General features: G+C 39.6%; 32 protein-coding genes and 1 long non-coding RNA gene across 76 annotated transcripts; 20 read left to right on the top strand and 13 right to left on the bottom strand.

Moving 5' to 3' along the window:
- Nucleotides 1–1,143: 1,143 nt before the first annotated feature.
- On the top strand, nt 1,144–9,065 carry c7a (complement component 7a). The gene is made up of 18 exons (XM_026322291.1): nt 1,144–1,269; nt 1,447–1,508; nt 1,639–1,717; nt 1,918–2,059; nt 3,417–3,561; nt 3,676–3,814; nt 4,707–4,850; nt 4,963–5,206; nt 5,605–5,718; nt 5,838–6,004; nt 6,125–6,353; nt 6,670–6,841; nt 6,994–7,081; nt 7,578–7,710; nt 7,788–7,976; nt 8,175–8,274; nt 8,406–8,590; nt 8,699–9,065. The coding sequence occupies exons 1-18, from the start codon at nt 1,264–1,266 to the stop codon at nt 8,881–8,883; spliced, it is 2,523 nt and encodes an 840-aa protein (XP_026178076.1). The 5' UTR covers nt 1,144–1,263; the 3' UTR covers nt 8,884–9,065.
- Nucleotides 9,066–14,987: 5,922 nt separating this feature from the next.
- Nucleotides 14,988–23,468, bottom strand: rgs7bpa (regulator of G protein signaling 7 binding protein a). The gene is made up of 6 exons (XM_026322122.1): nt 23,319–23,468; nt 22,311–22,477; nt 16,556–16,686; nt 16,008–16,152; nt 15,276–15,346; nt 14,988–15,118 (listed from the first exon to the last, which is right to left on the bottom strand). The coding sequence occupies exons 1-6, from the start codon at nt 23,466–23,468 to the stop codon at nt 15,027–15,029; spliced, it is 756 nt and encodes a 251-aa protein (XP_026177907.1). The 3' UTR covers nt 14,988–15,026.
- Nucleotides 23,469–32,690: 9,222 nt separating this feature from the next.
- Nucleotides 32,691–172,271, bottom strand: ipo11 (importin 11). 3 transcript variants are annotated; one of them, XR_003296483.1, is made up of 32 exons: nt 172,157–172,271; nt 168,728–168,877; nt 166,193–166,293; nt 163,403–163,475; nt 161,344–161,547; nt 155,230–155,362; nt 154,864–154,922; nt 150,736–150,784; nt 148,027–148,097; nt 147,655–147,847; nt 146,392–146,544; nt 145,599–145,642; nt 143,978–144,068; nt 143,063–143,110; nt 140,134–140,239; nt 133,936–134,062; nt 128,880–128,913; nt 128,641–128,681; nt 128,397–128,513; nt 125,899–126,012; nt 123,193–123,308; nt 122,528–122,604; nt 111,248–111,327; nt 111,055–111,135; nt 109,877–109,972; nt 109,385–109,498; nt 108,690–108,811; nt 103,508–103,603; nt 102,576–102,660; nt 83,114–83,270; nt 80,873–81,019; nt 32,691–32,724 (listed from the first exon to the last, which is right to left on the bottom strand). XR_003296483.1 is itself a non-coding variant. In XM_026321366.1 (31 exons), exons 2-31 carry the CDS (start codon nt 168,863–168,865, stop codon nt 80,973–80,975), a joined length of 2,967 nt encoding a protein of 988 aa, XP_026177151.1. In that variant the 5' UTR covers nt 168,866–168,877; nt 172,157–172,271; the 3' UTR covers nt 80,029–80,972. The 3 variants fall into 3 exon arrangements, 2 of the variants coding, with proteins under 2 accessions (XP_026177151.1, XP_026177152.1); XM_026321366.1 differs by lacking the exon at nt 32,691–32,724 and having other exon boundaries at nt 80,029–81,019; XM_026321367.1 differs by lacking the exons at nt 32,691–32,724; nt 80,873–81,019 and having other exon boundaries at nt 81,153–83,270.
- htr1aa (5-hydroxytryptamine (serotonin) receptor 1A a) lies at nt 36,075–37,352 on the top strand. Its single transcript, XM_026321113.1, has one exon. It carries the CDS (start codon nt 36,075–36,077, stop codon nt 37,350–37,352), a length of 1,278 nt encoding a protein of 425 aa, XP_026176898.1.
- A 4,766-nt stretch (nt 172,272–177,037) lies between the features above and the next one.
- Nucleotides 177,038–189,890, top strand: hsd17b3 (hydroxysteroid (17-beta) dehydrogenase 3). The gene is made up of 11 exons (XM_026322514.1): nt 177,038–177,251; nt 183,303–183,349; nt 183,931–184,006; nt 184,141–184,248; nt 186,386–186,453; nt 186,780–186,824; nt 187,098–187,132; nt 187,238–187,319; nt 188,476–188,541; nt 188,678–188,827; nt 188,930–189,890. Exons 1-11 carry the CDS (start codon nt 177,101–177,103, stop codon nt 189,029–189,031), a joined length of 930 nt encoding a protein of 309 aa, XP_026178299.1. The 5' UTR covers nt 177,038–177,100; the 3' UTR covers nt 189,032–189,890.
- A 4,609-nt stretch (nt 189,891–194,499) lies between these two features.
- On the bottom strand, nt 194,500–207,538 carry ercc6l2 (excision repair cross-complementation group 6-like 2). Of its 3 annotated transcripts, none has more exons than XM_026321670.1 (20): nt 207,255–207,538; nt 206,455–206,891; nt 206,234–206,350; nt 205,870–206,063; nt 205,638–205,731; nt 205,226–205,293; nt 204,710–204,917; nt 204,480–204,620; nt 204,202–204,318; nt 203,976–204,095; nt 203,822–203,893; nt 203,477–203,622; nt 203,163–203,258; nt 202,888–202,987; nt 202,529–202,690; nt 202,328–202,408; nt 200,024–201,032; nt 199,785–199,939; nt 199,481–199,638; nt 194,501–198,043 (listed from the first exon to the last, which is right to left on the bottom strand). In XM_026321670.1, the coding sequence occupies exons 1-20, from the start codon at nt 207,280–207,282 to the stop codon at nt 196,732–196,734; spliced, it is 4,815 nt and encodes a 1,604-aa protein (XP_026177455.1). In that variant the 5' UTR covers nt 207,283–207,538; the 3' UTR covers nt 194,501–196,731. The 3 variants fall into 3 exon arrangements, with proteins under 3 accessions (XP_026177456.1, XP_026177455.1, XP_026177457.1); XM_026321672.1 differs by lacking the exon at nt 194,501–198,043 and adding an exon at nt 198,056–198,763; XM_026321671.2 differs by lacking the exons at nt 205,870–206,063; nt 206,234–206,350; nt 206,455–206,891; nt 207,255–207,538 and having other exon boundaries at nt 194,500–198,043; nt 205,226–205,288.
- A 22,036-nt stretch (nt 207,539–229,574) lies between these two features.
- On the top strand, nt 229,575–276,462 carry ptch1 (patched 1). Of its 2 annotated transcripts, XM_026321862.1 has the most exons (23): nt 229,575–230,139; nt 231,436–231,628; nt 245,580–245,769; nt 246,092–246,161; nt 246,341–246,432; nt 247,535–247,733; nt 247,855–247,976; nt 250,495–250,642; nt 252,473–252,604; nt 252,801–252,956; nt 253,667–253,765; nt 255,004–255,129; nt 257,630–257,748; nt 258,356–259,040; nt 259,603–259,912; nt 261,231–261,373; nt 264,819–265,002; nt 266,659–266,939; nt 268,828–268,965; nt 269,188–269,330; nt 272,558–272,657; nt 272,778–273,119; nt 273,195–276,462. In XM_026321862.1, the coding sequence occupies exons 1-23, from the start codon at nt 229,969–229,971 to the stop codon at nt 273,717–273,719; spliced, it is 4,668 nt and encodes a 1,555-aa protein (XP_026177647.1). In that variant the 5' UTR covers nt 229,575–229,968; the 3' UTR covers nt 273,720–276,462. The 2 variants fall into 2 exon arrangements, with proteins under 2 accessions (XP_026177647.1, XP_026177648.1); XM_026321863.1 differs by lacking the exons at nt 268,828–268,965; nt 269,188–269,330; nt 272,558–272,657; nt 272,778–273,119; nt 273,195–276,462 and adding an exon at nt 267,639–268,030.
- Nucleotides 276,463–287,833: 11,371 nt separating this feature from the next.
- On the top strand, nt 287,834–311,005 carry fancc (FA complementation group C). 3 transcript variants are annotated; one of them, XM_026321620.1, is made up of 15 exons: nt 287,834–287,971; nt 290,250–290,486; nt 294,143–294,230; nt 294,418–294,512; nt 298,785–298,892; nt 298,981–299,045; nt 299,295–299,459; nt 299,733–299,889; nt 303,293–303,348; nt 303,441–303,540; nt 304,815–304,890; nt 306,356–306,470; nt 308,438–308,600; nt 309,693–309,905; nt 310,401–311,005. In XM_026321620.1, the coding sequence occupies exons 2-15, from the start codon at nt 290,289–290,291 to the stop codon at nt 310,620–310,622; spliced, it is 1,821 nt and encodes a 606-aa protein (XP_026177405.1). In that variant the 5' UTR covers nt 287,834–287,971; nt 290,250–290,288; the 3' UTR covers nt 310,623–311,005. The 3 variants fall into 3 exon arrangements, with proteins under 3 accessions (XP_026177405.1, XP_026177406.1, XP_026177407.1); XM_026321621.1 differs by having other exon boundaries at nt 310,396–310,579; XM_026321622.1 differs by lacking the exons at nt 294,143–294,230; nt 294,418–294,512.
- A 1,100-nt stretch (nt 311,006–312,105) lies between these two features.
- Nucleotides 312,106–376,637, bottom strand: aopep (aminopeptidase O (putative)). 5 transcript variants are annotated; one of them, XR_003296517.1, is made up of 20 exons: nt 376,555–376,583; nt 376,275–376,355; nt 374,740–375,584; nt 374,294–374,463; nt 373,481–373,733; nt 372,457–372,670; nt 372,151–372,275; nt 358,151–358,364; nt 356,973–357,079; nt 351,991–352,093; nt 351,683–351,790; nt 351,157–351,200; nt 349,143–349,203; nt 345,605–345,667; nt 344,354–344,440; nt 326,327–326,443; nt 321,600–321,686; nt 321,357–321,505; nt 320,519–320,649; nt 312,109–312,150 (listed from the first exon to the last, which is right to left on the bottom strand). XR_003296517.1 is itself a non-coding variant. In XM_026322008.1 (18 exons), exons 2-17 carry the CDS (start codon nt 375,549–375,551, stop codon nt 321,365–321,367), a joined length of 2,706 nt encoding a protein of 901 aa, XP_026177793.1. In that variant the 5' UTR covers nt 375,552–375,584; nt 376,555–376,637; the 3' UTR covers nt 312,106–312,150; nt 321,357–321,364. The 5 variants fall into 5 exon arrangements, 1 of the variants encoding a protein (XP_026177793.1); XR_003296516.1 differs by lacking the exon at nt 376,275–376,355 and having other exon boundaries at nt 376,555–376,637; XR_003296518.1 differs by lacking the exon at nt 376,275–376,355 and having other exon boundaries at nt 320,519–320,682; nt 376,555–376,637.
- A 277-nt stretch (nt 376,638–376,914) lies between these two features.
- On the bottom strand, nt 376,915–424,104 carry dock8 (dedicator of cytokinesis 8). Of its 4 annotated transcripts, none has more exons than XM_026322649.2 (48): nt 423,887–424,104; nt 415,958–416,057; nt 411,696–411,871; nt 411,295–411,366; nt 410,760–410,868; nt 407,327–407,536; nt 406,927–407,012; nt 406,014–406,080; nt 402,445–402,594; nt 402,132–402,212; nt 401,802–401,964; nt 401,550–401,686; nt 401,180–401,273; nt 400,842–401,004; nt 399,888–400,005; nt 399,546–399,616; nt 399,235–399,379; nt 398,949–399,050; nt 398,664–398,759; nt 398,229–398,463; nt 397,782–397,946; nt 397,502–397,674; nt 397,015–397,107; nt 396,434–396,529; nt 395,721–395,870; nt 395,303–395,416; nt 394,953–395,108; nt 394,528–394,667; nt 394,153–394,316; nt 393,534–393,685; nt 392,161–392,343; nt 391,893–392,019; nt 391,412–391,499; nt 391,176–391,272; nt 390,447–390,581; nt 390,121–390,273; nt 387,603–387,761; nt 387,406–387,506; nt 385,956–386,148; nt 385,236–385,379; nt 384,550–384,681; nt 383,997–384,131; nt 383,528–383,617; nt 382,985–383,221; nt 382,725–382,868; nt 381,495–381,601; nt 379,399–379,569; nt 376,915–378,645 (listed from the first exon to the last, which is right to left on the bottom strand). In XM_026322649.2, exons 1-48 carry the CDS (start codon nt 423,937–423,939, stop codon nt 378,594–378,596), a joined length of 6,279 nt encoding a protein of 2,092 aa, XP_026178434.1. In that variant the 5' UTR covers nt 423,940–424,104; the 3' UTR covers nt 376,915–378,593. The 4 variants fall into 4 exon arrangements, with proteins under 4 accessions (XP_026178434.1, XP_026178433.1, XP_026178432.1 ...); XM_026322648.2 differs by having other exon boundaries at nt 396,434–396,526; nt 397,502–397,680; XM_026322647.2 differs by having other exon boundaries at nt 397,502–397,680.
- Nucleotides 424,105–424,197: 93 nt separating this feature from the next.
- On the top strand, nt 424,198–437,407 carry cbwd (COBW domain containing). Of its 3 annotated transcripts, none has more exons than XM_026321972.1 (17): nt 424,198–424,531; nt 424,954–425,056; nt 425,444–425,579; nt 425,834–425,920; nt 426,348–426,444; nt 426,788–426,879; nt 428,709–428,768; nt 429,472–429,509; nt 430,776–430,822; nt 431,531–431,617; nt 431,794–431,838; nt 432,473–432,529; nt 434,484–434,535; nt 436,047–436,115; nt 436,211–436,276; nt 436,420–436,546; nt 436,839–437,407. In XM_026321972.1, coding segments are annotated over exons 1-17 (1,239 nt in total). In that variant the 5' UTR covers nt 424,198–424,529; the 3' UTR covers nt 436,913–437,407. The 3 variants fall into 3 exon arrangements, with proteins under 3 accessions (XP_026177757.1, XP_026177759.1, XP_026177758.1); XM_026321974.1 differs by having other exon boundaries at nt 424,205–424,340; nt 425,415–425,579; XM_026321973.1 differs by having other exon boundaries at nt 424,205–424,340.
- A 1,782-nt stretch (nt 437,408–439,189) lies between these two features.
- On the top strand, nt 439,190–440,245 carry foxd5 (forkhead box D5). Its single transcript, XM_026322227.1, has one exon. It carries the CDS (start codon nt 439,190–439,192, stop codon nt 440,243–440,245), a length of 1,056 nt encoding a protein of 351 aa, XP_026178012.1.
- Nucleotides 440,246–441,414: 1,169 nt separating this feature from the next.
- On the top strand, nt 441,415–465,734 carry pgm5 (phosphoglucomutase 5). Of its 3 annotated transcripts, XR_004463149.1 has the most exons (13): nt 441,415–442,093; nt 443,944–444,106; nt 444,243–444,389; nt 444,677–444,802; nt 444,909–445,099; nt 446,428–446,582; nt 452,660–452,775; nt 455,305–455,440; nt 456,077–456,260; nt 458,865–459,002; nt 460,190–460,754; nt 463,383–463,616; nt 463,998–465,734. XR_004463149.1 is itself a non-coding variant. In XM_026321345.2 (11 exons), exons 1-11 carry the CDS (start codon nt 441,836–441,838, stop codon nt 460,277–460,279), a joined length of 1,704 nt encoding a protein of 567 aa, XP_026177130.1. In that variant the 5' UTR covers nt 441,415–441,835; the 3' UTR covers nt 460,280–462,463. The 3 variants fall into 3 exon arrangements, 1 of the variants encoding a protein (XP_026177130.1); XR_004463148.1 differs by having other exon boundaries at nt 463,383–465,734; XM_026321345.2 differs by lacking the exons at nt 463,383–463,616; nt 463,998–465,734 and having other exon boundaries at nt 460,190–462,463.
- Nucleotides 465,735–477,529: 11,795 nt separating this feature from the next.
- Nucleotides 477,530–519,338, bottom strand: LOC113138945 (zinc finger SWIM domain-containing protein 6). Its single transcript, XM_026321836.1, has 14 exons — nt 518,906–519,338; nt 495,584–495,940; nt 493,979–494,127; nt 492,153–492,303; nt 490,367–490,546; nt 489,742–489,912; nt 489,466–489,612; nt 489,163–489,309; nt 488,519–488,779; nt 487,450–487,585; nt 482,591–482,748; nt 482,329–482,492; nt 481,376–481,457; nt 477,530–481,255 (listed from the first exon to the last, which is right to left on the bottom strand). Exons 1-14 carry the CDS (start codon nt 519,336–519,338, stop codon nt 480,390–480,392), a joined length of 3,402 nt encoding a protein of 1,133 aa, XP_026177621.1. The 3' UTR covers nt 477,530–480,389.
- A 2,512-nt stretch (nt 519,339–521,850) lies between these two features.
- Nucleotides 521,851–530,680, top strand: smim15 (small integral membrane protein 15). 3 transcript variants are annotated; one of them, XR_004463154.1, is made up of 4 exons: nt 521,851–521,959; nt 522,839–523,107; nt 526,801–529,795; nt 530,350–530,680. XR_004463154.1 is itself a non-coding variant. In XM_026322158.1 (3 exons), the coding sequence occupies exon 2, from the start codon at nt 522,870–522,872 to the stop codon at nt 523,092–523,094; it is 225 nt and encodes a 74-aa protein (XP_026177943.1). In that variant the 5' UTR covers nt 521,851–521,959; nt 522,839–522,869; the 3' UTR covers nt 523,095–523,107; nt 523,199–523,787. The 3 variants fall into 3 exon arrangements, 2 of the variants coding, with proteins under 2 accessions (XP_026177943.1, XP_026177941.1); XM_026322158.1 differs by lacking the exons at nt 526,801–529,795; nt 530,350–530,680 and adding an exon at nt 523,199–523,787; XM_026322156.1 differs by lacking the exons at nt 526,801–529,795; nt 530,350–530,680 and having other exon boundaries at nt 522,839–523,787.
- On the bottom strand, nt 524,540–537,065 carry ndufaf2 (NADH:ubiquinone oxidoreductase complex assembly factor 2). 5 transcript variants are annotated; one of them, XM_033325387.1, is made up of 7 exons: nt 536,847–536,984; nt 533,876–533,956; nt 533,553–533,694; nt 531,741–531,944; nt 527,865–527,954; nt 526,852–526,892; nt 524,540–525,181 (listed from the first exon to the last, which is right to left on the bottom strand). In XM_033325387.1, the coding sequence occupies exons 4-7, from the start codon at nt 531,862–531,864 to the stop codon at nt 524,939–524,941; spliced, it is 498 nt and encodes a 165-aa protein (XP_033181278.1). In that variant the 5' UTR covers nt 531,865–531,944; nt 533,553–533,694; nt 533,876–533,956; nt 536,847–536,984; the 3' UTR covers nt 524,540–524,938. The 5 variants fall into 5 exon arrangements, with proteins under 5 accessions (XP_033181278.1, XP_026177939.1, XP_033181276.1 ...); XM_026322154.2 differs by having other exon boundaries at nt 533,499–533,694; XM_033325385.1 differs by adding an exon at nt 536,002–536,066 and having other exon boundaries at nt 531,741–533,694; nt 536,847–536,973.
- ercc8 (excision repair cross-complementation group 8) lies at nt 531,750–545,991 on the top strand. Of its 7 annotated transcripts, XR_003296525.2 has the most exons (14): nt 533,733–533,751; nt 537,444–537,501; nt 537,766–537,861; nt 538,212–538,313; nt 538,862–538,985; nt 539,939–540,020; nt 541,164–541,232; nt 541,336–541,402; nt 541,951–542,054; nt 542,450–542,574; nt 543,476–543,673; nt 543,791–543,829; nt 545,117–545,203; nt 545,693–545,729. XR_003296525.2 is itself a non-coding variant. In XM_026322151.1 (13 exons), exons 4-13 carry the CDS (start codon nt 538,213–538,215, stop codon nt 545,756–545,758), a joined length of 1,023 nt encoding a protein of 340 aa, XP_026177936.1. In that variant the 5' UTR covers nt 531,750–531,885; nt 537,444–537,501; nt 537,766–537,861; nt 538,212; the 3' UTR covers nt 545,759–545,991. The 7 variants fall into 7 exon arrangements, 6 of the variants coding, with proteins under 6 accessions (XP_026177936.1, XP_026177933.2, XP_026177934.2 ...); XM_026322151.1 differs by lacking the exons at nt 533,733–533,751; nt 543,791–543,829 and adding an exon at nt 531,750–531,885 and having other exon boundaries at nt 545,693–545,991; XM_026322148.2 differs by lacking the exon at nt 543,791–543,829 and having other exon boundaries at nt 533,718–533,751; nt 541,956–542,050; nt 545,693–545,991.
- A 2,559-nt stretch (nt 545,992–548,550) lies between these two features.
- Nucleotides 548,551–553,620, top strand: elovl7a (ELOVL fatty acid elongase 7a). Its single transcript, XM_026322153.1, has 8 exons — nt 548,551–548,669; nt 550,685–550,774; nt 550,917–551,107; nt 551,476–551,556; nt 551,681–551,737; nt 551,886–551,991; nt 552,090–552,226; nt 552,311–553,620. Exons 2-8 carry the CDS (start codon nt 550,711–550,713, stop codon nt 552,557–552,559), a joined length of 885 nt encoding a protein of 294 aa, XP_026177938.1. The 5' UTR covers nt 548,551–548,669; nt 550,685–550,710; the 3' UTR covers nt 552,560–553,620.
- Nucleotides 553,621–561,796: 8,176 nt separating this feature from the next.
- On the top strand, nt 561,797–705,540 carry pde4d (phosphodiesterase 4D, cAMP-specific). 9 transcript variants are annotated; one of them, XM_026321369.1, is made up of 18 exons: nt 561,839–561,930; nt 562,619–562,697; nt 576,901–576,991; nt 588,378–588,616; nt 684,151–684,342; nt 686,542–686,578; nt 686,672–686,748; nt 687,120–687,169; nt 689,996–690,108; nt 696,593–696,686; nt 697,073–697,248; nt 697,366–697,464; nt 697,571–697,735; nt 697,990–698,089; nt 700,549–700,703; nt 700,924–701,046; nt 701,368–701,550; nt 701,642–705,540. In XM_026321369.1, the coding sequence occupies exons 3-18, from the start codon at nt 576,947–576,949 to the stop codon at nt 702,134–702,136; spliced, it is 2,343 nt and encodes a 780-aa protein (XP_026177154.1). In that variant the 5' UTR covers nt 561,839–561,930; nt 562,619–562,697; nt 576,901–576,946; the 3' UTR covers nt 702,137–705,540. The 9 variants fall into 9 exon arrangements, with proteins under 9 accessions (XP_026177155.1, XP_026177154.1, XP_026177156.1 ...); XM_026321370.1 differs by lacking the exon at nt 562,619–562,697 and having other exon boundaries at nt 561,797–561,930; XM_026321371.1 differs by lacking the exons at nt 561,839–561,930; nt 562,619–562,697 and adding an exon at nt 576,679–576,723.
- A 1,330-nt stretch (nt 705,541–706,870) lies between these two features.
- Nucleotides 706,871–717,117, bottom strand: rab3c (RAB3C, member RAS oncogene family). Its single transcript, XM_026322533.1, has 5 exons — nt 717,028–717,117; nt 715,160–715,384; nt 712,310–712,428; nt 709,396–709,520; nt 706,871–709,192 (listed from the first exon to the last, which is right to left on the bottom strand). Exons 1-5 carry the CDS (start codon nt 717,043–717,045, stop codon nt 709,002–709,004), a joined length of 678 nt encoding a protein of 225 aa, XP_026178318.1. The 5' UTR covers nt 717,046–717,117; the 3' UTR covers nt 706,871–709,001.
- LOC113139374 (uncharacterized) lies at nt 710,226–715,328 on the top strand. Of its 2 annotated transcripts, none has more exons than XR_003296546.1 (3): nt 710,226–710,329; nt 710,889–710,950; nt 715,201–715,328. It is a non-coding gene; the product is annotated as an uncharacterized LOC113139374 (long non-coding RNA). The 2 variants fall into 2 exon arrangements; XR_003296545.1 differs by lacking the exon at nt 715,201–715,328 and adding an exon at nt 713,221–713,425.
- A 578-nt stretch (nt 717,118–717,695) lies between the features above and the next one.
- LOC113138691 (ATP synthase subunit C lysine N-methyltransferase) lies at nt 717,696–721,646 on the top strand. 3 transcript variants are annotated; one of them, XM_026321336.2, is made up of 6 exons: nt 717,696–717,858; nt 718,789–718,962; nt 719,998–720,102; nt 720,211–720,351; nt 720,431–720,481; nt 720,566–721,646. In XM_026321336.2, exons 2-6 carry the CDS (start codon nt 718,795–718,797, stop codon nt 720,749–720,751), a joined length of 651 nt encoding a protein of 216 aa, XP_026177121.1. In that variant the 5' UTR covers nt 717,696–717,858; nt 718,789–718,794; the 3' UTR covers nt 720,752–721,646. The 3 variants fall into 3 exon arrangements, with proteins under 3 accessions (XP_026177121.1, XP_026177119.1, XP_026177120.1); XM_026321334.1 differs by having other exon boundaries at nt 717,729–717,858; nt 718,736–718,962; XM_026321335.1 differs by having other exon boundaries at nt 717,818–717,972; nt 718,736–718,962.
- A 138-nt stretch (nt 721,647–721,784) lies between these two features.
- On the top strand, nt 721,785–727,923 carry plk2b (polo-like kinase 2b (Drosophila)). 2 transcript variants are annotated; one of them, XM_026321333.1, is made up of 14 exons: nt 721,785–722,605; nt 722,688–722,795; nt 722,907–723,023; nt 723,359–723,488; nt 723,718–723,901; nt 724,156–724,354; nt 724,487–724,634; nt 724,847–724,938; nt 725,248–725,380; nt 725,592–725,672; nt 725,941–726,097; nt 726,423–726,552; nt 726,726–726,836; nt 727,026–727,923. In XM_026321333.1, exons 1-14 carry the CDS (start codon nt 722,420–722,422, stop codon nt 727,215–727,217), a joined length of 1,968 nt encoding a protein of 655 aa, XP_026177118.1. In that variant the 5' UTR covers nt 721,785–722,419; the 3' UTR covers nt 727,218–727,923. The 2 variants fall into 2 exon arrangements, with proteins under 2 accessions (XP_026177118.1, XP_026177117.1); XM_026321332.1 differs by having other exon boundaries at nt 722,420–722,605; nt 725,938–726,097.
- Nucleotides 727,924–763,804: 35,881 nt separating this feature from the next.
- Nucleotides 763,805–773,053, top strand: mier3b (mesoderm induction early response 1, family member 3 b). Its single transcript, XM_026322387.1, has 13 exons — nt 763,805–763,876; nt 764,692–764,716; nt 764,955–765,100; nt 765,303–765,425; nt 765,585–765,708; nt 766,126–766,199; nt 766,339–766,411; nt 766,542–766,690; nt 768,073–768,154; nt 769,302–769,396; nt 769,498–769,625; nt 769,785–769,939; nt 770,078–773,053. Exons 1-13 carry the CDS (start codon nt 763,868–763,870, stop codon nt 770,551–770,553), a joined length of 1,659 nt encoding a protein of 552 aa, XP_026178172.1. The 5' UTR covers nt 763,805–763,867; the 3' UTR covers nt 770,554–773,053.
- Nucleotides 773,054–782,351: 9,298 nt separating this feature from the next.
- Nucleotides 782,352–787,002, bottom strand: elac1 (elaC ribonuclease Z 1). Its single transcript, XM_026321742.1, has 6 exons — nt 786,772–787,002; nt 786,346–786,552; nt 784,589–784,647; nt 783,957–784,167; nt 783,103–783,577; nt 782,352–782,895 (listed from the first exon to the last, which is right to left on the bottom strand). Exons 1-6 carry the CDS (start codon nt 786,926–786,928, stop codon nt 782,865–782,867), a joined length of 1,140 nt encoding a protein of 379 aa, XP_026177527.1. The 5' UTR covers nt 786,929–787,002; the 3' UTR covers nt 782,352–782,864.
- A 1,026-nt stretch (nt 787,003–788,028) lies between these two features.
- On the bottom strand, nt 788,029–799,722 carry me2 (malic enzyme 2, NAD(+)-dependent, mitochondrial). 2 transcript variants are annotated; one of them, XM_026321859.1, is made up of 15 exons: nt 799,568–799,722; nt 797,208–797,364; nt 795,422–795,555; nt 795,134–795,283; nt 794,777–794,852; nt 794,293–794,454; nt 793,973–794,186; nt 793,589–793,686; nt 792,943–793,056; nt 792,674–792,785; nt 792,427–792,569; nt 792,190–792,292; nt 791,962–792,032; nt 791,417–791,515; nt 788,029–789,563 (listed from the first exon to the last, which is right to left on the bottom strand). In XM_026321859.1, exons 2-15 carry the CDS (start codon nt 797,319–797,321, stop codon nt 789,402–789,404), a joined length of 1,752 nt encoding a protein of 583 aa, XP_026177644.1. In that variant the 5' UTR covers nt 797,322–797,364; nt 799,568–799,722; the 3' UTR covers nt 788,029–789,401. The 2 variants fall into 2 exon arrangements, with proteins under 2 accessions (XP_026177644.1, XP_026177643.1); XM_026321858.1 differs by having other exon boundaries at nt 797,208–797,361; nt 799,568–799,721.
- Nucleotides 799,723–800,425: 703 nt separating this feature from the next.
- On the bottom strand, nt 800,426–814,255 carry mapk4 (mitogen-activated protein kinase 4). The gene is made up of 8 exons (XM_026322574.2): nt 812,681–814,255; nt 812,312–812,487; nt 807,485–807,629; nt 805,698–805,780; nt 805,365–805,443; nt 804,905–805,130; nt 804,034–804,187; nt 800,426–803,802 (listed from the first exon to the last, which is right to left on the bottom strand). Exons 1-8 carry the CDS (start codon nt 813,045–813,047, stop codon nt 802,849–802,851), a joined length of 2,184 nt encoding a protein of 727 aa, XP_026178359.1. The 5' UTR covers nt 813,048–814,255; the 3' UTR covers nt 800,426–802,848.
- A 5,344-nt stretch (nt 814,256–819,599) lies between these two features.
- Nucleotides 819,600–825,786, bottom strand: tspan36 (tetraspanin 36). Its single transcript, XM_026322263.2, has 7 exons — nt 825,586–825,786; nt 822,843–823,034; nt 822,484–822,558; nt 822,281–822,379; nt 821,406–821,552; nt 821,084–821,167; nt 819,600–820,469 (listed from the first exon to the last, which is right to left on the bottom strand). Exons 1-7 carry the CDS (start codon nt 825,643–825,645, stop codon nt 820,389–820,391), a joined length of 738 nt encoding a protein of 245 aa, XP_026178048.1. The 5' UTR covers nt 825,646–825,786; the 3' UTR covers nt 819,600–820,388.
- Nucleotides 825,787–828,640: 2,854 nt separating this feature from the next.
- LOC113139421 (protamine-like protein) lies at nt 828,641–829,495 on the top strand. The gene has a single exon (XM_026322618.2). The coding sequence runs from the start codon at nt 828,711–828,713 to the stop codon at nt 829,266–829,268; it is 558 nt and encodes a 185-aa protein (XP_026178403.1). The 5' UTR covers nt 828,641–828,710; the 3' UTR covers nt 829,269–829,495.
- Nucleotides 829,496–832,969: 3,474 nt separating this feature from the next.
- LOC113138356 (macrophage-expressed gene 1 protein-like) lies at nt 832,970–837,571 on the top strand. The gene is made up of 2 exons (XM_026320700.1): nt 832,970–833,416; nt 834,020–837,571. Exons 1-2 carry the CDS (start codon nt 832,970–832,972, stop codon nt 835,631–835,633), a joined length of 2,061 nt encoding a protein of 686 aa, XP_026176485.1. The 3' UTR covers nt 835,634–837,571.
- A 1,302-nt stretch (nt 837,572–838,873) lies between these two features.
- On the top strand, nt 838,874–842,321 carry mpeg1.1 (macrophage expressed 1, tandem duplicate 1). Its single transcript, XM_026322338.2, has 2 exons — nt 838,874–839,348; nt 839,960–842,321. Exons 1-2 carry the CDS (start codon nt 838,902–838,904, stop codon nt 841,643–841,645), a joined length of 2,133 nt encoding a protein of 710 aa, XP_026178123.1. The 5' UTR covers nt 838,874–838,901; the 3' UTR covers nt 841,646–842,321.
- Nucleotides 842,322–843,006: 685 nt separating this feature from the next.
- Nucleotides 843,007–846,917, top strand: prf1.5 (perforin 1.5). Its single transcript, XM_026322095.1, has 5 exons — nt 843,007–843,455; nt 843,775–844,050; nt 844,255–844,526; nt 844,993–845,134; nt 845,337–846,917. The coding sequence occupies exons 2-5, from the start codon at nt 843,781–843,783 to the stop codon at nt 846,222–846,224; spliced, it is 1,572 nt and encodes a 523-aa protein (XP_026177880.1). The 5' UTR covers nt 843,007–843,455; nt 843,775–843,780; the 3' UTR covers nt 846,225–846,917.
- Nucleotides 846,728–858,535, bottom strand: smarcad1a (SNF2 related chromatin remodeling ATPase with DExD box 1a). Its single transcript, XM_026322094.2, has 23 exons — nt 858,110–858,535; nt 857,224–857,362; nt 857,008–857,137; nt 856,497–856,566; nt 856,049–856,143; nt 855,731–855,829; nt 855,531–855,609; nt 854,787–855,415; nt 854,192–854,388; nt 853,253–853,343; nt 852,496–852,595; nt 852,071–852,130; nt 851,612–851,687; nt 851,281–851,416; nt 851,014–851,145; nt 850,641–850,736; nt 850,201–850,318; nt 850,006–850,121; nt 849,637–849,825; nt 849,411–849,529; nt 848,977–849,159; nt 848,668–848,777; nt 846,728–847,881 (listed from the first exon to the last, which is right to left on the bottom strand). The coding sequence occupies exons 1-23, from the start codon at nt 858,222–858,224 to the stop codon at nt 847,820–847,822; spliced, it is 3,141 nt and encodes a 1,046-aa protein (XP_026177879.1). The 5' UTR covers nt 858,225–858,535; the 3' UTR covers nt 846,728–847,819.
- Between the last annotated feature and the right edge of the window lie 5,840 nt (nt 858,536–864,375).

An 864,375-nucleotide genomic window follows, 5' to 3' on the forward strand; every position in this document is an offset into this window, starting at 1 on the left:
TACCTTGAAAATGACTTTCAGGGCGGCTAATTTTTTAATTGAATGAAGAGGTGAGATTGTGGCACAAAGAGCTTCTGCTCTTCACAACCAGAAAAGGTTTCATTTCAATTTTCCAAAACCTCTGAACAGCTGTAGTAACAGTAACCTTTTCTGTTTTTGCAAACTCATTTTTCACAGAGTTGCACATGAATTTGACATCCTAAATTTGTAGACAGGAAAAAATTGTCTCTTACTAATTTGTAGCAATGACAGGCACCAGGACAGCTAATATCCTGAAAACCATTTCATCTGACACTCACAAAAAACCTGTTATATTCCCCTTTGAGCTGCCAGTGTGTGATGGATACGCACAGTATAGCCCCCTGTCTGCCTGTGACAGATATCTCCACTGAGATGTGGATTTCACATACAAAGATTGGCATCCTTAATAAATAGCAGAGAATCTCATGAAGATCTGCAAGAAATCTCGTCCTACAGATTCTGCCTCATTCTCTATGTCTCATTTAAAAAATATAATTTCAACAACAATTTCTTTCAGTTTTGCTCAAAAACATGCTGACTACAGTGTATATGTAGGAATTTAAAAGTCTTAAAACACATTTCAGCCCTGAAGAGGAAATGATTCTCATATCTCTATTGCCCTCCGGTGTTTGCTAGACTACATCACATCTTAGTACATTTTTTCATTTTGTGTCAGTGTCAAAGTTTTCAGACACACTTTCACCAGCAGCAAATCTGTCTCTAACATGTTAAAATGGCAATAGTCATTTAGACAAAACAAATATGTGTCATTGAAAGTGAAAGTAAAGTACACGTGGCAGTCGGCCAGCATGCACAAGCAGGACCCTAGAACTGAAGCAGCCTAGTGGACTCCAGTCATTATTAATTTGTTATGATTTTCCTACTATGACATGTCAAAATTTCCTCCAAGGCACACCTAAATGAAACACAGCACTTATTTGTGATTCATTTCAACTACACCTTTTCTGATAATTGTCTTCTAAGATCAATATAAAAAAAGGTAGGCAGAAGAAAAACAGCAGAGAGGAATTGTTACTTTCACTTTTAGGATGATTCTTTGGATGAGCTTCTGGCAAAAAATATTTTCTCTTGTCCAAACAAAGACACATGCACACAGGCACGCACACACACACACACACACTTGTTTTTCCTGTTGAAACCTGATGAGATCAGTGGGATGTCCTTCTAAGAGTTTAACAAGAATAAACAAAACAAGACTCAGTTTTCTGCATTCCACTCACCATGAAGGCAAGTACACCATTTTTTACAGCTAGTAATGCATTTTTTTGAACATTTAATCTGCATTCCTTTATTATTGAGATCTGATTTTGTGTGTTTTGTATGTCAGCATGTATGTTTATATTGCAGTCATTTCTTTTCTTTGACTTTTCTTCTTTTTCTCTCCTTTTATCTTCATGTTTTCAGAACATGACACAAATCTTTTTAGCAGTCTTGCCATGGCTGCTGTTCCTGTTCACCCCCAAAGGGTAAATCTGATTTTGCCTCACTGCAACACTGAAAGCATAACATGCACACAAAATCCAATGGTTATTTTGTTACATGGACTTTATTTCATTCCATTTAATGGATTATTTGATTTTAAATTTAATTTTCAAGGTTTTGTTACCAGAGAGTTCATTGCCAGTGGGGGCCTTTTGATGACTGGTCAGAGTGTGACAGCTGCACCAAACTACAGGTTAATAGGATTTGATCAAAACATTTTAGTTGGCTTGATTCACACCCAAAAATAGTTCGAAAGGCAGCAAATTCTAGTATTGAGAAGTATGCTTTGTTCAGGTCATCGTCGATTATAAGTAGATAAAAAGTAGATGTAACATTGAATAAAAAAACTAATGAGGATAATGGACTTGTTAATTGTGATGTTTTTAAATCCAGACACGACACCGAGCCATGGCTGTCTATGCTCAGTTTGGCGGGAACGCCTGCGATGGAGCGCAAACTGAGACCAGGTCCTGTGCAACCACAAAAGGCTGCCCTCTAGAGGAGGGATGTGGAGACAGGTTTCGCTGTCTGTCAGGTGAGAAATAAACTCTGCTCATTCCCTGGTGGTGTTCCTTGTTTGTAGATTTACAGGTTAGATCATTTTCTTCCCAATTTCACATGATCCCTGATCTGTTTTTCAAAAGTCTAATTATCTCAATCCATAATAATAAAAATAATAATAATAATAATAATAATAATAATAGTAAAATGACTTTTATGTGCCAGACAAAGAAGAGCATTGTGCTTTGTGTAACGTCATCTTTGTATCTTTTTTAAGCAAGCAGTTTTGAGTGCAGATCTCACAATCAGCTGTCAAATCAAGTGTGTAATTAAAAACTAGAATGTGTGTTTCCTGAAGAAGATGCTGTGTGTTTGCTGCTGCTGCCACTGTTGCTGGGGGAATTAAGCAAATTAATCCTACAGGAGTAAAAACCTATTTCTATTCATAAGCATATGGGAGTAAAAAGTTCAAACATTTAGACTTTTTTACTGTCCACATGGTGGCGCCACTGATAACATGTTACACTGGCAAGCAGTTTCTCACAGACCAAAAAAAAAGAAGAAAAAAAAAAAGATGTTTTAGCCTAATTCTCATTACTGAGATTTTAGTAATTTTTTTCTTGCAGTTTTAATATATTAGCACAATAGTTACCATCTTTGTTGTGTACATTTGCAGGTGTTGTCACACAGCAGCTTTCTTCAGGAAATACCTGTACATGAGTGCTTCTGCTGCTGCTTGTTCATGGACTTCTGCATTGCGCTTCATAAGTTGTGACCATGCCATGAACTTCAATAAATAATCAATAATGGTTTAAAGTGAAATATTTCCTGCTACAAACGAATATAGAGAATTTTGCAAAATGGCTGTCACTATTGAAATGAGGGCTTCTGAACATGTGACATTTCACGCATTATTATTTCATGGCCAAGGGTATTTTGTAGTTTTAGTGAAAGTACTGTCATTTGATAATTGATAGACTATTTTTGGTAGCTTTAAAATCACAATCACACTAGCAAGAAGTCCATTTTGGGTCATAAAATATATGTTTCCATTGCAAATCATCTTTGTTTGAGAGTCACAATGTTTTGAAGATTTTTCGACTCACAAGCAAAACATGTGACTCTAAAAGGAAAAGCCTGCTGAATTACAAGCTTGGTTTTTGATTGACAATTGTATTGTATATATGCTTGTTTAAAACTGAATTCTCCTTTTGTAAGCCACAACTCAGATGGGCATAAACGAAGCGAAATATCTGCATAATCTTAGCCACGATTAAAAAGTCAGCATCACTTAATTGACCTTGATCTGCTCAGCATTGACAAATACAAAGAATACCCCCATGTAGTCATAAAGAATTAAATGAACAATATGTCTGTCTTTTGATTTTCAGGGAAGTGTATTAGCCAGTCCCTGGTGTGTAACGGAGATCAGGACTGTGAGGAAGATGGACACGATGAACGTTCCTGTGGCGACTTAAAACATACTGTATGCCAAAACTCAGTTCTCCCACCTAACATTGAACTCCTAGGGCTTGGGTAGGTGAAAGATCTTCACATAGTTCTATGCAGCTACCTTTTTTTGTACCTACAGGCATACACACAAACAGGTGCCACATGCTTATCAGTGGAATACTTTTATTGCTTCTGCAGGTTTGACATTGTGTCAGAAAAGTGGAGAGCGAGTGTCATCAACACAAAGAGCTTTGGGGGCCAGTGTCGCATCATGTACAGCGGTGCCCACAATGCTCCTTACCGGCTGCCCCTTAGTACCATCAAGTACAGTTTTATGGTCAGTCACTGGAAACACTTATCCCGCATTGATCACATCAGCTTGCAACCTTATCTTTTTTTATTGTTGCTTCCTACCATTTTCAACACATTAACACCACCGAATATTGACATGCATTAGTGCAGGCTACAGACTGATCTTGGTTTGTTGACCCAACCATCCAAAATGACCCAATTTACTCCCGATAACATGTGATCTGTGTCTGGAAAATTATATCTGGTATTAATCATTCACATGACCTCAATACAGCCTGCATTCAATTTATTCCAATCATAATATGCAAATCATTCAAACAGGGTAACAAGACCTGCCAACAAAAACTATATGCCCATATTATCCCTGCTGTTGTGTAATTAGTGATGTAATGCAGTATCTTTTTCAATTGAAGACAGTTTTCAAGTAACTTGCTCCAAACTGCACATATTCTCACCTTATATACATGTGTTTTTTTTTTTTTTTATTCAGATACGAGTGGTCCAATATGACTGGTCTCAGAAAAATACAACTGGTCCACTTAAACGTCTGGTCCATTTAAATATGACTGGACTGAAAAATACGACTGATCCAATTAAATATGTCTGGTCCAATTCAATATGACTGGTCCAATTAAATACAACTAGTCCAATTCAATATGACTGGACTGAAAAATACGACTGGAAAAATGAAACACAAATGGTCTCAGAAAAATACGTCTGGTCCAATTAAATATAACTGGTCCAATTAAATACAAAAGGGCTCTGAAAAATGCAAGTGATCTAATAATTGCTGATTTAAAGACACAACATCTCACTGCAGTGCATTTTAAAGCATGTTTTAATGTGTTGCTTTAAAGCTACTTTGCTCTATCAGAAGTTTTATATTTCTGAATTTTGTGAACTTTCTTTGTGCTCAGGTTAAAGTTCAGAATGACTTCAAGGATGAGATGTACACCAGTGAATGGCACTATGCAAAAGACATTGTACAGAGAGCGACAGCAACTGGGACAACAAGAGGATATTCCAACTATGACTTTCGAAAGACAACTGACAAGACTCAGGTTTGTAGGAACCTGAAATTTTGTTACTGTATAATAGCAAGCTCCAGTTTCAAGGCATCTTATTTTGAAATAATAATAATAATAATAAACATGTTTTTTTTTCTCTTTACAGACACACAAGCTTTTGGTTTTAAAGAATGATATAGAAGTAGCTCAGTTCCAAAGCAGCTCTCCTCAGTACCTCCCAGTATCTGAGGAGTTGTGGAAGGCACTGGCCAAACTCCCATCTGTTTATGACTACTCTGCTTACAGGAAGGTTTTGGAAAAGTTTGGAACACACTACCTGTCTGAAGGAAGCCTTGGGGGCGCCTTAAATATCATCAGCTTGATTGATGAAGAAACTGTAAAAGAACTGGGTGAGGACTCAAAAATCATTAATAGTCTAATGACAGACTCAAATCAGCCACTAAAGGATTTGTGTTGTTGCTTCAGGACCTTCATGAGACACTGTAATATTACTGATCAGACAGTAGTAGTAGTAGTAGTAGTAGTATTCAATCTTTCCATTTCTTAGTTTTTCTAAGGTTGCTGGCCATGTGTTGCCTTGTAATCTAAAAAATAACATTCATCTAAACTGCTTCTCACTGACACCAAATTAGCTAAATAAAAGGAGAATATCTGAAGGGGAAATGTTTCCCAACAAGCTAAACTGTTTGTTTATGTTCAGTAAGTCAGTGTAACTTCATATTGCTGTAGACCTGCTGTAAACAAGGTGCTGTGAGTTTCTAACATTTCTTTTCCCTTTGTTTTTCAGAGAGTAGCAGTTTTCGCTATGATGAATGTGAAAAGACTAAACGTTGGGTTCTTTTTTTTCCCATCACCTCTGAGACTTGCAGACGTGGTCATCATGAACAGTCATCAGCAACAAGTATAATTTGATTTTACCCCTAATAAAACATACTAAAGAATATAAAATGACTTTTATATCAAATGTATACATTTTTGAGTTGTTGGTTTTGATCATCATTGGGAACCTTCTGTAAACAGAACATGCCCACAGCAATCTGGTGAAAAATGTGGATGTGCAGGGAGGAGGCATTCAACATATTGCAGCACTGAAAACCATGCAGCTTCATGATACTGGCAAGAACTGGCAAATGTACTCAGACTGGGCTGACTCTATTACATCATTTCCAAAGGTGACAAAACAAAAGGTAAGGGAAACTAAAATGATTTATGCTGTGTAGTTTTAATGTTGGACTTCCTATATATGCATTTTTGGGTGTCACCTTTTAAAGAATACAATAAAACATAGTATGATTTTTTTTTGGCAGCTGCGGCCACTGTCAGAGCTGGTGAAGGAGGTCCAGTGTGCCGGAGTGAAGAAACTCTACCTTCGGAAAGCCATAGAGCAGTATCTTTCTGAGACCGACCCCTGCCACTGCCAACCCTGCAGCAACAATGGTCTGGCTGTTATGGATGGATATGAATGCAAATGTATCTGTAAGCCTGGCACATCAGGACCAGCCTGTGAGCAGGGAACTGATGCAGAGGTTCAGCATGGTGGGTGCTACATTTCTAATATGTTCTTTATTACTGCAGTCAGATTGGTCTTGGTTAAGGTGGTTTGATTTGTTTGAAACTATAATTTAATATTTTGAGAAGCATGCTTATTTGTTTTTATATGGACATGTATGATTATTTTACCCTTTGAATATGTAAATGACATGATAAATTGTCTCAATGAAATCCGTTTAAGTCACTCGACAGGGTGGTGAATGTATGTTCTAATAGTTGCATATAATGTTTTGCTTTTGCAGTTTAATAATTTCACATGGACTGATACAGTTCTTACTCTCATTTACTTCTATAAATAAAGGTGTGATCCATGGAAGATGGTCTTGTTGGTCTGCCTGGTCATCATGCTCTAGGGGTCGAAGGTCACGGAGTCGTTCCTGCTCTAATCCTGCTCCTTGGAATGGGGGACAGTCCTGTACTGGGGAACCCACAGAGTCTTCTGACTGTGAAGACGAAGAGCTGCAGTACTTAAAGTGAGAGCGGATTGATGTTTTATTTTGCAGCATACTTTTTGTAACATGCACTACTGGCCACTGCATTGAATTTTCAGTGAAATTAAGTTTCTCAATGATTTTTATTAATATGCTGATATGCAACATCTTATTTTTAAACAATTTTTCTACAGAACCATGGAGCCTCAGTGCTTTGACCTAACTCTCCCAGCAAGTCAGAAATGTGGAACTCCACCTACTCTAATCAATGGCTACATCCAGGTAAAGATGCAGTTAAACAATTTTTAAATTGTGGAACAAATTATTTCAGACATTTAATATTTTTATAGTCACGCTAAATGAAACTTTCCAGTGTTGGGACATTATTACCCGGAAGACCACAGTGCTGTCTTCATGCAACCTACTTTGTCTTTACATTAATCAGTTTAATTGACCAAAGAACACACATTCAGATTTTAATGATGTAATTTGTTAAACCCAGTAACCTACTCTCTATGACACTTTTGATCTGTGGGAGTTATTTTTGTGCATGTCTGCCATCGATGAGCAATTTATTAACGCTCAGAACTTTTACAATTCTATGTTGTATAATGATATGTTGTATAACAGTAACTCTAAAAAGGAGCCATGAAATTAAATATTTATAATGAATTCAGTAAAAAAAAAAAAAAAAAGAACCTTATTTCATTCCTTTTCAAATGTTTTTTTAAAGGGCAGAACAGAAACATTGATCTTATTTATCACCATTGCTCTACAGGAACCTAAAGACGTTTACCTTGTGGGTAGCAAGGTTGAGTACACCTGCATTGAAGGTTACTTTCTCGTTGGTCACAACACCCTAGAATGCACTGCTGATCAAACCTGGTCTGCAACACCTGGAGTGTGCACAGGTGAATACCTATAATCACAGTTTAGAATTTACAATCACAGTAAATATGATTTTGTTAACATCCAGCTTTTCTCCCAGTCTCAAGGTGCAAGATTGAGAACTTGGCTGATGGTGTCATAACTTCACCTTTAAAGCAGGCTTATGACATAGGGGACTCAGTTACCTTGTCCTGTCCAGAGGGTAGACAGCTACTAGGAGAGACGACGATAATATGTGACCCAAGTCTGAATTTTTCACCAAACCCAGCAGATATTAGATGCAGCCCAGGTAAATTTCACTTTAAGGTTCATATAAATAGTCGGATGTACTGTGTGGGACTGTTATGTAACAAGATGTTACTCTAATTGTACTCTACTTGTCTTTTGTTTTCATGCTTTACTGTTCCAAAGACTATTTTAATTATTGCATGCAGTTTGTCATTTAGCAGTTAGCAATTTGGAAATGTGATTTCTATGTATCCCACAGTCAGTAAGCCACAGAAGCCCACCCCTCCCTCTGTGCAATGTAAACTGTGGGAGAAGTCTTCCAGAGGGACATGTGTTTGCAAAATGCCTTTTGAGTGCAGGTATGTAAACTGTAACCCTACTGTCTTCAATTTGGTGTGACTTTTTGTGTTTTTGACAGATTTGATTGGTTCTCTTGTTCTTGCTCTTACTGTGCTTCATTATTATAAGTATTTTTTTTTTTTATGGCCAGTTCATCTCTAGAGCTGTGTGCCACTTCACCTGCTGGAAGGAAATCAGTCGTTCTGAATGTGTGCAAAATGCATGCACTGCAGTGTATGGGGAAGAAACATGTGATAGTAGAAGACAGTAACTGCGTGTGGCCGCAGCGCAACACAACAGGTTGCACCACCTGTCACATGTGGGAGACCTGTGATGGTAGGGACCCTTATTGTTAAAATCACTGGATGCAAACAGTCCAAGATAATGCTCAGTATTAACAGTTTGCAGTCGTTCATCTTATTTATCTCCGTGCCTTTCTTACAGATCAAACTAACATGTGTCGCTGTAAGGACTCAGCAGATTGCTTGACTCCAGGAATGAATGTGTGTGTCCGTATTGGGGAGAATGTGACTGCAGCCACACAGACCATGAGTGAGTGTGAAGCAGGATTACAAAGATGTAAAGGAGAAAAGGTTTCAGTTGTCAGCATCCTGCCCTGCACTTCCTGAGAAATCAGGAGGGCTGACCTTGTATCTTGTCATGGTCATTCTATGATATAATAATCCCCTCATATATTCATATATTCAAATATTCCTTTAGTAGTGCCACTGCCGCCTTTTTATACATAAACATACATAATGTTGCTTGTAACTGTATTAAAACCATGAATAAACAACACCAGTCATGTTTACTTTCCTTTCATTATTACACTTTTTTACCAACTGGATGCAAATAATGCATATTGATTCCCAGTAAATCCTGTAACTATCACAGAAAAATTTGCATCTAAAACACAGCATACTTTAAATTGTGTTTCTCATTTCTATCCAGCAGGATGCTGCAAAGCACACTTCTTCTCTTCCTTTCGGCTGCTCCCTTCAGGGGTCGCCACAGCGAATCATCTGCCTCCATTTAACCCTATCCTCTGTATCCTCCTCACCCACACCAACTATCCTCATGTCCTCCTTCACTACATCCAGAAACCTCCTCTTTGGTCTTCCTCTAGGCCTCCTTCCTGGCAACTCTAACCTCAACATCCTTTTACCAATGTATTCACTGTCCCTCCTCTGAACATGTCCAAACCATCTCAATCTGGCTTCCCTGGCTTTTTCTCCAAAACATCTAACATGAGCTGTCCCTCTGATGTCCTCATTCCTGATCCTATCCATCCTCGTCACTCCCAGAGAGAACCTCAACATCTTCAGCTCTGCTACCTCCAGCTCTGCCTCCTGTCTTTTTCTCAGTGCCACTGTCTCTAAACCAGACAACATTGCTGGTCTCACCACTGTCTTGTCCACCTTTCCTTTCATTCTTGCTGACACTCTTTTGTCACACATCACACCTGACACTTTCCTCCACCCGTTCCAACCTGCTTGCACACGTCTCTTCACTTCTTTTCCACACTCTTCGTTGCTCTGGACTGTTGACCCTAGGTATTTAAAATCCTCCACCTTCTTCACCTCTACTCCCTGTAACCTCACCGTTCTACTTGAGTCCCTCTCATTTACACACATGTACTCTGTTTTACTGCAGCTAACCTTCATTCCTCTCCTTTCCAGAGCAAACCTCCACCTCTCTAGATTTTCCTCCACCTGCTCCCTGCTCTCACTCCAGATGACAATGTCATCTGCAAACATCACGGTCCACAGAGATTCCTGTCTAACCTCATCTGTCATCCTGTCCATCACCACAGCAAACAAGAAGGGGCTCAAAGCCGATCCTTGGTGCAGTCCCACCTCCACCTTGAACTCCTCTGTCACCCCTACAGCACACCTCACCCGTCTTACACCTCTCATACATGTCCTGCACCACTCGAACATACTTCTCTGCCACTCCAGACTTCCTCATACAAAACCACAGCTCCTCTCCCAGCACCCTGTCATAGGCTTTTTCCAAATCTACAAAGACACAATGCAGCTCCTTCTGGCCTTCTCTGTACTTCTCCATCAGCATTCTCAAAGCAAATATTGTATCTGTGGTTCTCTTTCTTGGCATGAACCCATAATACTGCTGCTCACAAATGCTCACTTCTGACCTCAGCCTAGCCTCCACTACTCTTTCCCATAACTTCATTGTGTGACTCATCAGCTTTATTCCTCTGTAGTTTCCACAACTCTGCACGTCTCCCTTGTTCTTAAAGGTGGGCACCAGTACACTTCTCCTCCATTCCTCAGGCATCCTCTCACTTTCCAAGATCTTGTTAAGTAGCCCAGTCAAAAACTCTACTGCCACCTTTCCTAAACCCTTTCATACCTCCACAGGTATGTTGTCAGGACCAACTGCTTCTTCATCCTCTTCAACACCTTCCTCACTTCATCCTTACTGATCTTTGCTACTTCCTGCTCCACAACAGTCACCTCTTCTACTTTGTGCTCTCTGACATTTTCCTCATTCATCAACTCTTCAAAGTATTCCTTCCATCTTTCCATCACACTTGTGGTACCTGTCAACACATTTCCATCCCTGTCCTTGATCACCCTAACCTGCTGCACATCCTTCCCATCTCTGTCTCTCTGCCTGCCAACCTGTACAAATCCACCTCTCCCTCCTTAGTGTCCAACCTGTCATACAAATCCTCATATGCCCTTTGTTTGGCCTTTGCCACCTCTACCTTCACTTTACGCTGCATCTCCCTGTACTCCTATCTGTTCTCTTCTGTCCTCTCAGTGTCCCACTTCTTCTTAGCTAACCTTTTCCTCTTAACACACTCCTGAACTTCCTCATTCTACCACCAAGTCTCCTTATCTGCTTTCCTCTTTCCAGATGACACACTAAGTGCCCTCCTACCTGTCTCCCTGATCACTTTAGCTGTAGCTGTCCAGTCATCTGGAAGAACCTCCTGACCTCCCAGAGCCTGTTTCAGCTCCTCCCTGAAAGCTACACAACACTCTTCCTTTTTCAACTTCCACCACTTGGTCCTCTGCTCTGCCCTTGTCCTCTTCATCTTCCTCACCACCAGAGTCATCCTACACACCACCATCCTATGCTGTCTGGCCACATTCTCCCCAGCCACTACTTTGCAGTCACTGATCTCTTTCAGGTTGAAACATCTGCACAAGATGTAATCAACTTGTGTGCTCCTGCCTCCACTCTTATATGTCACCCTATGCTCCTCCCTTTTCTGGAAAAGTGTGTTCACTACAGCCATTTCCATCCTTTTTGTGAAGTCTACCACCATCTGTCCTTCTGCATTCCTGTCCTGCATACCAAACTCACCCATCACTTCCTCGTCACCTCTGTTTCCCTCACCAACATGTCCGTTGAAGTCTGCCCCAATCATCACTCTCTCACCACTAGGGATACCCTGAATCACCTCATCCATCCCCCTCCAGAATTTCTCCTTCTCTTCTAACTCACATCCTACCTGTGGGGCATAACCACTGACAACATTCAACATCACACCTTCAACTTCCAACTTCAGACTCATCACCCTATCTGACACTCTCTTCACCTCCAGAACATTCCTGGCAAAATGCTCCTTCAGCATAACTCCTACTCCATTCCTCTTTCCATCCACACCATGATAAAACAGCTTGAACCCTGCTCCTAATCTATAGGCCTTGCTACCTTTCCACCTGGTCTCCTGAACACACAAGATATCCACCTTTCTTCTCTCCATCATATCAGCCAACTCTCTAGTTTTCCCTGACAAAGTCCCTACATTCAAAGTCCCTAGTGTAAGTCCTACACTCCTGCCCTTCCTCTTCTCTCTTTGCCTACGTACACACCTTCCTCCTCTCCTTCTTCGACCAACAGTAGTCCAATTTCCACTGGCACCCTGTAAGTCAACAGCACCAGTGGCGGTCGTTGTTAACCTGGGCTGCGACCGATCCGGTATGGAAGTCATATTTGTGATTCGCATGTTTGATTTGGCTTAGATTTTACGTCGGACGCCTTTCCTGACACAACCCTGTATTTACCTGGACTTGGGACCGGCACATGAAGACACTGGATTGTGCCCCCCTGTGGTTGCATTGATGTTGCAAAGCACACTAATTTCTCAAAATGTTATGTACTTTCTGAATTACATGCATATGCCAAAGTAGGGCTGGTTGTTAAAAAAATTGTTTTGTAAATGTCTCTCGAGGCAGTGTTTGAAAATCTGTGTTCTGGACTGAATTGGGCTATTTCAAAACATGTCCTCTGCTTACTAAAGCAGACAGCACTCAGCCTGCCAAGCACACCCCTGCTGACAGTCTATTCCTGCTTCTGGCTCACGGCCCTCTCATAGTGTAAGTGCATGTGCGTGTCTGAACCTGCCAGTGAAACAGTGTGAACACACCAGCTACTTAATGTCTCCCCTTCACACCAAAATGCTTATTGTTGGCAGATGTGCATCCCTCAGTTACAGAATGTTGTACACAAAAGCTGGTGAGTGAGAGACGGTGCTGGAAATGCTTAAGAGCTATCACGTGCTCCTTAACTCCTGAAGGGGTGATACACACAAACTGACACACAGAAGATATCTGCCTGAAAGAAGAATATTCAGGCATATACAGGCGGCTTCTCACTGCCCATGGGCTTTAAACCTCATTAATTCCAAGGAGCTTAAAATAAATGTACAGATGGGTGACAAAATAGAAAGGAGAAAGAACATTAGTAATTAGTAAGCCCAGCAACTGCTGCAAAACATTTTCATTTTCACCAATAAAGATTTTCCAAGTCTCTTGAACTTTATTAGAGAGGTGAACAACATTTTTTCAAAAGATATTTCTTCATTTGGTGTTTTCATGATGCCAACCTCAGTTCAGTAAAACTGAGATCTGGAGACAAAAAGGAAAAACCATTCAATGAACTTGTGTGCTTATGGAAGCATCTGAAATTGACACTCATTCATTCGGGTTTCAGATTCATTTGTTTAATTTAAGCATTTTTAGTGCAATAAAAGCTTCAATTTAAGAGTGAATCTACAGACTACCTCTATTGTGTTAAAAAGAATCAGACATTTATATATATATGTATATATATATATATATTTGTATTATAAACACATTGCAATAGTCTCCCACATATAAAACTATATTCTCATTTTCTATTGTGCTTCTAGTTTTAAGGATTGGAGTGGATTTCAGTGTATCCCTGCATGCACTGTGCAATCACCAATCTGCCCACATTTACACTCAATTTAAATGAGTGTTTTACAGGCTATTTAAATTACCTAATATCCACATATATATTATATTAATGAAAATATAGAGGCGGGGAGGATCTATGAAAGAAACCCAGTCAGCCACTGATCACTACATGTAGTGGAAACTTAAAATGCACTTTATTCCAGCAGCAACAGTAGTCAACCAGCTGGATCCTGTCTGAGGTCTGGGGTTTAAAATCTTTCCCTGTTTTTTTTCACTCTATATGTCCAACCCTCTGTAAAGATAAACAAAAGCTGCTTGATTATTAAGCGTTTCTCTCCTCCTTCTGTATCTCCATCTATCTTTGTCCCTGTGTAACCCTCCTTGACAAACAGCCTTAAGCATGGCACAAGTACACTCTGGCAAACCAAAAAAAACAAACCTGCATAAATGTTGGGGTGTTTGTTTCCTGAAGGTAAATTATTACATATTACTGATCTCCTAATTTGCAATCAGTCACATTGTCTGATCATAGTAAGGGCAATCAGTCTATTACATTAATTCAGTTTGACTGCTTCCCAACACAATCTTTTTGATTGTTTGTCTCCACCTGGTGGTCATTTTAGGCACTTATATGTAAGAAAATCGCAGCCACATTAGTTTCAATAACAAAAGTTTTATTAACAATGTAAAATGACCTATTTCAGCTTTGACTACTGTACCTTCATCGTGCCCTAAACACTGATTACTATCATTAATAAGCAAGACCCATGCCCACTCTCTGTCTGCACTGACTGCCTCACACAGAGGGAGACCCACCCCCCTCTCTCCAACCAACAGATTCTTTGCTAATTAACTTTGAAAATAATTCAGAGAGCATTGTGTAGAATATGTGTATATACAAGTCTAATGTCTCAGTTTCTAGATAGATATTGTGTGCAAAGACATTTTCTTTTTGAGTATTGTATCATATGTTCCATTTTGAAGCTGAAAAGTTAAAGTTGGGTACAGGTTCTTGGTTTATGGAAGACTAAATTAAGTACATTAAGAAGAAAAAACAGCAAGAAACAGAAAACAGACTGTAATACACAGCAAACTTACAGATCTCCTTACAAACCTGTGACATCAGCTTAGACAGACGAAGGTATAACATCTTTGCATTCATGTGATGTCTATTCATGTCATTGGCAACAGTGACAGTTATATTCCCTTTTTTTAAACATAAATTCTCATTTCATTCACTCAGGTTTGAAGAAGTAATTAAACATTGACATTATTTTAAAAGACATCTCATTCTCTTACATTGGACAATGATATCTGACTTCATTTACCAAAAAAAGGAAAAATCAGTTGCAAAATATCTTAAAATATATGTTCATGACTTTAGTTTGCATTACATTGCAGTTACAATTCTTCTTTGTATTACAAAATAAAAATTATAAAATGGACAGCCTTTAAAAAAAAGAGAAAGAGACAATTTATTTGAAAATGGCAGTAATAGATTGGTGGGAGACACAAGTGGTGAAGGACAGTGGGTAATGGTGTATTCTGCCGCCTCCTACCCACAAAAGGTGGGGCCCTTAGCTGGTTACCAGGCAACAGAGTCCAAAGAACCGCCTCTTCCTCTGTCGGACCAGCGGGTAGGGAGTCAGGTTCAGCAAACTGCTGTCATCTGGGCACAAGAGCACATAGACAACACTGCCAAGTCAGACATTGTCGCTCGTTTTTTTAGATTTCTGAAAGTGTCATTGTGCAGCAGGACTGAGGTGTGTGTGGGTATGTGTGTGTAAGAGGGCGAAGGTAAAGAATGTGTTTGGTTTCTAGCTTACCTTGGTTCTTCAGTGGTAATGGCATAGTCTCCCTGAGTTTACTGAGAAGGTTCTTCATCTCTCTCATGTCCCTACAATATCATGAATAAGGTATTTTATGTAGAGTGTCTCATGTAGTACACTATATTTTCAGACACACATTCACTCATTTTACTGCCACGAAATTCACAACAAATAGTATTTGTCTTGCCATCTAAAATTCCATTTTAAAATATTTTGTACTTTTTATAGTAAAATTTATAATTTCAGCTCCTCATATAATAAACACTAAGTAGAAGTTATTAAATTTAAATATTTGGTTATGTAGGTTTATTAAATTAACAATTAAACCAACCAATTATCAAATAATAATCATAAACACTACATTACCCCTCTGTCTAGTCTGTCGTGTAAAGGTTGCAAAGCAACTTTGACAAATCTAGGTATAAATAAACAATTTCTAACTATTAATGACAAGACCAAAAGAAGGAACTTTGAAAGTGATACATTTAAAGTATTAATGTGCTTTTAGAGAACAATGTAAATAGTATAATCCAGAGGAACATGTCAGTGCAGCTGTGACCTTTTCAGTCCCGCAACATGTCACTGTAATGTGACAAAAAAATGAAACAAAATAGTTGCTTACTTTGCATTATGTTTCTTTGTAAAGATGAGTACATATACAAACATTTACAACATAAACACACAGAGAAGGACACAACAAGCACCACAACATATCTTTTGTCAACCTACTTTTCTATGTTTTCTATGTCAGTGGCCACCAACCAGCAGAGGTGAGGACAGTCAATGGGAGAGGAAGAAGTGTCCTCCAGGATAGGGATGTCTGAGCTCTCCTCTGTCTTACTGTCAACCCCAGGAGGGCCACAGGAATCTTTACCTAAAGCACACAGAGAGCAATTATAGCCTGCAACATGTGTCACCATTACATGCACAGAAAAACAAATACAAAAGGCTCATCTTAAATTACCCATGAGATCACATGATCACTGTACACTTCATTCAAAAGGTACTGGTTCATATTTGTTCACATATTTTCAGGCTTGTTGATCAAGCTGCTGACTATAGGGATGATAGTAATGATCAATTATAATAATCTGAATTACAAAATGATAGAAAGCTGTCAAAGAAGAATTATATCTGAGCATATACTATATTTTGGAATCTGCTCAAATGTTGTGATTATCGTGTTCCTTTTGGCAGTTTTCTTTTAAACTAATTACAATAAAAAAGAGGCACAAAGTATTAGTGAAGCTAGTTATTTAGAAGCTTCATGTATTCACCTTTCCTGTGGAGCTGCAGGGAGCCCAACAAGCAGACAGATTTGAGCATCTCAGTGATGTACATCTCCAGGCAACACTGCAGCTGGATGAAGAGCCTACAGATCTCAGGGTGGATCTCACCGTCCTCTGGCCTGAAATGCCACATAGTGGGGGCACAGTGAGGCTACTGGACACACAAATTTAAAGTATAGCAGAAGGGGAAACTTCATAGATAGTCTCATCATACCTCTGTATACACCTTAACAGTAGTTGACACATCATTAAAAGGATTCAAAATCAATAAACTTAAGTATACTGTACAGTATATATTAATGCAACCACAGGGGGGCACAATCCAGTGTCTTCATGTGCCGGTCCTAAGTCCGCGTAAATGCAGAGGGTTGTGTCAGGAAGGGTATCTGACGTAAAATCTAAGCCAAATCAAATATGCAATTCACAAATATGACTTCCATACTAGATCGGTCGTGGCCCGGGTTAACAATGACCGCCACTGGTGCTGTTGACTTACAGGGTGCCAGTGGAAATTGGACTACTGTTGGTCAAAGAAGGAGAGGAGGAAGGCGTGTTCGTAGGCAAGGAGAGAAGAGGAAGGGCAGGAGTGTAGGACTTAGACTAGGGACTTTGAATGTAGGGACTTTGTCAGGAAAAACCAGAGAGTTGGCTGATATGATGGAGAGAAGAAAGGTGGATATCTTGTGTGTTCAGGAGACCAGGTGGAAAGGTAGCAAGGTCTATAGATTAGGAGCAGAGTTCAAGCTGTTTTATCATGGTGTGGATGGAAAGAGGAATGGAGTAGGAGTTATCCTGAAGGAGCATTTTGCCAGGAATGTTCTGGAGGTGAAGAATAGTGTCAGATAGGGTGATGAGTCTGAAGCTGGAAGTTGAAGGTGTGATGTTGAATGTTGTCAGTGGTTACGTCCCACAGGTAGGATGTCAGTTAGAAGAGAAGGAGAAATTCTGGAGGGGGATGGATGAGATGATTCAGGGTATCCCTAGTGGTGAGAGAGTGGTGATTGGGGCAGACTTCAACGGACATGTTGGTGAGGGAAACAGAGGTGACGAGGAAGTGATGGGTGAGTTTGGTATGCAGGACAGGAATGCAGAAGGACAGATGGTGGTAGACTTCGCAAAAAGGATGAAAATGGCTGTAGTGAACACATTTTTCCAGAAAAGGTTGGAGCATAGGGTGACATATAAGAGTGGAGGCAGGAGCACACAAGTTGATTACATCTTGTGCAGACGTTTCAACCTGAAAGAGATCAGTGTCTGCGAAGTAGTGGCTGGGGAGAATGTAGCCAGACAGCATATAGTATGGTGGTATGTAGGATGACTCTGGTGGTGAGGAAGATGAAGAGGACAAGGGCAGAGCAGAGGACCAAGTGGTGGAAGTTGAAAAGGAAGAGTGTTGTGTGGCTTTCAGGGAGGAGCTGAAACAGGCTCTGGGAGGTCAGGAGGTTCTTCCAGATGACTGGACAGCTACAGCTAAAGTGAACAGGGAGACAGGTAGGAGGGTACTTGGTGTGTCATCTGGAAAGAGGAAAGCAGATAAGGAGACTTGGTGGTGGATTGAGGAAGTTCAGGAGTGTGTTAAGAGGAAAAGGTTAGCTAAGAAGAAGTGGGACACTGAGAGGACAGAAGAGAACAGATAGGAGTACAGGGAGATGCAGCGTAAAGTGAAGGTAGAGGTGGCAAAAGGCAAAAGGTTGGACACTCAGGAGGGAGAGGTGGATTTGTATAGGTTGGTGAGGCAGAGAGACAGAGATAGGAAGGATGTGCAGCAGGTTAGGGTGATCAAGGACAGGGATGGAAATGTGTTGACAGGTACCACAAGTGTGATGGAAAGATGGAAGGAATACTTTGAAGAGTTGATGAATGAGGAAAATGTCAGAGAGCACAAAGTAGAAGAGGTGACTATTGGGGAGCAGGAGGTAGCAAAGATCAGTAAGGATGAAGTGAGGAAGGTGTTGAAGAGGATGAAGAGTGGAAAGGCAGTTGGTCCTGACAACATACCTGTGGAGGTATGGAAGTGTTTAGGAGAGGTGGCAGTAGAGTTTTTGACTGAGCTACTTAACAAGATCTTGGAAAGTGAGAGGATGCCTGAGGAATGGAGGAGAAGTGTACTGGTGCCCACCTTTAAGAACAAGGGAGACGTGCAGAGTTGTGGAAACTACAGAGGAATAAAGCTGATGAGTCACACAATGAAGTTATGGGAAAGAGTAGTGGAGGCTAGGCTGAGGTCAGAAGTGAGCATTTGTGAGCAGCAGTATGGTTTCATGCCAACAAAGAGAACCACAGATACAATATTTGCTTTGAGAATGCTGATGGAGAAGTACAGAGAAGGCCAGAAGGAGCTGCACTGTGTCTTTGTAGATTTGGAAAAAGCCTATGACAGGGTGCCGAGAGAGGAGCTGTGGTTTTGTATGAGGAAGTCTGGAGTGGCAGAGAAGTATGTTCGAGTGGTGCAGGACATGTATGAGAGGTGTAAGACAGTGGTGAGGTGTGCTGTAGGGGTGACAGAGGAGTTCAAGGTGGAGGTGGGACTGCACCAAGGATCAGCTTTGAGCCCCTTCTTGTTTGCTGTGGTGATGGACAGGCTGAGGTTAGACAGGAATCTCCGTGGACCATGATGTTTGCAGATGACATTGTCATCTGTAGTGAGAGCAGGGAGCAGGTGGAGGAAAATCTAGAGAGATGGAGCTTTGCTCTGGAAAGGAGAGGAATGAAGGTAAGTAAAACAGAGTACATGTATGTAAATGAGAGGGACTCAAGAAGAACGGTGAGGTTACAGGGAGTAGAGGTGAAGAAGGTGGAGGATTTTAAATACCTAGAGTCAACAGTCCAGGACAACGGAGAGTGTGGAAAAGAAGTGAAGAGACGTGTGCAAGCAGGTTGGAACGGGTGGAGGAAAGTGTCAGGTGTGATGTGTGACAAAAGAGTGTCAGCAAGAATGAAAGGAAAGGTGGACAAGACAGTGGTGAGACCAGCAATGTTGTCTGGTTTAGAGACAGTGGCACTGAGAAAAAGACAGGAGGCAGAGCTGGAGGTAGCAGAGCTGAAGATGTTGAGGTTCTCTCTGGGAGTGACGAGGATGGATAGGATCAGGAATGAGGACATCAGAGGGACAGCTCATGGTAGATGTTTTGGAGAAAAAGCCAGGGAAGCCAGATTGAGATGGTTTGGACATGTTCAGAGGAGGGACAGTGAATACATTGGTAAAAGGATGTTGAGGTTAGAGCTGCCAGGAAGGAGGCCTAGACGAAGACCAAAGAGGAGGTTCTTGGATGTAGTAAAGGAGGACATGAGGATAGTTGGTGTGGGTGAGGAGGATACAGAGGATAGGGTTAAATGGAGGCAGATGATTCGCTGTGGTGACCCCTGAAGGGAGCAGCCGAAAGGAAGAGAAGAAGATACTATACAGTATATTAGACCACATAGTGTCAATATACATGAATTATTTGATTGTCTTCTCTAGAAAGATTATTGTGATTTGAGTATATGAAGAATACCATAATCTGAATAACTCCTAATCCTTGGCAGCAATTAAAATCAGAAGTGGTTCCAATTATATAAAAAGTTTACCAAAGTTTGCTAAATGAAAGCTTTCAGATGACAGATAAGCTGTGGAGTTTGCGTTAACATTAAGTAATTAAGAGCACAGCAGTAGCTTCACAACCATATAAATCTAGCGTATGAGGTGAGACTACTACAGCAGGTGATATTCAGTGGGTGTGCTATCACATGGGAAAGTGACAACGATGAAAGGCGTGAAACTTGCACCTGGTACAAATATTTCTCACACAATTCTTGCTGTCGCATTCCCCTCCTCCAGCAGCAAGCTTCTCATTCCCATCCTGCTTTCTGTCACAGTGCTGCCTTCTACAGTACTGTTGCTAAAGCACAGCTGTCATCAATGCTATACTGCTTATCAGCTTTCCTCTAGCACATCGGAGAGGCCCTGCATCACTTAAACTATTCAGATACACTGGCTTTATTTGATTAAAGGGAAATGAGCTGTGCTGTCTAATTCAGGCTCTGTGCCCTTAGTAGTGCAGAAAGACGCTGAGATGTCCTGCAGAGCCTTTAGAAAAGGAGGTTTAGAGTTTGCCCTGGTGGTGATTATAACAGTGATGCTGATGGTGTTTTCTGTGGGAACTTAAGAGTTTTCTGAAATGTTTCTGCACTGTCTCTATCATCATTAGTAGCAATAGGGAAATCAAGACCAGGACTATAATGTTCTTGGTGAGAGAGCAATAACTGTACCTATAGATAGTCTAGTATAATTACAAGACATATATCAAAAAAGAATAGCGCAGTGGAAAAAAGGGTTGGCAATGTAAACTGCATTGTTTTTCCAAAGACTGAAATAAGATGCTAGTAAAGCCTTGTTATAAAAAGCAACTGAGGCGCCCCTGTTCATTGGGTGTTACATGATTCATCCTTCCTGTGACAGGAAACATTCAGTAGACATGTTTAATGTTTAACTCTATGATTCTGTCAGATATATGTGGTTCAAAGCTTTCATACTTTGTCATCCATGTAATGATATGCATTCCTAAATCACTGTAGGATATAGCAATTGGATTAATTATTGAGGCTGGAAATATGTTCTAGAGTAGAGCAGAACACATTTTTAACTCATCCTTATAAAAAATATTAATTGAGTGTTTCCACGGCTCTCCAATAAACTGTAGTTGTGAGGAGGAATATGGGCTATAGCTGGAGTAAAACTGGTGCTGTTATTGTGTCGGTAGTGGTTGGGCTTTGGCAAACAGCTAGCACTGCAGACAACCACCAAATCTCTCAGCACTGGCCTCAGTCTGTCCGATTGTTATTTAAGTAAGTTTGAAGGTGCCAAGTCAGCTGGCACCTCAGCCTCACTGAGGACCTTCAAATCCCAAGCCTCACTTTGCCCTTCTTCCACTGGCACCAATGTGGAGGAGGTGTGCTCACTGGAGGGAGCGAGCCGACTGAACAGACATGTGAGGCTTCTATTAAAGCTGCTTTCTTTAACCTTATCTTTAACCCAAAGCTTCCATTGTAAATATATCACCAGAAATGTATATTTGCATGAAAACAGGAATCACATCACAGTGATCTTTTCTTTTTGTTTGCAAAGAAGAAACCACAGATGTGAATTAATATAAACATTCAGCACTCCACAAAGCGATAACATGTACTGTGGAAAAGCATGCTAGTCAAATGTTAAATGATCATAACAGAGACTGAAGCCACAAAATACACACAGAGAGCCACTCTCACAATACATTAAAAGCGACAATGTAAAAGTCACTGCCCCCACATTATTGATATTATTATCTCGGATATTCGTCCTGGGAAACATTTCACTTCCGTTCCACTTTATGCATTAACGTTTTAGGCCCAGTTAATGAGAAGTGGCCAGTTACAGTATGTTGTTGTGATTGCTTCCTGGTAAAACTGTCCCAGCAATTAGACATGTCACAGTTTTTAAAAGCTGATCTCATGTTTTGTTTTTCTAAACTATTGCCCCATTTTAACCTCCACAGTAATGGAGCTGACACTGAGATGGGTTGAATACAGTTTAGAGAAACAGGTTTTATGCGAATTAGAGATGAGGTTTAAAAAAACAAAACAAAACAAAACAAAACAAAAAAACAATCGCTACTTTGAGGCTCTCTGGTGTTGCAGCGCGCACAGTTTGCTGCGTTCAGATCATTGATAGCTGTTTGCGAGGCCGTCATGTTCAGCACCATGGACAGTGTCTGTGCCAACTCACCCTGATATCAAGGACAGACTGTGATGTGCCGCTCGCGCCATTTCGCAGCCTTTAGTTCGGGTCTTCAGCATCTCGGCCCGCAGAGAGGGGCAGTCGACGGTGATTTCACCAATGGAGATGACCAGCTCACGGTACAGAGCCACAAGTGTATTGAACTCTTGAACGATCTGCGTTACAGAATCACACAACATTAAATGAGCTGTAAATGAGCAGCAGTGAAATATAACAGCCAACTTTCTGCTCTGGCCACTGCAGCAGAAAAGCCTTTAGGATGCACGTTGACTTAAAAAAAAAAAAAAAAAATCAAAAGGTGTCAGCCAGGAGCACTGCTCTTCTCTTTAAAGGTTTCTCTCACATATACTTCAAGAAAATTACTATATCAAAAACTGCAAATCTGCACATATGCGGTCACAAACCAATTCATTTCTAAAAGAAACGTAATGAAGCAAAAAAAAGTGAAGCGTTAAAATAGTCCGCATAGTCAGAGTACACGATGAATGCATTGATTTTCCTCCTATTATGCTAAGTTTGGCTGTTTGCACAGCCTCAGAGCCTGGGACTGGAGCAAATATTTCGCTCATCCTGTGTATGAACAGCAAGTCTCCATGACGTGCGCTGGTAGCCTGTGTGGAAGCGTGAAGCAGGATCTATCCAACATATCTGTCAAAACACGGGACATCTGTGCCATGATCAGCAACACCTCCGTAAATAATCTTCCTGAAAGCAGCACAAAGCACCAGCAGCTTCACACACTCCAAACGCCAATCACACAGTCGATGTGCACGCTGAGATTCTGTTTGGCTTCACAGCCGACAAAGTAATGCAAATGCACAGAGCTATTTTTAGGTTCCCAGACCGGCTTACAGGGTTCTTTATGCAGCTATTAACAGCTGTCGCCTGTGCATCCTGCGTGCACGGGATAGTCGATCTAGAACAAAGAAAGCTTGGGATAATAACAGCAGTCCATATCAGAGGCACCATGCAGTCCCTGACGTGTCGCAAACCTACCATTCTGCAGTCGGCCACGGCGCGCTGGGCTTTGCGGGTACTTTCGGTGCTCTCCCTCCTCTGTGGGTCTCGGTAAGGAGGCTTGCCGATCTGGAAGATGTTCCCGGTGGATCTGGGGCGGTTTTTGCGCCCATTCGATGCAGAACTCATGCATACAAACACACTAATAAAACAGCCTTACTAGAGAACTGTTTTATCTTATTCTCCCCTCAAACTCCACCACTTTCTCTCTTCCTGCCTCACTGTTCACCCTTTTCTCCCCGTTTATGCTCAATTCACCTTCGCCAACTACTCGCTTATTCTGATTATTGCTCGGTGTGTCACTCACGTTCCTTCCCTACAGTGTGAGAGGAAGTAAATATTTTCCCAGACGAGCCTCAGGGCGCAGGAAAAGAACCGGATGAGCGCCTGCGACTCCTCTCCGCATTGCCTTGACTGCGACGGGGCGCAAGTCACCTTCACTCCAGCAGCTCACGGTGCACAGTGAAGACTTCACACCCAACCCCGGAGTCCAGCTAGCTGAGGTGTCTTCTCTGACGCACCGATATCGGAAGGAAACGATCGCATTCACGGTTATTCTCCAAATGCAACCATTTTTTATAATTGCGCGTTTCCATTAAGCAGCAATAAAAGGACGATAACGATCTTTTCTCAGGCGCTCAACCTCCGTTTAGAGAGCAAATAAAAGGCTGCGGACGTCTCCGCTGACAAGAGCCAACGCTTTGAGCCTCTGTGCTGGAGAAAATGTGACCGTCCCCAAAACCAAAACTTAATTCCTCAATTCCACTTCCAGTGTGCGTTTCTGCAGCTAGCAGGCCTGTCTAACCTTGGAGAGGCAGGAGAAAAGGAGCAGGTGCTACAAGCCTGACGTGGCTCTGTGGCTGCAACACTGCGCACCCAAAGGACGGGAATACTAATAGGGCCCATGAAGACAGACCCCCGCCCTCAGATCTAGTCTATATGAGCCTCTAAACATGTGAACTTCACGCTACAGGTCACTCTGCCTCCTACCAGGAGAGATATAGGCCTACAATAAAGTGGATTCACTTCTCCAGCCAATTTCAACTTTTCTATTGAATACCACAGTTTAAACTGACCCCACTGACAACAGACATATTCACAGGCTAGTGTTTATATAACGTAAATGAGTTTTACTATATTTGTTTCTATTTACAACAACAGCAATATTAAAATAATATTCTTAGTGTAGTACCATGTGAAATTTAAGGGATAAACAGTATTAATCAGAAGAAGAGAAGAGGATTGGGGCCAGTAAAACATACTTTGATTTTAAAAGTCAGTAGCCTATTTTGAGAATAAAGTCAGAAGTAAAACAAAAATTATAAAACATTATAAAACATTGGCGTTCACTGTGGTATTTTACAATCTTTTACAGTAAATTCAATAGGACTGACAGCTTGACAGTTTTACATTTTCACATTATCCTTACTATGGGTAATTGTGCATGTGAAGGGTATATTATATTCTAAATGTCAGGGAAGATACATGACAAAAACATACATTGTAAAAAGGTCTGGCTGAATGAAACTGCTTTCATGCACACAAAGAAATGGGCCACAGGGGCGTCCACCTTCTTATTGTCCTGATAATGTAAATGTGCCTGACTCTGCTGGTGGCTTTCAGTGCCAACTTTTTGCCTTTCTTTGCTTTTCATAACCACAAAGAGCAAAGTATGTGGCAGCTATTCTGAATAAATTAGGAGTCCATTTCAGTGAAAGTGCTCACTAACTGCATTCAGTCATATTAACACACGTAGACACAGACTGCACAGAGTGGCACAGGAAGATGAGAAACAAACAGTGTCATTTTACCTCTTTTTTTGGTGGTAATCTCTTCTTCGTCATAGCAACGTGTATTGACCAAGAGTAAATCAGTTTTAAATGCTACTGCCTTTGTGCATTGCCAAATGAGAGTCCTTCTTCATGACTTTCCCAAACCTTCAGCTTCGCACCTCTCATCACACAAAGCCCAAAATTGTTTTAGTCTCAATTCAGGAGGACAGAGGAAGTCCAAATATGTCATTTGTGGGATTACTTTAGTTCCTGTATTATTTCTGGGTACCCCCAAACCACAAAGGTAACGCTTTTTGTTTAGGAGGTCATTTTTCATTCTCCCAAGGCCCAGACTTTGCTTGCTGTGCAACTCACATCACAGCAATCCATTTCACCTAATGAACACAGCGATTCAATGCCCACGCCATACTTCACATGGATGCAATGGAAAAACAAAAATGAAGTCTTTTGGAAAAGTACAAATACTATTTGGAATACTAATGTGAAAGGTCACAACTAACAAATGCATTTTAAAGCCTAATTGCCTGTATCTATAATCTGTGTAAATTTAATTTTCCCTATAAAACTGTGGCAACTAAACAAACAATCTATTTCGTCTAGGGATGCCCAAACACAAACAAAACACAACAGTCCTTCTCACTGCAAAAAGTCCTTTTGTATAATACAGCTCAAGCCCCAGTTAAAAAATAGTAGCAAGGATGTGGTCTCCTGTCATGCCAAAGACCAAACCTTTCATTTAATTAGGTTTACTGACGATGCATTAATGTGAGAATCCACAAATAAAGTTGTCACTCCTGTTGTTTCTTGTTTGCTTTATTGTGGTTAAAATTAGAAACAACTACAAACAAACCCTGTGAAACCTTTTAAAATTGTCTAATAACCACAGAACAGCACATTCTAGTGAGTCCCAATGACAAATATGATTCAAATTGGTTCCACTGTCCACTATAATATTCAAGTGTTAAGTATTTATTGCTATTTGAACTTTAAATTTAGGAATATTGTTTATCTGTTAAATCCTCACTTTATTCATCCCAAAATAAGATTATGCAGCTGTACTAACCAATGTTCAATCCATTTTTTTCTATAAAGTCTAGTCATTAATATGTCACAACAAATTAGGAGTAGACCAGTTGGTCATGGATTTGTTGCTGATGTTGCTGATCTCTCCCCCTGCTTTCCTGCCTGATGCTTCTCTTCTGGCTTTTCAGTAAAGATTAAAAACTAATGCCCTCAATAAATCCCTTGTCCTCTCATTAAACCCTACTTCACTTTTTTTCTCACATTCCTTGAATACATACAGAGGACATGCCTGTCCCCTGCTTCTTCTTTAATTTATTTAACTTCATCCTTCAGTGTGTTTCTACATCACACTGGCATTATTGCCTCGACTGTCAAAAAGAAGGGAAGAAGAGGTAGCAAAGAAAGCAGAATATGAAGAAGCCAATAATCCAGTTGACTGAGTAAATGTAAATTATGACCATATCCATGTCAAAGCGCCTACGATGAGGGTTATCCTCAAAGTCCATAGCATCCATATGGTAGCCTTCTCTATGGGGGAGCTGGTGCCTGGGAATGGGACCGGACTGCCTCTGGAAGCCTGAGGTGGATGACAAATGAAACATCTGATGGTTTTCAATCAACCGACACTGCCCCAAAGCTTCCAAAATACTACTTAGGTATCAAAATGGCGTGCTAACTATTGAGGAGGTCAGGGTCGTGTGTGGGTTCAGATGTTTTTTCAAGTAAAAACCTTAAATTTTGAATGTTTTAGGCGATGAACACAGATTAAAATAATTTTGTATCTCCATCATATTTACATGCCATACACATATAAATCTGAATGTAGGTAGATAACATTTACAAAAACAACTGAAAGCTTTTATGAATAAATCAAATTTCATATTGTGTTTTTGATTTTAAATTGTATTTGGTTGATAATTTGCTTTCTTTTTTAAGTAAGACAGCAAAATGTCAAAAAACATTTCAATCCACACCTGCAGAACTAACTTTCTCTCTGTTTTGTTGTGTTAGTGTCTCCTTTGAAGCTGATTAACATACTACTGTACTAAAGGTACAGTATATGTGATGTACATGGTTAAGATACCAATGTATGGAAAGGTAGAACAGTGTTTCCAATGCATGTGTGTGTGTAGACAAGGCAGCTGCTTAAATTTGTATTTTGTATGCTACACAGTTGATGCATTTTGTTTACTATTCCACTAAAACTTTGATGTGCTGAACAGAATAAAGCAGCTGAAGTTGCAAATGTGCCATACTACTGTCTCCACTTGCCTCCAAAGATATGGAAAAGTTTCCTGCAGCTCGGGAGAGGCCATTTTGCACAACTTGCTTTCTGAAAATTCTGTTTCCGCAAAAGGTATTCCTTTGGGAAGAACGTCCTTGCTGTTTGGCTCAGTTCTGTAAGCAAGAAAGAGAGAGAAAAAATGATTGTAGTAACTGAACATCTTGTTCACACCTTCACTGCTTCTTGAAAAAACAGCAGCACATGCAGCATCACCAGACTCCCTTATTTTTACCTTGTTCTGCTTCTGTGTGACCTTGGCTTTGGTAATCAACACAAGAATTGAATCTACAATCCTTGTCATCTAATCACTAACAAGAGCCCTCAGCGTGTCTGAAGTCCTCATAACCATGGCCACTGCCTTTTATGGTTACAGCAGTGTCCCTGCTGCTCACTTTCTCCTACAGACATCTAAAAGTAGGCCAACATGAATCACAGAACTTCATTAATTATTCACAGATTAGTCCAAATCAGACGACATTATATGTAATATGTGTGCAGTGATCAAGTGGTTCCATGTATAGTGGTTCCAAATGAAATATTATTTCTTATTTCTACCAGAAAGCATCAAATAAAAGTGTTCAGAGTGTGTTTGGGTTTGTCTTCTCGGTCTAGGTGACTCATCTGGCCAAAGCTAAACTAAAGGTCTATTCTGTGACCCATGGGACATCTGCAGCTGGGCCCTCTGAACACACTGCATCTCATCTGATGTCATCTGTTCAGCAGCAAACAAACAAAAGAATACACATGTAGCTGCAAATGTGTGTGTAATTCCGTATCTTGACAACCAATTTTTTGCCTTGGTATTAATTAAGAAATTATGATTTTAAGAATATACATTTTGCAGGCAATTTTAAACTGTTTTTTATGTATTTGTGTATGTATGTATCTATCTATCTGATCACATCATACGTATTTCAGATCATGTGTACTGCACAGTGCTTTATGCCAATTAGATTACCCTTCTGGAAGAAGACATGTGTGATGATTGTTCTGCAGAGGGGGCAAGGGGTGCTACTGGGGCTGTTCTTAGCCAGGGTCCTCAGACAGGGTTCACAGAAGATGTGGTTGCAGGGGTGACACATGTAAGGGCTGAAGTACACGTCCAAACACACAGCGCAGATATAACCTTCTCTGTCCCTGGCGCTCACACACTCTTCATCCTCACTGCTGCTGCTGTTGCTGCTGGATGGGTTCCCTGTTGACCTCTGGGGGTGGAGGAAAGGCAAATGAAGAAAAGACATTTTTAAACTATAAAGCAATGTGTATATATCAAAACACATATGTGTTCATCTAAATTATGGTGGCAACCTCATTTCTGCAGAGTTATGTCTCCATGGAGTGAGTTTCTCAGAGAGAGAGAGACTAAAAAATGAACCTGGCTTTGCGTTAATTGACAGAATGATGGAAAGCAATCCAGAGATCTGACCCCTCACATACAAGGTTTTAAGTATATATTATCACCAAAAGAGGTCATATGAGCAGCTGGCAGGAAACATATAAGGTGTATTTTTTTCAGTCCTCTTGAGATTCTTTAATGCACCATATTTGATGAGTGCAAATGCTTTTGACACTGACCTGTACAGCATAATAATATGTGTGAGGGCACAAGGGTGTCAGGTGTGAGTCCCACAGAATAAAACGTCTACCTACCTACTTAACTATATTTTTACTAGACATACTGTAAAACATAAGCGCTGTTTGTTGAAATTAGTAAATTGACCCTGAAGTTGGCCTTAATTTAAACTCCATTCACAGAAAACATGTAAATATGTGGCAGAATTCAGTATTTCATTCAGAATTCATTGTCCACAAGGTACAGTATGAGTCAGGCATTTCAGTAAAGAAGAAGAAATACTTTGTTTACACTGAAGATAGCCAGGCTTTTGTTATTTTTAATTTAGTTTGTATCCTTTTATTTCATGCAGAACTATACATCTGACACACCCACTGCTCACATCCCTGCTTCCTCCCAAGTGCCTCTGCAGTTAAATCCACACTCAGCTCACCCTTTCCAAATTCCAAAATTATAATTCATATGAGAGGATATATTCTCAGAACACTATCTGGGGCCCTTCAGGTCCCCCACCTCATCTATAGACCTGTGTTGGCAGATCACTGGGGATTGGTGTCTCACGCTCTAGTCTGGAACAAGTCTGGGGACGCTTCTAGGGTAATTACTACTTTCTCACCCAGGGGGAGCTCCAGGGACTTCCCTGTGGCACTAGCCCTGCTTTCCAAGGTGTGTCATTAACACAGATAAGAGAACACAGAGTGTGCAGCTCCCAAATATCCATGGGCCCTGAGGCTCTCACCTGGCAATATGCACTGTAACATTGCAGCTTTGTCTTGGTTACAGTAGCTGTGGAACTTGGAGTAGCAACTAAAACTCTATTTCAGCTTCTGTACAACAACAATTAGAAAAAAACATATAATCCAACACTAATTGCCTCTCCATCACTCCAGATATAAACACTTTCTGTAGGGAAACATGCATTCTGACCTCTGTCCTACTGCACAGTGTATCACATGGTGCTCGAAAGCAATTATATATATTTCTAGCAGAGGAGTTAAAACTTACTATCCTACAAACCACAAAGACAAGGTAAATTGAAGTAGTAAAAAGAGAGTGGATTAATAAAAAAATTATACTGTAAAAGAATTTATGAAAAATATACAAAAGCTGCACCTGCCTTTCTGAGTAGAGGATACAGATGAATAATAAGCCTACTATCGATCTGCCAGTAGAACTCTCAAATTTTGAAGTATTGCTCAGCAGCTAATAGAGCAAATGTTAATGTCAACTGAGCTGTTTCCAAGTTAAAATATGTGTAACTGTGCAAGTGCAAAGTTGGATACAGCTGAGAAAAGATCCATATGCTCAATAAATCCTGTTAGTGATAAATGGCCAAAGGACTCTCACTGAATTTGCTCTGATTAATACATTTTCACAAGTATAATTAATTGGACAAATATGCTTATTTACATTTTGTCTGAGAGTTACAGTATATTTGAAGACCAATACTACTTTCACATACTGTATAATATGGGGCTGGGACTAGGAGCTTATTAGCCTAGCACAGCATAAAGCCAGGCAGCTGGGGGAACCAGCTACTCTGGCTTTTTCCAAAGTTCAAATATATGGATACCAGCACAATTAAAGCATGCTAGCATTTTATTATAAAAGAAAAGCCTCACTAACCACATAGATCTATGGAGTATGGTGCAGTTACATAGGAAACAAAATTAAAATAAGAAACCTGAGTTTTTTCATATTTAACTCTTGACCCTTCGTTTTACACTTGTGATTAATTGTCGTAAGTGGGATAAAATTTAAAGACACTTCTAGTATCACCCTCATGATGGCATCTATTCTGTCCCACGGAAAATGTATGATAAATCTACATTGTGGTTGAACATTAACACACAAACTTCAAGAAAGAGAGGAAAAGCTGTACTACAAACAATATGATCAGCAGGTGGGAATAAAATTAGGAAATGATATTCTGAGTTTCAAAGCAACTAATTCTATTCAGCAGTCTGTAATGCAGCAGTCAGAATAATATGAATCCCCACAAATAACTACAGATCTGCATGAGCCAATCAAAGCACAATCTGCTCTTTTGTCTGGTTGGTTTTGAAGAGCACACTGCCTAAGCCTCATCAGGCAGCTAATTCAGATGTAACCCCACTTTCAACCACACAGACAATGGCTATTGAGATGTGTCTTGTGCTGATAGGGGTGTTGAGAGTCAGAGTCTGGTTGAAATGAACACATACAGACACAGACAAATACACATCCACTGTAGCAACTCACACTGTGAGATAAAGTGCCATAAATAAATAAAGGGAAATTGCAGCAGTACTTAAGTCTGATTTTTGAATTCTACCACACATACAGGCAAATACAACTTTTAATTTTTTTGCATTAATTTTCCCACTTAAAATGTAAATCGGTCTTTAAGATTATCAGTTGCATGATTTGAGGCAAATCACTTGAGATACTTTTTAGCAGGGGTCTCCAACCCTGGTCCTTGAGTGCTACTGCCCTGCAGGTTTTCCAAGTATCCCTTCTGATTGGCTGAACACAACTGATCCAGGTAATCAGCAGTGTGTAGGGCAGGGATATCTGGAAAACAAACGGAACAGTAGCGCTCAAGGATCAGGGTTGGAGACCCCTGCTTTTGAGTTTGCTGTATCTACTTATTCCCTAAAAATCAAAATGTTATCAAAATAAAAGACCCTGACGTCTACCCCTAAACCTAAACAACACCTCCATCCTAACCCTAATCGCTAGTTTACCCATAAACTTCCAATCCCAAGCCCATGTGAATAAAGTTAAACCCAGTTAGTTGTCATCCACCTGTCTGCTCTCCTGAAGCTGACTTTGTTTCCACCTCTCCCTTCTCCGATGTCTTCTCCTCAGACTCTTAATCCGGTTCTTCTCTCTTTTACTCATCCTTTTCTCCTCAGTGAGGACACAAGGTCGCGCCACTCCTGGAATCATCGTTTGACTCATCACCTCCATCACACCACTGCCTCTGACCTTACCATCTCCCACAACCTGGTCTCCTTCCTCCTCATTCTCCTCCTCTTCTCCTAGCTCTGAGCTAGTGAGAGATGTGATGTGTTTCTGAGTATAATGGCTTTGCAAGGATTGTTCAGTTGCTGCCCTACTTCTGACCTTCACCCAGAATGGATCTGGCTCTCTGGATGGACTAAATGGGAACTGGATTGAGTCTCCCATCACTGCACTGCATGAAAGTCTGTGAGGTGACAGAGTTGTGGATCTGGTTTGGATGGGCAGTTGAGGTAAAACAGATGACATGGATGTCATGGCTAGCCAAGGAGATTCAGCATTTAAATTGGTCATGCTAGTGCAGAAGCAGTCAATGTTGTGAGGTCTAGGATATTCACGTCCTCTCCACAAATTGTCCAGTCCTTCTCCAGCCTCCAAAAAGTGGTTACATTGGATGTCAGAATTACTGCTAGACAAACTTTCACTGCTTCCTGTTACTTGTCTCTCGTGTTGAACATCTCCATGTGTCTCAGTTCTTGCAGACCTTTTATGCCTTTGTTTTCCTCCTTCCCTACCTCCCACATCTTCAATATTTTGTCTGTTGTCATCCTTATCTTGGTTTTTCTCCCTCCACCTTCCTCTGTTGTCCTCTTTGCAGCTCTTTTTATACACTTTCCTCCCTGGCAGGGCTGGTCTCAACAGCTGCTCCACACTGCTTGTCCTTTCCTCTTCAGCAGACCTTTCACTTCCCAGCTCAGGTCTTGCTTCCTTTAAACAAGTGGTATAAATCTCACTGTTATTTTCTTGACCAGTGTCCTGAGTTCCACAATCTCTAACTCTGCTTGACCCATTTACACCAGAAGCCCCTACATGGAAGCTCATGATGTAGCTTTTGAGGACCTTCTTCCAAAACAGCATCCATTTGAAGCAACTTATCAATTATCCTGTTTTTTTTCCTGTCATCCTTTCCACAGTCTTCCTTTTGCCCACCACGTCTTTTGGGTGTATAGATTTAAGCTCTTTTTTAAGAGTTAGAGGGACTGTTCCAGTGCAGAAGAGGTGTGCAGTTCAGTCCTGTGGCCTGGCCTTTCCTGTCCCTGTTACCCCCTGGGACATTCCATACTGTTGGCAAAGTCCCATTGTTGAGCCCCATTATAATAGGTGCACTATTCATGGCCTCACTGTTGTTCTGTGTGACCTATAGAAAACACACTGCCATGCAACCACTGAAAAAAAGGTGAAAAAGCCAGAGCCATCTTTTTCCCCCACCTACTACCCACTAGTGTCAGCTTTTTTCTCTCAGGTTGATAAGCAAAGCCCAGAGTGAGTGATTTTGTCTATGCATGTAGCTACTATACAAGCACAATTCTTCAGACCTTTCCTTTATTGACTAGTGCAACTAGCCTTTTCCTGGTTTTTGTAGAAAAACAAGACTTGTCCAAAATAAAAGCCTAACTTAATTTCTTTACAGGTTTTTTAACATGTTGTTTGTAATAAAAGAAATCATCAAGCCAAAAACACGGATGTGTCAATAGTGTCTGAAACTTTTTTCTTTAATCTGAAACTCAGTTTTGTCTGCATTTTTATACCAGCTTGAGTTGAGTGAGAAAGGAATGTCAATAAACATAGACTGCAGTGCCTCTGTGAGCAAGTGTAGACACATATATAAATGTGTATCATCAGCATAATAATGTTTTGTTGCATGTACATGAATGCTTACATTTTTATAGGGAGAGAGAATACATATGGAAAGTTATTTTACAACACATCCACTGTATCACATGCTGCTATGTATCTGTGTAATTGCTTTCCACACTTCTTTCTTTTTGTGTCCTCGTTGTAAAATACATGTATTAAGAGACCTAGAAATCCAGAGACCACAACAATGAGATTTTGCCTGAAATTCTTCCACACAGTAGATTGGGCTAGTAAACAACTCTGTGCTTTTTATTGGAATGAAGATGATCATGTTTGGGTTTCATCTGGCTGTTACTTGCACTCTGTCAGATGAAAATTGCATAAAGTTCTCAACTTCCTCCTCAAGTGTAGTTTGGTGCTTTTTGATGCACTGTAAATGAGATATCCTCTAAAAACCTTACAATGAAGCTGAATTCCCAGTAATGCAGGGAGGCCACTTTTTGCCAAGGAGATAAGATTTTAATTGATCTCCTGAACTTTCTTAGGTCAGTGACTGTCAGTGGTAACAGAGAAGTAATATTCAGATTTTTCATTTTTAATATACTTTATACATGTATTCCACAATTACATAAAATGGAGCCTGTCATTCTCACTTTAGCTCAGGCTTTATTTTTTCTTTTTCATGCAGTATTTTAAATTGTGAGGGTGAACATATCACTATTTGGCCTTTTATATTTTTAAAAAGGTTCCTGCTTATCTAGAATATTAATAAAAGGTATATAGAAAGACACCTATTTAGATTCTACCTTAATGTCTCTTATAGTTGGAGCAATGCCATGAACACTAATTGCTGAGTATTTGTGCGTGTGTGTCTCAGTAGTCAAAATTAGATTATTATTGTTCTTACTGACAGTACACTTGTGATCTGTATTTTGTTGCTATCTGTAGATCATATGTACTTGCCTGACTTGTATTTTGGTCTCTCCATCCATCACTGATGACCACGTTTGGATCTCCAACAATCAAAGACCCCTGGATTACAGTGTCAATTGTCTTTAGGTATTTAATTACCCATTTGTTAAGGAATTAGAACAACTACAGTGCAATATAGACAAAGGCTGATTCTACAATAATAGTTTACAATATAACAGCAGTAGCTAAAGAAAATAAATTTACTGTGATACAAACAAGCAGTTGGAATATCACTATCCATGGTTATAGCTTTTGATTTGTACAGTTCATAGTCAACTGAAATTTGGCTGGATCTTTTCCAAGAGGCAGGAGCAACCTCTCTCCCACTGTGCACCAATAAAAACCCAAATGTTTGTTTTCCCTTTAATCATCTACATTTCTAGTTTAGATTTCACCCAGTTTGATACTTCTTTTTCAAATTTCACAATATCTAGTTCTCATTTTAAAATTCATTCAAGTCAGCTTTTCTTTTGAATTGTTTAATTATAGCCTGGGTATTCTAGGCTCTGAATAATAAAGGACTGACTCATTTAAATAAAGACTAATGAAATAAATGTAATTATCTGGGTAAACTTTCCTCATCCTTCCTGCATTATTTTACTTTGGCCTAACTCAGTGTAGGCTACTGGGGGCTATCATTGCAGAATGGTGGCCATCATTTGACGTAGTACCCACTGTGGACAGCAGAGGGCAGCAGCTCGCCTCTCTGGACTGCGGCGGTGCTGTCCGTGGTCCTGAAACTACGTTACACTCTCAACATCATTTATTTCTTTCCATTCCGATTCAAATCACATTACGCCAATAAACTCTACTTGACTCTTAGATTCTTTTTTGAGCTCTATTAAATAATAAAGAGCATTTCTATTCAAATGAAATTTGATCCAACGGAAACTTCATTTAAAAGTGATAAAAGATTTGAACATTTGCACAGTTAATGTTTCCACCTCGAGTAGCCGCCGTTAGTTTTTTTTCTGTCTTGCTGGTTTTGTGATAAATTAGTTTATAAGCGTGATTCCTCCTTGAAACCTACTCTATTAGATGCAACCCCATAAAGTAACTCGCAAAATGTAATATAGCCTCCTCGGTAAGTCGAAACATTAAAATAAAGGAGAGACAAAAGGAAGTGAGAGCTCTGCATCACCATTAATTGGCCGTGTGCCGAAAAACGGAAAGCAGAGGCACAAAACTCCAGGGCGACCTCCTCGCGGTCTGACGTACCCAAAGCTGCTGGTATAAATGAATTCACGGCGTCACCAGGCTCAGATGATTCGCTGTACCCGTGAGCGCACCCGACACTAAACGACGACAACACACACAAAACCCCTCACAGACACTCTCACGTGTGCGTCATGCGTCCTGGGAGCGACGGCACAAACTCGGTAACTCCGGTGGACCCCGGTAAAACGCACTATAGTAGCAGTCTGAGGGACTGATTGTGTCCTGCTTATCTGTTCAGTTGCGTGCCCCCCTCTGCTCTGGGAAAGTTGCGCTCTGAGTGTGGTCGCATAATGGATTTTATAACAAGCAGTAACGACAGCAACGCGACCAGCGGTTACCCCAGCGGGGTGGACGTGGTTGCCGACAGGGACCTGGGTGAGAATGGCACGGGATCTGGGTCTCTACCAGATCTGGAGCTGAGTTATCAGATTATCACGTCTCTGCTCCTGGGGGCCCTAATTCTCTGCTCCATATTTGGCAATGCGTGCGTCGTGGCAGCCATCGCCCTGGAGCGATCGCTCCAAAATGTGGCGAACTATCTGATCGGATCCCTGGCCGTGACAGACCTCATGGTGTCGGTGCTGGTTCTGCCCATGGCGGCCCTCTACCAGGTTTTGAACAAGTGGACATTGGGGCAGGAGATCTGTGATTTATTTATCTCACTGGATGTACTCTGTTGCACATCATCCATTCTGCATCTGTGCGCAATTGCCTTGGACAGGTACTGGGCCATAACAGATCCCATAGACTACGTAAATAAACGGACACCAAGGAGAGCTGCGCTCTTGATTAGCGTGACTTGGCTAATCGGTTTCTCCATCTCTATTCCGCCTATGTTAGGTTGGAGAAGCGCCGAAGACAGGGCGAACCCCGACGCCTGCATCATAAGTCAGGATCCAGGCTACACCATCTACTCCACATTTGGGGCTTTTTACATCCCTCTTATCCTCATGTTGGTCCTGTACGGGCGAATATTCAGGGCTGCACGGTTTCGTATTCGAAAGACGGTCAAGAAATCCGAGACAGCAAAAGTGTCAGACAAGTGCCTAACTGTGTCTCCTGCAATCTTCCACAAGAAAACCAACGGAGAGGCCGCAGTCAAAGGCTGGAAGCGTAGCGACGAGTCTAAACCCAGCTCTCCATGCGTAAATGGCGCGGTGAAGCATGGAGAGGAGGGCGAGTCACTGGAGATCATAGAAGTTATCAGCAACTCGAAGACGCACCTGCCTCTGCCCAACACTCCTCAATCCTCACAGGGCTATGAAAACATGAATGAAAAGAACTCCGGAGCGAAGAGAAAGATTGCGCTGGCCAGAGAACGCAAAACGGTGAAAACACTGGGGATCATCATGGGAACTTTCATCTTTTGCTGGCTGCCGTTTTTCATCGTCGCACTGGTGCTGCCTTTCTGTACAGAGAACTGCTACATGCCCGACTGGCTGGGCGCAGTCATAAACTGGCTGGGCTACTCCAACTCTCTCCTCAACCCCATCATATATGCCTACTTCAACAAAGACTTCCAAAGTGCTTTTAAGAAGATTATAAAATGCAAATTCCACAGACTGTAGCCACACACAGTGAAAAGGTGTGTTCACTTACACGTGGATTAATTAAATGGACTGCATGGAACTGCAAAAAAACAACAAAAAAACAAAAACAAAAACAAAAAACAATACACAGACTTTCATTCAGGGACTGTCTCATTTCGCTGTGTGTAAGGGCCATGTATGAAGAAAATTCGGGGTCACTGGCCTCTGATGAAATGAGACAAGAAGGAAATTTTCACTCTTAATGTACAAGCTCATGTCTATTCAGTGTTGTAGCTACAGTGTATAGTTTATATGCCACGGCAGCCATCGTCGTATTGCCATGGAAGACGTGTCATGTGCTGATTCAACGCATTGTATCATGAGACACGTGGGGTTTTCATCATACACACTGAGCTTTGTAGCATTGAAAGAATAAAAACGATCAAAGTTTGACATTAAGAAATATGAGTGCATCATTATTCAAGAACATCAAAAACAAAGAACAGAGAAAAGATCTTGGTCTATTAAGAAAAAAATCACAGCTTCACTTAGGAACTGTCTAATCAGACATCTGCACATACATCATGAGTCGTGTAGTTGAGCAAACAAAGCACTGTGCAACTTATTAGTTTGCTGTCATAGACCACACTGTTGATGATGGGGGTGGTAATCAGTGCATGGTGTCCTTGAAGTCTTACAGAAAATGGGTATTGAACAAACGCCACTGTCTATCCATCGAAACCATTTCAAAGTCGAAAGTAAGAAGTGATGAGCAATTTCTTCTAAAATGGAGGCTGGTATTACATTTACGATATCGTATGTTCTCACTCATTTTCCCCCCTTTTGCTTCTTACTCCAGACCTAACTCCATCTCTCTCAATCTGACTCCAAGATTGTCTCCTGTGTGTGTGTGTGTATAAGAGAGAGTGTGTGTGTGTGTGTGTGTGTGAGATAGAGGGAGAAAATCAGAAAATTGTGAAATAAAAATTGCCTAAGTGGAATATCAAGGGAGAGCATCAAACATTTTTCTGTCAGATTTTTATACAATGCCACTCTCCTGTCTACTGAGCCTATGACCTGTTATATCGTTAATATCAAGAAAATCAATGCTAAATTTAGTCCAGAATCTAATAATAACACATAATGTCATCAGTTGCTCAGAAAAATAGATCACATAATACAAAGAGTTGCAGGAGACCTCTTCACCGCAGAAGTGCTCTCATCTATCAAACAAATACCACACAAATCCACTTAGAGAAGATAAGGAGAGAAAGATTGTCAGCCATTAAAAGGGAAAGAAGGAAAACAACTTTCTGGAAAAAGCCCGAATGAGGAGGCCTGCATGCTTCACAAGACGGGTGGCTATTTGGCTCGCTGTCATGGCAACACATCAAGTCCAAGGCATCGTGGATCAGGCAGACTGGCCGAGAACAGGCAGGAATGTGAGACACCACATGACAATTTAGAGATGAAACCTGTGGCATATAAATGATCTCTGGTGAAATGGTGTAATTGACACCACGCACACACAGAGCACACAAAACTGCTTGGCCTTTTAAAAAAAAAAAAAAAAAAAAAAAAAAAAAAAAAAAAAATCCATAGTATCAGTGCTGATCATGTAGAAGTTTAAAGGTATTTCTAAACAGTAAAAAGTAAATATTAACAACAATAATATGCTACAGTTTGATGCATCTGTATTATGATGATCCAACAATATAAACCATGTACAATTAGGCCAGATAGTGTATTTTTACTTTTGACACTTGATGATGCTAATACCTTTATATGTCCACTTAAGTGAAATTCTTAATGCAGTAATGGAGTATGTGTATAGTATGGCATTGCTACTTCTAAAACATGTCAGTACTTCTTCCTCCAGCAACCCTATAAGGTAGAATTATAGACTATAAATATTTATAAGACAAACTGTCATTTTAGAGATCTAAAAAGACAGTTAAGGCCACTTCCAATATTTACTTCATTACTTTTTAGAGTTTGAAGTTCATAGTAACTGAAATGAACTGTGTGTGTGTGTGATTCTCACACAAGATGTCGACATGGGCATTAAGTAAGGCATTAGTAGACAGAATCAGTGCGAGTGCGACTGAAAGGGCAGAACAACCATCCAACTCTGGTCACAGGACATATGGTATATTAATATAAACCATAGGCTCACTGACTTGGAAAAACTTTACTTTAACCTCAAGAACCAATATCATTCTAGGATTTCAGCAAATAAATACTGATGTGATGTAATAATACTCACCCTGCATTAAGGCCAAAATTGGTCAAATTATTGGCAGAAAACTGATGCTGCAGCAGTGTTTAAAAAAAAAAAAAAACGATTAAAACTCCTTCTCAAAGGTGAGCATTTTAAATGTACAGTAAACCAAATAAGTTCGGGACTGCTGATGAAGATAAAACAGCAATTTCAAATCATGTTTCACTCTTTCCTGATAAAAAATAATGAACTGGGCAAATAATCAATAAAAAATGAAACTGTTAATTGCACCCTTATCTAAACTAATAATAGTGCAATGACAAAGTACTGAATTTTCTTGCCAAAAAAGGTTAATAATAAATTAAATTGAGGTCTTCACTCAAAAACCACAAACAGCACTGAGTCACAAAACCTTAACCTAAATTCATATGTGTATTCATGTGTAGCAGATTTTTAAGCTCAAAAAGGGCGTAACAAGTCGTAAAATGATTGACATTGTGTCTAATGAAAACTGAGCTCGAAGAAGAAAATCATAAAAAACCCAGAATCACTCCATGCCATAGCTTTTCTTTCTACTTCTAATCGCTTTTGCTTTGTGGTGTGTCATTGCAACATCAATGCACTTAAAATGCTTTTGGGGAAATTAATCTCATACCTGTAACCTGTTGGTCAAGTTCTGGGTTTATGATGGGCTGAGAGAGGTCCATAGACGATGTGTGTGAGTTGCCAGGCAGGGTAGCATATATGTCTCAATTGTGAGTCACACTTTGTGAAAGACCATTAAAATCATTACATTTTGCCCCTGAGACATGGGATTACAAAGAAACTGACCAGCTTTGAACTGTGCACTATTAAAGGTTTGGATGGTAGGGTTGCATTAATCCCACTCACTCTGGGATTTTTAGATGTAATATAGGTAGGAGGGTGCAATGTGATGACGCAGGAGCTTTTTCTTCAACCCCAGCAACAGAGGAGAGGAGGATTATATAAAATGGTACCAATAACAAGAGGATTACAGGGTTTATTACAGCATTCCACTGCCCTCTGGCCTAAAACTGAGAAAACAGATATATATTCACAGTTCGCTGTTACAGTATTTGTCCTACGGGAGAATTTTAGTAAGTATCAACTACTAGTAGAGTTAAGACTGGCAAATTATAAATGCAGAGCTCTGGTTTCAGTATACTTTCAACATTAAAAAGAGGCATCAAATACATTAACTGCCTTTAGACACTTATAAACATTTGCTTACTTGAACACTTGTAGCTAGTGCATAGAAAAGTAAGAGGTTCTGATCTAAAATGAACCAATGTGAGTAGACAGACAAGCTATTCTAATCATACAACTGAATAACATTTAACTTAATTTAATTTGGACTATAGCAAATCAATATCAAACATCAATTTCTTCTGATATTGTGTTCAAATTTGGCATTAAGACATATTAGGGCATTCTGATCTTCTGTAGATATGAATACATTTGTTAAAATAAGTGGACAATCTGAAACGATCACAAAGAATTGAAGAAAAAAGCAATAAAGGGGAAGAGAAAACTGGAGGTGAAATATTGTTTAAAATATGAAAGAGGCAAACATGAGGAGTAAGTAAAATAGAATATATACAACTGAACAACAAGCACAACACATGTTTCCACTTCACCCACTCAAACTTCATCTGTCAAGAGTTTTTTCAAGGATCTCACAGCCCACAGCCCATCACACGCTGCTGTCCAAGCCTGAGAGACAGACAGGAATAGAAAAGCACCAGAAAACTGCTTCTGACGTAAAAAAGAGTTTGGTGAAGTTACCAGATATGGTCAGTTTTTACTACAGAGGTTAGCTTACCTCATTTGGACACAGATGTGTCATTTCCATTTCACAGTAATGTAATGTTCAAACACTGAGGAATAACATTGCCTTTTTTCTCTTGCAGATGGAGGTCAGGCATGATGTGTTCGAGGGCAACAGCAAGCCGAAAATTGTTAAGAGTAAACAATTTCTAATGCTTCCTGCCACTTGGAGTTTTCACAGACAATTCAAAAGCAAAAGAGAGATGAAGAGTTGTGCTCCAGTGCCCGTTGCTATTAGTATTGCAGCCAGTGAGGAACACTTTGCCTCAGTTTTTACAATGTGAAAGAACTCTTCAGCATCTCCTTCAACTAGACACAAACATTCACTGCTGCTTAGTTTATTCTCCCATTTGCTGTTCTTTTCTCAGAGGGTCACTGTGCTTTTTAATAAGTGCCACTCAGCTAAAACTTTGATTAAATAAAGCCTGTAGACAGACAGTGGGGATGAGATGGAGTGCCAAACACAGACTGTGTGACAGAAACATTGACTGTGTAACACAGTCGCTTGTCTGTCTGTACGCATGTTAAGAGGGGCAGAGACAAATGAAGAGAACACATGCTGCATGCTGACAGCCTGGAAACTCCATTTTGAGTCCAGCTATAGAGAAGAATAGTAAATAAAAAGTTGTCATCATTTAATAGACCACACATCAGTCTTGTGAAGCGTTTGTCTACAGTTTAAATTTAACATCAATCTTAATTTTACTGCTCTCGAGAGGAAATCTATTTAATAGTCAAGTGAAACATAGAGAAAACACATAAAAGATAAAACATATATCATCATGAAGATTTGCAAAATAAAAGCCAAACCCTTTTTTGCAAGATCACATAAAACAATACACATCAAGTAACAGCATGACATCAAATACAGAGTAGATCCATCCATCATCATCCAAACCCAACCAACCGTGGTTTAAGCATTATCATCACTCAGAGCTTTAATAGCATCAAATGACTCATCATGAGAATTTAACATTTTGATGGTGTGACAGATGAAATCTACCCCGGGGGTAGACCTGGTACTCCCCGACCAGATGGGAGAAATTCAACACTCGCCGTTCAGTTAAGCAGAGGACACTAGGACAACTCAAGCATTTAAATTGCTCTTTTGCAGAAAATGCAAGTTAATTGGCACCACTGAAGTAGTGGGTGGATGATTTTAGATTGATTTTCTGTGACATCGTCTGTCGATGCTCGAAAACAAGTTTAAAGCTTTGATGTGGGTTTATTGCCCACCATTAATCACTTATCACCTGCCTCTTAGAAATTACATTTATATACTACTAATTTGGTTGTGTAGACGCACACGATCCAGATATGAGCAATGGCGTGAAACTGTGCTGGGCCAGAGAAAGCAATTCAAAAGACCTGTCAAACAACTGCAGTCTCATACCTTATCTGTACCTTCATAAAACAATAACTTGAAAATCTCCACCAACACATGATGGATATGTAATAGCTACTGAGATTCCAAAGTAAAAAAAAAAGTTTCTGTATTGTGAGAAAATTGTAATAAAATGGTTAAAATAACCACATCAACAAAATTGAAATGCTACATTTGATGCATCTGAATAATAATGATTTAATAATATAATATATGGGCAATTATGCTACATAAGTAATTTTACTTTTGATAACTTGTGATAGATTATGAATATTTATAGCACAAATTTGGGATGTGTCATTCTAGAGATTTAAAAATGCAATTAAGGTCACATCCAATACTTGAAATTTGAAGTTTGTAGTAACAAAAAACATGTGTCTGTGTCTTTTCCAGTGACAGGCTGTTAGCAGTGATTCTCACACAAGATGTCAACATGGATTTTAATTTGGACCTTTCTGCCCCTGGCACCTTGTTGAAGGCATTAGTAGATGGAGTCAGAGACAGAGGGTAAGAGACAAAGAGGCAGAGGGTGAGAGAGAGAGCTCTTGGAGAGGAGACATCAATTGGCTTAGTTTCCACATCATTTCCAGTGCCTGTCAGCAAGCATAACATGTTGCCAAGAGTAAGATCTTTTGCCTTAAAATGAACTCTATAACAAAAAGCACCCACTGTCTTCATTTCATCTGCTGCCAACTCTGATAATACATTTTCACAGCATCCCAAATGTGTCCTGTAAATATGTTCATAGCCAATGTATAAAAACATGAAAACATGCCAGCCTTCTGCTTCAGGGGACAACATCTAATTTAAACATTTACCCCTCCAACACACACACACACGCACACACACACACACACACGCGCGCACACACACACACACACACACACACACATATACACCACTCAGCTTAGATGCTTTTTTCAATTAAGTATCTTGTCTTTTTTTTCAACACTAACAATGACACATAACATAATGATGACACTTATCACTTACAAACACACAAACTCATACATGGATAGAAACAAACACAGTCCCCCAAGTCCCATTCATAGTCCTATTCCCACATAATTGGATCTTGTTTGCAAAAACCTTTACCTGTTTTGGTCACAAGTTAAACTTATGGCAGAGCATTTTCCAGAACAGAATATACTCCAGACACTTAAAACTGTAAGAATCATTAAAAATTCATCTTGTACACAGTGAGACACTTAGACTGCACTTTAGTCTGCTTTGTTTGTCTGCATTTTGTGAGTAACATTTGTTTTTCTTATTTTAGTGGGACTGAAGATAAAAACCTGCCTTTAAATTTAACAAATTGTACCATTTTTTATTACTTTTGATATTAAGGAACAAAGTAATTTGAAGTAGTGTATATTAAGCAAAGGAAGAGGCTGATATTCAATTTATTTGATTTTGGTATTTACTCTTCTTTACTAATAGGATCTTTAAAATATTCCTGTTAATGCTTGAAGCCGCTATTTTTTCAGGTCAAGCAACTGCCCAATGGTTAATTATTAAGATTGTTTTAGGGTGAGCTGTATTAGTCGGGAGAGGTTTCAAGATTTGTGTGGGTGAGACGGTTGGCTGACTAATGTTTGCTGAGAGCTACACTTACCATTATCACTATTTGTCTTAGCTAATACAGCCGCTTCACTTAATGCTTCACGATGGATAGGGCCATAAATTAAAGAAGGAAGACAATAGTGAGAACAGGCTGTGCAGCTATATGTGAATGAGTAAGTAAGAGAGTGACAGAAAGGGAAAGAAAAGTAAAAAGACAGTTTTGATTCTAAAATATTGTTACCAGGGATAAATCCTCATTTATATTTAAGGATAATCAGCAGCATCGGCCTAGCTGAAGGGCTTGCGGCTTTAAATGAGGAAGCAATACTGCTGTGTGCATGTGTATATGAAATCAATCTCTTTCAAGCATGGAACATATATAGCATGTTCCTATTCACAGCCATGAGTAATAAATATTTTTGCTGCTTGTAAAGTGTAGCGCCTGATTGAGCCTGGATTTGTGCAGGCACCCTCAGGGTGTTTATACTCCTATAAGGGATCATCAGACCTTGGTACACAAACTGCATACTTCATTGTGTATACATTAGTACACCATGCTCTCCTGGGTATTGTGTATCCAATGTGTGTATGATGTATTTTTCTGACAGTATGTGGTGTGTGTGCACTCGTGCACATCGTGCACTGTTGACGAATATTATTGGACAGGAGCAGCAGCAGTCCCAATGGCAAAGTATATCCATTAGTCTCTGTCACAGCCCAGCTGCAGCTCCACATATTTAGAGGATAAGAGCTTGCTGACACTTCATCATTCACAAACTGAGCATCTAAAGTAGACCAATTAACCTCATGCAGTGTTAACAGCAGCCAGGGGGCTTATCTTATGATCTTCTGACCACGCCATTTAATAGAGACAAATAGTATATGAGTGTGCATGCACAGATTCTTTGAGTAGGCATGCACAGTACTTATTACACGTGCGCTTCAACACTCACAACACAATGTTATATTAGGGATATACAATGGTGTGAAAAAGTGTTGGCCCCCTTCCTGATTTTTTTTTTTTTTCATGTTTGTCACACTTTCATGTTTCATGTCATCAAACAAATTTAAATATTTGTCAAGGATAACACAAGTAAACACATCATGCAGTTTTTAAATGAAGGTTTTTATTATTAAGGGAGAACAAATTCCAAAACTACCTCGCCCTGTGTGAAAAAGTGTTTGCCCCCTAAATCTAATAACCGGTTGGGCCACCCTTAGCAGCAACAACTGCAATCAAGCATTTACGATAACTTGCAATGAGTCTGTTACGGCGCTGTGGAGGAATTCTGGCCCACTCATCTTTGCAGAATTGTTGTAATTCAGCCACATTGGAGGGTTTTTGAGCATGAACCACCTTTTTAAGGTGGTTGGAGGTGCCACAGCATCTCAATCGGATTCAGGTCAGGACTTTGACTAGGCCACTCCAAAGTCTTCATTTTGTTTTTCTTTAGCCATTCAGAGGTGGACTTGCTGGTGTGTTTTGGATCATTGTCTTGCTGCAGGACCCAAGTTCGCTTCAGCTTGAGGTCACGAACAGATGGCTGCTGGACATTCTCCTTCAGGATTTTTTGGTAGACAGCAGAATTCATGGTTCCATTTATCACAGCAAGTCTTCCAGATCCTGAAGCAGCAAAACAGCCCCAGACCATCAAACTACCACCACCATATTTTACTGTTGGTATGATGTTCTTTTTCTGAAATGTGTTGTTACTTTGTTTTTTTTTACGCCAGACGTAATGGGACACACACCTTCCAAAAAGTTCAACTTTCGTCTCGTCAGTCCACAGAGTATTTTCCCAAAAGACTTGGGGATCATCAAGATGTTTTCTGGCAAAACTGAGATGAGCCTTTATGTTGTTTTTGCTCAGCAGCGGTTTTCGTGTTGGAACTCTGCCATGCAGTCCATTTTTGCCCAGTCTCTTTCTTATGGTGGAGTCATGAACAGTGACTTTAACTGAGGCAAGTGAGGCCTGCAGTTCTTTGGATGTTGTTGTGGGGTCTTTTGTGACCTCTGGGATGAGTCGTCGCTGTGCTCTTGGGGTAATTTTGGTCGGCCGGGTATTCCTGGGAAGGTTCTCCACTGTTCTATGTTTTTGCCATTTGTAGATAACGGCTCACACTGTGGTTCGCTGCAGTCCCAAAGCTTTAGAGATGGCTTTATAACCTTTTCCGGACTGATAGATCTTTCTGATCTTTCTTTGTTTTTGAATTTCTTTGGATCTCGGCATGATGTCTAGCTTTGGAGGATCTTTTGGTCTACTTCACTTTGTCAGGCAGGTCCTATTTAAGTAATGTTTTAACTTTTTCACACAGGGCCATGTAGTTTTGGATTTTGTTTTCCCTTAATAATAAAAACCTTCATTTAAAAACTGCATGATGTGTTTACTTGTGTTATCTTTGACTAATATTTAAATTTGTTTGATGATCTGAAACATTAAAGTGTGACAAACATCCAAAAAAATAAGAAATGAGGAAGGGGGCCAACACTTTTTCACCCCACTGTATGCAAGATCCATGTATGAGGAATGAACAACATTTACAGTTATGATGTGATTAGATGTGTCATGTGGGGTTTTCTGGTCGTTTACATAAATCTCCAGTAGATTTTGACTAAGCCACAAAGGTGGAAATCTCAGAAAACCTGCACAGGGAAATGTCTTGGAAGCACCTGATCAATATCTACTGGTTATTAATATTTACAAATTCCTTCTAACTGTTGGAGCCTCAAACCACAGTATGATGCTCTCTATTCAAATTATTTAAAAGTTATCAGCAATATGCTGCTCCTTTTCTGGTTTCTTGCTTTTAGAAAAGCATTAATGCAAGACTCAAAATAGATTTCAGCCAATTTGAGTATAAACTGACTGACAAAGATGTCCGCCATGGTGATCATACACATGAATCATCCTCACAACCCTTAACCCCTTTTTCTTCTGCATGTTCCCATCTTTACACCTCGTTCCCCACACCCACTTTGTGCTTCTCTTTTTCTGTGCACCTCCAATGCTCTTCAACTTCACAGTTTTACTTCTCTCTCACTATTCCCTGAACAGCTCTTCTCTCTTCTCTCCACTGTCTAGTCTCATAGACTTCCACTTAACATCAATGGAAAAAAAAAAAACAGGTCAGAGAAGAGCAGCACACAGTTGCTGTCTGGCTGGCAGAAATCCTTGACCTTTTGCTCTTGTTACGTTTTTCTGAGCAGCGTGGTCTGTCAGATGACCTCTCATCTTGAATGTTGAGAGACCCTTTTAATGTTGTTGTGTTGTTGAGAGAGACAGAAATAGAGATAGACAGAGGGAGAGAGAAGCCATGAAGAGAGAGGCTATTTCATACAGGATGCTAACTCCAAGTCATTTATTCTTCTTTGGTCATTTCAATACCAATATCATGCACTTTTAAAGTATTTTGTGACTGACTTGCTTGGGTTTATCAGTTTCAGCATTGCTGAATATTATCAATTATATTATTAATGTAACTATTGCTCATCAAAACAGAGCATGCTATGGTAATTTCCTGCAAGACTATGCAAACAAGTATGAAAAGAAGTGAAAATGTGTCACTAACACAGAAGTCAGCTAAATGATAATTGTGACTGCACCAGTTTGTATAATTGTTCTGTTTCTACCATAAAACACATGCCGTGTTTTTATGCAAGATATCAAACATCAAAATAATTCAATTATTTGCAAATTTCATGGTAATTATATTTTAAACAGCCACCGTAATAGCGTCATGCTGGAAAGCAGTTTACACTTTATACTGTAGTTTTAGAAACTCAATTTCCTGACAGCAACGGTAAACAAAAACAAAGACCCATATTACAGTGGCAGTGAAGCAATTAGCAAATATGTTTGGATGCTGCTCAGATGGGAAATGATCTGTATTGCTAGTGAAAAACATGTAAACTTTTGCTGAGGAATGATAATGGTTGATTTAGAGTTTTAAACATTTTTTACATAAAGGCAGCATTTGTAAGTATTTAAAAACTTTCTGTGGTTCAGCGCTTTGGGAAATTTGAGCCATAGTGAACATAAAATACTGTAATTACTACCACATATCCTAGAACGCAAAGAAACTATGAAAATTAACACATACAGTTTAGAAACTGGGAAAAAAATATCCCACTGGGAAAGAGAGAAGGAACATTTTCAGAAAAATGGGTGTACTGTGTCTGTGGTATTACAGCGCTGCCTCAGAACTTATTAATTGTATAGCCTCAAGAGAAATACTGCCAATGTTTGCAGAGTGGGTGCAAATTCTATATACCATTAGTGGTTCCCAGTATTACAGTCCCCCAAATTTATTTTCCAATCCTCCCTCTATGTGAAGACTCAAAGGAACTGTTCCTGAGACGTGGACTTGTGTGTGTGTGTGTGTTTGTATGTATGTACATGGGATGCATGCACACACACATATAATGATCCCATGCGAAGTTCAGTTACGATTGTAACCTGCAAGCAACACATTGTGGCATTGATAAAGGGGAAAGTGCAGCTACTGAACTTTGTAGAGTGGTGTTATATTTGTGATGCTAAAGGCCTGAGGGAAAAAAACAGCAGATAAGAAGAAAAAGCATCAAAAACTGAAACTGTCATTTACCAAAAGGAAGGAGTGTAAGAAGCGTGGAGAAAAGGGTCGTGACCACATTTAATGACAACTGGCAAAAATGTCACAGCTGGTTAAGGTTTGAAGAAGAAAACAACAAAATGCTTTTGGCAAGACCACTTAATTTCAGCAGTGGAAAACTCTGAAACATTATTTTCCTCTTCAGAAAAGGAACCTGCTGCAGAATTTGGACTCTCACACTAAGTTTTTTGATTTTCTTGAGTTTTTCCTGACGTAAAGAATAAATATTAATCATAATTGTTAAATGTCAAGTCCTAATTTTTCAAATTATATCTAATGTCTGACACTACCAACCTTAGAGCCAGGTTGCTGGCATGAGTAAAAACGAATATATGAATATCAGTGGGAAATGAAGTAGCAATGTAGCAGTGAGCAGGTAGAACTCAGTGTTGTATAAAGACTGTAACAGTATGAAATGTTTAGTTCCTGCATGGATTACCACAAGTACATAGTTGAGGTCAGAAAAATATTATTGCTTAGCCAAAAATTACAACTTCACTAAGGTTTAGGTACCATTTTTGTCACATTTACAGTAATAGCCACTTCATTAAGAAAATGGAATGATTATTGTTCTCATTAAAATACATCTACATTAACTCTCAGTAGGAAATGGAAACCGACATCAGTCTACCACATTTGGAGTTTTGACCCAGTGAAAATGTCAGTCCACTGCTGAAGAAAAGGAGAAAAAACCTGAAATTTCAAGGAGCCCAAAAGAGGAAGTATCCTAGTTTTAGCGCTGACAGGCATATACAGTGGGTACAGAAAATATTCAGACCCCTTTAAATTTTTCACTCTTTGTGTCATTGCAGCCGTTTGCCAAAATCAAAAAAGTTCATTTTATTTCTCATTAATGTACACTCAGCACCCCATCTTGACAGAAAAAAACAGAAATGTAGAAATTTTTGCAAATTTATTAAAAAAGAAAAACTGAAATATCACATGGTCATAAGTATTCAGACCCTGTGCTCAGTATTGAGTAGAAGCACCCTTTTGAGCTAGTACAGCCATGAGTCTTTTTGGGAATGATGCAACAAGTTTTTCACACCTGGATTTGGGGATCCTCTGCCATTCTTCCTTGCAGATCCTCTCCAGTTCTGTCAGGTTGGATGGTGAACGTTGGTGGACAGCCATTTTCAGGTCTCTCCAGAGATGCTCAATTGGGTTTAGGTCAGGGCTCTGGCTGGGCCAGTCAAGAACGGTCACAGAGTTGTTCCGAAGCCACTGCTTTGTCATTTTAGCTGTGTGCTTAGGGTCATTGTCCTGTTGAAAGGTGAACCTTCGGCCCAGTCTGAGGTCCTGAGCACTCTGGAAGAGGTTTTCTTCCAAGATATCTCTGTACTTGGCCGCATTCATCTTTCCTTCAATTGCAACCAGTCGTCCTGTCCCTGCAGCTGAAAAACACCCCCACAACATGATGCTCCCACCACCATGTTTCACTGTAGGGATTGTATTGGACAGGTGATGAGCAGTGCCTGGTTTTCTCCACACATACCACTTAGAATTAACACCAAAAAGTTCAATCTTGGTCTCATCAGACCAGAGAATCTTATTTCTCATAGTCTGGGAGTCCTTCATGTGTTTTTTGGCAAACTCTGTGCGGGCTTTCATGTGTCTTGCACTGAGGAGAGGCTTCCGTCAGGCCACTCTGCCAATAAAGCCCCAACTGGTGGAGGGCTGCAGTGATAGTTGACTTTGTGGAACTTTCTCCCATCTCCCTACTGCATCTCTGGAGCTCAGCCACAGTGATCTTTGGGTTCTTCTTTACCTCGCTCATCAAGGCTCTTCTCCCACGATTGCTCAGTTTGGCTGTACGGCCAGGTCTAGGAAGAGTTCTGGTCGTCCCAAACTTTTTCCATTTGAGGATTATGGAGGCCACTGTGCTCTTAGGAACCTTGAGTGCTGCAGAAATTCTTTTGTAACCTTGGCCAGATCTGTGCCTTGCCACAATTCTGTCTCTGAGCTCCTTGGGCAGTTCCTTCGACCTCATGATTCTCATTTGCTCTGACATGCACTGTGAGCTGTAAGGTCTTATATAGACAGGTGTGTGTCTTTCCTAATCAAGTCCAATCAGTTTAATTAAACACAGCTGGACTCCAATGAAGGAGCAGAACCATCTCAAGGAGGATCAGAAGAAATGGACAGCATGTGAGTTAAATATGAGTGTCACTGCAAAGGGTCTGAATACTTATGACCATGTGATATTTCAGTTTTTCTTTTTTAATAAATTTGCAAAAATTTCTACATTTCTGTTTTTTTCTGTCAAGATGGGGTGCTGAGTGTACATTAATGAGAAATAAAATGAACTTTTTTGATTTTGGCAAATGGCTGCAATGACACAAAGAGTGAAAAATTTAAAGGGGTCTGAATACTTTCCGTACCCACTGTATGTATTAGCAGAGTCAATAGGAAATAGTTTGTTTTCACAGTGGTAAAACCAAACTATGGAGAAAGACAATGGCAGTTTTGTACAGATTGCCAGAACAGGCATGATCTGGGCCACACAACCTCCTTTTACCATGAAGAGCTGACCACACAGAATTCATACAGAAGGTAGGAAATATATAGAGTTAAAGCTCAGCCTCATAGAGGACAAATTTGTGAAATTACTGAAAAAAATGTCGACAACAGCCACAATAAAGTCATTCCTACCCCACCTTCCTATTTTTTTAACCTTTTATAATTTCCTCCTTCCTTGTTTACTTTCCTCTCCTCTCTACTGCACTCTATTTTACCCATATCCCCTCTGCCTTCCCCTTACAAAGTCCTCAGAGAGACACAATCTCATCTCACTTCTCCATTCCTCTCCTCTTCTCTGTCATTAAGATGCAGTGCAGGGAAGTGATTGCTGCCCCAAACCCCAGAGATATCCAGAGGATCCACATACATGCTGTTGGTAATGGTTCAGCATACACAACAAGCAACATAATACGGGCAGATCATTCACAGATGGCTGTGTACGGGCAACAATTTCACACAATATAGCTTCTTTATTTAAAAATATGCAATCCATCCTCTTCTTCAGAGGGTGTTGTTCTGTAATGTTGTTTTTCTTAACCAAGCCATCAAGTCTTAAATCTGAACCCACTATAAACTCATTCTCTGTCTTTCACAGAAAAGAAAACTTTGCAATACATGTGAAATATCAAAAATACAAATACATTAAGCTTAGTCTTGTAAAATCACGTGTTTCATTGGTAACTATGTAAGTGTGGAAGTAGTGAACTGATAGCAGTGCAGGAGAATAGAGGCAGAAAATGTCAAAAATATTACATGTTCTTGTTAAGAAATGTGTCTACCTTCTGCATCTGCCATCTCCATCAGTGCAGTGTAAGTATCAAACTCTCTTCCTCTTTACATAAAAGTATTCTGTGAATATAGGTGCAAAAATCCTATAGAGTTGCTGTATCTTAGAGCCTCACTGAGCCACAATCTAGGTCTCTTTTATCTCCCAGAACAGTTATGATCCATTAAGTACCTATTTCTCTTTCTCTGTGATTAATTCACTCACACAATTATTATCTTTCTAGTTTGCCTCTCATCTCTTCCTATTCTCCCTCACCATTTCGTTCTTTCTATTTCTGTCTGACTGTCTCTGGCTCCCTCTCCCCCCAGCTCCAGATGTGCAGTATCTCCACTCAAAAGCGTTTTTCCCTTCCAGGGTACAATAAACAGTTGTTTGCACAGTGGAATAACAAAGATTGTCACCATGGATACTCTTGCATCCCGTGAGCGCTGAGTGGCCCTTTCCGATTTCTAAAAGGAGCAATTATCTGATGACATCAAAGACAGGCGACGGCATAAAAAGGCAAAGCGAGGGAATTGGGCCCAAGCCATTTATCAGACAGGTGGAGGCAGGGACTGGTTCACCTTATTCAGCTGGGATAACCACCTTCAAGCAACAAGCGTTTACCACAAGGGTCCCGAGACAGTTTTATAAACAATGACATTCTGCTTGAAATGACCTGGATTTCACAAAATATAAGGAAGAGTGTGTTCTACAAATGCGAGCCAGGAGAGGAAGTATAACTGTTGTATCTGTATATCTCAGCTAAAACATTAACGCCACATCACAACATCTCTGCATTATTGTAATAGATGCAATTACACAATCGCAATAAATGTTTATAGGCATGATATCTAGAACTTCTTATGTTGAGCACATACATTCAGTCAACCCAAATAGACACCAGTTTTATTACCATGATGCATGTCTGTGTCTTTACAGACACGATACATAGAGCTCTTAGGCCACAGTTTACTAATGTAACTTTGAGTAGTTAATTATTGTATCATGCAGATACAGTGAATCACATATGCACTTATGGGAGCAACACTGCAATCAATTGGTGGTCATATCTTCATCTGTGCTACTATAGACTTAACTGACAACCCCCTTATTCCTCAAGTTAAATTGGTCCTTTGTGAATATAAAATGACACATAAATGAGCAGGAAGCCTGCTGGGCCATCACCTCTCTATTATGCTGACATATAAAGTCAAAACGTGTGAAGGAAGACTGTTTTTATTTTTGTAGAAAAGAAGTTCAGACACTGATGTTACATACAGTATAATTTCCCAAAATATAGCCATTATAATGAGCTCCAACTGAACCACAAGGGCCTTTGGGCAAGTCAACATTGAATGTTCTTGACATTTTCATTTTAACATTAGTGATTGCAATGCTGCTCCCTTAAGAGCTGGTATTTTCATATCATGGAAGCTAAGAACTCTGAAATAATTTATCGTCCATGGAGATGCAATCTCATTATAACCAAGAGATGTTGAGCTTTGGCAGAGTACACTGTAAAATATAAATTGCAACCTGCTTCCTCGAAGAGCTTTACACAATTAAAATCATTTTACACGTGTGACAAACACATCTGAAGGTGTCTCTGTCACACTAGTGCTGAGAATTATTGATAATTAAGTTGAGTGGTTTCAGGACACACAGTAAAATAACATGTTACACTATAAAACCTGTAGCTGATTTAAAAAGCCCATTGAGACAAATTTGTGATATTGAGTTATATTAATACAACCTGACTTGACTTGTAGGTATTTTTTAAGAAGGATGTCAGAGCTCAGGTAGAGTCAGAAGAGAGTCAAAAAACACAGTGAGATCCCACAAGTGAATTAAGTGCAACAGATTCCCTGTATTCGAAAATGTGAAGAGATGTGTCAGGCCTGGGCTGAGAACAACACTCTCCTCAACTGAACAGTTACTGCATCACAAGTTTCTCTATAAAGCATTTCAGGATTAGTTTGATTGTACAAATGGTCTCACATTTACATCTACAAGCATGGGGCAGATCCTGTGTCCAATGAAAGGCCTCAATGTGCTCACCATTCATTTTCTGTCGCTTCTCTAGGATCATGTCACAGCGGCAGCAGTGTTCAATAAAGCAGTCCAGACAATATCCAGCTCTTCCTGGGGAATCCAGAGTCATTCTCAGACCAGATGAGATATATCATTTCTCCAGCCCGTTCTGAGCCTACCCCGGGACTTCCTACCAGTTGGATGTACCTGGAAAACCTCCAATGGAAGTTGTCCAGGATGCATCCTAATTAGATACCTGAACCACCTCAGCTGGCTGCTTTTGGTGCAAAAGAGCAGCAGTTCTACTTCTCTTCTCTTCTATTGTTTTGTTCAAATTCTTCAGACGATATCGGGAGCCTCCTTTTCAGTGGCAGAACAATGAGCTGACTTAGCCTAAGTTTTTGTAATTTTCCAGACAGTCATGCCCACTTCAAGAAAAAATTGGCCGATTGTGCAGAAGTATAAAAGAAGGAAGGGCTTGGACTACTCTCAAGCTGCTTTGCCATTCCTCACATTACTTTGGTCACTATCTATGTAAACAGCTGAATGCAACACTATGCCTTCACAGAGAGACTGGACGTATGCCCCATTATTCCTATTTGCAGAATTTTTCCAATTCTCAAATGCTGGTTGAATTTCAACCTGGAGGTATAAGGATGCTTATAGCCTTGGTCCCCCTTCTAGCATAACATGGTGTGGTGTATGTAAGCAGGAGCTGGCAGTCTGAGAGTTCCATGTGAAAATTTAAAGCCCAATCAACGGCACTGGTTCAGCCCAGCAGTTAAGAATCGACAGGGGCAGCAGTCCAATGACTGCCTGTGCAGTAGATTCAAGGGCATCAGCAACAAAGCAGTTACAGCTGGCCAACCTGTAATTGATAAAAACCTGCAGCTGATAACAAGAAAAATGATGAAGAGGGCAGATTTAATGAAGTGAGTAGTGTAAAATGGACTTTGTGGAATAGTTAACAGCCAAGTTTTGACAAATATTTACATTCAAATTCTTCATAGCTTTGTGGAAGTATAAGTAAATTATAAATGTATTACATTTTAAAATGTAAATGGATGTGATATATTGAACACTGGCCCAGTGAGGTCGCTTCACTGCTTGGAAGGAGAATAGCAGAATAAATTAGAGTTGGCTATCTCATATTTTTATGGCTGAAGAGTGTCATACAGTGTGGGGTCTGAAGTTCACAAGGTTGTGCAGACACTGTTCATTTTCAAGCACGGGCAATAACTGCTTAGGTCATGACAAATAGCTTGGTAATAAATGGTGACAGTAGCCAGGTTTATTATTAGATAATGAGGAACAGTCCAGAGATTGTGGGGGTTTATAAGGTGTGAATCAGAGGAGAAATGAAATGGGACCAAGAACCTAAAGGATTCTATGCTGCAGTTTCACATAATCTTCTCTCAGCATGTGTAAAACACACAGAAATTCAAGTCTGTGTGTTGTGCAAACAGATGATGTACATATGACATATGTGTCACAGAGGTTTTCTACAATCACTTTAATAATGTGTTAATAAAATGTTGCTTTAACTATTTAAAAAATAAAAAGCATTTTCCATGAATTCAGAGAAGATATATATAAAAATTCAATGGTCCTAGAACTCCTCACAATTACGATATAAGAATTCCCAGAACATTCAAATCATGGAGAAGGACTCATGGTCATTGTATTTGCAAAAACACAAACTATTAAAACATAATTCAAAACACACTTGAAATGTCAACAGCATAAAATTATTCATTTTCAGGGAACTCCAGTAACTCCTGGGAAACAAGAGGGTAAGGCCTCCCTGAAGAGCAACTCAACAATCACACTGTGTATGCAAAGGTGAAGCATCTGAAGATGTACTGTAGTCTCAACAATCTCAAGTACTGTACAGGGACTGACTGATAGGCTTAAATACTGCTCAGAGGTCTGGTGCGTCTAAACTGGAGATCTGCCTGTGTTGATCCAGAGACTGACAGCGCTCCTGCCATTGACAGGCAGCCTGGAGATGATGGTACAGACCAGAATTAATCTCTTCTTGTTCAGAATGAGATTTCTAGAAAAAAAATCATTCAGTATTTTTCAAGATTCAAACTGTGGCTGCTCCTTTGAGCGATGGACACACCACTTGATCATGGTTCAAATAACCTTTTTTTCTTCTTCTGTTGTTGCTTTTTCTTCCTTCTCCTCTTTTAATTTCATCTGCAGCATTATTCCACTTTATTTCTAGCTGTTTTTTCCTCTGCTGCTTAATCAATTTACTATGATTTCAAGATATAAAATTAAATATGAAAAAGTCCAGGAGGGGGTGAATATAGTTTAGTTTCAGTGGGCTACCATGACAAGTAAATAAACACACTTATTTGTGTACACTATAAAGGCAGACGCGTTATAAAAGTTAAATAGATTTAAGATAAAATATATCACATTATTGCATTATTAAAATCATATTGCAAAGAGAGGAATATGAATAATTTAGAAACTATTTTCAGCATGCACATTTCTTGTTTTCAAAAGCTTTATTCACTCTAGTTTCTTCCCTGTTAGAAACCATGTCTGATTAATGATTAATGCCTGTGATCGTTTCACTCGCCAATATAAGCAAGAAAACATAAGTATTATATGTAGAAATTACAATATTTATGACGAAGCACTGCCTGCAGTTAGTGCATTGATTCCAATGTGAGTGGACTGCTGCACACAGTAATCCTAGCCCTCTTTGATGTTTTAATCCATCGTGTGTTCATGTATTTGTAATATACTTTTTTTTGACCGTATAAACGATTGCACACACACACACGTAGCTAACAATCTGCTACTGAGCTGCAGGTTTATCTGAACCCCTGCTATATATTAACATTCTTGTTGACAAAAACCTCATCCTACCACCTTCACGTGACCAATGTGTGACCAATTTCGGTGTACTAAGTATGAAAACATGGGATGTGTTCTGATTACTGTGTCTTTATGTGTGAGGGCCCTTTTTCTGGCATGACTTTCTTTAAAACAGGGGTTCTACATTTTAACATACACATCATAGTTATAATAAAGCCTGAATGTGGCAAGGCAAGGCAAGTTTATTTATATAGCACAATTCATACACACCATAATTCAAAGTGATTTACAGAAATAAGTTAAAGTTAAAAGTTCCTATGCAAAAATCAGAATTAGAACCAGCAAATAGTAGCAAATGGTTCTTTCCTGTACAGAAACACACAGGAAAGAAAATCCTTTTACAGTGAGCAGTCTGTCCTTAGGTGTCGTCTTGTGAAGAGAAAGTCAGCACACACACATATATAGAAATACTTAATTAACATGCCATCTGTACCCTGGGCCCACCGGTGGGCCTGAAACTGTAGGAACTGTGGTTCCAGATGTATTACCAAAAATCATCGGCCAAATTTGAATAAAGTCACAACAAACCAGAAAGTGTTTCCTTTTCAATGATACCAAGCTCATCAATATAACCCTTAAAATGTAAGTACAACTGCTAGTTTAATTTGGGTAGGCAAAAGGAGGGTAGGTAACAGTTTTTTTTTTAAGAGTGGGAAATCTGCACACTTCATATTCACAGAGGAGTACACCTGCAGACTACTGTGTGTTTAGAAACAGCTTTATAAATAACCACGAAGGGGAACGAGCCATGTCTAAGGCTTACATAAACCTTAACTTTCCTTTGATAAGAAAACTGTACAGCAGAAAGCAGGAAGCTCAGGCCGTGAGAAAGCCCTTAGGGATTTCTCATTGAGCGTTCAATGCATTTCAAGCACATACAGTCGCTCTCCAGATAGCATCTCTCCATTCATAATTCATATACTGTAGATGGGAAAAAAAAGAGCATAACTGTAGGTAAATAAATCTGCTTCAACTACTTCGCACTCAACTCCATAATTATTATTCACTAAATATTCTGCTTCTTAGTCTTTCAGTCTGTGAATATATCTTCCTTGTGACTACCTCTCCTTGCATCTGTGCCTAAGTTTTCAGAAAGACTTTAACTTCAAAGTGCAATCAGCTGTAATCTGTATTCATAAGGTGGATGTAAGAGGTGGCAAGAGGAAATAAATCAGTGGAAAAATAATGGAATTTTTCGTCACCTAGGTTATTGGATATGGGAAGGAATGTGTTGCTTACACACACAACAGTGTGCACACATTCAAGTGTATTTAGATCTTTCAATGCCATATACAAATGTGTAGAAATAGTGTACAATACATGTATGTACAGTGCAATGGAAATGCTCACATGCCTCGCCACATGGGAAATATAAGCCAACATGTGCTGGACATATTCAGCGCACAATGCCCAAACATTCACACAACAGGCATTAGCTCTTCAATCTCCTCTGCTGGCAGACTTCATTCATCACTCCATCCTCTTTTTCTCACTCTAATCCAATCCACTACACCTCTTCCTACCCACTACAACTCTCTCCCTGCATATCCCCCATGAGAATGTTTTAACAAATCTTTCATCTTATCCATGAGTCAGTCATCTGCTCATTTTTCTCCCATCTATAATCTTGGACTCTTATATTCTTGGTTTTAACTGCATGTCACCCTTTATCTTCTCTTCCTCAAAAGCTCAGGAATAGAAAGAGAGAAGAATAGCCAGAGATCTCATGTTGTCTCATCTCACGTTGCATTTCCCTCACAAGCACACGCTGTTAAAGCAAATGCAGACATGCAGTGTGCTCACATTTATTCTGTTATTCCTCTTTGACAAAGCGTTAAATCTATGAAGCTAGGAAAAAATGTCGGACCATTCTTCCATGACATGTATTATTACAGTGACATTTCAAAGTCATCTTTAAATACCCCTGCCAGCGAATAACCACCAAAGTTGAATCTATTAGGTTTTCAGCATAAATTCATTATTAGAAACATTTCTTTGCAGTCAATCTGTCACACAGAGACCGATGTTTGAAATCATGATGACACAGGTGAAAGATGTTACCAGCACATCATCCAAAGATCACTGAACATATTTAGGGACTCAGGTAAAACCAGATCAAGAGAGTTTTCCTATAAGAGCTTTCCTATACAAAAATGCTCTGCTTCTTTCTTAAGGAGATTCAGTGGTATTATTTCAAAATTGTAACAATTCAATCTCAGTTTTAATATCTTTTTTTGCATGATTTTTAGATCACATAGTGCACATATCTTACTAAGCAGACAATACTGTTGAGCTGACCCTCTTCACAGTTTACTGGTTAAATTGCCATAGCCTGATTGCATTCAGTATTCAAGGTCCTGGCAAAATCAGAGGGGACTGACAGGAGAAAAGTGACAGAAAAAAAAAAAAAAGTATTTTCATACCAGTTTCTAAAAAAAGACTCAAGAGGTTGACAGGTTAGTGGGGAAAAATGATGTTCAATCAAAAATCTTTGGTCCAAAAATGCAGATTTTATTTTCAATGATAATGACTACAATTACTGTTGTTTGCAGTGTTGCCTTTCTAGTGACACTGATTGATTCAGAGTTTTGTTGAGAAACGCAACATACCATAGTTTGTCCTTTTCACAGCCTACTGAAAAACATTGTAGGAATACCTATTCCAAACACATGCAGCTGAAAATAAACTCAAAATACTCATTTGTGGGGTGCTACTGGAATGTCTGCCACTTATTGCACTTTATTCGGATGGTAGGATTAACACTTAGCAGGTGTTTTGATTTACAGGACTGTAAATGCGTGCACTATTGTGAATACAAAAATATCCCTCCACAAACATCTGAGCTCCCGCTGACAGCAAAGACCACCAGCTTGTCTCTCAGAGATGAAGAGAGGAATTCCTTTGGGTGTTGAATGAATGTCACTCTGATTGGTGTTGACTGCAGTAGAAAATTATCATGGTCATGGAGTGCAGTCAGGTTTAAGGTCACAAACAGCCAATGAGGACTTTCTGGATTTCAAACCTCAAATTGTACTAATACAGCTATTACAGATGTACCCATCAAACTATGACAGCTACTTATTATTGTTATGACTGCAAAATTGAAGTAGAGTGATGATGATAGATGTTCTTTGATCATGCAAATGGCATAGATGTAAAAAGAACAGAAAGCATTATGCACAGTAAATTGAGTCTATTTAACATTACTTGGCGTGTGTGAAATATGCTGTTAACACATTAAACACCTGTGTTTTTGTTGAGTCAACAAATCAAGTGCCTAAATCCACTGGAATTTCCTATACGGCCATGACTATTGGCTGATCTCCATCCTGGATGGCTGAGAAAACAACATGCAGGACTCTTCCTTCAACATTTCAAATCGGCACATTGACAATTTCTCTGGTACATTCACATTTGTTATTACAACTGCAATATTAACCACACACTGAGTTGGTGTTAACAGCCTGATGCACTGACTGGGAGGTGAAAGCAAGGCTCTACTAATCATTCCTGTGCTCTCAATGACAAACTGATAATGGCCATTTAACAAAGTGATAACATTTTAAGAGGGTGCTCGGGCTGAGGCTCTTTTTTTTCTATTTTCTTTCATCTGTTTATTTCTTAATTTTCTCTAAAAGCAAATTAGCCTTTTGACACTAGCACTACATATGTCAGAGTTAAGGAATGTCTCTGTTCTGTTCTATGTCAATACTTCTCTAAGTGTGTCTATGTTTGCGGGCAGAGACAGATAATCATATGTGATTACTGCCAAAAGTGTTAATGTGCAATTGATTCATTTGGTTTGAGACCTCAAGCAGGTGTATTGATTAGCATTGCAGACAACAGGTGGCAGGCTTAAAACTAGAACGGAACTTGTTTACGTCTGCTTTTTCCCAGATTTCGCTGCCATCCCTCATTATTCACAATTTATGACTTTGCATATTATGTCAGCACTTTATATCAATATTTATTACTGCTTTAGATTGAGAAATTGCTTCACAGCCACCGCCTTGGAGGAAAGTGTTTTTCCTTAAAATCCAATTACTTCTCCTAGTTATCATTTAGTCAGGAGGGTAAACCAATTTGAAAAGGGAGAGAGGCCTTGATGGAATTGTTTGTGTGTGGCACGGCTATACTTTGTGAGGACCAGTTTGAGTTTCATAGCATGGGAGTGAGGACATTTTGGCTGATCCTCACTTTTTCACACACCTTCAGTTGACACAACAGTTGTTTCAGTGTCCAGATTAGGTATTAGGGTTATGGTTAGAACTAGGTTTAGGTTAGGTTTAGTGTAAGGTTTGGCGTTAGGCATTTAGTTATGATAGTTAAGGTGATGGTAAGGGAATGAGAAGGGTAAGGGGCTAGGCAATAGCAAAGATAGACATATAAATGTGTGTGTGCTTATGTAATGCTCTCTATAGTCTTTATTGGGAATTCTCACTCAGATGTGGTGACTACTGTACCAGTGACTCCTCCAGCTGCCTGGATAACTGGTTTGATTGTGGTCAATAGCTAACCAATCCACACACTGTCTGTCTCACTGCAGAATTTTCTGTGACTGATGAACCGAGTTTTGTGTGTGTGTGTGTGTGTTGATGGTGGTGTAGAGCGTGGGGTGGGGGCTGGGGATTTGGAGGTGGACAGCCTGTTAAGATCATTCTCCTGTGACAGACCACTCGCTCTCTTCCTCTCTGCTCTCAAAGTCAACTCATTGCGCTCTCATTTCACACTTGATGGCAAATGGAAAGGGGGAAAGAAAAACGAGAGCAGGGAGGAGTGAGAGAGAGGAGGAAAATATGTTTTTGGACAGTGAGTAGGAAGGATGGGATGAGATGGAGAACAAAGGTCAGGGAGGGGTCAGAGGAGGACAAATGAGAAAAGTTGTTATGGTGCTGGAAAGAAGAGAAGGATAAAAAAGATGAAATGTGCTGCCACAGGTAAAATACTTCTTAAAGTACTTCTATCTTTCTACCTACATGAACAAGTTAGTTATTTGCATTTAACATGTTTAATACATTTTCAGCAATTCACCTAAACTGGAAGCTGAAAGGGAAAATCAGTAACCGCTGACAATGCTTTTACTGACCTCCAGTGGTTTAACTTCTTACTGGGTACTAGAATTCTGCTCCGGGATGTGTCAGTACACCTTGAATCCCAGATGGGTGTGGTGACGTACAATTTTTCCAACCACACCCAAACATGCCAGAACATCCTAATACTGCCACACTTTGAAACACACCAAGCTTCACTGTGATATTTATAGTTAAATGCATTGCTGGCCTCTTGAGAAATTTAGGGTTGAACACATTCGACCAAAGGCATTTCTACTTAAGTCAGAATTATATTTTATACTTCGAATTTTCTGAACTTTTTCAGATCAACAGCTGTCTAGTAACCCTCTAACTTTGTTTGCTGAAATCCAGTAACTTTGCTTTGCTGGGAGAATTTCCTTTAAGTCACAGTTTTGTACTTTTTCTCTGGGGCATTCATTAATTATCTAGTGAAATACTTCAACTGTAGAGGAAAAACTTTTGCTCATTAGATATGCAGACTGAGTTGTATTGATAAGAAAACTGCAGTTTCAGCATGTTTCACGGAGAGCTGCTGAATTTAGGTATCACATCAGACAGTTATTCAGAAAATATGATAAAGACAGTAATTATAGTACAGTGCAGCATGTAATTCCTAACTGTTTCTAATCTCTGGTGACCCAGCTTTATTTTCTATAATTAACACTGCATGTATAATAAAATAAATGACTTTTCAGTCTGACTATAGTATAACTCTATTTTAAAAATGTGTATGGGGCAAACTATTCAAGATAATTTCACATACAAATTTAAATGGTAGGAAATTAAACATTTATCATTTTTAAAAGCATAATTCATGCAACATTAAATCAAAAAGATCATACATTTTAAGTACTGAGAAATTTTTCTTTAAAGCTCCAGCTGTGCAATTCAGCTAGTCTTAATTGCTGTGGCATCTGAAGAATATGTTGCTTATTTGATCTAAAATATTGAAAATACTTTAATTACAGTACATTATAACAGCATAAAACACAGTATGTGTTTTAATAACAATACACATCTCAATAATCATGTTCCCCAGAATTGTACACTGTACTCAACAGCCAATAGTAATATTGAACTTGTTTGGAAAAAAAAAAAACTGAGCCAGCACATGTTTTTCTGCTACAAGGTTAATTCTGTGAGAGAAAACCAGCAGTCCCTAAGAACTTTGAATGCACCTGCGACTGCTTTAGAGTTTAGACTAAAATCTTCAGCAGGCACTTTGAGATTAAATTGATTCTCTGTGTACTGATAGTGACAGTGTACATTGTGTTTAACCTAATGGTACATTTGTACTTGTCTTTCATCCAGAGACATAAGGCTGAAGCATGTCAAAGATGCTTTTGTGTTTGGATATGATGAAAGTACAAGGCTGTTATTTGTAGCAAACTGTAAAACAAGATGTTCGTTTATCCAGTGAAAGGAAAATGTGTGACTCAATCAATCAATCACACTCAATCTTGGTCCCCACGATGTAAATAATTACAATTACAGGAGACAATTTAAGTTTAGGGGTAGGTTAGTAGTACAGGGACTGCACCTGTTTCAAACAACAGGGTTGGTTCTGTGTTTTGTGCCATAGTGTTTGCACTGGAAGGTTTTTATGAAAAAATCTCTGTGAATCACTCCCACTCTGCTCTGTGCCTTACATCCAGTTTAGAGTATTTCATTGTAGACTGACAGGTGATCATGAGATTGAAACCGAAACAGGAAAAAAAAAAAAAAAATCTAAGAAACTAAAAATTCATCTATTTTTGTGCAGTGTTAAGTTCAAACTACGTCATCCACAAATGATACTTTACTGCTCACACACCTCTGGGTGAAAGCGTGTGATATGAAAGCTGCATCTATGTTTTTGAGAGATATAGACACTCTGCTGCCTAACTCAGCCAATGCTTTCAGAGAGTGTTCTATAATTTTCTAAAAGAGGAAGAGTGACTGCATCAAGCTTCAAACAGCAGGACCTGCTCTTTGATCCATATCTTTTCATGAAAAGAAAAACTGTGCATTAAGAGTTTCCAATCTGCCTTCTGTCTTTAGTAAGACAATTTAAATGAACAGCAAGAAAAGATATAAAGTTTCAGATTCAGCATTTCAAGGCACACAATTACATTTTATGTTGTGCAATTAGAAACATTCTCATTTGCATATTTGCCTGAGGCACAAAAAATTAAGAGTACATAAATGTGCTGAAATCCAAAAGCTTCAGAGAACTGGACGAAAAATTTGCAAATCGGGGATGAAGGATGGAAGTGACAAGGACGGGCAGAAAGGGATTGCTGTGGCTGGATTTAAGCCTGCTGCTTTATAGTCTCATAAAAACTAGGGAGGACCCTGGGAGTACTACATACTTCTTTGCAATTTATATAGTGATTAGGCTTTGTTGTACAATCCACAAAAAGAAAAAAAAAAAAAAAGGCACACCAATAAAGTTCACCTCACTGTGGTTAATGAACAGATCATGGCATTTGGCAGAAAATGTGAATGAGTCCTAGAAAACAGTAATAAACTACCAAACACAATACAGACAGAAGCAGTCACACATTAAATATATAATATGTGACTGCTTATATATCGTATCTCTCATAAATCTTACCAATGTGTGATTAATGAGAGATATTAAAGTGAAAATGATGACAATCCAGATGTGTAATGTACCTTGTCAGAATGTTAAGGACTGATCTAATTGATTGTTGGAGGACAGTAGTGCCCTGGGATTAATAAATAGCTTTAATCTTTCTGAATTACACTTGAGACAGGTTGTAAATCTGCAGAACAGATAAGTTACAAAAAAAAACCCCAAAAAATTATGCCATGCTGTCGTAGTTGGATTTGCCAATCGCTGATGGTCGGTAATTTAGAGGTGACCAAGCCACAAAACACATTAGTAATGGCACCATGTCAGTGCTCCAGCATATGCATTTGAGAAGCAGTCTCGAATTAAGATTTAATGTCTTGGCTGGGAGACATGCCAGAATTTTGAGAAATGGGATTAATTATCACTTTTGTTAAATTCCATTTGTGTTTTAGAACCAGTCTCTATACTATTATTATAAATACAGTGTGTCTGTATCTGTGAGATAATGATACTGGTGTCATGTGAGAATCTTAGATAACCAATTATATTTTTCTTGATATAAAGGCCTAAGTTAAGCCTCTAGACTTAAAATGAAAAATGTCAGGAGACCATTATGTTTCTAAAAGTTTTCCATACAACAAAAGCAAAAAGTCAGAAAAATGGGCCTGTATTAGAAACGACATATTCAAATGCTACTACAGACAAAGCAGTTGGTTTAGGAGATTTTACTTGAGAAACTGTATTCAGTGAATCACAAAAGTCTAGTGTAGAGTGGATGAAAACACCCAAGACGCTATGTGCTTGTAACAGAGTGGACCATCAAAAGCCAGCAGCATCCAGCACCCACTGACAGCTGACTGTCGATCACGGTCGTCATTTCGTGATGGAGGTGGGCGAGAAACAAAGGTGGTCAAAGGCAATTTTCATCACATTATTTCTGTCTGTCAGTCTGTCAGGCAAGACCTCCAGGTTCATCACTGTAACTCAGTGGGACCGTTTCCAACCAGCAGCAGTGCACATGCACAAAACGTGGAACTAGAATTAAAATGGCCATGCACATAGAAACATATCTATGTGCATTTACATGTATGCACAGAGGAAGCACACCGTCAACACACATAGAATACTGAGCTCAGCATGTGGAGGCACAGACAATCATCCAGTAAGAGAGAGAAACAGACTGCAAGCAGTAAAATGGTTTAATTCTCTTACTGACCCACCTAGCAAATAATTTCACACATGGCTCAAAAAGCTCCAGAGGGGCTTTTATCCAAATCTCATCCACCCTACTACAGGCCACTAATAACAACTCTGAACTCTGTATCTGTCTGGAAAAGAGGATCTTACAGTACAAGAGGTGTTTGCAAAATCAATGGAGATCAACCGCAGTCAAGTGTGGCTACACAGTGTGTTCCTACAGTACCTGAGTTTGAACTTTTGAAAAAGATATGATCTTTCCTGAATACAAATGAAACGCCCAAGACAAGATATAATAATATGTGTCCCTTTGGCTGTCTGCCTGACACAAGAGCTGCCACCATTATAGCTCAGTAGTTCTGGTTTAAAGCCTCAATTATGATTTGGGAGAGCAAAGGTGAAACTGAAAAAGTTCAGAAGAAGGTCATTTTTGATTTTACTGGCTGAAAATAGTTCCCAAGATAAGGACTTTATTCACAAAGTATTATTTAATAATACTGTTCCTCATAAACACAGGAGACAGGCCAGTGACTTTTAGAATTTGTGTTATTTCCCCAAGAATCCCAGACAGAGACTAAAACCAAGAATAAATGTCATGAACCCCCATAATGTCTGTGAATCCAGACTGTCATTTAGCTCATTCAGCAATGCCTCCTACCTCTACAGTTGTTCGAAATCTATTGCAAAACATAGTAGTGAACCACACTGCTGCATTGGGTGACATATTTCTCTCTAATAAAATACACTTTCTTGAAAAAAAAAAAAAGTAACATGTAACTTGCTGACTGGACAGTTTTGCCAACAGTCATCCACATCATGAGAGGGAATATAATTCCACTGACCGTATGCAGCACTTTAACTTTTCTGTGTTTGCAGGTAAGAGGTGAGATTGCTATGTCACACATTTAATTGAGGTTACATGTGAAAAAAAAAACCCAACCTCACAGATGGCCAATGAAGGAACACAAGTATAAATGTAATATGGTCATGACTCCTGCCTTTGGATCTAATTTTTGTTTTCTCTTTTGACTGACTTTCTTTTGACTTTGCCTGAATGTTTGAGCGTTTGCAGTAATGAGTTGGTTTTATAAAGAAACATGTTCTTAACAGTCAGCAAATGACAGGTGTCAAAAAGGACCTACCACCTAGAGCAAGCTCCAGGGCTTGTTTTGGTAAAGACCTATGATTACTTTTAGAAATACAGTACAATGCACAGTGATAGCCAGATGTTAAATTGTGATAAACAGACAGACTGTCCCAAAAGCAGTGCAGAATTTCAAAACAACTCAGGGTCTTGGACTGATCCTTGAGTTACAACACAGGACAAGTCACAAAGGGGAAAATACCATTGGAAGGGTAAGAAAGAAAACAATCAAGGGCTAAATCCAAAAGAGCAACAAAATTTTATTGCTGATTAAACTAATATGAACTACCTTGTCACAAGCTGAGATCAGATTTAGAATTGATTTTGTGTTGATGTAACCTTGACTAAGGGGTTTTTTGTGCAGTGAAAAGCAAAACCAGAATTCCTCAAAACATAACTCATAAAAGAGAATTACTGGACAAAATCTGTCAATCCGATGCTAGTTTGGTTATATTTTCCATAGACTGCAATGAAAATGTAAACAAATGGAAAGAGCAATTCCATTTTTTTTAAATTAGTAATAAAAAAAAAACACACTGATATTAAGGTAACACAAATCAAAAAGTAAAGATGTATGTTATATATATATATATATATATACTGTATATATATATATATATATATATATATATACTGTATATATACATAAAGTTCTGCCTCTGTATCTTTTCTCTCTGATGGTACAAAATTTATGCCTGTTTACCTACTTTAAGGCATGGTCTGATGAGGCACAAACAAAACTGCACTTATACCAAAACAGAATCTAGTTTCACCATGCAGCCTCATGTCCATAAACACATCGTCAGCTGTGCCATTTCACTCACCATAGCACAAGCAGGTTTGGTTTGAACCAGGGGATTACCAGAGCCACAAGCACATAAAACCTACTTTAAGTAGTATTGTTAGCACATTAAAGTTAATGTTAGTTTTAGAGCCTGTGTCTGTGACACATATACACAGGAAGAAACCAACACAAACACACCTTCTGGCTCTGCTTGCGTTAAAGTAATCACACTGGAGTAACCGGTTAAATGCCGTGTCTATGCGAGGATTTCCTCCTCACCCTACGTTCTTAGTTTTCCTTTTAAGACTTAGGCTTTTCACTTATTTAAGAGCAGCTCTGCTCTATACTTCTGCACACATCATATAGAAAAGCTGAAACCCGATTCATCACTATTGATTGACAGTGAGTCTCAAAGACACTTGACAAGGATTTTTTGTATGTGTGTTTGCATAACAGCCTCAGACAGACCAGTTCCTGAATTCAAATCTGAAAGCATCCGTTGCACGCACACATGCAAACATGATTAGAATGAGCAGTGCCTCAGAGAAGTACCATGCATCACGGAAAATAAATGACTGCAGGTTCCCTGGGCTAAAGAGATAGATGAGCATTGTCAGTATGTTTATCTCAAAAGTTATTGAAACTGTCCATTATGATGTGTCTCTGCTAAGGAAAGTGTCTGTAAACTAAGAAAAACTGTCACTATAATCATATTCACCATCAATAGGGAACACATTCAAAAACATCACTGGTATCCTTTTTTTCTAGAATAGCTCTGACAGAAGGAAGAAACATGACGCTTGATCATTCCATGAGCTGCACACAGCCATACAAGTCTAATTCCATTAAATAAAAAGAAACCATTTGCTGTCTGCACATGATGGGACATGTAATGTACAGCTGCCACCATTTGTCAGACAGTGGTTTTAATGTGGCACGAAACAGTGGATTGGCACTGCATCTATCCAAACTGATGGTGAAGCTTCAATCACCTCAGTGAGACAAGATGCTGAAAGTCTCTGTCCTGAGTAAACCAAACTCGAGTAATGAGGCTTTTATGCCTAAAAAATTATAAGATTCTTCTTTAATAACGAGACCATCCTTTTCACAGGCTAGAAGGAGTGCAGATGGGTGGAGATACCAGATGGGCTCATGCCCAAGCTATGTATTAACAATTATAATGACAGGGAGAGTCTTACCATTACCATCGGTCAAAGCGAATGTAATGATTATTAGATGCCTCTACTGGCCTCTTCAGGCCAGATGAAGACTAGGAATAAACACAGACTGATTGGACTTTGGAGGCCTCTCATCTCATTAGTCATTAGCACACTGCCATCATGATGCAAAATGCACCCACTGTAACCAAAGGTTACACCCATCCCCACTTCACAAGAGCACGAGGTCCAGTCTCAAGGGAGGATCGGTCAGCGAGAGAGCTGATCAATATCAATATTGATTTGCTAATTTAAAATGAAAATTTGCACTGTTCCACATGTAACGGTATAGATCCTGTCAGATGTTGCATTATGCCTTTACAACAGTAGCTGTAGCTTGGCCCACTGGAGAGAGGCCTGCCATGAATATGGTGACAGGCTCCTTGTTTATCTAAGAAGTAAAGGACTGTATGGAGAGACCGACTCCATGTGGGCTAGGAAGTTCTCACAAAAACAGGGAGAAGTTCATCACACAAGGCAGTCTTTTGAAAAAAAAAAAAAAAAAAGTACTCAAAGCTTAAATCAAAAAAACTGAAACGTTTGTAGTGTGTCAGTACATCCAAATAGATAGTACCCTGATACTATATAGGAATATAATTCAATTCAAAATGTCTTAAAATATCATTTTAATTTCTCTATTAACAGTCTAACCTGCATAAAACCCTATCAGGACCGTTAGCATTTATTGTGAGTTTTGAGAAGAAAATACTGGTCCCACTGGGATAATGTGCACTAATGTGTAAACCAGTGCCTCAAAGCCACACTCAGATAGGAAGCATTTTCCAGCTGCTCATATTCAAGGCGCAAACACACCGTAGGAGCTGACAGGACACAAAGGGAGTTTTATTGTTCTGATTCAATCAACTGCCTGAGGTTGCTAAACTAAATTGATAAACACAGGAGGAGAATAATTTAGAGGAAACATTCACCTGCAGTGATAAACTTGTGAAAAAGCTTTAAATGTTCTCTCTATGCAGCCACTAATGTGGTCTGGCAATAATTGATGTAGTATTTGACAGATGAAGGTCAGAGGAAATTCCTAATGGTACCTGTGAGTAGCAGAAAATACTAGTCACCCACCAAATGGACCTCACTATAATGCAAGAACTAAAAAAGCCTTGCAAAAGTGTACACAGAAGATTTTTTTAAATGACTAAAGATTTTGTGGAGACTATGGTTCCCGCCACAACGCTGCTAATACTCACATAAGTGATCAAGTGGGATACACATAAACCTCTCCTTCGTCATTCAAACACATTAAAACCCACTGTGCACTCATGGACTTCCTCTAAAGGAAGCTATATACTCTGTGAGTGGAATGACTTTCCCTGTAGGCACACACTCGTGACTCAAATTTTATTAATGCAGAGAACTTAACGAGGTCTTATGAGATGGACGTGTCACGAGACAGAACATTTTTGCCAAACAGACAATATTCATCATTTGAGAACAGTGTCTGTTTACTTTAGCTGTAATACAAACAGTATCTGTGGACAGACTGAAATTGTCATTCTAATAATTTTGTCTGAATCACACGCACACGCACACGCACACGCACACGCACACACACACACACACACACACACACACACGGGATTATTGTCACTGGGAAACCCCAAGGGAGAAATAATGTATCTAGAGACCAGCAGCAAATCCCAAGCCAACTAATATATTAGCCAATGTAAATCCCTCAGTGAGAGATTTCTCTTCCCAGCCATGTTTTATTGGTACACTATATACCATCCGATACATACACACTATAGAGTATCTGACAAGAGGAAATAAGGATGCACACACAAACCTACTCCATACATGCACATGAAAAAGCACAGACTACATGTACAATGAATATCATCAGAAATGAGACTGATAATTGACCGTAGAAGAAAAAAATGTGGGATGAAAAGTAGTCTGTGATGTAGTCCACAGTGCAGGTCAAAATGTGAAACTGACATACAACAATTATTATTGATGCAACAATAGCACATCCACATGCAGTAGTAATTATGAGTATGAAATGGAAGCTTCCCTCTCTGCTGTCAGCTCTATTTGCTTGTCCTCCTGGTCAAACAATTATAGAGCGCCACCAATGACATAGCCTGTGGAAATATTTGGCGAGTAAAAACTGATGGAGTCAAAATATTGTTCAAAATTCAAGTGTTGGCCTTGTCATTGCACCCTGTAGCTCTTCACTGGAGCACTGAGGGAGATTTAAACCCAGCTAAGCCATTCAACTGTAGTGGCTTTGTTGTTTATGGTCTACAGCTCTCAATGTCAAATGTTTTGTTCTGAGAGTCCATCCACCTACAAATCATTGTGGGGCTTCCTGCTGCGGTCTATGCTGTGCAAATCTGAGCACTGTTATATCCAAAATCCTAACTTTGAAATTTGATTGTATTTGTGTCCAGTGTGTGTAATTCTGCATAGGTATATCTAATAATAGAGCATGAAAAACATTCCTTTTCATCCCTATGAATCACGATGAAAAAAAAAAATTCACTTCCCTTTGACACCCACAATCTGAGAACAGACCCAGTTCAATATCAGATTTATCACTAGGTTTTCACGCCAGAGTGCAAAAAAAAAAAAAAAAATTAAAATCCTAATTGCCTGAAGCTATGAGTTTTGATGTTTATATACTATGCAGAGCAGCAATTGCTATGTTCAACTTGTGTATTCTGAGCACGGGATGCAGACTAAAATGAGCTTCCTGCTTCCCTCCTACCTCCTCATTCACAGGGCATGCACATTTTTGAAGAAGGTATAAGTTGTGGTCAAACGAAAAATACACTAAGCACTTTAAGCATGTCTGTGGTCTGAAGTTTTGTTTCCCTCAAAGGCTTAGTTTACGATTCTTTCTCAAATCCTCTAAAGCTGATTTGACCCTATGTTGTCCAAGAAAGCCCAACTGCTGTTAACCTTCCTCTGTGCACAAGTGTATAAAAGGAGAATGTTGATGCAGGGGATTATGTGTGCATGAGCAGAAAGAGCGCACGACAGGGAAGGAGAGAGGAATGAAGAATGCTGTGTGTGTTTGGTAGCCTAGATGTCTAGTGCTGTTTTATTTAACTGTCACATGGACACACAGTAGAGCTTCTTTAAATTGTCGAGTCTGCATCCATGTGCCTGCAGTTTAATGAAAAGCAGTTTACCTTATTTGTAACAAGCAAAATATCATTCAGTAGCGATCAAGATGGTAAAGGAGGGTCATACATCACTCCAAAAATACAAATATCACTCAGCAGGAATATTCATCACTCAGAAAGATGCTGCACATAAAAGCTGCACCAAATAACACCATTAACCACCAGTCACCTTACTTTTGTTTAGGAATCCGTTAAGATAAGCCGAATGATGAGGTGCAACGGCAGAGCTGTTCAGTGTTATATATTTTGAAGCTCATTGACGGCTTTCATCAAAGAACTTCAACTTTTAATGCATTCACTTCTGAGATTGCTTCTTATCTCACCCCTCTTTCTTCTTCCTCACAGATGACTGCCAATGCACTACTAACAACTTTCTTTGCCTTCTGCCCTCGCTTTGCAGAACACTGTCAAACTATTTTAATTTCTCCACCTGTCAGTAGCAGATGAGGACAGGGAGAAAGACTCTTCACAATGTAATCGGAGTGAGAACTTATGGTTTTTAATTGACTAGGATGAAAGCTCAAAGGTCACTTGGTGCTAGTTTTTTTTTTTTTTGCCACACGGCTCAACGAGAAGCTGTGGTGCCGGAATCTTCCAAACATGTCACGCACACTCTTGTAGCAGGTGGGTGGCCAGGAGCTGTACGCAGGATTAACATTTCTGCTATCAAAAGGCTTCAAAATAAAAGACAGTTACACAGAGGGATAGGCAGGAAGACAATGAAAAGAGGTAAATGAGTGCAGGACGAAGGTGGGAAGAAGAAAAAGGACTTCAGTTACCTGGGTAGGCAAGCTCACACATATTTAAAAGCTGATTAAAAGAGGTGCAAGTCGAACCAGATGAGGTACATCTGGTACTATTACAATATACTAAGTCAAATTTATCTTGATAAAAATGAGATCCATCATACTTTAAAATAAGATGGATAGATAGATGTATTTAGAATGAAAGTCCCTGCAGAAAATAGGGTGGAAAGAATAGCTGAGTAGTTTTTAAAATGTCCTTTTCTCTGTTTTCTCGCTGCTTACGAGTCTATAGGCGTGGTTTCATTTTCACATTGATTGATCACTCACGGAGCCCAGCTTGCCACAACATTGCACTTAAGAAGAATCCAAATCCACAGTGTTACCACAATCTGATTCAATGCTTTGGTTAGCACAACGCTGTAACTCTGTCATCCCCAATTGAAGTTTTTATTCACCATTTTATTCTTTATTTTAGATATGGTTTCTATTTCACTCCTCAGCATCAATCTGCCACACCTCCTTATTCAGGCTCATGATAAACATATTTTTACAAATAACAGAAATTTTTAAAACTAATGATTTTAATGGACAGTGACACTTGGCACATTTGTTTTTCTTTTTAATAATTTCATGATTAAGGGACTGTTGTGTACCAGCTGGGCTGGTCAGTATATGAAAATGAAGCCTACCAATATACTTTGGTAAAAAGCTCTAATTAGAAAAAAGATGTGAACTATCAGAATGACCAAAGACAGCCTTTGTTTGACCTCATATCATAAACTATGGACTTTTGGTGGACATGAATTATTGGGTTTTTCAATGAAACAGTGACTTTGCCACTCTGTTTCATCTGAATGATTTTAGAGGTTACATGGTGTATTTTACAAGTACAAAGCAAAGCCTGTGAGCCATTACACTTTTTTGAGACCCTTATTTACTACTTCTGATGTGCAATCCTAAAGCAAAGCCTAAAACAAAATATTGACAGATGTCTGACAGGAACAAAATGCAAAAAGTGAAAACCTGCACAAAGAAATAATCCACCGTCATCTGTGAAACAGTGAAAAGAATTCATGCTGAAATGATCATTTCCAAAGACATTATGACTGAGCAAATACATTCAAGCATAATGATGCTGATTATGTGAAATTATCAAACACAGCATACAGAGCTATAATATCATAAGCAAATACTTCTGCTGATCAAATCCTTTCCTCAACTTGAGAAATCCCCTATAATGTGAAATTAAAACCACAGGCAATCACATAATCCAACAAGGTGTCTGGATCTCCAGGGCACCCATAAATCTCTTGTTGAGGATTCCTCCCTGTTGTGGCAGTCTGACAACTGACATGTGGGATCTGGAGGCTGCCAACAGTTTTTGGAGTGCTGTTCACTTTACTGAAGAGAAAATGGGAAGGTTACCTTACTGCTTCTAATATTAAAAAAACAGATGAGAATATAAGCTGTTATACCACTGTGAACACATTCCTATTTTCAAGCTGCAGTGATTACACAGGAATTATACTGTGTAAGTTCTACCGTATTATTAGTGTCATTGTGGCCCTGAGTTGAGATGTGGCTTTATTCATGCGCCTTTGTAGAGAAACGCATAATATTCATATATGCAACCTTATAATCTCTTAGCAGGGGAAATGATGACAGCATTGCCAGCCAATATTAATCAGCCACCAGCAGAGAGAGACAGAGATTGAGCACGAATGTGGGGTCTAAGAGACAGTTGACAGAGGTGGAAGAGGGGGGGACACGTGGGGAGCATGTGGTCATTTTACACTCCACTTACCCCGCTCTCTGATCAAGCACTCCAGTTACAGGCACTTCAGCAAACCTGTAACCACACTTTCAAAAAAGCTGTCAAGAGGCTGACAGTGCGCTTATCACAAACCATGTCAACCAAAAACTCCCAATGCTCAGTGTGCTACAGCAAAACCCACAACCCATTGGGGGCTGAAATTAACCAATGGCAATTTGATCTCAGCTTTTAGAAGACGTCATTCAGGTAATTACTCTCAACACATGCTGTACATGGACAATGAAATAAAGAGTAAGGTCATATTTTGACAACAAACCTGCTTTCAGATGAATTTGGAACTGTGCCAGATACATCAGTTCAGTGAAACCAGTAAAAGCAGATTATTCCTACAGTGACCTGCTGTTTTCTACACAGGGTAGACAAAATAACAGGTACACCTCTATGATTGAATGCACTGCAGATAATTCTATTATATCTTCACAAGGCTTTATAATATTCAATTTTTGTGGAGATTTTGTCTGAGACGTATTGATCTAACTTTATGGGGATTTTTGGATTACAAAGATTTGATTTTATCAAGTTGTGTATAGTGTTCCACTAAGCATTCACCTCAAAGGCCCATAGATAATCAGAAGCTCGAGGGAAATTTCCCTGCCAGGGCAAACCTGCATGAAATATTGCTGGTGAAATGTCATTCTGCTACCAATGTCTATATCTAAACACAGAGGACTGCATAAATAGTCCTCTGAATGTTTAGATCATTGTGTGACTAGACATAACATGAAACCTGCTATAAAGTATATTAATGTGTGTGATTATTAGTGAAATTATTCATTGGTGGTAAAGGAAATTTGTTTTTCAGGGTCATTACTCCTGTGGCAACATCTTCTTACATTTATATGAGGGTCTGTAATTCTTTTCCCATTTTTCTGTTTATACTCAATGCAAGTACCTTTCCTCTTAATTCATTTCTTAATAATAGTCACTCAATCTTGAATTTATATTATATTCACATGCTAACACACCCACATTCACAGAATCAGAGCCTTTGTGTCCTTATGCATTGTTCCCAGAAACAAGACTGCTCTGCTGCCTTTATTCACCTTGCACTGAGTGCCATTAAACAGTGAATAAGAGATAAGAGAACATTTTAGTTTTATAATACCACTGATAAGGGGCTGTTGCAGTCTTTAGATATTGGTCTTATCTTCTTTCCTTTATGGCTACCGCTTATCAATGATTCCTTTCCAGACATTTCAGGGGATTAGGATAGATTTACTTTAGGATTATTTCTCCTCTGGAATTTCATTGGTTTACACTCTTATTTCAGGAACAATATGATCACAGTGACAAGCTGAAACATCGATTCTTGGGGAAAGGAACTTAAGATTAATTTCTACCTAAGGCAAGCGTTGTTCTGCTCAAATCCCCCTGAAAAGAAAAACAAATTAACCCTTTAAAGCAAAAATGATAATGGTCAATTTCACTATTTTTAAAGGCACTGAAGGTAAGCTGTTTTCTCAGTACAGTATACACAGTACCATGAATTTTTTTTTTTGGCACTTCCATGTTTAATATTTATCCATCACATGACACCATCAGGGAGGTGTCTGGTTGGCCCCAAGTCATTATGCAGCATGACAACAACTGCTAGCATACAGCCAGAGTCATAATGAACTAGCTACAGAGACAAGAACAAGGGGTCCTGCCAATGATGATATGAAGCCCACAGTACTGGATGATATAAAGGGACAGAAGATACTGAGACAACATAATTCCACAGAGCTGCTCCAAGATACAGTACAAGGCAAATAACTCAAGTGTGGGCAAAGATAACTAAAAGAATGGGTGCTGTTTAAAACCAGAGGTGGTCACATAGATTTGTCCCTTAACTATGGAAGCTGAAAAAGATCGTGCTTGCAATTATTCTTTCATACCGTGATCTCGAGATAACATTTTTGTGATATCATGTAACAACAAGCTTTCTTATCTTGAGATAACATAATAGTTTAAATACCCTGTGGTGTTGAGTTAAATTATTGCCGACACAGCCTTTCTCGGCTTCCATATTGAACAATATGAGGATTGGATAAATATAAACAGATTTATAGCCTATATTTATAACATTTAAAATAATTATAGAAGATAGATCAGAAATGACTGCTCTAAATATGTAACCGTTTCAAAAATAACTTAACAAATTTAGATTTTTAAAATGTTTTTTCATGTGCTATGTGTCAAGTTTGTTCTAAAGCAAAGGCAATTTCTTGATTTGGGTGTGTGAACCATCTACCTTTCATGTGGTTTTTATGCAAAGAAAAGAAAAAAACATTTGTTACAGTAATTTACCTCCTTGACTACGCAGGTCACGACCACATGTAAAACGCATTTTTCAAACCTTTAAAGTCAGTTGATAGTTTGACTGCTGGTCATGAGTAATGAAGACTGACAGCTTCATTAATACCTACTGTAATACTGTCCAGTGAAAGCTGTGGTATTAGGTGATTATAGCTGTGATATTAGGACAAAAGGAGGGCGTAATTGTGCTCAGAGTTACACAGAAAAGGTTTAGGGATCAGAACAGATATCTCCTTTGGCACTCAAAAACAATACAGTACACATGCAATTCAGTTTGAAGCAAAAAGGACTTGGCATACTGTGTAGTGGAACAAAGGAAGAACATATTGGTTTCTGCACAAGACCATATCAACCATTTCAAAGCAGTCAGGCTGAAATAAGCCTGTGGGCAACCAGCACCCTGTACCATTACAGATAATCAATACAGTGGTCAATTCATAAATCACTGATGCTACCATTGACTCGAAAAAATTCTATGATACAGTTCTTGAAAAAAAAGAAAAAAAAAATTATCCTGAAATATTTTAGAGCAACTTATAATTAAATAAGAAAACAGGGTGGAGAATTTTTTGCAAACCTTTTCAAGTACAATTTATACCAACTTATGCCTTTCTCACTATTTTAGAATGAGCATGATTTTCATTAGACAAAACAAGCCACATTTAACAATGCAACAATGATTAATGTTGTCTAAACACAATCAGCCAGTTCAAGAAAATGAGCAATTTCCTGATTTAGATGAGTATATTTGACTGTAGAATAACAAAATAAGATGAATTATCTGATCGTGTCCAAGGTTCTTCTGATATCTATTTTATTTATTCATTTATCATGTTTTTTATGCTTGCTACAGATGTACTGTGGTTGAGAATCAAAAGGTACTGAGGGTTGGTATCCAGCCCTGGGTATCGCCTCAAGAAGTGTCGAGTCATATCCTGAGATAGTGACACTGGTGATAAAAGGGAGAATGTGTGGCAATGATCTGATTGTGCTGCAACTGCTGTATATGAACAGGCAGGAGACGAGAGGCACAAACAGACTACATTATTATCAGAGGAACACCTAGTGCCCACCTGTCTGATTAGTATTGGCTATACTCACCACAGCCTGCAGCATAACAAATACGTTAATGCTCAGGGAAGAGATGTAGATTCACAGTCTCAATTTTTTGTACTCTTGTCTGTTCCTCTGCAGAATATGACATTTTATTTTTCAGTTATACTCTCTCATTATCCAGTATTTTCACTTTGAGTAAAATATTTGCATTTGGCTGACATATTGCTGTCAACTAGCACAAAAGGCAAGTTGTGTGACAGCATTTTCCTTCACTTGTAATGATGTTATCTATGAAAGAGATAGGACAGTATTTACTGATTCTGTTAGGCATTTGAATGATTTTCAAAAACTTTCCAAAGAAACTCATGGGTTTAAATTTTAAAGCTGTGGCTGCATCAATGACGGGCTACCCTATCGATTATTTTTATTATTACACAATAAGAAAAACGCCTATTACAATTTTGCTCAATCTGACATCATCAAATGACTTGCTTTTTACACCCAACCACCCAAAGAAATGCAGCAAAATTTTACAACTGAGAAACTGGAGGTGACAATTATTAGTTACCAAAATATTTTGCCAACTAAATGATTAATCAACAGATTTCATCAAGGTCAATTTAATGAGGACAACGCCTGACCTTGTTAATGTTATAACACTCCACATGGTGCCAGTGCTATTTAAATAGTGAGAATGGGTTAACCCTTAGATTAAAAGCCATTGTTCGTTGCTTCCATGCAACTGTCTCATTTATCCTGAAACTCAATCAGTAGAATTCCCTGGAGTTCTAAACATAAGTAATATGTTATGCATATACATGCACGCAGGTGCACACTGGGGCATTCAAGCTTGAATACTCCTACACCCACTTGAAAAGGCATGTGGTATGGCCATGAAATGATCATGCATGCTTGGACCCAAAGGTTTTGATTACAGGCTTCCACAGGCAGACAAGAACCGCCACTTCTAATCAGAATCAATACACAGACACAAATAGGAACTCACCCACACACTGTCACTGATACTTTCCTGACACAAAAACCCACACACAATCAGACTGACAGGTAGCTGTCAAAGCACCGTGAGGGAACAGCAGGAAGTATCATTAAAGTGAGTTTTTACATAGGTAGATCCTGACCAAAAAAGCATTTGGTTTACTTTTGTTATTAAATTTTACTAAATCAGGCACACAATAAAATTGCCTCTTAGGATTCACAGCTTGATGAATTTAGCCAAAGCTATTTGTGAAACAGTGGTTGTAGAAGCAGGCATTGCCGTAGAAATCAGAATGAAAGATGACAGGCATTTCTGAACGGAAATGCACATCAGTTTCATAAAACATAAGCACGGAGAATGGACTGCAGTTCAGTCTGCAATTTTATCACTGGTATTTTGGGTACAAGTCACTTGCCCTGGTTACATAATAAACAGTACGTACGTAAAGCTACTTTTCATTTAAATGTGTATGTTACATTCAGGTGGAGCTGAAATGATTCATTATTTGATAAACAGAAAATTAATCAGCAACTAACTGAACTGTTTTATTCTGGCTTATGCTTTCCGTTTTATAATCATATCCATGTTGGTTGAAGAAAAACAGATAATAGATCACCTTGGGCTGTGGGAAATTATAACAGGCTTGTTTCACTGTTGTTCTATAAACAGTCAGTAAAGGACTACACTGGTAGTGGGTGTAATAGAAGTGAGGTTGAAAGAGAGCGGGAGAAGAACGATGAATAACCTAGTCCCTTAGATTAATAGTGCTGGGGAGAAAGGCAGAAAAGGAATTGTAGAATCTTTATTCCTCTCTTTGAACTCTGTATGCTACTCAAGTGGCCAGTTGCCCAAAGTACATTTATTCTTGACCATTTAAGACAAATGGGTCAGTGCTGGCCAACGGTACCTTTGCTTTCTTGTGCTTCGGCATGAAAAAGAAAATGTGTGGGAAAACTAATGGGAGAGGTTGTCGGTCTGTAAAAGAAATATACAGAATTTATGTTGCTTTGTAGGGCCTCTAGTTACTGAGAAGCACTGTTGGTGTAACAGCTACAACACATCTGTAACCATTAAAAGTTTTACACTTGTTCATTACTGCAACATTTGCTGACCACTGCAGTATCAACAGAAGCCTCCTAAGCACAATACAGTGTATTGCATAAGCAACACTGCCTTTTTAACAGACACCACAATGAATGCACACCTTTACTTTAAGTAAGGAAATTCAATAAAGATCCTGAAAAAGCTCATTTTATTTAGCCTTGTACTTTGTTTTAAAAACAATCACATGCAAAACTATTAAAATTCCCATCAGCCTCAGCTGTATATTATACCTACTAAACATTAATTAGCATGTTATCAATGCTAATGTTGCCATTTGGCTCAAAGCACCATGCTAAGTACAGCCTATACAGGCACTAGCATTGCTGTAGACTTTAGTTTGTTTCCCCATTCCCATTCAATTAAATTCCCTCTCTTTCTCTGGTTACTCCCATGCTATTTTTCCAATAAGTTCAATTACTCCTGTATGGTTATCTCCCTATTATCTCAACAACAATTTTCCTCTTGCACTGGATGTCAGTCCCCAACTGCTCATAGTTTGTATGTCTATGCAAATTATGTTTACCATTATATTCCTCTTTCGATGCACTGATAGGCTCCTCTGCCCTGTTTCCACAGCTTTTCAACAGTTAGGTCTTCAGTGGTGCAGGATCCAAGTAAGCTCATCAGTCAGTTTTTATTGTTTCCATCAGCGCCGTGATGGTCTGATGTGCTGGAAAGAAACACACTCAGAAGAACTGGACAACAGATAATATACTATTAAAACAATATCAAGGACTCAACAGGATATTTGTTTTAAGTTCCATGCATCAGTAAAATCAGTAATGGAAATTCACAAACTAATATTGGCCTGATTACTGCATTTTATTGAAGGCTTTGGAAAAAGCAATAAGGATTATTTCCCATTAAAACATAACCAGAGTTATAACCCCCAAATATCCCTCTACTGTGTGTTGTGTTCAAAACTTGTCATCATTAACAGAATATGAGTACAGAAATCTTCTATTAGTTAAGAAATGAACATAATAGTAAGAAAGGTCTTCTGAATTTCAAGGATAGGTAAGGCTTAAAGCATAAGGCTGTAATTCTGACTGCTACTGAACTCTATCACAGTGTCAGAGGAGCTAACGTCAGGTTTGTCTCCATCCTAGGAGAGCAAAGAAAACATGTTAATACATGAGTTTCAGAAGAATAGATTGTAACGGCAGTATGTAGGCTCATGTTTTAGATTTTTCACTTTAGACACAAAGTAAATCCTGAATTGTTTTTTACGCATTTCAAATCAGTAAATATTTATTTTTATACCAGTTTTCAGGTTCTGCTTGAAGCAGGTCTGCATGCCAAATCATTCAACTATTAAAGAACTTAAGTGCCAATATGCATCAATTAATTGCTATTCTTCATAACACAAGTTTGCTTAACTTCCAAATAATCAATTGTTTAGATAAAACCTACAAGAAGATCTGTTTCTTCTGTAAAATCAAATATATCAAATTTTCATCTCTACCACTATAAAGTCAAATCAGAAAAAAATGGCAGGGCAGCAGAAAAGCTACACGCAATTTTCTCAAAGAGTGATGTATTTTTACTCATAAAAAAGTCACAGCAATTCACAGTGTGACTTTTTAACAACCATATAGGTCAGAATTCATTAAAGGAAAAAACAACCCAAGACACAACCCAATGGTATGACTGCAGTCAGTCCTTATGTTGTACAAGATAGCATTGTGACATAAATGGCAACAACTCAAGACAAGGGTCTCAATGCAGCGTCAGTCCAAGTTGCACAATCCTGCTGCACTGCTCCAAGGCCTTCTACCTCTGTTTAAGTACAATAGTGTGTGAAGATATACCATGGAGGAAATGATGAAAATATCTGAAACAGTTTTTGGTTATTAAAGTGCTCTGACACACCATCAATTAGCAGCAGTATGGATATACATATAAATGTGGTTCAGCACTCCTACAAATTGACCATTTAAAAATCACCCATTTACAGTGAAGAAAAAAAAAAGATGTTTAACCCAAATAAAAAAAAAACAACAAAAAAACAAAAACAAAAAAAACTTCAGTAGTTACTTCAATTTGACCTCTGCTTATGACAAAATCCTTTTTTCTTTTTAAATGGAAGAGAAATTAACACAATGTAAAAACAAACTAAAACGTAAAATATTGTCATGCAGAATATCATCCATACTTTACATACATACAAAATTACATTTTGTTTTTTTTTTCCTTTTTCTTTTAAGAATAGATTCTGTAAACACTGCTTTAGGTCCTTCAAGGTTCAGTTTATCCATGTTTCTGCTACAATCTGTTTTTCAATAGAAAATAGTCCGAGACACTTGCTCTGGCACCTGCAGATGATTTTTGCTATGTATATATTTGTATTGTTTAACCTCCCTAACTTTTATAACATCCCTTCATTTTCTACCCATTCCTAGGTATACCCACCGAAAAGAGAAGAAACTACAGGAACTGGAAGTGGAAGCTCTAGTGGGGTGATGTCTTTAAGTGGAGGTACTTTGACATTTTTAAGCATCTACATAAACCCCATCTTGATTACAAAAAACAATGTAAAGTAATCCAGATAAGAGAGAGGGACAATAACTATAAGCTGAGGACAGTTGACAAGGCTAGGTCTGAATATAGATAAGGCATAGCATGGGTAAAGGTTGGGAAAATCCAGATTAGGAACCCACAGGTCAGGCAGATTGTTAGCCTTTTCAAAAAATAGGGAAGAGAGTAGCAATAGTGTAAGATGTTTGTGTAAAGTAATGAGGGACTGTAGATGTGATTCAGAAACCTTGGAGGAACTCTTGGAGCTGCCTGACCAGCTCTGTGTCCACAGTCTCCATTAAAACCCCAAAGCCTTGGTCCCCCATCATGGCCTGCTGCGCCTTCAGCTTCTCATAGACAAACTGCTGAAGAGAGACGCTGTGCACCGGGTCCTCCAGGGCCAACTGCAGTGAACAAAATGGGAAGTGGGGAAAAATGACAGGATGTCACTTGAGTAACTGTCCCCAAGTCAGCAGTGCAAAAGAAAGATTAGGGGCCACAAAGATATTACATTTACTGACACTAAATGAGCTGAGCATATTTTCTCATTCACTTAGCCATACACAGCATTCAGCATATTTAACCATTCTAAATTACATAAATTAGAGCCTAAATAAAATGCTTTTCACAAAATTGCATGGAGGAACATTAGGTTCCTTTTACAAAATAAAGTTCAATTGATTTAAATTATAATTAAACTGCTTACCAAAAAAGTAAAAACACTACTTATTAGCCATCCACTAATAATGTCCTCATACTGTTTGAGTAGATTAAAAAAAACAAAAACAAAAAACTACTGGATGGAAAAAACTATTCACACATTACCATTTCCTGGTACACACCTAACAAAGTTTTTAGTCACTATATGCAGCCACTGAAGACTGAGCTCGAAAAATAATCCTTGATAACAGTGGAAAAAAAAAAAACAAGTTAGAAAGCTGAGCATAGCCGACACATTTCTGTAGGCAAGAACACTGTGAAGTAAGGGAAGGCAAACAATAGCAAGTAAAAGTTTGAGAGCTTGTACTTGTTTTTTTATATGCACTATAGGCAACTTTAAATATTTTTTTAAACAAAAAATTAAGATGATTATAATGGTTATTAAATTGTATGTTCTAAATAATGCAAATTTTTTAAAAAGTGAACATAAAATTGATTGTCCATGCCTGTGGTGCAACTGTGTTGAGTGTATGTGTGTGTTCGTGAACCTGTATGTTTTTGACTTGAATTTGCCTCTTTAGGGCCAAAAATACACAAACCCTCACATGTGTGGATGCTTGTGCGCTTTTACACAGGTCCAGAAGAACCCCAAAAAAACAAAAGGGGGAAACCCCCCCCCCCTATGTATCCTTTAAGAAGCTGAATATTGTAATATCAACTCCTGGCCCCTAGCAAATCAGTGGAAAGAATACTTGTCATGCTAATTAGTTCTTTGATATTACAGTGCAATCAAAATAGTCAAGAGTGCCTGGAGAGTTGAAGAGTGGCTTAATGGAAAAGCTGTCATCTAACCTGCATAATTACCTGCACAAGGACCTGCTGAAAGTGTGTGCGTGTTTATGTCTGTGTAAGACTGTATCCTCTGTTGCCTTGTTTGTGTGTACATGTCTCCCTGTAGTGTGAATGACATTGTAAGGAAATTTGGGCTGGTACTAACAAATTCTAAGGTTTAATGCAGGGCTACAACCTATTTAGACTCAAAGTAAGAATTACGTTAGCGTTAACCTTCTAGTTATGATGCTTAAACTTATGCATTATGTCAATGACTGTCCTCATAACTACAGCAGGACTAATGTGTGTGTCTCTGGAACTGACACATGATCTGTCTTTGACACCAAATGTTAAGGCCCTTGTAAACACTGTCAATCCTGAATATCGTGAAGATGAATATCTTGAAGATGAGAGCAGCATGGCCAACATTGGTTAGCACTTAGGTTCTGGGTGTAAATCCTGTTTAACTCTAGGGCCCCCATGTCTGCGTGGTTTTCTATTGGCATTCCATCTTCCTCTCTCAGTCATGCAGATTAGACTAACTAGCAGTGTGAGTGTGAGTGTTTGCCAGCCCTGTGATAGACTAGATCTGTCCAGGGTGTGCCCCACCTCTTGCCCAATGTCAGCTGGGACTGGCTCCAGCACCCCTCGACCCTGAATTGGATTAGCAGTACAGAGGATGGATGGAATATAAAAATATGAAAATGCAACAGATGAATACACAATTATATTGAAAGAAACAGCAGAATGCACGCAGTACTGTATGAGCACATACAAGCCTAAAAGCAAAATGACAACTTTGACAACAGAGTGCCGGGATAAGAACAATATGTTTAAGGACACCTGCTGTGCTGAGACTGCACACAAAACAGCACTGATAACAGACCAATGTAAAAAGTGAAAGCTACCAATAAGAAGGATAAGCACGATCCACTGTCATCCCTGCGGGAAAACGGAGGCAGAGATGAAAAGACGAGAAGAGGAGGAGAAAGAACAAAAGAGCCATGAGGCAAGAAGCGGTCAGGGTGTGATTGCTAAGCAGAGAAAATAGGTGATTGTTGTGCAAGACAAGAGGCTACCACGAACTGGCATGATGATGCTGTAGCAGCAAAATGAAATTAAGTGACGAAAAAAAAAAAAAAAAGATGACGTGGGATGCAGAGAACAGACAATCACAGCTGTACCTCATTGTTCAGGAAAGAGAGGAGTGGGCAACATGAGAGGAGGCCGAGAGAGATGAAGAGAGACAGATGAAATGACGGGGCCTGTGAAAGCTCTCATCTCTGGTGTAATCCCCAGACTATTGCTGCCCTTTTCCAAAGCAAACAAACCAAAGAGTCCCATTTCATTATTGTAAAAACAGCAGTGTTGTTCAAAAACAGACCGTGCAGTGGTTTTTTTTTTAACATCTCCCACTACTGTAAATACACATCCACAGACAAGTGTGCCCGCAACTAAGATATGTTTACTGCCTAAGCTCTCTGACTGACTGACAGCCCCATACAAAGGCAAGCCCAGTGGTATTAAAAACAGCTCCATGTTGAGACTGTTGCATTAGAAAATCAGCACTTGCAACTTCACAGGTGATTACAGAATTGTAGCAGAGGACATCAGAGGAAACTAAGTTGGGCAGGCAATTACTAACTGGAGTTAATGATGCAACAACCTGTGCTTTTCCAGCACACACACACACACACACACGGGTGTCTCTCTATGCGGCAGAATGTACATGACTTTGTGATATAATCAGCTGTGGGGATATGTGCTATGATGTATTATACATAATATATTGTATTATATTTATTATATATCGTATTAAATACTGTGTTAACTGTGTTGTGTAGGTGAATGCTGCGACAGTGTGACAACAGTCAGATGTTAATTTCAGTTCATTTATTTATTTAAGTCATCTACAGGCACTGCTAGTTACCTCTCTGACTAGGCCCAAAGAATCATACTATTTAAGGTGTCATCTTATGTTTTCATTGTTTCTCACACACACACACACACCGTATACACATATACAGAGTATGACATTATTTCCAACTACACAAAATACACACAATAAGCACCAATCAAATAAAGTGAATATTGTTTCAAAGATCCAGAACAGGTTTGTTCAGGCTGTTAAGCCTCTTTAAAGGCAGGCTTGTGTCTTTCACACACAAATCAGTTCATCAACAGCCTAATTAAATGACCTCTAAACTTGCTGCTGTCACACACAAATTCCATGGTTACAATAGTGTCATATCTCCAGTATTACTACTTATAGAACAAATACTGACTGGGCTTCTTGCTGGTTCATCTTGGGGCGTGAGTTGAGCCTTATTAATTAGTTCTCTCCGACAGCTGTTGTAAGGTTAATATGGTGCATAGCACGGCATCCATACCTACAACTTTACATGCATAGCTTACTATATACTGAAACTCAGATTGAAAGGCAGGTTTCTTATAATAAATGTATTTTTTATTTTAACTTAGTTTTATTATATTTAGTTAAACATATAAATTACAATTAGTGGCAGAATGAATAGACTTGCTCAGGCTCTAGAAAGCATTGCCGTAGTTGTCATTTGTGCAGCTGCTTGATTGGAGGTAATTATGTTAAAAAATGTTCAGCTTAGGTCATTTGTGGCACGTTGTCCAAACAAAATGGGATGGACTATCTGGATAATGACATGGCAGAATAACCGGGGTGTGGATGTGTGAGGCCAATATAAAGAAACAGAAAGACAGGGGAGAAGTGGGGCAATGAATAAGAAAAAAGGAGTTTCCTCCTGTGGAGTTCTGCAGCTACAACAAGATACTAAGTGGAGTGTAAACAAGGGAAAAGAAAAATGATAAACTGAAAGGACAAACGCAATCTGCATGAACATAGGAAGGAGAACTAACCAGATGGGGCAAAGATCTAATATTCCTGTCAATACTAAACTGCAGAAATAGGAAAGATGAGACCAGTGAAGGCTGGAGAAAAATACAAATGGGAATTATGATGGGAGGAAAGAATAGAGGAAGAGTGACATGCCCCCTGCTGTTCCTCACCGATAAAGAAGGAGTGATCTTCATGCCTTGGAGAGAGCTAAAGATAAATGAGGCAGGATGAAACAAGGGAGACACACTAGATGTGAAGGATGTGAAAGGGGTTAGGTAGTTGTCTAATGAAGAGATGAAGAGGGGGAAAAGCAGCAAGACAGAATATAGAAGTAGGTGAGATGTGCTGAGCAGAAAAAACTGTAACTATGGCAGTGATGATGCTGCGGATCCATGGCAGTAAGTCTTCTTGCATGAAAGCCAGCAAAAAAGCCAATTAAAAGAAACACAGGATAAACGTGTTCCATCTGTACTGACATCACTGAGATTGGCTGGAGGTAACCAAAACATTTTTGTTGCTTAGGTTTATTCTGTGAGTGGTGCTGTCATGCAAACACCTGATGTGAAGAAACACAGCTTCACGGCACAGCTCACACAGTATGATCGCTCATCATGCTTGAGTCCAGCTGAACTGTGTTCAACGTATCATGGCAGGGCACAGCACGGATCACTCACAATATTTAAACAAACTGGATTCTGGGGCTGAAATGTGCCCGGGCACAAATGTTTGCCTTTCCCATTAATGTGCAAAATCAGTTCACAGGTAAGCTCCAGTAGAGCTCCAGACACATTAAGAAATTTAGGAACCTAGATGCACCTGGCCACAGTTTGGATGGCCAGAGTAAAGGATCTGAATACCTTTGTTAATCAAAAATGTATGCCCACTGGTAATGTTTCCAAGGAAGGTTTTTAGGTTAATGACAGAACTGGAGCCACAGTTAAGACGTTAGGAACTGACAGGTAACAGTGGTATTAGGAGTGTGGCATCCACTGATTAGCAGTGTTTTTCAAATTTGACAAAGCTCTTTTAGAGCCACTGAAGACACCATGCAAGAGTTTTGATTGGCTGCATATTACTACCTGTGATGAGTGAACTGATCTTATTTTGTGAAACTGCTGGAGTTTCCCTTTATAATTAACCTAACTTACAAGCACCATTAACCTGCATAAAAAGGCTCATAAACTGTTACAATTATAACGTAGATTAATATTCCATGATCAGTGAAATTATTGCAGTTTAAGCTAATTTGGCTGCACTGACTAATTTCTTGGTAAATACATTTTTGTGTGTGTGTGACTAGATGTCTGTGGACAACTCAAAGTGTCTGACAAGAAAAGGGACAGGCTGAGTGCGATACGTGTGTGTGTGTGCGTTTGTTTAGCTGTAAATGTCCTATCTGGTCAATACAGTTGGGATCTGTAATGACATTCTGTCAGACAATATCTTAGATCCTATAGATGAGTGTAATAGGTTTAAGTGTGAAAAATGATAGTAATGTGTACTACTGTGGGTCTTACTTTAAGCCTATGTACTCAGAGCAGGGGCCAACAACAGCTAGACTGCCTTGATCTCACCAGAATTTGTTACAAGCACAGCAGCCCTCTAGTAATTTGACTGCAGAATATGAGGAAAATCTATGTTGAGCAGTAAATTCATGTTAGGTAAAAAGCAAAATTTTACTGTTGAACCTCTGACCAAATTACATATCATTGCTGGTGTGGTCATAGTTGTGCTCTATTGTACCTGTAAGAGGTGTCACAGGGTGGCAATAAACTCTAGAGCATACCTCTAAAACATGGCAGCAAGGTGATAAGTTGAATCACTGGAGATCAGCATCAGCACATTCAGCTGGTGTTAAACAGTGTTTTGTGTTGGCCTTCCATCCAAATTACACCAGCTTTTGCCACCCCTGATCTTTATAAATACGACACTCCAAAGTAAATACCTTAAAAAACAGTAGCACAAAATTTTGTGTTTAGAAGAAGGACATTTAACATGGAAAACATACTTTTTGCTGAGCTGCAAAACACACACAAAATATAAACCACAATACAGGTGTTGTCACTGATGGTGTTTCTGTTGTCGGACGACAGCACAAAAGCAAAAACAGTGATTGAACAGCCCGAGTTTTACTACTTTTTACATCTACAATGTTTTGATACTTTGATAAAAGTATAAAAAAACTAAAATACTCTGCAAAAGACAGAAGGGAATGACTGTGACAATCAGCAACAGAAAACAGACAATCACACAGTTGGTGGAAAATGAACAAAGCTTTACCTTAACAAGACCAAGCTGAATAACCAACCATATTTGTCAAAAGCCAATCTCCCCAACCATGCTCTTAACTAGATAGAAGTAGTAATCTTAAGCATGAAGTAGAGCCTTAACAATGTCCAATTTCCTTGTGGTATTTCAGTATTGAAGGCAAACATTTCAACACTGAACATCCAGACACTAAAAATGCTAGTATGGAAGTGAAATTTTTCAAAGTATAAACGTCATAAAATGCATTCACATTAGTGAGGACAAGTCCTAAATAACAAACGGGTTCTATGTTACGTGGTCCTGTTCACTGAACTAAAACCAAATCGAGTGAGACAGCACAGTGAGTTGAGAGATAAGGTCATGTACATTCATCAGCATTATTATAGTCAGGTACAGAGGTTGATCAACCATAAAGAAAAGAGACAGCACCATTAAATAGTCATCAAGAAAGACAAGTAGGATTTAAAAAGTGTAGGACAGGAGAGGACTGGTCATAGAGAAACAAGGGCAAGAACACTAAGGAAGGGAGCAAGAGAGCAGGAGACCCCCTGCTAATTTTCCAAGCTTTCATTAGTTCACGGTCTCTTGACTTAGAGGGCGGATTAGAACTTGATTGCAGTAATTTCCTCACCAAATGAGGCGGCACAAATTGTAATACGCTAATTAGTATTGTACCAGAGGGCGGAAACGTAAGAGCCCCTCTATAAGTCTGTCATAAGAGTGCATATTACCAAACACATATCTTTAAAGGGTAAGGGTGTGTGCATGTATGAACACATACGCACACACACACACACATATATACACACATGCGCGCACACAAATACATTGCACATCAACAAAATGGTGAAAACATGGAAGACCTGTAAATCAACCTAAAGCAGGCCACTCACTTTCAAAAACTGAGCACTGGTTTTGAGAAGGACACTATCAAAGGGCACTGCCAAGATGTCTAGAGCAGCTCTGAAGAAGCTCCATGGTTTACTAAGGGCTAAGTGACAAAGTGGAATAAGGTTTTCTATTCTGATTAGAGAAAAACATCCTAAAGGCTGCAGTATGTTTAATATATGCCACCACACACTGACAGAGACACCATCTACATGGTGAGCCTGGTGCTGACAGTGGCATCTTGCTTTTTGGTTGCTTCTCTATAGCAAACCATGAAAGCCTGTGAAAGTAGACAGTAAAATAAATGTGCACAAGATTTTGCACCAAGAAGATGATAAGTATCTCAGTGGTGAAAATGTCCTCCTTATCAACTACATCCTATCAGTTGGTTATGTGAAGGATGCAGGGTGGGAAGTGAGCTGACTAAGACAATAAGGAAGCTACATTTTGATTAAAAAATAAATGTTTATTAACCTTCGAGTGCTTTTCAGTCCAAGGCAACTAACCTTAAGTTAGTGTCTTTAATTCCAATTTCCAATTGAATTTGAGCAAAAAATTAACTTGGGAATGATGAGGATGACAAGACCCTATAGGGGAGTCTTGATTGCCTTTTATAAATAAAGGCAATTGTTGTCATTCTGGCAATTTAAAAGAAGTCTTTTAGGATTGTCATTGCAAACCTTCACAGTGCTCCAGTGGATTTGGCAGAGCAGTTGGCTGTGACTCAGAGGACTCTTGCAACTGAGGCTCTGAGCGACAAGCTGGGTCAAACAGTGATAGGCAACACCCTGTCTGAAATCTGCTGTGCCATCTGGCCAGCACTGAAGGACCAATGTCTGCATTTGTAAGATGGGACTCGGGAGTCAAAGGAAGCAGCCAGTGACTTTTGCAATTTGGAACTTTTTAAATGTCACAGGTACAAAGAGGAAATGCACCGAAAAAGACTGCACCCACAGAAATTGGAATATCATAACTACAAAAGAATATTTTCAATTCATGGTATGCTATTGTGAGATAAGCTTTAAACTGAATATTTATTATTAAAGACATTTGACAGAAAATGGGTGTAATGATGTCATTTGTAAGACCCTGCACCTGTTTCAAATGTGATGACAAGCACAAAGAGTTGGGTCTAGTTAAGTGTCTCAATGTGCACCTGCTATTTTGGTCCCTGTTAAATGCAAAGGGAGGGTGTGATTGTTAAACTCACTGGTCTCATTGCTCTGAAACAGCTGTCACAATTTTTTTTATTTGTAGGTCAACATTGAGTTTGTAATATACACACAAGCATTATACAATACATAACCCTGCTGCCTATTTCTGCTGATCAACAGTCACTGCAAAGCCACCATGGTAGAAGTTCCTTCATCTCCAGTCCTGGGCCGTGGCCTGGCTCACTAAACTCCTCAGAGTGGATGCATGGCTCCTCTTACAATCCTCCACACATGAAAAATAGATGAGACTCAAACTGTCTGGTTTTATGGATGTTAACTGGGAACATTCTGCATGGTGTCTCAGTTTCTCAACATAAATGCCCGGTTATTGAAAATGCCTGTGCCTGTACTCCTGTCTCTGAGTGGTCATCACTTCTGTGACACTATCTTCTCTGTGCCTCACTTTCTGACAGACTATACAAGTATGAATAGACAGAGACATAATAACATTGCCTTAGCTAAGACACAAAAGTTTTTGTTTTATATCTACCAAGAATTGATATTGTGTAATTATTATGATCCATATATTTTAGCATGAATTTAACTGCCATCAATAGGCCAAATGCACTTTGCACTGCATCTTTTATGCATTGTAAAACACCATCCTGATAAGAAGATGGTCCAGAAGTCAACTAACTAACTAAGGGCAATATCAAACAAATCTTGCTTTATTAACAATCTTATTATAATCATACTCATGAAAACCTGGCCTGGGTGTGGATGGAACATGCTGTCTCTCTTCCATGCATAAGGAGAAGGAAGGGGGGGGGGGTCTAAAGGGTAAAGATGTTGACCTTTTTCTGCTTGTGAGAATAATGTTGCAACTGTATCAGAAACAACTTTTAAAAGTAGTCTACAGTTCCTCACTTCCACTTTCCAATTAAAGTTTCTGCATGTCTCCTATGCATTCACAACAATTATTTAACAATTTCAAGCAGATTCTAAAGACAGTGACTTTATTTGTACAGTCCAGCTTTTCTCCATTTGACACTAATGTTGGCTACAGCCTTGGCTGCTGTTGCTTTAGTAAAGGTTATAGAAACTATTAAAAAAAGGAGCATGCTATGGAGGAATTGACACGATTACAATGAAGATTCTAAGATCACAGAGACATGATGGTGTATTATATTTCAGAGGATATTTTGTAAGAAATCTTTACAGTTGTTGCCTTTTTACAAGATATTTTAAAGCATTATTTATTTGATCTATTATATTTATATTGTTCTTACATGTATTTTCCAAATATATATTTCAGAGTGTCAGATGAAATACTGAATGTTGAAGAACAGTAAACGTTATGGCAGCCTGCAAACTATCCAGTGAGACTCCTCTACTCTAACAGCTTTTGCTGTGGGATTTGACACTTACAGATCAGTATTAAAACAATTATATTAATAGGCCAGTTGTTTCCAAGCATCCCCCATAACGGCAAGATTGTGCAAGCATCTTATGATTCAAATCACACATCAGATAATACTGTTTCCTGCCATCAATATGCCAATGGCCGATGTACTGTCGATTAACAGTGGCTCTCACTGAATCAAGGTTAATGCTTTATTCAATTAATTAATCCACTTGCCCTGAGTCAATCATTTGTCACTTGTCTGACAAGCTCTGGATTCGAGTGAATATGACAAAGGGTGAGAAAAAATAGCTAGTGGAGCAGCTAAATTTCTGCTCTCTCAGCAAACAATCAAATCCACAAAGATTGGTTTTAAACCTATAATTAAGACGTATTACAATCAATTTAACAGCCGAACTGTCAGACCAAAGATTAGTTATTCTAATTACTTTAATCAGACTAATTAACTCCCCACAAATCCAAAGAACTACGGGTGAAAATACTGAAAAACACATTTGGCTGCATCATCATCTGATCTGCACAGCTGCTACATTATTACAGACACTGGCAGAGACATAAGTGGGCACAATGATTCTATCATTCCCTCGGTGAAAGCTTTACATTTTAATATCTGGCTGCTCTTTATAACAGAGCAGCCAGATATAACAGCAGGTGACACAGTCTTGTTATGGAACAACTTAATCAGTAAAGCAACACTAATGACAGAAGTTTAGGACTACTTGAACAGCCATCTTGGAATCATTATTTGTGCTGGCTGATTAGACTAAAAGTTGAAGGCGGGCAAAGGTATGCTGGAACGATGTCAGGTCTCTGAACTTGATGTACTGGTAAGAATGATAAATGTGTACATTTTCCAACCTCAGTGCACTGCACACACTGCATAGCATAAGTCTGATTTCAGAGCCACACTGATTTGCTGATTGATCTCTGAATTAAAGAGTAAAGTGTTGTGATGTACAACTGAATGTTATTACAGACCAGACAGGCCATGTACAGCTGCTGCATCTTCTGTTCATGACAGAATTTCAAGTAATGCTGCATTTTATTTAGTCAACACTGAGCGTGCAGTCATCTTGTTTGAATAAATCTTATTGGAATTCTCAGCAGACAAAATCACCTGGGGTTTCAGTGTGAGGCTAAAGTTGCAGGCTGTGAACATGCACACTGGAAGAATAGAAAGTGTAGTTGGATTTCATAAAACTCACAAGACTGATAAAAAGAAAAACAGCTTAACATTAATGTCTCCTCAGCTTAACAGGTGGGCCAAAAATAAGAGCAGAGTACAAGAAATGTCAATCAAACAGTCTGTACATGTCCAGAGTCCTGATACAGAAAAGGTGTAACCTGCAAAAATAACAAAATATCACTTGTGTGTACAAGTGTGTACATCCTTTATTCGAACTTCCTCATGATATTTTGACATGTTGCAGTGGTGAAAACCAAAGGTGTACTTCATAGCTTGTAATATGAAAAACGAATAACAGAAAATGGTAGTTCTGGTTTTGTGCATGGAGGTTCATTGCTGAGTGGCACTTGTAGCAGAAATAAGCCATTATGACAGTGAAAGTGACTTTTTGTGGCCAAGTATGGTGACCCATACTCAGAATTTGTGCTCTGCATATAACCCATCCCAAAGTGCGCACACACAGCAGTGAACACACACAGTGGGCAACCATTGCTGCGGTGCCTGGGTGCCCCCCAATTGGGGGTCCGGTGCCTTGCTCAAGGGTCTCAACTCAGTCGTGGTATTGACGGAGTATTGGACAGGGCATTGGCTACTCTAAGTATCTTTAAGTAACCCTGGTCACATGTTTCCCCCCATGTACTGTAAAAAGTGGTAAAAAGCAACATATTTACAATCCTGCCACACTCTAAAAGCCTACAGCTCCCTGTACTCTCATGGACAAATAGCTGTAAAGCTCAGAAGTGGCAGAGATGGAAACTAATTTTGATAGCTCTCTGTGCCTCAGGCAGCACAAAGGAGAATCTTTATATCTGGTGCTGCAAAATAACACTGTCATAGAGGGGTCTGTTATTCAACAAAACCAAATTATGCTGACACTGATGGGCTGCTTGAGACTAGGAGCAATAATAAAAATAAATAAATAAAAAATAAAAAAAAAAGGCAAGTCTTCATTACAAATGTTTTGTGTGGTCCACAATGAATTGATAACACACTGAAACTCATTTCCTATAAATATATACCCCTAGGAGATTTGGAGTCACTTTGACTGCTCATTAAACTGAAATAATGGAAAACTGTTGAATGTCAACAACTATTTAATGATAACTGGTAGTTTTACAATTTTTGGTTCACTCTGAGCAATGGTGGCTACTGGTTAATATTCATTATCTTTATTAAACATCAAAGCATGCATGTTTTATGGGTTCAGTATTTTAAGTGAAATCAGTCTTATTTGCTAATTATTAATTGTGAGAAAAATGTTTTCCATTCACTCTCAGCGACAACACCTATGGGGCAACAATGTAATGGGAATAATTTGTTTATCTCTGTCTTCTCAAATTACAAAGCATGCAAATTTAATGGGATGCCCTTTCAAAGCCCCATTCCATCAGCAAAGGTTTTACTAGAGGAGGTCTAATTGGAATTTGGACTCAAGGCCCCTTTGGATTACAGGAGGAAAGGGATGAAGAAATATTTGCATTCTCCATACTCCAAACTGGAGTCAAGATTAGAAATTAACAACGCTAAAGATAGATTTTGGACCTAAACTATACATAGCACTCTCTTCCATCACAATGAAAACACCAAATCAGGGAAAATGTTTTTGAAGAATGGTGTTCATCCTTCCAGTAGAACTCAGAGACCTGTAGTAACAAGGTCAAGATGCACTGAAGCTGTTCTAGTGGCAGGTGGTGGCCCAACACCTTTCTAAGACATTTAGCCATCTCTAAGTACCTAACATTTCCAATATCAAAGTACCAATAGAAGAAAGGCACACTCCCGAAGAGCAACTCATTTGACTAATAGCCTAGAACAAAAAGCTCATTAGTTACACATTCTGAGCAAATGCTATAAATGACTAAACCAAGCATTTGCTTCAAATAAATCAAAACATCATTAAACAATAAACAGCATACACCAAATGGGACTTTTATATTTAGGGTATGACAGCACCTGGGATGCTGCAATAAAGAGGATACACTAAACCATAAGCAGTAATGTGTCTAATCAGTGCGTTGGATAATGTCAAGGCACAGCACAACAGAGTGACTGAAGACTGTTAGCCAAAGAACATCATACCTTTTTTTCATTACCTCAACAGGACAACAGGACATGGGGAAAACAATAAGGGGTTACAAGACATGAAGGAGGGGCCCTCAGAAGACTGTCCGACCACGCAGAAGTAGACCCAGAGTTGAAGTAGTTTTGGGGCTAACAGTTAGAAATGCAAATGCTTGGAGGAGTTTGGAGGCAGAGGCAGTGGTACAACATGAACAACGATGGGTTGGGTACAGGAAACACCGAAACAACGCGTCAACCTCATCAATTCAAACTTGAGACAAAACATTTATTCTGTGCAGTTGTTTACATTCAAATAAAGTATCCTTAACAACTCAGTATTGCAAATAGTACGGGAATTGTTATGCGAGTGGTCTCTGAATGGAAATTCAGCCCAGTGGTATCTCATTATGCAGAAGGTTTTGGACATTTTGCCAAGGCTTTGATTTAGTATATGCACCAGTGGCACTTCTATGACCAAAACTGCACAATAAAGGCAAATTGAATTTCATGTGTATTGCTCAAAGCATCGAAAAAACAATAAGAAAAAAAAAAAAGTCAACAACAATGTGTCTTCCTAGAAACACTATCATCACCAATCAATCAATGTGCATATCTTGCTGTCAACTATTCTTGGGGGCTTGTGGTGGTAGATCACAGCAAGGTCTGTGGATCAGCAAATGTAAGTAAAATGAAATATTGTGTTTGGAAACACATGCTGTTTTTAAAAAGGTAATTTTCAGGTCTTTGGGCACTCCAAACACAATTCCACTTTCCAACGTGATGATGAGGAGGAAGGAGAAGCTTTGAAAACATTTGTCTTAATACTTCAGCAATAAAAAAACACAACCTTCAGCTACTAGATATGTGTTTCTAATCACACATCTATCCATTCTTTCAAGACCTTCAACCTTGGACATACATTGCATAAACCATGATTCATGGTAATAACTATTTTGGCCCCTGTTACATTATAATTCAATACATGATACTATACCATATCACTATGATACACCTGTCGCCTTATTATATTCCAGCATGTTCTGTACAGTTGCATCTAACAAGGTAGCTTTGTATTTCCACGTTAAAATCTAATCAGTTATCGGAAACTACTCACACAAGTGCAGCACAATATCCTGTAGGTGTGCTGTGCATGTGTATCAATGTGTAGTAAAAAAATGTTCAAGTGGATGTGTGCTACCACAGAACACATGAAGCCCATGTCATTAGTCTCAGTCTTTGATGTTGTCTATCCTCCCTTCTTGTTTGATGGTGCTGGCCTTGTAGATGAAGCACAACAATCAAATGATGCATTATGTACCAAGTCTCAAACACAGCTTAGTTTAGTTGCCTGGAACATTCAGATCAAAGTGGGGGACAAACTCAGACAAGACAGAGTGTGGCAGTCGACAGCATCTTAAAACAAAGCTATGTTCCTTTTGATGCGCAGAAAAAACATGGCAAGTAGAATTTGGGGTCAGGTCTGAAGACTGCAGCAGTAGTGAGGTGGCCTCTCCTCACACAGGCACTGTGAATTCTATAGCTGTACTTATAAGACTGCCTCTGGATAAAATGATAAACGTGAGGAAGACTCAGCTTATAGATCAAACCAAAAATATTTCAAAGTCAACCATTTCAATTATTTGTGTGTTTGCCTTTGTTACAGGTTTATCAGATATCAAGCTCAAGCATATATGTGAATGTACAAATGCGGAGCAACGACCAGAATCAGAATACAGGTGTTGCTATTTACATCTGGTAATTTAAAAATAATTTCAGTCAGATTTTGGTAATGAAAAAGTTTTAGTTAAGACTCAAGTTTGCACTTTTCAAAGAAAGTATTTTGTTGTTAACTCAAATTTGAGTTATTTTTTAGACAGCAAATTTGGAGAGGAAAAAGTTGAGTGCTAAGGGTAATTACTGAACTGTGCCCAGAGCAGCTGAATATACAAACTATGGAGTTAAAAAGATGGTAAAAACAGAACAAGAGTCAACTTTTGTTTTTACTCACAAATACACATACAAACTACAGGCAGCCTGAAAGCTTTTGTCTAGGAAAGGTTAACAGGCATTTCCTTATAGTTTCAAGTTCTGGAATAGCAGACCCTCACATGTCTAATTTACGCTGAGCACTACATGGGCAGGCTGTAGTCTGTAGAGATAATATTGAATCAGCAGCTAAAAGAGGAACTCAACAATACACTTGCTGAATTGCAAATTACATGAATTGTTGTAGGGATATGCAAAGACAGCTGATTTTACCAACAACACAGAGTGTGTAATAACTGGCACTTGTCTGCGTGGATTTGAAAATTAGGTTCAGATGAATATTGTTGTCAAAATAATGTATAACAAGCAGCGCACCGACACTGTGAATATGGCCCTCCACTTCATCCTCCAGCATCTAGACTCCCCAGGATCCTACGCCAGGATACTGTTGGTGGACTTCAGCTCTGCCTTCAACACGATCGTTCCAGCTCTGCTCAGAGACAAGCTCTCGCAGTTGAATGTGCCTGACTCCATGTGCAGCTGGATCACGGGCTTCCTGACAGACAGACGATAGTTCGTGAGGTTGGGAAAGCATGTCTCTGACTCCCGGACCATCAACACTTGATCCCCCCAAGGCTGTGTCCTTTCTTCTCTGCTATTGTCCCTATACACCAACGGCTGATTATACCAACTCCTGAAGTTTGCAGACGACACCACCCTCATCGGCCTCATCTCTAACGGAGACGAGTCGGCTGCCTCCATCCCCCCATCCTCTGTGATACTCCGGTGACCTCTGTCGAGTCCTCCCGCTTCCTGGTTACCACCATCACCCAGGAGCTCAAATGGGAGAAGAACATCAGCTCCCTCACCAAGAAGGCTCAGCAGAGGCTCTACTTCCTGCGGCAGCTGAAGAAGTTTCACCTCCCTTCAAAGATGCTGGTGAACTTTTACATTGCCATCATCGAATCCATCCTGACATCCTCCATCACAGTCTGGTTTGCTGCAGCCACAGCCAAAGACAAGGCCAAACTGCAGCATGTCATCCACGTTGCCGAGAAGGTGATCGGCTGCAGTCTCCCATCCGTACATCTCCAGGACCCGGAGACGTGCAGCCAAGATCACAGCTAACCCCTCTCATCACAGACAAGAACTCTTCCAGTCCCTCCCCTCTGGCAAGAGACTCCAGTCCATCTGGACCTCACGCCACAAGAACAGTTCCTTCCCCACAGCAGTCAGCCTGCTGAACAGTACCCCAATAAACCCATGTTTTGCCAAATGATACTAAAGGAAATAGATCTTTGGAGAACAATGTTCTTTAGATACTAAGAATGTTTTCAAGAATGTGTTTCATGTTTTCAATGTTGCTTATCTCAAGACTTTAAAAAATATGCCAAAGAGAAAACAATGATTTTTAATGATTTTTTATCATTTTACCAGCAGTTGTCTTCATTAACTTTAAGTGAGGACTGTTACTTAAGAAGTGAATCTAAAATGATCATTTTGTTTGTAAGATGGAGGACATTATAAAATTGTTAGAAAATGTTAGAAAGTGAATGAAAGGTTGACACTTTTGTATCTTTTGTGTTGTTCAGAATTATATTCATTCAATATCAGATTTATGTATATTTATGTTAATAGATTTATGTAGTGCATATTGCAATTGTACTATGTCATTTGGTAAAACAAAATGACAAAAACAAAACAAACAAAAAGGAAACTTAACACATTATGAAGTTTTATATGATTGTTGGATTGTTTGACAGATGACATTGATTAACCTTAAAAGCCAAAATATTCAATATTAGTAGTTAAAGTGTGGAAATTCTGCAAGTGGCTATAAATTACTTGTAAATCAACACTTGCATTTTGCATTATTTACAATTGTATAATTGACCTTAAATTTAATATCATATGAAAAATAGCTCTGTTTTGCTAAATGACATTTTCAATAAGTGCATAACATTAAATGCATTAAAATGTCTTTTATTTTATATTTTTATAAGGGACACATACTGAAATGAAAAATATACATGTGGATGTACACAGGAAATTATGAAAGTGACTGTTTCATTTTTCATCTTATTTTTTTTGCCATTTTGAAATTCAAAAATGTCAATACTCGTACATAGTATTCATTTTATTTTATTTTTATTCTTTATTCTTCTTTCTAATTTATTATAAAACTATGTACATTCTCTATACCTGTATATATACTTGCTCCAGACACAAACACAAATTCCTAGTACTGTAAAGTGTTCCTTGCTTCGAAACTTTGAATCGAGTGCTTTGGTGCCATCTTTCTCATTTTCTCATATGCTTCTCTAGCATTTAAAATTAAAAAAAACACTTACCCTAAATAAACCCTGGAATGCATTTTTTAGTTATGTGGTGCACCAGCCAGCAAAATCTCAAAGTACCATTCCTATAGGGTTTTGGTTTGTCATTCCCTGCTTTACATTTAGGATTCACGACACCTTCCAGTAACATGAATTAAAATATCAATTTCACATGAAAATTGCTCATTTTTTTCTGTGCTGTAGCAGCGCAAACAGCTTTAAAAGCTTAGTTTTAAACAGAGGAAGCTACTGTAGTATCTGTAAATTTGTGATGGTTCACTCTTCATTTTGGAGAATCTTAGCTGCCCACAAGGAAGAAGCAAATCTAATTCAACAAGACAAAAAACACAATCATACAAATATCACCTACACGCAGACAGACTGCCATGAGACTGCTTGATGAGACAGAGGCTACACAAGTAAAAGGTGAAGAAGTAGGCAAAGGGAAAAAGGAGGGCGGCCATATTTGGCCCATGTATCGGTCTGGCTCTACTAAGCATAATAATTATGCTCAGTGAGTGACTAAGTAAGTAAATACTTGAGACCAACTCTACTTTATTATTCATATGCATGGCATATAAAGGAAATGGGAAAACGCAAGAGGACAGTGTGACAATTGCCTGGAGGAGGAGAAGAGTGTCCAGTGTCTGTCTAGGACTTTGGTTCCAAGACCAGTGGTGTGTGTATAACCTGCTGCTGGACTGGCAATGCACCAGAACTTAACACTTGACATACATGGTAGCTTATGATCCAAGTTGGCTGAACAAAAGTTTCCCACCAAGTAAGTGCAAGAGTGCAAGTAAACCTAAAAACATATTTAAGCAATATGATTGTGACTGTTTTATATTTAACTGCAAAATGTGAGGCACCGATGGACAAACGACAGTTTGAAGCTGCTGTTTATTATGAGAAAGTAGTAGAACAAGCAATATCCTCTGCCTCTCACTAGCTCTTTCAGACAAGAACAAAATGTGTACATTTTAATACACTGAAATGCTTTTATATAGACATACACACACCTGCCAAGGAAAGAATCCATAATAAAGCCAAGTTGGAGTCAGCAAATGTTAAAAAAAATAAAATAAAAATGTCATGGGTCTCCTTTCTCAGAAACTTTCACCTCAAACTGAAAACCGTCTCACGTGGGCACACCCGTCACTTGCACACATGCAGTCATGCAAGTCCCCAGGCACACACCCACACGCATTAAGAAGTAGAGAGAGGTGAGACTTTAAGCCTTCTCTTCTCTATTCCCTGGAGCAAAAAGTCAGGGTCTGGGCTGAGGTGATAAGTGTGCTGGGATACTGCCCAGCAAATACACACATACTCTCAAGCATAGAAAAAAAAAAAAAAAAAATCACACTAGAAAATAAATACAGCTGTATTGCTTCATTCAAACAGCAATAAAGTCTAATTTGTATATAAATGTTATTTTTCTCAGCCACTCATTTGGAGAAGACCACACACAGAGACCACTACATCATAATTAAACATTATTTTACAACATTGAGTGCCATAATTTCTAAGCTTTTCAGTATATACAGTCACAGAAGAATGCATCCTCTACTGTGTCTGCAAATGCATACAGAACGCATGTACTGCAGTGTACATACTGTACACATTTGCATTATTGTCCTGTTCAATTGATATACATCCCCATCTGGGCTCCATTTATGGGAACTCAACAACATACATGCACATCTAACTCACATCTGACTCTGGTACTAGGACACATTTCTGTATCTAAGGGCTGTACACACAAACAGCTGTAGCAGCTATTGAAGCTTAGAGGTGGCTGAGAAATGGTACCTGACTAAAATTTAATACATCAGCACTTTTTTCTGTCCTTCCTAGAGAAATACTTTTTTTTTTCCTGGGCTCTAAATGATGAGGATTTTTTTATTAAGCATTTTCTTAATTTGCTATTAAAACATTCCAGTGTAGCATAAAGGATATCACAAAAGCATAGACTATTACATTATTGAGGTTATTTGTCTACAATCCTCAAAAAAGAAAATTAGTTTTGTGATTGTGTTTAACTCACCAGTTTCTTCCTCTTGTCCTGCTCAGTTGGTGGCTCCTCATCATCACTCAGCTTGGGTTCCTCGAAATGGCTCATCAGCATGCAGCTGCAAACACAATAATATTCAACTCAATATTAATAACCACACATAAATCTGCACAGCATGAGGCAATTTCAGAACAGGCAACAGGCACACAAAAAAGGCTGAACCCTCGGGCACTTTTGTTCACAGCTCTGCCTGCTACTCATATTGCTTCATTTACATGCAGAGAGAATTGCAAGAGAAACCTCTGTGCTCTGTCCAAAGTCTGTTTATGGTCTTTTATTACCTTTGTCCTTATTATTTAATCTAGTGAGTTGTGAGGGGTGGGAATCTAAAGAGACAAATATTCCCACAGGATTGATGGCTAAGAGCATAGCTAAAAGACTGCAAATGGCCTACTGGACTTTAATTTATCAGGTGAAACTAAACATAACTACAAATGAAAAAATGTTTGGGAAGTGCTGGATTTGCAAATCAGCATCAGGTTTGTATTGTCAACTTTAAAGGTTCTGATATGTAAATATTTTTAAGCAAAATTAGAGGTCACAAGGGTGACTTGTTCTTAACACTGTCAAATATAGCCAAATTTTCTTCCCCTTTAAAACTGGTGCGAATTAAAGTTGGCTGAACTGCAACTTGGCATCTCTATAAACTTTCATGCCTGTAGTGTGAAGTGTGAACCTGCAGATACTGCTTCTGCTGGTTGGGTTGTTACCCTTTTATATCTCATGCACGGTACGAGGCAACTGTGCCTAGTGTGAGTACATTTTAAACCATACCAATAAATGTAACTTTAATTTTTAAAAACTGTATTTATTCCTCATGCATGAGCAGAGCAGAAGGTCTATGTTATTTAGAAGTAGTTTTGCTCTTTTTTGTTTTTCCTTTTTTTCTTCTGCTGCATACTTACTCTTTGAAGGTGCCCGTTTCAGGATCTTCTGTCATTACATCATGTAACGCCTCAACACATATGTTAATGATGCCACAGAACTTGTCCTGGATCACACTAATAACACACAGACAACACAGACTCATCAGTAATAAGATCAGTAATTCAGTTGTGTGTGCATATTACATTACAGAACAACATCACAAGGGAGAAAAGTCTAGGTTAAAATCTGGCAACACGGAAGGTGGCTGTCAAAATGACACATTTAAACTGCAAAATGACACAGGAAATGGTATCTCTGCCATTCATCTCCCAAAATCACAATATACGTCCAGATTATCATGGTTCTTTTTTTGCCTTTTATTTTACATTTAGGTTTTAGAATTGGCACACAATCGCTATTCTGTGCCACACTTTTACAACAACAAAGTTAGGGGGGAAAAGTGAAATGAAGAGGGTAATAAAAAAAAGCCACTATTATAGTAACATTGAGAACGTTTCTTTACTTTTATGATGCTACAAAATGCATTCCATTGCACAGATCAGTCACATTAAATAAGGGTGATAAAACGGTTTTATTGTCTCAAAAACACATATTTAAGAGTGAACATCATCTATGAGACCTATTGCCTTTACATATGGTCTTGTCAGTCTAATTATTATTGTAACCATCATAGTGACTCTTCCAGAAAAAAAGCATTGCAAAGACTAAGCTTGCTGGTTCACCAAACCTGAGGTCCTTAAAATATGCAGACTTACAACACCCACCACACAGACTTTGAGAGAAGCATTGATGAATTATTTGAGTCATTCTTTGAAAGCAGTGGAAAGAAAGTGGGTTTTCCCATGTCAGTAGGATTAAAAAGCAGGGAGGGAAAAAAACACAAAGACACAAAGAGTGAGTATGTGTGGGTATGGCCACTGATGCATCGAAGGTTCTGTCAGTTCAAGTACTTAGATAGGAAGACCCCAGGCAATGCTGCATAAAGTTCACTAAGCATGAAGTTTAGCAAAATATAATAATCAGTGAATAACAGACTCCTACCCAACCAGTAAACATAAACCCGTCTCTTATTTTTATAGTATAGTATATACAAGTATACATGCTCATATCTGTAAAAACTGCCATCAAAACCTAATGTGAAAAGTGAGCGACAGGAACGGGGGATCTATAATATCTAGTGAGCATGTCAGATAAATACCATCTTGTTCAAAATCAATAACAGTTTGCATACGTACAATCTAACATATTGTATATAAGCCCCAGTATACAAGAATTAGAAGAAAGGAAAATGTTGAAAGTTAATAAATACTGTAGGCAATTGTTGACTGAATATAAAAGAACAGAACATTTCTCCAAGTGAATCTTAAACAGTTGTTCTTTTCAGCCAGCCATTTCACTACTAATAATGCGGGAGTGTGAAATACATCACTGAACACCTCTGTCCCCAATTTCCAAACAATAGTCTCAAATTGGCAGCAAGAGCAACAACTGGATGCAGGCATATTAAAGATCCCTTATCACACATTTGAACAAGCCTGTCAATTCTAATTCTATCCAGCCCAACACCTCTCCAGTGATTATCTTCTAATGGCTGACTAGTGCGGCTGTTTCGTGCCTGCCATTCAAATCAGCCTAAATGGAAACCCGATCTAAAAACCGACTGGCTGGATGCAGAGACAAACTTGTTGCAACAGTCAAGTCCTCAGCAAAACCAGCTGTCTCTTTGTCACCCTCCCTCCATAAACAAAAGCTCATTTCTGTGTGAACTTCTGTCCTACTAAGCATTAATCCAAAATATAAGGCATATTTTCTTCTAGCGGTTAAAGTCATATCACATTCAAATTCAGTGCCAATTACAAATTAACTGTCCATGGTAGAATCTTTCTTCCTTAGGGAAGTAGTGCCATGTTGTTAAAATTTCCTCTTGTGTTTCTTTTGTAGGAAAAAGCGAAACGCAAACAAAAACAAACAAATAATAATAATGGTAATAATAGTTTTTGCTATAATAAGTTCCAAATCATAAAATAAATGGCATCCACTGTTCTCTACTCTGCAGTAGCTACACTCCTGTTGATATTGTACCATATCATTATGGCATAGACTAAAATACTAAGACATTAAATAAAAATTTTTGCAGCACCTTGGAGTGAATCACTCCAATCAGGTACTTTAGGCAGCTCGTAACATGAGCTCAGAAATTCTCAACCAGTAGTTTGACTCATCCCTCTGCAATTCGACAAGACAAAAAGGTAATTTCAGGCAATGTTTGAAGGTCAGTGAAGAGTAAATAAGTTTCTGCTCTTCGCTTCGTTCTATGGCAAACCATAAGCCCTTTTAATCCACAAGATTTTTTTGAATGAGTTGTAGAGGTACACTTTTACTAATGTATGTATGTATATACTGCAAATATTTTAGTTGAGCCTGTTGCAAATGGATTTTAAATAAGCATTACTGATTATATTTCATGATGTGGAGCATGCCTAATTTTAGATTATTAGAGTGAACCTTAAATAGCTGAAGTGCTTTGTTTGTGTAAGACTTGAATGTAATATAATGCTTGAAGACCAGAACTTCTCTAGAAGCTCTTTCAATGTTTCTACACTTTAACAGTGTAACAGCAACAGGTTATGCTATTCATATCAAATCTACTAAAATGGGAAATTTTCTAATGACATTACTGAGAAATTACTATAGATTTCTAAAAGTATGTGTGCAAATAAAAAAAAGTTAAAAATTGCATAATCTCTAGAAAAGGGTTTGATTTAAAAGTAAAATGCTAAAAACCTAAAAATGATCTGCCATATATATTAACCTTTTTTTCAACTATTTGTGATCCTCAGTGCTGCAAAAAATACAATTCTCCAAAGCTGAAAAATAATATAACTTTAATTAAATACTGTTTGAAGTATACCAACTATAATAGCCAACCAAAGTTTTATGATGAGACACAATGTACTTGCATCTATGCAAGATTTTTTAAAATCTTTTATACATGATGTACTAATTTTAAGATGAACTTGCTATAATAATTAAACAAATTGTGAGCACAGCAGGTCCAGGCAATTAATATGTGCATATTAAGGTTCTTGGTCATGTTCAGTACTAGCATTTAACATAAGTTTTTCAAAATAAATTAATTAATATTGTGAATGTTAAACACATAATGATCCATTCTAGTGCCCTTAAATTCTCAGTACTAATTGAATATCAGTCTTTCCAAAACATTGTTGCAGAAGTTGAAATAATCACAAAAAGTAGTTTACAGTTTTAATTACAAAAAAAAAGTGAAAGTAGTAAAAAAAAAAAAAAAGGTAATGTTTTCTCTTTTAGCAGTTCTTCCAAACTCAAAACATTTATGGGAAGACAGAAAATAATACATGAATTTATGATATGATGCAACACAAAATACAGTAAGTGATCAAAGCCAGAAGCAACAAAAAGTGAGCTAACACTGCTGCCAGTGCTCTAATCTAATTATATTCCTCCTAATTTTAACAGTTCTCAGACAAATTATCCATCAACTACTTAAATGATAATGACAAAAACAGCAGCTTTAAAGATGAAAAATTACTCCTCTGTTGTTCTATCCATTGAAACACAAAAATAAAGTTCACAAGCCAGGAATAAGAAATAATTACTCAAATACTTCCCTATTGCACGTATCACATATCCATCTGCCAGCACAGTTTCAGACTACGGCTTGAAGTCAATCCCTTAATTCATCCAATATTACCAGCTAAAATGAGTGCTAGGTCAAAAATAAACTTTTTCTTGTCGATGTGTCAATTATCTATGTTATTTCAACATCATAAATCATGCAGAAAACATTACACCACATTTTGACTTAGTTCTACTCTCAGTAGCTGGATTCACACACATTTTGACTCTAGCTTGAAAGGAGAAACTAAATAATCTAATAATGTTTATACAGCAATATTTCTTTAGCTAACATTTAGAGCAATATTTAGATGCTTGGTTGCTGACATGAATCTACTTATTCCTTTTAATGGCAACAAGAAGATACCTGACTGAAAGAGTATAATACATTTGGTGACAGTTCTTGTTATCAAAGGTTTTTTTTGTCTTAGCCTTGTGAAAAATAGGTTGTAAACAAATATCTTTTGTCATAATGACATTAACACTAGATTAGATGTTGATAGTTCAGTACCAGTATAACATAGGATTTAAGACACTCACAATCTCAACTTGAAGTGAAATGCTTTAGTGGTGCATATCTTAAGGTAAATGACTATTACATTACTTATTTCACTTTGGACAAAATATGGACATGTTCTAATTTTAGTTATGCCTGTGGTAAAGTTAATTTGTCATGAAGCACTTACCGAGCCAAGCCTGTCAGAATCAATTGCTTCAACAGACCAAGGATGAGGGCGTAACAAAGGATTTCATGCCTGTCTACATCTAGGATTGCAGAATAGTGAGCTTCCCAAACATGTGATAAAAATGCATCAATGTACGCATCACCAATCATATGGGACATCACAAGAAAAAAAAAGATCAATAAATCCCTTAATAACTCATTTGAATCACTTAAAGAGAAGTTTCCCTAGAAAATGAAATGAGAAAAACCTCTAATGGCAAATCTTTTTTCTTACTGATATTCAGCCTCGCTGTGCGCCTGTCATCCTTCACATTTCTCACACTAAATCAACTGATGTACCTCAATTTCAACTGTTTTGGTCCAAATGTTTTAGCATTGCATTCAACAGGCATAACACAAATCAGGACAAATAGCATCACATGCTTTATCGTCTTTTGTGTGGATGCATAATCACCTCTTTATTGATGTATTATAAATGCTGATTTATTATTATTGACCCAGAGGCTATTACCTATCACAATGCGCTATAATTCAACTGGTACACATGGGCACAAGCAGATCAAGAAACTTCACTCACAGATGTAGAAATACACAACCACAGAGAGAAGCTTGGTAATTTACAGATTAAAGACAAAAAAACAAAACCTTGCAGGCTTCTCATTACAGACTGAGGCATCAAGCCCACTAAGAAAAGTGGTACATTAAACAGAAAATTCAGTTTGTGTAGTTGCATGTAAAACCTTTTTGCTTTCCCCTTATGTGCCCTTGCATCAGCTGTGCTGACAGGCTGGTTGCTATCCACTTTTCACCAGCTCAGAGCCCCATCTGCACATAAATGAATGATAAATGTTTCTCACCTATTGTCAGATGGTAGGAGGGAGAGAAGAGCCAGTGATGACAGCTTTCTCCTCTCAGGCTGAGTGATGTTGTCCATGCGGTCGACCCACATTTCAATCACATTGCCCAACAACTGGTCCATCTGATGAGGAGAGAGAAATATGAAGAGAGTTGGCCAAGAAATAAGGAGAGGAAAGGAGGGTTACTATAGGGGAAGAAAAAACACAGCAGCAATAAAATGCAGAAAGTGAACAGTAAACAAATAGTATTTGACAATTCAAGACAAGCATACCAATAAACGTAACTTCAATTTTTAAAGTGATGTTTCTGGCAATATCATAAAAGTTAGAACTGACCTTCCCTGATTGTTTCATTGCTGTCTCATCGAAAAAGAAGGACTTGGTAAGATGGAAAGACAAGTCTAGTCCTTTCATTTATTTAGATTAAACCAGCTATGTCAAAACAAGGCAAAATTAATTTTGCTCTAGGTCAGACAAAAACAACAGTGACACAGTGTCAAAGTTTTGCAGAAATGAAGAATAATTCTAAACTTTATGACATGAGAATGCTACCATTTACAATTCCACTGCTCATTATTTTCAGCCTTGCTCAGAGTGACACCCTTTCAACTGGTACTATGCTGTTATGTCTCTCATAGACATTCAGAAATTCTGTACTGAGAAGATATAAATAAAGGGCAGACATCAAGCCTCACCTCCTGGCTGCACTCAGAGGCCATTTGAGCGAGCAAAGAGAAGAAGAAACTTGAGTTCTGGAGCAGGACTCGGCCCATGATTCCAAGGTAGGTGGACATCACCACAGGATATCTCTGTACAACACACACACACAAAGCACCATGTAAAGCACAGGTCATTAAGCATGATATGGCAGAGAAAGGACAGATCTGCTGACAGAGCAGAATCCTGGAAAGGCAGTCTATAACCTTTAACTGAGGTGATCAATAAATGCCACTGTATAGCATCCTTAAGAATACATTTTATGTGACAGAGAAGGACACCCAAGAAGAAACACAGAAATTGAAAGTATTGAAAGTGTTCTAAGGTTTAATAACAAATATTTAAAAATTAAGCAAGAAACAATGGAAAAATGCATAAAATGTGCTACAGGAAAAATATATTTATAAGGTTTGTCATTTCATATATCTAATTTGAGCCCAACATGCATAAAATCTAAAGCTAAGACTCACCTCACCATCCACAATACCTCTGAAGACAGCTGGCAGCAGGGGCTGGAACATGTGGGCTCCCAGTATGGGGCTAACCTTTAAAGCTATCTCTACCACCTGGAAAGACAGAGGGAGGATGAGGGGCATCATTCAGACAGGGAGAAGCCACAAAGGAAAAAAGGTCAACATGGGTTAATGTAAAATCAGAACTAAGTGTGGAAGGACATATGGCAGCAAAAAAGTGTTCATTTTCAGAGACAGTAAAGAGTGCAGAAAATCCTTTTATTTGAGATGCCTGAGTGGCAGGAAAGGTTAGTCACTCAAATTAGTGTTTGCCAAGGAATATGAATGACCTCTATCATATGTCAAAGTTGAAATAAAAAGAATTCTTGGTATTCAGACAGACAGAGTGACAGAAGCATAGTGCTGTGCATCGCTGTGCTCAGACATCTGAGTCGCATATAGTACCATATATACAAATGGAATGGTTCCTTTCCATATTCATTAGGCTTCCCATAATTAAATCCAGAGAACACAGCATGATATGATGCTGTAAAATTACAAATCCCTTTCCACAAATTAAATCCTCAAATGTGAATGTTTAATTTAACAGTTAGCAGCCAAACCTGATGCATAGATGCAGATTGTGAGATGCCCGTAACTGCCTCCTTAAGATTGCATGCATATGAACTTTTCAAATAAACACCACTACCCAAGCAAGGAAAATATGACATATACAACACCTGCTGTCAAGACAAGCCATGCTCACATATGTGCACATATGCACATCCAAGAGTAAAAGAAAATAGAGAAATCACTAATCAGAGATGATTTGGTTGAATAGAAACAACTTGTCATTCAAACAGTTGTGTTCAACAAAGTTTACTGCATTTCACATAAATGTAGCTGACAGCAAAGAGATGAAGAGTCAGCTAGTTGTGGTGTATTTATTCACTGTGAGAACATCACATTTCGGTGACAATTCATAAACAGCGCTGTCTGTGTCTGACTATGTATGTATACAATATTTTATGCCACTTGCAGTGCATCTGAGGTATTGTCTGGGCCACACTGGCAAAACAAACAAACACTGTGGTGGAACTTGAGAAGAGAGAATGAAAAATGAATTCTGAGAAAAGAGACAGAGAACAAACAGAAGTAATACAGTTCTGTGGGTGAGAGGGAGGGAGTGACAGTACCTTGAGCACTTGGACTTGTCCTTCATTCGTGATGTCTTTCAGCAGATCACAGAAGGATCGACACAATGATTCTGCATAGCTCTGGAAAAATAAAAAGTAATATATGGAGCTTATAGTGTATATAATGCAGGGCAGTGATGCCTTTGTTTCCTTATATTTTTCACTTGACATGAGGTGTGCTTATGTGTCTCACCTGCAGGAACTCTGTGGCAGACAAATAAATGTAGGCATTAACAATCTGAAAGCAGGTGCGCAGGTTCTCAGAGCTCAGCTCTGAAACAGAAAACCAGATGTTACATTTTACCAAACTGATCTAAACTCTCAGTTGATAGATGCTGACAGGAACAGATGAAACAGCAGAGGATAAAGGCATTTACTGCTAAATGGGCCACCTGGATAAAACTGTTTAATGGTCTAACACCTTTAGACAACACTAACTTTGATCACAAAGTAATTATTTAACACATATGCTCACAGTAAATGTTTAACAATTGTCAGAAATTACTAACTATAATAATGTAAAAAGTGGAGGTGGAAAAGTATTTTAACAGACAATTAGCAATGATTTTTAATATTAGGGAAGAACAAACCAAATATTAATAATAAATAAACAAATAAAATGATGACAAAAACAGAAAAACAGGTGTTGGATCGACTTTGGTTTTCAAGATGAGACCGTGTATGTACAATAGACCAGAAATATGACCATAAAAATCCCAAAACCACAATCTATTTCTTTATTCTGTAAAGATGTTTTATTAAAACATCCATTTCAGTGTATCCTATTTTGCTCTTACATACAGAAGGAAAAATTCAGACATTAAAAATATTTTAATGACACAGCTCAAGATATGGTGATGCAACAAATGAAGTTTACAGCAATATCATTATGTGCCTAAAAAAAGGTTCAAGTGGCTGCTTTTCTGCCAGGATTAATGAAAGTGGTTGTAGGATCTATTAAGAAGAACTGCATCTAAATTATTAAGCAGACTGTTGCCTCTGTAACATCATTATCTCAGCATTAAATATTTTCTGCTTTGTCTCTGATGTTTGTCTGACCTTTGCTTGTTAACACAGAAACAGTGCCGACTTACAAATATGCCTAAGACATGGATTTGCTGTATAAATAGTACATGTGAAGTATTTTTTTCACATTCTGACACATTACAGACTTTAAAAACAGAGATACCCAACCTCAACAGAAGCAAAGAGTTTATAATTCAGGAGGATATATTCAGACAGGTTTAAAGTGGAACTAGAACATAGGGAAAACACTAACACTAGAGATTTAAAAATTAAGTGGTTGCTGTAAGAGAACAATTACTAAAGCCAGAATATTTTAGCATCATACAAGACTACGGCTCTGAAAATTTAGCTTCAAAAACAATTTACTCTGAAAAGGTTGTGGTATGAGGTATGAGACCATGAGGTAGTACAGTAACGCATTAAGAAGGAAATGTTCTTAAGCTAACAAGTAACATTTCAGACCATTTGCAGACAATTATACACTAGAGGCTTGAGTGCAAAAAAGTGAAAGTTCGCCTGTTATATCGGTGTACAGTGGGTACGGAAAGTATTCAGACCCCTTTAAATTTTTCACTCTTTGTGTCATTGCAGCCATTTGCCAAAATCAAAAAAGTTCATTTTATTTCTCATTAATGTACACTCAGCACCCCATCTTGACAGAAAAAAACAGAAATGTAGAAATTTTTGCAAATTTATTAAAAAAGAAAAACTGAAATATCACATGGTCATAAGTATTCAGACCCTGTGCTCAGTATTGAGTAGAAGCACCCTTTTTGAGCTAGTACAGCCATGAGTCTTCTTGGGAATGATGCAACAAGTTTTTCACACCTGGATTTGGGGATCCTCTGCCATTCTTCCTTGCTGATCCTCTCCAGTTCTGTCAGGTTGGATGGTGAATGTTAGTGGACAGCCATTTTCAGGTCTCTCCAGAGATGCTCAATTGGGTTTAGGTCAGGGCTCTGGCTGGGCCAGTCAAGAAGGGTCACAGAGTTGTTCCGAAGCCACTCCTTTGTTATTTTAGCTGTGTGCTTAGGGTCATTGTCCTGTTGAAAGGTGAACCTTCGGCCCAGTCTGAGGTCCTGAGCACTCTGGAAGAGGTTTTCTTCCAGGATATCTCTGTACTTGGCCGCATTCATCTTTCCTTCAATTGCAACCAGTCGCCCTGTCCCTGCAGCTGAAAAACACCCCCACAACATGATGCTCCCACCACCATGTTTCACTGTAGGGATTGTATTGGGCAGGTGATGAGCAGTGCCTGGTTTTCTCCACACATACCACTTAGAGTTAACGCCAAAAAGTTCAATCTTGGTCTCATCAGACCAGAGAATCTTATTTCTCATAGTCTGGGAGTCCTTCATGTGTTTTTTGGCAAACTCTATGCGGGCTTTCATGTGTCTTGCACTGAGGAGAGGCTTCCGTCGGGCCACTCTACCATAAAGCCCCGACTGGTGGAGGGCTGCAGTGATAGTTGACTTTGTGGAACTTTCTCCCATCTCCCTACTGCATCTCTGGAGCTCAGCCACAGTGATCTTTGGGTTCTTCTTTACCTCTCTCACCAAGGCTCTTCTCCTACGATTGCTCAGTTTGGCTGGACGGCCAGGTCTAGGAAGAGTTCTGGTCGTCCCAAACTTTTTCCATTTGAGGATTATGGTGGCCACCGTGGTCTTAGGAACCTTGAGTGCTGCAGAAATTCTTTTGTAACCTTGGCCAGATCTGTGCCTTGCCACAATTCTGTCTCTGAGCTCCTTGGGCAGTTCCTTCGACCTCATGATTCTCATTTGCTCTGACATGCACTGTGAGCTGTAAGGTCTTATATAGACAGGTGTGTGCCTTTCCTAATCAAGTCCAATCAGTTTAATTAAACACAGCTGGACTCCAATGAAGGAGCAGAACCATCTCAAGGAGGATCAGAAGAAATGGACAGCATGTGAGTTAAATATGAATGTCACTGCAAAGGGTCTGAATACTTATGACCATGTGATATTTCAGTTTTTCTTTTTTAATAAATTTGCAAAAATTTCTACATTTCTGTCAAGATGGGGGTGCTGAGCGTACATTGAGAAATAAAATTAACTTTTTTGATTTTGGAAAATGGCTGCAATGACAGAAAGAGTGAAAAATTTAAAGGGGTCTGAATACTTTCTGTACCCACTGTATATGCTGGAGTTCAAAGTCACCTCCTCAGTGCCATAGCTCTAACTGTTAATGGCCCCCTTGATCCACAGAGCAGAGATTTGTCCCTCAGAAATACAATGTGATGTTTTGTCTTGCATAGTGTGTGTAGCATATGTTTACATGTGCAAATGTGTTGGACAGGAGTAAAGATGACCAGTATTGAAAACAGCTTCCCAGGCTGCAAAGCAAAAAGAAGGTTTCTCCAACTAGAAGAGGGGCAGAGAAGAAGAGGAAGGACCAATGGCCTTATGAACAGGGGCTGCAGAGAAGGGCAACAAAAAAACACAACAAAGCAGAGCCTTATACATTTAAAGTAGAGTCCAGAATTAGGAAGTCAATAAACACTGACAGGTGGCCCAGCGAATAGGGGAGGAAAGGGTAAGCTAGATAAATAATGCATAAACAACTAATATATACACAGTAGGATATAAGTTTGACACTAATATGAGCTGGAAAAGTAACAGACCTAAAAACCTAGACTTAGACCTTTGCTAGTCACTTGGAAACATATGTATAGCCAGAAACACATTAAACAGAGAGAGGTCAAAGGTGAAGAAGAAAAGTCAGATGGGACTGAAAAGAAACAGTTCTTCAGAAAGACTGACAGACAAAAACTAAAACATTGAGATACACACACCAGCATACTGATAGAAACACGTCCAAACAGTCACTCATACAGTACTGCAGTAGCTTATGGCTGCAAAGGTGCATGTTATTTACAACCATGTCATTCATGTGTCTCCCTCCAAACTTGCAGAAGGGAGCAAACTTTCAGAATATTTCAGAAGTTTCATAAAGCACCTATGCCTCAAACTTTGTATAAATAAGGTTTCCTCATCCAGGTTTGTACTGTGTGGGAGAAAATTAGAAGTCACGGGTGAGTGGTAATAGAGGAGGTCCAGTTTGTCCATGCAGGTTCATACAGGTGATATTAATGTGGATTTATGCAATATGTTTTTCTCTAGCCATCTGCCAGCCACAGTAAGGTAATGAAGAAAATGTATGCAGCCATCTGTTATCTGTGCAGGTACACAATGTATTCCAGGGGTCTATTTAGTCAGCACATCAGCATCAATGAATATTCAACACTACAAACTTAGTATGAAGCGGTATTACAATAAACACATGCAGTGTGCAGGTAAATTACATGAGCATAGATCAAGAAAAGACAATCAACGAGCATCTCCAAACCAAATCAGTGACAACAAACATGCAGAAGAGAACTTGTCCTGGTGCTTCAATTGTCATTTTGTGCAGTGTACTGGCTACTGGCACATAGAGCACTGTGAAGAAACGACAAAAAGACGACAGCTCTGCTGCAGCAAATGCTTTGCCTTGGTCAGGACAGACCATTTTTCTCAACAATAAAGCAAAGGCGACAGACTGCTGAATAGTGGGGGAACAAGGACACACACTGTCATCAGACAGGGAAAACATGACAGGTCCACTGTATCGTAGAGGGAGTGAATAAATTATCATAGGCCTTTGTTGTGTCTGTAGACATTTTAATGGCTATTAATGACCACTGACTGGTAGATATGAAATAGGGCTGCATGATTTTGGGTTAAAAAATTTTTTTTTTTTTTTTTTTTTCATTTGAATCACAATTTTCTCTTATGATTCTGAAATATTTGCCTTATTATATGTTGCCTGAGATATTTTTACATTATGTCAAAAGTAAGATCATGATCGTTTAAATTACAGCTAATATACACAACAGAAATATTTGTTTCATCTTCTCTGTCTTCACTTCTTGAGCATCATATTATTGCTATTGGAACCTTTCCTTTCACCATGTCAAATATCTTGAATTTGTTTTCTAATCAGAGCAGAAAACCTTTGTCTTAAAGCTTAGATGCTATACAATCAGCATCTCAACAGGCAGGTATTACCAAACAGGCCCTGTTTTAAGAAATCTTGTTTTCTCTAAAATGAGGAAATACTCAGGAAATGACCACTTTTTTGTACATGGTCACCCCCAACCTGATGCAAATCAGTTCAGGCAAATCTCCTAAATATGGGTTGTTTTTGGTGAAAACTGACTGATCAATTCATATGTGATGTAGTGGTAGATGTAAATGTACAGTAAAAATAGGCATTTATAAGCAACATTTTGATGCTGTTTTACAAACAGGTATCCCTTCACCCACAGAGAATTAAAAAGTCATCAAACACAGACAACATAAGTAGCCCTGATTCCCTAAAAAAATGAAACATGCAATTTCTTTTTATATACAAATATAACCTCTACAAGGACAGAATGACTAATGTAAACATGAATCGAGGAGCACACTGTGACTCTGTGCCTCTGGTCATTTTATCACATCTAAGTTAGGAAATATGTTTATATTCAAAAACAACTTAATCTTGTATCTGCAAGTAAAGTTACACATGCTCTACTTGGTTTTATTCCAAAGGCAAAAAAGGTAAATAAATACAAGCTTCTGACAGCTTTCGGATCTCTGTCCATCCATAATGGTACAACCACAGCCGCTGTCATTACCTGCCTTGCTGATAACCTGTGCACATACTGTAGCAATATCCTCTGAAAGAGAGTTCTGTATGAATATCAATACACAGGGAGGGAGATGTATAAGTATTCATATAAAAAGGAAAAAATGAATTGAATTCTTATTCTGGGCTAGAGGTAGGTCAGGCAGTTCAGTGCAGTGAGGCCTAGACTGGATAAGACTTTCATCATCTTCCACCCTCACGATTGCAAATGAACCCGAGGCACTCCAAATATCTATGTATGAATACAAACAGCCGACAAAATAACAGTGTGTCTGGTTATTGGAAATAAATTCACTTCCATTTCCACACAGCATCCCCACACTTCTTCAGTGTGACACTAATGGAGTATTAACACAGGGACAATAGGACAGTGGACTCACTTTGCCTCAACTTAACCTCTGTATCTGCTTCTCTTTCTATAGGAGTTTACTAGGTAATGTATAGAATTGGTGTTCAAGAATCTCTCCTGGGCTCTGTTATAACTGGCCCTTCCAGTTAAAAGACAGTGAACAATAATGCAATTACTAAATAACCATGGTTCAACCATTCACAAGTTCAACATATTTTAATTTCCCTGCACATTCCCAGAAATTTCATTCTGCAATGCTTTCATAAAATTATAAAACAAAATACCAATGGAAAAGTAAAAAAAAAAAACAATATATAGCAATCTACTACATATAACATATTGCAATAATACTGGCATTGTGTTTTTGAGGCTTTAGTTGGATTTGAATATGATTCAATTATACTGAAATTAATTCTCATGTTTTCTTTTTCTCCCACAGATATAAATGTTCATTGGCAAAATATTAGAATCCCTTTATAGATAATAGTCTAAAACAGAAAAGGTTTTTTTGCCAAATCAGTACTAGGACATAAATTTTCACAGACACGTCAAACTAAGGGCACAATGGCCCTCTCCACACATATACACATCATCATTTGCTATAATCAAATAGTCACAAAACAGCTGCTAAAACACTGATTAAGCTTCAGTCAGTACATCCTTCATAGCCCTGGGCATATGCTGCACAATCCGCTTTGGTTATCAACATTAACAGGGAAATGAAGCTCACGTCTGACTGTGATAACGGCCTTGAAACGTCTCTAATGGTTGTTGGGGAGAGTGCTAAAATTTTGGTCATCTCCCAACCCAGTTTTTGTACTATGGTACGTGATGAGCTTGACAATATTTACTAAGAGAGGAACGTTAAATATCAAATAATGGTGCCACAATCTGTACTGATTTGCAGCAGGGACAGATAGTGGTTGTTTGAATCGTTCAGGCCAATCTGCAACACAACATTAGAGTTGGGTGAAGGGACAGGTTGCAAGTTCAAAAGCCAAAAAATGCATAAAACTAAATGACAAACCTACTTTTTTTTTTTTGCAAAGCATACTTTGCAAGATTTTCCTGTATACAAAAGAAACAACATGAGGAAACAACATGGCCAATGAAAGCCTCACCGACAGTGGCAACATAAGAAGATGATTTGCTTTGGTGCTCAAAAGAAAAAAAAAAACATTCATGGCTGAGTAATCATGCTTAAGAGAAACGAGAACAGCTCACCGAGGGATTCAGGGGAGATGACAGCAATGATAAGAAAGCAGAAAACACCATTCCCAGGCAAAATGTGAAGCATTAGCAGCTCAAGGTTGTTAAGGGCAAACAAATTTAAAGAGATCTTCAAAGAAAAAATGATGATGATGATAATGGATCATTTTCTAAAATCAAACTTTAAGAAAAGTGTCTGAAGTCAATGAATACACAGAATTACTATAAATAAACTGCTATGGAGATCCAATCAAACTTCTTTCATCCCTGCATTAAGTGAGTCCAAATATGTGATGGCTGTATTCAAAGGTATTATTTCTACTTGAAAAGCCTGTAATCAATAGGTTGCCCTGCAATGTGGCCATTCAGATAGATCAAATGGGCACATTTACAGGGGCAGTTAACTGTGAGACCCCACCCTGAGGAAAAATAGGGATCCCTTCACAGAGCTTTCACAGGCAAAGGATGAGACTAAAAGCTCTCAAGAAGGTATTTTTGTTCTTTGTGGGCATGGTCTGAAATGTTTTGCTTCACCAGCAACATCTTAATATGTAGAGAGGTGGTTATTAGATCCAGCAGCTTACTGTAGCCATAAAGCCTTCCTTTCTCTCAAAACTGTTTGCTGTGCAACAATAATAAATGATGGGCTTCTCTATCTTGAGGAAACGTAGCAAAGTAAAACAACATAGCATAGAAATGGATACTTTAGTTCTCTATCACTTTCTCGCACTAATCAGCATAATCAGCCAGAGCACCATACACAGCTCAAATATGTCCTAGTTCAGAGCATGGTGGGAGTGAGTCTAGTCTAACTATTTAGCCAAGGCAAGTCTCTTGACACTCTAATTAGGGAATTTGCTGCTCCAGTTTAGCAGTGATAGAGCAGGGTTCTTTATCAGGTAGGCCAGGCCACATACCTGGCAAGCTGTGACACCATACTAAGCCAGACTCTCAATGGCCCACATCTCTCCACTGCTCGGCATGGACTGAATAAATTAACCACTGGATGTTTTGGGGGAAACCAGCCAAAGATCATGACTGGCCAAAGTCTGATTAAAAAAACAAACAGAAAAAAAAGCAAACAACTTAATCTATGAAAGTTTTATACTGTATGTTAATAAATGTGTGTGTATAATATAAAATGTTCCTCAACTTATTTTCATGTTCAGTGTTGAAAGGACAAATGTTTTTAAAACCATGTGCTAATTTCGTTCAGACCTATGGCCGTACCTCTGACAGCCTAATTACACGCAGTGCGATTAATGTGCTGTAAATGTACTAATGTGACCTTAGAAAAATGTGTTTTTCACAGTAGCAAAAGACACAGAAACCTCAGAAACAGGAACATGGGGTGAAGAGTACTGATAGGTGGCTGTTATTGTAAAGTCTTATGGAACAAGTTATTATGTTCATTAACATAATTGTCAATTAATGACAAAAATAGCTGCACACATGGAAAATGTCAGGAGTCATAGGTTTTACAAAGCTGAAAGTATAAGTAAAAAAAAAAAAAAAAAAACACACTACTACAGTTTCATTGAGGTCTAGGTTCATGCTAGTCCACCTATTACAGGAAAGACAATTCCTGAAACTGGAAAGAGTTGAGAAGACAATCTAAGATTGGTTCACAATAACATAATATTGATGATTTTTAAAAAAATAAATCTTGAAAATATTCTGTCTACAGTCAGTGGTAAAAATGGCTTATCTTTTACAATTCTGTCAAGAATCATGTCATGATTGCAAACTCAAAAACAGTTACTGAATTGAGTGTGCGGTGAGACTTGTATCAGTAAAGTACTGTAGCTACTGATGAGGATCACCACTGTAAGTTAAAATTAAAATTAAGAAGCTGAAATCTATTTTAGACAACATTTAAATACTAAAAGATGACACATTGCTATGGTTTACATTAGCAAGCAGCATTATTGTGAGTAAGCACAATTTAAGTCCAGTACAGGGAAGTACTACAGTGAAATCTGCTTACTAAATTAAGCTCTATTTTCTTTCTAGCACCTTGCACAGAAAAATTACTTCGGGCACGGGCAAAAATATTTCCACATACCTTTGTTTTTATTTGCTATTGGAATGCTGTTAGCTCATACCTAGACAGATGTAAAAGCATCTTCCATTTCTTTGCTTCATAGCCAAAAAAAAGCAACACCCATCTCCACTAAACCAAATGATGACAAAGGAGGTAAACGTAGCAAGTCTGTAGTAAATACAGAGAATGAGTTTTAACATTGACCAAGATGTCTTACAAACAGCGCTCAAACAAATGAGCTCTGGCAGTAAAGAATTAGTGCCATTATTAGTTCATCTTTCTAGAGGTTGAGTCGTGGCAACTGGACGTCTAGTAAACCTGTCAATTATTTTCTGAATTAATTGTTTGGTCTAGAAATCCTCAGGTGAAATTGAAAAATTCCTCTGAAGTGCCAAGCGAAGCTCACATTATCAAATGTTAACAGTCAAAACCAAAGAAATCCAATATGCTAAACTGTAGGACAAGCCAATTCTCCCATTTAAGAAGTTGGATACATCACATTTCAAATTGCACTTGAAAAATGGCTTGAACAACAACTGATCAATAAAAAAATGCTGCCAATGAATGTGTGACTAATTGCTGCAGTTCTAATTTTTTAAGTCATATCAGGGATATCTCACATCAAAGTCTATCTGTCGAATAACATATATTTTCTATTCATCATTCCATTGTGAATTCTGTGCTTTCACCTCTACCTGTCAAACTAACTCCACATCATCTTATCTGTCCATGTTTTGCTGTATTTCATTACCCTCCAACCATTTTTTCTGCTTAAAATTGAACAAAATTTGAATGAAACTACACTAGATTGGCAGTATTCCTTCTCCTCTCCTTTAATCCATGATTGAAGTCACTTACACCAGTAATATGGCAGCTGATCAGTGTGTACTAATTACTAATGACAGATCTCCATCAATCATGTTGAGGATATGAGGATTGATGCTGTCTGAGTCCCGCTCTCAGGCTTCAATTAGTGTAAACAGATTACCAGTGTTAGCCAACCTTTAGCTGATTTTTATCTTTACTTGGTTCATCTTCATTGCTAGTGACTGTGGAGTCACTGTCTGACAGCCCTATCCCACATATCTTAAACTGAATTAAAAAGCGCAGCATTTCAGGTATGTTTGCCAGTACTGGTCTTTTGCATGCTTTGTGCAAAGGGATATCAGGTTGCAGTGGTTGTTTTTGCCACCTTCCATCCCCATATGTGTATTTGTGGCTACTTAAAAATGTAACTTGACTGGTATAACCTCACTTTCTTTTTATTCATTTTTCTGCCATCCCTTCTTAAATAAATAATTTTCATCCCATACCCCCTTGTTATGTTTAACCACTCTATTTTCTTGATCCTCTTTAAGTCATTCCTCCTCCACTTCATCCATCAGTGACTGTTGTCCTGACTCCTCTGCTCTTCTGTGTGCTATGGACTCCCCACCCAGGCTATAAGTGATCAAATGCTCCAGCAAGCCAATCAAGCTACACTAGGGTTCTTATTAGTCTGACTCGCTTGTTATGTTCAGAAGTACCAAATCAACACTCTTCCTCATCACACTGAAGGCCACACACATACACACACCTCTGCACACTACATCAAGTAAGGTGTCCCAGTGCTTCAGGCCTGTGATAAATCATCCAGCCAGTTCCATTCAATCTGCCACCACTCACAGCTGCCTACATAGCACTGGCTCTGATGCCTTGAGGCTGCTGCAAAGCCAGAAATGTAATCTTTACAAGCTACAATAGCCTGAAGTGATAAATCCAGGAAGACTGCATCAACTTTCTTCCCCCATTCTCTCTGCTTCCTTCTCTTAATATTAGACCACTTAATGCTGGTTTGTTATTTGAGACTGTGTGGCTTTTCTTCATTTCAAAGACTGTTTGGATGTGTGTTGTCGCTCTCTCCCCTTTAAACCACATATACACTCAAAGAAATTGCACAGGAAGCCACAATTTGACCAAAGTGTCCAAAGTACATCATAGTTGCATCACTCTTGATGTTATTGTGATAGCCTCATACCACTAATTCAATTTATATGTTAAAGCAAAATGCATATGAAAATATTCAAGAGGAAAAAAATGTATCCAAACTGATTTGTGCACAGAAGTACAAACACATATAGCCAGATAGACCAGCAAACAAACAAAACTCATCTTACCAAGCAAAGCTGACATGTTCTGGAAAATTCTGAGCAGCTCTGGGGTGACGGCAGGGCTGTTTTCCAAAGTCACCAACCTGCATGATGACAAAAGAAGAAATGAGGAAAGCAGAGAAGTACGGTAAAATAATAATAATAATAAAACAAGCAACCACACACACTCACACTCACTCCTATGGGCAATTTAGAGTCACCAATCAACCTGACATACATGTTTTTGGACTGTGGGAGGAAACCCAAGTACCCGCACCTCTCCGAAATAATAATAAATTAAAAAAAAGGATTAAAAAGAGATGACCCAAGGTAACTCTTTAAACTGAAGCATATCTTCTTGTGGGTGCTGTCCATATTTATTTAAAACTATATTTCAGCAGATTCAGAAGTGGCATGTGCCCGAAACAATAAAATAAAGATAAGACTATGAGCCACATAATAGCCACATATCAACTTCATCACCCATAGTGAAATGAGCACCAGAGAAAAAGGGAACAAGAAAAAGAGAAAGACAGCTGCAGTCATAGTATGTGTATGTAGGTGTGCACGTGTGTGCTCTGAAGTGCGAGGGAGGAAATGAGATCAACAAGTGCTTCACAGATGCCTGCCCTAGGGAGTTGTTTTTAAAACTCATCAATATTAGGTTTCAGTTTGTGCAAGTGTGTCCATACCAAAGCTCCAGTCCATCCTCCAGCAAATACACATGTGGAGGCTGGGAAACATCGGTGCTCAGCTGGATGACAGGAAGAAGGAAGGGGTACAGGTTCTTACTCTCTGCCCCCAGGCCCTATAAGAATACAGAGTTACAGAAAAGCAATACCAATTTAAGAAAACCAGAAAAAGAGACTTCTTGTCTTGTCTAAGGGGCTTAAAAACAGTATTATATATGTTTGACTCTGTGCAACCTGGAGCAGGATAGCTGTTTAGAAAAGCTCAAAATAACACTTCTCTGATTCAAACTTTCCCACCAGTGTCTACTGGTGTTGACCACTTAACATAATGTACATGACAGCTTATACTACATTAAGCAGTGTTGTGTAGAACTGTGTTGTGTAGATGTTTCAAAATAGAAATACAATGTATTGCGACTGATATGTGCATATTAGTTGAATAATTACATGGTTACTTTCTAGTCTTGCGGTTTGTTTCCATAATATATTCTGGGAAAAAACATCTTTTTGAGCTGTAGATTTTATTTTGAAATAACCCGGATCACCAAGAGGATTGAGCAGTTGTGAGAAAAAGCATGAAAATGAAGTTCAAAGGTAAAAGAAAACTGTCACCACCATTACTGACAACACAAGTACACAAACAAGCTTTAAATCACATTTAACAATTCTTTATCCTCAAATATTTTTATACACAAACACAGGTGCGTAAAGTTACCAACTACTGCGCTGACAACCATGTTTAGCGTGGCTTATGAATTATGCCCTCTGAAATACTCGTTCCCCTTGAAACATCACTTCCATCTTCCTCACACACAGACTCAAATTCTTGGCTGTTGAAAACTTAACCACTGTCTGACACCATGCCCTTCCAAAGCATCCCATCCCATCGTAATTTACTGTGTGTGTGTGTGTGTGTGTGTGTGTGTGTGTGTGTGTGTGTGTGTCTGTGTGTGTGTCTGTGTATGTGTGTGTGTTAGGGGAATTGATCCATTTAAAGGAGGATCCAAAGTAGTGAATTGCCAACATTGTTTCACTGATGGCATGACATTAATTTGGTATAAATATGCTCCCTCCTGCATCTACGTGAGCATTAAAGCAATAGAGCTGAGCTGAACCCCCACTTGGCATGACCTTGTCAACCCATCACAAGCAACAAGTAATTAGTCTCTTGCAGGCAAAGCCCATTTTCCAAGATTGAAAACAAGCAAGCCCATACCCCAGCTCTTATGAGCTTCAGAGTTGACTTAATGCCACCTGATCACTTACAAGTCTGACTGGGGTATGCCAGTCTCAAATGGGCTAAAGCAACAGTGGGCAAACCATGTTACTCGAGGGTCACTGCCCTGCTTGTTTTTGAAGACACCAGTTTCAGGTAATCAGCTGTGGGTAGGGCTGGGATTTTTGGAAAAAGCATGGCAGTGGCCCTTAAAGACTGGAGCTGCCCACCCCCAGGCTAAAGTCAAAGTCAAAATATGTATTCGACGAAGTGTCGTTTCCACCCTGTTGTGAGAAGTTTAGCACCACACTGTGCCATGAGTGCCACAACGCTGTCTTCGTTGAGAGTTCTGTCACTCTGAACAATAAATTAAGTATTCAGCAGTACATGTACGTGTACTCTGCCTGAGTGTTTCTGAGTTTGTAGAAAACAATGATAAAATACAGCTAAGGTTTTTTTAATCACCTACTCCCCCTCTTTTGAATTCTCTAACATTTATCAACTAGATAACAATACTTATTTGTGTGTTTACTCACAGATAAATAAAAATCCATTCCAATTCATTTAGGAAAGGTATGTCCACAAATTGTCAGAGCTTATGTTAGTGCAACTAACTTGAAAAAAAAAGAAGTGAAACTCAAGAAACCCAATCTTACTTTTTTCTTTTGTTAACATCAGCATTATAATGTATATATTAAAACCTCAATTAGTATGCAGCATCACAGTGTGCTAATCCCAGCCCCTTCAGCTGTACACCCTCAGAGCTTCATATAGTTTGCCAGATGTGTACTTGTATTACTCTCTCAAAGGGAGTGTGTCTATCATTGAGCGTTTCATCTCACACTGTGAAGCAATGCAGCAGCAGCTACACAGGGGTCCAACACTTTCTCCAGGCTGCTTTAATGCTGCAGCACAACCAAGGTAAGGCAGTTAACTTTGTGTTATGCATCATGAGTGGATTCAAGAGTTTCTGACAGCAACGAAACCAGACTGGCTTGGAAATGGAAATAAATTATAAATTCATTTACAAAATTATTAACACTTTTGAAGTTTCACAGCCATGAGCTAGATTGTATTTCTATTTAAGCAATTTAAAATATAAGTATTTTACCAACATTTCATTTTAGTTAGCAGGTTGTATTGGTGCTGAGTGTAAAACACATGCGCACACACATGCACGCACACACATGCATAAAAAGACATAAATAAATAAATAAATAAATAAGGAGGTGCAGGAGGTGAGATCAAACTACAGGTTTAACTTCCTGCTGCCACCTTTCACTAGGTGGTTCAGTTCAGATGTAGAACTGGTCTGGCAATGCAACTTCACTTCCATATAATCCTACTGCCTGTTACACACAGTAAAAAAAACACAAAACATAATAATACACTGACAGTTCTGTTTAGCTCACATGGATGTTTCTATGCACCAACCACACGTGCCAACTTTAACATTGAGACAAACACTGGAAATTTAAGAAGCACCATACCTGTACCAGATGGATGAGTGTAGTGAGTATGGCACATCGAAGCATGTTATGTTCTTCAGACTGCTTCCAGAGCAGGGGCAGGTACTGAACCAGACAGCCTACATATGGCCGGATCTGAAGCAGAATATAAATGATTGGCAAGTAAGAAGTAAATCACATACTAGGATTCAGCCTGCATTTGCCACGACATGTAATATGTTATCTCTTATGCTATTTATGTTAGACTCTACTGTCGATGCACAAAATAAATGTCCTATTTGGGAGCAGGGAAAGGGGCTGTGCTGATCCCTGGTTTATTGCTATTTCTGCAAGTATTGCACATGTTCAACACATACCTAAACAAACCACTCAAGGAAATGTTTATTTGGCCTTGAATATGTGTTAATGTATATCAAAGTTAAAGGAAATAGGAGCAACTATGCAGTGGGTGTAATGTTTCTGTCGAAGCCCTGTATGTTTGTCTTTCTCAGCAGTGAATTTAGCCAGCTTCTGTATTCCTCTCTGCCTGCTTTAAAACATGTTTCAGTGGAAAAGCGACAAGACATACTGGACACGTGGTTGTAAATACATAATATATTTTCTCCTTTGTGTGATAGTGAAAATCAGAACTCTACTAAAATGATTTTGTGGTGCGTCAGTTCCACAGTGTGTCAAAACAGCCAAACACGGCAGCATCATACATGATGACGCCTTTACATCATTTGTACTTTGCCAGCTGTATCATACACATACATAGTCAATGGTTCACTGATGTGGTAATAAGTGGCAACGCTTAGGTTTTACATTTCTCCTCTCTCTTCAGAGGAGCTCTGATATTTTTTTTTTTAAACATATGAGCAAACTAGAGAGGATATCAAACTGTGCCATTTCATACAAAAACATTTGACAATCCACAATTGATTTTAGTTGGCCTATTTTATCTGGTCAGTTTTAGCTATTTCCTGTATTTCCGTACTGCAGCAGCCTTCAGAACTACGTGTGTTTATAACAATACAGGCCTGTTTTTTTTTTTGTAATTTTCATTCCCTTTACAGAGTTATATATTACTCAGAAGTCTATTTTTATTTGAAATCAATTTTTTTTTGGTTGCCATCACTCTCATTCTATTGGAAAATGTGATAGCACACATTGGAAAATGTGATAGCACACTGTCTAATTCAGGTGCAGTTGCTGTGCAGCCAGCAAACTCTAAGACATCCAGGTAAGACCCTGAATTACAGACTTTAAAAAGTTTTCTTCCAATTTCTTGTCCTGACTTGTCCTAACCCTTTGCATTCCCTGTAGCAGCTATGTGGCCAAGCTGCAGACCCCACACTGGGATTTTTTTTTATTATTATTTTTGCTCAATTGCACCCATAAGGAGCTGGCTACATAGGAACAAAAGGAACAGTAAAAAGAGAAATGTGACATACAGCCATGATGAGAAAGATAAAAAAGTGAGAAAAACAGACCTACAAACCAGCTGAGGATGAAATTTGTGAGACTGACAGCAGAAAAACAAGCTAAATCTCATCATATCTGTCACAATGTTCATTTCAACTCAAGATGCACCCAAGGTTTCATTGAATAGTTGTCTCAGATGTTGCCATTCTTTGTGGGTTTAAAATTCTTTGTGAGAAGGGCGAGAATATTAATGGGACTGCGACAGACTCTAGAAGTTTAGCCAGGGCCAGTAAATGGGGAAGACTTAACCAGACTGACATTTCACAAGGATGAAAGCAATTTCTGTGACAGATTTAAGTCAAGGGATCGTTTAAGGGAAGGTGCTTAAAATGGAACTGAAAAGCGCTGGGGGAAGGTCAGGAGGAAGGTCAATATTTAAGGATTGGCAGTTAAGTGGATTAGAACAACGTATTGGATTCTCAAAAAAAAAAAAAAAAAAAAACCATATGACCATAAAAGCACTGCAGTGACAGAGGGGAAACTGCATGATCATGGTAAATGAAAGCAGAAAGCGGAACAAGGGCTCCCTGAAGCCTTATGATTTACAAGAAGTCAGCAACTGGACTCAAAGTCGCTTCACAAACGTCATTGTCTCAGGATGTGAAAAATCATTAATGCCTTCTTTGAGGAAAGATATTTTTTATGTTACTGGTCCGGGGCTAGTATAGAGTGACAGATGTTTTGTATCTGTGTTAGAGTATTTTTAACAGTCTTACATGTCCCCTGCAGAGTCTGAGTGAATGACTGTAATTTGTGCTATACTTTATGAAGCAGCAGCCTCTCCCCAGATGTCTTTCACAAGGGCTCCTTCAAAGACATTTTAGAGTTTGGTTCAACTTCAGATTACGTACTGTAACTGACAAAGGTTAAGATGTTTTTTTTTTCATTTTATTTTTGAGAATGCATAAAGTTCTGAATTATGAATTTATGAATTAAAGTCTGAAGCAATAGGGTAGAGTTGAGCAATGTGTTTTCATGTTTATGGATTGACTAAGATATACTTAGGAAAGTCACATCTGAACTATTTCCCTTGTGTTTATTAGATCAAACCTCACCTGGATGTTTACTCTCTCAATGACACAGGAGATGACATGGAGCACCTGCATTTTGGTGTCACACTCGGTCACCTGCTGCAACAACTGGAAGAGCAGCCCAAAGATAGACTCGAGATACTGAACAGAGAGAAGTTTCAATGTTAGAAAAGGAACAGCTGAAAAATGAAAGTTCATAATTTAGTATTGTTAAATTTTGATTTAATGTTCAAAGTATCATTTCAACAAAAGTAAAACATGTACTCACTGGGAGGAATTGTTCTGTTCGGAACTCAAAGTCATCGACAGGTGGTCACGAATTAAGGATAAAATCAAACTGCTTAGGATGGAAATGTTCACCAGCACACAATAAATCATTTTCTTTCACATTTGACTTGCTTTGGCATAACTAAGGATTGATAAATTTTGGATGCTATTATATGCGGAGGCTTAACCATAATGAGAATGATCCACTCATTTATATGGAAAGTATATAGGGAAGGATATTGAGCTTTAGGGTTGTAGCTGTCTCGATCCGCACCTATGAGGGAAAAAAAGATATGTAGTTTATTTTGAGAAACAATTAAGAAGCATGACATCACATCTTCTACCATGTGTTCTGGATTGTTTGCTAATCCAACATGATTACATAGAGAAGACATATTGAGTTTGTGGTGAACTAAGCTAAGAAAAACAAAGATCAAAAGAAACAGAGATAAATTTGAAGACTGCCACAGCTGTACATACAGCTTTACATCTAAACACAAAGGCCATAATTACATTTTCCTGTATCTGCATCTTCAGAAAAACAACTACATCCAGCCCTCACAAAAGCTTTTCATGACTGCAACACAAGTTAGCCAAATACAGAGTGTCTGCTTTTATTAAAGGAAATAGTCCTGCCACTCTTACAGACTCCAGCAGTGTTATCCAGCAGTGCCAGAATGATGGAGGTGGAAATGTTCACAAACGAGTAAGTGATCAGATGGAGCAAAGGAGTTTAAAGAAGGTAGACCAGTAAAGATTCAGGTGAGAGGCTGAGAACTCAATTACAGACAGCCCTTGTTCTACTTCACAAAATGTTTAAATTACAAAAGCAATGTGGGTAAGTGAGGGCGAGTGTGTCTTAGCAGTGCCACAGACAAAAACTATCAGGCCTGTCAAGTACATGAAAGATCTTTTTAAGCTTTGTAATGTAATTTTAGTTCAATCACATTCATATTGTGAATTAGTTTGGAGACTCACTGCAGAATGAGTTTTTTTATTGTCCTGATTACAGCAATCAAACTATGTGTTGTTATTTATATAGCATAACTCAGAATGGTTTTGTCTGTGCATATTTTAACTGTGAATGTGGACACTGAACATTGGGTGACAGCATAGATTTATAAAAAGATGTGTTAAATATTTTATATTTCAGTTAATAAATCATTATATATCCATACAAGCAGCCTGGACTGAAGTCTCATTTCATCCTCTAGTTTTCATGCTTTTAATGCCAATCAACTTCAGACTGTCTTCAGAGATTCACAGAAGTTAGTTACTTTGCACCATGCCTATATTTTTGAGCATCAAATGGCAAAGTACTCTGAAAGTTTCACAATTTTGGACTGGCCAATTTAAATAAGTGCAAAGCTTATTTAAAGGCTTAAATAATAACCATAATCCAAAGCATTCTAGAAAACTCTCACAAAATCACTCTCTCAATCTTTTGCACAGACCTGTCACTGTTGAGATCTGAGCTTTTGACCAACCATGCCTCAGAGGATGCCATGATACTATGCGTCTAAATAAGCAATAAATACTGCAATAACCATCATTCAACATGCTTTTGTCAGAGGGGTATACATCATGAATATTTAGCACTTGATTTGGAGACCAAACAAAATTAGTTCATGGAATATTCAATTGAGTTAGAAATATGTGACAGTTACATGGATGAAATAATAACCATAACCCATATAGAATGATGCTTAAATCTGTAACTTGTATACTGGCGATTACACCATGGTTTGGTAATATGCTTTCACCATCTCAGATTAGCAGTAAGTAGAAAACTGCAAATTGTTGCAAAAAAAAAAAAAAAAAAAAAGATAACTGTCCATCAATCACAATTTCAAGCATTCATTCTTAAAATATAAAATTGCTGTAAAATGTACATTCAAGACGTAAAATTTCTTTAACACAAATTTGAGACATAGTTGAATTTAGAGATGTTCAAATTTCCTGTGTTTGCAGGGTGATAAAATACTGAATAATGTTTTAGTAATGCTGCATACATTAACAAGCAACAAAAGAAGTACGCTGATGAACGAGGCCCATCAGTTGCCATCAGCGCTGTCCTTGTTGGCAATTCAAAGACTAATGAGAGCAACTGCATTTCAATTCTACAGCAAAGTGCAGAAGATAATAGACTGCTTGATGAAAAAACTCAGATGGGTCCCAAACACGCACGCACGCACGCACGCACGCGCACACGCACGCACACGCACACACACACACACACACACATACACACACACACACAATGCCCAACAATGATTCGGTCAAAACATTTGATAATAATAATAACATTATTATTCAGTCTCAAGCTGTATTTGAAGGCTACTAAAAACAGCGGGTTGAAATTGAAATTAAAAGTAATTAAAAGTTTAATCTGTGATAATTACATTGTACCAACTCACTGAATCTAAACAAGCCAAAATAAAAGCTTCAGCTTGGCAACTAGACAATGAAAACCAAAACCAGATCCCCCAAAATTGATAGGATGGTAAATTACAAATGTACAAAGCAATGCCGGCACACCCTCACCCCTAAGATTAAAGATGTGCATGTTGCTCCTCTGGTATAAACAAAAAGCAGTTATTGCCTGGAAGTCAGATAAATGTAATACACATGGCATCATCTGAATGGCCAGTGGACCAAAGTTTCACTGTGGCCTCACGGATGCCAACCACAATGGAAAAAAAGAACAAACACAAGCATTATCTGGAAATTTTAATTGGTGCAAATAATGATTTGCACAAACTGCAAGCCTTGGACTTCCTTATGTTTTACATGGGGAAAAGGTAATCACAGACAAATACTAATCTTAATAAATCTTCAATGCCAGTAATAATTTTTGGTTTGAGACTGATGTCAGTCAGGATAGTGTATTCACTGTAGAGTAGCCAAAAACACGACAGTGTGGGATTATAATCATAAGGCACACATCCATTTTTAAAATGCCTCAAAGCCTTCCTGCAGTTGAGGAAAAGTCAGAAGAAATGGGACACTGTTGACTGAAACGTCACAGTTTAATGTTATCAAAAGCTGTCTCACCAGAAAATTCTAGAAAACATTACCCCCCACTGGGAATGCAAATGGCCTGAAAATAGAAGGAGTGTAACTTGCCACCATGATTATTTTTAGCCTTTACTCAGAATCTGTGAGTAAAAATCAGAGAAGAAAGCAGCTGTTATAAGAGGAGAGTGTACTGGAGGAAATGAGGATAAAAACTGGCACAATGGAAAGCTGCAGGCAACAGGCATCTGTGATCTGCTTCAGCTTATGAATGTCACTGATAGATGCCAGTGATCTGTTGATGTGTGATGTGTTGATGTGTCTCTGTCTGCATCCAAGAGTTACCATAATGTCTGTTTTTAGTTATCTACGGTTCTCAAAAGGTACATCATCATCTGAATAAATAAACAGAATTTAAATACATATGTAAATCTAGAAAATCAGTTTGTATACAATTAAAAAAAGTTTAAACTGTTTTATTACATCAAGCCAGACCTGCCCCTGCAATTGATCATATTCCTAGTAAAAAAAAAAACTTTTATGGGACTGCAATTAAAACATAATCCTGCAATCACACTCCTCAAGAAGAAAACTGTACATTCTCTTCTCATATTAGTCACTTAAGGGTGTGAAAATATTAATCAGGCACAGGCCCGTCTCAGTTATTTCAGTTACATTACCAAGCTCATACGTGCCTACTAACTTATTTGTTCTTTGAGATAGTTGGGCAAGACACCAAAGTCTAATTTAACAACACTGTATACTGTGTCTCTGTTATTAAGGTGCCAAGCCATGAAATTATCTTTGTGGAGGCATCTGGTTAGTATCATCAATAAAGTTGTTTTAAACTGGGGAATTTTAACAATGTTTAAAATGTATTTAACATGATGACATGACATGAGAGTGGGGTGGTCAGATAAGTAGACAATACTGTTCAGCAGAAATTTAAAAATAAAATAAGAACTCAGATAATATTAGACCAGTTGCCGTAGTGCCAGGAATTGGTGTTTTCTCTTGCACCACCTAAACAACTAAACCAATGATCTCATCATCCCATCTATTATCAATAACACAGCTAAATGTGCTCAAGCCACTGGTTTTAGTTTAAACAAGTTCATGCAATTAAATGGAAAAGCTAAAACTCTACCTTTCCACTCTACACTAACAAAGAGATCAACATTTCTGCCAACAACCTCCTCAAAATAAAGCATAACAAGGGCAGCTACAAGCATAGATGGCCAAGATCAAGCATGATCACAAGAGCAAATCAACAGAGCGCACTTGTCAATTATTACTTTCAACAAAGTACAGAAACTTAGATGTCAAAGATACATAACTTATCTTTAATAATTTACTTTTTGAATTCCCTTGCTGAATAGCAAGGATCACTGAACAGGAAGAGATATTGATAACCAATTGGACTGATGACAGAGGGAAAATTTATCCATTGCATTGAAAGCTTCTGATAATTAATTCTGCCCAAGAGACTATCATTTCTCCTTACTGCATAGCATGAAATTAATATTACAAAGCTGCGCAAATGTTACTAAGGTTATGCTTCTCCCCATCACATTAATAGTATTAGTCCTTGGTGTTTGAGTGAGCTCTGGCTTATGTGTAGTATAATTTTAATTACATTATAATGAATATGAAATAAGAGAGAATTAGATGCAGAGAAACAGAACCAATTATACATAAGGCTGCAGTGATAGTGAGATTATCTTGGAATTTCACTGTTAAAAATGCATAGAATTTTCTACATTGCTTTATATAAATTCTTTTAAAAGAAAACACAATCAAATGCACAGCTCAAGAAGCAAGAAACCCAAGGCCAGCTAATTCTTCTCTGAAATGAGGATGACTGCAGCAAAATAATAGCCACATTTCCAAAATTGGATCATGGGTTTATCAAGGCCATAGCTGAACAAAAATGTTCATTTACAAATAAAAAGTTTAGCTTTTTAAATCAAAGCAATATTATATAAAAATATTTGTTGTAAAAAATAAAAGTAATACTATATACTATCTAAAATAGTGTAAAACATCAGACAACAAAACCTTCTAGCAATTCCCAACTATGTTTGCCTTTATTTGTAGGACGTTGGCAGCATAATAGCTGTCGTTCCATGTTGTTAAGCTGAGAACAGTTTGTGTAGCTGACTGTGCACTTTCACTAACGGGCCATTTCAGTCATTACAAATCCAATGTTTTCTGGAAAAGCTGGTGCATTAGTCATAATAGGCAGTTTACAAAAAAAAAAAAAAGACTATAGAGATCTCACCACCAAATCAGGATCCTGCATGAGACTCAGGATGACCTCGTAGAGTAAAGGTCGAAGGTCAGACTTAAACTTCACAGAAATCCACTGTCCTATTAGCCAGATCACTCGTCGGCGAATCAGCTTGTACCTGCAAAGAGGAGGAGAGAAGCAAGTTGTGGTTTTAACAGCCTCTTTTGCACTCTTCATCCATCTAATTTAGCTGGCTTTCTAATCTTAGGCTCAGAATGTAGCTACAGTATTTATGGATCATCATTGAAATGATGAAATCAGCACTGTCATTGCTTTGGAGTCATCCTGAAATTTCTTTTATCAGTGGCTTACATATGTTGGAGACTGCAGCATAAGAGCGAGCCATATCGCTGTCCCTCTATTACACACATCCAACTCCAAGACTATGTCTAATTCAGCCCACATTCTGGTGGCGCACACACACTCTATCAATGCACCACCAGACTAGAGAGAAGCAGAGATAGTGGCCTTTCCACACACAACTGCCTCAGAAAATAAAGAACTAAGTCAAGAAAATGTTTAAGCACGAGTATATTATGTTTGTATTTATTTAAATGAAAAGATTAAAAACCCTAAGGGTCACTGAAAGCAGAACAGAATAGAAAGACTACATGCAGAAAATAGCCTAGTTACAAAACTAGAATGATCAAAACAATGAGGCTAAGCAGTGTGTGTGATACGAATAAAAATGGCCTGTACTGCATGTCCCAAATGTGAAGTACTGCAAGTTGGGAACTGTTGATTTTTCAACAGTTCTATTGGGCAGGCAAAAAGTAGCCCTCTGCACACGCACTTGTTTGTGTCAGAGTGGACCACCTTAGCAGAAATGAGTGGATGAAGTAGAGTGGAGTGGATGAAGAGACCAAGGTCTGGGCCCCAAGCCAGAAGATACTAAACAACAGCATGAGTCAGGACGTGGAGTTGGCAAACATGAGTGCATGAGAGTAAGTGTGTGCGTCTCTGTGTGTGTCTGTGGGTGGGAAAACAAGATGTTTGTATGAATAAAGACCAAGGCTCGCTACTGTTTTCATCTGCTGAAAATTGGTTTAATTGATTTCCAAATAAATTTCAAATAAATATTTCCTAAAAACATGTTAAAATCTGCACTGCAAATTGCTCTCCCTAGAAACATTAAGCCAGGCCATTTGGACTTGATTTCTCATCATCTTAAAAGCACAAAATACCACTTAAACATTTTTGGGGTAAACTACTCAGAAGCAGCAGTGCATGCAAGAAGAATAAACTAGCAACCATTTCCTTTTGAAGGCAAGCCAAAGCAACCAGAACAATCTGATTTTCTACTAGTTAGTATGGAGGTATTGATATATGGGATGGCTCCAACATGAGAGAGCAGGTACAACAGTGCCGATGGACAATGGCCAGGGGCAGATTCCCAGAGCTCTCTCTATAATCAGGTTCCAAACAACAGCTTGGCATCAAAATACTGACATTCACATGGAAAGCCAGTAGCACCAAGAGCAAATAATCAAATTAAAGAAGATATGTTGCCACATCAACATTCATAAAAATAAATCTACATGCCACGTCCTGGTAAAAACAAGAAATAAGTCACAAGTTCATTTTCTATGTAGTGCAGTTGGCAACCATTGCAAAATATGTTTTAATGTTTATGCAGCATAAATACAAATAAATTCTGACAATCATCAGCATTATTTCTGACATAGCTCCATAGCTTCACACAACTGTCAGCCACCCTTCTTCATGTGTCCATGTGGACAAAATATGAAGTGAAAAGAAAAATCCCAATTTAACATTATCCATAAACAAGATAACACTGTTCATTTTGTGTCTATTTTCCCCAGTTTAGGACACTGTTCTGTAAAAGAGGGAGCTCAGCTCGAAATGGTTCACATCTAAGTGTGTTTACAGCCAGATTTTTGTAGTAGCCTGACTTTTTATGTTATGCAAATGAAAAGCCAGGTTCATTAATATGGATGAATGTATTTACGATAAACAGTTCTTCAACTGAGGATATGAAGAGTCTCTCACACAGTCTGAGATAATATTCATGACCAGGGCCATGAGGCATACCTATGTAGGAAGGCACCAAAAATGTTTTTGTTCTGCATTGGATTTTTTCAATTGGTGGAAGGTGGTTCAGACAAGGCAAATACCACTATGCTCAAACTAACATTAAGACAACCAAATATACAGGCCTCAACTGGAAACTTTTACAATGAAGCAACAGTGGATGAGGCAAAGAGCCTAAAGTCCATTGTAGTGCTTCTTATTCATCATAACCTCAACCCTACCTGTGTGAACATACCAAACTCAATTATGTTTGGTGTAGAAATCCAACAAAAACCCATGCATGACAGCAAACACGAGCAATAAAGGAACATTAAGTCAAAGGGCTCTAAACTGACATAGTTTTACAGCATCTAATGGTCATCCAGGAGAGGGACTGACTTTTACAACAAAACTAAGCTAAAAAGGTCAAGTCACAAAAGGCAATGTCAAAATGCCAAAGTGTAAGTACAATGATAGGATAAAAATACAGTGTGTCCTGTATCTATAACTCACTGACTATCTAGGTGATACAAAAAGCTCCTTTTGGATATTCTGAGATGTGAGTGATATTAAAGCTATATGCGGCTGTGTGTTCACGTGCATTTGTGCATACAGTACGTGCTCCAAGATGACGTTAGACCTGATGACTAATCACAGGTATGACAACTGCATTGGCTGGGGTAATGAATAGACAAACAGAAAGTGCAAACCTGTGGCAAAAGGTGCATGAGTATAACCATGCACATAGTATGTGTATATGCACATTGTATATGCGAATGCACATGGTTTATATATATATATATATATATATATATATATATATATATATATATATATATATATATGCCTGCAAGGTTATTATGCCAAAACAATAACAACTTTGCTTTTGTTCTTCTAAAAGGAGCTTACTGGTAGCCCAGGGCCCAGGCAAAGGTGTAAATCACAAACAACAGTTTTGCTGCCAGACATGGTTATTCCCCTTTGAACAGCTGCTGCTTCATATGATTTGTTATAGACAAACCTATGCAGGGCTAAAAGAGAAATATACAACAGGCACAGTGATAGTACCAATACCCCAAAGAGAAAAGACTGGAAAATTGTAAGATAATAAACACACCCAATGTGTGTATTTATGCACACCGTAGCAGGATCCTAAACGATGACACGGAGGCTACATGGCATCAATTATCAATATGGCATCATGTGTAAGTCTTCTGTCATTGCACAGAGAAACTTAGCTTTAACAGTATTCAGTGCAGTTCTGCAGAGTGAATGACAATGACAATGGTAGGGAATTGGTTCTGAATCAGAATTGATGAGTACAATTAAATTCAATAAGGCCTAAATGATCCCACTACATTAAGGAAAGACCATTGTAACTGGCACAGACAAATTGTGAGCTAGGAGGCAAGCACGCAATAGAAAATTCTGCAGGTGTGGAAGCAGGTGGGAACAGAACTCTCTTCCAAACCCCAGAGGCTAGAGCAACATTAATTTATCTTCTTTAATGACAGTGGTTTAAACCATAAAACAAGCTTGATTCTTTCATAAATTTTATGTCTACTATTTACTGCATCGTTAATGTTTAGTACTTTATTCAAGATTCCAATATAAGCGAGTCTTTATTGCAGCCAATATTCAAGGCCAAAGAAGAAATGGGATGATCAAGGAATGCTCTGGCAAAAGCAACAAATGTGCCCCACAAGTGTCGGCCAGAAAATCTGCTTTGAATGTGGCTTGTGTGAGTTGCCAATACAGGTATTGCCTGGCTGCATCTCTTGAGAAATTGCCCATCTTGGGAAATATTTTAGCCATTTCTTTGCTTTAGCTGGCCTTATTGTTTTCAGCATAGGTTTTCTCAACCAGTCCAAAGTAGATTTTCATGATCCTGTGTGGCTGCTCAATAATACTCAATAAATCCTGTATTGAAATAGTTTTTCAGGACAGAAGCTCTGCCTATTTACATTGAAGCATCTCTACTATCAGTTTTTGTACATTTGCAACATATCCAACGTGTGGCTTGTTTTCAGGAGAGAAAAGGTGCTAATGGTATAAGAGAAAAAAAAAACAGAATGAGAGCACCAATGTTCTTTACAATGCTCTGGAGCAGGCAAATGGAATGCTTGTGTTAGTTAATGGTGTGAGGATGCTGCTGTGCTTTAGCTCAGTTTAATCCTTACTGCCAGTTGCTGTTTTTGGACACAGGTAATTTCTCTCTTACCACTGCTATTGGTTTGTTTCACAGTAGAATATACATATATCATGTTACCAGACCTATTAGATGTCAATCACAAATGGCTTGTAGTATGATAAAAAAAAAAGGCTATGCAATGTAAGGACGTGTTGTAATGACCCTAAATTCCCTAAATAGTGAAAAATAATAAATAATAAATAAATAGTAAATAATGATATTATAGTAACATGTTCAGGACATTTGAAGGGCTCTGAAGGCCAAGATAACTGTAATAGCAATTTTCCCCTCTCTCTAATTCACTGCTGTGTCTTTTTCTTCTCTTCACTGTGCTCCTCTTGCACTAAGTGTAGCTTGGCTTATAACAGTCACTCATCGACATTCAGAAACAAATGTCAACTGCACACAGTGTAGAAAGCACAAGTTGTGATGGTGATATTTAATCATCATTTAATAATTAACCATGCAAAACAGCTAGGATTCTACTTTTCTATTTTATTTTCAATTGTTCACCTCTATTCCTTTCATCTGTTACAATTGGAACAGAGTTAATAAATGAACAAGTGGGTTAGTAGTGTATATGTATATACTAGAGACAAAAAGAGCAAGAGAGCATCTGCCTTTATTCCTTCACTGTTTACTGAACTGTTATTTCTTCTCAGGATGTTCTAGTCTTGCACCCTGTCATTGGATGTCATCAGTTTACATTTATTCGAAACAAACTAATCAAGTAAAACTTTGAATATCAAAAAGAAATGAGGAGACAACATGGTGCAGAGGTGAACTGATTAAAATAAAAAACAATATATATAAAAAACAAAGAAATACAGACCCGGGTAAAACTGGGTTTATTTGCACCTGCGCTGTATGGGAATATAGCCACAGTGACATCAGTGCCCCTGAACTCTGACGTCAGCAGCAACCTGAGTGGCCGACCTTTTGAGTGCTGCGGGCTTTTTGTTTTGATCGTCTTGTGGTCTGTTTGTTCTTCATATCACTTGCGCCACACCGCTCCTGGCCACTCTCTCTTTCTCATAATTTTTAAAATTCATTCATCTATCAGCTCACTGTTTATTGTTACTGCAGGTGGTTGACTGTTAGACCCATGGTCAGATTCATTACAAGTTTGTACTACTAATCTCCCAGTTTTATTAGTGTGATTGAATAATTCTTGTAGAGTGATTATGTGAATACAAGTAACAGTAGTTAATGTTACCATGATGAACATTGACTGGAAGAGTAAGTTGGTTACTTATGAGCCTTTTGGCATGCATTGACTCTGCTGCTGTCTGTAATCAATAGCTGGACAAAGGTTAATTGTCAATTAGCTTGAGTTACACTGAAAGAAATCTCAACTACACAATGTATCAGATGCCACTAAGGTCTGAAAGTGAGCCCATGTACAGTAAAACTAAAAGAACTGCCGAACTGTGGCAGGTTTCTGACTGTCAACATTAATACTGCTGAGGAAAAATGTGATATCTACAAAAGTCACCACCTTCCAAACAGTGGTGCATTTAAAAAAAAAAAAAAAAAGGAGGCCAGAGGATGATACAGAACATGCACAGTGCAATTCAATTCAATTCAATAACGCTGCAAAAACTTCCTTTGGAAAGCCTATTACATTTCTGCTAAATCTCTTAGGGAGAGGTGACTCAGCTCTGGTCATTTTGATGTTGTAGCTGATTTAACAAACATCCATCATTTAATACTGTTTATCCACAAACACTTCAGAGTAGTGCACTCCAACTCCTCACTGACCAAGTCACCAAAATTCAGGCTTAAAAAAAAAAGTCATTTATTTGCATGTGAGTGTGAAGCATTCAGGTTCTCCCAACACAGATGGCTGTTTTGCTTTTAAGTTTTATGATTCTTCACTTTGATTAATTCATGATACTGTAAAGTACAATGAGAACAGGAAATCAAGACGCTAAGAAAAACATTCAAAAAGCATCACAACACAATACCTGTGGTGGTTGACTTGCAGCTCTCCGAGAAGCTGATTCTTGAACCATTGATCAAAGTCCACATTGTCAAACAATTCATAGGCTGCCAGTCCCACTGCATTGTAGACTGCCAACAAATTAACCACAGTCAGAAAATTAGTATAATTTTGTCATATTAAGATCGATAATATGTAAAAAAAACAGCATACAGGCAAAGTCATAAACACAAATTTAGCAGTACTTAGCTGTAAACGAGATACAATTTTTTGAGCACTGTTAAAAGAAAATTACTGAATATGGTCTCAAAGAATGTTCTTGCCTAAGAAGTTCTATGTTTTATATTTTAACCAAACCATACTGCATTCCTTGCTTGCACTGAAAGACAGACTACGCTAAACTGAACATGCTGTAATTCTGTCCCAGTGTGCCTTTAGCTTATGGACTCTAGCTCAGGCATATAATGCTGGAATAGGGCCTTGGAAAAACACTGAACTGTTTTTTCATAGCAGTATAAATGAAGTATTAATCTATAATTATATAAACACTAGCATAATTAGTGACTTAGCTATTTTCTTGAAAGAAGAAAATCAGAAAATGCTGTTATTAAGGAACCCTTTGGCTCTTCACCCAGCACCAGTTCAGCACTAGTTCAGCTCTCACAGCTTCAGTTATTTGCTGCTGCTACCACAGAACAGCTTCATCATCTAGTGATGTCTGTTATTTTATCAACACTGTCAACAGAATGCTGAGATCTCTACAGGCAGCAGGCATTAACAGACACCCTCTTAGCAGGTAATCCCAACTGTCTGTGATTTAGGTGTGTATGCCTTAAAACCATCAAGGTGGCAGCCCTGACCTGCCAAAGAGTCATAAATACTAAAAAGAGAAATACAGTGTATAATAAAGAAAAAAACTGGGGGGAAACAAGATGTCCACAGGAAAATCAAATTAAGTAAGAAAAATGCAATCAAGATGGATATCTTGGTACAATTATCATTCTCAAAGATTATTTTCGACTTTCTATTTTTGCCTAAATGACATATGCATCCTCATTTTATTCACATCCAGGAGTCAGTTTACCCTGCTCTTAATCAGGTGTACAGTGGGTACGGAAAGTATTCAGACCCCTTTAAATTTTTCACTCTTTGTGTCATTGCAGCCATTTGCCAAAATCAAAAAAGTTCATTTTATTTCTCATTAATGTACACTCAGCACCCCATCTTGACAGAAAAAAACAGAAATGTAGAAATTTTTGCAAATTTATTAAAAAAGAAAAACTGAAATATCACATGGTCATAAGCATTCAGACCCTTTGCAGTAACACTCATATTTAACTCACATGCTGTCCATTTCTTCTGATCCTCCTTGAGATGGTTCTGCTCCTTCATTGGAGTCCAGCTGTGTTTAATTAAACTGATTGGACTTGATTAGGAAAGGCACACACCTGTCTATATAAGACCTTACAGCTCACAGTGCATGTCAGAGCAAATGAGAATCATGAGGTCGAAGGAACTGCCCAAGGAGCTCAGAGACAGAATTGTGGCAAGGCACAGATCTGGCCAAGGTTACAAAAGAATTTCTGCAGCACTCAAGGTTCCTAAGAGCACAGTGGCCTCCATAATCCTCAAATGGAAAAAGTTTGGGACGACCAGAACTCTTCCTAGACCTGGCCGTCCAGCCAAACTGAGCAATCGTGGGAGAAGAGCCTTGGTGAGAGAGGTAAAGAAGAACCCAAAGATCACTGTGGCTGAGCTCCAGAGATGCTGTAGGGAGATGGGAGAAAGTTCCACAAAGTCAACTATCACTGCAGCCCTCCACCAGTCGGGGCTTTATGGTAGAGTGGCCCGACGGAAGCCTCTCCTCAGTGCAAGACACATGAAAGCCTGCATAGAGTTTGCCAAAAAACACATGAAGGACTCCCAGACTATGAGAAATAAGATTCTCTGGTCTGATGAGACCAAGATTGAACTTTTTGGCGTTAATTCTAAGCGGTATGTGTGGAGAAAACCGGCACTGCTCATCACCTGCCCAATACAATCCCTACAGTGAAACATGGTGGTGGGAGCATCATGTTGTGGGGGTGTTTTTCAGCTGCAGGGACAGGACGACCGGTTGCAACTGAAGGAAATATGAATGCGGCCAAGTACAGAGATATCCTGGAAGAAAACCTCTTCCAGAGTGCTCAGGACCTCAGACTGGGCCGAAGGTTCACCTTTCAACAGGACAATGACCCTAAGCACACAGCTAAAATAACAAAGGAGTGGCTTTGGAACAACTCTGTGACCCTTCTTGACTGGCCCAGCCAGAGCCCTGACCTAAACCCAATTGAGCATCTCTGGAGAGACCTGAAAATGGCTGTCCACCAACGTTCACCATCCAACCTGACAGAACTGGAGAGGATCTGCAAGGAAGAATGGCAGAGGATCCCCAAATCCAGGTGTGAAAAACTTGTGGCATCATTCCCAAGAAGACTCATGGCTGTACTAGCTCAAAAGGGTGCTTCTACTCAATACTGAGCACAGGGTCTGAATACTTATGACCATGTGATATTTCAGTTTTTCTTTTTTAATAAATTTGCAAAAATTTCTACATTTCTGTTTTTTTCTGTCAAGATGGGGTGCTGAGTGTACGTTAATGAGAAATAAAATGAACTTTTTTGATTTTGGCAAATGGCTGCAATGACACAAAGAGTGAAAAATTTAAAGGGGTCTGAATACTTTCCGTACCCACTGTATGCACTGCTTGGGACTGTAGTAGACTATAGTAGAACCTCACAACAAAATAATTTTTTCAAGCTTCATGTTTTGTATTAATGATTCAAAAAAGTAATTTTAGCAAACCAGACATCAGGATTCTAGAGGAGGAGTCCAGATCGATAATTTAATAAACTCGGTATGGCAGATTACAGCACTTATTGAACCAGGAGGAACAGGTGAAACCTTTAACTCACCTGCATCCTTCATTAGCAACTGTACAGGGTCTTCTACATTAGTTGGTCCTGCAAAGACATACATACTCATGACATCAGTGTTCTAGTAATGTGTGTACTGCACAAAGATTTCTCAGGAGAAACAAAAGGTCTGGAGGATTTAACAGACCCAGTGACTATTTTATAACACAGTTGGAAATTAAAGAGGCATGGAGTCCACAATATCAGTCTTGCCATTTTGCTGGTCTATTCTCTCCATCTCTAATAGTCCTAGTAGTGTACTTAGCTTCAAAATCAATAGCTGCCTAACTTTAACTACAGAATTACCCAATCTGGCATTTTCCTTGTTCCAAAATCCATTTCCACTCTGTCACTTGAAAACAAAAACAGCCTGGAAGCAGATAGAGCTTATCTGCCGACAGAGCAGTGGCAATGCTAATACAGCAACTGAAGGAGAACTACAGGTGACAGTTGCCACCAGAGAATATGGTGTAAGGTGCTATCAAGCCTATACCTTTTATGTTACAAATACTAACGGCAACATGAGCAAACCCTACATGCTTTGCTGCTTTCCAATATATGAAATATGGAGTTACTCTGAGGCAAGCCTACATTTCATAATTCATCATTTTGTGTTACAGGGAAAAAGTCAGTGTATTGTATGTGGAGTGCAAGCCAATTTTAGCAGTGTAGTATCTTTGAAACAAAGACAACACAAAGCACTTTTCACAAAAAAAAAAAAAAAAAAACATGCATTATGAAAAAAAAATCAATAGTAGTATAGAATACATTTCGAAAGACCAAAAACTGAGCTTAAAGGCAAATAGGATTTACTGCAAAGCTGCATTCAACATCATTATAGGTTTAGCTAGAAGTACATGTTTTCCTTGCATTGAAAGATGCATGTGAGAATATTTGAATTGGTATTTAACTAACCCTGGAGATTCTGAACCATTTCCAGCAGCACCGGCGTTAGGGTCTGGCTGTAGTTGTGGAAGATATCCAAGAACAATACTTCTGTACAAGGCTAAATCAAGGAGCAGAGTAGAGGAGACAAAAAGAAAAACATTCTCTCGCTATATGTACAAATCATACATTTGTTCTCCCAGTATCACATCTCTCCCCATTCTTAGGTGGCATTGTTAGGTGGCACTGAGGAGCGAAATATCACATAAATAAGTGACATTAGTGAATTCTCTTTATAAAGACAAATATATGGCTTTATATCTGTTCAAATAGAGAAATGGAGGCCCACTCACCTTCCGCAGTTAATTGGTTTTAAATGTCAACAAAAACCTAAACATAAAATTATCGTCCAACCTTTCAGCCCTGGTGCCAAAAGGTCAGAGGTTACATGACAATTCTGACAAATAAATCCTGCTTCAGGAGATCCAGATAAACACAATTCCCTTGCTCTGCTGGGAGAATATAGACAGGTGGCAATATTGATATACTGAAGGTCATTTATAACGAGTCACTAGAAGTGATCACCACTGATGCGACAGTGACATTCAATGAACCATCCTTAGCACAATAATGTAGGTGCAGGTCAAAAATGATGTTAATACCTTTAAAAATGTTCCATCAGTTTAGATTGTTTAACAAAAACATTTTGACTTTGACAAAGACCCAACTAAAAAAAGCAATAGTGCTAAAAAAGTGAGAATCTTAAAACAGCTCAGTTGTTCCTACTAATTCTAAGTTGTAATAATATGTAATTAGGAAACTAATAAGCTATCAGACTGCAATGCCACTGTTGCCATGTGCTATATATGATTAAGTACTATGAGAGAATGCATTTAGTATACTTCAAAGAAACTGCAGACATTTGTCATCTTAAATAATAAAACACAAATAGGAAAGGGAAGTGAAATAAGGAGTACACAGAAAAAATATGACAGCGGATAAGAAATCATATTATGACTCAAAAACAGCTAAAGATAAGCCTCTGCCAACTAACCAGAAACAGCCATAGAGACAGGCAATAAAGCCCTGAGGACACTAGCTGATTTTATGGTGCTGTAATGTACAGATCTGCTCAGTGCCACCACATAAAACACTGCTTTGAATTTTTGAAAATAGAGCAAACAAAATATATTCATGACAACAAAAATAGCAATTATTCTGAAATTACTCTTTTTTAATTTACATTTTTAAGGCTTTAAGGATGGACTTTAGTAGCAACTAGACAATCGGATTTACCCAGAAACTCAGGGTACATGTTAAGTTTCTTTCCAACAACATTCCTGCTCATGCTTGAGGTACCAGTGAAGTATTTGTTGTAGGATGGGATGAGCATTTATTGTGCTAGTTAGGACATCAAGCACTGTTTTGCTATGATGGCACACAACAGAAGGACTGTGTATACAATGATCATCGCTGGGGACACAAAGGCATTTGATATCCTGCTGCCTCTATAACACAGACATCGAGGATTACTTTCAATCTTTCTATCACTTCGTTAAATTAAGATGAAGACATGCCAGGACAATTATTGGTGTGTGTGTGTGTGTGTGTGTGTGTGTGCGTGCGTGCGCACATATGAGTGTTTACTTACCCGCAGACTGTATTTCCAAGAGTCACCACCTGTTTCTTCAACAGCTGGAGAAATAATGAAAAATGGTCACCTATTAGGAATTGCTGGTCTGGATAATATGGCTGAGGCTGTGCAGCTAAAACACTGTACATCTTACATGAGCATTGCTGTTACAAATCTGTTTTTACACATTAGTGTGTGGTTGTGTAAGACTGCAAAACTGAATCCAAATGTCAACACTTTGAACTACAGCACTGGGCTCTTGTGGTCTCAGCTTTACAAAGTGTTGTGCCTGAGTGGTCTGTGTCATATCAAATCTGTGAGGGCACTGGGCTACAAAGAAAATAAAACCTGTTAACTGTCAGCACTTTATAAAACAGCAGCTGCTTTAGATAAATATCAGCTTCTGACCATATAATAATGTTTTGTTTGCATAATAAAATGTTCTACTGTTTTAAATAGCAAAGAATCAACCCTGCTAAGGTAACAGGGGATGACAGTTGAATAGAAAAATGTATGTCTGACTCTGAAGACCACAGTTTATTCAATAACTATTCTTGGCCTATTATGTATGTGTTCTTATCTCTCTTGCATCGACACATCATCACTACATGAAAATTACCTGCACAGAATACAAGAAATTCTGATGAGGTCTGCACCCAATGCCATATTGCTTACTTAATAAATTGTAGAACTGGCTGACTCTCACAGTTATGGACTTTCAATGAACATGCCTGTTAACTCTGCCAGTCTGCGTGTCTAGATAAGTGCAGGAATTTGGATTCAGCCTGTGTATCTTGGGATGTGCTGTTACCAAAGCTCTCAGGGTCCTCTTCCCACATTGCCAGCTCTTCCTCTGTGAGAAGAAAGTAGTGTGAGACAAGCCGGCGCCCAATCTCTGTCAGCGTGGGGTGTGTGAAGAATGCGGTCTTGATCTTGTGAGCCTCCAGACTCTCTGGTTTACTGTCTGAAGGAGGGAGTAGAAAGAGAGAGGGGAGAAAAACATATATTAAAATAGATATATTAAAATCAATTATTAAAATCCAAATTAATTACTTTATTACTTCATTAATTACTCTTAATTGATATGATTTAAATAATATTAAATGTAATAACTTTTAATTAGAATAACTGCTGTAACAATTGAATTTCTCATTGGGGATTAATAAAGTACTCTTCTTAATAAAAAAAACATAACATACATTGCAGTAGAGTCATATCAGCTCTACTTCCTGGTAATGCTCTATAATCTAATTTACACACTTGAGCTGAGGAAATCAATAATTTTAATGAATCCACATGTAAAAACATTGCTAATTTCTTCCTACTGAGTCAATATGATACTTTTTTTTTTTTTTTATCCAGTACATTTCTGCTGTTGGTGATACTGCTTTAGACAGTTTGTCCGGCTGCTGTCCTTCAAGCGTATCAGCAGCTGCTGACAGACCGAAATTTTGACCCTAGAGACAGTGAAAGGCGGCTAGAGACAGCGTGGATTGAATTAATCGAACGCTTCAGTAGCATTCGATTGTCATTGCTCAAACCTTAATTTAACATTTTTCTAAAAGGAGTTTATTTTCCTGTGTGAAAACAGAAAAGAAAGCAAACCTGAATTCAGGCTTGGCACATTCAAATATTTAAATGATACCAAGGCATTAGGAACAAGAATGAGAAAAAATGTGACAACTAACAACTGCTCAGGGGAAAGAAAGGTCCCACTAGCTGGCAGAATAAAAACAGAGTGGTGTGCTCCATGGCTAATAAAGCACTGGGGGCCTCTGACAGCTTGTAATAAATATGAGGCATGTTGAGGTACGGTGACACTGATGGCATTACAACACTGTGCCTTTCAAAACATTGTCAGGGGCCAGCTTTGAAAAGCCTTTGGCATTTTCTGTTGGCATCTGAATACCAAACTTAAAATGCAGATTTGATTATCATTTCATTCTTATTCCACTTCATCTAAGTGTGCAGTCCTTATCATTCCTTGACCATGTCTTTTTACTCCTGTGTGTTTCTAGTTCATTCATCCTTTATTTGCCCTGCTACTTTCCTTCCCACTGCTGTCACAGCCTACCTTCAATGTTCTTGGCAGGCTTGTAGGCATCGTTCTTTACAATCATCTTGATGAGGTTCATGCATTGAACAATGAAACGTTCAAAGGTCACTCCCTCCCCTGCTGGTGTGAACACATAGCTGACAGCAAATTCCAGGGAACGCTGGATTAGGGGTATAAATGCACATGGATGGTACTCCAGGAAATCTAACAACTACATGGTAGGGAGAAAAGAAAAGTACAGAAGAGGACAAAAGGAGGGAAAGAGTAAAAAAGATCAAAACGAGTTTACCACTATCACTGGCCTGTAATATAAAATATGGAAAACATACAAATTTTCATTAATAATGAAACATAATTTATTATTAGATATAAGTATACAGGTCAACTCACAACTTTAGTAAACAGTATGATCGTCTTTTCTAGTTTTTCTCTGCATGCGTTATCTGGACCAACCTGCCGACCTGAAACACAGAACAACCACATGCCACTGTTACTAAATTACAGCAGTATGTATCCTTGAGGACACAGACCACCCTCAGGCAGTTAGCAAAATGGTGATCTAAAGATGTTGCATAGTTATTTAATTTAAACCTAAGTAATCCAGTCTGTCAATAACATAATATAATATAGACTAATATGGTATCAGATTTCTCTCATCTTCATTTTTTAAATTCTTACATTTATATCCATGATGTTAAGCAAATAATCATAATATTTTCTTGAACCTAGAAATGGATCCTGACTAAAATATGATTAGAGTGGTGTTTCTGACCAATATTACCCACAGTGTACAACTACTGCCTTAAAACAGAACCTCCATTATACATTGATGAAGTACAGTTTGCCTATACGGAATCACTTCATTGTTAAATTAATAATGTATTGAAATTCAAAACTTTCTTTTCCAGGAATACTTTTAGCCTACACCTTCATAAGAAGGTACACTTCATTAAACCCAGATAAGAAACCACAGCCTTCAGTAAAAATTAGGTATAAAAATGAAATGCGATTAATTCAGAACAAGTCTTTTAAAATAAAATGAAACACTTTTCAGAATAATGTCATGATGGACCTTATGCAAAAAAGTTAGAAAATGTGAATGGTATAAATGAGTAGGACCAAGACTACAAAAAAAAAAATTAAAAATAGATGTTCAAAAAAACATCTATTGACCTAATTTACAAAAAAAATGTCTTATGAAAGTAAAATAAGGCCATTATATGCTTTTGTGTATATAATACAGCACAGTAATTACACTCAAAAATGACCATGAATGACTTACTTACTGGTATAAGTTTGGGCTCCTTAAAACCACTCATGATGTTAGAGTCAATAAATATGTCCCACTTAGTTTACTTCTTTGTCAACCTCATTGACGAAATTGGCAGAGACAATAATGGTCTTTGGCATTCCTCCAATCATTTATCAACAGCCAGGGTCATTATTTCCTCTCCTTCTAATACACACATTGATTTCTTTTCAGTAACCACTGATCTAACGTGACACTTGATTGATTAAAAAGGTTAACTGAATCAAAGATTGCTCTGTATTGCTTCTTTCAGATATTGTACAGATAAAGGATTGTGCAGAACACCATTGCATCTTATTGACTTTGTGTTCATGCCTTGTTTGCAGGTTTGTGTCTGTTTGTAATGTAAGCAGATGTGTGTAAAATCATCAAAGTAACTGAGGTCATACATCTTAACCAGCAAACCATGTTAACAAAATCCACTGATATAAAGAAAATAAAGACAACAAGCAAAATAAGGCTCAAATTAAACTGTATTTATTTATTTATTTATTTTTGCCAGCTATGGAGCCTAGCAAAAATGTTTTACACAATGTATGTAGTCACTCACAGACATGGACAGGCAACCTCAGCTGAAGGACAAACATCTAACAACTATCTGAATGGACCACAAAGACTGTCTCAAAAATACAGTTTTATGTTGCTGACCTTAACAGGCTGTGCAGAGCTGAGATTTCTCCCCAGCCCAGCTGTAAGCTGCCTTGCTTTTTCTGCTATCTAACAAGCCCAAACACCAACAGGACTCTAGCCCTGTCTTCATTGCCATCAGAAGAGAATAAATATTGGAGGTGATTGTTTTGACTGATATCTCATAATATTTTTATAAACATCTGTCACCATGGCAGGTTGTGAAGTTGTGGCTAATATTAATCTCTCACTCACTGTTACAACAGACTTATGAGACTTATGAAAAGAAGAAACAACCACTGATACTGAGATCTGACAGTGAATGCGAGCTGACATAGCTGTCACTAAACAGGGTGGCTGCCACTCAGTGTCACTCAGTGGGTGTTTCCTGTACAGGAACTACTTACTACTCAGAGTGTCAAGTTTTTAAAAAACTTTTTATGTCATGTCAGATGTCATTAAACATCTGTGCTTATCACATGAACAACAAAAATTAAACTCTATTAAATGCCCTCAATCTTTTTGAGTTTCAGGTCTGTGATTTCAACTGTATAAAGTACAGCAGCAACTGAATATTGTTCCTTCAGGATCATGTTGTAAACCAATGAGCAGGCTTCTAAACAGTTACCAAAATACACAATGGAACGTGCCGAGGAACAGGGGAACCTCCCTATTCAGATTGACCTGTCATGTGGCTATGCTGTCATCAGTCTTTAGGGCACCACAACAAGACCACTGTTCAATGCTTACCTATCAAAAACCTGCAAGCATATTATATCCTATGTTGCTTTCTGCCCTCTCTTCACTATCCTGCTAGAGACTCACAGCAATTCATTTGAACTAAATACACAAGCCCTATGGAGCTTCGGTGCGGCAGCGAGAGTGCAGGCATAGTAAAGTGAGCACAAGTTGTACTTAGAGGTCTTTTGTTTTCTAATGGTTTATAAATCCTTTAGGAGAAATCCTTAATTCAAAAACTAAGCCCCTTAGGTTGAAATCTGAACTATATTGTGCTATCTCATTATGAGACATAGAATGTAGGGATCATAAAGTAGCTCAGACTTTTAAGTAGGTGCTTAGATCAAGCACTAGTGAATGTGGTTGTTTACTGGAGGAAAGCCTAGGATCAGAGATTCAGGACAGAGAAAGAGACAAGTACTCACAGCATTCCAAGAACTGTTTTAGCCTTTCAAATACTGCATTCAGGAAACCCTGAAAAGGAGAAGATGAAAACAGGGTGAAACGAGGTTAATCTCTCACACAGTTCTGCAGTTGAATCGCTCATGATTGCTCCATCAGAACTGCCTAGAAGTAGCTATGTAACAAGGGAACAATTTTAGTATGTATATGTTGTGTATGTGCCTCTGAGCACACTTGCCTCTGGGCTCAGAAATATAAATAAAAATGCCAACAAGGCAGAAGGAAAGAGAATCAATTTTCTGTAGCCTGATGTAACCACAACTTAGCATGGGAAATTAGATGATAGATGGAGATGCAATCTGTTTAGTTCTGCATTAATGTTCAGCCATGAGGTCAACAGCAGTGTCATTAATCACACATCCAGTCAACACAGCCCAGCCAGCAACTATAACTCCTAACAAAGTTAGTTAAGAAAAAGGGGTTATAAGAGGAACACAGAAAAGAGGATGGGAGATGCCAGAGTACAAATTTCCCAAGAGACTTTTGTTAAGCTAATTGTGGAATTGAGAAAAAGAATGGGAGACAAGGCAGTAGAAATAAGAGAAAACACTTATATAGAGCATGTGGTAAATTAGAAGAGTAAACAAAAGAAAGTACAAAGTAGAAATTTTCAGCTGAATCAGGCATGATTAAAAAGGTTTGACAACTAAAAAGGCAGAGAGCTGAGGAACATGGAACTGCAGGGGAAAAACACAAGGATGAGTTGAAAAGTAAATGAATGTCAGCAAAATGGGTAGAGAAAGAAAAAGAAATTGGGACAGAGGGGTGGATTATAGGCATGCAGCAGTAGTTGGACAAGTAGTTTGTAAAGGGATATGAGTGTCAATAGAGGAACCAAGTTCAATCTGATAAAGGATCTAAAGAAAGAACAGTGTATATCTTAAGTTTAGTGTGGTCTGATATATTTGTACACACTGGCTCCAGGTTTAGAAGGTTGTGGTACATTGTTTATTAAACTAACCTGAATCAATGTATATTTCTAATGTATGAATGTATAATTTTCTTTTTGGATGACACAAAATTGCTTGTTCGCTCATCGAGTGGAATAACATATCCAGAAAAATAAAATGAACAATGAGTGTCTACTGCCATGACTATCATAGCCTGCCTCGTGTGGTGACTGAAAATCAAGCCATAGAGATACAGTTGTTCAACTGAAAAATAAGCTTGAAAACTGATCACTGTGGCAGCTTGTGTGAACACAGGCAATGTTCTTCAGTCTTAATGTCAGTATATCCAACTAATTGCTGTTCTCCAGCATTGCTGCCACTGTGGTGATTATAAAGTAAGTAAATGTAAGACAGCTTCTTAGAGGAGAACCAAGTGTGAATGCCATAATCCACTGCCATAACACAGACAACAGCCAGACTTTAAAGAAGTTGTGCCAAAAAAGACAGATGGTTGCATTCCCTTGTCTTTTGGAAAAAGTTGAATTTAAACCTACAATATGCACATACATTGTGCTTCTCTGAGAAGAAAAAACTAGTTGGAGTCAAAGAACATCACGGAAAAAACAAGCCAATTATGATTATGGTCTAAACATGAGCAAAGGAGTCTTGACATATAAAATGATTGACAGAACACAACTGAGGAATGTTGGACCAACAACTTGAAAGTGGCACTGAAAAAGGAAAACTAACAATCCGGACCAGAATAAAGCACATCAGTGAGCACAACAAGGCCCAAGGGCCATGTGTCAGCTGGGTGTGTCAGGGTCAGTGCATATTGGAATTTGCAAACATTAAAGAGGTAAAATATCTCCAAACAGGAGTGCTTCTAGCATCCCTCACCACCACTGGTGCTTTAGAAGGTGAAAAACATAAACACCAGTAAAGTTTTGTCCTCATTCATGACTAGGTTGCAATACACAAATGTTCCAATTCCAGGCACTTAGGATATTTAGTAATAGGACACCATGTACCAACATTTATCAACTAGACTAACTAGGCCTTCCCATTCAGGGTCCTTAAATGTACTGTATTACCTGATGATTACCTGAAGTATTTATACAATAGCCAATAGGAAATATAATATAATCACAGAATCCTTGATGCAAACATAACTTTGAAATTGATTTAAATAAATAATGTAATATGATTTAACTTTTTTCCATCATCACACTCATCACCTAAGGAAGAGTCAAATGAGAGGTGACAAGCTGATCAACATCTTGAAGACCTCATCAGTTAGAGCGTCACACATGTTTAAACCATCACAAAAATTATTTTTAAAATGGTTGTTGGTATTTTATCTGTCCAAAGCCATTTATTCTGACATCTTCGCAAGTACGTAAAGGAAAAAGCATCTGAATGAGGATTGTCATTATAACATTAAAAGGAAAACTGGAACTTGCTTATTCTGGTATTGTGGGATGCCTTATTGTGTAGACAAGAGCAGTCAAAAGGGGCAAAAAAGTGTGTTAGAAGAAAAATAGAGAGAAATAAGAAGAATAAGGGAGGAGAGAGTAAGCCAAGAAATCACAGAGATTATAGCAGTAAAGAGACAAAAGAAACTCACATCATTACTTTACCATCTGCTATTACAAAGCAGTGAACTCTTTCATTTAAAAAAAAAAAAAAAGTAGTAGTCTGATGTATTCGTGATCTGGCTTTTGAGAAACAAATTAGGTTCACAAGAAGCACATTTCTGTGTTAACACAGCATCAGCTGCAATACTAAATAGGATGAATGGTATTGACAAGCAAAAGAGGAAGTAGTGAGTCTGAAATCATATATATCTAAACATGCAATATTACCTGCAAACTATTAGATCTGTTCACTTAGCTGGAATAACCAATGAAGCCTATTTTAATGTGAGCATTCCAACCACAACCTTACATAACCTTCAGCCTCCAAGCTAAAAGCTGTATTATTAGAAGAATAATACAGTACAATAAATAGTCCTTGTTGTCTCCCAGTTGGTAGAGGAAAAAGCCCATGTAAACCAATTTTAAAAAATAGAAACACTGTGATAGACACACAAAAACAGACGAGGAGCACTCACTGAGCTTGATCAAACTGACTGACAATTTTACCTTTGAGTGCATATACTGTATCTGACAAGCCAAAGCTAAAATTCTGATGTAACTTGAGCTCACATTGATATCAATGACTGTAATTTTATCAAAGCAAATGCAATTCCTAAATGTTATACTAAACAATGCTGCACCTATGTCATTTCTTTTGTTAAACCCAGTAAATTAAAAAAAAAATCCTATTTTATTTTATAATGACATAAAACTAATGAATGCAAGCAAATTCTTATTTTAAAGCCATAAACACATTACTGTTAAACAAATGTTTTACTAATAGACTACTACTAGATATTTCTTTAGTCTTTAATTACCATGTAATAAAATGATGACCCAGATGAAAAGCTCAACTTTTAAACATCTTCCTTTCAGTGGCTCTCTGTGATCATGATTTCAGCCTCAAGATTCTTTAAATACATCACTTCCAACCACAATGTCATGTACCCCTTGACATGTTAGTATCTGCTTTTTTTGACTCTCCACTGGATTTTGACTGAAGGTCACATTTCAATTCAAAAATGTATTTTTATTTATCTCTGAGTGAGGGTATGTTTCTCTTCTTTAAAATAACATTTTGAAAATGATTTCTACTGCTTTTGAAAGTCAAATTTGCAGTTTCAAAATCATATTTGCTTATTAGTAACACTTTTTTTTAACAAAAAAAAAATCTATAAACATTCAGCTACAGCTATTTTGTTATCAAACCTTGACTGGCAAAACAAAGCTTGTCAGAGTTCAAAGAAGTGGGACATGAAGGATTCTATTAACTCTGAGCCATGAGGGAACCAAAACGTTATCCAAGCAGACATTTAAGAATTTTTTTTTAACTAGAAAGATTTAGACAAAATTGAATTAACAGTTTCATGGATTTGGACTTTCTTCACACTGAGAGTGGGAAAAGAGCTCATAGAGAACTCTTGACTCTTTGAACCGAGACAAGGCTTAAGGCACTTTCAATCACCACAGCCGTCCACATTTTGCAGACTGTGATTGGAGTCATTTTCAACTCAAAAGACCAACAGCAAAATATCAGCTTTTTCAAAATATGAGGGGTTCTCACCATCACTTCCACATTCTGTTGTGGCTCTTGAAATCCATGGACAGTCAACTTTCGAAGCACTGAGAAGAGCAGATAAACAAAAATTATTTAATTAATTTTATTTTTTTAAATCTGTAATTTGACTATAAACTATACTATATAAGTTTACTATAAAGTAAACTCCTTTTAATCAGTCTTTAACTAGCAACACACACAGAAACATGATAAAATCCATATTACAGAATATGCAGTCAGTTATTTTAAACCATGATTACCTTTCCATTTGATATTAACAGATCACTGCATATCTTGCATGAGAATGCAGTTGTCTTGTATGTGTTGTCTGTATTAGCATGTGTGACTTTGCATCTTTACAAATGTCACTACCTTTAAGAGAGAGCAGTGTCCTCTCCAGTGAGCTGAGCGCTGCAGCCTCATCTCTGGCATAGATCTGCTGGAGGAAGCAGTCGGTGTGATGACTCCACAGGGAGCATGCAAAGCTGTAGATGCCCGATGCCAGCTGCCAACATACAGATTAAACAGAGCAATCAATCCCACACAGTTAAAATTATTCAGGATCAGTGACCAGATTTAGGCATTTGAAGTTGTTGCGATGAACACGTGAAAATTACAAACATATCTGCAGACCAGATTTATATTTGTGCAAACAGCACCTACAACGGTGCAGACTCACAGCTGTTACACTGATGCTAATCCAAGTACAAAAGCACTTTCACATTAAACAGGTGCAGTTAAACATTAGCATGGACCAAAGAGGGACCTCTGAGTCACAGGTCTAATTTAGCTTTAAATGAACCTCCTATAACAGTCACTGCTATAACATTATTTAGCCCAAACCAATTACATTTTTTTCCCCGCATTCTCTTGTAAATGCAAAATAGTATCATCAAGGGAAGACAAAAGTACTCTCAATCCCATCAACTGCATAGCATACATTCTGTCCCAGTAGCCCAGACAATAGAACAAATCTGCCCTGGCACAATGATGTGCTTTGGATTATACTTTAGTTGGTGTTTTCCTAAAAAGAAAAGAAGAGAAAAGAGGTAAACATCACATCTCAGAAACTATTTAAACATAATACCTCAATAATCAAGCACTTTAACACGAAAAAGAAAAAGAAAATTTGCACTCATATTCTTACACTACTTAATGTTACTTTATTAAATAAAATAGCTGGAAATTGGTCACCTAAGAACCCACTTCCAGAGCTTCAGAAGTACTCTGCAAAGATGAGAAAAACCTGTGAAAAGGACGAGTACCTCAGCAGCACTCCAATAGGCCTTTATGATAAAGTGTCTAAATGGAAGCCAGTTGGAGTAAAAGGCATGTGACAAAGTGCTTGGATTTTATCAAACTACATTTAAAGGACTCAGTTGTCACAAAAAAGTCTCCTGCCTGAAGAGACAAAACCTAAACTCCTTAGGCAGAATTCCAAGCCTCTTGTCTGATGATCCAGGCACTTCCCAAAGATGAAGCATGTTCAAGGCAGCATCGTGCAGCACTGCTTTTTAGTAGCTAGAAGACTGTCTTTGAGGATGAAGATGCATGCAGTGAAATAGAGAGAAGTACTTGAATAGAACATACTTGTGCTCTGATACTACGGTGACAGTTTACCGTTTAGCACAACAATGACCCAAAGCAAACAGCCAAGACAACAGTGCAGTTGCTTCAGTGCCAGTCTACGATTGCCCTTGAGTAGTGCAGCCAAAACACTGACTTAAACCCCAGACAACACTACTGGAGAAACCTGAAGATGGCATTTCACAAACATTTCCATATCCAATGAGGCAGAGTTTCCGAAGATTTTTCAGGGAGAATGTGATAAATTGCCCATATCCAGGTGTGCAAACCTTGTAATGACTTGCCCACGAAGAAAAAAAAGGAAGAAAATCAAATCGGCTGCTCCCATCAGAGGTCGCCACAGCGAATCATCTGCCTCTACTTCTGACCTCAGCCTAGCCTCCACTACTCTTTCCCAAGACAAAGGGGCTTGTACAAAGTACTAAATTAAGAGTAAATTTCATAAATTAAACAATAACATTTTAAAAACAAGTTTAGGTGATGTCATTTTTACAATTGAAACTTAAATCTACAGCACAAAAAAAATGTTCAGGGGTCTGTATATATGTTCTTTTTGAAGCCACTGTATTAGCTATGGGTAATCCAGAAGAGTCAAGTTGAAAAAAATCTGAGATCCACTGGTTCAGATGGTGACATATGTCTGCTAAAAGAGAAATCCTTCTTTTGACAGCACAGCACAGGCTTTGATAGTCTCTTTGCAGAAAACTGCATGGCTGGCAAGTTTCTTCTTTGGAGAGATTTTCAATTTCCATTCCTGAGATTTCAGACTAATCCAACACACTTAAGTCATGAACCAAGTTCAGGAAACTGCCTGAAAACTGAGCACAGAGTGTGGAGGAACAATCTGAGGTAATCAATTGATATTCATATTTGTTTTAACACTTTTCTTTTGAATATAAATAAATAAATACATTGAATAAGCAATATATTTTAACTGTTTTCCTTTCTGTTCCCTCCACAGAAAGATTAAAGATCAGCTTTGTATGCCTCATTGTGACTTTCACATTTTTACAATGTCTTGAGAATAAACTCAGGAGTACTGAATGTTTAAAAAACATGCTGAAAGCAAAACATGGCAAACTCAAGCCCAACAAGCAACAGACTGGTATGTCAAGATAGAACTAAGAGAGAGAGAGTGAAGTCACAGAAGCGGAACATGGTAAAATGGGTAAGTGGATTTAGAGTTAGCAGTACTACAGACAGAAAATGTGCAGTTGTTATATACAGTTTGTCCAAATTCCTGTCACCTCCTGTGAAGTGTGTGTGTGTGTGTGGGGGGGGGGGGGGGGATACCCACTTTTTAATGGGTATCTGGGTTCTGTATTGGCCATTACTCCTTTAATCTCATCACCCTTCAAAAAAAAAAAATGGATGTCTGGGGCACTCATATCCATGATTAATTTATTTAGTTTGAGCATGGGCCATGTCAGTCTAGTTGGAACTTGAGGCAGTTCATCTTTTTGTGTCTTTATGCTTTGTTTTAAGATGTACCCACAAGTTGGTGGTATTTTTAATATTTTACATTACCCCATCCTTGGATCATAGTGTTGTATGTAATGATGCCAGATGGGCATTAAGTAAAAAAAAAAAAAAGAATGGTGTTCTTGTTTGTTAGTTAAATGACATATCATTCATTTGTTATTCTTAACCACAATGCAGCCTGATACTACAATTGTTCAAATTCATTTTTTTTCTCATTAATCTACACTCAAACCAACCAAATGATAACATGAAAACAGAATTTAAGAAATGTCTATAAATTCATTGAAATGAAAAAACTGAAATATCACATTTACAAAACGTGTTCAAACCCTTTACCCAGTTTAACCCTTTACTTAGTTAAAGAACCTTTGGCAGCAATTACAGCCTTGAGTCTCAAATCCTCTCACGCTCGGTCAGGTTGGACCATTGCTGAACAGCCATTTTCAGTCTCTCCAAAGATGTTCGACAGGGTTCAAAACACAGCTCTGGCTGGGCCACTCTAGGACATTCACAGAGTTGTCTATAAGCCACTCCTCTATTGTCTTGGCTGTGTACTTATGGTCATTGTTATGTTGGAAGGTGAACCTTCAGCCCAGTCTGAGGTCCTAAGTGCTGGGGAACAGGTTTTGACTGAGGATATCACTGTACTTTGCTCCATTCAGCTTTCTTTCAAACCTGACCAGTCTCCCAGTCCCTGCTGCTGAAAAACACTCTTACAGCATGATGCTTCCACCACCATGCTTTAAATTACATCAGATTATCTACGCTAACAGGCAAGTTAATGCTATAGTTTATCCACTCATTAACATTCACAGTTTTCAAATGGTAAATGTGGAATTAGTTAGCTTTGTAGTTGCCTCATTAAGCCATCTTATATTGGCAGGACTAAGATGCAAGAAAAGATGCACGTAAGGAACTGGGATTCACTCAAAGAGAAACAACCATACCTGCTGTTTACTAGCAACTGCAATACTGACAGTTAAACAACATTTTTTGCAGATGAACAAAATATACTTAATACGTTTGGTTGACAGTGCAGCTTTTCAAAGGTGCATTGGTCCAAGCCAGACTTAAATCCCTATCAATGACCCCAAGTGGCACACTGCATTGAAAAGATGTATGAAACACTACAAGAACTGAAAAAACAGTAGCCCTCACCACAAAATACTGGAATCCCGTGACAATCGATAAGACACCACACAGCTTCATAACAATGGACTGGCAGTTTAAATAAACTCTCTCAATAAACAAAACTATTCCAATTAAGGCTCCAGTTTCATTTTTTGTGCGACAATATATAAAATAAGCTGGCAAGAATGAGAAAAGCAGCTGGTTATTTAGCCTGTAGTCAGTAATTGGGGAACCATCTCAATTCCAATTAATGAGTTTGGTGAATTGTTGCTTAATGATTCAAGAGAGAATTCTGATGCATCTAAAAATGAATTATTTTTCTCACCCATGTGGTGTGTATGTGTTTTTCTATTTGAAAAGCTCTACAGTCAGACCTATGCATTTGTCTGCTCCTTTTCACAGCTGCAGACAAAGACACAATTTTCAATAAAAGCAAACATTTCCTCCTCTGCAAGTTGATTTGCTACTTGCGCTGGGGGAACTCACAAACCAAAAGCTCTCCAAGAAAAACACAGTTAATCTCTGTTTATGAATGCCCATCCAGGGGGATACTGCCCCTCTATTTTAAACCCAAACATTGGTTAGTACCTCCCCATTCATGATTTAACTTACTGTAAGTTTGAGAATCAAAAAAAGCAAACAAGCTCAACATAATATGCAGTGCATTTAGGTACTCCATTTAAATATTTACATGTACAGTGGATGAATGAGATCAACTGCAATCAAACAAGGTGCTGCGATCTGGCTTGACACATTGGTGTTCCAATGTACTTTAAAACTCATGCCCTTAAGCTATATCAGTTTTGATATCATCCTGAGATCATCCTGTTTGGTGGCAACTTTCAGAAATCACTTCTGAAAGTGTCCTAGTTCAATTATCTGTCTCACTGAATAGAGACTCAACTACATCTTTACACCATATCCTTCAATACTCCATAACTATTCCTTATGTGATCCCTCCTCCTGTCAGCAGCAGGCTTCAGTTACTTCAAGCACTTGTTCTCTTACACATCCACATCTGCCTCTTTATCAGTCATTCGTTGACTTTTGCTTTACTGTCTATTTGGCATAAAATCTGATCAAATTAAAGAGTTCACAACCAAAAACTCAGTAAGTGGGCCAGGAAAACAAATAGCAAGTTAATGCTGCTGCTGTCAGACCATCATTTCCCATGATGCAGTCAACATGACTACCAGCTGTTGGACCTCAAGATGAAGGACAAGAGAGAAGTTCAAACACTCACCACCTACAAGAAGACATGCTCAAACACCCACATACACATTATAGTATTTATGTTTTTTTTATGGTTCTAAATCGATGAATGTCCCGTAGCTCTACTTCACATTAACACTCAGACTCAAGGGTTGATGTGGGCCACTGGAACTGAAACTAACAATGTTGCACTGCCCTTCGTCTCATCACCCTGTCACATCATATGCTGTGTGCGCACACACTTGTCATCAAGCCAGCTATTCCGTGACAGGGGAGGGAGAGCCTTACATTTAGCATCAAAGTCCTCAGTACATCATTTAAAAACTGCACTGTTTAATGGGACCCAGATTGCCTTTGTTCCTCATACTGCCTAAGGGCACACATTTTGGCATAGAGGACACTTCTGCATAACATCCAACTATTTGGTCTCAGTCACTGCATCAGATGTCCACTGGTCTGTCACTATCACTTCTGTTTCTCCTTCTGGTCTCACTCTTCTCTCAGTTCGTCTGTTTGATCATCTTATTTCCCTAAACCCCTTCTCGTCATGACTGTCTTTCTACGGGTGTCCCTTCGTACCATCAGCATTTGTCGGTTTCACAAACATTAACTCACATAAACAGCCCTCCCTCTAACATAATCTCTCTTACACACACAACCAGCAACAAAGACAAACCTAAACCCAAATACATCCATCATGGTTGAGTCATGCATGAAAACAGACACACATGCATGCACTGAGAAATAAATCTTGAATTTGATGTGTCTCTTGCAGCAGCTGAACAGCATCTCCTACAGGTAAATTATGAAATTGGAAAAATCAGCAACTGCCATAATCTTCCTACATGACTACATCTTACTTACTTGACAAAGTCAGAGAACAGAACACAGTGAGAAAGGAGGTGGCAAGGTTTTAGTTTTCTTTACTTGGTGAAGTAAAGTCACCTTCACATGAACACAATGAATACATCAAGTGCAGAGGATACAAAGCCAGAGAAAAATTTAATAAAGAAAGACAAGCAAGAAGATTAAAAAAGCAAACATAAAGGTGTTAAGCTCAAAAAGGGAACTTACATCCTGGAAAAGACGCTTGTCCTGTGCCAGACGTTTGGATGCTAGGGTTTTGGTGACATGATAGAAGGTTAGCAGTGCTCTGTGCTGCTGCAGGCCATCCTGACCCTTCACAGACTCGAGCAGAATGGGGATGAGCTCAGGCCATTGCCTGGGGCAGTCCAGACGAGCCACCTTGGCTATCAGTACTGCAATCTGGGTCGCTATCTGTTGGAATAACACACAAAGAAAAGAAATGACCAGAGGCAAAGTATAGAAACAGCAAAAAGTGGATATGCCAAAGAAAACCTGATAGATGAGGCGATAGATAGTTTTGGATAATACACAAAATATAAAACCAGCGAATACAACACAGGGCACATACTTTCCTATATCCTTGCTCTTTTTGAGATGGAGTCAGCCACGTAAATTTAATGGCCTTTCAAACTGCTTGTATATTCAAACTATACTATGTCTGAAATGAATGTGTGTTGTTGACACTTATATCTTCACTTACCAAAATACCTACTTTACAGTAAATATACACCTATTAGAAATACCCACTTTAATGAGTACTGACATATATTCATGACATAACTATTTTAGTTTTGGTTGAAAACTGTTTTATCGAGGTGCCAGTTTGACATTACAGTAATTATAGAGGCTGCTGTCCGTGGTAATGTTAAACTGTATTGTGCTTTAATGAGAACCCCCTCCCTCTCTGTTTATATCAGTAACGTTTACACCAAGTTGACAGCCCTGTTACAAGCTTTAATGTCACAGAGTTAATAAATTAACAGTCATTTGTAACTGATACTAACAAAGATTGTTGAACAACACTATTTTAAACTATTCTGTATAATATATTTTATTTAGCCAAGATTAATGATTAAAGCAACAATAACATTTTTAGCTCATTTGATCTCATTATTTTATAGCACAACAAATAATCAGTAATAGAATAAGAATTTATTGCAGTCTGTAGGGTGCATGTCAGCACCTTCAACCTTTTCATATAAAAAAAGTAATAAGCAATCTTTGAGCATGCAAATTTAATTCCAAGTGTCATTAAGTCATTATATTTTCTAAGAAAACCAAACAACACTAGACCAGTTACACTCACATTCACAGCCCCTTGTGGAGACTTGATTCAACTGAGACAGGCTCTAACTGGCAAGACACATAGTGTTTAAATGGCATTCACTGTCTGCCACATGGACACTCTTAGTCCTGATGTTGGAAGGCTGTCCCTTTGGGACATACAAGCTGTAGAGACCACAACGGATGACCGCCATCCATGGCCACCTCCCTTGTGCCCTTGGACAGATGTATTACACACTGCTTGATTCCTGAATTATTTATCTGTTGCAACATTCTCCTGTGAGCCAAACAGACACCCTTGTTGCTCAAATGAAGTCTCAATATGCATGGGCCTTTAACTGTCCTTTCTAATCTTATTTTACTGTGTGAATTGCTTTGTGCATATTACAGAAACAATTCTTGGCATATCTTCTATATACATAAAGCTACCTTATACACTTTTATAGACTATATTACCTGTTGGCAAAAATAATAAAAGCCTAACAAAAACGCTTTTAGGTGGATTATATGAGTTATGTTATTTAAGAAATGTCACATCTTTGAGTCTGGAAATAATCATAACAATAAAGAAAATTATTTCACTTATAATCTTAAAAGAATTGAAGAATTCCAGCCTGACTGAGTTCAGGTGAAATGTAAAAACTGTCCTTAGAAGACTATAAGTTATATAACTAAAATTAACTTGATGACAGTAATGTAACTTTGATAGAAACAATTTCACATCTATTGTTCACTGTGACACATAAACCATTTCATGAAAAGTTAAAGCTTTTTGAAGAATGCTAGCATACTATAATGCAATGATTACAGTACAATACAACCGAAAAATGTAATGAAATGTGAAATGAACAATAACATGCCATAAAATGTTAGTCAATTTCCTTGTACAGTATATGATTTTACCCAAAGTAAATTATTCTACCAGCATATGATGCTGAAAGGGATTTTTGTTTTGTTTGTTTTTTAATTTTTTCCTACTTACCTGATTGACAGGCTCATTGAAGTTTGTGATGAGACCAGCACGTAATGACATCTTCTCTTCTTCTGATAGCGCACTGTGAACAAACCACACAAAATTAGACGTAGATAAATAAGTGCAGATAAAAGGAATAGCAGTCCTCAGTAACCGCATTTACCCAAACTCATTCCAAAGTGAGCTTTGAAATTATGGTTGCTAATACATTTTACAATTGCAGAGTTTTTGCAGTTGCTTATACATACAGGAAGGGGGACAGGGAGAAGTAAGACTTAAAAGAGCAATAAGAAAATGTCAGATACAAACTTAAGGATACATTAGAACATAAAACCTTTCACAGAAAAAAATCCTAAACCCCAGACTATCTTGTTGAAGGCGACAGTACTAACCAGTGAGCCACCATTTCACACAATGACAACAGGATGCCAACTGGCCTCACATTGATGAATGCATCTCATACCCTAAGTGCCATCTTACAATTTAATTTCAAATGCTAGACATGCAATTCACAAAGTTTAATGTGGCAACGTTATCAATGTGCCAAGTTGTTATAGGTTTAAGCAAATCCCTGTGTAACACTCTATAGTGCAGGACCTGCCAGCTGCCTGATTTAATCATTCAGCTTTGAATAAACCCCCTGGTCTTCTCCAAGTCACATCGTGTTTGCAACATGACTTTTTGCAAACAGAGCACGGTGTGAATGTGTGGAAAAATACCATGTTTCACTATGATTTACTGTCTGTTTCAACTGCTGCCGAAGCTAGATAAAGTGGGAGAGTGTTTGATGTGATGAAGAGTGAGGAATGACTCAAGCTGTAACCTTGAGCAAGTAAGAGGTGATGCGGGTAGAAGACAAAGTACCAAGGGGTAGTGTGTGAATTAGTGAAACAAGATTTACTATGCACATATATTGAGGGAATTTGAGAGTGAGGCAAGCGTTAATGAAATGCGTAAAGAAAGATTAAAAGATATATTAACACAAGCGAGTGTGTGCCTGAGCCTTGTTTTGTGTTTTCAAGCAATATGAGTAAGAGAGGACAAAAAGAGAATTCACAGACTTGAGCAATCCAGACAAAATTTTTTAGTCTTTTGGTGAGGCAGCATTTGGTTTTTATTTCCCCAGACAATGAACAGTCTGCCTGAGGATCTAAAAACAGCTAAAGATATTGATCTATATACATTAACTTAAAGCCTCCTTCATAGTCTGCTTTTAAAACAAAATGGTTTATGGTAGTTGTTTATTTAACTTAATTTCTATGCATGATTTAAACTGTTGTTTTACGTTACCTTTCCTATGTTATCTTTTCCCTAACTTTTTGTTTCTGTTACCTAATTCAGTGTTTGACTCTCTCGGATTACCTTTAAATTATATTATACTGGTGCAATTATTTTACTGTTTACATTTTCAAAAAAGTTATCATTACATACCACTATAACTCCAACCTTATGAATAAATAGCTGGGGTGAGTCCAGTCCTAGATACTGTGAATATATAGGAATGAGAGAGGCTGCTCAAGTTATGAAAGTCATGAAAAAGGAACCGACCTTTTTCACGGCAGACCTTTGGACTGAAAAGTGCAAATACTGAAAAGTATTTCACCTTGGCATATCATCTAATCTATATTTGGTGACTTACTCTCAGAAATAAAATTTTAAAAAATGTAATCAACAATCAACACACATTTCTAATGATTTTAACAATTTTATTATGTTAAAGTATTTGTTTTGTATTGTTAAAATAATTTTTTTTTTTTTTAAAAATAAACTCGGTTTCAATTAGGAACTGGAATGATTAGTCAAATCAAATCATTTTCAACAATCAACTGATCAATTGTTAGTGATTTTACAGGCAAACTACTAACAAAACTGCTGTTTACAGCCTCTCAAAATAGGTCAGTTAATTGATAAAGATAATCATTAGTTGCAGGCCTAGTTGCAGTTCATTACAACGAATCACAGTAATTACAGAATCCAAATGCTATGTCATGTGGCCTATGCTTTGTATAGTCATACCACAGGCATTGTGCTCTCACACAGAATAACCAATTCCTGGATTAATGGCAATGGTCCAAAGGTAATCAGATAAATAACCCAAGGACCAAAACCCCTTGCACAGCACTCTAGCAAATGAAATTCAGTTTACTGAACTACTGACATGAGTAAAACAACTTTGGTAAAAGGAAAAAGCTTTAGAAAGAAGAGAATATCAATAATCGGAAATGGTCACAAAGTGGCCACAGAGTGCTAAGGCAGATCTGATTACCTCTGGCCAGCCACTGTTCTGCGAGCGTAAGGTTTTAAAAAAAAAAAAAAATCTAACAAAAAGGCTAGTCAGGTATACAAAGAAACACGGCAGGCTTTGAATACTCAAAGCCGATCTACCACCAGACAAGAGAGACACAAAAGAATAAACTGAGCATAAAATCAGAAAAATAATATGAATAATCAGGACATAAGGTAATAAGAAAAGATGAAAGCGAAAAGTGGTGGAGACAGAACTGCAGACGCAGGCTATAAATGGTAAAAGAAAAGACTATAAAAAACAGACAATGCAGAACAGGGACAAAACAGAAAAATGCAAATAAAGTACAAATCTATGACACAGTAGATCTAAGAAGAATCACAAAACCTCAAAAGCAGACACAGAGAATAAGACTAATGAACAGAGACAATAAGGGAGGATGAGACAATGAAGGAGAGAACAGACAAGCAGTAGGACATAAATTAATAAATAGCCTGAGATAGAAAAAGTGAGAGCATAGCAATAAGAAACAAGTAAGCGAAGCAGGTACTTACTGAGGCGCCACCCTCCTCCAGTATCTGTCAATGCCATTTTTGAAGTACAGCACAGCCAGCCACCTTACGTTCACATCCAGCATGTGGTTATTAAAGATTTTCTGTTATGCAGAAAAAAAAAACATACATACTTAGCTAACATTGTTTGGTTACTTTAAATGGGTAATACCAGGCAAATTAAGTACTGGTTCAGTTTACTGATGTGGTGGAAAAGCTAGAATAACAACCCTAACCACAGTGAAATATAATGGAGCGGACCTGACCTGTGATGCCAGAAGACAAAACTTTAAGAGGCTACCAACGTTCTGAGCTATAAAAATGTAGATATCCTGGCTGATTACTGTCTCTATGCTCTCAAAGTTCTCACTGCAAAGACAGGAGCTCCATGAAGAGTAGCATAGTAATATCAGAGACCAGACTCATATTTTCAGGTTTAACATGAATTAAACATAAAAGAGGTTGAGGTTTTCTCCTTAGATCAATAGAACTGAAAAACATCCTTCTTTTTAATCAAGTGAATAAAACACCATCAGCACAGCTGCACAGTGCAGTGCAATTACTGACTTTCATATGGAATTTAAAATCTTTCCACTTTTTATTCAATGCACCAGTGCGATTGGAATTTAGCTGGGCTTGCTGACATTTGGTTTCCTGATGCCATCACTCCTGTACAACTCTGTGGTGACGTGCAGAGACATAATTCTCCTAAATTAAATGAGGGTACACTGCACACTTTGGCTTAATTGCTTTGGACCAAGGCATCACAGGGAGCTACACAAAAACGAAGCACAAACCCAATTTTGTCAAGAACATTTTCTGAAATGTCAAGATGGCTGTGATTTTTAGAGAAAGCACTAAACTTGGAGTAGAAGATGTTGCAAGGATAAAAGTACCTTCATTCTCTCCACAAGCTGTGTGTCATAGCAACTACAGCAGCTCCAACTGTGTTGATAACTGGGCCTAACCAGCAGGCATATACCAAACTTTAATAACTAACTTACTCAAATATGCACCTGTCCCCTTTCACCTAACACCTCTCCTTCTGCATAACCCTTTCCACTCTGGTGCACTCCCCTAGGGATGCACACCTCACTGTCTAAAAACCTCTGATCTTAAACAATAGCAAAACCGCAATGAAGAGTCGCATTCATATGCAACGGTAGTTTTAAAATGAACAGGAATGCCTTCGAGATGCAAAGGAACAAAGGCTAATGAGTCAAGCCTCTGTTTTGTTGCTGGGATGTTCTTTAAACACACAGTAAATATGATGGCAAAGAAAAACATCAGATTCCAATAATCCCAAGCCCCCAAAATTTAAGTATGTTTATTTTAGTCTTGGTTTTACAATTAAATGTTTTGTGTCATTACTGTCATCCAGCAATCTCTACTCTGTGGAACTCACCTATAATCCAATCCCTAGCTTGAGGCACAAAAACGCATCTGTCATACACAAAAACCCTCACAATGTACATGTGAAATTGCTGCTGGTATACAAAACACAATTAGACCAGTCAAACCAACTACAGTTTTTCTACTGGACCGCTTATCTGTAGATTGGGTGCTTAAAAGTATCTGATATTTGACTTAAGCAGGACGCTGTGTATTGGTGGCATTTCTCTTTTCAAAATACATTCTTGACAAAAACACATAAGACAGTAAACCTTTCTACAAATAAAATAACTCTGCTTAGCTACACAGAATGCACCCTGGGCCAGTTTCTCTATTGAATGCACAGAGATGAAACTGAAATCCATCTCACCACTTAGGCCTGGATAGGAAAGCAAACAGATCTCTTAAAAATACCTTAGAATTCTACACACAAAAATAATTAGGTGGTAGCCAAGCCAGAGAGAATGTTCCCACACAGACTGCACTTAGTGGAGCACTATCGCTCCTGAAAATTCACAAAGTTCATTAATATTCAAGACAAAACGTGACAATCACAACTTGCACTCTACACTACACTGTTTGAACTGGTATCAAATGAAGGAGAGCCTTCGACACCCACAAACACATACAAATACATGCACGATGAAGTAGGGAGTTTAAGTCCATCATTGCTATTTGGCTGCACATTTATGCAAAAAAAACAAAAAAAAAAAACAACTCCCAGCCGCCTGCCTTACACTGCCCTGTCTCCTGTTTCCCCTGTTTCCCTGTCTCCCATAATCCTGCTGTTTAGACCTCTGTGATTACAGTTGTTTTTAGAGTTATTTTCAAACTGCCAGGATGAATTGTTACACATGAAAAGAATTTATAACCAATCCATTTTCTACTGTGATTCAGATTACAAAACATTGAACTTTTATCAATAATGAACCTTTAAAAAAAACAAAAAAAAAACACTCCCTTCTCTCTAAATTAAGTTACATTAAAAACTAGTACAGTGCTTTAAAAAGGACATTTAAAACCAAACAATGCTCTTTAAGTTCTATCTCCACCACAATGCACTACAGACCACATTCCTTAACAGCTGCATTCATTAAAGTTTGAACAGTTTTCAGTTCAGCACACTTATTTGATAATATCACCCACCAGAAGGACTGAGTAGAAGCCTGGCTGGGTCTCCCACTGTCGAAGCTGCTCCTCTGCTGGCTTCAGCACAGCTGTGTCTTGACTGGTAGCTTGGGTTAAGGCCTGCAGCACCACTGTGCTGGCACTGTCCATATCCATAGCTGGATATATCTGCAGGGGATAGGAGAGGGGGAGAGAAAAACAGACAAAAAAAAAAAAAAAAAAAGACTTTCATTGCCTTTGTTGTGAAAGGTTTGGGTTGAGTTGAGGCAACAAACCTTTAAAACTGCTTCCCCACAGGGAAAACTGAATAATAAAAACATCAACTGAAAACCAAGGCAGTCAAATTACAGCTACAAAAATGTCAGAAGAACAAATCCTTTGTTTTGCAGCGTCTGGCTTTATCCCTTTCTCCCCATTTTATCATACATTGAGCAGCACTGACATCACTATAAGGAGGAAGAAGCACATCCTTCCAAATAAAGAAAAGAATGTCTGACTGAAACACTGGCAGTTATCTTTTCCATACAAAGAATTGTTTTATGTCCCAGATAATATTCAAGCACCTCAGCATTACAGATCCAAAGGTACGCTGCAGTTTCAAAGGCAGAACCTGAGTCAATTGCCTCTGCTCCTCTGATAGAATAATAAACCACTGCCTCAATAGACCTACTTTGGGATTATGAATCATACCATGAGCTCCTCTCAACATCTCCAGGGGAGTTTGTCATAGGAGGATAACTGATGAGAAAAACATTGTTGTTTAATTACTCCTGCAACAAAACATAGCCACCTCCTATTCTTCAGCTTTGACAGCATTGCCATTAGCTTCAGAAGAGCGCAATGAAAATCTTTAAAAGCCACAAAAGAAATACATTATTTATGCCTGTCAACTTATGTCAATATATTGCAGTCAAAAACAAATTGGCCAGATCATCTTTCATTTACCCAAACAACTTACTGTCTGGGGAAACTTAGCCATGAGACCAGTAGAGGCAGTACGGTTTAAGTGTGCTTTATTAAATACGTTCAGCAATAGTGGGGAAAAACATTGAACAAGGATGCCATCTACAGCCCAAAAGGAAATATTCAGCACCATAGTCTTTATGTGATCCTGTTACTGCATGTGCATTACAGCACATAAGAAAACTTTTAGTTTCATTTTTAACAGAGTCATTTTATTAAAAATGACTTTAATTAAAGATATTTATGTCACTGATGACCATCACACAATTCTTGCTATGATGTAGATTAGGGGTGGGCAATCTTGGTCTTTGAGGGCCATTGCTCTGCTTCTTTACCAACTATCCCTGTCCTACCCACTGCTAATTACCTGGATCAGCTGTGTTCAGTCAATCAGATGCTGGGACATACCATCTCAGATGAGGATGGAGTGGGAGAGAAAAGGTGGTATCTTCTAGCTTCTGACTGAGTGAACACAGAGCAGTAGGTAGGGCAGGGATAGTTCGAAAACAAGCAGGGCAGTAGCCCTCAAGGAACATGGGTTGCCCATCTGTGAGACAGACAGATAAATAGTGATATTGCAGATAAATACTCACCACAAACTAAAACCTTACAGTGAATGCATTTACTGCACATGTACTCTTGTATTGTATTTCAATATGACTGCTACTGGTGATTAGTATGCAACAGAGCCCACAGGGCTCGAAAACCAAACAGAAGTCATCCTCAACTACAGAGTTAACTCATGTCAAAGAGATGCAATGACACATGAGGAACCTGGATAATATTGCAAACATGTTTGCAGCGATATGAATAACCAAGTATCTCCATGTTCCATGCAAGCATCATACCCCAAATACGGTAACTCTAAAGCATGCCTTGTGCTAAGCAATGTTAACATTTTTATATTGTTTTTATTATTGCCATGAACATATAAGTTAATGTATAATATTACAATAAATCTTTTAAAATGTACTTTTAATACATTAAATGACAGTGATGATTAGAGCCCGATCAATGTATCGTTTTGCCGATTTTAATTGACCAATATGAGCCTATCGCAGATATACCAGTATCAGCGAATATGCTGCAGATATGCCGCTAATATTAACATTTTTTAATGTGGATTTAAAAAGCGTTTATGTATATATTCTATCTATCTATACTGTATTCTATATACAGTACCAGACAAACGTTTGGACACACAAATTGAAATGTCAATGCCTCAGCAAGTGTATCCAAACGTTTGACTGGTACTGTACTATAATATATACATAAATAATATCAGCCGACATATCAATATCAGACTTTTTTTTACTTCATAATATCGGTATCTGCCCCAAAAAACCTATATCGGTCGGGCTCTAGCGATGATGTAGCACATAAGAACACTATCCTATTTTGCTAATTTAGTTTTGTTATAGTAAAACACACCAGAGGATGTGTCCAAGCCTTGCAGAGAGAGGATGCACAGACCAGAGAAAAGATCAACAAGCAATCATCATATCAACTTTATTGTTGATGCAGTTTCTCTAGTAATTTACTGTAACATCAAAGGCCATACCCTAAAGACAAGACAGTTGGCAGCTGCAATTCAACTATTATGTATCTCATGTGCCCGATCATTCTTACATACTGCCAGGTCAAAAACGCTTAGGCTGACAGTTTGCAGGACAATTAACCCATGTAAAATGTATAACACGTAGCTGGCCAATATACTACGTAACACCAACACTACAGTATTGTTATATCTCATTTCAGTATCTGCTCGGTGTATTACAGGTCTTGTCCAACATTGACTGCTACACTATGTCACACCATGTCTGGTGTTCTGTATTTGCCTTGGCCTCTGCCGCTAATACTAGCTTAATACCAAATGCTAGTGTAAGAAGCAAGCTAGCGGCAGCACAACTTTATCAGCTAATGAAAGCTAAAAGCTGATAGCATTAGCTCTACCAAATAAAACAGTGATCCTCTGCCTGACCCTGCTACAATAACTATTTACAGGCGCATATACATACAAGACGTTACGCAATTCTCTCGCAGCAAATAAATGTCGTTACGATGATTTCACAGATGAAATCACATCTACTACAAACGTGTGTATGAAGTGGGTTGGATTGTTTTAGAAACGTACTCAGAAGCAAATCAGGCTGAGTGGGCTGGTAACAGCAGCCAAAGCACTGCTACATTAAAATAATCTGAATTCACAGTTGAAATTCATTTGCTCTGAAATATTCGCACACCCTTAAACTGATGTAAATGATTCTGTACAAAACACTATAACCGCCTATTCAATAATGAAACGGGAGGACTGAGTTTCCAAACCCTGCATACCCCAAACGCCAAAGCTAACTTTGGGCTAACTAGCAGGCTAAACTTATTCAATACGAAAACAAGGGCCGACAATGTCCGAGGTGTTGAATAACATACATCATCTGATAATTAAGCACCATTCGCAATAGATACGCGTAAAACTGAACTCACCTAAAAGAATGACGGTAGAAAAACAGAACCTATGCTCGTTACAGTGGCTGTTAAAGCTCTGCCAATGGTAATGTAATGAGAGGTGGAGACACACGCTTACAGGAATGGCGCGAGCAACACAGCAGGCGCGCGGTGATGACGTATGAGGCTAGTCATGAATGAACGCAGCCACTTGCGGTTGTATGTTGCCATAGAAATACACGCAGATACCGCATTTTTAATCACCACGCGTGATTTTCACACAAACAGTGTAACATGATTGTAAAAAAACAGCATAGATAAATACAGCCAAATATGATTTATTAGGCTACATGTAGAAGCTGATACATGAGTGACAAATCTGTTAAACCTGAACTCAAGGGCAAGTCAATCAGTATTTAGATAGAAAAAGATTTCAGACATGTCAGCAATATTTATGATCCAGTTTTCATAACATTTCTTTTTAAAATATCCTCTGTAATGTCAGGGGAAGGATTGTCAACTGTATAAACTGAAGCAAAGAAAGCGAAACTATACAGTTTGTAATAGATTAGTGACTACTGTAACAACAAATAGCACCACTAGGTGGTGCCTCTCTCTAATGCAACCACAGGGGGGCACAATCCAGTGTCTTCATGTGCCGGTCCCAAGTCCAGGTAAATGCAGAGGGTTGTGTCACTAAGGGCATCCGATGTAAAATCTAAGCCAAATCAAACACGTGAATCACAAATATGACTTCCATACCAGATCGGTCGTGGCCCAGGTTAACGACCGCCACTGGTGCTGTTGACTTACAGGGTGCCAGTGGAAACTGGACTACTGTTGGTCGAAGAAGGAGAGGAGGAAGGCGTGTTCGTAGGCAAAGAGAGAAGAGGAAGGGCAGGAGTGTAGGACTTAGAGTAAGGACTTTGAATGTAGGGACTTTGTCAGGGAAAACTAGAGAGTTGGCTGATATGATGGCGAGAAGAAAGGTGGATATCTTGTGTGTTCAGGAGACCAGGTGGAAAGGTAGCAAGGTCTATAGATTAGGAGCAGGGTTCAAGCTGTTTTATCATAGTGTGGATGGAAAGAGGAATGGAGTAGGAGTTATCCTGAAGGAGCATTTTGCCAGGAATGTTCTGGAGGTGAAGAGAGTGTCAGATAGGGTGATGAGTCTGAAGCTGGAAGTTGAAGGTGTGATGTTGAATGTTGTCAGTGGTTATGCCCCACAGGTAGGATGTGAGTTAGAAGAGAAGGAGAAATTCTGGAGGGGGATGGATGAGGTGATTCAGGGTATCCCTAGTGGTGAGAGAGTGGTGATTGGGGCAGACTTCAACGGACATGTTGGTGAGGGAAACAGAGGTGACGAGGAAGTGATAGGTAAGTTTGGTATGCAGGACAGGAATGCAGAAGGACAGATGGTGGTAGACTTCGCAAAAAGGATGGAAATGGCTGTAGTGAACACATTTTCCCAGAAAAGGGAGGAGCATAAGGTGACATATAAGAGTGGAGGCAGGAGCACACAAGTTGATTACATCTTGTCCAGACGTTTCAACCTGAAAGAGATCAGTGTCTGCAAAGTAGTGGCTGGGGAGAATGTAGCCAGACAGCATAGGATGGTGGTGTGTAGGATGACTCTGGTGGTGAGGAAGATGAAGAGGACAAGGGCAGAGCAGAGGACCAAGTGGTGGAAGTTGAAAAAGGAAGAGTGTTGTGTAGCTTTCAGGGAGGAGCTGAAACAGGCTCTGGGAGGTCAGGAGGTTCTTCCAGATGACTGGACAGCTACAACTAAAGAGATCAGGGAGACAGGTAGGAGGGCACTTAGTGTGTCATCTGGAAAGAGGAAAGCAGATAAGGAGACTTGGTGGTGGAATGAGGAAGTTCAGGAGTGTGTTAAGAGGAAAAGGTTAGCTAAGAAGAAGTGGGACACTGAGAGGACAGAAGAGAACAGACAGGAGTACAGGGAGATGTAGTGTAAAGTGAAGGTAGAGGTGGCAAAGGCCAAACAAAGGCCGTATGAGGATTTGTATGATAGGTTGGACACTAAGGAGGGAGAGGTGGATTTGTACAGGTTGAATGAGGAAAATGTCCTGAGAGCACAGAGTAGAAGAGGTGACTGTTGTGGAGCAGGAAGTAGCAAAGATCAGTAAGGATGAAGTGAGGAAAACGTTGAAGAGGATGAAGAGTGGAAAGGCAGTTGGTCCTGACAACATACCTGTGGAGGTACGGAAGTGTTTAGGAGAGGTGGCAGTAGAGTTTTTGACTGGGCTACTTAACAAGATCTGGAGAGTGAGAGGATGCCTGAGGAATGGAGGAGAAGTCGCCAGAGCAACGGAGAATGTGGAAAAGAAGTGAAGAGACGTGTGCAAGCAGGTTGGAACGGGTGGAGGAAAGTGTCAGGTGTGATGTGTGACAAAAGAGTGTCAGCAAGAATGAAAGGAAAGGTGGACAAGACAGTGGTGAGACCAGCAATGTTGTCTGGTTTAGAGACAGTGGCACTGAGAAAAAGACAGGAGGCAGAGCTGAAGATGTTGAGGTTCTCTCTGGGAGTGACGAGGATGGATAGGATCAGGAATGAGTACATCAGAGGGACAGCTCATGGTAGATGTTTTGGAGAAAAATCCAGGGAAGCCAGATTGAGATGGTTTGGATATGTTCAGAGGAGGGACAGTGAATACATGGGTAAAAGGATGCTGAGGTTAGAGCTGCCAGGAAGGAGGCCTAGAGGAAGACCAAAGAGGAGGTTCTTAGATGTAGTGAAGCAGTGTTAATTTCGTTGACGAAGTATTTTCGTTATAGATTTCACTGACGAAAACAAGACGTTAACTAAATAAAAATTAAGTGATGACGACGAAAACTAAATAAAAATATATTGACATTTTCGTTGAGTAATAAAAACAAGACCAAAATGTGAGTGAGGGACGTTTTTGGAAAAGATCCAATCAGAATTAATCTTCTTAGACGCACACGCACATTTGAAAAGTAACTGATCTGCCTAGTGACGCGGGATGCGCAAGTACACGACATCATCATAGCCTACACTGGGTTTGTGTCTGACTTAAACTATAATGAAATGGCAAGAGCTGGAGAAAACAAAGAGAAGATATATGGGTCAGTTCCATCTTTGATGCAATGGCATTACTGCTAAATACAGTTTTCCTCTTAAATATTTTGGAGTTGCACTTTTGCTTTAAAGCATGAAGAATGTCATATGCAGAATATAAACAATGCATATCTAATTTTTGGTCTTTTATGGAAAGGCCATATTCCATATATATTTAATGAAATTTGTTTTTCATTTAATTTTAATTTAGAATATTTTGTATATTACAATAGTTTAACTAAATTACACTTAAATTAAACCCAATATATTTTAGTCGACTAAATCTACTGTAAAATCTTATGCTATTTAGTCGACTAAAACTAGACTAAAACTAAAACAAAGCAGATGACTAAAATATGACTAAAACTAAAACTGCATTTTAGTCAAAAGACTATGACTAAAACTAAATTAAAATCTGCTGTCAAAATTAACACTGTAGTGAAGGAGGACATGAGGATAGTTGGTGTGGCTGTGGAGGATACAGAGGATAGGGTTAAGTGGAGGCAGATGATTCGCTGTGACAACCCCTAAAGGGAGCAGCCAAAAGGAAGAGAAAGAAAGAGGTGGTGCCTCTCTCTGTTTGTGTTGTGTTATAGTAGCTCAGAGTATTGCGCCATCTGTCATGCTGTGCACCAACTGAAGTCCACTGACTTAAAAATAAGTGTATTTAATAATTAATCTTGTGGCAGTCTTGTGCTTTTATTAACATACCAAACAGACAGCAAACCGTCTGCTTAGTGCAGAAGTGCTCATACACAATCTTGTCTTCATACCCTGTTCAGGCTACAGCAGCTTTAATTGCTCAGGGGAACAAACACACATACAGTACTTAAATAAACACTTCAGAAAGTGCAAAGAATAAGAGCAACTATTTTGTGTTATTTGTAACAGTGTGAAAGTACAGCAGGCATGTAGTTACATTGTCAGCAACAGAACTCAAGAACAGGCATGTACAGTGACAGGTAGGAAATGACAGACAACTTCATAAGCCTCTATTAAGTGATGAAAAGACATGCAGGCAGTGAATGTAACATAATTCCCTATAAAAAACATTGCAGTTGATCATAAACCTTTTTTTTTTTTCAGACTGCACTAATCCGAATTAGTTTTTGTGCATTCCACTGGCATTTTGCCAGATAGTGGAACCCATACCTGCCATTTCACTGGAAGTTGGACATTTACCTGGATAGCATACTGAATCTGTAAGGAATTTGGGTCTATTACAACTGTATTATGGAGATGTTATCTTAGAAAAATGTCCTATGCACCAGAAGAGATGAGGAAATTGATATTCATGTGAGGAATCTGATGGTTTTTCCAGATCTGATGGTGAAGGGAAATCTGTTGTGTGCCTCTGATGAACCCAAAGTCAAGAGTTCACTTCAAAAGGCTGTTAAACATTTTCAGCAGGAGCCACCTTTACCAGTTCTGAGCAGAAGACCCTGCAACCTTTTTTCTGTTTTTTATTTTGTTTATCAGTATCTATCCTATGGGTTGTTCTTGCTTACAATTAAAAGTGAGTACTTTGTTTTTTGTATCGTTGTTTTGCACAGTGAAATATCATAACTGCCTTTGAAAGTGCAGCTAATTAGCCTATCTTGAATTTTGAATGACTGGATTTCAAAACATGTTTTACTATCACAGTATGTCAAAACTTTACGACGTACTACACGTGTTTTTATGAAAGTCAATAGTTGGACTTAGAGACTCTCTCTCTGTCTCTCTCTTTCTCTCCCCTGTGGGTGTGTTCTTGAAAGTGGGAGTGTCCTTTGACAGGGTTACTCTCTCTTTGATTCTATTCTTTTATTCAATAACAGAACTAAATGCTAAGAGCAGACACAAACACAAAGGCTTAAATCCTGACTTTGTTGTGGTAGACAAAGATGGATTTAATAGAACTGTTTTCCATTTCTCTTGGTGCTGCAGTTGCTGTCTACTGCGGCATGAAACTGCTGCTTTTCACTAGGATACTTTTTCCAAACCTGTGGTTTCCACTGTCAGAGACCTTCTTCACCTCTATGGGAGAGTGGGCAGGTGAGCTGTATGTGCATGCATGTATGTGTGGCTTGTTTGACACACCATTCTTTAGGGTTACACCTTGGCTGAAGGTGAGGATAAGGGTTAGGGTTAGGCAAGTACTGGTTATGCTTAAGATGAAGGTAAGTCTCCAGAAAATGAATGTAAGAAAAGGAAGGTTAAAGAAAGTAGTGGTTATGAAAATGGTGAGTATATGTTTGGCAGACCTATGGTAGGTCACAGTACGTAGAATAATATAATATCTATGACCAGGTCAATGTAGATAGTCATGTTAAGAATGTGATTGATTGCATTATTGAACTGACCCTTAAACAAAATTGAAAATCTGTTCGAGAAAAAAAATAATTTCCAGTTTCAAACATGTTTAGACCAATAACTGTTGCATAAGCTCACAAAAGGGCAAGTCCTGACTTTCCCTTGGAAGCCAAGTGTTCATACCTGGGAGCAGCTTTGCCTCAGTTTCATGAATGCATCTGCAAAACCTGCTAAAAAAAATTTTTCTTTCCTTAAATAGAGTTATTTATTCTGAATTTGTTCAAATGCTCACTACTGATATTGTTACGTTTCAAATATAATATTTACATGACATGTAACCATGTTGCTGGTGTCACAGGAAGGCCATTTTGAATACAGTACAAACAATCCAAGTCCTTGTTTTACTGTATCATTATTTTGCAAAGAAGTGCCTTCAGGGTAAGTTGACAGAAGAATTAAGGATGATAAGAAAGCACCACTGCTCTCTCCAGCTGATGCAAGCAAGAGCAGTGAACCTATAAACTTGACAACATAGTCTTTGTGTTTTAAAGTTAAGCTAGGGGAACACAAACAGCTCTGGATCACCCCTCAGACCATCTCCCAGTAATAACACCAAAACATTTCTCTGCATGTACCACAGCTGTCTGATCATTTTAGGAGATTGCTGTTGTCAACTTGTGAAACACTTATTCCCACAGTGCTAAAAGAACCACCGCCCCCCCAAAAAAAACAGAATACTCAGCAGGGCTTTCCTTTCTTTTCAAAGCTCACATTCATTCTATTCCTGGACAGAAAAACAGTCATCAGAACAGTGTGTTCTAGGCTGCATAAAACCCATGTTTGTGCACTCATCTGTCCAACAGTTTGAAACCATATTAGCATGCATTTGTGTCTCCTTCAGACTTGAGTTCTTTTCACCTTTTTTATATCTATGCCAATTAGAACTTCAGCATTGGAAATTTGGCAGCAGTATCCTGAACAAATTGAAGAAATACCTTCATAGGCCTCATGTTTACATAACTCATTTTCATAAAGGAAATTACTTGAACTATTATGAGACTCTTGAAAATGGACAACAGAGTATTGTTGTCCAGTTTTTTTGCTTGATTAGTGGGATACCAAACTATCCCAGTATTACATAACCAAAAATTATATAACTTTTTCTGAATGTGAATAATTTCCTGTAACACAACGTGAAACTGCCGTATGTCTACAGGAACATTTGACTGCTATTGAAGAACACAGATGGATTGCTCAGTTAAGTGGCTTGTAATTAGAGTCACTTCCTTTCTCACCACAATAGTCCAGTAAATTTCCATTGCACTGCACATGCTCACCAGAGATCAGTCTCTGGTGAGCATAATATCGTTTCGTCTTACACTTGTTTGTGAGATTTACCCAGCGATACTATATGTAGCCACTTGACAGTTTGAATTACATAATCATCAAGACACAGACAAGAGATCACAAAACTAGGTTCACTTTATTGTGTCACATTGTGGATGATCATTTTTGAAAATGTATTTTTGTGAGCTTTGTGGAAGAGAAAAAGAAAATTTACGTGTTTAAATGTCAGTAAATGTTAATTGATATTATTTAATGCAATTTCAATTAGTGTATACAAAAAATAAATACAAATATTTAATATATGTAACAAATTACAAAAATAATCACTGAATTTCAGACACAGATCACAATGAATAATATTAACATTTAAATGAAATATACAGACTGACATCAGCAGAACATTTAAAAGAAGGAAAATATAAGAAAAATGTCTGGTATAAATCCAGGAAACAGCAGCTGTTTCAGTGTACACAAGAGTCAAATCTGTTAGAAAATCTTCTCTTCCTTTCGGCTGCTCCCTTCAGGGATCGCCACAGCGAATCATCTGCCTTCTTCACTACATCTAAGAACCTCCTCTTTGGTCTTCCTCTAGGCCTCCTTCCTGGCAGCTCTAACCTGAGCATCCTTTAACCAATGTATTCACTGTCCCTCCTCTGAACATGTCCAAACCATCTCAATCTGGCTTCCCTGGCTTTTTCTCCAAAACATCTAACATGAGCTGTCCCTCTGATGTCCTCATTCCTGATCCTATCCATCCTCGTCACTCCCAGAGAGAACCTCAACATTTTCAGCTCTGCTACTTCCAGCTCTGCCTCCTGTCTTTTTCTCAGTGCCACTGTCTCTAAACCAGACAACATTGCTGGTCTCATCACTGTCTTGTCCACCTTTCCTTTCATTCTTGCTGACACTCTTTTGTCACACATCACACCTGACACTTTCCTCCACCCATTCCAACCTGCTTGCGCACGTCTCTTCACTTCTTCTCCACACTCTTCGTTGTCCTGGACTGTTGACCCGAGTTACTTAAAATCCTCCACCTTCTTCACCTCTACTCCCTGTAACCTCACCGTTCTATGAGTCCCTCTCATTTACACACATGTACTCTGTTTTACTGCGGCTAACCTTCATTCCTCTCCTTTCCAGAGCAAACCTCCACCTCTCTAGATTTTCCTCCACCTGCTCCCTGCTCTCACTACAGATGACAATGTCATCTGCAAACATCATGGTCCAAGGAGATTCCTGTCTACCCTCAGCCTGTCCATCACCACAGCAAACAAGAAGGGGCTCAAAGCCGATCCTTGGTGCAGTCCCACCTCCACCTTGAACTCCTCTGTCACCCCTATAGCACACCTCACCACTGTCTTACAGCTCTCATACATGTCCTGCACCACTCGAACATACTTCTCTGCCACTCCAGACTTCCTCATACAAAACCACAGCTCCTCTCTCGGCACCCTGTCATAGGCTTTTTCCAAATCTACAAAGACACAATGCAGCTCCTTCTGGCCTTCTCTGTACTTCTCCATCAGCATTCTCAAAGCAAATATTGTATCTGTGGTTCTCTTTCTTGGCATGAACCCATACTGCTCCATAAAGCCTCCATAAAGCCTCCACTACTCTTTCCCATAACTTCATTGTGTGACTCATCAGCTTTATTCCTCCGCAGTTTCCACAACTGTGCACGTCTCCCTTGTTCTTAAAGATGGGCACCAGTGCACTTCTCCTCCATTCCTCAGGCATCCTCTCACTCTCCAAGATCTTAAGTAGCTCAGTCAAACACTCTACTGCCACCTCTCCTAAACCCTTCCATACCTCCACCAGTATGTCATCAGGACCAACTGCCTTTCCACTCTTCATCCGCTTCAACACCTTCCTCACTTCATCCTTACTGATATTTGCTACTTCCTGCTCCACAACAGTCACGTCTTCTACTCTGTGCTCTCTGACATTTTCCTCATTCATCAACTCTCCAAAATATTCCTTCCTACACACCACTGCTGTCTGGCTACACTCTCCCCAGCCACTACTTTGCAGTCATCCATCCATCCACTTTCTATACCCGCTTGTTCCTGAATCAGGGTCACAGGGATCTGCTGGAGCCTATCCCAGCTCTCTCTTGGGTGGAAGGCAGGGGTACACCCTGGACAGGTCACCAGTCCATCGCAGGGCCACATATAGACACACAAAGACAAACGACCTCACACACTCGCACTCACTCCTACGGGCAATTTAGATTCACCAATCAAACTAACATGCATGTTTTTGGTCTGTGGGAGGAAACCGGAGTACCCAGAGTAAACCCACGCAAGCACAGGGAGAACATGCAAACTCCACACAGAAAGGCCGGGGTTGTGAACCCACCACTTGGTCCTCTGCTCTGCCCTTGTCCTCTTCATCTTCCTCACCACCAGAGTCATCCTACACACCACCATCCTATGCTGTCTGGCTACATTCTCCCCAGCCACTACTTTGCAGACACTGATCTCTTTCAGGTTGAAACGTCTGGACAAGATGTAATCAACTTGTGTGCTCCTGCCTCCACGCTTATATGTCACCCTATGCTCCTCCCTTTTCTGGGAAAATGTGTTCACTACGGGCAGCATGGTGGCTGAGTGGTTAGCACTGTTGCCTCACAGCAAGAAGGTCGTGGGTTCGCATCCCGGCCTTTCTGTGTGGAGTTTGCATGTTCTCCCTGTGCTTGCGTGGGTTTACTCCGGGTACTCCGGTTTCCTCCCACAGTCCAAAAAACATGCATGTTAGGTTGATTGGTGACTCTAAAATTGCCCGTAGGAGTGAGTGTGAGTGTGTGAGGTTGTCTGTCTTTGTGTGTCTATATGTGGCCCTGCGACAGACTGGTGACCTGTCCAGGGTGTACCCCTGCCTTCCACCCGAGAGAGAGCTGGGATAGGCTCCAGCAGATCCCCGTGACCCTGAACCAGGAAAAGCGGGTATAGAAGATGGATGGATGGATGGATGGATGTGTTCACTACAGCCATTTCCATCCTTTTTGCGAAGTCTACCACCATCTGTCCTTCTGCATTCCTGTCCTGCATACCAAACTTACCTATCACTTCCTCGTCACCTCTGTTTCCCTCACCAACATGTCCGTTGAAGTCTGCCCCAATCACCACTCTCTCACCACTAGGGATACCCTGAATCACCTCATCCATCCCCCTCCAGAATTTCTCCTTCTCTTCTAACTCACATCCTACCTGTGGGGCATAACCACTGACAACATTCAACATCACACCTTCAACTTCCAGCTTCAGACTCATCACCCTATCTGACACTCTCTTCACCTCCAGAACATTCCTGGCAAAATGCTCCTTCAGGATAACTCCTACTCCATTCCTCTTTCCATCCACACTATGATAAAACAGCTTGAACCCTGCTCCTAATCTATAGACCTTGCTACCTTTCCACCTGGTCTCCTGAACACACAAGATATCCACCTTTCTTCTCGCCATCATATCAGCCAACTCTCTAGTTTTCCCTGACAAAGTCCCTACATTCAAAGTCCTTACTCTAAGTCCTACACTCCTGCCCTTCCTCTTCTCTCTTTGCCTACGAACACGCCTTCCTCCTCTCCTTCTTCGACCAACAGTAGTCCAGTTTCCACTGGCACCCTGTAGGTCAACAGCACCAGTGGCGGTCGTTAACCTGGGCCACGACCGATCTGGTATGGAAGTCATATTTGTGATTCACGTGTTTGATTTGGCTTAGATTTTACATCAGATGCCCTTAGTGACACAACCCTCTGCATTTACCTGGACTTGGGACCGGCACATGAAGACACTGGATTGTGCCCCCCTGTGGTTGCATAACTGCTCCCCTGTTATTGTTATTCCACATTGTTTACTTGGAACTTGGATCTTGGAACCTCATTTTTAATAATTACTTTAATAATTACATAAAAAAGAGTCAATAATCCATCTACCTATACAGTATGTAACTGAGGTTTATTCAGGTTTTTCAAAAGAAGCTACATTATTTTATGCATTATTATTTTGCATTGTGTAACAGACGTTGAATAAAGACATGAAAGATCGTAACTTTGTGTTTCATTTCACATTTTTGTAAAGAGAAAGAAAGAAAGAAAGAAAGAAAGAAAGAAAGAAAGAAAGAAAGAAAGAAAGAAAATGAATGAAGGAAGGAATGAAAGATGCCTATTATCTGTGTAATCAGGGTCAAGAGGAGATGGGTGAGGAGCATTCAAAACAAATCTTTATCAGAATTAGGGAACATGCTGTGTTAGTACAGCCTGTTAGAACAGGATATCGTTAAACAATCACAGACAATCCTTTATCTCTGTCTGATTGCAGAGGGGAAGAAATGATGTAGTGCTGTTTTATTTCATGATACCCTTAGGTTCTAGAGGAAACTGCATGTGAAAGTGACAACTGATGGAATTCATTTGCAACACTAATTCACACATCCCTGTTTCAGTGGTGACTGGTGGTTCTGAAGGAATAGGAAGAGCATATGCATTTGCGGTAAGTGACTGATTAAATGGCATTGCTTTTACATTTCTGTGCTTAGTGTATTTCTGTGCATTGTGTAGTCAGACACCCAATGTCACTACATTTTTAATGATACACATGCTAGAAATTTTCATCTTTGAATATGTGCAAAGATTGTATCTGAAGTTTTTTTCCTACCCACCTTGTCATGCTATATTTGTTTTTCAGGTGATGTACAGTACAGAACAGCACAGTGCTGTGGTGGTTTGCACTGTCAATTCACAGCAAGAGGGTTCCAGATTCAAATTTGGCCCTTTCTGTGTTGAGTTTGCATGTTGTCCCTGTGCTTGAGTGGGTTTTTTCCAAGTACTCTGATTTTCACCCAGAGTCCAAAGACATGCAGTTTAGGTTTAGGTTAATTGGTGACCCTAAATTCCCAGTGGGTTTGAATGTGAGTGATTGTCTGTCTCTATGTGTCACCCTTGTGACATACTGGCCACCTGCCCAGGATATACCCAATGTCAGCTGAAACTGCCACCTTCCTCAAACAATTATATTGATTTGGAGATTCTTATTGATTTTTCTCCTGTCCACTGCACTATTGTTTCCATCAGCTGGCCAAGCAAGGACTGAATGTGGTTATCATGAGTAGAACCAAAGCAAAACTGGACCAGGTGGCCAAAGAAATAGGTAAAAATAATTGCCATTATTTATCTGTGAGATTTTGTCTGGTTTTAATATTTGTATTGCTTCTACAAATATGCTGTTTCTCACCTGAGTTAATAATGTAAATAATTTTGATTTCATATTTCCATTCTTTATAGGTGATGCCACAGGGCAGAGGGTTAAAGTGATAATAGCAGACTTTACAAAGGAAAATATCTTCAGTGAAATTGAAGATCAGCTTAAAGACCTCAACATCGGGGTTTTAGGTTGGACATTTTATTGTTTTCTTCCATGTGAGGTTTGAAACATGAATTGCACCCAGAATCCAAGAATCCTTTAGAAGTATTAGGTATTTAGGATCTGCTTCAACCTGTCCAGGGTGTACCCCTGCCTTCCACCTGAAAGAGAGCTGGGATAGGCTCCAGAAGATCCACATAACCCTGGATCAGGAATAAGCAGGTATAGAAAATGGATGGATGGATGGATCTGCTTCAATAATGAATTGTCTTCTTGCAGTATTATGCAGTATTGGATCAGGTAGTAGGGCACTGTGAGCACTTTTGTTTGTGCTGTACCTTTCCCTCATTGGTAATATTATATAGAACAGTCAAAGTTAATGTTCAATGCTATGCTGATGACATTCAGCTATACATCCATCCATCCATTTTCTATACCTGCTTATTCCTTAATCACAGGGTCACAGGGATCTGCCGGAGCCTTTCCCAGCTCTCTTTGGTTGGAAGGCCGGGGTACACCGTGGACAGGTTGCCAGTGCATCACAGGGCCACATAGAGACACACAAGCACACACACTCACATGGGAAATTTAGAGTCACCAATCAACCTAACATGCATATTTTTTGGACTGTGGGAGGAAACCAGAGTACACCCACGCAAGCACGGGGAGAACAGGCAAACTCCACACAGAAAGGCCGGGTTGCAAACCCACGAACTTCTTGCTGTGAGGTAACAGTGCTAACCATGCAGCCACCATGCTGCTCACATTCAGCTATACATTCTTATCAAATTGCAGAAGCATACAAAAATAGGTATGTGGACTTTCCAACCAGGGGAGAGAATAAATTGCATGAGGCAACATCAAAGAAGCATTCAGAGCAGTCCCCCACCTTGGCCTCTCAGATCATCTTTCCATTATGCTCATTCCACCAGCAACGTACAATCAGCACATCGATGTGGATGAGTATGCTATGTCTGTGTCAGGGTATATACAAAAATGCATGGAGGATGTTAGTGTCACCAAGAACATCATCAACCGGGCCAATCACAAACCATGGATGACTGGGGAGGTGCGCGCCATGCTGACAGTAGGAAACACAGCTTTTAAATCAAAAGATATGGTGGCACTTCAAACAGCCAGAGCCAACCTCAACCAGACCAGCAAGGCACACATATGGACAGACAATCCAGGACTTTTTCCATGATTCCACCAACACTAAGAACATGTGGCAGGGCATCCGGGCAATTACAAACTACTGGCACCCCTGGGCTTCGATACCTCTTTGTGTACTTGGCTTCAGGAACAATACTTCACTCTGAGCACCGGCTCCCCACAGGGCTGTGTCCTGAGCCCCCTTCTTTTCACCCTGATGACTCATGACTGTGTTGCCAGGTCGACTGCTAACCACATCATCAAATATGCAGATGATACAACAGTACTGGGCCTCTCAACAACGACAACGACAGGGCATATAGACAGGAGGTGGAACAGCTGATGGAATGGTGAAAAGAGCACAGCAGCGACTGCACTTTCTCCACAGGATGAGAAGATCACATCTCCCCACTCCGATTCTTACCACTTTCTACTGAAGCATCATAGAGAGAACTTTGACAAACTGTATCTCTGTATGGTGTGGCAGCTGCAAAGCGGCAGACTGGAAGTGTCTCCAGAGAGGGTAAGGACAGCGGAGAAGATCATTGGGACTTATCTCCCTTCGGTCCTGGAGACCGGACACAAACTCTGCTTGTCTCGTGCCCTCAGCATCATCAGAGACTGCTCACACGCCCATCGAGGACTGTTTTCTCTGCTGACCTCTGGCAGGAGGTACCGCAGTCTGAAGTGTCTGAACAGCCAGGTTCCGTAACAGTTTCATTCCACAGGCCATTAGAATCCTGAACTCAGTATAGACAATATAACAAGAATTTCAATCATAGGTCTCTTGCTGTGTGAACCTACATGGTGTGTTACAACTCAACCCCTGTGGAATACTATACAGTCTTGTTATAATAAACAGTATGAAAGTGCAATACATGGGCAATAAGTGCAATGGATATCATTCACTGGTATGTCAGTATAGAAATAACCCCCCCCCCCAGTGAGATACTACTGCATATTGATTTTCTTCCAGTTAATAAAACTGCATCTTTTTTGTGTTTTGTACCCCAGTCAATAATGTAGGTATACTACCCAGTATAATCCCCTGCAAATTCCTTGAGGCTGCACAACTGGACCAGGTCAGTGGTACTCTTCAGCTTATACTTAAATTCCAAAGGTACAAATATGCAAAATGCTTGGCCTTCATCATGACATATTTCAAATTCAGCATTGTTTAGACTCTAACCACAATCCTGCATGTCTCCATTTTCACGGCTTAATTTGATTTTCCAATAAGTGATTTTGAGTGGTAGCAAGTTTCACATCAGCTCTCCTCACTCAAACATAGAACCTCACATGGCCTCACAGATACTCAAACTGTGCTTTGCCCTAAATTTAACATTATTTTCTTTTGATTACCAATAAAGACAGCTCACTTTAGACCCATGCTTATCTGTGTTTGCAGACAATTACAAAGCTGATAAACTGCAATGTCAGAACTACTGTCAAGGTAAGAGTGTGCATGACCTCTATGGCATTTTAAAACATTTCTTGGACACCATAAAGTGACAGATGCACAGAATCCTGCACATTGTTTATCACCTATTTACTTAATAAGTCCTCATAACTTCATCAGGCCAACTTTATAAAGAAATTCATATACACTAGCTGTAGTCTATAATGAAAGTCTGGGGGCTGAAATGTCAACACAGCAAACAAGATTCTTTCCTTCCTTCCTAATTAACTTTGTCAACACCCTGAACTTATTCTTTTTTCTCTTCAGATGTGCAAAATAGTCCTTCCAGGCATGGAGAACAGGTTTCAAACCCATGTTTTCTTCATTAGATGCAATATATAATACTACAAAATCATAACATTCTGAAAAACTTTCTGGCCACAATTGCTTTTTTGCTATCTCTTTAGGAGAAAGGGCCTGATTGTGAATATTTCATCTGGAATTGCTGCTATTCCATTCCCCCTGTACAACCTGTATTCAGCATCAAAGGTTAGTTACAACTCTAGTCCTAAGTTACTAATTTATGTTATTTATTAACATATTGTCATCTGTAGTGAGAGCAGGGGGTAGGTGGAGGAAAATCTAGAGAGGTGGAGGTTTGCTCTGGAAAGGAGAGGAATGAAGGTTAGCCGCAGTAAGACAAGTACATGTATGTAAATGAGAGGGACTCAAGTAGAACGGTGAGGTTACAGGGAGTAGAGGTGAAGAAGGTGGAGGATTTTAAGTACCTAGGGTCAACAGTCCAGAACAATGGAGAGTGTGGAAAAGAAGTGAAGAGACGTGTGCAAGCAGGTTGGAACGGGTGGAGGAAAGTGTCAGGTGTGATGTGTGACAAAAGAGTGTCAGCAAGAATGAAAGGAAAGGTGGACAAGACAGTGGTGAGACCAGCAATGTTGTCTGGTTTAGAGACAGTGGCACTGAGAAAAAGACAGGAGGCAGAGCTGGAGGTAGCAGAGCTGAAGATGTTGAGGTTCACTCTGGGAGTGACGAGGATGGATAGGATCAGGAATGAGGACATCAGAGGGACAGCTCATGTTAGATGTTTTGGAGAAAAAGCCAGGGAAGCCAGATTGAGATGGTTTGGACATGTTCAGAGGAGGGACAGTGAATACATTGGTTAAAGGATGCTGAGGTTAGAGCTGCCAGGAAGGAGGCATAGAGGAAGACCAAAGAGGAGGTTCCTGGATGTAGTGAGGGAGGACATGAGGATAGTTGGTGTGGGTGAGGAGGATACAAAGGATAGGGTTAAATGGAAGCAGATGATTCGCTGTGATGACCCCTGAAGGGAGCAGCCAAAAGGAAAAGAAGATCTTTAATGTTTTTAGGTGTAGTATGCTATTTATTTTTTGTCTTTTTATCACACCAACTAACTTAAAATTTACTGCAATTATTTTTATTCATGACGTACAGCACTGAGATTTTTTTAATGTAAAGTGCATTACAAATATATAATTAACACTGAACTCTAAGGAGTTCATGAGCTGAGACTGTAGGAGTTGGACAGCTGATTTTTACATTTCATTTATGATTATTTTGTAAATTAGGCTATTTTTATTGCTCAGGTACAAATCTGCCATAATTAATACAGGTAATTTAATAACATAATAACATATATTAACATATTCTCTAATTCATTACCCTGTAGGTGTTTGTGGAAAGGTTTTCTCAAGGTCTTCAAGCTGAATACAAAGATAAAGGAATAATTATACAGGTATTCTATTGATATTTCATCTCAGTGTCTTTAAAGAATAGAGGATGCATTATCGACTTTAAAGTTTCTTTTTTCTTCAAATCACAAAAATCTTGTCATATATTTTGCTTTCTTTTTATTCTTCTTGTTTTTTCAGGCAGTTACTCCATTTGGGGTCTCCACTCGGATGACAGCTTACCAAAAAACCAACATAGTGACATTGACACCAGAAGACTTTGTAAATAGAGCTCTGCAGTATGTCAGAGCTGGAGACAAAACAAACGGCAGTATCTCTCACGCAGTTCTGGTAAAACTTACTATATACTTCATCTAATAATGCCAGTTATTTTAAATCATGTAACACTGCAAGAGACTCATTTGGTCTGTGTGTATGGTTGTGGGCATACAGGGCTGGTTTCTGCAGTCTATTCCTTTCAAGATCTTCTACTCAGACTTCATGCTACAGAGCCTACAAGACTACGTCAAGGCGAGGCTGCATATGCGTAACTAATCCTTGCATACATAAAGAAAAGGAAGAGTAATGCAAAGCCATTTGACTCAAATAATCCTCACTCTAAATACAAGTATAATTAAGGAACTGCTGTTAACAAATCTGTTTCTCATTTAATTACAGTGTAGTGGTGAAAGTTGCAACTTACGATAGCATTATCATTAGGTATTGTAGTATTATAGTAGTACTATAATATGTAATATTACTTCTTAAAATCACTTAATACACTTTTGCTAAATCACACCCAGGAAAGCACATTTAAAACTATATATTTATTATTATTTTTAATAATCCTTATATCCTATCTATGTTTTTGTTCATTCTTGAAAACATTTAAATTCCATGGCTCAGATTTTATTAATCAAACATACTGAGGCTTCTCTTATGATACAGATAAAAATATGGCCGTTCCTGAAGTTGAATAAACTCTTATTTTGATGAGGTTGCACACACTATCTCCCCCTTTTTTGTATTTGTGTATTGTTCCAGTAACTGCAATGTAAATGTTTGGTAAGTTTGGATTTTGAGTTACAATAGAACTGCAGTTGTTTATGGTTTGATGATGATGCCGAGTTATTGTTTTGCTTGGTGATGGACACAGTTTAACTGAAGCCATAACAACCCTTGCCTTGACAGTTCTGTCAGCAACCACAGATTAAAAGTAAAAATGAAATTGAATCCCTCAAATCTTCACTACAGTAAACAATTTCAGTCTACTCAGTTGGTACTCTTCTTTAGACAGCAAATTTATTAGATGTCCAAACTTCAAACCACCTTTATATATTAACTTTAATTCTGATGTCTTTCACTGCTGAGATTAAAATGATGTCCTCAGTAAATATAAGCATTGATATTTTTACATTTGTGTGTGTGTGTGTTTGTGTGTGTGTGCCCAGTCTCATAACATAGCGAGTATGAGTGATGATAATGTGCCTGGGGCCTTACCTGCTGAACTTAACAAGCTGTCCTGCTTATTCACCCAAACTCACATTATGTTGTAAGAGGCACTCTCACACACACACACACACACACCCTCACACACACACACACACACACACACACACACACACACACACACCTGTAACTGCCATTAGCATCCTTTTGACACTTTGAGATGGATGAAACATTTGATTAGATGAGTACACCACCACATGACCTAACTATTGTGTCAATCACTGTTCTGACATGCATAAAACCAGCTGAGGGAATTAATGAGCTTCTACCTTGCTAAGAAATGAGAATACACTAGAGACCTGGATCTGATAGTCTGCTGTTTACAGAATGATATACAGTGTTTACAAACAAACATTCCCTCACCCACACACATGCAGATGCAGAAGCAGACACACAACCATATGAATTAGTATGTGCTACTAAGATGTCTGACCTAAAAGAGTAACTAATCACAGGGCTGTCAAGGCTGTTTAGACAGCTGTGATGAATGCTCCTCCCCATGAGAGATAGTTCAGGGAATAGGAAGCATGGCTGGAAAGAGAGAGAGAGAGAGAGAGAAAGGAGGCCAAAGTGACCCTGTGCTTAGAGGATCCATCCTGGCCTCACTGTTTGAAAAAGGTTAAAGAATAAATTGTCTTCATCTGAGAATAGAAGTCTTGAGACAGCTACAGAATATTACACTATACACTATATAGACAATAAATGAAACAACAAACCATTGAATCATTATCAAAAGCATTTTAAAAATTATTATATGAAAACAAATCTATATGAAATATAAGATTCCATTATTGTACCATCTCTAAGTCGTAGCTGCAACTTAGGGAGAAATGCACCCCCAACGCCCCATGTTTGTTTATTCCTAGTCCATAAAATACAAATATTTTACTTTTCTTTTGCATCATTTTATCCAAGTTTTTCTTCACTATTCAGCCTAACTGCAGTATTTGGTGTTTGCAGAAACTTTGGAATCTTCGTTTCAATTTAAAATAGTTATGCGAAATTGTGTAATGTTTGGTTTTACAGGATGAATTTGTACTGACTCCTCCTGCAATCAGAGAGTGACAGCAGAGTGGAAGAGGTTACTGTGACTTTCACTTTCCTTATATTTACTACTTATTGATTTTCACTCAGTAGAATTTGTACATTTACAGCAGGTGTATGCCTGAAAAAACACTGGCATGACCCATACATATTCACACATGGTGACATGTCTGATTTCCTTTTATTATACCTGGCATCAACACAACCATGGTAACAGCAAAGGAAATTATTTATACCAAATTACCTATTATAAACTCTTTATGAGGGCCTGTTAAATTAGATGGTACAACAATTTTATCAGCATTATTAATTATTATGGAATTTGTAAATTAGTATTAGACCTACAGGGGCAGTAAGATATGTTCGTTTTTTGTGGAAACATCAGCATCTTATCAGCATGATAGTGAAATAAGCTACTAATAAGTCTAATGAAGCAGTTGAAACATAATTTTTGAGCCATCATCTGTAGTATCAACAATGACCCTGGGGCTAAATGGCAGCCAACTGGGAACCAGAGTCCATTCAGATGTTGTGTATAAAATGTAGGATTGTCAAGCCAAGCCAGCTTCACTGGATTTTATTACTGTACAACAGTTTCCATCTGTATTAACCCTCATAATTAAAGCTACAACTAAATGTATATGTCTTACCTTAAGTCACATCTTCTCAGAAGGCTTTGCAATCTGTGCAACACATTATTTGAAAAATATTATTATTTCCGGTCAATGATCTAAATCTATACATATATGTATGTATGCCACTGGAAAACCAGTTTTATATTATCTGAAATGTATTTTGCCATTTAAAGAACTTTAAGAGTGTTACCTGTACACTATGTAGTTTCCTATGACAGATACTCCAGCCAGCATGGTAACATTTAATATGGCCATTAGGGGGCACAACAAGTCAAGGTTTCACTGTGCTTTCTGATAACTACAATATGGATCTGCATCATTCAGAACATGCACACACACATTATTGAGCCCTTTAAAAGACACTGTCCCATCCCTTGGACAGTTTGCCTTTGGTAACTCTACTTTAGATGTGTTTTAGACAGTAGTAGACTGAAAGTGTCTTCATTACATTTATTCTACACATAGGCTAAACTGCATTTACAAGCTATAAGGTGAATTGGTTCAAACTTTGTGCTTTGGCTCCAAACAACATTATTCTCTTTTTATTATTAAAAAAATAAAAAAACTTAAAACTTACATTTGTTACATGTCTGCACTTCTAATCTTGGGTCTGTATTTTTTTTATATTAATTTAACTTTTTGGTTGTAAAAATTACCTTTCAATGTTACCTTTCAAAATAAATCATGGTTATGGGTGGAATCAAAGGAATTAAAGAATTCATTTTTTTAAAACAGCCTGACACATTAATATTTCGGTAAAACAGATGAGATATGTGTCATTATGAATTACATCATACTCTCCATATGAGAAAATACAACTAAGTTATCTTCTGAAAAAATACTAAAAATGTAATTCTAATGTAAAGCTGTGTTAAAATGTTATGTTCATTGATCAATTTAACTATTAATAAACAAAATTCCTTTTCAAAGTTGCAAAAAGTTCAATCTTCCAAAATCTATTTAATGTTGTCAAAATAACACGTCAATTTTATGTGATGAAATACCCACTGGTAATTTTCAGGAGTTGTGTAATCTGTAACGTTGCTACAGTTGAATCTTCAAACTCTTGCTTAGTCTGAGCAGTGTGTGTGTGTGTGTGTCACCAGCAGATGAAATCAAAAGTTGTTTACCTTGATTGCTCAAGAACTGGGACTTTCCTCACCTCAGGTGCTCTGAAAATCAGTGGTCCAAACACATTATTAAGTCTCTAACATCAAATGAGGTTCTCTGAGCTGATAAGTCAACATTACTACTTTCATAATAACAGGTTACACATAGCCAAGGCAGTTCTTTCAGTGTGGGAGAGCTTCTCTTCTATATTGGCTGAATAGTGGTTTTACCATCAATGGGATCATATTATAGTACAGATATTAAGGAAAAGTGGTTTCAGCATGTCTAACACCTTGAGCAGATGAAAGAGTCATGAAGCTAGGGGTCGATGGAAAGTTCATTTTTATTTCAGTTGATGACCATTGTGTGGGTGGTCAGGGATCGGAGGACAGTCTCTTCATGCAGGTTGTGTGTCTGTGTGTGTTTGAGCAGGGGATAGAAAAGAAGAGAGCTGCTGCCTTTAAGGATGCTCCCTGTGAGACTCCTCTCCCTCCTCCCTAGACACTGCTTGCTTGTTGTTTTAGTAAACAGAAAGGTCTAGAGATGGTCCAAGACGAGCACACAGCCACCGTGGCCCACCCAGGAGCCAAGGTCAGGACCACTAACCTTTATTCACATACTCACACACTAAACACACCTCACAGATAATTTTCCAGTTTGTCTCAGGAAGTTTACTTTAAGACTAAACTCATTCACTTTAATTTTTGAAAATTCAAAAACAAAAAAAAAAAAAAATCAAATCCAACATATTTAATGATGAATCAAGATAGCCATTTCCCCAGCACTAGATACTGAACCCCCCAATGAAAATAGTTGAGTGAATTCTTGGAAAGCTGTAAAACCCCAAAAGCCAATTAAAAACACTATGCATTTTTGACACCATATTACCTTCAGTGGCTTTCTCTCCAAACATTTTCCATCTCTTGAATGTGCTGTGCTTGTCAGTATTACAGACCAGCAAAAATATTTGAATATTTACATGATCTGACCTAATTATGTGACATAATTACCACCTTGTTTCTCAGACTTGGTTGCTGAGCACACCAAGACTCATTCAACACACAGACGTTTTAGGTAATTATTTCTCACACAAGTAATTATAGCTACTGCTTCTCTCCTATACAGAGGTCTTTGAAACTCAAGAAGATAATTTCAACCCTTTATCTTTCGCAAAATAGTAGGCTGTCAGGAACAAGATGCTGCATCAGCAAAGGAAGAAAAATAGAGTTAGAAAAAATAAAAGAGAATAGAAGGTACGGAGGGGAAAAGGTAAAAAAAAAGAGTTTCTGAGCAAGAAATGCATTAAAAAAGTGAAAAGAAAAGGCCAGTGACTTCTCTAATGGCCTGGCGCTCACATATGGCTAGGCTTTGCTTGTATAGCCTCACTTCAAGGCGAAAGGCCCTGCAAACATAAACAGAAGAGACTGCAGCTGGAGCAGGGAAGCAGCCCCTTGCTTACTGAGACCTCTCTACACTAAACAATGGATCAAGTGACGCAAAGGGCTTTGGCAGTGCAACAGAGACACAGGCGGCTTAGAAAAGCCTTTCTTCCTTACATTTATATCTCTGCTCTCACAATATTTACCCCATGGGAAAACACAATTTTCCATACCTTTTTTCTGAAAGGAGCAAGGGACCTCCTCCTGAACAGTGTCAGAGATTGTGCAAAATTTGGAAGTAAGACACTGCATTTTCAACACCTGTACAACTCTGTCATACATGGAATCACTTTCATTGCTAGACCTTCACAAAGCTGTGGAATGAACAACTTTAAGCTTAGTTTCTTCCTCAGTGCAATTCATTGATATTCACATGCACAGCAATATCCAGCTGTGTTGAGGTTGAGGAGAAGCAAACAAAATGAGGATTAGTTGCTCTGAGCGTGTGCTTTACTGCATTAGAAACTTAGTTGAAGTGTGTGTGCATCTGTCTTATATCTCTTTTATGACAAGGCACAATGGGGAACGGAAGGGCCCAGGAGCCTGTGAATTAACCCAAATTACAGCTAAAAGTTGCCTGGGTAACTGGATAGGAATGAGGGGCAAATGGTGTGTAATTTCCTAATGAACAGGAGGAGTTCTTTTACGCATTTAGAGACCTCCTCAGCTTGTTACCATAAAAACTGGAGGGGTCTGTAATGTAATTGTTTGGTTGTTGAGTCACCTCAAAGTTTTTCATAGGCCTTAGTTACAAGTTTTTCATGAAAGTTATGTTATTACAGTCGCCTTGAGAAGAAGCTCTGGTAATGAATGTTCTCAGTCAGCATCTTACTATAAGTGAAATTATCCCACATGAAAAAACTGTATTTTGCTTTGGTTATTTTCATAGTTATGTTCAGTGTTTGTATTTTTTCCTCTATATTTAATATTATGGAGAAAACGCCAGGTTTTCTGGGGCTTTAATGTTTTAAAAATTCATACAAGAGGTCTTAATCTGTAAAAGTTTGCAGACATGCTTAACAGCAGTGAAGGTATGGAAACCAGACCCTGGAGGTCACCAAGGGCCAACAGTCATTTATAGCTTTTAACTAATCAAATCAAAGTAGGTGTCACAGTTTGACTTCTGTAAATATACTAACAGAGCGAGGGCCACCGCTCTGTTTGACTCTGCAGTTTATAACAGACACACAGACACCCAGGTTACAGAGACAGGAAATATAAACAGACTTCTCACCCTGCCCTTAATTCAAAGAGACAAGACAGTAATGGGGGAACTGGAAAAACATGCTGTTTCTTTTGTGCTATGTCTTGCGCCTCCTTCTCAGTTTCTGAAATTGCACCACACAGGGTGTAATAAACTAAAGTGCAGATAACATTAGAAATAAGAGAGATTTGTTTGCTACTAAACCATATTAGCTGGCTTCCATTAGCCTCCAACCACTGTCAGTCAGCTGGTGAGCCTTTCAGCTGTCAGTAAAATGCAGAGTGCCTCTGCTATCTCACTTCAACCAGACTGTGACTACAAAAAGGCAGATAGGTATCTGCAAATCTCAGCTCGAGATCAAACAGAAAGAGATACGCAGGTAGAGAAGGGTTTGAGCTGCAATAAGAGACGGGGCTTTTAATTCTCATCTGTCTGTGATTTCAACAGGTGATACAGATGTGTGACCTCATTATATTTGTGTGTGTGAAGGCAGCCATGGTCTACCACCCAGAAGGTTTACAGGCACATACACACACACACACACACACACATAATTGATCAAGCTACATGTTCTGTTGAGGCATGTAGTCCTTTCTCTTGTTTACTGATTGGTATCAGCACTTTCTCATTTCTGCTAAACAAAACACACAGAGCAGCTCTCTTCAGGGCTCTACTTCAGTGAAACATCTGAACAAGGTCAAACACAGCTGTGGGGCTCAGCACATGCATGGACACTCAAACAAAAATGCTTACTTTATTCTCATATTACAATAAAACTAGGAATTTCATATGTCAATAACTTTTTGCTTTTTTGGAATAGTGTGTCACAGCAGAGTTTGATCCATGTCTGCAAATAGTAGAAGAGAATGAATGAAAGGATGACTGTGAATGCTACCCACAGTCCCTCTTCTCCCAGCTCCACTGAGTCTTCTGCTTATTGTTATTTCCAGCAGCTTCCACTCTGTGGAGTGTTTAAGGCACAACTGAACAGAGCCACAAACTGCTGTAATTTACACCAGATACAATTTGCTGTGTTTCTTTTGAGGAATATCTTTGGGTTTTGAATACTTAGACAAAAAAAGAGCAATATGATAAAGTAATATTTCACAAAATACATAAAGGGTCAAATTCCCAGTGTGATTAACACTCTGTTTAGTAGCTCTCAAATTCAGGGAACAATGAATAATAAGGTTAACAATAATAATAATAATAAAATAATAAAAACATTTTTAAAGGCACTAATAATGTCTTTTAAAAATATCACAATGAAATACTTTGAAAGTATCTGGAGAAATCTGCTACCTCTCTTCAGTTTTATTTTTTCCACAGGAACTTCTCATTAGCCTTCCAGAGACTCTTGCTTTGTTTTTCTTCAGACCTACTTCTAGCTAAAAAGTTAGAGTTAAAGCAAACCCTCTGCACTTCTGCAGGATCTGTTAACCTGTTGATACTCTCATCATTACCCTCGTTCAGGATGTCCCAGAAGTCTTTGCGATTGGTCTTTGATGGCTGCAGTGGTGTACTGCTCTGGAGTGTAGTTTGTGGCTGTGAACTTGGAGAAGACAGAGAATCAAAGAGCCATGGTGAACCAGTCTCAGTATGGCAAGTGATTTTGGGTGGAGAGGCTGTGGTGAGAGAAGTATTTACCATCACTGAAGAGGACAGAGAGGGTGTTTTTGGGGTGCTTTTCTGTTTTGCACCCCGGGATTTAGGCTTTAACAAATCATCAAGGATTGAGGTGTCGCCTATCAGATCGGTGAGGAAGGGGTGATTATTAGAGTTAAAAGGGGTCACTTCCGAAGGAAAAGGGGTCTGAGAATTTTCTGCCTGTCCTTGAAGATTTTCACTAGTCCTGGAAGGTGATTTCTGCTCTTGCTCCCTTCCCTGTGCTGCGGGTTTGGATAATGTTGTGGACCTGCCATGGCTTAGGTCCGGAAAAGAAGGGATATCTCTGTCTATGCGGTTCACAAAAGCAACAGCCTCCCCAGAACCTAGACCACTGCTGTTGGCGTGGTCCATGCCAAGACCACCACCAGCTCTGTAGGCTCCAGAACTAGAAACACTAACTGTCTTTGTCCTCTTGTGCCCTCTGGCATTGGAGAACTCCTCCTCATCCTCTGACACAGGGCTTGGAATATCACTAAGAAGATCAAGAACATTCTTTTGTGAGATCTTCTGCATTTTCCAGGGTTCTGGAGCGTCATCTTCTGTGTTTCTGACCTTTGTTTGGCATTCTGGAAAGTCATTTTGTGGCATTTTAGACTTTTTCTGTTTCACAGAAACACTATTTTGTTTAGTATTCTGTTTTTGTTTTTTCTGACTGTATTTAGTCTTTTTTGTGGCTTTTGGAACATCCTTTTGTAAGGTTCTACTGTCTACATGAGATTTTGCAGCAGCTGTTTCGGTGGATGTTGAAGGGGCAACAGTTGAAGAGGAAGAGGTCTGTACTGAATCAGGTTGTGGGAAGTTGTTTGTGACTGTATTAGTTAAATCAGGGTGGTTCAGTGAAGTGTAATACTCTCGTAAAAAGGCCAGTCTCTGGGATGAGTTTCTTCTTAGAACCTCTGCTGCGAACTGAGATACTGAGAGAAATTTGAATTTTTCCGCCATTTCCTCGAGCTGCTGCCTACATATAAGCACAACAGACACAAAAACAGAAATAAATTTGAAGTGTACAAAATATATTTTGGCACATGTGAGCATAGTGTGAGGTGCTTTAAATTACATGTGAAACAATGTCTTTAAAAAGCCACAAACCCTATACTATTAATCAGACATTCTGCAAATCCATCAGGCCTAGCTTAAGATGAATTACTCTGCATTTTCAGGCTCATATCCAGACAGCCATACAGGATGAGGTGTTTTTCCTGAGCTTCTAGGCAGTCATTAAAACTGTGGTCTAACTAGACTGAGGGACAGAAATGCTTCCAAGTCAATGGTGATTCAGCAGCATTATGATGCTGTTTTTACCATTCATGGCTTTACTGGAGAAACAACAAATAAAAGTTAACAGCAGTAAAACATGACATGCATGTGGATTTAAATCATTTAACACCAAGGTTAAGTGAGGGGATATCAATATAACTAGTGTGTGTTTTCATTCCCTAGCGAGTCTGTGGGCAGAGATACAGTCTTCCCTTTGGAAGACTGAGACTGGAGCCACAAAGGTGTCTGTGTGTGTGTATATGTGTATATGAGCGTTTGGAAAGCAGGGGGTGGAGGCAATGCAGCAGGACTGAAGTCTTCAGGCAATCATTTTGGTTAGTCTCAGGAGGGCTGTGGTTGTAGAGGGGAAAACTCCTGCACTGTTGGGCCTGAACAGAACTGGGTAATCTTTGGCATGATGCTGGGAAATAGGTAGAAGGGAAAGCTCAGAGGTGGTCTCTCTTGCTAAACACACACACACACACACACGCACACGCACACACACGCACACGCACACAAACACACTAAGGACAGTTATTGGCATAAAACATGCCTTAGCCCCATACCATAACCCTAACAATCACAACTATTTGGCTAATTGCAGCCCTTACCCTAACCTAAAACTCATCCTCAAAAACCCTTATTGAAGTTGTGGGACTGGCTAAATTGTCCTCACAACAATAGCATAAAAAATGTGTCCACACAACGTAATAAAGACATGCACATGTATAATTCATGAGGCTCAGGTGGGGGCGCTCAACACTGCATCCGTAGGGTTGTTTTGGCCTTCTACCCTACACTAACGGGAATTCCTATCTTTTTTCCCTTCCTTCTATTACACTATTTTTTTTACAAGCCTCAGCCCTTTCCTCTTTTCATCCACATGCCTGTTTTAATCCAATCCAAACGTCTTTACTTTTTTATTACAGGCTCTCTCGCCTAGATTCATTTTTCCTCCATGATGTGACTTTCACTTCTAATCTACCCTCTTTTGCCTTCTCTTATCCAACATATTTGTAAATGGTAAATCTAAATGGAGATCTCACATTTTCTTCTATATAGTATCTATTTCCTCCTCAGATTTTTTTCCCTAGCTGCCACTGCCTCTGTCTTTTTCTTTCCAACACCCTGTCAGTACCTGCGTATGGCTTGGGGAGTCTCCCCAACGATGAAGGTGGTATGTCTGGTGTGGTGCACACTCCTGCTGGTGAAGGTGACTGGATAAACAACAGTGGGCATATTCAAACGAACAACTGCAGGGCAGGGTTGACTGTCTGGTGGGCTCAGTGACAGGCTCTGGTACAATTGAAAAACAGTGGTGTTTTATAGAAGCATTGACCAACTTAAGGCTGTTTTTGCCTCAGCCATAAACAATATGTTTTCAGACACAGCTTATACTGATGACAGACTAGCACGGTGTGGAGCAATGGAGAGGTATGTACCTCCTGGGTGCCTAGGAGGTGATTGGCTGGGAGCTGAGAGTTCATCTTGCGCTCATACACATCCCGTACAGCAGCTCTGCTGATCAGCTCCTCAGCCTTGCTTCCACCCACCACACGCTGGTTAGAGTGGGTATGTGCCACCCCCGGTACGCCACCTTTTAACAGAAATATACATCATTAATATGGAAATTAAGTTCATTAATAACTTTTAACATACTGAAGTAGGTACTGAATCTGACCTAGCACACTGTCAATGGTTCCATCTTTTCCTTTGGATGCTGGGAAAGTCTGACTTTTCAAATTTGTAAATGAAACAGCTGTGGGTGTTCTTGTGTCTCTCTCTCTCCTGGCTGTTGTTGCTCTTTTTACATCTTTTGACATGTCAACTCTGGATCTTTTTGTCAGTGAAGATCGTTTCTTCTTAACAAGAGTGTGTTCATCATCAGAAGATGTGAATGTCTCTATGTCTTCCGTGTATTTGGTTTTGGCCATGTTTTTTACATTATAACGCTTTCTCTTATTGCACCCTGCACCCTGCTTGGACCACGTGGTTGCATCTAGGTCGAAATCCTCAGATTCCTCAGAACAACCTTCAAAGCAATCCGCTGTGGGAACCATAGTTTTGAGCTTGTCAGGCTTTTTATCTGGTGAGGAGTGTTCATCACTCTCCTGATCGTCTGTAATTTTCTTATTTGTCCACCTATTCAGGTCCTGTCTCTTTATTATGGCATCATTACTCTTTTTCAGCCTAGAAACCTTGTCTTGTCTATGCCAACCTCTATTCCCCCCGTCTTCACCTTCTGAACCACAGGAGATGTCCCAGCTTTTTGTTCCAAATGTGGGGATACAAATTGCACTATTCCCCGTTTTGGAGCTGACAGAAGAGGTACCCTCCCTCTTTCCTAAGTCTTCTTGCACTTCATCATCTGTGTCTGAGGGGTTTTCTTCGACATCTGGGCTACTGTCTCCATCTCTTAAGTCTGGTGTTCCTTTGACCCTCTCAAGGAGTCTGGAGAATCCGTGCTGGAGGAGACTCATTTGACCAAGGGCAGTGGCTGCATTCCCAGTCCTATTGCCATCCACTGCACTGGGCTTTGAGTCCTTTCTCTTGAATCTCTGCTCCTCATCCTCTTCACTGCCACTGCTGAAGTCCAGCACCCCTCTGGGGATCTCTAATGCATTTCTATTCTCCTTTGCTGGTGCATTTTTGGGTATAGGGCCATCCATAGGTGAAGAATTTCCACATTCCTTTATAAAACAGTAGAAAATAAAAGCTAAAGAAAAGCAGAAATTAAGTGGCACAGAAGTAGTAGAAGTAACAGTAGTGAATGGTACGTAGGATGAGAACAACAAATCAGAAATGTAAATAGATGGTATATAAACTGTTTGAGAAAGATGCCATTTTTCAGTGGACCAGCCCATGATATTTCATCGTGTAATACAAAACAGATAGTCGCAACAATAATTCATAAACATCAGTGTGACATACCCCCCCATCATGATGTAATATGAACAAAACAAAGGGATCATAACAGTTCCTGGAATGACATAAATGGGCTTTCGTAAAAGAGACCACCAACATTGATTCTGATTTCACAAAATTTGCCAACTAAATGTCTTCCTAAAATCTAAAATGTTTGTAGCGTATGTGTGTGTGAGTGTATGCGGGTGCTACATGGCTCAAGCCTCTTCCTGTGCATGTTAAGGCACCCAGCATATTCTGTATTTTTTGCAAAAATCTGAGCAGCAGCCTTGTAAAAATGGACAGTGTGCTGCACAGCACAGGCCTGGTTGGGAACAGGATGATAAGGGGTATCACTGTGTAAATAAATAGCTAAAAAACATGATAGACCAGTGTGGTCTGCTGCTTCCATTAGGACGAGCGAGTAATTATATCCAGCTGTTTCACACAGCACGAGAGAGAAAGTGAGAGGCAAAGAGAACCTCATCCTTCAGTTTCACAAAAATACAAAAAGTGGAGTATTAAAAAATAGTTCCTGTGAGCCAAGGCCTTAAAGTAGTACTCCACCCAAAATCTACTGCACTGCAGTTTGTTTTTTTTTTAAAGAGTACTAAATATTTATGACCTGAAGACTTGGAAGGTCACTGTAAAATGTTTGTACATAGTTTTAACAATGAGAGAGAACAGGAACTGTGGTTCTTCTACAGTTAAGTCAGTTGTAAAGGTCAAGTTTTCGTGGAATAAACATCAAAACCTTGATAAAAACTTCTGAAACTATTTTTTCTCATAAATGGGGCATATATTATTTTTGGAATAGCCCCTTAAAGAGAATATGGAGATTATAAGGTGAAGAACTGAGGAAGCAGTGAAAAACATTTAGATTTACAACCAAGGCAGAAAGAGTTTAATGAGGCTGTGTGGGTTGTTTGAATGAAAGACACGAAGGTCCCTGTTTTAGGTATTGCCTGTATCATGTGAGAATGGGAGGATGAGTGGGCTGCCTGGGAAAGGACATGGAATGAAGGATGGGAAAGATGAGTGCCCTATGTTCTGGGTCTCTGAGAATGGCAGAGTTACTCACGCTAATTCTCTTCCTCTCCTCCTCCTCCTTGCCTGCGTGTGTTCTGGTTGTCATTACACCAGCCTCCACTTGTCCTTCTCGCTGACAGGAAGAGACACACATTCATCAAAACAAACGATTCAATATATAACATCAACTCTGTGCGGTCACAATCATCAACAAAACTCTTAGCCTGTCAATTGCAGCAGCGTGTTATCTAACCTCTAGTATCTGACGAGTGAGACATGTCCCTTGGGTCTGAAGCCTGAAGAGGTTTTTAATCCCAAACAGTTCCCCCTTATGGATACCATGCCTACCATGCCCTTGTACCGCCTCGAAATACCGTCGGGCACTTTCCTTGCCAACAACCGAACACTGTAATTGCTGAAATATAGGAGATAATGCATGGGTATGCAATTATAAAAATAGTTTGCATGTAGAATCAGCCCTATTTCCTAGGTGTAGGGACAGGTCTTTCCAAAACAAACCAATTCTACTAAGTGTAGCATTAAATTTGTCACTTTCAATTATCTGGGAGGGTGTGTCTCTGAGATTGAATTGTGATGATAATTATACTGTACCTGTTTGTAAACCTGCCTGAGGTAGATAACCTCCTCTACAGTCCCCAGTGAAATCAATCTGAGAACAGTCACATCCCTGCTCTGGCCAATACGATATGCCCTGAGGAGGCACACAGACACACATCACACACGTACACTCAGATACAGTATTATGCATGTCAAATATAAAAACTGATACAATGGTGCAAAACATTCATGTGACACAGGCACAAAATATTATCAAGTTGTTGAACCCTGCTGAGAGAAGCTATTAAGACATATGGCCCACAACTTACCTGTCAATAGCCTGGAGGTCGCTCGCCGGATTCCAGGTGGGGTCAAACAGCACTACCACATTGGCCCCTACAAAGTTAAGACCAAGACCACCTGCCCTGATAGAACAAAGGAACAGTTATCACTAGGTTCAAAATATTGAGATAAAAGCAACTGTACCAGACACAGTATTAAATAATGATCTACAACATATAGTATATTTAAATAGATGTAGCATCTTAATTTTAGGTAAAGGACCCAAAATACTAATATGAAATATAAGAAACCACTACTTCTCTATCTATATCTTCTATATCTATGTTACTGTTTCACTGACATGGTGGAAACCAAGCAAAGGTTGATATGAGTGGAGCTGTTGAATTCTTTGACAATTTGGATTCTGTCTTTGGATTTGGTGTTCCCATCCAACCTGCTGTAGTCCAGCCCTTCTGCCATGCAGTAGTTCTCCAGCACATCTAACAGCTGACAGATTGAAAACACAACAAACAGTTGTAAAAGGACTCAAAATCAAGTCATTAAATCGATTATGTGAATGTGCTCATTATTGAGGTAAAACGTTTCTATGAGAGATATGATATAGATGCTAGACAAACAATCTAATTTTAAAAATAATTTACCATTGCCACACCCACATATATACCCACACAAACACAGTGCTCACCTTGGTTGAGAGAGAAAAAAGAAGTACTTTATCTCTCTTTTGGAGATAATATTTGAGCAACTTCTGCAGAACCTGAAAGGAATACAGATATGGTAACACATATTGGAACAGGTTATAACACGAAGATTACATAGCTATTGTCTCCAAATAGTACCTTCATTTTTCCACTGTACACTGGGTCTGACAAGGCCTCAAATGCTTCATATTTGCATCTTCGCACAAAGTCTGGAAAGTTTTGGAATACATTCTGACAGATGGCACTCACATATTTTTCCTAAAAGAAAAAAAATTATTTGGGTAACTTCATCTAAAGATATAATTCACAAAACAGCTCTAATGAAGAAGTATACTAAATTAATTACCAGATCACATGTTTCTACCTGTTTCTTGCTGGTTCCTGTAGTGGACTGAAGCAATGCTACATGGTTGGCAACCTTTCTCAAAATGGTCAAGTAACTGAAGTAAAGATCCTTAATTTGCACACCCTCAGAGTTCATCTGAAACAAAGGAAACTATTGTTGTCTAAGGGACTAATCCTCCTTTTTAAACACAGTAAAAAACATCCCCCTTAAACTTCTATAGAAATTAGTTCAACACCTGCAACCCTGTTTCACCCAATTCATTACACAGCACACAATGGTAAAAGTGGTCAACTAACTTTATAGCAGCAGCTTCTGCGGATGCGTCCACTTTGACAGTCACATTTTTCTGAAGACCTCAGAAGTAAAGTTACATCTTCAGTGTCCAGCACTGCCTGATACACAGTCTGTTGAAAGTCGGTCAGAGAGCAATAGACCATCTAGGGCAAAAATTATGTTCAATTGTGAGTTTCCAAAAAAGAAAAAGTAATTCATATAATAAAGTCTGGTTTGATTTATTCAGCCTTACCCTGTCATCCTTCTTAGGCAGTTGTTCTTTAATGAGGGCTTTAGTTCTTCTGAGGAACCAATGAGAAATCCTCCGCACTAGGGCTCTGACAGTTTTTCTCCCTGTAGCTAGGGCCCGTTTCGTTGCACTGTGCCTCTGCCCTTGCTCAATTGGATCTGAAAACTTGTTCTTGAAGTATCCTAAGCTGCCAAGACAACCAGGTACTGCCCTAGAGAGAATAAAACATATATGTACGCTAACAGGAGCTATTCCACATATATTGAAATATTCAAAGTGTTTATTATCATATGCACAGTAAGGAAAGCATGTTTCCCTGTACAATGAAATTCTTTCTTTGCTGTCCACAGTGAATGCCAAATAAAAGTAGTAAGGTATAAACTAGATAAATACTAAGTATAGGCACTATGTACAGAAGGACATAATAAAAAAAATATACAGAAATAGAAATTTTTAAGTCTCAGTCACACAAGGAAGAAAATGACAACTGAGGTGTGATGTAAAAGTTTCTTAACCTACCAGTCCATGACACACCACAATTCCTCAAGGTTATTCTGTAAGATCGTGCCAGTGAGGCCAATTCTGATCTGACAAAAATATTAGTACAAACTTATAATCCAAAAGCACCACATGCAAGTCAAGCTTACACTTATTTTGCATCTTGATAGATAGATAGATAGATAGATAGATAGATAGATAGATAGATAGATAGATAGATAGATAGATAGATAGATAGATAGATAGATAGATAGATAGATAGATAGATAGATAGATAATTTATTGTTGAGGGGGCAGCAGAATTTAACGTATGTTGAAAAAAGCAATAATGAGGACCATTAAAGCATAGATTTTACACTTAATAAACCACAACATTCTGCACACAGCAGTAATAGTATACTGAGGTAATAACACAAAGATAAAGCTTTCTGACCTTACATCTCAGGTCCTTCATGGCCTGTGTGATCTGAGAATTTGGATTTTTTATCTTGTGGGCCTCATCCACAATCACAGCAGACCAGTCTATGCTGCAGGGAGGGCAAAGGAATATATATATATTTTAGTCACAGTGCTCATGTGCTCAGAAAACCACACAGTTACAAAAACTAATTTATCGCATATTTTGGTGGCATTTGCTGCTTGAGTGCCTTGAGTGTCGTTCTTACTTATTAAACTGATCCAGACAAAGGCGCAGAGTCTCATAGGTAGTGAGTGCAACCTCAGTGCGGCCCTTCCTAATGCGAGCCAGTTCCTCCTCTTTCTTCAGCCCATGGACCACCACACACTGGAAGTGACCCCATGTGTCCAGTTCATCTTTCCAGTTATAAAGCACTGACAATGGGGCTACAATGAGAAACACCTAGACCAGGCCATGAAAACAGCAAAATTACACAGATGAAAAATGTCTGTAACGTTACACTACTCCTAAACTTGAGTGAAAGCATCTGGTATTTGAAAAAAGTATATCACAAAATGACTTTTGATTCATAATATTTGTGATATAAATAAATAGCATATTTGAATACCCACTTTATTGGGTTTACTTTGTTTGGAAGACACCTGACTCTGCAGAAACTCAGGCCGGTTGTTCTTGATGTCCTCCCATGTACCTGCTTTGTGCAACACAGCAGCAAGGAACCCAATGACCTGGGATTAGATCAAAGACACAGACCCCACAACAGCATGAGAGTCAGAAGAAATGCAGCCATTTAACTAATTCTGGAAAGTTTTGCAGGTGATGTACTTTGTACCTGGACAGTTTTACCCAGGCCCATGTCATCCCCTAAGATACAACCTCTGGAACAGATGTAATTGTTGTAAATGAACTTTATTCCTTCTCTCTGGTAATCCCTCAGGTATCTGTTGATGGTGTATGGGACTCTGTCTCCATCGACATCACTAAGCTCTAAGGGGGAATGTAGCTTGGGGGCTGTGATGCTGCTCGGAAAGACGGGTTTTTCCTGGTTGCAGTGATTTAAGGGTGGTCGAATGAGTTTAGAGAGAGGTACGGCTTCCCCCTCCACATCTTCTTCTTCCTCTTCAGCATCTTTATTGTGGTCAGAAAATATCACCCATGCTTTAGTTTCATTATTAAGCAAGTTGGAGGACAGTCTCTGGATAGTGGCTTCACGTAGGGTACCATCTCTAGTGGCTGGAGCCAGACATCTGTCACCTTCACGCCACGGTCCTGTGAAATATTGTGTTGTATTCATTTACCATGCAGGGTGAAAGGTACACAGGTTACGTGGCTTTTAGTGGGGGATTTGATGTTGGTTTTGCTATAATGGAGAGCACAAATCTCTACAAATCAGAAGGGAATGCAGGGGCATTCACCCAGTATTACTATACTTTAATAATACATGATTTCATTTCTTTTAATACGCATTTTTACATTGATCTCACTGTTCATTAGTATAAGTGAAATAAGTCATTGAATAGTAAGGATAGCTAACGCTAACAGAGATGTTATGCTAAAATATTAGGGTGCAGAGGTTTTGCAAAACAGAGCCCGACAGAAAGGCAGCCACGAGTAAACACATGCTTCCCAAACCTTTTTCATCTGCAGAGGCTGAAGCCATCGGGGCACATTGTCAGGCTGCTTCTCTTTCCGGACAGCTCATTAGCTCGTTAGCTTCATTAGCCTAGCTGACTTTCCCAACATAAACAAAGCGCTAGAGTTGAACATGAACAAAACGATAAGCTCATTTGAGGAAAACCATCCTGAGCATAGTAGCTTCCACTTCTCCCTCCGTTAAAGTTCATGTATTTGCTGAAAAGGCACAGACAGACATAGGACAGAACCAGCAGCTCCACTGCAGCTAACTGAATGTTTATCTGTTTTCACAACAAGATCCGCACTTTCGCAACATGGACGCTTTCCAAAAAAAAAAAAAAAACTCTACTCCAAAAATTAAAAATTTTATAATTAATATTTGTAAATACTCTATGTCTTCGTATTTAGATATTTTTCACCCACTATAAAATTTAACGGCAAAAAAATGAAAATCGTATTGAAACTGCTGTGTGGAATCGAAACTAGCTTTGCATAACGTAAAACAAAACAAAATTATTATCAATGTTTTCATGAAAAGTCCAAGTGAAATAACTCCAGGGGTTATAAATCCAATGAAATAAATAAACAATATGTTTTATCTTTAGTAGTGTATTTAGGACATGTTAATAAGTGGTCTACTAAATTAGTCCTCATTTTATTATCTTAAACATTATGATTTTATTAGACGTATGACTTCTTTGTGTATTTACCAGTCAAGATTATTTTGCCACAATAATTGAATTAAGGACCTTTTGAACACTGGGTGTAGATTCTAACCTGATGCATGTAATCACAAAAGATCAGTGAATATATGTGCAGATTTCCAAGGGTTTGACATTTTGCTTGACTCTGTGGAAAGTAACGGAACACCAGCTAAGGTTAATTCATCATCATATAGGGACACTACTCATCGCCACTGCATTTAGGAAGGGTAAAACTGTAGAGTGCACTGACACTGACAAGATTATTAGAAAAGAAACACAACAAGAGTGTTGTCATATTAACCGGTAGGCATCTACATACGTTGTGTGTAGAGGCATATACGTTGTCCACAAATAATAGTAAATGCAAATCTTAAGAGAATGTGGAAGTAAGCAAGTAATTCAATAAAGAAACTCACAAAAGACTAGAGACACAGTGGTCTCTAGAAAAATAGAGTCAAAGTGAGGCATAGAGATATGTTTGGGTTGATATTATAGGTCCCACAAACTCACATTTAGATTGTCAGAACAGATTTGTAAATAACTAATACTGTCTCAGTTCTTCATCCCTGATTTGATTTTACCTAAACGTTGGCCATGGTGTTCCAGATGAGGCACGACAAGGTCCACTTCTCGCCATGGTACACTGCCACACAAAAATGGAACTTCTTGTTCCTGTTTTCTCAACATTGAGAATTTATAGGGCAGCTGCTGCAGATGTTCTCATAAAGAAAGCCCAAACACTGATGTCAAATGGTTTACATACTGCACTAGATCTCACACACACTTGTTCTCTCACTGAACCACAAGGGCCTTTCCTGGCCTCTTTTAAAATAATACATTACTGCTTAGGCAGATAGCATTAGGATAAATAGATCTTTGGCTGCAGATAAGAAGTTCTCCTCAGCCAATTTTACAGACGACTATTTGATTTTGCTGAGTGACTGTTTCAAGTGGGCTGTGCTGGGCTTTGGCTGTAATTTCTGAAATCAAGCATTCTTATGCAGCTTTACTCCTTCTGTCCCATTTTATGAAAAACTATTTTGATTTAGGAAATTACTCTTTAGATGAAACCACAGAAAAACCTGTTGACCCCACACACCCAGAATTTGGCCCAAATTGCATTTTTCCTCTGTTCTGATCATTATGTAAAATTGAATATAGCAGACAAAAATGTATACAACAAATTAAAAATAAATATAAACATTTAAATCAAATACTAACTAGTACTTAAAATCCTGTAGAAGTACCCCACTTGAATAAATATGTTTGGTTACTCTTCATCACTACTATACATAACAGCTACAGTACATCAGATTTGTGGTTTTCTGGGTGCGTCTGTAAGTAAGGTCAAGCTCATTACAGTTCACACATAATCCTTAAAGACTGAAAGGGAACTTTCATAATTTATTTTAATCAGGTCAAGAGGGTGCGTTCTGTTGCAGTCACTGTGAAATTTTCCGACTGGCTTCCCTGAAACCCACCTGGATTGACTTAGGCAAACTTACTTTTTGGGACAAGGTGTTTCCTACAGGCATAGCTTTCATGTCAGTCAGATTAATTTGGCTGAATCAAGGTTTGATTTGAATAAAACATAGTGCTGGACCAGGCGTTTGCTAAACTTCTGTTGTTGGTCATAATTAGTGGTTGGAGAGGAAGACCTGAATGGAGGTCTTGTCCTGTTCTCAGGAGCTTCGGAAACACTCCATCTGTGTTCCACCACCTCTTTCTCTTGAGTCAGACGTTCTGCCACGAGCCAAAAGTAATTACTACCATGCCAAAATTGACAGTTTTGACTTCATAAGCATTGATTGCAGGGATGGAATTTTTTTTCTCATTTGTCTTTACTCGCTTTCCCATTCACTTGCTTTCCTGTCCATTTCATTAGTTTCATAATAATCCATTCATTGTGAGCATCATGTCTAAAGATACTGACAGACTGTTGGATAAATTTGACGCACCATTTTGAACTCCACATAGTCTATCTCACATGAAAGAGTGAGCTGAATCATATTGGTTCTGATGTCTTGGCTATTTTTCACTCCTGTCATCTCTTGTTACCTAACTTGACTATATAGTAGATAGGATTTCATTTATACTAAATACAGTTGAATCTCATTCAGACTAAGATTCAGTATTTTTTTTTACATTAGTGTGTCTTACTCTAAGACAGATTTTTCTTGTTTTGCATGTAACACCACATTATGGCTCAAGTTAAATGTTTTTTCTTTGTTGTATCTTGGCTTTGTCCTATTTACCATCATCAGTAATTCCTGAAATTCTAAAAGTAAGTTCTACAAATCTTGAAACTAAGTTTCCAGCAGCAGTTTGTTTTTGGCCTACTGCCCCTGCATTTCTCTATCACCCACTGCCACAGTCTGTTCTCTTTTTTGAGGTACTCACTTAAATACAAAGCCTAAAGAAAACCTGAGCACAATAACATTTGAAATTGCTTTAAGTGTCAAACACCTACAGCTACAAGCAATGAAATGAGAGATTGAACTGCATAGACACAACTTGGTCTGCTCAGTGAGTTGATTTCTAATGTAGAAGCCTCTGGTGACCCAAATTTGATTGTCCCCTTTACCCCTGCAGTGAAATGGAAAACTACCTACAGCCACATATTTACAGCTGAAGTGCTTCTCATTACACTGCAGTCTCATAGAGGAGCCTTTTGTTTGTCCACTTCGGCCACACTAAGCACATCAATCAGAAAATATAACTGATAGTGACATCTGAGAATGTGTGCATATGCATATGATGCGTGCATCCTTGTGTTTGAGTAGTTTTTGTCTTGCTATCAAAAGGCTCAACAGGCCCTATAAAACAGCTGATTAAATAGCTGACAACACGAGTGTTACTACAGGACAGAGATGCAGAAAGAAGAAACAAATTGATTTCTGTTTTTGTTTTGTTCCATTCTCATCACAGCCACCCTCCGCTTGCCAGACTTGGTGAACAGACACAAAGTGCTTGGTCTTGAAATTAAATATCTGGCTTCTAGACAATATTTCCCACTATTCCACTCCTCTGAACCACCCCTAACACAACATGAAAACCGACAGGGACTCAAAGAGCTGCATGACTGCACGTCCCAACAATGAGGCCACACAAAACGCACCAACTCGGCAGCATTGGACATCCATTTCTCAGGCGCTTAATCATGCAATTATGTTTCCCTCCACTCCCCACGTCAGGATCAGGATGAGGGGAGTACAGTTGGGCGTCTGTAATAGTTCAGTTGCTACAGGGAGATGTGGTACATTGCAGTCGTGATCAGAAGAAGATTGTTTGCAAGAGCTGTTTTATGCAAAGAGAAGTTCAATGGGGCAATTACAGTATGTACATGTGTTAATGTAAATATATACTGTATGTGAAATAGCTGTGTTTGTGTAATTGGAAGACTCTATTTGTTTCCAACCCTACAATTTTGTGCATATGTGATTTGGCATAAGCATGATTTTGTGATACTGAAATGTATATTAAGCTTTCTTACCACTGGCAAGGTGTGTATGTGTGTCTGGATATGTCAGTGCATGTCAGTGTTTTATGGGATGTTATCTGGTGGGGAGGAGTCCTGCTGGGGTTACGCCATGCACCCAAGCATGTAGCGCACACACATTCACCATATGGAGTCCAGAGGGGCTTGCATATCCATGCCAAGCCATGTTTATGCACCATTTAGTGCACATTGCTTTCTCCTTCATCGCTGCACTTCACTCCCCCAAATACACAAGTTAGAGCTGGAAAACTTTACAGTGAATCACAGAGAAAGGTCCCATAAGGCACATAGGATCTCGAAGGATATACAAATCTGTATTTGCTGGCATATTTGTCCATTTTTCCATTTTCTGTTGTTATTTCTTTGACACTGTAGGATATCATTAAATCTGTCAGTGGTATCACAGGATGTAGCGTGCCCTGTCAAAGCAGTCTATTGTGATATACAGCTTTACACCAAGTTTAGACAAATATGGCCTCTATATAGTTTGTGTGAGTAAATGTAGCTGAACCTTTTTGTTCAGCTTTCTTGCTGGATAACATTCAGCGATATTACTTTTATACTATTTGTATGGACTTCTTTATTTTGACGTCTATTTGTACCACTATTACAGATGATGTTTGTGGTAATATCAATGGCATCACGCACTCTCACTTCAATCCAATTTATCACTTATTTTCACTTCTTATATTGAAATGAAATGATATCTCCAGATCTTCTCATCAAAATTCTAAAAATATAAATCAACTGTAATTCGTGACTCTCTAAATCATGTTGAAACTAACCTACGAAATTCTTCACTGGGCAAATTTAGACTACGACTGATATCTACAAACCATTGGAGACCACGACCACCTAACAACTTTTTATTTTACTGTAAACTGTTTATTGAACTACAAACATTCATCTATTATCTGATGTTTATCCAGAGTAAAAATGTTTGCTTAGGCCGCAGGCAAATTGGGTTCAGAGAATATCATCTTTTTTAAAGAAAGTTCAGATGGCATGGCAATTTGGAAACACTGGTTATAAACACCCACACAATCATAAAACTTATAATAGTGCCTATAGTGATTTCATATCAGCATAACACTTTTCTCTTCTTCCTTATCATTCTCCTTCCATCTCCTCATCTTTTTTCGACTTCTTCATATTCTCCCTCCCATCCTCAGTCACTCCCCTCTCTCAGGCTGTCTGTGTGTGGTCTGGAGACACTGTAAAACCCCAGCTAACACATGGTGCCACCCAAGGCGACTCTCAGGCCTGCTTATCCACAGTATCAGCTACCATGTCAGACCAACAGGGTCAAGGCCATTTGAGCTTTTATACTTCCTCTAGCAATCTCAAACAAACTTCTTCCACTAACATAAAGAGACAATATCTTCAATATGTGATAACTGTTAACTTACCCACACATTGCGAATCAGGTCCTCTAGCTCAAAGTGTTTAGTGGCTGTCCTTGTGTGAAAAATGACTGTGGATTGACCGATGTATCTTCACAGTCTTGTCAGATAAGCTCAAGTACCATTATTAAAACCACAGTTGTATGGATTCTGGACTTTTAACACAATAAAAAGTTGGTGTTGTTGCAATTTCTCCATATGAAGAATATACTTTGGTCAAGACGTCATGCTATCACTTGAAGTGACAGCAGTTCCAAATTTGTGCTGTTCTGCTTAGCTAACTATTTATATTGATTATTAAAGTTTACTAGTCATTGTCAGTATACTAAATAATCATTACAGACATTTGTAATCCTATTTGGCTGCTTGTTTTCCTCCTTTACATTGAAATGTGGGTATAATTTTTCAAATCATAATGTGCAACTGCCAAAGTACCCCTGGTTGGGGTGAAGAGCTCAGGTCTCTTTACCTTGACTTTTAATATACGGCCAAATTAAAATAATTTCCATATAATCGCAAATTGCTTTAACATGTGTTTAATGTGGCTCACACTTTTCTTTCTTTCTCCCTGTACAATAATTAGAAAGACACACTGTGTTTGCACATCTTGTCTTCACCTGGATGTTCACAGCTGACTTCTATCCAAATTGGGTCATAGAGAGGGATTAATCTCATTTGGCTCTGTGGGCCTGGGAACAGCAGAGGCGTTGAAAAATAAAGCCTACTAAACTCCTTGTGTCTTGGCTTGAATGTCTGGGTGGTCTCACAGGCACAAACATCATACTAAGTGACCGTCCTCACTACAGTTCACATCAGCATTTTCAAACAAACAACGGAGCCGAACATGCTGCTAGAGTGGAGATACAGAAATATGACATTGGCCATGCAATCTTTACTCTGGGTCAGGCTAGGAGAGGAGGTGAAATGTGGAAAGAGAGAGGGAATTATGAAGAAAAGGGTGTGATAGAGCTAGAGCCATATGACTATATACAACAGTGGGAATGAGATAGAAAAAAGGAAGGGAGGAAAGGAAGGAATAAAAGAAAGAGAGTCATAGTGACGGCTCCGTGTGTGGTCTGAAGACCTCCAGGCTTGTTCCGGGGTGATTGTATGAGTCTGTCTTTCCTGGGCTCAGAGAAGAAGAAGAAAAAATACAAGAAGGAGAAAGAGAGACGTCTGCACAATAAAGGGAATGTTTGCATTTGTTTGTGTATGACAGTGAATGAGTGAGCTGTTTTTCTATGCGGAATATGCAAGCAAACACTGGCATGTTTGGCCCGTGATGGGGAGATTACTGTGTTATTCACAAATATATCAGCTAGCCTGCCAAAGAGTGTGGTTTTCACTAGGCCTTCATCCAGCAAGAATGACACCTTTTCTTTCTGACACACACTGTCATAGGACTTTGAAGATTTTTGCACCTGTGTATATTTGCTGGTATGCGTTCTTGGCAAAGGATAGGTGAATTCCCCAAAAAGCACATGATAGATTTATGTATATGCTAAGATTATATACAGTATACCAGTATACCAATGTGACATTGGTATACTGGTACCGAATTCTTTTGTACCATTTACTTGTATAGATATAGAGTCATCTACTGTACAACATGCACTTATAAAATGTAATCCTTTTAAAAGACAACTGACTGCTGGTTTAGCTAAAGATGCAGAGGTCAGTGAAACACGTGTGGGTGAACATGATGGTCTGAGATGGCCTACATAATCATACTGGACCATACAGCACATGTTGATTTTAATGGTTTGGATATCAGTGTTTGGATATCAGCCTGACCCAGAGCAAAGATTGTATGCTCACTGTCATATTTAAAAGGGAAGTATGTTCTTAATTAGGGCACAAACCAGTAAGATTTCCTGTATGAAGCTTATTGGGTGCATTTACACTAAAAACATCTTGGGGAAGTTCAGAATAAACTTGGTTCAAATTTCCTCACACACACACACACACACACACAGATACACACATACACTAACACAGATGAACATGTATCTATATTTATCATGTGTAGACACGCACATAAAATCATACAAATGCATATGCACAATTATACAGCAGATGTGTTTGTGTGTTAGTATGTGTGGTGTCTTTAAGTCACAGAAATACTGCACATTTGTACATAAATTACTGTATATATATAACATGGTCTCCTGGACAACAAAATGATATGCAAGTATAATAATATGAGAGCATTTGTACACATCTGTGAATGAATTACCAACAAATTCAAACAGAACAACACATACATTCTTATGCTCAATTTGAATCAACACTCAGTGAAGCCTCAAATCCTGAAACCATTTCCAGAGACATTTTGTGCCCCTCTAGTGAAATGCAGTCTCTGTCTAGGGCCACTGAATACACTGCTGTGTGCCTCGAATACAGAGACCTATAGATCCAGCTTCAAAAAAAGACTGATTAGAATCCATCAGTCACCTGTTAGATTTGAACCAGACTTTCTAACATCTTTGTCACTATATGACACACCAACACACTCACACAAATAAACCACTTCAGGACCAGATTAGGTCATTATAGTATATGTCTATTGCTACATAAGAGATTGGCAGCTGGTTTGCATAATGTGTCTATGCTGACTAGTCCAATTTCATTTTGAGTTTATTTACTGAAACCAGATGAAAAAGCAGATATTTTATACATAAGGACAGAAAGGATTAAAAGTTAACTACCAATCAATTTTAAATTGTGAATATGTGGGTAATGGTGCTGAGTGCTTCTTTATAGGCCTCCTGTGAATTGCAAATACAAAAGGAAAGAATAAATAGTTTGATTCCACGACAAAGAGTGTAAATATTATCTTTATTCAATCAAAAGTTAAGTATCAGACTAATTTTGTCAAATACTTTTTTGGTCCAGTGATGTAATAAGTAGTACATGCACGTATAGACACATACCACTGCACATGTACCAGTGCTCTGGGCCAATACTTTTCCATTTCCCCGGACTTTCAGACAAAGCGTACTTTCTGTGTCACACGTTTTGTTTATTTTTCAATCTAAAACCAGGTTTTGAGCCTTCCTTTTCTGCATCCATTCCTGTGAGCATGCAGACCTGATGATGAGGCTGAACAGAAGTTGTGGACAATAATATTTTCTGTGACTTTATTTTGTTAAATCAGTGGTTTTGTAAAAGATTCCACCTATTCATAAAACTTACTTACATATTTTGGACATACATACATCCTTGTTTAACAAATACACACAGAGTAAGAGCCTCAATGGGAATAGAACAAATGTCTATTTTCAAAGCAAGGCAGCTTTATTTACCTAGCACACTTTAAAAAAAAGCGTTAAAACAATAAGCACTAAAAACCACCAAAAAAATCAAGACAAAACAAAATGAGTAAAAAAAAACATTTAAATTAAATAAGCTACATAAATTAAAAAGAAAATAAAAATAGGCAAATATCAAAATAGATGGGCTATAGTGCAGTGACTGATCATAATCATTTTCAAGTTGTCTCAAATGCAACAGAGGAACCAAAAGTGCAGCAGAGAAACCAGTGAATCAGAACAGGAACCTTTTCAGTTTTGATTTAAAAGTGACTGGAGTTGGGACACATTACAGTTGGTGCCATGTCTGTACAGCACAATAGCTAAAAGCAGTTTCACCCAGTTCGGTTCCTACTCAAGGTTAAACCGGCTGACTGCTAAAAGCCCTACTTGGTTTCTATTCTTCAATGAGGTTAGTGTTGGCTAAATCATTTTTAAGTTAAAATGTATTTATATTATGCATTAAACTGAGTTAAACCTACCGTAATTTAGGGTCTTGTATTTTATTATTAAATTGTATTAACCTCAATTTAATGGAATTATATTGTACTAAATTGTTAATTTAAGGTTAAATCAAAGGAATTAAACTTGTTGCATGTTTAATAAATGTTTTAAAGCTACATTTATTTAATAAAAGCTGTACGTCCCATTCTGGTTTCATCTATTTTAAAATTATCCTACTCAGCGTGTTTACTTGCCAAATTACACCAGATACTGTGGCATATCAGACTCTTATTGTGCATTTGAGAGTCTGTTCAAAACAAATCATCATAACATGGAGAAAGAAAAATTGTTGTTTTACAAGGTTAGGTTGTAGCCTAAGGTGCACTCCCATCTATGCCTGTGATTCTTATAGGTGTGCCTGCATGGGAGACCTCCCTGTGTATATGTGTGTGTGCTCCAAGGTCACGGCCATGTGTTTACCCACCCGTCCATCTAACCAGACACATTTACCCGTTACATCCAACATGCTGGAATGTTTAAGATCCGCTGTTAAATATAATGATGGCTCAGTTTGTCTCCATGAATTAAGGCCTTTCCTATTAAAAGAAGAAAAGGAGGGTTCCCGTGGGGCATGTTTGGGGCTCTTACCTTGCAGCACAATGATTTTTACGCACAGATCTGGAGAGCAATAACTTTACGCTGTGTGTATGCCGTGACTTCACACTGTCTGTTAAATAAAAGCCAGAAATCCTATCTGACATTTGCACGGTTTTTATTGTGAGATGTTTAAACTGAAGTTCTTTTCTGTTTAATTTCTTTCTAAGAAGCACTTTGGTGGTTTTTTTGTGCAACTGTATATTTGAAAATAACTGAAGAAAACAATGCCTCAAATGCTCAACTGTCTTAGTATAAATACGTTACTAGAAAACTATAATTTTTTTTCCTCATCAAATGCTTAAAATCATGTGATTCCACAAATAATGTTGTCATTACACATACACTGCTGCCTCCCATCATCTTACTTCAATGGAAACATTTTTACTAGCCCCTCAAGGGCCAAATTCAGAAAAATGGGATTTTAAACACAAACACACATCATCAAATACAAGTAATACTAAATAAGACAGATTTTTAAAAAGATCAAAACGCAAGACCCCAACAAGTTGAATATTATTTAACAATCATTTCCATCAACACCACAAAGGTATAGCATGTCAAAAGGTGCCAAAAGTGCACTGCTGTAAAGTGTAATGTCTTAATGACATTATATGCAGAGTAAACATGTATCCCTGTTGTTAGTCTTATGTCTTCTGGAATAGAACCAAACTTTCTTCTCTTTCTTGTGTGTTCATTACAGGCAATGTAAAATATGTCCCTGGTGGCATTAGTTTAAAGCACTCATAAAGGACATCTGTGGGACTACTCATACATCTCTTTTATAGGACTTGTCTAACATTAAAATGTGCAAGGGATTGCTATGTTTTGTACTTCCTGTTTAAATAAACCTTAACCAATTTACAAATTAAGATATGCTTTGTGGATTGATCATTTAGGGGCATTACACAGTTGGTCTGAAAATTACACAATTGTACTGTGATATGCTTTTTGCACATGTAAGTTCTACATTTATTTCACACTTCATTCCTCCTTCATCAGTGCCACTCAGGTGCTTAAGGAAGGAAGGGCCTTTATTACCTATGCTGATAGAAACTGTCAGTTATCTGACGCTCTGCCATTAAGGAAACACGCATGTTCCCCAAAATGCTGATCTCCATCTCCTGTCCTTCACTTATCTTTCATGTGACCATAGCATCACATTTACCATATTCTGCACCCCAATATGTCATAAAGGTGATACAATTCAATAAAAGTGTTTATTCTTCTCTGTTAGTTTTAAAATTTGCACTAGTGATCCCATGTCTGACATGGGATAAGTAAAGTGTCGTACTGGTTAAACCACAGGAAAAACATAAACCTGATACAAATATCACTGTAATATCACTGAAAGATGAAAACTACAACTCGCCCATTTTCTGTTAGTTATATAGTAAAATGAAAATGGTAATAATATTTTGATGAAGGTACTTTCTGTATTTAGGTGTTTGTTCCATGACAGTGTTTTACATTTCATCCATTTTGTTTTTCTCCTGTGACATGTTATAAAACAACTCTGAGGAAACAAAGAATCCTGCTGGGCCCCTCAATCAGTCTGGGCTCAACTCGACCAGAGCCAGATGTGACTCTTGAGATGCTGATTATGTTTGTCTTGTTTACAAATGCAGCTTAGAGCAGATTCCTCATTTTCTGGCCCCCTCCCTTGGATCTATATACACAGACTGTCATTCTGATATAAACTGCAAACAAAGGCCATTTTGATTCGGCCGTATAAAGGGCTCTGCTTGTTAGAAAATGTTGCTCAGGGACATGGTTTATGGCATCAGTGTTGCAGTGATCATGCTTGCGTAAGACTTCTTGTTTACTCAGGAAAAAGTACAGCGGAAATCTCTGACAGTTGAAAGTATAGTCATGACACATTCCCATAAGATCACCTATCACCTTACTCCAAGAGTGCAGAGAGAAACAACTTGATCATTGTCGACATAATTACGTTGAACTTTATGAAAGTATACATAATATAATCATCTACACTCTGGGATTCCCCTAAAAAGTTCAATATTAGTTATCACTCTCCTGTTTACCCAACTGAGGTCAACCAGTATAGTCCCATCAACCCACACCATCAGACATCTAAGGTCAAAGTCAGTGGAGTTGTTAGAAATGCATGTGAGGGCAGTGTCTGATTTTAAGTGGTGGCCAGGTTGAGCGACACATGTATTTGTGTGGGTGTTTCAACAATATGTCGGACAATCTTCCATTTTAAGTTTTTACTATATTTCTTATTCAGATGAATTGGTTTCCCCCTTTAATTCAACAGTAACATCTTGATTAAAATCTGTTATGGCCTTCAGGGAATCTTCTCACTAAATGTACGTCATCCACATTAAAAAAAAACATGTCATATCCAGCCCTATCCCTTATTACTTATGACTTGTGATCACTTATTATGTGCTCATGGTGAAGTTTCAGAACAGCTACCAAATCGACCTTGTTTGTGAGACAGTTTTCACAACTGCACAACCAAACCAAAATACGTAACTGCAGTTTTCAGTCAACGTGCACAAGAAATCATTAAAGTGCTCAGAAAGATGAAAATTTGAAAATAACTCCATTTGTTTATTAAGATCGTGTGATAATACTCTTAGTGTACTCTCCTTTTGACCTAAGCCATTTAAAGAAATCTATATAGTTACATCTCTTCACTATCATGCATACTGCACACTGCAGGAACACGCTATTCACGCACACATTTCTGTTTAGTCTATAGCTTAACCCAGACTCTGTTAACAACCATGCTGCAACCCCACCATTTTCTTGCTTTGGTGAACAGAGCACAGCAACACCAGAGTTCTGTTTTGCTTTTTTTCAATTACTTTCTGATTGTAGACAAGACCTGCACAGCCCCGCAACATGTGGGCAGCTCCACATCTTGCTGAATCAGCCATTAAAATGTTATGATGTGTGGACAGGGATAATTGGGAAGCAATTTTGATGAAGTACATTTGCTGATCTGTACTTCTGAAATGTTGTGGGGTCACACTTTTCTTTCATCATGTCCCTTAAAAAACAGGAAAGGTTTTTATTCTGCCATTTTCCCCTGGGCAAGACAAATGTGATGAAAAGAGTCCATCTGTATACAGGCATATGTTGATTTGTTTGAAATTGTTGAATGATTGATGAATGTGTATATATGATGCCTCCATACCCTAACCAGCAAGCACTATGCTCGACTAAATTCTGGAACGGATTTCCCACTTCTTATTTCAATTACCTACTTAATTCTTTAAAATCTAACTTTAAACGCAGACTCGGTCTCCTCTTATTGATTTCCCTGCAGAAAGATGGTTGCAACATATTAAATCACACTCAACTGCACTTCAAAATCCCACACAATGGTGCTTTTGAATTGAGCAGATGAATTTCTTAATATTGCCAAGACTTCTGTGCTAGCACCCTCTCTGCGAAAAAATGAGGCTGGATTCAGCAAAGCTGTCAGCAGCACATTCTGCGTACACACAACAGTCATTGACAGTCTATGGAAAGTCAAAGCAGCAATTAAAATGCAGCCAATACATGTTTGTCTAATACATCCAGCTGTGTTTACATTCAACCATTTCATTTGGAAATGCCAAGTCAGTCACTCTCTTTCTCCACTATATTGCCTAGCGTGCTGTCACCCCTTCTTTGTTTCAATCAAACCATGTTACTTACAGATCCATGCACACCAGCAACACTTATCTCTTTCTTTTGCAGGAGACTATAGAAAATCAGTTGCACATCATCCTGTGGTCTAATTTCAGCAGACATTATGGTTGAACCATGTTGGTTGGACTGTTAGGGTGTTAGAAAAGAGCATGATCACATCTTAACCAATATGCATAAATTTGGCAAGAAGACTGTTAGCAGGTGGTCATTAGGAAACAAGGATTGGAGGCGAAAGATACAGGCGTAGATAATTATGACAGCGATTTTCCCCTGCTAAAGTCAGACCTCACAGCAAGCCCACGAGACATTTAACTAACACAGCACAGGCGCCCGGACACATGAATCAGAAATGAATGCAGTTAAACACTCAGAAATGCAGGTGTGTTGTAAGATGAGAGATAAAGTAGGCATCAGAATTTTCCATTCACAGATGTCCTACAAAGCAACCATAAATTCCCTTCCATTCTGCTCTCACTATCTCTGGCAATACCCCAGCTTCAACTGTGTTTGGGTTAATTGGCCACTTAAGCTATGACCTCACGGTACTGTGGAGAAAACAAGCAAATGATGACTGTGACGGCGCATTGATGAGCCAGAAGAGAGTTGATGCAGGATGCAGACACAGTGGTTTGGCTGCAGGTACTCTACAAGTCTGCACCACATCTCAAGCACCAACACTGGAATGAATGAAACCTTTTGTTTTCGACACCCTTTCTCTATACGTGCCTCATATACTCCTAAGATACCAGGCTTTTGATCTAATCTTGTAACATTATAATGGTACCATTTCTCTTTTTGAGTAATTCACAGTAGTGGAGTATCACACGGGTGAAATTTCAAATTTAAAGTGTACCCTGTGTGTTTCAGACATTCTATTAAATACACACAAACTCCTGCAATTACAAGTTTATAGTGTTATTGGGTACACCTCGCAAAAAGGTCTAATATTCAACACTGCTTAACGCAATTTTCACACTTAAAGTGTGAAGTAGATCTTAATCCTAAAGGGTAACCATCCCATCAAAACAAACAGCACTTTACACACCAGAGGCTATGACTTTGTTTGCATACCTAAGAAAGCTATGATAAATGATACATTTAATAAATTCATCCATCCATCATATACTGATTATCCTGGAACATCCACAGTTTTATGGGGGCTGGAGCCAATCTTCTACATTTAATTTGAAGTGTCAATATTTTGTAGCAGATATTTTATACACTCATTGAAGGAATAATTTCTCTTAATGAAGGTTGATGTTGCTTTATGGGTTTTAATTCCACAGAGGAAAGCAACAGTTGTTACCATTGTTAAGATGCAACTTAACAGGGGGCCTGGGTTAGTAAACACAAGTCTGGGCAGCTAATGAGATTCTTACCTTTAAATGTGTCAGTTTTTCCAGTAGGCCTCCCAAAGAGACCTACCTCAGTTCAGATGTAAGTAAGCAAACCTGCTAAAAGGTAAATGTGTGCTGTTAAAATGTGCAAGACTGCAGATGTTCGAATTTATTCCGAACATATTTGTTTGTGCGTGTGTGTCGTGAGTCAAAATTTCCTGTCTGTCTTTATACAATTCATAAAAATGAATTTGCTGTTTGACAGCTGTCGCTGCCTATTTTGGGTAGTCTCACTTTCCTTCTTTTTCTTTTTTTCTGTGTTCCTGTGGATCAACAGCATTGATATTGTATTATAGTGCTTATTTGTTGAGTCCATGTGTACATTCAGAGCAGCACACGTTTCCTGTTAACATTGGAGGCTGAACTCACTTCCAAAAATTACAGCTTCTCAGACCAGTTCTGCAGAACAGACCACTGCCTTGTCTAAATATCAGCCTGCTCCAACATTGTCTGTTCCAAATCTCAAAGTAAATGTTGGCCAAACAGAGACGTGGACTGTTTTACAGATTCAAAATGAGACTAACAGAACTGAAAAATACTTGAAATCAATATTAATCTGAAATTTACACAAATATTTCACACACCTTCTGCCATATGCACATTTCTTGTAATTTTCACATTTTCCTGCCAACTTACTTTTTGAAACAGCCAAAAGGTATGGATATCAAAATATGTTGGAATATATAGTATTAATCACACATACAGTGAGGGTTGTAGTTTCTGCATAGGATTTTTGAAAAAAAAAATCACAGCTTTATCTTTTATGTCAGTCAGACACAAGTGTTTTATAACATCATGATCTCCATTCCTCTGTTGTTGCTATATGAAGAATGGTGGAATTGCCTTTCTGGATCTTCTCTGGGCTGCTCTGATTGTGCATACAAAGTCAGTCAGAAATTAGGAGTGGTAAACCGAGCCCAGACAGTGCTGCAAGCTGTCAAACAGTTTTGTGTATGATTGAAGACAACCTTGAAATGTAACATAAACATCCCAGCAGGCTCTCGCTGTGCATTCCTGCTGCTTTACAGGCAGTCATGGTGGACCTGGGCACGCCAGCAGCTGGGTCAAGGTAGAAGAGTAGGTAATAGTTTTATGACCTAGAGTGGAAATAGTGGAAATTGTACCTGTATGGGACTTCCAAAGGATGATACTATTGAGGTACATTGACATGGATGGATCTACCCTTTAAAAAGTAAACCTACACTGAAGTGTGGTTTAGTCACAAAAGAAAAAAGACAAGGTAATGTACTGTGTTTCTTACCATCAGCTCTGTGCCCTATAGACAGTGTGTCTGTTAATGAATGAAACTGGATCAAACAATTGTCTAAGCACCATGATTTCCAGGCATCTATATTCTTTTTCTTTTCTTTTTTTATTAGTGGAATGAAAAAAAGACAGAGAGAGCATTCCTACTTAATTGGGATCTTGAGTACTTTTGTTTTCAATAAAGAGGTGTGTTTTGTTTGCATTATTTCTGTCTCTCACTGTCTCTTTCTGCATTTTTTTTTGTATGTACTTCACTGAGAGTAGAACTTACTGTAATATGAGTGTCCCACTCCTCCACCTTGCCTTAAGATAGCTGGGAAACACAGTGTCATGGTTCCCCTTTGGGACTTCCTGCCGGGGACCCTTACACTGAAAAGACTTCCTCTTTCCCCTGCACTGATCCCCGCCAGCTTCGCACCGCAGCAGACAGAACCGCTGGACCTGCAACCTCGACGACGACAGAGTTGCCGCCATCCGAAGAGGCAGATCCCAGAACCTCAGTGTGCCAATGAAACCGTCCCCACTGACGTTCCATTCCTACTTCCAGAGCTTCAGTGTGCTGACGACAGCATCCCTGCTGAGACCCCAGTGCTGCTTCCTGAGCCTCAGTGCGCAGACGCCCACGTCCCCGCTGAGGTTCCAGTCATCGCCTCAGTCTTAGGCCAGCTCTTCACCTCAGTCTCCGGCAGGCCTCTCACCTGAGTCTCCAGTGCCCCAGTCTCCAGAACCTCAGCAAGCCGAAGACAGCATCCCCACTGAAGTCCTCTTCCCTTCTCCGGCCAGCCCTTGACCTGAGTCTCCGGCAGGCCTCTCCCCAGAGTCTCGGGCTAGTTCCTCGCCTCAGTTTCTGGCCAGCTCATCACCTCAGTCTTTGGCAGGCCTTTCACTTGATATTCCAGCTATTCCCTCACCTGAGTCTCCGGCCAGCCCTTCACCTGAGTCTTCAGCAGGCCTCTCCCCTGAGTCTCTGGCTAGTCCCTTGCCTCAGTCTCCAGCCAGCCCTTCATCTGAGTTTCCGGCAGGCTTCTCCCCTGAGTTCCCGACTAGCCCTTCGCCTCAGTTTCTGGCCAGCTCCTCACCTCAGTCTCCGGCAGGCCTTGCACCTGATTTTCCTGCTAGCCTCTCACCTGAGCCTCTGGCCAGCTTTTCGCCTCTGTCTCTGGCCAACCATTCACCCGAGTCTCCGGCTAGTTCCTCACCTCAGTCTCCCACCAGCCCTTCGGTTGTTTTCAGCAGGCTTCTCTGCTGAGGTTCAGACTGGTCCTTTGCCTCAGTTTCCAGCCCGCTCGTCACCTCAGTCTATGTTTCCAGCTGGCCACCCCTTCTTCCCTCCTCGCTGCCCAGCCAGATTCCCAGGCTGGACCTTCACCTCAAACCTCTGCCTCCTCGAGGGGCCAACCTCCCGAATGGCCTCAGACCTCCTCTCACCTCAGGGGCTGCCCTCCCAAACGGCTCAGGACCTCGCCGAACCGCCCGCCCACCCTTCACCTTTTGGACTTTTTGGGCCGTCTGGAATTCGGCCTTAGGGATGGGGGTCCTGTCATGGTTCCCCTTTGGGACTTCTTGCCAGGGACCCTTACACTGAAAAGGCTTCCTCTTTCCCCTGCACTGGTCCCCAGCAGCTTCGCACAAATTATCTGAATTAGTTTCACCTGTTGTCAATTACTTTTGTTTTTTCTTTATAAGTACTTCCCTGCTTCCTTTGGTGTTTGTGGAAGCATTATCGCTCAGTGAGTGTATGTATGTATGTATGTATGTATGTATGTGTGTATGTATGTATGTATGTATGTATGTGTGTGGATGCTCTGTTTCCCGTTCCATTCGGTTCTCCTTAGTTTCCTGTTTCATTCGGCTCTGTATTTTTCCCTTTGCCCTGGTGATCCCAGAAGGAATAAAGCTCTTTTTGGTTCTGCATTTGGGTCCTACCTCTCTTTCTTCCCTTCTTCTCTCCACCACCACCACCACCACCAGCACATAACACACAGCTACTCCATTCAACTAAGAAGCTTCCATTTTCCAAGATTTTGGAAAACCATGCCTTGCCTTTGTGTGGTTGTATACTGTTTAGGTTCAGTGGTGAGAGAAAAACACAATGGCTAGTACATTAACAAAGTGTACACGGATCCTCACATCTAGCCTGAAAATTAACCTGGTCAAACCTGGTTTTCACTTAAGGACATTGATGTGCTGGCACACTCCTGCTTTGAACTGTAATCCACCTGCAAATCATAAATAAGCGCTTGCATTTAACAAGGTTTTTCCGCTTTTTCCAATGGCTTCTAGCCAGCCACCAGCCTCAAGTGGTGTGACGGGCCCTGCCAGAGGTTAAAAAAGGTGATTGGTTGTTGAAGTCATTCTGGGATCAATGCCCAATTCCTTCAGCTCCTAATCTCTTTTCCTCATTAAGTAAGCCACATGGGTCAGAAACAGGACTAGATAAGTATGAACATTCACAGAAAGGCAAATGTTAATCACCAACAATGGAAAATGGAATATTTTTTAACCTAAAAACAGTAATGACAGGCCGAAAAGCATTGTTTGCTATCATTTCAGATTGAAAGTTTCAAGCTTGTTTCACTTCTGGTACTGTGTGCAAGGATCTGAACATCAACAAAAAATATAAATTTAGCATCTAGAAATAATGTATACTTTACACCTATTGTCATAGCAGTCAATTGTCAGGATACAGTATCTTGCTGAGTCAAGTGCCTGACAGGATGTAGTAACTAGGTAGCCAGTAGCTTTATGTATTATTCATTTATTTATTATTTATTTATTATATGTAAAAAAATGACACTCAGGGCTGAATGCACTCATTGTCACCTTTGCTTACAAAGGCCTGAAATCCAAATGTTTGGCTGCAATCACATAATGAAGAGAATCTGATTTGGAAAATGTTTCTCTCTACTTGATATATTTCCTGAGGTGAACAATTAGTTCATCTGATCCATATTAGCACATAATAGTAAATGAAAAAAAGGAAATATGTTCATGTTTGGTCAAGGGTGTTTTGGCATTTTATGTGCATACGTATTTCATTAGTTCACACAGATGCTTGCAATATAATCTCCCAGAGCATTTTACTGGCATATCTTTACAGCCTCTAAACTACAGTATTCGAATGAGAGGACCATTTTCCACAATGACCTACGGCGCTCTGATGGAGTCCTACAGCGTTACTGTCATGACACAAACCTGAGTGTGTTTAGCACAGATAGACTGCAGCAGTTATGACTCTGGCTTGCTATAAGGGCCTAATCCACTGACACAGGCCTGGTTTTATTCAAAGGCATTAGGGGGCATCACAGTCTAACTTTGTTTCCTCTTCTGGCATCTGATGCCAGTGAAATGATATTATTGCTGCAGTTGGTGTGGTAGTCTCCACCACAAATCGTTTTCTTCTCCTTTCAGCTGCTCCCTTCAGGGGTCACACATAATCTTACGTATTCTAAGGCAAAATCTCAGTGTTGCTGAAAAGAATAGATTTAGATAACCTTAGTATTTACCAGACATCATCTGAGCTTTTTGAAAGATAATTATCGTTTAGGTTAAACAGCATGAGGCCAATACAGAGAAATACTTGTGATTTAGAACAATGCCATTGAGGGTGATAACTTTTAGTAAAATCACTGTTGTGTTTTTCAGTGAATTGAATCTGCTACTGACATTTCTTTATGGTCTAGTGATTGTTTGGCAATGAACAGTCAATCTGCCCATTAATTTTCTGATCTTTATATCTGTCTTTTTAAAAATTCTCTTCTCTTATTGATACTATGTGATTTTTAATTTTCTTTTTTATTGTATGGGCCACAGGAAGACCACTGGCAACTTTGTGGAATTTAATGGGGATCCAAATAAAAACCAAAGGAAGAATGATGGACGTTTTAAAAAAGAATGTTTGGCAAAATAATATGATCATTTACATACAGTAGTGTTATTTCTAGGTGACATTTTTGTAGTTCAAAATTTGACCAGAAATTCAGATTTTCAAACTTATGGACATTATTTTATGTTGGGTATTATTGTCTGTTTCTAGAATAGAAATTACAGTCCCTGGTTGAATGTTAACAGTAGACGAAACTGAAAAATATTAGCTGCTCTTGGGTTTTTGTAAGTTGTAGAAAAGAAGCTGCAGCAGCACCAGCAGCTCTAGTTCTCTGGAAGTCAGACAACATAATGCAAATCTAAACATATACACTATGCTTTTGGATTAACATGTGCTCTATTGTACTTGCAGTTATGTTCAGTTTCATTGCCTCTGTGTAAAGATGTGTTTATTATTGTGCTGTTTGCTTCATAGACACTGCTGACTCATATTTTTAATCACATTTTTTACTCACTTATATTGTAGCTTATGTTCGGTTTCAGTGTGCTTGATGTTTTTCATACTTGATGTTGTAAATAATAATCATTTGAACATTTGGCCTAAAATTATCTCATTCTCCTTTTAAACAGTGTTTATTTTTTGCATGTGTGTGTGTGTGTGTGTGTGTGTGTGTGTGTGTGTGTGTGTATCTAAACGTGCAGGCACTTATTTGTACAGATGTTTTGTGCACACCTGTTCATGTAATATAGCCGTGTTTTTATAACAAAGGTATTTTATGTAGCATCCAACTGAGCTGTCATTCTTTGTGTGTGTGTGTGTGTGTGTGTGTGTGTGTGTGCGCGTGTGTGTGCAACACAGAGAGAGATTAGCTGAGACAGGAGGTGCTGCTGTGCGTGGGTTGATACTGTTTATAATTTTGGACTGATCACGTGACAATCAAAGGGTCCTGCATGTGGAGCGAGACCACCCACGTGGCCAACAAAGAACAGTCCTGTCATTGTGAGTGAACCTTTTTCCGACAAGGAGCAGGATGTCTGCGTTCAAGGCGGATTACGATGCGATCTTTTTTCCTCCTCACAGCACTTAAGCAGTTTTTTTTATTGATTAGACCTGGACTGGATTTCGGCCTCCACAGTGGAGGGGGCGGATACCAGGGATTGATCCAGAAAGCTCTCCCCGCCTGGACTGAAGATGGTAAGTCAGGTGTGAGGTGTCAGGTGTGAAGTGTGGACTGCTGATGGTTCCATTGGCTGCACGGGCTAATTATCACTCATTGTTTTATTGTAGCTGATTTATTTATCATTTTTATTTTATTGTTTAGGGAAAAGTTTCAGTCGTGGCTAAAACATTTCATAGTTACAGTATTTATCTGCCATGAAGGTTTTCATTTTAAAAACAGGGAGTTGTTTTGAACATAAAAAAACAAATCGACGTGGTTTCTTTACGTGTTTAAATCCACAATGAGCGAGCTAACTGGGTCAGAAGGTTTATAACAGTAAATGCGTAATGGGGAGAAATCTCACCAGTGCAGCTTTCTCTGCATTTCAACTGCTTTTCAAAATATAAGGTTGTTTTTGTGAAGTACATCTATATACAAATACTGTGATATTGGAGCAGTGAAAGCCCCATCAGCTTTAATGAAGTGGCCAAAGTCAGTTGTCTGTTGTGTTACTGCAGATTGCCAACGTTTGTTAGGCTACACATTTCTGATCATTGTGATCAGAGCTTTAACTATGAAAATATATAAAAGAAAACATGTTTGGATAGGTTTCCACTGTTATTTGCATAAACAGCTTAATGAATGTATCACATATCACAGACGCATATTTTGCACACACAAAAATCTGCTCCTCACTGAGAACCAGAGAACCGAACGTGAGGAGCAGGTTCGGTTCTCTGGTTCTCAGTGAGCCTCCCCTTAAGTTGGAGATGCACACATGAGGTCTGGCTGCCTGGGTGGTCTCTCCACTTTAGTGAGCTGTTGCTAAGCAGCTAATAATAGTCCTGTTTGCTGAGTAATTTCTGCCCTTCTGGAACCAATCAGATGCAAGAAAGTCCTGCGATCTGACAGCCCCAGAGGCGGGATCTCGAGTATTTTTTTCTCTTCACCCCTCCTCCTCCTCTGCCTCTCCAAATGGAGAGAGGTCTTTTTCTCCTCTTCTATTGAATCTCAGAGTTGGCCGTGACGCGCGGCCCATGGGAAGACCACATAGATCTCACCAGTATGCTACGACCATCGAGGTTTCTTACCCGACGACTTGTGTATGGGAATGACTTTGTGCGCCTCGCTTTTTGAGAGAAACCTACTTTTTTAAGAGACACGGTGAATGCTGTGAGAGCGGTAGAGACCTCCGGATCACGAAATGTTGGGATGGAAGGCGCAGACTTTGACTCGCCGTCTCCTACAGGAGTATGAAGTCCTACTTCACGGGTGTGAGATCTCCGAGAGTGAAACTCTGTTGCCTTGGGATATCGCTACACGCTTTCGGGGAAATACTATAAAGTGGGAAACGGTAACCATCTTGCAGTCCCCGCAACATGGCCTCGGCTGCTAATGCGCCCTCCGAGCAGGAAAACAGAGACCCCGATCGGCCGAGGGTAACGCGGAGGAACAGGGGGGACTATGCCCGCAACACACCGCTGGATTTGGAGTATTTGCAGCGGCCGAGTTACTGCGATGCGGGCTTTGCTTTGGAGCAAATATCCGAGGTGCATATTCTCCTCTTAAGCTGCAAAGAGCTGTGCGGTCTTGATTTCATTGTATTTGTGTTTCATTGTAAAAGTGGCCAAACTATGTCCAGGCGCTGCTAGGTAACGGGACGGGACGGGCTGGGCAGGGGGATACAGGGGTAAGCCAAGGTTGTTGTAAGCCTGAAGCTGTGTTGTTTTATTTTGTTCCAGCTCCGCATGAGCGGCAGCTTCTGTGCAAGGATTTGAAGTCGTGTTTACAAACACAACTAATCGATGATTCCCGTTATTCCTATGCAGCATCCCAAATGATCTCAGACAAGGCATAACATGCAGCTTTCACTCACAGTCAACACTATCACTGGCTGTTTCATAACATCCAGCCTGACGTCTCTCTGCGTGTGAGCTGCGTAAAGGTTTTGGTGGCTAAGATGAAGAGTTCTGTGACTGCATCCAAACCTGGGCGACTCGTGTAAAGAGGCACAGAGAAATCCATGTGGCTGCCCCTCTTCCGTTCACAAATACGGAGTCCCCCCCTCCGTGAAGGCTCCTCCAGTCCCCAGGCAGGCCGGAACACACGGGCTGCCTGACGGGGAGTGGAGTTGTGTACGGTGCTATTAGTGGGTTTCACCGCATGTGTCTTTTCATGGTATTTAATATCACTGGCTGATGTGTGGCTTGGCTGTCACTGGTTTTTAATGTAGGCAACTTCAAAGACAAATTTACACTACTCCCAAAATATAGTGTCTTTTGTGGAGTGGGCAGCCAGATGTCATTGCTTTGGAGACATTATCCAAAGGCCATCTGCAATTTTATTGTGCATTGACATTTATCTCCTTTGATTTACCTCCATTCACGCTAGAGGTGCAGCTGCAAACCTTTGGTGCTAAGCTGTGACACTTATTCTCCTGTCAGGTTGTTTTGGATCATTGTCTTCACTGGTCCGTGGAGCAGTGAAATGACCAGGCTGTGTGTGGCTGACCTGCAGGCGATGAAAACATTTTATTCACATGTGTTAAGGTTACAGTTTATACATGTTACTGATACGACAGAAAAACCTGTGGCTCTTACTCAAACTCTTCAGTGGTTTCCAGGTGGTCCCAAGCAGATGTGTGTTTCAGTTATTGCATGTTAGTGAGTCAGTGTTAATTATTTTGATCACAGAGCACACAAAGCCTTTTTTATCGATGTAGTTCTGTCTTTTCCATGTATGGCAACAAACCTCTTGTCTTAAACCTTACACACTCACCTGTCCAGGTAAGTGCAGTGTTTTGTGTTTTAATTGACAGTAATATGAGGATTCTTGTCTCATCCTAGGGGAAGGCGACTGGGAGGAAAGCACCTCTATGGCTGAGAGCGAAGTTCCAGAGACTTTTATTTAGGTTGGGCTGTTACATACAAAAGAACTGCGGAAAGTTTTTGGTAGTGGGCCTCATGATTTTCGGAGCTTTCGCTGTGGGTTTAAGGGCAGCTAATTTGGAGACGGATGTGGAGAAACTGTGGGTGGAAGGTAAGTCCCTCAGATTTGTTTTTCTAACGTGTGTTTAAACGTAAGATGATTCAGTGCTTTCACATTATACAGTTTGATATTGCATGTTAGAATGGTTCAGTTTGGATGAAGAGAAGGTTGGTGGGTGCTGCTAAAGAAGTCAGGGGCAGTGTTTAATATATAGGTCCTGGTAAGTGGAGAAAATCAATTTCTTTCATCCCAACATATGCGCAGCTGCTCAAACCATGTCAGATGTACTTGCAGAATATGGAAGACTTGACTGTAGCTGCACTCAAATGTAAGGTTGTAATTAAGTTCATAAGCGGCTTTTAGGTTAGAGGAAATTTTTTGTCAAAGCCGCCATTTTGTGAGAGTGTGCGAGTGTGTGTGAGTGTGTGTCTGCCTGCCCCCAGCAGTTGAATGCTCAGAGACTGTGTGTGGTCCCGTTTTGGACAGCTCTCAACTTTCCAAAAAGATTTGTCTCTGGCTGCAGGGAAAAAGCGGAGTGAGGACAGGAGCTCGTGTTTGTGGAGTGGATGGGCCAGTCATTTGTTTCTCCTAAAGAAACAACTTATGAAGAATGTGCATTTTTTGAGGAAAAAAGGAACTGTGATTATGGGTGGCGCTTGGGGGGTAAGGGTAAGAGGGCTGTGCTTTTTTTTTTTTTTTCCTCCTTTGATCCGCATTCCTGTACTTAGGACTAGAGTGTGCTGTGGGAGTCATGAATGGAGGAGCAGATTTTGTTGCTGAGAAATTGAAGTATTAAGGTGGGTTTTTTTTAGTAATGGATTGCTGTGTGGTTGAAGTTTCTGTTTTTCCCATCTTAACTGACCTCCCCTTGAATAAAAAAAAATGTATAGTTCATGAGCTGAAACATTAAAGAAAATTGATTCCTGTGCAGAACAAACACACTACCTTCTCCCTGGATTGGCTGTTTTCTTCTTGTGTGCTGCTGTGTGGATCTGACAGACGGCATGTTCTTCTAATCTGCGGCGCAGGCGCAGTCAGTGCAGGACCCCTGATTGTAGTGAGAGGACCACACTTTTTCTCCACCTTTTTCACATCACGGTCATGTGTGTTACAGTGAGAACCACCATATGAGACGGGATGTTATCACAGACTCAGCAGTGCTACCACAGACTGCTACTGCGGACTGAAATTGACCAGAGAAGAAAATGTGTTAACAGAAAAACATCCATCCATCATCTATACCCATTTATTCCTATTTAGGGTCACAGGGATCTGCTGGAGCCTATCCCAGCTCTCTTTGGGTGAAAGGCAGGGGTATACCCTGGACAGGTCACCAGTCCATCACAGGACCACATAGAGACAAACAACCACACACACTCACACTCACTCCTATGGGCAATTTAGAGTCACTGATCAACCTGACATACATGTTTTTGGACTGTCAGCGGAAACCAGAGTACCTGGAGAAAACCCACACAAGCACAGGGAGAACATGCAAACTCCACACAGAAAGGTCCCTGCTGGGTTTCAAACCAGGAACCTTCTTGCTGTGAGGCAACAGCGCTAACCACTAATCCACTGTACCGTCTGACAGAAAAACAATAGCTGATTATTTTGTTAAATAATTTATCAAACAAAATAGTCAAACATTTAGTTGGAATAAGTTGTGATGATTATCAACTTTTTCTGGAGTGTATTATTGTGAATTGAAAACTGAAATACAAAACTTTGGTCTAAGGTAATTTTATCTCTATTCACTCACCCACAACCCATGTCTCCCCATAAACTCTCTTGGGAGTTTAAGTGTGTTTAGCCATATTTTTGGCAAACCTTTTTTTGGATCACACTGAGTATACAGGAGGACAGCAGAGAAGTACATTATGCTGCAGCAAGTGTCTGAATGTTTCAGCACTTTTCAACACTATCAAATCCCTTTGCCATTGAAAACACAGTAACTCCCATGAATCCACTCCAACCTTTAAAATCCACATGGGGTGGACATACACTCAAAATGTATAGTTTGGATGGATTTTTAGTTGATGCTGGTTTAGTTGCTATTTATTATTATGAGTGTTGTATGAGCTTTCAAATGTGAGCATTCATTGTTTTTCCTGTGCTCTATATTATTGTAAATGAATTATCTTTTGTTTTATGGTACAAAACAAGTAATTTCAACATCACATTTGTCCCCAGTAATTTGAGATGTTGAAATTGTCACATTTAGAGATTTTGCACACCAAAATAGAACCAAAATAATCCATCAGTTAATTGATGTAAATAATATTTTGTTCCAGGCTTTAAAACACACTCTTTGGTACTTGCCTTGTAATTAACCTGCGATGTAGCTGTTGCTTTTGCCCAGACCTCATTTCAGGCGTTTACTGTCATAGAAGTTGCACCATCAGGTTTTGACATTTTTGAATGTGACAAGCAGTTGAACCAGGTTTAGTGAGCTCTTTTGGATGTCTACAATATGGACTCAAACTGGCTCATACTGACACACAGAGACCTGCTCATATACACACACACACGCACACTGACTGAGAGACTGGGCTGCGGTGGTTTCCTAGGTCCCGGTACGTGAGGGGTTCCAGATGTTGGTAGGGAGAGATCTGTTTGTTTAGATTAGACTGCACAGCTGAGGGATAGATTAGTTCTGCCTAGACTGTGGAACGCTGTGCTGGGATGTGCTGGGGGACTGGCCCATCGTCCTGAGAGGAAAAAGAAGGCAAAGCAGGAGAGGACAGAGTGGCTGTTTATGTTTCATTTGGAACTGCCCTCCACAGGCGACCCATGGATGACCCTGCCTGGAAGCTGTGTGGCCTGTGGACACACACGCACACACACACACACATACACACACAATACGCCGAGTTCATATCAGATCTCTCAGTTCCTTCATTATGGACCTGAACTGCTTTTTTTTCATTCATGATCTCAAGTCGTGTCTGTCGTCACCTGCTTTCTGGTAGTGCAGAGGCGGCTGAGGTGAGGTCTACAGCAGACCACCATTAGCTGCGTACCGGAGCTGACTAGTGTGTTTATTCTGCACACTGTCACGTGCCGCAGCTTTCACAGGGATTGTCTCTTCTCACACAGTGCTCACTCAGCACTGTTTATAAACACTCAGACACAGGAAGTTATGTTCATTAGACAAAGCGACAGAGACCGATTGGGGCTGAGACACACGTTTGTACAAAGGGCTGATTGTGTCAAACCTCTGAGGCTGTGTGGGGGTTTGTGTTTTGCTAAATATTTAGGCCATGATGTTAACATTTATTTATCTACCTTGACCACACAGCAATCACAGTGGTGTCTATTTAAGAATGACTGTATCCATGCTACAGATAAATGCCGTGTTCATGTCCACTGTGACGCTCACAGGAAATTATTAGACAGCAGAGGAAGTTGTAGTATTGTGGTCCTTTATCTTGCTGCCCCTTGTTTGCTTTTCTCAGTGTCAAAACAGTGTGTTGGCCTTCTCAGCTGTAATTTGCAGTTGATTCTATATCATCTTGTAATGATTAACTAAAGCCACATTTGGGACTAGAGTCATGGAAGAGAGGAATGGAGTTCTTACTGGCCACAAATGGAAAATGGAGCCATCCACTGGCATTCTGGGTTAAGGCAAACACAGGCCAAATTGTAAAGAAAATAGCAGTGCTGACTGCCTCTAATTAAAACAGTATCACGTAAACATTGGCCTTCCTGTAGGACAGCCCCTCACGCTTTTGCTTGGTTTCAATGCTGAGAGAAGCGCTGGAGATGGTGCTGTGTGGGTATGAGCCTGAGGAGGAGAGGGTACAGAGGGGAAAACATTTGGAAACCAGGGTTTGACGTTCAAGTACTGGGCTACGGTTGGAGTTGAAACGGGGGTGAGGCAGATGAGCTTGGACTGTAATCTGGGCTGAGGTGTGGCTTGGCTGTAGCTTTAGCATGCGCTAAAGTGATGTTGGGGCCTCTAGCATTCAGAGGATGTCTTTTGTTTTCATCATCGATGAGTTTATGGCCTGGACTAGGGCATAGGGCTATGAATTGTACTGTCAAAGCTGCAGAGTGAGGGGAGGCTCCTGGTCCCAGAGTGCTTTCTTGGGGGGCATAATTGTAGAGGCTAGGGGCCATAGGGTTAGACCCCTGGGACCCTGAGGTCATCTTGTAGAGGCCCCGCTATTTAAAACCTCACCTGATACTCACCCTGTGGCCTGGGTGCGGAGTGAAGACTCACAGCAGAGGGGAGGGGGGTGGAATAAAATGCAGCAGAAGTTGCAGCTGTCACCAGGCGTTGATTGTGTCCAGTATAATTTCAATAGCAGGACGGTTTTAGGGAATTCTTCATTGTTCTACTGTAGTTTTCCAGGTTATAAATTTGTGTTTAACCTTTTGACATCTGTCCTCCAGCAGAGGGCAGTGAATCTGATGTAATTTTTCACTAAGCTCTGAATTACTGTGTAATAAATTGAGCTCAAATGAAAGTAGAAGATGTCTATTAGTCCAAGTCATCATTGCTGCTTTAATGGCAGTATATAAGTCGAGGAATGAAACAGCAAAGAGGAGGAAAATTCTAACTCATACTTTTCAAATGTTCATGATTTATTGTCCCTTTGATCAAATCTGCAGTGATTTCCTTTAGTTTATTCCTGATATCAATATGGTAGCAGTTAAAATGGTGCCAATCCGTGTTTGTGAGCCTGACTGAGGGTTTCAGAATCCACTCTGATAGGGTTTTTTGAAAACAACTCCCTTCCTCTCTTGAATGTCTGTTTTATATCTAGTGTGATTAAGAGTTAAGTTGACAGAGTTGGTGGTTGTTTTGTTGTTTTCCTGGTAATGGCAGTGGAGAAGGGAGCAGTATAATGGTAAGTGTATGCGGAAGAAGCCTTGACATCCTTTCTTGTGGATGAAGATGAGGAAGAGGAGGAGGAGTGCCCTGAATGTGGCGTCTTTACTGAGAGGATTGTGGTTTGCATGATTGAATTATGCAGCTTTTGATGTGTATGGGAGTACTGATACATGCATGGATGCACACACGCGCGCGCGCACACACACACACACACACACACACACACACACACTTGTGCACACATGCACACATATGCACACATATGCACATATGCACAGATGCTTTGGAGTTCTGGTTCTGTGAATGAGTAGGTGGTAGACCAGAGCTGGCAGAGTAGGCTATTTTGATGGGCTTCTCTTTGCTCTTTCCTCTGTTATTCATGTATTTCTCTCCTTTTTTTTTTCCATTTCTCTTTTTATTTGACTTTCTCCCTCATGCTCTATCTCCGACCGCTTTCACTCAGCAGCCGCAAGCAATCAAACACACAAATGCGCCCACACCCAGTATTTCTTCCTAGTTTGCAGAGAATACACTACATAAAATCATCTATCTTTCTCTCTCCATCAATTTCACTTTCACACAACTGTAGGCAGCCACACACACAAACACGTATGCACGCTTGTTTTCAGTTTTTCCAAACTGGACTCAATTAAGTTTGTGTTTATCACTACAAACAGGATTAAACCTCTGTAGAAGAAATAACATTCCAGCATGTTGTGTTAAACTTTATGAGTTGATGAAAAGTACAGGCTAGCTGGTGAGGGATTTAGTGAGGGGAAACATTGCGCCTCAGGTACTGTACACAGACTTCCAGTGCTGTTTTCTCAAGCTAGCTCTCCCTCATCAAAAAGCAGTTCTGTGTGTATTTGCCCTACCTGGCGAAAGTAAATGTGAAAAAACTTTAAAAAATGTGCTCATTAACCATGCTGTGTGTGGTTGGGTGTGTGTGTATGTGTGTAACTCTGAGCACGTTCCCATTCACAAACGACATCGTGAGATGCCTCCAAGCTCTCTGTTTACATTTTGCATTCTTTCAGGCGCTCTTATTCAAAAACCAGAGCCCTGCGAATGACCGACCACAGGAGACTGTGGAGAGAATTACCCTCCCCCTTCTACCTCCTTCTCTCACTCCTTCTCTCTCTCTTATATCCCTCTCTTTCCTCTGCCAGAAAGGTCTCTCTCTTTACCCGAGCCTCCTCCCATCTCCTGCCTCCCCTCCACCACTGCTCCCCATCCCTGGCTGGAGAGAGTGGCCTCAGAATGCCAGATGTATTACAGAGTGAGCCACGGCAATGTAAACACTCAGCCCTGCCATGAGAGCAGGGTGGTCTGGCCTCCCTCCTTTCCTTCCCTCCCCTCCCCTCCTATCCCTCCCTCTTCCCCTTTCCTCTCTTCCCTCCCTCGCAGCGCTGACTGCCAGAGGGGTGGAGAAAGTTCAAAACAGCAGAGGGAGAGAAAGTGTGCGTGTGTGTTGGGTGAGACCGAGTGAAGGAATAAGCAGTGTGAGTATAGTAGCAGCAGTGTGTTTGTGTTTTGGCTGCAGTGCCCTACCGTACACCAGGAGATAAATTGGAGTGTGGAGTGATGCTTCTCAGACTGCCAGCATAGAGAAAATGTCCTGCAAACATACCATAAACATCTCTTAATTGTGTGTATGTTGTAGAAATGTTTTAGCCCTTGTGGCACACATGGGTTACATACAAAGCAGTATATTTCAGTGCAATTCCTACAGCACAACGTCATGGAATCTGGCAGCAACAGCAATTACACAAGTACTGCACACGCAAAACATAAAGACGCAGAGATATAAAACATTTCCTCTCTGAGATGATTGAAAGATTTGGAGCTCCAAATTGAGTCAGTATGTGCCACATTGAAAGAGTCTGCCCTGCAAGTCAAGCTGAAGCGTTAGGACGAGGGAAACGCTTGTGACTTCACACAACAGGATACGTTATTATCAAATGTGTCTTTTTGTCTGTCCCCCAGTGGTTTATGTTTGGACATTTATATCCAACATTAGTGCACAAAGGTGCACAGCCTGTCCTGTCATAAGTACGTCTACTACTACTAAGACGTTTTTAAGTATGTTTGCTGTAGCCTGTAGAAACTTTAGTTCCATCATGCTGATACATTTTCCTGCTCATAATGATGAGCTGTGGTTCCTTTGTTTATCAGGCTGAGTTTGGAATAATCAAAGTGACAAATTTCACAAGCTGATATTGCTTGCCCAGAAACTTTAATCAATATCAATATACTTTATTTTAAAAATGTACTAAATGATTAGATGTAATGAGAAGGTGTATGATGGAGTGACAAACTCCACTAATTTGTTAAATAGAAAAAATGATTGAGACTTGTCTAGATCTTAGTATCTTAGGAACCGTACTCAAATTTATTTTTCATTTTATTTTTATCAATTTTATTTTTCTGTGGAAAAGTAACCGTCAAAAATCACATCCATGAATGAAATGTGATTTTCTCTTTTGTCTTTCTTCCATTCACACTCTTTCCTGTTTCTGTCTCATGTTCCACACTCAGGAATGTGTCATTTTGGGAAACCTGGGGTGAATCCCAATTCCACTTATTCCATCCATGTTTCCCTCACTTGCGTCTTATTCTTCCCCTTGTAAAATGCAAGGGTAGAGGAGCAGGAGAAATATGTCTTAAAAGACATAAAATGTCCTTCCCTCTGATCCGCAATCACCGGCGACATCTGCTTACGCACAGCTGGCGCCTGCAGCAGCTTTTTGTTATGATATTCACCTGTCTAGACTACATGGTTCATTAAAACATAATGAGCAAAATTGAACAGAGATTGGTAACAGGCTATGACTAAATGGTTTGTGGATGGAGTAAACCTAACCCTAAGTATGACAGTGTTTAGGAGCATAGTCTTGCATAAATAAATGACTGAATTATTTCAAAAACAAAGTAACGCTCTGCACTTACACTTCAACTATTTCTCATTCAAACATGCCAGATGTAAGGGTGGAGTATTTCTTCATCATGTTGCTCAGTTGACTGTTTTCCACAAAGGATGCATTTGTGTATGCTCGGCCATAGCTCCTCCAGGCAGCCATGTCAGTCCTTGGTCCTCACAGCAGAAATATGAGTTTTGGGACGTCCTTCATCAGGGTGGACTAGGGTGACTTTTATATCTGCTGAGAAATGGTAAAATAATGGATTTGGGATTCACCCATCATTATCTGGACCTTCTTTCCAGGAAATGACACAGAGATGGCTGGTTGAGATTGGCTTTATAAGCTCATGTCACAGTCGGTTAAGTGTGGGCTGTGGGCCAATGACAGAACAGTAGTAACAGGAGTATATAAGATGAGGTGATTGTTCTCTTTAGAACTGGAGATAATAGAAGAGATGCTGCAAGATTTTTGTTTTCTAAAATGATTTCATTTTCTTCTTCATTTTTCTTAACTACACTGTACTATTTCTGTGGATTTTATAAGACGTTTGCATCAATCAATGAATACATTATTTGGCTGACATCTTTTTTTTTTTTTTTTTAATTGATGCACAAACACTGAACTCATGCATGCACATGCTACAAGCACAGGCTTTTTGTCAGCATTTTTTCCACCTACTACTCTTTCCAATGCTCCATGAGTCCATCAGCACTGAATAGGATATTTTTTTTCTGGGTGGAGGTGCGGGGTTTGGAGGGGAGGGTGGGACCTGAATGAAGGCAGCAACGTGGAAGAATCTGCCCATTGAGCAGTGTGTGAATGTACACCTCGAGCCCAGGGGAAGCTGCATTGGGAGCCAGCCGACTGCTAAATACACCCATTTTAGGGGCTGCAGGGACCGGACAGGTGATTAGCATAATCAGGGGCGAGAGGATCCATACATATGTTAATACTGGAGCTGGGGAGTGAGGGTTGGTAGTATGGGTGGGCGTTTAGAGGGGTGGGGGGGACATGGGTTGGCAGCTGGGGTGTCACATTTGTGTCAGAGGTCGGGGTTCTCGGTGGCGTGTAGCTGCATGAGGAGACACTTGGCTACAGCTGCACGTTAAAGCACTTCCACTCGCTGTTTCTTTTTCTATCTCTTTTCTGACGCTCTCTCAGCTTTTCCTTTTTTTACCTAGTAACCCACAATCTACCTTTCTTGTCTTATCCTTCTTTTGCTGTGGCAACCCGCTCACTTTCTTTCAAATCTGAAAGGAAGGAGGTAAACAGAGAGCAACGAGCAAGAGCATGAGAGTGATGGGGCAGGGGGCTCACTATGGGTCAGATAGGGTCTTGGCTCTCACTGAGGCCTTTCATCACATATTTGTGGATGTGTGCACACCTGCATTACAGAGCCCACATTCAAGGCTATTACTGGCTGAGCATAGTGCTGTGTACACTGCTAGTACAGTCATTAGAGCTGTACTGCTAGTACCTTTGCTGATGCTGCTACAGAGACAGAACACAAACCACCCTCAAACTGAATAAAGTGGAATTACTTGTAAATGATGGATGTAGCAATGGAGCAGTGACTAGCCCTAATGTTAAAGCAAATTGGGAGACCAGTTATATGCAGTGTTATACAATGTTTTGCTGTTTTGATGCAAGGTCACTTTTTGCTCCTGTACGAATGCAATCCAACACAGTTTGCGTTTTGAATATCTCAAGGCTTGAGACATTCTCCTTACTCAACAAAAGATTGCTCAGGGACAGACGCAGAGTGACAGCAGGTGGTAGAAGGTAGAAACAGACCCACAGTGGAGGAAGAAGTCAACAGGTGGGTTCTTCTCTTTGGTCAAAGTTGTTTAGTGATTAGGAGCAGCAGCTGAAAAGGAATAAGAAGAGGTGGTAACATGAGATGGACCACCCAAAGTCAAATGAGAGATATTTGAGAGAATGGAGGCGACCAGAAGTGATAACGCAATATATATTTCTGTACATTATTTTTTTGTTGCAGTTTTTTTCATCAACATTTTTGTTACGTCTCCTGTAGCAGGTGTAACTTTAATCCAATCCTTCTCTGCATTACCTTATTGTCCAGTTTGCATGGAGTTGTGTAGTTCTCTTCATTCCTTTGGCAATACAGTTAAGAGTTGGTGGCAAACAGATGACCAGAGGTACATCCCAATTCCCTTAACTGATTGTTCCTTGCTCATTGACCTGGAAGTCATTAAGGTCCTCTGTCATGGAAGCCTGTCCCAAAGCCCTTATTTCTGCTCTGTGGAATGAGGAACAAAGAGGATGCGTGGAAGAAACATGAGTAAGGTAACAAAAAAATAAAATCTTCTATGGATCGACATATTGCTTTGTTGGAAAAATCCTTTTGTGACTTTTTGTCACATCTTACATGGGCGGTACTAAGAGACAAGGAAAAAGATGCAAGTTAGAGAAACATGGATGTAATTAAGGGAATTGAGATGTACCCCTGTTTTTGCGGGGCTTCCTCCTCACTACAGGGGGTCCCTGCTGAGAGGGGACCTAATCCAGCTAATCCTTTATCTGTGCGCACACACACATACACACACAAAGAGGTGTTTATCCACAAGCACATACATACAGTATATTTATGTATGCATGGATGAAGTTTACTACACACCTACTTTAAATTATCTACTTAGTATCACAGCAAGGTCAGGTATTTTATTAGATCTCTGTTAGTGTAGGTGAAAGTCACAGGGATTTAAAACAGAATTGAAATCTGCTGTATTAAATTTATTAGTATGCTCAGGTAGAGATACAAGTTCCTGTTTCTGTTAATGGAAGCTGTAATGTTTGAGTGTATAGTATGATCAAGGTGTACATAGATAGTTCTACAAAATTAAATGATTTCTTTTCCGCTGGTGGCTGCATGTTTTCTTTGAAAGTGCGGGATGCTTCCGTTGTCAGGGGTAAGAGATGAGCAGGGGGGTGGGGCCGTGGTGTTGTGTGTTGCATGGTAAAGAGAGAAAGTTGGTGAGGGAAAAGGAGGGGTGGGCTGGCTTTAACAGAGGGGCCGGGCTGATTGCCATCATGATCTGGCCAATCAGGCTAGAGCTGAATACAGCAAAGAGAGAGAAAATGAGAGTATAAAGAGGAGGGGGAGTTCAGAACTGAAAGGACGGAGGGGGTGATGTCAGTTCCTAAGAAACCTGCTTTCTCTCAACTTGTCCCCACCGCCCCCCATTCCCCTACTTAGAGAATAGAGGGGACCAGGGGTTAATGTTATGCAACATGCTGAATACCCACAATACCATGTGTCTCAGTGAACACAGTGAGACACACAGGCATTCTCTTCTCTCTTCTGCACATTAATTCCTCACATGTGAATTACAGAGATTGTAGGTGGAGAGCGGTGCTGACATGATTAAATGAATAACTGACCACTATTGGCTGCAACTACTGAGTGTTTTTTTTTTTTTTTTTTTATCACAGTAAGTTTTATTATGTTGAGGTTTTTCTTTGACTGTTAGAGCTGTTTGGGCTCTTTTAACAGAATATGGGAGGTGTCTGGAGGATACCATCAAAGATGAGGCTGGGGGACAAAGTGAATTGGTATGATCCAGTTTCTGATTGGTTGAATACACATGATCTAGGTAATCAGTAGTGGGTAGTTCAGGGATAGTTGAAAAAGAAGACAATGGCCTTTGAGGAACATGTGATGGGCACCTCTGGTCTGAATGAATAAAAGAATAATTAACAACCAGTAAGTTTTAGACAGAAGTGAAGTGAGACATGAGGCTGGTATGGGAACTATTTAAGAGTCAGTGACACTTTGTTTTAGGTCACAGCAGCTGAGCTTAGAGTGGGACACTTTCAAGATATCAACACATGCTGGGGTCAACCAGTTGTCTTAGGAGAAGGAATACGGGAATATGTGTCATTGAAGAAACACAGCTGTGTGGACACATACACTCATAAGCACATACGCCCACACACAAACACACACACACACACACACACACACACACTCGCACACATTTTCTTGGTCCAGCTGGGGTGTTAATTTCACCCCAAGGCCATGTGAGTGTTGACCCCAGAACGCTGTAACTTCGCGAAGTGTGGAATTCTCTAAGCCTGAGGCCGTAATGTGCTGTTTCCTGTAGAGAGAGTGTACATTCCATTGACTTGTCCCATTCCTCGCTGCATGCTGTAAACTCAAGGTCTTTGGGTGGTAGTCCACAACTTGGAATGAAACAGGCAGTGAGTTCTTTCTAAGCACACTACTACCATCGTTTTTTTTTTAGTGAGACCTGTCTTCAACTCCTCACACGTAGAAAAATACTGAAACTGGATATGCGTCTTTCTCTGTACCTGTGTTCCCATTTTCCCTGTTGGCAGTGCAGTGAAACTGAACCTCGGACTAGCTTTGCCTTTGAGTGTTGAGTGTACCAGACAAGTCGACTTGTTAGTGGACTGTCAGTGTGTGTCAGGACTAAATCAGTTCCATGCGTGCACTTTGGAAGGGAGGACTGGTGTAATGTAGCTGTGGAGCTGGCCTTGCAGTGGAAAGCATGTCGCTCCAGTTAGCCTAAGCCTGCTATTAATGATGAGTATTATAAACATGCCTTCAGACAGGATCAGATGGGAATGCTGTTTGGGTCCAGAAAAAAAGAAATCAAGTGTGTTTTCCTAATGCCCCAAGACATGGCCCCCTCCCTCCCTGTTCCATTGGTCTGACTGGGTGGTCCAACCCAGCAGAACAGGCATGCTCATGTTCAACTTTAATGCCATTACAATGGGCAGAAAATATTCAATCTATGCCTGCTGTTGCACGAATCGAGCAGAATTGTTAAATTGGATTAAGGCATAATAAAAAGTTACAGATTTTTCACACAGTTGGCTTTCTCGCTGGGCATTTTTCATGTTTTGTGTATGAGGAAGTGAAAAAAATGACTATAAATTTCCCGAGCTTTCACTAAGCTTTCAATCACTGATGATGGAAGCGCTCAAATCTTCCTGTAAATCAAACACAGATACATTGAACTTAAGGATGCACATGCAGGCATATGTATAAATGTCAGGCTAAATTGAGTAATAAATATGCAAAACGTGCTTTACAATTTGTGAGTCAGTTTTTGTTATTCATATGAGTAAATCACCAAAGTCAACTTTGCATGATTACCATTGCCTCGATTTGTTTGTTCGTGTGTGTGTGCGTTTGTGTGTGTGTGTGTGAGAAAGCCAAACCTGCCTTGGCTGTGCTTGGGTGGAGCAGGGCAGCTAAAGGGTCTGAAAGGCTGCTTTTGTAGTTTGGGCTAGCTAAGAGCTCAGAGCGCACGCACAGGGCTTAGTCCCACCACGACACTGGGAGCAGAGCCTGGAAGAGAGCCTCGCTCTCTCTTTATCAAACACACACTGTCACACACACATATGCAGTCAGCGTGGGCTTGTGCTGTTGACTTGTTAACAGATTTGAGCAGAAACACTGAGTTGTTTTTATGAAATGTGGATTTGTTGGAGTGATGTTATTTGTTGGATTCAAAGGAGTCAGGATTTTCAGCATAATATTGGTACAAGCTCACTACAAGCAAAGTGCTTTTGTTTAAGATACAAGTCTGATAATGTCATGTCCAAGCTGAGATGTGTTTGGGTTTGCTTTGCACAAAGAGCAGGGGATCACTTCTGGAAACGCAGATGTTTTAGAGCATGAAGCTGCCTGTGTGTGAGTGGTATGGATGTGTTCAGACAATCTCACCTTTAGTCTGTGTTGAAACGATATTTGCACCTGCAGTTTACAGAGTTAAGTGCTCGTTATTTTCAGTTTCTATCAAAAAAGAAAGGTTATAAATTGCATTTACTAATGACAGGACAGTGACGACAGTACAATGCAAACAATCCACACAACTGAACCAATGCAGAGTGTTAAACATGCAATAGGCCTTAATGTGTCCTTTGGTAGTAGTTTAATATCTTCTTGATTTTACTTATCTACTTATTTAGGTCTTTTTTTATAATCTCTTTAAAAAACCCTTAGTGTTTGGAAGAGTAGCAGACACATATTTTGCATTGGGACATGAAGCCAAGTCAGTTTACACCTTCTTTGAAAAAAACTGGGTATTTTTGAGGTGAAAATCTGTAAATACCGAGTGTTAAATTTACTAAATCAGAATCTAAGTGATTAGACACAAATGTTTCTATGTACAGTAATAATGTGGTTGGAAAATTTCACAAAGGAATAAAATACACGTTTGAACACATTCTCTTTTTTTTTTTTGTCCAGTTGGTGGGCGTGTGAACCAGGAACTGAGGTATACGCGACAGAAGATAGGCGAAGAGGCCATGTTTAACCCTCAGTTGATGATCCAGACGCCGCGGGAGGAGGGAGCCAATGTACTAACGGTGGAGGCGCTCCTGCAGCATCTGGAGTCAGCTATCCGAGCCAGCAGAGTTCATGTTTACCTTTATAACAGGTGACGTGATCTTGATCCTCGTCTGTCTGTATCACACTAACTACATTTTGGCAGGTCAAGTCAGTTTGTACAAAACAACCCTGGAACAAATGAATTACAATCAGCCTGTCTAATATTTTATCTATCCCTTCTACGTCCATGTATGCTGTACATACAGATAAACAGCATACATGTATATCTGTATTCAGGTGTGTTTTGGCTAGCAGGACTTCACAGTGATAACAGATTTATTACCGTATATTATCTTTAATCATTCTAGCCTCAGGGGCTCCGGTGTTATGTGGCAACAACTAAACAAAAGCTCTTTTGTTCTCCTTTTCAGACAATGGAAATTAGAACACTTATGCTACAAATCAGGAGAACTAGTCACAGAAACTCATTATATGAATCAGGTAAGAGGCAAAACCTTCAATATGACATTGTAAAGTCATGTTATTAGGGATTTTCCTCTCTGGAATATTGAAACATCACAGACACAGTCAGTCTCTGCTGTTTTTTTCCATATTTACTTCTTGCTGTCAATTTATGTCTGTCTTGCTGTGTGTTCGTGCATGTCTGTCTGTCCAATTAGATCATCGAAAAACTACATCCCTGCCTTATCATCACCCCTTTGGACTGTTTCTGGGAGGGAGCCAAGCTCCAGTCTGGAATGGTCTATCTCCCGTAAGTACCAAAGCTGTATTTTACTAGACCGAATCTTTATTTTATGTCAAGACAATTAGCAGTCTCTCAAGCATTCAGTCAAATGACCAAATGCTTCTTTAAAAACACCTAACTGAGCACACATAGGGCTTTCCTCATTGTGAGGCCAGTAGGTGAACTTATTAAAATGTTCAAGGACAGCACTGAGCTGCTCAGTGCTGGTTATGGAGTCAGTGTATTTGGTAACATGGAAAGACGTATGTTCAGATTGTTTTCAACACAGAGAACATGAAAGGGAGGAGATCCAGAGCTTGTTTTTACCCCTTTAGGAGAGGCTGCCCAAACATGCTCAACCCATCCAAGAGACACCATAGAGCAATAAGAGTGTGTATGCATGTGTGTGTTCTGGACTCGTCCCCTCTGTGGGCTCTATTTTAGTGGTTGCTGGCATGCGTATCGTTGGTGATAGTTTCTCTTCAGCCCTGGGCCTCAAACCATTGTTTGGCCCTTCTGTTGCTAATGGCCTGCTGCTACAGTAATACTCAGCAGACCTTTACTTCTACATGTGTGTGCCATTACCATCACTGCATATATGTTGATATGTTAAAGTTGTATCATCTTGTGTTACTGTCATCAGTATGTGAATGTCTGTGTGTGTTGCCCATTAGTCTCAGGTGATAAATAAGGATTTTGCTGTGTTCTGGTTGGGAGGCTGGGAATAATAACCCAAGCCTGGTTAAGCACATACAATGTAGTCGGAGTGACACAGAGAGCGACAGAGATTCTGAGAGAGAGAGATTGGAATGTGTGAGGCATAGAGAGCGGAGAAAGACAAGGAATGATTTGGAACAGGAATTCAACACTTTGCTATTGCACGATGGAAGCTGGTGTCCATGTATTGTTTTCTGTCACGTAGGGATAAAGAGATAATTTCCTGCCATCAGAAATGTGCTGTTTTTTTATGTACAGTCAAATTTGGAGGTAATTACACCCAAACTACTTACAAATGCAACCATTTACCTCCAATTGTTTTAACTGTAGTAACAAAACAAAGGTGCTGGAGACAATACACATGGTTAAAGTCATGATTTAACTGTAGTCCTATTGAATCTTGAATTTGCAGAGGTAAAGACCCTCTGCAGTGGACAAACTTTGACCCCAAGGAGTTTCTTGAGGACCTGCGAAGGGCACACTTCCCTGTGGAAGCCTTTGAGGACATGTTGGAAAAGGCAGACGTCGGCCATGGCTATATGGATAGACCTTGCCTTAACCCAGCTGACCCTGACTGCCCCCTCACTGCGCCTAATAAGAACTCAACAAAGGTAGGCACAAATGTACTGTAGGCCCAAGCTTTTAGCTCTAAAACCCTCTGTACACATGTAATATTTATGTCATTCTAGCTGCTGACAGTTCATTTCTCAAATATTGCTCTTACTGTTGCAGCCGTTCGATGTGGCACGGGCCCTGAGTGGCGGCTGCCATGGTCTGTCCAGGAAGTACATGCACTGGCAGGAAGAACTGATCGTAGGAGGGACCACCAAGAATGGCAGCGGGCCCCTGCTCAGGTAACATACCCACACTTACACATGCACACCCTCATAAACACTGCTGTGATCACTGCAGTGCTGATTCTGGAGAGCGTGTGTTTTTTGTTCTTTTACGCTCTCCGAAACAGCGTATGCATGTGTTCGTGTGCAGTGTGTGCTGTAAATCTTGCAGTCATTAGCAGATTCCAATGAAATCTTAGAGCTCCAGCTGTTCCTGCTCAGCTCTGGCTGTTCTGCCTGGTCACTGCCCACTCATACACAGACAGACACGTGCACAGAGTAATCTATTGCCTGGCTAGTTTGTATAAATATACAGTGATTTAAGTTACAAGAACTTAATGTGGCTCATCTATGCACATGCAATATACACAGTTTTGTGTGCAATAAGCTGTATACACCATAACAGAACTCTGTTTTAAGTTTTTTATATAAATACAAAACATAAATTATGCACCTTTTATTATCCAATAAGGAGCTTACTTTAACAGGGCAAAGCTACAAAAATTGTCCAACATTTTTGCTAATGGACCATTTATGCATTCATGCACAGCACAAAGCAAGCTGGCCTACACACACATTCACACACACACTGATCACAGAGTACATTGGGGTGTGCTGTTTACTCTGTGGTTGTGTTTCTTGCTGATGGGTCATGGGTAATGCTGGGTCATTAGTGTGTCTGTGCATACCTGCCTGCCTGTAGGTGTGTGTGTGCTTATGGGAGTGTGTGTGTTTTGTGTGGTTTGGTCGCTCTGTCCATTACTGCTGGCACTAAAATTTCTGCAGCTTGTTTACTAACTGCCTGTGTTACTGTGATTATCACCATATTACAGAGCTCGCATTCATACAGAGAATGACTAGCTAATGTCTACAGCTTTGGTTCGTAAAAAATTTGAGAACACATCGACTGACTTGACTACTCTTCTTAAATTGCATTCTAGACCAAAGTCATTTGCTAATGACTAATGTGTGTCCTAAAACTATATATTCCTCATTTCACATGATATCCTGTGTCACTATAAATGTGTCAGAACACAATCAGAAACATTACATTTCGTTTGTCGTTATTTGTCAGTATATTTCTGAACTATAAATATAAATATATATTGTGTCATTCAATTTCCTTGTGTGATTTGTTGTAAAAACAAGATCTGGGAGTATATTTTTCAAAGCATGTTGGCTCAACACTGCAGCCGCCCATAAGGGGACGTGGTGTGGAAAACAAGTTCACTGTTGTCTGGTGCTGTATATTTCGATGGATATTTTCAGCGTTAGCTCAGCCCCTGGCATAAAACCACGAGGAGGAATGAGAAGAAGGGATGAGAAGAAGGTTGAATCTGAGGATGATGATGATGATGATGAAGAAGATAGATAGAGTAGAGTAGGAAGAGAAGAGAAGAGATAAGAGTGGGGCGGTTTGTTTTAAACTAATAAAAGGTATCCTGCATTATTAATGTCTCTTTTGTTACATAGAATAATAAATAATGTGATTACAGTTATGTTTATCCTATTATTAGGTCAGTAAATAGTGAAACGCCCTACAAATCTGGGTTTTTGATTGAGTTTTTGAATGAATAGTAAAATAATATATTTATTATTTAATAGGCAAACGTAAGTCGTTTGTGAAGTTAATTTGGTAAATAATATAAATATTGTTGATTCTTATATTTTATATCTGTAGGACTATTGGCTATAGAAAATAAGCATTTTAAAAGTGTAATTTTATTTTCTGTAAATTGTGATGGGCATTTCTTATGGTTTTCTTTAATTTTGAAGTTTTAATTATTATTTTATGCAGGAAATAAGCCAACTGATTTTTAAGATTTCAAGATTTTTACACGGCTCAATGAGTGGATCTTTGTTCTGTGCAGCATATGGTAAATGAAGCAAGTCTCTCTACTGTGGGCATTGAGTAGTCAAATCAGATGGAACAATATTATCCTTGAACACCAGGCATGCTTAACACAACATTGTTTATGACGACTGTTATCCAATGTGGTCCAGTGTGCTGTGGTTTTGATGTATTTTTTATTTTTCCCTTCTCCTTCACCAGTTAAATGAACTGTCTCAATTCTGGGATGTCCTGATTTAGAAATTAGGCACATTTTGAGGTTCTGGCCTTTTGGATTAATAAATTTCTGGGATTCTTCTTCTCTACTGTATGCCTCTTGGTTGTTCCTGATGGACCTTATTATTTTAATCAACACTCAATCAGGGTAGCCAAAACTTTCAATATACGGTATTTGCACTTTCTTTTCTAATTTAGTTTTAATAAACCAAAGCTTTTTTTTATAGTTGTTAGAGGGAATAAAATCAAATCAAAATTAAATCTGGTCATCTTTCAAAATCCATGTTTCAATCCTCTGTAATGTAGTCTAGAAAGACAGCTCTTCATCTTTGTGATTTTCCCATGTAAATTTGATGTTGTCACTGAAGGCTTACACGTCATTGACCTCTTTTGTGTTCTCCCTCTTTCATCCTGTCCATCTTTTCCTCCCTCTCATTCTGCCACCCTCCCTCGTTCCCTCCTTTCCAGTGCCCAGGCCTTACAGACCATGTTCCAGCTGATGACTCCCAAGCAGATGTTTGAGCACTTTCGAGGCTACGAGGAGGTTTCGCACATCAACTGGAACGAAGAAAAGGCTGCAGCTATACTGGAAGCCTGGCAGAGGAGATACTCTGAGGTAAGGGCCAAAGACCTTGAGAATTAGACAGACAGATCCTGAAAAGAGGACAAGGAAAGGGAAAAAGGAAAAGAAATCTAACCTTAATCCTCTACAACTACATTGTAAATCACCAGCCGGATACAGGTGAACATGGAAAGGCCTCATCCAAAGCCTGGGCCCCTGATAAATACTAGAACCACTGTTGGTGTGTGGTAAAAGGCTAAAGCTTTCCCCCCACTGCTCAGTAGAGAAGAGCAGTAGAGCAACAGGGAGAGCATGTCTGGAATACATTAAGGAGCTCTCTCTCTTCTCTTTTGTGCGCTTGCTCTCACTCACTTTTTCATGTATTCATGCACAAACACACATGCAAACACACTCAAAAGTTCACAGACACACACAATCTCTTTCCCAGCTGTGGCCCCATTGGTGGCTTATGTGTGACATCATCTGGTCTTTGTTTTGGGGGCCTCAAACTCTGTTCGGCATGGTGTGACCTTGTGTGCGTGTGTGTGTGTGAATATATAAGTGCATGTGTATCTCATTTGTCTTGGGGCCCAGGAGCCACTGATAAAAATACAGGTTTATTCAAATACAGGTTGTTTTTTTGTTTGTTTTGTTTTTATCATTGTCAAACATAAACAAAAGATACAAATAGTGCTACTGTGTGTCTGTTGTGTGTATCATGCATTTAATGTGTATTATAGGCGTGACTACAGTAGTATGTGCCTGCATCTCGGTATGTGCTTGACACATGTGTGAGCGTGTGATCTAGTGCGTGTTTCTTAGTGCATGTCAGCCAGCATTGCTCCCCACTGAGCAGTAACTGCAGTTCAATGTTGAAGACATCTGTCTGCCCTGAGATAGTGAGAGAGGGAGAGGATGGATCATGGTACAATCTGCAGATTCTCTCAGATACCTCCTACGACAGAGGCAGAGCGCATTACTAAGGGCTGTGGTCTGTCTTTGTGTGTATTACATGTTATTTATGAAACCAGCTTGAGAACAGACTTGGAAGCACAGTTTGACTGTCATGTGAGATGCAACATATTGAATCAGACAACAGCACACACATGTAAGGGTTGATTACACAAATAGAAGTTAATACTTGTGTATTTGAAGTAAATACTTGTATTTGGATATTCTACTAAAAATCAGTTGTGTATTTAAAAACTGGTGCTAATTTGTGCTGGTACAGTAAATAAAGAATGTGGTAGGGAAGGGAAATTTTTATTTGCCTCAGAGACCTGCAATAATTTAGTTTTAAAAAACCCTCTCATATAGAGAAAAAAGCAGTAGCTCATCAAAAATCAAGTATATAACCAGAAAAACAAGGAGTTGAGTGGTAATGAACTTAAACATGCACTGAGCTGCAGCTGCTGCTGCACTGGTGGAGAGTAACTGCTCCCAGAAATGTACATATCTGTGCTGTGTTTTATTAGGGAGTCTCTCCAACTTTGTTTTTTTTTTTTTTTTAAATGTAATTCCAGATCCTTTTTGTTACCTTCAAAGTTTAAGGCTCTGAACATCTCTATACATAATTATTTAAACAGTAGTAGACACAGTAAATGTTTTGAATGTTTCTATTTATTTTAGCATTACTATGTTTTGTATTATTTTCCAATTGCTTTGTTGAGTCCAAATTGCAAAACTGGTCCTATCACACATTGTATCTATGGGGCACTCTTAGTCGCTCAGTGTTTGACTATTTAATGTGCAATCAAAACAAAACTAAATATATAACTGCTATGTTTGTCTCATTATCAGATCTAGTTATCTTCGGTATTCATTGCTCCCTTCTCTATAATAACTGCTAATGTACCTTTGTGTTTCTGTTTCTGCTCTCTCTAGGCGGTGCTGCAGAGTGTGACTGTAAATTCATCTCAGAAGGTCTTGTCATTCACCACCACCACTCTGGAAGATATCCTGAAGTCTTTTTCTGACATTAGTGTCATCCGCGTTGCCAGTGGATACCTGCTGATGGTGAGAACAGAGGCAGGATGAAGGGAAAATAGTCTAAAAGGGGGGGGGTACCTTTTGTGAATCGCTTTGAGTGACCAAAGTGTAGGACTGAAGTAATCAAATAACAGAGGAAGGAAGATGATGAATGATTGACTTGTGCTGACAATAGCTTGATTAATAAATGGATTACTTGTTGCTTGTTGCTGTTTTTGCCCAGCTGGCCTATGCGTGTCTGACCATGCTGCGTTGGGACTGTGCCAAGTCTCAGGGGGCTGTAGGACTGGCAGGTGTCCTGCTGGTGACACTGTCTGTGGCAGCTGGCCTGGGCCTCTGTTCTCTCTTGGGAATCTCCTTCAATGCTGCCACCACACAGGTAACGCACACACTTGCCTCTGGAGAGCCAGACTGAACCACCAGTAAAGACTTGATAATTGATTCTCAGAGAAGGCACGAAAAATTGAGCCAATAATTTCAAGAGTCTGTCAGACAATCACATTACTTTAAGTTAATCTTTTTTTTTTTTTTGCAGGACTGTATGTTGTAGTTATTATTTAAACTACCGTATACTGTATGTTAGGTAGGAATCTGGTTTATAATATGGCCTTGTTTTTCTTGTGGTATTTTAATCAGAAATGATCTGATAAATAAACAAGAATCCTGTTGGACATTCAATGCCAGGTTTGATACTGTTATTTCTTTCAGCACTAAAAAGTACTGAAATTTAGCACGCCTCCCCAATTCCTACCACTGTCAGCATTTGACACCCCTTAATTATTGGTTTGGAAATATTGTCAGTGGTGATGTATGAATTAGCTGCTCTGTGTTTAGTTTCAACCCCTCACAGCAAAATAATTCTCTGGAAATGGTTAAAAAGGACTGAAAGAGCCATTCAGGCTGTGAAGTTAATGAAGTCTGTGTGTGTGTCTGTCTCTGTGTGTGTGTGTGTGTGTGTGTCTGTGCGTGCGTGTGCGTGTGCGTGTGTGTGTGTGTGTGTGTGTGTGTGTGTGTGTGTGTGTGTGTGTGTGTGTGTGTGTGTGTGTGCGTGCGTGCGTGTGCGTGTGTGTGTGTGTGTGGGAGCTGCAGGTGCTACCCTTCTTGGCTCTGGGAGTTGGGGTGGATGATGTCTTCCTCCTCGCTCATGCCTTCAGTGAGACCGGACAGAACAAGAGGATCCCATTTGAGGTAAGCAGTAACACCCACACTCAACCCATTGCTACCCCTCCGCGGTCTTATCTCCTCCAGAGAGGAATGTGTGAAAGCCTGTCTGCGCCTGTGATGTAGCATCAAACAAGACATGTGCCACACACTCAGCCTGCTTTTCCATCCAAGGCTCGTTATTTAATGTTCTTCTTTTTTGGAAACAGAATGGCAGCCACTGCAGTCTAATAGATAATGCTTTCTGTGTTTGTGCTCGACTTATCTCACTTTTTATAAGTGGATGATTATAGAGTTGCATGTATTGTTAGACTTAACTTACACACCTGGATGGATATTAAGTCACTGGACTAAATAAATGCTGATAAGTGGATCTGAAATACATGTTAGATGTATTTTAACACAATAAAAGAAAGTATTTTATACGTTAATAGTGATCAAATTGTGAAATGTGCAAGAAAACATTCTTCACACATAGACAAAGGCACATACAGATGAAACACAACAAACAGAAAACAGCAGTTTACAACCTTATAAACAAAGTGTAGATTTTTGCAGTTTCATGTGGACGTGTGTGTGTGTGTTTTTTTTTTTATTTTATTTTTTTGTTATTTTTATTTTTTTTTGGTTGTGCGGGATAACCTTTCATCTCTAGACGGGGAAAACACAGGCATGTATTTGCTTGTTTTTGTTTTCCCCTGCTTCCCTCCCCTTGCCTCTATGCCTCCCTCATCCCCCAGCTTCCTTTGTGTGGCTGAGATGAAAACTAAACAGAGCTGAACCTGATCTCTCCTGTCTGACACACGCGCGCGCGCGCACACACACACACACACACACACACAAAGATGCGCATGCCTGCGAACACTTCTTGTGTGGTCCTGCACGTCCTCAAATCTTCACACAATTGCCGCCAAACCTTCCAGAGATGCGTGCATTCTTATCACTGCTCTTTGTGTTTATTTACAAGAACAAATAGTAAAAAAGCAGTAATTTTACTTGAAATTGGCTTATTGGAGAAGGCAGCAGCTCAGTTTGCTCTTTCTGCTTTACTCCTCTACTCTTTAAACCAAAGTAGACAGGAGTAGGTGGATTATCTAAACACTTCAGGACTTCAAGAAACTTTGCAATCACTGTCACTCACATCACTGTTATGATAATTATATATAATCTCAAGCGTTGCAATTTTACCTTTGGCTAAAATCTGATCAAAAGAGTTGAATTTCATTACCTGTGGTTTTGTCTACCTCTTTGTCTGTCTCTGTCAGGACCGTACAGGGGAGTGTTTGAAGAGGACAGGGGCCAGCGTGGCTCTCACCTCCATCAGTAATGTCACAGCATTCTTCATGGCAGCACTCATCCCCATCCCAGCACTCAGGGCCTTTTCTCTGCAGGTATGGCCAATAACCAGCGTGTTTGTGTGTGTGTATGTGTGTGTGTGAAAGAGAGAGAAGGAGAGAGATTTCAGTCATGTGGGACCTCTCTTTTACTAATAGTCATGTTCAAGTCCTCACTGGCTCCAGATTTCTCCAGACCATAGTTTTATTGATTTCATTCGTCAAACTTAAAGTGTGTGTGTGCGTGCGTGTGTGTGAGTGCGAGTTTGAGGAGGAGTGTGTGTTTTGTTAAATCCATCCAGCCCTCTCCCTCCCTCTTTGAGGCTCTTTAGTGGTGGGCCAGTGTCTGTCCAGATTGTGGCTGACGTCCATGTAACTGAATCCTTCAACGTATGTGTGTGTGTGTGTGTGTGTGTGTGTGTGTGTGTGTGTGTGTGTGTGTGTGTGTGTGTGTGTGTGTGTGTGTGTACTTGCAGAGCCGCATGGTAATGTGTATGTGTTACTGTGGAGAGTTGTAGTATGTGTGTGGGAAGTTTGAAGAGCAGTGGTCTAGCTGTTTTTGTGTGTGTGTGTGTGTGTGTCTGGGGTGAGGGGATCCAGAGGGGAGTTCTGACTTCTCATCTCAACATCTGCCAGTAATTATAAACATCACCAGAACAGTGAAAAGTGGGACAGAGAGAGATGTGTGGCTGTGACTAAATGCCTCAAGTGAGGTGAATTTTTAATTTATACAACTTATAAATGTATATATATATTTTTTTGATTTATATAAATGCTTACTAAATTACTAAATACTGTAAAGATAAAATAAGGTAGGACTAAACTACGAGTCCTGTATTTAGATTGAGTCGTAGCAGCACTAATAGACATACAAGGGCAGAAAAAGAAAGTAGCACATAAATTCAAAAACTAACTGGGGTTGGCCACAACAGGTTTGACGGACATATCATTTTGGTGATTGGGTCAGTGTTGGGTGTAGAATACAGATCTTTGGTTGCTGCAACAAAAATAAAGATAAAATAGACATAGGTCTAGGTTCAATTGGTTGTATGAAGATAAATCTTAAAATTGCATGATTTTGACTGATAGTGTTGTCATATTTTATGGGCTGTCTTTTCTGTTTAGCTGATTTCCTTCTGGGGAAAACATTAAATGTCAGGTATCAGCAGTTAAAATGAAAAAAATGTCCGTTACAAACATATTGGTCTAATAAACAATACACAATTAAAACAACAGATTATTTCATCACTTTAAAAGAATTATTAATTTGCAGTTATGAAAGTAAGATATAAATGTGCAATTCCTCCATGTATTCAGCCATCTCTCTCTTTTCTTTATGTGTCTTATTCACTTCATTCCATCAGTACAAGCAACTAAAAAAAGGAATTTAACCAGATAACAACATGAAAACACACACAGGAACACACACATTCATGTGTGGAGGACAGATGTGCTGATAAATCTCCCCACTCTGGGGTCAGCTAACGGTTGCTGTATACAGTATGTGTGTGTCTTTGTGTGTGAATGCAGTCATACTATATCGGTCTGGACTTCAGTGGTCCAGTTGGGAATTAATTGTTCTACTTTGCTTACATTTTTTTTTTCTAACTCCATTCTCACATTATTTCTCGTCTTTTTGCCTGAGTAGTATGCTGAGGAATGAGGGAGGGTGAGGATGTGTGAGTGTGTGTGGCTGGTTGGTGTTGAGGTGTGGTTTAAGTAGGAGTCTGTACAGTTTTTTAAGCTGGCAGTAGATGTTTGTGTGTGTGTGTGTGTGTGTGTGTGTGTGTGTGTGTGTGTGTGTGTGTGTGTGTGTGCATATTTTTGTGAGAGTATGTAAGGGATGTGTGTTGTCTGTACAGCCGCAGCGCCTGCTCATCACCTCAGGTCCCACGGGCTTCTGGCTCCTTGGGTGGTCTGGCACACACACAGGATTGTGTGTATGCGTGTGTCTCTGTGTGCGAGTGTGTAGGTGTAGTGGTCTGGCAACTATGCAAGCTCCAGATTGTACTCTGGGCAGGGCCCCAACCCCAACCCTCACCCTCTGCTCCAGTGCACCACCTTCAAATATTTAACCACAACACTGTACTGGCTTCTATTTTCCACACACGCGCACACACACACACACACCTTGCTTTTTCTTTTTTCTTTTTCTCTGACTGTTTTTGTCTTGAAAACAGTTGAAAATGGGTTTTCCATGACGCCAGCTTATTCAAATTGTTATTTTAAGGTATCCCAGTGTCTTGTGGTAGGAGATGAGCCAGTAGAACTTCCTCACAATCATTTGGCAATTGGAGACGTAGGCATGGGTGGGGATACAGAAATATTTATTGAGGAATACCTTTCATCACATTTTTATCTGGAAAAAATACCCTCCATTTTTTATTTTTTAATTTTCAGTCTTATGTATCCAACTTTTTGATGCTCAAGTTTCTTCAGGTAATATCCCATCCGAGCTTTGTACCTGGAGTATCATCTACTATGTCACTTCCATCATTATCACTGATAAAAGATAAAAACTTTAAAGTAAAACCAATGGTTTCTCTGTTTTTCACAGGCTGCAGTGGTTGTGGTGTTTAACTTTGCCATGGTCCTGCTCATCTTCCCTGCCATCCTCAGTATGGACCTTTACCGACGAGAAGACAGACGTTTTGACATTTTCTGCTGTTTCTACAGGTGTGCAGACGAAAACAAGTTCTTTCATTTCTGATGAAAGTTATCACTTTCCTCTTCAGTCATTCTTTCATTTATGTTTTCCTCTGATCTCTGATCTAACAATAAATAACTAACACAGTTATCTTTGAAATGTCTTCATCTTAATCCTCCTCCCACCTAATTCAAAACCTAATTACAGCTTAAGTTGTCTGTTTCTGTCTGGCTGCTTGGTTGTTTGAATGTCTGTTTATCTGTCACAGTTTTTATTAAAATGGGTGCTAGTTTGGGCTTGCTCATTGGCAGAGGGATTGTACAGATACACACACACTATTGAATTTCTTTATTGGGTCTTAGCTCTATATTTCATCCTGTTGGCAGAGAAAAAAATATTCACAACATAGGACTAAGATTTTTGACAGATTTAATGCAGTTCATCTTGAATACTTTCATTAATCATCTTTTAATAATTCATGATTTCTTCAAGGAACCACAAGAAAAAGATTATCATAAAAGTTTGAGAACATCTCATGATGGATGTATTAAGATGTCCCCTTTTTAGTCTGTTCATATGTTTGATTTTACAGTTTTCCATGGTCTGATTGTATGTACCCTCTGTCTATCTCTTTAGCCCTTGTGCCAATCGTGTGATCCAGATTGAGCCTCAGGCGTACTTGGATGGGATAGATGGGAGTCGTTACAGCCCACCTCCATCCTACCGCACCTCTCCTCCTCCCTCCTATTGCACGCCTCCCCCAAGCTACAGCAACCCCCCTCCCTCCTACAGTAGCCATTGCTTTGCTCAGCAGACCCAAATAACCATGCAGTCCACAGTGCAGCTCAGGACAGAGTATGATCCCCGAACTCAGGCTTTCTACACAACAGCTGAGCCCAGATCCCAGATTTCTGTGCAGCCCATCAACCCAGCTCCAAGTAGGAGCAACCCTAACAACGACTGTTACAGCAGCAACCCCAGTGCCAGCAGGAGCAGCAGCAGCAGCAATCACGGCAATCTCAACAACAACAACTGTGGTAGCCAAAGTAATGGGGGATCTCGAGGTTCTGCTACCTTCTCCCATCATCATTCTGCACCTCCTCCTGTTGTACAGACTTCAAGTGTTAGCTCAGTTCCTCCGGGTGATGCAGCCTCATCGACTGGCCAAAGCCCAGAGAACAGCTCCACACGGGATCTGTTGTCCCACTTTGGAGAAGCCTCTCTGGGCCTGCGGTGCCTCGAACCCCCCTGCACTCGCTGGACCTTGGCATCTTTTGCTGAGAAACACTATGCTCCGTTCCTTTTGCAACCCACCACCAAGGTGATTTTAGTTTCTGTGTGTCTGTAAAAAAAGTGACATAGAAGAAGACATAGGCATAACTTTCCTGTGAGGTAGGAGTGTGCGATGACTCACTGTGGTGATAAATTGAATGGGAGGGTTAGTCACCAGAATGAATACAATAGTAAGATGAAATCGCGGGGGGTTCATGTCCAATATGAGTCACTCACAAGCACAAACACACAGAGTCAGACCTTTAGTGGGTGGTCTGTGCTCTCAAAGTCTTTAGAACTGAAATCATCTGGTGGCCTGTACTTGAGATTATTAGAAAATCTTGGCCTTTTCATCACACTGTCAAATTTTTCTCCCTATTACCATAGTGCTTCATGCACTCTGATGCCTTAATCCAGTGCTTCTCTTATTGAACAATGACTTCAAAGAATTTTTTTTTTTTTTAACCACCTGGGTCTTATTTTCTCTATTATTTTTTTTGGATAACTGACTACTCATGTTTCTTTGTCTACCAGGGTTACTGTTGTAGTTAACTGCCATCACTCATGTTACTGCAGTAACTCAAGCTGCATCTTCCTCTTTCTGTTTCCAGCTGGTTGTGATTGTGCTGTTTCTCTGCCTGCTGGGAGTCAGTCTGTATGGGACCACCCAGGTGAGGGATGGCCTAGAGCTAACGGACATCGTGCCCAGAGAGACCAGCGAGTATGACTTCATTGGTGCCCAGTTCAAGTTCTTCTCCTTCTACAACATGTATGTGGTGACACAGCGAGCTGATTATGCTCAGAACCAGCCTCTGCTGCACCAGCTCCACCAGAGGTTCCACACCGTTCGCTATGTGCTGAAGGAGGACAATGGACAGCTGCCTCGCATGTGGCTTCAATACTTCAGGGACTGGCTGCAAGGTAAAATTAAGCTTGATATATGATTAGTACCCCAGCCAGATCCAAAATGGATTGGGTCACATCCCCTTTGTGACCTTTTTGACAATAAAGTAGGTCAAATGTAGCAGTGTGATTCAGAGTAAGTTTTAGATTGCTTAACTATTACTCTAATACCAATGTCACAGATGATTTGATTATTAATAACATCACTATTCTGGATAGTTCAGGCATGGTAATAATTTATATTCTCATGAAACAGTCTTTTCTTCTGTTTTGACATGAATCTGCAGGAAACAAGATGTTGGGCAGGAGTACAGAAATAGGTGGGATTGCAAAATGGACACTGACAGTAGCTGATTAAAATCACTTGTGTCTTCCACAAGTGGGGTTGATGGAAAAGGACAAAGTGGGAAGCCATATTTATACCATGCTTGTAGGCAATACTTTGGAACATTTGGAAGTAAAAAAAAAAGTTGAAGTGAGCAATTCAGACAGACACTCAGATACTCTCATACAACTCCTATGAGTACTGCTATGCATGCTTTTGACCTTTTTTCTTTATGAAAATGTATTACTCAAAAATCTTAAATAATAAACCACACCTTTTAATTATTTTGTATAATGGCAGGATTCTCTCTGGGACAGGGTGCTAATTGTATACCCAGAACTGACAGCTCATAGGTATTGTAAAGTGCCACTCAATAAGAATATTATCTTCCATATGCCAACCCAGTCCAGGAGTGGGTTGATTTCAGTGATTAGGCACACTTACTCACTTACTTACCCCATAACGATAAAACACACTGTGTGAACCTATGTGTGTGAGCTGGTTGGAAACCACACAGAGCGTGTGTGGATGAGAGACAGAGAGAGAGAACTGTGTCTGATATTGTTCTCTGCAATGGTGGGACAAATTAGAGCCAGACAGGCCAAGGAACAAGACCGAAAACAACATCTCCCACAGACGGACCACAGCGTGGGCCTTGGGGGAGGGCCGAGAGAAGGGAGTGATACACATATGGATTAGAGAGAAGTATAGAAAAGGAGACACATGTTACTGATATAGCCACCAATGATTGCTTTGAATTTAAAGCAGCAGATTTAGGCTTTTGAAGTCTTGTTTGGTGGTTGGGAATAGACAGAGTTATCATATTAAATCAGTCGAGCTGATTATTGGGTTAGAGTTAGGTTGCAGTGTTCAGTTATGTTGTCTTGTACTGTGTTAGGTTGTTGTTGTGTTTTCTTGTGAAAATGTGTTGCAGAAGAAAAATGAAGATAGTAGGGCATGTAACCTGTTCATCCACACATAACCAATCTGTCTGGTTGTGTTTTCATGCAGGTCTCCAACAGGCGTTTGACAAGGACTGGGAGGCTGGTCGCATCACCCTCAACAACTACAAGAATGGCTCTGATGACAGTGTCTTAGCGTACAAGCTTTTGGTGCAGACTGGACGCAGGGACAAGCCCATCAACTTCAACCAGGTGTGTTCAGGACATAAGCCATCATCAGTCTACCGTAGCAGGTAGACTTGAGAGATAATGTGAGATCCCAGTGTCAAAATCTCTGTTGTCCTTTGTCCTTTTTATATGTGATTCTTTTTTTTTCTCTCCCTCTCTGTCCTAATCTTTTCTTTGTGATGACTTTACCGAGTCTAGGAATTTAAAGGTCTCAATGGGGCTACAGCCTATCTCTGAAAAACCTATTAGCTCGATTCAACCATTTGTCCCATGTGGTAGTTCTGTGTGTGTGATGCAGATATATGCAGGACCTTGACAGTTAGATGTGTCTCTTTAGCACAAAGCCTTTTACTCTAACACTGTCATTCTGGTCACCATTCATGTTATGTGCATTTAAGAAGGTGAAGAAATCACTAGACTGAGAAACTGGTATGTCTGTTGACATTGCACAATAGCTAAAGTCAAAAGCAGAACACTGAAAAGAAGTATACAACAGAGGTTGTTTTCCTAGTCACCCGACAAACTCTTGTTGAGCTGTTGAAGCGAGCCCCGTCTCCAGTCTGGCACCGTTTGGGCTGTTGACATCCGACAATGGCACAAGTCAGGCTAGTAAGCAGCTGATGGCATCAGAAGGAGACCTAGAAAGGAACTTTGTGGAAGACCAGATCACGTCTTTGTGTCAACAGAAAGATGCCAGCAATTTGATAATGAAAAGTGGAGGTAGAAGCAGGAGGAAATGAGAGGAAAGATTGTGTCTGTGGCGCTAAGAAAACTTGCTCAGCTTTAATAAGGCATTGCATGCTGTTTTTAGTTTGGTGCCACCTCTGAAAAACAACATACATGGAAGAATGGCTGCATTCTTTGGCAGGAAACAGTGAAAACAGAAGATAAGGAACTAGATAAACAAAAAAACAAAATTCTTGGCCTGTATTTCTGTTAAACTCAAACACAAAACAAGCCATGTTGTTTTCAACACTGAGATAATTTTCCTCAAAGAAAATTAAATTTTTATTGGCTTTTCCTCTCACTAACTGACCTCCATTGCAGTAGCATACCACTCTTCTCATGCCCTCCACTAGTAGTCAGGAAGCAGTAGCAGGCCTGGTGTGCGGCCCTGTGACGTCACTTCCTGTGCCGGTGAGGGAAGTGTATTTGCCGTGAGGTGTGAGGGCCGCCAGCGGAGCTGCCTGTGCTTCCAGTGCCAGCTTGAAGACATACAGTTGCTGTGTATCCCGCTGTTAAATTCAATCCAGATCCTGTGGAATTTGGCTCCCCCTGTTACCCCCCCCCAGCCATCCTTCTCCAACTCCTGCTCTCACTACTAGTCTTGCTCTGTTGGTCTCTTCCTCTCTCCGTTTCCCTCCTTGTGTGCTCCACTGCTGTGTCCTCTTCCAGTGAGGGTAGCTGAAACACGTGGTTTCTTTGAAGCAGCTCCGTGTGTGGAATTTGTATGTTTTGAGTGTGTGTTCTGTCTCTTGTCTGTTGTGTGTGTGTGTGCGCACTTAGAGCAGTAGCTGTTTTTGTGCCTCAAAATAAGGACCAGATCTTTTCCGATCCTGGCAAATTGTAGGGCTAGATGTTTTATTTTGATATGCCACTGCATGGATCTGTGCAGAGGTGTTCTGCCTTTGATCTGTTGTTGCTAACTTTTCTCTCTGTTGTGGGCAACCGTTCATTCCTTATGGCCTTGGTCTGTAACTCATATGGAATCTGGTTGCAGTGTGTGTGTGGTTTGAAAATAAGGCAACAGAATGATAAAGCTTATGCAAGTGACTACACAAGGAGGTAGTTAGGAAGAGAAGGAGGAGGTAGAGTGGTTGAATGTGCTAAGGAAGGCCATGCTAACACTATCAAGAGCTCTTTTTTTCTCAGGGCCAGGTTGGTCTGTGGCGCCGGGCATTCTGGGTACCCGTAGGGGTCAGGAGAAGCAAGTGTGAGCAACATTTGTACAGATGTTGTGTTATTTTTATAGCTCTACTCCATTTGCTGGGTGGCATTTCCTTCAGTGTTAACAACCAGGTTAACTGCACACAGACGTGCCCAAGGGACTCCAGCCAATTTTTTTATTGTTACGCTAACTCAAGCAATTTTTTTCCCTCCCCACCCCCCATCACCAAAAAAAAAACCCCACTCCTTCTTCATCTACCTAACTCCCTGAATTGAGCTTCACTCCCAAAACTCTATGTGCCTTGGTGAAGAAGGGATTTATGGGTCCTAGAAGGGAGAGTGGCAGAGCGGAGCGCAATAATGGTTTTACCTCTCAGAAGGTAGCTGTGCTAGGCTTCCACATGGGAGAGTGAAAGTGAGAACGACAGCCATTCTTCAGCCAGTCAGTCTCCCTGCTGACCACAGCCATCACAGCAAATGAGTGAAACAGAGCCTGGGAACAACCTGCAAAAGGACTGAAACTTAGCACACGTTTGGTCTTACTCAGAATGGGTGGATGTCAGGAGTTTAGTTGCAGCCTAACAGGGACTTTCTAACATATTTTGTATGTCATGATATAGACTTACTATATCATCCAACCTAAGACTGCCAGTAAGTATAGGGAAAGAAAATCCAAACCATGCAATATTGATGGTGTTAAGATAGTATTGATGAAATACCTTGTAGATAATTTGATATTTGGGGTATGACTGTGCTTTTTAGTTTTGTAAACATAAACTAGAGCATACTACCAGGTTCTGTAGTGCTTTCGCTTAAATGTAAATGTCCCCATCATAAATGCTCTTCTGTTCATATTAAGCAGGAGTTGGATTTGCCATTTTAATGACTTTCATTTAAACATTTGCTAATTAGCAAATATGTAAACACAAATTCACCTGATAACAATGGCATCAGTTTTGCACATACTTGGTTATAACCCAAATCACAAGTCTCTTATAAAAAGTATAAGAAAGACTAAGACTTTTGTAGCACATTCATCTGCAGCAGCTGCTTCTTGACATAAAAATACTGCAAGGCTTCCTTCAGGAATGAATTCAGAGTGGTCAGGACAGTGGGCCTGAGGTTGGCCAGCCAATATCTACTGTATATAAAGGGAGAAGCTGATTCAACATTTTCCATGGTTTAATGTGGCATGATAATTCTGGGAAGCTGTGATGAGAAATACGGGAATTTTCAAAAAGGCAACTAGTGTTTGACTTTGGTTTGATTTTTCTTTGGTTGGAAAGAAGAAGGATTAATATTTGACTCTGAATTTAAAAGCTGCTTCGTCCTCTTGCACTCATGCATGTGTATAAATAAACATTTCTGTGGTCAGCTCACCTGTAGAATGTTTTGGTTATACATGTCTTATTTTCACAATATCTTTTCATGTCCAGTGCATACCTAACAGGTGCTGTATGATTTTCTATGCAAGCTCCAGCAATTATTATTTTTATTTTCACCTTATTTGCATGTATTGCAATATTGTTATAGACTATAACTGTCTCTAGTAATTATAACATCTTCTTTCTGCTTCTTGTAGCTGACTCGTCAGAGGCTTGTGGATGCAGATGGGATCATCAATCCAGGAGCGTTCTACATCTATCTAACTGCCTGGGTCAGCAATGATCCTGTGGCATATGCTGCCTCACAGGCCAACATTCGACCACACCCTCCCGAGTGGCTCCACGACCGTACCGACTCCATGCCCGAGACACGCCTCAGCAGTAAGTCAGCATGTCATAAGTTCACAAAATATGGTACAATTGAGAACAGGATGACTTGTAATGCAATGGAATGGAGTTTTTTCTTTTACACTAGGAAGGAAATTTAGGTAATAATGTTGTTAGCTTCAATAAATGAAGCATTGCTGTAATTTGAAATCTTTAATACATACTTTCTGGATGGTACAGTTCAGCAAATTGCATTTACTAACAGCATAATGACATTTGAAGCCAAACTTCTGTGGGGCTCAATGGTCTCTCCAGCTTCTTTTAGGTTTCATCACGCAGCTGCTACACATGAGCAGTGTTTACCTCTTGTGGTTTGAGTTATTGCTCCTTGTCTGCCCCTTAGCTTTAAGTGAAGTAGTAGACTTTACTGCACCAACACCGTGTGGGCGCGTTTGTGTATGTGTTAGCTCAGGTTGCAAGGCTGAGGACCAAGACAGGGCTCACTGTGGTTTTTCTAATGGTGCCTGTGGTGAATGCTATAATCCTGGCTACCATGGGACCCTAGCATTATACACACACACACACATACACATATTATTAAGGCTAAGGCCTCAAACATGACACACACCCTGTTCTCATTTCCCTACCACACAGACAGACTGTAACTCACATAAAAGTACAGTCATGTTGTTTGATTGTAGTTTGTGATTTGGTAGTGCTCCACTGGGGAGGAAAATGATTGGATAACAAGGAGAGACTGTGTTTGGGTGGGAAGCACAATTGGATAACAAGCAGGAAGTCCTTTATAGGGGGGGAATATGATTGGATAAACAGCATGAACTGCTTGGCTGTGTGGGAGCCCCCCGGAGCAGCTCTGTACTGGCTAAAAGCCAACTAGTGTCCTAATGGAAATTTATAGGTCAGGTTTCAATGGGCCAAACCATGTTAGCAAGTGCTTCTGTGTGACCTTGCAGGCACTGTGGAATGTAACACACATTAGACAGTCAAAAAACAAGGATTTTTATGAGAAGATCAGATAGCTAGATTTGAGTGAATACACCATTTTGTCAGAACTAAAGATGCCCTGATAACAGAGTGACAGGCAGGTATGCATGTTTACGCATCTATGTTATGGTTTATGTGGTGGGGCGAAGTTTAGGGTGTGGTAATGGTGGTGATTCTGACATTGTAATTACTGTGAATCAACGTTAGCACTGACACTCTGCTGTGTCTGGAACTGATAGGCCCTCATTAGCCAGGCTGGCCCGCCGACTGGCTGGGCTTGAGTCAATAGAGCTCTGTTTCACAGTGCTCCGCCTACCCCCACAACACACACATACAGTCGCCCACAGTAGCTACTCTTGGAAAGAGTCGGATTAGTAAAGGAAAACCTTGATATTGGTGGTTTGGCTGAATAGCTGAATAATTTTTTGCAGATACACTAAATGTTCAGAGCCTAGTTCTAGTTAATCAGCCAAATCTGTAGGTGTCATTGCCACTTCAATAATGTTCTTCAGTAATCTATTTCTCAGAATCAAAATGTTAATATTAGTGCAGTTTTTGCTTCTAAGATTGCAAAGCTCAAATTGTCTCAGTTGGAGTCAAATAAAAATGATGAGGTGACTGTTGATGTGAAATATTGTAGAAATTAGGTAACATAATCAGACCTGGTCTTTTTTTGACTTATCCTCTCAATGTCTCTTTATTTAGTCCCAGCTGCTGAGCCCATCGAATACGCACAGTTCCCCTTCTACCTCAACGGGCTCCGGGAGACACCGCAGTTTGTGGAAGCCATTGAGAGCGTGCGGGCTATCTGCAGCAACTACAGCCGACAAGGCCTGCCCTCCTACCCCAATGGCTACCCTTTTCTGTTCTGGGAACAGTATGTTACTCTTCGCCACTGGCTCCTCCTGTCCATCAGTGTTGTACTCGCCTGCACCTTTCTGGTCTGTGCTCTCTTCCTGCTCAACCCATGGACCGCTGGCATCATAGTGAGTACTGGAGAAAACGAACAGACAATAGAAACAATAGAAAAAAAATGTGGCTGATATGGTCAAAGAACAGTATGTCTAGGACATAGACCTGTAAACAACAGTACAGACATGTCTGATGATTCTTAAGAATACACATGTACTTGCTGACCCTTTGTTGTTTTAGATAAACGTAACATCATGCTTGTTTGGTAATTTAATATTATGTCCTACTCTTCTCCCTTTACTATCTGCTTTTTCTGTGTGGTCCATAACGCATCTCAGAAATGAGAGTTGAAAAGGAGAACAGGGCTGCTGTGTGTTATTGTAGCCCCACTCACTGGTGTTTATCTTGTGGCATTTTGTTAGGCTAGTCTGTTTAGTCTAGTCCAACACTCCCAGCCACCAAAGCTGAAAAAAATGGAAAGAAGACACAAAGCTGCTCGAGCAACTTGCTCTCACTCTAAACCTATAAAAAGTCTGATTTTCTTTCCATCCTCTCCTCCATGCTCTCCCTCCTTGTCTCAAGAGCAGCTTCCAAGGATACATGCAAAGACGCATTTATATGCAGGGGCGAGTGCACAGGCACACAGTCATAGACATGTATATACTTGCAGGGGTATAGTATGAAAGTGTAAACATGCAGGTACATAATTCACACAGAAACACATACACAGAGCACTCTGGTTTTTCTCTGTGGTGAGCTGTATTTTACGACAGGCGCTGACCAGGCCACCTGCACCCTTACACAGTGGAGGAGGGGACCACATGGTCATCGTTCAGGCTTTACTAGCAAGATCAAGAGATAAGTTATGGAGAGGTGTCAAGTTTAGCCATTTGCTCTGTCCAAGACCACACCGCCACCAGCCCTAAAGCATCATACCTTCAAACCTTAAGCCCTTTCAGACTCTCTCAGCTGTATCTCCTGAAATCCATCTTAACCACATAGACATAGGCCTTGTTTATACCTTGTGTCTTGTCTTTAGATTTATGTTTCTAATCCACCCGATACTGGTCTCAATATCATCTAGAATGAGCACTTACGGTCTGGTTTTGCTTCCTATTCATGTTTTCAATTTAGAGTTATTTAAGGCTATCTGTGGAAAAACTTACTTGAGAGAAAAAAAAATCTGAATTGTGTGTCACAGGATATCTAGAAATACTAATTCTACAAAGATCCTAAAAGATAAAAATAGTCAACTCTAGTTGCAAGATTTATTGAAAATTTTTGACTGTCACCAGGACCTGATATTATCTTAGCATAGTGAACAGATCAGCCTGGATGCATTTGAGTGTGAAGCGTAAACAGAGCCATATACGACATTATAGATAAATAACCACGAATACCCCAGATGCATTTCTCCATGCTCGGTGGCTTCCTCCACAGCACACCTCAGCTATCTTCAAAGGATTTGGGCCCCGTGTAACTTGACACCTGTCAGCTGATAATGGCATTTACTCTCAGCTTCTGTCCCACTCTGCTCTGAAGCTTCCACACACAACCCAACACACACACAAATTTGACCCATAGTATGGTGTACTGTCTAACATCTCAGATGTTTTCCTACCACTTTGGATAGAAGGTATAACCCTAATCCTGAGGATGCAAACACAGACAAGAAAAACACATCTGTGATATGAAAAACTTGCATTCATTTTTTCCAAAAAAGGAGACAGATGTTCAGGAAGTCAAATGCTTGTAAAGACTGTTTTATACCAACCATATAAACATATTAGTATTTTTTCCTTAAAATCTGTATCAACCAAAATTATGAAACAATTAACTGCACATTAACTATTTGCTTTATTTGATTTTGGATCTTGAGTCACGTCCAGGTATGACATGACTTTTCATTTTGTTCCGTTCAACTGCCTACCTTTTTCACAGAAGCTCTTCTTTTCCCTTCAGGTGTTGGTGCTGTCTCTCATGACTGTGGAGCTGTTTGGCTTCATGGGTTTGATGGGAATCAAGCTGAGCGCCGTCCCTGTGGTCATTCTCATTGCCTCTGTGGGCATTGGAGTAGAGTTCACCGTCCACGTGGCCCTGGTAGGAATACACACCTAAACATCCATACCAGTAAAATAAACAGGGTCACTGTATAGCTAATGTCAGGTCAGTTCTGAGCTAATGTATAATCAATCCACATGAAAAATAAAATCCTAAAGTAGGTTTATAATTACAAAGTGGAAGTTTTTTGGCTTGAATACTTTTTTTTAATTTAGTGAACCCAATGCGAATGAGACATACATGTGTCTGTGTGATTTGTAGGCATTCCTGACAGCCATAGGGGATCGTCACAAGCGAGCAGTGTTGGCATTGGAGCACATGTTCGCGCCAGTGCTTGACGGGGCCTTTTCCACCTTATTAGGTGTCCTGATGCTTGCAGGCTCTGAGTTTGATTTTATTGTCAGGTGAGTACGGAATCACAACCTGATAAGAAAATCCTGGATTCCTGAATATATGAGCACACAACAACTCTTATAAAGGCTATTGCATGGTGTGTATATGGTCTGTAGACCATGCCTCAACCCGTATGTCACACAGGAATCTACCTGAGACACCAATCGTGCATGAGGGTTTGCTCCCTGTTTGCTCCCTCAGTTTCGTTCTTGCCTTCCACCCACATCTCCATTTCATACTTTCTGTAAATCTCATCCCTTTTTCAGCTACTCTTAGTAAACCTGTTTATGTCCATTTCTTAAGAACCTTTATACGCATATTTCTCTACTGTCCTCTGTGTCCTCCTTCTCATTTTCTTCTGAGCGTCTCTCATGCATTACATTAGGGGAAAGCAGGAGAAGGATGTACAATTGAAGGTCAGGAGAGGGAGGAGGGCTAGGAAGTAGTAGCTGGAGAAGCAGTGAAAGACAGTAAAAGAGAGTGAGGGAGAGAGAGGGCGAACAGGAACGTCCTCTGGTTTTTGTAATCTCCCTCAGCTAGTTTAACTGCCCTCGCTCGACGTTTATAAGCAAGGGAAGGAATAACGGGGTGGGGGTAAGAGGGCGGTTGTGGAAAGATAGGAGGAGTGGAAATTAAAACCGACACACCGTGGGTGCTCTGCATTGCTGGGTCCCTTTTGTGTGTGTGCTCTCGTAAGTATCAGAGAGAAAGTTGTGACCACCTGCCATACAAGGGAAGAAAATTAATGATTCTGTAAATTCTCAAGTCTGGAGTATTATGAAAAGTTTCCACTGAGCTCAGTGAATAATTTAAAGGCTCTTACGTGGCTATATCTGCACACATCCTTGGTAGGAGCTAGATGAGGTAGCTGTATAATTTGTTAAACCTCCTTTAAGAAAAGGGAGCTCTAAAATCCATGACATCTGCAACCACACAAATCCTGTCATGTGCACAGGCCTGCTTTCATGCATGCACAGCCAGACACACACAGTCCCTCTCATTTACCCACATGCCCCGACCTGCTCACTGACCTTGTAATCATGGGGGTCAATGATGGTGTGCCTTCCAGTCAGTCAGTCACACACACACACACTCAAGTGAGATGCATACAAACAGACACACAAACACAGGCTTATAGACCTTCTCTCCTCATTTCCAGTGGTGTTCTCTGGTTTCTGGCTCAGTCCCGGACCTCCATTTAAAGGTTCTGTTGTTGTCTGATCAAACAAGGCAGCGCCCCAAGACAGTGCAATAACAACAGGCCTAGCTCGTATTTTTCTACTTGCACTGAAAGAAATGTTTCCCTGACTTTCTCCATCAGCCATGTGAATGTTTTCACTCTAAACAGCCCGGCAGGGCACTCCGCCTGGTATGTGGGCTGCGAGTGTGTGTGTATACATGTATGTGCAAATTGTGTGTCTGAAATTGATGTGGCGTTTACTGTTCCTGGTGTGTATGGAAATGCTAGCCATAGCGATGACACAATTATTTCAGTTACACCCAGAAACAATTCGCTTCATCTAATGAAAGTCGATGAAGGATACTAATGTATATTCAGTATACTCAGTGCCGTTGGAGGACTTTCTGTAAAGGTTTGAAGGTGGAGTGATGTAAACTGACCACTCCAGTATTCCCTATTCCAATTACCTGAAGGTGCTAAATACCTAAATACCACCAGTTTAATTTCTCTCTCTGTAGGTTAGATCTGATCTGTCTCATCTTGTGTTATTTACAAGACAGTGAAGTAGGTTAGAAAACCAAAGAAAAGGAAAACTGCGAAACGAAAGATTTTTTAGGTGAAGCACAAAGAAACACCACAGAATAGTGTCAATAGTAATTGTTATTGATATTTGAGGTAAGTTAAGATAATTATTTCTAGGTTTTTGATTTGTTGTATGCTAGAACATGTTGCGCGCGCGCATACACAAACACACACACACACACACATTTTGTTATAAACACATGTGCAAAGATTAGTTATGAATGTGAAGTCAGTCTGATGCCTGACTACCAGGCCAGCATACCTGTGCATCTATATGTAAGTTGCATGCTTACACCCAGACACACACCACCAGTACGGTCATGAGTCAAGTACAGGGGTTCATGGTTCATCGGTGTGTGCCTGATAACCTGAGAGCTTCCACTAGAGAATCAAGAAAGGAGGAAAGCCTTCCCTAATGAAGGGAGCAGGATTGGAAAGAGAGACCAAGAGGGATTTGGAGTGGATATTGGGGGGTCTTACCTGATACATTGGAGATTTAATTAGACAGAGGGGATTGTGGAGTGTCCGGGAATTTCACAGGGGCTTAGCTAGAAAGAAGGGAGAGAAAAGTGAGGCAGAGAAGAGAGAGAGAGAAATAAAAGAGAGGGAGAGAGGCCAGGGAGGGGTGGCGCTCTGAGGGTCCCCTTCTCTTCTTCCTAGACTAAATTGTTTAAATTCTATACCCTTCACTTCATTTGTTTGCTCTCCCTCTCATTTTTTTTTAGAGCCAGAGAGGAGCGAGAGAGGCCCCTGTCCTCTCGTGCCCCCCCAATGTTCCCTTTACCCGCCTCTCATCCCCCCCCCCCCCCCTTTTTTACCCTCTCTTGCCCCTTCCCCCTCCCTTCACATTCCTCACTGCTTTGTTTTCTCCATGTTTGCTTATACACCACACACCCTAGAGAGAGTACCCTCGCCCCCAATAAACCCCCCACCCTCCTCTTTTTTTCTTTCTTCCCATGCCTTTGAATTAACCAGCCCAGGCTAATTATGATTCCCTTTTCTTTTCTCTCTGCGGCTTCCTTAAGACTAACCCTCTTTGGCAGGACTTAGAAACACACAAGGTACATTTCTGTTTTGCTCCTCAGAACCACTTTGCTTGTCTTCCTGTCTGTGGGGGGTTTATATATGTGTGCGTGTTTGGGGAGTGGATGGATGTCTTTGTATAAAGTATTATTTCGGGAATGTGTAATGGGTGATCTTGCACAAGTCTCTCCACGTCTAAACCTCTGTGGTTTGCACAGGTATTTTCTTTGTTTTTTTCCCCTGCTCTGTTTTTCATGTCTGCCTGTGTGTGACAGAAACTGGTGTCTTTGGTCACATTAGGAAATTGTACCATGTCTTTAGCTTATACTTTTAATACACCTTTTCACATTGCATCACAGAGGTGGAAAAATTGACACTTTGCATGCAGTGTGTTTCATACTTTAAGTTTATTTCTCACATTGAACTCTCTTGTGTATGTGTGTTGTTTTGCAGGTATTTCTTTGCAGTGCTGGCCATCCTAACAGTTCTTGGAGTATTGAATGGATTGGTCCTTCTCCCAGTATTACTATCATACTTTGGGCCTTATCCAGAGGTAAGATTTAAAAAAAACAAAACAATTTAATCTAAGTTGATGAGAAACTTTGATTCAAAAGTGATTCTGTTTTTCTGATCTTACTGCTGCTTTTTTACATTTTCTTTTCTCACCTCTCAGGTATCCCCAATTGATGGTCGTAGCCGGTTACCCACTCCGTCCCAGGAGGCCCCTCCTCCTGTGGTCCACTTCTCTGTTCGTCCCCACCATACCACCAGCTCTGGTGCAGCCTCGGACTCGTCAGACTCAGAGTACAGCTCAAACACCACAGCGTCTGGTGTAAGCCAGGAGCTGCAAAACTACAACGTAGCCTCACACAGAGGACAAACTCGAGCTGAGGAGCAGCAGTACCACCCCCAGACCAGCAGAGGCAGAGCAGTCAGGACAGAAGGCGAAAGGGGAACAGGATTAGGGCACAGGCGCACAGCCAGACAGTCTAATGCTCCTTTTTCTGTGTCTTCGGTAAGAAAATGTCAAATTTCAGTTTTTCTCTCGTTTCTCACATTATGGAAATAAACATCTTATTTTGTTCTACAGTCTGTCTCCTCTCAGGGTTGTGACTCTCAGCGCAACAGCAGCAGGGACCCCAAGAGCCAGCTGCACTGGCAGGCCCGGCCCCCAGCCCATCCGCGCATGGACGCTTTTGAAACTGCTACTGAGGCTGGGGGTCATTATGGCTCTCATAGCCATAGAGAACATTCAGCAAGCCACAGAGCCCGCTCTTCTCACAACCAACAGCCTAACCACCACCTCCCGCATCCCCCCACTAACCCCACCGCTTACTGCCAGCCCATTACAACAGTAACAGCATCAGCTTCCGTCACTGTTGCCGTTCACCCAGCCTCCATGTCCAATCAGAGCCCACCCGCTTCATCTTACCCAGGATACACTGCAGCAAATAGTTGCTGCTCTTCAGGGCCAACAGAGGCTGAGCCCGTCTTCACAGACCCACATGTGCCACTGGACACCCACACAGGAGCCAGGGGAGTCAAGGTGGACGTGATGGAGCTCCAAGATTTGGAGTTGGCAGCTGAGAGCAACAGTAGCAGACAGGATAGCTGAGGGGAGCTCTCAGACGCCCGGACACAACAACTGTCCTTTCAGAAAAGTCTATTTCATCATAGATTATAGACTGTTTCATTGACAGTGCAACGTTGTGGAGAACTGAAGTACAATGGCCAAAGATGGACTTCTCTATTTCTCAGCAGATGACCCAGCCTGGCACAGACCGGGCCAGCACAGCATAATCCAGCAATGTTTGCTCCCGGCCCTAAGCAGCAACAAACTTTCCAGTGTTACCATCATGGTGCTCATTCTTACTGTAATCCAGTGGACTATTGTCTTAGATATTTCTACCTATATTTAAAAGATGTATACATATGTAAATATATACAAAAAGTAGCTATAATTTTGGAGCTGTACTCCTCATGTTAACAGACTGGGGCTGCCATTTTATATGGTGTGTGTGTGTGTGTGTGTGTCTGTTTGTGTGTCTGTTTGTGTGTGTGTGTGTGTGTGTGTGTGTGTGTGTGTGTGTGTGTGTGTGTGTGTGTGTTTGTGTGCGCATGTGCATAAGTGCGTGAGAGAGAGAGATAGGAGATAGATCAGTCTGATTACTGTTCACTCATCTGTGGATCTGTGCCATCAGGAAGCTTCATCTGGACAAAAATACCAGTCAGCATTCACTGTTGCTGCTCAAAATACTTTTTTAAATAATACATTTATGACTATGCAAATTTCTCCTTAAACAAAGGAAGTGATCTGTCTACATATACGTGTGTGTGTGTGTGTGTGTGTGTGTGTGTGTGTGTGTGTGTGTGTGTGTGTGTGTGTGTGTCATAGGTGTGTTTAGGGCTGTATAATGTGAAACAGCCGCATTATTTTTGGGCTTATACATTGGATACATTCTCAGAACAGACGAACATTTACACTCGCTTAAAACATGAGTGAAATTGTTAGAATTATCAAACAGGGCTACGGTATATATATATATATATATATATATATATGTGTGTGTGTGTGTGCGCGTGTGTGTGTGTTTGTTATTATATAAAGGTACGCATGATAAACTATAATTTTTTTTTTATCACAAACCTGTGGTAGTTGCAAAACAATTACTGTTTAACTTGACACGCTATGCGTGCTATTTAAGATGAGCAGATATGAAGAAATTTAAAAGTTTTTTGTTTTGTTTGGTTTTGTTTTTTTAGTTATCGCCTCTGCATTAGAACCTGTTTCTGCTCAGCTTTGTATCACTGTCTGTTCGGCTGCTCTCTGGTTGAATTTTACTGTAAAGGTTATGTATTGTTTATCCCTAGCAGGCTCAAACAGGCTCTGCCTTGTATACTGATATACAAGCAGTAAACCCACCTCACAAGCTCACTCTGCCATTACAGGGACATTGCTATTACTGATTCTGGAACAGGGTCAACACTGGGTGCTATGTCTGCACCCAAAGTGTCTAGTGGATAAGCTAAAACTCAGACTGTATACTGTACAATCCAATTCAACATGGCACTTGACTGCATTTAAACTTCATTGCCTCTGGTAGCTCTTTCTTTCTGTCCAACCAATAAGCTAGTCAATGCAGCCTGCTAAGGGCTAAGCCCTATATGGCCTGAAAATGTGCTCTATGTCTGCCTCAGTGTACAGGTGTATAAACATTTTGTGTGTTTGAATTCATCCTCTTATCATGTCCCAGTTTTCCTTTAGTGACAGTACAGTCAACTGGTCTTAATTTGGACCCAGCCCAGCCGTCCCCCTCAGCTCATAAAAATCCACAACATAACACCATGACACAAATTGGATGTCTCCTTTAAACTGCCAAATGGCACTGCTCAGAACCTCAGGAGGGTCACGTCACCAGCTTCTTTCTCTACTTTTCTCTACCCCACCCCCCTGCCTCAGTTCAGACCCAGGCACCTTTGACTCTCTCGCTCATCCCCTCCATACCTCAGTTTAAACACTTACTTCCTGTTGAATACATGTAGCTTGCAGTTTTACTCATCCACTGTTATGTCAGCTGCTTGCATGAAATAGGTTATGTTTTTTGTTTAATTTTTTTAAATTTTGTTTTCTCCCAGTGCCACATTGGCAGAAGTGGAGAAAATCATAGCTGGCAACTATTTTATTCATTTTTATTATTTTTTTTTCAACATTCAACTGCGATATTTATATTTTTGTAATATAAAATATGTTGTTTTTTTTTCTTTCATTACTGTTGTGATGCCAGTGGATAACAAATGCAGGGATTTTTATGTTTATTGAAAAAAACACTATTACCCATTATTGGATTTTGATCTGTATAAAGTGCGTACTAATGTTAAATAGGATAAAAGAGTATATAACATTTTACTAAAGGTCTCATCATAGCTCTTAGAGGATTTTAAAAGGAAAAAAAAAACAGTGGTTCTTTCAAACTGCCATTTTGGTCTCAGTTGGCATGGATGTATGCTGTTTTCAGTTACAAAGAAAAATGTATGCCATATAATTTATTTATATGAAAATTTATTTTTGTAGTGTACATAGTAGTTGTCAAGGTATTTGACAAAAGTATATTTTTAAAGAGTTTATATGTAATGATATACCATAAAAAAACCTTAAGGTGCACACTTTCATTGCTAACTGTCTTGTGAGACAACATCAACACCTCCCCTTCAGTATTATGTTCCAATTATTGGAGAGAGACAGCTTTTTCTATGGATTTGTCAAAGGCTAGCCATGAAAGTAGAAAACTGTACTAGCTCTCTAAATATTAATGTTCAAACACTGATAGAATTCTAACAAATAAAAATATTATAACTTATTTGTCTCTGTTCATAATGTTAATAAATGAAAACTTAAAACAACTGTTTTGGTCTGACTGAGTTGTTTCAAAAGGAATCTCTACTCTAACTAACGTACAGTGTTTAACATATTGACACATATATCTACAGCCCTTCAATTCAGTTTGTATAGTACGAAATCACCATAAAAACCATCTCAAGGCACTTTACATAGAACCCAAGAAATCCCTTATGGACAAGCATGTGGAGAGTTTTGCAGTGGAGAGTAGCATGCCTGACAAATGGTTCAAGACCACATGAGTCATCTGTAACTATAAGCTTTGTCAAAAAGGAACATTTTAAGTCTAACCTTAAGTTTATGCCTCCTGAACCCAGACTGGAAGCTGGTTCCACTGGAGAGGAGCTTGATCGCTAAAGGCTCAGCCTCCCATTCTACTTTTGGAGACTCTTAAGAACCACGATATAGACCTGCACTCTAAGAACAAAGTGATGAAGGAGCTTGAGCATTAAGGGTTTTGTATGTAGAGAAATTTTATTCTAAATTTTACAGGGAGCCAATAAAGAGAGGATAGTATATAAGAGATATGATCTCTCTTGCTAGTTCCTGTCAGAATTCTGGTTACTCCATCCTTTCCTCTTTCCGGCCACCTCTCTTCCTTCCCTGCATAGTGTCAAAACTCTGACATCTGTTCAAGAGCCCTGCAGTCCTCTCCAGCAGCCCACTCAGCTCTGCCCTTACACCTCCCACCTCCACTCTCTGTTCCATATGATTTTGATTGACAGCTTTATAGACTGCAAGGAAATTGGTTGTAGTTACAATGCAGCTGGCCTGTTCTGAGTAATGAAAAAGAGCATGCAGCTTTGACTTTGCTGCACTGATGGTGAGAGAACAAAAGTGCTTGTCAACTGTATGGGTGGCAACTATTTATTCTCATACATGAAGGCTGTAAGAGAAAATTTTAGATTTTGTGCTGTGTGTGAAACTAAGAGCTAAAGTATTTGAAATAAAATACAATTAAGTCTTAAAAGCTGCAACAAATTTCTGCAATGTAGAAAAATCTGTTTTGCAAATATCCAGCTGGGTCCTTTCTGCTCCTCCTCATTACAAATAGAGGATCACTTCCAAGCCCCAATCTCAACCTGGACATTAAGGAGGCAGAGGAACTCACTGACTCTGGATCAGCAGGCATATCATTATCTTTTAAAGCCAATAAAGGCACAATACTCTGCTGCATGCCATCCAACAAATGCAAAGAGGCAGGCTGACGTCTTACTATATTTGTCATGGTACCTATATGTCATATTTAAATCAGATATTTTTTGTGGCACCTACATAACATATTTCAAGTTAATGGGCTCCAGGTTGATAATGAATGTTTCCTGTATCTGGCTTCTCAGACAACATCAAGGAGTTCGAAAGGATAGAATAATGGAGGGAGGATGAAAAGTGAAGAGAGAAGAGGAAGTAGTTAAGAAATTCCCTCTCTTGTGGATTAATGCACTGTTCACGGGATGCAGACTGGCTGACAATGAAGCGAATATGTACCACACTATCTTATTTTGCTTTATTTCTTAGCTTAAATCTACATGTGTGAATTAAAGCGAAAGGGAATTATTGAGTTTTCTGTTCCAGTCCTTCTGTTTATCTGTCTACTTACTTCTCCCTCTTTCCATTTCTCACTCGTTCACTGGAAAGCTTGTCCATCATCACTTTCCGGGAGAGCTAAACTCTCTGAGTGTATACGCTCTTCAGCATGAATGATTGCTCTGTTGACATGACTGCCAGATTTACACATTCTTTATAAAAAAAAAATGAGTTTAAGAATAAATCTGCAGGAAGCATCACATGGTGTGTTGAACGCAGATTCAGACAAGTGGAGGGTGGGGGGTGGGTTACCTTTGAGGCCTCACAGACACCTTGAAAACCATTCAGCTCTGGATACGTGTGTGCTTTTTGTGTGTTGATGTGTGTGTGTGTGTGCGCGCTAAATATGAAGCTACAGACTTAGCTTAGCATAAAAAGTCAGGTGGAAATAGTGGATTTTATTCAACTTTAGCAAAGTCAGCTCACAACTGGCTGTTATATACTCTGGTTTACACTGAAGATGATAAACAAAAATGAGCATGGTATTTATTTTTGTCTTTTATTTCTCAGCATGTGAATAAGTTCATTTCCACTAATGTGAAAATTGCCACAAAATTCACTGTAAGCACAAAATGCTTAATTACAAAAAATGAAAAGGCTTTGATGGCAAGTGGCTCATTTCTGCCATCGTAACAAAACATAAATTTCTCCTATTCTATTCTCATACAGTATGTTCTATCAGCAGTCTCAAAGTGGGTGGTTTTGGTGCTGGTGTTCAGTCCCACCCAGGGACATGTTTGACTTGGCTGGCTGTTTTGTCTCCCACAGAGGGAGTGCATTCTTCCTACAAGATCGATCCAGAAGAATGTGGGGCCCAAGTCCCTAATGGCCAGACTTACATAAGCTTATCTTTAAAGAACAGTTCTTCAAGTTGCAGTGATAAATGACAAGAAAATAGCCCCTATGAGAATTTTGTGAGAAATATACTTGACATCTGACACACTGGAAAGAGTACAAATATCAGCATGCATTTGCTGACTGTATATCTGTGCTGAATTCAGTAGTGCTGTAAAAGCATTTGTCTTCTCTTCTCACCCTTTCTCTTAATCTCTACTTGGCTTTATGTCTGAGAATGATTAAAGCTGGAATTCAGCTTTCTGAAATCAGATGTCAGTGATGATTAGAGCATTAACTGCATAGATTGTGAATGAAATGATCACTAGGAAGGAGGTGCTTAGAGAAAGATATTAGATGTAGATGTTGCTTTTGACACATTCGAAGAATGGTCCTCTACAGTTTTAGCCATGGATGGATAGCAATGCCAGTCTTTTGGTCACTCAGTTGGTCCATCACTTCCTCCCAGGTAACTAGGTATTGTAAACATACAACCATGATCTCTGTAGAATTACACTGACTAATGTGATCCCATGACTGTTTCTCTAGTGCCAACAGCAAGTCCATGTTTTCAATTTGTAAAACAAGTGACAGTCCCCATTACCCTCATTATCCTGTACTTTTGTTTATCACTGGCATGCTGACACGCTGAACTAAGATGGCGAATCTGGCAACTGCTTAACATCACCTTTCTAATTGTTCTAATTAGAAAGATGACACATGTTTTTAAATGTAGCAGGTGAGATCCACCTAGGGAGCCAAAGATTAAAGATCAAGCAAGTTACCAATATTATTATTACTGTGGCTGTTGTCGCTGTGTTCAGACACCAGTGAACAAAATGCTGATGTACAGTCATTTATAGCCTAATATTTATTCTGAGCAGTGCACCCTACTCAGGCTTGAGGTCTAAGGCAAGCAGGTTAAATTTGATATTGTCAGTAAAAGAGGAAATGTACTTCTTGGATTAATAGAAAGTAAGCAAGATAGAATAGACTAGAATGTGCAATCAAGTCATTAGAGGAAGAATAAAAATTGGGAGTAAAGACAGATGGAAAACTTAAGGGGAAAGAGAATTAGGGTACACAGTTGATGGTGGATGGGAGTAGACGGATGAGAGTAATTATAATGACTGATGTTATTTACTCCCATTTCCCATCGCATCATTTATTCTGTGGAGGTGGAAAACCCACCCACTCTTTTTTTGTATTACAGTGGTGCCAAGCCATGTCATAATCTCGTCTTCCGCTCATACTAGAAGCATTTATCGTGCCCTCAGTTTCTCTTTTTCCACCCTCCTTTACTTATACCCTGCTTCTCTTCCCTTTTTCCTTATTTTTCCATTTGCCTTTGTCTTTATCTGTATCATTCTCAGCTCTTTCTTTCCACTCTTTTGTTTTCATTACTCCTGTGTTGACACGGCAGTGTGTGACTGCTGTGATTGGGCTGAACACATGTAAGATGTTAGCATGATGTACGGCCGTTTACACTGAAGATGACAAACTGAGGTTGGATCCTGTCATCCTTTCTTCCTTTTGTTTAATGTAGCCCTGGTGGCATGCACGCACACACATACCAGAAGAACACACACCACCCACCTTTCTGTTTTAAACTATGCTGTTTGCCTTTGCCAGAAAACATGCAACAATGTATGGAAACAGATGCGTCATCTTAAAATGCTAAGGGGAGGTGGGGGGTGCAGAGGAGGAAAAGACAGAAAGAAAAACCCACTGCTAAATGTTTTCATCTGTGTCTAGGAGTGTTGAGCAAATACATGATTCTGCAAAGCCAAACAAAAGTGGAGCGTATGATTTCACGTCCTCACATGGCGAGGAGGATGGTTTAAACCAGTCAGTCAGAAAGGAAATAACAGTGGTACAAATTACTAAAATCTTCCTTAGTGGTGATGGTAAACCATTTGGGATTTACTGATAATCTTCCCATTTAAAAAAGGAGAGAAGAGGAGGAGAGGAGAGGAGAGGAGAGATTTTTTCTGAGCTTATTGATTCTGGCACCATGACAGATGCCTAATGAGGACTAAGGCTGAAGGAGAACTCAGGACTCCAGAGGGAGGCTCTGTCTGTCTGTTGAGACATAGAGATAGAGAAAGGAGCTAAATTATAACGCAAAATAAATTAAAAAGAAAAGTAGGAATTGATATATTTTGATTTCCTGACTGAATTGCCCCCATATGAAGTCATAGAGCAGGTACCACACTGACACATAGACAGACACAACACAGATGCAATGAGACTTTTTAAAGCGAGTTCCAAGTCATTTTTGTTCATATCTCTAAGCATACCATATATTTACTCAGCCTGTCCAGTCACCAGTCACCAGTTTACTGATGCAGACTTCATCTACAAAACCATCCCTCTCACACACACACAAACATACACACACACACGCACACATGCATACACAAACATATGCATGCAAAGTTAAACAAAGACGTGATTGGTATGGAAGCTGTCAGAGAAGGATTTTAGAGCAGGAAGTGTGTAATTATCATGGACAGAGGGGCAGATAGATGGATGTGTGTGTATTTATCACTCCCACTCAATTTCCCTGCAATCTACTGGACTAATAGAAAGCAGGTGTGAATGTGAATGTCTGTGTCTATGTGTGTATTTTTCTGCAGTGAGTGTGATTGGATGAGTGGATGTATATATGTGTGTGTGTGTGATACAGTCACAGTTTGTTGAACTTGAACAACGGATGAGTTACAGGGAGAGTTGCGTTGTGTTGGGAGCTGATTCACTGCCGTTTTCAGCTCAAGTGAAATCTTTAGTGGCCAAATATAAGCACAAGCTTTTGTATCACCTTTTTCCTTTTGTGTTCATTTTACTAACAGTATGACTTTCAGTTATAATTCATACACCAAAGGGGAAGTGACCAAATATACAATATGTTCCAAAAGGTTTACACTGCTAAAGGATTGTAATTGCTCATGTATTTTCCCAAACAATCACAACTGCCAGGATCTTGATTTTGGACTTCCTGTTATGGACTTCTATTTTGGCTTCTATGGCCTGTTTTTTGTCTCAGGTAGTTTTATGTTCATTTGCTTTGATTAGTTTCACCTGTGCCTGCTCTGTACCTTGTTTTTCTCCGCCCCGTTGTCTCTCCACCTCTATGTATGTGTCTCCCATAGGCAACTAGGTGATTAGTCACACCTGATCCAGGTTATTCATCAGTGCAAGGACTATATATACACCAACCCCCTGTTTCATCAAGTTGCTGGATTGTCTGTAGTATTACTATGATTTGACCTGTGGTTGACTTAATCCTGTTCTCCTGCACTCTGAAGTCCCTGTGTATATCTGTTGTTGAGTACAACCTGACCTGTTCTGTGTGTGGCTTCATCCTGTTCCCTGCATTCTGTGAGTTCTGTGTATGAGTGTGGCTTACTGTGACCTGACATTGCCTGCATATTATTACCCTTTCCTGAGCTTCAACCTGACTCCTGAAGGTCGAACCCTGACTCCAGTGATTTCTCATTCTGACTTCCCTGTGTTTCCCCAGTCTCTAGTTTCCCAGCGAGTCACCACCTGTTCCTGGTTCCCTGTCTTCTGGTCCAGCTCCTGTTTTCCTGACTTCATGTCTCCTCCTGTTCCTGTCTCCTAGTTCCACTTCTAGGTTCTCTATCTATCAGTTTAAGTTTTACCTGTTTGTTATATTTCACTAAGCTCACTGTTTAACTTGGATCCAAAAAGAATTACTTCAAAAATGTGACAACCAAGACTTTGGGCCTTTTTCATGGTTGTATTGAAATCTATTCCTGGACTTAAAAGACAAATGGCAATATATAAATGAAGGTACTTTTTGTCTTGGTGAAAACGGCAAATTAGAGCTTAGACATAATGGCTGCTGGAGTGTCGCTTTTTTTTTTTTTTTTTTTTTTTTTTAAAATTAAATGTAGAGTTTTGCCTGGCTCTCCTCTTTCTCTATAGGACTATAGCAGGCACTTGTGTTCTACATAAAGTGTAATTAGAGAGATTACCAAGTTAAAACACACACACATGGAGAAAGCAGAGCATACATCTCTTTTTATGTAACATAAGAGAAACATGAGAAAGCTCATTTGGTGAGCTACCTAAAAGTATTTGTAACTCTGACTGTGCAATTCTCCGTGTGTGCGTGCATGTTGGTGTGTACAGGCTTATGCATGCAGTGCTGTTTCACATTGGTCACAGAGCCTCTTACCCTCTCTCTTCTCTTTTCCAGCTTCGTCACTAAATAGGCATGCTTTAGAAATGCCTGAATGACCCATAGGGTGCCCTTGTGACTACATGAGTGTGCATGAAAGACAAGGTCAAAAACAGTAAACGTATTTGTATTATTAAATTGCTTGCCTGCATGTATTAAACCTATAGCTGATTCCATTGTAGGTGTTGGATATAAAAAGAGCTTATGTTGCATAAGATTTCTTCCTCTAGGCAAGATTCCATACACATGCCCTGTAGAGGCTCGGTCAGACTTGGTTCTCTTTTTAAGGCTCCACTGCATTTTTATTTTCCACTTTTTTTTATGTTTTGTCATTTTAGTGGTACATAATAACCTAGTGACTTGCCGAGCTGTCAGTTATTCACTGCTTAATCCGAAACTGTAGAAAACTGGGTTGACCTGACATTAAGTAGTTTTTCAATGGGAAAATTATGCTTTAGGGGGACATGAGTCACTTGTTGCTGTTTACCCAGCGATATACTGTACACTTGATACTTTTTCATAAAGTTCCTAATTTTCTCACTGGTGACGATTTAATGTTGATGACCACCTGTTCTCAACTAAATTCTAATTAGAAAGAGCTTCAGATAAACAGATATGCCATTTTAAAAAAGCAGAAGGTGTGTGGTTAATATCTTGTTTGGTTTCTGGAATACTATCATGGAAACTGTCAAACCTCAAGTGACTACTGTACAACCTAACCACTGACCTAGATGAACAAATGTAAACCACACACACTGACAAACAGGAAGACTTCTCAGTACTTTTATACTTTGTCTGAGACAGATTTATTTGAGGGAAAGCTGGTCCCTGTCTGGAGACACCTCTGACAGTGCTTCCTTTCTTTCCTGAAGTGTTCTTTCTTTCCCTCTCCTTTCCTCTGCCTGTCCATCTCTGTGCTCCCCTTCCTTGCTCTTCTAACAGCTAGACATTTCAAGTTAAGCCCAAACGGATCTGAAGACTTTTAAAGGCACTTTCCTCTGCTTTGATTTGAGTGTCTCCTCCTGGCCACTCTCTATTGATTTAACTGGCCTGAGGCTGGGAGCCAGCCTTTTGCACACAGAAAAAGACCCGAAATCGAGATGGAGACTCAGGCACATAAATGTACAAATGTTTTAAGGTGTGATACTGTTTTTGGGTAAAGGAGAAATGTTCGCTAACGTTCACTGACAGGTATGGAGAAACAAAGATTAAGATACAATATAGATTTGAAAGGACAGCAGTTTTTCAGAAATACTCAATTTCTGTGAACTCCATGTTTTTCATATTTTGATTATTGCCAAGTTCGTATCTATTTATGGGAGTGTGTTAAAACACAGCAACGAAAGGTTTTTTTGCACCAGTTGATGTGGGAAAACACAAGCTGCAAACTAAGCCATCAAACTGCGAGCTGCAAGCAGTATCAGTGTGTGGTGCAATGAGAGGCCTTGGGTCACATGGGGCCACAGCAGCAGAGCCAGGTTGGTAATGGCTTTGGTCTAGACCAAAACTGACAAATTTGTCAGCAGCTGTGTAGCTCATGGAGTACACTCCAGAGACTAATACCAAAGATCTCCACCCAGCTACATCTCTTTTTGGCAAAACAAGGTCACAAAACAGCAACAGTTACTGCATTAGTGATCATAGGTATTTCCTAAAATCTATTTTTAGTTTTTTTTACTTCTTGTAAGGTGAGAAACTGGTTAACTGATGATTTCTAGCATTTCAGTCTGGCCAGAAAGTCATATTTTGTTGCTCGTCATGCTGTCCTTATTGCTTGAGTTGGACAAAAATTTTATGCATTTGCAAATTTAAGACACTAAAGCACCTATGTAAGATGCAATCTCAGTATAGCTCATTAAATGATATCTTTTGTCTGTAAATTCCTCCTTTGTATTTTTCTTATCGGACAAGTCAGTATTTCATTTATTAAAATAAAAAATGCAACTGGTACAATCGGCCAGTGTTGATGACAATGTCATATTACTGAATGTGACCTGACTCCTACTCTGAGCTTGAAAGCATACATACAGCCAAGCAAACAACCCTTGCACAGACATATGGATGAGTTGCTGCCCTACTCCGTGACAACCCTTTTCTTGGCTCTGTAATAATCACAAAATAGCAGTACAGTAAAAACACACGTGGTTTACACTACATTTCTCCTAGCGTCCATATATATGCCTATCCAAGCACAGGCATAGCGACATGCACAGCCACAAGGACAAACACACACATGCGTACATAAACACAAGCATATGCACATAAAAACATCAGTGGGTTTCCACTTTGGGCATCAAACCCCACTCAAGTTTTGCCGTGGTTTTTCTTTCCTTCTCTCTCACTTTTTTTTTTGAGTGTTGCCAATGAACTTATTCCAAACCCATATGCTGATGTTTTTACAAGCCTTAAACACACACACACACACAGACACACACCGTGCATGTGAGGATCTAGCCCTGGTTGACCTAGATGTTGGCCCAGGCAGGCAGCCAGGGTGGAGCTGATGGTAAACCTGGGCCAGTGCCTTCTGATTTTCACTGCTGCCTTCACTGCATATTTACCAACGGAGATGCCAAAATAAATATGTTACAAGAACTTACTTTAATCCAATAGTGAAGATTAGTTAAACATGTATGTGTACGATTAAGGTTAAGTGTGTGTTTCAGATTGTATGACAGATTGTATATGTGTCAGATTCAGACTAGTGATTATGTTTATAAAGTCATATTTTTACAGTTTGATGAGCAGCTGATAATTTAAGGATTTATAAGTTATAATGGAAGAGATAATGACACTACACATCTTTTTTGGAAATTGTTAACATTAAAATCTTTTCAAAATAAGAAAAAATATAGTAAAACATTACCTTTAGACCTAACTCTAATGACTGAATATATAGATGATGCAACTAACACTTTTTTCATATAATCCTGAATCCAGTTGGGCAGCACATAAAGATAAAATATTTATGGAATATACTAGAAAATGTGAAAGACTTATAGTCACTCCTTACAGCTTCAAGCAGATGTGGTGGAATAAATTTTAAAACCTTCAGAAAATTAAGAAAATATTGTGTTGCTCTTCACAAACACTTGAACACACAGTTTCCATGTTCTACTTGGGAAGCAGCCATAAGCAGCAATAGCACACACTTACACACACACCTTATGTGCACACGCCTCCACATGCACATCCTTCCACCAACTCATGCATACAAATCCACAGGCCCAGGTTTTCCTACCAGAGAAATATGGAGTCACTAGACCACTTTAAACACATTCCTATTCTAACAGACTGCCCTGTGCCACTTAAACACACATACAGTGCATAGCATTGCTTTGAAGTATACAGGTATAGTCTGTATTATTCAAGTGGTAAAGGTGGGCATTAACAGCTACCCATCCACTTGACCACACACAGACACATGCACAGAAAGTATGCTCTCATTAGTACCACTGAAACAAAGGGTGCATGTGCGCGCCATTCAAAAACACACCTAAACCCCCACTTTACTTGCATATAATGTCTTTCTCATGCAGGCACCCATGCATGTACACACACACACGGCATTACACATATGTTTAAACAACTGTTTCCTGGTGCAGTATGCTGGGCTGCAGTGGGTTTGACTGGAGCCTCTGGGTGATTTGTCAGTTTGAGCCATGCAGGCCAGGAAACCCTCAACGTTTGCTTTGGGTTCCAGAGGGACATATCTCAGGACCCCTGAATTCCTGATTATGGTATGCACTCTGCTTCACCCTCTGCAAGCACATGACACACATGCATATATGCACAGGGTAGGTCCACATTTTCAAAAGTGGATACATTAGCAAAACACACACAGTATATTAAATGGATATTACTACTCAGCTCCTTTTGACCTTTGAACTGTTAATGAGTGAATGACAGATTAAGCTCAAAGCCAATGTCAACTTGATAAGTAAAACTGTTATTTTAAAAATTTGACCACATGACAACCGGATAAGGTCATTCCATTACAGTTCCATTATTCATTGGAAATCATGGCAGCAAATTACACTCAGCATTTTGTTAAAGCTAGGTTAACCAAACCAATCTCAGAGTGATACAATATCTGACACACTATTAGGCTGTATTTGAATTGATTGCAAACTTATTTTCCAGAACAAAATTTTCTTTCAGACTTTCAATTAAATCTGATACGTATTTATTTATTTGAATAATTTGAAGTATACATTTATTCTGACAGATATCAAGGAAAAAGGGGAGGGTTTATGGTATGTTTAACACATGTATTAGAATGTAGTTACTCAATTTTATGAGCCATCTTATTCTCTTTACATTATTACACATTATTACATTACAGTCACATTATTATAGTAATCTAAGATCATGTATAGCAATAAATCAGGAGACCTTTTACCTCAGAACAAATAGCTACTTAATTTGGAATTTGAATGCAGTTGTTTCAATTTTTGAAACTATATTTGTTTGTTATTTGTTATATAATATTTTAAAGGTATTTGACGTTGTATTGTTAGCCTGCGTTGACTTAAGTGGAGGCCATTTCCACCCTTGAATCTAAAAGCTACTCATAAAACGTTCATCTTCTGGCGCTGCTTCAGCGTTATGACTCAGTTTCCCAGCAGGCATTGCCAGGAGGACGTCAGTGGGTGACGCGATATCTCTAAGCCAATAATTCTCTTCCATACACGGAACTCCGACAGGAGAGGGAAGTTCAGTTTGTTTATATCGCGGGACGAGAAGACTGTGTTCTTGTGTTCCTCACGTAAAGAATGAATGGATGTACACAACTTCTGCTTTGTGAAGATGTTACTGTGATGGTTGTACGTCTTATTTACACGTAAGTCCACATTTGAACCCACTGTAGCCAACAGTTATATATTGTCGAGTGATAATATTCCTAATAAGCTAACAGCGTTAGCAGAAACGACGGTTGCTCCCGGTTAAGATGACGAAAAGTGTTTGGCTTGTGGTGCCTTCATGGACACATAACGCAATTTGACATAGGGGCAGAAATTTAACATTCATTTTTGTCGTTAAATTGAAATAACGTAGTTTTCCAACACGTGTAACTGCAGTGGCTACGGGAGAGGAAATACTGGCATCCTGTGGTGCAGTGTAGTTGTTGCATCCAAACGTGTTAGTGTGTGCGTAAACTCTTAGGTTTAATGGGTTATTTTTTCTACTTTAACAATGTTTATAACGTTGTTCATATAGTACATGTTAGAACAAAGAGACGAACGGATTCACGGTGAAAGTATTTGTATAAATTATAGGCTCTGGATGATGATACATGAATAAAATGCATTGTACTGAAGTTGACAAGAGAGAAACATAGATAACCGGATATTGATCCCTAAATGCAACAAAGGAGCTAGAGTATGTTTCACACCGTTTCCACCCCGCAGTGGTCCTTTATGTCCTCTGTGGATACATTTGTATTGCTGGTGTTTCTTTGCTCAATTTTCCAGGTTGTGTATTGACATGTACTTGCATGGCAACACGTGATAACTGTTGCATTGTAGTAGCAAAATGATAAAAAAAAAATAAAATCTACAATGACATTATTCTAAATTACATGAACAGAAGCATTCCTTAAGGACTTTATCTGGGACAGCTCCGAGATTTGTCCCATGTTATCCAGGTGTTCATAACATACTGAAGCACACAGAAGTGCATTTATTGAAGGTGATGTTTGATTATACTGAAATAATGTCAACACTCTCATAAATGGAACAGCAAATTTATCCTAATCCAACATCCACAACCTTAGTTTAACTAATTTTCAAAAATAATATTTGACCGGTCATATCTTGTTCCTGCTCCAAAATGTGTTCAGCCTTAACCAGAGCTGCTGCTGAGAGCGTTTGTGTGCATGTACATATTTTTACTGTCCGTGTGACATGTTTGCATTGTGTGAATATAGCATATATCCTTGTGTATGCATGAAACGGTGTATAATAGAGATTGTGGATTAAACTGTCTGCTACTTTGGTGTTCAGTATGTGGCTCTTTTCCACTTCTGCTGCACTGAAAACTGAACTCCCAACACAGGTCAACAAGAGGCGTTTGTTCCCCATTTGGTTGGATTTTTTTCCTCCCTGAAAATTAGTATTTATATATTCACATCAGCGAGCCATAGGGGCTTTCCAACAGAGATGATGGCAAGACATTAAACAAATCATGTGTAACGAGGTGATCATAAAACACAGCCCTCTGGTGTCCCACACAGGCCTGTCATTATGGCAAAAACAAGTACACAGACACACACACACACACACCATTCACCATTCACCCACACCATTCACCCATCCTTGCACATACTCTTGTGATCTGTCCCCCCATGTTTTTCTCCCCTTTGTAAAAGGTGAAGAATGTATTGTTTATTTCTCAGTAGGATCTTAAGAGTGTGTGTGTGTGTGTGTGTGTGTGTGTGTGTGTGTGTGTGTGTGTGTGTGTGTGTGTGTGTGTGAGTGTGTGAGAGTGAGAGAGAGAGAGAGATTAGGCTTGACTGGCTGTAGCTTAAGAGTTTTATCATTAAATTGTGGTAATAAGAGCTTAACATAACCTGATTAGCACACTTTGCTTCAATTTACTTTCCACTTATTATTACATTATCTACCTCTGCTCTCATTGAAAATGGTGGATGACATGGGCCGCACATGCAAGTATTAAACTGGAGCCCAACAATTACCTTGACAGGTTGGTATTGTTGCTACATTGCTGTGTTTCTTCCTTTGTTGCCACTTCTAACTGTATCATATCACTTACATCCTCATGGGTGTGAATTTGCTTCTTTTTGTGTGTGTATGGCGAACCAAATGGGACCTGCTTGTAGAAACCATCATCTGTGGTAGCTTTTAGTGGTCAAAGGTCCACGGGGCACCGTTAATATTTTGTCCCATAAAAGATCAACCTTTTTTATGATAGCAGAAAGTCATAAATTGACCCACCTCCAATATAACACATTTTGGAAAACACTAAAGTGCCTTGAAACCTTTAGGGATGCTGATATTGTACATTGTAACATGTAATGATAACAGTAAAAAATGTTACCATTATCTGTCTGTGTCTGTGTAGTTTTTGGACTTAATAGTGTTATTGTTTGTTTTCTCTAGCATCTCTGCTCACTAAGTAGACACTGGACAAAAAAGCCAATGTCTCAGCTGCAATCACTGATTCAGCTCCAAGAAACATCAGAGCACTTACTGAATGTCCAGGAGATGCAATTCTGGCTGGACAAAGCGGTGGCTTGGACCCAGGTTGACAGTCCAGAAACTCAGAAAGACACCTGCCGGCACTTGAGTAGACTAAGTGTTTTCCTCCAGCAACTCGTCACACACATCAACAACATGGTAAGCAGATACTGTGAAAAGGTGAGGTCATATCTTCACAGCCATCAGTTTGTGGGAATGCAGAAAACTTTGAGATTTATATTCTTCACCAAATGAGACTGAGGTTGTCCACTATATTTCCCATGTACCTTTAAGTCTAATTAAATGCTTTGTGTCTATTGAAAGTGTTTTTTTTTTTTAGGCTCAGCAAGCTTTATTTAAATGAAATAAATTAAGACAGTTAATCAGTAATGCTGATCAGCCAAACAACTAATTATGAAGCAATAAGTTAATTAAAACATGACTGCATCTAATACACTAACATAGACATACACATGGTCACTCTGTCACAGCCAGAGCGTTAGTGGTAAATACAGAATTGGTAGGGTCCTGCTAACAGAGGCTGCTCTGTGCTGTGTAGAGGCTGTGTATATGTAGCTGCCAGTGCTGCAATGTTGGGTTAAGCAGGTAATAGTCTCAATGGGACCTCCAGTGCTAACCTGATGTATCCCCATATCGAGTCCAGCAGGTTTGGGAAGGGGGCAGAGCATAGGAGGGTTGCAGCCTTGTGAGATTTCAGTGTTACTACAGCCTTACTGTTTGCTTCAAACTCTTGCTACTCAGGAATCTCCATGTCATTCCTTTTTATAACAGTTCCACTCACATTTCTTACTTACATAATATACTCTTATTCTCATATAAGACCATATAAGAAATATTGTTTTTTTTAGTGTTGTAACATGTTTAATGTTTGTAACATATGGACTATAGAGTGTATATTATAAAGTAACACACTTGGGATGAATAGAATGAGTCTCAGTGTCTGAACCTTACTTTGTACTTTAACGTGTAGGATGATCGAGCGGATGCAAAGATGGAGAAAATAATGGTATAGCTTAATTGGGTTGAAATTCTTTTTTACTGGCAGCGTTCTCATAAAAGTCCAGCTGAGGATAGCCTGCTTCTTGGCAACATTTTGCATCCTTTGATGACATAACAACTTTCCTGTGGCTTGTGCCCTGTGATGAAATACTCTAGTTAGTCTTAATTTCCATGTTTGGAGTTGGCTAACTGGGTGGAGGGAGTTTTCTATCTCAGAATTGTTTCTTAATAGAATTATTAGAACCAGAATAGATTAACTGAATAATTTGGCATTTTAGTTAATAGGTGTATTTGCTTTCTTGACAAGATATTGGATAAAACCATTAATAATGCTCTCAATCACTATGAAATATGAATGTTATATAAGTCAGCAACTGGTTCACTGAATGAACTTTGCACCAGATGGAAAATGCTACTGTGGCTCTGTCTGAATGTACAAAATATCCACATTGCAAATGCAGCACCTCTGTAGCTCATTGAACACATGTTATCTTATTTTATTTGCACATTCTAAAATCAAAATCTAAAAATGACTATTAGCTGTTTTCCTGGGGTTTATATGTTTGCCTATTTCCTGGCCAGGTGCATTTACTTAACTTGCCAGACAACCAATTTTAGAAAGTCACCCGGTCCATGATGCATGAAATAAGGTGAAACTAAGATGTGGGGAATTATACATTGCATGTAAATGTATTTTCATGTCCCAGCTATAGTAACTTTGGTATTTTACTGTTAGGGTGACTATTTATTTTGACTCTGTTTTAGGGATAGAAGTTTTTCTCACTTTTTTATCGTTGTCTATAAATTTGTCCCATTTTCCTCTACAGTAAAGACATAATCATCACCATCATCATCATACTAAATTCTGTCCGAGATGTCTGTCTCTAATCAAAATTAGATACATGGTCTCATAGTACGTTTATAATTATGGACACTGCTGACATGGCTTTAAAGATGATTTGGCCCTGGTAGTGATGCAGAAATGCATATGTATACTCATGCAGACACAACATTTACTATGTGGGGTTAGACTGATAGAAGAGCTGAGTTGTAAGGGCTGGTCGTATTGTGTGGGGGCCACTCTTCTTCCCAATAATTGTGATCTCATCCACTAGAGTCAAGTAAGAAGTAAGTAAATCTGCCTTAACTTTTTTATGTATGCCAATGTTGCCATATGTTAAGATGTCTTCATGTTTGCACTCCCTCTGTTTCTGATAAAAAAGTACAGATGACATAAGTCGTTGAGGTTCATGGAATGATAAGCACAAAAAGAAGACTAGGGCAAAGACAAGGACATGTTCTGATGTCCAGCAGAAGCTGTACAGGTGATATCTCAAATACAGAGAAGTTTTTCCACATTCTAGGATTATATGAGATCCTGATAGCTTGACATCACAGCCTCCATTGTGTGTACATTGCAATGAAGTAAGCTGAAACATATTTGGTTGAGCAACAGCACACTGCTTCAATTAAGACTGGCATCTGTCAGATTTCTGTTTGGTTCTGCATCAAAGTTGTTCTTTTATTGTTAACTGGCTCACATGTGAAATGTATGTTATAACCTAGTCTGTTAATATGGGCTGAATAATGATAATAATTTTCATGTAAACAAGATTCATGCACAAAAGATATGCTTAATTTAAGTAATATAACACTTTGATCTGCCTTCTACATGTCCAGCTGCACATGTCCAACTGTACATGTCCAACTGTAGTCATCGTATTGTAAAGCGTGTGTTCTGTGCATACACAGAAATGCAGTGAGGTGGAACAGAAACAGTGTTGTATACCAGTGTATTGATAGTTATTCTGTATGCAAAATTTATTTTTGAAAGTCTTCATTTGCCCTGAAGTAATTTGTGTCAGACATCAGTTTGAATTAAATTGTTTGTGTTCTTCCCTGAACAAGCACAAATAACACCAAGTAGTTGGCCGACAAATAAGCTTTGTTTTTCATATTAAACAAGTGTTTTTAGTGTGTTTGTGTTTTTAATAATCACCTTTTGTCAGGATCTGGCATTAAGTAATACATGTAAGTAGGTCATTCTCCTTTCTTTTTCTCGCTGGCTGTATTTGGTATTCATCCCCACTCAAGATATTTGGTTACTTGGCCTTGGTTTTCAATTAATTTCAGTGAGCTTTCCTGTCATTACTGGAATCTGTCCAAAACTGAAATGCATGGGATGTCAAGATTAAAAGTGAATTGGAGTGAGAAATGTTCTGGGTGTTTTAATTGGCTGTGAGGTGAAACAAATCGTGTGGTCTGTTGTTTTGAGATGGATAACAAGCACACACACACATACACACATAATTAAACCCTTACAGGTATATTACCCTAGACCAGAACCCTCCTCTTTGCCATGTTCTACTTCCTGTATCTCTCACTACTCACACTGGTGGGAAAATTGTGACATGACAAAAACACAGAAAGCAAAAGTGCTGCATGAGTAATGTGGATGTGCCTGCTGTTCAAATCAGTATTCACAGTCATTATGCGGACTTGGGATTTTTTGTATGTGGTAATGTTTGGTGTTGTGGCACATAGTTGTTAGGTTAAAAGTATAAAAACGGGACTGATGAGGACATGTAAATATCCTATTAAAATAAACTGTATTTTTGTTATTGTATGTCATGTTTGAGTTTGATTAGGTGGAAGATACTAAACAAAAATGACATTACTTCAGAGGAAAAAAAAAAGTTACCAGGCAAGCTACCTGGCTAGAGTATTCAAAATGAGAGCATGAATATTATTAAATCAATTTTTCTGTTTGTGGCTGTTTCTGTTATGTCCCTAAGAGCTGTTCAACAGAAACCATGAAAAGGCTGCCCTTCCTTGGCCAGTTTTTGGGCCGGCTTTGCTGGAACCCTTATGTCACTGCTGATGGTGAGTACACTTTCTGGACAACTTTAACCTAACAAATTAGTGGAGTACAGTGATTGGATCAGGAGGTCCAGAGTAATGGTAGCAACTTAATCCAGAATCAAGTTCTCAGAACTCCTAGACAGACAGACGTAATGAGGATAATGATGCTGAGATCATAGTGTGTAATGTGTTGCCTTGGTGTCTGCAGATACAAGCAGAAGGTGGCTGTTCCAGTGTCTATGGGGGCTGTACTCAGAGCATCCAAGCAATCCTGTAGAAAGAAAAGCTAACCAGTGGATACGGGTATGGTCTTTCTCTGTGTCTGTTAAATCAAAACCTGTGCTTAAATAATAAATGGACCACAGAGAGTCAGGCAGGCTTGCTGTACAAGCTTGAGACCCATTTTTAGTGTATGAGGTACTGTAACTTAGATGTGTACATGTTTGTATTAAATGTGGTTACTGATTATTTGAGTCAATGGCAGTGTACACCTTGGAACAGTATACACCTGAAACTTTTGATGCAACACAGTATGCCTTCATTCTCATTCATATAGACTCCTCTCTCTCCATTCCATTAGGGCTACACAGAGATTGAAGACAATCATCACAGAGAAAACTATAATATGTGGACATAACAATTCAGATGTATTCAGAATATTTATTGAGAACTCGAGTTACAGTTGTACCCATTCAGTTTTTACTGTATATCTTCTTCCAATCTTTGTCATAATTTTCAAGCCTGATCTGCTTGCAGTTTATGTCTTAGTTAATTCTCGACAGACTTAGCATGCAGATAAGTTGCCATTTACAGATCACTCCTTTACAATTAGTCTTCAAAGGATGTCTGTGACAGCTTTTTTGCTGCTGAAGAGGTTTTATGTCCAAGTTACTCTATATGAGTTTGTTTGCCAGCCCTCTGTGTCTCTTCTCCAGTGGGACATAGATGATGAATGTGATAGATTGGGTCTCTGTTAGTCTAAGCCTTTTGTGCCCAAAACTGCAAAACATACCTTGAAAGGATATTAGAATGGACTGTTTCACTGCCTGTTGTCACAAGCAAAGGATCAGCCTTTAAATTTTGGCTAGTTTATCCAGTTCTCTCTGTGTTTTCAAGGCGCACACACAAAGGAGGGAAAGAGAACAGAGGGAACAAAAGATTCAGCAATTTTTAACTTTGAGACGGTTCACACAGATGGCTTATGATAAACAATGTGGAACCTTAAGATTTTTGCCAGATTAACTGTGTGTTTGTATTCTTGTGATTAATTTCTCATCTAATAAAACATCTTGCAAATTAAAACAGTGCCTTGAAAGTAAACCTTGAAATTGCCAGATGCTCTTTGACCCATAAGAGGGGAAGCAGAGTGCATGTGCACGTGCCAGAGTTTGCACCTCTCTCTGTATGTTATTGTATGAGTATATGTTCTCATTGGCAGTGCTATATACACATAGTGATTTGTGAACAAAATGTGGAAGGGGGCTCCATGAAAGATCAAATAGCATGAGGATGTACAATACTTTTCAAAAATGTAAACAGTATTGGCTCTGAGAGGACCATTCGATGTAACTAGAGAAAGGTAACTACCTCATACTTATTAAAACAAGCTAAAGTGATTGATGGGCAACTATTCTGATAATGTCTTTTAAGTAATTTTGAAGCCAATATATCACAAAATTTATTGGTTCAGCAGTGATGTGTTGTTTTCACTTGGCCAACATTTGCTGCCTTTTATTCAACAATAATTTTATGTTGAATGTTAGAAAAAATAGTGCAGACAAATGGCTATTCCCTTTTTCTTTTATGATAGTAAATACATCATTTAGGTTTTGGAATATTGGTCAGACAAAGCAAGACATTTAGAGATGTCACTGTTTTTTGACGTTTTAGAGACCAGGTGAATAGTGGTTAATTGATAGAAATGAGCTTGCATATCAATAATGAAAATAGTATTTAGTGCCAGCTCCACAATGATTCTTGATAAATGAAGTCAGTTTAGATGCATGTTGAAATCATGACCAACTCTGCAGCTTCTCTTCATTCTCTTTCTCCTCTACTCCAAAGAAACTTCCAGTTCGCAGAAATGGCAGAAAGCACCAAAAAAAAAAAAAAAAAAAAAACCTATTCACCGCAGCTCAGCCTGTCTAGGGGAGCAGGGCAGATGTATCGTTTTAGGCCAGAGATGGTCTGTTTCTGTCTCTCTCCCTGTGTCTGTTGTGTTGGACTGCCTGTCCTGGAATGCAGAATGTGGCCTGTTTTCTGTTAGCTCTGTCTGATCTTGCGCCCCAACATTGTTTTCTTGCTGCCTCCATAATAGACTGAGGGTCTAGTGCTAAGTGGTGCCTAGAAACTGCTTTCGTTAGTTTGTGTCTGTGCTCATGTGTTTTTGAGAGTATTCAAGCAAATCTGTTTTACTGCTACTGTGCTAAAACAGGTAGCAGCCACATATATTTTACTCTTTAAATTATGATAGTGCAAAACGTATTTTGTCTGTTCTACATGTCTTTGCTTCAGCCCTCCCTGTCTGCTTCTTTATGACATCTGAGTGTTTTTACTGGGTTTGATGAATGCTGGGTACAGCCACAAAGCTGCAGGCGATGTCAGATAGTTATTAGCTGAATCAGTCTGTTTCTCGACTGTACTAGCTGGGGGACCACACAGTGCTGCAGTAACATGGGATGATCTTTGAAGAGATGACAGATAAGTAAAGCATGAGACTGTGATATTAGAAGGCGAGAGGATGGACAGCTTGATAGCTTGATCTTTGATGTGTATCTTTAGTGACTTCAATAGGGTGAACCACAGGTAGGCCTTGGAGCCACTGGGCTCCTTTATAGTTTTAAAACATATGACTGACTCTTTACCACATTGGCTGACGATTAAAGTGATGATTAAAGTTTGACATTAGCTTATTTTTCATCTTTTGTCAGTACACAAACAATTTCAGAGGGGCCCTAACTTAGGTGGGAAAAGTCAGTGTCAGTGCACCAGGTTTGAGCACGGTTGCTTATATCGCCATTATTTTGCGTGGCCATCCTGTCTTTTTTTCCTGCACTCTTTTCCTTCATTTATTCTTTCCTCTTTTTCCCTCTACTGTTTTGACCATCTGAGGTTATACTTTAGTCTTTCATTGAGTTTGTGAGAATTCAATCATGGCTTCATAATTGTTAACAGGCACCCATCAAACCCAACCCAACTCTGTGCCTTGTGCATTTTACTACGTCCTCCATTTTAATTTTAGATTTATGGAGGAATCATTTCTATGGCAGCAGCATGTCCAAGCCCCCAAACCAGTTCAGCTACAGTTTTCTGTGAGAGAAGGATGACTTTTGCCAACCATCTATCCATTTGCCCTTTATTTCATTCCACTGGTGACCACACCCTTCTTCCCCTGCTCCAAATGTATCCATCGCAGCATGTTCCAATCTCTGTCCGCCATTCCTTCTAACCAACCTTCCTTCCCTCTCATAACCCCCAGCCCCAGTGTTCCTTCTTACCAAGGGTGGGATAAATGTGGTTTTGTATGTACTCAGTGTGCAGGGTTTGAGGGTGCTCAGATGGTAGTGATTGGGGTTGTTTTGTGAGACTATGTGGAGGGTAAGCATCTAGCATGCTGTAGGGCCCAGCCAAAGAAACCACACAGCTCCACCAACCAACCAGCTCCTCTGCATGGGATTTTGTTTTTTCTCCTTCACTTTTTTTGTCATCTTTTTCTACATATTGTGCCTCTCAGTATCCCTCTCCCGCCCTCCCAATCTCTTGTTGATCCCCTTTTATCCCATTTTAAAAGAGATTTTTATTTTTTATTCTCCTCTTGGTGGTGTGGATCTTTTCTGTTTATGGTTTGTTGAAAATTGTAAAAACAGATGTATGTTGAAGAGTGTGTGTAAGTCTTGGCTTTTTATTTTGGATCAAACTGTCTAAGTCGTACCAGTGAATCACCTTATTGTGGTCGATAGAGGCAACTGTTTCTAAGGTTTAGCTTAGTCCATAATTTAAAGGTTTATCTCTGTGGCTTTCTCCGCATTTTCAGTGATCTGAGAAAAAAACAGTTGACTTCTTTTCAAATGTTCAGATAATTAATCATTAGATTACTGAATGCTGTGTGGCACATTAAAAGAAAAATACGTTATTAAGTCAACCCTTTATCTTACTTTCAGAGAAAAATCATCCCTTTTGTGGCTTTTTTTTTTGAGAACGTTTGGGATAAAATTGTCCTTTCCTTCTCTTTGTTCATTCAGTTTTGACAGAAGAAAATCATCAGTTAATTAGTTTTGGTTTTATCAGTTTATGCTGAGGCCCCTGTAAAAAATATTACAAGTAAGAAAGAATGTTCATTTCTGACGTTGCTCATATGCTGCCCATACATTCTCACTTACTGGAATGCCTTCTCTCCACTCATGTGGTTCAAATGACGTGATGCCAACAGAGACATCCTATATTCCAGTAACTAATTAGCTTTGATGTTGTGGATCTTGGGGGTATGTGCAGACTTTAATGTATTGTGCAGTGTTATAGATATACCCATAAAGTGCCAATAATCTGTTGCATATTGTTTTGCTTGTCCCTCCACAGAAAATATTTTGCCAGCTTGCTACAGATGAAGACAGTGTTGCAGCACAGGCAATAATGAAGCATGTTGATGTACCACCTAAAGAGTACCATCTAAAAGTCCTGAAAAGGGTATTTTTATTCTCGTTGGTATGAATCTTCACTGCGTTTATATGTAAGTATGTTATGTCAACATACTGTGCTTTTTCCCACATTTCAGATGGTGACACTGCTGCGGGAAGACACAGGGAAGACCTGCACTTCTCTAGGAAACATAAATCAAAGGTACAGCACAATATAAACTAGGTCTGAATCTAATAATTATAATTCTCCAGTCCTCCCAGTAGATAAAGCTTTTGTACTGCTTACAGAATGTACTGTATCAACATCCAAGTGATGCAAGTTTATATACTGTATATCACAAATACTACTTATTAGATTGTATCAAAGCACAGTAATCCTTAAGGCTCCTAGGAGGTATGGATTAAATTTTTTTTTCCCCACATTAAACATTAAATGAATAACTCCACACAGGTGTTCATGTGACAATGTTTTGGCTACATCAGAAGCTTGTGTGCCCCTTGTCACTTGTCCTGAGGTTGCTCCTCTCATTGGTGCACTGCTGCAGCGGCCGACGGCTTGTGTCAAATCAGCTGTTAGTGAAAACTTCCTGGATGCTCTGAGCTCTGCCTACACAAGGTAGGGGAATATAAAGGGAATCATGGGCAAAGCCCCCTTTAGACCATGAGTGTGTTATTTCTAGGGCACTTTATTTACTATTTAAATTTTGTGCAAATGTGAAATATATTCTGACTGCTGACCATGAGTGGAGAGGTTTCAGACTCATCTTGTGACATACAGTATTTACTATAAACCTGTGTCCAAACATACTCAGTAATCCAGCATATCTCCAGTGATACAACATATCAAATAATATGGTACTATATAAATTGATCATTGTTGTTTTTCCAGCCAGGGATTGTCATTGGATGAACAGGCAGTAGTGTCTCTGTGGTATCATAGTCTGTCCAGTCTGGAAGAGGCAGTGCTACGTCTGCTGGAATCTGCTCTTACCAGCACATGGTCAACACCACTGAAGCTAGAGCAGCATGTAGCACAGTCACTGCTGGTGGGTAATTTTAAAGAGGACTCTCATGTAATTTTGTGTATATATATATATATAACTATATTTTTGGATATATATATATATATATAGTCTAATTCTGTGTTGGGGTGGGCTGGAGCCAGTCCTGGCTGACATTAAATGAGAGGCAGAGTGCACCTTGGACAGATCACCGGTCTATCCCAGGGCTAACACGTAGAGATGGAGATACACTCACAATAACATTTAGAGTCACCAATGAGTGTAACACCACACAATTATCTAGTATACACAAAGAAACTCATACAGGCATGAGAAAGAACATGCAAACTCCACAGAGAAAGGCCCTAGGGTTGAACTGGACAGTTACAGTGCTAACAACTGCTCCATCGTGCCACCGTCTATCATAAATATGATACAGCTAAATTCTGTTTTCTTTCCGTCATTTGTTTATAATTAATAGCTAAACACTGAAGTGGCACGAAATAGGACACTATTTTAAAGTTTAATTCAGGGTTCTGTCTAAAAATCAATAGTCCTCAGGTCCAAGATGACATTACCATGTTTCATCGATTAACAGAGAAAAAACAAAAGATATTTAGTTTACGGTCATATTAAACAGAAACATTAAACATTTCCCATTGAAAATTAAGAAAAAGCCTCCTAGGATACTTTCAAGAAATATGCCTATAGAATATATCTAATGTTGGCCTCATTTTATCTTGAGTCTGAGATGCAGTGAAATGTTTTGAATGGTGTGACATTTTTTCCAATTGGCAGCGCTTAGGACTGTTGATAAATTGATGACATATTGCTGCTGATAAATTAGTTTATGATGTACATAGTTTGACTCATCTGTCCTGAATTATAGAGCATCACTTTAGAAATTACTGCTCACTCCATATGTGTTTAGCACCACTTTGAACTGCTTTGTAAACTGTGAAAGTGATCAGTTTCACTTTAAGGCTCGCTCTTTTTATGTTAGGTATGGAGTGGTAGTGTTTTCATATGTATAGTTTTTGGAAGCATTACTTTTGCTTTTTGGTGCGTCTTTATTGACTGTTTTTGCCTGGCTAACTTACGCCAATTGGCTTCACTGTGCATTCATCGCACATCATTTGGCTAGCTCTAAACCACATCTCACATCATTTGGCAAGTGCTACACAACCTTTAGTGTGCTGGATAAGTACTGAACCCTCTGTCAGTTGAGTCCATGGCCGCCCCTCACTTAATATAACTTTAGATCATGCCCAGTTTAAAAGCCAGAAGTGATCTTTAATTTATAGATAGTTAGGAGTAGTTATTAAAGATAAAGATCTCATTACTACAGTGCAGTCTGATGCCAGTAGTGACTTGTGTTCTTTTCACTTGGCCAACATTTGCTGGCATTTATCCAACCATTGTTTTAGCCATGCTAGAAAAAATAGTGCAGACCCTAGGATAATAAATATAAATTATTAAATGTGTCACTAAAACTGGAAATTCAAGAAAACTAAGAGAAAACACTGAAATTAGGTGCAACCACATCTACCAGGACCTACACCGACCTCCTATTATTCACTAACTAGGCATGATATTAAAATAGAGGGGAATAGAGCAAGTTTTGTAAACTTTCTGCAAATTGTTTGCACCATATGTTGTTAACTGATGTTAAGCACCTTGTAATCATAGCTATGAATAGCATCCTCTTAATCTAAGTTATTGATTGCATTGCCTATAAAATTTCAGAGAAACTCATTTGGGAAGCAAAATTTACCTGCCATTTTCTTTCATGTGTGTCAGTTATGTCCCAGAGTGATGGTCCACTTGAGCTGTGTATACAACAGGCTAACAGTGCACACTTTTTCAATTTAGGAACTGTTTTAAAAAGTTAATATAGATTGGAACACACTCGTATACACGAATTACCTACTCTGCATGTGCAGGTATATGCCAGGCTAAAGATTACGCTACTTTCTGTGGAGTTTTGTAACAGGCAAACTAACTCATATGTGTGTGAGAAGCACTCTTTGACAGCCTCTATCCCATCATGGTTGCATTTGTTTACCCTGACACCTTGCTTGTTCACAGGCACAATCCTCACACACACACATACAGTCAATATACGCTTGTTTAGGATACTTTATCGAATGTGTCTGTCATTAAGCGGATGTGGGGCACATGTTTCAAGTGTCTAAATAGTTTTAGGTGTTGTACATGTGCATGAGTGCTCCTTGTCTCCCTCTTTCTCACTCTTTTAAACTGCAATCAAAAATAGGAAACATGAAATTAGGCTCACATTCCTCATTCTGGCTTTTCCCACCCCTCTGTGATCCAGTGAGAAAGGCAGTCCCAATAACAATAAACACTCACTTCCTGGGCCTGACTGCCAAAAACAGGATGTTTGTTGCGTGCTGTAATTGACCCTCCTTGAAGTGTTAGCTGTGAGATACGGAGGAGGATGCTAAAAATCTGTTTTCACTAGGGGGGAACCATGACACTTCACACACAAGCATGCATATTATGCATATACAAAGATGCACACTGGCATACGTGAGCCATATGGCAACATATTGCTGGTGCCCACCTGAAGTTTTACATGTAAATCCTGTTTTGTTTGATTAATTCCAGGTTCTGGCCTGAGAGGAGAAAAAGACATAGCAGAACTGAGGATGCTTTGTTTACTCTGTAATGACACCATATAAACATGGGGGGGAGCTGTTTGGGTAAATGCCCTTTAGTGCATATTCATATACAGTGTGTTGGCAGTTTTTTAGCTACACAAGCAAAAACTAAGTTAGTTCAAAACAACATTCCTGCAATAAATTAGCTTTTCAGTTGGCTGTAAGAAAATCAAATAAATACAAAAACTTGCTCATATTCCTTTGTGGCCCTCCTTTTAATTTTTCTATCACTGTATTACACCATACGATTAAAGCCTTTAAGGATGACTACACATGCTTCTTCTATAGTGAAGCATATGACCCTACGTAAGTGTGTGAGGGAGAATAATTAGGACCTAGAAGATACACTATATAAACAGAGAGAGGGAGGCAGACATGAACTGTACAGCTGTTAGATGTTTGCACTGGGGTGTTTAGAATGTGTTAAATCTAAAACACATGAGTGTGCATTAGGAGGAGATGAGAGACTAAGTGTGTGTCGGTATGTGAAGGAAGGGCTGACGAGTGGTAAACTGAGTGGTTAATGGGGAGAGAGTGAGAACAGGGAGAACTGAGGCACTTGAACAGGGAGGTTTGTAGGCGATGCAATAGGGACACCCAGTGGTAGTAACTTGTCTAAACATTTCTGTACTTACAGTCGATCATAATGGAAAAAGGTCTGTGTAATTTTATGCCCATGATTACTACTTTCTGTACTCTGTGTGATGTTAGGCTTGTCTGCTAGTGTCTCTATTGACTTGTGAAATTTATGTTTCTGTGTGTTCCAGCCTAAAGCTTGTGCTCAACACTGCTCGATGTTCTTGGTTACAAATGACATCTTCAGGTGAGTGCTTGTATGCTGTTTTGTGGTTGCTATTATTCTGTTGATATGTTGTGACTGAGCAAACCATGTGTTCTTGTGTGTGTTGCTGGCAGGTCAACCCTTAAGCAAGCTGAAGGAAATGATTCCGTTAAGTCTCTTATCCAAGCCTTTACCAGCTGTTTCCTCAGGGAACTGGCAATGCTGCAGCCTCAGGTATGCCCTGTCTTTTCACGTCTAACATCAAATCAAATCAAATCAAATTTTGATCCCACAGCGGGGACATTCACTTGTTTAGAGCAGCTTACCAAGAGGAGAAAGTGCAAAAGAGCAGTATTAGAGAATCAGAGAGTAAAGTGTGCAGGGAGTGTGCAATTTTGAGTTATTTACAAGTACTTACAAGACTTAAAAATAAAAAGTAGCATTTACAAAAAGTGTTTAGAGAAAAAAAGTGTAGCAATGTGATTTGATTCAGAGTACAACTAAACTAAACTGTTGAGTTGTATGGTCTTACATGCCTTCTACTTTATCACCAAACAATTCTTTCACATGTCAGTGTTTTTGGGGCACAGAGCCAATAGTTTTTATCAGAATGCTGCCTTTTTATGATACTGCTGATAATATTTGAGGAATTGAAACCGATGACTTGCTCAGTACTCAGTGTCACAGAGGACAGGAACCTGACAAACTAATAAATTCTAAGTTTACAACTAACTACCATGGATTCTTACCTGCTATTTCCCTGCAAGTGAATGAAAGGTTGCTTTTGATGCCGTAGGCTTAGATGCACACAGAGAACAATGAAGCATTATCCTTCCCCCTGCAGGCAAGATGACTTAACATCATTATCACCTGATCTCTCACAAACCACACTTCACACCTATACCTTGTAGAGAATTAATGCAGATTGCTTATAAATCATCAACTTACAGGTAATGACTTTCTACAAACAAAATATCTGCAAAGTGTGGAAACCCCTGTGAGCTGTTGCCATTGATGTGGCAGTATGTACTTTTCAACTTTTGCTAAAAAACTTTCAGTTCTCACAGATTTTCTCTGATATAAACGAGTCTGTTGTCATACACAGAGCCTAGAACAACACATCCTGTGTGATTGTAGGGTATTAGCTGGCATTCATGTCAATCATTACTGCCAAAAAAGCCGGAAAACATTTTTTTTCCCATAACTGTGTTGTATTACCACAATTTTATGGATATAACATAACGCCATTTCACCTCTATTGACCAGTAGATGGCAGTGTTACAATATATTCATCGTAGATTCAGATTTAATGGCTCTAGTCACAATGCACTAAATGCTGCCTATTACATGCTACATTACACAAGAACTCCTGCTATATCACCCTTACACAGACTTTCATTTAAAATGTCATATTTCAGACTTTTAGAGCACAATGATGTATGAGTTCCAGTTAAGTATGATTTAAATTCATGAAGCTCAGGAAAAATTGTGCTTTGTTGTTCTTTCAGAAGCGTGTACCTTTGAAGGAATTTTTCCCACAGTCACCTCAAAGTCTGTTGGTTTCCCTGTTAACCCCGCCAGCAGGTCAGTGTGCACATATTGTGTTTGTTAGTTTGCTGTTGGATATTTCACTCTGACACAATGCACAAAACCCTCTATTGTTCTGTGCAGTGTCTTTGGGTATTCTTCAACTATGTGTAAACAGTGTTCCTGCTGCAGGATAAATTGATTATTCTGTTTTGTTCTTGCCAATCAATAATACTTATTTAACAGCGGTGTTTGGTGTCAAATATAAAAGTTGATATAATGTGGAATGAAAGTGAGCCTGACATATTCTCATCTCTTCGCCTATGTGAAATCTATATACAGGCTTGTTGAGTTGACTGCATTAGCTGATACAGATAATTTTAGATAGACACACTTTTATTCTTCTCATTAAAAGAATGTATCTTATCCATACCGTGTATTACCAGTGTTAATGTACGGGAATCTTGAAGGAACACACGGTAGGTGAGTGCAGGGGCACAGCAGAGCAGCGATTATCAGTGTGTGCCCAGACTGGCCCGTAGGCAGGAACGAGTTATAGGATTGGAGCCAATTAGGGAGACACTGGAGTCCAGCCAGAACTGTTAGTTAATTATTACTCTGTGTGTGTGTGTGTGTGTGTGTGTGTGTGTGTGTGTGTGTGTGTGTGTGTGTGTGTGTGGGTGTGTGGGTGTGTGGGTGTGTGGGTGGGTGGGTGGGTGGGTGTGGGTGTGGGTGTGGGTGTGGGTGTGGGTGGGTGTGGGTGTGGGTGGGTGGGTGGGTGGGTGGGTGTGGTAAAGGGCATTTCTTTCACCAGAGACTGAATGGTGCTGTGAAAGTAGAAGATTTGAAGTTTTACCATGATTTGTGCTCCCTCTGAAAAAGTTCTAAAATAATTCATGCCTTTGCATTGTTAAAACAGCCTGGAAGGAAGGCTTGGATCAAGATAGCAAGCAATTTAATTTTTGTTACTTAGTTTGTTAGTCAGGTAGGTGGGGCTTTACTGCAAAATTTGGTTTGTGGCAGGGAAGTTATTTTTCACTAAACAATATGACAAACAAAATAGTATCTGTAAAACAGGAAAAAGCAAACCCACAACTAAGAGTTCTACAATGAAAATACTTGGGCCTGACATTTATAAAACTGTCTTTTACATGCAAAATTGTCTCTTACCCTGTGGACAGCAGCCATTCATTCAGACTTTGTAGGAAATATACTTATTACCCTTCTTTCCTCTTATCTAACCTGGTATAAGGCATATGTATAATTGTTTATTTGTTTCCCGTCAGTGCGGTAAACTAAGCTAAATAGCTGCTGGCTGTATCTTTATTGTACAGACACGAGTGGTATCAATCTTAATTAAATGTATTCCCATAATGTTAAACTAACTCACTAACCTTTAATATTGACTAAATAAGTGTCTTTGAGTTTTGTGATTGTAATGTGATTGTAATTGATTGTAAAAACTGCATACTTGTACTACAAGAAATGGTTATGTGTGTATATCTGAATTTTTTTCTTGCAGAGATCCCTCAGAAGGCTTGGAGACATCACCTGAACTGGATCAGTGGATCGTTACAGAGACTGACAGAGGAGGATGAGGAGGGAGACAGAGACGGAGACAGCAGCGGTAGTACCAGGTTAGAGTGAGAAAATCTCGCAGAGAGAGAGTGTGTTAAAGTGTGTCTGCTTCCAACATGCTGCCTGTGTGGTCTTATTTCCATTAATTGCTGTTGAGGGGGTGGTTAGTCAGATATTTTCCCTTGTATCACAGCAGAAAGGTCCTGGTGCACTGCGTGGCTCCTCCAAGCACTCATTAGAGTCTATTACCTTTTGGAGCTTTGGAGAAAACAAGTGTGGCAATAATAGTGAGAAATGTATACATAGAACCAAAGAAGCAGGGTGGAAGTGGACAACGGAAGAAGATAATATATTAGCATGAACTCAAAAAACAGAGTGAATAGCCTTGGTTAGACTCATTTAGAGAAAGACCAGAAACTGTTTGAAGTCCACGAAATGGAGATGGCTGACTTGATACTCTCCAGCTGCGGTTTTTAGCAGAGCCCATTATCTGCACCACTTCTCCATTCTAGAGTTCCATGCAAAATTCCCCAAACATTGTTGGGAGCCAATGATGGGAAAGTAGAAAGTTGTGTTGCTCTGAGCAAAGATGCAGCTGTCAGTGCCCTGCAGAGGGGTGCTGCTGGTCGTATCTGGAAGCCAAAGGGAAAGAGGGGACATGACTACGAGAGCTCTAATTATGATATTAGGGAAATATAAGAGAGAGAAATGCATCCTTATCACTATTCAAATGACTTGATTTTTCAGAACAGAAGTCTATAATACAAAGATCTTCTGTTTGATATCATATGAATAGGAAAATGAGAAAGTTTTGACATAGGCTAACCACAGACAGAATTCATTGGTTTCTTGCATGTTGTTTTTATGGGTTAACATGTATTTATAACTTTTGTTCTTATTCTCTGAAAAGTATTTTATAAATCCTATTTTAGAAAGGTGCTTTGTAAATGATATATTTTTTTTGTTTTTGTAAAACATTTGAATGGCTTATCAGTTATTACATTAACCAGTCATCTCACTTTTATGCATGTTCTTCCATTTACTATCCCACTTCACAGATCAAGAAATATCTTTCTTGGTTAGTTAAGTACTACAAATTCAAATGGACATGTATTGTAACAAGGTGTTATTAAGGGAAACAAAACGTGTCCAGTTTTAGTTTGAGATGCTACTTTAGTGCTATAAAAACATAAATCCGATGCCCATCTCCTTTTATCTGTGTGTTTTGTGTGATGAAACATTATCAATTGAAAAAGACCATTACAGCTGCTGTGTGATTAACTGCAAACAAATGACAATCAGTAAATAATTAATAGGGGGAATATTGTAACTGGTAGACATGCAAGGTTGTCACATTAATAGAGTGCCTATGATTGAAATGACCCCAAATATCCTGTTTTAGAGGATTTGTCTGGCTCACTGGAAACCAAATAATTTTATAAAAAAATGTGGTTTAAAAAAACTTCACAGAAACACAGATGTTTAATAAACAAACAGTAGCGATGTCAGTTTGTCAAAATGTGTTAAACCTCTCTCTTGCACTTCTTTACAACTTTAAACTCTTTGGTTAACAACTTGGATGTAAATTATTGGCCTGGCAATTATAAGTTTTATTTTACAACTGTAGTTTGGGCCATGAGAGAAATGGAAATTTGTACAGTGTTCAAGTATTGAGGTATTTACAAACTAAATTAGACCACCCAGTCAACTTATATAGATATTAAAACCTGTTTATTGGTACTGTTGGCCTGGACAGTTCCTATTTAATGCTTTGTTTGTAATGCACCACTTATAAATCGAAATTGGAAAAAAAAAAAAGATAAATGATTTAACAATTTAAAAAAATCTGATCATATGATCCAGTTAACTGGACCTTTCAGTCACATCTCACTGAGCCTTTATTTGCTCAGGTGTCATATACAGTACATTGCTTAGTTGTTATCTTGTGAACTAAGTATAAAAATTTCATTACCATGAAGCTCCTTTATCTGTAGTGTTGGGCATTGTTTCTCCTTCTGTCTTGCAGGTTGTTTGAGGCCTGGTTCTTGTTGGTCCAGTGTGGCCACTGGGTGCAGGTGACTGTCCAGCTGCTGGTGACGTCAGGGCCTGAGGACTGCGGACCCCTGCTGTGGCTTCTGACCTTCTATCACCACCCCACCAACAGGGGGCACCATAGAGCTCTACAGCTGGTGAGATTATCCTCAAAACATCCATCCATCCATCATCTATACCTGCTTATTCTTAACCAGGGTCATAGAGATCTGCTGGAGCCTATCCCAGCTCTCTTTGGGTGAAAGGCAGGGGTACGCCCTGGACAGGTCACCAGTCCATCACAGGGCCATCCTCAAAACAAGCAAATAATTTTCTTTTATTTCTTTAGGCTTGCTCCCATAAAAAGATTGCTCCCTGATGATCAGATAGCACTTTGCATGGTAGCTTGTTGGTGTGCTTGCATAGTGTGTGTGTGTGTGTGTGTGTGTGTGTGTGTGTGTGTGTGTGTGTGTGTAAATTGTAAATTGGATAAAAGCATTATGCAGTCCATTTACTTGTTTTATGAGAGAATACCTGCAAACCTCATAGCATTTCCACTAGTCTCAAGTATACAGTACTTTGTGATTTGTGCTAACATGCTAGAATAAGATCCTGAACATAGTAAACCTGTGTAACATTGTAGCGTTGTCATTGTGATTATGTTATCATGATGACGTTAGTATGTGGCTCAAAACTAGGTGATAAGGAACAACACTGTATTTAGCTTCTGATGCTTATTGTGACTGAAGAAAGAAGTGTGGATATAATCTCAGATGGCCTCTATATAAAATGTGCAGTATCATAATTATTTGTTATTTGCTCAGGTATGTCCTCCCTGAAAGCTACAGAACAAATACAGAGAAAGAATAACACATTAAAGAATAAATTATGAATGACCGCTATCTGAGAGGGGGAGGGAGAGACACAGATAAGAGAGGGGAGCTGGGTGAAAAGGGTGATGTAGTATTGATTTCTCATTGAGTGTCTGGCCAGCTAGCTTGAGTTTCACCTCTCTGTCTCTTCTTCATCAGACTCCTCTCATAACTCTAGGAGACTTGCCATTGTTGCTGCCACTATCTCTCCAATTATGATCTCACTTTCAAGTCTAACATGGTTTATCATGTAGAAATTAGAAATATATAGATTTTTTTGTAGGAAAAATTACTTAAGGCAAGTTTTCTGATTTCAGCATGGTCTATAAATAATCATGTCAGCTGACATTAAATTTATCATGTGGCCTTTGTTTCCAGGTGCACGCCAAAGAAGTATGGGACCACCTTCACTCCCTGTTCTTGGCCTTGGCTCATCCTCTGCCTGTTGACCGTCTGCAGTCGTTGGTCACCCAGCTGTCACCACAACCTCAGCAGCCACAGCTGTCTCCATTATTAATTCTCAAACTCTTAGTCGACTTTGCTGTTTTCTTCCAACAGTCACTGAGTATATCAACAGAGATTTTACAGACGGTGAGGAAACACTCAGTTTTCTGTTTTAAGATTTCAAAATTCATGTTACAGTCACGCACATTAGGACTCATGGTACATTTTATGCTGTTTCGAAATAATTTATAAATACTTGAGACTCGATGTTTATTCTTTGCCTTGAAACAGCATTTGACAGAACAATATCACTGAAAGGTTGATTATGACTGAATTCTTTTTGGAATATTATATATTACTCAGACTTTGATTCTTCAAGGTTATTGTAGGTTTTTGGCATTATATAAAATGCATCATTCCATGTACACCAGAGTTTGATTTCTGGATGTTGAATGGGCTTGAATTATTTAGATGTGGATGCATATGTGTCATTGAATTGTACTTAATACCCCAGCAAATTAATGAGCACCTCTTTTCTTTTTGAAAGAATGCCTGTTAAGATGCCAATTTTGATTTTTCTGGTAGTTTTTTTGGCTCAGTCAGGAAATATCAGTTTGTCTTTGTCTTTGTGTGTCAGTCCAGGTGGTGGATCAGTCTGGTCTGGCTGATGAAGCAGTGCATGTTCTCCACTCATTGGAGCTCGAACTAACCAAAGCAAGCTGTTTATCAGGCGATGCTAACAGAGTTCATCTTAGGATCAAGGCACTCCAAAACACATTAACAAAAAAGTATGGAGCATGGATCCCTGCTGAGGACCAAGAACCCACATGCTCTAGAGCAGGTGAGAGTGCACATGGGCATTAATGCTCATACTCACACAGCCCTGTGTTCATACGTGCTGAGGATTTTGTTCAGGGCACGTTTGCAGAATGACAAACGATCACACTCTTGTGTATATATGCTGCGGAAAAATGACAGGAGGATGTCAAAACAGCAGAGCGAGGACAGATAATGTGTAGAGGCTACATGTCTAACCAGACACACATAACAACTACAAGGCCCACAAGGACACTTGAGCAGTGAAAGATCACACTGCAAAGAAGCAGCAGTGCGTACAATGTGTCGGAGCCCTCCCACTCATATAATTGTCTCACAAAATAAATCCTTCATGTTCCACAGGCTGACTGCAAGATATTTGGGTTTGAAGGAAAAGGAAAACCAAATGCCTACTGTCTTTGTATAATTACTTTTTTCCCCTAAAATATGTTCCAACAGTATTGAATCTGATAATGTGAATAATTAAATGTAATTACTCTTATATCTACATTTTCCATTGTATCATTCTTTGTAATGGTAAAGAATCACTCTCTGTGGTGTTCGATCCATCATTTTAAGTGTAATTATATTCTCTATTAACTGCTGGTCTAGTAAACAATTTGAAAGTAGTTAAAAATGGCCATCATAATATCCTAAAGTTATGTAATCAGATGTCTTGTGTAGTCCAAACAGTGTAAAGCACAAATCTCAGTTTACAGATTGAGCTACATAAGATAGGTAAGAGGTAATTAAAGACGCTGGATTAAAGATGTTGCCAATTTGGCACTTCCTACTGGTTGGGGCACTTGTTTTCTCAGTGCTGAATGATTTAACTCAAAAATCCAAACATGATTGTTTCTCTCCTGTTATCTGACTATAGTAGATAGATAGATATTCCAAAATGGAAATAAACAAACATATATTGATTTCAAACAAAGATAATTTTATTTTATTGTGAATTTATCAAAGTTTTTCAGATTAAAAAAAAAAAGAAAAGTTTACCATTATTTAATACAGCAGTAATAAAACCATCTTTTTCACATATAGAAATGCCCTGAGCTGCAACATAGTTGTTACAAGACAGAGTGAATTAATTTATTATGCACAGTTTGGAGTCATTATGCACCTTGGAGTATTTCAAGTCTCAGCTCTAAAGAACGAGGTCATAACTTTAAACTAAACAGACTTAAACTCACACACTTTCTTACATAGAGAAATCTAAACCTGATCCAGTGATTTTAAACTTAGTGAAAGGATGTTATTTTTCTATCTTCCCATAGTAGTACTGTAGTCAACAACATTATGTCTTACTATAAATAACTTGTATTGTTCACAAACCAGAAATTTTAGATGGGAATGAACAGAACTGCTGTGCTCCAAACCTTGCCAGCTGGCCATGGCTATAGAGTAAGAGCACAGCCTTCTGGTGTTCACATTGCTGAAAGATTCTGCAGTGCCTCCTTTCCTACAGAGGAAGACAAGGTGAGTGCTGGACCCTCGTACCCCCCCCCGTCCCCCCCCCCCCCGTACCCCCCAGTGTGCCAAACTGCTGTCATCTCCATCTGTAGTCAGCAAGCTGGAAGAGAGAGATATGGACAGATTGGAGTATTACAAAACATTTGGTAGATGTCTACAATCCTCAGTTATCTACCTGTTGTGACAAATATCATAAAAAGATACTGTGAGTTCATCCATTCAGATTTTGAGGCAGTTTAATATTTGAAGCTAAAAACACCTAATAAAGATTTTCTTATATTAACAAAAAGTTTCTTATTTATGTTTCTTATTAATCTTCTACAAAACAGTGATATCTTCGAACAATTAATTAGTCTAACAAAAGTCATGAAGTATTAAAAAACGTCCCAAAGAATTGCCCAGAAACCAAAGTGACACCTTTACACAGCTTGTTCTGTGCACCCAGTGGTTCAAAAGCCACATTTGTTCAACTGTGGTTTGTATCAAAAATAGTTTGTAATTAATTTGACAGTTAATTGGTTAATGTAATAATTTGTTTTAGCAACAGCTATATGTGTAATAAGCTACTAGCAGTGGATAATATGAGCCCAATCTGTCAGCATATGTTCGTCAGTTTTGTCCTCAAGTTTACTGAAACTGGAATTTAAATGAAAGAAATGATATAAACTATTATTTTGAAATATAGTGCACTTTATCTAACAACAATGTACATAAAACTGTGGTACAGCTGCACATTTTGCATTTTTACTAATCACCAATAGAACAGCAACTCTATGTAATCCGTTAAAAGGTATTTATGCTGGGACCAGTGCTAGTGTTTGTTTCTGGTTCGGCGGTGAGTGGACTGGACTCCTGTTCCTGCTGAACTGAGCCAGTGGTTCTATAGGACTGATTATCAGCTCAGTAGGCACAGGAAGCCAGGCCCATGTCTCTGTTCTGTCTTTCTCACAAAGCGCTGGCTATGGCTAGCTTATTTTTATAGACACCTGCAGTGTACCTGCAGAAGGCAATGCCAACTGTGTTTCAGAGAGCATTCCCCTTTGCCAAACCTCTACCTAAACATTTGACTTTGTTGGATTACACTCAGTGGTGAAAGGTGCAGTAGAAACCTCATCACCACTGTGTTAGCAAGACCATGGCCAAATGGTAGGATATATCCAAAATTAGTAGTACTTTACTATGATTAAAAAAGTTATGTCGATGATAAAAATCACATTCCACCTCCTTCTGTGAAGAACATGCATTTTTGCTTTATTTAAATAGTAGTTTAAAAGTTGCCAACATACTGTATATTTAAAAATGAAATTTAATTCAACAGCTGCCTTTACATTAGAAAGATAGTCACGTTTAGTTGCATGAAGAGAAGGTGTGGGTGGTGTGGGCCGAAGAAGTTTATTTTCGGTGTCTTTATACAATGGTGCTTTGTCCTTTGATGTACAGAGCACCATTTCCCTCTCATTACAGCGTAATAAATCACCTTTTAGATATGGGCTCTGATGGCAATTCATCTCTTTTACAGGCCTTTGATGGTCATTACTCTTTTAACAGGCCCTAAATATGGGTCTAAAAATGGCAGACTCCACATGGCCCTCATTTCTAATTCACACATCTGTCCTCGTTTAGTCGCCATTTTGTCGTTGTGAATATAGAGTGCTATAATACCTCTTTGTGGGTCATATTCTGATTGCCAAAAAAAAAAAAGACTTAACTGGTTTTAAAATACATTTTAGCCGATCTGTCACTGAACAGCTCAGTTTAGTATTATATTGTAGTGGTATCAAAGTGCATGTTATAGCAAAGGTTAAGTAATTACGGGTCATTATTTTAAAATTGAAATTATCATCCACACATGATTGTTTGCATGTAGTCCAGCTGCAAATATTGACAGCTTGAGCGACACTATAGCTTGTGACGGTATTTGACAGGATACTGTGCATATGTTTGGTGTGGAGATAGACTGAGATTTTCATCGTGTTGGTGCAGAGTAGGTAGGAGCTAACTTAATATTGCTGAGAACATTTATCCCTTGCATTGTTTTTTTTTGTGTAAGAGCTTATCTCTATCTACCTCATTTGGAACAATTCTTTGTCCAGTGTTAACAGTGGAAACAAAGGATGTGGCCTAAGCTAATGGTGAATTCCTGCTTTTTTTCATCAGTGGATATTTAACAGGATCACAACTTTTTGTTTCTCCTATCAGAGACAAAACAATAGAAAGTTATAATGTGCAATAAATTCACTGCAGAAACACTAAATTATCACGTTAAATTGAAACTGATATCCCCGATGACAAATGATGGTCAGACATGTCATAGCTGCTAGATTTCCATCTTTGACACATCAGTCTCAGAGCTCAATAAATATCAGCCAGAGATGCATAAACAGCACTTTTCACTGACAAAAATATTCTTGTCTGAAAAGGGGGAGCCCAGCAGAAAAACCACTGCTGTAGCTCAACTCAAAAGTTAAATGTACAATTTGACTTTTTGGGAAATGTGCTTTGATAAAACCGTTTTTCTTGCTGTTTTCCCATCTCCAATCTATTCTAAAAGAAGTCTGATATCGAACTGAGAATTCAGATTGGTTTTGTAAGGGCAGAGGAAATTAGATTTAGAATAAAGAAATTAGATTTGTGTTGGCACAGCACAATAGGGCAGTGGTTAGCGCAGTCACCTCTTAGCAAGAAGGTTCTGGGTTTGAAGCCTGCTTGCCCCCCAGATGTGGTATTTGCGGAGCTTCTCTGTGCTAAGCCTTCTCCAGGTACTCTGGCTTCCACATATAGCTGTTGGGATACTGTATTTAATTTGCCAATGTTGGACTGCCGATCTGTCCAGGATATCAGCTGGGATTGGCTCTACTGCTTTGTGTTTCCCCCATTGTCTCGCCAGTATGCTCCTGCTTGGCCTAAATTGGCATAATGTCAGAAAAATTTGTTTTCTAGGCTTGTTATCAAAAGTTTTACACACATCTGATTTATCATTGTGGTCTATGGAGAAAATGGCTTTGCCACAGGGGGAATATTTTGTTGCAGTACCATGATTAGCCACTAGGAAGCATTGGCTTAAGGGCTGAGTGGCACCACCACCCAACAGAGCAGCAACCATGGGCTGATGACAGAGCTTATATTGAGACTGATTGTTGCAGAGATTGTTGTTTGTTAGTTGGATGGGGGTTGCTTCAGACTACCACATGTAGCAAGGCTAGGGTGGCAAACTAGCAACCTGTCCCTGTAAAAACCTCATTGCTGCAGGACACGGGTGACAGGCTGGCTGATATGAAAGGCCTTTGTCATGCCATAATCTGTTCATCCCTTATTTTATTGCTCTTTGACCTTCAGTTGACCAGGAAGTTGTTCTGGTCCTGTCACTAATTGCATCCACGTTTCCCTCACTTGCATCTTTTCCGTGATTCTTACATGGGTGGGACTAAGATGCAAGTAACAGAAACATGTTGCAATCAGTGGAAATGAGATTTAGTCAATGTCTCTGAGGGAGACAACAAACAAAGGGACCCCGACACGGATCAAAAGTGGAGGGGAAAAAAAGCCATAAACAGGGATCTTTTTGCTCTTAGGATCATGTATTTTGCTCACCATTGTGTTCTTCTTTGTGCATGCACATGTGGAAAGTGTATATAGACCCTGTGCAAACTATAAATAGAAGCAAGTCCATCTGAGGGCAATCTGAACTACCCTTTACACTGTATGTCTTGATCTGCTGCATTGTTGGTTAATATATATCTTTTAATTGATTTAATCACTATGGCAGTCATTTGATAATTGTTGTTGACATAATTATAATGTATAAATTCCCTTTTCTTATAAATTACTGTAGGAAGGAAAGAACAGTGAATTAATGAAAAAACTCAGCAGCATTAAGAAGCATTTGAGTCTCCCCAGGCCTCATTAGTACTGGAAATAGAGACTCTCCTGAGGCACTTCCTCACCTTCACTAGGACTACAGAGGGTGTAACTGGCATCATCTGCAGGATTACATTTTATACTACACAACTAAAAGGAAACAGAAGCAAAGACAGAACAAGGAAGAAAGATGAAAGAAGGGGAATGAACAATAGGTCAAGCAGGCGTGTAGTGTGGCGCTCATTAGCAATGTTGCAGTTTTAAATTTGTGAAGAAGATTGCGTGTTTAATTCTTTAGTGTCTGAGTCACAGTGGAAAGTTTTACAGACATACAAGTGAGGCTGGAAGAGAAGAGTGCCATTTAGGAGGTTAATGAAAAATATGGCCTAGGAAGAGAAGGATCCCATATTTCAGGGAGGCTGGGGAGATTGAGCCCGAATGGACTATGTTCCATGCTTCCATTGCCAAAGTGGCTGAATGGAGCAGTGGCCGTAAGGTCATTGGTGTCCGTCACTGCAGCATTCCTCGAAGCTGGTAGTGGACACCAAAAGTAAAGGATGTCATCAGGCTTGAGGGACTCCCAAGGCAGCTGACGGTATCAGTAGGCCAAGCAGCATGTGGCACTAGTGGTTAGAGAAAGAAAAACTTGATTGGCTACCTATTGGAGTTCAGTGAAGCCATGGATGAGGACTTTTGGTCTGCCTTGAGGAGATTCTGGCAAACCGTCCAGCGACTTAGGAGGGGGAAACAGTGCCCTACTCACATAGTGGAGAGAGTGCACTGCTGACCTCAACTGGGGACATAGTTGACTGGGGGAAGGAATACTTCAAGGGTCTTCTCAATCCCACCAACATGCCCTCCATAGAGGAAGCAGGGACAGGGGACTTTGGAGACCATGTCCCTTGGGGATTCCTGTGGGGGGTGCTCCAGGAGTATGGCATCCGAGGCCCGCTACAATGGGCTGTCTGGTCCCTGTACAACCAAAGTGAGAGCCCATTGCCAGTGCTCAGAAAAGTGTCAAGTCAGACTTTCTGGTATATGTTGGACTCTGCCAGGGCTGCCCTTTGTCACTGATTATGTTCATTATCTTTATGGACAGAATTTCTAGGTGCAGTCAGGGGTTGGAGGGGGTCTGGCACGGTGGCCACAAGATCTCAACTCTGCTCTTTGCAGATGATGTGGTTCTGTTGGCCTCCATGGGCCAGGATTTGCAGTGTGCATGGGGGCAGTTCACAACCGAGTGTGAAGTGCTTGGGATGAGAATCAGCACGGTAGACGAGATCGATAAACAGAGTGTCGTCTGAAGTTATGCAATTTCTGTACCAGTCCATTGTGGTGAAGAGGGAGTTGAGCCGTAAGGCAAAGCTATCGCTTTACCAGTCGATCAACGTTCCTACCCTCACTCATGGTCACACGCTCTGGATTGTGACAAAAAGAATCAGATCTCAGATACAAGCGGCAGAAATGAGAAATCAGCACGCTAGGAACCCTCACAGCCCACAGGGTGACTGGGCACTCCCCTAGATATAGGGTGAGGAGCTCAGTCATTCGGGATGTACTCAGCGTAGAGCTGCTGCTCCTCCATATCGAGAGGAGGCAGTTGAGGTGGTTTGGGCATTTGTCTTAGATGCCCCCTGGGTGTATCTCTTGTGAAACTTTTCCAGGCATGTCCCATCAGGAAGAGACCTCAGGAAAGACCCAGGACACGCTGGATGGATTATATCTCCTGGCTGGTTGGGTAACTCCTCAGCATCTCCCTGAAAGAGCTAGTTGAGGTGTCTGGGGAGAGGGAGGTCTGGACAACTTTGCTTAGACTTCTGCCCGTGACCTGGCCCTGGATAAGCGGAAGAGAATGGATACAGAGGAGTAACAGAGTGAATTGGGAAAGAGAAAGAAGTAGAAGGTGAAAGAGGATGCAGGACAATCAAGTAAAGAGGACAAAGAGAGAAAGGAGTTCTGTGACTGAAACATATAAGACATAAACATATAAACGCACATTAGAAATAAGACAACTATCCACACACACACACAAACACAACAGTCACTGAAAAAACTTAAAAGAGCACTTCTTTACTCTCTTTCTTTCACACCTATTCATTGTCTTCCTTTGTTTGCTTGTCTGGGTCATGCTCTCCTCAGGTGCAGAACTTAGCCACTGTGAACAAAGAGGAAATCAATCACTGTTCACCAATCAGCTAAGCTCTGTGCCTGGCTTGAGAGAAGATACAAAAACCTGTCTGGCTGACTGACATATACACCTACACACACATACACACACATTAAGACCTTCAGGCAACCTTATCCTTTTTCTTCTCTGCACTTCCAAATCATCAACTCCTCAAACACAATCAGACACACTCATAGATACAGGTCCTCCTTAGTTTTAACTTTCTGTGGGACCAATGAGACTATGTGTACGTCTGTGTATAGAGGAGCGGCTCTGGTTGCCGTAGCAGCCGGCTAGGTCAGGCCTGTGTGGTAATCCCTGGCAATGTGATTTTATCATAAGTCACAAATCAGCACGCCAGGAACCCTCACAGCCCAGACATGAAAGAGCAAGGCGTCTGTGTCGCTTTTGCTTTTCTCTACCTACAACCTCAAGTCTTGCTCCAGTTCACTGCTAATCTGCAACATCCACAAATGGAAAACTTGTAACTTTCTTAGTTCTTTCTCCCTCATATCCTTCATCAGAGCACAGTCATGGAGAACCAAACCTGTAGATCCTCACTCCCTCTCTCACGCTATTTCCTTGGTTACCTCTCTTCTCCTCTCCCATTCGCCACGCTCGGCTAACCTGGCGCATTAAACGGATCAAGAAGGATTCAAGAGGCATGTACTGGGGGAAGAAAAGAACAGGGGAGTAAGCAGAGAGAGAGAGAAAAGGGACAGAGAGGGACCACCCTTCTCCTTTAAAGAGTTGTGCTTTTTAGGTTCAAAAACACAGAGGAGGGAGCACGCCTTGACAGACATGTTTTCAGTTAAAACCCTCTCAGCCCGCCTTAGCCTAATCCCACTGTACTGTGGTTTCTGTGTGTGTGTGTGTGTGTGAGAAAGGGTACACAGAGGACTGTTCCACTTTATAAAAAAAAAAAAAAAAAAAAAAAGGGTGATGGGGGAACACAAACCGAGCAGTCAAACATAAATCTATCTCCCCACAGTGCAGTATGAAAAAGCAGTGAGGAGGTCCATTCATCCATCATTTTAATTGGAGAGAGATCTGGACCTGAGCTCAGCTGACCAGCATGATCCACTGATGTTTAGAGAGGCTTGTTTAGTTCAGTCCAATGGGAAACTATAGAAGAAGTTAGGATATTAATCTCTAAGTGCTCCTTTTCTTCTTCCATTCTTTTTTTCATCTTTTTGGGGTTTACTGCTCTATCTCATTCCTCCGGTACTAGTGCTGAGGCTTTACACGGAGGTGTATTGAGGAAGTGAAGGATAATGACAGAATATCTGCTGGCACAAATAGATAGTCACTACATATGTGTGTGCTGTATATGTATGTGTGTGTATCAGAGAGATTTATCTGGGCTGAGCCAGATGCCAAGCACTTGTCTTGAAAGCCTTTCACATTCTGTGCAAATTCATAAAGCTGTCTCTGCCTCTGTGTGTGTCTGAAGATAAAAGCCTGTCTTCTTGTGGCTTGGTCATGGTCTAAAAAAGGATTTAGTGCTTTAAGTCACTCAGGTTAATGTGGACAAGTATTTAGCAGTGCCTCCCAACACCGCCTGTGTTGACCAAGGTCACAGACTGACCTCATACTCCTAATAGCCACATTTGAAGTGGGCACTGAGTTCATCAATATCACAATCAGTTTGATGCAGGCTGTGGGCTTGTTTTCCTAAATTTGCAGGGAGAAGTCCCAAATCTGATCAGACAATTAGTGGATTTGTCAGTTAACAGAAGACTAAATGGTAACTAGGCTCATAATCAAGTCATGCTTTTGGTCATTGTCGATGCTGCCTTCCTTAATTATACATAGTATAAACAATTTGTTTTTGCTTTTTTTTTTTTTTTAAACAATTTATAGCTAAATGATTAACTGAAATAAACATCAGTTGTAACTCTAAACCTACATAGGCTTAATGAAGCTGAACAGCTCAGTTTTTAGGTGTGAAATCCTTAACAACATGAACTAAAAATATCTTTTTTGTTTTCTTTGACTTTGATCTCTGCTTATGTAGGCACAAGGATTTAATGATCTGAATTTTCAAGTGCTTTAATAAAAAACTGAAATAATTGGGCACCTCATGCCTTATGGGTCTAGGTAGGTGCTACCTTCCTAACCTCTTTTTTCATATTTGTCTCTACTTTCACAGCTGACTCTGTGACACTGCAGCCTTTAAATTGACTGCTCTCATCATTCAAATGTTGGTATCAGTAATTTTAAGATTACAGACCTGTTTCCACTCCAGTCCTCCCTTCCACTCCCTTTCTTTTCTGTCTAAACTATAAATTTCTATCTTCCATTCATTTAGCGTGAGACCAATAAACCTTTCACTGAGTCGCTCAAAAGTCCAGTCGTTGAGCGTAGTGGCTATGCTGGCACACACACACACACACACACACACCCACACAAGGAATTTCAGGGTCAGCAGTATAAAACTCACCCCACATCGAGGAGAAACTGTCCTGAGCCCCTCAGAGAATGCTTGCTGACCCGTTCTCTCTTCCCTCGCTCGTTTGTTTGAGGAACACATTCCCAAATTCCTTCTTTGACAAACACATCCTGATGGCGCTGCTGTGAAACCACGGAAAAGGCCCCATTCTGAGTCTACAAACACGCACATGTGCATACGCATACATAGACAAACACTCAATGGGCTGAGGAAGGAATGTGCAGTATAGGTAGCCAAGTGACTCAAGTGTGGACTGTCCGCTGGAACAGATGAAAGCAGGATCAATTCAACACAAGGCTTCCTTTCACAGAAGCCATTTCAGACTAAAAGGTCAGATATGAGCTAAAAGCACTGCAAATTAAATACTAAAATACCTAAATATAATACACAATATAACAGAATAGTTCTGCTGTTGCATTTCTAAAGTCCATCTGAGCTTTATTATACTGATATGCTTTTTTTTTCCTCGGCATGTTGAGGTAAAATTTACCAGCTAATTAAAAAGAATTTAGTTTTAAAAGGAAAGCTTTATAAGGAACCTGGGCAGACTGCTGAGGATTCTGTTTCATAAACCTACACAGATATATTTTTACATTTCTGATTCAGCTCGTTAGACCTGTTGATGTCATTTCTGTCCATATTCTGTGCCAATGAGAGCTAGTAAAATTCAGATTAAATGAGAGTTCCAGTAATGTCCACTAAGTGCAGAAGAGGAAAATGTCAGTTTTTAATCCATTTTGTATCTCAGTTTAAACGGTACCACCAAGGACATGAAATGGCATATTATTGTCAACTCTCAGTGAATGAAGAAATGAGAAAGAGACTTCACCTCAAATGTCACAAGACCATCTCCTCCACGACCCTACGTGCCGACTGGTCCATTTCTTCCTGGACCAATGACAGGCAGCGACGAGCCAGGGCCTGCTGCTTGGGGTCCTCGTGAACCATGAGCTCTCCGTACAGATAGACACCCATGGCCTGGACACACAAACCCATTCAATTAGTTCATTTTTCTTATTGTGTAAAGGCTTAAAGGTGGACAATTGTTCAAAGGTTGTGTGTGTGTATTTACTTGGTCATGAAGCAGATAGTGTTCCACATCTTTGTAACCCTGAGTGTATGCATGTTTAACCACAAGCTCACACCAGCGATGTCGGACCTGGGGACCAAAAGAGCAAAAATATGCAACAACTGTTAATATAATCGCAGGGGGAAAAAAATCTATTTCTAACTTCAAAATAAAATAATATAATAATAATTAATATAATTGCATTTAGCCATGTCAGATTTTGAAATTGTCATAATGTTACATTTGAAATTAGATATAGTCACTGCTTTGTAATTTCACTGTTATTAATTTAAAGATGGAAAAATCAATAGATTCATCCAGAATTGACAATTAACATGAACTTTATTTTGAAAAGGAAACTGTTTCAATCTGAAGCTCATACTTAAAAGTTCTATTTAACTCTAAGTATATGCGTTTGCATTTGGTGTGTGTAAGTGTGTTTTTACTGTATGTGTGCACGTGTGTGTGTTTGTGTGTCAAAGTTAATGCCTGGCCTTTCTCCCAGAGGATCAATAGGGGCTCTGTTGCCGCGGTTACAGGAAAGATCAGAGACTTGTTCTGTCCCTGCCTCTGCCATCATCCTTCATCATATGCTATGAGCATGCATGTGTGTGCATGTGTGCAGCTGTGGATACACAGTGCATGTGTATAGGGATATACTCTTGCAAAGGAGACAGACAGAGGAAGATAAAATAGACAGAAGGGCGATAAAAAAATCCTGATGTGAAGCACTGTCACTACTTTAAAGCCTGAAAGTTTCCCTTGGCTAGTTTTTTTTTTTTTTTTTTTTTTAGGTGTTTCAATCTCCTCCATAACTATCTCCACACACTCAGGATAATGAACTAGTCCTTTAGAGAATACAGTGACCAAGTGTGGGATTTGTAGTGACTAATTCTATTTCAAAGCTCAAGATTTGGCCATTTCTACACTTCGTACATGTTACAACCATTTTGAGGTAGCATTTTAAAAAGAAGACATGAATTCAGGCGAGTGCTCTGTGTGCATATGGTTAATAAGAGTTTTTCCTTTGTTTGTGCCAAAAAAAAAGAGTTTAGCTGCCCTCCACCTGTTTATGCAGCATGAGAATGAAGATTGAGCAATGCTCCATTTACAGCAGACACATTTTAGTCCTCACATTACCTCTGCAATCTACTAAATAAACATGAGTTTAATTGGTCTCAGAAGGGCTATCTAGTTCCTCTTTTGTCTAAATTTAAAAGCTTCCTTTTTTCCATATATGCTCTGCTTCTGTTTACTCTGGAAGGCTGCAAAAATCCCAAAGCAGACGTGACAAAAAGCCAAGGGTCTAAGTGCGACATGTTTTTCTACCTTCTTCCAACATGGGAACAAGGATATGTGTGTGTCTGTATTCATGAATGTGGGAGTGTGCATGAGTGTGTACAGTATGTGTACCCTCTGGTGCCAGCCCTGCCCTTTTGGCCTGCATAGCCCCAGCAGCTGTTCCATGTACTGGGTTACATTCCTGGGGAGAGCCCTGGGGCAGAGCAGCTGCGTGGTGCACCTCTATTTACCCCCTTTTTACTCTGTTTCCTGTCGCTGGGCCCCTTTCTCTAACAGCCCATGTAATTACACAGTGACATTCCTTCATTTATTACTGCACCCCAAGCACCCTTCTTCACCATCCACCACCAACAGTCCTGACACACACACACACGCACACACACACAAACGCTACATCTGATACAAACATACTTCGTCTGTACTCTCCTTTATTAAGATGAACATACTCATCTCCTACAGTCAGTGTCAGACACAAAGCAGGTGTGCAAACACATGCATGGAGTGAATATGCAAATGCAGAGTTGTAGTAGTCTTAACTTGTCTGCAAAAGCAGCCTCGGATACTGACTTAAGGGCCAAAGTGAAAATGCAACGTGCAAGGAAGAAACATGCTGATTCTCTTTCTTGCCAGGACTCAGATGAAAAGACTCCACTCTCACATCGGTCCAATAAATATAAAGATACAGCCAAGAGATGGTTAGCTTAGCATAAAGAATCCAAACAAAAAACATCAGTCTAGCAGCACACCCAATCTCACTTCTCCAGCACAGTGTTACTCTCCACAAAGCCTCATTTATTTTCAAACATTTCAGCTTTTGTGTAGATGTAACTTTAGGAGAGCGCTAATTACTTAACCCTGCTTCCATCCTTCATACTAAGTTAACCAAACCATTTCCTAAGTATACTGTGTTATTTAGTGGTGTATAATATCACATTTAAAACTGAATAAAATGCTGAACTTCCTTTAAAGATTAGTCTGTTTTCCTTTCTTTCCTTTCTCCTTGTCTTTCAACATTACTTTTATATCTGTGCATCTTTATGCTAAGCTATTGTAACCAATATTATTTTTGCACCTAGCCTTTTGTTCAATGGCGTCTTTTAAGCCTGGAAGGGATTTCCTCCCCTGTGATCGAGCTTAAGGTTTTTAGACTTTCCCAGGAGTGTTTTTTTTTTTCATTTGTGGAGCTGTTTTTGTATCTAGTCTAATATGAGCCAGTCATTTTGATTAAAGGTTGCACGAATAAACTTAAGTTGACTTTTTCAGTATTTTTTTTCTTTTCCCTTATTCTGTTCTCTCCCCCACATGTTGTTGCCAGCAGAACCAGACAGTTCTTGATGTGGTCCAGTGAAATCTGCAGTTTACTGCAGGAGCAAAGCTGACCTGTGCACCATACACAATACACCCTGTGTCCTTGATCGACAGATGGCCTCAAACATGCATGCATGTACTTAGGGGCTCACACAATCAGAAACGTACCCATCAAGCAACACGCATGTACCGTACGGATATACATGTAGAGTCACACAGCATCATCTAACTTCATGAGGCTTATATAAAAGGAAGTGGGCCAAAGTCACGTACTCTCTCTCATACATGCAAACACATGCGCCTGCTCACAGATGTACTTACATCTTTCACAAAGTGGTCCCGTTGCACGCACACTGGTGGTAAGCCACGTATTTCCTTTCACCATTGTGTACATGCTCACCCAAATCACACACACAGAAACACAGGCTTGCACGCCAGCCTTCTTGGTATCTTTAACTCAGAGACCAGCTCTTCTATCGTTTTCACTCTACAGCTTTGCTTGCAGTGAGACATCTTTAGCACAGAACTAACAGGTGGTGAAACAATATGGAACAGCATGCCATGCTACTATATAAGAGATGTGCAAGATTGACCACATTAAGTTGAAATTATAAGAAAGTATCATAAATAAACTAATTAAAAAGAATAAATATCAAACTGCTGTATGAAATCATACCTATAAGGGAGGTTTACTTAAGTTGTTAGCCTAGGCATGATAATACAGGTCTATTTTCAGATCATCATTCAGACAGATCACAATGGATTTTGAGCTGAGTTATTTCTACCTGCCTTTCAGAAGCCATAACAGTCATTCCTGTAATCCAGTATTCATCCACTCTGAGAAGATTTCATTCTAGGTAAATAGTGAGGGTCTACAAAGGTGGCACTGCACTCAGCCTGATATTTATGTAAGACTTTTTAACAGGTCAATCATCAGTCTTCTGATGCAATACCAGACAAAGAAAAGCTGAGTGAGGAGTCAGAAAAAATGAAAGAGCAACACACACAAAGAAGAACAAAGGGCCACATTTATAAGGAGAGATGTAGGTGATTAACCTGAATGAGATTACTAACATTAGGACTGGACCATTTCCTTTACACAGGTGTGTGTGCCGGTGTGTGTATGTGTGTGCAAGTGTGTGTTTTTCCACACATGACTATGTGCATAATGGATCTGTGTATTTTTAGCAAACACTGAAAAGTTTTTTCCTGGAAACTGCAGATGAGAATCCGCTTTCATCTGCCAGGAAGTCTGACTAAAGAGGCCTAAATCTAAAGCTGGACCTGAGGCCAAACACAGCGTGGCCTCGGCATGTGACCACAAGATCGATCACTAAAACTACACTTAAAGACAATGATCGTAAAATGTGAGGTATTTCACTGAAACAAATTATGCTTTCAGATTACAGATTCCAGCCAACAACCTGAAAGAATGACATTTAAAATACAGAATTAGAAGCAGCATTTTTTCTTTGTGGGAATATGAACAAGTGGCTTGACTGAATTTGAAATGTACAGAAGAAAAATGTCCTTAAAGGCAACCTTAAATGCCTGGATTGAATGACACTCTACTGACTCTGTATATGAACCCATCTGAACCCAATTACATACGTTACTGACACAATGAAACCGCTCATGTAATAAATCAGAACTTACATATCAAACACATATCAAATTTTTCTTTTCAAGACAAGCCACGTGTTAATGATGGAGGATAACAATAACTTAAGAGCCTCTGCTACAGACGTGTTTTTGCAATGCTGCTCCTGTACTGGGAGAAAGCGATGTACAGTAATGCGAGCCACTAACACACACAGCTGCAGAGCACAAACAGACAAAAACACACACTCACAAACATTAATAGTATCATTAAGGAACTTTGTGCAGTACTAAAACATGAAGCTAATGCTTGTGGGATTTAGTCAGTAATGGCGGCTGTAAAGAAGAGAGCTGCTATTACAGCAGAATTTACTACACATTATGTGCTGTGCCTTGGGAAGGAACAGAAAGGAAACCTACTTTTTCCTAATGGGATAGACTGTGGAGTTCGGATAGAGTTGTTTGGGTGTGTGTGAGGGTGAATAGGTGCATATATGCTGTGTGTGCATGAGTAGTCTTACCTCAGCGTCTTGATTGTGTAGGTTGTAGGTTCTCTGCAGAGCCCGCATTGTTGCCACGCTTAGCTCCGATTCCTCCAGCAGAAGCTCCAAAAGCATCACTAGCTGGTCCGACGTCAACTAAAGAGACAAAACAATTTATGAGCTTTACAGCGCTGACTAATAAAAGCTCCCTCATAAAAAGCATTGAGATATATTACAAAATATTACAAGCAAAAAAGGTAGATCCCTCTTTAGCCCAGCAGCTTCAAACCACTAAACTGGCAAAATGATCAAGATTTGTAAAATTATTCATATATTTCATACCGTGCACCCACTCACAAATACATTTACAGTAAATTATTTTCCAGCTTTCATTTTCTTCAGTGCTGGGAAAGGTTTGATGAAAGAAAAAAAATGGAGGAAATGCTAGCATAATAAAACAGAGCTGAAATAATAATTAAATAAACATGATAAACCAAGTGAATCCTGCACAACTGGGAAATATTAGAAAATAGGAAAAAGAGGACAGATGAAGGGAAAACTTGAACTAAGGACACAAAAGAAGTTAAAGCAGTGAAGCTGTCCTTTTTGATATTGTCCTATTTTAGAAAAACAAGGAGATCAGGACTTTTTGGGGACAAACAACCATTATAAGACATCTTTTAGAATATTTCTTCCTGGTTGGTGTGACTGTAGGGAAATCCCCTGTTGCAGTGATGAGATCTAAGAAAATAAGAAAGCCATTCAGGAATTAGAAAACACCTTACTGTTGCTTCTTAATGGTGCTTGTACTGATTGTGTTATCCTAAGGAAACAACCTACTGATGACTACCATCTTCAGGGACGGTGAGTTTAACCGATTATTCAGAAGATGTGGGCAGCGATATGAGAGAGCGACTTCCTCCTCCGGGGAGAGCTGTGCCCAGCCTTGCCTGCCTCTCTCCTGGATACACCCAGCATTCCCAGCCACACTTTCTCTCTCGTCCCAGTCTGGGACATTATTAATGGCTGAAGGGCCCACGGAGACTAATGTGAAAATAAGTATGAAGTGTGCATGTGACCGAGTGAAGCAGAGCGAGAGAGAGAGAGAGAGGGAGAGCAGGTGGGAAAAACAGTGACAGAGAAGGAGGTAGACAGACAAAACTCTTCTATTCAGGTGAACAGTATTAGCAGCTAATACTGTTGTGTGATGTAGATTTCTATTTAAATGGTTAAGATTTTTCATTTCATCAAAATAGAATCAGTGCATCACATCATGTCATGCATCATTCATTACAGGCAGTAACTTTGCAGAGCTCCAATAAAACTAAAGGCACAGAACGGTTCAAAGGTATAAATAAACATTTCAAAAGCTTTCAGTGTTCCCAGGAACACTGTGGCCTCGGCAATAGTGAAATGAAGTTCAGAACCACTGGGACTTTTTCCAGAGTTCACTGTCCAGATAAACTGAGTAATCAGACTTTGGTCAGGGAGGTTTACCAAGATCACAACGGTCACTTTAACAGAAGTCATATCTGTTGAGGCAGAAGAACCTGCCAGAAGGACAACCATCTCAGCACCACTCCATCAATCAATTAAGCCTTTTTGTTAGAGTGGCTAGACCGAAGCCACTTTGAGTAAAAGATATATGACAGCCAGCTTTGAGTTTGCTAGACAGCATTTAAAGGATTCGGGGAGCATGAGGAAAATCGTTCTCTGGTCTGATGAGATAAAAATTGAACCCTTTGGGCAGAACTCCAAAAACTATGTCTGGCTAACCCCAGTCACTGCACATAATGAAGCTAATACCATCTCTGTGGTGAAGCATGGTGGTGGCTGCATCTTGGGGGTGTTTCTCAGCAGCAGGGACTGAGAGACTGGTGAGAATTGAGGAAAGGATAAATGTGGGGAAATACAGAGAGGTCTTCTCCAGTTAATACTTTTCAACATCAGCTTTTTTTATACAGTGACTGTCTATTTTGGTAAACAATCTCCTTAGGGCTGATGGGAAATACATGACCCAAAACCAGGAATATTTCTGCATGTAGCTGTGGGAATAACACCTAGACTCTAGCTGGCAAACTGTCAAATAAAACATTACTACCACTATTTCCACACACACACACACACACACACACGATTATCTAACTCTGGAAAATGTGATATTCAGTTTTTCCCTTCACCCTTTATCAACTCTCCCCTCACTCTGTTCATCCTCTTCCCATTTTGTGAAGGCTAAGTGTTTTCTGAAGTGGTGTCTACATCCCTAAAGGGTCTCTTTGGGGCCCACCCAGGAGCCTTCTCACTCTCCCACACTTTGAAAAGTGATTCCACAGCAATAAAACACTGCTTGCTCTCTCGCTTTCACACACACCCATCTTTACACACATACCTCTGCATTTACTGTGATGTCCTGTTGTGCCTGTATGTACTTGCGTTGCTATGGAAGTAATCAATACGTCTGTACCAGTGTCTCCAAAAAAACAAATTCCTGGTCGGTGAAGGCACATTACAAACCATTTTACATTGTTATAATTATCCTGTCACGCATTGTGCACATGTCCACAGACAGGAATAGTTTTGTCTGCCTCATCAAAATATCTCCATGGTGAAGTCCTCAACATCACAACTAACATCGATCCCTAAAAAAACATAAACTAAGTTTACTCAAGAAGTGTACCTTTCAATTCTAGGATGAATCATTTCCCATTAATTCATTGTCCTTTACTACACAATTCTCACACAGATGAATCAAAGATGGAGTCCGCAAGGACCTGCAAGGGTTGGTGGAGGACCTACCTCCACCCTTATGGCACTTGAGGAATTTGGAACTGCATGCTGTGGCACTTACTTACTATGATGTCTCCTTTATGTACAGTTTGGTTTGAGTTGTGTCTCATTTGTTTTGAATGCAGGACTAAATACTTCTTTGATCTCTCCTATATATGTATATTGAGACAGTGAGAGAAAACACAGTTATAGGAAAAAAAAAAAAAAAAGTGAACTCCACGGCTGAGTACTCCCTTATTAATGGGTAGGGCCTGAAAAACACACACGCACACACAATTCCACATCATGACCAGGTCATGGGTAACTAATAATAGCTGTTAATAGTTCAATCCTGAAAGAGTATTACTACTGAGGGCAGAAACGTGTCTCTCTCCTCATACACACATGCACACACGTTGCAGAATTTTGCCACATAAAAGAAGCACTTTGTTCCCATGCTCTTCATTATAGCTGAGGAATGCAAATGGTGAAAAAGACAAAATACTCAGTCTCACTCTCTCTCTCTCTCTATCGCACAGACACTAAGGCCACCTGTCTCACTTATATGGACAATACACATAAAATAATGTACACATCCAAGATACACACTCCTGCTGACACAGGTTTGTCACATCAGCTCTATACTGAGTTGAGCCTTGGAAGGACCTCAGGGGTATGTGCTGCTGAAATGTCCTGTTCACACATTGACCTCTAAACCTCCACAGGACAATGACACACCCACACAATTGCCACAGTTACTGACAACTCCCTGACACAAAGAGCTAAAGTAAAGGCAGGATATGATGTCAACCACAAGCTAGAAATTAAATTAAGTATATATATAGCAGTGTGAGTACACTGCTACACTGCTGTAGATGCTATTGCCAAAATAAAATTTCACCAGTGATGGAGAGAAAGTTAAAAGGGAGGGAGCAGCTAGTAAACTTGTGCACGTATGTGTGTTGTCAGTACATATGTGTGGGTGTATGGGACTAAGCGACATTATTCATGTTACAACTGCTGCATAACATTTTTGGAGAACATAAAATGACTTAAAGCTCTTTAGTCATTTCTACTAAATGTGCAGACAAACTGGGTCAACAGATGTTCCATTGTGATACTTCTACACTTAACCCTGATCAGGCTCCAATAAAAGATGAGCAATGACTTACAAATAAATTGCTTCTGTTTGTTTGTGAGTCACTGTTGTGTAGGCTCAACTACAATACATTCACTGAAACGGTGCAAAAGCTGAAAAAGGACTGTCCAATTTTTTTTTAAATGTAAATCTTAGATCTTTCTTTGTCCTTTTCCAACAGTCCATCACTTGTTCAGTATTTCCATGGCAACAGTACTTCCACTCTGCGTTCTGTACAGTACATCGTAGGAGAGCGAGCACATGTCCTTTTTTCAGGAGCCTTTATGCATTGACGAGATTGACTGAATTCCCTTTATTTGTCATTGATTCCTTGCACCATCTCTGCTAAACAAGACCATGATCTGCTACCTTAAGAAGGCACTCACCATGTACCCTCACATCTCTGCCAGTGGCACCTCAGATAACCTCTGTTAACTGAATCATCACTGCCATCTCTCATGTTTCTGCTTCCACTTGCAGTGATTTACAAAACAAATAATTACCATTGTTCTTACTTCTTTTTTACACATTTCCCGCAGGACTATTATGGTTTGAACTCTTGCACTCCTTTCAGTTTGCTTGTAATGATAATCAGAGAAATGAAGACTGTTGTAACTTGTAACTTGGCAGTGATGAGACATAAAAAGAGGAATTGACAAAAAAAAAAAAAAAAAAACATATTGAAAAGAAAAAAGGCAAAGAACAGATGGGCCAAGAGAAATGAAAAAGAAGGGAAAAGGCACCAAAGGCATAGTGGAAAAAAGTTTGAACTAACAACTGAGCTAACTGACCATAAAATCTGTACAATGACTCCAAAGAACATAAGAGAAGCTCTTTCTCTGCCCCTGGTGCTGTTAAAGGAAATACAAAGGTGTTGCTAATGCCTAATGCTTTCTTTTCCTCCCTTACCTCCCCTGTCGTCCTGCTCTCAACCCCTACCTCCATACCACTGAGGAGATTTTGCTGCTTGTTCAGTCACACTGCATTATGGGCGTTGTAGACACTGAATAACTGTGACATTATAAAACCAAACTGTGATTTCTGAGAGGCCATTGAATCATGTGTGTGTGTGTGTGAGTGTGATGCCATTCAGCCGCTTGGCTGCCTTTTATTTCTGTCTGACCGCAAGCTCATAAAAACACATTCTGGCACCAGCAGCTAAAGGCCTCAGCCTACGTCGCTTGAAGTACTAAGGTTTCACTCTTTCTTTCCTTCAGATCCCTCCCTTTCTTTCTCCCCTGTCTCTGTCTCCATGACTGTCTCCTCCCTGTCTCCATACCAACTCATCTTCAATCCACCTTTCACTGGACCAAACTGTGTGTCTGGCTCCTCCAATTAAAAGCTCCTCCTTGCTTCCTTTATCTCTTTTGTCCAACTTTATTTCACACTTGATTTAGGGGCCCAAACATTCATCTGCTCAAACTGCTGTGGCAGCCTTGGGTCCTGAGGAGAAACAGTATGCCAAGCAGCTGTTAAGATTTTCTCAACAGCTATGACTGCATAAATGGCATCACAAATACTTAAACTTTTAATTAGCATGTAACTGCTTTATACAGCTGCACAGAACTAAAATCCACAACTAAACAGGGCAGATGGGTAAGAACATAATAGCAAGAACTGAAAACCAAATGATACAAAGAAACAGTTTTTACCTTGGTGAGTGGTTTTAAAGTGCCTGCACCATCTCTACAACTGTTTATACTCTTTAAATAGTAAAATATTTAGTGTCCATAACCAGTCCTAAAGTTGAAATAATACAACAGTAATGTCTGAATCAGCACAGCAGATTGAGTTTTACTATTTTCCTCAGAAAGAAAGCAATCACTTCATTAAATTATCACATCACAAGTTCGCAGGAAGCCCCTCTTATACAGCAGCAGTAGTCTCTGCTCCAAGGCATGTGTGGGAGAGTTTAGTTAAAAGGTGCAGCAGTAATAAGAGGACCCTATAAATATAAAACCTATAAATATGATAAGTGGCCAAAGAAAAATGAATTCATGCACACTGTGGGGATATGATACTCTAATCTTGCAGCTTCACAAGGTCTAAAAAGACATCATAAAACGGCCTGCTGACATCATAGCTTTCCTAAACCAATTTCAGGTAATGGATTGGAGCACACACACGCTTCCAAATACACACGCAGAAGACGCTGAAAGGTTATCTGCGTGTCACGAGTTACCCTCTCAGCTTGTGAAACGCAGCGGTCTGTCTCCTCAAATGATGTCACACCTGTTGCTGCTGCAGAGTGATGATGATGTCACAGATAGAGGCAGTGACAGACTGATGCCCTTGGTGATGGCCTACAGCTGTGACTGTCAATCTGCAATCTAATCATTAATACCATTTATTTATTTAATATATGTTTTTGTGCAGCATGGTGGCTGAGTGGTTAGCACTGTTGCCTCACAGCGAGGTTGTCCTCGGTTCGCAACCCAGCCTTTCTTTGTGGAGTTTGCATGTTCTCCCTGTGCTTGTGTGGGTTTTCTCCAGGTACTCTGGTTTCCTCCCACAGTCCAAAAACATGTATGTCAGGTTGATTGGTGACTCTAAATTGTCCATAGGAGTGAGTGTGAGTGGTTGTTTGTCTGTATGTGTCCCAGGGTGTACCCCTACCTTCCACCCAAAGAGAGCTGGGATAGGCTCCAGCAGATCCCCGTGACCCTGGTTAAGGAATAAGCGGGTATAGAAAATGGATGGATGGATGTATTTGTATTGTTCTATTTTTCAACTTGAAGAATCATACATACAGACAGAGAGAAAGAGGGAGAGGTGTGCTTTTGTGGCTGCTGCGATCAGTATTTAACAGCCAGAAAAAAAAAGAAAAAGAAAAAAAAACAACAACTTTAGAGACGTTTTGAACAAGTCAGACACAGTGGGACAAAAGAAAAGGAGAGAAAAGAAAATGTGACAGCAAGCTTTTGAAATCCTGACCTTGAAATCACAATGACTGTTGGGATCAGTTGTCTCATCACTGTATCTTGTCACACAAACACATGCCCTGTCTGCAGCGTCAGGATTGTTCACCAGCATGAGTATGGATATAATGGGGAACAAATATTCACTGCACGTACAATACACTACCAATCAACAGAGCGCATTAGGAAAACAAACAAGACTGTGTGACTCATTTATGTTGTGTTAGTTGAATGTGACTGCTACATTTGTCAGCATGTGCTAGTATGTATGCTACTATGTGTTCTCCATATAAGGGCTTTATGTGTTTTTCTCCATGAATAATTATTTAACACAGTCTATGCCCATTCATGTATATGTTTAATCAGCTGCTGGTTGTTAGTGCATGTGTAGCCCTTAGTAGCTGCGCTCCCACCCTTCATCCGTCTTGGCCTTTGAGTGCACAGTCTCAGGCCAATCAAAAAGCAGAGTGGGGTCACAGCGGGGTTACAAGTCAGGGGGCAAGCTGAAAAAGCACACACAGTGGGCCCAGTGGTGGAAAATGACTACTCGCCCTGAGGGGGAATCAACTGGGCACACACAAAGAAACACACCAACACAAAACAAGTTTGCAAGAACACGTGAACGTTCTGTCAGTGCACATGAGGCATGTCCTCCCCTGCAGATCAAATAGCTTTTCTTCAGTGTTTTAACACTTTGTTCTTTCTTTGTGCAGCCGCAGAAGGTGGGGCGTTTGTTAAATTCTATGTTCCAGTAATTTGGCATTGATCATCAAGGCAATTAACAGGTTTTCTCTCCTTCTCATCACTGCTCTGACTCATTCTCATTCACACATGCACACACCTCCAAAACAGGGGAAGTTTAATTAATCTCTGGCACTCAATGCTTTGACGCAAGCCACAAATCTAACTGTCTCCAGTGGATGCCTCCCTCGCCTCCCTCTTACCATTCCTCCGCCTCCCACAATCCGTTATTCCATACTCGATGGAGAAAAAAACAACTCCTCATGTACATGCACATTACATGTAGGGCCCTGTTTTACTCTTCACTTCTTCAGGCTTTTCCTCACTCTTTTGGAAAGCACAATTCTTGTCACTTCTTGTGCAGTTGTTCTAAGGAGGTTGAGACAGTCACAGGTCTCCTCCTCACTGTGCTGCAAGCAGTGTCCCTTTCACCTGCCACCTGCACCAGGAGGGTATAATAAGCCCCTTTAGATCATACCATCCATGCAGGTGCCCTAAACAACCAGTAGGGGTCATAATATGGGACTGAGCCCAGGTCTAAGCATCCGCTGGTGAGTATTGTGCCCCTGCACCACCCCTTTGAATGAAAGAGGCCTTTGAAACAGAACTGGAACAAAAGGACTGCTGTTTGTGTGTGACAGAGAAAAAATAGGTAGCATTTGTGGTACAGTGACACATCCAAACAGCTGGATGTCAGCTTAGACAAAAAAAAAAACAAAAAAGAGGTCAGGAGAAAGGTATAGCAGAGGACAGAGGCATACAGGCTTTTTTGTGTAAACACACAAACTGATGGAGACAAACAACCTTTTTAAAGGTTGTCATAGGCCTGGCCATATTCTAGATTTTTCTTTTTATCAACAAACTAAAAAAATGGAATTGAGCTTACTATAAAACCCTGTGTATACCCAAAGCCTGATATTAAATTAGAAATGTGTGCCATTTACCTTCACTTTTGTCAAAAACAAAAAATCTATGAAAAACACACAACTGAACCATCATTTCACGTTTAAAATTGACAAATTGGGAATTTGAAAATCTTTTTAAAAAATATTTGCTAAAATAGTTTAATATAGTATATATTCATAATCTGTTTCTAAAGAGGTTAGTCATAGTCACAGATTCGCTGGAGAAGTTAAAAGTACTGAAAGACATCAACACATGATGGTTTTGGTCTTTTCATTTGCTTAGTTGACAATATCAAAAACATAAAATATTACCAGCCTTTATTTAAACGCTAACAATAAGCTTTCTCTGGTTGCCAATATATTGTGAAAGTTGAGAATGACTTTCTTTAAATACATACATTTATTGTGACTGTTTACAGAAAGGACTGTAGCCGACTTAAATTAAAGTAGCATGTTAGAATCGCACAAATGTCTGCATTCTTTAGTTAAACCCTGATGCTAAACACAAACACACTTTCACATTGGATTCAGTTATTCCACAGAACTTCAACTGCCTAACCCCTGAACACATCAGGTACGGAAATATAAAATGTGAGTAAGGCTGAAAATAGCAGAGCACTAGGTTTAATTTCCTCATGTCATTTGTTCTGGCCTGGGAGCAGTCTAGGGGTCATGGTTAAATATTATCCCTGAAGAAGAAAAAAAAAAAAACAATTGCTAAAGATAAATATTATCAGTGGCATGTGCTGCTTTTGATTATAATAATTACTGGGGTTAATAGGGCACAGGGACACAAAGGCAGACACACTTGTATAGCGAAGGGTCAAAAAGCTTTTGTCAGCTCATGCAATTGAATGTTGGCAATTTTACCATGTCATTTTGTAGCGGTTGGGTTTCTAAATGTCAGCACGCACACTTCTGGCAAAAGCATGCACACAAACATATCCAGGCACACATACACAGGCAGCTAAGATTTGTCCATTCAAGTCAGGTTTAGCTGGATGACAGCAATAATAGGGGTGAAACACAAACATGCACGGACGATGACCTCAAGTGTGAAATGATAACATCGACTCACTGTTGATTGATACACCATGAAAGAGCCAGATTGGGACAGAAACCAAGGAAAATGGCTGAATGACTCAAATACGAAGAGGGATTGGCAGAAGAAGAGGAGGAAACAGAGAGAGTGTAACACAGGCTGAGCCATCAAAATGAAAGGTCATGTTCAGGAAGAGACTCCAAGGATTGCCCTGTTAATATAGTTGTAACACATGAAGACTAATCTTTGTCTGTCTCTTTACGTGTGTGTGTGTGTGTGTGTGTGTGTGTGTGTGTGTGTGTGTGTAATCAGTGTGTTGTCACCTGTGTGAACTCCAGACTGGCTGGGTTTAAGCAGTCTGAGCTGACAGAAGTATGTGCAATGGACTAAGCCCAGATATCTGCTGCTCAGACAGAAACATACACACACACACACACACACACACACACACACAGATGTGGATTCATGAACAGGCACATGCACGTCTGCACACACAAAAGAAGAAAAAGAGAAAAAGAGAGGTAGGTAAATCCACAGAAACATCAGAGACAGACAAACAAACAAAAAAACAGATGGAAAGAAATTCTATCTAAACGCTGCAATGTTTACTTTGCATTAAAATTCCCAGAAAGACAATACTTCTGTCTTCTTTCTATAAGACCACATCTAGTTTAGCAACATATGATATCCCAGACTGGGGAGTTTGGAGCTGACGCTGTCGCCTGCACAATAGCAGTTGGCAAAAAGTGAGCCTGTACATGTCTGTCTTACTGTCTTAATGTTAGATCACACCAGACCTTAAGAAAGATTAACACAATATTTGTATCTGCCTGAAAAATGCCTGAACTTTTAATGCCTCTCTAGTGTTTGATTATAAAAACATTTCTCATGCTGAAAAAATGTGTTGATTAATGGATTAGTCTAATCAACAAAATTTGCAATTTTGAAGGTATCACTTTAGGTCTAGGAATTTGTGATGGGTTATTTTCCTGATTTTCCAGCACTCATAGACCAAATGATTAACTGAGAAAATTATCTGCAGTATAATCACTAAAGTAAATGATCATGAGTTTCCGACCTTGAGATTTTAGTCTTACAGTCTATGTGGTATTAGTGTAGGAATAGAGTATTGGTGCATTTGGGTTTTTTTTGGCAACAAGCCACTTCAATAAAATAATGGCCAGACCATCGATTTGGCTCTGCTCTTCAGGAAATGAGGATAGATAGGACAGATTTAGCATTGCTTAAAAGGAAAAAAAAAACAATACTGCTTTTGAAATTTAAAAAAAGGATCATATAGCACAAATACAACAAATTTGGAAAATGCTTTATGAGCCAGACAACGTCTGTGAAGACAAGCTCCTTCCAAACACACTATTACCGTAGATTCCTTGGATGCTTAGTTATTGGTTTGATGTGCAGGGATTTCTATATTTTCTCAGCAGTTATGGGCCTAGTAGCATACAGCTGACATTACTTTGTGTGTAAAAGTGTGTGTTTGTATCTGTGTGCGTTTATGACAAGGCTAATTGCATCATGGCTGTCTGAGGGAGCTGCTGGCTCCCCAGCCATTACCAGGAAAGACAGATGTTTCAGCGCTCAGCATGCCACACACACACACACTCACACACACACAAAAACACAGCATTACGTATTGTACCAGTGAAAGCTATGAGGTGACGCCTAAATCAGGTTTTATGTGAAGAGCATTGATTCACTTCCCATTACTAAAAAGCCAGCTACGTTTTACAGCCCAGACCAGTATTGAACATGACTCTACATTAAATATCTCGCTGAAGTGTCACCAGGTTTAACACTGTGACCTCCATGCTACAGGGCGTTTTCATTGCACTGCATTATACTGAATGTCTATATTTGAATTGTTTGAATTGACTCCAAAATGAACAATGTATATTTATGTGACAGAGAATACAGTGGGTTTTTTTTTAATGTATTGTGGTAACTGTATTTAGCAGGCTGTTTTCTCGCTCTCTGTCCCTGATGTGTTTTCCATGTGTGCTGGAAAGACAAACACAGCTGCACTTTAATGACACTCAAATGCTTCTGGGATTCAGAATGCATCTGTATGTGTGTGTGTGTGTATAAGGGTGTGTGTTCTTTTGACCACTTCAGAGAAAATCCACAGAGCTACTCATGCTCTATATAACTACCCCTCACTCACCCATGCAACTCAGTGCCTGTGTGTGTGTGTGTATGTGTGTGTTTTTCTTTGTGTGTGTGCATGTGAGTGCATTCCTCAGAGAGTCATGAAGCTGTAAGTGTCATTTCTGAGCAGGTATTCCTGCCACAGACTAGCCTGTAAGCAATGGCTACCCTGACCTGTGATCTCTAAACACACCCCCCCCCCCTTTTAATTTTTGCTGCATACAAACACATACACAAATACACACATGCATGCATGCAGACTACAGGGAGTCCCCAGACGAAACGAGACAGGCTGTGAGCTTCAAATGACCCCGAAAACAGAACTGCTGCTGAGTGATAAATGAGACAAATACACGCTGGCACTCTCTTCTGCTCACTTTCTTTTTGTCTTGCTCTCCCTCATTAACACAACACAAATGGAGCCATCTCCTCTTTCTCCTCTCCTCCCATCTCCACACATTAATCTTCCCATTTCTAATACTTGGCAATAAATTTCAATTTTCGTCTAACTCATTTTCTCAAGCTTTGTTCTCTAGCTACTAAAATGGACAACAGTTTTCACACTCCATGTTTGTAGATTTCCTAAAGGGATGAGAATGAACCTGATATGTCCACAGCATCATGAGACACTAGTCAAACAAGAATGTAGCTACAATATGTCATTTACACTTTTACAGACATTGTGTAGAGTTTTCTTTCAGTCAGTTTATACAGTAATATCCTGTCATATCATAGCATGAGTTTTACATTTACACTCTTATGTAATGTAGGAAGCATTACCTGTCTATATGTTTTGTATATGCACTGCTGGATTATAACATCAGGTTCCGAACAAAACAAAAACGTCCAAGCATTCATTCCAACAGGCAGAGAAGTGGACTGCAGAGTGGAAAGGTTCACTGGCAGGCAATGCTGGATCAACAGCTTACTGATGCAAAGTCAATGTGAGAGAAGGGTGATTCAAACGGCGCACACCGACCCCTTTATTCCCACAGAACCTGATCCCCAGGGTCAGCACTTTTCACTACAGATACCGCAGAAAATGACGTTGGTAAGATACTTTCATTGATCTGTTTCTTTTACTCCAGCACTGTTGTCCCTTAGATGTCCTGAACCCACCTTCCATTTCCTTTCTTCTCACTTGCTCTTTTCACTATCTCTCACTCTATCTGAGCTGATGACTGGAGCTGTGCACTCAGGAGAATGATCCATTCTTCTGTAGCAGTATGTGTTTTTTTTACCTTATTGTTAGTTCATGTATTATTGCCAGTGTCATGCTTAGAATAAAGTAGACTCTGTGCCACTGTCTTTATCAATTTCTCTAGTTGTTCAAACTACACAGAGTAAAGACCATACATCTATTAGTTCATCTTTCAATCTATATATCCTTTCATCTCTCATTTTTGGCTGTGAACAAAAGAAAGTGGCATAGCAACCTGTTCAGGATACCCAGTTCAACTACTTGTATCCATAATCATATCCTTTCAATACTATGCAAAAGCTCATAATCACAGGGCGAGGGCTGGAAAGTAGATTTGAGAACTGAGCTTTTTTTTTCTTTTTCAATATTGGAAAAACACCTTTTAAAATGCACCTGTTTATCTCATATTCAGTGTTTCCATTGCTTCTGAACAACATCTCACCCTTCAGCTTCCAGAAAATATCAGCAAGTTCAGTAGAAATGACCCCAGAGAACCAATGCATTTGCTAGACCTCCCCCCTGAACCCAGTCTGCCATGGAAGTCCCTAATCAGGAGACTGATGTGCAAGACAAGGGCCATATTGTACAAGTCATTATTTAATTTAAAGAGTAGCCTTTAGCTGATCCACGTTGATCTAATGGAGAAGGAAACACACACACACACACACACACACACACACACACACACACACACACACACACACACACACACACACACACACACACACACACACACACACACACACACACACACTTCTCCAACCATTTCCCATCCAGATATGATGACGTCTGGCCGGAAGCAGCCACTTCCCTGAATGTTCCTATCTCTTCTCTGGCATACTCCCTTATCCATGATTCATTGCCAATAAATCAGAGAGAAAGAGAGAGAAAGAAACAGAAAGAAAAACACTGAACAGGTAAGAAAAAGTGCAAGAGAGAAAGAGCTGGGCAGACACAGTATAAACCAGGAGACACTAGACTTGAGATTGAAAAACTGGGGTGAAGGAAAACCAGATGTGTGATGTGTCCCTGTCAACACTGAACTCGGGCGGAGTTCAAATAGCCAAATACCATCACTAAACGGATATAGTTTATTTCATTGGTATTCTAAATAACTACGAGAGGATTTTTTTCCCCATACTGTCCATACAGAAGCTATAACCGGCAGTGATATCGTACAGAGTAATGTATGCCACCTGCAAACCCCACGCACCTGATGAGGCTTTTGATCATGCCCTTCGTACTGTTTACTCTCCCACAGGGGCTCCAGTTACCATTACTACCACCCCTGTCGAACCATTAACATCACATTTCAGCACAACAGCAGAGATTTCAGTCACTGTTCAAACTCACTTATTTAAACTCTAAGACCTCTAAAATGACAGTAGTAGAGTTTAACATTAACAATAATACAAAGAGCTGCTGAGGAAAATAAGAAAAGAGTTGGGTATATATTTTTATAGAGTTATCGGTTTTAACTGCTACATGTAAATATTATAATACATATTCAAGAGGTATCTCCTGTCTATTTATAGTTTGAAGTGCAGTTTCAAGACTCTTCTTTCATGCTGCTGTTGATATTTCTTTAACCAAAAACACAAACCTGGTGGTTCATGTTTTCACACTAGCCTGTACCAGGGAGGTGCAGATTGCCACGTACTGTAAGTGCAAATGAGGTGACAGAGTGAGACTGGGATGGAGGCTGACTCATCATCCATCTATTTTGCTGCATCTGTGAAGTTATCGTGGCACACAGAGAGATGTCCCTGTTCTGATATACATTATCACTCTGAGCCTGAGCCTCTCTGCACAATCTGTGCAATCATATGTTTTCACCTGTACAAGTGACACTACAAAAGCTGAAATTACTAGGTGTGGCTGAAAACATCAAGATGCCAAAAATGAAACGATACAATCAAAATCCAGTTCTTAGTGATTCATAATTTGATTACAATGTTCAGAAAAATAATTCTCATTGGTTTGATGAATGTAATAAGTTTGGAGCCTTGGACTCAGAAAGGTGTGCAGCATAGAATTACAAATACTACAGTTCAGAACAGTTTTAGAAGGAATTCCAAGAATTCAGGATTACACCATTTCCTGGATTTGTTTATCCAGAGGAAAAGATATGCAAACAATTATTATATACAGAATTTCTCTCTGCACTAAAGAGACCAGGATGTTTCATACTGGATCCAATTATCTTGTACTTTAGTACAGAAGTGTCAAAGAGAACTACACAAACCTAAAGAATAGGGCCTATTGACTGCATAGTAATTACCAGGTCAGAATATAATTTTAATTTTTACAAGTTTAAGTGCAAGAGTTAAAATAATACTATTCAGGCCTTGTTGTGTTGATTGAACGTATTGAATTCTACAACATACTGCCCTCTGGGGTTTTAGGAAAGGTTTTGGCATGTTATGATGCCTATTGAGAATTTCTGAGGCTTGTCACTTAAGAATCCAGTTGATCAATGTAAAACGTAGATCAAATACAACTTACAAACTGCATTTTTAAACAGCTGGGGAGGGTTTCGCTGCTAGAAAAGTTAGCCAAGGTCTCATGCTATTTACAGCACTTTTCCCCTACAGGGTTTCCTGTCTGGATCAGTAGGGGCAGACAGACCCTCTTATTACAGAGACCGCAGATGAAAATGAGAGCAAAATGAGGCCCATTACCACACAGGCATGACTAATATCCCTCTACAGACCTTACCACACACACACTGAACACATGCACTGTCATCACATGTGTACATAAATTACATGCCTATACAATAAAGACATGCACACTAAGATGCTTATGAATCAATACTGTTACACAGGAACTAATAAAGTGACCTGATCTTGGACTGCTTTGTGGGGGGCGTCTGATGATAATGATTGCATGCATATACTCCCTAACCATCAGTTATGTCATTAGTGCTAAATATGACCCTGGTCACCCTAATTCCTGCCCACTAATAGTCTTACCTTCTCTACTCCCTCTCTTACAGCATCTTTCCTTTCTTTCTTAATCTCTCTTACATCGCCTGACTATTCCTGGAATATTTCCTCTCTCGTGTGCTTATCGCTTTTTTTTGTTTTTTCAAATATCTACTCTGCTCTTAATTTAGTCAAATAACTGCAGATTTATTACCTTACTGGAATTCACAATCAGCCTTTAACAGTCTTACTTTCACTTCAAACCTCAGCTCATAAAAATCCTCTCATACAAATTTCTGTTTTCCATTTTGCTCCACTTTTATTTCTCTGCACATTCAGTCCTTCCATTACTTATTTATTCCCTTTCCTGGAGTATCATCTGCTATCTCCCTTTGTATTTTTCAAGACAATATTATCATTCTCCTTTGGCTTAATTATACGTTTCCATTCCTAATCTGATGTCGTCTGCAAGATAACCACAGGAATACACGATGCTCAATGATGGCATCAAGTATATCTCATATTTCACTCTTGCTTTTCCATGCTAGATGTATCTTCGTTTCTGAGTCATCCTAACATTTTCTTCCACTTCTACCTCCATGTCTGCTGTGTTTTAACCTCCTTCCCCACTGTTTTTCTCTCCTCCTCTCCCGATCGGGTCTACTGAGTGATTTATAGCCTTGCAACAGGCTGGTAGAGGTAGAGAAGAGAGGAGGGGCTGAGCAGAAACTGGGCTGTTTGCTGTTTGAAGTACATGAAGGAGTAATATAAAATACACCTGGTCCATCCATCGGGCACTCTCTGTACACAGAAACAAAGGGAGGGGAGGGAGACGTACAGGAGGAGAGAGGAGAGGGTTGGGCCGCAGGGGAAAGAGGAGTTGATAGAAAAGGGGGGAGGGGTCATTTCGTGTTTCCTTTCAGAATGGCTTTTATGGTGTAACTTCAAACGCTGACCTCCCACACCCCCTCCCCTACATCCCCCAGTTCCCTTGCTCCATCCGTGCGTCACTATTGTGTATGGCCAAGTGGACCGTAATTGGCTATTCTTTCATGAGGTTGATTTCAGCACTGGCTTCCCCCCACAGGAAGAGGCCCTTTTGCTGCCCCTTAGAAGTAAGTCTATTTGTGTGTATGTGTGTGTACATTGTAAATATGCCAGACGGTAGGTATCAGGTGGTTGAAGGGGGCTGCACTGGCTGCAGACTCTACAGGCATTTCATTCATTGTGTGCTCCAAATTAAGGCACAGGAAATAGAGATAATCCAATCCAGAAAAATCATGTTCATAGATGAGGTTTATGAAATGCTCTCTGGATTTCAGACACAGCTTAAACATGTACCTTCGCTTATAAATAATAGTTGCATTACATTTACGGCCAAGGGCTGGAGGCAACTTTAAACAGATCAAAAATGACTTGATATACAGATATACAATATTCTTGGTAATAAATAAGCACTATATTTTTCCTTACAGTATTTTATTCAAAGACATTCAAGGGCACTTGCCCAAATGATTAAATCTGGAGAGTGCACTATACAAAAAGATGAGAGGCTTTCTCACAGTTTTCTACAATTTCTCAGCATACTGCAAGTGATATATAAAACCTGTTCTGCTCTCACTAATGACGTCTACCCCTCTTTGGCTTATAGATCAGTGTGTGTTCATTAAAGATGCAGGCATGTGTGCAAGTTTGTGTGCAAGTTAGTGGGTGGAGGGTATTAGTCGTCTGTAGAGAGTCCTAATTAATACTACGCACTGATGCAAAAGCATCTTTCTGGATTGTTTTCAGGTCATTTTTGGTCATTTTATTTAGTGGTGAGCAGTGCAAACTGAGAGGAAGTATGGCATGACAAGGATGGATGCAAGAAAAGACCAAGAGCAGACTCCAAACCTGAATGTCAAGGCTAAACTATGTCCACCACCTTGCTAACCCATACATACATTATCCCACACACACACATTAACTACAACACACACAGAAACAATGGAGGGTATGTGATGTATACAAGCTCTTAAAAAGTCAAACATGTGGGCAGAAGACGCCACAGGCTTAAAAAAGTTCAGGATAGTCTGTCCTCACAGACACAACACACAAACAGAATTGGGGATAATAGTGTTGTCAGACAAACAAAATACTGAGAGCAAAAACCCAGATAGATAAAAAAAATAATAAAGCTTTCCATTAGAGACAGGGAAACTTCTAAAGGTTAGAAATAGAATAGAGAGAAGCTAGATAGAAGTCTTAAGAAGTCCCTCCTACCTCTTTGTAGTTCACCTTGGGCTCTATTTTCTTCCGCTTTCTGCCCTTCCCCTGATGACTCTGACTGAGGAGAATCCATTTTACAACCTGCGGGAGGGAGAAAGGAGGGGGTGAGGTGGTGAAGGCGGGAAAAAGAAGAGAATGCAGAGGTAGCAATGGACAGAGACAACAAAGTACCATGTTTTGAGTAAGAGGGATGAGACAGTGTGAAGAAGAAACAGAATAGGGTGACAGCAGAAAGCCAATCATCAAGGTGAGAGAATGAGAAAGCAGAAAGAAAGATGAAAAAGAAAAGTAAGTACTCACATCCTATAGCAGAAATTAAATATAAATAGACTTAAGGCACGCTTTCCATCTCCCAAGTGGAAAGGCACACACAAATATACATATACACACTTTCCATCAGTCCACACTGAAGCTCCTTCTCTCTTACACATTCAAAATTAATTCCAACCTCGTACTCCAAATATAACCAACACAAATGGCTGGCTGAGACAAAAGAGTAATAGTGAAAGTATGTTGCTGTGACGGAGCCTCAGGCGCAACAACTCCCTACACCATAGATTCCCATGAAACAGCCAATCACAATCAAGGCCAAACTCTATCTACCTTTGATGACTTCGCTACTCCATTTCAATTTATCTCTCAGAATAAAGCTGTAGTAGAAATTAAAATATGCCAATTACTGTATAATGTGGATAAGTCATTTCTAAGATGCAATCCGTTTATGTTTTACGGTATTCATAATATATGTGACAAATATTCTGTTCATTCTAATTTATTTAAGCAGAGAGAAAAACTTAATAAAAAATATAAACAAAACAATTAAGAACAACATAACATGATAACATTCATGGGAAATTTGATAGGCGGCACAGAATGACACGCAACAGATGTACAGTGCTGTGTGCCGCACTTCACTCAGAGACAGACAGAGGGAGAGACTGAAACAAGGAGCAAATGAGCAAAAGAGAGGTAGATGGAGTGTATGAGAGGTAGAGATTAGAGATGGTATCAAACACTATGAAACAGAGTGTGCAAATGACACAGAGAAGAGAGAAAAGGAAGCGGTAAAAAGAAAAGTGTCAGAATAACTGAGTGAAGAAAAAGAGTGTGATGGGGATCAGATGCCAATCATATCAAGGAGTCTAAGGTCCAATATTTTATAATTCTGAGAAATGCCCCCTAGTCTTTCTGCCACTCCCTGAAGACTAGGCAAAGAGAGAGAAGAGAAGGCGAGAGAGTGCTTACCTCTGCTTTGACTTCTTCCACCAGCCTTGCCTTTGACCACACGGCGCTCCTTTCACACAGCCACTGAACGAGAGAAAAGAAAAGGGAAGCGGTGAGCCAGGGGCAAGTGATTTGGACAGAGTGGAATGCTTTGCAGAAGCAGACTGAGAGAGAGAGAGAGAGAGAGAGAGAGAGAGCGAGTGAGAGAGAGAGAGAGCAAGAGAGCCCAAGCAAAGCAGGAAGGGGAGGGAGGGAGGAGAGGTGGGAGGAGGTAGGAGCGCGATCACTTGTTCCTCTGACGGAAACTCGCGAGTTGATTCCAGAGGATGAGAGAAAGGAGGAACAGTGAAGGACAAGAGAGGGGAAAAAAACAGTGGAGAAGGAGAGAAAAAAAAACATCTCCTGAATTACTAACAACCACAGGATGGAGAATCACCTCAGTCCTCTACACATCCACTACACCATTAAACACAAACCCACATAGAGTTATGCATGCATACACACACCTACGCACCCAGAGCAGCTAACAGGCACAAACAGTCAGCACTTACTCTCTAACCTTATTAAAGCTTTCAGCAGAGCCACTGCTTGAGTGATGTAAGTCACACATTAGAATGTGACGGTGATAGGTGTGTGGATTTGCATTTGTTTATGTGTGCTGGGGAAAATAGGGAGATAGAGAGGAATGCATAGAAGCAAGGTGTTTGTTCTGTCACATGACTCTCTCTCTCTCTCTCTCTCTCTCTCTCTCATACACTCACACACAAGCAAGCAAGTTCAGCTCTCATATTCATACAATCCATGATGCACACTCCACTGATGTTCTCTTGCACACACAAATGCACACACACCCACTGTTTCAGCTATCAGCGTTACCATAGCCACACACAAAGTTCAATACTACAACCGAATACTACCCGAGTACTTCTCTGTGTATTACACAAATGTACTCCAACAGAAATAGCATAGAAATAGAAGGTGTGAGTAGAACCCAAAGGCAGACATAGAGAGGTACACAGAGAGGGAAGTGTTAGAGTGGGCTGTATAGAATGTAGTAAGTGCTGAAGCAGTAAATTGGCATTGTGTAACAGGATACCACACATAGCTCTTCTGCTGCCTAGATCCCCACTACCATTCCCTGAATAGCAAGGCTTTTGTCGACCTCAAACTCTCTCTACGTCCTGCGCCCCAACGTGTAGTGCCTCTCTGGTGAAACAATATGTGTAGAAGTTCACAAGTCGCACTTCTCACGCATAACCACACAAGACGTAAATAAATTACATCCCCCGTTCAGTTAAAGTCAAGTAGTAATCTTGCTTTTTGCCCTATATCAAGTCTTGAATTACTGCTTTTCTTAAAATATCTATAAGGATGGCTATATATTTGTTATTTCCACAATAACTATTACTTGTAATTATTACTATATATATTACTTTATTCATTATAGACACTTTTTAAATAGTGTGTGATGCTGCCCTGACATACACTTTTCTAAATTAAATGAGACTAACATTTTGACCAAGAACTTGGTGACATTAGTTCATCTTGAGAGAAACACAACCAACGAAGTTTAAGCTCCAGTATGTGACAGTGTGTCCTCATCAAATTGTTTTATCAACAAATTGACCTTTTTTTAAAAAATGAATTCATTTTTTGCCTGGTAAAACATTATAGGGCCTAAATACTAGATAAACCATTTTACTCCATTCTGCGATAGTAGCAAAAAGGCATTTATCAAAAGGCAGAAAAAGAAAAAACTTCAAACTAAAAACCCTTATGCATCAAGAGTAGTCTTTATTTAAACAAAGTAGCTCAGCCTAGATCCATCAGCCCAAAGGGACTGCTTACTCATCTAAACTCTAAGGTCTAAAATAGGCCAGCACTGGCCTTCCCATTCCACATCTCTTACTCTGGGATTGGTGAATGTCATTGTTTATTATTAGGCCAAGCCATTTCCTGCCTTTCTCCAATTCAAGTACATTGTCAAGCGTAAGATGGAAGGCAGAGAAGAAAGAGAGAAATGCAAAGACTGGCAGAAAGAGAGGGGTTTAAAAAAAATGTGTTTGCGTCTATTGTACATAATACACAAGCACTTCCATTTGTAAAAGGTTTCAATTGATCTAGCTGATCTTATTAGCCAGTGACTGGCACATCAAACAGAAAAAAAGCTTCTGCAAGAACACTCTAACCGTCACCCAGTCAGGTGTGAGAAAACAGCAGTCCCTGCACACTGTCCCTTCCACCCTCAGAGGCCCCTGAAAGGCTCTAGTTACATCATCCCATAATCTAGAAGGTGAAGGTTCCCAGACAGCAACACAAAAACAGACACACAAAAGTGCACATACACACAGTGGTAATTAAGATCAGTTACCATGGAGATGAGAGAATTGAAGAAGCTGTTAAAGTAGATTGATTGTGTGTGTGTGTGTGTGTGTGTGTGTGTGTGTGTGTGTGTGTGTGTGTGTGTGTGTGTAACTGTGTATGCGCAGGGTTACACTCTGAGTATCTATGACTGTGGGTCTTTCTCGATTAGAGGGCAGAGGCAGAGCAGCACTGCTCACCTTGTCAAAATACAATAACAGCCTAGTAACACAGCTAATGACAACACAATAATAAAAACAGAGTGTAGTCTTACCAAGAACTAGCTATTTCTACCAAACATCAATTGATGTCTTAAAGTGGACTTCAGCTCATCGTCAAAATGTCGTCATCCTTCTGAAAACTGGCTTGAAAAATGTAAAAACTTTCTTTAAGTTCAGCAACAAATATGTTAGCCAGAACAGCATCACTGCCTAGCAGTTTCAAAATGCCTACTGGCTAATAGTCACACTATCATTTAGGCTATAGTACTTATATACTATTTACTTTGAATAACAGACAAGTTTAATTACAAGAGCGTCATTACACTGCTATTTACAGCTGTTCAATAGTTAGACTAATGTGATGCCGCTCGTCATCTAAGAGAAAACACGTAGAGCACACTACTCCCAAGAATACAAAATGTGCTGCAGTCTGAAACCACCTTAACACTGTTGGCTTTGATCCGAACACAAGGATCCTAACTTACATTGAAGTCTAGTTGAAATCTCAAAACCATACTGATTCATTATTAGGGATGATAACGTTTAAATATCTGTAGTCAGTATGAATGTTGGCATGTGGCTTTCAACCCCAACTAACCAGGATGTGGTTAGCACAGTGAGGTCAGTGAGGTTGCTAGACCCTGCTAGACTCTTTGCACAAACCTATAAATACTTCAAAACCAATACTGAAATATTATATTACTGTTTATAATTTTGCATATATAGTAGTAATTTATTTAATACACAACTGTTTCTTTTCAGTCTAACTTGAGTTAAGTTAAATATTTCACAAATTCATTTTGGTAGTATTAAACACATTTTACTTACAATGGTTTGCATATGAATATGTAAAATAAAAAATAATTCTATTCCAATATTCAGTGGGACATTACTGAACATTAAAGCAATACTGTTAAATTGTATAGTTGCATACATTGTAAAGAGATAACAAGAGAAAAGGAAAAAAAAGCTCATACCTTTGGAATTCCCGGTCGATCAAGCCAGTCGGCATAAATAGCACTGAGGGTGAGGCCTTTTCTGAAACACAATGGCACAAGTGTTAGCATTATTCCTATTATAGCAATGACTGTTATTGCCCAAGACAGCCCATGACAACATGGCTTTTTGAAAATATGGTTAGGGTCATGCCAGACTTGATGCTTAGACCAAAACCTTAAACTAAAAGGGGAACACCCACTTTCATATTGAAAAGTCTGCACGGGCCTGTACAGACAATGAGTTGGATTTATAAATATGTCAGTGTCTGTTTGTGTGTGTATGTAGGGGGAAACACTCATGCATAAAATACAGACAGTGACAATGACTGTGTTGTCCTGGCAAAGACTGGACAACACTGGACAAGCAGTTTGCTGTGTGTATGTAAACTGGAACCTATACACAGCAAACTGCTTGTCCAGTTCAGCTGCACCCTCAATCAGTTAGACTCAGACTTCGACTTAATCCAGCCCACCTGTGCTTAAAAGGAAAGTTTGTATATTAATTTGTATATTGATATTAATTTAATTTGTGGTTTTCAGCCCATTAAATGCCTAAATTTAACGGCAAGTCATCCAATAGTTGTTCGGGTATTTGTACCAGACCAACATGCCTGAAGACCTATACACAAACAGGGTCTTTAGTAAATTAAACCTCACTAAAATTACTTTATACTCAGTAATGTAATCTGCAAGAATTAATAATCCCAATAAGAACTAATTTGTCCAGAACCTGGACATCAAACACATTATTGGTGACTTTACCACAAGAAAAATTTCAGCTCTTGGCATGTGAAGTTGAACCACACTACATAAATACAAAACATCTGCCACACCAATAGCAAAAACCCATAAAGAGGGATAATATGGGATTATGTGGGCATAATTCTCTTGAATGGCAAACAAAAGATTACTATCAGTAAATACACAGCCTGATGTGTCAAATACTGTTTAATGATAGGAATAGAAAGAAACAAGCTTTATGTCTCACGAAAGGATGAGACATGTACCTACTGGTTTTTTCATGTCAGATCGTAAGATTCTAGTTGGCAGTCATTTTAATAGTGATGTAGGAGAACATGCTGTCTTTTAGACTGGTTTTGGAAAGAGTGACTGTGATGCATGAGATATAGTGGCTTCCTTATTCAAGGAAGTCAATGATTGCATTGATAGTTAAACATGTGTTTAGTCTTATAATGCCAATATTTGGACCTAAGGAGTCTAAGGAATGATCATGATATATAACCATACCAATGTCTGCTCTAATCCTAAACCTTTCTCTTCGCATGGGCTGTTTACTGAAAGAGGCACCAGTTCCAAATATTGACTGTCCCCGACTCCCTCTGTTTAATTCAATCAATCTCTGCTAGTCCAGTAGAACACTCCATGTGACAGAAAAGGCAAAAAGACGGCATTCATAGTAGACACAGGGGCGCTGAGCAGGAGAGGGGTAAGGAGAGAAAGGTTGAGGTTGGGAGAAACAAAGTGAAAGACAGACGGGAAGAAAACGCAGGACAGGGAGACAGGCAAAAGAAGAGGTTAATGAGGCAATCAGGAGAAATAGAGAACTGAATGATTAAGCGAGTGCAGAGAGGGAGAGAAAATTAGAGAGGAGGAGAACAGGAGGAGCAGTTATCCTTTTACACTTCAATTAACATGAGAGGGAATGAGACTGCTCTCTTAACAGGATTGGTGTTGGGAGCTTTTGCTGGCCATGCTTCCACAGTATAGGAACACTGTAGTCAAGTAACAAAGACCAGGTCAACACATACTCATGTATTTGCCATTTAATGTACTGAAAAATCACATCCATTATGGAAACAAGTTTTCAGGGTTTGATAAAACAGAAAACTAGTACGTAGCATATCTAATATGTCCACAACGAGGAACTAGGCTACTGCTACCCAAGTCCAAACCAAAGTGGTTTTAACCCACCAAGTCAATTTTCATTATTCATGCATCACGCTGTAAGCATTTTTCATAGCCACTTACATACCTCTCCATTTCGGGAAAGTTACTCAGCAGCATTCGCAGGAAATCCTGCTCAAAAGACAAAAATGGGAGTATTTAGGGGTGTGTGAGAAGAAGACAAAAAGAAAGAGAAGGGAATATCTTCTCTTAAGTCAGGAGTGCAAGGTCAAACATTGTTAATCTTATATCCATTATTTAGTGGGACGTTTCAATGAAGAAATAGGAGCCAGGTGGAACACATACACATGCACAGACTTCCAGGTGTGATCACTCAGCTTCATGGCCCCAGCAGAATAAACACATGTGGTTAAACTGATGTATGGTCATCAATTTCAAACACTTCTGGAGCATATTCAACTACTATAGCACTCTGGCAATCAAGCTTACAACAGCCTCCAGTTAATTTATGGAAATAACATCGTGCCTCAGAGACAGGTCATGTTAAAACAGTTCACATTTTATTAACAGCCACTGAAGCAGCTACAAGTCATCATTGAGATTCTCTGTTAAGGTCATCTAGTAAAAATGAGATTTCTGAATTACAGCCTCACCTGAGACAAAATGAGTTGCCCGTGGTATTTCTTCACAAATAATCTAAAGAAGTCAATGAATTGTTGCTCTCCCACTTGATTGGCCAAGAACCTGAGAAGAAAGTAGCCCTGGACAAAGAACAAAACAAATAAAGACAGCTAAACATGATCCATGAATAATCACACCACCTAAAAGTACATTATATAGGATTTTTTTTTTTATGTTTAATTAATTCTAGGGTCTTTTCTTTGTTTGCTTAATTCTTTCCCTTGTTTCACTATCCATTTTTCACCTTTCCTTGCTAATTCTACCACATTACATCTCTCACCTTGAGGTAGTGGACTTGCATGAAGGTTTTGTCAGGGTTGAGGGCATGTTTAACCATGGTGGAGCCAGACTCACTGACCTGGCCAGTGTTTTCCATGTTGGGTCTGCAGAAGGACAAATTGACAGAGAAACTAAACTTCACACAAGATACAACAGAAAAAGGAGATGGACATACAGTGCACAGTGGGCGATATTCAGCACACAGTATGCAGGAAGGTGCACAGAAAATGACACAGGTAAGTGCAAAAACTGAAAAGAAAAAAAAACATGGCTTTAGAGAACTTGAGCACAGAGTTTTTATTTTTTATTCCACTCATACAGACATTTTAGTTGCAGGAAATCCACAGTTTCTACAGAGCAAGAGTACAATGTCAGGGACACTAAATCCAGTCATTCAACCAGCACTCTTAGTAGCAACACATTGCCAGGTCGCTCTACTTTGCCTGAGGCAGGCTGGAACTCAAGTTGCAGATTTATAATAGCATACTATAGTGTTTATATGACCTCACTGGGCTGCACTCCATCTTTACCGCCCATGACTCTCTGTGTGAACATATCACTGACTAAAACGTTACCCCGTCTGCAGGCACAAAAGATGCCATGCTCAAGGTTTTGCTTTCACTGTCACACAGATACAAGTCATCCCTTCAATCTACACAAAGACAAAAACAAACACACATTAAACCAATAACATCCAGACAAACAGAGCACTGACAGGGGATGCTGCGCAATGATAGTTTCAGTTAGCCGGTATTGATTAAACTGAGCAGATTAACTCAGTGTGCCAATAGGAAGGCCTTGAAGGATCGCCCTCCTGCCAAGTCGATACGCCAGGCGCCTGCCCCACCAATCAATACACCTTTCATCACTAGCTAGCACTTTTCCACAGGACTTCTTCATGACAGGGCCAGGAACAGGCACAGGCACAGGCACAGGCACACACACACACACCCACACTATCAGGGAGAAGCAAAATATATGTCTAAACTCCTATTCACAGAGATTCTTTTTTTTTTTTTTAAATGTGAAACCTCAATGTTTAAACTTTTTGAGATGAGATTTAACTGTGAACCACAATTTGGTCAAATACCTCATCTCTTTGAGTCTTTATCCAGGCATGATGAGAAGAAAAGCAGGGACAGGCCGAGATGAAGTAGATTAGGGTCGTGGACATGAGCAGAAGGAGGAGTTGTGGAGAAATCAAGCACAGGAGATAGAAGGGAATGTTTGGTTTGCTTAGTGAACTGAGAGAGGAAGTCATCAGCTTCCTGGAATTCCTAAATTTGACTGGACACTCTTACAAGGACTTTCATCATGCATATGAGGGTGTGTTCATACTTGTGTGCATGTGCGCATGTCACATAAATATAATGTGTGAGAAAAATCACAACCCCGATGACCTGGTTTGGGAAAATCCACTTCACAACAGAATCTTATTTAATGATCTTCAGTGTCTGTGGATTAAAAGGTGCCAATATTCTCAGCCTGGCAGTCTACATAAAACTTCTATAGAACACAATGCTACAGGCAAAACATACATCATGAAAAACAGTCTGTCTTAAATGTTGGAAAATGGCTCCCTTACTAATATCATGGCCATAATATTTTCCAGTTTTTTAAATTTATAATGGAGTTTTTTTTTTTTTTTTAAATTTGCACTCTATCTGGTCTCCTGTCCACAGTGCCCATGTCCGTCTGTTACTGCTGATAAGATGAAATAGACTCTTTTTAAGACAGCAGGACGTGCTGTATCCCTGGGAAATTCTATATGTGTGTCAGACAGAGAAGTAGAAAGAAAAAGAGGGACTCGGGAAGAAACAAAAACAATGACAACATGTATTTCCAGTAGAGAAAATGTGTCAGTTTCCTACCAGTGTCAGAGTGCAGTTAGAAAAAATGTTGATCTATCACTGCCATGTTAGACAAAGAAACTCCACCCTTTCCACTGTCCTGACCAAGGATGTATGGATGTGTAAATGCCTGTCTTTCATTGTGTCTCTTTGTCAGAAATGATTTACTACAGCTTTAAGAGGAATTGCTGCTCGCTGCCTTAGAGAATCACACAATAGCTCAATGTATTTCAGAATAAATGGCGCTCTTATCTGACTCATAGGCCATGTGTGTGAGAGGGAGGTTGCTTGTGTGTGTGTGTGTAGCGATGCACACACCTGGGTGTGTCTGACACAGACAGAAAAAGAGATGGAGGAAATCAGGAGCTATTACTAACAGAACTTAATGTCAAATGCGCGCAGACAGAGAGAGAGAGAGAGAGAGAGCGAGAGAGAGAGAGAGAGAGAGAGAGAGAGAGAGAGAGAGAGAGAGAGAGAGAGAAAGAAAGAGGTTTATAGCTCCACAAGCCATATCCTGACAAATTACTCTGGGTTGACTGTGGAAACCGGATAAGGTAGAGCAGCGCTCCCAGCAGCCCAGTAAATCAGCAGGGAGAATGGCGTCTGGCCCAGGCTGCCCTAAATATAACTCATCTGAAATGGACTGATAAACACTGGCCACTGGGGACCCTGCTGGATCACGGGGTGGCGATTGTGACCCAGTGAACTTGGAAAGCACAACCTGCCATTTAGCTTTATGCGTGTGTGTTTGTGTGTGTGTGTTAAGTGTGAGGAGGTTCTGCATCTCTGTGAGTACATCCTCCTCTGCCCCCTTTCCCTTCAACAGGTCCTCTCCAACATTTCTCTGTGGTTTCAGACAACCACTTTGTGGTTATTAATATTATGTTTCCACACAGTTGTAACGCTAATTGATTTGGATGTACAAGCAGTGTAGCCCATATAAAAAAGTGGCAGGGGCTGTTCCAAAGGTTGAAGAAAACTGAGGTTTTAGTTACAAGTGACCTTCCAATGGCCTCCATGCAATGAACATTTAAGGCAATGAGATAAAGTTGAAAACAATATCACAATGGTAATAGGAAGGTTTTCCTGATATCAACATAAGTCACAGTATCTCAAATAGGTAAAATACATCCAAAAAATAAATCTGAGACTCGGGAGAGATAGAATAAAAGACTAAATGAACACCAGAAGTAGACAACATCAACAATCATTATGAACATCAGACCAATGTTGGTCAAAGCACTGACTGGGAAGGAATATTATTGACAAAGACTCTCCTGCTCTTACTGTACACAGTTAATGATGATAAATCCTGAGCGAGGTTCTAGACCATTGAAAAAACTCCCATCTCATGAAGACCATAAGACGAGGTCAAAGCTAGTAACACTGTAAAACAAAAACTTCAGTAGCTAATTTTTTCATTTTAAAACTTTGAGTTAGACAAGAAAATATTTTAAAATAATTTTTGGGGGTTTCCTGAAAAGAGCTGGAATCTGATACTAAACAAAAACAGAAATAGCCTTGAAAAGAACACAAGCAAACAGTCAATCATTGTCACCACATTTGCAAAACAAAGGGTGTACTTTGTAATATAATCTGTCAAAAATATATGCATCCATGCATATGGGCACATATATCTGTGCATGCATTGTTTACATTTTTCAGACGTTAGTTACACGATGTTGATTTAACCCAGGCAGGTACAGGGAAAGCTAACACTGATCCTCCTAATAACACGTGTCTGCAGCATAGGGGAACACCACGATAGTGTCTGCTAGACAGGCACAGCTCTCAAGTGCATGTTTAATTCTTTCACACACATACAGTTTTATATTTGTAGATACAGTCTATATCACTGTAATAACATCCACCTTGTTAAGGCTACCACAAGTGCTACCATTTATACAATACAATACATGCACTGGATATTTTCTGCATTACAATATTGACAGGGTTACTGTGCATAATTCAGCCTTGACACACTGAAACCTTTTTAGCTAATGAACAGTTAACAGTTAACAGAAAAAATCTCTATTAATAATACTGGAACACTTCACTAACACAGCTTGCTGTATGCTGGAGAAACTCAGATGATGTGAAGCACTATTAATTCAAGTGTTTTAATTCTGTGATGACAAAATTAATAAATTAGTCCCAAGCAGGAGTGCCATGCAATCAATAACACATTGATTTGCTGTTACACTGTACAGCCTCTTACAAGCGTGGAATGTTTACTGTACTACAAGTGTCATCTCCACTGAGAGCGACGATACAAAATGCAAAAGACCAACAAGCGTTTTTACCATTAAAGAGTTAACTCCTGGATGGGGTTTACACCTGTAATCCCCTGATGACACCGTGCTTCCACCCTAGATAAAACAAACTGGGTGTGGGCCCCACATTGTCAGGATCAGATGAAGAGTTTGTGTGTGTTTGCTGTGTAGAGCTTTTCTAAGACATGACAGTACAGTACACCAGGATATACTCTCTTGCCACACCTGCCACACTGGAATGCATATCACTCACATGTGTGTGCCTGCATGCGCAGCTGCCAACAAAAGCTGGGAATACTGTAACCTAACAAAGTAGACTGTATCCACTATGGGGAATTAGTTTAAGACAAGTACAACATTTTCTCTTTTCCCTCTAGATCTCTTGTAGTACGCTACCATGTCTACAGATAAACTTTTTGTGTTGTGTCTTATAAAAATGTCTTTGGGTTCAGCATTGGCATTTTCAAAAAATATTAGTCACCCTATTTAGTGGATTTTTTGTTTACAATGATGATTGCATTACATCTTCTATTGCTGGCAATGCAAAGGTTTGTCAAGAAACCTGAACTGGTGATAATTTCAAAAGAATCTCTTTAAACATTACATTTAAAATAAATACAAACTAAATATATTCATGTTGCGTAACAGTGCTGCTAATGCTGATTTAACAGAGCAAATTATGAAAATGCGTGAAAATTGTTGAGGAAAAAAATAATCAAGCACAGTTTGGGGTCAAGCTTATGTCAAGTGTACACTTCTGTGTTGTGCTGTGACCATGGTTGTCTATAAGACCCCTTTCCATGACAGTGGCAACAATAGCAAGATAGTTCAAATGGGATCAGGGTTAATGCGAGACACACCTGAGGATCTGAAGTTCCTCTTCTGAGTTCTGCAACTCATCAGAGAGTCGTCTCCACCTCAGCAGTGCCTTCAGCTCAGACTGTTCTGCTGTCTCTTGCAGGGAAAGCTGGAGGGAGACATATAGGGAGTTATATGGGGGTAATGGAAAGGGTTAACAATGAGCAAAGAAATCTGTAGAGGAAATTTAAATATGCTGATTTTAAATATGGAAAGAAACAGATTACAGCACACTAATAGCATTACAGTATCACTGTAGCACTAGCTAAGATCAGTCACTGCATATTAATGATAATGTTTCTTTAAAGCCAAGCTTACACTATAAAGGTGACATGATTATACAACACTAACACAATAAAAACATTTGCTTTACTTCAGATGGTGTGGGGTTAGATCTGTATGCATTTTGTAGATCGAGGATCAAAACTGAGATAATTGTTGCAAGGAGAGGATTCATACTAATGCTACACCCTTTTTCTTTGTCCTGCTGTTTATCTATAGATCAATAATTACTAAGCTGACAGTCCTCTGGAACAGGCCCTATCAGATACCCTATCTGTACCTGTGCAAAGTACTAATTCTTAGGATTCGTCATCTTATGTTTTAGTAGGTGAGGCGGTTTGAGTTTGATGGTTTGTCATGGAACTTTACCCTTTCATTTTGCTTGGCCAATGCTCTGACCTTTCAGACATTGTTTTTGTTTCTTGTTTATATGTGTGTGCGTTTTTTTTTTTTTTTTTTTTCAAACTCCACGTTTGGATTGGATTCTTTAATAAACTGTTTCCCTTTGTGCTTGATGTATGGTTTTACTATGGTAATGTAATAGTCAAATCTTGTTGACTTGCATCCAACCACAACTCTAATGTCTGAAAATCCTGGCACATACAGTAAATTATGGAAATGAAACACTGCAATGTCAACTTATTTTTCCTTGACTTGCTGTACTATATCACTTGCACGAAGGAGCTGGCTCATACTTTATAGCAGTATTTTTAAACACAAGTAATAGTTTAATGACTCCTGAGGATACAGTACATTGACTGGTTTTCATTTCAGTTTTCATTGGTAACTTCCTCAAAATGGCCACCCCAAATTGGGTTTCAGAAGTTGGCTAAACTGGTATATTTGAAGTATATTTGCTGTAGTGTACTACAATCATCAGACAGCCATCGTATTGTACTTGTTGTGCCTGGGCCCAGATAATGTCCTCCAGATATGTGGCAAAGCCCTCGCTGATCCATTCCTCAGTCCAGTCTCTGGCTCCGATAACCAGGCCGAACCAGGAGTGAGCGATCTCATGGCACATCCTGGACCCACACAGAGACAAACTGTTGTCTCCAGAACCAGGAGTGGCAGCACACAACACACTCTGAGACAGGAAAATGATATGGGGGCTAGGGAAGATAAACAAGAGAAAAAAAAATATGAACAAGAGGGTTTAAACCAGATATAAGTTTTAAAAGTGAGGAAAAGTAGTGAGAAAAAGTGAGGAAGTAGGGGATATAAAAGGAAAAGTTTCAAACATTTGAGAGTAAAAACCTTTCATAATCATACATATGAATGAAGTAGAAGAAACACAAGGCATAATTAAATAAACACATAAACAGAGGAGACAAAATACAAAAACTAAAGTAGTGGTTTAAGAAAAAATATCAAGAAGACAATGAGATAAGATTCCACACCTGGGATTACAGAAAATTCAGCCCGAACATGCCATAGAAGATTAACCAAAAGGCTTATGTACTAATGAGAATGGGAGTCACTAACTGCCCGTCCCTCCTTCATTCTCTGAATTACGTTTAGCAAAGGAAAGCTTACTCAACAAGTGTTCTTGCCAAACCTAACTGCTCTGTACAAACATCCAGCAAGAGCATCATGTTTTCTCAACTTCAACAGTCAACTAGCAATGGGCAAAAGAAAATGAATAAAACAACTCTCACTCACTTTGCTCCTAGATGTGACATCAAGGTAATGCTGCACATTTCGAGTTTAAAGACTGACTTTTCAAAACAATACATATGTAATAAACCAAATCTTAACCCTTCGAAGGCCTTTATGAAATGGAAAAAAAGAACAAAGCCTGACATATGACTATATTTAGCAATTAATATGCATCAGTGATTAAAAGATATTCATGACTGATTTATTGGGCAATTAAGTTAATTAAAATACCTAGAATACACAAAAGTGTAGTGCTAAGGTACTTTCAGCGATGTCAAGTATAAGAGGCTCTTTCTGCTTGTGCGGTGAAAGAAAAACAGCACTACAACGATTAAGCTTTGAATAAGAGCATTTTATCAAAGTTCTGAGCCAACCAAAACAAAAGAGGAAATGGTTAGCAAATGCGAGCTGGTAAATACTAAGTATAGAGATAATGGTTTCACTTAATGTTCATATTGCCATATCTGATTTTTGTTTATGTCATATTTTTCCCAAAACCTTCCCTCTCTTTTCTATTAACAGAGTGTATTTCAGGTTTGATGAGGGCTAAGAAAGGATTTTGTCACTGCACAGTGCTTGACAGAGCACACCAAGCTACTAAAATAGAATTGGCACAGTACCACACCTTGTTCAGATAAGAGTTAGAGTTGATAGTCAAAATATTCTTTTCCTTTACTAACTTCTGCAACATTTTAGAGGTTTGTGACCTTCTTCAAGTGGACCTATTCTAAAAACTCAAAATGTAAATAAGAATAACACACTAAAATAAACTAATGACAGGAGTTTACAGCAATGTTTTGTCTCTCTGAAGTAGTACTCTAGTCTTTTGAAGTAAATGCTAAAGTTAACAGGTTACTTACAAGGGCAACATGATGATACACAAATAAGTTTTTTTTTCCTGATGAGGGCAGTAGTATGACTGGAGGAATAACTAAGTTATACACTGTATGAAACATTCCTACTGCAGACTCTCAGCTTTACATAGACACAGAAGTACATGTGACTTTTAACAAAAAAAACCTCTGATAGAACTGGACCAATCAGAGTTCTCTGTCAAAGCAAAGGTCATGGCTGAAGACTTTTCTGGAGCATTCTTCTTTTTTCTGTAACAGTCTAGCTCTGGGTGCCCTGAGGGGCTTAGGGCCCAATGCGCGTGAGAAGGAGGCTATTCTTCAACAGAAGAATGGGCAAGGGGGTCACAAAGGTGTGAATGAATGGTCTCTCTCTCTCCTGGCCCATAAAACACCACTGGACTGTCTAGAGTTTCACACTCTCTAGATCTTAAATGCTCCAAACCCCATTGACCAAACATTGGTGAGAATTTATAGCAAGTTGCAGGATCTGACTGAAAAACATTGTTCAAAGGGCCATATCACCCTACTAGTGTGACAGATATGTTAAAGAAGGGATGTCTTTATCTGTTTCATTTCACTTTAGTCTGTATTTAGACATATTGCTGCCATTGATGAATTAGAGTATGCTGTAAAATGAACTGACTGCACTCATTGTGGAAGACCTAGCATCTTAAAACAGCAGATGACCTAGAAGTTGTTTTCTATCATTACCACAATATAGTGAATAAAAACATAGGTTAGGCTGGATCTGCCAGTCTATTTTAGAGGAAAACAAAATCAGATAACTGAACAACTACTTTTTATTTCCCAGAGGACTGTTTTATCAGCTAGAGGGCAGACCATCGCCTTCTGTTATTTACAGTGGGAACATGTCAACATCATACAATAGGGTCTTATGGGCATCATTTCTGAGACAGCATCTCAAATCTAATCCCATGTTTTTCCTGATTACACAAACAAAGGCTTTCACTGGAGCAGGAGATGCTAACATTACCCTTATGAGTTTCTTTGTAGCCTAATCTTATTCCCCCACAATTGGATAAGCATGCCTTTGTTGTCGGTTCCAACAGTGCATTTGTGTGTGTCTGTGTGAGTGAGTGAGTGAGTGAGTGAGTGTGAAACACAAAGACAGCCTTTCAGAGACGGCACTTGCACATGCTCCTCTGAGGGAGGCGGAACCCATCACTACAGTGACAAATAGTGTCATCCCACCATAGTGGGGATGAATAACAACAGCATCTTTCACGTTCACTAATACACTGACTGACATAAGTTGACATCAGGGACCTGTCAGGTGTGCATGCATGAGAAGACTTTCACGCACGTTTGTGTATATGTATCATCTTCACATGAGTATAGACTTTTCATCTTCACAATCTGAATCTAAAGTCTGCAATGGGGATTAATGTTTCTATCGGATTAACATTCTAAAATGTCAGTTCTGTTTTCAAATAAAGTATTAGGCATTAGGGTGTAAGTAAACACTGTCTTTATTGTACACTGTGCATCTAAATTCTCTATTTTGCTAATTTACAAACAAATTAATGTGTAAAGCTGTCTTTGTATCATATATTTGACACCCTATTATACCAAACCTGTTCTGATGGTTTTATATATAATTGATTGTCTTGTGAAAATCCTTCAGCTATAGATTTTGATACTATAGGATATTTTTGTCCAATTCAATGTTATGCATATGAGTCCATGGTAAAATAAAAAAAAAGAAATAACTCCCATTTAACACCTGAACAATTAAGCCTTTAAGGGATAATCAACATGCTTTATCACAAATGGCAGAAGGAGAATTTCACTTTATTATGATAATCACAACAAAATACTGCAGTAGGTCATGAAATTATGGGCTTGACAGGAAGTCAGAAAATTCCCTCCACTTTAACTAGTTTCCCTGTGTTAGTGACCTTTCCCAGATGGCAACCCTAATTAAGAGAATCTATAGCAAAAGGTCTACTCAAAGACATACAGCATTTTATATAAATAAGGGATCAGAGATACAGAGAGTTAATAGAAAAAAAAGATTAATTTGGACTGGACTCATTTATCAGAGTTACTAATCATTTATGATGGTTGCATATTACTCAGTGTTAAATAATGGGATGTTTCATTTAAACATGGTCACTGACACCTTCAGAACATGTAAATTAATTCATATGTGCCACATTTAATGACTACTAACTATGCAACAAATTGCTCTTGGTGTAATAAAGATTAACTCTGCTTTCTATTATATTATATCATATTCTTCTAAGTAGTACATGAAAGAAATGGAATTGCAATCTGAGATTTAATTGGATGCCAAACAAATGTATTCTCTATTATTAATTATAGTTCTGGTTTTTAATTGCCTTGTGGAATGTCCTACGGCTTGGAGAAAACTACGTATGAACACACTCAGAAAAAAAGTGCACAGACACTCATGCTTACAGGCAAACACTCTACGTTATTGTATGTAACGGCTTACAAACAGTGCTATGAATTTATATCCAGAAGGCAAAAAACAAAACTGAACGCAATGGGAGGCTGTCTGCGTATAGAATAACAGATAAAAGACCTTAGGTGACCTTTCTGATGGTGGTACCCCACTGGGTCTTAACGCACAAAATGAAATACTGATTAAAACCCTCCTGTGCTTTCTCACGTGACAACCTCACGACTCTGAGTCACCCACAGTGACTTGGCCCTGAGCTTCAGAGGTGTGAGCCAGGGCAAGTCTTCAATTTGGTGAGACACAGATTGCAATAGTGTTTCGCTCCTCCATTTCTCCATCCATTATTCATCCCTCAATCCCTCGTTGGTGGCTGTAGGCCATTTTTTCCCCAGTGGGACACTTCTATGCATAATGCAGCAGGGTCCCTATCATAGTCTTGTAATTGACATCCCCAGCCCAGCTCGGCTCATAGCTACGACACCAGTAAAACATCCCCACAAGACAGAGGGAAGAGAAAAAGATGATGAGAGCAAAGTGTGCCCTGTATATAAAAATGAAATACCGAGTGTGAAAAAAAGTGAGGAGATAACATTCAACAACATATAGAGAAAGTTGGGGGGGGGGCTTTCATTCATTCATAAGGAAGTGAATGAAAATATTAACTGATTTATACATAGAGTGAACCGGAAGAAAAAAGAGAGAGTATTATCCTGTCTGTCACTCTTTGTGCTGAGTTTTGCTCTTTCCCCAAGTGCAGTGTCAACTCCCTGGTGTGATAACTGTTGAACTGCTGAAACAGTGTGGCAGTGACACTGTTACAGCATTGCTGGTGAAATTTCCCACATTGTGCACATAACTGCATAGCTATACAAAAACATACCAACAGACACTTTTAAGACACAATGACAGGCAGGTAAGGAGATGGCCACCTGAATGTCTCTTCTTTTCAATTCAACCCAAACCCAACAAATGTTGGCCGGTTGGCTTTTCCTAATGTCAGCTTACAGGAAAAAGATCTGTCTCCTTTCCCTTCTATGTGGGCTATTTTCGACACAGGGGCTTATTTGACCAAACTCCTACCACCCTCCTTTCTTTTTTAACAAGTCTGACTTCAAATGTCTGGCATTCCAGGCTGGCTGCAGATCAGCTATCTGCTCCCAGACGAGGCCCCACCAGGCCAGGCCAAATGCCACTCCATGTAGGGGCTGATCACATGAACAGGGGCCAGGCCAGGGCCCCCAGAGAGCCACCCCACCCACATACACTACATCACATCAGAGTCTGAAAATAAATAGTACAAAAAGATAACAGAGGTCATCAAGACCAAGAAGGCAACTCTTCTGGCTGACTGGAGAAAAAGTGGCTTTTTAGTGCTAGCACATGAGAAGTAGGTGACTGGTTTCAAGGTCAGGCTTAAATTTAAAAAGGCCATGTATACATAGATACCTGGCTCTAAGCAGGTAGATTTGCATCACACTGATGTAACATGTTGAGGTCAGGAGTACCTGTGCAGACACACAAAGATGCAATAACTGTATAAGATGGAGCCATAACAAAGCACCCACATAAACCAGCAGAAAGTTACAGGTGCACAAAACCACATGCTTTCAGCAAATCTACTTTGAATTCATATCAGTTGGGAAGTGATAGCAGATGTTTGATCCATCCTCACTTAACAGTAAAACAATCCACAGTGCAGTTTGTTCCTTGTTTAGTACAGAGACCAAAGGCTGTTGTCATGCCAGAGGAATGTTCTTGAGAGTGTGTGTGTGTGTGTGTGTGTAGGATGCTGGAGCTGCGCTGATGGAGCACAGATAGTGTGGACACTGTCTATATCTGCTGTCTTTCTGTGGTTAAACACTGGCATGTTGCTGATATACTGAAGCTTAAATACCATGAAACCTCTATGAATGACAGTAAAGGATAGACTGGCAGACACCTGAGCAAAGCCCTGCATTGCTACATGTGAAGAAGAAATCTGAGTGCACATATATCTACCCAAATAAACAAATCACAATCAACTACCACATTTACCTTCTTAATGCAACACAATTTAATGGGACTAACACTGTTTTAATACAAGCTAATGCATTTGTGTATCTGGCTAAAGTAAGCCCTATCATTCCTGTATCATTGTAATTATTTGCATGCAAACCCCAACACTCATCACACAGGACTCAAACCACCTTTTGGTGTCAGTGAAAAAGACAGGACAAATCCATTTCACAGGATTATAGTTTATGACATTTTCTTTCCTTTGGGGTTATGAATAGACAAGTTTTTTCTCTCGTGTAACGTGAGAGAATGACACAGGAGATGGAAAGTGAGACTTCTGAGTGCCGTGAAGATATATAAGAAGTGCTTGACATAATGGAAAGATGGATGAAGGCAAGATCGAAGTGAAATTAGCCAGAGAGCAGAGCTGACTACTCTATGGCGGTTGAAGGCTGCCAGCTGCCAAACTTGCAGCTGATGGCCAACCCCAACAGATAAATTCCATGAAAAGACCAAACCAGGAATGAGTTTGTGTTTGTCTCCTTGTCTGTGGCCTTCAGTCCCAAGACCTAACTCTTTAAAAAGGTTAATAAAATATAGGTTTCAATTTGTCTCCTTGTCCATGACTGTCAATCCCAAGACCAAGACTGGCAGACCAGCACTGCCATCCACAGAGACCTGGTGCTAGCATGACTAAAAACAGGCTACTGCAAAAGCAACTGGTTGACCAGCTTGGTGCACAGCTCTCTGCCCTAGGGTAAAAGCAAACCCAGACATCGGAAGCATTACCACAGAGCATTTCACAGCACTTTGTTTCAAATGTCTCATTTTGGCCGGTTCAGCACAGGGGTCCCATGACATTAAGTCGTCTGGCTTTGCACAGACAAATGAAATTACCTCCAGCCTCTAGGTTCCACTATCACACACACGCCACCAAAAAGCAGCAGCAGCGTCCCCAGTCCATAGAATGGACCCATCCATCACTCCAGGGAATAGGTCCTGTGGACTCATCCATTAGTTAGCAGAATGTGCAGTGTGCAGTGACAGGGCTGACTTGCCACAGCCTCTAATTCAGAGTTATAGCACAGTGTGTCTCTGTTACTATTAAATGCAGTACTATATGGCAGCTGTTTCCAGCAGGTTCGCATACAAGGCCAGTTCAATGAAACACACCATCACTCACCAGCTACTTGACTATTACTGAAGCAAATATGGGACCTGGAGGAAAGACCACTAGTAACATTGCTTATAATTTTGACAATTGATGCAAATAATGAACAAATATGCCTGCAATGAGTCACTTCTGTAGACTTTAAAACTAATCATGCATAAACTTTTTGCTGAATATTCCAGTGGATAAATACTTGTTTGTAACAAGTATGGAACCTCCTTCAAGCAGTGGAAGAAAGGTGGCTTCTTCAGTTGTGAGAAGGTACCACAGGACACCAGGTAAACCTATGTACTGCAGATCGAAAAGGGAAGTTAAGAGGCCCAAGTACAAAGGAATGCTCCTTCAATAACAAAACATTTGCTAAACTGGACCATGTTATCTTCATTAAGAGGAAGGGATGGCTAAGAAAAAGAGCCAAAGCAGCAACGGTTGTACAAAACAGTGAAAATGCTTGTGGGGTTTGGGCCCGTCAAGTGTGTGTTCAAGAGGAGGTGAGGAGAGGAACATGGGAAACTGTGAAGAGAATAAAATAGAGCTCACTTAAAAATCTATTTGCAATCACTTAGAGCATGCAGAGGACACTCCCTCTTCTTCTGTCCAGGTGCAGGCATGCAGAGCTGCCTTTTCAACTTGCCAGGCTCTTTTGTGTGGGTACAGAAGAGAAGGAGATCCACTCAAGGTGGGAAGAAAGAAACACCTCATCCTTGACTATTTGATTAACAGCTGTCTCCCGTGCCAAAAAAATCTTACCCCAACATCCCACCCTCCCCACAGTGAACTCCCCAAATGCCTCCTGAAAGACTAGGTCTGTGTCGCACACTTCTAGGGTTACTTCACAGATCAAACTGGAGAGGAGACCAGAAAGGCAAGAAATCCACTGAGACATTAGAAGGAAGAAGGGAGGACAAGCAGTGGGAGGACTGGGAAAGAAATGGAGTAAGGAGGAGAAGAGAAAATGGGGATGGCACAGGTCAACAAGGAGGCAGGGGATGCAAATCACTAAGGGTACAGGGACGGGACTCAGGGGCAATGAGGCGAAAGACTGAGACTAATGCTTGAAACTGGAGCAGGTTAAGATTAACATCTATTTGTTTTTATTGCGTTGCATTTTGTGGTCTGCTGATATATTTCATTTACTTACCACTTAAAATGGTAACAACCTTTCCTCAAAGTTAATGGTCTTTAGTTAATGATCAACTTTATCTTTTAAATGTTGATGATTTTGCATGACTCATCCCATTATTGCTTGTACTTGTACAGTGTGCAAGTTTTAGAGTGTGCAATTTTTGTTATTAGTGCATGGTTGTATAGAGGTTGTCATTAATAGCTTTTTTGTCAGAAAAACAAGCGGAGGGGACAAACAATTAGAAAACATTTACATTGCAAAAACTATAAGAATCTGATTGTTTCTTGCTTAAAACAAACCAAATACACTCCTTAAATACACTCCTGCAGCATTACCACTGGAGAATAATGAGATGTGACAATTTTCTGCAACCTTGTGGTAAGTTTTGAGAAATGGTCGGCTGTAATGTGAAAAATATGTAATACTATATCTAGTTAATGTGTTAAAACATGCAAAAGCATGGCCTATAAACAATGAAAAAGAGCTCAGGTGCTACACTGAAGAGCGCCAGGGCAGTGGGGATTATCCTGCAGGGCACTAACTCCCGCCTGAGCACTGCAGCTCACTACTTCCTCCCAACTGGGACTGATGCCGAATACAACTTCCTGCTACTGTACCTCTTAAACAAACAATCCAGTCAAATGAAGTCAGGCTGAAAATCCTCCTGTCCCACTTAGGAGAGGTTAAAAAGTATACCAGTCATAATTTTTACGTACTCCCTGTGACAGTTATATGGCTTGCTAGTTTGGCTGTTCTGTAACTGGAACTAGCAGTTGAACTACTTGATCCCTTTTCTCCCCATTTCTTCCAGCACTAATCCCCTGTGAGGTGAGATTAAAAGGAATAAAAATACATAAGAAATGTAATATCAGGAAAAATATGTCTATGGTTAAAAACCATTTATATTTTGGCAATAAATCTGTTTCCAAGAAGACTGTTTATGCAATCAGCAAAAATCATGGAAAAAGTGCAATAAGATGTGCTGAAAGAGATATGTTTACATACAAAATATCCGTGCATGAATTTATCAGACCCCAGCATCAAGTGATGTGCACCTCTCCCTCCTAAAAAAAAAAAAGTCAATATCAGAAACGACTTAAAAAAACATCTTAATTTGAACAAAAACAAAAAACAAGCAGATAACAGTGAAAAATATGTGTAGCACTAACTACACATCTTTGCACCAGTTTTTGAACAATAGACACATTCATACGAACACAAGCACATGAATCTGCCTGTCTCCAGTGAAGCAAAACAAAACCCATATAACCCACACTACTAAAAAGACCATTTCAACACTTTCATTTCTCAAACAAATGCCTGGAAACCACCGGTTTCTCAGGGATTGTGGGTACGCTGCAAACACAGTGATCTCTGATTAGTCCAACAAGTCGAGTCATTGCTGTGGGACTCCTAGACCACAGCTTCAAAGAGAGGAAATGCCGTGCCCTTCCTGTCACTCCCAGTTAGAACCAAATGACGTAGACGAGATGCAATCAAGAGATTATACATCCAAATAAAGAAATATTCAAACTAAAACAGATAGAAAACAAAGACTCGATCTACAAATGCAGACACGTACAAACACACATTACTAATTACTATTGTTCGGGAAACACTGGTCTGTCTGACCATGACAACTTGGAGTAGATTAATTCTATTTCGAACTTTGTTTTACAACATTCCCACATTTTTCAGTCATTCAGGACAATGAGCTTTGTTTATATGGACTGGAAACAGAAATAAGTTTAAGGGATTTTCCAATCCTGTTCACTGAACTAAAACTCTTTCCTGCTTTGTTTTCTCTTAGACACCTCTGCATCCCACACCCATAATCATCTATCAGTGTTTAACCATGGAGTATTTTTCCTCCTTTCCCTCATCGGCTCCTTGATGTTTTAAAAGTTTTACTAATTGGGTGAGAAGTTAACACAGCAGTGTTTGTACATGCCACTCTCAGTCTAGTTGTAAAAGGAAGAAACAAATACGGGACAAGAACAAAAAAGTGAACTAAAGTCAAAAGGATTGTTTAGAATATTCAGTATCCCATTTTCAGATTAATATGCATCTGTTGATAAACTGGACAATTACAAGTCATTTATAGCCAAAGCAGAAGATAACTAATATGATGCAATATAACAGATTAATGTTCCCATTGTCACATAAAATAAACTGAAGCTGCTTATGCAAAATATTATAAACTGTTAACTGACTTCATGCCTGGAAGCATTTGCCTTACTGTATTGCGTTTGTGTGTGTGCACCTGATATTATCTGCATTGTGGAGACTGAAACCTGTGTGGGGACTTTGTTCTACTCGTGGTCCATATCATATAAATCATTGAGTTTGTGGGTGATGACTTGGTTTAAGGTCAACGTGAGATTAGGGTGAGTCTATGGATAGGGTAAGGAGTTAGGCAAGTAGTGGTTAGGATTAAGGTTAGGGGAGGTTTTCTGGAATTTAACATAAGTCAATGTTAAGTCCCCAAGAGGAATGAAAACAACCATGTGTGTGAACACACCGTACGTGGCACATTACTTGAATGCAGACCTGCCCTTACTTGACTTCTTAATCTTCAGTTTCCTGCCCTCCCTCTCCATATCTCAGTATAACAAATTTCACACCACTGTGATTCATCCCCAGCTTTGCTGCTACCCTCCCTTCTCTGTATCACACTACAACAGCTTCATGCTTCCTTGCTACAGCTCTCTGGACCATAACCCCTCCACTCCTGCTGTTTCCACTGCGGTACTGCACAAAAACTTTGCTTGGCTTGGTCCCAAAGACGGGGGCCCACATACCTCACAATCTCGAGATTAAATAGCACCAGTCTCTGAAGTCCTTCCAGTGGCTAATGGCTTTTGTTGCTGGGAATAATCCACACATCCTCTCCCACATCCTGGGGGTCTGCTTGCCTGTCGTGAACCCCACCTTTACCCTCTTCATCTCTCTCATCTCCATCTCAATCTATGCTTCCATTTAGTTGACCTCCCTCCTTTCCTCTGGTACAACCCTATGGTTAAGTGCAGAGGCCTGCAGGACCAAACCACCCGCATTGAGGAAGGATGTGAATGTCTGGGTTGAGAACCATGCAGAGTTTTATAGGGAGTCAGTGCAGGTGCTGTCTGAAGCTAACGAAGGCTCTAAACCTCATCCTTGTCATCTGGAGCTAACCGGAGTCTAAGTGTCCAGGTCAATAGGAATATGTCCCTGAGAGCTATCCTCTTAAAGGAAAGAAAACATCCGTCAGGCAACAACCACAGCAGAACAGGCTCCGTTTTAGCAGTTAAAGTGAGTTCAAAACAAATACAGGAGGGAACAGATTTTCACAAGATGAGTGAAAACACTCAGAAAATCAGAGCAGTCTGTATGTTAAGTGAAATAAAATGCAAACTTGAAAACTAGGTCCAGAATGGAAACCTCTTGTCACCTGCTGTCCTTCAAAATATTTCTGATTGGGACCACGCTTGGATACAGTGTCAGACATGTACACAGAACACACATTCAGGTATGAGCTCATATCCTGGACTTTTCTTCAGGGAGGTCATCAGGGGAGATGAGAAAATCAGACAGGCAGAGAAAGAGAGACTGTGGCTGCAGACCACAGACACTAGCATGATATTCACTGACATTCCTACTGACAATCCAGTCAGTTTATTACTTTCTCAAAAACTAAACTAAACAAAAAAAAAACTGACTGATGGTCTTCATTTTGGTCCAGTGGCAATATCATTCATGTGACTGGCTTTCAGTCACATGTACAAGCATACCATAATACCATATATCAGCTGAAAGTATCTATATCACAGAGAAAATATAAAAGTTGTTTTCCAAAGAAACCAGAGGCCAGACTAAGGACTGGTCAACTGTACAAAGGAGGAGAGAGGACAGAAAGATGGCAAACAGGTGAGTAACGGACTGAGGGATATTATTAGGGCAAAAAGAGAAACAAAATGGAAATAGAAAAATAAGAGAAAATAAGAGTGGAAAGTGAAGAAGAAGTGACAGAAACGGGACAGGCTGATTTTTAAGATAGAAGGATGACAAAAACAGGTTAAATAAGTAGTAAAAAGGCAAATAAGTATGGAAAGGGGCTTAGGGGAAACTACCTAAAAATGGGAACACTGTGGGTGAAGAGGACACAAGGATACATAAAGGATAATTATTTAAAGTGCATGGGACAAGGAATCTGTCATTGTGCAGCTTTGTGCCCACTCATCTGCCCCCAGACATTTATTAAAACTGCACACAAACATGCATACTGTACAGAAATACACACAGGCCTAGTGTAGAGCAGAGAGCCTGCAGACCACCTCAAACCTCTGGTTGTTAAAAAAAAAAAAGTTTGGACACAGCAGTCTATTGACTGACTGGCTGAGTCAATGAAGCTGTGTCAGACTGAAAATCTTCGAGAACACGAGGTTAGCCACCTCTCTCATCAAGAGGGTCAGGGTTTGGGATTAGGGTTTTGGGGTCTCTAAGGGTAGGAAAAGTGAATTAAAGAAGGAAAGAAGAAGGAAAAACCATATTATGTTTGGAGGAAGGGATGGAGACATTAAAATGCAGTGTAGAACTGACTGCCTTGGCTGGGAGTGAAATATTTAAGGCTAAAATGAAAAGAAAAAAAAATTACTGTGAACGGGTGGCAAATTGTTAAAGGATTGGAAAAGGGTGGAACAGCATTTTGAAACACGGATGAGAGAAAAGGTTTGGGATGGAAAAAGGGCAGAAGGAAGAAAAAGGTGGTGAGTTTTATAAATGTCCTGAAGTAAGGAGCAAGGGATACTAGTATTTTGGAAAAGGCATGGCAAGTGAGGCAATAGAAAAAGTACTGAAAACTGAAAGGTTAATAATGAGGCAATGAAAGAAGACAGAGAGAGTATATGGAAAAAAAGGTTTAACTAGAGGTTTAGTGGTGAGGCTGAAGATTCCTGTGTCTGCCAACTTTTATGTGTTTATAATTTGTCTGGCTTCAATCTAGCATTACTGGAATATTCTAATGTTACTTTTCTTGTTTAAAGAAATCTGCAGCATTCACTTTATGCTGCTTACACATGCGTATGTGTAATGTGAAAGGAATTACTTTATTGTAATAATCAACACATAGATATTACCATCACTGCAATTCCTTTATATATACTACAGCATTGTTCAGCTCCTTGCTTTGGTTTTACAGATGAACTTAGCTACTAGCTGGTAAACATACTGGAGAATTTAACAGCTATGAGTCAGATATTTCCCCTTGGAGCTGATGGAGAGAATATTTTATTTGCTGTACATGGATGGCTATAAACACAACTCCAAATGTACTGTAATATTTCTACAGGATGTACAAAAAAAGACAAGTGTTTGCCGCATCATTAAAAGATATGTCAAGGCTGTGATCATCATTTGTTTCTGCTATCCCCAAAGGGTCAAAAAATCTGTTGCTGTAGGTTTAAAAGTCCATACCAGAATTTATTGTTCATTACTTAGAGGATCAACATGCAAAATACCTATTGAAGTGATCTACTTTAGAGAATTTTTAAACTTAAGGGTTTATTGCTGTTACTTTTCTCTGTCTTCCTAATTTCTTTATCTTATCTTTTTTCCAGTATTTACCCATCTAACCCTAACACCATTCTAACAAAGCTCAAGGTGTCACTACCTGGCCATTGCCAGACTGGAGAACCCAGTTGGGACAATGAGAACATCAAGGCGGGGAAAGGGGTGGACCCCCAGAACGGCATGGGCTGCAGCCAAACACTGGGGCAAAAGCTTGAGGATTCCCATCTGTAAAAGGAAACAATTCCCATTTAGTGTATGAGACATGTTTTAAGTGGGAATACAACTGAGATGTCAGCTGAAAACCCTTGGAAATGACACACAAACATTGCCTGATGCTAACTGCCTCTTGAAAACAATTTTAAATATAATTATTTAAAGTCTCAATGGCTCTTTGTCAAAACTCCACCTGGGCCTTCTGAAGGAAGCAGACGGGGCCAAACACACGATGTGGAATCACCCGTTGGGACCTAGTCGACTGCTCAGTAAATCGGCAAGGGTAGTCCCCATGGGAACAAGAGATAGCGTCATCCAACATGCTTGAATAATCAGTTACAGAGAGCCCCTCATCCACAAGGGGAGAGTAACAGCAAGTGGAGTCTGAGCGGGTGGTTCTGTCTCCACTGAAGTAGATGTAAACAGGGAAGAATAGCTTAATCCAAGCTTAATAACAACAATTTATTAAATTTTATCATTGGAAAAAACAGATGGTTCTTGAATTTGCGAACCAAAAATGGTGCATGTGTCCCGTTTGTGTTAATCATGAATGGAATGAAAATATGGAATATATACATCATAAAGGCAAACCACAGTGATCCCAAAAATCTAGGTGCAACGTGCAATCTCATTCATTCTAAATTCAATATCCAGCACTAACTCCATCCTTAGCCTCAAAACTTTTCCAAAGGTTTGGAGCAACATCCAAATTTCCTTCCAGCCTTTCACTGAAAATAAAGGCCTTCCTTGTAGCAGGAGATTCCTGGGGCTTGTAGAAGGCTACGGCTGGGCTGTGACTGGAGGAAAACCTTGAGGGGAGGAGGAGGATTACTGGAAACCACTGGCAGGCCTTCCAATCTGCTGGCGAGTGGAGAGGGAGACCCCAGCCCAACCCGACCCAACCCTGCAAACAAGCAGTACTCTCTAATGCCCCAGCCTGTACTCTATGTCCTGTACCTCTATAAAATGGTTTAAATGTCAGCTTTATAGTTTCCAAAGATAATTTCTGCTGGGCATTGAATTCAATGTAATATGGTGCAAGCTTTAATGTACCTGTCATTAAGACTGAATGCTGCACCATATCCATCACCCTAACTTCACCTGCACCATTTCTGGTAAAGCAAAAGCAAAGTTTCACCATGGAATGCTGAAGGGGCAGACTTAGGTTAATAACAACCTGGACAGAAAAAAAGAACACAGGAAAAATAATAAAATACCTGCCAGTCTGGTGTGGAGGCCCTTTCAACATTTCAGTGGAGGTGCTTCCAAGTCCAGACAAAAGCCCAGTTTCAGAGCATTCCCCAGACACAGCCTTGGCTTTGGTCATCTTACCACAGTTCATCTTGTCCCTCACTTCTCCCTCCAGTGCAGGGGGAATTTCTGCCGTGACTTGGCACCAGTGTCCCACCGCCAAGGTGAAGGTGGAGGCGGGCATGGGCATTGTGACATAGTAGTTCCAGATTAAGAAACCTGTAGAGAATGGAGGAAGAAAAAATCATAAAGGTAGGGAAAGTGGAAAGTACAAGAAGACAGCATGATAAGAAAATTAAGGAAAATCTTGGACTGAATTGTGAGTTTGTTTCACTTCACTAATAAGCATGAGGCCCATCTTGGAAAAACTCTCTCTTTTTGCCCTAATCAATCAGTACAAAGTAATGTAGCTGAAAGACAAGCTACAGAAGTGGTTGTTAATAGCAAGTAAATGGGTCAGATTAAAGTTTAACCAACTTGTAACATCTTTTAGAGCTGCATTAATCACATCCACACTTGTATCATATTTTGAGATCATAATAATGGCAAATTCATACTTTTTTACAAAACCCTGCATATTGCTCTACAAAAAATATTTTTTAACTTAAAAAATAAATCAGAAGTCAGTGGGTTCTTAACAGAAGCTGCTCTGTAAAATTTACCTAAATGAATTTATTGTGCAAGACAAAAGCTTTGTGAGGTGAATTTATGCTTCCGGGCTATATTAATAAAAAGATTGCTACTGGTTGTCACAGAAGGTTTGTGGAATAACAACTTACGTGTGTCCCCATCCTCAATAGGTACAGCCTGCTCCTCCCCACTCATCAAAACCACACACTCACTGGGGGCCCGTACTGTTGCCTGCCATGTTGACATGGCAACAGGCGGCTCCTGGCAGGGGAAGAGGGCTCGGTTGTTGATGGGAGAACCAGCAGTGTAAACACACACCCTAGAAGGGTAAACAATGGTAAACGAGAAACAACCCTCATTTCAATGCTCAAAGGATCTACCACAAATACACATATACAGTAAAACATTCATACACAAAACAGAAGATAACAGCCGCAGGCATGTTTTTCTGAATTAATGAATCATTATTATTCCATTCTATCATAAGCTCAGTATATCACACTATAATTCGAACAGCAGATGTGCTGCCAGTTGCCGATTTTAAGAGGAAGCATAATCATGTTATAAAAAATAATCAGAATGGTTTGAGATTAACCTGTTGTCCTGGTCTGTGGTCCACCTTACAGAACCTCCTGTTGGCCTTGTCTCGTAGAAGATCCTGATGACACGAGGGAACTCCTGGGGGGATGTGATGCTCTTCTTCCTCACATGCAGACTCCATTGGTCTCTATTAAAATGGAGTGAGCTACGATCCTGAGCACCGGGTGCACGACTACACAGCAGAAAAAGTTGGTGCTTCTCCCTCCATTTGCTAGAAGGCATGGAGACAAGTTTCTGAATAAAGGCTGCCTGTTGACTCACTGAGCTGACTGCTGAACTCTCACATGCAACTTCTAGTGGTAGGTTGGACATGGCTGACACAGACATGACGTCCACCTCTTCTACTTTTGACACATCAAGGTCACAGCAATCCAGAACTAAGGTGAAATCACTGTCACTTGTGGTTTCCCACAAATGTGAAGCTTGGATAATTTTGGTTTTAGATGCAGTGTGCATCCTAACCCTAGACAGACCGACAAATTCAGCTCTGCTGCTTTCTTTAGCATCTAACATCTTTTCCATCCTTGTCGTGGTCTTCCCAAGACCTTTAGTACTATCCTCCATTGTATCTGCAGCTATAGTGGCATCTCTCTCGATAGCTCCAGGTCCAATGTCATCCTCAGGCTTACTCCTCACTCCAGAGCAAGGCTCGAGGAACAAAATGGCAACACCACTGATGACCTTCCTGTCAAAATGAACAGTCAGGTCCAGCACATAATGTCTAACAAGTATGTGGTTAGTATTGGCTCGAAGTGGAAGGTCATGTGTGTCAGGATTTAAGTCCCCATCTGGCTCCATGTCACACATATCGTCTTGAAGATGAGCAGAGAATGGCTAAACCTGGGAGGCAAGACCAAGAATAATGCTTTATTTATTTACTCGTTTTTAAGTCACAAACTTTTTATTTACTATAAGCTAATTGACTGGGAGTATATTTATGTATGCACTTATTTAGTGCCCTTTGCACTTGACCCTGGTCAGGCCCAATCTTGTCCACCTCAGGAGGCAAGCAGGGTCAAGTCAGGTTAGTACTTGGACGGGATACTATTACGGTCCTTTCATTTAGCCTGCTTGGGGAACGAAGCAGGCTTGGCAAAACAAAAGTAAAATTATGAGGACATAAAATAGAAAATTTCTATAGTAACAGGAAAAAAGCCATAATATCTCCTATTACTGTTAGAACCCGCCAAATATATCTAGATCTCTGACCTGAACAGTACATACCCACTTGTTGACTATAGCTTCTCATCAGTGTATTTCTGCGTACTGTTGCTACAGAATGAAAGAGTGGCTCCAAGAGTTTTTCAATGGGTTGTTATGGAGAGTAATTGTACAGAAGGTAATCCATTTACTAAACATCCTTTGTAAAGTTTAAACTGAGACAGGTCCGGGCATTAGTAGGGCAAACAGGTAAGAGCTTGCCTTTAATGCATACAAAGTCACAGCACAGTTCCCAGTATCATTAGACATTAACGTTAGCGTTCATGTGTGTGTTTTCAGGCTAGTTAAAGAGAACAAATGGAAAAGCACCTCTGCTTTTAGTGGTTAAACACCCTGACGTGTAAACTTCCGTCGCATGAGAAGACGTGACAGCTCACCAACACGTTGTGTCTTAAAAAGAAAGCACAAATACGAGTCATCTTATCAGCCAAAGTTTAATTTTCAATCTTTACGGGTGAGAAAAGCTAATTAACGTGAGACTTGTGGGCTAACGGTAAAATCCCAACTCTGTTGTCTGTCACTGAAGCGGTCACAACTACAGCAAATACGCTCTATTTAACAACATTTTACAAAACAACTGTAAACATACCTCCCAGCATTAGGTTACAATGCTACTCGCTGTGAATGAAATAAACAAACATACATCCGGCATGTGGAAGTCGCGTGATGATGTCATCACACTGACGCGACGGGAGCTGATTTGTAGTTCTTCACCGGGATTTTTCCCGCCTTTAAAGTTCGCTTTATTTTCACACTCAAGATGTGTTTAAAAGGGATATATTTTATTGACTAGTCAGAAGGTAAATAAACTGTCACAAAATTAAAGTTTATTACTTAAAATAACGTGATGAATATTGTAGCATAATTGATTATTATTTTGTATTATCAGTATTGATAACACATATATGATGAATAACTAACTGCAAAATAATGACTAAACACAGCGGTGACAAATGTGCATATATTAACTTTTATTCAGATGCTTCAACAAGTTAAAATTCCACATTTAAACACAGCAGGTTAGTTATGATCTTAAAAACTAACAAGGAAACAAATGCAGTCTCCAGTAGTTAAATGTCACCAATATTTAACACCAATTTTCAGTATGTATTGCCTTTTTCAAAAAGAGGTATACATTTGAATACAATATATACACATTTTATATCCTTCTCATCTTATTTAGTCATTTTGAAAACATTCAATAGTTCATAAATAAGAGATGTACCTAGAAACAGTGACAAATGATTAAGTGTATACAAATGTATATATTATAGTGTATATAATAATGTATACCTACTTTGAAATGTTGAGCACATATACATTACTGAAATACAGTATGAGCTGCAACATAGCACTGATGAAATGAGAAGTTTCGTGGATTCTAAATAAAATCCTTTTGTCACAATTTCAGTATCCAAAGCAGTAGTAGTTCTCTTCTGCCATATGGAGTAAACCTGATTCACATGGCAAAGCAGAGCTGTGTGGACTGACCTTTCAAAATCTCTATTGCATTTCTAGTTAAATATCTCAATTCCCAAGTAAATCAGGAAGGTATTAAATCTGGCACAGTGTGTATTGAAGTGGTTTATTTACAAAGAAATGCTGAAACTATGTAGACTCACCCACTGAATCCTGTCTGCTGAATAACATTACCAATTAGCATCATAGTTGCATTGATTTGTCTAAAAATACCTTTCCATAAAATAAAATGCAAAATAGTTTTCCATACCCTTGTAAACATCTATGCAATTATCTGATTTAACACTTCTATATACAAAATGTGGATTAAGAGATATGTGTAATTTAGGGCCTCAGAAAAGTCTATCTGCCTCCTTAATAAATTAAACTCTTCTATTAGCTACATGGCCCAACATTATTAAGACAAGAATGGCCTTAACAGAGTTAATACAAGAAATATGTATTTTTCAAGTGTAAAAGTCCAATACTCTTGCTGGTCAAATTGGCACATATTGTGCATAGATGCTCAGAGTGGAATTACAGAGGCCCTTTAGCACAGAACAGATTCATGTTTCATCGAAAGAGTACAAAGTGACTTCAGCATGGCACCAGAATCTTTAAACACTATCTAAATAAACAAATGTTCATTCACACATTTACATACACAAACACAGAGGACATATGGAATATTGGCACACATCCATCCCTGGGCCAGAAAGACAGTAAATGGCAAATCTGATCATCTTCTTTTCCAACCCAGAGGAAGTGTTTGCAGCATTACTAGGACTTGCAGTTATCTAAAACAGGTAATCAACAGAGCCAAAGAATCTGAAGATTCTACAGTGAAATACTCAATAAGCTACAGTTTGCTTGATGTGCCCAACCCCATTTTTATGTGCTGACTCTCTCTTTAGCCTCCTGTAACAAACAACCATGAAATCAAAGAGGTGGTCATACAGCAGATATTAATAAACACTGCTGGATTGTTAAGAAACTGAGGAGTTGTCCATTGTGGAATCAATGTGCTGCTCCCACACAGAGGAGTGCAAGGGTTTCACCAAAAGCTCCTTTCCTTGTTTCTCTTCTTTAATCTTATTCTCTTCTTTTCCTCCCTCGGTTGTATGACAGCCTCCCCTTTCCCTCCATGGCACTCGGACAAGTCATGGCATCTCAAGAGTTTTCCTCCTGAGGTCTACGGAAACTTAGACGTTTGAAGGAATCCCTGTGAGAAGGAAAGGGTAGAGAATGATGGAAGATTGGAAAAGACATAAACAGGATTAGGAGCAGAGATGATGAAAAGAAGAAACAGAGCAGGTAAGAGTAGGAGTATGGATGTAACATAAACGTTCCTATGAACAGGCACAAAAACAGGAACCAATTACTCTTGCTTGCAAAGGTGGTTTTCCTTCCTAACTCACCCAATACATACGTGATACACATTTAATATTTTTTTTAACTCACAATTTCAATATTTTCACTCACCTCACAAATCCAGTATTAATTTTCAGATTGTTTTGCTGGTTAATATCAGTTTTGATCCAACTGATTTTGGAGTCTTTACATTCCACAGGCTGATATTGAGAAAACAAAACTGAAATTTGAGGGATGAGTATCTCTTTGAAACGCCATCCCTCAGCATGGAAACACTTTGTTATAATAGGATTATCAAGGTCACTCATTAGAGCAGTGAGAAATCAGTCTTTACTAAAACATGAGTGCAATTTGCCTGTGGCATTGGTTCAACTCTCAGTCTGTGTACTGTGGCTCTGGTTCAGCTATCAATATTTGTAGAGGTGACATGGACAGTGTGGATGGATCTCTGCTCAATTCCACTTATTCTCACTTTCCTTTGGGTTCAGCCAGCAATCATACACAGTGATGAAAAGATCAATGATATGTGTGTGTATTTTTTTTTTATATTGGTCTCTCTCTTGTCAAAACAGTATTGACTGTTTAACCTGGTGGGCCTGTTTACCTGTTCTCCAGCCGAGGCCTGATGATGGGTTTATAGAGCTCAGGAATCTTCCTCTCCAGCATAGGCCTCAGGCTCTCTCTCAGGCGGTTGTAGTTCTTCTTCAGCTCCTGCTGGTACTCTTTCTGGTCTGAAGTGATCAAGTGCTTATTCTTCTCAACTGCCTCACCACACCTATAAGCCAGAGAGCAGAGCAGGGTGGAATCAGATTTGTAATATATTTTCTTAAATTACACTGCATGCGATGAAAAGATGTACTCCTTGACCTTTTTAATGCAATGCCCTCAGACGTTAGAACAGCTTTAACAATGTTTCTATGCAAACCAATCTTGCAGTAATCCCCTCTCTGTCCTCAAGCCTTCAAAAATATGCAGCAGTGTTTCATGTTAACAATGTTCTGTAACTACTTGACATTAATTGGACTCCTTTGCATGCCAAAACTCTAAATAAGTTAAAGTATAACTCCTATATGCCTATTAGATCTTTTCCAAGTATAGTACATCCAGCATAATGTAAGGTAAACTGCAAATGACCCATAAGGCTGTTTCAAGACACAGTTAAAAGAGCAACAGAGGTAAAATGATTAAAAAATAAAAATCCTTCTCTCCCTTATGTACTGGAAAAAAGTAAAATGCCTTATGATAAAGGGTGCCACAATAGGATCATAGCTGAGGTATTAGCAGAGGGCAGCTATGGGGTCTCCCTGCAGTCCTCTATCATGACATGTACAGTATAATGACCAACATACAGAACAGGCTGCAGGAAATCACAGAGACAGAGATGATGGCAAACACATGTTCGAGTTTATCTCTAAGCTTTTAATGAGGGTAATACTGAAACTGCAATGTTGTGTAACAGTATACAATAGATACTGTACATAGGGCAATGACCAATAATTACAATTCACAAGAGAAAAGAATTTTGAAAGCCATACAAATCTTTTAGTGATATATAGCTCTCTATATGACTTATTTTTTAGTCTTTTTTAAATGAATTGTCCTGATGAGTATTTTATTTAGGTATCTTTCTGACCAAAACAAGTGTATATAGTAATAAGCTGCGCAGGATGAAAAACTGTATGTGATGGTAGAAGTTCAGTTCAGTAGGAACAAAGATGATTGACTGACCAAAAAAGCATTTTTGTGAATGTCAATGTCAGGAATATTGGCAGGGTCCAGTGCCAGCTTGCCTGGATTTGGGATAAAAAATAAACTGCTCCAATATTACAGCAAATATTTGCCAACCTACTTGTAGCAATCAGGGAAGCTGTGACATGAGAGGTAGAAAAAGAAAACCTCCTTTTGAAACTGCACATGCCTACCAGACGAAAGCACACACACACACACAAACACACTAATACACAAACGCCCACAGACAGGGCACACGTTTCCTACATCAAATCAGCATATCCTCAGACACACTGCTGTGGGTAGGATGGTTTAAATTATGCTTTGAAAATTCAAAATATAATGCAACTCTTGGGACCAATAAACCTTTGCAATTCCAGAAGAAAAACTGCTTAGTGATATGATGAGGAAAAATATCTTCCGCTGTCATATGGGGAATGAAAGCATATACTGTCTCAATGGGTTATATTAGTTAACATTTCTCGTTCCCATATAGGTCCCTTAACTACCATCTGGTTTGCAGTTTAGTGGTGATTATCACTTCCATGTCTTCATCTTGACTGACACTGTTTAAACAGCAGGATATCAGTATCCATCAGTCACAGTTCTCTACAGTGCTCTTTTATACTTCTACACTGAAACTGGTAATGGTGTACACACAGAGCATCCTGGAAAAGACTCTTTCTAGTCTTGTCAAGTCGCACAAAGATAATGCATTTTCAACTCAGAAACCTCTTTGAAGTATTGTTCTATTCTTCCCATAAGGGAAGCTAGTGCCAGTCACTGGTACCAATAAAGAGAGGAAGAAATGCAAATTCAAGTAAAATAGTTGGTGAACTCGTTTAACTTTATAGCTTGCCATGAATAATCCTGTTTTTGGGGGATTTTTGTGCTGTTCTTCCACATTTTTGCAATCATTTTGTGCAGTGTGTTGTCACCAGTTGGTGTTCCTTTGATCTTATCATACTGTACCTCATTATAAACTCCTTGAAACACAGCCGCAGTTTATTGTGGTGACGGAAGAGCTTCGGGTCCGCTGGGATCTCATTCAGGAAGACCTGGGCCACCTCCAATGGCCCCTACAACAGGGGGCGGAGAGAAGAGAAAAGGGACAAAAACAAAGAGAGAGAGTTAGAGAGATTAAGAAGGAGAAAGCAAAAACAGAGTGGAGGAAGGAAAGAGAGGAGGTAGAAGAGGAAGTGTTTGAGAGCATATAAACAAAGGAGGCATGAGAATGCTCCTCATTCATACAGGAGGAAAAGACTTGCTAACTGAATGCCTAATGTAGCTAAGGGCTGAAGTACTGAACTAGAACATGAGGAAGAGATCAAATCAGAGAAGGAGCCATGATTAGCCTCCTGCATGGTTAATGTCACCACTAACCCTGCATACACCCACCATTTGGCTCCCATTTACCCAGTATGAGATCTTGTTATCCTAAGTTATATTCATCATAAAACCACAGCAAATTCGCACAGCGCCTGCATCACGACAGGCACAGTTAAACAGCTCTGATTAGCATCATAAACGCATTGGGCTTGGGCTTCAGTCACTGGTCTGAGCTGCAGACCCACATACAAAAACTAAGCCTCCAGTACTGATTACAGTCAAGAGTTATATGTTTACTGAGCTGCTGAGAATTAGCGTTATGTATACAACCATCAGGTCGAAGCGAGGGACCTGTCAGATTAGAAGCTGGAAGATAAAGCGTATGAGTAGGGTGCAGAGACACTGTAGCTAGCTTCATCATTACTCCAATATTCACCATGCTGGCAGGACCTGGAAGCTATCAGATCAAAGAGACCTCCGGTTCAGCTTGCCATGCAGCAGAGACATGAAAGGAAGAGGGACTATGAATTGACGTTTTAACTAAATCAGGGGAAAAGCAAAGGAAGGATTAAGGTTATGGATGGGGTGCAGGCTTTGATGTGTGATCACTGTCATGTCTCCCACCTGCACCCTGTGACTACAATGGAAACTGTAAATGTGATAAGCTGAACAGGGGTAAATTATGCAGGTTTATTTTCACTTGCACATAAAAAAGGAAGACTCAGGGACAAAAGGGCCATGTATGATACAAAGGGCAATTATTTTAGGAGAACATCATTTGGTTAAATTTGAAGTAAGTGATCATTTCAGCAACAGGAGTAGACAGCGAGCAGTGTCAAAAGAGGCTTCATTCATTCACAAAATCATTTTTACCTGGTTAACAGTGGCTCCTACAGAGCCTTGCAGCACCATCTGTAACATCTTAGCATCGGGCTGTTCTCTGTGTGTGGCAACCGCCAACTCTCTAGTCTTCTTCTGCATGTCTTCTATTGCCACCTCAATAGGAGTCAGATCAAACTGGAAACAAAAGAGGTAATATTGTACAAATTCAAAGCTGCAATCATCAAACAGCGAATATGAAGCAACTGTCTTACATGCCAGTAGATGTTCTACACCACAAATTTGGTACTGACCTCCTCTTTCTGGATGACATTGATGCGAGTCTTGACGTAGGGGAAAGCGTGCATGGTGGTGAGGATGGTCTTCCTCTTGTACTGCTCCTGGAGTTCACCTCGCGGTCGTCCACTCTTGGTGAATGGTGTCGTGTACATGAAGCGTCGCAAGTTGAAGTTCTTCTCAAAGTTTGTGAGCCGGTCTTTCATCTCATAGTCATCAAAGTAGGGTTCCACGTAAGTGATTTGAATGTATGCCTGGAGGAGAGGGGTTGTGGTTTTTTTTTTTTTTTTTTTAAACCCATAAAATCAGGATCTCTCTTGGTGATAAAAATTCAGTGCTATAAACTTCAGTCTTTTTATCTAATAATTTATTTTGCCAACAGGCACCAGAGTGTACAAAGCTAATAGCCTTCGCTTCAGCCAGCAGGGATGATGCTGGAGGAACACAGGCTTGCATGGACATGCATAAATCTGTTCACTTTGCCTGACAGTTCACATGAACATATTTTATTTACATTTTTTATGAATGCTGTAAGCTCCAACTCTATTCCAGTCACATACCTTGTTTGGGTTGAGTTGTTTTTTGTCCACTGGTGTAGAGTCCTTGATCATCACCAATGTGTCATCTCCAAAACACTGACTGTAGAAGTTCTAGGAGTGGGGGAAATTATGAAAATTATCATACAGTGTTGCTCATAACCTAATCTGCCATGGTATTTATGCAAATATCAATATCAATATCAATTTGATACAACAGTTCAAGAGGTTGACAGTGTCTTGCTCTTCAGAACATACGGTAAGTTCTCCTTTTAAGTTTATAATCGAATGGCAATTTTTTTTAAAGCTCTCTAAAGCAGAAGGATGATGGTGATTCATGCCCTCAGTCATTCTGTTCACTCAAAGTCTCACAGTCATTATCAGATTCCACCAGCCCAGGCAAGCACCATCTTTCACTCCACTACAATCACACATTTATTTACACTGTACACATACAATTCACGGCACGCACACAAACTTTCTACCCTCGTACCTCCAACCTGTGTGATATCTCAGGCAGATGTGTGATCCCTGGCTCCTTATAAATGAATTCCCGTTCGTCCAGGTCTCCAAACTTGGCCCCATAAAAACCCACACGGAAATAGGTTCCAAACATTCTCTTGTGGCCCTACAGGGAAACAGAAAAGATCGGGTTCTCATCAGTATGACATCAGAAACATATTCATTCTCATTAAGTTAATAGCCTTTTATAGGGTCTTTATTGTGAAGAACACTTTGAAGAATTTAGTTTAAAATTGGCTGTAAATGTAATTTGAAAAACCCTTGGGACCATTAAACTCTTATAGTGCACAACAACGATACTGATTGTCTTTTTTAAATGTCTTAATTGTTCGCTATGTCATTTTATAGACACAGATGTAGTGAATAAAGAATTTTAAGTACCCAATTTTTAACTTTTAAATGACTTCCATTCTAAAAGATCTTTCTATATGATCTACTAGAGTAACACTGTGTTTATGATTTTCCTTGAGCCTTAATTAAATACATTAAATAGCCCCGACAGTGCCATAAAAAATAGATATTACCTTCTGAATGATGTTATCAAAGGCTCTTTGCAGTTTGTCATGAGTGGACGCCAGTTTCCTGAAATCTCTATGAGCCTCTAGAATTGGTATGATGACCTTGTAGACCTCATTCACAGCCTCATAGAGACCACCCTGGTGATGAGAGCCATCAGTGCTACTTAGCATAATCACATACAGTACATGCAAAAAAAAAATATTTGGATTCACCACTTAGTCCTAATATTTTTTCTCAAGGACTAAATACAAACATTTGCTGTGTTCCAAGTCCACACTACACACTGTAAAGCTGGTCGCTCTTGTAATTAACTATCATTACAGTTCTCTGTAGCACTGAAATAAGGAGCAGAAGAGGAAAAGTAAATACTCTGGATGCAATATACTCTGTGCAAATGTAGATTGACTCTACTAATTAAATGTAAAAATATATAACACAATTAAATTATAGCTTTAATTTTCCGCACACCTCCATTCCTTTACACTGTGGGACAATAATGTCAATCAAGAGAAAAATCAAAAATCAGTATTTTGTGACATTTTTTTTAATTTTCCACTGTGAATTCACTACATACACTGAAAACCTGATGGGAATTAGTATTTAGTATGGTTTTGGGACACAGCTGGAGGCTCTACTATAACATTACATGTAAATATCACCAATAAATATCAGTTTAGCTTTATTGTCTCACATTGCTGAAGAGCTCGGCAGCCTGCTCAAGCAATCCCACCAGGCCACTCTCAGTGAAGTAGCGTCCCGAACACACCCCGTCCTCATCCGGGGACAGGATGTCATCAGACACCGCCGACTCTTCCAGCACATTCGGGGAGATGTTCTGAAGACAAAATCAGTCAGCTAATCAATCAATTAGTCGTCTTAATCAAATAATCAATCACGTGGCTGACTTTAAAAGGAGATGTCCTTCAGTGGGAAATGGAACTAATTTGATGACTATCCAATCAATGACCTGCCTACTGCTGCAGGTTAAAGTGTCCTGTACTAGAGCACTGCAGAGGTCTTGTGTGTGACGCAGCTCATCAATAACTTTGTTGTTTTGTTTTCAGTTCAGGGGAACAGGCTGTTCACATGTTCCCATTGGAGCACATTTGCCTATTTTCCCTACTTTATCTTCAAAAGAATTGTGTTAAGCGAAGCTACCAGGGGAGCAGGGATATACTGTACATATTTTTATGTTGACGTTATGAGTGTGCAGCTCCCCCCTCTGGACACATACAAACAAATTTGGAAGTAATCCATAGGGAGATGTGTGATGTGGTGTGTTTGGAAGGGGAGGGTTTGACTCTGTTCAACAAAACCACAACAAACAAATCATGAACACTTATTTTATGTTTTTTTCTTTCAGTCTGAACATGTGTTTATTTTTAGTGTATCTATGTATTTGTCTCCTCACCTGGAAGGTCACACTGCCGACAGGCAGGTACTTGTGATCCTCCAACATGCTGAGGTATTCTGCCACCAGAGCAGCAGCGTGGACGAGACACATGGCTGACTCAGTGTAACACTTCCTGTTGTTGTGTTTCTCTGCCATGTTCTGCAGCCAGGTCAGACGGAGGTCAGGAGATGTCTGGTAGCCCTTCGCTATCCTAGGAAGGGGAGGAGAAGGAGAATATTTTCCTTCTTTTTTCCACTCTCTCTTTTTCCTTCATACCAGGTAAACATCTCATTGAGATTAAAATCTTTCTCAAAAACAACTTGGCCCAGAGGGCAGCATAAACAACAACCAGTTACTGCAATAAGACAGGAAACTCTAAACCATTTAAGAAAATTGTCACACATAGAAGAGACCATAAATATGTAGGTAATTATCCAAGTAAATTAGAAACAAGCTAAAATCCGGTGCTGCACTTGTACTTAAAGATGGGAGGTTACTGCAGATGAGATTAGGTATATGCTGTATATATCAGTGACTACATTTATGTGAATATATGTTGGCATAAAATTATAAGGTAGAAAAATATTTTAAAATGTATTTCAATAATAGGCAAGACACATGTATACACCATAAATGGAGATCAATTACTATTACTGACCAGGGTCCTGCAGGTGAGTCAATTTAGAATTATACAGTATGTCTGCATGTACATAAGAAGCACAGCAAAACAAAATATGACCATGAGGGTGAGTGTAGCAGATTAGTGGGTTGGTAACCTTTGGGACAAAAAAATCTGGAAAATGTTTTCCTGTTTATAAAATGCAAAAGTAATCATTATCCTAACAACATGAAAATTACATCTAAAACACTGAATGAATTTATTCATACACAAACAGTGTGAGTCACAAACAGGTGAGTCACTGTACTGTAATTACAAATGAATTCAAACATCTGGAGAGCATGTGCCTTTTGACCTGTGTGCATCTGGGAGCTTGGAGGTGAATGCTAGAGTGAATGTAGATAAGTGTGTAAACCTCACAGGTTATTCTGTGCAGCTGGTACACACTCAGCAGGTGAGTGAGAACAAAACCCAAACAGAAACATGCATTATATATGATACATGTAGCTGACATTGGAACATTTTGAGGTAAAGTGCCAAAATCAACATACAGTGCATGTGTCCGCTCTGCCTCAGGATTTCCCCTTCATGTTTTCTTACACACACTCATCCACACACACACACACACTATTTGCATTTGCATATACACAAAGCCAGAGCAGAAGACTAAACTGCTACCACATGGTTACCATAGTGAGGGCAGCAAATAGAGGGAAAACAGCCCAGACCACAGAGACATAGGAACCAGAAGCAGGACACAGAGAGAAGACAGAGAGTGATGGGAGAGAGAGAAACATTAAGAATCAGACAATGCAGACAGACAAAACAAAAGGGAAATTTTTTTTTTACCTGTACATGAGGTCCATGAGCATCTCTGGATCTTCCTGGAATTCCCTCATTTTCACTGTGTCTGACAAAATACTATTAAGGTTTCTTAGAAGTTCATCCACCTAAAAATGAAATGAAATGAAAAACACAAAAAGGAGGTATAAGGCTACAATACAATATCAATGTCATACAATTCTGTGCTTGTGTGTATTTTACACCTGTGAGGGCAGCTGAGTGTTCTGCATCTCAGTATCCTCCTCTGCGTAGGCCAGGATGGTGCGCAGTGAGCATCGCAAGTATTCCTCCTGGAAGTCTGAGGACTTTCCCACCAGGGAGGCGAGAGACATGGTCACCTGCATCTTCACTCTTGAGAAGTTCTGACAAAGCCAAAGGAGACCTCAGTGAATATCAGTGTTTAACATTTTACTGTGTTCATTCTATAGTGAGACAAAGAGCACCTTTCTGTTGTTGAAACTGCAGCATAGCAAAACTGGATTTAACAGACTTCAGGTATTTTTTTATGTATCCTGTTCAATGACTACAAAAGGCTTATTTACATACAATAGAAAAATATTTATTTGAAAGTCTAGGACTTCTATATTGGCCCTATGTGACTACACTAAATTGTTTAGTTATCATAAAATTTCCAATAATAGCCACTGTGTTTGTTTGTCAGCCCCAAAGTACCCTATGTGCCATAAGCTTTATGATAGTCTATAGTTCTATAATTATGCAAATATATATATATATATATAAAACCATTCTAAACCATGAACAACTTCATCAAAAATAAGCTCTATTTATTCAAATTACTACCAGAACAAAAAAAAAAACAGAAATGAAATGAAACTGAAAATGCTTACACACTGTATTTTAACAGAGTATTTTCAACATGCAGTGAAACCTTATTTAATATTTTCAAATCTTTCCTAAGTCAAGCTTTTCAATTTTTTTTCCCTTGTCCCCTCCCTTTGTCTCTCCATCCTTCACACTACCTGTCCAAAATAACAGGACTGGCAAACACCCTTCCATCCTCTGCAGCAAGGGCTGTGTGTGTGTGTGTGTGGGTGTGTGTGGGTGTGTGTGCGCGTGTGTGTGTGTGTGTGTGTGTGTGTGTGAGAGAGATACAGAAAGTGTCCTTCTGTATGTGTGAAGTCTCATCTATCTCCAGCATGACCAGCTAAGCGGGAAATGATCTCCCATTAGCAGAGACATAATCACCCATGGATCATCTCTACGGCCCCATTCTGTTCAACTGAGCAGGGAGCCAGAGCCTAACCACCCATCACTGCCCTCTAACTCAGTGTGTGTGTGTGTGTGTGTGTGTGTGTGTGTGTGTGCGCTGAAAAGTAGCCTAAATGATAGCTTAAGTCAACACATAACTCGTTTTGTCTTTCTCACTCGTTTTCTTTCTCATCTGACCCTTTACCCTAGCTCTCTTTCCAACCTTTCCATAACTGGACAAGTATAACCACAGATTTCTGTTTTTGGTGATTTGTTCCATTGTAGGAAAAAAGCCTGGTGTATTCTTTTTTTTTTACTACCACAATCTAAAATTAAAGCAAACGATGGAGAGAGGAAAGAAAGAGTGTGTGACAGAGGGAGAGCAAGGCAAGGGTGGATGAAGGGATGAAAACATAAACAAAGGAAGAAGTAGAGAGTACGGCGAGTTCAGTATGAATGAGTCATACTGCTGCTACTCTAATTCAGATCACAGCTCCCTGTGTATATGACTTATAAACAAACATACTCTGGGACACGCCATGGGAAAATAACTCTTTTTAAACTAAAGATACTGTGTGTGTGTGTGTGGGTGTGCGCGCACCACAGACTAGCGTCTGACTTTGATTAAAGTGTACAGACTGTAAACACAGGAAATATTGACTGCAACAGCAGTTATTGATCCAGCAGAGAAAATGAAAGAAGGTACTCTATCTTAAACCTCCCTTCCTTTAGATCTGTCTCTTTTCAATTTTTGGTCCCATTTCTTTTTTATTTCCTGCCATCACTCCTTCCCCTCTGGCAAAAACACTCCTCTATCATGATTTCCTACTTTCTGTACCTGTCTCTCTCACATGTATACTAATCCATTCACATATACATATGTACTGAAACACACACACAGAGCCTGTCGTTAGTTAAAGAGGAGTAGGAACATGGTGGGGCAGACAATGACATATCACTATGCTCTCAGACAGATCCTTCAGCAGAAACTTTCTGCGGCACGCTCAAAATAGATATGGAAAAGGCATTAAAGCCCAGCAGGAGAGGAAGATAGAATAAGATGAGTGTGACTCCCTTCTTCTGGATGTGTTCATGAACAACAAGAACATGTATCATAAGCTATTCTGATCTGTTATGTGCACCAAAATTAAATTTGATCTGACATAAATGCAATTTCTTCTGCAAAATTAGATGCTAGATAAGATTTTATCTGACAGAACGGTAAGTCATGTCTGATATTGCCTTTGTGTGTGTTTTTTCTACATGTGTGTCCATCTTTACCACTCATCTATTATCTGTACTCCTTATCCTGTAGATGGGGTCATGGGGGGACTGGATCACAGCACAATGTCAGCTACGATCCACTCCATCCCCACCCCCAACACGCCTCTTTATTGAAACACAAAACACAGAATCACCTTTTACATGTTTCTGCTGTGTGTGTGTGTGTGTGTGTGCGTGTGTGTGTGTGCGTGTGTGTGTGTGCGTGTGTGTGTGTGTGTGTGTGCTTACACTGGCATTACTGTAGCTGTATCTCATGATGAGGTAAAGGGTGGCACAGGCCTGACTCCTGTTCTCATCAACAGGGCTGCTGCAGTACTGAAGCACTTTCTGGCACAGGTCTGCACACTGCTCGGCCTCTTCCTCAAACAACAGGTCCCCAAACTGAACACAAACACATATGTATATAAATAATTCTGCCTTTCATCAACAGACTGTCACCCCGACAAACAAGTAACAGTTTAGTTAAACACAGACAGTCTTCATTAGACACGTCATCCCACACCGAATTTCTACATAGTGCGACCAAAAACATACACATATCATAATGAAAGTACCTTGACAACAACTGCTCTGAGTGTGCTAAAGGTGTGAGAAAGGAATGTGGTACTCTGATTGCAGGTGAGAGAGTGGAGTAACACCTTCAACACGCCGCCAACCACATTATCCTTACACTCAGCCAGAGGCACTGCCTGGACATGAGACAGATGGAAAAATAAACAAATCAGATGAGACAAATGATACCATCTGTGAATACACTTAAAACCCACATGGAAGAAAAAGTGAATGATTTAGCAGCTTAGGTAGGTAGAAAAAAATGGATTAATATGCAGTTTGTTATGTGTTTCACATGTGTGAACAGTATACAAAGCCATCTTTGGATTCTTTTTAACTGTGTTCATTCTAGGCAATTAAAAATATTTAGATTTGCATTCCCATAGTTTTATGGTGATTCACGAAGTAATAAGACACTATGACATTTCTCTGGTTTGGCTTAGATTTTTTAAAACCATATTAAAGAAAGATGAACTTGGTTCATTTCTCTGCTGGTATATCTATTATTCAAGCTCATAAATTGATTGTTTTAATTAGGCTTTCTAATAAAACATAACTTCTTCATGACTTTCAGATCCCTCTGTTGCTTCAAAAGATTACAAAGACTTTAAAATAATGTGCAGCATAGGTTTAACAAGGCAAATCATCATATGTCCATAAAGTACATGTTTTGTTGTGTATGTACACTGTTGGAAAATACTGTGTGGATCCAGATAGTGGTGTTTTCAGACCTGCACAATGGTCTCTAGCAGGTCCAGCACAATGAGGTTTGTCTCTGTGGCTAAGTTCCCACTGATCACAGCTTCCTGGTCCAACTCTGCTTTAGTCCTGATGGACAGTGGTACAAGTGAGACAGATATTAAAGGTAGGGGGAAGATTTAAGGAAGGCATGGGACATGACAGACACAGACAAAGCAAAAAAAAATTTAAAATTGGGAAACGCATCATAACAAAGGTTATAACATACTTGTCCTGTCTGTCATTGGTCTGTCTCCACTGAGTGAGGTCTTTCCTCCAGCGCAAATTCTCTCTCTGACCCATGGTTCTATCCATTCCTTACAGGGATTCAAACGTAGATAAACATTTCAAGAAAACAGGTGGGGAAAAAACCATTATGCACATTTACTGGAGTATAGATGACACTATGTACTAAACTGTATCACTGGAATCAGTTTTCTAAACTATTCATTAATATGATGTCTTATGAGGAAAGGCTTATTGCTGTGCAGGAGGATAATGTCTGACTATTGCAGTGAATGCCTTGGCTGTCTAACCAGATTCTTATCAGGTCTTGCTGAATGCACATTTCTAATGACATGAATTTGAAAATCTAAGTGCTCATTAGTCTTTGAGGTAGTTCATCTGCAAAACTTTGAAATGTGGAGCTAAATGTGACAGAGAAGCAAGTTTTATTTCTTAAAGTGCAAGGAAATATGCTACCACACTACCTCCAACTCGTTTCATCATTTCCCCTCGGGCGCCCATTCCTCTTAGCAGGGCTTCTTCCAGCTGCATCTTTGCCTGCTGAGACTTCTGCAAGGCCTGTGTGCTCACTTTGTCACTGCTCTGCTTACCCTAAAAATACACATCAACACTTATTCACCAGGTACAAATGCAAAGCACAGATTAATATGGAATAAATACACATGCACATAAGATACATAATATATATAGATGATTATAGAAAACAGCACATTAACAGGTCAACAGACTGACCCTATACTCAAAGCAGGACACGCAGATAGTGAGGAGCTCCAGCAGCTTGTTAAGCTGCGAAGGAGGCATATCTACAGTCCAGCGCTGAATCAGACTCTTATCAGCGTTCTTCATCACCCACAGAAAACACACCAACAGGTGGCGACTGGTGTCTGCTGCCAGGGTGGCTGTGGATTTACCTTGCTGGGGAGAGGAGAGGAGAAAGACAGATATGCAGCATGATGTGGTATAATGTAGTTCTCACTGAAGAGAATACATGCAGTCTCATCTATACCTTACATGCATCTGCTGTATGAGCACCCAGACTTTGAAATACCATATCTACCAAAAGAAATCGAAGTGCTGCACAGAAAATAGGATTCAATGTGTAAAAAGGAAAGATGCTAAGTAAGGAAGATGCTACGATCAAGAATGCCAGACAACATAATGATAAAAGCATATGCTTATGCAACATTAAACCACAACCTTTCTCAGTGTCTTTAACAAAGTATGGTGCTATTTCCCATCTTAATAGTGGTTAAATATACTGCAGAACAATTTACTTTCATTTGTGTGATGATGAATTGCTACTATAGAGGGCTACTGCTGCTTCACTGTGTGGCAGCTTTGATAAATGTAGCCATTAACCTCCTACTGCTCTAGGTGTCCCACCAAGAACCTGGTTTCCAGGTCTCTGCTCCACAGCAGGACAGAGTGACACTCACCAGAACCAGGATCAAATGTTTGTAACATGCAATGAAAACATCACTGTTTATTTAAACTACGCTGTTAAAAATCATCCATGTTGCTCAGAGTGAATTAGTCTAACACTGTTTGAAGGAAAAATGCTTGAAAATAAGAAACAAGCACTCTGGCAGCCATGTTTGGATTTGTGATGGATACCAGGCCAGAGGTTGAGCTGTATGAAAATCAGTTTTTCCACAACAGTATTTCATGTCCTAAAAACATACAAGACACTGAATCATTTCTTGGACAGAAGCAGAAAAGAGGAAGAGAATTGCTGTATTCGGGTTTAGTGCCTGTGTTGTTGCTGTACAGTTGTTGCTACACTTGATGGATGTGTTTGTCAGGGAGGACGGCCCCGTTCACTTATGATGGCAATGCCTGCCCATAAACCATCTCACACAGACTTATGTATGTGTGTGTGTGATTTTTCAGGATGGATGAAGTATGTGTGGGGCTCTGACAGCTAATCAATCTACTTCAGCACTGCTCACCTGTTAGGTGGTAGGATACCCACAGCTATAATCACACACACACACACGCACACATACACGCGCACACACACATGCACTTTTGGACTTTTAAAAACAATGAAAAGCATATTACAGTCTGTTACCATCTTAAGATTAAGAATTATTTCAAAATTTTACCATGGATGCCATGGCAACGAGAACATTTCGTCCCAGTGTGTTGAAGGGGTTCCCGGCAATCGCCATAGCAACAGACTGATTGATGGGTGGGACATTTTGAAGGTCATCCTCAGGTCCGCCTGTCTTGTTTTTCCCGCCGCGAGTGTCAGAAACTACAGAGACAAACAGGGGTCAAATATGTTAAACTGAAAAAGCACACATTAATTTTCAGCCTTAATTGTGTGGTTTGGACATGAAATGTCTTTATTAGAGTTAAAATAATTAAATGCCTCTGTAGAGCTGGCAAGAAAAATACTGGCAGATCAAAATATTGTTACATAACAGTGGGAACGATAAATTGAGAATCAGGAAACAAATTAACTGCGTTCATTAGTAAGTAAAACAATAGTTCCACCTGGTTCGTAATGAAAATACAATATGCTTCTCCTAAGGATAGGGCATTTTGTTTTTTGGCCCTAAAAACAATGTCTTGTGCACATCTTGGCAAAATGCGGCTTTTGTTTACTAGTCTACTACAAAACATAAAATACAAATATACACTGTGTAAAAAAAGGACTAATACTAATACATAATAACTGTATGTATGTGTTCGTGTATGTGTGTTTGTGTGTGCGTTTACCAGTGAAGTCCAGATAGTTGGTGGAGTCGATGATAATCCCCACCAGGGGGAGGTAGAGAGCAGCCACTTTGGCTCTGACCTCAGGTTTAGCACAACGATGGTCAAGGTCATGGGCACACAACAGGCTGTAAATGGCATTAATGGCCTTTCTCTGGACCTTTCCCCTGTGAACACACATAAACACACATTTTCAAAATGTGTTATCTGAAAACACCAATTACTTTAGTAGTAATCATGATTCAAAATATAGTACACTTAGTAGATTCAGAATATATAGAAGATAACTATGTAGCAATTTTTATCACAGTTTAGTAATAACAAGGTGGGGTTGGAATTAATATCTTGGGAACTACATGAAAGTCTATGTTTCCCTACCCCTCTGACTCCATGTCTAGGGCGGCACTGAGCTCAGTTAGCAGCAGACCTGTGAGGTAGTGCTGCTGCTTAAATTCCTGAGAAAGCTCAAACAGCCCCAGGATCCTCTGCTGCTCCTGGAAACTACATGATCCAGAACTCTGAGAAGCACAGACACAAGAGAAAGAACGCAGCAGGAACAAAATTAGTGTAAGGGTTTTTTCTTAATACAAAGCAGATTGCTGTTCAAATAGTACTAGAAAAACTATGTCACACTTTTCCTGACTGAATCCCATCCAATCTCCTCCACATTAATAACCCATTAAACTCTGCTCGACAATTCTACTTAAAGCTGATCTTAGAAGGCAAGAATGCCCCAATCTGTAAAAACACTGACTGCATCATTAAAGGCAAATGTAAATAATGCAACTGATACGTGAGCAGACCTGTGAGGAGATGGATGGACATGGTGAGGCTGGGGCGGAGGCAGGGCTGCTGAAGAAGAGGCTCAGGTTGAGGTAGTGCTCGTGACTGCACAAGATTCGCAGAAACTCCAAACGCATGCTGATCAGTGTTGGCATTGAAACACTTTTAGCTGACATCTAGATGAGAAATATAGAGCGAAATATTATCACTTTAATATACATCAGAAGAAATTTTAAACTGTTTCAGAACAAAGAGATATAAAAGTAATAATGGGGAAAAAATTGATCCCCTGGTAGAAATGACAAAACACATATTTGAGGACACATACTGAAAACACAACAGCTCTGTTTTGTTATCAGTGTCATTGTACCTGGTTGCAGTAGTTTTTCACCAGCTGAAAGACAAATCCTCGGTCCATGAGAGACAACAGGTCATAGAGGAAGAAGGCCAGGCTGATGTTGACTTTCTCTGCTTGCTCTACCTCCTAAAACAACAACAATCAACAAACAGCAATCACTAAGCTGTACTGAGTGGCTCTTGCAGAGCATCTAGCTGTGCAAGCTGAGCTTTTGATACCACAGAGGCAAATATAATTAGCACTTCCAGTTCCCTGTGGTGTGGAAAACACGGACAAGATGTACAGTGAGGCTAAAACTGCTTCTACCCCAACCCAGGAGAACAGAAAGTTACACAAGTGCTGCATTCAAACATGAAGAACAAAATGCACATTCCTCACATTCATTTAGTTGATATGATCTTAATTTCTTTTTTTTTTTTATTATCCTTGCCTTTTGCTGTTTGACAAGGATGGTCCCAATCTCAGCTGTAACCACAGAGACAATGGTACTGATGTCATCCTTAAATCGGTCAGAGAAGCGACATCTTCGAGGGACACTCCTCTTGTCCAGCTGAGACACATGCTGAGCCATGCTTTTCACCTGTTTAAGCAATCACACACACAGAACAAATGTGCATGAATGTTAATCATCAGCATCAAGCAGCATGAAAAATACCAACAACATGCATTCAATGACAGGACACAAACAGATGCACATGTACACTGAACGAAAGCATGATGAATAGGCATGTATTTCAGCACTTTGTCAAGTAACACAAAAATGCAAGAATTGCTTTGATAAACAGTGACCTCATAATAAAAGAGCAGAACTGCATTATTTATCATCATTCTCTATCCTCATGTTTTTATTCAGATTAGAAGTTTTTATTAATTATTAGTTAAAGTGAGCAGTGTTTAGTAAGTATGCATTTCTGAAAGTCCAAAGTGCCCTTTTACTCATTACACTATAAAGCTCATTTATCTTTCAGGGTGTATGGCCACGAGGTCATGTATTGCTCAGTTTGAGTCATTTTGATCGCTTCATTCATTTATCATTAACATCAAAAGCAGTTCTTACTTCACCTTTCACAGCTGAATGTCAATGAAATCACACTCCCCTTTTGTAAACTAAAAAAAAAAAAAAAAAAAAAAAATCACACTGACCAGCAGTTCAAAAAAGAACCAAGCATATTTGTAGGCATTTTCTCTGCAGACCCCAGTGCTGACAACCATCTGGAGGGCCAACTCCTCATGAAACTGCTGCAAGAGGAAAAACACAGAGCACAGAATATTATGTTAAATAGGTTATCTAAGCATTACACTGCACATCACTGCACAATCTTGGCTGAGCATTGAGCAAGACAACATCTATCAACACACACAGAGCCTGACATCCTCAGTGTCACACTCCCCCCATGTGGTCACCAGTGGAAACTAGCGAAATAAATAGCTTGTGCTTTCTAATGTAAACATAACAAGGAATAGTGAAGGGAATAATTATTGAATTTGATTTATGCTGTTCGCAGTCAATGCAGTGTTTTCACATTACATACATGCATTATTTATATAAGCTGCTATATTTAAAGTATTACATCCTAAATCTATCCAAAAATTGAATGTAGATAGATTATTGATAGTTTATTAATCAGGACACCATCAGCTCTGTAATCTCAAAGCAGTTCTAAATATCTGCTTTACCTCTGTTATATTAGACACTGGTGGTGGTGAAAAAAGAAACCCTTTACCTTTCTGTTGGAGGGCCTGGTGCTTCCCATGAGGTTCTGGTGGTTGTTTACATCCACATAGGTGGACATGCGGCTGCCTGGGTTGTTGTGACCCTAGAGACAGAAACACACACAGGTTCCATCACATTAAACGTGATTGATGCTTCCATTAGTGTGGTCTATTACAATACCTAATGTACTGTGAGGATGAATACCAAATGACTGTTTTGGGTGTATTAGGACACATGCTGAGAAATTTATGTAGTCGTGTGTGTGTGTGTGTGTGTGTGTGTGTGTAGCTGAAAAAAATGATGCAAAACCTTACTTTGGCCTTGTAAAAAGCAGTGGCAAATTAAATTACTTCATAATTTTAAAGCAATGCTAATTACCCTTTAAGAGAACAGAAATATTAAGCCTTTTCTTTGAATAAACTTTAAAGCTAAGTTTTGTAAGGTGAGGTAACTGCGTCAGCAGATATTTGGGAGATTTAGTTTGAGGAAACCTGTACCTTGACAGAGAGGATGCTTTTGACCTCGGCATCTTCATCAGATGTATGTGGAGCAGGAATGTCGGGGTTGCTGCTGCTGCGGATTCTAGACTGGAGGAGCATATTGCCGACACTGACTGCTGTGGCTCGACCCATGGTGCTGTAGCGGCTCTCTGCTGAAGGTGTCATGCTGCCTGAACCTCAACACACATTAACACCAACAAAGGTCAATTCTATATTCTTAAAATAGTCACAGGGAAAATGACAGAAGAAAAAGTAAGCTAATTCACTGTGTCACTACCTGCATTGTGAATGTCCCGGGGGGGATCAGGCAGGCGAAACACCCAGTAAAGGTAGGTCGCCAAAAGGCTGTTCCTGCCCTGCTGGTCCCTGACCAGTTCTTGGCTGTTATGAAGGCTGTTGACAATGGACACCACTGATTCAAAGGCTATCTGGGCCAGATTGGCTGTAGAGCACAGACACAAGCACGCAAAGAAAACTGTTAGCATCCATAACACTGTCATGAAAAAAAAAAAAAATCTAATTTCTTATTCTGAAACACTGCACTACATTCAAACTTTGTGTTAAACTCACAACATTTAACATTTTACTTAATAAATTGGATATTTATGGAATTTTTATTATTTTTTATATTTTATTAATTATTTTAGCATGTGGAAAAATTTCTGCCATTTATTTATAGCAACCGTGACTCCATCCAGTTATCTGAGCCAATATAATTCCTCACCAGTCTGGCCAGCGATGACCATTGGCTGCATGATGAGAGTGAAGAGTTTATCCAGCACCAGGTGGAGGAAGAGGACCAGAGGCTCTAAGCTGGAGGAGGACAAGGAGATGATGCTGAGCTTCAGCTCATGCTCCAGCTTGTTCTCTGGAATCTTCTCTTCCCTGACCCGCAGAGGGAATGTAGCTCCTCCCTCCAGGGCATGGCAGAGGGTAAAGAAACGCTCCAGGTGATTGTCCTGGAACAAAAAAGGCAAAGATTTGTTACAGAATGCTTCTTGCACGAAAAGCCGAGGCATAAAAAGTGTCAGCGGAACAAAGTAACTAACAAGACAGAGCATTGTGCAATACTTTAGAATAGACACCCGTGTCTCTGGCAAACAAAGGTGGTGAGCAAAAAATCATCATGTTGCTGCGTTTGTGTTCAACCACAACTCACCTGCGTGTGTACAGAGGACACAGCCTGAACCTCCAGGTTGAAAAGTCCTTTGTGACTCTCCATCCACTTAACTGGAGGGACCTGAAGAGGAAGTTTCTACAAAACACAGGACATATAACGATTTTTTATGTCTGTGCTCACAAATGAATATGTCTATAGACTTTGTTTTTTAGAATACTTTATTGATTAGTGAAAGCAGAATATGTCTTGAAATAATCCTTCACATAGGATGATATGGACAGATCAGAATGTTTTTTTAAAAATTCAGTAGGTAGATGTGTATACCTCGGGTGTGTGCAGTGAATAATTGATAGGTAGTCGCTCCAATAGAATCGGCAGACAGAACTGGCCAGTCTGCAGTCGGTCATTATTCAATATGGGCAGCCACTGGATCAGGGGCAAACAGCAAATTCATTATGGCAGCTACATGCATTTTAACATCAGACAATACTCTGTGCTGTCATGTTTAATTTAACTTGTGGGATGCTACAGAATACAATAACATATTGATTTAATTTAGGCTGAAGATGTTGCATTCAAATGCAAAAGACAGTAAAGTCAAAATTCTTACTGAATATCCAATGAGTGTCTCACAGCTGCCACTCTGGTTCTGTTTCTGCTGGCAGCTGATGTGGTAGAAGGTGAACAGCAAGTGATGTCTCTCGGTCAGTTGGGCTGGAAGAAACAGCTTTACTTCCTCATAGAAGTCTGGGGACCTGTGGGAAAGGAAAAAAGGGAGTAAAACAGTAAGAATAAAAGAGAGATGGGTGAGGACAAGGATGGCTGAGTAGGTAGGTAAACAAAGGCGATAAGAGTTACTCAGATTGTTTACGTGACGAAAATAAACTAATAGTTTCATATAAGTCAGTAATGTGTACTTGCTTGTTATGGTAGGTAACAGGGGTGTAGACTTCCTGCAAAAGTTCAGGGCCACTTGATTTGCCCAAAATGACCTGAGAATGCACAGGGGAAAAACCAACAAAAAATTTGAAATACAATAACATCAGATTTTCTTCTCTCCAACAGTACCACTGTTGACACTTCTTGCTTTTCAGATCACACTCTGTTAATTAGAGTAATAAGGCATGGATTTTTGGTCTTATGGCTACGTGAATACACAATTCACACAGTTTCATGAGCACATGTGTTGGAATAATTAGGACAAACCATTTTCATCATGATAGTATTGCTGTGTGATGACTGATCATAAACAGCAGCACTCACGGGCAGAGAGCACCTGGGGTCCTCTCCACTCATAAACTGGATTTTGATGGTGATGTTTCTTGCTGAAGTCAGCCTGTTGACAAAGTTGAGCCTCTGGGGGTAGACATAGAGCAGGTTCCTACAAGGAAATGTGGAGATTCACTGTTTACTTAATACATAAACAATAAAAGCGCTTCTGTATGTCAACTGAAGCAGTGCCAATATGCATCACTAGATGGCACTGTCTGTGCAGCACATAGTGGTAAGATAACAGAAAAGTCAAAAAACCTGTAATTTACTGTGACCTTCTGTGGTTTTAATACAACTCTATAATCAGCCTAGAATACTGGGAAATGCCGCAGATTCCACTGAACAAATGCTCAGAGAAGGTCAGTATGTAATTTCCATGCAGAGGAGTTGTTCTCACCTGAAGTTACTAAGGTTTCATTATAAACAAAACCATTTTTGAATTAAATGTTGAGGAGAGTTAAACCTGTGTATAGCAAAGGGTGCATCCTTATTGTTAAACTAAGAGGCAATTTCACAGGTAGCGTGGATGGAAGTTCCTAAAAATAAGCACCAGAGTAAAAGGGGCAAAGCAGCAAAGCAATGTCACCTCTTCAGTGATGAGTATAACTATTCAACTATTCAACAACTATTCTTGTTGCCTCTGGGCTTTCAGATAAATAAACTGTCTGTTAGAGCAAACAAACCTAGTTATACCTCAAGCTACAATGTAAGAATCATTTGCTTTTCCAAACCCCGTTTGTATTTCATTCTGTGGATGTGCAAATTGTTAGACTAGCATTTCAGCTTTCCTCTGACAATTTACTTTATAGGTTCACAAATATCATACAAAGATTTTGAACTTAGAACAGGATTGAATAAACAAACCCGTTTCCTTGCTTTGGACCATCTTGGGTTTTGTTTTCCAAAACAAGCCTGTTCATTTATATGTTATGTCCTCTAACGCACCTGTAAATATTGTGAGGAACATAAACCTCACTGGATGGGAACTCCAGCACCTCTTTGATTGTCCGAGTGTTTTTCTCAGGCACAGGTATGAGAGGGATGAGCTCAGTGGACAAACATGCTACTGGCGTGTCATGAACTGGAGACATATCTAGTTTTATATAACCTGAAAGAAACAAGATAAACCAGATGCAGACATCAGTCATACCCTATATAAGTGATAAAATACCATTCTGTCATTCATTGTTTTTTCTTTGCACATAATAAAGAATTTATTGTTTCAACATAATAAAATGTTTAAAAAATCTCAGAAAAGGTGTTTCTATGTAATGAGAGCTGACCCGGTATTGTCTTGATTCTTCTCTGTGGATTGGAGGTTTTTTTGATCTCAGCCAGAACTTTCAACAAGTCCTCATCACTTAGGCGATCTCCCTCCTGACACAAACACAGGCGCGGTTAACTAGTGAGTGATTTTTTTCTGTTTTCAATTAAAAGTCAATAACAAGGTCCAAAGGGTGAGAATAAGATAAGGATTTCTATTTTATTTTCTAGAAGTATTTATCCAAAGTCACATAGCATGTTTGAAAAAAGAATGAGGCAAGGTCGTGCTGTAATCAAAAGCAAATCTGTCTGGTTTACTGTATCTTTTGGATCAAGGAAATAAGATATTTTTCATAACTTTTTGTTTCTGCATTCAGGTGGTGGTCTGACCTGTTTGAAGATAGAGTTGATGGTGATTGTAGCAGGTTTGAAGGCAGAAATGTTACATAGCTGTTCGTCAGTGGTACTGAAACGTTCTGAGTTTCTCCTAGGAAGCTGTGCTCTCCGGTCAATGCTGCTAGATTTAACTGATGAAACAAAGTGGAAAGGCCATGATTCAGTGCACTCAGCTATACATGCACGCAAAATGCATCTAATAAAAACATTTATAACAAATAAAAGCAAAAACACACTAGCACACACCTCCTTTTAAGGTATCTGAGTCTGGGACGTCACGGTCTTGTGTAGCAGTAGAGACTACGTCAATGATTTTAACTGTTGCCCAGGCAAAAGGCATGCGATATCGACCCAACCTCTGGCAGAAAGTCTCTGCCTGGCCTCGCAGCTTCTCAAGCTTGTCCTTGTTCTGAAAGGGTTATTATTAAAAAAACCTCAATTCCACAGCTTTAGAACATAGTAAGAGTAAGAGTAAGCCTTAAAAAGATCCGTGGAAGATAAAAGACAAAGTGCACTGCCTTGTTTTTGTGATTTAACAGTTTAACAACACACGCAGAAGCTGTTCTGCCACATTACCTTTGCAGACTCACATTCCCTCAGTGTCATGTATGGGTCAGCACAGTCACTTATCTCTCCCTGCTGAAGAACCTTCTCAATCTAAAACACAGAGAGGAAGTACATGACCAGCTCAGCATAATCAAACTGGCAGAGCAAGAGGATGTGATACAAAGATGGTACGGCACTAAATTGCAGGGTATGCATAACTGATTTGGGAGTGAGACTAACTTGTCTAAAGCTGAGAGAAAAACAGATGGATTGAAATACATGTTACTTCTGCTTCTTACTGTTCTAAGTGTTTGTTCATAGGTACGCTGGACTTTATTATTACCTTGATGACCAGGTAAATATCCTGAGAAGGGTAGGTGATGGAGAAGATGGCAGATTTGGCCAGGGTAGAATTATCCACATGTGGAGTGTGAGGTTTCAAGAAGTTTCTAAACTGTTCTGAGTTCAGGTCAAAGTAGAAATTCTCTGATATCTGCAGGGAGACAGAGATAAAAAGGTTAACTTAGAGCCAGAAAGATGTCTCAGATGTCCCAAATTGTTATTATAGTTGACAGAATATTTTTGTGACATCAAATTCAGGACATGACAAAACTTCACTCTAAAATACAATGTTTTCAAAGCAGAAGGATTGGCAGAATCAGGCTCCAGGATGCTGGTTTTACATAAACTAAAAACAGATCCTGGAATATCATCTGTTCAGTCCACTCTGCTGTTTCTCTACATGTCTCTGTAATGACCTCAGGCTAGGAACACAGCCATATGTCCTGGTCTGGCCTGGTCTGGTGTGTGCCATGTGATACTTTTCACTGAAAAGCCATTAACCACTCTCCTTCAATCTGCTCATCCCATAGGATTTCTTTTTCAATGACCACACCAAAGTAGAGTTCTAGGCAGCCAAACCCTCCCGATATGTTAACTGAAATCCTTAAGACAGTTTTTCGTGATCTGATTACACACTTGGAAAGGTATTTCTGGGTAATCGCAATTTATTTGTCTTAAATTTGATATTGTTAATGACTTAACAAGCCAGAAAGCCAAACTCCTGAAGAGATTTTGGACAGGAATGACCTTGTTCACTTTAATGTGAGCCACACTTAATAATGAAGATCACAAAAGACCACAAAAAAAGGAGTGGACCTCTTACTGACAAATGGCTTCTTGGAATCATAGAAAATTACTTCTCAATAATCAAAGCCAGCTGACTTACAGTAAACACTATATTTGTGCTTCGTAATCTAACTGAACAGAACAAATTCATCAAAGTGCAAGGGTTCACTGAGTTAGCACCCATAGTTAAATATAATAACACTCACTATCAAAGGTCACCCTTCGAATCACTACATTTACATGCAATGATACATCGGGAATGTAGTAAACCTCTTTAACGTCACATTGTCAGACCACAGATGCATCTGAATGACTGACACACATTACTTAAGAGCAAACGCATATTGTTTTCTAATGGGATATGCAGCCGCCCCAGTGTAGCCAAATTAGAAACCTTATGGCAAGATCCTTTAACAATTATAATTCAATAACAGTCAAATGTTTGGGCACCATGAACCTACATTTACTCTGCTTTTGTGGCCACACTCTCTTGGTTAACAAACACTTTCAGTAAGTAAGAGATGTTTTGCCAGCCAAACAACAGGCAGACTTAAACACGTAAATCCAGTAAGTGATTTCTGTGTACCCACTGTGTGTGTGAAAACTGTGTGTGTAGTTGAACTTGATCTGATCACCCACTGTGTCCTCCTAACAGGCTGTAGTCACAGTCCAGCAAAACGTGACTTGTCTAGTCTTGTTGAGTAACAACAAGAAGTAGAAGAATACTGAATGTCTGTAGTACGCAACTGTCCTTATGCTTTTTACTGTGTCTGGACATATTTACCTGTTTGTGTGTGTGTGTGTCAGCGCTAAAACCTTTGTGTGTTTATTTTCATAAAGGTGATGTCATAAATGGGACACTTGCTGGACCAAATCCTGTGGTTGCACCTTGTCTGGTAGATCAGACAGACTTTTCTAAAGTGACTTTTGTGGCCAAGTATGGTGAGCCATACTCAGAATTTGTGCTCTACATTTAACCCATCCCAAAGTGCACACACAGCAGTGAACACACACACCGTGAGGACACACCCGGTTGGGGGTCCGGTGCCTTGCTCAGGTGTCTCACCTCAGCTGTGGTATTGAGGGTGCACAGGGCGCTGGATATTCACTCCGCCCCACCGTCAATTCCATAAAATTCCTGAGACTCAAACCCACAACTTTCAGGTTACAAGTCCGACTCCCTATCCATTAGGCCATGACTGCCCCATATTAGGCCATGACTGCCCCTAATAACCAGGGTATTACATGGAATTATATGAGCATCTGCTGCTGATCTCACAGATGCGAAGCAACAAAACTGATGTGAACAAAACACACAACACAAACACAGCAACAAAATTCCCAGGGATGTAGGAAAACAGACAAAAAGAAGCAAAGAGGCAACAGGAATGTGTCAGAAAATAAAATATAACACTCTTGAGAAGAATAAGAAGTAGAAACAACTGCACACAAAAGAGCTGGAGAAAGACAGAAAGCAAAAAGGAAGTAACAAATGCTTCACATCAGATTAAACTGACAGAACAAGCTCGACCATTTCTCTTTCACTCTGGCGGAGACACATTTGATAGCTTTTTAACAGTCTGGCTGTCTGCTCAAAGAAAGAGACAGGACTATGTCCTCCACAAGGACACACTTCGGTTCAACACATAAAAAATTCTTTAGTCAGTGTGAGACACTTCAGTCTGCGGTGACAGACTGACATCAGGAAGTAATGAATCATAACTCAAAATACCCTGGTTTTAGAGGACATTTTTTGACATATATGTAAAAGACTTTACACAGTGCATGACATACTCCATACTGTTTGTGTTGCATCATTACACCAGAATCAGCTTAGAGTATATGCAGTCTATTTTCAAACTCATGGGGCATTAAATTGCCTTATCCTACCCGTCCAATCATGTTAGAGCCATCGGTCTGGCAGAAACGCTAGAAAGCAGCAGGGCAACACTGAGAAAAGGGCAAGACCAATGGCTAAAACCCAGTCTCATCTGAGAGATCCATGAGCACTTACGCACAAACTAAATCCTTCCAGCCCCTTCACCCAAAACATATCCAGCTGTGTAAATCCACAAAAATATGAAAACAGCCATGGCTCAAAACGGCTGACTAGAAAAAAGCAGTGCAGTATTAGTACAGAACCAAAATATGACAACCCCCAGAGACATAAACATGCGAGGATAAAGATATAAAACCTTGTAGAATGCACTGTGTTGCAGTAAGTGTCAGGTCTTGTCTTAGTGAGGGCTTTTTGTAACTATAAATACATAACAGAGTTTTTTGATAACAAAACCAAACTATGTCATAGTTTTAAAAAAAAAGCTAATTTTGTGTTTAAGATATGGTATAGGCCTAACTGTGATGTGTTTATTATTTTCTGCCAAGTGAATTTAAGAGTGGTATCAAGATCTACCATCTTATGTTTGGGTTTTAAGTACTAGCTTATAGTTGGCCTAAAGATTTAGCATTTAATATGACTCATTTATGTTGCTGATTTTGTATCTTTGTAATGCCTGCTCTCAGCATTGCTGCTGTATTAGTAAAACTCATGTAGCAATATTTAAAAAACACATAAAACAAAAAATTGCAGACAAACACAGATCCAACATCAGCTGAAACACACTTTGACAGTCTCCACAACAAACACACATTATGAGCTTCACCAAACTGGCAGTTACTTAGTCGTGTGTTGTTTGGCACATAGGTTCATTGGAAACAAACTGAAGACAGGATGAGAAGTGCTATAAAAAAATTAGTATTCCAATGAAACAAAACTTTTCTTACCTTCTTCTTCTCTTTCAGGTCATACAAAGCCATAGTGGCAAATATGGGCTCTATGTCAATTTCAAACCTATAAAGCCAAGAAGGAAAAGGCAAATCAATTCAATAATAGAAAAAAAGACAAACACATAACAGACTCAACACTAGTACTTCCTTCTTAAACTATTTTTTTTCTCATATTTCATATTCTTTTGTGTGCCTGAGGATTATTTTTGTATTGGGAAATGGCAAAATGTAATATGGTGAGTGATGACATCTTTGAACGGAGGTTAAAGGATAGAGGTGAAGCTGCCAAACCACTGCAAGCAGAGAACTGAGTTCAGTTCAAACATTTGAGTTCAAGAGTGAAATGCAACTAAGTGTGTCTCTCTCTGTGTGCGAGAGAGGTCATGTTTTTCTACGGCTATGCAGACAAATTTTAGATTGATGTACATTTTGGCATCATGAGTTAATTCTGGCTGATCCTCACAACTTGAGAGGGCTGTCTGAGGTTTAAGACCCTGGTTTAAGTGTGAGGTTAAGGATAAAGTAAGATACGTGATGGTAAAAAAAAAAAAAAAGGGCAAGGAAATGGATTATGTGACTGAGTGTCCTCAAAACTATAGACGATAGATGCATGTGTGAAGAAGAAAGAGACGAAATCCCACAGAGAGAGGGAGGAACAAAAACCACCACTCAGTACTCCTCAACCCTTATGTACTGTTCATCACATCACAACTACAGCATTCCTTTAGAAAACTACTCAGACTTTTAAGTCATGATCAGATGTGACATACAAGAATGTTCTCTATGTTTAAATGTTAAGCAAGTGATCTAATTAATAAGTGTGTCACAGAGTACTTTCCCTTTAACACAAGGCAGCTGTTTGAATTATGAAGACACCCCCCCTACAGTGTAATAAAAATGCATGGCATACTTGATTGACTGGCATCGGACCATGATGCGTTCTCCAATGTGTTCTTTAGGACAGTCAGGGATGGGCCGGATCTCCACAGCATCTTCCTGAAACACAATAGCAGAAAAAAGGCTTCAAACCATGCAGAAAGAATACAAGGTTAAATAAAAACACAGGTGTTCATGGATTGAAAGGAAGTGAAATTAAAACTACAGAATGTAAAAATATACTTCATACTTCATAGCTGAAACCTGGTTATGTTTTGTTTTTTCCCCTCTTAATCACAGTTACATTTGGAATTGTATAAAAGCTTTTCTAAGGCTGCAAATACTAATTTAGTAACTTTCCCAAGCATTAGTTCACACATAGTTACCTTAAACTAAAAGGCACCATTAGTATATCAGTTCTCCGTTTATCTCACCTCGTCGGGTGGTGGGTACAGAGCAAACAGCTTGGGGTGTCTGTTCCCCTGCCGTGCCTCTTGGTTGAGGCGGTCCAGCTCCTCATGACTGTTGAAAGCCAGCAGCCCCTCCACTCTCTGGTCTGGAGTTAAACTCCGCAGGTTAAAGTCAGAGGAGGTCAGCGTGCGGCCAGAGTCATCACTCAACCCTGCTAGAGTTGGAGACTTGACCTGGGGGGAATACAGAAGGACAAGGGTAAGGATAGTGTGGGGCAGGACAAAGAGCATGGGGTGAAAGAAAAGAAATGTGTGGGCAGGACAACAAAGGACGTCCAAAATAATGGGCTATTAAGGCAGGATAAACTTGTGGGGGTTATTAAGAAAAAGAATGAGTCTGTTCTTCCTCCTTCAAAATATGTGAATTGAATTTGAATAAATGGATAACCTGTAGACAAAGACAGTCTTGTGTTTTTCTGATCGAGGCCTACTTTAATATGAAGAACACAGCAGATGCTCGTGTTTATGTTCACAATACGTTACAGAAAGTTCTGTAGCATGCAGTGTATAGACAACTTCAGAAAGTTGTGTCCATTGCACCACCTTATTTAATAAAAACAAGCAGCTTTCTATTATTATAATTATGCACAGAAAAAAAAGTGTGGTATGAGTTACTTGTCACTTGTGTTATTGACAAATAGTGCATTAGCTAATCAAGTTCTGTAATTGGAGATCTCCCAGCAGGGTCATGGCCTGCCAGACAAAAATGACAGCAGTAAACGGGGCAGAGCTGATTCACCACAAAAGCCCTATTATATATTTTTAACATCTAGTGCTCTTCCAGCAACAGTGGATTGGATCTCAGTGGATAAAAAAATAACACCAGACAAAGGCAAGAGCTCAGTCTTTTCATTAACTCACTTAACCCAGCAGTGTCACATGCAAATGTATTCAAATGTGTCGCCTCAAATACCCTGGAGTAAGGTCTGAGAGGACGACTGGATTGGAATATACACATGATTTTTCAGCACTAGTCCATGGATGGATACCACCAAGCATTACAACCTGATACAAATAAATCCAAAGTGACATAAACACATCTTGATTTGAAAAATCTGAGAACTCTGTGACCCCCAGCTAGGACAAACAAAGGGAAGGGAAGGCAACAAATCCCCCTGTTTTCACCAGCTTTTAAATATTTATCACCTTGTGGCTCAAAGTCTGATGTGAAAGCATTGCATGCCTTGAATTCAGTCACAGCATCTCAAAAACACAGAATAGCTGTTTCTTTGTTTTTTTTAAATCACTGTAAACTCAATATTGTTGGGGTTTGGACTGTTGGTTGGAAAAACAAGTAATTTGAAGACGTCTCCTTGGACTCTGGAGAACAGTGGTGGGTGTTTCTGACTACCTTCTGACAATTTAGAGATTAAAGAACTAATTAGGAAAATAGCAACAGATACCCTGATAAAGAAAATATTGTTTATGCCTGCTCTATTTAACATTCCTGAAACCACTGTAATTCCTGTGTAGAAATTAAGTGTTGAAATTACGCTGTATTAAAATGAAGTGATCGGAGCATTCAGTAAGATGTCTCTCAGTCTGGAATATGGAATTACTCTGACTCTTTAGCAAGCTTCGGGACAGGGCATAACCTCACTGCTCCTATACTACATCCCACTTTGAACAGGCCCTCTTGCCACCCCTCTGTCCTTGTCGCTTTTGCTCTCATCCTTCATCAGTCTCACATCCCAGCTTTCAAACCACAGGGCAGAACTGACCGAGCTTCCACCCTGGTGAAGCTTCACCCTGTTGAGTCTCCAAGAGACCATTACATCCTGATCCCAAGGCTATTGCTAATTCAGACTGAGCCACAGAAGAGACTCATTAAGTGCTGAAGGACAACAGTGCTCTTCTTTCTTTTCTGTCACTCGCTTTCTGGCATATGGATCATGGGAAGCCCTCTGCGGTAATAAGGGCCTTTTGGTTTGGGTGATTAACCAGAACTGGCAAGGACTGGGCAACAGGAGGAGGGGTGGAGGGGGAGAGGTGGTTGGGTAACTAGCCAGAGGCTGGGAGTGGCGATGAACTGGCAAGATGGATTGGCTGGGACTGTCTGACGCTGGAAACTTTAAGATCTGGCAACTTTAAGACAAAGGAGCTAAAGCGAGGGCAATAAGAAAGGGTGGGAACCAGGCTCAAAAAAATATTAGCACAGGACTGAGGCAGGATCTGTAGTGAAAATGAGGGCTGGTGCCTTCATGTAAATGTCAGATATTGATTGATTTTTAAAATGTACAACATAGAATACAAAAGTAAATACCATAAATGTACCCACAATATCCCCTTGATTAGAGGTACTGAAGTATAATTTTCAGGTTCATTTTTTTGCAACACAGGCTGAGCAAAGTTAAAAAAGCCCAGTGCCTTGGTAAAAAGCCTGATAGGAATAACAAAACAATGTTGTGCTCACCATTAAAGCATCTCCCATCCTGGTCTCCCACCCCTCCCTCACATTTCACATTCAGTATTGTCGTCTTGCTTCCGAGCCTTGATCAGTATGGACTACAACACAGCTCTCACCAAAATGTCTACCCCTCAGCAGCACACTGGCCTGCAGTGACAGTGAAGTTGGAAAGTAGCTTTTCTTGTAGTTCTTTGGAAAAACACTTCAAAGAATAGGTTGAAATTTGGGAAGGCTCATTTGCTTTCTGCTGAGAATTAGATGAGAAGAACAATACCAAACTAGAAGCCTCCCTCTCAAAATTCCAACTACATGTTAATTAGTGAGTTATACAAGTGCTGTATTTTGAAACTCTGAACAGTCAGTCTAGCTGCCTTTCTGCTAAATTAAACTCAAGCCGCCTTCATGCAATGTTAACAAAATGGGAAGAACAGGAAAGACCCCCATTATTCCATAGTTGCACTAGCTCTAATCTGCCAGCCACACCCGACAAAAAGACAAAATGAGCTACTGTTTTGTGTTATGATGTAAAATACCACATCAAAACAGGTCTGTAGAGTTGACCAGGGCAAGACTGATGGCAGAAGAAAGAGGTAAAGAACTGTAGCAGTTTAGGGAAGTGGCATGTCACGTGGCATATGACTTGTTATAGAAAAGCTTTGAAAAAAAACGAAGTTGAATAAAAGAGTTTGTTGGGTAAGACAAAGACTCAGTAAAACTTAGGAAAGTTAAACGCAGTTTTAAATGAATTTAGAGTGTTGTATACTTCGCTTATTCCAGTGGTTTTTTTAAAGATTGAAATTAAAGCTTCAGAGAGTGATTGTGACTCTGTGTGTGTGTGTGTGTGAGAGAGAGAGAGAGAGAGAGAGAGAGAGAGAGAGAGAGAGAGAGAGAGAGAGAGGGAGAGGGAGAGGGAGAGGGAGAGGGAGAGGGAGAGAGAGAGAGAGAGAGAGAGAGAGAAAATCTATGGCTGCCTGTTTTCGTGTTCCTTACTGGTTTCTGCTGGTTTTCTGGCTGGACATCAGACTCAAAGGTCTGTTTCTGAAGGTGTGTGTGCAGGCCAGCTCGCTCTGAATACACACTCCAACCATCTCCTTGGCACCTTGACACACAAACACACACACACACACACATCAGAAAAGATTTGCATGGTTACATGTCTGTTCTTCTAATCAATCTAGATAACAACAGAAACAGGAGTATTACACAACAAGCCTGATAAATGTTTTGTTTGTGTTGTAGACAGAAACAGAGCAAGTACTACAATGCATCTGATGGGGGATCCCAGTGTATCTCAGATGTTTTGTTTCCTGTTTCACAGACACATACAATTTCTCAGACAGTTGGCAGCTATTGCACAGTGTAACACAGTGTAATAAAACATCTAAGTTCAATTTCCCAAACCCAATTTTGTCATTTTAGCATCTCTATCAAGGTATAGGTCTGAAATCAGAAAGCATGTACATTATATCCACTACACCACTGCTGACAGTCCCAAACACTCATGTTTCTGTCAGAAAATATTTACCGTCTAGAGACCACAAGCCATGGCTGGATGTAACTCTTCACACAGTCCCTTACATGGGGATCCAACTCCACTCTAAAAGGAGAGGGGCGAGGATGAGCAGGTTAAAAAGATATGTACGCAAACATGCAAACATTCATGGACGACTGAAACCTTTACATTCCTCTCTGTTCGTAATCTGGTCAAGGCGTGAGACAAGTGAATGCCCCTGAGCAAACTATGACATTGGAACAGACATTGCCAGAATAGCTTTACACTGAGTTCAGCCATACAGATAAACTCATTATAACCACGGCTATGAGCAGCAGCATTCTCCCAAACTTTTCTAGAACCAGAATTCAGTCATTTAATGCATTAAGTTGCATGGTTGGTTGGATGGTTTGCTCTGTTGTTCTGTAACCCACCCATCTTCAGGGACAGAGTGTCGAACAGTGCGACACTCCTTCTCCACCAGCTCCACTCTCAGGTCATCGTCAGGGAAGTCTCCAAGTTCTTGCATCAGGGCTGAGTCTCCACTTTGTAGCTGTGACATCAAGAACTCCTCCAGATCCAGTGGGTCCACCGCCTCATATGACTGGGGCTGAGGAATGATGGGATATCAGAGAAAAAGAAACATTGGGGTTGGAGAAGAAAAACAGATCGAGGAAAATAACAGAACACTTGACAAAATAACCAGACAGTTCAACAAATCAAAAATCTGCAGACATTAAAAGTAAATATGAATTGAAGGAAAGTATGTAAGGCATCAAAAGATCCTCAAAATTAAATATTGCAGGAGCAGCAAGAAACAAAAGAAAATAATTATTTGTAAAAAAGAAAAATTACAGGCTGATTTATTTGTTTGTACAGCTCTAATTCATATCCACAGCACTGAAAGGAAATAAAAGGAAAGGAGGTGGGACAAGCATTTTGCATGATAAATATTTTATAATACCTTATACCTGTCGAGGAACAAAAGACACAAAGAGAAACTGGAACAGACTGGCACACTGGCCTGTATCAGACAGCCAAGCATTTTTTTTTTCTTGTGAACCTATTTTTAGACAGAAACTCAGCACACACTGCAGAGCTACAGCAGATCAAAGGCAAGGCTGTGATCACTTTTATGTACAGTACAAATGGGTTGAAGTTTCCATACGAGTCTCAAAATCAGTATATACTCTTAAAATCATCAACATCAGTAATTCAACTAAACTGCACTGGTGCTCAAAGGGGAGCAATAAATTAGACTTTCATTGTTGGAAAGTACTCCCAGTGGGAAAAAAAACAAAAAAAACAAAAAAAAACCCACCAAAGAGATAACACACATCCCCTTTGTGGTGCCCGGCTGGCTATGGTTGCAAAAGTGGAACCTGCATGAAGCAGGTGTCTCTGAAAAGAGGCAGCAAAATGGGCAACACTCCCATCTGATTGCAGTCTGCAGACTGTGGATTATTTAGGCAAACCCCTCAAAGTAAGTATATATCACTACATTACATAGAAGAAGCTCCTGTAATACAAGAAAAATATCTCAACATAGTCAGTATATTCAATGTGTCATATTAAAAAGGTAAATCTGATCAAATCAAAATTTCATATGTACACTATGAGATACAGGAAGTATTTGCATAACAAGCAGGTAGTGTGTAAAGAAGGGAAAGAGAGTGTGTCTAGGGAGAGAAGAAAATTTCTTGGCCAAAGCAGCCAGAAGCATACATGTTAACAGATAATGTATACACAGGTAGATGTAACTGCATCAACATGAGTCACTGCTGTGCTCAACTTTTGAAAGGACAGCAAATTCCATTTGCCTTCAGACATGTTTTTGTACATCTATCCACCCTAAGGGATATTTCTGCTGAGTGCTCAATAGAAAACTGTACCACATTGGTGAGTATTAATGGTTACCAACCATGCAGCACAACAAGCAAAGGCGAGACACAGCCTGATGGAACAACTGTATCATTATTATTTTAAATGACAGGCCAATGCATGAAGAGATCTGAGGAAGAGGCGTCACCGTCAAAAGTGTTTCTATAGTGGTGACCTTTTCCATATGTGCATCTCTCTGGGACTCTGCCTCAGACTTCAAGCAATCATTGTAGCATAGCCACTCTTTCCTTGTTTAGTATAGAGACTCACAAAAACAAATGAATGCAAATCTATGCATGCCTGTGATCAGCGCCTGCTGCTCTGTGGAGTCATGAAAGGAGCTAGCAAGAAACTTCCTCTCCTCGTCAAATCAGCAGCCAGACTTTCTAGCAGCTTACTCACTGGAGATTATAAAGATGATGCCTTTGCAAAAATGTATGAAGATGAACTTTGTTTTTAAATGCAGGAAGCACAGGACAAAACATTTGACAAAAGTCATGAAAATGCATCAAAAAATTAAAAAGCTATTTGAAAAAAAAAAAAAAAACACCTTTTTAAAGCAATGGAATTGTGCATCAAATCATATTTGATGCTCTTTTAAATAAGATTCATCAATTTAAAAACAATATATATGTATAAGCATCACTCCTCTCAATGTATATATGCAAAAAATGAGCCGGGAGAGAAAGCAAACAAGTAGAATAGCCCTCATGACAAACAATGTTCTTCCAAAATAAAGCTACATTACAGTGGAATTGTAACATTTAATCGAAGCATATGAATAATTTCATTTTAGTAAATGACAGCTGCGCTCGTACAGAAGCTGTAGACTTACCGTGATGAAATCTGCACCACAAAAAGGAAGTGTACAAAATGGCGCTCTCCGGATATGGGAACCTAGAGTGTACACCTACCAACGGTGAATGTGTTTTGTTGAGTTTAAACAAAAACGCAGTGCACAGATCCTCCCTGAATTGATCCTCATACTTCTAGAAACTGAAAATTCCTGCAGGCCTGAGACAAAAACCAATTAGCATTAACAAAAGAGGCATCCAACGTTAATGAACGTTAATGTTTAAGTTCATCCTCACTGTTCACAAAACGTTTTGACAACAGTTAAGGGCGTTAAAGCAAAATGGCAAGAGGCTTAGTGTTGAAAGAAACCACAGCACATTGAAGGAAGTGACATCAACAAGGCATCCCTTCATCCGCTAGTGTTTCAGCAGACAGGAACAGAAACCACAGATACACATGTGCATCAGCTTATATACACACACACACACAAGTGGTCCACGCATTCACAGTCCTTTCTCTTAATCTTTCAGTTTTTTTTATATTAAACCAAACATCGATCAGTCAACATTCGTCATCAGGCTCTAAAAGCAGCTGCAGAGTAAGAGAGGGAGAATTGTGACAAGCAACACAGTGGTCCCCATCACAGTTGCAACAGCAAACATCCCTCACTCAACAAACATCTCTCTCTCATCCGTATGTTAGACGTGACTGCTGAATAATGAGAAAATATCATCCCGGAGATTATGGTATTAAAACCCCTCTCCTGCAGCCCAAATCCAGCCATATTAAAGATTTGCCAGTGTAAGCTGCAAGGTACGCACGCGAGTCCCATCCAGCGCCTGTCAGTAGCCAGGGTACTGACCCATTTCCCAAACAGGTTAGACATTAACCACGTTGCATGCTACATTCTGGGTTAGAATGGATGGTCTAAAGACTCCTCCTCAAACCCTGTTAGCTCACAATCTCAAGGATAACACTGGGAAAGTATCAAAGGGCTTCAGCTCAGTCAGTCATGCACACAGATATGTCATGAGACTTTCTGTCTTTCCCTCACATTTCATATGTTCATATATTTCATATATTCACATTTCTTCCGCCCTACATTTCTCTCATTGAAAGTTTTTGCAGACTTAAAGAGGAATATATGAATCAGGAAGGTACAGGCAGAGGAAGAGGTTCAGAGGGTACCACAGAGACTAAGCGGTAAGTGGGAAATAAATCCGTGCAACGGATTATTGTGCATCAATCTGTCTGTTTGCTTAAGAGAGCAGAATCACTCTTTGCTAAGCTTCAACTAAAGAGGCAAGAAAACAACCAAACCCAAGCTGTAACAAAGAACAGAGGCAGTGTCAGAAATATGTTAAGCCATGACTGGGTTCTCATCTCATCTTTTGTAACAGGAAGAAGTACTCTTCCTAAAAATACTCAGCTGCCTGCAGAAATGCAGACAGTTGTAAAACTAGTAAGTTATGTTGCAACAGAAAGTCAGACGTCCTCAGTGCTAATGACTGTAAAGTGGTTGTGAAGAATGCACGTTTATAGGTCTTAAGCGGTATAAGCACAAAGCTATGCTGCACCAGAGGAAACCACTCCGCTGACCTTCTGGTCACAGTATGAACTTCTCTTCAACTAGTATTGCATCACTAGTATTAGCGGTTCAAGGTGTAATATGTATAGTGATCTATTTGCAGAAATGTAATCTAGTATTTATAAATACATAGCCATTAGTGTGTAATCACCTGAAAATACCAACTACTGTATTTTCTTAATCTTAGAATCAGCCTTTTAAATCTACATGGCGTGCAGGTCTCCTTTTACAGAAGCAGCCATGTTGCACCACCATGTTTCTGTGGTAGCCCAGAAGGGACAAAAATATCTGGTATTGCAGCCACTGTAACTAGTGGCACAATTACACACTGTAAGTTAATCAAAGATACATTTCCTGGATAGTGAGATAATTGCCTGCTGCACCACATTCCAAATGCTAAGCTAAGGTATAATTTTATAAACAGAAACTCACCACAGTGAGGCACACTGAGGCTGAAGCGTTGGAGTTAGTTCTGCTGTGATATAAGCCATAGTTCCCACCAAACTGTCGCCTGATCTCTGCAGAGGAGTGCCTGGAATAAAACATGCAAACAAAAATCATTACTACACCAATATTTATATTTCATTTGACAGAGACGTGCAGTGAAAATATCCATAACGTCTGTTCATTCCACCAACATGCACACGGTTTATCTTGCAACAGAAATTCCACCATTGTTCCAGTCCCATTAGTTTGAATTGGCCAGTCATGATGATTCCATTGAAACTATTGTTCCCTCTCTACAGAAGCAGAAGCTAGCTGTGTAAAGGCTTTGTCATGCTGGCAGCCATACAGGCAGTGTAATAAAATGGTGTCCTGAGTTAAGGGTCACATAGAGCAGGAAATCAACATGACATAGAAATGAAGTAGAATTCACATATTTGGGGTAGGAGGGGTTGGTGTATGTGTGTTTATGTTTGCCTGTAGCACTCTCCAAAAGGAAGGGAGAAAAGAGAATCACAAGAACAGAGCCAGTGTCCCAATTTGTTACACGCATTTCATTTCCATGTGACGCAAAGCTAATGCACTGTCTGTGTCTTTGTAATTAATCGACCATATCACTGGAACCCACCAAACCACGCACAATAAGGGCTTTATTCTTTGCAGCTCAATGATGAAAGGCCAGTTTTACGTGTATACGAGCATGCATGCTTAGTATTTGTGCAAATATAAGCTTTGTTTGTTAAGTCAAAATTTCTCATATTTGTATGCATTTTTGTGTGTGCATATGCCAGAAAGAGTTTATTGCAACATTACTGCATGAGTTAGAGGGCCAAGACTTAAGCAAATGGGTCACATTCCCAACTGCTTTCCCTCTGGTCAATCACACTGGTTCATTAAATCCCCACGGCCATTGTTACGACAGCCCTGTAACTCATTACCACCACAAACACCAATGCAATGGAGGAATGCATCACGTCAAAACCACTGAGGCTGCAGAGTCACTAAGCATGAGAAATCTGTAAGACAGCAAACAGCAGCAAACAGCATGCAAACCACTGTAAACTAATACTGATGTTTTGCAGAAACACTGTATGACCAAGACAGCTCACTTTTTAAGAATCAAGAAAAGCTGGATGACATTTTATGGTCTCGGGCATTTCTGACCCTTTTATTTTTAAAGGCTTTGATTTTCCCCTCCTTCCTGTCAATCAAATAACATCCTGAGTCAATACAATAGCTACAAGCCAGAGAAGGATCAGTAGACACATGTACACAATGGCCAGCAGAATAGAACCATTTGATTTAAACACACAATCGGAAAAGAAACATGAAATATGTAAAAAATAAAATATAAATAAATAATTATTTATTGTACATAATGTAATCAATCACAGAAATAAATGGCTGTAAATGGCACAAAAGTCACAAAAAGCATCAATACACTGATGTGCTTGCTGTTTTCCACATGAATCACCACTCGGACAGGTACGCATGTCCATATTAACTTGGATTCTTTTATCACCAGCAACAACAGCGATGTTGCACAATTCTTACTTAAGACAAAGTCACTTCTAACCTACATGATTTAAAACATATTTTTGAACCTCACTGACTTCAAAAAGTAGCCTGCAGCCTAATGTGGCACATGTAACATACAAATATACCCGAAGGCTGCTCAGTACACCCACAATAATCCATTACTGCCCACGAAGAAGGTTGTTGAGAGGAATACTGTTTGCAGATTGGACAGTGAATGTAAAGGGATCTCATATGTACAGCCCACCTTGCCCCCACTCATTAACCAACTTAAGTCTCTTCACACACCCATTTTTTACACTATTAGGAATATGCTAAGTTACTCTCCTTGCAGTGCAATGTATTAAATCCCATAAGCCAGCAGAGCTTAAAAGGGCTGTAGATAAAAAAAAATAAAGCTCCAGAAAGTTTAAAGTCAACACAAGTAGAGACACTCCTCATAAGTCTACCTCCTCAGGAGTCCAGAGAGGAGGAAAAAAAACAGTTCTGCCTCTGACACCACCTCTTTGGTCAGATTGGTTGTAGCATGTTTCGTATTGAAATGAGAATGTGCTGCTGCTGATACGTATGTGACTCTGACGTTAGAAATAGCTCCTTTGGCTAGATTAAACATCCAATAAGCAAGAACAAGAACTAGGGTAGTGTTTACAAAGGCAGCCTTTGCAAGACAACAAGGAAAAAAAATCTGAGCAAATAACAATGAAACAAGAGAGCCAATGATTGTCTGATAGGAGTACTGAGCTTGTAACCAAAGCAATTTATACCCTGTAAAGTCTTGTCATAACTTGACTTCTAAGAAAACATGCCCTACCCTGTGTTCAGACTGAGGCCATAACTACTCCAATAGTAATATACCCTCCCTGTATACATTTCATTGTTTTTATAGAGACAAAGATCGTGCATAGAAACCCATACTATTACAGAAAAAACATATATATATGTGTTGCATATACACACATATTCTCACACACATGCACATCGCTTGCTTGCACACAATGACACACATCTGGGACCGGTCTATAAAAAGACCAGGCAAGTAAAACAGTAATCAGCTCTTGCCAGCAGAGCCAAGCAGGCATTATTTTACCACTAGTAGACAAACAGCTTGTCACAGCAGACAGCATCTGCCATTCTCTTTAATAAGTCTGTGCCTAAACATAAAATCTCTAAGCTGTTCTTGTCAGAAAGGTTTTTCAGACCCTGGATTTAGAAAAAAGTAACAACAAAAGCAGCTTCTTTGCCTAGCAGAAAATTATGCCTTGATTATAACTTTTTACAGAAATCAAAAAGTCGCAATGACTAAAAAAAGCAATAAATACAATCAGCCCAGTCCACCACTAGGGACAAACACATGACTCAACAATATCTGGAGTACTTTTAGCTGACAGGACACAATCGTGAATAAAGGTGTGACCGTTTGAGCAGAGAGAGTTCAGAATAGCAGTTAGAACACCTCTAAGAGGTGTCTGTAAGAAAAAAGGTCTGAGATCTCGGAGAATGACTGCTGTGGCTTTTCCCCTAGAGGCATATTTCAAAATTGTGAATTCTTTGACTTTGTCATCCTAAATTAAAATGTGAGTGGAGCCCGCATCAGTTAATCAGATGAAGCTGCAACTCCAGTGAGCCAAGCAGAAGGCACTCCAAAAAATCTTTAATGCACAATTCAAATGAAAAAGCTAAGTGTGTGTCCATAAGCACTCCCTTTTTCTCATTCCCTATAGACACTCAATAGTTTGGTTTTAAAACACAAGACAATTAGTTAATATTTTCGACAGGTGTTGAATTTCAGTATATTATAAAGTGTCTAAATTCAGAAATTCAAATAAAATAGCAGACAGTAAATGTGGTGCACTGTATGGGTTAATAGGGAGTGATTTTAGACACAGTGTAAACAATATATTATATTTTAGGACTCAATCCCATTTTACCATGATAATTCATAATAAAGTTACAGTCAGAAAGAAACTGTCATCCGCTGGCAGTGCAGCTACTGTTTTCACATTATCATCTTCTATCATCATCACATAATGTACACCTCAATAATGAGTAGCTAAGCCATGATTTCACAATAAGGCTGGAGAAAGGAATGTACTGTAATCTGACCACTAACCCGCTGTGTGTACTGTATATGTATTATGGTATCCAGGTTACCACAGTGCCCGTGGACTCGTCTGATTTCCTGTATAACCTGATATCTCGGAATAAGACGAATTCTTGTGTGCAAGTACATATAGTGAATGTTGCCATAGAGTCCTGGAGCTCAAGTCACACCAAAGAAGATCAATTGCAAAATGTCACATAATCCTCCCTCTTTGGGACAGAACATCTGAACTGCTATGAACAAGTAGTTCAGGAGAAAAAGCATTCTCCGAGCTGAAAACAAAGCCTAATGACAATAATTTCCAGTTGTGTCTCTTTTTTCATGAGATATAATTAGAAGAGATAATCAACACTGATGACGATGGCGCTCTGAAATAGCTGCTCCCAGGGAGTGAAGGCACAGCCAGAAGTACAACTGACAGTAAAATCAGGCTATAAATCAGAGCCGATGACAGATTAGGCACACCGATTTAACACACGCAGACTCAGCACATTTTTCTGAACTATTATCCTGTTCTTTGTTAGTAAAACAGCTGAATTATATCATAAACCATATTGTGCACATTATAACAATGCCTGTATTGGATATTTTTTGGATGATTGATTACCTGTTTCATTCATTAGTATATATGATAAAACTGAGAGACTGATTAACCAGACTTTCTTTCCTGATTATTATGATTCCCTTCACAAATCAATAGTAATGATATTCTTATAAGATAAATGTAAACAGCATCACACCTAACCAAAGACTGAAGAGAAGGAGTTAGTCAAAAACCTCACTGCACCAATCACACTGCACTTTGGAGAAGGCACAGCTAAAACATTAACATGTGACAGTTTGAATTAATTAAAAGAAAACATCAATTTGGATGTGTGAACCATCTCTGTGCAACAATATTCTCATAACCACTGATCTTGCTCACTCTCTCTCTCGCTGTGCTAATGAGCTCAGATATCACAATCTCTTATGCAAATATACTGAGAGAGGACAAAAGAGCAAAAAGTTTTATCATTAATCAGAATAAAATTACTTTTGTTAAAGCAGCTTTGTAGGTGACCCCCATTATTTCAAGTATTTATGAGCTGTCAAACAGGTCTTTAATCTGTCACTAGTACTTTTACACTTCAAGACACAGAGCCCTCTATTGGAACTAATAGATAGTAGTACTGGTTCTATCATCCTGTGGTGTAAATGTGTACCTGCACAAAAGCTAGGTGTTTTCTAAAAGGTGTTAAATACTTACACCTAGATTGGGAAACCTACTCCAGAAAGCAAATGTGATATTATTTAACTTCTATAGGAAGAGGAAGGCTCCTTCTGGTTACGTCATTCTGTCAAAAGCAGGCCTGTGCTCGTTGTGTGTGCATATGGTGTGTTCCCGTCAGCACTTCTGTAATCACTGGCCAAGCACTGAGTCTGGCTCTAAAACTGCAATATCACTGCTAGTCATGACTATAATTCAGATAATACCACCCGTCTATAACCAAATCTGAATAAAATTCTTCTCTGTACTATCTATGTTTACTCCTCGTGATGTGATTCCAACCAATCACGCTGCTGAGCCTGACAGTCTACAGTCTCTATCATCACCATCATTATTATCAAGTCAACGCACTAGAGGAGGGTGGCTCCTAGAGCGTTATAGTCTAAAAAAACATCTCCCCCCTACCAGAAGTCTTTCCCCCTTCATTTGGACCACAGAGCAAAGACAGGAAAACAGAGAGTGGTGTGGTGGACATGACAAGGGGAGGAAAGCAAGGAAAGCAGACCAAAGGGATGGCCCCACTGTGTGTCTCATACTATCATATGTCTCCAGACTTAATGGGCCTTACTGCTATCAGCATCATCACAGCTCAGCTTCCTGTCAAAGAGAAGCATGCACAAACACAGCAGTCAATTGGCTCCAAGCAAGAAAAAGTGACAGAGGAAAACTTCTAGAGTCTGAAGGCTTTAACCACAAGGTGAGCAATTTATCAAAACTGTTTTGAGAGTTGTTTTGACACCATGCTCATCCCATAACTCAATGGCTTAACAGATGTCTTTAACCAGAGCGGTAGCCCAAAGGAAACCAGATGCAACTTAATCCGGTTCCCCCTGTCACTTAAAAGTATTTAACAAAAGAGGCCCCACTTTCACAGCTGTCCTCACACCTGTTACTGCCTGCTAGTAAGTAACATCATGTTCAGTGCTAGAATAGTACCTTTTCTACTTTTGAACACTTCACTATACTACCATGCTAATAGCTTGGATTCTCATACATCTTTTCCGTTCCCCTTTTTAGGTTTTTATGAAGAAACATATATTTCCTGATTAAAAACTGCCATTGAGCAAAAGGCGAAGTGAAACCACAGTGAGCCACAGTGTGAACATCATGGAGGATTTCCTTCACAGTCCATCCTGACAGAAAGCCCAACAGAGGGACTACATGAGGACATGAAGGATGGAGGCAGATAAATGCAGATACATTTCTTCCTTAACCCCGATGTAACTAACGCACCGTTGGAAACACCAATACAGGTTATACTAGCTCGCACGGCAATGAACATGTTTTTCAGCCAGCTATTTATTGCTTACTTGAGTTTCAGCTCATGACCACTGTTCCTCTTGGTCATGTGGTGTGTTTATGTCTGGCTTTTGTTGCCATTATTTCATGAGTTGTTATATTTTTGCAGTGTTTTTGGCAAAGGCACCCACAATGTAAGTCACATATTGTCTCTCTGGCACTGCACATATCAGGGTCTACTGGGCTTTTGAGACACTGACCATGTGATCACAATATCTGAGTCTGGCCAGGGACCTTTGTTGTCCCTGTTGTCTTTCCACTCAGTTTCTGTCCCTTCTCCACTGTCGTCATAGAGGAAAAATGTTTAAAACATGCAGATTAAAAGTACCAATTGTCTTATCTCTTTTATAGCTTTAACTTCTTGACCTAAAAAATGTCCCAACCCTGGGTCTGTTTCTCTTACTTACTGACACTATTTTGTGGTATGTGCAGTGCATTGAATCACAGCCTAGAACTGAAGAACAAGCTGAAATGTTACTTTCATAGATCTGGTATATAATTTATTCAGTGTTGCTGGGTCAATATAAAAAATGTTTCAAAAGCATTTCCACACTGCAACTGATAAAAGACTGAGCAAAGGCTGCAAGCGAGTTTAAGACTATGAATCTAGACACATAACATTGCTTTGGTACAGAACAGCATCTTCTAACCAGCCTCTCTGCTGGCTCATCACTGGATTCAGACTGTGACCCAAGATCTTTCACATCCCTGAGCAGCTGAGCTCAGCTCTGCACAGCACAGCAAATATCCATGGTTTTTCTTTGCTGTTAAAAACAAGAATATACTGCGGTGATGGACAAAGGATTTTGGCTCTCACATACACACACAGAGGGGAAAAAAAACGATAGAAGGCTTTGGACTAGAGCTGTATCAAAATAATATAAATTAGATAAACTAGATGAGTCAAATTATCTAAAATTGACTGAAAACAGTAAAAGTAACAGTTTGCAACATCACCAGCCACTGTCCTAAGTTTCACCAAAGCTAAACTCTGTTGCCTTACATTTACACTTGCCTTACCCACTTCCACAGACTGAATGAAGACCAGTGCCCCATTAAACTGCTGCAGGATTAGGTCCTGAGCAGAAAATGAACAGGCCACTCAGTTTGACTGGACTAGCACTGTAATGTATGTAAAATATGCCTGTGCTGCTAAGCATAGGATGTGTCAGTGTATTTGTTTTAATGAGGAGGCATGGCTCACAAAAGACTTCCATGTGCATACTTCCTCCACACCTGGCCAGAGTCACAGCAGGAACTATGACCACATCCCTCCTCATTTATAGAAGCACTATGGCCGATCAGACCGTGCACAACACAGGAAATCATATTAGAAACACTAGATATAGAATCAGCATCCTCATCCAAAGGAAATGGCACACAGAGGACACATATTAGTCAGCTTCAAGTAGAAAGTTCACAAATTTATGCAAATAATGATCCTAAAAGAGAAACTAGTGTATTCATGATTATTACAAAAAGGTTGTGTAAATGATTATGAGAAATGTTGCTGTTTGTTGTCCTCCGGGCTGCTTTTTTTTCCGGGACAGGGTGAACTAACCTGCAGCATTAACATTCACAACATGTGGCTGCCTGCTCCAACACTCAGGACATAAATCCCTCCCCATATTTCAGGGGAGACACCGAGAGTTCCCATTCACTCCTAAAACAAACCAACCTGACACCAAAACAACCACAGGAGACTTGTTTTTACCTGTTGATTTTCAGAGCGAAAGCCCGTCGCTCTGCGCTGCCCAGAGAAGCCATACGCGAGTCTGAAGTCCAGGTCAGCGGCGCTGGCTTTGGTGTTTTCCTGCGCACTCGCCGCCTCGCTGTCACCGACGCACCGCTTCTTCTCCTAACTACGGCTCAACTGTCATGCCAGCACCGATCTTTGGTTGTGGCGGCAGCGACTATTACTGGGTGTAAACTTCCGCGTATGATCAGAGCCATCCCAGAGAGAGAGAGAGAGGGGTGGGGGGAGACACCGGCAGAGCGCGGTGGGAGGGGGTGGGACAGCCTGGATGAGACTTGTGCGCTCCCTCGCTGCGGAGAGTCTGACAAGCCGAATCTAAAGTACTGGTTTTGACGTAATGAGAGACAAACAGGATGCAGCTTTTGATGAGTAAATATTAAACAGCTGTTCATGCACAGTGGATTTTCAGACAGTGAGTACAGACGAGTTTGTGGCCCCTGTGTTCATTCAGCACAGGATCGAGACCCTGGAACTGGAAGATCAGGCTTGTTGTTTTCGGCCATTTAGAGTTGGTAGTTTTTTACGTGCGTCTTTGTTGAGAGGGGGCGATGCTGTTAAATTAGGTTTCGATTAAATGTAAATAAATTCCAGGCCAGGATCAATGTAAGTATAGTTTTTAATGTACCATCGTTTCAGGCAGAGAAATAGACCATTATTAAGATTAGATAAACTTTATTTAGTTATTTATTCATATTACCAGTGATGTAAATATATTAATATGCTATTAAATCGCAGGGTAGAAGAAGCTTTTAATGACCAGACTCTTTAAGTCAGGTGCGCACTCTGCTGTCATTAACTGGTTTCTTTCGCCCTCTTGTGGCAGATGCTTATCATCACATCACGTTGAATCTGTTCTGAAAAACTGTTGCTCAGACAGCGAGAAGCTAAATGTTTTTGTATCCATTGTGATTCAAAGGTTTTAGTTGATTATCATTATTATTATTATACTGTTAACTCTAATATTATTTATTATTTTTGTTGTGACTTTCTGTTAACGACAGCGGAACCATTGTCGCCCTTTCAAGGTTTGACCGGAGTCTCTACAGCGTAGCACGCCGTCAACAAGCAGTACAGGAAAATATTTGGGTGAAAACGATCTTGTTTACATCTACACGAAGGGAAAGTTGGGTAATTTGTGTATGCTCTTTGTAAATCAAGGAGAGTCGATGCGCTTTCTTGTCGTGGCGCATTACGCAAATATTAATCCATGTTGGCTTTGCGTGCTCTCGATAAGGGCAGTGACTTCATGTTGTTGTCATGTGTTTTCTGTCTTCTTATTTGTAAATGGTCCAAATTAGCATTTATTTAGTTTTTTGCAGAAGCGAATCATTGTCTGTGACTCACAGTGAGAGTTGTATGGTTGTTTTGTTCCTATTTAACACTCAGACCTGTTTTTGTTCCTAGTTGCTCAGTAGTGTCATAGATCAAATCTTATATATATTATACTGTTGTGTTCATGAACTGTGTCTATGTCCTAATATAACAGATAAGGTCAATCTCCGTCCATCCTTGCAGACAAACGTTGTTTCTGGCATGGAGGACCTGGTGATGGAGGACGAGGAGGAGGATTGTCCAGAGCTGGTGCCCATTGACACCCAGTCAGCTCCTCCTGCAGAGCAGATACCCGTCACCATCATCACAGGATACCTCGGTGAGAGATGATCCACATTACTCACAGCTGACGATGATGATAAATAAGATTATAGCCTCACACATTTGGCCGTCCATCCTCACACAGCCAAAAGCAGCTGTAAGCCTAGAACCGGGTATTGTCGTCTTTCATAATGAAGATTGTTCTACATCATGAGTGCTGGAAAAAGCGGAACTAGTGATGCTGACACTAATCACCTGTTTGATTAAGTATTCCTCACAGTATTCCTCCAATGTTTTTCTGTTTCTTTATAGGGGCTGGAAAAACCACACTCCTGAACTACATATTAACAGAACAACACAATAAGCGGATCGCTGTCATACTCAATGAATTTGGAGAGGGTAAACCAAACAAATATACACACAACTTTACTCGCCTTTTTAGTTTGGCCTCAAAGATTCACTTCACATTACTACAGAGGTGTTGTGTTTCCAGAGGATTCCACAAGAGAGCAGTATAATAACGCTTTGGCTTAAACCCAGAGCAGCATGTAAATTCTTTGTACAATGTGCTACAATATAGTAAATGTCATACATTTGCATTTAACTCATTTGTCTTACAGTATTTGTGCTTTAGATGTTTTATGTTTTGGAAGCTTAGGATACTTTGATAAGTTTTCCCTTTTCATTAAGTTGGTGTAAAATCAGTTCCATGTGCCTTTAATTAATGTAGTTTTCTTGTAAAAAAAAAAAAAAAAAGTTTATGATATGACATCTTTGGTGCAAACCACTCAATGTCTTATTGCTGCTACCCTTCCTCTCCCTACAGGCAGTGCCCTGGAGAAATCTCTTGCAGTGAGCCAGGGCGGGGAGCTGTATGAAGAGTGGCTGGAACTGAGGAATGGCTGCCTTTGCTGCTCAGTAAAGTACGGACAGTGTCGTCCATTGGTAAAGTGGAATCAAAGGAGGCTTATAACTTTTAACTTAACATCACTTTGTTTCAAATTAAGCAATAAAATAGAAATTGCCAAGGTAATGCAACAACTGTTTCATACTGTGTTGCAAATGAGATGGTTAATGGCTAATGGTTAAAATGGTTAAACACTTTGTATATTATTGAAATAATATACTGGTGTTCGCTTCACTGGGTTTTTCAAGACCTTTGTATTAAATTTAGCATTATGATACAATAGAATTAATACATGTTTTGTGGGTAATTTAATTATGAGGTCTACATATGCTATTTTTATTCACTTGGCTGTTTTTCAGGGACAACGGTCTTAAAGCCATTGAGAACCTGATGGAGAAGAAAGGAAAGTTTGACTACATCCTATTAGAAACTACAGGGCTCGCAGACCCAGGTAAAACACACTTTGTAAAAATAAATTGAAATCCATTAACTTATAAAATAAATAAATTGTTATTTCATGTGTTGGCCAAGGGAGCATATATACTGTGATTTTTGGCCCTGAAAACTCATAGAGTCACCCACCTTTTCAGTCGGTGGTGTGTGTGGGCTGGAGGCAGGGAGGTGACTCAGCTCTTCCAGCTCACACACACACACAGCACATAATACAGGCATTTGATAGCACCAGCAACATTTATTTAAACAAAAAAATCTACTAAAATCATCCTTTTCAGAGTGCCTTCATGTTTTTACTAATTGTTCATCTTTCAGTTTTGATTTTGCAACAACATTATTAAGTCACCATTGCAGTGCTTTTTGGCTTTTTGAGCTTGTATACCATGTGATGAATACATAATCTCTAAAAGGAACCAACCCTAAGCCCACATTCAGTATGTAATGGACAGGTCATATCCTGAAAGACTGGCCAGCTTCTACTATTGAAAGTAGTAGTAGTATATTGAAAGTGTAGGCAGCAACATTAAAGTAAGTACAGTGGTCTTCGTTTCCTTCTGTCATATTGTAGCCTTCAGTGATACATTATAGGCTAAAGATTTTACTGAATGTCTGTCTCTGCTCCCAGCCTGTCCTGCCTTTTTATGTTTTTCAGAATGGCTTAGCATTGCTGGTATTTAGAGATGACCTATGGATCAACCAAAGACCTTTTCTCTTTATATGTCTAATTATGGTTAAACCCCTGCAGTTTTTTTTTGTACACATCAGAAAGATGAAACATTTTGTAGCTATTAGGACCAGACTGTTGCTATGCCGAGAGCATCCAAGGAGCCTTTTTCCATCAGGACAGCCAAAAAAAAAAAAAATACCTAGCTGTCCATTCAGCTCTCCGATTTGAATCAAGGAATCAATATTAGGCTATTACACGGTGAGTGCTATGACAGTCGGGGTGTGTGGTTAAGTGACAGGTGTCAGGAGGTAGTGGCATGGATGGACACACACCACTTGGCCTCACAGGCAGAACCACCAGAGCACGCTCGGACGGGGGCCATCCACACTCCTCTGCTATGTCATTGGCTGAGACAGGCTTGTTATTGACCAGGACAGGCCTGTCATTGGCTCTGGCAGTGCTGTCAATCATAAAGGCTACCCTGGGGGATTCTTCCCTTCAATTCAGGACGAGGTTGGATGAGTTATGTGAAACATGCCACTCAGAAACAGTGTTTTCATTACACTTCCATCAAATATTTACAGTGCTTTCTTATTCTTGCTTGGCAGTTTGACAAAAGTGCATTATGTGAACAGGCTGTGGCTGGCATGGTAACATAGGGTCTTATAATAACTGCATCCACAGGAAAATAAGAACAAACCAAATGTACCAGCAGGAGATAAACAATTGAAAGCTTCTGATATTGGTTTTATCTGCTTCACAGAGCTCAGCCAGGAAACTGATGAATGCAATTGATCCTACAACACTTACCAAACAAAGTCCCAAACATTCAGCTTCTCAGACGTGTGGAACTAACGCATTTCTCACTTTATATCATTGTAAATTAAATATCTTTGTTCTTATCATTGTTGCCAGACAAAAATGTTATTTAAAGAACCACCTTCGACTTGGGAAACTGATGGGCATTATTTACATGCTATCTTATGATAGTTTAGACTAAATGACAGATCAATCGAGAACATTATCTAAAAATAATCAATAAAAATGATCATCAGTTGTAGTCCTAAAACTATAATGATGACACTGAACATTTTTGAGTTGAATGTGCTCAGTTAGTTGTTTGCTTTACATCTAACATGCTGGTTCATGTCCTCTGGCAGGAGCTGTGGCCTCCATGTTCTGGGTTGATGCAGAGCTCGGCAGTGACGTCTATTTGGATGGTAAGATATTTGTACCGACGAGAGTCTTTGTGCTTCATGCAGTGACGTTGGTCTGGGCTGCCTCTTTGTCTGGTTGTCTGGAACATTACACTGATTAATAAAGGTGTCAGATTTTTTGTATTTCAAATCTTTACAATAAGAAGGTTAAGTTGCCAATGCAAATCAAGATTGCTTCGTAAAAAACACCAATACTTCGGGTCTAGTGGGGGCAGTTTAATTAAAGGTCAAAATTTTAATTCATGTAATTTCTCAAATACCATTCAACAGTCCATTTGTTTTACTTAACATAGGGCTCTGTAGGTGCTGACACAGCCTTTCTAGATTTTCTTATGCTGTTTGAAGGGCTATAATTAAATCATTTTAAATTTCAGCCACCATCTATGTCAGGACAATTTTAGACCGTTTTTCAGATGTGCCAAAATGATGCCTACTTTATGTGTAGAGAATGACATATTTTCTTATTTGTTTGTGCTTTACTGGTATGGTGTGTATCTATGTGTTTGCCTTAATTGTGTCTCAGTCCTTACACTAAATTCCCAGCTGTCTGCTCTGTTGTGACAGGCTAACAGACCCAAAGTGTCCTTCAAGTTGCTGAGAAAGTGGTTTAGACAAAAGGACAAAACTAAATAGCAAAAGGCAACAAATTGTGGTGCTGCCCTGGATACACTGATCCCCCATATTTTGTATATTTTTGTTCATCTAGGCATCGTCACTGTTATTGATGCCAAATATGGACGACAGGTATGCAAAAAATATAAATGGCTTTTCACTTTTGCAACACTCCATCCTGTTCGGTGTAGAAGCAATTAGTTTTCTATGTTGATTAACCTTTCAAGTCATTTGTTGGTTCCAGCTTCTTAAATATAAAATTTCTCCTGTTCTGCCTTTTTATAAACTCAATCTCTTGGGTTTCAGACTGTTAAGCATTGTTGGTATTTTTCAAAATTTTTCTGATGTCTGAATTACTGATTAATCCAAAACATAATTGAAAAATATGTAGTATTAAAAATTGTCATGGGTTTCAGTAATAATCTTGTTGCTAAATCACAAAATATATTTGCAGTATTTGCTTCTGAGCAATTACTAAATAGATTAAAATAATAATAATAAAATAAGCTGTTAAACTTGTAAGATTGTTTAAAAAAAAAAAAAAAAACCCCAGTGCACAGCAACACCCACTCACACACAGTCTGCCCCTCATATGGTATTTAAAAGGAACAGGACAAGTGACACCTTAATAATGGGTTCTAATTTAAAGGTGTCATGCTTAGGGAGGCGACACATTTCATAGCCTAGATGCTGTTCTGTCCTCAGAGGGGAGAAATGCAAGATGAAGGAAATCATGACAGATAGAAGAAGAGGATAACTCCTAGTGAAGGAGTAATTGATATCAGAGATGTGACCATTGTAATAGGGCTGTCACATCCACTCCCCTGCCTCTCCCTTCATCTGTCTTGTGAAATATCCATCTGTCTAAGGGGTTTCAAGTTAACTTGAGCCCTTGGCCTCACACCCTCTGAGCGGCCTTTGTCTCTATACATAGGTTGTCACATAAAAGCAGCAATCAGCCTGCTAAGTTTTATTCAATTTATTTTTTCATTCATTCCTGGAGAGACAAAACTGTGGTGATTCATGCAGTGACAGATTCATGTCAGACTGACACACAGGGGTCAGGATTCAGATTAACACCTCCTGCTCTGTCTGTTATTACATATTAAACTGTTTTGGAAAATGCTGCATCCCCCAGTGCAAGCACAGGACACACACAGAAGATGAAAAGAGATCTCCTGTGGTTTCATGTGTTATGAAAGTCACTTAGTTCACAAAGATGAAATACCGGCCTTTCTTTTATCAATTTATCTGTCACATTTTGTGTAGGCTGTTGCAAATGTCAGCTGGGATTTTTTTAAATTTTAAGGATTTGCAGTTTTGCACTTTTAAATCCTATTTGTCTTCGATATTGTGTTTGCATGTGTAAGTTATGTCCACTTTCTCTGCTCTCTATAGCAACTAACAGAAGAAAAACCAGATGGACTCATCAGTGAAGCAGCCAGGTATGTGTAGTTTTTTTTTTTTTTAAGCTTTTTTAACAACCAAGATGTGAAATGTAAATGAGTGAGCTTTAGAAATGCTGATGAGGTATTAGGACCTTTAGACAGAGCTGAGACTTTTCCCCTGTTTACAGTCTTTGTGCTACTCTAAGCTTCTGGTAGTAGCTTTATATTTACCGTGCAGACATGGGTGGGTGTTTCAACAGAAAGAAAGTAAATATCTGTATTTTTAAAAACTAAACTAAGCCACCTGGTCTCAGTGTTGACCATATTCATGCCACCCGCCTCACTGTGCGTCTTTCTGTTTGTCTCTTCCCACAGCTGTGTGGTGTTGTTGAACAAATACACTGCTGAAGAAAGACCAGTTGCATGACCCTTTTACATTCTTTGTCTCTGTTTGTGTTTTCACCTCTAAACTAAACAGCTCTCAGCTCCCATTTGAGTTTGGCATTTGTTGCTCACACTGCCACCCATGAACACTGCTACACGTACACACAGTTTGGAGATGAGAGTTTGCGTTTATCTGTTTTGTTCCCAATAAAGAGAATGAACAAACAACCTGTCAAGGAATTTACATTCTGATTTTAGCTGGTTTAGTGTTTTTATACATTGTCTCAGTTTTGGACATTTTGGGCAGTGTTCTCATTTGTTAAAGTTTTGAGTAGCGTGTTCACTTGTCAAATAAACATAATATATTTAATGCCTTTTCAGACAGGTTGCTGTCGCTGATCTGACTATTATCAACAAGACTGACCTGGTGACTGAGGAGGAATTAAACCAAGTCAGAGACACTGTCAGGTCAATATCTCACACTTCATCACCTCCCTTCTTCATGCTGCCATATTTCTGTTTCATTTACACATAAGCTGCATTTATGTATTTTGGCCAATTGCTTTCATCCTCATGATAAGGTGACAAACAGCAAATATGTTGGTAGCACAAATAAGGTGTAACATGTATTTGTGTCACTCTAGGTCTATAAATGGTCTTGTCAAGATTCTGGAAACCCAGCGATCAAGGTACGTTTATTTTGTCCAAACAAAAAAACTGCTTATGTAGCAGTTTTGTGTTCAGGTTGCCTGCTTTGTTGAGTGTAACAGATCAACTCCACGTGCAGCTCCAGCTTGGATCTTTGCATCAAAGATGAAGCGGTCCAAGCGTGACATTGCTCATGAAAAAGCCCCAACACTCACTCACGTATATATACAAACACCAACCTTCAGTGGTGTCTGGTTACCCAAAAGTCTTTGCTCTTTGACCCCCTCTTCAAGTTGATGCATATGTGTGTGGAAATATGTGTGTGTATATGCACCCGCCGTGTTAGCATGTTGTGTGATGTTGGACCCAGGTAGCATCTGGCTTACACAAGCAGTGTGTATCAAAGGTTTGGGTGGGGTTTACTTACCTCCCCCCCATCCCCACTGAGTTCAGACTAGGGTGAGCAGATGAAAGACACCGTGCAGCGAGGGGTTAATCAGAAAAACATTCCCACAGTGTCTTGCTTCAATCACTTCATTCAGTTACTTAATTTTAGTTTTAGCCAACTTGTAGGAAAATCTGAAATGTCTTGCTTTATTTGTTACTCACTCTTACACAATTCGCTTTTGAATTTAATTAGAAATAACTAAAATAATCAGTGATCCTCTTTTGCAGGGTGGATCTCTTTGAAGTTCTGGATCTGCATTCCTTCGACAGTAAGGTTGGAACAAAGTGAGTTTATTATTGTACACAGAAGATGATCATTCATTAAGAAGAGACTTTATATAATGTCACTAAACTGACTTTGACGTTATTTTTAAGCCTAAAGCCAATATTGGTTTATTTCCTTGATGTTTTAAAAAATTTAAGAATTATATACACTGATCTTTATCACTGCCTTTTTGAGGGTGTCCTACATTTTGTTATTAAAGATTAGAAATGACATATATCTTTTAATAAAGCACTCTTCACTGCAGAAAAAATAAAGGATCAAAAAGGCAAAAGGCTCAGGTTAGCTGTTACTTTAGATGTTCATTATTGTGGGTCAGCATTTTTACCGACACAGGTGGTAAATGCAGCTTCACATCAAAAAATCCCAAGATTTTGCCCCTTATTTAGAATTAAACATTTTATTTACATGTTTTTTAAATATCATTTCAAATTAATTTTTTGTAATAAAGGCAGTAAACACAACATTATCAGCATCTTATTGTCAAGAAACAGGCTTTTAAAATAGAGCCCAACCCGAGTTTTGACCATTTAAAACATAAAAGATATATTGCCTGTCTTTATATAGGTGGATGGATACATACCCTGAATTTGTGAAAATTTGACTTTATATGCCAATGTTCAGGTGTTCACCGATAATATTAACTGTGCTGATGTACTGTAGCTGTGGAGTTTTATTTTAAAACTTGTAGTGAAAGCTCAAGAACATGTTTCAACTGCACTGATGGTTATTACTGTTCTGTGTACCCAGCAGTCTTTGATACTGTTGCCTGTTTCTCTCTCTAATTAACAGACTCTTTTATTGAGCGTCCCCCTGATACACCACAGGGTGGTCATCATATTGTTTCCCCTGTAGAATGTCATTATCATGAATAGAGTCAGTGTTCATCCCTTCATGTGAATGAAACAGGCCACAGTGTTAAAGCTCCCTTACATGCCCTCAGTCAATGTCTCTGAGACCAGCTGCAGAGGATTAGAGCTGTGTGTGTCCACTGGCTCCCAAGGAGACCCACTTGTCCCAACAGATAGCTCCTTTACCCCTGCCTTTGAGAGTCCAGGCCCCTCCTCCCCTCAGTCCCATGCTGGCTGTTTGAAGCGGCCCCCCGCTGCTCCGCCTGTGTGGTACTAACAGCACGCAAGGCTCAAGCTGCTGGACACAACATTTAGCCTCCTTGTGAGGTCAGGGAGAAGGGGCGAGCAAGGAGGTCTCATGGGGAAAACAAAGTCTGTAGTTTGTTTGGGGTGGTGGTGGGTGTTTTGTAGGGTTTAAATGCCATTTCTAAAGTTTTTGTCCATTCAGAATTGTGTCATTAAGCACCAATGCAGCATACAGTGTATTATACTGTGACACAGAACTCAAATAAAAAAACAGTGTAATACACTTTTCTTCTGCAGAAAAAATGAAGGATGCAGATAAAGCAGTAAAGAGGCTTAGGTGGATTTGTTACTTTTGAAAAAACTGGCATAAGATTGTCTGTTAGAAATGCTGCTTTCCCAAACTCTTAATAATTGTGACGGCATTAGTTTGCTCTCCAGACCGCCCAGTTGGTAACCACTTCCACAAAACAACCCAAGAGCTGTCTACAAGCATAAAAATAGGTATTACTAATCCAACACAATAATGTAATGGGGCTTGCAAGATTCCTAAATACCCTAAAACAGGAGCAGCCACAACAAAGACCACACAGCATAAATTGTGTCATTCCCGTGCCAACCTTTTTATTAAAAGAGACTGTGAGTTCATCTGCAGAAAAAAAAGAAAAAAAAAAACACCAAGGTGAGGATTTGGTCAGCCCATCATGACAAGAAGTGTAAAAATGTACAATGTTCCAGCGTTGATCAGCTTTTAAGTAAAGAATAGAATTAAAACGTTTTTAAACTCAGTGAAAATAAGTCTTATTTGTGTAATGAAAAAATTTGGCTTACATGAGGTTTAATCATTTCTCTCATCTGAAAGTCTAGCAGAGAAGTTCCAGCTCATGAAACCACCAGCACCTCATCTTGACAAGGTAGTGTTTCTCTGCTCTAAACTGTTTCACATTATTTCCTTTCCTTATCTTACTCTCTATGCAACTCTTTATGTAGTCCTTGTTTTGTTTGCTAATTTATTTCAACACTTCATTTCCTAGAGGATAAAGGAGATTCCCCTGAAGCAAAAATCATGCTTTGCATTCCCTCAGGCTATAACACTGGAGTGAAAACTCCCTCCCTGCTTTGGGTTTTGTGTTGAATTCAACTTGAGGTTTTCGATGTTTTGTTTTTTTTTTTGTTAGATTACAAATAGACCCCATCTCATGCATACACAGCAGCATAGATACCAAATCCCTCTAGACTGCAGTAAACTGAGCACACTGTGTGTTGGCTAGACTGACTCAGGAGTCTTGGCCGTGTGTTATCACTTTGGATTCAGTCCGGATGGTGATGATGAGAAAATGTCATTGACAGACCATGTTTCACTATATAATTAGAAAAAGAATGTCAGATATGAATGGAATTACTCTATAGGGTGCCATTATCCAAACTCAATATTCAAACATGTTACGTTCTGTTCAGTAAAGATGTAAACTGTTCAGACTACATGTTGCAGGGTTGATTTTGTACCACTTCCCTTGATGTTTTACATCAAATAACCTCTTATATCTCATCTTGTTTTCAGTTGTGCTTTATAGCCATAAACTTTTATCACAGGATGAGGTGAAATGAGGGTTGTTTGTGTGGGCAAATAACAGCATTGTTGTCTGTTTTCTCCTGGTTCCCTTTCCCGCATGAAGCGCAGCCATCCCTCAGACCTCCCCTTTCCCCTCCCCTCCTTCTTCCCCAAGCTGCTCTATTCATGTAAATGAGATAGCTGTTTTTCTGTTGTTATACCAAATGACAAGGAAGTGTGTGACCTTAACACATCAACACAAAACCCCCAAATATCTGCAAAGTACCCTTTTAATGCTGTAAAGGAAGTATGGAGAGGTGGGTGTGAGAAAGAGTGTGGGGTGGGGGGCTCCAGGCAGATAAAGAAGGGTGCCGTTGCTGGGTTTCTGGTGCTATGGAGAGTTGTGGTTTTTGACACATTCATTGACAAACTTATCAGCCAGGGTGTAAAAAACTCTTCTTTTGTTTAATGTTCATAATGACTTTGCTAGTTTCAGCAAACCAAAAATGCATGTTGAAGTAAATTTTAAAACAAATGTGATTAGTTAGCCTTCTGCAGAGTGTCACAATATAAGTCTTAGACAATGGGATTGTGCAATGTGACTAAATGCACTTAATGAAGCACTGTATTAAGTACAATTTGAGGTACTTTTACGCTGAATATTTGCATGTGATGCTACTTTATTTATACTCCACCACATTAAATTGGGTCAGTTGGGTCATCCATATATTTATCTGACAGCTATAATTACTTCTCAGATCAAGTTTACACGTAAAGCATTGTAACATTGTAAGTTGCATCATTTTCAAACTTTGTGACTCCGATTTTTGGTATAAATTCTAAATAGTTATGAATTGTATGTGTCATTCTCAGAGTATTTTAACCGTGACATTTGAAGTGACAGGAGATCTCTCTGAGGATGCCTTAAATGTCTTCATCCAGGTACAGGCACCATTCAGATCCTTGCTGCTGTGACTAATCAGCTTTGATACTGTAAAGTTCTTTGAAAAGCAAACACCCATTTTCCCCCAATTCAGGATCTTCTATGGGAAAAGATGTTCAAAAACAAAAAAGGACAACCCATGACCGTCATCCGGTTAAAGGTACAGTAGAGCCCACCAGTCACCCCAGCAGTAGCAGCGATTGACAACAGCGGCTTTATCATTTGTATTAATCAGTTCCTAACTCTTCATTCAGTGTCGGTTAATGTGTCACTCCTGACTTGAGTGTTTTCATGCATTTTCAGGGCATAGTATCACTTGCAGGTAAAGCCCACCAAGTGATGCTGCAGGGGGTCCACGAGCTGTACGAGCTGAATGACACTCCACAGCTTTGGGAGGAGAACCCGCGGATCAACCGGCTGGTCTTTATAGGTGAAGACACTGACACACTTCTTTCACGTATTTATCTTTTCACAGTACTTCTATGCCACTGTGACTGCAGCCAATTCAATCAGTTGCATTAAACTGACAATTATCTATTTTATGTACAAGCTACTGTCCACTTGATTCCAGTGGTATTATTAGTAGTAATATATTAGTAGTTTTCTGATTATCATAAATTCCTTTGTCAGCTTAAAATGCAAAAAAGTCAAAAATGTCATCTATGTATTCATGTAGCTCTGCTGAGCTAAAGCACCATGTTTGTCTCCACTCTCTTTTGCAGGTAGAAACCTTGATAAAGATATTCTGCAGGAACAGATCATTTCTGCTCTGATGCAGGGTGGCAGGAAAAATTAGGTAGAAGCTCTTGTCCCTTCTTTACATCAAAAACTGTGAGGTATGTTAGAGGATGGCTAAATTTAGTGTAGCGTTCAATACAGTAGTTTCAATTGATGCATGATCATGCATCACAAGCTGCTGTAAAAAACTACAGTATATCAAAGTGTATTTATGTTACTGTAGTTCCTGACTTGCATGCTCTGGGATGTGATTCTCATCCTGGAAGCTAACCAAACATGACCTCTGTAAACAAAAAACTAAAACTGCATAGACACACAAAGATCTCACAAAGGTGCAGAAATGTAATCCATACACTGTAATTTTATAAAGATGACTTCAGAAAATCTGGCCATTCGGAAGGTTGGAACCTCAAATAATGTTGGAAGTTTTAAAGTGGCATATTATATTAAATCTGGAATAAGACTGTACTTTGTAAATAAAGCAGCCTTCGTTGTGTTTCTGGCTTTAACATGTATTTTTAAATTATTCAAAATAAAGTTTTTTTTTCCTGAACATGTTATTCGATAACTTTTCTGATTTACCTAAAAAAATAGGGAACTTGTCTTGTTGTAGCTGACAACGGCAGACTTAACGTAACAATAGAGACAACATGCCATTGTGTTTAAGTGTTAAGTTCACTATGACAGTCAACCAAGTGAGAAAAAGAGCAGGACCATTAACATTTTAGCTTTTATTATTTTAAAAAACATACAAAGAGTTTTTACATTCAGTAAATGGATTACAATAGGTACTGTTTAATAAGTGTGATAACTCCTATAATACTTTACAACTAAAGTTCTCTAAGAAATGTTATTATCATTGACTCTCATTGTTCAGAAACAGTATTTTAATAGCACTGAAGTCCACATTATTTTGAACTACAGATCTACCTGTCTTATTCACCTCTTCACTGTAATGAAACAGATGTTCAGCTGGGGTGTTCTGATTGGTCCCAGTGGAAATGTGGCCTGATGGTTGACTTTAAATTGGTCATCTACTTTATCACTCTGTTTTACAGTTATCTCACGTCACTTCAATGAGCGTGTGCTTGTAATACCCAACAAAATGACAGTCTTTCTGATTTCTAGTATACAGTATGTTACTTAGTCCTTTACTGGTACAGTTATGTGAGAAAAATCTCTCACACAACAGAGCACGCACAATAGGGCCCAGTTAGGCGAGGAAATGGGTGGAGTTTTCCCAACTTGGTCACTTGCAGTGTAGACGTTTTTGCATGTATTTGTTGGAACAGTTTGCTTTGAGGACGCCTCTGCTTATGCATCCCCGTCATAAAGTCGAGCAGAACCCTGTAGCACACAGCTCACCCTGCAGCTGAGACGTTTCCTATTCCATTCTGATGTTGATGGGCCTCCTTAAGGCGACTATTGCATCTTTTTCTCTGCTGGCTGCGGGAAGCCCAATCACGGCCATTTTCATGGTCACACCACCCGCGGGCATCCAGAGGTAGCAACCTAAACGAACCCGTGGGGGTTTAAGGGGGAAACACTTTTTTGTCACGGGTTAGGCGTGGTGTCAAAGTTTCTAAGAGCATTTCGTTTCTGATTGTGCTGCTGTATCATTGTCAATATCAAATCATTCAAGCACCGAATTTTAACATTAACAGTGTATCTATGCGCAGCACAGTCCCAGGACAATATCTTCATAAGTTACATAAATTCCTACAGTGCATCAACCAGCTATAGCGACCGTGCAAAATAAAATAATGGCATATTTGATAATATGAAGAACACATACTTATTGTGCGTAGTCTAAATACAAAGCGGTGCAAGCTATGAATTTGTTAATTCTGTTATTGATTCTCTTTCTTATTTTGGAAATTTCATTAAATTTAATGTTAAATAAATATTGAGTGTTGCTGTTAGCAGTGGATTGACAATTGAAATAAAACGGTTGAAACGTTTACCAATCAGAATAAAATACGGTAGATCTCCATCTCTTAATTGGGGTTTCTGTGCATTAGTAGGTCGTGCGCACTTCATGAAAACCCCCTCCACACCTGTGTGCTGCTTCCTCTGGCTCCCCGCGGTGAGGGGCTACTCTGATAGGTTCAGAGGGTTAATGGAACTGGCCTGCAAGGCAGCAACTTCCCATCATATAAAGACTGAGCTCTCACTGCCAGAGCATCCAGCCGAAACGCAAGGCTTAAGAAGGACCAGGTGGTAGATGCGCTTTTACGCATGAACACTGGCCTTTGGGTTTTTACGCACGGCAAACCATTGATGTCTCTTTGGCAAAGTTGAGTTTTACGCGTTTTCGAACATTTCGTGGGCTACCATGACTCTCTCCGGTGAATTTGAAGCTTCACATCAAGCTGCTTTACCTCTACAGGAGGAGGAGATTGACATAGTGGGAGAGGATGAGGCTAACCACGGGCGTTTTTATCAAAATGAGTGCTCTACGGACCCAGGTTCCTCAGCGGAATCTGGTGCCGAATTTGACTCTTCAGAGCCAGACTCTTCGGGGGAAGGGGACAGCAGTTTCTACGCAGACGTACCGCCGTCCAGGAAAGCCCAGAGCAGCTCGGTAAAGCCTCCTTACTCCTACATTGCCCTCATCACCATGGCCATACTGCAGAGTCCATTGAAGAAGCTGACGCTGAGTGAAATCTGTGACTTCATCAGCAACAAGTTTCCCTACTACAAAGACAAGTTCCCCGCTTGGCAGAACTCCATCAGACACAACCTTTCACTCAATGACTGTTTCATCAAGATCCCGAGGGAGCCCGGAAACCCGGGCAAAGGTAACTACTGGTCTCTGGACCCTGCCTCTGAGGACATGTTCGACAATGGCAGCTTCCTTCGGCGACGGAAGAGGTTCAAGAGAAACCAGCCTGAGTTCGGCAAAGATGGACTTGTGCTTTATTCCAACCTGAACTACTACCGGCCGTATGGGCAACCATATTGCTTACAGGGCCAGGTAAGCCCCCCAGTCGCTGCTCCTATCCGGTACATGCCCATGCAGGAGGGCATTTCTTCCTATCACCTCCTACCACAAACTCTGCACAATCCCGGGAAGAGCAATGGGCCTAAAGACTTAAGAGCGCAGCTTAGCGCAACAAAACCGGCTGAGCTAAAGCCTGGCCCGCAGGCAAAGTGCTCCTTCAGCATTGATAGCATCATGAGCAAATCAGTTCCCATCCGTCCACAGAACTCAAATCCTCAACAGAGCCCGCACAATGCTCTTGGATACGGTCATCTCATATCTGGCCCCGCTACCTGTTTGGTTCCGACGCTCCTGCAGGCTCCCCGGACTCCGTTCTGCCCCCCTGGCATGCTGAACCCTGCTCCTTTACTAAACCAGCATCTCAGACTCTCTTACCCTCACTGCTGAAGCCTTTGGTCTTAAGAAACTTTAGTGTCTCCGTGTTTGCTGCTATATAAAGACACATTGGTGTAGCTCATTTCTTAAAGAAATGTTTTAATTGCATGATATTTATGTACGTTGACATTCAAAGTAAAAAAAAAAAAATCAGTGTAAATAAGATGCGTGGTAATATATTTGTGACACTTACTGCAATGTGTTTTTGTTTTTAATTAACGTGCAAAAATAAATATCTGTAAAATATCTGCTCTGTGCTTTAGTGTTTTTAGTTTTTCATCTTTCTTACTGCAGCAGATTGACAGATTATTCTGACCAGGCTGTTGGAGAGATAATAGAAGGTAAAGAACCACAGTCTGTCTAATTAGAAAAATAAAATCTAAACACTTCTCTAATTAATGTAGCCGACATCATTTCATTCAGACACGTGCCCTGTCTTTAGTTAATACCGATTAAAACTCCAGTTTGGAATCGTTTGGCTGGAATGAAGTTATAACCCTAGAGATGGAATTTAACACGTAAAACTCTTTCTTCAGTAAAAATGCAGGACGCTAGTTATATCTCTAACTGTTCATTTATTTATATAAAACACTTCAATTCGCTCATCTAAACACTTTTCAAAATAAAGCACTTATTCCTGCCTGAAATCTTGATATGTGTCGCACAGAAATAGGCCTCTCTCAAAAACCACAATTAAGTTTCTCCAGATGATTAAAATGTTTAAAAATGACATAGACCTACAGGAAGTTCGTTTAAAACACAAAACGAAAAGCACATTTAATAACCCATATGTTCAACTATTATGTCGATGTTACGTTTTGTGAGGTGAAACACCAAAAGAAATTTCTACAGAAAGTTGACTTCTTCTTTCCAGCCTCAAGGCCGCGCTGTTTGCCAGCTGTTGAAACAGACTGACGCTGAGGGCCAATCACAGGCTGCTGGACTGAGCGCTAATTATCGCAGTTTCACTGATTTGATTCATTTTTGCATTTAAATCCTGCACTAATGTTTCTATACTATATATGTTTATGTGCAGATAAGTGCAAAAGAAAACATGATGTATAATAACACGAAGTCAGCCACACGCACACAGGCACACAGGCACACAGGCAGTGTCCGGTTGCAGACCGATCCCGACACAATTCCCCTTCAGTCAAAGGTCTATTTTTGGCCAGAGGCTCAGCTGATTGTGAGCCTTGAAGATTCTGACCCACCCTGAGAGGAGGGAGTTGTCCAGCAGCAGCGTTTGGGTTTTGCTGAATGTTAAGTTTAGTCGGGATGCAGCTCTCTTGGCTTTAACACAAGCTGCCGAGGCGAGAACATTTGTGATTGGGTGTTTCCTGTCATTACAGGCGATACATCCCAGTGTGTGTCTGCTGTCACTGCCCTCTTCCTCCTCCTCCTCCTCCTCCTCCTGCTCCTGCTCCTGCTCCTGCTCGCCTGGAAAAGAACAGCTGACAAACTTCACCTCCGGGCTGTTACTTCGCCTCATTACGTTTTTTTTTTTGCTCTGTGGTCCCATAACACTGGTAACCAACTCCAGACCCAACTCCAGATCCTGTGTGATAGGCGTCCTCCAGTGTCTGGGTCCCGACGAGGAGGATGGAGACGAGCCCCATCCCGGTGGTCACGGTCCAAACCGCCCCCTTCGACGACCAGCGACCCGGTACCAACGGGCTTCGGAGGAAGACTGCGGTGTTCGAGGGCAGGAAGAACTACCTGCAGAACTACATCCAGAGCGTGTTGTCCTCCATCGACCTGCGGGACCGACAGGGCTGCACCATGGTGGTGGGCAGCGACGGCCGCTACTTCAGCCGAGCTGCCATCGAGGTGATAGTGCAGATGGCAGCTGCCAATGGGGTAAGAAGAGATAAGGTTGTGCCGCTGTACGAGCAGGCTGGGAGCGCTTGTCTTGTTATTTCGTATAAATGGAAAACTGATATTTAATGTTGCGCAGTTTGAGAATAAGTTGTGTTATTATAATGTACTTTCTTTAGAAAATGTTAAAGGTAAAAGTCTAAGGCAGTTTAACACACATTCAAAGCAGGAATCATCAAGCTCCAGCTGAGAAATCCAGAATCACTGCGATGGACAGAAAAGTAGCCAAGAATAATCCTGAAAGCCTGTAACCACAAAACTTACTCAGTCAGGTTGTTCATATGTCTCTGTCTATCGCAGTGGTTTCCAACCTGGGGGTTGGGACCCCATGAGCGGTCGTAAGATGAATGTGATTGGAGACAAAATGGCTACCTTAAAAAAACTAATTTTACTGCACATGTTCTCTGCTTTGAAAATGTTCTTGTCAGAGGATGTATAGTTTTAACTTTTAAGACCAGGTTTCGTATTAAAATAATGAGAAGTGAGTAGTTCCTGCTCAGAGCTTAGAGACAGACACCTTGTGGCGGGGACCATACTTTGTTTTAAGGGTCCTCAAGAAGGAAACAAAGGGTTGGGGAGACTTGTAGCCCTTTGTAGCCAAGATACAGTCATACAGTGGCCTAAGCATCTCCTCATACAGACTGAAACTTAAAAAGGTTCAGACTGAGTGAAAGAAATTATTTGTGTTGGTACAAAATATGCTGGCTTGTCAGCCATCCATAAAGTGTCTGACCTCAAAGTGTCAGCAGCAGATAAATGAAGAGGAAAACAGAGTGAGAGACAGAGAGATGAGGGAAATCCCCACAGCTTTTTTTAAAACGCTTGTGCTGAGATCTTTGTGATTGGTTTGGCCAGGTTCCAAAGGGAAATCTAAAGGGAATATCATTTGTTTTTGAGATCAGGTCATTTTTCTGCTGCCCAAGCTAAATGTCTGCTGATGTCGGCCTTATCAGCACTTGCATTCATCCTGCTCTATTTTCCTGACAAAGTATGTACCCACAACCCCTAACCCCACCCTGGTGTTCCTCCTTTCCCTGGACGAAATAGATGCTTTGGGCATCCCTTGCCATATGTCACTGAAGCCAAGACAGGCAAAGTGGACTATTCTTATCACACTGGGTACTGAAAATAACCTAAACACAGTGGGAAATAAAAGTGTTTTTTATTTTTTTTAGATAACTACCCACAGAACTATGAGGCTAAATGCTTCTGACAAACATATTTCTCATGGTTTTTCCCCTTATTTTCTCTGTCAGGCGTTTATATGCACATGCAACATGCCGGATGTTATGAGGATATACACTGACGTCAGGAGAATAAATTCCTCTCCAGTGAGGACACTTTTATTTAGAATAGCTGATATGCAGTGGAATTATGAGATGGTGGTGGTATTACCACTTTAAAAGTAGCACAGAAATAATAAATATAGAGTCAACCATCCCCTTGGGGTAGCTCATATGCTCTATAAAGTCAGTGGTCAATTGGTCACCTGGAGAATGACCAGTCTTTCTTTCAGTCTGGGATGGTTGGACTAGGTTCTTGGACTTACATTATTCAGGGTCAAAAAAAGAAGTGTTTTATTTTAGGTTCTGTCACAGCCAGCTTAAGAAAAACTATCTGATGTTATTTGTCCTGCGTTGTTTGCCTAAACATGGTTAGCTTTTTTTAGAGCAATATTTTCAGCAAAGTCTTCCTTCATATTTACACAGCATTTGGGAAACATCCAGGGCAGAAGCAAAATAGAGGAGAGCTGTGAATATTGAGTTTAAAAGCATATCAGAAAGGCGACATCCTGGAATGATGTGCCACTCATTAATGCCATTGCTGTGCAGATTGGTCGTCTGGTAATCGGCCACAACGGCCTCCTATCCACCCCTGCTGTTTCCTGCATCATCAGGAAGATCAAGGCCATTGGCGGGATCATCCTCACAGCCAGTCACAACCCCGGAGGCCCTGGTGGAGACTTTGGGATCAAGTTCAACGTGGCAAATGGAGGTGAGGCCTCTTTTGACTCTTTTTTTTTTTTTTTGCTGTGCTTGAAGTTTTATGGGGGATGTTTTTATAGGGGAAAATCAATGCAAGTGTTGCTTAAGTTTATACATATTAAGGAATGTCTTTATTTTTCTTGCAGGTCCGTCTCCGGACACAGTGATGGAGAGGATCTACCAGGTGAGCCGGACGCTCGAGGAATATGCCATCTGCCCTGATCTCCGCATTGACCTGTCCAGGTTGGGAAGACAAGAGTTTGACCTGGAGAACAAGTTCAAACCTTTCAGAGGTGCAACACTCACACACTCACTCAGATAAATCATGCACACTGGGTCACAACACTTCTGCATCATTTATGTTTGAATTAGCTACACTAGATATCAGTGACATTACATATAAGCATGCATAGCGGCCCACACCTGGAGGATGTCTATAATAAAATATCCACCCTTGTCTTTTATTATTTTATAGGCAAATCTATTATTTAGGCACACTGGAACCTCGTCTTTTATGTCCAAATGTGTAGAAACAAATAAATATCCATGCAGTACTATTCATCTCTTCTCATTTCTCCAGTGGAGATCATAGACTCGGTTGAAGTCTATCTACAGCTGTTGCGAAACATCTTTGATTTCAACGCCATTAAAAGTCTCCTCACAGGATCAGATCAGCTGAAGATCCACATAGATGCAATGAATGGAGGTGAGACAGTTGATCACTCCCTAACCTGAGCTGTCGTTAATGCTGATTCTGATAATTCTGTTTTTTTTTCTTTTCTCTTCTCATTTCATCTGTTCTTGTCTTACAGTGATGGGCCCCTATGTACGCAGGATCCTGTGCGATGAGCTGGGGGCCCCTGCTAATTCTGCTGTCAACTGTGTCCCTCTGGAGGACTTCGGTGGCCGACCACCTGAGCCCAACCTAACTTACGCCACCTCTCTGGTAGATGCTATGAAAGGAGGAGACTTTGGCTTTGGAGCTGCGTTTGACGCGGACGGGGTAAGACGTGCCATCAGTTTGATGCTTAAAATTTGCTTTCATTGCATAGGGACAAGCACTCACACTTGCATTCACCCCTATGGGTCCCCAAGGTACCCGAAGAAAACCCACACTGACATGGGGAGCACATGCTAACTCTACACAGGGTCGAATCCTGTTAGAACCTTCTTGCTAATCACCGCACCACCGTGCTGCCCCCAGTAAGAGTCAGTAAAGATGACCTCTCTGTGTCAAATACATATTGTTACTGCTCTTGTCAAAGGGTTCATGCTCAAATAGGTCTAAAGTAATTTTTTCATGTTCTATTGCACTATCTGACATTTCCAAAAAAGTCTGAAGGCCACTGTTACATTTATGGCTTCTTCCTATTCACATCAAATTTTCCTTTTATAGCCAACTGTCACAAATCATAAATTTGCCCCTAGCTGGTTCTACAGTACTCAAGCAGCTTTACAACACAACATCCTCTGTCCTTAGAGCTTTGAATTGGATAAAGAGCCCCACCCCCACTCCCACCCCACAAGTAGATTTACAATATGGACCTGAGTTAAGATCAGTCCTTCAGCAGTATATTCACTCATTCATTCGTAGCATGTTGCATTTTTTGTAATGGATAAAAACTAAATCTAAGTAATTTAGACTCCACCCATAGATACCACAGGGACCCTCATTTATTTTTTATTTGTTTTCGCTTGCTTGGTGATAAGAGGAAGAAAGGCAACAGGGACCCAATAATAATCCGTCTCCATGATGATCCAACATGAAGCTCACTTTTTCCACAGTGTCATCCAATAGTCATTTCTACTGTACATACATACACACACACACACACACACACACACACACACATTGTTGCTAAATAAGTTAGTCTAGCATCAGGAAATTTATGTCATATCTGCTCTGTTTCTCCCACAAGGATTGGTATCTTCACACTCATTAGCACCAGTGGTTATAATCTTACTGGGTAAATGTTTTTTTAGGGGGGGGGTTGCTGTTATATAAAACTGTAACTTATATCTTTACAAAAACTCTCAACAGTAACTGTGATTGTTGGCAAGAAGACTAATTCACAGCTCATAATGTTATATATTTTATGACCAGTAACTACAGTCTTGAATGGATTTATCATATATTATATTTATGTAGACCTTCTTTTGCATTAAGAGGAATGTTCCTTTCCTAAAGGATAAAGCTGGGGATTGATTTTTTTTTAAGGGCTGTATAATTTACTGAACAAACAATACAGTAGTTCTCTCTTCACATTATTACCTTAAAGCTAATTTACATGAATCTCATAACGTAATTGCATGATGTTATGTTTTTGTCAGGATCGGTACATGATCCTTGGAGAAAACGGCTTTTTTGTGAACCCGGCAGACTCGGTGGCCATCATGGCTGCCAACCTCTCCACCATCCCCTACTTCAGACAGCATGGGATCAAAGGCTTTTCCAGGAGCATGCCCACCAGCACCGCCCTCGACAGGTATAACACACAGACACACACACACACACACACACACACTCAGTAGATCTAAGTGGTCCTGTTGCATCAACCTCAGTCTCTCTCCTGCAGCAGCCTAGTCTCTGGAGAGGGATGAGACACTCCTAGATGAAGACTCGCCCACTATGAATAAGACTGTTAAATTACATACACCCATCCAACTCCCACCTATTTACTCACTGACTATAAATGTTACACATTATGTAAGAGGATGTGATCACAGCTAAAGTCGTCCCCATTAACATTGTTCCACTAGGAAGAATCCCAGCTCTGTACCACGTTGATGGATTACTTCAACAGAATGCTGTTGTCATAAAATACAATGAGGAGACTAGAAAAGATTAGATTTAAATGTGTACTCACTGTTTAAGTCAGTGCAGTTAGTTTTCTCCATAAAACATCTGCTGAAGAATCAAGAAAGTTGTATGTGCATGAGTTAGTAGTTAGTGTTGGTGTATCTCTTAATATGTCCATATACATATGTTTTGCATTATCAAAGTTCATTTTGTGGAAAGTATTGATGGTTTTCTTGAGCATATTAAACAGTAGTATTTATATTATAAAAGAACTTCCAAGCTAATTTATTTTTGACCGTATTTATTGTTATATTGGCATCCTGTATGATAATCTATCTTTTTGCACATATTCTTATATGTGTTTGTGCTTAAGTGTGTACATTAGTCTTTGTTAGCACTGGCAAACATCGAGGAAATGACCTCACAGCTAATCCTGATTCCTCTGGGTTTCACTGAATGGAAAAGTGATACCTAGATATGTGAAGTGGGAAGTGACATCACAGAATTATTGATTGTTTCTGTTAGTGTAAAGACTAGCGCACACACACACACGCACACACACACACACACGCACACACACAACACACATAAATTAACACTCCCATTCCTCAAACAGCTGCTAAAAAAATATCTCCATATCTCTTTAGTTTCTCAGTGTTTGCCCTTTTTATATTAATGAGAAAATATGTTTAACTTCCTGGAAACTCTGACATGGTTGTGCAATCTGTGTCTGTCACAGATAATACCTAAACAGCAGATAATATGCTCTGGGCTTTCTGAAGAGTTTTGTCATAAGTAAATTGTCTTATATTAGATTTTCATTTTTTCACCATTTAAACACAATTTCACCATGATACTCTAGGGTCCTATATGAGCACTTACTAAGTTTCAGACATTGTTGCAGGACGGGGTCACTTTGTAGAACTCTTAGCTTCATCCTAACGTAACACTGATGTCTCTGGGCGCACAATGTATATCTCTGCATGTCTTTGACAAACTCCATGAAGTGTTACTTGAGGCTTAGTGCTTAGTGTGGTGTTGGACCTTGGAGTCAGCCCAAGTCTGGGCCTTTTTAGGAGAGTGAGGGCCACTCACTGTGTGTGTGTCTGTGTCCTCTGTGTTTAGACTGAGCAGCCCTCCCTGCTGTGTGTTTATGCATAGTCGAGCAAACTGTGTTATAAAAGCCTTGATAAATGTGTATATACTGCATGTAAGTTGTGTGTATTCAGAGCAAATAAGGAAAAATGATGAAGATAGAGAATATATTTGAGTTCACATTGAGCAGAGCATGTTTTATTGTGCAGTGAGCTGATTTGGGCTCTCATCAGGAGGCCAGAGCTACAGGTGCATATTACAAAGCTTTAATTCTTAGGTAAATAGACGGCGAGGGTGCCTATCTTATTGTACTGTTTGCATCGATGCCGTTGTTTCTCTGTAAACCTACTGTAAATCAAGAGCTGGTGCAAGGAGAGAGGACTTATAGGAAGACAAAATGAGAGGGACAGTTTGGTAAAGGAAACATCTGCCTCTCTTTTTCAAGGAAGAACGGATGTGGCGGAGAGACACTCATGTTCTTGTTACCAGAATGGAGCCCATGTTCTTGTACCAAATACTTCAATCAAATGTTCTGTGGTTGGGCTGCTTAATAGAATGACAGAGGCACCTGGATGACTACGTTGTCTCTCGCAGGTGTCAGTGCTTAAGCCCTTTTAAGACCTAATGTTCCATTATAATAGGGTGTGCTTTTTATGGACGTGTATTTGTGTAATGTTTTGATAGTGTTTTGGTAGAGTGAGCAATAGAAAAAGAAACAAGAAGCAACAAACACAATAGATGGGCACAGATGAGGGTCAGTATGGCTGATTTGGCATCATGAAGTCATTGTACTAATTATAGAGCTTTTTTTGGTTTTGTCAGGTTTGCATTCAGTCACTCTCACCTGTTACTTTAGCTGTTTATTTTAAGTTCTCTGCTTGAATCAATTTTTAATCCCAGCCCATAGTGTTAAGATATTACAAGTGAAAGGTGCCTACACTTGGTACTTTACTGGTTACTGTGACAAATACACTACAGAGTTGCATCATTTCAGTTTGGAATCCTAGCTGCGTATTTTTGTTTCTCTCCTAAACACGCCACATACCTGTGTAAGTAATCCCCGGAGTACATATGTCCATTACTGTTTTAGATTACACTGGGATGGACTTTAAGCATTCACTCTGTTTCTAGTCAACACTTCCAGACCAGAGAACATACCAGACCAGTCTTGGTAGGGCCGGACTTGTGTTCCTTTGTAAAGTTTTCTTTTTAATTTGTGCTGAAAAACTGAGAAATGCTCATAAAGGACATGTGAAGAACTTCAAAATGCTGTGAGGGTCAAATGTTGTAAAATACACCAATAGTTTGATATAAAGCAAGATGCCAAAGGTAGATGACCCAACAAACACACTTTCATCTCAAATATAATATTAGTCGAGAGTAACTTTGTTTTGACCTGATGTCAAAAAGATATTTACTGATTCTACAAAACAGTGTAGGTGACAGCTCAGACCTTTTACACAAATATCCTCAGCTTTAAATTAAATTCTTCATTTTCAGATTTTTTTTTTTAGTCTTGGTTGCTATGGCAGCCTCTTTAGTGTGTTAAATTTCTGTTGTCCAGTGAGAGGTCCTGGTTCAGGTCAAGAAGGATTCACATTTCAAGCCCAAGTAAAGCTTCAGCATGCCTCACTTTTTGTCTGAATGCCAGTCTAAAGCTTTTAAGTGGAGGGTGAGTTCTCTTCAGTGGGGGAGGTGAGGAGTGAGGGCACTGTATGCTATGTTTGGTAAAATATCTAACCAAGGCCAAAAGCTAGACATATTTCACTCTATGAACATAGAAATCTAATTTTTGTGTGTGTGTGTGCATCAGTGTGTGTATAACTCTATAGTCCTGAGCCCAGTACATGAGCCTAGTTATTAAATCTCTCTTGGCCCTTCACTTTATGAGGTGAAAGCATCCAAATGGACAGACCTTCTCTAATACTCTTCAATTTCATTTCTTCTTACAGACATATGACAGAAATATGATTGAAAGTCCCATCTCTAAGAAAATACAATGGCTGGTATTTTCAAGTGATTACACACTAATGACAACATATTAATGAATACTATTGAGATTGAAATGGACCTGGCACATCCATTGACAATTCTACATATTTTTAACACTATTTTGTAAATTTGCAAATTGATTGCATATAAATTCCTTTGTAAACGTATCAGCTAAGTTATCGACTGCCATGGTTACACATTTACACTAAAAGCTTTGGTAATTTCAGAAGAAAGATTGAATTTAATGCATTTGTATATGATAAACACAATTGATAACACATTCACTCATGACCCAAATTCTGTCCTTGACTAGTGTGAGAAAACGGACATTGACAGACTTTAGCCTTACAGTTGAGAGGTCACAACTACACATGGGGGGATTATATCCCTAAATAGAAACCTTCCAAGTTCATTCCTCATGTCTCAAGTCATACTCTTCAGCCAACATTTTTCTTTACTGGCAGAGAGGAGACGGACAGCATCCACTCAGCCTGCTTGACCTGACAGTGTTCTGTATCTGATTAAATATACTTGTAAGTGATCGTGCTTCCACTACTTGAGCTCAGGAAGCCTCTACCAGTGTATCTGACATGAGAAAATACAATTTTTTGGCTATTGTTTTTGTGTTTAGTTTGAAATGCCAACTCACATGTAAGTGAAGGACTGAATATGTTTGTGCTTGTTCTCCTGAGTCTGTACCTTGTGTGTGTGTGTGTGTGTGTGTGTGTGTGTGTGTGTGTGTGTGTGTGTGTTTGTTTTCCACAGCAGTGCTTATGCTGTTGTTAGGCTCAGCTGGTGCAATCATCAACTTGGGAAATTTTCTCTATTCTCACACTTAACTGAACAACCTTGCCCAAGCATTTTTGCAATGTTGTCTGAAAATCGAGAGCTGCTAGGGTCAGTTTATGTTGGCCATTTACAACGTCAAAAGCTCATCAGAAGGCCAGAGTTTTTGTTTTCATGCCAGGCTTTCCGTCCCAGCTCTTACTTCCCCAGAGGGGAATAAAGCCAGTTTACTCTTTCTTGGTAATTTATCCCAGCTTCATGTAAACAACTGTGCTGGGCACTCTGTGGAGTTTATTTATGTCCATGATGATTGTGTGGGCGTGTATGCCACCACTTCAAAACACTGAAACCCACCCACATCCACATTTATTGCACTGTGAATTCCCAATGCATCACACATTAAGCACATTTGAGATTGACACTTCTACCTGTTTGTTTCCTTGGGAGCAGTCACTGTTTTGATGGCTTGAATAGTTTGTCTTACGTTAGTGCTTGTGCTTGTGTTGATGTGATTGAGGAGCGATCTGTGGGAAATGGGAAGGACACTGGGTAACTAAACATCTGTACAAGCAGGTTTGGAATGGTAGCTATTATAATACAATATTGAAGTTCCACTCATTTGTTCCAATTTTTTGTTGTTGTTGTTCTTCAAATGTATGTCTAATACTGCATTAGCCAATAATATTTGACAGCCTAATTCTAATGTTATAACAGTGAATATTGTGTAAGGTCGTAAGTCAGTAAATTCCTCCAGTGGAATCACACTCATCTTTATTGTATGGGCACTAAAATCACAATACACAAGTCTGAATGCTGCTTCAATGCCCTCTGCACTGTCAGGACTGTAATTCCTGTGGGCGAATACACAACCTTTTATTATTCTCATTAGGCCAAATAACAGTTAACATGCATTAACTTGTTTTGTTTGGCAGATATAGCATCACAAAGCATTATGCTTTATTTGGAGTTGTGTTTATGGCCACCTGATGAGTATAAGCCCTTTTAGCTTTGTCATGGTCTCCATCAACTCTTGTAGGAAATATCTGACCCTGTAGCTGCTAAGTGCTCTAGTGCATTCAAAAACAAAACAGAGGACGGCACTATGACACTTTGAATGATTGCTGTGACTCATGTGTTATCAGTGACTGTAAATTATCATTGTTATAGTTAATTACGTTTTGTGCATGGAGGGAAAAGCTAGTGAACACGTTTCAGTGTTTGCTGTAGTTGACGCTTGTGGATGTAATGAAACTTTGGTTCTATTTCAAGGTACTCGGTGCCAAGATTTGATCATTTTAATTACTGATGATTTGATTATTTAACTATGTTTAGCAGATTATATATTTTTTTCCACATATTTTAACCCTTTTCTAAAATTAACTGCTCTTTAATCATGTTACTGTTATTCCTTTTTATCCAGCCAGTTACTTGTAATTACCTGTAAATTTGCACTGGCAGGTTTTATTGGACTTTCTCTTTGCTCTTTTCTCATCTAGTCTTTGCACTTCCTCTCCTCCTGCATACAGAACCCTTATCCCTCCCCAGAATCCTGACACACACACTTATTCATGTACACACACATGCATACACACTCACTCTCCTCCTCTCGCTATGCAAGTACATGGCTCAGGTTCAAAGCAAACATCAGCTAAAAGGTTAACTTTGTTCTCACTGCCTTTGCCTTATTAAGTTATTGGATGAGCTGTTAGCACATTACTGCTGTCGTACAGCATTTGGTTTGCCTTATTTCAAAGGTCAGAGGATTGTTAGTAAGCTCATGTCTATATCAGCACTGGCAAAGGCTGGGTTGTTATTTTATAGAGATATAAATACAGTATGTGTTTGTGAGCATTAAGTACTAGCTTTCTTTTTGTTTCTTTCTGTTTGTAGGGTAGCCAAAGCCATGAAACTGGCATTGTATGAGACCCCGACAGGCTGGAGATACTTTGGGAACCTGATGGATTCTGGACGCTGTTCCCTCTGTGGGGAGGAGAGCTTTGGGACAGGTATGCTCTAGTATGCTCACAATCCAAGAAACAAAACCCTCCACCCATAAAGACAGATGTGTAAATGTTAAATATCATCAGTATAGAAAGACATCTAGTAAATACAGAGACAGGCCAACTACCAGGGCAGTACAAGGTCACTGATTCAAACCAGTGGATGAGCTTGGAAAATGTGAGTGGGAGCGTGACTTAGAAATCCCCTCCCTTCTGCAGCAACTGTTGTTGAATTGCCTGCAAACAAGCCCATCACTGGAGGACTGCACTAGCCAGCTGCTGCGAACTGTAAATAATTGACCTCTTCGTAACAATGTTGTCAATTTCCCAAATCTCAGCGAAACACATGATGAGTACAATGTTATTACAGATAGGAAAGGTGCTTTAGGCTACAAAAATAACATCATAGCATTTATGAAATCATCATTTCCTTTTAAAGGTGACAACATTTCTTAAAATTTCCATATTCTCTTCTCAATGACATGCTCACCAGTTTGTTCCAGGTCTGGAGTTGTAAGCAGTGCATCCTGGCTGCCTGTAGCTCCCATTAGAGTAGTGTAATAGATGTGAGGGCTGTGACCCTGGCTGCATGTGTAAATAATCCCCATTCTTCTGCTATAAAAGGAGACAGGGGCTCCTTGAATCACTGCAACATGTAGACAGGCCTCCAGTGGCAATATTTGAGTAAATGCAAACTTGCACACACACACACACACACACACACATATGCAGGCACACATACATAGCCAGAAAATATAAGGAGTGTACATGCACAAGCGATCCACCCACAAATAAGTGCTTTCCTTTTGTCTACATATGTTTTTTCTCATTTCCCTTCCATGTCTTTCCATTGGTCTGACTTGACTTTCAAAGTTTCATCTCTGTCTTTAAAAAAAACAACTTTCTCCTGCTTCTTTACAATTCCTTATCTTATTAAATTATACTTTTTATTTTACTTTTTATACAAAGAGGGAACAGTGAGAAAAAGCTGAAACCGGGAAGAAAAATGTAACTGGGTGTGAACAGGAGAGGCTTGTAGGAACCGGAGGAGAGGGAGAGCTGGGAGACTCCAAATATGAGAAGTATTGACAAGGAAGAGAAAACTAGAAGGAGCAGAGACACAGAGAGCACAGAGGACTATGAGAGTTCACTCGTTGTCTAGCCATGTAAGGCCAAAAGCTCAGAGAGGAGCCTGAATAGTAAATCATCAGAGCTGTACACCACGTCTGCTCTGTGCCAACTCTCAGACACACTATTACAAGTTTTAATTGCTCAGGTTCTGTCAAACTTTTCTCTGTAGGTTTTGCAGGTTTTGTTCTTGCTACTTCAATTATATTCTACTGGTTCGCAAATAGATACTGGCAATAATTGTTTTGCACAATGAAGCAGTGTTCCCTAAAACACTGGGATATTTATAGCACTGACTTTAGGACTTCAGTGTCCCAGGATTAAGAGAGTTAAATGAGTCTTGTTATACTTCTTTAACAGCAATAACAGGTTGGAGGGGAAATGAAAGCTGGTTATGCTTTGGTGGTACAATATTTAGATATGTGTGTTCTACTGTCTGTCTCCTTCTGTGTCAGAGAGCGAGACAAAGGGAGACAGGCAGTGAGACAGGGATTAAATAAAGACAAGTGTCAGTTTCCTAACAGCTGTATACTGCTAAAGCCCAACATAGAGCCAGGAAGTACATTTCTTGTTTTCACTGTTCAGTGGTGAAGACAATTGTTTAGAATTATGTATATTATAAAAGACACATAATGATGCCTTCATTTTTTTCTTTTTAAAATATATTTAGTTGTAACCTATACAGCTGAGTCCATTCTCTGTTTTAAGCTCTTGCAGGAAAACATTACTAACATATTCAATCTTCTTAAAATGTCAAAGTGTTCCCTTAGCAGATACCTTTACTGTGCAGCTGTCTTTGAGAATAGACTGATAGCTCCCCAATGCAGGAGGGCAGGGCGTGATCTACGCCTCTGTCTGTCTGTGTGTGTGTGTGTGTGTGTGTGTGTGTGTGTGTGCGTGCGTGCGTGCGTGCGTGCGTGTGTGTGTGTGTGTGTGTGTGTGTGTGTGTTTTAGGGTGGGGAGAGAGGAGGCATTATTTATGTGGGGGTGTTTGGTATGTCTCCAAGCCCAAGCAGACTCTCTGACCTTCTGTTACATACAGTAGAGCTGAATACTAAGGGAAAGTAGAACTACCTTTCCTTTACATTTCCAAAGCTGTTCATCAATACACCATTGTCTAAATAAACATTTTAAGAATCCATCTGTCTTTACAGTAATTCAAGACTCTCAGTAAAAAAAAAAGTTTTCTACATGGTTTGAAGAAATATTGCAGCTTGAGTTCTGTGTTCTTTCTTTGGAAAATGTGCTTGGTTGTTATCTTGCTGAGAGTTATTAGATGAGATAAAGAGGCACAGAAAAAGTAGAGGTATACCGTATGTTATTTCTCACTACCTCAGTTTAGTTCCAGGGTGTGCAGGATGTTTATCTAGAGCTGTGATGTTTTGGTGGGTTTTCTCTCTCCTCCAGGCTCAGACCACGTTCGGGAGAAAGATGGTCTGTGGTCGGTGTTGGTGTGGTTGTCCATCATGGCGGCCAGGAAGCAAGGTGTGGAGCAGATTGTCAGAGAGCACTGGGCAAAGTTTGGACGCAACTACTTCTGCAGGTTACCAGCTAAGCAAACACTGAAAGTCACTGTAATAGATCCACTCAGCTGTCTCATACACGTGTCTGTTCAGTGATCTAATCTCTTCTGTCCCTATTTTCATGTTTTCATCTTGGCTCTTTTTGTGACTGAATGATTACGTGTTGATTTTATTTGAATCTGCACTGCTTCCTGAGACTTACTGGAGTACTACTCTTTCCTGCCAAGTCTCAATCCAAAAGCCAAATATGCCTCACAAGCCTTCACCTTCATCCATTTCTCCCCCAGTCCTCCTCACTGGCACTCACATGTTCTTATTTTAACCTCTCCCCAGTGAGAAGCAGAGATAGTTACTGCAGTCAATGTTCCCACTGACAGTTGCTGCCGTTTTTCAAGTTCCCACAGAGAGATTTTCTAAATTGATGCACATTTCCCACAACATGTAGATGTGACATGCAGGGCAGATGCCAAAAAAATCTGTAAAACACAAACATCTCACATCACTTTGAAAAAATACAACAAATCAACCTGACAAAGGTTCCAGTTTAAGAAGATATATGATTATAACTGACAAAGCTTTTCCCCTTAATGCTTTGTCATGTTAATGTCAGCCTGTATGAGTATATAGTGTTAACGTAAGTGTCCTGGGTTTGCCAGGTTTGACTATGAGGGCCTGGATCCACGCGCAGCCTTTTACCTGATCAGAGATCTGGAGGCAGTAATCTCAGACAAAGCATTCACCAGCCAGAAGTTTGCTGTGGGAGACCACATATACAGCGTGGAACGGGCTGACAACTTCGAGTACATCGACCCCGTGGATGGAACCGTGGCCAGAAACCAGGTCAGCCTGGGAAGAACATGGAGAGGGACTGTAAATGCAGGGTGTTGCATGAATGAATTATATAAAACTGAGTAATTCATTATTTCTATAATTGTCATTTTGAGTGTTTGAGGAGGGAATCTATAATATTTATAGTACATTTTTGAATCCATTATATAGGAGCTTTACATGAATAGGTCAATGACCAACTTCCCTACATTCTTTAGTGGTTAGAGAATTTGTGTTCTACTTATAGTTGCCTTGTGGCTACCTGACCTGACACTGAGAGGACGTTAATATCAGTGGATCAGTTGAAACCTGTAATAATTTAGGTAGCACCCAGCCTTAAATGACCTGGTAAACAAGGTGTGACCTAAAATTTGGTTCTCACTGGGTCAAGTTTGCTTGAAAATGTCCAAAAGTCACCCTGTACGCATGTGCTCAATCATCGGTTCCTTCTGAGCTAGACCACCCATTGAGCTCCAGTGTTGTCTCATCAGAGAGGTTCCATATTTGGAGTCTGTCTTCTGTTATAAGCCACAAACATATGCATATATGTTGGTCACAGTCAGTACATAGCCATGCCTATACTGATATTTCCCTCAGCATACCCTCTCTGAATCCCCACCCACACTCCAGCCCACTGACTTTGGAGCTTACCCAGCTGACTCCGTCTGTTGTACCTAGAAATGTAAGGAAACTAGTTCCTGGCATCAACACACACACACACACACAAACAGTGTGCATTTTAGTTTGGCCTTCTTTCCAGTTGTCTACATGCATATGTTTGTACTTCTGTTTGCTGGCAACTTTGTCATTTGCACTTTAAATATCTTAACAGCATCTTTTGATTTTTTTCCTGTGAATGTCTTGTCGTGTTGCCATGGTTACAGCAGCAGCGACACACCTACTTGCTCAGTCACTCCAAAATGTGATTTAACCTCACTGATAAATCCTCAGCATCCCAGTCCCCCCAGTGTGTGTTATTATAGCATGCATTCCTCCCAGGACAGAATTATGTCAGCTGTCGTCTCACTTGCAGCCTCTCCACTACAAGTATGTTTGAAGGGGGAAAAGCTGGCACATACACACAAACACACAAGACAAGGTATAGGGGATTTACACAGCAGCGGCATGGCAGCCCTTTGTCGACTACTGTATTCACTGTGTGCGTATGTTAGAAATATAGATATTGGCCAGTGGATAGCTAGAACCTATAGCCTGGTACCTTAATAGGCAGTTTTCTTGACTGCTATGTAGATAGCTGGTAGACCAATCTAGAGTACAGTACAGAGAGTAGACACACTGGTTGGTGTGGGGTCCGCTCAGGGTCTCTGAGGGTTGCAGATTGTTTTTAACAGGCATTAGTCAGTCTCCTGATAACTGCTACTCTATTGTTAGAGATGAGCTGACATATTCACAGATAGAAAGACAGTCGGGCAGACGGACATTTCTCATTATCGCTGTCTCTCCTCACCCAGACTCTGACGTTAGACTCCAGAGCCAGCGTCAGATTAGGAGGAAGACAGTTGGTCCAGATTTTTCCTTTCAGTGCATTGTTCTATTACCAATGTAGCTGAGTCATAATACAAAGAGGTGACCAGCCACTGGTCTGAGATGGGTTAATGTTGTACTGGGATAGAACACCCACTGTACTTTTTACTTCTATAAAGGTTTGTAAATCTGTTCTGTGCTATATTTAAAAAAAAAAAAACTACACACCATTTGTGAATATCACAGCAGAGTCGGTCACGGTAATCACATGATACTATCTTAGGTGTGTTTTATTGAACTCATTGTGTCATTTTTCTGTTTCATACTGTGTTTCAAAACATCATCCTGCCTTTTCCGCTGAGGTTGTCTATTGCTCTAATGGGATAAGGAAAGAGGCGCTTTGGAATTTAGGACAGATAAGAGTCATCACAAATCCATTAGTCAAAGAGTCTTATCTTCCTTACGTCAGCCAGCAAGTGCTGTAGTTGGTTACCCCACTGCTCTAATATCCTGTTTTTCCTGAAAATGTTGAGGTTGAGAGTCGGACAGAGGTTAAGTTCCAGGAGTTAACAGCAGAGGTTGCTGATGTTTTACTCTGGTTTAGTGTGATGTTGCTTTCCTCTGCCAAAATCTTTAGAAAACTGGAGATACAAACTAGAAGAGCTGCTGAACTAAATGATCCAGTGTCATTCATGAAATTAATTCAGGCCTGGGGTTCATGAAGCTGGAATAGCTTTTGAGTGTTAATCTACATTTGACCTTTATTAACTTTATAGCTCTTACTATAGGGGACACAGCACATTGTAAAGGAATCCTGGTGGAAAACACTCCCAACAATAACGCTGATAATGACATCTAGTGGATGTTTGCAGTTGCTGTAATTTTGAGACTTTACAGTATATTTGTCTTGACAAGTGTTTTGCTCCTTCTCGGTTTTTCTTTTCACTGACTTTACGTTGATTATTAATCTGCTTAGACATATATAATTTATTTAATGTAATATGTAGTCTATGTAACATAGTAGTCATTTGTCAATGTTTTTAGCACTAAAGAAAAAGTAGGACATCGGTGAATTTAAAAAGTTAATAAATGATTTGTTTAATGATCAAAATAATGATTTGTGTTTTCTAGGGTTTAAGGATTGTCTTCACTGACGCGTCCCGCCTGGTCTTTCGGATGAGCGGGAGCGGTGGAGGGATGGGTGCCACCATCCGCATTTATGCCGAGAGCTTCGAAAGAGACCCTGAGAGACACAACAGAGAGACACAGGTACGGAGAGGCTGCGATGGTGCGTTCTGTTTGTGTATGCATATACTCTGGGTTGTCCTGTGAACGTTTGTGTTTACCTCTGTGGTCGGTGCTCTGTTATTAACACCACCATTTGTAGACCCAATAAAAATGTGTCTTTTTATATGCAGTGTTCAGCCAGTTTTGAAACCAGTTCTTTCAAAGCATTATTAGCTGAATTTATGCTCTCTGTTGAGACTGTGGGACCTCTGTTTTTTTAAATTTTCGATATTATATAATATCTGCAGAGCTTATGTAAAATTATACAGGATATATAGCGAAACATACTGGTTGCTGTGAAACGTGTATTTATTGATTTAATTTATATGCATGAAGTATATAAAGTATTTCTGCTGTTGTAGTTTGCAGGTCATAATACTGGCCTAAAAGTGCCTTTGTATGTCTTCTTTAAAACAGAAATGTCTTATTATTATTTTTTCCGGCATCACTCACCACCTCAGAAGCCCTTTCAGTGGAAGTTATATTGTGATCTGTGGTTTGTATTGGACTGAAGAACCAGGGGAAATATTACTACATGAATGAAAAAGAAACCTGTATTGTGTCATGCCACTGGTGATTTCAATTGACCTGTAGACTTTGGAGTTTATTAGGAGGTGCACTTGATTCTTATGTGGTTATGGATGTCGGGATAGGTAGTGCACTTTAGCCATGCCTGAGTGCTGTAAAGTTGGGGTCATGACGGGTGACACCTTATCATCTAGGCCACCATCTTTGACCACCTAGCTGCATGTCTTTGTCAAAAATCCAACTCCATCTAAATGTTTTTACTAAGATTTAAAGATTTCAGTTTTGCCACCTGCTGTGAGCTACAATTTAAAAAGAATTTAAAACATATTGGACAGCTCAGTCATTACCTCATTTAGCATCTGTGTAATGATTAAACACCAAACTGATATCACAAATTCAAAGATTAGATCGCCAATTAATAACCTTCATTCAGAAAGTATGGATAAAATTTCCTAGGACACAGGCTTCACATTTGCACTAGCTAATTTTAAAATAATATACCAGCATATGAGTGAATGGTTTTATTATTTATTAATTATTTGATTCAGTAAAACTTTGTCTTCGTAAAATTTTGAAGTGACATCATAATCCCTGTTATTTTTCAAAATATGTTTGTGATCTATGTATATTTCTCACTACAGGTGGTGCTGGGTCCTCTCATTGCTATTGCCCTGAAGATCTCTAACATCCACGAGAGGACAGGACGCCGGGGCCCGAATGTCATCACATGAGCAAGCAGGAAGATGCACACTCACCTGCACTCACACACATGCATCTGTAGTGTTTTCAGAAATGATCTGCCATTTCTAACGTGCCATCTCTGTAGCTTCAACCTTTTTTTCATGTATCTTTAAATAATAACTAAACTGAGGTGCTTGCAGCTGGAGTTTATCCCTCAAAAAGAAAATTATAGTTTTACATTGTTATCTCAACTGTTTTTTGACCACTATAAAATATTTCAGCTATTGAGGAATTAGAATAGTGTGAGTGTCGAAACCAGAGAGGATATTTTATTATTGCTATGGATAAACAATGACAAATATGTAAACAGCACACAATTTCTAAATGTGTAAACTGATGTCTAATCTTTGTGCCTTGCTTTTATCAAGTCGTATTGACTTAGAGAGACTGAGTTGTCCAGTTTGTAATTCATTTCTGTTTTTTTTATAACAGTGCAGTGTTCACTTTTCATATTGCTCATATACAGTAAGTCACTGCTTTTTTCAACCATTTCCTGCAGATTTACTAATAAATTGTTTTATTAAACAGCATTGCATCTAAATAAACCTTCAGCATGTAGTGCATGACCTTTTTAAATGAATTGGACAGGTCCGATGGGGACAAATCGGTGCATTAGAATGAGATATGCTGCCCTTAGGCACTTTTGGATTTTAATTAGTGTGAAGCTTCTCAGATCCTGAGACTCTGCCCATCAGTCCAACCTGCTCTCATATTTAGATAAAATGCACACTAAACAGGGAATCTGGCAATGAAAAGCTTTCAGCTCTGGACTCCTTAGCGGTCAGCGCACTGAACAGAGGCCAACACAACAGTCAGTCTCTTTGGCTTCAGTCCTGCTCATTTGAGCTAAGTAAACTGAAGGTGTAGTGGTCATGATTGTGGGCTAGGATGTGGCAAGCAGGCTTTTCATGTCCTGGTGAGGTGTGGGAGCTTAAAGTGTTTCTTCAGCTTACTATATTTGATTTATCGTGATAGCCTTTGCGTTAACTCATTTTGCTTTTAGCTTTAACAGCAGAATCCAAAGCAACTCACAACTTTTGCAGGAACAATGTAACTTTATTATTATTCTGTGAAATATGGGCACAATACAGTTGCACCTAACATGGTTCTTCAGAAGATTTTTTTCAATTGACAAACAACTTCTTTGGTAAAATTAAGTTGCACTGACATGCAGTACAGGGCAGCATGGTGGAGCGGTGATTAGCACCATCACCTCACAGCAAGAAAGTTGTGGCTCTAAATCTCTATGAAATAATTTCAGCCCTAGGCCAAGTAGTTTTTCCACTACAACTCCCACATACTTATAGCTAGCTCAACATTTGTAACATGTTGAGCATATATGTAGGACACGGCTTATGCACGCAGCTTTATAACAGTATAATTAAGGGTGGTCTTTGAGAGAGTGCATGTAAACATCAATTTCTCATAGAATATACATACTAAAGAAATCTTGCTTGATACAGAGGTGTCCCATTGGGATGTGGTCAACACACTGTGACATGTTATCAATGGCGCCACCATGTGGACAATTACAAAGGTCCAAGTGTTTGAATTTTCCATAAAATATTTTTCTGACACACAGGTAAAAAAATACGCTTTCACTTTAACGTGATTCATTTTCTCAGCAACAGCAATTCAGAAAATGGACATTGTAGGTAAACAATTTCTTCATAATTATGTGTACCACATTGTATATTATGGATCGTGATGATTGAACATCCTTGAGGAAACGTAGGCTTTTGTCAGGTACAGCACCTGTGTGTGAAATGTGTTGATGCTGTTGTGTTGCAATAAGGCACGAAGTGGATTGATCTTTATATGGTCTGAATCAGAGACAGAGAGCAGAAACTCATAAACACACTGATTGCCGTCATTATTAGAGGATATGCCAGTGGATATCCACAAGGATGTGTTCTCTCAACCAGCCAGACAGTACCTGGCAACCATTACAGGTTATTGCCCCATCCAACTCTTTTATAATGTCACAGGTTATTTCTAAGGTTGAGGATCATTGACAATATTTCACCTTTGATTTTGCTGATAAAAAGATTATAAGTTTTACTGTAGCTGAAGTTGTCCATGTTTCAGAGGCTAGGATCTATTGGGCAGGGGCATGATAAGATTAATAAATTGCTTAAAAGTGAATTTAAAGTAAATTAAATTAGTGTCAATAATAAGTTGTTTTCATTTGTGCATAAATGTAAAGTATGCAAGGTCTTGTCCCACCAGTATTTTTGCTGTAATACAGATGTCAAAACAGGTTGCTAAGAAATCTCGACATTATTATCCTTAGTAGGAGCCATAGTCTTCATTGCATATATATATTTGATGGACAGATAAAGTTAAAAAAAATTAAATTTGTGACAAAATCAAAAAACGTTCCCTCATTAATCAATTCAATTTTATTCAATTTATTTGTATAGCGCCAAATCACAATACTCACACACTCAGTCTGCTTTATCCATACATTGACTGAACTAGTGGTATTTTATATTTATAGTAAAATGTATTAGTGTAATAGGACATGTGACAGGTTGACCAAAGATTGGCTTGGCTTGACCACAATATAATGACACAGCACAGGTTTAGCAACTTAATATTTTTTATTCCATAACACATTCCCCCTTAGAACAGGGAGAGCATATTTCACCTTATACACACCGTTGCAGTATATTTGTGAATAAAGTGATAAATTTAAATGGTGCACAAATTAGAGTAATAATGCAGGTAAAAATAGGCACTTTATATCAATTCAGACATACATGGATCCACCTGGAAAAAGTTATTTGTCACACTACTAACACGTTTGCAACTTAAACATGTAACTCATTCTTATGTTAGGAAATCAGAGACAAAACCAGAGTTATTCCTTTGCTGTCAACATACAGTTCACTCAGACGATAGAATTCGGGATGGATGAGGAGTGGGTGTAGATTCATGGTGAAAGGGGGATGTCAATCAATATGTCCCCCTGATCCATCATTTAATAGCTAAGAAATCCAAGCATTTTCCTGCAGTATTCTTTTTGTTTTCCACAATCAGTGTTCCTCCCTTTTTTCTCAGACAGTTAGCCAAAAATGTTTCTTTCTTCAGTGTCTGGAAAGGCATCCAGCCGCTACTCTGTATCCATGTGTCCCAGTTGAAGACGCTCAACCTGACTGTATCGTGGAGGCTGTTCCCAGCTCCATGTGTAGTCTGGGGCCTCTGAGCTGTCCTGGTTGTACAGTGGAGGAGCAAGACCCATCACCACAATCCCAGTTTCAGGGGATGCGTCAGGACATACTTGCCTTCCTTGGGATTCTTCATATGATGGAGGGAAAGAGCTCGGTCTGTAGAGGCGAAGCCATAGAATACATGAAGGGCATTAGTTTGTTTAGGCTAATCTCTTTCGTACATGGGCAAATTATAGTTGAAAGGATACTGAAGATATATTACAAATAGTATGTGAATATTATTTTTATAGTTTTGATGCTTTTTCTTGTACAAATCATACACAAAAAAATGACACAAAACCAGCTTATTTCTAAATATTTTGGATTTCTTTACATTCATTCAGAGGTGCTTAGCAAATCACTGTTAAACAGACAGTTTCACTGTTAGCATGGTTGCTGTTTTTTTAAATAGTGGTCTTACCTTATGGTGTAGACTTGGATGTGCTCAACTCTTGTACATTCTCTCTGGTATATCTTACTCTTCATGGTGTGGTAGATGGTCCAGAAGACCCCAAAAAGCATTGCCAGGAAGCCAGACACAATCAGAATATAAGCTGGGATGACCCTCCAAATGTACTTCTTATGCTCCGTCTGCAGGGATATCAGGCAGACCCCCAAGGATGTCAGTACAAATCCCACACCAGGCAGAACCAATCGGGCAAGAGAACAAAGCTGCTTCTTCAAATTCATGATAATTTAACTCACTTGTTGCTTCTTTATTGGAGGTTTTCTGTACTCTGTTGGGGAGAAGTAACTTTAAAAAGGATGAAACAATGCTCATCCTAATATATAAAGAAATCCTCTCATCAAGTTAGAGTACGAACAAATGTACGTGTGGCGCATGGATGTGTGGCGCTTTTCTTTGGCTCTTCAGACATTTCCTGGCTATTTGGTTGTATATTAACGTATTTGCATTATTAATCTGGGGTCAGAAGGGCTGATAGTAAGATAGGGCTGGTAGTGGGGCAGAAATGCAGTGAGAAAATTCTTTGGGCTGAAAGTTGGTAAGCAAATATTGTTCTAAATTTGTAAATTAATTTTAAAAGTTTGAAATATTGGTTATATATAAATGTAGATACTACTTCTATTAGTCATAAATGGTGAATGATTGTAATTGTTACATAACTGAATGAGTCTGGTTCACATTGATAATTTATTCAGTTTATTTATAATTGTATACTTAAATTATGGAACTTGCTTCTAGGAACGCATCAGACAACTGTTGTAATTCACAATATTTAGTGAATTTCGGTCTAAAAGTACCAGTATTCAAGTATTGCAAAGATGGCTAATATGAACCACACCCTTTATAAAGTATGCAAACAGCATTATATTATGCATTATATATATATATATATATATATTTTTTTTTTGGAGACTATTGATCCTTTCTATACAGACTTTATCTACACCCTCTACTGTGAACCTCAATCAGAGGCTCATTATGAATGGTACAGTGGGCTATTCTTGAATGGTATTATGAATGAAATCTAGCCACACCCCTTCAACACTTGTAAATATAGCACAGTCATCAGGGCTTTTATTTGCACACGGAGAGTGTAATTGTTTTATGAACCTTATCAATCTTACCAGTATGGAGTTAAACCCCACAGTATCTAGATGTTGCACCACAGCAGTGTTTTTTTGACACATTATCATACCTGTGTGTCCAATGCCCACGTCAGATAGACGATCAGCCCCTTGGTAAATAGGAATTACCATGTTATTTGTGCTAATGGTGATGCTTGTAATTGTTAAGCAGATTATAAATCTTTCAGCACTCTGATATAATGTATAAGACACTGGTGACATGCAGCAACAGTGCAGGTACTTTGCTCTGTTTCAGTTTGCTATTGCAAATTGTCTGGACCAATAACATGAAGGACTTGACCTGTAAGAGAAAATAGACTGAAGTCTTACAAGCAACAGAATGACACTGCAATGTTGTCCATCTATGCAGCAGCTGGAGACTAGTGCTCACCTGTGCTGTGCTGTAATTCTCTTTTGGGAATGATTTATTACTGATGGGGATTTCAGTGTCTGTGTCAATATAACAGGTCCATTGTAGGTGAGAATTTGTATTATAAAATGTTTTCCTCTGTTTTATTTGTATAAAATAACTGTGTGAGTGTGTGATATGGGACCTTTGGGGCCCACATTGGAGGGAGCTGTGTGATATGCACCTGTTTGGCACACTGCTGAAAACTGCAAAAAATAAAATGGTGGGAGTTTCTCTTTCCCTCTCTCACATACATACACATTACACCCTAGCTTCTTTTAGACCTCATTATTGAGTGATAATTATAGACAGAGTGAGACAGAGCCATTAGTTGTGAGGGAAGTAGTGAAAGGCAGGTTATTAATCAGCTGGACTCTGATGTGGACCTGCCACTGCCTCTGTCATTAATACACATCAGGGTCAGACTCCACATTCAGTACACAACTTCAGTTGTTATATAGTCATCAAATGTGAATAAAAGACACAGAGTGAGTGGATTCCATTATTAGATTATTTAGATACTTGAGTAATGAATACTGGGTCAGTGTATGCATACACAATTGGCAGTAGCAGTACCATGATAGGTCTAGTGGAGGCGATGTTGCATTATTTTCTTTCACTGATGCCAGTGGCTAGTGACAAACAGCCCCACAGCACTGCTTGTTGAAAACTATATAATAAGGGAATAACTAAGACATGTAAAACAATTGTTGTGTTCTAGCACAGTAGGTCCAGTAAGTAAAAGTGGAGTAAAAGTATGTCTAAGTCGTTTAGCCTCTAAAGTAATTTTAATGTGATTCATTTGCAGGCAGGGTGACGGTTCCAACCCCCTGGTTTTGATAATCATGATATTCTGTCACAGTGGGGATTGTGGTTAGATTTTTTCCCCATATTGTCACAGATTATAAATCTCCTCAGCTGTAAGTACTGGATAACATCTTTATACTGTAAAAACCATTCACTGCACTCTCCAGCTGCAGTGTCATTTTGTCATTTTGAAGATCTTATTACAGATAAAAGAGATATATCAAATTTGAGCAATGTATGCTGAAACCAAAACCTGGACACAGCAAAAGAAGGAAGGAGGGAAAGTCAGGATATTGGGTAAGAAAAAATTGGATCGTTTTAAACTTTTCAACATTTCTCTCCCACTCTGACTCTGTCTTTTTGTCTGTTCTTCTAAGTGGTTCTCTTACTGTGAGTACTATGTTCATCCTTTGCTGTTACATGCACTCTTGCCTGTAGTGTTTCACCGCTCTTTCCTGTAGTAGCCATATAAACCCTCACAGTTGTCTGGACTAGCCGAGGCAGGAGGGGATCAATGAGGAGATCGATAGGGTCTCTGGGAGTCCTAATAGCCCTGTTACTGCTCCCTGACTCCCTGCCTGGCTGCCTGATATAGAAGCACACTTGGGGGGAGCAGTATGTGTGTCTGTATGTGTGTGTGTGTGTATGTCATCGAAATCCTGTCTACGACCCCCCACTGAGTCTGTACTTACACTTAGGCCATGATACAGCACAACAAGTTCAATAATTGTGCCGAGTGATGGAGCTGATGACTGAGGACGATCTGTGGCTGCTCCGTGTTCTTCTACTGAGTTTCCTCTCTCTTATTAGTCCGTGTTCCCTGAAAGCAAGTTAGCAGACAGTTCTAAAAAACAAAAATAACTAGTGTGTGTTAGTGAAAAAAGAAGAGTTTACACACCAGTGATGGAGCATGCATTTCTAGTGTATCTGACTGCATTTCTGCAATTCACAGTTTATGTTCAGTGCCAATCCATGACATAATGAGTCTTTCATGTAATGAGGTGCAAATGAAGGGTGTGGAGGTTGAATGGTGAATGGGTGTGCAACTCATCTGATTTTCATACCAGAGATAACCATGATCTTTCCCAAACTTTAACTAACTGTTGTAGTTGCTTAATCATAACAATACTTTAACCATAGTCTATTTTCAATAACCATGATGACTCTCAACCATACTGTAGCTGCCATGCACAGATATTTTAACAAACACTGGCATTGGAAGTAAAAGCAAACAATCAAAAATAAGTTGTTTTACAGAATCATCTGATATTTACTTTCTTCTCTGACAAGAGGATTGAATTTTACAGTTGGTCAGTTTATTTGGTAGGGGTACTATACCTCAGCCTGTGAAAATAGATATGTAATAGCTTCTGTGACTCCAGAGTGGCTCTCAGTCTGAAAATATACTGTAGCTCTGATGGTGCATTACATACAGTATCTCAGTCTCCACTGTATCAATTTTGACAATTCTGTTCGTATTCTTTCTCCTGTGAGACTGTTAAACTGTTATTTTCTTATTGTCAACAAGTCTCAGTACTTTCTGGCTCAGCCCAAGGCCTAGAGCTCCTACTGAAGACACATTTATTTTATGTAACATATAATTAGATTTTCAAAAAGTCTCAGGGTTTTCTTGTTAGTACCATGTTACATTTATGGTAATATGGAAACAAAAAAGAATTATTTTGTTATTTTAAGTAAGTAAAAAAAAAAGGATTATGGCACAGAGGGATCAGAAACTACTACTTATTATGATATATTCATTGTTTTAATATTTTCATGGGGTTTATTGACAACAATGACAATGTAAAATATTTTCAGACTTATTCACTATTTTAGCATTGTGCTACTTTTACTCCACTGCATTTTGTTTAAAACAATATTTATTCCCTAAATATTATCTTATATATATAATATGATGTATAATATCCACACCAGCAGTTAAATAGCTGCACATCAACCAACTGCAACTTTGAAATGCTGCTTGTAGTGTATTTTAATCCATCAGTGATAATAATAATTCTGTACACACTGAGTTGCCAATTACATGTACCTAAACCTAACACAGTCTAATTCAACAGCCCTGCAGTAAATCCAGGTGAAGATTGTCTGAAGTTTGTTTTTTGCTGGGATTGATTTAGAAGATGGTGCTATTGATTTGCATTTGTAGTGGTGTTTCTAAAATAAAAAATAGGAGTGGACAAAATTAGAAGACAGGACTGCTGCTTTTACTTTCACTTGTAATAGAGAATGCTTTAAGCATTTTTATATCAGAGTATCTCTTCTATCACAGTAATTCCAGCCCGATGACACACTTTCAGGTAGAAAAAAATAACATATCCACACGCTCAGTTCCACCTGGTGTGCATTTCTGACTACTGAGGTTTGACTAGAGCAAAAGAATTAGTTTCTGTGTGTCTGATATTACACGTAGAAATCTGAAAGGTAAAACTTTTGCAAACTCTCTGAGACATATTTTTGATTTGTAGCTGAGATGATGAAGCCCTGTGCAGCGTATTTGTCATCCAGTCTTTGTCTGCTACCCCCCTCTGTGCCTGCATTGATAGTTACACCATGATACGGCACAGGTTTTCTCAGTGTGCCCACTCGAAAATGAAATGTGAAAAAGTACAATATATCAAGACTGCCAAATCTTGCTGCTATGTAAACACCCCGCTGATTTCTCAGATTATCAGACTTCACACTGGCAACTCAGTTATGATAATAAACGTGTAATGGCAGTGTGTTGGTGAGCAACGGACCAACAACAACATGAGTCAAAATTAAGTGACTTTTGTTGTCTAAATTTCAGGATATGTCTTATATCAAGTGGATAAAAAAGTCAGGAACAATATTAAGTGAATCTTTAGTAACCAGATTTCTTTGTGCCTGGGCTTTCCTCAAACATTAAACACAGATGGGAGTTTAAAAAGACAAAAACAAGCACACAGCACTGGGTGGGTTTCCACTTTATAGGACCAGACCAAAAAACTTATTTTTAGTGATGTAGGCTCCAATAAAGCTAATTAATCCTACAGAATATATACTGACCTATCTGGAATACCCACGCCCCATACCCAGGTCTTTGTAGCCCATTATAGTTCTTCACAAATAAGGCTGCGACCCCAGTCATACACCACATGCATCACATACTGTGGATGCGAGAATGCAAAGTTCAAAGATCTGCAGTGGAGTCATGTTGGAGGCAGATGTTGCACTATATATCGAGCGTTCCCCACATTACATTCCTCCTGGGTAAGATGATAAGATGATAAGGCCAGGGCCGTCCCACATGGGCCGGGGGGAGAGGTAATCATCGCAGCGTATAATTCAGGGTAATGAAGGCTCCGCTTCTAGATCAGCCATAAAGAATGATAGGGGAGGCAGACGGGGAGCCGCTCACGCGTTTGACCTCTACTGGCATCCCTCCACCCTCTATAAATTTGTGCTGTGGTCTGACTCCAGGCAAAGGGAATGGAAGAAGGGAGACGAAAAGAAGGTGATGGACAGATATAGTGAAAAGGGAGGAGGAGGGAGAGATGAGTGACAGAGTAAAAGAGAGAGGAGGAGCACATGATTTAGCCTCAGCCAAGACACAGAGGTCAAATCTTTTTCTCTAATCTATGGAGAAATATATTGTACTGTTCGTGTCCTTTGAGACAACTGGACTGAGAACAGCGCTCCATAATGTATCAAGCTATATTAGGACTCCTAAGAAGAGAGGAGACAGATTAAAAGAAGTGCTTCTTTGTTTAATGTAATGTGACTGCAACAGTGTAAGAATTCTGTCAGCTGTGATTGACATATGAAAACATCCCCAAAATAAACTACGGCATCTATTACCATCAAACAAGGAAACATTGTGCCATCTTTCACACAACTCTCTCCCACTCAGTGTGTCCCTCCCTCTCTGCTTTCATCCAGATGATCGGTATGCAGGCAGCATGGCGGTTTACTGTGTGCAGCCTGGGCCGTACTGCTCTCCTCTACATGTCTGCTAAATGACAGTAATTATTTTCCTGGGCTGCAGGCGACTCGTGCATGTTTTATTTCCACCTCCACCTCCCCCATCTGCCTGCATGGCGATGCATGGCATACACCATCGTAGAATGAAAAAAGAAAAAAAAAAAAACTGCAGAGCATTTTATTTTGCTCCATACATTCCTATGGGTCCCCATTTGGTTCTTCAGCATTGGTTCCTTTACTGAGAGGCACCAGTCTGTTATGGTACCTGGGGGGGTTTGCACAGGGACTGACAGATGCTGTTAGGGTAGTCTCATGATGGTCTAGACACAGATAAAGACAGATAATGGTGGTTTGTGTACACTGGCTGCTGTTGTAAGCATTTTGCCTCAAAATGGCTACCTTATTTCACTTCAGGTGCAGGTGTCACTTGGTGCTGGGGATGACATCCATCAGTGCAGTTTCTCTTGATTTGACAATGTGATGGTGAAACAGTCTGACTTACCAAGCAGCCTAACTATACTGTACATATTCAGCTTGGACAGAACAGTTGCTCACTGTTGAAACAATAGGAAACCAACCCTGTCAGAAGTCAGTCAAGGTTGCCTGATGAATGCATCCTATTAAATCTGGAGAAGGGTGTATCTTCACCCCTCCCTTCGTGGCACCGTGTTGTGTGTCACGCCGTCCTGTGACATGCATCTCGTTTGGTGCGACTCAGGGGATCTCTAATACCCCTGCAGCTTTCATAATGAACATGTGGCTTCCCTCTCTTGGGCACAATTTAGCGTAATTCATAAGCAGAGGACGGGGCATTAGCCAGATGGTGCTGTGGGTGGCATCCTTTCTCTGGCCATCCATTAGAACTGCATTGGTGACAAAATTCCAATGTGAGAAGACAGTCAAGGTATCAGCTTTCTGTATCCATCCATTTGTTTGTGTGTGTGTGTGTATGTGTGTGCGTGCGTGTGTGTGTGTGCGTGTGTGTGTGTGTGTGTGTGTGTGTGTGTGTGTGCATGACTGCATGCAGTGAAGGTGTTTTAAATGGATAGTGCTGGTTTTCTCAAGGGACAGAAGTAAAAGTGAAGAAATAAACAAATACATGAATAAATTTAGATGCAATGAAAATGTGTGTGTAGCTAATCTCCAAAATATTTCTAAAAGTACATTGACAAGTGTGTCTACATGCCACAGGAAGTTGGAAGCACCATTTTATGCCAGATTAATGTAAGAATGTTATTACTCTTCTTGTGTGCCACCTTTGGATCCTGACTTCTGCACTACAGCATTTATTTTTGAATGAATTGTTATATTTATTTTGGTCACAGATCAACGACACATCCTCTCAGAAACTTGGTTAGTTTAAGGTGTTTGGAAGGCACATTAACCATTGACAAATACACACAGCATTGACAGCGGTCATATCATTAGCCAGAAAAGATTATTCTCAATGCTGCACAAGTTATTTTTTCTATTTGTACAATGAATCCAGAAAGTGCAAAGTAAAAGAACATACACATGCGAAAAGTGTTGGTCACAAAGATTAACCTACATGCAGCTATGCAGTTCCCCCCCAGCTCCTGTGAGTGTTGTGGCTTCGTTCATGTCATTGTTTTGGCTTTACAGGACGTAACTTTATTGTTTTGATGCACTCTCACCACTCTCAACAGTCCTATTTTAGACTGGAGGCAGCTGTTTATAGGAAAAAGTCTCTGATAAACACATTGTAAATTGTATAGATATCTTTATACTCTATAAATAGAGGGAGAGAGCGAATGAGATAATAGATAGATACAAACAGACACAAATATAACTCTAAATCTGCCAATTATATTAGCTAATGATGACTTAAAAGCCCAATTATTTCAACCTATTCATAAACTGTGAGTGATAGACACATACATTTAAAAGTAAGAACACACACGCACACACACACATTCTGATCAGCAACTCAGCCTTGCGTGGCTCTCACTTCGTCAGTAGAGGTGTCAGGGTCCCCATGGCAACTGTATAATGGGGCAGGCCTAATTCAATCCCAGGGGCGAATGGTGGGTCTGCGGAGACACAGAGGGAGAATTGGTCTGGGTCTGAAACCTATTCAAGTCAGAGCTGATGTGTTTTAGCTGCTGCATGCTCAGTCACCAAGGAGAAAACATTCTGTCTCCACTCACACCAACTTTCGCATCCACTCTTAATCTCTTCTTTTGGCGTAAGTCCCCTCCACTCTCTTCTTCTCTTCAGTGTCTGATTATTCTCTCCTCAAACTTCACTCCCACTCTGTTTTTTCACTCGCTTTTCAGTAACTATTTTCTCTTTTCTTGCTCCTTGCAGCCCCCCTCTATCTTTCTCTCTCACTTTGGTCTCTATTCAATCAATACCTCATACACTCTCAGTCTCATCTCTTTCTCTCTCCCTCTCTCTCTAACATTCAGACTCAGGAACCTGATAGGATTTCATTAGTACCTCTGGATCTTGTTGTATTATTGTTATCCCTCCCTGAAGAAGACAGGGATTAGCGCTGGGGCTGAAGACAACTTAAAGTAATAAGCCTGGAGCCAACAGTCCAGAATCACACATGCATAGATCCAGCGTACACACACACACACTCATACACCCACAAAAGGTGAGCAGAGAAGGGAAGGAGAGAAGAGGCGGTAAAGATTCACATGCAAAAGGGAGGAGGCAGCCAGCACACTATTCCTGTATTGTTATTACCATACCAAACCAATCACACAGCTTCATACATGCCGCCCAGAGAGAGCGAGGCTTGCAGCTTGTTAGTGAGGGAACAGTTTGTTACAAGGGGGGAATGGTCCGTAACTCCTGTCACTGGTTCTGCATATATAAAGGCCTGGGACTGGCCTGGGGCTATCTGTGTTTGCAGATAGGGGGAGGGGAGGAAGGAAGTGGATAGATTTGCATCCCTTTGACGCTATATCTCTAAGCACCAGAGGAAGAGGAAGAGGAAGAGGAGAGGAGAGGCTGTGTGAAAACACCAGAAATTGTACCAAGAAAACTGTAGCTGGTAGCTGTGGCTGATTGGTGGCGCCGAGCTCAACTCATGCAAGCATTTAATCCAATCTGATTTACATACTGTAGTGTTCACCACAGTTGCACTTGATGTAAAGTGTTTTTCACTAATACAAGCCTGGCTGCACTCATGAGAGGGAGAGTGAAGATGTAGAGCCGAGGCAGCACTGTTCACACAACCATGCACAGGCTCAGAGATTGGCCATTACATTGACTTGAATAGATTTCTTGTGTGCATGAATAGCCCAGTCAGAAGAAAGAAAAAAAAAAAAAAAGACTGTTTCCTCTCCATGGGTTCATATTGATATTCATAGTGGCTCTCCACACCGAGAACACAAATGTCACTGAAAACGGCCTTGATATATGCTCTCATTCTCTCGTCTTCCTGTCGCTCCATCCTTCTTTCTCTCAGTCTCTCTTCCCTTTTCTTTGTTCCCGTTCGCCGGACGTGCGGTGCCTGCTGCTGCCGGAAAGAAAAAATAAAACATTTTTAAAAAGCAGTGGATGGATGATAGAGTGAGTGGAGGACATCATGCTGTTACTTATTTAGGCTTTTAATCAACCAGCACTGGAATGTTAAAGCTTTCCCGCCCTGACGCCCGCTAACCTAAACTATGGTGTTGTATGTTCCTGACCCTCAGAGCAGGCTGCACACACTATTATATGTCACATTACCTGGGATCTGAGGCTCTCTTTGGCTCGGAGAGCTACTCTGCAAGACTAAAAGAATTTGGAGGCTGGCAAGAAGTGATTTTGAGCTTGGATTCTATCGCCATGGTGTCTTTATCAAACTCTCCAACATTTTTCCAATAACAAACCGCAGGATATTTCATTTAAATACAGTGTAGGCATGAGCTTTCTTTTGCACATGTGTTTTATGTCTCCAGAACTTATTAGCAAAGGAAAAGAGGAGATAAGTGGGGGTTTCCTCTACTTCTCAGCATTTATTGTGACATTATAAACACTGGCAGACACATGTAGAGCTTTTGGAAAGGCATCCGGCAGAGTGTTGGCAATAACAGTGAGAGATAAAGTGAACGTATTTGTGTTTGGAAGAAGTCAGGTCACAGGTGCATAAATGTCAGTATTTTTGTTAATTGCCCTTGGAAGCCATTGGATGACTGCACTGTTGGCTCAGGGCTGTTGCTCAGGCTGGGAAGTATAAGCAAAGTGTGCGGCTAAAAGTGGAGAAGGCCGTGTTATTTTGGAAAAGTGCTGACATGCATCTTCACACCAAAGGACCCTGAAAAACTATGTCACATATCTTCTACACAAATGAACAACCTGTTTGCTGTAAGGTGTGTTTGAGAAAAAGGGGAAAACTTTATCAGGCAAGACACATGAGAGCAATTCAGCAAAATGATATGCATAAAACAAACACCAGATGAGCCCCTGCTGAGTAGCTGCATATTCCAGGGCACAGTTCCCCCGATCTGGGGATAGTTCAAATGACATTTGGCTGACTTGTTTTACATAGCTCAATATCTTCCAATAGCTTATAATGATTACCGATATTGGAACCAGTAAAACATTTGTGGGCCAGAAATTGTGAAAGAATAAAATTAAATGATGTGTGTAACTTTGTTCTAACATTTTATATCCCTCCGAGGCTCGTTCCGCTCTGCCTGAAAACGACGAGAATGTCAAAAGAGGTAAAAAAGATGGTACCACAGTGTGTGCTCAGGGTGTAAGTTATGGCCCTAACTTTCTCACTCTGTCAGGCGCTTTAACCGTCTGTCCTGGAGGACACATTAACTTGGTATCCTTAAATAAAGTCCTTTAAATAAAGCTGGGGGAGTTAAATAATGAGAAAGCTGCTCCCACTGTCCTTTCTGCTTTTAAATGAACCTCTGCCTTTTATTATTAATGTCCCCTTATCGCTCATCACGGCCACTGACCCGCTGCTGTAACCCCTTCCCATTCAACCACATGAGAAGCTCCGGCAAGTGGTCGCCGCAGAAGTAATTGAGGGCAATTTTCAAATTAAAATTTAAACCCCTCGTCCATCTTCCTGCAGTGGGAGGGAGTGGAGGACAGGGGGGTTTGTGGGGCTGATGACTTGATCAGGTTTTGCGAGCTGGGCAGGTACTCAGGCTGTGGTGAGGTGGGATGATGAACGAGGGGCATTAATCTCTGTGACAGAGAGAGAGGAGTTAGCAGCGGTGATAGCGGCGCTAACGGCTTTAATTAGCATTTAATCAGACGCCTCGGGGCCGATGGAGGGGGAGAGAGGAGATCAAACTCCAACGGCCTTCTGTAAGAAGAGGAGGAAAGGAAGACAGTCCCTGTGGTGGCCAGGCTGATGCTGCAGGCTGTGGTGAAGAACACATGCCTATGATCCTTTTTCTCTACTGCACTGTAATGATAAGCAAGCTTGATGCACCACAAAGACCCAGCTACTAATACTCTGAGACAGTAGATGTTCACTCTGTGGGATTTCTCTAGATAGTTCAACTACATGGACTGAGAAGAAAAAAAAAAAAAGACTGACACACTTTCAGATGGGTGGTGGAGAGCATGAGCAGAAAACTGGACAGGCAGGCGTTTTACACATGTGACGTTGTTTTTGTTCATTTTCAGTTCAGATCCATTTCAGATGAATTTGGCAATGATGGAAACAATGTGTGTGTGTGTGTGTGGGAAATCTTCCATAACCACCTCTCTAGATTTTTACTGTACCAGGACCCTGTCAAGGTACAAACAGCACATCCGTCTGCAGGTTATAACTTTTAATACAAAGATAAAATGTAACATTACATTTTTCTTTAGCGGATTTTCCTGCTACTATAATCTATGTCTTACGCAGCACATTCGAAACTCGGAAACACTGTACTTTTGGTTGGACTTCAAAAATGCTTTCTATAGGTGAAACTGTGAAGCATAATGGATCTACAGTTCTGCAAGAAAATGTCAAGGCCTTGAAGCGTTGTGAAGTAGAAGTTGTGAAGCTGTGGAGCTGTGTGTGTGTGTGTGTGTGTGTGTGTGTGTGTGTGTGTGTGTGTGTGTGTGTGTGTGTGTGTGTGAAAGAGAGAGAGTGAATGCTCCAGATAGGAGTTTTGATGGTGATGGTGAGGAAGAGGGATTTTGGCATGAAAGGGGCCAGTGTGTGATCATGATGTCATTAGGACTATACAGTGAGACAGACCGGAGGAGGCTGCTGTAACACGCTACACCCAAGGGACGTCATTACCAACTGAAACTGAGCAGGGACCTGAGTACAGGTCAGACACATAGGAAGTGGTCTTGCACACACACACACACGAATAAGCGTACATTTACTTACATGGATACACACACATGCATGAGTGTGGTTTTATTCTCTGTCACACACACTGTTTCTCACATGCAGGCATCCATCACATAAGAAATGGACAGCTCTGTCTGGCCTCTGACAGCAGACGGGTGCTTTTGCTGCTAAACCTGATAAATTCCTCAATATTTAAGTGGACACCTCTATGGACAAATGTGCCTCATTAATGAGCGTACACAGATGGACAACACACATACACACACACACACACCAAGAGCTCGTGCTGTGCTAAGTTGCAGTGTGTATACCGGTGTAGCCGTCTGTGCTTCATTACTGTTCACACACAGACAGTTGCAGTGTTTTTGTGTCAATGTTTAATGAGGGGCTGGGAGTCTGGGGACCTTACTGCTGTCAGGAGCTCCTGTAGTCTGGAGCTACCACCTGTTCCCATTCACTCCCTAAAGGCCTTAACACACACACACACACACTTGCAAGAAAACACATGCAGACACACACACATGCAAACACAAAGGAGCATGCACAAAAACATGTCTACACAGATACACACTTGACAAACTACATACACTGATTTAGTCATCCTGTGGCACCACTGTCAGTGTTGGATGCATGTAAACAGGTTATTGTGGTTGGCTGAGCCTGGCTGCCTGACAGAAGCTACAAAGACCATGGGAATATCAATTGATACATTTCATATTCCTCGTCAGTGCGGCCGAGATGACAGCGTGAAAGCTGCTGCCAGTGAAAGTGATACTTCTCTGCCTTTTTCTGACACCACTGTTTGATGGAGATCTGAACCGCCCTGACGGATCGGTTCTCGCTAATACGCAGGCCAACGCATGCCTTCAAGCTCACAGACCACGTCCCATAACGATCCATGACAGACTAAAGTGCAGCTGTAGAAAAAAAAAAAGTTTCCTGTGGCAGGGTGTAAAAAAAAAGCAGCTTTGAGAAACCATAAATATACATTTCAAAAAACTAACTTTTATTAAAACAAAAAACAAAAACAAACAAAAAAAAATCAATTATTGACTCATTAACAAGATTATAAAACAGTGATTTAGTTACATAAATAAATTGATATCGGTGTATCAAATCTTAATTTCATAAGCATGTATACATGGGTCATTGTAATAAATAAAATGGGAGAGCTGAAGATTCCTACACAAACAAAAATCAAATCAAATCAAAACAGCTAGAAAGACTCAGAGGAAATTGTTTCTGAAGAGAACAAGAGACACTGGACAACGTATTTTTTCACCAAACACACGTGAGGAATTGCTTTGTTAAAGCATGAGTTACACAGCCATTCACTTACTAATTAAGGACACTAAAGCTGGGACCAAGGTGGGTTGCCTCTCACCTCTTAGAACGCGTTTGGTTGTTAGATAGATCTCCTGTTTGGTTACTTTAAAGCGTTAAGACAAGGCAAGAGAAAAGGCTGCTTTTATCTTTAATCAACACAAATAGAAAAAGATGCACAGGAAAAAAAATCTGATATAAAGAAGAAGGTAAAAAGGCAAGTTATGATAGGACAGCTGAGCACTGGAGGTGTTCAGAGACACTGGAAATTATGTGGTGAATGGAAGAGAGAATTGAGGAGACTAATTTTGTAATCTTTGATCGATTTAACCTGTGCATAATTATCGTTGTGAGTCTTATTGGGTTGCATGACTATTGAATTACTCTGACAAGTCGTTATATTATTCTAAAATGAGGCAGACTTCAGCCAAGTAATGTCCTTAGATGCATGTAAAGCTGGAGAACATAATTTTTTAACCAAATTCGTCTCCAATTAGCTTCTCTATAAAGCACATTATATAGTTTTCCCCCCCCACAGGATCCCATGGAAAACTAAGCTATTACAACAGCTTACATGCATAATTAAGTACTTCAAGAAATCCTGCATTGTGTTTTCAAACATTTATTGACCAATGGCCTGAAGTCGTCTACCTCCTTCCCTTTTCAATGCTTTAATCAGCAGGAATGAACACTGTTTTTCTCTGCCATCTTCAATGTGACACAACCTGCATTTCTGATGGGATCCAGCGTCTCAAGGATGAACACGTGGCCCTGTGAGTCCAAAAAAACCATCAACAAGGTCAGACTAGTCCTTCTGATATGTTCTGTTATCAACAAAAGAGAAACAAAGAGAAGACAAAAGAGAGAAAGAGAAAGAGCGAGAGAGAGCAAACTACAGCGGCTTCAAGTATTTCACATTACATAGAATACTCTGTATAAATTAGTTAACATATACTTTCAGATCCTCCATATTCAGACATATACTATGGCATATATACAGAGTACAATAAATGCTCACTCATGTTGTGTCATGTTTGTGTCTTTTTCCTGTAGTCAGTCGTTCATTTGTTCCGCCTTTTTCCTGTGTAGAGAAATCCCTGAGAACGTTCTGGTTGACAATTACTGAAGGTTCCACACAATGAACTAGAACAGTAGAAAGTCTAATTTCTATGATTCACATGCACAGAGGGAAATGACACTGGCCTAGTCTGAAAATACCATTCAGTGGTGGCTGTAGAGATGAGAGGGGACTGACATACTGACACATCTTCTGAGCGTGTTAGAGCCAATTTTTGGGGTGTTAAGTACCAATGCCAGGGCAGTGACGTACAGCAGAGCCGAGCGCAGAAACACTCAGCAGGATTCTCACTTGAAATCTCTTTAAAACCTTAGTCTCACTAGTGAGTTTCCTGTTTAATTAACACTGTCAGCTATCATAGATGATAAATATCACGGTAGCAAAAAACTGGGAAGAGATTCAATACCGTATCATGAGGTAGTCGTCTCCCTCTGGGTATCTGTTTCAACTACAAAACGCAACTATATCAGTTATTTAGTCAAATTTGTTGTGTTTTGGGCTGTTACATAGATGTAACAATAATACTCATTATCTTTGTCTAATGGGCCATAACTGTAGTGACTGCATACTGTCCTCTAAAACAGGTACTCATTATGGAGGTGGGTGAGATTACAACAGTAACAACAACACAAGTTAGCTAAGAGCATTGTTGTGTGTAATGAAGCTAATGCCTGGGACCCAGAGAAAACTAATGGCTGCTTGAGTGCTGCTGCTGCTGCTACTGCTGTGTCTAGAGAAATGCTGATGGCAGCTTCCTGTCAGTGCTAACCCAAGCTGTGCCGAGCCAAGCTGAGCCGAGCTAAGCTGCGCAGTACTGCCCAGCGCCTGCCAGTGAGGGGCCTGGACAAAAGGGAGGTGCTCTGTGTGGTTTAAAGCCTTAGTTTCTCTTTGAGGGTGCCATGATGTATTTTTTTGTTTGTTTGTTTGTTTTTTACGTGTTATTTTTGTTGTTTTTACATGAGCGCTGTTGTAGAAGGGCTTCAGCCACTTGACAACATATAATTCAATACACACTGAAAAAGGAAAAAAAAATGGTATAAATCATAAAAAATAAAAAGAACAAAAAAAATTTAAAAAGCCATTTCACTTTTCATTTTCCTCTCACACACATGTAGAGAAATACACACAACATTCACAACGTGACAAATTTCCTCTCTCCTGAAAAATAAAAACACTTCTGTACACATAGTAGTAATAATATTATTAATAATAATAATAGTAATGTTTATAACAATAACAACAGCAACAACAATAATACCGCGTGTGGCTCTGTTAATTTTTTTGTCATCTTTTCCTTTCTCTTTTTGCTTCATTCTACAAGTCACATCCCTCTTTTTTACTTGTCTATTTAGTAAGTCCAAAAGAAGTTCAAAAGGCAGACTCAAGTTAATAGAAAAGTACTAGAGTGGGAGGAGGGAGCTTTTGGTGACCTCCAACCACACCCTTAGCCAAATCTCTCCCTCACCAGCATCATTAGTTTCTTTTTGCCCTTGTAGATTTGTTTCAGGTTGTCTATGAACTGGGTGAACTGAATGTGTCCGTCGTGAGCCATCATAAACGTTTCCCGGGCTTTCCCCAAAAACTCGATGAACTCACTGTAGTGGCGTGGGCTGATGTGCGTGAGGCGCGAATGTGTGGTGTTGATGTAGGCCCCGATGGTTGCATCCAGCAGCTGCCTGAGCGGCGCCTTGTCCAGGGACATCAGTTTCCCCGAGTTCCTGCGACTGTGCAGCGCCGACACCATGCCCGGCGTGGTCAGCGTGCACCGCCGTAAAATGTCCGAGAGCACGGTGGCGCACTTCACGCTCTTGACCACCAGGGGTATGACAGCAGCCAGCTCATTCTTTCCCAGCGAATGGCTGAGGGCGCATGCCCATAGCACGTCATTGATGGCCGGGTGTGTGTCCTGGTTGTAACTGAGGTTCAGATGAGCCATGGCTAATGTTGCCAGCTTATACGCCCTCATTGGATAACCACGGTGTTCCATGTAGCGTGCTATAGTGAACAGTTGTGTGTAGCTCATCCCTGTTGCTGCCGCGTCCAGTACAATCTGGTAGGCTGTCTCGAAGGCAATGTGGTCCTTTTCACAGAGTGTAAGTGCAGAGAGGGCGCAGTTCTGGGGGTCCTTCATGGCACACTGCAGGGCGAGGGTGCGGGCAGATGAGGCCAAATTCTCCTGCTGGTGGCAGTCCAGGTGGAGGCGGACAATAGTGCTGTTGGACATAACAGTGGTGGCCACAATACTGGTGGCTTCTGTGGGGGTGAAGAGAGTGAACCAACTTTGCATGATGCTGTCCAGCGCATACACACCTGAAAGAGACAGAACAGGAGGGAATAAACAGACATTTGGTGCATAAAACAAACACAAAAACCTAAATCCTAATCCTAAAACAACCAAACAAACCCAGTGAAGTAGCAAGGTTAACTTACCCACTTCAGTGGCACAGGTGACTAACCAACGCACCATCTCTCTTCTCCTCCAGTTCAATGTGGACAGAGTTATTCTCATCACCTGAGGATGGAGGAAAATGGTGGAGTGAAGGGAATAAGTAAGTTGCAGTATATACCTTAAATGAAATGGCAGCTTTAAGCTGGTAATCAGCTTGCCCGAAGTGCAGAGTCTTCAGTATAATCTCCAACAGTTTCAGGTAAAAATGCCATAGGCTTAAAATGGAAGTACCAACTTGCAGTGCATTTAGAAATCACTATCCAACAGCAGCTCTCAAAACCCATATTCCTGCTGTAGACCTTTAGCAAGGAAATGCAGTCCCTTTGAGTCACCTTCAGTTCTTTTTGCAACATCCAGACATGTTTAGATTTTCAGAGAGCTAAGTATACACAGTCTGAGTTGGATGTGTAATGGAATGGGACACATCTCACGGGAGTCGTGGGGTCTGGTGATTGCTGAGCGCTGGTCGTATAATGGCCATGGAATACGGAGCTATTTCACAGGAATGAATGTACCCTGTAGTGCAAATACTGTTCCTTCATGATGTTCCCATAAGTTTCATGAACACCAGAAGAAAGTCCCTTCATGGACCCAACAGATTTCAAAATAAATTAATTATTATGGCAAGTACAGTAGATTTCATTCTTCACCTGTGATAATAAGATCAGATGTCTCACTACAGAAAGATAAAAAGTAGTTTTACAGTTGTTTAAGACAGTGGCCTTATAGAGACTTGAGTAGACTACTGTGATCACACGTGTAGAAATTTGTTTGGATTTTGTCTTTGGTCTAGAATGATGCTGGATCTTCAAATTAGCTAGACCCGATGTACGTACATAAAAACAAACAATCTGACCTGACACCCTTCTAAAAAAGTAGCAGTAAATACACAGTGGTACTTGTTGTGACAAATAATGTAGGAGTGTTTGTGTACCTGCAGTCCCAGCTCCAGAGACACTTTGAGTAGTGTGATGTCAGGCAGGCTGTCCATCAGAGTAGCGATCTTAAAGGCATCCTGTGCCAGTTTGAAGATGTGAGACGAGGAGTGAATGTTTTTCTGAATGGACTCCAGGACCGTCTCCAGCCTGCGACTGTCACCTAGAAGAGATAGGAACGCATAGATGTTTTAGACTAGGATAGATATTACTGCTACATCTCTCACTATCTCACTCTCTATGTAGAGAATATATCTGCACCTTTGGCAGCAGTGAGCATGGTGGAGGCCAGCTCACACTGCTGAGACTCTATGTGGCTCAGGGTGAACCAGCGCGGGTAACGGTTGGGCACTACAGACACAATGGGGTGGGGTCGTGACAGGTCACCGGACGAAGCTGTCGACTCCAACACTGGCAACCTGATAGAGAAACAAATGCATAAAATGAAAGGCATGTCATTTTCTGAAGAACAAAACAATTGATTTTTAACAGAAAATGCGATACTGTTTTAGAACTCTCCAAATTATTATCCATTTTAAATGAACATTAACCAGAGTATGACAAAGAATAATGCTGAGATAAGAATGACAGAGTGGGAGACAAGGGGAGAGAATTATAATCAGAGAGACACCAAAGGTCCACAAATCATCAACATCACAGTGAAATCACTTCTTTCTTCATACGGTAATAAGCAGACAGGCAGAAACAGCGCACAGACAGAAAAAGTCTTCATTATGATAGTTTGAGAGTGACTTCAAAATGAAAATGACTTTAGTGATCACAGGGGGATTACAGTTAGCCTATCCCTGCAATTTACTTCCAACCTAGTATTTAATCACCTAGATACCAAGGTATAATTAGTATTTTCTTCACTCTAATTGGTCATAATGAAGTCAGAGCTGAGCAACACCTGCTAGTGGATGAAGGAGTTTCACTATTTCCTCTCTCTCATTATAATAACACTGACAGGGCCAAGTCTTCACCAGCACCACCACCATTACCACTGTGGCCGGCTCATCTCCTATTCTGCTTTACTTCTCTTCCCTCCGCTCCCATCTCAGTTTCAAAGGTCTTCTTTCCTTCAGAAGACAGCACAACCTGGTCTTCTCTCAGCCAATCACAAAGCTAATTGAGTCCATGGGGAAATTAAGGAATTCACCTTCCAGCCCCGTAAGGCTGGACACACATCAAACAAATACCGACACACATGAATGAAAAAAGCCAGAGCACACGCACACATGCATGCACACACACGCTCGGATAGGCACACACACCTGCCCTTTTGAAAACACATCAAAGCAGCCTGGTAAAAGCAATGTGATGCTAAATGCCAGTTTCAATTTCAGAGCAAAGTGCATGTGATACTCTTGCCACCTGAGTACAGGCTCGTACAAGAACAGCCTCTTCTTCTACACTTGGTTTTGCCCAAGAGGGCACAAGCAGATCCTTGCCACACAGAGAGAGAAAGTGACAAAAACCCAGTTGAGATGCATGGGAGTGTGAACACCGACACTTGGTGCAAAATGGAGATGTTTGGCAGCCCCGGCAACAGACTGCACACATCTAAAGAGCTGCTAAAAGCTTCCACCACACTGGGGCCTTCTGGAAGATTCCTGGGGTGTAGCAAAGCAAAAAAACAGGGCCCTGGGTAAAGATGGAGGCCTCATCAACATTCCTGTCTTTGTTTGGTTTTCACTAGAGAGCCAGAGGCCTCCATTGGATAGGGGCTGGAGTGGCCCTGCCTGTTGAAAAATAACCTCCTTAAAATGTTGGGAGGAAAATCCATACTGGGCAATTGTTCTATAAGAAAAGAACAAATAATAATAATAGATGATAAAAAATTGTCATGAACTACTTTGAAGCATTCAGTCTATGCACAAGCACATCATATTCCCTGCCACGCGTGCATTCTCATTGAGCACCTTATAAACTACTGCAAAATGGCATACACTGGCTATAAACATGATCATCTTCTCTGCGCAATAACACTATACAAACTCTCAACTCAATGTCAAGTGTGCTTAAAACATCAAATTAAACTCATATTTCTTTACAACAATGCCATGGCTGGATATAAATGTGCATTATCAATGACATATAAAACACTAACAGAGTGAGCTGGAAGAGGCAATCAATCCCTGTGTGAGACAGTAAGGTGGGGGAGCAGCGCTGCTGTCAAACGGGTCCTGTGGCACTGTAGCACCCTGTCACATCTGAAAGGGACACAGCAATACTTATTGCACAAGAAATGTTCAAGGACAATAGTGTGGAGCGAGTCTGCAAGGGACCGTGGAAGACAGACACCATGTGGCGAGGAGACACAGATGGATGATCATATATTCAGCAACAAGTGATGGGTTGTAGTTTCAGCAGATTAGAAGGATTGTTGATGCAACAATTAGCTGAATAACATCTGAGTTTCCCCTTGACCTATTCACATGTACATATAGGAAGAGATGTATAACAAGTGACAAGAAAGAAGAAAGATTTAGACATCGACAAAAACAGCCAAGCAAGATTTCACCTAAATCCTGAGGCCGTTTGGATTTCTGGTCAGCATCACCATGACTACTGACCTCTCTACCTCATGCTCCTTTCCCCCTCCGACTGTAAACACCCTTCACTTTGATAATACATCAAACCCACATCTATCAGCCAAGCGACATATCCGCTGAAAACCCCCCATTCTATAGACAAACTCAAAATTGGAAACCTTTAGGATGCCTGACAGCCATACACGACCTACAAGGTGACCCTAAATTTCAGTTCACAGCTTGTAAGTGCTTAGGGAAGTACTTTAGGTGATGCATTGTTTTCTGCACAGCATGTAACTTCTTAAAATGTCAAAGTCAGGTGAAAATCTCCACCTCCAAAGTGTATAACATCTCAATAACACAAGAAAAAAAGCTTTTATTGTAGCTTTGAAGTTTGAGCAACTTTTTAAATGTATAATCTGCCGAAAGAGACTTAAGTCAGGGTTGTATATTGTTTCCCTCCAACATAAAATCTTTCAATATAATCAAAATATTAATACAAATCTAGACTTTAGAGAGATAGAAAGAATTTAGCTACACTCACTTATACATTGATACTTCCTACTCCAGGGTACCAATATACATATATACTGTCTTCAGTCGTGGAAGTACTGTACTTTAATATAATTTTCATATACTTGTAACTTGAGTATTTCATCTTCCTAACTGAATTTCAGAGGGAAGCACTTTTTAATTCACTGCATTTTTGTGACAGCTATACTTACTAGTAACGTTTCAGATTATGGCTCTTTATACAAAACTTGTATGTTTATAAAATCTGATGCAATACACAAGTAATTAATCTGGATACTTCCTCTATGACGACAGCTATTGATTTCCAGCATCTTAGCTTAAAAATCTTTCCTGTTTAGATAAATACAGTATTATCATGATGAATATAGAAAATACTGAAAAACCATTATGTTTTCAGGCAGTAAAGATTTTGGATTATGCAAAGGATGAAACAACATTGACCAAAGTGAGGCTCTAGATTCATTAGCATTGGACGACTCATATCTCATAGGGAAATCTCATATGATAACAGTCGACTGTGACTTGTCTCTATGGTTTCCAAAGAGTTGAGATAAGGACAGTATCTGGCAAGGCAACAAGCTTCTTCTTCTGTAGCTGTAGGCAAATTCTGGGCAGCCCATGAACCAGTAGGCAGCTCCTCTGTTTTTGTGTTGGCTGCTCGAACCAAGCCATCGCACAGCATATGCTGCTCTTACAGACTTTAATTAACCTTATCCAAGGCATATAAACACACACAAACACACTCTTTAAAATACTCTACTGAATATGCATTTGTGTATAGATGGAGTCTGACTTCCTCTCAGAGAAAGAAAAAAAAAAGCTGGTTTCAGAGCAACTGGGAAAGAGAAGACAAAGAAAGCAAGTAGTGAAGAGTAAAAAAGTGTGTGTATTTAAATGAGAGAGCTGGATTTTGTCTCTCCGTGTATCAATGATAGTGTTATAATGGGTCCATTTAAATAGCTCTGGTTCCTTTACCTCCTCCTCTATATTTAACTGTCCGCCATCCCGTGGGAGCGGGGAGGTATATGCTATCATATTACACTACGCTACATTACACACATTCATTATGTGCTGAGTAGACACCCCTGGCTCCCAGGAGCACCCATAAGTGGCCATATTATTCTAAATCACCAGTTTCACACCACAGGAGCGAGGATTGAGGAGATGAGGGAAGGAAACAGGGAAGATGAAGGGAAGTAGCTAGGGAAAGAGGGGAGTGGCTGACTCAGGAAAACAGGGTTTAGAGGCAAGGAGGGGATGCACAGTGGCTGGATGTGCAGCCACGAAACCACACGGCACCTCGATAAGAAAGCCAGCCATGTTGTTTTGGTTTTGTAAGCACGTCATTTCAGTTCCTGACACCTCCTAACTGGGTAACTGTAGGAAAAGTGTAAATGATGTGTTTGCTTTCCTTTTGTTCTCTGTTTGACTGTGACACATGATGGTACAAGAAAAAACTCACTTATTCATTCACTAATCTTTTGCCAGCTTTACAGCGATGGACTCTGAGAGGCCTGACTTTGTAAAAACACAACAAACATCTTTCCCACGCTGCCCTCTCCCTGTTGTCCCTGTGTGTGTGTGTGTGTGTGTGTGTGTGTAGATGTGTGTCTATCCTCCTCATTACAGCCATACAGCCATACTAATTACACTCTCATTAATGTAATTAATATTCACTGATCCAGCTCCCACTAGTCACAACATCAGCAACAGCAGCAGCACAGAATGATTAACACATAGACACATGTACACATTGTCCACAGATGATTACACAGAGGAGTTTAATATAGAGAGACTGACTTGAGAGGAGGATGGTACAAGATCACAACATTTTAGGCATCACAGTATCAAATATTTCAACAAGTTTTAGAGCTGGAACCTGGACAAATCTCAATGTGATCCTCCTGTACCAGGTGGTTAGTGGTTTTTAAAAGGCTCCAATTAGCTGGAACTTGGGAGTATTTTCTTAATCCAAAAATCTGGATCTAATTGTTCATATGAAAATCAATCGACGTTGATTTACACGTCCACAAACAAATTTAAGAGACTTACCTCATAGCTCTCAGTGCAATTTTGTACGCCAGTTCAGCGTCGTGAGGTAGGAGAGAGGTGAAGAGATAACGGGCGAAGGTGTGCATGGGAACACTCTCTCTGTGGACGATCTCGCCAAGGCCAGAGTACGGACCAGCTGTACAAAATAATTAAATAAATAAATAACACCCACAGACACAGACAAAAGGGGGACTGTTTTTAGTGATGTAAAAAATTCACTGGTAAAACAGTTACATGCCTAATTAAGTAAATCTTATGCTTATACAATATAGATGTATTTGGTTGTATCACGAGCTGTTAATTTTATATTATATACTGACATATCTACTCTATGCCTTTCAGCCAGGAATAGGAAAAGCCACGCGGCATTAAAACAACTGTGACGTCAAAAACCATATGGTTGTGTGTGCAGACTTGGCCTCATGCCCTCTCCCTTTCCTCCCCCTCTTCCTGCACTTCCCCTCATCTCTGGTGGGTTATTTTAAACTCCAACAGACTCCTAAGCCACAGACCACATCACACAGTGGCGCGGCTGCAACCTCTAGGGGCCCGCAGAGGCCTCGGAGCCTGGTGCTCTATTAGTGAGAGCCAGAGGTGGGTGGTCGCAACAGAGTCAAGGATGGGCTGGGGTTTGGGTGCGGACTGGAGTTAAGCTTGACTGGGCCGGGCCCTCCAGGATGTATATCCTCCCCTCTCCTCCTCCTTCTTTCTTTCCCATAACCAAACCTTATTAAGCTCCAGCTCCAGCCCTATAAATGTACACACTGTTGTGTGAGCATGCATGTGTGTGCTGACACAATACCCCTGGTGTTACTGTGTAAAGAGCTCATTTTGGTCTGGCCCAGGGCAGCTCAGCCTCTATTTGCACCACAAAATGAAAGGATAATAAATACTGAGACAGAGTCCAATGTGTTTTTTTCCTGTTTTAGCAAGAATCTGCAGGCACTTGGTGTGTGGGAAGGAGAGAAAAGACAGGAAGGAGGTGCAACAGTGCGTATGTGTGCAGACTGGGAGATGTAGTGAATTAAAGGGGCAGTAAGGATGAAATATAGTCTCTTAGCTCCCTCACCCTCAAGCAAAAAGACAGCCTGTTTACGGAAGATTTTGACCAGGGAGTCGTCCAGTTCCACTTCCTGCAGCTTGGCCAATAGCTGCTCTTCGTTGCGACACACCTTTTCTTGAGCATACAGCCCATCAGGCATCACCCGCTGCTGGCCTAAGCCAATCAGAGCCGTCTCAACTGCCAGCGCCATGTACGATTCACCATCTCCCAGCAATCGCTGCACAGGCATTCGCTGGAGGTCTGCTCGGCTTACAACACTGGAGCAGTCTGTGAAAAAGAAAGAGAAGAAGGAACACAGATGAAGAGAACAGTTGAAACAAAGCATAAAATGCAGTGGCTATATTACCATGGTACATGATTTTATGTCACTTAGTCTCCAAAGCATTTTGTTTGATAACTGTTCCTAACAAAATATTTAACGTACCAAATATACATATGTGCCAACGTGGCTTTTATAATAGATATATTGTGTACTTTGTCATTTCATTGTTTATTTTATATAATGCCAAATTTATTATGTGTTTTTGTATTGTTTGGTATGCAACTGGTATCTTATCCAATGTACACCATAACATATAGCATATTCTACCATAAAAACAGAGCTATATACATTTGTGAACCATTTTTCAGTTATTATAAATCAGCAGTACCTGAAAGGTCTAAGCAGGTGTTTGAGCCCTCCTCTCCTGCTCGTCCTGACTCTGTCAGGGTGCTGAACAAGGTACCGATGGGATCTAGGGGGTGTCCGACCCAGCCCTCCATGTTGGTTATGGACGTATGGCCTTTATGGAGCAACTCTGGGACAAGACAGAGCAGGAAAAGACACAGACTGTCAGAGAATGCTGACCCTACACACACACACACACACACACACACACACACACACACACACACACACACACACACACACACAGAGACAGATAGATAGAAAGTTAACAAAAACTTATCTTCACCTTTCTTGTGTCTGCGGAAGTGCTCCAGTTGCCTCTGCTGTTGTCGTCGTAATGTGTTGACCACAGCGATAGCCAGCCTAAGGGCTTCTCTTGGGTATCCATGCGAACGAAGAGCATCTACCCTGGCACAGGCTGTCGGGACATGTTCTGAGGAAGAAGCAAAGGTTAAACCAAAATATTATTGGACAGGGTACTGTAGATTCTTAATCCAACCTACTATGCATAATCTGACACCTGCATTCACATAGACAAGCATTTAAATACATGCAGACTCACCATGCCACAAGGGCCAGCCACGTGAGTCAAAGAGAGACCCCTCCTGGTTGTCATGGTAACAGTAGTTGGCATAGAGGTCGCTGGCAATGATGTGCTGCAGGTGTCGGTCCTGCCAGTGCAGGTCGCAGGCCTCAATGGCCCGTGTGAACACAGTCCGGTGGGGTCGCATCTCTGCACAGAAACCAGGAGATATAAAAAGGGTTTAATGCATGACCACCTACATGGTCATTTGCTCAACATTTTAATCTTCATTAACATAATCTTGATTTTTGATCATTAGTATAATTACTGTAAACAAGCATAACCATCACCTAGAAGATTGGCAGCATGAACTAGCGTCTGCACCAGAGAAAATGTGCCAAGGAGTTTTAAAGGAAAAGAGCCACTGTTTTTGTCTAAACTGAACGATAGCTTTCAGGGTGAACGAGTTTCATGGAAAACAAAACATATGCATGCAGAATCATTCTATAGGTTGGCAGTAAACTTTGACTGCACAAGAGATGGAGGCTACACTGCTGATGCTAACAGAGCTACATGTAACAACTCAAACCTTTACAATTGTGAGACACATTATTATGAAGTAAATACGTTGCTGACAGACATACAAAAGTTGTTAATCTCTAACCTTGGTTGCCATGGGCACCCTGAGGCAGTGAGTGGGTGAGGTTGGGCAGCTCGTTGCCATGGTTACCATCCTCCCAGGGGCAGACGTCCACGCTATTCCACCTGCGCAGCTGGCGTAGCCATGATGACTTCTGCTCTGGTTTACAGTGGGGGTTCAGTACAATGCACATCCATAGGGCACCTGGACACAAACCCAAACGTCAACACGCACACACACTAAAGTTACACCTGCCCTAGTTCCAAATGTGTGACAGTGACATAAGTAATGAGTCACGCAGGAAAGTGTGACTGCTGAAATTTTTAAAAATGGAAATAATAATAATAATAATAATACTAATATCAATAATCATCATAAAATAAAATAAAATAACTACAGTTGTTATGCAAGATTGAAAGCTCAGGGAAGTTTGTGATGTGCAACATCAATATATTTTTTCTTCTTCTTTTAAAGCACATTTTCTGTGCTGTCTCCATCTTACACTGGAATACAAAACTCTGAAAACAGAAAAGTTAACTAGTCCCGAGGCAGAGCTGACTGCACACACATCATTTTGGAGTAAATTGGAACAAACAGAATATGAAAAGTGGCTACATCTCTGGGGATGTAAGCATATTGAGGGATTTTACTCTCAAGACTACTAGAGATATGTACACTTCATAGTGTGTGTGTGTGTGTGTGTGTGAGACTGTATTGTACGTATGCATGTGTATAAAAGCAGAGAGTTTTGGAGGAAGGACGAAGACAAGGACAGAGACAGGACATGAAGAGAGAGAGAAAAAATACAAAAGGTGCAGAACAGAGGGAGAGCTGAAAAAGGGGAAATAGAAAATGAAATGGGAGTGGAGATGATTTGGACAAGGAGCCATGGGTGAGGACAAGTGAATGAGGCATGGCTTTGTGTCTGGAGGAGAGGAGTAGTTATGGCTCAAAGAGGAGAAAGACAAAAGAATGGGAGAGGGGGAGAGCGAAAGAGTGAGAGAGAGAGATAGAGAGAGAGAGAGAGAGAGGCGCCGAAAGGCAGCATTCACCACACATCAGGGGGAGTGATAAGGACTTGGGAAGAAAGGTTTGAAGTGTGGACTTCAAAGAGACCGTACACACACTTCCAAATATACGTGGGATTGAAACAGATGAGATCACTCCACTGTCCTCACAAAGTGCAGAACAAGACCAAAGGGAGAAAATGAACATCATCATCAACGGCAGCAGCAGCAACATCAACCAAGTCATTAGAGCAAAACAACAAAGACAGGAGACAGCACAACTGCTGTCCTGGTGACAGGCTTGTTGGTTTTGTGGTTTGTGAGGAAGTGTTTTGTTGTACATGCAGCACATTTGTCAAAAGAACTACACACTATATCAAACCAAACAACAGCATGGCGAGCAATACTCTGTCACATTAGCTAAATATATAATGTGAAGTGTTTGAAAACATTACAAAGGCCATAATATCTGGGGTTTTGATGAGGCGCGATGTGCTGCGTTAAACGGCTTGTAATCCACTAAGACACTCTTTCTGAGCTGCCAAACCTACATTCACAGTGAGAGAGAGAGAGAACGACTGGGCTGTTAGTGACGACTGTGCACGCCTGTGTGGGCTGCCTCGCAAACAAAGGACAAATAAAATAAACAGGGAAAAAAAATATATATGCGTATGTGCTTTTGTGTCACCGTCTGGGTACGATCACCCACCTTGCTCAATCTGTCCGTGCCTGTGCATACTGGGAATGAGGCGTATGTGTGCACATTTGTGGGACAGTCTGTGTGTGTGTTTTTTTCCACTCACCCAGCTCATCCCAGAGCTGTCTGTACTTGTCGGTCATGGTGGTGCCCTGCTGTCTCCACAACGCCAGCCGAGGGTCGGCCATGAACTGTTCTGTGATCAGTGTTAACATCCTCGCTCCGTTGGAGTCACGCATCTTCAGCATCTCCCTCACCTACAGGAGGACAGAGTAGAAGACAGGGAGATTGTTACACATAGGCCTGCAGACATAGAAACAGATGATAGATAGATAGATAGATAGATAGATAGACAGACAGACAGACAGACAGACAGACAGACAGACAGACAGACAGACAGACAGACAGACAGACAGACAGACAGACAGACAGACAGACAGACAGACAGACAGACAGACAGATTTACAATATGGACATATAACTATCACAGTTACTATGTGTGTCTACAGAAATAGAGTCAGTCAAATTTGGCTTTAAATGTGCAGGCAGACACCTCACTCGTCTTGTGTCCTTGTTTTATTTTAAACGTTTTAAGTGCTTTTAACATCTGCCTTTACTCTTTTTCAGTCATGACTTGGATGGTTGATTATCACAGACACTAGTTTCACACTACCTGAATGGTTTTGTGGTTTTACACAGGAAATATTCATGTACAAAGAAAATCCCTTAACAGAGCTACGTTATTCTTTCATGCTAAATATGTTCAGTATTTGCTCGTTGTTTTTGAAAAAATGCAGAATATGTCAGTGTTTATTGTACATTTTAAAAAGAAGTGATCCAATTTAAAGAAAAAATAAGAATACAAAAATCTGTAGGAAAACAGACTTTAAAATAGACCAGTTAAAATGCAACAGTTTTCTTTTTCCTCTCTCTTGCATAACCAGCAGCTAAACTTTCTCTTGATTTTCTTTCACTATAAGAATTTCCGAGCTGTAAACTACGGTGGTCAGTACCTTTTAGCAACAGGGAAGCACTTGTGGGTAATATGAAGATTATAGAATTTGAGGTAAAAAAAAAAAAAAAAAAAAGATTGCTAACTAGTACACGTGTGTGGATGTGTGCACACAAAAGCACACACATTATCTGTGTTGTCTGTCTCTCTCTGGCAACAGGAGTCACAACATTTATTCACAAACATACACCACAAAAAAGCCACAGACACATGAAGACTTACAAACACAAATGCATATATAGTATGTGTGTTTTGTGGGCAGCTCTGTGTACATATAAATGTGTAAGTGACTCTCAGTGTGGGTGTGTGACTGTTTATGTGGCCGTCAGCGGGGGTGTGTATGCTGAAAGGACATAAAAGGCATCAAAGAACATGAAGCCGAGAAACATTGTAAGAGCCACGCCGAGTGGATGATAATGGCCTTGACGTGCAGTCTTTACGTAGCACACAACACATTAATACTGGCCTAGCTCTGCCACTATAATACCAAGCGACAGAGAACCACACACCTCTCATGTAATCGTTTAATTGTGAGGACTGAACCCTCTTTTAACATCTCTCTCTCTCTTTACCTTAGCCATTCCCTTCCACAGTTACCATTAGCTAAGAGACAGTTTACCTTGAAACTTATGTGTCTGCATAGCTAAGTTGTTTTGGCTGAGACTACTTTGAACATAAAGGACTTCTTTTCATAAAGGGAATACAAGTGAGCACAAGTGCACATAAGAGAGGAAGAAAATATTTATTAGCAATGGGACTGTATTTGCGTGGTCTTGTAGAGAGGCAAGAACAAGGAAGGAGAGAGGTAAACATACACAGGCAGAACGTGTCTGTGGCCGTGGCAGTCATGGCTGGTATGTGTTGTATGTGTGTGTCGTTATGTTCTGTATGTGGATGAATCAATGTTGCTGGCTCCTGACCTTGCTGAAGAGCAGGTTGAGCTGCTTGCCCGAGCCATGGTATCCTCCCTGGGAAAGGAAAAGCTTGACCTGCTCCTGAACCTGCTCCTCATCCAGGTGCCAGCAATTCTCATCGTCCACACTGGCTCCTGCTGTGGGGTCCGGGGCCCCTGGACACATGTGTTATACGCACATTAGGCTGCTGTATTTTGTTCATTATCTCTTGTCCTGATTAAAAGCATATTACTGGTATCGAGTAACTTTAATTTCTAGCTTTGAAAAGCATAAAAATTGTTCAAATCACTGAGCTTCTACTCCCACTGTTGCACACATTATTTTTAACAGCCAAAATTTAAACCTAATTCTAGCCTCAACAAAAAGACCAACCAATACTTCTGGAATAGCCAGGTAACAAAAGAGACTGATCTTGAACAGGTTATTTATTTGTGTTCTCAGAAGCTTATATCCACACATGCATTACAAATACCAATGAGGTGTCAATATAGTATGTTACATTTACAAACTGTTTGGTGTAACACCGACTAAGTACAGACACTGCAGCGCTCTCAGAAATGTATCATTTCTGATTTTTGGATTCTAACAAACAATTTAAGTCCATTTATTTACAATGTATAATGTACAATGTATGATACAACACAACGTATCAGTCATTTGATTTTGAAACTAGAATAACTAAATCTTGACTGCAATTTAACATGAATAATATTGATGTGAGATGATCGCGTGAGATGTGACACTATCTCCAGTTATTCTTCACTCAAATGCACTTTTTTAAAACAAATACTAAACAAATGACCCATTACTCAAGAAAGAAATTCCGACAGTCAAATGTTTAACTGAATTGTAATTTTAATTTTTTTGTGAAAAAGAATAATGTAAAATTGATCTAATATTTCATGTAATTCTGATAAAGCGTAAAGGTAAATAAGTGCATCCGCCTAAAGTGACTGTCAAGCAGGTATAATTCCAGTTAAGTAATCAATAGCATGTAAGGAACAAAAACTCTTCATCACCACACTGTTGTGTATATGTTGTGTATATAGACCTGTCTTCTATTGTCAGAATCTCTTGCGCTTTCCTGTTTCCATCCCACATCTGTCTTCTTTTTGTGCCTGTTACTGTGTCCCACAGTTTCTCAAGTCTATTCCCTGTGGGACTCCATACTTAAACACACATGAAAAACAGACATATATGATTCTTTATACCTTATTCTGTCCCATGTTTTCATTTGCTTCATTTCTTGTTGGTTACCCTTCAGTTTCTCCCTTTTCTATTACGGTAAAGCAGCATGTATGGTTAAAAAAAAATGAGGGATGCACCCTTCTTTGTTTCTCTGCTAATCTCTTTATCTCTGTCTGAGTATTGTTGCTCTTCTCTCAGAGGTAAATAACAGGTCTATAGTGTTGATTAGAGGCGTACAGTCTCTCCTTTACTGTCTGGATCTCACTAATGAGTAACATTGATCCTGCCACACTTTACCTCAGTCACACAGTCAATGCACTTATGCATGTAGAGGCAGGAAGGCCCACACAAACCCACATGATGATGTGGTCTTAAACACATTTAGGGTCTTTTTCAAACACACTGACACACACTTTTCCTCACCGTGGACCTGGTTGATCTCAGAGTTCTGTGACAGAATCTCATCGGCCAGTTTCTGGGCGGTAGGGAGCACCTCTGTGTGGTGCACTGATATCAGATACTGAACAAACTTTTGCAGCTGGTCTCTGCTCATCTGGAAGAGAGTTTCTGAGATGGGCAGGTGGAGTTTGACCTGCTCGGGCTTCCGTACTCTGTAAAGTGACAGTGCTACTACATGGGCGCAGTAGAAGATGTCTTTGTTGCCACAGGTGCATGTTACTGCCGTGATCTTGCAGCGGTCGAAGCTGACGCTGACGTTGCATACGAGCTCCGGGGACGAGGGTGTGGCAGGGTCTGTCACTGTGCCACTCAGATGAAAACCTAAAAAAAAAATAATGTATACGTAAACAACACATGTAGACCTATGCCTCTCTTTCATCTCTTCAACAAATATTCAATCCACAGAAAATTAGTTTTAAAAAACTGTTTTAATATAAATCAATCATGCAAAAATTCATGGGTACTGGACAGTTCATTTAACAAAACATGCAATTTAGAACACTGGTGTCTGGGAACTTGGATGGGCTCTTTTAACTTTTTTCTGACATCTCATAGAACAAACAGCTGATTAACCATCAAAATAATCAGTAGTTAAATGAATAATAAAAAAAAAATCATTATTGTCATCCATTGCCATTTTTAAAATTCATTTCAAAGACATATTAACTTAGATATTTTTAGTTATTATGTTTCAGCACAAACAGCTTTAATTGTTATGATAAGATCAGAAGTGTAATCAATCATCATTAACTAACATAGGTAAGAGTAGGCATATATTGTTTTGCAGACATCTATTAAATAAGAATTAAAATTACTTAAATTAATTGACTGTGCCCTTTAGTGAATGACATAATGGAGCAAATCTCTTGTGAACACAGGATGGAGTTGAACAATTATGTGAAACAAACTCAGTTGGCCACAGTCACCTGCCAAAGGCCTCATGGTCTCTTATCATGAAAGCATGATCAAGACCAGCTGCAGTCCACTGTTAGTACTCTGAGTGAAAGTAAATGAGCCTGACAGAAATCTAGATGCAGGAACTCAGATTGGCGATCCACTGCAAGAGGAATTGAGAAACAGATGAGGAAGTGAGCAGTGAGTGTGGCTGTTGCAGTATGAATAATACAGCCTCGTGTTTGAATATAATGTTTGATCTTATCCTCACTGCGCTATCCGGAGGCGCGGCTGGTCATTATGCAAGGATGAATATGAATAAGCAGGGCGGGGTCCCCAGCAGTGGCCCAAAACACACACTGATGAGCATATGAAAGAGACACACATGTACGCACACACTGAGCCACAGCGTGAGATCATGCATTTATTAATAATGGGAGTGGTTAGAAGAGATGGAGAGCACCTTATGAATGCATTTATGTGCTCAGGAGAGATCTCTGAAATGCATGTAGACCAGGCAAAGACATACATCTCTTAAATATGTTTATCAAAGGGCTGAGCGCACGCATCGCTGTGATATCAAGCATGTATTAACGCAGATATCAAAGTGTTTGCTGGGCCACTACTTTAGGTAAAAAGGGAGGGGCAGGAGTTGAATATTTCATAGGATACAGATGGAAATAGGCTGAGGGGTAAGACAGGCAACAGAGGTCAAGGCAAAGCAGCTTTCCTTCCTTCTTGGTTAAGGCATGGAGTAAGACCACAGGTGAACAGGAAGAAGAAGAAAGAAAGAAATAAATGGGGTCACCCTTGCTTATAGTCTTGAATATGCCCTCAGGATGCATATAAAAATAAAACAGGTGGGTTGCATATTTCTCTTCCACAGCCTTTATACAAAGGTTTGCAGAAACACACAGTCAGCTATGCTGTTTAAATACCCTCTACAGGAGTTACGCCATACCAACCCCAAATTCAAATACCTACATGGATGTTGCAAACTCCATCAAAACAAAAATAGAAATGTTTTATTATTTGTGCCCTTTCACTCAGCATTATAAACAGAAGTAAAAAGTTTTGGCCACAAATACATAACTATGCAGAACTGCAGAACATTGCCATGGAGATATGCTTTTCCATTCTGAAAGCCAACTGGCAGAAGAAGCACATGTTAGTTAACAATATCCACAGAAGAGGGGTGAGGATCGAATATGGCAAACACTTGCATCTGCAGTGATCAAAGCCTATATGTCTACAGCTGTGAGTGAGTGTGTGTGTGTGTGAGAGAGAGAGAGAGAGGGAGACATACTGAGTCACTCCTAAATGAGACAAAAAGATTTACATGGTGCAGCTGGTTGTAGAATGGAGAGCTATCTTATTTAACTCTGTAACAACATACAAATGAGCAATGGTTTGCAATACTTGCTGATACATTTAGTGAGTATGTGTGTATGCGTGTGTGTGTGTCACAAGCTTGTGTTTCAAGAGTGGCCTCTGGTCAAGTGAGGGGAGAGAAAAAGAGAACATCAAAAACATGTGGGGCTGGGAGAGCTCAAACAAAAATCAACCTCTGATACAAACACAATCTCTGTCTCTTTCCCTCTCTCTCTCTCTCTCTCTCTCTCTCTCACACACACACACACACACGCACACGCACGCACGCACACACGCACACGCACGCACACACACACACACACACACACACACACACACACACACACACACACACACACACTTATCAGGCTGTTGTAAAAGCAGCTGCACTTTCTTTCCAAATGTTTTTTTCCCCATAGGGAAAATTAACAGGGATTTTTTCTAATTCAAAACACATGGAGTATGAAATACTAAATAGTGATAAAAGACTTATCCTTGTTCAAAAGCAAAAGTCTGTTATGTTTCCCTTTTGCTTTAATGGACACTCTCTTGCCTTCCAATCCCCTTTCATCTGTCCCTCCTTCCATCCACATTCCCACAGCTCTTTCTCTCTCACTCTCTGACAGATGGGTAGGTAATGAGTTTCGCCTTTCCCCGTCCAATCGTCTGGGCACCAAAAACTGCCCCCCACGCCAAAAATGCCCTTTTAATTTAGCCAAGCGCTGAGTACAGGGATATTACTGTTTAGGTATACGCACACACACACACACACACACACACACAGACACACACACACACACACACACACGCACACACACACCCCTCTCATGACTCCTGGTTGGGTGGGTATGAAACCTTCAATGTCTCATGTGCAAGCTATTAAAGAGCCTGGTTTCCCCCTCACCCAGTCCACCCAGCTCCCCTCCCCGAGTGGTGCTCAGGGCTCTTTTCTGTGCATGTTCAAGAGGCCAGGGTTGGCTTTCAAAGTAACCATGGCGGCCATTTTTAGAACAAGGCCTCTTTGAGGTTGCCCTAGAAACCCCTTCTGACCGCCCTGGTGAAATCACACTTGGCCCAAAACACTGTGTAAAGCAGCAAGAACTGTGTGTGAAATATATATATATATATATATATATATATATATATACACACACACAGACACATATACATATATATGTATATAAAAATCTCACAATGGCCTGGCCTGTGGACCACCCACACTCTTAGAGGGCCTCACATCAAAGTGTTCTCCAAAATAGCCCTTCATCATTCATTCTCAAACTGTATAAGAGGTGATAAGCTAGTGTGCACATCTCTTGACCAGCTAGGACCATAGGACCACTTCTGTCTATTCAACTAAATGGGGCCCCAAAAATACTGGACTACTGCTCTTGTTTCAGGAAGGAAAGCTCAGACCAAAACCAGCAACTCCTTTAACACAACACATTACATCTGCTGTAATGAAAGAATACAGCCTTTATATGCTCCCTATAAAACAGGATTTAGCTCCCCACATGCAGGTAGTCGACAGGGATCGGAGATAGACCTAACGTTTGCTTGCCTTAGCACAAAAGTGCTCACTGTTCACTTCAGACTGAGCAACATACATATATTTCCACAATCAAATTAAGATTCGAAGTCAATGGAGAAAATTCATGCCCAGCAGTGGGAAGGTCATTAAGCTTATTGGCTAAATGGGTTCATGAGTGACTGTCACCCAACTCTAATATGGCACTGTGCAGTTTAGGCAGCTCACATCACTGCATTTGAGTGTGTGTGTGTGTGTGTGATAGATTCTAAATACATGATTGATTTGAGTGCATGAAATAAGATGAAACAAATGGGTTGGTGTGAATGCGAGTCAACAAAAGCAAAGAGGGGGAGGCACAGAGAGCAAATAGATATTTAAGACCCCTTCGCCTGCTCCAATTCACTTTAGCTTTGCACATTAATCAAATTACTTCAGAAGCTGCAGACAGACAGAGAGCAACACCTAAATACGACTCTGCACTGCCAGTGCTTCACTTATCCAGAGGGGTCCACCTGCAGTAGTTGGAGCTTTAACATAGGATCCCACTTTATGTTGAGAAAAGATAGCCCTCTTAAGCCTCACTGAGAAAAGACTATTGGAGTGGAATCCTATACATTTGGCTGGACTGAACTGAGAGCCCCTTTTGAAAGGCGATCTGAACTACAACAGAAGAAAAGCAAGGCAATGCAGCAGGTTGAGGAAAGGGGAGAGAATTGTTGGGCAACCCCCACCTCTAACACAACCTTCATCCCACCCACAGCATTTCCTTCAGTGCAGCTCCTTGAACTGGCCCGATTAATAAGGCAACAAAGACAAATATGAGGCCTTTCAGCATCTTAGAGGGAAAGTCTGTGTGAATAACAATGAGTACATGTGTGTGTGGTCCTATAAGGAAGCACCCATACAGAGACTATAAACAGAGATCAATGGTATTCTGCAGGAGACCTTGCTCCAGGCATGTGTGTGGATGTGTGTGTGTCTTAGGTGTGGAATGGCCTGGAAAAACACAGCTGAGCTCCAGGGGTGGCCATATTTATGCCTTAAACCCTCTGGTGGACCAAAAAGCCGCTTTCTCCCTGGGTGTGTTTTCATCACTTACACATTTACACACATGCAGGTGTGCATCAACACGCACATACCGCCTCACAGGCAGAATGCTTATCCCGACAGACACAAATGAACATAAATTAATGTTTTGAGATATTCTATGAATTTCAATGCTTTTACTTCCGCTCAATGTCGATTTCTGACAGCAAAATCTGCATGCTAATCATAGGGATGGGAGAGAAAGAATATCTGTAAATGTGTGTGCGTGTGCGCGCGCGCGCGTGTGTGTGTGCGCGCGCGCATTGACGGCTGTGTGGGTGATTGGAGTTGTCATCAGCTGGCGGTTGAAATGACAGTCGACTACTGGGCTGCTGCCACTTAGTTGCCATGCGGTACATCAGGAATGACTTGCAATTTTCTAACTATCACTTTCAAAATGGATTCTAATTTTGCTGGATCGGGCCTGTCAGACAGAGCTGGCGTTACTGCTCTACTGACTGATCCCTAAGGTTGGCTTTCAGAAAGCTGACCACTACTGAAGGACAGTGAAGCCTGTGTTTGGGGATGTGGTTCAAGACAAGACATGAAGTGAAGTGATGAGAAAATGAGTTTTGCTGGTAACAGGACCTGGTTAGAAGAAACAATTCACTGGGGGGTAAGATTCTGTCAAAAAAAAAAAAAAAAGTAGTTTGACGGTTGAGAAATACGCTTTCACATTCTTAGTGAGAGTTAGATGAGAAGACTGATACCACTGTCATGTCTTTATAATAAATATAAAGCTGGACCCAAGAGCTAGTTAGCAGGAAACAGGAGAAAATAGCTAGCATGACTCTGTCCAAAGGTAACAAAATCCACCCCCCAGAATATTCAATACATTATATCCTGTTCGTTTAAAGACTGAAGTATAGAGATGACAAGTTGTGGTTTCACAAGGGGTTTTATGTGCCAGACTATTTCTTTCCCAATAGCAGTGACTTCTTTGTCTTCCTGCTCAGAGTACATTTTGTTACCTTTGGACAGACCTATGCTGTTTCTCTTGTTTCCACTATTAACTCTACATTAAGCTAACTGGCTTCTGGCAGCAGCCTCATATTTACTGTGGTGTCAATAGTCTCATCTATCTCTCCGTATATTTTCTAAAATGTCAAACTATTTTAAATGCAGATAGCACAGATTGTAACACAGCTACACACCATAATGTCACAGCTACTTATAGCATTGGAAAACAACAGTAGTACAGCTACTGTAACAGGATTTTTTTTTTTTTTGGATATCTTTTATGTTTGTTGTACTTAACTATTGAACACTTTAGTCTAAATTTACTATTAGGTGTAATTTCAGAATGGCACTTGTTTGGTATTGGATGAACTGTCCCTTTAGCAGCCATTCAACAAATCTCTGTCACTGGAGAAGCCAGCAGCCTGCTAATTCCGTCTCCTGGCTGAACATTAACCATACATTATCCCAATCCATGTGCAAGGTTCATTAGTGTGAATGAAATTACAGCTGGCTGGAAATGAATGTGTGTAATTAGCAGAGGTCTGTCCCAGTAGAGCCACGCAAGCTATAGACAGAGGTAATGGGATCCATTGGAAAGTCATTGTCTGCTACTTCAGGGCTTGAGTATCTTTCTAAAACCTATACAGTCAAGACATTAAGGCATTCCTTCTTTATCAGTCAAGTCTGTGTTGAAATGAAGTCAAGAAGACAGCACAAAAGAACCTATAAATAGAATAAACAGTGAAAGATGGTAATACTCAATTGTCAATGTTTTTTGAATGTGTTTTTATTGGACCTTCTGCATAATTTGCATGCAGAAAATGTGCTAAAATGACATTTGCTGTGGCTGTCATAACTGATTACAGATGTGCTTCTCTTGCTTAATTTGAACTTTGTCCTATAAATCCTTTTGTAATTCGTCCTTTTTGATTTTAAAAATCTGTCTTGACTTCAAAGCTCAAAACAAAAAAAGGCCCAAAAAAGGTAGAACCAAAACAAAATATAGCAGAATATAGACAAAAAACCACTAGTGTGGAAACTAACATGGGTAAAAGTGATCTGAATGAATTTGCAAATGAAACTAGCTAGGCACTAACAGCAATGGACTGAAAACTACAGCATGAGTATGTGTGTGAGTGTGAGTGTGTGAATACATGCAAGTTTGTGTATGTTTTTAGGTTCACTTGTCCACGCCAGGAAATAACCTTACACTCTTTACCCTTCCCATTTCATTTGGAAAGTCACCCGACACACTCCACCACACACACACACACACACACGGACACACACGGAAACACACACACACACACACACACACTACCCCACCCTTTGACACACACTCGTGATGCCTTCATGCATGCACGCATATTGGCTTCAGTGACTCCCTGCAGTCAACCTCCTTCTGCTCATAAACAGCCCCTCCTCTTTCCTTTTTCTCTCTCTAATAACCGACTCCTCCCCTGTCCCCCCCCCCTTGATTCACACACACACAGACACAGACACACACACACACACACACACACACACACACACACACACACACACACACACACACACACACACAACACACATAGAATGTTGCCTAGCCCTAAGCTGACCCGTTGTGTGTACTGACGTCACACCCTAGACAAGGGGAGGCATCATTCCAGACAGGCAGACACACACATATGTGCACTCACAAACACACACAGACACACACACACACACACAGGCCCCAGCCGAGGGGGAAGCTGAATTCCAGCACAGGCACACAGACACACAAACACACATCACCACGCCTGGCGGTGGGAAGCATGGGGAGCGCTCAGCTGTAGCAGGGAGGAGGGGAGCAGGGCCAGGGGAGGCAAAGGGGGGAGTTTCAGAAAAGGGAGGAGGGAGGGATGGCTGCGAGCCAGTGTTCCTCTGAGCTCAGCACTTCCCCTTTCAGATCCAGCCAGCCGCCAGTTTGCGTAACGCAGCCCATGCAGCCCTGCCGGCTTGTGCTTAACCCCTTCCTTCCTGGAGTCACTGAGGTCACACTCAAAGTTCTGTGTTTGGTAGCACATGCCACATCCTGGCATAAATCCACTCCTACCCAACACCACCCAGCTCAGGGTGCCTTTCTTATTATAGCACTGAGCACACTGGCCCACTACTCATACTTCCACCTTATTACCTGACAGACAGAAGGAGATACACATGCATGTACAAACAGACCTAAATATCACAGAGAAATTAAACATTCACCAGGAAACAGGTTAAACTTTTACAGAATACTTTTCCTTTCTTTGTAGTGGCTGAGAAAACCTTCCCACATTTTTATTTAAAAGTTTTTGAGAGTGACCTGGATATATAGTGGCATCTCCCTTGCAAGATAACCACAACCACAAAAACACACACCAATAAAATATCAATTATCACTCCCACCGACAAATATGTAGCTCACACACTAACCCCTGAAACAAAGATTTGCGTGGTTTATGCAATTACAAAGAGCAACTCACATGTAATGTGGGGCAGGTATAGTGAGTGGGCATTGTATTTATTCAGCTGTATATCTGTTGACCTTCCAAGAGCTTATGTAGGCCAAAGTGTCTACTCTACTTACAGAGGTGTGAGAGCTCGTAAATCACGCCTAGCCCCTTGAAAAACCCCAAAGAAATGTGTCATAGCTCATACTAACCACAGCAGACACAGTCCACAGCAGGGAGATGGACGCAGCAGAGGAGGGAGTGAATGAGGGAGGTTGGGAGGTTCTCTCACATTTAATATCACTTGACACGCGTCATCCAGCATCGCTCAAACAGCTTCTGAGCCTGTGTCAAAGCTGCGTTCCTGTCGAAGATGCTGTGCATGAAGGTACAGGGCGCACCTTGTACACACACTAACACAAAACAAAGGCAGCCCAAAGACAAATATCTAAGCCACCTGGCGCAGTGATCGACAGGCTGCTGCAGAGAACAGGAATAACTGGGATGAAGACAAGTGAGGGAGTGAGTGAGGGGGAGCAAGAAAAAGGTTGAATATGTCTTTGCTGAATCGTGGTGGTCGATTCTCTTGCCTGTAGGCTATTCCTGTAAATATTGATGTTGATGTTAGGACCACTCTCCTAAGGATAAGCTATAAAGCAAGGGGTTAGATTTACTCTGTGCAAACTGTAAGCATCTGAAATCACATGCTACACTTTGCCTTATGCGAGTGTGTTGAGGAGAAACGGTGAGAGACTTACAGGGTGAAGAGCTACACCCACATAAGGGAACTGAGCTCTCACAGTAGGGTTATAGCTTACTCCTCTCCCTCTCTAGATGGTTTAGGTTTTCACTCTCAAGCTAAAAGCAGGCAGCTGACATCAAAACCTTCAGAGAGACCCCCCTATTTCCCAGAAACAGCTCTTGTTTCATGTAAATAGCTGCCTTTCATGGCCACATTGAGATAAATTACACCGTGCTGGACAAGAGGGAGACAATGTTCACCCTGGAGCTTCTTTTGTTGACATCTGTATGTGCTGCTGTGAAAACACATGTCTGCCCAGTGCAAACGTGCATGTACATGTGAGTTTGCATTCAGTGGTTGCATTTGTGGGGGCATAATGTGGGCAAACACAGACAAGCACGCAGGAAAGCAGGCAGGTCCACACACATAGAAACAAAAATAGAAATAACTTTCATTCTTTCTGAAACACACAGAAAAAAATTGCAAAGAATATTACAAGAGTGTGATCACAATACTGAATCAGGTTGGACTTGCTTCCAACTACTGTGTCCTTGTGGGAGGCTGCAGGCAGAAAAGTTTATTACTAATCATTCTCATGTTAAAAAGGGCAAAGCTAATCCAACTGTGACAACACTTTTTCCAAACTCCTCCAGAGGATCGTATGTGTCCGGCCAACCGGGAATTAATTTGCCAGGGGAACGCAATGAAGTTTGAATTCAGTTTAATACAAGTGGGTTAAAGATACCAGCCCTCCTATGGGATCACCATTGCTCCAAAGACAGTAGTCTCTATCCATCTAACACTGAAAAGGAATTACAGTGATTGGGTGTAAACTTAAGAGCAATTCCACACTGTTTGATCAAATTAGCATTTAGGTAGATGACAGAATAATAATCAGATTTGTATGCAATTACACTAATTATGTCTCTTCAGAGAAAGTGAAGTAAAAGACTATGTCACCTCAGAGACAATATGAAACAAAGGTTGACTATTTAGTTTATATTTTACCTCATGTCTGTACTGCTCATTATGTTAATTTGCTATGCCAGAGCACAGAATAAGGCGAGGAGACATGAAGGGGAGGGGTCTCAGGAACATAGCAGCCATACAGGAGGTTGAGCGGGCGAATATTAATCCTAAGGATAGAAAAGAATATGTGTGCATGTGTCTGTGTGCGTCAGAAAATCCCCTCCCATGAGCAAGTCAGCATTCACCCATGAAGTAGGTCAGTGAAATTTGACCAAATTAGGTCAATGGCAGTCAATGGGTGCCATCCTGGACAAGAGAAAGAATAAAAGGGAGAGAAACAAGTAGACAAAGATGGAGACAGAGTCTACAAGGTTAGGAAAGCAAAACCAAGTGGCTTACTGTATCTAAGATTTGACCATGTGCATTTGTCATTACAAAACATGCACTAGCACACAAGACACACCTCCCAAAGCAGAGAGCATTCTGTACAACTTGAAGATGTCACTTTTTCTCTACTTAAACTTCCCTGGCATCAGAATCAGTGCGTATCAAAAGCCTGTTTTGATTGAAAACACTTTTGATATGCAGTCCGATTTGGTAGCACCACTTAAGTCTGATTGTTTAGCACTCCTCCTCCTCCCTCTACCCCCTCTAGCTGTTTGAATGCTAGCTTCATTGTCATCTGTCTCTGCTTCTTTTAGATTTTCACTCCCTATTTTGAAAAATCCACACTGGGAGAAAGGTTTTTGTGCGTTGTTGCCAATAAATGGTGGAACACAGGAACCTTTGAAGTATGTAGCACATTGTGATTTGCTTTGATCGTCTCGCGTCTGTCAGTCAACATGAGAAAACGTGACTCCAAATGAAACTTTTGCTACTTTTTTTCTTCCCAGTTTCCTCTCCACACAATACACATGCACACAAATCCAAAACAAAACAACAAAAAATGACAACAAAGACAGCAGGGACGACAAAGGCTGTATTGGGCATTAGACAGACAGGGAGTGGGCTGAATAATAATCTGTGAAGAGTTGTGGGGTGCTCCAGAAAATTCTGATGTTGACTGGTGACGACTCTGCTTCTCCCTGCCTGGGCTTCTTTGGCCCACTTCCACACAGCGGGAATGTGTGTGTGCGTTATCCCCCCTGTAGCTGTTGGGTGCTTGTGGAACTTTATTCTATCAAACCTCTGTCGCTCATCTCTGTGCAGTCGGGGGTCAGCGAGTAGGACGAGCATTGACAGGTATCGTCTGTGGGCAACGTCTGTTCAGAAGAGCCACGATGGAACCTGGGCCTGCACCTAATCACACTAAGTCTGCAGCCTCACTCTGACAGCCACAGTGACTGGGGGGATGGAGGAGGAGGGACAAAGGCTTCCTTCCCTGGGCAGCAATCAAACTCGAGCCCTCAGCTTGCCTGGAGATGTGACAAGGCCCACTTCCCCTTTCACTGCTTTTTCCCCAATCTCCCCCTGCTGCCAATCATGTGTCATGTGCCTTACACTCTTGCATGATGCACACTTTTGTGTGCTGAGCATATGTGTCTGTGCTGGGGCTGAGCCTGTCTACACAAGTTAAAGAGATGTACAGAAGCGAGAGTCGAGGAGACAAAGAGACATATGAAGAGTTGAAGGGCTTTGCAGGAAGTGTACAAGCTAAACGTGGTTTGGAGAAAAGTCATCCACAATGAGTTACAGTGACTAATGTTACCAGCCAGCAAGAGAAAGATGCCTGGCTAGAGAGACTGGGTATAGAAGCCAGAGAACTGAACTACAGCCAACCTGGATGAGGCTTTGGTCCAGATAAGTTGGGACAGCACCAAGGGCCCAGCTACAGCCTGTCAGAGCAGCAAAGCGGGGGGAGGGAAAGCAAGTGTATTAGCAAGAAATACAGAGTGAAAAAAATGAAAAAGAGAAAGAGAGAAGGCCAGCATATAGGCAAATCAAAGAAAGAGAAAGAGAAAGAAAAAGAGAAAGAGAAAGAGAGGGGGTTTTAGGCTTTTCAGCTCCAAAGTGGGATAGAGGGGGGTGGTTGAAGGGAACTGCTGAGAGCCAGGCAGAACTAAGGCTCAAAGGCAGGGCCAGGGCTGAGCTGGGCTGCTGAGAGAGGAGCCAGGGCTAAAGGCCAGAGGAAGGAGGGGGGCTTAGAAAAGGAGGAGGCTGTGGCAGAGCCAGAGCTAGGGCCAGGGCCAGAGTGAGGGGCCCCAGCTTTAGATTTAGTCAGCTGTTCCCCTGGCCAGCAGCTGGAAGGGCGCAGGGAGAGAAAGGGAGGGGAGGTAGCAGGGGAAGGCAGCGTGCAAACTTCGGAGGAGAACAGGGAAACAGAAAGAGAGAGGAGATGGAGAGGAGTAATAATGGAAAATATAGCAAAGTGATAGAGAGAAATGGGAAAAAAAGAGAGAAGTGGGAGAGGGTGGTGGTGGAGGTTTGGAAAGAGGACAGTGGAAAAGCCATTAGATTCCTATGAGAGAGAAAACAGTGCTGAGAGCAGACAGACTGACAGAAGGTGGTTAAGGCTCACTGGCTTCACCACACTCTTCCCTTCCTCCCTCACTGGTCCCTCCCCCCATTCCTCTCTTCCTTCCCTCCATCCTTCCCCCTCTCTTTCGGTCGCTGGTGCGCTATTCTCTTTCTACCTCCTTCTCAACCAGTTGTCCAGTTGTGCTTCAGCAACAACCCTGCTATTCATTACACACTGACCTGAAGGCATGACCCTAAACACACACCGATATCCCAAACAGGTGCTCCACACACGCATACACACAGCAGCAGCAAAAGCATCACACAAAAGTGAAGGGGGAAGTATAGAAAGAGGGGCTGAAGTGAGAAGAGAGCTCTCTGTGGTCACTGGAGAAACACTGCAGAAGGAAAAACAAGGACAGAGGAATGGATAGAATAGAAAATATTGAAAGGCGAAGGAAAAATATGATGTAATTAAAACAGAGAACCGTGCACACTGTTTCTATAAAAGTGACGAAATGAGATCTGGAGTAGGGTAGCGAGGGGCAAGGGTTTGCCATGGGGCAAGCGGCCGCTGCTAGCAAAGCACTTTATAGCCTATTATATTCCATTCAGATGGACCAGGCGTCTGGGATAAAAGCATTTAGTCTGTGCATTAGTGAGTGACTCAGCGCTTGGAGCATTCGCAGTTGGACCCCCTCATAACTATACAATGCATATCAATGAAGTGCTCCACTCACTGCATATGGATCACTCACACACCTCTGCCTCCTTCCTCCTCCACCACCCACACCACCTTTTTCCTCTTCAATCTTTCTCACCCTTTTTGCGGAAACACTTTATGTTTACAGCTGCACCGAAGTAATTTCACCTACTCTTCTATATGGAAGACTTGATCAAGGCAGCATCTAGTAAGACACAAATTAAAAGGTTGAGGAGAATGAATGGGTGTGATGTGCTACAAAAAAGACCCAACCTTGGACATGTGTCTTGCATTGTACTTTTTACTTGACTTTTCCTCAAAATTAGGGGACATTTCTGTGCATTGCTGAAATAGCTGAGTGGGTAGACAGCCCCTCACCCCCTTTCTCTCAATCACTATCTTGTCTCCGTAAAGCTCTCCCTCCACCCATCTGCCCTTTCCTCTTCGTTCTACCTCTGCGCCCCTCCATCCCCTTCTCTACTCTACTTGGTGGTGGTTAATGGCACAGGGATCCAGCGTGGAATATAGATCAGTTTGAGATGGATGGGGCACCAGGAGCTCTGGCCAGTCCCGTAGGTCCCAGACCAAAGATTAACTAAATATTAGCTGACAGGAAGAGAGAGAGGCAGGGACACAGCTGCAGCTGCTAGTGCCACTGCCGGCAGAACAAACGACAGAGACTGTTTTTAACCCCGTTTGCTCTCGGGAAAGAGACAGACAGACACACGTGCGATAAACACACAAGAGATGCAAAAATACACACAACACACCGGGGTATACATACTGCTGTGCACGTGTACGCACATGCTATCAGTGGTACCCAGGGAGAAGTCCACTAATCACATTCTCTCCTCCCCCTCTCTGGCCTGCCAAGGCGGATGGTGAGGGGAAAAAAGGAATAAATCTTTATTAGCCGATGTGTCCCTGCTTTATCGATCGCTTCGCTCCTTCCCTCCCCTCCTCTCTCTCCTCCCCCTGCTCGTTCTCCCCCTTCCTTTTGTTATTTTAGGCGTGTGTCTGCCATCCAGTCCAATTGAGTCAGGCTGTACATCAGAGAGGACCATTACCCATGTCTCCCTAGGCTGAGCTGTCACTGACAGTGAGGGGGGTAGGAGGTGAGGTGATGTAGCCACCCAGGACCCAGGAGCGACAGCTAGCAGGCTAGGCAGCTAGCCAGATGGCCAGACACACAGACAGACAGTCAGATAGCAGGTTTGATGGAAGAATGCAGACAGATAGGGTGGCAGTAACATGGAGAAGCAATGCTGGGTAACAACAGCGATAGATATGCATTTCATATATAATCAGATCCTGTGTGGCTCTATGAGCACAGCATGACACAGGCACCAGCTGATTGATGGAACTAATTTCCCACTAACCATTAATGATAAAAAGGGGTCACCACTTTATTCTAGCAAAGGCTTACAGCAAAGGAAACCCAGAAATACTCTGGAAAAACATGGCTGGGTATTCAGCTGTTAAAGACTATCCATAAACACAAGCACTTTGGACTTTTCTATACAAAAATGTTTGGTAAATATTTGATATAAGCAAGTGAACAAGACTATGGAATGGACCAGACATCCAATTCTTTGTGCTACTAACACATTTTGGCCCCTAACAAGCAAAACAGTATTGAGGTGAAAAGTGGGAAACATCAGGATGAAAATCATTTAAAAACTTCAGAAAAAGACACCACAGCAAATAGACCAAGTCCTGGTCCTCTTCTAATTTGACAGTGGTAAACAGAGAGCTTCTAAATGTAGAAGCAGTGATAGCCCCTGAGGTCTGGATGCAAACTGCTAGTACTGAATGCAACACAGAGAGCCGGACCTAGCTACCCAGCTAGTCTTCCTCTGGGAGTTTAGACAGGAAGCACTATGGAAATATGCTGTCTCTAGATAGGGGAAGTGTAAATAAGATATGTGTCTATTGCCTGACCTAGGAAATGAAAATGGAAAATTGGGAGAAAAAAAAAAAAGATCATGAGGAACTAAAAAAAAAAAGGAGGGAATGCATTAAAGAAAATGAGAGTTGAAAGGTACACTGTGATTAGAATTAGAAGAACAAGAAATTAAGACAATGGGTAAATGAGGAGGAGGAATGTAAAAAGTAAGAAAACAGAAAAAAAAGGAAGGAAATGAAAAATAACTAATTCAAGACAAAACTCTAGACAGGCAAATTAAAGTCCATAGTCAGTTGAAACCCTCCCTCTCCTTCCCTTTGAATCTTTCTCATTCCTTTTATTTGTCTGTCTCTCATGCCCAAAGAGTCTTTTCAGCTCTATTCAGCCCTGCTCCTCAACAGAGCAGTGAATGCATGTCTCACATGCCACACAGCCACGGCGTCGTTGGATCAGGTACAGCGATCCAGCTAGAGGCACCTCATACTCTCAGGCCCTCCTGCTCTGCATAGCTCAAACAGCACATGAGCCTGCCGGGCAAAAAAAGAGAAGAGGGTAAACTTCCCCCCTCACTCTGGCTCAAATTCCAGATTGTTCCACAAAAGGACAAAAAAAAAAAGCTATACAGCTACACTGAGCTTTGTCCCCTCTGAGACTCAGGTGAGACATTGCTTATTGGAACACACAACGGACACATGTTCACATTCAGACAAGCAAGCAATCTTTTCCTTTGCTCTGATGCTGTTGATTGAAAAACAATAGGCATCTCTTTCAAGCAGAGCAATTGGGCAGTGGAGGCACAGTCTGACCAGATTGACCTTTGACTTTAGTAAATCCCTAGGGGTCAAGGAAAGAGGTCAGTCTTTGGCCAGTTCAACGCTGGGGGAGGGACCAATCGATGAGTGAACACCTCCGTTGGTGCATGAGCGATCGGGGTCAACGGCAGGTAAACCCTCATCCACTGCTGATGTTTATTGTCAGGCGCCTAGTTACTGGCGCCCTGGAATCACGAAGCAAGTGTGTGTCTTAAAAGTGTGCAAGCAAGGGTGGAAATGAGATAGGATGGGAACGATGACAGACGGGAATGTCATCCATCCTCTTATCATTAACGTGCCTCACCTTTATTCAACCTGACACAGCCATAAACACACTCAGTGAGCCATTAATACACAAAGTCATTCACTCACATGCTTGTATTCACACAGATAAAAAACGGGCTAAAAGAACCTAGCTTTACCTACAATGCTGTGTAAGTATTTGGTGGGCCATATTTTTGACTCTTGAAAAGGTAAATCCACACTCCACTCTCAACCCAACGTTTACAGTAACACCAAGTGGCAAAGTTAGTTGGCCAACACAGATTTTTTGGTAAGCAGAAGGTATGATGAAGGTTCATTTAATGTAGATGAATATAAAGAAATATTTAAGCACTGCAAGCTAAGGTCATGATTTTCTGTACTATATCCCACATTATTGTCTGGGAAATATCAAAACGATTCTCCTTAATCTGGGACAACAGTAGGTAACTTTCAACTCTCTAAGCAAAGTATACAGTGATTATGTGTCCACATACACATGCACACACAACAACACACACACAAATCATTTGTAGCCTTTGGGCTGATCCAAAGCTGTTTGGCTTCCGGAGAGAAACAGCTGTTGACCAAACTGCACAGAGAGGCTCTGTTCTGCTGCAATAGCAAAAGCATGTGTAGTCTTCTAACACGTATTCTTATGGTTATGAAGTAAATGCACAAACAAAAAGTAAACATACATTGAACCTTTCACTGCAGTAAGCAGAGTGTTGGACTGGTTAGTGCTTATTTCAGCAGCCCATTGGTGCAAAGAGGAATTCATTAAAAAGAAAAAAAGTGAAAGGGAGCATCAGATAGGAGAACGCTGAGTGCTGCATTCCCCTGTTGTTATTATTGCCAAATCGAAGAGAGAAGGGCGGCTGGTAATAAAAGTCATTAAATGAAACAGAAAAAACGGCTTTTAATAGGGCCTTGTCATTGTGGATTTAGTAGCCTTTCTATCGCCTGCTCCCTGTGCTCACGGAAAAGACAGGGGCCGGATCTCTGTGGAAGCAGGACTGGATTCCTAGACAGAGTCAGCCAGCCGAGGAGCTGTGCTGACGCACACCCAGCAGCCACAGTCTGGGACAGGAGACAAGTCAAGCTGGAATGGGGACTGTGGCAGACATTAGAGAACTCACGCTGGAACTTTATTACTTTAGCTGGTTTATTTTAACAGGGGCAACACATGCTGATCGTATGCGTCTCTGACAATGTGCCAGTATTAGAACACAGGGTAATTTTGAAGCAAGGCAACTTGGTAATAGGCCTGGGAGTGTGGCAGACGCAAGGCGGCTATGGCTGGAACTGAGAATGGTGATTTAAGAGAGGCAGGGAGGAATGGGATTGGGAAGAAGGCTGGCTCCAGTCAGGTGGAAGGACTAGAAATAACGCAGGCGTGAGATAGTAGAAGGACTTTATAATGGTATTTCTTGGGTACAGTCTGGGAAATATGATGAGCAGGACACAGTTATGGCTGGGTGTAGAGGATGGAACATGGTTGGCTAGAAGACGTTATGGTCTGTGGTAGGAATGATCTATCTAAGGGCACATCTGGGTCTGGGAATGAGGATGGTTAGAATTTGGAGCTGGGGCTATGAGAAGCACTGTGGCCTTCTAGAAACTTCTGACATGCTGGGAACATGACAGTGCTAGCACAAGAACCAGTGGTCAACTATCACTCAGTGAGTATAACACAGCAATGTCAGAATTTCTTTATTGGTTCCATCCTTGTGGGGGCCACCCAGGCTGAAAACTGACTAGGCACAACTTTCTGTAAGTGATCAAAGGTGGAAATTGAGCTTGAGCTGAAATTCATCATGGGCAGAATCAAAGTAATTATCATGAAAACACATTTCAGATTTGAAATGATGCTTAAGCTGTGTTTACTTTACATGAAGAATAATCCATGCAAAAGCAGCTGACAAAAATGAATTTGTAAATGCAGATATTATCAAGGAAAATTACATAATAAACATTAGTGATTTGAAATGAAAAATATTTGAAGACATAAGTAAATCACAACGTTTTTTTCTGTATGAACATCTGCATGGCCACAATTGCACACAAACACACTCACACAAAGGGAAGCTGAAGTGTTTCCATTAGACAACAGCTGAAATGTATCCTATCTTCTTTCCATTCAAGCAACATACTGGGACAGTGGCCTGGAATCCGCTTCTCTCATCCAAATATACACATTCAGAGAGAGAGTCAGAGAGAGAGACAGAGAGAGAGAGAGAGAGAGCACTCTCCCTAAAGGCTCTATCCCTCTTCACATGGATGCGGTTGCTGCCCCTTTCTTTCTCCCTCTTGGACAGCCAGATGTTTACACTAGCTCTAGGCTCAGCCATGTTTCCATGACGATACAAGCCCAGGGTTAGTCACATGGCTGCATGCAGACCTGAGGCACCGGAAGGATCATTGCTCCTTCAATACTCTCACCTTCAAGCTTGGTCCACAAATCATATCTGATCCACTGACTTCAAAGTATAATTAGAACCTCTCCTTAGTTTATAATTTTGAATAACATGAAACATTTTTGGAGGAATATTTTTCTAAAGCCCTGACTCATATTGTGTCAGTATCTTTTTAAGTTCTGAGTCACTAGTTGAGCCTCTACAACGTGCTAGGTTCACACACACACTAACAGCATATTCAGGAGCGATCTGTCTCTCTCAGTCTTTGGCAGTGGGCATGTGGGCTCACTGTCGACGGGCACTGTAAAAAGATAAAGGAACTCTCTATACTAACAGGAAAATAAAACCAGATCCACCCACATGAAAAGAAACAGCCCACACACAAACAGAAAGAACAAGCCCTCATCCACCGAAAATCCGACTCAGTCTGATAGCGTCTCGCAGACGACATGCTCATGCAAGATTTACGTTTTGCATCTGAAATTCTGCACCTTCATGGACAAAATGCATGAAATGTCCATGGGGGTCCTCAAAAAGCCCATTTAAATTTCTAGTTCAAAAAAAGTGCAGATTAAAAAGCATGTGTGCATGAGTGTGTTCCAGCACAAACATGCTCAGTTGCACTTCACCTTTGTCAGTGGCAGAGATTTCTCCTTTGCATTTGGCTTACTGCTTTGTCACACAAATAATAACCTATTAGGGTGCGCAAATATTCTCTTGTTTTATCAGCCTCCTTGTTTTGTGGGTGTTGTCTATGTTGTATTGCCGTAAATTATGTCTGCTATTGCCATGGTTCTGCCTGAATGCTAAGCACACATGCCAAGTCAAAGTCAATAAGAAATGATGTATAACTACAGCTCCTCTCGTAAGCTTTATAGGAGCTAAGTATGAAGTTTAGAAGAGTCTGTGTTATGAATGCTGTGTGAGTTATAAAAAGGAGCAGGTCAAAAAACAGGTAACCACCAGCCTGGTTGTTATTTCACCGTTTCATTGACATCATGATAAAAGGACGGTGAGAGAGACAGCAGATGACGCAGAAACCTAATTAAGATTCTCCAGGGTGCGAACAAATCAACCTAAGTTATGAGCATGCAGAAGCACAAGACAGACACATATGTACCCGCACACACCCATACATACATATACACACATCAGTGTGTATATATATATATATATATATATATATGTGTGTGTGTGTGTGTGTGTGTGTGTGTATCAGTTTGTCTCCAAACTAGGTGGAGCAGAGGGGAATAACATTCACATTCAAACAGGCATGACTGCCATGGACATTCAGTGATATTTTAGGCAGGGCAAGGCAAAATATTATAGGCTATCTCATCCAAAAAACACCACCATGGAAAATATACCAAAATAGGCTACAGGATATGCAATTTAAAACAACCTCAACAAAGTGTCCACCTCATCACTCAGATTTGGGGCAGTGACATGATAAAATGACATGCAACTTCATATAAAAAATTAGCCTAACAAGGAGATATAGATAAACAGGCTGTAACATGTAGTCTATGCTAATGACACTGCAGAAAGCGACATATGCCAGGCATCAGTATGTCACTCCTTAGGGACATGGTGCTTACCGTAACAGGATAGTAAGAGTGCGATAGTGGTGGTGGTGTGTGTGTGTGTGTGTGAAGTGGTGGTGGTGGAGGGGGGTTATGTTTTTTTTAACCTCCTGGCACAAAGCCCTCAAGGCAGACAGGGGGTAGGAGTTAGAAATACAGGGATGAGGGGTCAAAGGGAGGAGCAGCAGGACAGTGCATGTCATAAATGAATGAGAGAAGAGGGCATGAACTTGACCCAGACTGAAGGACTGAAAAAGGAAGGAGGGTAATGAAGTGCAAACATGCTTTGTCATGCCATGTTAGAGCCATAGGATTAGAATTCTATAATTAGAGGACGGGGCACCATAATACTAGCCTTCCTTTCAGCATGATGAGCTGCTGAGTCTAAATTACACAATAGGGCTGAAGAACAGATGTTGTGATCAGAACAGACATCTCTGGAAGTTTTCTATTGCGGTAACTCATGCTCAGTTAAGGCATGGCACTGTCTGATTGACCAGGTAAAGAAAATTGAAACTTGGCACACAGCTAAGATAATATTTCTCTGATGGGCTCATGACAATGTAATTTTTAATGACAGTCAGCAGTTATTATGGGACTGTTATCCATGACGACATGCATATCTCATTTCATTTGTTCCAAGTTTTTAAAATATATTAAACACAACCATATATCCAAGTGGAGCATAGGTACCTGTTCCACTACCTGTTCAACGGCCGACAAATTCATCGCTGATTCGATGGGAGAAAGAGTGCAAGAAGGCTGATGCTAGGCTGTTATAAGGCGGCTATAACCAAGGAGCAGTGGACTGCCAGATAACACTTGCATTCATATATGAATATTTATCTTGAAGGCTGGCATTGGAACAGATGAGCTCGCATGGGAGAAAGAACAACCCATCCATCTCACTCTCTCCCTTTCTCTGTGCCTCATTCTTTACTTTCATACATCCCCTTCTCTTGCAATCACCATTTCAATGCCTCTTCCTTCTTTTGCATTTTCCACCCACTTCTTCCCTCTAGGCTTCCCCTCTTTTTCTTGATACCACCCGATCTATTGCTCTTCCCCTTAAACGCCTTAACCCTATCCATTCCCTTCGCAGCACAGATCTATGGAAAGAGATGGGGAATAAAAAAAAAGGAAAAAGCGCATGATTAATGTCTTGGAGAAAAAGATAAATAATCACAGGAGAATGGGGGCTGGTAGTTGGCCTTAGGGGAGTAAATATGGAGAGTTTTATAGCTGCTCACTTGGGAGAGAGAGGGAGGTGGAGGAGGAGATGAAAGGGGGAGGAGAGGAATACAGTGACAGCAGATCCATTCAAGTATATTAGCTCCCCCCCCATACACAATAACCTCTGCATCTATTCTACTGCTCTACTGTCTTTCATCAACACTGAATCCCACCCCACTGACAGCACATGCACACACACACACACACACTCACACTCACCCAAGAAGCCACACAAAGCCAAGCCTGCTTGTGTGCACACACCCTCACAACCATCCTCCACTTTTTTTCCAGGCCAGACCCACTGTATGTGTTTGATGGGCCAATACATGTGGTGTGTGATGTGGCTGACAGCCCCCTCCCATGCTGCCCTGCTTTTAAGCCCTCATCCTCCAGTGGCTGCCTGTCCCCTGGAGTAGATTGCATCTTTTATTTATCATTTTCTCTTCCTTGGCTTTACTTTCCCCAGCTAAAAAAAATTCTGGGGCGAAAATTGCAATCAGCATAACATGCCCTCCTCCTGCTGTGTACTCGCCTGTCATCCTCCACTCTCTGTGAGCATGCAGGATGAGACTGACAGCCCGTGCAGCCGACGAAACACACATACACACACACACACAGATGCATGCACAATCCCCCTCTGTGTTTATCAAACCCCCGCACACACTGACACACATACTCCCTTCTCTGTCTTTCACACACACAAAAACACATGCATAGGCACAGAAAATTACCCTCTTTGTCGTGATTTCAGACTTTTGCCAAAGCACACACACATACCTCCTCGCTGACGCTTCACACTTTCTATTTTACCCCGAGCTGAGTATTTAGCTTCCTAAAGCCCCAAAAGAGTGAGCACATAAATGAGCCTAATGCTGGGGAATCTGGTAAACAGGCCAGAGAGGGAGGGAGAGCTGCCTGCCTGTCTGTGTGCTCCATGGCTACTATTGTGCACTGCACATTCTCTGAGCCCACAAGAGCTGAAGCCATCTCCACACAGATTCTTTGGGGGGATAGTAAGCCAAGAAGTGAGAGAGGGAGCAGGGGAGAGCGACAGAGAGGGTGAGGGAGGGGGGAGGAAGAAGATCATGCATAAAATCTTGTTTGCAGAATGCATTAAGATTCAGATGAACTGGGGAGGGTAATGGGATTAGAATCCTGAACCGTTTCCAAGGGTGGGGAGTCGGATTGACAGCTGAGTCTATTGACGAATGCAGTGAAATATTGTGGCTCTGGCAAAGGCAACCAGCCAGGCAGAGAGGCAGGCAGGGAGGCAGGCAGGCAGGGGGTTGCTGAGCCTACAGCACCTCTGTTTACTCGGAGCTTTAACACAAATAATGCAGCGGAGGAAAAAAAAAATTACATCTCTTCCTTGACTAGCTGCGTATAGCTTGGGCTTGAACTGAATACTGGGAAGGCAACAGAAAGGCATCGGTCTGTCTCACAAAGGTGTTTGGCAAACAAAATAGAAGCACTGTGGCTTTAAATCACCGTCCCTCCCACCCTTTCTAAATATCGTCTATTTAGCCAGCGGTGAAAAGATATAGGGGGCTTTTGTCTGCGTACCCATTGGTGGGGGCATGGAGAGCTGGAAAGACACAAAAATAGGAACAAAGTGCTAAGCTTCCAATTGGGATGGCTCTGGGCGATTCAGTGAGAGCAACTCTCAGTGGGCAAAAACAAGGAGAAAGGGGCTACTATTACGGGCTTATCTGAAAATAGGCTATTCTCACACAGCTATAGGGTAGGCTGGTGTGGAAATACCCTGTATTGTTTATTATAGGCAAGGCTATGGAAACACAAGCCATTTAAAAGTCTGGCATGGTTCCATGGAAAAAGGCAACCATCACAGTTAGATGATTTGTTTATTATAGGCTGTTTTCCTGTATTATTGTAACGTTATAATCCACTCACCGACTTGCAATACGTTGTCCACCCAGCCACCCTCCAGCAGAGTGACACCCCGTAGGAAAGGCAGCTGGGTCTCGTCATTATTGTCCCCGCTAGTTCCACTTTCCTCTCCCCCAGCGTTGAAAGAGGAATACATACAGATCTCCTTCTCGCTTCTCGGGAATGACCAGTATACGATCCTCCGCTGGACGGGTTCCGGGATCCTCTCGAACCGCTCCTCCACCCTCTGGAACGGCCACTTCTCCGCGACTCTACGTGCGGCGATATCGAGCAACGACTCGGGGTTGTGCATTTTTCCATTCACCGACCCTCCTGGAGCAGACCCTGTGCCGCCACACAGGACTCCTCCAGCCCGCTGCCCCTGTCTGCATGCCGGGTTGTAGCCGGGCCGGCAGCAGAGCCGCTTGGCTGGAGGCTGCTGGACTCGCTCGGCCATGATCGCACCGCTTCCAACCTGAAGCGCAGTTCCTCTCCGATCATATAAACGGGATAAGGAAAAGAAAAGGGCAATCTCGCGCCGATTGTTTGCCGTACATGGAGAGACTGTCCTTATTTGGAAAAGTAGGCGGTGCCTGTGAGTTCCGTGAAGTCCTTTGTGTTGTCAAAGTAACCGGGATGGGCGGGATCCTGGAGCGCTGCCAGCGCACGAGTGGCTCTATAAAAGGAACTGGAGGCGGAATTCCCGAACGTCGGCAAATCCTTTGTGAAACAGTCCGGGAGCGCGAGGGCGGAGCCCCGGCGGCCGACGGTCTTTGAAGTTTCCTTCTTATTTGAGTTTAAAGGCGGGGACTTAATCCAGGGGCGGTCTCGCAGTTTCCCACAGGGGTAAAAGGGGGCAAGAACACTGACTTTTTTTCCTTTGGATCCTGTGCTACCACCCCGGGCTTTAGCTTCTTCAAAAACAACGTGATGGTTGTTTTCGAGGCTTTAATCCAAAGGAGTCTCAGCTGTCAAAGGCAGAAAGGGCGTGGGAGGCAGAACATGAAGATATGAAGCTGGACATGCTTGTCCCCTGTTGTCACTAATCAGTCATTTTGGTCAGCTGGCCTGCTTAGCCCGTGGACAGTTCATCCACAATTCAAGCACACGATGAAAGAAAAACTCTCTTTAAAACAGTTTGTTGTGTTTTATCAAATTACTTATTTTTTTCTGCCTATCAAGTAATTGATATACAGAAAACTATAAAAACAGTATTGTCTATTTCATGTGGGATCTGCAAGGCCAGATAGAATACTTTCAGTGTCAAAGGTTCTGACACTTATTTTCAGTAGTTGTTCAGCATATACAATTTTTGCTGTACAAATGATTAACCATATATCACAATTGTTTTATTAAGTAATTGTTCATTTTCTCTGAAATTATTATTGAGCTCTGGAATTCTGGTTGGTTTCTGTGTGAAACAGCTATGTACACTGGGGTTCGGTAGAGGCCCAACAACAAATCATTGCCCCAGGTGCTCTATAGGAGGCTAATCTGGCCGTGCATAGTGGGAATATTCAGCCTGTGAAAACAGTTATTTGATATCTTTTGTGATTTGAGAGGGAGTGTGCTAAAGTCTGAGAAGTAACCCCAATGACATTATCAGGATTACCTTGGATTGGAACATTTAAATATGAAGCAGAAAGCCACTTACAAATTAGTGATATTTATAAGATGTGGGCATTTCCTAAGTGTAAAGGGTTTACAATTCTGTCATGTCACATTATGTAATGGGAAGGTTCCAGACTAGTGTTTTTGGAGTTTAGTTCATTTTCCTCACTGGAAATCCTGATGCATCTGAATCATTAATTAATTTCATCGTTATTTACTTTTTTTCAGTTTTTGCAAGCCTTCGAGCTTTATGAAAGTGCAACACCAAACTGCTATAGAAACCCTTTGTGATGTTCTCTGATTTACTCAACTTACAACACAAAATGCAAAATCAAAAAATATTGGAAATGTCTCAAAGGTCTGGCCAGACTAGTGTTTGTTGTTGTTTTTTTTTTGCTTTTAACCATTTTGACACACACCAACAGTAAATCAGGTTGACTATAAATTGTAGTACAGTCATTTTATGGTCCTCTTTCCTGTATATTGATAATGCTAGTTACATAACTGTGTCACAAAAAGGAGGCCTAGATCTGTAGAAAGGGTTAGGGTGTGGTTGCATTGCTCACCCCCCTGGGTTCTCCCCACTCAATGAGACATCATGCTGAAGCTAATAATTATAAGGATATATATCCTCACCAGACTGAGGATGTTTTTCTAAATTGTCTGTAAAATGTGGCCAAAAATATGCTGGTAAACCAGAATGTGTGTTTGTAATGGGTATGTCTTCTGCATGTGTTCCCAGCTGCCCCTCTGCTTCCTCTGAGTAGGTCTGAAAGGCTGGCCTTTGAACTGCTCTGAAAGTGATCCATGCCGTATGGACAGAGCAGATGTGGCCTAACCTGATTTGGTTTCAATACTTCCCCACAGGAAGTTTGCAAAGCCAGCAGGTCCCCTTTTGTTATGTTAGTCATCTTTCTCAGAGGACCAGAGGAGTCCTTACTGCACTACCGTTTGTTACTCTTCAGATGGAGCGGTATCAGAAATAGATGATCCATGATCAGCATGATCATCCGTGTCAGCAACATCTAGTTTAACCTGATTTCTTTACCCAGTAACAAGTTGACTACATTGTGTTATTGTCACTAATTTTGTATTGTTGATCTGTAGCCAATATTACAATAATAATATTATTATACAATAATAATAATCCAGCAGACATGGTTTTACAGTACATGGTACATATTTTGATACATGTTTTGTTGGGAAATCTGACAGTAGGTCTTTAGAAAACAAAAAAAAATTATTTAACTTATTTTTAATTAAAGTAGATTAAAGTAGTTCCTCTAGAGCAGCATGAGGATGATATATTAATCCAGTTGTTTAGGCTAAAGAACTACATTTCCCATCTTGTGGAGAGCCTCATATCGAATCAGAAGCGAGCAGTACCACTTTCACTTCCTGGAACAGGAAGGAGCAGGGATTTATCGTCGAGGAAATTTAACGTTGTACACAAACCGCTGTACTTTGGTATGTTGTATTCCTAGCGCTTTCCCCACCACTAATCACCATGAATACGTAGATATGCTGTTTTGTCAGTTTCACCTGCATTGTTGGTTTGCTGTTTAGCCGAGACTCAGTGATCTTGCTTCTTAAAGTTACGCGGTTTAGCTAGCGCTAGCTCTGCTAAAATTAGTAGAAAGGGGAATATTTTCTCCACATGTCTCGAATATTGATCTGATATCAGTGTCGGCCAGTGTTTATGTGTTAGTTCCGGCTCTATGTGAGGCTGTAGACGCTTTAATGCTTCGTAGCACATTTGTTGCTGAGCAGTGCTAACACATGCTAGCTAGCTACGATACAGGCTTGCCGTTTTGTGAGGCACTAGTCAGGGCGAGAACGAGTAGAAGTAGCTAGCCAGCCTAACTAAATTAATCGTGTTTTCTATAAAAAACAAAACTGTAGAAAATTAAGTACCAAAGTGGTGTCTTAAAATGTCTTATTTGAAAACAGGCCAAAACTTAAAGTTAGTGTCATTAAATCTTCGTATGTGAGAATCTAGCAACATCGTCAAAAATATTTGCTAACGAATTCTAAGGTTTTGATACAAACTATTTTATCAAAACATTTGCAAGTTATTTTTTTGTTAATCGACTAACAGATCTAACAGATTTATTTGATTGCTGCAGCGGCAGTCCGATATCATGAATAAATAAATGTACCTCAAAAACAGAAAGTCCTGGAGAGTTTGGGGTTGGACACATGCGAATATAATCAGAATTTAAAACAATTTGTGAACAGCCAGAGATATTGACATAGTATTAACAGTATTACTATTCAGAGATTGTAATTCTAGTTAATGGATCAACATATCACACAACTTCTTTCTCTCCTGGTACATTCTCTCAGGCTTGATTAAATCTCATCATTGCTGACCAGGATGATTGACATTCGTGCATGGGCAGAGTATGTGGTGGAATGGGCTGCCAAAGACCCCTATGGTTTCATCACCACTGTCATACTGGCTCTCACACCCTTCTTCATTGCCAGTGCACTACTGTCCTGGAAGCTGGCCAAGATGATCGAGGCACGTGACAGAGAACAGAAGAAAAAGCAGAAACGTCAGGAAAACATAGCCAAGGCCAAGAGGACCAAGAAAGACTGAGCCTGTGAGAAGGGTAGGATAAGGGCATAAAGAAGGAGGAGCATACACCACACTCACAGCCCTTCTTATTCCAAATAATGACATGATGCCCTTCCTTGTCCCAGCACTACTGTCACACAGGGCCACTCCGCCTCATGTCCAGGGTAGGAGGAGGGGTACTGACCCCACAGGCCTAACAGTGCTGAGAAGGAACAGTACTGCCTGGAGGAAGCTTGTCCCAGTGGGACTTTGGTCAGCAAGAGCACAGTGGTCATCTTTATGATGCCTTTATACAGAGATCCACTGAAAATATTGTGCGGCTGTTGCAACACCTTGCATTCCATTGTTAACATCCCTGTCCTGTTAAATTGACAATTTAATAAGCATACTTTAAATTTTTTCCAAGTCACTTACAAAATATCCAAATTATTACTTTCTAATCAATAAAGTTTTCATGGTTGATAAGAAAATCTAATTTTCCTTGTTGATTTGATAGTATCACAGTGCTTTTAATCCAGTGTATTTGCCCCCTCATGTTTTATTGGATTGCAACAGTGAACTAGAGTGCATGCATTTAGGCTTTTATATACTGATTGACAGAGAACACTGAAAAAGGTGGAAAAAAATCTAATGAGTCAGAGTTAAGGACATATCTGGAGCAGCAGAAGGTGCATAAGCGTAGTCTAGCATCTACAAGGTGCCCCACCTGGGTAGTTGCTTAAAAAAAGAAACGGCAGAATAATGGCAAAGGATATATTAACATGAAGAAAGAGAACTAGGATGGTTTTGGCCAGGTTAGTGTTGTGGAAACAATTAGTTTCTGTTTTAGTTAAGATCTGCTAACGGATATTTGTTTTAGTCCATTTCTCTTTAGCAGTGTAAAAATTAAGATTACATTTACTGATTTAGCACTATAATATAATGTTCAAAAGTCTAGTGGATTAGACTTTTTAGACATACTGTAAGAAGCAGTCAATCAATCGTATGGTACACGATTAGATCAATACACATTTTAACCCATTAATTTTCCCTTTTCTGCAGTTTTATTGTTTCTTGAGAGTGTTTACACGCACATACATGAAGAGGCCAACCATATCTTTAACTGCAGGGTCAATGTTCATGCTGTGGTTTCAGCAAACAGTTACCCTGCAGAAAATTTCTTTAATTCTGACTTCAAGCATAAGAATGTCCTACTGGGGAGCTATATAACATTTCATGATTTTGACTTGTTAAGGAGTCAACTCCACCTCCCTGGGCTATACACACAGTACAGTTTATTGCACTATGGACAAAACTGAACTTATTTTACAGTTAACATTTTATTTGCATATTAACAATTCCCTCAGCGTGTATGTTTCCACATGTTGTGAAATACTGTTCTCTGAGGGATAATTAAATAAAATGACTGCATCACTTCTTTGGTCAAACTGAATTCTAGAGATGTGTAAAAGAAGCTCAATACAGAGTTAACAGTGGTTATTATAATTGCCATTTATTACAGTAAATGTATTAAATACTTTCTTACAATATTTGAACAACATATTCATGGTGACTGTACTCACTAACTATTGATGTACAAACATCTCAATTACATCAAGTTATTGTCATCACTCATACTTCAAGAAGAGTGTAGGATATTGTCCTGGGTATTTACAATATACACAGAGGGGCCAGAAAATTAGAAAACATTTAATTCAGTTCAATAAAACAGCCTTGAAATAAATATCTGTTGTGTTGCTGACTTGGATTGCATTATACTGACAGGTGTTTCTAATAAATCTCAAAAGTGTCAACTAAAAGTGAGTATCAGTTGCACAAAGGCAATTGTGTTATACAGCAGTATTATTGTACGTGGATGTCCCTGTCTATTTCTTGGAGGTGGGCATCCAGGAGCCAGGCTGGAACCTGTTTGCGGTGCTGGTGGGGTTCTCACTGATCTCCTGCTTGCCAAAGCTGGTGGTGGCTGCATGGCCCTTGGCCCCAGTCCTTGCAGGAGTTGCCACCAGGCCTTCCTTGTACTCCTTAGTCTGTAGGGCCAGGTCTAGCTCCTCCAACTCTTTGGCCTTCAATTTGATCTGTTCTCTGTAAGACTGATTCTTCAGCAGCTCCTATAAAATATAAAGGTATATTTGGATCATACAAAAAATTATGACTACTGTTACTGTCTGTGGCAGGTGGGAAATAAATATTCAAGGATTTTGTATTTCAAATGAAAGATTTTTTAATATTCTCTGAGGCTTTTTATGAAGAAACAGTTCTTATAGATAGTACATATTGTAGCTGGATATCATATATAAAGACTGATAACTAGGGGTTAATATATTTAGCAATGCATGACTTCCAATGTAAAATCATTCAAAATATTACAGAATAAAGTTATGAATCACTCACATTTTACTTTAAGTATACTAAATACTTGGTATGGCTGATGCTTGACAAATTTACTGTTTTAATATTCTATCACCCATCCTGTTGGACATCATTTACCAAGCTCTGTGGTGTTGGAAATGCAGAGGTGGCTGTGGCAGAATTAGAGACTAATATAAAGTGTCCTGCAAAACTAAACTAGTCATCATTTCCCTTCTTTAATCAAGCACCTCTGTTTTGTCTTAGTGCAAAGCACAAAACACCTATTTCTATTTCCAGAAGAGAAGAGAGTTGCACTTGGCAGCTTGAAGGAACAAACAAGTGTATGTGTCAAGTCTGAAGTAGAACATTTACTAAAAGAACAAGTGTGTTCATGTGACCTATACTGGACCAATAAACCCTGGTTAAAAATGCAGTGCTTGGAAAAGACTGATAAACTAACATGACAGGAGGCATTTGTAATATAAACAACCATTCCAACTCATGGAAACTAATTATAACCTGAACATAGTCCACCAATGGAACAGTTAGCCACTTGAGCCACAGCTAGTGTCCAGTGATGTTAGCCTCTCCCTAGCACTGAAAGCCAAAAAATGAAGGGAGGACTGGGCGTAATGCTGTTGTGTGTTGGCAAATCTGAGGGACTGGAAAAGAGAGGGGGAGAGCTGTGGCCAAAAAGCCCTGCTTTGGGGAGGGAGACAAACATACTGAGCTGCTTTTCCAGCCTGTTAATGACAGGATTTAATCCAATCAATTTATGTCGGTTTGGACAGGGAAGAGAGTGAGCGTGACAAGGGGTAGGGTAATGTGCTGGGAGTGAAGCCTTGGCCACATCAACACTGTCCAGCTGTCGATGGCAGCTATTGGGCAGACATGGGGCAGAAAATTGGAAGAGAATGTTCTGGCAGTAGAGGCAGGGGATGGCATTGGCCACTGGCAGGGACAAAGGACTGAGAGATAGAAAAAGTGTCTGGGTATTGGCCTTCCAAGGGATTTCCTACAGACCCACATTTCACAGGCCGAATAATTTCCAGCATTTTCACATTTAAAGAGCAATAAACCCAGTGAGATGTACACGAGGGGAAAACTGCACTCCTTCACCATACCCATCTTGGAGACTGCCAGAAATAAAACACAAAAAGCCAAGATGCAGGCTTCTGTTGGAAAAAAAGTAAACTAGGACATGGTGTCAGTGAGCCCCTTGTTCAGAGGCTGTCTTTGCTCTCAGCCTCACCATCAATGCACTTCAGCTGCTGTTTATTTTAACACCTGTCCCCCAAAGTTCCTGGATTCAGTTTGAAACTGTAAGATAAAACAAATCAAAGCCTTTGCTTTTCATCTTTCCCTCCCTTGTAACCAGTCCCCCAGAGTCCAACCATCAGCACAGCAGGGAGACTAGGGGGAGAAGTACCTCCATGGAGGGGGGGTCCTTCCGTCTGCCTCGAATCCAAGCTTGAGGAGGAGGAGAGAGCAGGAAAAAAGGAGAGTGAGAACACCCACACAAACATACGCTGCACAAACAAAACCTGCAGTCATATTTAAAGGCTGCAGCTATACCATCGCACAGTATCAGGGCACTACAGTAGCTCAGTACAACTATGGAGTCACCAAGCAAGTTGGGGAGTGTATCCAGGGTTTTTAGTCTGTTTTTGTGTCATTTCACTTAGCAAGCTATAGGGAAAACATGCAGAATAGTAAACTCAAAACACTAATACTGCTTTAGTCTAGGCTGAGCCGGGCCACTGAGTGCTGTGTCTCAGAAGACAAAGTGTAGATCCGCTCTGATCTTCAAATTTGAAAGTACGCACTCTGTCATACTCCATCAGTACCTCTGTCCTTCTCTCTCTCTCCCTCCTGAGTAGAACTGTGTCTGTCTGTCATCTCTTTTTTCCTTTTTAAGGAGCTCTATGTTTGGCTGAGCTGGCTACACAGTCGAACAGGTTAAAGGAAGCCAGAGAGAGAGAGATTTTCTAACTCTTCCTCCAGCTAGCACAGGGATTCTGGGCCTCTTTTATCCCTTTCTTATTTGCATCCTGATGAAAATGCATGAGGGATGGGGCGAAGCAGGATGAGGGGTTTAAGGTGGATAAAGCCAGTCTGAGACAGAGGGAACAGTTTGTATCCAGTTGTAAGAAATTTGAAACATTATTTTATGGTACGGTTGTATAACACCAGCAGAAGGCGTCTTTGATAAACTCCTGAATACGCTTTTCCCAGCCCCCATCTCACAGTATGGAAAAAAAAAAAAAAGAAAATCAATGGATTAGCCTAGGCCCCAATAGAAGCAGCAATGAATTTGTTATTCTTTTTTATTTGTGCAGCACTTTGTGTACTCTGCCGGGGTACCTCTTTTGTTAACATTGTCATTTATCCATGTTAGCAGTAGTTAAAGTATGTAACAGTGATGCTGCAGTGCAGACTTACCGTCCCACTCCATCGGTATGCTGCCTTCTGTGTATTCATATTCTGTAGGATTGGCTGCCACTACCATCCGCCTGGCACGGACTTGCCTTCCTGGGGAACCAAAGGAGAAAAAGACAGTGAGGAGTAGCAAGAGTGAGATAGAGATGCCCGCGATGATACCCACAAAATGCAAAGGAATACAAACACAAAGAGACAGACACAATGCTCTCTGTTGCCTGCTCGCACAGACACACAGATACAGACAGACCCACAGACACAAAAATACACAGAGGGATGACAGCACTGTGACAGGCCATGGATGATTACCTCGTGGCCCTCGGGCCCTTCTCCTCAGATCTCGCTGAGTGGCTCCAAATCTGGGCTAAGCCTTTATGCAAATCAGCCTCCTTTTAACCCAACCAACCACAGCCCCCCTCGCTGACAACCTCTTCCAATCACAGCAGTCTGGCTAACAATGCCCTCCAAAATCAACATCAAGCTGAGCAGGAGACAAAAGAGGTCAGATATCACAGAGAACAGGAGAGGCACGAGCTGCGTGGAATATTAAGTGCTCCTTTCCCTATCTGTATACAGCACGACGCTCGCTAGCAGCAAGGCCACCACCAATTATCTTCCTTGAATCTGCTGATTAGACAAGTTTGGCTGGCACACAATGACATGGAGATAGAGGTGGAAGGGGGGGCAGAAAGGGATATAGACATAATAAGAGAGAGCAACATAATTAAAAAGTAGCCAGTTGTGTTCTGTATTTGTATGATGCAGTGTTCGCTAATAACATGCTCTTTGTTGCTATAGTTTCTCCTTGCAGGTAGCCGGATGTCCATCCATCCCTTCCATCCCTCTGAGAAATGACGAGGCAAGAAAGGAGGAGGGGAAGGAGAGAGAGAGGGAGAGAGAGAGAGAGTGATGATGCATGGCAAACATGGCTAGCAGGAGAGAAATGGATGGGCAAGGAAAACAACACGCTCCAAAACACAGGCAATCTGTCAGGATTCCATCACCGTTTCTCTGCAGCTGAGTGGACATGGACAAATGGAGCCAACCACCTCCATGCACAGCACAGACTGATGGCCTTAATGTTTACTTCAGCCATAACAGATAGCTGTCGCACAGGAATAGATGAATGATGGCACTTGGAAGCTGCTAAGTGTGAATACAAGAGGCAGCGCTGTTGCTTTCTTTGTGTCCACTTAAAGTTAATGTTTGTTTGAACAGGTTGAATCATATTCAAGTGATGAACAAAACCTTATCTGTGCAGTCCTGTGATTATGCCTTATGAGGATGATTCCTTTCCATACTTTATCCAGCCTATATAGTAATCAGGTCAGCTAATTAGGCTAGTATTGCTTTGGCTCTGATTTGGTTCCCACTAGAGTGTCACTATAGGGTCTCACCGGCTCAGGCGCTGCAGTTTTAGTTTTCACATACTCATGTCTGACAAAAGCACTGCGCTTTTCTCACCTTTTCTGCAAAGCTGACCCAGCAGTCTTTGAAACACATTCTGATGGTCCTCACATTTGTTTACATGTTTGACTTACAATGTCTCCTGTGAAACTAGGGGGTGGTTTTCCATATAAATGCCAGCAAACAATAGGCTGTGTTCTCTAGGCCATACCAACAAATACATATTCTAATTATAAATAGATCATATCTATATTTGCATTGGTTGTGGGTGGCAGCTGCCTGAAATGGCACAATTATGATACAGTTCCCACTAGCAATGCGCTTAGCTACAGTACATCTAATACATATCAAAGCATAAAGAGAAACACCCACTTTTTCTCTGTCTCTGTCCCTCTCTGTTAGGTTGCATCTCCCCCTCTGCTCTCCGTCACACTCCAACATGACTCTCTTCTTGTGTTGTTGCTGTTGTAGCATAACTAAACCCCATTCACCATGGCTTTTATCTTTGGATTTGAATAACAAATACAGTATGTACATATATTTATGAAACATGGCCGATTTTACCTATTCATACACTCTGGGAGGACGCTTGTCAGTCTGAATCTTGGGCTGAATCTTGTTCTTATGGTAGTCTCTAATCTGGGACCACTGCAGAAACACACACAGGTCACAGCTATATTGTTTTTACAAGAATACAAAGGAAACGCACCAGCTATCTAGAAAAATGTCATTACCTCACAAGGGCTGATATAACAGTTAGCAAAAAGTATGCCACAATACATCAAGAACAACCTTATTTGTGGAGCTGTATTAAGAAACACAATAACAATACAAAGGCCTACACATGCCCTAATGTAGCATAACAGAATTGGCTGGCCCAGCATACTGGTTGCATATTGAATTCTAACCTCTAGAGGCCACCGGCAACTAACAATTACCTTCTTTACCAATTAATCCATTACTTATGTTTTTCATTTTTCAACTCAAACAACCATCCAGAACACAGTATAGTCACTACCTAATTTTTCTGATGATCAACTAACTGAATTATACTAATCTAAGCTATATTTCTGCTTCACAGTTAAGACCTGTGAAAAAACATGAAGAAGCTCTCAATCTCAGCGGGCCTCCTCGTGACAGGTCTGCCTTCCCATCAGTCACCAGAGGAAAGCTACTTACCAGTCAAACACATATACATTTGTGCAGCTATCTTTGTGAGGACACCGAACCAAGCCTTAAATATCACAACAAACTGCCTAACCTCAACCCTTACCCTAATCCTAATTTACACCAAATTCTAACCTTAACCCTAAAGCCCTAAGCCTTAAGCAGCCCTTTGAAGCTGTGTGAAAAAGTGGGGATTGTCCAAAATGTCCTCACTCCCATGGTATAAAACACAAGGTTGGCCATAGAAGTACACACACATAAACTGGCTAGAGAGCAGGCAGATTAACCTGAGGGACAGGAGCGAGGACGCTGCCTCTTACCGTGAAGGACAAACGCAGCACTGCGTTGGTGAGGGGGAGGGGCCAGCGGCAGGAGGAATGAAATCCCACCACATAAATATTCATGAGCCATCTCACCTGTCTAAACGCGACTCATCTGTGAGCCTGTGAGCTGTGGAACCATGAAGGGGGTTGAGAGGAAAGGGAGGAAGAAGGAAGACAAGATGGGTGAGGGGTTGCCGTGGCAGCCAGATCAGGAGCTAATCAGGCTCAGGTACGCCTATCCTTCCCCTTCGTTAGAGATGCGCTGTGAGGGCTGCTCTTTGAACCCTGAACACACCCCGGAAAAATCTCTCACCTGCACACACACACACACACACACACACACACCCACACACACACACACACACACACACACACACACACACACACACACACACACACACACACACACACACACACACACACACACACACACACACACACACACACACACCAAAACTTCAGATCCTAGGTGAGTACTGCTGGGGGCAACCTGAGGGGTTTCTCACCTCTACAATGTCATTCTGGGCATCTTGTGCTGTCTCTCTCACTGAGTGTTTTTCTCCTGCACGTTGTCTTTGATTACAGACACAGACGTCAGGGGAACTTTTCGATTGGCAACATCCGGATTAAAAATTACTAAAAAAAAATATATATATATTAAAACCCGAAGCAAGATAAAACAAACTGAAACAAAACAGAATGCGCCCATATGACTCCCACTGGTGGATCTATGTCTCATGCTCCTCACCATCAACACCAGTGCCTATCCTGAATCCTGAGAAACACATTCACTTGTCTCTGAACAGATTGCAGTGCAGACAAAAGCTCCCACTTGCAACAGCACTGCATTCAAATCCAGCTCCCCCTCTCAGATGACAACAGAAAGAGCAGCACTCTTAGTTTTCATGATAGTGTGAGGCAAAGCAGCAAGTTTTAGACCTGACACTACGGTGGAACAAAAAGCCATCCTGAAGCAGCTCACCCATCATCCTGGATTGTGCGTAGTTTATTCCTCCCCTGCTGAACGGCATGCTGCAGAGGGATGGGGGACCATTATGTGCATGGTAATGGACAGCTTTATGAAGATGGAGTGATCCGATAAGCATCAGAGATACAAGGGCAACCAGGTACCAATACTGACACTCTCTCCCTCACTATCTCTTTCTGTCCCCCTCCAATCTGTTTCCTTATAAAAAAAAAAAAAAAAAAAAGAAGGGGATGTGTGAGGCCTGTAACCATGGTTACCCATTAGCCCTAAGCCTAGTGACGCGGGATGAGGTTTAAAGGGAAAAGGCCAGCCGTTGTTTTGAATCAGTTCTGGTGAGAGGAGGAGCTTAGGCATAAAGTAGGCCTGTCGCAGCTATTCCGTTTTTCATTCAGTTGTCATTCTGTTTGTCCCTATTTGCTGTCGATCCCACTGAGGCTTGAGTGACTCATGGCAGAACAGAGGAGAATAATTCATATAGAAGTAATATCATGCTGAAAAGAATATTCTAATTTCCCCTGTGTGTTACTTTTAACTAAACACAGGCACGCTTGCGTTTGGAAGTGATACTTTAGATCCCTCTGCTTAAGACCACCCACCCTCTTGTAGCCTCTTCCCTGCCTGGTGGGTTATAGGATGGTGGCAAGCCAGGAAGTCAGTTTCCTTTGTGAGTGTGGAGCGGTGTGGACTCCCCCTCCTTCATCCCTGGCTCCTCTGAGGCCAATGCGTGTGATGTCCATACACCAAACTGTCCACCCCTTTCTATTCACCTCCATCACTCCTATCCAACCCCCTTCCTTTTCCTTCCATTGCACCTTCAGTCCCCCCCTACTCTCGCTCTCTCCATTAACCTACCTCCACCTTCTCTCTCTCCCCCTCTATCTGCCTGCCTGTTCCACCCACTCATTTCACCCTCTTTCTGTCAGAAACCCTCCTTTTACTTTCACTCTCTCCATTCTTCCCCCACTCTATAATTTCACCCCATATGTCAGCATCTCCCTTGTTCTTTGTCACTCACTTTCTATACCCCACCTTTTTCTCCACCCTGTGAGTCTCCATCGGCCTTATCTTTCCTGCCTTACTCCTAGCCCTATTTCTCTCTGCCTGTCTGCTTTATTAAAATATTCTGAATTGAATAAGCAGAGGTAGGCTCCAGGAGATGTCTGCTTGTGTGTCCGTCTGTCTGTCAGTCTTTCTGAGTTTTTGACAGACAAGGAGCCCTGAGGTGTCAAAACATCTCACTGGCCATCTGACCAAACAGAGACATGAATACATTGGACAGCAATTCACATCTAGGCCAAATGGAAAAATTAATTTGATTTTTTTTTCTTTCCGTTTCTATCGTCGATTGTCTATGACAATGACTGCCAGGCAACAAATCAGGCAGAAAGTAGATACAATAAAACAATAACAATGGCATAAAATATGTAGGTTGTGAGGCAGGTGGAGTCTGGAATGTATAAAGTTAAACAGGAAGTTTTTAATAGACCTGCAAAATAGCTGAACCATTCATTTTGGATCTAAGCCTATTTGAAATGTTCTGCCATCGAAAATAAATGGGCCTGTTTATCTATCTTTTTAAATGCCTTTTTAATGAAGTAGTTAAGCCACTGTATGATGTTCCACCACATACAAATATGCATTTGGCAACCAGTATACAATGAGCTAAATCCACTTGATTTTCCTATAATGATTAAACAACCTTCATTTAAATCTCATGCATTACAAAGCTGCTGATCAGTTAACATGATTTATTGTAGTGACTCTGGACAGAGCAGTTCCATAGTAAACACTGAGTCGGTGTCCTACTGTAGGATAGACCTTCCTTCATCACACCCTGGGGATGACTTGTGGCAGAATAAACAGCCATTTGGACCCTCATCTCTCTCCGCTGTGACTCCTTCCATGGAAATATGCGGCTTGAATCAACGCTCTGATGACACACAGCCATCTGTTGTTGTGTTAAGTGTGTTAGGGCATGAAGTGGAGAGAAAACACACAATTGCAGGTTTTCTTTTTTAAAAATACAAAGCAGATTCACACACGCACGCACACAAAGAGTTCTTAGCTGTTGTGACACGCAAACACATGTATACAATCACAGATGCACACACTAATGTAACGACACACACCTTTTCTCTCAGTCCCTAGAGTCGCCCATCCTGAAATAGCAGAACCTTTTCCTTTTCAGTGTTTCACTTCATAGAACAGAGCTGGGGAATCAAATAAATAATAGACAAAGAGAGAGGGATAGTGATAGGACGACAAGTCAATGCATCTTTTCTTTGCAACAGCGTGGTGCACCTCTGAAGAACCCCTGAATCCCTTCCATTCTCCGCACGTTGGAAAAGACCAATAGATTAAAACTGCATGGCACACACTGCTAAAATGAATAGTGCTAAAAATACATCCTTTTCACTGAGACATGAAAGGAAACTGCCTTTCCCTTGTCCAGTATTGAGCAGCCATTGATTCCAAGACAAAGGCAACACCTCCTCAAAGAGGTAAGAAAAATAGCAATCATACAGGCAATTATTTTCAAATGTGCCTGCAGCAGCCGATAATGTCAGCTCGCCTCTCTTCCTAAATAAAGGGAGGGAAGGCAGGCGTCAAAGCTGCAGGCCCACTGCCGAAGACGAATGAGCCCATCCGCAGAATGCTTTGCTTTCATCTGGGCAGCATGACATGGTGCCCCATGCAGTATAAGGCAGAGCTGGGCCTGGAGGACAGATGCACACAGAAGGAGAGAAGAATATAGATTCTCTTTCAGCCAACACCATGGCAAAGACCTTCTAAAGACCTGTGGCCAAATTGCCAGTAGCTTTCTCTTGTAACCCTGCCACAGACAACAATCATTGGGGCACCCCAGCCTATAGCATAATTGTCTCTATGGGGCCACAGTAGGCCTCTATAGCTGGACCTCTTCTATAGACAGAGACAGAGATTCTCTTTCTAAAGGCGTTTATTTCACAGCGAGGCCTTTTCATTTTGATGTGAAACAGCATCTGAGAAGAGGGGGATAGAAAACTCTCTGCTTGGCCTAACCCTCCACACTGCTGAATTACTCTAACGTTTTGAATAGAAAAAGAAACCCCTCAGCTACTTCAACCACTACTCATGTGCTGCAGTGGAAAGCCCTGCAGTCCATGCCTTGAGGCCCTGAGCCCACACTTGGCCTATCAGTTTAAGATCAAACAGAGCTCACTTTAGCAAGACATATGGACTGAATAATGCATCTGCTGCATTTCCACAAGGCTGGAATGGGTGAACAGAAAAAATGACTCAAATGTGTATGCCATATGTTTCTATTTGTTTATTATGAATGTATATATGAATCTATGCATATGCCTCACTGGTGTTTTATTAACATGTTTGTTCACAACCAGTTTATCTACAGGCCAACCAGCCTCTCCTCTGTGTCAGTCAGTGTGATTGGGCAGTGAATGCGGCAGCTTGTAGTGTGCTGGAAAATGGGCTTCTGTGATGTCTCATTTGAATACTCTGACAGTCAGGGGTGGAGGAGCAGCCTTGTGATGAATTATAAATATGAGGTGGGTGCAAGTTTCCCCACAAACTGCTGAGAAAAGGTGAAGCACAAAGTCAAGTTCAGTCAGAAAGAAACCAAGCTTGCAACCTGCCAGTGGTCGGTACCTCTCCAGCAAAAAAAAAAAAAAAAAAAGTACCACAGAATGTATGCATTCAAAGGTATCTACCCGATGCTAGTCAAATAAACTGTTTATATACACTGTATAATGTGGCACCAAGAGAAAGAGACAAACAACAAGTATGTTACTGCTGGGTAGTGTTGTTCCAAGACTAGACAAATATGGTATCTGGAGTGGGCGTGAACTCTGCTCTGTGACAGTAATTTTTGTCAAATATAACAAGACGTAACCTTTTGTTCCTAATAAGCCAAAAGTCAAAGACTGATTAAGCAGCAGGATCATGTCTGGTGCAGGCAAAGGCCATGACCTTTGGCCTCTCACTGCTGTGGCCTATAGTCTGCATAGGACACCTGTTGGTGATGATTTAAAGAGGTAACAGGACATTTTTAGCCCGGATTCTTATAATAGAAAAAACAGGACTTAATCGGTTCATGTGCAAGTATGGGTATGTCACATATTAACTATAGGTTTCTAAAATATGTTTTTTCTGTCTTTTGGTAAAAGCAAAAATCAGTGATGTCATCATCTTCTTGAAAAAACAAATGTCTTCTGTTTCCTAAATCAAAAAGGATTTAGGTGAAAGGATGCCATACCTCTGTTCCCTATGGTGAGATGAATCATTGACTTCACCTCATCATCACCCTGTCCTAGAAACAAACTGGAGAAGGACTCACAGTCAACTCAGGAATTAAATATGCAGGACAAGTGAGCATATCCTCAGCCTTCTAGCAAACACAAAGGCTGTGAAGAAACAGCACTAACATCACACCTTGGATTAGCCTGATGACACATATCTACTTCTTGGCTTGAGCGTCACAAACTGTAGCACCGGTATGTCTCAGTAGAGATATATGACCTCCTTCTAAATCCCCATCACAGACAAGTAATCATCTCATCTGCAACAGTGGAGGATCTGATTCTCTTTGAAGGCCGGAGGTGGTGGAGCTGTAATAACTGCATCACATTCTTCCCTCCAGAATCACTAATATCTGAACTGCTGTAGGTTGCTTTAAATACATACTAAGCAATATTATTTAAAAAATAAATTCTAGCATAACATTGTTCTCAATGAGACTGTTGCTCCATCTAGTGGCAACCTTGTAATACTACAAGAAGGGGAAAGGGTAAAGTCATGCAAAGAGAATGAAAGAGGGGGCACATGGATGCAAAACACTGCATATCTAACTTGTCTAACTTATCTAACTCTAAGGGTTTATGAACTACATTCAGAAACAACAAAGGGCTATAAGCAAAAGGACAGGAGCACTTAAGTTTGTCACTGAAAACGGCCGCAGCCTGTAGACATACTAATACAATAAAATACAATAAAAATAAGCTTTACAGCTGCTTCTTCAGGATATCCTCACTTGTATATAGGTATTAGGATTGTAAATGAAATCACTTTTGCATAATCTTACCACAGCAAGGCTTAATTTACCTGCCCAGGTCTTCTGTTCTGGGATAAAGTAGTATTTATTCCCCAGATGATCTGTGCCGACGTGTTCGCGTACTATACCAAACGTACGCCGTAGAAGACCAGCAATCCTGCTCATCGTTACCGGATAAAATAAAGTTTTGAGGAGTATTTTTGTGCCCTTCGTCAGCTGCTTGTCCTCTCACTGGGTTGTTTATGCAAGTGGTCGGTTGAGAATGGAATTAGTAAACACTTTTGTGATTGGACAAATATACTTGGCCAGCCAATCAGCGCGTTTGTTTTAGAAACGACAACATGCCCCAATATGGCCACTCATTGTATAGAGCCGGTTTAAAGCTAGGCGAATTTCATTAGAAAAATACAATAAGTAATAATTACGGTGCTTTAACAGGACGTAAATGGCGCTTTTAGCTGTTACGGTGCATTTGGTGCAATTTAAAACAGTGTTGGACACGCAAAGTTTCAGTTTTGACTGAGCATTATAGGTAGCATGCTAGCATTGGAGCTAGGTTTGCAAAGCTTCGCATAGGTTAAACACTAAACGTCTTCAAATAAAATCTGTTTTTCCTCAAACTGAGCCAATGTTGGCGTTTCTCACAGCAAGGCAGACCGGTCTGGATGACCCTCTACGACTAAGACGCGCAGAATCTACGAGAAGGTGAGAGACAATATACTGATCTCAGGAAAAGAAGACAATACTTTCATATTCCCTCAGACGGACTATTATCATTTTAGGAGAAAGTTAGGAAAGTTTTCATAATGACCCCCAAAAAAACCCAACTTAAGTTTTGACCCTCAGACTGGCAAATTTTGTTAATGTAACTTTTACAACTGTGATTGTAATATGAACTAGCGTCTATGAAAATCAATGAGTCAGGTAAGATGTCCACTGATGTATATTTCTCTCTCTCTGTGTCTTCAGGGTTCTTAGTCTGAAGTTGAATCCTGACAGAGATGTGGACCGAGTCCATGGAAATGGCGTTAACACCATTGATATTGAAGCAGTAGAGGGCAGATAGTAAGTCACATTTGTTTCTCTTTACTAATTGGTTAATTACTATACAAGGTGTTTTTTTTAAATTAATCAGCTAATCAAAATCACAATAAACCAACATTTAGTTCTAGTTACTTGTAATGTTTCTTGTAATGTATCCATGGAGCCTACACCATTGTCTCTGCCAGTTTCCATTCAGTGGTTAAAGGCATTGGAGGTGTCAAAGCATGAGAAATTGCATTTGAAAAAGACAGTTGTGAAATCTCTTTCCAGAAATTGTTCCAATCAGCTGGGCTAACCCACAGATCTCAGAGGAAAGTATGAAAAGCTGTACAGGACAGTAATGCTGCATGTTATCATTTCCTTTGGTTTAGCATGTTGTCAGGAGGTGCAGATGGAGTGATTGTCATTTATGACCTGGAGAACTACAGTGGGAAACCACAGTATACCTGCAAGGCCGTCTGCACAGTGGGCAGGTAACTGTTATCTACTATGCACATTTTGTCCACTAGAGGGGAGTATTTAATTTAGATTGCACAGTACCACCTTATTCTCGATTTTTCTCACTGGAATGGCCTTTATTCCTGCATATTGTACATACAAGTGAAATAGCCAGTTATTTATTCCTGATTTGTTACCCAGGTATATTTTTATAGACAATGTAAACATAAACATCTATTCACAATAGTAATGGCAGTGGGGTCTTATTCTCAAATTTGTTGTTTTTGTTGTTGCTCCATGCAACAATCATTATGAAATAATGAACCAACATTGCTGAAGAGGGCTACAGGAGAATTTAGCATTATGGTTTACAGTGTGACTGTGTCTTTATGGCCCACACAGGACACATTAATTATTTTTGTAACATGTCATACCATTCTGTGCTGGTACAATATACTATTTTATTCATTGAGTTTAATAGGGTTGCAGAATCTATTTATGCATTTATGGCAAAATCTGTCTTATGAGAATCACAATCTTCTTCTTCTTTTTTTTTTTTTTTTTTTAATTATAATTTATTTAGGTCTAGCCGTTATGTCCACAAATTCAGCGTAGAGACAGTTCAGTGGTATCCTTATGACACAGGCATGTTTGTCACCAGTTCATTCGACAAGACCATGAAGGTCTGGGACACTGAGATGCTGAAGGTAAGCCATTTCACCTAGAGACATATGTACCACTTTGTTTTATTTTATATTAAATGTCACATACACTGATGCTTAACAAAGAAAGGTTTTATCACAGAGCATTTAATTTTACATATGGTCCTAATACTCTGGTAACTCTCTACTCTGCATATTGGAGATTTGTTTAATAGGGTTCTTATAGCTTCCCAACCCTTTTTTCCTTTTGCTCTTTTCACTTTCTCTTACCCTTTCTCCCTTATTTTCTGCTTCACGCTTTCTACCTTTGTATGCCACATAGACCCATATGGCAGGCCCTGAGCTGTGCTAGAGTTACACTGGCATCACAGTTACTGCAAAAGGTCAGGAAAGGGACAGAAGAGAACCCCCTGACCTTTCATTTGTTTTACTGTGTGTGTTTCTGTCTTTGTCCTGCACAGAAACACACACACTCATATCTATTAAATTATTTATTGTGGCTGTGTATTTGCAAATTGGTGTGTGTCGTGCATTGGTGTACACATAGTGTGTGTCCATGTGTGTTATTTTTATGCAAACAGAGCCTCCTGTGTGTCTGTGCCCATTGGCTGAGTCCATGCCGGTGCTGGCACACACTGGCAGATGGGACACAGAGAGGCTTTTTATATTTGTTGAAGAATTTGCATTGTAACCACCACTGCTGCTCGTACGAGCTGCCTTTTGAGCTCTGCTCTGCTGTGCCCTCCTTCTCAGTTTTCTGTTGTTTTTATGCAATTCTTCTGGAACTACTTCTATCAACTATGCTGAATTTATCCCACAGTTTAAGGTCATTCCTTTTTTTTAAGGTCGTGGTTGTATATTTTATCATAAAATTAAGATTTTCTTTCAGCATACAAACACAAATATACATAGTACTAAAAATACAGATTTCTGCCCAAGGGTACTTGATCTTGTCTCTCTGTCCGTCTCTTTCCTTCTTTCACTTTGTGACTCTTTAGCCTGCTGAAGTCTTTGAGTTTGAAGGCAATGTCTACAGCCACCACCTCTCCCCCATCGCCAGGAAACACAGTCTTATCGCAGGTGTGTGTATGCAGCCACAGTTTTTGCTGATCTCAGTGAGGAAGAAATAAAGTAGCGGGAGTTCCTGCAGGCATTTCTGTCAAAGTGTGCTAAAAAGTAACTAACTTAAGCAAAAATCTCATTAGTGGCCCTATCAGTCATCAGTCTCTAACTCCAAGCAGTCCACTACATGTTGGACACTGCCCCTACGGTGTACCAGGTTATAAAATGACATGTACCTGGACAGGACAGAAATGGGTCTGCTTATATTATCCTTCTTTTGAGAATGTACATGTACTCTGGTGCAGGCCAGTATGTGTCTCAGAACAAATCCATTAAAATCAGAATTCCACTCAAAACTCCTCTCTACTAGACTTTATTCACCCATTGTTTTTAGCTCTCAGAAGCTGGTTATACATGGACTCATGTTGAAAGACAGAGCTCTGTGGAGAAACATTGTAGGAATCTGTGTGGGACCTACCCCTCCTTACCAAGCAGGATCAACAGGTTACTCCATGCCTACTGAGTATGTCCTCATATAGGTGTACACATGTGCTTTCTGTCACTTACACACACACAGTGTCTGACACACCTTTTTCTAAGCTGGAGACAATCGCAGTGTATTTTTTTTTTCTTAATGGGCCCTTCCCTCCCTATAGTGTTACAAATGCTTGTTAGACAGGTTGCAGACATCCTTGAAACCTTCTGTTCTTTCAAGGAAGACACTTTTAGAGGAATCCGCTCATAAAACTCAACAGGAGCATATTCATTTTACATAATATAGGCAATTTAAATAGTGTCAATGATTTAAGCATCTTTTTTGTTCTGTTAAATTTCACCAAATAGGATGCCCTCCTCCTCCACCTATGGGTGTGTCAGCTCATGTTTATCACAAGTTAGTATCAATGAGTTTTACCACAACTTATCTGTGTGAGCCTCAGACTCAAGTTTTTATCCTTCTGAAGAACTTCTCCCTTACGAATTCTGCCAACACTGTACTCTTCAGTTTATCACGATCTGCAAAGTTTGATGATGTAGTATTGAAATTGCATGAGTGAAATGTTCAACTTTAAAGTTAGTTTCATTCTCTCTTTTCATACAGAAATAATATCAGCCTTTTGAAACTTTTCCCTTAACAGTCACTGTGCCTCTCTACATTTTCAGTTGGTACCAAAAACCCTAAAATCCAGCTGTGTGACCTGAAGTCTGGTTCACGGATTCATGTTCTTCAGGGTTAGTGGACTAGACTACATGTACTTTTTCCACTGCTTTTCTCCACATATGTATATGCGTATGTACCGCCACACACTTTACTAACACGTACTTCCTTCTCCAGGTCACAGAGCAGAGGTCCTGTCTGTGCAGTGGTCACCCAGATATGAACACATTTTGGCCACTGCCAGGTAAATACTGTAAACTGCCAGTTATTTCATGAAGCTTCATCCTCTGAAACCATTGCCTACTTTGCATTCAAAAAAGTAATGCCACTTTCCAGACATTTGGCCACATTGCAACCCCACGTCAAGGATAATGTCACCACATTTCTAGTAGATAGGCACTCTGCTAGACCAGTTAGTATAGCATATGGTCGCTACAGTCCCCACCTGTTTTATGCTACACTAGACATGCTAATTAACCCACTGGGATCGCTGTGCTGCTGTCTCTGTGGACTTTAAGTGATTTTGAAAACAACTGGCACAGAGATGCACACAGAGAAATGTATGATATTCTATAATGGAGAAGCATGTTAATTGCCAACGCAAAACTGACCATTGTAAATGAACACAGGTTTACACACCCTGGTGTATATGAACTTCATCTCTTTGAGCATATGTTGTACCCAAATGTATTGCACTTGTTAGTGTATTAATTAAATGTGTATGTTATTTTGGTCAATTAATTAGGAGGGAGAAAACAAAAAAAAAACATTTGCCCAATTTCTCCTTTTAAGTGCAGACAGCAAGGTGAAAGTATGGGATGTGCGTCGGGCTTCCGGCAGTCTCTTCACTTTGGACCAGCACAATGGAGACAAGTCGAAAGCTTCCTCAGAGGCAGGTACTGGTATTTTTCTTGATTACTGTTTTTCCACCATCTTTTCCTAAGTTCTCCTAAGTGTACCGGGGTTACTGTAGATAATTTAGGCTTTACGTATGTAAGGAGAAATGTGCTTTCCAGGACAGAAACAGAAAGGGCTAACATTCTTCACAAGCTGTTCTCCTGCCAGAGACCGTGTTTGTGTATAGGCCAAAAATGCCTAGAGGTAACTGCTTTAACTTAGCAGTACTATGTCATAACCGGGGACAAAGGGTTCTACCAATAAATGCACTATGAGCATATTGTTGTAGAATAGGTATGAGATGTGAGTTATGAGAAAAATATGTACTCTAAAACCTTTAGGAGGACTTAGATGACAAATGCATTGATATCATGTCCTCCCTGTCTCCAAACAGTACACACAGCCCATAATGGCAGAGTGAATGGCCTCTGCTTCACTGGTGATGGCCTATACCTCCTCACTACTGGAACTGATGACCGTATGAGACTATGGAATAGTGCAAATGGGGAAAACACACTGGTAAGGTGATAGTTAGCCTATCTGAAAAACTACTATGAATAATGTAGATGCAGCAGTTAAAGACCCATTTCATTTGCCTTTTGTTTCTCAAATTCATTAAGGAACTGTGAACAAGTAAATAAAAACCCTAAACACCCTATACAATACTTTTCAGTCTAGTGTTGGAACCTAGAGAAACTGTTTTTTGTGGGGTACCTGACATACAGGTCCATTCCATCTGGAATTCGGTGCTCCTTTTGACCCCTACTTTTTAAATTTGTTTTTACTTCTGCATCAAGATCCACTTTATTGTTTCTCACCAATGAATTTGTTTCAGTTGAAAGCTTCATAGTAACAATGATAATACTATAACAACATAAGCTCAGGAGGGCTCAATTCACAGTTTTTTCTTTTTGTGCAATTTAAATAAGCTAAACCTGGATGATGAAGCACTGTATCACAGGTCTATGAGGTTGTGAAAAAGTAACTACACTTTATAGCCTTGGGTCCATACATGAAACATCCAGTTTGCGTTTCCATTCCCATACACAACCTTGCACCTTAGAACCATAATGTTGTTCTAAAGCCTTGGAAACAATGCTATTGCCTTGGGCCCTTACACAGTCTCCTGTTCTAATTTCCTGCTCTGCCGCCTCATGCTGCAGTTGCCATAGTGAGCATTTTTCCATCTTCAGACTGTGGTATAAGACAACTAGTGACTGAAAGGTTAGATTATGTAACATATTGTAGTAACAAAGAGTCAATATATCGTATGTTTTACATACCACAAGTGAGACTTAAACAAATAGACTTTATATTCATACAGGAAAACATCACACATGGTTTAGTGTTATAAGCAGTTTAAAATTGAACTTTTATGCACATATCTGAACCTTGTGCCCCTTCAATTTTTGTCCCTCAGGTAAATTATGGGAAGGTCTGCAATGAGAGTCGTAAAAGGCAACAGCTCACAGTATCACGTGGCTGCAGCCCAGAGTTTGTGTTTGTGCCATGTGGCAGTTCAGTGGCAGTGTATGCCCTCCACACAGGAGAGTTGGTCACAATGCTCAGAGGTCACTACAACAATGTTGACTGCTGTGCGTTCCACCCAGACTACCAGGTGAGACACAAAAATGGCCCATGGTGATCATTCTCTGCTTCTCGCCAGTATAGACATCTAGCTGCTATGCTGCTTTTGTTTGTATTTCCAAGTGTCTACTTCTGTTTGTTCTTCCAGTCAGATCTGGTTTGCCTCCTGTATGGTTAGAGAATTCAGGTCAGTTTCTCGCTGTCCATTGTCTTTCTATTGTAACACTTCAGCTGTTGTTGTGTTGTTAGAGCAATGGGAGCTATTAGAAATTTGCAATTACCATGGCAGTTTCAAATGAGCTGCTTACGCAAAGGATAACATTTCCTGAGCTATACAGAGCTACTTTAAATGCAAATCTAGGTACTACTTTACAAGACACAAGTTAGTACTTTCAGTCTTTCTTACTTTCAGAAGTTACAGGTTGGACATTTAACTGCAATGTAATGTCATCTCAGCATAGAATAGACAGTAGTTTCACCATCATCCCTAACATACAATTCTCCACACAGAAAACATCTCAGATAATAAAGGAGTATGTGGCGTTACCTATGGAAAACATGAGAAGATTTTTTTTCTTTCCACAAAAGTATAAGAGCTGTCAGTATCTGTAAATTTACCGCAGCTTGAAACTTTAATTTACAATATAACACAAGATAAAACATACATATATGATGACATAGCATAGACCTTAATATTATTTTTTAGGCTAATTTGGTTTGCACTATTTTTTATAATTGGCAAGTCCAATATCAATATAAAGACTTCTATAAGACCTAAGACTGTAAAAGACATTTATTCTGTTTACAATGCACATACCCATATGACAATTCTACACCTGGCTAGATATTAATACACAAGTAATATTTGGCTAAAATCAATATGTGTTTTCATTCAAGCTGTTGTGTAGTCTCCCAGAATATCAACAAATCATTGCCTTTTTTAATATAAAATACTGGAGCAAAACAACAACATAAATAAATATTTTTATCAGTACATTGTTTATCAATATATCCTGTATAATAACTTCAGATGATAGTTATCTGTTTGGTTCTATTTGTCTGTCATCCAAAATTAGTAGAAATCTTTTTTGCTGAGAAACACTTTAATTATTAGGTGACATTAGTTTTACATAATCATCATAACTTTAGAGGAACATCTAACCAGTGTCATACACAGGTTTTGTATGTGTAATGGACAAAAGAATGCAGTTCGACAACTCTTGACTGTGGAGAGTTCCAGGCAGATCTAGTCCTGTGTTGTGTGTTTTCACTCCTTCTTCATGCTTCTTAATGTGACATTGTCTCCCATGGGTGGTTTTACATTTACATTATTTTACAGATAGTCCCAGACATGCTTAATGCTGATTGAGTCGCTGTTTAAAATAATATTGCAACAGCAGGATTTTTTTAAATTTTCTGAAACTATGTGTACCGAAGCTTCAGGATTGAGATGTTATTGTTCTGCTATATGTAGGAGCTGTATAGTGGAGGTAAAGACTGTAACATCCTGGCGTGGGTTCCTGTCCTTCGTCCCGTGGATGTGGAAGAAGAGTCAAATAAGGTACACACTATAACATCAGGAAACAATATAGGGAAAAGGGATACTAGGAAACTTTTTGGAATCAACTCATAGATGTAACAGATTAAAATCGGTCTCAAGTCCTTTATTTTTATTTTAAGGCCCACATTAAAAATTTATTTTAATGACTGTTTCAATACCTAATCAACATCTTTAAAGCTTTCTTTTTGGTAATTTTTGGTGTTGGAAGTGAGATCACAGGTAAGTGCTACATCCTCTGAAGAATTTCAGTTCCTATCTTTATCCAGTTTGACTAGTTTTTACATTTATCTGATGACCTCAGCAATAGTTTTCAGTCAACTATTGTTGTTGGGCAACTTTGCTATGGATGTCTGGTATCCAGGAAGGTAGTTTTTCCTACAGTGCATATCCTTATATGGTTGTGATATGTATTGTGTTTCTGTAATGGATCTATGTAAAGTACTGTATGTCAGCTCAGACTTGATATTGAGCTAAATGTCTTCTTTGCAGGGTGCCGCTGGCCAGTCTTCAGTGAACCCTGCCTTTCAGGACACATGGAGTAGTGATGAAGATTGATAATGTTTTTTTTCTATGTGTGGACACGTGGGAGTGTGGGGTTGCAAATGACCAGACATCCTTCATGATTAACATTTCAGAAAATGACAAGTCCACTGTGGGACAGCTGTCAGAATCATTTTTACGTTACGGACATTCCTCCTGTTCCATCATTGCAGATAAGCATGAAGGCCTTAAAATGAAAATATGTGTAAACAATTGTTTGACTTTATAAATTTACACAATGTTTTTGTGCATATAATATAGTATTGTTATTGTTGTGCAATTTTTATTTGAATGTCAAGCCAACGGTCTTTTCTTGTAGCCATGAGAGATAACTGCTGCTGTTTTGTCAATTTAAATATAAGAGCCAGAGAATCCCTCTTTTTTGCCATTTAAGGCAAGGCAAGTTTATTTATATAGCACAATTCATACACAGAGTAATTCAAAGTGCTTTACAGAAATAAAAGACAAGTTATAAGTACATAGGCAAAAATCAAAATAAGAAACATCAAATAGTGGAGGATGAACTTGAAATGAAATTAAAGGAGACTGAGTGCAGGTAAATCACTTTGGATAAAACACTGCAAGTTTTTAGCTTGGACTTAAAAATTGCCAGAGATGAGGCTTGTCTAACGTCATCAGGAAGATTATTCCAGGTTTTAGCTGCATAAAACTGAAACGCTGCTTCTCCCTGTTTAGTCCTGACTCTGGGCATGAGCGGAAGGCCTGTCCCTGATGTTCTCAGAGTTTGAGATGGTTCATATGGCATCAACATTTCAGAGATGTAATGTGGTGCTGAGCCATGAAGAGACTTATACACAAGCAGGGCTGTTTTAAAGTCTATTCTCCAAATGACAGGAAGCCAGTGCAGAGATCTGAGAACAGAAGTAATGTGGATGTACTTCCTGGTTCTAGTCAGGACCCGAGCAGCAGTGTTCTGAATGTACTGCAGCTGCCTTACAGCACTTTTTGAGAGCCCTGTGAACAGGCCATGACAATAATCTAATCTGCTAGAGATGAATGCATGGATGAGTCTCTTCAAATCTGGTTTAGACATGATCCCTTTGATTCTGGCAATGTTTTTGAGATGATAAAATGCTGACGATGTTATCAATTTAATGTGGCTGTTAAAATTCATGTCTGAGTCCATGATTACCCCTAGATTTCTAACTTGATTTTTAAATTTTAGAGAAAGAGACTTGAGGTGACTGCTGACACTTTCTCTTTGTTTCTGTCGCCCAAAGATGATTATTTCAGTCTTGTCACTGTTTATTTAGAGTTGTTTTTCATCCACAGGGTGATATGTTCAATGCGGTGACACAGTGAATCGACTGGTCAATATTCACCAGCTGTGAGTTAAATGTAAATCTGAGTGTCATCTGCATAGTTATGATAGGACACATTATTGCTGTACATTAACTGGCCTAAAGTAAACATGTAAAGATTGAAAAAAAGGGGGGGGGGGTCCCAAGATTGACCCCTGGGGGACCCCACATGTCAACGCCGTTTGGTCTGAGACACAGTTACCAACTTCAATGAAATACTTCCTGTCTTCAAGATAGGACTTAAACCATTTAAGGGCAGTACCAGAGATGCCTATCCAGTCCTCTGACCATTGTAACAGGATCACATGGTCCTCTGTGTCAAAAGCAGCACTTAGATCCAGCAGTACTAAGACTGCCAGCATCGGTGTTCAGACGAATGTCGTTTGTCACCTTGATGAGTGCAGTTTCAGTGCTGTGATGGGGCCTAAAACCTCACTGAAGATCATCAAAGCAGTTGTTTAGCATGAGAAGGTCAGTAAGTTGTTGGTAAACAACTTTTTCAAGGATTTTGCCTAAAAACAGCAGGTTTGATATGGGCCGGTAGTTGTTCAGTACCGCAGCATCAAGACTGCTCTTCTTCAGGAGAGGCTTGATGACAGTGTTAACACCACTCACACACAGCAATAACACTACTCAAACACTCACTCTGATGCCAACACTATATTAGGGTTAGAAGTTCATGCAATATCTATGGAAGGTTTTGTTTAAAGGGCCATGTAGGGGCAATAAAGATTGATATAACTGACTGTATTGACTATAGTTTTAAAGTGGTGCCAGTCTTTCAGTTTGTGCAGAGCTGAGGCCAGAAGACATACACATTAAAAAACACAGATTTTACTATTAACATTCCAGGAAAATTTGGAATTTGTTTATAAATTCTACTGTCTTGCTGAAACTAGTAGAGGGGATGATACTGAAACCTCTGCCTGTCTGCCCCACCCCACCCCTCCCCAAACACCACACACACCTATAAGTCATTCTCAGTACTGAGCAATACTTGCATTACAGTGATCAGCATTTTTATAGTGATCAAATTTGTTCAATAATTATTATTTCCTAGTTTAATTTTTTTATTTCAGACATATGAATCCAGTGTTTTTGCATATTTCTCTCTATTCGACATATATGCACCAGTTAGTGTACTTGAAGTGTCTTGGATGGTTGGCTGCTGTTTATGTTAAACTTTGTCTCCTGTACTAAAAGCCCTGGATTTTTTTTAACATCTTTACTGGTAAAAACGGTCTTAAATATAAAATTGCTAACGTCCTTTTTTTTCTACTGAAACCACTTATCAATAGCGCCTGAAGAGGATATACTGTATTGTTGCAAAATCTCGACAGCGTTTTCGGTGAGGCATCACTCAAGAATGAAACGCATTGGCCAATCAGCGAACGAGGCTCGTTCCTGGAGTTGAGACCCCGCCCATCGCGGTGGCCGCCATAAGGCGCAAGGGGAACGCATCTGGTTAGTTAGCTAGTTAGTGAGCGAGCGAGCGAGCAGGAGACGCACCTGTCGGGAAGCTCCAGGTGAGCAGGTGGCTACTGACGGTTTCACAGCCGAAAAGGCGATTTCATTGAGTGTCAGCAGCGGCAGCAGGACAAAAGGTCAGTAATTCATCGACTTAACGAACCTTCCTCCAGTGTAAAACATTTAAAAAAAGAAGAAGAAAACTGAAGGCGACGAGTTGGACGCCGGTGCGTCGACGAACAAACGTGCCAGTGTTTATTGAAAGCTTCCCTATCACCTATGAGGCAGAGAGTAGCTGTTGGACTCGTTTTTCATCCATTGCATCACCGGTCGGCGCAGCCACCTGTTGAGGATTACAGTGATGCTGGGGTGGAAACTCGGCAGCATTTGTCTAAAAACTTTTACTTATTATGTTTATTTATTTCTCTTTCTGAACATTAAGTGGCGCAAACTACCAGATATTATGAAAACGCTTTCTAGTTCAGTGTAGCTTAACGACCTCCTGACCGCATTATCTTTCATTTTGTTTACTTTATAAGGACACAGTTTCATTAATAGTTAAATATAATTTCGATTCATCCGAATGAAGTAGATATCATTTGCGCCGTTGGATCATTAAACATAAGTTACTGGCCTTAAATTAAGAGTTGCTTTTATTAACCTGTTTTATTGAGGCTGCCTTTGTTTGAGTGAATTCGGATGTCCTCTGATTGAGATAACTTTACTATAAACTGTGGGAGTTGACATTATAGAATTTTAAAGGCACATGAGATAGAGAGGTGTGTCATGGGAGTAGCAGCCTTCATATTAGGCTCTATGACTGTTACATGGCATGTTAAGTCTTGCCATGTGTTCATTAGTGTACACTTCAGACAGCCATTGCTTTTTTTTTTCCCCCAGTTCGGCTGATGAGTTGTACCTTAATCTAGGCCTATTTAAATTCTTGAGTTCAGGTAGACACACCTTCAAAACCTGTCATGTAGGGTTATGTCCTATGTACACCTAACATGAGGGAAAAGTCATTATTTACATGTTTCTACAGAGATAGCACACTGGTTTTCCCAAAGTAAAAATAACACATCAAAAACCTACATGTTAAAGGTTAAGATTTATGGCTTCTGGTTTGTTGAGGTTGCACGTTTGACAAAAGAATGTGCTCTTGGCTTACTTTGTGCTACAGTCACAAACCAAAAAAGTTCATGACTTTACCCTAATTGAAGCACCACAGCACCACTGATCCCTTAACTTTGGCATCATCCATGTCCAAATCCGTTTGGAGATTTTATAGATGGGCTTGATTTGACTTCAGTTAGTAGCACTGTGGTGTGCTGCACTGAACAGTTAACAATAGCAGGTTGGTTCAGTTAGGACAGGAACCCCCCCCCCCCGGTCATAAAATGACAAATCCTCAGACTAGAGACGTTGCATCTATCAAATGTAGAATTTTCTCCTTAAATGGACAAATGGGTTTTATCAAAAGATTTGCAGGTCTTCCTTTTCAATCAACCAACTTCAGATCAAGTCATGATGTTCATCATGGTGACTAGTTTTTGACACCTGGATCCCATTTAATTTAAAAATTGGCTGGTTAAAATTTAGTGTCATTCTGACATTACTTACTGTGGTGTGAATACATTCTGAAGAATTGTATACATTGGTGCTGTTTTTACTGATTTCCCCCATGGTGTGATTCTTTTAAGTTGTACATAATAGCTGTCAAAAATGGTTGCCCTTCCTACATTGTTTCCCTATAGAAAAAGAACTGTACTGTTAAACTATTTAGGCCAAAAGTCATGGTGGCATAGTGTTGTCATGACTGGGAAGTCCTTGGACAGCAAAATATTTGCTGCATGGATTGGTTGACTGAAGCAGAAACTTCTTCCTGCACTCTTGGCTTTGTCTGACTTATGTTTGTTTTTTTTGTTTTTTTTTTAAACTACAAATGGTTCTTTTTTTATTATATAAATAAACACACCCCATCTACTAGTTGTTTCTGGAAATATTGTTTTTGGTATTTAATTGAAACAGTTGACCAAACTTTCAACCGTTTGTACCTTACTTGTTCTCCAGTATGAAACTTCTGCTTTTTCAAATTAAACTTCCTAGTTTTTGAATTTATTAACATTTAAGTAAACAGACTTTGCTCTTCCAGGTGAACCACAAGGATCCTATCTGGAAATGGAATTTGACACTATAAAGTCTTCAGCTGCACTCATTTATGATGAGTTCATCCAGAAGGCTGGTGAGTCTGACCATTCAAAGATGAATCTATCAAGCTGGCTTCATGGCATGTTTGTGTTAAGTCTACACCATCATCACTTTGTAGTCAGTTTCTGCTTGAAAATGACACTGCCTCAATTTTGTCTCAAACTTTTCTGTTGCAGACTCACGGACAGAGAATTGGTTGCTTATGTCGTCGCCAGTTCCCCAAACGATCATCATTTTAGCATATATTTACTTTGTCACATCACTGGGTCCTCGGATAATGGAGAACCGCAAAGCCTTTGACCTCAAAGGAGTTCTCATTGTCTACAACTTCAGTGTGGTGGCTCTCTCACTCTACATGATCTATGAGGTGAGTCTTTGTTCTCTTTGACATGAAATGTGGATTGTTTTGTTTTTTTTTTGTTTTTTTTTTGTTTTTTTTTAAATCTGCAGGTGTAATTTTCAGTTTTCTGTAACTGTTGCCTCAGAACTGGAAAGTTTCAATATAACTGTCTTGAGATGCACATCATTTCAGCAGTTTATTGTATTTCTGTAATTTAAGTTTATAATTTTAGATCTTTGTCAATCAGAAGCTCAGGGTATTTTTATTTCTTCCCTGTAAAATTAATTTCATTGTGAATATTACTCATAGCTTGGTTATTGTATTTTATTTATTTTTTGTAAAGTTTTGTTCAGGTTATACTCTAGGCCTAAACTCTTACCTGTTCATCTCTACAGTTTGTGATGTCAGGATGGGGTACAGGATATTCTTTTCAATGTGACCTGGTTGATTACTCTGATTCACCACAGGCTATGAGGGTAAGTCACTCCTTAACAGATTGAAATGTAGTGAATCAAGTTTAGTGCCCAACATGGTCTACGACCATGGGTAGTTTTTTCTCCCCCATTTGGAATGAGTACTAAAATGTTCTCTCTCCTCTAGATGGCAGCAACATGCTGGCTTTACTACTTTTCAAAGTTCATTGAAATGCTGGACACAGTAAGTGGCAGATACTGAAGTGAAGATGTTTCCTTATGTATTGTTTTGCCCAGCACACAGGCTGTCATATTTTGTTACACTGGGAATCACGGGTTAAATTATAGTACATAGTTTAACTGTTGTACACTTTCTTTTTGTGTATTTTCAGATTTTCTTTGTCCTGAGGAAGAAGAACAGCCAGGTGACATTTCTTCATGTCTACCATCACTCCATCATGCCCTTTACCTGGTGGTTTGGTGTTCGTTTTTCTCCGGGTACAACTTCCATTCCCTTCTGAAATATACAAGCAGGATTATCACATAAACTTTGTTTGGCATTTTCTGACGCATTCCTGTTTCACGCCTTATTTCAGGTGGCCTGGGGACGTTCCACGCCCTGCTTAACTGTGTCGTTCATGTTATCATGTACACATACTATGGCCTGACTGCAATGGGTCCCAGCTACCAGAAATACCTGTGGTGGAAGAAATACCTCACTACCATTCAGCTGGTATGTTAATAACTGTCTTGTTTTGTGTGTTTGTATATTTTTCTTTATTCTTATGCTGTTGAATCTTTCCTTGTTGCTCCACAGATCCAGTTTGTTATGGTAACCAGCCACATCTCCCAGTATTTCTTTTTGAAGGACTGCCCTTACGAGTTCCCCATCTTTATCTACATCATTGGGCTGTATGGCCTGATTTTCTTGTTCCTCTTCATGAACTTCTGGTACCATGCCTACACCAAGGGCAAGAGGCTGCCTAAAGTGCTGCAGGCTCAGACATGGGCACACCACACCAACGGCGTTATGAATGGAAACACCAGTCATGAAAAAGATGAGTGACAGGACTCGGCTCATCAGAGGGTTTCGGGGTTGACCTCGTTTACGTAAGCAAACCACTGTGGCAGCCTGAGATTCAACCCCAATTTGTTAGGACTGTGTTTTTGATTACTTTTCTACCTGCATATGCAAAAGACAATCTTTAAATTATGACCAAAGCTATATTTAAGAAGTTCATTGACCCAAAGTGAAGGGTTTTATATTTGTTCTATTTGTTTGCTCTGGGAATTTCCAGATATTCCTCACTTTTCTATGGTATGATTAAAAAGCAAGTAGTCAGAAATTGATTCCACTGTGATTATTTTGCTTCACCTATAGTAAGACCGTAGTTAGGGCCCTCAATTGTACAGTCATGCTGGGCCTCCTGAAAAAGCTTCTAATGCTGTAATCTCTTATTTTATGTCCATTCAGAAGACTTGGGAAACCCAGTTCTTATTTTTTAAAGCAGTGCACAGAAAAGTTAAGGCTTATTTTGCTAACCTGAAAATCACTGTTCTGAGTCTATAGTTTTAAACTGGCATTTAGGCTGCACATCCTGTCATTCACAGCATGCATGTAGAACTGGGTGTTTTTAGATTTGCTCACACATGAATGCCCGTTCTTTATGGCTTGAGTCACAACTGGTGCTGATGGTAGAGACTTTCAATAGAAAGAGCTCTTTATACAAGGGGGTTAATTTATTCTCCAGCTATTTCTCTTATGAAGCAATGGTGTGACAGATGCCAGAAAGGCAGGTTTTTGTATGTCCCTGAGTAGGCCTTTAGTTGCAATTTCACTTCCTTGCTGAGACATATTGCAAAAATAGTTGTATTACAGGATTTCATGACGCACAATGGCCTATTTAGTCATTTAGGAGAAAACATGAGTAGCCTTGCTTACCTGCTTTGTGCCTGATGAGGTCTGCATATGGTTTGAGTACCCTTTGGATTGAAGTCTGCAGAGCAGTTTATCTGATTACAATGATCTTGAAAAAAAAATAAATGAGTAACACTCTGCTCCTTAGATGACTGAGGACTCAGCTCAAGCATTCCACTATTTTTCAAGTGTAAGCCTATGTAGATACTAAAGATTTAGTTTTTGGGTTTTTTTTTTTTTTTTTTTTTTTTTTTTAAAATAAAAAAATGGGTCTTTTTTTTTTTTTTTCAGTTTGTCTGGTTCTGTACAATTACTGTAAGAAATGTGACACATTTTTTATATGTATTTATATATAATAAATGATTGTATTTTGAAAAATGTTTTGCTTTATTTGTGAAGTTGTTCGACTGGACGTTCTCTACCTCATGGTGATTGGGGGAGGTAATGACTGCAAATTAAAAAGTTGCTGCACAGTCATGAAATTAAAATGCAACTTTACAGATCTTCCAGAGGTACTATGTTGAAACTTCAAGATAAGCAAGTTTATAGTTTCTACAAAGCTGCTTTACGTGACATCTAATAAACTTTAGATAAGGGTTGGTAAGCTGTGTGAATGTCTGTCAAATGCAGCATTTATTATTCATTATCATATAGGTTTGTTTTTTGCTAAATAGGAAGAATGCCTTATAATCAGCTGAGACTCTTAAAATACCTTGTAATGATTCTAATTAAGCATCTTTGAAAGGGAGTTAAATAATTGAAAGAGAATAGCAGACAGGTTGAAATCCTAATCTTGGTTTAGTGTTGTGGCTTAGAGAAACTAGTCCATGACACCATTTCTTCAACATTTCATAAAAATCTATAGCCTATAGAAACATATATATAGAAAACCTAAACACCCAGTTTAGAGTGGGTATTGGTTGCAGTCACACCCAGGAAATAGGTCAGCACATTAACCTGTCTGCTGGGTATCAGTAGGTCCTTATGCTTTCAAGTGGTACGTAAGGATATTGCGACCTTTTGAGCTCTTTATTGAATGACACTCAGTTGTGTCATGAGGGCTTTTCATGCATAAAAAGAAGCTGATATTAGTGCAACAAACAACCACAAAATACTGAAATCATTTAAAGTTGGTTTTGCTTTTCCTATAAATAAACTGAGTGCTAAACCTGACCAGCTGAATGGAGAGATGAGAGCAGGCAGCAGGACAGCCCAAGCCTCGGAGGGCATGGATGATCGCTGTGCACCATGATGAATTCCAACAACCCGTCTGTCTTCGAGCCACCCTCGTAGGTCTTTCCTGGTTTTATTGTGGGAGAGGGTAGGCTAAATAGGGCATTATAAGGCTGAATGTGTGAGACAGCTCGTCTTTGCAAATATGTGTAACACAAATAAAGCGAGTCAGAGAGTGGGTTTGGTTCCTGCCTTTGGCCACAAGATACATGATGACATTAATATGGATGTTTTTGATGTTACAAGAATTTAGGTTATGTTTTGTCATTTGACTGTTTTTATATTTACTGCTGCACAGTAGCAGCAGTAGCAGTGGCAGTGCAAAGATTTGTATTCCTGCTTTTGCTTTTCTCACTGATTTAAAGTGAACGGAGCTTGTCAGGAGGCCACAAACCCCTGAGAACAAATCATTTAGCAGTATTTGAATCAAGACATGCTCATAGTTGCTTAGCTGATTTTTTTTTTAAATTAAGCACAAATATTAATATAAAAATAATATACAATACTTGAAACTCTTTTTTCAAGTATAACTTAATATAAACTTAATATGTTAAACAGCACATTTTGGACACTTGGTGGCAGCAGAAACCAACTTTAAATGCAATAGATATCACCTTTTAAAGGTTCAATGTGTAATATTTACAGCAATCTATTAGCAGAAATGGAATATGGTATTTAGAAATAAGTTATGTTATTAGTGTGTTATCATCAAAAAATACCAAATGTTGCATCTTCTCCATCTTAGAATAAGTCTTTTAAATCTGCATAGTGAGCAGGTCTCTTTCATGGAGACAGCCATGTTGTGAGCCATGTTTCTATGGTAACCCAGAATGGACAAACCAAACACTGTCTCTGGACAGGGAATTGATATTGTTTTGAAGGTGATGGCCACGGTACCTTCACGCACGGCTGGAAACAGGAATGAGGGGTGAGAGGAGCTCAGAAAGTAACAATCTCCAATCTGACCACTAGATGCTGCTAAATATTTGACATTTTATGCATTGCACCTTTAAGCTGATTATAATTTACAGCCGTGTTTCTGTCCAACTGGCACAGTTTAATGTTTACTTTCCATTGTCAATGTTTTGCTCTTCATCAGCTCCAGATGGAAATAATGCTAAATTTATCTGTTGTTTGATGCTAGTTAGATAGTGTGCAGTTGGCTTTTGCTGAAAACAGCTGTCTGCTGTGGTTGTACCAAAACATTAAAGTTACAGGTTGTAAAACCAAAATAACGAGCTGGAAAATACTAAGCTGCTGTGTACTCTGGTGCAGACTGTCAAGCAGACTCATGAGGCTTTTAAAATAGCAGACTGACAGTACACAGGAGGAACTGATTACAGATAAGATAATGAGGAAAGAAAAAAGCTTGATGGTATTTGATTTGTTTGTGGATTCTATAATTTGCCAGATCACACACAAAGCTTCTAGGCACTGGCACATCATGCGCAACCTTGACAAGGTTTGAACAAGTCTATTTTTTTAACAGCGTTAGTTGTAACCACAGTTTGGAGAGAGTATATCTCTGTCTTATAGAAGGGTAACATCACCTTGGCAACTTCCCAGTGAAGCACAACAATGAACAAAGAGAAGTGCTAATAATATGGGAGGGAGAAAAGGCTGCCAAGATGACAAAAAGTACAAAAGGCTAAACATCAGTTTTTACAGCACTTGCTCAATGATACACATTTCTGTGATATCAAACTTGACTTTATGAATTCATTGCCCATATGTAATTATTCAGTAGATGAAGGTGAAGCTAGTTTCGCTTGATCGCTCCTCTTGACCCTTTTCACTGGTGATCATGGAGAGTGGTCTGTTAATTCCATATTAGCAAAACAGAGCAGGGCACCGTGTCTGTGTGCCTGTATGTGTCAACAAAGAGCAGATGCCTCTCTGACAATAATTAATGGTATTTTAGATAATTATGGGTATTTGGCTGCTCTAACAATAACCTAATCTGCCTCTCTGTCCTACTTTTACTTCTTTCAGTGTCAAAAGGAAAAGGTTAAGTTTTCCAGTGTGCTGCTCTCATTGTATGACCATAACAGAGTCTGATTTCATTCATAATATCGTCAAATTCAAGATGTCTGTGTGTGAAATTGATCTGATTACAATTGTGTATGCTCATTATTGAAAGTGAGGCTTGGTGTTTATTTTTGGCTACTGGTACAGCTGACAGAGCTCTAGAGGAAGAAGGAAAGTTTTTTTTTTTAAAACTGTAACTTGTTATCACGTTTCTGTGTTTAATGTCAGTCACAGCAGACTAAAAACTGCAATTTTGTGTTCTCAAATCTTGTAATTTTGACATCAGACTGGTCTTGAGGCAGAACAGATCTAGATTTCAGTGTCAGGCTCATGGGACAAGACAGTGCACCTGCAACACATGACCTGTTTCATTGGTGAATAGTGAAATAATCAATAATTTCTTAGAATGTGATGTCCTAAAAAGTATGGTTTAGTTCACCAAAGAGTTTATAAACAAAATACAAAAAAAAACATTAAATCTTCACATTTGAGAATTTCAACCCTGCAGACCATGAGGATCTGCGCACCTGCATCTTCATATGATTTTGATTGTGTGCTTATCCCTTCGGTCAAAACAGATCAGGGAACACCTTGAATCATCTCTCTCTGTCTGTTGTCAACAGTTTCTTCACAAGCTTGGCTACACAGCAGGACAAATACAGTGTGTTTTGGACTGAGTGATGTCTGGTAGGTATTTTTCTAACCTGCAGGAGTATATCTGTCCCAAGCTGACTTATTGATTGCATTCTTCTCTTCCAATAAGGCCTCAATAAAGTGAGTCTGCTCTGCTTTGTGTAAGTCAGCTTCTGTTACTGTGGCTGTGTGTTGCCATATCTGCTTAATGTTTGGCAGCAGAAAAAGGCTATTCATGTATCCTGCTTTTAGATTTTTGTGTATTCAATGAATTTTGAGTCTTCTATTGTGTCACGGTCCATGCCCTGCTTCCTGGTTTGGGACTCTTATTTTATATTTATTTATTTTATCATTTTTATATTTCATGTTCCCTGTAGTTAGTTTCCTGTTGTTAGATTTATGTTCTCATTATCTTTAAATTCTTTCACCTGTGTTGTTCTTTGTTCCCTGGTTCTGGTTTCTGGTTTCTGGTTTCTGATCCCCCGCCCCCACATCTCTTTCCCTGTGTGTGTGTATATTTTCTCCTGTGTAGCTAGGTGATGAGCCTGATCACCTGATGCTCATTAGACATCAGGTGATCAGGCATTAAAGCCAGCTCTCTGCTTCACCTAGCTGTCAGATTGTACTTCAACCTTTCTGTTCAAGGTCGTCTCACCACTCTCTGTGTTCCTTTTGGTTCCTAATTTTCCTGTGACAACTCTGAGCTCTGTGTGTTCCTGTTTACCCTCTCACTGTTGCCATCAGTTTCTTCTCCTGGCTCCTTCCCCTGTGTTTCCTGGATTCCTGTTCCCTGCATATACTATTCACCTGCTTCCCTGTATGTCCCGTAAGTTAGGTTTACTCAATGTTAGCTACTCATCTTCCTCTCTAAGTCTCCTGGTTCTTTGTCCCCTTATAGCTGTGTCATTGTTCTCCCTGTTTCCTGGATGCCTGTCTTTCTGACTATACTTCTCCTCTCCATGTTCACTCTCACCTGCTCCCTAGTTGTTCCTGGATCCTCGTCCCCATCACCTTTTAAATACATCAGTTTGAGTTATGCTCCTTGTTTTGGGTTAATAAGGTTCTTTTGTCTGCAGGCTTGGGTCTGGATTTCTATCTAATCAATGACAAAAAGTGATATTGTTTAGGGTTTATAGATGAGACTGAAGTATTTGCCTTTGCTCTGACAAATTGCATATGGAAACTTAGTATTTCCATTCTTCTGCTGCTAACCCGGTGCATACTGTTTGAATGAAGCAATAGGAAGGTATGCGTCCATTGCAGGGGATTAGCATAACGCCTCCTCTTGGGGCGTGACAGTTTTGTACAGTAGCACTCTGCTTTCTTGGTTTGCTGAATCCCACCTTGCATGACTGTTTGTCTGGCTTTTCCTGTCCTCCCTGAGGACTTGACTAGTTTGCTGCTTATATCCCTGTCTGCCTATCTTGATCTTTGTTTGCTTGTTTTTCTGCCATAAAACTGAATATACCAGTTACCATATATCATTGCAATGGTAACTTTGAGGCTTTCGGAAGCATAGTTATTATTCTAGAGTTAAATATATATAAAGTATAAAGATGAAGCTGGAGCCAGAAAACAGCAGAGAGGGTGGAAACAGCTGACCTGTTTTGGGCCATGTACTATTCTAACCTAATTGTCTCCTGGCTCCAATTTCATTTTTACCTCTTGGCAAGAAAAATGTATACTTCACTAAATAATAAAACTATTTCTTTAACTGCTGACAACTCTTTGTTTTACCTCTAACACATGACCTTCAATGGTAAATTAAAACATGTGACTCAAAATAAACTTAAAAATGAATATTTCTACATAAAAAAAAAAAAAAAAAATCTGTGGCTTTGCTTTTGCACCAGACATTGATGATACAGACTGGAAACAGTCCGATTCAGATATAATCACTATTATCCACTGTGTGAAAAATAGCTGACTGTTACAGCTGTTCATGCTTCCAGTCAATATTTGGATGAGGGAAGTGCTACATTACCTTCAGTGTGTATGTATGTGAGCAAATCTCTTCAATGGGAACATTACCTCAAAATGTGTTCACAGAAATTCTCGAGTTACCACAGCACAGTTCAATTTTCTGGACGGCTTTTCCTATTATCTCATCTGTTTGGTGTTTTTGCAAGGTTTTATAGACTCCCTGACCTTTGTTTTTGTTCATCTGTTTGTCATAATTTTAGTCAGCCTGTTCATGGAAGAATGCACAGCCACAGGAATCAGCAATAAAAATATTTTGTAATACGATTTTTCTTTTTCATCCGTTTGTCTAGATGAGAGCCTTAAGCTGAACATGTTTCACACATGTAAGAACAGACAAGAGGCAGAAGTGACAACAGCTGTCTGGAGGAGTCTCCCAAAAGGTACTCATTGTAATTTGATTTGATTAATCCTGATGTTTGCCATACAGAGTATTGTTACTTACTGTAGATGCTACTTTGCACTCTTTGTTACCCCTTAAGCTGTTCTTTTAGTGGCACATGTGAGTAGATTTGCAATCCAATTCAAAGGAGAGGTGCAATTTAATCCTGCCCTTTAATACAGTTACAAGACTTGCAAGAGAGAGATTTTAAAATAAAAAATAGAAATGCAGCAGATGCTGTAACATCTAAAATCATAGTCCCTATGTATTTATCTAAATGTAAAAATGCTCAGTCATACATTTCCCATAATAATGTGGTACACTAGTGTCTGTTCATACACCTTGGACCCTGGTAAAATCCCACATCTTTCAATCATTGACTGTAGTTTGTAATAGTAGGTTGTCTGTTTAAAATTTAAAGCCCTCAAACCCAAGGTAAGATGACATAGTGACATCACTACGACACCCCCAGCTCCTCCAGTCCAGTATATTATATAGCATTTACAAAAACATTTTAGTCCAGGTTTAATATTTTTTTAAAGATAAATCAAAATATATACTTCTTTGAAACTGCTTCATGAGATAGTCACCTGGGGTGCTTTTCCTGCAGTCCTGAAGGAGACTAGTGGTTGGCTGCTTTTCCTTCACCATGTGGTGCAATTTATCCCAGACCATGACTGTGGAGGCCAGGTAATAGGATGCAGCACTCCATCACTCTCCTCCTTGGTCAAATAGCCATTACATATTGTGGAGGTGTGTTGTGGAACATCGTCCTGTTGAAACTAATAATGGTTCTGCTAAGTGCTAAGTATGATGTGTCACTGCAGAATGCTGTGGTACCCAGGCTGGTTGAATGTGCCTTGAATTCTGAAATCAAATCACCAGCAGTATCACTAACAAAGTGGCCCACACCATCACACCTACATTAATGGAATAACCACTAACCCTACTAATGTGAATCAATGCCATTAATCACTTCATCTGGATGGCTAACTAGACATCATTTTTCATTAACAGTAACCAACATAACTGAACAGTTTTTTACACAAACATGGAACAGATCCTTCCGCTATCTGCAGGCAAAGGCAAGGTACAGGCCAATGCATATGAGCTGGGTTCTCCAAGCTGTGTGTCGTCCATGTTCTCCATGTTACGGTTGGACTAAATCCATGAACAAAGTGAGAATTTTATTTGACCTCACTCCCTGGTTCCAGTCCTGTCAGGGAAAAAAAGAAAGTGTGTGCCTCAGTGTGGATCACTGATAGCTGTGGAGCCTAAATAAACATGACAGAGCTTGTTTCAGAGGAGACACACGTTGGAGCTGCAGCACAAGCCATATCTGGCTTGTCATCTGATACATGCAAAGAACAATTGCCATTCATGTCTCTCAGGGTATGCTGTATTCCCTGTGGCTGTTGATGCAAAAGAGTCACATCATCTATGGGAATTGCAAGTGATCTGTTAGTGTGCTACTTAGCAAAATATGTCAAACCAGATTCAGTCTTTCTTTTTTTTTATGTCACTCCCTCTTTGTGAGGTGTTTTCTCATGAAAAGGTCCAAAAAAGGAAATATTTTGAGAATTCACTGACCTGTCAGTTATTTCTGTTTTATGTCATACCCTGTTGTCCTTTATGTAATGCAATTCCCAGCTGTGGCTTTATAATAAATAAATGAATATGCCATGTACCACGACAAAGAAACACTCACGGTCAAATCTGGTACAATAAGTAATAAAGATGTGTAAACTGCAACCATTTAAAGAAATGTCCAATTTTCAGATCTGCATTTTCCTTCTCTGCTTCAACATTAAACTTTCCCAAATGGAAACGTTTACATAGCTGTTCTACCCTAGTTATCCCATACTGTAAATACCACAGTTCCCCCCTGGCTGTCATACTCCTCTCCCTTTATATTACTTTTTATAAACCCTTCTCCTTGCCTCTTCAGTTTTTTCACAACCATGGGAACTTACAGCAGGAGGCGGGGGCAATGGGGGTTGGGATAAGCACATGATTGGTCAAGAGGCAGGAACAACTCTAACATGATTGGCTGTGAGCCTGGTAGCTGTGAGCAGAGTTCCCTCCTTATTTCAGAGAGCATCAATAAGGAGCAGGGCAGGATTTGCTGTGTTAAAGATGCACACCAGATACAGTACTTTTGTTTGTTTTGGTTTCTCTGACAGGGACTCTGAGAGAGCAGACTGTACGGAGTCCAGGAGTGGATAAATAAATTATTTCTGGAACATTCACAAAAGGATATTAAGTAAGTTTTTATGTTACCATTTGCCTTGCTGTCTAATCTACATTAATAGCTGTACAAAAGTTGCAGTGGCACTTCTTTTTATGAGATTATTATTTAGTTTAAAAAAAATGACATGTGTTATGATGTGACATCACCACAAGATCTGATGCAATGTGATAAATATAGCAAAGACACGTGGAGATCCATAGCCAACTCTTCTCCACAGGTTATTCAGGAAAATTGGGAGTTGCATGTGGAAGAGTGTGTATACACTAAGAGTAGATCACTGAGAGTACGATATATTCTATATATCTGTTTGAAGGATGCATAGAAAGGAGAGGATAGGGAGGTGCAGTGCGACTTCATAGTGACCAACCTCATCAGCAAACTTGTCACTGCAATGCTTCGCACTGACAGAGCAGCTCAAGGACTCCCCTCCCAAAATCTCCTGGTGTGGCTTTCAGGCTGCAGGGTGGTGGTGGCAGTAGTAGGTTATAAATAGACCTGCTCCAAACTGTGCTGCAGTCACGCATAATTTCAGAAGGACCCAGAAATAACACAGTCACTGTTAGTATACAAGTTGCAAGCCCTTCTGAGCATCTTCTAAGCACATATGGTATCTTTCTCTATTGTTTTTTTTTTTTTTGCCCAAACCACAGCAAAATCAGAGAATAACCTAATTCCTCTTTTTACTTCTATATTATAACAGCACCAGCTTTAACAAGGGGAGGAGAGTGAGGGAAAGGCAAACAGAAGTGGACATCAGAAGCAGAGAGAAAGTGTAGCAGGTTTGTGTCAGTGTAGTCAGGATTTACTGTGCATGTGGATGTGAGCGCTTGTAGCGTTCACATGTTTTCCTTTTTACAGTGCTACATGTCAAGCGCAACACATTCATTTTCTTTGGTTCCTTGTGTGAGTCCTGTCACTTCTGCTGCTGAGTCAAACAAATCACTTGACGTGCGTATCAAAGCACCTTGCTGTAGTGAGAAACAAGCTACTTTGTGTACTTTCTTGTATGACCACAAGAGGAGTGAGTTTAAAAGTCATGTCATTGCACACAAATTTGACCCTGGAGGTTAAGCCAGCTGGATAGCTAACAAATGTGTGGATCTGTATATGTTCCAAATATTTGCTCTGTGGAAACCACAACTCAAATAAGTTTGTTACATGTTTCCCGTTCGCATTTTCTTTTATGTAAAAAAAAAAAAAAGCATGAAAGCCATGTATTTGACATAAGTTTATCACAAGTTGTTTTGTCCTGTCTTTGTGTCAAAGTAGTGGAATTAGCATGCTGTTTCTAATGTCTACCTGTCTGCCTGTCTGTGAGCCTGCATGTCTCAGAGCTCCTTTATTGCAGTATAGAACACAGGAGGCCTTGTGTTGTACCTGACCTCTACTATGCAAATATATGCCAACCAGAGCTGCACTCCACCTCCATGTGGATGAATTTGAGAGATGAGAGGCACACTAAGGCCATTGTTATACCTGCACCTCACCTGATTGCTGAGATAAGTGCTGTAGGCACAAGCTGAGACTATGATATATAAAGTAGAAGTGTCTGTGATGAAGCATCTGCTGGCCAGAGTTCAGATGAAGTCAGATTAGGCTTAATAATGGATTGCAGCACCGACTCCACTTAGGAGACTGTTTTCTGAATGAGTGTTGCTGCTCGACGGTGTGATTGAATGGGAGTAATGAGCTTGGCTTGAAGTGTGTACTGCACAGGGACAGTGGTGTCTTCAGTCTCCTGAAGAAGGATCTCTGCAGTTGTACGTGTGTGTGTCTGCATGTACTGCATGTGCACAAAGCATCTGTTGGCTTAAAACCTAATATTAGTGACAATGTCAATTAAACTATTTATTGAACTTTATCATACTGAAGTGGCTCAGTTAGCAGGAGTAGCTTTGAATAATACAGTCAGTGATGTAGCTTTTATGACTTTCCAGAGGTGAAGGGTTGGACTTCAGCAATAGCAAAGGACCAGTGTGTTTTGTTCCAACAAAGTCAAATGTCACAGGTTTCCCTAAGCCATTCATGACATTTTATGAGTAGGAGTTAATGGAAAATAATATAATTTGCTTCCCAAAGCATATTCATTACTGTAATAAAGGCAGTGTTTGTTTTCCTTTATTTTTCTGGCAAGAGAAAGTATGCATCTAAAGCTCTTGTGCAGAGGCACTCCAATAATGTATACATACACCAACATGTACACACAAACACATATAAGCAAATAATTCCCAAAGCATTTAAGTATATTTTTATTGGGAACTCTCTGTCCCCATAACTTGGGGCTTTTATGGGATTTTGCTGCTCTGTTCAACTTGAATAAAATTTATTGGGCTTGGCTGATTGATTGTAAAAGTCAGGTCCTGTTTTCTCATCTTATCATCCTCAAACAGTATTTTCTTCAGTACTTCAGTATTTTCTTCAGTACTTTGACATCTGACATCTGTTTTTGAACTTTAAAATGGCAGAAAACAGGGTCTTTGCTTTTGGTTTGCTGCTTAAATACATGATATTCCCAGCATCTGATGGTTCGACAATATTGTCAAAAAGCCAGTGAAGAATATAATGTTTGACATTAAATATGAGGAGAAGTGTGACCTTTGAAACTTTCAATCTTGTATTTTCGTTTTGTGCTCACTTAAAAGACAGTAACATGCAGACATGCTTTGTGACCATCTCATAACACATAATGAGCTATGCAGAAATGTCCATAACAGCAGTCAGGAAAAGATGCAAAAAGATAAATTCCCAACCCCCCCCCCCCCTTCTCTTTCTCTCTGCAGTAGAGCCCAATAAACACTGACCTTCAGCATAGCTAGATGGTGTCAGGGGAACCGCAACACAATGTTTTAGTTTTAAGTCGCACTGTTGTGGTCAGTAGTGGGGAAGGTTCAGCCTTTAATTGATGCCATGAACACCAGCATAAACAAGAACTGACGAAACTGATGACGATATTTGAGAGGATCTCTGCCTCTGCAGCGGCATCTGTGTGTGATGACTTTGTTACGTTAGGCAGGAAGAATGACCTCCAAGGGACATGAGAGAGAAGACAAGAGAAACAGCTGGGGTTTGGAGTTCACTTGTACTTCCTTTCCCCCTTATTAAACTGGAAGTCCTGTCATTGTGTTAGCTTTGTTTTTTTTTTTTAAAGAAAGAGTAACCGCTTACACTACTTTTACAGATGGAGAGCTAGTGATATGGGATCTGCCCTGGTCTAAATTGTCAAGGGTATGGGTGGTGGGGGGTTTAATAATATCTCAAGAGAGTGCTGGTATGTGCTGGTCATCTTTTGGTCATGTCTCGCACGGCACATCCTGGTTCTTTAACAAATACAAAATACTCATTTTTCCTCAGCTGCAGAAACTTTCCATAAACTTGATATTTTCTATGTTTAGACTAGGTCATGGAAATGTTGCTTTTAATTAAATGTAGACAAATGCCCAGAAAGCTTTGTGCTCCTCCAGATTGAGGCAATTTATTCCTTTAAAACAAACTCTATATATATATATTTTTTTTTACTTATGGTATTGCACATAAACACACGCACAGTGAGCATCTGTCCAGCGTTACCTCTGTGGCTATCGCAACAGGACAGTATTAAAAAAAAAAAAGAGAGCTCCCCACTTTCAGCAGTCTGAGCTGGACAGCAGAGTAAAATAAATGCATTCAGCATTTAGTGAAAATTCCAGTTCCTTCATAGTCAAACGACTGGAGAGAGCTGCGCTGTAACACATCATCTTGTCTCTGACTTAGAATTGATTGCATTACTCAGAGTGACCCCACACTGCAGAGTAATTGAAGTTAAGGGTCAGTTATTTATTTAGACATGGATATGAGATGGGACTGTACAAAATCCTTTCTAAACCGTTAATCTATTTTTCTTTCTCACTCCTACTCAATGTTTCTCTCACTGCAGTAGGTGGAAAAGCATTCTGTAAAGTCTGAGTCTATGTGACCATCTAAGGATATCTCAGGCAGACCTAAATTAATATCTAACGTAACATGATGTGCAACATCTGTGCATTAACAACTGCCTCATACTTTCAAGTCATGCAGTTTTGCACAACTTTAACTTTATACATCTTTAAAAATAATTTGCACAGATCAGACTTTGTTACATTAGCTGTACATGTGTAGGTTAACTGTTTGCTACATAAAGTGTTAGCAAATATTCTATTGAAATAACCTTTTGTCAGGTATTGTGCTACACCACTGATTGTTTACATCTCTACATTACACCTGTAATTATGGGTAATCAAAAATTTGTGATAGCTTTGTTCTGCTATATTTATCTCAGAATCAGTCAATGTTAACTATATTATCTTTATTCAGGCCTAATTAATATGTAGTGTTTTGTTTTTATTTTTTTTTTTTGTTTTTTTTTTTTTGCCTGATGAACAGGTTGTGTGAGCATTTTAGCTGGAAAACATTTGGTTTTCTGCTATTATGTACTGTAGGTGCCATCACTTCTCTGCTTTTTTGACTGGGCTGACTGGTAAATCCTGACCCCTGCAATGGAGAAATCAGCACTACCCATCCCTGTTCTTCTTCCACTGGAAATGTTTTTATAAAAATAAGATTACAGATCACATTACATCAGCTTTCTGCCTCTCCTTGTATAAGCTGAGGCTAAACTATGCTTCAGAAGGTGGGCCTTCTTTACATAACATGATGAAAATAATCAGAAATGACAAGTCACCTCAGCAGAGTTTTGGCAATATTTTCCTCAGCGGATTGGTTCATCTGCTTACCTTAACCCAGTGTAATCTTCACAACTTGTGCTCATGGGAGAGAGCTGCTCCACTGGCAAAAACATTCACTACAGGAACCAAAATATCCATGCACCATTTGTTTTAGCACGGATCATCTGATTTGTATTGCCCAATGCAACCACAGGGGGACACAATCCAGTGTCTTCATGTGCCAGTCCCAAGTCCGGGTAAATGCAGAGGGTTGTGTCACTAAGGGCATCCAACGTAAAATTTAAGCCAAATCAAACATGCAAATCACAAATATGACTTCCATACCAGATCGGTCATGGCCCGGGTTAACAACGACCGCCACTGGTACTGTTGACTTACAGGGTGCCAGTGGAAATTGGACTACTGTTGGTCAAAGAAGGAGAGGAGGAAGGCGTGTTCGTAGGCAAAGAGAGAAGAGGAAGGGCAGGAGTGTAGGACTTAGACTAGGGACTTTGAATGTAGGGACTTCGTCAGGGAAAACTAGAGAGTTGGCTGATATGATGGAGAGAAGAAAGGTGGATATCTTGTGTGTTCAGGAGACCAGGTGGAAAGGTAGCAAGGCCTATAGATTAGGAGCAGGGTTCAAGCTGTTTTATCATGGTGTGGATGGAAAGAGGAATGGAGTAGGAGTTATCCTGAAGGAGCATTTTGCCAGGAATGTTCTGGAGGTGAAGAGAGTGTCAGATAGGGTGATGAGTCTGAAGCTGGAAGTTGAAGGTGTGATGTTGAATGTTGTCAGTGGTTTTGCCCCACAGGTGGGATGTCAGTTAGTAGAGAAGGAGAAATTCTGGAGGGAGATGGATGAGGTGATTCAGGGTGTCCCTAGTGGTGAGAGAGTGGTGACTGGGGCAGACTTCAACGGACATGTTGGTGAGGGAAACAGAGGTGATGAGGAACTGATGGGTAAGTTTGGTATGCAGGACAGGAATGCAGAAGGACAGATGGTGATAGACTTCTCAAAAAGGATGGAAATGGCTGTAGTGAACACATTTTTCCAGTAAAGGGAGGAGCATCGAGTGACATATAAGAGTGGAGGCAGGAGCACACAAGTTGATTACATCTTGTACAGACGTTTCAACCTGAAAGAGATCAGTGACTGCAAAGTAATGGCTGGGGAGAGTGTAGCCAGACAGCATAGGATGGTGGTGTGTAGGATGACTCTGGTGGTGAGGAAGATGAAGAGGACCTGTGGAGGTATGGAAGTGTTTAGGAGAGGTGGCAGTAGAGTTTTTGACTGGGCTACTTAACAAGATCTTGGAGAGTGAGAGGATGCCTGGGGAATGGAGGAGAAGTGTACTGGTGCCCATCTTTAAGAACAAGGGAGACGTGCAGAGAAATAAAGCTGATGAGTCACACAATGAAGTTATGGGAAAGAGTAGTGGAGGCTTTGCTGAGGTCAGAAGTGAGCATTTATGAGCAGCATTATGGGTTCATGCCAAGAAAGAGAACCACAGATACAATATTTGCTTTGAGAATGCTGATGGTGAAGTACAGAGAAGGCCAGAAGGAGCTGCATTGTGTCTTTGTAGATTTGGAAAAAGCGTATGACTGGTGCTGAGAGAGGAGCTGTGGTTTTGTATGAGGAAGTCTGGAGTGGCAGAGAAGTATGTTCGAGTGGTGCAGGACATGTATGAGAGCTGTAAGACAGTGGTGAGGTGTGCTGTAGGGGTGACAGAGGAGTTCAAGGTGGAGGTGGGACTGCACCAAGGATCGGCTTTGAGCCCCTTCTTGTTTGCTGTGGTGATGGACAGGCAGATGAGGTTAGACAGGAATCTACATGGACCATGATGTTTGCAGATGACATTGTCATCTGTAGTGAGAGCAGGGAGCAGGTGGAGGAAAATCTAGAGAGGTGGAGGTTTGCTCTGGAAAGGAGAGGAATGAAGGTTAGCCGCAGTAAAACAGAGTACATGTGTGTAAATGAGAGGGACTCAAGTAGAACTGTGAGGTTACAGGGAGTAGAGGTGAAGAAGGTGGAGGATTTTAAGTACCTAGGGTCAACAGTCCAGAGCAACGGAGAGTGTGGAAAAGAAGTGAAGAGACGTGTGCAAGCAGGTTGGAACGGGTGGAGGAAAGAGTCAGGTGTGATGTGTGACAAAAGAGTGTCAGCAAGAATGAAAGGAAAGGTGGACAAGACAGTGGTGAGACCAGCAATGTTGTCTGGTTTAGAGACGGTGGCACTGAGAAAAAGACAGGAGGCAGAGCTGGAGGTAGCAGAGCTGAAGATGTTGAGGTTCTCTCTGGGAGTGATGAGGATGGATAGGATCAGGAATGAGGACATCAGATCACACTTTGAATGCAGCATTGTCATTGTTTTCACTGCGTGTCCAGGGGCACAGCAATGAGCTCAACTCACCTCCAGTATAGGTTGAATGCAGCAGTTTGTCTTGAATTCCTCAATGGAAGCAATTGCAAAACTGTGATTGTGAGATAGTGCAGAACAATGGATTCATGGATAGTGATCAGTCAGATATGAGATCACTCATAGACTAGAAATAAATTAATACCATAATTACAGGAAAAGAGTTTTACAACTTCAAGACGTCCACCCTCACATCTCCCCCCACCCCCCTCCCGAACATGTACTTATTCACATCCATGTTGCATTAATTGAATATATGATTAGGAGTTATTTTTATATACTGCTGAGAGGTACTGAAAAAAATGGGATTCAGCCAAGTAGTTTTCTTTTTGTGTTCTTCAGCTGTTATGATTATGAAACAGGTATTAAATTATACTTTGTGTAGTTAGTTATAGTAGCAATAGTTCCATATGCCTGAGTTAAATAAACATATAGTGTGTTTTTTGTATTTAAGGGTAAGATATGATATTTTTAAGATATGATATTGTGCAGTACCATTTGCAGTCACATGGAAGCAATTTGGTCTGTTAAAATATTGTGGAGACACATTTACAGGAGCTGATGCTATTGTGCCAAGGGAAAAATCATGTCAGGCCTGGAGGAAAAGTTTTTTAATGTGCTTAGACACTGCGTCAAGAAGTTTTTGTGTGTATGTGTGTCAGAGATAGGACTATGTACTGTTAGATTCACTATAAGCAGTAATTTATTTAAAAGTTAATCAAATCTTTGTTTTGATTATTATACAAAGGCACTGCAATCATTAAGTTCAAATTCAACTTAAGTTTACAACAAATTTACAACATACTAAATAAAGGCTAATTGTAACCATGCTTTAAACTGAAATAATGTCAGCCTGCTAGACAGATGTGCCTGTTTTTCTAATTATGTTTACCCAAACTGATGTAAATGTACAGAAAGGGGCTGGTAAGGCACTCAGCATTTAATTACTCTGCCAGTCATTTTTTTTAACTAACCAGGTCATTACATAGGAAGAAAACCACTAGGACTGGGTTCATGACCCCAACATTAAGTAGCTTCGCTGTGTTCAGTCATCAGTATCCACACTAAATCACATCTGGTGGAAGAGATGCAGGCAGAGAATTGGCTCACCACTGCATGCCTGCTGTTTTCTGCTGGGCTGTATGGAAAGGAGTGACTCATCCCCAGCTCTGCAGGGCCTACTACTGCCTTGGGTCAGTGATGTCATTATGCTGTACCAGTCCATGTATATGAGAGAAATGGGCTAGTAGACAATGCCATTTACACAGTGTGTGAGTAAGAGGGATAGAAAAACAGGCTCTCATCACAATTAGAAGATAAAAACAGAAACACACCACAAATGTTTAAAATTGTGCAATTTTACATCATTAGAACTGTCACTAATGGATGTGATAGTTTCAGCTCATTTGTAAACAATGTACAATATTGTAATAGTTATTGTGAATGAAAAAAAACATGTCTATTCAGTAGAATTTTTTTTTATCATAGTGGTGGACAGAAAACACAGGAGTGAGTGGAACAAGAGATACAGCCAAATGTAGCTCAGTGGGAACCTCTAGTGGCTGCTCTACACTGTTGTTTTGCTTCTGCAGTATGCCTTGAATTCAACACTGGGATTCTGGGTACTACTGTTTATCCACTAATGTGGCATATTGCTGCTATTAGTTTATGTTGATAAACAAATGCATATGTCCAACATTAATAAAAATGACAGTGGAATTGAAAAGTGGATGTATTCAGCCAATCTATAGTAAGATTATTTTGGGTTGATAGTGACAGGACTACGTATTGGACATACACTCACCTCGCATTAAAGCTGCATAGAATGATTTAGTGATTTGTTTACTTTCAGCCACTTGGGAGCAGCAATAGATGCCCTAAGAACAAAACTGACAAGAGAACCATTCATTTGTTGTTGTGTTTGTGTCCACCTGAAAAATCCTGGTCCTGGGAAAATCATATATTTGTGTTTGGCTGCCAAATTCTCCACTCTGTTTATCTCTTAGTCATTAGTTTTGTGTTTTATTTCCTACTCAGAGAAATCAGTCATTTTCCTTAAACATTTATTAAGTGATGAACATGAATGTAATGCATGTCATGCTTTAGTAAAGCTCTTCTATTAAGCTGAAGGACTAGTAAGAGGAAGGTTTAAAAACATCTTTGTGATATCCTGAATACTAGGAGCAGGGGTTAAGCTCTAAACATGCAGAGAGATTTCATCACTCTTTTGTTACACTCCCCCCGTCTGGTACGTTAAATCTTAGCTACAGCCATTTTTATCAGATGAGTAGTATTCCCTGTAAATAAATGGACTATGGCTTTGTGGAATGGCCCTGTGATTGAAGCGATTTAATGAGGTTATTTTATTGATAATAAGTAATGGATGTGGTGGCAGCAAGAGCTCAAAGGATTTAACTGTCCTAAACATTTTTTTTTTTCTGAGTGGCTGGAAGATGTGGCCGTTAGTGAAAACAGACATTTGACAGCAGACATAAACAGTTTCTCTCTCACCAGATGCTAACCTTCGTAAATGGCATCTCATTTAGTGGTGATAGAACGTTTTTCTTTGTTGCAGCTGTCATCATGCAAATGACAGACATTTTAACATGTAACTGAAGTGCACATCAGAGTGTTTGAGTTAAGTTTGATGTAGGACAGGCTCACATAAATCAAAGCCATCTGACTGTCATTCTTGACAGTACTGTCATCGATTTTATTCCCAAAATGTTTAGCCAGAACAGTTTCAGTACTTAGTTTCAAGATACCCAAGAAATGCTTATCGCAAACTTTGCATTTCCTTATGTTTTTCGGCTTTTAGTGAAAACCATAAAAGGGTAATCCATCTATAAGTGGTAAGTGATCTGTTCAATTTTTTATAAAATAGAAGCCAATTGGAATCAGATAGAGCATAATTGTCAATGCCCAGTTGAAAATCAAGCTGTTTACAAAATACTCCCACATCTGATGACCACAATTTCGCAGCACAAAAATCAAACAAAATGTGTGACTCATACTTGGGACTGGCAGACAACAAAACAAATGCAGGACAATTATTCTAAAAGAGTATGAGGTGTGAGACCTAATTTACATTTTAAGCAAATGTTATTGTATTTTTATCCCTGGTCCACATGCTGTGAAATTGTTTTCCACTGGTACAAATGGCTCATCACTGTCAACAAAGTGCTACTGGAATGAACGGAAAGGAAATTGAGCTGTTTTGCCAGATACAGCTTTATATCAGCCACTTTCAATTTGTACATAGTTGAGAGTGAATTGATGCTCTTACAGGCACTGCATATGATCAGGTGTATACTTTAGAAGAAGAGAATAAAGTCTTATAATCCCTCTTGAAATAGAAAGTCTGTGCCATGTGACAGTATATATCTATCGTTTGCAAGTTGTTTGAAAGGCACATGTGTACAGATGTAAGGCACGTGTGTACAGATGTATGTTGCCATGGCTTTGACTCTTAATATGCGTGAGTGTGATTGTATTACAGGAAGAAGAGGTGACAATGCTCCAGTGGTTTGGTGGTAGCTGATTTATGTGGTAAATGGATTGAAATATTGTTGTGGCAAGTAACAATGTAAAGGGCAGGACAAGAGCAGATAAACAAAAGCAGTGACTGACTCTCCATCATACAACAATATCAAATAAAGTTTGTTTTTTTTCCCCTTTATGTCTAGTAATCACAGCACCACTTGGAGGAGCCCATGCTATGTTTCACTTCAACCCAGTGGGCACACTGCTGTGTACTGCCCAATGCTGACTACTGAGCCTTCTTTTCTATTCATTCATTCCTCCCTACAAGAGCCCATCTTACTTTAAATGTGGTTCAGCAGTGATCTTAAAGCTGCAATCAATGACCAAAATACAATTACTAAATCAACAGGATAATAATGTGCACTGCCATCTTTGGCAAGTGAATGAACTCCATGAGGTGGAAAAATCCACTTCTGTCAATGGCTGGAATAATGAGGATGATTGGATGGTACATGGGGAGCTTTTATGAGCATCAAGCAAGTGTCACTGCCTATTTACTCTGAAAACACTGCGATGTAGCATATAATGGGTTGTAATTTCTTTTAATTTACGAAGTCTAAGAAGGAGCTTTGCCAACAGCTTTGGCTGATTTGTTTACTGATTGTTTCATTTTAGTGTATACCATCTAAGATTGAATATTAATGTCAGAGATGTACAATCCTTTAGTGGCTCCTCACTAAAATATTAGCTTGACAAATTGAACAAAAAGAGCACTTGATTAATATGGTCTATGCAGATCTGACTACAAAGAGAATAAAAGTGACTGGCTATTTCAACAAAGCCACAGTGCACGGCTCATCCCAGCTGATTGAATGGCTACAATAAAAGGCTGAGATACTTTTTGAGCGATTACTCAATAAGCAGCTGTGGGAGCTCAACAAGAGAAAAGAGACGTTTCACACAGCCGCTGAAATCTGGAGCACATTAGACAGCTATGACCTTCCACTGCTGGGCAAAGCAAGCCATAGCTCAGCTCATTTTTGCTCACTCTGCTTGCTCACACAGGATAAACTCTCATTGCTCTCCTAAAGATGGCAGGAAGTTCATTGAAAAAGCCAACAGAGGATGCATTAGAGGGGCATGGGATGAAATAGCACCTGCAAAGGGAGGTTTTCATATCTTCATCTCTCCGGTGGGGCATCTTTAGGTCTAATTGTGCCTCACATAACTAAGGCTTGAGCCCAGACAGAAAGCAGCACCCTGTGGTTGCAGTGTAGGCACCCAGGCCCCGCCACACTGATCCATCACATATGCTGAGCTTCCCATCTGCATGATGAAAAAAGAAAAAAGCGAGGGCTGTGTGTTTCAGTGCACAAACACTGCTGATGCTGACTGGAAGGACTTGCAAGCATAAATAAGACAAGACAAATAAGAGAAATAAATAAGACAAGTAAATTATCACTGAAGTGATGCTCTGTGTGAAGAAGAGTGTCATGTAAGTGTTTATTTGGTTTAAAAATGCATTTTTAAACAATATTTGCAGACCAGGTCAGATTACTATCGTGCAAAGATTTAGGAAGTTTGATCAGCCCTTGGGTGCAGTTTTAATTGGGAATTTGCAAGGCAAAATTTTTATCCACTTAATGCAGCTTTTAGGAGCATGTATAACAAGGTGAATAATAATAAATGGCTGAGATGAGGAGTGTGATGTTGTTTAGTTGTCTATTCCTCCTCTTGTCTAGTGCTGATTCAGTTTTTGCTAAATTAGCCTTGTGCTTTCAAGGGTAAAATCCATCACATTATTTTAGAGAATCATATTTCTGTGCAAGGCTCACCTTGAACACACAGCAAGTGACAGAGGAAGAGCTTGAGTCTTCTTAACAGCTACTTTAGTTTAACTGGTAGCCTTTAAGTTGTTTATAATGACAATATGATGTGAACAGACAGAAAAAGTTATTGGCATTGTCATATTTAGAAAGGTTTGTATCATTGACTATTATTTATTTATTTATGGTTTATTTGATAGGGACAGATCCAATAAACATAGATTATCTTCACAAAGTAATCCAATGTCAGTATCACAGCGTTTATAGCCAATGCTATTTCACAACACCTGTCCCTAGATGGGCTTTTAACAGTAGTTTCTGCATTTTCAGTCTGTGCAATGTGTTACATGCAATCAGAGAAGAGGAACACTGACTAGTAAATAGTTGTTTTCTGTTTTCAGACTGCAGACTAGACAAATTCAAAATAATTGACTGAGTTTTCCAAGCACTGATACAATCAAAGTGCAACTGTCAGGTACAACATATCCAGCAACGCTTTGGATGCAGCATAATTATAAGGATTTTATTCTAACTCATAATAAATGTACTGTAAATGTGAGACAGCAAGTACATACATTTCATGCCATTGTTAAGAGATTTTGGTGACTGTTTTGAGTCAAGTCAGTTGTACCTGTAGGTAACACTTGCAGAAATTGCTGTATATGAGCACAAGTCAAGGCTGTGGTTTGCCCTGCACTTATCTTGTGTTCTTTGCACATGATTGCCTTTCTTATGTGCCTGATGCCATTGCACTTCTACCAAATCCCACTGTATATTATTTAGAAAAGGAAGAACAAATCTACATTTTCACTGACTTTCCAGATGGATTGATTATTTGGGGCACCGCTGAGTCTGAATGGCACTGCTCTCACCATCTCAACCCGATAAAACTGAAGGTACTTCGGTTTTCTAATGACTGCTTCAACAGCACAGATAAAGGAAGGAAAAAAAATGCTGTAAATTTCCCCTGTTGGATGCCACTTAATAAACAGGAGGAAGGAGAAAGAGAAACAGATTGTTCTTAGAAACACAAGACATCAAGGGATGCAGACATTTATTGTACAAAGGTCTAAGATGTGTGTGTATGTTATATACACATATATATATATATATATATATATATATATCCTTGGTGCTGTGCTTAACTTGTCTGGCCTCTGCAGATTTAGACACATGGGCTTTAGTACAAAATATTTTTCATGATGAAAGACAGTTTATTTATCCCCACATCATACAAAGCCTATGAAGCATGCCATGACCAATCCCTCTCCTCTTCTCTTCTCTCCTCTCCTCAGAGCTAAATCGATGGCGGCTGTCCGATCAGCTATGTCTGTTTTTATGTCTGTGGTAATTACCTGTCACAATGCTCTTGAGCCGAAAGACCAGAGTGGAAGATAATATGTGACCTGTTTGACTGATCTCTCATTCAAAGTGCATCCAGTGTTGCTGATGAGTCCTGGTAGAACTGGACAGAGAGGGGATAGTGTTGTTTCTGTGCTTTTGCACCATGAAAATGCAGGCTTATGGTGTAAATAGCATGTGACATGCAGGTATATTGGTTGTTTTGCATTGCATAGGCTTATAAAAAAAAAAAGTCATTGCTCACCTGGGTACCACTAATGTGGAAGAGAGACAACCAAAAATGAAGTTTCTGTTGCAGGAAGAATATCTTGTTTAGGCACATAAGCATTCAAAGTTGATCAAACTATATATAGTAGAGAGAGAGAGAGAGAGAGAGAGAGAGAGAGAGAGAGAGAGAGAGAGAGAGAGAGAGTTAGAAAGTTAGAAAAAGCAGATCAAAATGAGGATTTCGGAGTTGTCTGCTTACTTTCTTAATGCTTCCTGCAGGTCGATAACAACGAGAGAAACCTAGACGTGAGAGGAATGATAAATCATAAATTGGTTGTCTATAAGCTTCAATCAAACCAAACCAGAATTTGATTATTTACTTTTCTTTGAAGTTCTACAGGATTTTCTGTGTCTGTCACCACACTTTAAACTGTGAAATGTTTTGGACATCCAGTTCAGTACAATTGGTCTTGGCTGAGTGTGTGCGTGTGTGAGAGAGAGACAGAGAGAGGTGCATGTAGAGTCGGGGTTATTCGGCCAGGTAAACAGAACAGGGTTGTGTAACTCTGGCTGATAATTCACTGACCTTTACCGTTTACAATCTAATGCATTCTAATGGGCCAGTGGATCTCAGCACGGCCCCTTTTCATCAACACACACACATTCGTACACACGGATACCTGGTTGTCTAGGAGATCAAAGCTTTCATATTCTGAAAACACAAATCCCTGGACGGTGGTATAACTCACCTTTAGGCTGTTGCGATACACATTTTAAAACCCCCATACACTGCATATAATTTCTTTTACAGCTTTGTACAGTTTGTGTATGTGCTTTATATTTATTTTTTTTCTTATTTAGGTAAAATTTTACATGTAGTAGCCTAAAGCTATTTAAAAAGAACAACAGAAATGTAGTTTTAACTTTAGTTTTTTTATTCTTTATAAAACCAGTTTGTCTGTCTCCTCACAAGTGTTTTGCTTGCATTTTTTTGCCACCCCAGACTCAGTGTGACTAAGCCCTGCCTGTTTTCAGAGGTGGCACACACCATGCAAAAGAATGACCGGTCCGGGGACGACAGCCAGCGGGACAGTGTAAGTTTTTATTTCTTCTATTCTATACCATAACGCTGTATATGAAATTATGTACAGTCTGGGTTATTTATGCTGCAGCTGTTGCAAAGTTTTTGTTATTTGTGGATTCCAAAAATTAAATTGTTTACACAGTAAATTACGGAGCTATTTGGTTCTTTCTGGGAATTAACAAGTTTACACCGATTTCAGCCGTTAGTGGTGACATGGGATGGAAACCCCCAAACATGACACATACAGTAAATGTAGGATGACTCTCATAGACTTCATGCTGTGGCTCATTAGCAAAGTCATCCCTAGATTAATGAGATGAAATACTTATTTTGTATGATAAATTCTTTTAAATTTTTAAAACAGTTTCCTTTTTGTGTACAAGTAAAGATAGATTGTTTTCGTAACAATCAGCAGTTCAAGACCCAAAGATGATCTGTCATGTAGATGAATTTTTATTTTTGCCTGGTATCTTACTTGGAGGGGAAAAAATCTATTACCAAAATAATTGTAAATAATTTTTATGTCAGTTAGCAAATTGAAAGTAGCTGTTAATATCATATACATATAACTATCTAACTGTACAGATTATTATATGTTTTCAGCAATAAATGATTAAGTCATTTATTTAGGTGCCCTTGTTATTGAATCTAATGCTATGGTTTCATTTCGTTACATTCTGCATCTCCTTCAGCACTCATCCCACACAACAGCTACACTACCACCAACATCTAAACCACCATATCTGGGTTCTCACATAATGTTGTCAGAGTTGTGTGCAAGCTGTCCATCATCTACCACTGTCCATCTGGATTTAATAGGCAGATTCCTGGAAATCCTAATAAATAAATAAAATAGGTCAGAGTTGCCTGGATCAACTAGAGATGGAGTTCAGGTACAGCAGCAGTAGGCACTATCAGGTCTATTCTCCTATGCATGAATAAGGTGTACTCTATGGTTGTTGACCTTCAGTAGAAGATTAAATGTAGGGGCAGTGTGTGTGTCTTTCGATGACTTCAGAGAGGAACTACATTGAGTATGCAGATGGAGTATTCTCCATGAACTGATTCTAGTGGGAATATTAGCTGATGATCTAAACAGAGAAAAATCCACATTTCTATGTGAGTCATAGCAAAGTATGGGGCAAGAAATGCAAGTGTAAATGACATTACAGCCTGCTGTGGTCCCCACACATTTCCACGCTGTTTTGGTGTACATAGAAAGCTTCTTATTATTTATTCTGTATTACTTATTCACATGCACTGTTATTGATGAACTGTGCTGTAGACAATTCTGTATTGCATATGGGGAAACACTAAAGCCAGGGGACATGAGTGAAAAACTATCCCAAGACATGATTGCTTGCAGGTTATTCTCAAACTGATGCAGATAATTGATGCTAAAAAATGTCCAGTGGAAACATGATTTATATATTTTTTCACTCTTTGTTAGTTATGCTTGCAACTGCTGTGATTGCATTTCCTATGGAAATCTGACTGTAAGATAAGGGATTTTTGGCTAATCAACAGTAACAGATTTTGGTGAAGTGAGCAATAGTTCATGTGAGATGTGCCTGTGATTAATGCCTTCATCAATTAAGACATACCGTAGAGAGCAGGGCAAAGGGGGAGAGAAGAGTGTTGGAAAAGAAATTGGTGGGACATCAAGAGAGGACAGGTAATTAGAGAGAAGAGAGGAAAGGTGGAGGCTGAGGTTAAGACGAGAAGTGAATGTGAAAAACAAACTGAGAGCAGCAGAGATGCTGCCTCATCATCCTGAGGGGCATATTGAGGTACAGCAGGGACACAGGCTACGCTGATGAATACGTTTTGCAAGGCTCTCGGGGGCTGTCCAATCAGGCAGCACCATTGATGAATAGTCATGAGTCACCTTATCAGCATCACCATGGTTACACAAATGTGACTGTGGCCTTGTGAATGTGATGAGGGAATAGAAATGGGCCAAACGCGACTCCGTCTTCTTCCTGCGCACATCTTGATCACCAATTAGAGCCCAGCAGGGGAGCATCCAGGCCATGTGTTTGGACCTCTCTTGCCTCGAGTATGAGGAGAACGGGTTTTGGGTGAGACAAAAAGATAGAGGCAAATGGTGAAGATGATGGTTAGGGATTTCATGCATGGGAAAGTGCAAAGAAGGACGAGGAGCAATCGGGGAGGATTTATATTTAGTTTAAATTACACTATGACATCGGCCTACAGTATAATCACATTAATCATTAAAGCTGGTACACGGCACACAGCCCATGCAGGTGAGGGGCTGAGGGGAAGTGGATGGCAAGATATTAAATGAAAAGAGCTGGGAAATTAGATTGAACAGGGGGCAACATGTAATAATTTATACAATTCCCTATCTTCTTTTGCAGACATCTTACAAAAAGCAAAAACACTCTGAAGGGCAATTTTGTGAGATGATGAAGTCCCAAAAATCCACTGGTCTAGTTCCTAATACTTGTGGCAATCCCCTTAAGTATTTCAGAGAACAATAAAAGATACAGCAGGTAAACAATAATGCTAAGCAATATGTTTTAATCACTTTGCCTAGGAAGGAGTTGTTCTTTATCTTTTTTCTCTATTCACCTTCCTCTGTTTTTTTTTCATTCAAATGAACATTTTACTGCATCATATACAGCAGAGGTCATTTTTATGATAAACCTGATAACAGCAGTCTTCTTATCACCAAGTGCAAACAATGTTAATTGTTTTTGAGCCGTTGCTTATCTAGCTGCTAATATATTTATTAGAAACCAGAGCAATCTACTGCATATTTGAAACATGTAATTAGTTTAGCAGCGTGATGAATGGGGGGATATACTCAGAAGGAAAATTGTGTGGTTTTTCCTTAAACCTAAGGCAAATTTGTTTTATCCCATGTAGTTGCTAGCCAGTTGTGTTGTCTTGTGGAGCCTGCTCTTAAAGTCAGCCATGCACACAATCATTTATGCACATAGGTAGATGGGTAAGCAGGCTTGATATTTATTTATTTTTCTACAACTCCTGTAAAGAAACATCACCACCCGCTCACCTTCCTCATTTCACAGCCTGTTGACTGCAATTTAAAGTGTGATTAATATTGAATACGTTGTTTGGCAGCATGCTCAGCACAGATGTGGGCTTGATGCAGGAGGAGAGGTGTGTGGACTCTGCCTGCGAAGGTTGACAGGGAGGATTGATGGAGGGATGAATCTGCTGAAATGTTAGTCCTTTTAAAGTTCAGCCACATTCAATTTATGGATGATTCATACATATATAGAAATATATAGCCTTCACACCTTTCCATTACAAAACAATCCCCATACTAATGCTTTATCTTCAGGGCTGCTTTATTGTGTGAGCTCTGTTTTAGTTCTCTATATTACAGTATAGCGACCCCGACCTTTTGCACAGAAGAAGAAAACATAAAATGTGTTATGAGTTTTATGTAACTTGAACCTATGATCATCCTATCAGATATCTTGCATTTCTGTCTTTATCTGCTGCAAAGATTTCCCCTCCCTGTAGATCTGGGGCATACCAAAGGTGTTCCATTCCAGTGATTCACTGAGCCATGCCTGAAGCTGAGGAAGACAATAGATCTCTTCCCTGCTAGATATTTCTTCTCCTGCCCCTGGCTTCTCTTGCCTGGAGGGGGGCTATTTGAAACAAATTGATTCATCTCCCTCACCTGTAGTATGACACTTCAGTATGCCACTGTTACTACTGTCCTGTCCTGCTAGTTTTCTCACATTTAGGCTTTTTTCACATCTCCCTTTTTTTTCTCACTTTCATTACTGAAAAAAAAAAATGAAGCAAGAGAAAATGTGATGCTGCAGCGTTTTGTTTGTTTTGCCTTGACAGCTGAATATCATCAATTTTGTACATTGTTGCAGCTTTTTTTCAAAACATGTCTAATGCATGCTATCACAACAAAATGAAATAAACATGCTAAACATTCAAAATGTTAAACCCCAAGTGGTGAAGCAAATGGAAATTTAAGAAAACACACTTGAAGAGGGTAATAATCTCAGGGCTTCATGTATACAAATGTGTAAAGTCAATGTAAAAACAACAAACATCTAGAGACTAGAGGGTGTGTTGTATCCTACACAAGGAAAAGTAAACAGCAGGAACAATGTTTGAATATATCATTACTGCCACGTGCTGAAGGTGGAAACACATGCTGTACATTACACAATAAATGTTTGATAAAAGTGAGATTTTCTGATTATATCAATATCAATACTTTCAGAGAACAAAGAAATGTGTAAACAATATACTGCCTAAAACCATTTTGTTACAATAAAAAAATTACTTATAAAGAACCCCACAATACTATCTTCCTTCTGCTTTTCCCATGGCAATACTGTAAATCCACAGAAATCCTTAAAGATTACACATAAACTGAACACATATGGTTCACATATGGTTACATCACAGTTTCACAATGTGGATCTGAGACAAAACGACCAATGAAATAGTACACTTTTTTCAACTAACCAACCCTATTTTATTCAACCTCGGACTTGATATATGTGAAATCAATTAGAAAGCTGTGAACTCTTTGTACTATAGGACGTAAACATAGTTAATGTTGATGTTACAGTGTTTTACAGCTGCATGAACCACAAGATTAAGCAGTAAAAATACACACACCGGTTGTAAATACCAGTAACTCTCACCATGGAAGGGCAAACCAGCGTTGCAGCAATCTTTTTACTAAGACAGCATGTGCCAAGCAAACTCACGACTGTGTGGACTGATGGGTAAAAACAGCTATGGATATCAAATTTGCCTAAATCAATCAGGTTGCATATAGTATTCCTTCTCTTCAGAGCCAGTGCTGTTCAGACAGTATAGGGGAGAGCGATTCAGATGGCACCAAAGGAGACAGAAATGGAAGCTATCAATAAAGTGAGCCTATAGATAAAAGTTGCTTCTCTGCTTTGTTTCAAATGTAGTGTTGGCTTCCTGACTACAGAGAGATGCCTATATACCAGCTGAAAACTTTAGAAAAACAAATGATTTAATGCATCTTTTAAAATAGCATTTTTCTTTTTGATCTGCTGTTCCCTCTCACTACCTCTCTTTGACAGTTAATATTTTTCAAAGTCACTTCTCTTATTGCTCCTGGTCTTCACTTAAAATACGTTAAAGATTGATTGTTCGATAAAAATCAATTTCTAAATTCAGACTACAGATATGAATGGCACTGATGATAAAAGGTTGCACATGCTAAAGTGCAGGTTGTCTCCTGGCAAGTAATGATTTGCATATCGTAATTTACCCCTTAAAGTATTTCATAATCACAGCTGTGTTGTAAAGTACCTTATGGCAAAAGCCATGTTTCAAAGTTTGATTCTGTTGTGTCTGTGTGGTCCTATGACCTAATGCAACACCAGCAACCCTGTTTTTATTTTATCAAAAAAAATCCTAAATCTACCTCTCTAGTCTTTAAATGTATATTTAAATTGCATCATTTCTAAGGAAGGAAGTTAATACCTCTCAATGTGCTTTCAGGTAATGCTCTGACATTCTCAGCAGATGGTGTTGGTAGGATAAAACTGAATCAAGGAAGAGAGGTTATCAAGACTTGGACACATATACTGCATACTGATGATTTTGCACCATTATTTTTCTGTGACATTATTTCTCTATTTTACCTAAAACAAAAATAAAAGGGCTGAGGTCTTGCCCAGATGTGTGAACTTGAGACTGACAAAAATGGAAATGCCAAGCAACACCCTGACCAGTGTTTGGTGCCATCTGAATCATTGAAAAGGTCAAGAGAAAAAAGATTCAAATTCTATCAAGAGATATAGCTGCTGTTTGCTAAAAGTGTCTAATTTATAAAATTTAATTCTTTAATCATGCAGAAAGGCAAGAATAAATTGATGCCTACTGATGCGGCCTGTAAATGGAGATGGATGGTAAATAACGATGCCCGATGTTTGATGTGTAGCAGGGGCATTAGAAAAATGGAACAGTGAAAAAGAGTCCAGATCGTTTGGCCTAATCATAAAGTCAGAATAGAAGACAGGAGGACTGAATTAGGATGAAGGGAATGTAATAAAATGAAACAAGATGTGGCTGCCTCTCGGTCCTCACATGAATAAATGAGGTCCATAAGAAAAAAACATCTGAATGGAGCCAATATTGAACTACCTGCATATATAAGACTCACATCATGAGTCTTCATCAAAGGCTACAACCCCCAGCAAAAAAGGTGAATTATTTTTTTGTCCAATAAATTCTAATTCACATACATTTCTTACCATTTCCATAATAAAATCACAAATCAAAGCAGAGAATACATTGAGTTTCCTCAAGACTCATGTGTTGGTTGGTTAAAACTGCCACGTTTTTAAAATGGATGCAGAGATTTTGGTTGGTAAAAATATACATTGTTGTGCTGCTTAAAAAAACTTTTTGCCCCTACACTTTGTTCTACTTCTCTGTCCTCACAGTAACTCCTCTCCCAGATTTTCTCCCAGGGCCAAACGAACACATGTCAGCTAAGTGCTCAGGCCGGAACAGCACCCATTTTGCATTGATTTTTTTTTTTTTTTTTTAAATCCCTCTGCCACAAAACCACATTAGAAGCCCACTGAAACCATATCTTTTTGAAGTGAATGAAGCCCTTAGTCACCATTGCATAAAAAGAGGCCATCACTTTATCTCAAGGTTGATTTATAGACCTAAAGTGACACTTTATCTACACCATAAACATACAGCTCTGAAGAAACACACTGACTGTAGATGTGGGATTTTTTTACACAAAAAGGAAGCTGCTTATACCTAGATTTTTCCACTGAACGCTGAACTGGCACAACCACCTTAACAAGTGAATTTTTTTTTTTTTTTTTTTTACAAGCGTGGGGCTCTAGTAAGATAGAGTCTTTGTCTCTAAAGTGTCTGGATAGTCATGTGTTTATCTGCTATAGAAACCTGCAAACATTAACATATACTGTAGCATTTATTTTCAACCAGCTCACAGTTAATGGCAGTTAGTTTGTTACAGCTGATAAAATCTGCCAACAAATCCCCCATGCAGCTATAAATGAGACGCTACCTGTGAATATTTCCTTGTCAGCGTAACTATCATTCTTGTATGCAAGCCATGTGAAAACTGAAAGGCATAGCAACAATAACAAAACAGGTGTTCAATTATGAATTTTCTTGACTTATTCTGTCACAGTTTGATTTTAATAACTCCAGTATAATCTCATCTCCTTTATTACCATTTATAGCTTCCCACAAAATAAAACTAAATTCATGCTATTTGGTTACTCAAAGACTGTAGGCTTTAATTTCATAAAATCTGGTCAATGGTCTGTCCTGCCCAATAGTCCGACCTGCTCACCAATGGACTGATGCACAAAGTACATAGGGAGCACAGGAGAGTCACAGCAGTCCAATTAACCTTTCACTGATCCCACTTATCATAAAGAACCACTTCAGGCATTAGGAGAGACAGCACAAGAGAGTGAGAATCAAGGACTGTATAATCTGCAATGGAAAAACACACACACGTGCTTCAATGTCCTAACCTTTGTACCTGCTGTAATCTCTTGTGTCTTCCTTCATCTCATTCATGGTCTGGATGTGACTCAAACCATTTTTACATGTCATTCTACATTATGGTGACTTTCTTGGTTTTATTATTTAAATCCTATTCTTATATTATATTCTATCAGGTGTGAATTATAAATGTACTACCTAATACATTATGCTGTCTTTATTTTGGTGAGATAGAATTCATCAAAGTTCAAGATACGGGTAAACATTCTGCTACTTGTGAATATGCTAATGTTTTCACTATTCAGGCAAATATATAGACATAAAAGACAGAAGAGCATAGTTAAGTGCATAAATCATTCATGAAGTTATTTAACGAGGCTAAAGTGTATTACATAAATCAAAGTGCAAGAGCAGTAACAAAAAAGAGAACAATACCTTTGCTTAAATTGTGGTTTCTTCACATACTGTTGAAGGAATTAATAGTTAATACGGACTTAACTTATCTGATTAATTTGATCAATCATATTCAGCCTGCTTAAAAGTTAGGGCTAATCATGTTGGTGCCCTTGTTCCCTTCTGTAAGCTGCCAACTATGGCAATGAGTCTAATGCAGGTAATTATGTAGGAACTAAAGGTTCACTGGCTTCCTGGATGAAGATTGGCATCTTGATGGATGCAGGGGGGTGGATGGATGGAGGTATGAGGTGTTGCATTGCGGCTGTATGATGGAGGGTTGAAACAAAGCAGTCGTGACAAACACGTATTATACACACACAAGTCAGTGCTTTGAGATGTCCTTCCAGACTAATAGAAACACATAATGCTATGAGGGGCTGTATGTAATGTGAACTGCCAATAAAGTATTATTCATTTGTTTGTACTTGGAGAGTGAATAGATGTTTGTATCCAGCAGGTTGCCCCAGGCCTGCACCACTGAGCAACTCTGCATTGCACAACAAATCAATTTACTGGAAGCAAAATTGCAACACATAGAATAGACTGTACAAAAATACGAAAATCTGGAATTCATTTCAACTTGTTCGTCTTAAGGCTAACGTACCCTGTAGGCAAAAGGCCAACTGACTCATGGCCTTGGATCCCAATGAGCCCCTAAAAAGCCTTAGATTCATTGCATGTTTGATGTTTTTGGTAATTTCATCAAATACAAATTTGTCACCATTAAAATACTAACTCAGCTAATGAAAGTCCTGCAATATTAGTTCATTTTGTGGCCATGGAAAAATCCTGTGTCAGAATTGAGTTACTGAGCAATATTGTTATATTATGCTTACATAATGCACAAGCCTAATAAAGTTGAATTAAATGAAATTATCAAAAAGAAAGAAAGAAATATTATTTCAACTTAGGACCTTACTTGTATGAACAGATGCAGTGGCTCATGCACACTTGTGGAATAACACCTTGTTATTCATGCAGAACAAATGAAAATTTCTTGTGGGTGCAGCAAGATTAATGGCACAGAATCTGCCTCAATTTATCATCTAGTCTCACCAGCTCGCTCCATACATGTGTGAGCTTGTGTATTCGATTGTGTCCTGAATCAAAGATAGTCCTGTAACCACTCACGCAAATAACTGATCACCTCTGAGCTGTCACGTATAGACGCTGCACCAAAGAAGCAACACAAAATTTAACTTCTTCAATCCCATGCTGTCTAGCAGAGTCTTGGATGTATTAGCTGTTGAAATAGAAGAAAAAACACAAAGTAACCTTCTGCGCTGGAGGCCAAAATAAAGGAAGCAAAATACCAATCTGCATATTAAAATGTAATTTGCATTCAGTAATTTGTTTTTTCTTTTTCACCATGAGATTGATATCTTCTAATTGATTTATTTTCAGGTGTAAATATTCCAGAATATAGACAATTTATGACATTAGACTATTTAATAGACCTTGCTTTGAAACTCTCTTGTTTTTAAAGATGTTTAGAGTCAACGTCTCTGTGGTTTTTTTTTTCCAAGTTAAGTTACTTCACTAGATGAGTTTCTCTTCTCTCAAACTGGTGTGACCTCACCTTTTAGATGGCTCTTACCTCCTACTAAAATTCTTATCTTATTCTTTGATTTTTTTTCCCCCTCTCTTTCTTGACCTGTATGTGTGCTGTGTCATTTTTGTTCCCAATTAAGGGACTTTCTGTACTATGTCTGTCAGTCCATATTTTTTATGGCATTTAATCTCTCCACACTGACTCTATCTTTCAACATATTATCACCACATTTTTTTTGTTTTGTTTTGAAAATCGTGTTTATCTGCCTCTTATCATAGATATATTGTTGGCATATATATATATATAACATCAGATGCTTCTCCCCAGTCAATCAATTTTATCATTAACAAGAAATGTTACCAAAGTGCTTTACAGAGGAAAACAAATAAGAATTTAAGTTAAAAAGCAGTTATATTGTGTTTTTAAAAAAGGTCAACTTTAACATTTGTATTTTTGTCTTTAAACAAAGGACTTTATATAAATTAGGGGAGAGCTGAAGAGATTTGGGGCAGCTATGGCAAAAGCCCAACCATCAAAAACATGCATGCCTAAAGTATGGGATGGTCAATAGTAATTTAGAAGACCCTAAAGGCTTAGAGAAGGGGATAGCAATTCAGAAATATGTCCAGGAGCAAGAACATGTAGAGCTTTACAGGTCAATAAAAGAATCTTAAATTTAATCCAGCATCACATGTACCCATTGTTCAGAAATCAATAAAAAAAACATCAACGCTTGTTTTTTTTTTTTTGAGGTGGCAGATAGTAGGTGAGAGGCAGCATTTGATATAGCTGGAGATGCTTTAAAGTGGATATTGGAAGACAAAAATATCAGGACTAAACTACAGTAGTCAATTCTTGAGAAAATAAAAGCAGAGACAGAACCAAAAAATAAATATAAAATGCACACACTGTAGGCTTATATAAACAACACTGTGAGATTAGCAACTAAGGACTGGACCACTTTATTGGTGTTTTATTAGTAAGGTCATCTTGTCTTGTAGGCTGCTGCGTGTATTGAATAAAGGGGAAAAAATTGTTTCCAGATGAGTCTTAAACTGTATTAATTCAGAGGAGTGGGATGAATGGGGGCTCCATCGTTTGTACTCTGCAGATAATGGACTCTTCATTAAAAAGAAGTGATTTATCAAATACTTAAAACAGCAATCACTTTTTCCACCACAGGGAGACAGAAAGCTAAGTCAAGATAAGAAACACAGCACTGTAAAACAAAACAAAAAAACAGCACATTCCCTTTCACAGGTCCACAAAAAAAAAAACGAACTAATATGAATCTAAAATTAAATCACCCATTTTGTGCATCTGTACTGCGGCCTTTTCTCTTGTGGACATTAATGTACACTCAAGCTGAATTGTATTGTGTTATACTGAAAGGTATTTATTTTGTCAATGAGGTTAGTCTAAAATACAGACATGTATGATGGAGAATTTGAGTAATGTGTTTTAATTGACTCTAACTCCATGAATAATTTTGTCCAGAAACAAAGTAAAAGTCTTTACCAGTCACATTTTGACTGTGAATGAGGCAAAAACAGAGGGCAAGGAACATACATTTGACTGCACATAATTAGGCTACCATTTAACACTTTAACAAAATATTGTTCACCTTGACCTTAGTTAATAATTGGATTCTGCACTGATCAAAATCATCTATTGGTAATTTTATTGTTGACAACTGTTTTTAAACTCTGTATAATGTCTCTCTTTCTGAACCTAACACCTCACCTTTACAATTATCTTTTCACTTTGCATCTTCGGTTCAATGCTAGTTAGGAGAATTTCTATTTTCTGTGAATAATTTCCTTTTCTGAATCAAATCTGGTCTGTCTTTTCTGAGTTTACCTATCTTTCTTTCCAGGTATCTGATGATTCATCTGACTCCCCAGAGCCAGGGCCAGTCACCTGCATGGAGCCCTTCCTGGTGCGGAGGCTGTCTTGCCGGACGGTCCAGTTGCCACCTTTAGCATTTAGACAGGCAGAGCAGTACTACTGTGACCGCAAGCCGGAGCCAGACACAGTCACAGCTCCACCACGGCCCACTACGTTGCCATTACGCGCTCCACCACTCATCGCAATCACATCTGCAGACACTAGCAGGTAAGGACAATGTGGACCTGTGGTGTGAGTGTCTTTCCATTAACAAAATGTTTTTCTGTGCAATAGGTAATTAGAGTAGGGGTAAGTAGATTGAAGTGGTTTGGTGGATCAATACAGTAGCCATCTGAAGTGTCTAAGAACATATCGGTCACTAATTATCTGACTGGATCAAATCAGTGCATGGTGCAATGGTTTAACTCATTAATTAACTGTGCATGGTTAGTATGATTGCATTTTGAGATTTTAAGCTTTTATGTGTTCTTGTTAGTACAGTATAAAAATCAATTTGTTTGCAGTTTGAAACCCATCAGAGTACAGCATTTTTTTTTTTTTCCAAAGTTATGTTTTCAGTGCATAGTAGTTTAATTGTGAGCATAATGTCTTTTAAAACTTTTCAGGCTAGCTCAAAACTAAGAGCCATGTTTCCATGGTTTCAGAGGCACTGAATGACAAAATGAGGAAAACATGTCTTATAATTTCTGGTTTGCTAACAATGTTGGGGAGCGAGCAATAAGAAAGGGAATTGGTTTTAGAGGCCATAGTAACCCGCAGTGTTCAGTTGGAAATATACAGCAGTGAAGACATTGTCAGTCTTTTTTATTTGCCTAAGGGAGCAATCGTGAACCTGACAAATTACTGTAGCAGAAGTACTGAGGCCTGCTACATTTAAAAAGCCACATCATTTCAGTTCTGCTACTTGTCTGCACCACTTTGAGATTTTATATTACTGGATGATTAGTTGTATTTTTGCACTCTTTGCTAAATTTTCCAGTAAAATGTTGAATTCTTCCACAAGATATTTTCTGCTGGAGCAAACCGAACCAAGCAGTTTGGCATGATTTGGTGGTTTAGCCAGTCTGAAAAAAGTTCAGTTATCCTGAATTTGTGGAAAATACATCCAACCAAAGATAGTGGAGAACTAGACAGCTTTGTGCGAAGGATGAATTTAGTCGTCTACGTGGTGTCTGACTGTTCATGAGGTCTAAGTCATAGAGAACTTGTATCTTTGTAAAGCTGGCTTCATTTGTTGTCAGAACTAAAAACACAGAAGACGAGTAATAAGCAAACGTTGCTGGCGTTAAGAGGTAGGACAGTACCTCAGGTGGAATAAAGGGTTGAACATTAATGTAAATATGATACATTATATTTGTTTGTACATGGGCAGAAAAACATAAATGGCTTTGGACAAAAATGTCTGTTTATTCAACAGAAATTTCTCACTTTCCTTATGTCTGAATATAGCATAGTATATTATGACTTCAAAATCTAAAATGAAAACTGAAAACTCATTCGGCATTCAGGTGATAAAAGGTTCCTTGTGACTGTGATTATCTATCCCATGTAATTTTGAAATCTCTTAAAATTTAATTTCATACTGTGGTGAAATGAACATAAACCTGGGCATGACTGAAAGGTAGAAAATTAATTATGGCATGATTTGAAAAATAGTTGGCAGTAATGCAAAGTATGCTTGCTATGTAGTGGACTAATAAGATGCAAAACACTGGTATTAAAATTCTCTGTGACTGGCTCCATACTGCAAGGAGTGTGACTCATCAAATAACCAGGCCTAATAGATTTGTCACCACTTTCACTTTCTAATCTTAAAACAAGGAATGTCAGTCATTCTTTTAGCTATGTTGAACATGTAAAAACAAATTCAGCAGGAAATTATAGTGAAGAGTTGTCTGTCTTCTTTTTTTTAAAGAAAAGCCTTTGCTGCAGAGTATTTTTACAGTAGTGGTTTTGGTTCATCTACAGTATCATACATCCTTTCAATTTATTTGTAATTGCATTATCCATTATTACAACTATGTAGGTTTCTTAGTTCTACAGAGTACAAACAAATGTATGAGAAGTTACTTTTAATGTGCAGTCACAGTCTCGTTTTGCTTGGAAAACATGAACATACAACAACTGAGAAAAGAATCACACCCTGTCCAGAGAATGCTGGAGAATACATCAGAGCGGTTTTGATGAAATGAGGTTTGGCAGAGGCAGGCACCAATCCTCAAACCAGCTTGACTCTCTGGGGGGATACAGAAACAGAAACAGCATTCTGTGTCAAAGACAGTGTCCACATGGGGAAGTCACAATTCAACTTCGAAACCAGGCCAGATATATATACAGACACTGGGGAATAGTATATAGATTCAGTGGTGAAAATAAAATGTCAGTGATAAATCCCTATTGTCTTGATTTAGTACCGTAAATGGAAACATGGAAAGTTCACTTGTCAGTCAAAGAGACAGTGGTGCTCCTCTGACTTGGCTTTGATCACGTTGGCATGCTGGTGATGACTGGATCTCACTCATTGCAGTCGTGCTACCTGCATAACACTGTTCAATGGTTTGACATTTGCCAGATGAGAGAAAATGCATCAGCTTACTCCTTTTTCCCCTTAGTTGTTCATGTCTCTTGTTCTATCTCTTTGCCAAAGATGTTGATACCTGCAGAGTCTCAGCATGAATAAACAGAGAAATGATCAGTGAGGTACAGCTTATTAATAAGGACTGAGCTTGTTAAAAGAGCTTTAATTAGTGAATATGTTATGAGATGCCAAGGACAGACTTTACTCAAGAAGAAAGGGTTATTGACTTGCAGACTACTTTATAGGGAAACAAGAAAATCTGGTGTCAATTAGTTCTAAATTACAGGCACCCAGAGCAATTTTAAAGGCAACTCTGATGCCCGAAAGTGCAGAAACAGTTCCCTCTGCTTAAGCAATGCTCTTCAAATATCAAGAATATGTCGAGTCTAGAAAATTGAGTATATTTTTTTTCCTGTTTTTGTTGACATTTTATGTCTATAGCTAGGTGGGTAACACATGTACACTGTCTGCACACTGTCTCCAACAGAAATTGCTGCCCATATTGAAGAAACATTGTCAACACTGCCAAAATGTGTTAGAGGTAGTTAGAAGCAGAGGTAGTTAGAAGTGACAGAAAACTATTATGTGAACTTCATTAAGGGGCAAAATATTGTCAAGTGTGTAACACTGAACGTTCTTTAAAGAATCATATTGGCTTGATAAGGACTGACTAATTTGAAAGTGTGTTGTATTTAACGTAAGACAAAGGCAGGACACTCCAGAACTGTCTCCTGCATTTCACTGATGCCATTGTTCTTTTTGGATTTTTTTGCTATTGAGGTCTGTGTGGCTGCAGAAAGCTTACCTACCGTCAGGCACACTGGTGGTGTTAACACCACATCAAGAAATTTTGACTGCATTCATACTGGGGCATTCTAACAAGGAGCAGTTTAATAAAAAATTGACTGTAGGGAGGAAATGGGTGATGGGGAGAATTTTAACAAAGGCCATCCATCTTATGTTTGCTTCAAGCTTTATCCATCTATAATTCAGCACAATGGCAAAGAGGAAATATACATCTGTGAAGCATTAAGGATGAAAAACATGCTATAGTAAGTGCTCCAAATGCAACCTTTGAATTCACCACCATTAACACACTGGCGATAAAGTTTAGCGCAAAATTTAGCACTGTATTTTCTAACCCTAATGATGTAAATGAGCAGAGATACAGTGTTCATTGCCTGGTGCCTTTATTGAGCATGTGTGGACCAATATGGAGCATAGAGGAAAGTGTATGTTTACGGCAACTGGACTTTAAAACTGGTTGTCGAAACCAACAAGCATATTCCCATACTGTAATCATGTAGTCTTCCACCCAAATCATCTTTTATTTGTAATTGAAGAAGGGTTTGACCTGAGCTTTAAGACGACTCTAACGTTCTCCTTTGGCATCCAAAACAAAAAGATATGATATAGGAACGTCCTCTCCTTCTTCCAATGTGTTTTTAGCACCGACAGTGTCTCAAATTAATAACAGCTGCCACAAAATACATAACGCATAAGACTAAACCCGCAGTAGCTTTGCTGCAAAAACCCACTGGAACTCCTTAGCACATAAGGATGCATGTAATTTCACCGTTTAGCAGCAACAAATGAATTGCAAAAAAAACGTATACCCCTAAGACTCTGTATAGTACGACTGCTTTTATTCCATACAGTCAGAACACATAAATACAAATACATACACTGTATATTGATTGTGCTGGTAGATGCAGGAGAGCCTGATTTGCTAGTACTATAAGAGTCATAAACTGTACCTGTATCACTAATAGAATTGGTTGTTGGCTCAATACTGGATCAAAAGATCATTTTTGTACATTGATTGAACAGTATTGAACAGTAAAATGTCATCCCAAGAGTCCTATGCACTGTGGGAGAGATTGATTGGATTTAACTGTTTTTCTCTCTCAGTCCTTACACAAGCACAGATTATAGATACAGAATTGGTTATGATCGGCCTACTTACAACATTTTGATCTGACACCAGTTTTGCGTTTTTTCTTTTTAATGAAATACCTGTGCAGCATACTATGTGGGTTTATTCTTTTACATTCAAGATAACATGTGGCTACAGCTAGATATTTTTCTGTAACAGCACATTTATACACAAATTTTTTTAGGTTTGTGCAAACTTTAAATTATATTTTGGTAGGTCTAAAAAATAAGGGGGGGGGGGGGTGACTGAAAAGCACGTACTGTGAATTGGTAATTTCTGACTGATAACACGAGCTGTTCAATAAGGTTATTGGTGATCCTGATCAGGTTGAAATGCTCTCAACACCATTATTGTTACCACAAATAACTTAAATCATTCCAAAATGAACAATGAAATGAATATTAAGTAGAAAAAATGAAGGTGAGACATTACAGACATTATCCAGTATCTTGATCATGGTGGCTGTGAGCACTTTATGATGTGATGTACTGATATTAATTTGAAATATTTATATGTGCACAGATGTTTGACGTTTACAAACTAAAGTCCAGGGACAAACATTTATGCAAGGTGTGCTAATTTAAAAAGTTGCCATCTGGTGCACTGTATCGTGAGGGACTCCTCACCACATGCTAGGATAAGGTCTTTCCTGTTACTGTAGCTTTATGAAGAAAGCAATGGAAAAGAAATGAAATAAATATGCAAATGAAGGTTCAGGTCAGTTTGCCAGTGTGTGCAGTATTCAGTTTTGCTGCACATGCTGTATCAGTGAATAGTGGCAGGGAGTAACCTGAGTATTGTTAAAGCTGGACCAGCACAAAGTCCACATATGAGCTTCTTATGAATATATGCATGGCACACATGTGCTCCTCTTCTCTTTGCTATGCACTGCCATCTACTTTTATACTTACCTGCTACTTCTGTTTTTAATTATCTTGTTTGTGAGAAGATTCAGTTTCTGCTGTTAGAGCAGGAGAAATTGCACTTCTCCTACTCTTAGCTTCCAGAAAAATGGGCTTGAGCTGCAGGTGATGTGCTGGGACAGAAAGGAAAGAGAGCAGCCTTCTCTGAAAAATCCCTAGAAATGAAACACAGCATAGGAGAAGTGATTTAACAAGGAGGATGGATGTTTGCACTCCTTTGTACCTGGTGGACAGCACAGGCACAAACATGCTTCCTGTAATGACCCTGAGCTTATTTTACCTGCAGTGTGTTTAATGGCTGCTGTTACAAATAAATGTATAATTTGGCAAATTCTGCCCAGTATATACCCACTACAACCCAACCAAAAGGGATTTTTGTGATAAGCCTAAATTTCATTTGGACAATTGGATCATAAAACTGGTTCAGTGTTATTTGATTTGACCACCTGGCTCTCTGCCCACTCCCACCTCCTGCTTTTCACTCTCTGGGTTTCAGGGGAGGTGCTCTGGTGGGTCTCATGTTTAATGCATTATCCTGTTCCCTATATCCTATCGCTGATTGCTCCTGCAGGAGACTCGACAGGGGAAGAACAGTGTTGTCATGTCTAGATGGTTCTACGCAAACCGTGCATCAAATAAACTACAGTCGTGGGTGTTTGCAGAAGTTTGCATGATTTCTGGGGGTGGGGGTGGGGGGAGCCCACTATCCGCCCGTGTGGACTGTCCTGTTGAGAACATCTCGCATCTCTCCCTTGCTGAAATGGGCGTGTACGGAGAAAGCGGGGAGCACTTGGAAAGCAAACTCAATTGAGAGTCCCACCTCGCACCTCGTAGCCTCACTCAGGGACACTGAGGTCTGCCTCCTAAATGCGTAAATGGATTCATGTTTGGCTCTGTCCAGTGTGTTTCTGCAGGGCACTGAGGATAAAGTTGATGGCGATAAACTCATTACGTGACTCCAAAATAAGCGAAGTGGACTTGAAGCACCCAGACTAACTAAAAAAAAAGTTGACTGTCTTACTTCTAGTCGTATAATTTGGACTTCTGTGTTTTTAAAACACTTAAACTCGTAGTGTTTTCAACTCCCATCACATCCTCCCTGCTGCTTATTCTGATTGAATGTTAGTGGAGTGTAAATTTATTTAACATTTAAAAACAAACGTGGTAAGGATGGACCCTGCCTGTGGGAAAGTGGGGACAGCGTCTTTGGTTGCCGGCGGCGGAGCCGGAGTGAGTGCGAAGGCGCCCAAACATCTGTGGAGGCAGCAGAACCAGGCTGCGCTCTCTCCGCTCCATCACGCACTGGCAGTGCGCAAGAACGACCGAGTGAGACAAAGAGGCTTTTCGGACACCGAGCGATACCTCAACCCGAGGAACATGGATCGGACTTACGCAGTGGACACGGGGCACCGACCAGGGCTGAAGAAATCCAGGATGTCGTGGCCGTCGTCATTTCAAGGTCTTCGACGGTAAGGGCAAAGGGGAAACTGCTCCTCTTCCTCTCGTCTCTTTTTATTGTCCCTCGGTGCAGATGGGCGTTGTGTTCTTTACAGACGTAGTAGAAGTCTGGCTTATATTTAGTCTTAACTTTGAGGGGGTTATAGTACGTTTTTGGCTCAGCGTATGCTGGCCCCATGTTTTACATCACTTTTTGGATCACATTGTCAACAGCATTTACTGTATGCACTAAACACCGTGGATAAACTATAGGCTGTGCTGGTCATAGGGAAATAAGAAAGAAAAAGGTATAGAATGATCATCAGAGCGTCGTGTTTGATGCATCTTTTTACGTCCTGTCTCTTAACTTAAATCTGTTACATATTTTTTCTAACAGTAGCTTAATTACAGCTGCTTAATTTAGGTCAGAAGGATGTGCCAAACTAAAGAAGATGGGTTCATTTCTCATATGAAAATAAAGATGCAAAGTCAAAAGGAGAGACTGAGTTATATACACAGCTATCCCATTTGTTTGTCTGTTAGGCTGTATCTGGACCAGGCAGGTAGAGATGTACTTAGAGTAGAATGAGAAAAGAGACTGTAAATGAAAGGTATGTGTTGAACAAAGGCAGGTCACAAGAAATATTCATATGTGCTGTGGCCTAAACACATTCAGGCAGCCTCTTTGTGGCTTTGTGATCTTTAGGCATTAATTTTAGGATCTCTGTGTAGCTCATTGTTTGTGGGTATAAGTAAATGAAACTCTGTGCTCTCAGTGAGGGGGAGGAAATACAGGACATCAGCACTAATACACAACGGCCACATTCTCATAAACGACAGCAATCTGACTCACTACACATGACAACATGGATAATATTAGCACATGCATGGCATCTTCAGATGTTGCCTGCTCACCAGCTTTTAACCAGTGCAGCTACTGTAAAAGTGACGGGAATAATGTTTGCAATAACCACAGTTTTAGTGAACCCTGCCTACATACAGCCTGCACAGAGAGACAAAAAGCAGCTCGGTACTCAGACAGCCCGGGTGTGTGGGGAAATGTTTCTGCTCTAATTACTCACTTGTTCTGGGAAACAGGGAGGAAAAAAAAAAAGGCCAGCTGAAATGAAATCTGAGAAGGTCACCTCAGCTCCCTGGCTTAAGTGACTGTTGCAGATGTAAGTTTCTGTCAAATAGCTCGCTGTTTTTTTTTTTCTTTTCTTTTCTTTTATATATTGGTGTAGCTATGAGTGATTATCGCCTCAAGGTCTAGTCAGCAGTCATCTATAGAATGCATACTGGCTCGTCTGGCTGACAGAATGGTCCCTGTCACAGTGGCAGAACCGTCACATGGAAAGAGAGAGAGAGAGAGGGAGGAAGGAGGGTGGGAGTGAGCGAGCGACAAGAGCACAGATGGAAGTGACATTGCAAAGTGATGTGCTGGACACTCATGTGATGTTAGAATATTGCACCAAAATTAGACTTTATTCTAACAAAGTCAAATGTAACAGGGGATACTCAAATGTGGCACAGCTGCACTGAAGATCATTCAAGCTGTTTTTACACTTGCGTCAGGAGGTTAATTAGATATATATTATCCTGAAAAAGTTACATTTCACAAAAGAGGCAAATTACTTGCACTTACAACACATATACAGGAACACTAACACCAAAATCACACAAAATCACATTTTGGTCTTTCTGCACCGCTGCCTAGTGCGTCATTATTTTCACTTTTTCAGAAAAATTATTTGTCTGGTTCTGTTTTTTTTTTTTATGTGCACTCACTGAGTTTCATATTTCTGTAATTCATATTTCAATGTCTTTTCCCACTGCAATTTGCAAGAGCCTCCATCTGGTGTGGATGTCATTAAATGGACACACCTCATATTAGAGGTAGGAATCGTAATGTACAGTCCTATCATGTTACACTGTCCATAGCAACAATTCAGGAGATTGTCTAGTAATATGCTGTCTCACATTTAGAGCAAGAGCTGTTGCAGGGCACACTTCTACCACAAATGCCTTAAGTCTTTTCATTCTGTGTAAATTATGTTAAACCAGAACCCAAACATAATAATAGAAAATTAAAATATGCAAAGTCTATAATGCATCACCTTAAAAAAAAAAAAAACACCACTGTAATCCATACACCAGGGAGTTAGCCCTCCTAGCATTTATTTACAGTTATGTATTTAAAAGTATTTTAACAGCCTTTGGAAATATGCAACTAAGCTGTGGGTGTATGTCAAGGAAAACTAGTAGTTCCACCTCTTGACTGGAAAGGTTTTTTTTTTTTTTGAGTCAGCTTTTTCAGATAGACACAGCTGGTGTGTGATTCACATGTCATATATTTGATCAACCTTTCAATTTAAGGCAGCAGCAGGTCACATATCTTCACATGAAAAACTGAGCAATCAAGTTGTTCCTGCGAGTCAGATAAACAAGACATATTTCCTGATTATAATGGACACACATAAACAACTTTTGATGCAGTGTCCATATAGAAAACTAATAGGAAGTTACAGCTACATGTTGAACACATACAGTTGATATCAATCCTGGATATAGAGAGAGACAGCAAATCTTTCCCTTAGAGGATTGGGGATGTTGCTTTGTGCCTGAGTGGTTGGTTTGGTGCAAGGTCCAACAGCTCTAAGGTAAAGCCTGTCACCCAAATGTGTCACAATCTAGGCTGGGCATGGGACTCAGCAAGAATCTGGAGCATCTTTTGATAAGTGGATGGCATTTTTCCCAATGCTTTACTGTGGCTTGCCTGTCCCTGCCATGGGGATACTGCAGGGCTTTATTTTTCCTGTGGAGATGTCAGTGAAGAGAAGGATCATGATTTCTTTCCTCTCTGTCCAATTGCAATCAAGATTTGGCAGTTCAGTGGGTGGAAAATGTCAAAACAAAAACATCTAAGGAGGGAATAGAGGGTGGATGGAAGGTGCTCCATCTGGAGATTTTCCCCTCAACACTAGCAGATTGGAAAACATACCCCTGCCCTCTCATTCTGTGTTCTGTTTGACAGTTGTTGATTTTTCGCCAACCAGTCACCCTTCTTCTACAATGACTGCAATTGCCAGAGTGAGGATTTTAGCCAGTATGAAGCATAACCCCTTGGCTGTGTCATTAGATCCCAAGGGTGTTAGCGAGCGAGGCAGGAACTGCTGTTGGGTACATGGCTATATATAACCCCAGTCATGGCCATAATCACAGTCATACTGCACTGGCTGTTACAGCACTGGCACAACACGTCTACTGTATGGCTGTACTCCCAGGCATGTGAAAGATGTCCAGAGCGTGCTAATCAACATGATGCTAAACTTTTCATTAGTATAAAATAAGCCTCAGATATCATGTTGGGTAATGAATAGGTTAATGAGTGATCATTTCTGACTCTATAATATATTTTTTTATTGTGTTAAAGTCACAGAATGAAAAACAGGAAGAGCTGATAATTGTGTCAATGACAGAGTCTTGTCTTGGCATTATTGACCTGTGCATTTAGGCAGAAATGGCAGTTGTATTGAGTATGTTCTTCAGATGGGCTCTGTGACTTACTCTGGCACTGAAAGATGAGCATGTGCATTAGGAAGTTACTGATGCAGAGATATTGAGGTGGGAAGCCAATTTAAGCCGCTGAACATGTAGTAAATCCACTGCTGAAAGGGCATGTTACAAAGGTGTTATGGTAATAGTGGTTTAATAGATATTAATACTGTGGAGACAAGTTGAGATAGTGTTTTCTATTTAATCCACAAACACTACGTTATCTTATGGATTATAACCAAAGGACTCATGGGAGACTGACCCATAAATGCTCATGTCACTTGACTGCTGCTTAAAATCCATTAGAAAATCTACAGTATTTTAGTACAATTTCTTTAGTCTGTTTGCTGCTCTGCCTTGTTAGTAATACAATTAGGTGAGAAGTTACCTAATCTCCATTTAAAACACCAGGGGGACACTGAAGAACACTGACCTTGACATATCTGTGTTATCTTATTTCTGAGGCACCTCATGCGGAACCGTGAAGGGGATTGTCATATATTCTAGTACTAATACCAATAGATCCAACTGTAATGAGCTTATAAAGATTGTATTTATGTGTGCTTGTTCTTTTATCGATTCTTATCCAACCCTTTATCAGGGTGGGCATCTGAGGTGAAAGGTACAGGTCTAGTGTCTGTTCTTAAAATTAAAGTTTTAAAAGGGACATGTTTTTATATTAGGCCTAAATATATTGATAACAAGCCTGGTAGAAACATTTAGATAAAAATTCAGTGACAGTTTGGTGTCTACCTTTTTTTGTGGTGTGTGTGTCATGACAACACGAACAAACAGTACAAACAGTTTTAGACTCAACTAAGAAGATGCTACTGCAGGAGTTGCTGTCTTTGTTTTACTATTTGAAATTAGGGGGAAATAAATGTTTATTTCACACTTTTGTTGTTGTACAGCACTGTTGTTAGACAATCCAAGTGGAATACTGGTAGGGGAACATGTTTGTCTAGTGTAAAAACTGGGTAATGTCCAGTAGGACCTTACAGGCCAGTGTGTGCAAGTGGCTCTAGGAAAACATGATTGCTTCATAAAAGAGAAGAGTTGGGATGAACTGGTGATATCTCAAATGAAACAGCTTCACGTATGGTCATGTCATTTTTACCAGCAGGAACGGGCGGTTGTTTTTTTTTTTTTTATTGTCCTTCCATGGATGTCTTTTCCTCACTGATCGTCTGCTAGGCTAATGAAATGCATGAAAAACATTTTTGAAAGACAGTCTTGTAAAGGGCTACAAGCCAAAGCCACTCTGCTGCCTGCTTGATGCTGGTGATTCCCTGAGCTCTTGGCTGGCTGTGCTGTACTGATCATATTATACTCAACAGGGTGATAAAGGCTCTTGCTGGGGCAAATGACTTGCTGGTCAGCTGATCGCTTTGAGAGAGACCATACGGACTTATGAATTGTTATTTTTCTCAGGATATCTGTATCGAAAGTGTGCTGAGAACTATGCAAACAGAAATGACTTGGCACACTGTCTTCATATGACCGAGTTCCACTATTTGCATCATGTTTCTTCCTGAACATATCATCATACTTTCTTTCAAAGCGATTCATTAAATATTTGTGTTTCTTGAAAGCTAGCGCCAGTGTTAATGTTTTCTCTTGAGGTTAACTGAAAACTGATGAGGTTGATATACAGTATTAAAATATTGCCTTCTAGTAAACCACACATTTGTAGTTAAAATCTAGGACCCCAGGATGCCCCTTGTAATGTTTTTAGGGGGCTTGTCACGCAGGCAACACTGGGGCCAACACATTCCCTCAGATGCCCCAATGAAAACATATATTCTTACCTGATAACTTTAATAGTGTTTGATTGCAACAGATAGTAGGACACTGGGTATTCAGTGCTACTGAAAAAACAATGGACAAACAATAAACAACCTGACAAGGCTTCATCAGAATGATCAAGTTTTATATACTGCACTGTAATGAAGGGAGATGTTGAGGGACCTGTCAGTCATGCTAGGCTTCAGTACCTCATGCATGGCACTTGGCTTCTCAGATTATTTCCCTCAGCCTTTGATTATTCTTTTTTTGCCTTTGCTGATTTTCTTTCTTTTCCTTTTAATCAGTGTGTTCTCTTGAGATATACATTTTCTTCATCTCCTGATTCACTGACTCAAATACAGACACACACTCACAAATAACACTGCTGGTTTGTGCACACAGGCTTGTACTGATATACAGTTTTCTATCATTCTTTTCCTTTGTTTTCTTATCTCTCTTTCTCTCCAGTGCTCTCACACATGCTGTTTATATATATTGATTCTGCTTCCTCTGTCGGCACCTTGGTCCTGAATAATTTGCCTCTTAGACCAACATAAAAGTAACCTGCAGTGGGTTGCATTTCTCCTATTCCAATGTCTGCCTTCCTTCAGCTCTCTGTCATTATTGAAGAAAAGTAAGATAGACATGTTACTTAATATAGTATCTACATTACTGTGACTATAATAAAGAGACTTAAATATCTTTTTTTTTTTGTTAGAGCTGGTGGTCCTAGCTGAAATTAAATAGTAATATTGCACTTTTTGAGTTTTTGTGCTTCTGTAAGATATTTTTACTATATGAGATGACAGGAAATGAGTGGAGAGACACACAGAGAGATGATTGATGACCCACAACAAAGTACCCAGTCTGACCTGAACTGGGGACACTGTGTTTCCTTGACTTTGCCTTAACTTCAAAGCCACAGAGGCATCCCAGTATTCACCCAGTAACTCAGTCTCATACCTATGCGGCTCTGTTTCTGCTATATGTGCAAGCGGGCTATAACTGTGCATGCTGACGTTTTAGCATACACTTTGAAATGAATGTGGATGTGTGCAGTTCTGTTTTTGCTGTACTTGGTGTCTGGATCCACGTTATCCACATTTGTTGGCACATACAATCAGTTCCCCATGATCAGACAGTGTAGTAATGAATCTCAGGTGGCACATGTCCATGCCACATGTGAACCTTTCAAGGAAGAATAATTCAGACACATTACAGTACTCTGTTAGATATTCTTTTCTATATAGAGCTCTGTATATTTATTATATAATACGGCTCGTTCAGTGTTATGATTGTCAGAAAGCAAATGCAATCAATTCTGTAATTAAGGAAGAACAATGTTACTTGTAGATGATTATGGTGGTGCAGCATAAACAAATAATAGCCAGCAGTTATGCTATGGCTTTTGAGGTGCACAGTGTAACTCCCTGCGGACATGCAAGGTCATCTGTAATTTGCATTTTTATTTTATTTCCTTCAGGCAGATTAAAAAAAAAAACAAACAAAAAAAACAGCCCACCTGAAAATGTGCAAGTATAATTAATTGTTGCACAGATACTGTTCTAGGAAAAACACGTAACATTGGTAGACCTTACAGTAAAATACCACAGAAAAGTCTGCTGTATGCCTGTTTTCTGAAATGTGTTTCATTTATTGTTGTATCTATTGTATCTATTATATAACTCACCTTTTAAAGTCATTTTTCATCCATAATTAAGCATTGCATTTTCATGTTTCCCCATCTAGAAAGGTTGATATCATTATTTTCCTGAACTATAGCTTCTGTCTCCTGGTTCTTTTTATAACTTGCATGTTGTCAGCATGTCAGCACCAAATGCAAAAAAATAGTGTACAAGAAACTGGAAGCAGTGTATTTAGCCAGATTTGAGTATGTTTTAGTAAATCTCTGTGTTGTCTCCATACTGTGAAATATAAAGGACCATAGGTCAAAGGTCAGTTGTGTTGCAGGAGTGGCTGAGTAGTTTCTGTGGACACTGTAATGCCAGCTTTTTTTGGGGTTGAGAATCACTTTAATGGACATTAATTCAAGATGACAATGACAAGCTTTCTCTGTATAATATAGCTGGTGTTTATGTCTAACTTACAAGCCTACAGGGCATGCATATTTAATATTGAAAAGATTTTAGCTAGAGTAGTTTAGGACTGTGACTCATGGGTAGATTTTATGTCACTTCAGGGATTTGACTGGTTAATCAATCGGCCCACGGCCATTTGTTTATTAACAGGAGATGGCTTTCATAGCAGACCCATGGGGAAGAATGGAGAGGCTGGTCTTGATGGCTCCTATTACAGAGCCATTAGTGGATCTCTTCAGATTGTGTGATAGTCCTTGTAGCTACATCATCATCAAAGACCAGCTGTGATTCTGCTGCTTACAACTTATATCGAATAATTGAAAGTAGGATTATTCAGCTTTGTTTTAAAAAACTATTTCTTGTGAATATACCCAAGTTTATGTGTTTTAAAGTAATTTCCAGTTAGTCACTTTATACAGTCATTGTGCGTTCACAATAAAAGGACATTTCTAGATTATTGTTGTGGATATTTAGCAAGGAAACATTCTATTTTTTTATCTTAATGACGAATCGCTGCATATATATCTGTAATCTGTATTAGTACTTCTAATAAGTGTGTAGGCTATGATCCACCCAAAATGTTTTGACAGTCATATACTTGCTGCAGGCCCAAAATATGGACTGTTGTTCTCTTAAATGAATTTATTCACTTATTTTAAATTTCAACAGTAACACTTTGTACAGTGCATAAATTATGAAAGTATTCGTAGAGAAGCCTGTGGGTAGTTAATGTTTTCAAATTGTGCTTGGAGTGTTCGAGCAGGGTTCTAAATAACTGTCAAAAGCTTATGAAGTAATATTTCAGGTGTAAGGTTGAAAAACACTGGGTGTTTTCTTTTGGCTCTTTTAAGACTGTTTGGTCACAGTTTATATTGTTTGCAGTTGCCTTTTCACACACGTTCAGAAGTCTCTGGCCACAAAAGAAATGTGATATATTGAACTGAACAAGTAAAACCCTCTACAGCTACTACATCAGTATGATTCATACTTCAAGAAGCTTAACTCCAAAGAAAGATATTTGCTATAAATATCAAAAATGTCAGCACCACTCCCACAGAGAGCAGTGGCTAAAAATCACAAAGGAAGGACTAAAGCTAAGACATTTCATAAAGTGTGACACCTGACTGCGCGCCATCAGCAGCTTTACAGAGATGTACTGAAGACTAGTCTCCATCTGTCAGTCTTACAGACTGGGAGCAGTAAGAATCTTAATGGAAAAGACTGTGGTAAATGTGTAACATGTGAGTCCCCTTTAAATATAATGCTGACAATTGTTTCACTTTAGGCAGCTATGTGCACAACTTGTGCTGTTAATTTGCACTGCACTACTTGAGCGTTGGTTGTATGTTAAATTAGATATATTAGGTATGAAATAGATCCATCCTGTTGGAGGTGAATCATAATCTGCTTGCATTTTCCCCGAATGCATTCACAGAAGGTCACCTTGCTCATTTGGGAAATAGTCGCCATAGCTACATTAGTTAGAGGGGTGCATTGATTTCATTAGTGATGAGATCTCATGAGGATGATTTGAGGACAGTGAGCAGAGTGCATGGAAGATAAGTGTATGGAGATTATTTGTGGAGAGCAGGGGACGATGGGGTGTTCTTGTCTAAAGCTGTTTTCATCAACTCTTAACTAGGCGCTCTCTTGTTAAAAATACTCGGCATTCTTTTAGACTTCAAGACCCGGTTAGGTGTGGTGGAATTTGTCTTTTACAATTTGGCTTTTCACCATCTGCAATTAAATGAATGATTTTTCTATGCCTATTTTTTTTTGCATTGGTGTCTTCAAATTGTGCATTTTCCAGTTTTACATTTACTCCAACAGTAGGAACACCCACAAAGCTGCTCAGTGCAAATTTAAAGATCTCCTGTAGAGCAGTGTTTTTCCCCATTTTGTTTATACTGTGCAGATACAGTACATGAGCATGCAATGCTCATTTTGATTGACAGTGGCAGTAAAGTGCAAAGCAGGAAAGGAAAGAAGGTTGTAAACATTGTGTGATATAAAATATTTTAAACATCAACTATGCAAGTGAGAAGTGAGATACGTTCAGCACATTTTTCAGGCCTATGTGATACACAGTGCATTTTGATAAGAATGCAGAATGTAAGCATAACTCCTTTTACAAGAAAACACCACAGAGCACATTTCATTTGCTGAGTGATTGCAGAACATAAATGCATAACAAGGGAGAAAGAATGTATTTTGTTTTTTTTATTTATTGCAAAATGTCTCCAGTGGCCTTCTCAGGGTAGAAAGTATAGAAAGTAGAATTAAAGATTACCAGTCAGTATGACCATTGCTTTGTCATAACACAGCAATGGTCGGTTTTTCCTTCCACAGGCTTGGTTAGCCCTCAGCCCAGTATTTGTCACACCTGACAGCTGCTTACCTGTGTTTGCTCAGAGGACATAAGGAAGCAGCTCAATGCCTCACAATGTGAATACATGATGGTAGAGGCTTCTGCCATAGTCTTTGTCTCTAAATATATGATGTGAGGCAGGTCTAGGCCGGTCTATTTTTTTCTAGATGCAGCATCAATTAAAAAATGTGACGTCTTGAAACATTGCCCTACTTCTATCCTTTCCCTCTGGAATGCCCTACCTGTCAGTGTGCATCTACTTCAAGATGACTCAAGGCTCAACTGTAACATATCAGATATTTATTTCTCAGAGGCTGCAGGTTTTGGGAGTGTAGAATACCAGGTTGGAAAGCACTAAATGTATCTTGATTAATTATGACACCGTTTCACTTCCCAGCTGCTCATGAAGGGAAACATAAAACTTAAAATAGACTATTTATCTAGATGTTATGAGTTTTATGTCATCTATATTTATGGATGCTGAATTACAATATTGCAATTAACATAAGGATAATTAGCTTAAAAGTGCCAGCACAATATGTTTACTCTCCTTATGCAACATACTTTTGCCTAATGTTGTTGGAGAGGTTTATAGCAATTGCAATTTTCATTGTCTTTGCTCTAAGGCAAGCTTAGCTGGCAGTTGTGGTTTCAGCATCACCTGACTCTCTGAAACCATTTCCACGTTTAAAACCATAGTGTGAAACTGATCTTCAGTGTGGTCTTGTTTATATGGGGTTTAGAAAAAAAAGATAATTTTCACTGAAAATGTTGCCTTTCCTTCTACTTAGTGTTTTCCTCTGGCAATTTATCCTGAATGTATAAGGCTGGTGCCCTTAACACAAGGGCATGACATTATGTGGTTCTCTTTTTTTGCAAAGCATTTCAGAAAAGTGTTACACAAAAAGATTTTATCATAATTTTAATCAGTGTATACTGAATGTGTGTGTCACTTAATCAAGCATACACAGACCTTTTATGAGTCTGGTAGCCTAAATGTGAAATGTAGCGAGGAGACTGATAACAGAATAGTCATTCAAAATGAAAGGATTTCATTACATGTTAGAGTGTAAATCTTTTTGGCTGACTGTAGATAACCTCTAGTTGCTACTGTTTATCATAGTCTGTCGACTAACCGCTTCATAATAAGATTTATAAATATAAGTGTGTACTGTGAGATTCTGAGTGATTCATGTACCTATAAATCACAATTAGAACATGAACTTTACCCCACCTTTATTGTAATGAATAGCTCTGACCGTGAAGAGAGCAGCTCTTTATTTTTAAAGAAATTTGTCATGCATGTTTGTTCACAGTGGCAACTAATAAGCCAGAAGAGAATGCTACTATAAATATTTTGTACAGTCTAGTTTCTGTTTTTCTGCAAGTTTTATATTCATTATTGCACCAAAGCATAATGGTGTAGCTGAACATTTTGTGATCCAATCACACGTTCAAGTAGGAGAAAAAAACCCATGTGCACAATATTTATTGCTAATTATTGCTAAAGTGGACATCAGGCTCCATGTGAGTTTGATGATGACTCAGATTTACTGAGCACAGCAAAGCATGAATATCACATAAACAAGCATGAATGTATGTTTGAAGTTTTGAGATTAATCTTGAATTTATTTTTCTTAAACATCTTTACTTGTTTGACTTATTTTCTTTACTACACCATGATTTACCACACCAAGATTTATTGCACACCAGCACTGTGTATAAAGGAGAACTCTCTTTGTTACTTTGATATTTAAGTGATTATAACCCTATATACCTTTTCTGTTAGTGCAGGTCTCATTTGAAGTTTGACTCACTGATATGTACTTAATCCTGGGTCCTCATCCTTTGTCTGAGTGACTGGCATCACTTTCTCTACCGTGTCTGTCTCTAGCTGTCTTGTGCTCTCATGTCCTCCTCAGACGAGGGTTGTATATATAAATGTAACGTATTCTTGTGCCTTTGCTTCTTGGTGTCTGAATATTCGGTGGTGATGAATTGAGCTTCACAGACCTGAGAGAAGTGAGGATTTAAACTTGTGAGGATTGTGCACCTAATGCATAAACCACTGTCCCTATACTGCCACATAACTAAGATCCACAGAAACCAAAGTGAAGATTAAAAATTTGTCTTCTTTCGCTTTACTGCATGCTAATGTGGGCCCCACTGAATGTAAGTTAACTACGCTTGGCTCTGCATTTAGCATCAATATGATGATTTTTTTGAAGCATTTTTTGAAAAGTTTGAAAAATACTTTATACATGTATAGTCCTATTTCCTTGGCATTCTTGGTATGTAAATTCTTTAAAATCTTTCCTTTCAGATTCATTGGTAATGGTTTATGGTAATGTTTAGCAGGTAATATTCACAAGGTTTAATTTAGCATGCTACATGCTACAGTAGCATTGAAAACAAAGGATAGCTGAGTTTGATTGCAATGTCATTAGTTTTGCAGGTATTTTGACATATATAATTTGGGTACATTGGGTAAATTACAAATACACCTATTGATGTTACTAGATGAAAAGCTAGATGAAAAGGGATCACCAGGGTCATTAGATATTATTTTGTAGTCATCTTAAATATGAAAAATCAAAGCTAGAGGTCATTATTTCAGAGATTGACATAAAGCTGCACTGTTTAAGTAAGAGAAAGTTAAATGGCACTATGTCTAAGTAACGTCAAATGCTCCCAGCAATGGAGAGCTGAGCTGCTCCGGAAATTAAGAGGAAGTGGTTGGATATCAAAGTCGACACCAGTAAATGTGTTGCTCCATGCTGGCAAAGTGAAGGTGCCATTGGAGGCGTTCAGGGAACAGTGAAACTAACTTCTCCTGATGAGTGTCTGGCTTTTATAATTGGAAACTGTATTGTCAATTGTATTGTTCCATAGAGGGAATAGACACAAACCTAGCAAACTGCAGTAGGTGAACTGTTGCTTTCTGGTGTACAAAGAGCATTTTGAAGTGCACATGTAATGTGCTGCTTACCAAACCATAAATGTTTTTTACGACATCATGAATGTTGAATGTTGATATAAACTGTAGTAAACTGTACAAGAAGGCACATTAAAATGTATCTGTAATCTTAATACGCATGGATCATTGTTGGATGTGTACACTTTCTCCTTTTTTCAGATTTGATGTTAAAAGCGGTAACTTTTTCATGACAGTTGGCACATGAATCTTTTAAGTCCATTTGGCTTTGGCACTAGTTTCAGAATTAGCTCAATCGTCCAAATTACATTGTCTTACATTGGAACAAATCCCTGAAAACTCAAGTAAATGTCAGTAAATTTTAGAACTTAGAATTTCTGGTAGACTTCACCATAATTGTTTTGTTTTTTATGTGATGTGTATTTCATTGATTGCTGCGCCTGATGCTTTTGATCACCTCACACAAGCCAGTGTCCTTTTCTGCTTTTGGTCTTCAGCAGACAGTGGACACCATATTTCTGTTTGGATACCTGCAGTGAACAAATTTAGCTGTGTTTTTAGAAGAGCTGCTGTTAGCATGCATGGAACACCTTCACACTGCTGTTTTTTCCATACAAGGTTAATTTAAAATGAACTCATCAGACAAAATGGCTGAGATCTTTTAAGTTTATATTCAAACAATGTCATTTTTAGATGAATGCAAGGACAAGCTCACTTGTGACCTTTAAAATGTCACAAATTCCTCCTAGCACATTATCCAAAAATGTCCCAGGCCCTTTGAAATAACTATAGAATTAGAGGGTAGAGAGCAGCATGGCATTATTACGATTATTATTTTTTCATGTAATTTAATGCTAACATATTTAGTTGAATACCTTATTAATACACAGTCTTATGTAACAGTAGTCTAATGTAAATTGCAGTTTGTTGTTTTTCCTATCCACTGCACTTTTCAGTAATGTGGCTGTTCCTTTTAAAAACATAAATCTGCTTGCTGTTTGGAAATTGCGCTGTGTAATGTTTTTTTAAGTTCACTGTGGGATGAGTACAATTTAATCAGTTTGTCTGTTAATGTGTGACATATTTAGCTGTTTGTAAGTAGGCTCTGCGGGATCCAACCTGTCTCTGCCATCTGGTTTGAGCAGTTGAAATGTTACGAGGTTCAGAGATGTCTGTTACCTGATTTGTGCCGCACTAATGAGAGGTCTACCTAAATTAGCAGCCTGGATCCTTGCACAGCTGGATAAAGAAAGCACAAAGGACCTGGTCTGTCCTATGACTAGTAAGACATATGTACTGAGCAGGAAAGAGATCCTGCACTGAATCTCTGTGTTGTACTTAAAGTTGGATTTAAATCACATGGATAACAATGGAGGTTTGTGCAACTTTGTGACTCCTGATCATTGCAGTACTGTTATAATCTCTGATGTCATATATGTAGATCAAATTTTTTCTTTAGTGGTTTACTCAGTTGTAGACAGTTCAACACTACACTTGCGTTGGATGTTGGGTGAATTCGTTAGTAAATCGCACAGATGCAAACTGAGTTCCTGGTTTAATTGTAGGCCCACATATGCCGGCAGCCAATCATGCATCAGCTGGTCAGCTCAGCTCTGTCATTACTTTGTTACAGTTTGTCAATTTTGATTGTGAGCTTGACAGATACCTTGGCACTATAGTTATAGATTAAAAGCCCACTGCAATATGGTTGTTAAATGTTGTCAGAAGCAATTGCAGAGTTGAATGCTTGTTGGCTTTCTGAATGTACTATCAAATACAGCAGTGTAATTATACTTCTCTGTTTCCTTAATCTATTATTGAAGTAAGACATGCATTAAACTCTGTAATTTAATTTGATGCATGCCAGTGAAAGACATCCAGCAACTGTATTAAACTTTCTTCTGAAAAGATCATTTATTTCAGGCATTTAAAGACTGTAAACCTCTGCGGTCAATAAACCTAAGCCAATTTGCTCAATCAAGTTTCACTCTGTCTATGGTTTACACACTAGCTTTAAAGGGTTCAACAGGGTTCAATCTTCTTTAATGGTTGGGGGATGGGGATGGGGGGAGGGTCGCAGATCTGGATTGCTGCCACATTGATCAGCTCTTGCTTTATGTCATGGTTTGTTTCATGTTAAATATTTTTGAGATATCCTGCTTACAGTTATACACTACACTGGGCTAACAGTGGGCTTCTCCGTCATACCAGTGTGACCTTAAGTTTCATTACATTTGCTCTTGTCTCAGGGATACATTCTCAAATTGACATGCGGTAAAAGACGACTAGAGGGATGTAGACGAACATAGGGAGAGAAAAGCTTTGCAGAGGTTGTCTGCTGACCAAAAGGTTAAAATATTTATACTTAAAATATTTATATATCTCATTTGTGTTCATATTGTATAGGCATGATATGCATGAGTTTAGCTGAGGTCATTTCATAGAGGTCATAATGCTCTGATGTATATTAAAGCTGTGTGAGATCTAAACCCGTTTTTCTGACAAATACAGATCAATTTTGGGCATTGATTGTTTTAGGGCTGTTTGAGCACTTAGACATCTGTGTTGGTTTCAGCTAAATGAATGCCTTGTTGCACTCATTCATTATTGAAAACAGTAAAGCAGATACTAGTGTACAGAGTACACTCATTAACAGTGCCGTGGAGAACTGATGTATACACAGAGTATAGTAAAGGACAAAGAAGGTGGTATGTGTAAGTGACCCTGTCTGTGTGTGTGTGCTGGCTTTGTTCTCTTGGAAACAGTAGGTGGGCTAGCCAACCAGCCAGCCAGTCAGCCAGAGTCAGCCAGACATCCATATAACCAATTCCCCACCTGAGAGGAGTGCAGAAACAACAGCCAGCCCAACCAACCAAACATGCAAGCCGCCGGTCAGGTGATTCACCATCTGCCAAGCACCTATGCATTCAGTCAGTCACCTGGCCAAGTGGGTGGTGAAATAAACATTTATTTATATCAATCATAAACCAAAGTCCCTAATTTATTTTGGCAGCAATTACTGCTTCATATCTTCTTGGGTAAGTCCCTATAAGCTTTGCACACTTGGATTTGTCAGTTCCCATTGTTCATTGCACACCTTGTCGATGTCAGATTGTGTGGGAATCATTTGTGAGCTGCCATCTTCAGGTCTCTCCATAGATGTGTTATGGGTTTAAGATGGGGCTTTGGCTCGGTCACTCAATAACAGTTACAGGACAATTAAGTATTGTCTTTGCTCTGTGCTATAGGTCATTGTTGTGCTGACCCATTGTCTTATTGTGTATATTCTGGAGCAGCCTATCTCCAAGTACCTCTGTTTATTTAGCAGTGTATTGCCCTCAGTTCTGACCAGCCTCTCTGCTACTGATTTTTGAAAACAACCCACTAACATAATGCTGCCACCACAGAGTTCTGGCCAGACATCTGCTGTCAGTTATTTAAATGTAAACTCCAAGTGAGTCATATGCCTTTTTCTAAAATTAACTTGATGCAGTGCTGCTGAGATGGTTTGTCTTCTGTGAGGTTGTCTCATATCTGCATAAGAACTCTGAAACTATTAGTGACCAAGACCCTTCTTGCCCATAGACTCTTTGGCTGGACTCCGAACTCCTAGAGTGGTTCCAAGCTTATATTTTGCAGTTACTAAAGCCACTGTGCTCCTGTAACGCTTTAGAAATGGTTTCAAATGCTTGCCATGATTTGTGATTCACCAAAGTTTTATCACTAATGAGCATGGTTTTTGTTCTGACATGAGAGTGTTAATTGTGGAATCTTAAATATAAGTGTGTGCCTTTCTAAACTATGTTCAAGCAATTCAATTTAGACTTGCTAGACTCTAGTCAAGTTATCGTCACATCCTAAGGATAATTTAAGTAAAATGAGATATCACCAGAACACAGTTTGGAGTGCCAGAGCAAGAGGGCTGCATATTTTTGCAAATAAGATATCTTAATTTTTAAAACAATTTTTTGTTTTCACATTGTCAATATTATTAGAGAGTATAGACTGATGGGTAAATATTTGAATTTTATTGATATGAAATTAATTGCAGAATACACACACACACACACACACACACACACACACACACACACACACACACACACACACACAACAATGTTCAGAAGTCTGGCCAGAACTCTGTGGTGGCAGCATTATGTTAGTGGGTTGTTTTCAAAAATCAGTAGCAGAGAGGCTGGTCAGAACTGAGGGCAATACACTGCTAAATAAACAGAGGTACTTGGAGATAGGCTGCTCCAGAATATACACAATGAGACTGGGTCAGCACAACAATGACCTATAGCACAGAGCAAAGACAATACTTAATTGTCCTGTAATTTTTCTGAAGCTATTGTACATTAAACACCTTAAATAAGGAGCCACTGTAGCGCTGTTTTCCTCAGCTCAGTAGTCCTTTGTCCTTGCATGCTAAAAATGTTTTTTTATGCTTCTCTTTCTTGTTTGCATTACTTTAAATGTGTGAGCGTGACCAGGGGCATGGCCCTGATTCCAGCTGAGGAATTAAACAAATTAATGACTGTCTTTTTGCAACCAATATTGCTAATATGGTTGGAGTGAGGCACTCAACAGTCATATGCACCCAGAAAAGCTGCTTAGTGCCCTACAGAAGAAAGCTTAGGCTATTCAAGTTTATTCAGTGTGAAGTAAATTAAAGAAGGAATTATTGCGGATGTATTTGTTGAAATATGGAAATTGTCTGACTGGGGTTTTTCTGTGATCTGAAACTCAAGCTGCATTTTGTACTTTGACTTGATCCATGTAAATGATTTGCAGTGTTTAATATAAACACCCAAGACCAAAAGGAATGAAATAATGAAAGATTCTGTCAAACAGTGGTATCTGTGTGTCTGCAAGCACAGAATATTCACAGAGGGGCTAAGATCAAATCATATTAATAATTCATTACCCTGCCAAATCCTGTGTACTGTATATGAATGTACTAATAGGCATCAGAGAGGTAGGGAGAGGCCCATTGAGAACTGTGGTTGTTATTTGAATTGGTGGGAGACAGTTGAAATGCCTGATAACTTTATACCAGAGGAGATGAAAGAGGAGCAGAGCTCAGATCCCTAAGTGACTCTTCATTAACAAGCAGAGAAATGGCTGTAGTGTTCGTCTATGCAACAGGAGTCCAAGCACTTGATTTTCCCATCTGCGAAGTTCTTTCTTTCTTGGATTTTATGTGCGTTAACTTTATTTTATACTTTTATTCTTTCTTATTCTTATTGCCATCCCATGTTCCTTATTCTTAACCCTACTTGTATCTTTAATTTGGTTGATGTTCAGAAGAGATGGAGAAGTACTTCCTGTTTAGGATTTTTAATCTCAAATGAAATACTCAGTCTTTAAGTATTATTCTTCAAAGTTTGTGTATCTCTCTGTGACCTCTCCAGAGAACGCATAGAGAGCTTTTCATGTTAAGTGGTGCAATACAGTGGTCAAGTGAGGCACTCTTGTACGCTCTTGTAAAAACTATGCACTAAAGCCTGACCTCAAAGGAATATTTTGACATTTTGTGAAACATACTTGGTTTCTTACTGGAAGTTACATGAGAAGATTGGTACCATGCTCAGCCTGTCACAGTCAAGTTTACTCAAGGTTTGGACAGACCCAGACTGTATTATTTTCCCTTTTTTAAGTCTTTAAGTTAAGCTAACTTTATTCTTACCATGGCTTCATGTTGCCACTGCCACTAGTGCTACTCCAGCTCAAAAGCAAAAGGACAATAGCACAACTGGTGTGTACAGTTGTGTATGCAAATGGCTTGTGTGCATCTGTGAGAAGAGGGAGCATGTGTGTGGACCCACTGAGCATGTTTCTGCCTAATAGGAGCACAGAGAAGTGAAAAGCGACAACAGAGGAGAGACAACAAAGAGCCCAATCCCCAACTCCTCCTCAATGTCCATCGCCTTTAGGCTGAGACAGGGTCATACCAACCATGTCTGCTGGGGCTACAGGAATGGCAGAGGCAGTGGGAGGTAGAGTGGATGATGCTGTGCTCTGGGCCTCTGTAAAGTCAGGGGTTAAAGTACATATTATGGTACTCTGTACAGCAAAGTGTAGGCCTGTGGCATCTAAATAAGTAGCATAATGACGTGTGGTTGCAGTGAGCATGTGTGTATGTTTAAAACTAGATTAAAATCTCTATGCTGACTCTAAGATGTTAAATTAGCTCTAACTCATAGTATTCTTTGGTTATGGTTATTCTGGTAGTAGCTTTAACATTATATACTACTTCATGTTCGTGCATTATAAAAATATGTTTATCTAGAGTGGGTCGAAGAAAACCTGGCATCCCAGAGACCGTTTGTCTCAAGTTGATTAATTATTGTCTGAGATGCAAGGCATTCCCATGTGAAACAGTTTTCGTGGAAACAGTTGACATTACCTTATTTCAAAATAAGGGCATTAAGGGTGTTATATCTTTCCAAGATATAACATGCTTGGTTACATATTGTGTACAAAGACATGAAATAAGTTTATTTGGTGATATATGCTCATGGAAATTATGTACTAGTTTCTTTTTAGATGCAGGTTCCACTCTTATGTTGGTGACATGTATACACATTCAGGTGGCCAGGGTACATAGCCATGTTTTTAGCATTTTTAAAAATCACACTGAATTTGATTAGTCAATCAGTAAAAACCACCTCCTTAGGTCCTGCAGGCATAATCTTTTTACTGCTTTTACATGGTGAATTCCAGCCATGTCGTAATATCCAGAAACTCAAAACCTACAGTAATTTCATTACCATATGGGTAACTTACAAGTTGTCTTTTGAGTCTTTGGTGCTGTTTTTTTAAACATATGAAGAGCTGGGGCAATGTTCATATTATATAGCAATTTGAAAATTTACGGTATCTAATTTAGCAAAAGGAAAAAAAAGATTAAAAGGTCAGGTGTTTTTTTTTTGGTCGCTTTGCAGGGAACATGTTAAGTAATCAAGATAATGATGTTTTTTCATTCAGTAATGGAAGTTAATGGATACAAGAAAAAAGCATTGCACTGGAATGACTAGAAATATCTATTTTTTGATTTAGCTTCCCCTATTTTCCTCACTTCATTACTATGTAAAATTTAATTCAGTGCCACAGGAATTTACACATTAAAAAAACAAATCTTGATGAACATGCTAATAAATTAAAATCACCCGAGTCTCCATCCACACTACATTCACTCTGATGCAAAATGCTATTTTTCACCTGTGACTGTAAAACCTTGTTAATGGCTGGCTTTTGATGAATGAATTGCTCAAGTTGAAAATCTTTACTAATGTGCATTGTATAATTTGTTCAGAACAAAATGACATAACAATGGCCAATGGAAAGCATCCATCCATCCATACATTCTCTTCCGCTTATCTCCTCCAGGCCAGTCGGAAGTCCTGCTGCAGTGGAAACCAAAAAGATCAAACCATGGAGGGCTGTTTTCAAAATCACACTAGGGAAGAAAAGGAAAAAATAAAATCATAGGCTCATCCAAGTTGTGTCAATTTTAACACAGCAACTCATGATGCGACTCAGAAGTGTGTATGACCCCTCCCAGACTTGGAACAATGCTCCCTTTTTTTTTTGAACAATTTACAAAAGCCACCAAAAAAAAAAACTGCACACTAGCCAATTTTCAGTTTATCTTTACCTATTCTACCCCAGCAGTGCTGAGTTGTTCATATTTCAAATCATGTCTTATGCAGGAAATTAGTCACATTAATATCAAATTATATGTGCTAAAAAAGAAACAGAAAAGGTGAAGAAACTAGTCTCGTATAAGAGCAGCAATTACCTCAGACAAGGCTTCTTTTTTTATCCATGTTGTATTGTTGGATTCCTTAAAAAAAAGTAGGAATAAATGGTTTGTTTTTCATGGTGAACTTACCTGAAATTTCAATGCTTAAATTACTTATGTTTTCAATAAAAAATGAAATATATGACATATAGAACTATGATGCTAATTTTAAGGCATTTGCCTTTTTAAATGGATAAACAGAATTTAAAAATTAAGCATTAAAGTGGTAAACCTACACAATAACAATAAGTAATATGAAAGTCTTTGGGAATAACAGGAAATTAGTGCTGGTGTCTCTTGATTGCCCTCATTTTATCCAGTGGTGAGATCAGCAGAAATAAAATATATTTGAACTTACTCTGTTTGCCTCACTATTCTCATCACTTAGCAGTCCCCTGTCTTCCATTGTGCTCCTTGTTATGCCAGGCTGGCTTGATGGAAGTGCTTTGCCTTGGCTTGCGTAAAAAATGCGCCACACCATTGTGTGGATGTGTAGAAGATTAATATGTTTACTTGAGATTCAAGGTTCTCTCGCTCGCTCTCTCTCTCTAAGCACACTGGGAAAGTAAGAGGTACAATGAAGCTGTTGGCTTAACAAGGTGGTAAAATTGTAAAATTCTTTACCAAACCAAACTGATGTATCACAAGTCTAATCATGCATAATATAAAAGTAATAATTTTACTTGTTAATGGTCAGTTGACTTTATTTGAAATCTTTGGGAAAAAAAAATCATAAGATGTCTATGGAAGACTACATACATAGTATAACACAGTATGTCATTGGCGATACGTTTAGATAAGTGGTTATGATACGACAAAAGTATAATGCGAGCTCTGCTTTCCTGCTCTGTGCCTGTCGAGGGAGAAGGGAAATGAGAGGTGCACTTGTACTTTTATCTTTGTGACGACATTTATTGACATAATGCATTCCCTAGCATTTTACCATTAATGGTAACCTAAATGCCTAACCCCAATCCTTATCTTAACCTAACCTAAAACAGATTATATATTATAAGTCTTAACCCTGAGAGGAGCCTGAAAAGTGAGGACTGGCAAGTTGTCCTCACTTTACCAAAATGTCCTCACTGATAAAATTGTGTCCTCACAATGATACAAGTTCAAGTGCAGAAATCCACACAGAACAGACATGAGGTTGGATTTTACTCAAGATGACAATTCTCAATACATGCAAAACCATCTTCCCGCAATAGAGAGAATACATGCAATTTATTAAACTCTTGTTGAACAAGGAGACGACAAACTTAAACAAATGTGATGTCTTCACTTTTCCCACAGTCAACTCACATGGTGCCTTGTTCAACTAAGTTCTTCTAATGCTAATTTGAAGTAAGTTGTAAATTGCTGTCTTGGAGTCTGCTGTTCTCTGCAGCAGAGGAACGGATGCTGCCACATACAGTTCAATGTAAGAGCACGTTTCCTTTTAAATTGAAAGTGTAAATTGCTGACTGTGAGATTATGTGTGCCTGAACTTGGCATTTCAGTTAGTTACACGTTATGTTTAATTGGAATGGTGAGATTGCTATTTTTGTTTACATGAAGTCGAAAATTTTACATTAATTTTGGGATGTCAGCCTCCTGCATGTTTTATTTAATCACAGTCAGAAAGTAAACAAAGTAAAACTGTCTCCAAACTCATTCACTTTTTATAGTAATTATGATTTTTATAGTAGAAATACTGCATCATTATTTAGTACTTGTATCGGCATTTGGGACAGTCAAATACTTGTCAAATAAATGTGGTAAATTAAAATAGCTGTTGCAAAATGTTGATGCAGCAAAAATGTTGCTGTTGCTGCCACCCCTTCTTGTAGGGAATACCAAACATAGTTGTGTTCATTTCACTTAAAAGGCTTTGCTTTTGTAGTATATTCTTTAAGAACTCAAGATTCACTCAGGTGTTACTTTGAAATGTGGAGATGAGCATTAATTATCTGCATTATCTAATTATCCAGTGTCAATTTTGATTAGTAATTCCCCTCTTGTCATGGATCAGATCTGACTTCACACTCATGTCTACAAATCAAAGTATTATCCCCATATTATTCACCACTGACATGAGCAATATTATAATGCACTCTTAACTCATTGAACAGATTATTTTTTAATGAGCATAGTAATTTGTGTTGACGTGAAATGCTTTCTCTTGTGTGTGTGTGTGTGTATGTGTGCATTGGATGTGTGCAGTGTAGGCTCAGTCATTTGATGAAGTGCGCTGATGAGATGTAAAACTTGCTATCCTTTATTAGAATCCCTTATAGGAGATCTAGATGAGAAGGAAAACTGTTACTAGCAAAATGTCAGTCATTAAACCACTGAACTGAAAACCACAGTACATGAAATGCATACAAACAGACTTTTCCACATGTACACACACACACAAACACAGGACCACCCATGTATACACCCATGGGCTATTTCTGGAGCTACCCTGATCTTTCTGTCCTCCTACCTCCCCTCATTCCTTCTCAACCTTTTTTCCTTTTCACTGTAGTCATTTGTATTCATCCACTTTCATTTACTGTCACCCTGCGTCAGTTACAGCCTGCTCTGAGCTCCTGCTTTGCTTGGCAGGCTGCTCTGCTCATTTCTCTCTCTCTCTCTCTTCTGTTTCCCTGTTCTGCTTCCTCCTGCCCATTTCCTTTCACCACGACTGGCTGTCTGCATGCCAGAGTGATGCTCAATATATAACAACTGACATCCTTCAAAATAATGCAACTGGGCTTAATACATATACACAAAGGCTGCACACTTGTATGTGCACATTTAATCAAATGTTCCAGCTGAGTATTCTAATGGATCCTGGGCAGATTCTGTATTATTTGTTTCCTTAGCAGTGAACCCAACAATAACTCAAGACTCCCTGAAGTTTTAGCTTGCTAGATCATTATTCTGCCTTGACGCACATTGGCTTTGACTCATAATGCTTTGAGAAGTACGGTGCCGACCAGGACAGCGTCACATTAATTTGACAACAAATACCCTTTTAACATTTGTTTTGAAGCAATTAGAGCCATTTGGAATAATGTTGGAGAGCAAATACAACAGAACAAAATGTTTCTGCCATTGTGCGAAAACACAAACCATAACTTATTTGAAGAGCCTATTGTTTACAAAATAAACTAGTTCTGTTGCATATTAATCAAGTTTATGTACCTGTGTGTTTGTGCATGCATGTGCTTTTAAGCCAGGAGGTGAGAGGGTGTGTCCTTTGACTATCAGTGGGAGGGAGAGAATTACACCCTGTCCCTGTCAGGGTCACTGTGACAGCTTGCTGGCCAACTAACTGTCCGTGATATAACCTCAGTGTGATTGAGAGAGCAGCTGCAAAGCTTGCAGGGCGATGTACTTGGATAATAGAGAGAGAAGGCATATGGTTAGGAATTTTAAAATTGTAATGAGCAGAAAAAGTAGGTGGAAGAATCTGTTTTACTCAGGCAGATGAATCCAGGAATAGACAATTAGTTTCAGATTGAAGAAAACACCACCAAGTTCACGACTAAATGTAGGAATAGAACAGTTTATTATTGGTTATATTATAGATTTCTTACTGTTCAGGTGTGATTCAGAGGTTTTGGACATATTTTTTAGCTCCAGTGTACATCACAAATAACCCAGCACTGCCTCATGGGAAAGAGCTGAATATTGAAGGGAACAAAACAAAACTGTAGAAGCACAGTTCACAGCAGTGCTGTCTCATCTTATGTCGTTTTCTTGCACTACACTGTCCTTGGTAAAGCCTGTGAGAGTAGTTGATACACACTCAGTCTACAGTTCCTTCCCCACTTTTTTCAGAAGAGTGGATTGGCTCCATTTTGCATTCACAAGGCCGCTTGCTTTCATCGGAGGCTGTGAGTCATTCGAAGTGAGAGCACCTGAAATGTTAAGACTAAAGAAAACTGTCAAAGCTCAAACAGGAAAGACACAGTGCTTTGTACTGTAGCACTATAAGACACTTTACTGTCAAATCAGCAGCGCATGGAAATTTAAAACCGACAGTTGATATAGTACATTGTATTGTTATAATCTCAGAAAATGATACTGTAGCTGTAGTTACCCTATGTGGCATAGGATTGAGATGATCCTGAACAAAGTGGATATCATCTCATGGACTACCAGAGGTTGAACTGCATACACAGTCAGATCTGTTGGCCCTAGCAGACTGGGGATACACTAAGTTGCCTTAAACAAATTGGTGACATAAACAATTTTATGGTTTATATCACGTTCTGTATCTTTCTGATACATTTTTGTTGTGTAGGCATTTCTACACAAATGCTGCCATCTATTGGTCAAATATATGAGTCATTTTACTTGGACACTTGTCACAACCTGCTTTAGTGATGTTAATAATGTACATTTCCATGAAAGACCATGTTAAGCATTGCTATCATATTGAATAGCGTACAAATGAATACTGAAGGCACAATTCTACTTATATGGCCATAATGATAGTAATCACAATATCAGTGTGAATGATGAATGTGTGATTGTAAGAATTCATATTAAGTATAAAACAAAACTGCTACTACATGGTTTGTAAGGACTGAAATCAGTTGCAATCTGCATACTGAAGTCATTCAACCATTTTTTTTACAGTAAAAAAAGGACTATGTTCTAGAAGGGATATCTTGAAGTTGTTTTTGTAGGGTCGTAAAACCAGTATAGTAAAAGAAGACCTTTGATGGAAGCATATGGTCAATGTCATAAATGTGCAAATGTCACTGTATAAGACGAAGAAAAAAGGAGAAAATTCTAACTTTATTGTGCTTTTTTTTCTGGACCAGTTTTTGAATCTTACAGTGGTAGATGTTGTCCACTTGAGGGAGGCAGAGCTGCATTAAGGATTTGGGTGTGTAATAAATATTGTAGCTTGTAAAGACTCAGTTCCATCTTGAACTGTAGAGGAATTCTTGTTGAAGTCACCCTTTGATGGTTTGAACTTCAGTTGCTGTGTCGGGGTACACACCTGTTTGTAGGGTGGGCCGGGGTGGTGGCGTGGTGGCCTCCTGCACTTTCTGAGTATAACATTCGGTAACAAACTCGCACGCACACATGCACACTCACACATATGCACACATTCACATGTTCACATACACATATTGTATGGAAGTTGTCATCTCTGTATCATTGCTGATACTGTAAATTGTATTACTCACATTATAGTTATTATTATTATTCCTTTCTGTACGGTAAATGGTATCTATGGTAACAAACACATGTAATAAAGTGTCATCTTAGACATCCTTAGACATGATACAAAATAAAGTGCACTGATTTGATGAAGTCAAGTGTCATGCAGAAAACCCTTTGCCAGTAACAATCCATCGTCCAGCCTGTGCTCTGTGAGGTGACAGCATGCTCTGTGCTGCCAAAAGAAAGACATCCAATCTGTCAAGATTAAACAATATTTTGAAAGAAGCTTGTGGGCAATGAGCTCAAATTTACACAGAAATTTGATGCTATATTTAAGCGTGCCCCTCTCATTTTTTCACTGTTTTAACAAAGAATAGAAATGGGAAATTAAAGCATTTAGACGAAACATTTAACAAAATGAAATGAGTCAGAGCTGAGTTATCCATTAAAGTGAATAGAATCCAAATGAAATACCATGATATTCAGTTTCCTGTGAAGTATTGTGTTAGAAAATATAGTATCTGTTGTCTGCTGATCAGGGATGAATCATACATCTGTTATCCTGTAGGCTAAGTACATAATGTAAAATGCTTGAGACCATATCATCAACACCTACACAGAATGCTACAGTTGTGAAGTGTCTGCAGTGGTCAGATTTTGAGGCTGTCAGAAAGGTCTTGATTAATGTCTACGTTCACTTAGGACCTGGGGAATGTGTTCACATTTTTGTCCACTCCCTCAATATGAAAGAAAGCGGAGGAAGGTCTATAGCTCGTACTCTCTGTTTTGATTCCAATGAAAATGAGACATTTTGTTACAACTATGTAAACTGCAACAACATTCAGACTATACCTTCTGTTTTTCAGTCAGTGTACAGGTTTTATCTTTCATAAAAACAATTTAAAAAAAAGTCTGGTGTGTCTATACGTACAACTTGCTTTCTTTCGGATTCACCTTGAATGATAAACTTTGCATGACAGTGTGTTGTGTAGTGTTTGTGTAGTTGCATCTGAGAGGCTTCTACTGCATATAGTCTTGTCCTGCTGATTGGCTTCCCTTTTATTTTTGCTTTTGCTCCTTCAGTCTTTAGTTCTTGACAAATCCACTTGTCCCTCTCCATCCATGTTGCCCCTGGTAACCAGGGGAAAATGCACATGGACGTCATGCACAGCAACAGGGAGGGGTTAAGAAAAATGTTTTACAAAGAAAGGAGACAAAGACACACTCAGTAAGATAGGTAGACAGCAGAAGATGAGGAAAGAAGCATAAGAAGTGGGAGTGGGAAATAATGACAGTATTGTCATTGTGTAATATCCAGGAATCATCTTTTCCTGTCTCTGTCTTGGTGGACCAGAACTTTACCATTGTACCACAAGGGACCAGGGGCTAAGCGATATTAAATGGCCATGACTTTTTTCCCTGTTAACTCTGTTTCACTGACACTGTTTTATACTGAACACCCTACTGGACATTTTCCATAAGGCCAAAGGTTTTTTCATTGAAATTACCAGTGTTTATTACCATAGCCAGTCCATTTCTTTAAAGAGTCTTGTAGATTCTGGACGTTGCTGTTCTCTTTTGGTATATTCCTCTGCAGCACTGTAAATGTCATGTCTAACATCTGTTTCTTTACCTACTGATATTAAACCTATTCAGAGTCTAAAGGTCAGACACAGTAAAACTAGTAATAATAAAGATATGATGTGTATCACACAGAAATCTGAACATCGAACTCTTTTCTGAATGTGATGTATGTGCTTACTGTAAGCTGGCATGCTCCTTAGCCATAAATTGTGCAACATTAATGAATATCTTTAATGTCTAATTTGCCCAAGTTGTATAGAGGATCATATGATGTATTATGATATAATGTGGTGTGAAAGGATGTTATAGGGCTGTGAAGCTGTTGTTATAAGGTTGACTAATTAGTTACATGGTTGTACAGGATGGATCTAAGGTGTTGCTAGTTTGTTGCTAAGCGTTTGCCAGGATTTTTTGTTCATGTGGTTTGTTCAGATGTTGCTGGTTGGCTGCTTGGTAAGAATATTTCCAAGCTGTTAATTTCACTGCTTGTTTCACACATTTGCATTTTCTTTTCCAAATAACACACTTAATACCACCAAATAAACGAGAATTCGATAAGTAACAGCATACTTCATAGTATTTCTAATGCAGTGTTCAGTGCTAACAGATGTAGCATTGTGTTAAACGGTGACTATAAACATTAGACCTGCTATACATTGTGAACATGTTCCAATGCTGAAGTTAGGATTTAGGTCACAGTACCATTGTGCCACCGCTAAATCTCAGAAATGCAAACTGTAGCTAGCGAGATCCCCTCATTTTATCTGTATTTTTAGTTTTTTGTTACTGCCTAAAAAATATGCTTTGATGGAGAGCAACTTACTGTATGTTAAGCTAAAGCATAATAACTGCAACATAGTATTTTGATTAGGCAAAATCAAACTAATGCTTTGTTTGACTGTATATTTATGACATAATTTTCTAGTCCTCTCAGGCTTTGGCTGGTTGAGGGTTACTCAGTAACTAATGGGTGTCTTTAGTGCAGCCTCGTGCATCGAGAAAAGCTCTCTCACTGATGCATATGCCTTGACTCTCAGGCATATGCATGACATTTTTGCACAGCTTACCATATCCCCCCTTTTCATACCTCCCTGTTTTTCTCCTCTGTTGTGTACACACACACACACACACACACACACACACACACACACACACACACACTCTCTCTCTCTCTCTCTCTCTCTCACGCTCTGCTCAGCTGCAAAGAATCAGTAGCTTATAAACTGGCTGCAGTCAGCAGTCGGTGACTGCTTGTAGGGAGAGCAGGACAGGATAAATTGCTTCGACTGCATGGAACAGAATTCAACCAAGCCATTCTGGACTGAGTCATACTGGGTTAGGTTTTTTTTTTTCTGGTGAACAACACGGGTTTACTGTTTGCTTTTACTAGGCTGAGCTGGGCTGTTGTCATCCCACATAGACTGATTTAGTTCAGCTAAACTCTCAACTGGGGTTGATTTCACTGGATTGTGTTGAGTAACTGCAGGCCTGGGGGAAAAAAGAGCTGGAATAGAAGGAATTCCCTGTTTTTTTTGTGTTTTTTTTTTTTTTTTTTTTATGCATCTTGCCCGCCCTCCCTGCTTCTTCCATCCTCCCCTCATCTTCTCACTTGCACTTTCACAGCAGACATCCACTGTTGCAGAGCAGACAAAGGCAGCGTTCCTCAGTGCTTCTGTTCATCTGCTGGCACTTTAAAAGACGGAGAGACAGAGACCAGGGATTTTTCTGCTCTTTTCTTATCCCCTGCATTTGCACAGAGGGGGCTGCTGGTACCAGCAGATCACTAGCAAAGCTTTCTTTCTTTGGATGTCTTTTTCTTTTATTTAATAAAATTGAGGATATCCTTGGACTCTCACGACGAAGCAGCATACGTTTAGTGTGTGTATTGCTTTATCTTTGATATATATCTTGGTTGTTACTGTTAATTCGTTTGGCTGGTGCTGCTGGTGGTGTTTGTGGTGAACGCCGGGGCAGGCATGGCCCAGCAGGCAAGCATGGGGGTGACCCACCAGGACACCCTGGCAGTGCCCCCCATGCCCAAACACTCCGGCTTGAATGAAGACCTGGTGAAGATCCTGCGAGAGAACTTGCTGCAGCCGGAGAGGCCACGAGGACACCGACGGTCGCCCTCCTCCATCTCCCCTCGCCTTTCTCCACGCAACTCACCACGGCTGCTTCGCCGCATGCTGCTCAACAACAACATCCACAAACAGAGGCGCTTCACTGTCGCACACACATGGTGAGACTTATAGTGATGAAAAAACTGATCGCTATTGTCACTGTTGTGTGTTGGTTAATATGGAAATACATATTTTGCCTGACAACATGTGGTCTAGACCCTGCTGATGGCAAACTTTCAAGGTCAGCGCTGTGTTTGTTGAACATTGTTTGTAAGAGAGGTGGTGTTGTGATAAGCCATTTGTGTAATTAAACTTCATTTGTAGTTTAGCTTGAATGCATTCATGTCAAATCTCATAGGAAACCTTCTTCTCACCTCAGATACACTAGTGAGTTTCTCTCTTGCTTATCCTCTCTATCCAGCTTAATTTCTATTTCTTTCTTTCTCTCTCCCTCTGTTTGTCTGTTTTTACCCATTTTTTTACTAACTCTCCCAGTCTTCCTCTGCCTTCTCCCTTCCAGTGATCTCTGCTTTTACCTGGGTAAAATACAAATAGTGCAATATCAGAATAGATATAACCCAGATCTGCCTGTTATGTTATTCATCACTAGATTTTATTCCCTCCTGCTGTGGTTTTCCTCTCCACACCTACCTGCCTGCAGTTTTTGACTATTAATTAGTCTTCTATTCCTGACTGTCTAGCAGCCTGTGTTTCACTCACCCACGCTTTATCCCATCCTCTCTCCCCCTTGTATGTCTCACCCTCCTCCCTGTGCTCATTTTTTTCTCCCCTTTAACCAGTTTCGCCCCTACACCTCCATTCCCTTCCCCCTCGTCGCCTGATATTCTCATCTCTTCCATTTTTTACAACTCATTTTTCTATTTCCTCTCCATTTTTCTCCTGCCCCCCACTCTGTCACTGTATATCTCCTGTCCCACTTCTTCTAGTCTCAGTTGCTCCCATTACACACCTTCCCTTTGGCATCTTGTCAGACTTATGATGTAATTTAAGAATTTTAATATATTCTCACATAAATTCTTTTTATTACCCCCTTTGCTTCTATCTTGAGGTGTGTTGTATCTCAATGTGATTTCAGGCATTTGAGTTTCCTTTCACATTCTTTTCTTGCTTTATTGTCATTTCCCCATTTTTCTTTTTTTCATTCATCTGTCATTCCTCTCCTCTTGCATTTCTCTTTTCTCACTTTGCTTTTTCAAAATAATTTCTATAATAGATCTTAGAGATATACAGTATCTCATGGCTCCTACAGAGGGCCATTGCTTCCTGTATGTGTGTATAATTGAGTTCATAAATTTTATCCATTTTCGTCTGCATGCAAAATTGCCCTGTCTGTATTTGTGCCAATGTGATAGTTTGTCCATGGTTGCTAATTCAGATTATGTAACTTTACACAGCACCACATTTGTTCCCACAAGTGCTGCAGTTTCATATTAAGAAGCGGAAGCATTTTCCTTCTTGGAACAGATCTTCCCTCATCCGCATGAGTTTGGGGCAAGTGAGCTTGATTTTCAAGAAAGGTGTTAAATATCTGAGGAGCAGGGGTGAAAAGAACAAGTGGTATAACTGCACAGCCATTACAGATGGCTATTGTCAGTATAGGTTAGCATAATGTTAATGATGAAAAATCCAGTTTTCAAAGGTAACAGCCAAGTAATGAAATGAAAAATCTCATGTAAGCACCACAATCAGCAGTGAATTTATTCTGTTGTCCAGCCCACCCTTAATAGAGATTATCTCCCTCCCTAGGCCATAGAATACTACTGCCATTCAATAATTATTAAATTATCCATATTGAAATTGAATTCTGATGCAAAGCTACTCACCAGTTTAAAAATACATTCACAGGGTAATTTCAAAATTAACTACATCAGTCATCCTGACATTTTAAAATGTATTAGCAGCACAGGTTGTGGCTCCACATTGAACATTTTAGAGGGCTAATTTCATTCTAGATTTGGTTTCTTCAGTAGATTTCTTGGCAAAACAACCTAAATGATAATTATGAATTCAATTTTACTTATTTATTACAGTACAACGTTTAAATTAAACAGTTTCTGGTTTGTGGTAACATTCTTCAGTCAGTGTTTAATAGTTAGTCTCAACCTGAGCATCTGTAGATGCTTTTCTTAGACGCTGGTCTTTGCATCATGACTGTTGCTGTGACAGGAGGGCAAGAGAAGACAGTAATACAACTTAATAAGACTTGTTGGTCATGTGCGTGTGTCGCGTCTTGACATATTGAAAAAACAAGAAGTAGATATATATTGATAAGACAGTGATAGAATGAGTTTTGGCAGTTGGGAGAAAAATTGCTGTGTTGTGCTGTGAGCATGGGTAAGCCAGTGCATGGATGAGACGATTTGTAAGAGAGACACCATCAAAAGGCTGTAAGCAGTCGGAAGGTTGACAACTGCAGTGTAATTTACTCCAATCACATCCTGATTGTTTTACAGCTGCAGGGAATCACAGGGCTGCTGTGCTGTAAATCTGGTGACATACACAGCCCTCGGTGGCTTCACTCCACACTTCATTAACAAGACAGTCCTTCTCCGTGGGCCAATTGGCCTGATGTACTGTTTCGCTGTTCTTATGGGCACAACAGCATGAAAACCATACAGAAATTGTTGCACAATTACTTTGAGAATGCTTGAGAGAATGTGTCCCAAATGCTGACTGGTTTCTCTGCTGTGGGGGGATTTGATTGCCTGTAATCATTTGCAAAGCATTTTGGGAGAGTTCAATTGAAAAGGCTGCTTTGCTGACACCAGTGAAACAGGGTTTGGTCTTATTATATGGCAAAACTGTTCATTCCAAACTGACTTGTTGGCAAAATGTGATGGTATAATAGTATTTTGGAAGATATAAATATTTGAGTGAGACTTAATTTGGCTTAGAGGATTTCAGATTAAGTGAGGTAGGTCTTAGTTGTTGCCGGTATTATTACAAGCTACAGCACTATCTAATGCAGAAGCATTAGTGTGGTTTTCTTTATGGAATTGAAAGGTGTTTCTGCAAAATTGGGTGTGTTGACAATAGACTTAAGACTTAGTATTTCATTGTGCCTTCCTATGAAAGGATATTTTTAGTTGATTCTAACAATAGTTAAGGCACATTTACATTGTCATGACTTGATATTAATGATATGTACAAACTGGTTTTCAGCCAGAGACAAAGCAGTTGCAAATAATTCCTTCACATAAAATATATGTGACATTTTATTTGAATGTACAATCTGAGCAGCTGTCTCTATTACCAGCCCACACCATCATCTCTTATATATTCTTTAGTCCATATATTTATAATCCTTTTGGTTTCATAATGAGTGCTGATATACCCTGAGGTCGCTATTATTTGATTAATGCCCCTGCGCCTTTATTTGTGAGAAGACATGCTTGTATAGTGTTGTATCATAAAGTTGGTCATTGATTGCTCGAAGCTGTACAAAGGCACATGTATAAAGGGTTGAGTGGTGTACTCTCACCTTCAAGTGGTGGAATGACGACCTGTTTTTTGTATTCTCTCCACCAGAATAAATCTGTTCATATCCTGTTTTAACTTTACTCCTTGCTGACCCTGAGGTATTTTTAATGCTGTTGCACAACAGCGTTCGATGCTGCATTGCAACAGTGCAAGTGAAGACTTTATGTAACAGGAGAGGGGGATTTCAGTGAGGGGAGAACAGGTGGTTTTGATTGGTGGTGCTCATCGGAGCACTTCTACTGACTGAGTAGTCTGACTAGGGAGCTTTGGATGGGACAGATGAATGATGCACTGATAGATACAGTAGCCTGTTGAAGGATTGATGGTTGGATGAACACAGTATGTTGTGGGATGCAGGGAAGGAGGCAGGACAGAAAAGAGGGAGAGTGTGGATGTAGAGGACCTCAAGCACAGTGGTGCTAAACTAAGCAAAGCGTGACTGTACTTCTCACATCGTTATATTATCTATTCCTGCTTTTGCTCTCATTTATCCAATTTATTTAAGTCAGCTGATGGACTTCCTACAGTAATTGTTGACATGTGTGTTTTGCGATTGTTTGCAAATCTGTGCATCCTTATAGTCATGTGACTCATGACTCATTCATTTTTCTAGAATTAGTTTGACCTTGACTGGTTAAATCATGACCTGTGTGATGGTTTAATCAATTAGCTTTAGAGTTTTTGTCACTGTTTGAAATAGACCTGCCAGCTCTTCTCCCTTGCTTTGAGTCTTTAAGTTAAGCTAATATGTCTGTCCTTTATAATATAGATATAAGAATGGTATCAGTCTTTTGAACTATTTCTCTGTGATAAAATGGATAAATGTATTTACCAAAATGTAAAATTGCCCCTTGAGTTATTAAAGCTTTTTAGCTTTTTTTATTATTTTGTTGGATTTACTTGGTGTACCATTAGAAATGGCACTAAATGTTCACCTGTTATTAGCTGATCACCAGAAAATTGAATTGATAATTTTTCAAAGAAAAATGTCAAATATTCTCTGGGGTTTTGTGCTTTTTTTCTGTCATACATGACAGCAAAATGTTTAGCCTTAAAGTACAGGTGAACATGTCTGGGGCAAATGAATAAATAACAGGTCTGTAGCAAAGCACCCTTCAGATGAGCCCTGAAATACCAACCACACTGGTGGCCTAAATACAAGATGTTCATTTCTGTCAACCTTTTAGTTAATACAAATACGAATCGGTTCAGATTAGATTCAGCACTGCTTGTTAGAAACATGTTTCTGTTTCTCAGTACATTGATTTGTCCATCGATGTGTTTCCCTCTTACAACTGAATCCCTCTTACTGCCTTCTCAGTGAGTGGCCACAGTGAGACTTAAGACTTTGCTTTGTGGCTTTTCCAAGTGAAATATGACTCTACCGTTACCTGTGGTTGTGACTTTAAATGGCATTTCTATTAATATTCATTGCCATTTTGCCTGTTGTGCTTTTGTATTCCCAACCTCCCAGGATATAATCCATCCCTTCCTTACATTTTTTGTTTTCAGGGTGTTGCTTTGTTTAAGTGATTACCTTCCATTCCTCTGAGGTGGGTTTGGATTGCAGCTATCGTCATACTGTGCAGCAAGGAGGATTCTCTTGGTTTTATCAGCCCAAACACTGCTCTCCACCCAGGAGAATAGAGTGCATGTGATTTGCATGCAAATGAGCATTTGAGCAGTGCTGCTGCTGCTACTGTGTTAATAGTGCAGGCTACATGATGCATCATCACAATACAAGCTTTTCATTTGCACAGAAGGGCAGATTTAGACTAATCAGTGAGATCACATGCTTTTGCATCAATGCACATAAACCTACACTATTGGATACTTACACACTTCTTTCACTTGTAGAGATTAGACAGAACCCTGGTTATATGACTCAGCTTTGACATTGTATCCTGTGCTACTCGCCAAATCAGCGTTGGCTGAGTTAAATAAGAAAACTGAGATTATATAACTCAGATTGAGAGACTGTGTGAGAGAAATGAAGAACAACTGAGGTAGAGAGGGTGAGAAGAATTTTTTTTTTTAATCTTCCTGTTGGAAGTGTATTTCATATCTCACCAAATGTACTATTTCATTTTTTGCAATATTTTACCTTGGAACTACTGTTATAATCTAGTTGTATTTAATACTGTAGAACTGAACTCGATTGATTTGGAAGTCCTTAAATAATCTTTGCTCCATTATAAATATAATTCCTGATATTGCCCGTCATGTTGTACTTTGCATTTCAGTCTAGCAGTCACTGACTGACCACACATGCCTACATTATCTGGGTATGTGTGGGGAACTGCTTGCATATATTGTAGCTGCACATTTTATAGTTGGAAAAATGTAACTTAATGTGACTTGATCAAGGAATAAGATGGGGTAAATGTTTATATGTAAGGACACGTAATTGTATTCCATGTGAATGTTGAATGTTCTGTCAGAAAGAAGGAGAAATGGTCACACACCAGCCCTTGCACTCTATGATTTGGAAAAGTTGCAAGTGGATGTTTCCACATTTGTGCATCCAAGCCTGTTTAAGCTCCTGTGAGTCTCTGTGGTCTTTCAGATCGTTCCTCCGCTTTTCATTTTCTTCACGTCGTGATCATCAAGCCCAGTGCAATGCCAGAAGTAGTCAGGCTCGCATCCATTATGTCAAATTCTACAACCCATTTAAAAACCAGTGGGGACATTGACTCCACCTCCAGTTTTGCTTGGAGATTTTTCTTACCTGTTAAAATTTTGATACCAGGTTAAAAATGTCATTTTCCAAAAGCATGTTGATGTACTTTACAGCTCAGTTCAGGAGGTCTTTAGTGAATTGAAATAAAGGGTATGTGCATATTGATAATAATTTGCATCCAACAGGTCCAGACACATGAAGGTGTGCTAACAGTGGTTATGGCACTGCCAGATTTAATTAAATGACAACAATGAATCTGAGATGAAGAGGCCACAGCTGCAGGGCTTCATCAAAGGCCTTTTGATATGTTGATATCTTTTTGATTCAACAAAATGACTAAAAGATTCTACCACTGCTTGCTCCAACATGTCAGCCATTCATGTACTTTATTACATTTATTGGCTTTAGTTTTACTGCAATCGAGAAATATAATAGAGTGTTATGAATATTAGTAAGCCTTCTTGTAGATGGTGCAAATGGTATTTAACCAGCCATTGATATCCACTTATCACATCTGAGATTGGGTCAGCTCAGCGTATATACTGGACAGGTCACTGCCCTTCATAGGATAATTAGTATGAGGTGTGTTAGGTAAATTCTTTTTAACAAATGGACTCGGAGGACGAGCTTCGGTAAGATTATATAGAAGTTTTACTTCACTACTGCCACTACATGAGAGTCACTGGCTGCTTGCAGCCCAACACATCAGTTTTCATGGTAACACAAAAGGGAGATGATTTCCCACAGAAAGACATCTGGGCCCTTATCAAATAGTCAAGGTTAGCGCAAACTGCTCTTACTGAGAGCAAAAATTATATTTCCATAATACACAGTAGGCCCTATTCAGAATTTTGTTATACTAGTGTAAGATGGATTGGATCACTTGAGGGTAAACATTTTAATTTCTCTAACAAGGTGCAATAGGTAAAGGAAAAATATGGAATATTTTATCCCTGATATTTTTCCATTTTAGTTTTTACCATTAATTTATTTATTCAATAAGGATAAAAGCGACTGCTGACCTGTCCAGGGTGTACCCCTGCCTTTCACCTGACTGCAGTGGGGAAGAAACTGTTCTTGTGGCGTGAGGTCCTGGTCCTGATGGACCAGAGTCTCTTGCCAGAGCAGAGGGGAGGGACTGGAAGAATTCTTGTCCGGGATGAGAGGGATCGGCTGTGATCTTGGCTGCGTGTCTATGGGTCTTGTAGATGTACAGCTCCTGGAGAGATGGGAGACTGCAGCCGATCACCTTCTCGGCAACGTGGATGACACGCTGCAGTTTGGCCTTGTCTTTCGATGTGAATGCAGCAAACCAGACCGTGATGGAGGATGTCAGGATGGATTCGATGATGGCAGTGTAAAAGTTCACCAGCATCTTTGAAGGGAGGAATAAGCAGGTATACAGTGGTGTGAAAAAGTGTTGGCCCCGTTCCTGATTTCTTTGTCACACTTTGTTTTAATATCATCAAACAAATTTAAATACTAGTCAAAGATAACACAAGTAAACACATCATGCGTTTTTAAATGAAGGTTTTTATTATTAAGGGAAAACAAAATCCAAAACTACATGGCCCTGTGTGAAAGAGTGTTTGCCCCCCTATTAAAACATAACTGTGGTTTATCACACCTGAGTTCAATTCCTCTAGCCACACCCAGGCCTGATTACTGCCACACCTGTTTGCAACCAAGAAATCACTTAAATAGAACCTGTCTGACAAAGTGAAGTAGACCAAAAGATCCTCCAAAGCTAGACATCATGCCAAGATCCAAAGAAATTCAAAAACAAATGAGAAAGAAAGTAATTGAGATCTATCAGTCTGGAAAAGGTTATAAAGCCATTTCTAAAGCTTTGGGACTGCAGCGTGTGAGACTGCATGTGGGACTGCACAGTGTGAGCCGTTATCTACAAATGGCAAAAACATGGAACAGTGGAGAACCTTCCCAGGAATACCCGGCCGACCAAAATTACCCCAAGAGCACAGCGACGACTCATCCCAGAGGTCACAAAAGACCCCACAACGTCCAAAGAACTGCAAGCCTCACTTGCCTCAGTTAAGGTCACTGTTCATGACTCCACCATAAGAAAGAGACTGGGCAAAAATGGTCTGCATGGCAGAGTTCCAACACGAAAACCGCTGCTGAGCAAAAAGAACATAAAGGCTCATCTCAGTTTTGCCAGATCCCCAAGACTTTTGGGAAAATACTCTGTGGACTGATGAGACAAAAGTTGATCTTTTTGGAAGGTGTGTGTCCCATTACGTCTGGCGTAAAAGTAACCCCGCATTTCAGAAAAAGAACATCATACCAACAGTAAAATATGGTGGTGGTAGTGTGACGGTCTGGGGCTGTTTTGCTGCTTCAGGATCTGGAAGACTTGCTGTGATAAATGGAACCATGAATTCTGCTGTCTACCAAAAAATCCTGAAGGAGAATGTCCAGCAGCCATCTGTTCGTGACCTCAAGCTGAAGCGAACTTGGGTTCTGCAGCAGGACAATGATCCAGAACACACCAGCAAGTCCACCTCTGAATGGCTAAAGAAAAACAAAATGAAGACTTTGGAGTGGCCTACAAAGTCCTGACCTGAATCCGATTGAGATGCTGTGGCATGACCTTAAAAAGGTGGTTCATGCTCGAAAACCCTCCAATGTGGCTGAATTACAACAATTCTGCAAAGATGAGTGGGCCAGAATTCCTCCACAGCGCCGTAACAGACTCATTGCACGTTATCGTAAACGCTTGATTGCAGTTGTTGCTGCTAAGGGTGGCCCAACCGGTTATTAGATTTAGGGGGCAAACACTTTTTCACACAGGGCGAGGTAGTTTTGGATTTTGTTCTCCCTTAATAATAAAAAACTTCATTTAAAAACCGCATGATTTATTTACTTGTGAAACATTAACGTGTAACAAACATGCAAAAAAATAAGAAATCAGGAAAGGGGCCAACACCTTTTCTCCACTTTAGATGATGGATGGATGAATAAAAGTGAGCTCATCTCATTAGGAGAAACCATATGTTATTATTTGACATATGGTTTCAGAGGTCTGTCTTCCTTTCCCTTTTCCTACCCTCACATGCTCTTCTTACTCACACATTCATTAACTGTAGCTGTATTTATTTCTGCTGATTTCCCCACTAGGGCTTGGACTTGATTGCTCAGGGAGAATTCAATTACTGATTAGGGTGCTGCTCTGATAGATGCAGCTGCAACAGGGTCTCAGAAGAGTAGCCTCAGGATGGAGAGAGTTGAGAAGACGAGTGCCAAAGTGAGGGGAAGTTTTAATAGCTATGAGTATCGTTGTAATGGACTGCAGCTGGCCATGCACTTTTTAGTGCATATCAGATAACAGCCACTGTGAAGGTTGAGAGATACCGGATACATTTCAGTCCCTTTTCACAGCTCCGTTGTCACTATGATAAAGATTCTCCTTATCATGCTTAGAAAAAAAAAATTCTTGACTCAAAATGACTGTTAGATGTGGCCTAATTCTTTCATTATCTTCTTCCCTGAGAGAGCCTTATTAGGCTAAGGTGAGATCCATTAATGATACATCGTGATGGTAAATTCATTGGTCATGTCTGATTATAGATGGCAGGCTCACCTCATTAAAGGATAATTGACAGTAGGGCTGTGCAATATGCACAAAATAATCATATTGCGATTTTTTTTAATGAATATTGCAATTGCGATTTTATTTGCGATATTTTGCAATTGCTTTTGCTTTTTCAAACATGCTACAAATGTATAGTGTGTCCGAAGCACTGCAATCATGTCCAGTTGTTCAAAGTGACAGCCTTCACTATATTAGATCCGTTGTCTGTGGTGATAGACACTTGTTACTCTTCACAAAGTCCCCATGATGCTAAAGCTTCTTTTAAACCTTGAGACATATTTTCTCCAGTGTGATCTCCTGGAAAGAATGCAAGCATCGACTTTTTATTTCAAAGTTGTCATTAATGTAATGGTCCGTCAAACTTGTATATGGCTCCATCATTCTGCTGGACCACGTCTGTGGTCGTGGCGTAGTATTTTATGGCGCTGTTTTAAGTGCTGGAACAGGTTTGTAGTATAGCCCCGTTTCGTTGCAATAATCATTTCACAAGTCTTGCAAATGACCTTGCTGTCATGATGTGGTTGTTTCTTTTTCCGGTCCAGCTTTTATTTTGGTTAGTTTCCTGTTTTATTAGTTATATTACTTTCACCTGTGTTTGATTAGTTCTGTTCCCCCATCTGCATATACTCCCTCTTTTCCTTTGTTCATTGTCAGAGCATTAGTTACTTATAGTAGAAGTAGTGTGGCGGTTTTCTTTTCGTGTTCGTCGTGTTTGCCTGTTTGCCTGCCTGTCCTTGCCAGAGTAGCGTCTAGTTCCCCAGACAGGAACTCTTTGCTTTTGGTGCCTGAGCCCTGGAAGATCCAGGGTTAAAATAAACCTATTTCGTGTTCTGCACTTGGGTCCTACGCCTCCTCCTTCATCTTCGCACCTCACACTCCATAACACTTGCTCTGTGACACATCCTCTCTCTTGAATCTAAAATACTCCTAAACGACTGATGTTGAATTTCTCTTTGGCACCAAATCATTTTTTTTTTTTTTTTACCTGCATCCATATTTTATGTTCTTTTCTCCTGTTCGCTTATTCTAGTCTCCCGCTTAGCATTGTTGGAATTTGTGCAGTTCGCTGAGTGACCTCTGATTGGTTCACATCTTAAACAAAAAATGAATAAATAAGTTAATAAAATCACGCCCTTGTGCGGTTTAGAAATCGCAAATGCTCAAATCGCGATTGATTTGCGATTGCGATTAATTGCACAGCCCTAATTGAAAGTATAACCCTCTCAGGTCATAATGTGTATTTTTCTGACATTAGATTAGTCTTTTTAGGTCCCTATCAAGATACATATAAAACATGAAACGTGCTATGTAATTGACTACTTACCAACTGAAAGTTTTCCTTTGTCTGGATTTTGGAAGCTAACAGCATGAGTGTACAGAGATACAGACTATTTGTGTACCAGGCAGATGGAAAAGTTCAGACGACATCAGAATTTTTAAAGATGTAAACACAGCTGTTGCTTTAAGTGCATATTACATAAGGAAACCATGTGTATACACAGTACAGTGAATATTTGTTTCATAATCATCTGTTATTAGTTTGTAGTCTTTCCATAAAACATGTATGTGTAGCAGTTTATCTGCTAAATAAAAAAGCAGATTAGATTTTTATTTATTTTAATTTTTTTTTGTAGTTACATTAATAAATCATGCAATCACCCTTTTTCCCCATCTGGCCACTCCTGCAGGAGCTATTTTGTTGGAATCTTTTCAGCTTTTCAAGGATTGGTCTTATATTGAAGAGCAATGTACAAAAGCATTGTACGGTGTATGGTTTTTCTAAGGTCAGGTCATCTTCCCTCATCTAACAAGGCCCCCTCCCTGTTTCATCCTTTTAATTTAGTCCAGTTCACTTCATTCAGGTTTTTAGTGGTCTGAAGCTAGATATGTAGTGACATGACAAGTTGCATCTTGTCATCCATGCAGTAATAGCAAAGATGATATAAGACAGGAGGAGGCAGAAGGACAAAGGAACTGTGGTCTCCTGTGACTCGTAGCAACCAGATGGGTTGGGAAGCTTTGTGACCTGGCTGCTTTTTATTGAAACAGTGTATAAAAACGTCTGCTGGAGGAGATGCAGTACAAATCACAGTCAAACCACAATAAGCAACCAGAGGCAGACCAGGGAAAACTGATCTGCTTCACAGGCTACATTTTCAGGGTGGTTGGTAGCACTTCATCTGTTTCTTAACTGCTTTTCCGACCTATGCAGCTTCTTCTGTCTGAATGGTGTCTTAGCACAGAGAGACGATGTCCACCTTTAGCGATTCTAATGAGTTGCATGTCCAATTAAGATGCAGCTGCCTCCTATGTTGTGAGAGCCATCCTGTTATTGATGTCATCCCTTGATCATTTTTCACAGCTGCTTCCAATATCCTGCTCTTTATGAGGGTGTGTTTTCATCTTTTATGTGCTCTCATTTGTGTGTGTATGTCTGTTCAAATATAGACTGTGCAAATACATCTGGCGGATTCATTGGTGCCTTTGTGTCTGTGCATTATGTGAATACACATGCACACATAAATTTATATGCACGTTCATGTGTGTGCATAGATCTATGCATGTGTATGTATGTGCTTCTTTACAAGTGCGTGTGTTTATATGTGTGTTCTTGTTTGACAGTACCTATCCTGATTACCAGTCTTGTGCTGTCTGTCTGACCACTGGGGCTGTCTCCTTTGATTGCCTTGATTCAGTGCTGCTGCATGCAGTAATGAAAGATGAAAAATGAGCAGCATGCTCTGAGTATGAGGTAATTGGTCTGCACCTAGTTTCTCAGGGTTCTCAGGAGGCAAAGGCTGAGGGAGGCAGGGAAAGGAAAATGGAGGAAAGGAGGTTTAAACAGCATGTGTGCACTACTCTGTGTATAAGAGCATGTGCAGAGACAGTGTCGCATCTTCTTAGGATGATAGATTGCTCAACATTCAAAGCTTCACTGCAATGTTCATAATCCTTACAAGTATTCTGTTTTTTTCTTGTTCTTATTATGTGTCATAAAATACAACTGATACAACTTATTTCCCATCTACAGCAATGTATTCAGGCTACATGGTCTTTGTTGTCAGTTTATTAGGTACACTTAACTAAAACTAATGCAATCCCTTTAGGAAGGTGATATTAGAAAATTACTTACATGATTAATAAATGATTCAATTTCAAATTTGAATGCAGAAATAAATTTAGCAGCAATTATTTAAATTTATTGTCACATGTATTTTGGAATGTGCCAAAATTTATCAAGATCATATTTATTGCCAAGTATGTTGGCCGCAATGTCAGAAAAGAAATTAGTCACTGTTAATAAAATGAATATAAATCACTTCATACTATATCATATTATCATGCAATAGCATGTTAATTTCTTGTATTAAATTGTATAGAGTATTGTGTATGATATATGTAATTGTATTAGGATATTGTTCCTCCCTGCAGTATATATGCAGTCTACAGCCTTATTATGATAATATCTTCTCAATTTATAAAGCACTCAAAGACTGTTTTCTCTAACAGCATGCCCCAGAGGAAAGGGTAGACATTCTCATTTTCACATGCAATATAAAAGAAACTATTACAATTGTTAATATAACATTGATTGCAATATGTTATCTACACTTAATAATATTGTAATTGTCTGTAAAATCCTCAGTACTCAACAGAGAAATGTTTGTTTTAGTGGACTGAGTTGCACTAGATAATATAATTCTACTGCCAATTTTTTCATTTGCTCTCCCAACACCTATAAAGCTATCTATTTATAGAAGTACATTTATGAGCATGTTGCAGTGTGAGCCATGTGTGCCCTGTCTGGCTCAAATCTTTTTGATACTTTAGTTTTCAGGGACTGTCTGGATACTGACCTGAGGTGGTAGGATTAGGACTGGTACTCATAACAGATCCCACACACACTCAAATCACCTTTTATGGCTTTATATCAGTGCTCTTGGTGACAACTGTCAAAGGTATGATGTATTGACCATAAATAATGCACTGCTTTATATGAAATAATATATGAAATAATTTTATCCCTAAATACTTAACATAATTGGCTTTGAACATTGATTTTCGACATTTTTCTTTACAGGATGAGCTTTTGGGGCTTGTCTGCGTCTTTTCAGTACTTAAGGAGCAGTAGTTTAGAAATATGCACTGCAGAAATGGCCAATGATAGTGGGAAATGGGGAGACAGGAAATACAAAGGACAACAGTTGCATCAGACTCCATTCATGACACATACAAGCACAGATACATACTTACATTACACTCCAAAAAATTGGCAGATATAAAATCAAATATACTTTCAGCTAAAAGTGTCAGACACAGTAACTTGTTTGGAGCTTCTGAAAAGACAAAATATATTCTCTCACACTAACCAGTTACATGTATTTGTGACGTAAGCTGTTTTTGCTGGAAAACCTAAGATATAGAGCTCAGCTTTTAGCTTAACATCTCATAAATATCTTATATATAGATTTTCTATAGTGATGATTGTAGGTGGAAAATGGTGAGCAACAGCAATTTTGGATAGATAAATCACAAGAGTATTACACATTACATAAAGGACCAGTGTAATTCCATGGCCAGTACATTGAGATCTTTTTTTCTTGGACTGGAAAGCTTTAAATATCAGCTCAGTGCTATAAAGACATTCTTTTTTGAGACAGGGAAAGATGTATGTATTGCAGATGTCCAAATCTAGTTTACCAGTGGCACTAACTTTGGTCAGCATGTCACAACTAATTATTGACAATACTGCTTTGTAAATAAAATTTTGCACAGCATCTGCAGCAAACTTTACATAGACGGTCCAGCGTTTTAAAATTCTGACAGGTTGAGAAAGAGATGAGTAAGAGTGATTCACACACATCATGAACCCTGAATGACCTGGTCTGGAAGAAAATCTCCTGCAGTGCTATAAGCCTACAGTCTTAGTGTTAACGACTTTTTACATCCACTATAAATACATTCTGTGGATCTGATTTAGTGTTTTTCTCCGTGATGTTGATGGTATTACAGGAATTGTTAACACATGCACTAACACGCGGGCACACACATAATGGACGTATATATCAGGATGCAGAGAGCCTCTCGGTGTAGAGGGCTGTTCATTTTAGGAAGCTGTCAGACAACAGGCGGCTAACCTGGATATGAACTCTCTGTGCCAGCAGTGTTGAGGGAGCGCTGTGTGCCCATGCATGCTGGAAGACTTTGTGTTCACCCCCCCCGGTTTCTTATCACTTGTGGAGAGATGACCTTTCCATACCGCTGTGTGTCTTCACTCTTCTTGGCATGAGGTTTGATTACACGTCAAACTGTGTTGTCAACAGCATCTAATCCAAAGTGCCTCTGTCCCACTATCACTCAGACTCTGTGTGGATCTTGAGTGCATTTGTCTTTTTTTAACGTGGTAGTTATTTTAAGCATTGCTTAGTTTGTTTACTGACCTCTTGGTAAGATTTCTTGATAACTGGGTTCACCTTTGCTCAAATTTCCAGTGTTGCATAAAACTAGATATCCATGGTGCTAGACTGCAGCCTTTCTGTGTTGTAATATTGAAAAGAAGCTAGAAATAAGGAGCTAATTTTAGAATCAAATGTACCCTATTTGATTTTGGAAATAATGGTTATCATGCCACAGCTTCTCTTAATTACTTGTGTATGCCTTGTCTTCTCAGCGGTATGAGATGTGTGTTGACTTGTGTGTTGGTGTGTATGTGTAAGTGCTTGTCTTCATGTTGCAGTAGGGGGCAAAATTGATTTCAGTGCCAGAACTGCCTAATCTTGCTTTAAAATTGGTATTCGATAGAAAGCTTATCTGAAAAGCCAGAGAGCAGAAGGTGGAGGAGGAAGAAAAAAGAACATGAGGAAAGAAATTAAAGTGGGATCGGAGTCTCGTGCGTCAGTGGCCTGATTCTGCATAGACTCCTTTGTTTAGACTTATAACTTGCTTTCAGTGGCTCAGACATAGGGCTTGCATCACAGGAATTGCGATTGCTTTTTGGAGAAGAGCCAGTCAAGTAGCCTTTCTACAGACTGTCCTCGCTGTAAAACAGCTGATGTTCTTTTCCTTCTACTCTTCAGGAGCTCTGGAGGATATCTGTAGAATAACATTATGCTGCAGTTTAGCTGTCCTATAACATGACGCCGTTCATAAATGATTTGATTGGTTCATCTGATGTACTATGAAGTACGTTTGGTCTTCAAAACAAAGACTGGTCTTTTACACTCACACAGTAATAAAACATCACTCTAATATGACTGTAAATGAAAATACAGTGCACAAGGGAAAGTTTGCATAGGCGAGTCTGAAAAATGGTGGATTGGTGTCTTTGAGTTGGGAGTGAGTTGCTGTGTGAAAAACGTGTACCTTAATGTCTTTATAGTTCAGGGAAAGCTGGAGCCCTGAGTCCACAGGTGAATTAATTCATCATCAGAAGTAAGACGGGCGGTACTGGGCTGTCAATATGAACAGGGCGGTGAGCCATAACAAACCACATCCATGTTCCATCCCTTACTTATGATCTTGAGCTTTTGACAGACCGACAAAGGACATCACAGATAAAAGCGTCTGAAATGAGTTTGCAGAAGAAGCTGGTGCCACTTAGGTTAGCCTGCTGCCACTGCAGCTTGGGTCTGGATAACTGATGATGTGGTACACTGAACAGGACACTCCTTTTGCTTCTCTTGCAATAAAACAAAAATTTCTGATAAAATCTTTTCTCTCTTTACGAAAGGCTACTCTAGACTCATTTTCTTAACAGTTGCTGACAGCTTTCTAAACTGAATTGAGTTTTCTGTCTTTATGTTTTCTTTTACTTTCTATCATAAAATACAGCAGCATTTAATTTTCTCCTGCATGTCTGTTTTCCCAGTTGCTTTGCGATTAGGATAGACCCGAGAGTTTATGTGCAGAATATTAGATCTTTCTTTGAAGGCCTTTTTGATCTGCTGCCTTACAGTATGGTGCAACTGAGGATACAAGATCTATTAGAAGCACCATTAGAGCAGAACAGAGTAATAATCTGGCCTTTTCCTTAGTCTCATGAGAGACATAATTTCAGAAATACTGATATTAAGCGAAGTGTTATAGATTATCATAGGCAAAGATATAAACAAGATAAGGCTGAGGCAGCAAGGGATGGAAGATTCACCATAAAGCATATAGTTAATTTTAGCCTTCATCAGTAAGGGTACATTGCATTTTTTTAAGTTGCCGACCAGTGTGTTTAAGATCATACATGCCACAGTTGAAAAAAATCTTGCATTTGGAGAAATACAAACACACATTTGTCCAAATGTAACTATATCCCATGAAAATGATCCACAAAATCTAAAAATGATACAGAGATTGTTTAAAATTGTATACTTGAATATCATTACTTAAATTAGGATTTTCTAGGGCACTAATTTATAATGTTGGTATTCACAGATGGACATCATTTGAAGGGTGGAAGCCTACATTATTCATGGAGATGGAAAATGCTCTGTGAGACTAATTTGATGGTGATGATACCTTTATTGTTGCCTGGGAGAATTTAATTGCATGTGACAGTTGACATACGGCATTACAAAACAGTTAAAAACACATGCACGTACAGTGAACGAAACTAGTCATTTGTAAACATAATATAACTGAGTGCCACTGTAAAATCCCCAGCTCATATTTACTGATGGGTCAGTGATGATAGTGAATCCCTTCCTAACTGCACAAGTCTTAGATATAGGCAGGATGTTATACAAATGACAAAATCACACTGATCTGTCTCACCTCTATAGCTTTCCCTCGATATTTATTTATAATTTCTGTGTCATCAGAAAATTGAACTGAAATTCACTCTGTAGCTTACCTCTACAGAGTAATATAATATAATATAATATATAATTTAAGATTGCTACTAAGGTCAAAGCAATTTCTCACAAGTAATAGAATAACAGAATCAAATAAACATAAAGACTAGTTAAATTAAGCTGCTCAGTTCAAGAATTTACTGATGTTACTTGGGAGATTTGACTGAATAATGAGCAGATTTTGGTCTGTTACTATTTCCTATATTGTATTTTTGGGGTATTTTGCAAATTGCAGCCCCACTTTACAATAAGGCACCAAAAAAGAAGATGGAAATTCAACTGAACAGGTTTGAAGAAGCCAGCAGACAGTTCTAATTCATAAGCTAATAGATTTTTAGGGGATGATTCCTGCTAAAGAGGCAATTTCATACAAAATGTACTGTGGATGTTAGTGATATAGAAATATGACTATGTTTTTGCCTGGATATTGACCAGTCCATCACTCAGGTAATCATGGATTCTGATTGTCCTTGATTTATCTTCTTCTCAAAATTGCATCTTTTCTCTTTCATACCAGTGACCTGTTTGTTCGGCCACACAGTGGTGATGCTTGACGAGATAGCGACATCAATGCATATACAGCACAATGCCTTTTTGTTCTGTGTAATCACATCTAATTTCTGCATCAAGTTCACCAAGAGAAAGAAAGAGCCTGGTGAACAAGTTTAAAAGAAACAAAAAAAAAAAACATTTTCACTTAATAGAACATCATCATCATTTTAGCCACGAGTCCTCCACTTTAACTGTAAGTCTGTATTTGTTACAGCAGCATCTACACGTACACGAATTGAGTTAAACGTGTGCTTGCTGGTGTGCCATGAAGTGTGTCTGTGTGATCATATGAGATGGCGAGATGCCACACGTGTACTGACATGTTTTAGCACACAGACGAGCAAAAACATCACTGTGTGCTTGCATATTGACGTGTGTATATGCTTTCCTATCAGTGCGTGAGTGCACGTGCGTGGCTGCCAGTGTCTGCTTTTGTTGGTAAGCATATATTATTTTCCTGTCTGTGTGCCAGCGGTGGGAAAACAGCTATTGGTGGGTTCCCAATTGTAGACAGAGGCATGGCGAATAAGCTGCTGTGATTAGGTTGAGCTCCACTCTGGTATTTTTGTTTGTTGTGGAGCTTAAGCTCTTAAGCAAGTATTGCTTAAAGGTGAGTCTTCAGACTTGTATTCCTCCCTTATCCTATCTTTTTTTCTTTAGATCATCCTCCTTCCCGTCCACTATTTTTTTTATTTTTCTTCCTCTCTTGCCTCAGAGAAAGGAGAGTGAAGAGATGTAAGAGGGTTCTAATCCATGTCACAAAAGTTTGTGGTAAAACGGAATCACTGCTTTCATTTTGGAATTGCAGATAAAACACACGTATATTTACTGTGGAGAGGGTGCTTGTACAAAAACCTAATTCCCTGTAGATTTCTCTTTCTCATCATGCATCCATTATCACCCAAGCGCACACACATGCAAAAATTCACTCACAATACATGTACATCTCCTGTGCAGAAATCCATGATGAAAAGTGCAAAATTGTGGATACAACTTAATTCTGCCTGTGTCTGCTTTGACTATGTAAAACACACACGAATAAAGCCAAGAATCTTCACGCTCGCTCCCCCATCTCACACACACATACACACACACACACACACACATATGCATCCTCTCTCAATATCCAGGGCTAGTGATTAAAAGACATCATTATCTTGCTATGGCCGTAATGAGAAGCACACACCTGTTTCCCCCAGCTGTTCCTGATAGCAAGCTGTTGTCCTTCGTTCTAGCACCAGACGCTTTGGAGGTGATGACTATGTGATACCATAAATCAGCAGCTGAGAATCTAGTCACCACGGAAACAGGCCTTATTAGAATCAGCTAACCAAAGACAGTTGTCCTTTACCCGTGTACTCTAAGTCTTGGGCAGAATGGGCTTTAGTCACAGTAGCTTTCTAGCCATTGGCACCAAATGCATTCAGGAGAAGCTTGAGATCATCTGTGCAGTCAGTGGCTCAGTGATGCTCGGCTTCATGAGACATGATCAAATATGGGCGTAAGCATGACTGACATGACAGAACATAATATTCTCATTATTCTCTCAATGCAGCCAAGTACATACATGATGTATCAATGCATTTATACAGTCTTCAGTTTTCAGTTAAAGGTTTTGGATTGTTCTACTGTATGTAGGTGCTATTTTCCTTTTTATTCTGTTAAACTAGTAGGCAGACCTTTTGTCATATTGAGAAATGTTTCTGAGGGCCTCTATATGCCTAAATGTGCTAATTTCTTTAAGGCTGGTGTCTTTGTTGTTCGTAAGCATTGTACGTCTCCTAAAATGTCTCCATTGAGTTCACAGATGGATGAGCTCCACCAGCTCTTTCCATTAAAATGTCCTGTCAAGACAATTCAAAGACATTTCTGAATAATGACTGATGGTGTGAACTAAGATGGTTATGAAAGTATCTGATGTTTCATTTAGGTCTTTCTTTTTGATTTGTAACAAGACCTAATCATGCAGTCTTAGGACTATTAATTGTCTAGACTGTAAATTTAAACTTAAATAGCAAAACCATATAGAACCATAATCAATTCTACAGTAAAAACTAGGCAAAATCTAAATCTGTCTTAAACGTCAATTGCCAAAGTAATTTCATGTGTTTAAAATAATAAAACCTGGTGTCACTTCATTTTAGTAGTGAAATGGACTTTTGCTGTGTTCCTGTAGAGATATGGACTTTTGCTGTATATTCACTGAAGATTTTTGTCAAAGAAGAGGACTAAGAGTTCAGATAACTGAGAAAACAAAGGGTGGATGATGTGGGGAGAGAGAGAGAGAGACACTGAATATGGCTTGACTCAGATCAATAGGCTTACATTGGGATGGAGAGTGAGCAGTTTTCTCACCACTGCAGTATGTTGATACACACTCCATGGTGTGCTTAATTCTGTGGTGTGTGTGGGAGGAGGGGGGCGGGGGTACTTGGGGGGATGCATGTCCATTTAACAGAGGGGAAAGAAGGTGTTTTAGTACTCATATACTATGTTCCCTGATGCTTGTTTAAGCAGAAATATCCTGTCACTGCAGTCAATAGATTAGCCTGATAATATCTGTCTCATTCTTTCACCCCCTTCTCCCCTGTCTCCCTCCTTTGCATTTCTCTTTCTAGGTAAGTACCAAAACAGCAGAAGTTTTATTTGAGCATGAGACAATTCAAAAGGTAATCTAATCATTCTTTCTCAGTTTTGCAAGCCTGAATATTGTGTTTTGATGATTGAAAATTGAAAACTGAACCATGGCCGATACTGATGGTGATGGTCATAATAATAGTTATTATTATTAACCATCTTTAGAACCACTGGACTGTTTAAGTACATCTGTCATAACTGTGACATGATAATGAAACCCAATCTCTACCACATGATAAAATCTCACTAACTGTAAGGTTGCCGCTCACATATAATGAGACTGGCATGAGCAATATGTGTCTACATGGCTTTCACCTAATGGTGGTGTTGTGTTTTGCTGCTAACCTGTTTATCTAATCAGGTGCTTAGGTTAGGGGGTCTATCTCATTAACTCACAGCATATTGATTTCCTGTGTTCAGAGCAAAGTGCTTTGCAGCAACCTACTACTACATTCCCAGATGGGAGGAATGCATGTTGTTTTCCTATAACTCATCAATCGATCCCACTGTGTGCGCGCTGTTTGTGTTTGTGAGTTGGTGTGCCTGCAGTCATGACGCTATGTAAAAATAGCTACCAAAGCAGATTGATTTCAGGAGAAGCATGTTTTTATGTTTGGATATAGCTCAGCTCAAGTGGGAGACAGATTTAGCTTTTAGCATAATATCAACAGCCTTATTTGAGATTTGCAATAAAAACATAACATCAGTGCTCTGATGTATTTGCGATTAATGAAAAGTAGTCTAATACACTTTGCATTGCTGAGGCTCCAAAAATGTTTGTTACCCTTAATCAACTCAATTTATGAATTCTAATACGCAAGAGCTTCATCCATACAAATGTGTCAATGTTTGGAGCCAACAGTTGTCGTGTGTGTATAATCAGTAAGTAGTTATTGCATTTGACATGGTTTCTTTATATAAACAGATGTAATAGGGAGGGCTGATGTTTGACCAGCCTAATATCAGTCTAGCACTCTATGCAAAGAGAGAAAGTGGATCTAAGGCTGCTTTCCATTTCACTGGACATTTTTTTATGGATTTAATTGATTGTAAATGTTGCATAGAGTATCTGCTCTTCTGCTGCTAGGCAATATTGAAAAAACTGTATTGTCACTCTTGCTGACATGTGCAGATTATGATAAATGCTTGGGAGTGGTTTCCCTTTCATGGAGCACATCAATGTGGATGTGTGCCTTTTGCTGCATTGAGGGTGGTGTGTGAATGTGTGAGAGGGGAATGCGTCATTCTGCTACTTGCAGAAACCCAGCAGCTCCCCTTCGGTAGCTCCCATGGTGTTTCTATCCATTATGTAACCCTGCTGTTCTCAAACTATTGCCCCTTTTCTCACTCTCTCTCTCTCTTTCTCTCTTCATCCCTCTTCTCTTTTTGAGTATGAGTGTGGACAGTATAGCAATTTTTCCTTCTCTGGAGTTTTTTGGGTGGGACTAAGGGTTCGTTTTATGCTGATGTGCAGCTTGAAAGTGTGTGCCACAATGCAGCAGAGAGCAACTTGTAGAGGCATCGAATCAGTATTCTGTTTGTTCACTCATTTATTTATTTTTTTCTCTCTGCTTAGCTCTTTCTTTCTGTATGTGCCTTCCTTGTAGTTATAACTGTTCTCTCTGCTTATCCATGCATCCATCCCCACCCACTCGTTCTCTGCAGCATACCTTCCTGTGGTACAGCTGGAGACACAGTTGGATAAAGCAAGACATTTTCATGAGTTCTCCCTTCACACCCTGGTACTTACAACTCAGCACAGGTACAACTCACAAAGAAAATAAATGGAGAGAGACTCCTGGAGAAAAAGTATGAAGGAACAATTGAATTAGAATCTGTAGTTTTATCAAAATGAGTATAATATTCCCATTGTAATTATTTGTATGAATAAATTTACACATAATCTGAACTGTACACTAAAAATCAAATTTATGCCTTTGTTTTGCCTGAACAAGTCCCCCTTTTATGCAGTGGCTGACTGGGTGATGTTACATAACTTTGCCATGAGAAGCAGCTGCTTTATACAATCAGCAGGGGCAGGTGTTCGCCAGCATGGCACATGGCAATACCCATTACCTTCGTGAACAATTTTATTGATGGCAGTAACATGACACTTTGTTGGTCTCTGTGGGGAAGCTCTCTATTTGTTTACTCCTCTCACAGTAGATGTCACTGCATAGGGTCATATACAGAACGGAACACCTGCAGAGGATGGTGTCAATATCTGTATCCAGATGGTTGTACTATATATCCATGATTTATTAACTCTAATAATTAGCGATTTCAGTCATTAAAATTTGTGACATATAAAATGGGATAACAGCAGACCAGGTGAGTGCGAAGTAATAGAAATTCGGGTTTGCATTGGCAACAGGCATACTGATCAATTCTTGAAAAGCAATTTCAATCACACTTCCAATTTTCAGCATGTCCCATGCACACAGTGTGCATGACATCCATGGACATTTTTTGCAGTTCTCCCTATCCACTGTTTTCCTTTCCACCTTTTTGTGTCTAACTTAAAAGCCAACAAGACAAACACACCCATGACTTATAGGAACACATGCAGCGGAAATGGCTTGTAAACATGCAATGCACATATACAAATAATATACTTTATTTTAAGAAAATCCAGTTTTTGAATGTGTTATGAGGAAGGAAATTCATTCAGAACGTTAGAGCTCAGAGAAGCACACAATGACTTTGGGTGAGAAACACTGGGTTGACACAGAGCTATTTACTTTCAAGAAAACTTCACATTTAACCTAACTTGACAGCTCTATTTTCCACCTGAGCACCACTTTAAAACAGCAAGACAAGCACAAGTAAACACAATTAATATAACTTCACACAGTAAGAAAACTGATTACCTGGGAAAAATGATTTCCCTTTAAGTAAAACGTCACTAAACAGATGGTTCTTATCTACAAACTTGTAGGATGCCAAATGAGGATATATTTACTATGTGCTAGCAGTAAAATGTATTGATTGAATTGAAACTTGATATTCAGCAATCACTGAGGTAGAAAATCTGCAATTTTGTCTTCAAATGCTGGTGGCCATGCAGGCATTGCCAGTGTCAGTAGCAATGCCAAGTTGCATATTCAGGAAGCAAAAGTAAAACTTAATATGCTGTCATTGTCACATTGCTACCTACACCCACACAAATAACACAGCTGAATTTTGCAAATGTTCTCTGAACGTTCTGGAGGAAAAATCTTTCTGGAAATGTGAGAAACCAGTAAGTTTGGTAGATGATGTGGGATGTGAGAGAGTGCTTATACCCCTTTATTAGAAAGAAAGTAATTTGTAGAATGTACTGGATATCAGGGGGTTTTATGTAATAAATCCGAAGGTGTAATCTTATATAACAGTCTCTAGGTGGGGCGAATACCTGTGAGTGATGTTTTCCAGTTAAGCAGGAGATCTTTCTACTTTAGTGCTCCTCCTTGCTGAAATTAGAAATCAGATTTCTGAAAACTGGTTTCATGTTTGTTTCCAGTAAAGCAATATGTTTTTCAGTGTCTCATGTTATAAAAATTCATAGTGGTAGTTTCCTTTTGTGGCTTGTCTTTTAGAACCTGCAAGTACACACGGAGTGCACACATGCTAAACAATCCAGCACACAGACATTAATTGTAATCTCTTTGTATTTAAGTGAATACTATTAAACAGAGTATAAGGTATTTTGATGTATTCATGATTTCATCAGCCAACACTAAAAATATGTTCTTAGGAAGATGGGGTGTGAGAGAAAGTTCATCAGATGTTCTTGTAGTTATCCTTCTAAAATTAACCTACACCAACCTCAGCAAATGTCAGACAAATGTGGCAAACCTCACAGGGATCACTTCTCACATTATGAAACCCCATTTCCCTCCTTATCCCATCTGCAGGTGTATAACATTGCATCCCATAAAACATTTACTGGAACAGTCATTGCCTTGTGTTCCTCCATTCCTCTCTTCTGCTTTCACCTTCATGTAACACAAGATCACCTAGTACAGTAAAATGTTTTGTTTTAAAATTTTTACTCCGTTCATATGACATTCACATACATTCAATTAATAGGTGAATTTGCTAAGCATTGTCACTGTCAGTCACCATGCTCTTCCCAAACTTTGTGGCCACTTTCATTATCTTAAACTAGTAAAGTAGTATTGTCTACGTTAAAAGGGGAAAGCATGAATTTATCTTTGTTCTTCTTAACACTGTTGATATATGAACACTGGGAGCCGAGGGTAGCCTGTCCAACTGGGGTACGAGTTGTTTAAAAGGCTAAAAGTCTGAAGTCCAAAATGTGGTACTTGAATATAAGAACTGGTGTTGCAATGAGAGGCTTATTTCTCATTAGGGAAGTCATTTTTTGTCACTTGACTTAAACAGTAATACATTGTCGTGACAAGCTTTTATATCAGTCACACTTCCAATGAATCTGTCAGGATCATGACAGATTTATTTGGGTTGGCTACCAACATAGAGTATTCTATACAAATCCATAGAAGATTGTATATGCTGAAAAACCAGTTCCATATAGTTGCACTACAACCAACCCACAGTTTTATGTTATAAAATGGTCATTCACATAATATTGAAACAGTACAATTTGTATCATGTGTTTTATCTTACATTTAACTTCAATTTGGACTCTGACACTTCCAGTGTGTTTATCTGCCCTTACATTAGCCATGTTGTAAACCAGGTTTATTTAAGCAGCTGCACTTCCCCTTTAAAACTCTATGTATTCATGTAACCCAGCAGATGACATTTACAGTGACATTTTTTTTATTGTTTTTACTTGTTTAGTAATTTTTGTATCCATACAGCCACTTTACTTGAGTTTATCACTGTACTTATAAACTAACATATGAGCTCATTTTTCAAGTTTTTAGAAGGGTGTGTGCTGTTGTGTGTGAGTTAGGTGGTTTCCTCCACAGTTTGCAGGCAGAATGTCACAGACAGAATTTTTCAGGCTGCAAGCCTCCCCCTAACATGTAATTACTTTAACAGTTTAATGTCACACAAGTCCCCCACAATGCTATTTCCTACATGCGTCTCCTTCTTCGTAATACCTGCCCTTTAATGGAATTTAGGGCTGTCAGAGAAAAACAAGAACCTTGCAATAATTTCCATTGCTTACATTTCCTTCAATGTAATTATTCACATTTCTTAGTCTTTCACATCTCCTATTCAGAGCATTTTTAGGTTGATCTTAATGCACTGAAATTAACTTTTTTTTGTCTTGTTCACTACTTATCCCTCCCTGTGACTGTTTTAGCAGTGCTTGTGGCATGACTGTAGGCATGGCAATGTCGGTGCATTGGTCAGTTTGGTCTACCACATTGGTACAGACGGAAATATCTCAACATCTACTTGACGAATTGACAAAAATGTGTAGATGCACCTAAAGGTGTGGTTTAAGTCTGGCTGAGAGCCTTTGTGGTAGAGCTAATCTACACATGAGTTTAATTAGCTTTTTATTAGCTTTGCCATGACAAATTCAAATGCTTCACAGTTTGTATTGCACATATATTTTATAAATGACAAAAAAAAACAAAACGCCCTCTTGTCACAGGCTGTAACATACATACTGATGCCAAGTGAAAGCAAACAGAATGTGGATAAAAGCAGCCAAGTATACAGGGTATCAGGCTTTCACAGGAAAAGCTAAAACCTGCAATAAATAAACTGGACATAACCTGAAATAGTAAATAGATTTTCAATGTAAAGACCTGTTTGATTTTTGTTGAACTGCTAATAATAAATGAGTTACATTACCTAAAAATAAACTACACTACACTCATTCAGAATAACAACAGGCTCATACTTTCTTCTGTTCCTATAGTAATTAGTGTCACTAGAGGTCATCATTGGGTCATATCATCCCTCAGAGGAATTACAAATGACCCCCAGACAGACGCTCAGTCCATCCAATTCTGTGATTAAGGCTCAGACTACTCAGCCAGTGCAGGGGGAGCCAGTTGAGTGCCTTGGCTGCAACAGTGACACAACATTGGTGCAATGCAGGAAAAGTCTATTTTTGGAGGAGTTGGGCAACATAAGCAGACACCATGTTTGGTAATGGAGGTACTGTATAGAGCACAATGGGGGTTGTGCAATGGATAAAGATATTTAGTAAATAAGAGTGGGAGCAAACTGTAGGTAGCTGCAAATGAGATATTTTGAATGACAGGATACACTAATAGGAAGCATGTTTCTCACAGCTGCGAACAATGTGTATCTTGTCACTGTTGTGCATCTGTAGTAACCTGAGCTTAGCGAAGTGTCATCACAGTTCACAGGTGAAAACAGCAACAACAGACACAACAACAGGCAGTTAGAGGCAAACAGTTATCACAATAGTAATTATGCTGGTGTCCTTCTGTGGCCTGTTACGAGCCAGGGCAATTAATAGCTCAGGGAGTGCAGTATTGAAGTGTTCTTTTATATTTGACAAAGACATAGAGATTATTTTGAAAATAATCTTTGATACACTGAATTTGTTTAAATGATATTTTAGTATTGTGTTTCAGCATTTCCCTCATTTTCCCTCATTTTCGATTCACAACATCAGCTTTAAATTATGAGGACATTTCTTAATGTGGGGATGCTGTTTTGATGTGTCTTTTGATTCCAGTGTCCTGGTTTTTAGCTTCTTTATGAGGATACAAGCCATGGTGCTCAGAGATTTCTCTGTTAAGACCATTTCTATAAATGACATTGTGACTTTTCAAAGCAGGAAACAAATAAGTGTAATAATAATAATTTTATCTAATGATTACTTTTAATGATTGATTCCATTCAAGTGTACCACTTGTTAATGTCAGTGAGCCAGCAGGCAAAATGCTGCAGCCCTGAAAATAATAAAACTACACTTTTTATGTTATTAATTATACCTGGGATTTTCCTGCCATGACTACTGCATGTGACCATTCGCAACCCTCTCAGGTCTTGTAGAGCAGGGGTCACCAATCCTGATCCTCAAGGCCCACTGTCTTGCTGGTCTTCCAGTTTCTGATTGGCTGAACACACCTGATCCAGGTAATCAGCAGCATGTAAGGCAGGGATATCTGGAAAACAAATAGGACAGCAGGCCTCGAGGACCAGGATTGGTGACCCCTGCTGTAGAGCTCCAACTTACTGGTTTAATAAAAGCAAGACTTATAAAGACTTATAAAAAGGCAACCAGCCAGCATTAAAAGCATGTAACCAGTGCAAATAAGATGAATTACAGTAAGGAAAATATTTTTGCAATACAGTCAATTAATTTCTATATCAAATATAGGCAAACTTGCCTTAGCTTTTAGTGATCTGCATGTGTCACTGAGCACAGTAATTATAGTAACTATGCAGCATGGTGGTTGGTGGGAACCCTAATTAAGCATTGAATTTGGGAATTGTTAAATTGCAGCCCAACTGACTGAGTTCTCAAATTTTATATCACCCTAGCTAGCATGCACCCTGGTCCCCCACTTCCAAAATGCACTTGCCTCGCAGTGTGAATGGTGAAGCTTAGATGGCGCAGTGGTTATGCACCTGAATCAGGGCATTTATTGCTTTCAAGCCCCTTTGATATTGAGGAAAATACTACCGGTTTTCACCACATAAGAACTGAATATGCTAAAATAAAAAAACTCCTCTAAAGACGCTGAGGTGTTAAAACACATTGCACCATATCTTTAAAATAACACTTACAGTGCAGTTACACTTCTTCAGATCGCTTTGCCTGAACAATCATACAATTTTTTATTTCTAACAGTTCATTTGTTAGCGATTGGGATTGATTTCACACTTCCTCATTTAGCCAGTTTACTGCTCGTCTTCTCAGGAAAACGAAAGAAAGGGATAACATATTGTTGCTACAGCTGTTAATTGCTTATGTGAGTAAGTAAGTTAATCAGATTGTCACCATTCAAGATCCACAACAAGGGATGTCTGATATGTAACTTCTACGTGTTTATTGCCTGTGAAGACGCACTTGTGCAGTTGATGACATCAAGTGAGAAATGCCAAAGCCTGCAGTAAATTAACTGTGGCTTTATTGAAAGCAGGTGCATTGGAAACCTGCTAAACAACATTTTACAAAAAGATTCTGTTCATGTTTACAATTGGTAGCATTTTACCCAGCCAGCACCTTGCCTATTACACCAAAATGATGCATTTTTAAATGTTATATGTATTAAGGAGAAATAAAATAAATTACATACGTAGGTCTAATTATGTTTTGTTGATAATTTTGTAACAAGTAGTAAATCAGGATATCTCTTGTATAATGCCTGACTGGGTTAGCTAATGCAATGTTTGAACTAAAGTGTAAAGTGTACTCTATGTACATACACCATTAATACTGTACATAGTGTATTGGCAGAAATTACAGTATGTGTATATAACAGTATACAAATCATGGAATTTGCATCATGTTACTGTTGATTTCAGTATAGGCACTTTAAAATATGGGAAGTGAAGTTTTCTCTGAGTGTAATGAGGCTATGAAGGCTTCAGAGGGAAGAACAGTTGATTGCACCAACTGTTAGTGAGACCCATCCTGACCAGATGGTGTTGCAGTGGAGATTGCCTCAGGTTACAAACTAATAATATTTCAGTGTGCTTTCATCTCTCAGAAAGCAGCCTCATGAAGCAGTCAAAAAAGATATTACCATTCACAATGTTGGGTGTTAACCAGATATTCATGATGCTTTCAAGCATGCTGCCATGCCCGTTTGTCAGTTTGAGGTGATTTCTAAATGAGCGTGGATTTAGTGGTTTTTTTTTACTCTTGCACCAGGTGAAACTGAAACAATGCAAACTGACATATATTTACTTTTGAGCTGTGTTTTGTATCATCAGTTATTATTCAGTTTTCTGTTTTTGTTTTTATATAATAGTTAATAGTTATGAGTTGTGTTTAGAGAGTACAGGGAATTTGAACATACAAATATTTTGCAGCATTTCACTGTGTACACAATATACAACATGAATACAGTATATTCCTATTTAGACCACTGGCAAATGTATCTTAAGTCATATTTTTGAAATTAAAAGCTGAGCTGGTGAAAATGTTGCTTGGTCTTTTCTTAAATAGTGACCTACAGTAAGAATTTTTTCAACATGGTTAATGTTTTGTAAAACTTATTTAAGACCTTAAACACATTCATGGATAATTTTATTGTGGTAGCTTTTGGAAGGTTGGTGCTATTATTAGTCATACTACTAAGATGTCTCATAATTTTATTATCACAGTAGTTTGTAGTATTAATAGTCTTGTCAAATGCATAATGCAACTAAATGATTAGTAAGATGTGAGAATACACAGTATTTGTACTACACTGCAACTGTGTCCTTCGCAGCTGCTGCAGCGTTGAGCATGTATTTTTAAGTTTCTTCTGTCTTTTCTGCATTAATATCAACGTGCCAAAAAAAAAGAGGGAAAAAAAGCCTCTTCACTTCACAAGTGAGCAATCTTTTGGCCACTTAAACATTCTAGAAATGGTCCTTGAAGCTTCCATGTCCCCATTAGATGTACGAATCTAATTACAAATATCTGATTTGAAGGGGGAATGAGTTAACCTTTGCTAAAATGCCACAGCATAAGCATCTGTGAATGACAAGGAGGAGTACTGGGCCCAAGGCATTTCCACAGCGACACACAGAGTGATGGACAGCTGACCTACCTCTAAGGAACAAAACATGCATGAGGACCCAGTTCTCTTTCATTCACTATAGAGATTTTCTTTCCTATTTGAATGTAAATTAATTAGGATTTTTATATGAATGTTCTGATTGACAAGCTGTGAAATCAAAAGTTGTGCTGGGCATGCATTAATTTTTCCTTTTAATTTTCTAATTCTGGTGCAGAAATGCCATTTGCTTGCACAGGAGTTGTTTTATATGACAGACACACAACATAGTTGTACCTTACACTGCTTGGCAGGTTTTGTGGCCTGCAGAGTTACATGGTTGTGTTGTTTTGCAAAACATTACTAGGCTAAAGCCGCCATGTTGCTGGCAGGCCATACGGTTTGCACCAGCTCTGTGATACAGTATGACTATAGAGGTTGTTCAGCCTGTGCTCTCTGGATAATCCATCTGCAGATAAATTAAGAAAAGTACTTTGCTAAATGCCAGTACACGTGAAATCAATATGCACTTGTTTTGTTATCCGGCCCTTTTGCCCTGATGCCCAGAAAGCTATGTCAGAACACTAATGTAATGGAAAAGGTATGCTGATTCAGATATGATGTGATATTTTATATATGGAAAATAGATTGTTCTGCTTCCAAGCAGGAGTTACACATGGTTTTCCAGTAGTGATGTTGGCTTTCTGTCAACGTTTCTGTGTCACTACAGCTCAGCTGCATTTCAGCTTTAGCTTAATCTTCATCAATCTTATCTGCTGCACTTTCGTCTCTGTCAGTTCTTCTCCTGGTCTTATGGGTAATTGTTCAGTTGTTCCAAAGCTGGTAGCATGTACATCCACTTTATCCATCCACCTTCTTTGCATCTGTGTTTTAGCTCTTTTAGCTGCCACCCTCTTGCTTTGTCCAATATATATTTGTTTCTTCCTTTAAGCTATTTATATGTATTTATATTTTTCTCTTTCCTCCAGTCTCTCTTACAGGTTTCAGGGTGCATAGTGACAGCAAACCAGTGTTTAGTATCAGGGTGGCAACAGTTGCCAGCAGTCCTAAAAGCAGAGATTAAGATTATGCAATACCAAGCACATACTGTAATACACAGGAACATGCAGTATATGTTCTGTTTTTAGATTTCTGGTCCCAGTTCCCAGTTGTATGCTTGAAATGATCTGATTGCTAAATAAATTCTGAGAGACATTGATGTTATGCTTTGTGTAGGTAACCTTAGGCCTTAAGACCCTTAAATAGTTTTTTCCTGCCCCTCTTAACACACCCTACACACATTCCACCAGAAAACTTCATCTCTGCATTTTACCGCAAGTTGGTTCAGTGTTACTCCACCCTTTTCAAGAGTAGCTGTTGTGGCTGAAGGTGCAGGCTTACAGAGGCTATGAGGTGGTTTGACTTTTGGCAGGAGTTAAGAGGCTGTTGACGTATGTGTTGGGCAGGATGTGTGTAAGAAGCAGGGCTGGATCCTGTTTTTCAGACTGCAGCAATTGGAACTTAGCCACAACTGTGGCTTTTAATGTGCTAACCTTAACCTCAATTCATAACTTTCTTTCCAATTCCACTTATAAACAAATTCACAACCTGACAAGTGCAGGGAAAATCCTATTCATGCAAGACTGTACTGGACTAACACTGAATATGATAAATGGTGGTTTTGATGTGACTTTTTTTTTGTATGTTGATAATTGAATGGATATCAAAGACACTATGACATTTACTCTTTTTCATCACAGTTTGGTGTATAGGCAGAATTACAGACTCCATCTGGAGAGAAGCAGCTACTCTAAGAACAGAGGAATGTATTATACTGCAGTAAGGGCAATGACATCCTGTATAACAAGTTTCTTGTAACGAACATGCCTTGAGAGGCCTATACATGTGTTCATACACACCCAAACTATATGTCATCTTATACATGGCATTTGTTAAGTAGTTGGAAATTTCATGGTTCACTGACATTCATGCAGACACAAGAGGAGGAGACAGAGGCTGTGTTTACAATGGCAAAAATCAAAAATAAAATGAAAGAGCTCCAGGAGTGCTTGCGTTGCTATGACAAAGGGCTATAATAGAGACAAACACAAATTAAGAAAAGTAGAGCAGATGTTAAATTTATGGAGAATTTATGGAGCAATTCCATGTATGCAAATTGTACTTGTGCAGGCATGTTCCTTTGAATGAAGTGGAGAAGCATGTTGTAAGAGGATCAGTAGGTTTAGCTGATACTGAAGGAGCATGCACACCTCTTACACAGGGCCAGGACATCCCACTGACTGGAGCGAAGCAGGAGGAGGCGAAGGGAGGGAGAGAAGGGGAGAGATGAGCGAGACAGAGAGAAGGGGAGATACTGAAGTGACGCTTCACTGTTTTTTTTTTTTTTCCTCTCCCGTTTCCTCATTTCCCTTGCTGTGAGGTTGTAAAAGGGCAGACTAGAGAGGGAGACACAAAGTCGGAGAGACAATGGGAGAAAAGCTGAGAGGATAAAAGCCAATGTGAGTGTGTAAGTGACTGTGTGTAACATGCTCTGTCATGCTGGTGTGACTACTGCTGCCTCTCCAACCGGCGTCGTTGGCTGTCAGGAAAAGGAATGTCTTCCGGAGGAATGAGTCCCTGAACCAGTTCACCATGTGGATTTGGGACAGTAATTTCCAAACCTTTGCTGGAAGAATCCCACGGAAAAAAGAGCAGCGGCCGCAGAGCTTAGCTGGTCCTGTGGACGGCTGCTGTGTGATTGCACTGTTGAGACTCCCTTGTTGAATGACTGGCCTTAAGTCTGCTTACAATTCCTTACAGTTCAGTTTTGTCATCTTTAATGGGATTTTTATTTCTTTTCAGGAGCTCAATGGATGTTATGGTGCTATATAGTTTGATTTCTAAGCTTTGCTTGTTGGATGTAAGCTGGTGCTTTCTGCAGTGATGCCCTAGGACCAAACCAGGTTGGAAGTTCAGAAAGAACTCTGTACTGGAAGAATGGTCTGAATGGGCGCATCACAGACTGCAGTATGGGATATTACTTTGCTGGGGCCTGTGAATACTGTGGGGCAGCGTGTGTAGATAGATAGCTGGATAGAGCAGCTCAGAGAACAAAAGGTTAACAGGTAGGGGGATCAATCTTGACACAGCTTCGGTATGAAACCTGGACAGTGTCCTGTTGTTCCTAGTGATGGGACCATGATGCATCTAAGCCATTTTCCTTTTAGACGGCACTCCTGGATATGGTGAGTATTAGCAGTAGTGATGGTTTAAAGATTCATCTGAATTTGTTTGCTGTGTCTTTTTTGTCTCTTTGTTGGTCTGTTGCTATTGCATGTAATACATAATGTGAAAGACATAAACTATGAATTGGCATGAAGTTTCATTTTTGGGCGGGAATGTTGTTTTTGTGGAGTGGTTAGAGATCCCCTTAAGGCTAGACTGTCAACCCCAGGTCATTTTTTCTCAGCGCGGCTCAGTGTTACTCTGGGAAATTTATTGTTAAATGGGCCAGATATTTCCTGTCATTTTAGCCCACACTAAATGCTTGAGTTGATCCATAAAGAGGAGGGCTAGTCAGAAATAGCAAGAAGATAGAAGTAGCAATAAAAATGATTTTCACGATCGGAACTGGCTGGAAAATCTTCTCGTTAAAAGTGTGGTGTTGTTGGGTTTCTCAGCTGTCTTGTTTTGATTAGTCATACTTAGGCTGGGTATCTTATGGGAATAGCTGTCTCCCAGCTATGTTATAAACTGGGAGGGACACAGCAGTCAGTGATGTCATCAGAGTGGGTTGCTGGGATATGAGAAATGCTCATATTTCCAACAATGTTTTTGCAGTCTTTTTCAAGTTTTTCATGCTTGTTAGACAAGGGAAGGCATTTTTAATACCACATTTCATACACGAGTAGCTCAAATGCAAATTAAAAGTGCAGAAAAATTAGAAATACAAGTTTATTAAAAGCACAGAAATATTTACTAAAGATTAAATCAGGATTTTAAAGGCAAAAGATTTTAAGCCCATTTAACAAATCATAGCCTTGGGCAAGTAGATTCTATTTAATTAATGAGACCAGTTTTCAGTAATACTTTTCTTTGTTGTCAATGTAAACATGCACACACATTTTTCACATCCTACACTTTACCACAGTCTTGACTGGGCTACATTTCTTTTATGCTTTTTGGTCACACACAGCCCTAAATGTTTGTCTATTCTCTAGGCCTCATTTTGACTAAATTCGAACCTAAGCATGGACATGCACACCATGTTTCACCCCTTTCTTCTGTTGCTGTCTCTTCACATGGGTGTATGATGTATGGAAAGCCAGTAGGACGTGAAAAGATAAGCTCTAAATCGGATTTCAGAAATGGCAGAGATTGTACTCATCAATATTGGCCTTTAATTCCACAGATACATCTGCTCATATTGCGGAAGATAAAATGTGCCTGAGATTATACAGTTTTAGAGTTGAATTAAAAAACAAATAACAAATTGAATAGATTTTTTTTTTTTTACTTTAAAAAATAGAGGACCATATGCTGACCTTTTCAGCAGAGACTGTGAAAAAAAGCTGTGGAGAAGTAAATAGAATACAGAAGAATAAATGTGGAGAAACAGATGAACTTTATGCAGACGTCAAGGCACAAACAAAAACCCACACAAATACATCCACCCAGCTAGTCAGACCTACTCATGTACACAGACGTACACAAAAGAGGGCTGGCCTTTCAGTCAAGGAAGTGGTGTCAAATATTCCATGGTAATCCATGAACATACTGAAAACAGAAAGACAGAAAACACATCCTGGTTCCTTTCTTTTGTCTTCATTCACACTGGTAGGGATTATCATACTCACACTTTCAGCCTGCATAAGTAAATTCGCATTCATGATATGGGTGGAAAGTTTAGAAGAGAGAATTCATACACCCTGATGAATAAATGGTAAATAATAGTAAATGATATCACTGCCATAGCAACAATAAAGAGAAAGATTGCAAAGTCATGTAACGTTTAACATGCATTGGCTTCGATACAGTCTATTTCCTTTAATAATTCCAGAGATATCTGACATGTCATTTACAGGCTGCTGCATTGCATTGTTGGTGAGTTGGATGGATGTAGCAAATCCAGTGACAGTGTTGGAACAACAATTCAGGGCTGTCATGGTTGTCAGAGTTAAGCATTAGTCTCTGAAAATGGGAGATGAGCCTGTCAGACTCCATTTAAACCTCAGGCCTCTTTCCCTACATCGTAAGGCTGTGCATCACTGTGACATGCAGAATGCTTTTAAGAGGATCTATATTATTCAATACACCTTGATAATGGACCAGTCCCGTTCTTTCTCTGTCAGTCCTGTGGCGTACAAGCCAAGAAGCACCACGAGAACAGGGCTCATACACAGCACACCAAAGGTACGAATCCCGGTGCTGACTCACAAAACTTACATGCAGATATGAATGCAAAAATGTATCTCTCTCTCTTAAGCCATACTACTGTACAGTTATTGTTGTAGTCAGCATCTTTGTTAATCATAATTCCTCTATTCTTCATACATAACCAATAATTTATAGAGACTCTCCAGAGCAATTTAACATGTTGTTTTCATCCAAATTTCTCAAATGTGCAGCATGTTGCCTTTAGCACCACGAAGAATAAACTGAGATGCATGATTGTCTAAACTTCATTAAACACTAACCAGAAAGGAAATTAGAAGTGTGTGTAGTAATCCAATTAAGTGAATCCAGTGCCGAGGGAGAGAATAGATGGGGCTATATTTAGAAAACTGGATTTGGAAATGCATTGGTGTGTCGTGTTTCTTTCCCTCTTTTTCCTAAATGTTGTATGGTGTGTAAGGTCAGTGGATAAGTAGTTTAAACATCAAATTTTCATGTCATTTTCTCAGCTTTTTTAAGCAAGGTACTAAAGGACCTCAGGTTTCATTCTCCCTCTGCCTCTTCCTCTCATTGGCTTCCTCAGATGCACCACATTTTGTCAGTAAGATAACAAGACAGAAGGCATTGTTATCTCATTTCTTTGGGGCTTTCTCTCACTGCACATTGTCATTGACTCCGGTGGTGATGGGTCATTCTCCACCAAACTTTAGATTGCTTTCTATCACTCCAAGTTACTTTGTTGGGTTTGAGGAGGAGTTTTTAAAACAGGCTTTCTGGAGACCTACTGTCAGTTTTGAGGAGACAAAGTCATCACTCACTGTTGTTCCAGAGGACCTCCAGCACTGTGTCTGTGCTTTTGTGTGTGTGTTTGTGTGTGTGTGTGTGTGTGTGTGTGTGTGTGTGTGTGTGTGTGTAATACAGAGCAACACAGTGCCACTGTGCGAGGTGATGCTGACATATCAGCCTTATTAAGGGTGCTCCTCAGTCGCTTCCCCTGAAAGGCAACACAGCTTAACACTCCGTTCTTCTTAACTCTTTTCTTAACACTTGAAAAACATAGTGTAAACCAGACCACTCTAAAAAGAAAATGGGAAAAAACATACACGAGTGTGACACACCAAAAAGTTTTAATTTAGCATTATTTCTCTTTGTATTATTTTGTTTTTGTTAAAGATGTGAATTTAAGACTATGCTGAGCTGCTTGGCTTTCCTCAATTAAAATCGTACAACTGTTTATTTCTATTTTTGTTTCTCCTGATCATAAATAATTGCATTATTATACCTTGAGGGGTATTTTTTTTTGTTGACTGCCTAATTGAGTCATGCTATCTGACTCCAAGATGTTATTATTGTGTTTTCTCTATAATGTTAAAATCAGGATTGCAGTGTGTGAGTAATCGGTGTGACCATGAGAACTAACCGGAGTCTGCTGTTTCTGCAGCTTTCCCATGAGGCACTGCAGTGTTAAATTGATTACGAAGTTACTTGAAGCATGGCAGACTTATTCTTTCTGATGCAAGCCTCTCAGTTTAGTTTGCATAGAGGGTAGGATGTACTGGTGTTGCTCACAAAGACACCATATTTTCACCTTCTTTCAGTTTCAATTGCCCCCTCTTTTGAATTGCTAAATGATCAGTTCATTATTTCACACATATTTTGCAGGACATCTTGTTGTCAGTGTGTGCTCGTGTGAGTACACACGCTGAGTCATTCAGTACTGGCAGTCTTAAGGCTCAACATGACCAAGCTGGGTTGTTTTTCCCCAGCCTTCCACTTGCATGATAATCCACTTTCTCTTTCACACATTGCTGCTCTTGGATCTCTTATTGTGTTATCATGCCACTTATTTACAGTTGAGCCCATTTTCTCCTCTTAATCTTTTCTATGCATTGCACAGGAAGACCTCACGTGTCTTTGAAAACACTCATGTACACACAGACTTGTGCGCACACACTTTCCAGATCACCAAACATGCCCCTCAGGTCAGATGAGATGCAGTGCAGAATGAGCTATATCTACAGACAGAGTTATTATTACTCATTACAACATCTTTTACTTTAACAGATTTAGCCCTAATGAATTGAAATGATTAGTTAATATTGATCAATTAGGACAGAGAGAAGTAATGCAGTCTTTACAGTAACACCACTAGCTTCAGCAGGTGTGTAGCAACAAGACATAATTACATAACCCTTTTGGTGGTGTGCGTATGAAAACCATATAAGGGCCACAGTTTCTCACAAAAGGCCTTGGGGCAGCTTTGACATCACATTAATTATAAGTATCCCTTTCATTTCGGTTTGACTTATTTCAGCATGTGCTGTCTCTTGCCACTGTCCACACACTAGCTGTTAGATGGGGCGTTCAATCTTGTGTTTCTCACCAGGAGAGAGGCTAGCAGATTGAGAGATCAATAAGAATATAGCATGGCAGGCAGACAAATTGGAGGCGGGGGATGGCTGCAGGTGCTTTTGTGAGCTTGGCGTAAATCAAAAATAGAAATGTTACAAGCTAAACCTGGGGCCCTAGGAACTAGAACTGCCCAGGCAGTGGTAGACAATAAGGAGAGATGTTTGCTGGTTTAATACTAAATGAAAAGTAGGGAATGCACAACTAACTTTTTTCACTTGACACCATGTAGTCAGTTCGCTGGCTGGCTGTTCAGAATGACTACAGCAGTGTAGAACTATAAAATATTAGTGCCTTGTGATTTATTTTAATAGTTATAAATCATAATGTGACTGCATTTTGTGTCAAGTAGTGTTAAACACATTAGTTGATTAATCAAGACAGAGGCTTTACCCTCTTGTTCTATGTTTTTCTAAATTGAACAATTGATTTTGGATTGTTGGCTGGACGTATCATGTGAAGATGTCGCCTGTTTTACCCAATCAAATAAAACATTTACATATTCATCCATAATCAGAATAATTTAGTTACATACCCCTAGCCAAATTTGAGAAATACTGGCCATTGCGAAAAGATATAAATAATCATGCAGAAACTTTAAGTAAAGTGTAATATATTTAGTGCTATGTAGTATCTTTAGTAAGTGCAGTTGTTCATTCTGATTGATTCTGCATGTTTAGTTTGTTTTCCAGGGGTATGTAAATTTATGAGCACAACTGTAAAATGTTTGATATGAATGGGACGAAAACATCATTTTCATTTCTTTTTTTTTTTTTTTTGACATTCTGATGCCAATGCTGAATCACTGGCAAAATACAAAGAAAGAAGGAAATGTCATCACTCGGGGAGTGCTGCTGTGTACGTCACTGACCCAAACAAAAAACTGCGGCTAGCCAACAGATGTTATTTTTGCAAGGCCATTTCCTGCACGAACAAAGCGGCTCTCTGAGAGCGGCTGTTGCAAACTCCCAACGCACCTAAAACACAAGCAATGAACAAAAATATGTGGAGATTGTGTTTTAAGAATGACAGTGTAGAGCTCTAACATTTGAGTTTTCTTAGATAAACTAACACTGAAAGGTTTGTGTATTACCGCTTGCTCTTTTTCTGGATTTATGTGTTTTTTTGTTTTGTTTTTTTCGGGTTAGGGAGGTTATTTGGCTTTAATTTCTTGGCTGCTGTTTATGTGAAAGGCCACAGCTTAGTGGGTAACCCCTTTTAGACTGTGATTTCCAAACGTGCTGACTTATGCAAGGAAAGTAACACGCATTCTTGGTAGATCTGAGTTGGCCAGCTGTTTTTAGTTGAACCTAGTCACTTGAGGTCTGTATTAGAGACATGAAACACAGAATATTACAGACATTATGGGAATTACCTCTCATTAGCAGGAAAGCATGATGACGACAGTGTTTGTCACAGGAGGGAGTTGCTTGTGATGAAGGTGGTGATTAGGATTGTCGTGTGTTTATGACAAGGCATACAGGCAGATTTGAAAGGCTTAGTTTGGGAGATGGAGTCCCCCCACCTTCACATGCACGCACACACACACACGCACACAAAATTTTCTTTGATAATTGTTTTAGTTTTTCTCTTTTATCACTTTCATTGGTGATTTACAGGCTCTGCATATGCTGGCATATTATGAATTCAATTGTACAGTGTTTCCTTAGAGGAAATACACTCCCACTTGCACAAACGTAACTGTTACACTTCTTATCCATCTGTTTAGAGAGATTCTCACTTTGCAGAGTGTAGACTAACACTCTCTCAGCAGGACAAGAATGAATTGGGGCAATGACAGCGCATTTGTGACACATAGTTGCCACGCATTTTGTACACACAACCTATACTGACCTTCTTTTGCTGACCGCTCCTCAGACATTTTGTTCTCTTCTGGCAGGACATTCATATTGTATTTTTATGTTTTATGTCCTCCCAAATGTGTTTTTATTGGGTTAAGATTAGAGGACTAGGCGCTGAAATAAGATCAAGTCAACTTGTTACATCATAACAGTATAAGAACCTTTAGTATAATGGGACCCTATTTATTTACAACAGCACCACAACCAAACCATAATTTTGACACCGAGCAGGATCAATTTATGCAGTTGATACTGAATTCAGACCATAGCTGCACATCCTCAGACTGGCGATTCACGCTTCAGTGGTTTTATTTTGATCAGTGGCCCCACATTAATATCTTCTACTTCTCTGATCGTGGAAGGGTTAGGGTAGGGTGCTTTGACTTGCTTACTGTTCCATTATTTGCACACTCATGGCTACCTAACCAGTTTGATTGTGCCATTCCCAAGTCTCTGAAACAATGCTGTAGTTTATTTTTTTCTGTGTGTGGATATTTCATTACATGTGACAATATCTAGACACTGTAATGCAGTGAACCCTGAGTTAATATGTTTCTGGAATGATGGAATACAGTAAGAACATGAATATGAAACGGAAGAACCGGCTCCTATGAACTCTTTCTGTAGTTTTCTTCCTCCTGTGTCTGTAGGTTGAAGTAGTTTGCATGAATGGGGACATATTATAATTAATGTATGTGTATATATATATATATATATATATATATATATATATATATATATATATATATATATATATATATATATATATATATATATATATATATATATATATATATACATTAATTAATATATGTATATATTATATAATATAATATATACATAATATATATTATATATATAAAGTCTTATCTTATACAGACACCCTGACACTAGTGTTCCCTCCGTGTTTTGAGGAACATCTTAACCTGGATTACATGATCTGCAGCGATGGCACCGTTAGCGCTCACTGGCAGGGTATCCCTCACATACACACACACTCGTCGGACTTCTCCATAAGCATGTGTCCTCAGGTCTCACACACTCACCAGTGTAGTGATGTCATCAGAGTTTTAATGAGGGATTATTCTGACATCACTGGGACTGCTGCCAAGTTAAACCTATTAGTTTCACCATGTGCTTGCGGTGCACTAACAGCACGAACCGTGTGTGTCCATGTGTGATATGTTAGAGTGTATTGAGAAAAATCTTGTTGTCTAGGGGAATCTGTATCTGGTTATCATCCATCCATTCGTCTCTGCATTAACATGTCCATCAATAAACTGTCTGCTTGTGGCCCAAGGCAATGTTTATGGAGTCTGTAACAGTGTGTACTATGTGGATTTGCGATAACAGCAGATCTTCGAAGTACTAAAGACTGGTCAGCAGTCCAGATACTGAAAAGCACTCACAGATCCTTGTGATATTATTCCTCACCATCTAACATCAGTGCACACTTGCATACTGTCCAAAGACAAACAAGCACCCACATGCTTGTGAGAGGAAAACCCAAAGAGACATATCATGTGAGTCTTTTGTTGTGCTGCTCTGTGTCCAACATGGCACAACAAATTTTGTGAACAACATTGCTTTTGAGATTAATTGCTAACATTATGATGATGACGTTGGGCTCAGAAAAATACAGGCTATTTAAACTGCTTTTTTTTCAGGATTATAGACCTACCCAAATAGCATTAGTCCAGATTGTAAACGGTTGCTTTTGTTGGTGTTTGAGTCAATTGTCTGGTGACTTTGTCCTGTATGTGTACTGCAGCTGACAGTGACAGTATGTGCGATAACAACACTGCTTACATGTTAGCAAGAGCTACAGACTCCCTTAGTTTTTGGTGAATGTGCTTAATTTTTATCAGTTATCATAAAAATGTTCAAATTTACCTGTGATGGCTGCTGAACAGCAAATTAAATCATACCACAAAGGTCAGGTTTGAACAACTCATGGACTGCACATAATAAAACAAAAATCACCTCTGATTAACTAGGATGGCTCTTTTTCATCAATTTGTTGTTTCATTTTATAGATGAAACAACAGATTGATCAAAATAACCAATGAATTAATTAGTAATAATTGTTAGTCATAGCCCTTTATATTACTGCTGGGCTTATTTTACCAGGTTTATGTCATTAATGTGACTCTGAAAGCTGTTCTCACCCAATTGTTCGTTCGCTGACAGATTTTTTTCATGCTGGTCTCAGCCTTTAGGCTCAACTCATCACGACACACTCATGTTGCCAGTGGATGCAGTAAGATGCACGCACACTTACAGTACACACATGCACAGTACAAGTAGCAGCTATTGTTGGTCTTATCTTCTGCTTCTCCAGACATTTTTTTTGTTAAATTTGTGGTAGGGGGTGCTTTCTGTTCTCCTTTGTGCTCCAGTGCTCCAGTCTGTGAGACAGTCGTTCAACCAGCTTAAATTCTGTCCCCAGTCTGTGATTGGACTGGAGGTATAAATAGAGCACAGGTAAGTCATGCACAGCTCCTCTAAAATATTAAGTGGGGGCTGTAAATAGGTAATTTCTTTGCAAGAATCAGTCATATCCAGCAAGGAAGCATTGGGGTGGATCATTTTTGAGGGTATGTCAGCATGTAAATCCTTAAACCTCACAATGAGTGCTGATTGTATCACTTCACTCCATTTTTCCATCCTTGACCCTCAAAGAATCCCACTGTCATTTCTCATTTTCTCATTACGCAGTCTGCCATTGTGCCCTTAGCAACTGACGGCTGATTGGTTGTCAGGACCTACCTGTCCCTTTTGAATGCTGCCAGATCACCATAGCAACCACATTATAAACATGAATCTAGCAGGGGACTGTAAAGGCAGGTAGCTTAGGCGAAGAAATTGCTCCTTGACACACATAACAACAGCTGTTTTGAAGCACCGTGACTGGCTGAGAGCTGTCCTATTTATGCAAATGCAGTGCCGCACGATTCTCAATTACCATTCTATTGTTGTCTCTTAATCACATTACCTCTTGCTGTTTTACATACTTGAAAACAAATATCCAATCGTAATCATGTTCGATTTTCTTGCCTCTTGGCAGTGGAAGTACAGTTGCCATGGCACTAAGCTGCAACACTACCTTCATGCCACATTTATACCTTGCTTTTTTATATCTCCTATTACACCATTACCTGTTCCTTTTTTTTTTTTTTTTTAAATAAATTTCAGTTAGCCCACTTTCTTGATTGGCGAATCAGATGATGAACCTGAAAGATGGGTAAAGAATCTGAGAAGTGTGACCCAACATGCCAGTGAAGCCCATATGCTTTGAAGACAAACTTCAATTATAATTTAAACATCCATACTTCAAGCAACATCTAGGATTTTACAAATGGAGGGGAAACACTTGGAGAGCTGAGGTCTGTATTGCTTCAGTGTCAGTAGCAAAATCCAGATTTAACATATAGTACTGCCCATTAAAAAAACATTACCCTGCCCTACTTGCACTATTTCTTTTTGTTTTTATGGTCCTGATTGCTCGTGTTTCCATCCTGCCTCTGCCACTGTCCCAGTCCCCGTCTGTCTGTCAAACTACATCAAGGCTGAGGACCCTGCCAGTCAGAAGATAGTGCTTCACAAAGCTTTTCCCATCTTTCTGGCACACAGCCATTCAATTAGCTGTTTATCCACTTTTGCACTTAACCTGTAGAATCCACATCCCACTGCAGTCATTCATCTTGATTACGCTGGCTTTTTTCTTTTTTAATTCCTTTTCTGTTAATGTCTTTTCTGTCTCTGCAATCGCTCTGCTTGGTAAACACATTGAAAGTATATTTTCCCAATGCCTAAAATATAATTTCCAAAATGTAATTGAAAAAAGAACCCTTATTTTTTAAACTATTTCCCACACTTAGTATTCATAAAAGTAATGTTGCTTGCCTGTATATACATGTTACATTTTTCAGGTACAGTGGTTTTGATTTTTATGGCTTTGAGCCTTAGGGATACTGAATGACGACAGTTTCACCATCACCTGGCACTCTGTCACAGCTCGTCGCTGGCACCAACAGTGTGTGGCCAACTCAGCAGCTAGGCAAACATATGCTTGTGTTACAGGTTGTGTGTTTTTCAGAAGGATCAAGAGAAATTGAGATCTGCCTCGAATTGGGGTATTAATCTGTGTGCTTATAATACTTGAATTCAATCAATGAGTGAGTGAGTGAGTGAGTGAGTGAGTGAGTGAGTGAGTGAGTGAGTGAGTGAGTGAGTGAGTGAGTGAGTGAGTGAGTGAGTGAGTGAGTGAGTGAGTGAGTGAGTGAGTGAGTGAGTGAGTGAGTGAGTGAGTGAGTGAGTGCGTGCGTGCGTGCGTGCGTGCGTGCGTACGTAGATGCCTGTTGAGTCTGTCGTTTCAGCAGCGACTTTGACAGCCTCCCTGTCCACCCAGGAGCTGTTGTCAAATGCTGGCTGCTTCTGTCAGAGCTGAGCCGAAGCTGTAACTCCTCAGAGATTCACCGCTTTGTGTGTTTGTGCAGCTGATAGTTGTGCTGGTTTACCTGTTGTGGTGATATAAATGTGTGCCTTTAGAGGAGACTGCTGAGGACAAATACGAGATTTATAAGTTTGAGTGATTTCAATTTTGCCTTCATTGTGGTGAAGTGTCTGAAAATAATAGATTATAATAATTAATGTCAGTGATGTCCTTTTATTGACTGCTCAATCATAATCCAATTACATCTCTTAATATTCTGACCCACTAGCTACCAGTACAACTGTATGTATGTATGTATGTATGTATGAATGTATGTATAATTTCAAAATTTAACATAGTATATGTATCTGATATATTAGGATAATTCCTGAAATGTGTGCTCAAATTCCAGTCACTGCAGTCTGTCATGTTTAGTTCATGACTCAAGATTTTGCATTGCTGGTTCTGGTGTTTATTGTGGTACACTGGTCCCCCCTAGTGGTGAAAATTTGCTATCGTTAAGGTTAGGAGTCTGAGATTGAACTGGTGGAATTTAGGTATACTAAAAGAGTTGGACTTATTTCTCAAAAGAAAGTATTATTCTTGGCATTAACTGTGTTTTAAATGTTTTTAACCTGAAATTGTTTTTTGAAAATGTAGACTTTAGGTAATTCACATCCCTGATTTTCTGTCCCCCACTGGTCACTTCTGTGCTAATAATTAGCTAGTTTACCACATGAATTTTATTATAATATAGCTAAATAATGCAAGTTAACTCATCCTCCAAGGTTTTATTTATAATGATATAAAGGCTTGTTGTATGTAGGGAGGAAACAGGATCCTTAGAAAATCAGTGTTCTTGTGTTTTTGAATGACTGACAGCTTCTAATACAATGTTGAAAACATGGATTAGTAAGACAAGATGATAAACATTAAAGATTGAATTAACTTGTTTTACACACACACACACACACACACACACACACACTTTACCAACAATCCTGGAAATCACCCAAGACCACTGGCAAAATTTGAGATTTGCTCCTGCCTGAAGAGAAATATCTCTTTAGTGGACTATAACATTGCTTGCACCTGTCAGGTAAATAAATTGGCTCTCTGTGCTACATTCAGTACAGGTTGTGTACAATAATGAAGTTGGAGGTCTGGCAAAGAGTGGCCATTTTAGTTTTTGTCTCTTCTGCTATAATTATCTGTCATCATAAAGTTTTACCAGAAGTAAATTGGTACTGTATATTACTGATGTACCTTTGCAGCAAATCTGCAAAAACACTCTGCTCTTCTGGCTGTCAATACCAACTCTTTATGATTATCTGAGAGAAAAGACAAATTAGTTTGCTCTCCCACTGCACTTTGCTCCCCTGTCTCTTGCATCTCTCTCTCTCCATCCCTCCCATTCAAGTCACACCCATGCTGAGCAGTCTCCTAACCACCCATTCTCACACACACACTCTGTGTGTGGTGAGATAGTTTTATCAGGCTTGTCTCTCTATCTGTCCTCTCTGTTTCTCTTTCAGTGTAGGTGTGGTAGTGTAAGAGCCTCGGCCAAAATGAGTTTGCCTGTGAACTCAGATTATCTGTCTTTGGAAAGGATAGCCCGCTACCGCCACGCCTGCTCCAGTGGCTCGCCCTATGCCACGAACAAGCCCATCGACATCAAACCTTGTGGCAGGAGGGGGTATGATCTCTGAAACTCTAAATGTTTTTGGGCGTGTGTGTCAGGGTAGGGACCTTAACCTAAATGTTCTGTCTGGTACTGAGGAATTATGCAGTCGCATAAGATTTGTTTTCATTTAGAGCCGTTTTATATTATATACATTCTTTATTAGATGTCCTGTGTTGTTACATATTGTTAGCTTCTGCTTCTGTTACTCTGTCTCTCACAGGAAAGGTTCAACCTTTGTTCGGATGTGAAAGCAGAAAGTTGAGCTGGAATAAATTAGAGTGTGAAGTAGTGAGACAATTTGATAAAAACTGTGCTGTCAGCGGAGCTTTTAATCTGTCTTTCTTGTTGCACTTTGTGTGTGTACCCTGGCTAGGTGATGTGTGTGGATTTATGTGCTTTTATAACTGTACACCAATTGTGTGTGTTCTCTTATCAGAACATTAGCTGATTAATAGCTCAGCCTGGATCACAACTAAGCCCTGTATAAATTGTCCTTTTTTGATGGCTGGTTGTGTTGTTAGAACTTTGCTGAAGCTGTAGTTTTGCTCTTACTCTGCCTGAAGTGTAATTGTGTGTATGTCAGTGTACGTCTGTCTCAGTGTACCATGAGAAGCAGCTATTTTGCCTTTACAAAACACAGTTAAGTGCAAAGTAAATGATAAATAAGCAGGGTCCATCTAGTCATCATCTAGAGCATTAAGGCATTCAGGACAGGCCTGTTCACTAACCAAAGCAGTGTGTATGCTAATCATCACAGCACTCAGTCCATTAAAGCACAAACAGAGTTTGTTTGAGACCTTGTTAGGCCCATTTTCATACAGCATTTCTCTGGGTAACATGAACTCTGTGACTCCAAAAGCCAAAAGATGTTTTTTGTTTGTTTTGTTTTTTTTACATGAAACATTTTTGCATGTGTTTGCATGTGCACGTGTGTGTGTGTGTGTGTGTGTGTGCGTGTGTGTGTGTGCACGCGCGTGTGTGTGTGTGTGTGTGTGCGTGCGCGCGCGTGTGTGCGCGTGTGTCTAAACATGAAGTTTAATTGTGTATCTGTGTTTGTTTTCCCTATAGTATTTTGAATATGATGCACAGTGGTAATGGCTGGTAGTATTTGTAGACATATAGATAGGGCCAAGTCAAAACTGTGGACCAGCCATCTGTGCTCCTTGTCTGCTCTGTAGTTAAGTGCTGTTTATATCAACATTTACTGAGTGTGTTTATTTTCACAATATATTGAAATTGATTCAAGGAACAGTTTTTTTTTTTGTTTCTTTTTTTTTTTTTTTTTTCACATAATCTGTCACTGGTTTTTTGTGAGATGTTATACATGTTTTATCACTAGATGGCAGTAGTGTCTCTCTGATTGGCTCGGCTCGAATTGCATGGCTCAGTTTTTAACTTGTTCTTCGATCATTAAGAGGTGCTTATTAGATGGCACTACAGGTTTTGTAATGAGTCACCATTAACTGTGTAATCATGTAGCTTACAATTAGCGGGATAGGAGTTAGTGTAATGTAATAGGAGTTAGGGATGCCTCTATTTTGTTCATTAATAGACAACATACTTAATTTAATTTGGTTTTATTGGTATGTTACTAAAAAATTGTTTTTGCTTTGCCACAAAATTTTCAACTGATTATACAGGGGGAAAAAAAAATCAATATTAGATGGTAATGTACTGTGGATTTTTAGCCTACAGTGCATTTTGTGCTATACCTCTGTAACAAATACAAATGGTATAAAATTACATTATTAAGAAAATATCTAACCTTAATGGATCACCTCTTTTCCTGCTGTTCTAATGAGAACTGCAAATGCTAGATCATTGGTCCTTATTGGTTGAGACATAAAATATATCTGTTGAAAAGGAAATGTTAGTTTTCCTGGGATGAGTTATTATTTTTTTATGGTATAGAGGGAGTTAAATATTGCTGAGCTTTTCAAAAGTGACAAAGTAACATTCTTGCTGCCTAGACTATTTTTTTTTGTTTGTTTCTTGTGTGCTGTGTTCTTGTGTGAAGATGGCCATAGTGTACCCTTAAAATAAACAAGCGTAATGTGTGAACATGTGTTTATGTAAATGGAAAATGTGGACTGCAGTTGGTTTTTTAAACAAGAAACAGTAGACAGAGATAAACAAGAACTAATACTGTTACTTGCATATCTTATTGTTTTTTAGTTGTTGTTTCCTTGACCACATGGGTTGTGCAGTCCATGATGATTAGTTTTACCACTTTCTCTAAGCTATTAATGACATCATTTTACTATGGCATACCAAAAGCATTAGATGTACCTATTCAACTCAATAATGTAAGTGGCAGACACATTGTTGTATAACAATATAAAAGATGCCAGTTTTAAAACTAACAGCTACACTGTCCAAGATGTGTTAGCTGGGTTCAAGTCAAAGGCTTCAGGAATGTGTTTCATTAATTATTTCCAAAGGTTGCTTTTTCATTGCAATCTTGAAAATACCCTCACCTGGATGACTGAGAATCTCCACAGAAATTTTGTAAGATATGCTTTCTTGCTCTGGCATGAAATTCAAAACTGCAGAATGCATGATGATGTGGACGGAAGCTTGCAATCTGATTTCTTAGCTTCATAACTAATAGTACAAGGTGTGATTAATGGGTGCATGGAAGTATTTTAACGTTAACCCGCTGTGATGTTTGCATGTGTGTGTAAAAAACATTTCCATAAACATAAGAAATCAGCATACATGTTTGTATTGCTGTTTCCTCAGGGTCTGCCTGATTTCATTATTATGACAGCTAGAAATGGATGCATCTCTGTTTCTGATGCTTTCTGTCTGATGAATCCATACCTTTCTCAAAAAAAAACAAAACAAAAAAAAACCATACATTCTCTCACTGTTGTTACTGTCAACTATGGACAGTTTCATTGATGATGACGTAGATGCTTCTGGTTTGTGTTGTGTTTTTTCTGATTGTTGCTTTTGGAGTTTTGGAATAATTCGCTGCCTGTTGTGTTTTTCTGATCTAACAGCTACACGCAACTAACACAATTTTTTTACTCCTTACTCATTCCTGTGTGATTGACATATCAAACTGCTAACACACCTGTCTGCATAGTGGAGTGCTAATTTTAGCTCCTTCGCCTCACAATTCAAGCAGCCGACAATGCCATCTGAGACTTTACAGTCAGACCTATTTTACTGTATTTCACTGGTCATTCCATTTTATAGCCAGTAAGGCACCGCTGTTCGTATTTATGTGAAAATACGAACATACAAAAAAACCAAAATAACCAAAGTGTATTGTGTATAATACGAAGAAAAACAAAGCAATTCAGTTTAGGTGTAAGATATTATAATAATTCTCTGCACAGGAGGCTGATGGGAGCTTTCTTGGTTCACACAGCTCAGCACTATAGTAAATACATATAAGACCAGGGGGAAACATTTGCAGTATAGTTTAATACTCTCTGTTACTGGGACCTCTCCTCTGTTTTTAATGTTCTGCAGTCCTGGTGGAAATCGGCCTTAAACAGGGTGTTAGACGTTGTGACACATTCTAGTTGTAGTGGCTTTCATCAGAGGTTACAAACTACAGAAATCACATGTGCTCCCATAGCTTTCTGCAGGTGTGCAAAATTTCTGAGCTGGAAACTAAATGTTAAACATAAATTATACAACTATACACCATAAACAATTAGAAGTTAAAACGATACAAACTGAATACTGTACATAGTCCTGCCAAAATGAAAAGTTACATCAATTTAGTAAAAAAAAAAAAAAAAAAAAATTGTCTGTGAAAATCTGTTGTCTGTTTAGTATGCAATTTGGTAGTTAGCAAGATAATGTATTTAGCATTAAAATATGGAGTAATCATTATTATGCCAATTTTAAAATAGCTTAAAAATGTTAAAAAATAATAGTAAAATTAATTAATTTTGTCCCTCCCTTTACATATCTTCTTGGTTCTTACATTATATTATATGACACTCAGCCACCATTATCTTTGAACATTAACTGGTGTTACTACTGGAATGCTTTTTGTTGATTTTAGGTTACTGAGGCGGTGACTGACACTTGAGACGACTGTTAGGATTTCTGGGGGATACAAGTCCCGCCCCTCAAGGAATTACTACTACCTAAACAACCCCTCCCACTCCAGACATACCCAGGCTGTACTGTAGTTTGGAGAAACATTGAGACAGAAAGAATAGGAGTCCTGTAACTCAAAGACAGGGACACAGTCATATAAAAACTGAGCAAGAGACACAGAAATAAACAGGGAGAGAAAAAGAGAACGTGGGAGGAACAGGAGATCTTATTTCCACTAGTCAGGAAAGAAATACACGGATTTGAAAGAGAGCAGCAGAGTGAACAGTGTGAGCGTGTGGCTGGATTAGGAAAAGGGAAGATCACACGCTCGCAAGAAATCTCGCTAGAAAGATAAGTCAGAGAGAGGGAGGGAGAGCAGGTTTGAGAACGATCTACTGTCAAGCAGTCAGGGCTTGAGGAGGAGCAGTGGGGTGGAATACTGCTGGATGGAGGGTTTGTTCTAACTAAACTCGGGTGTAGTCTCAAACTGCTCGGCAGACCTGATCACTCCAACATGACTGAGGGAAGGAAGCTCCCTCTGGATCAGTGAGGACTTTGGTCGGACCACAGCAAAAAACTGACCAGTGGGTTCCAGGTGGCCTAGAGCGTGTTTGTGTGTGTATATGTGGACAGTCTGCATATGTAGTGTGTGTGGATGTGGAAGGACAAACCAGACCATGAGTATCATTCTTAAACCACGGTCACGCTCTACCAGCTCATTGAAGAACACAGAGGGAATAAGGTAAATAAATCCTGTTGTGTGTGTATGTGTTGCTCATCTGTTCTCCATCTGCTGAGTTTGCTGCTTTCTCAGATACTTGTTTTCTGCCTCCCCAGCTTTGACCCAAGTCCTTCCTTTTTTTTCTTTAGCCACTGTTAGTTTAATGTGCTTTGTTTGTGAATCCTTTAACTGTCTGAATGTTAGTCCTCTTCTAGTTCAGTCGATATGTGCTGTAATAACCCTGTGTACCCTGTTGATATGTCAGTTTGTGGTTTTGGTGTCTGGTTGTGCAAGGCACAGAAGATTAGAGTGTCCTTAACATTGTGTGTATTTTCTATTTTATCACCATGACATGACACTTACTGTAGCTGACATTTGTTAGGACTCACTGTCTATTCAGCCAAAGCCAAAAAAGCTGTTTAAAACACAAGGTTGTAAAACAGCAAAGGTGTCATTCATTGAGGAATGTGTTGTGTCTCTCCATACATTCTCCTGTCTGCACATGGATCCAGATAAATGATGGATGCAGAATGCAGTGCCAGAGGCACAATCACCCTGCCCTCCCCTATTTGTCCCCAACACCTCTTGTCTCAACTTCTCCTTGCCTGACAGCACTTTTTTCTTAGTAAGAAATTTTCCTGTATGTTCATCATGCAAAGTTGACATTCCCATTATTTCTGTTTTGTATGTATGGGGTGGGGAGAGGGGGAGAGCTCAGCAGCATGTTTTTGAACTCTGTCAGACCTCCCTGCAGGGTTAAGAGTTCTCACATCAGGAAATTATGCTTTAGTGAAATGAAGACATTAATTAGGTCTTTGAGGACCATAGTTTCTCTGAGCAGTGCAAATGACATAGTGTGTTTTGATGCAGCAAGGTGTGGTGTAGTGTAGTGTAGTGTAGTGTAGTGTGATGTTAGTTGATATAGTTGATATTAGTGTTAGAGCTGTCTCTAGCCTTTTCTGATGTTAAAAGCAGAGATTCTGGCAGTGTTAGGTTTATATGAGCCATCTTTTTGAATGGCTTCCAAAAGCAGTACTCAGCTGGACAAAGCATACCGCCTCCTCCATCTGGCCTGCCCTCCTCTCTTCTGGTATTTTCTGTTTGATCAAGGCTTCTTCCACTAATTCTCATCATCAATTTGTCTTTCATAATTATTATCTCTGTCCTTGAGAAATTCAGCAGATTTGTGACTATTAGTGTCACATAAAAACCATGAATTGTAGGTGTATATTCAGGGTGTTTGCGTTACAATGGCTGTTAATGCAAAATGTGCATGTAATGCAGAAAGAGACACGTTATGTCTCTCCATTGATGAGCTAATATTCATGAGGATAAAGAACAAACACGTTTAGCATCCGTGTATGTTTTTAGCTATAGTGTTGTGACAGCATATGTATGTTTTGTGTGAATGTATGAATGCGTGTGTGGTTCCTTTGTGTGTCTACATGTGTACATTTAAGACAACAATGTTGTCTGGCTGTGTAGTGTGCCCTCTGGCCTGTCAAAGCTCAAACAGACCCCACTCCACACAACCGTGTAAATGCAGGGTTGTGCACACAGACTTTTGAGCATCCATCAGCATGTTAGCTCTCATCTTAGAGTTTTGAAAAGACAGAGGACTGAATGTCTATGAAAGCCTGTTGCCTATTTTTGTTCTTCCCACTTTAAAAGCAGGAGTGATGTTATGGTGGGCTGTGATAGTGCTTGGAGAAGTGAGGAATGTGTGACTTTGAACTAGTGTTTGCCCTCTCACTGGGCACAACAAAGTGCAAGTTATCTAACACACACACACACATATATAAAAAAAATTTCCCTTCTCACCCCTATGGGTGGTATGTGTGTCTTCCTCAATCTCGGGTCCTCTACCAAAGTTTGAGGGTTCTTCACAGTATCTTAGCTGTTCCTAGCACTGCGCTCTTCTGAACTGAAAGCTCTGATGTTGTTCCTGGGATCTGTTGGAGCCACTCTCCCAGTTTGCGCATCACAGCCCCAAGGATGCCTATTACTGCGGGGACCACTGTTGCTTTCACCTTCCACATCTTTTCTAGCTGTTGTTTCAGCCCCTGGTCTTTTTCAAGCTTCTCGTGTTCCTTCTATTTGATGTTGCTGTCACTTGGGATTGTTACATCTATCACTACGGCTTTCTTCTGTTGTTTGTCCACCACTACTATGTCCAGGTTGGTCTGTCTGCTCTTACAGTCTCTAATGGCTGCTTTATCTACCAGTAGTGCTGTTTTGCTGGTGTCCTTATCCATTTCTTTCTGGGCCCTGTTCATGTATTGAGCCATGTGCTTACTCATCTTAGCTGCTATGATGCCGGACAGGAGTTTCCATGTTGTGCAGAGGCAGGTTATTGGGCGGTAGTTGGATGGGACTGCTCCCTTTTGGGGGTCCTTCAGGATCAGGACTGTTCTGCCTTCAGGTAGCCACTCTGGGTGAGTCCCATCCATTAGCAGCTGGGTCATTTGAGTTTCACGATTTTCAATCTCAGGTCAGCTGCTCTTGTGTTGAGCGTGTGGGAGCTTGTTATTGGGGTTTGGTATCCAATCTCTGGATGGCATTGTTTTCCCCCGTGACCTTGCGTCCTGGCTCCCCCTTGCCGGAGCATTTGTGTTGTATCCCTTCAATCTCCAGATGTGATAGCAGTTGCTGTTTGCGGATGTTGGAACGCTGAGCTACTAGATGTTTTCGCCCTAGTCTTGATGGTGGGTTTCAAAGTTTCCATAGGTAACACATCCTCTTCATGTAACCCCTATCGCTGGGGTTACTCATGTAGTAGCATTCCAACAGTTCTCTATTCTCAGCCTTCGTCCATGAGTGTCGTGTTCCAGTACGCCATTTCTGTATGGGCTACTGGATTGTTGGATTGTTCACCCACTAATAGGGAACGTGAGCTGGGTTTAGACCGTCGTGAGACAGGTTAGTTTTACCCTACTGATGATGTTTTGTTGCAATAGTAACCCTATGTATAGACACACACACACACACCTATATGTATATATATATATATACATATAGGTGTGTGTGTGTGTGTGTGTGTGTGTGTGTGTGTGTGTGTGTGTACATATATATATATATTGTTTTGCTTTGAACCATGTAAACTGATATGACGCTGCATTGCCATGGTGACCTCTTTGTATGACTCTCATGATTGACTGAGTTTTCTGAAAGGCACAGTGTTGGTGAGTACCAAAGCAGTGAGCACTGAAGTGAATGACTTACTCTGCTTATCTGACAGGACCACAAAAACCAGAAGGAAAGGGAGAAAGCAAACAAGTTTTTGACAATTAGAAATATACAGAAACTGCACTTTACAACTTAAAATGTTTTCTCAAAAATTTACTAGGGAATATGGCTAAATCCACATACCAGATCCTCTTTTGAGTTATCTGTCAAAGACCAGATTATTTTTTATTTGTTTTGTTAATGGTATTTATTTATTTAGTAGCATTTGCTGCTTGGTGTGTGGTAATTTTATGTGTCTATTTGCATGGGTGCTTCCGCTTGTGTAAACGTGTGACTAATAGGGGTGTGTTTGGGTATGAGCCAGATAGCCAGTCATGCCTTTACTTGGCCTTACTGCCCTGTGGAGGCTGGTCTCTTCACAAACCTTTTTTTTTTTTTTTTCACTCAGTCTCCTGTTAAATGTTATTGGACATTGTTTTGCCCTGCTAACCTGTCTTACCACATGGTAAGAGCAATGGTGAGAAGTAGAAGTTTATGAGCACTAACATGTCTTGGAATAGCTTTTTGGCTGAGAAATGGAACTAAATTAGAATACATCTTCTGCAATGTTGGGTTCACTGTATGTTGTGTTTGATAGATAATATTTTTATATGCATGTAATGCAGATTTGATTTTTCAACCATTGCTTTTTAGACATGTTACAGACCAACTTGGGAGATGTGATGATACACTACACACAGATAGTGTGTAAAATTTGTTCAGCATCAAATATTTTTATACCATTTATACCGTAAAAACAACTCTTTCAGGGGCCGCTGGTGGTGTAGCGTTAGTGCACCCGTCCATATACGCAGGGAACACTGGTTCGACTCCCGAGTCGGCCATCATATAACCCGCATGTCTTCCCTTGCTCTCTCCCCTAATTTCCTGTCTCTCTCCACTGTTCTATCAAATAAAGGCAAAAACTGCCCAAAACATAATAATAAAAATCAACACTTTAAAGTACTAGTGTAGCTCTGTGATTTTATGGAACACCACAAGTTTATTCTGTATAGTCTTGTTATAATATCCTTTTAAAGTTAAGCATGTGAAGCTGAGGACTTGGCTTTTGTGCTGTGTGCCTTCATTTAAATATGTCATCTGTCCTCACCCTGCCATCTGTGTCACCTTTGGGTCTCTTGCTTCTGTGTGTCTGTTATGCATTTAGAACATGGTTCAGGACAACCACATACGTGTTCAGGATCACATTTGCATGCATGCATGCAGGGAAACACAATCCTCATGGTCCTCATAAGTATGGACACTTGAATGCTCATACATTCAAACACATCACTCTTTGTCCTTTCTTCACTGCCTACTCCCCTCTGTGTCCTCACAGCCTTCTAAAATAAATCAAGTGTCATCTTCCCTCTGTCTACTTCAACACACAGCTCTGCTCTGATCCATGGTACCCCACACTTTGCAAGCACATCACTGACTCTAGTTTCTTCCATAGTTTTTGTAAATGTGTTGAATCCCAGCTGTAGTTACAGGGAGTGTTTTAGGAGTTCTATATAAACCCAGCACTCTCAACACTCTGTGCATGTGTTTGCACTTTGGAAACAGACAAAACCATCATGTTTGTATTCCACATTGTGCCGGGACACAGAGCCTCACTATCCTCCCTTCAGCTGATTATTTATCAAAGACAATTAACACCCTGACCTCTGTCTCACAGCTCTTTCACAATAACTCCTGTGGTGTTTCTAATTGTTCAAGTGACCCAAGGCTGAAATTGAATGGATTTTTGAAATAGGCCAATGATTGTGTGAGAAAGAGAAGAGACAGTGAGTCTGAAAGGGGAAAGAGTAAATGGAGAGCAGACAGGAAAAGGAGAGAGGATAAAAGAGCTGTGCCATGTCCTTAGGCATAAATGTGACCCACCAGTGTCCTACAGTATAAAGTCACAACATCCACTACTCATTCAGCTCAGTGCTGTTAAGTACAATATGTTATCTGTGTTTGAATGTGTAGCAATTCTGGGTTACAGTATATTTCAGTAAATACCACAGTAAGCTGTTCAGGGTACTTTAATACTTTTTAAGTTTCCAGTGAATGATCTTTAAACGTGTGATATTGGGTTTTGATTACAACAGAGTGGAATTATCACCTCATCCCACCCTTCCAGCGTGTAGTCTGCAAAGTCTACAGTACAGTACAATATGTTTTTGCAACAATATTTCAAGTCACAAGTTTGTCCTGCCAAATGCCAGTGGAAATTAATTGTGATGCTAAGTTATTCATGCGTTAGAATAAATGCTAATAATAATCAGATTTCTCTAGGCAAAAGTGCTTTGGTAAAAGGAATTGACTAAAAACATTATATAAAATCTGTTAATCTATTAAATACATGTGCACAAAAAATGCCCATGGGTATCAAACACTTAGTATTCAATATAATGTTTTTGAGTGTATAGAGTATATAGTGCATAGAGTACATAGTACATGGAGCTACATCAACTTTCTTTTGAAAAAGTTTACTATTATAGCCATGTTGTTATTATGACCATATTTCTTTCCTTGCCTATTATATCTCAGTTTAGTAATACTTCCTCTTTGGGTAAACTGTGGTTTCCCATTGTCTGAGCCTCCAAGTAATGTAGGATTTGCTTCCCATCTCCATCATAATCCTCTTGTGAGTTGACCTCATACTTTTTTATCGAACACACTCATAGGGGTGTTGTCATGTTTGTCTTCCCACTATGATTTCAGTGCCAGTGCAACACCACTTTAAGCTAGTTACAAAGATTGTGTCATTCCCAAAAAAGGTGTGTCTGTGGAGTCACACTCTACACACACTGTGAGTAGAGTTATGTGTCAGAGGTTTGGCTGAGAAGCAGTGTAACCAATGACCAATCAGTTGTTAAACATATGCTGGCTTTTATGTTTTGTCACTTTCATTATCGCATTATCTCTCTATCACTCCATCGCATTTGTCTCTGTCTTGTTCACAAGATGATACACACACCCATACACATTTACTGCACAGAACAGCTGGTGAACAAAATGACCAGCAGTGAACTGAGAACTTCTAAGTCTCTGGTGTGAGTTGATGCTTTTACATCTCCAGTAAAAAAACAGATGGATCACTTGATGTGATTAAACATTGTCAGCATGTGTGTCTATTTGTATGGAAAGATTACAGTAAAGTTAATGGTTAATACTAAATAGAGACATGGTGAAAGGACTGAAGGGCAGATACTGGGCTGATATGTGAAAGCCAAACACAGCTGAAGAGAAACGTTTCCATAGTCACATAGACACACTCACATAGTACCTCAGTCCTGTACTGTAGATGTGTTTGCCAAACACCTAGTTAGAGAAGGAGATGAGAACAATACAATTGCCCTGTCCTCAGTCATCAGGCAGACAGCCAGACTATCCCGTTCCGCAATCAAAGCTCTCAGTAAGTTGCTGCTACTCAGAGAGATGTCACAGATAGCGCAGCATTTAGCCATTTAGTTGTTGCGAAAAATATGCCTGGCATGTCCTGTGAACCTCGAGTGTATTCAGATGCAATCACAATAAATGCTGTAGAAGGTTTTCTATAAATCTACATGGTTTATTTTTATTTAATGCATTCTTTAAGCCACTTTAGTAAAGATATGGGTCTCTAATTAAGATAGATAGAATGAGATAGATGCAATATTCTGGCTTTAATTTGGTTGTTTGTTGTTGTTTGTTATACCGTGTGTGTAATCCATAGATACATGAATGGACATCACTGACACATTGACTGTAACAGATGGATGGGATGGAAAAGCATGTGGGAGCCCATCTATAAGACATGCTTTTTTGCTTAGGGTGTGTTAAGCTAAGCCTTGGACTGCTCTAGCGATATGGCCTTGGGGCAGGAAAACTCGGCTTGATGAGTCCTTCCTCTCAATCTCTCACAAAACATGAGCACAATCCACTATTTTCACAGCCTGCAGACAGACTTGCTCAACACAGTTTAAAGTGATAATAACTTGCACCTGTAAGGTCAATGAATCATTTGCTGATGAGGATGTGAAATACCCTTTAGATGTATAAGCTCAAGATGGACAATAGCAACTGATATCAGTGTTAGTCATTTCTTATTGTGTAACATAGAGGAATGTTTAGGTTGCTAGTTGTGTGTTTTAGTTCAGCAATGGAGCATGCTTTCTACACCATGTGAACACAATCATATGTACTCTAATGTTGTTTCTGTTCTTGGGACATTCTCTTCTCTTCCACATGCTTATGCATAAATAAACATAACAATAAGAAAATGTTAACATGAACAGAGTGTCCAGCACTCAATAAAGCTGTCCTAATATTGGATTAAATGTGTGGTTGTTTGCATAGTGAGGATGATGGTAATGACCAAAGGGACGTCATCCCTCCGTGCATTATGTGTTACTCTGAGGGGATTCCCCCATGACCTTATCATGCACACCCAATGGGATTATCAGATTGCTTGGTAGATGGATAAGGCAGATATCCCTGGTGACAGGCGTTAGTCATCACCTGGGCGACCAATCACCTAGGAGACTAAGGAGCTCATCATGACATCGCAGTGGGAAATGGTGTCAGTGGTTTAGAAACAACTTTTTACTGAGTCAGTGGCATTATTAGAGCAGAGGTGTCCCCTGTGCACTGTTTAAACCAAACATATCACATGTTGATGTAGATGGTTTTAAATATTGCTCCATTAGTTCTCAATGTTGATGACATGACACTTTACTCTCATATTAATCCAGTACTCAGATCAGTGTGCAGATAATAAGAGATTGGCTAATTGTAATTTTAATAGATCAAGTTTATGAGACAATTTACGCCACCAGGACAGTGTAACTAGTGCAGGGTCTAGTAAAGGGCCCACATGATATATCATGTACAGTCAAGGCATATCTTTTTGAATTTCACAGCTCATGACCATGGAGTTAATTTACATTCAGAAATTAAAATGCATGGTAGAGACTGTGAATTTAATCACTATGTGAGTAAGCACTGAAGTCATCAACACCACTAACATGTAAGTGTTTGCATAAAAACTTGTGATTTATTTAGACATGGATACGTGAACCACGTCATGCAACCATAAGTACAGTCTATTTCAGACTAGAGGAATATTAGAACTTAATTTGATAATTAATTCTACTCAATTATTTCAGTTTACAATGCTGAATCAAATAGTATCAAAGGTATGTTTTTTTAAATCCTGATCTTTGTTCCTTTCTCTTTATCTCCATTGCAGTTTTGATGTGGACAATGGCACGTCATCAGGTCGCAGCCCCCTGGACCCAATGGCCAGCCCAGGCTCAGGCCTCATCCTGCAGGCCAATTTTGTGCACAGCCAACGGAGAGAGTCGTTCCTCTACCGTTCCGACAGTGACTACGACCTCTCACCCAAGTCTATGTCCCGGAACTCCTCCATAGCCAGTGATATGTGAGTGCATGATGTCTTTTGCTTCAACTTGAACCTCCATAAAATTCTACTTTTTTCTGCCCCTATTTTCTGTGTCATGGCTAGATGTTTATTAGACTAACTCTTAAAGCTTTGACCCTGATCACTCTGGGCCTGTTGGGAAATGTGCATGACCAACAGCTGATTGTGTCGTGTCACATCTATTCTTGGTCATATCCAGTAGCACAAACAAGGTGGTCAGAGACACAGTATCCATAATCACAACTTATGTGCCTGATCTTCTGCCAAATTAATGATTGTGTACATTAACACATAGGCAACATGGGATGGATTTGTGTGCTGCATTTCATGTGTTTTACACTAAGAGTTTGCATGATAATTTGTTTTTCATAATGTTAACTCCCTATCACCTTACCAGTGTAGAAGGGCACTCTGCAAACATGATCTCTTGGGTCAGTGTAATTGTTGATAGCACATTATTAATTGGTTACACAATGATGGCTGTCCGGTTACAGTACATTGACTGTACCCTCAGTCCTACAGAAGATAAAAATATTGACTGAAAACATAGCATTTTGATCCAGCCTGAAGGAAATGCCAATATATAAAAAGATGACAAATGATGCCCTGTGGTAACTTTAGATGTCCTCCTTACTGCTGTTGTTTTTTCCTCTGTAGTATTAGACCAACGGCCCATTCTTCACCTACATCCACTATCAAGTTGCCACATTAAAAACCATCATTGCAAGTTTTCATTTATCCTCTGTCTCGTTCATTCATATCTTTCTCTCCTGACTTGCATATACTAGTAAGATTGAGATAGAGAACTCAGGTATATCTCCCTATGATATTCTTTATAAAGAGACAACTTTATAAGAATATTGTCCAGGACTTTTTGCAAGAAAATATCAAAGCAGAGCTAGGAGAGTCTATGCTCCCAAAAGGCCTTAAAAGTTAAGCAAAAAGTGTAAAAGCAATCACCTTCTAAGTCATTTTCTTCCCCTTCATCTAATCTGTTTGCAAATATTTTTCCATCTCTATCAGGGAAAATATAGCCCATCTTCTTTGCTCTGAATACTTTCTGTGTGTCTTGGGATATGACCACGACAAGCCTGTCTCTCTTTTGACTTTCATTCCAGGTACATCAGAGGTGTGTGTGCATAAAGTAGCTGTGGTCTTTTAGAACTTAGCAATACTCAGCTGAGCAAATATTAACAGTATTCAGTCATAGTAAGTGTAACTCAGAAGTCAGCAGGATTCTGGATACTGTTAAATTCCATTAGTTGAAATTTGAATGACTAATGTTGAAGCCAACAGACTAAACAAGTTGATCAGGAAGGCAAAATCTCTTATTGGACTGGAACTGGACTGTCTAGAGGCTACTGCAGAGAGGAGGATGGTGAACAAAATCAACTCCACACTGGACGTCCTGCCACCCACTTCATGAGGAACTGTGGCGAATGGGAAGTTTATTCAGCCATAGACTAATTCCTCCTAAAGCCAAGACTGAGAGATTCAGGAAGTCTTTTGTGTCCACGGGCATACGACTCTATAATTCCACAATATAAACAATCACGGACGCACACACACACAAACACACACACGCACACGCACACGCACACGCATGCACACAGACAGACAGACAGACAGACACACACACACACACACACAAACCTTCTTCTTCTTCTTCTAATGCTCTCCACTCCCTTGACAAAGCTGACTGAAGAGCTCTTAAGCAAGTCCCTTGTACGGCATCTACTACAACAGCCATGTGTGCAAGGGCTTCAAAATCAGGGCAATCAGCGAAGCAAAGTCAGAAACATGTTCAGCTGATCTCTCCCTGGATAAACAGAAATGAGGAAATAGGGGTTACTATATGTGACAGAGGTTGTCAGTAGGTTTTACAGTGTCCTTGCTGTGAGGATATTTTGGTATTTTTTGGCATTCACTAAATTTCCTTATGACTAGAGAGACACATCCAACTATAAACTTCTTCAGTTCTGTTAGTGAAACCAGAAACTGTTATGAAGGAGTCCTTTGGCTGGTAGCTAATGTGTGGAGTAATGTCACTTTGATTGAGTGATTCAGAGACACTAAAATCAGTTTGATGATATGACCCTACCTTTGGCTTTGACCTTTGCGGATACATTTCTATTGTAACATGCCAATATGCTGTAGACCTGCATCTAGTATTAAAACCATCCTCTTTATTTGTTTCAGTCATGGTGACGATATGATTGTAACTCCATTTGCACAGGTGAGTGCTTGTGCTTGTTTGTTGTATTGTCTTTTTAGTTTATACTGCCAAAGTGATCTTTAATTCAGCCCTAATCTTACATCTTCCCATCAGGTTCTTGCCAGCTTAAGAACTGTACGAAACAACTTTGGTGCATTAACTAATCTACAGCAAGACAGAGCATCCAATAAGTAAGTCACAGTGTTGCCTTTACTGCCTTTACTTATTGAGTAGTGACTGCATTACAGAAAAGAATGGTCAACCTGCCAGCAATACACAATATATATAAGCAGCAGTGATTTGAAGTCATTAACATGCTGCACCTGCCAGTATTGTGTCCATTGCTCACTCACAATCTGGCTTTGTACGCCCTCTTCTGTTCTTATCAAGTACTATGAAAACAGTAGACAATCTGTATATCTACCTTCTGCTGCAGTGCTAAAATGGGCAAAATCAAATGATACATCCCCACTGCTTAGAGTTATGTAGCTCTTGTAACTACTGATTGTATTGCTTTGTTAGGGAATTTTCTCAGTGTGTGTGCATGTTTCCCCTTTGACAGGAGATCACCCATGTGTAACCCACCACCTATCACCAAGACCACATTCACAGGTAGGTGGACACAAAAAATGACATAATTTCTTGTGTTGTGAGTGTGTGTGTGTGTGTGTGAATCGAAGTGTGTTTTTGTCAGGTCTAAGAGTTTTTTGTTATGAGAAGAATATGACACAGGTTGAGATGACTAGAAATAAACTTGGCCTTGACAGTCATGTTGCTTTTTAGCAGTATCAGTGGCCCTGTCACAGCTGGTGTTTGCAAGACAGACCTCCACTGTTATCGAATAGTTTCTTTGTGTTTTGTTTAGTAAAGGTTTCTTTGGTTCTGTGACCTTTTACATTTATCAAGTCCCAAATGATACTGGACAGATACTAAGACCCCTTAGTATCTGCTAAGAGTGATTTAGAAGATGAACAGTTTTTTTCTCTATACAGATGTGGCAGGTCAAAGTTATCAAAGATGGTTGTTTCCCTATGTTGTTTTTTTAGAGGAACATAAACATGTCAATTAAAACAAGACGAGCATTAAATCGGCATAAGTTAGTTATTAAACAATCCAAAATAATAACTGGTTCTAGCCTCTCTCTGTGTTATGTTGGCAACTGACACATGCTGTAGATTTTCGAATATTATAAATTCTTGTCACATTATACTCCCAAAAATTATGACACGATTCAAGTTACTTAAAGTCAAAGTGTTTCAGCTGATGCATGATAAAATAACAAGAATTATCAGAGGAGTATTACATCAGTATTGTTTGTTCTTGGAAGTGCATCCCCTTTCCAACTCCTCTCTGCATTCTTCTTCCTTTCCCCTTTCCTCCTCCTCTCATCTTCTCCCGCTCACAGTCCACCTTCACTGTTGAGCTGTTCCGGTACATAGTTTGGCTGCAGCCCTGAGTCTGTGCAGCAGAGTGGCCTCTCTGAGCGCCGGTGTCTGATGTCGCACTAAGCATGAGAAGAATGTCATTGACGTCAGTGCAGTTGCTGTCAGAAAGAGTAGCACCCCAGCCACTGACACCACACAAGGGAGCGAGACAGAGAGAGAGAAAGAGAAAGAAAAGAGGCAGAAAGGAGACAAAAGAGGGAGGAGAAAGGATGTTCAGAGATCAGTGGAGGAAACGAAGAGTGTGGGAGACTCACAGAAGGAGGGAGAGAGTCATTTGTCAAAGCCGGAGAAGGAGATATTGTTTTTAACTACGAGATGATAAAAGAGTTTGGAGATAGAGGTTGTGCTTATACACTAGATAGACTTGCATGGAAACAAAACTGGTTTGCATGCTTCCAAACATAATCGGCCTATGCAACATGCTACACAGACCTTTAAACTGCATTATTTTTAAGTATTTTCATTTTTATTCTAGATAGAATATAAATGAAAATCACAATTTTTATTATTTAAACCTACATTAAGAAAACATCCCATTGTGTTGTCTTATAGCTACTGTTTTCCTCTGTCTTTGTAATTGAATTACAGCTAAAGTGACCCACCTCCCAAAATGCAGATCACATAGCATTAAAAGCCTGTGCTATCCCAAATTAGTCAAGGCATCAATATTAATTGGCTTCTGACAAGGTGACATTTTCTGTTACGATAGACTTTGAGAGAGGTATGTCTTCAATTTCAAATTAAGAGGAACTGAAGGATTCCTTAATGCAATCCTAAAGCTCTGCCATCTTTACTATATCATCAGCTATCTATTTGTTTCCTTCTCTGTTTTTGGTCTTTATGTATTCTGTATGCACACATATTAGCAGGCATATATTAACACACAACACAGGGAGCTCCCAGTTCTGGTTCTACTCCTCTAATACTCCAGTCCATGTCTTGTCACTCTCCCTTTCCCATCCACAGTGCAGTCCTCTCAGGCTTTAGGTACAGCTTGGGGAGAGCAGCACGTTTGGCTACCAGGGACGCTGAAGCAACAGCAGCCCACCCCCTATACACACAGCATCTATAGGAAACTACCCAGCAGATACAGCATCGGATTATACCCTTGCTTGCTGGATAACATGGATGATTTTGTTGGCAGAGAAGCTAAGAGGACAAAATCATAATGTGTTATGGTTAGCATTTCGTCTGCTGTGAGTGTGTATGCATGTGTGTCTGCGACCGTATGTGTGTGTGATATGTCTCTTTGTTTAATCATGTCAGGATGCTATGAACAATCTCGTGTTTGTTCCATGTTGGACAGTATTGAATGGTTCTGAGCGTCTCACCGGATCCTCTTTTCCACCATCCCTGTCTTCCCTCCATCCCTCCTATGGCAGACATGGGCCTGCTAAGCAGAATGCTGTTCATCTTGCTACATGACTGGAATTACATCTCTCTTATGAATGACAGAGTTAACCGTATATACGTAGATCACTGAATGCAATGTACGTGCTGTGTATGTTGAGATAATGAGTGATTCTGTCTGTGTGTGACATTTGTATTTTTTGCTCTGTTACTTCTGTATTCTCTGCTGTGGTTTACTTACTGTTAACATTCGCTTGGACACCCAGAAGAGGGTGGCTGTTTGCCATCCATCACCTTCAACTGTGTACTACCTGGGATTGTGTCTGATTTATTCTTAAAAGGAAGACTCCAGGATTTACCTGTAGGACTACACGGGCTATTTGTTTTCACCAAGGAGATCAGGGAGCTTTGCTACATTTGGCCTGTGACTGCTCATTTGGGGGTTAGGATACGAGGCCACAAGGTCCTACTCCCAGGGCCGCACAGCTGACTTACCCGTCCAGTATGAAGAGTCACCCATGTGTCTACTCGGGGTATCCCAGCTTAGCTGTATGTGGGGTGGGAGACCCCGGGCCTGGACCCTCCACTAGCCCTCTGAAGCGGGCCCTTACTGACCCATTGCCCTCCTGTCTTGCCCCTGCAGAGGAGGCCTACCAGAAACTGGCCACTGAAACCCTGGAGGAGCTGGACTGGTGCCTGGACCAGCTGGAGACACTGCAGACAAGACATTCAGTCAGCGAGATGGCCTCCAACAAGGTAAGAATAACTAAAAAGTTTACACCAACTTGTTTAGTCAAAGGTTTCATCTCATAGTGGTTTCTCTCTGGAGACCAACATGGTACCACCTGTTTGTTTTTTTTTGCTTTTGTTTTTTACCACAAATGCACAATTCTAGGAATGCAGTGCCTGTACTTTTTATTGAAATGTACAGAAGCTACTACCCAGGATTTGCCGTGATGGAGTTTTTGTGGCTGATGTGGACAGGGTGTGCTTTTAAACTTAAGTTTTAATATGTGTAGTGTGGTTCTGGATGTATATGCAGTACAGTATACATTATATATATACTGATCTTTTTTTAAGATTGCAATATTATATATGAAATAGACATACAATGTTCATTTTATTTCTTTAATGATGTTTTAACATGTTACTATGAGTTTGCCTGCAAACAACAATGTGCTTATTTCCATTATCTTTAATTTCTTACTCATAAATGCAAAGTATATTTTAGAAATCTTCTGAACATAAATTCTCCAGTAGATGGTGTATGATTATTCAGCAGCAGTGAAATGGTGTTCATTATTCAATCACACGTCAAATTGACCAGGATCAGATGTTTTATACATTTTAGGCTGCGACTGATTGATTGTAATGCATGTGATATTATATGAACTACACATTCCACACACTCCTCTGTGTGTGGACTGCTCCCTAGACATAAAGCCTCTCTCCCTGTGCATTTGTCAAGTATCAGCCTATGATGATTACTTTTAACAGGGTGAGGAGCTCACTGCTACAATCATTATTTGGCTGTCATGTGTACCGTATGTATATTATCTGCCTTGATACCTTTATCGTAGTCGGCCACCAAAGCGTAACTCAAACTGTTTGAGAAGTATCCTCTGTATGTGTTAGTGGTAGCATCGTCATGCAGGCAGTTGTGCTGTAAGCATGCTGAGTCTCCTCTTGTGTGTGTGTGTGTGTGTGTGTGTGTGTGTGTGTGTGTGTGTGTGTGTGTGTGTGTGTGTGTGTGTGTGTGAGAGAGAGAGAGAGAGAGAGAGAGTGTGTGTGTGAATGTGTCTGTGTGTGTGTTGCTCTGAATGTCGATCAGCTCTGGGCTCTGGTGATGTCACACGGTGTGATGTCATACAAGAGGGGATGGACCTAGACAAGAGGCAGGGAGGACAAACAGACAGCTCTTATCACTGATGGGACCACAATCACAGGACATCTACCTCATTTAAAAAAGAAAACAAAGAAAAAAAAAATCTTATATGCAGAGCCTCACCAATGTTCACTAGCACAGCTATCGCTGGTTGTCATGGCAACAGCCACAGGCCCAAACAGTCTTCTCTCTCACTTCAGCAACACACACACACATATCAAAGATAATACAGTCGCTACTTCTCCCACACATAGCCATTACTTTGTGTCTGTATCCTGCAGACTTTAATTTATCAGAACTCAACATAAGCCTTAATTTGTCAATGAAGAAAAGTCTGAGACTAAACTGAAACAACAAAATGGAATTCCCTTGAAGTAAATTTAATTCAATTACAGCAAAATCTGCTCTCCATTTCCCCTGAATGTGATGCCTAGTGACATTCCCTTGAAAATCACCACCTGTGCTTATTGTTCTAGTAGTTTCCTTTAGAAGTCACACTCCCGCTTCCCACATTTGCCAGTAATAACCCAAATCACATAATTTGGGAAAATAATGTATAACTCCAAAACTCTATTACCAGCAGCTCCAATAACAGTAGGTTAGACAAAAATGGCATACCTGTTTTTCCTAAAGGATGTCACACCAGGGAGATATGTTCACTATTATTATTGTCACAACAGTCACACGGCATCTGAAACACATACTGTACAAACCACTGCTTATTTTCAGTTCAGTATATTGCACTTCTCCAACATTTGCTTCAGTGTCATGGTTTTCCAGAACTAATAAAATGAGTCCGAAGGTCATGAGTCCTAAGGACATTGAGTCTAGCATTGCTGCTCTGCTGGTTGTGGTTTAGGATGCTCCTTTAGTTCCATTTTCAAGCTGGTCTTCCTCTGACTCTCCTTTAGGAACACTGTGTGTGGGTCAAGTTTAATCACAATGCCTCTTTAAAGTCTGACCATTTTATGAGGTAACATTGAAGGACAAATCATTTAAGATTTTAGTGTACAGTTAATGAAGTGTAGTTTAGCGACGACAATACCTCCTGGAGAAAAACTTCTCTGGGCACCACATTTACTGTCCAACCTGTTTTTTTTTTTTTTGTTTTTTTTTTTTAGCTGTTCTGATGTTATGGGAAGTAAATCCATCTCCATTAATGTGTAAGCGCTGTAGTAGATTACTTTTTTTTTTTTTTTACTTATTTATAATGTTACCTACCTGCTTATAGATGTCCTTCATGTTTGGTTTAGACCATGAATGGACAGCAGACTTCCTTGCCACAGTCAATGGTGCATTCATTGAAGGTAGTATCAATTAGTGTTCCTGCTCTTTCTGTATTCTGTAGAGGGGGGTGTCTGCCACCAGAATAAATGTGCAATGTGACAAAAGAAACAAATGCAACAGATCAGGAGGTGATATGGGCTATATACAGCAGGGAACAGATATTTTTGGTCATTCCGCTGAAGAACAAATTACACACATGTCACAGCTAAGCTTGGTGCAACACTCTCCAATTTTTACCCAATAGTTTGTGTTCACACCTCTTGGCTAAGGTATCAACGTGTGTATATTTGTGTGACGGAGAGAGGGAGTTTGCTTGAATGGGAGGGTGTCTCTGGGCGTTATATTTGTGTATATGCTCCAGCAGGAAGTACACTGTGCGTGTATGTGTGCGTGGCTGTGTGTGCTGGGCTTGTGCTGGCCTGCTTGGCTCTGAGTCAGTCAAATCTCAGTTAGCCAGTGGTCTCATCTGCTCCAGCATAGCTGTAAATTACTCACAGTGCCAGGCTGGCTGTAGAGGTGGGGTGTAAAGTAAGCAGAGACAGGTTTGGTCCCTTCTCAATCCGTGTAACCACTGGACCTATACAGACACATGACACATGCAGCCTCACACACACGCATGCACACCCACAACACACAACACACACATTGTAAGAAACAAAGAGGGGAGATATCCTCTTCAGAGAATTACTAAGTTTGTAGGCTTTTGATTCACATTCAAAGTATGCTTTTTGTGTAGGAACACAAGATGTTTTTTCTAAATTATGGTTCTATTTTTAGGTTAAAATGTCATGTATTCTTTACTGTGCAGTGCTTTGTAATCACTAAGCAGTTCAACAATGTATGACAAATTTTTACACTCCTCAACAGTTTTGTATATTTACAGTAAGTTAGTTTTAAGTTAGACTTCCTTACATCCTGTAGCTATAACCTTAACTATAAACATCTTATATCACTAATAATGGAAGTATTAGTTTTAGGTTCAATGAACTGCAACCACCTCTCACGTCAAATTCTCTCAATTCGCTTGGAAAGCTTTATTATCAAATGTTTTTTGGATCACTTTATTGTTTATTGCCTGACATGATTTTTATTTGTAGTCATACTTTTGTGTTTGCTGACAGGATTATATTTATTCATTGTCTTGAAAATAGATCTGTGAGACTACATCATCAAATGAAGTTGATTGGTGACTCTAAATTGTCCAGAGCAGTGAGTGTGAGTGTGTGAGGTTGTTTGTCTCTATGTGGCCCTGTGATGGACTGGTGACCTGTCCAGGGTGTACCCCTGTCTTTCACCCAAAGAGAGCTGGGATAGGCTCCAGCAGATCCCTGTGACCCTAAATAGGAATAAGTGGGTATAGATGATGGATGAATGAATGTTTTAATTTTATAAGAGGGCTATTCATACTGTCAGTGATGGGGAAAATTAAGTATCTTATTTGCATAAGGTTCCTTGTGGCACTTTCTTCATCTCAAAACAGCCTATGTGGACACAGTGCTTTCAGTTTCTGTCCTGCTGAGCCCACTTCAGAAAACGCTCATGACGTTCATTCCTTTTGCAATATTAATGGGCTTTTTTGTGTATTGACATTGTCTCATCAGTGATGTTTCTGTGACTCACCTTTCATGAATACTGTGTTGAACGCTGACCTCAGTTTTTCAACATTGTATTATTTTGGGTGAGGTAACTCATGCTTGTACATCATACTGCACAGAAGGTCAAGTTAACCAACACATAAACACAAACATGCACACATACTTTTGCGTGTGTTGAAAATATGTTTTGCATACACAAACACGCGTGTGATGCAGGCACACATGCACACGCTGTCACATCCCACTGCACTGCAGGAATAGAAGGAAAGGGAAGGGGGAGATTTTCCACTAAGTTCAGTCCCAGCCAATCACACAGCAGGTGACCTCAAGTCTGTTCCTACCCAAGCCAATCAGAGGATATGATGAGCTCACATTTCTTCCATATCCGTGCCCTGATTTGCTGCTGGTGTGTGGCGTTGTGAGAGAAGCAGTCTCTGCTCTTCACATGAGAGCTTGTGTGATACACACAAAAGCAGGCAGACAGGCAGGCAGCCTTTGAGCTGTTGATAGAAAAATTTTGCTGTCCTGGTGCTTTGGCATCTACCAAGCATCCGCACCATCATCAATTATTCACAACCTCAGCAGTGTATCCCTGTATCCGAGTGTGTGTGAGTGCATGCTTATGTCAGTGTGCATCACAGTGTGTGTTGTCACGATATGCTCTCATCGGATCTTCGGAGAGCCTCGTTCCCACCACTTCTCTTACAGACTCTACTTTTCCTGGAAGATGGGCTTTTTTTCTCTGGATTTTCACAGGGCAGGATTGTGATGCTTTATTTATGGACTTCACAGGGGCTTTGCAGCTGATTTACACCGAACCAAGCTTCGAAGGTTCTTCAGGTTAAGATCTTATACTGGCCAAAGCTACAGACTGTTTTTGTTTCCCTACCTCTCTAGCATCTCCTCACTCAAAATGTATTTTTAGCTATAAATCTTTAACGTTCAGTTTTTTTGGATCCATTTTGTTGATTTGTCAAAATGCCTGAAGCCAATTATCTGCTCTCTGTGTCCTGGGGATATATAAAGGTAAGATGTGGTCTCAGATTATTGTATGTTAGAATATGTTTTTTCGTAAGTCAGTTTAGTTTTTGACAGATTTGAATGTAGGGTTACATGACCACAAATAGAAACAACATAATATACAGCTTCTTGCCAACGTCGTCCAAGGATTTATAGGTGCGAAATTTCTGGATGCATTATTCATTTTCATGCATCTGTGATGGGAAAGCTGATGTTGCTTGCTCTGTACTCTGAATGATATAGCCATCGATGGATGTACTGCACAAAAAAGTATTTTGATTTTTAAACAAGTTTGGATTTAAAAGGACAGATATTTGCACTACACCTGTAAATTCCTATTAATACTTGTCAGTCATTTAACACCAACAAGGCGCACCCCTAGATGGAATAAAACAAATATTATATTTATATACAATATTCTGAGTATTTGAATTGTTGTTGTTTTCTTTGTAATGATATATGAGATATTTTATTTTGTCACCCACAATTACGAATTTCAAAAAGCTATACCTATATCTATATATTTTTTATTTTTATAGTAATCTTATCTCATTATAATTTCATTCATTTTAATAATGTTTTTAATAAGTAAATAGAGTTTTAATAATTATATTTCTCTACCTGATATATATTTTTCAGTTTTCTACTGGCTCTTATTTCCTGACTAAAAGACAATACAGATGGTTCTTTTTGCCACTTAACCAATGAAAGCCCATGGGTATTATTATTATTTATGGATGTCGGTGCATTATTGCACAGTAAGCACGCTGCAGTGTTGTACTTGTCATTTTACGTGATCAGTATTGATTTATATAATTAATCAGTATACACACATTGTGCACAGTGAACTCACTGAAGACAAAAAGCAGCTTTGTTTAAACGCTATTGCTTTAAAAGCTATTGTTTCATAACCACTTTGGAAAATCCCCGATTTCAAGCCTTGTCCTCCACATCAGTCAGTTTGGTCTTGAAATCAAAAGCCAGAGCTAAATTTGGGTCTGCCACTCCAATTAAGCAGAGACAAGAGAAGAGAATATGAGGAGAGGCAAAGACGCAGACATTGTGGGAGAGAAAAAAATGAAACTGAAAGAAAGAAACTGGGAAAATGGTTACTGATTTTACTGATTATGTACTGCCTTGGCAGTAGTCCTCTGACCTTCTGTGTGTTGCAGGTAACAGCTTCTGTGATGTTACTAGAAATTAGTATGAGGTCACAGCCTGCAAAAATGACCAAATTTCTTCACAGTCATGAAAAGTTATTTGTAACAAAATAGAAGTTTGTGTGTTAGTTGTCTCAAACTGTATGTGCCTCACACTATTTTGTACCTCACATGTAATTACGGAACATTTATATTCAAGTTATGTGTATATAATGTAATACATTCTGTTAAACCCATTGTCTGTGTGTGTGTGTGTGTGTGTGTGTGTGTGTGTGTGTGTGTCCCTTTTTCAGTTCAAGAGGATGTTGAATAGGGAGCTGACTCACCTGTCAGAGATGAGCCGCTCTGGGAACCAGGTGTCTGAGTTCATCTCCAGCACCTTCCTGGGTGAGTGAAGACATAGGCTCACTGCTTTGAAAGAGAAATAATCTCAGTCCAGACTGAACAGTGTGAATTAATGTGCTCTCAAGCTACAGAGTAACCCCCAGGACTTCTTATTTTGTACAGTATGTGGCCAAACATGTGCAGAACATATAATTTTTCTAAAATCCTGTTTTAAACTGCCAGAACTATTAATGTCATAAACAAAGTGCATGTTTTTATTCAAAGAGAGAAACCATAATACCTCATGTGAAAAATGGACACTATTAACTTTAGGAAAACTAGAATTTTTTTCCTGGTTGACCCTCTACAGCTAAAAACCAAAGTAAAGTGCACAGCAGACGACACCACCATCTTTTACTTCACACTTCTGTTTCACTGCGTCTTTCCAGACAAGCAACATGAAGTGGAGATGCCATCCCCTCAAACGCAGAAGGAGAAGGAGAAGAAGAACAAGCCCATGTCTCAGATCAGTGGGGTGAAAAAGCTACAACACTCCTCCAGCCTGACAAACTCTAACATCCCTCGCTTTGGTGTCAAGACAGAGACTGAAGATGAACTCGCTAAGGTGAGCTTGTGTGTCCTGACAAACTCAATCTCAGTTAATCACACACTCTCATACATATAGAAATCGACATTGACTTAAAGACTCAGAAAATAGTTCATGTTTTGTTTCTAATTTCAGGAGCTAGAGCATGTAAATAAATGGGGCCTTAACGTTTTTAAAATCTCAGAGTTCTCTGGGAATCGCCCATTGACAGTCATGATGTACACAATATTCCAGGTAATGACTTCTTGTATTTGTTCTGATCATCACTTCAGAGTAAATGCTTGTTGAATCCTGAAATCACTTTGACCATGAATTCCCTCTTGACCTTTCTGGTTTCTAGGAGAGAGACTTGTTAAAAACTTTTAAAATTCCACTTGACACCTTTATAACATACCTGATGACCTTAGAAGACCATTATCATGCCGACGTGGCCTACCATAACAACATTCATGCTGCTGACGTCACCCAGTCAACTCACGTGCTGCTGTCCACCCCCGCCCTCGAGGTGAGGCACACACCAACACACACACCGACACACACACACACACACACACACACACACAAAAAGCAAGTTCACACACTAACATGCACTAGCATGCACCAACATGCGCGCACACAGTCTCACGCTTCCACAATCAGCTTCAATCAAACTCTTTCTTGAACTCCAATCAATGGCTGTTACTTGCGAGAGTATTTTTGTCCAACGATTTGACTCTCTCATCATTGCCCTCCCTCCTCCTCTCTGTGCTTTTCTTCCAGGCTGTGTTCACAGACCTTGAGATCCTAGCTGCCATCTTTGCCAGTGCAATTCACGACGTGGATCATCCTGGAGTCTCCAACCAGTTCCTCATCAACACCAGTGAGTCTAAATACAGCACTGTCTTAACAGCTACGTCAGTGGCTCAGCAGTGTGTATTCACAAACACGAGCACACTTACAGTCTCATACCCAGGTGGGAACATGTACACTCTAGCCTCTGCCTCGATAATGTGCACACTAGCATTATAAAGACAATTAGCTTTCTTCATATAAATGAAATGTCATATATAAGCCAGACACACATGCATATTTCTGTACATAGATGCTAAAACAGAAACCACACGCACATCTTCACCAACATGTTTCTGTCAGTCACGTGTGATGGCTTTCACATGTGATTCCAAGGCAGGGGAGTTCAAAGAAGAGATCAATATTATCCTCAGTAGTGCCTTTTCCAGCATTATTCAGGCTAATATGTTTTTAGGAAAAAAGAAAAACATCCTTCCAAAGTTGCAGATGTAGTAGGCAACACTGCATAGGAAAAAAAATGTTTGTCTGACATCAAATGTGGAATAGTAGCTTGGCCATTCAAATTCCAAAAATGATAAATGAATATATATATTTTTTCGGTTTACTTATTGTATGATGCAACAACGCAGACAGGTGCATATTGTTATTGTAATTAGCTTGCTAATCAGACTGGAATTTGTTTTTGCTTCATTTTTCACATTTTGGTTCCTCTTTAAGAGGAGGTGTTATATTGCCCAGACCAATCTGCAGAGTCATATATTTTTCTGTAGGCATATAGACAGCAGAGAGGCTGGTACGAGCAGTTAATTTTGTTTGCCAAAAAAGTGGTTTTAGGAGTTGTAGAGCTGTATTAATCTCATCCATGCATGTTGCCATTTTTGTGGAAATGATGACCTTAGAAGAAAGGTTTATAATGCCATTTGTCTCTCCTTGGTTGGCGAAGTAAGCTCTCAATTCTTAATCCCACCCACAAAACTGTTTGGCTCAGTTGTTCTTCCAACTAGGAAACAGCAAACAATGAGAATGAATTTCATCTGTGGTTTTCACTGCTTTAAAATCTTACATTTCATCGTCTGACTCAACTCCGGAGTAATTACTGTAACTTTCAGGAATGGGTATTCACATTGCTATGGATAAACCACATACCTCACTGTGAGCAGGTGTTCCAGATTCATAAAAACACTCGCTATTTTTACCCTTGATAGTAAGAGCCGGTAAGGGATGTTATTGTCAAATTACAAAGTCTGATATGTCATAAAATAGTAAGATAAAAACCAAAGCATCTCTATAACTAAAGACCATGCAGGGTAGTGTTGGAAGTTGGTGTCCATGGAGTTGTGTTTGTAACTGTAGAGTCCTCAAGCCAAGAGAGTGAACCCCTGCTATCACTGCTTCAGCTGACTCACTTGCTCATGGCTGGAGTTGGCACATACACTACTCATAAAAAGTTAGGGATATTCCGCTTTTGGATGAAATTTCAGAATGCACCTAAAATGCACTATAGCCTGATTTAATTTTCATGGACGACAATGCCACAGCTCATCAAGGTCACATCGTCAGGAAACAGCTGCTAGAGGCTGAAGTACCTCAAATGGAGTGGCCAGCACTTTCTCCAGACCTGAATCCCATTGAAAACCTATGGGATCAGCTGAGTCGTCGTGTAGAGGGTTGTAATCCTGCACCCCAGAACCTCAATGACCTGAGGGCAGCCCTTCAAGAAGAGTGGAATACCATGCCTCAGCAGACAATAAGTGTCACAATTGTGAACAGCATGAGACGTCGTTGTCAAGCTGTAATCAATCTTCAAGGACACATGACAAGTTATTGAGACATTGACATTTTTTGTTGTGGTATACCCATCACTGTTAGCTTTTGTTTCAATAAATTGCCCTGCTTTCATGATATAATATCACTGTAGCATGAACTTTCTACATTTTCCATAAATTTCGCCCGAAAGTTGAATATCCCTAACTTTCTGTGAGTAGTGTATATCACCTCAATGTGGCAATTTAGAGGAAACCACAAATAAGTTGAGTTTCTATACACAGGGTATCACCTTCAATAGCTATTCTAGGCTAAAATAAATGTGAGTCTTGCATAAAAGTATTAGTAAAGCCTTATTAGAAGAGAGACACAGAAAAGACACTGCAGAGTCACTCTCGCACACTACACATGCATAATGTGTTATGCTTCCTATAACCCCAAATGGGTAATCCCTGCAGTGAAGGCAGTGTGAGTCATCCTAGTTAGAAGCCACCAGACTGCTCTTCTGTCAGCCACAGAGCAACAGAGCAGGATCCTCTTTCTCCTTTCTGTTGCTCTGTTCCACTGTGGCCCAGACTAATGCATCTTAATGGAAAATCTAAATACAGCTAGAGGACCTTCAAATGACCCAGAGTGGGGAAACCTCTCAATAGAGAGCTATCTGAGCTATTTTTTTTTTTTTTTTTTTTTTTTTTTAAATAAAACTTCAGTCGATTTTACAAGCTAAAACTGATTGTTTTAGCTGTGTCTGTGTCTTTACTGCAGATTCGGAGCTGGCGTTGATGTACAATGACTCATCAGTGTTGGAGAACCACCATCTAGCAGTTGGTTTCAAACTCCTACAAGAGGAGAACTGTGACATCTTTCAGAACTTGACCAAAAAACAAAGACAATCACTGCGAAAGATGGTCATTGACATTGTGAGTGAAAACATTTACATCCCCTCTTTATATACAGTGATTTATACCAACTAAACATGCTTGTCCAGTGGGAAAGGTAACAGAAAAGTGTTGAGTGGAATGCATTGTGTTTGCTATATCAAAAAGAAGACTATATGTTATATACCCTACACTACAGAATATTGGATTTCATTTGGTAATAAATGTCTGGCTACTGATGTTTTGCTCTGTATGTTCCAAGGTGCTAGCAACAGACATGTCGAAGCACATGAATCTTCTGGCAGATCTGAAAACTATGGTTGAAACCAAGAAGGTGACCAGCTCTGGTGTCTTGCTGCTGGACAACTACTCTGACAGGATACAGGTGAGAATAAAGCTGCCGGCCAGTGACATCCATGCCATGATTTTTGAATGTCCTGATGACATGGTGACTGCATGTGTGATGTACTCTCTCAAAAGACAGGTTTGCACTATGTCATTATTCCCAATTCATTTTACTAAAATTCACTGAGTTGAGCTCTGAACACTAAAAAAACAGCACTACCCATTTATTACCACCACTTGATTAAAATGTGACGATAGAATCCTGAAATGTCAGTGCTGTTATAAGTAAGCCATGTTTTTTCAGCCAAACTTACACCAACATGTTACAAAGAGTTTAGAGCTTGTTGTCTGTCTTATTCAGGTTCTCCAGAACATGGTGCACTGTGCAGACCTAAGTAATCCCACTAAGCCTCTCCAGCTGTACCGCCAGTGGACAGACCGCATCATGGAGGAATTCTTCAGTCAGGGCGACCGAGAGAGGGAGAGGGGCATGGAGATCAGCCCCATGTGTGACAAACACAATGCTTCAGTAGAAAAGAGTCAGGTAACGTGCACAGGCACACACATCTACAGCATATGCACATACTAATGTGTGTATAAACACACACTGAATGATCTGCTTTTCTCCTGTGTAGGTTGGTTTCATAGACTATATTGTTCACCCTTTGTGGGAGACGTGGGCTGACCTGGTCCATCCGGATGCCCAAGACATCCTGGACACATTGGAAGACAACAGGGAGTGGTACCAAAGCACCATCCCCCAGAGTCCTTCTCCTGCACTGGATGAGCCGGAGGACAGCAATAGACCCTCAGGAGGGGACAAGTTCCAATTTGAGCTCACCCTGGAGGAGGACGGGGAGTCGGACACTGAAAAAGACAGTGGCAGCCAGCCGGAAGAAGAGGAGGAGGAGGAGGAGGAAGAGGAGGAGGAGAACAGCTGTACTGACTCTAAAACACTCTGTACGCAGGACTCTGAATCAACAGAGATACCTTTAGATGAACAGGTAGGGGAGGATGAAGAAGAGGAGGTAGCAGAAGAGGATGAGACCCCCTGCTCACAGCCATGTGTGGTGGAGGAAGAGGTAGCAGAGGAGGAAGAAGAGGAGAAAGAGAAATCTCCAGAAACATAGCAGTTTTTGTGGACAGCACCTGATTAACTGTTCTTCTTAGTAATGACAGAAGATTATTTATAGAATATTTTTTTGAGTTTTGTGGAGTGAGTCTGTGTTTTTGATACATCTTTGTTTATGGTTCCAAAGCGTGCGCTGCTCTCCACGTTGGCCAACCCTCCTGTCAGCTTTGTTCAGACACGCCAGTACTTCTTCAAGTTTTGTTGCACTCAGGAAAAGTCCTTTCCATTCCCATTTGTACTGAAGTGCTGTGTCTTTATTTTACTTCTACACTTCTACTTTACAAGCTTAAGTTTAGGGAATGGACAAGTAGTTCAGTGTGCTCAGTGCTGTTCATACGATATATAATATCACATTTCCCTTCCCCCCAAATCATCTCAGCCTTGCCTGAACGTTTAGCGGTGTTTCTGCATTTTATCAAGTGCCCATACTCTACAGAGACAGTTATCGGTGTGTTCAAGGAGAATCTCCCTCTCGATTAGGTCATTTTCTCCCCACTACAAATTAGGAGGTGTGTTACGCTGCCATTCCATTGAAAACCGGACGCCGCAGATTTGAAAGCTGCAGCCCACTGGGGAGCTTTTCAAGACGCTTTTCTGATGTGGAAGTCTTCCTTGAAACCCTGACTGGCTCAAAGCTCAAATCTAAACAGCCATGATGCTGTCCTAGACCTCATTAATTTTTTTGTATTGTACTGTATGTAAGATTCTAATATTTTGTAGAATTTACTTTTGCAATCCTAGGCTTTCTTTTGTTAGCAAAGACGATGAGAGAACTTTTGGAAACCAATGGGCAGAAATGAGTCACAGATATTCTTTGCAGCTGGATTACATTAGGGGTATTCTGAGGTGTTTGCACTTGCTCCAATAGCATTTATACTACAATTTCCATGCCACTATGTTCATATTTGGTTTGGTGATCTGAATTCATATTAACATTTGTGTGTATGTGTTTATGTGTATGCGTGCGTGTGCGCGTGTGTGTGTGTGTGTGTGTGTGTGCGTGCGTGCGTGCGTGCGTGCATGCGTGTGCGTGTGTGTGACAGTTTTCACTGAGGAGGAAGCAGAAACCTGAGGTCTTCTGCCTTACTCTCACTGAAATTGTGCTGTGGATGAAGCCTTTAAATTTTATTCTTGTTGCCTGCAGTTCTTTTGAACACATCCTGAGACAATGCAATGCTGTGTAGTTGATACAAAATGCACCTTTCTTTTTTAGATGCTTATTTAGTGCTCCAAGTATGCAGGAATAGTATTGTCGTTCAAAAAAATAAGGACGATTTTATACGTTTCTTTTTCTTGCCAGATGCATACCAACTTAACTTCAACTTTTATTTTCTTTCCAAATTTATTTTTCATTTTATTTTAATGTTTCATTTTGCCATCACTACATTAAGCCCACTTGCTGTCTTTGTTTTTGACAAGACAATCAGCTCCATTGAGTAGTCAGATAACACGGTTCTTGATATAGATACTCTAATGCACTGATATGTTCATATATCACCACAACAATATTTTTAATATGTCTGAACTTGCCAAAACACTCACTCTTGCATACTTAGGCTTGACCAGTGCAATCTTACCGCTCAGCCAAGACTCTCTTCCTTTTTCCATATCCCTGTCATTTTCAACTCACACTTGATGCTTTTATTTATTGGTATATTTTTCTATCTGTTGAGTCAGTTTTGCAATACAACAGTGGTACAGTAAATATTTCACTGTAGCATAGACCACAGTACAGGCTTGCCACTTACAATACCCAAATATACTTCTTTTTCTCTCGGTGTACATAAAATATAGAAAATCAACAAATGTAAAAAAAAAAAAAAAAAAAAAAGAAAGAAAAAAAAAACACTTGGAATACTGCACACTGCTTTTTAAAGGAGTGCTTGTTTTAACTATGTGTCATTTCAAAACTTTTTATTTAATCTTTCATTTTGTGCCAAGATTTCTTTTTTCTTCTTTCTTTCATCCTCACCCAATGCCCTTACCTGTAATACAATTTTCTGGTTTTATTGCTGTTTACAAACATATATTTATTGTGCTGTATATAATATATAATTATTAATGTTATTACTATCATAATGCCGTTTGTTGTAAATGGTTGATTCTTATCATCCCTTTTGGTGATGGTGTGGCTGTATTACGTACCTCTTGTTGAGAGAATGTTTATTACACATGAGCTTCTGTGTAAAAATGATCCATCGACATGTTGCTTAGCTGAGAATTAGCTCAGTGAAGAGGGGGAAAGCCAAATTGTTTTTTAAAAAGAAACTGTTCCTTGGCCCATGGGCTGTGCCTTAAATTCAACATGTCATTCACTTTAGACTGATTTCTTTTGTTTTCTAGTTCTCTTTTGCTGCATTAGTGAATTTTTTGACTTGTGTTGGCCTGATCTCCCACTGGGGGAAAAAAAGTTGCCTTTTCACTGTTGCAGCCAACCCAGCATGATTTGCATAAAAATGTGGCATTGGGTAGAAAGTATGTTGTCAGTGCAGAGGTCTGTAGAGACTCAGGTCAACCACAAGTCAAAAGATTTACTACTTGAGTGATGTGTGGCCTATAGCCGAATGTCTAAGAGTCACAATTGCTGTAGACCTGGTCTGAACAACTCACGCTTTCTTTACGCCCTGACACTACACTCAAAGATGTGACTCATCCTATCAGATGTAAATGATATGGGAGCAACTTTGCCTCTTTGTATCTGTGCGTAGTTACCGCAGTGTCATCTACATCTGGGTGTTTGTATCACATCTATAAACACTGAATGGGGCACAAACAGGAGTGTGTAGCTGGTGCTCGACCATGCCTACAAAGCACAGAGGCTTTGAGACACATCTGCATGTTCAGCCACTGCTGCATTAAATTCTGGCTGAAACACTGACAGTGTGTTACTTACCTATGCTCGGCCCACACTTCAGCTCACATTACTTGCAATATCCAAAACCACTGACATCTTTCTGCCTGGACAGGAGAAGGGTTTAGTCTATTTCTGTAGTGAAGGGGGGGTGGGATTAGGGTATGGGGTGAGTGCATTGCTGTCCCGAAACAGGGACTCTTATTTTGACACACATACTGTAGATTCTAAACAGCCCTGGCCCAATGGAAACAGCGGGTTCTTTTCTCATTAGGTGTTCTATTTTTTTATGGTATGAAAGGAAAACACAAACTGTAACTTAAAAAAGGTCTTCAGGACAATTATTTTTTGGGTTATGTCTTTAGAATGCCAACTTGTCTGGAGGTTTCACAGGACAATTAAAATATTATTTTAATGGATTCCTTGTTAATTGCAGTCTATTGGATAGCACTGTAGATCATACAACTTTATGTAAAAAACAAATAAAAAGAATGGAAAAAAAAGTTTTTATATGCAATGGAATAAATAAAAGCATGGGTTGATTCTGCCTACTCATTGATCTCTTGATTTTATTGTCTGAGGCTAACCAATGCACAGTCAAATGTGGGATGGATTTACTATGTCTTTGCTTTGCTGAAAATAGAGATAATGGTCTGAAAGAAGAGTTTTTAAAACACCCAAACAGTTTCTATATTTGGCAATTTTTTTCCCAGCAGACTGCTCTGGGTGTGAAATATATCACACCTCAACCAGTGGGTGTTTTTTATAGTGTTTCTCCTCTAAATATTCTTCCAGTAACAAAGCCATAATTATGTATCCAGCATATGGCTATATACAGCATTTTTCAGCAAATTTATAGTGATATATGAATCACTTGGCTAAAGACAAATAATACAAATAAAGGCAGTTGCTCATTTTTTAAAATATACCTAATTTTTTAATTAATTTACAAATAATTCTAAAATCCCCATACAGTTACGTTGTTGTCAGCCACAGCAGCTTAAATGATATAAGCAGTAAATTCAACACTTTCAGTTTAACTCAACATCATTATCTGCTGTTATCTCACTTACCAGAAAGGCTGTGACTGGCATTTGTTGAAAATATAACCTGTATCTATGCAAAGATGTTGCAAATGTATTAGTCAGTCTGTTGTGTGTTCTACTATTTCCTTCCAATACTAAACTATATGTTAAGTTTGATTCTTCCTGGCATTAATCCAGTTGGAAATTTTTGAGCATTAGAATAAATAGTCTCTTTAGTAAAAGTAGACATATGTACATAGTATCATAATGTTGCTTGAGATGAAAATAAATGATCCTACTTTGAATACTGTTGGGTCATAAGCCCCAATGAATCAAAGTCTATAACCTAAATAAAGCTGTTCTACATAAAAGCTGATTATGAAACCAGTAGTTATGCAAAAATGTAATGGAGGAAAAAGTAAAGTTTGCCACTGAAAGTGAGTATAGCAGAAATATATGATAGCAGAAAATGGAAGCAATGAAGTACTGTAACTTCACACTTTCCCATGTACTGTACTCCAGTACAGTAATTTGTTAGTTTACACCACCAGATTTGGGTCACTAAAAGTTTATTCATTCAACTACAGCAGCTCAAGTCGTGGTGCAGACATATGATTATAACACTAGGTGGTGCACATTGCCTAGAAATGAAATAAGATATCTGATTTGAATTAACAGAAGAGAGCAAATCTCATCCTCATGCTTCCATGCAGTCAACAAAGACCAGCTCTTAGAATTTAATTTATTTCCTATAATCTCAGAAACACACCTGTTACTTTGTTTGCAACGCAAGAAACAAATATATTTAGTCATATGTAAAGTCAAATGTTCAAATAAGATTTGACCAGAGTGACTGTTTAAGCATCTCACAACAGCCATGTTAACCTTTCCTCTATGAAATGAATCTTGACTTGAGCTCATTACAATAATTTATTTCATGGCTATTAGCATAAAATTAGAATATCACACACATACACAGATGCACACGCACAAAGCACGTGTACACACATATGCACAGGATCTCTGAACTAGTTTATGTATTTCCCTTTTCTTACAACAGTATGGCATATGGCATGGAATAAGTTACCTCCCTGACTATCTTTCACAACACTGCAAGTTCAATCAACACCCAACAGTTAGCAGGAACAGCATATAATAAGTGAATACATTTGTACAAAAGGTATACATAAACAATACACTAGAGTATGCAATTTGTCTCCTCAATATGGCAGGTACACACACATACAGTACACACTTCACACACACACACACACACACCAAGTCAACCATTCAGAGAGCCATTATGTCACTCATACTGCAGATAAAGTCATTGTACTCGAGGACAGGAGGAACTATGTACAGGGTTTAATTCATAAAATATTGCACTTATTGGCCCATTGCATCTCACAGCAAATGCTGTGACAATGCTCCTAAATCTGTAACATAGAGTAATATGTACACTTATTATTATTTTATAAATCTACATAGATAAGTTGGGACTGACTTCATGCAATTTTTTGGAGGTTTTATTCAACTATGCAACAAACAACTGACAATGCTAAAGGAAACATATTTTTGGCACAAATGTGTTTTATTATGTAGTGTAGAACTGAAGTGCTTTCTGGATTTAAAATATGCTACAACAATTTTTACTCTATGGACTTAAGTTCTAGGCTCCAGCAGATCCCTGTGACCCTAAACAGGAATGAACAGGTATAGATAATGGATGGATGGATGGACTTAAGTTCTCTTTGAGACCACCACAGTACTGTATGTGCCCGCTAGGGGAAGTTTCACATTTTAAACTACTGAGTGCCTTTGATGGTTTCTAAGTCATTTGTTGAGATTTTTCTTCCAGAAGGGACTTTTTTATAGCACAATCATTACAGTTTAGCATGCTGACTCTAAAATTAAACAATACTTTTTTTATATGGCTGTTTATTCCATGCCAGAGCTGATTTGTATATCATACACTGTACTGTGCATTGTCAGTGTGAGATTTGTGTGTAATGAAAAGCTCAGTCATTGCTATTATATGGAGCTGAGGATGGTTAGGTTTTGGATAAGGCCTATTTTTAGATAAAACACCACAAATGATTGATTTTTTTGGCTACATGCTCATGGCATAAAACTATAAAGGGTCGTCTTAGAGGCTAAGCACATAGAAATAGTTCCTTTTAAGATTTACATAGACATCACACATCTACAGACAGCAAAACATGGAACATCACCTACATCAACACTGTACACACTAGATTCATTCCAAAAGTAAACATGACAGAGAGACTTACAGAGGCCGTGTTGAAGATGCTAAAAGGCCACTTTTTTACCCAAGGTAGATGATTTTTAGATGACAAAGATGCACTCATTTGTGACGCAGACTTAATGCTCACATTCATGCAAACCCACACTCACTTACCGTGCAGTCACACAGCAGCCACACATTCATTACACAAAAGAAAGCTGCTACATCCTATAGTGCACTAAATCATAGATCTGGCAGCTTTAGGAGACAAAGTAAACCTATAAAAGAAACAAATGCGTACAGTACAAAAAATAAAAGAATTATTAAAGCACTCATTGACTAATTTCAGAATTATTCTACATGTTTTAGATTTTAAAGGTCTTCAGAACTAACTGTACAGTAAAACTATAGACTATTTCCAGTCTTATCAAACATACTTGATTTATAACCATACTGACTAACCGAAGAATGAGAATATTGTGTCTCTATATTTTAGTTATCTTGTTACACATTTTACAATAGCCATGTCTGTTTGTCTGGTTATTTGCTCTTAATATAATGTGATAAAGCTGAGAGATATTAGAACAGCATTTTGTAATTCTACTACTGAACAGGGTTTGAACTGTAGTCCAGAGAAAGCAGCACTAGTAGGAGTGATAATGCTGAGGGAGAACAAAACTCTGCACACTCTACCACCTTACGGGACCTGCACTGCCCTCCCTTTGCTCCCTGACATCAGTCACTAACAGTTGCATCCGGGCTGTTGGAGGGGCGGAGCACTGTCTGTGAGTTTGGCCGTGGGGGCTCCTGTGGTGACAGCCGGATCAGTGTCCAAGCTCTCGGACATCTTATCACAAATTAGGTCAACAAGACGCTCAAAGGTCTGCTTCACGTTGATGTTGTCCTTGGCGCTTGTCTCAAAGAACTCAAAACCTTGATAAGAGAAATAGTAAAAACATGAAGGCCAACAAATGATCTTAAGATAAAAATGATTTATGCCATTTCTACAAAAGGTTTTGACAAAAATATTTCTTTAAAACCCCAAAAGGTAAAATACAACAAAAGCTTTTACCACATAAAGCTGGTGCCCCAGCATTTGAAATCCACAAAAGGATGCATGTCGTTCTCAGACTTACCCAACTGTTCTGCCAGTAGCCTTCCACTGTCCACTGAGACCACTCTCTCTTCTTCCATATCACATTTATTCCCAGCCAACACCACCTGTGCATTATCCCACGAGTAGGTTTTTATCTGTGTAGACCTGCATAGTCATAAAGCAAATCAAACAAAATTGGATCATTTAGAAATTGAATGAAAGACGGATGGACATTATGTAAAAGTTTGCCTGGCACTTGGACCGGTCCTCAACAGTGATTACATCACCTTTGATTTGGCATCATGCAATCTGAGTCACTGATAGCAACAGTGGAAAAATGGGTCAACTGCTGCTCTGTGCTAAAATATGCTGTCACATTTTCTCTGATGTACATTAATATTTGCTATTTTGCAGCTATCTGGTGCGTGTCACACATACCAGGGCTCTGGAATTTAAGAAACACAAATCTCCCATGGTGTTGTAGTTTGACTGAAATTAGGGCAGTGAACATATCACAGGCTGAAAACAGAAGTCAACCAATCAGCAAGAAATAAAGGTAGAAATGACAGCTCAGGGAAACAGAGAGAATCATAATGTTGGCATTCCTCTCTGTATACAGTTCTGGTGGTGCAGATGTGGGTCATTTTGAGTCCCAGATGCTGATCGCTTCCACTGACAGAAAAGCACTTGTAGTTGTATCACACCTAACTTACACAGGGAATTATGAGTGATGACATCATGACGTTAAAATTGTTATGGTAAGGAAATGTATTGATGATGTTGTCAGGAGCGGTTCTGTACCCGGTCATAACTCTTCAAGCCGGAACTAATATGGCTCAAAGTTCTACACGCATTAATTAAAGCGACGCACCCAAACAATGTAGTCTGTCCGTGCAACGTGAGAGTGGTAAAGTTTGGACGTACAGGAAACGTTTTTGAAGAAAGGAACTTCTGTGCTGTTGCAAGAGATAAAGGTAAGCAAAACGATTTCATTTGATAACATGACCGTGTTGCTGTTCTTCTTCAGGTTCCGTGCACATCTTGTTCTTGCTATGTTTGTGAATAAGCAAACCCATTGAAGCAAATATCCAAATGTTATGATGTTAACTACGTAACTTAATCTGCCTTAGTCGTTGCATTTGGATAAATATTACCTTTTCTGACTAAAGTAATCAACATTATCTGCTCGTGTTAAGTAGAGTTAGATGGTTACTTGTGATAGCGCTACCTGTTCTTGATTCAAAGAATGTCATTGTACAAACGTTTCATTGTACGCATTGTTTCATTGTTTTAACTAAAAGTTTTGAATGCTTGAATATTATCTTCGCCATTTTGTAACTTCGCCCTCAGATTTAACACTGGCCCCACCTTGGCCCCCACAGTAAAATTGGTCTGGACCCGCCACTGGTTGTTGTAATAAAAATGAATTGGGTGAACAGAACACAATTACTTTGACTTGTTTTTTTTTTCTTTTTCCTAATCTTATATTTGATGTCAACATTACAATATGTCCCTGTTTTGTCTCTGCCACAGACAGGAAATGAGCACGTCACGAGCTTAATTCAGCCACAGTCGGAGAAGGAGCTGTTGCCATGGTAACCCCCTCTTTTTCTGCATCCTTGTCACAAGGAGAGAGGGAAAGAGAAAGCGGAAATAAAGCCAGTCGCAAAGGCAAAAAGCATTCTGGTTTTGAAAAGGTTAAATAACGAGCCCTTTCAGTTTTACACTTTTGTCGGATATGTGCGCCGTCTGGTACGTAAGCTCACAGGTAACTCTCCAGGGTTGTCGCTGCCAGTGATACATGGTTAGATGTTATTAATTAAGATTCCCATCACAGACAGTGCTCAGACTGCAGTAACTCATGAAAGTGTCAGACAGCTCTTAAAAGAATAATAGGTGGGTCTGGTCTTTTCAGTGACGTCATTTGAGCATAAATCAGGCTGACAGTGTGGAGCATTTTAACATATTTCATGCTAATAGTCTGCTGCAGCAGCATCTCAGCTATATTCACCCTCAATTAAAGAACATCAGGCTTAAAATATGTGTTAGGCTAAATGCAGCTGCTTTAGTCATGACAGGTGCTAAATCAGCTGTCAAGTGCCGCTGCCTAAGTGATGAGGGTTAAGTAGACACTGGCCTTAATAGTGATTGTCGTAGCCTACAAGGGGCACAAGCTTCATGGCACAAAAGTGAAGTGCCAACATTACCATCATCTATATCAGGTGTATGTGAGATATCATCAGTTTCTTGCACCTCGTAGAGAATATAGTACCATGATGATTCAGAAATCTTCCTTCTCAAAAATGTTCCTTCTGTGCTCATTTAATCTCTTCAGGCTGGCAGAGAGAGATAAATGTAGAACAGCTGGGTGTAAATAAAATGGAAAACGACACTTTCGCACCTCAACGCCTGTGGAGAGACAGTGTGTAAAAAGAAATATCAGCAAAATGAAAACCAAAACACGTTTATCTCCAATGGCAGAGCTGAAATTCCTCTGTATTTCAGGAAAGCTGCTGTGCTGTAATGGTTTGTGTTTCTAGGACAAGCGTTCTAACCCAGAAACCTGGTTTCTGCTGCTGATTGAATATGGCCTTTCAAGTCCCTTTTTGGACATGAATGGATCATCATAAATCACAGATTTTTAGGCTTGGCTCAGAGTTGCTGATCAGCCTGTGTGACTCATGAATGGACCAGAGCCTTGACCTTGACAGGCTTTTCCATCCCTGACAAAGATGGAAGCGTACACACAGAATAACAGTTACAGGAACTACACAGTTATTAGGGAGCGACATAAATACATTGTACTTGCTATTAGGAAGCTACTTAGAATTGTAGATTGAGAAGGATTTATGCTAAATCAAATGGGTAAGATATAGAATGACATGATTACATTATGAAGACAAAAAGGAAACATGTTGACCTATGACTTAGAGATGATACCTTCAGGTACTCACCAGTCTTGCACAGCACCAAAGGACTCCTCATTAGTGATGTCGTACATGAGAATAAATCCCATGGCCCCTCGGTAGTAGGCAGTGGTGATGGTCCTGTAACGCTCCTGGCCTGCTGTGTCCTACACACAGACAACATGATATGGGCTTGTTGTTATCCAGCTGACTGATCTCCCTGCTGTCAGGCTTAGCAACACTGCACACCACATATATGTATGTCCATAATGGTAAGTGATTAGAGATGTACAATATTAATATGAGATACTTTGGGTCTAAATTTGAGCAAAATTTAGGATGTTCTACATTTTGCATCTTTGCATCTACATTTACTCCCATCTTCATTTATTATGTTCCTGATAGTATCGATAACACGCCAAAAACAGCAGTTGTGATTTGGCTGATTCAATTGATTTTTTTTTTTTTTTCTTCACCTCAAAAAATAATCACTCAGCCGTGTTAAACACTCCGTGGTGCAGTATTCAGAGTTCAGCATATGACGTGCATTTCTCAAATAGCTAAAAATAGAAGTTACATGATTTAACACTGTGAAACTACTCGCTGTTTGCAATAGGGTTGAACAAATTGCTCAAAGCCAAAGCAAGCGAGTGATTACACAGCACTGGAGAAGGAGTACATTGTATACAGGCTGCCCTGAAAAGATGTGCATATTGTGTTGCTACAGGATGCCAATGAAATGTCAATGGCTCCCAAAACAGATGAAGCTATTCTACAGTTTGTGTTCATGAGGAAGGAACATTGTTATTTGAGCCTAATCTTGGTCATCTCAAAATGGTGCTAATTGTTCATAGATTTGTTGATGTATTGTTTTATCCTAAGTTATATAATAAGTCCCAGTGATGGTCCTCTTTATACTGTACAGTATGTCTACTCTGTTGTTCCAACTGTGTTTGCAGGCTTCTGTGAATCATGATAGAGGACTTCTGGCTGCTCTACTTGGCTCTTGTTAAACAGAAGCTCGACAGGCAGCACTGGATTGCATTTGCCACAGTGGTTTTGCTCTCTGTCAGTCTCCACGACTGCTACTTTGTGCCCGTTATAGCCAGAGGACAGCTCTGACCTTCACTTCACACAGCCTGCTCAGCTTTCACACACACCACAGCTAGGACAATAACACACAAAACAAAATGCATGTGAATATGTGCATTTTTTTAATGCCAGCAGCTAGTGTGTGTTGTATAAATAGCATCTTTTGTAGAGTAATGTTCTTAATAACAGAGTGATTTTTACTTTTTACATGTACCAAGTCATGCTATAGTATGCTCCAGTCTTTTTTCTAGTCCGCCTTCTAGGTCTTGGACATTTCAGTACATTATTGATTCATGGCTGAGGGTTTCACAGTGACATCTGCATTTCCAGGCTATTTTAGTGAGTCGGTTTGCTTGTCCTCAGTTAAAAAGACTGAGTGGGATGGAAAAAAAAATATGCTGACTGCTGAGAATTAGAACTCTTTGAAAAGCTTTGCTTTTATTCTACAGCTCTCCAGAACTCAATCCAAGAAGCTGACTGTTTCAAGTAGAGAAGAAATGAGTAGAGGCTGACACTTGCTAGAACCCTTTTTTACTCAGGAAAGTAAAATTCACAAGGTTCATCTTGGCAACCCTCTGAGATGTGTTTCGTTCACTTCAGCCTAATATGACAACAGGGACAGCACAATGATGCTTTTATCTCACCAGATTAATGGTGCAACTTCCACAATGACATTTGCCAATAGCCATCCCCTGAATAGGCCACTTACTGTAAGTTTCCCCGCTCTCTGAGCCTAATTAAAAACGATAGACCAATTGATTGGATGGAAGGGCAGTCCTTTTTCTTTCTGAATATATTTGTCTTTGCTAATCATGAAAACACATTACCCCAATTAACCACTCATGTGACTGTTTAAACTTAGTTTTCACATCCTGGTGGAGCGCTTCTTTTTTTTTTTTTTTTTTTCTTTATGTGATTTCCATTACTGCAAAAGACAACTATTATGACAAAAGAAAACTGATTCTTGAAAGGAAAATTAACATTTGGTGTAGAACAGAAAGAAAGAACTTCAGCATATCTATTCTCCCACTATCTCAGAGGTATTATGAGACAATCTGCTTCAGCAGCTCAGATGAACTCTGAATTAAACAGCCTCCAACATTTTTCCACACATTCTGCGGAAGGTGTTGCTTCTGTGTTCTTCCACATTGTGCGACAAACTAACACTTACTAGTCTCCTGTCGGTAATGTTGAGACTTCCATCTGTCTCGATCCTTACATCGTAGAGAGTTAAACTCAGAAAACACAACACAGCATTTCCTGAAGCTTTCTTCAATCACTTCAACACACAGCTGACGTGGCACATGTTTTAACACTGAGGAACAAAGCACTGAATGTATTTTTGTTTTGATCCTTTTATGAGTGAAATGGCCTGTTCATTGAATTCGTTTTTTAGAAGCTGAAATGATGAAAGATGTGTTAGCTTCAAATATATATATTCTACACTTTGATTCAAGTATAAAAGACATAATGCAGTCTTTCTGTGAAGGGGTTTAAAAAGGGAAGTGCATCCAAGCATACCAGTCTGTCTGGTATGCTAAAGACACTAATACTGAATGAATCCATAGGTAACCTTGTGTGTGCCGGACTTTTGTATGGCCAAGTCAAGTCACAGCATGTCAAAAACCTTAAAACCTATTGATCAACAGAGAAAGACGTGCAGAGGTCAGGGTGGTGACCAGAAAAAGAGTAGAGGATTAGCAGACATAATGTATCTTTTATAGCTATATTACATGTTTCACTTGGTTTAGTCAGGAGTCAAACATGTTTTAGCTCACTACATGTTTAATGGTTTATTTTTCATACCCAGATCTGCAGTTTGATCCTCTTGTCATTCTTGTATACAGTCTTCACTTTGAAGTCGATGCCCACTGTGCTGACAAAGGCCGAAGTGAAGGCGTCATCTGCGTAACGGAACAGGAAGGATGTTTTGCCCACACTGCTGTTGCCGATGATCAGCAGCTTAAACATGTAGTCAAAGTTTTGGTCCCCTCCCTCTCCCTTCCCTTTCACATCCTGAGTGGCAGCCATCTGCAGAAACAGAGTTTCATCTTCCTTTTACATGTAGCTTTTCATAGGACAAAGAATGTGAACACAGAATAAACAAATTACTTCATTTAAGTTGGCTCACAACAGTTTATGCATGAAAGCCAGCAAAAAGAGAAGGGAAGAGCTTGATGGTGGAGGCCACTGCTCAGAGGTGACAGAAGGCTGTGTCAGGCAAACCAGCATGACCAACACAGCAAGCTGTTGTATTGATGACTATTAGATAACTAGGGTTTTAAAAAGCTGAGTCTGAATTCTCTAATGCTATTTTTCTTTCAAAAGGCTTCATATGATCAGGGTAAAAGCTTGTGATCACTGAATTCATTCCCACTGTTACATTTAGCTCAGTTTTTAGCTGAGCTTGTATTTTTTGTGTACTGGGCAGAATACTGGGAATTTCAAAGTGGGACTCTATTGGTCAAAAATCAGTCTAATTTCAACTGTGCTAAACGTGTTTTTTATTCACATCTAAATATCGCGATTAGCAGATCTGATTGTGTAAAGCTTTTCTACTAGAAATCCAATCAAATTTCAGCAGACATTCAATGTGCCTCCATATTTAAAGTCCTGTTTTAAGAAAGGCCAGACCGCAGACACGAATGTTTCACCTAAATCATCCCAACAAAACTCGTTTCCGTGCAAGCTGTCGACGACAAGATCACAGTCACCTTTGCTCCAAGGTGAATGTTTGGACAAAGCCATAGCTATTATACGCCAAACGTGCAGCCAAGCTCTTCCACTATAGCCTATGCAGTTCTAAAAGATGCCGGACCTCCATCCTGCACAACCTGCACTGTGTTTCTGTCTTCGCTTCCGTGTAAGGAAAACAAAAAAAAACACACCACTGAGACAAGGACATTGTTGGCATTGAAACCGTGCGCGATAAAAACTAGGCGATCTCATATTTAATTACACGAATGAGTTGAGCAGGGAGCTGCATTGGGAGATGATGTTAAGCCATGTTACAGACTAGATTTAACCAATTCTTGCACAGCACTATTAATAAATGAAAGTACCAAAACGCGTTGAGGACAATGTGTGAACAAACCTGTTTTGAAGGCCTCGGGTCTATCTGTATCTGCGCTTGTTTTGCAGAATACGCTTTTTATATTTGTGCCCAATGCAGGCGTTGATTTTCTTTCCCTTCTCTCTCTCTCTCTCTCTCTCTCTCTCTCTCTCTCTCTCTCTCTCTCTCAGCTTCAGCACCTGGGAGCTGTCCCCTCTGCTCCGGCTCTGGCACGCGCCCCTGCGCTGACGACGCTGGCTATAGCGTGAGATGAGCACGAGCAAAAGAAAAGTGTGTTTCGTGCGTATATCTGACGTCACCGAGCGGGGCACGAGGGGGTGAAAAAAAATGATGGGGGTTGTAGTTTTTGCACAGTGTCAGCGCAGAGGTGGTCGACATCAAAAGTAGAGATTTGACTACAATACTCAACATGCAGCGCGTCCCAGCTGTCAGCAGTTGTATGATTTACAGTGGACGGCAGAATGAAAAGCCTTGCAGTTCGATTTTTAATAAGCAAAGACGCAGAATAGGCTAAAATAGTAATAAAGTTGAAAAGCTGCTGCTGCTCAGTCTCGATAAAACGTTTCATGACGGTTCAATCCTCATAATAAAACCTTCTTACCTTGCCATACAAGTCCATTTAGTCGTCAGTAGCTTAATATATCACTTGTTTCTAAATTCAGTGCAGTAGCTAAGAAACTCCCAACTGGGCAGCATCAATTTTTTTTTTTCCAGGAAGCAAATATAATAGTCTCTCCTCTTGCGTCACTCTCGGTCTTGCAGCCGTCCTCCCCGCCCAGGCACTCAGCTCCGCTTCAGAAAACAGGCGGCTGAGCAAATAAGAGCGGCCTGAGCGGTGATGAATATTATGATTACAGGTCTTTCATTGGGAGCAAGTGCAGGATGAGGCCACAGCGGAAGTGTGTGTATGTATGTGTGTGGTGGTCGGGGGATGGTTGGATGGGGGGGGGGTATTTGCAATTGTAATTACATCGGCCCCTTTTAGGCGGATTAACAAACCTGAATAATTCATTTGAGAGGTGCAAATATGAAAGTGTTTGAACCAGCAGGCTCACGGCACAGATCATTTTCTGTGAGCATCTGTCTTTAAATAATTAGTTACTTTATTTTTTATTTATCTCTCAATCAAAGCCAGCACCGCTAATAACAGACCGCCACATTAATATAGCAGACACAACAGACACGACAGCTCAGGCGCAATCATGTGGCTGTTTTGTATCATTTGGCTAAGCTGTCATGTCAGCAGCAGATCTGACTGCACACTATCTTAGAATAACTCCCAGAGATTTTAAGTTTATTTTGAATTGAATGTTGTGCTGATCATCAGTCCTACCAGCTGGTGGCGGTAATGCAGTAAGCAGATTGAGAAGGAGCCGTGTGATTGCCCTTTGACTGGAGGATCAGAGTGTGCAGGCTGAAGGGGGCAGATCGGGTAGGCTGCACAAACTTTCTCTTTCTGATCACATTTATCTGGTGTTGGATCCTCAAAGCTGCAGGATACGTAGCATATGCGTGTCTTTCTCACGAGGGCGTTGTTTGTTCACTTGTGAGTTTACTTTGAAATATCTTACATCGATTTGGTCCACAATCAGAAATCCTAAAAAAAAAAAAAAGTCTGCGTGGTTATGGATTTTATCAAATAATTTCTACTGCTGGTGCTCCTCTTTGCCGGGAACAAATGCGTTTTGGGCTGTTTATGAGAAGGAACTGTCGCTTGTTTGAATACTGCGTAGTAAACAAAACTTTTCTGGAAGCTTTCTGCATGACCATAGACAACTGTAGCGCCATCTGCTGCTGGAAAAGATGCTCTTGTTTTTGGCAGCCCTTAAAGGCCATTTTTGCCGTATGGTAATGAATAACCAGGCAGTACTGGCAGAAATCAAATAGTTGTTGCTCTCTTCTGGAGTCGTGTCTGTTTACACAGGGAGGCTTGTTATTCTGAGACGTTTTTTAATGGCGCTGTTTTCCAAATGAAATTCAGTAGTTTTTACATTTTATACATTTTGGCATCAAAGAATAAAGAGTATTTTTGCCAAGTTTTTAGGTTGTTGAATTGGGATTACTGTTGTTGTTGTTGTTGTTACTGGTTTTTGTGTGTTGGCTGTACAATGTCAGCCCACTATTTCTCTGTTTTTCCTGAATGTATCTTGGTAGCTATTTATAAGAAACATGAATGTCTGAAAATCTGTCATTATCTTTTTTTAAATCATAAAATACCAAAATACCTAATTTAATTTTCATCAACCTCAATATTACAGTATTGGTCGGGATAAAGAACATTACGCAGAATAGTAAAATTTCTCTTACAGCCTGCAGGAATATCCCTTCTCGTTTACTGTGTTTATAACCACATTGGCGACAGTGTGCGATGGAAGACTCGATTGAGATGATTCTACAAGACTATGGCAGAGTCCTTCCTACCTCCAGACCTCATCCTGTCCTGTCGGCCTGCACAGGCGCTCTGCTCACAGGCTTCTATGGACTCTGGAGTCTGTTTGTCATGCCCGGCTTTCGCAAAATCCCATGGAATCTCAAGGTGCTTGAAATTTAATTTGTTTTGTTTTTACCTGCCTGCTTTGCCTTTTGTTCAAATCTTGCTTGTCTGTGTGAAATTTAAGAAAAGAAGCCAAGGCAGGACATCATTTTGCACATTAATATGCTTATTTTGGAACAGGGTGCTCTGTGCTAGCAACAAATGTGGGAAGAGTTAAATATCCAAAACCATGACTATATTTCATTATCGAGAACTGCAGAGCCTTCAACACTGCGTTAATCTCAAGTGCTTTTTGTGCAGATTCATTATGGCAACATAATGGATCGTGCACTATTTCTTTCTTCGTTGTCAGTACAAGATGAACAAGAAAACATCATGATCAGGAGCGGATTATCAGAAGATAGGTAACGATGACATTTGTTGTTGCATGGAGAATTTGTTCTGTCATTTGAACTAAAGAGAAACAGTTTCTAAAACTAGAGCCAGTGCTTTACAGATATGGCCTACATGCATTTGCTTTTGTGCTTCTTATTAATGTATTTTTGACCTGTGTGTTTATTGTTTATTTGATTTAATTAATGATGTGATGATTTGTTATCCTGCCAGGTATATAAACATATTATGCTAGAGAAAAAGTAGAATTATATATTGTCATTGATTAAATCCAGTTTACCTCAGCTAGAATCCAGACAGTCCTGCTGAATTTGCCATTCACACAGATATTCACACAGATATATTGCCGAGCAGTTTCACTGGCAGTGAGTGGGAGATCAGATTCAAGGTTATAGTCACAGCACGCAAGAGACCTGAATGTTTGAAATGTTGAAAGAGATGTTTTCACATGAAAACGATAAAATAGACTTTCATGTATATTTTGTATTGGATTTAATACATATATATTATACATATAAGATTTTGATAACTTTATATAAAGGTTGAATTAAAGAGACTCTAAATTCTCATGTTTTATTTATAATTTTCCAACCGAATAGCAAACATGTCTTCTACAGTTATAACAGTAATTACTGTACTTCTGTCACATGTATTGACTTGCTGTACGTTTGTGCTGTGGTCCAGGTTCCTTATTTGCCCTCCAGTAAAGTTCAGACACTGAACACTATGAAGCTGCTTGAGGGACGAACGGGTCATTTAGTAGATCTGGGCTCAGGAGATGGAAGGCTGGTTAGTCACCTACAGCTGTTTCAGCAAATGACAGTTCATTCACGTGTCTGTTATTGCTGTAGTAGGGTACTGTAGTTGTATTGTACATCATTAGATGTCATTTTCCAGGTGTTTGCGGCTTCCTCTGCTGGTTTCCGCTGCACAGGATTTGAGATTAACTCCATTTTAGTAGCATATGCGAGGAGCAAAGCCCTCTGGGCAGGAGTGCCCTCAAGCCAGGCAACCTTTGTTAAAAAAGACTTTTGGAAGGTAAGAACAAAAATGATCGTTTTTCTATAAGCCTGGTGAAAGTTGTTACATTACCTTGTGTGTCTTTCTTCTTTCATAGACGGATTTATCTACATACAACAATGTGACGGCTTTCCTGGCTCCAGGAGTGGTGAGTTTTCCTGCTATGCATGCATAGCTAATCATCACACACTTGCTAATTGCTAAGTTACTGCCCTTTCTGTTTGGTTTATAGATGGGGGTGCTGGGTGAGAAGCTGCTGAGAGAGCTTCCTGATGATGCGCTTGTCATTGCTTGTCGTTTTCCTTTTCCCAACTGGCCACACCGGTCGTCCGTTGGCTCCGGCCTTGACCAAACTTTTGCTTATGACATCGGTTCTGTGCGTTCACATCTGAGAAACGTAGTGAACCCAGTGGTGTAATAAATGACAGTTGTTTTTGATTTTTTTTGTTTTGTTTTTTTGCCCAGTCCTGTCATTCTCAACACCATTCAACCCTCCAGATACTGTTCCTAGACCAGAAGTGAACAAAAATATGCTATTCCAAGGAATATCACAGAGGAAACAAATGTGGTAATTGTAGATGCATTTGGAAAAATTGCTTATAGCCAACAGTTACAAGCACTGATTAGGACTGATGTTTGTAAAAGATTTCTTTGAATATTGCAAGAACGAGAGGTACTTTGACTAAGCAAGATGTTGTGATTTCCACATAATTTCTTCCTTCAGTGCTTGTACAGTATTTGCACTGGCAGAACAGACTGAATCTTTGCCTTGTAGCTGGTAATCTTCTCATAAATACCACCCTGCTCCACTATGGCAGTGAGCTTGTTCCCTACAACAAATTTAATTTCCACATAGACACTAAAAAACCTCCTCAGCTCTGCAGCTTGCAAGAATGAATGTAAGCTCATTGTTTTTGTTATGCAGTAGTTTTGTCTAGTTTTGCTTTTGTGGGTTCGCAGTTATATTCATTTTATGTCGTGCTTGTTTTGTTAAAAAAAGAAATGAATGGGTTACATATCCGGCTCAAGGCCACCCTTCTGTGGTTCTCTGAGCTTGCCAGCGAGCACTAGGCACACAAATGCTTTAATGCTGCGCACGACCATCACACATAGGGTCTAAAATACTGTGATGTTGTGCATCACCGTGACTCATAGAATTTGGAAATGGAAGAGTTATGGTTAACCCTCCACATCTGTAACACAAAAAAAACATTTTAATAAAATTTAATGGAAAGATCGGGCATTTGACAGTTAACATGAAATTCTATTTGTAAAGGACTTATTACAAATTAAAACTCTAGTTTGTGCTCTCTGGGTGCTTTCTCCACTTGTGTTGTGCATGGGAAAAGTAGGGTGACTATAATCTTTCTGATAGATCATAGGTCATCACAGTATACTAGGCTGTGTGAACTACAACACAAAACTCCTCTGTGTACAACCACTCATACCACTGCTCACAGTTACAGTATATGTAAGTGTTAAAGCACACATCAGTGTCCAATTGCAACGGAGTGTTCACTTGGTTGTTGGTGACATTTCTAGGCAAAGCTGGTTTGTAACCTGCACTGTGCTGTAAATGGTTGAAATTCTCCAGCTGAGGGTGCTAGTGCTCCAAAGCAAAAACACAGGCTGGGGTAAACCTGAGTAGAATACAGATGACGTCCTCTGCATAGTGTATGTTTTAGCACTTAAAAAGCTTCTGACCTACAGCTTGAATATTTTTTCAACAAAATGCAAAGGGTTTATTCATCTGCCTGGATTGAAATAATCAAAATAGGTAAAGTACATGTCTTTAATATTATTGTGGATGTTGGCTGCTGATGCAAATACTGATGAATCCTTAGGAAATGTATTAGATTGCGCCAGATCCACATGCTGTTTTATTCCCTTTGATTTCATGTCTGTGCCATCTTCAACACCAGAGAACATGCAAGGTAATCGATATCAGGCGGACCTCATGCTCTCATTTCACTGACGTCAGAGAGAGGGCGGCAGACAGCGGGGTGGGGTGGGTGCCAGATTATAAAGGCTCGCGGTCTGACTCTCCGGGCTGCATTCCTGAGTGCGGGACGAGAAAGCACCACAAATGGAAGTACAGAGAAATACCGGGCCCCAGCAGTCAAACAGCAGCAGCATGTGTGAATCGACACAGAGGTCCTGCGAACCTCGCCGAAAGAGAGTGGATGAGCGCAATGCGCCTTCAGAGATGTCCAGGATTATCACAGATCCTGCCACGGGGAAGTGCTACTGCCGTGGAAAAGTTTTGGGAAAGGTAGAATCTTTATTCGACTTTTTGGATTTAACACGTAACGTGAAGACAAAGCATCTTTTAACAGTGTTTTTCCTCTTTCCAGGGAGGGTTCGCTAAATGCTACGAGATGACCGACCTCTCCACTAGCAAAGTTTACGCAGCCAAAATCATCCCACATGCGCGCGTCTCGAAACCTCACCAAAGGGAGAAGGTAAGCGCGCTGCCCCGGTGCCTGTGCGCCCTGCAATAACAAATAGGCAACAGATTTCACTGTCATTGCTTTGCTTTACTACCGTGACCGTTTTCTCTCTTCCCCCGTTAGATTGACAGAGAAATTGAGCTGCACAGAGCACTGCACCATAAACACATTGTGCACTTTTATCACCATTTTGAGGACAAAGAGAACATCTACATCCTGCTGGAATACTGCAGTAGAAAAGTAAGTCTCGTGTACTCTACTGAAATATATAACTGCTGTGCTTATCATTGCTGCTGCTTTGCCTCAAAGTTGGACAGCACCTGCATTGCACCCAAACTCAGTGAGGCAGCACATACGGAGAATTAAGGGTCTGCACTACTTTAAAAGATTCTGAAATATTTATATAAAGAGCAGGGCTATAAAAATCCCAGTAGTTTAAGATGAATGAAGACGACTATTGCTTCCTCTCAAAGGAAAATCTGTGTTTCTATGTTAGGGTTTCAACAATCAGTTCTATAATCCTTGCTATCTCTCTCTCTCTTTTTTTTATTTTTTATTTTTATTTTTTTGTGCAGTCATTAGCCCACATCCTGAAGGCTCGCAAAGTGCTTACTGAGCCAGAGGTGCGTTACTATCTGAGACAGATTGTCTCTGGCCTGAAGTACCTGCATGAACAAGAAATCCTCCACAGAGACCTTAAACTCGGTAAGGATCGTGTGGCATCGACGCATTATATTGCTGTGACACTGTGTGCACAATTGGAAAGACGCATCCTGTCCTGAACAGATTTCATTTTGGGATGCTAATCCACTTGTCCCTCCTGCTTGTCTTTAATCATTTCATCAGAGAACCAGTGCTGTATTTAGCCTTTGATCCTGGTTTGAATATCAAGTGCTCATCTCATTCTCTGTTGTTTTTTTTTTTTTCGCTCCAGGTAACTTCTTTGTGAGTGAGTCGATGGATCTCAAGGTCGGGGACTTTGGTCTGGCTGCCAAGTTGGAGCCAGCGGGAAACAGGAGGAAGACAATCTGTGGGACTCCCAACTATCTCTCCCCTGAGGTGCTCAACAAACAGGGCCACGGCTGTGAATCAGACATCTGGGCCTTAGGCTGTGTAATGTGAGTAGGATAAGTGAAAATTTATCATTAGAGAACATCATTAGGTTTGTGTTCAGTAACATTAGTAATTCTTATCCCTTATTAACAGATAATTGTCTAATATCAGGAAATTAGATTAAAAATGCACATTGGCATCACATTTTATTGGTTGTTGCAGTTTTTGTCTTGCATTCTTCACATAGAAACCTTTGTGGAAAAGTGTCAGATCATTTGTAGTGAATGAAGTCTCATCTGTCACCTGTGTCCTGCTACAGGTACACCATGTTGTTGGGCAGACCACCATTTGAAACCACCAACCTGAAGGAGACATACAGATGTATCAGAGAGGCACGTTACGCCCTGCCCTCCTCTTTGTCATCACAGGCTAAGCAGTTAATTGCCAACCTACTGGCCAAGATTCCTGAGGACAGACCCAACCTGGATCACATTCTGAGGCATGATTTCTTCACACAGGTTAGACACAGTTCTTACCTCTCTATATGTCTATCCCAATCACTGTTTGTCTACCAGTAAATGTCACTGTGTAGGAGTTTAGATGTCACCCCCTTAGCACCAGCCACACTGACCCATTTTTGTTCTCCACAGGGCTTTAGTCCAGAGCGTCTGCCGGCTAGCTGTTGCCATTCACCACCAGATTTTCACGTTTCCAGTCCTGCCAAGAGTTTTTTCAAGAAAGCTGCTGCCGCACTTTTTGGTGGGAAGAGAGACAAGGTCAAATACTACGAGACCCTGAGTGAGTACTGCATCAACCACAAGCCCTTACTATTTAAAATTCCACCTGTCACACCAGCCAGTTCTGTTTCACTGTGTTAAATTATGGGCATCATTAAACCTTCTTTTTAACATGACATCACATCTTCTCCCATGCTGCTCTGATGTCAGATTTTGTCAATATGTGGTTAAAAAAGGTCATGCTCTGATTTTTGTCTGCTTTGCTTGTGTTAGATAAATTAACCAAGGAGGAAGAGATTTACAAACTCCAACATGATCTGGAGAGAACTGTCATCAGCCAACAACAAACCAAAAAGATTTCAGAGGTAAGAGCAAAACAAGATATTTACAGTAGTGTATGTGGTGATGCTGATGCGGGCACATTTTTTTTTTTATACAGCCATAAAATAGGTAGGTAGAACTGAGGTATCATGTTTGAAAGTTGGAATGCAATGAGTCATTGTGATGCTGTGCTAAACTTTATAACAAGCACAGTTTCAGAACAGAGTAAAAGCACTTATTTTCAACCTTTAAGCTAACCACTTTGCATCTGTGGGTGACCAGTGAGTCATAATAGGAAGAGATGATCTAAACTTGCAGATTCTGAACCCTGTCGTCACTCGTTCTCACCTCAGAATGGAAGTCTACTTCCGCCATCTGCTGAGAGCCGTGTTGCCCTGGCAACAGAGAGCGAGTCCCCGACGACGCGAGACACCATCCGTCTGATCGTCAGGGGGAGCCTGGGGAGCTGCAGCAGCAGCAGTGAATGTAAGTACACCAGGCCCAATTCACACACAAAGCCCAGCAATCACAGCGAGACATGAATTGATTTAATGTAATACTCTGCTGAACTGCACAGAGGAAACTGGAATAAGTACATGAATCAAAGAGAGATATGACATGACAGAATGCACAGCAATTTCTGTTTTTATATTGATGTGACTCCAAACTAAATGAACCACTGTTGTTGTTTCTCAAGGTTTGGAAGATAGCACGACAGGAAGTGTTGCTGAGACTGTTGCAAGTGTGTTGAGGGGATGCCTGGAGAACATGCCTAAAGGTGAGTCAGCTTTTTAAAATGATTTGCAAAGTCATGACCTATTTATATAGAGACTGGTTAACTAAACCCAGATTGAAATGTGATAAAGATAAAGTATATATACATTCAGTCGGGTTTCAGTAATTAGATATACTCAGGGGAAATTTCGGGCTGTAATGGAGGTGTTGGGTCAACATCAGAACCTGTATAATACATTCCATGTTTTCCTTTCTTAAGAGTTCTTTGCAAATGTATTCTAATCCTGTTTTGCGTTCTCACCCTGCAGCAGATGACATTCCTCAGGGCCCAAACAGCTGCAGTTTTCAATGGGTAACTAAATGGGTGGACTACTCCAACAAGTATGGCTTTGGCTACCAGTTGTCAGATCATACCGTGGGAGTTCTCTTCAACAATGGCACCCACATGAGCCTCCTGCCAGACAGAAAGTATGCACTTTTTTTTTTTTTTTTTTTTTTTTTTTTTTGTAGCACTCCACCTTCATTTTGAAGTTACTAGTCACAACATATAATGGGGTTGGCTTGTTTAAGCTTGCTGTGTTACCCAGAAGAGCCTGTATTAGTGTTTTTAATTGATAAAATACTTCTTAGATTTGCACATTGTCAAGTGTTTGTGTTAAGGCTACAATTCAACAAAAAGTTTTTCTTTTCTGACATTATTTTCAATCAGTAAAGAAAATCTTGTGCCTTTGGTTTTGAAGTGACTTATTTATCGGAGTGGTTGCCTAACTCTGTCTCCTCTCCATCTTTTCAGGACAATTCATTACTATGCAGAGTTGGGCCAGCGTTCTGTCTTTCCCACTTGCGAGGTTCCTGAACACTTTGTGGGCCAAGTGACTGTTCTAAAGTACTTTTCCCACTACATGGAAGAGAATCTCATGGATGTAAGTAAATATCCACGTTCCTCCACTGCTTTTTGAATACCTGTAATTTATATCTCTCTTTATCTCTCTTGTTATTATGTTTCTTTTGTCTTTATACACCCTGAAGCATTAGAAATGATATCCTTCAAGTTTCAGCATGCTTAATCCTGATCTGTTGCTCTTTGCTCTCTCAGGGTGGGGACCTAGGTAGTATGACAGATGCAAACATGCCCAGACTCTACCTGCTGCAGTGGCTCAAGTCTGACCGCGCCCTCATGATGCTGTTTAACGATGGCACCTTCCAGGTAAATACACATTGCCACGGGAAACATCCATGCTGGGTATGCTCAAAGAAGCACTGCTTTGGTACAATGCATGTCATTATTCAGATGAAACAAATGAGAAGTAGTAGACTAAAAATCTAATGGAAAAAAGTGCATTTGCTTTTTGCTAGAAAAATATGGAAAATTAATTTTTTTGTTTTATCTCCAAAGGTAAATTTTTACCACGATCACACCAAAATCATCCTGTGTTGCCAAAGAGATGAGTACATGCTGACATATATCAACGAGGACCGCATCTCCAAAACCTTCAAACTCAGTTCCCTGCTGACATGTGGCTGTCCCACTGACCTACGTGAACGCATGGTTTACTCCCTCAACATGCTTCTGCAGAGATGCAGCTAAACCCAGAATGATGTGTTTTGAACAGGACTGAACAGATGAACCAATGCATTGAAGGCCGAGGATTCAGAAAGTATCTGTGCAAAGCGTGCGGAGCAAGGATGTACAAAGTAAATTAACATTCCCACATCATTGCACCTTGACTCAGCAGTGGTGCAGGTGAAAAAATAATACAGAGAGACTGAAACAGACTGAGAAAACGAAATGTAGCACAATGACTGTGGGAGGAAAAGGGCTGATTTGTATGTCGATTGTTGTTGGAGAAGAAGGGCCAAGTATGTTGGTACGAATGTGAACCCCAGATGTTTGGGGGTGGGAAAAAGGGATGTTCGGGAAGTAAAGAGAAATGCTGGGCTGGCACCAGCTTAATTGTGTATAGTAAAGTTGAAGCTGTTCATAGAGGCAATCCATAAACTGATGCTCTGAATGTAACCAGAGCTAGACTGTGGAATATTGTAAATAATGTATAGTATATGTCGCAGTCAACACAGCAGTGCAAAGAAATGATCCGCTAACATGTGGATGCTGCACAGTTTATATGTGTGAGTGTGTGTGAGAGTGGGAGGGGTGTAATATCACACTAACTTTCAAAACTGTGATTTCTTCTCCTTACTGACAGATGGACTCAGCACATCCAGCTGGGGACCAGAAGGGTGATGTGAGGGAGGGGAGAGGGGGGACCAGGAGGAGAGAATGACATTAAACAAAAAAAAAAAAAAAAAAAAACAGTACCAGAGATTCTCTAAGGATCCATTAAGAGCCATTATCACCTTGGTAGAAAAAGTCCTAAATAACTTATTGTGTAAAAAAGTGCAGTATTTATTTATTTAATAATAAAATACCATTTTCTAAAAAAATCTATTCCTGCGTACTTGTCTTTATTGTTACACCCATTTTTATTTTCAATAATACACAGCAGTGATGTCTCTGTCACTCCACAAATGTTATTAGCATGCCCTACAAATATATATATTTTTAAATGCATTTAAACAAACCTGAAATAAACTTTGTCCTTCGATGTGATAAGCAGTTCCTGAGTTAATGGACTGTACAGTGCAGTGATAATTAAACTTAATTACACTCATATCTGTGCACTAGTCCAAGTCAAAGCAAGTATTTTATCTTGTGTTTGCAACAGGAAGTGGGCACATAATGCAAGATGAACTCACGATGGAGAGTATGTTTACAGTGAAGTTGTTTATACAGTGGGTCAAGGCCCCACCTTTGCTGAATTTTCTCCTGCATTGATAAATTGGAGGATGGTAAAGACTGAGCAATGTGGCTGACCTTCTCCGGGCACACACTACTTCAAATACAAACAAGGGCTACTTCCACAGCTGTGGCTGGTGGGTGGTTTGGAAATATGGAAGGAAAGACAGGCAAACAGTGGCATGCAGCTAGAAGGAGAGAAAGGCCATTAAAATGACAGACTATGTCATAGAGTGACAGACTGTGAAATTATGTCAGTGATTGCGTCAGAGTTTTTGAGGTAAAGTGACTACAATCATTCTTGGACATCCTTTCACATTCAGTGACTGTAACCATGGAAACAAGCAACCACTCACCAATTTGGTGAGAGCTGGGATTCAATGAAGGCTGCGTAAAAGACATCTGTCACTGCTCCTCCTTGCTCAAATACAGAATTCATGCCAAAATTGTAACTCGTGCATTTCACCACTGATTGGCTTTCCTGCTGTGCTCTGTGTATAACACCTTTATGCCTTCCGTGCTTACGTGATGATGGAACTTGAAAATGAATGTTTGAGTCATCCCTTTAGATATTCACTCAGAATATCTGTGCTCTTCAGAGTTCAATAATGAATGCCTCATGCATAAACATACCCACACAGACAGAAGCAGAACAGGAAGTAGCCTACAAGTGGAAGAAACAGGAATTATTCATGACGACACCTCCAGGTCTGAGTGCGTGTATTTTGTCAGTAATGGCCTCTGGAAAGGATGCTTCAGTGAGGCAGAAATAGACTCAGATGTTGACGTGAGGTTTTCGTGCTTTAACATTTGAACAGGAGTGTACACCTCCATCAGATGCAGTGAGCCGCTATAACAATTATTGTAACTGAAAATTCAGGTCAAATCAGGATTTCTTCTCTGAGTCAGCAAATGAAGGCTGTTCAATTTTCTTTGGCCTCATGGGCCCTTTCTACATGTAGACAAACTAAATAGAAAACAATATAGAGTTCAGTAAGCCACAGGTGCAAGTTTACTTGATGTTCTTAGTGTCACTGTCATGGATAAAACACTAGGCTGCTCCTCTGTTATGTCACGTTGACAGTGGGAAAAGCTTTGTGCATGCAGGCAGGCTTAGCTCTGGATTGGGTCTGAGCTGGAGTGACAAAGCGGATCTTTATACCTCAGCTTCTATCATAAAAGTCTGTGCAGGCAGAAGGGTGAGTCAGTTTGGCATTAAAAGTGATAGTAGGCACATTCTGCCAGAAAAAAAACGCACACACACATTTTGATTTGTGCACACACTGGGATGCACTTGAGGGATTAGAGGGCCGTTGCATATGTCAAATGTCAGTGCTCCTCCTCCTCCTACTTTGTGGACAAAAACAGATGTACTGTAGAGGGAGCTGAGATGACTGTAGCTTTGCCAATTCGTTGCTGTAGCCTACAATGTCAACCATGTTAGACACAAGCAAAGCACAGCAGCCAAATTTTTAAAGTTGCCAGTGCAAACTTATTGAAGTAGTGTAGTCTTACTGAGAAAACATGCCTCCTGAGAGCATGCAAGCGTGTAAGAAAGTGTGTGTATGTGCGCAAATCTGTGTGCTTCTCAGCGTATTTCCTGTCAGGTGTTCACAGTACGTATAATGTTTAAAATAAATCACCAGATGCAGTGGCCACTTATTTTTTTAGTAGTGTGACGTTCATGCTCCTCTGGCTGATTCCTGTAATTTTCTACAATCACCTTTCTTGAAAGGTTTTTTTGTTCCTGACTGAAAATAGAACTTTGTGGATTGCTATGATAGTTTGTGTTTTATTCATGGATCAAAGTATTGTGGAAAGTGTACATTCATGTCACATGTCAAAAAGTAAAGGAGGGATAAAGTGAATGAGGCTCCTCAAAATTAAACCAAAGGCCTTTATAACTTGCATTCTTGTCTATAATTTCTTTTTAAGTTCTGTCCTTACAGATACCTGTACAATATTGTCTTAGTATATGGAGCTTCACTGTAGTTCAAACAGGCATCCTAGTTACATTTAAAGCACATTTTTTGAACAGTTTTTAAACAATACCCTTTATCTCCCCAGCATTTAAATTTTATGAAAATGTATTGAATTTCCATTAATTTTTCAATACAGCATCAGAACAGTGAAGGTAATTAATGTTGACTGCATTAAATAAAATATCAGCTTAAATATGAGTTAATGTTTGAGCCGTCAGCAAAGAAAAATGTCAGTTCCTCCTCCCATTATTCCATTACACTAACCACTATAGGCACGTGGTGTCACTAAATGTGGAAAGCAAATCATTTTGTAAAAACCCATGAAGTGTGGCAAATGTTTAAATACAACCCTGCCCTGTGGAGGGAGAAAACTTCAAAGGCTTCAACGCAGGTTCCAGTCCTGTGACTCAGAGTCAAGATAGAAAGACAAAGATCCTACACACACACATACACATGCACACACACACATCTGCCTTTGGATTTAGGTGTGGCTGCATTGCTCAACAAGTTAATGGTTGAATCCTAAGTTCCTCTCTAGCTTAATATTGGAGCTGGAGCTTTATATAAAGCATATAATGAAATGTGTCACTAATTCATTGTTCAGATCAGATCCAGTGCAAAATATTTGAATATTTGAAGAATACTGATTGGATTCAGTGCTACAGATTCCACAGTGCTATAATTTGCCCTCACACATTAGACCAATCAAATAGCTAGCTACGTGTTAGCGACCCTCCTGATTTATAGAGGCTATACTTTTTTCTGCAGAAGCTCTTGTTCTTTATTACAGGTGTAGCTATTTCTGCAGGAATGTCAACTTGTTACAACAAATAGCTTATTTAATCAGCACCTTTATAGAGTTTGAAAAGTTTGTATTACTGACTCAGTAGCAATAATGAAATAATGTTTGCTTAGTGATTTGCTGAATGATGTGTCTTACCTTTGGCATTTCCCCAAGCCAACAGGAACAAGCCTTTGCTTGGTCAATGCCAAAGGTAATGTTATCCAAATTGCCCTTCTCCCAGCATGTACTAGACAGATGCAAAGGCAGATAAATTGACTGTGGTGTGGTGTCAGATGGAGGCAGCTCAACTTTATGGTGTTCACTGGGCCACAGGTCCAACTCTTAAACTGTGAAAATGCCTCAGTCTCAAAGTAATTAATACTGAAGAGGAAAATAGAAGACATTGCACTGTGCCATTTTTTAAATGTTTGTATGACAGACAGACACATCATGTATATGGCTTCTTTGTGATGTAACCATCTAGCCGTACAGAGAAACCATGAACTACTATTCATTCATATGTTTCATGCAGGGTAAGAGCTTTTGTATTCACCAGAAGCAAGAGAAAAGAACCACCTCTCATTGCACAGCTGAAGCTGCTTTAAGAGTGACTGGATCAAAGAAAAGTCTTTTCAGTAATGCAATTATGTCTCTTCAATGTATTTCTGCCCTTTTTGTGTGCCTAGGTTCTCATTCATGGAGAAATCTCTCCATGCTTCCACAAAAAAAAAAAAACAAAAAAAAAAAAACACGGTGAAATGCCTGTACAAAGGGGAAGGGAGCGAGTCTGGCAGAGGGGGTTACATAGTCAGGGCCAATATTTCTGGGGATTCACCTGACATCCCCATCAATGAGCCAATCAATTCATCATCTCTGATAATAGTTCGCCAGTCTTCACTTGCTCTTCCATTGAGCTGAGTGGGAGACACACTAGTGTTTCCATGGCAACTGGCATTCTCATCCTCATCCACATGTAAACATCCAGCTGCAATTCATATGGCCTCTCTTTGTCAATTCTCCTATATTGCGAACACATTTCCTCAGTTAAACGCTCTGATCACATTATTTAAAAAAAAAATGTTTTCATGGTTTACATTTTTAACTTGGGTTATTTAATTTAGAACTGCATGATCTTCATTACACATACACCGTTTGAATGGTTCTGCACAGAGTAATATTTCAATAGTGTTTTAGTTATTTACCCATAATTATCTGCCCTATTGTTGTATTTTAATTTTGCACCAGTATTATGCTCCCTTTGTTATTCTCCTGATACCCACAGGAAGTGTCCACCCAGATAAAACATTTACAAAAACTTGCTATACAAACATTATTATCACATCCATATCCTTTTATGTTCACTGTTTGATAACAGGCAACAATTAACTTCACGGTTTTCAAAGACAAATTAAAAGCACTAACAGTTACACAGAGTAAATTGTTAAACTGATTTTAAACAAGGTGATAAAAGTAGAAATATAAGCTATCTATTAATTATAAACCTTATAAATAGCTGTTATCTGTTTTGTATTTTTTAAGGTATAGAGTGGAAGTGTTGGACAAGCACAAGAGTTGTATTACAAAATCACAGCTCCACTGGTAGTTTTTGAAAAAGTGAGCTCTAGGCTCTGCCATAGCACAAATGAATGACTGTGAATCACTGACACAAAGCTGAAATAGAGTGAAACATTACAGTGCATGCATTTATGAATAAAACTTCAACCAGCTAAATGCAACACAAAAAATGCTGAAGAATTGTTATGCCATTTAAATGCAGCAGGACAATAGCTGTTTGTATTCCCTTCAGGGAATGTAAAGAGGAACACATCCTACTGGATATCCTTTGTTTAGCCTTGAGGGTGAGCTGGGAACAATATGTTGATGGGTTTAGGGAAGGAGAAGGAGGAGATGGACAGCAGTCTCTAGAAGTATCCTGGTGTAGTAGTAGGACTAATAAGTGTAATTATACAAGGGTTTTAATGTAGATAGGGAAAGACACATATTGTCACACCATGTTATTTCCTGTGTTCAGACTTTTATTTTGTTACACTTCCTGTCTTGTTCTGGCTTGATTCACCCTTCACCATGGTGTTGAATATCTTAGTTAAGCTCGCCTGTGTTCAGTTAGTCTGTTAGTTAAACTCCACCCTTGTCTTTGTCAGTTTTTCCACTTTTGTGCCAGTTCTGCCCATACTCACCTGTTACCTGTCCAGGTAATCTTTCAGCTTTTATTCAGGTCATTTACCAGTTTTCATACATTGTCCAACCTCCTGTTTAACTTGTCAGTTCTGTGTGTTCCTGGCTCTTGTGTTTATTGGTTATTTGTGTCATGTTAAGGATCTCTGTCACTCCTGTATTCCCCTGTATTTGGGTCAGTCATCTGCTTAGAGCTCTCTCTCAGCTAATATTCTGGCACCAACAAACCCTGAAATTAGTTACAGTTACAAGTTACTTACTCATAAAAAGTAATTACTGCTATTATTTGTTTTGACTCTGGGTACTCTGGTTTTCTCCCACAGTCCAAAAACATGCATGTCAGGTTGATTGGTGACTTTAAATTGCCCATAGGAGTGAGTGTGAGTGTGTGAGGTTGTTTGTCTCTATGTGGCCCTGTGATGGACTGGTGACCTGTCCAGGGTGTACCCCTGCCTTTCACCCAAAGAGAGCTGGGACAGGCTCCAGCAGATCGCCGTGACCCTGGTTAAGAAATAAGTGGGTATAGAAAATGGATGGATAGAGATTGATTTGGTTTGACATCTGACATGAGGATTTTTTTTTTCTTGTGCAAATTGTCATCTCCATTCATCTCCATTCATTTCCTCTTCTGTGTCACTTATTTTGCAAGCAGTTCCTGTTCCTATTGTGTCCTGCTTTCTGTTTGTTTTACCTTTGTAATCAGTGATTGTTTTCACCTGTGCCTAGTTAGTGTCTCCTGATATCCACCTGTCGTCTCTTTTATTTTGTTGTGTCCTGGTCGTATTCTGTGTGGTTTCAGGGCTAGGCTATCGTTGGAAGCTAGTGTGAGTACCATTTTTGAATTATATACTAGAAACATAAGGTTTTGGCACAAGCTAACTCCAGTGATCTGTGTATGACCTTGCTAATATCCTGACACAAAGCTGTGCACTATCATCTCATCAGCCCTCACATGACACAATTACAGAGGAAATGATCTCATTGGATAAAGGGGTTCTCACTCATGTCCACACAAAGGCCACATGTGACAAAGTGTCACAGGCATTGCTTCATTTTAAAGTCTCACAAACCACAAGGTTAAGAACCATGTGTGTGAGGCCCCTGCCACATGGGACATTAATCTTCTTGTTGTATTTAAACTAGTATACAGAATGTTACAGTCAGAAAAATATTACGAGAAGAAAAACTCTAAAACTGCATTAATGAAAACTACTGATACGATATCATCACATGCCGCTATAAGAAATGGATGCAGGCGCCATACTGTTTTTCTATTCTAAAATGTATACTTTCATTTGTATGGAGATGTTTAAAAGATGGAAGGACAGCCCTGTGTTTTGATTTAGCACCGTCTTTGTCTGTCTGCTTTCAAGATGACTTTCTGTGCCACAGAGCAGGTGTCAGTGTTACCTTGGAGGCTGTTCTGAGTTCACCTGTGTGACTACCCCAGTTAAGTGCAGCAGCACAGACAAACAGCTTTACTCACCTTCACTTTAGAGCGATGTGATGACTGGTGGTAATTGCGGGTTTCATCTGTATATCTGTGTGTGTCAGCTAAAAGCCCACCTGCAGACACACATAAACATGACTAATACCTTTTAAATTTTTCTCTGGTGTCACGTACAGGTCGACCACAGCACAGTGGGTTTAAATCTAAGCCTTGTCACTTTGGGGTTTCAGTGTTTTCCAGCATGTGTGTGGTTTTTCCCTTGGTTTTCTTCTCCAGGTTCAGAGACATGTAGCTCATGTGAATAGAAGAGTAAATTCAACTATAATGGTCTGCTGACCTTTCTTAGGGATGATTCTTATGTAACTCAATACATTTATTGAAGTGCAGTACTTGAGTATATCCATTTCTTGCCACTTTGATCCATGTTCACATGCAAATACCTTGATTTTATTCCATGCTTTGACAGCTCTCATTACTAATCTGAACATCGTGATTTTGCATATTTCATTTTATGTAACATATCACAATATATAAAACAAATCAAGTTATTAAAATACAATGCATAAATTCTCAACACTTTATATGAAGTACTTCCTATTAACTCCACCTGTTAAATGTTAAAATGTTGAATATATTGATTTTTAGATTGAGTTGGTGACAAAATTATCACCTTTTAATATTTATTGCTGTTTCCCTATCTAAAGTATCTGTTGCTGAGTAGACTGTGGGTTTATCTCTGTGTATTCACACAGAGGTGGGTGTTTTCAGAGAACTAGGTGGGTTAACGATTGTTTCGGAGGGATAATTTAACTCTTTGCCTTTTGTCACTATATACATGCTGAAGTATGGACTTTGTTTTACTATCACCCTGTGGGTTTAGTTGACTGCAGTCTACAACACCTCGTAGTAACCATTCAAGCTCTTAGCTGTTGGTAATAAGATAAGAGTGGTGGATAAAACATCCTTGACTACCCTTCCAAAGCACAAATATGTTCCATGTAGGAAATCCTTTTCATAAACAAGCCTTTGCAACAGTAGCAGCAAGTCCAGACATGCCTCACAGTCACATAGTCACATATCAAGAATAAGGAAGACACTTTATATAGTTGGGTAATCCCCATGCCTTTTCAGTGTTTTTATCTGTAATCTCTAAGCAGAACAAGCTGTTGTGCATTGTTTCCTAATGTGAGGATCCTTTGTCCAAAACCACAGGAAGATAATGATACCCAGAGACCATGTGAAGATGCATGTGTCTGAAGTCATGAGGTGGGCACCAGTTAGCCTAATGCCTCAACATCCAGTGATTTCCAATGGGAATAAACACAGTAAAATAATATGCTCACAGACACACACATGCACATATGTCAAGGCCTATCCGAACTCTATAGGAGTATTTGTGGCACCCAGGAAGCACTGCAGAAAGCAAGGAAATGAGCACTGTAATTATTGTCATTTTATTTTTGTCGCTGCCACAGCAATTCAGGCAGAATACTGAGAATAGAGGGTAATTCAAAAAGATTCTCAGTGGCGTTATCTCTGATTCACCACCTGGGAATGAAGACTGTCTTTTTTATTCATGTTGCCATGATAAAACTAGCAGAACAGTTCATCTCGTCTTTGCTTGTACATAAAGATGATGTCATTGCTTGTCAGGCATGAGACTCGCACAAAAGCACATCATGTTTACACGTCCACTCATAAGAGGTAGACAAAATGAAATCACTTGTTTGATTAATGTCAGTGTCTATTTTCCAGCTGTTAGTAAAACTCAACCTTGAAACTGTAGGTGGATGACAGTTTGTCTCCAACACGTTTCTCTCCTTGTTACTTGAAATAAATCCCCCTCCTCTGACACACTGGCAAGATAACACTGCCTAGACAATAACACTGCCCAGCATCACTGTTTCTGCCACATCGTCAGCCATGGGCGTATTACTTCCAGGGGCCTCAGTGGACTGATGTCTTTAAAAATACATTAGAATGTTACTCTGAAAGGCTTATGTAACATAGAGGAGACAAGTTGTGTGTTGTAACTGTATTGTAGTGTAGTGTGTAAGCCCACAAGCTATAATACTTCAGCAGTATTTCAGCCATACTTAAATGCTGCCTTTACAGTTGGTGTGTATGCTTGATTATGTCTGTGTGTCTCATAATAAGCACTGAAGTATTTATATAGCATGTAGATAAGTGGAAGCGCTTCCCCAGAAACTGAGGTGCAGTATTTCTGTTTTGTTTTTTTTTTTGTGAGAGTTGCCTTGTCCAAACATCTGCTGCTTGAGTCAATTCATCAACGAAATCTGAGCCTTAATTATATACTAGAAACTTAAGGTTTTGGAATAAGCTAGATAGACAGAAATGTGTAAGGTTTAGTTAGGTTCTACAAGCAGAAGGAAATATTTTGTTCCATGACTTGCAATATTTGCTATTAATGTAAGGATGGTGCAAAGGATTTCAAATAATTAGCATCATTTCTTTTTTTTTGCTTTTTGTTTTTGAAGGTGGCAGGTGAGTTCATTGAACTTTCCATATTAACTGATAGATAATTCATCTTTACGTAGAAGAGCAGAGATTCAAGACTCAAAGAACTTTACTGAACCCAGTAGTGTGTCACTGTTATCTCCCACTCAGTGTGAAAAAGCTTACAGCTTTCATAGTAATTTTCAGGCATGAGTGAGGGCTGCTTTTGTAGTATGTTTGTGCTCCCTGGAAACAAAACATGTGACTGTAGTGAAATTAGGAGATGAAAAGGTTGGTGGAGGAAAGGGGTGATTGTTGTGACTTGGTAGGGGAGTGTAGTGACGCAGGAGCCTCACAGCAGGACCTACCACTTCAGTCTATTAGCAATCAACTGTTAGAGCCCTGGGGAAAACTAGCTACATATAGAGCAAGCCAATTAGGGCAAAGTGTGTGTTTGTCTGTGCTTATGCATGGGTGTCACACTGTTCATGACTCGCTTTCTCTCAAGACAGGAGAGAGGAAATAAAAACACTGCATGAGGTCAGACATGCTATTTCCAGAATAATCAGTATTTTTAGTAAATGAATTGATTTTGCACACGACTTGAAAAAGAACTAAATTACAGCGAGAAGGCAGTCATAGTTTTGATTCCTAGAAGAAATACAGCAGTTGACCACAGAAATGCTTAGAGCTGATAGGTAAATACAACCAAAATAACAGGAGAGCTGTCATTTGGTTGCCAAATTTTTACTTTAATGGGACCTATCACACAATAAAGGTTTTAAATCAGAGGGGACCTTGTGAATATTAAGTGTTTGCAGGTTTTCTATTGTTTTCTGGAATAGACTGGAGATTTGAGGTGACATAAAGTGCAGCTCTGAGCAGCTTGCACAAGGCTCTGAAAGACGTCAGCAGAAATGACAGCTTGTTATTCAGCTGTGGGACCACTGTTAATGCTTCTTCACAGCTTCAGTAGCTTCGTCTCAGGTTTATGCTGAATCATTTAAACTGCACAGGCATGAGATAAGAGCTGAATGGACAAGTTTACTGATAAGCACATTTTTAGCACCACTAGTCTCAAGCCCATACAAAGGAGCACAAAAAAAATAAAGGAAATTTCAAAATATATACTTTTTGTTGGCATAATTATGTATTAGTTACATCATTGATTTTATTTATTTTTATATATATATATATATATATATATATATAAAAAAGATGAACAAAAATAATGCTCAGGTCATCAGGATAGCAATTATGAAATATTGTTGTTCTGTGCCACTTATAGTCGTGCCGCTGCACTAAAATATACTACTACTATACTATTTTCTTGTTTTAAATTTAGCATGTAGCAATATTTCACTTTGATTATTGATAAGCTGCTGGTGACCAGGTGTGCCCAGCCTATTAATGGTATGTTGCTAATCTTCTGTGAAATGCCACTTCTGAGCTTTGGTGTGTTGGTGTTATGTGGCACTGTATAATACCATGCCACCTTTGTTTCACTGATTGACACCACCAGCAGAAAACCATTATTTATAGTGACATGTCCATGAGAAAGTATGGACTAATAGCAAAAGCCCTTAGTCCACTTATGCTAGAATATCTGTGACATTGAATTGTTGGTGATAGGTAAACCGGTCTGCAGCTGCAGATCTGTGAGTGGGTTAGAGATCACACCTTTCTTTCCAACAGGATAGAGTTGGCTGTCTAAGCATAAGACTTCCTCTAGCCTAAATTAACCCAATAGTTCAGTTCCTGCCAGGCTGTTTCCTGAGTTGATGAATCATTGCTAGACTTTTACAATGGACATATGCAGTTGTAGAATCCTTGCTTCTTATGTTAAAATGCACTGATTTTTAATTTCACCTACCTTTTAATAAATGGATATTTCTTCACTCACTCGCTCACCCAACCCTGCTCTCTAGCTTACTGTCCCATGCAGTGTTTACCCTGTACCCTGTGACCAATGGGTGGAGTGGATTTAGCTATGCTTCCTGAACAACAGGAAACAGAGTGCAGGGAGAGAGAGGGGAAAAGCTAAGAGGAGTTGATGGATGAGCTCCTTTTGCCCCATTGTTTCTGCTTTCCTTGACAGGTGCATTTGTGCTTTTACCAGGATAACAAAAAGCCTTGCAGTGTTTGTTTTTAACATTATTTTTCTGTGGATGACATTTGAGAGTTGTACTGTTGACTGTATCTATTTACTGTGTATCTGAAAGTTTTGGGTATTCCTATTCCACTACTGTACTGGATGGTTTTTCACAATGTTGACGCAATCCTCAATTATTGCGTAATCAATATATGCTCAGCCTTTATCAATAACCTAATTACAGTAAGTCATTAATAAGATATGTCTTGCTAGTTTACAGACTATATTATTCCCAGTGAACTTCTGTTCTGTGCAAAACAATAACATCTAGCATGTGTAGTTTACAGAAAATGCAAATGTGATCCACAAGAGATTTGAGTCAGTTTTCCTTACAGCTGTTATGGCCTTTGGTCATTTGCTTTGTATATAGTTTTGTTTTTCCTGCAAAAAACAAAAACAAAACAGCAGATTGTATCAGCAGGAAACCATGCAGCGCCCCCTGCTGTGTGGATTTACTTCCACTGATTGGACTATCATACCTGCTACTCCTCCCATCCTTTTGCTGCCTCCTCCTCTCACCTTCTACCTGGGCCACCTAACTGCAGTCACATGACATAATAAAATCTATTCATTGTCTGAAATCAGGTGGCTGTGATTTAGTGAACTGTCTACTTCCTGTGCCTCTTGGTGTGCCTTGTCATACTAACTCAGATTTGTTGAAAAGATTATTTTTTTAACTGACTTGTTAATTCATGAGGGACTCACTATTGGCTCTGGGAGTGACCTAGGTTTGCTAAATTTACTTTCTCCATAATGTATGTGTTTTTAATTTTGTAAAGCATATTGTGAACAGTAAATTTGTTTGACTTCTAATAAATAGTTGATGGTATGCTTTAAATAGATCTTTTGGTTTTGGCTGTTTATTGATTTGGGCTTCATTATCTGCCTCTTCCTTTAGTTGATCCCCTCATTCATTCTTATCATTTCTTAGTGTGCTGACATTGTCTGAAAACATTGGTTATGTTACTTCACAGAAAGCAAAGAGCCAGTCATGCTGAAAAGTTCACCTCACAAGTGGACTTAGTAACATTCACATCAATTATTGTGCACTTGCAAGAGGTTTCATTTATGCAGCAATGCACATAAAGCAAGCACAGTGAAATCTCAATACTGGCATACATGTTCATTGGGTTTTGATCAAGGCATAATGTGTAGACTAACACATCTTACCATTGGTATGTTATGTAGCCCCTGTTAAAAGCAGATGCCATAAAATGCCTCACAATAGAAAAAGAACAGTGATAAAATGCTGATGTGTAATGAATTCAAACATTTACACATGTCATTTACTGCAGTTTTCTGAATCATTAGTCTTCATTTTAGCTATTTTTGATTGTCTTCAACCACAACTTTAGAAAGAATTTCTTTAAAGTTCACTCTAGTTGCCAAAGACCTAAACCAATGTCATGTTGAAGTGATGGTGTTAAAATTAGATCTAAAGCTAGGTTGTTTGACTGGGTAATGGAGGTATCACTGTATGCCATGGTTCAACACACTGGTAACTATCTGGTTGTTTTTGATATAATAGATGTGCAAAGCTCAGTGTTTGTCTGTGTTGCAACAGTATCCCCTGACGGCTCTTCATCTGGGAGAAAATGTCCTGGCATGTCTGAGATAGAGGGGGAAAAAAAAAAGAGAAAAGGAATTTCTAAACTTGTTAGACAGCACAGTTTTATATCCCTCATCTTACTGATAAGCTTCTTTAATTCTGTCATTTTTAGACTTGATGCAAATTTAAAGACAATTAAAACAAACGCCAAACATACTAACAAATAGCACAGCCTTTCAAATTTAAAAAAAAAAAAATCTTGAACTTTTTTTTTTTCTTCTTTTTTAACTCAGATTTTGAGGCAAGTGGCAGACATCACTGGAGCACAGATTGGAAAGAGAAAAGACACATTTACTCACAAATGGTTCTATTGTTTCCTGTTGCATCCTTAAAGCTTGAAATGCCTTTAGCTTGTTCATACCAGTCATCAGTTGCTCAATGGCATACCAACAATACCAAAAGTGACTTGCTCGTACATAGACAGAAATGAGAATTAAGGTGAGGCCAACCGACCTTCATACTTCTAGTATTTAGTTTGTTAACTAGTTAAACACACAATCTGTTATTAGTGAGCTAGTAAGGTCCAAATGGAGTAAATTAGTAAGTGTTGAATGGAGAAGTACCATAGCCCAGGTTTGAAATTTTCACTAAGTGTTGAATGGAGAACTACCATATACCCAAGCCCAGGTTTGAAAATTTCATGAAGTGTTGAATGGAAAAGTACCATATACCCAAGTCCAGGCTGAAAAATTTCACCAAGTGTTGATTGGAGAACTACCATATACCCAAGCCCAGGCTTCAAAATGTCACTGTGTTGAATGATGAAGTACCATATCCACCAGCACCAGCTCAGTGTGGGTGCTATGTGTGCATGCTGTTCAGACTATGTCCGAATATGTCACACATTTTTCCTACATGTTGGGCATTTATTGGCACTAGTGAGCAACTATGTGCAACTAGTGGGATATTTGATTAACATGTTGCTCTTTTTGTTGCACTAGTTAAAGTTTTTGGTATACTAAGTAAGTTTTTCATTTGACTTGTTTGCAAAACCTGCTCACTAGTTGACATTTCTGTGCAACTAGTTAACTAGTGAACAGTTGCAAACATCATACATGTCAACTAGTGACACTTTACAACATTACTAGTTGTACTAGTTGAGCACACAAGTCAACTAGTAAGCTTTTATATTGGACTGGTAAGATCAAAACATTAACTAGTGTATTGAAAATATCAACTAGTGCAACAAAATGACCACCTTGTTAAACAAATATCTCACTAGTTGCACATAGCCACTCACTAGTGCCAATAAATGCTAAACCAGCTAAAAAAAAAGCTGACTAGTTGGGTCTTTGGTCCTACTCATGCAGTGACTGGCATTGACAGTAAGGCTTTTCTTGGAGCTAGCTGGACAGAAATGCCACTAGTTGCTGAGAAAGCGTGACTAGTAAGGGTTCTTGTTCAACTAGTGTAATCACATGGCCAACTAGTGCAATCAAATATCCAACTAGTTCTGACAAAGACTGAATTAGTATATGAAATGAACATCTGATATCAAGGATATGGAATTTATGCTCAAACGGCTTGCCATAGAAGCATGGCTTCTCCCCCAGATACTATTCAGAGGGGACTTTGGGTGTATGATGTGCATTAGAATGTCATTGTGCTCTCATAGAGCCACAGCATGAAAATTACTTTGTCACTAGGAAGGCTTTGTTGGAATACGATGACGCTCATGTGGGTAAGAAAGTGGTAGAGAAAGAAAGGTCTATAGAAGAGGCGGTTTGATAGTTGTATGCTCCTACAAATAAGTTGATGTAGGCCTTCAAAGAAAAACACGAGATATTGGGGTTGTACAGGGGATGGAGACAGCTGGTGTGGTCTGCACTCCGTTTTGCTTGCATGATATATGCCTTTACAACCACACACCTTGAAAATCTCACAGGCACAGAAGCACCACTTGAACTGAATGGCAAATAATGAATGCAGAGAAGTGGAAACATTATCATGTGGCTAAGCAGTAAAGTTTACCAAGTTCATCATATTGATTCATGTGGGTTGCAGAGAAGGATGTGAGGAAAAAGGGGTAACTGATGCGAGGCGTGTGATGATGACTGAGTATGTATAGACAGAGTAAACAAAACTACAGTTGGAGATAGTTATAACCAACACTTTAATAAAATCAGTTTTTATTGCCACTTGATTAGATTTCTAGTATTTTAGCATATTTATGTTCTGTACTTCTCTTCGGTCCTTTTCATTCTCATGTGGGACCAAAATTGCCTTCAGGTACACTTATGCTTTACTGTTTACAACTACTATATAGTATGAATATTTTTTTTTCAGCATGCTGACTGCAAGGTAAACAGCAGTGTTTTACCAACTATTCTACAGAAAATATATACTTCCATGGCATACTCAGTGCATTTACAGATAGCTTTGTGTTGAGCCTGGTTCAACTTCTGGCAGATGACTGTTTTGCCGGACTCCCCCCTGCCCTGGCACCCCTGCGCCTCCGATGCACAAATCACATTCAAATGATTAAGAGGGCTGCATTTTAACACAGGGCTTCTGTCGGTCTGAAGGCAGCCTTAGATGGTAACAGGATGCACACCACCAACGTACACTGCCCTAGTGATGTGTGGGAAACTACACACATTGAATGAAATTATATTGTAGTTCCTCATGGCATGATAAAAAGGAACAAATTATAATATTCTTTAGGAAATAATGTGAAAAAGTGAAAGTGACTTATATGGCCAAGTATGGTGACCCATACTCAGAATTTGTGCTCTGCATTAGCACTTACAAAGCGCACACACACACCTAGCCCACACACCCTATTCACTCTGTGCCACCAACAATTCCTGCTGGACCTGAGACTCAAACCTGCAATTTTCAAGTTACATGTTCCGACTCCCTAGCCATTAGGCCACAACTGGCTATGTTATGTGGGTGCTATGTGTGCATAGCCTGACTGTGCATTCTGTGATCTGTAATATCAAATGCCAGTTGTTTTTACCCCTAGTAACAATGAATACAACCAGGATTCTTAAAATCCTGGAAAAAAAGATTTGTTTTTAATACATTAAAGTTACATTAAATTCCAAATACTTGGCTTAGCAGCAGATGAGTTATGTACTTGACTGTACTTAAAATATATAGCTGACCAAGATCACACAGTTTGTGTAGTGACAGAGTTGAAATCTGAAGACTCAGTCCTTTGTGGGTGTGTGCTTTCCAGGAGTTGATGCTTTGCTTTGCTTTGCTTTGCTTTGTTTTGCTTAAGTTGCCGCTGAAGTGATAATTAGCATATTCTTCTCTACTGAATATTTAAATGTCTTTACAAATGCTGTCTGGGTTACTAAGGTACAACAGGTATTCCATTGAAAAAACTCACAGTGCAGCCAAATCCTCCCAGTTGTAGTTATTGCATATGTGTATTTCACATAAAAATTAACAGGGGCTGGAGTTCATGCATGACATTCAGCCCCTGCATGACACACATTCATACGTGTAGATAAAGAGGTTGAGACTGGCTAGGTTCTAATTTCGAAGTGGTGATCGTCAAGATGATGGATGTGTTTTTTTTGTTTGTTTTTTTTTTTTGTAGTTTTGTTGTTTTTGCTTTGTCATGCTGTTGAAAGCCTGTGTTGTGTCGTGATGTTTTGAGTCTGTGTGGTCCTGAAGGACCTATCAAGGCAGACACTGAGACAAGCTGCATTACAGCTCTAATGAAATCTGCCAGTGCCGACTGCACTCAGGTGCAGCATGCACACAGGAGAGAGACTAGAGTGGGGGTGGGGGGCAGGATGAGATGCAGAGATTATCAGAGATTTTATGTGTGAGGTTGTGTGTATACATACGTGTGTGTGTGTGTGTGTGTGTGTGTGTGTGTGTGAGTGAGTGTGTGTGAGAGAGAGAGTGTGTGTGTGTATGTGTTTTTTAGTAATTACACACTGATGAACAAAGCACTTTGCTGTGCTGGGTTTCTTCACTCCAGTGGGTTCAAATCAGAGGAGCAGACAGCCACAGTCTGCCTGCTTAGACTGGCTGTGACTGAACAGAATACTAATGTGAAACGAGAGGCAGAGAAAACGAAGATAGAAGAGACAGTGAGTGTTAAAGGGAGTGGGGAGAAAGGAAGAGGAAGCTGTGTGAGAGGAAAAACACAAGGATGGGTAATAAAGTTTTTTTTTTTTATCCTTATAAACTGAGAAGATTGTCAAGGGACTGTAGGGAAAAAAGGTGAAATGTGAGGGGATGAAGGTGAAGCACAAATCATAAGAGATAAAATGCCAAACATGGGTTATAACATGAATTATCAAAACAGCTGTGAGACATGCTCACTAAGGCCATGTCTTTCTTAACTACACGAATGACAACAGTACTACAGTCAAGTGTTTCAGTCAAGGTAGAGGTTATAGAGTTGTGTGAACAGGAACAAGTTATAAAGAGTATGAGTTCTGGGGATTTTTAGGGTGTCTGTGGGGACAATGTGTGGAGCTGAGGCAATTTCTGTCTTTGTTTTGGTTTAGACCTTCATTCAGTTTGCACCAACAGGGAAAACACAGAGAAGCTACCTTTAAATTATAACAAACTCAATTTTTAGCAGTTGTGTTATAGCATATGTCAAGGACAAATTTTTAAAATGTGTTTTCTGCATAAAAGCTGCTATGGCAGATGAGATGTTAACTTGTCATCAATAATAAAAATAACCAAAGTATTACAAAACCATGTGACAAATGAAAGACACACTTCAAAAAGCAACCTGGGGTATAGTGCTGAATTCAAATCCTGATACCATCTCCTTCTTTCACTGTCTCTGCTCAATTTACCATCTCCCCACTGATGACCACTGAATGCAATTCAAGTTTCAATTTAAAAACAGAACAAAGTGATAGATTGTTCAAGTCACTGCCAGTAGGATAAGTAGCATCATTGGTTGCATAGCAAAGGAGAGAACATGACATCATGCTCATCCACATGCTCATTAGCATGCCATTCATTTTTAGGATGTCACTTAAACACTGTTCACAGTAATATGTTGTTGAGGTGCATTCCCTGGATACCAAAGGTACTTTCTGCTGCTCATTGACTCTAAACATAACCGGCATTCTCTGGCACAGAGCTTGCATGGTGTGACATTTTCATGTCTGGGATGGGTATGTTACTTTTTTTTTTCCACTCTCCAGCTCCCCTGACATTTTATGCCCTATTACCAAATGCAGCCCTTCATTTGTCATTAAAATGCCTCGGGTGGATTTATGCTGTTTGATACACCTTTAATCTTTGCTTTCTGGCCTTTGTCTAAGTTGCATAACAACTTCTGCAGCAGTCAGTGTCCACCAGTTTACATTGCTATGGCACACATTATACAACCCCAAAGGACAGTCTAAAAGAAAAGCTCACCTCTTGCTTTTGATCTGTCTTTTATGGTCTTTCCCAAATTCCAAGAGAGGCTTTCAAATTCAATGTCATATGAACTGATGACCCCTTTGAACTACAAGAGTTTCATCTTTACTCATTCATCATTATTGAAGGGTGGTATCACTTTAGCACCTCTGTTCTCTTTTGAACTATGATAAAGGGATACCCTATGAGATTACAACTCAATCAAAATGATATATTATGGTGTTTTAGGAGATATGACCATATAATGAGTCCCTGGATCAAGGTACAGCTTCCCCCAGAGCTGCTGTTTTTAGGCATATTTAAATGACTTTACTTTTTTTATTATAGGACCCCTGTAGTCCAAGGTAGCTGTGCAGCTTGATTTTGTAGAGGAAATTAAAAAAATATATTATTAAGGGATCAGAGGCAAAAACCTTTGAATGAGAAGTGTCACATCAACAGACAGTGTGGCTTTAGGACCCTTAAGTTTTCAGCCCCTGGATCTGGTAGTCCAGTAATCCTTGCAAAGACAGCAGTGTGGCAGCTGCACTTTAAATATTTGTCCCCAAAATTCACAGTCCACAGTAATGATGAAAGAGACACACACACACACACACACACACACATATATATATATATATATATATATATATGTATATATACATACGGCTTAAAGGTATTCAGTTACAGTGTGAGAACGTAGAATGGTCAAAATATTGTTCAGTAAAATCAATAAGAAAACTCATACTCGAGAGAACATAGAACTCTGGGAAGATTAAAAGCCTCCATCCCTTGTCACAGCACAGACTTTGAGTCAGTAAAAAGTAAAACTTGATCAAAACTGCTGTCCAGTCCAAGCATGCATTCCTGTGAAGCTTGTTACCATGACAAACTCCACCAGCGTAGGTCATATTGCAGTTTGTTTGCTTTAGATAATATTAGGATAATTCAGGTTTGGATTGCTTCCTGTTGTGGTATCCATGGTGACACGCACAGATGATTTATCAAGGAGCCATTTATTGTTAAGGCCACCTCTGTCAACTACAGCATCCCCTGCTTATATGAGTCACTGCTAGTCCCAGTACTGCAGCATTTCAACATTTAAATAAAATTAAATTATTGCTTGGTGAAAATCAGCATGCAATATTACAAGACAGATGACAGACAAATAAGACAAATGACAGACTATTCAGATAAGGTTGTGACAATTATGTAAAGAATATAAGAATAATATACACACTGACAATGTCAATAATGTCAATGTCAATAAGATGATATAAATGAGAAAAAACAGGCAAAAGTGTCAGTGTGCTGAGCTAACCATGATGATAATGCAACTACTTCATAACATTTGATAATGGCATTGAAAATACAAGGATAATGGCCAACGATAGTCATAATAATAAATGTGACAACTGATTATTTTTCTTTTCTTTTTTTCTTTTTTTTTTATTAGTAACAAACATGTCTTATAACTGTGACATCCAGTTATGTTATCAGCTCTACTGCTGCACAGAAAATGAATAATTTCTTTTGAAGGTGGTTACCAGTGTGTACATGTCTGTGCAAAGCCTCTATTAAGGCTGAGGGTAAAGTTCAGAGTAAGAAGCTTGCAATTACAGTCAGCATAGTGTTGTTCCCTACAGCCACACACACACACACACACACACTGAACAAAACACTTCCAGGATACTACAGTGTTAATTTAACATTCTCAAAAGAAAGACTTTATCAGAACTGCACTTTGTAGTTTTAGTACATACTGTAAGTGCATTTTATTGACAGAAATGTGATTTGAGGGTTTTCTAGCGCTGCATATACACAAGCACATTGTCCCAGTCACTCTCACTCCCCTGCCCTTGTTCAATGCTCTGTCCTCTCATCCACATGGAGCGACATGTAATTACAGACAGTTAAGCTGCCCAGAACTCACTCTAACCCTGCAGAGAGCTTGAAAAGATTGTGCTGCTCTTTCCAATCTACAGTATGTCTACTAAAGGTCGCACAATGTTCTGTCTTCTCTCTCTGTCCTGTGTTTGTCCTCTACACACTGTTCTGCAGCACTTCATGAATACTAAGAATACTTCAGATTGTTTGAAGACTGACATTTGTATTTTTCAATAAAACATCCAAATGGACTTTTTCCTGCATCTTGAATACCACTGCCAAGGTGTAATTATTTAACACGCAACTGTTTTTTGTAAATGTCTGAAAAATTGTCTGGTTGAGCATCGGTGGACTGTAACTGAACCAAGGGCTTTATGATGTGGTGAACTTTTCTCCACTAACCCCAGGGTTCAGGATAACAAGCACCTGTGTGGTGTCTAGAAAGCTGAGCACCAATGTGACTCAGTAAACACAGGTAGGAGCCAGATTATGGGTTGAAGGTACAGAGGCAGCTCTCACCTAGTGTGTAGGTAAACACAATGCTGGATAATACAGGCTACATCAGGCATAGTCGGTGACAAATTATTTACAAACCCAAGCTATCTCGCTAATCAGAGAAATTTCCTTACAATAACATGTCACGCAAAAATGACACTGCTATGTGTAGTACATTGAGACACCTACTGACACATTTTATGCAGTGCTTTGTTTTGACTAGTAGGTTTTATCTCAAATAGTCAAATGCTGCCCTGCTGCAATCACTGAGCAACCTCTCGCTCTGTCTTTCTCTCTCCACTCACTCTAGTTATCCCTGATGACTCACAAAGCACCGGAAGTTCAACTGGTTACTGAGGGATAATAATTAAAGCAATGACTGCTAATGAGCTTTTCTTCAGCTTCTGGTGGTTTCACTGACGTGATGCCAGTAAAAGGCCCTCAAATAAACCTCAATCATCAATTTTGTTGGGTCACTGTTACATGTAAATTCATTATGGTTTTTGTAACAGACATATATAGAATGATGTGCATCATTATGCGCACCACAATGTAAAAATTATTGTCTGATATTGTATGAATTTATAATAAACTAAAATATATTCATGGTTTAAACAAGAGCTGTCATATTAGCCTGCAGGTACCACAGGGACTTTCCAGAGGGAGTGGTTGTATTTATTCTTTTCTGTGTTTGTTTCACATTATTGTTTTGCTCCTCCAGCTGTAGCACAGTCAGTGAGAACCAAGGCCTGTAGGGTCTCCCCCTTCCTCTTCTCTTTTACCAGCAATTTTTTTTTAAAGTCTGTAAGTCATTATCAGGATTAGAAGTTTGTGTTTGCTATTCCATCTTTCAAATTAGCCTTCATGAGGAGTTCCCACACAGAAAGCTCATTTAACAAATCCTTATCCTGTTTTGTTTCAGGACTTTTGACCTTGGCTGTTGCAGACATAGGTGAAGTAGAGCATTTTAAGTGATATGGTAAGAGCAGAATTTAGGGATTGATTGAAAACTACTCAACATACCTACAGATATGACATAGTTAGATATGTAATAGTTTGTAAAATTATTAGTTTGTAGTTTGATGGTAGAAATATGGTGTTCTATGGTGTTTGCATACTTATAAAATGAGCACTTTGCATGTGAATGTGTAGATATGAATATGAGTCTTCGACCTATCCATATCTTAACCATCCACCAGTACTTGCTGGCAGACACCTCATACCACTAAATACTATATAAACATAGAAATCTATTATTCTCCCCCATTCCTAGTTGATCCTTTTATTTATTCATGCTTTTACCACATGTTACATGCAGAAGATACAACCTGTAGGTAAGGCAGCTCTGGAGCTGCTGGAAAGAATCTAAAACTGAATCATACTTTGAGGACTTTGATGTGTGTTACATATCAAAACCTTTAATCATGGTGCTTGTATCGTGCTTTAAATTTCTCCTTTGTTCACAATTTTACTACTTCACATAGGATAAATACTCAGTAGGTTATTCCATGCTCAAGAACATGCATACTGTAGATGATAGATTAGGAACATATAATTTCCTTCGATTGTAGTTGAAAAGCTATATTAGATACATATCTACACATTAGGTGAATTTTATGTACGAGCAGGGAGTCATTTTGAACATATCTTGAATCTCTGAATCAGAGGACTGTGCACACTTCCTGTTGAAACAGGCTACACCACTGACTGTGCTCATGCCAACACAGTGACACAATCTTTGTACAATGCAAAGGTGACTCTCCCTCTACTTATTCGATGAAATGCAATTCTGGGTACACTGTAACACCTGACAGTCATTCAAAAGGTTTTCGTTAGAGGGGAGATCTACCTCACACAACCATGTCAGCTATTCTATTGGTGACTTTGTTGGATTGCTGTATGACATATCTGAACTTTTATTTCAGTTATTCTGTATTAATGTTTCCAGCTTTATCTTCCTAATGAATAATGTATTTGACAGTATGGCCTTGAGCGTTAAAATGTCTTAATCTCAGGTTTAGCACAACTCCTAATGACATAGAGAAGGGTTTTACAAATTCTGGCTTGCCACATAGACATACACAGGTGTGTGAAAGCTACACATTCACACATATGGTAGTTGTGTAAGCCAAGGCAGATTCACAGGGACATTCCCACACAAGTGTGAAAAATCAACATAAGCTTCACAGAGAATATGGAGTAATGTTTAAAATATGCCAGAAATGTAGTCATGTAGTTATTGAAAATATAGCTACACATCTGCTGTAGAAACAGTATATGCTTGAAGAGAGGACTTCAATGTATTCCCAGTGTTTTTCTTTTAACTGTATTCATTTGAAATGTCACTGAACTGACAATAGGCTACAGACTTCAGGTGATTTACAGAAATAAGGAATTCTAGTGCTGTTTGACACGTGCGACCTCAACTTTGTTCGCATCCTTTCATGTCCAGATGTCCTCATTTCCTACCGTAGAGGGGGACGTTTTCCTTGCAGGAGGAAGTTCCCTAGCTTTTACCTATTCACCCTGTGGGAGAGGCTTCCTCTAGAGCTGTTAAGGGGGAGGCTTCACCACCCTGTGTGTTCATGGGATCCCAGTGATGATTCATTGTGTTTGCTTGCTCTCGAGCAAGTTATCCTCTTTTCTCTCTGCCTGAGCTGACCAACATTTCACACTCCTCCTCCTCTCCCCCCTTAGTCAGAGAGCTGTTGCTTTTTTCTCAGTGAGTCACAAACGAATCCACAGATATAGATGGCCTGTGTGGGTGGATGGTGCCCCCCATGCTCAACTGCTGTTACTGCAACTAGAAGGCTCATCCAGCCTCCTTTAGGGACCATGAAAAAAAAGAGCACCCCCACAATGTCCTCATTTTAACTGAAATATGTTTAATATGACTTGGCTGCACTATGAAATTTTGATGTTTTCCATGAGTGCCTTGGCTGTCATTAAACAAGATATTGTTTCACAAACCAGTGCACAGATTCAGGCTCATAAAAAGCCTGTCCTGCCAGCCCTGGACTCATACAGCTAAGTAATCTGGGTACTTTGTCTCAGAGGTAATTTGTCTTTAATAATACTGAGGCACCATTATGCTTTCCACACTTGCACACATTATACAGTGTCCATTGCACACAAACGTGCACACCCATAACACCCACATATAGGGTATATGTGGGTGTTTTGGGTGTGCGCATGTTTGTGTGCTTCAAACTGAGGTGCCATCAGGACTTAATGTACAAAACAGTGTATTATTAATACTGCACACCCAATATGCACATTACTGTTAAATTTGACAGGGCCATGGGTGTAAAGTGAGGAAAGGGTGGAACCCTCTGAATGGAGGAGGTGTGATAGCGTCCTTCCTTAAAGGAAGCATATGGATGGCTGTAGAGAGGAAACCCGCCCCTCCAGAGGGCAAAGCAAAGGAAATGGAGAGGAAGTTTAATTAATCACTGGAATGTGAGAGCTTTATTTACATTCTCTGAGTAAATGAGTATCTTAAAGATGCTATATTTCAGCTAAGAAAACCTCATCTTTGCATAATATAAAATAGCTTACCAGGTTTTCTCTCAGATATAAAATAGATATATGAAGAATACTTAAAGAGACCTGACTGGTACCATCATCTAATACTGCCAGTTAGGCTAATTTGTACTAAGCTATTGTATTCTTTTTTGTGAAAGAGCATTTTCATTGCAATTCGTATATATACTGTAATCTGAATAATTGAGTGATTGAATTTTTTAAGCTTTTTATGTGGGAAGAAGGGAAGATGAAGTGAATATTTATTATTATAATCCATAATGCTGAGTTTAGGGTTCTACATATAGTTACATTCAAAAGGCTCTTTTACATATGCAGTAGGCTACACCATATGTCCAATTACCAACATTTTGAATTTAAAATGTATTTTCTGCTGTTTTTTTTTTGTTTTTTTTTTGGCTTATGAGTAATCAAACATGTTTCTTCAAGGATAGAATAATGTCAGTGTTAATTACCACTGAAACACCTACTGAAATTTCCAGCGAGCACCATTAAAATTATGTAAAAATCTTTCTAAAATAGCTTCTCCTTGTCTTTTCATGGTTTTACTACAGATCTTTCAGTTTCCTCCCACACTCCAAATCAGATAGGCTGCAGTCCAAATTGCCCATAGGTAAAGGAAAGGGTGTATGATAGGCCTGATAGACTGGCAATATGTCTAAGGTATTTTCCTGCCTCCAACCCAGTGCATTCAGGGATTAGCTCTGTTTATTAGCTGCCTGTAACCTTGGGAAAAGTGGGGCAAATGAGAACAAATTATCATGACATTCAGTCATGGAAATTTGTTCCACTAGGCTTCAGCAAACAGTGAGCATTCCCAGTTGTTTTGTTGCTGGAGTATTTGTTGCATGAATAATAATATGCATCAGATTGACAACGGGGAGTGTACGAATCGTTGAGTTTGCTCAAGTGTCTGGAAACCTTTTTCAGTTTCATTTGTTCTGATATGGGCCTTTTACTTGAACCTTCACTGAGATATAACACATCCATTCATAATTTGTGTTGGGTAACCAGTGAAATGCAACAAATGATGTACATGACTTACATGAGCTGTATGTCTTTATAAACCCAAGCAAGTGCTTGCAGACTACATGCTTATTAGGTTTAATTTTGATAATAACCAGTGTAGATACCTACTGTATTCAACATGAAGATAAAAGGACATCTGTGCCTCAGTGAAGATGGTTGCTTTCCCACAGTCATACAGTTTATTTCATCTGGTTAACTGAAATGCTAAGGGTGAGAATCACAAAGCTACCTGAATGAAAAAAATCACTAGATTGCGAGAACAAAGTGTTGCATAAATTGTTTATGAAGCAGGTGATTTGTGAGTGATCCTATCATGAAATTTATTTCATGTGAGTAGTCAGTCCAAGAATGTGTTTTATGTTACATTTCTTCTCTTAGATTACTGTAACGACAAACATTTCTCATGTTTGTGCTTGTACAAAATTACCTTAATGTTGCAATATCCTTTCAGGGATGCTCTGCCCGCGCAATTTATGTAGAGACATGAGTTTTGTTTGGAAAGAAACGCAGACGTGCTTTTGCCTTCATCTCATTATCCCCGGGGGTCATCTGCACATCAGAGAGGGGCATCCTGACCAGAGGCTGAGGGGAAACATGAAGGAAGAGGATGTGTGTATACTCTTGTGTGTGTGTGTGTGAGGGTGTGTGTGTGTGTGTGTGTGTGTGTGTGTGTTGTGCCTGCAAAAGCTTTTTAGTTCACAGTGCTGGGAACAGCTGCAGGCAGGACTTCCTGTTCTGGACAGGAAACAAAATGGCGGAGAATGGGAGGCCTGGAACAATGCTGTGAAAATCAGCCAACACCCAGGCTAGGGTGCAAGGTGCTTGTGAATCAGAGGCCAGAAAGGTGAGTAGAGCACGTCCCATTACTGCTTCAGGAACCATGTGTTGGAATACCTTCCATCTTATGACCTTTGTGCAGAATTCAAAGAAATATGTTTCCATGGCAGGTATACAGTACATGAAGATAAACACACACAGATTATGTTTGAAAATGAACTGCAGCATCAAACAATATGTTCAATAAATAACATTAAGGGCTAAAATAATTTAGATTTCATTTTTTAAATATATACCTAGTGAAAATCAGGAAGTGTAGTAGAAAATCAAATATATTTTGCTACAGTGTACATGTCTGCATGTAAGATTAATGTACATTAAGGAAAAACAGTTCTTAAACCTTTTCTTAAACTAATAGCAAGCAATAAAACAATGAAACAAACAGAAAACAATCCCATTTTTGCTGATAATTTCCTTTCACAGCCACTCTGTGTCACTGAGAATTCAGGCTGTCTTCCAAATATACTTGTGTCATGAGCATTCTCACGTTTCAAAACTGATCAGAATAGCAAAAGAACGGAAGTTTAGAGCTACGTCTTTGTTTTCAGGATGTCGCACAGGCACTATATTTAGTCCGCCAGTGGTATAATAATATGCTCCGTGCTTGTTTTGTGTCTTGCTTGGATAAGGGGCTGTCTTTCATATCTGCCATTTTCCTCTGGCTGGAGCTTTGATATCAAATAACTGATATGAATAGTATCTGGAAAAGAGTAACATTTGAGTATTCAATTTGAAGCATAATTATACCTCTTCATTTCCAGTGGTACATTAGAGATGGAGTGGAGGAAGAGATGAAGGCAGTGAGGAGTTTTAGACAATGGAAAAAATGTAGGCCAAGTTACCGCACAGCTTAGAAAACTGAGCTATTATGTAATTGTAACACTGAATGCTACTCCACCAGAGATTTCCATACACTCTTTTCCGTTTTCAATTTAATCCACCTACAGTCTCCTGATAATGCCCTTCAAAATAGAGGTGTGATAAAGGCAGGATTAGAAACTCTGGAGGAGGGCACACTTTTTGAACACTGTGTCTAATTTCAAATAGTCCCTTCTCTTCTCAGTGAAGAGAAGCTCTTACAAAAATAGAATTGTAATGCTTGATACATTTTCAGATAAGCTCTTTGATTCTCCTTTTTCACTCTACAGTCTGTATTTATTCTGGTGCCTGTGGAGCCATTGTCCTGGTCAGTGTTTCAAAAACATCCCCTATGTCATTGCTTTGGAGTTTTATTAAATATAAAACACTTCTTTAAAATGTGACAGGGAAGCAGTCATATATCTGCCCTGCAGAATCATCTCCCATCCCACCTGTGAGTCAAATGATGAAACAGTACAAAAGACTACTGCACTGTCTCCCTTTGCTGAGAGGCCCACTTTCTGGGCGAAAATATTTGGTTTGCTTGGTTTTTATCCTTTAAACCCTCTGATGCACCTTCAAAAAAGTCTATGGGAACATTAATGTCCTTTCGACACAAAAATGTGCTTGGGTGCATCAGACGTTAAATTATAAATTAACTTACACAGAGAACCAGAGCCAGATGGCCCAACATCAAAACTTACTGCCAGCCAGAACTAATTATTGGGCTAAAATTACATTCTAATAATTTCTTCCACTGTTCAGCTTTCATGACTTCACCCTAAACTTGTTTCATGTTGTTTTGAATATGAATTATGCAACATCAAAGTAGATTTATGTCATTTATTTGTTAAGCCTGTGCATACAGCACAGTAACGACCAAAAGAAGCTTTATGTAGAGAGATTATTCTTTCTTGTAATCAGGGCAATAGATTTAGCCCTGTCACAAACATTAATTGCTGTAATATATTATTTATTGACCCTGCCATTTTCATTTTCGTGGCCTCTGCGGATGAGCAACATAAAAGATGTGACAGCACGTCCCTAACAGAAATTAGGGTAATACGTAGTGATAATGTGTAATGAGGACATTCTGTGCATGAGCACACATTAGCTGAATAGAAGAGTAAACTGATGAAAACATTTGATGACTCTGCCAATGTTTGTGTTTGCTGAAGCGGCATGTACAGCAAACTTTTCTGTACCTAACAAAAGCACCCTCTTCGGAAGTGTAATTATGTATTATTGCAGGTAAGAACATTCGGGGAGAGAAAAAACAACAGGACAAACACGTGAGGGCCTGCTCAGCTTGTCTATCCTCTGTGCTCCACTTGTACCAGCCCTGACACTTCAGGCCCATGACACATTTTGGCCACTTGGGGGCAGAGTGACAAGCTGTAAATGCCAAAAATGACAAATTCTCACCTTGTAAAGCTGTGAATGTACATTTTATTTACACATCCAGCTGAAAAGGATTAACATCAGCATTTATGTTTTTGTTTTTTTTTCTTTGCTGTAAACATCTTGATGATGCTGGAAACAAACCTAATTAGAGCAGTAAAACTAAGCCAAAACAATAAGCTGAAAGATGCTAAAATGCTGTATAGAGTTGTAGGGCACTGCATAGCTGGAGGATAATTTCATTTCATATTACAGTCATTGTCTCCCTTGTTAATGTAAAAATATTAATTGGTGCAGCTATGAATGTTAAAGTGTTCAGAAAGGAGTGCACTGGAGTTGGTGTCTTTTTTTTTCTCTACACAGTTTGCAGGCTTATTGTTAAGACAGGACAGGAATCAAACAAGAATGCAAATGTTTTCTGCAAGTATTTACCTATAGAGGATGTATCTTATAGCTTTTGCATTTATCAATTTTTATTGGCTACAGAACTAGTTAACATAAATGTGGAAAAAAAAGAATGTAGAAGTTTTGTTCACCCCATGTTCTTTTTTTTTTTTTTGATTCAGGAAAGTGACAGCCTGATCCTTAAACAATGATGGCCAACTTCTTGTATCAACTCATTATTAAAACCCACTGTGTATTTTTCTTGAATTGTTTTGGGAGCCAAGAGTGACAGCACTCCTTTTGGAATTTGTCAACTGTAAGAATGGGTGGAAGTGTTTGAATTTATGTGTACTCAAAAAAGTGAGAATTTCCCAAGTTTTCGGCCTCTACATCTTCTGTTCTCTTCACACGCTGTTCTTGTGCTAGAATCCTAGGTTGCCATGGAGACAGAATCACCCACATGTCTCGTCATGAGGAGCTTTTTTATCCACGATAGCACAGCTGTTTCCTCTATCCTTCACATTTGGTACGTGGCTCAACACTTTGCATATTATGCACAGTTTTTAAATCAAATGAACTTTAGAGCACAACATCCTGCCTAAAGTGTTGAAGACCATTGCCACTGCTGACATAAGTGGCTCAGAGAACTGTCACATGTTGTTAAGTATTTTTTGAGCAATACAACTACATGTTCACAGGCCTGCGCTGCTAGTCTCATACAGGGGAGCTTTGGGAGCAATATATCTAAAATAAAACTTTCAAAAGCAGCATTAACAAATAGAGACATCCTATAGCTTCACTGCTACTGTATCTAACATCTTCTGGATCTTAAATACTCGTCTTTTGCAGGGTAAATAGGTTTTTAAGCCTGTATCTTTATGCAGGAAAAATTAATATGAATTTAACTTTTTTAGAATTGAAAATTATTCAGTAACATCTTTTACGTGTTTACTCTGCATCATTTCCACAAATATGGGCATTTCCACAGCCACAGTCAAGTCATTCAGAGAACTAATCTCATATAAAACACGTGAGTGCATGACGCAAGTTACAGATATATACAAACACCTACACAAGTAGATACTGCGTCTGACTACAGAGAGAGAGAGGAAATTACAGTGCCCACTCAGTTACTCTGCCTTGAAGTGAGCTCTCGCCGCTTGGTGTTCCAATCCTGTAGAAAAATAAAGAGAGCACAGGCTGAACTGCCAAGATTTTACTACATGATTTATACATTTCCAACCTCACTACTGCTTCACTAGCAGTATAGTAGGATATTCATCTATCTGTCTGTCTGTCTATCTCTCTGTCTCGGTCTATCTGTCTGTCTGTCTGTCTGTCTATCTGTCTGTCTGCCTGCCTGTCTACAAGTCAGACAGTAAAAAGTGGACTCTGCTGTGCTGTGATTTAGAGCTCAGTATGGGGTGTGAGTGAAAAACCATTGCTAATACTCAGACTCTTGGTTGTTGCATGCCCTCGAACTTACCAACCTCAGCTTCAATTGAGAAGATATGGCTGATCCCCAACAGGCCTGAGAAGTTCCGTGTACCAACTCATAATGGCTGCATTAAAGCAATGGTGATCAGTGCTTTACAGGTTAATTTCATCAACAAACTCTCAGTCAGGCTACACTTTAGGGTAGTGTACTTAACAATTAATGAAATGTCCCTTATTTTCACAAATTTTCTTTGGTGGATTGAGTTAATGCAAATAATAATTAAATGTACTGAGCTGCATGGTGCTGTTCCATAGAATCCATAATCCATAATTATAGGCACACTATTTCTGAACTGTGCTATTGTAAATTTAGTCCACACGGTGCATTTTCAGGTTATGTACCATCTATCTCAGATAGACCTGAACTGCCAGGTTTGAGAGGCTGGGGCCAGCAGTTGCTAGACCAAATTCATTCACTGATTGGCAAATTTTTCCATCTGTGTAAAAGCAAAATGTGCTGATTTTATATTAAGTTATATTGACCCAACTGTAACATGCCTGACACACATTTAAACAGATGAGCTGTTAAAAAAATCTATTTTTATATCCACAGAATAGATATACTTCCTTGTAGCTGTTGCAGTAATAGCCTTCTTGTATAGCAGATACCTACAGTACTACTACTAATGTGCCCTTAATGCAACTGAAGCACCACTTCAGGAATGGGGTATGCGTATTTAAATGCAAACCCTTTTAGGAATTTCGCTTTTTTTTCTCAAAACCATCTCATGTCTATTTTGACACTAGGGCAATGGCTGGTAAATACCATTCTGCAAACAAATCTTGGAGAGACTGATGGATGTTTTTACAGCAGCCTGGACTCAACTCTATACTTAAGAAAAACTCACCGAACACTCACAAAACAAGAAAGAGGTGTTTGTGCTTGAGCTTCTGGTCATCAATGTGTCCTTACAAAGAGCATACTGGTGTGGATGATACTGTCCTCTACATGCTTCACAGTGCCTCAGAAATGGACAGGAAAAGGAGGATGGGGCCTGATTAAAGCCTTCAGTGACTGCAGTCACAAAAACTGCCTCCTACTGAACACGTCTAAAACCAAGGAAATAGTGGTGGATTTTTAAAGGTCTAAGTTCCCTCCTTAATCAGTCAACATCGATAGTGCTGACACTGAAGTGGTGCCAGCCTACAAATATCTAGGTGTACACCTGGACAATAAGTTGCTCACTGAACAGAGATGTAGTGTGTAAAAAAAGGGCAGAGACCACTTTCCCTCCTAAGATGGCTTGGGTCCTTTGACATCTGTAGGCAGATGCTGCACATGGTAGCAAGTGTGCTTGTTTATGCTGCAGTCTGCAGGGGAGGCATCATGAAGCACAAGGATACAAGGTGGCTGGAAAAACTGGTGGAAAAAGCTGTTTCACTGTATGGAACAAATCTAAACTCAGTGAAAGCTGTGGTGGAGAGATGCACATAGACAAAGGTAGAGACCATCCTGACCATCCCCTTCACAACATCCTGATGGAGCAGAGAAGCAGCTGCAGTGGATGCCTCACCTCACTGTCGTGCAGGACTGAACGATACAGGAGATCCTTCATCCCCACTGCCATCAGGCAGATGACTAACCAACATGAATTGGATTGTTACTATCACTTTCAGTACAAGACCACCTGAAATTCCCTCATCTCACCTCATCTGTTTACTGACTGTAACCCACTTCTATAGCGATATGTGCCACAGTCACAATGACTCAAGATTTTTCTTCACAAATACATCAACATGTGCTACAGAGTACATGTGCCAAAGGATCAAACATACAAAGGATTTTATAAAACACACCATTCATGTTTCTCTCCCCACAGGCCATGATTTCTGTGACATCTTCTGACGTTATCTTACAGTAAGTATGTTACTGACTCAGTTGGATGTAATAGTTATGTAGAACATAAAAATGTGACCCCATTCACCATAACAGTTTGTATTTTTGCTCATCAACAGTGTACACCTAGAACTGGATATTTTCACAAAGGATCCAGCTGCCATGTATTTACTTGATTATCTGGCCACTGCAGTTTCCAGGTTGTTTATATTATTCATTCGAAACATAAACCTCAGCATGGCCAAGTCCTTCAGAAAGATCTGTTGACTTCATAGGACTTGTTCTGCAGCTGTTGACTGTTGAGTGAGCCACATGAGGGGATAAATAGTGCACTTTAAACTGTAAATACATACACATAAACCTGTGTCACTCACTGCACACATTGGAGTTTAATATGATTCACCCAAAAATATCAACACAGCAAGCAGTCGGTGTTCATGCAGTCACTGTTGCAGCGGGTGGTGTTGGGATCACAGAGGAAATGGAAAATGTTAAAGCTGAGTCATGAAGAACCCTGAGCTGTGACACATTGCCACCTGGTGGCCTTGTACTCTTTAAAAGTAAAAGTACCATCTCAACTTGTTTATCTAAAGTGAATAATTTTACAAAGTGAACTTGAATCTGTAAAGGGACAGTAAAGAGGAGTGCCATAGTTTTTCATTAGATTTAATACCTTTCGTATAATTCTATATTCATTTTTTGTGTAAGATAAATGTATATGTATTTGGCTCAGTTTACAGATGCAGGGATGCAGGATTAAATCATACTTTATTCATACTTTGAGACTATGTTTTAGACTTGCAGTTCACTTGGTGTGACATATCACACAAATTATGACCAATAAATATGCAGCTGATGTGTCCATTTGGCCTGAAATATAATCAGTAATTATGAGGGAGTTATTAGTATTACAATGTGTTTTCTGTGCCTCAGTAATGGCAAATCAACTGAGTGGGCAGTTGCTGGACAATCACAGAACCAGTGTCGGTGAAAGCCAGTGTTAATCAGCATCATCCGTTTTAAACTGTAACAATGGATAGTGACCTTTTGTCACTCGCCTTGCTAAAATCTACGTCAGAGGATAACTTCCTGACCTGCCAATTTTACTGATTAGGTGAGGGCGCACTTCTTCCTCGCTACATTGTTCTGTAGAAGTAGGCTTCAAATGGGCTTTCCATTGATTATGATAATCATAATTTTTCCAGAGAGAAGAGAGACAGAGTAATTTCTGCTCTTATTTTACACTTCTTGTACAAGCATGGGGAAACACAAAGATTAAAAGCTTACCACTACTACAAAATGTAAGATAAAGAAAATAAAACAGCAGCAGAAGAGGATTTATTGCGGCATTTGTTCAGCTTAGATATTAGAAGTCTATACAGTATGTGTATGAAAGGTTTTATAACTGTTCAACTTAGAGTCTCTATTATGATCCAGCTAAACAGAGGTAAGCGATTCAGATGTAGCATGTAGAGGGATGTGCTCCTGAACTGTCTAAACCCAGTGACTCATTTGTTTGCAAAGTCCACCAAAAAAGCCCACGCTGCCGTCCCTACACCTTACAGGGCACTCCTTTCAAACACAGAACTGTTTACTTGTGACAGTTTAAAGAAAATATGACAAATTACATGGGATCAACATGTAAACAATCTATAACTTTTTGCTGTATAGTGTAAGTGAAAAGATTGACACTCACCATTTGTGCTGATTATATTATTCTATTATATTTACCTATATATTATATCTGCTCTGCTCATCCTGGATGAGCATGGAAACTATTGTTAGTACCTTTTGCACAAATATCTGCAGATCTCATTCAAGTAACAGCTAATGCAGTGCAGGAGTAACACTAGTACTGTACAGAACAGAGACAGGGAGTTAATTTCACCTTCTGGCTGTCCAGAATGTAAACCTGCTTCGCATCATGACTCTATGATGTTGATAGGATGGTAAAATATAACATCATAGTATTATATTACACAGTTATCAAAACCAGGATGTCAGTGCTGTGAATAGAGTAGCCATGGTTTTAGAGTGCACGTTTGCCCTCTGGTGGTCTATATATTAAATACATTAATTGCTTTGTTTTGATGGGCAGCACTGTTGCCTCACAGCAAGAAGGTCCCTGGTTCAAAACCCATTGGATTGTGCCCATTCTCCAGGTACTCCGGTTTCCTCCCCACAGTCCAAAAACATGTGTGTAGTTGTTCAACTATATGTATAATATTATTGTTATTGTTATTATTGCCTTTTGCACAAATATCTGCAGATCTCATTCAAGCTCATTCATTAATTTCCAGTTTTTAAGTATAAACTAATAAAAAATAATCTAGCTCCTCTAATACCTTATTGTATCCTTTTATATATCCTGAAGATTGATGTATTCAAATTATATTTCATCTCCAATATGATAACCACTGTTCTATATTAAAACAAATCTTCTGAATGTTGCTACAATACCAGAAGGCAGGGATCAAGACAATCCACATTTATAAAAATATAATACTATCATACTTATTAACTACATCCCTTGAACAGTAGATTCGGTAGATGAATCACCATTTCCATTTAATGTAATCTCTCCAACACAAACTCAGATCTCCTTAAATCTTGGTTCCATAGCTGTAATTTGTAAACTTTATCTGTTCATTTATTTTTTGCTTCTGGATTAAACAAATTTAAACAATATGAACTTAACTTTAATGTTAAAATTAAACTTCTAAGTTCCATATAAAATGTATATTGTCATTCTTCTATCACCCCCTGTAAATCAGTTCAATGGTACATGTAGAAGAGCTATCCAGGAGCTGTCCCATAAAGAGATCTTTCCTGCAGGTGATAGGGGCTCACTCAAAATACTATTCTCCATGCTGCTACTTTTTTTTTTTTTGTTGTTTTTTTTAAAAGGCTTTCTCTAACAACAACCAAATGCAGTTTTTCCATTGCTAGATCAGCCTATCAGACCTTATGTATTATACTCAACAAACATAGTTCAATATTATTGATTGTATATATATATATATATATTTTTTTTTTTTTGGGTTTGTAAAGGTGTTGACATTTGGGTTTACATGACTAAAATTGAAATACTGCTGTTAGCCATATATGAAATAGTGTTCAAACAAACGTGGTGGGCTGTATGCCCTTTTGTTGGTACGTTTATTAGAGATCTAAATGTTAGTTTTGTGTTTTTCTTCTTGTGTTTAGTATTAGGCTATAGCATTAGTATTATATTATAACCCAAATGTCAAAAATGTAACATAAAAATCGATACCACAAATTGCTATTTAATGTTATGACATAATCAAAAGCCTCACTATAATAGGAATATATTGTCACAATGATGTTCACAGTGATAACCGCTTTAAAAATGCTCTAGCCCCCCACACTTGCGTGCAGGCAATCAGCTGGGATGTTCCGGGAACACTACGCTCTGGGTGTTCTAGCAAAATGTCTCTGTGTGAGGCACTAACAGGCTAAACGCAATGTTACTGATACATGTTGGGAGGATCGTGGCGGTTTCATATCATACCTGTGTGATTTTTTCCATGGTCACGCCGTAGATTTACAGTTAATCGATGCTTACCGTTAGTTTGATCAGTGCTCGGTTTGGATGACGTCACGACAAGAACGGTCACCTGGAGCTCTGATTGGCTCAGAGCGCTGATCCGGGTATTGCGCTAGAACGAGCTCATTAGCTAAAGGTACCAATATGGCGGAGGTAAGAGGGAAAACAGGGGAGAAGCAATCGATCTTAAATCGATATTTTTAAAATTTGTGTGTTGTATTTTTCATTTTTACACTATCGATTGAAGAAATTTGGGGTTTTCCCTTCTATATAGCGTGTTTCGTGTCATAATTGTCAATTTTATTCCTCCAAAATATGCTTGAATGTCCGGACCGATCCTTCACTACCAGGCCGCTGCGCCTTCGCTCTCAGCTGCTTTGGGTTAGCGGCTGTAAATTGATACGTAAATTTAACGTTAGCAAACAGATTACACCGAGCTTGTGATGAATGGAGACTTGTTTTATTCCACTTAGTCTCACTTAGAGACGCCAATATTTTTAAGACACTTCAACTATTATCGATTGTAGTGCCGTGGAGACGCATTTAGTGTTTACATTTTTGCATAACGTTAACATTAGGTTTGGTGTTAGCTTGCTGGCTAGCTGACGGTTTCAGGAGCCGACACTGCATAAATCCTACTGTCTCTCTGAAGACATTCTTCTAGTTTAGCTCCGATTGTGTCTCCCGAAAATATACTTTTGATTCAAGGTTTTAAAACGCCTGTTTGGTCAGAAGTCCCCTCTGTGAGTAGCGTTCATTCATGGCTATCGTTGTAGCCACCTATTGGAGGTAATGTTAGCGATAAATACCGCTCAACTAACGTTATTTTGGGTGCTCAAAACACAGAACATCAGAGGCATTTTTCTAACTCAACATGCTCTAATATTTAAAGTTCACCGCCTCCATATTAGGTGAACCCATGTTTCAACTGTTATAACCATTCATGCTCTGGTTTTATTCTTTTGCAGGCTTCCCTAGGGAGTTCAAGTCCAGGTAAGAAAGTGGCCGCTTTAAATTGAATACCAGTATGTACAGTTTGTGTTTTAACTTTTTGTGATTTAATGGGGTGACTTTGCATGGCAGCATTATCAAGATGAAATTCTAGTGTTTCACATTGTAGCCATGTGAACGTGTCCTTATCTGTGAGTTTTTTTATTTACACATTGTTGTTGAAGCTTGAGTGTGATGGCTGAGACATTTGTTTCTTTTCCTTCTCTGTCTTCTCACTCAGTTGGCTCTTTATCGTCAGAGGACCATGACTTCGACCCAACAGCAGAAATGTTAGTTCATGAGTATGATGATGAGAGGACTCTGGAGGAGGAAGAATCTCTGGATGGAGGGAGAAACTTCAGCTCTGAGATTGCAGATCTGGAAAAGGTAAACTAAAAATTGTATAAACACCTTAAAATGTTGTGTATACATGTAGTGTTTTTTTTTTTTAAATAAAAGTATTGATTTTAAATAGTCAAATTGGCATTTATTTATATATATATTTATTTATATAAGAGATGTATATACATTTGTGATACCTCTGAAATGAAGTGCTAAGTGTCATTTTGTTTTGTTTTTCTCCACCCAGGAAGGGAACATGCCTTTGGAGGAACTATTGGCCATTTATCGCTATGAAGCCTCAGCAGGCTCCAGTATAGACAGTTCCTCTGGAGACCTGACAGATGAGCTGCCTGACATGACTTTGGACAAGGTAAGTAAATGCTGTTCTGTAATTATGTGATATAGCCAATATTAGGGGAAATTATTATATGTAAATGTATTTGCCTCTGAAATGTAATTCAGTTACATTTCAAAAGACATTCAGTTTATCACCCTTGGTCTGTCTGTGAATATTGTTCTTACTTTATAGGAGGAAATAGCTAAAGATCTGCTGTCTGGAGACTACGAGGAGGAAACCCAGTCCTCAGCTGATGATCTTACCCCTTCAGTCACCTCCCATGAGACCACCGATTTCTTCCCAAGAACACTTCGATGTAAGTAGCCACTTACACTGTATAAAGGCATACCTCCAGGTTTGGATGCATATTTAATCTTATATGTCTGCTTTGTGAGCTTATATGGGAACTTTTTATATTATAAAAATGTGTGAATTCATCAATATTTAGCCTTTAGAAATGCGTCAGTTATGTTTAACACTGATGCTCTAACAACATGCTCTATATCATGTTTGAAATGTTAGCTAGTTTTTCCTGCGTAACTGCTACTGTACTGACAATTTTTTTTATCAAACCTGGTGGTCTATTAGAACACTGTAATATGATCATGTTGAATCTGTTTTGTAATGGTGTAGTGATGTATCATGTACTAAATTTGTACAGTACCAAATCTGTGCTTTAAAATATCAGGTCTTTGGCATGCTACTAGAATTCAGCGTGTTTATTATTTTGTAGCCAATGCTATCTCTGACGGCGATAAAGAGTCGGAATGTGATGATGATGGCCCAAGCCCTGAGGACTCTAGAAAGGTAAATGACATGTTTAATTTTGGGACACATTAAGAGAGGGACAATTAAAGTTTGCTCCATGTTGGAAATTTAATCAGTACTGTTTGCTTTTGTGTTTTAATGTGTAATATATTTGTTTTTTTTTGTTTTTTTTTTAAAGGAAATAATGGTGGGATCACAGTACCAAGCGGAGGTTCCTTCTTGCCTCTGTTACTACAAAGATGGGGAGAAAGGTAACTGCTGCTTTTCTATTTTCAGCATGCATGCCTGATCTGTTGTTTAATGTGATGCTTTCAGTGTCTCTAGCTGTACACTAAAGACGATGATGACACAATGTGGCTAATCTTAATGTAATGTACATAGTGTATGAAGATGATGATGAGTTATTATGGAGCCCTGGGACATTACCAGAAAACAAAGTTAGAAGTTACCTGTCTGAGGTGCTGTCACGGACAACAGATGAGAAAACAGGATGTGACAAACCAGGGACGCATGTTCGAGACAATGAACAGGTCAGTCACGTCTTTATTACGCCTTTCATGTTAATGTTTTTGAGCTCATGTAGTCAACACCTTTTGATTAGCTTTTATTTACCTGTGCTTCGAATTCTTCAGAGTATTTCTTAATTCTTCTGATTATTAACCCTCAGTGGTCGTCAAATGTGCTGTTGTGTTTTGTGGCATGTCCTGATAACACCAAAATTAACTTAAATTAACCCATCAGCTTTGATCGCACAGATAAAAGCAATATATCATTCGAATCTGTAAAGGGTCTAGTTTTATTTGTATGCACTCATAATAACAACAAAATGCTGTGCTTTTGTAAAATAGACAGTGTGCGCTCTGTCACTGTCACCTGTCTTTATAGACACTTAAATAAAACCTGAATCTCAGCAAATACTTGCCTCAAAAACATGAGAAATATATGCATAGAAAGCTTGAAATGTATTCATTAAAATGAAACAATTCAAGTCGAAAACAGATCTTTTTATTTGATCTGTATGAAAGTCAGGAGTGGCACGGTTTCTCCTGTCTTACCTCATTATAGCTAGTGTGATCATGCTGAGCGCACTGTTCATATGGAAATAATCTGAGGTGAGCCAGGTAATTATGTGCATGCACCTAATAAATGACATGAAACGTTAAACTTCATCATGGAATTTACTCACTTTTTCTGCGCATTTCGACGATGGCACGCTACACGGGTGAAGAAGCGCTTTGTATGGTTCTGGACAGCGACACAGAATTTACTTTGTCCTCAGTGTTAAAACGCGACTCAGATGACAAGTGTTTGCATCTGCATTGCAGTAATTCCCTCTCAGCCAGATTCCTGACTGAAAGTCTTATTATGCCGCTCATTGTGCCGCTCATTGTATTTGTTTCCTCAGGTAAATCACATGATTGTTCACAATCAGGGACACACCCCCTTGCATATGTCTTTATATCTTCCTACTGAAAAAAAGTCTTAGAAAATGTAAATTAGTATATTGTTTTTTGTGAATGAGTGAACAAGGTGATTTTCACATCAATTTCAAACAAACACTCTAGGCTAAATTATGCAGTTCTCCAAAGTCATGTGAACCATTCTGTTTGTGTTTTATGGCCTTATTTCAGTGACTTAAAATTTTTAGTTTTTCACTAACCATGCATAAATGCTTTTCTCAAAAAAAATGCCACTCACATATCATTGTAGCCCAGTTTGTGCTGATTACAGTGTTATCAGACTTTAGCCATTAATATGTTTAAAAGAAACTGAAAAAAGCACAAGTTGTCAGGACATATCAAAACTTGTCCAGGGCCCCAAAACACCCTTAGACCCAAGAGGGTTGATTTCTAAGGCCACTTTGATTTGTTTTGGATATTCCAGTTGTGACCATTCCACTCTTTCCACATAGGCTTTGTATGAGCTTGTCAAGTGCAACTACAACACCCGTGAAGCCCTTGAAAGATACTGCAGCTGTGTAAAATCCTCAAAAGGTAAGCAGAGAAAATAGGCTCCCTGTCATTTCTGACATGAGGCAAATGTCACTGATACTTTAATAGCGTTTAACACATTGTTTGGCAAAAAAAATTGACAAATATGATTCTTGTGATTGGTTGCTTACATTTGTTATCCCAGCCACAGTAGCTATAATCATAGAAATAGACTTTTGGCAATTCATGTGCACAGGGGTATTCTCCAAGAAAATATACGTTTCCTTTTAGGTCTAATAAAATGCTGTGCTTCTCAGTCAATATTGTACTGTGTAGAGGTCAACACAGGTACATTATGGCAGCTGCTGGGCAAAGTTTAGTCAACGGTTTTTCTTCTGTTGGATTATGAATGTCCACAGCAAACATCAGGCCCATCCAGCAGTTGAGTCCTCATCATTTGTGAGGTTGCACATGAGCAGGCAGGGAAGGTTTTTATAGTACATCTAACAATAATCTTGTTAAAGCACATCTTAAGGGGAAAAGAGGGAAAATGATTAAAGACAAGTAAAATGCATTGAGAAAGGGAAAAGTATGTTTAGAATGGGGAAAATTCTGAGCATACTTTTATACATGACTCATTCTTTGACAGGTTAGATTTTACTGTGATAAGACCTTCCCCCATCTCACCTTTGAAATTATTCTCCGGAACATTTCAGCATTGACTGAGAACCTATTGTTTTTCTTTTTTTAGTTCTTACCTTTTTCATATGATGCAAATGTTTACTTGTTTTAGTGTACTTTTTAGTAAATTATTACTGCTGCACTGATGCTTAGTGTGAATGTTGTCATGTGACAATTAATACCATTAATTACATGAACCAGCAGTATATTGCTGCATATTTTGGTGCCCTTTTGTGCTGTTTATATTGGCTTTACCCATAACCCAAATGTTTCTAATATGTTGGCCACTTAATTGTTACAGAACTGTATCTATATGCATTGTACAGTTCTTTTTTTTTTTTTTTTTTTTTTTAAGTCAGTGTGGCAGGAACTTGTTTGGAGTAAACGAATTCCAGACTTCTTTATTTTTGACATTTAATTTAGTTTTGGGTGGTGGAAAGATGAGATTGAAAAGCTAGCCTTTTGTTTTCACAAGGACCACCTGGTTGTATACAAACAGTGTATGAATATATTTCTGGTTTCATTTCAGAAAAATCACCTCCGTGGTCAGAAGAGGAATGCAAGAACTTTGAACATGCACTACAGATGTATGACAAGAACTTTCACCTCATACAGAAACACAAAGTGAGTCTTATAAGTTCTTACACAAGTGTTTCAAAGTACACATATGAAGTATGAAGGTTTCACATTTGTAACTTTTCCTACTTTTTTTTTCTCACTGTTAGGTCACAACACGAACGGTAGCAGAATGTGTGGCGTTTTATTACATGTGGAAAAAGTCCGAGCGCTTTGACTTCTTTGTGCAGCAGACTCGGTTTGGGAAGAAAAAGTACAGCAGCTATCCTGGTGTAACGTGAGTGGCAGAAGATGATTCATTATATCTGTTTGCAGATTTGTGCTTAATGTTTAATACAGTGGACTCTAAAAATGTAAGAAGGACATACTATTTGAAATAAATATACCCTTTAAATTCAATATGTTTTTTTTTTTTTTTTTTTTTGTCTGTATGTAGTGACCTGATGGACAGGCTGGTGGATGAAGCAGAGGGACTGGCAGTGGACAGTTCATCCTCTGTGTGTTCAGGAGCAGGGGGAGGAGGAAGGCTGGAGACTACCACAGACCAACAGCTCAGCCTGCTCAACTCCATCACAGCCAGCGACCTCACAGGTCGGTAAAAAAAAAAAAAAAACTAGAAATTCATGATAGCATCATAGATATTGTCTTAATTTGTTAATGTCTTCCCTTAGTCAACGTGCTGTTGTCTTCTTTGACTTGATGTTAATCAATTGTCCTGTCTCTTTGCAGCTTTGAGTAACACTGTAGCCACAGTGTGCAGCCCTGCAGAGGTTAGTTGCCTGGACTCCTACAACTTTCCTCCATTGGAAAGTCTCCATCGTGGGTCCCTGAACCACGATGAATCCCTTGGGTTCCCTACCAATGGTGCAGACCCTGACTGCCTCAACATGCTTGACGCTGGCTTCTATCACTCAGACCTGGGCCAACTAGGAGGAGTGTGTGTCAACAAGGACTGCGAGCGGCCCTCCAAAAGACTCAAGATGGCGCTGCCTGACTCATTTATCAATGATGTGTCCGTAGGTAACCTTGGAGTGGACTTTGAGGCGCGAAGGACGACGACGCACCACCACAGAATTACTGGCGCCAAAATGGCAGTGTCTGTCACAGACTTTGGGAGCTTGGCTGGCAGCGGTGAGCCCAATGGGTTTCTGGGACCACATGCACGGCACCACACACAGCACACTGCAGCACTTCAGTCAGAGTGATCTTCCTCTTCTACCTTTTTGAAACCCCTTATCCCGCTTGTACATAAGACTGACCTCACTGGAGAATTCAATTTGTTTAAATTCTAGATATATATATATATCTATATATATATATCTATATATATGTATATGAATATACTTTTTTTTCATTTTTTGTGTAATATGACATCAGTGATGTCTATCATATAGAGCTAAAATCTTGATTTCTCTCAAGAGTTTATATAGCCATTTATTTTATTTTTGTTTTGCGGTCTTGAAATGTTGAACGTCCATGTACAGCGGGGCCCAGAGGCTGCAGGAGAGTTGTCTTCCTCCCTCACACCTACACACATCTTCAGAGTTACAGTATGTTATCCTGCCATTCTTGTCAGCTGCCAAAACTGGCTTAATTTTCTGGCTCTAGTGTTTGTTGTTTGACAGGTGGTACTTTTGAAAATTTTATATAGTGTTTGGTTTACAGGTATGTTTCAGTAACCAGATTAGTGCAAATGGTTTTATTTGTCCCCAGATAAAACTGGCTACATATTGTATGAAGAGCAACACTAGCATGGAGATTAGTTTGAAGAGCAGGCAGCACTGCGGCTTCAGCTGCTAAGGCCTTCCAAGCTGGCTTTCTTTACTGTTCGTTTTCTCCTGTGGAAGCTTGTTTCTGCTTCGTCTGCTTACGTTCTATTCTAAGCAGCAAAACCGGAACACAAGAACGTTTCCAGCGGTTCACGGTTTTTATCTTATGCCGTCATACTCAAATTATAGCTCCTAAATGATAGTTGTTCTAGTACATTTTTTAAACAGGTGATAAAGAATGCTTGTGTAGAGTAACATAATGGGAGTATTGCCTTGTTTTACCGATATTTAATTTTTTTTTTTTTTTTAATTGAATTGAATTTAATGCTTATTTCTAGGAGGATGTCAGTCAGACAGGCAAACCGTAACAGCAATATTGCAATGCAAAAATATTGGTTGGGTTAATAGCCATTCAAACAGAAATCATCAGGCTCAGTAAAGTATGTATTTATTGCATGTACTCTTATGTTTAAAGGTTTTGTTTAATGCTTTAACTCATGCACGCTTAGAATATGTCCTTCAGTTGTGTAGAAATGTTACAGTATGTTTCCAAATCAAGTTAGCGCCATTTTCTGACAACTTAGCAACCTCGGTCAAACCTGCTAGCAGCATTCTCTTTATTTAAAGCCACTCTGATTTTGTCTTCAACTTCTGCCTAATCTATACTGACTAGAGAATGCCTTGTATAATCTGGTCCACAATTTCTTGGAGTCTAGTAGTAGAGAGGTGCTGCTTTCTGAACTGTTGACTGAAGTCTGTAATTGTGAAATGTAAAATGTTTAGCAGGTCATTGTCAGTTGATTGGATGCAGTAGTAGTGTTTACTTAATTTATCTATGCATTGTGCTATGAATAATTAGTTTTTTTCAGGGGTACAATATATTTGTCATGTCCGCAGATCCAGTGTTTCACTATTGCGTGTACAGACAGGGTTCATGTCTCACCACAAGTTCGATCAAGTTTTCAGTTTTCAAGCCCAGCATCACTGAAGATATTCATGTCTGCATTTTATGTAAATAATTAGCAAATAGCCTTTAAAAAGTCTATTAACTGACCTCTTACACTTGTGAATTTGTGTCAATACAAAGGTTTTTATTTGATTCCTTGTCAAAAAGGCAATAATTTGTAGATATGTACAGATATTTTGGTTTCACATTTTACAAGTTGACTTTTTTTATTTTTTATTTTTTTTGGCAAGTCATGATACCCGAACATCAGGACACAGCTGAAATCACGCATGTCAGCTGTATGTCTTTCTCAACAACCACTAAAAATGGCTTTACCTGGAGATGTATTGATATTAGTCAATGTTGCATTTTTGCAGCCATGTGTAAAAGACACTCGGTTTTCTTTCGTCGAAAAAGAAAAAAAAAAATCTTTTTACATGTCTATATTTGTCTTGATGGTAAAGGGATGGCTGCTGCTCTAAGTATGTGAAGAGCTAGTTTATCTTTTAATGCAATGTGCATAATGCAGTAGGTCCTCCATGCTCTTCTAGCTTTAGCAGTGCAGTGATATTTATTTCACCTGTGGTTTGTACAAAGAAAAACTGTCAGAATGTAAAGGCCATTAAGTAGTAGAAGTAGGTTTTTCACCTCCCTGTGAACTCTCAAAAATGTGATATTTTATTGATATCTGGTATGAGACGTGTGTGCAGGAAAGCACTAAACAAATTTATTTTATATTTTGTATTGTGTTTTGAAGTTTAAAAAGAAAAAAAAAATATAGCAATTGTGGTTTTGAAAAAGAAAACTCAGTCCTTTGAAAACAAAAACACCTTTGTGAATAAAAACCTACAAAACTTAAAAATGTATATCCAGAAATATAGACAATCAAAAACTTCACTATAAGACATGTTCAAAAAGCTATCTATTGTTTATAAGAATTGTACATAGACATTGAGTTGTTTTTTTTTTTGTTTTTTTTTTTTTGTTTTTTTTTTTTCTTTTGTTAAACATTATTTTGTATTTTTTGTTGTTCTTTAATACCTTGTGTACAGATCCAGAAATAAAGCTCTGGAAAAGGTTCAGAAAAGGTGGCATTTGACTTATTTTACTATTGCACCAAAAAAATTTAAAAGAATATTTAAGGGAAAACGTAAGTGAAATTTATGGGAAATTTTTAAGGGAATATTTAGGCAATTTTAAGGGGAAGTTTACAGGCAAATTTGAGGAAAATGGGGAATTTTAAGGGAAAATTTAAAAAACAATTTAGGGAAAATTATGGGCAAATTTAGGGAAAATGTAGGAAAATTTGGGGGAAAATATGTATTTTTCAAAGTGTAAAAATACGTTTCAGGGCCGTATGTATTTTTCAAAGACCAGACGTACTTTCCAGAGACCAGTCGTATTTTTCTGGGCCAGTCGTATTTTTCAAAGTCCAGTCGTATTGTACATACACCTGTTGTATTTTTAATTAACCACGTATTTTTTTTTTTTTTTTTGTATTTTTTTCCTCGCCGCCGGATCGTCGTGGAGTTTTTTGAGTGTCCGAATGATCTTAGGAGTTATGTTGTTAGGGGCTATGTCCTCCTAGCAGGGTCTCCCAAGGCAAACAGGTCCTAGGTGATGGACCAGACCAAGAGCAGTTCAACAGCCCCCCATGAGGGCCCCCGCTGGGGCGGTGTTCTGGGCATGTCCCACCGAGATGAGGCCCCATGGAAGACCCAGTACAGGCTGGAGGGATTATGTCACTTGTCCTAGCGTCCCCCCGGATGAGCTGGAGGAAGTATCCAGCAAAAAGGAAGTCTGGACATCCCTGCTTAGGCCCAGCCCCGGATAAGCGGAAGAAGATGGATGGATTGATTGATTGATTGGTTTTTCAGGACCAGATGTTTTTTTTCAAAGTCCAGACATACTTTTCAGGGCTCTACATATTTTTCAAAGAGCAAACATATTTTTCAGAGACCAGTCATATTTTTCTGGACCAGTCATATATTTTAGAACACCAGTCGTATTTTTCTGGTGTTACATACCAGGCAGATCCTACCCATTTGTTTTATTTTGGTTGTCTTCCTCCTCTCCCCTCCCTTCTTTTGTGTGATTTTTCAGGTAGTAATGAGAGGAGTGGATCCAGCTGAACAGGCTAATTTGCTGCCACTGGTGGGATGTGATTGGCTTAGCTGAGGAGGATGGGATCAAGCAATTGGGAAGGAGCATCTATAAAAAGGTATCTGCTGGCACCGTTTTTCTCTCTTCTTTTTCCTAGCTGGCTTTTGTGTAGCAGCTTTTGAGAACTGTAATTGTTTGGGACTCAGGCTCTCTGGTGGGAGGTGGTTATGGACAGGTAAGTCGGGGTACCCCTACATTTTTTTTGCAATCACTTTAGTTAAAAACTGTCTAGACTCACTAGGTTAGTGGTTGGTGCCTCCTTGTATGGTTTTGCTCAGCCCTTTCGGTAGACTAGTAAGAGAGGCCATTTTTTTTGTGCTGTTGTGTTTGGTTTCTTTCAAATATATTGGCACAACCTTAACCTTTTTCATTGACCAGATGTGTTTTTGAAAAACCAGGCGTATTTTTCGTGACCAGATGTATGTTTTGAAGTCCAGACATACTTTAGAGAGCCAGCTGTATTTTTCTGGACCAGACCCATTTTACAAAAACCAGTTGTATTTTTCCGGGTCGGACATATTTTTCAATGACCAGACATATTATTCAGAGACCAGTTGTATTTTTTCATAGCACCAGTCGTATTTTTTCAGACACCTGTTGTATGTTACAGAGGCCAGACGTATTTTTCAAAGTCCAGTCGTATTTTTCAGACACCTTTTGTGATTTTCATTGACCACATGTATTTTTCAGAGACCAGTCATATTTTTGATGACCAGATGTATTTCTTAAAGTCCAGACATACTTTAGAGGGCCAGACGTATTTTCCAACATACTGTACATCCGACATATTTTTCAGGACCAGATATACTTTTCAGGGCCAGACATATTTTCCAACAAAGCAGACGTATTGAGCAGACATATTTTTCATGGCCAGACGTATTTTTCAAAGGACAGATGTATTTTTCTCGACCAGTCATATTTTTCAGGACTGGTCATATTTTTCTGGGCAAGACGTATTTTTCAAAGACCACATGTATTTATCAGAGACCAGTGGTGTTTTTCTGGACCAGTAGTAGCTATTTATGAAAGACCAATTGTATTTTTTAGGACCAGATGTTTTTTTCAAAGTCCACACATACTTTTCAGGGCCAGACATATTTTCCAACGAAGCAGACATACTTTTCATGGCCAGATGTATTTTTAAAAGAACAGTCGTAATTTTCAGGATCAGATGTTTTTTTTTCTAAGTCCAGAAGTACTTTTCAGGGCCAGACCTATTTTTCTTGACCAGTCATATTTTTCAGTACCAGTCATACTTTTCTAGGCAAGACGTATTTTTCCAAGACCAGTCGTATTTTTTGCGATCAGATGGATTTTTCAATGTCTAGACATACTTTCAGGGCTGGAGGTGTTTTTCAAAGACCACACATACTTATCAGAGACCAGTGGTGTTTTTCTGGAACAGTAGTATTTTTGAAAGACCAGTCCTACTTATCAGAGACCAGTCGTATTTTTCAAAGACCAGACATGTTTTTCAGAGGGCAGTCATATTTGTTTTATTTTTCATTGAGATGTATTTTTCAGAGACCAGTTGTATTTTTCAAAACCAGATGTATTTTTCAGACACATTTTATTTTTCTATAAGCAGAAGTATTTTTCACAGACCAGACATATTTTGTCTTTTAGGGAAAATCAGGAAATTTAAAGTAAAATTTAAGGATATTTAAGGGAAATTTTAAGGGAAAATTTAACAAAATTTATAGGAAAATTTAAGGAAAACTTAAAGGTAAATTTGAAGGAAAATTTATATGCTAATTTATGGAAAAATTAGGGGAAATTTAAGGATATTTAGAGTAAAGGAAAATTTAGGAAAATGTATGGCAAAAGCAAAAAAATTTAGGAAATGTTACAGTTTAAGGAATTTAAAGGGAAAACTTATATGGAAATTTATGAAAAATGTAAGGGGAAATTGAAGGATATGTAAGGGCAGCTTTTAGGGAAAATCGGAGGAAATTTAAAGGAAAATTTAGGGAATCTAAGGAGTGAAATTTAAGTTTAAAGGAAACTTTAAGGGAAAATCTAAGGAAATTTTAAAGAAAATTTAGGGGGAAAATTGTAAAATTTAAGGATATTTAAGGGAAACTTTAAGGGAAAATTTAGGCAATTTTTTTGGAAAATGTAAAAAATGGGAATTTTAATGAAATTTATAGGTATTTTTCAGAGAGCAGTTGTACTGTTCTCGACCAATCATATTTTTCAGGTCCAGTTGTATTTTTCATTGCTAGATGTATTTTCATTGACCAGTCATATTTTTCAAAGTCCAGACATACCTTTCAGGGCCGGATGTGTTTTTTAAAGAGCAGAAGCATTTTCCAGAGATCAGATGTATTTTCATAAATTCATGTGAAGTTATGGGAAAATTTATTGAAATTTAAGAGAAAATTGAAAATAAAATTTAGGGAAAATGTGGAATTTTAAGTGAGAATTTAAAGGGAAAATTCTGGCAAATTTAAGGGGAATTTTAAAGGGAACCTTTACACAAACGGGAAATTCTGAAGGAAAATTTAGGCATATTAAAAGAAAATTTAACAAATTATATGGCAAAATTAAAGAATTTATATGCTAATTTATATAAAAATTAAAGGGAATTAAGGATATTTTAGGTAAGCATTAAAGGAAAGTTGAAGGAAACAAGGGTAAATGTAAAGGAAAATTTATAGGCAAATTTATGGAAAAACTAAGGAAAAAATTAAGGACATTTAAGGGAAACTTAAAGGTAAATTTAAAGGAAAATGTATATGCTAATTTATGGAAAAATTGGTAAATTTATGGCAAAAGCAAAAAAATTTAAGGAATGTTGAGGAGGAATTTAAGGAATTTAAAGGGAAAGTCTATATGGTCATTTATGGAAAATGTAAGGGGAAATTTAAGGACATATAAGGGAAACTTTTAGGGAAAATCTAAGCCTATTTAAGGGAAACTTTAAGGGAAAATTTAGGCAATTGTTTTGGAAAATGTAAAAAATGGGAAATTAACGAAATTTATAGGAAAATTTAAGTAAATTTAAAGTATCATTTAGGAAAACTTAACGGTAAATTTGAAGGAACATTTATATGCCAACTTATAGAAAAATTAAGGGAAAATTTAAGGATATTGAAAGTAAAGTTTAAGGGAACATTTAGGAAAATTTTGGAAAATGTAAAGAAATTTAAAGATATGCAAGGGAAACTTTAAAGGAAAATTTAGGCAATTTTTTGGAAAATGCAAAAAACGGAAAATTTAATGAAATTTATGGAAAATTTAAAGATATGAAAGGGAAACTTTTAGGGAAAATCAAGAATTTAAAGGAAAATTTAGAAGAAAATTTAAGGATATTTAAGGGAAACTTTAAGGGGAAATTTATAGGAAAATTTAATGAAATTTAAAGTAAAATTTAGGAAAACTTAAAGGTAAATTTTGAAGGAACATTTATATGCCAGCTTATGGAAAAATTAAGGGAAAATTTAAGGATATTTAAAGTAAACTGACTGAACATTTAGTAAAATATATGGAAAATGTAAGACAAAATTAGATATGCAAGGGAAATATTTAGGGAAAATCTGATGAAATGTAAAGGAAAATTTAGGGAAACGAGTGAAATTTAAGGATATTTAAGGGAAAATTTAAAGAAATTTGAAGTACAATTTAGGGGAAAAATTGGAAAATTTAAGCATATTTAAGTGAAACAAGGGAAAATTTAGGCAATTTTTTGGAAAATGTAAAAAATGGGAAATTTCATGAAATTTAAATTTAAAGGGAAAATGTAAGGGGACATTTAAGGACATTTAAGGGAAAACCTAAGCAAATTTAAGGGAAAATTTAGGGAAACTAAGTGGTGAAATTTAGGGATATTTAAGGGAAACTTTAAAGAAAATTTTAGGCAATTTTTTTGGAAAATGTAAAAAATGGGAAATTCAATGAAATTTATGGGAAAACTTAAGAGAATTTAAAGATATGAAAGGGAAACTTTTAGGGAAAATCAAGAAATTTGAATTAAAATTTAGGGGAAAATTTGGAAAATTTAAGGATATTTAAGGGAAAGTTTAAGGGAAAATTTAACGAAATTTATATGAAAATTTAAAGGTAAATTTGAACGAGCATTTATATGTCAACTTATTGAAAAATTAAGGGGAAATTTAAGGATATTTAAAGTAAACTTTAATGGAACATTTGGGAAAATTTATGGCAAAAGCAAAAAAATTTAAGGAATACTAAGGAAGAATTTAAGGAATTTAAAGGGAAAATTAAGGGGAAATTTAAGAACATGTAAGGGAAACATTTCGGAAAATCTGAGGAAATTTAAGGATATTTAAGGGAAAATTTAAGGGAAACTTTAAAGGAAAACTTTTTTTTTTGAAAATTTTTTTGGAAAATGTAAAAAAGGGAAATTTATAGGGAAATTTAAGGGAATTTAAAGATATGAAAGGGAAACCTTTAGAGAAAATCTGAGGAAATTTAAAGGATAATTTTAGAAAAGTTGAAGCTAAATTTAATTATATGCCAACTTATGGAAAAATTAAGGAAATTTAAGAACATTGAAGGGGAAAATTTGGGAAAATTTATGGCAAAAACAAAATTTAGGGAATATTAAGGAAGAATTTAGTGAATTTAAAGGGAAAATTAAGGGGAAATTTAAGGACATGTAAGGGAAAGATTTAGGAAAATCAGGAAATTTAAGGATATTTAAGGGAAACTTTAAGGGAAAATCTAAGGAAATTTAAAGGAAAATTTAGGCAATTTTTGGGGAAAATGTAAAAAATGGGAAATTTAATGAAATTTATAGGAAAATTTAAGGAAATATAATGTAAAATTTAGGAAAACTTAAAGGTAAATTTGAATGAACATTTATATGCCGACTTATGGGGAAATTTAAGGATTATTTAAAGTAAAGTTTTAGCCAAAATTTAGGAAAATTTATGGCAAAACCAAAAAAATTTAGGAATGTTACAATGTTAAATTAAGGGGAAATTTAAGGATATTGTTACGGCCCCTGGCCTTGTTTTGGTTTTCTTCCTCTCGTTCTCTCACCTGCTGCCTTGTATGTGAAAGTCCAAATCAACTGCACCAGATGCTCCTTTTTGATTGGCCCTGCAAGTTCCTTCAACATCCTGCCCTGAACTGCAGCTGATTGGTATTTCACAACCTATAACCTATCCTTGGAGTTCCTTCTTCTGGCCACGAAAGCCACATGACCCATTGCTTGTTTTCTGATTCATCTAACATTCATCTCAGCTTATTACTCCAATCAAGGTCAAGTGACATCATCCAGAGTGGACCTTTAAAAGAGGTCTCATTTCCATCATTCGGGGCAGCTGTAATTTGATGTGAGCAGTCTGCCATGCACTTGTTAAATGCACTCAGTGTCTTAACTAATTTACTGTTTTGGAAGACAACTTGAACTGGTAGTTATTCTTGTGTTTTTGTATTAGGTTTGCAAAGTTGTTTGGTGGACACAAGGAAAACTTTATTGTGTATTGTGTAAACTTCAGAGTGCTGTTGGACTCAGCTTGGCTCGTGATTTGTTTGTTTTAGCCTACCTTGTTCTTTCCTTTGTCCAGATAAATCTCCTTGAGTTTTGTCTTAGTTTTTGTAGGCTGGCTTTAAATATCTTTTCGTCTGGAGTTCTTTTGGTTTACTTAAGGAACTTCCCCCTTTTGGGGAACGCTTTGAGTTTAACATCTCTTAAGTGTGTAATTGCTTGTTGCCTTGTACCCATTTATGTTATGTTTCAAAACCCACTCCTTGTTAGTTTAGTGTGTAATGTTAAAATAAATGTATCCCGTTGGTCATTTTACATCTGACTCGTGTTACTTCCTCTTCCCCTAGAGTAGGTCGTAACAATATTTTAAGTAAACTTTAAGGGAACATTTGGGAAAATTTATGGCAAAAGCAAAAAATTTAGGGAATATTAAGGAAGAATTTAAGGAATTTAAAGGGGAAATTTAAGGACATGTAAGGGAAACTTTAAGGGAAAATTGAGGCAATTTTTTTTGGGAAAATGTAAAAAATGGAAAATTTAATGAAATGTATAGGAAAATTTAAAGGTAAACTTAAAGTAACATTTATATGCCAACTTATGAAAAAATTAAGGGAAAATTTAAGGATATTTAAAGTAAACTTTAAGGGAACATTTAGGAAAATATTTGGAAAATGTAAGAGGAAATTTAAAGAAACTTTTAGGGAAAATCAAGAAATTTGATGGAAAATTTAAGGAAATTTAAAGATATGAAAGGGAAACTTTTAGGGAAAATCAGGAAATTTAAAGTAAACTTTAGGGGAAAATTTAAGGATATTTAAGGGAAACTTTTAGGGAAAATCAGAAAATTTAAGGATATTTAAGGGAAACTTTAAGGGAAAATTTAACAAAATTTATCGGAAAATTTAAGAAAACAATGGTAAATTTGAAGGAACATTTATATGACAACTTATGGAAAATGTAAGAGGAAATTAAAGGATATTTAAAGTAAAGTTTAAGGGAACATTTAGGAAAATTTTGGAAAATGTAAGAAAATTTAAAGATATACAATGGAAACTGAGGGAAAATCTGAGGAAATTTAAAGGAATATTTAGGGGAAACTTTAAGGGAAAATTTAATGAATCTTATAGGAAAACAAAATAAAATTTGTAGAAAAATTTAAGGAAATTTAAAGTAAAATTTAGGAAAAAAAGGTAAATTTGAAGGAACATTTATATGCCAACTTATGGAAAAATTAAGGGGAAATTTAAGGATAATTAAAGTAAACTTTAAGGGAACATTTAGTAAAATATGGAAAACGTAAGAGGAAATTTAAAGATGCAAAGGAAACTTTTAGGGAAAATCTGAGGAAATTTAAAGGAAAATTTAGGGAAACAAGTGAAATTTAAAAATATTTAAGTGAAAATCTAAGGAAATTTGAAGGAAAATTTAAGGATATTTAAGGGAAACTAAAAAAAGATTTAGGCAATTTTTTTGGAAAATGTAAAAAATGGGAAATTTACTGAAATTTATAGGAAAATTTAAGGAAATTTAAAGATATAAAACCGAAACTTTTAGGGAAAATCAGGAAATTTAAAGTAAAATTTAGGGGAAAATTTGGAAAATTTAAGGATCTTTAAGGGAAACAAAGGTAAATTTGAAGGAACATTTGTATGACAACTTATGGAAAAATTAAGGGGAAATTTAAGGATATTTAAAGTGTAAAGGAACATTTAGGAAAATTTTGGAAAACATAAGTTACTCACCTATGGTCGTGAGCTTTGGGTCTCGGATACAAGCGGCTGAAATGAGCTTCCTTTGCAGGGTGGCCGGGCACGGAAATTTAACAATATTATGGCCAAATTTAAGAGGAAATTTAAAATTTGTTGGAAAATTTGAGGAAATATTTATGGGAAAATTTAAGGAAAGGCAAATTTATGAGAAAATTTAGGGAATGCTGTGAAATTAATTAAGGGTAATAATAAATAATAAATTAAGGGTAATTTAAAGGGTGAATTTGGGGAAAATTCAGGGAAAAACGGAAGAATTAGGCAAATTGGGAATTTTAAGGGACAACTTAAATTTTAATTTAATTTTACAGAAAGATTTAGGGAATTTATGCAAATTTATGTGAACTTTTAAAGGACAATTTAGGCAAATTTAAAGAAAATTTAGGAAAATTTATGGCAAAACAAAATTTTGAGAATTTTAAGGAAAAATTTCAGGAATTTAAAGGGAAAATATATGCATAGTGTTAATGAAAAATTAAGGGAAAATTAAAGGATATTTAAGGGCAACTCAGGTGAAACAAAACAAAAGACTTTATTAAACGTGAATCACTAAGGGAAACCAAGGTAACAAGAAACTAGAACAAAGCAGGAAAGCAGAAAACAGGAACACAGAAAACTGGGGAACACTAGGACACGGGAATCTAAACAAAGCACATGAACTACAGGGACAGGACATAAACATGAACACAGGGAACACAGGACATGAACTCAGGGGACAAGGCAGGAAGGTCTGGGTCACACACACTCAAGGAGATGCACCAGACTCACAGGGAAACATGAACACGGATACAGGGCATGAGGGTCTGGGTCACACACACTAGGGACTCACCAGACCACACAGGGAAACATGAACAGGGATTCAGGGCATGAGGGTCTGGGTCACACACACTAGGGACTCACGAGACCACACAGGGAAACATGAACAGGGATTCAGGGCCTGAGGGTCTGGGTCACATACACTAGGGACACATCAGACCACACAGGGAACATGAACAGGACTACAGGGAACATGAGGAAAACAGGACTTCAGGGAACAGGAATAAAGCAGGACTACAGGAGACATGAAACAAAACAGGTAAAGTAATGGACAAAACAAGGCACAGGTGAAAACAATTAACCAATTGGGGCAAAGTGAAACAAAATCAAACAAAACCAGTTCCTGCCATGATCCTTCAAAATAAACGAAACAGGAAGTCACAAAATGCGGATCATGACAAAACTAGGAAAATTTAGGCAGATTTTTCAGAAAATTTAATGAAATTTAAAGGAAAATTTAAGGCAAAATTTAACGAAATTTATGGGAAAATTTAAAGGAAAATTTAGGGAAAGAGTAAATTTAAAGGAAAATTTATAGGCTAATTTATGGAAAAATTAAGTGAAAATTTAAGGAACTTTAACAGAATCAGGAAAGATGCTACAAAACGAGCCAGCGCGGTCGTCGATCCCTGAAGGTTAAAAAGGAAAAAAAAATTATAGTAATTGTGGTTTTGAGTATTTTTATTGCTATCAAATGTCACAATGGGCCTAATTTGACCTGAACAGTATGTAAGTGTACTTTGAGCTGAGATTCTTGTCACTTGACTACTTTATTATGTATAACCCATGACATGAATAAAAACTGGAAACTGTAACAGAACAAAATTAAAAATTACTTTGGTTTTCTGAGAGGAATGGGCAGAGTCAGAAAGTCTTCAGCAAGAATCACTTCCACACTGCTGTCCTCTAGTGCTTCTTCAGCCTGTCTCCTGAGCTCTGAGACACAGTCCTCATCTCCTTCCTTCTGCAGTGAGCTGGGTTTGTACCGCTGACTGAAGTGGTACAGCACCAGCCTCAGTGCACAGCAAGTCCGTGCCACCGCTGCCGCCATTTCAGGTGTACTGTGTCCATGGTCCACTGCTTTCTCCTTCTGCTCGTTCCCCAGAGTCGCCTCATGCACCAGAACGTCCGCCCCAGTGCACAACATCAGTGGTCCTATACCAAGAATTGAGCTACAGTCCCCTAAAATGCAGACTTTCCTCCCTGGAATCGCTTCTTCCAGCACCTCACTGGGAAGCACAACACGCCCACTTTCCAAAGTTACAGACTCGCCAGCTTTGAGACGCCCATACAGAGGCCCTGGTTTCAGACCTGAGGAAAACCAAGTGAGACCAGTCACATAAAAATACATGATCCACTTAATCCCTAACCCTAACCCTAAACCTAACCCTAACCCAATAATAGGGAATGTGAGCTGGGGTTAGACCGTCGTGAGACAGATTAGTTTTACCCTACTAATGATGTGTTGTTGCAATAGTAATCCTGCTCAGGACACTGACTTTTTGCAAGTTTGAGTGACCAATGTGCAAACTGAACTCCTAAATAAAAGCCAAATATCTACACAAACTCTGCATGTTAAAAGCACTGATTTGTTTTTAGAATAGAACATTTCATGACTATAATTAATGTTCAATCACTGGACAAAGGCCACCTCCGCGAGCCACCAACATTTACATGCACTCATTTTTACCTAGTTCTTTCAGGAGTTCGGTTTTCAGTCTTCCGGGTCGATCACGCTCCTGAACGCAAAAACCAAAGGAAGGGACACGGTGGAACAACCTAAAGGCTTTGACCACAAACTTCGGGTCTTCAAAGAGGAGGTAACAATCACTGGAGATGTCCAGGGAGATCGTCCTGCCCAGTTGCTCTTGTGGGTGCAGAGGGCCGCACTCCGTAGTCATCTAAAGAGAGAAAATTTTCATCAGTAACATCAAAATCAAGAATTAACTGTGAAAGAAGAGCTTGGAATTCTGATTTCCGGAATCACATTTAGACATGTTAACATCAGCGTTCACATGTTCCTTCGAAGGCAAAAACTAAGGTGTGTTTCTGGTGGTAAAACTCACTCAGGCTTCAGTGAAAATAGAAGGTATTTGACTTATCTTGGGTTCAATGTTTCAAGCTTGAACTAGGACATGGGGGAAAATCAGAATTACTTTTTTTGCTAGGGAGTTATACAAAAATTTGAATCACTGAAAATTGACAATCAGTTATTCTATTATTATCAACCATGTATCGCAGAACAGAACCAATCCAGAACTTTGTACTGCAGTGTCTTGTAAAGAAAGATCTTCATTTCACAGAAAAAACACCAAAACAAACCTCAAGACTGAGGCGTCCCTCTTCAGGACTCTGTTCAGGTGTAGGCTCCAGCTCATGCACTGCAAAAACATATAGAGTATAAGTAAAATCAGAGCAGAGCACATTAACAAAGCCTTAAAAAAAATAACTGAAGCAAACTGTATAACTGAAGTAGGTTGTATATGCTAAATTTTAGCAAGAAACCCTATGTCTCATCTCATAGATGTCATATAATTTAAAAAATGGACAAAGGATGTATTCAGTAATGTTGTCATGTGGGGCAGCACGATGTCTGAGTGGTTGGTACTGTTGCCTCACAGCCAGAAGGGTCCTGGGTTTGCAACGTGGCCTTTCTGTGTGGAGTTTGCATGTTCTCCCTGTGCTTGCGTGGGTTTACTCCGGTGTCCTCCCACAGTCCAAAAACATGCATGTCAGGTTGATTGGTGACTCTATATTGCCCATAGGAGTGTGAGTGTGTATGGTTGTGTGTGTCTATATGTGGCCCTGCGATGGATTGGAGACCCCTGCCTTCCACCCAAAGAGAGCTGAGATAGGTTCCAGCAGGTCCCCGTGACCCTGGTTAAGGAATAAGCGGGTATAGATGATGGATGGATGGATGGATGTTGTCATGTGAAAAACTTTATAAATACCGTATAAACTTTAAAATATACTATAAGCTTTATAAAACATCAGGTTTATTGTTACACGGACCTCTATGAATGACAGATTTGCAGCTAACCTGAAGGTGGCAGTCATACAGCACAGAAGTTCACTTTCTTAGCCACTATATGTATTGTGTTTTAGTTTATAATTTTTATTTCCCTGACAAGTCCGTAACAAAAAGCTGCTTTGTCCAAAATGTGCAACATGCTTTCTGCAGCAACTGAAGCAAAACCCCTTGATCTCCTGTGATTTCAAGTCTACACTGTACTGAACAGTGTGGACACTAGAGCTCAGACCATATATTCATGATGAACCTTCCATACATACAAATCACAACACAATCATCTCAAACAGTGGACAGGAAAAACTCCCTTTAACAGAAGAAACCTCCATCAGAATCGGGCTCAGTCTAGGCCTATAGCAGCATAACTATAAACTTTGTCAAAGACGAAAGTTTTAAGTCTAGCCTTAAAAGTGTAGAGGGTGTCTGCCTTCTGAACCCAGACTGGGAGCTTGATAGCTAAAGGCTCTGCCTCCCATTCTACTTTTGGAGACTCTGGGAACCACATGTAGACCTGCACTCTGAGAGCAAAGTGCCCTCTTGAGATGATATGGTACCACGAGATATTTAAGGTATAAAGGAGCTTGATCATGGACTTTCTATATGAAAAGAAGGATTTAAATTTCCATTCTGGATTTTACAGGGAGCCATATTCCTAATGATAACAATAAAGCTGTTTCCATGACAACCACAATATATATATATTCTGAAAGTTCTTGTACATCCCTACGTCATGGTGGGGTCAGGGTCAGTGTTTAGTGGTTTGTTAGTGAGTCTGACCCGGTTAGTCAGTCTGCGCTCATTGCGCGGTTACAGTAGTCCCTTGCCTTCACCTTCGGTGGGGGCTCGGGCTTAATAATGAATTAATGGTAATTGCCTAAGCATGTATAAGTTGAAGAGAATCAGTCCTAGCACAGAACGTTGTGGAACTCCATAACTAACTTGCTTGCTCATACGCATTTTGCTTTTGTTTTTTAAGTGCCTTGAGATGATTGTATTATAATTTGGCAATATACAAATAAAATCGAACTGAATAAATATATTTTGGACATACCTGCATAAGGGAAGAGCAGCTGTGACCCTGTGAGGCCCAGTGTCACCCTCAGAAAGCGGCGGAGGCCCTGGGGCCCGTAGATGTCCACACAACTCAAGTTCTGCTCAGGGTTAGGGTTGGTGTTGAGACTCACTCTGCAAAGGAGTCCAGGCAAACCAAACAGGTGGTCTCCATGCAAGTGGGAGATGAAAATCTTGGTGATTCTACCTGGGTACAAAATATGACATTATTACAAAACACAGCTGCTCCAGTGAAAATACGGAGGGAGCAAATGGCAAATTAATTGGGAAATCAATGTCAGGAAACGTGAATTACACTTTTAAAATATATTATCAACTAAAGAAATCTAAAATTATTTTGTTTTCATAACCTTCTCCTCACCACGCTAATGATTAACATGAAGCCAACCCTATCATAGCGACTCACCGGCTCTGAGCTGGCTCCTCATCAGCTGGATCTGGGTTCCTTCTCCGCAATCAAACAGCCAGCAGTCCCCATCTGTCCGCAGCACCAGAGCCGAGGCTCCACGGTGAGGAGACGGGTAGGCTGAGCCAGTACCCAGAAACGTCATGTCCATGGTCATCCTCCAAAATCAAGTCTGAGATACAAGTTTGAGGACTATCACACTGAACAACACGTCATGCTCCCCATAAACAGTCTCACCGTGATGACGTATGACAAGCGACAGATGCGGTGTTAAAGGTAGATTGCAATTAAGTATTAAGTACAATTAAGAATAGCGTAAAAAATACATCTACAATGAGAATTTAACTTTACTTAAGAGTTGCATGAATAGGTTTTTTGAACTCGTCTCATCTCATCTGTTCCTTCCTTGCTCGGTGAACTAAATCTGGCTCAGAGAAATATCTCTATCTACACTTTTTCTTGGTATTACATTACATTGAAGTCATAACTAAACGTCGCTAAAATAGTAGAATTCGAGTACCATCTCTACAGCAGACAAAACAAATCCAAATGTGCGTGCACCAGTTCCAAAAATCTTTGCAACCTTTTAAAACTAGCAGGCAAGGGAGTCGAGAATAAAGACTAGGTTTTATTCTGCAATTTTAACATCAGACACGAGTTTTATGGAGCAGATGCTCTCTGCCTATAAACTCTTAAGGCTTACACATTACTGTGTAACAACAAGTAACCTCAGAAACACAAAGTGCACAGCACTATATAATTACATACTATAGTGAAATATGAATGATAGTTTCTGTAAAGGGACAATAAGAATTACAGAACCAAACCAATCTCTAAATTGCTAGACAACATGGGAAAACTCATACTGGACAATTGCAAACAGAAACAATAGCTGGACAGACCCACAAGCCAACACTTTGAAATGCTAAACTGTTTCTACATAGTTATTTTTAAATAAAATCATTTTAAAAGTTATGATTAGAAACGTTTGTATTTGCTGGAAGCTAAGAAAAGGCAGCACATTGCATACTATACAAGTACTTCATGTTTAAAAACAGCTATGCATGCTCTGTGGAGCATGGCGATTACACAGGCATCCAACACTATTAAAACTGTGCAGGCACATTAATGCAGGTGGTCAGACAGTCCTAATACAATCTCAGGAGGTTAAAAGTTACACATTGGCCAAGTACATGGATGAATATAAACATTTTTGAAGGTCTTGGCAATAGTGGCGTAGAAATGAAATAGACTAAGTAAATTTACGGAATCTGTTTATTGTTCAAAGTTAGTGCGTATATGTGTTTATGTCCAGCATATATGTTCAGTATCTCATTTCAATAAATCAACATTAGATCTTACACCCACACACTGCAGCAGTCGGTCACTGGACACAGGGAAAAAAGATCAGAAAAATAGAACTGAATAAAGCTAAAAAGATATTTTCCTTTCAACAATGCATTCAACTCATGAATTTAACTGTTTCACTGTGCAGCTACACTGTATTTAAATAGATAAAAAATAACTTTAAAAATGAAAAATACCCAACACATCAAAAACAAAATGCTCTAACAAGTGAAAATGTTTATTGCCATTTAGGATAGATACAGAAAGGTGTTTTTCATTATTCAGGCTGGGATAGAAATGGGTTCAACAAAATAAAAAACATTTGTCAGTGTTTAATACAAAACATTTAAACAGCAGCCCAAACTACATTCTTCAATTTGATCATGTCAACAACTTTCTAAAACTGTCTAAATGAAAACAAAAATTAAAATAGTACATGGAGGATGTTTTGTAGGACTGCTCTTTTCAACACTGTTTTAGCCTTTTGTTCCTGATAAACTGCCAGCTGAGTGTATATTCAGCAAACAGAATCATTGTTATTACAAGTCCTTAGGAGTGTTGATGACAGGCTTTCCAATGAGTAAATAGCACCATGGCAAAATATCTTAATATACCCACCAAATATAAAATATCTTCAGAAAAATAAATACAATCTGACAGGAGCATTTGAATAAATAAGATGCTGGAGTGGACGCAGGTTTCACGAGTGTCATCTAGCAGCACTTCTTGATCGTTTTTAGAAATACATACCATCATAAAATTTCTTCTCTTTTTTTGGGTCTGAGGTCTTCTTTCTTTAAAGATCCAATGTAATTCTCTCCAGAGTTACACTGTTCCCTCTTTCTGTCCTGATTTACTGACAAAGGTTGAACATTTTAACCCTCTCTTCGACTGATAAGCAAATTTAAAATGAATGGTTCAAGCATACTTCTTAAACACATTTGATGTGGATAAAGGCAATGATGAAATGTATATACCATTAGCCTTCCAGGTGCTGTGCAGGTTTGCCTGTGATAAGAGGTTATAAAACACTGTCATATAAAGAGAGAGTAACCATTTCCATACATAACCCCTTCTCTTTCAAGTGCTACTTTCCAATCTACATTTTCACAGATATAATAAATTGGTTTAGTGCAAGGGCAGTGACACCGAAGCAGTAACCATAAAAGTTTCCACAAATGTAGGTATGATCATCTCAAAAGTTTTCTGATTAAAAGTAAAGTGGAAAATAATGAAAGACATTATGCCATTATGGCATAGGGCACGGTGAGACTGTTCTACTTCTACTTAGCCTTTGGGCTGAAGCCGATACCTGGCCAGTCATAGGTGTCTGGCAAGAAGCAGTCATAGTTGGTGTTCCAGACAGTCGCACGTATGAAGCCATTCTTGTCCAAAGGCTCAGGGTAGCGGAATGCCATACCTTTAGCATAGACATACTCCACCAACTATAGTGAAAAAGGAAACTTTTAGCTTTGCTGGGAGGCAGATACAAAGAGAAATCAGATAAATATCAATAAAAGCTAAACAGACCAGAAGTTATAAGACAGTTACAACCAAACACTAGGCAGCAATGTTGTGCCTTCTTGAGAAATTGTGAACAGATAACTACCTTAATATTATGACCTACAAAGTTTGTCAGGCTGTGCTGAAACAGTTGTGGATTTGGAAAAATAGATGTTGATGGTGAAGAGGCTAAACTTAGGTATTTTCAGCTGCTCCCTTCAGGGGTCACCGCAGCGAACCATCTGCCTCCACTTAACCCTATCCTCTGTATCCTCCACACCCACACCAACTATCCTCATGTCCTCCTTCACTACATCCAAGAACCTCCTTTTGGTCTTCCTCTAGGCCTCCTTCCTGGCAGCTATAACCTCAGCATCCTTTTCCCAATGTATTCACTGTCCCTCCTCTGAACATGTCCAAACCATCTCAATCTGGCTTCCCTGGCTTTTTCTCCAAAACATCTAACATGAGCTGTCCCTCATGTCCCTGATGTCCTCATTCCTGATCCTATCCATCCTCGTCACTCCCAGAGAGAACCTCAACATCTTCAGCTCTGCTACCTCCAGCTCTGCCTCTTGTCTTTTTCTCAGTGCCACTGTCTTTAAACCAGACAACATTGCTGGTCTCACCACTGTCTTGTCCACCTTTCCTTTCATTCTTGCTGACACTCTTTTGTCACACATCACACCTGACGCTTTCCTCCACCTGTTCCAACCTACTTGCACACATCTCTTCATTTCTTTTCCACACTCTCCGTTGCTCTGGACTGTTGACCCTAGGTACTTAAAATCCTCCACCTTCTTCATCTCTACTCCCTGTAACCTCACCGTTCTATGAGTCCCTCTCATTTACATACATGTACTCTGTTTTACTGCGGCTAACCTTCATTCCTCTCCTTTCCAGAGCAAACCTCCACCTCTCTAGATTTTCCTCCACCTGCTCCCTGCTCTCACTACAGATGACAATGTCATCTGCAAAAATCATGGTCCATGGAGATTCCTGTCTAACCTCATCTGCCTGTCCATCACCACAGCAAACAAGAAGGGGCTCAAAGTCGATTCTTGGTGCAGTCGCACCTCCACCTTGAACTCCTCTGTCACCCCTACAGCACACCTCACCCCTGTCTTACAGCTCTCATACATGTCCTGCACCACTCGAACATACTTCTCTGCCACTCCAGACTTCCTCATACAAAACCACAGCTCCTCTCTCAGCACCCTGTCATAGGCTTTTTCCAAATCTACAAAGACACAATGCAGCTCCTTCTGGCCTTCTCTGTACTTCTCCATCAGCATTCTCAAAGCAAATATTGCATCTGTGGTTCTCTTTCTTGGCATGAAACCATACTGCTGCTCACAAATTCTCACTTCTGACCTCAGCCTAGCCTCCACTACTCTTTCCCATAACTTCAGTACAGTACACTGTCCAGTCATCTTGAAGAACCTCCTGACCTAGTAGAGCCTGTTTCAGCTCCTCCATGAAAGCCACACAACACTCTTACTTTTTCAACTTCCACCACGTGGTCCTCTGCTCTGCCCTTGTCCTCTTCATCTTCCTCACCATCAGAGTCTCCCCAACCACTACACTGATGGGCTACACTCTCCCCAACAACTACTTTGCAGTCACTGATCTCTTTCAGGTTGAAACATCTGCACAAGATGTAATCAACTTGTGTGCTCCTGCCTCCACTCCTTAAATTCTGGATTAAAATTAAGATCTATCAAAATGTATCAAACCATTCAGCCAAAATGTTTAGGTTCCTCAGTAAGAGAAAGTAGGATTCTTGGAGACTTACTTTGATAGCCATCTGGATAGAGACCTCTCTGATATTGGAAAGAGGAGGATAGAGCCTGCCTTCTTCAAGTTCTTTATCAGTCACCTGCTCTGCAAGGGCCTGGAAGGAGCAGAAAAAATATGTTTAGGAGAAGATTAATTAATTTGGTTAAAAAAACAGACACATTATTTGCCTGCTTCATATTTTTCAGTATTACATGTTATTTTTCATTTAAAATAAAACACAATAAGTATGTAGGCAAGAAAGTTTCTTTCTTTGCTTTGATTAGTATGAAGTCAAATGCAGCCCAGCAAAAGAGGGAAAAACAGATGGAAAAAATAAAAAGCAGGATCAGACTTCTAAAGCTCATCTGTTAGCTGCTATGCTAGTCTAGGAAGAGAGAGAACATAAGACATAAAAGGGTTAACGTGGATAAACGGATGTGATGAATATATAAATCACATGCCCGAATTACAGAGTCAGCAACAAAATGCAGAAGTGGTAAGGGAGAGATAAAAATGAACATCAGCAAATTTAAGGAAGAGATGGAGAAATACTTAGTTGACCTTGGCAGCCTCTAAGAATACAGTGTCACTGATGTGTCTCACTCTACTCAGGATCACAGCAAGGGCCACTCCTGCAGTGCACATACATAATGGGGTTAAAAACAGACATGCATTGACTTTATCATCCAATGATATTTACCCACACTACAAACACTGTTGAAAGTTAAACAGCTAGCTTGACAGTTAGAGATTATTGACATCTAAAGTATTGTTTTCTTTTCCATTCACCTGGAAAGATGTAAGCATTGTTCCCTTGTCCAGGAGTGAGGACACGGCCATCACTCAGAGTCACTGGACCAAAGGGACTGCCACTGGCAAAAAGACATCTGCCCTGGGGAACAAAGAAATAAAGGGGAAAAAAGATAAGGGAAAACAAACAAAAGAATAAAAAGGGCAAATACTGACCTGACAAAATTTACAAACTAAGAGCTTCTGTGCTAAGGTAGATGAAAAAACATTGTGTACATTAGTGAGTGTGTAGGCATCATTTGGTGTGCACTCGGCTTTATTGGTTGGGTTACTCAGAGAAAAGATGATTGGCCGTTCATTCAGGATTCCCATGGCCTTGATAACATCATGGGTGAACAGACGTCCAGCTCCTGCCACACCTGAAAGTGAGTGAGGAACACACATTTTTGTTATTGCATATGTGTAATGCATATTACAATCTGTACAGAGAGGATTTAAATACACAAAATGAGAAGGTCCTTACCGATGATGGCTGTGGGTTTAATGGTGTTGACAGCATCTAGGAAGCTCTCCACATTACCTGGACTCTCATGCACAAATGCCTCCTGATTAGTGTCCGTTTCTTGCTGTCTGCCCTGGAGTCACATACAGTATATTGGTTGCAACAAATTAATAATGTAGTAAAGCCGCCCTTTCACCAATTACACATCGTACAAACAGTGACCCTGAAAGACAACCAGACAAACATCAATTGTATGTTCTGGACAGTAAATGCCTGAGTCACATACTAACCTTTACTAGTAAGCCATATTTATCATACATCCAAATCTTCTTTCTGGCCTCAGCCTGGGTCATACCTGTCTCCGTCATGGCCATGACAATCAGATTGGCAATACCAAGAGCAGCCTATGGAGAAAATAACATGATTAGGTTAAACCTAAGTAGCCTATTTAAATGGTGTAACAATTATTCTTTGATGATAGAAATTCTGGGAAAGGTTCTGGACAACGATGAGTACATTGAGTTTCTTGGACTATCATCTCTTATTGTATTACCAACTCAGGTCTGTAGGGGGAAGCATGGCTCTTATAAATAAAAAAAGTGAATGATCTACATTTATGTGTGTTTGTCTTTATATACACTAAAATAGGTCTATATTGTTCTTGTGCATACCGACTACGCTTCAAACATTCACAGTGTAGGCTAGAATAAGCATGTGAACCCCAGGGTTAATAACATCAACAAAAGCTAACTGGAGTTAGAGGTAAGCAAACCTAAAAACTCATCATTAACCCAAATATTAATGAAAAGAAAGCCAAATAATTCCAGAGTTCCCATATTTTTCCTTCTTATGTATATGGGACTTTTCTGTTCCAAATTGGAGAAAAGGGAGAAAACAGCAAGAAACAAAGCAAAGCTAGGATAAATATTAGCCTACCTCTCCAGCTCCCAAAAAAAGCACCCGGTGTTCAGTGATGGGTTTGCCAATAGCTCTCTGAGCCGCTAACAGACCAGCAAGGGCTACAGATGCAGTGCCTGGAAATATGCAGGGGTTACACTATGCTTATGGTTCAATGTACCGTGTGTTCTGTTAATACATTGTGTTTCAGCACCCAGTTCTAAAATGTCAGCTGTCAATTGTTCCTTGAACTCTCTGCAGGTGACTTGTTTAGAAAACAATAAAACTGTAAAAAATATAATAAGGTGCATCTGAACATGAACTGAACATGAGACAGAGTCAATTATGTGTGCAATCCACACATAATTTAACATACTACAAAGTGACAAGACCCAAGTGCTGTGTGAAGGGTAATATGTGAACCTTGAATGTCATCATTGAAGGTGCAGAATTTCTCCCTGTATTTTCTGAGGAAACGAAAGGCATTGTGGTTCCCGAAGTCCTCAAACTGGATCAGCGTGTCTTGCCCATATTTATCCACCACAGCTTCCATGAACTCATCAATCAGATCATCATAGGCTTGAGAGCGGTCACGTTTTTGGTAGAGGCCCATGTAAAATGGATCCTCAAGGAGGGTCTGATTGGCAACAAAGAACATAGACAAATATGCAAAGTTTCCTACTTTCAAGAACATTTTTACATGTGTAGAATATAAGACACAAACATACAAATAAGGTTCCTACCTCATTGTCTGTGCCAACATCTATCACAACTGGCAGACATTTCTCAGGTCTAATGCCAGCACAAGCAGTGTACAGGCAAAGTTTCCCGACGGGGATGCCCATTCCATAAACGCCAAGGTCCCCTAATCCTAAAATGCGTTCTCCATCAGTTACTACTACGGCCTATATAAAGCAAGAGAGGGAGGTGGAAAAGAAGTATGTTAGCTAACAAGACTTAAGACTTAACAATTATGAGTAATACTAAACTGGACCCCGGCCATCAAATGTAGAATATGTAGATAATAAGACTTGATAATTGTAATTTTGTGTATTCATAGTTGTACAGCCATATTGTCTAGAAATTACTATCTCCATATTAAGTGTTAATGTCACAAATCCTCTTACTCCTAATTGGGAGTGATGATTAGCTTTGGGAATCTCTTTTACATTGTGAAAGAGATAATAGCTGAAAAGGTATTATTGTGGTGAGGTTTCAGGTACTCACTGAAACATTAGTCTCTGGCCAGTTGTCCAGAATGGAGCGGACATGTCCTTTGTCCAGGATGGAGATGAATAGGCCTCTGGTGAGAGAAACAAAATGGGAGTTGACTACTTTGATAATCACAATAAGAATCTATCCAATGCAGATGAGTTATATATGTGCCATATAATAAATATAAGGTTACATTAGGTTATAAAAAAGAGCAGGTGACAGAGTAGACCATAGTCATTAAGTTAAAGTTTTCTTTGTCTTAAATATTAATTCCTGAGAGTGCTACAGGTACAATAGAGTTATTAAAACATGCATTTAATACCCAACAATTAGCAAAAAGTTTCTTGTAGTTATTTTTAGTATGCTTACTTGGGTCTTCTAAAGATGTGACCATAGTGTGTGCAGGCCAGGCCTACAGTGGGGGTATAGACTATTGGCATCAATTCCTCGATGTCCTCCATCAACACCCTATAGAAAAGTCTCTCATTCCTTTCCTGGATGCCCATCAAATAGATGTACCTTTAAGCCAGAGGAGAAAAAAAATGAGTAGAGAGCAAAAGTAAAGCCATATACAATGATAATTTAAAGATAAACATATTAATAACAATGCTTCAAAACAATAGACAGAAATCCATTCTGTGTAAAACATGCCCTTACTTTTCTAGGGGGTCAGTCATCTTCTTGAGATTATTCTGGAAGCGCAAGGCCTGAATGTCCTGAGTCTCCACTTTAGGAGGCAGCAGACCATGTATCCCCAAAATCTGTCGCTCCTGTAGAGAGAAGGCCATGCCCTGGGGAGATCCATAAAAACACAAAGACAATGTAAATATCAACTTTATTAGAGAACAAAATGAAATCAAGTGTGTTCACAAGGCAGCACTGGTTCAAAATATTGTAGTTTCAACTCTGAACTTCTAAATTCTTATTCTATTTATTATTGTTTCATATTGTTATTGTTATTAAATTTGGTTGTTGGATATGTACAATGCCTAGTGCCTACACAAAATGGCCAACTCATGGGAAAAGTGAGGTCTGTCCATTGAACACTAGTTTTACAAATGTTAAATGTTTTGCCCTATAGCTTTTTTGTGGTATCATACAGCACTGCACAGCACTGAAAATGAGCCCTTTGATTGAGTTAACTGACTGACTGACTCTTTAAGAGGAGAAAATGCCCACGAGTGAAGGGGAGACAGCCAGATAAAAGACATTTGGCAGCAAATGAAAGGAGGTAAGATGCCTCAAAAACAGCAGCAAGAATGCTCAACAGAAGCACCCCATTCATAAGAGAGTGTGTTGAGAGGGGTGCAGTGTTTTCATGGCCCTGTAGTATGTATGTGGATTTACAAACCAAGCCCTGAATGAATACAGGTGTAACACATGGTGGTTTCCCTGACTCATGCTGATCTAGCATTTCATTTCACTCCACTCTACAGAGAGATGCAAGGTACACCATGAATAGGCCACCACTATCACAGGCCTGACACATAAAGACACACATTAACAGTCACACCTACAGGCAATGTAGGATTCTTTGTTCAGGTATAATGACCCTTGATTTATGGCAATGCCTTCTTTTGATGTAAGTCACATCTGTTTGAGCAAATACAGTATAATATTCCTGAGTAATCAGTGTGCTGCTGTTTTTGTCCTCTCCATGCAGTTTTCAAAAGTTTTAGATGCAATACACAACAGGTTCTTTAAGAATGTAACTGCCATCTAAATACAAATACTACACTAGACTCGAAAATATAATATGAACACAATGAGAAATGTAGCTGGATTAGGAATGTAGCTGTGCTGCGTGTACACAGGCTCAGGTTGTCATGTCTATATTTAACACAACATGTATACTCGTCTAACTTTAGCATAACCTGCACAGAGTGGGCTCATGTCTCTGTTACAGCCTCATGTTACAAATGCCATTTGTAAATTTTCTCACAAGCTTTAGAAAGCAGATAATGTCAGCATTTGTGAACAATTCTAATGTAAATCAAAGGATTACATAAAAACGGGGGGGGGGTTTTGTCTGTAATTATGTCATTAGCTTGGAAGAAATCCAGAAAAAGGAAAATATGTTTTTTGCCTAACAATCCGACACCCAAGATTTAAAAAAATTTAAACACAAAAGCTGCACTATAAAAATTAAAATGGCACGCTGAATTTGTTTAGCTAAGACTGAAACCCATCTCCTTAAGGTTTCAATTTAATTTAACTTAACAATTTTTAGAGGCTCAGCCAAATCAGATAGAGAAGAAAAGCAGCCATCAACAGCTGCTGCATACCTGAGATAGCAGGTTTTGCTGGTTTTGCAATTGTAATCATTTCTGTCCTGGGGATAAGATTTAACTGATGTATCTACACAGACCATTTTATAATGCCATGTTGTTTGTACTGTAACAAGTCGCACTGCTCTGTGTAACAATGTTAGCAGATCACTCACTTTGTTGGTGCGAGGGTTGAGCATGAGGGGCTTGCCCTTCTCTTTGGTGTGTGCCCATCTACAAACAGAGACACAGGGCTTCAGGGACCAGGTTGTCCTCAGCCTGGACAACATGGTGAATAGTTACTGGTCTGGAGAGTATTCTGCTGGGTTGCTGCTGAGAAAATAGAAAGAGATACAACAAAAAAAACACGACTGCATAATCTATTTCCATTTTCATCTTGGTAGGATTACAGAAAGTATAAAGCTCAGCTGTAGTTAGTGGCCGTCATGGGATGCCAGGGATTCTTAAGTATTACCAGGCTTTTTTTGCTTAAACAGTTCTGCAACAGGTGCAGGGATAAATTAAGAATTCCTAAATCTAAAACAAATATTTTATCATCTCTCACAGTAAGCTTGGAATGAGATTCAGACAATAGAAATACACTTTTGAGTGGTTATGATGTATGATGTAAATGCATCTGAAACTAGTCCTTGCTGTAAATGGTCTGTTAGAGTTACTGCTTGGCCAATGAAGGCCTTAAGTGTACCACTGCCACAATCTTTATATATGAGATCATCATAATCTTATCTGACCTTGGTAGAACAGTAAGCTATCAGCAGTGAAACTGTTGGCCTACTAATACAGTCACTGAAGCCTGTGAATGTAGTGGGCAATCACATATTTGAGAAATAAGACTATAAAATCAAGAAACTGAACACTTTAACTTGCCTATAAATAATACACTATCTTGTATTTTAGACATTATTGCTAAAAAGGGCACATTGCTCAAGCATCACCATGGCTCAAAAACGTAAAGCTCAAACATGTTTTGGCCTTACTTAATGTCATGGTCTGGCCCAGAGGAAATGCAACTCGACCTTTAAGCAAGTTGCATGGGAGCCAGTAACATGAGCATTATTGCACAGTTTTTACTTCAGTTCCTTGTTGTTTTGTGACTGAGGCTAGCAGAAATTATTGTTTTTGAAATACAAGATAAATGAGAAGTTTTCTTATAAGAAAAAAAAAATCAGAAGAAAATATAACTGTAGATTAGATAAATATATTAAAAGCATATGACTCACATGACATAAAACAATATGCTAGTTAGAACAATTATCTTTTATGCCAATCTGTTTACACACTATTTTTCTTTTTCTTATAATCAGCAACTAATCCAGTTACCACAGACATAAAAAATATTAGCAGACAATGGGTGTGATTTTCCATTAGCTTCTATTTGTTGTTAAAGAACAGATTCAGAGGAAGCTTTGTGGTCTGATCATGTGCCCCACTTTTTGACCAGCAGAATTCATAAAAGTAATCACAAGCATATCAACCTGGCTGAGTCTTGGCTTACACCATATGCAGGAAATACTGCCTAGAAAGCACTGATAAAGCCAGGGCCAAGGCAGCAGACAACACCACTAACAATCAATATAATGATGCTCAGTCCATTGATGAGCTAGGGCATTCTTATGCACAGTGTGCAACCTTTCTTAGTCACTCACATCCATACTATTTAATATGTAAACTTTTATGGTCTTTGATGTGAATTTTACTGGGATCAGAGTACAGTGGTATAAAGCACAAGTTTTAAAGGCTATTAGTATAATTATGCTGGATCAAACTGACAGGCATTACTCATAGTAATATCAGAGATTGGCTTGGCCTTGCTGGTTGGGGTTACTATTCTCCTCTCTACTATACAATGATTGTCCATTAAGTTGCTTCAATAGTAAGCGAATACAATGTAAATCAACTAGCTACAATGCCAGTCTGCTCTAGCTAACGTTAGGTCAGATAGATCAACATCTAAATCCGAGTGACACTAAGTGAATATTTAGTGAAGAAACTGTGAAAATAACATTACTGTAAGTAAGTTACAGTAATAACCACTTTGGTATTTTCGATCTCAATGTGCTCAGTAAAGTCAAACAGATATTTACCCCTCACTACTTCTGCTGTTTAGAGGTGAGAAGAAAGGTTATTGCTAAACTATACAGCTATGCAAAGATGAGAAATATGGAAAACAAACGTGTGTCAAGGTGCTGAGTTAGCTTAGCAATCTCATACACAGCTACAAATAAAAAACCGCTAGCTACCCCTAAAAACTGCTACAAGCTAACGTGTAGCTAGCTCAGAGCTAAGCACACCAAGCTGTGCCGTTATTTTAGCACTAATTTCAGTCAGTATGCCAACCACAAAAAGCTGACAAGCTTTACAAAGTGTGTAGCTAAGTGTTTTTTAAACTGACACAGCACTCCCGAAACATTAACCTTATTTAGCCCGATGTCTTACTGTTAGAGCCCCCTTGGCTCAGAAACAAGAACTTCTTAGATGACTATCAGTGTTTTTAGAAAATGACGACTCGCCTTACCTGCTCTTGAATATTATAATGATGTGTTTCCTTTAGTTGGTCTGTCTACAGTTTATTAAGCATAACGTTATTCCTCCTGGAGTGCTGTGTTTTAGCTGCTGCAGCCACAGATGCAGCTGAAGAGACTCTGTGTAGAATAACTTGGCCGCTCCACCAATCACGTGTTGGGGGTTGGTTACCATAAAGACTGTGACATGCGCAAGATCTTTCGAGAGAAGCCCCTCAGCCGTAATTACTGTACAGGTTTGGAAGTTGCTTTAAAGTATACTAAGTTAAACAACAAACGACTTGTGTTTGTTGTTTTGTTTACTTTTTCAGGTTTTGTCTAATTGTTTTTTTTTAATTGACACGTTCTCAAACCACTTTGGTCTTTCTTTTAGGTACTAAAAAGTAGCATCAAGTAAAATGCAGTAAAAACAAATGCACCAATTCTTTCAGGTAGCCTATGTTTATATGATCAAGGTAAGCTACTATGTTTAGCTTGGAAACAATCACATTTCTGTGAATTTAAATTGTCCTAAGCACCTGATCCACCATCTAATTCAAGACTGAGTTGGTGATGTTGTGTTCAGGACCCTGTTACAAACAATTTGTTACAGGACACCTTGTTTTTTTATTTGTCATTTTTTATTATATTGTTCCTTTGCTCTGTGTTGTTTGTATGTGTAAGTGTTTTGTTTTTGTTTTTTTTATGATGACTGCACATTTCTTTATAAGCCCGACTAGGGATGGGCACTATTTTGTTATGTCCTTAACATAACAAAATAATTAATCAAATATATAATACTCTTAAATGAGTATAAACAGAAATATAATTTGTTTCAACTGATAATATGCCAGAAAATGAGAAAATATGAGGTCACTTAATAGTTTAATTTTTAATTTTTCAGCAAAAACAGAAACTGCAAAAAGTAATACTACAGTCAATAATGAGCATTAAAAAACCTTGGTGCCTTTATCAAATCAAAAGTTGAGGCCTCGTTGAAGCATGGATACATGTGAAACAAAAGCCCACAGAAAATAACTGTTTTACAAAGTGACATGTAATAAAACAATAAACTTTAATTTTAAACAGTTGTGAAAGCCATGCAGACGAGAGAGGATAGGTTACATTCAGCAAGCTGGAAGCATCAAGGTGTACCGAGGCACATTTTCTACATTGCTTCACACACTTAAAACAATGAACTTCGGCTCAGTAACCACATGTTACAGTATGTTTGTGTTACATGTCAGAGACATTATTGCTGGCTTCAGTTAATTGCAGAGTAAATGCTATAATACAAAATGTGATCATTAAACCTGTATAATTAGTTTCATTGCAGCATATTTTTTTAAATCAGTGGTTATTGGATCAAAATGACAGCTTGTACTTTTTATTTACTTGACCACATGTATTAGTTAGTCCAGTAAATCAGCTGGCGTTTGATTAGAGGGACATGATAGATTAAAATGAACAGTAACTGTGGTAAGGTGTTGTCACTGAGGAAGCCTGTATTTCTAAATGTGCTAGTGACTCTAAATGTGCTTTATGTCTATAGTGAATAAAAAAAGAATATACCTGGCTTTGCTGTATCATTGGTTGTACAGTCAGCAATTCTCACAGAGTATAGCTAAGTCCTTAGGAAGTCATACTATGTTGTGCAAGTGATGACCTGCTCATATTCTGTATATGTTGGCCACAGTGAACTGGAGCAGCAGTTATGAAAATCAACCTTTTGAAACCATCATTATACTGTATGTGCTTTAACAGTCAGCAGCTGCAAAAATATTTGAAAAGAGAACATAAATTAATTATTATTAGCATGATTATAATGGGTCCTACAGAGAAAGAGATGTTAATGCTGTATTGAGCAAAAGTGGATATCATTCTAACTGAGACTATGTAATCTCCTTACACTATAGCCATACTAATGTTCTGTGTTAAGTAAATTAAACTGTATACAGTCTTTGGATAGTGGAAGCCTATGTCATCTGGTTGCAGAATTTGGGTAATGTGAATTTAACTGTGTTACTTTTGGCACTAGCTTAGCAGAATTATTTTCCATATGCTCAGAAACAGCGTTTTAGTTTGACAAGTGAAAATTAATTGTGAAAATATGAGGCACAAGCCAAAAACCTTCATCTGTTAATAACATCTGACCATCTTTCACCCGATTTGATTAAATAACATTCTGAGGGTCTACTAACATGCTTGATAGAAAAGTGTTTGAAAAAAATATATGTGTAATCTTCCATATATTACTGTGGTTATTAGGCATCAAGCTTTGAGTACAAATCATTTACTATAAAAATTGTAAAGGATCTACATTCACCAAAATATAGGCTACTGTTGTTTGCATTACATCTTTCTGTGACTAAGGTTTAAGTGACAGATATCTGGCTGTCTAGTGAAGACAGGACATTACACTTTTAGTAAATGTACAGCAGATGATGACCTTGTTTGGTACATCAGTCAGGCAGGATATGAAACAAATGATCAAAAAGGAGCTGAATAATCATAAATTATTACACTAAAGCATTCCACATCAACAAAGTACAACTTACACCAAAGTAACATGAACTTGTCTAGTCTAAAAATACTAATTTAGACACAAGTACAACACTAGTTGAGACTTGAGAAATATACTATAGAATTAAAAATGATAATTTTACAAGGCATTTAGCAGTGGCAGAGCTAATCAAGTCACTGTGTGCCTGTTAGCAACAAATAAAATCCTATGTTTTACCATGTACTAGAATTTAAATGACTCCTATTTAGTTCATACATTCACAGAAACCTGGGAAAAGCATGTCCCCATGTCAATGTCATCAACTGGCGGACCTTTGGAAGACTGTAACATTTTTTTAAAAATTACTTACTGATACACAGCAAGACATCTTACATAAGATAGCAAAACAAAATCCAACTTCCTTAATCATTAGGTTGCTGTTCCTGCTTAGTCATGTGCACGTTTTTGTCACAGAATTCAATTCTAGCAAACCACAGATACCACCATCAATAATGTGTTGATAGTTTCTCAATGGTTTTATATATAATGAACCCATATGCTTTCTGACTTCTTATTGCCTGAGAGTACCTCTTGATAAAGCTGCATGATTGCTTGTTTAAATGACGGCTTTAGTCACAGAGTGTAGCGTGTCATTGCAGTGCCAACACTGCCTAATGTTTAAGTAGCATCTTCAACCACGGACATCCCACACTACCAAAATCACTATGAGTATTTGGAAAAGCTACTCATTTAATGCTACACTGTGGGGAGACTTGCAAATAATATTTAACATCAAGAGTTAGGGGTCTGTGGTGGCGGAGTCCTGTGATCTGGAAGCCGGACCAGTTTTCGGTTAATGTTCGGCTGTTTGCCTTCGTCCCTCCACCCTCCCTCTTTTCCTTTCCTACCATCTCCTTTCTCCTTATTCTGCCTGCACAGTTTCAGTGCTTGGGATATGAATACATCCAGGTCAAAAAGCCGCTCTTTTTGCTTCACAGGAAGTGACACAGAGGACTCATCCTTAACTGCCTGAGAAATAGAAGAAGCAGAGGAAAGGGGCTGGGATTCTGGAGGAGGAAAAAGTGGCAAGCTGGAGGGAGACAATGTTTGAGGTGACTGAGGGGGGAGTGGAGAGGTGGGAGATGAGGGGAGAAGTGAGGGAAGGGTATGAGAGGAAGATGTGACTGGCGGAATTGGGCTCAGTCTGTGTTCATCATATTCAGCTGATGGTTGTCGCAAAACTTCCGTGTAGTGGAAGACTGGAGTTTGGAGTTCAGTTGGGGAGAGAGGGAGAGGGGGAGAGGAGGTGTAGCAGGAGAATGAACGTGGCTCCAAAGAAGGACTGGGGCTGAGTGAATGCAGACGAGACTGGGTGCTCTCCACCCAGCGAGAAATCTCCTGGAACAAATCCCCTGTATCTCCCTCTTTCTCCCCTTCTGCATTCTCCTCCATCTTTCCTAGGTCCTCCACGTTACTACCAATAGGTTCAGCAGGTACAGGGAGGATGTTACTGTTACGCTTCCAATGAGACAAATCCAATATCAGCTTAGGCTCTGAGTAGTGTTGAGGCTTGCCCTCCCTCCATGCAATTTTATCCAGGTATGAAGGAGAGCCCACTTTGTAATCACAGGAGCGGCCACAGTCCAGTTCCCCATACCCCAAACCACAGGCACGTTCCAGAGAGGAGTGAGAGCTTTCTAGGAAGCGTTCGGCTGAGCTGCTGTGGGAATACTTGCGTGGGTCCACCTGGACAAGAAAGATGGCAAGCAACTGAGTTATTGCTTTGAAGCATTGTAATTTTTAAATTGTAGTTTTGCTAAATTTCAGGTCATGGAACAAATACCACAACAGCACTGCTGTGATAGTGCGAGAATACACAATATCTCAACTATAAAGTCAATAACTGACATAGCAAACTTTTATCATATTTAACTACATATCAGGCAACACATGGAGAAATGATGAAGCATGTCCAACCTGAGCCTCCTCTAGCAATGATGAGGAATTAGCCCGTGGGTCCCTCTGCACCTCCTCATCCTCTGTGGTGTCTCCCAGGTCAGAGGTAATGCAGCCAGGGGGCATGCAGTGACACCTCCTGTCTGACTGCTGCCAGCACACACTTGTGGACAAACTGTTTTCATATTGGCAGAGAAGGCAGAAATTAGGTTGTGCAGAGTACTGTGTAAGATATAATTTTTAATAGTATAAATCTTTTTCTGAATTTTCGGTTCAAACCAACCTTTACACTTTGATTTACCATTTTTCCAGTACTTCACTGAATGTGCTCTTACCATAAAATATGCTAAACTAGGCAAATAAAGAAAAAGGAGGATTCTGTACTAGTTAAAACCTATGTCAGACTTGGACAAATGGATGATGGATTAAATTGTGGTACAATACAGTAAAGTGGTCAAAAACCTCCGTAAGAGCAGTGGATCTCCATGCAATACCAATGAGCAATCATTACTTTTAGAATAAGCATTTTCATTTCTTCTGTGACTCACAGGTTAGCAAAACTGCCACCACTGAACCTTCTACCTACACTGTAGCAGGACTACAGTGGGAGGCCGCAACTCCAATATGACTGTGGATTAGTCACAAATAAGTGGTGCATTTTTTTGTGTCCCACATAATGCATGCTGTGTAGGTGCAGTGTTGACAGGTTAGATATTAGATAATTTGAAGAGAAATTAAAAAAACATTTTATTGTCTGTTTATTGATGGTGTCATTGTGACATCTCTTAGTTAGACAAACTGCAAAAACAACTGACACAATATAAAATTCTTTTTGAAATATACTAAAATTAAAAGATTCCCCAGCTCTAAATAATTACATGAATCTACACACCTGTCCCAGTGGATATTGGAGGCCTGACTGTTGCTGTTGCTGTTGCTGAGGCTCTGTCCAGTGATAAGGCTGTCCTCCAGTTCATCTTCTATGCGGAAGGGGCACGTTGAGGTGGGTTCATCCTCTGGACAGGAGTAGTGCCGGAGGAAGATGTGGGACAATGCTGCTTCAGCTGTCAGTCGATCCATGGGATTGAAGGTCAAGATACGCTCAAGGAAGTCCACAGCTGAGAAGAAGAGCAGAAATAAAAATGGAATGTCAATTAAGTGTGTTCTTGAAAACAATTTTAATTATATTCCTGTCTCAGGGCAAAACTCTGTGCTTGACAGCTCTGAGAGGCTTCTGTTTTTTTTGGATGTTCTTTTCTCCTCATATCTTCCAATATTCATTTTTGTCTCCAACTCTACTTAACACTGCTTGATCTTCCTCTTCTTCCCACTATTCAAATCCCACCGCTCACCCTGAGCATCCACTTCAGGCAGCAATTCAGAAAAAGGTTTCTTGACTCTCCATCCATGACTGACATATGAAGGCATCACCTGGGAAAGGATGATAATTAGGTATAAATATGTGCATAATTTAGATGTGGTATCTATTTTACTTATTTCTTTAGGCATGACATAAAATGAATTTCTACTATAAACCAGATTCTAGTTGAAAGCAACACTGAGCCAGGGTCTTTATTTAAAACCAGTGAACACATTATATTTTGTTTATAGACTAAATGTATCCATTGAAACATGACAGTGACAGCCTATCCCATATTTAAATGATCAGTTTGCAGGCATATCACCTGTAGCAGGTCCTGCCTGTCCTCATCCCTCAGCACTGGCACTGTGTTGAGAATCAGCTGCATCTGCTCCAGCTCATGAGCTCCTGGGAGGGAACCGACCAATCAGACACAAGTGCAGAGAAGCGACAGACAAATCAATTACATAAGCAGAAAAATGTGGCCAATTAGAGTTTACCAGGAATAACTAAGGGGTGCGGTGAAGTGAAGGAAATAATGATGTAAGAAACTTAACTTAAAATCAGGGAACACTGCAGTCAACTATTAAAATAGCTTTTAATTAAAAATTATGTCTAGAAATTACTACTCTAAACCCAAATATTAGGGCAATGCTTATTTTTGTTCTCTCTAATTTTTTTATTAAAAATTTGAGATAATTTAAGATTAAATCCACTGGTGTATTTGAAAAGTTTGCTGGGGGTGAAACACAATTTGGTAGGATTCTGGGAAAGGTCTCCCAAACAAGTGATGAGAACAACTAAATTTAAGTCACTTGAATGTGGTGTAACCAGAGGTGCTTGAAGTTTTCAGCTCACACAAAGCAGTGCAACCCTCATGTCATACAGTGTGGATTAGTCGTTTAAATGTATCCATCTATGGCATCATTGTGGTTAGCACTGTTGCCTCACAGCAAGAAGGTTCCTGGTTTGAAACCCAGCAGGGACCTTTCTGTGTGGAGTTTGCATGTTCTCCCTGTGCTTGTGTGGGTTTTCTCCAGGTACTCTGGTTTCCTCCCACAGTCCAAAAACATGTATGTCAGGTTGATTGGTGACTGACTAAATTGCCCATAGCAGTGAGCGTGAGTGTGTGTGGTTGTTTGTCTCTATGTGGCCCTGTGATGGACTGGTGACCTGTCCAGGGTGTACCCCTGCCTTTCACCCAAAGAGACCTGGGATAGGCTCCAGCAGATCCCTGTAACCCTAAATAGGAATAAGCGGGTATAGATAATGTATGGATAAATGTTTCCACCTAGTTAGTGAACACATATCAACACATTTCACCACAAAGAAATAACCAAGCAGTGTATTTGGATGAAAATGCATTGCTTTCCCTCTGGTAAACAAAAAGCATAAGGTACAAGTCTCTTTCTGCTGAAATTCTAACATAGAGAAAAACCAGGGAACACACTACACCGTTGAGTTTATGGCACCATCCCTCCTGTTGTATAGAGGGCTGGTGGAGGTTAAATCAGCCTGTCATGAGGAACTACATCTGCTTCAGACAATGGGAATATCTCTTTCATCATTGTTATTCTGGTCAGGCAAAGAAGTAGCCTGCAGAAAGAAAATAAAGTGCCTTTGGTTGAGGACACTGAAAAGAAAAACTCTCCTTTGCTCCTTCTTGATGTCTACACTGTTGTGATATAGTGTTTAAGCACCTTCTTTGCATCATTTCTAGTAAGAAACCCATCTAACGTAACAAGTAACACAAAATATGTGTTTGAATACAACTGATTTGCCTGATTATACCACTGCAATCATTTTTCCACTGAAATAAACCTAGTAATTTTAATGTTATCTTATTTTAAAAGCTGTTAATTGTTGCTAAGATGTTCAGGTGTCATCTTTGTCATGATATCATACTAATTTAGCAGATTTTACCCTTAAAATCACTTTGCACGTTTTATCTCTAACGTGCGAACACCTTCAGTTCCTAGAAACACAGAAAGATCATACAGGTTTTCATTGGATTTTAATTAAAGGACCACATTTCAATATATGATCGTATTAATGATCAGCAATATTATAATGTTTCTGTAGGACAGCAAGGTCTACAAACATTATAGGTACCTGCAAACAGCATGCGCCCAGTGAGCATCTCAGCCAGGATGCAGCCAGCGGCCCACATGTCTATGGCCTTGGTATAGTTGTTAGGGGACAGGAGCAGACGCGGGGAACAATACCATTTAGTTACCAGACCTTCAGATAAATAGCCCTGGAGAAGCAGGTGAGGGGTGAATAAGAGAAAATAGGAGAAAGAAGTAAGTTAAGAGGCAGAGCAACAGAAAGATAATACTGTAAGTATATTAGTGAACATGCAATGGTTTGGCTTGTTACCAGCTGTTACCATGAGGTAGGGTAAGTCAGTGTACACTTGCGTGTGTATTAGGTTTTCAGGTTGCACATATGCAGGCAGTTTCAGGCAGTGGAAGCATTGTGAAGTCAGTAATGTCAGCTACTCAAAGAAAGTCTGGGCTCACAAGACATGTTGTGATTTATGTCAACACAGAATTTGTGATGTTATGCCAGCTCGGAGAAGAATGTAATACATTCTGCAAAAAACATTCCCCTGAATCTTAACCTGAAATTTCAGTGAGCCTCTGATGCTCTGCTGTGAAACAACCTGCAACTTCTCATTAGGGCTGTTCCAACAAGGCTCCCTTCTGCCTTTTACTGTTATAAATGTTCACCTTGAATAGTGATGAGACACAGGCAAGCAAACTCATCCACCAAGGTGTTTTTGCCTGTTGCTATTACTTAACCTCTCATTACCAAAAATATATATCACTATACCACTAACTCTCTTCTCCTGCTCCATTTTAATTCACTCTGACCTCACAAAATCTCTACATCCCTGCAATTACAACATGATTTTTCTGTTCTTCTCCTGGCCTTGCCTCTTTCCTTAGCCAAATGTTACTGTCCCAGGCTCATAAACCTCTTAATGATATTAAAAGACATCTGCACAGCAAAATATGCTTACAATAAGGCTTACAGACTCTCATATATATTTTTTTTGGCAGGTGATTGCAGATTTCATTTTATTACATACCATTTGACTGCTATGAATTGCACCGTGTTGACAGATATACAGTTCTCTTTTTGTACTTACAGCTATACTGTTTTTGTTGACAGAGTGTCTGATCTACCTTCATCTTTCTACCTCACCATCCGCTGTCCTCACTGCTCTTCTTCCTTTCTGCTCTGCCACCACTCCTCTCCTGATGTATAGTATTTCCTGTTCCTGTCTGTCTCCATTTATGCTTATGCCTTACAAACAGCATAAGATTTATCCTGACCCAGACAAGACCAGTGTTCATACTGAAAATTGATGTCAGAAATTGCTCTGTGAGCTTTTTCACTAGTTAAATTACCTTGGGGCACCTGCAGTGCAAGCAGAACGTGGTTTCATATTTTACTAGACAGCTGAAAACTTCCCTCTTGATCACTGAGGATAGTAAAAAAAAATGGTGGTGAATTGTTTCTCGATCAGCAGGTTTAGGTCATGACTTAGAGCCTTTATTCATTGTGGTCCACTGACGTCAGTGTTCTCACTTATATCACTTCCTGCAATCTGCAGCTACATAGCATTCAGCCAAGAATACAGTATGTTGAATGGTTTTCTCAGTAGCACAGCACCGTTAAGCAGCTGTGAATAAGAAGCTACAGAATAAAAGGAGAACATTCTTCCCCTTTCCCCCCTACATTCTGTATCTCTTACCAATTCCTTCTATGCTCTGAACTCCCTCTCGCTCCAGGCCTACTCTGCCCTAGCCCACCTTACTCATAGCCTCTTCTACCCCTGCTCGCCCTCCCTTCGCGCCTCCCTTCTTGTTGCCTTTTCTCCCCTGTGTGCCAATAGATGACAGAGCAGGAACTGACGCTGAGTGCTAACTGATGGTCTGACAAATATAAACTCACCTTGTCTTTTCTCTCTGTTCCTCTCTGTCTTATCCGCTTCCTGGTAAGCATTTGATAGACAGTGGCTTTCAAGAAATGACCATGTCCTATTGCCAAACGTTTTAGGATGGCATATTATGATGATAAAAGTTCAAAGTAAGGAGCTTGGGAAATTGTTTTGGGCAAAAAAGGAAACCAATTGAGGTTTCCTTTTCACAATACAATACACAGATGTGGACTCATTTAATTTTGTAGCTATATTTATGATCTTTTGTCCCATAGCTATGTAAAATATTTGTCTTCACCTTTTCCAATCCTTATTTTTGACTTTCTTTCCTTCTTTCTCCTGTCATCACCTCCCACTTTCCACTATATTTCCTTTAATCCAATGTTCCCTTACTGTATTGTTTCTTCACTTTGTCTTCATGCCTCACCCCACAGCTCTCTTTTTCCACAATATTCCCACCTGTCTCACCTTCTCTTCTCTTCTCCAGCAACACTTTGCTCATACTGTGGGCTACCTTTCTGTATATCTCCTTCTCTTCCCTTTCAGCCCTTCTTTTCACTTAACCTTTCCACCACTCCTTCCTTATTCACATTTCTTTCTTTCATTCTATCCTCGTCCAGGTCACAAATAATTTCTGGGCACATCCGGCCCTGCCTCAGCAGGTGATATTCACATAGACACACCAAGTAGCTACCAGTGTAGACTGTAAACAACATCACAAATAATATTTTTGCTGGCTCTGTTTTCCTCCTTTCTCTTCTCAAGCGCTCTGTCATCTCTTTTCGCCTGAGCAAATGTTTGTCTGTGTAATCAGAAGTGCACTTCTAGACAGCTCGGCCTCATTTTAATTTACGGCAGATTCACAGGGTGCTGAGCAAACCCTCTGTGATAACACACTAACAACATAAGATACTGTAAAAGCCCTAATAAAAGATAAAAAAGTGGCTGAAAGGGAGAGATAGATTTTTTTTGGCGTGACCATAGTTAATTGAAAAGAGGACATGTCATTCAGTTATGAGAACTAGAAATCTAAACCAGCCAATCTTACTGTCCAACATGACACAGTATAAAACATTATTTAAGGTTAACTGTGATGCAACAATCCTATGTGAAAACAGTACAAATTAGACATAAAAAACAGTCACCAGTCGTGCTTTGTAGCTCAAAATAAAAGTAAGTATCATTTGCAAATTTCCATCACAGTTGAAGTCAATACTGCCCACGTGCATTACCACAAAATGTTTGAAAAACAAGTGTGTTGGCTCTGCATTATTAAATAAAAAAAAAGGATGCTCACACATTTATTGCAGGCATCTGCTTTCGTCTGAACACTGCATCACAAATAGCCCTGCATCATCTTACACACACACACACACACACACACATAATTCTGCTAATACAATTTTATGGTAAAGAACAATGAGAAACAGACACATGATATGGGGAAGAAACAACTATCCACCTCAAATACTTCAAACGCTGTCAGCAGTCAGTTTAAAATTGGACTGTAATGTGCTGCCACAACTGTGAATTGTTATTAATGCATGCCAGGGTATCCCTGTTATGAGACCGATGTCTGCAAAGGATGAAGCTAATAGTGCATTACCAAGAAAAAGGGAATTTTTATGTATGTGCATATCTACGTACATGTCTGTCGATCTATCTATCTATCTATCTGTCTATCTATCTATCGTCAGTGCAGCTGAACATTGTGTTCTCTGACAGACAGAGCAGCTTCAGTAAGTACTCAGTGTGAGACCATAACTATCCAGTTAAACCTTCATTTGTGTCACTTTTTCTGTTTGATCTCTTTTGTCTCCCTTGCTCTTCATTTGTTTTAAGTTTTCCACTTTTTCTCAGTTTCCCCCTTTTCTCTCTTTGTACTTCTCTTTCTTTCAGCCTTCCATGTCTGTATTTTTCGTTTGTCTCAGTATTTTTCCTCATCTGCACCACCCTCCCCCTGCCCCTCCAAACACGCCCCCTGTGTCTACACCCAGCTGATCCCCAGTCCCATGTTCCATGCTGACAAAGAATGCCTTTAACAAGAGCCCCTCTCCACATGCACAGGCCCATAAAACACATAAATAGACAAGCACACAGACACACATCTTGTCCTGCTGCATCTGGTTGGACCTTTACACCTTCATGCATAATAAAAATGGCACAATTTAACATTAAATTTCCACATTAATCCCCCAGAGTTGTTCATCTACAGGCTGGCTGGACCTTCAAACCTTCATGCAGTTAACATCAACCTCAACAGTAGATCCATCCTAGAGTGTCCACTGCTACACAAGGTGTATTCACTGCTGTCTGATAACCAAACAGGATCGGGACATGAAGAGTTGCCAGATAACAAATCTACTACAGTGAAAGCCAGCAGAGATCATTACAATATTCTACCTGAAGCAGATTCATCCATCAGCTGTCAACTACAGAACAGCCCCACTCTGCATCAAAGCAATGAAAAGAGTCTCAAAATGTATCGACTTAGCAGACTCGTGTATGATCAAGTGTTGGTCTATATGCCGTCTTCTCCCCTGCTGCTCATGTATTCTTAAAATGAATCTACAACTTCTTAGGAGAGCATGAACCAAAAAACTATACTTATCACATTTAGTTAAAATTAAGCTTGGCATATTGGCTACATTTGCATGCCTCCAAAATTAGTAACAGCTAGTATATTTGGGGTAGAAATGTTGGAATATTGTGTTGTAGATGGTTCTAAAACATAACATTTGGTCACCAGTCAAACTATTGTTCTTGAAGATGAGCGCTTTAAAAAACAAAGCAACCTCGTGCCAGTATAAGCAAAGCTGACCATTTATTATCTCCAAACCTGGGAAAACAATTTTGTGTTTACATGGACATTTTTGAAATCAGGATGGGTTTGAAAGTGGAGAATGGAAAGACTCAGCAGTACATCCATGCAAACCATGTAAGGGTTTTTGTGTGGGAGTGTTGGGTTTCACTGTGCTTCTCCTTTGTACCTTATGAGAATAATGAGGGTCGACTATCCTGGCCAGCCCAAAGTCTCCGATCTTGAGCAGCAGTTGGTCTGTGTTGATGAATATGTTCGCAGGCTTCAGATCTCTGTGGAGGACGTTGGCTGAGTGGATGAACTTCAGTCCCCTAAGCAGCTGGTAGAACAGCAGAGTAGCATGACCTGTTCAAGGGCAAAACCACAGGTCAGAATACACTACATTGAACACTATAATTACATTTACAGTTTGTATTTGTAGCTCCGTCAATACTTTTAAAATTGGCTATATGTTCTTTTACATTTTACTCGGCTCTAATCATATGTGGGTGATTTACAGTAAAGCTCACATGGGAAGGATATTTTTCGTTTCCCATACCGGTAGGTAGTGGTCCTTGTTCCAGCAGCCGAGCCAGATCCGTCTCCATGCATTCCTGGACAATGTACAGGGCACTGAGATGAGCTGGGTCTCTGGGCAGTGGTCGTCCATATGGCGCCAAAACCTCATGAACCCGGACCACATTTTCATGGTGCAGCTGCCGGGTGATTTTGACCTCTCGCAGGGCATGTTTCACTGTCACCGCGTCTCGCATCACCAGCTTTTTAACGGCCACACGCTGTCCAGTGCGCTGGTCCGTGGCTGAGAGTACCAGGCCAGTGACACCTGTGCCAAGGGGTCGAAGGTCAATGAAGTGACCACTGAGGTCAAAGCCATGGAGAAAGAGAGGGGTGCCCTGTCCAGCCATGATATCTCAATTAAGCTGTATTGGAGTCAAATGACAGGTTGACTCGATTCAGTTCAAATTTGATGGATTTCCACAGTTTAAAAATTAAAAATATTATCAACGTACAAAGACAATGTTACATCTTGCTGGTGAGTTCAACAACTAGATGAGCTCAAAAACTAGGTGAGCTCAGCTAGAGATCTGGCTTTATTTTTAGTAGCTGGTGCATGTAGATGTTTGTTTTGATGTAGAAAAGACCATGAAACGAGGGCCAAGAAATTCAAGCTATAACCCTGCAAAATTTGTATTCAGGATTACAAGCAGGTTAGAAAATTAATGATTTTCTTTAGGTCTAAAATGAACTTCATTTTGTTCATCATTCACCTCCTCTTCTAGTCCTGTGGGCAGTTTCTTATTTAATCACGTGTCCATCTGTTGTTAATAGCCACCTGAACAGATGGTTCATAGGTATGACAATTTAACTGATCTCTGAAAAGGGCAAAAGGGTCAAAATATGTGAAAACCAAGTGGAAAGAAATCCGACATGTAGTTTAGCTGGCGTTATTGCAGCTAAATGCTTCAACCTGTGATGGTAAATTATCCACAATACATCTTCAAATATAAAACAACATTTTCTTCTTGACACTTTGTGATGATGTCTTTCTCTGCTCCACAGATGTTACTTGAGGCTGCAGTCTGCTGCAGAGATGCACGTCACCTCTACACAATCTCCCACAGACAGTCAGAATATCAGAGAGTCTTATTAATACTACCCAGGGCAGGAGTATCCATAGAAACAGCCCTCTGTGTGGCTGATCTTGCTCTTACATGTGGAGATGCATCATGGGACAGCAACAGGCGAACAATCAGCTCTGCACTCGTCTTTTTTTCAGCACACCCTGTTGTTTTGTTTCAAATCTGTAATCTTTGTCATCAGCCAAAGCAGAGAAAAGGAGGTGGGCCTTTGTGTTTCAGTTTCAACAAGACTCTGTTGGCTCCTCCTCTTCTTCCATGATACCATGAGTGTCTGAGTCAGTCAGTCATTCAGACAAGTTCATTCGGAGTGAGACCCACGGTCGGACAGAGGAACTGTAACTGTGTGACCATGCGCATATGTGCGGTGGTTTAATCCCTCAGTAATCTGCTTTCTGCCATGAATGTAGGGATTTTAGCATCTTGTGGTCACTGTGGAAAGATACTGCTATTATCTGCATCACTCAGCGCATCTGCTGCTGCTGCTGGGGAGGGAGAGAGGAAAAGGGGTGAACAGAGAGACATGGAAGATAAAGATGAAAGTTAAACAGAAACAGAGCCTGTGTGTTAACAGTGTGTGTGTAGCAGGAGAATTACTATTACATAACGCTGAATGGCAGTGTAACCCAATACCAGCAACTTAATGTGCTTATAGAGGATAATCATATCAATTCAATGATGCTTTCATAACTGGTGTATGAAGATGCTGACATCTCAGAACAGAGACAATTTGACAGGATGGAATAGATTAACATTGCATTTAAATAGAAAATCTACACAATCTACCTTTTACTTATTTCTTGTTGCATTTTCTCATCTACTTGACATTTTAGTTTTTGTTTCCACTCCTAGAAAGAGAAAAAAAAATAAAGGCATCAAACCCTAAAACCCTTGGTTGTAAGAGCTCCAAAAAATCCATCGATCAATACAACAAATCTCTGCTGTCAGAGGGCAGGGTTGAGCACTAGCTCTCCTTTCTCTTTTTCCTTCAAGCAATGACTGAAGCTATTCAGTCAGTGAGTGGACTGCAACTCTTCCCCAGCCCTCGAAATACTTCCAAACACACTCCTGTTAGTTTTTTTTATCAGTTAGGCTGACCGTCAGAAGCTCTGAGAATGTAAGTTGAGAGCAGAGCTGCTGTGAGACAGGCAGGGTGACAGTTGTGCTGGGTGGGAGGTGCATTACTGGGCTAACTTTATTAATAATTCATAACCAGTGGAGATGGTGCTTGGTGCTCTGTCTGAGTCTTTATTCCCCATATTTCAGGCTATGCAACGAGAATAAATACTGTAAATGTGAATGATTTGAAGTTTGTTTTTATAAAATATCTCCGATTTATTATGTCTAAGCCCAGTGTTAACAGCCCCCTAGACACATCACGCTCCAAATATCTTTTCATTTGGGCTCAGGAAAAAAAGAAACGAAACACACTTGGTCTTTGTCAGGATGATTATAAAATTTGCAAGTGATAGCAGATGGGAGAAAACAAGGGTCCAGGATCCTGTTGTTCTCTGGCTTTGTGCAGCTGCCCTGACTGTTTTCTTTCTGTTTTTTTCCTGTGCACTTCCCCACAGGGGTGAAGGCAGTTTTATTACAGATGGGAAACGCTGCATCCTCTCTGCACACTGGCTTCATGCAGCTGCCTTTGTGTGTCCTTACATCCACTCCAGTGACGCCCCTCAGAACGAACAAAAACACTAAGCCTGAAGTGCTTCTCATAAAACATCAAACCCACATCTCCAAAAAGATGATTCCAATAACAACCAGGCCTGTGCTCCTTTTCCTTATCAAACTGTCGTATCTCATGTGCCTCAGCGGACTACCCGCTCTGTGCGCAGTAACAAGGGGAAGAAGAAAGAAATACAGTGAAAGATAACAGCACCCGTCAGCACTCACCGGAGCATTACGCAGCCGCAGCCCGCCGTACTGAAACAAAGATCCGAGGGAGAGATGCAGAAGCAAAGAAAGTGAAACACGATGGTATAATTCTTTATGAGAGAGACTCAGATGTGATACAGGGGAGGCACAGCCGGTACCGGCGCGGGTCGGCAGCGGGAACAATCCACCGAGCTGAGATAAGCCAAACGCTGCTCCAGAGCCGGTTATTGTGGGCGACTGTCCGCTCTCCGTCAGCGCATCAGAGGAGCGATCTGAAAGAGGGAGGAGAGGTGGGATCAACCCCCCAAGCCCCCCCCCCAGCCCGAGATACATCTAGACCTGAGTACAGCTTCACACGCACTCTCACGTTCACTGCACCACGGATGATTAAGTACCATTTCCTCTCTCACCGCTTGCACTCTGTTTCTTTTTTCTCCACATCGATCTGTTAAGTCTCTCCCTCTCCAGGACTCCCAGATGCTCCTGACCTCAAGTTAAACCAGGACTAGTTGTTGCTTTAGTTCTGGGCTACCGGTCTCCAAATCTACTTATGAAATAATCTAAAAATATATGAAAGTTGAATTGAAAGAATCAACCAGTCGAACTCCACCTAGATCTGAGATTTGAGGACAGCCTGCACCAGCCCCCTGATTATTTTAGTCTGACCTCTGGTGCAAATCCAATAGCTCTGTAGAAAGGTCATTTCTGTACAGTACAGTGCTGATGGTTGAAAACAAAAACCTGATTTCACTGGAATTTTCTGTTTATGTGACAAAAGAGAAATAGAAGTTTCTTCAGTATTTGGAATTTTTTATGGCTGGGTTATTTAAAAGCCTATGATTAGCAGAGAATAGTTACAGTTCTTATAATAGTCAGCACCTAGAGAGAAATAAGACAGGTCAAGGTAACTTTTTAATGATTGTGCAGAAGTGCTACAGCTGCAGGGACCAACAGAGATGGGAAAGGCTGCTTTAACTCTCCTAATGTAGAGTGACACATTAATGTTATGGCTCCATCAGTAAGAAGAGCAGAGGAGAGTTACAATGAGAGTTGTTGGGTGTTAGATTGCATTTCTAACTCATTAGATGGCATACACAAGTGAATCGAAACACTGTGTCCCTCCTCGTTCACTAACCTGAAGCCAGAGTCAAAACAATATTACTGGTGGCAAGATGCCTGGTTTTGAAAATAAAGATCACAATGCTGTCATTTAGCAAACTTTAAGCTCACAGAGCAGCTGTATAAACCACAGCAGATCTTTAAATTCTAGATGATTTCATCTTTCTGTAAATTACATTGAAACTTACATTTACAGATGAAAATTTGACTTTTGCCTTACTTCCTATTTAATGCTTCTTTTTGCTTTATTATTTTGAAGGAGGTTTATTGAAATTTAAAGTGTAGACGCGTTTTCAGAGCAGAGCAGAATGTAGGCTTTTTTTTTTTTTTTTTTTGCAGACCAGATGTATTTTCCTGGCCCTTCCTAATTAACACTGATAGCATCTGATGAATGGATGCATCACAGTGTCAGTGGTGGGTTTCTATTTACAGAAACACGTTCACATACAGGCACATTTGTTGTCAGCAACACCTGCTCCTGGTCTTGACAGTGGTGGTCATTATTAACAGGTCTGCCCTGAAAAGCAAGACAAAGGGGGAGAGGTCCAAATAAAACCGTGACACAGTAGGCTACTGGTTTTCTGTTTGTCTGGGTTATGTTTTAATAAAAAGAAAAAGTCCTTTTGTCTTATCAAATCAACATGAAAGCAAATATTCCCTATCATCCACCATGTCATGCAGTGGTCTTTGTTACTTGTTTGATGTTAGATTTGGTAGATAAAAGAAAATAAAGCCAGTAAAGAAAGAGAGAGAGAATTTTGCAGTACAAATGTTACATGGATCATGGAGGAGTTCCCTGGGCCGGGGTCCTTGGACACAAAAACCCTCCTATGTGCCTTAGTGTTTATCAACCTTCAGCATAGAGCGGAGAAGGAGCATTGTGTGTGTCCTCCTCACATTACCACCCTCCAACAGATCCCTGTCTAAGTAGGAAAGGAAATAAATAAATTAGAGAGGTCAGGCTGAAATTTCCCTGTGACGACATCTGGCTTAGTCAGCTCAGCGTGTTTTTCCAGAGAGTGGCTGGACCAAAAAGAAAGAGAAAGGGGCCACATCTGTTGATGCGCAAAGACAACTCCTAAGGCAATAGAAAATTCAATACAGACAAATCATATGCACGAATAACTGTAAACCCAGCGGATTTAACAGAATAGACAGAAACTGTTTTTAACGGGAAACACTCAAACCTAATGCCATCCAAGTCTAGAACGAGAAGCATGCCACTGTTAGCAGATGTTACACTAATACAGTGTTCAGGATGATCTTGGACTGGATTTGAGACTCCATTCCTTTAAAAATTAGCCTCAAGGGACCTAAAGGGGTATTTAGGAGAGAGGGCAGGACTAATAACTAACTATCCTGTTGCATATGGGGCATTTAGGGTGTATGATATTAAAAAAGCTATTTAAAAAGTGATGCAGTTTTAGATCAGTTTTTAGATCTTTGTCTTGTTGATGGTGATGCCTCAATATGTTACCAAAATCCTCAAATAAATGAATTAAAATCTTGTCGCATAACTTACAGATTACTTACTTTAAAATAAAAGTGCCCTTTTCACTTCATATTGACTTTACAGTATGCAGCGTTACTGACAAAGAAACCTATTTTTCCTTGCTGCACCATCTGATATCAACACTTGAGATACTGCAGTGCAGGGTGAGAAGTTGAGAAAAACAAGAGTACAGAACAGAAAACAGCTGGGGGTCCTAGGAAGAGATAGAGATGTAAATACACCTCAAGTGCAAAAAAAGAAAAACTGCTGGAGAAAGACGTGTGAGAAGAGAGAAGAAGTGAGGGGAGGAGCTTGCACCAACACACAGAGATAAACAGACATGAGGCTGAGGGGGAGAGAAAGAGAGAGAGGAGAAACAGAGTTTAGGGAGGGTGAAAGCAGGTCTCAGAGCTGACAAGGTTATCTAGCTGTATTCTCTCTGAAAAGGACCCGGGCCTGTCTAAATGTCAACACGGCCTGGTGAGGAGAGGATACACACTGAATAAGATGTGCAGTCAAGAGATATGAGAGACAGACTGGGACAGGGCAGTGGGGTCATCAGCTGACATCATTAATACAGGTGCACATGCATAGTGATGTTATTGACATGTAAGGCAATTCATTTAAGCATCCTATTCAACTAATGATGGACATGCTTGGTTAATATCAAATATGAATAATAATCTTCCCTTTCACTGAACTACAAAATATGAACTCATACATCAACTACTGCCTCTGTGCAGAGGAGATATCAGGTGTTTTTGAGCACCCTCACTGTTAACTGCTGGGTTAGCCTACACTACAGAAGAGCCTCTAACACTACCTACTGGATTTTCTTTGTTACTGCATCTAACCATACAATGGCAACAACCGTAAAATGTGATCAGGGTTGTAGCCAATGTTACTTGATATTTGTGTAATATGGGGACTGGAACTGGCAAAAGAGGAGAAAATACAGTTTTTCAGGTTTAAATTGGTCATTAATAAAAAGGTTGAAAGGGATCATTCAAGTTTTACTTAAACTTTTGATTAAAATCAGCTGTAACTACAGCCTCGACAAAGGGTGACCAGTCCTTTAAACTGTGCTTTGAGATGACTGATGACGATGACAGCCCTGGACATAAATTTACATTTTCTTTTATCTTTTTGAGGCTTATGTAGGATGAACACTCCTATCTCATGTACCGTATATGCCGCACTACGGGCCCCTTTATCAGCAGACTCATTAAGCGCGAGAAAGATAACTACTTTGGGTGACATTCAGTCTGATGCTCTGAATGTGCACTCTGCAACAGTGGTCTGGATTTAATTAAAAAAAATAATTACTTAAATTATTGTGAAATATGCAGCTTTTTAATTGACTGTAAATAACACATACAACTAAAGTCAAACTATGTAGAACTGTTACTTAACCCTATACAGTTAACTGACCATAAAATTACATATATATACTGTATTCATTCATTCTGCTGGCTATAAATATCACAACCCCAATTAAGGCATGAAACGGCTGAACTTTGGTTCACAATCACAAAAATCTTAAAAATATAGTTTGAAGCCCTTAATTAGAGTACATTTTAATGAAGAATATTTTTAATAAGTGTATCTACATGATGAAGCAGCATGAGACAGCTCATCAAAAAAGCAGAAGCCTTAATGTCCAAAAATGTTTTTTTCTGTCACATTTTCTCTCGTGATCTCCAAGCTGCTCTAGGTTCACAGACAGCGCGGTTACAAGACAATAAACTAATTCAGAAGAGGAAGGATGTTCAGCAAACAAAATTCAACACAGATCACCATTTACATAATCAACTAACCCTAATTACTTAAAATTAGTTTTTTGTGTTATGATCAGTTGCTAGTAAAGAACTATTTGACAGCTCAACCAAAAGGAAACTCCCATCTAAATCTTCAGGTAAGATGAATTTGCCACATGTGTATGTTTTACATTAGAATTTACAGTATATACCAACATCATACACAGTACATCTTAGGTTTGTCCATGATTGACCCAGGTGCTCTGGTACACTGTAGAATAAGTACGCCTAATGTTATGAAGAAGTGAGGAAAAATTCTAGTGGACCAAACTGAAGAGGTGCTGGATGGTTTCAGGAAGTGTTTCAGGCATAGAGAGGCTGGTAGCCGCTCCTCTGGCTGCCAGTTTTACAGGTGATCACACAAACACTTAGCATCCCAAAGAGCTGCAACAGGAAAAATAATGGTAATCAGACACTAGCTCTGAAAATGTATTTTCCATAGCAGCATAGGTTATAGAACATAAGTGATCATAAGTAATATAAGTATATTTGACTGGGTTTGGTAACAAGCACAGCACTCTGTCTATGTGGAAGAGCAAAGGAGTCTATAGGACAATAGGAAGGACATCCCATTCAGACACGTTTGCCTTGTAAGGAAAACCACTATGTTCAGCTGTTTTAGAGAGACCATTGCAGAATGCACAATGGTAAAATGGATGACAGGATGCCACATTGAAGGATTTCTGTTTCAAAGAGTTGTCCTCAACATAGCATTGCATTTGAACTGCTTTGAAGACAGGCAATTCAACTTTAAGTAATTTCATTCACCTAACTTGGTGTTCCTAGTGCTAGTTTTGGACATCCATGCAGTTAGAAAGGTACAACATAAAATATAGAAGAGTACAGTGTGTAACCAACTACTTCTGCAACATGTGTTGGACTTAGTGGTGTGTATTTTCAAATATTTCCTGCACATTATAAGCATATTGCTGTTGACATACTGTGTCAGATGGACAGTAATGCTTTGCACAACCGTGTGTTAGTTCATACTGTTTTACCTTAATGAGGGCGAAGCCTAGAATGACCAACGTGGCGTAAGTCAACACATCCTGCAGTAGTTGCTCCAGTTTGGATTCACATCCCTGAAACACATGCAAGAACAGTAAACAAACACGTACAGCAAAAATGCCTGCCTGAAATGTAGCTCTTACTTTAGTTTATTCTTTGAGTCATAAAAACCAACTAGAAACAGTTTTAAAGAATTTATAAAGCAATACCAAGTAAAACACTTACATTCCCAGGCACAGTGCAAACATAAGCATGTGACAGCATGTACTCCAACACAAAAATGATGTCAAAAAGAGCTCTGGTATGTTTTACCTCTCCATAAAGCAGGTCTGGTTGATCCACTCTTCCAGTGCAATGTGTGCTATTTTTACAGCAGGACAGAGGCACTGTGCTGTTGTGGCTGTTAAACCATGTAGTGTTGGACCAGCTGGTGTAGTTTTTAACACCACAGCATTGCAACTGCACAGAGCCAAACAGAGAATGGACAGGTGATCAGAAAGAAGGCTAACTAACAACATTACAGAAAGAGAGAGGGAAAGGTAAATGCTATATGAGAGAGCTTTATGGAAAAGAGCCACTCTCTTACAGCCCATGTGTTACATATTTCTTCTTTGAATTGTACTCTCTCAGTCATCAGGTTTTATCTTCTATTTCTAGAAGTGTAAATGTGGTGCATTTGCTCTCAGTGAAGACTGCAGTAGTGGTTTACTGATTATGGTATTTTTATTTTCCCATATTCACCAACAATCTTCTCTCAAAGTTAATTATAGCTTTGCTACAAACACAAAATTAGAACAGGCCAGCATGAGTAATACATTTTGTTTCTACATGGACAAACAGGAAACATACTGAAAATTTACAATTAGGTTACAAGCTCAGAAATGAGTTTTATTTAAATATTACCTGACATTTAAAAGCAAAGAGATCACCTATCTATATGAACTCACCATAACAAGCCTGATCAGCTCTACTCAGCATCATATACAGTCTAGATAGGCATAATAAAATACACGCCCAACACAGCATGTAGTATACTGTAGCTGTGTTAAGACTGAGGAGTAAACTGAAAGAACAAGTAAAGTAAATGAAAACAAGCATGTGAGAGCTGATGCAAGAAAAGCAGAAGAGAATTAAAGCACAATTGGAACAACAAAGCAACTTACATACACATATAATATGATACTAACCTGAGTCTGCAAGTAGTCCACAGCTTTGGAATCACCTCCCTCAGGTCCATTATACTTCCCAAAGACAACATTCATAGACTTTTCCAGTCCACCGTTTAGCTGAAGAGACAGGAAAAAAAGAAAACGTTGTTTACTAATGTGCTTACAAAGGTGATTATTTACACAGTAAACACTGTGTTACATATTAGGCATTTATGACTCACCATGCCTTTGTAGACAAAACCAAATACCAAAGCAGCCACTTCAGCTGCAAAGATTATGAAGATGATCACAAAGAACTGGAGAGAAAGAAGATGATAAGAAGTTGAAATGTAATTTAATAAAATTGAGTGAAAGGTTAACAAAAGTCTGAGGGTAAACATAAATAAACCTTTATAGGTGACAACTGAAATTGCAATTGATTTTATTGTTATGCATCTGGCTGCAGACAAGCACATGTCATGTCAAGGAACTTAGAATCAGAAATCATAGTCTGCACCTCACTAATGCTCACCACAGTCTCTCTCTCTCTGTCTCTCTGTCTCTCTAATACACACATACACACACACACACACACACTTACAAAGCTGAGTCCCATTCTGGACTCCCAGATTGTGGCGCAGCACCCCAACAGACCAAAAATGAACATCACCACACTGATGCCGATAATGATAGCTGCTGGGATCAATGTGTATTCGTCCTGAATGAAACTTTGAAAGTTGCTAAACCTCTCGATCATATAGGCTCCGACGTAGGCCAGCACTGCTCCTGCACCCTGCAGGGAGGAACAAAACATTAACAAAGTTTTAATTCACAATTGACAGCTTAGCAATAAGGATATGGAGAAATAGTACATACAGATGAGAATGCATTTATTGATACATGTACAGTATAATCAGTAAAAATAATTGAGCATACATGATATCCTAATTTGGACAATATGCACTCTGGTAAGGTTGTGTAAGTACAGAACCTTCAGCTTTTAAAACCTCACAAAGCTTAGACATTGCATTTCACAAGACAAAAACAAACACATAGACTGATTTCTGTCACATGGCTTGTGATTTTCTCTCTGCGCTATATGTAAAAGAGTCATGTTCACTTTCTGCATATTCAACAGCCAAAAACTAACAGGAAAGAGCTGGGATTTTTTTTGTTAAACCAACTACTCAAATAAGATTAAAGTAGGCCAGATTTATCTCATTCTGTCAACATGACAGAAACAGAGTGAAATAGCTTTGCCAGTTCAGATCCTTTCTCCCGTGATACATAACAGAAATAGCAACACACTTCAGCCTGAATTCCATCCAATATAAAGTGATGACAAAGCTGATTGCTAAAACACTGTAAGAAAAAGCACAAAGGGATCTGCACTTATTGTATTATCTCACGTGATGGACACAGGCTGCGAGGGTCACTGGTGGTCTTTCCCAGGAGTGGCAGATGTGGATTAACCACCAAGTCATGCCATCATCATTGTTTTTCTACAAGTTATGCTCCAGTAGTGAGATCACCAATCACAGCTTTTAACAGCTCACTGTAGATAGTACAGTGTTTTAAAATGTTATGTCACTGTATTAATTTTGCTTTATGTATTTATCAGAAACTCCCTTTGTGTGTCTGCTGATGTCATTTCCAGTATCACTTCCCCCAGATTCCCCAGGAATCATTGTGTGCTTGATCAAGTTGTTGTATGTGAGCCATGAGTGTTTTGTGTGACCTAACAATCATTCTTCCTTCAGTTCACCCTCATGACTGGCTTCTTTGAGTCACAGGATCTCTGCGGGGTAGTTACTCTACAGAGAACCACTGCGGGGCCGTAATCTTTCCAGAAACTCTGATCTTGTGCCTAAGAACCAGCACAAAGAGGCTTAAACGAACAGTGTGGAGCGTACAGAGTCACCTCTCTGGAATGTCAGAAACCTCTAGGGTGATGTTTCTAGAACTGAGGGGGAAGATTTGAACAGGTTCCCGCCCAGCATTTACACTAATACTAGTCTGAAACTGGGAAAGAAAGCAGCCATGATGTTTCTCAAGCTGTTTAAACTTTACATTTTTCTCTTAAATCACTCACTATGATTATAAAAAAGTAAACTATTTGATGAAGCCATGCTTTATCACAGCACCATTACATCAGTGGCTAAGTCAGGATTTTCAAGACTTTAAAGTTTCCAATTTGAGTTTCAACAATAATTAGCTGAATGATGTGTTTACAACTGGGATAGGCTGGTGTTGAAGGTGATTAGTGGACATTTTGGCTGATTTTTTTTTCTTTTTTCAACCACATCATGATTTGCCAGACATTTTATCATAAACAATAAACAATGTAAATTACCATATAAGACTTATATGTTTTATAAATGAGATGATCATATTTAAATTCTGCTGCTGTGTAACTAAAAACCTGGACTGTATTTGACAGATTTTTTGTGTGTAAAGGCAAAGGCAAATTTATTTGTATAGCACCTTTCATACACTACGCAATTCAAAGTGTAATGCCTACTGAGAAGAAAACATTTATATAGTAAAAGACAAAATGTAATAAACCTCTGAAAACACTGGATATTATTCACATTATTCAAACTCATACACCTGTTTAAGATGGAAACACTAAGAAAGAAGGTGAAAATGAGGGCATAAAAAGCTGAGAGCTATAGCACGCCTGTTTCCCCCTGACAACACGCACACACACAGGCCAGATCAATCTGATAGTGATCAAATTACCCAGACATCAACCCCAGACAGACATAGGTGTTTACTTGGTCCTTTCAAAACCCATTTACCCTGAAGGAGATAGAGGAAAGTGTTTGACATCCAGGCCAAATGTGGGGAAATGTGGTGAACTGGCCAATAAAAGCCCATAAAATACTAATCCGAAATTGACTTTCACACTAATCCAGATACACTATGAACTCTGGTCAGACTTTTGAGGGTGAGGCAATGTTAGAGCACAATCCCGTAAATCAGTGTGAATTGAAATGACTAAGTTTAACATTAGTGGGAAATGTGAGGTTACTCACTCATTAATCAGCGCTTCCTACAATATAACCATGCAGAAGTGAACTATGTGTTCAGCTTCTGTATAAAAGAGGAAGTGCAGCGCAGTGATAAACTACTGTGACAGTTTCAGTGTCAAATCAAAACCCGGATATGTGCTGTAAAACACACAGGGTCCCCAGACAACAGAATCATACCGAACAATAATGTTTACAGAGAAAATGAAGTCTGCCAACAAACCCGTTTTATTTTCTCTTTCCCCCCATCCTAGAAACCTGTTCTTACCTATTCAAATCTCGGCAAGTGCAGAAGTAAGAAGCAACACTTACCAAAAATATCAAGCTGAGGAAGAGGAGGATGGTCTTGGACGTGACAATTCCACAGTCCATGTTGTCTGAGCTGAAGATGCTGAGGAAGGATCGATGAGACGCTGGAGTCCGGTTTTTATGTCGGGGAGTGCCGAGCTGATGGTCTGGTCACAAGTTTTCTGAATCCGACTGGCTTCAGTGATTGTGATCACATGGTCACATGACCCGGTGGAGGAGCGCAAAGGTCCCCCAGGTCTCCTCCCCTGCTGGAGAGTCACATCACGCCCCCGGCACAGAGCAGAGCCGACACACACCCTTTCTTTTCCATCATGAGCGATTATAACTGTTTGACATCGCCGGGATTTCATCCTGGTTTGAGCACAACAGTTTAAGTCAAGATGAATGTTTACCCAGTGTGCCTCAGGATCGCATTTGATTCACTTTTTGTGAATTTAAAAATGAAACTACAAATACATCTTGACTTTATTGTAGTTCTTTTTAATTTAGGCCAAAGCCAGTGTATCTGTGCCCTTACTGACATGAGATTATACAATGTATATTAAAAACAAAACTAAAATAAAATTTAAAAATATCAATAAGACTATGACAATGGAAGAAACAGAAGCAGTTTGCCTTATTAAATTAGTACTTAGTACAAAAAAGATAAGAAAGCAGCCTGGATTTCGCAACCATCCATACATTTAAACAGTACTGGACCATGTATACTGTAGTGTCATGTAAAGTTCACACATATAAAGTTAGCTGTTGTTGTTAAGCTCAGCTTTTTCTATTCCTCAGTAGTTTGAGCAATGACGGAAATGATTCTGATCTCTGACGACATAAGAAAGAGTCAGCAGGGGGAATAAATGACTGGACTTCTACTGCAACAGATCATTGGTTTTAATGCCACTTACATAACATAAGTGGTATTAAAACCAATGAGGAGGAGCTACAGGTCTTCATCTGCTAAGACGAGTTGTATCACAGGAGGACTGACAGATACAGTAGGCTGAAAACTGGTCATTTCATCTGGCACAATAACTCAAGTCACTTGCTATGGAATGAGAAATACAAAATCTTTCAAACCACAACAACACATTACCTCATAGGAGTGACTTTCATGTCCTAAATTCCTTATTTTTCACTGGGTGTAGACTAGACAAACAGAAAAAAAAAATCAAGACTCCTACAACAGCTCCAGTTAGACTTTGCTCAAAGTAGTATATGTTGTAATGGCATCAACACGGTAATCACATTACCAAGATAAAATCCAAACTGTATTCAGTACAAACAGAGTTAAAGCACATCAAAATGCATGTTTCTGGATGGGAGGTCATTATTACAACTAACTTTTATCTGTGTGCTTCATCCTTTGTTGTCCACTTCAGTCCTGTGTGAGGGTGGATTCAGTGGTTTCTACACTCATCATTTACAGATAGTTTTTTTTATTGAAAATAACACACATGTTTATGACTATTATTGGCTCTTATCACATAAAAACAAGTGCACTTTTATTTAAACTCCCTTTGCTTACTGTTCTTACACCGTGTCAATGTGTGTTTGTGTATAACAGGAACAGGTGCTATCAGTGCACCACAGAAGGCAGGACAGCATTTGCTAGTCTTCTCCTGCAGACACTTTATCTCATGTTCATAAAGCAAAGATTAGAGTGAGAAAGTGTAAAGACAGTAAGAGATAAATCCTCTACAGGCTGAAGAATTTATTTATTTGAGTATTTCTGAAACTGTTTAGATATGCTGATATTTCAATCCCAACTATGGATCATTTCAATTTAAAATAACTAATTTACAAAGTGGCAAAGAGGTGGGACCACATTTTAGATGATTTTACCATTTCAGATGCAATTCAAAATGCTTTAAATGCACAATCTGTTACTAATGTTTTCTGCTGATAGAGATTTGATCTCATTAATAATTCTTGTAAACACATCAGGAATATATCTGAATTTATAGAAAATTACTGAGAGAATCACAAAAATGTAGAGATTCTTGATCGGACTGAACTTCAAGTCTATCTATAACAGTCTAGAGTATAATTATTGTAGTCTACACAAGGATATTTTGTGCAGTTTATTTACCAAAAACTTAAACTGAGGAATAACGTGACGTTATTACCTGATTTATCCCCTTACACTTAAGTAAATAAATGTTTTTATAGTATATGCAAAGGGAGCAGGACTCAAATTGTTTACTTTTTATGGGATCCTAAAAAGATTCAAGTGGCTGTTAAACCATAGCCCTATTCTTTAATAGCTTTAAGTACACCTGCATGCACGATGTGACTACATACTTCTATGGACATTTCAAGAAGAGTGAAAAAGTTCCAAAAGACCCGGGAAATTAATCTTAAATTCGTTTTTCTGTCTGCCACTCCTCAATAGCTGATAACTTATAACTGGCTGAGGTCCATGTCCCTCCACAGAGAAGAGATGTACAGCAGGCTACACTAATATTTTCAGTTCATAACATCTTGTGACATAAAAGTTCAATTTTCTGTTATTTCATTTTTAACCTCTTGCTTTCATTAAAAGTGTGCTGGCTTATGTGTTTCAGGAATTTATTTTGACGTTGGTGTCTGTGTTTGTTTGAGTCTGGAAGGCAACTGTGTTTCTTTGGTCAACTTTAAATACATTTAAATAGTAAAACCTGCTAAAATAAAAGTACATTTTGGGGCTACTACATCAGTCACATTACTATTTAAGCCTGTTTAATTAGAAAAGATTGTACTTGATTGTTTAGAGGTTGTAATATTGTTAAAATGTTCAAAATACACGTTTTAACTTACACTTTACAACTGCCAGCATCTAATAACACAATAAACTTTAAGATATTTGATGAAATCCCTGAATAAAAATACAAATATGGAGAGATGAAATTACACTGATTCTTCTGATGTGGTTTTTACATCAATGACCAATATTTAAGGCGGGATTTTTACAGAATAACCCAGTTAGAGAAAACACAAACTCTGACATGTTTGAGTGGGACAGAAGAGGCGCACTCTAGTGACAAGGCTTACTCTCCACGGTTCTCATCGCGGCTTTATAAAGCCTGAACCTGACAGGAGGGCAAACAGAGATCCCACTCTGACCCTCACTGACCTGGTGTCCGCATTAAACTACTACGATGTCTTCCGCTGTGATTGCTCTGCCACCGGCGGCACCGGCAAAGTCTCCAAAGAAAAGAGCCAAATCCCAGAGGAAGAAGACCGGTCCCACAGTGTCAGACCTGATACTCAAGGCCGTGTCAGGGTCCACCGAGCGCAGTGGCATTTCACTGGCAGCTCTTAAGAAGGCTCTGAAAGCCGGAGGATACGACGTGGTGAAAAATAAGGGCAGAATCCTCATCGCCGTCAGACGCTTGGTGGCCAACAAATCCCTGGTCCAGACCAAGGGCACTGGGGCCTCGGGCTCCTTCAAGCTGAACAAGAAGCCTCCCACTCCTCGAAAGAAGAAGGTGGTGAAAAAGAAGAAGCCAAAGGCAAAAAAGGTCAAGAGGACCAGTGCAAAGAAAGCAGCCGGAGCTGCGACTCCAGCAGCCAAGAAGTCACCGAAGAAAAAGCGGAAGGCAAAGACTCCGAAAAAAGCCAAGTCTCCCGCTGCACCCAAGAAGCCCAAAAGTCCTAGGAAGGCCAAACGCAGGGTCTCTAAATCTACCAGGACCAGGGCTGCTGCCAAGAAATAGACACTCTCCCAGTGAACACTGAATTCTGGCGGCGTTTAATTCTATGGACTAAACCTCTGCATTCATTATTTGAACTTGATTGTGATTTTGCTGTTTTGTAGGTTTTTTTTTGTGTCTGTTTGTTTTTTCGATAAATTACTGAACCTGCTGTTCTTACAATGCTTTTCCTACCGTCATCCACCGCGGTTGAATGAACTGGACTGCAATTAAAAAAATACATAAATAAACCTAAATGTTTCATGTCAATAATCTGAATGTGTCGTGTCATTTCATCTAAGTTTTCACCAGCAAAAATAAGATTTCGTGGATGTGCTGTAGTGACTGTGCAATAACTGTCAGGACAATAACATACCCTGCTATTGAAATAACGCACAGAGCCTTTTGTTATCCGTCAGTGTTTCCAATTTTTACATGTAGTCCCAAATATTTTTAGGAAGTGTATTACTTGGAAACACAGCCTGTGGTCACATTCAGCACCACCAGTTCAGTATCTCGGAAAACGCCGTATTCTGTGGTCGTAGACAGTCGAGGAGCTCGTTTCTCTCTGGCTCCCTGATGTTTTTGAAAAGCAGCGCACATTACTTTGGCGCATGCTCGCTGAGGTTATTTGATGACGCAAGTGGTCGGTTTTGGCGTTGCGCTTTCCCGCACCGTTACGCACAGGAACCAAGGCGTCCAGTACTGTGTATTCACTGAAGTTTTATCACTACCTACAAATGTTTATCGTAAAGCGGCGACCAGCACAAACAGCGACTCTCCTCGATTCTCAATGAGAATAATCACACATCGCTATAAAACAGCGACAGTCTTTTCTTCAACTTTTTGTCGCTCACAAAGATGATCTGTATTCGAAACTTAAAAGCAACAAGCAATTTGTGAAGTTGTCTTGGTTTTGTTTGCACCTATCTAAGTGAGCACTAATATCGGTAGAAAACTGGGTGAGACGCTGTGGTTAAACAGAGACGGGACCAGTGCTAATGATAAAAACCATTAAACATTTTGAAGGGGGGAATAGTGTAGTGTGTAGAGTATAATCTTTAATAATATCTATCTTGGACCCATCTAGACTCGTTATACAGGAGTAGTGAGTTCCTGTTGTGTCAAATTCTGTTCCTCTGTCAGGATGAGTTTCCCCTTAGTACCTGAACCTGATCCTTACCTCTTATTTTAACCCGCCACAGAGTGAAGAGGATGAGGGAGGTGGGAGCGGTACATGAAAACATAGTTTTAACAGGGAAAACAGATCCTGACAGAGTAACAAATTTTGACACCTAAACCCAGCTAATATACTTTAGTGTGTTGGAATCATGCATAGATTTTATAGTCAAGTGTTGCCATCTGCTGGTCAAATTAGACTTCTGTTTAGGTACATATTTCATAATTGTTCCTTACAAAAATTAGGTCAACAGTGTCCACTAGTCCAAATTTTCAGGTGCTATTTATTGTAGCAAGAGCGAGGCATGTCACAACAGGCTTTCATAAAAAAAAAAAAAAAAAAAAAAAATAGTTTGCCACTTGTAAGAAAAAAACATTTTCATATACATAAGGCTTTCTGACTTATTCACTTACAAGGTGAAAAAGATTAGAGGCAGATACCTCTTGTCATTTTCCATCAGTGATAACAATCCTAAGCCTGAATACCTTTATTTAATTTTATTTGGATCCCCAACTGCTCTCGGGCGCCGCAGCACTGGCTGACCACCGCTTTGGGTGTGTGTTCATGGTGTGTGTATGTTCACTGCTGTGCGTGTGCACTTTGGAATGCGTTAAATGCAACTTCGGCAAAACTCCCTGGATCCCTTTCTTCCTCCATGTCGCACTGCAAGTGTTCTCTCTATCATATTTCCCTGTCTAGTTAGTTACATCTTTTGTTGTGTCGTCAGGCTGAAAAAGTAAAGAGCCTGTTTTGATAATGTAAGGAGTAGAAAGTACAGATATTTGTGTTTAAATGTAGGGAGTAAAAGTAAAAAGTCATCAGAAAAATAAATACTCAAGTACAGACACCTGATAAATCTACTTAAGTGCAGTAACAAAGTATTCGTACTTTGTTACATCCCAACTCTCGGCAACTGTACCTATGACCGCTGTGCTAGATAGTTCTTTTGTGTAATAGTGTTCAATGTAAAAAAAAAAAAAAAAAAAAAAAAAAAAAGCAATAAGTAATAAACCTGTAACTCTGGCATAAGTGTCAACCTTTGTAGCCTATAGAAGGCAGCTCACTGTACCAGTACCACTGGCTGTACCACATTCTCATATCCAAAATTATTTAAACTATGAAGATGTTTTTTGCAGGGTTGTCAATCCATTAAAATACTTTAGTCAATTGACAGCCCTAATATACATCTCTCTCTCTCTCTCTCTCTCTCTCTCTCTCTCTCTCTCTCTCTCTCTCTCTCTCTCTCTCTCTCTCTCTCTCTCTCTCTCTCTCTCTCTCTCTCTCTCTCTCTCTCTCTCTCTCTCTCTCTATATATATATATATAGACACACACACACACACACACATATATATATATATATATATATATACATACATATATATACATACATACACACATATATATATATATATATGTGTGTGTGTATATTTAGGAAGACACACACTTAACACCCATAGGGGTGAGAAGGGAAATTTTATCTATATATGTTAGGGCTGTCAATCGATTAAAATATTTAATCGTGATTAATCGCATGATTGTGGAGTTAACTTGTTCATGATTGTTGAGTTATCTTGTGATTAATCGCAACTTAATTTCACATTTGTATCTGTTCTAAATGTACCTTAAATTAATACTTTTGAGGTTTTTAATACTCTAATCAACATGGGCATGGACAAACATGGATGCTTTATGCAAATGTATGTTTATTATTAGTGAAACCATCCTAAACATACAGCATAAAGAACAGACATGTTTCAAAGACGGTAGATATGTTTTTCAAGGAACTGATGTCTATTTAACACATGGAAAAAAGAACATGGAAAAAACACAAGGTCCCATTATTTCTATTTCTTTGCATTGAGCCAGTTGCTCAAACAGATGAACCAGTTTACACTTTCAGGTGACAGGGCTGCTCCCTTTTTCTGAACAATATGCCCTGACAGTGAAAATCTTTCACAAGGTATTGATGTGGCAGGTGTTGCTAAGTGTCTGCAGACGTCATTTTTTAAATGAATTTACCGTTCAGAAGAACTTTTTCTTTTTCCGTTTGCTGCTGCACTCTTTACTGTCTATGGCTGCATTTTCCATTTCCCCTACTACGGGTTAGGCCATGGGTCAAACAGGAAATGTGCGCTGCGTTAATCGCACGTTAATAAAATTAGTGCCCTTAAAATGAGTTTGTGTTAACATGTTAATTTTGACAGCCCCAGTTTTGTGTCATAGAAAAATATGTTAACTTGCATTAAGAAGAATATACTGGTTAAACTATTGAACACATAATGATAGTGTAGCAAATTGAAATCTATTACCCTTCCTGTCTGATATCTTTCTAAACAAGACACATACAGTACTCTATGTTTTAGGATAAATGAAAGTAGGCAGATATTTAGAAATGAAAGCAATACGTCATCCACCCGTGTCAGCTCTCAACCCAGATTCTTTTCCTTTGTACTAAAGTATGTTGTTAAGTCTTAGGGGAGGAGGAATTTGTTTTTGCATACTGATATATGAGGCAACCTATCCCTCATTTCTAACAGAGTCATCATGAAGACAGCACTGATCTACCTGGCTCTCTCTGTCCTCCACGTCTACTCTCTCCCTGTCAGCCGCCCATCCAACTGGCTCAGACAATGTCGTGCCTCCACCAACCTCTCCATCACAGCATTAGAGGTGCTGCCAGGGGGAGGCTGGGATAATCTCCGGAACATGGATATGGGTCGAGTCATGAACATCAGCTACTTCCAGTGCCAGACCACTGAAGATGGATTCTACCTGATCCCAGATGAGGTATTTGTCATCCCACGCAAGGAGACGGATGTGGAGACCACCTCAGAGATCATCAACTCCTGGTTGGAGCAGAAAAGTTCTACATCTCAAACCATAAATGCGGACATATCTTTCCTCTCGATCCTGAATGGTAAATTCTCTACTGAGAACCAGAGGATGAAAACCCATCAAGTCAGGGACTCTTCAACTATGACCAGAGTACAGGTAACTTTTTACTTTTTATGGTTTAGATGTACAACATAAAATTCATATAAAAATGTAGCAGTTTCTTGCTAAAGCTAAAATAATATTGCAGATATATTATTGATCAATAATGTGTCATTGATTACTTACAATTTCATCAATAGAAATGCTGAGAGTTGTTCAAAATTTTATTTACTGAGGTATGTAGGAGGTGTGCACTACACATTACTGTGAATGTGCCTGTGATCACCACACTGTGGTCTGTATAAGATTGAATGATATACTCTTGTCTTTTAAAGGTTCGTAACTTCATCTACACAGTTAGGGCTTGCTAAAGTTTCTTGCTAAAGCTAAAATAATATTGCAGAATATTGATCAATAATCTGTAATTGATTACTTAAAATTTCATTGACAGAAATGTTTAGTTGTTTAAAATTGTACTTACTGGGCTATGCAAAAATGAGGTGATCACTAAAAATGACTGTAAATGTGCGGTGATCACCACACTGTGGTCTCTAAACGGGTGTGACAGAAAAATTAAAGTAAAAGTAGTGAGTTGAAAATGTTTCAGATAAAAATTAAAGTATGAAATTTCATAATATAAGGTTTTTTTTTTTTAAAAAGGTTCGTAACTTCATCTACACAGTTAGGGCTTATCCAGACTTCAGTCTGGATCTACGCTTTGCTCAACAAGCTAAAGAGATTGCTGATGCAATTGAAAACAACCAGACGAGGAACGCAGACTATCTCTCAGAGAAGATGGTGCTTGACTATGGGACTCATGTTATCATTAGTGTCGATGCGGGGGCCACTCTGGTGCAGGAAGACTACCTCCGTTCTTCATATGTGTCAAACAATGTGTCAGACAGTTCCTCAATCTCAACACAGGCTGGTTTAAACTTCTTTGACAAACTTAAATTTGACATTAGCAGCAAAAATACAGAGCAGAGCTCATCACTTCAAACATATCAGTCCAACATTCAGTACTCTCTTATCCAAAGCCATGGGTCCACACCTTTCTATCCTGGCATCACTCTGCAGAAGTGGCAGGAAAGTGTCAGAAACAACCTGATAGCTATTGATCGGTCAGGATTTCCCCTGCAGTACTTCATAAACACCAAAACCTTACCTGATCTGCCACAGCCTACAGTGAGCAAAGTGGCTCTTAGAGTGAGTCAGGCTATACAGCGATATTACAAGGTCAACACCCGCCCTGGCTGTGTAGACATCAACTCCGAGAACTTTAACTTTCAGGCCAACATTGATGATAATTCCTGTGAAGGCCCTGCTACCAACCTCAGTTTTGGTGGTGTCTACCAAGAGTGTAGTCAACTCACTGGAGACGCAGGTCCACTGTGTGATGCCCTGGCACAGAAAAACCCTGAAACAGGTAACTTCTCCTGTCGCTCCCCTTACCTCCCCACTTTGCTGAGATCAGAAGTGAGACAGCAAGGTTACAGTTTGAACCAGTGTGTTGAGCAAAGCAATTCCTGTGGATTTTTGTGGTTGTCCACCTGCCATAAATCAGAGTGTCAAGATAACTACTATGTTCGCTCTGCTCACATCAACACCTACTGGTGCACTGTAAAAGGAAAAGCCCCAGACAACTTGGGGTATCTGTTTGGAGGCATTTACAGCCCCTCTCTGCTGAACCCCCTCACCAAAGCCAAAAGCTGCCCCCCAAACTTCATGCCACTGAAGTTTCTCTTAGATGGCCAGATGATCTGTGTTAGTAAAGACTATGAAACTGGCACCAAACACGCAGTACCATTTGGAGGCCTTTTCAGCTGTCAGTCAAACAACCCCCTGGCAGGAGGTCAACGTCACTGCCCTCCCAGTTTCAGTCAGCACCTTGCTACAGTGAGCGATGGCTGTGAAGTTTTTTACTGTGTTCAGTCAGGACTGTTCACAGGTGGGCAGCTCAAACCAATCCGCCTGCCCCCTTTCACTGAAGCTCCAATTGTCAGCAGGCAAGCCACCAACACAGTAATGGTGATGACTGAGGGAGAAAAGAGCTGGGTGAGAGTGGGCGAGACCAAGGCATGGAAACTGGCAAAACCAGAGGAAATCGAGAGAATTGTACAAAAGCTTAACCCCAAATTGAACCAGATGTCTAGTGGGGAAAAGGCAGGGGTAGCCTTTGGGGTGATAGGTCTGATAGTACTGGTGATTGTAGCAATATTCCTGGTGAGGAGAAGGGTTTGCAATGCTTGCATTTTAGGCAGCCAGAGGCTATGATGAAATACTTGGAAATGTTGACCATGATGAAAGAAAGTAAGAGAAAAATACACATGATGAAGGCTTAGTGTCCAGAGAGAGGTTAATTTGGTGTGGTAGAAGGGGAAACTTTTTAAATGTTTAAAACTGCATTACCTAATATTGTCTCTCAGACATACTAACCTTTCTATTATACTCTGCTAGTTAAGGCCCTTTTGTTGTTATTCCAGCTCTTGCAGCCTGTGTTAAAGTATGGTTTGTAAATTAGTGTTTAGTATTTTTTTTTTTAGCCTTGTGTTTAAATAATCTCAAAAAGCACAATGTCATTAAATATATTAAATGCTTAATTTGCCAAACCTTACTCTCTACCATTGCATATCGTCACCCTCTTAAAATAATGACCTAAGTCATATTTTTTCAAAAAACTGAATCAGATATACAGTATGTTATATTTATTAATCATTTCACACATGACTATTGACATGCAAATAATGCTGTCATTCAGTTATGTAACATAAGAGGATTAGATGACGTAGGCCAATTTATGAACCTGACTTTGCCCAAATTACGTCTGGAATAAATGACTTTGGTAAAATGGTGCACTTCTTTTTTTTTTCCCCCCACTACTGTGACAGACCATGGGGAAGTGTAACCCACAAACATTAGAAAATACTAGTGGAGCACACAGAAACCTAGCAGCGAGTGGCCCTTTAATTCAGTAAACGCAAAGTCAAACAGCAAATGCATCTGTCAAAAAGTAAAAAACATTTTCACCCTTTGAGGTGTTTGGTCACAAATGTGTGATACTTCTGAAAAACATTTATTGCAGCTACAGATTTTTGAGCCTCTCCACTCTGCTAATTATCAGTAACGTCATGTAGCCAGCTATTTTGCTGACTAAAATGCTAACTAAAAAGGGTAAATATCTATGCAACATTTATAGCCTAGCCTATATTAGAGTGAATCTTATCACTTACCAATGGAGTCCGGGTCCTGTATTATGGCAATAACTTCGCTAGCTAGGAGGAATTTCTTTCTTTTTGTAGCGGCCCACCATCTTGACAAGCTTATGAAGTTGCCTAAGTCACTCTGTTTAAATTATATATTATGTTATATTATGGGGTTAGAATTGCATGATCTGTTCAACTGAGGATTTAGGCGATTTTACCAGAGGTGGCCAGCATGAAGATCTCAGGCCAAAAAATCATTTGACTTAGGCCATTATTTTAAAAAGGTGACGATATACATTCTAAATCTTACAATAAAAGGAGACATGTTTATTATTTGAATCAAATTAAACCAAATATTTTAACTTAAAGATAGGATTTAAAGTAGTAATCAATGAAATTAATGGACAAGTATGACAAAGTCTGAAAATAAGCTAGTCTATATTCATATAAAAACTGAATACCCTTTGATTCCATATGCTGAAGCAGTGGGGTCTCATTTTATGCAGTGTGTGGTGATTTGCAAAGTTAAGTTCTTTAAGGTTTCGTTTTACCATCTGCTGAACTTGAATTAGTAACAACTGATTTACTATAAAGGCGGCCAGAGTAATGAAGCATTACTGGTTGGGGAGGTACACGTCAGGCCAGTTTTCATCAGCGTCAAATGACGTTCTCAGATCCTGTATTTGAGTAGTAACAACTACTGAAAGATGTGCATTTAAGATTTTCCTGAAGTACAAATATTAGCATCAAAATACTTAAACATTTAACAAACTTTTAATGATTTTAATTATTGATACATTATTGTGTACATCACTTTATTGATGGTAAACTTGGAGCTAAGTATTTTTCTCCTAAATGCTTATCATTTGAATTACTTTATATACTGTTTGTGAATTTTCCACCTGTAATCAATTATGTTTTATGTTTATTTGGTGTTTTGTTTTGATCTGATCCTGAAATGTAACTAGCATGTTGAAGTTGGAAGTTGTCAAATAAATGTGGTAGAGGAAAAAGTAGAATTTATGACTCTGAAATATAGTTACATACAAAGTAACAAAAGGGAAACACTAAATTAGTCTTAAATAGCTCCAAACTGTACTTAACTGCAGTACTCATAAAATGATGCTTTCCTTGTATGTTCCCCTAATTCAAGGGTGTTTAACATGAAAACTGTAATAAAAAGAAACTGTAACGAGATACTTTATATGAAAATACAGCTGAAATAAATATTATGGTTTAATAATGTTTATTTAGTGATTTATGAGGTAAACTGTAATTTACTGATTAACATCATGTTACCTATTAAACTAAACAATGAGTAAAAGTAATTTCAAATCCCCATAATATCTATGACATAATATTTTAGATTGTTCTTTACATAATTCTAAATGTGTAATATCTTTTTAACTCAGGTTATTATTACCTGCGTTGCTTTTGTTTGTAGTTTGGCAAATGTTGAAGTGTAGGTTGACGGTTTGGTGGTGACTAAGAGGCAGAAATTCTCAGGACATTCCTAATGACGTACACTCATGTGATACTTAAACATGCGCCAACATAGCAACTTCCTTTTACTACATCTTGTTTTCATATCTGTTTTTTACTTACCTTTAAAAAGAGGAAGTCCATAAACAAAGACATATTTTACCTTTAAAGTAAATAAATCAAGAGTAAAACAATGCATTTACTAACATATGCAGTGTACCTTGTTCCTTTAAAGCCTTTAAAGTAAACTAAGTTTAGTTTAAACATTAGTTCTACTTTTTGAGTTTTGTTTCTTCTCACCCACCCTGTCACCCTTGTATGGAAACTCTAATTCTACGTGAATTACTTTTGGACTTTTCTTTCAACGGGTTTTTAAAATAAACTAAGAGATAGTTTGGGTATACCTAAAAACTCTTGGCATCTATGTTTTTTACTGACAAAGGAAGCAGAAACTTTCTTCTCAAGTTACAATTCATTTACTGTGCTTTTATCACCCAAGCATGCAGTTAGAAGTCACATCTATAAATCATTTCAACGTTTAGGTAGCTAACATAAATCAGTCACTGCAGCTTTAGATTTGTCTGTTGTACTTTTAAGTTATAGCAGTTGTATGCCACAGTGAATAAAGCTTTAGAATAACTGAGAAGGTTAGCCCATTAGTTGTTTAAGGTTTTTTTTTTTTCTAGGTAGCCTCAATATACATGAGGGATCAAAAATGCAGAACTGCAAATGAAAGTAAAGTCTCATTCGCCACAACCAATACTTTAACAAGATGTTCCTGTTTCATATAATACAGAGGAGGAGGAACTTTGATTAGAATATCATACTCAGCTATTTTAGTCGTTGTTTCAGTCATCATGAAGACAGCACTGATCTACCTGGCTCTCTCTGTCCTCCACGTCTACTCTCTCCCTGTCAGCCGCCCATCCAACTGGCTCAGACAATGTCGTGCCTCCACCAACCTCTCCATCACAGCATTAGAGGTGCTGCCAGGGGGAGGCTGGGATAATCTCCGGAACATGGATGTGGGTCGAGTCATGAACATCAGCTACTTCCAGTGCCAGACCACTGAAGATGGACTCTACCTGATCCCAGACGAGGTATTTGTCATCCCCCGCAAGGAGACGGGTGTGGAGACCAACTCAGAGATCATCAACTCCTGGTTGGAGCAGAAAAGTTCTACATCTCAAACCATAAATGCGGACATATCTTTCCTCTCGATCCTGAATGGTAAATTCTCTACTGAGAACCAGAGGATGAAAACCCATCAAGTCAGGGACTCTTCAACTATGACCAGAGTACAGGTAACTTTTTACTTTTTATGGTTTAGATGTACAACATAAAATTCATATAAAAATGTAGCAGTTTCTTGCTAAAGCTAAAATAATATTGCAGATATATTATTGATCAATAATGTGTCATTGATTACTTACAATTTCATCAATAGAAATGCTGAGAGTTGTTCAAAATTTTATTTACTGAGGTATGTAGGAGGTGTGCACTACACATTACTGTGAATGTGCCTGTGATCACCACACTGTGGTCTGTATAAGATTGAATGATATACTCTTGTCTTTTAAAGGTTCGTAACTTCATCTACACAGTTAGGGCTTGCTAAAGTTTCTTGCTAAAGCTAAAATAATATTGCAGAATATTGATCAATAATCTGTAATTGATTACTTAAAATTTCATTGACAGAAATGTTTAGTTGTTTAAAATTGTACTTACTGGGCTATGCAAAAATGAGGTGATCACTAAAAATGACTGTAAATGTGCGGTGATCACCACACTGTGGTCTCTAAACGGGTGTGACAGAAAAATTAAAGTAAAAGTAGTGAGTTGAAAATGTTTCAGATAAAAATTAAAGTATGAAATTTAATAATATAAGGTTTTTTTTTTTTTTTTTTTTTAAAAGGTTCGTAACTTCATCTACACAGTTAGGGCTTATCCAGACTTCAGTCTGGATCTACGCTTTGCTCAACAAGCTAAAGAGATTGCTGATGCAATTGAAAACAACCAGACGAGGAACGCAGACTATCTCTCAGAGAAGATGGTGCTTGACTATGGGACCCATGTTATCACTAGTGTCGATGCGGGGGCCACTCTGATGCAGGAAGACTACCTCCGTTCTTCATATGTGTCAAACAATGTGGCAGACAGTTCCTCAATCACAGCACAGGCTGGTTTAAACTTCTTTGACAAACTTAAATTTGACATTAGCAGCAAAAATACAGAGCAGAGCTCATCACTTCAAACATATCAGTCCAACATTCAGTACTCTCTTATCCAAAGCCATGGTGGTTCCACACCTTTCTATCCTGGCATCACTCTGCAGAAGTGGCAGGAAAGTGTCAGAAACAACCTGGTAGCTATTGATCGGTCAGGATTTCCCCTGCAGTACTTCATAAACACCAAAACCTTACCTGATCTGCCACAGCCTACAGTGAGCAAAGTGGCTCTTAGAGTGAGTCAGGCTATACAGCGATATTACAAGGTCAACACCCGCCCTGGCTGTGTAGACATCAACTCCAAGAACTTTAACTTTCAGGCCAACATTGATGATAATTCCTGTGAAGGCCCTGCTACCAACCTCAGTTTTGGTGGTGTCTACCAAGAGTGTAGTCAACTCAGTGTAGACGCAGGTCCACTGTGTGATGCCCTGGCACAGAAAAACCCTGAAACAGGTGACTTCTCCTGTCGCTCCCCTTACCTCCCCACTTTGCTGAGATCAGAAGTGAGACAGCAAGGTTACAGTGTGAACCAGTGTGTTAAGCACAGCTATTCCTGTGGATTTTTGTGGTTGTCCACCTGTTATGAATCAGAGTGTCAAGATAACTACTATGTTCGCTCTGCTCGCATCAACACCTACTGGTGCACTGTAAATGGAAAAGCCCCAGACAACTCAGGGTATCTGTTTGGAGGCATTTACAGCCCCTCTCTGCTGAACCCCCTCACCAAAGCCAAAAGCTGCCCCCCAAACTTCATTCCACTGAAGTTTCTCTCAGATGGCCAGATGATCTGTGTTAGTAAAGACTATGAAACTGGCACCAGATACGCAGTACCATTTGGAGGCCTCTTCAGCTGTCAGTCAAACAACCCCCTGGCAGGAGGTCGACATCACTGCCCTCCCAGTTTCAGTCAGCACCTTGCTACAGTGAGCGATGGCTGTGAAATTCTTTACTGTGTTCAGTCAGGACTGTTCACAGGTGGGCAGCTCAAACCAATCCGCCTGCCCCCTTTCACTAAAGCTCCAATTGTCAACATGCAAGCCACCAACACAGTAATGGTGATGACTGAGGGAGAAAAGAGCTGGGTGAGAGTGGGCGAGACCAAGGCATGGAAATTGGCAAAACCAGAGGAAATCAAGAAAATTGTACAAAAGCTTAACCCCAAATTGAACCAGATGTCTAGTGGGGAAAAGGCAGGGGTAGCCTTTGGGGTGATAGGTCTGATGGTACTGGTGATTGTAGCAATATTCCTGGTGAGGAGAAGGAGAAGGATGCCTGGGTTTCACACAGCTAGAGGCTATAATGAAATACTTGGAGAGGTTAAGCCTGATGAAGGAGAGCAAGAGAGGGACATACAGCAAGGTGATGCTTAAGGAAAACATGGAACTTCAGAGCTTGGCAATCAGAGACAGGTTAATCTGGTGTGGCAGATTTTGATTGTAACTTCCCTTGTTGATGATCTCCTTACATGTCTTACAGAAGATGATAGTTTTTAATAATAAGGGCTCAAAGTTTTAATCAACTTTGCATTTAATAGTATTTTTATTTTTTTGGAAATCACAATTAGCAATTTACATATATTTACAAATTTAGATATTAACTTCTACTGATAGTAAATGTAATTGTATTAGGTACACTTTTTGGTAGGCATTTTTGCCTTTTAGCATTTTGTGAAGTTTAGGCCATTGTTTTAACTGCAATTAGCACTTACAAAAGTCAGAAAATATCATATGGTATTAGATTGGAGAGATGTGACTTCAAAGCAATACGACATTGAAATCGTTAAATAGTATTTTGAAAGAAAAGTGATTTCCAAAGGCTACTGTGAACCAATAGTGCCCTCATGAGGACAGAATGGACAATGCCATGATGTTTACAAATATATTTACAAACATTCTGTTATATATGAATAAAAGTAGCCTTAGGTTAATAATGTATTTGTATTATTTTGTACTTCACTGTATCATGCTACTAAAATGGATAGATGCATAAATGTATGTAAATAAAATGCTTCTGCACTGAAATACTGATTAAAGTCATGTTATCTAATGTCATGGCTCTATAGCTTCATGTTTATATTGTATTATCATTGGTATGTTCCTGGTTATGTAATGCTAAATTCTCTAAATATGGTCACTTACACAAAGTAATATGCCTACTAGATATAATGGTAAGGTTAAGATTGCAGTTAAGCACAAATACATTAATTCTTCATGTTCATATTTAACATATTCAACATCTTCATATTTAGTTTATAATGTGAAAATTAGTACAAAATGCAGAAGCCACAGCTGAAGTGAAGTCATGCGAGGTAAACATCAGTAACCGTAGGACCAAATCGCATATCAGTTCTTTAAATGAAATGGCACATTGGATTTAAATACAAATCTTTCTCTGTCTCTGGCTGAATGAAACCTTGTGCACAGAGAGACACTTTTATTTTCCCTGACCTTACTGACAAAACCATCAACTTTCCACCCACAACCATAAATAGACAATGGCAAAGCTGAAGTCATGGGTTTGGTTAGATTGTTAGCACACAGTCAGGCTTGCTCAGACATTGTAATGACAAAAATACCATTACTCCAAAACACATACAGATATCAACTATCTACTGTGTATATAACGGACACACAAATGCATGTACACACACATTGACGCATCCATTTCCCATAAAGAGTGCATGTTTTTTCCCATGCCTATACAAGCATTTCCCTCCCACACACACCCAAGTGTGGAGACACACACACACAGCCGTGAAGGATTCATAGAGCTGGATTTTGAAAACGAAAACAGACCTACTCAGGCTAAGGAAATTGCTAAGCTTCAGGGAGAGGGAGACAGAGAAGAAAAGGGAGAGACTAAAACACAGCCCCGAACCAGGAAAACTCCCTCCTCGCTCTCTTTTACAAAGCAGACGACAGACAAAAGAGTGCACCCAGCAGGCTTTCAGCACAGCCTGCCAGCAAAGCCAAAGCTCTCTCAACCGCGATTACATTTTCAGCAGGATCAAGACTTCAGTCAGTTTACAGTTGATTCTTTACAGTGAGCTGCCATCGACGGCATTAAAAAACGGTTAATGTCAAGACAGGCATTTTAGTAGGGAAAGAAAGCTACGGCCTGACATCTCATAAAAGAAAACAAAGGCACAAACTGAACAAAGGACACAAAAAACATCCCAAGGTAAGACTGCATGTTGTCATCTGTTGTGCATTTTTAATGTTTTTAATCTGTGGCAGCACTGCCCCACTTAATGCAAAGCATCGAGGATTAGAAGCTGATCTGCATCTAAAGTGTAACAGGCACAATAACATTCAAATACAAGTCAGTCAGACCTATGGAAGCTTGTTGAACTGATGGCAACTTTAAAAAATACTTTCTTTATATGAGACAATAACAGAATGTTACAGGGAGTTTTTAATTGAAAAATATCCTACAAAGTATTAAATTTCAGACTTGACTGATTATGTTCTCACAATGAAGTCTGCCCTGTTACATTTAGGTAATCATGCAAGCTGGTGGATATAAATGGACCAACATCATTCTGTTTATACTGGCTTTGCCAGTTATGCTGGAGGTCTGCAGTGTCCAGGGCTGTCAGACTGGCTCTCAGTCTGAGTGTGAGAAAGCTCCTTTTGTCCCTGGGCACAACCTGGCAGGGGAGGGTTTTGATGTGGTGCGGATGCGTCGAACAGGGGCGTATGTCATCAATGTCAAAGCTCATCTGACTGACAACCATACCTGTACACTGTGTCCAAACCGTTTCCATGCAGGACAGGTGAAAACTTTAAATCTTGCTGCTGCAATTTTCTCTTTTTACTCAGTCTAAACTACCATAATTTTTATTTACATGCAAAAAGAAACATTTTTAACTTTTTGCACTTCCTGCTTTTTTCCTCCAACTGTGCTGCTTCACACTTTAGCTTTTCTCTTCCTCCACCTGCATCCCCATATACATCCTGTCATTTTGCTTCCTCCTCAGATTCAGAAGCTCCCAGCAGCTGTGCTTGACTGGCGTCCCTTCAGCCGCTGCAGTAAGCAGCTTTCCAGTGCCCTACACTACTCTGTGGACTCCCTGCTGCGCAGCTCCAATTCCCTGGTTAACAACAACTGGGGCCTAGGGTTGAGCCTTGATAATATTGGCAAGTCACTGCTTGGAGGAAGCCGCTCAGACTTGGCAAAGTTTGCTCGTTCACAGCACAGTGCGGACAAAGCCACTTTTGCCATCCATGAAATCAGTTGCACCTACTACAGGTAAAGGAGTAAAAACTATGGGAAAAAAAAAAAAAAAAAAAAGGTATGTAATTTGTTGATTGCTAAGAAGGCTAAACAGAGGCTTAAACCATAATTTAAATAGTGAAATAAAAACCAAACAGATTCAGGATGCCAAGCTAATAATTGAAATCTATCTTCAGATACTTGCACATAATTGGCTAAAGCTTTTACACACCCCTTGCATGTAAAGGAAGCAGATAGACTATTAACACATGGGTCACAGCCCATTAGTGGGCATGTGTTTGAAAGATGACCTAGATAATATTTTGACGACTCATAGGCTGCTTTAAAATTTTACTTTGAGAACTGTCATCTGAAAAGATTGGGAAATACAAAGTTACAATGGCATAAGGTGAGACCTCATGTTGAACTTGGTCGCTTATTGTGTTTGTTACAGAAAAGTGGCGATTACATTGTTATTGTGTCACAAAATTTGTTTTTACAGCTACAGGCTGGCTGATCATCCCCAGCTGAGTGCAGAGTTCAGAAAACATCTGAAGAGACTCCCGCAGAGTTTTAACACAAGCCAGAACAAAGCCCTATATAGACGGCTGATAGACACCTACGGAACACACTACATACACCAGGTCAGAGGAACATGATCTATATAGTCTTCTTACACTGCCTTTAATATAGTAACTCTTATGGTGCAGACTGTTTTTGATATGGTGCTTTTGTAACAATTACAAAATAATAAAGACAAGCATAGTGACTGATGATGAACTGTTACTGAAAAGCCAATAGAATTTTAAATTTTAACACTTGTTATTAATGGTGTGTATTTCCTAGGTCCAGCTTGGTGGTAAGGTGAGGCGAATCACTGCCTACAGGACCTGCCTAGCCACACTGAGGGGTTTCTCTGAGTCTGAGATCAAAAACTGCCTGAATGTTGAACTCCGAATGGCTCTGGGTTTTCTCCCTGCCAATGCATCCTTCTCCAACAAGTGTGAGAACCTCTTGAAGGGCAATATGAGCATGGGCTTCTACCAAGGCTTCATGACCCACAAGATCGAGGTTATCGGAGGGGAGCAATATTTCCCAGACATCCTATACCAGCAGGACCCATCCGAGGCATACCACAGCTGGATGAACAGCCTCTATGACAACCCTGATGTGGTTTCATATGCCATTTTCCCTCTGCATCATTTGGTGGAGGACCCACAGATCAGTGCCAATCTGAGAAACACTGTCACAGAATATATTAAAGAGAACCAGCTGAAGGAGGATCATCTCAGCTTCAAGAACTGCTTGCCAGCTCCCAATTTGGACCACAACTGTTGTCCTTTAAGGGCTGGCAGAGGAACCTTCAGACTAGAGATCCACAGAGCTGCAGGTCTGAAGGCAGACACCTTCACAAAAACAGACGCCTACGTGAAAATCTTCTACAACGGCCTATACGAGGAGACTGAGACAGTAATGGATGACAATCGCCCAGTGTGGAATGTGACTTATTACTTTGGCTCAGTTGAAGTTGGTCAGGAGTTGAGGTTTGAAGTATGGGACAGAGATGTGCTTTACAATGACCTAGCAGGAAGATGTGTTGTCTTTCCTGAGCGAGGAACTCACTCTCTAAGCTGTCAGCTCAGAAGGGGAGTTCTCTATTTCACATACACCATCAAATGTGATGCTCATTTGACAGGTGTCAGGTGTGGACGATACTCCCCGAACACAGAATAGATTATTAGTTTACATGGAGCTCATGTATCCTGTAACATTGTCTTGATATGTATGAAACATTTTTCCATATCAGATTTGATACCTAAACTGTTGCTTTGAAAGCATTTAACTGGAAACATTTATCAAAATTTTGAATGCAAACACACTTGTGAACCTTTTCTGACCTTCAATTTAATAGATTAACTTGCATAAATCCCATAGGGATTCTATCCTTCTTTTCAGCATTAATCTAAGCCAATATTCTTCTGCACCTATATCTTTTCCACAGTACTTCTGCTGCCAATGGTTCTGCATCAAATAAAAATAAATAAATACATACATACATACACACACACACACTCACTTTTCCTTATTGGCTGCTTCTCCTGCTAAACTGCTATAGGCATGACCACATATTAATTTCCTTGTTTATTATTCAGTTCAACTTTAAAACATACAAATGACCTAGTAAAAGCTTTTACATTAACACATAAACACAACACATTAGCCACTTATACAGTACCAAAAATGCAGCAGCTGCTTCCTCAAATTTCTGTTCTCTGTGTTGCCTCTCTTACAGTTAGAAACAGGAAAGAAACCAGTTTAAGCACCTTATTTATGAAAGACATTGTTTGTTATATTACTTATCCTGGAAAAGAGTTTTCTAAAGTAGAAAAGGTGGAAAATTTGTGTATGCGACAGATGACATGGAAAGTAAGAGAATAAGATTCAGCATTAACTTACCGTACAATGGCAGAGAAAAATAACTTTCCAGATACATGGCTGAACATCTGATGCAACTGGCACAATATATGATCGGGAATGGTAGGAAAGGAAATCAATGTAAACAGCAACATTTTACGTGGCATTATGCTGCCTTCTGCTGTTTAAATGCTGCTGTACATCAAAGCAATAAAAAATATTTGGCTGTAAACAAACTGGCATATATGGAAAGATGTGACATTGCCAAGGATGGCAAACAAACAAAAAAAAAAGACCAACTATCCTCTGTGCACATATATTTATATATAAGCACAACTTTCATACAGTTCAGAACACTGCTGCTGATATTACTACTCACCAGCAGTATGTGATGTATGAAATGCCAGCCTACAGTTAGCTAAACATGAATAACACAAGACTGTTTTCACATCACATGGGCAATGTGAACATAAATTCTGATACTTTGTTTCAGTCATAATATTCAGAGTGTCCCTAGTTAGATGTTGTACTCCAACACATGCTGCAACAGTAGCAGTTTGGTCTGATCTTGTAAACACTATGTTTTTTTCAAGTACAGCGTACACTCTCACATAACATGTGAAGTGCATCAAATTCAAAAGGCAAACTCCTGTGTAGCCTTTACCTACTTTAAGTCTAAGTCTGAGCAAAAACTGTGTGCATGTAAAAACAGTGTTTTTGGCAGAATTACCATGCTACACAGGAAATCTTCAAACCGTAGTATTTTTTTCATGGCAGCATATGGTTTTCAGTAGCATTCCACTACAGACGCACAAATGTGTGTGTGTTCAATCAGATAACCCAAGTTTTCCCAGAATCACAGGAATGCCAGTAGAAATGTTTTTCTATAGTCTCACGTTTCATGTGTTTGTGTATCACAGGCCCAGTGAGGCTTTGAGCAAAGATGCCATATCTTCAGGAATGGTCCCCTCACCACCTAAAGAACAAATGATGCTTCATTTATAAGTCATTCAGACGGTTAGTGTAAACGCAGATTACCTAGTTCAAACGCTGCATGCAAAAATACGGCTAAACTGCATGTCACAGCAATGCCCGAAGCTCCAGGCCTGTGGCCTACACGTTCCGCAAATTAAAATATGATTGGTTGCAATCGCGCTGTCAGAATACTTACTGTATTGGTGGAGGAGATCAAAAGGTGAGACTAGGCTGATGCCAGTTTCTCTTGTTTAGTCTCACCTTTTGAGAGCCTCTCATTTCAGAACATTTTTATAACTGATTACGATGTATGATTTAAGTGGTTCTACAGCTTTTAGAGTGAACTCAAAAATTTCATAGCTTTTGTTCCCACCACTTTTACAACGAAATTTCATCATATCATTGGTACAAAATCAAAAAATTGACAGTGAGCCCATGTTACAGCTAGATGTAGGAGAGCAAGGTTTGAACGTATTTATCCTATGATCACATATTTACCATTGATACGCTTTAATGATGCACAAAAGCCTGCTACTGGGGAAGTTACAGCTCATTGTTCTTTTCAAAAAACTCTGCATAATGCTTGGGTCTACATGTCTAGTAAAAGAAATCACTTTCTTATTTTGGTTAGTTCTGATTTTTGCTTACACAGGGTGTTCAGCATTTTGCGATAAATTGATGCATAAATCTCTTAAATCACAATTCTTTATGAGTCAACCTTCTGACCTAATTACTTTACGATGACTCTGGCAGAGAGGTTACATACACTTGAGAAAGTGCTCCTTACCCTGTTCAGCAGCAGTCATGTCCTGCTCCAGCTTTAGTTTCTTTTGGCTCAGCTGCAATATGCAGTCCTCTATGCTGTCCTTACTGATCAGCTTAATCACCTGCACAGCCCTGCATTCCGTGAGATACATTAGTCAATGCACAAATCAATATATAGTAGTAAGCACAATTAATACCAACAGCATTAATCTGAGATTTCAATCACAATGTGCATGAATATAAGATAATGTTTTCAGTTTAAATGCCAATATAATGAGAAGGAATTCTCACAAGTCCTCATGACATGTTATTTACAGACTCCTGGTCTTACCTGGTCTGGCCTACACGGTGACACCTGTCCTCTGCCTGTTTGTCATTGTAGGGATTACAGTCAATATCATGTAGGATGACAACATTAGCTGAGGTGAGGTTAATGCCTAGACCACCAGCACGTGTTGACAACAGGAACACAAATATGTCTTGGTCTGTGTTGAACTCATCGATCAACACAATCCTGCAGGAGAAAGAAATCATTTTAGCCATCAAATGCGACACAATTTGTTTACACTTGCCTCAGTTCGAGATCGACGCCACAATCAGCTTTAATAAAAGATGCAGTAGACTCAGTGGATTCACCAGTAATAGTCCTATTGGAAAGGATGGTGTGTAATAAGGAAAATTATGCTATATGCTATTTGACTAATGATTTTGAAATAATAGGATTTAATGTATGATTTGGCTTTGCTGGGCACAATCAGGGCTGACCTGTCAGCTATGGGTGTGGATCCATCCAGTCTGACATAACGATGCTTAAGATGTTTCAGCAGCACTTCCACAATGTCCAGCATCATGGTGAATTGACTGAATAATACCACTCGGTCTCCCTGGAGGATGAGAAAGAGTTATGGTATAGTACCTTTAATCTGTACAACACCCCCCCCCCAAAAAATGTACTCACTGACACAACACAAATCTACATATTTCTATTTACCTTGTTTTTAAGAGAGGCCAGCAGTTCAGTGAGGTGGTGGAATTTCCCCGAGTCAAACAGAAGATTGTTTTCAAGCTGGAAAGAGCTGATGGAGGAGTACTGCTGGCACAGACGATGCAGCTCAAAGTCTGACATCACTTCCATGTCCTCCTGAATCAGCTCAGCATTTGCATCAAAGTGAGTTGGCTCCTAAGGCCAGTGACAAATAAGAATTTAGGTGGTAGAGAGATCCCCAAAGATAAGTAATTTGAACACCGCATTTGACAACTAGGAAAACATTCTTAATAAAAACTAGACAAAGACAAAACAAAAAAACAAACAAAAAAAACAACAGAAACAAGCAAGTGCTGATCAGGGAGTAGGACTGACCTTCAACATGAGTTTGCTCATGGCTTTGAGCTTTTCTGGGGTGTAATACTGCCGGTGAAGCAGAGGGTGATTGGCCATTTTCCTCAACTGCATCATAACATTGCACAGCTCACGTTCTGCAGAGAAATGGCAGAGAAATTATTAACCACAGATTTGTTTTATTAGTAGCAGTAGTAGCATTTAAACAAGTCTTACTCTCGCCACTGGTGGAAATCTTGAGTTTTTCAAAGAGGGTCTGGTAGAGAACCTGCTGTTTTTCACTCATTGCACAGAACTCTACCTTCTCCTTCTTGACTGGCAGCTGCTTGAGAACCTGGGAAAAGGAAAGAACATTAGTTATTCACAAAACCTCCACAGTGTTTCAACTATAATATCTGTTTGTTTGAGGCTGCTGCAAGTCAAATTAAAGAATCAAAATGTTCATTGGACTATTTACTATTTAATTGCTGACACTGCTGGATGCAGAAAAAACAATTAAATCCCCCAACATAAGTTTTACCTAAATGTATTATTGCAGGTTTGCAGTTTTAAAAATTTCGCAAAAGTGGAAAACATTTTTTCCCCAGATTTCCCAACAGAACATATGCTACACATATATAATGTTTATCACCAATTTGCAAGCCAAATCAACTCACCTCACTCTTTACTCTTCGGAGGATAAATGGTTTCATGATGAGTTTGGCCTGAGAAATTCGTTCCCTCTCAAAGCGGCTCTGCTCCTCATGGGATTTCTATCAAATAATACACAGTAAAGAGTAAGAGCACACCAAAATATCAAAGTGTGAAGGTGCATTTTAAGTTTGTTATTTCATGAAGTGCCCAGAGTGTTTTTGTAATTGCTTGCAATTCAAAACTATGTTTCCAATATCAAAACAGAAGAATATTTAGTTAATACATGTTATTCAACTGATTTAGTATTAAACACAAAGTGGAAGAGGACAGGTTGCATTACCTCATTGCATGCTATGTGGTACCATGCAGCTTCAAAAGGCACAATCATCACCTTACCATTGAAAACATTTTGGAGAGCTGTGTAGTGGAGCTGGAAAACATAGAAGGCATAATGAAGTTCAGGAGAGACATCAACTCCAAGAGGTTGTTCTGCAAAGGGGTTCCTGTCAGCAGCAAACGATGCTCTGCCTACAGGCGAAGAGAGAACAAGAAAGAAATCGCGAACTGTTATGTACCACACTTCTAGTTGTAAAGGACAGAAAGGCAAAGAATTTTGATTACATGAAATTATCACAGATCATTACAAAATGTCGGGGAACTAACATTAATTGCCATCAGATGACGGTAGCGGAGAGAATTCATGTTCTTCAGCATGTGACCTTCATCAAACACAGCATACTTCAGTCGCAGTTTACGGAAAAGGCTGCGATCGCTATCATTTCCTATGGCCAAGTTATACCTGTTAATTAAACCATACACAAGCAAAATAAAATAAAATATAAGAACCTGCTCACTTTGTGTTTTCAGCTTGAAGGAAAAGTAGCTTCAGGCTCTAAACGGCCCTTACAATCAGAAACAGTGATTTAGTCTTCAAATCGTTCCTTTTGCTGTACCGATGGCTAAAATATGATCCATGGTGTCTGTGTTTACTCACGTGGTCACAATGACATTGAACTCAACATGTTTATTGAGGATGTCATGTTTGAGGTAGCGGCGGTCCTCTATAGACCCTACAAGGAAAATATGGACACATACATAAAGCGATTCATGGTGTCACAGAGGTCCAACAGTGATATCAGTGCAAGTGCACAAAGCAGGCAGTAGAAAACAGAGATGATTATCTTGCCTCAAAAAAAACACACTGCAGTATAGTGTGTTTAATAAGTCTTCCTAAACTGGTTAATATTTCATTTTTCATCTAAACCCCATAACCAGGGCACTATCCTGCAGTGCTTTACTATAGTGCTACTGTTGGTCTAACGATGGGCTAAAGATTACACTCAGTCCTCTTCACTGCTGGTGCTTTATCACAGTAAGCACTTCCCAAGTCAGTTCACAAAAGGAAGAAAAAACAGCAAATTTCAACATAAAAAACATGAATGAGGAGTGTTACCATAATAGACTAGAACTTTGAGGCTTGGACACCACAGCTTCAGCTCTCTGACCCAGTTATCTACAAGACAGCATGAATAAAATCAGCATAAATCACAAAAAAAAAAAAAAAAAAAAAAAAAAAAAACAGTGGCAATTTTACATATAAAATGTGGGATCCAAGAAGTTTAAGAAACAAACACTTAAATACTACAGACTGAGCAGACATTTACATAAGTTAATTCAAATAGACCAGAGCAACATTGGAGGTAAAAAGAGCATTGTTGTCAAGTAAACTATAAGCAGTAATTAAATTTTTTTTCTCACAAAGTGCTTTTTCCCTCAAACAAAAATGATCTGTATAAAAAAAGGCCTTAGGCAAGAGCCACTACTTGTTCTTATGCCAAACATACACTTATATCTAAGCAAGGTAGCAGAGCTTTTTACCCAGCGTAGAGGACGGCACTGTGATGAGGTGAGGACCTTCTATTCCATTCTTATACAGCTGTGCCAGAAATGCAATGGCCTGAATAGTTTTCCCCAAACCCTGTGAGGAGTTAAAGCAGAGACAGACTGAGCAATACAGAGTCACAAAGACAAAAAAAGGATAAAGAAACAACCAAGTAGATAAACAATAACTGTATTTGAACATCTGTGGTTCAATCACATACTCTCAATATAAACAGCAAAACAACAACAAACTCCAACAACACCACAGTTTTACTAAACTATACAAATTTAATTTCTCACTTCTCTCTCTCCACGTGGGGCAGGCCTGGCCTAATGGATAGGGAGTCGGACTTGTAACCTGAAAATTGCAGGTCTCGTGTCCGGCAGGAATTATGGGTGGGATGGAGTGAATAGCCAGTGCCCTGTCCACCTTCAATACCATGACTGAGGTGAGACCCTTGAGCAAGGCACTGGACCCCCAACTGCTCCCTGGGCACCGCAGCACTGGGCAGCCAGTGGTGTGGTGTGTGTTCACTGCTGTGTGTGTGTGCACTTTGGGTGGTAATGCAATTTCCCCATTGTTGGACTAATAAGGGTAATAACTATATCTTTAATAGTCACGCAGCAACGCAAGTCAGCTGTAAGTGCCTGCCAAGGTTATTATATTTTTTTACATTTGGGTTATTCAACAGCCCTCACAAACGTTTGTAGTGCAACCTGCCTCCTCCCACAGGTACTAGGCTCATTGTCTTACCATTTCATCAGCTAGGATACCACTCAATTTGTGCTCATGCAGGAGCAGCAGCCACTTTAGACCAATCAGCTGATAGGGTTTCAGCCGGAACCTGAAAGACAATCAAGCACAGGCTGACAATCAGAACTAGATCTCTCATTTTTCACATACTGACAGTAATCACTCAGTTTTAATGAATTTTGTAGTTTTGTAAAAAAACAAAACAAAAAAAAACATGCTATATGCTTATAACAACCGAACACAGCAAGTTCATTGTATACGCATGAACCACCTATAGAACTCTTAACATGCTTTCAAAAACCTTCGTATGTTGAATGAATGGTTTATTGTATGTACCAAACTAACAGACTTGACAGAAAGTGTTTGCAGGAAGAAATAAATGCTTGACATCACCTTGATAATTTATCAGTCTGTAGCCAGAAGGAATAAAATTTGGATTTGCATCTTTTCTGAAGTTTGACATCTTTGCGCTCGAGGTTCTGTTACAGGATTCATGTATCTGTGACATATTTATCTGTGTTGTGCATGAAAAAGTCAGCTCTATATATTTTTCCATCCGGCTACTGAGGGCACATCTCTTTGAACTAATTTCATCACTTCATACACTTGATACACTGTACAAACAACATTTAAGACGCTTTGAACATCTTTCAAAGAACGATGGGTTCCTCCTCATTTTGCACATATTTCAACACAACTACACACAATTGACTGTAGATGATTTTGAGTATGGTAAGAAACTCACAACACCAGCACCACTGAATCACTATTTAACACAAAAAACTCGACTGCCAAGAAGGTTGTACCTTTGAAATGAACAAATATATTGAAATTTAACAAAACAAACACAAACAAAACCTGCAGACACCCGCTTGTATATTCAACCGGTGTATGAACTACTCGTTAGTTACAGTATACGTATATGTGCATTTTACTCACTGGCTGTTGAGTATGTTGGGTTGTTTCATGGCTCCTGTTCCCTTCTCCATCACTTCAGTGACCTGTTTAACCATTTTAGAGGAAATGGTCTCACATTTGGACATGAGGCCCAGGACAACTTTCCGCTCTTTAAGGACAACTCTGCACCCCAACATTAAGTCCTCTGAAAGTCCATTTTCTTTATGAAATACTTCAACCTGAAAAAAGAAAGGACATAAACTCTTAAAAATCCCACAACATATCAGGTATCTCAACAGTACCCACAACTGCACAACCTTTTCATAGTGAGTAATATTAAGTACTCTGGATAATGATTAGGTGACCTGACAGTGGATAGAGACAGCGGGTGAGTTCTGCTTTTGACCTAACTGTAAGGTATGATTTGTCCCTACACAGAAGAACTTGGTGAAATGCGCTCAATAGGTATATATGATGTGAATGAAACGTAACAGGTCATAAGTCATTTTTTCAGGTTCTCAGTAGAATGATTTTAGACTAACTGACTGTAGTCCTCTCTCTGTCATCCCTCAAGTAAAGCAATCATGTCTGATAATTCTTGCCTTCCTTGTTTCAAAATACAGACATATTGTCTCACCAGACTTTCCCAACTATCAAAGGGTCTCAGCTCCACAATCTTCTGAGCCTTTTTAACAGAGCAGCCAGGGATCAGTGACAGCTCATCTATTGATGCATTCTGGAAGAATTTGATTATCTCCTTCTTCGGATCTGTCATGCCACTTTCAGAGTCCAGACAATCATCCGAGTCCTCAAAGTCACTGCTAACAGTATCCTCATCATTATCCTCTTCCTCAGAACTGACATGTTCATCTGAGGCACGTGCCTTCCTCTTTCTTTCTGCTGCCTGCTTCTTAGCTATACTGGTCCCACTGGCAAATCTGGACAGCGTCTGGGCAGCAGCAGTAGACGAGGACGGCTTAGGGTAGTTAGAGGTAGTTGTTTTCTTGACCGAAGAAGATGAAGACACTGAATCAGAAGTTTTTTTAAGCCACACAGATAGATTGGAAACATTACTCCTGTGTTTGGACCCTTTGCTGTGTTCTGAGTCTGAATCATCTTCACTACCCTTGGTAGAATCTGTATTTGTTTCACAAATATTGCTGTGTTTTTTTGAGTCCTTGCAATCTCTCTTCTTTGACTTCTCTTTACTCTTTGACTTGCTGGATTTCTTTTCCTCTGACTCAGGTGAGCTAAAGCTGGTATTATCTGACAACAGAAAAAACAGTCTATATCAGCATCAGAATCTTTTAAAAGTACATCTACTGTATGAGAAGTCAGTGAAAGGACAGCTAACTTCACACAAAAGCAGTTGTGATCGTACCTGGGTCTGAGAATATTTGCAGAACCTGCAGAGCATCCTCAACATTCCAGTCATGTTCCTGCAGCACCATCCGTAGCTCCTACAATAAAACAGACATCAGCAAGAATCAGAACTGATACTTGCAGGAACAACCTTTCAAAAATAACCATTTTTGTTGTCGTTCATTGTGATCTGGTATAGAAGAGGGAAATTGCCTTCACCTCCTTGTCCTGATCAGGAAACTTTCGCTGCAGTCTTCTGACCATGGCTTCCTGTGTCTCCCAGCTGGGCTTTTTAGCTTCATCTTCTTCATCAGAGACCTTTTCATTTAAATACAACAAAAAGGTGAAAAAGCTACTGTTAAAAGCTACTGTGACGAACGTCCTTATGTTGTTCTTGCTTGCCAAGTCTGTCATTCATCATCATGCATTAATCATCTAAATGTGGCATCTATGTCATAATATGTTAGAAGCAGAAGAACAAACAGCTAAAATTACTTATAATATGCCAGTATCATTTGAAATCATTAGTAATCATACCACTGATGGTCTCCTCTTCTTGCTGGGTTGAATCTCACAACTGTCATGAGAACTACTGGAACCATCCAGCTTTCTCTTCCTACCTTGGTCTGGCCCTGAGAAGAAAACCAGCCAGTCTTACTAAAAGTTGCCAGGTGATTGAGAAAGATAGCCAGCTAGCTAAGGTATATTTCTTTAACATGGAGTACTGTGTCTTGCTGAGACATTCTTCCCATGATTTGAAATATTTCTTTCTTTTTTCCACCTGTACTCCAGCTTAAGTTGCATGTTTTTGTAACAAGTAAACACAGTACAAATCAATAACATGTCCTCCTTAACCTTTAAGATTTTTTATAGAAGATTTTTGTCCAACAAGAAAGTTTTCTTTAGGCTTCAACATCTCACAACAAAGTGCTTACGTCTTGTTCATGTGACATGACAATATAAACTAAAATAATTTATTACTGACCTTCTTTATTACCAAATCTTAAAAGGCAGGCTGCTACGGCCCCATCTAGTGTGCTTGTACTCCCTGTTACCTGAAAGTGGAAGAGAGCATGATCAGATGACTAAACAGTGTCCAAATTATGCCTGGCTGAGATATAAATTAAATAGTTTATCAAAATATATTTAGGCTAAAGCTGGTCTATATTGAAGTCAGTAAAATTTATCAAGATATGTTGGCTGAGTGGTTAGCACCATTGCCGATGCTGTGTGTGCGCACTTTGGGATGGGTTAAATGCAGAGCACAAATTCTGAGTATGGGCCACCATACTTGGCCACAAAAAGTCCCTTTCACTTTACCCCTGCCCTTCAAGAAAGCTGGGATGGGCTCCAGCAGATCCCTGTCACCCTGGTTAAGGAATAAATGTGTATAGATAATGAACGGATGTGATAATGGATGTCCTGCAAACTGAGGCATCCCTGGGGTTAAAGAAACATGTTCTGTGCTGCAAAGTTTCTGCCTTGTCTTGTCTCACCTCCAGTAGCTCACTCCTTGTCAACTGAGGAAATATCTCCTGCAATCTTTTAATTTTTTCATCCAATTCATTGTCCTCATGATCTGCATGATCTGGTATCTCAGTTTTGGATGATTTGCCTATGGCATTCCTATAAAAGAAAGAAAACTACTGTAAACACATCTGAATCGGCATTAATGTGTAAAAAAATGAAAGTGTATTTTAGCTGACACTTACTTGGCTTTCTTGGTCAGTGGTATTTTGCTCTTTGGTTCTGAGGGGACCTCATCCTCTTCTAAGTCAATAGAAAGTACTTCCTCAAAAACTACTCCCCTGGCATGGGACTTTAAAGGGGCTTTGACAGGTTTCATCTGAGCTGGAAAGTACAATGGTGAAAAAAAACTTAGCAAACCCATTCATGGCACTAGAACATAACATGAGACAAAAGAAGAGGATGCACTTCAAAAATAGTTTAGAGAAATAGGTTTTGCTGATTGGTTTCATGGTACATGTCAATTTTACCACTGTAAAAGTATTTCATACTGAGGCTGTGGACTTTATATTAGACAACTGTACATAGTGCAAGTGATGTGATAACAGCAAGGAATGAGACACCAGCGAAACAATGTTTATATGTTCATAAGTCACCATCAAGCTCCAACATAATGACATAACAGTGTAATTACACTATTTGATCAATTTATTTGGATGCCATCTGAAAAATATGTGAAGGGCCCAGACCAGAAACTGTGATGGGCTTAGGAATAAATCCACAAACTAGACTAGAGGAAAGTGAGAAACTCCCATGTGAGACCTCGTCGTAATATTAGTTTTTATTTTACTCTGGTCTTGAAGAGGAGAGTAACACTGTCTCAAAGCCTCCATAGCTATTTCTAAAATACCTTCACATTATTGGCACTGACACACTGCTTTTGAAGTATGAATTTGTTCGTATTACCCAGGTACAACACAGGACCATAACCTCACTGTAACAATAATGTAGTAATATGACTGTGCTAACTCTGAATCTTTCAGATAATCATGTCAGTGGACTGCTGCTAACGATAGCATGCCTAACACATCTGGCTACAGCGATGTGAGCTAGCTTTAATCTGCTAATTACCTGGTTTGTTCTCCTTCTCGGATTCTGGACTCTTGGACCCGCAATCCTGGTCTTTGCTCGTTGTCGTCGCTGCATTTTTGTCGAAACGAAAACGGTCTAAATTGAAAAGACTCATTTTAACGGTGTCTATATCCTGTATGACAGCGGCAGCCCTTTGTCTCTAGTCAGCAGTATTTTCTCGGTGCAGTCGCATGAAGCACAATGTCAACCAAGCTAACTAGCGTGGGATGTTAGCAGGAAGGGTAGAAAGGCGGCGATTTTAAACCGTGTCACTGTCCCGTTTTTCTACCATAATAGCGCAGGTCGGCTCGATTAATGACACGTCGTTTTAGACCCAAGCAATGCTGTTTAATTCCAGTTAGCCCCCAATTATGTCGGTTGTTGTCAGACAACTGCCGGTTTCCCGCGAACTCCAGCGGCCCTGGAGGATGTTGCGCCGGTTATGCTGATTGGTCAAAGGCAGAGGTGGGCGGGACCTCACCGTCGAGTCAAGATAGTACAATGTCACCTACTTCCGTTTGTGTTCAACAACGTTTTACAGCGTGAAATGTTAACAATGGTACACCCTCTGCTCATCGCCCCATATCCCCATTAAAAACATCTGTAATTTGTTAAACGTAGTCTAATATATATTATCATATAAAAAGTGTTTATATTACGGCAAACGGTGAATTCCTCTTATCAGAATAAGACTAGGCAGGGAACAGTTGGTTTGACACTGCTACAAAACCTATGACGTTGTGACTTGAGGTAATTAATGAAGCCACTATACAAATTTTGTGGGGTTTAAATATACCCGGATAAGCCAAATTATTTGTCTTATCATCCAGTACATTCCTGCATTGTTTTCTAAAAGTAATTTGCCCTCCTCTAAGTGCAAGACCTGATGCTGCAGTAGTGTCATCTACAACTGGAGGCTCAAGCCACGCATTTGTCTTCTAATTACTTATACATAAAATGAGTTTTAATACAACCTAGGTTTTTCATAGTTGTAGGTGAACTGTTCGTAATCTGTGAGACTTATTTGATATATCGTAAAAATAAGTCTGTTGGCATCCTTAAAGTGAAGGAGTGTTTTTTATCAGGAATCGTGTCAGCTGCATCCCAGGTTTGTCTTGGGAGAACTTTGACAATATATGTAAATCAAATAGCATTTTTGTCTTCCAACATGACACATTTTTAGTATTCAGATGTAAGCCTATTCAAATTTGAATGCTGTCACTAATCTCTCTCAGTATATCTGATTCAGTGTGCATATTTTATCTTAAAAGGTAGGCTAAAGCTAATAACACCAAACAATGGCCCTATTCTACATTTAGGTGTGCAAATAAACCATAATAGTAATAGCACATCTGAAAAGAATTCAGCCATTATCAAAGTTAGTTTCACCTCTGTTTGCTCGTATACCTGCCATGAGAAAGTTTTGCCGTTTGCTGTCCACTAGATGCCACACTCACATGGGAAACACAGCATTTTTCAGTTGAGTCAAGTTGTTGTGCATGCATTGATCAAAAGGGGGCAGCAGATGAACACTCTGTGAGACCAGATCAGGGTAAAGTTTACTCAAGTGTTGGATAATATTCTCACTTTGTGATTTCTTCATCTCTTTTGTGTTTTTGTGTTGTGCTACTCAAGACAATTTTGTGAGGTCAGTGCTATAATTATTAGCAGCATCTGAGCTTGTTGATATATGCTTAGTTTTGAGATCAGAGGAGTAACTTCAAAACATTGACCCTCCAGGTTGTTTCACTTGAGGAAAGAGTTCACCCAGTTTGAAATAAATAATTACATAAAACATTTGTGTGTTCTAGGGGATTTTTTAAAATCCTTATTTATTTGTCTGATCCGATTTTATCATTAAAAAGTCAATGTTAAATATAAAACAGGAAAAGCATGAAATGTATAATATTCAATCTTCCAATGAACACGTAATATATACATGTACTGTAGTGGTGAGACATAAGGAAACACTCATCTAAGCTTTAATTATAAACAAACACAATCTATTTCAATAACACACAATCATTATATTTTTTTGTCCATGATGAACACAAACATTCACAGTTCAGGGCAAAAAAAGCAGGTGAACCCATAATGACGTCAACAAAAAAACTTACTGGAGTCAGTAGCTGGCAGATATTGAATTAATGCTGCCAGGGTTTAGTTACTTTAAATGCTACTGTATATCACATTCATTGCATGAGCCCGTATTGTTGTCTCAACCCACTTTTTACAGATGTTTATGCACATAATCAATAAATGTGCCTACACCTGCAGGTTTTGCTCTGATACAGTAAATATATCATGATGATTAGGTTGGAACACCCCGGCAGCCATTACAGCGCCATCCTGTCGCCTTACTGTCGCCCCCACCATTGTCATGGCGACCATGTAAGTTATAGCATTGCATGTGTGTGTGTGTGTGTGTGTGTGTTTGTGCACTACTCAGGGCACAATAGGCAGACTGACACAGAGTCTGATAGGGGTCATGACCCCTCACAGCAGGAAGCTCAAACTGTGGCTCCCTGCCTTCTTGCCTGGTCAAGGTTTTTGCATGTATGTGTGTGTCTCTTACATCTGCATGAGGATAGATTTGGTTTTTTTTTTGGTCAGGATAATAGCTTGTGTGTGTCTGCTATGTAGCTCTCTATATGTGCATGGAAACATACAGACACACAAAAGTGATAGCATCAAAAAACACACACAGATAAGTGCTGTGTTTGTTTGAATGCTTGTTTTGGCTGGAGGCAATAGCTGAGATAAAGGCCTGGAATCATTTACACTGTAAAATAGAAGCAGGTGATACGAGGCTCAATTTATTATTAATAATCTCACAAAATGCACAAGTACACATCAGTATGCTCACATATATAAACACACACAACCACAGACAAACACAGTTCCAGTGGTTTAAACATGGGTGTGTGTACTTCTACCAGTACTGGCTACTTCAAATACTGTACATCTGCATACTATAAATGTATGAGTGTAGAAAAACTTGCATCTGCACATCTTGGTTGTTAAATATTTGTATTAAGTTTTGCATATTTAGTGCCTGTGTCAAGTGCATGTAAAAGACTAGTGTCAAGTGCATGCATTGCATTTGTATCTGTGTATTTTTAGGGTTGACCTAAACACGATGTCCCAGAGGACTCGTCACAAAGTCTGTCACCACCCAGTCACCATGGCGCCCAACTTGGCTGAGACCCGACGGCGACAGGGAGCACCTTGTCACCATGGTAACATGTCTGGGATGTAACACCCCCCCTTCAAGAATATACACCGAAACATACACACCACCACATATGAAGGCTCTTTTTGGGGGTACAACACATTTCATGTTAAAATTTTTGGAATCATCAAACATATAATATGATATGACTTTGAGATGAGAACGAGAGAGAAGAATGCAGAACAAAGAAAAGCACTGTAAGATTTGTAAGATAGAAAATTTGGCAGTTGTAGTTGACCTCCAAGGTATTTTGCACACAGCTACAAAACATGATGGTAGGACTATTGCTATTTCCTTTATTCAGTTGATGACTCATTTTAAACTGGTTTGGTCATTTCATTGACATTATTCATGCTAAAAGTATGCTATTGCACCATATCGCTATGTTAAAATGTTTTGATCAAGTAAACTGAAGTAATTAGCGATACAAAACAATTGTGTACCTGGTGCATGTACTTAGATATTTACATTGCTCACAGCCTAATTTGCTCCTACATAGTTGCGATAAAAGAATCAGTGCATGTATGGTTGTTAGTATTAGGATTAGCTGAGCATGATATGACATACCATGAACCTGATCACAACTGCTATTCTCTGAAGAGGGAAGTCACTGCCTCTGATTATCCACCTTTTAAAAATACAGGGATGAGAGTTAGATAATAATAGAGATTATACAAAATACAATGAAGGTGGCTGATGGGACTTGATTCAGTTACACTGTATACTAAGAGTGAAAAGTTTGGATACACAGTGCAATGGAAAAGTGTGGTTAAACTTTTCACTGGTAGTAAATGCACAGACAAGGACATACCATTTGCGACACTGCAGCAATATGCACTACAGTTGACAAAAGCAACACCAGTCATTTGGATTGCTCCATATTTTGAACACCACCGTGCTGATATGAATAAAATGCTCACAAACCTCTTCAATATGCGCTGTCAGATAACTTTGACTCATCTGACTTCTTTTGTACTCCTTTTGTTTAGTCATCACTCATGTAACCACTGTCTCTCTCTCTGTGGGCAAAGAGAAACAGCAGCAGGGGAGAATTCCCATGTTGTTGGAGGTGATGCTGAGGAGCAGCAGAGACAACCCACCAATCACAGAGAGACAATGACTGATCCTCCTGGCTGCCGTACAGCACATCAGTCAAAGTGAGCTTTGTTAGTGCTGCATTCCTCTATTGTCCTCCTGTTTGGACTGCTTAATCAAGCAATGTTAATCTCATCTATAGCCCAGTGGCTAACCCTTACATTTATTTCATATACTTTTGATGCTGTATAAGCTACTAATCATTTATTTTGTCATGATAGCATCTGTTGCTATGGTTGGGAATATTATTAGGATTATTATTATTATTTACAATAACAGCTGAAAAGATAAAAGTCTTTGCATTTGCCTGAAGTGTGTTAAAACTTAAAAACAGACTTTTGTTTTTTGACTGCTATCTACTTTGTGTGGGTCTGTCACATTATCATAGTGTTTTAATTAAGTAGAAGGAGACGTACAGAAAGACAGGTGCACAATGACTGATCCCCAGGCTGTCTTACAGAACGCTGTTCAAACAGAGCTTTGTTGGTGCTGCATGCCTTTGCATTGTCCTCCTGTCTGCAATTGTTCGAATCAAATGATGGCAATTATGTATCTGTCATTTAGACATATAATATTGTGAGATATACAACTCAGTGTTAGACCTTGGCAGGGATTTAAATGCATTGGAAAAAAACATAGTAAACATGGTCGGTGTGGTCATGCTCGAGATACAGACACTCTCTCCCTACAAATATACACAAATTTTCACTTTTTTTGTTTTTTTTTTAAATTATTTTTTCCCATTTAGATTGGCCTGATGATGTAGTCTTGCCTTCTATGACAATCAATTATAGGCAAAAATGGCACAGTGATTTTACATTTGCTTGCGGTACTTATGTTAGGAATTCACACTTATCCTTATGCGCATAACCAAACGGTGTTATGCAGATGTACAAAAATGTGCATGTACAAGGTGTAGCAAAACTTTTACAAAGTTATCCTACAAGACTTTAGACAAGAAGTGAATGTGAAGCTCGCTAAGTTGCTCTTTTTGCAGGCACAGTATCGTTGAGACAGCTGTGACTGTGTGCGTTTGTGTGTGTGCATCCTGGTCTCACTATCCTATAAACAGGCAGGGAAGTTGAAGCGACTTAGATGGGAATGTCAACACAGGATCAGCACCCCTGCTGGTGGACACCAGTTGGGGGTCCGTCTCCTCTGGGATGCCACTGCATCTAAATGTGTGTGCTTGATAAGGCGTGTGAATTAGTGTGTGTGTGCTTTTTGACTTATGTGTGTACATCATAAATATGTGTGTTTCTATGTGAATGTTAGAGGCCAGTGTCTGGGCCTTTTCTGGGGGGATGGGAGGTTAGTGTGGTGACAGCCTCAGCTGTGTTGAATTGTGGGAGAAAAGAGCTGACGCGACGGGAGTTGATGTCTGACATGACCCCTCTCAGCAGGCACACTGCAGGGAGCTGGGAGCTGCCGCTGACTGTGTGTGTGTGTGTGTGTGTGTAAGTGTGAAAGTGAAGGAGAGAGATGGAGTTAGAAAGTGGGCAACAACAACAACAACAACAACAACGTCAAAAGCAGCTTTTCTTTCAGTGCCCCAGTACATTTTTACCACAAATCCTGATCTCTGACATTCACAGCAGAGTCACCCTCCTTGTCAAACACCACCCTGATGGACGTGACACTGGACTCTTCATGCTGTGTAACCCAATCTTCTTAGGTCCTTTAATTCCTCTGCTTTCCATTTTCTCTCTCCATATCATATACCTTTCCCTGACCTTCTCTCTCTTTGTTGGTGTCCCTGTGTTCCCTCCTTCCCTCTTTCCTTTTTGCCCTTGCTTGGCCAGTCCTGAAGGTTGGTAAAGTGATCTACAAGGTGCCATGCTTGTCGTTTACCCTCACAGTTTCTTGTCTCATCTCTATTTGCATCATCCCTCTATACTTTCTTTCCTTATTCTTTTACACATCCATAGCCCCGCACACA

This window comes from Mastacembelus armatus, chromosome 9 (genome assembly GCF_900324485.2).
Source record: "Mastacembelus armatus chromosome 9, fMasArm1.2, whole genome shotgun sequence".
NCBI lineage: Eukaryota > Metazoa > Chordata > Actinopteri > Synbranchiformes > Mastacembelidae > Mastacembelus > Mastacembelus armatus.

What these genes read in the sequence shown, in the direction of transcription:
- mapk4 (XM_026322574.2), bottom strand. Translation starts at nt 813,047, where the DNA reads ATGGCTGGACAGGGCACCCCTCTCTTTCTCCATGGCTTTGACCTCAGT. An exon ending in ACCCTCATTATTCTCATAAG is followed by an intron (nt 807,630 to 812,311) that starts GTACAAAGGAGA and finishes CTGCTTCTCCAG; the next exon opens with GGCTATTTATCTGAAGGTCT. An exon ending in TGGGCGCATGCTGTTTGCAG is followed by an intron (nt 805,781 to 807,484) that starts GTACCTATAATG and finishes GTTCCCTCCCAG; the next exon opens with GAGCTCATGAGCTGGAGCAG.
- mpeg1.1 (XM_026322338.2), top strand. Translation starts at nt 838,902, where the DNA reads ATGAAGACAGCACTGATCTACCTGGCTCTCTCTGTCCTCCACGTCTAC. An exon ending in CAACTATGACCAGAGTACAG is followed by an intron (nt 839,349 to 839,959) that starts GTAACTTTTTAC and finishes TTTTTTTAAAAG; the next exon opens with GTTCGTAACTTCATCTACAC.
- aopep (XM_026322008.1), bottom strand. Translation starts at nt 375,551, where the DNA reads ATGTGTGACATGGAGCCAGATGGGGACTTAAATCCTGACACACATGAC. An exon ending in GGCAACTCATTTTGTCTCAG is followed by an intron (nt 351,201 to 351,682) that starts GTGAGGCTGTAA and finishes TCTTTTGAGCAG; the next exon opens with GATTTCCTGCGAATGCTGCT. An exon ending in ACTATCTGCTTCATGACCAA is followed by an intron (nt 321,506 to 321,599) that starts GTAAATACACAC and finishes TTGTGTGTCCAG; the next exon opens with GCCATGGGTGTCTATCTGTA.
- LOC113138356 (XM_026320700.1), top strand. Translation starts at nt 832,970, where the DNA reads ATGAAGACAGCACTGATCTACCTGGCTCTCTCTGTCCTCCACGTCTAC. An exon ending in CAACTATGACCAGAGTACAG is followed by an intron (nt 833,417 to 834,019) that starts GTAACTTTTTAC and finishes TTTTTTAAAAAG; the next exon opens with GTTCGTAACTTCATCTACAC.
- smarcad1a (XM_026322094.2), bottom strand. Translation starts at nt 858,224, where the DNA reads ATGAGTCTTTTCAATTTAGACCGTTTTCGTTTCGACAAAAATGCAGCG. An exon ending in CCACTGACCAAGAAAGCCAA is followed by an intron (nt 857,138 to 857,223) that starts GTAAGTGTCAGC and finishes TTTCTTTTATAG; the next exon opens with GAATGCCATAGGCAAATCAT. An exon ending in CAAGGAGTGAGCTACTGGAG is followed by an intron (nt 856,567 to 857,007) that starts GTGAGACAAGAC and finishes TTCCACTTTCAG; the next exon opens with GTAACAGGGAGTACAAGCAC.
- fancc (XM_026321620.1), top strand. Translation starts at nt 290,289, where the DNA reads ATGTCTCAGCTGCAATCACTGATTCAGCTCCAAGAAACATCAGAGCAC. An exon ending in CCTGTTAACCCCGCCAGCAG is followed by an intron (nt 304,891 to 306,355) that starts GTCAGTGTGCAC and finishes TTTTTCTTGCAG; the next exon opens with AGATCCCTCAGAAGGCTTGG. An exon ending in CAACAGAGATTTTACAGACG is followed by an intron (nt 309,906 to 310,400) that starts GTGAGGAAACAC and finishes GTGTCAGTCCAG; the next exon opens with GTGGTGGATCAGTCTGGTCT.
- pde4d (XM_026321368.1), top strand. Translation starts at nt 595,017, where the DNA reads ATGGACCCTGCCTGTGGGAAAGTGGGGACAGCGTCTTTGGTTGCCGGC. An exon ending in TGATGTACACAATATTCCAG is followed by an intron (nt 697,465 to 697,570) that starts GTAATGACTTCT and finishes TCTGGTTTCTAG; the next exon opens with GAGAGAGACTTGTTAAAAAC. An exon ending in TGTCCACCCCCGCCCTCGAG is followed by an intron (nt 697,736 to 697,989) that starts GTGAGGCACACA and finishes CTTTTCTTCCAG; the next exon opens with GCTGTGTTCACAGACCTTGA.
- LOC113139421 (XM_026322618.2), top strand. Translation starts at nt 828,711, where the DNA reads ATGTCTTCCGCTGTGATTGCTCTGCCACCGGCGGCACCGGCAAAGTCT.
- rab3c (XM_026322533.1), bottom strand. An exon ending in GGATCAAACTGCAGATCTGG is followed by an intron (nt 712,429 to 715,159) that starts GTATGAAAAATA and finishes GTCTGTGTGTAG; the next exon opens with GACACAGCAGGCCAGGAGCG. An exon ending in TTTGGTGCTGTGCAAGACTG is followed by an intron (nt 709,521 to 712,309) that starts GTGAGTACCTGA and finishes ATGACTATGCAG; the next exon opens with GTCTACACAGATAAAAACCT.
- ptch1 (XM_026321862.1), top strand. Translation starts at nt 229,969, where the DNA reads ATGGCCTCGGCTGCTAATGCGCCCTCCGAGCAGGAAAACAGAGACCCC. An exon ending in GGCAGAGGAGATACTCTGAG is followed by an intron (nt 250,643 to 252,472) that starts GTAAGGGCCAAA and finishes TGCTCTCTCTAG; the next exon opens with GCGGTGCTGCAGAGTGTGAC. An exon ending in CATGGACCGCTGGCATCATA is followed by an intron (nt 266,940 to 268,827) that starts GTGAGTACTGGA and finishes TTTTCCCTTCAG; the next exon opens with GTGTTGGTGCTGTCTCTCAT.
- ndufaf2 (XM_033325387.1), bottom strand. Translation starts at nt 531,864, where the DNA reads ATGCTTATCGGATCACTCCATCTTCATAAAGCTGTCCATTACCATGCA. An exon ending in CATACCGATGGAGTGGGACG is followed by an intron (nt 526,893 to 527,864) that starts GTAAGTCTGCAC and finishes CTCCTCCTCAAG; the next exon opens with CTTGGATTCGAGGCAGACGG. An exon ending in AGGACCCCCCCTCCATGGAG is followed by an intron (nt 525,182 to 526,851) that starts GTACTTCTCCCC and finishes TATATTTTATAG; the next exon opens with GAGCTGCTGAAGAATCAGTC.
- hsd17b3 (XM_026322514.1), top strand. Translation starts at nt 177,101, where the DNA reads ATGGATTTAATAGAACTGTTTTCCATTTCTCTTGGTGCTGCAGTTGCT. An exon ending in CCTCAACATCGGGGTTTTAG is followed by an intron (nt 184,249 to 186,385) that starts GTTGGACATTTT and finishes TTTGTACCCCAG; the next exon opens with TCAATAATGTAGGTATACTA. An exon ending in CTTCCAGGCATGGAGAACAG is followed by an intron (nt 187,133 to 187,237) that starts GTTTCAAACCCA and finishes CTATCTCTTTAG; the next exon opens with GAGAAAGGGCCTGATTGTGA.
- ercc6l2 (XM_026321670.1), bottom strand. Translation starts at nt 207,282, where the DNA reads ATGGCTTCAGCCTCTGCAGATGAAAAAG. An exon ending in AACAAAGTAAACCCAATAAA is followed by an intron (nt 206,064 to 206,233) that starts GTGGGTATTCAA and finishes GGCCTGGTCTAG; the next exon opens with GTGTTTCTCATTGTAGCCCC. An exon ending in TCAGGCAGGTTTACAAACAG is followed by an intron (nt 202,691 to 202,887) that starts GTACAGTATAAT and finishes CCTATATTTCAG; the next exon opens with CAATTACAGTGTTCGGTTGT.
- pgm5 (XM_026321345.2), top strand. Translation starts at nt 441,836, where the DNA reads ATGGAGACGAGCCCCATCCCGGTGGTCACGGTCCAAACCGCCCCCTTC. An exon ending in CTGCGTTTGACGCGGACGGG is followed by an intron (nt 445,100 to 446,427) that starts GTAAGACGTGCC and finishes TGTTTTTGTCAG; the next exon opens with GATCGGTACATGATCCTTGG. An exon ending in ACCAGCACCGCCCTCGACAG is followed by an intron (nt 446,583 to 452,659) that starts GTATAACACACA and finishes TTCTGTTTGTAG; the next exon opens with GGTAGCCAAAGCCATGAAAC.
- mier3b (XM_026322387.1), top strand. An exon ending in CTTCCCAAGAACACTTCGAT is followed by an intron (nt 765,709 to 766,125) that starts GTAAGTAGCCAC and finishes ATTATTTTGTAG; the next exon opens with CCAATGCTATCTCTGACGGC. An exon ending in CACAGCCAGCGACCTCACAG is followed by an intron (nt 769,940 to 770,077) that starts GTCGGTAAAAAA and finishes GTCTCTTTGCAG; the next exon opens with CTTTGAGTAACACTGTAGCC.
- ercc8 (XM_026322150.1), top strand. Translation starts at nt 537,425, where the DNA reads ATGTTGGCGTTTCTCACAGCAAGGCAGACCGGTCTGGATGACCCTCTA. An exon ending in ACGGATTCATGTTCTTCAGG is followed by an intron (nt 541,233 to 541,335) that starts GTTAGTGGACTA and finishes TTCCTTCTCCAG; the next exon opens with GTCACAGAGCAGAGGTCCTG. An exon ending in TGGAAGAAGAGTCAAATAAG is followed by an intron (nt 545,204 to 545,692) that starts GTACACACTATA and finishes TCTTCTTTGCAG; the next exon opens with GGTGCCGCTGGCCAGTCTTC.
- ipo11 (XM_026321366.1), bottom strand. Translation starts at nt 168,865, where the DNA reads ATGGATATGGACAGTGCCAGCACAGTGGTGCTGCAGGCCTTAACCCAA. An exon ending in CACTCATCCATCTGGTACAG is followed by an intron (nt 123,309 to 125,898) that starts GTATGGTGCTTC and finishes GTATTCTTATAG; the next exon opens with GGCCTGGGGGCAGAGAGTAA. An exon ending in GCTCCAAGAGTTCCTCCAAG is followed by an intron (nt 81,020 to 83,113) that starts GTTTCTGAATCA and finishes GTTTCTTTCCAG; the next exon opens with CACATCAGACCATCACGGCG.
- prf1.5 (XM_026322095.1), top strand. Translation starts at nt 843,781, where the DNA reads ATGCAAGCTGGTGGATATAAATGGACCAACATCATTCTGTTTATACTG. An exon ending in ACCGTTTCCATGCAGGACAG is followed by an intron (nt 844,051 to 844,254) that starts GTGAAAACTTTA and finishes CTTCCTCCTCAG; the next exon opens with ATTCAGAAGCTCCCAGCAGC. An exon ending in ATCAGTTGCACCTACTACAG is followed by an intron (nt 844,527 to 844,992) that starts GTAAAGGAGTAA and finishes TTGTTTTTACAG; the next exon opens with CTACAGGCTGGCTGATCATC.
- me2 (XM_026321859.1), bottom strand. Translation starts at nt 797,321, where the DNA reads ATGTTGTCCAGGCTGAGGACAACCTGGTCCCTGAAGCCCTGTGTCTCT. An exon ending in GGCCAGAGACTAATGTTTCA is followed by an intron (nt 794,455 to 794,776) that starts GTGAGTACCTGA and finishes TGCTTTATATAG; the next exon opens with GCCGTAGTAGTAACTGATGG. An exon ending in CTTCAATGATGACATTCAAG is followed by an intron (nt 793,687 to 793,972) that starts GTTCACATATTA and finishes GCATATTTCCAG; the next exon opens with GCACTGCATCTGTAGCCCTT.
- cbwd (XM_026321972.1), top strand. An exon ending in CATCATCACAGGATACCTCG is followed by an intron (nt 425,580 to 425,833) that starts GTGAGAGATGAT and finishes GTTTCTTTATAG; the next exon opens with GGGCTGGAAAAACCACACTC. An exon ending in CAACCGGCTGGTCTTTATAG is followed by an intron (nt 436,547 to 436,838) that starts GTGAAGACACTG and finishes TCTCTTTTGCAG; the next exon opens with GTAGAAACCTTGATAAAGAT.
- c7a (XM_026322291.1), top strand. An exon ending in AGACAACTGACAAGACTCAG is followed by an intron (nt 4,851 to 4,962) that starts GTTTGTAGGAAC and finishes TTCTCTTTACAG; the next exon opens with ACACACAAGCTTTTGGTTTT. An exon ending in AAAATGCCTTTTGAGTGCAG is followed by an intron (nt 8,275 to 8,405) that starts GTATGTAAACTG and finishes TTTTATGGCCAG; the next exon opens with TTCATCTCTAGAGCTGTGTG.
- tspan36 (XM_026322263.2), bottom strand. Translation starts at nt 825,645, where the DNA reads ATGGACTGTGGAATTGTCACGTCCAAGACCATCCTCCTCTTCCTCAGC. An exon ending in TGGACTACTTGCAGACTCAG is followed by an intron (nt 821,553 to 822,280) that starts GTTAGTATCATA and finishes GGCTCTGTGCAG; the next exon opens with TTGCAATGCTGTGGTGTTAA. An exon ending in CAGACCTGCTTTATGGAGAG is followed by an intron (nt 821,168 to 821,405) that starts GTAAAACATACC and finishes CATGTGTTTCAG; the next exon opens with GGATGTGAATCCAAACTGGA.
- LOC113138691 (XM_026321336.2), top strand. Translation starts at nt 718,795, where the DNA reads ATGGAAGACTCGATTGAGATGATTCTACAAGACTATGGCAGAGTCCTT. An exon ending in GCTCAGGAGATGGAAGGCTG is followed by an intron (nt 720,103 to 720,210) that starts GTTAGTCACCTA and finishes GTCATTTTCCAG; the next exon opens with GTGTTTGCGGCTTCCTCTGC. An exon ending in TTAAAAAAGACTTTTGGAAG is followed by an intron (nt 720,352 to 720,430) that starts GTAAGAACAAAA and finishes CTTCTTTCATAG; the next exon opens with ACGGATTTATCTACATACAA.
- plk2b (XM_026321332.1), top strand. Translation starts at nt 722,420, where the DNA reads ATGGAAGTACAGAGAAATACCGGGCCCCAGCAGTCAAACAGCAGCAGC. An exon ending in GTGGAAAAGTTTTGGGAAAG is followed by an intron (nt 722,606 to 722,687) that starts GTAGAATCTTTA and finishes TCCTCTTTCCAG; the next exon opens with GGAGGGTTCGCTAAATGCTA. An exon ending in AAACCAAAAAGATTTCAGAG is followed by an intron (nt 724,939 to 725,247) that starts GTAAGAGCAAAA and finishes TTCTCACCTCAG; the next exon opens with AATGGAAGTCTACTTCCGCC.
- smim15 (XM_026322156.1), top strand. Translation starts at nt 522,870, where the DNA reads ATGATTGACATTCGTGCATGGGCAGAGTATGTGGTGGAATGGGCTGCC.
- elac1 (XM_026321742.1), bottom strand. Translation starts at nt 786,928, where the DNA reads ATGACCATGGACATGACGTTTCTGGGTACTGGCTCAGCCTACCCGTCT. An exon ending in GAGGAGCCAGCTCAGAGCCG is followed by an intron (nt 786,553 to 786,771) that starts GTGAGTCGCTAT and finishes TTTTGTACCCAG; the next exon opens with GTAGAATCACCAAGATTTTC. An exon ending in ATTCCTCTCAGAAAACCAAA is followed by an intron (nt 782,896 to 783,102) that starts GTAATTTTTAAT and finishes TTTAACCTTCAG; the next exon opens with GGATCGACGACCGCGCTGGC.
- rgs7bpa (XM_026322122.1), bottom strand. Translation starts at nt 23,468, where the DNA reads ATGAGTTCTGCATCGAATGGGCGCAAAAACCGCCCCAGATCCACCGGG. An exon ending in GACATAGAAAACATAGAAAA is followed by an intron (nt 15,347 to 16,007) that starts GTAGGTTGACAA and finishes ATGATATTGTAG; the next exon opens with GGACATGAGAGAGATGAAGA. An exon ending in ATTACCACTGAAGAACCAAG is followed by an intron (nt 15,119 to 15,275) that starts GTAAGCTAGAAA and finishes TCTTGTGCCCAG; the next exon opens with ATGACAGCAGTTTGCTGAAC.
- htr1aa (XM_026321113.1), top strand. Translation starts at nt 36,075, where the DNA reads ATGGATTTTATAACAAGCAGTAACGACAGCAACGCGACCAGCGGTTAC.
- dock8 (XM_026322647.2), bottom strand. Translation starts at nt 423,939, where the DNA reads ATGGCTTCTCTGGGCAGCGCAGAGCGACGGGCTTTCGCTCTGAAAATC. An exon ending in TGTCCTGCTTTGAGTATAGG is followed by an intron (nt 392,020 to 392,160) that starts GTCAGTCTGTTG and finishes GTGTATTTTTAG; the next exon opens with GGTAAGCAGAGCAGTGACAA. An exon ending in ACAGCTACAGTAATGCCAGT is followed by an intron (nt 387,762 to 390,120) that starts GTAAGCACACAC and finishes TGGCTTTGTCAG; the next exon opens with AACTTCTCAAGAGTGAAGAT.
- LOC113138945 (XM_026321836.1), bottom strand. Translation starts at nt 519,338, where the DNA reads ATGGCCGAGCGAGTCCAGCAGCCTCCAGCCAAGCGGCTCTGCTGCCGG. An exon ending in TCAACCTGCTCTTCAGCAAG is followed by an intron (nt 492,304 to 493,978) that starts GTCAGGAGCCAG and finishes GTCCTCCTGTAG; the next exon opens with GTGAGGGAGATGCTGAAGAT. An exon ending in CACCTGCTTAGACCTTTCAG is followed by an intron (nt 488,780 to 489,162) that starts GTACTGCTGATT and finishes TCTTTTTCACAG; the next exon opens with ACTGCTCCAGTGTTGTAAGC.
- elovl7a (XM_026322153.1), top strand. Translation starts at nt 550,711, where the DNA reads ATGGAATTTGACACTATAAAGTCTTCAGCTGCACTCATTTATGATGAG. An exon ending in TCATTGAAATGCTGGACACA is followed by an intron (nt 551,738 to 551,885) that starts GTAAGTGGCAGA and finishes GTGTATTTTCAG; the next exon opens with ATTTTCTTTGTCCTGAGGAA. An exon ending in TGGTGTTCGTTTTTCTCCGG is followed by an intron (nt 551,992 to 552,089) that starts GTACAACTTCCA and finishes GCCTTATTTCAG; the next exon opens with GTGGCCTGGGGACGTTCCAC.
- foxd5 (XM_026322227.1), top strand. Translation starts at nt 439,190, where the DNA reads ATGACTCTCTCCGGTGAATTTGAAGCTTCACATCAAGCTGCTTTACCT.